The 1,153,433-nt window shown below is 45.7% G+C and overlaps 1 protein-coding gene across 1 annotated transcript; it reads left to right on the top strand.

The window, feature by feature from the left end:
* Positions 1 to 472,880: 472,880 nt before the first annotated feature.
* On the top strand, positions 472,881 to 1,039,115 carry PEAK1 (pseudopodium enriched atypical kinase 1). The gene is made up of 8 exons (XM_086959284.1): positions 472,881 to 473,091; positions 601,543 to 601,621; positions 721,151 to 721,204; positions 896,494 to 896,667; positions 988,545 to 991,818; positions 1,021,512 to 1,021,714; positions 1,027,705 to 1,028,453; positions 1,035,990 to 1,039,115. The coding sequence occupies exons 5-8, from the start codon at positions 988,658 to 988,660 to the stop codon at positions 1,037,163 to 1,037,165; spliced, it is 5,289 nt and encodes a 1,762-aa protein (XP_086815410.1). The 5' UTR covers positions 472,881 to 473,091; positions 601,543 to 601,621; positions 721,151 to 721,204; positions 896,494 to 896,667; positions 988,545 to 988,657; the 3' UTR covers positions 1,037,166 to 1,039,115.
* The last annotated feature ends 114,318 nt before the right edge of the window (positions 1,039,116 to 1,153,433 follow it).

Genomic DNA, 1,153,433 nt, shown 5'->3' with positions numbered 1-1,153,433 from the left:
AAAAGAATGCAAAAACTGCTCCAGCATCGGGGGCAACAGGGCCAGGACCATCAGGCGGAGTTCCTCGAGGCCAGAACCCGGAACATACTCAGATTGTGAGTGACAACTCTTCAATGTCCAGCAGCAACACAAGCATTTACTCGGATGAGGACGCAGCATCGAGGGGTGAGGAGTCAGGACCCCCCTTGTACTTGATTTAGGGGAAGACGTTGATTTTTTAGTCAACGCCCGACTACAAACTCTACGCCCATCAACGCGAAATCAACAAAAACAGCAGAAAAAAGGGCAAGAATTAACCGCCGCAGGAAAGAGCGCCGCAATAAACACAAGCTCAAACAGCAGCAACAAAAAGAAAAAATGTTGGCGCAACAACAAGAAATAAACGCGAAAACGATTATCAATTTGTCATCAACAACACTTACCGCGGCTGAGCAACAACTACTCAGTCTGGGCCTCACATATTGTCCCCTAACTGATTTTAACTATGCTGCGACGAGGATTGATGTATTTCGTTATATCCGTAAACTTAAGGTATGTAAATTTTTCAAGATCAAGTAAGGACCTAATAATGAAGATATTACAACAGTGGACAATAGTGTAACAACTCTCCAGGCTGGTGATACTAGAGGCTGACTAACCCTTGTCCAATTGGGTGAGGACAATGAAAATTCAAATTCTCAAATTTGCACACAGGATGAATTAAGGGAGGCTGCAATTCTTCAAACAGGAGCAGGGAGCAGTCCTTTCAAACCGTCATCTAACTTTATTCCTATTATGCCTAGAGATGCTATAGATTCATTCCATGATGTGGTGACTGCAGATCTTAAAAAATTATACCACCAGGTCAAACATCGTAAAAGGATTAAACAACAGCAAGAAATTCAATATTGGGATCTGGTTAATAAACTCAAAAACGATCATCACAATGTAGTATGCAGCTCAGATAAAGGAGGCAACATTGTAATCTGGCCCCAAACGCAATATGTTGCTGAAGGAACAAGGCAACTTTCTGATGCTGCGTGCTACACTAAAACGTGTTTACAACAATATGATCTATCAAAAGACAAGTTGAGAAAACTTTTATTCCGGTACAAACGGGAAGGTTTAATTTCAAATCAGGAATTTAAGTTTCTCCACGTGGAATTGTCAGTTATGCCCAAATTCTACCTCATACCCAAAGTCCATAAACTTACATCACCTGTTCCAGGACGGCCAATAATCTCGGCGATTAATAGTGTGGGGAACACCTGGCCCAATATACGGACTATTTCCTTCAACCGTTGGTATAAGGTCTGCCCACATACGTCAAGAACACGGGGCACTTTCTGGACATAATCCGCAATGCAACATGGACTGAAGACTCTTTGTTAATTACATTAGACATCGAGGCCCTTTACACAAGTATTGAACACCACATGGGTCTTAGAGCTCTTGAATACTTTTTGAGCACTAGATCGATAGACTGCTACAATCACAATAAGATGTTGGTGGAACTTGTATCATGGAGTTTAAACAATAATTACTTCATGTTTGGCAAAGATGTCTATTTACAGAAGAGAGGTGTCGCCATGGGGGCCTGTTTCTCCCCTAGCTATGCATGCTTGCACGTAGGCTATTGGGAGAGGCAGGTCCTCATGGGTGAACATCAAGATATTTTTTCGGAAAATGTTGGCATGTGGGTCCGTTTTATAGATGATGTGTTTTTAATTTGGAGAGGTGATGAGTCTAGTGCTTTGAACTTTATTGAAAAACTTAACATCAATGATTATAATCTTAAGTTTACCCACTATATAAGTAAGAGCTCAGTAGACTTTCTTGATGTTAAAGTATACATTAAATCCAATAGATTAGCTACTACTCTCCACAGAAAGGCAACAGCGGGCAATTTGACCCTGCACGCAAGTAGTGCCCATCCCAGGCACACAATTGACAATATCCCCTTTGGGGAATTGCTCCGACTAAAAAGAATCTGCAGCTCTCAAGATGAGTTGGACAAATGTATAGCAGAAGCCCTTAGAAGATTTCGTGCTAGAGGTTATAACAATCAAATCCTCAGCATGGCTGTTAATGAGATGAAACTACGAAGCAGGGAATCATTTCTAATTCAAACTAGTGATACAGTAATTATCGATGAAAATAATGGAAATTCTGCTCTTAGAGTATTACATCTTTCAGTTGCCAGGATAGAAAAATCAGGTCTATCTTAACAAAAAGTTGGCCTATTCTCCAAACTGATGGAGTCCTGGCTTTGAGTCTACCTCAGAATCCGAAGAGTGCTCAAGTTGCCGGGCGTGCAAATTTGGTGTCAACACCAGCACTTACATGACCCCCTTCAATCCTACACCTTTAAAGATCAAGGGAAATTACAACTGTAGGACAGAATATGCTGTATATGTCCTGACGTGTACATGAGGCCTGAGGTATGTTGGCAGTACTCGGCTGGCAGTACACGCCAGGATATTGCAGCATCTTCGTGCAATCGTTAACAACGATAATGCGTACCCAGTGGCGAGACACTTCAAAAGTGTGCATAATAACAACTTGGAGTGTCTTAATTATTTCGTCTTGGCTTCTGTACCCCAACCCCGCAGGGGGGGAGACAGAGACAAAATGTTACGCCAACTAGAATCAAGAATGATTCTAGAGCTGGACACCAAAGTGCCTAATGGGTTGAACACCACTGAGGATCTATATCATTTCTTATAGGGCTACATTTATTTGAATGTGATCTGGATTTTATATATTCCAATTTCTGTATAGTGAGTTCACTGCCTCTCTGAGATTAATTCTAGTTGTAAATTTAAACTAAATCCAGAGGATTCTTTATTCACCCCCTTATCTTTTACTGTCTTCCACAACACACATTAATATAAATTTATTTTATAAACTAAAAAAATCCTTTTTTGTGGAAAAATATTATTGTGTTGTTTTGTCACTTCACCCTTATCTTTTTTTGACCTGTTTAAATGCTGTTCATTGTGAAAAATAGGTTGTTTTATTTTCACATATTGGTTGCACATTTACTAATAAGGTGATTAGGTGCACTATAAGATGGAAATTGGTACTGGTTCATTATAGGCAATACTATGCAGAGGGGTTGCCATCAGTCAATGATGTCCCCAATTTATCATAACTATTAAATCTAGGGGTTGCCATCATTTTAGAGATGTCCCCAATATAATATATAATAGATCTGAGATTCGCACAGTTCAGGATCATTTAAATAATTTGTTTATATAAAGTATGTATTTATATCGCGAAAGTTTGCACATTATGATTTAAACAGTTTTTAAGAATAACAATTTATTTTTGTATTCAAATTGTTTTTAAGTATTTAATATATGCTTTTTAAACTGAAACTGTATTATTCATATGATGTTTACATAATGGCGGTATTTTGCACAGAACACCTTTTAATGATTTATGAACTGTCTTAATCAAACTTATGCATTTATGCAGAAATTTTGTTGGTTAAATATTGAATTAACTCAGTTATATTTATTGGTATATTTCAACGTTGACATATTAATGGGAATATTATACTTTCCCTCGTTATACATTTGTTCTATACATATGAAAACAGTACCTCTTCCTTTTTTTATTTATGTCACGTGATGTGTCACATGATTTGCACAAGCATTTGAAAAGCACAGGCATTGTGGGTAAACATTTGACTGGGAGCAAGGACAACTGCCCGAAACGCGTCAGTTTTGCTGCTCAGTTTGCCTTAAATAAAAACTACATCTTGCCTTACTGAGGATTCGTTTGGTCGTCTGTTCTGGTTCTTCGAGCCAGGTTGCAGTTCTGGCTGTTTGTGTGTGTATATATATATATATATATATATATATATATATATATATATATATATATATATATATTCACTGAAAAAACCATAGGTTTTACACACGTTATAGTTAGGAAGTAGCATTTGAAAAACCTATGAAATTCACTGAAAAAACCATAGGTTTGACACCAGTTATAGTTAGCTGGAAATTTTACTGACATAAAACCAATGAAATTCCACGTTATAGTTAGTTGGACTCACTATAACTTGCGCGTGTAATGCACTGCTGATGACATTACATATTACATCACTCATGACATGGTCAGTGACATCACTTATGACATCACTGATGACAGACCTCCTTTAAGTGTAATGTAACCCTTAAAACACATATTGGAAAATAGAAATTAACATTTTCAAAAAAAAGGAGATACCCATACCAGTTACAACAACCAATTCAGTAATTCCACCATCTATATACACATTCTCTCATTTACCAACAGTTCTATATAGTCACTCGTACATATACTCACTCATCATATGTAGTGCTACACCTATACATCCTGTAACACACCGACAATCATCCAAAAGTTACTCACACACATACTCACACATGCAAATAAACTATTGAACATCCATTTATTTGCATATAAAACTATACACACTCAACCACCCATACAGTCCTGCACATATGGTGTCTTCTAAACACATACAAAAAGAGAGTTAGTCATTCATGCATCTATGTGATTAGTAATACCCCCATAAAACCATAGAAACACTCATACTGATACTAAAAAAACATCTAAGAACCCAAATACCTACACATGTAGGTACTCATCAATCCATGCAGCCAGTTATTCACAAAGTGAAACACTGATACATATATTCAAATATTTAAACATTACTCGCTAATATATGTATTCACTAAGGTACACTTAATAAGCCAGTTATCCAATCATTTCTTTTTGAAAAAAACATTCATTAAGACAATAATTTAAACATTTATTCTTCCCTCGACCTTTACATATACATATATAAAACATATTTATTTTTTAGAAAGACACACATTCACTGGATGGTGTCATAAGTGATGTCACTGACCATGTCATGAGTGATGTAATATGTAATGTCATCAGCAGTGCATTACACGCGCAAGTTATAGTGAGTCCAACTAACTATAACGTGGAATTTAATTGGTTTTATATCAGTAAAATTTCCAGCTAACTATAACTGGTGTCAAACCTATGGTTTTTTCAGTGAATTTCATAGGTTTTTCAAATGCTACTTCCTAACATCCCATCTTCTTGAAGACAAAGAAAAATATTGGAGTGCATTATCCTCCTATCATAAAGCAATACGTTGCGCGCGTAAAGCACACATTGCTACCCAAATACAAGAAGCTGGAAACTCCCCTCGAGTTCTTTTTCAAATAGTACAGACATTTGCTAAACCAACAGCATGTGAAGCTCCTGATACTTCGTCCCAACAGTTGTGTGATGAGATTTCATGTTTCTTCACCAACAAAATAGATAAAATCTACGATAAAATTTTATGTACCAATCAGGCTTCAATTACTACTCCGGTGAACCCCTTACCTACTCTCCCTGACTCTATACCAGACTCACAATCTCTGGATATCTTTCCCCCTGTTTCATCTCAAGAAATATCGCAACTTATAAAACAAATCAAAAGTGGCAGCCCAGAGGATGCTATACCAGCCAGACTAATACCCACTTTGGATGAACACCTTAGCCCATTGATCACAGAACTAGTGAACCTTTCACTCATCTCAGGCACTGTCCCCAAAGAATGGAAGCGAGCTCTTGTCAGACCTTTGAGGAAGAACACCGCCCTACCATGGTCTGACCTGACAAATTTAAGACCCATCTCTCTGCTTCCTTTCTTGGGGAAAGTCACAGAAAAATATGTCAATCAGCATCTATCTAGACATATTGAACAAGTTCATGCCTTGGATGAGTCCCAATCTGGATTCCGCCCCAAATACAGTACTGAATCCACCTTGCTGTCTGTTACTGATGATCTCCATGCCTACCAGGACAAGGGCCTATCAGTCATCCTGGTTCTATTAGATCTATCGGCAGCGTTCGACACCGTATCTCATTCCATCTTAATTCAACGGTTGTCGAGCGCTGGCCTTAAGAACAAAGCCCTGGAATGGCTAAAGAGTTTCTTAGCTGATCGTACCCAGAGAGTCACCATGGGCACATATCGCTCAGCGGAAATCGAGATTTCTAAGGGGGTGCCACAGGGCTCATGTTTGAGCCCTACACTCTTTAACGTCTACGTGGCCCCCCTGGCAGGAGTGTTGCGCAGATACGGATTTGTCCCCGTATCCTACGCAGATGACACTCAACTCCTGTTTCCCTTCAAATCTCTTTCCGCCGAAGTTAAGAACTCTTTCTCAGCTGGCATGAAAGCAGTGGCACATTGGATGTCCTCCAATTACCTCCAATGCAATGTCAGCAAGACGGAGATCATGCTGTTTGGAGAAGCTAAGATACTCTGGACTCCGGATTGGTGGCCTGCTGAGCTGGGGGCTGTCCCTGAACCCAAGAAGATTGTGAAGAACTTGGGCATTCGACTGGACCATGATCTGTCTCTCAAACAGCATACCAGTTACATAGCAGGGATATGCTTCCACACTATCGGCCTGCTTCGCAAAGTCTTCCCTCTTCTACCTAACTCAGTGAGGAAAACCTTAGTGCAAGCACTTGTACTGAGTCGGATAGACTACTGCAACGGTCTGTTAATCTCAGCCAATGAAGGAGTGCTAGACAAACTGCAGGTCATTCAGAACACGGCAGCCCGCCTTGTTCTGAATGCCCCTCCGAGAACTCCCTCCAAACCCCTCCTTGAGCAACTGCACTGGCTCCCAGTCAGACAAAGGGCCAAATTTAAAATCTGTTGCTTAATCCACAAGTGTCTGAACGGACAGGGACCTACTTATCTCGAACGGAGATTTGTTTCTTATGTCCCAGCGCGGTCCCTCAGATCAAGTACCAACTTTTTACTTGTGGTCCCCCATGTCAAAAAGGCCAGGCATGGAGGTAGAGCTCTATCCACTTTAGGCCCAAAGATGTGGAATAAACTGCCTCTGACCTTACGACAATGTAATGAACATTTAACATTTCGTAAGCAACTAAAAACCATTCTATTCAAAAACCAAATCTAAACATCTCTCAGTACATCAATATGTTCGTGAAGTTACCGGTCAAAAGCGCAGAGATACGCCTGATGGAGTGATTCTAGCGCTATACAAAACCACAAATAACTATAACGTGTGTAAAACCTATGGTTTTTTCAGTGAATTTCATAGTTTTTTTGAATGCTAGTTCCTAAGTATGTAATCACGTTCGTAACTACATAGTGTCACCACCTCCTCGTCCTGAGAAGCGCATGTAAAGTCATATGACTTGAGAACAAAACTTCCAATTGGTTATTAGTAGTTTCTGTTCTGCAATATACACGAAGCACTCCACCCACTTTCCTCACAATCTTTTCTACTCTCAAGAGACAACAACGTCGAGCATCTTGCGGAAGACTTTGCTGAAATGGCTGCCCTACCAGATTCATCTTCCGAATCTGAAGGAAATGAGCGACCACCGTTAAGAAGAAAAAAGGAATCTTTCATTTGGCAATTTTTCACTTATCCTGAAGATCAAAAGAAAGTGAATGCGCCAAAAGTAACCTGCACGATATGCAATTCGGAGCTCTCAAGGGGAAATCCAAATAAAAAATATTCCTTTTCTGCACACACCATGCAGCGGCATGTTAAACAAAGGCATCCTGAGCATTATGCAAAAGCATCGACAGAGCCCTGGCCACGCTATTACCATCAGAAGTAATCAGCACATCTTCCGGTGGACGACCTGTATCTCCATCGAGTGCTAAAATGGACTTGAAACCATGTCTGGCGAAGGTGCACATAAAATGCAACAACTGTGGAGAACTTCTTGTATATGGAGAGCAAAGCTTTACTCTAATTAAACACAAAATTGAGAGTCATAAATGCTCCAAGAAAAGTTAAATTTCTTCACTTTATTTGGATAGTATGACATACTGAAAAATATCGTAGCAACTTTAAGAAATCAAATGCATCAAAACACTTGTTTCCAAAAAAAAAAAAGTTCTTTTCAGAACTAACTCTTTGTACCAAAACAAGCTTGAAGAGCATATTAGCTGATATTTTCTCGCCGCTTTCTTATAGTGCGCGACCGGGTGCGCGCACCCACCTATCGCGTCGAGACACGCATGTGCAGTCATGTGACTTTAAAACAACACTTCCAATTGGTTCTTACTAGTTTCTATTCTGCAATTTACATGGAACACTCCACCCACTTCCCTAGAAAACCAGTTTATCGTAAAACTTTTAAAGCCTCCTCTTATGAAATATTCGACATCAATCACATAGCAGAGTACTAAATAGCACTATATACACTCCGTCCCTTAATTATAAGAGACTTATTGCTATGTAAAAGCAACTTTTGTTTTCCAAGATAATGTAAAATGCTGAGCCTATTGCATAATTTTATTTCACATATATGTTACTATTCTCCTTCGAGTACTAACACCGTAGAAAATACCACCAATAGCGGTGATATTTTTTACACCGAGAACGGGCGATTTCTATCGCTTACAGCCCTTACAATTATAAAGTTTTATTTCCTAAGTCTCTGATCTCCAACTGTGCAACATAGGTCCCCTGTGTGTCGTAATAAGGTCCATAAACAAAAACTACAGAGCCAGCATTATAAACATACACAGAACCACAAAACGACAAGAGCCACCATCCTAATATATATCCTTAATATAATAAACCTCTGAGAATAAATACATATTTCCGTGGCAGCCCATAACACAAATGTGGCGTCCTCTGACTCTGCTCCATTACCAAACACCGTAACTCCCCGCCCCCCTCACTTTTCACTAAACTCCGCACTCCACCCCAGCCGAACCCCCTATTACAAACCCCCAACCTACCCTCCCTGCCCAAACCCACCATGAACCTCAAACCGCCCCTAGAAAACTTATAAGACACAGGATTACTAAAACTCAAAGAATACGCAACAGGCACATAATGTAAATAGTACATAAAGGCACATATTTTTTCCAAAATACTATTTAAAAACATGTTCTATTTTTAATAAATCTATCATGCATCTGACCCTCTAGAACTGCTTCCAAAACGTGAACTATAAACCTCTACTTTTCATTTTCAAACCATACACTTTCATCTGACCCTCTAGAACTGCTTTCAAAACATGAACTATAAACCTCTACTTTTCATTTTCAAACCATACACTTTCAATTACATTATTTTTTTTCCACAATTCATGTAATGTTACAAACCTTTTCTAAAATACACCAGTCCGTATCATTTATAAGGATTTATTTTCAGTCTTCATCAGTGACACTTTCTTCACATATAATAGAAATCACTATAACTTTTTAAACGACAATGCTAACGCGGTAAAAATAACCCTTCATTTGCTTTCCTTTAAGAATGCACACTATGTACCCCACGCATGCGTTTCTTAATCTTTGTATTTGGCAGCGAATACCGACCTTGAATCGGAAGACATGAACAAGACCGCCATTGTCACATTTAAAACTGAACGTTGCATCTGCTCACACACATATCTTTCACTAAGCTAACATTCACAGAAAACAGCATTGATGTAAAAAAAAATTGACCTTGCTTTACAACTCCCTCAAATCACTCCCTTATTTTTTAACGCATCCTCCAGTTCAAAAAAAGCTACTTTTTTAATAACCACTAAGCAATATATAAGTGACTAGACTCCTAGAAAATGTATCAAGTCATTCTGCTCCTCTCCACTGCATAGCCGGCGACCTAATTCTGTGGAGTTGCTATACAACCAGCGGTGCTGCGCCGTTTCCTGTACATCTTGGCAAATTCAAAATGGATGTCCCTCCTGCCTTCGCAAACGAGCCGGGCCACTTAGAACTATTTCGACAGAGAATGCTTCTATACTACGGCACCTTACCACTCTCAACTTTGAATACTTCATATCGATTATCATTTCGATATTCGTATTTCACCTGTGTGCAGCCTGTATTTCATTGCCTGAGCTGTGATTTCACGTGGGCCCTGGATTTATGTCTCTGCAATTTGGTACCTCCTGAACCGAATTACAATCACCTCATGAATCCGTTACTTGATCATGAACAGCTTTGTTACAACGGAGGGTTTCTGGCCTTTGCAGCGATACAAGGAGTTCTGGGTCATTGGAATATATTCGCAGCGGCGCAAGATTTCCTAACAGAGAGCTACATCGAAAACCCACCGAGCTGCCCTATGATGGTAAAAGACGCCCCAATAATGACAGATCATGAATGCTCCTTTCATCTTCTCAATTGGATGGCTGACATGTTTTCAGATGATAACAATGATTTCATGTTAGAGGCACTTGCTGCATACTTTGCCTACACAATGGACGGTTAACTCTTTCCTAACAGCGAGCTACATCGAAAACCCACCGAGCTGCCCTCTGATGGTAAAAGAGGCTCCGATTATAACAGATCATCAGTACTGCTTTACTCTTTTCCATTGGATAGCTGACATACTTTCAAATGATAAAACTGATTTCCTGTTACAAGCAGAAGCTACCTATTTTGCCTAAACAATGCTTCAGTAACTCTCAAACAAGCCATTGACGTCCTCATTTCCTTTTGGTTTTCTATATTCTTCACGTTCTTTTCCATATTTTCTTTTGAAGAACAGACCTATTTGCTTTACTAACAGTGGACATTATGATTTCGTGTTGTTTGACAGCTGATTCATAAAGTAATGATGTATAACCACTTGCATTTTCATATATCGTTCCTAAACTGAAAGGCCAGAAACCTTCTTCCATTTATTAAAATATAATATATTTCCTTATAAGACTGTACAATGTTTTTTTCCAACTATATTCATTTTTCTTCAACTATAGCGTTTGTATTCCATGTACTACTGACAATACCAATTACTGTGTTTTTTGCAATTTCTGTACTCAGATTACATAATGATTTGCCTTTAAAATAGTACATTTCTAAATAAACATTTCAAATATTCACGGTTTCTCTTTTAATCCATAATCTCAACTGAAATGATTTCATATTGAAAAACTATTCATGGGTTCCACATAACCTTAACTGTAGTCACTGAGAACCTTATTTATGAAGACCTTCCGCCGCCAGTGCCTCATTTTTTAAAATGGGAAAAAGTAACGCACCGGTGGCGCAAGGCCTTTATAAATAAAGTCCTGAATATTTTCTTTTCTCAACCTCACTTACTGATACTAGAACCTGCAAGCCAATTACGGCCCGTGAACTCTTTCTTAGTAGGTCGCGCACCGTAAAGACAGTTATACCACTGTTAACATTTTTTTTTTACTGTTACTAAGCACCGACACAGTTCCGCTTCACTCAGAGTTAATCACTGCTCCCACGCTTCTACAGGCCAGACGCTATGTCGTATTTCTCTCCTTATCACCCTTTCATCTCCACAATAACAAACAGTTGTCCGCCAGCCACCAGAGAACAGACTCAGATGCAGAGGCACCAAAGAGTGAACCCATCACCAACTGCCATCTCCGGCTGTTTCCATGGTTACACCTCATTCTGCACCTTGCTGAAGGCAGAGGTCAAAAGTTCATGTCTCAACGTTCTACAGCAAACTAAGAACACTGTTTTCCCTCCAGAAACACCTGCCAATCCACAACTCTGTTACATGTCTTGTTTTTTCACACCCACTAGTACTTTTCGTTTAACATAAACATTGACCTGTTCACTCTCCACTTGTTACAATCAACCAATCATTTTTATTTTTTTAACCACACCCAGCCTCTTCCTTTTTCTTTATTTAAAATTTCAACTTCTAACTACCATTCCACTTCCAGAACCGATCGGAGGACGACTACAAATCCCTTGAAAATGAAGGTCTGGCTAATAGGACACAGTTATATTCACTGGAGTGAAAAATATGCAGTAAGCAGACGAATTTGCAACCTCAGCTTACCAAATGTACACATAATATGGATTTCCAAAAGAGGATTGAAATGCCACCAATTAATTCCATTGGTGAAAACTTTTATGCATCTCCCAGAACCAGACCTTATAATTGTGCACTGTGGTGGGAACGATCTAGGCACAATCACTGGGGTAGGTCTGGAAATGCTTCTAAAAGACACCTTTCGACAATTGATGACACTTTTTCCTCGATCTGCCTTGGTATATTCCAATATATGCCAAAGACAGAAATGGAATTGGTCCAATCACCATTGTGCACAATTTGAGAAAGCAAGGAGACATGTAAATAAATCTGTTTCTGCGTTCCTCAGAGATTATAGCATGGGTTCTATTTACCACAACAACTTGCGATACCACATGCAAGACGTCTATAGGAGAGACGGTGTTCATTTCACGAATGAGGGAAACAGAATCTTCCTCTGCAACATCAGGCTCTGCATCGGTACTTACTTATAAATGCAGAAAACACTCAATTAACACAAGGGCTCTTTTCAGAGCCACCTTATATCTAAGCACTCAAACTTCTGATTTTCCTCCATTTTCACACTCTTGTAAATAGGTGTGCGCGACCGGGTGCGCGCACCCCGTATTTTTTTTCGGAGAAAAATTATATCTTTTCGCGTTTAAGGGCCTTACTGCACTTACTTTAAGGGCCTTACTGCACACCCCGAGAAAAGCTACGCAGCAAGACAATCTCTACCTTCTCCCCTTTCCATGTTTCAACGCTTTGAAATGAACAATATATTTACTCGCAGTCACAAAATGGCGGACAAAACTTCCTGATTTCCTTCGAATCGAACGTTGACAGACGTCACGCAGCAAAAACAAATACCGCTAACGCGCAGCCGTTTGGGTGCGCGCACGTGTGCGCGCCTATAGATATATAATTGACTTTAACTTTAATTTTCTCAACAACTACTGAACGGATTTACACCATTCCAAAAAAAGCGTAATCTGCGAACAAGACTCTACAGTTTTGGCAAATTTCTTATAAATTCATTCACCCATTCGAGCTGTAGCCGAGTCTAAAGGTCCTATGGAAAATAACATGGAGAAAACACGTTTTGGGACCCCCCTTATATCTCAGCCCCCACTTGACCAATCCCCCCCAACCTTTCAGGGAAGGAGTGCAGCGAACCTAGCCATCTTCTTTGAGAAATTCGCAAAGACTCATCCACCAGGGCCAAAGTTATTCCAAATAGAATGTTGAGGATTTCCTATGGAAAACAATCCTAACTATAACTACCTACTGGCGACCGCCAGTAGGTAATGTATATATATATATATATATATATATATATATATATATATATATATGTATATATATATATATATTACCTACTGGCTATAGCCAGTAGGTATATATAGTTAGGATTGTTTCCCTATGGGATTTCTGAAAATTCTATGTCTAATAACTTTGGCGTTTGTGGACGGAATTGGCTGAAATTTTCAGGAAAATGGCACATTTTGTTTCTGAGTAGCTCCTGGAAATTTGGGGGGGTTCGTCAAGGGGGGGCCGAGAAAAAAGGGGGTCCCAAAACGCGTTTTTCCCATGTTAATTTCCATAGGGCGGTTGGACTCACTTTTAGCCCGAACGGCTGAATGGATTTCCACGAAACTTGGCAAAATTGTAGGGACTGTTAGCCCGATGTGCCTTTGCTAGGTCTCAATATATGTGCTTCAGTGAATTTTGAGAAATTAACGTTTAAAACAAGATATATATCTGTAACAGCGCTCCGGGCTGCGCTCCGGTCCGCTTACTTTTCGCGTATCGGAACTTTGCGAAGCGAAGCTGATTGGCTCTCCGGTGTCTGTCAACATTCTAAACAGTCCGGCGCGGCCGCCATCTTGTTTCTCGGTAGGATCGAGAGACAAGAGGAGGCCAAAACAAAGGGGGAAATGAAGGAAAGGGGGCAAGGTAGACCCCTTCTGATCCCCTAGGATTGATGAGGGGATATTATAGAGTCACGCTGGGCCCAAAAAAAAAAAAAAAAATTCCGATTTTTACACCGTAGAGACGCGTCTTGGTACGCGAACCGGGCAGCTAACCGGGAAGCTAACTGGCAGTGTAACGGGAGTCTGACGAGTAGCTGATTGGCTGTCAACATTGTAAACAGTCCGGAGCGGCCGCCATCTTGTCTCTCGGTAGGATCGAGAGACAAGAGGAGGCCAAAACAAAGGGGGAAATGAAGGAAAGGGGCAAGGTAGACCCCTTCTGACCCCCTAGGATTGATGAGGGGATATTATAGAGCCACGCTGGGCCCAAAAAAAAAAAAAAAAAATTCAGTTTTTTTCGCCGTAGAGACGCGTCTTGGTACGCGAACCGGGCAGCTAACCGGGCAGCTAACCGGCAGTGTAACGGGAGTCTGAGGAGAAGCTGATTGGCTGTTATCATTGTAAGCAGTCTGGAGTGGCCGCCATCTTGTCTCTCTGTGGGATCGAGAGACAAGAGGTGGAAAAAAAAAAGTGTAAATGAATGAAAGGGGTAAGGCAAACCCCTCCTGAACCCCTAGAATTGATGAGGGGGCTATTAAAGTTCCCTGGGGGGTGAAAAAAAAAATTGCGATTTTTCGCGGTAAAGGTGCTTCCTGGTACGTTAACCGGGCAGCTAACCGGCAGCGTAACGGGAGTCCGACATATTGTGTTTTTTGAACGTTTATGATATGTGCACGTGTGGATTTTGTCTAATTAAGGTTAAAAAAATATATATATATCTTTAAGCGTGTTCTGGCGCGCTTACGTTTTGGGTTTGGTTTGCGCTGCAGAGACGATACGTCACGGTTATGCGATGCATCATGAGGCGTCTCACGGGCTACGTGATACGTCACTTAATAAAGAATATATTTTACAGCTATAGATATTAGCTTTTAAAAAACCAATGAAATTCACAGAAAAAACCATAGGTTATAGACCATATATAGTTAGGAATTTGCATTTACAAAACCTTGAAAATTCACTGAAAAAACCATAGGTTATAGACCATATATAGTTAGGGATTAGCATTTAAAAAACCTTATTTTACTCGCACAAAACCATTGAAATTCCATATATAGTTAGATGCACTAACTATATATCGCGGACCCGCAATCCACTGCTAATGATGTCACATATTACATCATTCATGACATGGTCAGTGACATCACTGATGACATCACTGATGACATCTCAAATGACATCACTGATGACATCTCAAATGACATCACTGATGACATCACCGACATCTCATTTGACATTACTGATTACATCACTGATGATATCATTTATGTGATAATACATCTTCAGACTCTAATATAACCTTAGATACACTCAGTGTAAACAGGCACTCACAGACTGTCACACATCCATGGAGTTACCCACACACCTAGTCAGTCATGCAAAGAATCAATCCCACCTCCATTTCCTCAACTATACAGTTATACACACCTTACTTATTCAAACATATACTAACACATATTTACTCTCTTATACAATCCTTGATACAAGTTCACAATGATTCATACAGCCACTCTCACATTCACTGGCTCTTATGTTCAGTTATTTATATATGTCAACTCTCACATGGAGTGTGTTTTACATATGTACTTACTTTAACATGTAGAACTGAGATATCCATTCACTCACCAATATACTCATGCACACAGTCAACTGTCCATACAGTTGTTTCTACATGCACTTTTGAACCCATACACCTAGGGAATCAACTGCTCACACATCTATGCACAGAGTTATACACCTCCCAGCCACCCACACACATACTCAGTCTCCCATACAAATACTTGGGCAACCATTCAATAACCCATATAGTTAATGATATAGCTACTGATTTAAACATGCAGCAGTTTACAGAAGAACATAAATAATGATTGCCAAATTAAGACACTTTAATCACTAACCCATGCACTCAGTGAGACACATTTAATCATTCTCTCATACAGTCAGTCATGCACCTACTAAATCCTTCATCCAGACACTTATACATCCACTCATTCTTCAATATGTAAGACATATTTTAACTTTACAGAAACATACAGTCACTGGGTGTTGTCATCAGTGATGTCATCAGTGATGTCATTTGAGATGTCATCAGTGATGTCATCAGTGATGTCACTGACCATGTCATGAATGATGTAATATGTGACATCATTAGCAGTGGATTGCGGGTCCGCGATATATAGTTAGTGCATCTAACTATATATGGAATTTCAATGGTTTTGTGCGAGTAAAATAAGGTTTTTTAAATGCTAATCCCTAACTATATATGGTCTATAACCTATGGTTTTTTCAGTGAATATATATATGTATATGTATATATATATATATATATATATATATATATATATGTGTATATATATATATATATATATATATATATATATATATATATATATATATATATATATATATATATATATTACCTACTGGCGATAGCCAGTAGGTATATATAGTTAGGATTGGCTACCATAGGAAATTCCGAACATTCTATTGGGAATAACTTTGGAGCCGATTGAGGGATCTGCCTGTAATTTTCCTTAAAATTGTCTCGCTGCGCTCCGCTCCTTCCCTGAAAGTTTCGGGGGGATTCGCGAAGTGGGGGCTGAGAAAAAAAGGGGGTCCCAAAACATGTTTTCCCCATGTTAATTTCCATAGGACGGTCTGACAAGTCTACAGCCCGAACCGCTATACGGAATTACGCCAAACTTTGCAAAATTGTAGGGACTGGTACGCAGATGTGCCTTTGCTATGTTTGGTGAAAATTGCTCCAGTGGTTTTTATGAAAATTAGGATCAAAAACACATATATATTTATATGAGCTTACAGGTACGCGCACCGTACGTGCGCGTACCCTTGCGTGCGCGAGCGCGATCCTGATTGGCGAGCTGTTAACTGTCAACATTCCAAACTGTCCAAACCAGGAAGAGTTGGCCACCATCTTGTTTCTCAGGAGAACTGAGGCACAAGAGAGCCCAAAACAAGAGTGGAAAACACGAAAAGGGGGCAGGGTAGAGACCCCTCAACCCCCTAACCCTTCTCAGGGGGTCCAAGAAGGACCCCCAAGGGCAAAAGAAAAGGGAAAAAACGAAAAAATCACGGGGTGCGCGCACGGTACGCGTACAGGTCCATGTACCGTGAGCGTACCCCGTGATTTCATTAAAAAAAAAAATTGCCCTTGGGGGTCATTCTGGGACAACCTGAGAAGGGCTAGGGCTAGCGGGTCAGGGGGTCTTTACCCTGCCCCCTTTTTGCGTTTTCCACTCTTGTTTTGTGCTCTCTTGTGCCTCAGTTCTACTGAGAAATGAGATGGCTGCTCAGGTGGTACCAGAAAGATATTAACATATAAAAACGTTATTCGCTAATAGAATTTGCATTTACAAAACCTTTGAAGTTTTTTGAAAAAAAATAGGTTTCACGCCAGATATAGTTAGGAATTAGCACTTAAAAAACCTTGCAAATTTACTGAAAAAATCATAGGTTTCAGGCCATATATAGTTAGGAATTAGCATTTAAAAAACCTTGCAAATTCACTTAAAAAACCATAGGTTTCAGGCCTTACGCGATTTTATAAAAACAAAATAATAATTTTGCCCTTGGGGGTCCTTCTGGGAGAACCTGAGAAGGGCTAGGGGGTCAGGGGTCTCTACCCTGCCCCCCTTTCCGCGTTTTCCACTCTTGTTTTGTGCTCTATTGTGCCTCACTTCTCCTGAGAAACAAGATGGCTGCTCAGGTGGTCCCAGAAGGATAATAACATATATAAACGTTATCCGCTAATAAAATTAGCATTTACAAAACCTTTAAAATTTATTGAAAAAAAATATAGGTTTCAAGCCTGATATAGTTAGGAATTAGCATTTAAAAAACCTTGCAAATTCACTGAAAAAACCATAGGTTTCAGGCCTTATTTAGTTAGGAATTAGCATTTAAAAAACCTTGCAAATTCACTTAAAAAACCATAGGTTTCAGGCCTTATATAGTTAGGAATTAGCATTTAAAAAACCTTTGAAATCCACTGAAAAAACCATAGGTTTCAGGCCTTATATAGTTGGGAATTAGCTGTAAAAAAATCTTTTGAAATTCACTCAAAAAATGTTTTAGGGGTGTTATAGTTTGCTGGACATTTCACTCATACAAAACCATTGAAATTGCTCCTATATAGTTAGTTGGACTAACTATATTTCGCGCACCTGCAATGCACTGCTGATGATGTCACATATTAGATCATTCATGACATGGTCAGTGACATCACTGATGACATCTCAAATGACATCACTGATGACATCATCCACGTGACAATCACACACACCTTTTCATACACTAGTAAAATCTTTCATCACTCAATGTAAAATACAGAGTATCATATTTGAATCCATTGACACAGCAATACAAGTATCTAAAAACCCACTCATTGATTCCTAGATGTATACGCACATCTAATCACTTACCTGTAGATTCACTCATACATGCTGTCAATGAACAATAGAACACTATCAAAAATACTTATACACCTATATCGACATTAACACACCAGCACACAACCTATTCACATATGAAGTTATCCTACTCACTTATGCAAACAATGGATCACACTTACATACTTACTTAGCTACACACTTATACAAACACCACTTCATCTATTTATTTAGATAGTAAGTCATACTTAGTGTACTATAAAATCATAAAGATATTCACTCACCCAAACAACTGTTAGAACATGTAGTTTTACCTTCATATATCTAGTGAATCAACTATTCACACATCTTTGGGCAGTCTCACACCCCCCACTGAACCAAACACACATTCACTCTCCCATGCAAATACTAAGTTAACTAATCAATAACTATTATAGACTTTCACATAGCAAGTAACCAACTGGAGAACCAGTTTACACAACAACTGACAAAGTGATACAGATATTCGCACAGTTTAGTCCCTATCCACTATATTTAGTGAGACACTATAAAATGGTCAAGTAAACAGTCAATTACACTGCTACTAAATCCTCCATCCAAATATTTATTTATATATATCCACTCATTCTTCAATGCAAATTGCTATATATATAATGCATATTTAAATAAAGAAGCAAACCAAATTCACTGGATGATGTCATCAGTGATGTCATTTGAGATGTTATCATCTCAAATGCACCAACCTCCTTGAAGATTAAAAGAGAGGAACACCACGGGACTCCAGGAAAAGCTGTTAAAAATCTTTTCATTTCGGCATTGTTGCATGACGCGTTTCGTTTTAGCAAAAAACTTTTTCAAATGCTGCCGGGATTCAGCACCAATAGTTCTGCCCGCCCTCCTTTTAATGTTCGTTACCTTGCTACGATTGGACAAGGAACCACAGGTGACTGAAGCACTAGGGAAAGCGAAAACCCTTCGTGGATTCTCGCGGAGCAGACCCACACTCGTCATTACTATCCCAAGTGGGCGGTGTCTGCCCCTGTCACCACAATGCACACCAAGTTCTTACTGCAGGGCGGTGTAACAGCTTAGCGTGTCCCTCAATCCGCCGCTTTTTCTCCCAACTTCCGCCTGAGTGTGTTATCACAGGTAACAGCACATCTCCCACGTAGTCGTAGTGCATCAGATATGGCCAGGCATAGTTGCGGGGAAGCGGCGTGTCCAAACGTTACCACCGAGTTCTGTAGTTAATCCAAAAGGTTGCCACAAAAACACGCAGGACTCCTTGTGGAGTGGGCGTTCCAGAGGGTCGTTCGTGGCAGCACCCCTAATATCAGCACCAACCACCTCGAAGATTCAAAGAGAGGAACACCATGGGACTCCAGGAAAAGCTGTTAAAAATCCTTTTATTTCGGCATTGTTGCAGGACGCGTTTCGTTTTATCAAAAAACTTTTTCAAATGCTGCCGGGATTCAACACCAATAGTTCTGCCCGCCCTCCTTTTAATGTTCGTTACCTTGCTACGATTGGACAAGGAACCACAGGTGACTGAAGCACTGGGGAAAGCGAAAACCCTTCGTGGATTCTCGCGGAGCAGACCCACACTCGTCAGTACTATCCCAAGTGGGCGGTGTCTGCCCCCGTCACCACAATGCACACCAGGTTCTTACTGCAGGGCGGTGTAACAGCTTAGCGTGTCCCTCACTCCGCCGCTTTTTCTCCCAACTTGCGCCTGAGTGTGTTGTCACAGGTAACGGCACATCTCCCACGTAGTCGTAGTGCATCAGATATGGCCAGGCATAGTTGCGGGGAAGCGGCGTGTCCAAACGTTACCACAGAGTTCTGTAGTTAATCCAAAAGGTTGCCACAAAAACACGCAGGACTCCTTGTGGAGTGGGCGTTCCAGAGGGGCGTTCGTGGCAGCACCCCTAATATCAGCACCAACCTCCTCGAAGATTCAAAGAGAGGAACACCACGGGACTCCAGGAAAAGCTGTTAAAAATCCTTTTATTTCAGCATTGTCGCATGACGCGTTTCGTTTTATCAAAAAACTTTTTCAAATGCTGCCGGGATTCAACACCAATAGTTCTGCCCGCCCTCCTTTTAATGTTCGTTACCGTGCTACGATTGGACAAGGAACCACAGGTGACTGAAGCACTGGGGAAAGCGAAAACCCTTCGTGGATTCTCGCGGAGCAGACCCACACTCGCCAGTATATATATATATATATATGTATGTGTGTGAGTGTGTGCTCTAAATATATACAGGGCAGTGATGTAACTTTGGAATTCTAAAGGTTTTATAGAGATCGGAGACCTTCTTTTAAGACACAGTCGCATTAAATGGGAAGAGCTTATTTTGCGTTATGGGACACAGTGTAATCGGTTATTTTTTAGATATGTACAGTTAGCTCATATTTTAGCCTCTACATTTCAGGAAACGAGTATAGAAGCCCATTTAGTTGTTTGTACGCTAGTTAAGAACAATCTTACAGGTATTGGGAATTGGTGAGTGGTGTTGCCTAAACACTCAGCTCAGGATTTAATTACTGATATCCTGGAAAAAGTCCATGTGAAAACTCATTGCAAGTTATCAGAAGGAGATTTGCAGCTTATCACCGAGATGGGCCATAAATCCCCCAGAACAGCGAATTGCACAAGAATGTCTTTCCTGTCCCAATGGTTGTCATATTACACTCCTTAAGCTCTCCATACAATATCTCCATTAGTTCTGGATCATTGTTTTCGTTGTCAACGGGACGGAACAGGTGACTGGCTTCACATATTTTATGCATGTCCAAAACTCACTCAATTGAGGGAGGAGTCACTTTCAGCTACCAGCAAAGGTCTAGTCCAGAATTATAGCAGAGGCGATCTTAATGTTATTTGATGTCTCCAATGAGAGCCATCAAATAAATAAGTATGGGCAGTACCTAATTTCGATTGCATTAATGGTAGCATGCTCATTTATACTGCAATACTGGAGAACACAGCGGGTTCCAACATTCCTGGCTGGCACGAAAAAATGTCAAGGACAAAAACTTTTGAAGAACCATATGCGAGATGAGCTGGGAATATTACAACGTTTATAACTATATGAAACCCATTTAAGCTTCCTGAAAGCAACCCAGTCTAAGGCCTCTTTTTAATGTTTCATTAGGTGTGATACTTGTAATCTTTATATAAGGTTTGATCTTAATGTTTAATATTTGCACATTTTGATTAATAGGATCTATCCTGCTATTTAAAGGATGAAGTAGCATCTAGTTATTGCATTACCATAGAGGAATGCGCGTGGGCTCTTTTTTGCTCCAATGTCTTTTTTCATTTCAAGGTCTAGTACTGCTAACTATTTGATGATATAATTATTTCTGTATCAAAATCGAGGGTTATTACTTTTTTTAACTATTGTTCCATTGCACTTTCATAATTTTAAGGTGTATTGCAGCTAATAATATGGTCTATTGCACTTTCATTACTTTAAGGTCTATTGCTGCTAATAATATGATGAGTTTCTATTAATCTCCAGGAGTGGATTACTTGCTATGTTTATTATATGCACCTTTGCACTTTTTGAAGTCAGGCTGGTATTTGAATGATAAAGTATTACTAATTTCGGAACTGGAGCTAGGGTGACTTTTTAGTACATATCTGTGTATATTTTTTATCTATTCAGATTATGATTTGCACTGTCCACTTTGTCACTTTATGATTGGTTCCTCCTGATGTATAGCAGAGAATTATATTGCTCTTATGTGGTGCTAGCCTGGTGTGCATAATTTGTACCATGCACTTTGTCACTTACCATATCTTGGTTTTCTTCAATTGTATGTCTGCGCATTACGGGTTAAATGTTTGATATATCTACTCAATAAAAAAGTTATTTTTTTTAAAGATCTAAATTACTAGCAAATAATGGAAAACATTATTAGCACAAAAGATGCCGTTTATGCACAATCAAATAAAACCAGCGCAAACATACATTGAAAACGTTGTAGAAACTGGTGTCTGGAGCACAGAGTTTCCAATGTAGTTGCAAGAATATATTTTTGAGAAAGCACAGGATTGGAGATTTGAGAATTATTTAAAAATACAGACTAAACATTGTTTACAGGATCAGCACAGTGCATGAAATGACCAGATAAAAAGAAAGATGTTAGCTGATGTAAAATTGTTTGAAAACGAGGGCGGGGCGTCGTGGTACTGTTTAGCTCATACACTGAGGTGAAAGCACTAAGCATGGGCGGAAAATCCGTTTCGCTCGTGGATTTTGCGGATTTTCGGTAAATTCGCAATCCGCGAGATTCGCGAATCTCCTGCAAAATCCGCAAATCCGCGAGCAGCGGATTTTGCTCGCACTGTTCGCGTGAGTTCGCGGCTTCCCAGTACAACTTCGCGCCCCGCGTATAAGCGCTAAATTGCAGAAATACGATCTTAGCAAAACTGAAACTACTTACCAGGTTCAAAAGTTCAGGCTCATCATTAGTAGCCATTTCCTGTAGTGCTTCCTGAGGGGCCCCTCCAGAGTTCAGTTGCCAGTTGCAACTATTATGTGACCCTGCTCTGAACCTCAGAATAGTTACACATATGCCACAAAGGTCCTGAATTTCAGCTAAGGGAGACAAGCAGGAGCCAGGCTGGAAGTTCAAATCCATTAATCAGCCCCTAATTCATTATTGTCAGTTGGGGCAGGGCAGGTGTTGTAACTAATTTTGCAACAATGAAAGCACTTAGCAAGTGCAAAAGATCACTAATCAGGAAGCACTAAGGAAGCAGGTGCCATCTAAAAAATATTCTGTGACACATTAATCAGCCCCAAATTAATTCAGGTCACTTGAGGCAGGAAAGGTGTGCTTTGCTTTGCCACAATAATGTACACTGACTGGACAACCAGAGGGTGCTGTGATGAAACAGAGGGTGGCATGGGTGGGCCAGAGGGTGGCATGAGTAGTCAGAGAGTGGCAGTGGTGACAGAGAGTGGCAGTGATGAAGAAGAGTGTCCCAAACAGGCTGGACACGTAGAAACAACAAGTTCGCAAAACTTGCGACCCGACAGGTAAGTTCGCGTTTGCGAAATTGTACAAAACCCTCGCGAACTGGCAGAAACCCGCGCGAACACACAAAAAAAAATCCGCAAATTCGCGAGAATTCGCGGATTTTGCGGATTGCGAGTTCGCAAATCCGCAAAATTCGCGAACACGAGATTCGCAAAATTCGCCCATGCTTAGAAAGCACCTCATTGTATGGTATTGTAAGGAAACATGGTATCCGCAGTATCAATTATGGGCTCATATGTGTCATCTGAGAAGAGTGACTAGGACATTGATTACACGACGTATAAGATCTACAATTGGTTTTTGTAATGATGTTCGTTATTTCCCCCACACAGTGCACGGAGCCAAGGTAGAGTTCAACCAGCTTTATTCGAGAACAAGTAATACTGGAAATCATAAAGAGCGCTGAGCGTCTCGCCAGTTGCTGCATCGGTCGCTAATCACGCTCACACCTTCGCGCCTTTCTACTTATACTCTACGCCATGCGCGCCTCGCTCTCGTCTATAGCGTGACGCGTCATTGCGTTCACGCTCGTAGACTAGAGCGCAACACCACATATCTCCCCCTTTTTGCACAACAAATTTTATTAGATAACTGGGGAGGAATCTCATATTCTGCTCATATCATAGTCTTTATATTTGGCAGGTAAGACAACAGTTCTGCCCGTGCGGGTCTGCCTTACCCGGTTACTCTCCTTGCCTCCGCCTGCTCCAGGGGGATTCTCAATGTCTTTTCCATTGTCTCTCTCTCCTGCACTTGCAGGGTTGGAGTGGTCATTAGCACGTTCCGTAGTCTGTGTTTCGCTTCTCCCTCCTTCTTCACGGTCCTCAATGGTTTCTCTATTGCTTCCTCCGATTTCAGGTGTCTCCTCTTCTCCTCCTATGCGTGTCTCCTCTTCCACTGGCGTAGGCCATCTTACGATCTTGTTGACCTTCGCCATTCGATCTTGGGACCACACTTTCCCGTCGCTGAGTAGCGCAGCTCTACCCCGAACTTCTTTGACTTGCAAGGGTGGACTGTACTTGCTCTCTCCCTTCCTCTGTAGGGTGGGTAGTTTGACTCTAACCTATTCTCCTTCCTCCAACACAGTCTCTTTTACGTTACGCCGCTTGTCATAGTGGGCAGCGTATACCCTTTGGGCCTTTTCTAAGTTGTGCTGCACGACTGCCGGGGACCATTTGCTGGATACAGTCTTTTCTTTCTAGACCACGTTGTCTCGGGTGAACGGAAGTCGGCCTCTCAGGATTTGGAAGGGGCTATACCCTACCACTGTGGGGGTGATCCTGTACGCCCACAGCATGTTGTGTATTTCTGCTTCCCAGTCCTTCCCTTGCATGATGGCTGCTTGAATTGAGCCCATCAATACACGGTTAAACCTCTCCACCTGTCCGTTGCACGCTGGGTGGTATATTGCAGTGTGTTTTGAAACAATTCCGTTCCTCTTCATGAATCTTGACCATTTTTCTGAGACGAACTGAGGTCCATTGTCACTCAGTATGCTCTTGGGGATGCCTTCCCTTAAGAACAAGGAGGTTAAGAATTTCAAAATAGTTTCAGTATCCATGGCCTCCTGTACGTCTACTTCCGGCCACTTAGAGTATTTATCGATAACCACACACAGGAACTTGTTTATTCCCCTGTTGTCCAGCACCGGTCCCAGGATGTCAATGGCTATGTCTTCCCATGGGCTTTGGGGGTTATCGAATTTCCCTAGCGCTGGTCTGAGGGGTCGGAGTATTTTGTCAGCTCCTTGGCATTGCTCACACTCTCTCACCTGTCTTTCGATATGGTTGTCCATTCCCGGCCACCAGTACATCTGCTTCACCCGGGCCTTGGTCTTCACAATGCCTAGGTGACCTTCGTGTAATTGTCTCAGCAACGCTGGTATGAGGGCCTCGGGTGGAACGACTCTCTCAACTCTGTACAGGAAAGTTCCCGCGTCACCCAGGGACAGTTCTTCTCGAATTTCATAGAATTTCCTCAGTTCCGCCTTGAGCCTCCGTTTGTCTGGCCAGCCGGATGTGAGGTAATGTTTGACCTCTTCCATCTCCGTGTCCCGCTCATAGGCTGCAGCCCATTCCTGCTTGCTTATCGACATCTCATTGTCCATCATGTTCGCTACCATCTCATCCATTTCCGGTGCCGCCACCGGCGTGTCCTCCATGGCGGACGCTCTACTGAGGTAATCAGCTACCTTGTTTTGGGTGCCTGGGAGATATTCAACGTCATAGGTATAGTCCAGCAATTTGAGCGTCATCTTTGCAATGCGCGGGGTGGCTGTGTCATGGCCAGAAGATGTCAAGACCTTAACCAGGGGTTTGTGATCAGTTTGGAGTTTGAACCTGGTGCCCCAGATGAACTGCCTAAATTTGTTCATAGCCCATGTCACAGCCAGCATCTCCTTCTCTATGACGCTGTATCTTTGTTCCGTGGGGGATAGGGCCCGTGACGCGAAACTGACTGTCTCTACTGAGCCGTTCTCCCTCACTTGAGCCAGCACCGCTCCCAAACCCTTGTCACTTGCGTCTGTGGTCAGGACGGTGTTCCCTGAGGGATCATAGCCTTGCAACGGGACAGCTTCACTAATGTCTTTCTTCACCATTTCAAATTCATTCTGGGCTGCTGCGTCCCATTCAAATTTCGATTTGTCGCGGATGAGTAGGCGCATTCTGTACGTCTTTGTCGCGAAGTGTCTCACAAACCGACTATAGTACTCTGCCATTCCAAGAAACGAGCGTACCTCTTCTTTGGATTTCGGGGCCTCAGCTTCTTTGATGGCTCTCACGTTCGTTCCTTTTGGCGATATGCCCTGGTTTCCAATTTCGTGTCCCAGATAGGTCACTGAGGGTAGCCCAATTTTACATTTACTCCACTCCGCCGTGAGGCCTTTGCTTTGCACCACCGTGAGTACCTTGGTCAGTTTTCCGTCGTGATCTTCCCAGTTGGTTCCCATTACTAGGATATCATCCTGAAAGTACTGGACTCCGGGAATGTCTTTGAACAAACGATGCATTCGTTTTTGGAAGACCGCGGCGGCCGATGCCAGCCCAAAAGGCATGCGGCGGAATTGGTAGCATCTGAAGGGCGTGATGAAGGAGGTGTATTTTCTACTTGCAGGGTGTAGGTCGATTTGGTGGTATGCCGACGTGAGGTCTATGGTGGAGAAGTGAGTGACGCCTTTGGTCTTCGCCAGCATCTCATCGATTCTGGGCAGAGGGAACTTTTCCACGATGAGACATTTCTTGTTTCTCTAGTCTCTGGAGTTCGGCTTGCACTGCCTCCATCGTGATATGGGGATGTTCCTGACTTTGTGTGTCACCGGTGTCGCCCCTTCTTTGAGTATTATTTTGTGGACGAACTTGTCTAATTTCCCTACTGTGCCATCGAACACTTTGGGGTAGGTTTCCTTCCACTCTTCACCGTTCGTGACAGGCTGTTCTTCTGTCAGGAGGATTTGTTCCTTGCCACCTGGATCCAGTCTTATTCCTAAGTATCCTGCATCTCTCCACCCCAGGACAGAGGGACCTCTTTCTGCCACATATAACTTGCAGGTGGCTGATCTGCCTCCAAATTCAAATTTGAGCGGTCGGAACCCTATCATGGGAATGGTGTTTTCTGTGTAGGAAATGGCACGGATGTCTGGTGGGTGCAGCTCTGGCCCTACTGCGGGCACGAAGTCTCCTTCCCATATGGACCGTTGTACTATCATCCAGGGGGATCCAGAGTCTACTGCCACGTGCACTTTCACCCCGCCGATGAACATGTCCGTGCGTGGTTTGTCAGTGCGTCTTCCAGTCACCTCCAGTACTTGACCTTCGATGCATAGAACCATGTCGCTATCTCCTTCGTCGTTTTCCATTCCAACTTCTGATGGTGCTGACTCGACGCACTTAACGGTGGACCTTTTTCCCTTTTTGCGGCAAACTTTTTCAAAATGGCCGACCAGGCCGCAGAACGCGCATCTGGCGCGAAACGCTGGGCAACGTTTGTCTTGCGCCGAGTGGGCCGTGCTGCCACACCTGTAGCATGAGAACTTACTTTCCACGGGTGGTCGCCCCGTTTGTTTTCCTGTCCACCTGGGTTCTTGTTTCTGGTCTCCGAACGAACTTTTCTGTTTGTGTGTGTTCGGGGCTTCATCGATTTTGTTGACCATCTGTTTCGGTGTGTTTTCCCTTTTGGCCGCTTCCGCGCAGCGCTTCGACATCTCTGCTTTTTTGACCATGGCTATGACGTCTTTAAGCGACGTTTCGCTCTGCGCCCATAGTTTGTCTTGGACCGATTTGTTGGTGGTGTGCATTACTATCTGATCCTTTATGTACTCATCTTGTAGAGTTCCGTACTTGCACGTGATGGCTAGGTGCCTTAGAGCAGCCACGTAGTCATCAATGGACTCCCCTACTTCTTGTTTCCTTTGTTGGAAATTGTAGCGTTCTATGGAGACACACACAGCAGGGCTAAAGTGGTTGTCTAGATCTTCCAGTGCGTTTTTGAACACGTCGTCTTCTGTCGCTTCGCGCTCTTTGGGAACTATGTTGGCGAACACCCTCACGCCCTCTGGGCCTAAGTTGTGGAGTAACAGCCTCTTCTTTCGAGCTGGGGCGTATGGACCCCCATTTTCGTCTTCGAGTGCTTCTATGTAGTTCCTGAAATATTCCCTCCAGTCTTCCCACTTCATTTGAGGTTCACCTGGCCTGGGTAAGAAGGGGATGGGTGCCATCAGTGTGGAGGCTTGGTTCGCCATCTTGGGTGCGTCCCTCGGTGTTTCTATTTGGGCCCCGGGGTCAGTCGGTGCACCGGAGCTTCCTGCTCCTCCTGCGGCGTCTCCCTGGCTTCTGGGGCTGCCTGGGGTGTTGTCCTCTGCGCCTCGCGGGGGGCTGGGAATTTGCTCACCCTCCTCTTGATTCTGGATAGTGCCTTTAGTTGCCAGCGTGCAGGCTGAGGGACCCCTCTCCTCCGGGACTGCACTGACCTAAGGTGTGGTCTGTGACTGGTCCGCTGCCGAGCGGTGGAGGTGCGCTTCTGCCGCGCTCTACGATTTCGCGTTGCTGTAGCTTCTCGTCTGCTGCTATCTTGGCCTGGGAGGTTCCTTCACACTCCTGGAACCCGACTCCCAGTTTGGCTGTGTGTGTGGACGGTGGGGGAATCCCAATCCTCGTCGCCACTGTAATGATGTTCGTTATTTCCCCCACACAGTGCACGGAGCCAAGGTAGAGTTCAACCAGCTTTATTCGAGAACAAGTAATACTGGAAATCATAAAGAGCGCCAAGCGTCTCGCCAGTTGCTGCATCGGTCGCTAATCACGCTCACACTTTCGCGCCTTTCTACTTATACTCTACGCCATGCACGCCTCGCTCTCGTCTATAGCGTGACGCGTCATCGCGTTCACGCTCGTAGACTAGAGCGCAACATCACAGTTTTTTCATTTAAAATACGGCCAACATGATTTTTGAAAAGTTTGTGTGTTGTGTATTAAAAGTAAAAAGGTGAGATGTTGCATGTAAGGTAATTTTCAATTAGACTATAAAATAGTAAGTGAACTTTTCTTTCTTTCGTTCTGTCGCTTTCTCTCTATTTCTGTCGCTCCTCCTCTCTGCACATGGCAGGGTTGTACTGTTTAGATGATGTACCTTCTTCCTTTAGCACTGCTTGTCATTGTAAAATGAACACAGTAATTCCATAGTGCTTAGCACGTAGCTCTTGGAAGGCTAAACATGCAGACAGATTTACGAACTTGGGAATTCATTCCAACATGGCCTTTGAGAGTGTTTGCATTCCGACGTAATGGAAGTGCTCCGGCCTACAGCTCAAACACGAGTATAGGCAGTGACCTGCGAACACGAATGCAAAGATACCACGGGCCTCATCCAGCTTCCCCGAATCGGGGTTTTAACTGAGACACACATACATTTTTATTTTTTTTATTTTTATTTATGCGTTTTTATATAGCGCGGACTTTACCAGAAGGCGTCAGAGCGAACAAAATTACAAAAGCAGAGGATAAGTTACATGAGGTAAAAGTGAAAATTGTGAGCAAACAAAATACATGAGGTAGCAAACCGTGCAATACAGGAGGAAAAAGTGACAAGTGTGCAGGTTACAAGAGAAAACAAAGTACAATTAGAGGTATACTACTGCAATATATGCTAGACACAGAGGCACCAGAACAAACGTTACATAGGCAATGGTGGCACTAGTGCAAGTATCAACAGCAAACAAAATGTGAGAGGTAGCAAAGCAGTGTGTTACAAGAGAAAAGTGACGTGTGCAAGTTACAAAAGGGTACCATACACAGGTTCAAGAATAATACTGCAATAAATGGTAAACACTCAAACTACCAGAACACACTGGGAAGGCTCTTCCATAGTTATGGAGAATAGTTTTCAGTGATGGGAGGTCTTCCTTCAGATAATAGAGAGGGTGTGAGTTACTGTAGGAGGTGTCTTTGGAGGAGGAGAACTTTGAGGTCCGTTTTGAAGACCTGGGAGGAGGTGGTGGTCCGGAGCTGAGGCGGAAGTGAGTTCCATATTCTCACTGCGTTGCCTGAAAAGGATTGGGCCATCGATCTTTCCTTCTTGAAAGTGGGAGGTTCAAGCAGTAGATTTTCTGCATTGCGTGAAGGTCTAGAGCCTCCAGAGAGTTTCAGCTTGTTCGCCAGGTAGCGAGGAGTGCAAGGCTTTGTGGGTAATACAGGCAGTCTTGTAGATAGCTCTAGCCTCGATGGGAAGACAGCGGAGGGTGGATAATATCGGTGTGATGTGGTCGCTTCTTTTGGCCCCATAAATGAAACGAGCTGCTGAATGAAGAACAGATCTAAGGGGGGACAAGTGTGATTTGGGGAGGCCAGTAAGAAGAGAATTGCAGTAGTCCAGTCTGGAGAGGACCAGCGATTGCACCAGGGTTTTAAGGTCCTGCTCCGGGAAAAAGCGACGAATTCCCCAAAATAAGGCACAATTGGTATCGAGCAGACTTTGCAATTGAATTAATGTGGGAGATTAGATTGAGTTTTTTGTCGAGTATGACACCAAGAGATTTTGCACTGTCGACAATGATGGGTTTTTTGAGCGAACCAAGAGCCTGATTCGATTTTGGCAGTAATGGTCCTGCCTTTGCATTTCCACTGGATTCCCTATTCGGCTACTAGGCGGTCCGCCCACTCTAATTAGATGCTGGCGGGTCCAAGGACAAAAGACCATCTGAGTGCCTCCGTCTCTGTCAGAATTTCTCACCCAAGTTGACTGGGCCATAGAGAAAAGCGGCTGTTGGAGGGAGTGCAGCAACTTTGTCCGTCGGGCCAATCACAACCACCTTGCAAATGCGGTGGTGAAATCTCCACATCTGAATTGGCGGATTGGAAGGGATATGTCAATGGCTTTGGTGCACGCCCCTCCTGACGTAAACCAGGTATTGGTACAAGAGAGTGGGAGCGATGCGGTCGAGCTTCTACTATGGAGAAGATTCCAGAGAGTGTGGACGGGCAGCGCTTGTGTGCTGGCCGATGAAAAAGCGCAGGTTGCTCATGGTTTCATGATTTCCTTGGAGCCTAGGATTGTTAAACTGTGGCCGGAGGAAAAGCGCAAACGTTTGTGGACTTTCTTGTGTTCGGTGTTTGGAGGCCTCGTTTCGCTGTTCTCTCTTCACTTTTGGCTTTACGCACATTCTATGTGACTGCTCGGAGCAAGGTCTGTGGAGGCAAACGCTCATTGAATTATTATTTGAACGAGATTACTTGTGTTCTGTCAAATTCATTTGGGACTTATGGTGACATTATTCTAGAGCTGTTGGACACTATCGATTATAATACTACCGGGACAGAGCAGCTGCCCGGGTTAGGAGGGCGATTTTATTTTAGTTCTGAGGCTGCCTTTGGAAGTTACAAAGGTGTTTATATTCATTATTATCCTATGTGTTCTGTGAATCTACTATTACCTTATTTTGCGGACACTGTACCAAATCTTCAGTATATTTATGTATATTCTATGCTGGTTAATAGAATATGGTTAGTTATATACAGTGCTTTAAATGGGGAAAAATAAGTGCAGGTACTCATTAAAATAGAGGTGTGGCAAGTGGGCGGGGCTAGGGGCGGGGATAAGGGCAACATTTAATCATACATAATTACAGTTGCAGCACATATTAAAGCACATGAGAAGTGTGTTTCTGTAAAAAAAAAAAAAAAGATTAACTCCTTACACAAGATAAAAGTCATGAAGGCACTTTCACCCGAATGGTCGCTCGCCCCTGATTCACAGTGCAGGGTCTGTCTAGAAACCTTGTCCTGTTAATCACAGCGTGACCCAAGCCCTCTCAACCCCCTGCAGTTTGGCCCATTCAAATGGGCGCTGCTGGAATCTTCGCCAGCAAATCTGCAAAAGGCTGCTTAAGCTGAGTTAATTACTAGCTCCTCGGAAGCAGAGCGGCCTCTGCCCTGCTGGAAGAGAAACCTAGCCTGAGCTTGCCGTGCTGTCGATCACGGTACCGGTACTCTCCCTGGCTCCAGAGAAGTGCCGGTACTGATGGCAAAAATATTCGGAAGTGCCGGTACTCAGTACCGGCTAGTACTGGTCCATTTAAAGCACTGGTTATATACTCATCACCAGATCTTCAGCTCATAGGTCCTAACACAGAGCGCTGTTATAGGTATTTCATCTTCTTACTGTACCAGCTCTATTGACTGTTCTTTCTAGGTCTCGGCTAGCGTAGGCTGAGCATGCGCAGTCTCGCTGGCAATATTTAATATCTCTGAGTAGCGAGGGTAAACCACTCCCCTCTTCTCCATTGGCTGGCCTCCTAAACGGCGGCCAGCCATTGGAGAAGAGGTCTCAGTGATATCATTCTTTCCATTTAAGCCCTGTCTTTTTCGGATTGAGGGGTGTGTTTTTTCGTTTCTTTCTCTCCTCATTCCATTGGCTGGAATGTAAAAACAACAGTCAAAAACACGCCTGTTGTTTACATTCCAGCCAATAGAGAAGAGGGGAGAAAGAAAAACACGCCCCCAATCGCAAAAGGATGGGGCTTAAATCCACGCATGCTCGCCTCTTGGAGTCGTTTTGTGGAAAGATTTGGGCGACGCAGAGTGAACGTTTGCTCACTTGTATCCGTTCCTCGCCGCCATTTTAGTCACAATTGTAGCTGTTTATCGGATCATGGGCATCCCCTACGTGCCTGGAGCTTGGAATAGCAGCGATCATTTCCGGGGATCCTGGAAACCGAAGATCGGGTGTTAGAATAGGAGGAGCGGGTGAGGGTGGTGCCATTTACTCTACGGACAAGCAAGGCTCTAGATGCCTTTGTAGTTTGCGCGATGCGTCCTCTGAAACCGAGCTTGGCCCAACAGGAACCTAACATCCCATTTTGAACCCCCCCTGCCACTTGCCTCTCTGCTCCGATTGGGTGGCTAGCTGCTTGTTTGGGGCACCCAATCCGGAGCACCCCAACTTCACTTTTTACGGGCTTGTGGGGTCCCCCCCCCTTGGGAGGCGTTTGACACAGGACCCTATTGGGTCCGGCTACACCTCCCCGGCCAGTGTTTCCATGATAGTGTCCAAAATTAATGTAAAAAGTCTGAACAAGTCAGCAGACTCTGCTGGACTACGAAAGACGTTTTCTAGGGGTTCTGAGGCAGTCATTGGTTACCATGCTTGCAGTAACCTCTGTCCGTGGTACTGTCTCTCCATGGTGTCCCACAGTACTGGCGCTTTCAGGTGCGTAGCTGAGTGAATCACCTTTAGCATTTCATTTACTCATGCATTCAGAGCAGTAGTAAGAGTGTCATTTATTAGTACCATTAGGCTGGCTCTTTCTGTGTATGTGTGGCTCTGTGTGTGTGCAGCTCTGTGTGTGTGTGGCCCAGTGTGTGTGGCTCTGTGTGTGTGGCTCTGTGTGTGTGTGTGGCTCTGTCTGTGTGTGTGTGGCTCTGTGTGTGTGTGTGGTTCTGTCTGTGTATGTGTGGCTCTGTCTGTGTGTGTGTGTGGCTCTGTGTGTGTGGCTCTGTCTGTGTGTGTGTGGCTCTGTCTGTCTGTGTGTGTGGCTCTGTCTGTGTGTATGTGTGGCTCTGTCTGTGTGTGTGGCTCTGTCTGTGTATGTGTGTGGCTCTGTCTGTGTGTGTGTGTGGCTCTGTCTCTGTGTGTGTGGCTCTGTCTGTGTGTGTGTGGCTGTGTGTGTGTGTGTGTGTGTGGCTCTGTGTGTGTGGCTCTGTGTGTGTGCGGCTCTGTCTGTGTGTGTGGCTCTGTCTGTGTGTGTGGCTCAGTCTGTGGGTGTGGCTCTGTCTGTGTGTGTGGCTCTGTCTGTGTGTGTGGCTGTGGCTGTGTGTGTGTGGCTCTGTGTGTGTGAGTGGCTCTGTGTGTGGCTGTGTGTGTGTGTGTGTGTGTGTGGCTCTGTCTGTGTGTGTGTGTGGCTCTGTCTCTGTGTGTGTGGCTCTGTCTGTGTGTGTGTCGCTGTGTGTGTGTGTGTGTGTGTGTGTGTGTGTGTGTGGCTCTGTGTGTGTGGCTCTGTGTGTGTGTGGCTCTGTCTGTGTGTGTGGCTCAGTCTGTGGGTGTGGCTCTGTCTGTGTGTGTGGCTCTGTCTGTGTGTGTGGCTGTGGCTGTGTGTGTGTGGCTCTGTGTGTGTGAGTGGCTCTGTGTGTGTGTGTGGCTGTGTGTGTGTGTGTGTGTGTTTGTCTCTGTGTGGGTGTGCAAATGCAATAGGTCTCGCATTTGCGAGAGATTGAGCTATTGGCATTGTAAATGACAATGCCATTTATTTATATGTTTTAAAAACAAAAATAATGTCATGAGCAATGCCAATAGCTCTAACTTTAACAAAGACGATCCATTGCATTGTAAATGCTTGTTTTTGGTTTACAGGTCTCCCTCCCAGGTGTGCATTCCCCAATTTCCCTTCACCCTAACCAGCCACTCTGATCCTCTGTTATTTCTTTGTCAGAGTCTGAGCTGCTGGAAGGTGGGCTACTGGATGGTACTGTTCCTGAGGATCTCTGAGAAGGTGAAAACACACCTTTTCTCATTTTCACACTTCCTTTTCCTCCATGGAGCCGATCTTCCAAGTCCTGCCTCTGCTACTTGACCACATGGCAAATCAACCCCTTTGTGGCTGGAATTGAAGGTAAGCTCCTGTTTTATGTGTTACGTTTTGACTTGTCTGTTAACGTACACTGGGCTCATGCATTTTTAAATCCCTTTTGCAAGCAATAGCATACCAATGCGCAATGCATATGTATGTGTAATGTTGACGTTTAAGACATTTAAAGAAACGCACCTGTATGATTACATAGTATTTCTAAAGTTGGTGCAAGCTACCTTTCAAAAAATGAACACTTACACAAAAAAACGCATCAATCCAAAAATCTAAAAGAGATCATAAAGGTATGTTTAAATAAATTGCGTAAATTGTCAAATTAAAAACATATGCATTACACATCATTGGGATAAGTGAAATGTAACATAGTGTATAAATTGCACTACACAAGGTGTAATGTTTACTTTTTAAATAGCAGAAAAATCAATGTCAGGCCTAAACTTGATTCAGTTGAGATATTACTCCATCTAACATTACCCCTTGTCTAGTGTAATTCCTCTATTTTATCAGATTTTCAGATTTCCACTGTGAGGGTGAATTAGCGAGTGGGCGGGATTCAGACAGGCCCTGGCCGTCCTCCGCACACAGTCACCATCACGCGGGACGGACGAGGGCCGTCCGCATCACCGAAGGGGTTAAAAAACCTGTTGCATTTTCTGCCATAATGGTAAATAAAAATTGAATTTCACATATTAGTCATAAACATTTCTAGGAATTAAACAATTGCAAATGAAAATTAATGTCAGGACAACCTTGTTGAAAATAAAACTGTGGTTTTACATTTGGCAGGGGTGAAGGTAAGAGCAGAGATAAAAGCAGAAGTAGGATAAAGGGTAGGAGGGGTGGGAGGGAAATGGGTGTTGAAGTTAGAGGAAGCTGGATCGTGTGATGCTCGTGTGTCTATCTAATGTGCAGTTGCATGTGGGTCTGGTGTATTGTTTGTACATTTGGGTCTGTGTTTCTTGACAGGTGTTTGTTGGTCAGGTGAGTGTGTGCGTTTGGGTTTGGTAGGTATTGTTTTGCATTTAGATGTATTTTTGGATGAGTGTGGAGTTGAGGTGGTTGGTGTGATAGTGGTGCTTGTGGGTGTAGTGGTTCTTGTAGGTGTGGTGCTTGTAGGTGTGCTTGTGGATGTTGTGGTGGCTGTGGTTGTGTGTGGTGCTGGTTGTGGGTGTGGTGCTTGTGGGTGTGCTGTGGTGGTGGTTGTCAGTGTAGTGGTGGATGTTGTGCTTGTGGTGGTTGTGGGTGTGGTGTTGGTTGTAGGTGGGGTTTCTGTATGTTGTTTGTGTTTGTGTTTCTTGGTTTGTTTGTGTTTATGTGTGTGTGCTGCTTGTGCCTGTTGTAGTGGGTGCGTGCAAAGGAGTAAATGTAGTTGGGAATTGGGTTGGAGAATGGCCTGAGTTGGAGCACAAGGTTGGGCTAATTTCGAGGCTGTGGTCATTGAGGAGGCTAGTCCTGTAAATGCTCTCTACAGGTCAGATATAGCAGTATGAATGCCTTCCAGGTGAGCTACTATTTGTTTCATGTGGCAACCAAGTCTCTGAATGGCATCAGGAGTCTAGCCAAATGTAAAAAATATTTTATGGATTCAGTACTGAAGTAGCTTATCAATGTATCACGCACTATGTATATGCTTATGCTGTTGAAGAAATCAAGAAAAATATCTTTTGGTGGATTGACAAATGACTTCTACAGCATAAGTAATAAGATAGGCCTTGATACATTTCTAATTCACTTCAGTACAGAGCAAAAACATTTTCACATTTGACTCCTATATATCTCAATTTGAAGTTTGTTTTACCGTTGTGAAATTGTTTTACAAAATGTGCTGGCTTTCACTTTAACCCCTTCCATGCTGATGACGAACCCCAGCCGTCATGCACTACGGTGCTCGTGTGCTGATGAGGGCTGGGGTTCGTCACGGCCCGCCCCTGTTCGTGTTGTTTACAGCACACCAGGGGAATCGCGGCCGCATTGAAAGGGTTAAGCAAACATTAGTACAAGATCACAGTAAATATTACATAAACTGATCCAGATCCATTGCTGTCCTACGTTGCTTTCACACATGCTAGCCTATGGCTGGGTCCATTGTGGAGCTTTACACCCACTATGCAGTCAACTTCTGCCTTAGTCTGCTAATTCCAAATGTCCTGATGGCGAGGTCAGGTGGCCACTATTTTAGATTGTTGAATAATGTGTTAGTGACTGTTAAGTGTGTCACCACCACTCAAAATGGTGTCTACTTTGTATACATGTTGAAAATGGTAATGTTGTTCATTTGTTTTCACATAAAAGTGTAATGTAGTGCCTACATGTGCTTCGATGCAAAATGTGAACGTGGTGTCTATACTGCAGTTGACTGTATTTTTGGAGACAATTTTTTTTGTTTTAAATGTGTAAATAGTACACTAACAATGTATTATTTACACATTTTTTTTTTTTATAATTTACATGTACATGTAGACATGCTACTTTTTTAAAAAAATGCATACTAATCATAATACAGTTCTGTTATTCTATTAAAGATGTATATGTATTGCAAACTATATGAAAAGTGTGGTTTAATTTTAAAATATGTATGCAAACATTATTGACTTTTTTATTTTTCAAAGCAGACATATGACCCCAGGGAAAGTGAGGAGACGAGAGCCCCAAATGTTCCAACCATTTACGGACCTTGCCACCATAAAAGCACGGGATATTATAAAAAAATGAAGATTGAATAGGCAAATAATTCTTAATTTATGTCATCAGCTACAGACATATGTTCTGCCTCACAATTGTAATCCCACATCAATAACACCAATAGTCAAAATAATGGCAGTACTCCATTTTGTGGCCACATGATCATTCCAATGCCCTGTGACAGTATCTGGTAGAATGTCACAACCAACTTTTATAGTGTGCTACAAGAATAATAATCAGTAGCAAACTGGACATGACTGCACAAGTCAACTCTGTCACTGCACCCTGCTTCCACACCCTGAAGATGCGAGGAAGATCTTCAAATGGCTCCCATGCAACACAAGAATAACTGTCACTCACATCCTAGTAATCAGAAAGTTGGACTATAGGAACACCCTCTACGCCAAGATTACAAAGTAACTCACTAGAAGACTACAGACTATCCAGAACGCGGCTGCCAGACTCATCTCAGACATTATACCACACCTTAGGGAACTATGCTTGATTCCAATACACACACACACAGTTCAAACTCCTCACACACACATTCAAGGCACTCCACAACTCAGGCCTCACCTACTTGAACAGTTGCATCTCCTTCCACCAACCATCCAGATGCCTCCACTATGCAGGACTTCTACTCGCTAATATTGCATGCATACACAGAACCAGACCAGGATGATGAGCATTCTCTTACATCGCAAGGAACCACCCGCCTCACCGCATCAGTACCTGTTCTTGAATTCTGCATCAAGCTGAAGACCTGGGTTTTTAATTAACCAACCTACCATAGGTAGGGCTAGGCACACAATTTGCTCAGCACCTGGAGACCCCAGTAGGTGACAGTGAGCTTTAACAAATGCAATTAACATAACATGTAAAAACATTTTACCCCCGGCATCCCGAGCGACCATTTTGTTTTATCGCCTCCCTCCCCCCGTTCCGTAAACCCTTTATTATGCTCATCCTCCTAGTGCAGCCTTAGTCTGGTCTCTATCCCCCTCTCCCTGTTCTAAGACTCCTATTTTCCTCTCACATCACTACCTTACCCCTCCCTCCATTTAATAGCTCAGTCAGTGGATGAAAGTTACTTCCTTGTAGCTAGGTATGTGCTATATAGGTTTCAATCAATCAATCAATCAAGCATTTATATAGCGCACTACTCACCCGGAGGGTTTCAAGGCGCTTGGGGAGGGGGGTCCGCTACTGCTCGAACAGCCAGGTCTTGAGTTGCTTCCTGAAGGCGAGGTGGTCTTGGGTCAGGCGGAGGTGGGTCGGGAGGGAGTTCCAAGTCTTGGTGGCCAGGTAGGAGAAGGACCTTCCTCCTGTGTTGACTCTTCGGATGCGGGGGACGGCGGCGAGGGCATGGCTGGTCGATCAAAGCTGACGTATGGGAGTGTAGAAGTTGAGGCGGCTGTTGAGGTATATTGGGCCTTGGTTGTGTAGGGCTTTGTGTGCGTGGGTGAGGAGGCGGAAGGTGATTCTCTTGTTGACCGGGAGCCAGTGCAGGTCTCTCAGGTGTACGGAGATGTGGCTGTGTCGGGGGATGTCGAGGATGAGTCTTGCTGAGGTGTTCTGGATCCGCTGGAGTTTCTTCTGGAGTTTGGCAGTGGTTCCGGCGTAGAGGGAGTTGCCGTAGTCCAGTCGGCTGGTGACGAGGGCCTGGGTAACCGTCTTTCTGGTCTCGGTGGGGATCCACCGGAAGATCTTACGTAGCATGCGCAGGATGTTGAAGCACGATGAGGAGACGGCGTTAACTTGTCTGGTCATGGAGAGGGAGGAGTCCAGGATGAAGCCCAGGTTGCGTGCGTGGTCTGTCGGTTTGGGTGCGCTGCCCAGGGCAGGGGGCCACCAGGAGTCATCCCAGGCGGAGGGCGAGGAGCCCAGGATGAGGATCTCCGTCTTGTCCGAGTTCGCCTTCAGGCGGCTGTTCATCATCCACTCGGCTACGGCTGTCATCCCTTCGTGTAGCTTGGCTCTGGCGGTGGCGGGGTTGTTGGTGAGGGAGAGGATCAGCTGGATGTCGTCGGCGTAAGAGATGATGTTGAGGTTGTGTTGGCGTGCGATGGCCGCAAGGGGGCTCATGTAGACATTGAAGAGGGTGGGGCTGAGCGAGGAGCCTTGAGGAACGCCGCAGATGACTTCGGTGGCTTCTGATCTGAACGGGGGGAGGCGGACTCTCTGAGTTCTTCCGGCGAGGAAGGAGATGATCCACTCTAGTGCCTTCTCCTGGATTCCGACATTGCGGAGGCGCTGCACTAGGGTGCGGTAGCAGACAGTGTTGAATGCTGCGGAGAGGTCCAAGAGGATGAGGGCCGCTGTTTCCACGTTGTCGAGCAGGGTTCGGATGTCATCAGTGGCGGCGATGAGGGCGGTCTCGGTGCTGTGGTTGGCACGGAAGCCATACTGCGAGGGGTCGAGGGATCCTTTAGTCTCGAGGAAGGCGGCCAGCTGCTTGTTGACGGTCTTCTCGATGACTTTCGCCGGAAACGGGAGGAGCGAGATGGGGCGGTAGTTTTTGAGTTCTGTGGGGTCCGCTGATGGTTTCTTCAGTAGAGCGCTGAGTTCGGCGTGCTTCCAGCTCTCCGGGAAGGTGGCGGTGTCGAAGGAGGTGTTGATGATGTCCCGCAGGTGGGGTGCGATGACAGCGTCGGCCTTGTTGAAGACGTGGTGCGGGCACGGGTCGGTTGTAGATCCGGAGTCGATAGAGTTCATCGTGCGGTGGATTTCTTCGGTGTTGATCGGGGTCCAGGCGCGGAGGGTGGTGGCGGGGGGTGCAGGTGAGGTCGTGGGGTGCGTTGGCTGTGTGATGAAGCTGTTGTGTATGTCTGCGATCTTGTGGTGGAAGTAGGAGGCGAGGGAGTTGCAGAGGTCTTGTGATGGGGTGATGTCGTTGTTTCTGGCGTTGGGGTTGGAGAGCTCTTTGACGATGTTGAAGAGTTCCTTGCTGTTGTGTGCGTTGTTGTCCAGTCGTTCCTTGAATGTGGTTTTCTTGGTGGTGCGGATCAGTTGGTGGTGTATTCGAGTGGCGAGCTTGAGGGTGGTCATGTTGTCTGGTGTTGGGTCTCTGCGCCAGGCTCTCTCGAGGGCTCGGCAGTTCTTCTTGGAGCTTTTGAGTTCGTCGGTGAACCATGGTGCTTTCTTACTGCCTGGTCTGCTAGGCGGTGTCCTCAGGGGGGGGAGGTCGTCTGCGCAGTTGCTGATCCACTTCGTGAGGTTGTTGGCGGCCTGGCTGGGGTTCGCTGAGCTGGCGGGGGGTTCCTGGCTCAGGGATGCGGTGAGCTGGTCGGCTGTGATCCTGTTCCAGCTTCTGCGTGCAACCTGTTGGTGGTGGTGGATCATGTTCTTTTTGAAGCTGAAGTGGACGCAGCTGTGGTCCATCCAGTGGGGTCCGGTGGCGTGGCTGAAGGCGATGTCCTTGCTGGATGAGAAGACGGGGTCGAGTGTGTGTCCGGCGTAGTGGGTGGGAGTGGTCACCAGCTGCTTGAGACCGAGGTTGGCGAGGTTGTACAGCAGGGTGGTGGTGTTGCGGTCGTTGTTGTTCTCCAGGTGGAAGTTGAGGTCCCCGAGGAGGATGTAGTCAGCGGAGGGGACGGCGTGCGGGCTGATGAAGTCGGTGATGTCTTCGCTGAATTGTGTGCGTGGTCCAGGGGGTCTGTAGATGAGGGTGCCTCTGAGGGTGTTCTTGGGGTCGGTGTGGATCTGGAAGTGCAGGTGTTCGGCGGGTGCAAGGGTGGGGGTGTCGTCAGTGTTGGTCGTGATGCGGATGGTGTTCCTGTGGATGATGGCGATGCCTCCTCCTGTCTGATTGCCGCGGTCCCTCCGGGTGATCTTGTATCCGTCCGGGATGGCGATGGCGATGTTGGGTGCTGAGGAGGTGTTCATCCATGTTTCCGTGAGGAAGGCACCGTCTGGTGATGTTGTGTCGAGTAGGTTCCAGAGCTCTACGGCGTGTCTGTGGACGGAGCGGGTGTTGAGCAGGATGCACTTCAGGTGGTTGCTGCTGGTGCTCGGCTTGGTGGGTGCGAGTGCAGTGCAGGACCGGATGCAGGAGATCTTGCAGGAGTGGCAGCTGAAGGGTCCGTGGGTGCGTTTCGGGGTGGCTCGGTAGCATCCAGGGATTCGACCGACGTTGAGTGCGTAGAGGTCAGAGGCGTCGTAGGTCCGGCGGGTGGGCTGGTGTCTGCGGGGGCCAGGGGTCCGGGCGCTGGGCGCGGGCCAGGCGCGGACAGGCGCAGACGGGCTTACCTTTGGCGTGCCTTCGGCGCACAATCGGCGCGCCCGCTGCGCGTCAACGCTGCACGTGCGCACGGTCGCCATTTATGGCGAAGTGCGACGGAGGGAGGAGCAGCTGGGAGGCGGGAGCGGGGAGGGCACCGAAGGCAAAGGGGGCTTGTCCTTACTCACGGCGGCGGGAAGCAGGGAGCGAGACGGGAGGGCACAGGGGGCAGCTACAGGGACAAACGGCACAAGGGGGCACACAAATTCTGAGAAAAGGGGGCAAAAAGCCTAAAATAGGCTACAAGGCAACAGAAATAACTTAACAAAACACAGTAGCGCAGGAGACCACCCCGAGGGACGGCGGGGGGCGTGGTCAGCAGGCAGGCTCAGCAAGCTGAGGGCAGCGGCAGGCGGGGGGAGCACACGCTACAGCTGGTGGCCGTGTGGCACGGGGGTGTCCTACGAGTAGATCACACTCACCTGTGCCGCACGGTCGCCATTTATGGCCAAGTGCGAGGGAGGGAGGAGCAGCTGAGAGGGCACAGAAGGCAAAGGGGGCGTGTCCTTACTAACGGCGGCGGGAAGCGGGGAGCGGGGCGGGAGGGCACAGGGGGCAGCTACGGGGAAAAACGGCACAAGGGGCCACACAAATTCCGAGAAAAGGGGGCAAAAAGCTAAATTAGGCTACAAGGCAACAGAAATAACTTAACAAAACACAGTAGCGCAGGAGACCACCCCGAGCGGGGGCGTGGTCAGCAGGCAGGCTCAGCGAGGCTGAGGGCAGCGGCAGGCGGGGGGAGCACACGCTACAGCTGGTAGCCGTGCGGCGCGGGGGTGTCCTACGAGTAGGTCACACTCACCTGTGCCGCACGGTCGCCATTTATGGCCAAGAGCGAGGGAGGAGCAGCTGGGAGGCGGGAGCGGGGAGGGCACAGAAGGCAAAGGGAGCGTGTCCTTACTCACGGCGGCGGGAAGCGGGGAGCGAGGCGAGTGGGCACAGGGGGCAGCTACGGGGAAAAACGGCACAAGGGGGCACACAAATTCCGAGAAAAAGGGGCAAAAAGCCTAAAATAGGCTACAAGGTAACAGAAATAACTTAACAAAACACAGTAGTGCAGGAGACCACCCCGAGTGACGGCGGGGGGCGTGGTCAGCAGGCAGGCTCAGCGAGGCTGAGGGCAGCGGCAGGCGGCGGGAGCACACGCTACAACTGGTGGCCGTGCGGCGCGGGGGTGTCCTACGAGTAGGTCATGTTTCATACATGATATTAGAAATCTACAATAGTCCTCCACCCGCAGGCTCCTGCCTGTGCCTCATCCCTTGTGGTCCAATGGGAGAGCCCTGCTCTTCTGCTGGCTGCTGTTGTCTGTGTCTGTCTTTGTGCTGTTTTTCTGTGCCCGCTTTCTGTCTTCCTTCTAGCCTCCTCACTGTATCTCTATTGTGCCTGTCTTTATTGTGCCAGTAATTATAAATGTGTCCTCTGTGTTGTTTAGCCATTTTCTGTCTCCGTGCCCATTTGCCCTCTGTGACCTTCCCTCAGATGCAGTCCTGTGGCCCCCCCCTTGCCGGTTCCCACTTCCTGCCTCCCAGCTGCGCTTCCCTCCCCCTCCCCTACTTAATGGGGGCCGCTGCGAGGGAGTGTGAGCAAGACCTATGACCTCCTGGTCACGGACCTGCTCTCTCCCCGCAGCTCCGCGGTTGAGTGCCACCTCTCCAGCACTGTGCTCTGCTTGCTCAGGTAGGTTTTCGAGGCCCACCGCCACCCGCAGGCTCCTGCCTGCGTCTCATCCCTGATGGTCCAGTGGGAGAGCCTTGCTCTTCTGCTGGTCGCTGTTGTCTGTGTCTGTCTTTGTGCTGTTTTTATGTCTTTCTGTGCCCGTTTTCTGTCTTCCTTCTAGCCTCCTCACTGTATCTCTATTGTGCCTGTCTTTATTGTGCCTGCAATTTTACCTGTGTCCTCTGTGTTGTTTAGCTGTTTTCTGTCTCCGTGTCCGTTTGCCCTCCATGCCCTTCCCGCCACTGCTTCCCCCGCGGCCTTTTCTCCTGCCGACACTGCAGACAAACCTTCACCATCCACAGCCCCCCCACGACCGGCAAACCCACGCTGTACCGAACCACAGAAGCCCTGAGGTGCATCCTTCTCAACGTGCGCTCCCTACACAGACAGCCAACCTCTCCCTGGCAGAGACCCCACGCATCCGCAGAACCAGAGCAGGTAGAAGAGCCTTCTCCTACGTTGCAGCAAAGGACTGGAGCACGCTCCTAGTCAACATCAGACGCTCCCCCACCCTGCACACCTTCAGGAAGAGCCTCAAGACCTGGCTCTTTGACTGATCTGTGCTACACCCCTCCCCCCCCCCACCTCCTCAGCACCTTGAGACCCTCATGGGTGAGTAGCACAGTTTAAACCCCTGATTGATTGATTGATTGAATAGTCAGCATACATTAAGAGTATTTGTCTACCACTCTTCTCAAGGTGACTTTAATACTGACTGTGAGAAATTGAGTTGTCGGTTGAAGGTGGTCTAAGCACTTCTCAAGCAACAGCCACAATCATTGTCAGGGGGATCCACAAACGTCACTAAATTAGCCTGTGCTTAACCCTCTGACAGCTTGGCACAAAAGCAGTCAGGCTTAACTTAGAGGCATTGTGTAAAGTATTTATGACACAGCTCTAGAAAAGTCCGACACCAGTTTTGAGAAATAGGGCAATAGTGTAACATTTAATAAACTACACCAAAACAACAAAATTCCACTCAGTAGAACTGAAGTTATGACATTTTAAAGTTGTTAGTTCAATCTACTGCCTAAAAGATCAAAGTGCCAATCAAGGACATCTCGTCATGCAAGACCGGAGCATAGTAGAAAATTATGATCGACCATGATGGAGCACTGTTCAGATACAAGAAGTCAATCAGGCCCGGTTTTGGCTTACCTTCATACTTAGAACAATTTCAAAGAAAAATGTTTCAGAAGGTAAAGTTCAGCCGGGCAAGGCAGCCAGCTGTGTCTGAGGAAAAGGCGTCATCATCCAACACCCACTGATGAAGTTGCGGTGAAGATTTCTTCATTCGGATTTAGTCTTTTTTTAAAACATATTTTATTGAATTTTATGTTGATTCCATAAAAGCAAAATATTACGATACAAAGTAGCTTGATAACCATACAACAAGGTGATATTCCTCCCACACCTTGACCACATACCGGCCAACAAGCCAGAGGTCTCCTACGCATACATATGGGGTGGTCCCCAGAATCAGTGCCTGATTCAGAACATAATAGTTTTGAATTTCTGTATCTAAAGCAGTTGTACGATTATCAAAGCGCATAGATTATGATTTCCCTGCAGCCCGCCCAATTCTGCCAAATCTTCACATAATTTGGAGGCCACCCCAAGCTTGGAACACTGGTCTCCTCTCATTTTAAAGAACACTTTTTGACAGAACATTTTTGGTCCCACATTTTGGCTGGTTGGGCCCCTTTAGCACCACTTACAAGAGTCCAGGACTGAGGGGCACCACTTAGAGGGTCAGGCTGGATCAAGGTGCACTTTGAAAGTTGTAGGAGCTTTTTGTGTATATGTAGCCCTGAACAGAAGGACAACTAACTGGTGGTCCTGGGTTCAGACAGAAAAGCAGATCTCATGCAACAGGACAGCCCTCTGAGGGCACAGGGCAGGCTCCAGGCAGCATGGCAGCCCTCACGGAGCAGCAGTGCACTCCTCCAAAGTACACAACAGGCCTCAGGCAGTAAGGCAGTCCTCTGAGATTCCTCCGCAAGCACATTATTTTTATACTTGTGCCTGCTTTGAAGTGGAGCAAGCTTTTGGATTTGCCGCCACAAATGGTTCTTCAATTTCCTGCCTCCCTGCCCCTGCTCCAAAGGGCCTGGGGTCACAAAAGGCTAGTGTAAAGTTCTTTGTGTGTGGGTTAAGGCAGCTCCTTTTAAATGTATGTGGGGCTGTGCACACCCCCTTCCCTCTTCCATCCTTCTAACTCCCAGCTCCCCTTTGTGTCACTGTCTGGGACCAAATGGTTAGCACAAATAAATTCCAGCTTCCTAAAAGTGGTGTTTTCAGAATTGTGCCTTAAAATCTGACCATTAAAGAGGATTTTAAATTACAGTTCTTTAGACACCAAACATTACATGTCTACCTATTCCTAAACAAAATGTATCATGTCTTCAATGTAATAAAGTAACCCAATGTTATCCTATGGGAGGGGTAGGCCATGCAGTAGTAAAACACATATTTGTGAGTTTTTCACTACAAGTACAAGGCTACCTTTTAAAATGCATTGCACCCTGCCCTGTGGGCTGTTCAGGGGTGACATATGTATTAAAAGGAGTCTTAGGCCTGGTAAACGGTTTATATTTCCAGGCAAATTGACATGTTAAAACTATGTACAGGCTGCAATGGCAGGCCTGAGACATGCTTTAAATGGCTACTAAAGTGCGTGGAACAATACGTGCTGCACTAGTAGCAATTGATTTACAGGCTCTGGATACGTGTTATACAACTTTACCTGTACCTTTATAAGTAAATTAAATGTGCCAACCAAGTCTAGGTCAATTTTACCATGTTTAAAGGAGGGAGCACAAGACCTTTAGCATTGATTAGCAGTGGCAAAGTGCATAGAATCCTAAAAGCCATAAAAATGGGTTAATAATACAGGAGGGGTGAAGACAAAAAGTTTGGGGGTGATAATGCATAGAGGGCCAAGCCCAACACTGATAATATGTATAATCCATTTGGCGGATTGATAGCTCAATGAGCTGAAAGATCGCCACTTCATCAAAGAGGTGATCAGCATGAGTTCAAATCCTAGCAAGGCCTTCCATCCTCCCGAAGGTGGGTAAATTGAGTACCAAGATTAAGTAATTAAAATAAGTCATTTACAGTGCTTAAAAATGGCAGACGTATTGTATGAATCATTATATAAGAAACAAGTTAACATTGTTATTATTATCACTACCTTGCCTCAAAAGTCAAGTCTCATGCAAAGCCACACAAACGCGCACACTGATGAATTCTTTAAAGAAACCACGCAATCCGTATCATTAGTGTTAAATAACTAAATAATGTGGTTGTCTTGCCTGTATAAGTCACATCATGCTCCAACGTATCCCACAAACATTAAAAAAATGTACTAATAAATTGTAAATTGTTGTGTCTTGTAAAGCGCACTGCTACCCGGAGGCCTCGTAGCGCTATAGACCGCTGGGGAACCCGTCCTGGCTTTCCCTGTGAGATAGTCCCTCCTGGGGGTCTCCAAGGTGAAACCAGGCATCCCCGGCGTTTGTGTGGGGCCGTTGTGGAGATGAGGCAAGCTAATGCCCAGAGTTGCCGAGTGTGCTCCCTGGTCGGTGTAGGCACCGATGCGAGAATTATCAGTCCGCTGATCCTGGTCCAAGACCCTGCCGCGTCGGGAATCGAACCCTGGTCCCGGGCCGTTCTCTGCACTCGGGTCTGCCGCCTCTAACCAGTGAGCCACACTTTTAAGGTCCTGAGAAAAGCCTGTGTGGCAGATTTCCCAAAACCTATACAGACCCTCTGCTTGGTAGCCTTAGAATCATTATCAGCCCACTTTGCAAAAATATAATGAGCCTCATTGTGAGTGCCCTGGATTTTGGGCCAGCATTCCCGATCACCATAGTTAGTAATACTATGGGTATACTACCTTTGTAGAAAGGAAGATTTGGAGGTTATGAGATGTGTTCTGAGGGAACCATCAGAAAAGAAGAATTACTAGAGTAGCTGCTAATTATGCACCAGATTCCTGTGGTATTTTCCCAAATTTTTTCACCTAGAAATGTAACCTGTTTTCTGCATGCAGAGTCCCTGTGTGAAAGACTAGATCTAGGTAATCAGCGTATCTTGTGATTTTATTAGGCCAGTAACTCTTGTTACTGGCCACATATGAAATACAGGAACATTCAAAACAAGTCTCCATATGTGTTGTCAACTGTTTTTAGGCACTGCCCAGGCAGCTCTCCTTCACCTACATAGTCCTCTCCTGTTATTTAGTGGTGTCTGTGTTATTTGCTAAATTAATTTTCTCTTATTCATTTTTATAATGTATTAGTATAATTCTTATTTTCATAATAAATAATAAATAGATTTTAATTGTGTCAAATCAGAGCCTGAGTAATATTTATATTTATGGTAATAATTCTACGAAAAACAAATCTTGTTTCACCTCCTTAAAATGATAGTTAGAGCAACACCTTGAAATGTTACATTAGCCTATTAGGCTTTTTGTACATCCCTTCTGTATCAAAGTCCCAGGATTCTGTCAAAACCATCAAAGTGCAGTATGAATAGTAAATAGTGCTGATACCCACATAATTCTTTAGTAGTTCAGGTTGCCAGAGAAGCTATTCAAATAAATCCGGGTGCTCTTCTGATAGGCCAGTCTTCCTTTAAATATGCTTGTCATTTTCCCTACTGTTATTCCAATTTATACACCGCTATTGCCAATTGTAAATTGTCCCATGTCAGTGTTCTAGTGCAATTACTTCAAGTAAAAAATACATGCATTCCTATTACTGCATATTGTATTGTATTGCAGAATGTATACAGCACTTCATATCCTAGACAAGACCGTAGAACACTCAAGTTTTATTGATTCATGGGTGCCATTTTGGAAGTCTGTGGTTGGAAGGGGGCTGAATGAAGAATGTCCTATGAGGGATCAGCCTTATGTTTCCAGCCATAGACTATTCTTTGTGAAGTCCACCCAAGAGCAATGGCCGTTATATATCTAGCCATGGTATGTGGTCTGAGAAGATAAGACAGGATGGGCTGAGTAAACCTCAGGAAGGCACCATTGGCTTGAGGATCCACCCAGTCTTAGTCTATGGCTTCTTGCATCTGCCTCCAATCGGGCAGTACACCATAAGAGGGTGCAGATTTGACGTCACAAAGTCTAATTTATGAGACGTTATCTGAGCGTTACACAGATACAACTTCTAATGAGCAGCTTGTGAGCCTAGGAGTATAGGTGCCAAATATATTTAAAATACTGTGGAAAGAAATGGGAATAGGGAAATAGCCTCAATGAAAAAGGAGAGGGGTTAAGAGAGATGAGTGGTTGAATTTAGATTGGGTCTGCAGGTCCATGAAGGAGTGGGTTGGTGCCACCCACACAAATAGGAAATGCAAAGATGAAGTGTGGGACACATAGAAATTGAATCTGGAGAAGAACAAGGCCAGGAAAGGAAAGGGGATGATGTGCCAAGTGTGTTGAGGAAAGGGATAATGGAAACAGAGAAGGTATTCTGGCCCTAGGTACTAAAAACGCTTAAAGTCGCCTCTGGTATTTCGGAAAGTGTGTATGGGTCTCCCCCAGTAGTGGTTTGCAGGAGTGTCTATGGTTATTTCTTCTTAGGTGTTCAATGACAACAATGATGTATCATGTTTCCTGGGTGCTCTATTAGGATGCGGTCTGGGTGTGATAGCAGTATGCATTGCATTCCTTTGAAATGCAATAATTACATGGCTCTTTACATGAACGTACAATTTTTTAAAACAGTTGTTGTATGCTGCCGACCCCTTTCCAGGGGCAGATGTTGCCTTTATAGTGTATGTCTTCAAAATGGTGCTTCTTGGGTTTCTTTCGGGAAGAGTTGGTGCTTGTCACTGGATAGGCATGATCCCTTCTAGCCTCCAAGTTTTCCAGGCTCTAACAGGACCAAACAGGGGGTCACTTCACGGTGCTGCCCTTTGCCTCTAAAGATTAACAATAGGATGCTTTGGAGAAGAGACATCCTGGGACATGTGAAGAAAATGCTTACACCCTTGTCACTCCAGATACTCAGATGGGGGAGGCTAGCCAACTAAAGCACAGCCAGGTGGGGCCATTCTGGAAGAGAATAAAGCTTAGCCCAGGAAGAGTTAACCACAAAGCCTTTTTACCAAACAACAGTGTTGATCTTTGTGCATAGACGCATCTCATGCAAGGGCATGTAAAAGCAGAAATAAACACTTTAAAAATCACAATCCTCAATATGTACACACGGAAATGCATTTAAACTCAAATATAATACCCTTAAACACAACCCAACAATTTTATACATAGATTCAGGAGAAAAAAAGAAATATTTGCTGTGACAGTTTTTAGGTCTCACTTGGCGTCAGGACACGTGCCATTGCTGCAAGGGGTATTATATACTTTGGAGCCCGCCCATTGCTACCATTTGTTGGCATCGATGTCACTCGTCTTTGCTGTCTCTTAATTGTCCAGCGCATGCCGGGCTTCACTTCCTTTTCTGTCTGTGGAGCATGGACCAAGCACAGATTGATTAATCTTAATTGGTGTCCATTCTCTGCTCATGCTGTGACTAAGGCACTATTTCTTCTTGACCTCACCCTCTTCTTCTCTGTGTTTCTTTTTCCCTCCTGCTCCGCACTCTAACAATTGAGAGTCCTTATAGAGCTTCCCGATTTTTAACTCTGGAATAATATGGGTTAACACTTCTTACAGTTTGTTGTGCTCACCTCATCTCACAACGAGGTAATTGCTACTCACTATCACTCTCTTTCATAATTGAGTACTGAGTACTTCTCCTATTCCTGTTTGGAAAATACTTATAGTATTTGTAGCGTCACAACACTGCAGCCACCTGTCTCCATCTCATCTATACCCACTGGTACGATATATGTTGCTTTCTAACTAACCCACTAGCCTCTCTCATTCTAAAAATAAATATTTGTAATCAGACCAGTTTTTGCAGAAACGTTGTAAATACTAACAAGCTCCTGCATCAAACCAAAAGCATCAAATGTTTACATAGATCGTAGGTCCAGATAATTTTATTATTATTGCATTTAATTAGCATAAGGCTTTGAAGTGCTATAAGACAATTGACTGGCAATTCGGGGAGCTTTCCATACCACACAATGCTACTCCACTACGCACCATGCCACACAATGCCACTTCACTCCACACAATGCCACTCTACACCACACAATGCCACTCCACTCCACACACAAAAAGAACAATTGATGGACAGAATGCAGAACAATGTCATACATTCTCCCCAGTACAAAGATCTGGGCCTAAATCCATCGTTTTTTTGCTCACCATGCCATTACAGTTTGGACACAGCCATATGCAAATCAGTCTTGACCCTCCTCCCAATGGGAACAGTCCAGCCCGAACGGCCAGGTCCTCCCTGGACTGGAAACAAGCATCCTAGCACCGGGTTTGGGCTTTCAGCCCTCATCAGCCTTGATAGCTTGACTCCAGTGGCATTGGGAGCATGAGACACACATCTGGGCATACGCGTCCTACTCGTTGTGACAAATGCAAAAAGAACAATTGATGGACAGAATGCAGAACAATGTCATACATTCATCCCAGTACAGAGATCTGGGCCTATATCCATCTTTTTTTGCTCACCATGACGTTCCAGTTTGGACCCAGCCATATGCAAATCAGTTTTGACCCTGAGCCCAATGGCAACAGTCCAGTCCGAACTGCCAGACCAGCTCCTCCCTGGAATGGAAACAAGCATCCTAGGACCGGTTTAGTGCATTCAGCTTTCATCAGCCAGTATAGCTTGACTCCAGTGGCATGGGGAGCACGGGACCCACGTCTGAGCATATCCGTCCCACAGGGGGACAAATGCAAAAAGAACAATTGATGGACAGAATGCAGAACAATGTCATACATTCACCCCAGTACAGAGATCTGGGCCTAAATCCATATTTTTTTCACTCACCATGCCATTCCAGTTTGGACCCAGCCATATGCAAATCAGTCTTGAACCTGCGCTCAATGGGAACAGTCCAGCCCGAACTGCCAGGCCAGGTCCTAACTGGACTGGAAACAAGCATCCTAGGATGGGTTTCGGGCTTTGAGCCCTCATCAGCCAGGATAGCTTGACTCCAGTGGCATGGGGATCACAGAGCCCACTTCTGGGCATACCCGTTCCACTCTGGATGAAAATAAAAAAGAACAGTTGATGAACAGAATACAGAACAATGCCATACATTCATCCCAGTACAGAGATCTGGGCCTAAATCCATCGTTTTTTTGCTCACCATGCCATTCCAGTTTGGACTCAGCCATATGCAAATCAGCCTTGACCCTGCGCCCAATGGGAACAGTCCAGCCCGAACTGCCAGGCCAACTGCCAACTCCACTCCACACAACACAAAGCAACACCACGCCACACCATGCACTCCACAGAATGCCACTCCATGCCACATATTGCCACTCCACTCCAAGTCACAAAAAGCCACTCAACTGCACTTTTCTCCACTCTATGCCAAACAGTGGCACTCCACTCTATGCCACTCCATGCAATTCCATGGTACTCCACACAATTCTATTCCAATTCACGCAGCACAATGTCACTCCACACTGCACCACAATGCCACTCTACTACACTCCACGCAATGCCACTCCACTCCAAACAGTGCCACTCCACACCACACAATTCAAGCCCACTCCACACTTCACAATACCACCCAACTCCACTCCACACCACACAATGCCATTCTGCACCGCACAATGCCACTCCACGCTAACCAGTGCCAATCCACTCCAATGTGCACATACCACTCAATTCTACACAATACCACTCCACACCATAGAATGCCACTAAATGCTGCACAATGCCAATCCACTCTATGCCACACAATGCCACTCCACGCCTCACAATGCCACTTCATTTCACACAATTCTACTCCACACCACACAGTGCCACTCCACTACACTCAATATCACTCCACTCCATTTAGTGCCACTCAAATCCACACAATGCCACTCAATGCCACACAATGCCACTCCACTCTATGCCTTACAATACCACTCCACTCCACTCCATGCAACACAGTGCCACTGTACATCACACAATGCAACTCCATGTGACAAAATGCCACTTCATCCCACTCAATGCCCCTTCATCCCACACAATACTACTATAGCACCACACATTGCCACTCCACTCCACTCAATGTCACTCCACTCCATTTAGTGCCACTATAATCCACACAATGACACTCCACTCCACACATCACAATACCACTCCATTCCATGCCACACAGTGCCACTCCACACCACACAATGCCACTCCACACCACACAGTGCCACTCCGCTCTACTCAATGTCATCCTACTGCATTTAGTGCCACTCCAATCCACAGAATGCCACTCCAAGCCACTCTGCTCGACACCTTCTAATGACACTTCACATCGTACGACACAATTTAACTCCACACCACACAATGCCACTCCACACCACACAATGCCACTCCATTCAATGCCACTCCACTCCACTCAGTTCCACTCCACACAATGCCACTCCGCACACTTCCACTCCTCTCCATGCCACACAATGCCACTCCCCTCCACTCTGCACAATGCCTCTCCACTCTACTCAGTGCTACTCCGGTCCACTCCATGCCGCACAATGCTGCCATATGCCACAAAAAAAGCCACTACATGCCACACAATGCCACCTCTTTCCACATCACTTTACTCAATGCCACTCCACACCACACAACGCCAATCCACTCCACACAGTGCCAGTCTACTACGCACAATGACCCTCCAATCCACTCCTTTCAGTGCTTCTCCACTCCACACCACTTCCCTCAATGCTACTCTACTCCACATATTACCACTTCTTTCCAATCTACTCCATGCCACACAATGCCAGTCTAACATACACCACATAATGCCACTGTACTCTACACCACACAATGCCACTCCACAAAATGCCATTCCACTCCACTCCACGCCACACAATGCTACTGCTCATGTCCCAAAATATACTGAAGCAGACTCCCACACAACCTGTCTTCCGTCTGATAGGCTAGCTAGAGCTCTAAGAGCTGTCCATCATGAAATTATTAAATCATGAACATAAACACAATAGTATTTGTACTTTTATCATATTTTTAAAATGTTGTTAGACTTGTTCATGTTAATGCAAAAATGGTAATCTAATTATACAAAGTTAAAAACATGTTTGTGAGACCATAGATTATTCATAGATGCAAATGTACAATTCTTCCGCATTGTAAAACATCAAATATTTTTTCCTGTCATGCTTAAACAAATTTAGAACCTACATATACAAGACAATTAACAATAGTGGCATGTAATATGCCCCCTATATATCCAACCACAAACAACCATTCTAGCCTAATGCAAAGCAGCACGCTGTCACACTTATATCTCACACTTAAACTACCCAACCACGCAAACATATGAAAGTAACAGAGAGAACACTTCAACAAATATTTGCGGTAGTGTTGTGGGTTGGGAGTTCAAAACAACCAGGTCAACTCACGTTTCAGTGGGAATGACAATTTACATCTACCTTCATTAGGACTACCCATGTATGTATTTTTAGGTGAGTGGTAGGGGGTATCGGCGATATGCTCATGATATTCTATCCACAGTATCATACGCTTAGGCTGCACCCTTATGTGCTAAGTTGGGCTGATATATATGCCATATACTCCGTGTTGCATCATGTCTTCGGCGGTGTCTTGTGTCTGGCGTGTCTACCTTCTACTTCATGCCACAGAATGCCACTCCTCTCCACTCCAAACTATTCCATGCCACACAATGCCACTCTATTCCACACCACTTCACACAATGCAGCTTCATTATACTCCACTCCAGTCAGTGCCACTCCTGTCAATTCCTCTCCACCCCACACCGGAAGCACTCTGAGGCGATTGTGTTTCTTTTCCCTCAAGTTGGTCCTCTAAATGTGCCATCTCTTGCATAGACAAACAAAGATTTTCTTTTTTTAATTTGCCACTCCACTCCATGCCATCCATTGCCACTCCACTCCTCTCCATGCCATACAATGGCACTCCACACCATGGAATGCTACTCCAGTCCACATACACTGCTCACTGGCAGTCCACACCACACAATGCCACTCACTCCACTCAATGCCACTTTCCTCCACAACACTCATTGCCACTCCACTCAATTGTAATGCAGTTATATAGTGCTTACTATTCCTGACGAGGCATTGAAGTGTTTTGCAGCATGCACTCCACCCTATTCAATACCACTCTACTCAGAGTCACTCCACTCAGGGCCACTTCACTTAACACAATGCCACTCCACTCCACACAATGCCACTCCACTCCACACAATGCCACTGCACCCCATTCCACTCCACTACTCTCCAGTCCACTCTACACAATGCCACGCAACTCCATACAATGCTACTCCACTTTACACCACACAGTGCCCTCTACCAACACTGTGCCACACCACCTGATTGCATTCAATTTCACACAATGGCACTCTACTCCACTCCACAGAGTCTACTCCACTAGACACAATGCCACTCCACACCACAAAATGTCCTTCCACTTCTCATCTAACAATGCCACTCCACGCCACCCAATGCCTTTTTACTCGATGCCACCAAATGCTATTCCAGGGCACTCCACACAATGTCGATCCACTCCAATCTGCACAAAGCCACTCATTCCACACAATGCCACTCCACCCCATGCCATTCAATGTCACTCCACTCCCGCCAACAAAACCAGTAGATCTCACATAGGCAAGACCCTTTGGCTTTGCCAAAACTTGTTGTTTTTTGTAGAAAATTGCCAGACCACTTTCCATATTACCCCAAATAGGTGCAAACTATCAAGCCAGTTTCCGCATTGTCATCGGCCCTCAGAATATTATTGTGCTAATGTTCACAATATTATCTCGGATTCTACTAAGTCCTGAAAAATTGGCATGCCCATTTCATAATGCTTTAGTTAAGTATACTACTGTGCCATACCTATTTCTACATTTTGCCCAGGAAATTTGCCATATCACTTTCCACATTGTCCGTTTAAACACACATATCTACGAAAATTTGTGCATTGTCATTGCCCCAAGAAAATCGCCATGCCAGTTTCCATATTGACATGCCAGTTTCTTTATTGCCCCAGCTCAGTATTTCTTTAGATGCAAGTTTGAACAATGCCAAGACAGTTATCGAAGTGCCCCTTTTATGACCATATCATACAAATTTGTACTTTATCCAAGAAAATTGCCCTAGTATTTTCCCATTTAAGCAGGTTTTTACAAGTATGATTTTCAAGAAATGTACTCACACAGCAGTATGCCTTTTGGGCACTTATTTACAAAGCAGTGTTTTTATTGTGTCTCGAGTAATGAATGAACACGTTTATTGATTCACTTAAAAATTCACTTACAAATTGTTGCAATAAATCCAACATCAATAAAATGCATTAAGTAATACATCATTACAGAAGCCACAGGTGATGGACAGAATGCAGAACAATGTCATACATTCACCCCAGTACAGAGATCTGGGCCTAAATCCATCGTTTTTTTGCACTCCACACCACCCCAGCCCGGCTTGCTTGTATCCAGTGGTGTGGAGTGCATGGGACTCACGTCTGAGCATACCCATCCCACTCCACACCACTGGATTCAAGTAAGCCGGGCTGAAGACGGCTGGAATGCCAGAAACCGGTCCTCGGAAGCTTGTTTCCGGTCCAGGGAAGGCATGGCTTGGCAGGTCGGGCTGGACTGTTCCCATGAGGCACAGGGTCAGACTGATTTGCATATGGCCATGTCTGAACTGGGGTGGTGTGGAGTGCAAAAAAACGATGGATTTAGGCCCAGATCTCTGTACTGGGGTGAATGTATGACATTGTTCTGCATTCTGTCCATCAACTGTGGTTTATACATCATTACAGACTAGTTAAAATAGAAGAATTGCTATATAAAATACTTGTGGTGAACGACCGACATGATTTATACAGCTTAGTCCTCAAGTCCGGCTTATTTCATAAGTTAAAGCCTTACATCATGTAAGAGATGTTATTTTGTTAAAAAATGATGTTCAGGTATTTACCAACCGGGCTAGTTCTGTAATATCACTGACATTAAAACAATGCTTCATTGGAGACACCATTTCTTAGGACAAATAGTTCGAGTAAACTGCGGCTCGTGAAAATTGAATTCCCTCCTATAATTGCAAAACCTACAGTGAGTTTTAAATGTAAGCTTGTTTTTCCACGTTGTTCTATACTCTTCTTTGGGTAAACCCATAAATCTTGCACGCAGCATATAGGTTCTGCATGGCCAACTTAGTTGCTTCCTCAGGTATGCTTGTATTCACTTTTTTTCATAAGAGTTGCAAAATAGATCGAAAGGGCCAGCCGCTTATAGTTTAGTTAGATTGGCCTACCTCAATAGCGCTGTTACTTGCCTTTTCGATATGGCCTTTAGAGCGAGATAGGCCATAATTATTAATAGGCCATCCTTAATGAGATTTAGGGGCAGATGATTTAAGGGAATTTTTAGTCGCAAACGCTGCGATTCGCAAAAAAGCAGCGTTTGCGACAAAAAATTCACTAAATGGAATGTATGAAGAAAAATGTATAGCAAAATTAGGGAAACACAAATTTTGCGATTCCTTAATTTTGCGTAAGCATTTAAGGAATCGCAAATTGTGATTCCTTAAATGCTATGCATCAAGCATTTCAATTTAGAGATTTTTCCTTGGGAAATCGCAAATTACCACCAACTTCAAGTTGGTGGTAATTTGCGAAGTCTTACACAAATGCACTTTTTTGCATTTGTGAAGGTGCCATGTGGCGCACATACATGCCCTTAGGGCATGTATGTGCGCCATATGCGCACACATGTGAATTTCAGGGGTGCAGCAGGGTGTCCTTAGGACACCCTTGCACCCTTGAAATTATTCTCAATTTGCGATTCTCAAATTGCGAATCGCATATTGAGAATAACTTCCCATTCATTCCTATGATGCATCCTTGTTTTAGACCCTGAATAGTTACGATTTGTCACCATTGCTCAGTTTTATGCAAACCCAGGCATTTGAGTAAAGAACTACTATTGCCTTCAGTAGGGCCTGAGGTATGTCCCATTTAACCAATTTGGCCTGTAAAAGATGCTGACTCACACTATTGAAAGCTGCAGTATCAAAACAGCATGCAGGTGCAATGGTAATGATATCCAGTGTGCTAAGAATGACAATGCTACAATATTATCAGTTGTGGAGGAGTACTGTCTGAACCAGATCTGGTTGAAAGGAATACATTTTCTAACCTCGACCCACTTCTAACAGAAATTTAGCATCTGATTTAGCTTCCACATCCATGCAATTAGGCGATAATTTGCTGGGTCCGAGTGATCACCTTTCTTATGACTAGGACACGGGATAGAAACATGCCATGAAGGGAGGACTTGCACATTCAGAATTTAAGCTTGAAATAGAGGAGTCAGCCATTGTGACCAAAACTCTGTATCTGCTTTAAAAATCGACCCAGGTAAACTGTTATAGTCGGTCGCACTAGCAACTCTAAACAATTGGATTGCCTCATTTACTGAGGCTATTGTGATCACAGTGTTCCACTCGATAAAGGAGACCATCCTTTTGGAACACACTCATTTCCGTGGAGGTGACATCTACGTAAAAAGCCTGCAAGTGGGCAACCCACTGAGATTCAGTGACACTGTTTCTTTTGTTATGGGATTTATTTATGTAGTTAATATAGGCTCAAATCTTTGCCTTCTGCTTACGGCCCAATAATGTACGTATTTGGAGCCATTGGTCCTCCATGTATTTGGACTTCTCCTCCCATATAGTTCTATGGTATAACCCCCTAGCTTGCTGTAGGTGTAGGGTAGCTTCCCTATTTGATCAGTCAATTTCAAAATGATGTACAGCTGATCTAGGAGAAGCTTTAGATTTCCACACAACATGGTTATAACCATCAATTTGACTTTAAAGCAATGGAGTTACTCACTTTCTTTTGATTTTTGCTTGTTGTTTTAGAATATTATACAATGAGTCTATAACTTTTGGCCCTTTTCAGGTTTCTCTTGCACTGTGCTTGTGAAATCTATTGTTTTTAATATAAAGTTAAAAGGGGCTTACATCCCCCTCTTCTCTTTCTTTGCTTTTCATTTGTTCCTGTGCTTCCCACTTACTTTTCCTCCATTTCTATTGGCTGTAGCATATTTTCCTGCATTTACCAATGCTTGTTCTTCGTCGGCTTCTTTTATCAGATTCCCGTACCCGAAATACTGTTAATATCCACTTTGGTGATACTACTTTTCATCAGGTTTTGCCTTTTTCTGCCTTTTTAGGTTTTGCCTGGCGAAAAGATGCGCTCTGCGCATCTTTTTCGCGCAGGCGAAAACCTCTTGAGATGTATACGGGAGACAGGAACGGCCTCCGTCTTTCATTGGCTAGCTCCATAAATGGAGGCTAGCCATTGGAAGACGGGCCTGTCCGTCAATGCCGGACCAGATTCGGGGGCGTTCCCGAGAATTTTTGGCTTTTGGCGACGTCACGCGACGTCAGCCAAAAGCCGGGAACGCCCCCAAATCTGGTCCGGCATTGCCGGTGTTCCTGCCTTCCTGCTTCTTCTCCGTGGTTACGTGTCGGGTCTCCTTCTCCGTGGGTCTCCTTCTCCGTGGCTAAAGACTTTCAGGTAAGCGGTTCTGTGTGTGTCTGTTCGCGCCCCCCCCCCCCTCCCTCCCCCTCCGCTGTAAGTGTGTTGCGTTCTCGCCCCCCTCCCGCTCTCCGTGCCTTTCCGCCCCCCCTCCGTTGCATTGTAAATGCTTGTTTCAGAGAACGTTCCTGTAGACCAAAGAAACCGCTGCGGCACTGGAGAGGCCGCCGAGAGGCCCCGCCGCGGCCGTCCTCCCGGGGCAGATGGAAAATATTGCATTTTCTGCCAAATCTGTAGCCCCCCCACCCTCCTGAAAAAGGCCAAATGAAGGCATCCTGCGCTGTCTGCGGCCCCGCCATGACAGTGACGGATGTTTTGTGTAGCGCCAACATATCAGCCGATTTCCAGGCGCTTTGAGACTGCTGGGTATAGAAACGCAAAAGCAACAACATTTAGAAAATAGAGAAGTATTGGGGTGAATAAACGAAGCAAAGCAGGCACCAGTGGACACTGCTGATACTGGGAGCTAGGAAGCGTGGTCCAATCATGGCTTAAACGCAAACAAAAAACACGTGCCATACAGGACAACATCTCTTTACTTTCCTGTGCTTCCAGCTGTTATGTGCTAGACAACTGCACAGTGTGCTGGTCTGTTCACGTACCCTTACATCACCTGACGTCACTCACAACCCAGACTCCTCTATTTAGGTCTCGCTCACCCCTCTCTTTCTCTCTCCTCTCACGCTCTCCTTCACCAGGGCTCATTAGACACCGCCTTGATTCTGCCCAAAAGTCGATGTTTCGACAGTAACGAGAGTTCAAGGAAAACTTGGATTGCGTCCAGACCTATAAAGAGAGGCGTATCTCTGTTTTTATATAGCGAGGTCTCCCCTCCGAACTTAGTGGGGTGCATGCTAAGAACATGCATGGATGGGGGCATTGTATATTTTTTAGGTTTTGTATAGCGCGGGCCATGTCGGGGTGGCAGAGCGCGGAACAGTTGACCTACATTGTTGTGCATCGCTGATGACACGACCTGACTGTGAATATGCAGAAAGGGTTAACATATTCAGGAATGTAAATAGCATTTGCGTTTCTTGGACGGAGATGCAGAGTTAGCTTGGAGTCCTTTCTCCATTCAACAGGAGGTCTTTCATCCTTCTGTTAAGGACGAAGGAGAAGGGGGTCCCCCAAAATGGGCGAATGGCATTCAAGAGAGGTGCGAGCCTGTTGTGAGCTTGAATAAGACTTGTCACTGAATGATTCAGACCACGTTTATCCTATCCCCTACACTTTCCCTCACGCCACCCCCTCCCCGTTGTGAATGTGGGCACGTACACTGTATATAAACTGTTGGTATTAAATAAATGTATAATGAGTACTATATCCATTCAATAGGATGCATGCAATCTTGAATTAAAATCTTTTTTGCATCTAAAAGCTTTGTTCTTTGAATTAATGAATACAAATGGTATGAATTTGTAATTTCTTTTCTCAAGTCTCGGGACCCCTTCCTTTCATTCTTCTTTATGTTGTGAGAATGGGGCTCAGTGAGTTGAGAGCGGGGTGTCGGCCATATTAGGTTGGGGCGTCTCGCCACCTTCTCTTTTCCTCGTGGGCCACTGGGGTTGTATACAAGGATTTCCTTCCGGCCCGGCGTCCGAGTGCCACAGGTCTCAGAATACAGATTCCTGCTGGTTATGTTGCGGGGGTCTCCTATCTTGCGGGGATATGGTGGTGTTTTGGTGATTCACTGTGTGTTGTCTCGCCTCTGTCAAGTACTGTGCTGACTACTTGATTGCGGGCACTCTTGCTTTTACCGCAAACGCTCGTATGTGATTTATTCTCTGCAGGCTTTGGGAGTCTGGTCACCCCCGCTATGCGGGTGCAGCTTCATGTTCTAGACATTAAGTCACACAGTCCCTATTCGCTGCATGCCAACACGAGAGATTTCGGTGGACTTTTGCCTCCTTCTTGCGTTTTGGTGCTGGGAAACAACTCCACGAGAGTCTGCTAGGTTGAGCTTAAAGGGCATTGCCAGAACACCCTGTACCTAAATGTTAGACTGTGCGTTACCGTGTTGCTTAACCACCAGTGCTCTCGTTGTGTCTGATTTGATATTTTTGTTTGTGGTTTGGGTTGTCCCTACGACTCATTTCGGTGGAATCTTGACAAGCCATTCATGATGCTTTCTGCAACCATCAATAATGCAACCTCCCACCAAACACTCTTAACATAAGCAGAACACGGGTGATGGCCTAGGTAATTCCAGATGTGGATCAGCGTTGATGTTGCGTCTGTATTAAGTTTCAAGAGCTGTGGCATAATTAGCTTTGTGCCTGATGCGGAACTGCATCCACGGTAAATCCTGGCTACAGCAGATGTCTTGGGATGGGGTACTGTTGTTGGTGAAGTCTGAAAGATGTTGAGCCCTGATGGGATTTACCAAGTAAGTGTGAACTCTACAGTCAGTGTTATACTCTGTTCTTCGACTACTGGTGGTTCTGCCGATTCACGAAAACCCTGCATAGTGACCTTACTTTAGAGTAAGGGGACATCACAATGCCATCATCTTGCTGATGAGCATCTGTGTTGCTGGTGATATAAATCGGTACTTGATACCTAGTTGCATCTAGGCTGAACAAGACTGCAGGCTGTCACTGAAATTAAGTTTGTCCAATTATTTTAAGCTCGAAGTACACTTCATTGCAACAATGAGTTAATTTCTAACGTCCCTGGCCTGCCAACATGTATCTTGTTGCCAAGCTGCACGTTGGCATTCCTTATGAATATCAGTCATGTAGGTGTACAAAGACAATTGTTTAAACCAGCTATTTTGAGGTTGTATACTTCTTGTTGGGAATGGCAACCTTCCTACTTCATGACTGAAGGCTGGTTGCAGGGTGCTGGTGTTTACATTGTCAATGAGAAAAAAAAGCTTCTTGCCTATTCTAGTTTTCCAAGATTTGATCTTTCATAGATTCACATGCTTAAATCATCCCAGTCATTAAGCTGAAAGTTCCACTGTACATATAGCGAGCTGTGCAATGTTAAACAAAGTTTGGAGAGCTTCTATTAGTAGCCTATTCATATCATTACAAAAGTAACAATTTTCAACCTAACAGCAATACGCTCATAGAACACCACTGCACCACCCTGCCCCCTCTCCCCCAGGTCACCATACCTCTTATTTGTACTGCATGTCATGCATAAAGGGAATCCACTCAGTCTTCAGACAACCTTTTAGGCCCTGTGTTAAAAAGAGGCTCTGCACAAGGAATGCATTTATTGCATCTATGCTGGCTACAAGTCTAAGGACTTTTTCAGACTGGCCACACTTTTTTTCCCACTACAACCCTCAGACTATGGCGCCACAAATCTAAATCTATGGATATGCCATCTTCAGATGAGTTTTTGTGATGCATTTTCACTAACCTACAATAATAAGCCCATTACAGGGTTAAGTCTCTGGAAGGACGTTCTTCCCAAAGTCACGTCTGAAAAGATAACTTTTATGTCAAAGAAACCTCCTAAAAGGCTCATTAGGGAATCCAGAGAGAAAAGTCAGTCTCTTGACACAGTCCTCTTAACGAACAGATTTTTCTCAAAAAAGACTTCTGAGCCACCAACGCCCTAGGAAAAAATATCTATGGAATGAAAAAAAAACAAATTGACAGTGGCCATGCCAACGGGAATGATAATGACTGGACATTTAACGAAGTCGCTGACGGCAAAGACACTGCAGGCAAAGGTCTCTCCAAAAGCGACGTCCTCTAGTCTGCCACCACTGACAACAGGCTCATCAACATCTTTGACTAACTAAACTACACTTTGGTTAGACGCCACTCAGACTAAAGAAGCGCCAAAAATGACTAATTTCGGGAAATGACTAATTTCAGAAAAGGGCATTCCAACACCTTCAATGCCTAAACTTGTATCACTACGCAAAGTTTCCCCCTATCCTTTTCAATGCCTATTTGACCTTTTGGGGCAGCGTACAGTCCTCCACATCTCAATGTCAAACAGCTATACCTTGACAATATGTTAAAGCAGATGTCTTCCACTGTCGACAAAGACTGGATTAAGCTACAGCCAAGGCTTCTTAACCAGCAGTGTGCTAAACATAAAGTTGATAATTGATATAGTAAAGTCCACAACAAGGGCGCTTGAGTTTCAGATCATACGATGATGCAAGTGCCATTTAACATGGTAAAGGATGTCAGACTTGTTGTTGCATGTTACTATGTCCCTGTTTTCTGGAACCTGAAGGTGATCCGCTGCAACAGCCTTGTAAACGGTCTTCACTGCCCCACTCAAGACTTAACACTCGTCCTTCCATCATTCCATACATACCTTTACTGCTCTGACAGCCCATCAGTGTCTCTCTCACTATGATGAGTCCTTTGCAGATGATGCTCAAGAGGAAGGTCACATTCAAAGTACGATGCCACAATCTACTGGCCCTGAATAGGAACAATATGTGGTGCCAGAAGTGGGCAATTCAACTCTCCTTCCAGCAGACTCTCCTGATCTATTATGCTTTTAAAATTTAGTAGAGGGAGTGTCAAAAAGATTCAGCCATCAAGTTTCTTCAAAGGAAACATTTTTTTTTTTAATGACTCCGAGTTAATGTAGAAGGTAGTTGGAGCAATTCCAATCGTCAATCATATCTAGTCTGAGGGACTTGGGGTGATGAAAAATCCAACTACTTTAGCTGCTGTTGTTCCCAGGCTCTGTAAGACATGCAGAGAGCCTGAAGATAAGCTGGCTTGTTTAAGTGGTCCTTCGCAGACAGACTCTGGTAATGCAAGATGCTTAGACAGTCCAGAAATCAAGTAACATTAGGCTCTGCACCACCGGCTAGAAGGGGTAGGAGACTTGAGACCTCCGTGTGCCCCTGTTGCCTGCTTGTACCTCCGTGTGCCCCTGTTGCCTGCTTGTGCCTCCGTGTGCCCCTGTTGCCTGCTTGTGCCTCTGTGCGCCCCTGTTGCCTGCTTGTGCCTCTGTGTGCCCCTGTTGCCTGCTTGTGCCTCCGTGTGCCCCCGTTGCCTGCTTGTGCCTCCGTGTGCCCCCGTTGCCTGCTTGTGCCTCCGTGTGCCCCCGTTGCCTGCTTGTGCCTCTGTGTGCCCCCGTTGCCTGCTTGTGCCTCCGTGTGCCCCTGTTGCCTGCTTGTGCCTCCGTGTGCCCCTGTTGCCTGCTTGTGCTGTGTGGGTGTGTGTGGAGGGCTCTGTGTGGCTGTGTGTGTGGGAAGCTTTGTGTGGCTGTGTGTGTAGGAAGCTTTGTGTGGTGTGTGTGGGGGGGCTTTGTGTGGCTGTGTGTGTGGGGGGCTCTGTGTGGCTGTGTGTGTGGGGGGCTCTGTGTGTGTGTGGGGGGGCTCTGTGTGTTTGTGTGTGTCATTTGCGAGAGATAAAGCTAGTGGCATTGTAAATGACAATGCCATTTATTTATGTTAAAAAAACATAAATAAAAATAATGTCAAGAGCAATGCCAATAGCTCTAACTTTAACAAAGGCAAAACCATTGCATTGTAAATGCTTGTTTGTCTTGCAGCAGATTTATATCGCGCAATTTATCACCAGGAGAGATTAAGTGATTTGCCCAGGATCACAGGATGTTGCGCTGCTGAGACTCGAACCAGTATCCCCATACCTCGAGTCAGCAGCTCTGTCTACTAGTGGCACACTCTCCACTCCAGTAATACTTGTAAGGGTCCTCTTGCCTTCATCCCAGGCGGTGATTTGCCGAAACACCTTATTATTCATCACTTAGGACGAAACCGATGCATTACTAATGCTTGTTTGCTGTAGTTGGCTTCCTCCCAACGTATCACCTAATAGGTTACCCTTTATTAAATGGTTTTGCCAGATTACAAAGCGACTTGAAGCAACCTTATTCCAATATAATCTTTTTGTGAGTGAGGAGGATTTTGTACCCGCAGATCTCCCTACCACCTGTAAATCTTCTGCAGTTTAAAATATTAAATGATCTGTCAGTATGATCTCATGAGAAGCATAATTGCAGCTTAGGTTGTCAAGAGTGTTACAAAAATCTTGAGTTATTTGTTTCCTGTTTCCCTTGGGCTGGTTTAGGTATGTGTCAATGATTAACACGGATTTGGACTGACCCCCTATCTCTAATGTATCTAGTGAGGGGTTTTGAGTGTGTTGTCATGTTATTTTTGTGGTTATTGCAATTTAGACATAGATTGATAGTCTGCAGATGGCTGACCTTAATTACTGAGTATAGTGGCTGTTAGGTAAAATCTGTAATGTCCATCAATCTAAAAAGGGCTGGTGGCCCATGTCTCTTGCGAGCAAATGTTGTCACTGGTCTTTAAAAATGCACCAGCTGCAGGGTGGTCGAATTCCTGCAGGAGCCCCACCACGTTCCAGGATATTATAGTGAGCAGGAATTTTCATGGCAGTATCTATATTGTGATTGCCTCGGAAACTGACCATGTCCTATTTCATATATTGCAATGCCAATTCATCATTGCTCTGGTTCATCACACATTACCCTAGGTATTTTTGATTGTACTACTGAATATCGACCCTAAGAATATTAAGATACAAGACTATCGTGGACAGAATATCGAGGGACAAAATATCTATAGATAAGTACATGTAGAGCAAGTACAGATTTGCTAATCCTAACTTCATAACTACGTACCTTGAAAAAAATAATATATATATGTATATTTATACATATATATGTGTATATATTTATATGAGTGAACAAGGCGGAAGCTTACCGCCGAAACGCGTCTGAGCAGCAACTGAGAAAAATAAATCTTCTTTGGATAATAATTCACGGAGTCAGCGCCTTTCTTGATAAGGAGTTTGGACTGGTTTTTAATATTAATATATATATATATTTATATATATATATATTCACTGAATAGGTTTCACACCAGTTATAGTAAGGAATTAGCATTTAAAAAACCTAGTAAATTCACTGAAAAAAACATAGGTTTCACACCAGTTATAGTTAGCTGGAAATTTTACTGACATAAAACCATTGAAATTCCACGACGTTATAGTTAGTTGGACTCACTATAACTTGCGCGCCTGCAATGCACTGCTGATGACGTCACGTATTACATCACTCATGACATCGTCAGTGACATGACTCATGACATCACTGATGACACCATCCTTGTGACAGAGTGACAGACCTCCTTTCAGTGTAATGCAACCCTTGAAACACATATTCAAAAATAGAAACTAACATTTTCCAAAAAATGGAGATACCCATACCAGTTACAACAACCAATTCAGTAATTCCACCATCTATATACACATCCACTCATTCACCAACAGTTCTATATAGTCACTCATACATATACTCACTCATCATATGTAGTGATACACCTATACATCCTGTTACACGCTGACAGTCATCCAAAAGTTCCTCACACACATACTCACAAATGCAAATAAATTATTGAACATCCATTTATTTGCATATAGAACTATAGACAAACTATAACTGGTGTGAAACCTATGTTTTTTTCAGGGAATTTATATAAACACATACTTATTTAAACAGGAACTCTTACAATGTCTTACTCTCACATATACTCACTTATATACATCAAAACTCACATACACTACATTAAAATATATGTAGTTACTAAAAAAGACAATAGTGAGACAGTCATTCACTCACTAACACACACATATACACACTCATTCACCCATACAGTCCTGTACATATGCTGTCTTCAAAACACATACAAACAGTGAGTCAGTCACCAACCCATGCAGCTACTTATACACAAAGTGAAACACTGATACATATATTTCAATATTTAAAAGTTATTAGCTAATATATGTATTCAATAAAATACACTTAATAAGGCAGTTAACCAATCATTTTTTTAAAAAAAACATCCATTTACACAATTATTTAACCATTTATTCTTCCATCAACCTTTACAAATACAAATATTAAACATATTAATTTTTTAGAAAGACACACATTCACTGGATGGTGTCATCAATGATGTCATGAGTGATGTCACTGATGATGTCATGAGTGATGTAATATGTGACTTCATCAGCAGTGCATTGCAGGCGCGCAAGTTATAGTGAGTCCAACTAACTATAACGTGGAATTTCAATGGTTTTATGTAAGTAAAATTTCCAGCTAACTATAACTGGTGTGAAACCTGAGTTGAGTTGAGTTGAGTTGGGATTCATAAAGCGCATAGCTACCCTAGGGCATCCCAGCGCTAATGACCATAGATCCAGAGAGGGAAAAGAAAGGGGAGAAAGAGGGTTCAAGGGAAGAGCCAGGTTTTCAATTGTTTCCGAAAGCCAGGTTTTCAATTGTTTCCGAAAACTGAGGAGGTTATGTTCTCTCCTCAAAGCAAGTGGGAGGGAGTTCCACAGTTTTGGGGCGTTGTAGGAGAACAGGCGACCACCAGTTCTGGCCTTCCTTATCCTTGGAACGCTGTCAAGAGCGAGAGAGACGGATCTTAATTGTTTGTTGGACTGATGCGGTTTCATCATAGGTCTCAGAATAGGGGGGCCTTCGTCGTGCATTATTCTGTGGGAGATACACAGGGTCTTGAAAGTAACCCGCTCTTTCACTGGAAGCCAGTGAAGGCTTCTGAGAGCTGGTTTGGCCGAGCATCTCGCTTTAGTTCCAGTTAGGATTCTAGCAGCCGCGTTCTGCGCGCACTGCAGTCTGTGAACCACTGAAGCTGGGGCCCCCAGATACAGGACGTTGCCGTAGTCTAATCTGGAGTTCACCAGCCCCTGCATCAGAAGTTTTCTAGATTGGGATGGAATCAAAAGGAGGATCTTTCGGGACATCTTGATGAGGCCGAAACAGGTGCCTGCGGTTTTTCTGGCCTGAGTTTTAAAGCCAAGATCCTGGTCCAGCCAGATGCCAAGACTCTTAACTTCGGACTTGGGGGTTGGAGGCGTTCCCATGCAGGATGGCCAAGAGAGGGTTGTGGGAATCTTGTTTGGATTTCCCAGGAGAAGTATCTCCGATTTATCTCCATTTAGTTTTAAACGGGATTCACACATCCACTGATACACCTTGTCTAGGCAGCAAGCCAGGTTATATTGACTATTGCTTGATTGATTGAGAGAGACCACCAGCTGGGTGTCGTCGGCATACATTATAGTTTTGATGCCAAAGGGCGCAACAATGTCCTCTAGAGGGGACATGTAAACATTAAAAAGCGTGGGGCTCAGAGAGGAGCCCTGTGGAACCCCACACTGGAGTGGCTGGGCCTTGGATGTGGCGGAACCATCCGACACCTGGAAGGGTCTTTCTTCCAGGAAGGATTTGATCCAAGCTAGGGCGGAGTCAGTGACTCCTATCAGGCTTAGACGGTGGACAAGGATTGCATGGTCCTCCGTGTCGAAGGCGGCACTCAGGTCGAGGAGGATCACTGCCACTGATCCTCCTATGTCCATAATGCTCCTAGCTTCTTCGACCACGGCTAACAGTGCGGTGTCTGTGCCTTGTCCAGGTCTGAACCCTGTCTGGGATTGGCGAAGCAGATGGTTGACTTCCAGGAATTTAGAGAGTTGCTGGTTGGCTACACGTTCGGCGACTTTGCTGATGGCAGGAAGAAGCGATATGGGTCTAAAATTGGTTGGATCCTTGGGGTCTAGGTGAGGTTTTTTTAGGAGAGCCCTGACTGTAGCTTTCTTCCAGTTGGCCGGGACAGAGCCTGATTTAAAGGAGGCATTAATGAGATTAGTAAGAGAGGGAGCTACCGTAGAGGCGACCAATTTGAGTTTGCTGATGGGAGCTGGATCTGACGGGGAACCACTTTTTACAGTTTGTAAGATAGACAGAAACATCTCTGTAGTGATCTGGGGGAAGGAACGTAGGCAGGGAGCCTCAGGGAGAAAGGAGGGATTAATGGGAGCTTGAGTGAAAGTGGGGGCCGGGAGCGAGGTCAGAATTTTATCGATTTTTGAGTAGAAGAACTCGGCCATCTGGTTACATCTGATGCCCTCCGGGTCGGGAGTGGGTAGGGGGTCTTGGATTTTAGTGAGGAGACATACAATACCGTAAGTCTCTTTTGCCGAATTGGCCGCTGCTGCTATCTTTTTCTCCAAAAATATGGCCTGTGTTGTTTTTATAGAGTTTTTATAGAGCTTGATGGAGGCTCTGTACTCTATTTTGCTTTCCAAAGTCCAGTTTTTTCTCCATAGGCGCTCTAGTCTTTTGCATTTTTTTTTTAGATCCCATAGTTCCTGGGTGAACCAGGGGAGTTTAGCGGATTTCCTAATAGTTGGGAGAGATTTGAGTGGGAGGATTGTGTCTAGAGAGTTATTGATCCATTCGTGCAGTTGGACATCAGCTCTGGAGGGATCTGGGTCCAGTACTGGCGTGGTGGAGGAAAGTACTTGTGCCCAGGAGTTTGAGTCCAAGTTGTTCCATTGGCGGGAGGGCGGTTGGAGGAGGGGTGTGTCCGGGGTATTGACTAGGAGTTTAAGTTTAAAAGGAACTAAAAAATGGTCTGACCAGGGGAGAGGGATAGGGGACTGTACTGACAGTCTAGTGAGGTTGGAGAATATGGGGTCCAACAGATGTCCTTTGATATGGGTAGGTACGTTGCTTTGAAGTTGTAGATTTATGGAGCCTCGGTCTGCTTTAAGATCCGCAGCCGGTTTGCTAGAGTGGTCGTCGAAGTGGAGATTTAAGTCTCCGAGGATCGTAAAGTTCGGGGATACGCAAGCGAGAGTGGAGATGGCGTCAATTAGGGAGTTACTAAAGCAACGTACCGGTCCCGGTGGACGATATACTAGTATCCCGGATAGAGTAGACGAAGGAGGCCGGTGGATGGAAAAATTGACATTTTCGCAGTCTAAGATGGGGCTTTCTTTAAACTGGCAGGACAGGTAGTCACGATATATGATCGCTAAACCCCCTCCAATACCCGTGGGTCTGTTGTGGGATTTTATGAGGTAGCCAGGTGGTATTGTTTGAATAATATCTGGCTCCGAACCTGATGAGCCAGGTTTCCGTAAGGAAGAGGACCTCAATATCCGAGTCGTTCAAGAGTAAATTGATTTCTGTCTGATGCTTCGGAAGGGATCTGCAGTTAAGCAGGGCCATACCGAGACAGATGGGCTTTAGGGGTGGGTGAGGATTGAACCTATAGGGGCAATTAGGACATCGTGAGTGTTCAACCTCCAGGGAAATAGTACCGTTAAATGCTAATTCCTTACTATAACTGGTGTGAAACCTATGGTTTTTTCAGTGAATTTCATAGGTTTTTTAAATGTTAATGCCTAACTATAACTGGTGTCAAACCTATGGTTTTTCAGTGAATTTCATAGGTTTTTTAAATGCTAATTCCTTTCTATATCGAGTTTGTAACCTACGATTTTTTTTTATTTGCTGTTTTGTGTGAGTATTAATTATTATTATTTTTTTATGATCATATTTTTAAATTTTTATTTTTTTTATCATTTTTTCCTGGGGCGCTCTCGGTTCGCGCACCGGTAAGCTCTCCGGAAAGCGCACCCAGAGCGCTACTTGCGTTCGTGTAAAAAAATATGAATGAAAAGTAAATAATAACGCAAGACATTTAGTACTATACATATAAAAGCAGTTTTTTTCAATAAGGAAATGAAAATAATTTAGCATTTCCGTGAAACTATCAAAACGTCACTTAGGCGCTCCGCGTAAGCGCCCCCGGAAGCACCTACGTTCGCGCAGCGTATGCGCCCCCGGAAGCGCCTACCTTCGCGTCGCGTAAGCGCCCCCGGAAGCGCTTCGGTGCGCGCAGCGTAAGCGCGTCAAGTCATGTGACCTTAAAATAACACTTTTCATTGGTTGCTAACAGTTTTTTTTTACAAAGAATGAAATCCCCACCCATTTCCTTCACTTCTTCTTTCACTTTTGTGACTGAAAGACCTGCCTTTTTGCTCTCGGTTCTTTGTTGGATATCTTGGATTATCATGGCTGCCAGACCATCCAGCAGTGAAGATGACTCCAATGAATTCATTGATGAAGAGCCTCCTCAGCCGAAGGTCAAAGAACATTTCATCTGGAATTTTTTTTCCATACCTGATGACCAGAAGAAGGTAAATGCTCCAAAAGTGGAGTGCAGGATCTGTCACACAGTCCTGTCACGGGGTGACCCCACTAAGAAATATTCTTTTGGGAACTCCACAATGCTTCGCCATGTGGAGAGGAAGCACCCCCAGAATTTTGCCCGGGAAAGTGTCAGGGCTCTGGCACAAGAGGTTCCCAGTGATGGGGCCTCTACATCAACCGGAGGACCAACAACATCGGTGAGGGGGAGATCACAAGAGCTGGTTCCTAACATTCAGCCTGCATTTAACAAAGTCGTCCTTAAATGCAGATACTGTGATCAGCTACTTTCCTTTGGGGAGCAAAGTGTTCTGCTCATGGTTCGAGCATTGGAGAACCATTGCTGCAGTTCCCAGCCCTAATTTTTTTTGTTTTTTTTGCTCCTGTTGAGCAGTTTCCATTCCCTGTTTTTGTTTTTGTTCTAAAAAAAGAAAAAAGAAGAAAAAAAAAGTTATTTTCAGAACTACCTCCAATTCTCATCAAAGAGCTATATTCTTAAAAAAAATGAAAAAGAGTTAGTGAAGTGGAGTGCATTGATAATGGAAAGGAAAATGAGTAAGAAAGAACAGAAAGGTATGAGAGGAGAAAGGAAGTGAAGTAGGAGGACTGAAAGAAGGTGAGTGTTGGGAAGGAAAGTAAGGAGAAGGAGAGTGAACATGGGGAATGTGGATATTCAAAGAAAATGTTGAAAAGGAACGGGGGTGTGGAAGGGTAAGAAAAGATGTATTGCTGGAGTTGCATCATTTTTGTGACTCACTCCAGCAATGCATCACTTTTGCGCTTACAGATACGTCTGAAATACTGACGTATCTGTAAGTACTTGCGACATAATACGTCATATATTTAATATGACGCATAACTAGAAGACTGAAGGCCTCCTTTATGAGGCCATGCGTCACTTTTACGCCACCGGTACGTCACTTTTTGTGACGCACCAGTGCTGTAAAAAATGCACCTTATTCAGTCATATTTACAAAGTGACGCATCTAGGTAGATGCGACACTTTGTAAGCCCCTGCGCCAGATTATACCTACGTCAGGTGTAATGTATGCAAAAGGGACGTATTGATGCAAGAAAGGGTCGTAGAGGTGACGCAGTGAAATCTATGTGATATCACTGCGTCACTTTTATGACGCTGTTGCGTCCAAATCTTACGCCTGTTTCACAGCAGACGTAAGACTGATGCAGGCCCTTTCACATGGGGCCTGGCCCCATGTGAAAGGATGCATTGCTGCAGTTGCATCATTTTTGTGACACACTCCAGCAATGCATCACTTTTGCGCTAACAGATACATCTGAAATACTGACGTATCTGTAAGTACTTGCGACATAATACGTCATATATTTAATATGACGCATGACTAGAAGACTATAGGCCTCATTTATGAGGCCATGCATCACTTTTACGCCACCGGTACGTTACTTTTTGTGACGTATCGGCAGAGTAAAACATGCACCTTATGGAGTCATATTTACAAAGTGATGCATCTAGGTAGATGCGTCACTTTGTAAGCCCCTGCGCCACATTATACCTATGTCAGTTGTAATGTATGCAAAAGGGACATATTGACGCAAGAAAGGGTCGTAGAGGTGACGCAGTGAAATCTATGAGATATCACTGCGTCACTTTTATGACGCTGTTGCGTCCAAATCTTACGCCTGTTTCACAGCAGGCGTAAGACTGATGCAGGCCCTTTCACATGGGGCATGGCCCCATGTGAAAGGATGCATTGCTGGAGTTGCATCATTTTTGTGACACACTCCAGCAATGCATCACTTTTGCGCTTACAGATACGTCTGAAATACTGACGTATCTGTAAGTACTTGCGACATAATACGTCATATATTTAATATGACGCATGACTAGAAGACTGAAGGCCTCATTTATGAGGCCATGCGTCACTTTTACGCCACCGGTACGTCACTTTTTGTGACACCTCGGCAGCGTATAACATGCACCTTATTGAGTCATATTTGCAAAGTGACGCATCTAGGTAGGTGCGTCACTTTGTAAACCCCTGCGCCACATTATACCTACGTCAGGTGTAATGTATGCAAAAGGGGTGTATTGACGCAAGGAAGGGTCGTAAAGGTGAAGCAGTGAATTAACTGGGTTTTCCCCATGCTACGCTCCCCAGTACGCTCTCCGGTGCGCGTACCGGGAGCTCCCCCGCGAAAATCGTCCAAAAAATATATCTTTTTTTAGCCCCACGGGGCCCTTTTATGGCCCCCATATCAAACCTAGGGGATCAGGGGGGGTCTACCCTGCCCCTTTTGCTCATTTCCCCCTTTGTTTTTGCCACCTCTTGTGTCTCAATCCTACCGAGACACAAGATGGCGGCCGCTCCGGACTGTTTGGAATGTTGACAGACACCGAGAGCCAATCAGCTTTCCGCGCGCGAGTCGCTCCCCGGTGCGCGCCTATAGATATATATATTTGTTTGAACCTAAATTACTCAAAAGCCACTGGAGCACATATCTTGAGACATAGCAAAGGCACATCGGGCTACCAGTCCCTACAATTTTGCCAAGTTTGGTGGAAATCCCTTCAGCCGTTCGGGCTAAAAGTGAGGTCGACTGCCCTATGGAAATTAACATGGGGAAAACACATTTTGGGACCCCCCTTTTATCTCGGCCCCCGCTTGACGAATCCCCCCCAAACTTACAGGAAAGGACCGGAGCGCCGCGAGGCAAATTTGAGGAAATATTCTGGCAGATTCCTCAACCGGCGCCAAAGTTATTCCCAATAGAATGTTGAGATTTTGCATTGAAAATAATCCTAACTATAACTACCTACTGGCGACCGCCAGTAGGTAATATATATATATATATATATATATATATATATATATATATATATATATATATATATATATATATATATATATATATATATATATATATATATATATATATATATATATATATATATGTGTGTGTGTGTGAAGTTAGGAATAGAAAAGCTAAGCTTACTTACCTTTCAATATTTTGTCCTCGATGTTTTGTATGCCTCAATGTTCTGATGCTCTGGCTTTGGTATTCAGGAGGCAGACCTGTAATTTGCTGTGACCGTTTATCATTGACCACATTAACCACACATTATTCCCAGGAAATTGCTCTTCTAATTTCACAGCCCTTGTGAATAGCAGGGACTGACATCTGGGGAGGGTGCTAGCATTTACCTTGGCACTAGTTCCTGACAGGCAGTACTGCTGGAATTGTTCAGATCTCAGCCTATGTTTTACCACACATTGCCTTCAGCGGTACCCCATTCTAGACAGTGTTCAGTGTAAACATATAATACTATGCTCCACATCTCATTATTATTCACATGTGCATATTGGTGCGATAACTGAGCCCTCCCTATAGGAGAGCTATTAAACCTTGCATTCCATCAAACACCCTTTTTCTGTATTACACAGGAAGATGAAAAATAATGTAAGACTTGTATGCACACTAGACCAAGGTTTGAGTTCAATACCCCAAAGTTACCCGTCTTTGTCCATCTGCACTCCATTTGCCTCCGTTGCAAAGGTCCATAGAGTCCCAACAAGCAACACATACACCTCCACGGCTCTGCAATGCATTGACTCTATGAGCGATCATAGATTATCGAGTGAAAGGCACTGGGGAATGTGTGCAAACATGCTGAAGAGTGAATGCAGTGCAATTCATTTCATCTACCTTTTAGGGGTTGAAAGCGTATCCGTGTATATGGGTGTATACTAAACAATTGTGCCACACAGTGTTAATCGCTTCCAGGGGAGCATGGCAAGGATACATTTCCCAATATGAACTGCAGCTTAATTTATTAATTCATCTTATTCAGTTTCATGTCATATGCGCCTCTTACTCGAGTTACTGAGTCATATGTTTTTAGGTCTCAACTGTTCTGTACCGCAGGAATAAATAGACGAGAGTAATGTAGTTGATACAAACTCTCTGACCAAGGGGATTCCAAGCGGATTCCTCCCAATGCATGTTGTCTACTGAAGCGTGCTGCTTCGCTAGGCGCGCACTTGGCCTCACTCACACCAACCTGACTTCATTGGAATGCGCTCCCAAGCTGCTCCGCGCCGCTCGCCATATGCTCGTTCCCCGCCCCTCTGCGCAATGCCAGAGCTTGCCACTTCACGCGCTCCGCAGAATCAGCTCTCCTCCGAAGACTTTTTTTTTTTACTCGACGTGCCGGCCCGCACCACCTCCTGCTGCGTTTCCTGCTAGTCGGCACCCATTGCAGCTCGTAATTAATTTACTAAATCAGCAGTCAGTGTGTGTGCAATGTTTGTACTGCAAAAACTATTTTAGTATGATTTGGGAGGTCACGCGGCTTTCATTTTTGTTGACTTCTTTCATTCTCTCATTTACATGTATCTCCACATTCCCACTTTCTACCCGTGTCTCCTTCCACTCTTTCCCCTCGTAACTGTCCCTTTTCCCTGTTCTCGTTTCCCTTCCCCTCTTTTCTCTCTATCCCCTCACCGCCACTTCATCCTTCTTTACCGCACTCTGAATATTTTCTGTCACCCCTTCCTCTACAGATCATTTCACTGTACCCTCGCCCTTCATTAGTGCACCTCTCCCTCCCTTTATATCCTCTTTCCGCCGTTTCGTGTCTCCTCACCTACCCCAGCGCCTTGCTGATGCACATTGACTACTGACGCCTCTAGGACGGGGAGTGATTTACGTTTTTGGTTGGGTGGGGGGGTGCTTGCATGGGTGGTGATCCTCACATGTAGGGTTGCCTCTTATTTTCTTCTGTTTCTCATTCTCACTGCACCTCACGTTCCGCCCTTTCCCTGTTTCTATAAACACCTCTTCATTTTCTCTCACCCCGACACCCACTGACCTGCCTCTCCCGCAACCCTCATTCGAAGTGTCTGCCGCGTCTTTCTCTCTCATTCAACCACTCTCCACTTCTTTCATTCTCTCATTTACGTGTATCTCCATATTACCTCTTTCTACCTGTGTCTCCTTCCACTCTCTCCCCTCGTAACTATCACTTTTCCCTGTTCTCGTTTCCCATAGACATGATAGCTATGTGCTACACTGATGACCTTACTGCATAGCTCCTAGTGCGTCCTGACATGGGGATAGCGCTGCAAGGTCTCAGCAGCGGCATCGGAGCACTATGCAAGTGATACATTATTATGTATACAACACTGTCGTTTTTATTATCCTTTTAGGCTGTTTTTTGCATTTGCTAAAAAAAAAAGCATTCTCTGTGGAACTTTTGCTTGTGTTATAGTGATTTAAACGTGATTGTAGATTTTTGCTTTCACTTTTGCGTACACCTTTTCTTTTTGTAAAAAACTATTGAAAGAAAGACCTTTCGCGTCATTTGTTTACTTATTTGCATCTCATTGATGGTGGGAACAAAGTGATTACTATCTTTAGTGGCGATCGTCAAACACTTAATTATCTTGCCTGTTTCGTTTCTCAGCTGGCATGTCAAGCTGACATTTCACACTCTACCAGACTTTCTGTCGTCCTGTTTTTTTTTTTTCTTCATTCCTTTTAACATCCTATGCCCAATTGAAGCGTAATGCAAAGTGGCTGCGTGCGCGTTGTATGCACCCGGTCAAAAAACCACTTATCTTATGGTGTACATCAGTGCAGCGCATTATGCAGTCTTACAGTTCTTCCCTGTCCTTCTATGAAATCATCTAAAATGGCACGTCATGTACTGACTTTGTTAGGCTACTAGGGTGAATTAAGGGTGGTAAATATTTAAACAAATTAGAATAATTAGCGAGCGTGAAATGAGTTCACATGTCGCATGGCAGTGCATTTTCACAAAACTAAACGTTTGTATTTACAAGCCTGTTTCTTCTTTTTAGGCAATACATATTTATGCTTTGATGCACTTTCATTCCCAATAAATAACACGCCGTGAATGCCATGTACCAAATGCCATTTGCGTGTGTGAACTTTGCTTATGTTTTCCAATTCACGTTCACTTACTCTCAATGGTATGCTATGTACCCAGTGTCTAAGGATAGTATGGTAAGTTCTTGTTGGAAATGAGTTCAATACATATTTTATCTTAGTTGGTGTTACCAGCGAGCGCGAATATTTGTTAGCTTTTGAATTACATCTTTACGTACTCTTAATGGTATGCTATGTACTAAGTGCGCAAGAATAGCATAGTGACTTTTTGTTCTTATTTCTTTTTGTAAATATACTATCTTACTTGATGTCAGCAGTGAGCCACTATATACTGACTTTGTTAGGCTAGTAGAGTAAATTACGTCACATAAATATCTAAAGCAATCAGAATAATTTGCCAGCGTCAAATGTATTCACATGTAGCATGGCTATACATTTGCACAACGGTTTTTGTGCAAAACAATGTTTCTTTTTAGTGCCTTATTTAAAGTGATGGGAAAAACAGCTCTAGTCAAAATGGACATATTGTCCACTTCCTGTACCTTATGCAAAGTTCGTTATATGAAATCCTTTGTCATGTTTTTGCATGCTGTACAGTTTTATGATTCAGAAAAGGGGATGGTGATGGACAGAGCATCTGAATTAAGCAGACTACTCGTACCCAGTCATCAGATCAGGGCTTGATCCATCACCGTTTTTTAGCTCACTGCACCATCCCAGCTCAGAACCTGGCTACATGCAAATTAGTCTGTCCCTGGCCCAGTGCATCATGGGAACAGGGCAGACCAAATTACTAAGCCAATTCTTTAACTGGAAAGGAAACAAGCTTCCACCACAAGCGTGGAAGGGTATGCTCAGACATGAGTCCCTTGCTCACTGCACCATCAGGATTCAAGCAAGCCGGGCCGAAGACGGCTGTAATGCCAGAAACCGGTCCCCGGAAGCTTGTTTCCTTTCCAGTAAAAGAATTGGCTTGGTAGTTTGGTCTGCCCTGTTCTCATGATGCATTGGGCCAGGGACAGACTAATGTGCATGTAGCCAGGTTCTGAGCTGGGATGGTTCAGTGAGCTAAAAAACGGTGATGGATCAAGCCCTGATCTTTTGACTAGGTACGAGTGTTCTGCTTAATTCAGATACTCTGTCCATCACCACCCCCTTTTCTGAATCGTTTTGTCCACCACAAGCGTGGAAGGGTATGCTCAGACATGAGTCCCTTGCTCACTGCACCATCAGGATTCAAGCAAGCCGGGCCGAAGACGGCTGTAATGCCGGAAACCGGTCCCCGGAAGCTTGTTTCCTTTCCAGTAAAAGAATTGGCTTGGTAGTTTGGTCTGCCCTGTTCCCATGATGCATTGGGCCAGGGACAGACTAATTTGCATGTAGCCAGGTTCTGAGCTGGGATGGTGCAGTGAGCTAAAAAACGGTGATGGATCAAGCCCTGATCTTTTGACTGGGTACGAATGTTCTGCTTAATTCAGATACTCTGTCCATCACCACCCCCTTTTCTGAATCGTACAGTTTTATGTGGCATGATTATGGTCTGAAAAACGGAAGACAATTAGCCTAGAAACGCTATAAACAATAGTACAGCACAAGCAACAGCAGTGCATGCTTCCATCATATGAAAATAGTACAGCACAGGCAGCAGCACTGCAAACTTCAATTATATAAAAAATAGTACCACAGGCACAGCATCACTCAACGCCTCAGCACCCCTCAACGCCACAGCACCCCTCAACACCACAGCACCCCTCAATGCCACAGCACTACTCAATGCCACAGCACCACTCAACGCCACAGCACCACTCAGCGTACAGCATCCCTCAGCGTCACAGCATCACTCAACATCACAGCATCACTCAACGTCACAGCATTACTCAATGCCACAGCACCACTCAATGCCACAGCACCACTCAACGCCATAGCACCACTCAGCGCACAGCATCCCTCAACGTCACAGCATCACTCAACATCACAGCATCACTCAACGTCACAGCATTACTCAACGCCACAGCATCACTCAATGCCATAGCATCACTCAATGCCACAGCATCACTCAACGTTACAGCATCACTCAGCACCATTGAATGCCACAGCACCACTGAATGCCACAGCATCACTCAGCACTACTGAATGCCACCGCATCACTCAGCACCACTGAACGCCACAGCATCACTCAGCACCACTGAAGGCCACAGCATCACTCAGCACCACTGAAGGCCACAGCATCACTCAGCACCACTGATCGCCACAGCATCACTCTGTGCAACCATTCAATAACAACTGGTTCTCTCAATGTTTCAAGCTTTATTCCAAATGTCACAAAAAGATGTTAATATTTCACTTCTGTTCTTGGATTTTCATCACAATAAATACACTGAACATAATCTTCCCAAAAGTTATTTACAAAAGTTTAAGCTATTGCCATTATAAATTACAAAAAGTTTTAATTAAGTATTAATTATTAAAAAAAGAAAAAGCCATTGTTATTTGTAATATTATTACATCAAGGTCATGTAAATACAACACATATTGCATTACAAATGCTATAGGTGTCACGTTTGCGAAAAGTTAAAACTATTGGCATTGTAAATTACAAAGCTATTAATTTCGCTATTTTCAAAACCAACACATAAATAAAATATTTGTCATTTACAATACCAATAGCTCAAACTTTCCTAATGCGAGACCTATTGCATTGCAAATGCTTGTTTATTTGGTCAGTGTTCCAGGTCATAGCTCAATATGGCTTTGCCTTGCATCCTCAATTACAGAGGTCTCCCAACCACCCTATTTACCTTCTTGGCTACGCTTTGAATACTCTGGCCTCATCAGCCTTATTGAAACCTGTGGAAGAACTTGAGGTTTTGGGTTCTGCTCCGTTACCAGAAGATGGCAGTGATGGAAAATTCAACCCTCAGTTCTGTAGAACCGCAGCAGTGATTTATGAGCAGCCACCAGTAGTGCTGCGTGAGAGGTTAGTGATAAAACACCAAGACCTATGACCTCCTCCATCTACCCTTTCCTCTTATGAGAGGGGTGGTCACATTTATCTGGTTTGCTTCTGTTTCCTGCTGTGACTAAATTATTTGCTCTCTCATTGAATCAATGCAACTTTGTATTTGTTTCATTGATTTGATCAGGACACTCTAGACAGAACACCGCACAGTCATCCATTGTGGCTCAGATGCCATATAGATGGGAATCCTAGTACACATTTACAATTACAAATGGTGTTACATGTATAACTTCCAATAGTACACATTAAATATTGTGCCTACATATGTCACAGCATAGATACCACATACATGACATAATTTTACCATTAAAAATTCGGGAGCCCAGTGTCATCTTTCGGATTTTTGGGGCTTGGGGCAAGGCATATTATGAGGCCCCCTTTACGGAACAGTTTTGAATTTTATTTCCCATTTTCGCTAATTTAAGCCTGAAAGATACCAAATACTATTGAATAATACATTAAATCATCAAAACCGGTTTCTCACAAAAAAAGTCAAAATATGTCTTGGAAGGGGCCCCAAAATCCTTACCATGAAACTGGGAAAGATAGACAGTCTGAGGTAGAGGTAGGCAGGCAGAGGGAAGAATTTGAGATAAACAAAGGTGAAAGGGACAAGTCACTTTCCCAATGGGGCCTTGGAATGTGTGGCCATGGGCAATCGACCTTTTTGCCCGCACCTTAAAATGCCTCTGCGAGTATCAGTCTAAATGAAAGTAATCAGGATTGTATGTGCTGCTCATGTGTGACATGAGGATGGAATACCTAGGAAATGCCTTTGGCGCTTCGGCAGAATCATTACCCTCTCATCATCATCCTCCTTGTTCCAATACTTACAGATTGGGGCAGGTCCGCCTCAAACTGTAAGGACCTGGGCAAGGAGGAACACACATTGAGGTCATAAATACTTCTGGTAAGTAATTAAATAATTTTCTTCCATGACTGTGGGGGACACCTTTAGTGCTCTGGCAGTCATTCTGTGTCCCGACATGTGAGGCTGAGGCGGTGTCTCTGAATCAATCAATCAGGGACTTTTAAAGTGCGACTAGTCACCTGTGAGGGTCTCACGGAGCTGGGGGGGGGAGGGTCTGGGTCTGCGGTTCAGTCAAAGAGCCTGGTCTTGAGGTCCTTCCTGAGTAGCGGCAGCAATGCTGATTGCTTGAGGTGCAGAGTCAGGGAGTTCCAGGTTTTCGCAGCGAGGTAGGAGAAGGATCTTGCTCCAGCCGTGGTCTTGCAGATCCGTGCGACGGTGGCCAGGGCCAGTTGGGCGGAATGGAGATGTCTTGTAGGGGTGTAGAAGGACAGGTGGTGGTTGAGGTATGCAGGTCCAGCGTTGTGGAGGGCTTTGTAGGTGTGCATGAGAAGCTTAAAGGTGATTCTCTTTTTGACAGGTAGCCAGTGAAGGTCTCTCAGGTGGCCGGTGATGTAGTTGCAGTATGGGATGTTCAGGACGAGCCTGGTGGAGGCGTTCTGGATGGTCTGCAGTTTCTTTTGGAGTTTCTGGATGGTGCCAGCTTAGAGTGTGTTGCCGTAGTTGAGTCTGCTGATGACAGGTGCATGGGTGACTGTGGGAATCCACTCAGTGAAGATCCACTTGAAGGTCTTACAAAGGAGGCGGAGCGTGTGGAAGCAGCCAGATGTGACAGCGTTGCTTTGGTGGTTCATTGAGAGCAAGGTGTCCAGTGTGATGCTGATGTTTCGTGTGTGGTCCATGAGTGTGGGGGGATGCTGCAGAGATGATTCGTGTCAGGCTGAGACAGGGACCAGTGCTTCTCAAAGACCTTTGTTGATGCTCTACAGGCAGCCTTGTGTCATTCTGACTCCAGTAATTATGAAAGGACCTGTGCGGCAGTGCTTAATTTGAGCGGGTGGTTGCTGGTGCTCGGCACCAATGATAGTACACCACATAGTGGCGCTGTCTTTCTAAGTTTGAGATAAGCACAACAACAGTGTTTAATAAGTAAATATACATTATAATATGGAAATTAATAATACCTGCCACCCATGCTGTTCTTATAGGTTTGGGTGGCCTGGAATAGTCTGAATTGTCACACGAGTGTGATGGGTAGTAGTTATGTTGGTACTGTCATTGGCAGCGCTGGTTGGGGAAATCGATTGTACAGGTTGCAGTGTTTCTCCAAATGACGCACTGCCAGCTGCACTGAGAGTAAACACGTGTCAGGCAGACGCTGCGAAAGATAGAGCTAATGTTGCCTTCTCATTACATTCTTAACAACCAAACTAGGAGGTTGAGAGTCAGAGGAGGGCAGAAGGAGGGCTCTGAATAGGTAAGCCAATTAAAAGATAAGAACTGTTGGTGCTGATTTCCTGATTGAAAGCTGTTGTTGACGCCGGTAGGAGCCGGCGGCCGAGCAGGGATCTGACCCGCATTGATGGAGCTGGGGAACAGTTAAGAGGTAAACAGGGCAGGCAAAGCGGAAGGCGGCCCATTCTGGCTGCCAAATCCCAGTAAATCCTCTTTAAGTGGTCTCCGGACACAGTAAGGAGGAAGTTCTCCTCGAGCAAATAGGCTTTAAGCGACGCTTTAAGAGCCACCCCTGAGCTGGTCTGGTTTCAGGGAGTTGCAGTAGGTGCCCTAGCTGTGATAAATGCAGGGGGCAAAGGTTAACAGATCACCGGTGATAGATGCACTCTAAATAAAAGGACTGGCGCCCTTCCTCTTCCTCACTGGTGATGGATTAATTGGATAAAGAGTATGCGGTCCTTTGTCTCTTTCTTTTCTTTCTGGTATATATAGCGCACGCATTTGGCTAAATGCATCAGAGCGCTATTATGGACCCTAGATTACATTTTTCGGTGCAGGAGTCTGAGACTACGTGATCTGCCCAGAATCACAGAATGTACCTGCGATGGGACTTAACTCCTGGCAGCCAGAGACTGAAGTGTGCAGTATTAGCCTCCATTGTCTGACCGAGCGCGGCGATACATCAGTGTGCACTTCCGGATGTCCCCATGCACGCGGCAGCATCTCCAGGCGACCTGGTTCTTCCGTTGTTTGCCAGTGTGCAGAAGACTCTTGACCTGCAGTCTCTTTCTATTGTCCATAGACGTCCACCTCAATGGGGCAGAGACTTCCACTGTCTGGCCTTGAGTGCCAGTAGCTCAATGCGCGGTAACCGCAGTGACTGGTGGGGTGTGGGCGTTATCTTTAGGTTTTGTAGTCTTCCGTTGCTTGCTGATGTGCTGCAGCATATTAGGGCCCAGTAATTGTTTTCTGTTGTTTGTCGGCCTGCATCAGTACCCCACCATCACCATGGCTGCCCCCACCCCCCATCCCCACGGAGTTTTATACAGGGCCGGACTGGGAACTGAAAGCAGCCCTGGCAAATTTTGCCAGACCAGCCCCCGTCCGGCGCGTAGCCAACCAGCCCCTGTCCAGCGTGTAGCGAGCGAGCGCAGCGAGCGAGCCCGACGGCCACTAGGGGGGTTTGGGAAGAAATTTTTGAAAAACGACAGACCAAAATGGTGAATTTTACAGCACATTTTTCATTACATATTCAAATTGTATCAACTTTCAAAGCACAGTAAAAAGTAGATGATGACCTTAAAGAGCACCAGGTTACCCACCCAGTCATCTGTATTCATAGACATTCTTTCAGAGAGCACCAAAAATAGTCTTGGGCCGAGAGGTTATAACTTATCAGGTACATATTCACGTCGCGCGCTGCTTGCTTCTTTCAAGCTCGGGGCAGAAAAACGGACTCGCCTCACTCAGGCCTGCTGACTGCTGTTGGTGGTGGGGTGGCACTGTGCCACCCCACCACCAACAGCAGCCAGCAGGTCTGAGTGAGGCGAGTTTGTTTTTCGCACTGTGGCAGACACTGGACACAGGGCAGTCAGGCTAGGCGCTAGCCACTGCCAGTAGAAAATTATGGTTGTGGTCGCTTACACAGGCAGCTTCAAGCAGCTTGTGTGGGATTATTTTTTCTGCTGCTAGTGCGACTATGATCCGCGACGACCAGAGGCGATTTTTAATTGAAAGAACAAAGAAGCAAGCAACAAGCAAGCATAGGATCGGGAGAAATTAAGTCCTATAGACCAATAAATGTTTACGCAACAGAGCAGACACAGAAGCAATAGGCAAACTTCTTGACTGAGTATAAGAAGGCTAGTAAAATGCTTGTAAAACACCTTAAATAAAGCAAGATGCTCTAAAATATCCTTACATCAATCTATGTGGGCATTCTCAAAATAGTCCCTTTAAAGTTAAGACAAGAGTTATACAGTACTGCTAGATTCTTTTTTGAGCTACCTAAATTCTCAGTAAAAAAAAAAAAGATGTATCTTTTAAAAGCTAAACATTTTTAACATGCCTATTGCTCATAAAATCATAATTATCGGGCACATACATCATCCGAAGGAATTGCGATTCCTTAATAGTGATTATTAAGGAATCGCTATTAAGGACTCACAATTCCTTTTGCATGTAGGAATTGCAAAATAATTTGCGATTCCTACACATTCCCAAATAGCGAATTGCAAATTGCGATTCGCTATTAGGGAATGCCTAGAGGCCCCTAGGAATGATTGGGAGAGCATTCGCAAATTGCGATTACCATTTAGGTCATCGCAAATTGCAAATGCAATTTCAAGGGTGCTAGGGTGCCAAAAGGCCACCCTGATGCACCCCCAAAAATGGTATGTGTGCACATGTGGCGTACACACATGCCCTTCTAAGGATTTGTAAATTAACATCAACTTGAAGTTGATGTTAATTTGCGATTCCTTAATGCAAAGTCACATTCTGAGAATGCTTCTTGCATTGCATTTTGGGAATCGCAAATTGCGATTCGCTAACTGCATTCGCAGAATAGGTGATCGCAAAAATTGAGATTACCTGTTTTGCGAATGCATTTTGGGTTGATGCATCGGAAATGCCTGTTTACCGGTCGCAAGCGGGACGATTCTGCGAATCAGCCCATTTGCGACCGGTAAATAGCATGATGCATGTGCCCCCTGAATTCCCACTACAGAGTATTGATTTCTACACAAAATTCAAATTTCCAACTGTGGAGAGCAACTGACCTCATATGTTTCCTTTTCTAAACCTATAAAAAAAACATTGGTCATGTATTTGCACCATTATTGTGAAATCGTTGTAATGAATTTGTGCACAAGGCTCTGACAGATGCCATTTTTTCCATCTAAATACATATTATTGATCACAAGACAAAATAAAGAACATTAAATATAAACCGTTATTTTACAAATAAATCAGGACTGTAAATCATATGCAAACATTCTCTTAAAGGGACTATTCGAAGTTGATACTTTAATTACAAAGCCCCAATGAAGTCGGATTTCTACTGAGCTAACTACCTCAGTATCCCGAGTAGAAAGACCCCAGATCTGCTGTTGGGTCCTTTACCATAGAAGTCGGAAACGTGTAGGGCAGTATCTTCTTGCGTTTTTTGCTCCAAACATTATATGCATTTGGAAGAGGCTCAAAACAACCATATATTCAAGACATCCCTGGTCCTTCGCCCCAGTTCTCAAAAAACATCATACTAATCTCAGGGCCAAACCTCATATTAACAAGCATTTGCAATGCAACAGATCTCGCATTTGCGAAGGTGTAAGCTTTTGACGTTGTAAATGTGAATGCTTTTTATTTATGTTTTAAAAACCAAAACATAAATAAAAGGCATTATCATTTACAATGCCAGTAGCTTAAAGTCACGTAAATGCGAGACCTATTGCATTGCAAATGCTTGTTAATAACACTGAGTGGTAGTTATTGTGAATGTCAACGGCAATTAAACCAATTTGCAACATGTTTGAAATGTACAAACGTGAGGGAGGGGGCATTGGGGGGAGAGGAACCAGGATGTGAGGGGGCCTGCTCCTGCGTCACTCCTACTCTCTGCGCTGTAGGCTACACACATCCCATGATAAATGAGACACGTCCGGACCGTAGTAGAAACCTCTGCTGTGAGACAGGCAGGCCAGGCCAGGCCAGACCACTTGCAGTAGAAGGTGAAAGTGAAACTGGGCATACATTGGCACGCACTGGCACAACGAATGAGGAATGATGAGCAGGCAGCACAACGTGACTGTACCACCACGCTACCTGATAAGTTAGAACCTCACTGAGTCTCTCGGGCCAAGAGTTTAGAACTTAGTTATCAGGTGGTACTGGTACATAGTCGGCAGCGAGATGCCGGGGGACAGCGCTGCCTACAGACACGAACGCTAATGAGAGTAGCAGCGCTGCGTGAAGAGTGGGCCGCACCACCGTCCATCTCCAACCACCCAATGCCCATCCGCATCCATCCAACACCCATCCGCATCCACTATCGTCCATCTCCCACCACCCAATGCCCATCCGCATCTACCCAACACCCATCCGCATCCACCCACCGTCCATCTCCAACAACTAAATGCCATCCGCATCCATCCAACACCCATCCGCATCCACCCACCGTCTGTCTCCAACCACCCAATGCCCATCACATCCATCCAACACCCATCTGCATCCACCCACCGTTCATCTCCAACCACCCAATGCCATCCGCATCCATCCAACACCCATTCGCATCCACCATCGTCCATCTCCAACCACCCAATACCCATCCACATCCATCCAGCATTCACTTCCATCTGTCTAAAGTCCCTTCCATACAACAAAAGCCATCTGAAAGCACCCAGCACCGCCCTGCATTCATCCAACACCAATTTTCATCTGTCCAAAGATCACTTCTATCCAACCAGAGCTATCTCCAACCACCCATCTGCATCCATCCAACAACCACTTCCATCACACCAAACTCCATCTCTCCAGAGGTTCCTTTCATCTAACCACAGCACTCTCCAACCAGCCAACGCCCATCTGCATGCATCCAACACCCATCATGATCGAACACACACCCGCCTCCCTCTATCAAATGCGCACTTCATCCAACCAAATCATCGCCATCAAACTAACTCCACCTACATCCTCCAACATTCACCTAAGTCCATCCAACACCTATCTCTAGCTGGCAAATGCCCATTTCAAGCCACCAAGCGCCCATATTCAGGTGCCCTCTCCAGCCGGTCAAGGCCAAACTTGATCTATCAAACCCCCTCCCCCATCCTTTCCTGCAACAGAAAAATCTCGACGTGGCAACAACGGAGATGTGACCAGATTACAACGTTCATCTTTCAGATGTGAAATACAGCGCCTCCTCCAATGCCGGTCCATTCGTAGCACTGCTTCCCAGTGCCTTAGGCCAGGGCGTCTGAGTCGTGCTGTAAGGGCACACCCAGAGTTTGCACAGCACGGTGCTGTGGTCAGCAGATCTCAATGACAGCACCAGAAGACATGCGATGCATAGATAAGGGGCTAATATGCCAACTCTACATCTTGTACTCTGCCCCCTGCTGCTGATCTGCACCATCTGCTCCGAATTGATGTGGTAAAAAAAATAATGCGGATAAAGCCCAAGGGAGGTGCACCTGCGCCCGAGTAGTAACCCCGATTAGGGCGCGGACTGGAGTTTGCATCTGAATCTAGATTGGCGCTACACTTGGGAGGAGCTGCGCCGGAAGACAGGGAAAGCACTAGTCGGAAAACTGAAAATATCCCTGACGCCGCGGCCAGTTGAACCAGAGACTTCCCAACAACCATCATCACCGTAATTGCAATGGCAGTGCGATAGCTCTGTGGGCTAATGCGCGTGTCTGCATATGTGTGACTTCACAGTTGCATTCATTCACCAAGAGGTATTTAAAAGTGTGAACCCAACACGGCAAAGCTGTAGTCCGAGCACTGCAGAAAGGAATATTTGTATGTTAAGCACAGCACTCGTCCAGACCAGGCCCAGGGCCAGCCAGGCCTCAGGCCTGGTCACGCTTGCCATCTCGCCGGACTCACCTCACTCACAGGCCTGTGACTGCTGTTGGTGGCGGGGCGGCACTCACGTGGCAGACAGTGGCAGTCTGGCAGACACTACACAGGGGAGTCGGGCTTAGCTAGGGGCGCTACTAGCCACTGCCTTCTGCCTCAGCCTATGAAAATGTATTTATGGCCGCTGCTGCCGCTTAAAGTGCGCACCTCTCTGCTTCACTCGTCGTCGTCAGTTAGATCATGTGTAATGCGCATGCGGAAAAAAATTACACCAGCAGCCGCACCCTGCGCAGACTCGGCAGAGGAGGAGACAGGGGGGGCATTCTGCGCGCTGCGCACAGGCACCTCCTCCGTTTGGTGGAACCGTGGAGTTACTTGCATTGCTGCAGTGCTGGCTGGGTCAATCAAGCTTGCGGCGCTACTCCAGTATTCGGGGGCCGCCCGGGGCAGCAAATTATTTTGGAAGTCTGAGAGAGTGACTCAGACTCAGACTCTCGATGCAGGGGCCGATTTTCCAGTCCGACCGTCACAGGCTGTGAGTGTGACTGACGAGCGGACTGAAAATCGGCCCCCAGCCACAAAACCGGCCCCCGTTTAGAAAACCGGCCGCCACCACCCTCCAGCCGACCGGGGGATTGCCCGGTGGGCAGAATCACCAGTCCGGGCCTGGTTTTATATAGCGCGACCTAGACCCGAAGGTATCATAGCGCTTTACATGAGCATCAGTTGCGTTGATTCATTTTGTTAGGTAAAGGAAGACTAAGGGGCAGATTTACAAGAAAGGGACGCAACTTTAGAGATATGTCACTTTCCCTGCGCTACTCTGAGAAACCCTTCCACCACCATGGATGCGCCTTATTTATAATACGGTGCACCATGGCACAAGGATTGACAGGTGCATCAGAAATTATGACGCATTTGTTGAGACAAAAGTCACGCATTGCTGGAGTCGTATCGCAAGCACGATGCAACTCCAGCGGTGCATTTTGAGGCCTATTTCCACTACACTGTGTCAATCCTTATACCTGCTTCAAGCAGGCATAAGGTTTTAACACAGTGGCGTCCTAAAAGTGATGCAGTGAAATCTTGTAGATTTCGCTGCATCAGTTTTATGAGGCTTGTGTGGGAGCGTCCCCCCTCCATACATTATACTTGTCGCAGGTATAATGTGACGCAGGGCTTTGCAACGTGATGCATCTCCCTATATTCGTCACAGTGTAAATTGGCTGCATTGTTTACGCCGCCGCTGTGTCACAAAACTGACGCAGCGGCGGCGCAAAAGTATTGCAAGAAACTTGTAAATCTGCCCCCAAGTGATTTACCCGGAATCACAGGATGTTGAGCGTCCCTGCAGAGACTCGATCCCAGTCCAGCTTTGATGTTGACTGCTCTAGCCGTTAGGCCACATCCTTCACTGTCTGCAGACGTACAAAAGTATGTCATACTTCACGAGCTTTCACTGCGTGCTGTATTGCAACAGTATCTCAAAGTACAATTGAATTCCTGTCTGCTAGTGCACCCAATCATCACGCAACTCACCAGCATCCTCAACACCTCCATCTCCACAGCAACCTTCCCAGACAGATAGAAACATGCAGATGTCAGATACCTCTCAAAGAAAGCCTCCACCGATCCCAACAATCTCAAAAATTATCGTCTGATCTCCCTGCTCCCCTACCCGGCCAAAGTACTCGAGAAAGCCATCAACCCACAGCTTCCCAAATTCCTGGAACAAAACCACCTACTGAATGCCTCACAATCAGGATTCTGAGCAAACTACAGTACTGAGATTGCGCTGTTTGCCGCCTCAGACGACATCAGAACACTCCTCGGCCATAGAGAAACTGTGACCCAGACACTCTTCGACCTCTCCGTGCCGTTCAACACTGTCTCCCACAACACCCTTATCAACAGACTCTACAACATAGGAGTTCATCAAGACGCCCTCAAGTGGATCGCCTCCTTCCTTACAGAACCCACACAGAGCAACCGACTGCCTTCCTTCACCTCCACCCCCAAAATCATCATAAGCGATGTACTACAAGGATCATCACTTAGCCCCACCCTGTTCAACATCTACATAACCCCCCTCGCAGATGTCAGATTCCATGGACATAACATAATGTCCCATGCAGGCAACACTCGACTGATCCGTTTGCTCACCTAGGACCCCTCCAATTCCAAAGCAAACTTCTGCAATGCCATGACCAACATAGCCAAATGGATGAGTGATAACGACCTCCAACTCAACTGGATCGAAACTGAAGTACACTTCCACATGGGACTATAGCTGGTAGCGTGCAGAACTCGGACCTACACCCACACCGACTGACCATGCATGCAACCTCAGTATCATCCTCAACAGCTAACTGACCATGAAATGACAAGTTAACACAACCACCTCCTCCTGCTTCCACACATTTCACATGCTCTGCAGAATCTTCAGATGGATGCAAGCAACACCAGAAAGACACATAGGCCCTCGTCACCAGCCGCCTCGACTATTGCAACACCCTCTGTGCAGGCATCTCCAACCAGCTCCTCAGAAGACTCCGACCATACAGAACTCCTCAGCCAGACTCATCCTGAACCTCCCCAAATGATCCTATATCACTACCAACCTGAGAGACCTCCACTGGCTCACCATCCAAAACAGATGCCAGTTTAAATACTCACACATGCCTACAAAGCTCTCTATGACCTAGGACCTGCCTACGTCATCCATTGACTGAACTTCCTCCAGCCCTCTACCTGCGCTTCTCTCCACTCATCCTTGCACACACCCCCCACATCCAGCACTGCCACAGCGGTGGCCACACCTTCTTCGACATCGCTGCCAAGACCTGGAACGACCTTCCCCTACAGCTCCATACAGCTCCCTCACTAGCAGACTCCAGAAAGACTCAAGACCTGGCTCTTTGACAGAGACACAGCCCCCAAATATCACTAGGGGTGACAGTGTTCTGCTTTACAAATACTGATTGATTGGTTGATTGATAAGCAGTGCATGGCAAGGGCACTAGTTATAGTTACTTGAATTAACTATAACTGATTTCAGAGTTTTTATATTTTAAAGAGTTTAAAATTTTAAAGTTTAAAATGTTACATTTAAACTGACATGTTCACCTAACTATAACGTCACTTTAACCTTTGTTTGTTCAGTTTATTTTCTAAGGTTTTTATTTAACATAAAGTTATATTTTGAATCACTGACAGAATTTCGACTACAAAAATATCGACCTACTAGAATATTGAGTCAACAATATCGAGGGCAAAAATATCGACATCCTATCTACAACATGGTAAGTACAAAAATATCGAAAAAAAAATATCGATGTAAAAAATATCGATGTTAAAAATATCGTTTTTTTTAATATATAAATGTAAAATTAAGTCTATAAGACTAATAAATAAAAGAAACATATTTAAAAGTATCTAATAATATTTAAAAGTAAGAAATAATACATATATTAAGAATACATTAATTAAATATATACAGTAAATATGTAATATATATACACTGAACAATAAGTATTAATAATTATTTTACGAATTTATAAATTAATGAAATATATTCTAATTTACTAACACATTTACAAACATAAAAGAGTAACATAAATAAAATGTAAGTAATATAAAAAATAAAATAAATATTTGATATTTTAACAATTAATTAAATAAAACGTTGGATAGCGTAAGGCTAAAAATTTCTATTCCTACTCCATAGAGTACAACAGTAGGGAAAACTGACCCTGAACTCAAAAAACACCCCTTTACCCAAGAACTGAAACTGACCCTGAACCCTAAAAATACCCCTTTACCCAAAAACTGAAAACTGACCCTGAACCCAAAAAATACCCTTTTACCCAAGAACAGAAAACTGACCCTGAACCTAAAAAATACCCCCTTACCCAAAAACTGAAAACTGACCCTGAACCCTAAAAATACCCCTTTACCCAAGAACTGAAAACTGACCCTGAACCCAAAAAATACCCCTTTACCCAAGAACTGAAAACTGACCCAGAACTCAAAAAATACCCCCTTACCCAAAAACTGAAAACTGACCCTGAACCCTAAAAATACCCCTTTACCCAAGAACTGAAAACTGACCCTGAACCCTAAAAATACCCCTTTACCCAAGAACTGAAAACTGACCCTGAACCCAAAAAATACCCCTTTACCCAAAAACTGAAAACTGACCCTGAACCCAAAAAATACCCCTTTACCCAAGAACTGAAAACTGACACTGAACCCAAAAAATACCCCTTTACCCAAAAACTGAAAACTGACCCTGAACCCTAAAAATACCCCTTTACCCAAAAACTGAAAACTGACCCTGAACACAAAAAATACCCCTTTACCCAAGAACTGAAAACTGACCCTGAACCCAAAAATACCCCCTTACCCAAAAACTGAAAACTGACCCTGAACCCTAAAAATACCCCTTTACCCATAAACTGAAAACTGACCCTGAAACCAAAAAATACCCCCTTACCAAAAACTGAAAACTGACCCTGAACCCTAAAAATACCCCTTTACTCATAAACTGAAAACTGACCCTGAAACCAAAAAATACTCCTTTACCCAAGAACTGAAAACTGACCCTAAACCCTAAAAAAAACCCTTTACCCAAAAACTCAAAACTGACCCTAAACACTAAAAATACTCCTTTACCCAAAATTAATTAATATTATTTAATTAGCAATTAATTATTAATGAACAATAACAAATAAAGTAAATATATTAGCAAATTAGCTGTAATTATTATAATTTAATAATTAATATTATTTTTTCCTAATTAAATAATTAACAGTAATTAAAAATTATATATCAATAAATTACTCTAATTAATGTAACTAATTAATATTATTTAATTACCAATTAATTAATAATGTTAAATATGAACAAAATAATAATAATTAAATAACTAATTAATATTAATTATTTCCCAATAAATTAAATATAAATTTATAAAAACATATATTAATTAATTAATTATTATTAACTTACTCCCCACCCCATTCCCCTATAAACCCACATCCCGCTACAGAAAATATATATCAATTAATCAATTAATTTTTTTCCCAATTAATCAATATTAATTAGCAATTAGTTATAATTAATTAATTAATCCTACTAATTATTAATCAACTTACCATAATTAAATTACTTCCCAACCTATTCCCCTATAAACCCACAACCCGCTCCGGTACAAAAACATAAAATTTACTTATAAAATTATTTATTATTATATAAAATGTATACACATATAATAGTAATTATTTTAAATACTTAAATTAAACATATAACACATACATAATAAAAAACTATACAATAATACAAATATCGATATTAGTGTCATCGAAATTAGTAACATCGATATATATGCTATCGATATTACTTACTTCGATATTACTTACATCGATATTAAGTATTTCGATATTACTTACCTTGGGTCGATATTCTGTCCTCGATATTCTTGCCTTCGATATTATGCACCTTCGATATTTCAGACTCGATATTATGGTAGGTCGATATTTACAACTCGATATTTTGACTGTGTACCTTATATTTTATTACCCCACTCAAGGCCAACACCCCTTTACCCAACCCCCTTCCCTCAACCCCCTTCCACTGTGCACAGCGTTTGGCCAGGCACAGGCAGCCATTCCCCACCATCAACGGCCTTTGGCTGTGCGCAGCATAAAGGTGGGATGCAGGGCCTGCTGTGCCCGGCCTTTGCCTGCTCAGAGGAATCCACTGCAGACACTCAGGCCCACCCTTTTTTTACCCGATCCTACAAGACTCTGCCGAAAGCAGCGCAGTCCCTGTGCTCCTGTGGGATTCCCATGAGAATCGAGGGGCCATGCTGGCTCCTGCGAGATACCTGCGGGATTGTGGAAAGTCAAAGAAAACAGGAGTTCAGGATGTCCCTACTCTTCGGCCTTATTCTTTATTTTTAGTTTCAGGACACAGGAACAAGCAGAAAAGGTAAAACAGAGCAGAAGAGGTCAAAACAAAGGGCAGAAAAAGAAGCAGAAAACCCAAGAGTGCAGAAAAATGGGCAGAAAAGGCAACCGAGAGGGCAGAAAAACAAGAGAAAAGGCAAAACAGAGGGTAGAAGAACAAGCAGGAAAGGCAAAACAGAACAGAAAAGGGCAGAACATAGGGCAGACAATTTTGCAAAAAAGGCAAAACACAGGGCAGAAAAACTAGCAGGAAATGCAAAATCAGAGGGCAGAATAACTAGCAGGAAAGGCAAAACAGAGGGCAGGAAGACAAACAGAAAAGGGCAAAATAGAGTGCAGAAAATCAGGCGGAAAATACAAAACTGAGTAGAAGAGGGCAAACCAGAGGGCATAAAAACAACCAGCGTAGGCAAAACAGAAGGCAGAAAAACAAGCAGAAAGGGCAAAATGTACCCAAAGAGGCAAAACAATGTGAGCACACACTCACTCTCAAAGGTTACATGGTACAATTAGGAAATAAAAAAAATTAGAAACCTGAGCAATTCACTTAAAAAACCAAAGGTTACAGGGACGTTATAGTTCAGAAATAACATTAAAAACTGTGGAACTTCAAAAGAAATATCAAAGGTTAAAGGGACTTTATAATTAGAAATAACAATTGAAAATTTGGACGCCTTCGCAATGCACTGCTTATGGCCTTGCATATTACATCACAACATGGTCATATACATTTTATTAAAATATTGGTGATTTTTGAAGAAAGATGAGATCTGCAGTATATATATTGATATGCTCCCCCCCCCCCCTCCCAGGTTCGCCACTCCCTTTCTACATTTTTGGGGGTTCTGTGTATCCGCTGATCCACCATGATGCCCAACGCAGATCTGAAGGGAATCCTCAGCTGTGTCAAATTGGCCATCAAAGCGGATCTGCTGATCAACAGACCCCCCAAAAATCCCATATTTATTCAAATCTGACCCCTGTGAGGGGTCCCTGTGGCACCTCCCAAGTAGACCCTGGGGGTCAGGGAGCCCCTAATCTGCCCTCTCATGTCTCATTTAGTTTTTTTTCTTAGAACTCAAGGACGAAGTCTCCAAGTCCTAAGATAGCACCCGCAACTTTTCTTTCAGGTCTCTGCCAGCCATCAAAATGCGTGGTTGAGCTTGAAGATCTGAAATACAAGGTTTTTGCGTCTTTATATCTCAAAAACTACTGAATAGATTTACACCAAATCACAAAAGCCAATAGGTGCACTTTTTATAATTTTTATAATTTGGTGTTGCAAAAGCTGGGCATGGCATAGGGTTGGCTGGTTGCAGGCCAGGCTGTGTGACGCACTCTACTGTGCGTACAGGGAGTCAGCTGTCTGTGAGGGATGGTCATGCGTGGATGGAGGGGTTGGCTTTATGTATGGTAATAAAATATGACTTTACATTAAAAGAAAGTTTGAGATTCACTAAAAAAATAATGGCTGAAGTGACGTTTAAGTGAGGTGAATATTTCAGTGACAAAGTGAAGTTTGAAACTAAAGAAAACGCTGAAAATCACAATTTATGATTATTTATAGTAACTATACCTCATGCTCTAAAGTAACCACAATTGGCCCAACCCCTCGAAAGTGCACCACTCTCTTTTAAAAATAATGTGGGCTTTGGTCGATCAGCTGATCCACAATGATGCCTAATGCAGATCTGGAGTGAGTCCTCAGAGGTGTCACATTGACACTCACAGTGGATCTGCTGATCAACAGAACCCCCAAAAATCCCATATTTATTAAATTCAGACCCCTGGGATGGTTCCCTATAGTGCCCCCCCCTACCCTCCACAAGGCCCTGGGGGTTAGGAAGCCACTAATATGCCCTCTTATGCCTCATTTAGTTTTATTTTTTAGAACGCAAGGACAAAGTCTCCAAGTCCTAAGATGGCTGCCACAACTTTTCTTTCAGGTTACTGCCAGCCAACCACAACGCGTGGTTGACCTTGCAGATCTGAAATACAAGGTTTTGTAGTCTTAATATCTAAAAAAACTACTAAATAGATTTACACCAAATCACATAAGCACGCTTCCTGGACCGGGATCTAGCTTTCTGGCAAATTAGGTGTAATTCTGTGAAGCCATTTGGGCTGTAGCTGCATCAGATTTTCCTATGGAAACATTTATGGGGAAAACACAATTGGGGACCTCCCTTTTTCTCCACCCCCGCTTGAAGGAGAACCCCAGAACTGAGTTGGAAAAACATTTTGTTTGGAAAGTTTTGTGAGAATTCATAAAATGGCCCCAAAGTTATTAGAAAAACAAAAAATTATGTTACTATCGACACGTGGTCCTAACTATAAGCACACAGTGGCGAGCATTACTGGGTAAGATATATAACTATATTTAAAATCTCCCAAAAAAATCCAAAATAAATGTAATCTAAAAATAAGGGTAACCCAAATGTATGGATCTGAAAAAATGGTAACATGAAATTAGTGATCAGAAATTTGGAGAGTATAAACCTTTTTAGTATATAAGGAATGTTGACTGCAGTTCGCTGTGGTAGAAGGAGAACCAGGATGCACACAAGAACTGGCAAGCTTTACCTCATTTTCATGCAGGTGTCACCATGAGAGAAGAAAGTCTGGTGGAGCTTGTTGAACACGGGTTGAAAGCAGGACCAGGGGCACATGAGACCTTCATTTTGACTCCCCTAATAGATATCAAACTGAAAAATATCATGGGGCCAAAGCCCTAGCAGAGGCTATATCTAGTTTTAAAGAACTTCATGATATAGCAATTTTCCAAAAAGCAAAAAATACATCACTTTTGTAAAAATAGTTTTCCATAGTGATGTCAGTGGCTAGATTTAGGTACCACACTCATCCACCCAGACTCAAGGATCCTAGATCAGTAAGATTTAATAGTACTATGAATCCTTCATGGAAGAGGGAAAAACCCAGGACAAAGGTGCAAAGCAGGGGTCAATACAATGTGGGAATTTGTTGTTAATAGTGTGACAACTTAATTCGAGGTCACTAAGGACACTGTCTCAAGTCCTGAACGTCTCAGCTACAAATCATTGCTTTGAGGTATGTTAGTCAAATAGAAGCCAGACATCAACCGAAGAATAGCACATCCAGAATGCTTTTGGTTATTGTTAGAAATGGTGAGGCTCTAGTTGGTAGTGGTATGCTTCCTTCTAGTCAGGGAAGGGAATTACACATGTCAGTTCTGCTACATGCAGGATAAGTATTGGGTCGATTCCTTACTGTGAGGAGAAGCAGTCAGTCGAAACTCCAAATGTGGTTCTGGCCTGTGGGGCGATGCGTTGGTGCACAATTGTGATGCGTGGATGCTAGGACGTGTTGGGGTATATATGGTGGCAGTGGCGATTCAGGCATGAGCGGATTCTAACAGCCGCAGACTGGTGATGCATCGATTCATTCAGGTGCACAGCAGGGCCTGACTCAGAGTCAAAGCTGGAGTCTTGGATGTCAGAGACACGGTGTTCTGGACTTGGGCTGTTGTGGTTCTTTTGGCTGTGAGCAGGCACTCATTTCTCAGCCTCGGCAATGCATTATTTTTTCAACCGCAAAGCAAGCTTGTGGTGGAAAAAACCGCTCTGGAAGGGCATTGCATGGATTTCCAGCTCTTCTTGCTGCAGAAGCCACCTCCAGGGTCCCAGAACTGAAATTGCACCACTTGGCAGGTCAGAACATCCAGCTGTTCTGGGGCTGCAGGTGAAGTCTTTAATGGCCCTGAGACTTCTTAACAGGAGGCAAGCCCACACAAGCCCTTGAAGAATCTTCTCAAGCAGGACACTAGAACAAAAGTCTGATCCTTTAGTCTCTCCAAAACAGAAGCAGCAAATGCAAAGGAGCAGTACTCCTCCTGACAGCTCTCCAGCTCTTCCTCTTGGCAGAGTTTCTTCTTGATCCAGAAGTGTTAAAAAATGTGGGGTTAAAGGTTCAATAATTATACCCCATTTCGCCTTTCAAGTAGACATACTTCAAGGGATAGTCTTTGTAGTGCACAGATCCTGCCTTCTCCTGACTAAGCTCCAGACGCATTACAGGGGGAGAGGCCAGGCACAGCCCTATTCAGATGTCAGTAGCAACTCCTCCCACCACTCTAGCTCAGGAAGGCCCATCAGCCAGGTGATGGGCAATCATGATATGCAGAGCACACCTCAGCTCCCGTTGTGTGACTGTCTAGAGTGAGTGCACAAACATCCCAACTGTCAGTCTAAACTAAACCTGGATTCCACAGGCCGGGAGAGATACAGGACGGTAACACAATAAATTGCCCACTTTCTAAAAGTGGCATTTTCAAACATACAATTTAAAAACAACCTTCACTGAAAGATGTCTTTTTAGATTTTGAGCTCAGGGAGCCCAAACTCCACATCTCGACCTCTTCCCAAATGAAAATTACACTTGTAAGATGTTACACTTCAACTCCATTGATAACCTATGGGAGAGATAGTTATTGCAATGGTGAAAAATAAAATTGGCTGTGTTTCACTATCAAGACATGTAAAACACACCAGTACATGTCCTACCTTTCACATGCACTGCATCCTGCCCATGGGGCTACCTTGGGCCTGCCTTAGGATTGCCTTACATGTAGTAAAAGGGAAGGTTTGGGGCCTAGCAAGTGCACTTGCCATGTCGACACAGCAGTTTAAAACTGCACTCTTAGTCACTTCAATGGCAGGTCTACAGGGCTACTCATTTGGGTGGCACAAACAGTGCTGCAGGCCCACTAGTAGCATTTGATTTACAGGCCCTGGGCACACGCAGTGCACTTTACTAGGGACTTACCATTAAATCAAATATGCCAATAATGGCTAACCAATCATAATCACAATTTACACAAGGAGCACTTGCACTTTAGCACTGATCAGCAGTGGTAAAGTCCCAGAGTACACAAACCAGCAAAAGCGAAGTCCAGCATACAGTCAAAAAACAGGTGGTAGAGGCAAAAAGAAAGGGGAAACCACCCCAAGGATGCCAGGTTTAACAGTCAGTACCAACCTGAGAGACTTCCACTGGCTCACCATCCAAAACAGATGCCAGTTTAAATACTCCCACATGCCTACAAAGCTCTCTATGACCTAGGACCTGCCTACGTCATCCATTGACTGAACTTCCTCCAGCCTTCTACCTGCGCTTCTCTCCACTCATCCTTGCACACATCCCCCACATCCAGCACTGCCACAGCGGTGGCCACTCCTTCTTCGACAGCGCTGCCAAGACCTGGAACGACCTTCCCCTACAGCTCCATACAGCTCCCTCACTAGCAGACTCCAGAAAGACTCAAGGCCTGGCTCTTTGACAGAGACACAGCCCCCAAATATCACTAGGGGTGACAGTGTTCTTCTTTACAAATACTGATTGATTGGTTGATTGATAAGCAGTACATGGCAAGGGCACTAGTTATAGTTACTTGAATTAACTATAACTGATTTCAGAGTTTTTATATTTTTAAAGTTTAAAATGTTACATTTCAACTGACATGTTCACCTAACTATAACGTCACTTTAACCTTTGTTTGTTCAGTTTATTTTCTCAGGTTTTTATTTAACATAAAGTTATATTTTATTACCCCACTCAAGGCCAACACCCCTTTACCCAACCCCCTTCCCTCAACCCCCTTCCACTGTGCACAGCGTTTGGCCAGGCACAGGCAGCCATTCCCCACCATCAACGGCCTTTGGCTGTGCGCAGCATAAAGGTGGGATGCAGGGCCTGCTGTGCCCGGCCTTTGCCTGCTCAGAGGAATCCACTGCAGACACTCAGGCCCACCCTTTTTTTACCCGATCCTACAAGACTCTGCCGAAAGCAGCGCAGTCCCTGTGCTCCTGTGGGATTCCCATGAGAATCGAGGGGCCATGCTGGCTCCTGCGAGATACCTGCGGGATTGTGGAAAGTCAAAGAAAACAGGAGTTCAGGATGTCCCTACTCTTCGGCCTTATTCTTTATTTTTTGTTTCAGGACACAGGAACAAGCAGAAAAGGTAAAACAGAGCAGAAGAGGTCAAAACAGAGGGCAGAAAAAGAAGCAGAAAACCCAAGAGTGCAGAAAAATGGGCAGAAAAGGCAACCGAGAGGGCAGAAAAACAAGAGAAAAGGCAAAACAGAGGGTAGAAGAACAAGCAGGAAAGGCAAAACAGAACAGAAAAGGGCAGAACATAGGGCAGACAAATTTTGCAAAAAAGGCAAAACAGAGGGCAGAAAAACTAGCAGGAAATGCAAAATCAGAGGGCAGAATAACTAGCAGGAAAGGCAAAACAGAGGGCAGGAAGACGAACAGAAAAGGGCAAAACAGAGTGCAGAAAATCAGGCGGAAAATACAAAACTGAGTAGAAGAGGGCAAACCAGAGGGCATAAAAACAACCAGTGTAGACAAAGCAGAAGGCAGAAAAACAAGCAGAAAGGGCAAAATGTACCCAAAGAGGCAAAACAATGTGAGCACACACTCACTCTCAAAGGTTACATGGTACAATTAGGAAATAAAAAAAATTAGAAACCTGAGCTATTCACTTAAAAAACCAAAGGTTACAGGGACGTTATAGTTCAGAAATAACATTAGAAACTGTGGAACTTCAAAAGAAATATCAAAGGTTAAAGGGACTTTATAATTAGAAATAACAATTGAAAATATGGACGCCTTCGCAATGCACTGCTTATGGCCTTGCATATTACATCACAACATGGTCATATACATTTTATTAAAATATTGGTGATTTTTGAAGAAAGATGAGATCTGCTGTATATGTATTGATATGCTCACCCCCTCCCCCCCCCTCCCCCCTCCCCAGGTGCACCACTCCCTTTCTACATTTTTGGGGGTTCTGTGGATCCGCTGATCCACCATGATGCCCATTGCAGATCTGAAGGGAATCCTCAGCTGTGTCAAATTGGCCATCAGAGCGGATCTGCTGATCAACAGACCCCCCAAAAATCCCATATTTATTCAAATCTGACCCCTGTGAGGGGTCCCTGTGGCACCTCCCCAGTAGACCCTGGGGGTCAGGGAGCCCCTAATCTGCCCTCTCATGTCTCATTTAGTTCTTTTTCTTAGAACTCAAGGACGAAGTCTCCAAGTCCTAAGATAGCACCCGCAACTTTTCTTTCAGGTCTCTGCCAGCCATCAAAATGCGTGGTTGAGCTTGAAGATCTGAAATACAAGGTTTTTGCGTCTTTATATCTCAAAAACCACTGAATAGATTTACACCAAATCACAAAAGCCAATAGGTGCACTTTTTATAATTTTTATAATTTGGTGTTGCAAAAGCTGGGCATGGCATAGGGTTGGCTGGTTGCAGGCCAGGCTGTGTGACGCACTCTACGCTGCGTACAGGGAGTCAGCTGTCTGTGAGGGATGGTCATGCGTGGATGGAGGGGTTGGCTTTATGTATGGTAATAAAATATGACTTTACATTAAAAGAAAGTTTGAGATTCACTAAAAAAATAATGGCTGAAGTGACGTTTAAGTGAGGTGAATATTTCAGTGACAAAGTGAAGTTTGAAACCAAAGAAAACGCTGAAAATCACAATTTATGATTATTTATAGTAACTATACCTCATGCTCTAAAGTAACCACAATTGGCCCAACCCCTCGAAGGTGCACCACTCTCTTTTAAAAAGAATGTGGGCTTTGGTCGATCCGCTGATCCACAATGATGCCTAATGCAGATCTGGAGTGAGTCCTCAGAGGTGTCACATTGACACTCACAGTGGATCTGCTGATCAACGGAACCCCCATAAATCCCATATTTATTAAATTCAGACCCCTGGGATGGGTCCCTATAGTGCCCCCCCCCCCCACAAGGCCCTGGGGGTTAGGAAGCCACTAATATGCCCTCATATGCCTCATTTAGTTTTATTTTTTAGAACGCAAGGACAAAGTCTCCAAGTCCTAAGATGGCTGCCACAACTTTTCTTTCAGGTTACTGCCAGCCAATCACAATGCGTGGTTGACCTTGCAGATCTAAAATACAAGGTTTGGGGGTCTTAATATCTAAAAAAACTACTAAATAGATTTACACCAAATCACATAAGCACGCTTCCTGGACCGGGATCTAGCTTTCTGTCAAATTAGGTGTAATTCTGTAAAGCCATTTGGGCTGTAGCTGCATCAGATTTTCCTATAGAAACATTTATGGGGAAAACGCAATTGGGGACCTCCCTTTTTCTCCACCCCCGCTTGAAGAAGAACCCCAAAACTGAGTTGGAAGAACATTTTGTTTGGAAAGTTTTGTGAGAATTCATCAAATGGCCCCAAAGTTATTAGAAAAACAAAAAATTATGTTACTATCGACACGTGGTCCTAACTATAAGCACGCAGTGGCGAGCATTACTGGGTAAGATATATAACTATATTTAAAATCTCCTAAATAAATCAAAAGTAAATGTAATCTGAAAATAAGGTAAACCCAAATGTATGGATCTGAAAAAATGGTAACATGAAATTAGTGATCAGAAATTTGGAGAGTATAAACCTTTTTAGTATATAAGGAATGTTGACTGCAGTTCGCTGTGGTAAAAGGAGAACCAGGATGCACACAAAACGGCAAGCTTTACCTCATTTTCATGCAGGTGTCACCATGAGAGAAGAAAGTCTGGTGGAGCTTGTGGAACACGGGTTGAAAGCAGGACCAGGGGCACATGAGACCTTCAGTTTGACTCCCCTAATAGATATCAAACTGTCATGGGGCCCAAAGCCCTAGCAGAGGCTATATCTAGTTTTAAAGAACTTCATGATATAGCAATTTTCCAAAAAGCAAAAAATACATCACTTTTGTAAAAATAGATTTCCATAGTGATGTCAGTGGCTAGATTTAGGTACCACACTCATCCACCCAGACTCAAGAATCCTAGATCAGTAAGATTTAATAGTACTATGAATTCTTCATGGAAGTGGGAAAAACCCAGGACAAAGGTGCAAAGCAGGGGTCAATACAATGTGGGAAGTTGTTGTTAATAGTGTGACAACTTAATTCGAGGTCACTAAGGACACTGTCTCAAGTCCTGAACGTCTCAGCTACAAATCATTGCTTTGAGGTATGTTAGTCAAATAGAAGCCAGACATCAACCGAAGAATAGCACATCCAGAATGCTTTTGGTTATTGTTAGAAATGGTGAGGCTCTAGTTGGTAGTGGTATGCTTCCTTCTAGTCAGGGAAGGGAATTACACATGTCAGTTCTGCTGCATGCAGGATAAGTATTGGGTCGATTCCTTACTGTGAGGAGAAGCAGTCAGTCGAAACTCCAAATGTGGTTCTGGCCTGTGGAGCGATGCGTTGGTGCACAATTGTGATGCGTGGATGCTAGGACGTGTTGGGGTAGATATGGTGGCGGTGGCGATTCAGGCATGAGCTGATTCTAACAGCCGCAGACTGGTGATGCATCGATTCATTCAGGTGCACAGCAGGGCCTGACTCAGAGTCAAAGCTGGAGTCTTGGATGTCAGAGACACGGTGTTCTGGACTTGGGCTGTGGTGGTTCTTTTGGCTGTGAGCAGGCACTCATTTCTCAGCTTCGGCAATGCATTATTTTTTCAACCGCAAAGCAAGCTTGTGGTGGAAAAAACCGCTCTGGAAGGGCATTGCATGGATTTTCAGCTCTTCTTGCTGCAGAAGCCACCTCCAGGGTCCCAGAACTGAAATTGCACCACTTGGCAGGTCAGAACATCCAGCTGTTCTGGGGCTGCAGGTGAAGTCTTTAATGGCCCTGAGACTTCTTAACAGGAGGCAAGCACACACAAGCCCTTGAAGAATCTTCTCAAGCAGGACACTAGAACAAAAGTCTAATCCTTTAGTCTCTCCAAAACAGAAGCAGCAAATGCAAAGGAGCAGTACTCCTCCTGACAGCTCTCCAGCTCTTCCTCTTGGCAGAGTTTCTTCTTGATCCAGAAGTGTTAAAAAATGTGGGGTTAAAGGTTCAATAATTATACCCCATTTCGCCTTTGAAGTAGACATACTTCAAGGGATAGTCTTTGTAGTGCACAGATCCTGCCTTCTCCTGACTAAGCTCCAGACGCATTACAGGGGGAGAGGCCAGGCACAGCCCTATTCAGATGTCAGTAGCAACTCCTCCCACCACTCTAGCTCAGGAAGGCCCATCAGCCAGGTGATGGGCAATCATGATATGCAGAGCACACCTCAGCTCCCGTCGTGTGACTGTCTAGAGTGAGTGCACAAACATCCCAACTGTCAGTCTAAACTAAACCTGGATTCCACAGGCCGGGAGAGACACAGGACGGTAACACAATAAATTGCCCACTTTCTAAAAGTGGCATTTTCAAACATACAATTTAAAAACAACCTTCACTGAAAGATGTCTTTTTAGATTTTGAGCTCAGGGAGCCCAAACTCCACATCTCGACCTCTTCCCAAATGAAAATTACACTTGTAAGATGTTACACTTCAACTCCATTGATAACCTATGGGAGAGATAGTTATTGCAATGGTGAAAGATAAAATTGGCTGTGTTTCACTATCAAGACATGTAAAACACACCAGTATATGTCCTACCTTTCACATGCACTGCATCCTGCCCATGGGGCTACCTTGGGCCTGCCTTAGGATTGCCTTACATGTAGTAAAATGGAAGGTTTGGGGCCTAGCAAGTGCACTTGCCATGTCGACACAGCAGTTTAAAACTGCACTCTTAGTCACTACAATGGCAGGTCTACAGGGCTACTCATGTGGGTGGCACAAACAGTGCTGCAGGCCCACTAGTAACATTTGATTTACAGGCCCTGGGCACACGCAGTGCACTTTACTAGGGACTTACCATTAAATCAAATATGCCAATAATGGCTAACCAATCATAATCACAATTTACACAAGGAGCACTTGCACTTTAGCATTGATCAGCAGTGGTAAAGTCCCAGAGTACACAAACCAGCAAACGCGAAGTCCAGCATACAGTCAAAAAACAGGTGGTAGAGGCAAAAAGAAAGGGGAAACCACCCCAAGGATGCCAGGTTTAACAGTCATCGACAAGAAAGTCTAGATTTGGAAACAGTATCCGTGGAATGAGGATAGAACCCAATTTGGTAACTATTGTGGTAGTGGGCAATCTTTATTACCTATTTGTTAATGGTAGAACAAGGGTGATCATACATTCTCTGATGTATTAGAATACTGAGCTTCAGTTTAGGTGCAGCTCTGGAGCAAGGAGGATATACTTGGAGGTCTTTCCCCTTCATGGTGTATGGGGCTATTAATAACGGAATTTATATTTATATGATATATATTTATATCCAGAGTGGGAATCATTCTTACAACTATGAGGTTTTTGAAGGATTTAGCACCTTCAATACAGATGGTATTATGATGCTCAAAACCTTTCCCACAATATTTGTCTGACTGGATTTTTGTATGTAGTGTTTGTTGCCACAAGCTTCTAAAAGTAATGTGAGGTGATAGGCCAGCTCAGTGGTATTTGTTTCATTGAACTATAAAAAGTTTAAAGTCTTAGGGCCTGATTTAGATCTCTTCAGACTGATTTCTCTGTCACAACGATGATAAATATCCTGTCTGCTGAAATATAAATCCGATAGCATATAAGGGGATTTATACTTCGACGAATGGGATATCGATCACTATTGTGACAGAGTAATATGTCCGCCAAGATCTAAATCAGGCCCTTAGTTAGTCCTACTAGGATTCCGGTATGCAGAACGCTGGCCACACAGAGATCTATGCACCGTAGGTGTTTACCCATCAAACGGTCTTAGAGTCTAAAAAATTGAGTGTGTCCAGACCACCTTTTCCATTGCAGCTTTGCATCCTGATACCAGAAATAAGCATTTTTGTGAGGTGCAGTTGGATTAGCCTCAATTTGGTACATGTGCACGATCGAGGGAGGCAGTGAATTTCAGTACATAGTTATCTTTGGGCTTTAAGGGCCCATCCAGGGAATGATGTCAAAGTATGTCTGAAAATTGCGAATCTCCAATCACTATGACTAGAGAATCTGGATATCATTAAAGACACAGAGTCTGACATTATGCAGATCTTTTAATGCAGTCTCCAAGCAGCCGTACACATCACAATATAAAGGTTCCAGAAAAGAATATTGAAGGAAAATAAAAGGCATGAGCTGACAACAATCTGCCTCTTTTAAATGACGAGGAGAAAATAAGTAAATTCAGAGAAATAATAAACATCTGCGATTCCGGGTTGAGGACTTTAAAGCTTTTAAAGGATCGTAGTGGAGGCTTGAAGAAGGAAGTAACCAAACGAGTAGTAAACCAAGGTGAAGGGCGGTTATGATGAAGGGTTATCTGAAAAGAGAGAGAGCAGTAAATGTCTACAGAACAAGCAAAAAAATATAACATCGAAATAACTAATGAAAAAAAGAGTTATTACAAAAGCATCACAAAGGTATCAATATAAACAAATAAATATTGTTGACAAAATCACTAAACACTAGGGAATGAGTTGGGTGGGATAATGTCAGCCTCCATGTCTTTAATGAAATCCAGATTCTCTAGTCATGGTAATAGGAGAATCGCAAATTCATTACAAGAACGGAAGCTACATTATGCATGTTGGTAGCTTTGTAACACTACATTAGACATATGTTTGATAGGCTTGCAGTAGTGCCCAGCAAAGGTGCTAGCGTTCGACCAGTCGGCCGCTTTAAGAATGTCATCCAACTTACCTCAGGACCATAGAGATTTACTGGCCATAGCACCTCTAAGAGAATGAGCTTGAAATGTTATTAAATCAATACCTGCTTAGTTCATGACAGTTTTAACCCATCTAGCAATGGAAGTTGAGGTTATAACTTTATGAGGTTTAACAAAGGAAATGAGAAGTTGTTTCTCATCAGCAGAGCGTAGAGAAGACATTCTCTGATTGTATACTCTCATGCACTCAACCACACAGAGTTTTGGGCAATGGCCAAAACGTGGATAGAAGATTAAATCAGACATGGTTTTGGTTCTTCTTTAAATTTCGAATTTGACCCCAAAAATGTTATAAGATCTGTTAGAGATCTCCGGGCCTTTGACGTCAGAGACCCTACGACAGGAGATAAGACAAGGAAGAGTTGCCAGCTTGATGGAGAGGATATTTCTATTCAGAAGGGAATTATCTCTAAATCAGGATTTAAAAAGGTCCAGGATTAAGTTTACATCCCAGAGGGTTTTGTATTTTGGTTTTGGAGGTCTTCTTAGCCGAATGCTTTTCATTACTCTGCACACAGTGGCATTTTTACCTACCGTTTTCCTATTGACGAGTATATGGCCAGCAGAGATGGCCGATCTATAACAATTGATAGACCTATAGCTTAAACCCTTATCAAATTGTTCGACCAGAAAGTTCACTACGTCAACGATAAGTGCCTCTAGGGAATCCAAGTTCCTTTCCAGGCACCAACAAACCCAGCATCTCCAAATGTTGTTATACCTGTAGTGAGTGCCTGGGGTCCAAGACGCTCTGAGGAGAGTTGCAGCTGATGACGAAAGTCCTGAGACTTCATTGGATCTCCTGACACTCTCCAAGCAAGAATGTTCAAACTCCCTGTTTGGGTTAGGGGGTGAAGACCTACGTTTACGTCTGTAAGGAGATTCTCTTGTGAAGGGATTAGGAAGGGGGGGTTGCATTCAAGTTCCAGAGTGGTGGGGTACCATGCCTGAAGGGGCCAGAACAGAGTTATCAGGACAAGTGAGCATTGGTCTTGTCTCACTTTCTGTAAAACCCTTTGGATCATGGCAAAGGGAGGAAATGTGTATGCATTGATTCCTGACCAGGGTTGGATAAAAGCGTTCACTGGTAGGCAACCGGGATTGGGCATCCAGCTAAAAAAAGATTTGAGTTGGGATGTTAGTCTGCTCGCAAAAAGGTTTATCTCTAGAGGGTCCCAGATCTTGTCCAGGGTTCTAAAAATTAAAACATTGAGTTTCCAATAGCTGTGTAATTAAAAGGAATCTGGAATTCCAATCGGCAGAGATGTTCGACTTCCCAGGAAGGTATCCTGCTTTGAGCGCAATTTTGTGCTCCAGACAGAACATCCAAAGTCCCTTGGCTAAATTGGAGAGGTCGGCAGATTTGGTACCTCCCAGGCAATTGATGTAAGCAACCGTGGACATATTGTCCATCTTTAAGATGACTGACCTCCCTTGGAGAGAATGTTTGAAGCTCATTAGGAAATAACTGTTAACTCTAAATAATTTATATGGTGAGAAGATTACTCCTGGGACCAGATCCCGCCTGTGTTCTGATTGAGGAGGCATGCACCCCAACCATGGAGGGAAGCACCTGATTCTAAGATAAAATCTGGCTCTGAACCAAAGATTGCTTTGCCATTCCATGCCTCTAGGTTGTCTAGCCACCAGGTTAGTACCATTTGGGCTTTCTGGTCCAGGGTAATGGGATCTACATACCAAAGACCAGAACTTAGGGCTCTTCCTTTTATCCTTTGTAGGGCCCAATAATTTAGAGGGCCCAGAAAAATTACTTGAATAATGGAGGAGAGAAGGCCGTGAAGTCTGGCTAGTTCCCTCAGGAGAAGGTCTTGTTGTCTCAAGACATGTCTTATCTCTTTCTTGATCTTTGTTATTTTGGCGGAAGGGAGAAGAAGGAGGTACTTGGAGGTATCCACGGTGAAGCCGAGGAACTCTAGAGATTTGGAGGGAGTGAGGATAGATTTCTCTTTGTTTATAATGAATCCTAGACTCTCTAGGAGTTCAGGTCTTGGAGAATTTGTGGAAGGTCCTGTGACATTATCAAAATGTCGTCGAGATATATGATAAGGCGGATACCTCTTTCTCTTAGGAAGGAGGCAATCATTCTGATGACCTTGGTAAAGCACCAAGGGGCAGAAGAAAGGCCGAAGGGGAGGGCCTGGAATTGATAAAGATGATTTTTACACATAAATTGGAGGAAATGCTGGTGGATTTGGGCCATAGGAATGGTGAAATAGGCGTCCTTTAATTCCAGTTTGACCTACCAGTCTCCTTCCAAGAGGAGATCTCTCAGGAGGTGTATACCCACCATCTTGAAATGTTTGTGGACTAGGTATTTGTAGAGTTGTTTTAAATTTATTACAGGTCTCCAACCTTTCCCTTTTTTCTCTATGAGAAATAACGTACTTATAAATGTTAAAGTATCCAATGGGACCTCTATTATTGCGCCTTTTTGGAGCATGGAAGATATCTCCTCTTCTACTATCTTTTGTTTGTCTTGAGAGAGAGGCATGTCTCTTGGGAATGAGGTTTGTGTAGGTATATGTAGGAAATCTATTATAAACCCCTTGACAGTGTTTAGGACCCATGCCTCCTGAGTTATTAACTTCCATTTTTGGAAAAAATGTTTGAGTCTGCCTCCCACCTTTAAGGGAAAAGAAGGGGAAGGAGAGAGGGGAGGGACACTTACTTGGTGGGTTTGAGCTGAATGAGCCACAAGATCTAAATCCTCTTGAACCTGTTCCTCTCCCACGTTGGGGGTAGAAGGTAGGGGTGTTGAATAGTTGGTATCCACTTCCGAAGCCACGGGATCTTTGATAGGGCCTCTGGTTGAAGTGGCCAGAAGAAAGGCCCCTTCTTCCGGCCCGCTCAAAAAGGTTATTGTTAAAAACCTTTTTCATATTTGCTGGGCCTTGTCTAGGGCTGTAAAAGTTAAGACATATTTGGCAAGCGACTTGATAAGGTCTTCATCAAAAAGGAGGCCTTTTGGATTATTAGATTGTTCTTTGTCGGTCATATCACTCAGCTTGGGATTGATTTTAGTAAGAATTAATCTGCGTCTCTCTACATTAAGGCTAGCTTTGGCATTACCTAAGAGAATTAGGGCTCTCTGGCTCCATCCTCTTATCAATTCAGTGTTGAGAGGTGTACCACGGATGTGGCTCTCCTCGGCTGAGTCTAAAATTCTGGCAAGGGGACCCAGGACGTCAAGAAGACGGTCCTGGCACCCTTTTAGGAATTTCTCCATTCCTTTCCTAGGGTCCCGACCGAGCTTAAAGAGAAATGTTATAAGCTTGGGGTCCAAGTTAGGGGTTTGACAGGTTTTTTCTACGATGGAAGGTCTGGAGCATTCAACTCTCAGGATATTTCTTGTTTCCCTCTCAAGGAGGTTACAAAGCCATTTTGTATAAACCTTGCGAGGTGGTCTTGGGGCCACCATTGTGAGGATCTAGGATGTTTAACGTTTCGTGGGGAGAACATTTCTTCCCCTAGGGATCAATGATATTATCTTTCAAGGATGCTGGAAGTTCTTCCTCATTTTTATAAAAATCATCATCCTCTTCATCCAAATCTAGGACGTACTCTTCAGGCACGTCTGATAAATCATTCTCGTTAAAAAAGTAATCTCCCATGTTATTTTTAGCACTACGAGATTTTGTACCGCTAGGGACACCCATAAAATTTGTGCCGCTAAGGGCACCCACATTAGTTGTGCCGCTGAGGACACCCATTGAGTTCGAGGTGCGAAGACCTCCAGTAAGTGTTGAGGTGCTAATACTTCCCGGGTTAGAAGAGGTGCTAGGACCTCCTACTGTGCTCATAGCATCATTATTATTAAGATTTTGGCTTTTTTTTGTTCTCTTACCCCTTAGTTCAGATGTATCATCAATAATAATTTCGCTACTCTCATCCTCTTGAGTAGGGAGCGGTCTCTTAGACACGATGACCTGGTTTAAGGTTTCCATAATACATGTCCTCATCTCCCTTTGCAACATTTTCCTAAAGGTTTCTTTGTCAATGTTGGGGGTAGTGGCGCTAGCGTCGTCTGAATCATAGTCAGACATTATCTATCTATCTAGATATATAAAAATGAAAGTATGTCTGTCTGTTTGTCCTTCATGCATTACTACACCATTCATCCGATCGGCATGAAACTTTGGGAAGTTGTTGAGTACACTCCCGCGAAGGTTTCTGGCAAAAAAAAAAAAGATACATTTGTTAAATATCGGCCCCCCAGTCCCCCGGGACCCTCATAACCTTTCCAATACTGAACGTTTACAGTTTACGGTGCGACTCGCTTTTGCAATGATCATCAACAAAGCACAAGGACAATCGCTGCAAGTGTGTGGACTAGATTCGGAGAATCCGTGCTTCTCACATGGACAACTGTATGTGGCCAGCTCACGCGTCGGAAAACCATCTGATTTATCCGTGTACGCACCAGACGGAAAAACAAAAAATACAGTGTATCCACAAGCACGCGAATAAATAAACAGAATTAAAACAACACTTTAAAATGTTTTCCATATTAAAATGAATAAGTTTCAATAAAAATGACACAATGTAAATTGAATGTTATCATAACAAGTTTCCTTAAATTTCCTTCCTTCTGAGATCACAGCAACGCGCGACGGGTAAGCTAGTGCCACAATAAAAAGTAGCTGAGGCTGAGTTTTGAATGAGGACAGTAGCAAGGGTTAACTAGTGGGAGAGTAAGGAGAGGCAGTTGAAATGCCCTTAAATGTATTGGTGAGAGAAGGGCCTGTTTAAATGCCCTGTAGGTGTCTCTCATTGAATTCCCCTCTTTTTTTGTTTTATTTAAGTTGGGAAGCAGTATGATTGTTAAAATTAGGCCTGGAGAGGTTATCCGTGCTTCGAGGAAAAGTAGCTGCTCAAACGGAGCTTAGATAATCAGCAGACCGGCAACTGCTGATCGCGAGGACTGCTTGCTCTGGGAACATCCATGGAAGCCCCGAGTTAGAGAAGAAAGGATCTCAGCAACGCTAGGATGGGACGTCTGCATTGCTAAGGTACTTTCCTCTGAAATTTCTCGTGATGCAGGAGCACGATGTCTGAGGGACGAGGCCTGCATCGCGAAGTAGGCAAGATTAGGACCTGCTTCCTGAAGTAGAACGGGAGCGCTTGGGTCAGAGAAGGCTCGCAGGCCAGCTCCCTGAAATAAACCGCTAGAGCTTGGGTCAGAAAAGGATCGAGAACCAAGAGTAAAGCAGTGGACAAAACAAGGTAATTAAAGGCAACTAATATGAAGTAGCCTGTAAATAAAAGGTTAAAATTCGAGAACAAACGCAAAGGAAAGAGTAAATAAGGGAAGGGGTCTTACCTGACTGAAAGGGGAAAGAAGAAAGGAAGTGAGATCTCCGTATATTGGAGATCAGTAACGTGAGGGATGGGGAAAGGGGGTGGGGGTTAGGCGAGCACTGTCCACCTGAAATGTAAAAAGGCAAGCTTATTGGAATATAACAGGAACTAAGAGAAGAGTTGCTTATCTGCTCAGAGCCGCATTTAAAAGTGGCAGATTGTTGTCAGCTCATGCCTTTTATTTTATTTCAATGTTCTTTTCTGGAACCTTTATATTGTGATGTATGCGGCTACTTGGAGACTGCATTAAAAGATCTGCATAATGTAGCCTCCGTTCTTGTAATGAAATCCAAGCAAAGGGCATCAAACAAAGCAACGTTATCTAGCGGAATCGTACTTTATACATTTTTGGGTTTACTGAATCTGTTCTTTCTATCCTGATTTAATCCTCCAACCGTATTGGGCCGTTTTATCATTAGATGATCAATCACATTACCACTGAGGCAAAGATTCTTTGATTAATCTTTGTCTACCGGTAGGAAGGGTGGAAATTAAGGTGACTAAGCCCACTTTTAGCTATCCAATGAGGACCATTAATTGACAGCTAACTCACAAATTTGAAATCAAATTGAGATAAACCACTCTCAAGATCATGCTGTAACTGTAAAGAATAGCAACTGGCAATCCCAACCCCCTGAAGAAATAAAGACGGGTAAAGATTATACAAACTAGCCACAGTGATAATACCTGTTGCTCAGTCAGGGCTTGCTGATTCTTTCGACAATGCACTTAAATCATCAATATCAACAAAAGAATAAATCAACAAAATTAAATAATAGACTCAGGCAAGTTTAAATTATGAATGTTTGCATTATTGATGCACAGCTTATTATAATCAGCAATTGCTCCAGCAGCTCAGTTAGAAATATAACAGGTTTAATGAGAATGCCTAGCATTTAAGCAGGCGTTAATTAAAAATTAGCCACAGGTTTACAGAACCCATCTACCAAATAGGCAGAAGGAAAGTTCATAGACTAACAGCTTAATTCTAAAGGGTGGAAGAATTTATTTAGAGTCCTTTAGGGGGCAAGCCCATTAGCAAAAAGCTTAAGAAAAGTTCAGGAGAAGTATAGTCTAAATGCCACCGACTGTAGCAAAGACTAAGCAGCCTAAAGTTAGTAAAGTTCAAAAATCAAATAGCATCCAAATCTGCCTCATCCTATAATGCAATATTAACATGCTCCTGAAAGCAAGCAGTCTGGGTTGCATCGCCCAAAAATATCTGGGTTGCCCCTCCTTTAGGGTTTCTTCTTTTATAAGTTCTTTAGTAAAGTCCCAGTGGTATAGCATCAGATCACCATCGAATGACACTATCACATGGCTATGGTCACATCATGCCACCTAAAAGGATTGAAACATTGAGCTGTTTTTCCATGCCTGTCATGAGAAATGAAACATATAAAGTCCACATAGGCCTCACCTTGCTAAAAAAGAAATAGAATATTACAGTTCATGGTCAGAGTAGAATTTTTTTCCGACAGGAATATTTCACGGGTAACATTCAAAAGGACATCAAGGAACAGTTGTGCACAAAGCAAACAATCAATCAATCAATCAGAGTACTTGTAGAGCGTGCTAATTATCCGTGAGGGTCTCAAGGCGCTGAGGGGAGGGGGTGCCGCTACTGCTCGAAGAGCCAGGTCTTGAGCCTTGAACTTAAACAAGTTACATTACTCATGTAAATCAAAATCCATTGTATTAAATTCAGGGGAAAGGGAAATTATCAGTGGAAAATAAGCATCTCAAAAGAAAAGACCTGAAGTTAGCATTGCATGATAGAATAAAATAAGCTTTAACTCTATCCTACTTGAAATTAATTTTATACCAATTCACATAAAAATATATGAACTTTCACAAGAATTATTACATGAAATGTGTACTTATTATTATAACCTACCTACACAATTTTTCCCATTAATGTCATAAATGCATGTTTTTCTAAGTTCATAATTAAAATTTAGTTTGAATTTTTTGTATTCTGTAGCATTTCTAATAACTATCTGTAAAATATCAAGTTGATGTTTCATTTCTAACACGTTAGCATTAATTTCTAAATGATGCACATTAGCAATAGGTACCATATTACTAAACCACTGAATTTAATAACAAATGTCCATTATTAAGCATGTTACATTAGTTCAACTTCTTTTTATATGTATTAACATTATTCTACAAATGTTTTCTTCATCTTATTTTTCTAAAGGCACAGTTTTACGATGCTTCTACTACACAAATCTCTAATTCATGTCTTCCTATCTGTGTGTAAGTAAAATGTCAATCTTTTCGTATTCTCCATTTAAGACCTGGCATTGTTGGCATGGTTTTCCCAGACTTTTTGCCTCTACCTCCTGTGTTTTTGATGCTGTGCTGGATTTCATTTTTGCTGGCTTACATGCTTTGGACACTTTGCCACTGCTGATCAGATCAAATTGCAAGTGCTCCCTGTATAAATTGTTATTGTGATTGTTTCTCCCTGATTGGCATATTTGATTTACCAGTAGGTCCCTGGTAAAGTTCACTAAGTGTGCCAGGGCTGATAAATCAAATGCCACCAGTGGGCTTGCAGCACTAATTCTGCCACCCAGATTAGTAGACCTGAAAAGATGTTGCAGGTCTGCTACTGTGGTGCCTGTGCGCAGTTCTTTTACTGCCATGTCGATTTGGCAAGTGTGCCCACTTGCTAGGCGCTAACCTTCACTTTTCTTACATATAGGACACCCCTATGGAAGGCCCAAGGTACCCCCCTGAGCAGGGTGCAGGGTATGTGAAATGTGCTGATGTGTGTAACATGTCCTGATAATGAATTACTGCCAATTTTGTTTTTCACTATTGCAAGGCTACCAGTTCCCATATGACAGAATGGGTAGTTTGTTTATAACATCGTATAAACATAACTGCCCTGGGAACAAGGTAGGAAAATAAAGTTTAGTATGCCTGAACTCAGAACGACGCATCGCTCCCCATGCAGACCTGATTCGACGCAACTCGTCTTCTGCGTGCTGATCAACTGTTGCATCGCCGCCCCAAGGTCTCAGTGTGTTGCATCTCTTTGTTTTCCCACTCTGTCGCTGTTTGGCTTTTGAAACTTTTATGCATCTACAGGTAATTTAGTGAAAAGTCATGCATCCATCGTTTTCTATGATACAAGTTCTTGAAACCCTTTGAAAGTCACATGTTTAACTGTGTATGTTGGATGTTTGTCGTTTTGGTCTTGTTTAGTTTAAATTAAGTTTTTCTTTTTCTAAACTGGTGTGGTGTTGTTGTGTGTTATTTCACTGTGTTACTGTGTGTGTTGGTACAAATACTTTACACATTGCCTTTGAGATAAGCATGTCTGCTCATGCCCAGCTACCAAGGGGTTGAGCAGGGGTTATCTAGAGTGTGTATCCCCCTTACACTGACTAGAAGCAAGGGTCCCTATTTGGACAAAGGTACCTACCTCGGCCAGCTAGAGAAGCTCATTTCTACCATCTCCACGTATAAATGTTTTGTGTATTTATAATTCTCAACATCTCACTGCATCTCTATATTGGTGCCTAATGGTTTCCAGGCAGTTGGTTCTCACACTAACCTGGACCCTATATGGCGCCTCTGTGCTTTCTCTACTGTCTCTGGGGATATCACTCTGCTTCCAATTCTTCTTGAAGATGCTCTTGCAACATATTTGTGGCCGGTGTTTCTAGAAGGCGCTTTGAAAGCATCCTGGCACCAGCAGTGCATCTTGAAAGGTTCTCGTGTTTTTCTTTTCTTCTGTCCCAAAAGGATAAGAAGTCTTGGTTGCACTTGCTGACATGCTAGAAGGGGGCCATGATTTGTACGGATCCAGTGAGCTTGTACATTCAGGAAGACGGTTACAGGCAGTGTGAAGATGGAGGCTTGTCTTTAAATGTCCCAAATGCAATTGCTACATCGTGTAACCCTCTACTTCAGCTCTTCCTGGTATGAACTGTAATTCCACCTTTAAATTAAAGACTGGTGTACTGCACGTGGAATATATTGTGATTCTGTAATGGGGGTAATGTGGTTATGCTAGCTAGTATCACTATAAGTGCTTGCAATAAATACATTTAAAAGTGCAGATACTCACTATATCATAGTACCTGTTTCCTAATGAGTCATGCCGCACTCTCCGAGTTTAAGAGCTATATGCCTGCTGTGAAGCACTGGTACTCTCCCTTTCGAATTAAAAAAAATGCAGGTACTCAGTAGTTGACAGTACATGCCCATATAAAGCACGTATCACAATCCTTTATACAAAGCAGCTAGGTGGTAACTACTGCATTGATTCATCATTTAGCTTCACTATGATCTTTATCATTGAATTAAGGCAAGAATTGGGATGTATATTACAACTGATACCTCCCACAATTGCTGTTGGTATTAGCTTGGTATTTTGGTATCTTAGTTGAACGCACATTATTAGTTTATTAGTCTGTAAAGAACAGTCAAAAGAAGGTTGTTAGCCAATTTCCACAAGCACAGTTTGTAAAGGAGCGTACTGAGGCGCGTGGGGGAGTCAGTAAGGTAATGTTTCCAAGGCTTACCTCCAGCCCTGTTAAGTATGTGGCAGTTAACCCTTTCGATGCTGATGACGAGCTCAGCTCGTCATCACCCACGGGTGTCGTGTGCTGATGACGAGCTGAGCTCGTCATAGTGCCACTAAAATGGCATTTTCCAGCACAGGGGGGGGAAAACGCCCAGCAGCCATGTGGTTAAAGGAGAGTGCCTTGAAAAGAACACAAAAATGTAGAATGTTGTTTGCTACTGGAGTGTGCAAGAACACGTTTGGTAGAAGACTAGGAAGTCTTTTTCTGGATGGTTCAGATATTCCATACATTAAATGCTATATTTCTTTTTATTTATTTAATGTGTTTTATTGAGCGTGAACTTGACCTTACGGTATTAGAGCGCTTTACAAAGAAACATAGGCATGTACAGAATAGGCATAGCATCATCCAGTTACAGATTGAATGAAAGAGGGCAGAGTGCAAGATACATAAGGGAGATAGGGCACGTATTTACAGATTAAATATCCAAGTACTCATGATGAGATAACATATTTATAGATTGCGATAATCAATGTTCGTGACAAGGCCCTAAGTTTCTGAAGGGGTGAGATAGATTATCCAAAAGGAGGCAATAGAAGGCCGTAGATCATGGCTGTAGTGGTGGTAGAGGCGAAGTTTAAGCGAGAAATTTGCCCATAAGGAATGTTTTGGCAACCTTTTTGAAGCAAGACAGAGAGGGCATTCTTCTGATGTCAGGAGGGAGAGAGTACCATATTCTTGGAGCAGCCCCAGAGAAAGCTCGGTTGTAATTTCTTTTTTTTCCCGAAAGCCTGCAGGTTTGAGCAGGAGGTCTCTGGCAGATCGGGAGTTTCTGATTCCTCCGGAGATCACAAGTTTCTCCCTCAGATATGCAGGGGAGTTAGAATATAAGGCTTTATGTGTGATGCGTGCTACTTTGAGCTGTATTCTTGCCTCCAGGGGAAGCCAGTTGAGAGCTTTCAAGTGCGGGGAAATATGGTCGTATTTCCTCATGCCGGTGAGTAGTCTGGCAGCCGCATTGAGGCAGGCTTTTAAAGGTGCCAGGGAGATCTTAGGTAGACCCGAGAGGGTAAAACAGCCATACTCCAGTCTAGATATGACAAGTGCTTGGACTGCCATTTTTAGGTCGGGAGCGTCGAGGAAGTGTTTCAATTTCCTAAGGTAGCTCAGGTGGAATCTGGCTGATTTGGCCATTGAGTTGATGTGGTCACACATGTTCAGGTTGCTGTCGAGAGTGATTCCGAGGGATTTGGATGAATCAACGATGGTCGGTGGTCAATTCAAGGCTGTGATAGCCTTAACCCATGATTTAATCTCAAGGTTGGTATTGGCCGGGGCGATGAGGAGAATTTCAGTTTTCTTTGCGTTAAGTTTGAGTTGATTGGATGTGAGCCATTGGACGGTATGTTCCAAGGCATCATTCAGTGAGAGGATCTCTTCGAGAAATGAGGTTTTGATGTAGATATGAGTGTCATTAGCGTACATATGATAGGAGATATTAGCAATGCGTAGTGCTTCGGTAAGCGGTTCCAGGTAAAGGTTCAAGAGGGTGGGGGACAGTGTTGAATCTTGGGGGACTCAAACCGTGACCGGGGATGGTGCCAATAGGTTGCCGTTGACGAGGAATCTCTGGGACCGGTTTTGGAGGAAGGATCTGAACCATTCTAGCACAGTGCCATCTAAGCCCATCCTGTGTTTGAGGCGTTCGAGTACTTTTACATGGTTGACCGTGTCAAAGGCCGAGGATAGGTCCAAGAGGAAGAGGAGACAGGTTTTGCCTTTGTCAAGAGCTTGGAGAGCATCATCAATGATGTGGAGCATAGTGGTTTCAGTGCTGTACCCTGGTCTGAATCCAATATAGCATTGAATCTTGGTGCATCATGAGATTGACTATATGAGTAGTGAGCCAGGTATCTATAACAAAAACTACATTGAAGCAGCATTGAGATTCTTTTTTTTTGGGAGGGGGGCTTTTTATTTTGTGCACAAGGCAAAAATAATGCATAAAACAATGGATACAGGTATTAATGCTATGCTTTTTATTCACGGGTTAAATACAGATAGCGACTACAGTGGTGGTATGATATACATATAAAGAATACAAAAGCCTCAGACTTCTGAACACAAAAATTTAGCAGTATCTCTCAAAACATTCCTCCTCATCCACACTTCCTACACCTGCCCTCCCACAGTCATTCACCCCGATATATACACACTCTGTCCCATTTGTTAGTGCAGCCTCTACTTTGGTAGACTAGCCGTTCCGCCCTTTGGCACCAGTCAAGATCCATTTTCCACACGGCCAGTCAAGTAGAGACCCTAAACCCCAGACGCGCACTATATTACGCTTAGCCACTATCTCCGCGGTCGCCAACCAGATCCTGTGGTACCTGGGCCTCACCTCTTCCCCAGAGACATTCAAAAGGATGAATTTAGCGTCTGCGGGGATTTCCTGTCCCAGGACATCAGTCATAACTTGCAGGACCTCTTCTTGGCAGCAAAAAGGCCAGCTGTCTCAGCGTGTTAGGACCAGCTCCACATCGAACAGAATAGTTTATTGTGTTTGTGGTAACCTATGCCATAGAAGGGGGGACTTATTTAAAGCAGCAAAGGAGCAAGGAAGTGAGTATGGGTACAAACGAGAGATGAACACTTTAATTTGGTTGTCAAGTTTAGCATCTCAGCAGTCTCCAAAGTCTAAATGAGGTGAGGTAATGGTGGCTACCAAGTGGGTAAGTTGAGTCATTGATATGGTGTGTTCAAAATAGATTTGAGGTTTTTGGCAATTATGGATTTGAATAACTGAAGTTGGTCTTCTAAGTGCTTTTCAGAGTGTGAGGATAAGACAGTTTTTGGACAATGCTCAAGATTTGCTTCACTTGTTTGGATGCCTAATTGATCCTAAATTAGATGGTGTTGGCTCTCTTGTTGGCTCTGTAAGTTTCATATGATCTTGCAGCCAGTTTTATCCCCTTAAGTGTTTAACGTGTTCTATTGCTATTCTAGGTTATAATTAGTATGGTTCAGTTCAGGTAGATCTCCATTGACCCACCATGTCTTGGTTGCTTTGATGATTTATTTAGATTTTGAGGATCTGGTTGAATGTGGGATATCTAGGGTGGATGATTCATCCAGGTGTCTAGCACGGTTACTGGCCCTGATGGGTTCAGAAAACTTCCTTTTACAGCACTATATGTTGACTCAAAATGCTAACTGAAAATGTTTGTGATGTGCCTGTAACAGTTTGGAAGGGTGTTGTTTTTTGTGGAATTAATAGGTTTGTATATTAGAATGGCCGTATTGATAGAGAACACGCAGAACTCTAGATCTAGTCACCAAAGTAGGATTATTCAAGGTATTGGAGGGACTAGACCTGTCAATAACAGGTGGAGTTTTGCTCCCAACGTTTAATAATGGGGTGGGATGCGCCATAATATGGGTCTTGTAAGGGACAATAAAGGGTGGATGGATGATAAAGGCATTACCAATTTGTGTGGTTCTTCAGTCAGAGGAAACCCCAACTCCCTTTATAAGTCCTCGTACAGTCTCAAAAAGCTTAGAAGGAGCCAGTAAAAACCTTACAGAGAACCAACTTGCCACCGCTCTCTGGAGTCTGGAAACTCCTGGTTTGTGTTCTGGACATTTATGGACATTTATGGACTCTCTCTAGGGTTGATTGCACTAGCTCCCTGATCCCTTTTCATACTCAATAAAGGGTGGACTTGATGGGGATCCAGGAGTCGCTTGGACCTCTGTGGTATAGCCCTTCGGTTAATGGGCACTAAAAACTATTGCTTGACACACAGTCACCCTGCAAGTGGTGGACAGTCTGAGTGACTAGGGAGTGCAGGGTAAGACGGTGGTGTGATGTGGAGAACATTGGAGGACTTCTGCCGAGAAGCCATCAGGTGAAGAGACCACCAGGGTTGGACTAAGGGCAAATCCAGTATTCTACAACTAACTAATGAGAAGGTAGCAGCACCAGAGATTTTGGAAGGCAGTAATTGATTCTCACAGGAATTTCTGGAAGATTAGGAGACCCTTGAAGACTGCCTGCTGGCTGGTACCTGCTGCCAGGAGGCAAAAATACAACAAACTACATCAAAATTCATGCAACGATAGACTGAGCTATGCTGATATTACTCCAACAATGACCCGCCTCTTACACTAGAAACTCATGAGCATCTCCTTAGGGAGGCTAGGCTGAAGATTCTATTCTTTAAAGTACTGCATTATTGGTATGAACTCACAACAGACTAGAGTGGGACTGCTCCCCCATTTGGACTGCTCACACTATACCCAGGCGGAATGTGACCTAATGCTTCTTTTGTGGCATTGGACGAAGCTGGATCATTACTATCAAAGTGTTTGGGCCACAATATCATCAGAAAATTAGGCACCCAACCCTCATTCAGCATAACTTGGCAACCTAAATGACATGTCGATGTATTGAATCAGATATCTAAATGGCTGGCAACTTCATTAACTTTGCACCCTTCACAACTCTAGGAAACATACTGCCCTGACAAAACAATATTATTATTATTAAGGTTTTTACAGCTCATGGCTACCCAACCAATGGTTTCCTAGCGATACACCACAGAATAGTTATCCAGTGACACCAGTGACACCACAGGGGCGGCTCCCAATATCAAAGTTTAAAGCAACCAGGTTTTTAGCTTCCTGCGGATGACTGAAAGCAAGCGGCCGGCTCTTAAGTCAAGGGGAAGAGTGTACCACAACTTTGGACCTAAAAAGAAAAAGGCTCGGCCTTCTTGTCTGGATCTCCTAACTCTAGGAACTACAGCGAGATCTAAATTACTTGAGTGCAGAGACCGGCTAGGTGTATATGACAACACCAAGGATATAAGTTAGGAGACGCCGAAGTTTGAAAGCCATTTGTGCATATACCACAGTGAGTGCCCTCGAATTGAATGCGACGTTCATCTGGGAGCGGGATGGTACTTGAGGGGATGCAGAATGAGTCTTGGAGCTGCATTCTGCACTATCTGGAGCTGCCTGGAAAGGTGCTTCATGATCCCTAGATAAAGAAGGTTTCCGTAGTCAAGCTTTGAGATCGCCCAGGCCTGGATGACTGTTCACTGGGCCGAGGAAAGAAGACATCCTAGCATCCTAGACAAATAGGATTGTCAGAACTGCTGCACTTGGGGTCCTGTGAGCAAGTGATATATAAAATCAATGACCACCTATTCATTTTGATCAAATCTAGTGTTCTTTCGTGAGGGTCATGAATGTGCCTGCCGACTCTCCCCGTAAGCCCACGCACACAATATCATTTTAATTTATCCCACTCTAATGATATTGGGGTATTTTTAATCTTACATGGAGCTAAAACACCACCCGCCATTCTGTACCCTGCCCTACTGCCCAGCTGGTCTCATTTTCTGCTCTTTGCCAGGAGCCCACTGCATGTGAGGTTACCCCCCACTGTCACATCGCAGGTCTGATACCTGTGGGTTTGATTTCTCGTCGTCCACTGGCAAAGCAACAACAGATTATTTGCCATGGACCAGCTCTCATATTCCTGCCCACGCTGCATGCCCCTTCCATTCTTATTTCCTTCCTTCATGCCACTCCCACTTCCTCTGCGTTTCCACTGATACTACCCTTTCCTTTTTCCCTTCTCCCCATTCTGGTGATACGGCGGGATTTTTGATCTCTTATCTGATCACTATAGATCTAGATCCCAACTCAGGTCGACTGAACCTTTGTTACCTGTCATAGAGTAAAAAGCAATCCACTACTAGGTTAATCAGTTCAAGACTTTACGCAACTCTGAAGAACCACTTACCACAAATAAGTTTTAAAGTTTTATTATAAAGCCAAAGATAACTGAAGATACAAACATCTCAATATAAGGTTCAAAAGATATACCGGCATCAATACAAACATGAATTCTCTAAATGCTCTTAGGCGACAGAAGAATATCACCAAGACTAATTCAAAGATCAGCAAGTTTGCAAGAATAGACACAAGTTGTAACTTGAGCGTCATTTACAAAAGAAGAAAATCCAGATTAGACTGTCCCTGCACTAGATTAAGTGACATCCCTATTTAGCAGAATCTTAACCTAAAAAGGTGTCAGCCGTGGTGACTTCCAAAGAACTTCACTCACTTTCCCTTAGTCTCTGTTGTCAATCTGTGCATTGCAGTTGTGCCCTCTCTGCCTACCCATCCGCTCTCTAAGGTTCCTCAGGCCATCTGCTCTAACTCCACCCAAGGGTGCTGTCCCTAATACAAAATCACAATTACAGTTGAAACGCCCCTCAGAGACGCCCCTCACGTACACCCCTCACGTGGTGTCGGTTCTGGCTTTTTCCAAGCTGATACTCCTCTGGGCTCCTTGTTAGCGTTGACCTTGCTTCTCAGGCTCTTCTCGGCAAGACGGTACCCCCCAGGAAATTCCTGAAGCCTCCTCCAGGCCTGTGCCTGTCTCCCAGAACAGAGCTCTATTCATCACTCTCTTGATTGGAACCCCCTCGCACCTGCAAACAGACACCCATAAAGTGGGCCCCAAATTCCGGCCTCCAACTTATCTCCTAAGTCGTAAAACTTTAAGCTTGGTTCACAATTTATGCTTAACACGACCTGATTCTAACAAGCACATGCAGATCAAAAGAAACGACTTATCTCTCCAGGCCTACTAGAATTACATGAAACAGGCCTGTACACTCTATGAACCTTTATTTCTCAGCCTAAAACAGTAATCTAACTTATTACACACTCTGGTTATAGGAAACACTTCTATAAAACATATATTTGCAGACTATGATCAATAATGCTTTGAATTATAAAAACAGTAATCCATCTTATGTGAAACTGTAAAGGCACGTTTTCTTTTTCAATGAACAGCCATGAGGCCTACACGTTTCTACGTTTAACAGCATTACATTCTCCTCTGCAACAGTCACATAACATGGAATTAATAACATTCTAACATCTTCTAAACATTACTTCATTAGCTTTTCACACTGATATATGCATTCTGTATTAGTTAAACACTCGTATGTATATGCACTCTATAAATTCAACACTCTGATGTGTTCCTTCAACTAAACTCGTGCAACATGCTTGTAAATATGGTGCACTTCTACATTTTACTCAAATTGCGCTCTCTCAGTTCCCCCTTTGATGACCTTTAGAGGTCATCACCATCACAACACCATCCCTGAAGGAATGAATTGAATCAAACAGAACTCGTTGCAACGCTCCCTCGCTTCATCATTTCTAGAGCCCTCAGACTCCTGTACTGGTTATCCTGCATCACAGCTAACCTCTGCTCCTGCTCTCTCATGGATCTTTGCAACCTATTTGACCTATACCATTGATACAGCCTCACTAATCCCCACAATGTGATTACGCAAATCACTATTATGATGATAGGTTTCAATATGTACCAAATGAAACTCTTCCCTAGGTTGGCAAACCAACCTCCAACTTTACCCATTCCATGACCCACTTTTTCCCACACATTCACCTTTGTCAGATCCTCAATTTCCTGGTGAATTTCAGTGATGTTCCGTATATACTTCTCAAGAGGTTTTGAATTGTCTGGAATGTATGTGCAACATTCCTGGACCTTCAAAGCCTTACAGACTCCACCCTCTTTGGCTAACAGAACGTCTAAAGCAAGTCGGTTCTGGAGAACCATTGCCCTTATCGATTGCATCTCCCCCTCCACCAGCATTAATGATCTAGCAGTACTGGCAGATAATCTATCTGCAACTGTTGCCAATCTCCTAATCTTGACATCATTCAGTATTAGCCCTAATAGAGGGAACATGGCACCAAATACGTCTCCAACAACCTCATCATTGCTTATATCCCTTCTCCCTCTGGCTTGAGTTCTTCCCTCTATGATTTCTAGATCTTTAGCATGATATATTTTGGGGAAGACAATTGCTAAATAACATGATCCGATTTATCCGGCAGTTTCACGTATGCATTTCTTCCACAGACAAAATATACATTCGGAATCACCTGCATTCCTTTCAAGAAATCCTTTGTATAGTATTCTATTTGGAAAGCATGTTCACAACTTACTTCTCCCACAAGCACATTCTCATAGTAGGTTTTACCCCTGTATATACATAGTTTCCCTCTTTGCTCTCGATCTAAAGCTATTGGACCGTTACTACCCTTCCTCTTGTGTGACTTTTCCTCCTCGGTCCAATCTGTTTTCCATTGGCCCGAAGCCTTTAGAATCTTCTGCCTTCTGTATCGATCATCTACTTGCCCTATAAACTTTTTCTCAATTTCTGACACTTTACAAGTCAAATTATTTCTTCGGGCATATGAAGTATCTAACGTTTTCCAAGGAATGAAAAATTTCCTTAATCGATCCTCACTCTTGTAATAGTCCCATTTATTCATATGCTTGTAGGCTGGGACCTCTGGTAAAAGAGCATCAAAATCTGAAAAATAATAATCAAAGCTATCGCGTCCATAAAATATACTGAGCAACAAACTACATGTAATTCCATAAGTCAATGGAAGATGATGATACCTGATACCTTCGTCTACAGAGGCTGGCAATTGCATGCAGACGTAACAGTCTTTTGCATCCATGGCATCAATGTATTCATACAGTAATTTAGCATATGTATTTGATTTGAAATTTCCCTGCGAATCATCTACGTGCAACCTACTAGCTTCTGCTGCTAGTAAAGCTTTATCTTTCTCTGTATTGTCCCCCTTTTTACCAGCAGTAGTAGGTTTCAGGGTTACTACAACCTTTGCTTCATTTGTTGCCTTCGCTTCATTTTCATGTCCCACTATATATGATACGGTAACTACTAGAACTATAAGAAAAATTACTCCCGCTAAAAGTGTGCCTACTATGCATTTTGCTTTGCGGTTCGGGTTGCCGGCCTCCATGATCTCAAGACAGTGTAGTTCTAATTTCCTGTTACAACACAAAGTCTCTTTCTTTGCTCCTTCAACAATGCTTTCTTTGGGGGAGGAGCCAAGATGGCGATCGGAGTAGAAGTGTAGGCTCCCGGCTCCGCAAGCCCTCGAGCCCCGCACTGAAATCCTGGTCATTATCCTGGGGTTGCGCTGCAGTGGGGTGCCGGTGTATGCGCGCTGTCATCATTCGCGTTCTCCCGAATTCTCTGCCTGCCTGGTAACCGGAGATATTCACGAAGTTGTTTGGCGGCCTCCGCGGCCCTGGAGCCGGGACCTCCGCTGCTACACACTGCCGGGTGCTAATCGATCAACAGCAGCCAGCTGGGCCTGGGCGGAGCTGGTCCTTCGGGACGCATTGACTGCCAAAGGGGAAAGGGAAACGAATTTCTCTGCCGGAGCGCTGCTTATCACAACACGCGACCGGAGTGCATCCTCGAGGTGGGGGCTCACTGGGAATACTAATTAATTGCGAAACGCTGGAGGTGAGCTGTATCTACCCCATTTTCGAACTTGCCCGGTTATTGCGGGCCACCCCCGAATTTGCCCCAGGCTTGAGTCGAAGTGGGGATGGCTATTACCGAAGATCGCTCCTTAGAAGCGTGCCTTGTTGACATTGGTAACTTGGACTGCAGCTTGCCCGTGCCGACCTCGCCCCCATTTTATCATCATTCTCCCGACAAGGTGGAAACGCCTGATGGCTCCCTGAACGGGATGGAGTGCATTAACCTGCCTATCGATGAGCTGTGTGATGGGGAGCGCGAGTCACCTCGTAATGCTGAGATGCGGGGACTACAGCCTGCGCTGTCCTGTGGCGCCGTTCTTGCTGCTCTTGGTGGCCTACAATCTGCATGGAAGGATGGTTCCCGAGAGTTGGGAAGGAAGCTCGACGACATTGCGCTCACACTGGGGCGATTACGGTTGGACTGCCCCCAGGTGTGTAACGATTTGCCTTTGCCTGTTCTTGAGGGGGCTACTATGGTTCAACGTGAGGGCAGGGGGGAGCGGATTATCCCTGACTGTGTTAGTGCCTGCGGACATCCGTCCGCCAGCTCCTGCTGCGCTGAAGAGTTCCTCTCTCAGCTGAGGATTGAGACTTCGTCCGTCGTATCGCCACTATTGACTCGGACAATGTTTTTGCAGCTGTTAGCTCCTGTGACTGCCTCCTCCTTTCATGCCCTACTTTCCTTGTTGTGGAATGCGTATCATCGGGCGGAACTGGGGGTGATGTTTGCCAGTGAAGATGTATCTACTGGTGACTGGCGACGTCCATTTTGTATTTGCATGCCACTCCTCTGCCGTGAGTGGACATCTTGTTCCTTTGTGTTGGATGGGACGGGCTTTTCTCAGTGGTCATCCTTAGGGGGACTCACACGAACAGGCCAGGGCTAAGTGGTTGCCTTTCACGATTGATGATTGCTTGGCTGGCGGAGGATCGGGTTGGAATGTTCCTATGACACATTTAGCTGCGCATTATGTGATAACTCTCCCCATTCATTACCGTATCTGTTGCTTGCTGTTGTTGACTTTTGCTCTTGGGGTGGAGAATTAATTTGTGGCGGGGGAGACCGGGAGCACATATGGATGGCCCTCCTCTGGTTTTATATGATTCCTTTTTCTTCCTTTCTTTTTCTTTTCTGTGTCTATATTTCGGGTACTCTTTTTTGGGCGACAGGCACACTGCTAGGGGGGGGTAGGCCGTGGCCTCTGCATGCGTGTAGGGTGGGGGGTAGGTGGGGGGTTTATTTTGTCCGTTTTAAGTTCCTATGGGCCTTTATTTCTTCTCTCTCCTTTTCCTAATTCTTTTTATCTTTTTATTTCTTTCTTTGGGTCAGCTGGGTGGCTCGGTATGGGGTGGGTAATGCCCGGCACGAAACATAATTTGTGGGGGGTTTTTATCCTCCGTATGTATCCTTGTGCCGCTAATCTGATTATGTTTCTCTGCTCATTTGATATCCTCTGGTAGGCATTGCCCACTCCTGCCCTCCGTGGACTGTATGGACTCTGATCCTTCTTAGTTTCTAAACTTTAAAATGTATCTTTAAAATTTAAAAATGAACCTTAATTCCTCCTGTTTCTCAGCAGTCTGATAATCTCCAGTGTAACTCGGAATGCTTGCTATTTTATATTGAGGTACTGCTGAGTCACCGTATAATTTGCATAAGTGCTTCAACTGACGTCGAGGCCGGCCGGATGGTTGTAGGCTCGTAATTGTTTGCTGATACTGCACAATAAAGGTTTTTAAAAATTTTTTTAAAAAAACAATGCTTTCTTTGTTTATTCGGTCTTTTCGAACCACACCTGGAAGCTGACAATCCTTCTTGCGAAATCAGTTCTTTGAATTATAGCAACAGACAACCCTAGCCCTTCTCCATCCACTAAATGGAAGAGTCCCTAAATTCCTTCTTCTTCCACTTGGCGCTAGGTTATCTTCTCAATCTTGTTTATTTACAAGGTCTTTTAGGTGTCTACAATCATGCGTGATCCAGCAGCTCTAATCACGTATTCTAAAAGTTCTAAGCGAAGAATGATCTCCTCGAGCGCTGGTACCGTTGAACCAAAAGTTGGAAATTCTACTCTGTTTAGAACCAGTTCTCTTATTCTACTCAGATATGGAGGATTGGGGACAGTGAGTGTTAGCAACCCTTCGGCCTCAACTCCAGGTACCAATAACGCCACTTCCAACGTTATGATTGGGTCAGTACTGGTCACTGTCACTTCCCTCACCCTTCCGGATCTCCGTGCACAAGACATCTGCTGCCAAGTAGGTCCACTCAGGAGTGGCGTATCTTCTGCAGGGCACGCGCACCCTCCTTGATCTTCTTGGACCCTCCTGTTCTTGATTCTGTGCACCTTCGTCCAGATCTGAGTCTTCGGATATAGGAGCAAGGGTTCTTCCTGGAGTTGGCTTCAAGCTCGGCCTCTTTTTCCTTTCAGGCCAACTACCTTCTCCACGCCTTGTTCTCCTATTTCTTGTCCTCACACTCGATTCTTGGTCACTTGAGGCTTGATCAGTGTCTGAGCCGTATTCACAGCAACTTTCTCCTTCTGTGGCAACGTCAGTTTCACTGTCGTCCTGTCTTTCTTCCACTTGGTCTGAATCGCTCCCAGCTTCCTCCGACACCCCCACAGCTTGACTGATCCCCTCTAGTGGTTCGCCGTTCACAGCTGGATTGTCATCTGTGAGAGGAGCTGTTTCTTCTAGGGGTGCTGGAACTCTTCGAGTATGGGAGGCGTGTATCCAGTTTGGCAGCCCTCCGCATTTGCAAGAAACAAATGAAGGAGTATTACCCGATGTGTGGGATGAAGGCTTTCCAAACGTGGAATCAGTGTTCCTTGTTAAAAAAACCCTCACTCACCACCTAGTGGTGACTTGCTTCATCATCGGGGTCCACCCAAGCGGCCTAGCGTCACCTGGGTGTGTTTCGACACCTGAGTTGCAGTGGAGCAGGTTGTGAAGTGTGGGTGCAAACAAAAAAGTTGGAGTGTTAAAAATTGTCCTGGTTTATTACTTTATACTAGGATTTTAATAAAAAAGCAACTGGACAATGTTAAAATGAAGGTGAGATACTGGAAGGAGAGTTACGACCTACGTATCTCAATTATGTGTTGGTCAACATGTTTCTACCATTAGGGGTAATCCCCGGTATTCATCAGGACCAGTGCAAGGAAGTGGGAGGTGTGGGTCCCCTAAAAGACTCACCCTGTCCTAAATCCTTTGTCATCCAGAGGAAAAGTATTCCAATGGGAAGACACTCCTAAAAATGTAGGGTGTCAGTAAAACCTGTGGAAAGAAAAAAGAGAGGAAAGGAAGTGATTACTATCCTGTAAAGTAGTGCAGAATCTTAGTGCATTTAATTTGTGCTTTCGTACTTACATACCACGGTGGTGATTGGAAAAGTGCCTTCTGCGGTAGAAGAAGCGTGCTCATAATGTGGGAGTGAACGCTTCATTGAAGGTTTCTTAAAAGGCTGTCAACCGTTGATGGCTAATATCATGAGTGCGTGCTAGATAGCATGCAAGGGGACTATATTAAGTCTATGGGCGTTGTGCACATTGTCAAAAAAGATTTATTTGTGATCTACGCCAAATGACTGCTATAGTTGGCGTGTGCGCAAGAAGAAGAAAATATCCGATAGGGACTTGTAGTGCTTAACAATAGAGACAAACCAGACTCACAAACATATAACATGAAGGTTGTCACAAACGTGGCATGGCAAAGGGCAGGCTTACTAGAGGAGTTCTCCTGTTAGGCTTCAACGGGCAGGGGGTAGGTGCTTCACGATGTACAACGTATTCTAAATGAAGAAATGTTTGTACTCATGGATAGGTGTACAGGAGCAAACATGGGTAAAATGCTCGGGGAAGGTAGACAGTTAAATAACTGTTTGTGGTAGTATCCTGTGTGGGAGGAAAAATTACTTACAGTTGGCTATCGTGGAGAGAGGCTGCTCACCTACGTCTACCGTCCACTGCTCGGCTAGCAGATTTAGTTGAGCGTGGCTGTTATTTAACCTGTAGCTAGCTTCCGGGTATGGTCATGTGACCGCTACGGAGGCCCGTCAGGGAATGGGTTGTTATAGGGACAGGGTGATGCCGCGCATGCGTGGTATTGGGTCTGTCAGAGAGCTACTGACACCTGGAGAGTCTAGATTAAGCTACTGCGCATATATGCTGCTGGGAACTGTGGGAAGGAAAAAAGGATGTCTTATAGGTGCAGTTCTACTATTTCAATACAGAGCCCCACGGGATGTTATCATTCAGACCCCTTTTGTGAGTGGAAAGTCTGTATATCCATCGTTGTTCTTTTTCAAAAAGACGGGATTGGATGTTAGGACCTGGTTGCAATTGTTCGATGACTGTCCACCTCATGTCATTGGTGGTATGGTGGACAGTGAGAAAGTGGTCCGTGAGTTTTGTTACGTTCTTCTTGCACCGTATGGTACTTTTGTGTTCGCAAATGCGTTGTTTGATTTTGCGATCGGTCATTCCCACGTAAGGTTTTCCACAGGTGCAGGTGATGAGATAGATGACATTGCTGCTATTGCAGTTGGTGTGGGACTTCTGCTCCCACACTTTTCCGGGTTCTAGGTTTAGTGTCTTGGTGTTTTCTGTCAAATGACAGACACTGCAGTCCCCGCAACGGGAATGTCCCGTTACAGGGGGAAGGCCCCATATCTGTGTCAGGGTGGGGTCGTTGGTTGTTGTAGTATTTGACCAAACTGTTTTTCAGGCTCTGTGCCTTTTTATAAGAGAATAGAGGTTTTTCCCAGTTGAGGGTTCCTGAGTTGACTATGGACCAGTGTTTTCTGATACTCTTGCTGACTTGATTTGAAATGGCATTGTATGTGGTGACACATGTAAGGGGTATGCTGTCCTTGTTTTTAGTGGTTTCTTCCAACAGGGCTTGGCGGGGTTGGTTTCTGGCTCGTTTTTGACACTTATTAGTGATCTTGTTTGGGTAACCACGTTGTGCTAATTTCATGGTAAGGTCTTCAGCCTGTTCTTTATAATCGGAAAGGTTGCTGCAATTTCTCCGTAGGCGTAAGTATTGGCCATAGGGAAGATTTTCCCTTAATGGTCGGGGGTGAAAACTCTCGAATCTCAAAAGATTGTTTTTTGCTGTTGGCTTGAAGTGTGTTTTGGTGGTTAGGATTTCATTTTCTCTTTTGATCTGTATGTCTAAGAAGACCATTTCATTTCTGTCCATATTGTGGGTGAAATGGAGGTGTTGGTCACAGGTGTTGAGCCAAGTTATGAATGATGTTAGGGTTTCTTGTGGGCCTATCCAGATGGTTAGCACGTCATCAATATATCTGCGCCAAAATTTTATATTTTCTAGGTATGGATTGTTGGGTGAAAGGATGTGCTTTTGTTCAAAGTCGAACACATAAAGTCCTGCTACACTGGGCGCGAAAACGCTGCCCATCGACGTGCCCCCTATTTGTAGATATAGGGACCCTTCAAACTCAAAGAAACTTCTTTTGAGGGCTAGCGTGGCGCATCTGATGATGAACTCTTTCGGTGTTCGGTGTTCCCATGTGGTTTGTTCCAATGTATCTTTTAGAACAGTTATGGTGGCATCCTGAGGAATGTTGGTGTAGAGGCTTTCAATATCAAAGCTTACTAAGATCATGTCTTCCTCCATTTTGATGGTCTCCAGGAGTGTTAGTAAGTTTTTAGTGTCTTTGAGATAGGTGGTAGTTCCTTGCACTATTGGTTTCAGGAAAAAGTCACAGAATCTGGAAAGAGGTTCAAGTAGTGAACCTATCCCTGATACTATCGGTCTTCCAGGTGGTGGTAGTTTGTTTTTGTGCATTTTTGGGACCACATAGAAGAATTATGCTTTGGCCTCAGTTTTTGTTAGATAGTCAGCTTCTTGTTTAGAAATGTGACCTGCTTGTTCTGCTGTTTCTACTAGGTCGATGATCTCTCTTCGTAGGTCATCTGTGGGGTCGCTTACGAGTGGTAAGTAGTTATTTCTGTCATCAAGTAACCGTTTGCATTCTTTTTGGTAATCCGTTTTGTTCATGACTACCAGGCCTCCACCTTTATCAGCAGGTTTTATGATAATGGTAGTATCATTCTTGAGGTCGGATATCGCCTTTTTCTCGGACCTGCTGGTGTTCTGATAAAGGGAGTGAGTGGCAGTGGATTCTATGTCATTGAATACTGCCTGTTCGAACGTGTTTATTTCCACTGGGACAGTATGTGGCGGTGGTACAAAAGTGGATTTTGTTCTTAATCCTGTTTCGTTGGTGATTTCTTCAATGTTTTCGGTGTTTGTTTTTTCAAAGAATGCTTTGAGTTTTAATTTCCTGAAAAAAGCTGCTAACTCACAGTGTAGCTTAAATTTGTCAAAGGTGGCTGTTGGGACAAACCCAAGTCCTTTGTTTAGGACTTTCTTCTCTGTTTCTGTTAAGGTGCGTGACGATAAATTAGTTACTAGTTCCTCATGTTGCTGGGGCCTGCTTGTTGGTTCCGGTCTTGTTCCTGGTGTTGCTGCTCACCATTTCTTCTTCCTCCCAGTGAACGTTGTTCCCTCGTTTGTTGCGGCCTCTCCCGCGCCTGCCTCTGTTCTGAAAAGGAGGACAGAACTGGTTTTGCTGTTGCTGGGGCCTGCTTGGTTGGTTCCGGTCTTGTTCCTGGTGTTGCTGCTCACCATTTCTTCTTCCTCCCAGTGAACGTTGTTCCCACGTTTGTTGCGGCCTCTCCCGCGCCTGCCTCTGTTCTGAAAAGGAGGACGGAACTGGTTTTCAGAACAGAGGCAGGCGCGGGAGAGGCCACAACAAACGAGGGAACAACGTTCACTGGGAGGAAGAAGAAATGGTGCAGAGCAAAGCATCTTCACAACTTCACTGTTGAAATGTGTCCCTCTATCTGATTCCAAAGAGGTCGGCACCCCGAAGCGTGGTATTAACTCTCTAAGCAACAACTTTGCTACTGTGAGTGTGTCGCACCTGCGTGTAGGGTATCCCTCGACCCACCTGGAAAATATACACACAACCACCAAAACATACTTAAGACGGTTGCATTTTGGCATCTCAATAAAGTCTAATTGCATTCTGTTGAAAGGTCCACCAGACCTCCCAATGTGACTCAATGTAACTGGTGTCTTTTTCCCTACGTTCAATTGCTGACATGTTACACACCTCTGACACACTGCTTCTGCGGCTACTCTAAACTTGGGGTTATACCAAGTCTGCCTAAATACCCGCAGCATGGCATCTCTTCCTAAATGTACTGGACCGTGTATCTGACGTGCCATTGGACTCACTAATTCATTTGGTAATACTGCCCTTCCATCTGCTGAAATCCACAAATCCATTTCACTTTTTACACAACCTGCAGTTTCCCATGTCTTTTTCTCAAAATCTGATGCGTTCTCTTGCATGCCTTTTAAATCAAAAAGTATCAACTGTTTCTAGCATCATGTTTAACTCTGTCTTTTCCTGTGTCCCACCCACTTCCACTTCCGTGAAAGAGTATCCTTGCTCTGCGCAGTAGCGAGCAACCTCATCGGCATACCTGTTTCCTTGGGACACAAAATCCGTATTTTTGGTATGTGCTACACATTTAACAACGGCAATTGCTGCCGGACCTTGTAATGCTTCTAACAACAGTCGCACAAACTCCCCATTTCGAATAGGTGAACCTGAGGAGGTCATGTAACCTCTCTGAGACCACAATTGCCCCAAATCATGAACTACACCGAAACCATATTGGCTATCTGTGTAAATGGTGACTCGAATTTTGCTACCTGCTAAACAGGCACGTGTCAATGCAATGATTTCAGCTACCTGTGCGGAGTGTACTCCTTCCAGGCAAGCGGCTTCCACAACTCCAGTAATGGTGCAAACAGCATAAGCTGCTCTCAACTGACCAGTATTGTCTCTTACACATGAGCCATCAACAAAGAAAATTTCATCAGGGTCGGTCAACGGCTCATCCACAATATCTGGTCTTGGCTTGGTACATAGTTCAGTCACATCAAGGCAATCGTGATCTTCACATTCCTCGTCTTCTATATCATTAGGGAGTGGCATCAAAGTGGCAGGATTCAAAACAGAGCACCTCTTAAGGGTCACGTTCTCCGCAGCAAGAATAACTACCTCGTAGCGCGTGAGCCTATTATTGGTCAAGTGCTGTGTCTGGTCCTGGTCATCAACAGTTCTACAGAATGAGGTACATACACCACTAATTGATGTCCCATTACGATACTTTCACACCTCTCAATGCTGACACCCGTTGCAGCAACGGATTTGAGACATCCGGGCAACGCTGCGGCTACAGGGTCTAAAGTAGCCGAGAAATATGCAACTGGTCTACGGGCATTTCCATGAATTTGTGCTAGGACTGACAAAGCACAACCTTCTCTTTCGCAACAGTAAAGTAGAAATGGTTTTTCGTAGTCTGGCATTCCCAAAGCTGGAGCACGACACAAGTCCTCTCTCAGCTGTAGGAATGACATCAAACAATCTTTGTCCCATGGTACCGGATCACTCACCTCCTTGTGCGTCAGTTTTTGTAAGGGTTTTGCTTTCAGGGAAAAGTTAGCTATCCACTGTCGGCAATAACCAACCATTCCTAGGAACATCCTGACCTCTCTTTGTGTCGTGGGCGAATTCATTTTCATGATCGCATCTATCCTGTCTGGTGACACCTTCCGTTTTCCTTTCTCAATTCTGTGACCCAAGTACTGTACTTCTGTCAGACAGTACTGTAATTTGCTTGGAGACACCTTGTGTCCATTTTCAGCTAAATGGTTCAGCAAGGTGATGGTGTCTATCTTACAAGCTTCCTCTGTTTCTGACGCAACAAGTAGGTCGTCTATGTACAGAACTAGAACCGAGTTCTGTGGCAGTACTAGACTTTCAAGATTTTTCTTCAGCAGCTGGTTAAAAATCGATGGGCTTTCCGTATACCCCTGTGGGATACGACACCATGTTAAGACGCGATTTTCCAGCTTAAATGCGAAAAGAAACTGGCTCTCCTCATCTAATGGGATTGAAAAGAAAGCCTGGCAAAGGTCTATCACTGTGAACCACTCAGCTTGGAATGGTATCTGAAACAGTATCACTGATGGATTTGGTACCACTGGACAACATGAAACAACTATGTTATTAATCTTTCGGAGATCCTGTACTATTCTGAATTTCCCACTAGGTTTCTGCAAACCCATAATCGGGGAGTTACATGGACTACCCACGATTTCCCTCAGTATTCCCTGCTTAATCATGGAGTCGATCACTGGCTTTATACCTGCAATCGTCTCCGGGGTCAATTTGTATTGAGGCGTTCTTGGATATTCAACATTTGGTTTTATCATGATTTTCACTGGTTCCACTCCTTTAATTAATCCTATCTCTTCTCCAGTGAAGTCCCAAACTTCAGATGACACAGTATCCCTTAAATCCCACGGGAGCTCTTCTACCGTCAGGGTAGGATACAGTTCTACGCATACTTTTGAATTTGCAACTTTAAAGGTGGCATCATCGTCGTTAGTCTGTACCTCTACTCCCTGAGGCGTGCAATATATTGTGCAATTTAGTTTGCACAATAAGTCTCTTCCTAACAGACACACAGGGCTAGAATCGCACACTACAAACTGATGTTCATCGCTGTATTTTCCTATTCTCACTAGCACTGGTTCTGTCAAAGGGTTAGTCATTCTCCTATTTGCGACTCCTACCACTTGAATGGTCTCCCCCGACATTGGCAGGTCCGGAACCACTGCTGATCTCAAAGTTGATCGGGTAGCCCCAGTATCTACCAAGAATGTCGTAGGACACCCTGCCACCTCAGCCTCAACAAACGGTCCCCTTTGATCCACCTCTAGAACTGCCCCGAGGGTACAGTCCTCTTCTCTACTCACTCGCCATCCAGTTAGTGGATCAACGTAGTAACACTCTTCTCCTCCTACTAAAAGAGGCATTTGTCTATAGATCTTTCCCCCTGTCACAATCTTTGGTGGTTGAGGGAACTGGGCTCGAGGAGCCATTGTCCCCCCTTTGACCACCTTACCCTTAGGTGCTGTCGCCCCTTTTACTGGAATGGTCTGAACTTCTTCCTCCTCTACTTCCAGTTCTCCATTTTCAGGATTATATGGACACTCGCGTTTCCAATGTCCCACCTGGTGACACTGGTGACACTTTGTCGTCCTTTTCAAGGTAGCAAGGTCTACTCTAGGTCTCGGATTTTCCTCGTCCCTATTCTGATTATTTGATCTCCTTCCCATTGTCCCTGTTCCCTGTTGCTGCTGTCCACCCTTTCCAGCCGACTGCATCTGGACCATCATCAACTTCTCCTTAAGTTTCTTTGCTTTGGACTCTATTTCATCACTGCAGTACCTTGCGTATCTCAAAATTTCATCCAATGGTTTGTTTTGCCAGCAAATTAAATGTTGCTGAATCATCAAACAAATATCAGGTCTCAACCCCAAAACGAACTTCGATACAAACTGTCCTATGTCTTTGGGATCCATTACATCTAATCCACTGTATTGTTTGAACGTTTTCAGCAATCGCTCATAAAATTCATGGACTGTCTCCTTGGGTTCCTGTCTAGTTCGGTCTATTTTCACCCAATCAATATCCTGCGGTGGCACCTTCTCCTTCAGCCATGTCATCACCCTTTCATATTTTTCCATTACTCTTTCTGACGGTCCATTAGTATGAGCATTTCTTTCTGGCTCTGCTGTAGGCCATTCGACACTAACCTTGCATGCTGTCCACAAGTCACCTGGTACCACAATATCAAATAAGGTGTTCAAATCAATCCACAGTACTTTAGAGATTTTCACAAACCTCTCTACCTGCTTGTACCACTCTACCGGATTCTCTCTTAACTTTGGAAATGAATTGGTAAACGCAGCCAAATCTCCCCTACTCCAGGGCACATGTACATAACTCCCATTCGCTATTTCTAGCAAAGGGTATGCCTCCATCCGCAGTGGCCCTCCCTCCGGGGACATCACAAACGTGCTCCGCCTGACAGTCCCTTTCTTGGACCACCTTTCTTCCCATTTATCCAGATCTCTCCATGTCCTTATTCCTGTGATCAGTTCCCTAATGTGCGTTTTTAATCCAATTGTCCTCCTTTCATCGAGGTTCTGATCTGTATATTGCAACCTATGGTTACCCTGTAATGCCTTTGTTCTTGACAAGTCTACCATATACTTGTCTGCCAGTTCAGATAATTTCTCGTGAATTGCCCTCGCCTTCCGAGTAATATCCTTTGCTATAAACAGCACCTCATCTTGCTCGTACATGTCAATCCTTTCTAAAGGCAACGTACCATCTATTATCTCGTCCAGGTCAGATTTTAAACTGGTTACATCGAGCCTCTTTGCCTTTATCACAGCTTTCAGTGTGTCGTCTCTAGAGAGCCCATCTACCTCTCTCCCATCACAGCTCTGAGTCCTACGTCTGGTCTCGGGCGTGTTATGGGGAGTCCTCCCATGCTCCCATCTCTCCAGGTCCCATGCGGTTCCATCCCCTCTTGTGCGTGGTGAAACACTGCTCTATTCCCCATAGTCCCACATTGCCCATTCTGCTTGGTTTCTCTAGGTGCATGATAAGACACTCCATTATTCCCCATGCTTTCGCAATTCCCCTGCTGTCTATTATCGCTCAACACATGATAAGACCCTTCGCAGCTCCCCATGTTCCCGCGATCCCGCTCCTGTCCATGATCGCTTGACGCATGGCGAGGCACCTCGTGTCTCCCCATGTTCCCGCGATTCCAATGCTGTACGTTATCACCAGGTGTATGGTGGGTGCACTTAAAGCTATCCCTGTACTCTTGCGTCCTTCGGTCTCCCTCACTGTGAATGAGACGAGACGCCCTTCCACACTCTGTACTTCCACCTTCTCGCTCCTTCCTACTTCCACCGGGGATATGACGGATCTCTCCTCTACCCTCCTGACTCTTTCCGTCCCACTCCTGACCGCTTTCGCTAGCCCCGCAGTGAGACAATGTCCCATTGCCTTGACTTCCCCATTCAGCTTCCACTCTTGACCTGTTACTCGGTGTTCCTGTGGCAGCATCCCATTCTCTCAAGTCCGCTCTCAACTCCTTAAAGGATTTCGGCCGTGGTCCTCTCAGATCCATCGGTCCTCTCTGACCCCCCTGATCTGTTATGGGATCCACTGCTGAATCCAATGGGGTGCTCCATTATCTCGGTCCTGGCAATTGCCTCCGGACATTTATCGTGTTGTTCCTCCTTTCCATTTCTGCTCTTTCTCTGTCTAGCCGTACCTGTTCCTCCTCTCGCACTTTCTCTGGGTTATAAATCGATACTATAGGACCTATGGTAACGGGTACTTGGAGAGCATCTGGCAATTGCTAAGACTCAGCACGCTCCGTTTCTGGCACCTTCTGTACTACAAACCTTCCGACTACCCTCTGTACTGGACTAGGTTGAGGTGTTTCCTCACCTTTGGTGGGTTCCTAATCCGGTATAGGGAGTGGTCTATACTCCCCTATGCCAACCCAATATTCCCTTGGGAGTTCGGTACCTTCCATCTCTCTATTGTACGGAGGCGGTCTATCTATCAATAACCTATTTATTAGGCTATCCTCTGTCTCGCTCTCATCATCCTCCTCTGGGGTTCTCTTGTCTCCTGTAACCTCTATCACTGGGTACAACTTATCCACTTCAATAGTCTGCACTCATCCCATTTGGCGTCTTGCACTGCTCTTACCGATCGTCTCACCCTTTCTTGACGCCTGTTCTGGTTCCTGTCGTGCGCCGCCCTAATCCACGAATTAAGGGCTTCAAACTGTGTTGGTCTAGGCAAAGGTCTCAATGAAGACATAACTGCTTTTAGCTGGTGCAACACTTCTAATCTAAACGTTCCGTACTTTGGAAAAGTCAGTTCTTCGTTCCCTTCCGTAATCTTACTCCAATTAGCAATCCACAGTATAGTATGCAACCCAACATACGTAGCCATATAATGAGCTGGTGTACCCTCTGGCGAGGCCTCTTCCCCGTAATAAGAGTCTCTTCTGTTTCTCTTAAAGATCCCTCTCAAGCATTTAAAACACTTCATGTTCGAAATCTACAAGATTTTCCTATTTCCCCGCGTTCGTTTACTTCCTGATGCCAATCCACCAATCCCAGCGCGGTTCTTGCTAACCGGCCTATCCCAGCGCGGTTTCACACCAACCGGCCTATCACAGCGCGGTTCGCGTCAACCGGCCTATCACAGCGCGGCTTCACACCAACCGGCCTATCACAGCGCGGCTCTCTCTGACGTCACTCGTCTCCCCTTCGCAGCAGTTCCCCTCCTCTCTCAGCTCGTCTCCCGGTCATGCATGTGTCCCATTCATACCCTGAAAAATGATTACTTCCGACCAAGCGATCACTTTTCTTGATTGTACGCCCACAGTCTAACTGTAATTGTCACCTTAACTGACGAAATGTCTTTCCGTGAACGTCCAGACAGTTGCCTTAACTGATAGGTTACTTACACACGGTAACTTCCGACCAGCGTCCGTTACCCATACACTCACTCTTGCGTTCCCCCTATCACGGTCCTGCGGGCGATCAATGGTACCTCATGACCCCCTTTACAATGGTCGAAAATTACTCTGGATGTCCGATACACCCGAACCACTTAAGCTCTTCTCTGAACTTAAGATTTTCACCAGGTTGCGCGCGCTCACAACCCTGCCTCAATCACACTACAGGCATTCAACTCTGCATGATATTACGACACAAGTACAACACAAAACACCGCAATCTGACAACGCATGACCCTTATTATACTCACTCTCACCCGACTCTGCTGCTTTTTTCTCGCACCGTCAGCACCTTCTTCGGCAGGCGATTCTTCTGTTGCTCATCTCTCGATCTCTAGGGGCCTCGGGGTAATCTTAACCTAGTCTAGATCACCTTCCTCTAGAAGGAAACCATCCTGATCTGCTACCAACTGATACGGCGGGATTTTTGATCTCTTATCTGATCACTATAGATCTAGATCCCAACTCAGGTCGACTGAACCTTTGTTACCTGTCATAGAGTAAAAAGCAATCCACTACTAGGGCAATCAGTTCAAGACTTTACGCAACTCTGAAGAACCACTTACCACAAATAAGTTTTAAAGTTTTATTATAAAGCCAAAGATAACTGAAGATACAAACATCTCAATATAAGGTTCAAAAGATATACTGGCATCAATACAAACATGAATTCTCTAAATGCTCTTAGGCGACAGAAGAATATCACCAAGACTAATTTAAAGATCAGCAAGTTTGCAAGAATAGACACAAGTTGTAACTTGAGCGTCATTTACAAAAGAAGAAAATCCAGATTAGACTGTCCCTGCACTAGACTAAGTGACATCCCTACTTAGCAGAATCTTAACCTAAAAAGGTGTCAGCCGTGGTGACTTCTAAAGAAGTTCACTCACTTTCCCTTAGTCTCTGTTGTCAATCTGTGCATTGCAGTTGTGCCCTCTCTGCCTACCCATCCGCTCTCTAAGGTTCCTCAGGCCATCTGCTCTAACTCCACCCAAGGGTCCTAATACAAAATCACAATTACAGTTGAAACGCCCCTCAGAGACGCCCCTCACGTACACCCCTCACGTGGTGTCGGTTCTGGCTTTTTCCATGCTGATACTCCTCTGGGCTCCTTGTTAGCGTTGACCTTGCTTCTCAGGCTCTTCTCGGCAAGACGGTAACCCCCAGGAAATTCCTGAAGCCTCCTCCAGGCCTGTGCCTGTCTCCCAGAACAGAGCTCTATTCATCACTCTCTTGATTGGAACCCCCTCGCACCTGCAAACAGACACCCATGAAGTGGGCCCCAAATTCCGGCCTCCAACTTATCTCCTAAGTCGTAAAACTTCGAGCTTGGTTCACAATTTATGCTTAACACGACCTGATTCTAACGAGCACATGCAGATCAAATGAAACGACTTATCTCTCCAGGCCTACTAGAATTACATGAAACAGGCCTGTACACTCTATGAACCTTTATTTCTCAGCCTAAAACAGTAATCTAACTTATTACACACTCTGGTTATAGGAAACACTTCTATAAAACATATATTTGCAGACTATGATCAATAATGCTTTGAATTATAAAAACAGTAATCCATCTTATGTGAAACTGTAAAGGCACGTTTTCTTTTTCAATGACCAGCCATGAGGCCTACACGTTTCTACGTTTAACAGCATTACATTCTCCTCTGCAACAGTCACATAACATGGAATTAATAACATTCTAACATCTTCTAAACAATACTACATTAGCTTTTAACACTGATATATGCATTCTGTATTAGTTAAACACTCGTATGTATATGCACTCTATAAATTTGACACTCTTATGTGTTCCTTCAACTAAACTCGTGCAACGTGCTTGTAAATATGGTGCACTTCTACATTTTACTCAAATTGCGCTCTCTCACTGGTACAATGCGTAAGGCCACGCACTAAGTCCGGCTTTATCATGGGCTAATGTTAGACATGGTGGATGCGTACTGTATCTACTCTCTAGAGGTGATGATGGATTTTCCCTCTTCTTTCCTCCCTTTATATTTTTAGTGGAACGTTTGTATGTATTGTTGATACTTGTTCATCTAATAACCCCAACCCCCTATTGTTACTATTTTATCTGTCATATAGTCAATGTGCTATTAATAGAAAAACCCCAGCAAAGAATTATTGCAAAAAAGAAAACCGCCCAATGAAGCTTGAGATAGCTTAAAAGAGCATGGAAAGTTGCATTCTACCACACGTATTACAAGGACCTCCCAAGCACAACTGCTCTAGAGTGTCTGGGGCGGCCATTTTGAGTCGGGACCACATACCAGCTCTCTGCTGCCTCACTGTGATAATCGCAGACAGGCCATTCAAATTTATCCGAATTCAAAGTATAGTCCTTTATCGCTAGCTAAGTAAAAGCATAGATCAATGTATAGTTCTCTTGGAAACATAAGGATTAGAGGTCAGTGTGAGACATATTAGCCCGGCAATTGCCATGTGGAGATGACCGTGGAAAATCCTGCTAGAACTCTATTAGTTGTTGTCAATCTTTGCTGGCCGGGAAAGTGACAACCCCAAAGAGTTAGTCGTGCAGGAAGCTGAAGAAGGGAGAAGGGACAGGGGATCGACACTGATCACAACAGAGCTGTCACCTGCTAGGTCTCCTGGGAGGCTGTTATCCTCACACTGTTAGACATCCTCACCTCAAGCGTGTGGCCTTTATCAGCATCTCCGGGCAGTAATCCCTCAGTGAAGCCGGCAGAGATGAATTGATTAAAGTTGCAGTTTTACTAAACTGCAGCGGTGGTGGGGTCGACAGCACAGACCTCCACATGCCCCTGAGCGACAGGAAAGATTGTCTCCTGTTGCTCTGTAGTCAACGAGCTTAACATTAGCTTGAAACAAGGCTGGTGTGGCTGTTTATCTGCAGGTATGCTGCGTTGCATAGTGCTCAGTGTTCGGGTGGAAAGGGTGGCCGAACCGAAATGTTGTTTGTGGAGAAAAACGTGCACATAATTGGTCATTACAGCTGCACACTGACTGCATTATCTATGCGAGGCGCTCAGAGCTATAATTTAGAGAATTACGCGTTTCTTCGTCAGAGCTAATCACTATCAAGTGAGCTTGTCAGAAACACTCTAAAAGTGTTTTTGCCTGCACAGTAGAAAAACAAGCATTGGCAAAGCGAGGTATCACCAAATAATAAGTTTGCTAATCTATTGGCTATTGTCTTTGCTAGCGCTTGGTTGTAAACCATTAGCAAAAGTAAAATATGGAGTAAACAATGTCAAAATACTGGAGAAAAGCAAACACATATATCTTTAGGTATCTAAGCACTGTACAGTAAACGTAATGTTTTTTTTAAACAAATTTTTATTGGAGTTTTTCTTTTATACATACAACATAACAAAACAGAAAAACATATAACAAATAATCATCAGCGTTATGTCGGTACATGGTAGTAGCCCAGCCTGGCTATGTTGCTGGTGGTACTGATTCTCAACATCTGTGCTTGGCTGCCCCCCTATCCACTATCCCCAGTGAGTTGGGGGGCAGGGTGTGAAAGTGGGAGGAAGTAGGAAATTGAGGTGAAGACAGAAAAGAGAAAGATGGTAGCACACTCTAAGCTTTGTAAGTTCTTGGTGGAGTTTTGATCTGGTGGGGGAGTGTGGCTTTGTTGCTGCTCATGGTGATTCGTATGGGTCTAGGAGCTTGTCCAAGGATGCCCACATGCCCCTTCGCTGCTATCTCCATGGTGTGTTACGTAATGCAGTGTTGTCAGCCTCTCTGAGGTATATCACCCAGTTAAGCCAACACTTGAAGGTCGCTTTGGAAGTGTCTTTTCAGTTGGTGAGTACTATTTTGACAGCTGCTGTTAGAAGGAGGTCTAGTAGGTCCCTATCCTGTTGCGAGTCTAGTTCTGTTGTAATGAAAGTGGTGGTGAGTGTAGCAAATTCGTCTTTTAATGTGCATCCTGGTGTATTATTTATGAGGGTGAATATTCTGCTCCAAAATTCTATAACCTTGGGGCAGTGGTAGATAGGGTGTGCCAGGGCCCCCTTTTCTTTGTCGCAGTTCCAGCACTGGTCGTTTTCCCTCAGACCCAGGGACGCCAGGCGCGCTGGGGTCCAGTAAAAATGCTGAAAAATGGCATTGTTCATTGTATTAATTGATCGCTGCCTAAATGTTTCAAACTGCAACTTGTTGATTTTCTATACTTAAGTAGCTGTAGCAAGATTGAGTCTTTGAATGTGTGTGCAAAAAGATGTGTGCACCCATTAATGTTTGATAGTTAATAGTACGTATGAAGTATGTGTGTTGTACAAGTTACTTCTTGAAAAGATTAGATATAGAGTAGGCGCGCAACACCCATTGGACTCAAAGGGCTTCAGCACCCCCTGTCGTGTGTGGCAGCCCGGGACAAGACAGCTGCCCGGGCACACAAACAGCCGCACCGGAGCACTTCACAGGTCTTTAAAAGACCATTTGCATGTTAATGAGGCATTGTTGTCGTCTAAGAGCCCCTGCAGCTCCACCATGCCTATTGCTTAGAGAATCAGCCCCCCTGAAATTTTTTCTTAGCCTCCCCCCCGAAATTTGGCTCTAATTGCACCTCTGATATAGCGTTATGATTGCTTTATGTATTTTGTATGGTAATATGTGTGAATGGTAAGTTTGCGAGCAGTGGAAAGAAAGGGAAATATGAAAAGATAATGACTTTTAATTATTATCATTTTATGTTTCCTTTGCGGGTGGGTGGGTGGCCGGGACTGCTCTGCTCACGGAAAAATTGCAAAAAACACAGTTGATGGGCAGAATGCAGAACAATGTCTTACATTCACCCCAGTACAAAGATCTGGGCCTAAATCCATCGTTTTTTTGCACTCCACACCACCCTAGGTCAGACACTGGCTATATGCAAATCAGCCTTGACCCTGTGCCTCATGGGAACAGTCCAGCCCGAACTACCAAGCCATGTCTTTCCTAGATCGGAATTAAGCATCCAAGGACCGGTTTCTGGCTATCAGCCTTCTTCAGCCTGGATAGCTTGACTCCAGTGATGCGGAGAGCCTGGGACTCACGTCTGAGCATACCCAGCCCACTCGGGGTGAAAATTGCAAAAAACACAGTTGATGGACAGAATGCAGAACAATGTCTTACATTCACCCCAGTACAAAGATCTGGGCCTAAATCCATCGTTTTCTTGCACTCCACACCACCCTAGGTCAGACACTGGCTATATGCAAATCAGCCTTGACCCTGTGCCTCATGGGAACAGTCCAGCCCGAACTACCAAGCCATGTCTTTCCTAGACCGGAATCAAGCATCCAAGGACCGGTATCTGGCTATCAGCCTTCTTCAGCCTGGATGGCTTGACTCCAGTGATGTGGAGAGCCTGGGACTCACGTCTGAGCATACCCAGCCCACTCGGGTTGAAAATGGCAAAAAACACAGTTGATGGACAGAATGCAGAACAATGTCTTACATTCACCCCAGTACAAAGATCTGGGCCTAAATCCATCGTTTTTTTGCACTCCACACCACCCTAGGTCAGACACTGGCTATATGTAAATCAGCCTTGACCCTGTGCCTCATGGGAACAGTCCAGCCCGAACTACCAAGCCATGTCTTTCCTTGACCGGAATCGAGCATCCAAGGACCGGTTTCTGGCTATCAGCCTTCTTCAGCCTGAATAGCTTGACTCCAGTGATATGGAGAGCCTGGGACTCACGTCTGAGCATACCCAGCCCACTCGGGGTGAAAATTGCAAAAAACACAGTTGATGGACAGAATGCAGAACAATGTCTTACATTCACCCCAGTACAAAGATCTGGGCATAAATCCATCGTTTTTTTTGCACTCCACACCACCCTAGGTCAGACACTGGCTATATGCAAATCAGCCTTGACCCTGTGCCTCATGGGAACAGTCCAGCCCGAACTACCAAGCCATGTCTTTCCTAGACCGGAATCAAGCATCCGAGGACCGGTTTATATACGATGGATTTAGGCCCAGATCTCTGTACTGGGGTGAATGTATGACATTGTTCTGCATTCTGTCCATCACCTGTGGTTTTTGCATTTGTCACCCCGAGTGGGATGGGTATGGTCAGACGTGAGTCCCATGCACTCCACACCACTGTATTCAAGCAAGCCGGGCTGAAGACGGCTTAAATGCCAGAAACCAGTCCTCGGAAGCTTGTTTCCGGACCAGGGAAGGCATGGCTTGGCATTTCGGGCTGGACTGTTCCCATGAGGCACAGGGTCAGACTGATTTGCATATTGCCATGTCTGAACTGGGGTGGTGTGGAGTGCAAAAAAACGATGGATTTAGGCCCAGATCTCTGTACTGGGGTGAATGTATGACATTGTTCTGCATTCTGTCCATCACCTGTGGTTTTTGCATTTGTCACCCTGAGTGGGATGGGTATGCTCAGACGTGAGTCCCATGCACTCCACACCACTGGATTCAAGCAAGCCGGGCTGAAAACGGCTGAAATGCCAGAAACTGGTCCTCCGAAGCTTGTTTCCGGTCCAGGGAAGGCATGGCTTGGCAGTTCGGGCTGGACTGTTCCCATGAGGCACAGGGTCAGACTGATTCGCATATTGCCATGTCTGAACTGGGGTGGTGTGGAGTGCAAAAAAACGATGGATTTAGGCCCAGATCTCTGTACTGGGGTGAATGTATGACATTATTCTGCATTCTGTCCATCACCTGTGGTTTTTGCACTGCTCACGGAACAAGGCAGGGGGGAGGGGTTTGCCCGTTTCTAAGTGCACTCTCTCAGGCTGCCCAAACCAGTTATGCACACTTTCCCCGGCCTCCATGCAGGCTGCATTACAGCCTGCTGGAGAACAAGCCCAGGACCCCATTCCCTGGTTGAATGTCGAACCAGGACGCTCAATATCATTCACAATGCTGCATTGCAATGTTTTGATTGGCCAGGGGAGCCTGGGTGCCTACCAATCAAAACGCTGCATGGCAGCAATTGTGTTTGGTCAGTTTAAAAAAAAATAAGGCAATCCCCTCGAGACCCCCCCCCCTGCGCAACAAGCAACCCGCTCGTACACCACCTGCGAGCCATACTGGCCGCCACTGTTTGCATAACAGCGAGATGGAAATGCTTCAAATTATGTGAAGATGGGATGAAAGGCCCAAACAATGATGGTGGACTGCTGCTGCGTCTGCAGCTTTTCGACAGCCTGGTTGCCTGAGAACTGCAGTATTTTGTGGTAGCCAGCAGGTCCTGGGGCTCAGCAGACGACTTGAAGAGTCTTTCACCTGGGTTTGTTTCCTCTCGTGTTTCTGGATGCTGCTCCTTCTCTCTTCAACACCAAACTGACAGTCACCTGCCTGAGGGTTTGCAGCTACCTTTTTAGGCACCTCTTAAACTAATCCACTACAGGTTTTGTTGTCTTTTCTTATGCCTTTCCCTCTTCGTTCCTTTATTGTGTTTTTTCATGACTTTTCCAATACATTATGTCTTCCGTCACCTGGTGTTTGATGTCATTTCCTTTTCCTGTTCTTTCATTATCTAAAGGTCTCAGTCTGGTTGGGGGTGCATGGCAACAAAACTGTGCTCATTCGAGTGTTTCTTTACAAACTCCTCTTGCTGATCCTAACTTTTTTGCTCCTGGGACTTCCTCGCCTGGGTTTCTGACTCATGGCTTTCTCCAATAAGGTTTTTCTTTTACACCTGTGGCTTTTTCCTCATGAAAAGGTGGCAGCTTTTCGTAGGAACTTGACTGCCATATATGCCAAGGTGCTGTGACATATGGCTTCTGATAGAGCGAATGTCCTAATTTTGCAAATTAAACACATCTAACTGAAAAGTGCAAATTTCAATTCTGAATAACACACAAATAGTAGGTAATGATATTTCGGCAATAAAAGCACACAAATGAAATAACATAATGTATTGACTTAAGTAAGCTTATCTACTATGCCATATTAAATGTTGACTTTACAGATTTCATGATAGGAGGCCTGTTTTTGCGGTTAAACTATTGTTTTGCGCAAGATCTGTTTTCTAGTGAATAGGCATTTGTTTTGTTTTGGTCAACTTATAGTGAGGTTCTCACCAGGAAGACAGGGCATGGCAGGAAATGTGACATAAGGGAAGAAGTGACAGAACCAACGTAACAAACTAAGAACCTGATTCCATAGTACATTGTGAAGACGTGAGAAACGAGGGAGTACACCTGTTCCCAGAGTTTGCTAGAGATTGCTTGGTCACAGGAGTGGGAAATGTGAAATTTGTTGCCATTACTATTTTTAATAGAATTATATTAGTGTGTGTTCCTTAGATTAGAGAGCCTCATTTTTTCGAGAGTTCCCCTTTCACACACAGAGGCTAGAGATAGCTGCAGAACGTAGGAGTCAAGTCAAGTCAAGTCAAGTCAAAAATTTATATAGCGCGCTACATACCCAGAGGGTCTCAAGGCGCTTGAAGAGGGGTGGGGGATTACTGGTCAAATATCCACGTTTTAAGTTGCTGTCTGAATGCTAGGTGGTTCTGAGTGAGGCGGAGGTGAGTGGGAAGTGAGTTCCAGGTTTTAGCTGCTAGGTAGGAAAAGGATCTACCTCCCATGGTGGTTTTGTTAATGCGAGGTACCTTGGCAAGGGCCTGATTGGATGATCGTAGCTGGTGTGGGGGGGTGTAGAAGGACAGTCGTGTGTTGAGGCATTCTGGTCCGATTTCGTAGAGTGCTTTGTGTGCGTGTGTTAGGAGCCGGAAAGTGATCCTCTTATTGACGGGGAGCCAGTGGAGGTTTTTCAGGTGATCAGAGATATGTTCTTTGCGCGGGATGTCTAATATGAGCCTGGCTGAAGCGTTCTGGATTCGTTGGAGTTTTTTCTGGAGTTTAGCGGTAGTACCGGCGTAGAGGGTGTTTCCGTAGTCCAGTCGGCTCGTGACCAGAGCGTGGGTGACCGTTTTCCTAGTTTCGGTGGGGATCCAACGAAATGTTTTTTTGAGCATGCGAAGAATGTTGAAACAGGATGAGGAGACGGCGTTGACTTGTCTGTTCATAGAAAGTGAGGAGTCCAGGATGACGCCCAGGTTCCGTGCGTGATCCGTCGGGATGGGTGCTTTTCCAAGGGCTTCTGGCCACCAAGAGTCGTCCCAAGCAGAGGGGGAGGTACCTAAGATAAGGACTTCTGTTTTATCCGAATTCAGTTTCAGACGGCTGTGTTTCATCCATTCTGCTACTTCTTTCATTCCTTCGTGTAGGTTAGTTTTGGCGGTGCTAGGGTCATTGGTGAGTGAGAGGATCAGTTGAGTGTCATCCGCGTAGGAGATGATGTTGAGGTTGTGTTGGCGTGCGATGGCCGCGAGGGGGCTCATGTATACGTTGAAGAGGGTGGGACTGAGTGAGGATCCTTGGGGTACGCCGCAGATGACTTCAGTGGCCTCTGAGATGAATGGTGGGAGGCGGACTCTCTGGGTTCTTCCGGTGAGGAACGAGGTGATCCATTCCAGTGCTTTTCCTTGTATTCCGATGTTTCTGAGGCGTTGTAGAAGGGTGCTATGGCAGACTGTGTCGAAGGCTGCGGAGAGGTCTAGGAGGATGAGGGCAACTGTGTCTCCATTGTCCAGTAGAGTACGAATGTCGTCTGTTGCTGCGATGAGGGCGGTTTCAGTGCTGTGTTTGGCTCGGAATCCGGACTGTGAGGAGTCGAGGGATTTGTTGCTTTCGAGGAAGGCGGCGAGCTGGTTGTTGACAGCTTTCTTGATGACTTTGGCTGGGAATGGAAGGAGCGAGATGGGGCGGTAGTTTTTGAGTTCGGTGGGGTCAGCTGTGGGTTTCTTCAGGAGGGCGCTGAGTTCGGCATGTTTCCAGCTTTCCGGGAAAGCTGCAGAGTCGAGGGAGCAGTTGATGACGTCTCGGAGGTGCGGTGCTATGATGGAGGCTGCTTTGTTAAAGATGTGGTGAGGGCATGGGTCTGTGGGGGATCCTGAGTGGATAGAGTTCATCAGACGGATGGTGTCTTCGGTGGAGATTGGTTTCCAATCACTGATGGTGTTCAAGGGAGGTGGGGGTCCTGCAGGGGGATGGGTGAGTTGGTCTTCGGGTTGGTTGTCGAAGCTGTTGTGGATGTCTGCGATTTTGTTGTGGAAGAATGAGGCTAGGGAGTCGCAGAGGCCTTGAGAGGGGGTGATGTTGTTGGAGTTGGCTGAGGGGTTGGTAAATTCTTTGACGATGTTGAATAATTCTTTGCTGTTTGGGCGTTGTTATCTAGTCGGTCCTTGAAAGCGGCTTTCTTGGCATTTCAGATCAGTTGGTGGTGTATGCGGGTGGCGTTTTTGAAGGTTTCCTTGGTGTTGGTGGTTGGATCTTTTTTCCAGGCCTTCTCAAGGGAGCGGCAGAGTTTCTTGGATTTCTTAAGATCATCGTTGAACCAGGAGGCCTTCTTGCTGCCGGGTTTGTTTTGAAGTTTTTTCAGCGGTGCTAGGATGTCGGCGCTGTTGGATAACCATAGGGTGAGGTTGGAGGCGGCTTGATCGGGGTTTGAGGAGTGGGCTGGGGGGATAAGAAGAAGCAATGAGGAGATCTGGTCGATGGTGATTTTGTTCCAGTTTCTTTGCAGAGATGGTTGGGGGTGGTTGATGGGTTTGGGCTTGTTGTAGGTAAAGTGAACGCAGCTGTGGTCAGTCCAAAGGAGATTCGTGGTATGGCTGAAGGAGACATGATTGCTGGAGGTGAAGATAGGGTCGAGTGTGTGACCTGCGATGTGGGTGGGGGAAGTGACAAGTTGTTTAAGTCCGAGGTTGGCGAGGTTGTCCAGAAGGGTGGTGGAGTTGCGGTCGTTGTGCTTTTCAAGGTGAAAGTTGAGGTCACCCAGAAGGATGTAGTCTTTGGAGGGGAGCGCGTGTGGAGTGATGAAGTCTGTGATGTCCTCACTAAATTCAGCGCGGGGTCCTGGTGGCCTGTAAAGGAGGGTGCCTCTGAGTGTGGTCTTGGGGTCGATGTGGATCTGGAAGTGGAGGTGTTCAGAGTTGGCGAGATTGACGTCTGAGCTGGTAGAGATGTGGATGGATTTCTTATGGACGATAGCGATTCCTCCTCCTGTGTGGCCGGTTCGGTCCTTGCGTATGATCTTATAATCTTCTGGGATGGCGATGGTGATGTCTGGGGCAGAAGAGGCGTTCATCCATGTTTCTGTTAGGAAGGCGACGTCCGGGGAGATGCTATCTAGTAGATTCCATAGGTCAATGGCGTGCCTATGGACCGACCGGGTGTTGAGCAAGATGCATTGTAAGTTGTTGGGGTCGGATATCTGTGGTGTGAACGTAGCGGAGTTGTGGACGGTGCCGTAGAATTTGAAGGAGTTGCATGAGAAAGGTCTGTGGGTTTGTCCAGGAGCAGCTTGGACGCAGTTGGGGGAGCGGCCGGGGTTGAGGGCTAGGAGGGTGGTGGCATCGTAGGTAATGCGGGAGGGGTGGACCTTGTAGGTAATGCGGGAGGCAGACCTTAGAGATGCCTACTAACTTAGAGCTAAGAATATTTTCCAGCTTCTGCCAATTTCCACTGTTTGAGTGTTAAGACTTCATGCCTAAGCCTTTTTTCTTTTATTATTCTCTCATCAAAGCCTTTCATTTTGTTTCTGAAACTGACAACCTACCTTGCTTGCTGAAATTAAATGTCCTTTATATCCAATCTTTATTAATTTAGATTAGGGATTCTCCTTTATGAAACACACTTGCTGCATTTTCACTATTTTATTTGTAATTCTTCCTAATGTTCTAATTGATCTCATCTTGAAATATCGACTTATGGAATATTTAAACATTTTACAATGATGACTACATTCAATACTTACTAAATGAATAATTCAATTTAAATTAATTTAGTAAAGATACTCTTTAAATTCATACCAAATGTCTTTGTCAATTCCTGTGCAGCCCCAAATAGACTTCACTGTTCATAGTAATTGATGTAAATAATAGTTCCTTATCATTTCTCCTTGTCAACTAAAAAAGGCCCATACGACCAACGGCAGGGGTTAGTTGATGATTTTACTTGACGATTAAGATACACAAGACTTCCCGCTCTGCCACCTCAGACAGTGGAAGAATGGATCGCGGCGAAGCACTCAGCCCTGAACAATTGCATGGCTAAGAACACAAACGTGCCAAGGGAAGCAATGTAATCAATATTAGCAGAGAGGCACAGGCCCTGGGCAAATTAGATAAAGAGAGCAACAGAGACCGACAATATAATTTTAAAGAAGAACCCTGAAAAAGATGTGCAATTGGTGTATTCAAACAAAGCTGCTTTCATGGAATGTTGCATTGCTTGTAATGAAAGGCCTGATTTGTAATAAACGCAAACATTTTGGCACTGCCGTGAACTTTAGCAGTAAATGCATGACTTCTGTGGGATGTGAGGAGGTTACGGGGGGGTTGTAGGAAAAAAAGAACCAAAACATAACTTTGCAGACTCAATGGTGCCCACAGCATGGAGAATAAAGGTGAACTGAAGTAGCACTTCACCTCTTTGTGAAAGCATGAAGGTAAACCTTTCACATCAAAAGATCAATAGATAATAGAGACAAAAATCTGGATGGGACTGTCTTTATTGTGAATCAACCACACAAGGGATTCATTAACTTCAAAATTATAGTGCAGGTCAACGAATACTAAAGTTATTTAAGAAATGTGATCTTAAAAAGCTTACTCTAATAGACAAGGGAGGTTTGATTTTTGGTTCAATAATTAGCATTATATATTTAAAGATTTATTTATTTATTTATTTATTTTATTTATGACATTTATTGAGCGCGACGAATACCCTAAGGCGTCTCGGCGCTAGACCGTTCAATTTGTTTCCATAATATGCAAATAATTTCACTGATTGAATAGCCATGTCTTTACTTGTTTTCTGAACTGAAGGAGAGAGGAACTCGTCTTAATGTGGAGGGGATAGTGCATTCCATAGCTTGGATGCTGCTACAAGAAAACGGCGGTCTCCCCATGACACCGTCTTTGAACGTGGAACAACCAATTGGTGCTGCTCCGATGATCGCAGGTGTCTCCTGGGATTATAAGGTTTTAAATGTTCCTTAAGGGTATTGGGACCTTGGTTGTTAAGGGTTTTATAGACAATGCATACGGCCTTGAACTTTATTCGATTTTTAATGGTAAGCCAATGATATTGCTTTATTGTTTCAGCAATAGGGTGAAACTTGGCAATCCCCGACAGCAAACGTGCTGCCGCGTTCTGTATAGACTGAAGCTTGTTTATGACTCTGACCTGGGCATCAAGAAAGAGTCCGTTGCAATAGTCCAGGGAGGACAGGACCAAAGAGCAAATCAATGTTTTAATTAATGCTTCTGGTAGGAAAGGTCTGATCTTCCTTATCATTTTTAATTTGAAATGAGCCATTGTTGCCACTTTATTTGCATGTTCCATAAAGCTGAGCCCATTGTCAAAAATGACTCCTAGGTTCCTGACTTTTGTGACTGGGATGGGGGGTGATCCATGATCCATAGGCCGTACCAGCCGGATGGCCATTCTGGGAGAAGAGAACCGAAGATGACTACCTCGGTCTTCTCCGAATTGAGCTTTAGGCAATTTGTGGCCATCCATGCACTTATTGCTGTCATTCCATTTTTAAAATTATGGGCTACCTGCTTTCCATCCCCCTTAATGGCCAGGACCAAAGATACAAAAGAATGTTGTTAATGAGAGTGGGATATAAAGGATCCAAACAAAGCCAATGGTAATAGGAAGGAGCAGACACTCATTGAACAGGAGGAAGGGGCAGTGACACCTTAAGGATTTGCTTGCAAGATATATTTCAGGTCCCCCTGTTTGGAACAACTTTGAATTAATTACCTATTTTCATCTCATGTAAGCTCTTGTAATACTAAACAATAATACATGATGTGCTGAACCTTTAGGCAAGTGGGTCCAATACCAGCTGATGTCTGACAGCCAGTGGTGCAATGCAAAATGATGGGCCCACTTGCAGAATGGGATGAGAGTCCCTGAGTCTCCCATATCTCAGAAATAGTCATTGATCTTGGGCTGCATAGGGCCCCATTGAAGGATTAGGCCCCCTGTGCCTCAGGGGCTGCAGAATCAAGCGTTACACCCCTGCTACTAGCCACATACTACCAAAACAAAGCTTGAACAAGCATTAGTAAAGTTATTTTCTATTTGAGCATGGAACTCAATTTCTTTTTTCGCAACAACATTTCAGGTGGAATCCAGGACCTAACCAGCTTGTTACTCTTACTGTAGGAAAAACATGCTAATGGTGACTCTGTTGACGTTTAGTGGACCAGTGCATATTATTAAGACATAAACACATAGCATTTGAAATTGTAGCTCTAGTTGCCTGATATTTGAAATCACAAATAGATTCGCCTTCACTACTTGAGTTCTCGCTGCAACAATAACATCCAAAGTGCCGCCATAGTATTTTCCCCTTTCCATTGGTTAAAATATGATTCTATTCTCCTAATTTCTCTTCCCCTGCATGGTCCCTCTTCTCCTCTTGCATTGTGCACTACTCTGACTAGACAGTGAGCCTGCTGAGTAGAGGACTGAGAAGGATACTTGAGTTGAACAAAGGCATAAAGTGACATTATAGTGTGAAACATGAAGTAAAGGGATAAGGTGGTAGAGATAGAGACGAAGTAGACCGAAATGTGAGGTAGGGAGAGAAATAAAGTAGATTGAGAAAGGTAAGGTAGCCAGAAGAAAACCTAAAGAGAGGAAGGTGTAGATAAATAGGTAACGTTTTCGAATGAGTTGGAGAGTGACAAAGAAAACGAGATGGAAATGTAGCGAGGCAGATTAGTACAGCACTCCAAAGAGTGATGGTAAGGCAGAGGCAATGTAGAAAAAGAAGGGAATTAGAAAAGTTAAAGGCAGTGAGAGGTAGAGGTAGTCAGGGAAAGCTCAGGAAAAACAAATAGATGCAACATAAAGAAGAGCAACATGAGAAGAGCTGGAGAAAACAGGGCAGATATAAAAAGTAGTGAGAAAGAGATAAAGGTAGAGGGTGTGAGGGGTCGAAAGAATGTGGTGTAGAACAAAAACAGGATTAAGGGAGATGTACGTGTAATATAAAATCAGATGTGAGGTTGAACAAAGGTAGAGAGAGTTGTTGGTAGGAGAAGGTGGAAAAGATGGAGATTTATGAAAAAGAGATAAAAAGAGAGTTTAGGTGGAGATGGTGAATTAAAATGTAGGCAGTCCAGAGACTACCTCCTCTAGCAGTAGAGAAACAGAGAGGTTAAGAGGGAGGGGGTAATATAAACCAAAACAAGATGCGAGGTGAAGTAAGGAGAGAGAAATACAGAATAGTTATTTTTCAATTTTCTTGTCACCTACTGCTTGATAGAGTGTGGATTAAGGCTTGACAGGTGAGGCATGCACACTACAGGGGAAATGCACTAACACTTTGCACTGGGTTTGCAGTCATGCAAACTTGGGCATTGTGTTCATTTACTTTCCAGTGTCGTATACAAAGACTACTATTTGAATGCCAAAGCTTTTGAGAAGGTATATCATCAGCATCTTATAATTGTTAAACAGGGTCAAGCTAAGAGTCAAACTCATGAAGCAGATCCAAGTAAGTTGACTGAAAAGGTGGCAGAAACGTGTTTCTGGCACCGACCCCTAAGAAAAGCAAGGAGCCAGTCACACACATCCCTGCCAGTCCCAGAGGTTCGATAGTCAGGCCCATAGTATGGCATGAGAGACCGTGCCAAATACCACAGACAGGTTTAAAAGAATGACAGTGGCAGAAGAATTTGTATTTAAAACGGAGTGAATGGCTGTGTGGTCCAGAGAAGAGCTTTTTCCATACTATAGTTCTGGCAGACTGAGTGTAATTTACCAAAACATCAATTTACAGATAGTTAAAAAGTTGTCTGTTACTACAGAACTAAAACCAGGACTCAGAAAACAACTAGGAAGTGAAGAACTCTTAACAGGACTGACAAAGCATTGCAATCCAAGGGCAAGGAATGTCTGGCCTCTTTATATATAGAAAAAGAGGAAGTCATGATAGATTGGGAAAATACAATTGAGTGACTATGGATAGCTGCCATATTTGATTGGGTAAGTATATATCCCTCACAAGGAATTCTGGGAGGAAGATACACTGTGAAAATGAAGGTACACAATGTATCTTCTAGCAGCAAGCCCCCCAGGGTCAGGGTGAAGGCACCGAGGACAACACCGTTATACTGGCTGCTGTGAGTTAGGGGCCGGAGCCTCCTGGACCACTTCTACTGGAGACGCACTACTCTCCCTTCCCATCTGTGCCCGTATCAGGAACCTGTGTTGGGCGTGGTGCCACAAGTACCCAGTTCTACTTCCCATCCTTTTGACTCAGGCTTTTTGGCATGTGTTTGCTGATGGTTATTATTTTGTACAGTACAAAGATCAAGTATATTTCATGTTGCCTTTGCAAGATATTATACTGCATTATACACAGCCAAACCTCAGGCAGAAGAGGCGCAGATACACCAGTATTTAAATGCAATTGAGCTACCCTCACTTTCACAGGAGGAAAGAAACAGTCTAGAGGGGGAAATCATGTTGGACTAAGTGACCAAGGCCATTGGCATCCAGAAAGCGGGCATAACCCCGGGTCCTAATGGTCTTCCGGGTGAATTTTTAAAACTAAATAGCACACTGCTGGCACCACACTTGCTTAAGCTGCTCAAGGCGTCAAAGGATCAAGGGACTCTGCCGCCACACCTCCGTATGGCTACTGTGGTGGTCATCCCTAAGGCTGGGAAACCCCCAGATGACTGTGGGTCTTATTGTCCCATATCCTTGCTTAATATCAAGACGAAGATTCAGGCTACGGTACTCGCCATGCGTCTCCTGACAGTTATTACCCACCTGATACATAGAGACCAGTCAGGCTTTATGCCGAAGTGTGCCACCCGTTTTAACTTATGCCGTCTAGCTAACTGGATGGACACAGTACCGAGTCGAGATAGCCCCCATTTGCTTCTTTCGCTTGACACCGAGAAGGCGTTCGACACGATTCACAGGCCCTTTATGTGGTGCACCCTGGAAAAGTTGGGCTTTGGCCCAGTGTTCCGAGAGTGGTTGGCACTGTTATATAGCACCCCTGAGGCTAGAGTCCGGGACTATTGGGTTGTTTCTGCGAGTTGGCAGATCCAGTGAGGTACTAGACAGGGGTGCCCTTTATCTACCCTATTGTTTGCCTTTATTTTGGAATCAGTGGCCTGTGCGGTTAGAACCCACCAGGGACGAGGTGGCTTTGTGGACGAGTCCCAGATCTTGGAGGAGGAACACATATCATTATATGCAGATGACATTATACTCTATGTCACACACCCGTTAGAGACACTCCCCCAAATACTACAGATATTTGAAGAGGATGGCAGCCACTCTGGCTATAAGTTTAACTGGAATAAATCCACCTTATATCCACTGAGCGGGAGGTGGAGTCCCAGACCTTCCCGAGCTGATTACGGCTTTCTACAGAAGGGTTTACCTACTTGGGACTCCACATCACCACCGACCCAATAACTAGAATGGAACATAATATTAGATGAGTTATTTTGAACTTTCAGGAGGATGTGAAGAGGTGGAGGAAACTCCCTCTGACCATCATGGGGAGGGCTGCTATGTACAAGATAATAACGCTCCCTCACTCCTTTATATTTTACAAAATACCTGCTACAAACTAACGGAAGCTATTTTCACCACCATTAGCAATGAGCTGCGTCTACTTCTGTGGGATGGTACCCATCCACGAATAGCTCTGCTAACGTTACAACGCAACCCATACAATGAGGGGTTAGCTTTGCCGGATATTAGAGCCTACTATAGAGCAGCCCATCTTATAGTTGTCAACTAATTGAACTATGCGCGGGGGACCATCCTACCTATAGACTGGGAGGATTGCAATTTCGAAACCGCACTCACCTTCACTACATATATGGAGGAGCAGGTGGTGCGCGTCTTCTACTGGCTACCCAGCGAGTGCTGGCAGCCTGGAAGAGTGCTGAAAAGCAAATGAAATGGGATGGGAAACCCCATTGTGGGAGGGGGCCAGTTTGCCCAAGATTTGAAAACTGAGGGGCTTTAAACAGTGGGACCTAATAGGCATTACCAAGATAGGAGACTTACTGGAGAAGGGCTCCCTAGCTCCGTTCGCCTTGCTTCAGGCTATATATCAGCTTCATGATTCCCAAGCGTATGCCTACCTCAGACTTTAAACCCGCCTAACACGCTGAGGGGTTGGACACAGAGAAGCTGCCAGAATATGCCCCGTTAGAAGGTAGGCTTCCGCAAGAGGAGATTCCGACCCAAGCCATATCCTTGACATATAAGACGCAAATCAATAATATGCCTGACAACCTAGGTTCTCTTCGAGCCAAATGAGAACTTACCACCGGCCCACTAGATGATATTGACTAAGAAGCAGCCCTTATGAACCTGCGTGAAGTAGCGATTATATTGAGGCTGCGGCTCATACAATACAAGATCCTACACAGAACCTACTTTGACAGGGCATGCTTGCACTCTATGGGGAGGGCGGGTAACCCAGACTGTCTTAGATGCCACACGGAACGGGGTAAAAACATACACACCCTTTGGGCGTGCAGATTAATTCAAACCAATTGGCGCAGGTTAGTGAATGAACTGAACGATATACTTGGAGCTCAGCTTGGGCTAGACGAAAAGTTTCTCATATTAGGCATCCCCACGGATGTTGATCTGCCGCAACACAAGCTCATGTTGGCTAACCTAGGGTTGGTGGTAGCCAAGAGAGACATTGCTAAATGTTGGGGGGCTCCACGGCTACCTACGTTCACAGAGTGGAGGTCAGGTATGGATCTCTACATGGTCGCAGAGAAGGTGACCTACAAGGCAAGAGGGTGCGCACGGAAATTCCGAACAATTTAGACGCCATGGATAGAGTATTAGTTTGGACCTAGATGTGGAAGAGGAAGGAATGGGCCTATCAACATGGTCGCAGAGAAGGTGACCTACAAGGCAAGAGGGTGCGCATGGAAATTCCGAACAATTTGGACGCTATGGATAGAGTATTAGTTTAGACCTAGATGTGGAAGAGGAAGGAATGGGCCTATCACAAGGCAGGTCAGGGTCCGGACCTTGATGACTGTGATACATAACCCACTGTTGACAAAGGTACCTGTGCTAGAAAGGAACCCAATTAGATGCATGCATATAATGTTGACCTGTGATCATGTGTTCTCTGTCGGTGAAACTGCTGCAACATCCTCTGCTCACCATAGCAATTTGCTGCCCACTATTCAGCCCACATTGTATATTAATGATCTTTTTAATAGTATGTTTCATTTGTTGAAAATCAATAAAAACATTTTACAAAAAAATAAGTATTTTTCATGTTCACATCCCCTTTCCCATGTCTGAAACCCTGGAGGTTGTCATATTGCCCCTAATTTTGAGAGAGCTTCCACTCCTTTTATTTGTGTTCTATTCAGTTCAAGTAGTATTCTGATGTTGATTCAACAAGTTTGGAATCTATTAGATAATACAAACTAAGTGAAACTATCATCCAAAGTACAAAATGTGCTAGAAGTAGTAAATCACAATGTTGTCTAAGAAAGATCTCCTTAGCAAGATGGCCCTAGCCAACAGGTCAGACCATTGTGCCAATATGTACCCTGTATGTGCAGGAAATTGTGTTTCTAATTTCTCAGCATGCTTACTGCACACGGAACGTGCCACCAGGCCATGCCCTGTTTCCACAGCCTCCACTACCCCAACCCTCAGCAAATTCTTCTCTCAGTAAGAGTTCTCTGTTAGTGTGGCCACACATAACCTAACACAGTGCTGTGATTGAAGCTGAATCCCAACTCTCTACAGTATATCCGGTGTCTGCCTTGTCGTCACAAGCATGGTGTTTGTGTTAAAGCCGTCCTGCCACTTTGGCTCATTCAATCTCGCTGGCTGATGGGGTGATGTGTCTCCTTTTCCACTTTACCTGTGTTCAGCACTGCATCTGTTATCCAGACTGACCTCGGCTCTCGACTTTTGGTTGTTCGACTCTAAGATGAGATGAAAGGGGAGCCCCTCATTTATAGGTCCGGTTGAGATGTGGTAGCCGGTCAATAATGAGCTGGGAATTCCTCTTGCGTTTAAGATTTGAGGCCTCCTGGTCTTGAAATAGTTGCAAGTTATGTCTTTTAAAAGTGACGAATAGCAATATAGGTAAATGCCATGATTTCTTATTTTCTCAAAATAATATCCACAAGTGCGTTGAGGTCCCCATCACCATAATCCTGTGAATTCTGTCTTGGCTTATCGATGGGGCATCTAATTTTCTACCACTTTGGTGAAGGAGGCATGGACATAGGCCTGAATGTTCTGTCCTATGGCGCTCTCTAGAACCTGATGTTGATGCATCTTAACCTATTTTCTAAGTCCTCTTTTGAAGCACTAGATTTTGATATTATTCCTCTAGGGTCAAAACCTTTTTTGGACAGGAAGTGTTGTGCTTCAAAGGGATTATCCAATGCCCTTTACAGGCCATCTATTCTCATCCCAGTTCAATTATATATGTCAATAGCTCATGGACACAGGACTTCAGGTTACTTCTAATCGTGCCTATTTCTTTTATTTTTGATCAGAAAAGTTGGAGTTGTTCTTGTGTGATAACAGCAGGGGCAGTTTTCTCTGGCGAAATCATGGACCAATATGTTTGGAAGTCCAGATGTTCATTGTTTTTCTCAGCTCTTGCCCTTCTTATAGTCAACATATATTTAATGGAGGTGCTCTTGTGCCCTCTGTTCACCGCCATGGTGTAGGGTGCTGTTTATGCCTTTATTAGAGAGGTCACTGTTGAAGTGGAGTCTTAGGGCCTGATTGCGAGGCGCCTTAATCACGGTGGAGTTTTTGTGGCGGTCGAGGACTGCCTCACATATGGTCCGAACTAGCAAATTATGAGTTCGGAAGTCAGACCACCGCTGGACCGCTGCAGGTATCCCTGGTCATTGCAGGCGGTCAGGGGGAGCAATATGCTTGGATGTGCCCCTGCGGCTAAGCCTGGTATATTACGAATTTCCCCATCACCAGCCTTTTCATGGTGGGGAGCCCGCCATGAAAAGTGTGGCAGTGGGGAAAGAAAGAGGGCCCTATAGAGCCCCCCTGTTGCCCCTGAGCATTGGAATACATGCGGGGGAAACATGTGTGCCCCCCTGATTGCATACTTCCCTCACTACCTGCACAACTTTAACTGCACAGGCCATACCATGTAGGTACGGGCTGTGGTACACCCATTGCGAGGCCTTTTGAAAGGTACCGCCCTGCTGACCAACGGTAAGACTACAAAACAACTCCTAGTCTGGTGGGCAGAGGCCGATAAACTTTGGCGACCTGGGAGAGGGGCACTGGCGTGGCAGCCCACTCTCAGACTGCCAAAGTTGTAATCAGGCCCTAAGTAGTTTTGCTCATTGCTTGGAGAGTTGGTTTGAGTAGTTGTCGATCGTCATGCCCCAAACATGTCAGTCATATGTGGCTTCTTAGCTTGCTTGCAGTTTCAGTGGGGAAGTACCATCCAAATTTGCCAGGTGGGAGCTGGTGCTCCAGGTGGGTGGCCTTTGTCCTATAATTGTTAACCATTTCCCTGGTTTACTCCTGCCTCCCAACTCAATCCGATAGTTGGTGAGGTGCCCATCCTCATTTTTGGGCCCTGTCACACCTCGTATGTGCCCAAGATTGATTTTGGGCAGTTACGTATGATACTTGAAAGGATTTGACTCTAGTCTTCACTGGGTAGACTGCCTTTCATGTCGCAGTTCTCTAGGGCAGCACTTGTAGCAGCCTCGCCTGTTCTACCACCAGGCAATGCTGTCTTGATACTGGGTTGCAATCCCCAAGCGGCCCACCCCACAAATTGCAGGTCAGCACCATTCAATCCAAGCCCATCAAGTTAGTACTGTCCAGGCATATCCTCTTCTGTGTTGTGCACATGGGTTCTATTTTGAAAATGGAAGTCTTCAATCTAGAGTGATCAACGCTCCTGGGTAAGCCCCTGATTCCCTACTGCATTCCAGTTGTGTAGACTCACATCTGGACTTTCCTGATCTTCATCCCCAATGATCTTGTGAGTGGTGGTGGACTCGAGGGTGCTAGCGAAGGCTATTGTCAAAAAGACAGTAGTAGAGCTCTGAATTCTCACATCTTCATGTTTCTGGCAGGCCAAGCCCTTCCATTTGCTATTTTTACAATGTTCGATTCTATATAGCTTAAGAAACCTTATATTATTTTGTGAAGAAGTTGTATGACAGAATATCAAGAACAGCAATATTGTGAAACAAGAATACTGTCACCTATTTAAATTTTTCTTCCGCTGGCCCCGCCCCCCTGCTCGCCCATTCGCTACCCCGTTCCCGCCTCCCAGCTGCTCCTCCTCCCACCTCCCCTTATATGGAGGCTGGGCGCGCCTAAGACAAGCCCATCTGCGCCCGTCTGCACCCTGGACCGCACACCTGGCCTCCGCGAAAGCCACAACGCCCGTCTCCGCTACGACTCCAGCACCCTCCACGCACTCAATGCCGGACGATCACGCACCTGCTGCCTGGTCGCCCCGAAACGCACCCAAGGACCCTTCTCCTGCCGGAGCTGCAGCTTCACCAGCCACTGGGCAAAGTGACTTACAAGTAGAGGTTGGCAGAAAGGAGAGAGGCTGACATATAGAAATAGACTGAGACAAACTAGATAAAAAGAAAGTTTACTTTCCCAAGGGGAGCCTTGGAAGGTGATGGCCATAAGCAATTGCCCACTTTGCTCATGCCTAAATCTAACCCTTCTGAAGTTCAATATCATCATTGATTTTGCTTACATTAAAGGGGGAATAGCAAATCTAACCGTTCCAAAGTCCAACACTTTTTCACTTAAATTTGAGCTATAATAGTCAATCTGACTCCTGTGAAGTCCAACACTTTTACTACTGTTGTTTGTTTTTGATTTTTCTTTAATGTTTATTATTATTTATAAAACAAAACTATATTTAAAAACATATGAAATGTATTTGTTTCATTAGTCAGAGTTGTAATTAAGTGTGGCATAAGTTTTTGCATATATATATCAAAACAAACAGCCTCCGAAGTAGGAGCACCCGACCCACTCAGGGTGACTACAGCGGTGCGGGCACAAAGCGTCCCGGAATCCAATATAACAAAAAAGAGATAGCAGATGCCCAATCTCCAATAGGCTCCAATGTATGTGCAGCAATCTGAATTCTAAGATTGTGGCAGTAAAACTGAGGACACATTTTAAAAAGAGAATGAAACTATGCTACATAACTGTACTAATGAGGGCGCTTGAATTATAGGTGTTTTATTAGATGGTGGTCTCCCCAAGTTTTGAACATTGTCCATTTGGAAACCACATGTTATTGCATTTTGGGAGTTGTAAGACCATCTAGTTTACCCAATCACATGAGATCTGCCCTTTTAAAAAACCAAATGTCACGATGCCTCACGAACAACCACTTGTCTGTTATGAAGGCCCTTGATGAGCCAAAATGCGTCAGAAGGGCAGAATGTGACTATTTTGTGATGCCCTGTAATATTAAAGTAATCTGGCACACGGAGAGTGGACATCGGCATTCTATTTGTAGATATCCGTGAGGCCACATCAGTTGGTCCGCCACTACTTAGAAAATTAAATAATATTAACAGCTAGAGAGTATATAAATAGAGAACCTAATTGTACAATTGAAAAATTTTAAACTTTCTGTAAATGTGAAGGAATTTGAAACTGGAGGCCAAAAATTAAATTAGAAACCTCAGATTGATTCGTGAGAGCAGTGCAGGTGCATCAAACAGATTATAAGTGGCCTCAATTTAATTAAAAAAATCTCCAACCTTTCTATTAGAATTTAGATTTTTTTTCAAGTTATATGGGTTTGCAAATTAACCCCATTGATGCTGTTGTCGGCCGCTGAACGTTCGGAGCAGTACCTGGCTGGTGCTGCGAGCGTTCAACGGCCGACACAGCCCCACCCTCTCTTCAGAACGCCCGCACTGCGCCGAAATAACGGCCGCAGTTAAGGCGTTAAATAAAACGTGTCGTCATTTGCGTATTTTTTTGATGAATACTTTTTCCTGCATATTGGTGTATTCTTTTGCCGTTCAAATCATCGACAATTCTTATGCCGGGGTCCCTGGCTTCCAGTAATGACTCAGTGGGGGTCCCATAATTCCAATCATGATTCAGTGGGGGTTCCCAAGTTCCAGTAATAATTAAATGGGGGTCCCCAGAAGTCAACATTTTGAGAACCACTGGTCTACAGCATTAAAACTGTATGAATTGTAATATTTGTATTAGGTTACATATATGATTTGCTTATATCTATGTTTGCTAATTTTTGCTTTTGAGTATTTACAAATATATAATATCAAATGCTTATTGAAAATATTTCTATTTAGTTATATTATTATTTTGTAATTCAATATGTCGATGACATTTTTGACACAATATTCCTGTATGTTTTATTGATATTCTGTGATACAACCCACTACGAATGTTCTATCCCAAGATACTGTGTCAATGGCATACTTCATATCTTATCTCCACTAGATGGCACAATGCAATGGCCATTGCACAGTAACAACCACCCTTCTCTGGAACTGTTCATTCTTCCTGGTGGTTCTCTGATTGATTTTGCAGTGCTTTAATATGTTGTAGGAATTGATTTTATAAATGTAGCATCTCAGACATACCTTTCCTAATAGGTTATCGTTATTTTCCCAAAGAGTGACATGAGTACGCTTCTTGTTGGTCGAAGCATCAGTTTCCTCACTAACGCCTCCCTAAAGCCTTTATGGATAGATAGATTAATTGTAATTGATTTCCTCTCTTTCTTTCGTTTTATAAGCATGGTTTTGTGTCTTTTTAGTGTGCTCCCTTGCCTCTGTCTGGTGCTCTCTCTTTGTCTGTGCTCTGTGTTGTTCTCGTGTTGTTAATCCCATTATCCTTGTGGCAGACATTCTCTTTTTGTGCTTCCCTTTCCTGGAGGTTCTGTGTTTGGGGGACCAATGTAAATGGAGCTGGCCTGGCACCAATTGTATTGCTCTGGGGCTCGTAAAGAAACTACTTGTTGTACCTACTATCTCTTCAGCTTCTTTCTCCATTTTGGCGATGATTCTGAACTTTGTGAGCACCCAGCACCTTTGTTCTCCTCTGGGTATGGTGCTTGTTTTGTTGTGCTGTCAATTGATTCCTTCTTCCTCTGGATGCAGGTTTCCAATGCTGGCCTACTTATCAAAAAATTCTCCATGGCAATCCCACCTGTGGGAGATGAGGGTGAGCTGCCTGACCCAGCCTCAGTAGGCCACACCAACAGAACACTGGTGTTGTGGATGATGCTTTAGGACACTGCTTATGCTGCACCAGCAAGCTTTCCTTCACATTCCTGTGATAGCATTTTGGACTTCAAAATATCCCACAGGCAATCATGACTAAGGTGTATTAAGTGTGGCAATGTAGGGGGGCAGGGGGGGGTTTGGGGGATTACCAAACAAAATGAGCCTCCAATTTCCCCGGCCAGCCTGCCCATACATCCTGCTAAATCCTGTCAAAAAGATCCTCTGACTTACTTGGAATATTCCCAGAGTGACCCAGAGCCAACTGGATCCCACAATCCTGTTTTGTTTGCTCAGCGTGGGCAATGGAGGTAGAGACCCGGCTGTAGCTTCAGGGGCCAGGCCGTGGCCCAGACAGAAGGCCACAGCTGCGGGGCTCATCTCGCCAGACCTGGACTGGGTGCGACCTAGAGGCCCGGTGGAAGGAACTGTGGGCCATATTAGCAAGAACCTCGTTAAAATTATGCTGTTTTAGCAGCATGAAACCGCCGCTAAAACGGCGATAATGGGCTTGCTAATATGCGTTATAGAATTCCAATAGAAGCCCAGGTTAGATGTGCAGGACATCTAACCTGGGCTTCTATTGGAATTCCATAACGCATATTAGCAAGCCAATTAACGCTGTTTTAGCTGCAGTTTTCTGCCGCGAAAACAGCGATAATTTTAACAAGGTTCTTGCTAATATACCCCTGTGTGCCCGGGAATGCTGGACTGATAAAACAGAAATGACGGTAGTCAGCGGCGAGGGACTGGTGCCACGGCGGTGGTCTCAAAGCCAGAGGATACCTGGGCAGGACTGGTCCGCGGCCTGTGTTCTCTCGCCGCAGACCCTGCTGGAGCGACCGGCGCCCTTGCTCTGGGAGCAGATCGACAGTGGGCCTGAAGGTTCCATGCACGCCCCGGCCGAACCAGAGAGAGCTGCCAGCTGTAAGCGGCCGTTGGGAGCCCCCCGCCAGGACGGAGATAAAGGTAGTTACATGAATGGGCCTGCCTCAGTGGGATTATGCCCACGATCGAGGATCTTGATGTCGGCCTGACCGGAGATGTGCACTGTGCGGCGGGCAACCTTGCCGCAACGGGACCGGGCTCGCATTCAGCGACCTTGGTTGGTGGACAGTGTGTGTTACCCAGGGCTTTAAGTGGGGGGGCTATGGGGGGCTGAGCCCCCCCATTTTTTTTTGGAGGCCTCGAAAGGGGGCTCTAGGGGGCTCTATTTTCAGGCCTCAAAGGTCAAAGGTAGGGTGAGCAGACGTCCCGTTTTTTGTTTGGTGTTACTAGTGTGGGTAACATGTCTTGATAGTGAAATACTGCCCATTTTGTTTTACACTATTGAAAGGCTATCTTGCCCTTAGGATAACAAGGGAAATACTGTGTGACATGTTACCCTGCATATCTTCCCATAACGGAAGATAGACATATGGAATCTAGTATCCCTGATCTCAGAATTTAATAACACATCCTTTAGTGAAGATGGTTTTTAAGTTCTAAGTTTGGAAATAGCACTTTTAGATAGTGGCTATTTTCCTGTTCAACCTTTCTGTGTGCCTCTGCCCGGTTGTGTATTGCCTGTCTGGTTTGTGAGTGACAGGGGCTGGGGCGGCTCCAGGAGGCTGGCTGAGTCAGCACAAAGCTGAATAGACCCATATGCATGTAGAGTGGTGGGAGGAGTAGAACCTGGGCCTCAATAGGGCTGTGCCTGCCTGCCACAATGCTGGCTCCCCCTCCTGCGGTGCGTCTGATGGCCCTGGCCCACACTCACAAAGGAAGAAGAGGTGCACTGGCAGAGTGCACCCAGAACTGGTTTAGATTGGGTCTAGGACCCCTCACACAAGAAGAACAAAGACTTTTGGTGGTATAAAAGTTGGACTGGAGCCCCAGTAAAAATAGATTAGGAAACTTTATGATCAAGAAGGAATCCGTGCTGAGTGTCTGGGAGCTGACCTACAGTTGCCGTGATTGCTGAGAAAGGGACTGTTTGCTGTGTGCTGTGTCCCCCTAACTTGAAGAGGAGCTGTGCTGTGTGCTTTGCCCCTCTGAAGCCTGCCTGTCTCCAAGGGCCTAAGAAGAGCTAGGAACTCAGGGATACAAAAGTTCTCCAGCACCCACCCTTCCAGCTGCTGTGTGGGTCTCTGCACTGTGCCTTTGTGATGCTGCCCCCCTGTGAAATCTGTCTCTGTGTGCTCATAGGCACACAGCTGGGGCGTAACGTTGTGAGACCTGCTCTGCCTCAAACGTGATCTGCCCCAGGATCGAGTGCCTTATGCTCTGTGTGTGCAGATTAAAGCACCGCTGAGGAACTTTGGAGTGCCTGCTTTGCCCCCGAACGCTGTGTGCACATTGACTTGACCCCCGCCCCTCTAGCTGTGCTGTGTGCCTGAGGCCGGGTTAGCCGCTCTGAGAAGGAGCCTTGACACCCTGCCAGTATTCACAACCACCGGCCCGGGATCGTCATTTCCGATCCGCACTCAGATTGGTCAAAGAAATGAGGATTTCCCCCAGCAACACAGAAGTTCGTCAGGCGGAGCTACATTGCGTCTGGAGAAGAGCGAGGTGTCCCCAAGCAACTGGGGTTCCCTCGCGCTCGTCATCGAGAAAAGGAGCTGCCTGAACCTGAGGCCGAGGCGCATCCAACCGGCAAAAGCGGCTTCACAGGAGATCAGCGCGGACCTTCACATCCTAAGGTAACTGGTAACCAGAGTTTGCAAAGGGGGGGAGATTATGATCACACGCGCTACCGGCGGGCCTGCCTTCTCTTTACAGGTCGCCCTGTTGCTACTTACGAGTCAGTGGCATAACGAAACTTAAGGGGGCCCCCCTGCAAAGTACCTCGAGGGGGCCCCTCTGACCACACGCAGGAGCTTGGGGAGCCCCACATCGTGAGGGCTGTGGGGGGCCTTTGTTACACCACTGGGGGGAGATCCATATTCAAGACTTCTTCTGGACTTTAGCCCAATAGCTGCCCTCGCTTTCCAGTTTATAATTCAGTTCACATCTGGTTGGCAGCCCTCGCTGTTGCTCATTGTCGCCCTCTCTATTTCTTGGGTCACCGTTCGCACCTCTCCTGCCATGCCTCTTTGTAGTGCTGCTTCTTGCCTACTTTGTTTGGTGGGTTTTACAAGTGTGTTTGCAGCAGTGCACCGGGTCCTTCAGTCAGATTCCTGGCATGCCCCCGGGTCACTGTTGTACCACTCACTGCTGAAGCCAGTACGACTTGTTTCATAAGGAATCTATTCCCTGTTATATTCCCAGTATTATCTGTACAGCACATGCCCTCAATCCTACAGCCAGTCAGCTTTCCTCCCCTTGTAACACCAAGACAGGGGATGTTGTCTCTTGAAACAGAGCTGCGCAAAGGAGGTGGGATCCAGTTCGCCATTACTCTTCTGCTCCCATTCCCTGGTTTTCAATTGACGAGGGCAAATTCAAGAATGTTCCTCTTTTCCATGGTAGAAGTAACTCTGTTGCCCTTAATCCAAATCAGTTTTACCAAAGTCTGTCTGTAAATATCAATAAACTATGTGTCCCGGATTCTGAGAAATAACTTATAGCCAGCTTCAGTGTGCAAGATGTAGGCAACTTGCCTTCTGGTGATGAATGCATTCTTTATGGTGAAAAAGATATCCAGAAACTGTGTTCAGAGTTTCAGGTGCCAGCAAGAGATACTATCCAAGCTTTTAGACTTTTCAAAGATTTTGGTGGAAAGAAAACCCCTGAAGCATTAAAAAAGTTAGTAGTTTGCATGGAAACCCTGCCAGCAAGTAATGCGGATTGCGAGAGAGGTTTCAGCGCAATGAACTTAATTGCTAGTCCAACAAGAGCCTCTCTTCTTATAGAGACCAATTCTTCATGCTTATGGGTAAAACTCAATAGTCCTCCATTTGAAATATTTGACGCAAAGCTGTATGTAAAGAGTTGGCTGGCAAAAGGTAGAAGGTCTGCTGAAGAAAATTGTTGTGAGAAACCCCAGCAAAATAGACACAGTGAATATCTTCAAGGGTTTTTTGAAATCCTGCAATAGATTTCTAAGTAATGTAAATAATTTGTACATGTTATTTTAAAGCGTTTGGTATTTTATGGCTTATACTTAATAAATATACTTTTTTGCCTATTTTATTATACTTTGCTGGATGCGCCTTCATGATTTTCTAAAGCACACATTGCTAGTTATCTTGATTTAAACCACTCCCCTACTTGGATAGGCCACACCCCTTTAAGAAATTTGCCACGCCCCTTTTAGAGCACCCCCAGTTTTTTTTTCCTACTTAAAGCCCTGGTGTTACCAGAGAACGCCGGGGTCACAGAAGACAAGGTTTTGTGGCCCCCCCGCCCGGGTGGACTGATCTGACTGGGCGCCTGGCTGGAGACCCGGACCAGGGGGGGCTACCTGAAGGTATCGTGGTTGGATCTTTGGCGACCTGTGGAAAGATCTTGCTGGCGGGTGCTCGAGCGGGCGGCGATTGCCCCCCTTGAGCGGGCTCGGCGCCAGTCACAGCATTTTATGTGTGACTCAGCCATGTCCCACACTGGCCAAGGTACCTTGGACTAAGAGCAATACCTAAGATAGTTGTGGTGCCCGCTCTGGAGACAGTGAAGATCATCTGGGGGCATGGGAAGAGTGAATCCTAACCAGGAACAGGGATCAGCTCCCACAGCAGTCTGCCCTTGGGCAGTTAGAACCTGAGGCACAATGGGGGTCTGAGCGGTGGTGGGCCTCATGGGAGAGATAGTTGAAGAAGAGCCTGCTGATACAGCATGAGCTGAGATCCCTGCAACTGGACTGGTGAGGAAACTTTGGCTTGCACAGAGCGAGGGCCTCTGGGGACAAGTGAAATGGGCAAGGATAAGGCAGCACAGTCGGCAGGTGCCAACGCCATAACGCAGTGCACTATGTCACGGAACACCCCCCAAGAATAACAAGGCAGACTGGTTTAGGAGAAGGGGGAACAGAGGACAACGAAGGTGATCATTCCCGCGCTGAATTATTGCAGCTAACCTGGGGTCCAAGATGGCCCTTGAAGATCAAATTGAAACAGTCTCCATAGATGTTAATCTCTTGAGAGCAGACCTACGGTAGGTGACAGAGAAAGTGATAGAGGGGATCTAGTGGACCTTTAGGGGGGTGGTAGCGACCCTCAAGAAGCACGTAGCCCAGATGTCTACGATTTCAAAAGCTCTGGAGCGTCAAGCTGAGGACACACAAGGGTGTGCCCATCGAGGCAACATTCGAGTTTTGGGGTTCTCTAAGCACAGGGAGACTGGGTCCACAGAACACTTTCTGGAACAGTGGATACACACACAACTGTCTGAACGTTTTACAATAGAGAGGGCACCCAAAACCATGGTCCCGCCCTCTATCCTGGGAACACAGCCCAGGTCTATCATCGCCAAAGTACTAAACTACCACGACTGGGACTGTATCCTGAGGGCCGCTAGAGAACAGCAGAACGTCACTTTTGAGGTCAATGAAATTTCCATTTTACACGTTTACACGAAACAGGTGCAAGACCATAGAAAATCCTTCCTGGGGGTTAAATGCAAGCTACGGGACTTAAAAATTCAGTATATGCTCTTATACCTGATGATGTTAAAAGTTCTGATGCAAGGCAAAGCTAACTTTTTTGACTCCCCGGACAAGGCGTGGGACAACCACAAGCGAACATGGGGTACCTGCCCTGGAAAGGCGTCACAGTGAATAGAAAGAGAGACAGAGTTCATGGGGACGAATACACAAACGGAACATAAAATCACTGTGGGTGAAGAAGGCAACATGCAGATGGGGGTACTGAACGGACAGACCCTGTTGCCACCAGATGTATCACCGAACCCGACAGCGAACAAACAATCACAAACTTTGAGCCCGACAGAGGAGGTTGTTCCAGAAACACTCATGGAAGCTTCAGCATCAGTGGAAGGAAGTAAATTGAGAAACGTTCCGGATAGACTCAATCAGAGATATCTGGAGCCATTTTGGCCCCAGTTGGGAGATTCGGATGCAGTGCACGTCCTGGAAAGAACTTGGGCTGGACTTTGCACTGTGCGTGGTCGCACGGTCATTGCCAGAGGGTGGGTGTTGAGGAGTTGAAATGAAATGTTGTGTTGCTGTTTCTGTTGAAAGTGTGCAGTGTATAGTGGCATTGAGGGATAAACAGTGTAGAGCGAGATGTATAATAGTTCATCTCTGTTATGGCATCAGATGTAGGATTCTTGAGAATCCAATCCTTTCCGAAGAGGCACCACAATCTATTGCCTTCCTCCAAGAGACAAACCTGGATGACACGGGGGACCGACAGGGTAGCAAAGAAGTGGCAAGGCTGTTTACCCTTACGTACTTGAAAGCCGATGTACATGGTCGCTTTGTGTTCCTGCAGGGAACCGTAGATGGTTGGGGTATCTTCCTATTGAATACATATGCCCCAAACATGGATGGCCATCTGTTCTTTCAAGTTATACAAGATTTAATAACTACTGAATTAGACATACCCCTGCTGTGGATGGGGGGCTTTAATTGTGTTTTGGACCCAGACCTAGGTAGGTACCCCCCAAACAGGGAACTAAACCATGGATAACTCGAACGCTCAGAGTGATAATGAGGGTACTGGACATACGAGATGTCTGGCGAGAAAGGTACCCGGCCAGATACTATTTAGTTGCTTCTCCCCTACTAACAACACACATAGCTGGTTGGATAGGGTATTAGTGTCTGCAGCACCCGCCTTCCCGGAAGCGGAAGTGACACACTTGGCCACGTTTTTGTCAGAACATTTCCTGGTGAGGAGGAATCCTCCCGCACAGGGTCCCCAACGGTGGAGAATACCCCCTGACTTACCCCTTGACCTGTTGGGCGCGGAGACCATGTCTGAGGCACTGACAGACTACATGACAATCAACTTGGATGGGACAAATAGCAGAGCTACAGAGTGGGAAGCTTTAAAGGTGGTGGTCTGAGGAGTAGGAATCAGCTTGACATATGGAGCCCGCAGCCAGCTGCTGAGGGAGTTGAGGGAGGAGGAGAGCGCCCTGGCGGAGGTACAAGCGGGGAACCCAGCATGCCCTGACATCGGACAGCGAATATTCAGTACATGAATAAAAGACATATGGGACCGGTTAGACAAATATATACGCTGCGCCAATACCGCCAACGACTAAATGCTGAGGGAGATAAATCTGGGCGGATACTGGCTTGGATAATAAGGAAGGAGCCGACAATACCCACAATGACGTGCCTGATAGACACGGTGGGGGGCATGGCGTGCACCAGAGAGGAAATAGTGGGAGTCTTAAAACAGCACCTGCAGACAGTGTACATGGCAGATTTGACAGTCCATTTGGACCAATATGTGCAGTTTATACAGAGATTAGAATTGAAGCAACTCTCACCTATGGGACCGAAAGAACTATACGCCCCGGCGACAGTCGAAGAAATCTGTGAGGCATTGGGGGGGCTGGCCGGAACCAAGGCGCTGGGAGCTGATGGCTTTCCGACAGAATTTTACCAGCCATATTCGGGAAAACTGGTGCAGCCTCTCGTCCAGGTATTTGAAGAGGCGTACGAGCGGGGTCTATGGCCCTCAACCATGCGGGAGGGTGAAATATGTATGATTTTGAAGCTGGGGGTGAGACAGATGAGACCCGGCAGCCAATTAACTATAATCAACTCTGATATCAAGATACTCTGTAAAGTTTTGGCGTTACGTTAGCCCCGCATATGCCAACCTTGATTAAAGAGGATCAATGTGGGTTTATACCAGGTCGTAACACTGGTATAAACATATGACGCTTAACTCATGTTCTGCGTGAGTTAAGCATACATAGATACGAGGAGCTGGCCCCTGGTATCCGTTGATCTCAAGAAAACTTTTGATAAGATTGATTGGGGGTATCTTCTGGAGGTATTGAGAGCAACAGGGTTTGGCCTGCGATTTAGCCAGTCGGTAAAACTCCTATATACGGCGGTAAGAGCTCGGGTCCAAGTGGGCCAGAATTTCTCTGAGGAGTGGACGCTGGAACGTGGCACACAACAGGGCTGCCCGCTCTCTCTACTTTATTCGTGCTGGCCATTCACCCACTGGCAATATGGGCGTGCACGGATCTAGAACAGTGGGGTATTCAGATTGGAGAATTGCTCCAAGTGATCTCTCTTCATTCAGATGATGCTCTTTTTTTATGTCTCCTCACCTCGTGAAGCGATTACAAGGTTATTACAGATTATGGAAGACTTTGGAGTGTACTCAGGCTGCACACTAAGAAATAGAAATCTTTGATTTTTCTGTTGGCCCAGGGTTGCCATGGGAGGTAGAGCATTTACGTTATCTGGGTCTTCAGGTGGCACATGTGGATTCCCAGATATTGAGCCTTAATGTGTAAAGGATGGTCAATGGACTAAAAAAGTCTGTAGTCTTTTGGAATAAACTGCCACTCACTTTAATGGGTAGACTGGCAGAGGCTAAGATGTTTGTACTACTGCGCTGTCTGTATATCCTCCAAAACATGCTGTGTCCCGTCCCCATGTCGGTATTTAGGCAGTTGTCCTTTATATTGGTGTCTCTTTACTGGGCAGGCCATCCCGTAGGGTGACGCTGTCCACTCAGAACCTGCAGTTTTAAGGACGGGGGACTTTAGGCCCTTAGAATGGAACTTTATTACTATGCGACCCACCTATAATATGAGGCCCAGTGGCTGGATGAAGGAGATAACTGGGAGAAGAGACTACTGAAAGGACGTGTAACGCCAGACAATCTACTACTAGCGCTGACAAAAGGGGCGGGGATTATAGATGACATGCCATATACAGTCAAACAAACCGCAAATATTTGGCAGAAATTTGTGGAGCGGGTCATACGACACGCTCCATTGCATCAAGAGCTCCCGATATGGATACTTGCCCCAGTGCGCAGTATGATGGAGAATATGTCCTTTCAAGCGTGGAGGGAGAGAGGCTGTGAACAGATGTCAGACCTATACCCGGCCGAGACATTTATCTCCTACGAACAGGCATGTGAGGTCTTTGGGTTGGGCCGAGGTCATTACCTCCACTACCCTGAACTGTCTGATTTATTCAAAGTAACTTGGCCTGTATATCCCACCATCCCCCAAACGACCCTGACACTGAATTTAATGCTCACATACGGAACAGGAAGTAGACTTGTCTTACTCCTTTATATGGTGATGAGGGAGGATTCGACGGGCCCCCCTCCTCGAGCAGGCACGGCCTGGAACGCGGATTTGACTGAACTATTAGGGAATTAGAACTGGATGCTAATAAGTGCACTCACCCACTCAAGTCATCTAATGCACTTCCAATTAACACACTACAACGACCTTCCTTGTCAAGTTTGCCATTACCAACATACAAAGATTACTTATTCGGTATCGAGTATTGAGTCTCATATTCTAAATTTTCAAGAGCTACATTCAGCTTACCACCCACTTGTTATTCTTGATATTGTCCTTCTTCACACTCTTGTTCAAGATACCTACCTATTTCGCTAACTTTATTACATCATGCCATGAAATTCAGCTCTACTTTTTCTGGAAATGCCGGTAGAATCCACCTTGAAATGGAGTTCTTGGATCAAACTATGCAACAATTATTTGATTGCCATTGATAGGAAAAAAATCATGGTAGACAGGAAGAAAGCATTGTTATTAAATCTACTAGGAAGGAATGCTGAAAGAATTTTTGAGCATTTATCACCAAATCGACCCCCTTTGGCACAGCTATGTGGGAGTGTAATTAATATTTTGAAGCTGTACACAAATTCACCAAGCACTCAGAATCAAGTCCACTTTAAATTCACAAGGTAGGTAAGCTTCTTCAAATCCTTTCTTTTATTCGGTCATCAAAATTCAATCGAAATTCTTGAACAGCAATACAGCCAACACGTGTTTCGTCTAGTCTTTGTTTGACAATTAGACTTCTTCAGGGCTGCAAGTAATTACAATAACCTAAGTTTAGGTTTGTAATACCAACACTTATGGCAAAACCACAAAATTATAACATTAACATAGGTTGCAAGTTACTTCTCAAAGTTACCGAACAGTGTAACACAGAGAAAGCTTAAAAACTGAAAGAAGTCCCAAATACCCAGCGTGAAAAATTGAATCACCACAGCGTAACAGAATAATTCACCAGGTCGGCAGTCCAAAGTATGAAACCCAGTGAGAGGTAAATAAATGAGTCAACAACGTAGTAAAACATACCAGTAATATGAATAACTTAAATACTCATCAGACCTCTGTATAAACGCATCCTCATCTGTCTGAAAAATCAAAGTACCCTAATCACAAGCCATCCACAACGGTTCAATGGTAAGTAAAGGCGCAAACAACTAACATAGTAACTCACCCACGAGGGTAAACAAATATCTTGTAGCACGTCTTAATACTAACACCATCCCATGTAGAAGAACGGGTAGTAACCTCAATTCTCATGTAGTAGTGCAGCAACTGCAAGTCAAATATGACAAAAAGTAACTTCACCATTCTCTGGTGATCAACAAAACATATAAAAAAAACCACAATTTATGTCTTCCCCTTACCTATCTGTATGCCGCTTTTATGCATCCAATAGTTTAAGTCCCATGAAGTAAATCGTTATTCACTGTAGTTATACCTGCCAAATATAATAAAGTGTAAGTACTCTACATCTAACTAATATTGCCAAAAGAAATGATTGGGTGTTTGAGCCAATAAGCTCGTAAGTATAGCTTGCTATTCACCTGTATTGAGCAGTCTCCTAGCGTATCGTATATCCGTAATACCGCGTGCTACGCGGGCGCCATCTTGTAGTGGCTTTAAATAGTAAACAAACGCATGCGCCATCTTGGAATGGTACATATGTCTCGAAACACGCTAACGCGTTAGCATGAACTAATCTTACCTTCGCTTACACAATAACATTCGGATATTTCCTTATATCTTCACTATTATCTAACTTAAGAAATAATGCGAATTGAAATTGCGACTAACTACTCTTTACCAAGAATTATCAACAGCCATTTCCGCCAAAAATAAAAATAAACGGGCGCCATCTTGTAATGGCTAGATATACTGGTATGAACCTTAATCCTCGAATCAAAACACCCAAAACATCATAGTAAATAAACACTCACTGCATTATATTTAGAGCAGCAATACCAGTTAATGGTAATAAACAATATATCCTCCATGTGTACATAAATGTTACTAAGGTATGTACGTAGCCTTAAGTGCACAAAATATTATGCACTTTGTAAAAAGTATTCGCATCTTTTTTATGTAGTATATGCGCCGCAATTAACACAACTCTCAAGCCAAATAGTATACACCATATTCCCTTATAGGAATGGCTCATTACTGGGTGCAAGTAGCGCACTTAAGACCAATGTCAGGATAGATTAGTATGAGGAGATAGTAGTTAGGGAGTAAGTAAGATTAAGCGCATCAGTAAGTAAGCACACTTAAATCTTAAAGATTCACTCACAGATCAATAGATTACATTTCAAAGGTAACAGAAATAAGAACAAGATAAACAATCTTCATCGTTCATTTCCTAAGTAATATTCAAATTCATGATCAACGTTCATCCCTAGTTCCACAGCTTTCAGTTTCATTAGCCACATCACTTCTCTCCGTCGCAGAACTAGTTGCCTATTTCCACCCCTTGGATCACGTTTCACATGATCAATTCCATGATATGTAAACAAATGCTTTTCTTTTTCTTGATAATTTCTGACCAAATGGGAAGCAATAGGGTAACGTGTATCCCCTGTCTTGAGAGCTCTAAAATGTTCAACTATCCTTTCTCTCAGTTTCCTGATAGTGCTTCCCACATAAATCTGCCCACAAGAGCAGGCTATAACATAGACTACAAAAGTAGTATCACAGTTGATGAAACAATTTGTGCAATACTCCCCAGTATCATTGTAATTGAAAGTCTTAACTTTAGGTATAGCCCATCTGCAAGGACTACATCTGCCACATTTGTAAAAACCTTTTGAGGTAGCAGTTAGCCAATCTGGTTCAATTTTGTTGACAGGGTAACTTGGACTAATACAATTAGATAGTGTACGTCCTTTTCTAAAAGTCAATTCAGGTCTATCCCCAATAAAGGGAGAGATATCTTCATCCATACTCAATAGATGCCAATGTCTATTCATAATGCTGTACAATTTCGCACTATCAGTACTGTAACTGGTGATAAATCTAATTTTCATCTCTTTAGTACTGGTCTCAGCTGTTTTCTTACTCAGTGTATTTGCTCTCTTTAGTTTTCTTGCTCTTGATGCTGCATCCTCAACAGTTTTTATCTGATAACCACGTTTGATAAACCTCTTAGATAGATCTGCGAGATTGGACTCAAATTCAATGTCTCTAGAGCAATTACGTCTTGCCCTCACCATTTCACCATAGGGAATGGCTTTAATTTGACTATGAGGATGGCAACTATTAGCATGTAACACCGAATTACAGCTGTAGGTTTTCGATACATACGTGTACACAGTTTCCCATCCTCAATGAAAAGTTCAATGTCTAGGAACATGATGCTGCGAGTATCATAATGCGTGGTAAATTCCAGGTTAAGCCTGTTATCATTCAAGTAATCAAAAAAAACCTTCAGTTCATCAATTGTACCAGTCCAGATAAGCAGGCAATCATCAATGTAACGCCCCCAATAATGGATATGTTGCATCCATTTAGTACCTGATGGGCCCCAGATCCTCTCCGCCTCGAACCACCCCATAAAGAGGTTCGCAAAGGATGGAGCGAATCTGGAACCCATCGCAGTCCCAAGGCGTTGTCTAAACCATGTGCCATCAAATAGAAATACATTATTTTCCAGAACCATTTTCGTCATTGTGAGAATCATCTGATTGTGATCATAAAACTCAGCTGCTCTATTGCTAAGAAAGAAATCCAGTGCATGGATTCCTAGCTCATGATCTATATTCGTATATAATGATACGACGTCTAACGTCACTAGTATCATCCTCTCATCCCATGTCAAATCACACATTAAGTTCAAGACATGCTTAGTATCTTCGATAAACGAAGGAAGATTTCAAACATATGTCTGCAAAAAAGTATCGACATATTGTGAGAGGCGCTCTGTTGGTCCTCCGATCCCTGAAATAATAGGTCTCCCTGGTGGTTGTGTTCTAGACGTATGAATTTTTGGTAGGGTGTACAAACATGGTGCTTTGGGTGCCACAACCTGTAAATAAAGATACTCCTCATAGTCCAACAATGTCAGATCATACCAACTCTTCAGTTGATCATTAATAACCTTGGTAAGAGTCTGCAAAGGATTAACATGTAACTTCTCATAGTACTTGACATTTTTAAGCTGAGAGTAAACCTCCTCTTTATAGTCTACAGTGTTAAGAACCACCACATTGCCGCCTTTATCGGCTTTACGTATTGTAAGTTCCGAATTATTCATAAGCTCCTTCAGTGCCACCCTTTCACCAGGAGTAAGATTATCCTTATATCTCATCGGCCTAGCAGAGCATCCCATATCAATAATTTTGTCAATTTCAATGTTAACTGCTTTAGAAAAAGCATCAATCGTGCTACTTGACGATGTTTTGGGTGTCCATTTAGATTTTACTTTCAAACCACTACCTTCACTAAGAAATCTGTCAACCTCTAAGTCATCAAGTAGTTTGTATACAGTAACTGGGTCATCCTCCTTTTCTGTTAGTGAAAGTAACAGCTGAGTCTCTTTCAATTCTTTTTCAATTATTTGAACCAGTCTCGAAGTTTATAGATTTTTTTCTGAAGCCATTCACATTCACGGTTAAATCTTTCCTCCAAGACACTACGGACTTCTTAACGAAATTAGATCAATTACCCTTTCAAGAGAACCATGATCTCCTGGTCAGCATGTACATAGTATCACTTTACACCCAAATCCCTCAAGACCCAGCATTGGAGGTATTAGAAATCTTTTTGAACAAACGAGAGAGTCCATCGAAAATCCCAACAGGATTTATTCTGAAGCTGGCCAAACTAGCTCTGACAAAAAACTACTTTAAGTTTGGAGACGATTTCTACTTCCAAATAAAGGTGGTCACCATGGGCTGCCCTTTTGCCCCGGAAATGGCGATCCTCTTTATGAGTCAATATGATGATACTTTCATCCACAACAATAACCCATTCCACCAATGGATTGGTGGATGGGTACGATATATTGATGATGTCTTTTTCACATGGTCTGGCACCTCGGATCAATTAAATCAGTTCCATGAATGGATCAACAATAGGACAGAGGATATTAAATTCACCCTTCAGACTTCCGAGACAAGAATGTCCTTTTTGGATGTTGAAGTTTACTGTGCCAACGGACAACTGGTTACCACTTTATACAAAAAGAAAACGGATCGTAACAAGGCACTGGATTTTTCAAGCAGCCACCCAAGGAGTCTAAAACAAAATCTACCTGTAGGGCAGTTTCTGCGCATACGCAGAAACTGTACCTTTAAAGATGAATTCATGGGCCATGCTAATGTCCTGAAAGAGAAACTCCTAGCTCGCGGCTATCCAGCTAAACTATTAAAACAAGCGATCAAAAGAGCCTGGTGGACGCCATGGGAAGAATTGCTAGTAAAAAAGCAAAAAAGTCAACAACAAAGCATTGTCTGTGTCTCTACATACTGCCCTTCATCTAACATTTTTTTTTAAATGATTCATCAAAATTGGCATCTGCTCAAAGAACTTGACACCCAGCTGACAAACTTCCCTCTTTTCGCATACAGAAAAGATAAAGGCATAGCGAACCATATCGTTCGAGCAGCCATTCCTAAGCAAAAAGCACCCACATTACGTGATTATGTGAATCTCCCGCCCATAACTGGCCACCACAAATGTGGCACATGCCTCTGTTGTTCTTCTACTATAGAAGGAAACCTTTTTCAACATGCAGGGATATCATGGAAGCATGATCAATTCACCAATTGTAAAACAAGGAATGTGGTCTATGGTATACTATGTTCATGCGACAAACTATACATAGGAAAAACAACTCAGGAAGTAAGACAAAGGATGTCCCAACATAAGTCCAGAATAAAGAAAAAAGTTCTCACAGCTCCACTGGTTCAAGATTGGATCGATCACTCACATGGAGAACAAGATTTCAAATGGACGATAATATCCAAAATAGACCATGATCCAAGAGGGGGAGACGTAGAGGCCAGGTTGCGACAACGAGAAGCAATGTTGATTCTGAAATTTAACACCACTATACAAGGTCTGAATGAAATGTCCGAGCTTTATAACCTGTGAAACCTTTTTCAACTGCATAATATAAATTTGAGAGGACTCTTTTACATCTGATCATGCTCTATACTTCTAAATCTAATACAGGAATTTGACAGTAAGCAATACTCCTTGTGATTAGTATTTTTTGCCCCATAGAAATTTAAGACGACAAGACCCGGAACCACTTCTATCGCGTACACACTTGGTTGTGACTCGGTCTGGAGGAGATGGACGCTAAGCCACAGTTAAATTAATCGCATAAGAACTTCCAACCTAGGTCTACCGTATGAGTAGCATACGAGTTATTCAACAGTTCGAGGGAGCATTCAGGTCATGCGCATTGAGAGCATAGCGGCATAAGATAGATATCGGCCCCCTGAAATTCCAAGGCGGGACTTTTTTAAGATTAGCATACCCCCATCGGCTGAAGGAGATAACGCAAGTCGTCTAGTGGGTCCCGTGTCTGTTTAACCAACGCCACACCCGATATGCACCATATTTAGCAAACGTAACGGTCACCTTAGTTTAAGATCGGCCTTGTGGTTGGTGACGAATTACACGCAAACTCCGTTGTTGAAATTTTTCCCTATTACTTTTCCTCCCAGATTTAATCACGAGGCTTCAAACACCTGACGGACTCGGATCCGGAACTTTTGGATTTTCAATTCGTATTAGGGCATGACAAAACCAACTTGTTAGTGAGTATTTTAGACTACTCTCTCTATCACATTTTGGTCAGGTTGTAGCAAACGTTTCCCTGACCAAAAATTTCTCTCGCTATTTTCTTGCAGTTAATCACAGCTTCAAGCCCTCATAAATTCTTCGACAGGTAATTTACTGAGAATGTGTGCTGTTTCGAATGAAAGTTGAGAGCCTCTTTTGGAGATGACTGACAGACTGTCTTTTATTCATTATGTCTTACAGATTAAATGTGTATGGTCCTGAAGAGAATCCTTTGATTATACAAGGATTCGAAACGCGTTGACCAAGGTGTTAGTTGACTGTGGTGCCACTTTTGAGTGTTTAGACCAATCATTGCTTAACAACTGCAAATCAAGAATTATTGAAGCTTTTTGGGTCTTTGCTATTTCTCCGATGTATTTGGTTCATTAAATGCATTAGACCATTCATATGATTGTAAATAGGACGAGGGTTTAACCTTCAGTTGGAATCTAACAATTCAGTTCTTACAAACCTCTTTTGAAAAAAACTACACCACCAACTACCACCATTTCCCCTGTGATTGATTTGTGTTCACTCATTGTCTCGTGTACATGTTTTTTGTCTAGTATTGTGTCAAACATTTGTATAATCTACCCCCACAACCACTTTTCCTGTCCATGAATATGTTTCACTCCTCCGTATTGTTCAAAAATGTTTGATGCTTATTGTTGAAAATAAGAAAATCAAAAAAAACAAAAATAATTCTAATTTTCAAAATAAAATAAAAAATACAAGATTAACTAATTTTCTACTAAAATTTTGACTGAAAGAGTGGTCATTTGGGAATGAGCAATTGCTCGCTCATTCATCTATTGTTTAGAAAATTGCTGCACAGTACTGGCAACTCGTTTTGTTCATTATGTGTCTATCAGAGCACAACTTAAAAGCTACTGTGGCTGCCCGGTGTCTACCATAGCAGAAAAACACACAAACAACTGCGTCTGCCTAGTGCCTGTCACAGTGCAGTGAAATACTAGGAACAGTTTTTCAAAGGGAGTAAACCACTCTCCAGCATCTGAAAACGTTTCAGTCCAAAATCCCAAGAGCACCCTCTTCTTTCCTTGTTTTTCCCACATACTCTAAGTAGCACACTTCCCCTGAACTGTTACATGTAATTCAATGTCTCCTTTTTAGGTCTCGCTGATCCAGCGCGCATGCGCTGTCAGCGAGACATTTAGTAGCTGCCTTTTGGAAGTGCTTCCAAAGCGGCGACCAGCTTACTCTCACGTGCACAAGCACACGCGTGACATGCACAATACTTTATTTCGGCGCACGCGCCCAATTCGCACTTATTTATTTATTTTAATTATTTCATTTTGCAGCCCGGCCGCGCGGCCAATGCTTGTTGTATATTCCAATCCCTTTAACTTCAAACGTTTCTTCCATTGCATCCTGCGGCCACAAGGTGGCAACCGTTTTCTCATCATAACTTATCATCATGACCTGTTTATCATAAGAGGTTTATGACCAGCAAAGCAATCGCAAACGTGTGCATTACAAGCCCATATGGACTTCTGTTTATGAGATACTTGGGAGCAATAGTTGCCTGATTCCTGTTAAAAATATGAATTAAAAAAATACATACAAGGATGTAATGCGTGCTTTTTAAATGCCCGCTCTGTTTATCATATGTGGACCCTCAATTTCCAATTTCCACATGGTTTTTAACCAGCCAACAGTTGTACAGAGATGTAATACTTTGTTTGTAATGTGGTGTGTGCAGCTACGGGCTTGTAGTAGTTGATTGCTGTAAATAACAGGCGTTACTATGATAGAACTTAATATTAATCATTTTATTGGCCTAAGTAGGATGGAAGGCCTAGTCGTCCCTCTCGGGTTTCCCAGCTATAACTAGCAGGTGTCACACAAACCTCGACTACAAGCGCCGCAATCACCAGGCTACCTTTCTAGCATCACACAGACTTCAACTACAAGCACTGAATTTACTGAGCTACCTTTATGTAAAATAAATACATGCGGGTTCAAGGACTTGTGTTTTTCCAGATCCACGGAACAGCGCGCAAGCACAGACATGCAAATAATTCTATATTTGGCAGTTCTGCATAAAGGCAAATCTAATAAACTCGACAGATGCACTTCCTGGACGGTCGCCACGAGTGCATACGGGGAGGTTTTCACTAGATGCTGATGGCTTTTAGTTGATGGGTTTTCTGCCTTTTCTTTGTACCCTACTCCACTCCGGCCTGTGAACCCACGCTCTGTGGCCTAGCTTCAGCGCCGACACCCCTTGTTTTTGCATGCAGGCAGCAAGGGGGCGCTCTTCATTTCAGCCCCTTCTTGAAAAGGATGCGGCAGCAAGTTATTGCAATGACATACATCTCCGAGGCTGAAGGGAAATGTACCCCCAGACATTTGTAGACTGGAAATGAACTTGGATTCGGAATGACAAACTGCGTTAGTGCATTAATTTGAGCAGAATAAATCACAGGCGTAGCATAATTTACATGGCAAATCACAGAAAAATAGAAATAATGAAAAATCTACGTCCAACTAAATCATAAAGGGGTGATTTCCACTACAGCGCTGTAGAATAAAGCTACATCTTGAGTCTATTTTTTTCTATAGAAACACAACTCAATAAGCTTTTTTTTTTTTAAATCGGGAAATATGGTTTATTAACAAGGCAGTTTTATGGTTTTGATTTGTTGTTTGCACCTGTTTTAGAACAGTTCTTAAAAGAGGAAACATATGAGCCTGCCAGTTTTCCACTTAAATGCTTTTTTCAAAGCTTTAATCATGGCAACGACTTTTCAGGGAACAAAATGAGTCTGCGCTCTACATATCACTACAACCTATTTAATTTGCTTTGCCTCTTTCTCTTTCTCCTCACACACATTTGAGTAGTGGTTTACAAAGTATCAAAGGCTTCTGGGGCGGAGTAGGCAGCATGACAGGTTGAACAATCTTCCCACCTCTCAGACTTTGCTGGGGCAGAGATCAGAAGAGCCATGATGGTGGCTCCATTTTCCTCTAGATGATGCAGAACCTTCTTCAATGTTTGAGCTGTCACCAGGACCGGATTGGGAATGCAAACCGACGTTGGCAATTGAGTCGGACAGGCCACACAGAGGGTGCGGGGGTATCGTGTGGAAAACACTGCAGCTGCTTTTGCTACAAAGGGCCCACAGTAACAACAAGAATTGGCATAGCCAATAGGTCTCGCCTTTGGTACCTTATAAGTGTTTACCCATGCAACAGTTGATGTTGTTGCACCAAGGATATTGTGCTGCATTAGTAAATACTTATAAGGTCCCAAAGACGAGACCTATTGGCTATGCCAATGCTTGTTGGATTGGCAACACGTCTGAAACACATTGTATAACCTCTTTTGCAGATTTAAAAAGCACATTGCTGCTTCTCTCCCCACTCAGAGTCCTGTTGAAAAATAGCATTTTTCATCATTTCTTTTTTTTAGAAAGCAAGGGTTGTCACTCACTGACCAGTCTGACTTCTAACTGCAACCATCAATCAGAAGTTTTAACAAGCTGATTTGTTTGTCTTCTCTATAATTTCTAAAATATTCTTGCACATTTCAGTCAAGGCTGAGTGCATGAAACTGAGCTACATTTTCTCGATTCAACATTACTTCAGAAGCTTTTATTCAAACAAACGTGCAAGGCATATTATCAAATCTTCCTCTGGTGTTTGCTGGAATCTGTCGAAAATGCCATTAATTTCTGGCTGAGGAAAATCCTTTAAAGAATTAATTAAAACCTCTTGTTAGAATTGTAAATTAACCTGCAGCTCTCCTCCAACCAAATTCTTAATGAGCGAGTCAGTCTAGCTATCTTAACAGTCTGGTAAAATAAATTGCATTACGTCCCATATTTCTTGCGCTGCTTGGTACATCTTCAACTCTTTTTTCAATGATTTATTTTCAAACAGTAACAGGTCTGAATTCTGTTTAACTTCAGTTAACCGCTTCTGTATTTCATGATGTTCTTTTTCTAACTACCCAATTTGTTCATACAAGCTGCACAATGCATTGAAAAGGACACCACTTTGTTTCTCTGAAACACCAAGTTGTTTTCCCTTTTCAAAAGAAACAGTTTCTAAGCATTTAAATATCTGTGCTTCCCCTTCATCTATTAAACATGCAATAGAGGCAACTTCCTACCCCAATAACTCAGTTGGCATCTGGGAATCTGCAACTGAGAACACTGACATTTTCAAAAACATATTCTCCTATTTTTATATTTAATTTTCATATCCTGTAGAGTGACGCCAAAATGTATTGCTTTGCAAATAATTGAAAATACCTCCTTCCCAAACAGAGGATCAGACACGACAAAGCAATAAAAATAACACATCACCAGGAAAGGCATTTCACTTTAGAAAAGGAGACACATTAAAACACAGTTTTAAGAGTAAGGCATGGGGTTTTATTTATGCAACACTCTCTAACAGAAAGGCTTTTTAGATGTCACATGAGCAACATTCAAATGTATATAGCTATATATGTGTGTGTGTATATATATATATATATATATATATATATATATATATATATATATATATAAATATATAAATATATATACATGTATATGCAAGCAAGAATAACACACTTATAAGTAGGCAAATGCAACTGTTGAATGAATGGAATAACATTATGAAATGCAAGCAGATAATAATATGATATGAAACTCAAGCAGATAATACTGAACATCCACTGCAAGAAATCAGAAAGATGTATACACTAAATATGTCAGATGATTACAACCACAGGCTTGGGTGTGCAAACAGACACTCACACATCGCAATGAAAACACCTCAGATGATTATAACCAGTGGAGACCTGGATGTGCACATAAACTCACTCACACATCACAAAGTCAATACTCAAAAACAAAACACTTCACAGGCTGCAAACACTGCATCTTAGCCTACTCCAGACTCGGGGATTCACAGCCGGGGTTAATAGCCTCAGCAAATCGGGCTCTGTGGCACTGAGGTGGACTTGTCCGTCCCCATTCAGTTACCAACACAAATCCCAGTTTTATAATCTCAGAACACACTAGAATGTGCAGAGAGGTCCGTCTCTGCTACAAGGACACTTACTGGAATTTGCAACTTTTCATGCAAGTATTCCAAAGGCAAAAGAGTTCTCACGTTCCTTCTGCACTCTCACGTGTTCCAGCCTTTATCTTAACAAAGCTTATGAAAGTTTCCACCATAACAGAAAACAAACCAACCTTGAAGGTGCATAGCCTAAACAACTTGAGTAATCTGGGGACCTGCCTGTGTGCACAAAAGCTCAAGCTAGCTGATAGAGTCAGAATTCAAGATGGCATGAGGGCATGTCAAAGCCAATAGTAAGAACGTCATAATACTTTCTAATGTACAAAACAGTGCATATTTGTGCACCACTGCCTATAGCACGGCACACTTCATCTCCCAATGTACAACATAATGCACATTTGAGCACCAATGCTTACAACACTGCACTTCGAGATCAAGAACTCTCTCTCTCTCTCATGCTTTCAAATGCATATCCAACACGTTCTGTTTCTGGCAATACTTTAAAACTACAAAGAGCAAACGAAATCGTCAAAGAAATGTGCACATGCAGGACATTCAAGCTAGGATAAAAAAACACCAAAAGTTAATTAAAACAATGATAGTCAAAGGTCGTCATGTGGTTTCAAGACATGGGAGTGCCTCTAGCACTACATTGTTATAATACAAAATACAGAACTAGTTACTACAACATTAGAAACCTTCTCTAAATCAGACAACGGTCATTGTAAAGAGTGTTATAAATATATTTGCGTTTTGTCTTACGAACATCAAAATGTAGGCAAGCTTCAGAAGAGGTTTTGTCAGACAAAAACCTTTTCCTGAAAAAAATGATGAAAAGAGCAAATACATCAATAAAAATTGTTTGTCTACAAACTTACTGTAGAAATGGTACAGAAGTGGTTTACGCTGACATGCAGAGACTTCAAAAACTGTCCAGCTCAAGGTAAAGAATGCTTGAAATGCAAGAAAATTGGGCCTTTTGCACCAGCTTGTAGCAGTTCCTTAAACTAAATTCATGTAATTCGGGACATAGAAGAAGTATTCACTAGATTCAAGGTTTACATGATCCTCAGGATTATTGAAAAGAATGGGTATGTAGGTATGTTCAAGTTGTAGAAAAACAAGACATTCAAGAGCTATATAAGGGAATTTTTCACAAATAAATGTGATCACAATGTTTAAAAATATGTTGAGACAGAATCTCTTGTATCTCTTCTCTGTGATACTAGAGACCTTGCTCAATCCGGATCAATTTGCACTATCATTTCTGAATCATTTTTTGAATAAAATATGGAAGAATAGACCTTGTTTGAATCTGATGTAAAGACCTTTTTTACAGTGGCAACTTTATTGACATAATGGGATAGTTGCAGCACAAATCCAGATTTGATTGGGGAAAGGGTCATCATTAGTGGACACTGGGGCAGATTGGAAATGGCCCTTAAAACTGGAATGAAAATTCAGATGTTTTGTTTATCTGATTTTTGCTTTAAGAAATCTTTAAAACAATGCAAGCAAGTAATTCATGATGTCCTAGAATGTAAATGTGGGATATGTGTAAAGCGCACTGTTACTCTAACCGAGTGACCTGGCGCTGTAGACCGCTGGGGAACCCGTCCTGGTTTTCCCTGTGAGATGGTCCCTTACTGGGTATCTCCAGGGTGAAACCAGGTATCCCTGGCGTCTGTGGGGGGCCGTTGTAGAGATGAGGCAAGCTTAATGCCCAGAGTTACCGAGTGTGTTCCCAGGTTAGAGTAGGCACTGAGGCGAGAATTATCGCGTCCGTTGACCCCTGGTCCACGACCCTGCCGCGTCGGGAATTGAACCCTGGTCCCGGGCCGTTCTTTGCTTATAGGTCTGCCGCCTCTAACCAGTGAGCCACACCTCTCTCGACTAAAAGGTATTATCTTCTGATTAAGCATGTTAACAAATCAATGAAACATAAATTGCGGAACATAACATTAAGTATTTGCAAAGATCTTTACATGCTCTTAGAGAAGATGGGCAGGGAAAGTGTAAGAAAAATAGTTAGGACTTGGTGATAGTTTGCGATCCTTCTATAAGCACTTTTTAGTGGATTATCACCCTCTCTCTAATATACGTGAGATTTTTGCCAAAATTGGTAAATAAAGATAATTCACCACTTTGAATTTCCTGTCATCAGATAAGACTCACAGATAATTGTACCACTTTTGTTACTCCTGATGGGGAATTTTGCGTCTGCAGAATGCCATTTAGATTCGCATCAGAAGACTCCGTGACACTTATGGAAAATCTGTTCAGAAACGGTATACACCCGTTACAACGCATCTTTTACTCCGCACTACCATTACAACGCGACTTTTACAACGCATACCATTACAACGCATTGCGCTGGGGGCGCTCTAGGATAGGGAATAAGTATAATTTACTATCCAACACCTTCCCTAGGGTCCACGGGGACTGGAGTTAGAATAGTAAATTATACTTACCACTATCCAGCACCTCAAAGCGCTATGCGTTGTAATGGTATGCGTTGTAATGGTCGCGTTGTAACGGTAGGTAGTTGTAATAGTATGCGTTGTAACGTCATACATCCTTCAGAAACATGGGGATTGTTGCAGTCTTCTAGTGAGGATATGTGTCGTCACAGTTGATGCCAATGGTGTGGATATAGGTGCTACCTTGACTCATTAGACAGTAATAAGGATAGTAAGAGCATACCACTTCAAGATCATTATGCGATGCAGAAAAAACACAGTCTACTATAGAAAGAAAAGCACTTGCATGCATGTGGGTATTTGAGCATTTTAAAACATAGTTTTGGGCAAGACAGATCAGACTTAAGCCGATCTCAAACAACTTATTTCTTTATTCACCAGAAAAGCGACTTTTACCACATAGGTATTTGTTCCAAACACTATGAGATAAATTTTGACATAGAATTAATTTTCAAATGGAAACTACCAGGGTTGATCTACGATACTAAAAAAACATTCTTGAGAAGGATGTCATTCTTAGTATGTTTGGGCTAAAGGAATGGAGGAAGATCCTGGATCTGATTTACATCTTGGCAGAAGGGATTCTCTGTCACAACGGTGACAGATATCTCGTCTGCTGAAATATAAATCCAATAGGGTATAACAGGATTGATATTTCATCAGACGGAATATACATCACTGTTGTGACAGTAACCCCCCCACCATCAGACCCTCTGTGTTAACAAGTAAAATGGTCATAGGAGTGTGTGTTGTTCAAAGTTATTTACGGTTTTTGGAAAGTAAGTGAGGAACTGCACATTGAAGGGGAATTTGTCCTTAGGGAGACTTTGTTTATACCCTCTGATTCTATGAAATCAACCAACATCTGCATGGCACACAAAGGACCCTAGGGGGAAACTTTCCCCCAAAAACTGTTAGATCCAGATTTTGGTGGGTGGCATCATAATTAGTATTGAGAAAATGTGCCAAATCAGATATGTAGTATAGGACTTGTCACATTCATTAGAACTGCTTGATTTTCCTGTCACACGATAAGAATTTGTAGGAATAAATTTTCTAAGCCCTTTTTCATTCCTGAAGCAGCAGTGAAAATATGCCTCAGTTCTTATAGATCACTACTTTAAGTGATTGTAATATATATTTGTCAGAGATTCTAACATGGAACAGTTTTTTCCAAGGCTAGTTTTTTCAGAGGTTTTCCTAAAACATTAATTTACTGATAATGGAGTTCAATTTGTATCTGTCAGTATGGAACCATTTCTCGCTAAGCATGGTATTCAACGGGCATGCATGCTCTTGTATTCTTCTAAATCCAGTTGACAAGTGGAAAGGATGACCAGAATTATCATAGCAGATATAAATCTTCCTTATCATTTGGTATAAGTATCAAAATGCTTCTTTCGGAAAATATTTGGCATGACCATCTTACATCTTACTTGGCCACTGGATTCCCACCTTGCACTCCTTTGAAGAACAGAATGCACTGCCCGAATGTTAAGCCTGGTTATCAAAATATCAGAGTTAGAGTATATACATTGACATGCACGATATTTCAAGAACAAAATGTAATTGGTAAGCAGATCAAAAGCAAATTGGGGTAAGATAGATTTTTTGGGGGAAAATATCCAGCTTAAAAGAGTGATGCAAATTAAAAGAAGTGTATAGTCCCCACACTTTGTTAAGAAAGGATAAAAAAGTTTATGGTCCTAGGCAAATTGTAAAAAAGTTGGCAAAAATAATCAAGCTATACTGCCACATTGGATGATGTAAATGGTGGGGTTTACGTGGACTGGTAAACCAGGTCTGCTCAATCAGCAGCAAGAAGAGTATATCTTGACATGTCACATTTTTTCGGATTTGTGCTTGGATTCAGCTCATGCTTTTGAGTTTTATCCAAATGACATTGGTACCTGAGATGAACATTTTTTGAAAAATATATGCATTCATCACGAGACTGGGGTTATCTGAAAGATTATGTGTAATTCCCTTACTTCTTGTTTAGCTTTTTATGATAGCAAGTGCTATCCAGTTGGTTGTGATTTTGTTAATCTAATGATAGTAAGTGCTATAGTGTTCACAGAGCTATGCTTTGGGGGAGGGGCGTTGGGGTGTTACACTCCCCTACAAATGTTTTCAGTAGTAAATAGTTGGGTATATGTGATTTCAGTGGGGTATGGTTTCGGATTTCAGCTGGGATTTTTACATACACACAGACAAAAACACACATGCACAAACTCATTGTCTCGTCTCAATGTAATTTTAAAGGTCTTAAAAAATCTTGGTTGGTTTGAAAAATGTTGTGTTTTAGGTTCTACTAACAATGCGCACTGCCCCTTATGCCCCCCTCAGGCCCTGCTTCTTAAGTACTGTATTTTAACAAGATATATTATAACGTGTTTGATGGGAAATCTAAAAATTCACCACTCCACACTTACTGACCAAGCTACGCCCCTGAGTGCTCATTGCATTTTTAGGTCGGGCTGGTGTAAGCAACGCAAAGCGCTGCATCCAGCGAAGCCTCTATAGTGATCCACTTGCTGGAAATGTGGGACAAGGGATGGGCACGCGCAGGGCTGTCGGCGATTTCAGCATATATGCGCACACATACAGCCCTGCGCCGTGCACATCTCCTGTCCCGCTTCTCAGACAAGTCAGTCTCCTGCAATCGCACACACACGCGCACACACACACGCACACACCCCCGCTCCCCCAGCCATGGTACAACTAAGTCAGCCTCCTGCAATCGCACACACACACAGACACCCCCGCCCCTACAACTAAGCCCCACTCACCTGTCTACAGGTTACGTCATGCTGAGGACTCCGCCGCTCCTCCTTACGTGTGCAGCCACCGCGGGGCTCTCCCTCAGGCATGGGAGCCCCACGTCACCACTGCTGCTCTCTGCCAGGCACTCCATGGGTACGGGCTTCATGCAGAAGGTGGAAGCCCCGCCCCACGACCGGCTTCACGCTCCCGAACTTCCAGTTTTTGGGCTCGTGGCGGTAGTACATTCTTGTTACTCGCTGCTGCGTTTGATATTGTTTATTTTTATAGAGAGATTGTATGGTATTGTAATTGGATCTATATAACTCTAACTACCCCTGGCGAGTCGTTGAAGCGACTATATCCATGTTCCGAAAAAGTGGATTCATGCGCTAAATCCTGACCATTTACGGCCCCTTGATGTTAGCTGTATCTGTGGTCATTAAAGTGTGCCTCAAACAGGCGTCAGGGCGATAGTCGCAGCCAGTGGTGCTCCCGTGCCGTGACGAGGCGTCACTCCGGCTGATGGAAGAGAGAAGTTGAGGTTCACATTGGAAATGCAAGAAGCAGTCTGGGGACCGCCGAGTGCCCGGTCACAGGGCAGTGCCAGGCTCAAGCAAAGCATGCATATGCATTCTCATTACATTTCATGTAACCAACTTTAAATAATTCATGGGCGTCACAGCCAGGACTTGAGATTCAGGCGAGGCGGTGGGCATTTGATATTCGTGGACATCATTGTCAATGTTTACGGGCTCCTTATCATCTTGTTTGCATTTTGTTGGGGCGGAAAGAATCTGACAGGAGGTGCAAGACAAATCTTCTTTATTTGATGTCCATAGCAGTGAAACGTGTTGCCAGCTCCATTTGCAACTGTACCCCCAACATAGAACCTCAGGGAAAGGAAACTACAAAGATAACAGTAATTACAGCACAGGGGCTATGTGGCACTAGCAAACTCAGAGCACAGAGAAAGAAAGTGCATGAGACAGACACAAGACCAGATATACAAAATGTAAAGGAAAGATAAGGAACACATTACAAAACAATTGTAAATTAAAGGACTCTAACTCCACCTCCAAGTGCATTTAACCATTCTTGTCCAGATTGTTGCTCTGTTAGTGAAGGACCATCCTTTTTAGGTCAAGCCTACACAGCGCTTGCGCTGTAGGGGATCCGTTGTGTATACTTTGTTCGGTCTGACCACTCCCACATTTAAGATTGGCTTTCGTGTTTGTCCTTTAAAAATCGTGGCCTCCAAATAGCTAATGGTGGGTGCATGTCTCACCTTTTCTGGCAAGTTCACTCCAGGGGCGGCTCTAGGCTCATGATGGCCCTGGGCAGGGAGCATAGGTAGGGGGCCCCAGAAGAGGGGGTCCGGGCGGGGTGAAGTGCGGTGACCAGTGAAGAGGGCGGGTCATAGTGTTTGGAAGTGGAACAGAGCCGAAGGCCGCCAAATCCTTGCCAGGGGCCGCCACGCAAATATGTATCCATCCTCAGAGGATTATTATATTAAGGATATATATTGGTGTGGTGGCTCCTGAGGTTTGGTGGCCCTGTGCAGGTGCACAGCTTGCACATGCTTAAGGCCGCCACTGTTCACTCCCATGGAGAATAGCTGCGGGAGCGAGCCGGGGCGCCCACGCTCCTTGCGTGGGCCCCCCTTCCTTCTTTTTGTTTGGCTGCGCATTAACTTTCTCCTCATTGCTGTACTGTCCCCAAGTGCAGCGCTAAACTTTAAGCATTAACAACACTGCCACCACGCTTAATATTTTAGCAGGCACCTGTTTCACTTGATGACTTTTTTAGTGCTTGTTCTTTCAGTGTGCGCTTCCCGGTGTCGATCGTGCGTGTAGGGCATGTTTACATAGAGAGCAGCCGAGGATTACATGAATGAGCTGCAATCAAAAGTCTGAAGTTTGAGACTAGGTGTGGGCGGAAAATCCGTTCCGCTCGCGGATTTTGCGGATTTTCGGGAAATCCGCAATCCGCGAGATTTGCGAATTTCCCGCAAAATCCGCAAATCCGCGAGCAGCGGATTTTGCTCGCACTGCTCGCACTGTTCGCGTGAGTTCGCGCCCCGCGAATAAGTGCAAAATTGCAGAAATACGATTTTAGCAAAACTGAAAGTAACTACTTACCAGGTTCAAAAGTTCAGGCACATCATTAGTAGCCATTTCCTGTAGTGCTTCCTGAGGGGCCCCTCCAGAGTTCAGTTGCCAGTTGAAACTATTATGTGACCCTGCTCTGAACCTCAGAATAGTTACACATATGCCACAAAGGTCCTGAATTACAGCTAAGGGAGACAAGCAGGAGCCAGGCTGGAAGTTAAAATCCATTAATCAGCCCCTAATTCATTATTGTCAGTTGGGGCAGGGCAGGTGTTGTAACTAATTTTGCAACAATGAAAGCACTTAGCAAGTGCAAAAGATCACTAATCAGGGCGCACTAAGGAAGCAGGTGCCAGCTAAAAAAATATTCTGTGACACATTAATCAGCCCCAAATTAATTCAGGTCACTTGAGGCAGGGAAGGTGTGCTTTGCTTTGCCGAAAATAATGTACACTGGACAACCAGAGGGTGTGATGATGAAACAGAGGGTGGCATGGGTGGGCCAGAGGGTGGCATGAGTAGTCAGAGAGTGGCAGTGGTGACAGAGAGTGGCAGTGATGAAGAAGAGTGTCCCAAACAGGCTGGACACGTAGAAACAACAAGTTCGCAAAACTTGCGACCCGACAGGTAAGTTCGCAAATTGCGAAATTGTAAAAACCCTCGCGAACTGGCAGAAACACGGGCGAACACAAAAAAAAAAAATCCGCAAATTCGCGGGAATTCGCGGATTTTGCGGATTGCGAATCCGCAAATCCGCAAAATTCGCGAACGCGAGATCCGCAAATCCGCAAAATTCGCGAACGCGAGATCCGCAAAATTCGCTCATGCTTATTTGAGACTCTCCGACCTCTGCCCTTGCAGCAGCAGTCTTGAGTGCGTGTGCCGTCCCTTTCGTCAGAGTGTGAGGACGTACAGAGCACAGCAATTATTCGCCTCTAGGCGCTCGCTGGATAAAGTAACACCGGGTGTGAAAGAGGCGCATCTTCATGTTTAGTGTCACAGATTTGAAACTGGTCCCCGGTAGCTTGTTTCCTTCCCAGTGAAAGAATTGGCTTGGTAGCTTGGTTTGCCCTGTTCCCATGATACACTGGGCCAGGGACAGACTAATTTGCATATAGCCAGGTTCTGAGCTGGGATGGTGCAGTGAGCTAAAAAACGGTGTTGGATTAAGTCCTGATCTCTTGACTGGCTGAGAGTATTCTGCTTAATTCAGAAACTCTGTCCATCACCACCCCCTGTTGTTTAATTACAGATTTGAAACTGGCCGCCTCCTCACAGCATTCAAGACTGTCAACTGCGTAAAAGGAGAGAACTGCTTGAAAAAAACCTTCAAGTCATTGGATGTTTGGGACCGAGTCTATCGAACTGTGTTAAGTTTCCCTCACAGTACCCAGTCTGCGGAAAAGACCTTTAACAAACCGATTCTCACAGCGTATGCTGCATTTCTGATGATTGACGACGATTTTTAGGAGGACGACCTCAACATGAAGCATGTAGCACGTGGTAAGTCCACATGTGTGGAATGCGGTGCACTCTATCAGACTTAACTAAAGGTTTTTGGGGGTTCATTGCAAGAAGATGAGTTCTTCGAGCTGTGGAGTATTGAGTTACGTCACTATATGATCATGCAGTTGGCTCGTGCAGAATCATGTGATTGTACTTTCTAGTGGCCTTAGGGTGACCAACTGGCATGGGTGCAAATTCAGGACGGCGAGTGTAAAAATTAAGGACAAAGGGTCAAAATTCAGGACAAAAATTTAGGACAAAAGGTCAAACTTCAGGATAAAAGGTAAGTTTGACAGACACGTCAGAGGAGGTCGCGCAATGGTATATAAGTAAGTAAATAGATAAGCACTTAAGTGCATGTCAAAATAAGACAATCGTGCAATTTACGATTTTTCAGTATGGCTGCAGCTTGCTACCTTAGACGATTCAAAACTCGCATCTTGCTCCAGCAGGTACGTTAGTCACAAGACGATGGTGAACCACACCTGAATATAAGTGAGGCCTCTTTTATTGTTGATTGAAAACTACTGGATATGCAAGGAACTTTGCAGTGGCAGCCCCCCAGTAACAACACCGCTCACCCCCCTTTCCAGCTTCCCAGGGAAACACCTGATACCCGGTTGGCCAGTCCGGCCTTGCTACCACCCTCCAGTGGTAACCTCATCTTCACAAAGACCATCTCTAATGTGTATTTAATTTCTTTTATAGTGTTACTCATCCCAAGTATGTAGGGCAGGTGTCGGAGTGTGTTACATCACACACACATTATGTAGAGACATTGACTCATACAAATGTGAAAGTCAATGTATAGGAAATGTTACTTAAGATAATGGGTGCTACAAGGTGTAATCATTCTTTTATCTATCATTCAGTCTTTCACCATTCATTATGTCCTTCAATCTATGTGCCCATCTATATCCAAACATATTCAACCATTTGCCAACCTATCCACTATGTATCCTTCCATCCACCCTTTCACTCATCCATCAATTATTAATCCACCCACCCTTTAACCCCATCCATCTGTACAGTCATCCATACACTCTTCTACCCATCCATCTATTCACTCATCTACCCAGCCATTTACCCTTTCACCAATCCAGCCATCCTTTCACTTACTCATCCATCCACCCAGTCACTTATCCTTCCACCCATTAACCCTTTTAGTCATTCATCCTCCCTTTCTCTTTCCATCCCCTTTCACTTATACATCCATCCTTCCACCCACCCACCATCTACTCATCCATTCATGAATCCATCCATTGACCCTATTACTCATCCATCCGTTCTCTTATCCATCCACCCTTTCACTTCTTCACTCATCTATCCATCTTTTTGTCCACCTACCCCCTTTCACTCAGTCATCAATCCTTACATCCACCCTTTCACTTATACATCCATCCATTCACCCTTTCACTTATCAATTCATCAATCCATCCATCCTTTCATTCATTCATCCACCCATTCACTCGCCCATCATCTACCCTTTCACGCATCCATCCATCCATCCTTTCACACAACCATCCACCCTTTTACCCATCCATCAATCCTTCCACCCATACATCCATCTATTTACCTTTTCTTTCTCATGCATACTTCCACTCATTCACTCATCCATCCTTTCTTTCATTATCTACCCATTCAGCCTTTCATTCATCCATTCATCCTTTCACTAATCCAGCCATTCACACATTCCTTCACTCATTTACTCACCCACCTTTTCACATTATGAGCTGAGCCTTTGACTGCAGAGTTGCAGACAGAAGAGGCCCATCAATAACTTCACCTTGAGGGGGGCGTGGCTTGGCGCCCGAGGAGCATGGCGGCTTCGAGTTAAGCGCTCCACCGACGCTGCTGGGACCCGCGGTGTAAGGTGCCCCTCGGCACAACAGACACAGATTTTCGCCGTCGGAAGGTACCGAGCATGTGCTGAGCTCTTCCTCGATGTTGCTGAGGCTTCCTTGACCCTGCTTTTTGCGGAGTAAGTCCGGCCGCGGCTCTTCAACGGCCGCGGCCGCCATTTTGTTTTCCTGCCGAACTGCGCACTTCCTCACATCCTGATGCCTCATTTCAGCGTTTACTGGCGCAAAATGCCCCTATTACAACTTTTCTCTTTCTGGGCAGCATTTTAACGGCATTATCTTCCTTTCACATACTTGGCTCCATATATGTGCCGTCTGATGCCAGAGTTTTGTTCTTTTTTTTTATTTTTAAGGATGAGCGGCCATTTTGTGATACCTCATGGTTTTCTTCACTTCACCCCATCGGTTCACCTTTAAGCAGCACTCTTGGAGTTCTGAAAGTGGCGTTTCTGCATTTTATTTTCCTTCAATATTGATGTTTCAACTGCCTCTTGTGCAAGGTGTTACCATTTTACAGCAGCTCTGAAGTCTTAAAGCACAACACCTTGCTTATTTTCTTCAATTGTCAGTCTCTTGTTTCAGCTCTCCCCTACAGCCCTGTGTTTTTGCCACTTCCTGACTGATCTTTTTTATGGGCAGAAACAGTTTGCATTTGGTTTCCAGTGCTCTGAAACGCAGCTTGATTAAAAACTCTAAGTTGTTCTCTGAGTTTGCTAAGTTTGAGGCATCTCATTCATCTTCTGCTCAGGACGTGCATTTCGCAATGGAATCAACTGTACCAGTTTCAGGGAAAGCGGCTTCTAAGAGGCTAAAAAAAGACCCTCCTTCTCCAGCTAAGCCCTTATCCTCTGTGTCTGTGGAACTTTTATTGCAGGAAATCAGGGCTCTGCGCCCATTCATGAAGGAAGCCAACGCTAAATTACAAGTGCTAACCGATAACTGGTCGCAGATGGAGGCTAGGGTTACTTCTGTGGAGCAAAGTGTTTCCTCTCTCCAAGAATCTTCCACCAAAGTATCTCACTTGTCTTCGCAGGTTTCCTCCCTTCAGCGGCAAGTGGAGGAGCTTGAAAACCGTATTAGACGCAACAATTTGCATATTAACGGCCTGGTGGAGGGTTGGGAGGGGAATGACCCAATTGCCTTCATCAAGTCCTTCCTTCCAAAGCTGCTTCACCTGCCAGGAGGTACTTGGCTCAATATTCAACGTGCCCACAGACTTGGTAGACCTCCTTCTTCGTCATCAACTACTTCAAGACCCAGAGGAGTCATCATGTATTTCTTAGAGTACACGGACCTTTTGAAAGTCCTTTCTGCTGCCAAGGGCTTCTCCCAGGCTTACTTGGTCTGGCTCTTCTCTCTTCTTTGCGCAGGACTATGCCAAGGCTACAGCAACCCGACGCAAGGCTTTTCTGGATATGCGAGCTGATCTTCGATCCATTGGGGCTAGATATGGCCTCTTTCACCCGTGTCTTTTTAAAGTCACGTACAACAACAAAACGACAACTTATGATGACCCAGTGCGTCTCCGCAGCTTCCTTAACTCGTGCAGATCTACGGCTATGGATCTTTCTGAATCTTCTTCCTCCAATCCTCCCTGAACTGCTTTCTCCTACTTCAGTATTCTCCTGACTTTTTTCTTCCCTGCTTTCTTCTTGCTTGTCCTACAACCTTCTAATGTTACATTTACTACTGTTTCATTGTAGTTTTTCTTGTTTTTTCTTCACTTCCTTATTTACTAAGTTGTTGTTATCTCTCTTTATCCATTTTGGATTTCTAACTCATGTTGTTTCCTCATGTTCTCCGCAGATTCATCACCTTGTCCCGTGGGTTTCCCCGGTTGTGAGTTTGGCTGTCCTTGGAGGTATTGCCTGCTCGATGTGTCTCCACCCTTCCTTCCCTCAATTCCTGGTTTTGTTCCTGGTTGCCCCTTCTCACCCTCCTTTGTGTGTAGGTATGTTTTTTCTCTCCATGATCTATTTTCTTCTTCCGTTACTTGCTACCCCTTCCTCTTCTTTTTCACTTCACTTCTTCTTTTTACTAGGTGTCACTTTGTATTTCATCCTTTTATCTTCTTCACTACTATCTTTTGCGTGTCTTTTGCTGTTTTTATTGATGTCATGGTCTTTGTTTGGGTTTTCTTTTCAATTTCATAATTTTGACATTTTTCATATCTTATTTGTTCTCCTTCACATTTCTTCTCAATCTGTGGCACGTTCTTTCATCTTCTCGTCTCTCTTTGTATTACTTTTACAGTCTTCATTTTTCTTAGTTTTGGTTTCTGTGCTCTCTCTTGTCCTCACATTTGATCTTTTGCTTTGTGCTTATCATTTTTCTTATTATGTCTGATGTCTGTTCGAATTGTTACATGGAACGTTAAAGGTTTTCATTCTCCCATTAAAAGACAAAGGATTTTGTCCCACCTTGCCAAATTGAATGTCGATTTTGCTTTTTTACAGGAAACTCATTTATCTGAGATAGAGTCAGCGAAACTCAAAAGGGGCTGGGTGGGTGAGGTTTTTTATGCTCCCGGTGATGGTAAACGTAATGGTGTAGTAATTTTGTGTCGCAAATCTCTTTCTTATTCCTTGGCTACTGAATCAGATGCTGAAGGAAGATGGTTATATGTCAAACCTTCTTTAAGGCGTGTTCCACTCTCCCTCTTTAATGTTTATGCCCCTACAGGGGGTGACCCTCTTTTTTGGCACAGGTTAGCCTCCCGCATTACTGGATTTATGGATGACAATTTCATCTTGGCAGGCGACTGTAACCAGCCTCTCGATCCCTTTCTGGATAGGTATTCCAAAGTCTCTTTTGTCCCTAATAAGCCTCACAAGCTTTTTGCTCAGGCAATCTCACAGCATAAGCTTATTGATGCCTGGCGCTTGTGTAATCCGGTGACTAAAAAGTACACTTTTTATTCCCCTTCTCACTACTCGCAGTCCCGGATTGATTACATTTTTGTTTCCCATCATATCTCCCAAACCCTTACTAGCGCAGACATTGGTCCTATTTTGTTATCTGATCACGCTCCCGTCTCCAATAATGTTGACATTCTACCAAAAATTGTGGGACCTCGAAGATGGCGCTTTAATAACGCCCTTCTGTTAGACCCCAAATTTAATACATCATTCTCTAATTTTTTGAACGAATTTTTTGAGATTAACGATACTACTACTATCCCTAAACACAAAATTTGGGATGCTTTCAAAGCTACTGCAAGGGATTTTATAATTGGTTTTGTTGCCAAAAAGCGGAAAAACACTTGGAAATTTACTGGGGATCTCCTTCAAAACATTAAGAGACTGGAACACTCCTATCATACTTCTCATTCACAAGACAGTTTGACAGCTCTCATCAACGCTAAGTTACAATTTAACAAACAATCCACTGAAGATGCTTCTTTATATTTGTTAAAATCCAGTGCGAAGTTTTATGGGGGTAAAAATAAAGCGGGGAAAATTCTGGCTAACTACCTGAAGGTTAAACATAACAAGTTAAACATTGAAGCTGTTTTTGATGATAATTCTGTTCTCAGGCATAAGAATGATGACATTCTAACTGAATTTTCGCATTTCTACACCACTCTCTATTCTTCTGATACTCATCCCACTGCTCAGTCCCTATCCACCTTTTTTGCTGATATTCAAACACCTCACAATTTTCCTCCTGACCTCACCTCTTTGGAATCTGACATTTCCCAACAAGAACTATTCACGGCACTGCAACATCTTAAAAAAGACAAGGCCCCTGGACCGGATGGTTTCACGGTTGAATTTTATCTCCAATTCTCTAACCTCCTCCTGCCTAAGCTACATTCCCTTATTGATTCATTTGTCACCATGGGTAGATCGTCAGGTACTTTTTCTGATGCCTACATTTGTCTCATACCCAAAGAGGGGAAGGATGCCAGATATTGTAAAAATTACAGGCCCATCTCATTGGTTAACATAGACTATAAGCTATTTGCTAAGGCAATTGCAGCGAGACTGGATCCCTTTTTACCAGACTTATTGGGTCCGGAACAATCTGGATTTGTTAAAGGGCGTTTTATCACTGACAACACTAGGCTTTTATTTAATGTTCTATCTAAATCTCCTCGTTTCCAACATTCCCTAGCGGCAATTGCATTAGAGGCTGAAAAAGCTTTTGACAGGGTTGAATGGACTTACCTCGTCTATACCCTTAAATGTTTTGGTTTTGGCCCTAAATTTATCTCTTTAATTTCCTCCCTTTATTCTTATCCGAGGGTGGCTGTTTCTGTTTTTGTGGGATAAAATATGGACCAAACTTCGTAAATCATCCTTCTCTAAAATCCCTGTCCTTAATGGTTTAATCTCCTCCTTTTTTAATTTGGGCAGAGGAGTTCGTCAGGGTTGCCCTCTTTTCCCGTTTCTTTTTAACTTAGCTTTAGAACCCTTCCTTTCTAAACTCCGCCAAAACACTATTATATCCGGGTTTCAGACACCGCATTGCCATATTAAACTTGCTGGGTATGCAGATGACATCTTACTTTTTTTGTCCAATCCCACGGATTCCATACCTGCTTTCCTTGCAGAGGTACGTGACTATTCTCAGATTCCCGGATATAAATTGAACAATGATAAATGCAAAATCCTTCCCTTAACAAAATTTAAATTTAAATCTGATTTCACTGCTTCAAATTTTACTTGGAGTCCTTCTCATATTAAGTACTTAGTGATGCTTATCACTCCCACAGTAACGGATACGGTCTCGCTCTGTCTTAATAAGTGCATCCAGAAACTTTCTGATTTGACCACTAGATGGCATCCTTTATACCTTTCCTGGTGGGGTCGTCTTGACACGGTTAAGATGATGTTGTCTCCTATAGTTCTCTAGACGTTCTCTAAAATCCCTGTCCTTATTCCCACAAAATTTTTCAGGAAAATCAACTCACTCCTTTCTACCTTTCTCTGGGGAGGTAAGAAATCTTGCATGTCCCTTCTCAGACTAATCCGTCCTAAATCAGAAGGAGGTGTCAACTTTCCAGATTTCCAACATATCACAAGGCATTCCTCCTGCAACAGGCTTCCTTATGGTTACAAGACCCTGACGACACCTGTCCTGTTTGGGTGATGCTTGAACGTTTCTCCCTTTCCCCCTTCTCCTTCACTGAATATCTTTCTTTTTCCCGTAAACCACACACACTATCTACTCCTATACACAAGTTTACTACTAGGTTGCTTCTATCCTCTTCTCCAAATCCCCCTAATACAGTCGCTGATTTTCTTAACTCTACCATTTTGCATAATAAATCTTTACTAATTGATAATAAACCCTTTTACTGGAAATCTTGGAGGCAGAAGGGCCTAATTTGGATTTCTCAGCTTTTTTCTAACTCCACTATTCTATCCTTCTCAACTCTGAGGCATTCTTTTAACTTACCTCTCTCTTTTGCTCGCAAATACCTTCTCCTTCAGGAGGCAGTATTGTTGCAGCATACCACCCTTACACACTCCATAGCCCACCCTCCTTCTCCAAACCCCACTTCACAGCTACACTCTTTTTTACGCACCATACCCAAAGCCTCTTCTATCTATAAGTATCTCCACACTACAGACTCCATTCGTCCCAAATCTAAGGTGGTAGTACAATGGAAATCTGATTTTGTCACTTCTTGGCCCACATCTTTGTGGGATAAAATATGGACCAAACTTCGTAACTCATCCAGAGCAGCTAATATAACTCAAACCCTTTTCTTTATTTACAACAGACTTCTCTTTACTCCACACACTTTAAGCAAACAGTTTTCTACTGTTCCAGATCTCTGTTGGTCTTGCTCTTCACCACATGCCACTTTATTTCATATGTTATTTTCCTGTATGGTAGTTCATGATTTTTGGAAACAAGTTTGGTCCCAAATCAATGCAATTTTTCATACTCACATCCCCTTTTCTTTTACTCATTTTTTTGGGGAATTCTCTCTTGGTGTTGGGATGATGTTGACCTCAATGTTAAGATTGTTGATTTATTGATAGCTGTTGCATTCCAACAGATCACAGCTAACTGGAAAAACTTTTCAAATATTTCTTTTAGAGCATGGTGGTACAATATTTGCCATAATCACAGACTAGACACTGCTTTTGTATTTCCTATTAATTTGGCAACAAAACGTTTGGATTTATGGCTTCCAATTACATTATATCTTGACGTGTGTGCTAATCGTTCATTTGGATTAGACCCAACTCAACAAGAAGTTCCAAAACCCCCATAATTGACCTTAACATTCCTTTTTTCTTTGCCTCTCTTTATGTTCTATTATTGTTTATAATTGCTTTATACAGATTGCCAAAACTTTCTTGTTTTTCTGAAGTTTCTTTCATTTAATATTACTAATGCACCGCTTTATCTGATTATTAATATTACTCTTCTGTGTTCATTTTTTCTATTGTATTGACACGTTTTACCTGATCAATAAAATTATTTTTGAACTTAATAACTTCACCTTGCTGTAGTTCCTAAAGCAAGGGGTAGGGTGGGGTGGGGTGGGGGAGGGTTCACTATGCCCCTGCACATAGGCCATCTGAAAACTTAGAAGGCATGAGTCATGTATGATGCACAGTGCCAGGATGTGAGGTGACTGTGATATGGTGTTGTTTCCAGGGCTTTAAGTGATGTTAAAAACAGGGGGGGTCTCTTCGAAAGGGGTGTTTGATGTAATTAAGGGCGTGGCTTAAAACACCTAAGCTAAAAATCTGTGCTTTGCATGGTGCTCAGCGCGACTGGCATTATGTTGTTTCTGTCATTGCATCCAGATATATAATACCGCAAGTATCATTACACCAACAAGAAGCCAGGACTATTAGCTTTGTCAATAGTTGTTATTTGCTTAAAATAAAAAAGCAGCAACCATGGCGTTGTTGAATATAATATTGAAAATACTTCAAGACTAAAATGATGAGACAGTGAAAGAACGATAACCCGTGCTTTTTAGCTTTTTTCACAGGTTTCTTTATATAAACTGTTTTCTCACGTTGCAGCATGGGCGTTTACCTTTTATCCATCTAACACAATGCCCTGCTGTACACTGAGGCAGGAGCAGGCCACCACATGCTTTGCAGCCCAGACTGCCCCATTGACATTCTGTATGTGGCAATCACAATGACAATGGGCGGGAGGGGCTGCTCTTTTTGCTCGAGGAGTGGTGCGAGGCAGCCCCATCAAGGGGCTGAGGTTCCAGGGAGCAGTGCTGCTCCCTGTGATGGCCAAAATTACTTGGACAAAAGGCGTCCGTAAAAAGGATCCTCACGGACAACGGACGTGAGGTTGACCTTCCGTAGTGGTCCTATCTTTTCTGTGTGCAGACAAATTACGTAGCAAGCACAATGGAACCCGTGCCCCAGTCCTGCTCTCGCTTCAGTCCTGCTCTCACTTCTGCAAGATCCTACAATTTGATTTTTAACAGGATGAATGTATGACTGGAGACCTGTCAACTGGTGCAACAAGATGCACTTTTTTTTGTGATACTCCTATCACATCCACCTTGAGCGTGACACAGGGGAGCAGCCTAGAATACAAGGAATACGATGGGTATGTGCTTTATTTCACTAGATTATAGAACCTTTTGTTGTGTATTATTCTTGTCACCCAAGTGAGCAATGGTTGACGAACAACAGGCTTTTTTCGTCCAATCCCATACCTAGTATCGGCCAGGGATGTGCTGTCTTATTTTGTATGTAGCATGTTCTCTACAAGCATTAGCAGGACTCCTCAGTCGTAGTTGCCTCACACGCAAACTATGGGATTGTGTTTTTATCTCTCAGTAGATCTATCGCTCTCTGTACTTGGAAGATGACACTACTTGGGCTCAACTGTACCCTTCTCTAATAAGCCTTCTGTTATTCTTTTGTACATCTTGGGCCTTCCAAATTAAGTAGCATGTTTGGCACTGTTTCTGCTGAAAGATTGTTTCATATTAGGGCAATCCTAGCTGGGAGAAAAGTTCTTGGTTTGTCAATGCGCCAAAAACAAAAGGAGCAGAAGTAGGATAGAAAAGATGTATAGTAGTGACACCAGCGAAATATGGCTCCAGCCTGTTCACTAGCTGTAGGTGGAGAGCCTTGAGGTATATTAGGGAGATGGAAGAACATATTGCCTCATGTAGCCCCCCCCCCCCCCCTCCAATGAAGAATTCCGCATAAAACTCACTATTTTTGGATATGAGAATCAAATTCTGAGGTAAGATTTATTTGCAAACAGGATTAAAACAGTCATTGAACATTTTCTACATCAGTTATTGAAAGAAAAGCTAGACATTTAATCTTATAAATAACATATTCTCCAAAGTTGACCACCTAGGTTGCCCTTCGAATATCAGCTAATTGGCTTAAGGCCCCTGTCGCTACTCCTCAGATCCCTGTTGGATTTCTCACAGGACCATATCACCTGGCCAACTTATAAGCAGTGTCCCGAAATAGAATAATTCCAGACTCCCTCCTAAGGAGGGAATCTCCCTTTCATTGTTCGGAAGAAGGTGCTTGTGGTAAACAAATGATGGCCCAGTTGCCCATGCCCAATTCCCCCACTTACAGAGGGAAGCACCAACGAGTACAATGTCAAAGGCTGGGGAAAATCACTGTAACGCCCACCCCTAACCACCACTGAGCACTGCAGTACCTTGCTTGCGGTAAAATGTGAGCCGGTTTTCTCCTAATTTTTGAATATCTGATGCCAAGGTGTCTGCCTGCTTTGTAGCCAACTATAAGCCTACCCCATCACAGGAACATGGTTTACTGGCCATCTTCTTCCTTCCTCTCCCTCCCAAGGTTTCCTTTTCAAGATGGAGAAACTTGTGGACAAGGGTATGGGTTCAACTGCAGGGCACTGGGCAGAGAAAAGAGGGCAATGTCCAGCCCTTACAGTATAAATGCCGACCGCCTGATTCCCAACAATCACCTCCACCAACCACTGAAAATACCCACCATTCAGTCATGTTGGGAGACAGGCTCCGACAATTGCCATTGAGTGTCCTCCACCCAGTTGGTCCTTTCCTATTTGTCAGGGGCAACCATTGTAGGTGCCCTATTTTCCCGTATTTGTAATAGAGATTTATTGGCATGTAAGCTGGTTTCTTATTGGCAGGCTCCCCGTTCAGGTATATTGGTCTGCAGTAGCACCACTAGCGGGATCCGCTACAAAACCCATGTTCTGTGTGCGTCTTTATTCGTTCTGGCATTGCATCGCTTCTAAAGTATTATATAATTCTGCAGCAGTCCTCTTCCTTGTTTAATGGCAGTTACAAAGTCATTGTTGTCTGACTTCTAACATGTTTTCGGGCTGTGGTTCATCCTCTGCCTCCAGCTCCTAATATCGTATATGTAAGTAGGTAGTCAGAAGTGGGCCACCTCCTGTGAAAATGATCTTCAGGCAGCATGGCATAGCCCATTTATAGTTTGCACTTTTGGATCTGACAGCTAAGAGCATGGCTGTGTGTTGTTTTATTATAACTTTTCAACATGATACACATTAGCCACAATGCTCTACAACATAACCTAAAGACATTGGAAACCCCAATAGCTCTGGCTAAACAGTTAAAAGGTCCCAAAGGCGAGACCTATTGGTTATGCCAAGGCTTGTTTTTCATGTTTACTGTGATAGCCAGTTACTGCAAACTAGTCAGCCTGTAGTAGCTTTAACCTGTTGTGGGATCAGACTCTTCACACCCCGTAGTACACTACCAATGAGAAGAAAACATAATTGCTTTATTAGGATGATAGAACCCTTCATTTTACTCAGAAAGTAAATCTGGAGGATGTATTTTATTAGCAGTGCCCTCCAGAAACAACTTCATGAGTTACAGCTAATCAGAGCTTGAACTCAGAGCATTCTTCATTGCCCGAGTAGCAGCACTGGTACAAGAGGTCAAAATTACCTATTCTAAACTGAAGTTTGCAGGGCTATGAAGCTTCTATTCAGTCACTTAGGGCCATATCTATGAAGCTTAAATGTGTTCGCAAACGCCGAAATTCGCAGAATTTTGGCGTTTGCGAACTAATTTTCGCTAAATGGTATGTATGAAATTAAATCTGGGTGCAAAATAAGGAATTGCAAAATTTGCGATTCCTTATTTTGCGATTGCATTTAAGGAATTGCAAATTTTGCGATTCCTTAAATGCAATGTATGAAGCAAAAAAAATTGCAAATTGACCTTAAGGAATCGCAAATTACCACCAACTTCTAGTTGGTGGTAAGTTGCAAATTCCTTGAAAAATGCAAATTTTTGCATTTTTCAAATTGCCATGTGACGCAAATACATGCCCTTAGGGCATGTATGTGCGCCACATGTGCACCCATGTATATTTCAGGGATGCAACAGGGTGTCCTTCGGACACCCCTGCACCCTTGAAATTATTCTCAATTTGCGATTCTCAAATTGCGAATCGCAAATTGAGAATACCTTCCCATTCATTCCTATGGGCCTCCTGGCCCATAGTAATGAATAGGAAATTATTCCTTAATTGCGATTCGCAATTTGCTAATCGCAATTAAGGAATTTTAAGAAATCGATTTTGTACATACATACCTATTTGCGATTCTCAAATAGCGATTTCTTAAAAATCGCAATTTGAGAATCGCAAATCAGGTAGATGATACATATGGCCCCTAGTGCTTATAGTTCAAGATGCAATGTTAATTGGGCAGCATGATTTATTATTGAGAATTCATTTTCTTTTAATTTAATCATTTGGACATTTGTTTGCGTTCAATTTTTACATATTGTATGTTTAAATCCTCATCTCTCCTCTCAGATACTTGCTTAGAGATACCCTACTTCCTGCAATGCTCCGGTCCTACTCTCCAAAGAGATCCTGCACCATGCCTGTTGCTCCCAAAGAAACTTAGGGGCAGGTTTCAAAGGCTCCAGCGCCAAGCATTCACAATGCATCTGAGCCTGCAGTCATGCAGCCACATAAAACCAGCCTTGAAAGCATTTTGCTGGTGCCATGAGATGTAAGAATAAGATACTCTGTGATTCCTTACAGGAGAATGGGGTTTTGTGGGGTGGACAGAATGGCTTTACCCCCCGTGGAATTTTTGGGTGGATGGTAGGGTCAAGGAGCAGAGGACGAGCTCAGGGCTCGAGTCGGAGTACTACGGGGATGGACAGCGTCCCCCCACTTATTTTACCGGGAGCTCGATAACTGGAGCAAATGGAGCTACACATTCACACTTTGGCCTCTCTGGGGCGAGATCGGAGCTCATTCAGAACGCTCCTCACGCGCTGGCTTCTCTGATGCAATCACATCTAAGGGGTGAGTGAGGGGAGGCAATGAGTCTGATGGTGCCAGCCACCGCTTTCATGACGTCACTTCCTGACGTGACGTCAGTGTAACCCCACTTCTGTTTTTTAGGACTTGTGCCCTGGACGAGCAGATTGGGGGCGAGGGCAGGGTTTTCTCAAGGGTCAAAGGACATGTGAGTTAGGTCCTGGGTGCCATTTTAGTTGTGGAGGTATGCCCCAGCTGACAGGGACCGCATAGGTACATTTTTGCAAAGAGATGGTCGGTGGGCAGAGTTGCAGCGGCTGTGATGGCGTGCGCCTCCCCTGCTCACAAGCACACCAAGAAAGGGGTGAGTGGTCTACGGGCCACAGACAGCATGGCGGGCTGGATATTGCGGGTCGAGCTGCCACTAGGGTGACCAACTGGCATTGGTGCAAATTCAGGACGGTGAGTGTGAAAATTCAGGACAAAGGGTCAAAATTCAGGACACAAATTCAGGACAGGAGGTCAAAATTCAGGACTAAACTTCAGGACAATAGGTACGTTTTACAGACACATCAGAGGTCGCGCAATAGTATATAAGTAAGCCGAGCCATTTCCAAACATATTCAACCACTTGAAAACCTATCCATCATGTATCCTTCCATCTATCATTTCACTCATCCATCCCTTCATCCATCCCCTCATCCATCCTTTCACTCATCCTCCATTATCCATCCATCCATCCACCCTTTCACCCTATCCACCTGTACACTTATCCATCCACTCTTCATCCCATCCATCCATTCACTCATCCATTCAGCCATTTACCCTTTCACCAATCCAGCAATCCTTTCACTTACTAATCCTTCCACCCATTCACTCTTTTAGTCATCCATCCATCCTCCCTTTCTCTCTCCATCGACCCTTTCACTTAGCCTTCCTTCCATCCATCCATCCACCCACCCATCCATCCATCTACTCATCCACTCATGAATCCATCCATTGCCCCTATCACTCATCCATCTATCATTTCACTCCTTCACACATCTATTCATCCTTGTGTCCATCTACCCTCCCTTTCACTCACTCATCCATCCTTACACCCACCCTTTCACTCATATCTCCATTCATTCACCCTTGCACTTATCAATCCATCAATCCATCCATCATTTCACTCATCCACCTACCCCCCATCATCCACCCACCCACCATCCACCCACCCACTCATCCTTCCTTTCACCCACCCACCATCCAATCCACTGATCCATCCTTTCACCCACCCACCATCCACCCACCCACTCATCCATCCATCCTTTCACCCACCCACTCATCATCCATCCTTTCACCCACCCACTTATCCATCCATCCATCCATCCTTTCACCCACTCTCCATCCATCCATCCTTTCACCCACCCATCATCCATCCATCCATCCATCTGTCCTTCCCCTCATCATCCATTCATCCATCCCCTCATCATCCATCCATCCTTCCCCTCATCATCCATCCATCCTTTTCCCTCATCATCCCTCCATCCATCCATCTGTCCTTCCCCTCATCATCCATCCATCCTTCCCATCATCTATCCATCCATCCTTCCCCTCATTCATCCATTCATCCTTCCCCTCATCAACCATCCATCCTTTTCCCTCATCATCCATCCATCCATCCATCCTTCCCCTCATCATCCATCCATCCTTCCCCTCATCATCCATCCATCCTTTCACCCCCCTCATCATCCATCCATTCCCTCATCATCCATCCATCCTTTCACCCACCCCTCATCATCCATCCATCCACCCTTCCCCTCATCATCCATCCTTTCACCCACCCCCTCATCATCCATCCATCCATCCTTCCCCTCATCATCCATCCATCCATCCTTCCCCTCATCATCCATCCATCCATCCTTCCCCTCATCATCCATCCTTTCCCGTCATCCATCCATCCTTCACCTCATCCATCCTTCCTTTCATCCATCCTTCCCCTCACCCATCCGTCCATCCCATCCATTTATTCTGCCCCTCATCCATCCATCCTTCCCCTCCATCCATCCATCCATCCATCCTTCTCCTCATCCATCATCCTTCCCCTCATCCATCCATCCATCCTTCCCCTCATCATCCATCCATCCTTTTCCCTCATCATCCATCCATCCATCCTTCCCCTCATCATCCATCCATCCTTCCCCTCATCATCCATCCATCCTTCCCCTCATCATCCATCCATCCTTTCACTCCCCCTCATCATCCATCCATTCCCTCATCATCCATCCATCCATCCATCCATCCTTTCACCCACACCTCATCATCCATCAATCCACCCTTCCCCTCATCATCCTTCCTTTCACCCACCCCCTCATCATCCATCCATCCATCCATCCATCCTTCCCCTCATCATCCATCCTTTCCCGTCATCCATCCATCCTTCCCCTCATCCATCCTTCCTTTCATCCATCCTTCCCCTCACCCATCCGTCCATCCCATCCATTTATCCTGCCCCTCATCCATCCATCCTTCCCCTCCATCCATTCATCCATCCTTCCCCTCCATCCATCATCCTTCCCTTCATCCATCCTTCCTTTCATCCATCCTTCCCCTCACCCATCCATCCATCCCATCCATTTATCCTGCCCCTCATCCATCCATCCTTCCCCTCCATCCATCATCCTTCCCCTCATCCATCCTTCCTTTCATCTATCCTTCCCCTCACCCATCCATCCATCCCATCCATTTAGCCTGCCCCTCATCCATCCATCCTTCCCCTCCATCCATCCATCCATCCCCTCATCCATGTATCCTTCCCCTCATCCATCTATCCTTCCCCTCCATCCATCATCCTTCCCCTCATCCATCTTTCCCCTCATCCATCTTTCCCCTCATCAATCATCCAGCTACCCTTCCACCCATACATCCAGCTATTTACATGTTCTCTCCACCCTTCCCCTCATTCATCAATCCATCTATCCTCTCTCATTATCCATTTATTCAATCGTTCATTCATCCATTCACCCTTTCACTAATTCATCCAGCCATTCACACATCTCTTCACTTACTTACTCGCCCACCTTTCCATATTAATTTTGAGCTGAGCCCTTTTGAGAAGAGGCCCATCAAGAATTTCACCCTCGCTGCAGGGGCTGTTCCAGGACTGGGACAGAAGCCACCCAGGGCAGAGACATGATCCACCACAGGGGGGAGAGGAGCCATCACAGGCGGGGTGGGTGGGGGGAGGGGGGGGAGACAGGTGTCACCACAGGGGGGAACAGGAGCCATCACAGGGGGGAAAACAGGAGCCATCACAGGCGGGGAGAGGGGGGACAGGAGCCATCACAAGAGGGGGAACAGGATCCACCAGGGTGGGCACAGGGGTGGGCATGCAGTATTCTAGTATCATCTTGGGCTCCTCACCCCCTCCTGCACAAGACAAGGAGAAGACAGGCTCTCTGTCCAAAATGCCACCCCCCACTGTGATATACAGTACTTATAGGAGATACTCTAAGAGAATTGATTGAACTGATTGTCCTCCATACTTTGTTAATCAGTGTGGGTGCGATTGTGCCATTTCTTTATTGTATTACATTATGCATGTTAGAAGAACCGAGGTTTGCTTACAAATTAGTGACAGTAATAAAGCTCGGTGAAGAGAAGCAGGTGCTCCCTCGGTGTAATCAGGGGTGTAATCTGGCCGAGTCTAGGATGTTTGGGGCCCTGGGTAGAAATGGAATGTGTGAGCCCCCCTCTAAATAGCAGCTACAGGACGCATTCAGGGCTGTTTGCATGTGAATGGATGCCCCCTGCTCCTGAACCTGCAGCCCCTCCCTCTGTCACCTTCAAGCACCTCTTAACATCTCATCAAGGGCTGGATGTGTGAGGGTTGCCATCCCGCTGTGCCTCTACAGTGCTGCTGGGGGTCTGAGCTTTCATACAGCATCGGAGTCAAGAAGGGAGGTGGGGGCAAGCTGTGCCCGGGTAAAATTACGGACAAATGGCGTCCGTTAAAGAATCCTTCACGGACAACGGACAGACAGCCAAAATTACGGACTGTCCGTGAAATTTACGGACGGTTGGTCACCCTAGCTGCCACGTTGAGATGTGTGGCAGGCTAGTGCAGAGTGAGCGCCCCACGATGTGCGCGTGGTGCCTCGAGGAGTGGAAGGAGGGGGGAGCTGTATGGGGCCAGGAGAGGCGGGTTGAGCCAGGGAGCGGTGACCAATACTGCTGAAACCACTATCCCTACACCAGGGCAGAGAGGGCACATGCCGCAAAGAGGCACGCACCCAACACTGCGGCCATTTCTGTTTGTTATGGGCCTGAGTGCTGGGGAAAGACAGAGGTTTCCCCGATGCAGGCACCGACAAGCTCCTTAGAGTCTCAGCAACAGGTGTGGCCCGAGAGTGCGGTGACACCTCTCAGGCGCAGGGGTGTGCTCCATGACGAGACAGTGGGCGGGGCCAGTGAAGTGCATGGCCTGCCACTTGATCTGTCTAGCTCACGCAGGCAGGCCCTGTCTGCAGTTCAGGAAGGGGTGGTGGTGCTGGAGTATGAGCCTATAGAGGATGCTATTGAAGTGGGGCACAATGCCACGGTGCACCCACTTTTGAGGCCTGGGATCCCTGACAATCAATGGGGCAGAGTATGGGGGACCTGGGATAGCCAGTTTGTGGTGCGTGAAAGAGGGTTTACTCAGGTGACAACTTCCCAAGTGTCAGTTGGGCCTTAATGCACTGTTCCCATGGGGAACAGGGTCAAAACTGATTTCCAAATGGCTGGGTCTAAACTGGAATGGCATGGCATGCAAAAAAACTAATGGATTAAACCCAGATCTGTGACTGGGGTGAATTTTTTATTCATTCAGCATTCCTTCCATCATCCATTGTCCGCCCCTGCTCCTCCCTCACTCACCTGCCCCAGCCCGGGGCAGGAGAGTGAGGGAGGGCCAGGGGCAGACACAATCCTATGGGAAAAGGGGCATACACCAGTTAAGGTGCACAGGAGGAAGTAGTGGCCGTGTTTGTTGGACTCTTAGCAGGAGATGGATTTGTTGTTGCCTGGTTTTCTGTTGGGGTTTCATCTGTGCTATGGTGGTCCCAGTGTGTAGCAATGGGCGGACGATTTACATTCAGTGAAAGGGCATGAGGACCTAGTATGGAGCAAATTGATGAAGGATGTGCAGGAAGGAAGGATGAATAGCCCCTTTTCTCATTGGTCTCTGGAGCGTGTGCAGGTGTCTGCGGTTGGTGTTGTCTCCAAGAAGAACCCCAGTGAGGTTTGCCTGATTCACATTCTGTCTCGGCCGAAAGAATTGTTGGTCAATGATTTCATTCCGGAACATTGTAGCAGAGTACATTACATCTCAGTGGATACAGCAGTTCAGCTGGTGATCGCGATGGGTTAGGGGGCTTGTTGACAAAATGCAACATGAAGTCGGCTTTTTGTTTGTTGCCCGTTCACCCAGAGGACCACAACTTGTTGGGCATTCAGTTTGAGGGACAGTTTTTTGTGGATAAGGCTTCGCCGATAGGTTGTTCAGTGTCCTGTTTGAAGCTTTCAGCACTTTTCTACAGAAATTGTTTGTGTACAGGGAAGGAAAAGAGGTCATGACCCACTTCCTTGATGATTTCTTCATGGGTGGACTGACAGAACAGTTTGAATTTGTTTCAGGTATTGATGATTGACCTGGGTGTTCCTTTGGCACCAGAGAAGACAGTGGGTTTAGTGCATGTCCTTACATTCTTGGGCATTGAATGGGATTCGGTCACAATGGAAATCAGACTGCCGGAGGATAAGAAGCGTAGTTGTCTTGAGTTGTTGGACAGGATGTTGGGAAAATCAAAGGTCCAGGTGAAGGACATTGAAGTCTAGCTCGGCAACTTGAATTTTGCATGTAGGTCAGTGAGAGCAGGGAGGACCTTTTGCAGGTGACTCGGCTGGGCTTTAGCTGGCACATCCCTTCCCCACCACAGGGTGTGCCTCAAAGTGGGGGTGTAGGAAGATTTGCTTTTGTGGAGGGCATTTCTATGTGAATGCAACAGTATTCCCGTGGCTGAAGTGGTGAAACACATGAAGTATTCAGTCGAGCTGTTTTCTGATGCAGCAGGTGGCCATGGTGTTAGCATCTTTTGGAAAGGCCGGTGGTGTGCGGAGGAATGGCCAGAAGCAAGGAAGCGAGGGGGTCAGATTATGGCCTTTTTGGTATTCTTCCCTTTGGTGGTTGCTGTGTTCCTGTGGGGGCGGGCATTTTCTAATAAGACATGTGGACAACATGCCAGCGATCAGCATTGTTAATCGCTAATTAGCTCAGGATCCCAAGGACTGGCAGTTGCTGATAGTTTTTGTTTTGCAGTGTTTGTGCATGCAAGTCATATGCAAGGTGCACATTTCCCGGGGCTCAACAATGAGATTACTGACACTCTTTCTCTTTTCCAGTGGACGAAGTTCCATGAACTTGCACCATGGGCCTATGAAAAGAAAACGGTGATGCTGAATCTTTTGTGGGCTGTGGGAGAGAGCATGTGATACAGCTGATACTTGGTTCTTTGTCACAGTCTACTCGTCAGGCGTACGGGCTGGTGTGGGGAACGTTTGAGCAGTATGGGCTCTTCGGCAGAGCAGCATGGATGGAGGCCTTGCTTCGATAAACAATTTTGAGCATTTCATTTTGTCTCTCATTGGTAAAGGTTTGTCAGCAGTGACAATAGCTGGTAAGTTGGCTGAGGTGGCGTTTTTCGGTTCTGGGGTCCAAAGGGAAATGCGGAGGGAAATGGGTAAGTGGAATTTGCAAGGTTGGGCCAGGGAGAGGGACAAAGGGTGACAACAGGTGAGACTTCCAATTTAAATGGATATTTTTAAGCAGGTGCTCAGGAATAATTGGGGGACCTTACGCTTTTCGGTGATTATGGTTTGGCAGTTTTTTGGTGCTTTCAGGGTTACGGAGGCGGTTAGCACTAAGGTACAAGAGTGGATCCGATGGCAGGATGTTTGAACACTGACGGAAATGGGGCAAGTCTGGGTTCTGAAGTCAAAAACCAATTAATCATGCTGGGGCACATGCGTCACCAAGAGAGCGTATCCAGACACCCAGGTTTGTCCTCGGGATTGGTGGAGCTTTTGACAAGACAAGGGGAAGTTCATGGAGATGTTTTTTGTCATGCGGATGGGGTGTGTTTCTCAGCACTGCAGGTACTGGGGGCCTCATTTATGAGACATGACGCATCGCTGCGTGAAAGCAGCGATGTGTCACTTCTCAGTGCGCACTGCTTGCGACATTCCTAATGCGTTATATTTAATGTATGACGCATCATGTCGCAAGGAGTTACAGATACGTCAGTATTTCTGACGTATCTGTAAGCGCAAAAGTGACGCATTGCTGGAGTGTGTCACAAAAGTGACGCAACTCCAGCAATGCGTCCTCCATGTGAAAGGGCCTGCGTCATTCTTACGCCTGCTGTGAGGCAGGCGCAAGATTTTGACACAACGGTGTCCTAAAAGTGACGCAGTGAAATCTCATAGATTTCACTGCGTCACTTCTACGACCCTTCCTTGCGTCAATACGCCCCCCTTGCATACATTATACCTGGCGCAGGTATAATGTGGTGCAGGGGTTTACAAAGTGACGCATCTACCTAGATGCGTCACTTTGTAAATATGGCGCAACGAGGCGCATTTTTTACGCCACTGGTGCGACACAAAAAGTGACGCACCGGTGGCGTAAAAGTGACGCACGGCCTGATAAATGAGGCCCCAGGAGTTTTGAGGAATGCCCTAGGGATGCTGGGTTATGGGGCATGGGATTTTGACACCCATTCCTTGTGAAAGGGCCTGCGTCATTCTTACGCCTGCTGTGAGGCAGGCGCAAGATTTTGACACAACGGTGTCCTAAAAGTGGCGATGTAGGCGGAACACAGGGGTTGAACTGCGACAGGTGTCAAGCAGGTGTGCCGGTGACGGTCTACCTACGTGCGATTGGTTTGGGTTTTACACGATGTGCTTTCATCATGCTTCTTTTCACCCAGGTTGCAATAAAGGCCCTAGCAGAGGGCACAAAGAGGTGTCGATATGTGGCCACTCCTTAGTAAAGTGGGCAGTGAGGCATGCTGATACCAGAAAAGGAGGTTGCCAGTTGGGACTACCTGATAAGGTGGATCAAAACAAATGGTTTGGCAAAGGAGGCATGAGGTGGCATGAACTGTTACCTAAATTAAATTCACTGGTGGATGAATGCCCTTGGACTGATGTCCTAATTGTACACCTAGGTGAAAACAATCTTGTGAGACTGAAGGGGAGGGCGCAGGTAAAGAGCATAAAATGGGATTTGTTGCAGTTAAAGGGGTTGTGGGCCGGCACAGCGGTAGTTTTGAATGAATTGATGCCAAGTCTAGTTTGGAGGGGTGCCAAGACACCCGGGGTGATTGACATGGCTCGGTAAAAAGGTCAAAGGGAATTGAGAAAAATTTGCAAAATTGAATGCATGTTTTTTTTAGCATTCTAATGTCTGGCACAATGCAGTGGAATTTTTCCATCCTGCTGGGGTGCACCTGTCCATCTACAAACTTGATCTTTATCTGGTGCAGGTCAGGAATACTTAAGGCAAATGTTACAGCTACTGATGGGGATGTAGGTGCAGTGGGGGTACAGAAAAAAACGCATGTTTTTTCTGGTGGTGGTTTTGATACACAACCTTAGGTTAAGGTATAGCAACATTGGTCATGTTGAGACCCAGTTGAAGCTTGGGGGATGGGGAACTGCTGTATGCACGAGGTTTGGATGCAGGGGTTTTGACTGAGGAGAGTGGTGATTGGACGTTGCTTAGGGTTTTCATGGGGAGGTTGGGTTTAGGGGCTTTGTGGATAGTTATGAACATTTATAGTGAGGTCAGAGTGTTTTAGTATGCACAGCAGAGAGCCAAAATAGTTTTATTGTGCACCTGTTTCATTAAAGCGGCCTTTTCCACACTATTTCAAGTAGTCAGTTGTTCTTGGATACAGCATCCCTCCTGATGAAACCCAGCATGTATGTGGCGACTGCCCCTTCTTTACCCCCAACAGAACCCTGTTATCGCCAATGGCAGACCGTATCTCTCAACAAGACTTCAGATCGAATACACATGGAGGAGGATCCTGTTAATTTAGGAAACCAGACTTTATACCTCAAAGAAAAAAAAGCTACTTTGCTAACCTCTGAGGGTTATTAACTGAAAAATATTGATGATGCCTTCATTGATGAGGCCTTCCTGTATGTCACCTAGCACACTGAAGCAACTAGAGTAATAATAAACAAAGTGCCACATCAAAACTCTAAATAAACAAATAAGTGGTCTCAACCTTTACTGCTCCTCCTTTGCGCTAACTATGTCTGGACTGTTCGACCAATCAGTACCTAGTGTCCTCTTCAGTATTGCTTATGACTACATGGATCGGAGGAAAAACACCATAAGCAGCAAAAGGGTCAGGATTATAAGCAACATCAGAAAATACATATTCATCAAGTTGGTAGAGCATGTATTGAACAGTGGTAGAGACCAAAACAATAAATTAGTTGAAAGAGGTTAGGATTAGTGGTGTGCAAAATAAATACTTTGAGCAGGTGGTTGGGTGAAATCAAAAAGCATTACCCTTCACAAAGAAATCCATTATTTCTGGCCCATTTTTGAGGTTTTGCTTCACAGTCAACCTAGTCCCTGCAGCTGGATATTCTGTGAAGCATGGACAGAACTTCAGCCTGCAGGAAATGTAGTTTCTCACTGTCACTCAAGGCTGCCCTAGCTCTGACAAGCAACAATGAAAAACAAGGATTGGCAAAGCCAATAAGTCGCACCTTTGGGACCTATTGGCTTTGCCAGTCACTTTAGCCATGCTGCACGACATCCGCAATGCTGTGCAGCATGGCTTAATAAAAAGAGTAAAAAAAAGGTAAGCAGCCAGCCTGTTCATTTTGTAGGCGCCTGCACCAAGCATGCACATGCCTACAAAATTATGCTTGTGCTTTATTTTTTATATTTGTTTGCAAATCTGACTTTGATCTGCCAGTAAACATATACTTTCCTGAGAATTTTCGGCAAATGAGTGACCATATTATTAACCTGGAATAGGCCATGAAGAAGACACAATTAAAACAAAAAAAAAAGAATTCCGTCGCGAAACACGTGTTGATTTATGTTTCACTGGAGACATTTTTCTGTTCTCCTTAATAAATTACATAAGCAGTAAACCTTAAGAACAATATGACTTTCGTGGGGTATGACCTTTTGACTTTAACAACCTCTAGAAAGTAAAATATATAGTGGCAGAGGGTGAGACACTATTTCCTTGAGGTCTCTTTTGGATCAAAGGGAACCTTTACGGAACAAAACTAGCATATGATATTTAAGTACATACCCTTCTGCCATCCATCCACTACAGATGGAGTACCTATGAACTCGATCAGCTGGAAAGTACTTTGGGGCTTTGGCTAAAGTAGGAAAGTGCTATAGAAATGCTACAATGAATACAATAAGAAGTGCCACAGAAAAGCTATCATGCAATGCAATAGGGCAGACATTTGGTATCAACAGTATAGGTTAAGAGTCTGTATATCTTTTCAGTGTATATAGGTTTCAGTCTGTCATGAGTAGACAGAAAATGGAGCTGACTTAGACCCTAGCTGTCCTGGTCTGAACTCATTCCAGCTACCTTGGTTCTGAGGGGTTCTCTGTTGTTAATTCGATCTTTCCGCTCAGGATTGCATCAGTTTGTTTTTATTACTATTAAACATATCACTTTGAGATGTTGGTGTATCCTCTTGAAATTACTTTAGTGCAGGCTCACTAGAAAAGGCAGCACCTCTATCTTTTATTTTGAAAAGATGGACTAAAAACAACTAACAGACATCAGCACACCTTAAAGTAAACATAATTCTAATGTGACACTAAACATATATAATCATAGGTGTTAACCATCTGCCCCACACTCATAACCATGTAACCTTAACCATAACCTTATAACACACCCTCCAGACCTTTAACCATATATCTTTAACCCCACACTTTTAACTCCTATGCAACAAACAGCAAAACTTTGAACATATCGCCTTAAATCTATACCTATAATCTAAACCCCAGTCCCTAACTCCATACTCTAAACGTGTATGGGGCATATTATCAAGAACGGCGTTAAAAATTATCGCCTGTTTAGCGGCAGAAAAGTGCTGCTAAAGCGGCAATAATGGGCTTGATAATACGCCCTTGAGAATTCCAATAGAAGTCCATGCTCTGGTGTGAACATGGGCTTCTATTTGCGTTCTCCAGGGCATATTATCAAGCCCATTATCGCTGATTTAGTGGCACTTTTCTGCCACTAAACCAGCGATAATTTTAACGCCGTCCTTGATAATATACCCCTATACCTTTTGCCCTATACCATTGACCACATACCGCTGAACTTTAGTCATATACAGGCTAACGTTTAAACCATAACACCTATACCCTGTACCTCAAACACCAACCCCATAGACACATACCCTAACCCATGTTCCTTTACCCTAGTCCTTTCACTCTATATCCCTATCCTCATACCCTTATCTCTTATATCCTTGATTCCAACTTTTAACCTTGTGCCCCAAACCCTATACTCCAAAGAGTTAACAGTTAAGTCCTAACAATGTACACAAAACTCCTAACACTATACCCTCTATTGCCATACCTGTAACCCTAAACGTCTATACCCTATGCACTTCACCCCTAATCCTGATCTTTAACCATATTGTGCAAACCCTTAGCCCTATACCTCTATCCCAATATCCCTAGCTGCATACATTTAACACCTATACCCTTATTCCATAACCCTTAACCTCTTCCCCACTTTACACTGTTCTTAATTATATTCTGTGCACAACACTTGTGCCATTTTCGAAGTATTTATTTTTAGAACTGATAATTGGGAAGTGTTTTTTTTGGAAGGTGTCTTTTCAAAGTTTTGAGGCAATAAAAGGAACGAAAAGTTTCTGTCTCATGACCCTGCCTCTCTGCAGTCGGCCAATACATTCTTTAGCATCAGCGGTGCAGTGTTGGCTACAGCTTAGTTTTATTTGATGCCTTTGGAGACTGTTAGAAATGTGTTGCTGATCGCCTCTGTTTTTCCCTGATAGATTTCTCTGGCACCGCCGTCCATATTTCACTCTCCGAGTGCTGCAGGCAGTTACAGAGGCAGTTGCAGTTATTTGTGTTTATAGGTCAGAGCCTGACAAATTTACCCTGGACCAATGGTCCGGAAAGTTAATCGTTAATTCACTGATGTTGCCTGCGAAGTGCATTATCGATGACACCGGGCATATTTATATCTCTTTAAATCGCACGCAACCGAAGGTCAGCAACGAGGCGCTCTAGCAAAGTCAGCCATATAATGCATTGTTAAGAGACAAAAGTCACACTGAAGACTCCAGTTCTTAATTTATTGAAAAAGAAGTTGAGGAGTGTTAGAATTTTTCTTAGGAGTCCACCCTTAGGATTGCCAAATGCAAAAACTGCTTTGTCTTGAATCCAACTCCTGTCTCTTTTTTTCACCACTCTACACTTCCAGTCTCTTTTTCTCATTCTGACAGGTTCTTTTTCATCTCTGTCGTTTTCCTTCCTCACTGTTTTTCAACATTTCTCTTCCTCCTTCTTTCTCCTTTTTCTGCCGTTCTCGCTCTTGTTCTTGGTCAAATGTCAAAAAATTAAAAATGAATCCCATTCCCCAAAAATGAGTGACGGTGCACACCACCTGCAGCCACCGGCACAAATTAAGTACTGGAAGAAAATACTGCTAGGCGAAGGTCCCACTGGCTTGCTCTTGGTACTTTCGACATTGCTAATATCCTGGAGGTCTTGAAGAGGAACAGACAGTAAGCAGGGATCGAAACCCTTTCAGTATTTTACGCCACTTCCTCTTCACAGGCAATATGATGCTGATGATTGGCACTGAGTGGTGAATCTGGTGATGCCATCCAGGTCAAATAGTGCAGGGTGTCACTGCCCCTACTCATCGTATTTTGGTGAATCAACGCCCATGGCTAGAGTTGAAAATACACTCTCTCTTGTGCTGATAATGTCTAGCGGGTGTCCCGTTTGTGAGACTACGGGTCCTTGTACATAAAACTATGGCGCATACCTCTGTCACTGATAACACGGCAGTCATGTGCAGCATGTCGGGAGAAGTTGACCAGTATTAAAAGATCTGCTTTGAAGATGAAATAAATCCCATGGTAACCTATCCAGAGATGTTTACAGGTATGGGCAAAGTGGACAATTGCCTTGGGCCCCCATCTTCCATGGGGCTCCCTGAGAAAGTGATTCCCCGTTTTGGATAGTTGAACATTTAATTCAATGTTGTTTTGTATATTGCAGACTTAAATTAGCAGAAAATTGATAGTAAAATTCGAAGTTGCCCAGAACAGGGGCCTTAAGATTGGAATGAACCTATCACTGCCATAGGTGAGTCTATAGTTCCCACTCTAATAGCAACTTACTTTCCGCTAAGGGGTTGATTATGATGTCAGTCAGAAAGACTTCGAACGGGATTCGGATTCTCCGAATCTGATTTAGAACCTACGTTTCCGTACAAATTGGATACATTTCCAAACGACCGATTACAATGCAAGGAAAGCGTTCGGGCTGTCCGATTGGGTGCCGATCGGCATTCGGACAGCCTGAGTAGCTCAGAGCCGAATCGACCATCTCTATGGACACGGTTTACGACCAACCGATTACGATGTCTGATTCTGACAGCCGTTCCGAATCAGTGTGCCTGACACGAAACGTTTGTCGGAATCTGACTTTGGGGGCATGTAGCAGGCCCCCTGTGGAAAAGTAGGATCTGCTTCTTATGGATACCCCACTTTTTGTTGATGTGATTCTGTTTTTGACTAGTTTGACTGGGATCCTGCTAATCAGGACCCCAACCTATCTGCTTTCTCCCTAAACTGTTGTGTTAAATAACTAGGTACATCCCAGATTGGATACTGGGGTACCCTTGTCAGTTCCTAGCATATGGGACCCATGTACCCAGGGCATAGGTACCCCATGGGTCTCCCATGGGATGAAGCATGCATTATGCCACCAATGAGAGACCATTCAAAATGGAGCTACAGGCCTGCCATTGCAGCCTGTGTAAGTTGGTGCAGGAACCACTTACTAAAGATATAGGTTTACTATATCTAAGGGTCACTTAACTTAAAACCTATAGCAGGCCTATGTAGTCCTGAGGGGAGGGTGCTTGGTTCTAAGTGAGAGGGTGCCCCTTCATGAGCAGGACACCCCTTTAGCTTATGGAGTCCATTCTCCCGGGTTGTCAGTGAAGCAGCCATATACTATATAGAGGGGCATCGCGTGACCACACGATGACCATATCGAAAATGGCTGCAATGAATCCTATCATGTTTGGCCTCTGTTAGGCTCTCGGTGTTACCGGTACTAGCTTTCTAGTCCCAGACAGCACAAAATTGCTGCTGCCGACCAGAGACACATTTCTGTTCTCCTGCTGCTGAGCCATGCTCGAGCAGAGAAGGTAGAACAATAGGCATCCTGTCACAAGGAGGTGTGACCACCTCCCGACAGGATTTGGTGTGTTAGGGCTGGGTGGGTGTGCTTGCCAGTGCCTGAAAGTCTGCATGAGTGGCACATGGCACATTTGGTGTCCCTGTGCATAGTTCAGCTCAAACCAGTCCTGGGAGACGTTGGCTCCCGCTCTGGCGCGTAACTGGACAAAGGACATGGGAGTAACCTCACCCCTATCCAGATCATCCCCTGGGAGAGTCTCCTGAATATTCCCAACCCTTTTCCTAGGGTACTTAAGGGCTTGCCTGGGAGTAGGTCCCCAGATTCGTAGTGGACAAGATTCAGAACTGAAGCCACTGCACTTTTACCGTCTGGGCACTCTGGAATTCGCTGGACTTCGTTTGGGTGTGACTTTGTCTCCCTTTCAGTCTGCTGCATCATCTGTGCCTGTGCACCATACAGGATCTGTGCAGGACCTGTGGAGCATCCAAGACACTTGAAGATAATCTCCCTTGAAGTGAAGGAGTCACTTCCCTGCATTTGCAGTCACCTCAACACTGCTGACCGGTCTGCTGACCCCAAGCTCCTGTGGACTGTGGTTATCTACATCTCTTGAGGCCCGAGCTGTCCTCTCACCAAGTTTGAGGTCAGAATCCCTTGTGGGGGCTGCATTAACCAAACCCATGCACTGTGTACTTTTGCAAGTGCATACGCGTGTTGGCAACTTTGCGACAAGAGCAGTGAGCTCCAAGTAGCCCCAACCTCCAGCAACTTCTTCCACCAAGATCTTCAGCCACACCACCTCGTGGGCACCGTGACCTGCTCCTGTTGGTGAGCTGCTCGAAGTCCTCTTGCGACTCCTGTGCCTCTGGCCTGTGGGTCCATTTGAGGATCACCTTTCTTTTCCTTGGGCTCCGCTGATTGCTTGTGGCCTGCCCTGACTCCCCTGCTTGTGGGAGTCTCATGGACCTTGCTGGTCCCTACTGTGTACCTTATTGACTTTCTGTGCGGGTTGCATTTGCCAAGGCTTGTTGGTGTTCCCGCCAGACATCGACCCCTCAGCACTCAACAACCTACGTAAGACAGCTCGCATCCAGGTCCTGGTTGTCCTCAGCATCACCCGGTCCTCGCAGCTGCAGAGTTAAGGTCACCGTCATCTTTCCTGAAGCACCCGACACGGAGGGCATCCGTCCTCCAAGTCTGCTGGTCACTCCCGAGTGACACAGGCACCGTCATCCTGCTTTCAGGTACTCCTCTTCAAGAATCCATGTTTGGATTCCTCTGGACACTTTCTCCTCTTCCAGCAGTGGCACCTTTCTGAAGTCCTCCATTGGGCCGACAAGGTTTCTGACGCCACTTCACACCTATGCACCCGGTTTCCCTGGGATAGGTAACTTGGGTGCCAAAGTATCCAGAGGTGGGGTAGTTCTCCAACCTTCTGTCTTCCACTGGAATTCTTCAGCGTCCACGGGGAAGGGTCCCTAATCTTTAAAATTCCAACTGCAACTTCCACAAAGACTTGTACAGAGCACGCAGTCGTGTTCTCACACTGCACACGCTCTCCGTGGGATCCCTTTCTACTTACCTTGAGTTTGAGTTTGAGTTTGAGTTTAAGTATTTTGTAAAGCGCGCATACACCTAGCGGCGGTGTGTGACTACTGCTACTCAGGGGGCAGAAAATTTGAGGGATACGGCCATTTAAGAGGGGAAGGCTTGGGTAAAGAGAAAGGTTTTGAGGCCTTTACGGAACAGGGGGTATTGGGAGCAGGATCTCAAATGGAGTGGGAGAGAATTCCAAAATGCGGGAGCCGTGGTAGAAAATATGGAACCTCCCCACTTTTTCCGTTTGAAGCAGGGGACCACAAGGAGATGATGGGTAGCAGAGCGAAGTTCTCTCGGTGGAGTGTAGTCTTGAATAGCTGTATTAATGAAAGATGGGGCAGAGCCAGTCCGGGCTTTAAAGATGGTACAGCCAAGCTTGAATAGGGCACGCTGCCGGACAGGGAGCCAGTGAAGGGATACGAGAAGGGGTGTGACGTGTTGTGATTTAGGTAGATTGAAGACCAGCCGAGCGGCTTGGTTTTGAACCAATTGGAGACGCCTCACGAGGTACGCAGGCATGCCGTGATAAAGGGCATTGCAATAGTCCAGGCGAGACGTTACCATGGCCAGAAGTATTAGTTTGAGGGCAGCTGAAGAGAAGAATCGTGAAACTTTACGTATTGTCCTGAGGGAGAGGAAGGCTGAGGATACGACAGCACTGACTTGAGAGTGGAGGGAAAGTTGATTATTAATTTTGAACCCAAGAGTCTTGACAGAGGAGACTGGAGTGGGTGGGGAACCTAAGGAAGGGGGCCAAAAAGAAGAGGACCAGGGACTGGAGCAACCACCTGTCAACACCAATTCCGTTTTATCGGGATTGAGTTTCAGGTGGTTGAAGTTCATCCAGTCCTGGATAAAAGTCATGATGGACTGAAAATTAGATATTGACTCGGAGGAGGAAGAGTGAGAAAAGATAAGCTGGAGGTCTTCTGCGTAATTGTACACAGAGACCTCCAGCTGCTGTAAAGCAAAAATAAGGGGGGCAATGTAAAGGTTGAATAAGAGAGGGGACAGAGAGGATCCTTGGGGGACCCCGCACTGGGTAGGCCAAAAGTCAGCTGAATACTCACCCAGGCGAACCGCCTGAGTGCGACCACTCAAGAAGGAGGATAGCCATAACAGGGCTGGCCCTCCGATTCCCGCCGCCTCGACACGTGAAAGTAAGATGGTATGGTCCACCGTGTCGAATGCGGCGGAAAGATCAAGGAGGACCAGGGCCTGGGGCTGACTGGTATCCATCCCCTCTCGGAGGTTATCCAGAACAGATATAATTACTGACTCAGTTGAATGTGCAGGGCGGAATCCAGCCTGCCTGGGAGCCAAGACACTATTTCTTTCCACAAACGCACTCAAGGTTCTGACAACATGACGTTCCAGTACCTTTGCCAGGAAAGGCAGAAGAGAGATGGGGCGGTAGTTGGCTGGATCTGAAGAATCCGCCCCAGGTTTTTTTAAAATAGGAACGATCACTGCCGATTTGAGTGATGGAGTAACAATACCCTGGGATAACGAGCTGTTAAGAAACGTAAAGGGCGGTGAGGGGCAATGGGAGTAGATCTGCTTCAAGATATAGGCAGGGCAGGGATCCAGCGGGGAGCCGGATTTAACCAGCGGAAGAATGGAGGAGAGTGAATCAGTCGTGAGGGGGGGTGGAATCAAGACGTGCTGCAGCTGGGGGACAGCAAGGGTCAGTGAAGGCCGGGGATGGGGGAGGGATCTTAGCTTTGATCGAGCTAATTTTATCGAGGAAAAAGGAGTTGAGGGAATCGCAAAGTGGTTGTGATGGAGAAGGTTTAAGTGCGGCTCTATCAGAATATGCGAGGTCTTGAACGATGGAAAATATTTCTCTAGGCCGGTTCTCCGCGAGCTGAATTTTAGATGAAAAATAAGTCTTTTTGGTTTCCAGAATTGATTTCTTGTATTGTGCTAGGAGAGCGGTGTAGCGGGTTCTAGAGGTAGGGCAGTAATTCCGCCTCCAATGGCGTTCCGCTTGGCGGAGATTAAGTTTTTGGGTCTTCAGGTCGTTAGAAAACCATCGGTTAGCATCTTTGGGGCGTTTGGACGAGATGCGCTTCAGAGGGGCGATGGAATCGCAGCCAGCCCGCAGCCAGCTGTTGATAGATTCAGCTTGTCTAGAAGAAGGCAGCCCAGAAAGGTCGGGGCTGGATAAGGAGAGTGTGGCAGATAGGGCCTCAACGTCAACGCGGTTCCATGATCGCGCCCAGACGTTTTTCGCGGGGGTGGACTTGGGGAATGAGAGGAGGGATAGAGAAAAGGTGATCAGAGAATGATCTGACCAAAGACAGGGAGAAATAGAAAGTGAGGTGACCGGACAATCTCGGTGCCAGATTTGGTCAAGGATATGTCCCAACCTGTGCGTAGGGGCATGGACAGCTGAAGTGAAACTGAGCGACTGAAGGGAATCTGAAAACTCTTTGGAAGTTGCGCATTCCGCAGGGTCAGAGGGCCAAAAGTTGAAGTCTCCCATGACTACGATGGAAGAGTGGTTGACTACCAAGGTAGCCATCAGGTCTTGGAAATTAGGGAGAAACATTTGAGGGGAGGACGGGGGTCGGTAGATAAGGACACACGTGAGTGGGGGAGTCAGGGAGAGTGAGCGAGCAACTAAACAGTCTGATGAGCCCAGGGAAGGGAAGGCTAGAGGTTGAAACGTGATTTCTTTACGGGCAATCAAGGCAACCCCTCCACCTGGCTTTCCGGAGGAACGATCGGCTCGGATAGCGTAGTAAGATGGGGGGAGGATTGCCAATAGGGAGGGGAGAGAGCTATCCGAGAACCAGGTCTCGGTAAGGAATAGCAGGTCGGGTTTATGAGATTCCAATAGCGTGAAGAGATCAAGCTGATGTTTGACTGCCGATCTAGTATTGAGATACATAGCAGTTACAACTGTGGGGGAAGGGCCAGTGAGAGGCAGGATGGAAGGACGGCTAGTCGAAGGCGAGGGCGAGGAATTGGTGTGGAGTGGGTTTTGAGAAGTCAGTAGGCCAAGACTGGTGATTCGGGCTGTGGTGGCAGCAGCTAATGGCCGCTTGCCTTGAAGATCGGTCATATTGGATGCCTTGGGCAGTTCTGCAAGTCCCCAGCAATTCTACGTCCTTTCAACATTGTCCTGACTTGAGTTGTGGTTCTTATACCACTTTCTTAGTATATATTTTGGTCCCCACCTGGGACCTACTGTGTATTAGTGCTATTTACAGGGATTTCTTTTCTAAAGTATTGTAGGCTTTGTGTCTATCTCCGTGTAGGAGATACTGTATCGTACTAGAGAGTGTTATATAATAAATATATATTTTTATACATACTTTGTGTGGTTCCTTTTCATTTAATCTATACTATAAGACTGAATTCTGGTAAAAAAAGCTGCTTTAGACTCCTTCAAGACTAAGCCTGAAGTATAGATTTCTAAGGTTGTCTGAGACCTCTTAAATCACCATAATGGTTGTCTGGACTGGTGCAAGGTGCCCACTTACATTAGTGAACATCATATACCAGGCCAGCTTCTCACATTGGTATGCAGCGGTTGGGATTCAAGCCTGCGTTGTTTTACCAGATAAATCTTTGAATTGATTAACTGAATATTCACTAGTACTATTCAGAAGCTTAGAATAGTAAGTTCTACTAAGAGTTTAGCTCCACTAGGTTAGGTAGGTGCAACACCACACCTCATTGTCTACTAAAGGAGATGCCAGTGGCTCTCTGCATAATAAATACAGTGAACTTTTGTTCCAAGAATTAAAAGCAATGTGTGAATCTAGAAAACTGAAGACAGGGAGAAGTGCCAACACTCAACTCCTTGTAGAGGTGTTATTGTTGGATGACCTTAGGAAAGTCTCTGGGTCCAATGAACAGGACAGAGTGGGTGGGCCAGGGAATGAAGATCGGGTAGGAGGGAACCCCTCTTTGACCTGGAATCAAACCCTGACGAGGTGGAGCCTGATGACTCCCACCTGGACAATTCAGACCTCCCAGAGGAGAACACAGAGGGACAAGAGGATGCCTTCTTCGATCCTCCTTGGAAGGTGCAGAGTAGACCAAGGAGGTCTAGATCATTTTCTGTAGAGTCCAATTCTTCTAGACAGTCAGTAGGGACCTCCATTTTCTAGTAAAGGAGGGATCTCTTTGGATAGGTAGTACCAAATACTTGAACTTGAGAAGGCTAGACTTGGGCTCAGGAAAGAGCATTTGGCCCTTGATAGAGAGTCCCTAGAAGTCCAGAAGGCAAGGAAGAAATTCGGACAGGAGTCTCATGGTGGCAGCAACAGTGTCCCTAGAAGTAAGGAACATTCCTAATCAGTACTCCAGCTCAGGCTGAAGGACTGGGTTATTCTAAGACCCAGCGGTGCCAGGGATAACACCTGAAACCTTCGTGGGTAACCTGTTCTGGCGTACAAATGACAGAGACACGGGACACTTCCTTCGGCGTCAAAGATTCGAGGTTTATTTACTGCAGGGAACACAGAAGTCACGAGAAGTACATAGCATGTAAGTTCACGGAGACTGCTTCAAATTGTATCTGTGGATCGCTCTTCTTATACAGTTTTTGAGCATAGGATAACATGGTGCACAAAGGATTACAACCTGGTTCCCATCGTAATGATCATAAGGGGTCGCTTTCATGTATTCAGGGCCCGGAACATAATTACAGTAGCATTTGGCAGTTCCCAACTGTAAAAGTACATCTTCCCACCATTAGTACATTCCATTCAGCAGTAAACGAATCGAGGAGGAGACAAAAACAGGTGCAGAGGAAGATGAGGACAGTGAACAGATCGAAGAGGGTGTAAAAGGGGTGGTATCAGGAAACACGAGTTGCAGGCATCAAAGAGGACGTGCCTAATGAATGCACAACTGAGACAATAGACCGGCACGGCAAGATGAGCCTCGAGCGGGGCCATCTGCCTTACAGTGTCATCCCCCTCATCATAAAAACACCTTCAAAAGAACACGTGTCTTCCGCAGGAGTTTGGGAATCCCAGGGTCGCGAAGCGGACAGCGTCCGTTTGCTGGCTACTTGAGGGCAAGAAACAAAATGGATGCCGTATCTAAGATGGAACCCATGGGTTCAGATGAAGAAACCCATGAAACAAATGAACGGTTTAGGCTAGCACAGCGAAAACGCGTACACACACTAGACTCGTCATTTGCGGTTCATAGATACCAGACTCGACCATATTCGTGCAAGTTGAAAACACCACTTACAATTGTCACGGAACCTCAGACGCTCCTTTTGCCCTCATGTAGGCAAGCACTAGTCGGAATCATAATCGATCTCGATATTCATCAGACCATCCAGATGCTGCTGCAACATAATTCTATCCATCAGTGCTTCCTTGGTAACAGGTGGCCGCCTTATACACGCCGTAGCACAGAGGCCACATAAGGCAGGACCACACTGCACACAAAGACAACACGTGAACAGGAATGCTACAACAACCCCAATGATCATCAGAATCTTCCAACCCCAAGTCGACATTAGGCCCCAAAACCACCCGAGTAGCGTCCAATCCCCTACGTCCACGTGTATGGACTCGGAGATCTTATGCAACTTCGAGATGGCTTGATAGACAGTCGGAGCGTTGTCTGGAATGAATATACAACAACTCGAATGGATCACCTTACATACTCCACCTCGATCTGCTAAAACAACGTCTAAAACCATACGATTTTGTAACGTCATAAGCCTGTCCGCCTGAAGCTCTGCTGTGATATTGCCAAGGGCACTGGCAGTGATATTAGCAGTCGATTCCACCACTCGAGTCAACTGTCTCAGGTTCCTACTATTGACCATAGGTCCCCAAAATGGAAAGAAACCCTTGAAAAAGTCTCCTGCCTCTTGACCGGCAGTGTCCTCTTTGCTAATCACGCCCCTCACAACTCTGGTCTTGTGATAATCTGCGGCAACCATAAAGGTTGGTGGCAACAAGTTTGCAATATAACAGGTGCCCGCGAAGTCAAGGGGCAACCACGTATATGCACGGTCGTAGCAGACAAAGTACGTACCCTTGGCGGTCAGAAGAACAGGGGAAGAGAGCATTGGTAAAACATATGTTTCAAAGCAAGCACTCTCCCCGAGGTGAGCTCTCGGGCTTCGACCACGGCCTTTCAGACAGAAATTACCAAGGTGGGGTACGATCCATATAGGAGATGAACTTTTAAGCTGTCTATCACCCACTAGCACGCTATACTCAGCCTCACTCAGATCCCTGTAGGCTCGCACCTCTTCATCTGGGATAAGCGATGGATCATAGATATCCCTATCTAAATCAGCAATCGCTATTGCCAACGACTTATGGTACGGACCGGGACCAAAGTGTGGAGAACGCGGCTCTCGATTGGGGTAAGAATCTAGTGCGCTTTGAAACATCGTTTGGAATGCTCGAGCTGAACCCTGGGAACTGTAAGGAAGGACTAAGTACGGAATTCCCTTATCGGTGGTATGTGGCATTAACCCACACACCCAACAGTTGGTAGTGTTCACCACCAACTGATGCTGATGAAGGAGCTGAACAAAGGAATTGTTCATGAACTCCGCACGTCTAACCTGCTCGTGTTGGGGTAAGATGTGAAAGGAATGAGGAGAAACAGTGGAGGTAGGTTTAGGTTCAGAAGAAGGGGTAGGTGAGGCAGTAGGCAACAATGACTGTATCGTGTAATACACCCCACCCACCAATAACGAAGAAACAGTTAGGAATAAGAGGAATACCTGAAACATGAAGCATTTTGTATATGCAATTCTACGCAATTCGAATCTTTGAGCCTGAGCCTTTTCCAATTCTGACAGCTTCGAGAAAGCCATCCTCTATAACCGTCCGCAACGTTCTTGATGCACTTCGTTCTGTGTAGCAGTAGTCAATCCCCAGGAGTTCCTAGGAACCGAAAGTCTTCGACCTAGTGTCAAGACCTACTAACCAGAAGGAAGTACCCGTGCGGCCCTACGGTCCACCCGGATGTAAGGTATTTTAAATCAACAATATATACAAAATCTCCTAGCTTTGGAAGCAAAATCACATATATGGAAGAAAAGACTCAAAATTTTCAAAATCACAATAATGCAAGTGTGTTCAAACTGGATAGCGATAATGGGGTAATGTGGATGTCAGGGGAGAAAGCAAAGATATTTGTTTATTAGTCTCTGATATTGGAGCGAAGAAAATATCGGCTTCTCCCAGGACGAGTCTGATCATCAAACAGTTGGTCCGATGGTGAAACAGAGTTCCGTTGACCAGTCAATTGTTCAGATCTTGAGTTCTGTGATGACAAATGTTCAACAATATCGTTCTGCTGCACTGAGGTATCTCCGACAAGCTGAGCGTCGCTGAATGGGACAAAGTTCGGCAAAACCTCACCCTCAGACGAGGCGATGCCCTTCCTCACCCACGAGTCCGCTGGCAAAGGGATGGGTACCTTCTTGGTGTGGGTGGCATGCACCCAATGCTTACGACCCTCCAAACGAACAGCAGTCCTCGTGGCAAGGAGCACCTGGTAGGGTCCGGTGGAACGAGGCTCGAGGTTGCGCTTTCGGCCAAAATTCCTCGTCACCACCCAGTCTCCGGGCTGGAGCTGGTGGCCTGGACCCTCCGTCTGCGTCGGCAGTGCTTCAAAGACCTGTTGGTGAATTAACCTCAGTTTTGCAGTCAGATCATGAAGATAATCGATCAACATTGGGTACTCAAGATCAGAGAACACACTGGGTCTAGGGACCCCCCAAACATTGGCAGGGCGGCCGAACACAATCTCATAGGGACTGAGCCCTACTCGGGAGTGTACGGTCACCCTGGTTGACAGAAGAGCTAAGGGTAAAGCGTCAGGCCACGAGAGACCAGTCGTAGCCTGAATCTTTGCTAGTTTCAATTTAAGGGTGCCATTATAACCTTCAACCAAACCTGCTGACTGGTAAGTAATTCCAAGGCCCTTACACACATTTTTCATCACACTTCCCACAAACTCACTTCCGTTATCAAACCATACAATTCGTGGCATTCCATACCGAGGAAAGTATTCCTTCAGTAGGACTTTTGCAGTGGATAGGGCAGTATTGTCCTTAAGAGGGTAGGCTTCAATCCATCGGGAGAATGCGCAAACCACAACCAAAACGTACTTTAGGTTATTGCATCGCTCCATATGGATGAAGTCTAGCTGAATCACTTCAAAGGGACATGAAGGGGGAGCAAAATGGCCAGGGGGTGTAGGAGTTCCCTTACCAGGATTGTACATCATACATATCATGCAATTCTTAACCAATCTCTCAGCACACTTAGCGATACCATCATTCTTCCATACAGGGGACAACAACTTACAGATACCTTTCGCGCTAATATGTGACAAGCCGTGTGCCATAGTCACAACAGCCAGCACATATGCCTCCGGCAACATCCACCTCTTATTCTCAGACAAATCAATCCAACAGCCATTCGCATCCAGCTTTCCCGTACTCTCTTTCCACTTCGTCTTTTCAGACTCGGTGGCCTCGTTCTGAATCGCTTTCACACTCTCGATAGTGTCCTCACACATACCCGTTTCTGCAGGCCACCTTACCGAACTCGTCACATACATTCTAGTGCTAAAATTCCTGGCAGTCTCCTTAGCAACTTCATCAGCGAACGCATTGCCACGACCAACATCATCCGTTACCTTACGATGTGCACTACATTTAATAATCGCCACCTGCTCGGGCAATGTAAGTGCATCCAAAAGATCATTCACAAGTTGTCCATGCTGAATCTTTGTACCATGTGACATCATAAAACCTCTCTCTCTCCACAATCGTCCAAAGCTGTGAGCAACACCAAACGCATACTGGCTATCCGTAAACACATTCACCCGTTTCCCTTTTGACAACACACACGCTCTAGTCAAGGCAATCAGCTCTGCCGCCTGAGCAGAATTCTGTTTCAATCTCGCAGTCTCCACAACCGTACTCAACGTTACCACAGCATACGCAGTCGTCACATCACCATTCGGCAATTCAAAACACGAACCATCCACATACAAGATACCATCGGGATTTTCCAATGGAGTATTTTTCAAGTCAACACGACCTTTTGTTTCCTCCTCAGTTCGTAAGTAGCAGTCATGAGGTGCTATCTCATCTGATTCCATACTGATTGGCAACAAAGTCGCCGGATTCAGGACATTACAGCGTTTTATTTGAATGTGACTTGCCAGAAGCGTCAACTCATAACCAGACAACCTTGCACTCGTCAGATGTTGAGTTTTTGTACGATTCAAGAGAGTGTCAACTGCATGCGGAACCATCACCGTAAGCATATTATCCATGACCAATCCTGCAGATTGTCGGATGGACACCGCAGCCGCCGCTGTTGCTCTCAAACAACTCGGCAATGCTCTAGCTACTGGGTCCAAGGTCGAGGAAAAATATGCACATGGACGCTGTTTACCACCGAATTGTTGCGTTAAAACACTCAACGCACAACCTTCCCTCTCGTGAACGTATAGTGTAAACGGCTTACTGTAGTCAGGAGTACCTAACACAGGGGCCGAACACAACGCATCACGTAGTTCAGAAAAACTTTTCTGACAGTCTTCCGTCCATGGTAAAGGAGTTGGAACATCCTTACACGTAAGAGCCACCAATGGTTTCGCTAGCAACAAAAAATTTGGAATCCATTGTCTGCAGTATGACGTGATACCTAAAAAGGCACGCACATCTCTCTGAGTTGTTGGCACAGTCATTCAAGCAATCGCTGCAATTCTCTCTGGGGTCAACCTTCTTCCCTCCTTTGACAATAAGTGACCTAGATAGGTTACTTCTTGGCAACAATATTGCAGTTTAGAAGGTGACACCTTGTGATGTAAGTCACAGAGATGCTGCAACAACGACACCGTAGCAATTTTGCAAATGTCCTGAGTGTCCGCAGCCACCAATAAGTCGTCGACATATTGGATCAAGGCCGCACCAGCCGGCAACACAAACGCGTCAAGTTGGCTTTTCAAGGCTTGACTGTATATCGATGGACTCTCACAGTAGCCCTGAGGAGCGCGTTTAAACCTAAAGCTGCGGCCACCGAGAGAGAAACCGAAAAGGTCCCTACTCTCCTCAGCAATTGGAATGCTAAAGAAAGCATTCTTCAGATCGATCACTGAGAACCAGGACGCAGATGCTGGAATCAGAGTCAGTAGAACCGTGATGTCAGGCACCACAGGGAACTGAGGAATCACAATTTTATTCACTTCCCGTAAATCGATAACAAAACGATAAACAGGAGGCTTAGATGGATCAGTGCGTTTCAGAATGGGCAGCACAGGGCTATTACACACGTTTCCCCATGTCTCCTCGATAACATCTTTCTCAATCAAGTCGTAGATGATTGCTAACAGCGCTCGCTCACCATCAAGGGAGATACGAAACTGGGGAATACGTGGTAAACGCACATTAGATTTCAAGTGAACAACATAAGGAGAGATATCAAGCAGGCCCACGTCATTGGGACCTGTTGCCCACAAAGATGCAGGAAGAGAACTCAATTCCGGTGGAAGCTTATCGAGAGACAGGTACATAGGAGAGATGACTCTCTCACCCAAAGTAAGCTTCACTCCCGCAGGAGAACAATACAAAGTCGCATATAGTCGTTTCAGCAAATCCAGGCCCAAAAGATTTTCACCACAACCAGTAGTCAAAATCAAAGGAGCTTTCAGCTCACGTGGCCCAATAGTAAGGGGCAAAGGACGAGAAACCGGATTGCTAACATGGGCGCCAGAGAATCCAACGGAAACATTTGTTAAGCCAGACAAAGGTGCGCCAGGGAGTTTCGAATACATGATGGAACTTTTCGCTGCACCAGTGTCCAACAGAAAAGGCTCAACTACGCCCGAGGTTGCAACTGCGACGTAAGGCCCTCTCTGATCAACCGGAACTGATACTACTCCCTCTCCTTGTCTATGGCTGTCCTAGTAATTACCGTCGTCAGTGCCCTGATCGACGTAATAATCATCCACATTGTACTGTGCGGATCTGCCTTGAGACGATCCACGCTGATCAAAACAATTATTAGAATCAGAAGAATTATTAGAATGATCATTTGAACACCGCGACCTCTACCACGTGAGGCCTGTTGAGGACCACTATGGCCTCCTCTAGATGAATTGCCACTATTTCGATCACGCAAAACTGGACAATCGAATTTCAAATGACCCTCCCCCCTACAATAGGCACACTGATTGTACCCCAACGTAGATCTCTGCGAAGAGGAGTCATTTCGTGATTGCGACCTATTCGACTGAGACTGCGATCGATTCCGCTGTTGCGAATCATTCTGATTCGAACGTGGAGGATACGCTTGTTGTAACAACACCTTCGTTTTAAGCTCTATTGTCTTTTGTCAGCACGATCATTTTCCTCTTTCTCTCTATTCTCATAATATTGGGCCGTAGCCAATATCTGAGCAGAAGTGGAAACAGCCCACGCACTCTCTGAATTCCTTAACTTGTTGCTTAAGTCCGGCAACAAATTAGACACAAATTTGTCCACGAACAACCTCTGACCTCCCTCAGTGCCCATATCTTGACCACTATGATCAATAAATGCCTCCTCAAATCTCGTAAAGAAATCGGAGACACTTTCGTCCTTCTTTTGCTTGCAAGCAGACAATTTGTCCCAGTTAACCTTCATAGCTGGCATAAGCGTTTTCATAAGAGTAATTATTCTCTGAGGAAGATCGGTAATGAGCTGGTCAGGCTTAGCCCCACCGACTTGTAAATCATCTGCAGCTCTAAGTGCAGCCCAGTCACCACCTAATACTGCTGCATGGTCTTGCTGACGAATCTTTGCCCATACCGGTTGCGGTACAACATTGCCGAACAGCATATCGATGTCGGCAAGATTCATTATCGTAGCATCCACTAGTTGCGACAATTCTTTATAGTACCCTGCAGGATTTTTGCGAGGGTCGGGCAAAGTCTGCTTAACCTGCAAAACTTCTGACCGTTTCCACGGAAGATGTATCCACACTCTCTGGAAATGTGGCAAAACCGCAGGATTACCACCAGGGTTACCTGGCATCCATACTGGTGGAACTTCACGCATAGGATACTGACCAGGCGCTGTTAGCGGTTCCTCAATGTCTTCTAAAAACAATGCCCGAGGCATTATAGAAGGACGGAAAGATAGCAACTGCTCGACAGCACGTCGAACATTGCTACCCACCATTATTCCGCTTCCAAACTGAAGCTGAAGATTAGTGAGAGCAGCCAATACATCGTCAGTCGCATCGGCTGATATTTGATCACGTACAAGCTTGCACATTTCCTCAAACACGAACCTCTGTGTAGGTTCGTTAAATTGAGAAAACATATCAAGCACCACACGCGGAGGATTCCTAAGGGGGTATCTAATCCAACTCATTGCCATATTATATAGCGAGTCACGCTCCCTACCACCAGGAAGCTGACTTCGTCTTTGGGGAGCATCAGAACCAGCGGACTCAAGAATAGGTCCAAGAGAAGTAAAGAAGTTAGCAGCAACAGAAGGGGCACGACGTCGAGCAGATGGGGTAGAAGAGTAAGACAACGGGGTAACAAGAGAAGTGTCAGGAACGGAAAGGACAGCAGGAGTAACCAGAACAGTAGAAGCAGCAGGAGCAGGAGTATTATTATCATTATTATTCTGAGTTTTATATAGCGCCTGGTTACCATTAGGCATCCCAGCGCTCACCAGAGAATGAAACTACCAGAATAATGCGGGGTTAAGCAGAGAACAAAAAGGTTTTTAAAACTTTGCGGAACTGAAGAAGTATGAGGAGTATGAGGAAGTACAAGCGGGGGAGCAGTAGGGACAGGAGCAGGTAAGGGAGCAGGAACAGATTGAGGAACGGGAACAGGTTGGGGAACAGGTACAGGAGGAACCACAGGAACTGCGGTACCCTGTGCATACGGAGGTGGTGATTTCAAGAGATAGGACAACAAGGGGTCCTCTACTACTTCCTCCTTCTTATCCGTACCCGTCGGTAAAACGGGGTAACACTTATCGACAGTCATGCGCTGCAATCTATCAAAGACTTCCTTTTCCTTTTCCTCCTTATCTCGCTGAAACTGCTCCGCGTTTCTTACCATTGTAACAATACCTTCTCTCTTATTACGTTTAATCTGCTTGATTTCTTTCTGCCTGGCTTCTTTACGCCACAACCGAAAGGAATCAAACATGGCCGGCCGTGCTTTTCTTTGGAACAATTTAGCTTCAAGATTATCTAAAATCGGGGCCTCAAAACTACCATGAGGTGGCCAACTAAGGACACCGTCCTTTTTGGTGTAACAAACCCAACACTCATTGAACGTGACCGGACCCAAACCATGTCGACTGTATAACTCATAAGTTGGAGCTCCAACCGGAGGTATCGGACACGAGTCCTCCAGCCGGGAATCCGTACCACAACCTTTAAAGCAACTGAACAAAGTACTACGGCCCGGCATCGTGCACACTAACCGAGTTTCACAAACGTCAAGGGTTACGGGATTACACTATATCCCAGCGAAAAGAGCAAAAACCCTCGGTTTTTGGCAACTGCAGACGTCAAATAGTACAACTAAGAACAAAATACCAAGAACCACAAATGCAATGGAACCATGCAACAACTAAACCTCCACAACAACAAAGGACTCTGGGAGCGACCCACAAATACTTAACTCAAAGATTAATGGCGTCACCAGGAAGGCCCGTCCATCGTCTCGCTGTACTAAAGGTCTACGCCAGGCGCCAAAACAGGTCTACAGTCAGGGCAGCAGTCCGTCGCAGCCATCAGGAGGCGGGAATCTTCGCGGGAAAAAGTTGTCGGGCCACTTGTTTCGACAACAGGATCGATGAAGCGGGGTGCACCTTCCCTCGGAGATTTCACACGAAGTTCCTCACGATCGTCGGGCTTTGGACCGGTACCGCTGATGCAGCCCCACGTTGGGCGCCAACTGAAGGACTGGGTTATTCTAAGACCCAGCGGTGCCAGGGATAACACCTGAAACCTTCGTGGGTAACCTGTTCCGGCGTACAAATGACAGAGACACGGGACACTTCCTTCGGCGTCAAAGATTCGAGGTTTATTTACTGCAGGGAACACAGAAGTCACGAGAAGTACATAGCATGTAAGTTCACGGAGACTGCTTCAAATTGTATCTGGCGATCGCTCTTCTTATACAGTTTTTGAGCATAGGATAACATGGTGCACAAAGGATTACAACCTGGTTGCCATCGTAAAGATCATAAGGGGTCGCTTTCATGTATTCAGGGCCCGGAACATAATTACAGTAGCATTTGGCAGTTCCCAACTGTAAAAGTACATCTTCCCACCATTAGTACATTCCATTCAGCAGTAAACGAATCGAGGAGGAGACAAAAACATGTGCAGAGGAAGATGAGGACAGTGAACAGATCGAAGAGGGTGTAAAAGGGGTGGTATCAGGAAACACGAGTTGCAGGCATCAAAGAGGACGTGCCTAATGAATGCACAACTGAGACAATAGACCGGCACGGCAAGATGAGCCTCGAGCGGGGCCATCTGCCTTACAGTGTCATCCCCCTCATCATAAAGACACCTTCAAAGGAACACGTGTCTTCCGCAGGAGTTTGGGAATCCCAGGGTCGCGAAGCGAACAGCGTCCGTTCGCTGGCTACTTGAGGGCAAGAAACAAAATGGATGCCGTATCTAAGATGGAACCCATGGGTTCAGATGAAGAAACCCATGAAACAAACGAACGGTTTAGGCTAGCACAGCGAAAACGCGTACACACACTAGACTCGTCATTTGCGGTTCATAGATACCAGACTCGACCATATTCGTGCAAGTTGAAAACACCACTTACAATTGTCACGGAACCTCAAGGCTGTTCTAGTCTGTGATGGTGGCATGGATATTGGCACCTGACTTGTCAGTCCCAGTAACCTGGGCAAGTATGGACAACAGCCTTTGATCAATGGAACAGAGGCAATGGCATACAGGGGCACAGGAGTCAGTGTCACCATGGTGACAGAAATACTTGTGTCTCCTGGACAAATTATACTTGGTGAAATGTACCAAGGGACCAGTGCAAACAATCTAAGGGCTGACCATTCCTTGGTAGTTGTTAATGTCAGCTTGGGAGGGCTAACTGGCCCTAAGAAGGCTGTGGTAAGTTCAGATGTACCAGTGGATTGTTTGTTGGGCAATGATTTGGAAACTTCAGCCTGGGCTGAAGTTGAATTTAGAACTCATGCAGCAATATGTTTGCTGTGACTAGTGCACAAGCCAAACTGACATCCACTGAACAGGCGCTGGATCCTGTAACAATGGACCAGGTGCCTTCCATTTAAGGAGAAGGAGGGGTAAGGATGTGTCCTCTCCCCAAACTCAGAATGAGGATCATTCTCTTGAAGGAGATGATCTCAGTCCCTGTGAAGGAACTGCCCCAGATGAGCTTGAGCCTGATCAAGTTGAGTTCTTGGGGACAGGGGGCTCTTCCAGGGCAGACTTGAGTTTGGAGCAGCAATCCTGCCCCTCTCTTGTACCCATTAGACAGCAAGCTGCTGCTGAGGCTGCTGGGAATGTCAGTGGGTCCCACAGGATCTACTGGGATGAGGTACTCCTTTATTCAGAGGGTTGAGACCCCAAGCCTGGTGCTACCAGGAGGTTGGTTATACCCCTGAAGTTTAGGGGCTTCCTACTCACACTTGCACATTACATTCCCCTGGCAGGGGATGTATGTCGTTACAACGCATACTTTTACTCCGCGTACCATTACAACGCGGTATTTACAACGCATACCGCTACAACGCATAGCGCTTTGGGGTGCTGGATAGTGGTAAGTATAATTTACTATTCTAACTCCAGTCCCCGTGGACCCTAGGGAAGGTGTTGGATAGTAAATTAAACTTACCTCTTGTCCTAGAGCGCCCCCCAGCGCAATGCGTTGTAACGGTATGCGTTGTAATGCCTGCGTTGTAGTGGTAGTGCGGAGTAAAAAATGCGTTGTAACAGGTGAATACCCCTGGCAGGACACCTAGTCCAAAGTAAGACTTGGGACAGGCTTGTCCCTCACTTTCATTGGCATCACATGTCTAAAGACACCAAGGAGTTTTGTCATTCCTGTGTCACTTGCCAAGCCAGTGGTAAGGCAGTTGGCACCACAGAGGTTCCCCTGGTGCCACTTCCAGTGGCGGGGGTTCCCTTTGAGAGGGTTGGGATTGACATAATTGGTCCCATGAACCCTCCTACAGCCTCGGGTCACAGTTGCATTCTAGTGGTGGTGGACCATGCCACTTGGTATCCTGAAGCCATTCCCACTAGAACCACTATAGCTCCTTGGTGGCAAGGGCCCTCCTGGGACTTTGTTGTACCAGGGTGGGCTTCCCCAAGGAGGTTTTAACTGACAGCGCTACAAACTTCATGTAAAGTTATATAACTGCCATGTGGAAAGAGTGCGATGTGAATTACAAATTCACCACACCCTATTATCCTCAATACAATGGGTTGGTTGAAAGGTTCAACAAAACCCTAAAGGCCTCCCGGAAAAGCTTAGGCGAAAATGGGATGTTCTTCTGCCCTGCCTTCTCTTTGCCTACAGAGAGGTCCCTCAGAAGGGAGTTGGCTACAGCCCTTTTGTACTTCTGTTCAGGCATCCAGTTAGGGGTCCCTTGTGTTTGGTGAAGGAGGGATGGGAGACACCTCTCAAACCTCCTGACCAAGACATAGTGAACTATGTTCTTGGTCGCCCCTCCAGGATGGCTGAGTACATGAAGAAGGCTAGCAAAAACCTGGGGACCAGTCAAGAATTGCAAAAAGGTTGGCATGACCAATAGGCTGTCCTGACTGTGTACCAGCCAGACCAGAACATGTGGGTGTTGGAGCCTGTGTCCCCAGCAGCTCTCCAAGATAAATGAAGTGGGCACCACACTATCATTGAGCAACAAGGTGAGGTCACCTATTTGGTGGATCTTGGCACCCCAGGAGACCCCACAGGGTGCTCCATGTGAACAGGCTCAATCCTTCTGTAGACAGGGCGGACATGGGCTTGCTCACGGCAACTGATGAGGCACAGGAGGAAGAGAGTGACCATCTGCCTGATCTCCTCTCACAAAACCCTGGTGATGGGTCAGTTGATGATGTAGCCTTGGCAGGCAGTCTCACTGACCAACAGCAGCTTGATTGCAGGAGGGTCCTCAATCAGTATAGGCATATGTTTTCTTTGACACCCAGTCAAAACACCTGGTATACCCATTAAAATTGGGCACAGGTTAGAGTCTACCTATAAACAATAAAATCTACAGGCAGCCTGACAATGTCAGAGATTGCATTAGGACAGAGGTCCAAAAGATGCTGGAATTGGGAGCAATTGAGCCCTAAGATAGCCCTTGTTCTAGTTCAGTAGTCTTGGTACCAAAACCTCACTCCCAAGGTAGTAATAGAGAGATGGTTTTGTGTTGACTACAGGGGACTCAATGCAGTCACAGTCGTTTGAAACACAGCCTCCCACTGAAGTCAATGCGAGTACGAACGAACGATGTTCAGAAGCATCGTAATCGGTCGGTTGGACTCGCAAAACCCTATTCGGTCGGAAACGATTACGAAGCCGAGTCATATTTGTCCACAAGTTGGCTCTCAAAAGCGATGTTCCTTTCTCTGTTTTTCTCTTGAGTTAACATTAAAACTCTTTAGGGTTTGGAGATGGATAAATTATGGCAACCTGTTTTCTTCTCGAACCAAGTTAGAGGTGCTAGACTTCAAATTTTAACATAAAAAATGCATGCAGAAAACTTTGTAGTCTAGGGGTAGCAATCAAAGTATTCAGGAGAAATACAGGAAAGTTGCAAGAGAAACAAGCATTGACAAAAGAAATGCTTTTTGACAATGCCGCACAGTACAAAAAAAAAAATTTAAAAAACCCAATACAAATACATGTCCGTGAGAATCCACACATGTATGTCATGATGGTGCTCCAGATGATGACATATGGAGGGGCACCACACATGCACATACATAATACATGAGAGGCTGGCATTTTATTTTCCTTTTCCAAGGTGGTGGTGTTTTCTCTAAAGGACTGTGATAGGGGAACAACGAGAAGTGGGTGGGGAGCAATGAAGGAGATGGAAATGAAAAGTATAAAAAGTCATGTTGGGTTAATCAAAGGATGAGCTGGGGTGGGGAGGAGGAAGCAACATGGACTGGATAGGCGAACAGAGAGGGTATTTGCCATGCCAGCTGTAGTGCTGGTGGTGCCCAGTGCAACAATATTTTTGGGTGGCACTCCAATTACCTCCTTCTCCACAAATTCCATCACTACAAACCTTCAGCAGTGCCCCTCATTTCCCCATAGGCCCTCTCTCACACAAATTTGATTTGTTTTGTAGCGCTACTCATAAAATTGTAGGGTGCCAGAGCACTGTACATCACATTCACATTGTTAGAAATGAGGGTCTCCAGTTGGGACAGGTAGGTACCTTTGTCCAAATAGAGACCCTTGCTTCTAGTCAGGGTAAGGGCGAAACACACTTTAGATAACCCTTGCTCACCCCCTGGGTAGCTTGGCACGAGCAGACAGGCCTATCCCAACGGCAATGTGTAAAGTATTTGTACTCAAAATACACAGTAATACAGTGATAACACCACAAATGGACAACACACCAGATTAGAAAAATACAGTATCTTTATCTAAACTCAACAAGGCCAAAATGACAAAAATCCAACAGTCAAGTATTACTAAAATGACTGTAAAAAGGTTTTAAGCAACTGGGTCCATAGAAAACAATGGATGCATGATTTCCCTCAAAGTACCTGTTGTTGCAACAAAATTCACGAGGCCAAACAGACGCAGTGATGGAAGGGCGACGAAAAATGAGATGCCTAGTTTCCTGAGACTTTGGGGATACGATGCGATGGGTCTGCTGCACGCAGAAGAGCGGTGCGTCAGGTCTGGTCTGTAGAGGGAAAGCGATGCGTTGATTCTGAGATGACTCTGATCCGCAGGTGATCCGTCAGGAAAACGTGCCGCACATGTATGATGCGTGGAAATCCATGATGCGTTGGCGATCGATTCGGTGCGTCGAACGGCGCTGCGTCTGTTTCTTCAGCCGCAACTCCTCAATGCGTCGGTTCTTGCAGCGGCAACAGGCGCTGTCTCGATTTCTGCAGCGTTGCGGCGAGGTGTGGAGATTCTTCTCGCACCGCCGTGCTGCATTAGGAAAACTGCAGCAAGAACAGCGATACATCAATTTTCTTGTAGTTGTGTTGCTTTTCCAGCTCCCAACAGTAGAAATAACCTCCAGGGGCCCAAGACAGTCACAGGCACCTCCTGGCAGGTCTGATCTCCCACCAAGTAAGTTCAGGGGAGCTTGGGTGAAGTCTTTGTGTCAATAATAATTGAGAGAGGGACCCCAGGACCAAAGAGATAGGGTTCCACAATTGACGCAAGTCAAAAATTAATTCCCTTTGGACAAATTAACGTTAATACATAAGTACTTACAGACACACAATAAACTTACCAATACCAAACAAATAACAAGGAAGCAATGAAAATAGTGATAAATTCAATACACGTGAAAACACTATAGTAAAATTAAGTATTCGGACAATTTATTAACATACATTACATTTGTTAAAAATTGGGAAACACATACAGGACGGAACAATAATCAATAAAATCAACATTCCAATAAAAAGGAGCTACAGGGAAAAAGGACTAAACTCAAACAAAAACAGTTATTTTGAATTTTCCTTAATTTCTATTCCCAAATTCACTCCTTGAGCATCGACGCGTTTCGGGGATATAGTCAATATGAAACCGCCTTCATCAGGGCAATTTATACAAATGTTTCCCAATACTTCTGAAAATTAAATAAGATCGGTCTTAGTTGCAGATAGTAAACACAACAGATCATATTTAACATAAACATATTAGAAAGACATCCTTAAAAAACATAATGTATATATTCTACTCAATTTTTAAACACACATAGACATTGCTTCCAGTTTACAAAACATACAACATATATCAGTTACATATAATGCCGACCTCATATGGGTCTCAATAGTGACCAGAACATTTCAATTCATTTCATCACATAGGTTATATTCCTCATGTTGGTTATATTTTAAGAGACCTGCACTATATCAACCTAATAAAGGCCAGGAACATATAACCAAACATCACATCATGATTCGAATGTCAGATTATCAGATAGACCAGTTCTGAAAACAAGGTGGCAATACGGAGAACCATGATACATCAGTTTAATCCATTTGCTGCTGTTTCTGTGTCTAGTAGACTATCTGATAGATTCTGCTACGGATAAATTCATAATTCTAATGACATGGCTTTGTTTGTTCTATCTAGGGAGTTTAGGGTATAGGCGCTTAATATTTACTTTCCGCATAGATATGCGTGGAACCAAGTTTAAAGTATTCCTGGTTATGAGTTATCTATCTGTTTATCCAGAAGGTGCATCTAACGTAGGTGGCATTAAGAATTCCCCCTTGCCATGGTTGTTATGTATTGCTCTGTTTGGAAGCAATGTCTATGTGTGTTTAAAAATTGAGTAGAATATATACATTATGTTTTTTAAGGATGTCTTTCTAATATGTTTATGTTAAATATGATCCGTTGTGCTCAAGGAGTGAATTTGGGAATAGAAATTAAGGAAAATTCAAAATAACTGTTTTTGTTTGAGTTTAGTCCTTTTTCCCTGTAGCTCCTTTTTATTGGAATGTTGATTTTATTGATTATTGTTCCGTCCTGTATGTGTTTCCCAATTTTTAACAAATGTAATGTATGTTAATAAATTGTCCGAATACTTAATTTTACTATAGTGTTTTCACGTGTATTGAATTTATCACTATTTTCATTGCTTCCTTGTTATTTGTTTGGTATTGGTAAGTTTATTGTGTGTCTGTAAGTACTTATGTATTAACGTTAATTCGCCCAAAGGGAATTAATTTTTGACTGAAGTCTTTGTGTCCCTGAGACTTCATAACAGGAGGCTCTACTCAAGCCCATGGAAATCTTCTTCAAGCAGGGGACACAGCATATAGCACACAGCAAAGTCCTTCTCCTTTCCTTGGCAGAAACAGTGACTGCACGCCAACCTCAGACACACAGCAAAGGGGCAGTACTTCTCCTCAGGTACTCTAGCTCTTTTCCTTGGTACAGGTTCCTCTTGATTCCAGAAGTAGTCTATAGTGCAGGGGTTTCAGGTCTAATACTTATACCCCAAAGTGTCTTTGTTCTCTTTGTGCAAGGGTCTCTGAACCCATTCCAAACCAGTCCTGTCCTCACTGGTGCAGTATGACCCAAGGGAGGTGGAGACACCATTGTGCAAGGAAGAAGGGGCCTATTCAGGTGCAAGGAACTCTCCTCCCACTACTCTAAATTCAGTCAGGGTCTATTCAACCCAGCACTGAGTCATCCAGGAAGGGCCAGGTACAGCTCACCCCCCCCCCCCTGTGGCTGTCTACAGTGAATGCACATCCCCAGTCCCTCTCACTCCAAAACAAGACAGTCAATAAACAAACAGGCAGAGGCACACAAGATGGTTTAACAAGAAAATTCCTACTTTCTAAAAGTGGCAATTTCAAACACACAATTTAAAAACCATCTTTACTACAAAATGTGTTATTAAATTCTAAGTTCAGGGAGCCTAAACGTTTTTCTCTATTTTGTTCCAATGGGAAGTTATATAAGATGTTATGAATGAACTCCCATTCTATCCTATGGGGCAAGATAGCCTTTGAATAGTGAAAAACAAAATTGGTAGTATTTCACTACCAGGATATGTCACACACATCAGTACATGTCCTACCTTTCACATACACTGCACCCTGCCCAAGGGGTACCTTGGGTCTACCATAGGGATGCCGTAAATGTAAGAAAAGTGAAGGTTAGGGCCTGGCAAGAGGGTGCACTTGCCAAGTCAACTTGGCAGTTAACAACAGCGCACAGGCACTGCAGTGGCAGGGTAGAGTTACCTTTTCAGAGCAACTCATGTGGGTGGCACAATCAGTGCTGCAGGTCCAATAGTTTCATTTGATTTAAAGGCCCTGGCACACTTCAGTGCACTTTACTAGGGACTTACCAGTAAATCAAATATGCCAATTATGGACAACCAATTGTAACAACAATTTACACAGGAAGAACCTGCACTTTGATACTGATCAGCAGTGGCAAAGTGCCCAAAGCATCTAAGCCAGCATAAACATAATCCAGCACAGCATCAAATATACAGGAGGTAGAGGCAAAAGGTCAGGAGAAACCACGCCAAAGATGCCAAGTCTAACACACAATATACAGAGACAATGAATCATACATCTATAAATCAGTCTATAGGAAATGTTACATAAGACAATGAGCCCAAGGTGTAGGAATCACATGTCATTCACACTAGTAGGTAGTATATTTTAAGAATGTTTGGTCTGGAGATGCACAAACTCTGGTTTAAGGTTGACTTTACTAAAAAGAAAGTATTCATACCCAAGATAACCTTTTTCTAGCAACATTCAGATAATGAAAAACTGAGGGGAAAACATAACATTTTAACCCATGCCTTGCAGTTTGTAAGCGGCTCTTTGATGACGATTCATTGTTCACTCTGCAACATTTGGATTGTAACTTATGATCTGCAAGTATCAAAGGGATCTCTGTGACAAAAGCAGTAACCCACTGAGCTATCCACATAAAATACAGTTATGTGATCTGCTTGGTACTCTTTCTTTGTAGCAGGCATACTAAACCTCAGTTCGACTTTATCTTGTGTGAAAATGGCCACTAGACAAAAGTCTAATATCTCTCCAGCAGTAGCATTATTCATCTGATTTATTTAGACATTTTTATTCTTGTCTGAAAACTGCTGGACTCACAAGGAACTCTGCAGCAGGTGCTATTAAACTGATGTGTTATTTCTAAACACAATCCCCCCCCCCGCACTCAGCGCCATGTTTGGCTGCACTGGTCACAATGCATTAAAGTCGGCCATGGGCATTTGTAGGGTGAAGCAGCATATGCGGGAGAGAGCAAGAAAACATATGTTCACTTGGAGTGCTGAATGGATGAAGGAACAAGAGGTTCCTCCATGTGCGCAGTGGAAGGATACAAGTAATTCAATAAAAAGAATGGTTTAGAAGCTATGATCCATGGGCGATACTAACAGAAAAGGACGCTAAGCAATCATGTAAGAAGGAAACAAACGAGAGTAATGAGAAAGCCTGCTAACAGTAAGAATTGGGCTGACCTGAAGCTCATTGCAAGGGTTGGTATGGTCAACAAGAGGTCTTACAGTAATAGCAGACAGCTAAAAGCTGTATACAGACCAGACCTAAAAATGCATAATTTTACACCATTCCCCCCCCCCTGCTTCCAGTACAGCAGGAAATCTTGATTGCCCATATGAAAGAACTGTTACCATATCAACAGAAAAAAACCTCTAATGCACTCAAATACAATTGACGCATAACCTGAATATAGAATATTGTTCTTTATTGTAATGTAACAAATGCAATTCAGTGAATCAACCTGATTAATCTGTTGTGCTTCAGCAGTTTGGATAATAAATAATGCCCATAACAACTATAGAGCAGGCTTGCAAAACAGTTCCACAACTCCTACACACAATGTAGCACTAAAGCCTTATAGGCGGCAAAGAAAATGCAACTACTCTTCTTACAATCTGAATTTGCAGAAAAAAAATACACAAAAGGGACATTGACTCAATAGACTATATACCGCACTGACATCATGTTAATGATAAAATGGCACTGCCAACAGGACAACACTTTGATCGTGTGTACCAATTCTCAAAGGTACAGGAGCACACAGCAGACATCCCACTCAGTACCAGCATGAGCACATTACAACTCCAAGCCAGATAGTCAACAACAGGATACCGTTCAAAATAACACCAAAGTCATCACACATAAATGCTCAGATACAAAAGAAAGCTTTAGAAACTTCTTTAGAAACTTGTTCTTCTAAGTGGCTCACCTTCCGTAATGATGTATCTCGCTTGGCCTGTGATTGTAGCCAGCTGTTCATTTGATAGTACTTGAACTTAGAGAGATCGGGCCCGACTTTGTCTCGGAGAACTTCCCATGAGGGCAAAGTGGCCCCCTCCAACAGGTCCCCGCATGTTAGGATCCCAGCATCCTTCAGAGGGGTACTCAAACTATCTTGGAGACATGCAGGAGTGCCTGGAGAATCCCATAAAGGTGCACCCTTTGAGAAGTATCCCAACCCTACTCTTCTTTTTATTGCTGACCAACTTCGGGCTATCGACTGGAGGACCTTCAGTTTAACTTTTCTAAAGAATTTCTGGTCCCCAAACTTAAACATATAGCCCGCTTCCGACAATCCCACTCCTCTTAGCATGGCTAAACATTTTTCCCACAGATGTAGTGTTGTGCATTTTGAGCAACATTCTGGAGTGGGACAATTGGAATGCCAACGCATAATATTGCAGGTCAGGCAATGCCAATCCTCCTTTCTTTTCTCCCTCTTCTGCCTAAGCTTTTTCCAAGCTAACCTGGAAGTTCTATATTTCCATACAAATAAATTTAATTCCCCTTGACATTTCGCTAGTTGTTTCATATCAAACATAAGTGGAATGGAATTAAAAAGAAATGTTATCTTGGGCAACATTGACATTTTAATTAGGTTTATCCTGCCCAAGATGGATAAAGGCAGGTGAGCCCAGGATTTCATTTGTTTTTGGCAGATTCTGAAAATACGATACAGATTAAGTTTGGGGATCTTCCCAACATCCTCAGTTATTGTGATTCCTATATATCTCATAGTGGAAGTGATATGACTGAGGTAATGGCATATTCCATGCCATTACCTCAGTCTTATTGGCATTTATTTTGTATCCCGAAATGTTGCCAAATTCTTCCGCACTTGAAATGACCGCAGAGAAAGCTGAATCTAAGTCAGCTATAAATAATAGGATATCGTCCGCATACATGTATAGGTTAAACAGGAGAGGGGAGAGGGGGCAGCCCTGCCGGGTACCCTTGGTAATGATAAAAGAATCTGTCAGTGACCCGTTAACAAGTAGTCTAGCCGTCGAAGATTTATACAGCAGTTCAACCACCCGACAAAATCCTCTTCCTAGATTAAACTTCTTCATTACATCAGACAGATAGGTCCAGTTAACCCTATCAAAGGCTTTGGTTGCGTCTAATGTTAAAACCGCCAGTGGGAGGGTAAATGTGGATGCGATGTCAATTGCTAGTATGAGATCATAAGTAAGGTCCGCTAGTTGTCGCCCCTTAATAAAACCTTTTTGATCTGTACGAATGATGTTATCCATGACTCCCCCCAACCTTTTGGAAAGAATGGTGGCGAAGAGTTTATAATTATTATTTAGGAGAGAAATGGGGCGATAAGAGCCGCAATCAGTGGGAGATTTGCCAGGTTTTAAAATTAGCACGATTGTGGCATCACTCCTCAATCCTGGAGGATTTTCTCCCTTCAAGAATATAGAGTTGAAGAGTTTCACCAAGACAGGAATAACTATATCTTTAAGTGAACGATATAACTCTCCTGGGAGGCCATCTGGCCCAGCTGCCTTACCTCTTTTAGAGAGGTCAATTATCTGCCTGACTTCTTCTTCACTGATTTCTCTATCCAGACCAGATTGTTGATCGATCGTAAGGTAGGGGAGTCAAACCTTATCAAGCCATTCTTCCCTCGTGTCGTTGCAATAAATAGACTGGAAAAAGTTACAAAAAGCCTTCCCTATTTCTGGATTAGATAGCCGGGGTGATGATTCGCCTTCCACCATGATCTGTTATATGTGGTTACGTGCTTGATCTGATTTCGCTTTCCAAGCAAGCAGCCTACCGGCACCTTCCCCGAATTCAAAATGGGAGATTTTACTAACTTCCCATCTACAGGCAATTCTCTTCTGGAGAATATCCTCCAATTTTTGAGGGAATCCAACTTTTCCAAGTCAGCCGTCGGGTCTATACCTGTTTGGAAGCTTAAGTTAAGTTGTATTTTATTCTTTTCATCTTCTAGCCTCTTAATCTCATTATTAAATTTCTTTTTTCTGTAAGAGGCCCTGTTTGTGATACAGCCTCTCCAAAAAGCCTTCAGTGTATGCCAGACCACTGAGATATTTGCTGTATTTAAGTTCAGCTCAAGAAACTGTTTAGTCTCAGTTATAAGGAACTCAATTTCATCCTCCACTAATAAAATAGTATGGTCAAATGACCATGATCTGGACTGTTGTTGCTGAATAGGTAATAAAGTGAAAGCTATAGCAGAGTGATCCGATAGATGTGATGGCAGATATTCAATATGTTTAACCAAATCCTTAAGGCTATAGCTGAAGAGTGCATAGTCGATTCTTGATTTATGGTTATATTTTAGATTGATAAACAAGACCCCTGGTTGGTCCCCTGCACGTTCCCTCCATAAATCTGAGAGCCCAATCTGCTTCATTATATTTATGAGGGTTTGTCGTGATTTTGAAGACACAGTAGCTCTTGATTTTGGAGATTTGTCTACCATAGGATCTAGAAGGCTGTTAAAATCCCCTACCCAAATGATAGGATCAGGGAAATCTATCAAGTGGCTGTGAATGATTTCTAGGCACGATGGGTCATCCTGATTAGGGCCATAATAGGCCACTAAAGTAATTCGCATCTCCCCTAATTCAGTATGATGTATGATCAAATTTGCACCCTACTCTGCTACTACTCCCCTACCCCCCACCCATCCTTTTAATTGAGATTATGTTTTTATATGCCTTTTATTTTTTTCCCCTGTTTGTTTTAAAGTTTTAGATTTAGGCTCATACTTGTGAGGGAACTATGAGAGGCAGAATAGGATGAGCTAATGTACTCCTATTATCAGTCGATAGAATCAATCTTTATCACCGGAAACATCCCTTAGAGATTCCAGCAGCCTCATACGGGGATCTGATGTTATACATCTTGTTGTTGTGCATGATTTAAAGATAAGACGGGAATCCCATCTGCACTGTGTCCCCCAAAGATCTAAACGTATCCATCCTCTGGCCCAATTCCTACTGGCGTTCTAGGGTTACTTTAGACAAATCTGACCGCACCTCAAATAGGAAATCTGAACCCTTTAATGTTTTAGCTTTGAGAGCCAAGTTCAAGATCTTTTCTTTGACAGTGTAGGTGAGAAAGTTGATAAGAATCTTTCTCGGTTTAGCCCTACCGGGGTTCATTCGAAATGGATCTCTATGGATCCTCTGGATATCCTGTTCCAAGAAGCCCACTGACTCCTCAAGGTTCAGAGAGTCCTTAAGCAAAGTCACTATGAACGACTTTATATCACTTCCTTCTCTCCCCTCCGGAATCTTCAAGAGGCGAAGATTATTTCTGCGTGAGTTGTTCTCTAGTGACTCCACTCTCTCCCGCAAGACGTCCCCGTCTCTGTGTAGTGCTTGTATTTTTGCCTCTGCTGACCAAAGATTAGCTTTAAGGTGCTCAAAGGAGCCCTCTAGAGTCTCAGTCCTTACATTCAGTAGGTCCACTTTCTTCTCCAGTGCGTCACACACTGCCCTAATCTCGGACTGATTCTCCTCGGAGACTGCGAACCTCTGTTTTATATAATTTTTTAATGACAGAAAGAGGGCCCTTTATCGAGTTTCCAATCGTGCTTTGGCCGTCCCCCCTTCCAACTGCTGTTAATATACCCTCCTCCGAAGAACAAGCAGTAATTGGGTCAGATATTGCTGAAATTTCTGAGGTATTTGCCTCACTTAAAGGGACTAAGGAGGGGGGCACAGATAGTACCATAGCGGTTACAGGAGGGTTTGATGTAATAGGCTCAGGCGTATTAGAGTTTACAAAATTCGGCATCCGACAGGAAGAGGATGAAGAGGATACAGGACTTGTCACAAGAGATGGAAGACGGTGCTGTTCCAAAGGTGGCTTTTGACTTGTAACGGTCAAAATCTGGGGTTGCACTCTAAAAAAGGTGCGTAAGGAAGGGGTAACCTTAACCTTCGAGGGGTCCTTCAAGGGGGCTTTAACAGCACCCTTATTTCTGACCCCCTTAACTAACCTTCCCTTTACTTGATAGCTTTGAAATGCAGTATCATGTGCAGTATCATGTACCACCCGAAGCTTTCCCTGATGCTGTACTCCTTTTACTGCAGTGAGTTCTGTAACAGCCAGATAACCTTGTGCTCCGTTACCCTGCTACAGAGCACCTACCAGGCCGACAAGTACTTTTCTTTCCGATTTCTTATCAGATTTCTTATCAGATTTCCCTTTGCTTCTACCTCCTCAACCACCTCTCTTGCGTGTGGCCGGCTTAATCTCAAAGTCGCTCTCAGACTCAGAAACAAAAATAGAAACGCGAGGACTCCTTGTTAATGGAGAGAGCTCGCTCTTACCACCTTCGCTTTCTACTTCAGCCTCTGCTTCTCCATTTCTGACTCCCCTCCTGTCTTTTGCCACTCCCTCCCCTTGTTTACTGGGGAGCATTCAGAAGTTGTGTCCAAGCTCCTGTTTCCAGCTGCTTTCTGCGAGAAGAATTCACCGATGTCGCTTGTTCTGCCCCTGCTTGAAATGCCCCGGAGGAGACCGCACGCCGCCGCTCTGCGACCGCGTCTTAACTCCTGGGCAGCGGTGGCCCAACGCGGCAGAAGTGAGGAGCTTGGAAGGCTTGGAGGGGGCGGAGAAGACGCTCGACCTCCAGGCACATCTGACAACCTTCGGCAATCCCCAGAAGTCTACACCGGTCCACAGAGGTATGAACTCACTCAGTGCTCCATTTAGCACACTCGTAGCACCCTCGAAAGAATGTTAGCAGGGAAAGGGTAAGCACAGAGCTAGAACGCGTGCCTCCGCTCAGCTAGAGGGCGCCATGTTTCCGTTCACTGCCCCAGCAGCGATGGTCAGTGTTTCGTATTTCAGCACTCAGGTTCATCAGAATGAACTAACAGTCCTCGCAAACTCTTGAGCACACATCACAGCACCAACGGCTGACAATAGTCCCCCTAATGAGACACAAGAGCATATTTACAAGGAGTTAACGCCACCATAACATCACTTTTTGCATCGTTCTGGTGGCGTTAGTTCCTTCGCCATATTTACAAGGCGGTGTTAAGTCACTTTGTGAGGCTTAACGTCGCCTTGTAAATAATGCCCCTTTTCATACAGCACTTTTCATACAGCACTTAGAATGAAAAGGGTAGACAATGGGTGTTGAAGTGGGTGTTCCACTGCACCCCCATTATTTTTTGATGCTGTCCCACATTTACAAGGTATGGGGTAGGGCCAAAAATAAGACCAGAAAATGCTGGTCTTAAAAAGACAATACAAGGAGTAATGTTTTATTTCTCCTCGTATTTTGCTCCTTCCACGTGTGCAACATTCTGCAGCACACATGGATAGAGTAACTTGCCTGTTAAGATTGTTTATGTGCAGGAAGGCATCCCTTCCTGCACATAAACATTCCCCCTTGCAGCGTAGGCACCCTAGCAAATTGGCACTAAGATGCCTGCTCTAGCACTAGGCAGCTTCTTTAGCGCAGTGCTAGGGGAAACGCAGGGGTGCACCATATTTTTGTAAATACGGCGCATCCTCACATTTTGAAACGAACAGAGTGTGGCGTTACTAATTTTGGCGTAACACTGTGCTCCACCAGTTTCTAGTACATATGCCCCACAGTTTCCACAGGACAATGAAAACCAGCCACTCTCGTTGAACGGCAGTGTTGTGTTACGCATATACCATATTAAAAAGAACAAATTGGAAGTCTAGATGCAAAATAGGACCAGGCCATAACCCTCCATTAAATCAGAACCATACCTAAGTACTACCTGAAAACATTTATTGTTACACAGACAAGCAGGGGTGTAACTTAGTCAATAATGTTAGAGGTGTGAGTTTGAGATTTGCCAACAAGCAGCCTTGTTTTCTCTATTGAAAAGGATAGGGTGGGCTGGGACCGCTGGACAGGGTAAAAAACAAGGTTAGGAACATTGGTTTTCAGTTATTTGGAAAAGTAAGACCAGTTACCCCAGGGCCTCCTCAGTGAGCTACCCTGGACTATATTGTCCACTCCAGTCCAATTCCTCTACAAAGCAGTGTGTGGCAGGAATGCCAAGTAGAGCAGGCCTAGCACCATCCCAGACCATGTGATACAAAGCTTAAAGAAGGCGGTAAGCGAGAGGAAAAAGGGAGGGGAGGCTGGGTGGAGGCTGTGAATTATAAGGAAATGCTGTGAAATATGCTGCTGCAGCATGTAATGACATAAGGCAGCCAAACCCCAGGAAAGGAAAGTGTGAAACGACCTAGATCATATACTCATTGAAGACGTGCCTAAGGCAAGCCCGCCTGTGCCCGGCCGCGCCAGGACCGTGCCCAGCCCCAGACCCCCTTGCCCCTGCGAGCACCACAACACCCGACACGGCCATGACGCCAACACCCTCCACGCACTCAACGCAGACCCATCCTCCACCTGCTGCCAGGCCACCCCAAAACTCACCAACGGACCCTTCACCTGCCCAAACTGCAGCTACAACAGGCATCGCACACCTGCACGTCCTGACCACCCCACCAAAGAAGACCATAACCAACTCAGATGCATACTGCTCAACACCCGCTCAGTCCACAAGCATGCCATCTAACTCTGGGACCTGCTCGATGCATCTTCCCTGGACGTCGCCTTCCTGATGGAGACCTGGATGAACACCTCCTCAGCGCCCGACATAGCCTTAGGCATCCCGGACGGCTACAAGATCACCCGCAGGGACCGAATCAACAAACTTGGAGGAGGTATCGCCATCGTCTACAGGAACACCATCAGAATTTCAACCAACACCAAAGACTTCCTCAGCAGGTAGATCAGCTACACATCCAGATCCACGTCAATCACAACACCACCCTCAGAGGTACCCTTGCCTACAGACCCCCGGGACCCCAACTGCAGTTCAGCGACTTCATCACCGACCTCATCAGCACGCAGGCCCTCATCTCCACAGACTACATTATCCTTGGAGACCTGAACTTCCACCTCGAGAACGCAAACAAGAGCAACTCCACAACCTTGATCGACAACCTCGATAACCTCAGACTCAAACAGCACATCACGACACCCACCCACTACGCCGGACACACCCTCGACCCCATCTTCTCCACCAGCAACCACGTCACCTTCAGCCACACCCCTAACTCTACTGGACCGACCACCACTGCATTCTCTTCTTCTTCAAGAAACACACCGCACACTACCAACTGCAATGAAACCCACGCTGCATCTGGAACAAAATCACCCAAGACCAGCTTATCACCACCCTCGTCCAAGGCCCTCCATCCGAGCCCTCAGACACCAACGCAGCGGCCCACAACTTCAGACAATGGATCGATGACTGCGCCAACAACCTTGCCCCAATCAGGAAACCCTCAAACAGGCACACCGTTACGAGAGCCATCTGGTCCAACGCCAACCTCCAGACTTCCAAGCAAACCTGCCGAAGACTCGAGAAGCAGTGGCGACACAACCAGACACCAGACAACCACGCAGCCCTCAAGAACACCAGACGCAAGCACCACCGACTCATCCGATCCGTCAAAAGGACCTCGTTCAAGGAGCGCATCGACAACAACGCACACAACAGCAAAAAGCTATTCAACAACTTGAAAGAACTCGCCAACCCCAGCTCCAGCTCCAATGACATCCCACCGTCGCAAGAACTTCCACAGCAAGATCGTAGACATCCACAACAGCTTTGCCACCCAGACACCGATGACAGATGCCGACACCCCCAACTCAACGCCCACCAAACACATCGACTTCCCGCTCTCCTGGAACAACGTCAACAATGAAGACACCATCAAAATCATGAACACCATCCACTCCGGCTCACCTTCTGACCCCTGCCCCTACCACATCTTCAACAAAGCAAGCTCCATCATCGCATCCCATCTCCGAATGATCATCAACAGCTCCTTCGAGACCGCTACTTTCCCGGAGAGCTGAAAACACGCCGAGATCAATGCCCTACTCAAGAAACCCAAGGTGGACTCAAAGGACCTCAAGAACTTTCGACCCATCTCCCTACTCCCATTCCCTGCGAAAGGCATTGGGAAGACCGCCAACAGACAACTGACCCACTTCCTTGAGGAGCACAACATCCTGGACTCCTCCCAATCCGGTTTCCGAAGCAATCACAGCACAGAAACCGCCCTTATCGCCGCCACTGATGACATAAGGGCCCTGCTGGACAACGGCGACACCGCGGCCCTCATGCTCCTGGACCTCTTGTTCGCCTTCAACACTGTCTGCCACCACACCCTGCGCACACGCCTCCACAACGCAGGGATCCAGGACAAAATCCTGAACTGGATCACCTTCTTCCTCACTGGCAGAACCCAGAGAGTTTGCCTCCACATTCCGATCCGAAGCCACCACGATCACCTGCGGCGTACCCCAAGGATCATCCCTCAGCCCGATCTTTTCAACATCTACATAGCACCTCTTGCCAACATCATCCGAGTGCACCACCTCAACATTACCTCGTACACCAATGGCACCCAGCTGATCCTCTCCCTCACCAAGGACCCGGCCACCGCCAAATCCAACCTCCACGAGGGAATGAAGACCGTCGCAGAGTGGTTGAAGACCAGCCGCCTGAAACTGAACTCTGACAAGACGGAAGTCCTCATCCTCGGCTTCACCCCCTCCGCATGGGACGACTCCTGGTGGCCAGTCACGCTGCGAACTGCCCCGACACCCACCAACCACACTCGTGATGGAGCGAGGGTGGAAACAAAAATGTTTGTATACCCCTCGTGAAGTTGGCTTCCCATAACTGTAATATGTATTAATCGTGTGGTTTTAAAATTAACCACCGTAAAATAGAAAGCACACACACAAATACACATGGAATACTAATGGAATACTAATATGCTTGTGTTGCAAACTATGGGCCAGATGTAGGTAAATCCCATTTACCGATTTTGAAATACCGAATTTTACCGATTCGGTATTTCAAAATCGGTAAATGGGATGTAGGTCCCAACATCTGGATATGTTACCGAATCCTTAAAAATTCGGTATTTACTGATTCGGTAAATACCGAATCGGTATTTGCTATAGAATCCTATGGGCCTTGAAGCCCATAGGATTCGATTCAAATACAGATTCGGTATTTACCGAATCGGTAAATACCGAATTTGTCAAGGGTGCAGGGGGTGTCACTTTGACACCCTCTAGCACCCCCAAAACGGGCATGTGTGCAATGTGGCACACAGACATGCCCTAAGGGCACGTCTGTCTGTCACATGGCACATGTGTACATGCACAGATGTGCATGTACACAGGAATCGGTATTTTACCATGGATTTGTATTCCATGGTAAAATACCGATTTTGTAAGCCATGTGCCAATGGAAAATTGGCTACCCACATAGCATTTTCGGTAATTTTACCGAATCGGTAAATATTACCGAATCGGTAATTATTACTGATTCAGTAATAATAACGATTCGGTAAAATTACCGAATATGTGCCCCTACATCTCCATAGCCCTTTACCGATCGGAAACGGACGAAAATCGGTATTTTCGGCCGATTCCGATCGGTACAGGGCTACCTACATCTGGCCCTTAATCCATTAATTATGTGAAGTCGTTTTACTAATATAGTGCGGAAATGCTATAATCTAATGAAAAACTATGCATGTCAGCTTCCTAAATGTATAATTGTGGCAGAAATTATGGAGAATGGTAAGAAAACAATGCAAATGTGTAAACTATAATGCTAGGTAATAACTAACAGGGTTATCTTAGAATGGGGGGAGGTTGACAGAAGGGCTATACTTCGAAATCTAACGTTTAATTGTGTTTGTTTCTATAATAGTTCCCGTTATGCCCTTGCGGCCTAAATAAAAATGGAGGGTTTGCGAGACTCCGGAACAGTGGGTTTCTATGCATGCGCGACTATGCTCAAGAGATGTGCAAGCAGTCTGTGCCTGTGCAGCGTGGTTCAAGGTCAGCGTGGCCTGAGGAGCAGAATGGTACCAAGATTGAGATGTCTGAGTCATGAGCCTGAGAAAATTTGGTGAAGTGTCAAGTTAAAGGACACGAGTGAAAAAAATGTAATAACAAACAATCGGAAATTTCTTATGATCATAACGAAGACTTGGCGGAAATATGGACAATGAGGAGATGAGGTGATCCTCTACCACCCCTTGAATGGACTAATGAGAGATGAGCATGGACCCTAAAAGTTTCAAATTTTAGATAGATAGGGGAAAAGGATATAAAAGAGGTCGTTTGGAGGAAAGAAAGGGGCGTGCTTTTGAATGTATTTTTCCCATCACGAAATGCTGTCAGACTGATTGATTTTCCATGGATCTAAGACTTTGAAATTTTCTTGACTTTAACTTTTGATGGGAACGGAGTCCGGATGGGAGGTGAGCATCAAGAAAGAATAGAGAGGCTGTTTTCTGGAACTAATCTACACTATCTCTGATTTCCATATCCGATATCCTTGGTAATATGCCTTTGACTCATTTTCTGAACTATTCTGCTAATAAATGTAAACTGTTTGAATTTAATCTTCTTTTTCTTTAGGTGAATTTAAAATGTTTAATGATTTTGAATTAAAGTTAAAGAAAATAAGGTCATGCTAGGAGATCTAGGGCCCGATGTAGGTGCCCTAATACCGGTCGGAAACGGCCAAATTCGGCCGTTTCCGACCGGTATTACGGTTTCCAGATGTAGGGCATGCATTTACAGAATCGGTATTTTACCGATTCTGTATTTACCGATTCGGTAAAATTACCGAATCGGTAAATACAGACTCGGTAAAATACCGATTCTGTAAATGCAGATGTAGCTGGCACATGTCAGAGTGCCACACGGCTTTAAGAATCGGTATTTTACCACCCAATCCTATTGGGTGGTAAAATACCGAATACAGGTGTGCATGCACATCCGTGCATGCACACCTGTGCAATGTGACACACAGACATGCCCTTAGGGCATGTCTGTGTGCCACATGGCACACAAGTCCGGAATTGGGGTGCCAGAGGGTGTCAAAGTGACACCCCCTGCACCCTTGCAACAATCGGAATTTACAGAATCGGTAAATACCAATTCGGTATTCCTCATTGATTCCTATGGGCTTCCCCAGTGGCTGAAGTTAGGAACCTTGGGGTGTGGTTGGATGATAAACTTTCATTCACCGCCCACACTAAACGGGTTGCCGGAACTTGTTTTGGTGCCCTGAGGTGTTTGCGACCCATTTTTAAGTTTTTTGATGCTGACACGAGACAGATCATTGTCCAGGCCACAGTCTTGGCTAGATTAGATTACGCCAGCTTTTTATTCTTAGGCGTTAATCAAGCAGAACTAGTTCGCCTCCAGCGAGTGCAAAATGCGGCCGCCAGGATGTTGGTTGGTCTTCCGAAGTTTGTTTCTGTGCGTCGTACTATTCAGGATCTTCATTGGCTGCCTGTGGGGCAAAGAATTAAATTTAAAACCCTTTGCCTAACTTTTAAAATCTTGAAGTTGGCTTCTCCCCCTATTTTGTTCCAATTAATCTGTCATTATGAGCCATCCAGAGCTCTCCGATCTTCAGGGACTAACCTTGCTGTAGTGCCACGTTTTAAAAAAGCAAGGATGGGCGGACGCTCTTTTGCTGTGATGGCAGCAGCTCTCTGGAATTCCCTGCCTGCCTCTCTTCGCTCCATTCCTGATCTGCTCCCGTTCAGAAAAGCCTTGAAGACCTTTTTATTTTCTACTGCTTAGTCTTTTCTGGTCACTAGCTTCCGTGTTGTGTTTTTTACCTTCTCCTAAGCGCCGGGACGCCTCTTGGCTGCGGCATCCGTTGCGCTTTATAAAATAAAATAACATAGCATAACAATAACAAGGCCCATAGGAATCAATGGGGGATACCGATTCGGTATTTACAGAATCGGTAAATACCGAATCTTACCAATTCGATATTTACCGATTCTGAATTACCTACATTTCCCCCCTCTAATTTACCACTTCTTAAATACCGAATCGGTATGATTCGGTATTTTAGAAGTGGTAAATTAGAATTACCTACATCGGGCCCCTAAATCTTTAAATAAAAATTAAATGAATGGAGGATTAAGCTGGTCTTGTTGTCCATTAGTTAACAAGCTGATCCAAATGGCCAAATAGTGGGGTGTTTTAATGTTTCTTAAAATTAAAACCATGGTAAGATCTAATAAACTGCAGATGTATATAGTGTATAAAATTTAGATTAAAATAGATGAAGTAAGACACTCCGCTAAATCCAGCGTCTCTTCCTCTGGTTGTCACTGATCTTGGGAGCAGGGCGATTTGTGTGAATGAATGACTTGCGGTGTTATGGGCCCCACCGACGAGTAAAGTATGATAGCTCCTACGATATATAGTGATGGTTCAGAGGTTTGGTTTGGAGCAGCGCTGGATCACTCGCAACCTAGGGTTCATCCTTGACTCAACGCTCTCTATGACCCAGCAAGTCAACGCGGTCTCCTCCTCCTGCTTCAACACCCTCCGCATGCTCCGCTCCACCGAAACCAGAAGTAGAGTCACCCAAGCGCTTGTCAGCAGCAGGTTGGACTACGGCAATGCCCTCTACGCAGGAACCACGGCCAAACTCCAGAAAAAGATTTCAAAGCATACAAAACGCCTCCGTACATTTCATCCTCGGAATCCCTCAACACAGTCACATCACCGCCCACCTGAGAGACCTGCACTGGCTCCCGGTCAAAAAGAGGATCACCTTCAAGCTCCTCACCAACGCTCACAAAACACTCCACAACGTCAGACCAGCATACCTCAATGAATGACTCACCTTCTACACTCGGAACCACAAGCTTCGCTCGGCTGACCTTGCCCTCGCCCTCGTCCCAAGCATCCGCCGAACGACCACCGGTGGCAGATCATTTTCCCACTTTGCCGCCAAGACATGGAACACCCTCTCCACCCACCTGCGACAAGCCCAAGACCTGCTGACCTTCAGGAGACTACTCAAGACCTGGCTGTTCGATCAGTAGCTGCTTCTTGCACCTTGAGACCCTCACGGGTGAGTAGGAAGCTTTACAAATGTCTGACTGATTGATTGTACACTGCATAGAGGTAAACAGCGAGACACCAGTGGTCCCTCTTACTTTCTCCCTTTTAATCAGGGCCGGACTAGGCACCAAAGGCAGCCGGCGCAAACATTGTGTGACCATCCCATATCATGGTATGCCCCCACTCTTTGCTGAATTGCTGATGTGCTTTGACTGAGGTACCCAGGGCCTGTGTTCCTTCCCTAAAACTGTGTTAAAACTAAAACCCGATCGGCATCTCTGATCACCTGTCTGTCCCTGGTAAATGGTACCCTAGGTACCCAGGGCATGGTGACCAGAGAAGATCCCTGAGGGCTTCAGCACTTGTTGTGCCACCCTTAGGGGCCCTGTACCCTGACACACACACACTGCCTTTGCAGGCTGAGTGTCTTGGTGCAGAACTAAACAAAGAGTCGACATGGCACACATTCCTGTGTGCCATGTCCACAAACTCACTGCCCTGGCCTACTTCAGTCACCCCTCTAGCAGGGTGCACTATGCGAGTGGTGTGGGCACAGGTGCATGAGCCCTGTGCCCCTGCAGTACACAGGGCCATTCCTGGGCACTGTAAGAGCAGTGCTGCCATTGAGAGTATATGGTGCTGGGAGGTTGTCATCACAAACTCCATAGCACCATGATGGCTTCACTGAAGACTGAGAAGTTTGATATCAAACTTCTCAGCACATTAAACCCACACTGATGCCAGTGTGGGATTTAATGTAAAATGCACAACAGAGGGGGAGGAGCCACGAGCCGGTCCAAGATGGACGCGTGAGAGCTCGGCTCCGTAGACCCTTTCCCCCAGCCCCGCTATCCTGATATTCATCCTGCATTCAGACCCTGAATCCGGTTAGCACACAGCAAGCGGGGCACCTGGCTTAAAACCCGGCCCGCTGAGACATCGGGGGCCGGTGATATGCCACCTGAAGACTGAGGCCTACCTTGATTTTTGAGCCGGGGACTTGCGTGGCAGTGGCGGCCGGCCACCAATTGAAAAACATCGGGCTGTGACCTGGAAGTCGCCGGTCCGATCCCAGCATCTGTGGATCCTTGTAACCGGAGGTGAGGAGCGGGATTGTGGGTCAACCTGAGAGGTCCCCCCGCCTCGTCTGGCATGCCTGGATCTCCTGTGGTTGGCGAGAATGGGAGGAAACTGCCTAAACCTGTGCTGCAGGGGGCCCCGTAGCTGGACTCGGCAGCTACCATGGAGGCGGGCTCCAGTGGAGGCGAAGAGCCACTCTTCCCAGGGGCGCCGGACTGTGTGACGCTGCGGACTGCCCTCGCCCCTGCTGCCGGATTACTCCTGCTGCGGATGCGGTCCCGCTGTGCGGCGGCTGGCAGGTGTTGGAGCGGACGCTGTGGGGGCACTGTAGATATGCCAGCACTACATCGCTGAGGGGATAACTATGCCGTGCCCACTCCCGCTTGTTGTTGGCTTGCCGCGGGGGGACTCTGTCGACACCACCATCGTGCTGAGGCTTTCTGGGCTTGGGAGAGCGTACTGCTTTTATTCACTGCTGGTGGGCCACCTCGAGTGTACCTGCAGCGCCACTACGGCACGCAGCACGCACACAGGTAGTCTGAAGGTACCTGCTGCACTGTCCACTGAGCCCCGAGCGCTGCACTAAGGGCCTGACAGGTGGGGAGCCATGGGTGCAGTACTGGAACGGGGCGGTGGCTGTGTGACCTGGCTGTCTGACTGCATAGATTTACCCCTCACACAGCTGGATGTTGGAGGTGCCGCGTGGATGTTCTCCCAAGCCAAATGTCAAGTACCTGAGTTCCAACGATGGTTTCCGCAGGAGCCGATGCTAATCCTCTAACTCCCACACCTCGATACCAAAATCATGTAGATTCTGACAGCAAGGAGGGGGAAAAGGGGAAGTGGAATGAGAGAGAGAAACACGCCACGTCTTCTTGCCTGAAGGGGAATTCTGCTTCTGCAGTTTTCTTCTTCCTGTCAAAAGAGTTATTATGCAACCATGTACATACATATAATAATATGCATTCTCTGTTTCTTCCTATGGTTACTCTAAACCTTTTCTATCTATGTTACCTTAACCTTCAGGGTGGCTAGCGATTCTCTATTGCGTTCTTGTACTGGTTTGTACTAGTTTGGTCTCACTTATTGCTGTGTAGAACCTAAAACATAAGACACCTGATTATTCTCCACTCAAATTTTACTGTAGACCTAAACCTATGGGCCTTTTGAATCTGGTTACCTCACAGTCTTTTCTCTGGAACCTATAAACACAATACAAGAGGTTTAGTAGAAGTCTTCTCTAAAGGTGGTAAGTATCTTTATATATATATATATATATATATATATAATGCACACCTACTTGTAGATAACTCTATAGTTGCCTGGAACCTTCTCCAAAATGTAGACTCACACTTGAGTAGAAGTCATTACTTTAGTCTTTAAAGATAATACGAAGTTCAGGAGTTTCTGGAGATAGCCTAATAGAACTGGCCTTCGGATATCTTCAAGTTATATAGTCACTAGAAAATGAGTTCTTAGACCAGAGGCTGGTGACGGACTGTCACTTCCCTTGACGAAGAAAAATTATACAAATACCCACTATAGGAGTATACTGGATAACTCACCACTGATGGGGTAAGCTGGAACTTGAATGCGAGAGTTCTACTCACGAACTGACACAAAATCCGAAAACTGAAGCGCCACAGGAACGAGAGCAGCCGCTTCGTGAAAACGAACAGTTGAAGTGCGCAGTTTACCATCAGTAAGCACGCGACAACAGCTGCGGTGATTTACTGGCAAACAACTAGACCGGCAACCGATTTGGTAATATCGGCGGCCATCTTAGGATCCCTGCGAATGCATCGTAAAAGATTCCTATGCACCAGTTGGGACCAGCGCTTGGCAAGGGTTGAAATGGTTTGCCCAAAACCATGTCGCTGCAGGCTGGAAAGGACCATAACCATTCCCGACCCATCATGTGGATTAGTAAATCTAAAGGTATCAGAGGGACCAGTGGGAGCGATCCTGACACCAAAGGCTGGGTTCTATGAGATGGCAAGGCAGTCCTATCAATAGATCTACTCTGCCACTGGAATCCCCAGAGGGATCGGAGGTACTCCTGCCGCCCCCCCTGGGGAGAGCGCCTCCACAGATATTGGGTATTAGTTTTGTGGCGTAATCGTTGACAGTTACGGACAGCAGGGAACATGTGGTGGGCACCGTAACGCTAGACCCTGGTGGGCCTATTGTGCACTGAGTGCTTGGACGGTGCTGGTCTGACAACCTGATGGCGGCTAAGCCAGACGCAGATAAGGCCCTGCCCCGCTCCTCTAGAGGGCCGAAGCATATCCAATCCAATAAACTCGATCGTTATACGATGCCCAAAGGTTCTCCCACAGAGTTGAGTTGGACCCAATCGGAGGGGGGAAACTACTCGGGATCCCCCACGGAGCCCACACCTACAGACGTCATGGCAGCCATAAATGGTGTCCAATCCTCCTTGGGTTCAGAAATGGAAGCGCTGAATAATAAACTTGACGCCGTTACGATCGAGGTTAATTTGATACAAGCGGATCTTACAAAAGCCAGTGAAAAAGTAAAATCGCTCGACATTAAGACTGCTAGCCTACTCGACCATGTGGCTTTGCTGCACCAAGAAGTGTGTGACTCACTGGTTAGAGGCGGCAGACCCGAGAGCAGAGGACAGCCCGGGACCAGGGTTCGATTCCCAGCGCGGCAGGTTTCTGGACCAGGGTCAGCGGACTCGATAATTCTCTCGCCTCGGTGCCCACTCTGATCAGCGATCACACTCGGCAACTCTGGGCATTAGCTTGCCTCATCTTCACTAACGGCCCCACCAGACCGCCGGGGATGCCTGGTCTCACCCTGGAGATACCCATTAAGGGACCATCTCTCAGGGAAGCCAGGAAGGGTTTCGCAGCGGTCGAAGCGCCTTGGGACCCTACGGGTAAGTAGTGCGCTATATAAATGCCAATACATTTACATTTACATTTACATACCTTAAGGCTTCCCGAGACCTGACGAACCGGAAGCTTAACGAATATGAAGGTAGGGCCAGGCGTAACAATTTACGCATTCTTGGGGTGCCCGAGAAATCGGAGGTCCCGGCGCCTGACCTATTCGTGGAAGACATTATCCTCAACCATCTTAAGCCCAAGGGGCTGAGCAACCTCTTCACGATTGAGAGGGCTCATAGAGTACCGGGGGAGAGACCCAGGCCTTTGGCTCCCCCTCGTCCGATGGATGTGAGAGTCTTTAATTTTCGCGACAGGGATGTGATCCTGCAGGCGGCTCGCGGAGGGGCCCCCCTGCGCTACGAGAATGCCACGCTTTCCTTCTTTCCAGATTTCACTCAGATGGTGCAGAAACAAAGGCAGAGTGTTCTTCAGGTGAAGAAGAAACTTAGAGATAAGGGACACAAGTACCCCATGATGTACCCGGCTCGCTTACGTGTAGAAGTCAACGTAAAGGCCTGGTTTTTCGATAACCCAGAGGTGGCATCAGACTGGGTTGAAACTAGACACTCGAATGAGCAAGAGGGACATGATCGAGGTGGAAGAGAGGAGCGGCAGGAGCCGCTGCCAGTTCTCCGGATATTCTATGCTGACAATGGGTTGATTGGGGACTGCCCCGAGTTTGGGGATTGTGTTCTTGGGACTCTGGGCGAGGGGTGGCGGGCATAGGTTCTCCTCCCCGTTACTACCTTTTGTTAGTTTGTAGAATAGGTATTGGGCGACAGGCACACTGCTAGTTGGGGATGGGCGTTAGCTGTACGTAGGGGTGCAGGGAGGGTGGTGGGAGAGGGACCAACAGGGTTTCTTAGTTTTGTTGTATCATTATACGAAGACTTGTTGGCACAATGTTTTTTTCTTTTTTGTTTCCTTTTTCGCATCAGGAGACAATGTCATGACAAAGTGGATTCAATACCAACATAATGTCGAATGATAGACGGGATTGGGGATTAAGATGTTAAGCTGGAATGTGAATGGCCTTGGCGATAAAATTAAGAGGGGAATGGTTAGCCAATTGATTAGACTGAACTCTCCAGATGTAGTGCTGCTACAAGAGACTCATCTCGTTGGTAATCGTTGCATGGCCCTACCCAAAGGGGGCTATAAGTTGGCCGCACACGCTGGGTTCACTCTGGGGTCCCTGGGGGTTCGGTGTATTGGTGAAAAATTCCTTTCCCCTGCATGTTCAAGCTACTTGTTCTGACCAACGGGGTCGATACATTAGGGTGTCGGGACAGTGGGAGGGGAGGACGGTCACCTTAGTATCGGCATATGTCCCGTCTGGCCTTCAATCTGACACGTTTCAGGACCTGGGAGCAATCTTCCTTACTTTGCCATTGGGCCTCCTGGTAATAGGGGGAGACTTCAATGCGGTGGTGGATGGAGAGGTGGATGGGTACCCGGCCCGAGCTTTGCGGCTGGAGCAGAAGTGGCTTCCCGACTTTTTAGAAACGACACACATGTATAGGCCGCTCACCACAGCCTCTCTAGAATAGATTACGTATTGGTACCAGCGGCGCAGGCCACCATGGTTCAGGAGGCACACCTCTGATCACTCTCCAATTTGGTTTCGATTGGAGGTTGGGCAGATGGATGCAAGCAGAGTAGCCCCTATTAACGCATGGCATTTGAAAGATCCCGCCACAGAAAGAGATTGTCAAGATTACGGAGAGATACTTCCAAGAAAATGAGGGAACTGTGACATCGGCCCAGACTCTGTGGGAGGCATATAAAACTGTCATCCGACGGGAGGTTCTATCCCTGGTTGCTTGGAAAAAAAGGGAAAAGCAGGCAGACATAGAAGGAGCAGAGGCTGAGGTGACGAGGTTGGAGGAAGAGGTATCCAGAGCAACAACCCCTGAGGGCATACAACGGTTAAAACTGAGGCAGGATGAGTATAAATGTCTAGCGAGGGACAAGGCTAGAGCGCAGCATGAGGAGACCCAAAGTAGAGTGTATGAGCATGGTGATAAAGCTGGTAAACTGATAGCGTGGCTTGAGAAGGGAGAATGGGCCTCTAGACTGGTGCCAGAATTGCAGGGGGAAAATTCCAGTGCCATCACAGACCCACAAGCAGTAGCGGACGAATTCTCAAAATATTATGATGAGGTGTATACCTCGGCTGGGGTGTAGACAGAGGCGGAGAATAGTGCTATTATAAAAGACATTCAGATGCCCGTGCTGTCGGATGATAACCGGGAATACTTAGACTCTCCACTTACAAATGACGAGGTGGCGATGTCTATCGGAGGAGTGCATTCCAGGAAGGCCGTGGGCCCGAATAGACTTCCCTTTGAGTTGTATAAACTAAGTGCCAAAAAACTAGCTCCATAGGTACGTTCTATGTTTAAGGAAAGTATGGAGGAGGGCCAGCTCCCCTACGATCAGAGAGTGGCCAATATAGTGGTCATCCACAAAGTGGGGAAGCCCAAAAATCTCTATTCATCATATAGGCCCATCTCGCTGCTGGATGCAGAGCCTAAAGTGGAGAAGTGGAGAAGTGTGGCTCAAATGGTTAGAGCGGCAGACCCTGATGCAGAGGTCTGGCCCGGGACCAGGGTTCAATACCCGCCTCGGTGGGACTTGGGCTCAATTTCCTCGGACCTGATAATTCTCGCCTCGTGCCTATTCTAATCATGGGTCCCACTCTGCAACTCTGGGCAATAGCTTGCTTAATCTCCACAACGGCCCCAACAGCGCTGGGATGCCTGGCTTCACCTTGGGGGTGCCCAGGAGTGGACATTCCACAGGGAAAAACCAGGAAGGGTTCCTAAGCGAAATACGGACAGCGCCGGGACACCTCCGTTGGAGGTAGCTGTGCGCTTTATAAATGGCATTTACATTACATTTACTTTTACAAAGTGTTGGTGAAGCTGCTAGCAACAAGGCTAGTCAAAGTCATCACATACATCCGGACCAGTTCGGGCTCATGCCGCGTCAGAGTACGGCCCTTAACCTACGTAGATTGCATGGGATATTGGGCAAGGCTCCGACGATACAGGAGCCAGCAGTATTGGTGTCACTGGACGCCACCATTGCTTTCGATACCTGTTCGCAGTTTTGGGGAAGATGGGTTTTGGACCGGAGTTTATTAATTGGGTATACCTCTTGTACGCGGCCCCCCTGGCCAGAGTTGTGATAAATAATCGAAAGTTGACCGATTTTCTCCTTGGCAGAGGCACAAGACAGGGATGTCCCCTGTCCCCGCTTCTCTTTGCCTTGGCTTTAGAGCCTTTGGCGGCATGGGTTAGGTGGGATCGTTCGACTAGAGGCCTGCGGTGGACGTTGGAATAGGAGGACAAAATTTCATTGTACGCCGATGATATCCTGTTATACCTTACCAATCCCAGGGGGTCCCTGATTAGTTTCCTGGATGTGCTTGCCATATTCGGGAGGTACTCCGGGTTTGCCATAAACTGGTCGAAATCAGTGCTTTTGGACCTCAGGGGAGACCCACCGGTCATCCCGAAGACCTGCCCTATACAAATCGAACCAACAGGGTTTAGGTACCTTGGTATTTATGTCGTGCTTGACCCGAAGTTACGATACGCTAGTTACGATACGCTGACCCGGTTAAAGGAGATGTGGTGTGGTCGAGGGCGCTTCCACTTTCACCCTTGGGTAGAGCTGTACTGTTTAAAATTATGGCTCTTCCTCGAATCCTCTACGCATTACAGAACACAATGGATCCAGTGCCGGTTTCTTACTTCAGGGAAATAGAAGCCCTCCAGAGACAGCTTCTCTGGGACGGTGCTCCCTGAATAGCGTTTTCCAAACTCACCCTCCCCTGGTATGACGGGGGATAGGACTACCAGACCTACAGAAGAATTACTGGGCTTCCCAGCTAGCGGCAGTGAACCATGTGGTGTACGGGCCCCCCGGGGACCCTGGATATGCAATGGATCGCTGGCAGGTGCCAGGGGTTGACTTCACCAGGGCGATCTACGCCAGGCCCCTCCGGTTCCCCCTTGCGGGACCAAAGGCGCACATAGTGCAAGTGTTGCATATGGCCAATAGACATCTCAAGTGGGAAGGGAAGCTTACCCTCGCCACCCTGTTGTGGAACTCGGAGAGACTGGGGAGTTTATGGAAGACCAAGGTCTTTGATAAATGGGATCTTATTGGGATCACGCACATCAAGGATATTTGGGGAAAGGGCACAATACACGATTTCGACTATCTGCAGGAACAGTATTGCCTTCACAGCAACGAGCGCTATCATTACCTCCAAGTTAGGCATGCGTTATTCACGCATTTTCCCAGAGATGCGACGCTTCCAGAGGCTTCCCTGTTGAAGGACAGAGTGCTGGGCGGCCACCCCCCGTAGAAGACTCCGGAAGGTGGCCGTCCTTAGTATATAAAAAGCTTATAAATAGCATGGAGGATCCGCTTGTACTGGTCAGGGCTCAGTGGAATGCTGATGGGGTTGAGATGGATGATGAGGATTGGCAGGAGGCGGTCATCTCTCCAAGGGGGGTGGCGGTACAGATGAGGCTTAGATTGGTGCAATTAAAGGTTCTGCACAGGACATATGTCACGGGCCTTGTCTAGTACGTATGGGTCGAGCGGAAAGCGGAGAGTGTCGGAGGGGGTGTGGAGAGGTTGGCACTTTCATGCATATATTGTGGTATTGCGTGCTGGTGCAGGAATACTGGGTTGGGACCCATGACACTATGTGAGAGGTTCTGGGGTGGAACTACGGCCGGAAGCCCGCAGGTGTCTTTTGAATGTCTGGGAGCCCATGGATCTGAACATGTATAGGAGACAAAGGGTAACGCTGGCATGTATGTTAGAGAAGCGTCACATTGCTCAATTGTGGGGAGCTTATCAGCCGCCCCGGGTCGAGAAGTGGGTGGAAGACCTGGACTGGTGTATGTTCAGGGAGAGGTCTGTATACGTGGCGAGGGGTTGTCCCGAGAAGTGGGGGAAGGTTTGGGCAGACTGGAATCAATACTGTGGTAACATCTGTACTCCCCCGATACGTGTGGAAGAAGAGACACATGAGTCCCCTTGATTCACTATCTATATATTTTTCTTATTATTTTGAAGATTTGGAATTGTAATTACGACAATCATGAAGCGTTAACTGTCACCTGATGTTTTTCTTTTTGGGTTGTTAATAAAAAGATATATTTTTTTAAAGATGCATAATAGAGAGCATCTTAGAGGTGCCCCCTAAAACCTGACCAACTCCCAGTGTCCTGACTGCATGGCTACCAAAGCTGCTACCACCAGACATGTTTCTGGACCACTGCCGCTCTCGGGGGCCTGAAACAATGCACATCCTGGGACGAGGTGCCAAGCCTGCACCCCAGGATGGGCAGGGTAAGCTTCAAAGGCATGGCACCTTTGTGAGCTTCTCCAGGCCACTTGCTGTACTCAGCAACAGGCCCCCACCTGTTCTGACCCCCACTCTGGCAAGAAGAACGGCGAGAAACCCTTAGCGAGGAAAGGGGGTGTGCCAGCCAATGCTAACTCCACCCCTCAGGCGGGAGAGGTGAGGTGAAGCACAACCCAGGGCTCCGGCCATCTCGAGGATGGGGAGCCCTGTCCAATCAGAGATAGGCTTCTGCCCCCCTCCCACAGGAGAGGAGCAGGCTAGTGGGTGTACTCACCCTAGGACAGGGAGCCATTGGTCCCTGCCCTTGCCTAACCTGTAACGCCCCTAAATCTAGTATTTAGGGGCACCCTGAACCTTCCTTCCTCAGATCCCGATTGGAACAAGAAGAAGAACAAGAAACAAGAAACAAGAAGACCTGCTGTGCAGCTGCTAACAAGAGGACAACACCAACTGACTTGGCCCCAGAACCCTACAGGCCTGTTGGTCCTTGAACCTGCTCCTGCTAAACCTGGGCGTCTCCTGCGGACAGCAACCTCGAAAACTCCGGAGGACCTGCCTGCCTTGAACCTCTAAAACATACTGGGACTCCCACGAGCAGTGGTTCTGCTTAAACAGCAACACCCCTGGGGCCAGCTAGGAACCGCGAATCCAGCGCACTCTGCACCCGCCGAGCCCTGCCTGTGCCTGAGTGAACAAAGACCACGAGGACATCCCCCCGGTGACTGTGACCCGGAGTCCAGTGCCCAAAGACCTTTCTCGACGAACCAGACGACGCCTGCAGCCTCAGATCCAGGGACCCCTTCAAACGCGACCAGCTGAGGGTAAGATTTCCCGAAACCAAAAGACCCCCCTGCACCCGGCGCCCTGTGGCCCCCTGTGCCTTATTTGGGGTACCTACCTCTTCTACAAGATCCCAACTTACGTCTCGAAGTGGTGGTCGCACCTGAAGAATCTCCGTCCCCGAGTATGCAGCCATTGTTCATTTTTTAACTCTTCCATTGATTAACATTGAGCTCCCAACGGCTCAAAAGCACCCTGCACTTACAGCCACCCGAATGCCGCTGGAAGTGCAGCAACTACCCTACACTACTTCCCCACTTGCCCTGTGTAAGTGACCAGGAGCTCAGCTCCCACAGCCGTCTGGCCTGCTTGCTTGCAGCCACCAACCGAAGTCCCCCTATCCTCCATATGAGTACATTGGGCCTTCTCACTCTGCACCCGGCTGCCCCTGTGCCTTTGAGGGTGCAACAACTGTACCTTTCCATCCTTGGGAGACCCCTGAGTCTATGCCCAGAACCTTAACTCTGCCAGTCAAGTACTTACCTACAAGCTGATGACTCATTTTCCTTCCATAGGATAACATTGACTGATTTCACTTGGAAATTCTTCTAAGTGTGGAGTTTTGCAACTTTTAGATATTCATCTAAATCAGCCGAATAACGATTTCCGATTTAATCACCTGTTATCAGGAGAGAACCCAGTGCTGCATCTTTTAGCTCAGCACTGAACCGAAAAAGTAATTATAACTGTACTTGCCAGTAACTTGAATTTCCTCCCATAGGATAACTTTGCTTGGTTTTCACTGAAAAGTTTTTAAGTGTCAACTTTGAAAATACAATAATATTCCTTAAAAATCAATACTGTAACCAAAACGCTTTTACTCAACTGTTTACAGGAGATGTCCCAGGACTGAATCTAGGATCCAGTCCTGTGGTTAAAAAAGTAATCTATAAAGTAATCAATAAGCATGGGCGAATTTTGCGAATTCGCGATCCGCAAATTTGCAGATTTGCGAATTCACGATCCGCAAAATTCGCGAATTTGCGGATTTTTGGTTTTTTGCATGTACGCAGGGTTTGCGTGTTCGAGGGGTTTTTTGCGTGTTCGCTGGGCTTTTTGCGTCTTTGCGAGCCGCTTGCATAGCGAAGTTACCCATGCAGTCGTTTATGGGAGAGGGAGAGATAGATAGATAGATAGATAGATAGATAGATAGATAGATAGATAGATAGATAGATAGATAGATAGATAGATAGATAGATAGATAGATAGATAGATAGAAAGAGAGAGAAAGAGAGGGAAAGAGAGAGGGAGAGAGAGAACGAGAGAAAGAAAGAGAGGCCGGATCTCTGAAGGGCCAAATTCCTGAGTTGCCCCTACAGAGCATACAGCTTTTTATTTTTAGCAAAATGCATATGAAAATTGTGCTGTAAAGGTCTCTTTTAGTTTAACCCATCCTGACAACTCAAAATGGGTGTATTTGCCATCCTCTCCCTTCTTCCTGTTTTTTATATATGTAAGTGCTTCCTGATGAGGTTTAATTCCTTGGACAGGTGCCTCGTTGCCTACTTGTAACTATTCTCTGACCCTGCTTCAAGGGTCAGAGCAGGGTCAGAGAATAGTTGCAAGTAGGCAACGAGGCGCCAGGAAGCAATTAGCAGCAGGTGTCCAAGTTGAGGTTAATTTGTTTGTAACCCTTTTGTAAAAGGTTACAAATAAATTAGGTTCAACTTTTGCACCTGCTGCTGTAACCCTTGCTTGGCTGAAAATTCGTCCCCGCTGATTCACGGATTTTACCGCGATTTCGCGAGATTCACGGATCGCGAAATCGCGGAAAATCCGTAAATTTGCCGGCGAAACGGATTTTACGCCCACCCTTAGTAATCAATTGCATTTAACTAGAAATACCCATTGAGCTCAATGTTATATTGTGTTTAAAATTGTATTTACTTAAGAATGGTAACCAGTTTGTCAGGCCGCTCTGCTCAAGTAAAAGAGAATGTTACGAAAACAATGAAGTCTCACACGGTGCTTCTAAGGGTGGAGAGTATGGTTACCAATCACACTCACTAATATGACAAATAATAATTCCCCCTGAGCACACAATTATTAATTCATGTCTTATATATCCATAAGTTCATATAGTTGTCAAAAAGCAGGAAGAGAATCAATCGAAGTCCTTGTTGAAATGTAAATAAATTGTCTTTGTCTTTCAGTCAGATTTTATTCATCCACTTGAAATCTTCAAAACGCAGCCAAACACAGCCCAGTGTCCCACGTCGGTATTAAATCTCACCGACCGCTAATTATCTAAGGAGTAAATTAACAATGTTCCATTCATTTACTCCACGATTCAAATCCCGATAAAGAGTACATTCTCGTTTCACACGAACATTGCAAGTTATATAAATGTCGTCCCCAATACCCGTATAATATCATTTAGAGTCAAACACTCGGTCTATACACTGAAAATATACCTACTACAATCCAGAAATCAAATCAAAATTCCCATAGTAACCCCATACGAAACGATGGGGACTCACCAGTCGTCAAGTACTTCGTCAGTAACGTCCATTATCGTCAACTGGCGTTCTGCACCAGCGCCATCTTAGTGTAACCTTAAATACCCAGAAGAACGCGGGCGTCATCTTAGAATAGGTCAAAACAAAGTATTTACTATATCTTTCTGTCAAACCTGCGAGCACCCTGCCAGCTTCCAGTTTGTGACCTTACCTTGCTGAAAAACAACATTGAAATTGAAATTGAGTGTGTCTTATAAAGCGCACTTCTACCCGCACCGCAGGCCTCGTAGTGCTATAGACCGCTGGGGAACCCGTCCTGGCTTTCCCTGTGAGATAGTCCCTCCTGGGAGTCTCCAAGGTGAAACCAGGCATCCCCGGCGTTTGTGAGGGGCCGTTGTGGAGATGAGGCAAGCTAATGCCCAGAATTGCCGAGTGTGATCTCTGGTTGGAGTAGGCACCGATGCGAGGATTATCGAGTCCGCTGATCCTGGTCCGAGACCCTGCCGCGTCGGGAATCGAACCCTGGTCCCGGGCCGTTCTCTGCTCTCGGGTCTGCCGCCTCTAACCAGTGAGCCACACCACTCCGTTTTTTGCTTGAGCGAAGCCCGCCCCGTTTTGGAAGACTCTTTCCCCCCCCCCTTAGCAGTTCTTGGGGCTGGTACCGGTGCTGGGGGCTCCTCTTCTAGCACTACTATGTTTTCATCAGGTATACTCTCAGCGTCTGAGTCAGCTATTGCTACTAATAGTTGGGTTAATGGGTTATTCTCAGGTTGCTGAAAAACCTCATTACTAATATCAAGGTTAGGTGTAACAAGAGGCATGTTATCCGGTGATGGCAGTACAGGAGAAAGGCTCAACCCCAATGAGGATCTACTCGCCCAGATGTATCCCCACCGAAAAGTACAGGATAAGATGTAAGGGGAATCTCTGGGGGGAAGCTACTTCTGGACGAAGATCAATTTAAGAAACTGTTAAACGCCCTAGATAGTAAAATCAAGACCATAACTAAACCTCTTCTATGCAAAATAGACCACCTCACTGAAGAGGTGAACAGGTTGGGGGGACTTTTGCAAAAATCATTAGAGGAAGCAGCAAAAATTCCTAAGCCTGAGACACTTAGAGTCGAGACAAAAAAAACACAGACAGCCCCCAGCGCAGAACCCTTGGAAAATATTCCCCTTATCCCTATGCTGTCCAACGATATGGAGGGGGGGGGGGGCCCAGGGGACTGGGTACTAACATCGGTGATTCCGAAGGGCCATGGCAAAGGGACAGGCTGTTAGACTCCAACATAGAGAAGGGACCGGTAGAATTAATTGTAGAGGCATCCCCCCTAGTACTGGTCCTGGCGAATGTCCCACTCCTAGAATCTGGGCAAGTAGAGAACTCATCTTCCCTAATAAATAAATCATTGCATTGGCTAGCAAGGAACATGGCCTTTTCTCCGGGGGGCATGAACCAGCTGGCACAAGAACTTGTGAAGGCTAGAAGAGTAGAATGGATTGGGGGTGGTAATAAAAAACTTAGAGGGGATTGTGTGGTGCTACACTTCTCTGATCCCGAAGTGCTGCCAAACATTCTAGCAAATATATATCCTCCCCAGCGCAGATCCACAGAGATAGTTCCCCTAAAGCTTGATTTTTTTATAAGCAAAGAAAGGGAATACTTTAAACCCCACAGTACTTAGAACAAAATGGAATTTTGTGGCAAGGAAAGGCAATCTCCCTGGTATAAGAAGTAATTTGGGCATACCAATGGAAAATAGATTCTCTGCCCTTTCGGGTCTCAACGAGTGTGACTGACTGAATGGGCGGATGAGTGCAGTCAAGGGTAACATAGTCGGGATTCAAGAAGGGGAAACTGGCATTGCTAAGAAGCTTACTATTACTAATTCTAGTAATGGGAGGATACTCTGTCGTACTGGGGATCATTCTTGTACTATGGGGCACCTGACTCCCACTCCCCGCATTATTGAAAACAGCAGGGCAACTAACCCCCCATCTATTCTGGCCCAACCCCTGCATGCCCAACATGCATCACCATCGAATGTGAGGGCCAGTCCGCTGAAGGAAGGTCTTAAATTCCTATCCTGGAATCTGGCGGGAATCCTTAACAAACTAGACTCCCCAGAATGGTGCGAATTCGTTGACCTACATGATGTAATTATGTTCCAGGAAACCTGGGCAGTGATCCCTGTCCATCGTCAGGGTTTTTTTAAATTTTTTTGTCCCCGCGAAAAAGAATCTAAAAGGGCGGCCCTCAGGGGGACTAATCACATGGGTACGCCAATCGCTACAATGCACTATTAGAGCGAGACCCGTTAATAATTGTGACTTATTGCCAATTGTGATAACCTGGGCTGACGGCCATGAGATGGCGCTCTACAACATATATGCAAGGGGAACAATAGGGGGTAAAGCTTCAGAGGTGGTAGTAGCGCTAGATAACGATCTGGAGTATCTACCAACGCATATCACCATCCTAGTGGGGGGAGACATGAACACTACATTCGAACCACTAGGCCAGGAGGATAATGAAATGTCCCTAGAGGAAGATACTAAACGGGGAGTCCCTCAATTGGACTTACCCGCGGTAAAGAAATGATCTGAAGTGGCAGTACAAGTAAAGAGTTTGTGTTTGGCCAGGGGCTTGAGGGCAGTAAATGGCCGCACCCCGTCAGACCTTCAGGGTGCTCATACCTTTGACAACACAAGGGCAAGCAGTCGGATAGATTACTTTCTTGTAGATGTCAGAGATTGGCAAAAACTGATTGATATGAAAGTGACACCTAGATTGGAGAGTGACCACAACCCGTTGTGCTTGAACTTCAAACTGGATCAAGGAGTAATATTGCCAAATCCTAAAAGGGGTGTTATGCCACTAGATATTATTTCAACTAACAACCAATGCCATGTTAAATGGGCAACTCTGTTGGATAACCCAGGGAAAATGCAGGATTTATTGGAGGCTGTTGTAAATGAGATTAGTAGCTTGCAGGATCATTGTAATGTGCCTAATTTTAATAAAGTAATCGAAGAGTTGCACCCCAAGTTCTTTTTCAAAATACAGGGGTTCTTTAAAAAAAAAGTTCATCAGGGAAAGGGTGCTTGTCCTCCTAGAAATAAAGGATGGTATGACCATTCTTGTAGAAAGGCACGGCGGAACCTCAGCCTAGCGTTGAGGAGTAAAGAAGGAGTGTTGAAGGCCAGGGACGACTATAGAAAAGCTCAAGCTAGGGCAAAAAGGCTGTGGGATGAAAATCAATGGCTAGATCTAAAAAAAGCCTGCGCAGCTAAACAGCAAAAAGAGTTTTGGGCTATCTTAAAAGGGGGAAGGGGGGAAATGCAGATTGTCCAAAAAATCATGTGGCTAAGGAAGCATGGGTGGATTTCTTTAAACCGCAATATGCTGATAACTCGCCTCCGGGCTCCCACCCGCCCCCCAAAATGGTATTTTATAGACATGAAGTATTCACATTGGGGGATGTAAACGTAGCATTGCACGGGGTGACCAGAGGCAGGGCTCCAGGAATTGATGGAATACCGGCAGATGTATTTTTATCCGACCGGGCTAACTGGTGTCAATACTTTGTTTGGCTTGCAACCTCCATTGCTCAAGGAGCCGTGATACCAGTTTCATGGAAGGGCGCGGAGTTCATTCCAGTTTTTAAAAAAGGGGATACGGCTTTACCAAGTAATTATAGACCCATCAGCCTTATCGACTCAGCACAAAAACTGATGGGTAGAATGATACAAAATAAAATACAAGCCTGGATAGATGATAAGGATATCCTTTCCCCGAACCAAGCTGGCTTCCGCCCCCTAACTAGCTCTGTCGACCAGGTATTCCATTTTTTAACCCGTTACTGGAAAAACGTGACCTTGATAAATGGCCCATTATATTCCCTTTTTGTCGACTTAAAGTCAGCATTTGACTTAGTACCTCGCCAAAAACTATGGATTGTTCTTAGCGAGCTTGGAATCAGCCCCGAATTATTGACATTGATAGTGCGCATGCACGAAAACAACTACGCCAGGATTAGGTGGGGTGCACAGGGGGACATCACTGATTCTTTCCCTGTGGAGCGTGGGGTGAGACAGGGATGCGTCCTGGCCCCCGCCTTATTCTCCCTTTATATCAATGGCATAGTAGACCATCTAAAGAAATCACCAACTGATGCCCCTATGCTAAATGGGGAGCGGGTTCCAGTATTAATGTTTGCTGATGACACTCTACTGGTCTTGCGGACCCCTAGCGGATTACAAAAGACAATTGATGCATTTCGAGATTTCTGTCGGATTCGGGGCCTGGAACTAAACACTACAAAGACCAAGTTCATGAACTTGAATCCTGCTAAGCAATTCAAGGGCAAAATAAATTTTAATGGGTCTGTTTTGGAAGAGGTGAATGCTTTCACTTACCTTGGTATTTCTTTGCAGGGCAGTATGATTTGGAAATATCACATTGATTCTGTGGTCTTAAAGTTCCATCAGTTGGCTGGGGCCATAGCACAAAAATATAAATCTTCGCTAACAAAACCTATCCAGCCTATTATGGAGATTTATAGTATGAAAGTGCTGGGCGCCTGTCTTTACGGATCAGAGCTATGGGACTTCGCCAATCTCAGTGTCTTGTCTATTGCAGAGAACAAATTCCTCCGCCAGTTGGTTGGTGTCCCGCAGAGCACTCCATCGATCCCACTCCTATATGATCTAGGGAGGAAAAAGATCGAGGATATGGCTCGATTGCGCCCACTTTTATATTGGAGGCGCATAAGGACAACACCTGAACTGGGCCATTATGCATCTGCTCTTATGGACATTATTAGCTCTGATCGGTTCCATAAAATAACTTGGCTTAAAGAAGTCAGGAACTTGCTACAAAAACTGCATTTAGACCACATATGGACTACTATTGACCCTTCCGCCTTTCCATCTAAGGTGTTGTTGAAAAAAATGTATTGGGACATGGTACATCAATCTGTTATAATTTCCAATCAACCATCTATGTTGACATCCCAGTACTTGGAGTCCAAACTAGCCCCAAACTGTGAACAGTATTGGGATTTGATCACAAAACCCTTGGACAGAAAGCTGTATTTCCAGTTCAGAGTTGGTTGCCTACCTCTAAATGCTTTTACTTTAAAATGGTCACCAAGTCATGTTAATACATGTTGCTACTGCAAGGTCCACGTTGAAGATATTCCACACTTTTTGTTTGTATGCCCCTTGTATGCTGCTCCAAGAAGTAGATGGCTAAAACCAGTGTGCAAGAATTTGGGGATAAGAAAATACCTAGAAGCACTAAGAATATTAAGATCAAATTGTGCCCCCAATCTTGCAATTGCCCTAGCCAAATATTTGGGTTGGGCCTGGATTATCCGCACCCGCACTTTAACTGCGATTAATCATGAATGATGAAAAGTATTGTGTTTTAAGCTAGAATTATTTTTTATGTATTAGGCATAGCGACCCTGTATTTTTAAACTGTATAAATTCTTTTTAGAGGAAAGAATTCGCCAGCATTCTGTATTTAATGTGAATCTTAAATTGATCTTAACTTAGTATAGTATTTATTAATGTTTAGAATAGGGATAAAATGCTTTTATGACAATGCTGTCGAATAAAGTATTGAAACTTGGTATTTACTATATCAAATGCTTAATACGCATCCGTTTTCTCCCTCATAAGACTAAATTCACATCTATAGAAAATTGAATTAAGACGGTACTTTTATAACTTGCATCGAATATCTCTTCAGAATCCATTATTGGCAACCGGCATTCTAATCCAGCGCCATCTAAGTATAACATTGAATATCCAGCAAAACTCGGACGCCCTCTTAGAATAGGTCAAAGCAGTCCATGTACTGCAACAGATGCTTAATACGCATTGGTTATTATACTATATAAGCCTATTGTCAAATATGCAAAAAGTGAAGGTCAAGCAGAATAAAACATGAGCACGTTGGCATAATAAGACTCATGTCCACCGGGAATCGCAATATCTTCAAATATGTACAGAGCGAGTCCCGCTTATATATAAACACATTACAGGCGCTAAATATTGCAAAACTATAAACTCAATATAAAGATGAAGCCGCTCACCTAAGTATCTAATACCAGGATTTAAATCACGTAATAAACTTCTTATTCCAACACCTTAAAAACTCAGGGGGTGTAAGCATTTCATATGTAAAGACCCCTCAAGTTCATCTCAAGTTGTCTGGTTAAAGAGATAGAAGACAGGGTGAAAAAGACATATTAATGGAAAGAAAGAAAGGTACAGTCACACAGTATATGGAGAATTCCAAACAATAGCTTGTCAATATCATAACAAACATTGGCAGGGGTTATCCAGCGCAATGAATTAATCACTGCTATACAATTACAATTGTAAACATTTCTCCTTGGCAATCATAAATCCATTGTACTGTACATTTGCCACTACTTGTTACCTTAATACACATAGGATGGCAACAGTACAACAAATAACCTCACCGCTAATGAACATCGATAATGAATTTCAACATTTTCTGGGACAATAATGTGAGGTTATTTGTTGTTTAGAGTGCGTAAATTCTAGTTCATAATGCCTTATGTATGAAATCTGATCTTGTTTTAACATGTACTGTTGCCATCCTATGTGTATTAAGGTAACAAGTAGTGGCAAATTTACAGTACAATGGATTTATGATTGCCAAGGAGATATGTTTACAATTGTAATTGTATAGCAGTGATTAATTCATTGCGCTGGATAACCCCTGCCAATGTTTGTTATGATATTGACAAGCAATTGTTTGGAATTTTGGAATTCTCCATATACTGTGTGAATTTACCTATCTTTCTTTCCATTAATATGTATTTTTCACCCTGTCTTCTATCTCTTTAACCTGACAACTTGAGATGAACTTGAGGGGTCTTTACATATGAAATACTTACACCCCCTGAGTGAGTTTTTAAGGTGTTGGAATAAGAAGTTTATTACCTGATTTAAATCCTGGTATTGGATACTTATGTGAGCGGCTTCCTCTTTATATTGAGTTTATAGTTTTGCAATATTTAGCGCCTGTATTGTGTTTATATTGAAGCGGGACTCGCTCTGTACATATTTGAAGATATTGCGCTTCCCGGTGGACATGAGTCTTATTGTGCCAACGTGCTCATGTTTTATTCTGCTTGACCTTTACTTTTTGCATATTTGACAATAGGCTTATATAGTATAATAACCGATGCGTATTAAGTATCTGTTGCAGTACATGGACTGCTTTGACCTATTCTAAGATGGTGCCCGGGTTTTTCTGGATATTCAATGTTATACTTAGATGGCGCTGGATTAGAATGCCGGTTGCCGATAATGGATTTCTGAAGAGATATTCGATGCAAGTTATAAAAGTACCGTCTTAATTCAATTTTCTATAGATGTGAATTTAGTCTTATGAGGGAGAAAATGGATGCGTATTAAGCATTTGATATAGTAAATACTTAGTTTTGACCTATTCTAAGATGGCGCCTGCGTTCTTCTGGGTATTTAAGGTTACACTAAGATGGCGCTGGTGCTGAACGCCGGTTGCCGATAATGGACGTTACTGACGAAGTACTTGACGACTGGTGAGTCCCCATCGTTTTGTATGGGGTTACTATGGGAATTTTGATTTGATTTCTTGATTGTAGTAGGTATATTTTCGGTGTATAGACCAAGTGTTTGACTCTAAATGATATTATACGGGTATTGGGGATGACTTTTATGTAACTTGCAATGTTCGTGTGAAACGAGAATGTACTCTTTATCGGTATTTGAATCGTGGAGTAAATGAATGGAATATTGTTCATTTACTCCTTAGATTATTAGCGGTCGGTGAGATTTAATACCGACCTGGGACACTGGGCTGTGTTTGGCTGCGTTTTGAAGATTTCAAGTGGATGAATACAATCTGACTGAAAGACAAAGACAATTTATTTACATTTTAACAAGGACTTCGATTGATTCTCTTCCTGCTTATTGACAACTATATGAACTTATGGATATATAAGACATGAATTAATAGTTGTGTTTTCAGGGGGAATTATTATGTGTTTGAAATTGTGTTGCCTATTGCAACCACTGTAGCTATTGTACTTAAAAAGTCTATTGCCTATTTGAAAAGTCACTCATCTTGAGAAGAGTATATTTTGATACCTTGTTGGTTCTGAAATGAAACAACTATATCATTTGATACAAAACAATTGGCCTAGAGTTCAGTTCTTGAATGTGTGAGGCCATTTGCTGACTGAGTGTGTACAACAAATGCTTTACACTGTCCTCCGATACTACCTTACTGCTCGACCAAGCTACCACTTTAGAAAGTAAGGTTACATCTAACTTTAACCTCTGCCATACTTCTGGGGACTATGGACTCTGTGCACACTGTACCTTACTTTGTTCCAGTATATACAGAGCCACTTTCTTACAAGGACACAGTGGTAGCACATGGGGCCAGTCATTCAATTTTAGAAGTAACACTAATCTATGGACATTTCCCTGTCTGAGTCTAGTTAAGGCGTATCTATAAAAGGCCCTGGGTACAAAGGTTAGGTAAGGCTCCATCCCTAGGGTAGTATGTAACAGCTGATGTTGCCTCACACTTATTTTGGAAACTTCCCCTGCTAATTTGATAGAATCCAGTAATTGGAGGCCCTCTTTCTTTAAGATCTTTCTGGGAATCGCCAACATTGAGCTTGAGTTTAAAAAGTATTCTGGATGACCCAGATTGCTCATAAAATCACAAACAAATCTGATCCAGGAAATATTGAAAGCCCCTTCCAACCTTAAGCTGCCTTGCAGGATCTCCCTATTTAACTTAGTCTGATCTTTGCACCAAATCCTGTGCCACAGAAGTATTGGCTCTAGTTTAATAAGATGTGCAATATAGGGAAGGCCCAGCTCCTCATGGCAGACATATGAGGAGGTACTGGGAGGTACTGAAAGAATATACCTCAAGAAGGCATTTTCTACAGTATGTAAAGGAAGAGTGTTTACAAAACCCCACACCCTTGCCCATAAGTCGCCATGGTGATACACTTGTATATTTGCAAGAGTTCTGAGGGTGGTCTCCTGCCTAGCTTTTTAGCAAAAGTTACAAGGGCTGTTGTTGATCTAATAAATGCCATTTTTTGGGCGGAGATAGTTTGAGTCCACGAGTCCTTCTGATTAAATAAGATACCTAAGTAGAAAAAATTCTGGTTGAGGCTAACTTCTTCCCATCAACAAACATTTTGTGTGTCCTCTGTGTCCCCTGATCACATCTCATGATGAAGGTCTTGGAGATATTTATATTAAGACCTAGGGCCCGATGTAGGTAAATGGGTATTTCCGATTTCAAAATACCGAGGCGGGCCGAATCGGTATTCTGAAATCGGAAAACGAGAAAAAATACCGAATCGGTCGGCATCGGTATTGTGATTCGATACGTACCGAATCGGCACGGACCGAATCGGAAAGTACCGAATCGGCTACCACCGATTCGGAAATTACCGAATCGGCAAAATCCGTTTCGGCAATTACCGAATCGGAGGTCGGAATACACCCCCATGGCCAAAATGCCCATAGGAATGCATTGAACAATCCGAATCGGTTAAATCCGAATCGGTAAAATCCGATTCGGTAAAATCCGATTCGGTAAAATCCGAAACAGCCAATGAGGTGGATCCACCCTCCCCCACCCAAGCAGGGAGTGGCTACCCAGGCAGGTGCAGCTCATTAAGAACTTTCTGGTGAGCCAGCCTGAGCTGAACACTCACAGTGAGCAGCAGTGGGAGCAGGAGGCAGGGAACTGTGGATAGCAAGATGGCAAGCACCAGTGAGAGCCAGAAGGGTGGCCAGAAGAGAAAGCCCAAGTTTAGTAGCACAGAGCTGCAGGTGTTGGTGGAGGAGGTGGTGAGGGTGCACAGGCAGCTCTTCGGGAGGCTGTCCCTCACTGTGCCGGACAGCACGAAGAGGAGGCTCTGGAGTGAGATAGGTGAGAAGGTCAACGCAGTAGGTGTCACCCCCAGGACCCTTGATGACCTTAAAAAACGATTTTACGACATCCGCAGCCTGACGAAACGCAAGATGGCTGAGTTGCAGAGGCAAGCTGGATTGACTGGTGGGGGCTGGAACCCGGCGCCACCCCTCACGGACCTGGAGGAACTGGTGTCCAGCACCATCGAGAGGGAGTGTGTGACAGGAATCGGGACCCTGGACAGCTCAGCCAGAGCTACAGCTACAGGTAAGAAGAATGCGCATCATGACACACCCTACCAGACACCTCCCCTTTAGACACAATGCACAGCCAAACCCCAGCCCAGTACTGTAACCAACATACAAGAGAAATGCATCATGGTAAATGTAGTCAGCAGAAGTTTCCAAAATATGGCAGTGCAGAACCACAAAATAGAAAACAGTGAAACACATTCAAAGGATATGCAAGGACATGTGCAATGCTTTAATTGTAGTGACTGTAATACATCGGCACTCAATTTACAAATGCTTCTTTATACCTAGGGGCACCATCAGGCGGAGGACCACAAGCTACTGATGCACCAGCACCAGCACCAACTACCAGTGCGGTGGCAGGGCCTAGCACAAGTCAGGCTGCCCTGGAGGAGGAGGAGGAGGAGAACAACACCATTGGCCAGGGAGAAGAGGGAGACCTGGTAATAGACTACGCATTCCTTCACTCCCCACAAATGTCAGGCACACCCCCATTGCTGTTCTCCCCTGAGAACTCTCCGACAATGGCCCACCCTGCACCTACCACAACTCATGCCAGGAGTCTGGTTGTGGCTACACTCAACCCTATCCAGGGAGCAGCGGGTCAGGCCCCGGCCACCACCACACCAACACCAGTGGCACCCCAGCCCACACAGCAGGGCGGCAGCAGCAGTACCCGGAGGCGTGCCATTTCCAGCACTGCAATGCCGGCACGGGAGGGCAGTGTCTTCCAGGGGCTTGAAAGCAGCATGGTCAAAATCCAACGCTTGCAGGCAAAGTCCATCATGGCCTGCCAGCGCCAGCTCCGCCAGCACAACCTGCAGATGGGCGAGATGGTGCAAGGGTTCAAGGCATTTGTAGACACAAACAAGGAGGTTGCTGCAGGTCTTGGCAGGCTGACCACAGCCATAATTAATTTAATTTAATTTAAAATATTTATAAAGCGCGACTGTCACCTGGCAGGTATCCTGGCGCTGGTAGCTACTCTTGTGGTTTATTGACGGGGGTGGACTGGGACTGGCCGGTTTTTAAAGGGACAAGGGAAAGAGCCATGTTTTGATACATTTCCTGAATGGGAGGAGATGAGGGATATGGCGAATGTCGACAGGTAGACTGTTCCATAGCTTGGCTGCAGCTACTCTGAACGATCTTCCTCCCATCCTGGCCTTCTTACATCTGGGCACTCTCGCGAGGCAGGCAGTTGTGGACCTGAGTGTTCTGGTGGGGGTATACCAAGAGAACAGACGTTGAAGAGGTCTGGGTCCTATTCCATGTAGTGCCTTGAAGACCAGGCAAAGGGCCTTGAAGGCAATGCGTTGCCTCAAAGGCAGCCAATGCAACTCGGCCAGTGCGGCAGTGGCCGAGGATCTCCTAGTCCATCCCAGAGCCAGTTTGGCTGCTGCCGACTGGACTCGTTGGAGTCTGTCCAGTAGAGTCGCAGGAGATTGAAGCAGCAGGGCGTTGCAGTAGTCAAGGCGACTAAGAATAGTACACCTGTACTGGGGTGTGCCTCACCCCCTTCCGCATGTCCTGTGGCTTCTGCGGAGCGCCTGGTTATGCGGAAGACTTGAGGAGCACGAGTACTCGCGCAGGCGGGATGCCCGCGTGCAAAACCGATCCATTAGCCGCCTTGCTGCTGCAACCGCGCAACTGTGTCAACGTGGTGCCAATATGGAGGCAAGTTTGACACAAAACACCGCTGAGGTCACCAGGGGAATGGCCCGCATAACAACAGCCATGGAGGCAATGATAATTTCCAATACTGCGGCCAATCCAGCCCTGGACCTCGGGGATGCTGGGGACAGCAGCAGCCGCAGCAGCCCGGCCAGCGCTGCGTCGGAGCCGCGCCGGAGCACCAGGCGCTCCGCAGAAGCCGCAGGACATGCGGAAGGGGGTGAGGCACACCCCAGTGGGGCTGCCAAGCGCTCAAAGAAGTAGGCTTGCCAGGGCGGGTGAGGCAACCCGGACCTTTGACATTTGTTTTCTTTACTTTAACATTTTATTTTGTTGCACATCAGTGCAGTAACGGTGTTGCAACATTATTAAAATTTGCTTTTCCCCACAACCATTTACCTGTCTGTGCATCTGTACTCACTCAGAAATAGTTTTCTGTAATCTCCTCACGTCTGTATCTGCCATCACTTGGCGTAGACACCCCAGCAGGCTGTGTTAGTGGCACAGCATCGTCGTCGTCATGGTCCTCGTAGTCAGACAACTCGACCTCAGTGCCCTTCTTCACCGCAAGGTTGTGCAACATTGCACAGACAGCTATGATCTTGCAGCAGGTGATGGGGGTATACTGCCTTGCGCCTCCACTCTTGTGCAGGCATCTGAATCTACTTTTCCAGATGCCAAAGGTCCGTTCAACTACATTGCTTGTGCTTTTGTGGGCCCGGTTATACCTCCTTTGGCTGGGTGTGGAGGGGTTGAGGTAGGGGGTGAGTATGAAAGAGCGGAGGGCATATGCACTGTCGCCTGGAAGGAAAAGGGGTAACATTACTCACATGCATACATGAATTACACTTTGCTACTTTGTGTTATGGGGGTCTGAGGATGTGTCTCACCTAGGAGGTATCCTTCACCAAATTCGCCAGCCATCAGCCGTGCATAGATGCCGCTCTGTTGCAAAATGTAGGAGTCATGGGTACTCCCTGGAAATTTTGCTACCAGGTCTGTGATGGTGCACTTCGCATTGCAGATCACCTGAACGTTGATGGTGTGCGTAGACTTCCGATTGCGGTATATGTATTCTGTGTCAGCTGGGGGGCAAATCGGAATGTGCGTGCCATCTATGCAGCCAATGATTTGGGGAAATTGTGCCATCTGGTAGAAGTCAGCTTTAGTTTGTAGCAGTTCTGCGTGGGTTGCAGGGAAAGAGATGTATTGGTCCATCCTGTGTATCATGGCGTCAAGGAATGTGTGGAAGAACCTTGACAGGCTGCTCTGGGTCACCCCTCCTACCGCTGCAACTCCACTTTGATAGCTGCCAGACGCAAGCAGGTGTAAGCTGCATAGCACCTGGACGTGCGCTGGGATGGCGTGCGCCCTTGGGGTGCGGTGGTCCAACAGTGGTTTGAGGTCCCTGATGAGCTCCAGAATGGTGTCTGAGTCCAGCCTGTACCTCTGTAGGATCTCTGCCTCTGTGAGCATGAACAGGGTGATCCTCTGTCTGTAGACCTGTTCCTCTCTTTGCCATTCCCTCTGTCCTTCCTGCTGTAGCCGTAGCCGCCTTGCAATGACATAAAAAGCTGCCATCCTGCAAGTTGCAATGCATTTTGGGTCTATTTTTATGGGTTGGAGTTGGTTACCACCTGATTGTAATCCATGGTAAATACCGAGTGAGAAATACCGATTTAGAGCCAAAATCGGTATTTCTGTGCTTCCCTACTTCTCCCTATCTGTCCGAATCGGGAACTTTCCCAATCGGTGATTCTACCGAATCGGTAGGTTATCCGATTCGGCTTATGTCCGATTCGGTGTCACAGCCGAATCGGTACATGGACCGAATCGGATATTTTTCCGATTCGGTGTCAGTACCGATTCGGTAAATGGACCGAATCGGATAATTTCCGATTCGGTCTCAGTACCGATTCGGTACAAGGACCGATTCGGATAATTTCCGATTTGGTGTCACTACCGATTCGGTACATGGACCGAATCGGTATTTTTATCCGATTCGGTGTGTTACCGATTCGTTACATTTCCGATTTTCGGTATGTACGTATCGGATTATTTTCGATTCGGTAGCCATTCCGAATCGGTATTTGTACCGATTAGGACGTTTTTCTTTGCCCTACATCTCAATGCCAGTATACCGATCGGTAAGGGCCGTAAATCGGTATTTTCGGCAGTTACCGATCGGTAACGGCCTACCTACATCGGGCTCCTAGATCCTTCATAAAGTCACTGTAGCTCTCCAAAGGCCATTTTGAGTGCGTGCCATTAGCACAGCATCATCCACGTAAAGAAGTGCGAGTTTAGGTCAACCTCCAACTTGGGGAACATCTTTGCCCTTTAGGAGTTGCGCTTCTCCTAGACCACTAATATAAAGATTAAAATGGAAGGGGGCTAGCACGCAGCCTTGTCTGACCCCTCTCCTGATGGAAAAAGCTTTGGTGCATTCCCCCCCAGGCCATACCGCACGCTTGCAGTGGCACCACTATACAAGCGTCGTAAAAAAGCAATAATATGGGGATCAACCCCAAGTGCCTCGAAGATCTCCCACAGCCATTGTGTCTTATAGAATCAAAGGCTGTGGTGAGGTCCACAAATGCCATGAACAGACTACCTATCTTTGCTCTTATATATTTGCCTACCAAGATGGCTAAATTTATGCTTTGTTCTGTTGTACCAAGCCCAGCAGGAAAGCCATATTGTAAGTTGGATAAGATCTGGGTATCCTCTGCCCAATCTTGTAGGCGCTCCAAAATAACCCGCCCGGCCACTTTGACCAAGGAATCCAACAAGGAGATCGGTCTGTGGCATCACGTGTCATGATGGTCACCCTTTTTAAAAATTGGAGTATTAATAATTGATTCCACCCAAGTCTTAGGAAATGTTGACTTGACACTTGTATTAATGACGTGGGTTAGAATGGGTCCCATTAAGGAAATGTTGGATTTAAACAAGTCGACTGGAACACCATCGAGTCCCGGGGCCTTGCCTCCCAAGCTGAGAGTTACAATATAATAAAATGCATTAACTTTTAAAGTGTAATAAATGGTGTGCTATACACAACCAAGACCAATGGACTTTCCCAAGTAATCCAAGGCCAATGATCTTCACCAGCTAGTACAAGGCAGGCATGGCCCTGAAGCTTAAGCATTCAGTCATTCACAGAGAAAGGGAGACTTTCAAGACAGGGTGCCCTAATGTGGATCTCTTTTATAAGTGCATGGTGTATTGAAACACCCTGGAGAGTAGAGCAAGTAGGGAGCAGAGGAACATTTCCCTGTGCACTATTTTTCGACAAATGTATGACGTTTTTATGCATGCTTTTACAACAAATGCCATTACAATGCGGTCAGTACAACGATCACATTGTTACCACGCATTTCATTACAACGCAAGTCATTACAACAACTTGATTTAGGGAAGCGCTGGAGTTTTTATTTTGCTATTCCAACTCCAGTCTGTGCAACAGTAGGGAAGGTGTTGGATTTAAAATGTAGCACCTGAAGTTCCCTAATGAAAGTCATTGTATTGACTTGCGTTGTAATGGAACGCGTGGTAACAACGCAGTCATTGTACTGACTGCGTTGCAATGGCGCTGCGTTGTTCTGACAGTATTGTAAACGCTGTTTCACTTTATCAACTGCACCGTCGAAGGGATTATGAATAACTGAATGACTGATGAATGTACAAATGGAACAATGGGAGAATGCAGCCATAAAGGCTTGAAAAAATCAATAAATAAATGGATTGACAAACAGATAACTAGATGGCTGAAAGTGATGGTTTAATGGTCACATGTATGGAGACATTAAAGCAGGAATTGACAGAAGAATGGGTGGATAGACGGTCAGCTGGATGGATGTGACCATGAACGCATGCATCAATCAATGAATGGAAGGATGGTGATTGGAAGACATGCTTACATTGCTGAAATAATGAATGTTGAATGAGCGAAGAGTGAGTGAACCAATTTATTCATGAATGTATGACAATAAATATATACATTTAGCTGCTTGAAGCAAACAGTTGCAATGGTCTGGTGACCAGTGATGGTTTGATGGTTGCTCTGGTTTTAATTTTTCTTCTGCATTAAAACACCACTTTTCCCAAAGACTTCCACCTCCAATCCTTGGGAAATATGCATAGCCCGGATGCAACCTTCTGAGGTGCATGTTTACTTCCTCACACACTGCAGAAGTTAGTGCAAGAGCACCTAGACTGCCCACAAGTGCTAGAGGCTACACCAGTGGCAGATACGCATTATGCGCATTCCAGGTAGTTACATTTAGATTGCTAGTTTGTTCATTTACCGTGCTGAGCATAGCTTCTCCTTTTCTCACCTCCTGCATCTTTTTTCCCTCCTACACCTGTCTAGTGCTGCAGGTTTCTGAAGGAACATTGACGAGACTAGAGCCTGGGGCCATATTATCAAGCAAGGGCGATACATTATCGCCGCTTTTATCGGCAGGAAACTGCTGCTAAAGCGGCGATCATGGGCTTGATAATATGCTCCTGTGAATTCCCATAGAAGCCCAGGTTAACACCAGAACCTGGGCTTCTATGGGAATTCACAAGGGCATATTATCAAGCCCATTATCGCCGCTTTAGCGGCTGTTTCCTGCTGATAAAAGTGGCGATAACGTATCGCCCTTGCTTGATAATATGGTCCTTGGTTCCCCAGATCCTAGGTTGACAGCTCTGTCCTTTACCCCACATCCTTTCCCATAGTTTGACAGGACTCACTTTGAAATCCTTTGTTTTAAAATTCTTTTAGTTTAAAGCTCCAAAGAGCCACTGGACAGGAGGCACTGGTCACTGTCTATTGCACCACACCCACAGGTTTTCCAGTAGAACTTCCAGGCACTCCTGTAGTTGGTGACAAAAAGTAAAGGCCTGCAGGCGTGAGTCAGAACAGTGCCCAGCCCCTTCAGCAAAATGGGCACCTACCTAACCAGCCTCCTGGAAAAATGGCCAATGCCCAAGAGGGACAATCCAGACTTGTTTTGTTCTGCTGGGGGTGTACAGTTGTCCTTCCTCAGCTTCTAGGGAATGATTTGTTTTAAGCCGCCATTGCTATTTCTGAGGCTATGGTGCCATTCTATGTGTTTGTGGTTGTGAAAGGTTTAATTTAACTTTTTCATGATGATATGTAGATTAATGATATAATATCATTTGTCAGTATAACTTGAAAAGATTTACTACTGAGGGAGCAGCAAACGATTAGCCGAAAGTATAGCTTTGATCAGTACTTTGCATATGTTGATGACAGGGTTTGCGTCTAATGTGCACTGTTGTACGGTGATATGTATGTGTGACTTGATATGAATGTGTGGTTATGATAGCAAACGTCTAACCAACTGCATGGTCCAGAGCTGTTTGTATACATGATGGTGTTAAAAGTTGCATCTGATGTGTACTACTGATGTTGTTGGGTGCTCTGTAAGCATGGCATGATCTGCTTGTGTTATTGAGCAAGCGAGCACCGAGCCGACTGAATGACTTGTATCTTTATGTCCCTGGTGGCACTGGGAGTTGTGTCTCCTCATACTCTGGCAAAGGAGTGCACGTGTGACAAAACACCCCAAGAATATACTCATAAGAGCATGAGTTGAAGGGAGCTAACGATAGAAAGTGTAGATGGAACCGGGCTGAGGCAGGAAGAAGATAGGAGACATTGAGTCAACTCCCACTACCACCACCCCAGTGCAGCAAAGGGAAACATCCTTCACTCCACATGCGTACAATGCATGTCATTACCCCACATTTTTTACTCCGCAAAAACTTTTACAACTCAGGGCTTTACACCGCAAACCATGACAACGCATTCCCCATTACAACGCCCAGTGGAGTTAGAATAGTAAAGTACAGGTGAGTATCTGCAGTACAGGCTCAATTCCTCGTGGAACGGGCACAGTATTGGTGGCAGTGCAAGCTTCCCTCCTTTCTAGAACAGATACAGCGTGATGAAGAAGATTTATCTTATTACAGCAGAAGTGCAAATACATTAGCCTATTTGATGTATACATTTCACTATGGTTGTGTTGTTTGGTAAGTGTATAGTTAAGTATGAACGTTTGAGTGGAGGGGTGAATGGCTGTACTAATAGGTGGATGGAGAGTGGATGGTAGGATGGTGGTGTGAGTTGGAGGGCATTTAGGTGAGTGTGAGGCTGGATGGCTCTTGAATTTATATTTTGAAGAAAGTTTAATTGTTATGAAGGCATAGATGCCTGAGTAGATGAATTAAGAATGTTTGTGGAGAGAGAATAATGCCTGGCATTGATGGGTATTTGTGCAAGGATGAAAGATGGTCAGTTTGAGAGTGTATGGGTGACTTAGTGGGACTTTGTGCATGTGCTATACGTGTATGTCTATGGTATGTTGATGTATGTATCTGTGTGTGGATGGATCATGTTTGTGTGTGTGTGTGTTCACAGGCGGATGTATGTATGAATTGACACATTTTTGCTTGGAGTTGCTGTCTTTGTGCACATGCTGAGTTGTGAAAAAGAGCTGATAACTTGCAAGACAAGTACCTTTACCTGCTGGGCAAGAGGTGCTGTAAATCACTGTGATGGGGAAGCAATGTCACTGAATCACATTGAGAATCCTGATAATGCACATTGACTGGGGTTTGGCTTATGAGCATGTAAGTGTCGTACCCCACTAATAGAAAACTGTAAACCGATTAACTTAATCTCAGTGATAAGACACAGACTTAAACAAATAGCAGTGATTCGTCTCAGAATGAAATATAACATGTTGTAACACTGCACATAAAAGTAGTTCTCATGAACATTTCAGTTTAATCACCAGTAGTTTAGTATTCCAGTTCCTATTCTATAATTACAGGTATAATAGTGAATCTTTTTGGCTTTGTATATGTGTTTTTTCTGTAAGTTAGCTTCTCAGGCTGTTTGTGCTTTTTTAATGCTTCTTCTCTTTTTTTGTTTATCCTCATTATAAGTCTAGCTCTATCTATATCTATGTCTCTGTGTTTCTGTTCCATATTTTTTAGTTAGGTGCAGCAATGTCATCAGTGACGTCAGTAGTGATATCATAAGTGATGTCATAAATGATATAATGTGTGATGTCATATCTAGCGGAAGGGGCTGGTGTGAGCTATGGCTCCCGGCTGAGGCAGGAAGAAGATAGGAGACATTGAGTCAACTCCCACTACCACCACCCCATGTGCAGCAAAGGGAAACATCCTTCACTCCACATGCGGTACAATGCATGTCATTACCCCAAATTTTTTACTCCGCAAAAACTTTTACAACTCAGGGCTTTACACCGCAAACCACGACAACGCATTCCCCATTACAACGCCCCGGTGAAGTTAGAATAGTAAAGTACAGATGGGTATCTGCAGTACAGGCTCCATTCCTCGTGGAACTGGCTCAGTATTGGTGGCAGTGCAAGCTTCCCTCCTTTCTAGAACAGATACAGATGATGATAAAGATTTATATTATTACAGCAGAAGTACAAATACATTTGCCTATTTGATGTATACATTTCACTATGGTTGTGTTGTTTGGTAAGTTTATAGTTAAGTTTGAACGTTTGAGTGGAGGGGTGAATGGCTGTACTAATAGGTACATGGGTGGATGCAGAGTGGATGGTAGGATGGTGGTGTGAGTTGGAGGGCATTTAGGTGAGTGTGAGGCTGGATGGCTCTTGAATTTATGTTTTGAAGAAAGTTTAATTATTATGAAGGCATAGATGCATGAGTAGATGAATTAAGAATATTTGTGGAGAGAGAATAGTGCCTGGCATTGATGGGTATTTGTGCAAGGATGAAAGATGGTCAGTTTGAGAGTGTATGGTTTGTGCCACAAACCATAACTGGCGAGCGTTAGTGGTTTGACGCATTTGACCCAGAACCATAACTTTTTCCAACAGTTTTTTTCTTTGAATTTCATGGATTTTTTTATAATGCAATAATTTGCAAACTCCATTTCAGGCATACATCCCTAGTGGGAGGTTGCCCACAGAGTCAACAAGCACCAGCTGTAAATGGCCGACACCGCTGTGAACTGCCTTTGCAGTGTACTATAGGGTTTGACTGCTGGCAGACCATTAGGTGGCTCACTGAGGTTGGCCAGCTCGCACTGAACATGGCCTTTGGCCCTATATCGCAAGAGTTGGCCAAGTTCTGTCTCCGGCCAGGCTCTGCACACAGCCCTAGCTACAGATTGCCTTTGGTCATGCACAGTGTAAGTTGACTGCACAACAGGGTTTCTGGCATGGCCCTTCACCAACCCTGGTGTTGATGGCCAATTACTTTTGTTTTCTTACATGTAGCCTTTTTGTTTAATGTAATCTTTGTCATAAAGTTTGTTCCTAAAGGAAAGGCTTATTATTGAACCTTTACTTTTAAACTGCTAGTTTCTTTTTTTTCCCTTTGTTTTAAACAAAGCATAAAAGCCTTTGGGGAGTTGTGATTCCTTAATAGTGATTATTAAGGAATCGATATTTAGGAATTGCAATTTCTTATGCATGTAGGAATCGCTAAATAAAATGTGATTCCTACACATTCCCCATTAGCGATTCACAAACCTTTAGGCCCATAGGAATGAATGGGAAAGCATTCAAAATGTGTGATCACCAAAAAGGTAACGGCAAATCGTGCATGCAATCGTGCGTGCAATTTCAAGGGTTCTAGGGGGCCAAAAGGTAACCCTGATGCACCCCCAGGCCTGTGTGTGTGCCACATGGCACTTAGAAAAATGCAATTTTGTGAATTTTTCTAAGCAATTGCAAATTGCCATCAACTTGAAGATGATGGTAATTTGCAATTCCTTAATGCAATGTCGCATTCTAAGAATGCTTCTTGCATTGCATTTAGGGAGTCGCAAATTGCAATTCCCTAACTGTATTTGCAAAATAGGTAATCACAAATTTTGCGATTACCTATTTTGCAAATGGCTTTTGGCTTTTATTCATCCCAGAAGGCCAATTACCTGTCGCAAAGGGGACGATTCTGTGAATCGGCCCGTTTACGACCAGTAATTAGCTTGATGCATGTGCCCCTTTGTGATTTCTTTAAAGTGCGTGTTCATAGCACTTGAGATCTTGGGTCAATTTTCTTCACCAGCGCAAATTATGTTTTTACATATTTTACAATACATGGCAAACATTGATAGTCAGGAATTAGACTCTTCTTCTGCTTCTTGAAGAAGGTCTGCAGGAATGCTTTCCACTTGTTGCTACAATTCTGCCGGAGAGTGGCCATTCATGTGAATGGCACAAAGATGCTTAAATATCATGCCAGTAGTATCTGCTATGTCTTTGCAAGCGACATTCCTTGAATTCACCATCTTTTTTCCTTTCGCTGTGTGAAATATTTTCCAGGCAAGATATTTCTTGGCCGAGTGTTTTGCTCTTCTTGACCAATATATTTATGCAACCTATTTTTCGTGTTCTTCCTGTGCACAATGTGGTTGTTGACTGCTGCAGTTGGCACTCTGTTCATTTTGGCTTCAAAATATGTATGTGACTGTTCCCATGATGTTTGTTTGTTTGTTTTTACTCTTTTGTAAATCAAGCTTGAACAATAGAAAGAAACTGGGGTAAAAAAGTCCCCCAAAATATTTTTTACAGGTGATCTAATGGAGCAGCACTTGATTATTGCAGGCTCTTCCTCTTTGCTCTCTGCAAAGGTGATTGCGCCAAACAAGAAGTGATGCGCTCCTACTATTGCAAAACATGGATCAATTTTGTCTTGCAACTCCTGTAGGATATCTTCAGGCAAAGTCTCTCCAGGAGTGAAGTCATGTTGCAGCAATAAAGAAGATGTACTGACCTCCTGTGTGTCTCGCTTCCTCCTCTCAACATTTAACTTCTGTTCAAGCCAAATGTGAAAATGCTTGTGCATCACTGAGATTTCATAGCTGTTATTTCCCCAAGTTTCTAAAAGAGTGAGTGATAGAGAGGGCGTGAAAGCGAGGAAATAAATGAAAGGGAATAAGTCGGTGAGTGTGAAAGTGAGAGAGAGAGAGAGCGAGACTAATGAGGAGGGACTGAAGGTGAAGAAAGGTGTGAGGGCGACGGAGTGAGTGAGACCCTGGGTGAGTGAGAGAGTGAGATACTGAGTTAGAGGGAGTTACCGCAGACATTAGCCAATGCAGGCCACCTGCACGTTGCAGCCCAACTCTAGCAGCCAATACCTACTTTGCTTATATTTTTTATTTTTTTAATTGCAGGTATTCTTGTATCATTTCCCAAAATCCCCTGTGAATAAAATGGCCAAGATGTACAAAAGTGGTAACCCTTTAAAGCCCGTTCCGAACTTTAAAAAATATTTATATCTCAAAAACTCAGAGCAGATTTACACTGAATCATGAAAGAATGCTTTCTGAGTAAAGTTACACTTTCATACCAAGAAATCTGTTCAGGTTTTTCTTTCCCGGCCGGAAACATAAAACTTTGAGACTACTGATTTCCTTTGAGCCTAGTAGCAGACATTGTCGTTGGTGTTGATTCAGAACTATCTCGTCATAATCCTGTGATGCTACAGGGGGATCAGTGACATAATATCGAATACAAAAATATAGACTTACCAAAATATCGATGAGAAAATATAGAATGAAAAAATATCGAATTCCTAATCTACAAACAGGTAAGTACAAAAATATTGAATCAAAAATATCGTTGTAAAAAATATAGTTAGTCAAAATATCGAATTTTTTAAATGTCTCAAAAGTAATTTAAAATTAATGAAATAATAAATATAATTAACTAAAACATACTTAAAAATACTTAAATAACCTTAAAATTATTAAATAATTAATTTAAGTTATAAAAAAACATACAATTTTATTTTTTAATACATATATATATATATATATATATATATATATATATATATATATATATATATATATTAACGTAATATTAATAAAAAATATACAATATTTTTACCGTAGGATAGCGGGAGGGCAACATTTACTATTACCACTCCAGTGAGCGCAACAGTAGGGAAACCGTTGGATAGCGTAGGGGTAAAAATTACTATTCCCACTCCAGAGAGTGCAACAGTAGGGAAAGCGTTGGATAGCGGGAGGGTAAAAATTACTATTCCCACTCCAGAGAGTGCAACAGTAGGGCAAGCGTTGGATAGCGTAGGGGTAAAAATTACTATTCCCACTCCAGAGAGTGCATCAGTAGGGAAAGCGTTGGATAGCGGTAGAGTACAAATTACTATTCCCACTCCAGAGAGTGCAACAGTAGAGAAAGCATTGGATAGCGTAGAGGTAAAAATTACTATTCCCACTCCAGAGAGTGCAACAGTAGGGAAAGCGTTGGATAGCATTGGATAGCGTAGGGGTAAAAATTACTATTCCCACTCCAGAGAGTGCAACAGTGGGGAAAGCGTTGGATAGCGTAGCGACAAAAATTACTATTCACACTCCAGAGAGTGCAACAGTACGGAAGCGTTGGATAGCGTAGGGGTAAAAATTACTATTTCCACTCCAGAGAGTGCAACAGTAGGGAAAGCGTTGGATAGCCTAGGGGTAAAAATGACTATTCCCACTCCAGAGAGTGCAACAGTAGGGAAAGGGTTGGAAAGCGTAGGGGCAAAAAATATTATTCCCACTCCAGGGAGTGCAACAGTAGGGAAAGCATTGGATAGCCTAGGGGTAAAAATTACTATTCCAACTCTAGTGAGTTAAACAGTAGGGTAAGTAATGATATATTATATAAATAAAAATAAATTAAATATCAATACCAATAAAAAAATAATTAAAATTAATTACCAATTTAATAATATGTAGTAATTAATTAGAAATACAAATATATATATTAGTTATTAAAATTAATTACCTATTCATAATTAATTAACAACTAATTAATGTTCAATAACAAAAACTAAATAATAATAAACATTAATACCTTTTAATAATATATTAACAGTACATTAATTATCAATACACAAAAAGTATTTTTAATATGTAATTAGTTACAATTAAATGACTTCCCATTCTATTTCCCTATAAACCCACAATCCGATACAGAAAATAAATTAATATAATTATCGTGATTATCAATTAATCAATTAATACAAATTAATTACCAATTAATAAAAAGTAATTACCAATTAGAAATTAATAAACAATAAATTAAAAATCAATACCAATAATGTAATAAAAATTATTTACTTAATTACAATTAAATTATTTCCCATCTTATTTCCCTCTAAACCCACAACCCGCTACGGAAAATAAATTAATAAAATTAATATAATTATCAATTAATCAATTAAGGAAAATTAATTACCAATTAAAAATTAATTAACAATAAATTCTAAATGAATAGCAATAAATAAATAAAAATATTTAATTAATTACAATTAAATTACTTCCCACCCTATTCCCCTATAGAGCCACAACCCGCTACAGAACTAAAATGCAAAATTATATTAAAAATGATTAGTAATTGCTAAAAATTAATATTTGATTTAATATCATTAAATTAATTCCCACCTTATTCCCCTAAAATCCCACAACCCGCTACAGATTTAAATTACGCAAAAATTAAATAACATAAAATTATTTACTTAAAATAAATTACAAAAATAGTATACACTTTTCACACATATACTAACATACAAACACTAAAAAATTTGATATTATTATAAATTCGATATATTTTAATACCTATATTATATACTTCGATATTTTGACTTTCTATATTTTGAAAATCGATATTATATTACTTACCTTCAATTCGATTTTTTTCACCACTATATTATGTCCATTCGATATTTTGTCCATCCTATATTTTTACTTCGATATTATGGCTATTCTATATTTTATATTAGATATTATGTATAGTTACCGTTACAGAGTGGACAGTTCTTGAGAATAGATAGCTAGGGGGTTGTTTCTCTGGAGATTGTCCTGAAGCCATGATGCATTTAGATTCTCTGGTCAACAATCTCCCTTTGTAAAATAGCAATCTGTAAATGGTGTTCGTGAAATTGTTTGTGTTTTTTTTTTCCTGAAACCTCTAGGCTTGTTTTTTGAGTAGTTTGCCAAGAGTGGCCAATCGGATGGTTGTTTTCATCTTTTTTTTATGGCTTATTGGTAGCACATCTGCACTTGAATGTGTATGCATCATATACACTGTCTGCCTTTTTTTCTTAGAATTTTCTCACTTTTTGAGGAGTTAATCAAATAAGGTTAGAACTTTCTGGAACGTGGCTTCTGCTGGAAACCAGGGACAACCTGAGCAACCTCAGGATAGGGTACAGAAGCAGAGGAGCACTATCAAGACAATTGTTTTGGAGTTTTTCTCCATAATCTCCATATCATCTGGATAAAAATAGGTGTCTGCAAAATAGGTCACCTGTATCCTGTGCCACAGGGAGTTTAGCTGTGGCATAGGTAAAAATTACCCATTCAGTGTTTCCAGAATACATAAGCTTTCAATGAGTTGCATGAACTCCAATTTAAGGCTGTGAAATACAGTAGGCAAGAAGAGCGAAAATGGAGCATCAACCTCTTCTGAAGTCATCCAGCAGAAGCAACCCAGAGATACACATTCCCTAGATATCCTTGCCACCCACCAACACGACTTAGACCCTTGGCAATTAAGTTGCATTGCCTTGACTTTAGTAAGGTAATATCTGTAGAAATAATGAGTGTCACAGTTTACAAAAACAAGATACGCGCCCACCAGGCAACCTGCAAGACATATTTTTTGCACCCAAGTTCTAACGCCCTATTTTGTTGTTCTTTTTAGTTAAGTATAAAAAAGAAAAATTCCAGACAAATTATACATAAATTGTTAAATAATATAGAAAAAAGGTTCTTCTTAGAATCACCTCTAATGATTTCAAAATAAGAAAAATGTGTACTGTTTGCCATGTTTGTATGTAACTATTAAACTATTAAAGTACGTCCCCAGAGTACTAATATTAGACTTGCAAAATAGGATCGCAAAATGAGCACATTTTTTGGCAAATCCAATGAAACTTTGCTAGTACATTTATGTACTAGAGATTTGTTCACAAAATACTGGATTATAATGGGTCTCAATTTTACCTGCCTCTTCAATATTCAAATATTCATTAGATAGGTGGAAAATCGAAATCTGTTACAAGCAGCTGCTGTCACACATATAGTGACCTGCAGGGGTCAGCAGACCACCATTTATTTGATCACTTGTGCCAAGGACAGGCCCTCCACCCAACCCCTGAGGGTGATATTGCACAGCAGGTGTTAGCTGTAAAGCTTTGCCTGCCCACAGGGCCAACCCCCAGACCATGCCCCAACCACTTGGAGGGCGGAATTTAGCCATGCATAGTAGGGGGTTGGCCAAAAGGCATGGCTTGAGTCTGGCACTATGTTTAATCCACTGCATAGCTGGTTACCCCAACCGCATGGCAGAAACGCCCCCTTTGTCCAGTACCTACGGCCGAGCGCAGCTGGGGTTAGCTGTCAAACCTGACCATTGCCTAACCCTCTGCCAATGACCAACCCTGCTGTGCCCTGCCTTTAGTCACGAGCAACAAGGGGTGGCCTTAAGGCCCGCCCTATAGCCAGGATCTGCTTCCAAACCATACACCCCCTTGCGCACTGCCAACCCCCTCTTACACATGGACTTTGGCCCTGTGCACAACAGTTCACGGGGTGCGTAAATCATTTTTGAAAATTATTTTTGGGTACTGTACAGAGGCAGTACGCTTACTTATAACAAAACGATATATATTTTTTTTAAGATAAAACACTGGGGAGGAGTCACATTGTGCTGTGTGCCCCCCTCCCCAAGAAAATGATGCTGGGCCTCAAGGGCTAGGATCCCTGAGGTCGAAATCGGCCAGGCGAGGAGGGCTGCTTGCCCCCTCCCCGTCAAAAGAACATTGGGTTCCCTTGATTGGGGTGCCCAGGCAAAAATCCAGCCTGGGGAATGGGGTGGCAAACTATGCCAGGAATGGGGTCTCTGAAGACACAATGGCGCAAGGAGGAGGGGCCACGTGCACCATCCATCCCCTTTCGTTAAAAGAGTGATTCTGGGACATGGAGTCCCCAGGGCCGAAATGGTAAATACAATGTGCTTTGGGATGGGGCCCACAGAGCCTGAAGAGGTAGCAGGAGGGGGGGGGCACGTGGCCCCTCCCGTTTGTTCTTAGATAAGATCATAGGGGATGGGGTCCCCGGGATCAGGCCCTATGCCCAACCCCCAAAATGTCGGGTTGGCTGTATGGAGGCGAATTGCCTGCATGGCCTGCAGCCAACCATCAGCTGTGTGGGATGGGGGTTGCATTTACGTATTTCAGTATTACTTTACTTTAAAAAATAAAACTATAAATATAATGAAAAAAACAAAGGGTAAAGTAATGTTATAGTTAGGTGTGATAAAAACATCTGTTTTCATTTTTCTTAAACAGCGAGTAATTCACTGAAAAAACAAAGGTTAAAGTAATGTTATAGTTAGGTGAATTTGTTAGTGACATCATTAATGTTTTGAACTAAAATATCCACAGATATTCACCAGTTATAACTTGCACCCCCACCATGCACTGATGATGACCTCACATACGACATCAATCATGCCATGTGCTTTGGCATCATTTATGGATTAAACCCAGATCTTTTGACTGGGTGTGAGTGTTTGATTGGTTCAGATGCTCCGTCCATTACAACCCCCTTTGGCATCATTTATGACATCACTGATGACATCACAAGGCTGACATTCACCCGTTGGAGTTTGCTACTTGTACTATTAAACTGGATAGAAGTGCTCACATCTGTTTTTACAGCACTGTGTAACAACAAAGCAGGTGTAATAAGTACCATCCAAAAAGACCTTGTTTTATTTTAAATCGCATACAATGTTGAAGAATGGAGGAACATCTTCGAGCACCTAACATTTATCGTGAGAGGCTGAAATGTTAGGACTGTGCTTAACTGCAAATTCAGACTACGTTTGGAGAGTTTTGCCAAGGTTATGACCTCAGAATTAGGGTAATCTTAAACATTCTGGAGATATTTTTACACTCATCATTTTCCATTTTCCAGGGAGTCTGGGATGAGACCTTGTTGAAGGGAGCTGTTAATTATTTTAGTCCAGAGTGGGAGGAGTACGCAGGTGAGGTCTTTTACAGCATTAGCAGGTAGGGGGTCTGTGATGTGATTAGAGGGCTTCAAGGTGCCAAGCAGTTCGTGTATTGCTTCTTCGGAGTAGGTGTTGAAGAACGTCCAAGATGCGTTATTTTTAGGTTGGGTGTTAGACAATTTGATGTGGCTAGGGTATCGGCTTACATCAATGAGGAGGTCACATCTTATGTTGTCGGTCTTTTGCTTAAAGAAAGCAGAAAAGTCTTCACAGTGTGGGATGTCGTTTGTTGAATATATTTATACGGTATGAACCACCAGTTCCTCTACACTAAAACGCTAGCTTTTTGTATCACATTATCACAAGTAATCTGGACATTTTCAATGCCACCTGAAAATTGGATGTACAACTAACTCTGCAGTAGCTGGTTTTAAATCATAAGTTATTGCTAAACAACTCCCCCTTCCCCCGGTCAGCTCCCAGTAGGGCCTCACCAGTCGCACTGCCCTAAAGCAGGACCTGACTGCGCTCCCTGAACAATAGAACCTGGCCCTTAATGTAGATATTCTTAGCTGTACCTCCCTAGGGCTAGAAAGTCTGCTGCTGCCAGAAACACAGCTGTCACTGAAATTAAATGAGGATGTGAATTAAACTCAGGCGATTTTTATTATGGCGTAGGAGGTGTGAGCAAGCTAGTAGATGCACTGTTATAGCAAGATGTGAAGAATTTCAGGAGCATTGCAACAATTTTGCATTGAGGAGCCATAATTTTGTGGACGCCACTGACTAGCTTAGCGGGAAATGGTATTCACAACAATGCCAGTGTCTTTGATAGGTCAGTTTGAATGGGTCAGAGCCAATATTCCTGGTGGAAATGCCAATCGACCTTTTACAAATGGCTTATGCTCAATACATTTGGTAGCAGAGTGGTTTTGGATACAGAAATTAATTTAATTAAGGAAAATTGCAATTGACTCTTCTGCTGGGGGACGCCTGTGCGCAGGGTGAATGCAAATACAGAATTAGACTGTTATAACGTTTCCATTTTCATGTTTAAAGGCCTTTTTAAAAACATGTAGAATATTTGTACCGAAATTAGTAAACATTAGTCTGTCCAGGCCGAGCTATGTCCCAGGGAGTATTGCATCGGTTTGTGTTACTTTCGTAATGCAAAACAGAAGCAAAATGTTACGGAACAATGTAGATTTTCCTAGTAATTATGAAAGAAAGTCTTAATTTTATTAAAGACAGTGAGGTGAGTATTATGCCTTCTAATCTTGCTTTAATTTAAATAGCAGCAGGGACACTCGGGTTCTACAAGTCCCATCAGAGCCAACAGGAGCAAAACAGTAGAATCTAACATTAGGCAAACAGGTCCACAGATCCACTACAAAACCACTCTTGACCACAAACAGTCCTCTTTCCTTAAGCAAAAAGACTTGAAGGAATAAGTAAAACAGGCAAAATTACAAAAATAATAGCAATAGCTAAAATAAAAGATTTTTGGGAAAAAGTTAAAATTTCTGGATCTTGAGTCAGACAGAGGAATATTTGAATTGAGAGCTGCGGAAAATGTACATTTTATGGCAAGACCAGAGGCTTATGTTATGCTTGTTCAAAGCACACTTATTAATACAGAAGAAGCATTATGAACAGGTTTGCAATAGAAAGTATGCAAAGTGGTATCATTTGACCAGTCAGCCGATCTTAGAAAGTCCTCTAGAAGTGAACCCGCCCAAAAGACTTTAGAAGCCATGGCTCCCATAGAAGAATGAGCCCCACAGATGGAGATTTATATACCTGCATGGGCCATACCCCATCTAACCCAGGCGCGCAACACCCATTGGGCTCACGGGGCTTCAGCTCCCCCGTCGTGTGTGTCAGCCCGGGCTGACACAGCTTTGTGGGCTGGCGACCATGTAATTGCAGCCACACCTGAGTACTTAACAGGTCTTTAAAAGACCATTTACTTGTAAATTAGGCGTTTGTTGTGCTTTCACCTCTTCTTTCAGTCACTCTGTCTATGGTTGGAAGAACTAGCCCCCCCAAAATATTTTTCAGGCCCCCCCTCCCGAAATTTGGCTCTAGTTGCCCGCCTGATCTAACCCAATGGGCAATGGTACGGACAGAAACTGGCTTGTGAGGGTTTTATGATGAAAATAAGAAGTTGAGTATCCGAGGACATTCTGAGATGGTTGTTTTTTTTGTTTGAATGTATTCAAACAAGTATGTACACACAATTTAGGTTGATTTGGTAAATAAGGCTAAGAAACTGTGGTAAGATGTGTTTTTGTATGTTTCCTAATAGGAAAGAAAACACGTGTAGGACTTTAAAAAAGTGAGGAAATATCTAGAGCTTTTACATCAGGCAACCACTTAATAGAAATTAAATATAATAACATTGTCAACTTAGCTGGACGCATTTTGAGAGAGAGAGAGAAAATCAGGCCAAGAAATAAACATTTGTAATACTAAATTAACATCCCACAACTAATTGCATACAAGGCAGTACACGACATAGGACCCAGGTTCCTGACGGAAGCCTTTCAACCATACACTCCTAGAAGGCAACTAAGATCGGCCAATACCAACCTCCTCACTGTGCCACGTACAAGAACCGCCACTTGGGGAGATAGACGTTTCTTGGTGGCCACCCCAAAACTCTTTTGCCACAGTCTATCAAATCTGCCCCCAACCTGATGAGCTTTCGCAGGTTACTAAAGACTTGGTTATTTAACCAGTAAAAGGATTACTGACCCCAGTAGCTCCACAGCGCCGAGACACCCCAGGGTATTTGTTGCGCTATAAAAATTACGTAAATAAATAAATAAATAAATAAATGTACTTGGGAAGAGGTGGATTGTAAAATCGTACTCCCTATAAAGGACGACAAACCAAAGGGTGCTCTCTGACTGGTTTTCTGTTAACATGAGGATGACTGGCTGAGATATCAGAATGGTACAGGCTAACTGTGCAATAAGGCTCACCTTCACTAGTTTGAGAAGCTAAACAAATTACTTTGAGAATGACAGCTGATGAAAAGGGCTCAATAGATTTTCTCCCACACCAGCCTGACCAAAGAGACCAGGCTAACTTGTAGTCCTTGGTGGCACCAGGAGCCCAGGATTTGTTGAATTATTCTGCAGCTTCCAATAAAATGCTTGTATTAGTTTGGTCTGATGTGCTACCTACCAAGCGAAAGAGTGAGAGAATTTTCTTGTACGAAATTGTGTCTGCAACCCTGCGTACCCTAAAGAAGATTGGGAAACGAAGGAAATAGAATTTTATAATCCACAATGAGTTCCAGAAGAGGAGAATACCATAACTGTGATCCCCAAAATGGGACCACTATGACCACAATTGCATTCCATCCTGACTTGGGCTAACACTCTGTTAATTATAAGGAAAGGAGGGAAAGAGTAATTGATTTCTGGAGTCCAATCTTGAAGGAAATCATCTGTTGCAAGAGCTAACAGATCTGGCCTCCAGCTGAAATACAGGGGACGATGAGAACTGAGCCTGGAGGTGAAAGAGTCTATTTAGAAAGGGGTCCATATGTGCCACAAATTGTAGAAGGATGGAGTCTCCAGTTGCTTGAATTGTGAAGATAACAAGAATGCCAATATGCGACTTAATTGAGAACCCCTGGAAGATATTCTGCACAAACTGAGATCTTGTGACGGAATTCCCAAAAGCCTTTTGCAAGTTCTGCACCAGGCTTGGATTTTGTGCCCCTGAGGTGATTGATGTACCTTACTGATGTGAGGGTGTCCCGAAGAGGAACAAAATACTTGACCTTGTATTTTGTGAAACTCTGGATTGCAAAAGGAGCAGGCAAGTATCTCTAAACAGTTTATGTGCAATTTTAACTCCGGAAAAGACCATTTGGCTCCAGCAGAGATCTGACCACACCGAGCGCCCCAGCCAGTCAGGCTTGCACATCTGATTCTAATATAAGATCTGGGGCTGAAGCTAAAACTGTTCTGCTGGGCCAGGCATCTAAATGGTTTATCTACCATTGAAGCTCTAGGCGAGACTTGTAATCTAAGTTTATGAGTTTGGAGTAAGCTAAGCCTTGCGAAGATGGCGAATTTTGAGTCATTGCAGAGCCCGATAGTGAAGAGGTCTTGGAAAGATGGCTTGTATGAAAGAGGATAAGGAGCCCACAATCCTTGCCAGAGACCTGAGAGAGGTGGAATACTCCTGAAGAGTTTGGGCAATTTCTGATTTGATTGATTTTACTTTGGAAAAGGGAAGATGTAGAGTGACACTCTTCGAATTGATTAAGAACCCCAAGAATTCCATTTATTATGGTGGAGGAAGTATCGATTTCTCCTTATTAATGAGAAAATCTAGACATTAAAGAAGAGAACTAGTAATCTGAATTTGAGTCTGAAGAGACTGGAAATTTCAAAGGATGTTGTCTAGAGTTATGATTAATCTGATACCTTGAGATTTGAGATGTGCAACTACTGGTTTCATAATTTTTTGCATGCATCAAGATGCTGAGGATAGGCCAAATAGTAGGGAAGAAGACTGATACATTTTTCCCTCCCACTTGAATTGGAGACATTTTCTGAAGTGGTGGTTGATGGGGATTATTAAATATGTATCCTGCACATCTAATTGCACCATCCAATAATTTTATAATAGCGAGTCTCTGAGATGGATAATAGTTTCCATCTTGAAATGCTGATAAACAACAAACTCCCATAGGTTTATGGCAGGACTCATCTTTTTTATTTTCTATTGAACTAAGAACAACAAGCTAAGGAAGGCTAAGGGGTGAAGAAGAGTCTCTTGATTTGCTTGTTTGTGTAGGAGCAATACATTTTGTTTGAAAATCTTAATGGAGCTGGAAGAGAATGTGCTTAAAGTTCTAGAGAATAACCTTGAACTGCATTTAACACACAAAGGTCTGTTGTTATGGTAAGCCATTTGTTGAGGAAAAATCTTAAGCTTCACCCTACAAAATAATAGCCAAAAGTGGAATTTACCTGCTGGGTTTTCACCTCTGAACTTCTCGGTCCGCAACCATGGAAACCTTTGTCTCTTTGGAGGTTGAATTTTGGCCTGAGGTATTGGTAACTGTAGTAGTTGGAGCCTCTGAAATATTGATTTTTGAAGGGATGGCCAGCAAAGCGACTTTTGACTCTGCCGGACCTTGCAAAAAACCTGTTGAGAAAAGACCTTCTTTAAAGACTGTTGGGACTTGTCCAGAGAAGCGAAAGTAGTGACATATTCACTTAACTCTTTAATAAATGAGTCTCCAAACAGTAAACGTTCTGCCTTGACCCCATGATCCATAGTTGCCAAATTTGCCAATTTGGGATCAAGGTTCAAGAGAAGTCCCCTACTTCTCTCACGAGTAATGGATGAGTTGGCATTATCCAATATACAGAAGGCTCTTTGTGTCCACATGGACATTTCATCTGCATCAATTGATGAATTATCCAATCTGCTTGACTCCACCAGGCCTAGTATACAGTGTAGATCAACAACGGTATCCAGCATTTTGTCCTGGTAGGTGGATCAACCTTTGCCTCCACCATTTCTTGGATTGTTGCCAAATTTGAGAAGAAAGTAAACATATTAGGATTGATAGAGTGGGTCAAAGTTATATTGAAAGTTAACGATGTTCTGGGGCATTCTGATTTTAATTTAGCTCTTGTCTGTTTATCCAATCTAAGCAAAACCTACTGGAAATATTTTAGTCAACATGGTTAGAAGGAAGCCATTCCATATAATTAGGGTGATGAATTAACTTAGAATCAAACCTGGACTGATGTTCTGAGTAAAAAATTGTTTTTGAATTAAAAGGATCACTTTGAGAAGAATCAATCAATCAATCAGGAGGTTTATAAAGTGCGCTACTCACCCGAGAGGGTCTCAAGGTGCTGGAGAGGAGGGTGGCGGGGTGTCGATCCGGTTCAATCGAAGAGCCAGGTCTTGAGGTTCTTCCTGAAGGTGTGGAGGGTGTGAGAGCGTCTGATGTTCACAGGGAGCTTTTTCCAGGCTTTCGCTGCGACATAGAGGAAAGCTCTTCCTCCTTCTCTGGTTCTGCAGATGCAGGGGGTCCCTGCAAGGGCGAGGTCTGCGGAGCAAAGTTCCTCTTGGGTACGTGAAAGGAGACTCTCTCGTTGAAGTATTTGGGTCCGATGTTGTGGAGGAATGTGAATGCGTTGGTGAGCAGTTTGAAGGTAACTATCTTCTCAACAGGTGGCCAGTGGAGGTCACGTAGGTGTTGAGTCATGTGTTCGTGACGTGGAGTTCCGAGGACGTGTCTGGCTGCGGCGTTCTGGATGGTCTGTAGCCTGTGTAGGAGAGTTCTGTTGATTACGGCATAGAGGGCATTGCCATAGTCCAATCTGCTGGTTAAGAGTGTGTAGGTGATGGTTTTTCTGCATTCTGATGGTATCCATTTAAAGGTCTTGCGGAGGATCTGAAGGCAGTTGAAGCTGGTGAAGGTGATGGAGTTGTTCTGGTAGGTCATGTTGAGGGAGGAGTCGAAGATGAAGCCACGGTTCCGTGCATGGTCTGTCGGGGTAGGCGGACTCCAGAGGGCAGAAGGCCACCAGGTGTTGTCCCAAGCGGAGGTGGAGGGTCCGAGGATGATGACCTTGGTCTTCTCTGAGTTGAGCTTCATGCAACTGTTTTTCATACAGGCGGCTACGTCTCTCATTCCTTCCTGGATACAGAGTCTGGTTTCTTCAGGTTTCTTCATGAGGGAGAGGATGAGCTGGGTGTCATCTGCGTAGGATACTAGCTGAGCCTGTGTTGTCTGACGATGGCGGCGAAGGAGGCCATGTAGATGTTGAAGAGCGTGGGGTTGAGTGATGATTCTTGGGGAACTCCGCAGTTGATCTGTGTAGGTTCAGAGAGGAAAGGAGGGATCGGAATCCAGACTGGGAGGCGTCTAGGATGGAGTTTTAGTTGATGAAGGCGGTCAGCTGGGTGTTCCCGAAGAAGAGAAAGGAGAGGCAGCCTTCCTTCTTTTTCTTTATATGCAACCAATAACACTTTATATAAAACTGCACAACCCTATCAAAAAAAGATTTAACATAAAAAATGTCTTCTAATTTTCTTGTTCTTGCAATGATTATTGAGAAAAAGTGGAATTAAAAGTATTATTATTTCTAATATTACAAGTACTTCTTTTTACCTGTTTGTAACTTCCGGACATCAGTAAGACATGTAATGGTGGAAAAACGTATTTGTAGTCTTCCATGGTACCCCCGGGGGTAGAGGGGTGTTCATTGTTAAATCTCCTTGCATGTATGTATAAGTGAAACTCATAAGCGCAAATAGGTATATTCACAATTGCAAAACCTTTTCAAAATTGGGGGAAAAATGGTTTTGTGCTTGCAAATTGCCTCTCTTTTTTTGCATTTTTATATAGCACACACTCTGACCCAAAGGTATTGGAGTGCTTTACATAAGCACCAGTTACATTGCACAAATGCACATTTATTTTTGGTAGTCAAGGGGAGATTAAGTGAAAATTCCCAGAATAGATAGATAGACACTACAACAGACACATTGAAGTATACTTCCATATTCACACAATAAAGGCTAAGACCAGGGCCACTGGTATCATACAGCATGGCTAAGTAAATTATGTGGCAGGAGAAAGCAAAATTACATCAACTCACCACAACTCAAACAGACTAGGTATGGAGATCGGTTGATAAACACAAGACCTCAAACACACTTACAGTCACATATCACAGACTAAACAAAACATGAACACACATGCTGCTTTACAGCATAGCTTAAATACATTTCAAAGTCAATAGCTCTGGCTAAACACTTATAAGGTTCCAAAGGTGAGACCTATTGTCTATGCCAATGCTTGTTTTACTAAAGTTGCAGTAGTCTGGACATTCTTTAAGAGGTGGGAAGGGAGTCTGAATTCCACTAGTCTAAAACGGAATTACCAGTCCTCCGGATCTTGTTTTCCTTTTACTTATGCCCACTCTTGATCAGCTGCAGTTTTTTGCTTTTCTTTTTTTTTGCTAGAAAAGTATGTTTAGAAACTGGTTTTAAAGTGCTGGATCTGAGTAGTGAACAAGTGTTTTCCTTGTTAGTGTTTCAGTCGGTTGGTTACTACTGATTGTTCATTGACAATATTTATACAAATTGAAGCTCTACTTTGTTGCTTGGATAGCACCCATTTTACATTTTTGGCATGCCACATTAAATCTGTAGCACTAACTTCATTCTGACTTGTATTTAAAATGTATGTCTACTTTTGAAATGAGTGTACTCAACACGATGCAGTTTTAGTCATTTAGGGCCAGATATAGGTAATTCATATTTACCGACTCTTAAATACCGAATTTTACCGATTCGGTATTTAAGAGTCAGTAAATATGAAGGGGGGAGATGTAGGTATTGCAGATTCTGTAAATACCGAATCGTTAAGATTCGGTATTTACCGAATCTGTAAATACCGAATCGGTATTGCCCATTGATTCCTATGGGCCTTAAACCCATAGGAATCAATGGGAAATACCGATTCTGTAATTACAGAATCGGTAAATACCGAATTTTGCAAGGGTGCAGGGGGTGTCACTTTGACACCCTCTGGCACCCCAAAAGAAGGCATGTGCGCCATGTGGCACACAGACATGCCCTTAGGGCATGTCTGTGTGTCACATTGCACAGGTGTGCATGCACACATGTGCATGCACACCTGAATTCGGTATTTTAACACCCAATTGGATTGGGTGGTAAAATACCGAATTTTTAGGGCCTTTGGGACTCAGAAGAGTCCCACCTACATCTGGGAATTACCGAATCGGTAAAAATACTGGTTCGGTATTTTACAGATTCTGTCATTTTACCGATTTGGTAAATTTACAGAATCTGTAAAATCTGGCCCCCTACATCTCAAGATGCCAAATACCGGTCGGAAACGGCCGAATTCGGCCGTTTCCGAGCGGTATTTGCCACGTACATCGGGCCCTAAGTGTGGACGTAGTTATTAATAGTAATTTGTTCTGCATGTTAGAAGTACTGCAGATGCTCAGGAAGAAATAGAAACCTTCTAAGGGGTTCACTGATAAACCTGGTCCTTAAACCATTAAAGAAGAGATTGGCACGTAATCTGTAATATGAAAAGAAATGTTTTAATAACCTCACATGAGAGAGACTGTGTCATACAGTACCCTCAGGCCACTGTAGGAGACAGTCTAAGGAGTACAGAGAACAGGGGCCTTATATATGCATTTGTTACATAGTCAGCATAAAACCATGGGGAGGTCCTAGCACATACAAACATGGATATTGACTCATATGGTGATACAAAATTTGCTTGCTCAACAAAGTGGGAGGAGAGACAAAACTGAACATATCAGTAAGAATAGCATGACAGTTCTACACTAGGAGCAGGTGCATTCTACCAGCTAGGCCTTTCTGAGTATGTGCAAGGCTCTGGAAGAGGGAGAAAGCGCATGGCGAGCACATGGCTAACTAAAATGGCTGCCAAGAACAAAATGGCTTTTAGCTCATGCTAACAGAGATTCCTGCAATCTTTAACAGATAATCCTTTTAACATGAGCTAAAGACATTCCTATGATCTAGTAGGAACATTGAAAATATTTTGCACATTTATTCTCATAAATTCATCAATATGCTAATCCTAGGTGGGCATTTTTCATTCTAAACATTTCATTAAGCGAGTATATATAAGGTATAAGCAAGAGTACAAAGGAAACAGAGCATTGGGGCAGGAGAGAGTAATGGCTATTATTACAAACAGAACCAACAATATTTTTCAACCCCAAGCAGAAAGCAAATCCTAGAACCACCTAGTCCAATTCTATGTAAAAAACATTTTCAATAGACTTTTACAGTGTTCCTTTTATGAGGGCTATAGTATCAATTAATATACTCAAGGAAAGGGCAAAGTATCTTTTGTCAACTGCTCAGAAGAAGTTTCTCTTACAGAATAAACATTATTCCTAATGCAAATAATAAAGCAGTCAGACATATTATTACAAAAACAATCCTGGCTGCAGGGGACCAGGAGGACCAAACGGGACCATAGGAATTAGGACGAGTAGCCGCAAAATACTTTGTACTTATTCTAGAGTGAAAACAATTACACAATTGATTAGAGAGAGATGTTATTTAATCACATCCTCATCAAAGCATATGTATGACAAAACTCTTCACTGGGTAAATACAATGTACCCGAAAGAAGGGAGGAAGGAGGGTGGGTAAGTGGTTTTTGTGAGGATTGGGGTTCAGTAGAAAGTTTTAGAGATTCAATGTGCTCACAAAATGTACAGTTGACATCACAGAAGCATATTTACTAAGCCACATAAGAAAAACAATTGTACACCTACCCCATATAATGAAACACAGTAACAATAATCTGTTGTTCATGGATAGGTGAAGATGTAAAAGTCGAAGTTTCGACCCCTATAGACGTAGGTTGAGTTCCACCTTACTATGGGGTCTTCCTCAGGACTGGGATTTGTGATGGGAGTGAGAGAGGGCACCTAAGGTCAATGGAAAATAAAATTAAGCTAACGAAAGTGCACCTATTCAAGCAAAAGCGTGGAAATTGCAAATAATTACCAAAAAAATGCCACATTTGTGGCGCTGATTCAACGGGAAATGGTGGGCCTATAGGCTCCTAGTAAACATAGAGCGAGATATCACCTGAAAAATAAGGTGTATAAATGAGTGGCCTGTCATAGGAACGCCACATTCATAGGTGTCAGAGCTGATAACCAAGTAAATTTAGTATCATCATGTTAAACGTACATCATGTTATTTCAATGAGGAGGAACAGAGAATTCCCTCCTCTTACGCCGACTCTCGATAGAAACAATTGTCAGTAGTGAGTGCAATGGGATATTCAAAATGCACAGCGTCAGGCAAATGCATGCATGGCCCGTTACTCATTAAATTATCACCAACGTAAAGACTTGGGACCCATGTCGAATACTGGTTATTTAATACACCCAATTCAGTTGCTTAAACAATTGTGTAATTGTTTTCTCTCTAGAATAAGTACAAAGTATTATTTGTGTTCTCTAAATGTACATACTGGGACCATTTTCCCTGTAACATTGAATACCCAGGTCCCAGTACTTTTGGGTTTACCCTTCTGTGTAATGGCTGAAGTACCTGAAGCAACCCTTATTTCAAAGGGGGTCACCTCAAGCAAAGGCCTCCTTGTCGTTCTGGTTGGTCTGTGACCTTCTCAGCTGGGCATCAAAAACTAGATCCACGACTTCTTCTTTCTGATTTGTTACCCCGTCTTCTGCCCATGACAGTGGCAGGGGTACACACTTCACATCCCAGTGTTTCTGGCCTTCTACCTTGACTGAGGTCCTAGTTGCTGTAATGAATTCCAAGCAGGTTCCGCAGGAGCGTCAGGAATCTGAAGAATATTCCACAGCCTTCCCCTACGGCCTTCCGACTCTATCAAACACTAGAGTATCGAAAGGCTCGCCAGGGGAAAACAGGGAGACAAAACAAGGAAAGGTTGGGGGAGAAATAAAGAGATTGACAGTTGTCTTCAGAGTGGATGCGTGGCAACTCAGAATGGACACTTGGCAACAGGTGGGCTGTAAAGAAAGGTAAATATACAATCTATCTAGGTAAAACACAATACACAGATACACCCTGTCTATATTATGTATATGACCACTACATACCACATTTGTTTTGTCTATGTCGCATACCTGATATGTGGGATAATTGTAGGATTTCGTCTTGAGCTGTTACAAAGATGACAGAAAAATAATAGTAAGCACTTTCTTCTGACCCTGTACACATAAGTGTCAATGAATCTGATGTGTTAAACTCTCACTCTGTATGTTGTAATAGACTACTGGAAAACATCCACTATTCTGATGGATATGACAATCAGCTGATGCCAACACCACTGATCGTTGCATGGAAGTCTATAAAACAAGACATACATTCAGGTTTCTATTATAATCATAACCTTAGCCAACATATATGTATGAAGCGCATAGCGCTGTTAACGTGATTCTAAGTCGTGAAGGTTGAATTCTGCACCCCACTCAGGTTCACGCAAGAATCCAAGAACACATGTGAGGCTGGACAAGGAATGGGTAAAAATGAAGATGTGCCCAATAGGGATGCAGCATAGAGTGAAGGAAAAAGAAGGGAATGAGTGCCCAGCCGGATGGCGGAGAACAAGCCCGGCCGCAGGGCGGAGCACCAATGTGTAAGGAAAATCAAAGGAGAAGGAAACTAACTAGCTAGGGGGCCTAAGTGCTACCAGCCGGACGGCCGAGATCAAGCCCGGCCGCCGGGCGGAGCGACCCAGGTAATGGGGAGGATTGAGGAGGAGCCCAGCCGGACGGCGGAGACCAAGCCCGGCCGCCGGGCAGGGCAACAAAGATAACCGAAGGACTGAAGCTGAGCCCAGCCGGATGACGGGGAAGAACCCGGCCGCCGGGCGGGACTCAAGGAAGGGGGTTGCGTCCACGATACAGAGCAAACTGTATCGAAACGAAAGCGGACGTCAGGGATAGAGACGCCCGCTAAACTCAAGAACACTGAGGGGAGAAGGAAAGCCGGAGCCCGCACTCGAGCGCGAGGGCCGGAAACACTCCCACAGCGTAATCGGAGCCGGAATCACAAAACAGGAAGTCAGGCAAACAGGAACAGGACGGAACACCAGAACCAACGGAGCTAGATGCAAGAACGAAAGCGTCGCTGCGAGAGTCTTGGTGACTTATATAGCGGTATCATTTAAAGGTGCAGTGTTGTAGGGAAGTCGGGGCATGACAGCTGCCAGCAACGCCTGTGCTGGTTACCTTCACCTTGGCTTCAAGCTGGACTGGTGCTGACTCCCCAGGCTGGATATGATATCCGGGCCCCTCTGGCAATGGTTGTAAGGCAGGAAATATCTATTGGTGGACAGAACAAAAGGTCTTTAGACAAGGCATACAAATAATCTATCAACAAAGAGGATAATCTCAGAATACTTCCTAGTCTTGGGGCGCCCCATATATTAGCAAGGCACATAAGAACCACTTCATCTATCTCAGAGTAAAAAAAACTGAACCTATTACACTATTTGAAGCAGCTAAGGAAGTCTGTGTTCATTTACTAAATTCTGAGGAAAAAAGAAAAACAATACAGACATACTCTACATTTGTGTATTCCTATATAGTTCATCTGAAAAACCTCAAGGGAATTCTTAGAACAAGCCTTCTTTTGTGCTTCTTGTCTTAACAAGCTTGTGTTCCATAAGTCATAACCGTTCACTACTTGTACAGGACTGCAGACACTCCTAAAATTATTTTTCTTTCATAAAGACACCTACATTGTACGCTTAGGACCATGCTCTCATGTTATAGAACAACAAAAGGATGGCCAGATAGATTATTCCAATGTGTTCACACCACACCTAGCCAATAATCCTAAGCGGGCAAACTTTCTATTTAGTAATTTTTACTAATTGCGATGCGCTGAGGCTTGTATGAAAACACTGTCCTCCTGATCTCTTGATAGAATGGATCTGTGTGCAGTCGTGGTTGTTATGTTGAATGACAACCATTCTTCCTTTACTGGTTGAGTCTGGATTTGTATTCCGTTTGTTTGTTCTCCTACGGTTAGCCTACCGGCTACCAGCTTCCGCGTAGGACATCCTCGTGTGTCACGTGCCTCAGCGCATCGCGGTCAAGTCACGAATCACCACCGTGAGAGTACCACTGCTTCCCCACGAACTACATACAGTTGTCTTGTGAAGGCTGAAAGAATTACAGCACAGGCCAATTTCCAGTCCATGTCCTGAGGAGAACCCTCAAATAAAGTCCGGGTTCGAAACGGGTTGACCCTGTCCTGGAACAGGATTTAAAAAGGATGTTACAGGACTGTAATTCAGGACAAAGTTCCCCTGTTATTAGACCCTCGAAATTTAGAGGTTCCAGCATAGTCAAACAAGCAGGCCCGCAAAAGGAAGTGAACGGCCGCTTGTCTGTTTTCATGTTATTAGGACTGGTGCCTCCATGAACTGACTGACTAGAGGCATCTTTTCCTTTCCTTCATTTGTATATGGTGTTTATATGAATGTTTTTGATTTATATTGTTTTTTGAAATGTCTTTTTGTACTATGGTGTTATATGTGAATGTCGCTATTTGAGTATGCTTTATGTCTGGATGTATTTAAATGTTTTTTGTAAAATCATGCAATTAGTAAAAATTACTAAATAGAAAGTTTGCCCACCTAGGATTATTGGTTAGGTGTGGTGTGAACACATTGGAATAATCTATCTGGCCATCCTTTTGTTGTTCAACAAATTAGAGTGGTCTAGGCCAGATAGTAAATAGACCCAAGCCTTCTTTGGTCCTACTCATATTATAGACGCAGCAGGAAAAATGTAATACCGCTAATTTAACAGGGATTCTTATTACATAAAGAACTAAAAACAAATCAACATAGTGGGTACATATATTTTTCCAGCAGAATATGTTGTGACAAACAAACTCCTATAAAACAATATTTTCTTTAAAAAAATGTTTGCTGAGGATCACATGGGCGTCTTTGCTGCATTCTACTTTTCACAATCCAAACTATGCAACATCAGCTCTAGTAAGGGCTGTCAGCTTATTTACACAGACTAGCTAATAAAAGACTAACAATGCCCTTGCAAAAATTTATTTATTTATTTATTTATTTATTTATTTATTTATTTATTTAAGCTTGTATCGCGCACAGCTACCCACAATGGGTTTCCCGGCGCCAGGGATAGACTGTAGAAGAAGAGGGAATGTCACCTTGACTTGAGACCTCAGCCGACTATTGGTCACGCTTAGTAAAGAGCAGGGTCTTCAAAGCCTTACGGAAGCGGAATAAGTTGGTCTCAGATTTTAATGCCAAAGGGAGGGAGTTCCAGTATTTAGGACCCAGAGTGGAAAAGGAGCGGCCTCCCATTTTTGCCAGCTTCCATCTTGGTACTGTGAAATTGCCAATGTCCGATGACCTTAATGAGCGCAGGGGTCTGTAGGGTTTTACCATCCCCTGAACATATACTGGGGCGCTACCCTGCTTAGCCTTGAACATATAGCAGAGTGCCTTGAATTTAACGCGTTCTGGGATGCTCAACCAATGGAGGTCAAGCAAAGCGGCAGTGGCTGAGGTGCGTCTGGGGACGTTCTTTAGCAGGCGCACGGCCACATTTTGCACCACCTGCAGCACATGTATAGTGGCTTTATCTGCACCCAAATAGAGAATGTTGCCATAGTCCAGGCGTGATGTTACAAGTGCCTGGACTACAGTTCTGCGAGAGGAGAGGGGGAGCATCCACAAAATCTTGTGAAGCCATCGCAAGGTTGAAAAGCAGATGGCTGAGACCTTAGTAGCCTGTTGTCTCATAGTTAGCCTGTCGTCAATAATGACGCCCAGGTTACGAACTGCAGTAGATGGTGTAGGCGCATTTCCCAGTTCGATGGACCAATGGCGAGGACCCCAAAGATGTTTGTTCTGTCCCAGAATGACCACCTCGGTCTTCTCCCCATTCAGCTTGAGACAATTTCTCCGCATCCAATCGGCCACAAGAGTGAGGCCCGACTTGAGTGCGGAGATGTTGTTTACGTCTCTCCCTGATAAGGAGAAGACAATCTGGGTGTCATCTGCGTAGGAAAACAGGGTTAACTCAGCTTGTTCAACTATGGTTGCCAAGGGTTTAACGTAAATGTTAAATAATAAAGGGCTAAGAATTGAGCCCTGGGGGACGCCGCGGGTGGATGGACAGATAGCGGAGGCAGCTTTAGAAGAAAACACTTGGAAGCTTCAGTCGTTAAGGAAAGACGCCAGCCAGGCCAAGGCCTGACCTGCCACACCTAGAGATTTCAGAGAGTCAATGAGGATGGAATGTGACACGGTGTCGAAAGCTGCGCTCAAGTCTAGCAGGATGAGCGCCATGGTGTTTCCCTGATCGACACCGTGCCTAAGACTCTCTGTCACCCCCAGGAGGGCTGTCTCGGTTGAGTGCCTAGGCCGAAAGCCCGACTGAGAAGGATGGAGAAAACCAGTGTTTTCAACCAATTTGGAGAGCTGAGAATTTATATGTCTCTCCAGTATCTTTGAGAAGATTGGCAACAAAGATATAGGGCGAAAGTTAGCAGGATTTGAAGGATCTGCACCCAGTTTTTTTAATAACGGTACAACCATGGCGTGTTTCCAAGGTTGTGGGACATGGGCCTCGCTCAGAGAAGCGTTGAGTAATTTAATGATGGGGGGATGAGTGAGGGGATCTAATTGTTTTAGTATTTTGGCCGGGAGAGCGTCCTGTGGGGAGCCCGATCTCACACTATTTAAACAAGAGAGGAAAGAAATGGCGTTTAAGGGCTGCCAGGTAGTGACTACTGCATCAGTGTCAGTGTTTTCCAATTCCTGGACTATGTCAGGGGCAGTGTACATAGTACCTGGAAGTGTAGTGAAATTTTCATAAATAAGATCAACTTTATTTATAAAGTAATCCGCTAAGGACTGACACTGAGTGCCATCAAGTTATGTTATGTTATGTTATAACAATTTATTATGCGCACAGCGACTCCAGCGAAGGAGCATCCCGGCGCAGAGACACTAAGCAGTCATAACACAGCATGGAGACAATGTTGCAGAAAAGTACTAAATCAGGGAAGCTAAAATAGGAAGGTTTTTATGGCTCTACGAAACGACAGCAAGTCCTCTATCAGCCGGATTTCAACTGGGAGGGTGTTCCAGATTGATGCGGCCTTCACCCTGAAGGAACGGCCCCCATCCTGCTGAGCCTAAATCTGGGGACAACAGCACGGGCCTGCCCTTGAGATCGAAGATTGCGGGTAGGGACATAGAAGGAAATGGAGTTGGCCAGGATCTCGGGGCCTATGCCTCTAAGGATTTTGAAGGTCAGACACAAGACCTTGAAGATAATACGCTTCCTAACCGGGAGCCAGTGCAGGGAGCGGATGACATGAGACACCGGGCAGAACTTAGGAAGTCCAACAATGGCTCTCGCCGCGGCGTTCTGCACCCGCAGCAGACGGGTTAACTCAGCCTGGTTAGCCCCCGCCAGCAAAGAGCTGGCGTAGTCCAGACGAGAGATGATGGTTGCCTGGACCACAATCTGTCTGGTAGGGGCGTCGAAGAACTTAAGCACCGGCCTTAGCCCTCTCAAGAGACCGAAGCAACAGGCTGCGATTTTTTTGGTGTGCCCTGTAAATGTAAGACCAGCGTCTAACCAGACCCCGAGGTTCTTCACCTCTGACACTGGGGTCGGAGTGGGGCCCAACTCCGAAGGCCACCACTGATCGCCCCAGAGCTCCACTCCCTTCCCGACAACCATAACCTCTGTTTTTGTGGCATTAAGCTGGAGACAGTTACCTGTCAACCAGCTGGCCACCGCCTTCAGTCCGGACTGAAACCTGGGGGCATCTCCGCATCCCCGCTGAGAGTAACCGCCAGCTGTGTGTCGTCGGCATATGAGACCATGGTTAGGCCCCACTGCCTTGCGACATCGGCCAGCGGTCTCACGTAGAGATTGAACAGCGTGGGACTCAGCGAGGATCCCTGCGGAACCCCCATGGCCAGAGGCTGGAACCTGGGCTTGAAGGGAGGGATGGCAACACAGAAGGAGCGGTTGTCTAGGAAGGAGCGGAACCATTGCAGCACCTGGCCGCCGATACCAATCTCCTCGAGCCGCCTAAGGAGGATGCTGTGCGATACAGTATCGAATGCGGCGCTGAGATCTAACAAAATCAGCGCCGCCGTCTGCCCAGCATCCAACCTCGCACGGAGATGTTCCACCATCACCAGAAGGGCAGTCTCTGTGCTGTGGCCAGCACGGAAGCCATTGTGTGTGGGATCGAGGGCATTGGACCGGGCTAAGTGTTCGGACAGGGCCAGATTGACATGGGCCTCTGTCAACTTAGCTGGCCAGGGCAGCAGCGAGATGGGACGGTAGCTTTCCGGCTTGGACGGGTCAAGAGATGGTTTTTTAATGATCGGAGACACCAAGTGCCGGGGGAGGAGGGATCGAGTTAGCACCAGTCAATTTTTTGACAACAGAGAATAGCACCTTTGGGCAGTTTTGTGCATCAGTCACAGTTTTTCTTGTGTAGTCTGCTTTAGCAGTTTTACAACTGTTGTGGTATTTTTTCAAGGCTTCTTTATATATAGCTTTACGTGAAGGAGAATAGCCTTGTCTCCATTTACGCTCCAAGGTCTTACAATGTGAGCGGAGGCTTTTAAGTTGTTCCGAGTACCATGGAGCAGGGGGATGGTGTGAAAATGCGGGCTTTGATGTCATTGGAAGCGCTGTATTGACTGCAGTGGTTAGCCAGAGTTCAGTGGCGTAATTGAGAGCGGCAGTTGGTAGTTCAACACACGGAAGTGTTTTGATCAGTAGTTTATTGAGTTCTGGCATGTTAATCTTCCCCCAATTCCGAACTGGCCGCGTAGTTTCCACCTCAGGTCTTATTGCTATATCAGCCATATCATAGGAGAAGGGGACAGCTAAGTGGTCGGACCAAGTGATTTGTAGGGCTTCACGAGAACAATCTAGGGACAGGTTAGATAGGATCGAGTCCAGTAAGTGACCGGCACAATGAGTGGGACCTGTGTTTAGAAGTTGAAGGTTAAAAGTTTCCAGAATAGGGAGAAGCTGATTCCTATTAGGGCACTCATGGTCGTCTAAATGTATGTTTAGGTCCCCTAAGATCGTGAAATTTGGCGCTTTAAGCATTACTGGAGCTAGGAAATCCGGTAACGATGTTATCCAAGGGCTCGCTGTCCCAGGGGGACGATATACCAGTAGTCCTGACAGCGTAAATTGGGGGGTAGTGGACAATTTAAAAAGGGCTGATTCACAATCTTATTGAGTGGTGTCTACCAATTTACAAGTGTATACATTCTTGTAAATAATTGCAATTCCTCCACCCCTACCGGAAACTCTATCCTGACGAAGAATGGCGTAATTAGAGGGAATGGCGTCTGCAACATCCGGGCCTGAGCAGTCTCTGAGCCACGTCTCGGTCAGGAATATAGCATCAGGTTGATTTTGAACTAGAAAATCGTGGATATTGTATCTGTGTTGTGGTAAGGACCGGCAATTTATGCTCCAAAATCTTAAGAGGGGGCGAGTGGAAGTTGTCCTAGAGCATACCTGTCTCTTTCGTCTGCCTTGATGTTGGAGGGATCTGCATGTGGTAGGGGTTTTTAGTGAAAAGTTACAGAGAGGACAGCTGAACTTATGAGGCGGGAAAGGGTAGGTGGAGCAGTTATTATTGGGAACACCACGTAGCGCAAATAACTCTTCGGAGGAGTATGTAAGAGTCATGATGGATATAGTGGCTTTACTCACCAATAGAGGGTATGCCAGAGCCCAGAGCCCGACCTAGCGCGGACGAGCGCAGACGGGCAGGACTCTGGCTGGACTCCGGCGCGACTATGGCGCGCCCGCTGTGCGCGTTTGCTGCGCGAAGCAACGGCCGTCTGTTTTTATACTGTCCCTATCCAAAATGGCCGCCGCCGTCTGCTCGAGCGTGGCCCTGCTGAGTCAGCCCTGATTCGGCTGTGCACCCAGGGAAGGAGGCAGGTGAGCGAAAGTGCAGCGCTCCCTCCAGTGAGTAAGCTCAGTATTTTAAATCGCCTGAGCGGTAAATATGTCGAGCAGCGCGATAATTCCGCGAGTGCTTGCAGGGGGGGGGTAGGACACAAAGGGTAATCACAGTGACAAGTAAAATCTGATTCAGAGCGTTTTTAAAAGCTAGCAGCCCGGCTCAAGCCTCGGGCAATAATGAAGGTAATCTCCTCGCAAATAAGTCCTTTTTCTGTTTTTTATACTGTCCCTATCCAAAAATGGCCGCCGCCGTCTGCTCGAGCGTGGCCCTGCTGAGTCAGCCCTGATTCGGCTGTGCACCCAGTGTGTATAACGTGAGAATAACATATAGTTCCCCTTAAAGGACAAATAAGGGAACACCAACCTGGACTACTCATCCTTTCATAATTTCACAGGATGGGCAGTAAGATAGCACATTTTTTAATTCATTTTATTAATGCTAACAATTTTAAAACAGTATTACTGAATAGCCAATTAAATATCTCATGGCCATTTCCTAGACAGCTTAGACAGGCTCAAAAGAGAGTGAGAAAAAGAGAGAGAAAACATACATTTGCCTACCCTTAATTTGCAGAGGATCTAACCTCCTTCCCCCATTTCGACAGTAGGAAACCTGAAACAGGTTTCCTTCTGTCGACACTACCTACCCCTATTTGTGGCAACTGGGCACAAACAAATTTGTAGGAGGTAAATAGCACATTGAGCTAGCTAGAAAACGTTAATAACCAACCACCAATTCCTTTAGCAATTGTACTAGTGTAACATGAGGACAAATGAATGCAAACTGAATTGCATTGCCTTCTTACTGTATCCCTTACTGTATCCCTTACACAGTATTCTTTAAGCTAAAACCATTATTTTTATATACATGACAGAGCTATGCTCTAATCAGGGCCCACATACACCACTATCTTTCCTTCTGTTCATATGACTGCACAAAAACTTGCTTTTGCCAAAAATAGTAAGCAAAGCTTCCCTTTCTCTCCCTGGCTGTCATCTCGTCTTTGAGAATTTTTCAGAGGTCGAAGTGTCAAAGCAAACTTTGCTCTTAGCCCTGCAGGCTGCTAAATACAGAACTCGACCTCTAACCCTTACCTGCTGTCCTATTTTGTGCAAGGCTTGTCCATGTGGCTTTTCCAATTCAGAGTAACTCTGGAGACTGACAGCTGAAAAGCAGTCCTGTTCTGTTCCTGTTTGCCAGTAATTTAAAGGTAGGATAATAACTTCTGCTGGTTTCTTATACTTATTTTCATTTGTGAGCAGTGTGTGGTGTGCTTTTCTAGCAGTTTAGGGGTCAGCTGTTTGTTCTAAACTTACATGTGTGCATTACTGAAGCCTGAGATCACTTTTAAAGCTGCCCTAAGTGGCAGAACTGCTTTTAAAAATTACATTTTACCCATATTCGACTTTGTTGGTAGAGGCACTAAAAAGGGATAACCTACAATTTTTTGGCATACTAGGGACCCCCAGGATGTCCTCTAGATATCCCAGAGATGGGGGATCAGAAACGTATAAGGTACACCCTTATGAAAATGAGTTTTGTATGCCCGGGTAAAGTGACATTTCACATTTTATTCCCCACCTTGTGGTTAAAATACTGCTAAAATTCATACTTTGATGCTACGAGTCATATATGATTCACAGTTTAGATATAATAAGGATCAAAAACGATTTTTAGTGCAAATATTTTTAACAAAAAAAGTCCTCATATAGTCATTTATTTTCTTAATAATGATCACCAACCCTTTTGATGGTTCCACATATGAAAAGCAAGCCTCATTGCTTTCCTATCACCTTTAAATGCATTCATTTTTAACACTAAGCACAAAAGCCTGACTTAAAAAGGCAATAAGAAAGAAAATCCCTACTTTTAATCCTTTTCTCTGTTATCCAAAATAATGAAGCAGTTTTTTCTAACTTTTAAAATCAGCAGTCTTTAATGCACACCTTTATACCCTGTTTGCACTAACTTAACATCTAGTTGACTCAGCAGTTTACTTGTGGCTTGAGACAAAGAATAGCCATGTGTTATTGACTCAGTTGTGCTCTTGACCAGTAGGCGCCAACATCTCATGCCTTTCAAGCCAGCACAAATCTATTGTTCTGTAATGTGTTTATTTCAGCAACAACCAATTCACTCAGATGATGTGAATGCCTTTATAACATTAATATATAAGGATAAATGCTGTAACATTTTGTATTTTAGTCCTAGTTATTGTAAAGCACACAATTTCATGTTTTTCTTCCTTACTATGAGGCCTATTTTATTCCTATTGAATAAGAATTCTAACTTTATCTTTAGCATTGTGGCAATTTGCACACATGTATAGTTTCTTACTTTTTCAATTTTAATAGTAGCGTGCAGCTTTTTAGCATATGTTACATAATTTCATTTTTAAATTTGTTTTAATGTAATTCATTCAATGACATTTTGCATAACAGAATGATGAGAATTTATTTTTTAGCTCATTCCAGACATTTTCAGAAGGGGGTCATACACTCAGAACACACAATACAGCTCACTTAAGGCTAGTCATTCTTACACAAAGAGCGCAATCGCTACTCACTCACACAAGTACCACCGATGTCAAACCACAAACCACATAGACATTCAAACAGCAACAACCAATTCACGCAGATGATGTGAATGCCTTTATAACATTAATATATAAGGATAAATGCTGTAACATTTTGTATTTTAGTCCTAGTTATTGTAAAGCACACATTTTCATGTTTTTCTTCCTTACTATGAGGCCTATTTTATTCCTATTGAATAAGAATTCTAACTTTATCTTTAGCATTGTGGCAATTTGCACACATGTATAGTTTCTTACTTTTTCAATTTTAATAGTAGCGTGCAGCTTTTTAGCATATGTTACATAATTTTATTTTTAAATTTGTTTTAATGTAATTCATTCAATGACATTTTGCATAACAGAATGATGAGAATTTATTTTTTAGCTCATTCCAGACATTTTCAGAAGGGGGTCATACACTCAGAACACACAATACAGCTCACTTAAGGCTAGTCATTCTTACACAAAGAGCGCAATCGCTACTCACTCACACAAGTACCACCGATGTCAAACCACAAACCACATAGACATTCAAACACACAATCAACCCACAAATTAACACTTTGAACAAAAGAAAGAGACAGACCACAGACTACAGAAACCAAACCTTTTGTAAATACTAATTGTAAGTCATATTTACAAGAAAAGCTCTCAAAAGTAGTCCAAAAGACTGCACAAAAACAGCCTAAAGACTGTTCCATGTTCAAGAAGCTAAAATACACCAAATTTGCCAGTTTTGGCTGGCAGAACACTCAAAAAGCGTTCTGCATATCACCACTCATGAATGTTACTAAGTGCACAGACCAGGATCCTTTTAATGTACATATTTAGTTCCATGGGGTAATTAGTCACCATGGAAGAAATACCTTTTTTAATATACCTAAACCTATTCAGGTATCCCCCCCTAGGAGAACCTGCTGAGTTCGTTCAAAATTCACATTGGTACCTCCAAGAAAGCAGCACATTCTTCGATGTGCCCTTGAAACAGGCATGCCAAGTATATTGCAGCATATACAATATTATTCGCCAAGTGTCACTTAACTCAATGTGTGCCGCTCAAGTTTTCAAAGGTTAGAGAAAAATCTCCTCATTACCTGCCTACATAAATTGCAATTTACATATATCCAGACAAGCCACGTAAATCACGTTTTTGGCCAAACAAGCAAACAAATGTTGATGACCTTACCAAGCACAAATCTTCAGCCTCTCACTGCCAAGTTCTAAGTAACCTAACGTTCGTTTTAGAATACTCACGCCAAAGAAGTTCTCAGTCGGAGCGGCAAACACTTGGGAGATCCAATCAGAAAGACCAGAAATATACTGGGCTGCAGAGACAAAGAATCTCTGTGCGCGGGTGGCACCTCAAAAATAGTGGAACCAGCTGCCTTAGTGTCCTTGGATGCCACCATGGCATTTGATCGGGTTGAATGGTCCTATTTATTTGCGGTTCTAACTAAGTTGGGCTTTGGAGTGGAATTCATTGGGTGGATTCGATTGTTGTATGCAGCCCCTTTGGCCAGAGTGATAGTGAACAATTGCAAATCAGCTGATTTCGCCCTTGGGAGAGACACGAGACAGGGGTGCCCCTTGTCCCCACTTCTCTTTGCACTGGCGTTGGAGCCGCTCGCTGCATGGGTTTGATGGGACCGTTCAATACGCGGCTTGTGGTGGACACCGGAATGGGAGGATAAAATTTCGCTTTATGCGGATGATATCTTGTTATATCTTATGGACCCCAGTGTATCCTTGAGCAATTTCTTGGATGTCCTGAAGATATTTGGTAGATACTCCGGGTTTGCAATAAATTGGACGAAGTCAGTTTTGTTTGTCATATCGGGTGACACGCCTAAGATACCGAGGTCGTGCCCTATATGGGTAGAACTAGTGGGATTTAAATATCTTGGCATATTTGTGACACTGGATCCAAAGGTGAGGTACGTTCAAAACTTTCAACCCCCTTATGTCGGCTTAGAAGAGATGTGGAGCGCTGGAAGGCCCTCCCCTGCCATTGCTTGGCAATGGTAGGGCGGTGTTGTTCAAGATGATGGCCTTGCCCCGGTTTCTGTATATTCTACAAAATACTATGGACCCGGTGCCTATCGCTTATTTTAGGGAGATTGAGACGCTTCAGGATCTATCTTCCTCGGGACGGTAGGGCACGTATTTCTTTTGTCAAGCTTACTCTTCCGTGGTATGGCAGAGGCATTGGTCTCCCAGACCTGAAGAAATATTATTGGGCCGCCCATCTTGCGGCTGTCAATCATGTAATCTACAGTCTTCCAGGAGATCCAGGATATGCCGTGGACAGTGGACAAGCTCCGAGTGGGGATATATCGAGAGCTTTGTATGAAAAACCGGGAAGGTTTCCGTTGTCGGGCCCGACGGCACACGCAGTGCACGTCTGGCATGCGGCTACAAAAGGTCTGGGATGTGGCGGGAAACTGACAATGGCTACCCCCCTGTTTTGCTCGGAAAGGCTAGGTAGCCTATGGCAGACTAAAGGGTTTGACAAGTGGGATCTCATCGGCATTAGTCGGATCAAGGATGTGTGGAGTGGGGGTGGAGTGCAGACTTTTACATCAATTCAGAAGCAGTATCATCTGCATGACAATGAACACTTTCGGTACATCCAGATTCGACACGCCCTTCTTGCCCACATACCTCCTGCCATCGTGCCACAGGAGGCCTCCCCCCTTGAAGACCGGGTCCTGGATGGTCATCTCCCAGAAAAAAACAGTCTCCCTGATCTATAAGAAGCTGATTAATAATATAGCGGATCCACTGGGGAGCATCCGAGCAGCATGGGGGGAGGATGGCTTGGAGTTGGATGACGAAGACTGGGTAGAGGCAGTCTCATCTCCCAAGGTAGTTGCGGTGCAGATGAGGCTTAGGCTGGTGCAACTTAAGATTTTGCATATGACTTATATTACAGGGCCCATACTGATGAGGATGGGGAGAGCGGCGAATGGAGACTGTAGGAGGGGCTGTGGGGAGCTGGGTACTTTCATGCACATCCTTTGGCATTACACTGAGGTACAGGATTATTGGAAACTCTTACATGATGTGATTAAGGATGTGCTGGGGGTGGAGGTACGACCAGAGGTCCGCAGATGTATATTGAATATATGGGAACCCACGGACCTGAATGGATATCAGAAACAGTGGGTGACATTGGCGTGTATGGTGGCGAAGCGTAACATTGCTCAGCTGTGGGGAGCTGGCCAATCGCCCCACCCTACCAAATGGGCCCAGGACCTAGACTGGTGTATGTTTAGGGAGAGGGCTGTGTATGTGGCCAGGGGTTGTCCAGAGAAGTGGGGGAAGATCTGGGGAGGCTGGAATAGCCACTGTGGCGATTTATGCACTCCACCAACGAGACCTATCACGGCTGAAGTTCTGGAATCCCCTTGATCCACAAATTCTTTATAATGTATTAGTGATTTTGTACGATTGATGATTTTACCCTTGTAAAAGTGTCATATACCATTCACCTGATGCTTGTTTGATATTGTTTTATGTGTTTTTTATTCAATAAAAAGATTTATTAAAAAAAAAGAATCTCTGTGTGCAGGGTACCTCCTCAGTAAATTCCTATCCTGTCCTCCTCATTAGATTCTTGTCTCTTGTCAAGACCACTCCCTTGGATAGCTGCTTCTCCGATGAGGTCCACGTTTCGGTGCCATTTGAAGAAATAGAAACCAACAAAGAAGAGATTGGCACGGAAGCTGTAATATGTAAAGAACATGTTTAATAACCTCACACGAGGGAGACTGCGTCATACAGTACCCTCTGGCCACTGTAGGAGAAAATCTAAGGAGTACAGAGAACAGAGGTCTTATATATGCATTTGTTACATAGTCAGCATAAAACCAAGGGGAGGTCCTGGCATATACAAGCATGGTTATTGACTAATATGGGTATACAAAATGTGCTTGCTCCACAAAGGTGGAGGAGAGACTAAACTGAACACATCAGTAAGAATAGCCTGACAGTTCTACACTAGGAGCAGGTGCATTCTACCAGCTAGGCCTTTCTGAGCATGTGCAAGGCTCTGGAAGAGGGAGAAAGTACATGGCGAGCACATGGCTAACTAAAATGGCTGCCAAGAACAAAATGGCTTTTAGCTCATGCTAACAGCGATTTCTGCAATCTTTAACACTCAGTCCCTCTCACATGTGAATGACTCCCCCCAGCCCTTCTGCCTTTAGAGACGCTGCCACTGCCACAGTTCCACTGTGCTTTTTGCAGCACTGGCGTAGCGTGAGTTTCTCAGGCGTCATAATAGCAGCTCTACTTGCACTAAGCTTGCGAAGGCCAGTCGTGCCCCCTGCCTGCACCAGACTCAAGCAGACAGTCTGCACTCACATCAGGCTTGTATGGTTCAGTGTCAATCACGTGACATCACATACTTCTGTTTGTAGAAATAATAGCAGGGGAATCGCCTGAAACCTGAAAAGACTTTTCGGGTCAAAAGCCAGGGAAAAGACCAATTTTTCGTGAAAAGAATTGCGGATTAATGCACAGTCCTTTCTCATTTGAGAAGGGAGGTATTGTGTTGCACTGAGCCAGGGAAAGGCGATGCCCGCCCCTTGGAAAGGGCAAGGCTTCTGTTGAACAGCAGAACACACACTGCCATGTTTACAAACAGCATGTGCCGATCACACAAGCGTACACGGTGCCCAGAGTTCAGAGAATACACATGTATAAATACAGTGTGAACTCAACACACATGTGCGAGCTGCAGAGTGCAGAGACCCTATTTGTATACAAACTGGATTTAAAGTGGTAACTTGAAATAATGGCACAGCTGAGTTCCGAGCAGAGCACTGGAAAGGCAGACCATCTGTGCTGAAAAGAGCTTGTGACTTGGCTCTGCCATTACGTGAGGAGCAGAAACACAAAATCCCTTCAGAAACTGCATTGATTCCAAAAGACCCTTGCATGGCGAGAGCAGCGCATGCACGCTGCTGAAGCCAGACAAGACCTAAAAATGCTGCTGGGGAGACGACAAAGCTGAAAAGTGCTCCAGCAAGGAGCTCTTCACCACCTGAATAACTGTGGAACGTCTCAGCAATCCGCTCAACGTTGTCGCCTTCGATGTTGAGGACCACAAGTAAGTGAGCAGTCAGCGGTCAAATGCAGCAGGGAAACTCCTCACACACATTCTGCACTGTTAGCAGAAATGTAAGCAATAAGGGGTGAAGACAGAATAATGACAAAGGGCCAATAAAAAAAGTGTTACCAAAAGTTGAATAACTAATGAATATACGTAATTATGAAGAGAAATTATACTTAATTTTAACAGCGAACAGCAAACAATTGAGGACTGTTTGTAGTCAAGATTGGTATTATAGAGGTTCTATGACCTGATTGGCTAATGTTAGATACTACTGTTTTTCTCCCATTTGCTTTCTGCTGCTTAGCCTGATGGGACTTGTAGTTTATTTATTATTCTTGACTGCTGCTGTTTAAATTAAGGCAACATTAGAAAGCATAATATGAGCCTCGTGCCTTGCCTTAAAACGTACTATTCAGCGCAAATCTGTATTGGATAGTATCCCAAAGTAGGCCAAATTTGCACAGTGCGCTGCCTCACTTTGTGTCAAGGGGGCATTCCATGGATGGTGCATGGGCGTTCCCATTCAAGCAACCATGGGTTTTGACAGGGATGGCTGGCACGTATATGCTCCGGTGTCAGCTAAGTGGTGCGTGTGTGGGTGGGTGCGTGCATGCAGGCAAGACTAGCGACAAATAGGAAAAAATAAAGGCACTTACCTTACCTGCTGCACGTCCAACGTCCTCCGCAGTCCCTCTTCTATCGGCTCTGTGGGCTCCAGCCTCCTGGCGCTACTCTCACCAGCAAGAGAGCAGAACCAGTATTAGATGTGGTGGCCTGCGCTTGATCTCCACCCAGCTGTGTAAAACAGCTGAGTGGAAGTGCGCATGTCACTTTGGCCTTCTCAAAAGAGCCGGCTAAACTGACAGGCATACTTTGGAGGGTCCATCTTGACCCTCTAGTCTTCTATGCTGTCAATCGGCGGCAGAGGAGGGAATGCCTCTATTTATCTAGGCTGTAGCCTGATGCTTGCTAAACGTGAAAAATAAACTGGCAACTAAATCATTTCATTGCCATTTTATTTATAATGTTTAGCGCAGCTGCAGTGGGCTGTGGGTGATGCCCCTGCGCCCTCACGAATAGAAAGCGCCCCTGGGTTTTGATGCAAAGCTCTATCTGCAAAGAACCGTAGTCGGGGATCCTACCCATCCTTGAGGCAGACACATAGTGAGAACACTCTTGCACTAAGGCGCAAGGGTGTCTAGCTGCCAAAAGCATGCCAGTGCAGGGAGAGAGAACATTTTAGTAGATATAGCGCTGTTCTGCTCTACCTCTTTCACCCAATGCAGCGCTGCAACCCCTTGGTGTTGGCGGTATGCTTTACTGTCCTTGCAATCTAATGCTTCATTGATACGTTTAATCTCACTGTAATGTTACTCCAAGTGTATGGTGTTAACTATGTAGCATTCCTGAGCCCGTGTGGCTCCGTCTGCCCTGTTTACATGCCTATAATAATAAATAAAAGCAACATTGTTCCAGTTACATCTGGGATGTTTGTATTTGTCAGGTTCATTGGGTGATACTTTAAACTAGTTCTTTCCTATTTATCTGCAAGAAGGCATGGCCTAATGCATAAAACTCATATGCTGCAATTAGTACCGGTAGAACCCATTTGGAACTGGTCAACTGGAATTTATGGCAAAGGTGTATCCAACTTTATAGGCCTCTTAATGGTGCCGGCGCCCAGATTGTCCTGTCTCCCACTTCTCTGCAGGCCATCAGTGGTGACCGAGGTGGCGGCTGCTGGCCTGGCTGTGACTGAGGAATCCTCCCAGGCTGGTGTTTATCTGAGCGCGAGCTCAGCTGTCTGCAACCGCACAAAGAACACTGTTATTAGCAAACCATAGCTGTTTGCCGTCCGCGCGTCGCATGTGTGTGAAAACACATGTACATCAGCCTGCCGCGTGCACAACCCTCCATTGTCTGCTGCTTGATGATACAGTATTAAAGGTTAGCCTTTTATCTAACCAAGTAAGGAATACAAACATACAAGCCCTAAGTAAACTGCCTGCTCAGGAGGGTGAATTACTGCTCTCGAATGTCTCCACGTTTTACTTCTCAGTCCTACAATATTCGCGGCCCCAGTAGAAGTCGACTTCAAAATATATCTCCTCAGGATATAACATCTCTGTCATTTTTTTTCTTAAATATTTTAAGGTATCGCGGATTCGAATATTTTCTCATGCTGTGGTTATCTAATACCAAACATGCACTGTGTTGACACCCGCCCGCTCTTCCTGTCTTTTTTACCAGCAGCCGAAGTGCATATACAAGCATGGGTATTGTTATCCTAGGTACAAGTGGGACGAAATCAATGAAGATGAGACCCAGGTCACAACGTGGCTATAAAGAACAAAATATTATTTGGTGCTGTCAGGTGGATGCTACTGAGCCTCAGCTGTGCGGGTTGAGGTGTTTGCTACTGGTGTCCTGGAGTCTGTCCTACGATGGCTATGCTAAAGGGCCGAAGTGCAAACCTTTTTTCAGGACTCCATTCTCAGGGTAGTGAGGCGGGTGAGCGGTCATAGGCGTCTGGGATGTGTGGGGGTGCTCGAGCTCAGCACTCAGTGCCTATACAAGAAGGAAGGTGCTTTCATCGCACAGTTGCACTAAATGCTACACAATACTCAGTGATCATGCAAGTCAGTGTGCCTGAGTGCAATTTCCTGAAAATGCTTTACCTGGCCTGCTACCATTCTCTCCTTCTGGTCAAATCGGAAAGAGCATGAATTAAGCTGCATCCCACACCCCCAGCGCCTTTTTATGTCTACAGTTAAATGTGGTCAGTTTGTTTTGGTCTTACACTCTCTACTGGATGGGTGACATGTTCTCAGACCTCATTTTGCTGCCTTGTATCTATGGCATCCCTCCCGCATACACAACAGGGAGCCCAGTTATCCTATAAATCCACTGGAGTGTGTCAAATGTCAAGCTTGGGTCATATCTTGATGCATACCGCCCAGCTTTAGTCACGGTACTGGGCCTGTGGAGATTCAGGCTCTGCCGCGGCAGTCTTCTTCTAGAGAGGTGAAAAGGCCTTGGCTGGCCCAAAGTAGATGCACCCAGGAGACAGGCTGAGGTCCTGATGGAGGTTACCATCATGACTGAATCAAATGTAAATGTCTGGAATGATGGTGTCGCAAATCTAATACATGATTGATAAAATTAACTTTAAGACCAGACTTAACAGCTATCTTAAAATGATATGTCAAGCTTGTAGATCTTACTTTGCTATAAAGATTGAAGAAAGTAAGAATCCTTCCTGTAAAATGTTCAAACTAGTGAAGGGTCTTGGCCCATCCTTTTGCACATGAGCAACCTAGTCCTGATACTTCTATCCTATGCTCTAATGTAGCAGCCTACTTTATAGACAAAATTGAAAATACCTGACGCCTGCAGTTACTTCGGTTCTGATACTTTTTGTCTTTCGGGGATCCACAGGTCCCAAAGTACTTTATAATTGCTGTTTGCTATTTCGTAACATATTTTAATATTTTTACTCATTCCACGTATTTTAAAATGCATGGTGTCTAATGTTTACCTGATTGCTGCCGGGACTCTAGATTTGGACGCACAACCCTGTGCACCGTGGTATCTACCATTTGCTGTGGAGGGTGATTAGGCGGCGCCATTTTGCTCCTCGGCCGGCTGGTCGAGGGGCGGAGACTTAGGGGGTAACCTCCTGCTTACTTAAACAGCATGCCTCCGGTCCCGCGCAGCGGACGTGCCGACGGCGCGCCAAAGGCTAGCCCGTCTGCGCCTGTCCGCGCCAAGTCCGCGCCGGGGATGCTGTTTGTGTAAAACAATTTGCTGGCTCTATCAGGCGTTACTCAAGGGGGCACTTGTTGGATATCGGTAAGAGAAATCCTCAACGTTGCGCGCATCTTTGGAATTCTGAGAGGCTGTCTAAAAAAGGGCCCTTTACTTGCAGAGGATGTGGTCTCTTTTTTAAGGGTGTGGTGGTAACCAACGTTTCCCACTCACCTATTAGCCATACTCACACCAACAAACAGAGGTCCCTGCAGGATTTTCTTATAAAATCTAAGTCCCTTTTAAAGAACAATATTGCTTTTAAAGATTTTGTTCTTCAACATGCCCCTGATTGGGTTTTCTTAACCGAAACATGGGCTAATGACTCATCCATTCCTGAGCTCGTGAAGTCTATTCCCCCGGGCTACTGCTTTTTGAGACTCGACAGGAAGGGACGACATGGAGGCGGTCTGGGCATCCTGGTCAGGGATACCATTACCTGCCGGACAGAGCCTCTCACCTCTACTCTTGATGCATATCAGGCTCTTTATGTCTCCATAAACTTCACTCCTACAGAACGATTCTCTGGGATTGTTTGTTATAGGCAACCAGGGCCAAGGGAATCGTTTGGCCAGCACTTATGCAACCTTTTAGAACCCTATCTGGAACGTACAAATCTCACGCTTCTTGGAGATGTTAACTTTCATTTAGAAAACAACACAAATTATGATACCCTTATGCTATTAGAGGTTTTAAATGGCTGTGGTCTACATCAATTAGTGAAGTCCTCCACCCACATTGCTGGTCACACCCTTGATGGGATCTTTTCAAATAAGGACCACATTTTTGTGAATGTGCCCGTTCCACTTTCTTAGTCAGATCACTATGCCGTTCCTTTTGAGTTAAAGGCCACTACGTTAGGCACTTTTCAAAAGGCAGAACCCAAAGTGGCAGAAACACCTAATTTCACTTTGATCTCCAACAAAAAGGTCGCTAATTTTCTCTCTAACTCTCAGACACTGGACTTTTCTAACGCGGATATTGCCGCGGTTGACCTTGTCGAAAGAATCTCATCCATGATGGATACCCTTGCCCCTAAAAAATCTCACTATTTTGGTAGGTCTAGGTCAACCGCACCCTGGTTTTCTGATCGGTTACGTGAAATGAGGCAGGAGTGTAGAAGGAAGGAAAGATTCTGGCAGAAGGACCTGGCTCTGTCAGGCATGGAGACCCACAAACAATCCTTGAAGCTATATAAAGCAGCTATACTCGAGGAAAGGGAAAGATACTTTTCAAACATCTTCGGGGGTCTTACCTCCCCCAAGGAGCTTTTTAACATCTTCAACGCTCTTGTTGCTCCTTCTATTTCAGACAAGGTGGAACCTTCACAGCTACTCTGTGATAGCTTATCCTCCTTTTTCCACTCTAAGATAGCGGATATCTATGTCCAGTTGGAGATTCAAAATGCCACCCAGATACCTGGTATCACGTCAGATACTCTCCCTAATAGCGGTGCCAGCCAAATCACTTCAGGGAGTTTTTGCACTTTCCCTAAGCTTACGACTGAGGCTGTAGATCTGCTGATTGAAGGAATCAAATCCAGGTCCCTCCTGGATCCCTGTCCCCTCAAAGTCGTGAAAAGAGCAAAAACAGCATTCATCCCCCACTTCATGACAGTTTTGAAGTTAGCCATATCCTCAGGACTTTATCCGCTGATCTGGAAGGCTGCAGTGGTCAGACCCATACTTAAGAAGCCCTCACTAGATCCTTCCAGTCTTAAAAATTTTCGCCCTATTTCCCTTCTCCCTCGTCCCGCAAGAATTCTTGAATCTCACCTCAATTCACTTTTGAGCGCTTACATGTGGGACCATCAGATCTTAGACGACTCCCAACATGGTTTTAGAAGCTCTCACAGTACGGAGACTGCACTCACAATGGTGCTGGATAATATTCGAGTTCAGGTAGATGCAGGTCATATCACTCTCCTGATTTTACTAGACCGCTTTTGATACACTGTCCCCCCAGAGATTGGGGGAACGCCTTAAGGAGATAGGGGTCGGGGGCCGGGCACTGCATCTCCTTGCTTCTTTTCTTAGTGAGCGGTCCCAATTAGTCAGAATGGGGAGTTTCTCCTCAGAGCCCTCCCCCCTTGCCTGCAGAGTGCCCCAGGGCTCCTCTTTGAGCCTTACCTTGTTCAACATTTATGTGGCCCCGCTGGCAAAGGTGGTGAAAGCCTTTGGGCTTGAGGTGTTATCCTATGTGGATGACACCCAGATCATGGAATCCATTATGCAAAAGGTCAGGAACTCCGCACAAAATTTTAAAGACTGTATGATAGCAGTCTCATCCTGGATGGTTCATAACTACCTTAAATTAAATGGTGAAAAGACGGAAGTCCTGATCTTTTGGGAAGGCCCGGCATCTGGTCGGGTGAGTGGTGGCGTGATTCCCTGGGTACCTGCCCCACGCCTGTCCCCAATGGGAAAAACCTCAGAGTCATTATTGATGATTCCCTTTCTATGACTCTGCAGGTTTCAAGGACTGTGTCCACCTGTTTTGGGCTTTTTCGTATTATAAGAAAAAGATCCCAGTTTTTGTCTTTTGAAGCCCGTAAAAAGGTGGTTGTGGCCTTAATTCTGTCCAGACTAGGTTATTGTAGTGCCCTCTATTTGGGCATTAACAGGGGTCAGATTCACCACCTGCAGCTGGTTCAAAACGCTGCTGCAAGGCTGGTTTTGAATCTCCCTAAGTATCATTCAGTCTTATCTTCTCACAGACTGTTGCATTGACTCCCAGTGGACCATAGAGTTCTTTTTAAGACACTTTGCCTCACCCACAACGCATACTATGGCCAGGGCCCATCTGGCCTAAAAGCCTCTATTCAAAGGTATACGCCCTCAAGGAACCTTAGGTCAGCAAACCGTAATCTCCTCCTGGTTCCGAGGTTTAAAAGACTGAGATGTGGGGGAGAGCTTTCTCACTGACAGCTGCCAAGGCGTGGAACTCTCTCCCTGTTTCACTCTTGGGGCAACAAGAACATTCTGTTTTTCGCAAGTCCCTTAAGACCTGGTTGTTTCCCAAGAGGCAGGTCTAAGTATGATTTCCGATGTTGTTTGTGGGCGGTCCGTACACAGTGCCTAGACGCCCTTAGGCTTAGTTTGCGCTGTACAAAATGCTCATTCATTCATTCATTCACCTTTGTCTTTAAATACAGTATTGAACATTTTTTGGCAGAGTGGGCAGTGCCTCAGCCCTTCACGAATTCCATTTTGATTTTGATTTGTAGAGAGCAAAAGTTACCCAAAGTCACCAAGGCGATATAGCCGGCCATCCAGAGCTTAAACCTAACTGTAAACCCACCTGAAAAAAAGCTGTCTATAAAGCGTAAAGCCAGGTGTTAAGTGCTTTCCTGAAAGGCAACAACAGTGGAATAGCCCTCAGTCTTTGCAGAAGCCTTTACTGCACATGACTTTCATGATAGAAGAATCTATAGCCAAGGTCAAGTCATGATCTCCAGAAGATCTTTGCCCAAACTATGTCATTGTATCAAATGCCAGTCTGTTCCGACCTTGGATTACGGATATATTCAATAGCTCCCTTGACACTAGCCAGTTCCCTGATGACTGGAAACATGCTGTGGTTCTTCCACTATTAAAGAAGCCTGGGAAAAATCCACTGGATTTGATTAATTATCGCCAATTCCCATACTCCCCTACTTGGCCAAAGTTTTTGAGAAGCTTATTAACACCCAGCCCCCACAATATCTAGACGGAAACATTTTACAAGCTGGGATTAGAGCAAATCACACATGGAAACCACTGCAGGAGCGGATAGCACCAGGTTTTGACTGGATGAGGGAACAATCAGCTGTCCTCATCCTTCTTGACCTCTCTGCAGCGTTTGGCAGTGTATTACATACAATTCTGATGAAATTGCTGCATGATATTGGTTTCTATTCCTCTTTAGCGGTGTAAATCTTTCCTTTCTGGCCAAAAACAATCTAGCCACCCAGAATGGATCTCGCTCCTGTTAACGGTAACGTCCCGCAGGCCTCATCTTTGAGCCTGGGGCTTTTCAGTATCTATATGACACCACTGGCAGCTATTGTGAGAGCCGAAGGCTTCGATATTGTCTCTTAGGCTGATGATACTCAGCTAATTGTGTCGCTAGCAGAAAATGTCAATCCCAAAATATGTGCTCTAGTTGAGTGTCTGTCTGAGGTGGTCTCCTGGATGTTTCATCCCTGTCTGAAACTGAACTGTGAGAAGACTGAGGTGATTCTGTTTGAAAAAGCTGATTCTATCTCCTTGGACATGTGTTTGCCTACCTCACTCAGTCTGGCTTCCATTCCCAAGAACTCAGCTATAAACTTAGGAATCATTGCAGTTAACAAAAACTCTCCACAAAAAAGGCCAGGTCTGTTGAATGTGTTATTCCATCCTAAGTCTTACGTGCAGGATCTTTAGCTAGTTGCCAATGCACTATCGCTGCACCATTGTCTTGGCATTTATCAGGAGTCACCTGGACTATAGGAATGCTTTGTAGGTAGGAATGGCTGACTACTGTGTTTTTCATCTACAAACCATTCAAAACACAGTGTCTCATTTGATCTCCAATCCTCCCAACAGATCACCTTCAAACAATGCATTAAAATGTTTGCATTGGCTGCCAGTGCTTAGGAGGGCCATCTTCAAGCTGCTATGGCATGTTCATCGAGCCCTATACACCATCGGCCCTGTGTTTTCGCAAAATACAATCCAACCATATATACCCTTGCGGTCTTTACGATCAGCAAATTAGGCTATTATCCACTCACCATGGATCTGCCAACACGGGTAACACTTCTTTACTCATCTTACGGCCTTTCCTTGGAATTCTCTACTATTGCACCTGAATTTAATTCCTAATCTTCTGCCATTCAGGAAGTCCATCGAAACTTGGCTTTTCCAGCGCTAAATAATTTTTTTGCCACATTTTGTGCCTGCTATGACTTCTTCTCCGCACTGTATTGGACTGCAAAAGGATATCCTTTTTGGGATGAGTAGGCACACTTACAAAATCAACTTAACATAACATAACACATTGTAGGAATAGCTCAAGTTGGGCTGGTTTGCAACCACGCGGTTGCAGCCCTCACCTAGGTCCACAGCAATCATGGAGTTACACCCATCTTCTGGGCACAGAGCAATTGCATTGTTGTAGCTGCATCTACAGCAATAGTAATCACAGTTGCAGCCCTCATCTGGGTCGATGGCGGTCCAAAGAAACCAAACTGGGAAACCAGGGTAGCCCACGTGCACAGTCCTCCATATTTCACTCTTGAGTAGTCCACTCTCAGTGGACTCTAGGCCTTTGTTAAGATAGTGCCCCGGGTGAAATCAGATTTGTTGCCCTTCCAGCTCCACTTTCTCTTCTGCTCGCCTCTTCCCAATGTTTTTCCTTTAACCTTTTCTAAGTGATATATATGTAATAGGGGTTAGTATTACGTTTAATGCTGACTTTGTATTAAAAAAACGTGCAATTTCCAAAATCTTGCACCACTGATGTGGTTCACTTGCACCTCTGGCTCACCATCAAAGTAAAAACACAAAAGAAGTGAAGGTAGGGTCCTACGGAAAAGTTTAAAGACCTGCGCAGAAGTGATTCCCCATGTACAATAATCAAATCACAGAACTTCTCGTGTCTACCCCAGAGTCCCGGGGCTGTTTCCAGCACATCTCGGAAGCGGAAGGTGTAGCGCACAGCTGGAGAGCGCTTAGATGCTTCTTGAGATGCAGGATCGTCCCTAACGCGACCTCGGGGGGATCTTGTGCTTTTGAGGTAAAATGGCGACTGCTGGGCAGCTTAGTTCACCGGACCCTGTGGTTCCAGCGAGGTTGCCACCTGAAGACCTTGGTCTCCCATTTTACACCAGCACTAGGGGTGAGTCGGGCCCCACCGCAACGAACGGGGCACCCTCGCTGCTCTCCTCAGAGATGCGCTCCAGTCTGCTCTGCCCTGGGACTTGCCTGACCACAAAATGGCGGCGCCTTAGGGACATCCGTGCCAATGGCTCCCCGAACAGACTTTCAAGCTTGTGAACGGCTGCTACCAAAGCATAGCCTGAAGAGCTTGCCCTCCTCCTGTGCACTCCTCCTGTGCCCATCCAGCTTCGGCATTGCTGAGGCTCCTCCATTTGGCCCCAGATGATGTGGGACGGCTTTGTGGCGTGTTCTCCCCTCCTCCCGGGACAGCGAGACGTCTTTGCTGATGTGCCCCCACTGGCTCCCGCCGCCCCCTGCCTCCGCATGCAGTCTATCTTCCTGGATTTTGCCTTGCCCCGTCATCGACATTGGGACCCCAGTGAACTTGCCCCAGGTATGGGGGCGCGGGAATTGGTGTCCATCCCGCCACGGACTCTCATGGACTTCTTTCCTTTTTCTTTTGTCCTGGCCGCCATTTTGCTGCTGTTATTGGCCATTTTTCTCTAGACACTGACCGGCCATCTTGTCCTTTCCCTTGTCTTTTACCCTTCTCCCTCGTTTCCCCCTTGACAATCCTCAAATGTTTCTTCCCTTTTCTGTTTTGCCTTTTCTCCATTCCCTTGTATTCCTCCCACACTACACTGACCGGCCATCTTGTCCTTTCCCTTGTCTTTTACCCTTCTCCCTCGTTTCCCCCTTGACAATCCTCAAATGTTTCTTCCCTTTTCTGTTTTGCCTTTTCTCCATTCCCTTGTATTCCTCCCACACTCCCTTGGTGCTGTGACTGAGTCCCCCTTCTGACCCCACTTAATGGAACTCTGTTCTCCTGTTTTTTTTGGGGGGGGGGTCTTGACCTGAGAAAACCTACTATCTGTATATATATATATATATATATATATATATATATATATATATATATATATCGACAGTAACTCCTTGAAACCACCTCCGATCCAGCAGGACCGGCGAAGCAGGAGACAGACCACAGCGTTCAGGTAAGTTTTCTTATTTTTCCAGTATTTTCCACAACCAACCAACCCTGACGTGTTTCGGGCTTTGCAGCCCTTGTTCACATGCAAGGCATTAGTGATTTTTACAGTGCTTTTAAAGTGCTAAAGTGCCCCGCCCGCAGCCCTCCTCCCTTAAGGGTCATGTGACCACCATAAAAGGGGAGAACAGACTATCTCAATAACAGTTCAAAACAAGGCAGGTGTTTCTGTAAACATAACATGTTCGGCATAAATGCGCAATGTATACATGGTATAAAAAGATTTTTTATACACAGCAGTCAAATCTCTGAATAAATTCCAAAACTTGATATCATAACTGGTTAAATCCAGTAAATCATGTAAACATAGAATGTTTTGACCATATCAAACATATCATCAAGAGATAGCGTAAATCATTGTACTAACATGTATAGTCATCATGTCAAAATAAAGTTGAGTTCTTTCAACAAATGTAGGGCCTAACGGAACGGTACTAAATAACAACCCAAAAAAAAGCTAGGACAACCATGCCTAGTGTGCAAAGAGGCTAGAGATAAAGTGCAAACTGTATATTCAAGAAGACAATGAAATACATGTTATAAAATATCAAAGAATGCACTAAGAAAAAACAATTTACACTAGTGATTAGAGTTGTATATATATATATATATATATATATATATATATATATATATATATATATATATATATATATATTTTCGAAAGGGCTGACAGCTTGCATCCACGCTGCAGCCACACAAAGAGACTCGCACTCCAGGGTCTGTGTTTAAAGATGTTTAATGGCAACGCGTTTCGACCAAACGGTCTTCTTCCAAAGCCAACCAAAATAAAATGTGTTCACCATTTTATGCATAAAGTGTTTCACATACTTTTCAAAAAATAAAGGTAGGACTGCTCCATTATCAAGAACTACAATTGGTAAGAACTACCATGGAGGTAGACGACAGACTTTACCACAAACGTTTTTCAATGCATAGGTTAAGTTATGCTTTGACATATTTGCTGTATAAACATGCAAAATCATGAAATTTAAATTAAATTGAATTCAGTTATTGTATTGTAAATTGTACTTATGCATTATGCAGTGTAAAGTAGAATTCCTATTTACAAATTTAGCAAACAAAGTCTCATCGTTATTGAAGAATACCTTATTACGTTTTCACGGCCAAGTGGCCACATTTTCAACATCATAAAAGAATTAAAAGAATTGCATGAATTAAACGTCACGGCCAAGTGGCCAAATCAAAATGCCAACATTCCTCCGATTTGATTGTCTGGGTAGTTCATAACAGATCAGGCAGCAAGACCTACTCTCCAACTAAGGTAAGAACAGGCAATGTCTCAATGATATGACGGGAGTACCCGACATTATATAAGAAGCATGCCAACTCAACTTAACAGTAAACCAAAATAAAGGGTGAGGGACTGAAATACTTCTTTCAGCCCTGTGATGATAGTGAAAGTGAACCCTGTGTTGTCTAAGATCTACCTAGCCAGGTACGACATGAACAAGCACAATGGTGTGAGTGTGAGAATAATTAAAATCATTGGTATTTGCACCAGTACCCACATTTGGACAGGGGACAGATCAGTATATATAATAGGTTCGTAACACAATACAGAACCAGACATTTCAGACAGATTGGGATTGGTAAAGAGGCTCTGCGCCCATGAATTCTGGGGGTACAGATGTTGTTTACCAACCTGTATCAGAGAGAGCCCTCTCTGAGCAGGTTTAGTGAGGGAGGGGAAGACAAACACATGTACCAGAAAAGGGGAAAACAGGGTAACAGGGGGGACAGGATCATTTAAGAACTAGTGCATAGTAGGAATGGGTATACCGGCTCAACATATGGTCTTAGCCAATATGCACATGCAGTTCTTCGTCTTCGTTCAGACCAAAGGGGTTCATAGAGTCCAGGTGAATGATATAGCGGGATTCCAGGATACGTAGCTGTTTGAGACGGTTTCCCCCTCTGGGGTTTGCTGGGATCCTGTCAATGCCAAAAAAGGAAAACTGGTTAACATCACTGTTATGAACTCGAAGCCAGTGTCTAGCAGTTGCATAGGACAGATCAACATTTCTGATAGCACGCATGTGCTCAAGGATCCTCTTCTTTATAGGAAAGATGGTACTGCCTACATAGAATTTTGAGCATGGACACATAATTACATACACACAGTGATCGGTGTTACAATTCATAAATTTACTGATACTCTCAGTTCTTCCCGTGGGTAGTACATAGGATTTCACATTGCGACTGGTTGCACAGGCTTTGCATTTTCCACATTTATAAAAGCCTTTTTGCTCTTTAAGCCACTGTTTGCTCTTCCCTGGGCTCTCAAAGTTACTTCTGACCAGCATATTTTGCAGGGAACGTGCCTTTCTGTAGCTAACCTGCGGTGAACTGTTAGTCAATTTCCCAATTACTGGATCACTTTGCACTATGTGCCAATGTTTCTTCAGGATACCTCGTACGCTGGCTGCCTCAACATTAAAAGATGTTATCATCCTGACATTGCTGGAACCAGAAGTCTCAAGGGGTTTGCTAACCTTTTTAGTTAAAAGTGATGCCCTGTTTCTCGTTTTCACCTTGTCTTTAGCTTTCATAAGTGTCTGTTCTGAATAGCCGCTGGCTCTGAACCTCTGGATCATGCACCCTTGTGCTTTTTCAAAGTTTTCATTGTTGCTGCAATTTCTCCTGGCCCTTAGGATCTCGCCATATGGGATGCTATCCTTTAAGCTGTTTGGGTGGTGGCTTTTAGCATGCAAGATGCTATTTCCTGAGGTGGGTTTCCTGTATAGGTCTGTAACCATTTCCCCTTCTACCACCCTGACTGTGACATCTAAGAAGTCCATCTCCACAGGATCTATCTTGCTCGTAAATCTAAGATTCACGTCATTCCTGTTGTTATCTAGGAGAAATCTGTTCAGGTCTGTTCTTGACCCATCCCAGATCATAAAGATATCATCTATATATCTGGTGTAGAACACAATGTGACGGGTTGTATCAACATTGTGTTCAGACCACAGGATCTGTTCCTCCCACCATCCCATTAGCATACAGGCAAAACTAGGAGCAAAACAACTCCCCATAGCAGTCCCAACTTGTTGTTTGTACCAGATGTTGTCGAATAAAAAGAAATTGTTAGTTAGGCAAAATTCCAACATTTCTAAAAGCATTTCAGTTTGGTTCAAATAGAAAATCGACCGGTCCCTCATGTAGTGTCTGCAAGCATTGAGACCATCACTGTGTTTAATACACGTGTACAGAGAGACCACGTCAATGGTAACCATGCAGTAACTGTCCTCCCATCTGATACCCTCAATCTTGGAAATGAAATCAGTACTATCTCTGCAGTAGGAGGGAAGATTTAAGACATAAGGAGAAAGAAACGTGTCAAGAAAAATAGAAGTGTTTTCAAGAAGGCTCCCATTTGCAGATACTATTGGCCTTCCCGGGGGTTCATTTCTGTCCTTGTGTATATATATATATACACATAGTATATATATATATATATATATATATACAACTCTAATCACTAGTGTATGCAGTGGACCTTTGTACTCTCTACCATTCCTATGTGACTTTTAGAGTACATCCATTTGTATCCCTTCCTTATGTATATAGAGATAACTCTAATCACTAATATATGCAGTAGACCTTTGTACTCTCTACCATTCCTATGTGACTCTTAGAGTATATCCATGTGTATCTCTTCCTTAAGTGACTTTACTACTTGTACATTTGAAATTTTTCTTTCTGTTTGTATCTCTTCCCTGTGTGACTTTACATCTTGTACATTTGCAATTTCTTTCTGTTTGTATCTTTTATGTAACGCATGTAATTCTACGTAATTATGTTCTCCAACTGGTTCTTATGTAAAGCGCTCTGACACCATCGGGTAAAGTTTGCGCTATATAAAATCGCATTAAATAAATAAATAAATGCCCTCACCCACCATAGGTGGCATGCTTCATCATATGGGCTTCTCTTCCCAGTGGGAAAAACCTAGTCCCACTAAGGGCTGCAATTCCCTCACTGTGAGGTAGGAGCTCTGGGATGTTTTTATTGTGTATCCTGAGAAGGTAAGGATGCTAAAATCCCATATGTGAGTATTAGATGTGGTGAGGGTGCAGCGCTGGATGTAATTGAAAAGATAAATGCGATTCAAAAACTACCTAGTGAGGACAAAAAATTATTTATTGGCTTGTCCACACTGGCAGGGTTGAAAAGCAGTGCAAAGCAGTGTGAATTATACTGCTCAGATGATAAGGTCGGTCGACAGGTTTCAGCCTATCTGGTCTTTACAAGCGTCCAGGCTTTCTTCAGGACCATAGAAAATAAACAATGCTGCTGCATATGTGAAAAAAGTTTAGAAAATTATGAAAAAGTATAAAGAAACCAAACCAGTAATCCAATGTTAAATTCGGTACTACTGGAACTTATCTGTATGATGTGAGACGCAAAAAAACAAAATGCAACAAGTCAATCAACATGGCAATATGGTTCTCTTATTGTCAACGTTTAGTAGACATGGAAAAAACATGTACATTGAGAACTATTGTAGTACCCGCTACAACTCTACTTACCCAATTTGGTGGATAAGTAGACCCACCTCTACCTGGCAACAACTCAGGGTAAGGGACCCCGCTCTACAAAACATCAACGACATGTGTCACTCATTCCTCTTGTGTGTATGAACACATGGCTATAGAAGAGAACTGTAAGTGTCGGTGTGGAACCTCTAAAAAAAACAACAATGTAGCAGGATGGCTCTGCTGTCTAACTCATAAATTGCGCAATATGTTAATATAACGCTGTAATGTATGCCTTCTAATTTTTGATAGTGCATATCTTTTATAATGCTAGCACTCCGAAGCTGTTGCGTTTTCTGTAATTGTCAAGTCAAACTCAGCATAGTATCATAAACAGTAGTGTGGCTCACTGGTTAGAGGCGGCAGACCCGAGAGCAGAGGACGGCCCGGGACCAGGGTTCGATTCCCGGCGCGGCAGGTTTCTGGACTAGGGTCAGCGGACGCGATAATTCTCTCGCCTCGGTGCCCACTCTGATCAGCGATCACACTCGGCAACTCTGGGCATTAGCTTGCCTCATCTTCACTAACGGCCCCACCAGACCGCCGGGGATGCCTGGTCTCACCCTGGAGATACCCATTAAGGGACCATCTCTCAGGGAAGCCAGGAAGGGTTTCGCAGCGGTCGAAGCGCCTTGGGACCCTACGGGTAAGTAGTGCGCTATATAAATGCCAATACGTTTACGTTTACGTTTTCTATGTACCTGATGAAAGCCTGGACAATTGTAAAGACCAGATAGGCTGAAACATATCGACCGACCTTATCATCTGAGCAGTATAATTCACACTGCTTTGCACTGCTTTTTAACCCTGCCAGTTTGTACGAGCCAATAAATAATTTTTTATCCTCACTAGGTAGTTTTAGAATTACATTTATCTTTTCAATTAAATCCAGGGCTGCGCCCTCACCACATCTAATACTCACATATGGGATTTTAGCATCCTTACCTTCTCAGGATACACAATAAAAACTTCCCAGAGCTCCTACCTCACAGTGAGGGAGTTATAGCCCTCAGTGGGATTAGGTTTTCCCACTGGGAGGAGAAGCACATATGATGAAGCATGCCACCTATGGTGGGTGAGGGCACTCGTCCTGAAAGGGATTGCTCCCAAGAAGGGCGTTATTGAGAGACACATTTCTTCTTCACTCCTTTTTAGACCCGAAAAGTACTGTAATTTGATCACCATCAAAGTGCCCACTGCTTCACTGCTAGAAACTGGCCCACATGGAAGCAATACTAGCTGGTGAACCTTATAAATAGGTACAGTGGGGATTCACCCAGAGGAAAAAAACAGCCCATATGGTGAATTTTACAGCACAATTGTCTGACAAATGTTAAAACAAAATCATTTAATTGGTGCTTACCTTCCCAATTTCACATGGCCTAGAACTTATTAACATTTACAGATCATCTGTATTCAATGAATTACTTTCAACCTTTCCCTTCAAGTAGATCCTTAAAATGTACTTTAAAGTGATAATGCGGACATCTCCTAATCTCTTACTGTACACCGGAGCTCTCCCCATTTATAACAAGCAATTGCAATGCAATCGGTCTCACCTTTGGGACCTTATATATGTTTAGCTATGCAGCACATTAGCCTGGATGCTGAAGCACCAAACTGCGTGACTAGTCAGGTATGGGAACACATGGAGAGAAATACTGCCTTTCAGCGGCAAATGGTATAGTCCAAAACTCTGTTTTTAAAATAAAATCAGGGCCTTCAGTGGTCATTTCACTGAAAATACATGATTTGAAAAAAATATTATTGGCTACGGGTGCTCGTGAAAGACAATTTCTATGGACTGGAATCTAGAGAATGCTAAAGTGATTCTGGTATTTTACTGACCTCTGCTGGTCGTTTTCTACCAAGGCAGGTTAATAGAGGCAGTTGAAGAGAATAATAAAAAAAAAAAGTCCCTCAGCAGAAAGCAATTCTGGTATTTTACTTACCTCTGGTGGTCGTTTTGTATCAAGATAGTTAAATAGAGGCAGATGAACAGAAAATAAAGTCTCTAAGCAGAAGCAGACTAGTTCTAGGACTGATCTCCAGATCCCAAAGATGTTTTGAACACTCGACCTAAAAAATATGGGTACTCTTTTCTAAATTTGTATTTATTAAATTTGATCAGTTTCAAATGATCTGTCAGCGAGCCGTGCACGCTTCACAAATCGTTCAGACATCCAAACATTGGATTTGAAAACTCCTACAAAATACATTAATTTCTGTCTTTGGTCCATGTAAAAGGGGGCATATGAACTTGTACAAGCCTGTGTCAAAACTAGGACTACTGGAATTATGTGGTAGGGTTGTACCAGATTATGTGGCAAGGTTGACTAAATTATGCTGCAAGAAAAGGCAATTGTGGTGCGTATTGTAGCACATTTTGTGATAGTATTACTTCACTACTTTGCCATTTTAAAACATTAACACTTCCTGGGCAAAGGTTTCACCACATTAGTACTACTTCAACACCCAAATATAGCAATACGCACCTTAGAGGTGATCAGACAACCTTTGCAAAGGGCCTACTATTGCATGGAAACAGGTGTTGGTGTTTTTTGTAACTTTTGATCTGGTTTGAGCTAGAGTAAATTTTAAGAATCTGCAAATAATGCAGAAGATGATGGATTATGTGGCAAATGCAGCAAATTTATCTTTATGTGGAAAATGCAGCTACTGCAGAATTACATAACTCCAGAAGCCGTAAGATTTAAGAATAGTACGTAAAATAGCTCACTAGATTGAGGACTACAGCTTCAACCCACAACATGGCCAACTCATACCTTGATATTTCTGGGCACAACAATATGCCTAGAGGTGGCTTTGAACGAGTGAATGTTTGCAGATGAATTGGCATACAGCGTGGACCACAGGTTGGAAGTTAATGAGGTGGTTGGTGGTCCCTTCCCTCTCGACCTGCTCAACCAGAGGGGAGGCTCTCTCCTTCCCCCACCATACTGCTCATTTTCCTGGTTAGCCGCGCCCACAATAAGTGCAGGGGAGGTGGAAGGGGAGTACTCCTATCAATGGATACTTGCTTCCATATCTTCTCATTGCTGATGCTAGTTTTTTCTTGATGTACTATTGTCGTTTGATGACATTAACGTACAGTATTCATTTCCTGGGCTTGGATACTGTCCACACTTTACTCTTAGTTTTGTATTAGAACGGAATAGTGGGTTTGTGCTACAAAATGCAACTGTGCTGTTTTTCTTGTGCCATGTCTAATGCACTGATCACAATAAACATATGTTAAAAACAAATAATATGCATAATAAAAAGTTGGTGGGGATCTCTTTCTCTTTCTCAGACAAAAATAAATTTTTTAAATACAGACTTCTTGCTACAATTTGGTTTATTTATAGGCATAAAGAACAACATGCTTCAACATATGAGCCCTTTGTCAAAAGAATTACATTTTCTACTTCAATAGGGCTGGTGAAGTGTTAGAATGCCTGCAACACTGAAGAATTTAAAAAAATCTTGCCCAGGTGGGCATGTAAGTGATGACTTGTAGTAAGAAGTGTAATATTTTGGACATGAATCAAAAATGGGAGAGGATGAGAAGCTAGGGCCAGAACTGCTGACTGGGGAACCAGGTTCAAGTCTTGCCGTTGGCTCAATATTCTGTGTTTCTACGCAAATTACTTAATCTCCTGGTGCCTGAAAAAACAAATGAAGTGAATTTTTGCAATGTAACTGGTGCTCATGTAAAACGCTCCAATACCTTTCAAGGGGGTTTATGGTCATAGGTCAGGTTCCCTCCCCACTCTCTCCCTACCTAAATCTGCCTGTTCAGATGGTAAATTAGAACTGAGAGGCCCTGGGAGGAAGTGTGAGGGAGCAATGGAGGGTAAGGGACACAATTTAAGGTAGGGGAATAAGTTAGTTTATTCAGCCCCTCAAGAGAATCAACAGGCACCGGAAATATCGAGATAAAATAAATGATGAAAAGCAGGATTATAAGCAATTACTGCAGGCCCCTTTGAAATCAAGCACCCTGGGTCCAGCTTGCCCATGCCTAAAGCCGGACCTGCCTTGATGTCCGACAGGGAAGTGCTCGGGCAGTGCTTTCCACCTGGACAGTGTCCCCTCCTGCAGGGTCAGTCAGACTCCTTCCTTTCTCAGCAAGCAGGCAGGCTCCTAGACGCAGGAGACTTCTGGGAGACTGGATTTCTGGCAGACACCAACCCTAGTTGCAAGGAATCCCTTTAAATACTCTGCCAAGCACTTCCTTCTTTGGTCATAATTGACTTGGAACTGGAACAGAGTGGGGTGGTTTGGGTCCACCTTTTACATATAGCTTGGGGATGTGGATGTAGTGTTTCAAGCTGTTCTACCAGTTTGGGGTGGTTCTTCTTTCAAGTGGCCTCCTCTGGCTGTTCTCCAGACACAGTCTTATTGTGTAGAGTGATGCCTCTCATAGCAACCAGCAATATGGGTTTTCTCCATCCGGGAGCACCCACAAGGAAGGCAAGAAGAGGTGTGAAGTTTCTGCATTTGCCTGTCATCAGCCCGACTGAAGGAGTGATCAGGGACAGACAGAAGGGCAGGCATGCCTCGAAACTTCCTCACTTCTCACAATAGAGCCTGTAGACCCCCCTCACCCCTACCATCCATCAAATAACAGTGGTCAGAAAGACTACTAAACAGCTCCTTACAAACCAAAAGGCCTCATTGAATTTATAAAAATAGCCCTGTCTCCATTTTCCTCGCTATAGGAATGTAGGCAATACACTTCCACTGTCGTCTGGGAGCACAATCCTCACCTTCTATCTTGTGAAAGGCCGGGCCAGCGGTGTCCAAAATGGATCCCACTGACTTCCATTAGTCTGGTTTACTCATACACCATACAAGTGTTACGCTCACTACACACACATTCACATGCATACCTACACACAGACATGCACACGTGATCTCAGTGCAAGGGTCTGGACATACATGAGGCAGTGAGCAGCCACGCGCTGCCATTACTGCGCTGCTTTTACAAAGCAAGCCGTTAGAACGACTTGCGCTGGAGGGCGCTGTTGGATAGGGAATAGTTTAATTTTCTATTCCAACACCTTCCCTACAGTAACGTGGGCTGGAGTTGGAATAGAAAATTAAACTATTCCACTAACCAGCGCTTACAGTGCAAGTCGTTGTAACGACTTGCGTTGTAAAAACAGCGTTGTAATGGCATGCGTGGTAATAGACCGCATTGTAGTGTCATACAACCCATGAGGCACAAAATCTGAATCAGGCTGTCTAGAAGCCCAGTATTGGTAAAACTCTTACAGCATCTCTCAGCAAATTACTCTTTGTCACCGTGAAGAATCAAACGCCAACTTCAATTAAAGCATACACTCACTGCCAACCCGCCTTCAAATTTGCTGATTAACCAATTTCACAAATTTGTATTTCTTTCAAATAGCAGGAACACAAGAGAGAAGGTGTTAATTTAAGAGATTTTGTGAGTGACTCTTAATATTCTTTATGTTACCAGCGTTTGTGTAGCTCACAGTCTGCCAGCCGTATGGTTTTCCAGCACTTGGATAGTCTAGCTATAAAATTCCACATGATTCTGGGGTTTCCACCACAGCCTGGAGTCTGACTCATGATGTGTTTTGGCCTCTTGGTCTAGTGGTCATGTCTTAGTCATTGAGTGATGAGTGTATGTTGTTCTAACTTAACACAAATGCTCATTTTCCAATAGATGGCGGTAATCTGAACTTGTTTTTACAGGGTATGTAACGTGTCTGCGGTAAGCTACATATTTGATTCTATGTATAATATATATTTTGTAATACGTGTCTGTGAAGTTGTCTGTCTTGCTGTATTTTTAATTGTGCCTTTTTTTTGTGGCAAGAACTGTCAGTCCCCATACCAGCAGACAACATTTATTTATGCATTTTTATATAATACTTTACCCGAAGGTGTCCAAGCACTTTACAAGAGAACCAGGTACATTACATCAGGACATCAGAGTACATGGATTACATACAAGATGCAAAACAGATAAATGCGTCTAAAGACAAAAAATGTAGATATAATCTGCCAATATTGGACCGAAGTGAGCACAAGAAGTATTAGCAGGGAGTGAGAAAAAAAATATAGAAATGGCATCATTATATTATATAGCATAGCATTATGATATACAGCGGTAACAGTACATACAGAGAGAAGACGAAGGGCAGTATATGAAACGATATACGATGGAAGTATACGATGATCCATTTTGAAAAAAGATGGCAGAACTACATACATTGCTGTTCTTTTGTCTTCAGCCATCAGGGACTGTGTTTCGCATACCTAAGATTATTCAAGTTGCGTCCAACACACATTAGAATAGATCCGCGAGTAGATCTTATGTAGTTTTTGTGCCCTTATTGGAAGAGAGAGCTTCCAAAATGGCTGTCTGTTGCTGGATAGATGGTCTTACCCCAGTTTCTCCTAGTTGGGGTATGTCCAGGCTGGAGTAGGCAGGGAGGGGGAAAGACTGTGTGAACAAACATTGCCAACACCATCCATTGTTGCAGTCCGCTTTTGCTGTCAGCGATGGCACGATCTCCAGTAAACAGTGTAGGGGGCGGAAACCCCCATTCCCTGTGGCGCAGAAGTGGCAAAGGAGCCTATGTGCAGGGGCACCCCTGACTGACCCCTAGATCCATCAACAAAAAGAAAATAGAAGAAAAAGAAGAAAGTAGTTCAATAGAAAAACCATCTGGACCAGGAGCTATGGCTTTCTTAAGGGAATGAATGGCGTCAATAATTTCCTGAAGAGTTATATCAGCCTCTATCATTCAAAGTCGTCAGATAGGGAGGGTGGCTTAGGGAGACCATTAAAAAAAGTATGTGTGAGAAGCCTGGTCAGTACATGGTTCTCACTTATGTAAGTGTAGCACCCAGCACTAACCCGGGCGGCTCTTACATTGTTTCTAGGGGTTTCGATAACCGTAGAAAGTTCTCTAAGTTGTAGCTGTTGAAAGCAGCTTTCAAGCTTAATTTAGGAGGAGTGCAAAGCAGCTCGGTTTACCAGTATCTAATCTATTAGTGTAGGCTAAAGGAAAAAGAAGCACACAGTGTACCTATAAAAATAGATATTTATTGCATTCTCTCATTAACACATTACAATATCTCCTACCTGGAGATATAATCACAATGCACACAATACTTTGGACCTAGAATAGCAAGTAGCAACAATAAACAGTGGTCCCCGGGTGAGAGACCAGACCATATATCAATGGCAAGTGCCCCTACCCAGGCCTAATACACTAAGCAAGTATATTTTTATCAATTTACATTTACAAGCACTATCTGGGAGGTGGTCACATCTTCTTGTGACCGGAAACCTATTGTCCTACCTTTCCGTGCTCAGGCTTGGCCCAGCAGCAAGAGGGCCGAATCATGTCTGTGTTCGGCAGCAGCCCTAGATTACTGTCAGGCTCTGTAAGATCATTCTCGGAGCATGGAGGGCTTCTCGGAGGGGTCCTATCATGGATGGAATCATACCTCCAACACCAGATATGGTGTTGGTGTATGATTCCAACATGTTTGATACCAAACATGCCCAGGTTCGGTCCAGCCAGTTTAGAGATGATCATTGTGTAATGATGCATGGCCCTTCTGTATCGTAATGTCTGATTCACTCACAAAGCCTTGAGAATGAAATCCGGGATTTGTAGGGGTGGTCTGCTTATGCAGGACAGCCTCACACTCGGAATGGAGCACCCTTCCTTCGGGACTGAAGGCTTGCTAGAGGGGTGACTTAAAGGTTTCAAGTGTAGTGGTATTAGATATATGGAGACATATCTTTTGTGAGAAGTGCGTGCACCAACTCACACAGGCTGCAATGGCAGCCTGTAGTCATATTTTGGAGGGTCCCTTATGGGTGGCATAACACATGCTGCCGCCATGGGGGACCCCTGGTGTGCATAGACCCTAATTACATTAGTGCCATATAGTAGGGCCTTACTGGGGTACCCCAGCAGCCAATTAGGAATGTACCTACCATATCCAATTTAGGGAGCAAGCACAGTGACTGGGTACTAATAGGGACGATCGCACTCAGACTAGTCAGAAAAACAGTATGACACCAGCAAAAAGTGGGAGTAACCATGCAGAAGGATCCCACCTTCCTACAGTATGCATATCATGTTCTTAAGAATTACTGTCACCTGAATATAATGATTTGTTATACTCTTGGAACAGGTTAAAAATATCAGCATCTGAGGATATAAGTTTGTTATGGAGTTCATTATGAATGGGTCTAATATTTTTAAGATCAGATTTAATGTTTCAATAATTAGCAAACATATTGCCTGCTTTATTTTGACCTCCATGATATGTTTGATTTGAATTTAAGAAGAATATTGCAAGCATCAATAGTGGCTATTTTATTAAGGGCAAACTAAGCTTTGATCAACATGTGTAAAACAGAAGAAAATTTGGAGGAAAAATAGGTACGTTTTAATGTTTTAATTTGCTGCAATAATATATTATATTTGGCATTAGTAACTTTTTTCTTTTTAGCTGAATAACGATGAAAGCACGGAAAGTGGCTTTAAAAGCATCCCAATTGTTAGGAATAGATGTTTTGAGGGTTTGGTAAATTTAAAGTACTCATTAATGAAAGCAGTAGCTTCAAGTAAAGAAAATTGTTAAATTTCCAAAAAACAGTTTTGGAATTATGTAAAGACAAATCAAAAGAAGATACAACTGGGGCATGGTCCAAAATAAAAATGGAGCCAAATTCAGAGGATTGGATGGTGGGAAATAAAGGTTTAGTAACCAAAATATAATCTATTCTAGACCTGGTTTGATGAACATTTGAAAAAAAATTAAATTCACAGGTATCAGGATTACAAGCTTACCAGACATCAAATAATGAACGTGTGGCAATGGCAGATTTAAATGCTTTAAGGGCTTCATCAGGATTGAATTTTCATTTGGATTTCCTGTCAGTAAACTGATCTAACCACTAATTGATCCTGCTACAACAATGTTAGGATTATTGATGGGCGCCAATTTTATTTTAATGCTGTTACAAAAATCAGGATAAGGTTTAATGAAATGAAATGAATGAAATGAAAAAAGATTTATAAAGCGCATGGCTGCCCGGAAGCGTCCCAGCGGTGAGGGTGCAGTGGAAGTCTGAGGGGAGAAGTGCAGGGGGGTGAAGAGTGAATTTATAGGTTTTGTGGGAAAAGATATGTCTTCAGAAGTTTACGGAACTTCATGTAGTTCGGTTCAATTCGCAAACAAGTTGGCAGCGAATTCCACAGGGTTGCTGAAGTGACCGAAAAACGTCGCCCTCCAGTGCGGGCCTTCCTGACTCTATGAACAGTGGCCAGATTGCCTTGGGATGAGCGTAGGGACCTGGTAGTTTTGTAGGGATAGAGTATTGTCCTAAGCATAGGGGGCCCTTTACCCTGAAGGGATCTGTGGGTGATACACATAGCCTTAAATTTGATCCTTTCCCGGATAGGTAACCAGTGGAGAGCTCTGAGTGCTGGTTTTGCCGATGTTCTCCGGGCGGAGCCTGTCAACAGCCTCGCTGCTGCGTTTTGGATGCACTGAAGGATATCAATGGTGGGTTCTGGCGCAGCCATAAAAAGCGCATTGCTGTAGTCTAATCTAGATAAGATGAGACCTTGAATGAGCAGCTTTTGGGATTGTGTCGGAAGTAGGGGGACAATCTTCCGGGCTGAGCGAAGTAGGCCCACACAGGTACCAGCCGTCTTTTTGGCCTGTGTTTTCAGGGAGAGGTCTTGCTCCAGCCAGAACCCCAGGCTTTTGAGTTCTTTCTTTGGTTTCGGGAGATCCCCTAGACACAGTGGCCATATGGAGGTGGGAAGGGATGTTATTCGCTGACCCAGAAGCATAAGCTCTGTTTTTGTGCCATTTAATTTAAGTCGCGAGTCACACATCCAGTTATAGATTCCTGCAAGGCAATCATGCAGCTTTTTGAGTTTGTCCTTTTCCAGGGAGAGTGAGACGACCATTTGGGTGTCGTCAGCGTATGTGACGGCTTTAATCCCAAAGGGAGTGACAACATCCTCCAGGGGGGCCATATAATTGTTAAATAAAGTAGGGCTCAATGAAGAGCCCTGAGGAACCCCACACTGGAGGGGGAAAGACTTGGAGCGTGCGTTCCCTTCACATACCTGGAAGGTTCTGTCCTTCAGGAAGGATGTGAGCCATCGCAGTGCGGTGCCTCTCACCCCTTGGTTAAGAAGGCGCAGGATCAGGATCCCATGGTCTACGGTGTCGAATGCAGCGCTTAGATCCAGGAGGATCAGTAAAGCTGATCCTCCTGAATTTAAGATGCACCTTGCTTCCTCGACCACTGTAAGAAGGGCGGTCTCGGTCCCCTGACCCGGGCGAAACCCTGTTTGAGAGGGGCGAAGCTGATTGTTAGTTTCTAAGAAGGCCGAAAGTTGTTGGTTTACGGCCTTCTCTGCGATCTTACTCAGTCCTGGTAAAAGAGAGATTGGTCGGGGGGTTGCGAAATCATGGGGATCAAGTCCTGGTTTCTTCTGCAGTGCTTTAACAACTGCCTGTTTCCAACTAGGGGGAACCATTCCTTGGTCAAATGAGGCATTGATAAGGCCTGTGGCCAAAGGCGAAACGGTAGGTCCCACCTGCTGAAGGATGTGAATGGGGGCCGGGTCATTCGGGGATCCACTTTTCATGCCTGTTAGAGCATTTAAAAAGCCTTCTTTGGATATCTGGTTAAAGGAGTCCAGAATGGGGCCTGTGTTTGCGGCAGTAGGATCCGCGGGGGCATAACTGTCAGATTTTGGCGGAAGGGATTGTAGGATGTTTTATATTTTGCTCTCGAAGAAAGCTGCTACTTGGTTGCATCTGGTGTCCGAGGATTCTTGCACCAATGGGGGGTTGGGTATTTTGAGTAACTCTTTTACTATTTTGTATGTTTCCCGAGACGAGTTGGAGGCAGTTCTAATTTCCTCTTCAAAGAAAGAGGCTTGGGCTATTTTCCGAGCTGATTTATAGGTCCTCATAGCTGTTTTGTATTTCTCTTTATTGAGGGGGGCCCAGGCTTTTCTCTATCTACGCTCCAGAGTTTTTCAGATTTTTCTTAAGTTTCTAAGTTCTTGGGAGTACCATGGGGATTTAAAGATTTTACTTTTTTTCTTCAAATTTTTCTTGGGTGCTACTGAATCAAGGGTGATGGTCAGCCACTTGGTGAAATTTGCGTCAGCTTTCAGAGGGTCGGGGTCAGCGAGAGGGGCAGAATGTTCTAATTCCCGGGTCCAGTTCTCAAAAGGGAGTTTGGACCATATTCTCTCCTGAGTGCGAAGTGTCTGAACTTGGGGGATGTCTAAATTGGTTTGCCATGTGAACGGGATGAGGAAGTGGTCCGACCATGGTAATGGGAGTGGGGGCGATATTTCTATTTCAGGGATGTTAGAAAAGATCGGGTCTAGAAGATGTCCTTTAGCGTGCGTAGCCTCAGAGTTTTTAAGGGGGAGGTCAAACGCATTCAATTCTGATGTGAGATCACCTGCAATTTTATCCGCGAGATCATCAAAATGAAGATTCAGATCCCCTAATAGAATAAAATTGGGTGTCACGGTGCAGGAGGTGATTGAGATTTCTAACAGTGAGCCTACGAATTGTCCTAGGCTACCGGGCGGACGGTATATAAGAATACCCGAAAGGGATTTGTTTGGCGTAATTTGAAGGTTAAAATAGACGCTTTCACAATCCAAAATTCCTCCCTCTTGTATCCTGCAGGTGAAATTATCTCTATAAACTATGGCCATGCCACCTCCCTTTCCCTGGGTTCTGTTATGGAACTGTATTAGGAATCCATGGGGTAATATGCTAACAATATCTGCCTCAGAGTTAGAGGTCAGCCATGTTTCCGTGAGGAATAATATATCCAGGTTGGTATTTTGAATCAGCAGATTGATTTCTATACAATGTTTGGGTATGGATCTGCAGTTCAGCAATGCCAGGCTTACATGCTTCGGTATCTGGCGATTAACTTTCAAAAGAGGGTCACCCTGGGGAGATGGTAGTGTTTCGGGGGGAATGGTTTTAGTTCTGAGATGTAGGAGTTCATCTCGCGAGTATTTGATCCGAAGATCGGGAGAAATAGGCATAGTGTCTGGCCCTGTGCCCGGCCTGGCCCGGATGGGCCCAGACGGGTTTGCCTCTGGCGCGCCTCCGGCGCGCCATCGGCGGGCCCGCTGCGCGTACGGGTTGGGGCGTTCATTTTATAGGGACTGGGCCAAAATCGCCCAGCCACTAGAGCGCTGTCCACTGCCTATTCCAAGATGGCGCCCGAAGTCTGCGCCTCGAGGGGGGTGGGTGTGGGATTGACCGGGAGCCCGAAAATCAGCTTCCAAATTGCACTAGATTCCGCTGGAAAATGCGGCGCAATGCGGTCACAAGGCTCGTTTTTAAAATTACAACACAGGTAATTTTTAACTTTAAGCAGGAGTACAGATAGCGCAATAACAATTTTAAAAATAACAATTTTAAAATAGGTCAGAATGATTAAAAAACACTCTATACTCCCGGCTTCCGCCTCAGGAGTCCACGCAAACAGTAATGGTTGGAATAGTGCTGGCTCTTTTATAGGGACTGGGCCCAAATCGCCCAGCCACTAGAGCGCTGTCCACTGCCTATTCCAAGATGGCGCCAGAAGTCTGCGCCTCGAGGGGGGTGGATGTGGGATTGACCGGGAGCCCTTAAATCGGCTTCCAAATTGCACTAGATTCCACGGGAAAATGTGGCGCAATGCGGTCACGCGGCTCGTTTTTAAAATTACAACACAGGTAATTTTTTACTTTTAGCAGGAGTACAGATAGCGCAATAACAATTTTAAAAATATGTCAAGTCAAGTCAAGTCAATAAATTTATATAGCGCGCTACATACCCAGAGGGTCTCAAGGCGCTTGAAGAAGGGTGGGGAATTACTTGTCAAATATCCATGTTTTAAGTTGCTTTCTGAATGCTAGGTGGTTCTGAGTAAGGCGAAGGTGAGTGGGAAGTGAGTTCCAGGTTTTAGCTGCCAGATAGGAGAAGGATCTACCTCCCATGGTGGCCTTGTTGATTCGAGGTACAGTGGCAAGGGCTTGGTTGGAGGATGGTAGCTGGCGAGGCGGGGTGTAGAAGGACAGTCGTGTGTTGAGGCATTCAGGTCCGGTTTCGTAGAGTGCTTTGTGTGTGTGGGTAAGGAGCCGGAAAGTAATCCTCTTATTGACGGGGAGCCAGTGGAGGTTTTTCAGGTGACCGGAGATGTGTACTTTACGCGGATGTCTAAAATGAGCCTGGCTGAAGCGTTCTGGATGCGTTGGAGTTTTTTCTGGAGTTTAGCGGTGGTACCGGCGTAGAGGGTGTTTCTGTAGTCCAGTCGGCTCGTGACCAGAGCGTGGGTGACTGTTTTTCTAGTTTCGGTGGGGTTCCAGCGAAATGTTTTTTTGAGCATGCGAAGAATGTTGAAGCAAGATGAAGAGACGGCGTTGACTTGTCTGTTCATCGAAAGTGAGGAATCCAGGATGACGCCCAGGTTCCGTGCGTGGTCCGTCGGGATGGGTGCTTTTCCGAGGGCCTCTGGCCACCAAGAGTCGTCCCAGGCGGAGGGGGAGGTGCCTAGGATGAGGACTTCTGTTTTGTCTGAGTTCAGTTTCAGACGGCTGTGCTTCATCCATTCTGCTACTTCTTTCATTCCTTCATGCAGGTTGGTTTTGGCAGTGTTAGGGTCTCTGGTGAGTGATAGGATCAGTTGAGTGTCGTCTGCGTAGGAGATGATGTTGAGGTTGTGTTGGCGTGCGATGACCGCAAGGGGGCTCATGTATACGTTGAAGAGGGTGGGGTTGAGTGAAGATCCTTGTGGTACGCCGCAGATGACTTCAGTGGCCTTTGACTTGAATGGTGGAAGGCGGACTCTCTGGGTTCTTCCGGTGAGGAATGAGGTGATCCATTCTAGTGCTTTTCCTTGGATTCCGACGTTTCTGAGGCGTTGTAAAAGGGTGCTGTGACAGACCGTGTCGAAGGCAGCGGAGAGGTCGAGGAGAATGAGGGCGACTGTGTCTCCATTGTCCAGTAGAGTTCGAATGTCGTGTGTTGCTGCGATAAGGGCGGTTTCAGTGCTGTGCTTGGCTCGGAAGCCGGATTGTGAGGAGTCGAGGGATTTGTTGGTTTCAGGAGGGTGCTGAGTTCAGCATGTTTCCAGCTTTCCGGGAAGGTTGTGGAGTTGAGGGAGCAGTTGATGACGTCTCGGAGGTGTGGTGCTATGATGGAGTCTGCTTTGTTGAAGATGTGGTGAGGACATGGGTCTGTGGGGGATCCTGAGTGGATGGAGTTCATCAGACGGATGGTGTCCTCAGTGGAGATTGGCTTCCAGTCAATGAGGGTATTCAAGGGAGGTGGGGGTCCTGCAGGGGGATGGGTGGGTTGGTCTTCGGGTTGGTTGTCGAAGCTGTTGTGGATGTCTGCAATTTTGTTGTGGAAGAATGTGGCTAGGGAGTCGCAAAGGGCTTGAGAGGGGGTGATGTCGTTAGAGTTTGCTGAGGGGTTGGTGAATTCCTTGACGATGTTGAATAGTTCTTTGCTGTTGTGAGCGTTGATATCTAGTCGGTCCTTGAGAGCGGCTTTCTTGGCGTTCCGGATCAGTTGGTGGGGTGTGCGGGTGGCGTTTTTGAAGGCGTCCTTGGTGCTGGTGGTTGGGTCTTTTTTCCAGGCCTTCTCAAGGGAGCGGCAGAGTTTCTTGGATTTCTTAAGGTCATCGTTGAACCAGGAGGCCTTCTTGCTGCCTAGTTTGATTTGTCGTTTTTTCAGTGGTGCTAGGATGTCGGCGCTGTTGGATAACCATTGGGTGATGTTGGTGGCTGCTTGGTCGGGGTTTGAGGAGTGGGCTGGAGGGTTTTGAAGAAGAGACGAGGAGATCTGGTCGATTGTGATTTTGTTCCAGTTTCTTTGCAGAGTGGGTTGAGGGTGGTTGTTGGATGTGGGCTTGTTGTAGGTAAAGTGAACGCAGCTGTGGTCAGTCCAAAGGAGAGCTGTGGTGTGGCTGAAGGAGACATGTTTGCTGGAGGTGAAGATAGGGTCGAGTGTGTGACCTGCGATGTGGGTGGGGGTAGTGACAAGTTGTTTAAGTCCGAGGTTGGCGAGGTTGTCCAAAAGGGTGGTGGTGTTGCGGTCGTTGTTCTTTTCAAGGTGAAAGTTGAGGTCTCCCAAAAGGATGTAATCCTCGGAGGGGAGCGCGTGTGGAGTGATGAAATCCGTGAAGTCTTCACTAAATTGCGCGCGGAGTCCTGGTGGTCTGTAAAGGAGGGTGCCTCTGAGTGTGGTCTTGGGGTCGATATGGATTTGGAAGTGAAGGTGTTCAGTGTTGGCGAGATTGGCGTCTGAGCTGGATGAGATGCGGATGGAGTTCTTATGGACAATAGCGATGCCTCCTCCTGTGTGGCCGGTACGGTCCTTACGGATGATTTTATATCCTTCCGGGATGGCAATGGTGATGTCTGGGGCTGAGGAGGCGTTCATCCATGTTTCTGTTAGGAAGGCGACGTCCGGGGAGATGTTGTCTAGTAGATTCCAGAGGTCGATGGCGTGCCTGTGGACTGAGCGGGTGTTGAGAAGGATGCATTTTAGGTGGTTGGGGTCGGATATCTGTTGTGTTTTCGTAGATGAGGAGTTGTTCTTGGTGCTGTCGAACTTGCAGGAGTAGCAAGAGAAGGGTCCATGGGTGTGTCCAGGAGCGGCTTGGACGCAGTAGGGGGAGCGGCCGGGATTAAGGGCTAGGAGGGCGGTGGAGTTATAAGTGATGCGGGGGGGGAGGGTGGTACGGGGGCCAGGGGGTCTGGCGCTGGGCGCGGTCCAGGCGCGGACGGGCGTAGACGGGCTTACCTTTGGCGCACCTTCGGCGCGACTGGGGCGCGATCGCTGCGCGTGAACGCTGCGCGTTGGGACATAGGTCATAAATGGGAAGTGGAAAGGGGAGGGGCGAGGGCGTCTCAGCTGGGAGGCGGGGCGGGCTTACGAGGACAACAACAATCAACAAAATGGCAGCGGAGGGGAGGGCAGAGCACAGCGCCGGGGGTAAACTCGCTCTGATTATAAATTAAAAATCAATGCAGTGGAAGCGATGCAAAGCGCTAGCAAACAACAACAGAAGCAGGCAACACGCGGAAGCGAGGCGAAGCGCTACAATGCAACAACAAGTGCAGGCAACACACGAAAATGCAATTTTAAATGAAGGCAGCACATGATACCAGGTCTCTCAAGGGAGACTAGGGGAGCGACCTCTCAGCGAGCAGCAGTGAGGGGATCACAGCGCTTCCTGGTACGGGAGCGCTGTATACGCTTAGTGGGAGGGCGTCTCAGCTGGGAGGCGGGGCGGGCTTACGAGGACAACAACAATCAACAAAATGGCAGCGGAGGGGAGGGCAGAGCACAGCGCCGGGGGTAAACTCGCTCTGATTATAAATTAAAAATCAATGCAGTGGAAGCGATGCAAAGCGCTAGCAAACAACAACAGAAGCAGGCAACACGCGGAGGCGAGGCGAAGCGCTACAATGCAACAACAAGTGCAGGCAACACACGAAAATGCAATTTTAAATGAAGGCAGCACACGATACCAGGTCTCTCAAGGGAGACTAGGGGAGCGACCTCTCAGCTAGCAGCAGTGAGGGGATCACAGCGCTTCCTGGTACGGGAGCGCTGTATATGCTTAGTGGGAGGGCGTCTCAGCTCGGAGGCGGGGCAGGCTTACGAGGACAACAACAATCAACAAAATGGCAGCGGAGGGGAGGGCAGAGCACAGCGCCGGGGGTAAACTCGCTCTGATTATAAATTAAAAATCAATGCAGTGGAAGCGATGCAAAGCGCTAGCAAACAACAACAGAAGCAGGCAACACGCGGAAGCGAGGCGAAGTGCTACAATGCAACAACAAGTGCAGGCAACACACGAAAATGCAATTTTAAATGAAGGCAGCACACGATACCAGGTCTCTCAAGGGAGACTAGGGGAGCGACCTCTCAGCGAGCAGCAGTGAGGGGATCACAGCGCTTCCTGGTACGGGAGCGCTGTATATGCTTAGTGGGAGGGCGTCTCAGCTGGGAGGCGGGGCGGGCTTACGAGGACAACAACAATCAACAAAATGGCAGCGGAGGGGAGGGCAGAGCACAGCGCAGGGGGTAAACTCGCTCTGATTATAAATTAAAAATCAATGCAGTGGAAGCGATGCAAAGCGCTAGCAAACAACAACAGAAGCAGGCAACACGCGGAAGCGAGGCGAAGCGCTACAATGCAACAACAAGTGCAGGCAACACACGAAAATGCAATTTTAAATGAAGGCAGCACACGATACCAGGTCTCTCAAGGGAGACTAGGGGAGCGACCTCTCAGCGAGCAGCAGATTTAAAATATCAATTTTAAAATAGGTCAGAATGATTAAAAAACACTCTATACTCCCGGCTTCCGCCTCAGGAGTCCACGCAAACAGTAATGGTTAGAATAGTGCTGGCTCTTTTATAGGGACTGGGCCCATTAATATTAAATAAAGGTATCTATCTTTTATGAATTTCAACCGTAACCAATAACCACCATCCATTAGTATCACATTGAGCCGATATAATCTATGCATATAATGATTTATAGAAAAGGTTGGCAATGCCACGTTTACAATTAATGGCAGGAGAATAAATAACCTGGTCTACCCACTGGCATTTTAACTTAAGAGATTCAACATCAGTACAATGAGTTTCCTGGAAAAAAGCAACTTTGGACAAGTGAGAGAGTACCTTTGGTATTTTGACAGGGTGTCCCAGACCACGGACGTTCCACAAGACAATGTTAAACATATTGGGGATTAGGAGGAGGAAGATAGGAAAATGAATTACAAGCTCCAGAAATGTAAAAGGAGATAAAACATACCATATTAACAATTACATAACTGGTAGGCAATACAAATGTAATAAGTGTCAAAGAGAAATAAGCACTCTTCGAAAAACAAGGAAGAGACTGAAATAATAGAGAGAGGAAATGGGTAAAGAATATTGAGATTAAGAAACAGATCATGGAAATAAATCCAGATCTGAAACAAAGAACATGAGATGTGAGCATGGGACGTGACAGCACCAAGAACAAGAAATAATAGCAGCAGGGAGATATACAATAGAATATAGAAGAAACAGCCATACAGTTTAAGGAAAACAATAAAGAAGAAGAAAAGAAACATGTAAGTAGACAGAATTTTCAAGAGTGCTAAAGAGTAGCATCCATAGAGAGAGATGAAATACGCTGAATAAATAATTTCAGTTTGACAGGATCTTCAAAAGATCGTGTGATGCCTGTGTAAGTAATTTTACATGTGCTCGGATGTAGAATGCCAAGATGAATGTTCAACTGTTGTATTTGAGGCCATTGAGCAAGAACTAAGCATGGGCGGAAAATCCGTTACGCTCGCGGATTTTGCGGATTTTCGGGAAATCCGCAATCCGCGAGATTTGCGGATTTCCCGCAAAATCCGCAAATTCGCACGCAGCGGATTTTTTTGGCGGTGCGCGGCGTTGGTGATACAATTTTTGCGGCGCGCGGCGTTTATCATCGTTTGCCGAGTTGTTTTTTTCGATAGTTTGCGAGTGCTGCGCCATTTTGGATCTTGCTGTGTGATCCCGCGGGAATTGGCGAGCGCGATTACGTCATCGCGGCTTGCCAGCGATAGTTTGTCAACGCGAGTACGGCGAGATCACGTCTCGCGGTACTTCGCAATTGCGAGATTTGAGATGCGGCGAGCGAAAATATAAATTTGCAATTCTGCACAAGAAATCCACCAGCAAGCAGCATAAACCTTCTAGAAATGATGATTTTTATGTGAATAACTCCTTAGTTTGACATTTGCCTGCACTTTTTTAGCGAGGAGTCCATTTTGGGGAGGGGTGCAGGGGGGTGGGAGGAAGGAAGTGCCCCATAGTCTTCAACTTCCTGTTCCTGTTCAGCAGGCTCCTCCCAGTGCTTTGTCCATCTCCTGGTCACTTTTCATTTGGATGTGCAGCTGGAAGGATTATTTTTTGTGGATGCTGCTGGATCTTTGGATTTGAGGCCTTTTTGACTTTCTTTGGATCACTGTTGGATTAGAAATTTTACAAGTAAGTTTGTTTGGGGCAATACAGTTGCTGCAATTAAAATTTTGGAATTTTCGATTTTTGGGCTGTTTTGGGGCCTTTTTCCCAGGGGTACTCAGTGGTGGGTGGACTGTGTCTTTCTGTGGGGTGTCTTGAATTTAAACATCATGGAGGGGCTGGATGGCTTGGGATTGTGCTTATTTTTCAGTGATTTACGTTTTTTTGGCCTGTACTTGTGGCCTTTTCACCAGGGGTAGTGAGTGTTGCATGGGCCTAGTCTTTCTGTGGGGTGTCTTGAATTTAAACATCATGGAGGGCATGGATGGAATGGGATTGTGCTGATTTTTCTGTGTTTTTCGATTTTTGACCTGTTGTTGGGGCCTTGACCAGGGGTAGTGAGTGGTGCATGGGCCTAGTCTTTCTGTGGGCTGTCTTGAATTTAAACATCATGTAGGCCATGGATGGAATGGGATTGTGCTGATTTTGCAGTGTTTTTCGATTTTTGGGGGTGTTCATGGGGAGGGACATGCCATGTGGCTGGTGGCCATTTTGAGTGCAGCTACAGGCACTGGCCATGTGCTGGCAGGCAAGTGGCCATTTTGAATGCAGGCTTTGTTGTTAGGCCTCCAACCATTTTGCCTACTTTTCAACCTTTATTTATGCCCAGGGGTAGTGAGTCTTGCATGGGCCTAGTCTTTCTGTGGGTTGTCTTGAATTTAAACATCATGGAGGCCATGGATGGAATGGGATTGTGCAGATTTTTCAGTGATTTTCGTTTTTTGGGCCTGTACTTGTGGCCTTTTCACCACGGGTATTTGAGTCTAGCATGGGCCTAGTCTTTCTGTGGGCTGTCTTCAACTTAAACATCATGGAGGGCATGGATTGAATGGGATTGTGCTGATTTTTCTGTGTTTTTCGATTTTTGACCTGTTGTTGGGGCCTTGACCAGGGGGAGTGAGTGGTGCATGGGCCTAGTCTTTCTGTGGGGTGTCTTGAATTTAAACATCATGGAGGGCATGGATGGAATGGGATTGTGCTGATTTTGCAGTGTTTTTCGATTTTTGGGGGTGTTCATGGGGAGGGACATGCCATGTGGCTGGTGGCCATTTTGAGTGCAGCTACAGGCACTGGCCATGTGCTGGCAGGCAAGTGGCCATTTTGAATGCAGGCTTTGTTGTTAGGCCTCCAACCATTTTGCCTACTTTTCAACCTTCATTTATGCCCAGGGGTAGTGAGTCTTGCATGGGCCTAGTCTTTCTGTGGGTTGTCTTGAATTTAAACATCATGGAGGCCATGGATGGAATGGGATTGTGCTGATTTTGCAGTGTTTTTCGATTTTTGGGGGTGTTCATGGGGAGGGACATGCCATGTGGCTGGTGGCCATTTTGAGTGCAGCTACAGGCACAGGCCATGTGCTGGCAGGCAAGTGGCCATTTTGAATGCAGGCTTTGTTGTTAGGCCTCCAACCATTTTGCCTACTTTTCAACCTTTATTTATGCCCAGGGGTAGTGAGTCTTGCATGGGCCTAGTCTTTCTGTGGGTTGTCTTGAATTTAAACATCATGGAGGCCATGGATGGAATGGGATTGTGCAGATTTTTCAGTGATTTTCGTTTTTTGGGCCTGTACTTGTGGCCTTTTCACCAGGGGTATTTGAGTCTAGCATGGGCCTAGTCTTTCTGTGGGCTGTCTTCAACTTAAACATCATGGAGGGCATGGATTGAATGGGATTGTGCAGATTTTTCAGTGATTTTCGTTTTTTGGGCCTGTACTTGTGGCCTTTTCACCAGGGGTATTTGAGTCTAGCATGGGCCTAGTCTTTCTGTGGGCTGTCTTCAACTTAAACATCATGGAGGGCATGGATTGAATGGGATTGTGCTGATTTTTTCTGTGTTTTTCGATTTTTGACCTGTTGTTGGGGCCTTGACCAGGGGTAGTGAGTGGTGCATGGGCCTAGTCTTTCTGTGGGGTGTCTTGAATTTAAACATCATGGAGGGCATGGATGGAATGGGATTGTGCTGATTTTGCAGTGTTTTTCGATTTTTGGGGGTGTTCATGGGGAGGGACATGCCATGTGGCTGGTGGCCATTTTGAGTGCAGCTACAGGCACTGGCCATGTGCTGGCAGGCAAGTGGCCATTTTGAATGCAGGCTTTGTTGTTAGGCCTCCAACCATTTTGCCTACTTTTCAACCTTTATTTATGCCCAGGGGTAGTGAGTCTTGCATGGGCCTAGTCTTTCTGTGGGTTGTCTTGAATTTAAATATCATGGAGTCCATGGATGGAATGGGATTGTGCTGATTTTGCAGTGTTTTTCGATTTTTGGGGGTGTTCATGGGGAGGGACATGCCATGTGGCTGGTGGCCATTTTGAGTGCAGCTACAGGCACTGGCCATGTGCTGGCAGGCAAGTGGCCATTTTGAATGCAGGCTTTGTTGTTAGGCCTCCAACCATTTTGCCTACTTTTCAACCTTTATTTATGCCCAGGGGTACTAGTGAGTCTTGCATGGGCCTAGTCTTTCTGTGGGTTGTCTTGAATTTAAACATTATGGAGGGCATGGATGGATTGGGATTGTGCTGATTTTGCAGTGTTTTTCGATTTTTTTTGTGCTCTATAACTGAACTGATGTTCCTCTGTCTTCCATTTTTTTTAGGTGCACAAGACTCAAGAGAACCACCAGTGCCAGGAAGAAGTCCTGCAGCGGTGTGTGTGTGCAGCATAACGTCACGCGACGTCACGTCTGGCCTCAGACAACTCTACAATTCGTGCAACTGCGGCCTGCTGTCTGACCTGCTCTGAAGAAGATGGCCCTGCCCCCAAAGAAAGTTCTCCGTATCTCCTCTAGCAAGAAAGTTGCTAGTAAGGAGCAGAAGAAGCAAGGTACCAAGGAGGCTGGTGTGCCACCCGCCACGTTTTTTGGGAGCAAAAAAAAAAGTACGCCTGCTGCAGCAGGTTCTGCTGGGGACCAAGCTGGGAGCAGCACCCCTGCTCCATTGGTTTCAGTGCCTCCACCACCACGCCAACTTAAGTCAAAGCCCTTGAGTGCTTCAGAGGCAGTCAGTGTACTTCTCCAATCACCATCGACCAGTGATGTTGGCTCATCGCAAGAAAGTAGCAGCAATGTCCCTGAATCAACACAGCCGCAACAACAACACCATGTGCAAGTACACGCCCAAGTACATGTGGAAGGAGAGGCAGCAAAAGGAGATGCGCAAGCAAAGGTGCATGGAGGTTCACAAGTGCCCACAATAGTTGTTCCTCCCGAAGTAGGGGCACATCAGGAAATCGACAATGAAGCCGAGGGATCATTGGAAGCCACTCTTCCTGATGATCATTCATTGTCTTCCACATTCCTAGCAAGGAAAAGATCAAGGGGGGTGTCTACATCTTCTTCAAGCCCACCGCCTTCTGATGATCTGGATGACGAATGGGTACCACCACGGCAGCCTGAGAGTGAGGCACACCATGATCTGACACCGGTACCTAAGCGTAAAAGGAAGGTCGTCCAAAAACTCAAACCTATGGAGTGTGATGAGGCTCAACAAGAAGTGACAGATACTGCTGGTGATGAAGCCTCTCACGATGACGACGAGCCAGTCATCACAAAGGTCACTGCAGCCCCACCGGGCATGCAGCAAAGAGACATTTTGACCCTATCCCGAGAAGCTGCTGAGCGTGATGATGATGTCGGCGAGGAGGCAATGGAAATGGAATCATTAGATTTGGAGTTAAGTAGTACACCAAAACCTACCGCTTCCATATTTCTTCGCAAGAAGGTACCCACCTCGTCCTCGACCTCAATTCGTGGTGGTGAAAGTGCAAAACGTACTGAAGTTCGGCAATCCACATCCTCCACTTCATCTGGCATTAGCAGCAGGACCACCACCACCAGTATCGCCGCCTCCTCCGGCCCCCGAAGACATTTCAAGTCTCCAGTTTGGGACTTCTTTAGTGTTTGCCCAAAAAATGAAAACATAGCCATTTGTAGCATTTGTAAGCTTCGAGTTAGTCGTGGTAAGTTGGGTTCCAACTATGGTACCGGAGGCCAGAGAGGTCATCTTAGGAGAACGCACGATGTCCAATGGTTTGCGCACCTACACACGATCAAGGAAGCCGCAATTGCACGCAATGAAAACGTTGTTTTTTCATCTGGTGATGACGAGGAGGTAGAAGACGATTCAAACACTTCACTTACACCCAGTTCCCCTGTCAGCAGCACACCCCATGGGAGCCACACTAAGAGTGTGGGAGAGAGTGAGACATTAATGCGGAAAAGTTCATCAGCGAGCGTAACTGGGTCGAAGAGATCATCATCATCCCGTAAATCCTTGGTCCAGGGCAACATTAAAAAGATGTTGTTTACAGAAGCGCAATATGAACGCAACCACCCAATGACCCGTCTGTATAACACTAAGCTGGCTAAAATGCTAGCTCTGGACCTTCTCCCTTTTTCTTTTGTAGAAGGGGTTGGTTTTCTAGAATTAGTGACAGCGCTCTGCCCTAAATGGAAGGTTCCTAGCCGGTTCTATTTTGCACGAGTTGCGGTTCCAGCACTACATGAAGATGTTCTGAAGGTGATTGGGGCAGCTTTGCAGAAGAGTGCTGTTCACACTATACATCTGACAACAGACATGTGGACCAGTGGCGCAGGCGCTGATTACATGTGCATCACTGCACACTGGGTCTCTTTTTCAGGGGCTAAAGCAAAGCTAAACTCAGGTGTTGACACTAACATTGTTTTTAAAGGTGCTCGGAAACATGCAACACTAGCCATGTTTGGTTTGGAGAAACGTCACACAGCAGAAAACATTTTGGATGTCTTTAACACAAAGGTCCTTAACTGTCTGTCCCCACTAAAACGCAAGGTTGGTTATGTTTCCACGGACAATGGCTCCAATATAGTTAAGGCCATGAGGGACGGTTACTATTTCAGAGTGCCGTGTTTGGCGCACTGTATAAACCTGGTTGTCCAAAAATTCTTGGGTAATAAAGGCAGTGCAGCGTACGGTGTATTGGACACCTGCCGAAAAATGTGCAAGCATTTCAGCCATTCTTTTAAGGCCCGGAAGCAGCTGAGGAGCCTGCTATATCAACATCAAATGCCAGTGAAAGCACTCATCCAGGAGGTGGTAACACGTTGGAACTCAACCTTCTACATGCTTGAGCGTCTGTATGAGCAGTATACGGAACTCGATCAATATTTCCTTAAAGAGGGTGCAGAGGAGCTGAGGATGGGTGGGCCGCAATGGAACATAGTTGAAAGCCTGACACGCATGCTTCGTCCTTTTGAGTTCTTCACGCGTGCAGTCAGCAAGGAGGACTCTAATTTGGGAAAAGCTATCCCATTGTTGTACATGCTGGAGGACCAACTGAAGGAGGTGTGTTCTGTGTTTAGAAAAGATAAAAACCAAGACTCTTTGCTTCTGGCCGAGCAATTATTAGAGCTCCTACAAGGTGATGAACGTCTTAAAAAGATCCACTCAGAACAGCATTACATTTGTGCTACTATTCTGGATCCACGCTACAAAAAGGCGCTGGCAGGCCAAGCATTCTTTCCTTTTGATGATGAACATGTTCTAAAGTACAAACGTTGGCTAGCCTTGTCAGCCAAGAAGTTTGAAAGAGAACGGCTGGAAATTGAAGGAAATGGCAGTACATCAGCAGGCCATCCCCAGTCAAAACAATCCACTTCTGCACCTGTGGCTGTGGCACAAGTGACCTCTCAGCCGTTAAAGACACCGGCAACCGGATCATCTGCACGAAAGACAACAGAAACATTGGAGGCTGAAGAGGATTGGCTAGCTCTGCGTGGGTTTGGTTCTCAAAAGGTCAGAGGCACAGCAAGAGCTAAGCAAAGTGGAGGAACCTTGGATGAGGACCTTGAGTCGATGGTGAAGGACTATCTGAATGACTCAACAGAGGTCTATGTTAATTCTGACCCATTGGCGTATTGGCATGGGAAAAAAGAATTGTGGCCACAGCTCACCAACCTGGCTTTAAACTACTTGTCTTACCCACTCGCAAGCGTGTCTTCTGAACGGGTTTTCAGTGCGGCTGGTGGGATTGTAACTCCCAAACGGAGCCGCCTCTCGCCCAAAAATGTGGAGAGGTTAACAATGATCAAGATGAATCAGCACCTCATACCACCAGATTTCAGAGTACGAGAGAGCGTGCCGGATGAAGAGGAGGTGGACAGCAACATAGATGAGGGAATTTCTACTCTGTCAGGTGACACTGAGCTCACCCTGCCTGAATTTGCAGAGTATGATGACGAAGCCTTATTCTTATTCCTGGACCGTGATACCGACTTCGAGCCCTGAAAATGAGACAACGAATCAATAACTTTCTTTTTCATCCTTATTCACTTTTATTCCTGTGTGTCTGTCTTTCTTTGTTGTGCACAGTTAATATAATTCAAACTTTAATCAGATAACCACAAAAACAAGCCCATCAGCAGAACTGTCTTCACTTGTTTGCTAATTTATTTGAAGGTGCCGCAGTCTGCATTCCTCAGGTTCACAAGTTCAGAAGAACATGCTCCTCTATCCTCCTCCTCCAGACTCCTATTTCCATCAAAGCAGAGGGCTGGTTTACGCCCAATGAAGAAAGACTCAGCACTTGTGGGGGTGTTGTTCTACCTCTTTGCAGGTGAGTTGACGGGTCTGGGGCCATTGCTGGGAAGCACTAAAAGTGGTTTGGACCAAATCCGAGGCGGAAAATTTTTTGCGTTTTTGATGACTTGCTTGCCTTTGAGGTGCTCTTAGGGGGGGTTCCGTCTGTTTGTGGGTGAGTTTCGTGGTCTGGGAGCATTGCTGGGACACTCTAATCTTGATTGCATTTGCTTTTCAGGAAATCCGTTGTGCCAACCCCGACTTATGGCCTAGCTACGCAGCGCGTTTGGACCGAAGGCCCAGAAATATTGCAAGTATGAGATTTTGCTTTTGGCCTGTTTGGGGGTGTTATGCTTCTTGGCGGGTGGGTTGACGGGTCTTGGGGCATTCCTGGGAAGGTCTAATACCGGGTAGAAGTGGTTGGGACAAAATCCAGGCCGATTTTTTTTTGGCTATTTCTGACATTTTGCTCTATGTAGCGTTTTCGGGGGCCTGTTTGGGGGGCTTCCTGGTGTTTGTGGGTGAGTTTCGTGGTCTGGGAGCACTGCTGGGACACTCTAATCTTGATTGCATTTGCTTTTCAGGAAATCCGTCGTGCCAACCCCGACTTATGGCCTAGCTACGCAGGGCGTTTGGACCGAAGGCCCAGAAATATTGCAAGTATGAGATTTTGCTTTTGGCCTGTTTGGGGGTGTTATGCTTCTTGGCGGGTGGGTTGACGGGTCTTGGGGCATTCCTGGGAAGGTCTAATACCGGGTAGAAGTGGTTGGGACAAAATCCCAGGCCGATTTTTTTGGGCTATTTCTGACATTTTGCTCTATGTAGCGTTTTCGGGGGCCTGTTTGGGGGGCTTCCTGGTGTTTGTGGGTGAGTTTCGTGGTCTGGGAGCACTGCTGGGACACTCTAATCTTGATTGCATTTGCTTTTCAGGAAATCCGTCGTGCCAACCCCGACTTATGGCCTAGCTACGCAGCGCGTTTGGACCAAAGCCCCAGAAATATTGCAAGTATGAGATTTTGCTTTTGGCCTGTTTGGGGGTGTTATGCTTCTTGGCGGGTGGGTTGACGGGTCTTGGGGCATTCCTGGGAAGGTCTAATACCGGGTAGAAGTGGTTGGGACAAAATCCAGGCCGATTTTTTTTTGGCTATTTCTGACATTTTGCTCTATGTAGCGTTTTCGGGGGCCTGTTTGGGGGGCTTCCTGGTGTTTGTGGGTGAGTTTCGTGGTCTGGGAGCACTGCTGGGACACTCTAATCTTGATTGCATTTGCTTTTCAGGAAATCCGTCGTGCCAACCCCGACTTATGGCCTAGCTACGCAGCGCGTTTGGACCGAAGGCCCAGAAATATTGCAAGTATGAGATTTTGCTTTTGGCCTGTTTGGGGGTGTTATGCTTCTTGGCGGGTGGGTTGACGGGTCTTGGGGCATTCCTGGGAAGGTCTAATACCGGGTAGAAGTGGTTGGGACAAAATCCAGGCCGATTTTTTTTTGGCTATTTCTGACATTTTGCTCTATGTAGCGTTTTCGGGGGCCTGTTTGGGGGGCTTCCTGGTGTTTGTGGGTGAGTTTCGTGGTCTGGGAGCACTGCTGGGACACTCTAATCTTGATTGCATTTGCTTTTCAGGAAATCCGTCGTGCCAACCCCGACTTATGGCCTAGCTACGCAGCGCGTTTGGACCGAAGGCCCAGAAATATTGCAAGTATGAGATTTTGCTTTTGGCCTGTTTGGGGGTGTTATGCTTCTTGGCGGGTGGGTTGACGGGTCTTGGGGCATTCCTGGGAAGGTCTAATACCGGGTAGAAGTGGTTGGGACAAAATCCAGGCCGATTTTTTTTGGCTATTTCTGACATTTTGCTCTATGTAGCGTTTTCGGGGGCCTGTTTGGGGGGCTTCCTGGTGTTTGTGGGTGAGTTTCGTGGTCTGGGAGCACTGCTGGGACACTCTAATCTTGATTGCATTTGCTTTTCAGGAAATCCGTCGTGCCAACCCCGACTTATGGCCTAGCTACGCAGCGCGTTTGGACCGAAGGCCCAGAAATATTGCAAGTATGAGATTTTGCTTTTGGCCTGTTTGGGGGTGTTATGCTTCTTGGCGGGTGGATTGACGGGTCTTGGGGCATTCCTGGGAAGGCCTAATACCGGGTAGAAGTGGTTGGGACAAAATCCAGGCCGATTTTTTTTTGGCTATTTCTGACATTTTGCTCTATGTAGCGTTTTCGGGGGCCTGTTTGGGGGGCTTCCTGGTGTTTGTGGGTGAGTTTCGTGGTCTGGGAGCACTGCTGGGACACTCTAATCTTGATTGCATTTGCTTTTCAGGAAATCCGTCGTGCCAACCCCGACTTATGGCCTAGCTACGCAGCGCGTTTGGACCGAAGGCCCAGAAATATTGCAAGTATGAGATTTTGCTTTTGGCCTGTTTGGGGGTGTTATGCTTCTTGGCGGGTGGGTTGATGGGTCTTGGGGCATTCCTGGGAAGGTCTAATACCGGGTAGAAGTGGTTGGGACAAAATCCAGGCCGATTTTTTTTGGCTATTTCTGACATTTTGCTCTATGTAGCGTTTTCGGGGGCCTGTTTGGGGGGCTTCCTGGTGTTTGTGGGTGAGTTTCGTGGTCTGGGAGCACTGCTGGCTATATATACTTTACTTTGCAAGAGGTTTGAAGCAAATCCATGGTGGCAGAGGGGACTTAGGGCCTAGCTGCAGAGCGCGCGCGGAGTGATTTGGGAAATTTGTGAAAAATTGACTAAGTCCCCATTTTTGTACTTTTGCTCTTTGGCTGTTTGGGGGTCTTCTACTCGTTTTCTCCTGGGTTGACGGCTCTGGGGCCATTGCTGGGAAGCTCTAATACCGGATAAAAGTGTTTTGGACCAAATCCCAGGCGGAATTTTTTTTGTGTTTTTGATGACTTGCTTGCCTTTGAGGTGCTCTTAGGGGGGGTTCCGTCTGTTTGCGGGTGAGTTTCGTGGTCTGGGAGCACTGCTGGGACACTCTAATCTTGATTGCATTTGCTTTTCAGGAAATCCGTCGTGCCAACCCCGACTTATGGCCTAGCTACGCAGCGCGTTTGGACCGAAGGCCCAGAAATATTGCAAGTATGAGATTTTGCTTTTGGCCTGTTTGGGGGTGTTACGCTTCTTGGCGGGTGGGTTGCCGGGTCTTGGGGCATTCCTGGGAAGGTCTAATACCGGGTAGAAGTGGTTGGGACAAAATCCGCGCGGAAAAGCCTTTAGTTTTGGCACTTTTTGTAACTTAGGGTTCGTTAGGGTTAGCCCTAGCAGCAGGATTGCATGTGTTTCGGGGTGTTCTAGATTTTTCAAACTGAGTTCTGGGGTCTTAGAGCACTCGTGAGAATGTGTAATTTTGGTTGCAAGTCATTTGAAGAAAATCCATGGTGGGAAAGGGGGGATTTGGCATAGTTAAAGAAAGCCTTTGCCACTATTCTTAACTTAGGGTTCGTTAGGGTTAGCAGTATTTCTATTGCATGTGTTTGAGTGGGGGGGATTTCGAGTCTTGGAGCGATGCTGGCTATGGCTACTTTTGCTTGGTTGCTTGCAAGTGGTTTGAATGCAATCCACGGTGGGTAATGGGTAATTAGGGTACTTCGGCCTACTTTTACTTTCAAAGTAAGTTTTGTCACCAGTTTTCTGCTAGGCCTCGTTTTTTGAGATTTGATTGGGGGTCTTCTACATTTTTGCGACTGGCTTTAGTAAGGGTCTGGGTGGGAGCACTGCTAGGAAGATCTAATTTTGTTCTAAAACACAGTTTACAGTACACCTAGCTTGAGGGGCAAGATCCGCTACATTAATTTGCCCATACTTATTTATCCTTCAAAAGGTGACTCAGAGTACGCACTTTCAAAAACATTGTACTGTCTACTAGGAAAAACAAATTGTGACTTTTTGCACTCCACAGCCTACATACCTTATATTTATTTATCAGTGGTGTTGTAATATTATATCACTTCCTGTTTTTCGTTGAATAATTACAGGCCGGGTTTCAGTCTCTGCAATGGGGAAAAAAGGATGGAGTCAGGCTTCACAGTAGCGAGCCACAATTCAGCATCAGGCAGGCAGTGGACAGGGTGTCTTCTGGTGACCAACATCGATGGACGAAGCGTCGGCTGCAATGGAGGAGTGCCGCTAATAGGAGGATTTTTTTTCTGCAGGCAACTTACTTACCACTTCCAACAGGACCACTACAACCACATAGATACAGTATCCCTTGCCTTTTTCTCTGACTGTGACTGCATTTCTTGGCTCTCTCTCGGCTTCTACATTGATCCCTTAACACATCACTTAGTCCACTCCACTATCACATCTGCACCACACATAGTCATTTGTAAGTGCTCCTACGTAATTCGCAAGTCGCAGCACGCCCCAGGCCGTAGAGGACTGGGATGGCCCCAATGATGAAGCATGTCACCAAGGGGCAACCCTGGTGAGTGAGGAGACACCTAGAAAAAAAGCAATTTCTCCTTTTCTATCTACTATACCTTCCAGACCAACCCCACTGAGTGTTGTTGTGAATGGATTTATAGTGACCAGCAAGGCTCTCGGGTATCTGGCTACAGAGACCTTATGTTGAATATCGTTATCAATAATTTACACATAGGCCCTTTACTGTTGCATTCTTTCTTCCACAGTTGTCGAATGTACTACTTACTTTTCACTGACATGCATACAGTAGTGCATGCACTTTCAAAGATTGATGGATAGGTTTGTACCCAAAGAATTGTTTATGTTCAATTGTTTGTCTATGCTGTGCTTTTTTTTACAGGGTGTCTTCTGGTGACCAACATCGATGGACGAAGCGTCGGCTGCAATGGAGGAGTGCCGCTAATAGGAGGATTTTTTTTCTGCAGGCAACTTACTTACCACTTCCAACAGGACCACTACAACCACATAGATACAGTATCCCTTGCCTTTTTCTCTGACTGTGACTGCATTTCTTGGCTCTCTCTAGGCTTCTAAATTGATCCCTTAACACATCACTTAGTCCACTCCACTATCACATCTGCACCACACATAGTCATTTGTAAGTGCTCCTACGTAATTCGCAAGTCGCAGCACGCCCCAGGCCGTAGAGGACTGGGATGGCCCCAATGATGAAGCATGTCACCAAGGGGCAACCCTGGTGAGTGAGGGGACACCTAGAAAAAAAGCAATTTCTCCTTTTCTATCTACTATACCTTCTGTCAGGTTACGCAGCCCCTAAGCGCCTACCGTACTATGAAACTACATTTCCCATGAGTAGGCGGGAGACTTGCAGCAAGTTTATCTGGGGAACAGACGCGCTTCCTGTTGCGCGTTATTCTGGTTTCTGTTCTGCACCGGCATGAGAGCGGACGCTCTGCATGCTTTTCTATCGTGTCTCCTGTGGACTATCACCTCCCCCCCCCCCCCCCCCCCCTGAGGCTCAGTGGGGAGCGCTTCCGTGTTCTGTCCTTGGCGGTAGACGGACTTCACGCGTCTTCAGGTAAAGCCGCTCTAAACTCTTCGGCCGCCCGTGCGGTCAGCTGATTACTGCCTGAACGGATTGTTAAGGGAGGTTCTGTGACTGTTTTCTAACAGAATTCTACCTTTGATGAATTCCTGTTTGGTTGAATTGTGTGTGGCGGAGCACAGTGGCGGTCTATACCACGTGTTAGCGTTCACATCGGGGATCGTTTTTGTACTATTAAAACGGAGCGCGGTAGTAAGGACAACTACGCGTCTCCGTTGTATAACTGTGTATTTCAAAGGACCTCCATAACTGGGCATGTAGTGAGGTAACTACAGGCTACCCCAGTTCTCTTTGTGTAGTGCACCGTGGGGTGTGTTGTTGGCAGAATTCAGTGGTGGTCGCAACTACGTTTTTCTGTTTGACCTTCACCAAAGATTCTCTACTGGGTCATTACTTAGAGAGCGCAGTGTTGTAGTTCTTGCTTCCTACACACTACCGTTTCCCTCTTCCTTTTTGTTGGACCATACATCTTTGCTTTGACTATTTGGAACCCCCTTTGTACATTGAGTCCTCTACCAAGTTTGTGGTATGTTGTGAGTAGTGGGTTTGATGTCTTAGTATAACGCGAGTGTGTTTGTTGCGACAGGAGTGTGTTCGTTAACTATATGTTTATGTGTTTCTTAGGCCTTCCTCACAGATTGTGGCAGAAGGGCTATAGTATTTCCTATCCAAGGTCATGTTTTCTTGGTGCTCAGGTACTTGTCTACTTCCTTGGTTATTTAGTGAGACTATATGAGAGTACCCTTGTATGTTAGGACAGCACTTCACTGATGCCTGTCTTGTCTTCTGTTACAGGTATCCTTTCCCTGCTGACCCTACCTTTACCCATCCCACATTTTTTATTTTAGTTTGTTATTTTTCTCCCCCGCCTAATGCCTCGAACACCCTGTGTTTACACTTCTGGGTGTTGGTGACATTTGGAGGTGGAACCATATTTGCATCGACTGGATCACGGGGAGTAAACCTGACACCTTCCAGACCAACCCCATTGAGTGTTGTTGTGAATGGATTTATAGTGACCAGCAAGGCTCTCGGGTATCTGGCTACAGAGACCTTATGTTGAATATCGTTATCAATAATTCCACACAGGCCCTGTACTGTCGCATTCTTTCTTTCCACAGTTGTCGATGATATATTCTTACTCTGCTTGACAAAGAACCATTGCTAATGTGAAAGAACTTCAACCGAATTAGTAGTTATACTTTACCATTTGTTAGGCTACAATGTGGCACTGCTCTACTGTACTTCTGTCACCTGCTATATTCTCAGTTGTACCGTTGAATTGCTCAGGAGGACAAACCAGATTTCATTTTCTTTTTTTTCATAGGCATGCAACTGCCACTGTGTCACACCACTAGTACCACCGCTATGAGGAAATTTTATCCGACCAAGATTGCCAACGTTATTCGGTGTTTCCCGTGGAGCCAGCCCTGGGTCTAGCCCTACTTTCAAACACAAATTACAGGTAAGATAAGCGTTTGGTGGTTTGGGGGTATAATGGAGTATTAGTACGAGAGACGAGAGACTGAAGGTAGTACTACTAAAGTCCTAGGACTCTTGGATTCACTTCACTTAGTCTGTGAGAGGCACTTAGTGTTGAAAACATTTGGGCATTTACACTTAAAGGAAGAAAATGGAACTAAACTTTCAGGAAAACAGTCAACGTTAAACCCCCACCCACCAGGCAAGCAGTAAAAAACAGGTATGCTCAGATAAAGTTTGAAAAAGTATATTTATATCCCTAACAAAATAATCTCCCGCAAGACCCTCCCTAACCCCAACGATTGTCCTTCAAAAGTCCCCAAAAACCCAACTCCCAATTCCCACCCCCCAAAAGTCTCTAAAAAAGGGGCAAGGGACACTATGGGTGGATGCTGTTAACTTTTTGGGCCAGGGCATCATGCTCCTCGCGGAGCAAGGCGAGCTCCTGCTGAAGGCGGGACACCATCAGGGTAGTGCGGCGCAGGCGTGCCTTCACTGCCTTGCAGGTGCAATGCCTGTGAGAGGCAGCTGTTGGCCTTGCTGCTCGGCGGTGGCGTTTGCCTTTGGCAGCCCGGCTCAGTCTGGGTGGACCACTGTGCTGGGTGGCAGCCCGTGGGGCCACGGAGGCCGATGCAGACGACGTTGTTGTAGTTGTCGACTGCACACTTTCCACGTCCTCCAGGGCCACCAGCCGCCGATATTCCGCAACAGTGGCCTCGATCCTCCGTTGCCGGGCCGCTCTAGCCAGCTCCTTCCTCCTTGTTCGTTTGGAAGGAGAACCTATATGAAGAAAGAAAGACATAGTCTGTAACCAATGCTCTTTAAGATTAACTCAATCATTCAGCAGAAATTTGTGTTGCAGTACAACTAGCAACTTGCAAGCGCATTACATAACTATTGAGGCCAGTATCTATCTAACCTCACACTTCTTCATCCTTGCTCTAACATTAGTGGGAGTTTAAGGAACAAATTCTACGAGCACTGTGGACTTCCATTGGAGTCGACTATGAAAGTACACCAGTCTTATTCTTCTTCTTATCTCTTGTTTTGGAAAATTGGTACGTTATTTTCTGCAAGCCGGCATAATGCCAGCGCAGTAAACTTGCACCCGAGAAAAAGAGACGCACGCCATGAGGAGTGACCTAGACTTGCGTTGCCGTTGCGTTACTGTACCCGTCCAGTACATGCAGGTGGTGAAGCTCTTACTTTTCTATTACGGGTGGCACTGAGAATACTCTGTTACAACTCAAGGGCTACTGCTTAATTAATTTAACTTTCACCCTACAGTGGAAATGAGTACTAGAAATGGAAAATTGAAGAAGATAAATAATCTGATTATCTATCACTTCACATGGGATGTTTTTGCTTATATATGGGATGACTTTAGGTGCTTTGCTTTTTATTGAGTGACCAGTGATACATCCACACATGAATGACTGAGTACTACTAAACTTATTAAGAGAGGTAGGGAGTGGCCACCATAATAACCGGATCTATGCAGTGCTTGCAATACAAACTACTGCTACTATTTATGGTAGTATTTGGACAAAATTAAAAGTTCTTTTCCTTGCCTTTCCTACACTGGAACAGACGTGCGGGTGCAGTGTTACATGCTCTTCAAAGTTACACTTAGTTCATCCACTGACCGTCTACTCTCTCTAGATCATGGGTACTCACAAACTTTCTCTCAGGGGCTACATTTACAGTGTAGTTTGGGGCCGAGGGCCGCACTGGTGGGGGCGGAGTCAGAGGGGGCGGGGCTAAAGCAAAACGATAACTTGTGACCATGAGGTTGCACACAGGTCCCTGCAGCAGATGCCCTCATCCACTGAGCCACAAGACCCAGCATTTACATACATCTCTCTCCCTCCTGCTCTCCCTCCTGCCCTCCCTCCATCTCTCTCTCCCTCCTGCCCTCCCTCTCCCTCCCCCTCTGTCATCTCACTGTGTGTGTGTCTATCTGTGTCAGCCTTCAGCCCGGGTTGAGACCGCTTCCTCAACGCGCACACACAGACAACAACACCAAAGTACTTAACAGGTCTTTAAAAGACCATTAACATATTATTGAGGCTTTGTTTGTTTTAGCGCCCCTGCTTCTCCACCCTGACAATCACTGCTTGCCCGGCCCCACAGAGCAGAGGCTTTGTTCTATTTCACCTCTTTGTGGCCTTGCATCTCCACTCTGCTCTGTGGGGGCCGGGGGAGCAGTGATTGTCAGAGTGGAGATGCAGGGGCGCTAACAGGTGAAATACAAAAAAGCCTCTGCTCTGTGGGGGCCGGGGGAGCAGTGATTGTCTGCAAGGTCTGCGCACCGCCAAGGAAGGCTTGCCGGGCCACCACCGGCCCGCGGGCCGTACTAGGAGTACCCCTGCTCTAGATACACATATGCTATCTAAGAGTCAGATAGTAGCATGATCCAGGTATATGGACACATACAGTTTCTGTGTCACCCACCCAGGCTGTTGTCCTTCCACCCATCATTGCTTCATCATTCACCCAGCCATGCATCTCATATTCTTGCCTTCCCAGCTAGTCTTCAATCTCAATAAGTAAGGAATATATAAGAGCTTACCTCTGGCCGCCACCACCACCGTCTCAACTCTCACAGCCGCCGCCGCCGCCTCCTCCCCTGAACAATCGGCCTCCGCCTCCGTGTCGAGCACCACCACCTCCACACTGGCCCCGCCACCAGATGTTCCACCTACAAAGTACATTTAACAATGTTAGAATAAAGCCCTCACTAGTCACTAGTATTTGGTCTAGGAATGAAGACATGTGAAAACAATGTAATTTGTGACTGTCTACGTTAAAGTTAAAAAAAATGTCCCTTTTTCCAGGGAAGGTTGTCTTGCTGCACTTTTTGGCACAACTGATGAAGGCTGTTTTTTTAACACGCACCATTTTTCTCCACATAGACAGAAGATGGACTTCTAACAACAAGATCAAGTTGAAACCAGGTGAGAGCTCGGCTCGACCACAAGAAATGTCTTCAATTAATCGTCAGCACTAACCACTTTTCCATTATCAGTTAAACGTTTAGTTTTATTATGACTTCATTTTAATAAATGTGTTTACTTTTAATAAAGCTTTTAAACTTAAATACAATCTGTGTTTTTTGGTCCAGACTAGAGTGACTGAGCGAAAGGTTTTGCAATTTTTGCAAGCATGAGTCCAGATAGAACACTTCAAAAGACATTATGGACAATCCCAGAGGACTGCACTAAGTTGATAGAGCTATTGCTGACTAGAATCATGGGAGTTTCGCCAACCGTGCAATCTTAGTTAGCTACACAGACAGACTAATAAGAATAATCTAGTAATACCACAGGGAGTCATAGTAGAGGCAGGATAAGAATTTAGATACAGTCTACAAGAAGAGCAAAGACAATTTTGAAAAAAGTCAAATGAGGAACGCTAGGAAAAATAGGTACTAGTCTAAAATGAAAACTTACTGGGGCCAGCAGAGGAGCCCTCGCCTGCCCGATCCTGGCCCTGTTGAACAGCATCCGCCGCCTGCTGCTCCTGTGTCCTCCTCTCGCCCCTGGGGGGAGCTGACGTACAACATGAAAGAAAGAACAGAAAACATGGATGATTGTTGCTTGTCAATGTCAACCAAATCAAACATTTCAAAAGAACAATAACAAAATATTTCCGCGAAATTATATTGATTATGGTTACTTTTCATTTATTTGCGGACCTGTGACTTCGAAAGTCACGTAACTCACTAAACAAAGTACTGAAACGTTCACCTAGGACTGGCAGTCCGCAGTCCGCAGGCAAGACGCAAAGTGACAGACAAACTCCATTGTGATTTCAGTCAGATCAGTGACAACACTAACAGTTGCCTGCTACATTACCAGTCATTTAAATAGTCAAACTATCAATCCACCGCCACTATTTTTCTTATTGTCAGGGTTACAAAGGAAGGGGCAGATTTAAGCCCTTGCGGCTCTTTTGCGCCGTTCTTGCGTGACTTTTGTGACGCAGCAGCTAAACAAAAAAGGGCGCCATGGTGCGGCGTATAATATTATAACAACGTGACGCATTTGGGAGATGCATCCCGTTATAAAGCCCTGCGCCATCAGGGGGCGTTCCGGCGCAAGGGAGGGCATTCCTGCGCTGGAACACATCCTAATAGTGGCTGAGGGAAATCTACAAAATATCAATCAGTCACCTTTAGGACAATGATGCGTCACACAAACCCTGCACCTGCTTGAAGCAGACGTACGGCTTGACCCAGCATTGGGGAGATAGGGTACCCCAGAGCATTGATGGAGCTGCGCCATCGTTGCGACGCAACTCCAGCAGTAAAGCTTCGGTGACGTTTTGGGCCCATGGTGCGCCGCATTGCAAATACGGCGCACCATGTTTGGTGGTGGTAGCGGGCCGCACAATTAATGGCGCATCCCTGCTACTTTGCAGGGATGCGACGGTAATTGCAATTCTGCCCCTTAGGGGCATACTTACTTACGCGTTCTGGCGCATCTCCAGAGATGCGCCAGATCAAATGCGTCACGCAAAACTACCCTTGCGACACGGCAGATGTGCCTCATTTACAATGCGGCGCGCCCTGGCGCAAGGGTAGGCACTTGCGTGACGCATCTCGTCACGTAAGAGCGGCGCATCGCTGGAGTCACGTCGCCAACGCAATGCAACTCCAGTAATGCTCAGGGCCACCCAATACTTAACATGCTGTGTCAGTCCTTTCGCCTGCTTCGAGCAGACATAAGGAATTGAATTGACGTAGCAGCGTCGCAGAAGTGCCTGCGTTAAATCTTGTACATTTCACGCAGGCAATTTTGCGAGGCGCACAGCCGCTGGACCGCCCACCCTGCGTACTAGGAACGCACCCATTGTGGTGCAGGCCCATGGCTTTATAACGTGACGCATCTCCCTAGATGCGTCATGCTGTAAATGACTCGCAGGGATGCGGCACGTTTACGCCGCTGTTGCGTCACGCAAGGCAACGTAAACGTGGCGCAAGGGGCTTGTAAATGTAATCTGCCCCCTAGTGTCTAGCATTACGCAGTTCTGTAAAGTACACTCATACATAATAGTTACTCAGGCCAATGAGACCACGAAATAGAAAACAAATAAGCATAGTAGCAACGCCACTGAGAAGGAGAGCAGTACACCTGAAATGCACAGAAGATTTTGAAATATAATTTAACTACAATGTAATCGTCATCAGCGGCATTATTGGCTTGCTCCATGTAAAAAACAAATATTTGCAATACAACAACACAGAGCAGGAGAAAACAATCATAGTAGTGAGTGATTAAATGGCTACTACTACTCACCAAGCCCGGGGATCTCCAAGCCGAGCTGGTCCAGCAGGTCGCGCTCGCGGTCCAGGAGGTCCGTCCAGCGATGGGTGACCTGGCTGTAGGTGCGCTGGACCCCGTAGAGGTGGGATATGGCCCAGCACACCTTCTCCCACCGCTTCCGGCGCTCCCGCATGTTGTAGCCGCCGGCCGCGATCCTGCCGCCTCCCGCGATGGTCCTGGGCAGGCGGCGCTGGACGAAGTAGACCAGCGCGCCCACTTCCTCCGGGCTGAATATCTCCCGTCGCGTCACCTGCTCCCCCCTCAATCTCCCGCATGCTGTCCTGCCACTGGGTCCAGCACTACTCCCCGCCGCCGCTGCGGCCCTCAAGTGCCTGGGCAGCTTCACGGCGCCTGGCTTGACCATGGTCTGGGCAGGTAAGGTAGGAAGAAGTAGAAAATTAAGAAAGAATAGGATAGGGAAGAAGAAAAGAAAAGAGTTTAAAAAAGTAGTTTAAAAGTAAAGAAAAATAGCAGAAAAGACAAAAATATACAGCTAGGAAAAGAGAGGGATAGATAAGAAGCAAAATCGTAAAAAAAAAACTGAAAACAAGCAAAGGATGGCAAAGATACCAAGAGGATTAAACACCATGCCCAGACACAGGAAATGAATGAAAAACAAGATGGCCGGCGCCCGTTCACGAGCGCGAAAGTAAGTTTGCGCGAGATTTTCCTCGCGATCTCGTGCGAACCTCTAGATTTCCCGCGCGATCTCGTGCGAACCTCTACTCGCAATGCGCTTACTGCGCGAGATTATACATAGCGGGCGGAAACGGAAATACGTCACGCAAACAAAATGGCCGCGCCCGTACTCGACCTTGGGGTAAATTCGCGTGTTGCGCTGCAAGCGGCTCGCGAATACTGCAAAAAAACTCGCGAAACAACAAGCCGCAAAAAAATAAAATGCTCATTTGCACGAATTGGCGGCTTCCGCGGTCGGTTTCGCACGACGCCGCGCCCCGCGAATAGCGCGAAAAAAAACGAAAAACAATTTCAGCAAAAGCAAAAGCAATGAGCAGGTGCAAAAGGTCAACCTCATGATTTGTAACGATTCTTTGTAGTGCTTTCTGAGGGGGCCCTCCAGAATTCGGTTGCCTGCTTGCAACTATTGTGTGACCCTGCTCTGACCTTAACTGTATGCCACAAAGGTCCTGATTTACAGCTAAAGGAGCAGACAAGCAGGTGCCAGGCTGGAACTTTAAATTCTTTCAGTGACACATTAATTAGCCCCTAATTCATTATTGTCAGTTGGGGCAGGGCAGGTGTTGTAACTAATTTTGCAACAATGAAAGCACTTAGCAAGTGCAAAAGATCACTAATCAGGGCGCACTAAGGAAGCAGGTGCCAGCTAAAAAAATATTCTGTGACACATTAATCAGCCCCAAATTAATTCAGGTCACTTGAGGCAGGGAAGGATTGCTTTGCTTTGCCGAAAATAATGTACACTGGACAACCAGAGGGTGTGGTGATGAAACAGAGGGTGGCATGGGTGGGCCAGAGGGTGGCATGAGTAGTCAGAGAGTGGCAGTGGTGACAGAGAGTGGCAGTGATGAAGAAGAGTGTCCCAAACAGGCTGGACATGTAGAAACAACAAGTTCGCAAAACTTGCGACCCGACAGGTAAGTTCGCAAATTGCGAAATTGTAAAAACCCTCGCGAACTGGCAGAAACACGGGCGAACACAAAAAAAAAAAAAATCCGCAAATTCGCGGGAATTCGCGGATTTTGCGGATTGCGAATCCGCAAATCCGCAAAATTCGCGAACGCGAGATCCGCAAAATTCGCCCATGCTTAGCAAGAACATCTTTCCTCTTAGCGATAGTAGAATTGTTGAGTTCTTGATATATATATATATATGTATATATATATATATATATATATATATATATATATATATATATATATATATATATATATATATTGTGGCCTGTTGAGGCAACATTTTTCTTTTATTGTCTTCAAAACACGCATCGTGTCTGTGAATTCTAAAAATAACATTATAATGCCTCTAAGACTTGTAGAGTGAGGTTAAAGTTGACCAGGGTGGAATCGCCGTTGGAGGTTCCAAGGCGGTACTTGTGGCAGGTCTAAGAGAGAATTTCTTCAATAAGACAAGTAGGTCAAAACCTTCCAAATTCTCTGGCAGACCATATAAACAAAGGTTATTGCGACTGTGTCTGTTTTCAAGGTCCTCGTTATGTAATTTCAGTTTGTGGATTTTCTGCTCCAACAGAGGAACCTTGGTACCAGCATCCTGGAGAAGACGTATGCGTTGTTCCATATCAACCAGCTTATTTTCCTTAGCAATCCATTGTTCTTCAATTTGTTAAAGTTTTTTGTAAGAGTTTCAGCCCCCCTCCACTCGTCAAGTAAAGTGCCCAATTCAGGGTTATGAGATGACATAATGGGTGATGTAGGATCATTTTTTGCCCTTTTTGGTTTTGTGCCAGAAGAAAGGGCTTAGATGTTGTAAGAGTATCAATAGCCGTATTAATGTATAGGGCAATGTGTGATCTTTTGGAGTGAATGAAGTTTGCCAATACAATACACCAAAGGATACAGGTGAGTAAAGTGAAAAACAATAGTCTACAGAGTGACGACAGCCAATGAAGCTATCATGTAGAAATAAAATCCTTCTAAGGGGTTCACTGATACACCTGGTCCTTTAAACCAACAAAGAAGAAATTGGCACGGAACCTGTAATATAAAAACAATGCATTTATTAACCTCAGATGAGGGAGACTGCGTCTTACGGTACCCTCAGGCCACTGCAGGAGCCACTCTAAGGAGTACAGAGAACAGGGGCTTTATATATGCATAGCTTACATAGTCAGCACAAAACCAAGGGGAGGTCCTGGCACATAAAAGCATGGTTTTTCACTAATATGGGTATACAAAATGTCCGTGCTCAACAAAGTGGTAAGGGAGACTGAACTGAACACATTAGTAAGAATAGCCTGACAGTTCTATACTAGTAGCAGGTGCATTCTACTAGCTAGGCCTTTATGAGCATGTGCAAGGCTCTGGAAGAGGGAGAAAGCACATGGCTAACTAAGATGGCTGCCAAGTACAAAATGGCTTTCAGCTCATGCTAACAGCGATTCCTGCAATCTTTAACAGATAGTCCTTTTAGCATGAGCTAAAAACATCCCTATGATCTAGAAGGAACATAGAAAATATTTTGCACATTTATTCTAATGAATTCATCAACATCCTAATCCATTGCTATGTGGGCATTTTTCATTCTAAACATTTCATTAAGTGGGTATATATAAGGTATAAGCAGGAGTACAAAGGGAACAGAGCATTGGACCATACAAATAGCAGGAGAGAGTAATGACTATTATCACAAACAGAATTATCAATATTGTTCCAACCCTAAACAAAAAGCAAATCCTAAAACCATCTAGTCCAATTCTATGTGAAAAACAACATTTTCAATAGACTTTTCCAGTTTTCCTTTTATAAGGGTTAGAGTATCAATTAATGTACTTTTAGGAGGTGGGCAAAGTAACATTGCTAACAAAAAGAAGTCCTTGGGAAATTGAAGCCGCTGTACAACCAGCCAGCGGGGAGTCTTCTCCCTGAGTCAGTTTGAGCCTCACAGGCAGGCTCTTATTGTTCCCACAGTGGAGCTGCACAACTCGCAACTCAGGAATTACAGACCAGTTTAAGAAGAAAAAAGTCTTTCAACAATCCTGTCCAGTGTCTCAGGCAGTGCACCAGTTTTCTTCACTTTGATCTAGCAGGCACCAAGAGCACAGCACCTGTACCCTAAACTCCAGTCCTTCCCTAACTCCTATATTGCTCTGCTGGCGCACTGCTACTTTTTTGGGGCCACAAATTGTATCCAGTGTGCCCAGGTATCTCTTGATCAACAAACAGAGGTGCAAACTTTCATTCACTTTGGGACCAGGATTCAGTGGCCTGACGCTAGGATCTATGAAGCAACCCTTGTTTTAAAAGGGGTCACCTCAAGCAAAAGCCTCCTTGCCGTTCTGGTCGGTCTGTGACTCTCAGCTGGGCATAAAAAACTTGATCCACAACTTCTCCTTTCCGATTTGTGACCCCGTCTTTTTCGCCCAAGACAGTGGCAGGGGTACACACTTCACATTCCAGTGCTTCCGCCTTCACTGAGCTCATAGTTGCCAGCAACGCCTGTGCTGGTTACCTTCCCCTTGGCTTCCAGCTGGACTGGTGCTGACTCCCCAGGCTGGATCTGATGTCTGGGCCCCTCCGGCAATGGTTGTAAGGCAGCAAATATCTATTGGTGAACAGAACAAAAGGTATTTAGACAAGGCATACAAATAATCTATCAACAGAGAGGATAGTCTCAGAATACTTCCTAGTCTTGGGACGCCCCATATATTAGCAAGGCACCCAAAAACCCCTTCATCTATTTGAAAATAAAAAACCCTGGACTTGTTACACTATTTGGACCAGCTGAGGAAGTCTGTTTTCATTTACTAAATTCTGAGGAAAAGAGAAAAACAATACAGACATACTCTAAATCCTTACATTTGTGTATTCCTATATTATTCATCTGAAGAACCCTCAAGAAAAAAAGGAAATGTACTACACTTTTACTCATTAACTTTACATTACTGGTACAGGACTGCAGACACTTCTAAAATCATTTCTCTTAATAAAAGCACCTACACTGTACGCTTAGGACCATGCTCTCATGTTATAGGTGCAGCAGGAAAATCTAAAACTGCTAATTTAACAGGGATTCTTATTACATAAAGAACTAAAAACTTCAACATAGTGGGTACATACATTTCTCCAGCAGAACATGGTGGGACAAACAAACCCCTATAGAACACTATTTTCTTCAAAAATGTTTGCCAAGGATCACATGGGTGTCTTTCCTGCATTCTACTTTTCACGATCCACACTATGTAACATCAGCTCTAATGAGAACTGTCAGCTTATTTACATAGACTACCTAACAATAATGGTGTTATCACCTGAGAATTTTAGAACAAAAACTACCCACTTCTAGTTCCCCTTAAAGGTCAAATAAGGTAACAGCAATCTAGACTACCCATCCTTTCATAATTTCATCAAACAGGATGGGCAGTAACATAGCATATTTATTTATTCATTTTATTAATGCTAGCAATTTTAAAAACAGTATTACTGAATAGCCAATTAAATGTCTCATGGCTGTTTTCCAGACAGCTTAGACAGGCTCAAAAGAGAGTGAGAAAAAGAGAGAGAAAACATAAATTTGCCTACCCTTAATTTGTAGAGGAGCTAGCCTCCTTCCCCCATTTCGACAGTAGAAAACCTGAAACAGGTTTCACTTCTGTCGACACTATCAACCCCTATTTGTAGCAACTGGGCATAAACAAAGTTGTAGGAGGTAAATAGCACATTTAGCTAGCTAGAAAACATTAATAACCAACTACCAATTCCTTTAGCAATTGTAATAGTTGTAACATGTGGGCGAATGAATACAAACTAAATCCCATGGCCTCTTTTTCTCAGCCCTTGCACAGTAATCTTTAAGTTAAAACCATTATTTGTATATACATGGCAGAGCTATGCTCTTAATCAGAGCCCACACATACCACTATATTTCCTTCTGGTCATATGAGTGCAAAAAAGCTTGCTTTTGCCAAAAATAGTAAGCAAAACTGCTCTTTCTCTCCCTGCGCTGTCATCTCATCTTTCAAAAAGTTTCAGAGGTCGAAGTGTCAAAGCAATCTAGCCAGCGCTTTATAAAACCTTTCAAATAAACAAATAAACCTTGCTCTGAGCCCTGCTAGGCTGCCAAATGCAGAACTCGACCTTTAACCCTTACCAGCTGTCCTATTTTGTGCAAGGCTTTTCCATGCAGTTTTCCAAATCAAAAGAACTTATGGAGACTCACAGCTGAAAAGTAGTCCTATTCCGTTTCTGTTTGCCAGTAATTTAGAGGTAGGATAATAACTTCTGCTAGTTTTTTATACTTCGTTTCATTTGTGTGCAGTGTGAGGCGTGGTTTTTCTAGCAGTATAGAGGTCAGCTGTTCATTCTATATTTACATGTGTGCATTTACTGAAGCCTAAGATCAGTTTGAAAACTGCTCTGAGTGGCAGAACTGCCTTTAAAAGGTAAATGTTGCCCAAATTCGAATTTGGTGTTAGGGGCACTTAAAAATGAATAACCTACAATGTTTTGGCATAGTATTCATCCCCAGGGTGTCCCCTAGATATCCCAGGAATAGGGGATCAGAAATGTATAAGGTACACCCTTATAAAAATGAGTTTTGTACGCCTGGGTAAAGTGACATTTTACATTTTAGTTCCCCCATTGCAGTACAGCACTGCTTAAATTCAACTTTGATGCTAGGAGTTCACAGTATGATAATTAGGCAGTATAGAGCTCAAAACATCGTTTCAGTGCACTTATTTTTAATGAACATTTTTTTTCATATCGTCAAAATTCTCCTTTTTTATTTTTTTTAATAACACCAACCCTTTTGATGGTTCCACATATGAAAAGCAAGCCTCATTCCTTTTTGCCTTTAAAATGTATTCATTTATAACCCTAAGCACAGAAGCCTTACTTGAAATATGAAAAGTCTGTGCCAATTTTTAAAGGACAGTTATTACTTAACATCAGAACCACAAATGTACTTATGTAAAAAGGCATTAAGAAAGGAAATCCCCACTTTCAATCTTTTCTCTGTTATCCAAAATAATGAAACTGTCTTTTGTAACTTTTAAAATCAACAGTCTGTAATGCAGACATTTATACCAGGTTTACACTAACTTAAAATCTAGTTGACTCAGCAGTTTCCTTCTGGCTTGGGACCAAGAATAGTTATTGACACAGCTGTTGCTCTGACCAGCCGGCATCAAAGTCTCACACCTTTCAAGCCAGCACAAATCTATCGTTCTGTAATGTTGTGTTTATTTCAGCAACAACAAATTGACTCAGAAGATGAGAATGCCTTTTAATATCTAATACAATGCATCTAAGGAAAATGCTGTAACATTTTGTATTTAGTCATAGTTATTGCAAAGTACACAATTTCATATTTCTTCCTCTGTATGAGGCATATTTTAATCCTATTGAATGTGAATTCTAAATTTATCTGTAGCCTTGTGGCAATTTGCACATATCTATAGTTTCTTACTTTGTCAATTTTAATGGCAGCGTGCAGCTATGTAGCATATGTTATATCATTAATTTCTGGATTTTTTATTTAATATGTAATTAATTAAATTACATTTTGCGTAACAGAATGATGACAAAAAAACACATTGAGCTCATTCCAGACATTTTCAGAAGGGGGTCATACACTCATAACACACAATACAGCGGGCTTAAGAATAGCCATTCTTACAATCGCTACTCACTCACACAAGTAGCACCGGTGCCAAATCACAAACCACATAGACATTCAAACACATAATTAACCCACAAATCAACACTTAAGACAGAAACAAAAGACAGCCCACAGACTGTACTTAAATCAAACTGTCTGTAAATAGTAATTGTAAGTGCACAGATCAGGATCCTTTTTTTATGTACATATTTAATTTCATGGGGTACTTAGTCACCAAGGAAGAAATACTTTTTTTATACCTAAACCTATTCAGGTATCCTCTCTAGGGGAGCCGGCTGATTCCATTCTAGTTCCATAATGGTACCTCCAAGAAAGCAACACATTCTACGACGTGTGCTAAGAACAGGCATGCCAAGACTATTGCAGCATATACAATATTATTCACAAAGTAGCACTTAATTCAATGTGTGCCGTTCAAGTTTTAAAAAAGTTATCACGATAATCACATTATTGGACAATACAAGTCAAGAACATGTTGATGACCTTACCAAGCACAAATCTCCAGCGTCTCACTGCCAAGTTCTCAGTGACCTAACAGTCATTTTTAGAATACTCATGCCATAAAGGTTCTCAGTCAGGAGCGGCTACCTCTTAGAGCGTCAGATCAGGGAAGACCAGAAATATACTGGGCTGCAGAGACAGAGAATCTCAGTGCGCAGGGTACCTCCTTAGTAGAGTCCTGTCCTGTCCTCCTCAGTAGATTCCTGTCTCCTGTCAAGACCACTGCCTTGGATAGCCGCTTCTCTGATGAGGTCCACGTTTCAGGTGCCATTTGTAGAAATTAAAACCTTCTAAGGGGTTCACTGATACACCTGGTCCTTTAAACCAACCAATAAGAAATTGGCACTGAAGCTATAATAAAAAAACAATGCATTTATTAACCCGTTGGTTGTTGCCGTCGGCCAACGGTCGTCGCGAGCACTACCTCGGTAGTGCTGCGCACGTCCGTTGGCCGACCCGGCCCCACCCGTTTCTTCGAACGTTCGGCACTGGCACAGAACGTTCGAAGCAGCCAACGGGTTAACCTCAGATGAGGGAGACTGTGTCATACAGTACCCTCAGGCCACTGTAGGAGCCAGTCTAAGGAGTACAGAGAACAAGGGCCTTATATATGCATAGGTTACATAGTCAGCATAAAACCAAGGGGAGGTCCTGGCACATACAAGCAGGGTTTATCACTAATATGGATATACAAAATTTGCTCAGCAAAGTGGGAGGGGAGACTAAACTGAACACATCAGTAAGAATAGCGTGACAGTTCTATACTAGGAGCAGGTGCATTCTACTAGCTAGGCCTTTCTGAGCATGTGCAAGGCTCTGGAAGAGGGAGAAAGCACATGGTAAGCACATGGCTAACTAAGATGGCTGCCAAGTACAAAATGGCTTTCAGGTGATGCTAACAGTGATTCCTGCAATCTTTAACAATCAGATCCACAATATATTTTGAACAAGCGACATTTATAAGAAAATGTGAGGAGCTATGTAGACACTATTACTAGCATAGATGAAGATGCAAAAAAAGAAAAGAAAAGAAAAGTGAAAAGCAGTCCACATAGTGTATTAATAAAAGGGCTGCTATACCGTTATTTCAGCATTCTTCCAATGATGTAAGCAGATGTATTAATGTAAACACATCCATGGGCACCAGCAGTGAGCCTAACAATGCGAGTGGCGCCCTAACAAAATGGTGGCCGCTCGCATCTGAGGAAAACACCCCACCGCAGCCGGAGATGGCGAAATGCACAAACAGAGCGGTAAAAAACAACCTAAAATGCTCCAAGAATGTTGCAAGGCATTTAGAAAATCCTTGGGAGAGTTGAATACCCCCATCCACCCCCATTGGATGTTCTTTGCATAGACGTCATTTAAGGGTTGCCATGTGTTGCAACTGCGATCCCTGGCTTGCACTTTGTGAACTCTAGCACTGTCTTTGCAACCCCTGTCATCAAAGGTGGCAAAATCAGTGCCAGGAACAAAATGGTAGCTTGTCCTTATGGACGTCTGTTGGGACTCCACTCTCTTTGTTTTCTCTCAGTTGTTTCATTACACTAATAATGAGTAATCTTTCATTATTCACTGTTAGTGTAATAACAAATGAAGTAAAATTAGCTGGAAGATGACCTTCCCTGGCAGCTGAGGTAAGTAAAAAATGCGTTTAAATGTATGCTGTATGCGTTCAGGCAAGTGAATGTGTGTTTATGTGAGAGAAGGAGTGTGTGCAATCGTGAAAGTGTGTGTATGTGTAAGCATGTGTGTGCGACTAAAATATAGGGTCAAAGGGCTTGTGATGTGAATTCGGCTACTTCTGGCATTTCAATGAATTTACCTTCACTTTCTTTTGAGATAAATAATGGTCAGAAGAACTGCTGTGAGCACAGTAATAGCAAAGTATATGTCATATCACTGTTGCATTGAGTTTATGAGACATTTTCTATCAAATGTGCTCTGGTGTTATTTTTGTGTGCACAATATATTTAGTGAAAAGTCGTTTTGAGAGTTACATAATAGCTGCCGATGTGGTGTATTTAGGCTGTGCTGGTTGCATGGAAGTTGTTCGGTCAAATGTGTTAAGTAAGATATTTGTGTGTTGTGCTTCTTAGAGGGAAGTGTTGCTGGAAGCTCTATGATCACTGACTGAGATATTTCTGTGATGTATTGGATGTGGGTGATATGTTCTGATGGATATTGCAGAGGCCCATGAGTACAATGCCAGCAGTTCTGAAGTTATGTGGATTTGAACCCTAATCCATTACCCAGATGGTCCATTCATTGTTTCCATCTCTGTCCATGGTGTTGGTGGTGGCCAGTGGTGGTACTGCTGGCCAGTGGGCCTGCTGGCACCAGAATATCATGCCCACCCCTGCTGGTTCTCGAGAGAAAGTCTCTTTGACCTTTGTGCCTCGTGAAAACAATCATTCTGGTGCACCGGAACCAGCTGTTGCCCCTTTGGACTAGGCTGTGACTAATTAGAATCTAGTTGACTGTACTGCACAATATATTTAGTGAAAAGTCGTTTTGAGAGTTACATAATAGCTGCCGATGTGGTGTATTTAGGCTGTGCTGGTTGCATGGAAGTTGTTCGGTCAAATGTGTTAAGTAAGATATTTGTGTGTTGTGCTTCTTAGAGGGAAGTGTTGCTGGAAGCTCTATGATCACTGACTGAGATATTTCTGTGATGTATTGGATGTGGGTGATATGTTCTGATGGATATTGCAGAGGCCCATGAGGACAATGCCAGCAGTTCTGAAGTTCTGTGGATTTGAACCCTAATCCATTACCCAGATGGTCCATTCATTGTTTCCATCTCTGTCCATGGTGTTGGTGGTGGCCAGTGGTGGTACTGCTGGCCAGTGGGCCTGCTGGCACCAGAATATCATGCCCACCCATGCTGGTTCTCGAGAGAAAGTCTCTTTGACCTTTGTGCCTCGTGAAAACAATCATTCTGGTGCACCGGAACCAGCTGTTGCCCCTTTGGACTAGGCTGTGACTAATTAGAATCTAGTTGACTGTACTAACTCATTGAGCACTGGCCACTAAATATAGTACCTGTAACCAGGGCCATTGGAATTATGACTGAGGCAGGGCAGTATCTAATTAGGAGACAGGGTAGCACCACATTGTACACATGGTTGAATAAATTACCTGGCAAGAAAAGGAAAATTATACGGCATGATGTGCCACTTTTTTTTCTAGTATGGATTCATTATTTTATCTTTTTACACACGGTAATACGGTTTGGGCAAATATTTCACCTCATGAGTATCCGCCCGGCATCCAGGTCCAACCTCCACCCATTTCACCCCGCCATATTAGCATGGCGGGGGGGCCGCAGCGGACGGAAAGACCGCCCGCCGCTTTTCCGCCACGGTCGCCTTGCGACCGGGGCAGAAAAGGTTTAATATGCTGGCGGTGTCTATCAGACACCGCCAGCCATATTACAATGGGCTTAAACAGATGCCTTTCCGTGGCGGCAATGCTGCCACGGAAAGGCATGCGGTCCTCACTTCGGGGGCCCCCTGCGGGCCCCCATGGTGAAGGGGGGTGGGAGGTGCACATGGGGAGTACCTGTGGTACCCCCCTGCATTTGCATACACAATGCGTCAGGCACCGCGCAAATGCATACATGCATACATTGTTAGCATTGTGGCGGGCGGTGCTGAGACAATGTTAAAAAAGCATGATGCGCCCGCCACTGTTGCGGGCGCATCCTAATATGCAGTGCGGGACCGCCGCTCAGCTCGCGGCCCGTCCCGTTTTCCGCGAGGGTGGCGGGCGGGCAAAGTCCGCCCCCCATCCTTAATTTAGAAATAAGCAACTGAAAGATGACCAGTTAAACTTTGTGATGTAATTTTAACTAGTGCAAACACTTCACAAGGTTTTTTGTAAGTTTTGATCCTTTCGAGCTGGAAACAATATGTTTCTTAAAATCTGCAGAATGGGGGTGGACGACAAGATGCATCATTGAGCGGCTCCTGACCAGCCCTCAGCTATCCTGCAGCATCCTGAGCCACTTCGGACCCAAATGCGCAGGCATTATCACCTTCCTAAGTGGGCAACATTAACTGCCTGAGGGGGCCATCCTGTGATGGCGGAGGCTTCTGGGAGACATGGTAGCTGGTGCATGCTGAAGCTCGCCGGCCGTGAGGTCACGCGGCCTAGGCGGAGGTGGCTGGGCTACCCACTGTGGAATAACTGGCGCAGTACGTTTGGAGAGCGGGGTCTCCTCGACGGTGTCACCTGACCCCCAGGAGTCATTGCTGACATTCCACTGGGCTCTCCTGGCCCCCTGTTGGGCTTAATACTGCTAGGCATGGCACTAGAGGAGGGACGCATAGGGTGCGGCCTGCTGCAGGCTGTTCTGGCTAGTGCTGGGGCTGCAAGTTGGCCTGCCCTAGAGTCATTTCAAGATCCCTGTGTGCAGATATGTCCCTGTGCACAAGAGACAGTGGATACGGACTACCCCATGGACTGGCAAGCCATCTCCTCTCGAGGAGCTGAGGTTCCGTGACAATTGTAAGTGGTGTTTTCGACTCGCTCGAATATGGTCGAGTCTGGTATCTACGAACCGCAAATGACGAGTTTAGTAAGTGTGCGCAGTTTCGCTGTGCTAACTTAAACCGTTCGTTTGTTACGTGGGTTTTTCATCTGTACCCACGGGTTCCATCTTAGATACGGCATCCATTTTGTCTCTTGCCCTCAAGTAGCCAGCGAACGGACGTTGTCCGCTTCGCGACCCTGGGGCTCCCAAGATCTTTGCGGAAGACACATGTCCTTTTGTAAGTGTCTTTATGGTGAGGGGGATGATACTGTAAGGCAGATGGCCCCGCTCGAGGCTCATCTCGCCGTGCCGGTTTATTGTCTCAGCCGTGCATCTCATTAGGCACGTCCCTTTGATGCCTGTAGTTCGTGTTTCCCGATACCTCCCCTTTTACACCCTTTTCCAATCTCCCCACTGTTTCCATCTTTCTCTGCACCTGTCCTTGTTCCTTCTTCGATCTGTTTTACTGCTGATTGGAATGTACTAATGGTGGGAAGATGGGTTTTTACAGTTGGGAACCGCCAAATGTTTCCACACTTATGTTCCGGACCTTATGAGTATCAAAGTGACCAAAGCGACCCCTCTCGGGGATAATTGTGGGAACCGAGTTGTAAACCTTTGTGTGCTATGTAAACCTATGGGAGAATTCTGTATAAAAGGAGCGATCCACAGACCCAATTTGAAGCAGTCTCCCCGAACTACACTCGTTGTACTTCCTGTGACTTCTGTGTTTCCCTGCAGTAAATAAACCTTGAATCTTTGACGCCGAAGGAAGTGTCCCGTGTCTCTGTCATTCGTACGCCGGAGCAGGTTACCCACGAAGGTTTCAGGTGTTGTCCCCTGGCACCGCTGGGTCTTAAAGAACCCAGTCCTGCAGTTGGCGCCCAACGTGGGGCTGCATCAGTGGTACCGGTCCAAGCCTGACGATCGTGAGGAACTTCGTGTGAAATCTCCGAGGGAAGGTGCACTCCGCTTCATCGATCCTGTTGTCGAAACAAGTGGCCCGAAGACTTTTCCCGCGAAGATTCCCGGCTCCTGACGGCTGCGACGGACTGCTGCCCTGACTGTAGACCTGTTTTGGCGCCAGGCGTAGACCTTGGTAGAGCGAGACGACTGACGGGCCTTCCTGGTGACGCCATCGATCTTTGAGTTAAGTATTTGTGGGTCGCTCCCAGAGTTCTTGGTTGTGGTTGCTTAGTTGTTGCATGGTTCCATTGCATTTGTGGTTCTTGGTACTTTGTTGTGTTGTTTGACGACTGCAGCCGCCAAAAACCGAGGGTTTTCGCTTTTTGCTGGGACTTGGTAAATCCCGTAACCCTTGACGTTTGTGAAACTCGGCTAGTGTGCAAGATGCCTGGTCGTAGTACTTTGTTTAGTTGTTTCAGACGTTGTGGTGCGGATTCCCGACTGGAGGACTCGAGTCCGATACCTCCGGTTGGAACTCCGACTTATGAACTGTACAGTAAACATGGGCTAGGCCCGATTACTTTTAATGATTATTGGATTCGCTATACTAAGAAGGACGGTGTCCTTAGTTGGCCACCTCATGGTAGCTTTGAGACCCCGATCTTAGATAACCTAGAGGCTAAATTGTTCGAGAAAAAGTCAAGGCCGGCCATGTTTGATGCCTTTCGGTTGTGGCGTAAAGAAGCCCGACAGAAAGAAATCAGACAGACTAAACGAAATCAGAGCGATGGTGTTGCTACCATTGTAAAGAAAGCAGAGCAATTTCAGCGTGATAAGGAGGTTAAGGAAAAGGAAGTGTTTGATAGGCTACAGCGTATGACTATAGATAAATGTTATCCTGCTTTGCCTACGGAGTCGGAAAAGAAGGAAGAAGCAGTTGAGGATCCTTTAATGTCCTATCTTATGAAGTCGCCACCTCCGTATGTACAGGGTACCGCAGCTCCTGTGGTTCCCCCTGTACCTATTCTTCCACCTATTCTTCCTCCACCTGTTCCTCAACCTGCACCCGTTCTTCCGACTGTTCCTGCTCCTCTGCCTGTTGCTATCCCTACTGCCCCTCCGCTTCCACATACTCCTGCTCCCGCTACTGCTCCTGCTCTGTTAACTCCTGCTGTTGCTTCTGTCTCTACTCCTTCGCTTGTTAGTCCTGTGTCCTATACTTCTCCCTCTACTCGTAGTCGTACTTCTCCTCTTGCGGCTAGCTTCTTTCATTCTCTCGGACCTGTTCTTGGGTCTGCTGGTTCAGATGGTCCTCAGAGACGTAGTCAGCTTCCTGGCAACAGGGAACGCGCTTCGCTATATAATATGGCGATGGGTTGGATGACACATCCTCTTAGAAATCCACCACGTGTCGTACTCGATACGTTTTGTCAATTCAATATACCAACTCAAAGATTCGTGTTCGAAGAAATGTGTAAGGTTCTTCGTGATCAGCTATCGGCCGATGCACCTGACGAGGTGCTGACCGCTTTTTCTGACCTACAGCTTCAGTTCTCGACTGGACTGATAGTGGATACCAATGTTCGACGTGATTTTTGAACCTCAAGCCCTCTTTGTTGAAGATGTTGAAAGACAGCCAGATGAGTCTGGTCAGTTTCCTATGTGAGAAGTTCCACCAGTGTGGATGCCAGGTAATCCTGGGGCAAACCCCCCGATCTTGCCGTTCTTTCAGAGGGTATGGATACATCTCCCATGGAAACGCTCAGAAGTGCTACAGGTGAAGCAATCTCTGCCTGACCCTCGCAAAAATCCTGCTGGGTATTATAAAGAATTATCGCAGCTCGTAGATGCTACGGTAATGAATCTTGCTGATATTGACATGCTGTTTGGCAATGTTGTACCGCAACCGGTATGGGCTAAGATTCGTCAGGAAAATCACGCAAACAAATTAGGTGGTGATTGGGCTGCCATTATAGCGGCGCATGGTCGACAAACTGGTGGTGCTAAACCCGAGCAGTTGATTGCTGCTCTTCCTCAAAGAATAATTACGTTAATGAAAACTCTTATGCCAGCTATGAGAGTGAATTGGGACAAATTGTCAGCTTGTAGACAGAAGAAGGACGAGAGTGTCTCCGACTTCTTTACGAGGTTCGAGGAGGCATTCATCGACCATAGTGGTCAGGATATGAGCACTGAGGGTGGTCAACGGTTGTTTGTGGATAAATTTGTTTCAAACTTATTGCCCGATTTGAGCAATAAATTGAAAAATTCTGAGAGTGCGTGGGCCGTTTCTACCTCAGCTCAGATATTGGCCACAGCACAATATTATGAGAATAGAGAGAAAGAGGAGAACGACCGTGCTGATAAAAAGACGAAAGAACTCAAAACTAAAGTGTTGTTACAGCAGGCCTATCCTCCGCGTTCGAATCAGAATGCTTTGCAGCAAAATAGATCGCAGCCACAATCGAATCGATCACAATCTCGAAATGACTCCTCTTCCCAAAGATCTTCGTTAGGGTACAATCAATGTGCCTATTGTAGACAGGAGGGTCATATCAAATTCAATTGTCCTGTTCTAAACGATCGTAATAGCGGTAATTCATCCAGAGGAGGTCGTGGTGGTTCACAGCAGACATCACGCGGTAGGGGTCGTGGTGCTCAGAATGACCGTTCAGATAACTCATCAAATTCCGATAATTGTTTTGATCAACGTGGATCATCGCAAGGACGATCTGCGCAGTACAATGTAGACCAGGGGTACTCATAGTACGGCCCGCGGGCCGGTGGCGGCCCGGCAAGCCTTCCTTGGCGGCCCGCGGACCTTACAGACATGTGCCAGTTTAAAAAAAATATTAATTCTCGAGTGTCAGTAAACACCACCGGTTGCAGTAGCCTGGACTAGGAGAGGCTCTGCTCTCTGGGGGCTGAGAGATTACAGCCATAGAGTGGAGCTGCAGGGGCTTCAGAAGAGGTGAAACAGAACAAAGACTCATTAAAAAGTTAATGGTCTTTAAAGACGTGTGAAATGCCCCGGCGCGGGTGTGCGCGCGCCAGGCAAGCTGTCTCATCCCGGGCTGACAAGGGGGTGGCAGGGTGCTAAGAACTTCAGTGTATGTCGTCTTTAACCAGCAAATGTTAAACGTTGTGCCAAGTACATCTGCACTTGAAAGAATTACTTAAATAACTTGCTTCACAACAGGAGCCAAACTGCCAACTACAACTCTGAACACTCTTTTTCTTATCACGGTGCCGGACACAGGCACAGGGAAAGTGGGTGGCCGGAGTGTGCGTGTGCTGCTGACCAGCCTTTACATTGCTGTCAGAGCGCGACTTGCAGAGTTGCTAAAATGCATATTTTTAATTTTACCAGCCTTGCTGCCCTTTGCCCCCAAGAAGGCATTGCTGGGGCTTGGCGGGCTCCCGGGAGGGAAAGTCAGGGGAGGGAGAGAGAAGGAGGGGGAGAGAGAGGGATAGTCAGGGGAGGGCGATGGAGGGAGAGAGGGAGAGTCAGGGGAGGGCGATGGAGGGAGAGAGAGGGATAGTCAGGGGAGGGCGATGGAGGGAGAGAGAGGGAGAGTCAGGGGAGGGCGATGGAGGGAGAGAGAGGGAGAGTCAGGGGAGGGCGATGGAGGGAGAGAGGGAGAGTCAGGGGAGGGCGATGGAGGGAGAGAGAGGGAGAGTCAGGGGAGGGCGATGGAGGGAGAGAGAGGGAGAGTCAGGGGAGGGTGAGAGAGGGAGGGGGAGAGAGAGGGATAGTCAGGGGAGGGCGATGGAGGGAGAGAGGGAGAGTCAGGGGAGGGCGATGGAGGGAGAGAGGGAGAGTCAGGGGAGGGCGATGGAGGGAGAGAGAGGGAGAGTCAGGGGAGGGCGATGGAGGGAGAGAGGGAGAGTCAGGGGAGGGCGATGGAGGGAGAGAGAGGGAGAGTCAGGGGAGGGCGATGGAGGCAGAGAGAGGGAGAGTCAGGGGAGGGTGAGAGAGGGAGGGGGAGAGAGAGGGATAGTCAGGGGAGGGCGATGGAGGGAGAGAGGGAGAGTCAGGGGAGGGCGATGGAGGGAGATAGAGGGATAGTCAGGGGAGGGCGATGGAGGGAGAGAGGGAGAGTCAGGGGAGGGCGATGGAGGGGGAGAGAGGGAGAGTCAGGGGAGGGCGATGGAGGGGGAGAGAGGGAGAATCAGGGGAGGGCGAGGTAGGAAGAGAGTCAGGGGAGGGTGAGGGAGGGGGAGAGAGGGAGAATCAGGGGAGGGCGAGGTAGGAAGAGAGTCAGGGGAGGGTGAGGGAGGGGGAGAGAGGGAGAATCAGGGGAGGGCGAGGTAGGAAGAGAGTCAGGGGAGGGCGAGGGAGAGAGAGACAGAGGGAGGGAGGGCGAGGCTGGAGGGAGAGTGAGGGAGAGCCAAGGCGAGGGAGGGAGAGCCAGGGCGAGGGAGGGATGGAGAGTGAGGGAAGGGTGAGAGAGGGAGAGAGACAGGGGAGGGCAAAGGAGGGAGAGGGAGGGAGAGAGTCAGGGAAGGGAGAGAGTCAGGGGAGTGAGAGAGGGAGAGTCAGGGGAGAGTGAGGGAGGGAGGGGGAGGGCGAGTCAGGGGAGGAAGAGAGGGAGAGAAGGGGGAGGGAGGAAGGCAGAAGTAGGGATGGAGAGAGAGGTAGGGAGCAAGCGGGAGGGAGAGAGGGAGGGAGACCGAAAGAGATGGAGGGAGACAGAAAGAGAGAGGGAGGGAGACAGCGGGAGCGAGGGAGGGAGACAGCGAGAGAGAGGGAGACAGAGAGAGAGGGAGACAGAGAGGGAGGGAGGGAGGGAAGGAAAAGGAGGAAGGGAGGGAGACAGAGAGGGAGGAAGACAGAGCAGGAGGGAGGGAGACAGAGGGAGGGAGGGAGACAGAGAGAGAGAGACGGAGGGATGCAGAGGGATGGAGACAGAGAGAGAAAGACAGAGAGAGAGGGGGAGGGAGACAGAGGGAGGAAGAGGGAGGGATGGAGACAGGGATGAAGACAGAGGGAGGGATGGAGACAGAGGGTGAGAAGGAGGGAGACAGAGGGTGAGAAGGAGCAAGACCGAGGGTGTGAAGGAGGGAGACAGAGGGTGTGAGGGAGGGAGACAAAGGAAGAGGGAGGGCGACAGAGGGAGGGACGGAGACCAAGGGCGGGAGGGAGACCAAGGGAGGGAGGAAGAGAAAGAGAGAGAGGGAGGGAGAAAGAGAGAGGGAGGGAGACACAGAAAGGGAGGGAGACAAAAAGGGAGGGAGACGGGGAGGGAGACAGGGAGGGAGGGAGGTATAGAGGGAGGGAGACAGAGAGGGAAGGAGGAGACAGAAAGGGAAGGAGGAGACAGAGAGGGAAGGAGACAGAGAGGGAGGTATGGAGGGAGGGAGACGGGGAGGGAGGGAGACAGGGAGGGAGGGAGACAGAGAGGGAGGTATAGAGGGAGGGAAACGGGGAGGGAGGGAGACAGGGAGGGGACAGAGAGGGAAGGAGACAGAGAGAGGGAGGGAGACAGAGAGAGGGAGGGAGACAGAGAGAGGGAGGGAGACAGAGAGAGGGAGGGAGACAGAGAGGGGGAGGGAGACAGAGAGGGGGAGGGAGTTAGAGAGGGAGGGAGACAGAGAAGGAGGGAGACAGAGAAGGAGGGAGACAGAGAGGGAGGGAGACAGAGAGGGAGGGAGACAGAGAGGGAGGGAGACAGAGAGGGAGGGAGACAGAGAGGGAGGGAGACAGAGAGTGGGAGGGAGACAGAGAGAGGGAGGGAGAGAGGGAGGGAGACAGAGAGGGATGGAGACAGAGAGGGAGGGAGACAGAGAGTGGGAGGGAGACAGAGAGTGGGAGGGAGACAGAGGGAGGGAGAGAGGGAGGGAGACAGAGAGGGAGGGAGACAGAGAGGGAGGGAGACAGAGAGAGGGAGGGAGACAGAGAGAGGGAGGGAGACAGAGAGAGGGAGGGAGACAGAGAGGGAGGGAGACAGAGAGGGAGGGAGACAGGGAGGGAGACAGGCAGGGAGGGAGACAGGCAGGGAGGGAGACAGGGAGGGAGACAGGGAGGGAGACAGTGAGGGAGGGAGACAGGGAAGAAGGGAGAGAGAGGGAGGGAGGGAGACAGAGAGAGGGAGGGAGACAGCGGGAGGGAGGGAGACAGAGAGGGAGGGAGAAGGAGGGAGAGGGAGAGAGGGAAGAGGGAGAGAAAGATAGGGAGAGATATGTGTGTATGCTGGATCTGGTGAGTCAGTGGACGAAGACGTCTGCTACAGGGGCCTGTGTTCAACCTCATGGTCACAGTTTTTTTTTACTCTTGCCCGCCCCCTCTCTCACTGATCCCGCCCCCACCGGTGCGGCCCTCGGCCGCAAACCACACTGTAAATTTGGCCCCTGTGAGAAAGTTTGTGAGTACCCATGATGTAGACGATTATTACGTCGATCAGGGAACTGACGACAGTAATTACTAGGACAGCCATAGACAAGGAGAGGGAGTGGTATCAGTTCCGGTTGATCAGAGAGGGCCTTACGTCGCAGTTGCTACATCGGGCGTCGTTGAGCCTTTTCTGTTGGACACTGGTGCAGCGAAAAGTTCCATAAAGCATTCGAAACTCCCTGGCGCACCTTTGTCTGGCTGAACAAATGTTTCCGTTGGATTCTCTGGCGCCCCCGTTAGCAATCCAGTTTCGCGCCCTTTGCCCCTTACAATTGGGCTTCGTGAGCTAGAAGCTCCGTTGATTTTGACCACGGGTTGTGGTGAAAATCTTTTGGGTCTGGATTTGCTTAAGCGTTTGTATGCAACTCTGTATTGTTCTCCTGCGGGTGTAAAGCTTACTTTAGGAGAGAGGGTTGTCTCTCCTATGTACTTGTCTCTCGATAAGCTTCCACCGGAATTGAGTTCTCTTCCTGCATCTTTGTGGGCAACAGGTCCCAATGACGTGGGCCTGCTTGACATCTCCCCTTATGTTGTTCAGTTGAAATCTAATGTGCGATTGCCACGTATTCCCCAGTATCGTATCTCTCGTGATGGTGAACGAGCATTGTTAGCGATCATCTATGATTTGATCGAGAAAGACGTTATTGAGGAAACGCGGGGAAACGTATGCAACAGCCCTGTACTGCCCATTCTTAAACATACTGATCCTTCGAAACCACCTGTTTATCGTTTTGTTATCGATTTACGGGAGGTGAATAAAATTGTGATTCCATAGTTCCCCGTTGTGCCTGACATCACGGCACTACTGACTCTGATTCCAGCTTCTGCATCTTGGTTTTCGGTGATTGATTTGAAGAATGCGTTCTTCAGCATTCCCATTGCAGAAGAGAGCAGAGACCTTTTCGGTTTCTCTCTTGGTGGACGCAGCTTCCGGTTTAAACGCGCTCCTCAGGGCTACTGTGAGAGTCCATCGATTTACAGTCAAGCCTTGAAGGGTCAACTGGATGCGTTTTCATTGCCGGCTGGTGCGGCCTTAATCCAATATGTCGACGACTTATTGGTAGCTGCAGATACTCAGGACATTTGCAAAATTGCTACGGTGTCGCTGCTGCAACATCTCTGCGAGTTAAATCACAAGGTGTCACCTTCTAAACTCCAATATTGTTGTCAAGAAGTAACCTATCTAGGTCACTTATTGTCAAAGGAGGGAAGGCGGTTGACCCCAGAGAGAATTGCAGCAATTGCGCGAATGGCTGTGCCAACAACCCAAAGAGATGTGCGTGCCTTTCTAGGTATCACGTCGTATTGCAGGCAATGGATTCCAAATTTTTCATTGCTAGCGAAACCATTGGTGGCTCTTACGTGCAAGGATGTTTCAACTCCTTTACCATGGACGGAAGAATGTCAGAAAAGTTTTTCTGAACTACGTGATTCATTGTGTTCGGCTCCTGTGTTAGGTACTCCTGACTACAGTAAGCCGTTTACATTATATGTTCACAAGAGGGAAGGTTGTGCTTTGAGTGTTTTGACGCAACCTTTTGGTGGTAAGCAACGTCCATGTGCATATTTTTCCTCGACCTTGGACCCGGTAGCTAGAGCATTGCCGAGTTGTTTGAGAGCAACAGCGGCAGCTGCGGTGTCCATCCGACAATCAGCAGGATTGGTCATGGATAATATGCTTACGGTGATGGTTCCGCATGCAGTCGACACTCTTTTAAATCGTACGAAAACCCAGCACTTGACGAGTGCGAGATTGTCTGGGTACGAGCTGACGCTGCTGGCAAGTCATATTCAGATAAAACGTTGCAATGTTTTGAACCCGGCGACTTTGTTACCAGTTAGCTCAGAGTCAGATGAAATAACAGAACACGACTGTTATTTGAGGACAGAGGAAGAAACAAAAGGTCGAGTGGACCTTAAAAACACTTCTTTGGAAGACCCAGATGAAACGCTGTATGTGGATGGTTCATGTTTTAAATTACCGAATGGCGATGTGACTACTGCGTATGCTGTTGTAACGTTGAATACTGTTGTTGAGACTGCACGATTAAACCAGAATTCTGCCCAAGCTGGAGAACTGATCGCTCTCACCAGAGCGTGTGTGTTAGCGAAAGGGAAACGTGAGAATGTGTTTACCGACAGCCAATACGCTTTTGGCGTCGCCCATAGCTTTGGACGGTTGTGGAGAGAGAGAGGTTTTCTGACATTGCATGGTACGAAGATTCAGCATGGCCAGCTTGTGAATGATCTTTTGGATGCACTTACGTTGCCTAAGCAGGTGGCGATTGTTAAATGTAGTGCGCATCGTAAGGTGACGGATGATGTTGGTCGTGGTAATGCGTTTGCGGATGAGACTGCTAAGGAGACTGCCCGGAACCTTAGCACTCGAATGTATGTGACGAGTTCGGTTAGGTGGCCTACAGAATCGAGTATGTGTGAGGACACTATCGAGAGTGTGAAAGCAATTCAGAATGAGGCCACTGAGACTGAAAAGACGAAGTGGAAAGAAAGTACGGGAAAGTTGGATGTAAATGGTTGTTGGATTGATTTATCGGACCAGAAAAGATGGATGTTGCCTGATGCGTATGTGCTGGCTGTTGTGACAATGGCACATGGGTTAGCACATATTAGCGCGAAAGGTATTTGCAAGTTGCTGTCTCCTGTGTGGAAGAACGATGGTATCACGAAGTGTGCTGAACGCTTGGTTAAGAATTGTATGGTATGTATGTTGTACAATCCTGGTAAGGGAACTCCAACTCCTCCTGGTAGTTTTGCTCCCCCTTCATGTCCCTTTGAGGTGATCCAATTAGACTTCATTCATATGGAGCGATGCAATAACCTGAAATACGTTTTAGTTGTGGTTTGCGCGTTCTCCCGATGGATTGAAGCCTACCCTCTTAAGGACAACACTGCTTTGTCAACTGCGAAAATCCTACTGAAGGAATACTTTCCTCGGTATGGAATGCCTCGGATTGTATGGTCGGATAACGGAAGTGAGTTTGTGGGGAGTGTGATGAAGAGTGTGTGTAAGGGCCTTGGAATTAATCAAAAATTCCATAGCGCCAATCATCCCCAGTCAGCTGGTTTGGTTGAAGGGTATAACGGCACCCTTAAACTAAAGCTAGCGAAGATTCAGGCTACGACTGGTCTCTCGTGGCCTGACGCTTTACCCTTAGAATTACTGTCAACAAGGGCAACCGTACACTCCCGAGTAGGGCTCAGTCCCTATGAAATAGTGTTCAGTCGTCCTGCAAATGTTTGGGGGGTCCCTAGACCGGGTGTGTTCTGTGATCTTGAGTATCCAATGTTGATCGATTATCTCCATGACTTGACTGCTAAACTGAGGTTAATTCACCAACAGGTTTACGAAGCATTGCCGACGCAGACGGAGGGTCCAGGCCACCAGCTCCAGCCCGGAGACTGGGTGGTGACGCGAAATTTCTCGCGCAAGAAGAATTTGGAGCCCAGATTCACTGGACCCTTCCAGGTCCTCCTTGCCACGAGAACTGCTGTTCGTCTAGAGGGTCGGAAAAACTGGGTGCATGCCACCCATACCAAAAAAGTCCCTATTCCGTTGCCGGCAGACTCGTGGGTGAGGAGAGGCATTGCATCAACTGAAACCGAAGGATTGCCGGCGTTTGTACCTTTCAGCGACGCACAACCTGTCGGAGAATCCTCAGTGCAGCAGAAAGACACTGTTGAACATTTGTCATCAAGAGACTCAAGACCAGAACTTTCAACTGATCAACAGGACGCTGTCTCTTCAACGGATCCTTTGTTTGACGAGCAGACACGTCCTGGGAAAACCCGATACTTTTTGCGATCCAGCACTAAAGACTAATAAAAGATCCTGTTTTGTCCCTTGACAATTGCATTATCCCGTTTTCCACGATCAGTTTGAACACTCGTATCATTGTAATTATTCTTGTATATATACATTGAGTTTTGTTCCTCATATTTTTGCTTCCACAGCTGAGAGACACTTTGCATACACATAATTGTGAATAAAGGCCGTAGGGCCGCGCGTGTACTTCCTTCTGGTTAGTAGGTCTTGACGCTAGGTTAAAGACCGTCGGTTCCTGGGAACTCCTAGGGATTGGCTACTGCTACACAGAACGAAGTGCGTCAAGAAACGTTGCGGACGGTCGTAGGGGATGGCATTTTCGAAGCTGATAGACTTGGAAGAAGCTCAGGCGCAAAGGTTCAAGTTGCAACAACTTAGTCGTACCAAATGTTTTATGTTCCAAATATTCGTATTGCTTTTGACTGTTTCTGCATTATTGGCGGGTGGGGTGTATTACATGATGTCTTGTTTCTTATCTCCTGCCATACCTACTCCTACCCCTAATCCTCAACCTACCACTGTTGCATCTCCCCATTCTTTTCACTTCTTACCCGAACACGAGCAGGCTAGACGTGCAGAATTCCGCAACAATTCCTTTATTCAGCTCCTTCACCAGCATCAGTTAGTGGTTAACACTACTAATTTTTGGGTGTGTGGGTTGATGCCACATACCACGGATAAGGGAATTCCATATCTGGTGTTACCGTATAGTTCCCAAGGGTCTGCTGGAGCATTTCAAACAATGTTTCGAAGCGCATTAGATTCTCACCCCAATCGAGAGCCACGTTCTCCCTACCTTGGCCCTGGCTCGTACTATAAGCCTTTGTCCATAGCGATAGAAGACTTAGATAGAGATATCTATGAGCCGTCGCTCATTCCAGTGGAAGAGGTACAAGCCTATAGGGTCCTGAGTAAGGTCGAGTACAGTGCGCTCACGAGTGATAAACAGCTTAAAAGCTCGCCTCCGATATGGGTCGTACCCCACATTGGTAATTTTTGTCTAATGGGTCGTGGCCGAAGATCGAAAGCCCGACTTGGAGAGAGTGCTTGCACTGAAAATTACATGCTGCCGATGATCTCGTCCCCTGTGTTTCTGGCTGCCAAGGGTACCTACTTTGTCTGTCATGATCGTGCGTATGCATGGTTGCCCTCTGACTTCATGGGCTCATGTTTTATCGCAAACTTGTTGCCTCCGACGTTCACTGTAGATGCAGATTATCACAAGACTAGAGTTGTGAGAGGCGTAATTAGCGAAGAGGATACTGCCGGTCAAGAGGCAGGAGACTTTTTCAAGGGTTTCCTCCCGTTTTGGGGACCTATGGTTAATAGTAGGAACCTGAGACAATTGACTCGAGTGGTAGAATCGACAGCTAATATTACTGCCAGTGCCCTTGGTAATATCACCACAGAACTTCAGGCGGATAGACTTATGACGTTACAAAACCGTATGATTTTAGACGTGATCTTAGCAGATCGAGGTGGGGTATGTAAGGTGATCCATTCGAGCTGCTGTATTTTCATTCCTGATAACGCTCCGACTGTTTATCAAGCCATCTCAAAGTTGCATAAAATCTCTGAATCCATACACGTGGATGTAGGGGATTGGACGCTACTTGGGTGGTTTTGGGGCCTGATGTCGACTTGGGGTTGGAAGATTCTGATGATCATCGGAGTCGTTGTGGCGTTCCTGTTCACGTGTTGCCTTTGGTGCAGTGCGGTCCTGCCTTATGTGGCCTCTGCGCTACAACGTGTATGAGATAGCCGCCTGTTGCCAATGGAACTCGGTTGGACAGAGCTATGCTACAGCAACATCTAGATGATCTGATGAATATCGAGTATGATTCCGACTAGTGCTTGCCTACATGAGGGCAAACGGAGCGTCTGAGGTTCCGTGACAATTGTAAGTGGTGTTTTCGACTCGCACGAATATGGTCGAGTCTGGTATCTACGAACCGCAAATGACGAGTTTAGTAAGTGTGCGCAGTTTCGCTGTGCTAACTTAAACCGTTCGTTTGTTACGTGGGTTTTTCATCTGTACCCACGGGTTCCATCTTAGATACGGCATCCATTTTGTCTCTTGCCCTCAAGTAGCCAGCGAACGGACGTTGTCCGCTTCGCGACCCTGGGGCTCCCAAGATATTTGCGGAAGACACATGTCCTTTTGTAAGTGTCTTTATGGTGAGGGGGATGATACTGTAAGGCAGATGGCCCCGCTCGAGGCTCATCTCGCCGTGCCGGTTTATTGTCTCAGCCGTGCATCTCATTAGGCACTTCCCTTTGATGCCTGTAGTTTGTGTTTCCCGATACCTCCCCTTTTACACCCTTTTCCAATCTCCCCACTGTTTCCATCTTCCTCTGCACCTGTCCTTGTTCCTTCTTCGATCTGTTTTACTGCTGATTGGAATGTACTAATGGTGGGAAGATGGGTTTTTACAGTTGGGAACCGCCAAATGTTTCCACACTTATGTTCCGGACCTTATGAGTATCAAAGTGACCAAAGCGACCCCTCTCGGGGATAATTGTGGGAACCGAGTTGTAAACCTTTGTGTGCTATGTAAACCTATGGGAGAATTCTGTATAAAAGGAGCGATCCACAGACCCAATTTGAAGCAGTCTCCCCGAACTACACTCGTTGTACTTCCTGTGACTTCTGTGTTTCCCTGCAGTAAATAAACCTTGAATCTTTGACGCCGAAGGAAGTGTCCCGTGTCTCTGTCATTCGTACGCCGGAGCAGGTTACCCACGAAGGTTTCAGGTGTTGTCCCCTGGCACCGCTGGGTCTTAAAGAACCCAGTCCTTCAGAGCCCTGGGTAGTACTTACTTGGACCTTTAGGAGTGTTTATGGACTGGTGGACATTGAGGCGCCTGGCCCCTTGATTCCTGTGCCTATTATTCCTGGAGCTAAGAGGAGGGAGGGCCCATGGACTGGGGTCTGCCCTGCTTTTATTAAATCCTCTACTGCAGTTATCCACTATACCAGCCTGTTGTGACAGGGGGACTGGACACACCGTATTGAGATCTTGTTGGCCTCCCTTAGTGTGCTCCTTTGCCGAGAGCTGTGCGCCTCCCCGGCCGCGGGTCCGGAACATTGAGTGGCTCCCCCCGCCCCGATTGTCAGATGAGGGACGTGGGCTGACCAATGGACTGGGGTAGACTGGGCCCAATTTTTAGCTTTTGCTCCTTGTGACGGGGCCCCCAAGAGGTGCGGAGTGGTTCTTCTTGAGAGCCAGAGGTGCAGCATGGGGGCACTGAGGTGGACAGGGGTCGGCAGTGCTACACGGACTGGCCTGGGCCCTGTGATTGAGGTCTGGTGAACTGTTTGCTGGCATTCTGTGCCCACTCGCCCTATAATTAGGTCAAAACCTGGAGACACCCGCAATCACTTGGCTGGAGGGCAGTGGAAGGAGTCTAACCAGGAGACTCTAGTAAGCAACTATCCCCCACTGATATAGGACCTACTGGTAGGATGCTACTGGTTCATCTGAGCTGGTAGGACTGTACATGAGTGCCCACACATATCATCCACGGGGTGCTGGTGAGGATGATGGCCCCTGCACGAGGCATCCCTGCCTGGGGTGGCTTTTGTTCGCTTTTCTCATGGGGAAGGGGAGACCACCTGTGCCCTCTCAGGGGAACAATATAGAACAATATGCCACCCTCATGTCTGCTACCCAGCGACACAGGTGTCATGGAAGCTCATGCAGTGACACAGGGGCCACCTCAGAGAAGCCCGCCGGGCTGATGTCATGGCAGGTATCCTGGGCTCCCGGGTGGCCTTAGAGGGGAAAATCAAGTCAGTTTCCATTGGGGTAAACCTCCTGCGCACTGACCTGTGAAAGGTGTCTGAAAAGGTTAATGCTGCAGAGGGCTCCATTGTTGATCAGCCCGCTGAGGTAGCGGCTCACAAGAAAAAGGTTCCACTCTTACTTCGAAAACAGAAACTCTGTGGGTAAGGGCTGACCCATAGAAACAACATCTGCCCCCTGGGTTTCCCAAGCGTGCAGAGGGGATAAAACTTGGAGGTTCATAGAAACATGGATCCGGGATGTTCTGAAGCGTACATAATTGTCCATGAAATTTGCAATTGAAAGATCTCACCATGCTCAAAGGCTGGTGGCCCAACCACCCACTATCATAGTGCGCATCCTCGCTCCGTTCTCGATGCGGGGCAAACGGCGGCGCTGGTGCTATTAGATCTGAGCGCCGCCTTTGATACCGTATCGCACCCGATCCTTCTGCGTCGCTTAGAGGAGGTTGGCGTCACCGGCATCGCTCTCCAATGGTTCCGGTCCTTTTTAGCCAATCGGGCCTTTAGCGTGACCGTCCCGCCGTACCAGTCCAAATACCATCCGCTGGGCCTGGGGGTCCCCCAAGGCTCCTCGCTGAGTCCTACGTTGTTCAATCTATACGTAAGGCCGCTAGCTGAGGTTGTCAGGCAATGGGGTATGACAATGGTGTCATACGCCGATGACACCCAGCTAGCGGTAACGATCAGCGGGGACGCCAATGTCGATGCCCCCAGGTTCCAACAAGGACTGCGGGCGGTCGCCGGCTGGATGACGTCCAACTGTCTCCAGCTGAACGCTAGTAAGACCGAGGTCATGGTTTTTGGCAAACAACCGGAACTTTGGGGAGAGAGGGGGTGGCCAGGGGATCTGGGTCCTACTCCCATCCCACTGGCCGAGCTTAAAAACCTCGGGGTCTGGTTGGACCCTTCCCTTACGTTTGCCTGTCATACCAAACGTACGGCGGCCTGTTGCTTTGGTATCCTGCGCGGGCTCCGTCCAGTGCTCAAGTTCTTTGATGCCTCCACTAGGCAACTCATGATCCAAGCCACTGTCATCTCTAGGCTGGATTATGCGAGCTCCCTATTGGTAGGCCTGAACAAGGCAGAGATTGGACGTCTGCAACGGATCCAGAATGCCGCAGCTAGATCAGTGGTAGGATTACCTAGATCGTGCCCCACCTCTAGTACCCTGCGTTCATTGCACTGGCTCCCGGTGGCCCAGCGGATCCAGTTTAAGGTCCTCTGTGTCGCCTATAAGATTCTGAAGGGGTCCCCAGCTATGATTCTTGCTACACTTTTGGCCCATTACATTCCAGCCCGAGCTTTAAGATCTGCTGATTTAGAACTGGCGGTTGTACCGCGCTTCAAGCGGAGCAGGGCCGGCGGGCGCTCCTTTCAAGTTCGCGCGGCGTTGCTTTGGAACTCCCTTCCCCCGGCGATTCGTGCCCTTAGGGATCTGCTCTCCTTTCGCCGTGCGGTGAAAACTTTTTTATTTCCTTAGTTTAAATTTGTCTGATTTATTGTTTCGTTGTGTTGTGCAGCTGCCTTGTCGGGCGCCAGGACGCTCCTTGGCTGGAGCATCTGTGCGCCTAATAAAAACGCATAATAACAACATAACATCCTGAATTATGGGGACAGGGACTGCCTCCTTCAAGTAGCCCGGGAGGCCAACGATCTCCTGTTTGAGAACCTTGAGATCGCCATCTTCCCTGATTATACACAAAAAAGTGCAATCTCAATGCATATCTTTTCTGGAGGCGAGGAGACAATTGATGGTCATGGGTCTTCGATATATGCTTTCATATCCCACCCGCTTGAGAGTCGTTTCGAGGGGCAAGTCACACTTCTTTAACATGGAAGAAGATTTTTCGCGATGTCTGGAGAAATGGGACAAAGTGACAGAGGAACAGCGTGGATCCAGAAGGGCGAAGACACGAAGTGACCCTCCAACGTTCGGATTGGATGACAAGGGACGATTCTGGGGTCATTGTTGCTGACTGAGGCTTCTTTATAGCCCCAAGTTCCTATGGGGGATTGTTAGTTGATTCCAGTGCAGGTGCAGTTTCAACTTTGGTTTTATCCTGCAAGGGGTATCCAATCTTCTATTTAGGAGACTGATGGGCGGGACTGGGGGGAGACATCTACATTCATTCATTTCTTTAGTGCCACTGGGTCCAGATACCCTAGTTACAGGAGGGAGATAAATTTAATGGGAAATTAGGTCCACAAATGAAAAAAGAAAAATGGAGGGATCAACACTTCACGGCAACGTACTCATCTTATGCAAGGAGGGTTTCGATCTGGGTGGCTCCTGGGGTCCCTTTCAGACATGTGTACAGTGAGGCGGATGTGGGGGGACACTATCTACTCCTTCAAGGTACACTACATGGCAAGGAAATCACCATTCAAAACACTTATGGCCCAAACATTGATGATTGTCAATTTTATTGAGCCATGCAGACACTGCTGAAGGGAAGCATTGGGGCCCCCATATTCTGGCAAGAGATTTTAATTGCATACTAGGCAGAGGCAGAGACTGGCATCTGCCTGAATTCACATGCCATTCACTGACACACCACACATACAACCCCTTAGATTGACTCAGAGATGATGCAGGCGGTGGAGCACTTGGAAAGATTCCTATCAGATAATGCGCCAGTGCTCTTACGTGTACTTTGGGGTGGGATGACAAGGGCGACCAGGAGAGGGCGCATGCCCTTGGAACTCCTGTCTGATAAAGCTAGTCGGGAGACATTAGCAACTGCCATCCAGGAGTATCTAGAGCGCAACTTGGGCATGACTACTTCCAGAGCTAATGAAAGAGATTCTCTTAAAGCAGTGGTCTGGGTTGTATAGGAACCATATCTGGAGTGCCCTGGCAACTGGTGGCAGACATTGGCACCTATGAGCGACAATAGACTGAGCTTCAGAATGGAGGCAGACTCGGCGAAGGCACAAGGGGTAATTTTCAATGCTCCTTCAACGAGAAATGGGAAACGTCTGACCACCACACACTTACTACACCTACTGCAGGCATCTGCACCGGGAGGGTGACAAGTCTGCTCAGAGTTTGGCTTGGATATTGAAGCGCGAGGGTGAGATCCCACCTATATTTTACTTACAGGTGCAAGCAGACACTGTGTGACAAAACGCCACGATGTTCTTGAAGTCTTAGTCGACCATTTCGAGGGTGTAAATCAGGCCAGAGTTGAGGATCACCCAGAGCTGGTGGAGGAAGCATTCCTTGCAAGATTAGATCTACCTCGTCTCTTAAAGGATAAGTCGAATGACTTAGAGGAGGCTATTACCCTAGAGACGCTCAGGCTCGCCTTACAGGACTTGAATGCAGCAACGGCCTTTGGGGGAGATGGCTTCCCAGCTGAGTTTTTACAGGCTTACTCCACTTACCTGACAGAGTAACTACTAGAAGTATTCTTGGAGGCTCAGAGGGTTTGGACCCTGACTCCTACTATGCGTGAGGGTTTCATTTGCTTAATCTGCAGCCTGGAGGGGAGGATCTCCGAAGGATCGCTCTCATACTACCCGCTGACTATGATCAAATCTAATGTTTGGGTTTTTTGTAAATTGTTTCCCAAGCTCTTACAAGGGGTAGCACGTGGGCTGGTCATGCGCATAATCTCCGGCGGTTAACACGTACTGCGAGGGACCAAGGTATGGCACTAGTGTTGATCAACCTTGAGAAGGCTTTCAACACTGTCAACTGGAGCCATCTCATGACAGTGCTTTGGGGGATGGGTTTTGGCCTGGAGTTCCTGGGTTGGATTCAAATATTATACAAGGACCCCATGGTGGACATTGAGGCGCCTGGCCCCTTGATTCCTGTGCCTATTATTCCTGGAGCTAAGAGGAGGGAGGGCCGATGGACTGGGGTCTGCCCTGCTTTTATTAAATCCTCTACTGCAGTTATCCACTATACCAGCCTGTTGTGACAGGGGGACTGGACACACCGTATTGAGATCTTGTTGGCCTCCCTTAGTGTGCTCCTTTGCCGAGAGCTGTGCGCCTCCCCGGCCGCGGGTCCGGAACATTGAGTGGCTCCCCCCGCCCTGATTGTCAGATGAGGGACGTGGGCTGACCAATGGACTGGGGTAGACTGGGCCCAATTTTTGGCTTTTGCTCCTTGTGACGGGGCCCCCAAGAGGTGCGGAGTGGTTCTTCTTGAGAGCCAGAGGTGCAGCATGGGGGCACTGAGGTGGACAGGGGTCGGCAGTGCTACACGGACTGGCCTGGGCCCTGTGATTGAGGTCTGGTGAACTGTTTGCTGGCATTCTGTGCCCACTCGCCCTATAATTAGGTCAAAACCTGGAGACACCCGCAATCACTTGGCTGGAGGGCAGTGGAAGGAGTCTAACCAGGAGCCTCTGGTAAGCAACTATCCCCCACTGATATAGGACCTACTGGTAGGATGCTACTGGTTCATCTGAGCTGGTAGGACTGTACATGAGTGCCCACAAATATCATCCACGGGGTGCTGGTGAGGATGAGCAGTGAGGTGTCGGGGCATGGGCAGTTGAGAGGTAACTGGCTAGCTGCCCGCATTGTTTTGGCGAGATTGTGTCTCAATTTTTAATTCTTAGGTGTTTTCTTGTTATTTTCATTCTTGGAATGTAGTGCTTTTAAAATTAAACATAATACTCACGTTTGGCACCGGACTGGAATCGCTAACGCCGGGATCGGGCATCTTTTCCGACCCGCCTGAAGAGTAGCGTCCAGTTCCGGTCTTGCCGCTAGCTCCGCCCCCAGATCACAGACCTCGCATATATTCAACCAAGCAGCGACCGCGCCGGCGGCGCCCCAAAGGCAAGCCCGTCTGTGCCCGTCAGCGCCCGGATTGAGCCATGCGCCAGACCCCCTGGTCTTTTCAACAGGATCCCATACTCAAAAAAGATCTTTTAGACCTTAATACAGGCAGCTGCACCCTTCACAATATCTCCAATCTTGCTGGATCTTGCTGCTGCAAGTGCTGTGACTGGGCAGCCATGGATGGGCATAACTCATTGTTAAAGGGTTCTCCCTCACAGAATATTGCTACAACATACAACAATAAGGTCAATGGAACTGGCAGGGTTATTAATTGCCTTCTCCTCAACGTCAGATCATTGGTAAAACATAAATATCAACTGGAATGCTTAATACACACGGAGGACCCTGATTTAATATTTTTAACAGAGGCTTGGGCTAATGATAGCAGTGACCCAGACTGGAACATTGCCACTCCTCAAGTCTACACGATTGCAAATGTCAACCGTGCTGAAGGAAGGGGTGGAGGTCTAGCTATAATCCATAGATCCTCCTTCATTCTCCTCACTACTGCTGAGACTGTCGAGGGATCTGAAGCAATGAGTTTTATACTTAAATCTAACAATACTTCCTCTTTCTCTGGCCTACTAATATACAGACCCCCTAATGCAAGAGCCCCTTTCTCAGCTGCTATCCAAACCCATCTAGAGACATTCCTAGAGCATGAGTACTACACTGTGCTAGGATACTTTAATTTCCATCTCGAGGATAATTACAACTCGGAGACGACCAATCTCCCGGAAATATTTAGAAGCCACAACATGGAACAAATTGTTAGAGAACCTACACATACGGCAGGTCACACTCTGGATGGCATCTGCACCAACCATATATCGAGAAATGCCGTGCACACCATTTTTGTGCTTTTCACTCCATCTTGTCCATATTGCCAAATGCGTGCTCTGCACCAACCACCCTAATCTGGCATTCAATAAAATCGCACCAATTCCATGGTCTGGCCATTGCGCAGTGTATTTCGCTATTACACTTAGTACTACCATTCTTAGGAGGAGACTTAGGTCTCCTCCCAGGAAATACCGCGCATGGAAGGCAGTCACTAGGCCTGACCTGACTCTTGAGGACAGACCCACAGCCTGGACAGATGCAAACCAGGCGGCCATGGTCCTGCAAGATAGCCTCAGCAGAGCTGCCAATAAGGTAGCCCTAGTAAGACTATTGAAAGCTCGGCAGAAAAGGGTGTTGTCACCCTGGTATTCATCAGAACTAAAAACTGCTAAAATTTACTGTAGACAGAAAGAGCGGGCCTGGAGATCCCACTATGATGCAGCCCAAAAGAAGATCTATTGTATGGCACTTGAGGGATATAAGAATCTTATTATTCAAACTAAATCCACCTATTACTCCCGGAAGATACAGTACGCAGTGCATTCCGGTAGAGAACTTTTTTCAACAGTAAGCGCTCTGATGAAATGTCCTCGAGATGTAAATTTTAGACCAGACCAAAAATCTGTGGATAAACTGGCATCTTATTTTCAAAAAAAGGTAAAATCTGTCTACAATGACTTATCTAATGCAGTAAACAGTACCGAGAACAACCAAGATACGCTAGCCACTATTAGCCATACTCAGGGGGGTCTGTTACAATTCTCCCCTTTTGATGAGAACATGGTGGGAGATCTGCTGTTAAAAACTAATCAGGATCCCCCACAGATCCTTTTCCACCGTATGTACTTCATCCTGCTCCCTTTAGAGATCAGTGCATTATTAATGCCGGTTTTGAACCAGGCTCTGATTTCAGAAGTCTTCCCGTCAGTATGGAAAAAGGCTTGCGTTCGCCCGCTGCTAAAAAAGACAACACTAGACCCCCTTGATGAAAAAAATTATCGCCCTATCTCCTGTTTGCCTCTTCCTGCCAAACTGCTGGAGAAAGCCATGAACTCTGAGCTATCCTCATATCTGGAGCTGAATAACTTGCTCAACAATACCCAACATGGCTTCTGTGCAAATCACTCCATGGAAACAGCATTAATAATGGGGGCAGAGAAAATACGAAAGGGCATGGATGAGGGGAGTAGAGTTACTTTGGTCCTGTTGGATCTAACAACAGCCTTTGACACCGTAAACAACAAGGTACTTACTCAAAGGCTTAGGGATTCTGGTGTCATGGGCATAGCGCTGGATCTACTCACCTCCTTCTTGTCAGACAGAGAACAGGTTATCCTCTGGAATGGCTACCAATCAGAAAAATTCACCCTTCCTGGAGGAGTTCTGCAGGGATCTGCTCTGTCACCTACTTTGTTTAACTTTTATGTCGCCCCGTTGGCGAAATTAATTCAAGAACAAGGCCTTAAGCTACTGTCTTATGCAGATGACACTCAGCTGATAGTGTCAGTTTCTCATTCAATTGACTCCAAGGCAGCAGACTTCTTCTTGTGTACGTCCAAGGTTATGTCCTGGATTAATTTGAACTTTTTGAAGCTGAACACTGCAAAAACAGAAGTCCTTGAGTTCGGCCAAAATGCTTCTATCTGGAATCAGCTTTGGTGACCTATCTCAGCGAGGGGGCCTGCCCACTTCCAGTGGCCAAAGTTAGGAATCTTGACATAGTGTTTGACAAAGACATGTCCTGGTGGCCACAGATTAATCAAGTGGTCTCAGCATGCTTTTTCATGCTAAAAGGTCTGAGAAAGATACTGCCGTTTATCCCCTTCTCTCTCAGGTAAACAGTCATAATTGCTACCATCTTCTCCAGAATCGACTACGGGAATGCCCTTTATCTGGGAGCTGGTACTGCTCAAATGGCCAAGCTGCAATCAGTCCAAAACGCAGCAGCGAGATTACTTCTCAACCTGCCCAAGCATCATCCTTCTTCCCGCTCTATTAGTCAATTACACTGGCTGCCAGTACAACAACGGGTGGAGTTCAAGGCATTATGCTTGGTCCATAAGGCCTTGGCCGGAGACGGGGCTTTAGATCTTCAGTCTCTATTTTCTCTATATCAGCCAAGTCGTTCCCTGAGGTCTGCTGCACAATGTCTGGTTAATGTTCCTAAGATCAAAAGATCACAATGGGGAGGCAAGGGCTTCTCCCATCTGGCCTCAAGGCTATGGAACTCAGCCCCACTTCATCTCAGACAGATCACTAACCGTAGACTGTTCAGAAAGGAAATTAAGACATGGCTTTTTACTCAATGATGCATCGGTCAGTACCCGGTTGGTTACTTTACTCAGCGCCAAGACGCCTCGGCATTAGTGCGCTTTAGAAATACCATCAGTCAGTCTGTTAGTCAGTCAGAAGGGCACTCAACCAGGTAGCCCCCTCTCGCCGCTCCTGTTCATACTAGCTGTTGAGCCAATGGCTATATATTTACGTATGAAATTAGAGGGTTGGGGCCAGCGTGTGGGTGAACAGAAACACTGAGTCTCCTTATATGCAGATGATGCATTGATCCACCTCCACTAACCCGAGTCGGTCCCACGCCAGATGAGACATGGCAGCTTATCACCATGTTTCTGGCCTGCGAGACAATATCTGAAAGACTTTACTGTTCCCTCTGGGAGGTTGGCTCCAATGCCACAGGATTCGCTGGGAGGGGATAAGTGTTCGCTACTTGGGGCGGATGGTTGTACATAGAGAGGACACCTACAGGTGCCTCAATGTGGACAGAGTATTGGGGGCGCCTGACCGGGTTAATTGATTTTTGGAAGCCTCTCAGGTGGCCATTGCCAAAATGGTCTTTCTTCCATGTTGCTTATACCTTATACAGGACTCGTTGTACCCACTCAAACTGATTTCTTTTGTTGTCTCAATAGCCTGTTGTTAGACATGGCACCATTGGCGTGGGTCTCCCTTCCATTTTTGCTGTTGCCTCATGTATTTTTGCTGGTGTTAGATGCTTTGGGCACTGTGCCACTGCTATCCAGTGCCACAGTGCAAGTGCTCCCTACTGTAAATTGATGTACTAATCAGTGGTTCCATGTTTGGCTATTTGGTTTACTTGTCAGACCCTAGTTTAGTGCACTGAGTGTACCCAGGGCATGTAAATCCAAATGCTGCTGGAGGGCTTGCAGCACTGGTTGTGTCACCTACAGAAGCAGCCTTGTAAAATGTGTCTAGGTCTGCCATTGCAGAGCCTGCGTGCAGTCTGGTACTGTCATGCTGACTGGGCAAGTGCAACCACTTTCCAATCCCTAAACCTTCCCTTTTCTACATATCAGTCACCCCTATGGTAGGCCCAAGGGCAGGGTGCGTTGTAAGTATAAGGTAGGACAAGCCCTGATGTGTGTGGCATGTCCTAATAGTTAATTACAGACATTTTCGTATTTCACTATTGCAAGGCTACCTGTTCTCCAGAGGCCAGAATGGGCTGTTAGAGTTATTGCTTTTTATAATCCTAACTGTCTCAGAGAACATGGTACAAATTTGAGTTTAGTATGCCTGAACTTAAAATAATAAAATTCATATTTTAGTAAAGTTTATTTTAATATTCTGTGTTTGCAAATACCACTTTTAGAAAGTAGGTATTTGCTTGTCTAACCATTCAAACCTGCCTCTGCTAGGTTGTGTGTTTCTATGTCTGGTTTTGTGAGTGACAAGGCTGGGAAATTCCAGGAGACAGGCTTAGTCACCCAGTGGTGAATAGAGAGATCTGCATCTAGATGGGAGGGAGGAGTTGCACCTGAACCTTGAATAGGGCTGTGCCTGCCTTCCACAATGCTGGCTCCACCCCCTGGGGAGTGGCTGATGTCTCTGCCTGGCACACTGAAAGAAGAAAAGGAGTCCTGTAAACAAAGTGCTCCAGGAATGTACTTGCCCTCCACAATGCTGGCTCCACCTCCTGTGTTGATGTGCCTGCCCTGCACTGGGAAAGGAAAGGAGAAGTCTGGTAAACAGAATGCTTCAGAACTGGTTTGGACTTGGCAAAGGCCCCACTCCCCTCAGAGAACAAAGGATGTTGGGGTATAAATATTGGGACCCTGATCCCATGAAATTAGATCACGTTTGGACTACAAGAAGAAACCTTTACTAAGGAGAGGAACCTGAAGAAACGGAGGAGAGACTATTCACAAGCTGAAGTGCTGCTTGGGGGATTGGCCTGCAGTGGTTGCCTTACTGCCAAAGGAAGAAGAAAGGAGCTTTGTGTACTTTTCTTTCAACTTGTGAAGGATCTCCAAGGGCTTGGAAAAGAGCTTGCCTCCTGCTGAAGTCTAGGGACAACACCCCCCCAGCACCCCAGAGTTCTTTGGAAGAGCCTGCTGCTGTTTTGGGCCTTCTGAGGAACTGCGTGTCACAGGGAGCTGGAAGCGCGACTCAACGAAAAGAAGCGTGTCGCCGTCGCTGTGCCTGCCATCGCAACTCCGAAGGAGGTTGTCGCCGCTGGAACCGTCGCACTGCACCGCTTCAGAGAGAAGCGTGCCACAACGGAGAGGAAGCGTATCGCCGTCGCTGCTGCTGCTATTGCAACTCCGAAGGAGGGTGTCGCCGCTGTAGTTGTCGCACTGCACCGCATCAGGAGAAGAATCTCGCACAAGGTCGGAGCGTGTCGCTGTGCCTGCCGTCACAACTCCAAAGGAGGGTGTCGCTGCTGGAACCATTGCACTGCACCGCATCGACCAAGAGCACCTCGCATCCCTGAGAAGTGCACCGCCGTCGGAGCTGCTGATGTCGCATCTTGAATATCGCCGCTGTAGTTGTTGCATCGAGCGGAAGCTTCACGCATAGTGGTAGAAGAGTGTCGCCGCTGGAGCTGTTGCCGTCGCATCGTCAGGGTGTCACCGCTGCAGTCCACGCATCGAACCGAGAACTTCTCGCATCCCCGAGAAGCGTGCCGCATCTGGAAGATCTTCACGTCTTTATTTCTTTGTATCTGAACTTTGCCGCATTTCCCATCGCTATGACATTGCTTCTTGTGGAAGCGCAACACAATTTAAGGTACATTGACCCAGAGTGTTGCATCTAAGAACTGAACTGAACTAAGCTTAAATCTACCATCTTAAAGTAATCATAGTGTGGATTTTTGTTGTTTATGGTCTTGTGGTAACTCTATATAAAGTCTACTTATTTTTGATATAAAACCTGTGTGGTGTCCATTTGTAGTGTTGTCACTGGGTTACTGTATGTGGTCACAACTGCATAACTTACAACCCCTCTGAAGTAAAGCCCTTCTGCTCGTGCCAAGCTACCAAGGGTGTAAGCAGGGGTTATTTTGGGAGTGTAATTCCCTTAACCTGACTAGAGGAGAGGGTCCCTATTTGTCACACTTACCTACATGTGCCAACTAGAGACCCCCAAATCTAACATTGGTAGTCAGCGGTGAGGATTCTGAATTTGCATTTGTGACTCATGTACAGTGACTGGTGAACACTACTTAGTGAGTGCAGACCATAACGATACCACAAACTTTTTGATAGATTCCTTTTTGATTTTTGTTCTATTTTTGAAAGATGCCTGATTCAGTTGTAATAGAGAGAGCAGAATTCATAGCCTCTACTGATCTTTAATGGGAAGAAGAGAAATTGGAAGGCTACAAAGTTGCACAGTTGAAGTTTTTTTGTATAAAGTTCAATGTTTCCACCTCTTGGTTCAGAGTGAAGGAAGAATTCTACAAGGCGCTGAGGGCCTGGGTAGAAGCAAGGAAATCTCCTGTGATTGAGGAGGATGACCCAGCAATTGTGCCAAAGGAAGGGCCAGTGGGCCTGGGAGGAAGGAGAGTACCTTCCCCTGAAGGTAGCAATGCTTCTAACAAGAGTCTGTCTCCAGATGAGTTGGAGGACAGAGAGAGATCAAGAAGGCATGAAATGGAGATGACCAAGTTCAAGTTGAATAGGCAGCTGGAATTAGAAAATAGAAGGTTAGATCTTGAAGAAAAGAAAATGCAGTATGAGCATGAAAAAGTTTTGAGGGAGTTGGAGTTTAAAACTAAAAGTTTAGAAGTTACTCCCTCTGGTGGCAGCTTACAGTCACTACATACAGAAAGTAGAGTGCATATTCCCATGGTTGTGGTGAAAGAGTTTTACAAAAATGATGATATTGATCAGTGGCTCAGAGCCTATGAGGTAGCCATGTCTTCCCACCGGGTCCCTGAGAGAGATTGGGGAGCGGGGTTGTGGGGAAGGTTCCATAGTGAGGGGCGGGATACATTGTTAGACCTGCCTTCTGAAGTCCACAATTCCTACAGCCACATGAAAGAAGCATTAATGTCTAGATATGGTTTGACACCTGAGCTCTATAGGCAGAGTTTCAGGAAGTGCAAAAAGTTAGAAAACAGTACTTGGGTTGAATATGTCACTTTCTTTGGCAGAGCAGTGTGGCGACCTGGGTCATAAGGCGATTTATACCAGGTGCCGCCTGTTTGGTAAACCATTTACAAAAAGGGGGTGGTGATGAACAGAGTGTCTGAGTTAAACAGACCACTCTTACCCAGTCCAAAGATCAGGGCTTGATCCATCACTGTTATTTATCTCACTGCCCCATCCCAGCTCAGAACCTGGCTATATGCAAATCAGTCTGTCCCTGGCCCAGTGCATCATGGGAACAGGGCAGACTAAACTACCAAGCCAATTCTTCACCAGAAAGGAGACAAGCTACCGGGGACCGGTTTCTGGCATTTCAGCCTTCTTCGGCCCGGCTTGCTTGAATCCTGATGGAGCAGTGAGAAAGGGACTCATGTCTGAGTATACCCTGCCACACCTATAGTGGCCAAAAACGATTTACAAAAAGGGGGTGGTGATGAACAGAGTGTCTGAGTTAAACAGACCACTCTTACCCAGTCCAAAGATCAGGGCTTGATCCATCACCGTTATTTATCTCACTGCCCCATCCCAGCTCAGAACCTGGCTATATGCAAATCAGTCTGTCCCTGGCCCAGTGCATCATGGGAACAGGGCAGACTAAACTACCAAGCCAATTCTTCACCAGAAAGGAGACAAGCTACCGGGGACCGGTTTCTGGCATTTCAGCCTTCTTCGGCCCGGCTTGCTTGAATCCTGATGGAGCAGTGAGAAAGGGACTCATGTCTGAGTATACCCTGCCACACCTATAGTGGCCAAAAACGATTTACAAAAAGGGGGGTGGTGATGAACAGAGTGTCTGAGCTAAACAGACCACTCTTACCCAGTCCAAAGATCAGGGCTTGATCCATCACCGTTATTTATCTCACTGCCCCATCCCAGCTCAGAACCTGGCTAAATGCAAATCAGTCTGTCCCTGGCCCAGTGCATCATGGGAACAGGGCAGACGAAACTACCAAGCCAATTCTTCACCAGAAAGGAGACAAGCTACCGGGGACCGGTTTCTGGCATTTCAGCCTTCTTCGGCCCGGCTTGCTTGAATCCTGATGGAGCAGTGAGAAAGGGACTCAAGTCTGAGTATACCCTGCCACACCTATAGTGGCCAAAAACGATTTACAAAAAGGGGGTGGTGATGAACAGAGTGTCTGAGTTAAACAGACCACTCTTACCCAGTCCAAAGATCAGGGCTTGATCCATCACCGTTATTTATCTCACTGCCCCATCCCAGCTCAGAACCTGGCTATATGCAAATCAGTCTGTCCCTGGCCCAGTGCATCATGGGAACAGGGCAGACTAAACTACCAAGCCAATTCTTCACCAGAAAGGAGACAAGCTACCGGGGACCGGTTTCTGGCATTTCAGCCTTCTTCGGCCCGGCTTGCTTGAATCCTGATGGAGCAGTGAGAAAGGGACTCATGTCTGAGTATACCCTGCCACACCTATAGTGGCCAAAAACGATTTACAAAAATGGGGTGGTGATGAACAGAGTGTCTGAGTTAAACAGACCACTCTTACCCAGTCCAAAGATCAGGGCTAATTTGCATACAGCCAGGTTCTGAAACTGGGACGGTGCAGTGAGCTAAAAAACGGTGTTGGATCTAGCCCTGATCTCTTGACTGGGTGAGAGCTTTCTGCTTAATTCAGAGACTCTGTCCCTCACCACCCCTTGTTGTAAATATTTTTGTCCACCCTAAGCGTGGAAGGGTATTCTCAGATGTGAGACCCTTGCTCATTGCACCATCAGGATTCAAGCAAACCGGGCCGAAGACGGCTGTAATGCCAGAAACCGGTCCCCGGGAGCTTGTTTCCTTCCCAGTGTAAGAATTGGCTTTTGTAGTTTGGTTTGCCCTGTTCCCATCATGCACTGGGACAGGAACAGACTAATTTGCATACAGCCAGGTTCTGAAACTGGGATGGTGCAGTGAGCTAAAAAACGGTGTTGGATCTAGCCCTGATCTCTTGACTGGGTGAGAGCTTTCTGCTTAATTCAGAGACTCTGTCCCTCACCACCCCTTGTTGTAAATATTTTTGTCCACCCTAAGCGTGGAAGGGTATTCTCAGATGTGAGACCCTTGCTCATTGCACCATCAGGATTCAAGCAAACCGGGCCGAAGACGGCTGTAATGCCAGAAACCGGTCCCCGGGAGCTTGTTTCCTTCCCAGTGTAAGAATTGGCTTTTGTAGTTTGGTTTGCCCTGTTCCCATCATGCACTGGGACAGGAACAGACTAATTTGCATACAGCCAGGTTCTGAAACTGGGATGGTGCAGTGAGCTAAAAAACGGTGTTGGATCTAGCCCTGATCTCTTGACTGGGTGAGAGCTTTCTGCTTAATTCAGAGACTCTGTCCCTCACCACCCCTTGTTGTAAATATTTTTGTCCACCCTAAGCGTGGAAGGGTATTCTCAGATGTGAGACCCTTGCTCATTGCACCATCAGGATTCAAGCAAACCGGGCCGAAGACGGCTGTAATGCCAGAAACCGGTCCCCGGGAGCTTGTTTCCTTCCCAGTGTAAGAATTGGCTTTTGTAGTTTGGTTTGCCCTGTTCCCATCATGCACTGGGACAGGAACAGACTAATTTGCATACAGCCAGGTTCTGAAACTGGGATGGTGCAGTGAGCTAAAAAACGGTGTTGGATCTAGCCCTGATCTCTTGACTGGGTGAGAGCTTTCTGCTTAATTCAGAGACTCTGTCCCTCACCACCCCTTGTTGTAAATATTTTTGTCCACCCTAAGCGTGGAAGGGTATTCTCAGATGTGAGACCCTTGCTCATTGCACCATCAGGATTCAAGCAAACCCGGCCGAAGACGGCTGTAATGCCAGAAACCGGTCCCCGGGAGCTTGTTTCCTTCCCAGTGTAAGAATTGGCTTTTGTAGTTTGGTTTGCCCTGTTCCCATCATGCACTGGGACAGGAACAGACTAATTTGCATACAGCCAGGTTCTGAAACTGGGATGGTGCAGTGAGCTAAAAAACGGTGTTGGATCTAGCCCTGATCTCTTGACTGGGTGAGAGCTTTCTGCTTAATTCAGAGACTCTGTCCCTCACCACCCCTTGTTGTAAATATGTTTGGTAAACCAGCACCCACTGGTGCTCCGCCCCGGCAGATGGCTAGTGTAGCCTTGGGGGGAGGAGATTGATGTCCAAGTTGGGTGGGGTCCTGCACAGATGACCTTAGTCTCTTTAGGAGACTGTGACATGGTCTCAGAAGCTCAGCTACCCAGGAACACTAAGAAATATGGGAAGCGAGTGACCATCAATTACTAAAAGGTGGAGGCTCTTAGAGATACAGGAGCCAGTGTGACAGCTGTCAGGTGTCACCTAGTGTCTCAAGAGCAGATTATTCCCCATGCATTTTGCTGAGTTGTTGCCGCCGACAACACAGAGAGTCATTGTCCAATGGCCCAGGTTCCCTTTGAGTGGGGGGGGTGAGGGGGGGGTCTGTGGTACTCTTCAGGTAGCTGTGAGGCCCACCATGCCTGTTGACTGTTTGTTGGGGAACGATTTGGAGAGCTCCCCTTGGGAAAAGGGGGAGAAAACAACTCACTTGAACATGGTTGAACTTCCTGACTGGGCATGTGTGACCACCCGGTCAATGTCAGCCAGTAGGGGTTCTCAAGAGGACCTGGAGCCTGATAGGGAGGCCCAGGAACCTGCCGAAGAGAGAATAACGGGGGGCACGGGCAACCGGCCCCCGGAGTTCTGACAGCCCAGGAGGAGGTAGACCCTGAGGGGGATGCCCTGGAGCCTACCGGGGAGCAAGTAGCTGAACTGGGGTACCTACCTGAGCTGACCCATTGGCAGCAAGAATGAGGCCCCTCCAGGGAAGAATTTTGCAAGGAGCAGAGAGAGTGCCCTTCTCTTGTGGGCTTGTGGCAACAGGCTGCAAGCCAGTAAGCAGGTGATCAATGAGGGTCACACTTGATTTACTGGGAGAATGGCCTCCTGTATAGTGAGCCTAAGGTTGCTGAACCTGGGTCAGCCCATGTGCTGGTGGTACCCCAGAAGTTCAGAGCCTTCCTACTGGGGATAGCTCATGATGTGCCGTTAGCAGGACATTTGGGGCAGGACAAGAGCTTTGAAAGGCTTGTTACCCACTTTCATTGGCCCCAAATGCGCAAGAGTTCAGATACTCATTGCAGAACTGGTAGACATGCCAGGCAAGTGGAAAGAGTGGGAGGAAGCACAAGGCTCCTCTCCAGCCATTCCCTGTGGTCAGTACCCCCTTTGAGCGGGTGGGGATTGACATTGTGGGGCCACTGGACCCCAAGACAGCCATGGGCAACAGGTTCATCCTGGTCTTGGTGGACTATGCCACCCGGTACCCAGAAGCCATACCTCTGAGGACAGTGACGGCCCCCGTGGTGGGACGAGCACTGATGGGACTTTTCTCCCGAGTGGGATTCCCTCGCGAGGTAGTGTCTGACCGGGGAACCAACTTAATTTCCAAGTATATGAAGTCCCTGTGGCAGGAGTGTGGTGTGACTTACAGGGTCACCACTCCTTACTACCCCTAAGGAAATGGGATTGTTGAAAGGTTCAACCGGACCCTGAAGGGCATGGTTATGGGTCATGAGGAGTAAGTGGGACGTCCTCTTGCCATGCCTGTCGTTTGCATACAGGGAAGTGCCACAGAATTCTCTAGGGTTCATTCCCTTTGAGCTTCTCTACAGACACCCAGTCAGAGGACCTCTGAGTTTGGTTAAAGAAGGCTGGGAGCAATCTCCCAGGAAACCTCCCTAGGATGTATATAGTTACATGCTGGCCTTCAGAAACCATACTAGGCATTTGAGGCATCTCGCTGAGGCGAATCTGGAAGCCAGCCAGGAGGAGATGAAGCGCTGGTATGACCAGAATGCCACTCTGGTAGAGCTTCAACCTGGCCACAAAGTGTGGGTCATGGCCCCAGTGGAGCCCTGCGCACTCCAAGATAAGTGGACCGGGCCTTTTGAGGTTGAGGAGCGCAAGAGTCCAGTTACCTACTTGGCGGACTTGTGGTCTCCTAAAAACCCTTTGAGGGTCCTACATTCAACCGCCTTAAGCCCCACTTAGAGAGATCTGAAGTGGGCATGCTCTTGGCAACAGATGCTGGGATGGAGGAGGAGACCAAGACTCTTCCTGACCTCCTGTCAACCTCAGAGCAAGATGGGTCAGTGGATGGTGTTAACCTCTCTTCCACCCTAAACCATGAGCAACAGAATCCCTCCTTTATGCTGATGATGCTGTGCTCGTGGCCCGCAGCAAATTGGCCTACAGAGGGCGCTTTCATTTTACTCTATCTTTATGGATAGGCTTGGCTTGAGATTGAACGCCAAGTAAAGTTTTGTAATGGCCTGCGGAACATCCAAAAATAAATTAAGAAAATTTCAGGCGGGGGAGGGGGGTAGCGAAGTTGAAACTACCCATTCATTTAATTATCTGGGTGTGCTGTTTGACAGGACAGGTTCCTGGGCACCAGCGGTTAAGGCAAGGAATCTTTTATACATGAAGTCTAATAGCGGCCCTTTTTAACTTTTCAAAAAAATTGGGGGAAAGGCCTTTGAAAATCATGCTGAGAATTTACCACGGAAAATGTGTGAGTATAGCCCTTCACGGGGCAGGAATCTGGGGATTCCAAGACTGTACCCTAATCCAGCGCACCAAAAATGCTTTTTTAAGGTCTTTATTGAGGTCTTTATTGAGCGTTACAATTAGCCCAGCTCTTAACTGCCATTCAGAGCTGGGAGTCACATACATTTCTGACCTGATTAGGGTCCAGCCAGCCCTCTTAGGGCATAGAATTAGGACTACGGAGAGCGCTACCCTAAACAGGAATATAATAAGGGATTCCATGAAACTTGATAATGCTCGTAAAATTCTATGGTTAAAATATGTGGAACATTTTATGCATGATATCGGTCACCCCGAATATTTTTCCCTACCTGAAAGTTTGAATGTTATTAAGTGTAAGGAGTTTAAAGGAATCATTATGGCTCATCTAGAAGAAAATAGGTTAGCTTTTGCCCTGAATAAACCAACTGTGATCAAACATCAGCTAATTATAACCACTTGTAGTATCCAACCATACTTGCAATACGTACCGAGCAGATACGAAAGATATCTCTTGACCAGATTTAGATTTGGGACCTTCCAAAATCCGATCTCTTACCCAAATATTAATGACTGGTCAAGGAACTTGTGTCACTGCCCATGTGATAACGTATCACAACAAAGCACGATCCACGTGGTTTTATTTTGTAAGTTTTACCTTACTGAAAGGCAAAGATAGTAAAAACCACTACTAAAAAAGGGAGGGTGGAGGCAATGTTGTCCTGCTTTCATTTACTTACAAATGCTGGACAGTTTTTATTGTATTGGCTCGATGGCGGGATTCTTAAAGAATGCAATAAGGATCAGGAGAGTTAACAATTCGTGAACTCCAGGGAGAGTTGACTTGACAATCCTTCTAAATGATGAATTATCGATCCTGAAAGTATAGTATGAAATTACTATTGCAACTTAGTGTATTGTCATACATAGATGTATTTTTATTGTGGTATTAGATGATGAATTTGTTTTATATGCTTTTATGATTTTATTACTTGAAATCGAATAAAAATCGTTTGACTGATTGTCTGACTGCCGCCAGTTGCTGGGACAGTTTTCTGATCTGTTCTCCCTGGTATCTGGTGTCACAGATTGGAGCGTCCATGATGTGGACATAGGGGACAGCTTACCTGTGAAGCACAAGTCTTACAGTGTAGTGTAGTTCCTATTTTCCCAATAGGCCCTGCGCATTGGAATAACATAAACAATAGTATGGACATAGAAGTGCGGATCTTCCAGGTCTCTATTGACTATGCTAAACTTAATTGGGTTTGTTACCAACTAGCTCAGAGGTCACTGGAAACTTTCTTGACTGAATAGGAAGTGATCAGCTTCCTTGGCACAGACAACCGTGCAACATGACAACTTTGCTCCTCAGATAAGAGTCAATCTCTAGAGTCATGTGAAACAATAGACAGTTATTTTACTCAGTCAGTTTGTTGTGCAGATTACTTTCACAATATGTAGAGAATAGAGAGACGGGCGTTTTCAATAAAAGGTATTATTTATTGAACAGTCTTTCTTCTCATACAAGAGAAATGAATTGCAACGATAGCAAGACTAGTCATTAGATAAAGTACGTACAGTAAGATAAGTATTGCGAAATAATACTGTAAAAGCATTGATATGGTTTCTTAGCCATACAATGGTTTAAAATGAATAAAACATATATACATTCATATATACATTAGGCTAAAATACTCAACTGGTGTTTCTAACTAAGCCTACCCCAGTGTGCCTGACCTAAGCCTAACACGTGGAAGGGGAGTAAGTAAGTAGCTTTAAGTTAAGTTGGTTTTGCCAAGGTTTGCTTCAAGAATTCTCTCCAAGGGTTTAGTCAACACCATACCTCTGGAATAGAATGACGGAGGTCTGGTATCTCCTTCAGGGGGTCGATATCCCAGTCACCCGCAAGGGTAGGCCGGAAACGCAGGAGCTGGATTTCTCTGCAGGAGAAATGACAGCGTCTTTCTCAGCGCATCGAGGAGGAGGAGGGGCAGCGTCCGCGGGCAGCTTACATCTGCTGGGGTCTTGCAGGGGACGGCTGTTCAGCTCCTAAGTTCACCACACCATCGTTCGCTAGTTAGCAGCGATAGCAGTAGCGATAGCAGTTATGGTATCATCAGCATAACAGCAGCTTCGTCAGCAGCGATGGCATTGAGGCAGCTAGCGTTTGCTTAAGGCAACGTTGGTAATATTTATACCTGAAAGGTGCCTTGTTTGACGTACGTTTTTGGACATAAGACGTCAATAAAGATGTCACTAGGAAGTGATCGTTTATCAGTGCTCATTAGAGTTCTATTACTTAATCAAAACATAGCAAGCGGGGCTTTCCCAGGTTGCTGAGTTTTTATCTTGTTGAAGAACTCGGAGTGTTAATCTAGGAATCTCAGATAGTAACTTCTGCTATGTCATTGCACTAATTGGTTGCAAAGTGGCAGAGAAAGCGATTCTGAAATGTGGCTCTGTTCGTGTGAGGCCAGATACGAGTTTCTGAATATTGTATTTGATCGGTTATGCCAGGTAGAAAGCCCACACACTTTGCACTGCTAACCAGCGCCAAAGTCTCCAACATCCTGAACCCACCAATTCCATCACAGCAAAAGGGCTAGGGGAAAGTCAAAAAGTTTCGGATGACCCTGCAAGCAGGGCCAAGTCCAACAGGAAGGCAGGCCTCACGATCAAGGCGAGTAAGTGCCAGATTGGGCAGGGTTCCGTGGTGTACTTGGGACACCAAGTTGGGAGTGGTCAGGTGGCGCCCCTACAACCCAAGATTGAAACCATTCTGGCTTGGGAGCCACCCAAAACCCAGACAGAGGTGAGAGCCTTCTTAGGTCTCACAGGGTATTACAGGAGGTTGTCAAGGGGTTTGTCAACATTGTTGCACCCTTGACAGAGCTGACTTCCAGGAAAAAGCCCAAGAAGGTGATCTGGACTAACACCTGTCAGAAAGCTTTTGAGTCCCTGAAAGCTGCCATGTGCACCCGTGCTCTGGGCACCCAACTTTTCAAGTGAGTTTATCGCTCACGCAGACGCTTCAGAGCATAGTGTGGGGGATGTTCTGTCACAGATGAATGAGGAGGGCCTAGATCAACCCGTAGCCTTTATCAGTAGTAGGTTACTTACACGGGAACAGAGGTGGAGTGCTATTGAGAGTGAGGCATTTGCTGTGGTCTGGGCACTGAAGAAGCTGAGACCATACCTGTTTGGGACTCACTTCCGGGTTCAGACAGACCACAGGCCCCTTGGAGTGTCTCAGAGAGCATGGTAGAAATTCGAGTTTAGTATGCCTGAACTCAGAATATCGAAATACATCTTTTAGTAAAGTTTATTTTAATATTCTGTGTTTGCAAATACCACTTTTAGTAAGTAGGTATTTGCTTGTCTAACCATTCAAACCTGCCTCTGCTAGGTTGTGTATTCCTATGTCTGGTTTTGTGAGTGACATGGCTGGGGAATTCCAGGAGACAGGCTGAGTCACCCAGTGGTGAATAGAGAGATCTGCATCTAGATGGGATGGGGGAGTTGCACCTGAACCTTGAATAGGGCTGTGCCTGCCTTCCACAATGCTGGCTCCACCCCCTGGGGAGCGGCTGATGTCTCTTCCCCGCACACTGAAAGAAGAGTCCTGTAAACAAAGTGCTCCAGGACTGTACTTGCCTTCTACAATGCTGGGTCCACCTCTTGTGGGGCGTCTGATGTGCCTGCCCTGCACTGTGAAAGGAAGGGATAAGTCTGGTAAATAGAGTGCTTCAGAACTGGTTTGGACTAGGCAAAGGCCCCTTTCCCCTCAGAGAACAAAGGATTTGGGGGTATAAATATTGGAATCCTGATCCCATGAAATTAGATCACTTTTGGACTACAAGAAGAAACATTTATTGAGGAGAGGAACCTGAAGAAAACTGAGGAGAGACTATTCCCAAGCTGCAGTGCTGCTTAGGGGATTGGCCTGCAGCGGTTGCCTTACTGCCAAATGAAGGAGAAAGGAACTTTGTGTACTTTGCTTTCAACTTGTGAAGGATCTCCAAGGGCTTGGAAAAGAGCTTTCATCCTGCTGAAGTCTCAGGGACAACAGGCTTCACCCTCCAGCTCCCCAGAATTCTTTGGAAGAGCCTGCTGCTATTTTAGGCCTTCTGAATAACTGCGTGTCACAAGGAGCTGGAAGCCCGACTCAGCGAGAAGAAGCGTGTCGCCGTCGCTGTGCCTGCCGTCGCAACTCCGAAGGAGGGTGTCGCCGCTGGAACTGTCGCACTGCACTGCATCGGAAGGAAGCGTGCCGCAACAAAGAGGAAGCGTGTCTCCGTCGCTGCTGTTGCCGTTGCAACTGCGAAGGAGGGTATCGCCGCTGTAGTTGTCGCAGGGCACTGCATCAGGAGAAGAATCTCGCAATGAGGTTGGAGCATGTCGCCGTCGCTGTGCCTGCCATCGCACCTCCGAAGGAGGGTGTCGCCGGTGGAACCGTCACACTGCACTGCATCGACCAAGAGCACCTCGCATCCCCGAGAAGCGCGCTGCTGTCGGAGCTGCTGCCGTCGCATCTTGGATGTCGCCGCTGTAGTTGTTGCATCGAGCGGAAGCTTCACGCATCGTGGTAGAAGAGTGTCGCCGCTGAAGCTGTTGCCGTTGCATCGTCAGGGTGTCGCCGCTGCAGGCCACGCATCGAACCGAGAACTTCTTGCATCCCAGAGAAGTGTGTCGCATCGGGTAGATCTTCATGTCTTTATTTCTTAGTATCTGAACTTTGCCGCATTTCCCATCGCTACGACATTGCTTGTCGTGGAAGCGCAACGCAACTTAAGGTACATTAACGCAGAGTGTTGTATCTAAGAACTGAACTGAACTAAGCTTAAATCTACCATCTTAAAGTAATCATAGTGTGTATTTTTGTCGTTTTTGGTCTTGTGGTAACTCTATATAAAGTCTACTTATTTTTATATAAAAGCTGTGTGGTGTCCATTTGTAGTGTTGTCACTGGGTTACTGTATGTGGTCACAACTGCTTAACTTACAACGCCTCTCAAGTAAAGCCCTTCTGCTCGTGCCAAGCTACCAAGGGGGTGAGCAGGAGCTATTTTGGGAGTGTAATCCCCTTATTATTATTATTATTATTGGAGATTTATTAAGCGCCTGGTTACGCCACTGGCGTGTCCCCGCGCTATGGCAAGTGGAGTAGCTGTCCCCCCTCCTCCCAACCAAGCTACCTACTGAAACAAATAAGTTTTAAGTTTTTTCCTAAACTGGGTTTCGGAAGATTCAAGCCGAAGTTCCAGCGGCAGATTATTCCAACATTTGGGGGCAAGGTATCTGAAGGATCTACCTCCCATGCGGGCTTTAGCAATTCTAGGAACTTTTAGCAGCCCGGTCTGTGAGGACCGAAGGCTGCGTGTAGGCTCGTAGTAAGCTATAAGGCTTTGAAGCGGGAGAGGTGCCTTGCCATTCAAAATACGATGGCAGGTGGCCAGGGCCTTAAACTGCACTCTCCTCTCAATAGGGAGCCAATGGAGCGCTCGCAGGGCTGGCTTGGCAGATGCCCTCCTAGGGAGTCTGAGGACCAGCCGTGCTGCCGCGTTTTGGAGAACCTGCAGACGACCAATGACCCTGCCGATGGCCCCCAGATAGAGTAGATTCCCATAATCAAGTCGGGAGGTGACCAGGGCATGCACCAGCGTCTTACGCGCTGAGATAGGAAGCAGATCTAAAACTTTCCTAAGGGTTCTCAGAACACTGAAGCATACCCCAACCACCCGACCGACATGAAGGCCAAAGGTGAGGTCCCTATCGAGCCACACGCCCAAATTCCTAGCCTCATGGCAAGGTGCAGGAGCTTCCCCCAAACACGGTGGCCACCACGCCGACGACCACGCCGACGGTACACCCCCCACCACGAGCACCTCGGTCTTGCTCCCGTTCAACTTCAAACAGTTGGCAGACATCCAGGCAGCGAGATCATTCATGCAGTTCCTGAAAATGTCTGCCGCAAGACCGGGCGCGCGCGAAAGGGAGATGACCAATTGCGTGTCATCGGCGTAGGACACCAGACGGAGGCCATAGCCCTCCACAATGGCCGCTAGGGGGGAGACATAAATGTTGAATAGGGTTGGGCTCAGGGACGAACCCTGTGGGACGCCCTGGCCCAGCTCAATCTCCCTAGAGTAACACTCACCTAGTCTGACCTGAAAGCACCTCTCAGAGAGGAAGGACTTGATCCACCCAAGCGCAGCTCCTGTCACCCCACCTCCATTCAGACACTGTAGCAAGGTGGAATGTGCTACAGTGTCGAATGCTGCGCTTAAGTCTAAGAGGATCAGTGCCATCGTCTGGCCCTCGTCAACTCCCTGTCTGAGTGCCTCCACCGCCACGAGGAGAGCAGACTCCGTCGAGTGACGGGGACGGAAGCCGAATTGCGAGTCGTGGAGAAGCGAAGCCCTCTCCACGAACTGCATAAGTTGTATATTGGCTATTTTTTCCGCCACCTTCGCCATGTAGGGGAGAAGGGAAATGGGACGGAGATTCTCCAATTTTTCAAAGCTAACATTTGCCTTTTTTTGCAGGGGGAGTACCACTGCCTGTTTCCAGGCCTTCGGGACCACTTGCGACTCAAAGGAAGTGTCCAAGAGCTGACGCACATAAGGCTCTAGCACTGGCAGGCTGTCCTTGAGCCGATTGGGGGTGGTCGGGTCTCTGGGGGAACCGGATTTAATAGATCCACAAATACGAAGAAGCTCCGTAGTGGAGGGGGTCACAAACCCGGTAAGCCGATGTTCCCCTTCCCTTCTTGGAAAATCCAAGAGGGCAGTGCCACTATCTGTCCTCTGGGGGAAAGAGTTATATATATTGGAGACCTTGGTAGCAAAGTACTCCGCAATACGGTTACAGCCCTCCGTAGTGCAAAATTTTTCTGGTGCTGAGACGGATTTTCCTACTGCAATAGTTTTGTAAATAGAGAAAAGCTCCTTGGTGGATTGCTTAGCTTCCTCAATTTTATTGCAATAATATGACGATTTAGCTTTCCTAATCAACATGTGATAGGCACGTCTGCAGTCAGTGTAACAGTTTTTAGCCTGCCTAGAGTATGCGATCCTCCATTTCCTTTCGGCGCGTTTACATGCCGCCTTGGCCGTACGCAGGTCCTCATTGAACCAGGGCGCCGACCGTTGTATTCGGCCGCCTGGTTTCGACGTACCCAGAGGTGCCACCTGATTCAAGGCTTCCAAAATGCGTTGGTCCAGGTTAGAATTCACTTCATCAACCCCGTCACCCCCAGGATGACCATTCTCGGTAAGTGCCCGATTGAATTTGGCCAGGGAGAATGCTGCCCATCTACGCCTGGGATGTTTATCAGCGGGAGGGTCATCGGGGCGGGGTCCCTGAATTCCGATGGTAAAAGGGACGAGGAAATGATCGGACCAAGCAATGGGAATCGGTGCTTGGGCATTCACTTGGCTCCAGTTAGCAAAAACTGGGTCCAGAAGGTGACCCAGCTTGTGGGTAGAAGATAATACCTTCTGCTCGAATTGTAGGCTAGCCATCGTGTGGCATAACTCGCTAGCCACTCTGTCCGAGGGAGTATCTAGGTGAAGGTTAAGATCTCCTAGGACCAGATATTTATCCGAGCGAAGGGCGGCTTCAGTGACACCTTCCACTAGCTTACCAACAAAAGCTGTGGAAGAGCCTGGTGGACGGTAGATTAACAAGCCTTTCAGGGTGAAGCGGCCATTAATAGAAATGGAAAAGACGCCAGCTTCACTATCATCGAGCGCCGTGCGATCGAGCTGACATTGATAGTCTTGCCGCACCACAATGGCTATGCCGCCCCCTCTCCCACGTGGCCTGTCTAGCCTGTGAAGGCAGTAGCCTTCCGGTATGGCCTCAATGATCTCCGGCATGGAGTCCTGATCCAGCCACGTTTCCGTAAGGAATAAGAGATCCCAAGGTTTCCCCGTAAGGAGGTCACGGATATCCAGGGAGTGTTTCCGTAAGGAACGGACATTTAATAGGCCACATATCAAAGTATGTTGGCCAGCGGTTAGCGCCTTACCGGTGTTAAAGGTGTACTCGCAGTGGCTGCAGCCCCCATTTGTCCCTGCGTCAATACTATGGGGGCAAAGCCCACATAGCTCCCCTCGGAGGAGTAGTAACTCATCTCGACTCCAGGAGACTTGACATAAGGGAGAGGCAGAGGTTATGGCCCTGGGCCGCAGTCGGCCGCGGACGGGCGCAGACGGGCTTAACTCTGGCGCAACTCCGGCGCGCCTTCGTCGCGCCCGCTGCGCTCGCCCGCTGCGCTGTCGACAACACATCCGTCTTATATCCCCCCCAGCGTTCCAGCCACTAGAGCGCTGCAGTTCACTAACCGGAAGTGCCTGGCTCGGACCCTCCACGCCCTCTGCACAAACGGCGCTAATCACCGGCGTCAGACCGAGGCGGGAGGGAGGGGCGAGTCCAGTCCTCCGTGAGCAGTCAGGCAAGCTCAGCCGAGCTAAAATCTAAAGGCATACACAACACGCTGCCAATGCGCTGTGCTTCCCAGCCAGGTAAGGGGAAGAAAGTGACGATTTAAAAAGTTAGCATACAATAAAATGCTCACGCGCCGCTAAGCAAGCGAGCAGAAGCGCTTAAGTTTAAAAAGCGGTAGGGACGCTGCCACAGTCCACTTACCACGCAAGGCTCCTGAATCCGGTGCCTTATATCCCCCCCAGCGTTCCAGCCACTAGAGCGCTGCAGTTCACTAACCGGAAGTGCCTGGCTCGGACCCTCCACGCCCTCTGCACAAACGGCGCTAATCACCGGCGTCAGACCGAGGCGGGAGGGAGGGGCGAGTCCAGTCCTCCGTGAGCAGTCAGGCAAGCTCAGCCGAGCTAAAATCTAAGCTGACTAGAGCTCTGGACTGGGTGCGCTCTTTCCTGACCCATCGCCATCAAGCTGTCAGGCTGTCCCAGTTCTCTGCCTCTCAAGTCGAATTGACTTGTGGTGTCCCGCAGGGCTCCTCTTTATCCCCCCTCCTTTTTAATTTATACCTGGCCCCGTTAATCCGCTCCCTCCGTCGATTCAATGTCTCTGCGTTCAACTACGCAGATGACATTCAACTGGTTTTCACCATTGACTCCGGTGATCAATCCATTTCCACTTTTCAAAATACCCTCTGTTTTATCAGTGATTGGATGGGCACAAACCATCTGAAACTCAACCCCGACAAGACAGAGCTGGTTCTTGTCGGGGGGCCCTCCAATCCCTGGCACTCATCTTTTTGGCCTGTCAGTCTTGGCAACCCTCCTTGCCCTGTCAACTCAGCAAAAAGTCTGGGAGTTGTCATAAGTAACGACCTATCTATGACACCCCAGATCAGCGCGGTAGTTTCCTCTAGCCATTTCCAGCTCAGGAAAATACGTAAGATCTCCCGCCTACTCACCCCTGATGCCCTTACCGTGGCCTTGCTTGCGTTAGTCATGTCTCGGCTTGACTACGCAAATGCACTATACGTAGTCATTCCTGCATACCAACTTAGGAGACTCCAGCTGATCCAAAATCAAGCTGCACGCTTGATCTACCACCAACCTAGAGATCAGCACGTCCAACCTCTCCTAAAAAGTCTTCACTGGCTTCCGGTATCTGCCCGATGTAACTTTAAGCTTGGTTGCATTATTTTCAAATCCCTCACTGGTCAGGGCCCCTCTTTCATTTCTTCTTTGCTTCATCCTTATGTTCCCTCTCGCACCCTTCGGTCATCCCAATTGGCTTTACTTTCCACCCCCAGATTCAAGCGTAAGAAACACAGTGGCCTTAGGTTTTCCTTTTTAGCCCCGTCTTTCTGGATCTCTTTACCCTACTCTCTTAGGTTGTCCTCCCTTTATCCTATGTTCAGATCTTCTCTTAAAACGTATCTGTTTACCAGAGCCTATCACTAGCTTTCATCTTCAGCTGGGTTATTGTTTGTCTCTCCTCCCTGCTCCCTCTGTATAGCGCCAAGAAACCTAATGGTGTTAGCGCGCTCAATAAATTAATTTAACATAACATAACATAACATAACATAACAGAGGAGAGGGTCCCTATTTGTCACACGTACCTACCTGTGCCAACTAGAAAGCCCCAAATCTAACACCTGTTAATTTCATTGGTGTGGGCCAGAAGGTGTAGCCAAGTTGATCTGCCAGTACTCAAGAGGGACATGGAGGAGGGTGAATTGGCATTGCCGAATATGCAACTCTACTATTTTGCAGCACACCTCTAACATGCGGCTCGATGGCTGACAGACACAGAAAATTGGGAAAAGTGGCTGTTGCGGGGTATGCTTGGCGAGGACAACTTGCTATGAATATTAATGAGAGGTGCCTGCATAGGCGATCAATTACCCTGTTTGGTGCAGCACACAGCTCGGGTTTTGGAGATGGATGGATGTGAAAAAGGTATTATGCAGGGCCTCCTTTGACATGGAGCTACAGATCTAGGACCTCGAACCCTTTCAGTCCATAGATCATAATATGTCACTGGAACGATGGAGGGATGGGAGATACCTTGTAGCGGGGTATCTCTTACTAGGGGAGACTTTCCTTACATTTCAAGATGCACAAGGCACCTTTGACGTGGGACAGGGTCACTTTCTCCACTACGCCAAGCCAGAGAACACAGGTAGGGAGATATGGTGCACCCACCTGGCGGCTCCACCAACTTTTCATAACCTGGGAGTTTTGATCAGATGGGGTTAGGGCAGACACCTTAAAGGTTTTCTTTAAATTTTTCAAGGAGGATTCTGTAATAATCCCTTACTGAAGTAGGACGGCTTGGAAGGCAGCCCTTGGCACCCAGATTGAAGGACCTGATTGGGATCTTGCATGTGGCCTGGTGCGACAGGTCATGTAATCACAGATTCAAACTGCTGCACTTCAATTTTTTACACCCTACATATTTGACACCTGCGGGGCTTCACAGAATAGACCCTACCAGAGCAGCAAAACACGCTCGCTGCGGAGAGGAAAGTGAGACCTTTTTTGCATTTGGCTCGGCAATGTACAGAGGTCCTAATTATTGGAAGGAGGTGATCCGCAGAGTGAGGGGAAGTCATAAACCTTTAGATTTCTAGCACACCAACGTTGTGTTTACTGGGGATAGTAAAGCAACTCCGCAAATGTAAAATGCCCTACAAATGTTTGCAACTCGCATTGCTCTTAGCCAAACGAAGAGTTGACATAGACTGGATGGGGTCTGGCGTGCCGATTACAGATCTCTGGATCAAGGATGTGCAGGAATGGGAACCCACAGAAGAACACATATTCGTATTTCCCGCCCTGATGAGAGGGGTCCAGAAACAATAGAGGCCTGGAGGCAGCAGTTAGATGAGCTCAATACATATGGAGCTCCGACGCAGACTCTGACCAGGGTCAACAGATTGGTTATTTTGTAAATCGGTACATTGATACCCTCTTATGAGATCACCTAGTGCGAACGTATACAATGCATATATTAATTTGGCTTGTACACAGGCGGCCTCATTTATGAGAAATGACGCATCGCTGCGTGAAAGCAGCAATGCTTCACTTCTTAGTGCGCACTCCTTGCGACATTCCTGATGCGTCATATTTACATTATGACGCATCATGTCGCAAGGAGTTACAGATACGTCAGTATTTCTGACGTATCTGTAAGCGCAAAAGTGATGCATTGCTGGAGTGTGTCACAAAAGTGACGCAACTCCAGCAATGCGTCCTTTCACATGGGGCAAGCCCCATGTGAAAGGGCCTGCGTCAGTCTTACGCCTGCTGTGAGGCAGGCGCAAGATTTTGACGCAACAGCGTCCTAAAAGTGACGCAGTGAAATCTCATAGATTTCACTACGTCACTTCTACGACCCTTCCTTGCGTCAATACGCCCCCCTTGCATACATTATACCTGGCGCAGATATAATATGGCGCAGGGGTTTACAAAGTGACGTATCTACCTAGATGCGTCACTCTGTAAATATGGCGCAACGAGGCACATTTTTTACGCCACTGGTGCGTCGCAAAAAGTGACGCACCGGCGGCGTAAAAGTGACGCACAGCCTCATAAATGAGGCCCTTGGTGTACACAAGGATGTTGTATGTGCTGCTTCAAGGTTACAGGGAGGCTGGAGGGGGGAAGCAGTGACTGCGCCGTTGATATGCACTGAATGTCATGTTTACTGTTTACAGAACAACGAAAATGAAAATAAAGTTTTTTTATTTAAAAAAGGCAGATTATGCAGCAGATGATGGATGATGTGCCAAGGTCAACAAATCAATAACTGTGCACAAAAAATCTGCGGCAGTGGAATTGCATAATTCCGGTGGCCATGCCGTTTACTCTGAGTGAGACCATTTTGCTTTCCAATCTTGGGTGTGAACGTTGTTGATGGAGTGGCCAGGCTATTGCTTTAGGGGTGTTTCAGCGGCATTCCTTGTAGACATGGAGGGCTTGTGGGAGGTGAAATGAACAATCACCACCCAAATTCCAGCACTAACACCTGCAACCAAGACCAGTGCTGCACAAGCAAAGAGGTCATCTGCAGCATTAAGTGCAGCTTTTACTTTTGAAGTGTCACCTTCCGAAACAGATGCTACTATTCCCGGGCGTGTTGTCAGGAACGCACAGTGGGGTATTCCTACACCACAGACTTTACTGGCACCTTCAATTGGAATACGGCGCTGACCCACACATCAGAACACTTTGATACAAATTAAAATATGTGAATATAACGAATACATTGGGCCTGATTTTGATTTGTGCGGAGAGGAATTTACTTATGGAATCTGCTCCGCACATGTATACGTTTCCCTTTGTTACATCAACAAAATGTCATGGTTGTGGAAAAATTCTGACCTGATTTTACTCGCCAGAAATCCGACCGGTAGAGTCACAATGGGAAAGGGCTGCATAGTAGTCCACAGACATTCACTCCCCTATCCTCAACCCCCTGCCAGGCAGCGTACTCTCATGCCTTTTTCTTACCACCCCAGGCCCCGTGCAGGAGTCCGTGCAGACATTTACGATTAACCATCTTCTGAGATCACGTGCTCTCGCCTGCCTGCCGAGAGCACGTGGTAAATGTCTGTGTTTACCACCCACCCCGAAATCGTTAATACCGTACACAGAATTCCACCTGGAAAATCCAGGCCCGAGCAGAGGGTCATTCCTGGGGCGTAACTGCACCAAATTGGAGGCGGAGATTCTTGGCGGTATCAATAATTTCAGCCGCCAGGCATCTCCTCCTGGAATTACTCCCAACTCAAAACCGCACAAATTGAGACTCACATACCCAAATATGAACTGTTATTAAGAAGGCATGTTATTACGTATCTGAGTGCAAGTGATCGAATCAGTTGCTACTAGTGTTCAAACTCATACCTAGGTTGCAAATCGATATATGCATTAGGCACATGAACCCACCGAACTAGCGAGAAAGGGAGAGTTAAATAAGGGAAACGCTGGGTTGGAAAGATAATAGCATGTGATTGAAGTAAAACTACTTACGAGGAAAAGGAAATAAAGCCAACATGAAACAAAGAACAATTGAACGGAAAAAACCCGCGGAGCAGCTGTTGCATACATTTGCATATGCTTTGTTCCCAGAGACAATAATGTACTTGCTGTGAGACAAAATTATAGGAAAATGGATTGTGAGCAATCTCATCTGGTTGTCAGTCACACTGAAGACCAGAACAGTAAACATTGGCATAAATGACATTGAAACCATCATGTTGGTTCAATCTAAGGGTAACCACCAACCACAGGTCAGGGTTTTACGCATGCATCACAATTCTTGATTTTATGAATGCATCCTATTTAGGTTTCCTCGTATCAGATTTGCAGTACTATTGCTGTCCATTAGCGATAAATATTGTCTGTCCTTTCATTTATTATGTTGTCACTGTTATTATTATTTTTTTTAAATGATGACTATTTAGGAAAGTCCTTGCTTATGTTTACGCACTCTGTGGCCTATAAGGGATGTGTAGGGTTAAACACCAAGTTAGAGAGCTGTAGACACTGCATTGTGTTCCTAAATAATATATGGTCTTCAGTACACCCTGCTGTACATTACAAGGATATTGCCAGTCAGAGAGGAGTTCTGTGAACATTTAGAGGAAAGAGGACAAAGGCGATTTCGTTTATAAGGTCATAGAACACCGAGGTGACTTGCAATATCCTTTTATAGAGCAGAAAGTACATTATTGCTTATAATACATGGTCATACCAACACCTTTCCCACAAACCGCGTAAATCTGTAGTGCCATATGAAAGAGATTGTATGTTCACAGATATGAAGAATAAAAGTGGAATCTGTAGTATGACATTATACACACCAAAAAGCAAGTACTAATTTATTGCAAAAAGATATTAGAATTATCAATACTACTATTCTAAAGAGAGAACTCAACCCTTTTGGCAAGGTAAACTGGGGAACCAAAGCGCCAATCCACACACCCGATACATCCTTGAAATTGTCAGGGTGTGTAGATGGACATAGGCTACATAAAATTAAAATAAAACGTAAATTAAAAAAATTCATTTTAAAAACAAAGTAGTCCCCTGAAAGAAGCGCCGGCCGTGACGTCTGCGTCATGACATCGAGAGTGCGGGGAGGAGCGGCGTTCAGGAGCAACAGGAAGAGCTGCGGAGGACATGAGCGTGGGGAGGAGCTGCGGACAGGCGGGGAGGAGCGGCAGACAAGCGGTAATGACCAGCGAGAAGCAGCGCGAGGAGGAGCGGTGAGTAAGGTATGTGAACCTGCAGGGACAGGCCGAGGGACGGGAGGAGGGATGGGCCGAGGGACGGGCCGAGGAATGGGCCGAGGGACGGGCGGAGAAACGGGCCAAGGGACTGGCGGAGGGACGGGCGGAAGGACGGGCAAGCCTGAAATGCTGCCCTCAGCCCCCTTCTGCCCCAGGCAATGCTGGGGCGGGCTGCTAGTTTTAATGTAAATCGGAATAGAAAGTGCTGAACTTCACAATGTGTAGAAACATGGACATTGATTCCGTACTTCCTGTAATGACTTATTGCGTGCAAAAAAAAAGGTGCCATAAATATCTCCTTTCTGCTATTCACAATTGATTTTAGAAGAAACAGACAAGAAGGAGAAAATACTCGTTCTTGCTTTTATTGTTTAAAGTGTAGCTGCACAGATGCACAATGATTTGCCTTTCACCTTGGCTGCTGACTCTGGCAGCAGGCATTATACATTATAACTCAACTGAAATAACGTATTACAGTTCAGCAGCTTAGCCATTTCCTTATTACAGATGACTATTTATTATTACAGTTGGGCAGCCACGTCACAGAGATGTCACAAATCCAATTAGAGACAGGCTTTATATAGAGAATGCACTCAAACAGAGCCACACACACACACAGAGCCACACACACACACAGAGCCACACACACACACAGAGCCACACACACAGAGCCACAGACACACACACACACAGAGCCACACACACACACAGAGCCACACACACAGAGCCACACAGACACAGCCACACACACACACACACAGAGACACACACACACAGTGCCACACACACACACAGACACAGAGTCACACACACACACAGAGCCACACACAGAGCCACACACACACACACACACAGCCACACATGCACACACAGAGCCACACACACACACACAGAGCCACACACACACAGACAGAGCCACACACACAGACAGAGCCACACACACACACAGAGCCACACACACACACAAAGAGCTACACACAGATCCCCACAGAGCCACACACAGAGCCACACACAGAGCACACACAGAGCCACACACAGAGCCACACAGAGCCACACACAGAGCCACACACAGAGCCACACACAGAGCCACACAGAGCACACACAGAGCCACACAGAGCCACACACACACACAGAGCTCTCCTGTCATTCAATCAAAATTACCAGTGGCTATCTACCCATCCACCACACCGTTCTGGGTATAGAATCATATCCTCAAGCTGTCTCTACAGCAAATCAAATGTTTCTAGTAATTCACTTTGTAGCTCCTCAAAGTTACGTCTGTGCTACATCAAAATGAGAAGATCACCCAATTCGCAAAACATGTATTTGGTAGCGATGGCTATCTGTCTATTTGGTGCTAAGTTTTGAAAGACGCATTCACCCGTGTTTCATGTTGGGATGTGTAGATCTGCTTTGCCCGGCGTAACTGAGTGTCTGCAGTATATCACTGCTGTGGTGGCTAAAATGCCAAGACCAGGTGCAGGTGTTGTATATGGCGGAGGGGGCATGGCAGGGGGCCTATGTAGTTATGCCCAATCATCGAAGCCAGAAGTGGACCCTGGTGCAATTTAGTTCGCTTATCTCCATTGATCAAATGGTCATGGTAACGTGGAAATGCGCAGGCATACCGCTGTCACCCCTCAGGCTCGGTGTACAGAGAGCTAAAATAAGATACGGAAATAATGTTTTATACGACCTCACCTCTGCTGCAAACGTCACTTTCCCACCAACATATGCTGCTTGTGCCGGGGCGCGGCTTGGACACCCCGTTTCCGTGATGGGGCAGTGTCTGTCCTTCCTAGCGGGATACGCCGAAGTGATTGCCAACTCGCCACACAGGGAGTCGTGCCCTCTGTCAGGGAAGCCCTGCTGATTCCGAATGACTGCAGTCTGTAAGCGCTGCTGGCTTCAAGTCTCCCTGGCCCGAGTGACACAGCTTCAGTGTCTCCTGGAGCGGGTCTCCGCGCTTCGAGACGCTCAGCGGCAGTTTCGGCCTGCGGCAGCAGAGCAAGCATCAGACTCTCGTCACCTGTGCACACTGCTCGTCTCGTACCCCAAGCTGCATTCCCTGGGCACCAGGAGTACCCGCCACTCCTCTTCCCATTGGCTGGAAGGTAAAATTCCAGCCAATGGGAAGAGGAGAGAAAGAAAACAGAAAGAAAGTAAACCCCCCCCCCCCGAATCCTGTCTTCAACAGAGTGATGCTCCTCTCCTCCAATGGCTGGCCTCCGTTTAGGAAGCCAGCCAATGGAGAAGAGGGGTGGGTTCAAGCCTCTATACTGTACAGATAAAGTCTCGGAGCGAGACTGCGCAAGCGCAGCCTTCGTAGTCCGAGACCTAAAAATGGCCCCCTTTGGTCCAAAACTGGGTTAAATTGTTGATGTGAGCTGAACTTTGTTATTTAAGGGAACACCCCTTCATGTTTTTTCCTCCAAAACTGGCCCCTCCCTTCAGGCCCACCAGGAAAACGCCTTGATCACGCTACAGCCAGTCCGGGCCTGCTTCGACCCATTGGATAGTTGAAGTTTTGGTTCATTTCAATAGATTTTGCCTAACGCTAACCTATCACCATGCGGTCACTTCCGAGCACTAGAAAACCAAGGCGGGGAGGTTGTCAGAAGAGTCCTCCAAGGGGTTACTGGTCGATGTCCAGAGGGCAACAGGAGGTATGGGGATGTCTGGGTGGCAAGCCTGTCTCTCGTTTGCCCAACCTCTAAAAGCCACGACAGTTTAGAAGCAGGAGTAAAAGCCACATTAGGTGATAAGAAAAAGAGCCTGTTTACTTTGAACAATCTCAGGTCTCTTACTCCTTTGTGGAGTACTGGTAAATTTTACAACCCCAGAAGAAATTAGTTATGTTGTAATGAAACTAGGATCCAGTTCCAGGTTAACTTAAGGTAGTATTTATTCAAGTAGATGGTTCCAGATGAAAGATACAGAGAGCCCCACCAGGAGCAGCCTTCCTGCTGCTTAGCCCAAACTGACAGTCTCACTCATCCAACATTCCAAAGCATCAACCACCCAACATTCCACACCACACTCACACTGGCGGAGCAGCAGGTACAACAAGTTACTTGGCCCAAGCCTTTCCACAAGCTGAAAATATGCTCTCATCGTAGATCTGGAATGCCTAGAAACAGACAATTGGTGCTTGGACTTAATGACACGCAAAGCTCAACTAGACTTAGAACACCCACTGGCAGATTTACTACGTTTTTTTCACAACACAATGCAGTAACAAAAGTTGTGCGCTTTGTTGTGTGAAAGGAGGAAAACAGAACAGCACCTTATCCCTAAGATATGGTGCTGTTCCTCTCTCCCCCTACACTGGTACAGCTTAGGTGGACTTGTGCCAAAGCACATACCCGTTCCCATAGTTAAAGGGTTTTGCAGCACACATGCAAAGTCGAAAAACGATTTGAGAAAACAAAACTTTCTCAAACTTTACACCTTGATACGTAATCTTGGAGTCCCCAGACCACGGGGTTAGATTTCTAACCCTGTGATGCAAGAACTCAGTTATATTCACGGACATTGAATTTGAAACCAGATGGATCCCGCCCTCTAGCCCTTGAAGTGGTCCTGGGTCGGCAGTGTCTTCTATTTACTCTCAGTCCCATTAGATAGGTTCAGGGACACAGTGGCAATCCAAACAGCCCTTTTGTTCATGAATAACACTCTCAAAGATAGCACTAAGAAAGCACGACATGTACATTGAAATGTTTATATAAATTAGAGTCTATGCTTGAAATAGTTAAAGTAAAAGAGTGGAATCTAGCTTTGCAGCTGGAATTAATATTTTTAATAAAAAACAACAGATGGCTGGAGTGTGAAGCTGATTTTGGCAAATGTTTCTTTCCTACTTGGCTTCAAAATTAATCTTTCTCTCGCTTTACCCAGTGGTCACAATGTTGTCAGTGCGCCTAGATGGCACAGGCCCACATGCCGCGTGGTTCACATTCGGCCAGTGCATGTGTTGTAGCCCGCAGCATTCATTTCAGTCAGTGCACACACTGAAGGCCACACCATCACTTTCAGTCAGCACATTCGTAGTGGGCTATGTAAGTTTGCACAATGGGATAGACTTCAAGACCCAACTTCAAGGTAGAGAGTAGGTGAGTCTGAGGATTTTCTGAACTTGACATGTAATTCTGTAGTCTCAGATGAAGCATGGAGAGGAGCCCTGAGCTCAAAACGTTTTGCTTTTCATGCCTTGTAAGGCAGGTAGTCAAAATATATCTGTTCACAGACTTAAGTCTTCAAATCGATAGGTATGGTACAGTTTCGTGTAACTATTCAGAAATTGAACTTGAAGTGCTTCTTAAGCACTAGACGACCCGGTGGAGGGATTTCAGGGCGATGTTAAGCATACCACGAGCCGGTGGAGTGACTTCAGGGCGATGTTAAACAGCATGAGCTTGTGAAGGATTTCAGGGTGATGTTAAGCATACCACGAGCCTGTGGAAGGATTTACGGGCGATATTAAGCATACCACGAGCCTGTGGAAGATTTACGGGCGATGTTAAGCATGCCACAGGCCTGTGGAAGGATTTCAAAGCGATGTTAAGCATACCAAGAGCCGGTGGAGGGGTTTCAGGGCGAAGTTAAGCATCCCACGAGCGGGTGGAGGGAATTCAGGGCGCTGCTAAGCATGCCACGAACCTGTGGAGGATTTCAGGTCGATATTAAGCATGCCACAAGCCTGTGGAAGGATTTCAAGGCGATGTTAAGCATACCAAGAGCCGGTGGAGGGGTTTCAGGGCGAAGTTAAGCATCCCACGAGCGGGTGGAGGGAATTCAGGGCGATGCTAAGCATACCACGAACCTGTGGAGGATTTCAGGTCGATGTTAAGCATACCACGAGCCGGTGGAGGATTTTCAGGGTGTTGTTAGGCATACTACGAGCCTGTGGAAGGATTTCAGGGCTATGTTAAGCATACCGCGAGCCGGTGGAAGGATTTCCGGACGATGTTAATCATACCACAAGCCAGTGGAGAAATTTCAGGGTGATATTAAGCATACCAAGAGCCGGTGGAGGGATTTCAGGGCGATGCATACTAAGCATACTTAGAGCGGTGAGGGATTTTAGGGCGATGTTAAGCATACCAGGAGCCAGCGGAAGGATTTCGGGGTGATGTTATATAGTAATGGCATTTCAATCCAAACAACAAGGGGGACCACGAAGCATTAGAGAGGCATTAACAAAGCCAGTGTATAAACGGTTGCAATAATCCAAGTGGGACATGACCACAGCGAGAATTTGAGAACAGTTGAGCAAAGGCAGAATCTCTGTTTAACAGGTGTAAATGTAATGAAGTTTTAGGGAGCACGATTTATTGGGGGCAAGGGTGTAATGATGAATCACTATCAAAGAGTACATCCATGTTCGGATCTTTGTTCACAGCTTTGTACTTCAAATCTATCAGTCCTATTACTTCAAAAATATTTTCGTTTTCTGTTTTTTGTTAATCTGTACATTATCAACATATAATGCAGTTTCTAAATTTTTTTTACACATACTTGTCCAAGCGATTTACTTACAACGTTACTGCTGTGTTTCATATATGGCAGCGCAGTGGGCTCTGGCATAATTAGGGCAAGATTTATCAATATTTCACACATCACAGCTCAACAACTTGCTCTGCATGTGAGAAGACTTAATGTGCCATATTTACCAATATATGGTGCATTCCTGCTCTCTGCCTACACTGGTGCTCAATCAGCTGCCTAGTGTCAATGCAGTCACCCTTGAACCAAGGTCTAAGGGTGCTTGCGTTAGAGGGCGGATTGTTTTTGTACAGAAAGGGACACCTTTCCATACAGAAACAATAATTAGAGGCTTGTTCCTTCGTCTTTGTGTGCTGCATAATGCAACACACTTAGAAAGAGGAAACAACAAAAAGAAATAAAGATATGTCTCTTCGCTGAGCCTCCACTGCGAAGTTGTAGCATTTTGACTCATTCCCAGCCCGACTGCCCTAGTTGGAGTAGGGCAGTAAGGAGACAGCCATCGTGAGTCTGGTGTTCTGTGGATCGCCGGACTCATAATAAGGCCCTTATCCATTCACTTCCAGTGTTGGATGCTCACAAGAACATCCTCGCTGTAAATCTTGTGGCTCTACAGAGGAGAGAGAGAACAGAGACCGGCCTGGATGGACTGTATTACAATCATCCTTTTAGTAGACTGTTTTCATTCTCAAAACGTTTGCAATAATTTAGGATATCCAGTTGTGAATGCAGGAAGGGTTGTGAGTGGAACCTGTAGTGATGGACTATGTTGAAGTCTTCCAAGAATGCAGCCATATGTGGCAGACATCTTCTTGCATTGGTTGTATGTCCTCTTAGTAGAGCGTGACATTGCTTTAGGTGCATGACAAATGAGAATGGAAGGTCCAAGGATTCCAGAGCTATATCTGTTTTCACAACATTTTTTTATGAATGCGGAGGAAACATACTCAAAACTCTGGACCTTTTAGAGTTTTGAAATTGAACAGTTTTTAGGAAGAAAAGAGTATGTTTTCCATTTTTGTATACGTATTGTTTTAAGGTTGAATCCTGTAATCATTGATTCAGATTGCCACTCAAATGATAAGGTCGCTCCAGTTTTAGAAAAAACAGAATTTTATTGGTGCAGTTTCAACATTGACAGCCGACACGTGTTTCGCCCTCTGTGGCGATTTGCGCCAGGGCTTTCTCAAGGCTAATTTCAATTTTGTTTGTGCATTTTGTTGGCTGTCAATGTTCAAAACTGCACCAATAAAATTCTGTTTTTTCTAAAACATTGCTTTAGGTGCGTTGATGGTGGTTGCCTTTCAGTAACAGTGGGTCATAGGTGCATTCAACACTACCCCTTTTGTACCACCTAGTTTGACCACAAGCACCTGTTTATTGGCATTCCCAGCCCTGGAAACACAAATAAACTGGTACATGTAGACAAACTGAGGAGTGTTGATTGCACACATTGTTCTTTCTTGAAACAATGCCTGTATGAGACGTACAAACAACATAAACGCATTCTTGGGTTGACAGTATGAAGAAAATGTACTTTTTCTGTGACTATGTTCATATGTAACCTTACAATAAACCTAAAGAAGATCCTCCAGAATAAAGAACAAAACGTGTTGCTTGCAGTTGTTGAAATAAAGATCACGAAGCTTGGAAATTATTAAATATTGACGTTCCTGTTTTTTGGGACTCCATTATCAAGTGCATTCTGGGATCTAAGATCTCTTCCTGTGACGCTGCAGCCATTTTTGCAGCTGGGAACTAATTGAGTTGCTCCAAATTACAGATAATTGGACTGATAGGGACTGTGATGTCGTGCTTAAAACCGTTGTTTTTGTAAATTGTTTAGTTAAAAAAATATGCTTCTTGTACTGAAAATGCTGTTCATCCAATTAACTTTTAATAATAGTAATATTCTAGTCTATATAGTAGCATTCTCTGCTGAGAGAATCATTGACATTTTGCTTATAAGACTGTGGGTCTTTCCTTGGAGTAGCTCCTTAGAGTAGCTCTATGGATGATGCAAAGTATCTTAGAGTTGCCTGACCAGTGGCAGCATGAAAAGTGTATGACGCACCAGTGTCAGCCCTTCAGAGGAGGTGTAGTAGCAGTCTCTCTCTAGCATTTTGGATCCTTTGTTGTTTTAATAGTAAGATGCAGGGAATGCCTAGTTTCAACCGGTTTGCGTAATCTACTTGTGATATTACGGGGTGAGAATGGTATGTAGTTCCTGACAGTAACCTAGCTGAAAAAAGATGCATCTTAGTGTCTGGAATAAAAGATAGGTTGGAGTCCATGATCCATGGTCACTCAATGTTTCATTTTCCTCCCTTCATGTGTTTGTTGGTGGCACCAGTTCTGTGTGGCATATTGTTGTAGGTTGGTAGTTGTTCCATCATTGAAAGGTCATGATCTCAGGTTTGGTGCAAGTGAGTTTAAGATGGGTTGTTCGTGCTCTACTAATATACTAATTGCTGAGAAGTACTTATCAAGTCTACATGGTTGCTTCTTGGGTTTTCCAGTTTTCCAAATGTCTTTACCAGTTGTAACATTTGAAGTTAAAAGATCTGATCAGTTCTAGTAATAGGGTGAGGTGGAGGTTGAACAGGAGCCGAGGTCAACAGTGGTATTGTTACTAGGCTTTCTCTGTCTCTGAGATACGAGGAAAAACATTTTAGGATCTTGCCTAACATATCAAGCTTTTTTATGTCTGAGTAGTAGCATCTGCATATGGAAAAGTCAAAGCATGATGATAGGTCCAAAAGTAGCAATGTTTCAACTTTGTTTTTGTCCGCTGGTAATTTCAGGTTATCAAAGATGGATATCAATAATTTCTTTGTGCCTTCGCCTGAGTGGAACCCTGATTGCTGGACTACGAGTAAATTATTCTCCTAAGCAAAGTTGAAGATTTGTCAGTAAATCACTATTTCAATCAGCTTTCTCATGAAGGCACCATTGGATAGTGGTCTGTAGTTGACAGAATTGAATGGGTTGAGGTTTGGCTACTGAGGACCTTGTGTCCAGTTGAGTTCCATTGCAAGGCTGAGACCAAAACGCAGTCCGCAGTCCCTGAAAGTGAAAACAAGAGTGAGAGAGGAGAACCTAAGTACTAACTGCACACACATGACTCTCTACTATAATTTACTGCACCAACAAATCTTCCGGCAGCACACATTGCATGCCAACTGCTAATGGAGATGGAACATCATGAAGTACCACAACCAAGTCAGAGACTACCTGAATAATGACCTCTGCACGGTTTGTAGATTACCCACCTCACTCCATGTCATCACCCACTTTGTGTAGAGTCATGAGCTAATCTCCTACAAATCCTTGTTTTCAGGTGTCTCATTCTAAGTATATCATTAGAAGTAAACAAAGATTATTACTTCCCGGAATGTATTAGGATTTCACATGAAAACACGTGACTGAAAACAGTGTCTGTGATAGTGCAACACACCACAAATATACACAAACCAGCCCCCTGTTCAGACCAAAAACAACCCACACAACATGTAACACTCATGTGCATGCTCCACAACACCGTCTTGCCCACGTAACACATCACAGTGGTATGGTCCCAAGTACACGTCCATGATTCGGACCTGATCTTCCTCACAGAAACATGCTAAATCAAACCTCTGTACAGGACTTCAGCCATTTGTGCTAGCTACAAGATCACCAAGCAAGACCATCAGCACAAGCCTGGAGGTGGAGTTGCCCTCCTATTCAAGGATACCATCCGCTGTACCACCTACATGGACACCCCCACTAGCTACATGGGACACCTCACATTCAAGATATGCATCACAGCTAACTTCTCATGGGCAGAACACTCATTTATAGACCACAGGACCCTGCAACAATTTTGCCAGCAACATCACAAACCCCTCATCATCAACACCAGCACCTTCATCCTCCTTGGAGAACTTAACTTTCAGCTAGAAGACCTAAACTCTATGACCTTGCTAGTAAACCTCAGAAACCTTGGTCTCACCCAGGACATTACCAAACCCTCCCACACTGCTGGACACCTATTGGAATCAGTTTTCTCCTCAATCAGCAACATCACAGTTGACAAGCCAGCAACTATGATCTGGACAGACTACACCCTCATCAGTTTCAGCATACCCATCCTACACCACCAAAGACCTACCACAGAACTGCCGCCACAACTGGAAAAGCATTACAGAAGCAGAGTGGGATTCTACTCTCTCTGCGTACCGGCCTGAGCACACCAGCAAGGTGCTGAAAGTCATCAAGAACCTGAACAGTTGGATCACCACATGCGCTCACACCCTGTCTCCCTTTAAGCGCAACCCAACAGCAAGAGCCCAGCCACAGACCAGCTGGTACACAGAGGAACTCAGCATACGATGTGGGATGTACGTTTCACCTCACCACGGTGTGTTGATAGTTTTATTTTCACTCTGGTCCCGAAGAATTGCTGCAGATCCTCCTGACTTCGAAGTCAAGAAACATTTTGACCTATTGAGAGTAGTGGGCGTACATCTAGACACATAGGGCCATATGTATCAAGCAAATTTGCATTCGCAAAGGCCGAAATTTGCAGAATTTCAGCCTTTGCGAACGCAAATTTGCTAAATGGTATGTATGAAGAAAAATCTGGTGCAAAATAAGGAATCGCAAAATGTGCGATTCCTTATTTTGCAATCGCATTTAAGGAATCGCAAATTTTGCGATTCCTTAAATGCAATGTAATAAGCAAAAAAAAGCAAATTGTCCTTAAGGAATCGCAAATTACCACCAACTTCAAGTTGGTGGTAAGTTGCGAATTCCTTGAAAAATGCAAATTTTTGCATTTTTCAAAGTGCCATGTAACGCACATACACGCCCTTAGGGCATGTATGTGTGCCACATGTGCACCCATGCTCATTTCAGGGGTGCAACAGGGTGTCCTTTGGACACCCCTGCACCCTTGAAATTATTCTCAATTTGCGATTCTCAAATTGCGAATTGCCTCCTGGCCCATAGAAATGAATGAGAAAATATTCCTTAATTGCGATTCGCAATTTGCTAATCGCAAATAAGGAATACTAAGAATTCGCAAAAAAAATGTGAATTTGTACATACATACCAATTTGTGATTTCTAAAAAATCGCTATTTCAGAATCGCAAATGAGCTTGATGATACATATGGCCCATAGTCCCTAGACATCCCCTACTCAATAGTTTTTAATCAGGCAGTTTACCTAACAGAATAAAATTGCTATAGGATTAACTGACCTGTTTTAATCACTTCTCTCACCCCTGCACTACATCTACACAAGCTAGGCCCCTCACCGACACTGTACCCAACGGCAGGAACAAAAGATCTCCGCTAAAGAGCCCTTCATTGGGTGCCTGTTGGGTATTGGAACACCGAGCCGACGAGGAGCAGGCCCAATGATGAAGCATGACACCTAGATGGCTGAGTGTGTGACGACCCCAGCTCCGATTTCCCTCCCCTCCCCACCTCGGAGGGTTACCGCGACAAGGTAGTCAGACGTATCTCCTACTCCTTGTCTCCTACTCAACTTTAGGAACAGCTTACCCTATTTTTGTACGTTAAACTCTAGTCTGTAGAAACAATCCCTAAAAAAATCAAATGTTTCTCATATTTTGAAAATGACTTTAAGGCTGTCACCGCCTCACACTCAACTTTGTTTCTTAGAATCAAATGCATTATGTTTGGCAGATCGAAGCTGAAGTTTGTACTACTGTCTAATGATGTTAAGACTGTGCTGTAAACTCACTCACTGGCAATGACTGATCCTTTTTATTTTTCTCTGTACATGTTGTATTTTAACGTGTATAACTGTGAGGCGCTGTGGCGCGTTCCGGGTTTATATTACTGTTTATATAAACATTTCCAAATAAATAAAATACAATGTATTGACACTGAATAGTTGCTTAGGCCGTGCCACAGAAAGACACATTACTTTGAGCACACTGGAGAAATGCCCAGTTTCCAGCTTCGCGATCCCACCTCATTCAGACCCAGAGGCATAATCCTTCCCAACCTCTCCCACCCACTGAGGTGCGTGGGACCCCCAATTATCCTAGTCCACATTTAAACTTTTTACATGTCTGTGCCCAGGGCACATGTCACCTGTCTCAGTGCAAGATCTGAACAAGAAGGCCCTGATTTAAAGATCAGTACTGTCAACAATTGTGCTAGGTGTACAATGGCCGCATCAGCCCACATACAACTTGATTTTGCACTGGAAACAATAATGGTATAATAGCATTAATAAGTGGTAATACCATATTATTACACTGCCTGTTAGCAGCAAAATACTGGCAGTACCATCACGGCTTGAAATGCAGACAAATATAAGCAGTTTCTGTTTCTGCATGTTATTCCCTATTTAGAATTAATTTTGTGGTAATATCACAGTTATTGCATGTGGTATTCCAATTACCAATCTTTGGTTATTGCTGAGAAAAATCTGATTAATTCTAGATTAATAGAAAGCAGTATTACATCCCCCAACCAGTCAATATACACTTTAGTATCAGCTCTTGTTATTGACGGTTTCATTGTACATGCACCTCCCCGACATCCCTCGGCCTGCAAGGAAGGACATGAGTGCAGCGATCCAACATGTAACATTCAAGTATGAACCACTTTAACAACGCATATAACATCCAGATGCGCAGCTCATGAAGAGATAACCTGTACCAGATTATTGTGAAAAGAAGGCTACAAACTCAAATGACCCATGCATACTGGGTCTTGCTGATGGCCTAAAAATCCCTTTGGCTGCACTTCTTACTGTGGGTAGGACCACTGTAACAGCTCAGCAGTTCCAGCTTTGGTTCACATCCCTCTTAGCAAGTTTTCTGTACTCCAGCCTGACTTCTTTGCTCCCAGTGTAGGAAAGTTGAATGAATGACACTTGCATTAAAATCTCTAAAACAAGTAAAGAACTTTGGAAAGACTCTGGCAGAAATGTTAGAATCATAATAACAAGCTGTCACTCCAACGACATTCCTGTATCTCTAAGGCCAAAGCCAAAAAGGCTGAAAGGCATAATCGATCTTGGCGCGTCTGCACCCTGTCGATCAAAGGAAGGTCACAATATAAATACTGTGACCTGGAATGCTCTTTTTCCACTGGGATATTACCTTATTGTATTGCTATTTATTTGTAAAGTGCAAAACTCACAACATGTTTATTGCTCTCAAATCACTCCCTTCTTCTTTTGAGGATCTGGCTCTGCCATGTCCCCTGATTATTATTTATTAACAATGGCATGTTTCTTACTGCGATTCTCCAATGTACTAAACTTCCAGTCCGCCCCCACATATCTTAGTGACATTATAGATCCGTATAATTATAGCTCTCTTGAGTCTCTCAGCTAAGGATAATCCTATCAATTTCAGTCAATAGTGATCAGTTTCTTGATATGACCCCAAAATGATCGAATCCAAAGCTGGGCATACATTTAAGCAGAAGATAATCCCAAGTCCAGCATTGACAGAGTTGGTACAGCAGGGACTTGCACAGTCTAGTGTTTTATAACCTACTATCGTTTTTGGAGCAGGCATACATCTCAAGCGAGGAGTGAGAAGACTTTACATATTCTTTACAATCACATTAGCCTCCCAGCGATAGGCTGAAAAACACCCACGTAATAAATGGCCACAAAATCCTTTATTGGGGGTTTAGATAAGCAAACGCCTCTCCTGGTTCTGATACCTCCCAGGTGGACTTACCTTACCGTATGACTAAGACTGATGCGGATAGTGCACTGTTTCTGTTATTCCCTAAACGTTACATGGGGCTTAAGAACCTTATCTCAGTGTAAGAAATTCTATTGAGACTTAATCTAACTTATTGAAGGAAACCTGTATCTTCAACAGTTTATTTATATCATGGCAATAAAGGGCAAAACAAGTGGGCCCGTCCCTTAATATTATAGTAAAGTTGCATGTTGTTTTTGATACTTTATTCTCATATGCTTTCCTAAATTTTGTTTATAAATGAAGAAATATTATCCTGAACATAGCCAATATTTCTGAAAAACAAGATAAATCACTGGTTTGTCCACTCAATATGAATGCAGCCCTGTCTGATAAACCGGTCTGAATGATAAAGGAAATACCAGATTCCATATTTCTATAGCATTCAGTACTGGCAGTGTTATTCTGTAATGTAGAGGGGACATATGATTACATTGTGGTCGTCCCGAACCGATTGACAGAGCTATGGCATGAAGACCCGCTTAGGATGGATTTAGATGTTGTGCTGCACTGTATGAAATACGTACACACATGCATACATGTGTTGCTATTTAAGGGATATTGGACGTATTTATGAATAATACAGTCATATCTAGGCATTTTCAAACACCATCATAGATAAAAGATTTTCAAACGGATGTAGGAGACCTTACTTATAATTAGGGCTCCAGATTTTATGGTATTTATTTTTTGAGATTTCCGATGTATTTATCCATATTTATTTTTTGTTATATTTATCTGTATTTATCCGTATTTATTTTGGGTTTTGTGGAAAGATGAAGCGGAAATTAGTATATTTCCACATTTATTTAACCAATAAATATGCACTCATGCTTGAATGCCTGCCAAGTTTCAATTCTGTGAACACCCGTAGAAGATAAATCAATGCACTTATATGAAAATATGCACATTTCAGTATCAACCTTGTGTATATCTCCTGCTGGTAAAGCCTCTTTACCAGCATTCCTTTATTTTTTAACCCTCTTACCTATCAATCCATACAGATATTGGCCTGGCAGGCATGGCAGACAGTATTTAGAATTACTGAAAAAAACAACCTATTTTCCGTTTTTATCCACATTTAAAAATAAATACAGACAAGAAAATAAATGTTTTCTGTCTGTATTTATCTGTAAAAATCAGTAAAAACGGAAAACAGGGAGCCCTACTTATATTGCAACGCGTGTCAATGTCGGGTTAATCATATAATACATTTTCTGTAAAAGGGTTTGTTCTTAGCTTCAAAGCAAAATGATGTAGTTTTACTACTTTCAGATTCAAAATATCTGCGTGCTGGTGCTCCGATGTAGTACAAGCCTGTGCATATGCTACAGTGGAACACTAAGAGCCTAAATAGGAAGGCCCAGTAAATTAAGATGCCTGGACAAAGGACCTTTTGCCCAGGTATCACGATTATAAGTGGTAACTACTGAGTGGGACGCAGTCCACACCCCTGCTTAGATTTTGGCAGGTCAATCCCACTAAAGTGAAAGAATGAAAAAGACCTGGAAATACCAGGATGTGCAAATTTACGGTGAGGTAAATCTGCCTGTTATGGCCCATTTTCATGCCAAAACTGTGGAAGGGAGCTTATCATCCAATACCAAAAAATTCAGAATAGCTGTGTGTTGGATTTTGCCGGATGCAATATTTATCCCATTCGACCCCAGGGCACTAATAAACAGCCCCTTGGAAATACCTTTGCTTTTTGAATCACTTCATTCATACAAAATAAGCATTACAACTGGTATTTATGTTGGTATTTATTTCAATCAATAATGTGAAAGAGAAAAAGTAGGCCCAAGCCTACTTGAAGCCTAAAAAAGTTTATTACGCAAATAATATGCAAAAATAAACACAAATAGTAACTTTGCTGCCTAGCGAGACAGAAAGTCACCTCACCAAGCAATTGAGCATCTGGTGCCAACCTCTTAGTGCATCTGATCCTCACCTTTGCCCACATTTCCCAACTTGAATACTTTTTCTTCGCATAGGCAACAGTGAGAAGGTTCATAGGACAGAACCCAAAACCTTTAGATACTGATAGTAAAAGGTGCAGGGTATTCTCATGAGAAGATTGTAAAAAGACTGTGAAAGTAAGATGCATGGAGGGAGCTTTCTTCCTGAGCTAACTCGATTCTAAATTCACGCTTTGAGTGCCAAGTATGCAGGCGAGGCTGGTGCACATCAAAAGCGAGAAGGCGTGAACAGTTAGACAGGTAAAACACAGACTTAAAATGCCCTGGGGGTAACAAACATGGCAGCTGCGATTGCACTGTTAAACCATTATAAAACAGGAAAAAAACGTAACAGCAAAATGATTTCACAACAAGTAGTGTGATCTCTGCTTGTCTTAATTATACTAGACTTGCTCGTTAATGACACCAACAACAATCTAAGAACGAACCCTGCCTTTTTTACCTTGCTAATCACAACGACATAAGTCTCCATAAAAATATCATGGAAATTCGATAATCATTTTTGGCCTGGTGGTATTAACTAAAATAAAGCCAAATTGTTTTTTATGATTCTTTAAAATCTTGTAAAAATGGTCACTTAGTAAAAACACATAAAATGAATGGCTGCATGTGTCCAAATGCTGTATAAATGCTCATTAAAAATAATGCTTAAATATTGTGCTCTATCTAACACTTTAATTGAAATTTGGGAACTGAAGTTTGTTTAAGTGACCAGTTATCAGTGAGCTAATCTGAGATTGAATAATGCTTATTGTTTTGTTAATGTCGGCCAGTGAGATTTATGCTTTGTGACAAACTTTTTATGAAAGTAAAGGTAATATAAGTAAAAATAGTTTAAGTGCAGATGATGACATGTCGTGGAGTTCAGTGTAGGAGAAGCGATGATAGATTATGGAGGGCCCCACATACGTTCTATTCTATTTTGGTGACGGTCTCAGTGACTTGCTTGAGGCGCTCTTCTTTATCTTCATCTTCAGGTGGCTGTACAGGGACAAGAGGGGTTCCAATAATCCAATTACTAATTGGTAACTTAACCTGGCTGCTATTGCGTTACAAATCACTGAGTGGCTCTGTTTCTTGTCTGGTCTCTCCCTGAGCCCCGACAGAAAATCATTAGATGTTTCTCTGTCGTCAACCATGTGTTTCTTTTTTTAGAATGTGCATTAGGTTTTTACAGGTTGCCTTCACCTCAAAAATGGTGTCTAAATGCGTGTTGGACCTGGCCCTTTTTACAGGGTTATCCCAAACTTTTTGCATTCTTCCTCCAATCTGACCCTTTTTTTGTTGTTTTTAGGATGCTGAACAGCGCATGTGCTCTCTCCTTTAAACATGGTATGATTGGTGTACACCTGTTTGGCATATTTTAGAACTTGTAAAGTCTGTATAGAGTGGGATATCATATACACAGGGCCTGTAAATTAAATGCTACTTGTGGGCCTGCTTTTTCAAAAAGAAGGGGATGGGCCCATTAACACACACAAACAGTGCCTCGACATTAGTTTTAAACAGCAAAATTTTGGGGTGTATGAGTTAAGCAAAATTTTAGAAAAACACTTTGACAACTAACGTGATTATGGTGTCTTTATTCCACCATTGCTAGTTAAATAATTTTTTGAAAAAATTGATCAACATTTACGCCATGTCAAACAAAGAAAAACATTCAATTAGGAAAATTAACGAAGACATAAGGCACAAAAGTACTTTAACAATTACATAACCAAAAAATAACAGTGCATGAGTGTAAACAGTTACTGGTCCTAGTTTGAAAACAGGTGGCAGCAGATTTATTTACATTTACTATACAGCCTTCCACCATGAGCTAGCCTAAAGTAACAAGCACTGGCGTTGCCAATAGGTCTCGCAGTAGAAAAGTTGGAGCTATTGGTTTTGTAAATAACATTTTATATTTATATATTGTTATTGACAATGCCAATAACGATATATAAATATAAAATGTCATTTAGAAAACCAATAGCTCCAACTTTCCTACTGCGAGACCTATTGGCAACGCGGCGTGCCGACCGTCGCCACGCCGCCGCCAGCATTTTGCACGCTCTCAACTCCGGACGGAGCCACACCTGCTTCAAGGCCGCCCGAAACACACGCATGGCCCCTTCACCTGCCGGAATTGAAGCTACACCAGCCTCAGAGCCGAGGAACCACCCGCCAAGAAAGACCCCAACCACCTCTGATGCATACTACTGAACACCTGATCCGCACGCAAGCATGTCGTCGAGCTCTGGGACCTGCTCGACACAACATCCCCGGACGTCGCCTTCCTGACAGAGACCTGGTTTCACGACTCCTCCACACCCGACATTGCCATAACCATCCCAGAAGGCTACAAGATCACCTGCAGTGACGCACCAACAGAGTCGGAGGAGGAATCGCCATCGTCCACAAGAACATCCTCAGGGTCTCGACTAGCACAGACGACACGCTCAGCACCTGCCTAACACACGCATTTCCAGATCAACACAGACCCTAATTCCACCCTCAAAGGCACCCTCGTCTACCGACCCCCCGGACCCTGCCTCCAGTTCAGCAACTCCATCGCTGACTTGATCAGCACGCACGCCCTGACCTCCACCGACTACATCCTCCTCGGAGACCTGAATTTTCACCTTGAGAACAACAACAACAACAACAACTCCACAACCCTGATCGATAACCTCGTCAACCTCGGACTGAAGCAACTCGTCACAACGCCCACCCAATCCACTCGACCCAGTCTTCTCCTCAAGCCCGAATGTCTCCATCAGCCACACCACCGAACTCCTCTGGACCGACCACCGCTGAATCCACTTCGCCTTCCAGAAAACCACCACACACCACTGCACCTGACAGATCCCCCACCGCTGCTGGAGCAAAATCACAGAAGACCAACTACACGCAAACCTCGCTCTCAGCCCACCCACCGAACCCTCCAACACCGACAACGCTGCCCACAGCCTCAGACGCTGGCTCGAAGACTGCGCCAACACCCTCGCCCCTCTGAAGAAACCCCCCCACACAGACACCAGCCAGCTGATTCACCCCAGAACTCCTAGCCTCCAAGCAAGCTGCCGGAAACTAAAGAAGAAATGGCACAGTGAACAAACACCAAACAGCCACGCAGCACACAAGGATGCCATCCGCAACCACCACCACCTCATCAGGGCGGCCAAGAGGACGTCCTTCAAAGACCACCTTGCCAACAATGCACACAATAGCAAGGAGCTCTTCAACATCGTGAAGGATATCTCCAACCCCAGCTCCAACACCAACGACATCCCGCCGTCGCAAGCCCTGTACGACTCCTTCGCCACCTTCTTTCAATGCAAGATAGTAGACATCCACGACAGCTTCAACACCCAGACAGCCCCAGCAGATAGCAACATAACAGACCCTCCGTACACCATCGACAACGAACCCCTGCTAGCCTGGGCCAGCGTGAGCATCGATGAAACCATCAAGACCAAGCGCTCAATCCACTCCAGCTCTCCGTCGGACCCATTCCCGCACTACGTCTTCAACAGAGCAAGCAGCACCATCGCACCCCACCTGTGCAACATCATCAATCTCTCCCTCGAAACCGCAACCTTCCCGGAGAACTGGAAACACGCAGAGATCAACGCCCTACTCAAAAAAACCTAAGGCAGACCCAAGAGACCTCAAGAACTTCCGGCCCATCTCTCTGCTCCCCTTGCCGGTCAAAGTCATCGGAAAAAACTTCAACAGACAGCTAACCCGATACATCGAAGAAAATAGAATCCTGGACCCTTCCCAGTCAGGGTTCTGCAGCAAACCACACCACCGAGACTGCCCTCATCGCCGCCACCGACGACATCAGGACCCTGCTGGACAAGGGCGAGACCGCACTCATCCTCCTAGACCTTTCTGCCACCTTCGACACTGTCTGCCACCGCACACTCCGCGCACGCCTCCACGCCGCAGGGATCCGAGACAAGGCTCTGGATTGGACCACCTCCTTTCTCTACCGCAGAGCCCAGAGCGTCCACCTTCCCCCATTCCGTTCCAAAGCTTCCGAGATGATCTGCGGGGTACCCCAGGAATCCTCCCTCAGCCCGACACTGTTCAACATTTACATGGCCCGCTCGCACATGTAGCCCGACAGCACGACCTCAACATAATCTCCTACGACAACGACACTCAGATGATCCTCTCCCTCACCAAGGACCCCATCACAGCTAAAGCCAACCTCCATGAAGGAATGAAGGCCGTCGCCGACTGGATGAAGACCAGCAGTCTTAAGCTGATCTCGGACAAGACGGAGGTCCTCATCCTCGTCTCCAATCCTTCAGCCTGGGACGACTCCTGGTGGCCGATGGCACTGGGGGCAGCCCCGACACCCACCGACCATGCATGCAACCTGGGAATCATCCTCGACTCAACGCTCTCAAAAACCAAGCAAGGTGTTGAGGACATGCTGCTTATGGATGCCATGCTAGATAAGAAGGTCTTACTTGAGTACAGGAAAATTATTAACAACTCCCCTGACCCCCTAATGGCACTTAGGGAAGCCGGGACAAATGACTTAGGGGTGATGTTGGAGGAGGACTGGGTGGAAGCGATACAGAGCCCGAGTGAGGTGGCTATTAGGGCTTGATTCAGATTAATACAACGTTGCATCCTCCATAGGTCATACCTGTCCAGAGTACTCTTGCATCGGATTGGGCGCAGTGATTTGAACCAGTGTGCAAGGGGCTGTGGAGCGGCAGGCTACTTTTTCCATATATTATGGACTTGCCCAATGATACAACAATTTTAGATAAAAGTGACACAGGTCATGTCAGAGGTACTAGATCTAGAGATCCCTTGTGAGGTGAAATGGCACATCATATGCATAACGAGAGAGGAAAAATGGCCGAAATACACTAGGCTATAACTTATGACGGCAGGCATATTTGCTAACCGAAATATAGCAAAAGAATGGGGGCGCTCCCGGAGTTGAGTGTTGGGAAATGAAAAGATGATCTGGACTGGTGCTGCAGTGCCGAGAAGATGGTGTTTCAGGGTAGGGGTAGCTCTAAGAAAGGGGGAAAAATATGGTAGAAATGGACCCAATACAAAGAACTGTGAATCAAGAGTGAGGCACACGAGCACAGTAGTAAATGGGGGGTATGACCGTCTGGCTCTCACACTCAGCGGTTGCTCCCACTCGCTCTCCTCGCCGAGCCCTGCCTTCCTGAGAAAGCGCTATTCCATAACGCCTGATATCGCTTGTGTTAGCGCTCCTTGCATAGCGCCTGGTATCGTTATCTTTGAACTATTTATTTAATGTGCCGGAATCATTTTTGAGCTGTTTATTATAGTGCTTAGCGCTCCTTGCATAGCGCCTGGTATCGTTGGCTGGCAATTACTTATTCAATTTGCCTGGTTCGTTTTGAACTGCTTAATTAACTGCATTAATTGGCTTAGTGCTCCTACATAGTGGCAACTCTACCTACTTTGTAAGTGACTGCGCGTGTACTGCCTTCTGCCATTTTAAAGTTCCACGGTGCCCCTGCTTGCAATCGCGCTAGCCTACCGCCATATTGCTGTTGTTGTTGTTGCTGTTTACATGCCCCCCGTGTCTCCTCCCTTGCTCCCGCCTCCCAGCTGACCCTCCCACACACTAGCACTATCTCCAAGCCCCGTCCTCCTCTACCTCTGTGACCGTCTGGCTCTCACACTCAGCGGTTGCTCCCACTCGCTCTCCTCGCCGAGCCCTGCCTTCCTGAGAAAGCGCTATTCCATAACGCCTGATATCGCTTGTGTTAGCGCTCCTTGCATAGCGCCTGGTATTGTTATCTTTGAACTATTTATTTAATGTGCCGGAATCATTTTTGAGCTGTTTATTATAGTGCTTAGCGCTCCTTGCATAGCGCCTGGTATCGTTGGCTGGCAATTACTTATTCAATTTGCCTGGTTCGTTTTGAACTGCTTAATTAACTGCATTAATTGGCTTAGTGCTCCTACATAGTGGCAACTCTACCTACTTTGTAAGTGACTGCGCGTGTACTGCCTTCTGCCATTTTAAAGTTCCACGGTGCCCCTGCTTGCAATCGCGCTAGCCTACCGCCATATTGCTGTTGTTGTTGTTGCTGTTTACCTGCCCCCCGTGTCTCCTCCCTTGCTCCCGCCTCCCAGCTGACCCTCCCACACACTAGCACTATCTCCAAGCCCCGTCCTCCTCTACCTCTGTGACCGACTGGCTCTCACACTCAGCGGTTGCTCCCACTCGCTCTCCTCGCCGAGCCCTGCCTTCCTGAGAAAGCGCTATTCCATAACGCCTGATATCGCTTGTGTTAGCGCTCCTTGCATAGCGCCTGGTATCGTTATCTTTGAACTATTTATTTAATGTGCCGGAATCATTTTTGAGCTGTTTATTATAGTGCTTAGCGCTCCTTGCATAGCGCCTGGTATCGTTGGCTGGCAATTACTTATTCAATTTGCCTGGTTCGTTTTGAACTGCTTAATTAACTGCATTAATTGGCTTAGTGCTCCTACATAGTGGCAACTCTACCTACTTTGTAAGTGACTGCGCGTGTACTGCCTTCTGCCATTTTAAAGTTCCACGGTGCCCCTGCTTGCAATCGCGCTAGCCTACCGCCATATTGCTGTTGTTGTTGTTGCTGTTTACCTGCCCCCCGTGTCTCCTCCCTTGCTCCCGCCTCCCAGCTGACCCTCCCACACTCCATCCCCCCCAATATCCATATATGGACAGATGGTCCCACGCGCAGCGTCCACGCGCTACGGCCTCGCCGAAGGTGCGCCAAAGGTAAGCCCGTCTACGCCCGTCCGCGCCTGGACCGCACCCAGCGCCAGACCCCCTGCCCCTCGCGCTGCCCAGCCCCCCCGCGTTACCTACGATACCGCCACCCTCCTAGCCCTTAACCCCGGTCGCGCCCCCAACTGCGTCCAAGCCGCCCCTGGACACACCCATGGACCTTTCTCCTGCTACTCCTGCAAATTCAGCGGCACCGACAACATCTCCGCTACGACTACACCACAGATTCCCGACCCCAACCACCTACAATGCATCCTTCTCAACACCCGATCGGTGCACAGGCACGCCATTGATCTATGGAACCTACTAGACACCTTCTCTCCAGACGTCGCCTTCCTTACGGAAACATGGATGAATGCTTCCTCCGCACCAGACATCACCATTGCCATCCCTGAAGACTATAAGATCACTCGCAAAGACCGTACCAGCCACACAGGAGGAGGAATCGCTATCGTCCATAAGAAATCTATCCGCATCTCAACCAGCTCTGACACCAACCTCGCCAACTCCGAACACCTTCACTTCCAGATCCACATCGACCCCAAAACCACACTCAGAGGCACTCTCCTCTACAGACCACCAGGACCCCGCGCAAAATTCAGTGAAGACATCACGGACTTCATCTCTCCACACGCGCTCCCCTCCAAAGACTATATTCTTCTGGGAGACCTCAACTTTCACCTTGAAAAGATAAACGACCACAACACCGCCACCCTCGTGGACAACCTCGCCAACCTCGGACTTAAACAACTAGTCACTTCCCCCACCCACATCGCAGGTCACACACTCGACCCCATCTTCACATCCAGCAATCATGTCTCCTTCAGCCACACTACGGATCTCCTTTGGACCGACCACAGCTGCGTTCACTTCACCTACAACAAGCCGAAACCCATCAACCACTCCCAACCTACCCTGCAAAGAAACTGGAACAAAATCACCACGGACCAAATCTCCGCATCGCTCCTTCGAAACTCCCCAGCCCTCTCTTCTAACGCCAACGAAGCCGCCGCCAACCTCACCCTATGGTTATCCAACACCGCCGACACCGTAGCACCACTGAAAAAACGTCAAAGCAAACCTGGCAGCAAGAAGGCCTCATGGTTCAACGATGATCTTAAGAAATCCAAGAAACTCTGCCGCTCCCTTGAAAAGGCCTGGAAAAAAGACCCAACCACCAACACCAAAGACGCCTTCAAAAGCGCCACCCGCACTCACCACCAACTGATCCGAAAAGCCAAGAAAACAGCATTCAAGGATCGACTTGACAACAACACCCACAACAGCAAGGAACTTTTCAACATGGTCAAGGAATTTTCCAACCCCTCGGCCAACTCCAACGACATCACCCCCTCTCAAACCCTCTGCGACTCCCTAGCCTCTTTTTTCCACAACAAGATTGCAGACATCCACAACAGCTTTGACAACCAACCCGGAAACCAACCCACCCTACCATCTGCTGACCATCTTCCCCCCGTAAACACCCTTAACGCCTGGAACCCAATCTCCACTGAGGACACCATCCGCCTGATGAATTCCATCCACTCTGGATCCCCCACAGACCCATGCCCTCACCACATCTTCAACAAAGCAGACTCCATCATAGCACCGCACCTCCGAGACGTCATCAACTGCTCCTTCAACTCCGCTACCTTCCCAGAAGACTGGAAACACGCTGAACTCACCGCCCTTCTGAAAAAACCAACAGCGGACCCCACCGAACTCAAAAATTACCGCCCCATCTCACTTCTTCCATTCCCGGCCAAAGTCATCGAGAAAGCCGTCAACAACCAGCTCGCCGCCTTCCTCGAAGCCAACAAATCCCTCGACCCCTCACAATCTGGCTTCCGAGCAAAACACAGCACCGAGACCGCCCTCATCGCAGCAACAGACGACATTCGAACTCTACTGGACAATGGAGACACAGTCGCCCTCATCCTCCTCGACCTCTCTGCAGCATTCGATACAGTCTGCCACAGCACCCTTCTACAACGCCTCAATAACATCGGAATCCAAGGAAAAGCACTTGAATGGATCACCTCGTTCCTCACCGGAAGAACCCAGAGAGTCCGCCTCCCTCCATTCAAGTCCGAGGCCTCTGAAGTCATCTGCGGCGTACCTCAAGGATCCTCACTCAGTCCCACCCTCTTCAACGTATACATGAGCCCCCTCGCGGCCATCGCACGCCAACACAACCTCAACATCATCTCTTACGCGGACGACACTCAACTGATCCTTTCTCTCACCAATGACCCCAGCACCGCCAAAACTAACCTACACGAAGGAATGAAAGAAGTCGCCGAATGGATGAAACAAAGCCGTCTGAAACTGAACTCAGACAAAACAGAAGTCCTCATCTTAGGTACATCCCCCTCTGCTTGGGACGACTCCTGGTGGCCGGAAGCCCTCGGAAAAGCACCCATCCCGACAGACCACGCACGGAACCTTGGCGTCATCCTGGATTCCTCACTATCAATGAACCGACAAGTCAGCGCCGTATCCTCTTCCTGCTTCAACATTCTTCGCATGCTCAGAAAAACATTTCGCTGGATCCCCTCCGAAACAAGGAAAACAGTCACCCACGCTCTGGTCACGAGCCGACTGGACTACGGAAACACCCTCTACGCAGGTACCACCGCTAAACTCCAGAAGAAACTCCAACGAATCCAAAACGCCTCAGCCAGGCTCATATTAGACATCCCACGCAACGAACACATCTCTGGTCACCTTAAAGACCTCCACTGGCTACCCGTCAATAAGAGGATCACTTTCCGACTGCTTACCCACGCACACAAATCACTCTACGACATCGGACCAGATTGCCTCAACTCTCGACTGTCCTTCTACACCCCCTCCCGCCAACTACGTTCTTCTAGCCAAGCCTTCGCCACTGTACCTCGCATCAACAAGACCACCATGGGAGGCAGATCCTTTTCATACCTGGCTGCTAAAACATGGAACTCGCTCCCCGCTTACCTTCGCCTCACCCAGAACCACCTAGCGTTCAGAAAGCAGCTTAAAACGTGGATATTTGACAAATAATTCCTCCTCCCCCTCCTAAGCGCCTTGAAACCCTCTGGGTATGTAGTGCGCTATACAAATTTTATGACTTGACTGACTTGTATGCACACAGTATGGGGTTTAGCTGCCCTCAAGATCTGATTTACTGCTTTATGTTGATGGACATGTAGTCACCTGATTGTTGATTAAGGCAACAACAATGAAAATGTATTGTGAATGTTGACCAATTGCCTCACTGCCAGGATATTTTTTGTTACTTAATAAAAAGAGTTAAAAAAAGACTGATTTGCATATTGTCTGGGGAATCACCATGTCGTGGCAGTCTAAAATCAGCCGGCATGTTCACATACGGCAGGCACGCGGATGAAGATCGCTATATTTAAAACACCCCTCTATTGGTGTGTAACTAGTAGATATCTCAACAAATTCCGTAAAACACGTCATAGAAATGCCAAGTTATTCCCTTTGAAAAAAGGCAAGCTAATAAACAGTGATTCCCTTACGTTTAGAGTGCTGCTGTAACTAACTCTACTACTAAGGAATACATTTGAAATAAACCCCAAACAACATCTTTATACTCTTCAATAAAAGTCCTCAGCCGTGTAAAGTCATTAACTTTCGTATGGCGACCATCAGTATCGCCACCCACTTCATAAGTTATAGGGCTAAAAAGTCTTGTCCTATCTTGTGAACATGTGGGGTGATTTTAGACGGCCACGACATAGTAAATACTCATACAATATGAATCATTAAACTGTAGGCTATACCGTCACAATACCCATTTCCATTACGTTTTAAGTTTCACCCAAAAAACTGGGAAGAATATGGATTTTTAGGTATACATAAATATTCATTTTAGTTTACAGAGGCCTTCGATAATATTATCTTGGTTTTCTAGTATTACAGAGCTTTGGCTCATATGAATTGTTCAGTGGATTGAAACAACTGGATACATTTGGTTGTGCATGGTTTGTAGCGAAATATATAGCCTTCAGATTCCACCACCACAGAAGGTGGGATTAATATTAGAGTCCATATAAATGATATATAGATCAACCAGAATCCTTATAGTCTGCTTTTTAAACAATAGGTATACTTAGACCTATGAATTCCGAACGTATAAGAAATCTTTGGGTTGGACATTCGATTTTATCTATGAACAATTCCAAGTAAATTGTTTGTCAACGCATATTAAGGAATTTTCTCAGGAGAATTCTATTATGAATTCACATGGAGCAGACATTAAATGAATGTTATTGTGTATATTCCATGCAGATTGTAGCCCACCTATCAATGCATGGGTAAGTAATTACTCTTCGTCCTGACTGGGAAAGTTGATCCTTTCAAGGAGAAGGAAGTAATACACCTTTTTCGTTCTGATTTGATCAGTATAAGGTATGCTGTTAGACACGTACAGGATATATTTACATCACTGTTGTAGCCATGTTGATCTGATACTGCCGATTAACTTGTTTGAGTGTTATACGATATGTTGGTATGTACGTACATGATTTGTGCGTATTATTACTTTAGAGCCATGTTGATCTTATATCATTATCAGCACGTTTTTATATCTTCCAGGTATATGTATAAATCTCTTACAAGATGGTAGTATTGGCCTTTTTGATTGTAGCCTTGTTTTTATCTAGTAACATGTGGAATTTCAAGGATCAGTTTTAATGTGTAGACATATATATGGTTAATTGCTGAAAAAATTGAAAATGTGGATGCTGTAATGTGTAATTTCTTACAAAGTTATAACCTTCAATGTACTAAACCTGATGTATTCCTTTTTTTGTGATATTTTTTAATGCTCTGTGATTGTCCCGAAAAAGATGATGAATAATTGCTTTTTCACCGAAACGCTGCATCGACAGTTCTTCTACAGTTTTGTATATAGACAGCATTGTTGTTGTCTTTTTAACAGTTATAAACATAAATGTAATATTGGATTTCAAATCATTCTTTTTTTATTGTGCACTGAATTTTATGATTGTGCGTACGATACTCTGTAGGAGTTTTTAAATCATTTGCACCAGCACTTTAGAAAATCTATTTTTAGTGTTTTGAACAATAGAGATGCCTTATTGCTGATGAAAAATAAAACATTTAAATTTACATTTTGATGTTACTACATCCTTTTTCATTGAAAGGATTGCAGATTAATGAAGCTGAATGTTCATTGTTTTCATGTTTTGTATTTTTATGATGATTGTTAATCTTTTTCAGGATCCCACATTTGAACCACACTTGAATAATAATTGGATTGCCTTTACACTTCCGTCTAGTAAAACAAGTTATCTTGATTAGCTGATGGTGAAAAGGGATCTTTTTTGCTGTTGACTACAATAAATATATATATATATATATATATATATATATGTATATATATATATATATATATATATATATATATATATATATATATATATATATATATATATATATATATACCCTGTCCCTTTGCTCTACACTAGGGTAACTACCTTGTTAGTGTGTGAGATTAATTCAAGCATTCTATCCACCACTGTTTTATATACATATATATATATATATATACCCTGTCCCTTTGCTCTACACTAGGGAAACTACCTTATTAGTGTGTGAGATTAATTCAAGCACTCCATCCACCACTGTTTTCTATACTTTAGGGTTTGAAATGTAGCAGGACCATGGATGTAGTGGACTCCACGTGGCGTGGCAAGAGTTGAGTATTGAACAGTTTGAAACAACTCAACAGTACTTCTCAAAGGGCCTGTCTGGGTATGTCTTTTAGGTTTCTGTATGTCTGTAATTACATGAAAGTCTAAAGTGGGTGTAAAGTTAAAAACACACATTCACAACTGTTCATTCAGAAGTATGTCTCGCATTAACAGAACCCACTACAATAAAGGTGTTCAAAGTGTGGGGAAGGAGGCCTGAATTCAAATCATGGAAAAAGTGACAAGCTCTAGCCACGAGGTGCATTTACTATGCTCCTGGGGTACCCAACAATATGTTGGTAACAGTGACGTGTTAGGAGTGGTAGTGACCTGCTCTTTGATGAGCCACCAGTAATGTTATTATCACTCATGTCCTGCATGTTGCATAGTGTGGCTTGGGCGGAGAATCAAATAACCCTGAAAGTCCTTCACACTGCTAACACTTTCAGAGAGACCAGGGAATATTAGATGTCTTGTTCAGGGGGGACTTAGCATATCGTGTTCAGCACTTCTCTTGGCTCTCTGCCCCATCGCTCCCAAAACACTGTGTTCCCACTGATGTGGAAGAGGTGTATAAAAGTGCACTTTCTCTTAATCTTATTGATATATTTTTGAGACCTCGTTAGTTGCAACTGTGAAACGGATGTAGCAAATCAGGTTTGTAAGAAAGACAACGGAAATGGCATTGGTTACCACACAGACATAAATATGTAATAAGAATTAAAAGATAAATGGTATTTCATTGGAAGCAAGAGATACATATGCGTATCCAATCAGGATTATAATTGGCCCTCTGAAATAGTATTGGCTTGTAGGTATGTAAGGACGTACTCCAATGAGACTGATATTGAAGCAACTAAAATAATATTGGTTACACTGCACCTGAATAAATCCAATTAGAACTGAATGAAACTGAATTATGATTAGGTCTCCCAGTGTTATGGTATTTATTTGTTGAACATTTCCGTCTGTATTTATCCATATTTATTTTTTGACCATCTTATTGGTATGTATCCATATTTATTTCGTGTTTTGTGAACAGATGAGTCGATAACTAGTATATTTCTGCATTTATATAACTGATAAAAGTGGAATCATACATTGAAATATGTCAGATTTTAGCACGTTACACAGCCAAGAATGATAAAATAATAAACCCACATTAATAAAACAGTACAATAGCACATATACATGTTGAGATATGCAGTAATTTAAGCACATCACATTGAGCTTTGTAGCTTCACGTACTGCCATTGTGTACAGCTATTGGCCTGAAAGTCATTAATCTCAGCATGGTGAGTCACTCAAAAGAAGCCAAATTATCAGTACTTTTACGCTTTTAAAAATAAGTACAGACAGGAAAGACAGTGTTTTCTGTCTGTATTTGTCTGTAAAAACCAGTAAAAACGAAAAACAGTGAGCCCTAATTATGATTGGCTGTATTACATACATGGATGTACCCAATCAGAATTATAGAGGAAACCTGAAAGATAATTTGATGTAATGCATAGATTGATGTATCTAGTCAGAATTGCAGATGAACCTAAAATTGTATTATGTGTAATATGTATGCAGATTCATCCAAAAAGAATTGTATCACATTGTACTGTATGGTAGCATTTACAGAGCTCTTCCTTAATTGAAGCCCCAAAGTACTTTTTGGAACGCAGAACAAAAAGTAATTATTTTCATTAATAGACATGATCTTTGTATGTGAGTATGTGAGCATTCGTCTATAGAAGCGTTAGTGTGTTTGTGTCATATATGTGTACATTTGTACATCTGTGCAATTGTTCAGCACATAGATATGTTTCCATGTGCATTTATGCATATATGTATGTATGTTTTGTGTGTACATGTGAGTTGTTCGAATTTGTGAATGTCTGTGTACTTGTGTAGCTATGTGTTTGCATGCATGCCTGTGTGTGAGCGTAGACCTCATATGTGTGTATCAGTATGTGTGAGTCTTTGTATGTGTATTTGCATGCTTGTGTGTACCTGTCAGTGTATTTGTTTGTCTGCACGTGTGTATGTTAGTGGGAGCTATGTGCTTGAATGTATGTTTGTTTATGTATGTATGTATATGTGTATCTGTGTAGACATGGTTTTCAGTGCAGGTGTATATGCGTGTATATTTTCTCACTTGTCCAAATAAGTTAACCTACGTAACAAAATATGTACGTTTGTGTAAAATTGTTGGCATTCTGTCTGGCTCTTTTAATGAAGCACATTCATTACAGGTTAGAAAGAAATAAGTTAAGGCAGAACTACGAACATTTTCAGGTATAGTGGCACATAATGTGGGTGTACCTGAAAATATTACTGGTATGACTACAATCGTCCTCAAAAAATACCCATAGGAAGAGGGGCATTTAAAGTGAAAGAAAAACTTTACGGAAAATTTAAAATATATAGGGGATCAGGGATGTTATGCAGCATAGATAATGTGATCAAGAGTAACATGACATTCCAGCACCTAATAAAACATGCAGAGTTTATTATTAGGGCTCTCTGTTTTATGATATTTATTTTTTTGACATTTCCGTCTGTATTTATCCATATTTATTTTTTGTCAACTTTATCTGCATTTATTCATATTTATTATGGTTTTTGTGAGAAAGATAAATCTGAAACTGGTATATTTCCATATTTATTTAACCAATGTAAATGCAGTCATGCTTGAATGTCTGACAGGTTTCAGTGATATGGACACCTGCAGAAGATAAATCAATGCGCTTATATGAGAGTATGCACATTTAGGTATCTGCTTTGTGGATATCTACTGTTGTTTAATCCTTTTTACTAAAATTCCTTTCTTTTTTAACCCCTTTACCTATCTGTCCAGACAGTTATTGGCCTGGCATTTGGGGCAAAGTGTATTTAGAATCACTCAAAAAACACCCAATTTCCAATTCTATCCATATTTAAAAATAAATACAGACAAGAAAATAAATGCTTTTCTGTCTGTATTTATATGTAAAAATCAGTAAAAACGGAAAACAGGGTGCCTTATTTATTATGAAAAGGGTAAATGTTTAATATTGTTCGTAAGAATGTTAAAATAATGTTTATTGAGATAATAGGCAGAGCAAAAGCACTACTTTTTAGGTCTGGCTAGACAGTCCAGTCCTCTTCTGACCAATTGTAACTAGCAGTTTCAAATAAGCATACAAACGGCTTTATCTCCACTTGGAGAAATGTTATAGTTTCACCAAATGCTATTTGTGTCTCATTCTGCTTCCGAAGGAGTACATCCATTCTAATGCATTAGGGACTATTTTACCACTCAGTAGTAGAATTATTCATCACATTAAATTCTTCATTTTACAGATGAATTTTATACGTAATGCAAACATTTCTGTTTTGTGTTTTACAATAGATTAGCCATCCAGGACTCAAAATGCAAGCAACTTTGCCAAGGCTAATGTGTTCTACTTGTAAATGTGAACGTTTTGGTAGCAAACTGTCTACGTTCTTTTCATTTCTGAGATTTTATGTAATAATGAGGATGCCAGAGACTAAGGGGGAAACAATTGAGAGTTCGCAGACGCAATTGTTTGTGTTCAGAAGATAGCATCATCGGGCTCGTCCCACTTGCAATTGCTACTTTTTTGACATTGTTTACCCATTCAGCATCGTTTCTGGGCAGGGATTGTGTCGGGTTTATTTTCACGGGCGCTCGCTCTTACTCTGCAACAGGCGCTGCAGTCTCTGGCAGCTCCCCTGCTTGGATTTTAGCTCACGGAGCGGCGCCGCGCTGGTGGCTGGTGGCTGTGCATGGCTGGCTCAGGGGGGAGTGGTGTCTGTCTGGTGTATGCAACGCTCGGAGGGCGCGGAGGCCACTATTCCACGGCGCTGGAGCACCATCGGGATCCGAGGAGGGGGCAGCACGGAGACCTCGAACCCCAACTCTGAGTGAGTGACCTCTGACCCCGCCTGGGAAGCTACCAATGCCTGTTGCAAGGGTACGGCTTCGTGCTGCAGATGTGAGGGGTCTGTGCAAAGGATAGGGTACCGGGCTAAGGATATGACATTGTGGCAAAAGGTGGTGTGTTCCAGGGACAGAGTTCCCTGCCTAGGGTGGGTGTGTGTCAGGGAAAGGGTATGGACCAGAGGTAGGGTTCAAAGGTGCCCAGTATACCGCCCTATGGCAAAGATAAGGGATAGTGACAGGACCTAGGTTTGGGGTGCACCCCGAGTGCGAGCTTATGGTGTAGCCAAAGAACGCCGCCATGGAGCCCCATGACACCTGATGATGGGTCTCTGTCGCTGGAAGTGCTGTGTGCCACATCTGGGAATATTTGCATACGAATATGGGCCTTTGCCAGGACTCTGTACCAAGAACAGGGCTCTGTGCATAGGTCTTGGCTGTGTCAGGAGGATGGTGTGGAGTGAGCCCTGTACCAAGGTTATGCATGGTACGTGCATTTATTTTATGTCGCTTGCATTCCGAAATAATACTTAGCGATAGATGTAATAGCGCTTAACTGTATTTGGGATAGCATCCTCCGTTATCTGTAGCACAGAGACAGTGATTTTTAAGGGTTCGTGCATTGGACAGTCCTGTGTGTCGCTGTTCTGGCTTTGTGCCATGATGGGGGTTGAAGCAAAGGATATGTTTCGGTTGCTAACTGTAATTAATATGTGCCCAAGATATTGTGCTGTGCCAGGGATAGAGTTATCTGCCTGAAATGGAGATTGATATAACATTTTAAGTTTTTGTCTTATAAATACCACTTACACATCTCAGAAATATTTTGAGAGCTAGTAGAAGATAGACCTATAAGGGACTTGGGTCTGTTTGTTGTTGTGTCGTGTGATCTATGCTCAAGGGGCATCTAACCCTGACTAGGCCTAGCACGTGGCCCTAGAATAAACTCAGCCAGACACTGGGAAATAAAGTTGCTTGGTCGGTCGGCGCGTGTCTCTGAACGCCCTCTCACGTGCTCGACCTCTTTTTATTATAGGGCGGTCACATGACCAACTTGTCCGTCCCTCCGGACCTCAGGGGCGGACCCTCGGGGACACAACATTCCTCCTAAAACAAGAAAAACAACAAAACCAAAAACACACTGCAACGTTGCAAACATGGTCCGATCGAGCCCATTGTCTCACTAGCATCGGGTCCGAAACCTTCAGCGTCTTTCGCAAAGGCTAGCGCATTAAGTTCAAACATTGTGGGCACATGTAAAAATGAGAACAGTCTTACGTAAAGTAGTCCCTCAGCCAACTGGAGGGGGTGGGGTTGGCACGTAGCTGGCGTTGGGACCCTCGCTGAGTCATCGGCTCTGTTCCCGCCTCCGCCTCTTGGCTTGGCGCCTCGTTGTCGGCCCCCTCCGGATCTGGGGCCTCATCCAGGGCCTCCGGATCTCCGCCCACATCCTCACTAGAAGCCGGCTGCTCAGCACGTGGCCTGACCTCGGGCTGAGATGTTGACTCCCCAGTCGGCAACGTAGTTGCACTTTCGGTTTCTCCCTCGCCTTGCTGGCGCCTTGGCTCGCTGCTCGACGGGTGATAGAGTTTGAAGTGAGACACATTGCGAGTCACTTTGTCTCGTCCTCGAGTAACTGTGATGCGGGTGCCCTTCACACCACTGACTCGCCATGGTCGTCTTTCATAATTGAGTCTGAATTTGCCCCCAGTGGCCCGATTTTTTATGAGCACGAGGTCACCTCTTTTGAAGTGGGGGGCCACAGCCCTGCGTTTCTTGCTGATCTGGCCATAGGCAGCCTGTCTCTTCATTTCTACAGTCTGTTCCTTTATCAGTTCAGGGGCCCACTGGGGGTGATGAGGAATGGAGTCCGTGATTACCCGCCCTAGGAGAAGGTGGGCAGGAGCTACCCCCGTTGTAGAGTGAGGGGTCTGGCGATAACTGCGGAGGAAAGTGAAAATGGCCATCTCCACGGACTGTCCTTTGTCATGTGCAATGCGGATTACCTTGTTTAGAGTTCTCATGAACCGCTCGGCCTCTCCATTGGCCTGGGGCCACCTTGGGGTGATGCGCCGGTGACGGGTTCCTAGAGACGAGAGATAGTCTGCAAAGTCTTGACCCTGGAAGGGCGGTCCATTGTCCGTTCTAAGTTCTTTCATGGCTCCATGCGTGGCAATTATTTTCTCTATCTTGGGAATCACACAGTCGGCGCTGGTGCTGGTGATGATTTCGACTTCCGGGTACTTGGAGTGATCGTCGATCATCACTAGCGTGTGCCGTCCATCCGGAAGGCTGCCAAAGTCCATGCTGACCCTTTCCCACGGGCCTCGGGGCCTGGGTTCCACGATGATGGGGGCTTCGCGGGGGCTGTCACCTGTAGTTTGGCAGGCCGTGCATGTGCGCACCGCGGTTTCCACCATGTCGTCCATGAGCGGGAACCACACCTTTGTCCGCAGCCGTGCCTTGGTCTTAACCATTCCTTGGTGCCCTACATGCGCGAGCTGCACCACTCGGCTCGTCAGGGCCGTCGGGATCACCAGACGATGCCCTCGCAGGAGGCACCCCGCCTCGTCTTCGTTCAGTTCAGCCCTCACGTGGTACAGACCATCCATGATTTTCTGAGCCTCGGGTGTGAGTGCCTTCCAGCTCTCCCTGGCCTTCTGCCAGTTGGCGGTCCGGATCAGATCTTTGGCCCGCTGTATGCAGGCGTCCTGAGCCGTGGCGCTCACCACCTCTTCCAGGGATATGGGGCGCGGACATGATCTGGCCACGACCCATCGCACGTAGGCCTCTGTCTCTTCAGCTTCTTCCATTTCCTCTGGGGTGGCCGCCTGGGGGTGCCGTGACAGATAATCCGCCGGATTCTTTGCCCCTGGCTGGTACTCTATGGCACAGTTGTACTCCTGTAATTGCAGAATCCACTTTTCAATTCTGGGGGGTGGTTTGGATGAGGTACCTGAGAACAGGGACAGCAGCGGCTTGTGGTCCGTTACTACTGTGAAGGGTTTGCCGTATACATACAGGTGGAAGTGCCGGCATCCCCAATGAATCGCAATGGCCTCTTTTTCAATTTGGGAGTACCTTTGTTCTGTGTCCGTGAGGGACCGGCTGGCAAAGGCGACGGGGGCCCAGTCTATCTCATCGCGGGCTCTCTGCATCAGGACAGCCCCCAATCCCGCCGGTCCAGCGTCCACTGCAATCAGAGTGAAATGTCTGGGGTCAAAAAACGCCAGCGTGGTGCTGCTGGACAGCGCACTCTTGATGTCCTGGAATGCCCTTTCCTGCTCCCGTCCCCAGTTCCATGGCGTGGAGTCTTTGGTTAGCTCACGTAGAGGGAGGGTCAGGTTGGCCAGGTCTCTTATGAAGCGGCCACAGTAGTTCACCATCCCGAGGAAGCTTCGGACTTCCGTGACAGTCGTGGGCGGAGGTGCATCTTTGATATCCTTGACCTTGTCCGGATCAGGGTTAACACCATCGGCCGAGAACACGTAGCCGAAGAACCCCAGCTTGGTTTGAAGAAACTCACATTTGTCTCGGTGCAGAGTGAGCCCAGCGCTGCGGAGCCTGCGGAACACCTGTGCCAAGCGTTGGTTGTGCTCGGGAATTGTCCTGGCGTGCACCATGATGTCATCGCTGACGTTGATCACCCCCGGTATGCCAGTGATGAGCTCCTGGATGACGTTTTGGAACACCTCGGCCGCACTGGATATTCCGAAACTCAGTCTGGTGTACCTGCGCAGTCCGATGTGAGTGGAGAACGTCGTGATGTTCCGGGACTCTTTGTCTAACACGAGCTGATGGTACCCCGCCCTGAGGTCCAACTTGGAGAACCACCGGGCCCCGGCCATCTCTCCGATCAGGTCATCGATCGTGGGGGTGATGTGTCGTTCCCTCTTGATGGCCGCATTGGGGAGGCGCATGTCCACGCATATCCGGACCGCTCCCGGCTGCTTGGGTTTCCGAGTAACTACGATGGGCGATACCCAGGGAGTGGGTCCGGACACCTTTTCAATGATGCCCGCTGCTTCCAACTTCTGTAGCTCTTCTTCGACCAGTGGCCTCAAATGAAACGCGACTCTCCTGTGTCGCAGGGCTACCGGTTGTACAGTGGGGTCCACGTGCAGGTGTATTTCCCGACCCTTGAATCGGCCGATTCCTTCGAACAGGTCCGAAAAGTCTGTGATCAGCTGTTGCACTGACTCCTCGTGTACCCCAAACGCAAAAGAGACCACTCCCAGGTCTTCGGCTGTCCGGCAGCTCAAGAGCATACCTTGGCCTTCCTCCGACACAAAGATGTTGGCACGCGTGATCTTGTCTCCGTGCCGGACTGCTGCTTTAAACTTTCCTCGAATGCGGAGGGGCACGTCCTGGCCATAGGCAAAAACGGTGATCGGAGTGGAGCGGAGGCTGGGTGGAGTGGTCATGTCTCCATAGAGGGACGCGCTCATCAGGTTTATCGAGGCGCCCGTGTCCACCGTGGCCATGATGTCCTGATCAGCTACTTGTATTGCGCACTGTGGTAGTGTCCTTGTGCGCTGGGTGGCTGTGCCGATCATGTGCACCTTGTGTGTGGACCGTTCCTCCTCGTCGTCGTCCATGTCACTGTTACTGGTTCCTCCTTCCGCGCCTTCAGGCTCCGCCACCGCGTGTACTGTCTGGCGGGGCTTGCTGAACTTTCTGGATCGACACACCTTTTCAAAATGGTTCATTTTTCCGCACCCGGAGCATATCTTGCCCCGTGCTGGACACTCTGGCGCCGGGTGTCTCGGGCCTCCACAGTAACCGCATGACTGCGCCGAGGCTCCGCCCTGCGGAGTTGTTGTTCGCTTCACCCATTTGGGCTGTGGGCGGACCTGCAGTTTGTTCACCGGTTCCACTTTCATATTGGCCTGCAGAGCTGCTTCCATGTGGGCTGCCCTGGCCTTGGACAGCTCCTTCGTGCGGCCCAGCGTGAGAATGTCTGGGAGGGGTTTCCCCGACTCCTCTAGAATTCTCTCGCGCAGTTTAGCAGAAACGCAGCCCTGAATGATCTGGCCTCTGATTTCCTCCGTGACATCCTGAAATCCACACGTTAGTGCCAGTTTCTTCAATCGAGAGTGATAGGCGTCCAGCGATTCCTCTGGCAGTTGCCGTGCTTGTCTGAAAATGAACCGCTCATAGTCTTGGTTGGCCATGGGTTCAAAATGCGCATTGAGTGCGTTTATGAGCGTGTGGTGGGTTTTGGGAGTTGCTTCCGTAAGGGTGCGGGCGATGGAATGAATGTCCTTGCCACCAAGATGGAGGATCATGGCACGCTTCTGCTCCTTGTGGACCTTGGTGGCCTCAAAGAATATGAATAGTCTGTCCACCCATTCTTTCCACTTCGGTGCGAGAGTGGACGGCGCCCCTTCCACCACAAACGGCTCAATGGGCGGAATATTGGCCATCGCTATGGACGCCCGGGTTAATGTCTGTGGGCAGCCGGGATGTGATCCAGCGGCCGCCGGAGCGACGGACGCACCTCGCGCGACCAGTCACGCTCCTGCGCGCTGCAGATGGGTGCAGGCCAGCGCTGCTCACCTGAATAGAGCCAGGGATCAGAGTATTTCCTCCAGGCAGGCAGAGCGGGGGTGTGTGGTGGCACGGCACGAGCACCGCGGACACGTGGAAATGCCCGCAGCCGCCTCACCCCAGCAGGGACACACACACACACACACACCCCGAGCGGGGAATCGATCACCAGCCTCGTCGCCAATTGTTGTGTCGTGTGATCTATGCTCAAGGGGCATCTAACCCTGACTAGGCCTAGCACGTGGCCCTAGAATAAACTCAGCCAGACACTGGGAAATAAAGTTGCTTGGTCGGTCGGCGCGTGTCTCTGAACGCCCTCTCACGTGCTCGACCTCTTTTTATTATAGGGCGGTCACATGACCAACTTGTCCGTCCCTCCGGACCTCAGGGGCGGACCCTCGGGGACACAACATTTGTGAAGTTGTAAGCTTGATGGCAACAGCAAGAGCGGTATTCAGATATGCACGATGAGCGGGGTTTAGTGTTTGCATCCTACAGATGTGCCACCTACGGTTTTCATTGGAGTCCTTGTTATAAAATAAATGTCAATTTCCCAGAGTCCATTTTGGATACTGGCGTTTGCTGTGTTCATGCCAGTTTACTTGTGTACCAGATTACTCGAAGTAACCAGCATATCAGGGCCCCGGGCTTTCACTATACAAAGTTGTGCATGCTAGGAGTTGTGGTCTTGGTTTACCTCCGTTGGAATATTATAGCACATCTATTATTGAAAATGGTTTCTAATAGAAAGCTCAGGTCTCGGTATGAACAAAGTTGAGTACCTGTGATATGGAAACTTCTAGTCACTGTGTGTGTGTGTGTGTGTGTATGTTTCATTGTACTGACTCGCAGATACAAAAATGTGTTTTCTTTATTAAGCAGGACAACAAAAATAAGTGAAATTGTCAATATGTTAAGTCCTAAATATTGATTTTTGAATAGAAAATTAAACATTGTACTTCTAGTACATGAAGATCACTGTGTTAATGTATGTGCTTGTCTGGATATGAGTGTGTACAAGTGTCAGATGAAAGTTCATGGTTGCCTGCTGCAGGCGCACGAGTACTTGTATCATCACTCTGTCTTTAAGGGTGTCTATGAGTCTCTTGGCACCTAGAAGTGACTTCCTTGAGGAAAGGCCAATGATATAATAAATATTGACAGCCAACTTCTTCCTTTACCCCGTTTCCTTTGCAGGTAGTCTAAATATTAGGTCGACCTCAACCCCAGTGCCAGTTATGCATTACTTCGTAATGAATCTGCCCCTTCTTACTATTTCTCATTGTCAGTCGCTCTCTTCCTGTGTGCCTCTGTGTACTTGCATGTATGCCTCTCTGTGTACTCTCTGCTGTCTTTGTTGTCTGTGGTATATCTGTTGGAACTGTGTCAATTGTATATCTGATGGTCTGTTTATATCGGCATCTGTATCTTGTGGCTGAGTGAATAAATATTTGTATATTGGAGTACATGGGTGCCTAGTTCGTCATTTGGCTTGTATTCTTGGTTGTCTGTAAATCTTTTGGTCCAGGGCATCGCTGCTTGCATGTATGTTTTCCAGTATGTGTAGGTGTCTATGTTTGGTATTTGTATATAGGTAGCAGTAGGCTTTTTATTCTATCGTAATGGATGCCTGAATGTATGCTTGTGTGCCTGCTTACATGCACTATACAAAATGCAACCTTATTAGTTTTTCCAGTGCTCGTTATAGTAGTGGACGCATTACAAACATGAGGTGTTGGGCATTATTTTGTTTTTGGTTGCAAGCGATTGACCAAGATGGGATGTTTGAAAAACATGCAGCCTACATTCTATGGTTGGGTTTCGCATATTTGCATTACGCATATTTACTACACGAGGAATATAGAGATGAAACAATGTGCTTACTTTTGTACAATCTATGCACAGAGGCATAACCTGGGATTGAAACATGTATGTTCAGATTCCAAGTCCAGTAACATTTCCACATCCGCTATTTCGCCATCCCTTCCTGCTCGCTGTGAGGATATACTGCTGTGCTTGTTGGAAAAGGACAGAGCCATCCATGAGCCTTTGATGTTCCATGAAGTTCCTTGCTGTGCTTTTTTGCCAGATTTGATGCCGTTCTGTTATGTTGGTGACTGTGAGTTTTCTAAGTGTTAACAATGGAAAGTCTTAATTTTATTAAGACATGAAGGCTAGTGTTTAGTGTTACTCATAGCTACTATTAGAGTAAAGTAAGAAAGTAATGCATAAAAGGAGCCTTCGGCCTTGACATAACATTGTCTCCGGTCACCTTAAAGTCCTTGGGGTGGAGGAATTGATGAGATAGACTAGCACGCAATTGGTCTGACTTTAAAAGAGTTGTGTATGGTAATGTGAAGTATTACAAGCAAATAGCATGGAAATGGATATATGTGTGGAAGTGAAGAACTGTTAAATATTGGTGTTAAGTTCAGGTAGGGCCAAGCAGACCTAAATTCCCATGTAGGTTACTTCATCCATCCTGCCATATGTGCTGCTTCCAGAAAGTCACCATATATGAACTGGTTATCTAAGACACTTTAATAGCATTACAATGTCATGTGTGTGCCCCTGGAAGTACAGGCACAGGCAGCTGGATAAATAAACAAAAAGATCACAGCTGTGTGGAATGCAAGCACGTTTTTTATGGAAGCACACAACTTTTGCCCAATTTGATCATACTCCTTATTCCCAACATGTGGGTGGAGCCACAGTTTCTCTCTACTGATGCGCATTATTGTCAGGCGACCTCTACGCTGTCAAGTTACATGATAGAAAGGGGAGCCAGGAAAGAAGGGGCCAGAATAGAGGGAACAAAGAAGGAGCATTGTGAATGTAGCGGTCTTTCCGAAAAGTCGTCCAGCCTCTGGATGGATCAATTGTGAAATGTGTGTAGGTGGCCTTGTAAAAGTGACTGGCAGGTTGGTAGGGTGAACCAGGAGGTGGAAGACCAGTTACCTCACAAATGTGGTGCAGTGATGAGAGAAAGTGTTATCGGAGCGCTTTACATGAGCACCAGTTGTGTTGAAGACAGACACATTCATTATGTCTCGCCTACGCAGTGCGCATGCGCTGCTTAGGAGGACCTTTAGCCATCACTCTGCTCATTTTCAAGCATACACTCGTGCTTGTGGCGGCATCGACCTTGCGGGAGCGAGTTTGGGCGCGTCACAAGCACGAGTGCAGTGCTTGAAAATGTGCAGACTGTGCACGCACGCACCACTCACGGGCTCACCTCCTGCTCCCTCCTCGTCTCCCTCTCTCTCCTTGCGCACACGTCCCGGCCACTCACTTGCTCCGCCCTCTTCCTCTCCTTTTTGAAGACCGCTTGTTTTAACTACTCAGTATTGTTAAAGAGACAGTTGTATCATTTCGCTGTTATCATAAAAAGCTTTCTTTCATGTAACAGAAGCCTAGGAAATCTACGGTTTATTCTCTTCTCGTGTTAACCGTTTGCTTCAGTGATTTCTAAGGACTTAAAGGTAAATCTCAAGAATCTGAGTTTTAAAAACATTGAAAATGACCTATTTTGTCTGCAGTAGTGTTTCGCCATATTTCTGCATACGTAACACGCATTAGACAGAATATGTTTTTAGAAGCTTCGTGTTTTTCTGAAATTACACGCTTTGTGTATAAATAAGAAGTCTCTACATGCACAACACAAACACACAGTACCTGGACTGCAGCAGCTCTCTGTCGATTGGCTTCTATTTCTCTTCCTGTCACTTGACCATTCGCCCTTCATCAATAGGCTTCCGCTCCCGGCTGCGAGGCTCCACCCTTGATTCTCCACCTCGCTTTGCCCGTGACAGTCACCATCCACAGCAGATGAGCATCGCCGGGTGTTGGCTGCGGCTGCTCCGCTATGGTGAGTGCTTCCTCGTTCATTCTTCTCCCGCTACAGCCTGTGATTGCTCCGATCTTAACTCCAACTCTATCCCCGGGGCACACAGCGGTCCATCTCTCTGGGTGACTCTCTTGCAGTCTACACCCATCATCATTCTGTGTCTCTGGGAGGGCGGACCCCCCACACCCACTTCAGGACACAAGTCCGTTACTTGCCACAGAATAGTACATCAAACTATTTCAAGAGTGGAGCTGCTGGCTTCAGTGTTACATCAGTGACGTAGCGAGAAATACAAGCTTACATGGAACAAATGTAGTAACCGTACTTGGCACCTTAGCAAGAGAGTGGTATTGGAGCAGTATGCGACCAGTGGTGCATTTTGGAGCTCACTCTCCTGAATATGTTTCTGGAGCATTTTCTGATGGGTAATGCCATTTACACAAAGAGTACCTTCTCCATCAAAACGGCCTCTTGAAATGGCCACTAAATTGCATCAGACACCTGTTTTACTATTAAACAAATATGCCAGACAATAATTTGCCCAGTTTGTTTTGATCGTATAAGAATATTCGTTTCCGCTTCAGAATGACGATAAACCAACACAACCTCATTTATAATTTCCTTACAGCTGATGTAATTTCAAATCCTTATAAAGCTAATTTACAATTATTATAATTTTATTATGTACTGGAAAATATTTGACATCCTGCAGCCGTTTCTTTGTTCTCTTTGTCCCCCAGCAAGATTGCTACTTGGTTCACTTTAGTAATTTCCTTTACCCTGCAGTTACAGAAAGGAGCAGTAAACAGCAAACTCCATTTCAAAGAACCTGCAATTTATCAGCAGACTTTGCCAGACATTTGACCTTGGCTTGGCTTCCGGACTCAATATCCCATATTGTCATATTGTGCTCTTTGCTTTTTTTTTTTTTGAGTTATAAGAGCCAGGCAGCTGCCAAGTGCTTACAAACACCTTTTTCACACACATGGCCAATCAGCATTCTATACCAGCATTTTAAAAAATACTGCACCCATCATAACACATGTGCACACCGGAGTCATGGCAAATGTGCACCCGTCATAATACATGTGCACACACATCATGACGAGTGGCGATTATCTTGGAATACGTTGCTTTGATGAAAAGCGCATTGAAACATTTCAGGCCATACGTGTGCATGAGTTCATGCATGTTGGTACAAACAAGCATTGGCAAAGCTACTACTTCAAATACTTAAAGCAGAGACCTACTGACTTTTCCAATGCCTAATTTTCGAGAATGCAACTAATCTGGGGAGCAGTGAGCAAGTGAGGAGTTTTCTGGTGGGTAGTAAATGGTGACTGGTCAGTTTCTTGTGTGGGTAGTTTTGTTTATCACTGCTGCTCCAAGGCAATAAATAGTATTACACTGCAATTGAATAACAAAGTTCGCCTCGATGGACACTTGACTCTCCAGGAGTAACAAAGCTGAGCAGCCAAGGCTTACTTCGAGGAGATGCGGGGAGTTGGAAACTCAGACAATGGACCATGCAGTAAAGAACACTCAAACTCCAAGTCCAGTCAGTGCTAAAGCTTCAAAGAACAAGCAATGGCATAGTTAATAGGTCTCTCCTTTGAGACTTTATAAGTGTTAAGTCATGCAACAGTTGATGTTGTTGCACCAAGGATATTGTGCTGCATAACTAAATACTTATAAGTTCCCAAAAGTGAGACCTATTGGCTATGCCAAGGCTTGTTTTTGTTAGGCGGGGAGATTAAGTAATTTGCCCAGAATCACAGGATGTTGAGCGCCCCTGCCGAGACTCGAACCCGGTTCCGCAGCTTAGAGGTCGGTCTCCCTAGCCGGCCTTTCTCTCAGTAGTAGTGCCTCTGGGTACTCTAGTATTTAAAGTCCAGCGTGACCTAGAGTGGGCTCAGCTGTCACGCTGTGTTAACTTTGCTGTTCTGCTCCAGTGAGGCCTCCGTGCTTTTAGCCTGCCATGTTTTGGACTTGTTTTATTTTCTGAAATGCCGTTACTTGCGTATACTGTTTATATCTGCGTTTCTTGCGGGAATGTGTAATTTTTTCTCTATATATGGGGCGTGTTTTCGTCTCCCAGTTCTCATTCTCTGGGAATTTGGTAATGTTTTCTGTGGGGTTGTTCTTTCCCTTTCGTATTTTTTCACCCTCTCCACAGGGCGCTCTCGCACTCGGTTTGGTCTTTCTTTCTCTGTAGGAACGTTCTATCTATTGCCGAGAGGTAATGTGCACTCTGTGATCTCATGTTTCCGGTATGCCTTTCTCATCTTTCCCTTGGCCACTTCTTCTGAGAAGCCATGTCCTTCTCCATCCTTGGATGCATACATACAGTTTTTTTCAGTGGTGAATGGGAGTAAGTGATGTGTAGCATAAAAGTAGTATTCTTTTGACAAGAATCTGCTCAAGATTTCTCTAAGGGTCTAATCAGCACTGCACCTTAGTTTAGAATGGAGAAGGTCAGTTTCGGGACTTGATTTCCCAACAACCCGCAAGGGTAGCTTGAAAACACTGGAGCTGGATTTCTCGGCAGGAGAAAAGACAGCGTCTCTCTCAGTGCGTCTGCTGAGGGGTCGGCTTCCTTCGGCACTTGCTGTAGCAGGGCGCGTCGGGCAAGTAGATAGTCTAATTGCTCCAAATGACTGCGTGTTTCCTTGGGCGAGTGTGGGCATATTTATACCTTTTTATAGGTGCCGAATTTGACGTACAGTTGGACATAATAACGTCATCAAAGAGTCTCAGTTCTTTGAAAACTCCATGAGTTCTTGGACAAATCAATATTCAAGCAAGGGGAAGTCCTCGGCTGCTGAAGCAGAGTTTTCCAAGAAATCGTTGTGGATTTTCAGAACTAGTGGAAGTAGCCCTGCTGTATTTGGACTGCATGAGCTATGCCTAAATATGGTTATGATTTCTATGCCTATATAAGGATATGGTGATTTATACCTATATAAGGGCATGAATCGGGAAACTTACAATAGGGTCCTAAAATGATACACAACAACCCCACGCTGTGTGAGCTGTCTCTGTTCTGGGACAGTGTGACCTGTTTTTCAACAAAGATGTATTCATATAGATGAATATTGCAGCCAGTGAGCTACGTGCAGTCGCCAGGCAGAATAATGTGTGTGGAATTTCTAGCTTGAGTGGACTGTGGGGTAGCTCTTACCCAGTGTGGCAGTAATGTGCACGCAGACACTGGCTAGACCAGTTTACATGGGATCCCAAGTTGAAGTGGTGTACGTGCAGTCGCAGGTAGAGTGATTTGGGTGAAGTGCTTAGGTAGTGTGGTTTCCACGCAGTCCCTAGTGAGAGTGAGCTGGGTGAAGTGCTTAGCTAGTGTGGTGTCCATGCAGGCCCCAGTTGGAGTGAGCTGGGTGTAGTGCTTAGCTAGTGTGGGTTCTATACAGTCCCCAGCTAGAGTGATCTGGGTGCAGTGTTTAGCTAGAGTGATCTGAGTGTAGTGCTTAGCTAAAGTGATCTGGGTGCTGTCCTAAGCTATAGTGGTTTACATGCAGTCCCTAGCTGAAGTGATATGTGTACTAGTTCCTGGTCACTGTGCCAGCAATGGGCATGCAGACCCTTGTTAGACCTGTTTACATGCAATCCAGAGTTGAAGTGATTTACGTGCAGTGCTTAGCTAGAGTGATCTGGTGCAGTGCTTTGCTAGAGTGGTCTGGGTGTAGTGCTTAGCTAGAGTGATCTGGGTGAAATGCTTAGCTAGTGTCGTTTCCATGCAGTCTCCAGCGAGAGTGAGCTGGGTGTAGTGCTTAGCTAGTGTGGTTTTTATGCAGACCCCTGCTAGATTGAGCTGGGTGTAGTGCTTAGCTAGTGTGGGTTCCATACAGTCCACAGTTCGAGTGATCTGGGTGCAGTGTTTAGCTAGTGTGATTCCCATGTAGTGCACAGCTAGAGTGAACTAGGTTCAGTGCTTAGCTAGTGTGGTTTTCATGCAGTCATCAGCTTAAGTGATCTGGATGCAGTGCTTAGCTAGAGTGATCTGGGTGCAGTGCTTAGCTAGAGTGATCTGGGGGCTGCCCTAAGCTGGAGTGGTTTCCATGTACTCCCTAGCTAGAGTGATCTGTGTACTAGCTCCAGGCCACTGTGCCAGCGATGGGCATGCAGACCCTTTGTTTGACCTGTTTACATGCAATCTAGAGGTGTAGTGGTTTACGTGCAATCCCCAGCTAGAGTCATCTGGGTTCAGTGCGTAGCTAGAGTGATCTGGGTTCAGTGCTTAGATAGAATTATCTGGGTGCTTTCCTTAGCTAGTGTGGTTTCCATGCAGCCCCAGGAAGAGTGAACTGTGTACTAGCTCCTGGTAACTGCAGCAGCGATGTGCATGCAGACCCTGGTTAGAACAGTTTACGTACGACCCCTAGATTAAGTGATTTACGTGCAATTCCCAGCTAGAGTGATCTGGGTGTCGTCCTTTGCTAGCTTGGTTTATATGTGTTCCAGCTAGAGTGATCTGGGTGCTGTTCTGAGCTAGCGTGGTTTCCATTCAGCACCTAGCTAGAGTGATCTGTATACTAGCGCCTGCCCACTGCCGTAGTGGTGTGCTTGCAGACCCTGGCTAGATTGGTTTACATGTGATCCCGAGTTGAAGTGATGTATCTGCAGTCCCAGCTAGAGTGATCTGGGTGACGTCCTTAGCTAGAGTGGTTTCAATGCAGTACAATGCTAGAGTGATCTGGGCGCTGTCTTTAGCTAGTGTGGTTTCAATGTAGTCCACAGCTAGAGTGATCTGGGTGCCATCCTTAGCTAGCGTGGTTTCTATGCAGTCCACAGCTAGAGTGATCTTGGGGCCATCTTTTGCTAGAGTGGTTTCAGTAAAGTCCACAGCTAGAGTGATCTGGGTGCCGTCCTTAGCTAGCGTGGTTTCTATGCAGTCCCTAGGTAGAGTGATATGTGTACTTGCTCCAGGTCACTGCGGCAGTGGTGTGCATGCAGAAACTGGCTAGACTGGTTGACATGCGATCCTGAGTTAGAGTGATGTACGTGCAGTCCCAGTTAGAGTGATCTGGGTGCCGTCCTTAGCTACAGTGGTTACAATGCAGTCCCTAGATAGAGTAATCTGTGTACTAGCTCCTGGTTGCTGTGGCAGTGGTGTGCATGCAGACCCTGGCTAGACGTGTTTACATGTGATCGCGCGTTCAAGTAATGTACGTGCAGTCCCTAGCCAGAGTGATCTGGGTGCCGCCCTTAGCTAGAGTGGTTGCAATGCAGTCCCTAGCTAGAGCCATCTCTAACTAGTGATTTACATTCACCAATATCTAGATTGATTATCATACAACCCTTATCTAGTGCACTTTATAAGCAATTTCAAACTAGACTGATTTACATGCTGTCCCTGCTAGAGTGACTCAGCTTCATTTGCAATATGTTGTGATTTACATGTAGTACCTCGCTAGAGTGATTCCTTGCAGTCTCTAGTTTACAATCTACATGCAACTCCTGCTACAGGGATATGTATGACAAACCTACCTAGTGTGATATTTGAGGAAAAGTCAGACTCCCTAGTGAGACCTGCATGCTCGACCCAGTTAACATGATTTGCATGCAGTCTCAAACTAGAGTGCTTTACCTGTAGCCCCCTGAAATCCTAAACTGATTCACATGCAGTCCAGAGCTAGATTGTGTCGATTTTTTATAAACCAATAGTGGCTTGCAATCGCTTCGTAGCTCTATAAACCAGGATGCCCCCACTCACCCTTGTAAAATGACCAACGTGCATTACCCGGCTAGAGTGATCTGCATACATTCCCTGCTAGAGAAATTTCCAGGGAATCCCCAGCTAGAGTGAGTTCCACAGAGTGGAATGATATGCATGCATTTCCTAAGCTAGAGCTATCTACATGCACACCCTGTGTGGAATGCTCTGATGCAAGTCATAGCTAGAGGGATCTTCATACAAGCCTAAGGGTGATGGGCATGCCAACCCTTATTCAACTGATAATTGTGAAACAGTTTGTTGGTATACAAGGCATGCCACCACTAGCTAGAGAAATGGGCATGCTGTCCCTTGTAGAAGTGATCCGCATTCTAACCGTGTCTAGAGTGCTGGCTGTGCTGTCACTAGACAGAGCGATGTAGGTGCCAATGCTAGATTTAGGGATCTACATGCCAATCCTAGGTAGTGATATATATGTACTTGCAACTCCCTCTGGCTTATCAATACACCTTTGTTATTGGCTGTTCCTGAAAGATGAACTCTGACATCAGTGCCCTGTAATTGCTAAACCTGGATCTTTATATTGACACAGGCCACAGGAGATGGAGCATAAAGGGCCACCAAGGGGATCCAGTTCAGGTCCTAGGCTTCTAAGGCCCGATGTAGGACAGCAAATACCGGTTGGTAATGGCAGATTTCGGCCGTTACCGACCGGTATTTGTTTTTTGATATGTAGGGGCCTTAAATTTTACTGATTCGGCAAATTTACCGAATCGGTAAATCTAGATGTAGGTGGCACTGAAAACCGTGCCACAGGCCCTTAAGAATTCGTTATTTACTACAAAATAATATTTCGGGGTAAATAACGAATTCCAGTGTTCATGCACATCTATGCATGTACTCCTGTACCATGGGACACACATACATGCCCTTAGGGCATGTATGTGTGCCACATGGCACACAAGCCAGAATCAGGGGTGCACAGGGTGTCAAAGTGACACCCTGTCCCCCTTGACAATTCGGTAATTTTACCGAATCGGTATTTACCGATTCGGTAATTGACATTGATTCCTATGGGCCTCAAGGCCCATAGGAATCAATGGCAATTATCGAATCGGTAAATACTGATTCGGTAATTACCGAATCATACCGATTCGGTAAAAATTACTAAATTATTTCCTACATCTCATTTAGCGAATCTAGAATACCGAATCAGTAAAATTCGGTATTCTAGAGTCGGTAAATGAGATTTACCTACATCGGGCCCCTAGTGTATACAATTCAGTGGAAGGATTAGCTGAGTCACAAGCTCTCATCGCATGCGCATATAGGGATCTGCCTCACCTATTGATCTAAATGTTCCATTTTCCAAGTCTCCCCTTCAGGGTATCAGGCCAGAGTGCTGGGTCATACGTGCTACAAAAACAAACAAGCTTTGGTAAAGCTAATAGCTCTGATGTTCGCCGCCCGCATTTTGGCTTTGTCAGTGGTTATTTTATTTTGTCAAGAATTTACAAAACTTTTATTATTGGGGTAGCTACCAGTCCTTAATCTATGTAAAAAAAAAAGCCAAAAGCAGTCACTCACAGTGAAGTTAGTCAACAGCTGTAGTGGGCTGAACCATGGCCTTCTGCTTTGTGCCGTAGTGGGCGGAAGGAAAATGTGAATGACATAACCGCAGACCAATAGTCTAAGAGGGATGGCTAAAAGTCCCTGTAAGTAAGTATGATATACATATAATTGTTGTGAAATCAAAAGGCCTTTGCTAAAGCCACTCATAAAAATGTCATACTGCTCTGGAATGGGTTTGAACAAAATCGTGTCTTATTCAAGAATTGTCTTAAAGTCCAAACACCGCCCTGAAATTAGAGTAGGAAGGTGTTCTCTTCTGCTTCTCACAAAGTTCGTGTCTTTTTCATGGATAAAACTCAAGCTGCATCATTTGAAAAAATGTACATATAATGTTACCTTGGCTGGTCTGTATGTTTCGCGTGAAATCTGATGCCATTTGTTGTCTGGAGGTGCATGTTGCAGCATCTCTATGTGATTGTCACCATATTTGTACCCCATATTGTCAATTCAAAACTCTTTAGTGTACAAAACTTGCTTTCACTAATGATATACCCTGTTAAGTTGTTTTCTTATCCTTCCCTCACTCTGTACAGAGCTTCGTTATCTCCCAGGTTGAGCACAATCTTTATAATCTATATAGATAAATAAAACTATTGTCCAGTTATTTACATAGTTATGATGGAAAAAAGAAAGCTAAAAAGTGAGTTCCTTTGTGAAAATGCCATAGTCAGTGCCTACTGATTGCCATTTTATTTGGGACTGAAACTAGTGATCAATTGCTACAGGCGGAAGAGAAGTGCCTTAAGGAGGTCAAGCTGTGCTGATGGTTGTGTAAAATTTAAATACCGCTGTTGAAGTTGTGCTAAGTTTGAAAATTAGTGGTGACATAGTGATTTTAGACTTTACACAGTTTGGCGGCAATATGGATTCCTGCAAAACAATCTTTTTTATCATAAGTTTTTCCTGCATTTTTTATTGAATTATTTGAATTCTTTTAGAGTTTTTGCTAAAAAAATAATATTGGCAAAGATTTTTTTTTTTTTAACTTTACAAAGTAGACGATTTGAGACTTGCCTATCTTTGCACAGCTCGTGTTTGTGATCCTGGCGTTTACGCTCACCCCGAGAAAAGCAGGATACTTCTCGTCCCGAGGCAGGATATTGTTGTAAAACTAGAAAGAGTGAATGATAGACAACCCTTTCCTTTTCAATTTAGAGGTGACGTTCTACTGCAAGAGAAACCGATCTTATCATAATCCGTGCAGTCTAGAGGGTTTCTGACAGAGCTTCTCCAGTTTCGTGTGGGCGTGCACCTTGACAACCTTGTAATTTGCAGACAGGTGGCAGACCTATGTATTATCCGTCTTTCTGTGACAGCATCTGGCAGACTGCTCCTGCATTGGCTTATTTTTTGTGCAAAAATGTGTGTTTTTCTATGAATAAATATTTCAGTAAGAGTTATGTTTACTATTATATAATAATTTTTGTTTGAATAAGCGGGTTAGTGACAGCTAGGGAATGGAATCGGTACGATTTTAGTTTTGTAGTATTTGCAGATAGATAGACCTGTTTTAGAAGTTGAGAATTGTTCAGCACCCCATCAAAATCTTGAGTGGATTAGAGTAATTGGGGTGCCTGTAGTTTGGCCCTTATCAGTATCAGTATAAAGACTTCTTTTTGGTCCTGAAAGTAGGTGATTGTTTTCTCTTTGAACGAAGATGGATGATGGAATTTTTTTTTTAAACAAGATGAGAAGTCCCAGTTTTCATTCGAAAATCCACTTGCAGACAAAATTTAGACCTACAGGTAGTAATCATACTGTGTACGGGAGTTACGGAGAGTTCTCAAGAAAAAATCTTTCTCAAGCATAGCGAGGTATGATATTTGACTTAATTGTATCCCTGTGTTTATTTTCGTTTTCTTTTCTTTTTGCTGCCTATAATTTTGTCCATTGTTGGTATTCTGCTGTAATCCAGATTCGAGGAAGCCATATCCAGATTAAATGTTGAAAAACATTAACATGGTCCGATGGTGTTTCTGCTTTCTAAAACGCACAATGGAGTACAAACCTCTGGCCCACAACAAATAGCCCCCAACATAGCGAGCATTGCTTTGAGGTCTTGCCTACAGGCAGCTTTTGTTGAGACCTAATACATACAGGGGTCTTTGGGTCACCCTGTTGCTTATCATTGGTTGACTTTCTTGTCAATCACAATTGTTTGCTTCTGATTCATTAGCCTCTTACAGCTCCGCTGTTGCTTTCCCTATCCCGCCGGCTCCCGCCTGTCTTTGTTATTACTTTTTTTTTATTACTTCTTTGAAGGGTCTTGCAGCTACTGAACTGCTCCTTTTTTTATTATGCATTTTCACCCAATTTTTCTTTAGATTTTAATGTACAGCTCCAAGATGGTGAAGTGCCAGAAGTGCTTCTACATCGTCATGACATATGCATGTTTGGGCCGGCATTGTAACACATACACATATCTACATCATCACTCTTTTGGAGGCATTGTGGTTACTTAGGTTTCTTCTGCACAGCGCTTGCACTGTGCTTGCAAACTCTAGTAAAAAAAATCGTAACCCTATAACTGCGGCGGCAATTCCGCGGGGGTTTAGCGGAGTGGGCAGGGCCGCGGCGGCCAACGGACATGTGCAGCACTATGGAGGTAGTGCTTGCGACGGCCATTGGCCAACAAATGCACGGAAGGGGTTAAAACAGGCTTAGAGCCCACCCATTACTTACCTTCACTTGCCACTGGTTGGCTCTACCGTCATCACTCTCATTTCCTTGCTTTCTATTGGTCTGCACCTCCTCCTCTTCGCCTCCGGCTTCCGCCTGGACTTCAAGTCTTTGTCCTTCCTTTGCAGCATGGACCAAGTACAGCTTTCTTTGGCCAGTGTCCTTCAACCAGGTGCTTTTTAGAAATCTTTAGAGATGTACTGTTATATAGCACATGCATCTGCAGTCCCTCTCCTTTACCCCTGCTCACCGTGGCATCACCCTCTCTCCCACCCTCCTCTCTCTCCTTGTGGTGTCACCCTCGCCCCGCTCCCCTCCTTCTCTCTCTGGTATCAATCCCCCCCTCCACCCTAGATCTAAGGTAATCATTAAAGGTGTGAAATATCTTTAAAAAATATTAGCAGAGCCAAATTGCTCACCCTGAGCTGTCTGGCTTTGTTTGTGTTTTTTTAAGATGTAAAGTAAACAAAAATGCACTTTGATGTGGTCAGCGCTTGCTGCACTATACCGCTTTTGTTTTTATTTCCTTGAAGGCATATTGCACAGCAGCCCACGCTGCTGTGCAACGTCATTAAAAAACATTCAGAAGGGGAATGGGAGCAAACTGCCTCACCTCCCAGCTCAGTTTGCCCCTTAGCATTGTGGTAAATGCAGTTCACAGTGATTGCTTACTTGAATTTTAGCTGTCGTGGTTCACCAAAGTTGGTGCAGGTTAGTGTTTCCGGATATTATCCTTCATCAGTAGAGATAAAAAACGAAATTCCTTCTAGGGTGGGTGAGAAGGCTGCCACAGTCTCTCAGGTCTCAGTACCTCTCTCTGGCGCACAGGTGCTTCTCCAAAAGCTTGTCAGCTCAGTGGCTCAAGGGAGCCTTTTCAAACAGAAGGCAGATGGGAGCACACTGTCTCACCTCCCAGCAGAGTTCGCCCCTTCGCATTGTGGTAAATGCAGTTCACAGAGATTGCTTACTTGAATTTTAGCTGTAGTGGTTCACCAAGTTTAGTGCAGGTTAGTGCTGTAAATCTCTAGACATGTGTTTCTGGGTATTAACCTTCATCAGTAGAGATAACAAGCATTTGCAATGCTACAGGTCTCGCATTTACACGAGTTTGAGCTATTAACATTGTAAATGACATAGCCATTTATTTTTATTTTCGTTTTTAAAACCTAAATAAAATGCATCGTCATTTACAATGCCAATACCTAAAACTCGCGGAAATGCGAGACCTATTGCATTGCAAATGCTTGTCTAATATGGTCCCACAAGTCAGCAACGGGTGCCCAACTCACTCAGCTGCCCTGCTGTGAATCGCCAAAAATGTCATAGCCTCCTGAAAATGTTCACCTGTGAGAAATCAAGGGGCTTGTATAAAAATATTGGTACATTAAAAAAACGAATTAAGGATTACTCAGATTTAAAATATTCCTCAAATTAGTTATGCATCTTAATTTATTGCATGATTAAATATTTCTCAATTTGGAGCATTATTATTATTACTAGTAGTAGTAGCATTATTACTATTATTATGATTTATTGATAATATATTGACGTTCGTTTCTTGGTTCCATAACACTTTAAGTGAAATATTTAGGAATGCATGCTTGTATATACACGATTCAGAAAAGGGGGTGGTGATGAACAGAGTGTCTGAATTAAGCAGACCACTCTTACCCAGTCCAAAGATCAGGGCTTGATCCATCACCGTTATTTAGCTCACTGCACCATCCCAGCTCAGAACCTGGCTATATGCAAATCAGTCTGTCCCTGGCCCAGTGCATCATGGGAACAGGGCAGACTAAACTACCAAGCCAATTCTTCACCAGAAAGGAGACAAGCTTCCGGGGACCGGTTTCTGGCATTTCAGCCGTCGTCGGCCCGGCTTGCTTGAATCCTGATGGTGCAGTGAGCAAGGGACTCATGTCTGAGTATACCCTGCCACACCTATAGTGGCTAAAAACGATTCAGAAAAGGGGGTGGTGATGAACAGAGTGTCTGAATTAAGCAGACCACTCTTACCCAGTCCAAAGATCAGGGCTTGATCCATCACCGTTATTTAGCTCACTGCACCATCCCAGCTCAGAACCTGGCTATATGCAAATCAGTCTGTCCCTGGCCCAGTGCATCATGGGAACAGGGCAGACTAAACTACCAAGCCAATTCTTCACCAGAAAGGAGACAAGCTTCCGGGGACCGGTTTCTGGCATTTCAGCCGTCGTCGGCCCGGCTTGCTTGAATCCTGATGGTGCAGTGAGCAAGGGACTCATGTCTGAGTATACCCAGATAAAAAACGGTGATGGCTCAAGCCCTGATCTTTCGACTGGGTAAGAGTGGTCTGCTTAATTCAGACACTCTGTTCATCACCACCCCCCTTTTCTGAATCATTTTGTCCACCATAAGCGTGGAAGGGTATACTCAGATGTGAGTCCCTTGCTCATTGCACCATCAGGATTCAAGCAAGCCGGGCCGACGATGGCTGAAATGCCAGAAACCGGTCCCCGGAAGCTTGTTTCCTTCCCAGTATAAGAATTGGCTTGGTAGTTTGGTTTGCCCTGTTCCCATCATGCACTGGGACAGGAACAGACTAATTTGCATGTAGCCAGGTTCTGAGCTGGGATGGTGCAGTGAGCTAAAAAATGGTGATGGATCAAGCCCTGATCTTTGGACTGGGTAAGAGTGGTCTGCTTAATTCAGACACTCTGTTCATCACCACCACCCTTTTCTGAATCGTTTTTGGCCACTATAGGTGTGGCAGGGTATACTCAGACATGAGTCCCTTGCTCCCTGCACCATCAGGATTCAAGCAAGCCGGGCCGACGACGGCTGAAATGCCAGAAACCGGTCCCCGGAAGCTTGTTTCCTTCCCAGTATAAGAATTGGCTTGGTAGTTTGGTTTGCTCTGTTCCCATCATGCACTGGGACAGGAACAGACTAATTTGCATGTAGACAGGTTCTGAGCTGGGATGGTGCAGTGAGCTAAAAAACCGTGATGGATCAAGCCCTGATCTTTGGACTGGGTAAGAGTGGTCTGCTTAATTCAGACACTCTGTTCATCACCACCCCCTTTTCTGTATATACACATCGCCACCTTAAGAGTGTCTAGGTGCCTGATTCACAAGTAGCTCACGTCTGTCTTTTAGTCGCCTGAGGGAGAAACTCAGATGAAAAACTCAACGTGGATTAGACTGTTGGTCAGGGACACGAAACTATGCTTTGCAACTTTATAAACCGGAGTAGTTAGCCGAGCTTCTCCCTTCGCAGCGCTTTTTCAAGGGCATTCCTATGAAGGGCGTCTCAGTGACATTATTTATTAGTGACGTTATATGAACTGTAGTGATCCTTCTTTTCCAGATAGCAGAGTGAAAGATATTGCGTTTATAGCGCCTATGTGGCTCAATTAGTTGAACGCTGCCTGCGAACAAATGCGGTTTCCTGCGAGTTACTGATTCAAATTCTGGCTCTGTTTTCTCAACTGTGCATTCTTCCGAGGCCAATGAATAGAGCTGCATACATTGTTTGAGAGTGTCGTCTGTTCTTTACAGAGCTTAGAAACGGCAGATGTGAGGAATGAAGCGCTATGTAAAATAAAAGATTCTTTTTCAAATAAAGGTTCTAGTGGATGTAAATATTAACATACTGCATATGCCTGCTCTTGACAATGATGGATAACCAATTGGAAATGAATCAAAATGGATGCGCTAATGTCCGGAAAATCCTGTGCAGAAAGAGAATGTCATTAACGGTTTAAAAATACAGCTTGTGACACAAAACACAAATCCCGTGTAAACGTGGCCCCACTTTTGGCGCATAGTTCTACTGGAGGTACGCTATATTCGCCTACTTGAAAAGTATACATAGACTTTGAGTACTCACCTGTGACCAATAACCTGGTGCCGGTCCCAAAGTACTTCACGCCGGACCCACAGCGCTACACCCTCTTACAACAAGCGCTGTCCCGAAAGCGAAAGAGGCAGCCAGACCATGGGGATCTCTTGTCTTTATGGGGCCATGTGTTTCTAATGAGAGAAACACATAGCCCCATAAATATCAGAAAGTGCTTTGCGACAGTCGCAAATCAGGCCACCGAGTCTGGCTCGGAGGCGAAAGGGGGTCTACAGAAACCCCTAATTTCCCATGGCATGCCACCGTTTAGCATAAACAGGGACGCCAGCCAATGGAAATGAGGGGCGGGGCTTAAAGCCCTTTTATGAAAGTCCTTGTTATCAATAAATCTCGCATGGCGAGCAGCGCATGCGCTGCACGCCACGCGAGACGTAAAAAACGAAATTCCTCCTGGGGTGGCTGCCACAGTCTCTCAGGTCTCAGTACCTCTCTCTGGTGCACAGGTGCTGCTCCAAAAGCTCCTCAGCTCAGTGGCAAACCATTGACAACATCAATATATTTCACATAGGCAACAATTTTTTTCTTGTGGTGTCCCATTCCTACACATAGTTAAGCATTCTATGGATGCCAAAACCAGGATGCAGATATGGAGTGAAAGGATCAGCTATGGAGAGGTTTTTGTTCAGGATTATACCTAGATTTTCTAGTGGAGTCGGATTTTGGGGTGAGGTTCCCATCTCTTTAGGCCACCAGCTCTTAGACCAGTATGAGGTAGTTTAGCCAAAGAGGATCACCTCTGCTTTTTCTCCATTTAGCTTGAGGCAATTAGCCTTGATCCAGATGGCAACTTGAGACATTCAGGTATGAAAGATTGCCTGAGTTTTGAGAAAATTATCAGCAACGGAAATGGTCAACTGAGTATCATCCGCATTGGAAACTGTTAAGAAGCTGTAAGATCTGATTATCCCTGCAGGGGGGTCATGCATGTAATAACAATTGTTGATCTCTCTGAGGAGCACACTGGGCGGCTCTTCAAGTTCTCCTGATGCTGTTAAAGTGATAAAAGAAAAAAAAAACAGTTTGGTAACTGTTTCTGGAAGGATCTATACCACGTTTAAACATCAAGGCAGATGTTGAGTTCATGCATGTGGTAGACTAGAAGGGCATGAGGGACTGTCTCAAACGCGGGGGAGAGTTCCAACAAGAACAGGGCAGCTGAGATGTTCTGGTGCAGGATACTGCAGATGTTGTCAGTTTCTGCCAGCAGAGCTGTCTTGGTGCTGTGGGCCGCTATGAAACCAGATGACGAATGGTCAAGAAGGTTGTTGGTCTCCAAACAATTTGTGGGCTTTGAATTAACCCTCTTTTCCAGCACCTTGGCAGGGAAGGACATCGAGGATATAGTCTATAAATTACAAGCATCTGAGAACCTGCGCATGTCTTTTTTCAGCAGAGGAAGGACTTTGCATGCTTCTGTTCACATGGTAGTTTGCATGTGACGAGAGAGATTGGATTAGTTCGGACAATTCTGAATGTTATTGTGAAAAACCTCTAAGAGTTCGGTGCACAGGGCGTGCGAGGAAGGGATCGATTGAGAGTGGTCTTTCGGTAGTGGATTCCTTAATGATGCTGAACATTTCTTGTGAGGTGTTGGCGCTAGAATGGACAGGGTTGACAAGGAATTTCTGACGAATGAGACGCATATGAGGACTTCTGTATTTTCCTGGCTATGGAAGTTCATCTTGTTTGTTCCACCCTCACCAGACAGTTGTTAGTGGTTACTAAAAACAAAACAACACTCTTGTGATCCGCATCATAGCACGTCTGAGTGTTTGGCAGCGGTGAGTAACACTGCCTAAGTCCAGTGCGGATCAGCATTTGTATGGCCCGGGCCTTTTCATCCAAAATGTATGTGACTTATTCTCACTCCAGCCATTGACAGCTCATGGTTTTCCTCTGACTCCCTGATCTCCAGGCCAGGGTGGGGATGTGCCCTTTTATCCCATCGTCCATTAGTAATTCACAATACTGAGTACCTGTACTTTGTAAATTCGGTTGCAATCCAACCTGTAACAAAATGCTATAGGATCAGTACCATTAAATCCGTTGAAAATAGAAAAACAAATGCTTTTTCATTCATTGCTTCTTTCTTCCCATGAAATGACCCATCGAGTTATCCACATGTGTCCACCGACCTGTTCATCCATGTAACTGTTGATCCAGTTGTGGGCATGTTTGTCTCAGTTCGTTTTATGTGCCACTTTGTAGCACTCTATTCTTTGCTCATGGCTGTCTCCATGTGGGTGGATGTAAAGATGTCCCTGTGTCTCTGGAGTCTGTCTGCATGTACGACCCTCTTGTGACACCTGCCACCGAGCACACGCACTCTCTTGCAGCCAAACCTGCTGATTTTCTGAATCTGTGTTTTTATAGCTTTCATCGGAAATGTGCTTCTCTGCGCTAGACGCTCGTGGTGTGCTAAGCTGTGGGGCGGAAGTAGCTACAATGGCTCCTCCAAGCCCCAATCTCCGTCGGTTTATTTGTCTTCGTGTTTCCCTGTTCGGTCGACCCTGAGTTTGTTTGAAAACAGCAATAAGAATAATTTTGTATCCTGATTATGTGATCTAGAAAGATCTAGCAGTCGTGTGTGGGTGGTTTGAAGCTCCTCAGGTCTCCCGGTCTCCTCCGGGGTGTCTCTGCCAGGTGGTCATCAGCTGTTCATTCAGAGCGGGCGCTCTGCTCGGAGGCCCGTGCCCATGCTGTGCCAGTGTGTCACTTGCTTTATTGTTGTTTACTGACCTAGTTTCTGTGTCCGGTCAACGGATGCCGCCCAGAGAGGCGAATATTTTTTCTACGCGTCGATAGTGTTGACAATTTTATGTTTCCGGCCTCTCTTGTCCCTCTCGCGGAGGAGTGAACAAACAAGCCACATCTGTGCTGAGCAGGCCTTTCCAGCCCCGGGTTCTTCCAGGCCGGGGCTCCGGTGATGAATGTGCGGGCACAGGGCGGCCGTCTGCACCTGCGCAGCTCCGGAAACAACTATTGTTCTGCCCAGGGTACACTGCTTGGCAGGCTCCGGGCATGCCTTCGCGGTCACGCCTGCACCGTGTCCTGTCCCACGCATACACTCGCCGCCAAATCAGCACATCAGAAGTAACTTGTCAGCTAATATACCAACGCTCGTTTTTGTTTGAATATATGGAACGCTTAATATTCAAATCCGTGATATGCGGTACTCCAGGAACTTTATAATTGCACAGCACAATAGCACCCATTGTATCAACCTCTGAAGGATGAATGCCTCTGTGGACCCTGCCTCAAAATACAACTGTCACACGCGAGGTACGCTGAGATTTTTGTAGCAGGTCGCGTAGCAAAGTGTGTGATCTTCCCCATACTGGGCCAGCTCTTCAAAGTAGAAAACTATGTTTTAATCGACTCTACTGACTGATTAAACACCGAATGGTGCTATTCAGACTCGTTGTGAGTCGCATATAGACAGTGTATCCTGATTGTTTCTCAATTAGAACCTAAAGTTTGGAAGCAGAGTGTAGTAGTTTACCCCTTCTTTGCAAATTCAAAATTGATGAATCCAGAAGGTTTTTGGTTCTTTAGCAAAAGATGACTTCAAACAGCCGGGTGAGGGGGGGGGGGCATGAAAGGATGTAGGAATAGCAGGATGTACCAGATGCTCTGTTCTACCTTTTTTGATTGTACGAAATAGTAATCCTGTAGTTGTTTGCTTGTAAGTGAGGCCCACTAATCTGAAGAACCTTCAATGCTCTAACACTAGAATTCACTTTCAGAATCTGAGGCGTGAAAAGGGCCACAGAGCAGTGTATCTGAATTCACATGGTGAATGTTTGGATGCCAGTACAAATAAAGGACCTTTCCTGTCTTCCTTGTGCTGGGGAATCTACAACCCTTCCCATCCAGACAGTCCCCCCAAGAAAGTGTGGGGTAAAAGGTCTGAAGTTGACCAGCAGTAACGTTTCTCCTGCCTGGCTCGGACCTAGAATACACACAGGAGATGTGATTCAAGCCACCCTCTGTCCCTCTTTGGGGAGTGTGGGTGAAAGCATGTGAAGATGCTGTTTACTCTGGTTGACTGTATGGATGCTAAATTGGGTGTAGGGTGGCAACTATGGGAGCTGATCCACCGAGCTTGATTTTTTTATACCCCCGGCACTGCCTTCACTCTGGTCTTGGAGGTCATGAATGCAGTATTAGACACAGAAGGCAAACCTGACTCTAAAACCATGTTTACTTTCTGTGGTCTTTGCAGCAGCAAAGAATGGCTATTGAGTTATGGGTGGTGAAGGGGGTCGACCCTCTAATGTCATGAAGTTCTAAAGTGCATATAATATCACTTGTGCTACCACTTGTATTGTGTCCCCTGATAAACTGTTGCTTAATACTTGAGTTATACCAGCCCCTGCACTGCAGTTGACTTTTGGCCCCACATCCCTAGAATAGGAATATAAAGTTGAACCTTATATTTCTCCACAAAAAAGTAATTGCTTTTTAGGGCGAGCCTGGGCAGCGCATGCGCTGCTCTGCGAGGCATGCTGTACTGAGGTAGGGACTTAAAGCTCCTGCCACACTCTGCCCACATTTTTCATTGGTTTGTGTCATTGTACACTGTAAATTGTGGCTGTTCATTGGTCAAAAGGCTTAGTAGTCCCTCCTTAGTACCACCTTGTCTCATTTTGTAACCTCCCATGGCGAGACCCCTGTTACGTACGTTGTTGCTCGGTAGGATTGAATTACAGCCTCCAAGCACTATTTTCTCAAATAGCATTGTCCTGCCAGCCGTTGCAGGCAGGACACACTCTCGCCTAATGCTTTAAAAAAAAAAAAATTGGAGCATACATTTGCAATGCAATAAGTCTCGCATTTGGGATTGTTTAAGCTATTGCACTGTAAATGACAATGCCTTTTATTTATGTGTTTTAAAAACAACACATAAATAAAAGGCATTGTCATTTACTCTGCCAATATTTCAAACTCTCATAAAAGCGAGACCTACTGCATTGCAAGTGCTTGTTATACTTTGCATTTAATCCTACTATTTCCTATTGTTGTAAATGATATGTTATTATCCTGTGAAATGGTACTCGATTACTGTCCTTGGAAGGGTGCAATGTTAGTTGACCTTCCCAGGATTTCAACTTGTGCCATACAGAACACATCAGATGTCAGCTAAGAGCACTAATGTCTTCACTGAAATGTACCTCCATGGACCCTAGGTATGTGCTTCCCGTATTTTGTTAAGAGTCTGACAAACACAGGCTGGAGGTGGTTCTGAACGTAGAATTTGGGAAACTGGGAATGTAAAATGAATTCTCCTTGCTCCTCTGTTTACGACTTAACCACTAGGGAACATCTCCTCAGTAAAAGTATTCTACTCGCCTCTAAGGGGCAACTTAGTTCGGAGAGTGTACTATACAAATAGGATGTTATTGGTTTACTCAAGCCTTATATAACATGAGCGCTGCTTGACCACCAGTGACAACTGTTCTGCCACCTTTGCCATATATGGTACAAGCGACACTCTAGGAAAAGGCAAACAAACCCTGATTGTAAGAGCACATGTATTTATGCAACTAAACATTGATTGAGTAAGAAACTCACAGCAAATTAACAAACATGAAACTCTACATTCTAAGAAATCCAGGCAGTGGCAATATATTGACTCCTTGTCATTTCAGAGGTAGTGCCTTTTGTGACAGATGGTGGTGGGAATTTGCTTTTCTTTATTTGTTGCAGAGAGTGGATCTAACCTCTAACATACGGGGACTTTACAAAGTTCTTCCAATTTCTTTTTAATAATAGCATTATAGAGCGCTGTGCAGGTAAAGAGTGGCCAAAGTGGTTTTGTCTCTGAAAGCATATAGGTGCATTAATGATAAGGTACTTGATATTGGTGGTTATGGGGAGCTGATCAACTTTGATTTGGAGAAAGTCAGGCATAATGTGGTGGCTGTTTGTGAATTGGTTGTAGGGCACGGATTCTAGTTTAGCCATGGGGCAGCAGGTAGGAGGTTCGTAATTTGTGGTGTTTTGCTGTGAGATGGGCTGTGTGTGTAGTTGATGAGTTTTTGTAGACGTGGCGCAGCTGAGTCACTGGGGAGCATTTGTTGCCTACCTTTGCCGTCCCTAGGCATCAGTTGTGTTCTTTGTGTGAGCTTGCTGGGGGACCCAGGTCAGTGGGGAGCCGAATATTCTGATTAATTTGGCCCACATAAAAGATAGCGAATAAAATAATACTTATTCAACTACAAAAAACACATACTTGTTCAACACACAGTTACTGATATGTAGATTATTTTTGATCCAAATACAGGGTACACCAGATAAGGATGTTCCTAATCATCTATCCCTCCCCATGCATATTTACATGTTTGTGAGCTCATGGACGGAAAACTCCTCCGGTTCCACCAGTATTTTTCAAGCCAATCAAGGCCTTCAACCAGTACTGCGAGAAGGTCCACCTAAATTTGGATTCCGGACACCATCCGATATTGGGATCAAAGGCCCACTAAGATGCGAACCTGGTTGTCCATGACAGAGGCAACCCCATCAGAGACCCTCTGGGAAGACCCCATACCACCCAATGGCGGGATAGGCTGTGCAACCAAGCCATTACTTGGTCCCCTTGCGTGGACTGCCACACCCACCATCCCATAGAGCCACCAAAGTAGAGCAACCAGCGGAATGGATGGCCAATAACAGCCGCTGCAGCGTCTTTCCACAACCCTTGTAAACAAGCATTTGCAATGCAATCGGTCTCGCATTAGGAAAGTTTGAGCTATTGGTATTGTAAATGACAAATTTTGTATTTATGTGTTGGTTTTGAAAATAGCTAAATTAATAGCTTTGTCATTTACAATGCCAATAGTTTTAAATTTCGTAAATGTGACACCTATAGCATTTGTAATGCAATATGTGTTGTATTTGCGTGACTTAGATGTATTGATATTACAAATAACAGTACCTTTTTTTATAAATAATTAATACTATAATAAAAGTTATTTTAACTTATAATGGCAATAGCTTAAACTTTTGTAAATAACTTTTGTAAAGATTATGTTCACTGTATTTTATTGTGACGAAAATACAAGAACAGAAGTGAAATATTAACATCTTTTTGTGACATTTGTAATAAAGCTTGAAACATTGAGAGAAGATATTTGAACCAGTTGTTGTTGAACGGTTGCACAGATTGATGCTATGGTGGCGCTGAGTGATGTTGTCGTGGGGACAAGTGATGCTGTAGCATTCAGTGATGCTGTGGTAGCGCATAGTGATGTCGTCGTGCCCCTGAGTGATGCTGTGGTGGTGCTGAGTGATGCTCTGGTGATGCGATAGATAGATAGAGTGAGTGTGATAGATAAATAGAGTGAGGGCGATAGATAGATAAATAGAGTGAGGGCGATAGATAGAGTGAGGGTGATAGATAAATAGAGTGAGGGCGATAGAGTGAGGGCGATAGATAGAGTGAGGGTGATAGATAAATAGAGTGAGGGCGATAGATAGAGTGAGGGTGATAGGTAGAGTGAGGGCGATAGATAAATAGATAGAGTGAAGGCGATAGATAAATAGAGTGAGGGCGATAAATAGAGTGAGGGCGATAGATAGCTGAGTGAGGGCGATAGATGGATAGATAGATAGAGCGAGTGAGTGAGTGAGGGCGATAGATAGAGTGAGGGCGATAGATAGATATAGTGAGGGCGATAGATAGATAGATATAGTGAGGGCGATAGATGGATAAATAGATAGTGAGGGCGATAAATAGATAGTCAGGGCAATAGATAGCTAGAGGGAGGGCTATAGATAGCTAGAGGGAGGGCTATAGTTAGCTAGAGGGAGGGCTATAGATAGCTAGAGTGAGGGCTATAGATAGCTAGAGTGAGGGCTATAGATAGCTAGAGTGAGGGCTATAGATAGCTAGAGTGAGGGCTAGATAGCTAGAGTGAGGGCTATAGATAGCTAGAGTGAGGGCTATAGATAGCTAGAGTGAGGGCTATAGATAGCTAGAGTGAGGGCTATAGATAGCTAGAGTGAGGGCTATAGATAGCTAGAGTGAGGGCTATAGATAGCTAGAGTGAGGGCTATAGATAGCTAGAGTGAGGGCTATAGATAGCTAGAGTGAGGGCTATAGATAGCTAGAGTGAGGGCTATAGATAGCTAGAGTTTGGGCTATAGATAGCTAGAGTGAGGGCTATAGATAGCTAGAGTGAGGGCTATAGATAGCTAGAGTGAGGGCTATAGATAGCTAGAGTGAGGGCTATAGATAGCTAGAGTGAGGGCTATAGATAGCTAGAGTGAGGGCTATAGATAGCTAGAGTGAGGGCTATAGATAGCTAGAGTGAGGGCTATAGATAGCTAGAGTGAGGGTTATAGATAGCTAGAGTGAGGGCTATAGATAGCTAGAGTGAGGGCTATAGATAGCTAGAGTGAGGGCTATAGATAGCTAGAATGAGGGCGATAGATAGATAGAGTGAGGGCGATAGATAGATAGAGTGAGGGCGATAGATAGATAGAGTGAGGGCGATAGATAGATAGAGTGAGGGCGATAGATAGATAGAGTGAGGGCGATAGATAGATAGAGTGAGGGCGATAGATAGATAGAGTGAGGGCGATAGATAGCTAAGGTGAGGGCGATAGATAGATAGTGAGGGCAATAGATAGATAGTGAGGGTGAAAAATAGATAGAGTGAGGGCGATAGATAGAGTGAGGGCGATAGATAGAGTGAGGGCGATAGATAGAGTGAGGGCGATAGATAGAGTGAGGGCGATAGATAGAGTGAGGGCGATAGATAGCTAGAGTGAGGGCTATAGATAGCTAGAGGGAGGGCTATAGTTAGCTAGAGGGAGGGCTATAGATAGCTAGAGGGAGGGCTATAGATAGCTAGAGGGAGGGCTATAGATAGCTAGAGTGAGGGCTATAGATAGCTAGAGTGAGGGCTATAGATAGCTAGAGTGAGGGCTATAGATAGCTAGAGTGAGGGCTATAGATAGCTACAGTGAGGGCTATAGATAGCTAGAGTGAGGGCTAGATAGCTAGAGTGAGGGCTATAGATAGCTAGAGTGAGGGCTATAGATAGCTAGAGTGAGGGCTATAGATAGCTAGAGTGAGGGCTATAGATAGCTAGAGTGAGGGCTATAGATAGCTAGAGTGAGGGCTATAGATAGCTAGAGTGAGGGCTATAGATAGCTAGAGTGAGGGCTATAGATAGCTAGAGTGAGGGCTATAGATAGCTAGAGTGAGGGCTATAGATAGCTAGAGTGAGGGCTATAGATAGCTAGAGTGAGGGCTATAGATAGATAGGGCTATAGATAGAGTGAGGGCTATAGATAGCTAGAGGGAGGGCTATAGTTAGCTAGAGTGAGGGCGATAGATAGCTAAGGTGAGGGCGATAGATAGATAGAGTGAGGGCGATAGATAGATAGAGTGAGGGCGATAGATAGATAGAGTGAGGGCGATAGATAGATAGAGTGAGGGCGATAGATAGATAGAGTGAGGGCGATAGATAGATAGAGTGAGGGCGATAGATAGATAGAGTGAGGGCGATAGATAGATAGATAGATAGATAGATAGATAGAGTGAGGGCGATAGATAGCTAAGGTGAGGGCGATAGATAGATAGTGAGGGCAATAGATAGATAGTGGGGGTGAAAAATAGATAGTGAGGGCGATAGATAGAGTGAGGGCGATAGATAGAGTGAGGGCGATAGATAGAGTGAGGGCGATAGATAGAGTGAGGGCGATAGATAGAGTGAGGGCGATAGATAGAGTGAGGGCGATAGATAGAGTGAGGGCGATAGATAGAGTGAGGGCGATAGATAGCTAGAGTGAGGGCTATAGATAGCTAGAGTGAGGGCTATAGATAGATAGAGTGAGGGCTATAGATAGATAGAGTGAGGGCTATAGATAGATAGAGTGAGGGCTATAGATAGATAGAGTGAGGGCGATAGATAGATAGAGTGAGGGCGATAGATAGATAGAGTGAGGGCGATAGATAGATAGAGTGAGGGCGATAGATAGATAGAGTGAGGGCGATAGATAGCTAAGGTGAGGGCGATAGATAGATCGAGTGAGGGCGAAGATAGATAGAGTGAGGGCGATAGATAGATCGAGTGAGGGCGATAGATAGATAGAGTGAGGGCGATAGATAGAGTGAGGGCGATAAATAGATAGAGTGAGGGCGATAGATAGCTAAGGTGAGGGCGATAAATAGATCGAGTGAGGGCGATAGATAGATAGAGTGAGGGCGATAGATAGCTAAGGTGAGGGCGATAGATAGATAGAGTGAGGGCGATAGATAGCTAAGGTGAGGGCGATAGATAGATCGAGTGAGGGCGATAGATAGAGTGAGGGCGATAGATGGATATATAGATAGAGTGAGTGAGTGAGTGAGGGCGATAGATAGAGTGAGGGCGATAGATAGATAGAGTGAAGGCGATAGATAGATGGAGTGAGGGCGATAGATAGAGGGAGGGCGATAGATAGCTAGAGTGAGGGCTATAGATAGCTAGAGTAAGGGCTATAGGTAGCTAGAGTGAGGGCGATAGATAGAGGGAGGGCGATAGATAGCTAGAGTGAGGGCTATAGATAGCTAGAGTGAGGGCTATAGGTAGCTAGAGTGAGGGCGATAGATAGAGGGAGGGCGATAGATAGCTAGAGTGAGGGCGATAGATAGAGTGAGGGTGATAGATAAATAGAGTGATGGCGATAGATAGATAGAGTGAGGGTGATAGGTAGAGTGAGGGCGATAGATAAATAGATAGAGTGAAGGCGATAGATAAATAGATAGAGTGAGGGCGATAGATAATTAGAGTGAGGGCGATAGAGTGAGGGCGATAGATAGCTAGAGTGAGGGCGATAGATAGAGTGAGGGCGATAGATGGATAGATAGATAGAGTGAGTGAGGGCGATAGATAGAGTGAGGGCGATAGATAGATAGAGTGAGGGCGATAGATAGATAGAGTGAGGGCGATAGATAGATATAGTGAGGGCGATAGATAGATAGATATAGTGAGGGCGATAGATGGATAAATAGATAGTGAGGGCGATAAATAGATAGTCAGGGCAATAGATAGCTAGAGGGAGGGCTATAGATAGCTAGAGGGAGGGCTATAGTTAGCTAGAGGGAGGGCTATAGATAGCTAGAGTGAGGGCTATAGATAGCTAGAGTGAGGGCTATAGATAGCTAGAGTGAGGGCTATAGATAGCTAGAGTGAGGGCTATAGATAGCTAGAGTGAGGGCTAGATAGCTAGAGTGAGGGCTATAGATAGCTAGAGTGAGGGCTATAGATAGCTAGAGTGAGGGCTATAGATAGCTAGAGTGAGGTCTATAGATAGCTAGAGTGAGGGCTATAGATAGCTAGAGTGAGGGCTATAGATAGCTAGAGTGAGGGCTATAGATAGCTAGAGTGAGGGCTATAGATAGCTAGAGTGAGGGCTATAGATAGCTAGAGTGAGGGCTATAGATAGCTAGAGTGAGGGCTATAGATAGCTAGAGTGAGGGCTATAGATAGCTAGAGTGAGGGCTATAGATAGCTAGAGTGAGGGCTATAGATAGCTAGAGTGAGGGCTATAGATAGCTAGAGTGAGGGCTATAGATAGCTAGAGTGAGGGCTATAGATAGCTAGAGTGAGGGCTATAGATAGCTAGAGTGAGGGCTATAGATAGCTAGAGTGAGGGCTATAGATAGCTAGAGTGAGGGCGATAGAGAGATAGAGTGAAGGCGATAGATAGAGTGAGGGCGATAGATAGAGTGAGGGCGATAGATAGAGTGAGGGCGATAGATAGAGTGAGGGCGATAGATAGAGTGAGGGCGATAGATAGAGTGAGGGCGATAGATAGAGTGAGGGCGATAGATAGAGTGAGGGCGATAGATAGATAGAGTGAGGGCGATAGATAGATAGAGTGAGGGCGATAGATAGATAGAGTGAGGGTGATAGATAGAGTGAGGGCGATAGATAGAGTGAGGGCGATAGATAGAGTGAGGGCGATAGATAGAGTGAGGGCGATAGAGTGAGGGCGATAGATAGAGTGAGGGCGATAGATAGAGTGAGGGCGATAGATAGAGTGAGGGCGATAGATAGAGTGAGGGCGATAGATAGAGTGAGGGCGATAGATAGAGTGAGGGCGATAGATAGAGTGAGGGCGATAGATAGATAGAGTGAGGGCGATAGATAGATAGAGTGAGGGTGATAGATAGATAGAGTGAGGGTGATAGATAGATAGAGTGAGGGTGATAGAGTGAGGGCGATAGATGATAGAGCGAGGGCGATAGATAGATAGATTGATCGAGCGAGGGCGATAGATAGATAGATTGATCGAGCGAGGGCGATAGATAGATAGATTGATCGAGCGAGGGCGATAGATAGATAGATTGATCGAGCGAGGGCGATAGATAGATAGATTGAGTGAGGGCGATAGATAGATAGAGTGAGGGCGATAGATGGATAGAGTGAGGGCGATAGATGGATAGAGTGAGGGCGATAGATAGCTAAGGTGAGGGCGATAGATAGATAGATAGATAGATAGTGAGGGCAATAGGTAGATAGATAGAGTGAGAGCGATAGATAGACTGAGGGCAATAGATAGTTGGATAGATAGATAGATAGATAGATAGATAGATAGATAGATAGATAGATAGATAGAGTGAGGGCGGTAGAGATCGAGGGGTGTAGAGAGAGACAGGGGGTGTAGAGGGAGAGAGAGGGGTGTAGAGAGAGAGGGGGGTGTAAAGAGACAGGGGTGTAGATAGAGAGGAGATATCGTGTATTTGGCCAAATTGTGTGAACTTGGGAAAACACTTTTTGAAATTATTCCTTTGCTCCCTTTTCAACAAGATTGTAAGTATTTAGAATTATTGTAAAAGGTGCGAGCAAGAGCATAGATAAAAATGGACTGAATAGTACCTGGGGGAGGGAGGGAGTGCCCAGTCTGATATAGTTACCAAAATGCAATATGACGGTAAATGTGAAGCCCTGGGAGCAAGTAGGAGTTAGATTCTAGGCACATCAGACTCTCGTGGTACCTCTGTCCACTGATTTAAAAATACTTGAGCACTCAGAAACAGCTTAATAGAGCAAAGAACCACCAAGGTGATACTCCCAGGATTGGCTCCTAGTATTGTTTTCGTTCATGTATTTGGAGCAGTGGCTGTATTTGCGTCTCTGTAGCTGAATAGGGGTACTGCAGCTGATGTACAGGGCCCCTTTGTGCTGAAGCTCCTCCCTACCTAATTGACACCTCTTACACATAACATTAGGGGGTATAGGAATGAGAGTGAAAGGGTTAAAAATGGCTGGGAACCGAAATGACGGCGTAAGGCCCAGAGCGGCCGACTTTGGGAAACCAGGCTCGAGCATCGGCGTGGATTCAACATAGTGTGATTCTGGGCAATTCAGTTAATCTCCCTGCGCTGCCTACCAAAAATGATTGTGTCCTTGTGCAACGTAACGGGTGCTCATGTAAAGCGCTATAATTCGTGCTATATAAAACTACACAAAATAAACAAGCACTGGCGTTGCCAATAGGTCTCGCAGTAGGAAAGTTGGAGCTATTACAATTGCAAATAACAATGCCTTTTATTTTTGTTTTCATTTTAAAAACATAAAGGGCTTTGACATTTACAAAACCAATAGCTCCAACTTTCCTACTGCGAACAGGTCTTGCCTTTAAGTTAAAGCCATTTGATTTGCTAATGGTATTGTATTATAGCTATGTATTACTGAGTGTATGTATGTGATATGTTGTTATTTTATGTTGTCAGAATTGTATGTGTTACCTATGTGTTTTGATTTGCAGTGGCCTTTGGGACCTTATACGTGTTTAGCAATGCACTTTCCAGCATAAGTAACTAAATAAATACATACAAAAGATACGCAGGATCTGACCTTGTGTAATGTAATAGGTGCTTATGCAAAACACTCCAATGCGTTTAGCCACATTTGCTGTTGAGGACACTGCATAAATAAGAAACATGGCAAAAGAAAGATGCTGCAATAGAGGAACACATCCAAAGGGCAGCTTAGCATAAAGTCCCACTACTTCCAGACCACAAAATTAACAACAGACTGCGAAAGGGCGTAGACAGTGATAGACATATCGGGGGAAAAAATAGTCAAGGCTGTATGCTTGTTTAATGGGCATTGATAAGTGAAATCCTGCAGCCACAGGTGTTTTTATTTTACTGCCCTTTTAGCCATTGTAAGATTACCTAAACACGGGATGCAGAAACATCCTATCTTTAAAAGTTGAACTGTTGCATACAGCCATGCATTATAGATGTACAATCGAGAGTGCTGCTTGTTGCAACCTACACTTGGCTCTGGAGTCACTACAATTTAGATTACTATAAATTCAGAGGCTCAACATAAAGGCAGTTACTTATAAAGTGGCAGTCAACGATCTCCCTTAAACCGGTTCAACAATCTTAATAACACTGAAGAGCCGATGAAGGTAGGGCTTAGTTCTTATGTAGGTTTTAAAATAACTTGGTCTCTGTGGCTACAAAATACCAAACAAGATCAACCAAGAGGGTGAGAGAGTCGAAATCAAGTGGGGCATAGGGCTTTAGAAAACATACAACCCACAGTGTTTACGAATGACCACATTTTGCAGAGAGGCCCCTCATTTTGTGTAACTCACTGCACTTCCACATTATTAGAGCATTACAACAAAGCCATTAAGTGAGCTAGTAATAATTTGGTGCACAAACCTGTACAAAAATTACACTTTTAATTTATCAGAAGGCACCCTGCTCATCTACTTAACTCTGGAAAATGTAACAATTAAGGGACCTCAACCCAAGATGATCCTGAATGAGATTGATAGCCCAAGCGATTGGCAACTGTTTTAGTTGCCCCTGTGCCAGACGTACACCCTTCGGTTATAAGCAGAACAGCGGCCTGCGTGCTGGGCTCGCTCTGGAACACAGGAGGAATTGTGACTGAATGAGCAGCCTCTGACAATCTGCCTCAGTGTAAAAGGGGCTAAAATTGAAAACAAATGCAATTCAATGTTTCACTCATTGTGCTTAATTTCAGCTTTTGTAAAATAAAAGCCAGCATGAACCAGTCATCACATCGGCCGTGGACGATATACGCTACTAAAGAGGCAGTGCCGCTCAGTGGAGGCACTGGTGGTAACAGCCCGCTGGGGCATCTCTCCCCCGCCTCACTCGCCTGTTAAAGGCATGGGCTGAAGACAGAGCTCTGTGTGTTTAAGAGATCAAGTGAGTGCCGGTAGAGGGAGGCTGAAAGAGAGAGAGAGAGGGAGAGAAAAGAGCAGGAGAGAGAGAGGGAAGAGCTAAAATGAAAGAGAAGAGCGAGAATGAAAGAGAAGAAAAGCGAGAATGAAAGAGAAGAGCGAGAATGAAAGAGAAGAGCGAGAATGAAAGAGAAGAGCAAGAATAAAAAAGAGCGAGAATAAAAGTGAGAAGAGTGAGAATGAAAGAGAGGAGAGCAAGAGAGAGAACAGCAAGAGAGAGAGAACAGCAAGCGAGAGAGAGACAAAACGGCAAGACTGGAAGAGAGACTGAAAGAAGCGAGAAAGAGAGGAGGGAGCAAGACTTAAGGAGACGGATATTAAACAGAACCACGAGAGAGAGAGAGCAGGAAAGAGACAGGAGAGCGAAGCGGACTAAGTCATTAAATAAATAAACAAGCACTGTCGAAGCGGACCACGCTTGTGCAACTAAGTAAATAAATAAACAAGGTGGCCCAAGCGGACCGCCCTCGTGCGAGCTGGCTCAATATCCTGTGACTCAAATGTGTGCTTACACGAGATGAATGCGTCCTTCTGTAAACCGATGAAATATCTTCCACCTGCAACCATACTCAAGCAGACCGCCAGTACATGTACACACATGGGGCATGCAAAAGAAGACGAAAACAACAAGCATTGAATAAAAAAAAATAATAAAAACAAGTGTTGGCAAAGCAGGCAAGTCTTCCGTGCTGAAAGTGAAACCCGCCCTCGGCATTGCTGTGGTGGGGGAAGGGGGGGGGGCGGGGGAGAGGCAAGCAGGGAACAAGTTAAACGAGGTCTGGCAGGGAACGGATGGCCTGGCCGTGAAGCAGGGGGCGGGGCAGCGCTGGGGAAGCCTGTGGGAGGGTGATTGATGACTTTGATGTGGGGAGGGAGGAGAGCCTTTTGCGAGCCTGCAGGAGAAATGCTGCCGATGCGCGTGCATGTTTAATCACGTGGTTCACGTGGACTGCATGAAAACCGCGGGGCTGAAAGCCCATGGTTTGAAGATTTTCGCCACTTGAATTGTCGCTCCGCTCGATGCGCTTGCGCACATCGATAGGTCGCGAGACCTAAAAAGCACGTGAGTCGTGTACCTCGAAGCCCCAGCCAAAGGAATTTAGAGAGAAGAGAAAGAGCGGCTTGTGTGACACGGGGACAGAAGGTCAGCGCTGCCGGCTCTCTCCTTCCCCGTGACGTTTTCAGAAGCGGTGTACTTGCAATGGTGGCAGCATGGAGGCTCCGGCGCCTAGGTCATTCTGATCATGCATGGCGTAGTGCCATCTTCGGATTGCAAGGTACGTGAGACAGTGGGCGGCAGTGCGGTAAGATGGCCAGCGCTGTGGTGACGCGGCTTTGTTTGGAGGTTTCAGAACTGTGTCCTCGAACAATCTATGAACGGATACTCATGTAAAGCGCTATATTTCGTGCTATATCAAACTGAAAAACTTACAAATAAACAAGCAACACAAAGGAGCCGGGGGTATAAAGTTACACAACACAGATTGGGCGGTTGAAGAGAAGGTAAACAAGCGATGCGCGCTCTGTGCTGGGGGAGAGCAGGGCCATTTTTAATGACAGCTTAATTGCCAGAGCTGCCGACTTTGGGAAATCAGGCTCGAGCATCGGCGTTGGATCAACATAGTGTGATTCTGGGCAATTCACTTAATCTCCCCGTGCTGCCTACCACAAATGAATGCGTCCTTGTGCAACGTAACGGGTGCTCATGTAAAGCTCTATAATTCGTGCTATATAAAACTGCACGAAATAAAAATAAAAAAGTCGCAGGCAAAGACAATCAATGATTTAAAACATGGGAATAACAGGGAGAGGAAGAGATCGACATGGGGGAAGAAGGGGATATGAAGAAAGAGAGCGCTGTGCTAAATCATGTAGTGCGGCACCCAGGCATAACCTGCAGCAGCTGGTGTAGTGAGAATTCAAGGACTATGGAGGCTGCAGCAAGGGAAAGGCAATGGAGCCCATAAACATGAAACAGTGTGCCATGGTAGGAGCTGTTGTGGACGGCATGAACACAAACGGAACAAGCTCTCGGCATTGCGTGGCGGAAGGGGGGCGGGGAGCGTATTCCTTTGAAGTTTGTTGCCGAGGCTCAGACAAATGGTGTGTGATGTGGCTGGTGATGTGCACGCGCCTGGCTCACATGAACTGTACCTAATCTTCAGTTTGGGTAGACTTTTGAAAGCCTTACTATAATCTCGCCAAACAAGCATTGCTAAAGCAATGCTGTAGGCTCGACCTAAAAAGGATTCTTTCTCGGGCGCCTTAGGTCAGTGGTTCTTAACCTGTGGCCTGGGGACCCATGGGAGTTCACAGATCCTTCACAATGGGTTTGTGACTGCTTAGAATATTAAATAATAAAGGTTATTGAAGTGTATATAAATAATACACGTATTAATAAATAAGAAAAATGTAACATTAAAAATGTTAAAACGTTACTTAAATGTGAAGTAATTTGAAATTGGAGGCTAGTGAGTATCATCAGATTGATTAGCAAAATTAACAGGACATAGTACGGACAATGAGTCGCCTCAATTAAATTTAAATAGCTCCAATTTTCCATTAATATATATATATATATTTAAAAAATATTTGTGAATTAAATAAAATATTTCATCATTTGTGTATTTTTGTGATGAATACTTGTTTCTGTAATTTTGTGTATTGTTTTGTGGTCCAAATCACCGAATATACTGCGCAGGGGTCCCCACGATCTCATAATGACTCGGTGTGGGTCCCTACAGTACATTTGCATAAAATCAGTCTAAATAGAATGGCTCTACCGACTTTATTATGCATTACCAATGTCCTAAACAGTAGTAGTACGGTGGTAGAACTTTTCATACAAAAAGAAATCCATTTCGGTCCACCTATTAAAACTACACTCCCTGACTTGCTTCAATTGCACATAGTAAAGATGATTTGAGTCATGCTGCACCCATTATAAGCCACATAACCCCCAAAAGGTATGCATAACATACACACTAACGCTATATGTCGATACTGAAGGGTATACATATCCTGTATAATGCATATCCATTCGTATATGCCCCCCGTAGAGTACATGTACAGTTAATGTCCAGGCCTTGTTCATGTATCAGCCGACCTGTGTAGAGTATCATTTTGAACATGAAGGTACATGCAGATGTTTGGGTACTTACCATGAGTATAAATTGTTGTAAAGAATTGGCTTGGTAGTTTAGTCTGCCCTGTTCCCATGATGCACTGGGCCAGGGACAGACTGATTTGCATATAGCCAGGTTCTGAGCTGGGATGGGGCAGTGAGATAAATAACGGTGATGGATCAAGCCCTGATCTTTGGACTGGGTAAGAGTGGTCTGCTCAATTCAGACACTCTGTTCATCACCACCCCCTTTTCTGAATTATAAATTGTTGTGAGCATTTTTGGACTCAAATTACCCAGCATATGGATTCGAGAAGCGACTGCTCTGCCACGCCAAGTAGATGTTGTGTATTCTCATCGGGCTCATGTCCATCCGTCTGTCCATTTATCCAGCCTCAATCTCTGTTACAACCGTCGAAGAGAAGTCTTTTCACCCTGTCTGCTTGGTTACTGGAGGTAGATAGTGCACATATGTGCGGAAGAGGGACTCGCCAAGCCCATATCAGGTCATGCGGGGTAAGAACAGTGAGGGGGTGGAAGGGAAGAGTGTGTGTCTCAGAGGAGGTGTTGATCATTTTGGATGGAATGCGTCCTTTATTCATTGAAAACAGAAACGCATATGGATCCGTAATCAATGGCACATGGCGATGCAGTCTAGGCGTTTAGTAAGCCAACATTTTGGATGGGATTTGCTAAAGATCTACAGTGTGGATTTCATTTCTGCTTTTCCATTATTCCAGCATCAGCATGCTGTCTCTCTACTGCACTTCAATATTTGTATACATCAATGTTCTTTTTTTAAATTGTTAAATGTCGTATTACAGTAGATTCATAGAATCTCAAGATTCAAATTCTCAAACCATCCCAATTAAATGCATTTTGGAGGACAAATGGTGAACTCGCTCTGTGGAGGGCTGCTACTCGAATCCACAGATGCTTGCAGGCCATAAAGATCAAAGTCGCCAGGTTGTAATTCAACAGAAAAGCTTCCCCTCGATAGCCTGCCACGGTGCTGTTTACTTGCTCGCGCTGTCATAGGGTGACATTTAAGATCTTGTTTTTTATCCGCACTAGGGGGAGTGGCAAGAGAGATGGGCATACATTAACACATGCCGGCACTGCTGCCTGCCTTCATCAGTGGGATCAGTGGGATTACCAAGTTTGATATAGAATGTGCTCGTCATTCATAATAGGCAATATTCCTAGTCGTCCCAAAAAAGTCCATGCATTACAGACAGTCTCTTTGCAATATGGCATACTGTAGTGCAAACAGAGATGCCATTTACAATAGGGAATTGGTTTCCAATGGAGAGAAACAATAATAGATGTATCTGTGGGCTAAATATACACACAACGGACATTTTAAATGGAACAGAGCCAGGCAATTAGCGTCTGAGGACAATTTACATCATTTTGTGTGTGTTGCCAAAGCACTCTCTAAGTCACTATTGCTTGGCACGAGCATGTCCCCTTACACAATATTATTATTTATACTTGATACAGTGCACAGTATTTCTAAAGTCACAGAGAAGGGCTTTGTGAAGTTAGCTAGAAGAGATGTGCAAAGAAGTGGGTTCTGACCTGTCAACACCTCCCCCAAGCCCCCACAGTTTTTTTTTGGTGTAGACATTCGAGGTTTTGAGTCTCCGCCCATCGATGGCAGCGGCTTGAAAATGCAATTTCTTTGAATCTTGGAGACCCCATAATGGCGTCCCGCCTACTGTACGCATCTATTAATATAGTTTGAGCTGTAACCTGCAGTGCTGGTCTATTAAAAGAAGGCTCGCTGCTGTGCATCTGGGTTGTGAGGGCCTGCAGTGATTGCTCATGAACGTGTGCGCACACGAGTTAGTTTATATACTTTTACATTTGTAATATTTCCCTGAGCTCACTCAATGTGAGAGATAGGTTTTGAACTACCCTACTGGGCCAAGTTAAGTGCCCTGCAGGCTAGCTGGCAATTTACAACCTCGCCCTGAACAGTCGGGCTATTTCGGAGGGATTAGGCTTTTACTAGAAGATGAAGGAAATATTTGCAAAGTATAATTAGCAATACACACTCTGAGGCGTCCTCATAGGCGTTTCCTCTTGCCAGACTGTATATATATATATATATATATATATATATATATATATATATATATATATATATATATATATATATATATATATATTTGATAATGTGTGTATAGTATTCATGCATGTATGGAATAAAGTATATTTTCTTTCTAAAAGTAACAAAAAATGACAATTGATGTTGTGTGTTGTGTCACTGAGGTCTGAGATTCTAGCCTAGTGATAGTCATGATACTCTTGCAGCTCTCCTGACTTTCCCACATGGACCCCAGCAGAAGAACTAGACTGGGCTGCTGTTTTCTCGAACGAGCAGCAACATGCATAAAGATGTTAAATAAACTGCAAGTGTTTATTTACACTAACTGTAGTAAAAGAAAAGTAGCAATTAAGGTGTCCTGCACCACTTAACTTTAGGAAAGCATTATGTTCTTTAAGTCCTTAAGCAATAAACTTGTAAAATAAGAGAATGCCTCTTCAAAATTTACAGAAGTGTATTTCTGCAACATGCAGATGCATTTCACCTTATTAAATCAGATTATATCAATGCATTCAGAAGTATTTTTAAAACTGATAGTTTTAAATTTTAAACTCAGAAACATTAATGCCTCTGCCCACCCTGACAACAATGCCAATAGTGAACTAAGAAGCAAGTCAGTTGTCACATAAAACCTTCTGGGTGGTCTGGGTTGGCCTCATACATGGAGAACATTATAGTTTATTAAATCAAACGCAAGAGAGAGGGTCTGAACTCAAGAGGCAAAGTGAAATTAGACGGTTGTCTAGGATCACAAGATTTTGTTAAGTAGGGAAGCCAGGATTTAGCCCAGATTTTCTGGTTTCACATTAGGCAATTCTATTTCATTCCACTTCAATAATCAAGTTACTTCCTTTTTACAGTTGAATCGCCCAATCTAGCGATAGCGCCCACCTTAACCCCTCTTCCCAAAAAGCCCCACTGCCACCATGCTGGCATCAGTGCAACACTCGGGCACACCACAGATCTCACTTTGCGGCCCCAGGGGAAATGTTTGCGCGTACCCATGCTCTAGCCCAGAGCTTTCCAAACACTGTGTCCCGACACAGTACTGTGTCGCCTGCAAGTGGTGGGTGTGTCGCATGATGGCAGGGCACTTAGCACTTAACTGCTAACTAGGAGTCATTCCTTTTAAAGAGTGTCTCGGAGTCTGCTGCAGCAGCGTGGACTCCGAGACACTCTGATCTATGGGGGCCGACCATTCACAACAAAGCCCCATTAACATGGGGCATCATACCAGGAAATTCGATTCGGACAGAGATTTGCGTGCCAAGAAAAATCATACAGTTTCAAAGCGTGGGCCTCTCGAAGCAACCTTGCCTGTCCGCTGGTAAATACATTGGTGAGAAAATGGAATTTAGACTGGATAGAGCCGTATTGAAAACGACTAAAAGATAGATAAAGAGAGTTATGTGACTGATATCATTCGTCTCTCGCCTTTATTACTATGGGGTAAAATATGGCTATCTGAGAACCTCCAGCTTTCCAGAGATATTCTCCAAGACTGTAAGAGTCTTGATAATGCAAAGCAGAACCCTTGGTTGTCATATGTCAGTGATATGTTACATAAAATAGGTTTGGGTCATGTTTATGACAATCCTGAAAATATCCAGGGAGACATTAAAGCCCAAATTAAAACAAGTTACCGGAAATCCTTAAACACACTATGTTCGGTTAGGCCAACAGGTTGTGTGGATAAACTACAGCACCAGTTTTATTTAACTTTTACAACCCATGTGCAATGGCGGTTTTATCTTACAAGGTTTAGGCTAAACATTCTTCACTTTCTTTTCGCCTTTCCTAAACAAGGGGGTTGGTGTGAGAGGCTGCCCCCTTGCCCCTGCAATAACAGAGTTAGTCAGAGTACCATACATGTTGTCCTCTTTTTTGTTCTTTATATCAGGAACCAAGGACCAGATTTATCAAGCCCATCCTGAAGGGGCGGCAACCATGTAATTATAAAGAAGGTTATGACCTCTTGTTATCGCTATCATCTTCTGGAGTGTGTTGCGCCATGTTAAACTTTATACGAGTGTCACTCCAGATTAGGAGTGTATGGCTAATTTGGCCTTAGACCTGTACATTGTTGTGGGAACCTGTATTTACTTGTTGCTGTATGATGGCCACTCAATTATAATTATTGTGTGTAATAATACTCGCTGACTTAGGGTGATTAGTATGGGTTCCTATTGTCTGTATGTCTTTATCCTGACAAATGATCTGTGGAATGTATCAACTTATGTTTTAATCTTCTTAATGTGTAAATTATAGATGGTTCATTTTAAAATTGTAATCATGTTTTGTAATTTAAAATGTATACTTTTATGATTCTTTGTTTGAATCGAATAATGTTTTTGAACCGGATAAAGAGGCCATTGGTTGTGGAAAATCCTTATCTTTCAGAAATAAGTGCTAAATATAATGAACATTACGCCAGTAGAGTTCACTCCACTTCTCATTAAAGTGCTTCAAGTACACTATCTCTGGAACAACCTGCTTGAGGGCCTGAGGCCCAACAAGGACTTTTTCCACTTCAGGAGGAACCGAAAACTCAGTAGTTCAGAACTGAACTATGAATGCTTTCCCCTGGACAGTCTCTGCTTTTTTTCTAATCCAATTCTCCCCATGGTTCTCTCCGTTAACCTACCTCCTTTGTTCATTTTACTATTATTTGTCTTTCAGAAAAGTTTCCCGCTGCCCATGTGGCTAGGTCCGCATTGTATGAATGCTAGAAGTAAATAACTAACTAATACATATGGAACGCAAGTGCATGTGCAACTTAAGAATATGTCCTCGTGTAATGTAACTGGTGCTCATGTAAAGCGCTCCAATACTTTTGGGTCGAGGGGATGCTGTATAAAACTGCAAAAAAAAGTGCAGCAATCTGGATTTAGCAATTCCACACAAGCCTGTGTAATTCCATTGCATCCACATTTTTAATTGGGCCTTATCGTTTGACATTCTAGTGGTAAATACAAACCGAAGCCACTGTAGCAGTTGTCCAGTATTATCTGGAAAAGGGCATTGTGTGGGAAGTAGGGTTTTCATGTCTCCTTTCAACCGCCTTGGTGTCGGCAGATTGCACACATTTCTATATTAGTCCTGTTCATCATCACCAGTCTTTCTTAACCAACTTTCTACATGTTTGAAGTAATGAACAAACACCCATTCAACTAAAGATCGATTTACCATGAATCTCCATACTATCAAATTGCATTTGTAAGAGCGTAACACGAGAATGTGCTGTACGTCAGAGAAAACATTTGAAAGGTAATTTACATTTTAGGACCTTGTCAAATAAGCTCTCTCTCCATAACCTTGCATGCAGATCACGGCCCACTGTCAAATGGATAGAATTTGGGAGCCGTGCTGACACCATGCGCACTCCCCTCTATTGACCACCCTCCTCCATGTATAGCCATCTGCACTTCTATGTTTCCCTCCATGACTTATCCTTCTGTGTGTGTAGCAGTTCCAAGTTGTGTCCTCCTGTGCGCATCTCTTGCACTTACTACCTATTCCCGACTATATTCTTACCCAAGGTTTCCTTGGCATCTCTGATGCTGTTCTTTCTCTCTCACTCATTCAGCCAGTGCAGCTGTGGTATCTGCTTTTCAATTCCAGTGCGATAAAAATTGCCATTCCTTGATCCACCATGCACCATCTTTTTACTCCTTCCTGCCTGCTAGATCATGTTTCTTGTTGCGCTTTTCACCATCGTGAACCTGTTCCTATGCAGCTTGGCCGATGCACCATGTTTCTGACCTGAAAGTCTGATGATGGCACTTTCTAGGGCTGTGTAATCAAATGACCACTCTTGTGGCGCTGTTTAGGATGTCTGGGCATAATCAGCATTGCCTGCTACATGTTAACTGGCTGCTGTGGGCAAAGGTTTGGGTGCCATTTCCTGTGGCTTGATCAGTGTCTGCTGTGTCAAGTACTCCTCTCCCCTATACACTGAATCTCCTTCATTCTACCAGCTGCTCATTGTTGCCACAGGCAGATGGAACACGAAACACACTGCCTTGTGGTGATATTTTAACTTTGACTAACACTTCCTACCTCCTAGTGGTGCCTTTAGTTGCAACCTGCTCCGTGCACTTTAAACCTCCCATGGCAGGTTGAGGAGAATGTGGAAGTCCTAAATAAGGAGAACTGCAATGGAGGCTGTGCCGAACAAGCAAGAGGGTCTCTGGTGTGCACGACTAAAGTATTATTTCACATGGCAATGGTCCAGGATTAGTAGTCAACTCAACCAAGAAATATTAGATACTCCATTGAGCTAGCTGAAACATTTTGCTGGATTCCTTGTGGATTATGGGACTGCTGTTTTTTATGGAGAAACCTCTTCCCTAAGGCACTTTACTTAAGCACCACGTCCTTTACACGAGGTCACTTTAAATTTTTATGGCACAGGGAAAAATAGTGATTTGCCCAGAATCACAGGATGTTAAGCTTATGCCTAGTCTGGAACCTAGTTCCCCTGTTGCAAAGTTGGCAGCTCTGTCCATAACCCCACATCCTCTCCACCTGTCTGTCATATGGGTTCCCTTCCTCATAGTCTGCAAGGTCATCTGTGTGTGTGTGGGGTTGTGGGGTTGTGTGGGTATGTGTGCGGTTGTGTGTGTGTGTGTGTGTGTGGGTGTGTGTGTATGTGGATGTGTCTGTGTGGGGGGTTGTGTGGGGGTGTGTGTGTGTTTGGGAGGCTGTGTGGGGTTGTGTGTGTGGGGTTGTGTGTGTGTGGGGGGTGGGGTTGTGTGTGTTGGGTTGTGTGTGTAGGTGTGGGGTTGCGTGGGGTTGTGTGAGGTTGTGTGTGTGTGGGGGGTTGTGTGACGTTGTGGGGGTATGTGTGGGGTGTGTGTGTGTGTGGGTGCGGGGTGTGTGTGAGGGGGGGATTTGTGGGGGGTCTGGTGTGTGTGGCGTTGTGGGTGTGTGTGGGGGTGGTTGTGTTTGGGTGTGTGGGGTGTGTGTGTGTGCGGCTGTGGGGCCTGACCCCCCTTAGGTGGTTTGGGCTTGCTCGCGTTACCGTGTCCCTAAACATTTTTTCACAAAAAGGTGTGTCACCAACATGAAAAGTTTGGAAAGCTGTGCAGCCTATCCCATAGCATTTTTCATGAGGAAGCCTTGAACTGCTCTGCTTTGATGCTCTGAGTCTGAAGTGTGAAAGGCGATACTTGGTTCTCAGTCTGGAGGGCCCTCCGGTAAGGGCGCTTGGGACACCAGATATGGAAGTCCATAGTAGTAACAGTTGGGGCCCAGTACCTTTCGACTGCCATGGTACTTTCTGAACCGTATTTCTCACTCCAAGTGGCTACTAAGGCTTTGACACAAAGCTTGGGGTGAAAATCCAGATTAGCATTTCAAGTTGGCTGATAGCTGTCACACCCTTGAAAATTTCTCCTGACAGATTCAGTCAGGTAAGCCCTGCTGAAATCAATAGTGGGGGGAAAGCCAAACAAAATTTAAAACGTGCAGAATTCAGTGTGTTCAATATCAATTTTACATGTGCTGCCTCCTTTCCAAGTTTTTGACTTGGAAACAAGGTAAATACCTCACCCTGTGTTAACGTGTTTTTTGTTGTTGTGGTAAATAACACCTTCTATTTCACACAACCTAGAATCAGGGCATACGTGAGTTCTACAAATCCTTTTACTTTAATATTGCTCAGTGAGCCCTAAGCTCACCACTGCTTAGCATTTCAAATGATAGGTGATAAAAAAATGATAATCTTACCATGGGCTAAATTGCATATTAATGCATCTCAGACCCAGGACCCTATAAATATTTTATAAAGTACTTATAAAGTGAGTTTTAGTCCCATCAAAATGCAAGTTTTCCTTGTGGGAGCGGGTGTTTGTTAATAAACATGGCATTTCCATTTCCTTCACTTCAGGGGTTTAAGGCAACTACAGAAGAAACCATGAAAATTTTAAGTAGTGCATGCTGTACATATTTTTGTAACCTCTCACCCTCTCGTTGATGGAATTTGTGGTTAGCTGTTCCAATGTGTGATGCTCAAATTCTCTGCTGTCACCAAGCAGTGATCTGTGTTTTCTCTTTAACATGTTATGTGCTGTTAGTCACTGATTTTGTGCTCTTTCGATGAAGCACTGGAATGCACTTACAGATGTGTACATAAAGAGGGCCTACTGCAGAAAATATGTCCTTCCCTATGAAGAATTCTGTAAACCACTATTTTCTTTTTAGCTTGATTCCAAGTTTCCAGTGTGACAGTCAGTGTGACAGTCACAACCTCCTCTCCCAGTTCGGTGCTGCTCCGCGACCATTCCACATTATCCGTTTTTGACAATACATGACCCGCACATGACCACAATCTGACCCTCGCTATTCTTACACTTTTTGATTATTTGGCCGCATTAGACAATCTGAATTGGACTGCACTACTAGGCAGGCAACTATCATAGCTGTGAGAAATCTGGGTCAAATGGTCTTAAGGCAATCAGAAGCTACTGAGACCCTATTGTGACAGCTGACATCTTTCACTGTCCCAAGGACCCTTACTGCAGACCCATCTTATGGCCAGAATGATTCTCATATAAACCTGCCATAAACTGCATCCTCAATGGTGCAAATAGCTCCCTCTAGAAATAGTCCAATGTTGTCATACTCTCTGCTTCATTCTCGTCTGCCCTTCTCCTCTGTAGACGTAGATTTCCCACCTTCGCTACATCATTAAGAGCTCCATCATCCAATTCCAAAATACTGGCTAAAAAAACGATCTAAAATGTGAACAAACTCTCAAACTATTGTTCTTAATCTGAAATCCTGGTCCCAAATTTACAAAAAATTCAGCCTTGGCAGAACATCAAAGCATCAAAACAGGATACTCACCATGGGCGCTGACTAGCACATTAGCATGTGGCATGTTTAGTTGTACCTTTTTCTTTTTACCACAAATATTTATTTACCCATACAAATACCACACTCCCTCTCATCGTAGAGCAAATTAGCTCGGGTTATTAAGTGTGTATCTATGCCGTTTTTAGGCCTCACTGTGCTTTCCAAGATTGGATTAATGTTGAAAATGGTATTGACAGTTGCACATATGCTTCTGCAACCTATTTCTATCATGTGTATGTATTTTGATGTAAAATATCTATTTCTGTTGCACTTTTATGATCTTCGTGATCAAAATAAAGGTTATTGTGATGATTGAGAAGTAGTAACGGCCACCTACCTTGGCAATCGTGAGACAACAGGCTAGCTAGCTCATCGTTTCTCGTTGACGGTATGTCACTTTTATATTGTTTGTTCAATGCAGTTCTTTCCAAGGAGTGAGGGGTTGTGTACAACATTCTCCTCTAACTCGTGAGATTGGGCATCCATTTTCCCTTCCATTCCCTTAGACCCTCCTACTATAGTCGTAGTGAAAATGCACACACTGATAGTTGAGGTAGGAGCGAAGGGCATCAAAGCAGTGCTAATGCTGCTGGTGGCATTAAACCAGGGCGTTCCTGCAGCCAGACAGGTTCCAATGTTCCTGTTGGCGGCTACGGTGTTTGTAGAAAGGCTGCGGTTAAGAGCACTTTTCCCTCTCCTGCAGGTCAGTAGCAGTAGAGAAAGTGCCAACTAGAAGCCTCTGTTGCTCCTGTCCCACAGGTATCCCTGCTGGGTTGGAGATGGCAGTACATAGGTCTGGGTACATAAGTCTGTACATTGGCATATGATGGCTGCACATGGCGAACAATACTAATACTTGGGTATGTAAATCAAGAGGGAGAGGAGAGGATGTAGCCTTACGGCTAGAGAGGTCGGCCTCGAAGCTGGGGAACCGGGTTCATGTCTCCGCAACGTCGCTAAACATCCTGTGATTAATCACGTAATCTTCCTGTGCCTAAAAAAATGAATGTGTCCTTCTGTAACGAAACTGGTGCTATGTAAAGTGCTCTTATACCCGATGGCTATATAAAATTCTATAAAAATGTTTTAAAGGCGTGGCTTAAGATAGCGGGCAAGTATCTGGAGTAATAGCACCTGTGAATATGCAAAACCGTACCCGTGGCAGATTGTTTGCTATACAAGTGCTAATTAAGAATAACCATAACCTTGAATTAAAGGTGTGTATTGGTACATGATAGCAATACCAAGGTATATAAGGGTATATAAGGAGGATATACCAGGCAAAACTGGACAGTACGTGGCATCAGCGTCTTTACCTAGAATACTGCAGCTGCGCATCTTAAAAATGAAGCTTAACAATTGAGTGTATATATATATATATATATATTTATATATATATATATATATATATATATCCACAAATTCCGGATCCCGCTAGTTAGAAGGACACAGAGACGACACACCAGGAGGTCTTTGCACAAATCCTTTATTATGCACTCGTAGAACAAGGACTATTTTATTTTTTTTCTTTGCACAAATCCTTTATTGTGCACTCGTAGAACAAGGACGACGCGTTTCGGCGTAAGCCTTTTTCAAGTAGCCACCATTTTGCATTTACCGCATATAAATGTCCTTCTTTCATGTCATAATCCATAAAAACAATGAAAATACTTCGATGTTGTAACGACACATACTAATACAAAATAATACTGTATGCATATATACATTGCCTCAATTGAGTTACATTGTGTTCTTGATTGCTTGTAAATCATTGTCTAACTTTCAGGCTGGACATAAGAGGTAACATTGTGGCTCTTAACTAGCAGTATTCCCCAGCTACGCGATAATGGACTACATAAATCGCATTGTCTGTCGGAAAGCGAAGTCTTATGGCTGTCAATGAAGCCGCGTGACTTCGAACTACAAAAACGCTATGTCCATCGGGAAATGAGGTTCGAATGGTATGCTAAGAACGGGGTTCGAGACCATTGTCAGAATAATAATAATAATTATTATTATTATTATTAAATTTTATAAAGCGCGTAGTCACCCGTGAGTATCCCAGCACTAAGATCCATACAACTGCGGGTCAGTGGGGACAAGGGGGAAGAGTCACAAATTTAGGGAAAGAGATGAGTTTTCAACCGCTTCCTGAATCAGAGATAGTCTGGTTCTGTTCTAAGGTCGCGGGGTAACGCGTTCCAAAGGCGTGCAGTGTGGACAGAGAAGCGCCTTCCACCCGTGCGTGCTTTCTTGACTCTAGGGATGATGATAAAATATTCCTGATCGGATCGTAAGGATCTTGGGGCTTTGTATGGCCTGATAAATTTTCTTAAAATAGGAGGGCCTTTGTTTTGTAGAAGTCTGTGAGCCAGACATAGGGCCTTGAACTTCGCTCGCTCTCTCACTGGGAGCCAGTGGAGAAGCTTCAAGGCTGGTTTGGCCGAAGCTCTGGCAGGGGTATTGGTGAGGATCCGGGCTGCGGAATTCTGGATCCTTTGTAGTTTGTTCAATGTTGCCTCATGGGCACCTAGGTAGATGGTGTTACTGTAATCCAGCCTTGATAAGATAAGGCCTTGGATTAACAGTTTTTGGGAGGTGGAGGGAAGTAGAGGCAGAATCTTCCTGATCGACTTGAGGAGCCCTAAGCACGTGCCGGCAACTTTTTTGGCTTGTGTCGTCAAAGACAAATCTCTTTCGAGCCAAATATAATAATCATATCCCCTTCTAAATTTTTTAGCATATTATACACCTCAGATCGAGAGTGAAAACTGGACAGTACGTGGCATCAGCGCCTTTACCTAGAATACTGCAGCTGCGCCTCTTAAAAATGAAGCTTAACAATTGAGTGTGTATATCTAACTAAACCGGTAAATTGTGTGCTTGAGATCTACCAAATGAAAGTTATTAGTGCCAGTTTATACGGTTCTGAACTATGGGGATTTAGTAACCTAGCAAATCTGTCCACAGCGGAAAATAAGTTCCTTAGGGGACTGGTAGGGGTGCCGCAAAGTACGCCGACCGTTCCTTTAAAATTAGACCTTGGTAGGAAAAATATTGCGGAGCTAGCAAGGTTGCGCCCATTGTTATATTGGAGACGGCTAATGGTGACCCCGGAGTTAGCTCATTATGCCTCAGCATTGGCAGATGTTGATTTGTTTGATCATTTTCATAAAATTGCCTGGTTGAAAGAACTACGAGGGGTATGGTGGCAGCTAAAACTAGACCACCTATGGGGTAATCCTGATGTGTCTTGTTTCCCCTCAAAGACCAAGCCAAAACAGATGTATTGGGAGATGGTGAATCTTAGAACTTTTGCCAACGGAACTAACTGTTCGCTGTCGAGACGCTTCCTGGACTTAAAAATGTCTCCTTTGTGTGAAGCATATTGGGACCTGATTGAGAAACCCCACGACAGGGAACTGTATTTTCAATTTAGAGTTGGATCTCTCCCAGTAAATGTGTTTAAAAAGAAATGGTCTATATCCTGGGATGAGCATTGTTACCATTGTAAAGACAAAGTTGAGCATGTCTCCCATATATTGTTTTGTTGCCCTTTATATGCAAAGCCACGGCATAAATGGATAAGACCTGTCTGCCTCAATATGGGGACGCGTAACCATGCAGCGGCACTTAGAATCCTGGAGACTGATTGTTCTCCATTATTCGCAATTGCTGTTGCAAAGTTCTTGTCCTGGGCTTGGGCGATTCGAACACGCATTTTATTAGGAAAAATGCCGTGATGCATTGATGAACATATTTTATTTTAAAAAAAGTTTTTATTTGTAAGTAGAGGTCAAAGTTTGTCTTAATAATGTTTAATAGCTTACCATATTCGACATGTAATTGTTTAATTCTTGTCTTAAATCTTGTGTATGTAGATTAGTATTTATTGTATAGTGTTAGGGTGGAAATGCTTTTATGACTGATGTCGAATAAAGCTTTGAAAAAAAATAAAAGTGTGTATATTTGATGACGCAATCAACAAACGTGGTACCTATGATATGGGGCTGTCTCTATGCGCATCATGGCAGTACGTGGATTCATGAAGATGGAGCTACGTGCCTGAGTACTAAAGTCTTGCTACAAGGCAGGCATCGAAATAACATGCCATTGCACGATGGTGCACATTGCTCTGTGCTCCCCCCCACCCGATGTTCTTCACCTCCCTCCCCACTGCTGTACATCATTGCCTGTTGATGCACATAGTGCAGTACTTGCTGCACATCCCACCGTTCTTGCTGCACATCCCACTGTTCTTGCTGCACATCCCACCGTACTTGCTGCACATCACGCAGTACATGCTGCACATCACGCAGTACATGCTGCACATCACACAGTACTTGCTGCATCACACAGTACTTGCTGCACATCCCACCGTTCTTGCTGCACATCCCACCGTTCTTGCTGCACATCCCACTGTTCTTGCTGCACATCCCACCGTACTTGCTGCACATCACGCAGTACATGCTGCACATCACGCAGTACATGCTGCACATCACACAGTACTTGCTGCATCACGCAGTACTTGCTGCACATCACGCAGTACTTGCTGCACATCACGCAGTACTTGCTGCACATCACGCAGTACTTGCTGCACATCACACAGTACTTGCTGCTTGACAAGATTATGTATAATTGTGACCCCCAGCTGGCCCTCTTCTGAAGCACCACTCCATGGCTACAGTGTTTGTTGGTCCTTTTCTCTGAAGCCCTCAGTCTAGCCCACAGCATAGCTGGGTAACCCATTGCACCAATGCATTATAGACCGGGAGAACTCCTTTAAAGGATGGATAATGCTATTGATGACTTCTATTCACAATGAGCTGTTTGCATGTTACACCTTTAGGGCTTAGGGCACCCGGGTCATTTCATATTTTATACTCCTTGATGTATAAAGGGCTACTCCTGTGCTGCGGTGTTCTCTCTGTAAGATTTACTAGCGAGTTCCTGCAGACCAAGCTGATCATTGTACCCCTTCAAGTATGAATACTTAGTATTGTAGTCTGAGGCCGTCTCTTTAAAGGGCTTGTCTCTTTCTAATCACGTCTCTTATTGCACTCTCTCTTCATGCGCCGCTGCCATTCTAGTGAGTCATTCAGACAGCTCATGTTATTGATCCAGTTCTTGCCCCTTAACCTTCTTTGGTTACCTTTTGTAACTCCATCACCCCATCCTGACTATGGTTTTCTTAATAATATTCTACAATTTTTTTCCCATGCTCCTGGCATTCCTGCCTTTTGGAAACTCACCTGTAACCAGGTTATTACAGCGGTATCTTCCTTTTAGTCTTTCAGAATGATTTGCCTCTACTACCAAACTCTCCAAGAATATGCAAAGAATTTAAAAAACGTATTGATCACCCTGATACTCTTAATGCAAACAATTACCAGACTCAAACTATTTTAACCAGTAAATCAGCAAACTAGCTTGAAAACCCATATCTATGCTTTCTGGTCGCATTTAATTATGCAAGACTTCAAAACCTCTACGATCGAAAGATCATTACCAGCCCTTCCTTAGATTTCGGTGCTAATTTTCCTGTTTCCATAGAGGACAAAGCATGATTCGAGAAATTGGCAACAACTTGAAAATGTTTCATTCACAGTTCTTTGCTAAGACCAAGTCTGCCTGTCTCCACCGACCCCCTTTTCAGTGTCCCCGACTTCTCATACACCACAGTCTTCAGATTCTACATCTGTATCACCCCCAGGGTTCCCTGCTCTGCCTAACTCTCTCCTAGAAATGTGACCACTGCGTTCACGTGCACAAGCCCAACCCTCTATTTAATACCTCCTATACCAAGCTGTTCTCCTGTAGCCAGTCCCATAGACGAACAACTATTGCTCAGTGCACAAATGCTAGCCCCACTCTCCAGGCATCACACCTCGAAGCCACACCTACAATTCCCTCCCGTGCATAAATGCTTCCAATCCGACTTCTGCCCGTGCCACCATGATCATGCCAGAGCGCAGTGTCTAATGTCTTACAAGTCCTACAAGATCAAACCTGTACCATCAGACAGGAGATAAATATGCAGTGCAGCGGAGGGGGAGAGAGCAATAAAAAGAAAAAGGTGAGAATTACATAGTCCGTCATCCACTATCCTTGAATGTCCGGGGATAGAGGAGACAACTCGTATATAGTAGTCTAGGGAGGTTGACGTTGGTCCTGAAAGTATTTGTTTAGGAGATGGAGTTTCAGGTCCCTTTTGAAACAGAAGAAGGAGGGGTTGCATCTGAGGACTCCAGGTAGAGCGTTCCATATCCTGGTAGCGTTGCCAGAAAACGATCGGTATTGGGTGGTTTTCTTTTTCATTTTCGGGGGAATAAGGAGTGTGTTGGAGCTTCTCAGCGATCTGGATTGACCTGCTCTTTTCAGTTTGTTATTTAGGTAGTTGGGGGCAGAAGAGTGAAGGGTTTTGTGTGTGATGCAGGCCAGTTTATAGATACAAATCCCTTCCATGGGAAGCCAATTGAGGCAGTTGACAGCTGGAGTGATGTGTTCAAATCTTTTAACTCCAGATACGAGTCGAACGTACATGTTCAGCACTGCCCTTAGAGGGGCTAGGGGAGCTTTTGGAGTTCATGTAAGGATGGCGTTCCCGTAGTCGATTTTAGAGAGAACTAGGGATTGGACTACTGTCTTGAGGTCATCGTGGGGTAGAAAAGGTTTCAATTTCTTGAGGTGTTTTAAAGTAGGCTGTCCATGGTGAGGGATGGATTTGAAGATGGGGATGAATCTGGACTTCCAAGTTCCGATAAAGGTATTTCTTTGATGTTTCTGGTCAAGAGTTTCGGGTTGACAGCACAAATAGGTTGGAGGCTGGCAAGTGTGTCAATCCTGAACAGAATGAGGTGGTGGTCGGACCAGTCAATGGGAGAAATCTCTCTCAGGGAGATCAGATCGCTGTTAGTTATGATCGCATCTAGTGTAGCACCTTTTATGTGAGTTGGATTATTGCAGAGTTGCTTGAGGTTATATATTTCCAGAAGGTTGGAAAGGCTCAGGACAATGGAGTCTTTTGGGCCGTTCCAGTGGATATTGAGGTCACCCAATAACACGTCTTTAGTGTCTGTCAAGGAGAATCGTGTTATTAGGTCTGTTAGTTCTTCGGGGAAAAGGGTACGCTCTCCAGGAGAATGGTAGATGGTGTGGAATTTGATGGGTGGGGTGGCCTAGGTATTCAAACGATAGGTATTCTGCAGGTTTGAGTTTGGTAATCTGTATTCCATATCTATGAATGATGTCTAGTAACCCCCCACCCCCAGTTGTGATTGGCCTTTCTTGTCTGATGATGTTGTACCCTGGAGGGGTGGGAATCTCAAGAATGGGGGTGGAGTGGGCATTGAGTCAGGATTCTGTGAGGAAGGCGATGTCAATTTCTTCATCTAGAAGAGCTTCAGCAATGTCAGTAGCGTGTTGCACTGCTGATCTGCAGTTTAGGAGCATGCAAGAGAGAGGACGGGGAGCCTCGATGATGGGGGGAGTTAGGTGGATAGAGGTGTATTGAGCAGGGGGTCTAGGCGAGTGGACAGTGTTCGCGATTCTGTTAGTGCCGATTATAACAGGGATGTGGAAAGGAGCTGACTTCTGGTACAAAGCGAGGTGAGAGTCGTAGAGCTCATCCGGATTTGGTACCGAAACGGGTTGGCTATCATTGTTGGGACTGAGAGCCTGGCACGATGATGGGCTGGAGGGTCGAGGGGTGTTCTGTGGGGCCATGTGAAATGTGTTGAGTGTAGTAGGTAAGAGTGGTCTGCTTAATTCAGACACTCTGTTCATCACCACCCCGTTTTCTGAATCGTTTTTGGCCACTATAGGTGTGGCAGGGTATACTCAGACGTGAGTCCCTTTCTCACTGCACCATCAGGATTCAAGCAAGCCGGGCCGACGACGGCTGAAATGCCAGAAACCGGTCCCCGGTAACTTGTCTCCTTTCTGGTGAAGAATTTGCTTGGTAGTTTAGTCTGCCCTGTTCCCATGATGCACTGGGCCAGGGACAGACTGATTTGCATATAGCCAGGTTCTGAGCTGGGATGGTGCAGTGAGCTAAAAAACGGTGATGGATCAAGCCCTGATCTTTGGACTGGGTAAGAGTGGTCTGCTTAATTCAGACACTCTGTTCATCACCACCCCCTTTTCTGAATCGTTGAGTGTAGTAGGAGCACAACACCTCTGGGGGAGGGAGCACGGTGACTTGGCCCTGTTAAGAAGGTCTTGTTGTAAGTAAAGGAAATCAGCAGCAAGGGAGTTAATTTTCTGCTCCATTCTGTTCAGTTGCTGTGCTATTGAGCTGCAAAATTTTAAGGTATTAGGCAGGGTTTGAGGATGGCTTGGGTCTATGGTGGGATATTGAGCAGGGGTCAGGGGTTGGATGGGGTCCCTGAGATTAGGAGAGGGGGGGTTGTTAGCGGGGAGTCGGTAATGTAATGTTCCTATTTGAGGAGATCGGTGGAAGAGAAATGGGACTGGTGTCCAAGTGAGGAGGGGGAGAGATTCTGGGACGGAAGTCAGAGTTCCGGGCATTGTCAGAGAAATAGGCGATGGGAGGCATGAATGAATGTGGGAGTGCGACAGTGGAAGGTGATTATGTAGTGGTAGAAGGGGGGAGAGAGTCAACTGGATTGGAAATTACGTTGGACGGGGGAAGTAAGGGTCGGGGGAACAGGTACAGTGTAAGTGATAGGGGAAGGTTGTGAGGGAGGGTTCCGATTATCAGGGTTTGAGAGGGGAGCGTATGTGAGATCCTTGGGATTAGGAGAGGGGAGAGGTTCTCCTGAGCACCCCAATGCTGGAGCCTCTTGCCCTGTTGAGAGGCAGGGCTCAGTGGTACAGGTCACTTGTGTTTGGAACAACCAGCAAGTGATTAGCCTATGACTTGCTGGCTAAGGAGAAACCAGGAGAGCTTGACACTCCAGCTATAGGGATTCCTGGGTCTTTGAAACTCCACAACCAAATGTTCTGGAAGTCATCAGGAACCTTCTAGAAAACCAGCCCGGACATCTGCCATTCACTGATCTCCCCCTATCAGCCTACCAGACAGCTCCGATCAGCTACAGCCCATCTCGCCCTCGTCCCGAAAGTCAAGAGAGCGAGATTTGGAGGTCGCTCCTTTTCCTATAACTCAGCCAAGCTGTGGAACTCTCTTACCCTTCCGCTGCGAGCAGAGTCCAACATGCTGTCCTTCCGCAAACTTTAAAAAACGTTCATTTTTAATTAAATCCTCACACTCGGCCTTTTCCATACACATGTCTTGTTTATAGCGCTGGGACGCCTCAGGGTAGCCATCGCGCTTTACAAATACTATTTTAATTTCATTTCAGGATGGATGCAACTTTAGCGCAGGTCTGTGATGAGCTCACAAAAATTTGATCATCAGCAAGAGTACCAGGTGCCCAAGTACAGAATGTATTTGGGATACTAATGTTCTTTACAATAAGTCCAAAGAGCGGTCTCTGATAGGCTGATAGTACCTCACCTCAGATTGGAACATGACATACTTGTAGCAGCCCACTTGGTACAGGCTTAAATCAAGGGCTAAGGTCCATAACAGTTTTATTGGGCCCCACAAGGTGGGAAGGAAAGTCATTGACATCAGTTATGGAGCGGCATATGAAGACCAACTGAAAGTCCATTGCAGCTGATATGTGAACATGACAGGGCCATACAGTACGCAAGCTGAGGAGGCCGTCTTTGAATGTGGCCAAGAAAACTTGGAGGACAAAGGTAGCCAACCTCCCAGATAGCCGCTGGCAAGACTCTGCCGTTGACTCTGCAGAGTTCCCAGAATAATCCCAAAGCCCAAGAAGAAAGGAGTTTCAGCAGGTTGTCTGTGGTGCCGCAGGGTTACAAGTTTATATCACCTGGGCAGCATGAACTTCAACACTGATGGTCTGTTTCGAATGACAATTGGTGGAGACTGGTTACAGTCCAGGCCCATGAGACGTGGCCTCTGCCCAGCTACCTCCAGTCTGGGGGGTTGCCATGTCAGACCTTTGTGTGGTTGAATAAGAGCATCATTTTTCTGCTGCTATTGGAGGCCGTTCTCTTTGCAGTGTTTTTCCACCTGTACTTTGCTCATTATGCTGTGTCCAGTACTCTCCCTCAGTATGTGTTCAATGTTTAAATTGTTGGAAAATAAATATATCCTGGAACGTTGTGTATACAAGAGCTCTAGCTATAAATTACGGGTTGACAACGAGAGACTCAACGGTGAGATGCGTGTGTTACATATGAGTGACTGAGTGTGTGGAATTAGCAGAGGTTTTTCTGTGTTTGTTTAATAAACCCTCCTTTTTGGGCAACAAATGCCCTCTGCTGTGAGGGAACAACATGGCGGTCAAACGGGAGGGTGTGTGCTGATCTTATCTTACATGCTCGCTTGTAGAGAGGTGACTCTCTAGCCAGAAGGAGTTAACTCTATTGTGATAATGCTTAGTGGTACCTAACCAAGATGCATGCCATCCTCCCACACCCGCTATACACCATAACCGCCCTTCTTACCCCTACCCCCATCCTCCTGGGACACCATGGCGTTATGCTGCGGGAACTCACTTCGATTGATTACCGGAAGAGTGGGTGGGCTTTCCAGTGGAATAACTTAATCTGCAAGGAAGGGGAGGCCCTTTTGGTCATGGGTTCTAATCTGTCATGGGTAAGGATGTTGTCTGCGTTCCCTCTGTAAGACCAGACCATGGCTGCATTGGATTCCACAAGAGATTGGGCTTCCTTCATTGAGAGTGTAAACATGCTTTGTTTTGTACTCCCATGTGTGCCTACTTGATTTAGTATTCTCTGTCCTGTATCTTATACTATTGCTGGGTCTATAAATCTACAATATTTTCCTCCTGAGAGCCCGTTTTCTTTTTTGACATTGTTGGGATTTAGTCTTCCTTACCCAGTTCAAGAGAAGCTCTCTTAGAGGTCTGGTGCCCACAAGGGATTGTGCGGTGCAGACATCCATTTCTCCTGGAGCCTGCATCCGCATGCTGGTAGAACAGTGGGGCTGCCGCACTCTTTTCTTGGTTTCTACTGCTGCTGTTCCACTATCAGTAATGTTTACTCACCGTATAAAAGTTTTCTGTCTTAAATGAAGGGTTCTCTACATCTTTATCCTTAAAATTGACATACCCATTCACAAACACTCACACACAAACAGTTCCTTTAAACCCCCCTATTACTTACGTATAGTATTTAGTTTTGATTTGCATTGTATTGATTTCTATAACATGCTCTGGTGTCCTCACGAACCCTGACTAACACTGGGAAAAAAAGATCAAACTTAGCATTAATACCTCTATTGGTCTGTGTGAGAACTGGTTCAGGGGAAATGGCATTAAAGGGTTAATGGGTTGCATTGGTGTCAATAGAGATTAGCACTTTTTTCGAGGGATCCCCTACTATTGGTCCCCAAAATTGAAAAACAAACACCTTCTGCAGGTGACTCTCAAGGCAATCTACAGCTCTCTTTGTAGGGGTCTTGTTCAGGTTGTCCCGTTGGGGAAGGAGGCTAGTAATTGGGGCTCCTGGTTCTTGCTCTCAAATATTTATCACCCTAACTGGTATGTAGGTCCAAGCACTGGGCACAAGAGTCTTCATATACTGGTCTGTTTCTACCCAGCATTCCTCCTAGTTTTGCAAGCACAGGTGTATTCCAAGACAACCAAAACAAAAGTTCAAACCTTTAGCACTGCTGCTAATAACACTCCACAGAAAAGTGGAAATGTACTTAATTCAGTAAATGGGATACCGATAAAAGGTTCCTTGCAAAACAAAATAATCCTCAGAAATGTTCCTACAGTTTACATCCTTATCTGCCAGACTCTTGAGCCTCTATTCACACACAGGAGATCCAAAATGAATTACTGCCGCCATGCACGAAAGCACAACAGGCACATTCCATGCTCACCCTAATCCACTCGTGCAGCATACATGATGCACATGCATTCTCCATATAGGTCCCGCACAACCTACTCAGAGCCATTTATCCTAGCAGTCCATGCTGGTCTTACATTAAAAGGGGGGCACCACAAGTCCATAGCCCAATTATAACAGAGCCTACAGGGGGTGAGTAAACGTTAGAAAGGATCACTCAACAATACCAGAGGTCAAAAAGTGAAAAACTGGAGGTTTTCACGGGTTGGAACTTGGAACCTATTTTCCTAACAGTATCGGCATGAGCGCCTGTCTATATGTCTGATTGGGTGTGTAGATCTGTTGGTTTGTTAGTGAGTTCTTTGTCCATGTACTACAAAAATCAAAACCTATTGGATGCAGGAGAACATTGCCAGTTACTGAAATGCTGTTACTCCTTTAACTCTAATCGTATAAAAGCAGCAGTTTCCAAGCAAAAGAAAGTGAATAGGTGCTCAGGTTTTTTTTGTGTGCAGGTGACAGTTCTCTAGAAGTCCTTTCCCCAGAGTAGCTTCAGAGCAAGCAGTAGTGTGCAGCTACTTGTGAGCAAATGGCAGTGTCGAGCCAGTATTAAAATGATTGATTTTTTGTACACAAATGATGTGAAAGGAGGTGACCACACAAAAGAGGCAGGTGACCCAACAGAGAAAGGTGAATACGTTGACTTTAATATCCTGTGGAAACTTTGATCTTCCAGTGAGGTAATTGATTGGTGAAGGCGAAATAAGGGGTTATTTTCAGAGACGATTTGTTGTTGAAGTCTAATGTTCAGAAAATGGCTTTTGAGTTTCCTGCCCCATCCAGCTGTTCTGCCGCTCAGCAGTGGTGAGTCATTTCCCCCTGCTCATGAGACTATGCACACGCTATTCAAAGTTGTTTATGACCAGACTGAAATGATATCCCTTCAGAATAGGACTGACACGAACGATCAAAGGTGAAGAAAGGCGCTGGGGGCCTTGTGGCTTCACTCTTCACTCCAGAGCCCTCGCGACTCACTCATTCCCACGGACTCACACATATTGGCCTTACTTTTTGAGGAGTAACTTTTAAGCCTCCGTGGAGGCCACTAATTTACATCTAGGTTGGTAAGGATAAACCTCCTTCTATTTCAGAGCTGTGGCAAACAGTCAAGCACGATCGACCACCTGCAGCAAGTTTCAATGCAGCTAATGGCTAACATCCCATAAGGTCTTACTTTTGAAATCAGTAATAGGTATACATTTCACTTGTTAAGCACGTACAATACTGGCATCGCAACGACCAAAAAAGACCTCTGCAGTGTCTGTACGAAATTCAAACTACTAGTGCATCACAAATGCAAAAGAACCCATCCGCCAAGCTTTATTATCTCCCCTACAACAAAAAAACAGCATCTGCCCCATTGAAGAGCAGGCAGCATCTGGAGAACAAATAGGTTAGGGTTGGTGGCACAGAAGGTATCACAGGCCAGGCCACCAAACTTGGCATGGTTAGGACCAACATAATCGCCAGTACCCCCGTCTCAGATGGCCTGTCGAGCGATCCCGGTCTGATGAACAATTGCGCAATTCGGGAAGAATCCGAGGTTGAAGAAAATGGAATTTCAACTTCTCATGGGATAAAAAGACCAAAAGCTAAGCTTCTGTGCATTTCAGTGACCCTAAACTGCATCTATTTTGTATTACTGGACTGAGTCGCTGGGGATTTTTCAACATCCCACAGCCCACCTGGATAGATGCATCACTGAAAGACCAAGCATCAAAGGAGGTCTGATAGCTACAAAAAAACTTGCCAGGACATTATCATTTGTTATTGTACATTCCCTGATCTCCAGGGTACCTGTAACTGCCCCTCTGTAGCCTAGTATAGAGATAGGCAAGCCAGAAATTTAACAGGAAGAGCTGAGCCAAGGGTCTAGCTGGCCTCTTATGAGTCTATGCAGGAGCCAAGCCCGAAAAGCATTTAGCATGTAGCTCATACAATAAACATCTTGTAAAAATATGATTAAGTTTCTTCAAAATTCAAAAAAGTATATTTCTTTTGCATGCGGAAGCATTTTACCACAGCACCCTGTTTATATTACTGTATTGAGAGGGATTTCTTAAAAATTGATCGTTTTAAAATTTAAACATTCCTGTCCCATCCCTTCTGAAAACAATGCTATTGGTGAACTAAGGGGCCAGTTACTTGTCATGTGTATGCCATAATATGTGCTAGTGATTATTAAATCAAGAGTAAGAGTTATTCACACAATGCACTTCCTAAACTTGCATAGCTGAAGGTGTTCTCATATATGATAATTAAAAAAGAGGTTTGGAAAAATATAAATATTTGTTGAGAATCACATAGTTTTATGAAGCAAGGAAGCCCGGATTGAGCCCATGTTTTTCCAGTTCGATGATGTGCAGGTCAGGCACTACAAACTTATCTCTTTACCCGTTTCACATCAAAAGCTACTGCTTTGCCTATAATTCTTGGCGCTTGAGGGTAGAGCATAGGTGACAGACAGGCACATTTAAACTGGGCTCTCTTTTGGCTCGGGGGTCCAAGAGAACCTTGAGCTGAGTCAGAGCCTGGCATTTGGCTCGAACCTGGCTCAACTTGTCAGTGGCTCGCCAACTACTAGCCTGAGGGGAACACAGATTTTGCTCATCACCACAGACCTTGCATTGGTGCCGTGAAGCTGTCCACCCTGAATCCGAAACCTTTTAGGCCAACTCTCCAGCTGTTACAGTACAAGAGAGGATTACGTTTGGGCGTGCACTTGGATCCAGATCCCAGTGAGTTCTGATCAAGCCTGTCGTCCAGTGGGCACCCCTGGTCATATGAGTGCCATTAGGATTGATAATCTTGACCGTAACTCGCTTATTTTGAGACACAGGGCGCTAAAGTTGGTACCCATGGGGATGCCTTTTGTGTGCTCTTGCACTTCAGCTTAACTTCAGTCCATAACTGGTCTCAGAACTAAAAGTGTGTTTCTGAACACTGACTGTGGGACCCTCAGTAGCCCTGTTAAATTGTAACTGGTACTTTCAAGAACTGGCCTTGATGTCTTCATTATATCTTTAGGACCTGGGTAGCCCCAGTCTCTGTTGTAATAGGGGGTGCAAAAACTAAAGGGATTTTCAGACTTTGTTTGCTGGAAACTCACCTGCTGAGTCTTTTTAACTTGCTCAGTTTGTAGCTCTGCACACAGCGCCAATGGCACTACTAGTCCAGAGGGAAGATAGATAATAACTAGGGCCACTGGAATGATGCGGTACTGCAGCGTTTTCCTCATAATTATGGAATTATCTAATGTATCATAAAACGTATCATCTGTTGCACAATTTGCAGATTTCCACAAAAAGATTTGTATGTATCTGAAACGGATCAAAAGTTATTAAAATAAAAGCACTACACTGTGTTGTACAGTTGCAGATAATTTATAGATCCCCTCGCACGAGTTGGGTGGCCACGTGGACCTCAAGAACTTCCGGCCCATCTCCCTGCTCCCGTTCCCGACGAGGATCATCGAGAAGACCGTCAACGGACAACTGACCTGCTACCTCGAGGAGAACAGCATCCTGGACCAGTCGCAGTCTGGGTTCCGCAGCAACCACAGGACCGAAACAGCCCTTATCACTGCCTCTGATTACATCAGGGCCCTGCTAGACAACGGCGAAACCGCGGCCCTTATCCTCCTGGATCTTTCAGCCGCCTTCTACACTGTCTGCCACTGCACCCTATGCACACGCCTCCACAATGCAGGGATCCGAGACAAGGCCCTGGAATGGACCACCCGCTACCTCTCCGGCAGAACCCAGAGCGTCCGCATCCCCCCTTTCCGTTCCGAAGTCACCGAGATCATCTGCGGCGTACCCCAAGGATCATCCCTCAGCCCGACACTGTTCAATGTCTACATGGCACCGCTCGCCTACGCCACCCGACTACATGACCTCAACATCATCTCTTACGCCGACGACTCCCAGCTTATCCTATCCCGCACCAAGGACCCCCTCACCACCAAAACCAACCTCCACGAAGGAATGAAAGCCGTCGCCGAGTGGATGAACAGCCACCTGAAACTGTACTCGGTCAAGACGGAATTCCTGATTTGTCAGCTCCACCCCCTCGGCCTGGGACGACTCCTGATGGCGAACTGCACTGGGAGCAGCACCGACACCCACCGACCACGCACGCAACCTGGGGTTCATCCTCGACTCAACACTCTCCATGACCAAACAAGTCAACACCGTCTCGTCGTCCTGCTTCAACACGCTCTTCATGCTCTGCAAGATCTACAGGTGAATCCCCACTGAAACAAGAACGGTCACCCAGGCCCTCGTCAGCAGCAGGCTGGACTATGGAAACGCCTTCTACGCAGGAGCCTCAGCCAAACTCCTGAAACGACTACAACGCATCCATAACGCCTCTGCATGCTTGATCCTCGACATCCCTCGCCACAGCCACATCACACCCCACCTGAGAAACCTGCAGTGGCTCCTCATCAACAAGAGGATCCCCTTCAAGCACCTCACCCACGCACACAAGGCACTCCACAACACTGGACCGGCATACCTCAACAGACGACTCACCTTCTACACCCCGAACCGCCAACTCTGCTCCGCCGACCTCGCCACTGTCACCCGCAATCTAAGAGCGACCACCGTCGGCAGATCGTTCTACCACCGCCAAAACCTGGAACACCATCCCCATCCTCCTACGACAGACCCAGGACCTACTAACCTTCAGGGAGCTACTCAATACCTGACTATTCGAGCAGTAGCAGCACCCCTCCCCCTAGCGCCTTGAGACCCTCACGGGTGAGAAGTGCGCTTTACAAATGTTCTGATTGATTGATTGATTGATTGATTGATTGGAAGTTGCTGCTTGCTGTATCCAGGTTTTAAAAGTGCTGCTAGAGGTGTGCCTCTTGCCAACATGGTGTTAATGTCTTTATTAATCCTCCACGACGCCTGCCTTGTGTAGCTCAGTTGGCTAGCTACAATAAGGATCATGTAATCAGTGCTCGTCAAAATAGCCAAAGAGTACCGCCACAGAATGCACCGCAGATGCCCTTATGCCCTTTCTTGCCGCATAACTTAGTCAACTCTGCAGCTTAATTTAATGTTTTTTTGCTGTATAAGATCAGTGGCACTGAGATCCTACTAGCCTCATTACCGCTTCCTGCCCAGCTGTTTCTAGAACCCAGCGCAGTTGAGTTATGTTTACAAACTATGTAGTAATTACTACCCATTGAATATGCACAGGGCTATAGATTCCATTAGAGCGTTTAACTTCTTTTTTTTGGATGTTTTATGCAGCGCGTACTCGACCCGAAGCGTTTACATCAGCACCAGTTATATACATCCCAAATTCAGGTCCCAAAGACCCATTTGGACACCGTAAGAAGGGCTACCTCTTCATGTACAATCTGGTCCCGTTCCTAGGCTTTTGTGAACATGACCGTTGGACTTTTCATTCTGGGGCAAGGCAATTAATGGCAAAATTGTTTTGTCTTTTCCTTCTTCACCTGTGTAATTTGCAGCATGTGAGTATGATTCATATTTCACTCTACTAACTCACCACTAATCCTTTATAGTTTCCAGAGTAGCATGCTACTCGCCAAAAAACGATTCAAAACCCCATCCGGGGTACCAAGCACTATATAAATGCAAACCTTTTTTTCCCCTCTTCTATCCCTCTGCTATCCTTCTCCATCCAAATAATTGACTAATATTTACCTTTCAAATTACTTTCATATTTCACAATACTAATTCAACACTAATCCTTTAAGGGATCTGGAGTAGCGTGCTACTCGCCGAAAAAGCACTACGACGCCTCGTCAGGGGTAGTAAGTGCTCTATACAGGGCACAAGTCCTAAAAAAAAAAAAGAAGTGGGGGGACGCTGTCACCGGAAGTGACGTCACAACAGGCAGTGACGTCACGAAAGGCGGCTTGCACCATCGCGCTCATTGCCTCCCCTCCGCAAAAATAATGGTGTCCTCTCGAAATTAACAAACCCAGTGGTGCCCCGGCGCCGAGATCCGCGGGAGACGGCGCGCAAATTAGCATTCGCCGAGAGGCCAAAGAGTGAAGTCCAGCTGTTTGGCAGGGGGGACGGCGTCCACCCGCTAAAATAAGTAGGGGGACGCCGTCAACCGGCGTGGTACCCTGACTATATAAACGCAATTACAATACAATACAATAAGGTTCCATTCGTTTTTTATGCGCTGGGAGGTTAAGTGATTTGCTCAGAATCACTCGATGTTGAGACGACGCCGGGACTCGACCCTGGTTCCCCTGTTCCAAAGCCGGCAGCTCTGGTCCTGGCCCACATCCTTTCATCCGTCCTCGCACCTTGAGGTCTGTCTCGAGCAGTGACGCGCGCCCAGCAGCGTGAGGTACAGCGTGCCCGTTCTCGGTCCTGAAGGTATGCCAGGAATGCCTGTTCAGGGGAAGGCCCACTTGTAGTTTCACAAGTTAACGTCTCGCACCTTTGGAAAACAGTGCCAAAGGCGTCCCGGAAACAGCAGGGCGCGCATTCCTTTATCCTTGCTGCTGTGACTCCCAGCTGTTTGTTATGATGTGAGCAACACCTCTTGGCGTGTTTGTGTGGGACGTAATTACCCCCAGCAGAATGTCACGTCTCCCCGCCCCTGTCATGCCTCCCGCAGGCTTCCAACGGAGACGGTTCGCGTGTGCGCGGTGTTTGCACTGAGGGAGGGAGGGCGGGCGGGCGGAGTGAGGGGGGTCGGAGGGGGGGGGGGGCTCTCCCGAGGGCCACAGCTGTAATCTTAGTTCACTGCAGCTCAGTTCATTCCAGCTGTTGCTGCGTAGGAGGCCAAGACGGGGGAGGAGGGGCTACATTCCTCTAAACATCCAGAGACCTACATCCGACCTATGTGCGCCAAGGTTACTGGAGGACGCCCTGCAGTCACGGTGGCCGAGCCAAAACAGCCAATATTGGGGGTGGAGAAGAACTGAACAATCATTTTTTTTTGCAAAGGATGTTTTAGGTTCTGTTTTATTGTTCAGGACTTGGATTGTTGCCCAGGGAACTGGTGAACAGAGAAATAGCGATTTGTCGAAGATGGCACCGTGTTTTTAGAAGGAAAATGGGATTATAACTGGTCTTTTTGTTTCGTAGTCTGCAGTTTACCGAATCGGTCACTGGGCCACATTTGTTCTCTTATGAAGCTAATCTTGATATTTTTAATCGACCACAACCCGATTTTTTGCGCCTATTTCAAAAGGTTTTTATTGCTCGATTCAGTGGTGCTCCTTAATATTCCTGAAAGGTCGTTCGAGCCAGGATTTGCATTAATCTGCAGTTGTTAATCAGATCTCTGAAGTGTGCGCACAGCCCACCGAGCTGTCCTCACAGAATGTTCTTACTATTGAATTCTAAAGGTGAAGGGGTCCATTTTAATTGTTTACATTGTTGTGGAACAATGAAGATCCCATGCTCACTACGAGGCAACTTCTTCAAAAGAATCCATTAAATGTAGCGCCTGTATGTGTCTGGTGTGAGTAACACTAGAGCTGCTCTTTCCTCCGAATGTGTGTTAACACCTTGCAGGCTTGGAGTTCCCCTTCCTGTTTCCTCATGGTCCTCCTGGGTGCGTCCGCTGAGGCCACTGGGTAAATAAAGCGCTCGCCGCCAGTCATTCGGAGCAGTGTGTGTACAGGGGAGGGAGTGATAAACGGCTTTGTGAAGTGCAAACTCCTTTGATACCATCCTCGTTGCCACTGGGAGCAAGCTGTGCCTTTTGTCAAAATGTCTGTTTATCCAGGGTCACTGCGCTGCCCTTTCCAGGTGTTATCACGCCGATAAGATGCCTTTCTTCTGACTGCACAGCCGTTTGTTTCCATTTGACAGCCAAGACGCATTCACCTTTAAGCATCTCCTCGCCACCGAGGCGCCTTTTAGCCCCTCCATCAAGGCGCCTTATCCTAGAGTCAAGGGGTTGAAAGTGGTTCGTTGATAGATGACAGTTGTCGGTGGTGATGTATTGTTTGATCGCTAATAATTCCGAGTCAAATTCATACTGATGTGTCATTCTAAAAAGGACGTGTTGGTTTCATCATGCCCCTGTAAACCAAGGGGAAATATGCCTCAAAGATGTATAGCGATCAGAGACATATTTTGCATTGCCATTTTGTCTTTAAATAAAGGACCTCGCTATGGATCGGGTCTGGTTACTCGCTTATAAATTTCATTACATTTAGTTATTCACGTCCTCATCCCATTCATTACTGCATGAGGCGATTCCCATTGCCAAGGACCGGAAACAAAGCAGGGGTGCTTGAGAACAAACCCCTCCCACCCTCAGCTGGGCGCAATAATAGGGGTTGGCATTCCAAGTCTCTTCCTGTGTTTCCAAGCCAAGTTAAATGCCTGGAAATTAGGGAGTCTGTGTGGGGCATAATGATGGGTGAAGGAAGAACAGGACTAGGAGTGAGGAACATATCCAGAAATTAAATGGGCTATCCGGATAAAGCACCCCCTACTGTACATTATAAGGATATTGCAAGTCACTGACGAGTTCCATAATCATATAGAAGAACGAGGCCGAAGGTGGATTTCCTTCATAAGGTTATGGAATTCCGAGGTGGTTTGCAATATCCCTATTATGTACAGCCGGTGGTACCACACCACACCATCACCTTTCACACAAACCACTTTAAAATTTGGTGCATGGTTATTTTATACGAAAGAGAAAGCATGTTTGCACATATGGAGAAGTGTGGCTCAGGGGTTAGAAGCGGCAGACCCGGAAGCTGAGATCGGTCCTGGACCAGGGTTCAATTCCCCGCCTCGGCGGGTCTTGGGCTCAAATATTCCACGGACTCGATAATTCTCGTTCCGGTGCCTACTCGACTCACGGGTTCACACTCTGCGACTCTGGGCAATAGCTTGCTTAATCTCCACTACGGCCCCTCGCGGCGGGATGCCTGGCCTTCACCTTGTGGATACCCTGCTGGGGTTATCTCACAGGGGAATATCAGGACGGGTTCCCAAGGCGAGCGCCTTGATGCCTTCGGGTGATACGTGCGATATAAATCGCAATACATTTACATTTACATTTACATATGAAGAATAAAAACAGAACCTCTAGTGCAAATTTAAATACATCAAAAACCTGTTCGATATTTATTGCAAAAAGACATTAGAAACAGTTTAGTACAAGTCAATTAAACAACAAAAAACTGCAGTAGCTCAGAATGTGTAGAAACATGCAGAACGATTCTAACTTTTCTATGATTGGCTAAGGAATGCAAAAAATAATCATGTTCTTTCTACTTGTCATGGTAAGCTAGAAAAAATAGAGCTGAAGAAAGAAAAACAACATTTTGTTTTCTTAACTTTAAACAGCTGCTCTGTGACCTGAGCTGCCTTTCACCTCGGCTGTTGGCCCCAGCAGAAGGGTTTATGACTTACAGTTGAGTTCTGATGACTTTTCTTTATAGTTGGTGACTAGGTGTGTCTTAAGTCACTGCTTATCTAGAAATTAGGGATAGGGATTGCAGAATCCCATGTATTACATGAGGTATGCCAAAGCAGGCTCCAGTGTTGGCGAAAAAAGGGGGCGTTAGTGCATTAGAAGGGGGACGGGGTTGCACACGATATAAGAAATGGGATAATATATGGAGAAATGTGAAGCAAAAACGAATAAGCGACCGCCATGAGTGACTCCTAAGGCTATTTTTACTTCGAATACCTGGCAAAGGTGGCATTCCGTCTTCGGGTTGAACGGCAGCACTCACTATCCATTGCTTAGCTTGTTGCAGGAGTGGAGACTGCTGATACATAGGAGGGATAAAAACGGACAAGATACTAAGTGATACCTGAAGGCTGTGGCTCACCTGCAAAGGTTCTATCAACAGGCGTCAGACTGACCCTGATGTTTATGGCTATTAACGTTGATCATTTATTGATTGCATGCAATATTCCCATGTGATCAGCAAAGCTGAGGCCGGTGGTATTTGCCAGGCACTACATATGCAGCAGGTGTACTTGTTTGTTATACAAAGGCTTGCCTGATAATATTGAGCTGTCACCCTAATACATAAAATGTTAAAAACCTAACAAAGAAGTAATGGGAAACAATGAAGGTATACCAGAGCAATACAGGCCTTTAACTTGAGAGAATCATTTTCATTATTATAGTGCAACACCCCTAAATATGATGCATCAATTAAAAAAATATTCAATCATATTTCACATAATACTAAACAAACAAGCAAACTAGACTAAACTGTGTTGGGATGCAAAACCCTTGAACCAAGGTCTTTTACACTATAAATAGTGGTTATGGTCGGTAATGTTTTGTGAATGTGTGCGCTGAAGATCATGTTCCAGCTCTGCAGATCTCATGAAGAGGAATTTTCTGAACATTAGCCCAAGAGGCAGAGACTCTTGTTCATCTCCCTTGAGCGCTCTCTGGTGCTGACTTTTCTTGCTCCGCATAAGCAAGAAAATTAGTCTCTTTAACCCTTCTTGCTACAGTTAACCCTTTCGATGCTGATGACGAGCTCTGCTTGTCATCACCCACGGGTGTCGTGTGCTGATGACGAGCTGAGCTCGTCATAGTGCCACTAAAATGGCATTTTCCAGCACACAGCGGGAAAACGCCTAGCAGCCAAGAGGTTTATTTAGTTGTCTCCTTGCCTCTTCTGGCAGTACTAAATGTCACAAAAAGCGGGCTGATTTTCTGAATGAGCTGCATCTGTCAAGATTAATTAGCAAAGGTCTTTTAATATCCAAACCATGCAACAACCTTTGTTCATTTGTAGAAGGAAAGAAGACTGGAGGAATAATCTCTTGTGAGACATGAAGCGAACAGTTGACTTTGGGAAGTCTAAGACCTGTCTTTACCAGGTCTAAGAATACCCTATCCTCCAAACACCTTAGAAAAAGTGTCCTTCTAGAGTTGCATTAGCTAAGTTCAGGGCTTTAAGTGGGTCTCAGATCCAGCTGTAAAAAAATCCTGACTTAGAAACTGGTCATTATTGTGCCCTATATTCAGGTCCTTAGCTTTACAGAAAAAAACACTGATTTCTGAACAATGAATGTAAAAATTGTTAAGATAACATTGTCAGCGATGAAGTTTCGTTGAACATTTCACATGTTTTGCATGGTCTTTCATTCCCCAAGTGTGTTTTCTTTTTCCATGATGTTGTTTTCTGTAAGTTTATTTCATGCAGCATATAGTCACCTCTACTTGTATAAGTGAGTGCAGGTTGTGGATGGTTGTTTATAATGGGCCACAATTTACAGCTCTGGAGCTGAAGCTGAAGGCAACAGGAGTTCATCACATGCCTGTAAGTGGGTTTTAAAGGGGTTCTGAACACATCCAAACAATAACCATGACTCTCTGTGGGTGCATTTTGCAATAGTCATGTATGCCAATTGTCATTGTGATCTATGCGAAAGTGTGCGTGGACCTACACAACTATGAAATTATTAACTAACACAATGCTTACAAGTGAGTGGGTGTGTTGGGGGTCTATGAAGTGAAGCAGATACATGCAGGATAGAGAAAAAAGAGGGTGCAGAAGATGAAAGACATGACTTGTGAGGTATGCAGATGGAGAATTTTGGAAAGATGCGGGGGAGAAAAAGGGGACAAGCATTTAACAGAGTGAGAGACTATGGAGGAAAGTGGTGTGAAGGGAAGAACAGGAGTAATTGAGACATTTCAAAAGCCACTTACCCATCACAGACTGTAGTAATGTGTTAATTCACAGTCTCATATTTTCAAAATGTAAACATTTTTCAACATTCAAATAATTATTCAATTACACATTTCTCTGATACTGCTAATGATCATTGACAAAATCAACGTGTCTAGCTTGTTTTAAGAAAATATCCATTACTGTGTGATATGTCTGGATGCAGTAACATAAAAGTAGACAGGGAAGCCCCAAGAATACTATTTGGGTGGCACTCTATGCAAAGTATAGGATTTTAATTTCAGTGTTTTCGTCCTCACCTTTCTTTGCATAACCCACGTCTCTTGAAAACATGGCTTGTGCAAAGAAGGGAGTGGTCTTTGGTCATGCCAATTTAACCCCCCCACACTTTTTTGCATCCCACTTAAGCCATTACTAAGTTTGGAGGAAGTATTTCTTTTGTAACATTAACTGACCTCTCGGCGTTCGTACCGACACACATAACTTGAGAGGAAGCGGCAGGTCAGACAGGATCAGCAGAGAAGGAACTAGAGGAAGGATCCATGGAGGAAATGCTGCAAGATATTTATGAAATGGGCACTAAGACCTACATGGCAGGTAGGGAACCACCACTATCACCGTTGCTCTGTCCTCCTGGATCTTTAGAAGCATCTTTGGTTTCAGAGGAGATGGAGGGAAAGCAAAATAATAGTTTCCTCTGCCATTTATTCCCCCATGCTCCATCTTCTGGACTGTGTGAGCAGAATCTGAGAGCTAGGCATTTATTCTTGAAGGCAAACAAATCCAGGTAATGGCTGTCAAAAATCCTGCGCACCTTCTGAAAAACAGTCCTGGACAACAACTGTTCCTGAGACACTGCATCGACTCTGTCCAAGTGATCCACTCTTGCAGTGTCGAGACCCTTGATATGAATTGCTGAGGTTGACAGAATGTGACTCTTCCACCCTAACCCCAGAGCCTTGCCACTTCATTCAGGGATCTCGAGTGGGTACTGCCTTGTAAATGTATATGTGCTACAGTTAGTGTTGCCCATCTTACTAACACATTGCACTTCTGAACCTGGTGTTGAAAGTGAGGGAAACTTCGATACACTGAAGTGTATGTACTTCTTCCAATTCAAAGATCTGAGTGTCTCTGTCAGGGATTATCTAGCTTGAATCAAGAGAGCCCAGAGTTGTCTCCAACCTACCGAACTAGCATCCACTGTGAAACACTCTGAGCATCTAGATGTATTCTCCTTCATGCAATTCTCTGGATTCAGCCACCACTGGAGTTGAGACTTGATCTTTCTTGTAACCAGGACACAATAGAGTCATCTGATACCTGTGTTTTTGAAGATGTAAGACTAGAGGTCAAGGGTATAGTCACACCCATTACATTCTAAAGACACATGCCATGTGCCTCTTCACCTCCAACCATTTGTTAGTTGGGGCTTCCTGACAGTTTTTCAGAGTAGCAAGTAGGTTCTGAAGGCGAACAGCTCTTTCTTTTGGAAGAGACACCTTCTCCAGATCTGTTATGAAACTTGCTCCAATAAATATAACTTGCTTTGAAGGACTGCCAGGTTCAACAGAACATGTGATGGTCCAAGGTCAACTTTATGATCCCTGTTAACTGAAGGAGTTCCTCTGGCATTGACATATGGGTGCGCCTGCTGATATGGAACTGTTGTTACTCCCTGTAGATGGAGATAAGCAACAAGAGGGGCGACTACGCTTGTAAAGACTCTCAGTACCGACCCGAGACCGATTGGGAGAACTCTGAACTGTCAATGGCAACTTTGTATGCATAATCTTTGGGCCTTCTGGTGATCTGCTGTTATAGGTAAGCATCCCTTAGTTCGATTGTGCTCATGAAACGATTTATTGGAAGTACGGTAATTATCCTCAGGAGTGTCTCAATATTGATAGGAATGTTTCTGACTTGGTTGTTCAACTTCTTTCGATCCATCACAATTCAATTGACTCCTTACACTTTGGCGACAAGAAACACAACTGAATAAACGTCTTGTCCTTTCTCTCTCTTAGAGAGAGAAATTAATGCTGCCTTGGATACCAGTACTTTTACTTTCTCTTCCAGGGCTTCTTTCCTGATAGGGTATTTTCTTGATATGGCATATGCATGGTCCCGAATTCTTGGGGCCATGACATGAAGTCTATTTTGTAACCTTCGCGAATGGAGTCCAACATCTAGATGTCTGAAGTAGACTTTTCCCTTTCGTACAGGACGTGATAGATTCTCCCTCCCACGTTCAACTCTTGGCCACCGACTTCCTGGAGCCCGGCATAGTTGGAACGAGGGTCTTTAGTTCATAAATTTTGCTTCGCTTTCCTCTGGAATTTACCTGAAAAATATCTCTTTTTTGATGTTTCCTGAAAGTAAACAAATACTTACTTTTCAAAAACATTCATGTGCATTTTTTCCTCAAACTCAGCCCTAAAGGGCATTGTGAGAACAGTAGACCTTTGCGTTAAATGTATATTCAACTTTTTAAGGAACACATTTCTTTGTACTACCACAGAGGCACCACTTGCCAAAGCAGGGGCTCTAACAGCATCAAATGAAATATCCTATAAAAACTTTGCCTGACTTTCCATGCCTTCTAACAGATCTGAACACTCTTGAACTGCTTTAAACAGTGCATTGAAGTTGGTTATCTAAGACTTGACTGCGTACGCTCCATAAATTCCAGCCCAAAGTTCCAAATGAAATATTGAATACACTTTTTTTCAAGGTTGAATTCATCTTTTTTTCCTCCGAGTGATTAGAATACTTTCTTCTTCCCACTAGGCTGGCTACCACAGATTCTACATGCACATTGTCATGGTAAATTCTTTTCTATATCAAAGGATGCAGCTTAGCCATTAGCCTTGGAAGCTGTATCCTGTGTCTATCGTTCCATTCATTGGGAAGGGCACATGTGACGTAGTGATAATTTGGAACCTAGACCTTTCTTTTACTGGCTTAAAAAAGCCTCTTTTGAAGTTCCATGAGAGTCAACTGAGGCAAAACCCATATTTTCCCTAATATGAACCAGCAGTTCAGGCAATGATTCTTTAGAAATATATTTCTCCTGTTAGTCCCCTAAGGTAAACAAATCATTACTATATTCTGAGCCTGACATATCAGAATAAAAAATAACTTCCTCCATCTTCTTATTGTCATACCATCAGCCTTCTTCTGCTAATGTTTCAAAAACTGTCCTCTTGATTCTATCCTTTTCCTCACTTCTACAATCTTTTCAGGTCAGGTCTTTTGAGTGAGGGAGACCTTGAAGAGGAACACGAGCGGGAGCGGTGCCTTCACGTTGCAGCAAATTTTCCCATTTCTCTAGTACTCCCAATAAATAGCAAAGTATCAGGCTTCAAAATAAACACAAGTAAAACCAAGAATTGCCTCACCTGAAATAACAAAAACAGCCGTTGATCAGAAAGCACACCCCTGATAGCTAAAGAGGGCATGTGTGCATGAAATAACATAAAACAAATGCAAACCAAAATACCCACTACTGAAACATGGCCTTTCTCACACGCCTGCTTCCGTACATGCAAAAATAGTTTTACCCTGCCTGGTGGCAGTCTTCCCATTTATGCTCAGAGGTTGTACATACCACGTCTAAACGGAGCCTTGATTTCACATGGGGACCTATTGATTTGATTTGATATGATTAGGGCATTTTTAAAGCGCACAAATTCCCAGGGGCGTCTTGGCGCTACAGCCAGGTGGGTGAAGTAAGGTTGCCTGAATGGTGTAGAAGTCAAGTTAATTGGAGAAGAACCAGGTATTCCGCACCTTTCTAAAAGATAGAAGCGTAGTGCTGCTCTTTATGGCGACCCGGAGTAGGTTCCAAGTTTTGACTGTCCCTAACAGGAAGCTTCTTCCGCCCTAACATGCTTTCTTGAACCTGGGCGTTTGCAGAAGTTTGTTGTGTGCAGATCTTAGACTTCTAGAAGACTATTACCATTTCAAATTAGTCCTCCGGAATTGAGGCCCGGCGCCATGTAGTGATTTGAGGGCTAGGCATTGGGATTTAAACTTAATCCTCTTGTCCACTGGGATCCAGTGAAGGGCTCTTAAACCGTGGTAGACTGGCTGGAACGTGGCTGCCGCATTTAGAAGACGTTGCAACCTTTGTAGATATTGAGATTGGATCCCCATGTATAGGGCATTGCCTTAGTCCAACCTGGACAGGCTAATGCTGTAACCAGTGTTTTTAGGAATCGGGGAGTGTGAATGGATGGATTTTCCTGATCATTTTTAGGATGAACCAAATGGTTGAGGAGACTATGGAATGTCAGTTTATCATCAAAGATGAATCCTAGAATTTTGTCCTTAACCCCTTTACTGCTAAGGCTATTTTCTATCTTTTCATTGAATTTCCATTGAAATCAATGGAAAGTCCATGACGAGTTACCCTTGTCATTAGCGGCGAAGAGGTTAAGCACTGGGGCTGGACAGTCGCCCAGACTGGCGGGCTACCATCTAGGTGACCAAAAAGATGAATCGGAGCCCAACAGCAAGACCTCCGTCTTTCCGCCGTTCAATTTTAGGCAGTTGGACTTCATCCACAGGTTAACCTGTGTCATGCAGCTGTTGAAACGGTCAGCTGTCTCATCCAATGTTACGTGGGACTGACACCACCTATTGGGTGTCATCAGCATAAGAGACCACTGAGAACCCAAACTGCCTGATGATTGAAACCAGTGGGGCAACATAATCATATTGGAAATGAAAATACCACCTACCCGAGAAGGTGTGTCCTGGTAACATAAATAAATACTGGTATGTGAAACCAATATAGACACTCACCTCAATAAGGTCTCCGAATCCTTTTCATTGTGTTCCCCTTGCTCAAAGCTCCCTGGATGGTTCCAGGTTTCCCCCAAACACAGCGAAAGAGGAAACCAGTGCAGCAAAGATGAAGTTTGAGGCAAGCAGTAACTTCAGCACTCCCTCATCAGAGTCCAATGCATTTGTTTTTTCCCTGTACTTGGAGGTGGGATACACCTCATGAGGATAAGGGACGTAGAGGGAATGTTTTGTTATGTGCTATCCCTCCCTGTGAAACAGACCCTCAATTTTTCCAAGCTTCATTAACTCTGTGTTTGGGTTGATCAGTGCATTGATTTCCTGATCAAAAGTAGCCCCTGCCTTACTGAACAGCAGTTTATCAAAAGTTCCTTCCTGTGTGATGTTATAGTAAATGCTTTGCATACCAAGACTGAAGGCCAGTTGACCGAAACTAGGGGGGGGGGGGGGGGGGGGAGAGGGAAGGTTCTATTGGACAAACACTTGCCGGAGGCCTAGGGAGTCTAAAAGTCCTCTGCGCAGAAACTTTCAGTGCCTTGTGAACCGAGGATTTTCAGTGAGCTAGTCAACAGGACCTGTACCTTTTGCACTATACAAAATCTCTGCAAAGTTCTTTACGAATATTTAGACGCCTGTTGCAGGTAATCTAATAAGAGCACCCTATTTACTAGGCCATGTACCCGTTGGGTTGAAGCTTGCTAGGGTCTGGTGGACAAGTGAGTAGAGGTTTGGTGGTAACCGTGTGACCTGAAACTTACCAGGGTCCAATGGCAAGAAGATTACAGGTTTTTGCTGGCTTGAAAGCTTTCTGTTAGCATCATCTGGAAGTTTCCGGCAGAGTAGGTGGAAGCTTTCTAATGTCTGGTGGGAATAAGATTGTTCCATTTGTCTGCTATCAATGTAAAAAGGCGAAGATCATCCTGAAATATAGAGAAATTGTATAAGAAAGATTTATGCAGTACCCTGAGCTCTGCACGAATTTGGGCTCTTTTCATGTACTGTACCGAGTAACTGATTACAATAATATTCCCAAGCCTTTCTAGGCTCAGTGCCCATAAGAGGACATTCTTGTAACTTTGCCCCTCGTTTTTACATAATGCCATTGAAGTGTTTGCATGTAGGGCTGAGGAGGCCACTGTAAGTACATTTTCTTTCAGTCTCTAATTTTCTTTGCTTCCCTGGTCATGACATTCCTTGAATTCTTATGCATCAGTGGTTCTCAGTTCCTCTTAATCTATCTTGTACACTTGAATTTTTTTAACGGGAGCCTGTAGAAATCTTATTTTTTTACCTTGATTGACTTACATTTTCTATAGCGAGTCATAAAATCATGCGATTGCATTCACTAAACCATAACCTCTTTTTATTGCCTAGTCCTGACCCCCTATTTTTAATGTTACCTCTTATGAGCTAAGCTCATCTCTATCTGCCGCAGCACATATCAGTGGTTTTTCCTTGTGTCACTTTTGTATTCGTTATTTGCAATCTTTTCAAGAATGCCACAATCTTGGTTACTTCTCCATCTTGTCTAGTTTTGGCCAACTTTGCATTAGACAGAATGAGAGTGATGGTAAGCAAACCAAATGTCAAATATTCTATTTATTTATTCTCTTTATTTCTGGGCCCGTATCCTGATTCCTCACTCTCCCCTGCCTCTTTTGACAACTGATGTGTTTGGTCATTGAGAATACTGTATCACTAATTATCTCCTTACTCCCACTTCTCCAGCCCGACCCTGGTGGCCTCATTATTTGCTTGAGGCTTCCCATCTTAGTTAACTCTAGAATTGAGACCAACCATGCTTCTGTTACAGAACTCTCTCTCTCCCTCTGGCTCTTCTCCTTTATGTCGATGCTAGATAATGCCAGTTTTTCCATTTCTCCCCCGCCAGAGTCTGGACTTTTAGAATTGATTACATGTTCTATGCCTAGTGTTGCCTCTTGGAATGCTATGTCTGTGCTGCTCATCAGTACTATTCACTACTTACTATCCTCTTTTATCACTCTTTTGTTTAACCCTTCTCTGTATTCTGGTACCTTCACTCTTTCAGTCTGCAATTCTTCAACTCAGAGCCCTCTCTTTCATTCTATATCTTTACCTGTCTTTCTAAGTTCCCAGCGCAAAGTTCCTAGCTTTCTTTTAAATTCCACTAATATTCTTTCTGGCCTCAAGACTGTACTGATCGTGCTACACCAAAACTGCACTCCTTTCTGTCTCTGATCATGGACATCACGCTTTACATGTTCTCTATTTTTCTACATCTTTGACCTGTCTGTGGCTCTTGAAATTGTTGGCCTCTCTGTTCATCTCCATTGTTACTCCTCCCTTGGAGCCTTGAACACTGTTTTTTACCCAGTTGTTTTTTAATCTCAAGCCTTCTCTTATTCTCTATGTTTTGGAAGGACTCCTTATGCAGGTCAGCCCAAGGATTTTACTGGTTTTCCAAGTATCGGTCAACAGTTCACTTCTTTGCTATGTAAACACTAATGCACTTAAATTGGTTATCACCTCCTGGTTTTGTGTTGCAATTCTCTGATGATGACACTCAATCTCTCTATACGCCTTCCCTTTAACTTTGAGATGCTCAACAACTCTGTGTCTTTCAGTGGCAGGGTCTTCATGAGTAGCCACTATTTTCAGCCTCACCCACTAACAGGAATTTATCTTTATTCCTGCTTCTGTGCTACGTTCTGCTGAACCTTCACTGATCTTCTTCACAGTTTCTAACTACAGCATTACTTAAGCTACTCCTAGTTTAGGGTTTTAGTTTGATAATTTCTGCGCTTTTCTAGATCTCATATAATTGGTCACATAACACTTAAAAATATATGCTGTACGAAACTTTCTCGTACTTCTCGCTTTTGCCACATGCTATTTTGCTCCATGTCAGTTATTCTGCTTCTTTTTCAATCAGCTCTTCATCCATCTGTTCTCACTTTCCTTACTTATTCGTGTAATGCTGTATCTTCATAGAGCTGCTTTGGAGAGTTGTTATTATGTCCTTGGGTGGAAGGCAGGCTCCTACAGGATTTTTTATTATATCCTTCCATCAAGCTCTTTCTTTCAATCTCTCTCTTTATGTTTTTAATAAAGCCTTCTAGCCCGCCATAGCAGGCTATACCGCTATTAAAGGCCAGCTGAATCGTTAAAGGCCCGAGCCGAAGGCGAGGGACTTTAACGAGACCGTGGGACTTTAATAGCCGGTATAGCCCTGCTACGAAGGGCTATAAGGCTATTCGAACATTCTGCCACTAGAGGGCAGAAAGTTCTAACAAATTAAACAAAGGGTTCTCGAAGCTCGAGGGGATATAAACCCCCTCGAGCTTCGAGAAGCCTTTGTAGAATATTGGAATGTTGCTCTGCGGGCCTTTACCGGCCTGTAGAAGCAAGGAACACACCATTGTCTGCAATGGAGCTCCCAACATTCTAATGTTCTAATACAATAAACATAATTAGTTCACATATATTAGCAGTGATATCCTTTGTCTTGCAAAACATAGCCCTGCTGTTAAGTCGAATGTGCTATAGAACGGTGTTAGGCAGTATATCACAGCTGTGTGGACCGGTGATTGCATACTCTAACGACATCACGCCCTCTCAAATCCTTTGCGACTCCCTAGCTTCATTCTTCCACGACAAAATCGCCGACATCCATAACAGCTTCGACAACCAACCCGGAGACCAACCCACCCAACCTACCTCCGAACATAAACCCCCTTGAACATCCTTTATGACTGGAACCCAATCTCCACTGAGGACACCATTCGCCTGATGAACTCCCTCCACTCAGGATCCCCCACAGACCCATGTCCCCACCACATCTTCAACAAAGCAGACTCCATCATCGCACCCCACCTCCGAGACGTCATCAACTGCTCCCTCAACTCCGCCACCTTCCCGGAAAGCTGGAAACACGCCGAACTCAGCGCCCTTCTGAAAAAACCCACAGCAGACCCCACCGAACTCAAAAAACTACCGCCCCATCTCGCTCCTACCATTCCCGGCCAAAGTCATTGAGAAAGCCGTCAACAACCAGCTCGCCGCCTTCCTCGAAACCAACAAATCCCTCGACTCCTCACAGTCCGGCTTCCGAGCCAAACACAGCACCGAAACCGCCCTCATCGCAGCAACAGACGTCATTCGAACACTACTGGACAACGGAGACACAGTCGCCCTCATCCTCCTTGACCTCTCCGCAGCCTTCGACACAGTCTGTCATAGCACCCTTATACAACGCCTTAACAACATCGGAATCCAAGGAAAAGCACTGGACTGGATCACCTCGTTCCTTGCCGGAAGAACTCAGAGAGTCCGCCTCCCACCGTTTAAGTCAGAGGCCACCGAAGTCATCTGCGGCGTGCCACAAGCATCATTACTCAGTCCTACCCTCTTCAACGTATACATGAGCCCCCTCGCGGCCATCGCACGCCAACACAACCTCAACATCATCTCCTACGCTGATGACACTCAACTGATCCTCTCACTCACCAAAGACCCTACCACCGCCAAAACTAACCTACATGAAGGGATGCAAGAAGTAGCCGAATGGATGAAGCACAGCCGTCTAAAACTGAACTCCGACAAGACAGAAGTCCTCATCTTAGGTACTTTCCCTTCCGCCTGGGACGACTCTTGGTGGCCAGCGGACCTAGGAAAAGCACCCATCCCAACGAACCACGCACGGAACCTGGGCGCCATCCTGGACTCCTCACTCTCGATGACCAGACAAGTCAACGCCGTTTCATCATCATGCTTCAACATTCTTCGCATGCTCAAAAAAACATTTAGCTGGATCCCCGCCGAAACTAAAAAAACGGTCACCCATGCACTGGTTACAAGCCGCCTGGACTACGGAAACACCCTGTACGCCGGTACCACCGCAAAACTTCAGAAAAAACTCCAACGCATCCAAAACGCTTCAGCCAGACTCATACTAGACATTCCGCGCAAAGACCACATTTCCGGTCACCTGAAAGACCTCCACTGGCTCCCCGTCAATAAGAGGATAACGTTCCGCCTCCTCACCCACGCACACAAAGCCCTATACGAACTTGGACCCGAATGCCTCAACACGCGACTTTCCTTCTACACCCCCTCCCGCCAGGTACGTTCTTCCAACCAAGCCCTCGCTGCTGTTCCACGCATCAACAAAACCACCATGGGGGGAAGATCCTTCTCCTACTTAGCGGCTAAAACCTGGAACTCCATTCCCATTCACCTCCGCCTTACTCAAAACCACCTAGCCTTCAGAAAACAGCTTAAAACCTGGATATTCAACAAGTAATTCTCCACCCTTCCTCTAGGGCCTTGAGACCCTCTGGTTATGTAGTGCGCTATATAAATCACTTGACTTGACTTGACTTGACTTGACTTGACTTGGCCATGTAGCATCGATCAGCAGTGTGTGGGGCTCAACCAATCGAGAGGAAGATAACAGAAGCAGCGCAGAGCGGATTGGTGGAAGTGAAGGTTTAACACAATAACACATTTTTAAGTGATATGGCTGTCTTCTACGCCCAAATATTTGGAACCAAACTTCAACTTTACACATTTCTTTGTATGTTAGTCCGAACTTCAAAAGGCCACTGAAAGTTCATGAAAGCATTCTCTTTGAGCCCCAAAACATACAGCTACATTTCTCACCCTAGCTTGCTGAACCTTCTTATGTGGTTTTGTTTTAACATCTTAAGGGTGTAGAAAATATGGTCTGAAAGAAGCTTTCACAAATGATATATCTAATATTTCTACTTTTGGTTGTAATTTCTGTGAACTGCTTTGTAGAAACCTGTTAAAAGTATAAAGTAAATTCAAACGTTGCTGTTGCAGAGCCCTCCTCATTCTGATGGTAGCCGCTCCCAATCTAAAGGATACTCCTGGCGGTAGCCAGTGTGTGAGTGTAAGTGCATGTTTACACGCCCAACAGCCCACCTCCTCATTACACTCCTGTTACCTGTAATCACAGGGGATCTACCTGACGCCAGTCTGTCATCATCAGGCCCCGAGGGGACAGCTGCGTCAGAGTGTCCGCCTCCCAGCTCGGCGTCTCAAGTGAGGCTGGAAGGGGTGCACTGATTGGAGCTCACCTTGAAATGGTATCTCCCACCCTTCTTAGCTTCCAGGACTGTGGGCCCCTGTGATGGTTGTGATTCTTCTGCCAAACACTATAACCTTTTCTCTCAGAATTGCTCTACTGGTTCAAAAATAGTCTGAAACCAAAAAAGCAATTTACTTTTTAATTGATAAGTGCATACCCTTATCGGGGCATCTTCTTACCTCTTTTATAAAGTAAAAAGTATCCACCCCTTGAAGGATGGCTCCAATGGTAGTCCTTTCTTTCACTGGTATCAATGAACTTTTTTTGGGAGGAGGCACTTATTTTAAAGTTCCCCTCTCATCCTCACCATGTTAAAGGATTTGTGGTGGTTTAGGTGAAATGGGGAGTGGGGGTAGCATGGGCACCAAAGTGAGTTGTTGCAACTCCAGGTCATAATGTTTGTCCGCTGTGGACTGACTTAAACGTTGATGGCAGGACGTTCAACCCCCAGCAAGCTTAAAGTTCAGAGGACCTCAGAATTAAGGTTCTCCTCCTTCCTGGATGTCTCGTGTTCCCAACTGTTTGATGTTTTGCCACCGGATACCGTAGCTCAGAACCTATCCTCTTTCTCTGATTAAAGGTTAATTGAAGCTCCATATAGTGGGCACTGCACATCCATCCCTCTCGGACAAACTGTGGCTTACTACCTCCTTGTATAGCTTTGCACTACTCCATCTTGTTTTCTTCCATAAGATGTAGCTTGGAAACAGCATCACTCGCAATCCTACTCCTCCCCCCACCACCTTCGATGAATCATATTTTCTCAGGGATGTCAGCATAAGTCCTTGCAGCCAAGTGTTAAAGGCAATCTTTACTTTTTACCAGTACCATCATCACCATGCGGCTTGCTTAGTCTGCGACCTTCCTTATTCTGACACTGACTCAACTACTTAAAACAAATACCCCTGCGCCCATCCAGCTTGAAAATGCATGCCAGCCAAGCTATACCACTCCACCGACTCGCCCTCCCACACCTACACATAATCTGATGTATTTAAATGCTCACTCTACACTCAAAAATACTTTTGCCAATGGTGAATTCATATCTCACTGTGATCTAGGTTCTCTCTTCCTCACGGAGACGTGGATTATCCCCTCTCCCCCCCCCCATCCAACCCCCTCATCCACCACCTCACCACCAAAATGTGGTGCTGGCCTAGCTGTTGTATATTAAAAAAAACCTGCATTAATCGTATTCCCCACTGTCTGCATCAACCTATTTAAATGCTTAATTAATCTACCTATGAAAAAAAAAAAAAAACGTCCTTTTGTCAAGCTTGTCCAAAGAAGCAAAAAAGCAAGGGCCCAACTTGACCCAGTGTTATCTTATTAACTTACATCATATCAATAATGCCCAGTAGATGATATTTAAGTGCCGTGTAGTCACACATTCCCTGCAAACCAGATGCGTGGGCACCTGTTTGAAAGCAAGGAGTATTTTAGTTGATGCCTATGTTCTTGACTTCCTGTTGGTTGCAATGAAAAACGATTATCTTTTCAAATATGACTCATACCTTATCAATGCGGCGCCTGCGCTCAAACTTGCTTCTTGGTTATACGTTCCTCGCTGTCCTTGTTTATTCTCGTACGCTGCAAGCATAAGACTTGAATTACTATCTGTTTGCGTATACAACCCGATGTAATGTAATGTACGTGTCTTGTAAAGCGCACTGCTGCCCTGAGGCATCGTGGCGCTGTAGACCGCTGGGGAACCCGTCCTGGCTATCCCTGTGAGATGGTCCCTACTGGGTATCTCCAAGGTGAAACCAGGCATACCCGACGAATGTGGGGGGCGTTGTAGAGATGAGGCAAGCTAATGCCCAGAGTTGCCGAGTGTGATCCCTGGTTAGAGTAGGCACCGAGGCGAGAATTATCGAGTCCGCTGACCCTGGTCCACGACCCTGCCGTGTCGGGAATGGAGCCCTGGTCCCAGGCCGTCCTCTGCTCCCGGGTCTGCCGCCTCTAACCAGTGAGCCACACCACTCCACAATCTGTGTCTAACGTCAATTGCCTGGATTTAAAGGCTTACCTTGATGCTTCTTAGCCTGCTGCTTCAGTCCGCCATTATTCCAAAAGGACGTTTTTATTTATTTTTTTCGTAGAAATTGTACAGCAAGCAAAAAACATAGGAAGTCCACGGCTGTGGCTTTTGTTTAAGCTTTGGTAAGTAGAGGCTGTTGGTGGCCATTGAGGAGCATTTGGCAAAATTGGTGTAAGCAAGGTTTTGATATTGTTTTTCGTTTTTTGTCCCCCACAGTGTGTCTTGGTCCTGATGAGAGCCCCAGTATTGGTCGGGGTTTGAAACGCGTAGACCTTTCTAGTTTACACCACCAAACAATTGTATTTAACATCTTGTGGAGCATGCTAAATTCTAGAAAATGTTTTGATGATTATTAAATGCCATAATATTATGCATGCCGCTAAATAGGTAGATATCAATGCTTTGTTTGGAGGGTGTAAGGGCCTTTCTCTCAAAGGAATAAATTATATTGGCCCAAAAGGACTTTATGGTGTGTGGTGTATGTTGATCGTTTGCCTGTAGATAGAATGGATGTGACAGTGTGTTTGTAATAGTTTGGAGAGTGATTGAAAATGACAAGTTGTTGAAGGTATTTATTCTATGGTGTTTGTATATACTTTTTGTGTAAATAATGTTTGTACAAATATGTTTCCTGTATATGTCTCTCTATTGAGAAAAGCTATGAATAATTGAAAATAATAGGCTATTAATGAGCTTAAGGTTGCCTGGTTTCGATATCTTTGCACCATTGAATTTAATTGTTTACAATTTCATCAGTATTGGCATCTCGATTGTTGGTTGGCCACAACGTACTCAGCAGCTGTCCATTGCTAGAGCCCTAGTATGCACCAGCACTCTGCCTCTATAACACACTCTTCCATGGATGCTTCATTGAAGCTCCCTGTTCCAATCCACCACACATACCTCCTCCACAAACCCTTCTTCCACACACACACCCCTACATACCGCTTAACTTAGCCTCTTCTTGTGTTGCATCACTTGGGCCTTGGGCTCATGCACATCATAACACGTATCCTCACATTATACAAGCACACCCTCCCCATGTATTTCAAATGCCACCAGCCCCCACTGGTTATAAGGTTCAGCAGGTGTGGACTATTAAATGGGGCAAAGGAGTAGTTAGGGGGTTCTATCATCGTTCTATCCAGCACCCCTTCGTTCAGTGCAAGGAAGCGCCATTTTACCTTGGCCATTGAGCCGTCTGTGTCCTCCTCGAACCATTTTTGGTTGAAATCTGGGCTTTGTGTGTGCCAGGTCCTGCTGGTGCTCAGCACCGGCAGTTCTTGAAAGCAGATGTGGGAACACCAAAGTAGCGTACCTGACTCCTTTGCCAACGGGCAGTGCCGTGAGGGGAACGGCGGCAGCACAACACGCCAAGAGGCTGCAGGAGGCGTCCAGAGGCAACGGACCGCACTCCCCAGCACCCTCTGGGGCGACAGCGCTCCCGTGACGCGCAAAGAGCGCCCGGAGGCGCCAGTAAAATCCTGACCCCCCCGGGAGCCCAGAGGGGGAACACCAAAGTAGCGTACCTGACTCCTTTGCCAATGGGCAGTGCCGTGAGGGGAACGGCGGCAGCACAACACGCCAAGAGGCTGCAGGAGGCGTCCAGAGGCAACGGACCACACTCCCCAGCACCCTCTGGGGCGACAGCGCGCCCGTGACGCGCAAAGAGCGCCCGGAGGCGCCAGTAAAAGCCTGACACCCCCTCTCGCCCTGTGTGGCCCTCAGTGGACTGCAGTGGTCGGTTGGGCCACCCCCCTTGTTTTTGCTTCACTTTATTTCGTGAGTACTGTTTAATTTAATTAGTTTTTAACTTGTTTCCTCGCTCATACAAACCCCACTACTATTGGTATAATGCCTCCAAAGGAAAGTAGAGGGAAGAGTGACACTGTTGCTTTTACGGGAGCTATGGACCAATTTATCAAAAGAATGAATTGTGTGGTGGATGAAAGTATAAATATTATGGAAAGGAGGGTTTCGCAGGAATTGGACATTGCCAGAAGATCTTCTCTTGGGCCAATGGCATATGTTCAAACACCTATTTCTAAAGACAGAACTGAAATAGTAGGAAAGTCTATTGGTTCCCAAAGTAATGAAATCAATGTGGATATAATTACTAATAACGATATCTTGAATGCCTCAGAGGGTAGTTCTCTAATTGTCTCAGAATCTATTTTACAATCACCTAATAACTTACCTAATGTTCGTGCTGCACCGGTACCTGTTGAGCAAGCTAAAGTATATAACACCAGACAGCAGAAAGGGGTGAACGCAGGGGCTATTCCAAAGAGCAAACAAGGGCCTACAACCAATATTAGTGGTAAGAGAAAGAAGGGTCCCAAGCATCCTGTGTCACCTAATATTAGTCTGGAAGGGGCTGCTGGTACAAACAAGGATATAGCAGGGATTGGCGCAGAAGGGGGGATTCTGCTTCCATTGTTATACTCGAAGCACTACGACATATGCTCCGCCCATTAGAGGAGAGACTGAGTAAAATAGAGGTATTTTTAAAACGTATAGAAAGGGACATAAAGGAGAGAATAGACAACCAACAGAGTAAGTCTAGTATTAATCCGCAATTAACATTGTCAACAGCTATTCCTGTAAAAACCCCAGATGTTATACTAGCGCCAAAGGAAAAAGTAGCACCTAAACCAAATGTGGGGGACCCTATGACACCTAGAGATGTACCTAACAACCAACCACAAAAGCAAAGTACACCTAGCACAATAACAGGCGGTAAGGGGGTGACAAAAGGAAATAGACCAAGTAAAGATCAGGTAAAGGATGTACTCAATCTTCCCCCGGAGGTCTGTCCATTTGTGGCAATCCTGACTGGAGTTCCAGAGTTAGGCGAACAGGAGTTGGAAAGCTCATCTTACCTCTGGAAAAGGGTGACTCAATGGCTAAACACCAATAGGCCGCTACCCCCTGGCCTGAGGGGCAATATCCTGAGTATCAGGAGAGTACCCTGGGTGGGCTACTTGACGAAAGACATAGAAGGGGATAGCATAGTTATCAATTTTGACAATCCAAGAATAGTTAACTATATCTGTAATTGGAAGTACCCTAATCCAGACCCAGCCACTACCATACATCCATTTAAATTAACACATTTTTACCCACCCGGCCATTTTCATTCTGGAACTGATGGGTGGACCATGGTAAGACATCGTGGTAGGAGACACCAAGGAGGAGGTTGGTCAGGACAAATCCATCACACCCACAATTTCTTCACCTATAACCAATTTGATTGCCTCGAGTCAGTTGATTGACTAAAGGTATTACCACTGACCACTAGACCTGAGGAACCTTTACTAAATTATGTAATCCCCAAACCTAATGTTATACCTTTTAAGGAGAGTGGGGAGGTGAATATACCATTTAATCACCAGGAGATTGGCTGTGAAAAAGTTTGCAATAGTAACAAGATGGCAGGGAATGACCATGAAGTAAACACGAGACCTCGTGACTCAAAGGAAGGAGATAGTGATAACAGTGAGTTATTTGTGGATAGGTACGTAAACATCTGTACTACTGTTGATGAAAATCTACTTTCCACTGTTAAATCTAGTACCCATTGTTCAAAAGAGAGTCCCTCATTGATAACTTTAGTTTCGTGGAATATTGCTGGAGTTGGTCTAAAAATGTGTGATCCTGACTGGAATAGTTATATTAACTTATTTGATATCTGTGTGCTACAGGAAAACTAGGCCACGGATCAGGTCCATAGAATAGGATATAGGACCTACCAAGTGGCGGCCGTCCCTTCAGTAAGAGGGCGAGCCTCGGGAGGGTTGGTAATATGGATCAGTACAACTATCGATGTGGGGATAAAAATGTTAAATACCGATTCCTTAGACATACTTAGACTGAAACTAATCACAAGTGATAAGAGGGTAATAAACCTTATAAATGTGTACAATAGACCATGTCCCGCTAATAGGGAATCTCCATGTATTGAGAAATTGGAAATGTTTATGGATACCTTAGATCAAGATGAAAGCATCATTTTATGTGGTGATCTGAATTGCAATTTTGAGCCGATTGTGGGGATGGTTAAATTGTATGAGGATGAGGACGTTGTTAATGGGATACCAGCACTGAATAATGGAACTGTTCCTGGGACCACATTAGCCCTCCAGATCACAGGGCTGCTCACAGGCCATGGTCTAAGAGCTTGTAATGGGCGCATGCCATCAGACTCCCCGAGAGCATTTACCTTTAGTAGGGGGAATTGTAGGAGCAAGATAGATTATGTTTCTGTTTCTTTTAATCTGTGGCCATATACAAATGATTTAAAGGGTAGAGAACGATTTGAGAGTGATCACTTCCCGTTGGAAATGAGTTTTTTGTCTAGTATGCTGGTGTTACTGAGGGTATTCATAGCCTAGAAGCCCCATTAACTCGCAACAATGTTGTACTAAGTAATAATCGAAGGGCCGTTAAATGGGCATACATTCTTGAAAGAAAAGATGTGTTGGCTAACATTTATTTCACATTTGTGAACACATTTGAATTCTATAATGTGGATGAATGCAAACCTGGTGAATTCATTGGACTACACAAATCCTTTTGCAAAAAACTGATTGATCTCATTACTAAAAAACCTAGGAAAGGGAACGGGTTGGCGAACGTAAAATCAGTAGGCAAACCTTGGTTTAACAAGGAATGCCGAGTAGCCAAGACCGACCTGATTAATGCGGTAAAAAGCAAAGGCACTGTAGAACTTAAAGTAAAAAGGAAAATCTACAATAAAACAATAGCTGCTGCCAAATCATCCTGGGATGAGGATCTATGGTCTAGTATGTTATTAGCTGCAAAAACTAAAGATCACAGGCAGTTCTGGGAGTTAGTAGCTAAAGGGAATAAGCCAGATAAAGGCTCAAGGGAGGTTTTCCTAAATGAAGCTACATGGGTTGATCATTTCACATCATTATATGCAGCCCAAATTACAGAGGAAAAGCTCCCGGAAAACCCAAACCAAATAGTAACCCAGATAGAGAATGATGAATACCCATTGGTAATCTTTGACATACAAGAGACTGAAACAGCAATTGCTTCTGTGAAGCAAGGGAAGGCCCCTGGTCTGGATAAGATCCCTGGTGATCTTTATAAGTACAATATGGAGATCTGGGCACCTTATCTAAATCATTTGTTTAATGTTATCGCAGCTGGTGACCAAATCCCTGATACATGGGATGGGGCTGAAATTATCACTATTTTTAACAAGCACTGGCGTTGCCAATAGGTCTCGCAGTAGGAAAGTTGGAGCTATTGGTTTTGTAAATAAAATTTTATATTTATATATTGTTATTGACAATGCCAATAACGATATATAAATATAAAATGTCATTTAGAAAACCAATAGCTCCAACTTTCCTACTGCGAGACCTATTGGCAACGCCAGTGCTTGTTGAACAGTTTTGCTCTTTTGTTGTTGGGTTCGCATCATGGAGGGTGGCACACGTTCACACACAGTACTTAGAACTCGTGTTTCAGTGTGTGGTAGGAGGTTTCTCGTTGTGAGTTGCTAGGGCCAGGCAGGTCATGCTCGCAGCCCTGGTCGTTCCTTGCACTTTCTCTGGTATGCGTAACTTGCATTTCGCAAAGGGCGATTCTGTGAAATCACTCGGTGGCCCCTCCACATTTTCCCTGCCTGCCAACATCATATGCACCAGCTCTGTTATGTGCAAACGTTCCTACATGTTTAAGTAAACAGCTTTGCTGATCGTGTAGGCGCTGTAGCCCGAGGTTTAGGAAAGAGCAGGCTGCTAACTGCTTTTGTGAAGACCCTTTGCTAATGTTCTTCGAGGCCGAATGTGCCCTCGTGGGGAGGGGGGTGCTTTGTTTTCAGGGTGTGAAGGGTGTGAAGCAGAAGGGGCCTGGGGGAAGCTGGCTGGGGAGGGGGAGGAGAAATGAACAGATGTCCGTGAGGTGTGGGAGGAGTGCCTGATGCCGGATGGGGGCGGGAGAGCCTGGGAATGCGAGCGAGGGGAGGAGTTGCCCGAGGCTTAGGAAAGAGCAGGCTGCTAACTGCTTTTGTGAAGACTCTTTGCTAATGTTCTTCGAGGCCGAATGTGCCCTCGGTGGGGAGGGGGTGCTTTGTTTTCAAACCTCCGCATACAGTGCAGAAAGATTGTTATGAAGTGTGCAAAGTATAGTGGTTTGTTTGCACAACATGGGAAGAAGGCATTTTATGTTGTCAAGTGGCTTGGATAACGCGGCCTTTGACACCGTGATAAACCTGGCCCATGTGGCGTGTCTCCCGGGTGAACCTGTCCCTGCCTTACTCAAGGCCCAGGTAAGTGGTGTGCTTTCCCTGTGGTTAGTGATTGACAGGTTTTTGGCACTTTTAAAGAGACAGTGCTGGGCTTTAGGAGTCAAGTACACACAATGATTGTTGGTACTTCAACTGGTTGGGCCACGCTTTTGAACATTCCCATTGGCGTTAAACTAAGACCCAGGGCGCTAATGGGTGGGCTCCAGCTAGCCAGTGTGTTCTCGTATGTCCTTGGACCTGTGGATTGACTCGGCACCGTTTCATTTCTGCCTCTGTGTCTTTAAACACTGTTCACGAGTTGGCCCATCCTGGCACGAGCCGTACCCCTGCTTTGGCGTCTGCCACGAATGTGTGTGAGCAGGGATCCCCTGTCAAGCGATTTATTTAAAAAAGAAAAATGCATGCAAAGTTCTATTTTGTACCCTTGTAAAAGTATATAGAGCTGGGCCATCAGACTTTTCTTATGTGATTGGTAATAAACTATACACTGTTGTAGACATTGGAGAGTAATGTGTGGGAGGGAAGTCCGTAGCGTTGCCATATTCCGATAACATAACCGAAACAATGATGTGAAGTTGCGTGGAGCCTACTGGAAGAAGTGTGGGAGGGAAGCCGGATGGGGGAGGAGTGCAGAGGGTGCAGAGGCTGTCTTGGGAGAAGTGTGGGAGGGAAGCCGGATGGGGGCGGGAGAGCCTGGGAATGCGAGCGAGGGGAGGAGTGCAGAGGGTGCAGAGGCTGGGCTTGCATGCGACACGTCGGGCCGAGCGGCGATGAGGGTGTGAAGCAGCAGGGGCCTGGGGGAAGCTGGCTGGGGAGGGGGAGGAGAAATGAACAGATGTCCGTGAGGTGTGGGAGGAGTGCCTGATGCCGGATGGGGGCGGGAGAGCCTGGGAATGCGAGCGAGGGGAGGAGTGCAGAGGGTGCAGAGGCTGGGCTTGCATGCGATGCGCGTGCTTGTTTGTTCACGTGATTCACGTGAACTTAAAGAAAACCGCGGCTGAAAGCCCGTGGTTTGAGGAGGATTTTGCAGACATGAATTCTCGCTTCGCTCAATGCGCTTGCGCGCATTGATAGGTCGCGAGACCAGTAAAAGTACCCATATTGCTAACACAGCAAAAGAAGCCCTACACATCCGTTTTGGATTTTCATATTACTAAATTAGATAAAGTGATAATTTATTCAGCAGTTAAGTTTAATATTTCAAAAAGCATACCCTTTTGGTGAAGTGCTGGTGCTAGTGTTTATATGACCCGGAGACACATGATCAGTTTTTATCTTCTTAGACGGTGGGCTGAAGTCATTCCATTTAGAAGTAGGAGCTGACATGTTCACCATGCTCAATGAGTTTGTTTGTTCACTGTTTGCAAAAAAGCTCTGGGTGTTCTGCACATTACTGTAGGGGCTTCTTCTTTGAGAGTCATTTGAAGTAGGAGACTGAGATGGCTTCTGAGGTGTCCCGCTGAAGTCTGTCAGCACCAAGGTAGTGCATCCAAATGCAGCCCTCCTGTTCAGTTTAACTTCCGGTGGAAGTTTCCCAAAACTATTACAAGGGTACTTGATTAAACTGCTACTGGAGTCCTCAGAGTTCACGATTTCTGTAACTAAAAATTGAAAGAGAGATCATTGACATCTACTTAAAGATCTGCAGAGGTGAACTATTAGATCACGCGGGTTATGAATGCATGTCATGGACAATAGATAGCAATAGAAAGAGGGATACATTTGACTGTGTCCATATTTCATAAATTACTTTCACACCTTTAACAAGTAGTTATTCTATTTGCCTAGAACTTTTGTTCTTTGCTAAAATATTCTTCTCCACCCTTCTTAGGAATTAAAAAAAAAAGTTCCAGTGAAATGATGACAAATTTCTAAACCTCCGTGCCTGTTTGGCATCATATCATGCACTAAAACATATTTTATAGAGTATCGATATAACAAAAACAAGCATTGGAAATGCAATAGGTCTCGCACCATTAGATTTAGTGCTTTTAGAATTGTTTATGGGTTTTTTTTGTAAATGTTTAGCATTTTTGTTTCCTGTAGCCAATGCTAAAGAATTACAAATAAAAAAAGCCATAAACATTTCTTAAAGCTCTAACTGAAATGGTCTGAGACCTATTGCACTGTGTGAGGGTGAGGGGTTGAGGGTGAGTGAGGGTGAGGGGTTGAGGGTGAGTGAGGGTGAGTGAGGGGTTGAGGGTGAGTGAGAGTGAGGGTGAGTGAGAGTGAGGGTGAGTGAGGGTGAGTGAGAGTGAGGGGTTGAGGTTGAGGGTGAGGTGTTGAGGGTGAGTGAGGGTGAGTGAGGGTGAGGGTGAGTTAGGGTGAGGGGTTGAGGGTGAGTGAGAGTAGTTGAGGCTGAGTGAGGGTGAGAGAGAGTGAGGGTGAGTGAGGGGTTGAGGGTGAAGGTTTGAGGGTGTGGGTGAGGGGTTGAGGGTGAGTGAGGGTGAGGAGTTGAGGGAGGGTGAGTGTGGGTGAGTGAGGGTGAGGAGTTGAGGGTGAGTGAGGGTGAGGGTGAGTGAGTGTGAGGGGTTGAGGGTGAGTGAGGGTGAGGCTGAGGTGTTGAGGGTGAGTGAGGGTGAGTGAGGGTGAGTGAGGGTGAGTGAGAGGTTGAGGGTGAAGGGTTGCCAATAGGTCTCGCAGTAGGAAAGTTGGAGCTATTACAATTGCAAATAGCAATGCCTTTTATTTTTGTTTTAATTTTAAAAACATAAAGGGCTTTGTCATTTACAAAACCAATAGCTCCAACTTTCCTACTGCGAGACCTATTGGCAACACCAGTGCAACACACGCTCTTGCGTACATGCAGGCACACCACCCAAGAGCATCTGACATCTCTGAGAAAATATGTAAGTACATTCATATTCTGTTCACAGTATGTTATGGTCAGGCATGTCTGAGGACATCTTAGGGCCAGGCATATGAAAGAACATGCATATGTTAAGGTCATGCATACATCTGAGAGGGTTCAGAATAAAAGACAACCTGTCTTCACGATCTTGGGACATCTACTGGGCACGTGACCTTCCTCATCGCCTCAACCCTCTGCATAGGGGCTAAATACAAACATCTAAGAATTAAGCAAGTGCAGGTCATGTTCATATGGTGCATAAAAGGGATGTCACATGGAGTGTGGCCTTAAGGCTGTGAAGTAACTGCTCTCATAGAACCAACATGTGTGCACATATAATAATGGGCGTTTTCAGGGTGTGGCAGAGGGGTCCCTCGAGGGCATTGTTCTAAAACCTCATACTTTCCACTATTTAATTAAAAAATGTAGGATCTCGAATTCACACGCACACAAATTAACACATTCCACTTGCAGGGTGTTGAATTTGTGATAACTTAGGGATTGTGAGCGCATCCTGAGATGTATGACTTTTGCTTGAAATAAGATTACACACTGTCCTATTTTCACACAATGGTAGGCACTGGCTTTGGTTTGCTTCACTTTGATGAATGCCGATCTGAACGCAGTGATACAGAGCGAGTTGCCCAGGATCACACAACTGAGGCAGTTCCTCAGAAGACTGCCTCTGCAGCAAACCCCCTGACCGACACAGCTAAAACCCTGGTATGAACCAACGTTGTCAGACACTCGCAAATACCGAGATATACCCAATAAGATTAAATTCAAGTAAAACAGAGGATGACCTAGTGGGTTGAGAAGGCCACCTTAAATGTACATTGTATTAGAGGAAAGAAAAATCCGTATATATGTGTTGTGGCCTCTAACCATTATCGAAAATGTGTCTAAGAACAGGTCCGTGTTAAGCGGAATTAATTAAATGGCAGCAGACCTTCGGTGGGCAGTGTCCTTGTTTGTGCAGGAATCCCGTAGGTAAAAAGTACAGACCAAAATCAAATGTCAAAATGCCTCAGGGGTGCGGGTTGCAAGAACCGGTCACAATAATCAACATAGCTGTTAGCTGCAGAGGCCTATGTTAATCTGATACAGCGAGCTCCCGCCGAGTCTAACGGCTTGAAAAAACAATTAAAAAAGCTCGAGGCTGCCTGAAAAAAGGAATCACGCTAAATGTGACAAGCGTTTGGGACAACATTAAATTCGAAACACACCAGTGCTCGATATAATTGCCAAAAAGAATGGTCGGAGTCTCTTACCGCATGTCTTGCCAGAGTTCAACCGAAGGAGGACAGCCGGCAGAGGTGGAGCAGTTGTTTACTTGAAGGGAATCCCTACGCCGGAAGCGTGAACACTGGTTTGTCTGCATGATGTCGCCGGAGAGTAGGGAGTTTGGAGAAATTACTGTGAGGGGCTGAATTTAGGAAACAAGGACGTGTCTGCAAACCACTGTGCTTTGGAAATAGTTAAGAATTGTAAATAGTGAGCACACATAATTGTGATTAGCCATTGCCAACGAGTGCACATCAAAATAGCAACTTGACATTTTTAGATAATTGCAAAAACCTACAGCTGTTAATAAAAAGATTATGATATTCCTGGCACAATTCAGTGGTTTGAAAAAGTCATTGAAAATTTAAAAAAAAATGCGACACGGCGGGCAGGGGAGGGGGCGGAGCGGGGAGAGGGAACAGACGGAGGGAAGGCCAGATAAGGGGAGGGGGGAGGAGAAATGCGACACGGCGGGCAGGGGAGGGGGCGGTGCGGGGAGAGGGAACAGACGAAGGGAAGACAGATAAGGGGAGGGGGGAGGAGAAATGCGACACGGCGGGCAGGGGAGGGGGCGAGGGGGGAGGAGAAATGCGACGTGCGGATGAGGGAACTGATGTGCACGCGCTTTTAAGCTCAATGCGCATGCGCATTGAGCTTAAAAGTCACGGGCACTGCAAGGATTCGCAACGATTCCTTGCAAGTTGGACAAAGAGTGGATAAGCCCCCATAGTCTCGCTTGCTCGATGCTCATGCGCATCGACAGGCGAGACCTAAAAAGGGGGATAGAGGCGACCCAGCGAACTATCGCCCCATTAGTCTTTTAGATATAACACAGAAAATTTATGCCAGACACATTCTAAACCGCGTAAACACGTGGTTGGAGGAAAACTTGGTTTTATCCAAGTATCAGGCAGGGTTTAGGGAAAAGACCGGGACCATCGACCAGGTATTAAGGCTATGCTGCTTGTACTGGAAATATGTCATCATCCGCAGAGGTAATCTATACGTTACCTTTGTAGATCTACGAGCAGCATTTGACCTTATCCCTCGTGATTTATTGTGGAAATCACTGAAAAAGCAGGGGTTCCCAGGTGAACTATTGAAATTAGTGACTGGGTTACACCAGAATAACTACGCTAGGGTAAGATGGGGCCCAAAAGGTGAACTCACAGATGCAATCCCTATCAAGAGAGGAGTACGCCAAGGGTGCGTGCTGGCACCTACACTTTTCCCCCTTTATGTCAACGATATTGCGGTTTATATGGAGAATTGTGACAACGACTCTCCTCGCCTGGGGGGGGAACGAGTTCCGTCCCTCCTCTTCGCGGATGACACGATTCTCATTTCTCAAACCCCTCGGGGCCTACAGATTTTATTAGATAGGTTCCAGCAGTATTGTATCACAAAAGGGTTAGAAATTAATGTAAAAAAGACTAAATATATGGCTCTTAATCCCCATAAAAGTTTCAGGAAAAACCTAACACTGAATGGAGAAAAACTTGATTACGAACTAAGTTTTACTTATTTGGGGGTATTATTAGACTCATCTTTAAATTGGAGACCCCAATTAGAAAAATCTAAAATTGTGTTCAAGCAAAATTGTCTTCCGATACTGAAAAGACATAACAAATGTGCAAACAAGGCAGTTACCCCAGCGTTAGAACTCTTTAAATGCAAGGTCCAGTCAGCAGTTTTTTATGGGGCAGAACTTTGGGGACCTGTGTGTAGAAAGAACTTTGAAATCTTGGAGAATAAGTTCATAAGGGGATTATTAAAGGTTCCTAATAAGACTCCACTATTACCCCTACTCCTCGATATCAACATACGACGCACCGATCTACATGCAATACTAAGACCGCTATTGCTATGGGTCAGGTTGTGGATTACCCCTGAGTTAACTGAATACAAAAATGGATTGGTTGAAGTTTTGAAATTAGACACTAGCAGCAAGATTTCTTGGTTTAAACATGTTAAAATCTGGTGAACAAAATCGGGTTTATCCCATTTTTGGAGCCAGCCAGAATCCTTGACTGTGTCCTCAAAGAAAATAGTTAAACTTTCTTTTTGGGCCCTTGTGAGCCATGATGCTGTATACGTTGGAGAACATGGCCCCATAACTGAAAAATTTTTAATGGTAAAAAATGTAGCCTAGTTTGAAATGTTTCTTGATGAGATTCAGCCACCATTGGCGAAAACCCTGTATTTAAAGTATAGGTACGGTACACTAAGAACCCGGGAAACCGAGTCAAAATGGGGGAAAATTTAGTAATGACAAATGTACCTTATGCACAAACAATGTAAGAGAAGACATTTTTCACATTCTGTTTTTCTGTTCAAGCTATGTAGAAACAAGAAGGAAATGGATAGTGCCATTGTGCCATAATATCGGAACAACTTTGCATAAGGAAGCTGGAAGAATATTAATTACGGACACTAGTCAAGCAATAGTGTTTGGCATCAGTAGATTTCTCTTGGCAGTAAAATTCATTAGACAAAAACTGTCTCTGCCATTTTAAGTGTCTGGCTGTTATAACTCAATTTAATGCTTTTCTAACCCTGTAAATATTTTAAATAATCTTTTAACTATATTTATTGATGTGTGTTTCAAGCCCGTCCTCATGATTTAGCTGAGAAGAGTTATGGTTAGTATTTGGTCACGCACTAGCACTTTTTCTGACTGTATATTCTTGTACACTTGTCGATAACAATGTGGTCATGTATATTATGTATTCTGTATGTATATTATGTATTTTGTGTATCTTTTATGGTGCAATTGCATGAAAAAAAAAATCTTAACTCTGCAGCGGTGCCACTCTCCCCTGCCTCTATGTAACTTCTAAGAGACTCGTTATAGTTCTTTCACAGTCCCACGATATGCTGTACTACGAAGGCATGGTTGTTGCTTATTTAGATTATCCAACTAACAACCATTGACAAAGCCAATAGTAGTGGCTTCTTTTAAGTGTAATGTTACTTGCTGTATTATACATCTGGATTTAACGACAGAAGTAGCAAAAAAATTACCAGTGGGACGGCACACTATGCTAAGCATATATTCTGTTTACATGCTTCTAAGCCACACCCTTAATTACATCGGCCACACCCCTTTTAGAGCCCCTTCATTTTTAAAATCCCATTTAAAGCCCTGGCTGAAAAGATATCACGAGGTGCACTGCCTCTCAGCAGCAGTCTACTTGTGAAGCTCGCGCACCTTGGCCAGTCGCCTCTGATAGGTGCCGCCCCCGTCGCCGTCCCCCTTTCATCGTTAATCAGCGCTCACTTCCCCGAGAGACGTGCAATCAGCGTCGAGGCCTCATTATGCGGCCCTCTCGGCAGTACTAATGGCGCGTCAAGGGGGTGACGCTCCGATTACCAGCCAAGTCTGCCCGCTTGTAATGCACTCATAAATGATTCGCGCTCATTTCATGTCCGCTCTCTGCATGTTAAGCGAGCCGGCTAATATTAGCTGAGAATCCCAATGCCTTGGTTTTCGGGATTAGTCGAGGTGCGGAGCACACCAAATGTCATCAACCGTGCCTGCTTTTTGAGCACCTTTTAGTGGCATTCCAGTCTCCAGGCTGGTCGCCGCAGTGAGAAACTTCAATTATTGGCATTCATGCACCCATCCTGACAGAACTTGAAAGTTTTCGCTGGTTTATTTACTTATGAGGTATGTTTCTGTCTGATTTCTGGTACCATTGGTTCCTAAGGACATTGTGGTCGGACATCTGGCTTGAACTGGCCACTCTGACAAAAGGACCACGTCAGGCAAGTGGGTGAGAAGGTCCAGTGTGTGCTGGTTTCATAAACCAGCATGTGCTGGGTAACTGGGTTTGTGACCAAGTCATGATGATTCTTTAGCATTATGCTGTATTGAAAGGGATCAGCGGAATAGCTGCTAGGCCTCTATTGTCAGGGCCAGAATTATGTGGCATTGCCCCAGACACAAACACACTCGATACTTATCTTCGCAAAAGTGCTCTGCTTAGGTCCTACTAAAAGAGTGAGTTTTACAAACTCTCGGATCATAATTTGGCAATGTATCCATTTTTCAAGTTGTAACCTGGTTCAATTTTTTTATCCCATTATGACCGTGCCTGACATGGGATTTGTTTGGGAAGGCAGTGTAGGCTTTGCCAGGCTTTCCGACAAGCACATAGTTGTGCCTGTGTCCCATATGAAAGTGCCCGCTGGCTCCTGGTTAAATTCAGGGTCAAGTTAAAAGCAGTCTCACTGTGCATGAAGCATAGTCACTTATTCTAACTGGCACGACACTAGGCCGCAAGAAGGAACCTATGATCCTCATTGGCTTCCTTGATCCAACAGAGTTCCTTTTAGAGACTAGAGGATGGTGAAAGATCATTGGGGTGCGGTGCCCACAAACTTTGGAACCACCCTTGTCCTCGTCTCCGAATAGAATCTTGCTACAGTCAAGCACCCAAACAGCCTTTTGCATACATTATATATTTTTGGGAGAGCAATCGAAGAATGACAGATCCTCGCACAGGATTGACTTGTTTCTAACTCTTGTGATATCAGAACTTTCATAATGAGTGATACTCTTTCTGCTTAGCGCTCTGAAGTGGGCAATGCAATGTATAGCGCTGTAAAACCCTTAAATAAGTCCACAAATAAATTCAGGAAAATCTGCCTAGGCCACGTCATGTTTGAAGAAGTTTCTGCAAGGCCTCTTTCATCTTACCGTCAGTTTTGAAATAGATTAAACAGATCAAGAGGAGTTTCTTGCACCTGGCAGTGGATAATTTGAGTTACACTTGGTAGGTGAACCTAAAACTATCTAAGACTGTATTAGGACGAGACATGATTCACATTATTTTCATAGAGTGTAAATATTCAATGAATATTTAGCTACATTCGGTCAGGTGGAGTTCTTGAGGGTGGCGCATGGCAGTTTATTAGCTCTTCATAATGTGCTGGAGATGGACATTGGGAGCCGTAGGCTTCCTTTACGATGATGCTGTGGAGTGACTGCTGGGAGCTTGTGCGTAAAGGAGGAGTGACACTATTCAACAAACTGGTTTTAAATTGTTTCCCGATACACCCTGGAAACTGCTTCATGTTTTTCTGCGTTTTCATATTCTAAGCTTGGCTTGCCAGTGTAGGCAGTGGTCTGAACGGTCCCCTACCGTTATTGAGTATGATAGATGTTAAGCAATGTGGCCTCATTTGTAAAACCAACACACAGAGGTGTTGCTGTTCCCCTTTTAGGTCGAGCCTGGCAGCGCATTCGCTGGTCTGATAGGCATGCTGTATTGACGTAGGAACTTGAAGCTCCTCCCACTCTCCGCTACTTTTTTCAATGGCTTGGGTCATTGTCCACTGTAAACTGTGGCTGTTCATTGGTCAAAAGTCTCTGTAGTCCCTCATTGTCGCATTTTGTAACCTCCCATGGCGACACCCCCTGTTACGTGTGTTGTTATTCAGAAGGCTTTAATTACAGCCTCTGAAACATGCTTTCTCCTAACGCTTTTTTATTTTTAAATCATGCATTTTCAATGCAATAGGTCTTGCATTAGCGAGAGTTTAAGCTATTGGCATTGTAAATGACAATGCCTTTTATTTATCTGTTTTAAAAACAACCCATAAATAAAAGGCATTGTCATTTACAATGCTAACAGCTCAAACTCTCGCAAACGCGAGACCTATTGCATTGCAAATGCTTGTTTACATTTTCACAATTAAACATGTGTCGCTGAGGTTATATAAGCTCAGCCACCAGTCATTGTAAGACAGTGCTAAGTTGACTGGCAGGCTCTGAGACCGTCACTGTGTGGAGAACTGTTCTACTACTAAATAAGGGAGTGCTGGTGAACCAACAGCTGCTGTGGTCAGGAACATGTCCTGTAGTGGGAAGTTGTGAAATTGACAGCTTTGAAAACATTTCCAGAGATTATCCTGCCCACTCCCGCAGGCAAAGTCATCTTTGTATACACCTGCATTGAACCTGTGTCTGTATTGAAGGTTTCGCCACTAGAAGTAGGCCCAGGACCACTGGAATTATGCAATTGTGCAGTGATTTCCGCATAATTATGGATTAGCCACATTTGATGCATAATCCATCATCTGCTGCATAATCTGCAGGTTGTTAGCAAAATAAATGTTTTTCTAGGTCAAATGGTTAACAGGTTACTTAAAACACAGCAACACGCGCAGTGGAAGGACGATTGAAAGACTCACTTGTTGCTTATTGCTATATGTGGGTGTTAAAATGAGGTGTTACCAATATCCAGACACTGCTAACAGGGGTAAAAATGACAAAATAAGGGAGTAATACTATCACAAAATGTTCCTGATGGCGCCATATAATTTGTCTTTACTTGCTGCATAATTTACTCAACCCTGCTGCATTTTTTGGCCCACCCCTGCCGCACAACTTCAGTGACTCTGGACATGCCCAATGCTTTAGCAGCCTGTGGCATAATCTGCTGTTCGTCAGGATCAAATGAGGAAACTAGATTACTCCTTTGTATTTTCAATTCTCTATCAACTTGGGCATGGGCAGGAAGGGAGGTATACCAAAAGTTGCACCTTTATCTTGGCCCATTATCTACTGCACATGCACTTTCCAGATGCTTTAAAGTTCTTCCACAAATGAAGTGAACAGCTGCTTTTTATTTAGCTATCATAATACCAGGTGTGATGTCAAGGTGCTTTACAGTTCTTTTATGATAATTCTAGTGGACATCATTTTAACAGATACAGAAGAGTAGGAACATGTTTTGCCACTGTTGAATTATTTAAGAACATTCCACTTAAACTACCAGTGGTCCTGGTCGGGAGTCTTTAAGCAGTGTGCTTAGCTGTTAATCGGGTGGCTAGGATTTGAAAGAAAATGTGGGATTTTAGTTGTTTCCTAAGTGTTGGTATGGTAGTTTTTTATGTGTGTGGGAATAGTGTGAGAGGCAAGGTAATTGGACAGGAATCTTTTGCCCAGAGGGTTGCTCTAGTCGGTGAAAGACGGGGGTAAATGCTGCCGATTGTAGTTTGTTGGTTTAAGTCCTCTTGCATGAACCTGGATTCTAAAGAGAAGGTGAAGAGACTTCAGTCCGATAGTCGACCTCTTTCTTGCTCTTCCACTCGTGAGCTTCTTTTTCATTTGTAGGATCAACAGCATCACAAACAAGCCAATACTTTGTGTCTATGCCTATTGTCTATGTCCATGTTTTTAGACGTTTGCACATTAGCGATCGGCCGATCGCCGTGCTGTGCAACATAGCTGAAAGTGTAGAAAAATAATACTGCTATGACACCTTCAACACTGGCCGTGTTATTGCGCTCTTAGGGCCAGATGTAGGTAGCCCTTTACCGATCGGAATCGGCCAAAAATACCGATTTTCGGCCGTTTCCGATCGGTAAAGGGCTAGGGAGATGTAGGTGCACATAATCGGTAATTTTACCGAATCATTATTATTACCGAATCGGTAATAAGTACCGATTCGGTAATATTTACCGATTCAGTAAAATTACCGAAAATGCTATGTGGGTAGCCAATTTTCTATTGGCACATGGCTTACAGAATCGGTATTTTACCATGGAATACAAATCCATGGTAAAATACCGATTCCTGTGTACATGCACATCTGTGCATGTACACATGTGCCATGTGACAGACAGACGTGCCCTTAGGGCATGTCTGTGTGCCACATTGCACACATGCCCGTTTTGGGGGTGCTAGAGGGTGTCAAAGTGACACCCCCTGCACCCTTGTGAATTCTTTAATTACCGATTCGGTAAATACCAAATCGGTAATGCCTAATCATTCCTATGGGCTTCAAAGCCCATAGGAATGAATGGGCATTACCGATTCGGTATTTACCGAATCGGTAATTAAAGAATTGTTAAGGATTCGGTAACGAATCCAGATGTTGGGACCTACATCCCATTTACCGATTTTGAAATACCGAATCGGTAAGATTCGGTATTTCTAAATCAGTAAATGGGATTTACCTACATCGGGCCCTTGGTGTCTAAGGGCTAGATGTAGGTAGAATAGATTTACCGATTTTTAATTACCGAATTTTACCGATTCGGTAATTAAAAATCGGTAAATCTAAGGGGTGGGTATGTAGGTATTACAGATGTGCTGGAATACCGAATCGAAAGAATTCGGTATTTACTGATTCGGTAAATACCGAATCGGTAATGCCCATTCATTCCTATGGGCTGAAGCCCATAGGAATGAATGGGCATTACCGATTCGGTATTTACCGAATCGGTAAATACTAAATACCGAATCGGTAATGCCCATTCATTCCTATGGGCTGAAGCCCATAGGAATGAATGGGCATTACCGATTCGGTATTTACCGAATCGGTAAATACCGAATTTCACAAGGGTGCAGGGGGTGTCACTTTGACACCCTCTGGCACCCCAAAAATAGGCATGTGCGCCATGTGGCAGACTGACATGCCCTAAGGGCATGTCTGTCTGTCACATGGCTAGGTGTGCATGCACACATGTGCATGCACACCTGAATTCGGTATTTTAACACCCAATTGGATTAGGTGGTAAAATACTGAATTTGTAGGGCCTTTGGGACTCAGAAGAGTCCCACCTACATCTGGGAATTACCGAATCGGTAAAAATACCGATTCGGTATTTTACAGATTCTGTAAATTTACCGATTCGGTAAATTTACAGAATCTGTCAAATCTGGCCCCCTACATCTCAAGATGCCAAATACCGGTCGGAAACGGCCGAATTCGGCCGTTTCCGACCGGTATTTGCCACCTACATCGGGCATTAAGTGATTTGCCCAGGATCACATCATGTTGAGCTGACACCGAGACTCGAACCGAGACGCAAGACAGTGTGTTCTTGTTTTGTATTTTGTCTCCTTTGATCCACAGAGGAAGTTTTTAAAATGGCAATATCCACTGTATACAACAGAATGAATGAAGGCGGATTTACTCTATAACACTGTTGTGCGTGCGAATGCTGTTGGACTGTCATCATTACATCCTGCTATTTTTTAGGTTTCGCCTATTACCATTCGCTTGCGAATGGAATGGCGAAAATTCATGGGCTCGATCGAATAGTCAAACCACTGCGGTTTCCACTGAAGGTTTCTTTACAGTGCATGTGAGGTCACGTGACCACAAAAGCGGGTCACGTGACCACACACGCACGAGCATCTCCCTAATCCGCCTGGCCCCACCAGGCTCTCCCGCCCCTATCCGGCTTCCCTCCGCGCATCTGCCTATCACACTTCTCCCCTCGCACGCATTCCCGCCCCCCCACCAGGCTCTCCCGTCCCCATCCGGCCCATCTGCCACCAGGCTCTCCCGCCCCCATCCACGTGCATCTCCTCTCCCTATTCTCCCTCCCCCATCCGACTTCTCCTCCCCTCAATCTCGCATTCCCGCCCCCCCACCAGGCTCTCCCGACCCCATCCGGCTTCCCTCCGCGCATCTCCCGTTTAAGAAGGCTCCAATTCGCTGCTTCTAGCAAGTTAGTGGTTATATTTTTCAGTTGCAGCAGTTAACAAAGGCTTCTCTCTCAGGAATGGCTTCACGTTAAGAACTGTGCCGTCCCCTTTCTGGAACGGGTTTTAAATTTTTTAATATGATCGTGTGGGTACCTTCCGGTCATTGTTTACAGTTCGTGTTGAAACATCACTGAGTCGCTTGCAACAACCCTAGAATCGCCATGCCGCATTCATTCTTAGATGTTTCTGTTCTCAGCACAACCTGGCTTCATCCATCCCCGCCTCCGATAGCCGCTTGTCCCTGGCATTACCTTCCTCTATTTGTAGTCACCATTTTCTGTTCAGTACGTCTTGATTAATCGTCCGGCTGCCTCTTTAAAGCTATTACACATACAAGCCAGAAATATTGGCTTTGCCAAGGGTTGTTATTTGCATAAGATAAAATCAGCAACAACGATGACCTTGTTGTTCATAATATTGAAAATGATTCAGTTCTGAATTGAGACTGAAAGAACTTTTACGAGTTTCTTTCAAGTGACCTCAGCGGCAGTGACGAGAGGTCTGCTGCAGGGTTCAGATGATGTTTCTTCACGTGAGAGTGAGGGCAACAATGGAGAGCCCGATGGGACCCGTCTCGGTGCCTTTTTTGTTTTTTTATTTTCCCTTAAAGCCCTGGACGTGTAGGCTGATAATAGGGCGAATTAATCCTGACGTTTTCGTTTTTTTTGCCCTCAGCGGCTCCCTCGGTGTAGCAGCCACAGGGACTGTGCACTGACGTCATATTAGAACATGTTCATCTTGTTTTACAATATTTTTAAAACTTTAAAAATGTTCTCTAAATATTCCAGAACTTGGTTGGTTAGAATTGTAAAAACTATTTCTTGCTGTACTTTGGGGGAAAGCGCACCTTTCTGAAATGTTCTGCGACTGAAATTAAAATCAGCCCTGCCAAGACAAACAGACCAACCCCGCTCAAATGGCACGTTTATCGACCCCGGAAGGAGGAAGCTCTGCATCAGCCCAACTGGGATTCGGGCGTGTGATCTACCCAATGCAACGAGGCCTCTGCAGCAGGGCCCCCATCCACGGACCTGCTTTGACAATGTTACAACAGCCCCCAGGCACTAGAGAATGCTGAGGGTTGGCCTGTTGAGGCTTGATCGCCCGTGGTTTTAACATCACACCCAATACGATCGAAGCTGCTCTCTCGTTGTCTCTCTTACTGGCTCCACGTTCAAGCAAACACAACAACCACGACCCCACTTCCCACCGTTGCTTTCCACACACACTAAGTTATGTTTGGTACACTCGGCTGTGAGTGAGTCTGTGTGTGACAAATATGCGTAACAAAGTCTGGGTTCATTTAAGACCATGCACTCCCGAACTGACAAGCCCACGCACCACCCCCATCCCCCATCCCCCGTCCCCACAGGCCCGCCCTTCCTTAGATTTCACTCAGCCCTCAACTAGAATTGAACACTCATTCATTCTCCCGGGAAAGTTTGCATAGCAACATACAAGGACTATGAGTTAGGGAGGGTAAAACATACACCTCACAAAAATCTAGATTAACTTTTTATGGATTATATTTAACCCTGAATAAATGCACAAATATTTGCAAAGAATCGACAAGCAAGTTTGAATACTGCAAAGTAGCGGTAGTGCCATCTTTAGCTCGACTTTGCAAAACTAAGCATTCATCAAAGATACTAAGCAAGTAGAGACACGTTTTGCCCAAATTGCCTGTCGTTCCACAACCTTAATCAAACTGTACTGACTAGGCTTAATACCTCTGGGCATCTCTGAGGACAGGGCCGGACTGGTAACCAATTACTCCCATGCTACTTTTGTTACTAGAGGCCGATATGGAAGCAACGCTGCAAAACCAGCCCCCACCTCAGCAAAACCAGCCCCCAATAACAAAACCGCCCCCCACTGCTGCAAAACCGGAAATTCAAGAGCTTGATCGAACTAGTGAAACCACTGCGGTTTCTTCAAAGTGCTTGTGAGGTCACGTGACCACAAAAGCGGGTCACGTGACCACACAAGCACGAGCATCTCCCTAATCCGCCTGCCCCCACCAGGCTCTCCCGCCCCCATCCGCCTTCCCTCGGCGCATCTGCCTGCCACACTTCTCCCCTCGCACGCATTCCCGCCCCCCCACCAGGCTCTCCCGCCCCCATCCACGTGCATCTCCTCTCCCTATTCTCCCGCCCCCATCCGACTTCTCCTCCCCTCAATCTCGCATTCCCGCCCCCCCACCAGGCTCTCCCGACCCCATCCGGCTTCCCTCCGCGCATCTCCCGTTTAAGAAGGCTCCAATTCGCTGCTTCTAGCAAGTTAGTGGTTATATTTTTCAGTTGCCGCAGTTAACAAAGGCTTCTCTCTCAGGAATGGCTTCACGTTAAGAACTGTGCCGTCCCCTTTCTGGAACGGGTTTTAAATTTTTTAATATGATCGTGTGGGTACCTTCCGGTCATTGTTTACAGTTCGTGTTGAAACATCACTGAGTCGCTTGCAACAACCCTAGAATCGCCATGCCGCATTCATTCTTAGATGTTTCTGTTCTCAGCACAACCTGGCTTCATCCATCTCCGCCTCCGATAGCCGCTTGTCCCTGGCATTACCTTCCTCTATTTGTAGTCACCATTTTCTGTTCAGTACGTCTTGATTAATCGTCCGGCTGCCTCTTTAAAGCTATTACACATACAAGCCAGAAATATTGGCTTTGCCAAGGGTTGTTATTTGGATAAGATAAAATCAGCAACAACGATGACCTCGTTGTTCATAATATTGAAAATGATTCAGTTCTGAATTGAGACTGAAAGAACTTTTACGAGTTTCTTTCAAGTGACCTCAGCGGCAGTGACGAGAGGTCTGCTGCAGGGTTCAGATGATGTTTCTTCACGTGAGAGTGAGGGCAACAATGGAGAGCCCGATGGGACCCGTCTCGGTGCCTTTTTTGTTTTTTTATTTTCCCTTAAAGCCCTGGACATGTAGGCTGATAATAGGGCGAATTAATCCTGACGTTTTCGTTTTTTTTGCCCTCAGCGGCTCCCTCGGGGTAGCAGCCACAGGGACTGTGCACTGACGTCACATTAGAACATGTTCATCTTGTTTTACAATATTTTTAAAACTTTAAAAATGTTCTCTAAATATTCCAGAACTTGGTTGGTTAGAATTGTAACAAGCACTGGCGTTGCCAATAGGTTTCGCATTTTGAAAGTTGGAGCTATTGGTTTTGTAAATGACATTTTATATTTATATATTGTTATTGACAATGCCAATAACGATATATAAATATAAAATGTTATTTACAAAACCAATAGCTCCAACTTTCAAAATGCGAAACCTATTGGCAACGCCAGTGCTTGTCTCTGTGGGGAAGCTATTGTAGCTCAGTGGGTGCTGTGGGAGTATAGCTTTACAAACCTCCCCAATATACTGAAATAAATACACAGAGTAATTAAATAAATATATAATGCAAGTCACATCCCCCAGTGCATCTCCCAACCACCGTGAGAAAGATTCCGAGTCAGGTGGATGATAAATTCCGGTTGTAGTAGTTGAAAAGTTCAGGGAGTGCAGTAAAGGCTACAAAGGGTATTCAAGGAGTTGCATGGACATGGGGTGGGTGGGAACTGTGCAATGCAAGCAAGACGATGGGAAGGGGTAGAGAGGGTATAAAGTACTTTAGAAATTAAATTTAAAAAATTGTGAGTGGGGGAGGGTGCTAGGCAGCGATGTGGGAAGAGCGCAGGAAGGAGAGAGATACCTGCAGATGCACTCGTAGCAAATAAAAATAAAGAGTACCTTCTGAAGTGGGCAGCCAGTGGAAGGACACCAGCCACTGGTCACTAGCCATTTGCCAGTGATAAGAAGCTGTACTTGGTCTATGCTCCACGACAGGAAGACGTTCATAGTGAAGGAAGGAAGCGTATTGACCAATCATAAGCATGGAAATTAGAGCGGCGTTGATTACAGCGAATGATGAGTAAAGCTCAATAATGGTCTGGTTCTAAGCCCATGTTAAGATTTTCTTTTTCTAAAACAAGAGAATTTGCAAATGCTGTGCAGGCAAAACCTAAATGCCATACTCCTAACGTTTGCCTCTTGTCAAACCTTTCAGTTCATTCAAACCTACTAGGCTAGACATGTTTTTGAATTTTAGTCTTCATCTAAGGAGACCATGTAGTTAGTGCCCCACTCAATTCTCTTTATGAGATTATTGGAAGTTATCCTCTTTCCTTGTAGGGGATAGTCTTAAGGTTTCTGTTGTCTGCCTTTCACAACCATGCATGAGTCTGGACTAATTGCGTTTCTCTTATTTTGCCCATGGGAGTTTGTTAAAATGTTTGTGAAACGCCAGACCCATAAGCCCATGGAGATTTTAGCACATGAAATAAAGGAGCAGGGTTTTCAGTTTAGATTTCTTTGCTATTAAAGGAAATAGGTGCAAGTCCTTTTCTTAACCCTTTTAGTGCGCCCGTCGGCCAACTGCCGTCGCAAGCACTACTTTGGTAGTGCTGCGCACGTCCGTTGGCCGACGCGTCCCCGCCCACTTAATGGAACGCCCTGCACTGCGGCGAAATTATCGCTGCGGTAAACGGGTTAAAGGTGGCATGTGTTTTTTATTAGTTCAAAACCTACCAGGCAACACTGCTGTCTGGTTTCAAAAAGACTTCTTGTGGGCATTCTGAGAGCTTCCCTGGGAATGCATTCCATCCATTGCTTACCATTGGATTTGTGGTTTGTAACTCACGTTTTCTGGCTTCCTATTTGGTGGCTTTAATTCTTTTAGGCTGTCCAACATATCTTTATCCCTCCCATGGAACAAAACTTGTTGACCAGTGTTCCTTGCATTCTTTCACCTGTTCTGCTTTCTGTAAACAGGCCTTTAAATGTTGTTCTTGTCATATTTTCTTTTTGTTGAAAGAGCGAGCTCAAATGGCAGGCTCTTATCTTCCAAGGGAACTTGGTGTTTACCATTTTTACTCTGACTTCAGAGTGAGAGGATTTTTGTGACAATCTTGCTGAATACTGGGAAAGGAAAGCTTTTATTCTAGCACACCACAAAATGTATATATCTGTAAATGAACTGTGCAAATATTTCATAATATATCAGAATTAGAAAAGTTCAAACAGAGCCCATTTGTTGTGTAATTTGGAAGTGTGGTTGAAACAAATATTTTAATACAATCAAAACAAATCCGTACACTAGGTAATGCCATTTCCACACATTATTGTTTGTTCACTGTATGGTTTTATCAGTAAAACTGTATGTGCAAATGTAATGATCATTTTAATTGAGAATGTGCTGTCTGTAATGGCAGTGTGCTAACACACCATTTATTCTCCACTCTACGCCACTCTACATTATGGCACTTTACTAGACTCTACGACACCCTACTCCACTCTGTGCCACAACACTCCACTTCACTCTATGCCACTTCACTCTAGGCCACTCTACTCCACTCCAGTCTACTCCACTGAACAACAATCTCTGACACACTATGCCAATCTGCAACACTCTCTGCCACTACACACTGACACTTTACACCACTCTACACTATACCACTCCACACTACTACATTATACACAACTTCCCTTCACAACACTTTACTCCTATGAACTCTACGCTCCTATACTCTGGCACTCTACTTTACTCCTCGCCATGACACTCTACTGTACAACACTCTACTACACTTTACAACAATCCACTGTGCAACACGCTACTCCACTCTATGCCACTCGACACCACTTCACTCTAAAGTAAACCAGTATTTATAAAGCACAAACTAATCACCCCTAAGAGTCTCAAGGCACTGGGGGTCGTCGGGGAGATTAAGCAAGCTATTGCCCAGAGTCACAAGGTGCTGGGCTGAGCTGCATCGAACCATGAGTCCAGTGCTCTGGAGTCAGCCGCCCTGGCCGGTGCTCCACACTTCTCCCCACTCAAGGCCACTCTGCTTCACTTCTCTCCACTCCACGACTCAACTCAACTCTATGACTCTACTCCACTCCATGACTTTACTCGACTCTATTGCACCGTACGACAGTCCAATCTATGACTCTTTATTCTATTCTACGCTCCTCCCCTCTACGATAGTCTAGTCTGTGACACTCTAGGGCACTCCACTTTGCGACACTCAACTTTTCACGACTCTGCGCCAATCTACTCCACTCATCCCCACTCCACTCCACGCCACTCTCCTCTACGCCGCTAACTATTGGCCATGCTGAACAGCAGCCACGCTGGTGTACAATACAGCTAAAACACATTTGCAAAGTCAATACCTCTTGCACAAGCAAGCCACTTTGGGGTTGACAATGCTTTCCTCCACCCTCTCTGATTCACCCTGCATGGTTGAAGAGTAGTTTTGGTTGAGCTTATGTTAGTTTTTGTGTATTTGTCCCCAGTGCGACTCGGCATAATCTGTTACCTGTAGTAGTATATCACATCAAGTCCATGTCATTATTCATGTTGGCCCCCATTTAAATCCCTCTGACTCCAGAGACATCAAAACTGTTATTTTTGTATTTATAGTTGTAATCACCATACGTTTAAACAAGTTTGTTCCGTTTCACAATGATTACTATACTTAAGAAGAGATCAGTTTATCAGCAGCTGCTTCAGCTTGACTGCTCAAACATCTCTATACAGAGTCACTCATGCACTCCCTTACTGCAATTTTTCAGACCCAGACCTTAAATTATGTGTGTGATTGCGCTTTGGCGCGCCAGCTTCATCATTTGTATTTTTGTGGTGTTCGTTAGTCCCCAATGCGATCTCATTGTATTGTTTGACACCACAAAGCATTTTTTTTCAGATTCTAAGACCATAAGTGTGCTTATATCAGAATGAGATCAACCAATTCCATTACTTGCTGGCAAAATCACACACTTTTCTCCTGTCCACCAGCATGGCTCTTTCCGTCTTCTCCCCAGGTTCATACACCAACCGGAGAAAGCATCTCACCAACTTTTATGTCCGAATATTAGGAGCTTTAATCATCTCCTTAGAATATGGTTTAGTCTCTTGGCTACGACCTAAGTAGATATTTGGTTTCCAAAGCATTGATCTGTAGATGTTTCATGCAAGGCATTGCTGTCAGCTGTGATATTGCTAAGCAGGCCGTCCCTGGAGCGGTTTAGTCTGCTCCATCCAAGCCGGCCTTTACAGCTTTGATCATGAATTCCATTAGTGGAATCGAGGAAGGCAGCGGCTGGGGCTTCTGTGTACATCTTCACAAAGCATTATTGATTGTACAGCTAGTGCACTTTTAAAGCCTGGCAGGGCATCCGTGCAGGGGTTCTCTGTAATGATTCTAATGAAACTCAGAATCTGCTATTATGCAAAGGTAATACTTTGGAGAATATTCTAAATGGTGAGGGCTTGGAGATAGGACATCCTTTGTGTTGATTGAACAGGTTAGTCTCACATCTTATCCCTTTTTGCTTTGGTTAATAATGTTTTTTTGTTAAACTTCAGCTAATGGGCACTAATATAGACTGGGAAGGTGCACAGGGCTCTGTGCATAGGTAAGTGTATCTGACTCTTTCCACAACTTTTGCAAGCCTGTAGTAGGAGGCAGATCTTCATGCCTTTATGCTATTTCCTGAAATCGACTTTGTGGCAAAGTGAGATCATTACAAAGGATGATGCAGGTAGTTAATCTGTGAGTGGGACTTTCGGAGGAATAGTGTGACGTGATAAGTTATGTTATGTTATGTTAAGATAGCTTGTAGAGCGCACAGCTGCCCCAGCAACGGGGCGTCTCGGCGCTGAGCAACAATAGCACCAACACCGCGAGTATCCCACATGAGGAAATACAGGGGGGCCAGGGAAGACAGGAGGATAAAAGAGGGGGAATTACTGCGGGAGCAAATGGGTCTTTTTCTTTAAGTTATAAGGAAATGGAGAATTACTCTTGCATGAGGAAGATGCAGAATAAGTGATAGCTCCAGAATAAAGGCCAAGATTGCCGACTGGACCAGTTAGCCCTGGAGATTGGAACAGAGGGACAACTATAGAGGGAGGCTTTCAAATGGAAGGGCAATCCTTAAGTGGACCAGTGTGACCTCCGTTATATATCTGTTTTGTCAGAGACGGTTAAGACCTACCTGCATTTCCAGTGTCAACCACTTCATCCCAGTCTTCTGATTGACCATATCTATAAATCGGAGTATGATAAGCAGACATATTGACGACTGTTATAGTGACAGATGCAGGTTGTTGCAAATGGAGCTGTGTAGGCATTAAATAAGCTTGACCCTTGTTGAATTCCTCAGGCGAGGCTAGTAATCGGAAAGTAGCATCTGGGTTGCACCAGATGTGAGCAATATGCACAGAAAGATCTGACCCACTGGAGTGTGTTGCTCCTGTTCCACAGTATGATGCTAGTTGAAGGTGTATGCACTGTATAGTGGAGCCATTCCTTTATATTCTTGTCATGTTTTTTTATTTATTTATTTTATTTAGAGAGTTTTGTATAGCGCGAACAAGACCCTTGGGTATCAGAGCGCTTCACAATGCAAGAAGTGGCATAGACATAGTCTTGTATAGTTTACATTGCATGAGGTAGAGTAGACAAATACTTGTATAGTATGATTATACTAGGTTCTGAATGCACATCTAGTGCTAGCACATTATTGGTTTGTATATAGACCCAATTCATTTATTTCAAGCTTATTAAATAAGCTAAGTATAAGCTAAATCCTCCTAATGAATTTACATTTGATTTTATTTTGGTAGCTTTGTGTGTTTGCAATAGTAACTTCCAGGGACAGCGTATTAATTGCCCTTTGCTTATGATATCAATACTGGATATTATGTACCATTGCTGTCCTGCTTATGAAAATGTTCCTTGTGGGGAGACCACTTTTCACACCTTTGAACTTGGGTCCCAATGAACTAACCTCAACGGCATCTTAGATGCAGTTTTTGTGCAACATCTGCTATACAATCCAAGATTATGTTTGTGATGCAAAGCACGTGCTAACCCGTTGCAGAAGAAAAATTACATTAGGTAGGACTTTCTGAATTCTTACATTTTAGCAGTCCAGAGACCGGTATTCGCTGTCTTTATCACTCTGAATATTTGTGAATATAGGGATGGAGACTTGGGAGGCAGGTTTACATCACTGCATTCTAATTTGCGAAATGCCATCATGGCAGACTCTAACCCATGAAGGGATAGGAGCTGCCATGTTCAAAGAAAAAGATCCTATTGACTGCTCTCTGCTACCGCCCAGTCCTATCTGATAGAGCGGAAGGTGTCATGTCTTGGACAGCTTCCATTTTCTGATTACCCTCTGCCTAGTTTGACAGGTTGGTAACCTGTGTATGGTTTGTGACAGCAATTCAGCCAGAAAGCCCATTGCAATTTGCAAGGAAGGAGCTGTGCCTCTTTCATGCTCTCCTTTTCTTGTGAAGTGGAAGGTGTTGCGGTGTACCATTGCAGGCCAGAAAGCCATTTCCATCTCACAATGTAGATTTGGTTTTGGCAGCAGGCGACTACAAAACGTTTTGTAGACCAGGCCTTGAGTTCCCAAAGGGTTACTGGAAATAGTATGCTGAAGGTACATACTCTGCTATTGGATAAGAGCAGTGCAGGCAATACAGTTAGTATTTTTTTCTTATGACATCTACTTCCTCATCTCAAATGTGCTGACAATACAAATATATCCTTCAAAGATTGAGCAACATCCTATACTCTAAATAACACCCCTGTTGTCTTTGTAGTGTTAGAAAACACTGCGGAGCACAAGAAACCACAAATGCAGAAGCACCCTGAAATAGCTGAGAGAGACCTCGAGTAACCTCGCAGTCCAGACCCATTCTAAGAAACCTTGGTAAAGCTGCATGCTGTAACAAAATGCCGAGTTGTTCTTTATTGTGTTGTTTAATTGTGAGCAAGTGTTTGATGTTGCAGTATGGTAGGGTGAGTTGACTACAGGGTGCAAAACCGCGTTAATGCGGTGACAAGCTATCCAGTCTTTTTAATGTATGAACAGCAGTAGCCTGGACACCTGATTTGCTTTCCGGGTTCGAAAAGATTGACTTTTAGTCCTCCCCCATCTCCAATGAATACAATCACCTTTGCACTGGAGCATTCAAATGGCCCATTCTATCTCGACCTCCCTATCTATCAACATGTCCTCCCAGGGCTTGGCTAGTTCAGTTTCAAGAGGGTAAACATAGACACTTAGCACCTTAGCTGCTTTGGAACGTCCAGCTCCAGTGCTGAATGTTCCATTGCGCAGGTGCAGTTGGAACGTCCAACGGCCGACGGCAGCACTCCCGAGGTAATGGTGCCGTCGGCCACTGGACGGGCGCAGCGCTTAAGGGGTTAATACACTGCATGGGCACCGAGGTCCATAACTCATGCCCTGCCCTACCGTTATACGGTTACCTCGCATAGATTACAAATATGTGTAACAACTGGACCATGCCTATATGTTGTGGTATTGTACGGATAGAGTGATCAGTCTCTCTGATGGTCAAGTGTTCAGAAAGTCAACAAAGCATATCCCTTGCTGGTAGGCAAAAGGGCTCAAAGTAGAGGAACGGAAACGTGTGCCCATTGTTGGAAGTAGAAGAGAGTTCTGGATAGATTAATCAACTACGCTAAGTTTCAGACCCAGGTGTACGCAACTGGCTATATAAAGCTAATGCGATACTTGAACTACTGGAAACCACCTGAAACACTGTATACATGGCCAAATCTTTAGACCGACTATGAAAAGGTCCCATATTGTTCAGAGAAGGCAACTGAGACATAGGGTAGGGAACTTAATCTGCTCACTAACTTAAAATGTGGCTAAGTCTGGAACTTTAGCCTTCTAGGGACATTCATCAACTTTAGCATTAAGACAGCACTCAGCATGCCCCATATCCTGAATCCAGGGACTCCTTCAATTTGAGGAACAAGTCATGTTCTCTTACCAACCCAGATACATCTAATAAACAAATTATTAGACTTTCGTCATTGTGCCTTGATTTTTACAGAACTAACATTTTTCTGTTTCATTAAATTTCTGCTAAGAACTATGAATACTATTGCTTTTGAAGAGTTCGTTTATAACTTGTCACTGAATAACAATAAATCTAACTCAGTGCCAAGTTATTTTCTTTATGATTATTGTGTTTTTCTTCTTTTCTCATCTTCTTTATTATTATATTCTGTACTATGTATATTTCCTTTGTTTTTGTGTTTCTTATAATCCAATAAAAACGATTTGAAATAAAAAAAAAAATAACTTGGCACTGATTTGTTTTGGCTGCCAGAGGTACGAGAAGAAAATGCCTGTCTCTTATTGCAAAACACGTGAAGGTCTGTTTAGGGAGGGTTTAGTGACCACTGCATTGCTTTAAGTTAGCAACTTTATAACATTTGCATTATGTACAGGATTTAGAAATGTGAAAGTGTCCAATTTTGCATGAAAATTGATACAAGCATCAACAACAAGGTGATAGATGGTCTGTTCCAAACTGCCAGGCAAAGCCCCCTCTGGCAGGGACGTTGCCTAGCAGGACGGGGGACAGGCTGTTCCCATGAGTAGCATGGCCAGTACTTAGCTTGAGGCGATCCTTTATCTACAGCGGATTGGTGGGTAAAAAACGATCTACTGGAGTGCGGCCCAGAGCCATTGCCAGTGGCTGAGCTTAATTCAAGAATTCCATCCATCAACTCGTTGTTATTGCTGCACATTTATATAACCATCAACGGAATTCATAGCAGATGAGATGTCTATCAAACACAAATTGTTCCTATTTTTCCCTAGATCGGATGCCTCGGACCCTAAATAGTGAAAAGCCTTTCTCTAAATATCCATCCATTCTATAGTCTTCAATGCGATTGATGCAGTGAAGAGATATGAGGTCGCACAAGTGGAAGTGGTGCTCTGTGGACATGTTCAGAAATTATAGCAATAACATTTGTGGATTTTCTGTGACCTCCTTTGTGCGGAGTGGAGCTTTCATGCGCTCCAGCTAGGTCTTTCCCGAACCCCACTTCAACATTAAGTATGCGGAAATAATTTCTTGGCATAGTGATGATTGGCCATTTAACGGCATAACAGATCAAGGCAATTTCATGGCTGGTATCTAATCTGATAAGCACGGCTCAGTGTCTCTAGGAGATTGTATGGATCAGTGTCTGACTGACTGTGTTCAGTATGTCATGGGAGTTCATGGCATGGTGTCGGTGGACATTACCTACCGCAGTATTGGATGAATATTTTATGGCACAATATCTATTTGGCAATTTTCATGCACAGCATCTCAATGACATTTTGATGTACAGCAGGGTTTTTGGCAAAGTGTTTGAAAGGCTTCTTGTGACCGAGTATCAGTAACATTTGGGAATTTCATTGATCTTCACACTCCTGTTTACTCCGGCTTTTATTAAGGCTCAATTTTAGTTATATAGTCCAAAATGAAACTTTCACTCTACAGAGAAACTTTTTTGAAGACAAAAAAAACACCAAAACTGTTCCTTAGGAGCTGGGCTTTTTCGATTACTGCGCTAAGGAATGGATCAACCTCTCCCTTGACCTTGAGGAAAGTCTTTCACTATGTTACAAAAGCAAAAAGACATTTGTATTTAATATGTATCCATTTATAGAGTATCATTTTTTCAATGTATTCTTCCTTTATTTGACCCTGTTGTGTTGTTGTGTGCAGGTATGATGTACATAGGCTGATAAACAGACCTCAATACAACACTCAGGATCATACTCTGGCCCTTGCTTTTTGCCAGGGTCAGTCTTTCTCACCTTGGCTGTCTCTACAGACTCTTCACACCTTCTTTTCTCCTCGGCAAGAACTGAACCTTTTCCTGAGACACTTCATAATTGCTCCCTACAGACCTGACGCTGGTCCCATATGAGGGACTACAAGACAGTTTACACCACTTTCAGGTCCTTGAACGAACCCCTGGCTACTATGGCCCTCTCCAACATAACTCTGGGACGGTCAGCTACACCTGTGAGATGCTGCATGCCCTCGTCACATATCACTGAGATGCCGCAGCTCCACCTTGCACGCCGCTGGTCATCCCACTCCACCTCTGCTCTGGTGTCCATTTAGGTCTCTTGTGTTTGTCTGGAAGTGTCTTGAAACTATTTCATAGAGCTCATGATGCAGATTACACAAACAAATGCATTTCGCTGCATGGTATTTTGCTACTCCATGGGATAATATTTAAAAAACATTTCTTGATATAAGATGTGGGCATTTTATGGCTTGGTATCTAATGCCATTTCGTGGCATGAATGTGATAGTTGTTTAATGGCTCTATATCTACTGGCTTGTCATGGCATAAACCAATGACAATCTGATGGATCAGTATCTGGTATTAATGTTACTGCTCAAAGGCTCGTGGGCAGGTCGGTGCACAATACCTACAGGCATTACTTAGTGCATGTTCATATGGGTTCTTCGTGGATGACTCAATAATATATGGCCTTTTTAAGATTCCTGATTTAGCATTTTAGTTACAGAACAGGCACTATTAAAAAAATAGTCTTTCTGAGGGACATCATTCTACAGAAACAATGTCTGTGGTCCTCATTATTTTTTGCGTGTGCCACTGTATTTCCATGATTGGAATTCTCTTTTCACCTCTTCCTAAGTCTGCGGTCTGGTTTTGGGCTCCTTTTGAAGGTTTCCTAGTTTCATTCTGCTCCTTCACGTTCTGTTATAGGGCTTGTAAGTTCTGTTCTTCTTCTTTATTTTTTTTTGAGTACCATTAGAACCTCTTACATTTACAACATTTGTACAAGTGTGGCCTCCATCTTAATACGGTATTCGTTCCAATCAATCCCTTTCTTTAATATGCTGGCGTAATTAGTGCTTTAATACAATTAGTGATATATGAACAGTATCAGATAGTTCTGTGTACACTAAGGAACATTATTGCCCATAGCAGTAATTCTGATTATGTCTCATCCCAGCATTCACTCATAACAACCGGAGCCAGAGCGAGGGATGCTTAGAGAGGGAGCACTTCATGATGGGCTCTCAGCTGGACAGTGATGCCAAGAAAAGAATCTGTGTAGCACAAAGAGGGCAGTAGGCTAGCACTTCTTTGTCCAGGTAGCAGAGCAATTGCTTCCTGAAGTAAGTGTAATTTACTATAGTACCTCTAAGACAGGCGGAGATGTTCCCACAGTCCTAGTAAATTAACAAATCTAGCATAAATAAGGTGATAAAGAAGAAAAGAACAAGATACAATGAATGATGCAAGCCTTGGCGAACACTCCATTTCTGTAAAAAAGCAAACATTTAATAATGAATGTAATTACTGTCAGCAATGAACTATGAGTATAATTGTAACATTTTTAACTCAGGGTTGACTCTTGATCATTTCCTGTAATAACTTGATTAAGAAACTGGTGAGCAATAGCTCAATAAAAGGGTCTAAGACATCAAGCATCATGTTCAGATTCAAAAATATCTCTTGATGCCTTCAGCGATGTCTGGGACATCAGCTTTGTTGTTTCTCAGTATCAGCCCCAGCATGTGATTCGCTCACAAACGAAGCATTCAGCGATGGTCAGCTGCTCCTGCGATTGGAATGGTACTCCTTGTTCCAATGTTTTCTTATTTATGGCACAGTCTGGAAGTGCTTTGATAATGTTTAAAAGCACTTGCATGGATAGCAGTCTTTGGGTATGCAACATTAACATAGTTGAGAATGTGTTTTGCTTTTAGCTTGCAACAACTGAATGCGCTTTAAAAGAATATGGCTAGCGCAACATAAGTAAACGGGAAGACAGTCTTCTTTGGATTCTGCAATAGAGAAGACTGCAATATGAATTTTCACATTCCCTGCAGTTTTTAGGTCGAGCCTGGGCAGCGCATGTACTGCTCAACGAGGCATCTTGTATTGGAGTATGGACTTGAAGCCCCGCCCACTATCCACCCATATTTGTCACTGGCTTGTGTGATTGTCCTTTGTAAATGCTGGCTGCTGATTCGTTAATAGGCTTGTTAGTCCCTCTTTAGTACCGCCTTGTCTTCATTTGTAACCTCCCATGAGGACTGGCCTTTTTACTTCAGTTGTTACACTGTAGTCTGTAAGCATTATTTTCTTTAATTAGTTTCTCTGACTGCAGGCACGACATACTTTCCTGCAACATTCAGCATGCCATGCATGCTTTTACGGGGCGCTTTTACTGAAAAAAAGCATTTGTTTGTCAACTTAACAGACAAATGCTTTTTTTGTAAAAGCATACCTTACCGCGATTTCACTTTAATAGCGGCTGCGGACCTTTCTTTACACAAGGCTCGCCTAAAGAAAGGGGCGTGATTTTCACCTCTGCTAATGTGAAAGTGCACCATGGGGCGCTTGTAAACAACAAGCATTTGAAATGCAATAGGTCTCGCATTTTTTAAACTTTGACCTTCTGCTATTGTTTTTGCAGGTTTTTAAAACACATAAATAATAGGCTTTGAGATTTACAATGCCAATAGCTCAAAATCACACAATTTTGAGACCTATTGCATCGCAAACGCTTGTTACAGGTTTGTCTCAATCCAGGCTGTTGGCTTGTTCATCACTACAGCCTCTTGCAGAAATACTTTCTACCGTCATCCAAGCATAGTTGCGTTATGAGGGCGTTATCTCTTTGAGGGTAACTAAGAGATGGTCTTGGAAGCCAAGGAGCATCTCTGCCCCTCTCTGCCACCTCCGTTTGCATTCTGCTACGTTTACAATGGGATAAATGTTTCAGCATCCCACCTCCACGTTGTTATCGTTTCTGTGGACTGCACGGCTGAAGGCTCACTAGGATCTGAAGTAAATGTTTCTGCAGGATTGATCGAGCACATCTGCCTGTGTCTGGAAAGAGCTGCTTTGCTGCTCTGATTCTCTACTTATACTGAGATGATAGGTTTACTTGATAGCGTTTTTCACTGAAAATCCATGACATCACATGGAAGACTGCTAAAAAGAAATGTGCCACCGAGGCCTGTTGGGGTCTTTCTACTCTTAAACTATTTCTAGGGCAATAGCAAACCATCCCTAATACACAGGCCTATGAAAACCATATGTAAATCTTGTGTTCGAAATACAAATATTTCAGCACAGACTGTCTTGATATATATATCATCTCACTCCTGCAAGGAAGAAAGCACGTACTCGAGGATGTGCGATATGGCTTTCTTTGTCATGGGTTTCACTCGGCCCCGAGATTGGAGAGACGCGTTTCGACTTCTTTGAAGCCTTTATCAATATATAGTACCGCACGCAAACCTATTGCTCCACTGGCTATCTCTATAAATATATATGCGTATAGTAGACAGGCAAATAGGTACATACAAATTCTACTTACTAAATGTTTTGGGCAGCAGATTGAGTGCTATCTGATCCTACTTGTTAAAAGTGTGCACAATGCAGGTTCCAGTAAGCAGATGGCTTCCTGGGTGAGCGTGACAACATAACATTATCCAGGATATTGACTTGTGAAACTGAGAGCAACTGAACTGCACAGTGAACTCAGTGGAGTTCAAGAAGGACATTGGTGCCGCTTTTTACACGTGATGGACCGGAAGGCCTTGGTGCATCTGTCCGCTCTTGGCAATGATATGTGAAAGAGTAGTAGCTGGTGCTATTTGATGGGTTCTGAGGGTTCTTGTGGGTTCTCCGGCTGGATATATGTGTGACATATCAAAGATTACTAGACAGAGACACAAAGGTACAGCTCAGGCCTAGCTGTACGTAGATCACAAGATTTGTGCTTTTCGTTCCACCCCACACGTTAGAGACAAGGATAGGGAATTTAGGAAGCCCAAAGATGGGCCTTCGTTTTTTACCTTTGCTCTGCTGTGTGTGAGGTAGAAATAAGTAACCCTGGGCGTAGTTCGCGTAGTAACGCTACGCTAAGCTACGCGAAGTGCACTTCGCACTACGCAAGCTACGCGTACTGTGTAGTGCACTGTGCAAAATGCTATTCGCACTGATTGCACAGTGCCAGATCCTTGTCCGCACTGTGCAATCAGTGCAAACCGCATCTTGCACAGTGCAAGCGGTCGTTTTCTGCCGCTCGAGTAGATTTCTACTCGAGCAGCAGCTTTCTCAACGCGAACTGGTAGTTTATGATCGCGAGCGGTCGCGAGCATACACGACCACTCGCAATGAGAAACCTGACCTCCCCGTGTTGAGCATCTTGTCGGGAGGTTTGTTTTCCATGCTCGCGATCGGCAACTTGATGTTGCTGATCGTGAACAAGGAAAAAGTCTCGCCAGGATGTCATTTTGCTCGCTCCCGGTCTCCAACTTGACGTTGAGGACCGCGAGCAAGCAAAAATGCCTGCTACGCTACGCGTGTTTGCACTGTGCTACGTGCAATTCGTATAGTGCGAAGTAGCGCAAACTACACAAGTGTAGCATAGTGCTTCGCCCAGGGTTAGAAATAAGTGAGAGTGTGAACATTTTGGGGGATGGTTTCTCTTCTGCTTCATCTATGTTTAGGTGAATATCTGGGTTTAGCTGGCTGAGAAGAGTGCGCACAATGTTGGCAAGAAAGAGAACGCTGTAGCAATAGCCGCATCAGCCATCATATCGATTTGCGCTCGTTACGCTAAGCTCATAGCACCTTTCAAACCTGTAGAAGCATACCTGTGGCTAAGGGCAGGGACAGATATCATGTACGCAACGGCGTAACGAAAGCCACCATAGCTCCGCGGTGAAGGAGGCCTCCAGCCTGGGAGCCCTCTCCGGCATTGGCAGGCCCCTGGGTCGGGAGCATGGGGGCACCTCCTGCATGTACTTTGCATGGTGGGGCTCAAGTTTCGTTACGCCACTGTGTGCATCGGGCAGGTATTGAGTTGAATCAGCCTGTCCTATTCCCAGGCCCCAGCCAGTGTTACGCATGAGTGATGTTCAAGTGCAAACAATGATTTGGTCCTGGGCAGGAACTAGCCCAAAAACCTGACCCTCCATATTCGGAAATATCCCCATATCTGTATGCCACACACGTTTCCAAAGCCACTGGGCAAAATGTAACCTAATTGTGAGCCCATTTAAGACTCAGCAGCTGTCAGCCATGACAAAGCATGAGTGCACCTAAATAAACAGAGCTCTTACAGACACCACTATGGCTGTGGAAGAAACCAGAGGCCCCCGTACGCTCCAGGTCCATTTTGTAACAATAGACTGATTGCCTCTCTCCTGAATCTTTACGACTCGACATGGATTAGCTGTGTTTCTCACACATACTATCTCAGAAGGTACACCCTTTCTGTCCAAGTAGTTCCTACGTTCAGCCACACCTCCTGCCAGGCACTAACCGCAGCAGTCTGCTTGCTTGGGACAGATTCATCAACGCCCCTTCACCTTGTAGTGTTAAAATGTACATGATGCTGAGCCCCACAGCTAGCTACATAATACATCCGTTTGTTTTATTGAAGTTGTATTTGTAGTTGGAAATGTGTCCTCTTGGCTACTGGCAGGTGTGCATTTGAAGACGCCCTGATGGACAATCCTTATGCCTTCATAAATTCTGCAGGCGTTTGCTGATTCTTTTCCATTCATGACAGTTTGCAGCAGGAGGCCACTGAAGAGGAAAGTGCATTAATAATGCAGACCTGCCCCTGAAATCAACAAGCTCAGCTACAATCTTTTTTCATCTGTGCTTCAACCTCGCCTCAGTCTCACTTCTCAGCACCTCAGTCTAAGCCCAACTTTAACCAGCCTCCCCTGACTCTCGTTAGACTCCTTTCCTCAACCTTGGCCTCCCCCTCAACTTCACCACATGCTCACCTCAGCCTCAAAATCGCTCTGCTGTCAAACTCAGTAGTCTCTCCAGACCACCTCCAGATTACATACCACCAAAACCTCAATTCAGTCTCGCCTAGACTAAATCTACCCCAATCTCACCTTAACCTTGCCTCAGAAGCACTCCTCCTCCCTCTCTCACTCCGCAATCGGCCTCATGTACTCATCCTCATCGCCTCAAAATCCCTATAGCCCTATTTTAAAATTAACATAATTTCAGTGTTGACCTTCCTCCTTATCGATTCTCAGTTCTTCCCTCACCGCCTCTTCCTTTCACCTATTTTCCTTCTCATTTTACGGAGTCCTCTACTCATCTTCGCTCTCCACCCCATACTTTAACCAATGTTAAAGTTTATAGATCTAGGCTGCTCCTTTTCTGGACTCCTAAGACTTGGCTACTCTGTCTCTACTCCAAGTTTTTTTTAATCTAAAAGGTTCTGGATAGGTTGTCTGGCATGATACCTTCCTATTTTGACTTTTTAAAATGTTGTTGGTATGCTTAGACAGGAGCATGGAGCAATATTCATATTTGTTTTAAACAAGGATTACAGATTTGAATGATTTTCCGTAGCTTGTGCGTCAAGATTCCCAAATAGCGCAAGTCCTTCTTCTCACCAGCATGAAGGCTGTGGCAGCTGGTAAGTTGGGGTTGGTGAGCTTCTGACCTCAGATGCCACAAGGAACCCAAAAACATAAGCATGTTTGTGATTTCGATGTATGTTCTTATCACATATGTAGGTGTCCTTTAAACTGTTTCCAGCCCAACATGGATGCGTTATTTACTTCTGCATTTCACTGCTGCTGCTGGTGCCTCCAAACTGTATGCAATGTGCCATATGAGCCCTTCAAAACTCGTCACAGCACTTCATGGTGTATTGCAGATCCCAATTGAATACTCCAGAAATCACCTTTGCATTGAGACACAATATATCAGAGACTTTATTTAAAAGTAATACATCGGGTGAGACATTGAAATCTTGAAATGATGAAGTACCTGGGACATCAAGCCCTTGACATGTTACTCAAGACTTGCCATTCACAAATGTACACACAGCGCAAATGTAGCCTCCATATCTCACTATGATACACAAGAGGTGTCCTTGCAACCTGGCCACAGTGCACCAAGATATCCCCCTTGCTCTGGTCATAATATGCTGTATTCAGCATCTGAAAGTTGTAGCAATACTCAAGGTGAGGCCTTGAGAACTTTACATATTAAGCTGCAACTGCAGTTTCGAGCTGTGCTTTCCGCCATGGAATGGGCCTTATACACTACCACTGTAATACGAGCTCCTTTCTCGGCTGGTTTCATTCTCTCCCATTCCAACACAGCTCTCCTTTGGCTCTCACTGAGGCCTTTTCATCTTTTGTACCCACTTTGAGGCCATCCACTATAAGAACTCAAAGATGATCATGTGCAGGTGAAATGTACTCGACAGCTGTCTCTGTTTTAACAGTTCTGTATGTGTGAGGGAAGCTTGCACATGCCTCTACATATGCTGTACCCTTCTGTATGTCAGAGTGTGCAACGTTGATTCTTTATGTTGCATCTGTGCTGTATGTGTCCGTGAAGGTCATTAAAATATCACAATTTCAAAATGCTTGGCTTGGCCTAGGCTTGTTCAACAGTTTGATCAGAATGCTGAATAGCTCCGTTGTACAGAGTTCTGCTGCACTGAATTTGAAGGCTGAATGTGAACTAATTTTTTAATAAAAGATTGTTTGTTACCATTCTATTCCATATTTTCATCATGGGTTCAATTTGAAAATTAGATTGCCCAATTATAGTGAATTTCTTTTTTTTCTCCTGAATTCCATTAGTCATGTGGGTAGCAGTGTTCTGTTGCATCCTTTGTATCAGTGTTCATTAGAGGGTTAGGCATCTCGGTTCCACTGTGTTTGCCAACCTTGGGTGCCACTAACAGCCTAAAAAACCCAGTTCCACCACGCTTTTATTGCATGGGTCCATTAGAAGTACTAGTAGCTATGTTCTACTCCATGTTCTTACCATTGGTTATATGAGGAGGGGCGCTGCACCTTTCTGCCCTCCTTGGGGTGTTGGGTAACCTGAGCATGCCCCATTTTGTCTTACTTGGGCTCAAGGAGGAAGCTGGAATTCGCACATCTCAAGACTTGTGGATGTAGCATAGTCAAACGTGCTATGACTTTAGTTAGACATTCCCTTAATCCTCAAAGTTTTTGCTTTCTGGAACAGTTCAGTCAGGTTTACCTTGTTATGTCTTAAAGTAAACACTTCTGTGTTTCCCGCTCCTCATGAAGAGCTCATAACAGATCAGCTCCGCGTGATGGAGTCGGATGCTTGTTGTTGACAAGGATGCTTCAATACTGCTAATTTAATTCACTATAACACGCCTAGAAATGTTTAACCGAGGCATCTCTCGAGCCCAACCTGATATAAATTAATCAAGAGAGGAAGATGAAGGCCATGTGAGCCTGCCGGGCTCTGTGAAATAAGCTAATGCTCGAAGGTGAGCATGCCTCGCTTTCTCAAGCGCGTCAAAGAGCGCCTTTAACCTCTCACAGATACTTACAGATGCAGTGATTGGATGTCTGACCTGCTTGCTCCTGCTCTGTTAAAGCGCTCTGCTTGAACGTTTCTCTTGTGTCTCTTTGATTTTACAGGCAGCTGCTCTTGATTGAGGCTCGTGTTAGATTGCGGAGCGCTTCCTTCTGTGGCTGTGCATCTCTCGGTGAACTCCAGGTAAGCCATAGTGATGTGTTGCTTGCATGACGATGGGCTAAAGAAAGCTGGGCAGTACAGCTGGGTAAAACAGTGCATTTGTTATGGATATAGTGTGATAGACTGATTTTATTGCACCCTGTTTACTTTCTGACCACTCGCGCCACGAACCACCTGTCTTGGTAGGGATATAAACCCTTTATACTTCTTTGTATGAAGAGTTTACGTTGGCACTCCTCTCTGTTTGAGGGCTCCATCCATCTTTGCTGCCCTGGCACAGCATGAGTGGAAAGGGATGAACCCTTTATTAGGGGGACCTGCTGCTGTTGCTCCAGACCTTGCCCGTCCACCCCGTCTAACAGCTCCACTTCCTAATGACTGGTTGCCCGACTCCTGCTGGGTGATACTATACATGGGTGTACTTTTGACTTGTGCCGTACTTTTTTACAGGGCTACATGGATGTTCTTCACAGAAACCAAAATACCCCATTTGTATTTGTTTGTAATTGTTTTGTCCTTAAACTTCACTGCTTCTTGGCTTGATTCTGTCCACGTGCCAATTTTTCGGTTTAGCCTACAAGACCGCTCAAGCTGTCTGGCTGCAAAAGACCTATTGCCAGATTACCAAGGATTTCCAGAGGGCTTAAACCCGCCCATTCATCAGTATTCGTTAACTCTATTGTCCATCTCATTTGCTTGCCTTTAATTAGATGGGTTGGTTGATCCATCTTGTTCGTCCCTCCCTGGAGCATAGACTACTTACTTGGGTCCGTCCACTGCTAATGTTTAGGGAACGATTGCTTTTCTTTTTGCTTAAGCACTCCATGAGAATACATGGACGTCCCAGCTTTTTTTTCTCATGTGGTTCTCTCCACCCCACCTGCTCTGTTTCGCTCCTCTGTGTGTTTTTTTCTCCCCACCTCACTGCTACGCTGCTCTCTTGCGCAAGCGTTCCACGAGCGCATGGGTTTCCAGCCATCTCCCTTGTGTATTTCTCTACCCCCCTCTGCTCAGTGTTGCTCTTTAACTTGTCCTAGTGTCCCCCTCTCCTCAACAGTCTGTGTTGCTCTTTCTTGCTCGTATGCTTCTGTATTAGGATCTTCCTCTTGTGCTTCAATGTGTGTGCTTCTCCACTTCTACTCTCCCACCCTCTCTTCAGTTTCACCCTACCCCTCCACCACCCGTTCTCCTATTTTTTAATTGTTTTTTTCAATTGGCTGTTTCGAGCTAAAAAAATCTTACTTTATTTATTTACCCATCTAAGTGACAACTGCCATCTTAAATCGGTCAGAAAAAAATGAAACTAACTTGCCTGCGCCATTCCGCTGAGTGCCGGTGACTTACATGCACACGTCAGTGGAATGATGCACCCTCATGCACATGCCAGAGGAATGATGCGACATCCAACATGCCTATTTTTGTTTTTTTATTTTTGATGACACTGTTTAGCACCGCCAAAAGAAATTGGCAAAGCCAGTAGATCCTACAGGTGGCACCTGTTGGCTTTGCCAATACTTGTTTAATGCTGGCATTTAGACAGTTCTCAGACTACCCTACGCTGGATGCTTATGGTGCAATGTTCTTTATTTGTATGTGCTTTTCACTTTGTAAATGCTGCTACATTTATGTTTGAAGCAAATCTGCTTAAAATGTTGATAGCATTGAGACCCCAAATCTCTTTTTTTCTCTACATTTGTACACAAGTAAAATGCTGCGTTTTGAGCATTTCCGTGATTGCAAAAGCTAGGACTCAAAAGTATACCAACCACAAAAATATCTCTCCAAAATGTCCACGTCATTTAAATATCTAAGCAGCCTAACTCACTTCCCCCCTATAGTAGGGCTGTGTTCATTTGGAATACTAGCTCCAGTCCTAGTCTAGAGCCTATTTCTTGCTAGTGGGTTTGGGAGCATGTCACAATGTACTTAGAGGACATGCTTGTATGTATTTGTTTTGGCAGTGTGTTTTGACTTATCACTGTTTTGAACTTGCTCATACCAACCATAAGATATGTGTAGCCTTACGGTTCTACTATCTGCAACGCTTCAATGCTTGGATGCCGGGGCTGTTATGTTCTTTTGTGAGAACGATAAAGTCTATGATTAATCATTTGGTCCCCTGTTATTTCTGCATTGCCTCCTCTGGAGTGTGATATCCCATGGAACCAATATGAAAGAAGAAAAAACATGTTGCTCCGCCATTTTGGAACTTCTAGCTACATACAAACAAAATTCTTTCCGCAGCAACAGGTCAACTAAAGCTCGATATATTATTTAGTGTAGACCAACTACACTTAGTACATTTTGAAGACTCTAAAATGAACGAATTATGTACTGAATCTGCTGTTTTGTTCTGAGAAGTGGGGTCTTGTAGTGGAGCTTAGCCTCGTTATGTCAGAGCCTCATACAGCCTCCAGATTTAGTAAAGTGTATGTGTTTTGCATTGTAGCTTATTTTTATCCAGGAATTAAAGACCAAGTATAAATATCTTTGGTGAGCAGGTCATAAGCTGCAAAATAATAATAATATTAATAATTGTGACTAGGAACATTAATTTTATTTTATATGTTGTTGGCTTGTATGTTTTTAGTTGTTACAAGGTCGTCTTTCGTTGCTGTTTTTTCCCTCCTTATAATCTACAAATCTTAGCTTTACTGCAATACTTTTGCTAACACTTGTTTGTCTTCTGCCTTCACTCTCCTTAGTTGATAGAAATAAAGTTGAATGTAACCATGATTTTGCGAATAGTAGTATTATATGGCTCTCTTTTGAGTATGAATAATGTTCTTTGGACGTAAACAATATTAATGTTAATAATGTCATTTTAGAAAACTGGCTACGTTTTAGCAGGTACAAAATGAAATAATAAATTGACCAGAGCTGTGTGTTGTGAGTGGTGGTTTGTAGCTCATGTCTAAAAGACCAGTATGGCCGACTAAGAGCGCAAGTTAGTTTTTTATGTAATATATCATAACCATAAAATGTTGGACCTTAAATGTTAAAGTTGAGTAAAGAATCAAAACTTTTCTTTAACCCACTTTTTGCAGTGATTTGTTCCGGCTTCTTTATTGCATGATTTCTCCCTTGTACCAAGTATCATTGTGCTCCGACCTTGTCCTGCTACCAGTGTCCCTATCCACAGAGCCTGCGGCATTACTTTGGGCGTACTCGTAGGCTGTGGGTTCACGGTGTACACTGCGGCCATATACTGTGCCAAGTGTCTTACCCTCCCCCCCCAAAGCCCGCTGCACCTGATCCTCTACGTTTGCACTGGGATCAGAACACAAGAATTGAAGCTGCCCGTGGAAAACATCTGACACTTTATTAGAAGTCCTTGTACCTGTTGGAACACCACCCTAGCTAGAGCTCTGCACTTGTAAATGGCCGTTTGCAGTTGTGGTATCTAAATGCAGTGGTAGTATATATGGCCACATTTATTGTTTCATTGCAGAGCAGTAATTCTCTGATGTCAAAGAAAAATTTCTCTGAACCATCTGGACTGAAAGAAGGCAATCCCATTACATTACACATCTGATCAGGTAGTGATGTATGTTACCCTTTGGGTTCCCTAATGTTGCGGCATACAACGTTTAGAGCACACTCTTAACTAAGGTTTTGTGGACCTTGTCATTAAATGCAATAGCTGTTCTTGACTTTACACTCTAGTTGCTCTCTAAGGAAACTGCAAACCTTTCCGTCTGGATACTGTTCACAGGAAGCCCTTTATTAACAATGGACTCGGAAGCCTACTGGCCCTCTTGGTAAAACTCCTGAAAGAACATCTTAAAGTTTATTTCTTCTTAGAGGCTCTAATTGCCTTCCCCAACTGGAAAGATTAAAGGTCCCGCAACAGAGGTTGGCATCAATCAAATTATCCCAGGTGCTTTCTTTCAGATAAAGTAGGCATTTGCCTTTGCTTTTCCAGAATACCCCAGACAGCGTGCCTAATATGCTGAATTATATAGCAAATAATGATATGATGCCTGTCCCAAGAGAAATTCTTGTGAGTGGAAAAAAAATATAAAGAGGAATCTTTTTTTAATTCCTATGCAGTTGACTGCAACTTCTCTACATAGTAGTGCACCTTGTGCTCAGAACTTTATTTTTGAAAGACAGTTGTTGTTATATCCCAAATCCCAGATTCCTAGAGATGTTTCATTGCTCAGTGTGTATATGTGTGTGTGCATTTATTTAGAGAGTTTCAATTTTTATGTAGTGCTCGCTAGACCCGAGGGTATATATATAGATATATCTCACCAAAAATCCTCCGAAGAAAGAGCAGAGGCCACATTAGGGGAAATCACGAAGGTAGCTTTATTCAGTCAATACACTTTTTGGCGAATGCATTTCAGCATATGTTAGTCTTCTTCAGCGCCTAGAGTGTTCAGGAGGTGAGGGTGAAGTCGTGGTTTTTGCATGTCCTGCCGCACACCGACTGGTTAAATTCTGCTCCGCCCTCAAAACCAATGCTTTGGCTCCCCTGCTGCTGTATACCTGAAGCGTGAAGACTACAGGTCCCAGAATGCTGTTAATTTCATGTGAGTAATGCGGATACAAACTTGTGCTTGTGTGGACTGATGGGCATCTCTAAATCACTCGCACCAATTTCCTGCGTGCTACCTGAACTGTGGTGCCTCCTTGAGTCCCCAAAACCGCATCAACCTCCTAGGCACGGGAATCATGTAGTGCTGGCTAGACCGAGGGTATATGTATAGATATACCTATACATATATAGATCTATCTATCTATGTATATATATAGATATATCTACATATATATAGATAGATCTTTATCTCTCTCTCTCTCTCTCTCTCTCTCTCTCTATATATATATATATATATATATATATATATATATATATATATATATATATATATAATATATATATAACAATTCTAACAAATATCTCTGCTTTTGGTTTAAAAAAATCCCTCGCTTTAACTGTGGCTCATTAATTATTGCTCGCCGTCTTCAGTAGGGTTTTCGTTGTTCATGAAAAATTGTACTTTTCAGTTGTATGGGGGCGCAAGATTGGTGACGTTTGAATGTGCTTCCGTAATGTGTGCAAAAACTCAATTATAATAAAAAATATGAAGACAATTCCCTTTGTTGCTGTTATTGTACCTTATTCAATACCACTGTACTTATTACTAGTCATACTTGTTGGTATGAGTTAATGTGAGTGCTGGCAATGCTACAGTATTGTGAAAGAGAGACCATACTTGTGTCCGAGTTTAAAAATGCCTTCTTCGGTAGGTGTTAGCCGCAGTCGGCCTGATCTGATTGTGTCAACTGGTGTTCATACTTGCAACGCTCTTGCACATTGTTAACCCCTTTCGGAGCTCCTATCTTTCTTTAATAAACACCCTGCCCAAGGTTAATGAAACCAATTCTTCTTAAGCTAATTGGGGGCTCTCATTTAAATTATTAACATGATCTGCAACTTTTTTTTGTCCATGCGGAGGAGCATCATTCAGCTGATGTCTTTGTCTCTGACTGCAAATCAGATGAAGGACAGGACCGCGATGAATGTTGGATGAAAACAGGCAGCAGTGCAGGTTAATTATTGAAATGACTTCTATGATGGGCCTCTTCTGCAAAAGCGCTGCTACGTGTGCATGTGTTTAATATGCCGCTCACACCAGCTTCCTATTCGTCTTCATCAACACACCACTCCTCCGGTACGGAGGTGGCCATTGCAAGTACATTTCATGCATTGAGTTGATGCTGCTCTTCCACCGGCTTGTCATTGGTTTTGACTTTGTTTTAAAGTAAGAGGGATGCATGCGCTCCAGTGATAAACCCTGGATCTCCAGTAAGCCTTTGAGGAATGTCTTCAGAAAGCTTGTGCATTTGCCTCAATTTTCGGAATACTTTTCTAAGCTGAAAACGTTGTTATGTACGGAAATGTAATGCAAGGTGGATTTGTTGAGCACTGCTTGTCACCCATGAAGGTTTCCAGGGTCCTGAACTTTCACTTTGTTGCTTCAATTATTCAGAAAAGTTTCTCTTACTTTTTGAGTAAGAGACCACTGTTTAAGAGGACATCACCAATCAGTTAATTTACAAATATCAAGCGTGGAGAACATATCATCGAAGAAGTATGAGCCAAATGTAAAAAAGTATTTCTGCAGTGGTACCTGACGTAGACTGTGAACCTCCTCAAATTTGGTAATAGTGAGTTCAATAGCACTGTTCTCGGTTTATGCCTACCCTCCAAGTGTCAAGTGTAATAACTTCGGGTAGATAAGCACTGCAATACAATATGAACCGTAAACTGTGTACCGTAGCAATACCAAGAACAAAATGTATAAGTTGACGTATGCCTTCTGCGGCTCTAGGTGCCAAAGTTTCTCCTCCGGCTGCAAACACAAAGGCACTTATTGGTACCTTTTAAAAGGTACCCTCTCTATATTAGGCACTAGTGGTGGCTGGTTCATTGCGGGTGGTTGGGCTCCACTCCACAGATGTCACTTTTACTGCAGTGGCTTGCAGTTAGTCCTGCTAACCTAACAGTACCCCTTTTGGAGCGACAACACCTCCATAGAGGACGGAGCGGGATCCGTGATGAGTCACACCTATTCACCACTCTAATTAGATTTGGAAAGGGAAAAAAACTTTTCTTTATGCAACCCTCATCTTCTCTAGTAGTGGCATGCTTCATCATCGAGTTCATACTGACTCCTAATGGTCAGGGTAGGCTCGACCATATTTCCGGGAACACTTAAAAAGACGTTTTTTAGAGGGGGGCGTAACATCAAAAATAAAATTCCTAATCTTAGGTTAGCAGTATGTGACAGGGAGGGTGTATTCCTTTATCCTCACTTTAGAGGACTTATCTACCCTATTAGTGCCAATAGGTTTTTTGGACCTTAAAATCCCATTTGTTTTTGCAGTTTGTCCACCAGCACTGCTAGTGGCTGCAAGAAATTGGTGACTACTCATTCTTTCTGAACCGCACTTGTCATGATGCAAACTCGGTGTGTTCTTTTGCAACCTGCTCCGTTGTTGCATGTGCTGCCTTTTTCCACCTTACAGAAAAATAGGACAAAGCTTTGGGTATGGTCTGAGCTATGTCCTCCACGTCCTATTGACGCTTGGAGCGTCCTGTCACTCCAGATGATCTGTCTGGTGGCGACTTTGAAGCGGCCACTTCTACAAGTGAAGGAGAATGACCCGCTAATACTCTACTGAGATACACAAGAATTCAAGAGAGTTTGGACAGAAGGAGCTAGGGTAGAATGGTGATAAAAAAAGCCAGCGTGACCACTGGAAATGCTGTAGTCTCTGAAAAGTTCACCTGATTCAAGCTAGCACCTTTGTCTGCTGTTAAATATCCGCATGTGAGACACAGACATAGTGGTGAATGCTAGAAAGCCTGTTGCCGATTTGCCAGAGTGAGGATCTCTGACATGTCAATACTAAGCCTGGGTGGTGAACGCCGCTCCGTTCGCGGAGTTTGCAGAGAGAAAATTCCACTTCGCGTAGTGCAGCGGAGCTTTTCCCCTGCTCGCAAGCGGTAAGTTCGCTCGCTGCAGCTTGGGTAGAATTTCTACTCCAGCAGCAGGAAGGCCAGCGCAAACAGCCGTTCACACTGCACTCCACCACTTGCGGAACTCTGTTGAGATTTTTGTAACTTTGTGGAGTTCCGCATAGCAAAACTCTGCGAACTACGTCCAGGCCTGGTCAATATACTGGCCGGAAGCAGTGAATATTGTGCATTGCTGGGGCAGCACAGAAAGGATCCTTACTCCCTGCACTTCTTTCTCTGACGTAGCCCTGGCTAGGTGACAGAGCAGAGCTCTGGGAATGTATTTATAACATTTTATATAGCGCAAACAAGTATCCGAGGGGATATCAGAGTCCTTTACAATAGGATGGAAGGAAGGACATAAATGCAATATCGACATCACATAAGAATAAGAATCAAGAATGATCGCATAATTACAGGACAATTAAGGAGAGTAATACAAAAACAAAATATATAGCGGGCAACGAAGGGGGCCATGCGGTAAAGAAGAGCAAAATTAAATGAAGGTACAATGGTTGTAGGATCAATGACTTCGAGCAGGTGAACCTAGCCCAATTAAGGTAAGAATTTATTCGTTATGAATCTTTTGGCTTCCAGTTTGAAAGCAGTTGTTGAGGAGATTCTGTGTACCTCCAGTGGAAGAGAGTTCCATATCTTTGGAGCAGCGCCGGCGACGGCTCGTGACAAGTTCTCTTTTTGCTAAGGATGAGTGGTTTCTAGATTAAAGTGTTAGCGCTTTTTTAGGCTTTACCACCACAGGATAATTCAAGCTTTTGGGCTAGGTACCTGGGAGTTTTGAAATGAAGGGCTTTGTGCGCCAGAACAGCAATTTTTAACTGAATTCGAGCTTCATAGAGCTACCAATTAAAAGATTTTAGGACTGGGGCTATGTGCTTATTTCGTTTGGTGCCTGTAACCAGTCTGGCCGCAGCGTTCAGTGATGCCCTTAGTGGAGCCAAGGTGTATTTGGGAAGGTAGTTTTGGCAACTTGAACTTGAACTGGAAGCGGAGGACAGTGCTGGTGAATAAAAGGAGGGAAATGTGTGGACACGCCATTCTGTCTGTGTGTACCAGTACACCTGTGTGTTATCCTTTGTGTGTGGGCATGCCTAAAGTTGTGATTACTTGCTTGACTCACTGCATATATATGAGAACCACTCCCTAGACCTACAATGGACACTATGTCGGGTGTAGGTAGTCCTCAGTAATGTGATGACATTACTGCACATATGTAGTACTAGTGCATATGATGGGGTATCTGGGCATATCAGGGTAATATGTGGGTTATGTGGTGTCGTTTCCTGGACACATGATGGCAGTAACTGGCGTGTAGAGGGAGGAACATATGCCTGGCCATAAAATGTACATGGCTGCATATGAAGAGGAACCTATTTTTCATACAATATCAATACATGTCAAAGGAGTACTGGGATATATGGCAAAGATTAGTGCATGGTGTACTGGTTGGCTGTCTGTTGGCACACTCTGGCATAAAATGGACTATGTAACAGAGCCCATGATAGCAATGATGGACTCTGATCTTAGGAAGTTGTAATACTGCCTATTGACATATAGGGTAGTACATGGACATATGATGAGGTGCAGAAAGAATGTACCAGGGTGCACATGGCTTTTTTTGGCATATAAATCTATTCATGTGATGTGTAATATCTGGGAATTAAGAGGGCAGGTGGAGTTGTACCAGCAAGTGTTAGGTTGTGTTTGAATATATTTTGATACATAATTAGTGTAACAACTTAAAAAAATGAAAAATAAAAAACAAGAAGCAGGCATCGAATAGAAAACGATGGTATTTAATGAGAATGAATGACAAGCTTATATATGGGGACAAACTACGAATAGCTGAAATAGATAGTTTGGAATGTGGTGACATGTGTAGATTTAATTTACATTTCAAGACATTAAGGACACATAGTGTATTGAAAATAGAAAACGTGTTTTAGGCCAATTAAATGCATCTATTAAACCTACCTGCTGTTACTATTTGGGTGATATTTAACGTTGGGCACATTTGCTTGGTACTTGCTGCTATGGTACTTATTTCATAACTCATGTGGGAGTTTCTTGTGACATTATTATGACAGTATTCATCTCTGTCATTGGGTTTTAAAATTGAGCTTGAAAAATTCTCCCTTTGACCCAATACATTTAAAAATCTTTCAGAATTCTCCCTTTGACCCAATACATTTTTTTTCTTTCAAATCGTTTTTATTGAAAAAGAAAGAAAGAAGAACAAAAAGAAAGGAACGAGTAGTAACAAAAAGTACATCATAGAATACTCATAATGACGCAATACATTTTAATATCTTTTAGGATGTGTATAATTCTTGGGGGGAATCTTTCTTGGTCTATGGTGGTTATTTACACAGTCGTTTTTTGAGAGTTCACTGGCAGTAAAAGTTCACTAGCAGTCACTACTGATGAACTCTTTTTACACAATTAATATTACAGGTGTGAAAGAGTGCCTGCCAGACTGCCAATATTCTGTCTTTTACTGTAATTTTAACATTCTGATGAATACTTCTACCCGCAAAATCCTCAGCTTGTAAATATGCCCAGGCACCAGACCGGATCAGGAAGCTGGTTCAAAAGCTCCTGTGCTCTGACAGGTGACATAATTGATGTCTATTGGGACTCTGTCATGCCTGTGAGCATGACGCCGAGGAGCCTCATAAAGGCACCATACCTGTGCACTGACATTAGTCTAATCGGTCAATATTTTTCCATGACCAAAGACGCAGATCCCAAAACCAATGTGTAGTTTTCCTTGAATTCTCAAATAATTAACTTTGACAGTGCTCAGCGGTTCCGCCTCTGAAACAGTTTTAAGCTTTGCCGCCTCTATTATGATATCTCAGGACCAAGTACGAAACCACCAGGGAAAGAAAGGATAAACTCTTTGCCTTAGACCTAATTGACGAGTATGACCTTGACTACAACAGACCTTGCTTGCAGTGTGTGGTGTACAGGTATTACTCTATGGCTGTAGCCTAGCAACCTGCTGAAAGCCTGAGCATGGACCTCTGCTATGTCATCATAAGTGGAGTGCTCGGGTGAGGGAAAAATAATTTTATGGTTCAGAGAAGAGGCAGTTATTCCTTGGAGTCTCTATGTGGTTGTTGGATGGGTTCTTCTCTCCTGAATAGAGAACTTAGATTGGCAATCACATCGTCTCCTGATGTATCATTGCAACCTTCTAACTTGCATTGCCACATAGTGTTCCAAGGCAAAGTGGAAAAACCAGGCAAAGTGGAAAAACCAATCCAAGGATAAGATGAGGCAGCGGCACAAGCAGTGCAACCACAGCTCCTCGGCGTGCAGACACTACTGCTCTAGGGGGAAGTCATGCAGTCAGTGGTTGCGGCCCGCAACACTGTGTTGTGTGTTCTACTTAAATCCTATGATGAACTTTGAACCTATGGGTACCTGTGTTCCCTGGACCATCGGCGACTCTGCAGCAGTCTACAGCCTTTAAGGATGCAAAGCTGCATATTTGTAAGTTCGGGACACAATTACCCTGAAGGACTTTGTGGATTCACAACAAGTACAGGACATTCAGTCTGTGACCCCGATGGTTTCGCCATGAACGTTTGTTCTGACCTTTGCTTTCGGCATCCTGCTGGTTCTTCGTGCCGGTCTGCATATGGAGGCCTTCAAAGGAGTCAGCAGCTGCAGCGGGTCCAGCATTAGAGATACCTTTAGGACACAATCTGCATCTCAGACAGGTGGGTCAGGACCTTTGTTGGTGGATGATGGATGCCAATTTTACATGCAGCAAACCGTTTAATATGCCCCATCCAGAGCGCACAGTTGTGACGGATATTCCATCGCTGGGCTGGAGAGGTGAAGATCTGAGGTCTTTGGTCTTAGATGGAGCAACACCACCACATAAATCATCTGGAGTCTTCCAACTCCTCCTTCCATGCTACAACAGTCAACAAACCACTTAAGTTTGCCCAAAGCGGTTTTAAGTGAGGGGCAGAACCCAGCACTTTCTAACAGGTTGGCTATCCGTCACATCCAAAGGATGCATCTTGCAAGTTAGTTTAAACTGTTTTTCTCTACCTTTCTTTCCTCCCACTCCAGAATGAATTTTGAAAGAGAATCCGCCAACCTACTACAGGAGGTATGCTCTTGCTCTCAAAAGGTGGGAGGGTACCAGACTGCGAGAAAGGCGGGGGTTGTTACCAGGCCCGGTTCTAGCGGGTGGGCCGGGTGGGCCAGGCCCACCCAAACATGAGCCTGGCCCACCCAAACAGGATCCTTGGCCCTCGCAGTGAGGGCTTGAAGGCAGGTGAGCAAAGGCATTGGACTCAACGGGTGTCTGTGTGTGTGCGCGCCCGGGCTGAGAGAGCTTCCCGGGCGAATACACAGACACACAGACAGTTTTAAGAGATTATCGCAGCCGCACCCGAGTAATTCGCAGGTCTTTGAAAGACCATTAACATGTTAACGAGGCTTTGTTTATTTTTTCACCCCTTCATCTCCACTGGCGAAAGGCGACAACGGTCACCTTTGCCTCCTATTCTGCTGTGTGGATATTTCTTCTTCAATGCAGTGGAGGAGAAACGTTTTTTATTCCTATTCACCTTTCTTGACCCCTGCAGCGGCTTATCACATCAGGCAGTGATACAAAGTTTCACTAATGGAGTAGGTAAGACAATGTGTTTCTAAACTTTTTGTTTTTTAAATCTGCACAGGCCCAGCACCACACATACTTCGTGTGAGCTTAATTTGAACAGTTTTTATCATTATCACGGCTGATGCAGTCCAACAATAAGACAATAAAAATGCCCAGATTACACTGGTGATTAATGATTCTGCTGGAGGGCAATCATTTGTCTGTTAGTAGTTTTTAAATGCAGATGAACTGTATTTTATGTGGAAGCTCAGTGGGTTACTGCCTTTGTCACAGAGATCCTTGTGTTACTTGCAGTTCAGAAGTTACAATTTTAACACAAGAACAGAGACCAATGAACTGTCACCAAAGAACTGCCTACAAACATGAATGGTATAGTTAGAGCTTCACTTTTTTTGTGATCTAATTAGAACTCCAGTCGTTCATTATTCTAATGTTGCCAAAATGAGTATGTTTGGCAGATATACATTTTTATCAGTAAAGCTGACCCCCATGGAATACTCTTTAAATCCTAGGGTTGTGTTTCCACAGACCAAACCCTCTGAAAATATACTGCCCACCAGTATGGATGACCTGTGACTCCTACACCTTGTAATCCTCATTGGCTTATGTGACATTCCCTATAGACTGATTTACATACTTGTATGATTCATTGTCCCTGTATAATGTGTGCGTGATGTAATGTACTGACACACACTACACTGATATGAGTAGTGCTATGAGACAAATGAAATGCATATGAGAGAGGGGCTACGTAAAGATGAGGGGCAATGTTGGAGGGTGGCAGTGAGGGAATCCAAGTAGGAGGTAGTGGGAGGGGCTATGGAGTGATGAGGGCCACTGTTGGAGGGTGACAGTGAGGGAATCCGAGGAAGAGGTCAATAGGGGAAGGGGGAGCTAGAGAGAGATGAGGGGCACTGGTGGAGGGTGGCAGTGAGGGAATCCAATGAGGAGGTCAAAAGGAGGGGCCATGGAGGGATGAGGGGCACTGGTGGAGGGTGGCAGTGAGGGACTCGGAGGAAGAGGTCATGGGGTGGATGGGGTGCTAGGGAGAGATAAGGGGCACTGGTAGAGGTGGTAGTGAGGGAGTCTGAGGAGGAGGTCATGGTGGGAGGGGCTACAGAGAGATGAGGGACACTGGTGGAGGGTGGCAGTGAGGTAGTCCGAGGAGGAGGTCAATAGGGGAGGGGCTATGGAGCGATGAGGGGCACGGTTGGAGGGTGGAAGTGAGAGAATCCAATGAGGTCAATAGGGGGCCATGGAGGGATGAGGGGCACTGGTCGAGGTTGGCAGTGAGGGAATCCAAGGAAGAGGTCATGGGGTGGTGGGGGGAGCTAGGGAGTGATAAGGGCCGCTGGGGAGGGTGGTAGTAAAGGTATTTACGGAGAAACGGGTTATTGGTGTAGTGCCAAAAAATACTTTTGCATCAGCGTCCGCCTCCCCCCCCCCCCCCCCCCCCACCCCCTGTCATGGTCTTTCTGTTTTTGTTTATTTAATTAGCATTCGGGTTACAAAGGCTACTGTGGAACATACTTTAAAAGTCCATGCTGATTATATTTACTGCTATATTCAATGTTTTAAGTTTGAAGGTGATTTTACTAATGTTTTTACCTAGGGAAAAATGAAAGTGGAGCCGATAGTGCCTGATATGGGGCTGGGGTCAGCTGTGAGATAAGGTGCACTGGAGAGGACTAGTGGATAATCAAGCCTGTAAGGGAGTGTGTTGCAGAGTCAGGGGTCAGGTGGAGGTAGTAATGAAGAGGGATTCTCCCTGAAGGCTCGTATAGATGGAGCCCGAGAAGTGTCACTTGCCTGATACTCCCACCTCAGAAACCTCCCCTTCCCATCAAAGGAACATTACATGGAAAAAACACTTTTTGAGAGTGATAACATTTAGAAAGAGATTTGGAAAAGTGCGTTTTACTGGGCCTTGTAAGACTAAGAAGAGATTCAGGAGGGCCCTGTTGCAGACATATATGCAACAATTCGAGACCACAGTGGCCCACCCAAATGCACCCATGGCCCACCCAAATTACAATTCCTGGAACCGGGCCTGGTTGTTACCCTTCTCTATTTCCTTGTCCTGAAAAAGGATGGGAGCGTCCCGCCGATGGTAGATCTTCCTCCACCACATGCCTTCCTACGGTTGAACATATTTAAAATTTTCACATTGGTCTAGATCTTATCTGCTATGGTTCTGGGTGACTAGATGGTGTAATTGGACTTGCAGGAAGCGTATTTTTAAATACCAGTACTTCAGTCCTACAGGTGTTACCTGCGCTTCAAAGTGGGCTCTGAGCATTATTTTCAGTTTGCTGTGCATCCCTTCTACCTCACCAGCACTCCTCTGTTGTTCACGAAAGTGATTGTGGTGGTCGCTGCCCATCTTCGGAGGTCGGGAGCTGCTGTATTCCTGTATATGTAGACAAGTGTCTCCTGAAGGCAGGTACGCCTCAGTAAGTACTAGACCACCTCCTCACGTTGATAAAACTTTTAACATCATTGCTTTTGACCATATATGAGCCGAAGTTGGACGTGTTCCCTCTAAGAGACTTCCCTTCATTGGGACAATCCTGGATACAGTGTAGTTCCAGGCTTTCCATCGACAGCAACAAATACAAGAAATTTGGGCTATAACCTCTAAATCCCAGTGATTGTGGCTCTAACGATTCTTGGCCCCTTAGCTGTATGCACCTTCCTGGTCAGGCACACAAGCTGGAACATGCGAGCCATACAATGGAAGTGCCAGTGGGTCCGCAGCAAGACCACGTTTTTGAAACCATCCAGGTTTCACAGTTTACAACACAAGTTCTGCGCAGGTGGTTGACCAGCTGCGGTTTGCCCTATGGCAGGCTACTCTTTCTTCCCCACCTGGAGCTGACAGTGGTGACAAACACATTACTGCTGGCTGGGGGTGGTCATCAAGGGGAAGTGGATATCGGAACACTCTAGTCTTCAGTGAGGGCCAGCTTTACATCAGTCATCTAAAGCTGCGGGCCAGTTGTCTGGCTCTGAAGATTCCTGCTTTCCATCAAAGGGAGGCTGGTGCAGGTTCTCAAGGACAACACCGCTACAATGCTGTACTTCAACAAACAGGACTCAGTGTGATCTCGGGTTCTGTGCCAAGAAGCCTTGCGCCTCAGGAGGTGGCTTGAGGTTCAGGGCATCTTTCTGGTCACCAAGCAACTGCCAGGGTTCCTGAATTCCAGAGCGGATGAACTGAACAGGCATCATCTGGTGGACCAGGAGTGACGCTTACATCCCCTGTTGGACTTCTTCTACCAGTTGGTGGGAGTGGGGGGTGGACCCTGACTAGATCTTTTTGCCACTTTTGAGAATGTGCAGTGTCAATAATATTTTGCATTGGAGTTTCCAGACAAAACACTCGTCATGGGATGATGACCAGATAGAATGGCACTGGTGCTCCTGTGAGTCTTGTCTCCACTTCCCACCTTACTTTTCATATGAATTGGACTAGGAGTAACAGGTGGATGATAAGCTGGTTGTTTGACATTGATTGGACTAGGAGATTCATGCGAATGATTAGCTGATTTTTTGCTTTGCTGGTGAGAACAAATGAAGCTAGGTCCAGAAATGGACCTTGTTGCAATGGATTATCCACTGCATCAAAGGGTTATGCCCTGGCCAAAAGCAATCTCCAGAGCGTCTGCTGGCTCATGCCATGAGAGCCAACTCTTTAGCTCAAGGCACCCTGGTTATGAATTTCTGCCAAGCAGCCAAGTGGGCATCTGTCCATACTTTCACCAGGCACTACTGAATTGACTCAGAAATCTGCCAGCAGGGTCATTTTGCATGCTCGAGCATGCCGGACCTCTGTCCATTCCCCAGACCCACCTCCTTAGAGGGATGATTTCTATGGTATCGATTCATAAGGTCAGGAATCTACAGTTAGAAATATCCTCTAAAGCAGGGGTCCGCAAACCGGTCCTGGAGGGCCGGATCCATGCCAGATTTTTAAAATTACTACATGTATCTCAATGGGGATATCCCAAAAATCTGGCATGGATCCGGCCCTCCAGGACCGGTTTGGAGACCTCTGCTCTAAAGAATAAGTTAATTGCATTCTGTAACTCTCTCTTTTTGGTGGCTCACCTAGCAAACCACAGATCATCTCACTGGCCTCTTGCCTCCCTATTTTGTGAAATAAAGTTTCAAGAATGAAAAAGATCCCAGCCAGTGAAAAATCAATTCTGTCAGCTGTGCTCTGCATTAGGCGCCGAATGCATGCTGATTAAACTGACATCTGACCGACCGTGGCACCGTTAAGCGGCTCTTTGTTGACATGCCTGTCGACAGGACGAAGGTGTAATAAAGATCTATGGCACCACCTGTCAGCCCTTGAGAAGGTATTGCAAGACTTTCCAGATCCAGTGTGGCACCTGAAGGGATTCGCAAGGTGAGGAATATGTGATTAAATAGACTATCCACTGGAAAGATTGTTGCGGAAGGTGAGTAACTTATTCTTTATATAGACAGAACGTAGCATACCATCAAAGCAATAGCAAACATTATATTTTTTTAATGTGTTTTGGTTTTTACTGTGGTACATGATGCAATGAATAATAAAATTCAGAATAGTTGAACATAAGTTAAAAGCGACTTGTTGCAACTGACAATAACTCAGCGTGCAGATCCAACCTTGATTGGCAAGCAAGCTTGCATATTCGTTTGCAAGTGTAACTTCACAGGAAGTGCTTGCACAGCACTGGCAGCCCTCGTGGAGCAGCACCTGCAGCATTTGCTGTGCCATTTCAAGGCGGAGTCCAAGGCATGTGCTCGTAAAGATGGATGTTAGAGCATTATTTTCTTTTGATATTGTCTGTTGCTTGCATTGCCCTGGAAAACAGTGCCTTTTAAGCATGCACTTTTGATAATGAGTGTTAATGTTAGCCCATTAGCAGTCAATTGTTCCAATTTGCATTTGAAAGGCCCTGTCTGCCCTCTCGCCCACTAGGCTGTTTAACCTCCAAGGAAAAAGATAGAAAGTCAGGAGCAAATTTACATTTTGCATTTCACTAGTCTATTAAGTGCACTGTGACAAATCAGCCATTCCTCGCTTTTCATAGCAAACACAAGATGATGGATGGAGTGCTGAAACTTTTTAACCACTCATCCCCAGTTAATGAGATCAGAATTTAATCCATTGTTCTTTCGCTCACTATGCCACCCCAGTTTCAATCAACCAATCAATTAATCAAATAGGAGTTTATAAAGCGCAGCTACTCACCCGAAAGGGTCTCAAGGCGCTGAGGGGAGTGGGGGGGGGGAGGGGGGGTGGGGGGAGGTTGCGCAGCACCTGGATGTTCACTGTGATTCGAAGAGCCAGGTCTTGTGGTCCTTCAAGAACTTGGAGAGTGTTGGTGTCTGTCTGAGGTTAGATGCCTTGGCTGCCAGGAAAGAGTAGACGTTTCCCCCTGTTCTGGTCTTTGAACCCAGCCATAGTCAAATCAGTCTTGACTCTGCTCCTCATGGGAACAGACCATCCTGAACTGCCAGCCCAGGTTATCACTGGACAGGAAGCAGGTGTAGAAAATGAGCCCGTAATCCTATCGATGCCCAGGCCGCTGGCGCAAACCGCCTCTGAGTACCCATGTTGAATAGTTACCAAAATAAAGAGACGGGCGCTGGAAGCAGGAATCAAGAGCAGAGTTTATTTCTCATGAGGAGAGCCAGTCATTTCGGACACGAAACACAGTGTCTTTCGGGAGGTGCTCTAACAAGTGAGCTGAGACTCTTGTTTTTATACCCTACAGAACACTTGATAACACAATCAGGACTGTATGACGCAAAAGAAAGACATCCCTTTAATCCTCGGGGTGATCCTATAATCCTCGTGGTGATCCTACCCACATACATTCACAATGGGGACCCTTGACCTGCTGATAAGAGGGGAGGGCAATCACGCAGCTGAGTGTTTCGTAGGATGTGTACGCCTGATCATAGCCCAGGGGGTGGGGTGGCTAAGACCAATAGAGGATCCTTTGAAGAGGAGTGACTTCATACAATAAGGGCAGTAAATGGTATCTCCTGGCCCAGGCGATGGCCTCGGACATGTGTGGTCAGCCGGACTCAGGGGAAAGGGTCATCAAAGGAGTGGTATTCATGCCGCGTGGACAATCGTGCGCGGAGGGAAGGCTTGTCAACAGAGGGGCATTCATGGGAGGGAAGGAGGTGTTGGTCAGGCGCGGCCGTGGCTCTCAAGGACAGGGTCTTGCAGAAGAAGAAGGTTTATGACTTGCCCACGTGAGGAGAAGGGAGGGGTAGCCAGGGTGGACACAGGGACAGAGTCACACAGAGAGAGAGGGATCTTATGACCCGTACATGAGAGAGCGGGGGCAGTCAGGTGCAGCTGGGGAGGGCTACGTCAGCTAAGGCGAAGGATGCCTCTCCAAGAAGGAATGGGGGGGTTTTGTGCGAGTCAAGTGGGAGAGTTGCCTTTCACAGCGGGGTCGCGCAGAGGGAGGGGGCTTCATGGTCTAGGCATGAGAGAGAGGGGGGGGGTTAAGATACGCGCAGGAGGGAAACCAGAGATCCCAATGGGTAAAAAGGCCATGGTGCCTAAACTGGCTGTACACATGCACAGGGGTAGGGGCTCTTACTGGCAGAGTGATACGGTCAATAGTTTACGGTATTCATGGTGCTCACAGGGAGAGGAGTGGGAGAAGAAGGGGAATGAATGCTGTCTATGTACATCAATTTCTTCAACTTTTACAGTCGCCCCTTTTTACATAGCAGCAGTCATATTTGCAATTGATGGGTTTACAGGTCGACAGGCATCGTTGATGAATTAGCATTTTGTCGATACTAACATTTGGCGTACAATCATAGACAGTTAAGGTGATGGGCAGAATGCAGTACATAGAAAATTGCTTTTCTTTGTGTTCCTAACAATTTAAACGCACTACATAGCAAAAATCTTTCCGACTTAAGAAAATGTGACCAATGAACAGTTTTGACCAGGTAGTTGAGAGCGGAATTCAGTTCAATACACAATATTTCTTCGTCCCAGTGTCTTTTTGTCAGTGAGCCATCACTGGTAGGCTCTAGTCCGAGTACTTTCGTTGGCGCTGTTGAGCACCGGCGGTGGAGCTATAGGTCCAGCTCGGTTCTTATCCTTACGCGTTGCAGGGTGCGGTCAGTCCTCGGCTGTTAGACCACAGTCCTGTTCCTTAAACAATCCGGTTGGCGGCGCCTTATGCTCGGCACCCACAGTTCTATGGCAGCACCCTATTCCCAGTGGGATGCTGTTCTTTCCCTTGGCAAGAAGTCACGTGGAAAAGAGGGTGAGTGTGGTCCAAATAGTCGATAGGGGAGAGGGCGGAGTTGGGTCAGAGTTCCTGGGACACACAAAAGGGACCAAGGGAGCAAAGGATAACAAGCAGGCAGGCCCATCCATCGGGCTCAAGGAAGGGGGACGGAGACTCCAGGCACACGTGGGTAGCAGGCGGGGGGGCTTCGAGGCGGCCCACCGTTTTTCATTTTCCACGTTGAAATTGCGGTCTCGTCCCGTATCCTGTTGCTCTGCGGCTCCACCTTTGGTCGAGGTCACACGAGTCTCAAGATCCGCAGCCAGGCTGTACGTCACTTCTGACCCATCTCCTTCGGTGCTCGTGAATCTTTGAATAGGTACAAGACAAGGTTTCAGTGAAATGGCAGAAGAAGATATCTACGCATGTGAATTCCTCCCTCAATTCTACGCGTTTGGGAGATACGCTCATTGGTCACAGCCAGAGGTCCATTACCAAGCAGTGCATGTGTCCAGTATTCCTACTGGGTTCATGGCAGGTCTATTCATCGTCTTATTTATAAATCAAGGGAGGTTCCCATCAACTGTGCATTACATCATATTTAGCATTTTACAGAGCATTTCCCATCAGGACTGGCTAACCTTTTCGAACAGGGCGGGGGTGCCATTATCGAGAGTCAGGCAAAACAGGGTCTTCTCGAGGGTCAACTGCTACTTATGTGCATCAAGTTTATATTCGGGACAGCAATTGGGGTTTATCAAAAATGGGGCGGGGATGCTTCGGGCGCTTGCGCTTGGGTGCAAAAAGGGGGGTGGGGCAATCCGGGCATTGGGGGTTCAATCTGGACGTTGACGTTCGTCTCTGAAGAACAGACATAAGGTGCCATTGACATACAGTTCCCCTATATGGCCAGATTTGGGGGACTTTAGTCGTCTTACCTGTCCTTTCCTTCTCAGCCAATTCAAGTTCATTCATTTTTGCAGAAAGGAGAGGCAGTAATATGGCGAGATATAATCATTTTAGTTTCGGTCAATTTCGCTGAACACCTTCGCGTTCAATATGTATCAAATCAGACTGGTGCCGGTGGGGCACAATTTTACCAATGAGGGAGAGAGAATAGGGAGACTCTCATAGAGAGTGAGGGTCGTCCGCAATCTAAACGAGCCATTCGGTACACGTATGACATGTAGGGAGAGAGAGAGAGAGAGAGAGAGAGAGAGAGAGACGTGTACAAAAATAGGTCATTTAGTGCGCTCACAACACGGGACAGCAAAGGTCAGGTAACACTCAGATACAGACAGAGGGAAGACATAAAGTCGTACATTATACATACACAAACTCAGACAGGGAAGACGGCACATGTATTACACATATACAAGACATTCATGACAAGACAGGAAACAATTGTTAGCTTACAAGATCTGTTTTTATATGTATATCCTACGTATCTATACTATCCTGTTTTATCTACGTGCTTAGCTCTTTCTACCCTTCCCTCCTTTCCCTTCTCGCTTGTCACGCCTGCGAGCGTTCCCAATTACCAATACTCACACCTCGGCTGGTCGATCAGTAATTAACCTGGTCGTGCTAGTTACCCATGGTTGGATCTTAAGCCATTTTCCTGTTCCCTCCTTTGGTGGGAAGTTCTCCAGGCTGAGGCAACGGCAAGTATTGATCGGGAGAACAGTCGGACAGCTTGGCTATATCTATAAGAGTGTGAGAAAAGGGGGGGTAGTGCATTTTGAACATCAGCAACAGTTCTAACTTCCTAGACGGGTGGTGCCGTGGCAACCCTTACCTGTATAATTTTTCTTTGTCCTTTCCCTACCTAGTCAAACGTCCAGTTACATTATTTAACACGTCATTTCTAGTCAATTTTTCGTCATTCAGTACCTGTCCAGTTTTTATGTCAGTCCATCCTCTCAGTCGCTATGTCCTAAGGAGGAACAGTCATGTTAAGCCTACGTCTTTTTTTTAAAAATTTATCGTTATAATGACTAAACACATATTCCCCCCTTCCCTTTTTCGTCGGCGGTCCAACCGTCGCTCTTCCACACCTCAGCCGACGTTCTGACGTGGCCTGCAGAAGGGAGGAAAAGAAGGGGTGGGGGGGGGCAGCATTCAAAGCACATCATCATGCAGTAGTTCGAAAATGTTTCTACCTACCATATACTCGCCCTATCTCCTCGTACTGCATTCCCTTGCCATCTCGGCATTTCAGCCCAGAGGGACCAGTGGTGTCAGATAGATAATCATTGACGATCTGAGTATCTACATGAGCTACTTGGTCGTAACCCTCTTTATCGGGTGCAAGGGTGACGGTCAGGTGGCATTTTCTGTGGTGTCATTTTAAGGGTATCTGAAACACTTTTCCGGCTGCTTGTGGCACATAAGGTAGCTGCTAAATATCCGATCCCTTTTGATCTACATCCTTCATCATACTTACTCTTCGCTCACAGCAGTAAGGCATCCAAAACTCATTAATGCAACTGCTACGACCATGCTTTCTTCTTCAAAATACTTTTAATAAACGAAATTGGTGGCAGTTCATTGCATAAAGTGCAGCAGTGCAAATAAAATCGTATTAAAATTTCCTTACAGAGCAAGCATGATGCAGGTCAAGAATTCATTTTTAATTAATTCAAAAATTCATTATCCAATACTCATTCGTTATCTAAGTTGCACCAATTCATTTTCCAAATCATAATCAGTACCCACCCTAAGTCAATTCATTATCCAAGCACATACTCAACGCCCTTCATATCTACTTTCATTATCCAAAAACTGCACATAGATCTCGGAGCAACAAGCTGCGCAATCTGGGTGCAACAAAGTTTATTCAAATACGTTTCATTTTGTGGCGGCGCCATTTTAGGTGGGGTCAGGCAAGTTCCAGCACAGTCAGAAAGTCTCTAGTCTCGTGTGGTTGGCCCAGAACTTTCCGTTGGTGGTTCAAAAAGTTTTGTGCTATGTGGTTAACAGTTTAGCAAATATGGACCATGAGTCAAAGAGTGGGAAGGGCGGCAACAATTTTCCTACCGGGTCATCCTGGCGTTCCTCCGGAACTGAACAAGTCCGTGCCGTGGCTTCATTTTAGCCATTTCCAATCCGAGGCTGGTGCCGGCAGGAGTTGCACCGGTGTCGTGGTTCCCAGTGAAGGGGGCGGGGGCACTCATACGAAGGGATCGGGGTGCCCCCCGGCTCTTATAGAATCTTCAAGGTTGAGGGGAGAAGGCATGGAGCGTGTGCCCGTCCTGGGCAGAAGACCGCTTTATGATGTTGACCCTCTTTAAGTAAGAGCAGTGGGGTGTCGCTGGAAGCCTCCACCTGGAGGGAGGTGGGGGAGGCTCGTTCGCGTCACCTCCCCCTTCCAGCGACCCCGCGCCGTTACCCGGCTCCGTCGCTTCGATATTGGCCGTGCTGGCTATTGAAGATGGGGGGGGGGGGTGGTCGGCGGCTGAGGCAAGACAGCCCCCCCTTTTCTCTCGACATGTGGCGGGACTATCTGGAACTGTCCAGGCGTCGACATGTGGCGGCACTACCTGTAACTATCCGGGAATTTGACATGTGGCGGGACTACTTGATTCGCCGCCATTCTCGCCTTCGGCTTCTGCCTTCTTCGTGGGCCGGACCAGGCGAGAGACAGAAGGGGGGGGTGGTCGGTGGCTGAGGCAAGACAGCCCCCCCCCCCGTGGCCTGCAGGGCAGCGGAAGAGGAGAGAAGGAGAGGACTCTGCCATTCTTTGGACCGCCTGCCCAACATCATCTCCTCCCGACCGTGGTCAGGCGGGCCCCTCGTGCCTCGAGGCCTCGCCTTCCGGATGGGTGTAACCGCGGACCTGTTGCACTTTGGGAGCTTCCGGAATGGGGGTAGGTACCTATTGGATTGTTTCTATTTCATGTGACCGCTATTTGGGCGTGGCGGGCAATGAGGCAGACATGTTGGGAGCAGGAACAGGCAGTGAAGCCTAGCTACCTCGTGGCTATTTTTGCTGCCAAACTTTTCGCCATTTTATATTTCTTGTTACGAACTATTTCTAATGTTTCTTATTTTTAGTGAAGTCAAAAGCTCGTCAGGGGGTTACTGACTTAGCCTGATTTCTTTTTCTATTTTTCTTTCTCTTCCTTAGCGTGTTTCGAGCTAAAGCTTTCTGTTAGTAGGGAACGGTGATCACTTCAAATTTTTTATGTGTCCTTTTCACTAGGGGGTACTTCTGGACGGACCAGACGAGTTCCCTCCAATAAATGGTCCGGGGTGGAACGAGATTATCGATCAAAAGGGGAACATATATTCCTTCATTAGGGTATCATCCTGGGCAGACCGAGCGATGTACTTCCATTTACTAGGGTAGCCTCCTGGACGGACCAGATGGTCTACCTCCACTAAATGGCCCATGAGCGGGGAGCATATGTCCTCCATAAGGGTAGTCTCCTGGGCGGACCATGCGAGCTACCCCCCAAACAGTGGGGAGTGGGTAGGACTGACGAATTCACAAAGGGGCATAACCTACCCTTTACTACTTGCAAAGACTAGATAGAATATTTCTATTCCACGTTGTTTGCAGGCAGAAAATACCTCAAACGAAACAATTCCTGGAACAACAATGTCCAGGCAACCAACCAATCAGTGGGGAGAAAAACAGGCATGACGGATTACAACGGGGACAAATGTCTGCATTACCTGCCCTTCGCTATCCAAAAAGGAAGACAGAATATTTCTACTCGTCTCAGTTTGTTAGACAGGGAAGATCTCAAAGAACAACAATCGATTATTAATCGACTTCAAACAATTCTCAAAGAACAACAATCGATTATTAATCGACTTCAAATAATTCTCAAAGAACAACAATCGATTATCAATCGACTTCAAACAATTCAGTGGGGAGAAAAGTAGGCATGACGGATTAATACCGGGGACCAAAGTCTGCATTACCTACCCTTCTCTATCTGCAAAGAGGGACGACGTTCCTATTCGCCGCTGTTTGAAAATAGAGAATGTCTCGTTCTCAGAAGAGAACCAATATGTCAAGTAGCCCTCAAAGCTAAATGAACCAATACCAACAATTTCGGTATACAAATACCGATTTTCAATACAAACAATCAATCAATCAGGTGGATAGAACCACCCTACCAATCAGGCGTAAAAACGCCCTACTTAATCTTACCCGGACCGGACCATACGGACAGTTCTTCGACTTCCTCCTCCAGCGCCCGTTCGTTCTCTTACTCCATGTAGCATTCCTGTGGGATTCCAGTCAGGACAATAGGTCACTTCAAGAGAGGTCCGTTCAGAATTGGTGAAGTTCTGTCGATCGGCCGCCGGGCGAGGGCCCTCTCAAGGCAGGCATGCCCCGATCATTTAGACGTTCACTTCTTCGTCTGGATCTCTCTTACCGAACCCCATGTCACTGATGGACCCCGCGCTGGGACGCCAATTGTAGAAAATGAGCCCGTAATCCTATCGATGCCCAGGCCGCTGGCGCAAACCGCCTCTTAGTACCCATGTTGAATAGTTACCAAAATAAAGAGACGGGCGCTGGAAGCAGGAATCAAGAGCAGAGTTTATTTCTCATGAGGAGAGCCAGTCATTTCGGACACGAAACACAGTGTCTTTCGGGAGGTGCTCTAACAAGTGAGCTGAGACTCTTGTTTTTATACCCTACAGAACACTTGATAACACAATCAGGACTGTATGACGCAAAAGAAAGACATCCCTTTAATCCTCGGGGTGATCCTATAATCCTCGTGGTGATCCTACCCACATACATTCACAATGGGGACCCTTGACCTGCTGATAAGAGGGGAGGGCAATCACGCAGCTGAGTGTTTCGTAGGATGTGTACGCCTGATCATAGCCCAGGGGGTGGGGTGGCTAAGACCAATAGAGGATCCTTTGAAGAGGAGTGACTTCATACAATAAGGGCAGTAAATGGTATCTCCTGGCCCAGGCGATGGCCTCTGACATGTGTGGTCAGCCGGACTCAGGGGAAAGGGTCATCAAAGGAGTGGTATTCATGCCGCGTGGACAATCGTGCGCGGAGGGAAGGCTTGTCAACAGAGGGGCATTCATGGGAGGGAAGGAGGTGTTGGTCAGGCGCGGCCGTGGCTCTCAAGGACAGGGTCTTGCAGAAGAAGAAGGTTTATGACTTGCCCACGTGAGGAGAAGGGAGGGGTAGCCAGGGTGGACACAGGGACAGAGTCACACAGAGAGAGAGGGATCTTATGACCCGTACATGAGAGAGCGGGGGCAGTCAGGTGCAGCTGGGGAGGGCTACGTCAGCTAAGGCGAAGGATGCCTCTCCAAGAAGGAATGGGGGGGTTTTGTGCGAGTCAAGTGGGAGAGTTGCCTTTCACAGCGGGGTCGCGCAGAGGGAGGGGGCTTCATGGTCTAGGCATGAGAGAGGGGGGGGGGGTTAAGATACGCGCAGGAGGGAAACCAGAGATCCCAATGGGTAAAAAGGCCATGGTGCCTAAACTGGCTGTACACATGCACAGGGGTAGGGGCTCTTACTGGCAGAGTGATACGGTCAATAGTTTACGGTATTCATGGTGCTCACAGGGAGAGGAGTGGGAGAAGAAGGGGAATGAATGCTGTCTATGTACATCAATTTCTTCAACTTTTACACAGGTGTCCTGGGACTGGTTTCTGGGTATCACCCCTCATCAGCCAAGCTAGCTTGAATCCAGTGGTACAGCGAGCAAGAGACCCACGTCTGGGCATACCATTGGCCACTAATAGCGAACATACCAAACACAACAAGATGATGACGGAATGCTGAAACTTTTTAATCACTCAACCCCAGTCAATCTGTGTTTAATTAATTGTTCTTTTGCTCACTATGCCACTCCAGTTTGGACCCAGCCATATAAAAATCAGTCTTGACCCTGCTCCTCATGGGAACAGTCCAGTACGTACTGCCAGGCCAGGTCCTCCATGGACCGGAAACAAGCATCCTGGCACTGGTCTCCGGGTAGCATCCCTAATCAGCCAGGCAAGCTTGAATGCAGTGGCACAGCGGGCAAGGGACCCATGTCCGGGGCTTGTATTTTTGTTTTGACATTTCCTTTTATTGGTTCAAAGTCCCCGAATACAAAGTAATGTTGGCTAAAATGCCTGAAATAGGGGGCGTAGCCTGGCGCACAAGATGGCGGACGCATGTTGAGTGAGTTCCCGGCAGTTTATTCAACATCCGAAGCTAATATTGCCTGTCGGGCCATTCGGGACGGCAGCATTACCACCTATGGCACCAGTATTACGTCAACAAAAGTTCCCCTCAAATTGGAGTGTGTGGTTCAGAGAAGTGGCGTAGCGTGGGGCGGCTTGATTTCGTTCCCCGGGCCAATTTGGAGGGCGGCGTTGTGGCTGTGGTCATGGCCCAGTTAGGTCTGCTGGTGACACCCTGAGGACTCCCCAGTCCGTGGATCATGAAAGACGGTGAGTGAAGGTCCAAAGCCGGACTGTGGCCGGGGGGACATGACGCAGATCGATGTGGGGGCTGTGTGACCTAGTCGGGCCCTGTGACTTGCCGGCCCAGACGGCCTGTGGTGCGGCCCACACACCAGGGAGAAGACATGTGATGCCCCTTAAACTACCTCAGACCTCTGCCCCATGCCGGCTGTGAGCGGGGGTGCCGCCTGTGTCCTGTTGGAAGTGGAGGACTACCGGCAGCCTATACTAGAAATGATGATGGAGCAGGTGCGACTAGTGGCCTTGGTGCGTCAGGCCCGCTCATTTGGGACTTGTCGACATGGTCGGGCTGTGAACACCCTCATCTCCCCACGCCTCAGAGAAAATCGGTACATTTGGCAACCACTGACTGAGGGCCCCCCAGCACTTAAAAGACAGCGTGGAGAGCGGGGTAGGCCCCAGTGGCCTCCCCGTAATCCCTCCTCTCCCCACTTTGCAGATTTGAATGGCAAGTAGGTGAGGGCTACATATCGAGCAGCAGGCTACCAACGACACTGTGGGAAGACGACTCTGACCCTGGGAGGCACTGCCCAGCCGTGGGTGTGCTGCAGTGGTGGGCCGACATTATTTTCCCATCCCCCTCCTCCTTGCTGGGCCTCGACTCTCTCATTGGGATACCAGTGGCAGGGCACTCATCCATGTGGTTGATACGGTGAGGTGCTTCCTTAGGGGGTACCGCACCGCGAGACGCCCCTTGCTGCGGAAGCACCCCGGCTCGGTCCTGTTGCGGGTTGTGGCTGTGGCAGCCGAGTAGAACATCAGATCAAGGACCTGCAGCCGCTGCAGACTGGCGACCCTGGGTGTGAAGGGGAGCCAGCCATCTATCAGTAGATGGAAGCAGCCTCTGGGCTCTCACAATGTCTACAGATAAATCACCAGTACACAAGTGCGAGCTCTGGCAGTACAGACCAGGCGAGGTCTCCATCAGACTGTCCTGACAATGCCATGCTGCTTACGGCCATTACACAATCACGGAAGGCCCTGGAGGCTAAAATTGGGGTGGTGGCCTCCGACGTAAATTTTGATTTGAGGACGGCGGTTGATCACATCACAGAGGCAGAAACAAGAGTGTCTGAGACAGAGGTTTCAGTGGCAACCTAACAGCAGACTGTCCCTACATTAATGGCTAAGACTATGGAGCGGGCCATATGGGTGGAAGCCGCAGAAAGCCGCGAGTGACGCAACAATCTATGCTTCATGGGCTTCCTGGAGGAATCCTAAGACTTCTCTGGGGAACAATTACTGACACTGTGGTTGAGATCCTGTCATCTTGCTGCGTGGTTGAAAGGACTCATTGTGGCCTTTTGAGGAAGCCCCCACCTGGTGCTTGAAACTGGCCTATTATTGCAAAACACCTGAACTAAAATACTCTGGAGGCTCTTACGGCAGGTAGCCCACCTAGAATAGACTCTGATTCAGCACAGAGCGATCGGCACAACTGTTCCTAGAAGTCCACCTCCAAGCGCCACAATAGATCCCGATCGTCCTGGAGGAGCTCACATACAGATGATGATCATTGACATTACTAAGGGGTTGTCGGACTATGTGACTGATAAATTGATTGTTATAATCCCTTTTCAACTGTTCTACTGTTTCTAATTTCCAGGTCTGTGGGTATCGCACGCACACTCCTCCTCTACATATATTGTCTATGCATGCAGCGTACATCGGGTGGGCCAGTTGCCAGACACCGGCTGGGGCGGGCAGGATGCCTTTTTATAAAGCTGCCACCTAAGAGAGACATTCCTCGGAATCCTTTCTAGAGGTCATGTTTCTTGGGTGTTGAGGTAGTGGGATCCTTTGGTGGTGTTTCTTCCTATTTCCCCAGTTGGGGTTCTGTAGGTGTGCAAACTGTGACATATGCTTCCATATTTGTGAAGTATGTGGGAAGGAGGTTGGGGGTTATTTGTTGCACTTATGTTTTGTTGGTTCTTGAGCAGCTGCAGTCCCGTTCCTCATACCACATTTGATACACACTTATTGCGTATCATTTTCTACCACTGATATACATGACTAGCAGCGGTGCAGGGGGTCAACTCCGCATCTTAACCTGGAATGTGAGAGGGGTACTGGATAAAATTAAATGAGGGGCAGTCCTTACGGCTGGCCAAATACTTGGAGGTGGGCGTTCTCCTGTTACAAGGCACCCACATTTTGGAGACAAAAAACCAATGCCTAGCCCTTCTAGGCACAGGTATTTCACTCAGGGCTCACACAGGGCTCCTGGCGCACATCCATCGTAAGGTTCCCTTTACCACTCGGAAGGTGTGTGTAGATACCTATGGCCGCTGTGTTGCAGTGACGGGTGACCGCCATGGGCAACACCTCATACTTGTGAGTGTCTATGCCCCCCTCCACTAGGGGCCAACTTCACTGCATGCTTCCTCCGCTTGTGGGGCGAGATGCCTTTGTCTAGTGGGGGGGTGTGGCTGGGATGACAGCATTCACCTTGGGGCGGACAAATGGCAACCACAGGTTAGAAGGGATGCCCAACAGGACTCTAGGCCTTCCACTCTGGTAACTACTCTTGGTCGGGCAGATACCCTACCGAGAACGGATATATACTACACATCAGTCCAATGGTTCTTTTCCCGCTTGGATTACATGTTTATCCCAACCACATATCTTCACAGGGTGTCATTGCTCCATATTCACCCACGGGGGCTCTCAGATATTCCTCTGTGACCTTGGAGCTTCATATTGCTGCCACTCGGCCTAGATTCTGGTGGCAGATGCCGCCATGGCACCGCCAGAACCCGACTTTTAGGATCACTGTACAAAAAGCAATAACTGAATATTGTACATTTAACTCATCCATGGCCTCCACGAAAGTGGTACTATGGGAAGCACTTAAGCCAACTATTAGAGGGATGGACATTAGCTTTTGCACAGGAGACCATAGGTGTAGAGCACCTGAGCGGATTGCTCTCGAAACACAAATTGAGAAGTTGGAGGGTGAATTGAGGGAGCCAGGCAATAAAACAGCGAGATTACGGTTTAGTCTGACCCAACAGTTATACGAACAGTACTTATAACTGAGGCGAATACAGCGTGGCAGGCCACACAGCAACAAATATATCAATGGGGGGACAATTCCAGCCGCATGTTGCAAAGACTGTGTCGGACCGCGGGGGACTGTGTCGCAGGTGTCGGTGGTGCCGGACCATCAAGTGGGTCTGGTATTGTGGCCGGCAGAGGTCACCCAAAGTTTTGCAGATTTTTATAGGGCACTATATGCCTAGAGCATAGAATTTTAGTTCAGGGATTTCTCAGAGACATCCTGTTGCATGCCCTGTCTGCAGAGGCGCATACACAATTATGGTGGAGGAGCTGGCGACAGTGCTGTCCGAGATGCACACGGGGCAGGCCCCGGGCCCCAATGGCTCCTGAGTGAGTTCTTGGAGCTCTTTATGCCACAGCTTCGCATTACCCTGCTAGAGGTTATACAGGAGGTATCAGATGGGGCCCTGCTCCCCTTAGACTGGTGACCTGCGAAGATCGTCCTATTTCTGAAGCAGGGGCCGACTGCCGGATTTACAATTGTCCTATCAACTGATCTACCTTCTCAATTTCAAAGTGAAGCTCTTAGCCAAGATCTAGCCAATAAACTACTGAAATGCAGGCCCGACCTCATACACCTAGACCAAACAGGCTTTATGCCCCAGAGGTCCCTGCGTCATAATATCAGGTGCGTCTATAATGCCCTGGCTATGGTTGATCGCCTGGCACGATGGGCAGCAGTACTTCTTGCAGATATGGACAAAGCGTTTGATTATGTCAGCTGGCAATACTTATTTGCTCTACTTCGCTGCTATTAACTTTGGCTCATGTTTCCTCAACTAGGTGAAACTCTTATACACTGGCTTGACCGCCACGGTCCGGTTTGCGGGCGCGATCTCAGCTCCCTTTGAGGTTGGCAGGGGCACCTGTCAGGGATGTCCACTGCCCCCATTACTGTTCGCTCTGACAATAGAACCCCTGGCATTGTGAATCCATTCAGACCTTTTGCTTAAGGGATTTGAGTGGTCGCAGGAACTATCAGATCGGGTTGCCTTACATGCTGATGATGTGCTATTCTTCCTCACTAATCCCGCTCTTCTGGCCCAAGCCTGCTGAAGATTTTGCTCTTTTTCAGAGAGTCGTCGGGACTCCAAGCGAACGCTGGGAAGTCTGTGGTGTTTTTCATGAGGGAGTAAGTGAGTGATAGGACATGGGCCTCCGGGTTGAACATAGCAGCCTACAGCTTTAAGTATGCGGGGTGTATATATTGCTTGTGACCCTGTGAAAGCTTGGATACACAACATAGCTCTCCTATTGCCCCGAATATGAGATGAGACCAAACTGTGGTCCCCGCTGCCTCTCTCTCTACTAGGACGTTCAATAATCTTTAAAATGGTTTACATGCAATACATTTTATAACATTTACAGAACTATACCTTCACCAGCCCCCCAACAAGGGTTATGCCGGTTGATGTGGGCTCCTCATACAGTTTCTCTGGGGTGGGGTGGCGGTGCGTATTGTTCTACAGACTTGCATCCAGTCCACCTTCAATGGAGTAATTGCTACCCTAGACATCTACTCCTATTATGCCACGTCCCATCTCCTCCTTATAAATGAATGGTGCTATGGACAGTGGGTCGATCCAGCAAACGTGAGAGCGTTGGGCGATTGGCGACGTCTCCCTCATACACTTCCTCTATGTTAGTAAGATAGGGAGACAGAATACCGTCTGGGTTGCATGTGGGATAGGAGTGTGGAAATGGACAGTTATACGGATGGGGTGCTGGGCCTGACGAACTCACCTGACGCTACTGTGGGTGGGAACTTTTTGGGTTAGGTAATGTCTCTGTCGGGTTTTCGGCAGTGGGATGCTATTGACATCTCAACATTAGGAGATATCATGCGGGTCTAGTCCTTACATCTTTTCAGGAACAACAGACAGATTTTCATTTGCATAGACATCAACTCTATACATATCTCCAGTTATGACATTCCTACGTGATCTTCACGACTTTCCGGAATTCAACTCACTGGAGGGAAACTACTGACTGGAGATCTGGGTACCCATAAAATCAGACCGGTTTACCAGACACTAGTGAGAAATCCACACTTTCAACTTTGAGACAGACCTGGCAGGAGATCATACCCACGCTCAACAATGACGACTGGACAGAGGCTCTGATGGCGCCACGTGAAGCGGTGATACCGTCCAGACAACACATTATCCAATTGAAATATCTTCATAGAGCTTACTTTACTAGATATCGCCTATGGCGCATGGGCGCCTGTGCCTCGACGGTCTGCCTAAGATGTAGGATGATCGAGGGCACCTTCTTTCACACAGTATGGGAATGCACACACTCTAGAGTTTCTGGCACAGGGTAGTCATCTACCTAGAGAAGGTCCTGTCCTGGGAGATTCCTTTTCACTGAAAGATGATATTACTTCATAATACAGAAGGAGTTGGAGGTAATAGATATAAAAGACACTTACTCTTCTTGGGCTTAACTCTAGCTAAACGTAGCATTGCACGGCAATGGAAGGATGTGTCGCCGCCCACAATGTGTACATGGAAGCAAGGAATGGATCACTGTATGGGCATGGAAATAGCGATACATCGGGCTAGGGGGTGCCCGCAGAAACACGCAAAGATATGGCAGCAGTTGGCACACCTCAGGGGCATAGTCTTGGCACCGGTTCCTTTGGTAGACTCCTTTCATGACACAGAGATATGGCATTTTGACGGCGGTCCATCAGGATTCTGGTCCTCTATCACATCCATGAATCCTCTATACAGAGAGTATAAGAATTTTGTTCATGATAGAAATGGTAGATGTGATTTCGGTAATAAATACAGGAACCATTGGGGGTGGGCGACAGGTTGTTATTGCACTGCAAGTTTGGATAGACCATGTTGGTAATCATGTTATGTCAAAACAAAAATTAATAAAATGTTTTGTGAAAAACAAAAAAATGCCAGAACTGGCCTAAAGTGTTAAAAAAGTGTGGCTCACTGGTTAGAGGAGGCAGACCTGGAAGCAGAGGTCAGCCGGGGACCAGGGTTTAATTCCCGGCTCGGCGGGGTCTTGAGTCCTAAAATGTCCATGGACTCGACAATTCTCGCTCCGGTGCCTACTCGATTCACGGGTTCTCACTCTGCGACTCTGGGCAATAGCTTGCTTAATCTCCACAACGGCCCCTCGCGGCGGGATGCCTGGCTTTCACCTTGCGGATACCCTGCCAGGGTTATCTCACAGGGGAATACCAGGACGGGTTCCCTAAGCAAGCGCTTAGAAACCGCTCGGTGATTTGCGCTATATAAATTCCTGTACATTTACATTTACATTTACATGACACACAGTTACTTGTCAGGTATGTTTAAATTGTTACAAGGTCAGTTAGTCCATTTCAAATTCTGATTGTTAAACATACATCTATAAACTCTGCTTACATATTTTGTGATGGTTCACTGTTCTTCGTGTCATGCATTCAAATGTGAATTGGCAATATAAATTGTTTTTTCTTGTGCGTAGTAGAAAGTTATATGCCAAGTTTCATATCACGACAAAGATACAACATGAACATTAGAAGTGCGGCTTTCACTGAAACATAGAATGAAAGGACTAGGGGCATAGCAGGAGGAATGTCACACTCTCCTCTCACTCATGCAGGACAGGTACAATACAAGTAGGTAACACACTAAAAAGGTAACGAGAGGAGTTAAAAGCTACTGCCCAGTATCTTAACCCCTTCGATGCGGGTGACAAAGCCAGCTCTTCATGGGCGTTACCTGCGCTGCGCGCATGACGTGCTGGCTTTGTCACGTAACGTGGGATTTTTGAAATTTCAGCGCGCAGCGGGAAAACCCGCTAGCGCGCATGCGGTTAAATACCAATAGACATATAAGAAACACAACACATCTGGAAGAAAGAGCCAAACCTCCCATAGATTTACAATACATTCATGCGTTTCTTTGGAATGATGAAGACCGCCTACCTAGAGTGGTATGGTCCATCGGTGGGTTCCTCAACTAGCTCTGGGAAGCATCCAAGGGTGCTACTGTTCACTAGTTGTACAGTTTCCTAGTTATGAGTTCCCTAGTTTTGGTAAGGTTGGATCCCTTACGTCAACGTTTATGTTCTTCTTTCTTAACTCTTGGACCTACATTAAAATTGTGTGTGGGTGAGCTCAACATGTTTTTACTGGTGTCTCTCTACTACAAGATTAAAAAGAAAGGGTATAGCAATGGGCCCTGCTTCTCTTTTCTGTCAACATGGTTTAGCTGTTCTGCCAAGAACAGGGCCACCTTGAGCAGAATTACTGCAAGCTTTCTTCCAGCAGAAGCAAATATAGGTAGGGCAGCCGCAGTGCAAGCTTTCACCATCACAGGCCACACCCAAATCAGGCAGCAGCAGGGCACGTTTTGCTTCCTTGCATACTTGGTAGAGGATGGCAAGCTTCCCACTCTAACAGAGTGGGAAGCTTGCCACTCTGCTTGCAATCTTCCATTCCCCAGCATAAACTGATGCAAACTTTCACACATGTACAGTTAAGCAATGAGCACCATTAATGTAAGAGGCGGATCTCTGGAGCGGGTGCCTCGTTCACTGAGGGGTATCTATAGGTGGATGGGGGAGTGAATTGCGAGGTCTGACGCAATTCTCACTTATGTGAAATTTCATGTCATCTTCCTCAAAGGCCCAGGTTTTCCATATATTGAGTAGGAGCTAATAAAGCAAAGGTCGTTGTTATTAGTAGCAACCGATGCATGCCTTGCATCTGAAGTAGCTAAGCCTTGCACAGGCACACAGGTGCAACCTCTTGTAAAAGGTTTTGAATGCACAGGCACTAGGTGCAGTGCAAACCCACCCATGGTGCTGCACCTGTTCAGAATGTTGAGAGCCGCCGGCGTTGCACACCTTAACATTTCTCTCTCGCATTCTTACTTAATAAATGTATTTTTAGGTTGCTCACTATGCTGCTTCCACAAACAAATATGCCAAGATTGAGACCCATTGTGCTTTTGAATAAGTACTAGATGAATCTTTGTTCTTCTGTGTAATTAAGTGATGCTAAGCTAAGTCCCTTCACAACACCACGTGCAGTGTGGAAGAATGGTGGGCTGAGCCTTTCTTACATCATCTATTCTCTCGCTGTGCGAAAACGCCCAAAAAAAGAAGTGTGTTTCAGGATACGATGCTTTTAGATTTAAAAAACAAAATTTCTATCAGTGAGTGAGGGTTCTCTTTCGCATTTATTTCCTGTAGCCAAAGCAAAAGCTAATGTTTAGGTTTATTGAAGTCTCAAAGGTACACCCAGGACACGCGCTGCGAAGCTTACTCTGATGTTACACCACGAACATGGGCAACTAAAGTCTGTGTGTATAACTGTTTGTTTTTTTGTTGGTATTTTTATCTTAAGCATTTCAGGCCTGGCATAAAGATGGCTTCCTGTATTTTCTGCCTTGTGTGTTCTAGAAAGCATTCATTATTTATACAAATAACATATATTGCACAGCGGCAGTTATCACTGCGTAGTTATAGATAGGTCAGAGTTTCCACAGTATTGTTTTGCTGATAACTTTGGCGTTGTTCGACGAATCACTAAACTTTTACAAAAAAAATTAAAAACCCTGCTCCTTCCTGAAAAGTTTCATGGGCCAAAAAAAGGGGGTCCCAAATCGTGTTTTTCACATGCAACTTCCAATAGGAAATTCTAGACAGCCTAAAGGACAAACAGCTGAATAGAAGTGTACCGCATTTTGTCTAAGAGATAGATATGTTCGAGGCATATGGGCTGCAGATGGTACATTATGAATAGATCGCCATCTGGTGTTGGGCTCGGATGATTGCACTTTGTTTTTCTCTTGGAGAGTCTTTTGTATGTTGGTGACTCCTCCCTTAGTTGGTAGTGCGCATGGGCATCGGCTCCATCCTTAGATTGTTTTTTTCCGCCATCGGGTTCGGATGAAGATCGAGACGCTCCAGATCAACTTCAGAAGAAAGTGATTTTTCGGCGCGTATTCCCTTTCCAATTCGACGGTATTGTTAGCGAACGCGTTCTTTTCCATTCCGACGCGTTACAAATTCAAAATAGAAGAGAAAAACTTAGATCTACGTCGAAGAACAGGAGACCTTTCTCGACGCAGTCAAGCCCGGAGTCCATGGAAAGGACTCCATTCAAAAAATGTCCATCGTGTGGTGCTAAGTTCCCACACAAGGACCTACACGAGGTGTGCAACCTCTGTCTATCGCCTGAACACGAATCCAGGGACTGCGAAGCCTGCGCAGCATTATCCTCCAAGCTAACGATTAGAAATCGTCGAGCCAGAAGACACGAGGCTTCCAGAATGCAGGCGGAGGCAATCCCGGAGCTGTTCGGAGACGAACAAATCGAGGAAGAAGAGGACCAGTCGGGGTCGGAAGGGGACCAGTCGGAGGTTGAAGAACTCTTCGAGCAACAAACCGTGAGTGACGACGTCCCCTTACCGAAAAACCGACCCCGTGCGGTAACGACCCCGCCCTCGGGCCCGGTCAAACCGCTGAAAAAAGTTTCCGACGCCCCGCCTTCGGGCCCGGCAACGAAACCGAAACTGAAACCGAAACACTCGGAATCCCACCACGTCGGATCCGAGAAAAGGGCGTCATCGACTTCGACACCGAGGCTGCATACAAAGGAGAGCTCGGTATCGAAACATTCCATGTCGAAAAAGAAATATGATGTATCGCCCAAAAGACACTCGATACCCAAAAAGTCGGAATCGAGCAGACATTCGGTGTCGAAAACAGAAAGATCTGAAGATCGAAAACAAAAACAGCTCTCGGAACCAGGACCCTCGGTACCGATTCAAGAGCAACAAACAGATCCCAAACAAAAGATCTTGTTTATTGACCCACAGACTGGGAAAGTGGTCACGAAGAAGAGAAAGAGTGAACAGTCAGAAGATAAACCTCTTCCTTCAAAAAAGAGAACAATGGGGACGAACATAACTCCTCCTGCTTCTCCTCGTCCTAGAGACACACCCTCTTCTCCTATTCCTCACAATAGGCCACATATTCCTACACCCTCCACACCAAGACCAGCTACACCTCAATCAGATGTAGACAGTGATATAGGGGAGGGAGAACCTCAAGGGGATGACGAATCTATCCAAGATGAGGAAGATCCATGGGAAAATTACAATGTAGGGTCAGATGAGGACAACGACCCAGAGCTATACCCCTCAAAGCCTTCACCACCTGATGATAACACAGGTTTTGTGCAGCTCATTAATAGGGCAGCAAAATATCACAAACTAGATATGCACACAGAACCTCAGATAGAGGATTTCTTGTTAGAGACTCTACCTAGTGCACAGAGAACATCAGGTACTCTTCCTATGCTAAAGGGTCTTCTCACTCACACAGAAGAAATATTCGAAAACCCAGTGAGAGCCAGGGTGTTAAACCCAAGAATCGATAAGAAATACAAAGCGGCTCCAAAGGACCCAATATTTATTAGAGGGCATGTACCTCTAGACTCGCTGGTGGTCTCAAACGCTCGTAAAAGAGCAAACTCATTATCTACAGGAGAGGCTCCGCCACCAGATAAAGAGTCGAAGTTAATAGATGCATCAGGCAAAAGAGTAGCATCACAGGCAGCGAATAGCTGGCGTATAGCTAATACACAAGCACTACTCGCACGTTACGACAGGGCACATTATGATGAGTTAGAAAAACTTCTCATACATCTTCCAAAAGAACATCAGAAGAAGGCAGACCAATTAATACAGGAAGGTAAAATAATAACCAATACTTCCATTAAGTGTGCATTAGACGCAGCAGACACTGCAGCAAGGTCTATTAACACTAGTGTCATGCTAAGAAGGCACGCGTGGCTTAGAATCTCAGGATTTAAACAAGAAGTTCAAACAGCCCTACTGAACAGACCATTTGATCAGAAGACATTGTTTGGTTCAAGTACAGACGAGACATTAGAAAAGATGAAGAAAGATACGGAAACGGCTAAGTCAATGGGAGCATTGCAACAGCCAACGCACAGAGGTTCCTTTCGTAGATCCACCTATAGAGGGGGCTCAAAAAACACAGGAACAAATCAGCAATCCACTTCTTTCACACCAACATCACCCAGAGGTAATTCAAGAGGTAATTACAGAGGTAACAACAATAAGGGTAGAGGCCGCGGAAATAATAACAACCGCAACGCCTCAACACCAAAACAGTGACTTCATAGATCTCCCCCCAGACCACATAACACCGGTCGGGGGACGTCTATCACAGTTCCTACCTGTCTGGGAAAACATCACGTCAGACAAGTGGGTGAGACAAATTATCCAACATGGTTATTGCCTAGAACTCACAGCTACCCCACCAAACATCCCCCCCAAACAGCGTCCAATGAGTCAGGATCATCTGACATTGTTAAGAGAAGAAGTGCTAGCACTTCTACAAAAGCATGCAATAGAGATGGTCCCAAAGGATCAACAAGGAGCAGGAGTATACTCTCTATACTTCCTGATCCCCAAAAAGGACGGGTCCCTACGACCAATATTAGACCTCAGACCTCTCAATGCTTACATAAATTCGGAACACTTCCACATGGTCACGCTCCAACAAGTACTCCCTTTACTGAAGAAAGGGGACTTTCTTTCTACACTGGATCTAAAAGACGCTTACTTTCATATCCCAATTCACAAAGCCCACAGAAAATACCTAAGGTTTGTGTTAGAAGGACAACACTACCAGTTCAAGGTCCTTCCGTTCGGTGTCACAACAGCACCGAGAGTTTTCACAAAATGCCTAGCTGTGGTGGCAGCACACCTAAGAAGACAACAAATACATGTCTTCCCATACTTGGACGATTGGCTAATAAAGGCCAAATCAAAGGAGGAATGTCTTCACAACACACAGAAGACAATTCAACTGCTGCACCACCTAGGGTTTACGGTGAACTACAAAAAATCACACCTGCAACCAAACCAGATCCAGCAATACCTGGGGGCTACAGTAGACACAGAAAAGGCAATAGCATACCACAACCCAATCAGAGTACAGACAATGGTCGGGTTAATACAAAGATTTCAACCACAACACTCACTACCAGCACGAGTGTTTATGCAACTATTAGGCATGATGTCCTCTTGCATACTGCTAATACCACATGCCAGACTACAAATGCGCCCACTACAAGAGTGTCTAGCGACACAGTGGAATCAGGCTCAAGGTCAGATTACAGATCTGGTGTTGATAAACGACCGGACGTATCGCTCTCTGAAGTGGTGGAACACAGAAAACATTTCCAAAGGACGGTCGTTCCTAGAGCCAATTCCACAAGTAATAATAACAGCGGACGCATCGCTCTCCGGATGGGGAGCGCATATGGACAAATACACAGTACAGGGGAAGTGGAGTGCGCAGCAAAAGAAACTGCACATCAACTACCTGGAACTATTAGCAATATTTCTAGCATTAAAAGCTTTCCAAATGCAAATAACAAACAAGGCAGTCCTGATCAGAACAGACAACATGACTGCAATGTATTATATTCAAAAACAGGGGGGGACACACTCTCTCCAACTGTCCAAACTAGCACAGGACATATGGAGATGGGCCATTCCTCAAAAAATCTACCTGTTAGCGGAACACCTACCAGGAATTCAAAATCAAATAGCAGACATCCTAAGCAGACAGTCAGAACAAGTTCACGAATGGGAACTGCACGACCAAATACTACAGCCATTCTTCCAAAAATGGGGGCAACCAGAGATAGATCTGTTTGCAAATCATCAGAACGCAAAATGCAAACAATTCGCATCCAGGTACCCACACCAAAGGTCCCAGGGCAATGCACTGTGGATAAATTGGTCCAACAAATTTGCTTACGCGTTCCCTCCTCTACCACTAATTCCATTACTGGTGAGGAAACTGCAGCAACACTCAATGACAATGATACTAGTGGCACCCACGTGGGCAAGACAGCCGTGGTTCACCACGCTGCTACAACTCTCACAAGTACCACATCAAAAGCTAAGGTTATTACCCATGCATCTTACACAGAACCATGGAGAAATAATGCACCCAGATCCCAAACAACTGAACCTAGCGATCTGGCTCCTGAGGTCATAGAGTTTGGGTATTTAGATTTACCACCAGAATGCATGGAAATCATTAAACAGGCAAGACGTCCTACCACCAGAGCATGCTATGCAGCAAAATGGAAGAGGTTTGCTATACACTGTAACAGTAAGCACATCAACCCTCTGGACGCATCCACTAAACAAATCATTTGCTACTTATTACACTTACAGCAATGTAATCTAGCATATACCTCTATTAGGGTTCATCTAGCAGCCATAGCGGCGTACCTACAAAACAGGCAACACCTGTCACTGTTTAAAGTACCAGCAATTAAAGCTTTCATGGAAGGACTCAAAAGAGTCATTCCACCAAGAAGACCACCTTCCCCAGTCTGGAATCTCAACATAGTGCTTACCAGACTAATGGGGCCACCCTTTGAACCTATGCATAGGTGTGAAATACAATTCCTCACATGGAAGGTGGCCTTCCTCATAGCTATCACGTCACTTAGAAGAGTAAGTGAACTGCAGGCTTTTACGATTCAAGAACCATTTATGCAGCTACACCAAAATAAAGTGGTTCTTAGAACAAACCCAAAATTCTTACCAAAGGTTATCTCAGCATTCCACATCAATCAGTCAGTGGAATTACCGGTTTTCTTTCCAAAACCACAAACAGTAGCGGAAAGAGCCCTACATACACTGGATGTTAGGAGGGCCATATTGTACTATATAGAGAGAACACAAACTTTCAGAAAGACAAAACAGCTATTTGTTGCGTTTTCTCCCACACATAAAGGCAATCCCATCTCCAAAGCGGGCATTGCCAGATGGATTGTAAAATGCATTCAAATATGCTACTTAAAGGCAAAGAGAACATTAACTGTTCCTCCTAGAGCTCACTCTACACGTAAACTAGGAGCATCTATGGCATTTCTGGGAAACATTCCACTAGATGACATATGCAAAGCGGCTACCTGGGTTACACCGCACACTTTCACAAAACACTATTGTGTTGATGTGCACGCAACACAACAAGCTAGAGTGGGACAAGCAGTATTAAAAACATTGTTTCAGACAGTTGCAACAGACACGGGCGACCACCGCTAGGGAGAGAACTGCTGTATAGTCTATTCATAATGTACCATCTGCAGCCCATATGCCTCGAACGGAATATGCTACTTACCAGTATGCATCTGTTCTTGGCATAGAGGGCTGCAGAGTGGTACATGCCCTCCCAGCCTCCCCGGAAACCTGTGTCTGTTCCAACATTATCTTATTTAGATACACTTACATGGGCACTCTTATCTGTATTCTACTATACTACTCCATCTAACCCTACTATGGCAAAACAATCTAAGGATGGAGCCGATGCCCATGCGCACTACCAACTAAGGGAGGAGTCACCAACATACAAAAGACTCTCCAAGAGAAAAACAAAGTGCAATCATCCGAGCCCAACACCAGATGGCGATCTATTCATAATGTACCACTCTGCAGCCCTCTATGCCAAGAACAGATGCATACTGGTAAGTAGCATATTCCTTTTTCTGAAAGCATGCTTTTTGTGATTTGGTATAAATCTGTTCAGACGTTTTTAAGAAATTAAAGCTAAAAAATAGAGATATCGGAGCAGTTGGTCCTGCGGGAGACCAGCAGAAGCGCAAAATAAAAAAAATGGTATTTTGATTACCTGAGAGTGCTTTTTCCCCAATCGGTTGTCTCGTCTTGTGGTACAGAGTGATCTGATTGGCTGGTTGCAAATTAAGAGATCTTGGTCCTGTGTCCTTAAAACAAAGTTAAAGGTAAGATATAACGGTTGAGGAAAATGGTATCCCCTGGTCTCTGTGGGGTGGTCCCAAACGCTCTGTCCATCATCTCCTTTGCCCCGTTATCCTCTGGGGTCCCAAGAAAAAGAAAATAAATTTGACCTGTTAGTCCTTCTGTACTTTCGTGGGACCCTTCGGCTAGGTCCTGCAGGACTCCGTGAGACTCCTGTGTACTCCTGTGAGCACATGAGAGAGAAATTCACAATTCCTCTGACTATTTCCCATGGTTCTTTATTTTCTTCGATATACTTTCACTTGACATCACAAATTCATCAAGTCACATTTTTTTGACATCACAAGCCAACATGTGTTTCCTTGAGGCCCAACTTTTTCATATTACTTCTTCGGGGTTAAAGTAACATATAAGAGCAAAGTGCTAGACAATCCAGCCTCAAGATTCTAACCTTCACCAACAAACCCAAGGTGAAAAATCGAAAGTAATAATAATCCAAATTCAAAATATTCCAAGAAAACTCTTCATAGTAATAAACCTATGTTAATAAAAACACCTCAGTGATTTGTGAAACACAACATGTATAAACTAGAGGTTCCTAGTTATCAACACTCAAGACAACCAGATCATATTTAAACTGATAGGATTTCCCGAACCAGAAACATCAACTTATTGCACCCTCTCTCATTTTCTGGATATAGACACCTGAGCATACAATATGACATACCTGAAAGGAGTAAAAAAAAAAGTCAAACAAATCAGTCATAACCAATCCGTCTGAAAAATGCTAAATTATCCAAAGCTATAAGACAAAAGTTAATATGAATAAATAATATTTCCAGATCCCGCCAAGCCATTTCACAAGGCACACAGTCTCCTCGCCGGGCATGACATTACATGATATGTTGGGTACTAAAATGTTACTTGCATAGTAAATCAATCAGACTGTTCATTTCCATAACACCTACTAGCAAATGATTTGCATTGGACAGAAAAATTAGAAATGCAATTTAATACAATGGAGTGTTCTGCACATTCATAACAACACACATAGCAATAAAAGTTTAGCGCATTAACCTTCAAACTGTAATACATCCCCTCATCTAAGGAAACTAGACAATTGATACTTTTGCTCTTACAGAGACAGAACGTTGTGTAGCTGAATTTCGATGTTTTTCTGAAAAGGAATTAAACCCAGATGCATGTGCCCAACATTAAACAAGCAGTCTCCGTAATGCAGCCTGGTTATGTTTTCTGAGCCAAACCTATATTAAACCTACCACACACTGACCTTCATCCCAACAACCATTTAACAAAGGGAGTCAAACTATCTGTAGTGCCAAGGAGAACAATTCTGGGGTTTATTCAAAGTAACTATCCTCCAGATGTGGTACTATTTCACTAATGTTTAATTGCCCGTTAGTATAGGCAGTATTCACAGCAGCATTTATTTGATTGCTGATTAGGGATTATATTCTGCTGGATTTTCTTTCTTTATCTGTCACTGTGACAGATGTATGTGTATGATTCTGTGCAGGTTTCCAGTGCCAACTGGAGCATAAAAGCCTGTGTTGTCATCAGTGAAATGTTGGAGAGGATGCTAGGGTGGAAGGGAGATTCTGTTGGACTTATTTTACCCGAGAAGGGCTGGAGGAAAGGAGACCTAGTTTGTTACAGGAAGATCTAACTGAATCCTTTAGAAAGGTATCTCATATTTTCGGAGTCATACCAGGCCTCTTTAATGCTTCTACTGAGTGATGCCTCTAGTTCCTGGACCACAAATGGATTTCGGTGAGCCAACCTCCCCTCACCACAAAGAATCGCCCCAGTTCCTGGCCTTAAGTTTTTTGAACAGCAAGCATTGTTTTTCCATTGCCAAATCATGATGGACAGCTAATTCCATTTTAATTACATTTTTTAAGACTATGCTCCAAACGAGGTCAAAGAGCTGTAAATAGGTATATACATTTATATCGTGAGGTTTCCATGAAGAGTATGCTTTCTTTGGGTAGTTTCACAACCGCAGGCACATATGTATGCAAGAAAAAACGGTATTGGGCCAACTAATTGGTAGATGTGTTCTGTGTAAGCCATATAACATTTATCATGTCTTTAAGATAATGGCTGAGTATGTCTTCTAGATGATAGACATTTTTGAGATTTCTCGACATGTTCTCTGAATGAAATGAATGACCCTCTCAACCAATTATTTAGAAATAGTCCTTGAATCTCTTTACTTGCATGTGATATGCCTGCGTGGGGTGAACAATGTGAATGCTAGTAGAAGTTTAATATCCTCTCAGACTCCTACACTAACTGCTTTTGGTTGTATGATAGATACACGTTCCACTGTATTACCTTACTTAGACGCTTCTCCTTCAAATTCACAAATACTCACTAAGGTTCACCTGTTGTGGAGGAAATCATGGTCTTCTTCGCTTTCTGAGCTGCAATTGACCAGCCTAGTTTTTTTTAGCTCTGGTCTACAAACAACTTTTAGATATCTATAGTTGAAGACCAGTTTCGTCATGAATGGAGCGCACACCAATAGCCCCTCCTCCGGATCGCCCCTCGGGACTCTGGTACTTGCAGTTCTTCAGTGGATCACCCAGGTGGGTGCAAGTTGGTACTTGTAGGACTGATGAATCTCTAGACCCGATACATGTCCCGGGTTTTAGGATATCGCCCGAGACATGTCTCGGGTTTCGGGATGACTTCCCTCATCAGTAGAGAAAGATTGTTTAGGGGTGGAAGAGAAGGCCGCCACACAACAGTCAAAGGCTTCAATGCCAGAACCGGCACGCAGGTGCGTCTTCCAAGAGCCCGTCGGCCCAAAGCTCAAGGGAGCCGTATTGTGTTTCGTCATGAATGGAGCGCACGCCGCTAGCCCCTCCTCCGGATCGCCCCTCGGGACTCTGGTACTTGCAGTTCTTCAGTGGATCACCCAGGTGGGTGCAAGTCGGTACTTGTAGGACTGATGAATCTCTAGACCCGATACATGTCCCGGGTTTTAGGATATCGCCCGAGACATGTCTCGGGTTTCGGGATGACGTCCCTCATCAGTAGAGAAAGATTGTTTAGGGGTGGAAGAGAAGGCCGCCACACAACAGTTAAAGGCTTCGATGCCAGAACCGGCACGCAGGTGCGTCTTCCAAGAGCCCGTCGGCCCAAAGCTCAAGGGAGCCGTATTGTGTTTCATCATGAATGGAGCGCACACCGCTAGCCCCTCCTCCGGAAGTTATCCCGAAACCCGAGCCATGTCTCTGGCGATATCCAAAAACCCGGGACATGTATCGGGTCTAGAGATCATCAGTTCAACAAGTACCTACTTGCACCCACTGGGGTGAACCACTCAAGAACTCCATGTACCAGAGTCCCTGGGGGCGATCCGGAGGAGGGGCTAGCGGTGTGCGGTCCATTGCGATTGTTTCTATAGTTGAAGACCTGTTGTGGACAATACTAGTACTTACAGTGGTCACGTCACTGCTTACAATTGGTTGTCAGTCTCAGTTGCTTGCTTATTATTCTTTTGCTTTCCTTCTTCTGCTCATGTTTGTCCCCTTCCTGAAACATAGCTATTTCCCATTCTTTTGAAAGCGTGGCTTGTATAATCCCTGTTAACATTTAGGGAACTACTTTTTTTTCTTTCAGCACTCTATGCGACTGCATGAGTTGTGCCATGTCCCTCAAATCCTGCTTCCCCTCTGAATTTCCCCCTCACCCTCTGTGTACCTCCCCAGCTCCTCTGTTACTTCTCTCTGCTCTCATCTTCCTCTGCCCTCCCAGCTCATCTGCTGCTCCATGCCCTTCCCATCGGAATTCTTGCCTTTTCTAAAATGTACCTTTTAATTCCCTTTCCACCCAGGTTTACCATTGCCTCCCTCACTGATGCAGCTGCCCTTGCTAGCCTCCCACCTACTCGCCCGCCTAATGTAAAAACCTAAATAAATAACTCCATAAATACCAATTATAACCATTATCTGGAGACCCCAGGAGCCCTAATTTAACGCGGGGCCTTTCCATGGAAAATATCTACTTTTATGAGTTTTTAATTTACTGCTCTTATAATGGGCGCCAAACATCTTGGAATTGTAAATAAAAAACCAAATGCTGCAGTATCATTATGCATGCACAGATGCCGAGTGACGCATATGTGCGTCCGCATGTGTGGGCACTTGGGCCTGCAATAGTATCATGACACATACCTCTGCATGCTTCATCACTGTTTTTATAAAAATGTATTTATTTGTTGCTGATGCTCTTCAGCATTAGGGAGAAACATATTTTTGTTTTTGCTTATGCTGAATGGTATCCCCAAGAAGAGCACGGGCAAACAAAATAGGTTTGTATTTGCAAAACCAATAAATGCAGTATGAGTGCTTGTTGAAACTACGTCATTGCGGCTACATTATGTATGATTGAAAGGGCCCATTAGTAATGTATGTTAGAGAAAACTTTCCTGTTGTCTGTAGCTGGTTTCTTTCAGTGTTGTCTTGAGACAGAAGGCTTACAAGAAAACTGTGTAGAAAATATGAGATTATGATTTCCTGCCCCCACACGTGCTAATGTTTCAGTTGTACTGTGTATTAAAAGCTTATTAGAATGATTCAGAGGAATTGGTCCAAAGGACTTAAAGGGCTCGGCATGTGCATGGATGACTTTCTAGCTCCATGCTGGCTCTCCGGGTCCATGCTGGCTTTCTAGCTCCATGCTGGCTTTCTGGCTCCATGCTGGCACTCCGGCTCCATGCTGGCACTCCGGCTCCATGCTGGCACTCCGGCTCCATGCTGGCACTCCGGCTCCATGCTGGCACTCCGGCTCCATGCTGGCACTCCGGCTCCATGCTGGCACTCCGGCTCCATGATGGCTCTCCGGCTCCATGCTGGCTTTCCGGCTCCATGCTGGCTTTCCGGCTCCATGCCGGCTTTCCGGCTCCATGCCGGCTTTCCGGCTCCATGCCGGCTCTCCGGCTCCATGCCGGCTCGGGCTCCAGCTCCGGCTCCATGCTGGCTCTCCGGCTCCGGCTCCATGCTGGCTCCATGCTGGCTCTCCGGCTCCATGCTGGCTCTCCGGCTCCATGCCGACTCTCCAGTTCCATGCTGGCTCTCGGGCTCCATGCCGACTCTCCAGTTCCATGCTGGCTCTCGGGCTCCATGCTGGCTAAGCAGCTCCATGCTGACTCTCCGGCTCCATGTTGACTCTCCGGCTCCATGTTGACTCTCCGGCTCCATGTTGACTCTCCTGCTCCATGCTGGCTCTCCAGAACCCTGCTGACTCTCCGGCTCCATGCTGGCTCTCCGTCTCCATGCTGGCTCTCCGGCTCCATGCTGGATGTACAGACCATGCTGGCTGTCTGGCTCCATGCTGGCTCTCTGGCTCCATGCTTTGCCTAACTGGCATCATGTGGAGAAGAAGCATAATAGCAATGTTGCAGATAATGCCAAACTAGGTTTATGCCTCATCATTCATACACATGAAAAAAGCCAATAGGCCTGGGTTGTGTTCCTAGCTTTTGGTTTGGTTTGTTGAGCCTAAAAGTACCCTAAGGGATAGCTCTGCTCTCTAGTACCTTATTGACATCTGTGTGACCTGAGCTATATCTTGCCTGTCTGCGCTTATATAGAGCTCAGTGAGACACTAAGATATGTATTTATTGGCATGTTAGGAATAGACACATTTTGCCTGCACTGACATACATGCGGCATCCACTATCTGGTGGGCTTGTAGAACTCAGTGCGACCTTGGTTGTAGCTCAACGTTTTCAGGCGTTATTTAGGACTGTGTAACCCGGCAAACCAGCATCTGTGATATCCACAGCCTTACTCTCAACAGTATTCCTTAAACTCCATTTTTCCTTTGTGCTATGCTCGCTGAGTTGTATGGTGAAGAAGAGTGCCCGCCATATCTCAAGACACTGATGATCTCCAGATGGTCAGTATTTCTTTTTTATTGATTATGACATATGCTTGTACCCGGAATTTTTCATTTTTGCGGTTACGATAACATGGGAGAAGGTGTCACCTGTTTGATAATTGAGATAGCCAGAAGGCAGATGCTTCTTAGGGGTGCACCATTTCACACCCCTTGGAGAGTACCATGCAGAGAGCCCTTCCGGGGAAAGCCTTTCTCTGTATACAGGGGTAGTGAAAGAGTGGGCCAGGCAGAAAATACTTCTTTTCACAGCCATTGGCAGCCAATCACTGTGCTTGATTGGCCCACACCTTCCTGGGATTCTGGACATAGTTTGCTGAAGCAGACTAAAGGGGCCACTGACCCTATGGGTGAGTAGGAGCATTGGTCATTTATTTACCTGCATCCTTAGAGAGTGATGCAGATGTTAGGCATAGGCCTGATCCTGCACTACGGTTCTTGGACAGCTCTCGTTTGTAGCTGGATCCTGAGGGGGTGAACTCTACAAAACTGAATTAGAGTGGGCTTCTGTTTTGGAAGTTTTTGGAAACTCATGCCCCAGACTACCTAATGGGCCTGAGATGCAAGAGTAATGGGGTATTGTGTGATTTACATTCCCCCACACCCTCTTGAGTCATGTGCCACCTTGCACTTTTATTCCATCTTGGCTTGTGCATAAATGGAATCATTATCTTTCTGTCTCTCCTCCAAAGTTTCAATATTTGGGCCTACCTCTCGATTCTGATACGCTTATGTGTGCTTGGAGCTTTTCTCTGCACCCCTTCAGTTTCTATTTTCGATTAGGCCTGGGCAGAGTTTGCCGTGCTACATTGAGTTCCGCAAGCAGTGGAGTGCTTTAGGTCAATGCAGCCGCGCTGATTTTTAGCACCGGGTGTTTGTCCCGCACATGAAATTGTACCATGCGTAAGAGGGCGCTGTTCTTTCCAGCCCTCCAGTAGATGTTCTACTCGAGCGACAGCTTCCTCAACGCGAACGGAAGGTTTCTCAATGCTAGTGGTGGTAGTGGCCATCTGTTACCGCCCGCGTTGAGAAGTCTCGCTGTGAGGTGGTCTGGAGTAAGATTTTCCTCACTCTCCCACTTAACATTGGTGAGCGAGGAAAAAACTCTGCTCTGCAAAGTGTTTTTTTCGGAGCTCCACATACTATGCAGAGTGCGGAGTGGGAAAAAAACTCTGCAAACTCTGCCGGTTGAGTGGAATTTCAAGCCCAGGCCTTCTTTTGATGCTGCTAGAGTGCCCAAATGTGTCCCCACAACACTGAGGTAAAGCAAAGAGTTGTATTATAAAGTTAAGTTTTAAACTGGTAAATCTATAAAAGCTCTTCCCTTTGTATCTTGAAAATGCAAATAATTTAATAGGTGGTTTCAGATTTTCTGAGCAATTGTCACTTTGAGGTAATTTGCCTGCCATTCGCATTGTTCATTTCATGCTTTCCTGGTGCAATTAGACCAGAATAGTCTCTTCGTCCTCGCCTGGCACAGCTGCAGGGGCAGTCCGACTGATGGACTTTTCAGAGATGTAGAGCCCATTAAAATCAATGCTTTCGCTTTGCGTGATCTAATTGCATGTAAAGACTTCGTGAAGAGCTCCTTGCTGCCTCAGTCGAGGTGAGCCATAGGCAGGCTCTGTCCTGGTGGCAGAAATAGGCTGACACAAATGAGTTTGGCAGAGAAAAGGAGTGTGTGGCTGTTTTTGTTTGTGTGAGCTCTTACTCAGGGCTAAGTAGGTTATCTGTACAGTGTAGGCTACACTCTTAGTCTCTAATTCACAACTGTGTCACTGCTTCAGTAGGAATACTGCCTTAACCCTGCAGGACATTACCACGCATGTCTTTACCAAGCAGGGAAATACCATGCAGACCTTTTATTGGAACTTTATTTATTTTTATTTTATTTTATAAAGTTTTACCACACTACTTGACCACAAAGGTAAGTCTTAAAAAAAAAAGACATAATTATGATTCCGTGCAGGCTGAGCGACGCTATGCCTCGATTCAGCTGAGCCCAGAGGATCCGTCGTTGTCGGCCCGCACTAGTGCAGTCTACCTTTGCATGGGTGTGAGTGCCTGGTCCGACCCGCTGACCTGCCAGGCTGGCGCCCTCTTCTGAGCAAGTTCAGTTCTCGCCTGGAGCCTTATTTCTTGGAGGCTGAGCGATGCTAAGCCTTGATTCAGCTTGCTTTCCGAGCGCATCTCCCACCGGATGCGTCCCACCTGCGCGCACAGTCCGACCTCCAGGTTATGTGGACTACACGAGCCGGCGTATATTGGCTGTCTTGAGTGAACTACTCAAGAGCTTTGATTCCTGCGCCAGTGGTGTCGTGCTGAGCGGTCTGTCTGCAGGGACTTTTCCCCCCAGTCCTGCTGGTTTTTTTTTTTTAATCACTGAGACATTGTCTATTAAGATTTCAGGGTCAAATGGCGGCCCAGGAACAAAATGGCTGTCTTCAAGTAACCTGGAGCGCCTTCTCTAAGGGGGCACGTTTTTTATATGCACTACAAGACTGTATGCTTCTTTCTTTGAGGTAGTTCTCTCTCCCTATTGTCCCAACTTTAATCAATGGGTGATTTAAGTCTATTTACTATTTTGCCTGACCCTAAAATGGCGGCACAATGAGGACAATTTGACTCGCCTGCAGTGCCTGACTTTAAAATGGCGGCTTATATATTTTACCTTCCACAATACATGTTTTTTTTTTAAGGTTTCCTTTCTGGCCCGTAAATATTGTGGTTTTTGCTGTGGCATCGTCTCTTCATTTTAACTGATCCCTCTCATTCCCATTTCACTTGCTGAAACCCTGGAACTGACTCAGACCCTTGGACGTTAAATACTTATATATATATATATATATATATTTTTTTTTGGGCCCCAACTGTGGACTTTCAGCAAACTTTCTCAACTAACGTGTGATCTTTTACGCTCCCTCACCTATTCCCCCTGAGAGCTTGTAGATTGTCGCCACATTCTCCCTCCTTTTTGCTCTCTTATGTGTGCTCCCTCCTCACACGGTGCCATGCTTAAAATGGAGATAAGTCCTGATCCTAACGGTAACAACTCCTTCATCATCAACTACCCAGCTAACCTCTCCAAGAATGCAGCAAAAAAGTTCAAACATCGAATCCTCAAGGCTAGCCCAGAAACTTTAGTCTCCGACCCGTATTTCTGTACTAACAAGGGAATCCAGGTGAACAACCTTGTATTCTATACTAGGAAACAGGCTTGCTGGCGCACAGTGCTCTACTCTAAGCTGCGAATATCAGGGTCTAAAAAAACTCCCCATCGTCTCAAGATTACAATGTGTTCCATCGCCCTTCCTCAAAGCCACCACCACTAACTCCCTCTGCAATAATGGGATAATTCTAATACAAGCCTCCAATGACAACCTTGCTAAGTTGGCCATGATCTACCCCACCCTTAAGAAATTGGTTTATAGCAACTCCACTGACCCCTACACTGCCACCACCTCTCCGTGGGTTTAGCCAGTTCCCCCTCACTATCAGTTGCAAGTAGTGAAGTAGTGTGGCTCACTGGTTAGAGGCGGCAGACCCGAGAGCAGAGGACGGCCCGGGACCAGGGTTCGATTCCCGGCGCGGCAGGTTTCTGGACCAGGTTCAGCGGACTCGATAATTCTCTCGCCTCGGTGCCCACTCTGATCAGCGATCACACTCGGCAACTCTGGGCATTAGCTTGCCTCATCTTCACTAACGGCCCCACCAGACCGCCGGGGATGCCTGGTCTCACCCTGGAGATACCCATTAAGGGACCATCTCTCAGGGAAGCCAGGAAGGGTTTCGCAGCGGTCGAAGCGCCTTGGGACCCTACGGGTAAGTAGTGCGCTATATAAATGCCAATACATTTACATACAAGTCCCTCTCCCTCCCTGAATCCCTCCCCCTCTGGCAACTTCAGAACCTCCTTGCCCTCGGTTGCACCCCCCAGATCACCACCTCAGCTATCTGACGGTCATGTGGTCTCTTTTGCCCCACCGATTGTCAGCCCAACTCTGAGTGACCCTTGTGCTGGGTTGATTCCTCCAACCATAATGTTTCAGTGATTAACCGTTGATACCCTTTCCTCCTCCCCTTTTCCTTTGCCCCCAGCCAGGCCTGTTTCTGGGCAACGTTCCCCTTTGGTTTCCTCTCAAGCCAACCCTCTGATCATTGACCCCCCCCCCCTTCTGCGATAGGTCATACCTCACCTTCGAATGGTCCTTGTGTACTCTCCGACCTGCCACATACCCATAAACCTCCCTCCACCATATTGGACCCCTCAGTTCTTCTCTATGCCCGCTGACACACTCAGTCTCTCCTGCACTCCCTAACTCCCCCGACCTTTACCCAGTTTTACCATTAAAGTAATGGGGTAACCCTAAAGGTACTGGACCTGGGTAATAACAAGTATAAACAAACAATGGTCCGAGACCAATCTCTTTTTGAAAGCAATAAGTCAAAACTTAAACAATTTGAGGCATGTATTATATTCACCAACCTGAACACAATTAATGAAAAGCGGAAAAATAGGCAACAGCAACAAACTCAAATCATATGCAATATTTTAATCTATTGTCGTAATGAAGGATCAATCCACAGTATTATGTACATTTTATATACAATGCCCCGTATCAAGAGCGTGCAGTGAAGAAAAAGAAGTGTCAAAAAGGGCGTGATCGTGATGAAGATGAAAGGAAAAGAAATCACACAGAGTATATAAAAATTATTCTGTATTATTCAGAAAAAAACAGCCTACGAAGACTGGAACAATATATCCTGGCCACTCCAATAATTCAATACACAGTCTTTAATGCTGTTCATAAGACATAAGATGTATAAATGTCTGCACTAGTGGAGGATAACAATAGTGGTCCAGGTTTTTAAGTAAGGTGTCGACGTTTCGACTCGTCTAGCGGCCTTGCGGTTGGTTATGCCTGGGCCATGCGAGTCTTCTTCAGGACAGATATCACGGGGCAAGGGATCTCATAGATGACCCCTTCACAGGATGTAATGGACGTAATTTCCTTCCAAAGTAACTTAGTCCTTATATATCCAATGGAAATATTGTCCAGATGCTCTGTTCTGTGTGTTAGGGGTTCCTATCTTACTCATAAGACCATGTACCAATACATGTCTTTTTTCGAATTCCAATGTAAAATTGCCAGTTTTTCAATCTTCACCAATATATTATCCTGAGTCAGGCTTTTTGTAGTGGCTTCATGGGAAGGGTTAATGAATCACTCGCCGATTCTGAAGTAAACCGGCAGCGGTAAGACAGGCAGCGTGGCATCACTGGATGCCTGACTACGCCGCGCTCCATTCAGTGAGCGCTTGCTCTGGGGTTCTACCGGAACGCGTATCTAACTTCAGCCACGCTGCCTGTCTTACCGCTGCCGGTTTACTTCAGAATCGGCGAGTGATTCATTAACCCTTCCCATGAAGCCACTACAAAAAGCCTGACTCAGGATAATATATTGGTGAAGATTGAAAAACTGGCAATTTTACATTGGAATTCGAAAAAAGACATGTATTGGTACATGGTCTTATGAGTAAGATAGGAACCCCTAACACACAGAACAGAGCATCTGGACAATATTTCCATTGGATATATAAGGACTAAGTTACTTTGGAAGGAAATTACGTCCATTACATCCTGTGAAGGGGTCATCTATGAGATCCCTTGCCCCGTGATATCTGTCCTGAAGAAGACTCGCATGGCCCAGGCATAACCAACCGCAAGGCCGCTCGACGAGTCGAAACGTCGACACCTTACTTAAAAACCTGGACCACTATTGTTATCCTCCACTAGTGCAGACATTTATACATCTTATGTCTTATGAACAGCATTAAAGACTGTGTATTGAATTATTGGAGTGGCCAGGATATATTGTTCCAGTCTAAGTAGGCTGGTTTTTTCTGAATAATACAGAATAATTTTTATATACTCTGTGTGATTTCTTTTCCTTTCATCTTCATCACGATCACGCCCTTTTTGACACTTCTTTTTCTTCACTGCACGCTCTTGATAAGGGGCATTGTATATAAAATGTACATAATACTGTGGATTGATCCTTCATTACGACAATAGATTAAAATATTGCATATGATTTGAGTTTGTTGCTGTTGCCTATTTTTCCGCTTTTCATTAATTGTGTTCAGGTTGGTGAATATAATACACGCCTCAAATTGTTTAAGTTTTGACTTATTGCTTTCAAAAAGAGATTGGTCTCGGACCATTGTTTGTTTATACTTACTCTTTACCCAGTTTTGGCAGCACGCCTTGATGATATATCTACAACTGTTAAATCTCATGACAGAGTTATATGACGTAAAGGCCCTCTCGAATGAGCTTCTCACCATGTTCATTAGTAATAATTGGCCTAGAGGCCCTACAGGACTTAGTGATCACAAAGGGCAGTTTTAGCCCCTACCTTCTTAAAATCTATTCCCTCTCCAAACTCGCCACCCTGCCCCAAATGCTTGAAGTCCAGCCTAGTGGCTACTGATCCTCAAGATCATCTCTCTTCCTGCTCCTCCCGTGTGGTGGTGAGCCTCAGCAAGGCCTACCAGTTCTAGGGGTTCTCCCTTCTCTGCACAGAGTCCTTAGATCAATAGGAAGAAGTTGGCACTGAAACTGGAATAGAAAAGACAGAGTTTATTAAACCTCATGAGGTGGAACTACATTCACACAGCACCCTTCGGTAATGCATGAAGTAGCACACTGACTTGAAGGAGCTTGGTCCTTTTATCCCCACACAGGAGCTCAAATGAAGTAAAGAATGCTGGTTGTAAGTACATATAAGGTCATACAGAGAGTGTGCTGCCAACAAGTGGGAGGGGCTGACAGTTAGCTAATTCTGGTGGACACATCCTGACAGTTACAAGTTGGGGACAGCTGTAAGCTCAACTGAGCATGTGCAAAGCAGAAGAGGGTAAATATATCTCGTCTGTAGGCAGATTTCAAGAGCAGTTGACAGGAAGGTAGGACAGAGCACATGGCGAGCACATGGCAAACAAAATGGCTACCAGAAATACAAACTGGATTCCACACAATGGACAAGATAGTCTCCAAATACAAGATGTCTTTTGCTAATGCTTAACCTAATCGCTGCTAAATTACAACAGACAATCCTTTCAGCATTAGCTGAAGACATTCGTTTATCTGGGGTAATCTAGATATGCATCCTGTACATTGATGTTCATCATCTCAGTAATTTCATTATTTAACATTTGCTGTGCTTTTATATTTGCAGTATTTCTTTTGGCAGGTGTACAAGCAGTGATGCACATGGAGCAAAGCATAGGACCACATTGTATACAAGTACAGCATGTAAATAGTATCACCAGTAGTATACATATAATAGTCAGTAGCTTCCATCCCCAAGTTGCAAAGAGTATCCATATCCAGTTTGAAAATGTTCATGTACAAGTCTCTGTGTGAATTTCTGCAGCAATCTTATGCAGTTTTGAGATTGCATCATATACTGAAGGTGAGTGATCTGGTATAAATACACAAAAACTGCTACCGATGATGCGACATGCACCACCTCGATCAGCCAAAATCACGTCTAGCACCATCCTATTTTGGAGTGCTACAATCCTTGCAATTTGTGGTTCCTCTGTAATGTGCCCAAGTGCCATAGCTGATTCAGGATGTTTGTGCAGCTGCGTCTGCTGCCTTTTTCTCCTCTCGCAAACGGGCTGCTTTAACACGCAGTTTAACCAAGTGTCTGATCGTGTCAGCCACCTGGGAGAAGACAAAAAGACCATCACGTAGTTTTTTACAATCAGCTGCTACATCATCGGCCTCTATTTCTACCAAATCTTTTCTAAACCGTTCGATAACCTCAGCCGCAAATGTATCGGTAAATATATTTGCTCCCTTTCATGCCAATCTTTTATACTATCTAAAAGTTCAGAAGCAGTAGCAGTACTATGAACGGCTTTACGCGCAGCAGATCTAATGTGAGACGCACGTTCAGCAGATAACATCGAGCGAGTTTCTCTAGCTTTGTCCTGGTCTGTAGGAGAGTCCTCATCTGACTCATAAGGAGCAGAAGGAAGAGTATACGGAGGTGGACAACGATCTAATAAGAGAGAATCATCTTGGGGTTTATTAAGAATAGGATAAAGTGATCTACGAACAGCGTATTGGCCATTTACCTGTAAATGACGTTCCTATCTTCCCTCTCTTTAATTTCTTTAATTTCCCTATTTCGCATGAATACTCTTACGTTGTTCTTTTTCAATCAAGGCTTGCTCACGCTTCATTCGCTCACACACTTCTTTCTCCCACATTCGCACACAGTCAAACATATCTTGCCTAGCCTTACGCTTAAACATCCATTTCTCCATTGTCTCAAGTGTGTATTATTAAATTGCAGATCAGCGAGTAAACACGCCTCTGATATCTTTGACCTCATCCAACACAATGATTTAGATATTATCATCCTCACCATATCTTTCGCAAATCAAATGACCCATGCATAGGCCAATGCAACTCAGGATCTTTACAAGTGTATTTATTCCATAACGTGCTGTACATTATGGAAGAAATACCATACTTAACATACATGTCCCTATTAGGCGTCCCCTCCGGGGGGGTGGCGGTTGTGCTTCGTCGAGTTTCAAACTGGTACCACTACAAAAGCAACACATCCTACGAAGTGTGCTGGAAACAGGCATGCCAAAAATAGTGCAAAATATGCAGTTTTATAATCAAAGTAGCGTTTAAGGTACTCTTCGTACGTTGCGCTGTTCAAACAAAGTTAAATAGAGAAAAATCTCCTCATTACCTGCCTATATGAATTGCAATGCATATATAATTGTCAAACAGATTTCAATATTGGCCCATCGTCAATCGTACAAACAAAGCTGCAGTAAGTGTTAGTAAACTACCTTACCAATCAAAGGCGTCAAACCAGATAGTCTCTAAGTACAAGATGTCTTCTGCTAATGCTTATCGCTGCTAAATTACAACACCCGGACCAATGCTAACATGTCCCCTCCGAGGCAAATACACTCCATCCTTCCCAACCCGAACAGAGACCCTTCCCGCAATCTGAGATGCAGCATTTCTTAACACCTCACTAGGGTGAATATCACCCAGACTTCTTCCCCCTCGAATCCGCTTTGTCTCAAGTGTGTATTATTAAATTGCAGATCAGCGAGTAAACACGCCTCTGATATCTTTGACCTCATCCAACACAATGATTTAGATATTATCATCCTCACCAAAACTTGGCTAAATCCTGCTTCTAGTCCTATCTTAGACCTCCTTGTACCTCCCACTCAAGATATAGTTAGGCTTGACAGAAATCTGAAATTGGGTGGTGGTCTTGCCTGCATTTATAGGAATACTCTCTCGATCTCTCAGGTGGAGTCCTCTCCCCCCTCCTCCTGAGAATATCTTTGTCTCAGCATCTCAAGAAAGAACCTACCGATCTGTAAACTTCACACCTTCTACCACCTACCGGCAGAAAATCTCCCTTTCATTGAGCACTTAAAGGATATCATCTCTAGCAATGTCGACTCTGCAGTATCACAAATCTTCCTAGGGGACTTCAATCTGCATTGGTCCAAACACAATGACCCAGCGGTATCCTGCCTCAAATCATTTCTAGATTACTACGATTTGTCACAGCACTGTCACAAACCAACCCACATGAAAGGGGAAATCCTTGACCTCATCATCTCCAAGGAACAGACCATCTCCTTAGAATCCATAACCCTTTGTGATTGGTTGGACCATCACAGCATCCTTTTCTATATTAACAGCGAGGTAATTTTGATGAAGGCTCAACCGCTTAAATCAAAGGGTCTGAAACGAGACCTCAGATCAATAAACCACGTCAAACTAGCTACTCATTGTAAATCCGTCCTCTCCTCCCAAGCTGACTTGGTTGAGGTTCAAACTCTCACGGACCACTACAATTCGAGCATCGTCAAGATCATGGATGACATTCCTCCACTCCAGCTTAAAAATACCTCATCAAAAATTTCCAAACCGTGGTACAACGAAAACTTAAATTACGAACGGAGCAACCTTAGAGCAGCTGAAAGGTCCTGGCGTTCCAATCCTTCCTCGGATTAATGAAAACTTCTGAGAGATGTCAGAGGCCTCTACAACAAACTGATCAAGAAAGCTAAGGTTGACTACTTCAGATTACAACTAGATCAAGCAGCAAATCGCCCCAAGAACATATTCGAACTGGTCAAACAGCAATCTGTTACCGCTCCAAGCCCCTCTGATTCGAATTGCAACCCTCCCTCTTGCGAGGAATTTGACGCTTTCTTCATGGAGAAATCATGACTCATTTCCATTGACCTCGCTTCTAAGAAGGCCCTATTGCCTCCTTCTTTAGCTGCCTCGCCCTCCTACTTCCCTGAAAAGCGTATCTCGACCGTCGTTGACACTAAGAACAATGCTTCATGGGGCTTCTTTTCCCCTTTTAGTGAAACAGACATTGAAAAGATTCTTCAGACTATCAACCCGTCTAACCACTTCGGTGACCCGCTGCCTCCGGCCGTCTTCAAAGAGATCAAGAGCGCTCTCATCCCCACCTGGACCAGGATTGTAAACGCCTCCTTATCTCAAGGCTTGATCCCCGACTGCCTAAAAGCAGCCCAGGTATCACCTATTCTAAAAAAAACTCAACGCTGACAAATCGGATCTTAATAACTTCCATCCTATCTCCAACATCTCCACCCTAGCGAAAGTTCTTCTTGAAAAATGTGTCCAATCCCAGCTCTGCTCTCACATTGAGAATTACCAACTCTTAGACCATCATCAATCCGGTATCCGGAGGGGTCACAGCACAGAATCAGCCCTCCTACACATTTTTGATGACATCCTGAAAATGCTTGACAAAAACGAACCCTGCATCTTGATTCCCCTTGACCTTTCCTCTGCATTCGATACGGTCAATGATGACATTCTCCTATCCATCCTGCAAAACAGAATGGGTTTCTCGGATCGGCTGCTCCACTGGTTCTCATCCTTCCTTCTTTACAGATCTCAAAGATTCAAGATGAACCACTCTCTCTCTCAGCACTCCCCAGTACTCATGGGGGTCCCCCAAGGATCCACCCTTTCTCCTATCCTCTTCAACCTTTTCCTGGAACCTCTTACTAACTTACTTAACTACCTGAACATTCTTTTCTACAAATATGCCGATGACACACGATTCTTTTTGAAAATTTCATCCCCGAATAACATCATCTCACAATGTTCTATCCTCATGTCGACTCACAATTGGCTAACGGAGACCCATCTCCTGCTCAACGTTTCCAAAATGGAATTCTTGGTCATCTCCCTGCCGAACCACACCCCCAAGATCGATCTCCAGATGCCTCACCTCACGGCTTTCACCTGCACTCCGATCATCATAGACTCAGCCAAACCGCTCAGAGTCACAGTGGACAAGCAGCTGAGTATTAAGACTCATATCAGCAATGTTTGTAAGGGAGCGAACCACTTGATGAGGAGACTCAGAATGATCAAACCCTTCCTGCCTCAAATGGACTTCAAGCAGGTGGTCCAAGCTCTTGTTTTACCACGGTTAGACTATGGCAGGTCAACTGTCTGTGGCCTTCCTAAATACGACTTGGCCCCACTTAGGGCTTCGCTGAACTCTGCAGCAAGACTGCTTACAGGCTCCAAACGAAATGTGCACATATCCCCAGTCCTTAAATCTCTCAACTGGCTACCCTTTGAAGCGTGAATCCAGCTTAAGATTACAATCCTGACGCACAGAGCCCTTCTCTACAATACTCCCACGTATCTGGCGCAAAAACTTGAATTATCCTGTGGGGTGAGGGCATCTAGAATCTCCTCTACTCTCCTCCTGAAACTGATCATTCTTAGCAAAAAGAGAACTTGTTGCCGAGCCTTCTCTGGTACTGCCCCTAAAATATGGAACTCTCTTCTTCCGGACGTATGCAGTCTCGCCTCGACGATGGCTTTGAAACTGGAAGCGAAAAGATTCTTAATGAGTAAATTCTTACCAGAAGGGGTGGAGGCACTCATAAGGCAGCTGTCTGTTTGTCTCTAGCTCCATGGCACAACTAACAGTTGCTGATCGGATCAGCTGCATTTTATTATACCTTATATGATACCATTGTTTACTGTTTAGCATTGTTTTATTTATTTATTTATTATCACAATAGCGGTGTATACTTCATTTTGTTCCCCATCTCCAACTTATTGTAAAGCGCTCTGATATCCTTCGGGGTCTTGTTCGCGCTATATAAAACTTTATTAAATAAAAAAATTAAAAGAAGAATTAGAAAAGGGATGTTTAAGGGTAATGAGATGGGCAATGGTTCAGGGTGGTAAGGGCTTAAGAGGACGTTTTGTGGGTTCAGGGGTGGTTAAGGGTACGGGGTAGTAAATGTTTCAAAGAGGTTTTTAAGATTCAGGGATGGGTAAAAGAGTATTGGGTATTAAGGAGGTTTAGGGTTCAGGAAATGGTATGGGGTAGTAGGGTTTAAACTTATTTTATGGTTCATGGGTGTATATACATAAGAGGTAGAAAGGGGTAAATATAAAAGGGTAGAAGAGGGAAAACACACACACACCTGTGACTGATATCATAATGCTTTATTGTACTGAGGAAGGCATTACGCCAAAACAAGTTTGCATTAATACATCATTTGAATAACCCCAAGACTGCTCCGGATTTCCTTTCAGTTGTTATGTAAAATAGGCGAACGCACCCTCTGTCTACAGAAGCACCCGCCGAGTGTTCAGCCTGGAGAGAACTGAAAGAAGTAGCTGCTTGTTTGAAGGGGTAAGGTGAGATTGGCAATGAGATACAGCCGTAATTCCAATATATGAACTTTGATAAAGCATTGAATATTCCATCAAGGGAAGATGCATTACGGGATATTGAGGCCCTCTCTTTAACTACTTACATCTTCAATGCCGATGCTGTGATTTCACGTATGGGGCCATGGAAACCAATCAGTAACTTTTGCTGTCCACCCATTGTTTGCAGCCAATAGGCCGAAACGCGCTTGCATTAAATTATTTTAATAACCCGAGAGTGCTCAGGATTTTCTTTGAGTTGGTGTGTAACAGAGGCGAACTCACCCTACGTCTATGGAAGCACCTACCTAGTATCCGACTGCCCAGGTGAAATTGTGGAAACGAATATATAAATATATAAGTACATACATATGTACATACAGATCCATTTTACTGGTGGTCACCAGTAGGTAGTTATAGTTAGGACCTAGTTTCCAGAGGAAAGCATTTATTGACTTGGCTAGAACTTTGGCATCGTTTGACCAATCTGTATGAAATTTTCCCCAAAAAGGGTCACGGTGGGTACTATTGTTATGGAAAGTTTGGGGTTGATCCGTGCAGTGGGGACCGAGAATTTGGGGTGTGAAATAAGGTTGCTTTTGTAATGTTAATTCCCATAGGAACCTTTAGCCACACATACAGTCTGAACCGCTGAATGGACTTACACCAAATTTGACAGGGTGGTAGATTTTGGTTCAAGGAAGTGCCTTTTGCCTATTTGGTGCAAATCCATTCAGTAGTTGTTGAGAAATTGAAATTATAGTGGTATCTCTGGCCGAGGGTATTTCGCAGTGGTTTTGCGATGAACCGCGAATGCACGTGCCAACGGGAATGCTATGATTGGCTGGACGCAACCTTACCAGAAAGTTGCGGCTGCCAATTCATCTATGGGGACCGGTTTCCAGATCTGAAAATGTCTAAGAAAGCTAGCTTAAGGGGTTAGAGTAGAGGTACTCTGACCGCATGTTTGAGAAATAGGGGGTTAGTTACACAAATTGTGTGTCCAAAATAGATTTTTTTTACATCTTGGGCGATATTCGCGACGATGCCATGACCTCCAATGTGGCCCCCTGTGTATCATCACGGAAACAGTGCAACTATAGACGTCGTCGCGAATATTGGTGAAAATATAAAAAAAATCTGTGAATACGCATGGTTGTGGGCTATTGAGACTTGATAACTCACTATATAAATAACTCTATAAAAACAGTTATCTACTGTGATGGTTAGAATGAATTATATGGTATAATTCTTTTATGCGGTGTTGGCTCTTGAATTCCTGGTTTTGCTTTCTCCTTTCGTGACGTAACCGCGGCGATCATTATTACCAACGTCATTGCGATCTCCGCGCTCACCGCGAAAACTGAAAATATGTTTTAGAGATGGTTGTTCTAGAAATACACTAGAAAAACATGCGTTTGAAGTGTACAGTAATCAACTAGTGTCATGTCTTCTGGGTGGGCCCCTGTTCTCTTGAGTTCAGTGTCATCATACCCTATCCCCATGGTATCCATGCTGTACAATTTACCTTTTCTAAACCCTTTGCTTTTTAAAAAATTTAGCTGCGTATTAATGTGAGTAATGAAAACATCTCTTTTACTGATGTGATGGCTGAATCAGGTGGGAGTGCAGTAGAACATCATTGATTCTTTGCACAGTTGGAAGGCGTCGGGCCTTGGAGCGCTGGTCCTTCCTCCCTCCATCACACCCCGCGTCATAGAATAATTGGAACCACCGAGCCGCCTGAAGCGATCTATTCTGTTTGCATTGCCGGTAATCGAGCGCGCGTTGCAGAAGGGAGGCGGCAACCGTTTAGTTGCAGTTGGATAAATTGTTGGTAGATGCACTGAGTGTAAGATGGAGAATGGTCGTTAAATGCATGCTGAATTACAGCTTCCGGTCTCTGCCCCTTCATGGAGTCCAGCGGTGCATAAAGTCATTAGCGCAATCCTTGATTATCCTCCTGTGCACTGCACCATGCAGAATACTTTCTCACACGCCAAAAATAATTTGCTGGTCCGCGCGCATGGTCGCTAAAGTCAGAAAAGAGTTGTTTGTGCATGTACAATGGTAACATTAATAACAGTAATTTGTTGTAGATATAGTGCTACTATAACTAGAATTAAAATTATAATAGTCTTCGTCATTACTATATATTTGTGTAACTATAATTATACACATACTCATTCTAAATATAATTTTTATATTAATTTGGGATTGGTAATTTTACTCACAATTATGATAGAATTAGTACAGTTAACATATCCTTAGCAATGTTAATAATCCACCTGTATGTGAAAGCTCACTTCATCAGGCTCAGTGTTTTTCTGCTTCCTCTGAATGAAAGAGTGGGGCCTCACAGCCTTTTTTGTGGAAACACCCCTTTTTTGCATTGTCTGTCGCATCTCGTTGATGTCAAGTGCTTGTTGCCGAGGCTGAGAGGATCTTCTTTCTAATGTCAGTTTACCATAAGATGTGGATAAGATATTGGTAAAAAATGTGAAACCGATCATACAACAGCACAGTCTAAAATAAAACACTTATTGTAGTTGTTCAGAGTCTGTTGGAGTACCCAGGAGCAGAAGCAAATAATGCATGTGCATGTATGTCTGTGGTGTGGCTCACTGGTTAGAGGCGGCAGACCCGGAAGCAGAGAACGACCCCGGACCAGGGTTCAATTCCCGACGCGGCAGGGTCGTGGACCATGGTCAGCGGACTCGGTGCCTACTCTAACCAGGGATCACACTCGGCAACTCTGGGCGCTGGGCATTAGCTTGCCTCATCTCTACAACGGCCCCCCACATTCGCCGGGGATGCCTGGTTTCACCTTGGAGATACCGAGTAGGGACCATCTCACAGGGATAGCCAGGACGGGTTCCCCAGTGGTCTACAGCGCCACGACGCCTCAGGGCAGCAGTGCGCTGTACAAGACCACATACATTACATTACATTACATACATAGTGAATGCTCACCAGGCAAATATGTGTGGCTCAGGAGATGATGTGGCGGGTTCATAGTGTTTCCCACTGCAAAGGTTCTCCTCGAGAATCGTTTTCCAAGAGAACTAATACCAGTTTCAAATACAGCGGCAGGACATAATAGCCTTCACCGGTTCTGTTTTTGTTAACTACCCATCATAAGTTTTGGTGCAGTGCCCTAATATCTGAAGGTGTGACCGGTTACCAAGAAGTGCAGGCCAAGTATTTCTCAGCGCTACTCGTGTAATAGGCTCACTGTGCCTTTGTGCAAGGGGTGCTCACCCTCAATATGGAAGAATGATGCTCTTACAACCAGCCTATGAATGGAGATAAGGGATTCCCTGATAGAGCAGTGATGGTGAAAGGGTGGTCTTCACCATGTTGGGAAGGCGGTGCTCAGGATTGTTGCTGAAAGTGGTAAGACCTATTCAGGCTATTTTTGGCATTCCAGCTGCCACCTCACCTGCTTCGATATTGGTTATCCCTTCTGATCACATTCAGCCTGTAATCAGAATCAAATGCACAGTCCATTCACCGCGAGGACTGCTGAAAAAGCACGTTCACGAGGACCTTGTTAGCCGGCACCCTAGTGTGAAGATGGTAGCAGCTTCTGTACATTTATAGTGAGACAGAGCTGGTGCTGCAAACTCCAGGGCTGAAGAAGCGAAGCCAGTGCAAGAGTCCGTCTGCCGCCTTCCTCTCCCGCGCCCGGGCTGTCGAAGTTGGCTCCTCTGGGTTACTTTTGGTAGCCGGGACATTAGTTCCTTCCCCAGGGCCGCTATTATCCCCGGACTCTTCAGAAGTGCCCGAAAAAGTGCCAGTCATATTTTATTTGTTAAATCCGCCCTCAGGGCGAGTTTAGTTGGTGTTTGAATAATTTCTATTAGCATAAAAAAATCTTCGTTCAGATACTGACATACTTTGTGCTTTAAAATGGCTTTATTCATTTTTCGTCCTTTCTTTTCTTGCTCAATTCTATTATTGTTTTTTCAAGAATGCTTTTTTAGAAATCTCTGAAATGAGTTTCTTTGAATGCTAAAGAGCAGTGTCTATGCTGAGGACGCAACGGTTTTAATGAATTGGAACACCGCCAACAACGACATGCGGATCCAATTCCTATTAATTTATTGTACAGTTTATAGGCCGTATTCTTGCTAATGTTATTTTGATACAAATATTGTCCCTTCAGGTCTCCTGTATCACATTTGTTGCCTAAGCACTTTTCGCTCCTCACGTTTGTTCACAACCCACTGAGGCCTTTTAAAAGAAAACTCTATTCATTGAGTTTTTATACATTCCAAATCTTGTTTTGGGTTAAAATATTTGTTTTTCAATACCTCCATTCTTTTTTTAAAGGTATTCTAATTGAATTTTATACATGCATTAGAACAAACTCATCCCGACTCCATACCTCATTCTTGTTGTCTTAGGGACCGTGGTGTTCTATTATGTTAAAGATTTCAAAAAAACTTATTTTATAAGGCGTGTGTAATTCCCAATATAGTCTCGAATAATGCAAGGTAGAAAAATATTTTTTCATTGGAATATTTGATTACCTTTAGTCAATGTTACAGGTAGGTAGGTGTCTTTGTGATGCTTCGAAGAAATATCCAGGATATCCGTTTATTGTCTAATATACCTATTACAGTTCCAACTGCACCTATAGATATGTACCTCAGCTGAATCATTTCAATTCCGTTTGGAAATTCTAGGATGTAGTGTTTTTGTAAAGGTGGTGTTGATTATTTAATCCTGATACAGCAAACACGTGTTTCACCCCCTACTTTGGCACACAAGCCTGGTGCTTTCACAAGGCTTTAATTGTTTCCTTGTTTTTCCAAATTATGATTTCCAATTAATTTCACACTTAATTATAGCTCTTAGTAAGATCTTTATCCGTGAAACTCCTGGTTCCTGAATTTATTATTTCTCCCTCTGGCATGCACTGACATGAAGATATTTAGCAGTTCTAAAATTACCTTTAATTGTTCGCTTATTTTTTCAAATTATGATTTCTGTTTAACTTCATGCTGAATTGTAGTTCTTAGTAAGATCTTTAGCCTTAATTCTAAAGGTGAAAAGAGTCATTTATCGACCATTAGCTCATAATCCTAGTGAAACAACAAGTAACATACATATATGTTTTTGCTGCGTTACCTTCTGGTTCCAAATGTTATTATTGTTCCTTCTGAAAACAGAAAATGGAGTGGGTGGAATCGGTAAAGACTTTTTATTTCAATATGGTATGCAATGGATATATATTTTTTTGCCATTTTAAAAGATGTAAGCGTTTTATTTGGATACATTTGGTAAAGTCCCGCTACTCCAGGGCAGGCCAATATAGCATGAAAAATAAAGTTATTACGAGCCTACCTACCACGGTCATAATGCCTACGCTCCAGCTCAGTTCTCAAATTGTTTTGCCATTCGGTTCCCCTCCTTTGGGGTGTGCCCCAAATATTAAATGTAAATCTAGTACCCGCCTAACAGGCTGTGACACTATAATGTCAAATGAGGCCCACTGTGATAGGGGCCTGACTAGTTTGAAAGACAATAGTCGAGTCTGATGAAATGTGAGCTATCATTTTCCTCTGACAGGGAAGGTCTCTTTAAAGTGCTCCCATTTTATACAAAAACCACGGCGGACTAGTCAAGCATGATGTGCCATTCAAGCAGGACTTGACACTTTAATATTAAAAGGGATCCTCCTAGTCCCCCTTGCATATTCAGTCAAGTTCAGAGGAGTTATCTCAGCTCATTCAGTTCATCCTGTTGTTTTGCTCAACAAAATGCGGATTCAGCTTCCAGGGGTTTCAGACGATGCTAGGGTACCTTTTTAAAATGTACCTTTCTGTGATATTTAGAAGAAATCCGACTTCGCTATTGAATTGCATTTTTCACAACTTAAAAATATATTTGTTTAATTATTTTTCTAGCTAGTCCCATGTTTAATAATAAAGTTTTTCATGTCCTTCTTCTAAATGCCATGCACCCTGCCCTTATGGGCAATAAGACCTACGTAGCAGTGACTTATAAATATTTAAACAGAAGGTATAGGGCTCTCATAACCGATATTCTGGCAGTTTGAATTTGCAGTTAAAAACTGCACAGCCAGAATACTGGTGGCATTCCTGCCGTCATGTTTACATCATCACTGTAGTGAATGGCACAACAGCTGCTACGGTCCACTCGTGACATTTAACTTACAGGCCATTACTGTAACTTGGTGCTAGGTACTAGGGACATATAGGTAAGTTACGTATGCCGAACAGGCATATACCAATTTTACCATGTTGAAAGGAGGAGTGCAAACACTTTACCACTGTTTAGCGAGAGTAAAGTTCCCAGAGTTCTATATCCAGCAGACATTAGAGTTCAGCAAAAAGGCAAAATATTCTAGGCGACCATGCAGAAAGGGCAAATTTCCAACATTGACCATTCCATTGGAAATATGTACAGTGAAAACAGACATTGAGTCCAGTTTAAACTCATTACAAAGTCCGAAAGCTCTCTAAATCTGATTCCGAGGTATCCCCAGCTTTTCAGCTTTCAAAGTTGTGTATATTGGCTACCATTCACTTGGGTAACGGGGACAACAGTTCTTCATATCATTACTGTACAGAAAGATTGTATTAGCTAGTGTTAGTTATAAACAGGACATTTTATTAATGTAATATATCCAGGGTATAGGATATTTTTAAGGCGGCCCCTAGGCCCTGTGGTCACCTAGTGTACTATTGTAGGTACCCACATGCTCATTTTCCTATACTAACTTACAAGTCAGTTTCCATATGATGTTTAGAATAACTTTTCAATACTATATACATATCGCATTGACAGTTCCATATTGATATACAGATCTACTACCCCATGGGCAAATCAGTGGCTATTTTATTGTTTCTACATCAATGAATGTATAAGGGCAGACAGTTAATATTAGCTTGGCCACCAGAAATATAGTTTTTGAAATGATGATATTTTTTCACTGTACCCACAAACAAGTGTCGCCGACTTAGCTTTTATCTTTTCTTCTTTTTAAAAAAAATTATACCAACTAATGTGATCTTCTTGAACCTTGGAGAGTGCTCATGTGTTACTTAAAAAATATGTAATGTCATGATTATCCAGATATGTGCTAGTCACAGGTTTCAGTGACAAACTGTCCTCCCGCAATCCCTTCTCTTTGGGGACCAATAATAGTCCAGCTTCGTAAGATTGCTGCAGTCTCCTTTAGCCAGAGCTTATAGTTGTGGAGCAGGGTTTCCCTTACTTTTTGATTTACTTTTCCCTTAGCTAGTGAGAGTAGTTGTCATATAGAGGGTTGTCGATTTTGGAGTCTCTTGGGTTGGGTAAACCCTTTTGTCGAGCCCCAAACGATCAAATTGTGTGATTCCTAACAGCGTGAAAGTGACTTACTTCTGTGTATCTTAATATAACTTGAACACACAGACTTGGGTTTAACTCCTCCCCTGCTGGTGACGGAACCACTCCGTCATCAGCCGCGGTCGCGCTGTGCTGATGACGGAGCGGTTACGTCACGGCCCGCTCGGAACGCCTGCGCGGCGCGGATTCCGCGCCTGTACTGAACGTTCTATTGAGCAGGCGGGGCCAGGACGGAACCGCTCCGTCATGAGCACAGCGCAACCGCGGCTGGTGACGGAGCGGTTCCGTCACAAGCATGCGCCCGCCGTGCAGCCGCCCCACCCCCTTAGCACTGCGGCGGAATAGCCGCCGCAGTGAAGGGGTTAATGTTAATATCTAGCTTTGCAATATTTATATCATTTCTCCATCGCCCTTCCAGTGACCTTGGCGAGTATCCCGGACAGGGCTGAAATAGCTAGATCCAATTCCAATAGACAAGACCTGTGTGTCAGCAGGACATTGGCCCTGCAGGAATGCACGTCCAAGTCAGGATAAAAGAGCAGCTAGAAAAGCAAGTAGTGTGGAATCTTGTAGAATATAATTTAGGACTGGTCCAACAGGCAACGCAAGGAGGCTCAGCGTCGCCTGCTATTTGCCAAACTGCGGTGTAGGCAGACTGCCGCGAGCACACAGACCTATTGCTTGTTATTTGATTAATTGCATGCAATAATTCACCCTCTAATATATGTAATGCAGATGCATCCGGCATGAACCAAAGGAGCGTCTGCACAAATTAATGTCTAACTTAATGCGCTGATTCAGCTTCCGAGCCGGTCACAGGTCCACGCATCAATAGCTCTACAGGCCTGTCACAGGGATCTGGGAACTGCAGCAAAGCAAAGAAGGGAAACAAACCGCACACCTTTCTTGGAGGGCTTAAGGAAACAATAGGAAGGCTCATTATGCAGCTTGTGAGGTGTTCCACTCCTTATACTTTGTGAATCCTGAAAACATGCCAAGTTTCATTAGCCAACATTAACTTCAGAAATAAGGGCAGAGAAGCAGTTACCGCAAACAAACGTCACGTGACTCCTAGAGGCAGCCTGCAGAGCAGGATTTAGGATCTAACCCTGCACGTTCATGTTGGCAGAGCTATAGCTAGTTTATATTTAGTCATCAATTATAAAAGGTGTTGATTTCTTTGATGCTTCTCTGTCGCTTGCTTGCAGGAACTGGCAGGCGGAGGACAGTGTGGGACTTGAGTGGCAATTGCTTTCGGCAGCTTGAGAAGCCTTCCTGGTAACCTCCCGACTAGAGTAATTACAAGCAATTAGTCTGCCAGTCTAATTTGTTTACTAAGGTGACAGACCAGATTACTTTAAGATGGCCTTGTGCTGTCTAGTCTAGGATGCATTCGTTGTTGTGAGGCAGGCAGGCAGCAGCTGCAGATTGGAAGTCGGTGCTCTTTATGAATGCAGGATGGACCAGTATCTCGTTTGTGCAGCATCTCCCACCAGTCAGGAGCACAGACCAGACCCAACCTCAAGATGACTCGAGTACTCGTCCTGGTGTTTTAGAGATTAGTCTTCTCGCAGGGTGTCTTGTACTCATCACTTCCCAGCACAGGATCCATGGAAGGTCTCTGCCAGACAGTAGTGGATGTGGTCCATCTGCTGTGCTCTCTGGTTCTCTTTCTGATCAGAAGCGGGTCTGGGTGTGCCGGCCACTTGGGCCCAGGATGTATATGTAAATGTAGAGGTACTTGTAAGCGCACGACTACCCGGAGGCATCTCGGCGCTTGTATGAATACCGCTGAGGAACCCTTCCTGGCTTTTCCCTGTGAAGTGTCCACTCCTGGGCACCCCCAAGGTGAGGCCAGGCATCCTAGCGTTGATGGGGCCGTTGTGGAGATTAAGCAAGATATTGCCCAGAGTCGCAGAGTGGGACCCATATTAGAATAGGCACTGAGGCGAGAATTATCAGACAGAGGAAATTGAGCCCAAGACCCGCCGTGGCGGGAATTGAACCCTGGTCCCGGGCTAGACTTCTGCATCAGGGTCTGCCGCTCTAACCATTGAGCCACACTTCTCCACATTGAGCCACACTTCTCCACTTCTGTACAATTACGTTAAACAACAGCGATAACAGAGATGTGCCTTGAGAGGCACCAGACGTTCTGGATTCCTACCCTCACTTTCAGCTTTTTAGGTAAGACAGGGTGAGCTGTGCCGTTGTAGGCGTTGGCTGGATCCAAATGTAGCAGCACTACACTTTATCCTTCTGAGATCGCCGTCTCTAATGTTTACGGATGCCTTTCGATCCCTAATTGAACACAACAGCGTTTCCATTTTAAAAGCACCATTCATGAATGCTACAGCCTTGGAGTGAAGTCACTCCATTAACGTGTTAATGGTATTGATTTTAACAGATTGATTTGTATAGAGTGGACTCCAAGGCTGGCACTGATGTTCAGTACAAAGGGTCACTGTCTGGCCAGCCTTGTAAATCACCGCAAGAGAACATTTCTGTTTCTGCTGTTCTAAACTCAGCCAAATGTTGTAAATATTACTCTTCACGCATAAACATATCCAGATTTCAAAATGTCACGATTTTATCTAAATGTAAATGTCGTGTATTTGTAAAGCGCGAACAATTACCCGAAGGTGTCAAGGCGCTGGGGGCCCTCAGGAAGATTAAGCGAGCTATTGCCCAGAGCCACATGATGCTGGGCTGATCTGCCGCCGGCACCGGGGATCGAACTGTAAGTCCCCGGTTCGGCGTCAGTTACCCTGGCCACTGTGCCACACCTCTTCCACATCTTAAGTACATACGTTACCCAAATTAGTCAACTTTCGGTCTATTGATTGACCCACATTACAAATAAATCATGAATGCGCTGGAAGAGGATTCTCTTGATAAGATGGCTACCAGCATCTTTTAAAGAAAAAAGCTAGAATCTTAATAAAGCTCAGGGCCTATCCACTTTATGTGATTAAATTCTAGTTTTTAATAATGCGCTTGAGATGAAAAGGCATGTATTAAAAGAATCTGATCTACCGCTACTGACTGCAAATTAATTAATTCAAACAATGAATACTAATAATGGTTTTGATTATTGGTAATAACTCATTGTTGGGTTATTCTGCACTAGCTTTCATGGACTGTACCAGGGGTACATTATATTTCATGGGAACTAAAATTAAGAATCAAAACAAACTAGTTGTAATGTTTTTTTTAATTTATCACATCGTGACATAATTGTTTCATTGATGTGAAAGGCAGATATCTGTCTGTGAGTATTTTCATAGATAATCACTCTTTCGTTGTTGATGGGGAATATCCCATTTCATTAATTTGCTTTTATCCTTCAGTAAAAAAGTCAGAGTGTGTCACACATTAGACAGATTAATGTTCTGTGTAAGACACTGTTAATAACAAGACATAGTGAGCAAATTCACCTAGTTTACAAAATGAAATTCAGAAAGATGGTGAAACAGGGGTGTAACGCAGGCCCCGGTAACGCAGAGGTTCCTTAACCCTTCAGTGGCCCGAAGCCTTCACAGGGCCCTAATTCAACCAGAGGCTAATGCATATCTGTGCAATATTGGAGACTCTGGGGCCACTCGTCAGTCTGCTGGGGCCCAATCATGTAGCCTGACGTTACTGTGATAAAGACTCTTCTTCTTTATCCCACTCGTTTCAACTCTGAAAAATCCACAACAAGTATCTTCTAGGAAGGATAGTAAGAAAGAACAATGTCCGGAATCTAATCCGCTGCTCCTCTCAAAGGCTGCATGAAAAAGCCTTCAAAACATTCTGTTCATGTTACGTCCAGCCAATCAGATCATCTGTTTCGAGCTTGCAATACCACGGTACTCCACAGTAGTACCTTGGTAGTCTTGCATCACTAGATGTCTTTAAATGTTATACCTTAAATTCTGAAAAACTACTGAATGGATGTACACTTGATCAAAAAACGAATGCTGTCTGGGTAAAGATCTAGCTTTCGGCCAAATGTTGTGTAAATACGTTCAGTAGTTTTTGCTGTAGTGCTAATCAAAATTCCTATGGGATATTGCACGGGAAAACATCTTCTGGGAGGCCACCCTTTTTCTCGGCCCCAGCTTGACAAATCAACCCAGAGTAGAGGAGGTGGATAAACCTTTTGTTTGGTAAAATATTGTGAAGATTCACCAAAGGGAGCCAAAGTTATTAGCAAACTATAAAATCCATTTGCTATAGAAATACGGTTCTAACTGTAAGTAGACAGTGGCAGCTCCACTGTGTCACAAATGTTTTCTGCATGGTAGTTGCTGTGAGTTATGGCATGTTTTGTGTGCGTTCCTAACCATAACTAGAAAGTTACTATGATTTTTATGCGTTAATGACAGGACTATAAATCCATTTTAACCACATTGGTTTTTTTTTAACAATATACTTAATTTCCAACCCCTGATGTGGGCTTTGGGGTCAGTGCCTGCCCGCTGCTCCCAACCCGCCATGGCTGCATATTCCCCTCAGGTGAAGCTTTTAGCCCTGTGAAGCAGGGGTTCTGTGCAGGAACACCTAATCTGTCGTAGCCACCTAACTGATGCTGTGCAGACCCTCGGACAGGCCCTTTGCCCAAACAAATAGGATGAAATATCCCCCAAACGTGCAACAGGTGCACAACTCCTGCTGTGTACGGCTTTAGGAAGTGTGTAGCAGAAGTTGGGCACAGGGTCTAGACCACTTGAGGATAAGTTGGGCCAATTTAATATCCCACATATATCCTCCTCTACATATATTATTTAACATTGACCAAGACTTCCTTCATTAAAATGTATGTCTAGCTGACTTGCATTCTTGAGACAAATTTAAAACTGCATTTATCGCTAATTAACTCACCATCACTGTTCTCCCCTCAGAAAACCAGCTCTGCTGTAATCCGGCATTGCAGCACATCCGGGAAGCACTTGTGACCAGGGTGGTAACCCAATGACGAAGTGTGTCACCTCCTAGGTAGGCGAGTGAGGGTTCTTTCAAACACCCAATGGGTTCCAAGGCAGTGCACCTAAAAAAACCACAAATCAGTAGTTATAGGTACAGAGCGAATGAAATAGGAGATTTGTTCTCATTTTGTTATATTATTATTTGGTGTCATCTGCGTACATGTGGAAAAAGTACATTGGATGCTTGTAGCAAGGTAGTGAGAGGTTCCATAACTAGGTTGAACAAAGTTGGTGATAGGGAGGAACCTTGGGGGACGCCTAACGAAACAGGTATTGGCGAGGACATCAGGTTGTTACTCTTGAATTTCTGCGACCTGTTGTGTAAAAAGGAGGTGAACCACTTGAGAACAGTCCCAGATATACCCATTCTTGTGTTCAAAAGTTCGAGTAAATTCTCATGTTTAACAGTGTCGAATGCTGAAGAGAGATCAAGAAGGATGAGGAGGCAGGTATTTAACTGTTGATGAACTTGTTCATTGGGTCGGCCTTACGCGCCACTTTAGGTGCCTTTTTCTCAGGATTAGTTTTTGTTTTCCATGCATCTGGATACTCCTTTTGGGTCCCACAGGAATATAATGACCGATGGGGGGTGGGATATCTTTCTTTGCTAATCAGATCACTCTAATCTTTGAAATTAAGGTACCGTGAAACTCCCTCCCCACCCACCGTCCAGATACCACTATAATTTTCACCCCTTTATGACCACCATGAGCTGCGCTATACAAGCAAATTTCTCAAACAGCTTAACAAATGTACTCCAAATTATTAAAAGCATGTGTTCTGTGTGAAGTTCTAACTTTCTGCCAACTTTGGCGTAATTCTGTTCAGTCGTTTTGTCTGTATTGTTTTCCAAAATTTCATTTAGGAATATGCATGCGATAAAGACTTTTTGCCGTCCGTTTTTGTCTGCCCTCATTTGATGGATCAGCCAAAATGTTTCCAGGAAGGAGCTGAGGTGGATGATCTTTCTTTTTGGGAAAGTTAGGTGAAGGAAGATTCGTCAAACGGCGCCAACGCTGTTACCAAAGCAAAAGACACTCTTCCAATGGAGCTCTTACCTAACTATAATTACAAAGTGGCGACCGCAAATATGTAAAAATACTATTCCTGTTTTTATTTATATTTCTTTTCCGTTTTTTAATTATTTAAGTAATTATACTTCTTCATTTGTTTCATAACCCCATACTTTTTAATCTCCTTAATATGTTCCCTGTTTATCTGTCTTTTTGTCTACATATAAATAAGAACATAAAAATATATTCAACATTAATGCTTATCTGTGAAGTAATGTCTCCTGCAATGTAGTGGCTCACAACATCATTGTAATAAAAAATGTACTTGCGATGTAGTGACCCCCGATATTGTGCTGTTGGCTGATTCTCAGGGAAAGTAACAAAAGTGCACCCCCAGGTAAGGATTGCCATCTGACCAGTATTTTACCAGACTGGCTGGTTGGTATTTGCATTCCAAGACAATTAAAAGAAACATCAGGAAGATCACTAAAAAGTGTAATTTTTTCTTTTTGTTCCAAGAAAAGAATGCAAGATGAAAACATGTCAAAAATAGCCTAGAACTGTCTAAAATATTACTAAATGAATTTAAAGGAAATTGTGACAGGATTGCTGTTTCAAAAATGAATACAGCAGATTTGACCCATACTAGTATTAGAGTTTCTGCTTTTGGCAGTTTCAGATCCTCAAAACAAGTACATATGGCTGAAATTTTGTTTTGGGAAAGGTCGCAATCCTACCGTTTGTATTTGCCCTTGCATTAGTGGATATTTTCCACTTCCGGGATTTCACAAGAGTTTACAGAAGTAAGACTGGAAACCGTACTCCGATCAAACGTTTGTGAATCCATTTTCACTTGAGTAAATATAGAAGGTATATTTGTGCCTGCCAGCATCTGCTCAGTGATTACTATTTGACGTTCCCTACGCCCCGTTTTTCCCCATCATGTAAGAAGTTTTACTCCTGTACTTGACTGGAGTGAATTTGCAACCTTTTCTAATATGGGAGGAGATTGGAGAGGAGCTCGTCAAACATACTCCATTGTGAGTGTGCGTAGATTTACGATGCATCCCAGCCCGTTACTACCGCTACTTCCAGCCCCATACTAGACTTGTGAAAAGGTGTCTAAATCGGAGCCTTGCTGGAATACAAATGCTGATATTATGTGAGCCCAATATAATCACAGAGGCTGTATCCAAGCTCTGATATAATGAGAATGCTGCTATAATTTCTTACCTTATTGTAGGCATCAAAAGGTACAAATTGATTTTTTTTTCAGGACAAGTAATTTATTGAAGCTTCCTGGTTTTTGGACAATGCAGATATTTTAGAGAAGGAAAGGGTCATGTTATGGTACCTGCATCTGACCTTGGTTTTATATTTGATGAGGCTTTTTGCCAGAGAGAACTTACTCTATACTATTATGACTGGTAAGGAGTGAAAATCTCGTTCTGTTCTGATGAGAGTGGGAGCGTCCATCTACGTCCTGATTGGTTGATAAATCACAAAGTGGGTGGGCATTACTTCCTATGTCCTGATTGGCTGAAGAGTGGCGAGACCTTTGATCGAGTTTCATGCTTAGAAGTATCAGGTAATATGGTTGGCCTTTAACCAGTGCAGCTCTGCATACGTTTTGAAAATGTCTGAACGGGGCCTGGGGAATCTGATTCTTTCTGCAGTAAATGCAACGAGAGAGTAATCCCAAGCAGTGAATCATTACGTTAAATGTAAAAGGCAATTAACCAAACTGACACCTGCACAAATTATTATACTGCTTGACATGTTGATTCAGCAGTGAGAGCTTGAGTCATCAAACGCATTATAGGTGTGACACAGGGATTTGAAATGTATAGTAATATGCAGAAGGCACATGAACAATGTCCCATTTTAGAAAGCTTCAGCATACCGTAATAGCACTCATTAGGCAGAAAATGTTTTGACTGTCAGTTAAGAAGGTGTCACATTTGTAAGCGTAGTGTGAATCTTGCCGCAGTGTTTTCGAATATGACGCGGCTAAGGGAATCACACACACAATACATGAACTTGTACATGCGTTTCCTTGGTATAGCAAGGGACACAGATCTCATTTCACAGGAAGGCTTCACTCAGCCTTGCACACAGCTGCAGGCACAGCAACAAAGAATTGATGTGGCCTCGATAGAAATAATCAGTAATTGCTGCCGGTTTGTCCAGGTCTGCAGCCCTTGTTCACAGAGTCCAAGCTGCCAGGTTTGGGGTCCTCCTTCAAGGACTCAACTGTATTCAACTTCAGACAGATTTTGGACATCCATTTCCCAACTTCCCGCATACAGCTATGAAATCTAGAAGGAGTGTCTTTTGGGTCACCGGGCTAAGTAGGCCACGATTTGTGTGTCATCGGCGTATGACCCCATCATAAATCCAAATGACTTTATAAGTGAGCAGAGGGGGGCAATCTGTACATGTAGGGTGCAGATCAGAAGGTGGTCCTCAAGTGCAGTACAGGCTGACATGGCAAACTAGGATGGTTTGCATACGAGGCCAAGATCTTGAACGTCTTATGCAGGGCCACTGCAATTCTGCAGCTGCAACGATTTTTTGCACAATTCTAGATTTGCAGCGTTTGCCACATAATCCATCAACTGTTGCTTAATGTACAGATTTTATTTCTAGCTCAAATGGTTCAAATGTTACTAAAAATGAAGCAACATGTAGTGCCGCACACTGAAAGGCCCTTTGCAAAGTTGGACTGGGCACCTTTTTTTAAATTCCTATATTTGGATTTTTGCCTCTGCATTAATAATGAAATAGGGCGGTAAGAGGTGCACTGATCAGCTGGTTTCCCCGGTTTTGGTATAGCCACTATGGTGGCCGTGCGCTGATCCAGTGGGAGTTCGCCCATTTTCAAGCTATCAGTATACATGTTTAGCAGGTGAAATGCGATGGCCCCCGCCGTCTTTTTATAAAGTTCGAGAGGTATTCCGTTTGACCCTACTGCTTTACCCGACTGTAGTGCTCCAATTGCCACCTGAAGCTCTTCTATTGTAAGATCTGCCTCTAGCTCACGCGCTACCTCAGGGGTGAGTCTAGGCATGCCCCCTTTAGGGTCATTGCAGAGGCTGACGTATAAACTGTCTGGAAGTGCTGCGCTAGCGTGTGTACTATCGTCCGCGGGTCAGTTATTGCATGCCCCTCCTCCGAACGGAGTTGCGCTATCCATCTGGTACCCCTGTCCCTTCTGTCTAACCATGCCAATAATTTCCCCGCTTTATCACCTGTGTCATACACCTTGTGTCGTGTGGCCACTATCTGTTGTTTGGTCAAATCCGTAAGATGTTCCCTATATTGTCGCTGTTTGAGATGTAGGCTGTGGGATGTGTCAGGAGTTGGGCCCTCAGCATGTTGGATCTCTGCGTTGTGTAGTTCTTGCTCCAAAGTGTGTAGCTATAGCTGCTTCTCCCTCTTATGCGCTGTGATGGAGGCGATAGCTTGGCCCCTGAGAACCGTTTTATATGCCTCCCATAGGATGGTTGGGGAATCAACTGATGTGGCATTTTCTTGGAAATAATGGTCTGTCGCCTTAGTGATTGCCTTCCTAATCTTGAGTACTTGCAAATAGCCGGGATATATCGGGTAAATACGCCGCCTTGCCTGATGGTGATGAGTATATGTCAAAAGTATTGGGGAATGATCAGAGACGCCTGATTTCTATACTATCTATCTTATTAAGGCTGCCCGCCGACCCCAGGAAATAATCTATTCTCGTCAAGCTATTGTGTACCCCAGAGTGGTATGTAAATTGCCGCGCTGTTGGGTGGTGCCGACTCCATATATCCGTGAGACCCAGTGCGTCCATAAAACTCCCAAGACGGGAAATTCCCACGTTACCCGCTCGCACTGGATATCTATTAATGGCCCGTTCATAGTAACGTTAAAGTCTCCGCCGATGAGTAACTCCCCCTCCGGCAATTCAAGCAAGAACTCACTGAGATCTGGGAGTGCCACTGCATGCAGTGCAGGGGGATATAGACTGATACAATATTAAGGGGCCGCCCCTCCCATTGAGTGACTATGGCTGCAAACCGCCCGATCCATCAGTTTTGGCTTTGTGTATTATTAATGGGAACTGTTTTTTGACCAGTATACCCACACCTCTAGACCGACTCTGAAGAGAACTCGGAGTGTGCCACCATCTTATAACCCCATCTATCCAACGCTTTGCTAGTAGTGCCAGTAAGGTGTGTCTCTTGCAGCCAGACTACCACTGGTGTGCCCCTCTTGATACAAGCCATTGCAGACTGGATGTCATCAAACTGTCTGCAGTGCAATGTCGGGAAAACCGAAGTTATGTTGTTCGGTCAAGCGATGACACACTGGTCATCAGACTGGTGGCCTCTGGAGCTAGGTCCTGTTCCCACTCCTAAAAGTAAGGTCAAGAACTTGGGAGTATTATTTGACCAACAACTTACTTTCAAGGACCACGTCAATCAAGTAGCCGGCACCTGCTTTCGGGCGATAGGGATGCTAAGACGTGTTTTCCCCTATCTCCCGGATCACCACAGAAAAACCCTGGTGCAGGCTCTTGTCATCAGTAGGGTTGACTATTGCAATGGATTGCTCCACGGAGCCAATGAGGAGCAACTCAAGAAATTGCAGGTCATCCAAAATACTGCCGCAAGGATCGTCATGAATGCTCCACCCAGGACACCATCCTGCCCCCTACTGTCTCAGCTTCACTGGCTTCCTGTGAAGAAGCGAGTTCAGTTCAAGACTCTGTGTATTATACACAAGAGCCGAATGGGGATGGGCCCTAAGTATTTCATAGACATCTTTCAGCCCTACATCCCAGGACGCTCTTTGCGCTCCAGCAACCAGCAATTACTCAAAATACCCAGAATTAGGAAAACCAGACAAGGTGGCCGTGCACTAGCCCACACCGGACCTACCCTATGGAACTCACTGCCGCCCGAACTGAGGTCAATCACCAACCACATGATGTTTAGAAAAAACTTATCTGTTCCCCAGCTATTAATTATCATCCTATCTCTGGACACATTTTTCACTCTCAATCCCATCTGCAGTTATAGCGCGGAGATACCCCTTCGGGGGTCTAGTCTAGCGCTCTATAAGCATATAAAATAAAATAAAATAAATGCAGGACTAGACCCCGTTTTATTTTGTCACCCAGACCTCTCACATTCCACGTAAGCAGGTAAAGAGGTGGTAACAGCTTTGAGGGGCATGTGTCCACTTTACTAGTTGTGGTATTGGTTAGTGCCCTATCCAGTGGGGCTTGTAAAGTGTATGACGGATTCCCAGGTGTAAGTTGTGCATTCCATAGTGTGTGCCTGTAGTGCCTAACCATGCACCATATCCAAAATCAAAACAAATGATTTGAGAAGAACATTTGAACAATCCCATCCCCTCCACCCCCCTCCCTGCCTCCCTGCCTTGCGGACTCAGAACTGCCCGCCACCCCAACTCAGCGGAGTGCTTAAAACCCAATCCCTGAAACATTACTTGCTTGTATGGGAGCGGGAAATCCGAGGAAGACCGTACTCATCCCCTGCCCAGCGTCCATAGTTGCTGACATGTCCATTTCCAGTTCTTAGCCGAGGCGAGCCCAGTTGGGTGTTTGTACACATTGTTTACACGTGGTTCATGAGTGTCACAGTAAATCTCACTCTCCTGACTCCTTTGCAGCTGTTAAGCCACTTCCTCCTCGGGCCCTTGTTCTTAAAGATCTTCTTCTCTCCCACGACGCTGTCGCTGCCTATTCGTTCGTCCGGAACTCTCCACCTTTCGCCATCCCTCAAGCCAATCGTGGGCCTCCTCCAGTGTCTCGAAAAACCAGGTCTTTCCATCTGCTACCACTCGGAGCATCGCTGGAAATAGCATGGAGTAGGGCAGCTTGCGGGCTCTCAGCGCCTTCTTGACCTCTAAAAAACTCCTGCAGCGTGCTGAGACGCCGCAGTGTAGTCTGGAAAAAAGGAGACCACAGAGTTTTGCACACGTATGGGCGGGCCCAGCCGGGCCGTTTGTAAAATGGTATCCCTATCCCGGAAGTGGAAGCTGCGGGCCAGCACTGGTCGTGGGGGGGGGCCCAGGTTTGGGCCTACCTCCTGGCACCATGTGTGCTCGTTCTACTGAGAAAAAAGTTGAAAGATCCCTGGGCTGCAGTCTTGTCTTTATTAGTTCCTCGATGTGGAGGTCAATGGCGGGGCCACCTTCACTTTCAGGAAGTGCCGTAATTCTGACATTATTGCGCCGGGAGTGCCCTTCCCGGTCGTCCAGCTTCGCCGCCATACATTTGTTGTCGGCACCTTCTTGATTAATAAAGTAGTGTCCTTAGTGAGGGATGTAGTCGCTTGCTCCACCTCTGTGACTCTGGCGGACATTTTCTGAAAGTCTGCCCTTAGGAACGTTACATCCGCAGAGATGGAGCCTACCGTAGACTGCACGTTGTGGAGGGCTGCCACGATATCTTCTAACTTTACTTTGGGGGATCCCCCCTCCTCCGCGGCCTTGTCTGTGTGCCCTTTACGCTCTGGCAGTGGTGGAAAATCCTTAGTGTATGCAAATTTGTCCAGCTTTCCCTGCTGCGTCGCGCGTGTACCCCTGCCACTCATTTTCAGCTGGGTGGCCACTCTCTTCCACTACTATTTGCCGGCGTAGATCGTGTGACCTTTGAGGTGACACCTGTGGCCCCCAACTGAAATCTCTCGCCCAGCACGATGCAGCTTGGTCCGCTAGTTCCTCCTCATGTGGCACACAATTACTATCTGGGGGCCAATCGGGGCTTATTAGGAACAGTTCTCACCCCCAGCCACCTTTCCTCGAGCGGGACCAATGCCGGTATTCCAACACGTGGGCCACCTACACCCGACAGGCATACACCTCAAGCCTTCAGATAATGTCCATGTTTGTGGCAGTAGGCGTCAATCTTCCCCCAGGCTCGCCGCTGGCTTCAGTTTTTGGTACCTGTATGTCTTTTATTGCCTCCTGACATGGGTAATCAAGTCCCAAGCAGGCTCCTTCCTCGCCAGAGCCGCAGCCTCAGTCGGGCCCGCCGTCACAGTGTTCCAGCACGGCCCCGCAGCGGGAGCGCCACGCGCATTCCAAGGCACGGTCCGCGCCACCCCCGCTCGGGCCTAAGCAGCAGTGGTGGGCCGAGGTCCCAGTCCCAACCTCTTACTTCATCGCCCAGCAGACTTCAGCTGCAGACCTCGGCTGCGGCCTGCTTCCTCCCGGGGCCGCAGCGTCATGCAGGCCTCGAGTTTGAGAAGAGCCGCCAACGCCGGTAGAGTCCGCCAGCGCCCACGTTCACCGCCACTCACTTTTCGGCACCTCTTTCGGCAGCAGTCACAGGCCGCGAGTCCGACGCCCAGGCTGTAGCCCAAAATTTAGCCCCCGGCTCAGATAATCCGCTTAGGTCTCAATCCCGTCAATGTTTTAGATGGCGGAATTACACCGGAGTCGGGTCAGTCCATTCCGGTCCCTCTCGGCAACTTGCGAGTATCCTCTGGGTACACTTTTCACTGCGGATAATTTATCGCATTTTAGGGGGAGACAGCCTCACCCTCGGAGCTCCGTCAGACTGCGGCCATCTTACTCGGCAGCTAGCCATGCCCCGACAGTGTAATATTTTTTAAAATACTTCAGTTTTTTTATTTAACATATTAGTGCTTGGGCAAATACATGCAGCTGACTTTACCGTTCTGCAAATTGACCAATTTGCTGCTTAAAATCCTGAAGAGCATTGTTCGTTTATTAGGTCAAGCCTGGGCTGCGCATGCGCTGCTCTGCGAGGCATGCTGTATTGAGTACGGTATAGAAGTTCTGCCCATTTTCCACCCATCTTTTCAATTAGCCCCTGTTACTGTCCTTGCGAAATTGTGCTTTTCATTCGTGAATAGGCTTAGTAGTCCCTCCTTGGTAAAACCATGCATGCATTTCTAACCTCCCATAACGACTGGAATTTGTGTGTCGATACCAAAGGGGATGATGGACGGAGCGTTTGAGCAAATCAAACACTCACCCCTCAGTCAACTGATCTGGGTTGAATCCATCACCATTCTTTAGCTCACTAACTTGTGTTGTTAGACGGTCTGCTCTATAAGTCGGTGAGCACAATTTCCTTTAATGATCTTCCCCTATTCCACCCAAGACATCGCAGCAGGCCGCCCGGTTTTATATTATTTATTTTTAAATTATAGCGCAGTCATCTTTAACTATAGCGGTCGCGCTTTAATTATTTGATTTACAGATCGGACCACTTTCAATTTAGCAGCTGTGCTTATTTAATTATTTGATTAACAACATGGGCCGCATTCACTTTAGCGGCTGCGCTACGGAAACTTTTAAATTACAATTTTTTTGTCTTTGGGTGAAAGCGCACCATACGTGCTTTCACTTTAATGTTGGCTACGCCCCTTTCTTTAGACGCTGCTCGCTGTAACCTGCATATGGCGAGCAGCGTGTAAAGAAAGGGTCGCTGCCTACATTACAGTGGTCCTGCATTTCTGATTGTTTGAGCTATTGGTATTAAAAATAACAATGCCTTTTATATATGTGTTGGTGTAAAAAACACATCAATAAAAGGCATTGTCATTTACAATGCCAATAGCTTAAACACTCGAAATTGCAAGACCTATTGCATTGAAAATGCTTGTTCTTTGCATTGTCAGTCCTTGCACGGATTAATTTCTTTCCAATCAAAACTGTACACCTACTGCCATTCCACAACTGGCTAGTGGTCACTGATTTTGACAAGTATGCCGCTGCAGCCTAGCATTCGCTATGGGTTATGAAGGTCGCTTGCATATCATGTGGCACTTCAACACGTGTGTGTAGTGATGCTTAGCTACAAGAGATACTATCCGTGGCTGAGCACTTCGCTGAATGCACTAGTGCACTTAACTGGAGAGGGTCTGGAAAAGGACCTTTCTTCTCTTTGGCTGCATCCAGTTGCTTTGGTATCTCCCCTGCTAGCGGTGAGCCACTATGGCTGTATTCTTCAGACCTAATGATTTTCAACCAGGGTCAGTAAAGAAGCACGTTCACTCATTCAGTGATAATCATTTCATTGTTTTATTCCTCAAGTAGCTTCTTGTGTCTTTCTTGTTTTTGTAGTCACACAATTAGTGTCCCACACTGCAGTGCTGAGTCATTCGCCCCTATTCAGTGTATCACTCGGTACTGTCCAATGTTTCTGACACTTCCCTATTTCTCACCCTATACGTATCTCAATATATCCTCGACCCCCACTCTGACTCATCCCTAACCCCCATTCTATTACTAAGGCCCCCAAAATAACCCTTTCTTTTTTTATTTTTTTTTATTTACGTTTAGAATAACAAAAGAACAAAAAACAGCCAAACAAAAAGCAACAGATGTGCCCCCCATACTTTCTTTGCATATAGAGTCAATCAAGTTACAATTGGCGGGATCGTGGAGTTAATAACAATACACTTCACTGTGTCCAGGTCGCTTCCCCGGTTCAAAATAACCTTTTCTAGACTCTTCCCTCCTTGCATCATCTCAAACCTTTTTACTGTTCAGATTTCCCAAGTAATCCTTTCTAAACCCTTCACCCGTATATCCCTTCTAGGATCATCAGATACCTCATATTTCTCCCTAATCCACTTCTAGCGAGACTTTCCCTCCATCCTCCCTTTATTCATTCCAACCCGCTTCCTACTGCTATGATCTCCAAATAAACACTTTCCTATCCCTCTTCTATCCCTCCACTATCCTTTTCATTCCAACTAACAGATTCACACAGCCACTACTCCAATTAATTTCATATTTCCCTATACTAATTTATCACTAATCCTTGTGCTACTCACCGAAAAGGGATTCAACGCCTCTTCAGGGGTAGTAAGCAATATATAAATGCAATTACAAATACAATAACTTCTTTACACTGCGTGTGGAGGCGCGCATAATCTGGAAATGCTTCCACCAGCATTCAGTAGAGGAAGACAGCAAACAACACTGCATGCAGTCGGCATGTGTGACAGTGATGGTGGCTTTGTAGGGTTCATAGAGCCGGTCTTGTGTTCTTGGATCCGAGAAGAAAGCGCATGTGCCTGATTGAGTATTCTGCAGCATGCGGCAGTGCTCGCAGCCCACAGCGGGGATGCCCTTGACTTCAGTTAATTCTGAACAGACTGATCCAATTGAGGGAAGGCTTCATTCCAAAAAATGTTTCATCCTCCCACTCGCTCCTCGTGCCACTGACAGATCGGTTTTTCAGAAGCGTCAACCTTTTACGTGGTCGTTGGAGGGAACAGCTACACTTGTTTTTAACATTTTGTGGCAAATGTGTGCTGTTGGTGTCATGAAATAGGTTGACCATGTGGGGCAGTCACTCATATTAATCAACTGCTTGGGCAGGAAGAGGGAAGGAAAATTGAACAAAAAAAGGGTAGAAGGATTCAGTGGCTTGTGATTTGCAAAGACATTAGACTACCTACACCAACTTTTGTGGCAGAAGATTGTAGGAGATCTTCAACCGCACTCATTTCATGTTATTCATTACTATGTCAGCCTCAAAGGTGTATAGATCATGGTGCTACAATGAATTGCAAAGGTGGGGTTTCGGTATTCTGATAGGACATAGGTCACAGTATTCTAAGTAGTGTTTTTCGGTCTGCTTTTTGGGGAGTGGAAGTGTTGTATTTGCAGTTTTGCATTCACACACTAAACATTGTATTTGCAGAATTTGTTGGGTTTTTAAGCCGTTCAAGCTGGATGAGCTCTCCCTCTTTCCGTCGCAATGTTAAATCTAGTAGAAGAATTTTATTTCTTATGGTGGAAATTTGTAGTGTTTTTCTCTGTTTTCAAATTAATTAGGTATATTGGAAGGCTTACCGTTCGATATTGAGAACCAACCTCATGCCTTCCTATTTCTCCTGATAATTCTTATTTGGGATTGAGAATTTTTTCTTACCTGCTCTGTTTCTCTCCATTTGCACTGATAACTGTCATTTGATATTTAGCATTATTTCTTTGCAGCCTCGTGCCTGTCTCTCCATTCCCCTCCATCATTTTTATTTATTACTGAGATTCCTTCTCACCAACCACCTGCTTCCCTATTGTCCCCCATTTCTCCCCATCTCTCAATCAATTGTGCCTAGACTATGCCAACGTGTGTTATCTGGCACCTACCAAAAAGATCATTAAAAGACTCTTTCAAAATGCTGCAACAAGAAAAATTGTTTTCCTTACTTAGAGACCACATTAGTATTAGTATTAGTGTGTTTTGTAAAGCGCGCAGCGGCCCCAACGGGGCATCCCGGCGCTGGGAGACTCTGAGAACTAGAGGGACAGGTCAGAGGTACCAAACTAGGAAGAAAAAAGAAGGGTTTTAAGGGATTTACGAAATGCTGGTTCTGTCTGGCAAGTGCGAAGAGCTAACGGAAGCTTATTCCAGTGCTTGGAGGCACAAACCTCAAAGGTTTTTCCACCAGCACGGGAACGCTTAAATCGGGGAGTTTCTAGGAAAAATAAGGAGTTGGAGCGTAGTACCCTAGATTTAACATAAGGGCGAAGAGTATTTTTAAGATGGGCCGAGCCATTGCCTTTAGATGCACGGAAAGCCAACGTCATTGCTTTAAAGACGCATCTTTTCGCAATGGGTAGCCAGTGGAGTTTACGGAGGTGAGGGGAGATATGATGTCTAGCAGGAATTCTCTCCACCAGCCGGGCGGCGGCGTTTTGAACCGTCTGCAATTTGTAACATAGGCCTGCTGTGATACCGAGATAAAGGGCATTGGCATAATCGAGATGGGATATGATTAATGCCTGGATCACAGTCTTGCGGCACTCCTCCGGCAGATAGTTAATGAGCCGTTTGATTGTTCTGATTTTGGCAAAGCATGAGGCTGCAACTGTTTGTACCTGGCTGTCAAAGCTGAGATGGGTGTCCCAGCGTACTCCTAGGTTTTTCACCGAGTTTTTAGGCGTGGGGGCCTGGCACAGGTCTTCAGGCCACCACAGGCTGGCATCCAGGGGAGAGGGAGAGTTGAAAAACAAAATCTCAGTACTCTCGCCTCACTCTGCTGGCTGTCAGTCGAGTTTCGTATTATCCTCAAGGCCATGGTTAACTTGCATAAAATCATTCATGGCCAATTACTACTTTCTTGGCCAACAAATTCTGTCTTTATACCCCCTCTTGTTCCCTGCATTCCAGAGGCTGGTTGTGGTCCCCAAGGTGAGAATTTCTATCTGGGATCAGAAGATTGTTTTGGCCAAGGCTAAAAAGTGGTACTGTTTACCCACTACTTAGGTCTTTAGAGTCAATCATTTGTGAGATTCAGGGAACAACTAAAGCATTACTGTCCAGAAAAGCTTTTCCTGACCCTTAGTCCCTGAGTTGCCTTCAGCCTGCCGCATCCTTTGGAGCATTTTGCACTTAGCAGCATACAACTTCGGTACAAGTGCACTCTACAAATACGCCAAACAAAAATGTAAACCTTTCTTTTGATATTTGCCATTGGAAATGAGAATCCCTTCTCACTGCCTCGTGCCTTGCCTACTGCCATTTGGTATTGAGAATCCTTTCAGCATTCCAGTCTAAGGAAGTACCTGCACCAAAGAGCTATTTCAATTCAATACAGTTTTATCTTTATAGAGACTACTGTTGACCTTTTAATGTAATGTTATTCCAAGCGTTGCTTTGCAATTCTCCAATAAAAGGTCTGCATTTTACAAAAACACCAGGTTCTCTCTGCTTCTTGAGATTGTAAGACTATTTACATTCTTTTCTTCTGATAAGACGGAACACATTAGGTCTAGTACTAAACCATTTCAAAATCAGAAAGTTAACGAGATGCCTCTTAAATTGTTATGATAATTTGAAGTAAAAGAAGCTTTACGTTTGACCGGTCGACCACAAGATTGATTATCGACAAAAATTATGAGTCGTATTCTAATTTCCAGTTTAAAATAGATCTACTGTTCAGTTAAAACACATCAAAGAAAACATTACTTCTCATAACCTAGCAAAACTTTCTACAATTCTTAATTCTTTAAAACATCAAGTTATACAATCTGACACATTTTACACCCTTTCTATAAATATGCCTGTACAAGTGCCGAAAATACTGTAGCCCCAAAGCTTAATTTATGCGAGTTATCCCATATTGGTTGAGTGAGTTGCCATTCCTAAGCTTTATTTTGGCCAAGCATGTTGTGCTGTCACTAATAGTGAGAAAATAACAAAGCATGTGGAAAAGTACCTTCTTTTTATCTTCTGCAGGGACAAAAGTAAATTTATTCAGATAAACTGGTAGTTTGGGACACTCTAATAGGCAGAAAATAAATCCATCCGTATTTCTGAGCATACACAGTTGATTAAATATCACTTAATGTCTTTGGAGCAGTCTGTGTTTCACTTAAATGGACATCTTTCTACTGAACAATGTCCTTAACCCCTCTTGTTCAGTTTCTTGAAATATCTCCCATAAAAGAAGTATTATTATTTGGCTCTGTGACTGAAAGCATAATTCTACATTCATAACACACGAGCAAGGAGACCATGTGGGTCGAATTTTATGTAATGTCTTCTTCTTGTCTACGGTCTACTTGCAGGCACTTAATAAGAAAGTCCAATATGCCTACGTAGAGAACATTAGCGTAGTTCAGCCTCAATGTAATTAATGCATCGACTACCAATCTTGGGGACTCGAATGGAAACAAATAATGGAATTTCTTAAACGCCACATGATAGAACTACATGATCCGACCACCGCTGATATTTTAGGTTGAAAGACGGTCAGTGGCCAAATTCATCTCCCAGATTCCTGGTAACTGCAGAAGGAGGAGGGGATGGAGGCAACAGGCCTGGCCAAAAGCTATCTCACTAACCGGTGGGAGCTGGACCAGACCAGAGGACTTTGTTTTTGTCCGAGTTCTACTGCAAGTTATTGACCCGCATTCAATTCATTACTGCAATTACACATGTTTTATAGGAGTCTTATACAGCCAAGGAGCAGTTCTCACTTGAAAAATCTGGGTATCATCTTCATAAGTAATTATCCTAATACCAGATGACTCAATTCATTTGGTTATTGGGGACATATAGATGTTAAACAAAGATGGGCTCCAGCGAGAGCCCTGAGGTTCTCCCAAGTGGAGAGACTTGGCACAGATGAATAAGGGCCCAGAATGCTTGTTGTTTGTGGCAAACCTCTCACTCCAGCGTTTGTGAGTATGTCATTAGAGTCTATATTAAATGCAGCTGAAATATCTAACGGAACAAGGTGGCATTATTGCCTTTATCCAGTGTCAATTTGATAGAATCCGAGTTTTTAATTTGGAAATTGATTTAAATTCGACAGCTTGTCAGTCAAAGACTTTTTTTTTAAAGTGGGTTCACTTTTGCCTGCTGCCTTATGCAAGGCATCTGCACTGCCTAGAAGGAAAAATAAAAAAGCCGGTTGTCAACTGGATTGATGATATGTAAGGCCTGGGCTAGTATGGATAGAGGACATGGCTCGAATGGAGAGCCTGACCTAAAGCTCAGGACAGCTCGAGATTGACTAACTTGAACTAGAAGAGAGCACATACAGCGGGCGTAACACAGCTTTTAGTGGCATCTTTTGCCATAGCCACTGCTGGCAAAGATTGAAGAGTGAGCTGCTTTTTTTTACTTTTCTCCTCATTTTATTTAATCCTGTGACGTGTATTCTGCCAGGATTCATTCCATTTGTAAGCCTTGAGGCTTATATGATTTAGCTGATCAGTATAGAAAACATAATGTTATTGTCCACATTATGCATTATAAAATTCACTCAGGCAGATTATGTCTTGCTTCATACTTGCGATCTTGAGATGAACTTTGTCTGGAGCCAGCAAGCTTATTAAACTGTATTGTCAGCGTTTTGTTTTGACTGGGAGAGCTGTGCAGGAGATTTCCGCTGGCCTTTGCATAGTGAAGCTCTCGTCTTCCCTCTGGAGTGACACGTAAAAGCATCCTGCGTGTTTTAATGAAAACCAGAGTGGGCTTACTGAACAGAGCCCGCTTGGAACAGGGAAGTATGAGAGCACTGCCTCGCTATTCGTTGTTCATGTCCACCCTACCCCTGGTAGAAGAGGTGGAGGGGGCCCTCTGTGCATGTCCAGCCTACCTGTGGTTGCAGAGGTGCATGTCCAACCCTGCCTCTTGTAGTGCAGGTGGAGGGAGAGAGCCCTCTGTGTATGTCCACCCTGCTTCTTGTAGAATCAAAAAAAGGAAGCCAGCCCTCTCTCTGTCCACCCTGCTTCTGGTAAAACGAACAAAGGGAGCGGGTCCCCTCTATTTCCCCCTGCTTCTGGTAGACTGAACAAAGGGAGCGAGTCCTATCTATGTCCACCCTACTTCTGGAAGAATGAACAAAGGGAGCGAGTCCTATCTATGTCCACCCTGCTTCTTGTAGAATCAACAAAGGAAGCCAGCCCTCTCTCTGTCCACCCTGCTTCTGGAAGAATGAACAAAGGGAGCGTGTCCTCTCTCTGTCCACCCTGCTTCTGGTAAAACGAACAAAGGGTGCGAGTCCCCTCTATTTCCCCCTGCTTCTGGTAGACTGAACAAAGGGAGCGAGTCCTATCTATGTCCACCCTACTTCTGGAAGAATGAACAAAGGGAGCGATCCCCCTCTATGTCCACCCTGCTTCTGGAAAAATGAACAAAGGGAGCGAGTCCTCTCTCTGTCCACCCTGCTTCTGGAAGAATGAACGAAGGGAGCGAGCCCTCTCTATGTCCACCCTGCTTCTGGAAGAATGAACAAAGGGAGCGAGCCCCCTCTATGTCCACCCTGCTTCTGGTAAAACGAACAAAGGGAGCGAGTCCCCTCTATGTCCACCCTGCTTCTGGAAGAATGAACAAAGGGTGCAAGTCCTCTCTATGTCCACCCTGCTTCTGGAAGAATGAACAAAGGGAGCGAGTCCTCTCTCTGTCCACCCTGCTTCTGGAAAAATGAACAAAGGGAGCGAGCCCTCTCTATGTCCACCCTGCTTCTGGAAGAATGAACAAAGGGAGCGAGCCCCCTCTATGTCCACCCTGCTTCTGGTAAAACGAACAAAGGGAGCGAGTCCCCTCTATGTCCACCCTGCTTCTGGAAGAATGAACAAAGGGTGCGAGTCCTCTCTATGTCCACCCTGCTTCTGGAAGAATGAACAAAGGGAGCGAGTCCTCTCTCTGTCCACCCTGCTTCTGGAAGAATGAACAAAGGGAGCGAGTCCCCTCTATGTCCACCCTGCTTCTGGAAGAATGAACAAAGGGTGCAAGTCCTCTCTATGTCCACCCTGCTTCTGGAAGAATGAACAAAGGGTGTGAGTCCTCTCTATGTCCACCCTGCTTCTGGAAGAATGAACAAAGGGAGCGAGTCCTCTCTCTGTCCACCCTGCTTCTGGAAGAATGAACAAAGGGAGCGAGCCCTCTCTATGTCCACCCTGCTTCTGGAAGAATGAACAAAGGGAGCGAGCCCCCTCTATGTCCACCCTGCTTCTGGTAAAACGAACAAAGGGAGCGAGTCCCCTCTATGTCCACCCTGCTTCTGGACGAATGAACAAAGGGTGCGAGTCCTCTCTCTGTCCACCCTGCTTCTGGTAAAACAAAGGGAGCGAGTCCCCTCTATGTCCACCCTGCTTCTGGAAGAATGAACAAAGGGAGCGAGTCCCCTCTATGTCTACCCTGCTTCTTGAAGAATAAACAGAGGGAGCGAGCCCCCTCTATGTCTACCATGCTTCTGGAATAATGAACAAAGGGAGCGAGCCCTCTCTATGTCTACCCTGCTTCTGGAAGAATGAACAAAGGGAGCGTGTCCTCTCTCTGTCCACCCTGCTTCTGGAAGAATGAACAAAGGGTGCGAGTCCTCTCTCTGTCCACCCTGCTTCTGGAAGAATGAACAAAGGGAGCAAGTCCCCTCTATGTCCACCCTGCTTCTGGAAGAATGAACAAAGGGAGCAAGCCCCCTCTATGTCCACCCTGCTTCTGGAAGAATGAACAAAGGGAGCGAGCCCCCTCTATGTCCACCCTGCTTCTGGTAAAACGAACAAAGGGAGCGAGTCCCCTCTATGTCCACCCTGCTTCTGGTAAAACGAACAAAGGGAGCGAGTCCCCTCTATGTCCACCCTGCTTCTGGAAGAATGAACAAAGGGTGCAAGTCCTCTCTATGTCCACCCTGCTTCTGGAAGAATGAACAAAGGGAGCGAGTCCTCTCTCTGTCCACCCTGCTTCTGGAAAAATGAACAAAGGGAGCGAGCCCTCTCTATGTCCACCCTGCTTCTGGAAGAATGAACAAAGGGAGCGAGCCCCCTCTATGTCCACCCTGCTTCTGGTAAAACGAACAAAGGGAGCGAGTCCCCTCTATGTCCACCCTGCTTCTGGAAGAATGAACAAAGGGTGCGAGTCCTCTCTATGTCCACCCTGCTTCTGGAAGAATGAACAAAGGGAGCGAGTCCTGTCTCTGTCCACCCTGCTTCTGGAAGAATGAACAAAGGGAGCGAGTCCCCTCTATGTCCACCCTGCTTCTGGAAGAATGAACAAAGGGTGCGAGTCCTCTCTATGTCCACCCTGCTTCTGGAAGAATGAACAAAGGGTGTGAGTCCTCTCTCTGTCCACCCTGCTTCTGGAAGAATGAACAAAGGGAGCGAGTCCTCTCTCTGTCCACCCTGCTTCTGGAAGAATGAACAAAGGGAGCGAGCCCTCTCTATGTCCACCCTGCTTCTGGAAGAATGAACAAAGGGAGCGAGCCCCCTCTATGTCCACCCTGCTTCTGGTAAAACGAACAAAGGGAGCGAGTCCCCTCTATGTCCACCCTGCTTCTGGAAGAATGAACAAAGGGTGCGAGTCCTCTCTCTGTCCACCCTGCTTCTGGTAAAACAAAGGGAGCGAGTCCCCTCTATGTCCACCCTGCTTCTGGAAGAATAAACAAAGGGAGCGAGTCCTCTCTCTGTCCACCCTGCTTCTGGAAGAATGAACAAAGGGAGCGAGTCCCCTCTATGTCCACCCTGCTTCTGGAAGAATAAACAGAGGGAGCGAGCCCCCTCTATGTCTACCATGCTTCTGGAAGAATGAACAAAGGGAGCGAGCCCTCTCTATGTCTACCCTGCTTCTGGAAGAATGAACAAAGGGAGCGAGTCCTCTCTCTGTCCACCCTGCTTCTGGAAGAATGAACAAAGGGTGCGAGTCCTCTCTCTGTCCACCCTGCTTCTGGAAGAATGAACAAAGGGAGCAAGTCCCCTCTATGTCCACCCTGCTTCTGGAAGAATGAACAAAGGGAGCAAGCCCCCTCTATGTCCACCCTGCTTCTGGAAGAATGAACAAAGGGAGCGAGTCCTCTCTCTGTCCACCCTGCTTCTGGAAGAATGAACAAAGGGAGCGAGCCCTCTCTCTGTCCACCCTGCTTCTGGTAAAACGAACAAAGGGAGCGAGTCCCCTCTATGTCCACCCTGCTTCTGGAAGAATGAACAAAGGGTGCGAGTCCTCTCTATGTCCACCCTGCTTCTGGAAGAATGAACAAAGGGAGCCAGTCCCCTCTCTGTCCACCCTGCTTCTGGAAGAATGAACAAAGGGAGCGAGCCCTCTCTATGTCCACCCTGCTTCTGGAAGAATGAACAAAGGGAGCGAGTCCTCTCTCTGTCCACCCTGCTTCTGGAAGAATGAACAAAGGGAGCGAGCCCTCTCTATGTCCACCCTGCTTCTGGAAGAATGAACAAAGGGTGCGAGTCCTCTCTATGTCCACCCTGCTTCTGGAAGAATGAACAAAGGAAGCGAGTCCTCTCTCTGTCCACCCTGCTTCTAGAAGAATGAACAAAGGGAGCGAGCCCTCTCTCTGTCCACCCTGCTTCTGGTAAAACGAACAAAGGGAGCGAGTCCCCTCTATGTCCACCCTGCTTCTGGAAGAATGAACAAAGGGTGCAAGTCCTCTCTATGTCCACCCTGCTTCTGGAAGAATGAACAAAGGGAGCGAGTCCTCTCTCTGTCCACCCTGCTTCTGGAAGAATGAACAAAGGGAGCGAGCCCTCTCTCTGTCCACCCTGCTTCTGGTAAAACAAACAAAGGGAGCGAGTCCCTTCTCTGTCCACCCTGCTTCTGGAAGAATGAACAAAGGGAGCGAGTCCTCTCTCTGTCCACCCTGCTTCTGGAAGAATGAACAAAGGGAGCGAGCCCTCTCTATGTCCACCCTGCTTCTTGAAGAATGAACAAAGGGAGCGAGTCCCCTCTATGTCCATCCTGCTTCTGGAAGAATGAACAAAGGGAGCGAGCCCTCTCTATGTCCTCCCTGCTTCTGGAAGAATGAACAAATGGAGCGAGTCCCCTCTCTGTCCACCCTGCTTCTGGAAGAATGAACAAAGGGAGCAAGTCCCCTCTCTGTCCACCCTGCTTCTGGAAGAATGAACAAAGGGAGTGAATCCCCTCTATGTCCACCCTTCTTCTGGAAGAATGAACAAAGGGAGCGAGCCCTCTGTGTCCACCCTGCTTCTGGAAGAATGAACAAAGGGAGCGAGTCCCCTCTATGTCCACCCTGCTTCTGGAAGAATAAACAGAGGGAGCGAGCCCCCTCTATGTCTACCATGCTTCTGGAAGAATGAACAAAGGGAGCGAGCCCTCTCTATGTCTACCCTGCTTCTGGAAGAATGAACAAAGGGAGCGAGTCCTCTCTCTGTCCACCCAGCTTCTGGAAGAATGAACAAAGGGTGCGAGTCCTCTCTCTGTCCACCCTGCTTCTGGAAGAATGAACAAAGGGAGCAAGTCCCCTCTATGTCCACCCTGCTTCTGGAAGAATGAACAAAGGGAGCAAGCACCCTCTATGTCCACCCTGCTTCTGGAAGAATGAACAAAGGGAGCGAGTCCTCTCTCTGTCCACCCTGCTTCTGGAAGAATTAACAAAGGAAGCGAGTCCCCTCTATGTCCACCCTGCTTCTGGAAGAATGAACAAAGGGAGCGAGTCCCCTCTATGTCCACCCTGCTTCTGGAAGAATGAACAAAGGGAGCGAGTCCCCTCTATGTCCACCCTGCTTCTGGAAGAATTAACAAAGGGAGCGAGTCCTCTCTATGTCTACCCTTCTTCTGGTAGAATGAACAAAGGGAGCAAGCCCCCTCTCTGTCCACCCTGCTTCTGGAAGAATGAACAAAGGGAGCGAGTCCTCTCTCTGTCCACCCTGCTTCTGGAAGAATTAACAAAGGAAGCGAGTCCCCTCTATGTCCACCCTGCTTCTGGAAGAATTAACAAAGGGAGCGAGTCCCCTCTATGTCCACCCTGCTTCTGGAAGAATTAACAAAGGGAGTGAGTCCTCTCTCTGACCACCCTGCTTCTGGAAGAATGAACAACGGGTGCGAGTCCTCTCTCTGTCCACCCTGCTTCTGGAAGGATGAACAAAGGGAGCGAGTCCTCTCTATGTCCACCCTGCTTCTGGTAAAACGAACAAAGGGAGCGAGCCCTCTCTACTGCCAAGCGCGAGCTGAGCATCGGCAAGCGCGCCCTTAGGGCCCGGCCCCCCGGCCCCCGCCCTCCTACCTGTTCCAGATAGGGGCGACCGGTCTGCCCCAATGGGCGACCGGCCGCTTATCACTTCCGGGGTCAGGAGGACACACTTCCGGTGCGACAGAGGGCGGAGCCTGGTGACCTATTTAGGCACTGGGGGCAGTGACCCTGGCCTCTCCTTCCTCTGTGGCACCGTATCGTGGCGGCCTCCCTGAAGCGTCCTCCCTGTGACGGACCTGGGGGCCCTGGTCACCTTTGTGGCGGTAGAAAGACCTTGGAACAGTACAATTGACCGACGGAATGGACGGGAGTCCGCCTTGCGTACTCCCTAGGCTAGCACTGAGGGGGGAGACGGTAAGGTCCCCGCTGTGAAATAGGGCCCCGGCTGGGGAGGCTAGGGCGACAGGTTACGAGCCTCCTGGGTCCCTGGTCAGCCTGGTGGTCGGAGGGTGGGCCCTTGGAGAAGGCGGACAAGGATCAGAGGTTGGGGGCCCTCTCCTCATGTGTCGCAGGTGGGTTGCACCTCGCGTGGATGCACGGCATGGAAGAGGGGAGCCGGAAGTCCCACCCCCTTGGTGTTGGAAGATTAAAAGCTGTATCTGGCGAAAGAAGATCAGGAAGACAAGAATCAAATTGTGTAGATAACTGCATTTAATGAATTTTGAAATGCCTTGTCATGTTTATGAAAATGTCAAAAATATTAAACATGGCCGTTTTTCACACCCACACAAATCTCTGTGGTTGATTCTCATGTGGGTTGTCAAGTCAGAAGGAGGGAGCGGGGAGCATGCTGGGGGATCCGGGCCCTATGCCAAGCGCGAGCTGAGCATCGGCAAGCGCGCCCTTAGGGCCCGGCCCCCCGGCCCCCGCCCTCCTACCTGTTCCAGATAGGGGCGACCGGTCTGCCCCAATGGGCGACCGGCCGCTTATCACTTCCGGGGTCAGGAGGACGCACTTCCGGTGCGACAGAGGGCGGAGCCTGGTGACCTATTTAGGCACTGGGGGCAGTGACCCCGGCCTCTCCTTCCTCTGTGGCACCGGATCGTGGCGGCCTCCCTGAAGCGTCCTCCCTCCTACAGCCCTTAGAATAATTTGAACTCCCACCCGCCCGTCCCTTTAGCTCAGTGGATTAGAGGGGCGTGTTGCAGTAGAAAGACCTTGGAACAGTACAATTGACCGACGGAATGGACGGGAGTCCGCCTTGCGTACTCCCTAGGCTAGCACTGAGGGGGAGACGGTAAGGTCCCCGCTGTGAAATAGGGCCCCGACAGGTTACGAGCCTCCTGGGTCCCTGGTCAGCCTGGTGGTCGGAGGGTGGGCCCCTGGAGAAGGCGGACAAGGATCAGAGGTTGGGGGCCCTCTCCTCATGTGTCGCAGGTGGGTTGCACCTCGCGTGGATGCACGGCATGGAAGAGGGGAGCCGGAAGTCCCACCCCCTTGGTGTTGGAAGATTAAAAGCTGTATCTGGCGAAAGAAGATCAGGAAGACAAGAATAAAATTGTGTAGATAACTGCATTTAATGAATTTTGAAATGCCTTGTCATGTTTATGAAAATGTCAAAAATATTAAACATGGCCGTTTTTCACACCCACACAAATCTCTGTGGTTGATTCTCATGTGGGTTGTCAAGTCAGAAGGAGGGAGCGGGGAGCATGCTGGGGGATCCGGGTCCTATTGTCCATCCTGGCTGTTATAGAAGAGGTGGAGGGAGCCCTGTGTGCATGTCCACCCTGCCTGTGGTAGAATCATTGGAGAGAGGGGGAGCCCTGTGTGCATGCCCACCCTGCCTGTGGTAGAATCATTGGAGAGTACGGGAGCCCTGTGTGCATGTCCACCCTGCCTGTGGTAGAATCATTGGAGAGTACGGGAGCCCTGTGTGCATGTCCACCCTGCCTGTGGTAGAATCATTGGAGAGTACGGGAGCCCTGTGTGCATGCCCACCCGGCCTCTGGTAGAATCATTGGAGAGAGGGGGAGCCCTGTGTGCATGTCCACCCTGCCTGTGGTAGAATCATTGGAGAGTACGGGAGCCCTGTGCGCATGTCCACCCGGCCTCTGGTAGAATCATTGGAGAGTACGGGAGCCCTGTGTGCATGCCCACCCGGCCTCTGGTAGAATCATTGGAGAGAGGAGGAGCCCTGTGTGCATGTCCACCCTGCCTGTGGTAGAATCATTGGAGAGTACGGGAGCCCTGTGTGCATGTCCACCCGGCCTCTGGTAGAATCATTGGAGAGAGGGGGAGCCCTGTGTGCATGTCCACCCTGCCTCGGGTAGAAGCAGGGGTGGAAGGGAGGTCTCTAGCCGCGTCGGCCGGATGCTCAGACTCCTTCACCGTCCATGCCACAGTCCATGATGGGAGGAGGCCGCTCCGATGCTGCGGCATCGGACACTCGTGAGGGAAGAGCCCCGCCTGCCTTTGAATCCCGCTGCCTGGCCTGTGCCCCGCTTCCATTCTGTATCGTAGCACCTCCCTGTCTGTCATGGAAAGCGTGAAACAAACTGGTACTCCTCCGTCGAAGATCTTTGTTTGCCTCTCGGAGCTCAGCCGGGTGATGCCTGCTCCCATGTGTGGGATGCAGAGGCGTCTGCACGCACTGCCGTCTGCAGCGCCGCCCGCAGCGCCGCCCGGGAGGTGAGGATGTGGGAATCCTCTTCCTGGCTCAGGATGTGCGCGTGGGCCCCGAACAGCTTTCTGTAGTATGACATCTGTGCGTCCATATGCTGGCCCGGGCTGCCTACGCAAGCGCGCGCTGTCAAGATGCGCCTCCTTACTTCTTGAACGAGGATTCCTGCGCACGTGCTCTCCAGCACGGCTCTCGGGTGATGCTGGCACAGTGTTTCAGGCACATATTGTCCCAAGCAGGGCATAAGCATTCACTGTCAGAATTGGACCCCACTGTGTACCTGGTTGCACAGCTGGTCTGCAGGTGAGCTGTTTGTGTCAGGATCTGTAGGTCAGGCATGGTCTCAGGGGACCTGCAAACTCTTGTCCCCTGCACTGCATTTGAGGCCTGAGTAGATCTGCACTGCTTGCTCGGTTATCTTACAACCTGCTTCAAACCTTTCCTAACACTCAATGACCTAAAAAATGCTGACGGACTCCTTGTTTGCGCCCGCTTTGACTATGCCAGTGCGATTCTCACTGGATTGCAGTACAAGCGTTTGCAAAGGTAGTAGGTTTGATACTGACTGCTGGATTTTGAGCTTTTTAAGGGCTTGTTTTGTTTGTTACTGCTTTTGTAAAAAGACACCTGCTACATGAGCTGCATGCATGGTAAAATTGGTAGCAATTTTGGTGGGGGCTGCAGATTCATCGTCCAAGTAAAACGAGCATTGTCTGAAATCCCATTCTAATATATATTTAATGTAAGAGTACACGTTGCACCTGTACTCCCTAGACCACTTATTGTACGGGTGGGCACATTGTATATGTGCAGAATGTCATGATTGACTGTCTGGTAAGCCAATGGCTGAAGTGGGCTGCTCCATGCTATACTGTTGTGGGTAGAAACAAAATGTGAATGACACTACAGCAGACCAATGGATGACATGGGCTGACTGAAAGTCCCTGTAAGTATTTATAGTATATATTTTTTATTAAAAACACATGTTGTTGTCTACAGTCAGCCCTAGTAACACTCCTGCTCCATTAAAGGCAATCCTATCTGCTGCGGCCAGGCTTGTCTCAAGCTCACACAAGTATTACCATATCACTGGTCCTCGCCTCCTTAAAATGACTCCACATTGAATCAAGATACACTTACAAAACTGTTCACCACACAGGGCGCTGTACTTAAATACCCTGAAATATGTCATCCAGAATCTGGTGTCTTACAGAGCAAACTCCTTAAGAAAAAGCCCGGTTCTCCACTGCACTTTCCTTACCTGGCCATGACCTCAAAATATGGAACTAACTTCCAGTGTTGCCTAGACTGCTTCACTTTACACCTTTGAAAGTACTCCCCGAAATTATATATTCTTGAGAATTAATGGCATACTTAAGATCTTGTGTTTAGTTACTTTTGAAATATCTGTCGTCCCTCTTAATGTATCCTTTTCTAAATAAGTTCCTTTCAAAACCAGAGAGCTGTTTCTCTTCTGGACGATGCAAATCAACCTGACCGTATTGCTGACTTTTATGGCTATAACATATAATCAAATGTATTGTACTTAAGGACAAAACTGGCCTTACGCTGTATACCACATACCGATTTCTGTACAGTTAGTGTTTTTACTGTGTATAGATCATGTGGTATGTAAATTGTAATTCTAAATTTATAATGCGAGGCACTGATGTCCTTCAGGACATTGATTGATCGTGATCATAAAAGCTCCAATAAATAATAACAAAAGATGTGCTCTCACCTTTCTCTCTCTCTCCAAGGCTGAGTATACCAGGATGGTCTCTGTGCTGTTTGCTCTCACAAACGCTAATTTGTCCTACCATTTTTGCTGGAAATTTAGTTATAGTTTGCTGTAAAGTCAAATCACGCATTTTTCGTGCAGTGTGAACTCACAAATCAAATTACTGAATACAGGTGTATCTCACCTCCAGGTCACGAGTTAGTCCAGTCAAGGCCAGCTCAGCCTTTCATCTTTTCCACTCGATACATTGATATGAACTTGGACGAGGCACTTATGGATGGACCGCAGCACACACATGCACACGCCTCTGCCCTCTCCTGGCCTCTTTCGCCATTCCGCCAGTGGCCGCAGAGTGGCGCCATCTCACACATAAACAATCGCATCTCAAGGACTCGGGCAGGCAGTGAGCGCCCAAGTGAATAACTTTTACTTGCTATGTTAGGCCCCGCCCTCACGTTATGGTGTGTACTAAATAGCTTCGGAGTAGCCCCCACGGAGAGGCCAGACATTTGAAAGTGCCCGAGGACGGCGGATTGGACGCGCCTGTCGGTTGAACATTCCCCGTTTTAAGTCTCGGTACATTGGTGTACAGAGCGGCGTCCTTGCACCCCGGAGGCCGCCCGGTTTCTACTGCGCCTTAAACAAGTTTAATTCCCGCCCTTTCCACCTGATCCTCCTTGAATTGTAATTCAAGGCAGCGTGGGGACCTGGCACCTGCGCACTGCGCCCCTCCGGGCACATTGTAACACGCATTTTCATGTTTACGTTGGATGCTAGTCCGCGGACTTGAAAGGGCGGCCTGCTTATTGTGTTACCATTGGCATGGTGGCAGCACTTTGAGGAACAGGTTGTATTGTTTTCCGGCGTGAATCTCTAAAGGCTGATTAACAGTCTGCGCTCCGCGTGTTCTTGTGGTGTAAAGGTGCAAACAACCTTTGATGCTTGTGTGCGCTTAGCTGCAAAGGATTGTTTCTAGTGGGAGAGGTGCGGGGAGGAATAGGGAAGAGTTCCTGTGCCCGGTACCATGCCCCTGCAGATGCCTTACGCCAGTTACTAAACACACACACCGTACACAATGAGCCGGTGCCTCTGTACTCTGGCAGAATCCTCACCCTGCTCAGCCCCAGCCGCACCGGCCTTTTGATGGAAATTATCCTATTACTCATTGGCTCCTTGAGCTTTAACTTTGGAACTCATTCCACTAATCTAAACTTCTCGACCGACCTGTACCTGTTGACGTAGGCCATAAATTGTACCTCGTGCAAAAACCACAGTTGATGGACAGAATGCAGAACAATGTCATACATTCACCCCAGTACAAAGATCTGGGCCTAAATCCATCGTTTTTTTGCTCATGACACCAACCCAGTTCAGACACGAATATATGCAAATCAGCCTTGACCCTGTGCCTCATGGGAACAGTCCAGCCCGAACTGCCAAGCCATGTCTTTCCTGGACCGGAATCAAGCATCCCAGGACCGGTTTGAGGCTATCAGCCGTCTTCAGCCAGGATAGCTTGAATCCAGTGGTGTGGAGAGCATGGGACTCACATCTGAGCATACCCATCCCTCTCGGGGTGACAAATGCAAGAACAACAGTTGATGGACAGAATGCAGAACAATGTCATACATTCACCCCAGTACAGAGATCTGGGCCTAAATCCATCGTTTTTTTGCACTCCACACCACCCCCGTTCAGACATGGCCATATGCAAATCAGTCTGACCCTGTTGCTCATGGGAACAGTCCAGCCCGAACTGCCAAGCCATGCCTTCCCTGGACCGGAAACAAGCTTCCGAGGACCGGTTTCTTTTGCATAAATTGTACCTCCCCATAAACACGTAAAGCCACAGAGATTCATCCAAGCTATCGCCTATAACCAAGATCCCAAGACCATAAACTACGGCCACTAATCCGGATCTACTCTAGACTACACTCGCCAATAAGATCTTTGCCCTATTTTAGACATGGTTCACTGGAGACTGTTTACTTGACATACTTGTTTACAGTAACACTACCTCAGGGCTCACTTATTTACTGCAACCTCATCCGGAAGGAGCCAGCTCAAAGTAAGCATGCATGATCTTTCATTTCATACATAGCAAAGTCTAAATTACCCCAGTCTCCCAGACCCAAGAGCACCATAACAACAATGCTACCCTATGTTATTGTGTTATAATACAGAACAATGGAAAATGTGCAGTACAGCTACAGAAGGTGGGTGTGAGAAGGGCTAAAAACAGGACCACCCACACCCGGCAGTGTAACAACTTGGTCACATTTAACACAGTGCTCTCGAATTTCCAGAGCTACAAACAGCAACTTGACTTCCTTTCGAGGAACACATCTCAAAAACATTCAGTAATTGGAGCTGGTAAATAAAGCACATCATTTCATTATTGTGGTGTGACAGATTTAGAGATTTATGCACAAAACTGAAATATTTGGGTTATGGAGAAGCAAGCAGGATAATGCAAGGCAGTGCTTATTTGAAAGTGAAAAATGCAGTTGCGGCATCTGCCCGCCACCCACGCTGCAACCTCATGTGCCAAGAAATAAACACAAAGCATTAACCTTTGATGTACAACAGGAGAAATAGAAGAGATAAAGAGATGTTAATCTAATGCCTGAAATGAACAATGTGGAAGCAGAAAACCTGAGATCAGTCCGAGCTTGACCAAATTGTGTGATCCTAGGCAAATTTCTCTTATGTGTTTGATAAGCTGTAATGTTGCTCCATGTATAATAGGAATCTAGGCCGGATATAGGATGAACTTGACACTTGACTTTCATGTGGCTCCTGTCTGCCAGCCACACTCTAACCTCATGCACCAAGAATTAAAGACAAAACATTAACCTTTGATGTGAAATAGGAGAAATAAAGAGATGTCCATTTAGTGGTTGAATTGCACACAGTGAACGCAGAAAACCTGTGTGCTGCCCATAACCTCCATGTGCCAGGTAGGGGCCGCAGAGATGACTTAGAGTTGTCACCCTGGTGCATTGCTCTATTGATTGTGCAATGCTGTGATCTGAACGGACTGTTTCCCTGAATGCGCTGTTACGAACCCCGTATGTCAGGTGGGGGCCGATGTGAAGTGAGAGGGCCATCGCCATGGAGCGTAAAGCTATGAAGGAGATGCAACCTGTGGAGGAAGAATAACGATCCAACCATCAAACAATCCAGGAGGGCCCAAGAATTGTTGCCAGATTTGGGTAGGTTTACCACAGAGGCGGAGGAGATTGTCGGAAGCCTGCCGCCACCTTTAACTCTCACTAACTGAAGCAGCTATCGAAGATTCAAAGCACCGTGGGCGACAGATGAACTGTATTCTAGTTCACATAAGTAGGGTTCTACCCATGAAAGCAAGTGCTTCAGCACCCCTCATAGGCGTAGTAAGCCCTATATAAACGTTGCAATACCATATCTTTACATTTTGATGATTCCTAGCCCAGGGGCTTCATTTTTTGGCAATTTTGCTATATCCAAGTTAAATAATTAATGACTGTAGGCTAAACAAATCTGTGAAAACAAGGCTTCAAGGCACATTTTATTAAGTATGTAGGTAAACTATTAGAGACTTTAAGTGCTTAGAGCCACTTGGTGCAGATCCAAGACTTCAATTTACGTTTAAGCGCCTTCCTGTGGGATGGAGGGTTTCTAAAATGGGCTGAGATGAGGCAAAGTGAGAAGGCTGTCATTCCTTCCTTTACACATTCACTTACATAGGACAGTGATGCAAGAATAAATGCAGTTTCCTGGCTGGAGCAATGGAGTCTCCTGATGAATGGATGAAGCACAGATGCTAGTTTCTGATGCCGCGTTGAGCATGCCAAATCTGCCATCCCACTGACGAAGAAAGTCATGCGACGTATAATGGGTTGGCGTAATCTTTCCTCTTAGAAGTGGATGTAAAACAACATGGAATTTTCTGTAAGCTGAAGATGAGCCACTGTAAATTATTGAGGAGCCCCCGTACTCTTGTTGGTTGTAGCCGTTCGCCGCGCGAGCCATGTACGCTAAGAGCTGCTCATTAGAAGGTAAGCTGATAGCCTGGTGGATCCATTATTGATGGCATATGGAGAGCTTCCTTTTCATAGGAGATTTTGGCGACTTAATAGAAATGAATTACCGGAGAAGGGAAGCTTCTGCTAAAGGCTGTGCTCCGTGGTCCTCCGAGACCCTCAATTAGTGGCTCTTTGGAGCTCAGCATATTCAAATCCGGGAGTAGTGTGCGGTGCAAGAGAATACGCATCCATTTGTGGGAACCTACAAGGTACAGGACAAAGAGCCTTTCAGACTGAGATTTCTCTTGGTTTTTGAGACCTCTGCCTAATGTATCTTTATCCGGCTCATTCTGAAGATGGAGTCACCATTGATGGTTCGCGTCTTATACCCCGTGATCCAGATCTCAGGGGGAGGTTGTTGCCTTGGTGGCGGCATGTGATGTCATAGATAGGATGATCGCGCATTCACATACATGCATGGTGAATGATCACGCATCTCTACAGTGAACGAAGTTATGTACAAACCCTTTAAAACTATTTGCTTGTGGGTTTTTTGCAACACTATAAACAATAGGTGGAACTGTCATTTTTTTAGGGGATTACTGTGGTTTTAGCCTCACCCAGCGTTGGTTATTGGGACTCGAGCCCAGCCCACGTGTAATTATCAAGGAGGTGGAAGACTGCCCAGAGCGATTTTGGAAGAAGAGCGTTGTGCAAGATTCTTGTGTTATGTCCTGTCCTGTTAAACATTATAACTGATCATTAGTACCAGATGACTTCACAGGAGGTCCGTGGGTGACAGCATAAAAGAAAATTTTAATCAATCAATGCTCGCTTAGAGAAAAGGCTACTACAAAGGGAATGTTATTTTGATGGGTGACTGTATAACGGAGCATTCCAATGGTATGTGTGACATCGTAAAAGACAATGCCTTTAACATATGTCAGACCTTTTTTATGAACATGCCCTTAGTTGTATGACACCATAGCAAATGCATGGGTGCCTTTATTTCACTGAATAATGTGCATCTGTTTTGTCCTGGTGTCGTGTATTTGATATTGTACTTCGATTAATCTGCAGCTTCCTGTCACTTACTTGCGAAAAACTGGCGAAATTGCATTTAGGTTTCTGAAATGTTGCCCAAATTCACAATTGTGCTTATATAAAACATCGCTGCACACACATTCCAGCTTACATGTAGCATTATCAAAATACAAGCACATATGTATATTTTGTCTTCAGCATACAATTTTTCCTTAACATTTTTGTTGAAAAAAGACTTTTATTGAAATTTCTAAACAACAAAAATGAGTGAGGTTTATTAAACTACTGAAAAATGTAATCATACAGATACATTTCTAACATTTCTTTTCATCTGAAGCAAATGGGCCAACCTGCCACGGATTTGATAGGATATCTCAAGTCGGTAGCATGTCCATCACACAAGCGTGTTTCTCAGTGGCGGCTGGTAGGAAACGGTGGCGGGGTGGGGGGGCGGATAATGTGGGGGGGGAGTTTGGAAAGAAACAAAAAAAGAACAGAAAACTTTCCTGGAGTCACTGTCACCAGCAACCGCCTCTCCTTCAACGCAAGAACCAGGAAGAACGCAGCCTCTCAGAATCCCTTGACCCATCACAACGCTGCCTTACAGCAGCACTGTGATTGGTCTGAGAGCTGTGGTACGGCTTGGAGGATGTGCATGTTCTCCACCCAGACTCTATAATACAGCCCGTGGAAAACATGCACTGTGCGCATGACGGTTTGGCCGGCCACAGACGGCCGGCCAGCCAAACTGTCATGCGCAGTTAGGGTGCAGCTACTGCTCCTCCTCCCTTGACGGACATCAGGGGAGCCCGGCCCGGCTAAACTCTAACAATGTGGCTGGCTGCAGGTCAGCTGCAAAATTGAAATAAAATGATAATGTTTTGTTGTCAATTTATTTCTTGCTTGCACTGCTTTAAAGCAGTGGGGGCGACGCTCCTTCACCTGCGCCTTGTGCTCTCTCTTAACTGCACTGCTCTCTCATTCAAAATACATACAAGGCTTTAAGTGGGCCGGGTCCCACCGGTACTGAGCACCAGCAGTTTTTTAAAGGAGGCCTTGAAACTGGTCCCTATCAGGCTCTGTTTTGTGCTGTGGTCAGTTTTTTCCGTGACAGCAGGCACATGGATGTGCGTGTGCTCACACTGCGTACATTTACACTAGTGAGAAGTTATGGTATGACGTCATGCTAGGTGAGTGTTGTAGGGCAAGGGAAATCCTTTATAGGGTCAATTGCTCTCTGGATTTCCCGACACTTTTTGAAACTCAGGAGCAGCAGCATGGTCGTGGTGTTACCAAGGCTTTTAGTGGAAGCTTTTTCAATATTATATTATAAGCCATATTTGCTGCTTATTTTATCTTATGCAACTACAACCATTGACAAACCCAATAGTCCAGACTTGTAGGTATGATGTCACTTGTATCATATAGCTGGATGCTATGAGAAAAACAGCAAAATACAAATATGCGCCACACTATGCTAAGCAAACATTTTTAGCTTATGTCTTTTACGCCACGCCCTTAATTGCATTGACCACGCCCCTTGAGACCTCCCCCCCCCCCACCCCAGTTTTTTTATTCCCACTTGAAGCCCTGAATACATTGTCATTTGATCATTGGACTTTCCCCAGTCTTCCGGTTCCGTTGTGACAGGAGTTGGGGACGCCATCTTGTTTAGGAATGGGGATTTGCTTCTGTAACATGTATAACATTTTCCTCTTGTAACAGTAACTGGTCCTATTGTGAAGCGCTCTGACACCTTTGGGTAAAGTCGCGCTATATAAAAATGCATAAATAAATAAACCGAGGGACCAGATTCGAGTATCGGCGTCCGTTCAACATCCTGTGATACTGGGCAAATCACCTAATCTCACCATGCCTCAAAAACGAATATGACTTGTGTAATGTAACAGGTGGATATTTTTAGCTCTCCCACAACCCCAGGTCGAGTTCTCACAATTTAAAAACTTCAACAGAAAAAAGGCACGTCCTTATTGACACACACGTTCGACAGAGCACTACTCTCCCGACCTAAACCATGCCGACTCTGAACAGCTGGCTACAAAAACATCCCTGCTTCTACGAGCTGTGGTAAAGGCAACACGCATCCCACAGTCCACCGGTCCGTTCAAGAACTGATAAAATAACAAGCGGCTCAAAGTAGGAGTTTAAGCGCTACACAGCAAACAATGCAAACTGTTGAGTTGTGTTAGACGGTCTTGAAACGTGTTCTTTCGCAGATGGCTGAGCGATTCTACCCGCGGTCTCTTGCATCCCCCCTACCCCCGCCTGCAGAAGCACACGCTGCCCACCTCATCTGCCCGCCGTCCTCTCGGGGGCCTGCACGTCTGCTGGCGCTGCTTCTAATTGCCGAGCCACGTGTTTAATTCATTTGGACAAGTGGCTTCAGTGCGCTGCCCGCTCGGGCAGAAACAATCTGCGGCGTGTATGGAACCGCGTGTGCAGGAATTACACAGGTGCCTGTGTAAGGAACGGGCCAAGGAACCTGGCCAGTCAGGGGCTTTGATTGGGGGCGGGGGCAGGCAGTGTTATACCCCCCCATAAATACATTTTCTGACAAATAGTTGGGCGCAGACGCTTTCAATCGGGTGCTGTGCGATGTCTGTCGGATTTCACAAAGGGTGTTACATACACACAGACAATGAAAACCCACTCTGTTTTGAAAGTCCTCAAAATATTGGTTATTTTTCTAACTATTGTGTTTTCTCTTTTAGAACTCCTACCAATCCGCATTCCTCTCCCTTTCTATTGCCCCTCAGGCCCCTGTCATGCACCCTGCTTGTGGTATCATGTATTGAAACATTATATGCAAGTCTGTTGGATAATGTGACCTCTCCTGGCCCCCCCATACATACACACATCTTACCGAGTACCCTATGCCCTGGGCCCCGACTGGCCTATGTAGAAGTGCAGACGGGCACTCGGTGCCCAGATGTGTGCAGTGGTTCCAGAGATGCAGCTTGGCACCAGGGAAAGGATGTTTATGCAGTTTATAACTTTCAGTTGTAACCCAAGTTGAACCACTTCACCCTATTTTTAGCCCTGATGTGGCCCACCATGGGACTGATGGCTCCTGGGGACTTCATCAGAATACACACACATCCTTCTCCATTTCAGCCTGGATATCCCGTGTCAGTCCAGGCAGGTGCCAGCTTGTGATGCAGAGAAGCCGTGTGGTCGCTTTAAGTGTACTGGCTCGGAGCATCAGAGCAGGTGGAGCAAAAGATAAATCAGAACACAACACGGCGCCCCCCTTGCTGATGGAAGTCCTCTGCAGACACTGTGTTGAGTGCTCACTTACCTCCGCTTCAGCCAGTGCCTTGACTCCGGGGTGAAACCAGGTAATGAAATGAATGAAAACTTATATAGCGCTACTTTACCCGGAGGCTTCAAGGCGCCTATCAATAAAAAAAATAATAAAAAAAAATTGAATGAACATTCCCAGAAGGGCGGGCTGAGGTTTTTGAAGAGAGAAACCTTTTAGATCAGGGGTTTCCAACCTTTTCTGTGCTCCGCACCCCTGGGAAATGTTTGATTGATGTTCGCACCCCCTACAAAAGTCTCGCCGGATTCCTATTGTGCATACCGTACAAACTATCCCTCTTTGTTATACCCCCTAAAATTCCATCCCGCACCCCATGGGGATGCGGGCACCATGGGTTTGCAACCCATGTTATGATCCTTGGATTGCTGGGTTTCTTTTGCCATCTCATTGAGTCTTTTAGTAGCCTTCAAAGTTTAGACAGTTATTCAAAATTCAGATCTTTAGGTGCGATGAAAAAGTTGTAAGTCTCTAAAAGGACGAAAGAAGCGTAAGTATGAATTCTTTCCAAGATCTATGCCCTTTGTAATTAAGGGCGTGGGATAAAACTTATAAACTAAAATCCTGTGCTTCACATAGGGTGCCAACTGACTAATATGTAAGTACCTCTCTGTGAGCTTTCTTTAATTTCTTCCAGACACACCCCACAACAATTTACAGGCGCCTAAAAAAAGACAGGCATATTGGCCTTGCCAGTGCTTGTTTGAAGTATCATCTAAACGAATAACATTTATATTGTGATGTATCTCATACACACTCTGTCCCATCCCCTCAACCTGCCCCCAACCGACCATTGAACCCCACCCAGCTTGTGGGGTCATCACAGCCATCTTGCTCACATGCTGCAAAACCGCACACTACCCCAAAATGTTGCCCCCTCTGTACTCCCCTCCACTTTATTCTCAGTTCTGGTCAGGTACCCCTGGTATTGTCCCCAAATGTCACGCGATGTGCTTCTAACCAGCCTTAACTCGCGATAAGCTGCATATAGCGATGCATATATTATGCACCCGACATAGTGTTGCAGAATGTCATGTCTGTGTGCCACTCCTTTACTGTGGAGAGCTGCCCCTTCGACCACTGCATGGCTATTCTATGCTTCGCTAGTAGGATACCCATCCCCACCAAGCACCTGTGGGCCTTCGGAATCTCTTTGTCGTAGCCTAGCTGTGGCAGTAGAGGAGTCGGCTCAGGCTGCTCTCCTGCCATCTCGCTCACCTCTCTCAATATAGTGTCCCAGTAGCGCCTAACTCTGAGACAGAGCCATGCCGCATGAGCGAACTCCACCTCCCCAGCAGTACATCTAGGGCATCGTGGGCTGTCTTTCAAGCTTTTATGGGACAGGCGGGCAGGGGTGTAGGATACCCTATTAACGTATTTAAAGTGTATCAACTGATGCCTACTGTTCAGGAATACCATCCTAATGACCGAATAGCAGTAAGTCAATTCTTTGTCATTGATGACCACACCTAGTTCACCCTGCCAGTCTAGACTCACCATGGTAGCTCCTATCTGCCCCACGTTCTACGAGTGCGTGTAGAGCTTCGTGATGAGGTGCTGCGAGGTTTCATTTTGTATCAAGTAGGTCAGGGCTCTCAACATGAATTCTTGAGCACAGCCACCTTGATTGTGCTCCAGATGAGGGTTGGTTTAAGGGTAGACCGTGATTAGGGTAATGTAATGCAATCTTCAACCTGTCCAGATTCTTGTACTTGAAATGCTGATGCACTATTTAAGGATATTGTCTAAACGTCTTATTGGTGCATGCAACAACCTGTGTTGTTTCCATGGAGATCAGTCAAAATTGTTTGAAAAAAAGGTGCTGAATGGTGTCAGAACCCATGCCAGTTTAGCCAGTGCCACAACCCTCATTGGGCTCCCTGTCTTTGCAGATGGTGACGTGCTCTCTGTATTTAAGCATGCCCCCTTAGGATGATCTGTGAGCTTCCAAACGCCACCCCCTGTCTTTGTTTCACCCCTCCACGAGCTCACCTGTCGTATGACGCCCTTTATACAACTGCTCCGCCCTGAACGTGCTCTGTGCCTCGCAAGAGATAGTAAAGCGCTATACAACACCAGTATAGCACTAACAGAGGCACCACTGTGCGGAAAGTACAGAAGCCTTCCTTGGACCAGCAGGCGACAGCTTGTGAGTAAACAAGATATTGGTATGTTGTGCACGTCTGCCTTCAGAACAGGGACTGCTTTAATCAGCGCAAGGACACACGTCTTTGCACCTGTTAGCCTCCCAAGTAAGCCCGGAAACGAGGGCACGATTCATTGTGAAACAGCCATGAACCCTGTTATAGACATGCACTGTGCTGGAATAGCAGGGATTTTGAGCGCACCTGCATCCTGAAGCTAGGTTGCAATCCATTGAAACATGGATGCTGGGTACTTGCCATCTACAGCTGCACATTTTGCTAGGACTTTAAGGTAAACCAGTGCCACCTGGTCCTTTTTTCTCCTACACGCACACTCCATTTTTCAGGCAAAATGAAAAGTCCTTGGAAAAACCTTTATTTGGCCATTTTTAAAATGCTTTTCCGAACTCAGATGTGCTTTTTCCCTCTGAGCAGTGACCTACCATTTGTAGGAGTCAGTGGTTGCAAGCTGCAGGGATGCAGCCTGGCACGCGCTAGAATACCCCCTTCGGCTGACTTTTTGTGTTCCCCAATCTCAGAACGCTGCATCCTTTGGCACCGTGTTCTCATTCTTTTTCTCTTCAAAAAATCAGTTGTAAACATTTGTTTTCTTCCTTCATAGTCTATCAGCATTATATCCTATGGAGCTTCCTGCGTATTCATCAATGGCTGGTCCAGAAGTGCCTGACCCTTCCCTTTCCTAATCCAGAGGTCCTCTATTCTCCCTCTTCATCTTCACCCGCGCCATTCCAATGACTCTGATTTTTCCCCCTTGGCACTATACTCTCCTGTCATTCGCCACAGTCTACTCTTACACAGTCTACCTTTAGCCGTCTTCTTCAGTTAAGCACTAAACTCCACCACCTTCTGAACATCAGCCAAATCCATCCTCATGTTGCATTCTACTAAAGTATAAATTACGCTATAGAACTCTAATTCTGCTTCTCTGTCACCTTTGACAAAATTGCAACTCAAGTATGACACCATTCCGTCCAGATCATAGTAAGTAACAGTGCCTGGTACAACATCCCCTGTCCTTGTTAGGTTTTGCCTAGGCAGCGCTTCGAGACATGCTGCATTCAGGATAGGACATAAAGCTCCGCCCACTTTGTTTTAATTGGCTCCTGTCCTGGTTCTTTGTAAATGGTGTCTTTTCATTTGTCAATAGTCTTAGTAGTACCTCCTTAGTATTGCCTTTTCTCTTCCTTTAACCTCCCATGAGGACTTTCCCTGTTACATGTGTTGTTACTCCGTAGGTTGCAATTTTAGCCTCGGAGCACTATTTTCTTAAAGGGCTCTGTCCTGCCGGCCTTTGCAGGCAGGACATGCTCTCTCGCAACACTTTCATTTATTTATTTAACAGCGCAGCATTCCTCAGCGCTAATAATGGCGCCCACGCCTTTCTTTTGTTACTTGTGATCGGCTGTATGCCTTTTTTCTTCTATTTGTTTACTTTTTTTTTATACAATGGTGGCACCCGCACTTTAGCTTTAAGCATTTTAAGCTAAAACGCGAGTCCATGATTGCTTCAAAAGTAAAGAAAAAGAAATGTGCATTTTTTTCTATTTCTTTACTTAAGAAGCAATCGCGGCACCAGCGCTTGTGTTACAGATGTTTACAGCTAAAGCGTGGGTGCCGCCATTGTAATAAAAGTAAATAAATAGAAAAAAAGTTTTTCTGTTTATTTACTTTTGTTGCAATGGCGGCACCCGCGCTTTAACTTTAAACATCTTAAACAAACAAGTGGGTGTGATAACTTCAAAAATAAAGAAATTGATTTTTTATTTTTATTTCTTTACTTTTGAAGCAATTGCGGCACCCATGCTTTAGCTTAAGATGTTTACAGCAAAAGCTTGAGTGCCGCCATTATTGTTTGTCTTCCTGTAGGCTAGCTTTCCTGTTGCCACTGTAGTAACAAGCATTTGCAATGTATCGGGGCTCACATTTGAGAGAGTTTGTGCTACTGCCATTGCAATTGGCAATCAATAAAATACATTGTCATTTACAATGCAAATATTTCAAACTCTCTGTTTGAGAGAAAATGCTTCTTTTTTTAAATCTGTGTCTGACATGCTCCTGGCTTCCCTTACCTGCCCTAATGCATCCAGCCAGTCAGTCCCCTTCTTTCATCTTCACAATACCCCCTCGTCACTCTTAATATTTTTTCTTGCATCCTTCCCCTGAAAGTTCTACAGCTGCAACTCAGGACTCTTCTGTGCCTGTCTTCGCTCAAAGTCATGTCAGAGGGACCTATTCCTTAATGCATCCCCTAGCTCTGAATCCAAGTCTGTAACAGTACGAGGAAGCCTCCGATTACCCTTGGGTTACAAAATACTTGTAACCTGTTAGGCCACTTCCATCATGGCTCCCTACCGCGATCTGTGCTTCCATTATCTACAAGTTGCCGTTGACTTTATTTCAAGGCCATTGACCATATATCAGATGTTGTTCTGGATGGTCCTTCGCGAACGCAATGCAGACGAAAGATAGTGGTTAATGTAGTGGTTTATGCAGTACCCGTAGCCAGCAGAGGACCCAAAAGGAGGCCTCCTCCTGTAAGATTAACAGATGACTCCATATCATCAGTGGCACCATGTTCCAGTCCTGGAATTACCTTTTCCAGGTCATTATTTTCAGATTGGTCCAGAATGCAGTGGTTTTCAAATTGAAGCCCCTAATCGAAAATAGTGCCCCTGGTAACTTGGGGTCATCTGGTGACCTTACCCTCAGGGTACTCATTTTCTTTGGATTCTGAGCTGGCGTGTTGTGCAATCACAATGCCCACAGCTCGTCCCCCTCTAGTTTGCTGTTTCCAAGTCCCCCTTCTGCAGCCAGCAGTGACTCTAATCCATTTCTTTATTTCCAAGCACCGTTTCTCACGGTAAGAGGCATCACTCGCATGCCCTTAATAAGAGAGTAGTGTTTCATTCATTGTTTGGCAGTCTACCAAACATCTACATGTAACACTCAACTTGTACATTAGGCCTAGCATCAACAGTAATACAGCCTCAAGTGAGGTGCCCCTACCAAGATCTGGGGGTTTCCTCATGACACTTGGGGCAAGGGAGCTTGCTCTGAGGTTGTTGAACTCACTCCCACCGAATCTGGAACTTCAATGTCTGATTTGTTCCTTTCAGCTTTGCGTTTCTCAATTATTTACTGCCTTTCTCCCTCAACATCAAGTTGTCAATCACTTTGATCATACCTTGCCTAGGCGTTTTGTTCGTATTTAAATTATAAAATGTATGGGTAAATGTTTCAGCCGGATAGATTTGTACTTCCAAAGCAGACGTGTTTTTGCTTATTGAGGGCTCGTTGGCCGAGCATTGGATTTTGGTCGTGATTAATGGTAGCTTCATGGCCTTAGCAGTAACAGATTTCAGTGTGTGCCAACAAGACATTGATTTTTCCTTATCGCCTCTCCTCAGAGGTGCACTGTCTGTCACCCTAAACATGGAGGGAGGCGTGTGCTAATGGAGCTGTCGTGGTGGTGGTCTCCACTCGGAGCGTGCGGTGACTAAAGTGGGTCTAGATGATGGACAGTCTTAACCGTGCAAACTGATTCAAGCGAGGGCGTGCCGTGTAAAACTGGGATGCAGCGACGCACATCACCTTAAAATAGCTGACGCTTAATATTCAGGTGACATTTAGGCAGTAGGGCTGGCTACAGTCATTGACTGGCACTGTGATGGACTGTTGCAGGTGATGGCTACGAGAATCCCTACTAGACTGCCTGCTTAATTAATTCTATCAGTGTTATCTTTTAATTGTCAAAGACCCACATGGTTGCATAGGGAATGGCACTGCGAGGGATGTCTTGATTGTACGTGATCCATTGATCTTGCTCAGTTGTGTGTTTGTGTCTGTTCTGTTGTCAAGTGATTGTTCTTGCTGCTTGATGGGTATCACCAGAGCTCTGTTCCAGATGACTTCCCTATCTCCTAGGTTGCAGTGCACGCCTGTTGCCTAGCCGCTGGATATCTGTGTGAAGTCATGGGCTGTAGTAAGCTTGGTTAGATGTAGTAATATCCAGTTACTGTAATTGATGAACTATGTTGAATGTATGTTAGAGTTCTAACTTAATATGTTCTGTTGTAGGGTTGTGTATGGTGTCGCTTGAGTTGTGAGCATGGTGATATCCAACTTAAAGCATGCATGTGCTTTTTATGTGTATATGTTCACTTGTATGTTTCCCAGTTGTTACTGCTTGTGCAGCTGTGAGAGGTCACCAATAGGCAGTGTTGGATATTATGTAGAATGTTCCGTATAATACCTTGTGTTGAATGCTGGCGAATTCAGCGGTAGCAGTGATGGAACTAGGAAATTACATTGCTTACTTGGTCCAAACGTACTTTGACTATTAACCCGTCGGCCAATGGTCATTGAGTGCACTACCTTGGTAGTGCTGCGCACGTCCATTGGGCGACTCTGCCCCACCCGCTTTTCGAACGTTCAGCGCTGGAGCTGAACGTTCGACGCAGCCAACGGGTTAAATTTCAAATGGTGAAGTACTTCAGGAGCAGTATCACTAAGGAGGGCGTTTTGGTGATGCATTACAGAATGCATTTGTTTAATTTTTTTTACTGGTGTAGCAATTCATTGCATGCAGTTAATTTTACTTGCTGTTTCATTGTTCTTATAAAAAAAAGACCTGCTGATTTGTTATCGGCTAAATCCCAACTTTCGACTATGCGCCTCATTGAGCTAAAAGGTATTACTGGTGCAGTGTTTGTTGAGTATGTATATGCGCTTCCTTCTTTAAAATACAAGCCATGGTCCTCCTAGTGCATTCAATTTACCCCTATAAACTGGTGGAATATAAGTTTAGTGTAAGGTTGCCTCAGGGTGTCAGTGCCGGAGAGAGCGGTGGATGGAGATCGCGAACTTATGATTTTGAACAGTATCACAGGTTCTTGCCCGGCCGATAGCTTGAAATAGATTCTGTACCCCACTAGACTCCATATAAATGAAGAGAATTGCGTGTGTAATTGCAGTTTCGCTGGGAAGCAGAATCCCTGTCCTAGACTGGAATCTGTGCATAATGATAAATGTCCGATAGGGTTTTGTGGGTCTTGTTTGCGCTGTGTGAGGGTATGTGGTGGAGGGTGGTGGGCAGTTTTCGCATGAGGCATGGATTGAATGATCGCGTATCTCTTACATTGGTAATTTGCCCATTGCCCGGTGGATGGAGTAGATTTCCGCTTTATGTTACTAGCTATGTGGCATGTTTCACCTGTGCTGAATTTGTGTGTAGTAATCTCGCCAGTGTGGTCCTTGCGTTTAATGTTTATGACTACATAGTGGTTAGTGCTTTTTGTGTTTCCATGATGAGTGGTAATTGGGGGAGGGAAGAGTGAGGGGGTGGTGTGTGTGTGTAAAATGTTCTGTTTGATGTGTTTTCATGACTTTAGTTGGTGTCTCACATTAGCTGGTGCAGTAAAAGAAGTAATGTGATATCACGCTACATGGTTGAGGCTTTGCTCATGGTACTTATTCAACACTTGTCATCTGTCATTATTTCCCAGGCATTTTAGTACACAACAAGAATTATGTTTGTTGTGGTAGGAGATATTTCTTTGATTTTGTTGACTTAATATCCATCCAGGAACAGTGCCCTTATGTTGGTGGATACTATATATATATATATATATATATATATATATATATATATATATATATAATGTCATCATATCCTTAATATCTCACTAGATGTCTCTATAAAAGTAAATTTGTTTGATTTGGGTTGATTTACTGACTAGTTCATTGGCACTTGTGCTCACGTTGCTTCCAGTGTGCAAGCACTCATCTTGCTTTTGCCGTAAGTTGATGGACTCTTGACTTGGCGTCCTTGTTACAAGACATGATGCCACCCTGATTGTTTATTGGGTACCACTATAGGAGCTACCAAGTCTGCCTGTAAATTCTTTCTTGCAAGCAGTTCTCTCGCATTTACTTTGAATTGATGAACCCTACACTCTTTTTTTTTTTTTTTACTGTGTAAGTTTGAGTTCCAAGCTGACTCTAAATATGCTTCTCAAGGGATAGAATACCTCATCTAGATTTAGGTTCCCAGGCTTTGCCATCTCTATTATTTAAGAGCAGCTGTCTTGGCTTTGCTTTCAGTTGATGGGTTCTGCACTTGATGTATTTATTGTACATGAAATGTCATTCCATGATGAATTTATTATAGCTTGCTGCAAGAGATATGTCTGCTGATGTGCAGTGTCATTTCACATTGGCACTGACTTAAAGGGCACTGCGGGAGAAGTCTCTTAGGGGAGCATATGCCACCCCGCACAAGAGAGTGTGGGAGAAGCTATGAAGGTGGCATTTATAGCTGTTGGCTTGCATTTTGTATGGTACTGTGGTAGGGATGCTGAGCGAAGGTTGACATTTATGACTGCTGATGTGCCCATGTTAAGTTAGTATCCTGCACACTCTTTCTCATTTATAAGTATGGTCTTATGGCGCCTCTAGCAAGAGGTCTACTGCAGTGAGTGGGTTCCCTACAAATATCATCACACTGGTTAAAGAGAGGAATCCAGCTGGTGGATGTGAGATCCACATGTGCTGACATTTTTTGGGATAGTAAACAGTTTCTTAAACAAAGGGGAGCAGAGAAACAATTGCAACCAGTGCTTCCGAGGCATGATTCATCGCGCGGATCCCCCCCTCTCCGCTCTTCTGGCGGGAGCCGCAGTTGAGTCCCTGATTATTCGCGTCAATCCTCTGGATTAGAGCGGAGAATTGATGCCATTTCCAGCAGGAGCCTGAACTCGCCGTGTGTCGCCTTTTTAATCAGACCCTCAGTCCTGAAACCGCGGAATCATCAAAACACCGCCTCCTGCATCACGGAAAAATATTCTGAGTTTTCATAGGCATTGTCTGCAGCCAAGCAGTTTCCAGGCAGCATGGAATTGGATGTGCCCGCTACCCCTCCCTCCACTGGCAAGTAAAAATGCATTCCTCTACCCGCCACGCTTGTGGTTGCCATGAACGTATTAACATAGGGAGCGTGGGCAAGCTCTGATCGCTTCAAAAGGCTTTCGTTTGAGGGATTGAGGTTCAGGTTCTGGTGTACACCATTGACCAGGATACACCCAAAAAAATCTTTTTTTCAGTGGCATTTTTAAATTATGGGTCTCATACCACATGGATGGTTCCATTATTGACGGATATTGTTTTATGAAGGATACCGCCTCGTGTAATATAATTCCTGTTCCATTTCAGCAAACTCGGGATTGCTTTCTTGAATGACGGCATTCGTTTATCTTACCCTCTTTTGGATCAATCATTCTCCACCACTCTTTTTTAAGGAATCTTAGAGGAGTGAAGATTTGAGAATGTGGATTCCCTCATACATCTGCAGACGTCTGATGAGGCAGCGGTTGGTTGCTCGCGAAGTGTCCTTTGATTTACGAGTTCCTGCATTGTAGCTCTGCCTCCAGGAAGGATAATCATTCCGAACAAGTGGAGGATTACTGATGTGCCTTCCTCACAAGCCTCCCTCACAGATGAGGGAGTATGTCTTGACAAGTGGAAAGTGTCTAGAGCCCAAACTACCTTCTAAAAATGTTTTGGTTTCATTTAATTAGAGGATAGCTGAACTCCGACCTAACCCTCAGTGGGGAGAGTTATATTCTAGACAATTTGATGAATGCTGGGGTCAACCTAAAATCTCAGTGAGGAGAGACCTTGTAAGAGGAAGACTTGAACCTACTGAGCTTATCGCCAACAGAGAAAAGTTGTAATCTGGAAAAGTGTAGAAATGTTGGTTGCATCACACTTACATCTAGACGATTGGAAGGCTACTGGTGGCAAGATTACCTCACAGTGAAGACTATTTCAGTCTGGCAACTAGAGGTCCTGCTGATCTTGAGCCTACCTAACAATCTTGAGGAGTGTGGACCTGCTGGTCTTGAGTTTATCTATGAATCTTGACAAGTATGGGCTTGCTGGTGTTGAGCCTATCTACAAATCTTGACAAATACGGACGGAATGAGTCTATCCTATTTGTGAATCTTAACAAGTACAGACCTGCTGTAGAGGAGGTTACCCACGAATCATGACTGATAAAAGGGTGCTGATGTTGAGTTTATCTTAATATACTTAAATTGAAACGTACTGGTGAGGGGGCTTATAAAATTAGAAGTGTTCGACTACTGATTACAGGAATGTGTTGTTTTCTGAGCTCTAAGGCCTAAATGGTCTTGCTGAGGTGTTCTGAGCGTACATGGCTTTTAACCAGAGGGGCATCCAGTAAGGAAAGACTCCCTGTCATGCGGACCCATCTTGTGGCATTCTGGAAATGCAGGTAGGAGCGGTATTAACTTTACATTGTGCTACTACTTGGACCTAGCTTATGATATGCCCTGCTAGAGTTTTCTGGAGAAATCTGACCGTGCTGGACGGCACTGTCTCTTTACTGTATCAGATGGGTATAGCGCTCATACTTATAAGAGAGTTGACTGAGTGGAGAATGTACTATGAGAAATCGATTTGGTGTGCTGCTGCTGACGTGATCTGAATATCTCAATGCAGGTTTGTCACTGCATGAAAGCATCCTGTTTTGGCAAATAACATGGTGAGGTGGATAGATGTTTAGGAGCATATGGTTGGTGAGTGATGTATGAGGGGGGTTGACCTATGTGGGAACATTGGTGTTGCACAGTTGTCCCATGTGGGACGGGAAATATGAGCCACGTGGAGCAAATGAATAAAAGTAGCGTGGGTACTCGAGATGAGTAGAGGTGCTGTACAGAAAGGACGCGGGAGTCAAAATGGAAGTAGATTTAGCACCTGATCCATAGCAGGGGAGAACCTGAGACCAGGTGACCCGTGAATGGATAATGGCAGTGACTTAGGGGCAGTGGGGAAGAGGTTAATAATCTAATAGCCTACAGGATTATTTATAAAGTGGCCTCTCTAGCACATTACAGAGGAGCACCAAGAGGTGGGTACAGCTCTGTGGGGGTCGAGACTATGGTTTGTGTATAGTCAGAAAAGTGAGAAGCAACAGTGACTGCTCTTCATTGGTCCAGAAGCAAAGGTAGTCTGAATCAGCATACACTGTGAGAGGAAATGCGTGCCACTGTTATAAATCAAGTTGTGCAAGGACTCGATGCTGAAAATCATTCTTCGCGTAATGCTGCAATATTGTTTAACCACGCATTGACTTGAGGCTGGTCCTCAACTCAACAATAAGGTTACCCACCATGTGTCGGGGAAGGCTCGGGAATGGTACATCCACTGACTTACCATTGTGGTTGGCTCTGTCCTGTGAACCACAACATGTGCAGACTTTGTGATTGAAACCTGGAGTACAGTTGTAAACGTTGGATATATTTCTGCTTTTATAGCACGTGCGGTAAAATACTGAGACACTCCTGGATTTCATTCAGTTGACTCTTATTTGAGTTTGTAAGGTTCTCCACTCTCTGAGGGGGATGCCATAATTGCCATTAAGAAAGGTTTCAGTGACTCGTATTGTTTGGGTGCTAAGGGAGAATCCATGTACCAACCTGCACTTTGTAAATATTCAGTATTATTCATATTTCCAGAGGGCTTTGTTTATTTTGGTGGGTAGCTTACACTCATAGACGCTTCCTTGATGTGAGTTGCCTCTCTCTGATCCGGAGTCCTTCTGTGTATGTTCATTTACGCTTGTGTCATGGATCCTAGTGACCCATGCCACCCCCTCTGTATCTGTTTAATGCACCAACAGACTGTAAAGATTGTGCAGATAGCCCTCGGTTTTATAAATGATGGGCATAACATTAAAGGTAAGTACTACCCAATGAATTAAATTACAATTACCTGAGATTTACCTTATGCTCTCATCCTTCAACCTTTGGTCTTGTATCTAATCGTAGAAGAGAAATTTGATTAATTGAAGAAAATGCATGTTGTTTCGAACCTGGTCAAGAATAGATACAAAAACACATTTGTTTAAGGTCAAGGTATTTAAAAAGTGTGTAGGCCTGTCTCGCTGTGCAAAAAAATAATAATGTTAATACATGGAAAAGAAGACTGTAAGACCCTGTTTGTAGTAATGGTGGTATATCCCGTCTCCGCATTGCTCATCATATTGGCGAAGTCCGCTTGGGGTATGCGTTGCCTGAGTCAGGTTGCCTCAACAAATAAAGGACTTGTATTTTCAAATTTCAGCCAGCCCTTCTGTTGGAAGATTTTGGATGTTGCCTGCACATGTGGTGTGAGTGAGTGGTTGCCTTGTTTTTCAAGATCAAGGCCCAATTAGAGAATGGAAGACAAGTTGTTGATGCCAGCTTGAGTCTGAATAAAGCCAGGGTTATCATTTGTAACGCATGTCTCTCTGCACCCACAGATTTCACTGTCAGCTGTGGGACAGGCACAGAAAATTAAGAGCTCCAGTTGAAAGGTGAGTACTGTCCTGTGTTTAATTGTACGCTTTGAGCTGTGTTTCCAGCATCCCCCCTACCTGGTCGGCACATTTGTGGGGTGTGTGCTTTTGGGGTGGCCGCGGTTGACTTGACATCGAAAGTCCAGGCGTCTATTTTACTTGGGGAGTGGACAGTTTGTTGCTTTGCTGTGTAACTGTTGGTTTCTGGGATCTGTTCTGTTTAAAAGCAAGTCATTATCTTTCACTACACAAAGGACTTTTCAAGGGCTCTATCTATTTTTCACCTCTGCTGACTTTTAAAACCGCCTTAAAAAAATATCTGTTACCAGTGTTGTCCGCCATCTTATAAGTGGGATAAACCTTCTGACTCACCGCACATGTTTACCGGCCACTGTGATACCGCCAAGGTTGATCAGGAGGGTTTCCCAAACTCCACCGGTGGAGCCCGCAGAGAGCTGAGCACTCTCTACTGACTCCACCGGTTGAGTATGTCAGAGCCATATTGGCTGAAACGAATTCAGTCTTGAATATTGACAAAGAATGTTGCTTCAGTCTTCTTGTTTGATGGTGGTGGTGGTCTAGTACATTTAAAAAGTCAGGACCCTTAAAACCTCCCAAAGCAGCCATCCTCAAAGCTCTGGTCTCATTGCTTGGTCCCTGGTCGTAGCAAAGGCGAGAGGGGCAGTGGAGGTATCTTGGCGCTGTCCTCTCTGTACTCCTGTCTCTCATTTTTTTCAAATCATGCAATTGCTCCCGTGTCACCCCCCCATAGTAAACCCTTAGCTGTGTTTCCACAATTGCAGCTAAAATCAAAGTAACAAAAGGGTGAGGGTTTGAAATCAGTGACCCCGGAGAGTATTGTCAAGTAAGATGGAGGAGAAAAGGCTCAAAGTAGGACGTGTTAAAATTCACTCCACGTCATCCTCGGATGCCTCTCAGAAGGGTATGCAATCCTCCCACAACTTTACTCGCCCATCATGGGATGTTGACGCGTGGATGGCATGATCCCCCTCACCAGTCCACACCTTGCATGATGTGAGCTGTGAAGCGCCCTCATCTGGTACTTGTGAGACATGCTGAGGTCATGTAGGAAGTATCAGCTGAGGAGGGCGCCGCACAGGGAGTGGTACGGAGCGTTTTGAAAGGTGCCCTTAAAGCCAAAAAGCAATACTTGTAGGCTTCTTGCAGGATGGAGCGTATGTCCAGGGCAGAGGCTGCCTACCAAAGGGAGACTTCTACCAGAGGCAGAGTAAGAACATGGTGGAGGCCTCCGACTGCATCCAGAGTGCAGCATGTGATAGGAACTGGCGGATTAAGAAAGAAAGACAATTAGCACATAGCTTTATTTAGCAAGGACCTGGGGGGTATCCTAAGTCATTGTCTCCATGGACAGCCACCGAGGGGTTCTTCGGCTTTACTTGTGCATAGTCTACAGCTGGCAGCCTGTGTAGGTACCCATGGCTGTGAGCTTTTGTCCGCGGTTGGCTTGTGCTGGTTTTCACTGATGTGCCGACAATACCAATTTTAACCCTTGGGTAGCCAGAGCCAGTGACCCTCAGAGCAACCCTTGCAGGTGTTCATAGGGCTGGCGGTAGAGCATCACTAAAGCAGACCTCTGCCAAAGTCTCCAAAGCAGACCTTTTCTGCTGTCCCTTGAGAAGATGGCTATGACTCACCTTCTAGTGCCCCCAAGTTAGGGTGAGAGAGGGGTGCTGCCTCTGTTTTGCTACTTTCACTGTCCTTTATTAATTATAGTTTCTTTTCGCCTCAGTCCAACTGCCTGGACAGACATCATCTCTCCTGAGACAGCAACCTAATCATTTGCATGTCTTTATCTTTACACCTCTGGCTGACCATGCCTGACCAGGATTTACGTTCAGATTTAGCACCCCATTATCATATAGAGAACAATGTGTCTTCCTCATTAACTATTCAACTCGCTCAGCATAGGACTACTTATCTGGAAGCTCCCACCCTAACTCGCCAGCACGCAGCCTCTATCGGAGCCTACTGACCTCATACACCGGAGAACTACCTCTTCAGAGCTATACCTACCTAACTTTCTCACTAGAGAACTACCACTCTAGAGCCACACCTACCACACTTACTCACCAGATAACTATCTGTGGAAAGAAATAACCACTACGCTTACCAGGTACTACCCCTCGAGAGGTCATCTACTTGACTTACTCACTGGATAACAATCTCTCTAGAGGTCTACCTTCAACACTCACTGGAAAACTATCTGTGGGACAAATTCCCACTGTTTTCACAAGATAACTATCTCTCTTGAGGCCTACCTCTGACGCTCACTAGTGAACTGTCTGTGGTGAGAAATACCTGCTACTCTCATCAGAGAACTACATCTTGACTTACTCAATGGAGAATAACCTCCCTGATGAGGGAGTGCTCACAATAGAGCTTTCTGTGGGGAGAATTACCCGCTGCATTAAATATGTGCCCTCTTGATTTGCTTGCTGAAGAACTACCTCTCTAGAGGACTGCGTACTTCATTTAATCCTAGAGACTGCACTCAGTTATTAATTAGTGAATTACCCTGTCATTCATTATAAACCACCTGACTCGTTCACTAGACCATCACCTGACTTATTCTGCAGGCATCCACCTGGGTTGAGGAAGACTAAAGATTAGTTAAGCGTCAGACAGCAGCTAAAGACGTTGTTGTTTATTTAACTCTGTGTGGATATGGTTTTTGGTATGGTTTTATTAGCGCCGAAAGGCCCTTTGGATAGCCTTGCGTTTTAGAAATGCCAAGAATCGAACAGAGTTTGCTCACTAAACCTACTTCTCTCATTCAATAACCTCACTTTTTCACTAGACAGCCATCTCACCTGAATACTAAACCCACTTCCCTCATTTGGTAACCGCTCACATTAACTAGGCAACCACTTGAATAATTCGCTAGACAACTACTTGGATCGTTCACAAGATACTCACCTGACTCGTCCACTAGAAAACTATCTCCCTCATTCAATAATCACACTTGTTCACTAGACTGCTACCTCACTCTTTCACTAGACAACCACCAGACTCGTTCACTAAACAACTACTTCCCAGGTTCAGTAACTTCACTGTGTAGCTACCTCACTCCTTTACACGACAACCACCACACACCTTTGCCAGTAAATAATGCCACACATTCATTATTTTTATTTTTTATTTTATAAAGTTTTGTATAGAATACACTAGTCTCACTTGTTCACTAACAACCACCTCACTCGCCTTATTTGTTCACCGCACAACCCCTTCACTCCTACCTAATCATTTCCCACCTTTCTAGACCCTACTTGAAGAACCGCCATTTGCTCAGTAAATGCCCAACAACCTCAAACAACCACTCTACCCTCATTCATTACCTAAATTTGCACCAGAAAGTCATTTCTCTAATTCAAGAATCTGATTTGCTTATTGTCCAATTCACTATAGCAGCCCCACTGCCTGCAGAGTTACTCGCCTCCTTGTGCATGCATGATGTGCACCAGCCGGGTGCTACTCTTGTTGCAGCGCGTGGGAGAGGATGCCTTTCCTTTTTAAGATAGAAGATGCTTTATCACTGGGAATAAATATGTGCACGTAGACTCACCTTGTGCAATGCTTTTTAGGACCCTTCCACTACCTCCCTCCTCGGTGCTCGCTAGAGGTGGTCAAGCCACTGAAAGCGCAAGTCAGGTCCGAGCCTGAAAACTGGCTCTGGCTCAGCTCGAGGTCCTCTTGCAATTTGATAACTTGTTACCAAATCGCAATTTGGTTTAGCGATTCGGTATTTGGGCGGGGCATGTCAAAAGCGTCCCTTCCAAATACCAAATCGCAGTGGTATGTATGAATGTTTTGCAATTGATTTTAAGTCTCAAAACATTCATTTTTAACCGACACCTCGAAGGAGGTGGTTCTCCATTTGCAAATGGGAATCGGTCTCCAAGGGGCCTCTTCCTCTTTTGGAACGTAAAAAAAAAAAACATTTGAGCAGGCAGGAGTCCCAGGAGCACTGCCTTCTCTTTAAAAATTAATATTCGAAAATCATTTTTTCTCCTAAACGCACCCTGTTTTCCTTTAAGGAAAAAGGGCTGCATTTACAAAAAGATGTAAATGTTTGCTTCATTGAAAAGCTATCACAGACATGGGTGGCCTGCAGGCCTCCATCCCTCTGATGGCTGTGATTCCTAATGGGTCGCAAATTGTGACCTACCCTATTCATTTTCATGAGATAGGTCGATTTGCTGCCCACTATATATTTTTTTTTTAATACGTTTTCTTACATCAGAAATTGCAATTTCCTAATTGCAATTCAGTTAGAATGGCAATCACAATTCTTCATTTTTGTACATTTAGCCTTATGAAATGCAAGTGATATTTGTTGTATGATTTACATAGCGAACGTTTCCAGGCTCGCCTCTCACACCGGCTCTAGGAGCCGAGCCAGGCCCTTGGCTCGGTTCTCCCTGTTGGTTCCTTGGCTCGCACACGTCCAGTGCTGCCTGCTCTGGGCGCCTCTTGGGACCTGTCACCAGCGCAGCCATGCCCGGCGGAGCGTTGCCTCGCCTCCCAAGGCCATGTTTGGAGCTGCGCTGTCAGCCGCGGCCGGGCCTGGCTTTGTTTAAATCTTGATAATGCCTGCGCCTCGGTCTGCCCGGAGACTGCTGCGCCGACAGGGCGCACTGAGAGAATTTACATCGGGGGCGGGATGGGGACTTGGACGGATGAAGCGTTTCTTGTGTGCGCTGCTGGGCGGGGGCCAGGCGCTATCTCTCTCTCCTGCGGTCGAACTCACTGGAGCCGGAGGGAATGCACAAAGCACTTGGCAGAGCTACGGCGACGGGGCCCTGTTTCTGGGTGCCCGGCTCAGCCTGCACGAGGGTCTTCGGCGCAGCATTGTGCTCTGTCAGTGGGGAGGGAGATGCAAAGACCAGTGCAGTGTTAGTGAAGGGCCGGACCCGGGGGCCTGTGGATGAATCCGTCCACTCCAGTAATCTGTGCTCGCCCTCCTGATCGCAGGCCCAAGTCATGGTGGGGCCACTCAGCCTTTCATCATTCCGAGGTCGATCAAATGAGTGCATTGACAACAATAAACATCTGTAATTCAGCTCAAGGTATATGCGCTTTATAAATGCACGATGTGCAAATAGCAACACGTGTTTAGTGGAGCTTTGCGTAATGTTCCTCAGGATTAAAGTACATGGGAGACCTTTATGTGAGGGTGGCCCTGGGTGTCTGCTGCGCCCTCTGACTCTTGCATGGCAGCGTGGGTGGTGTACAGCATCGGACCCGTGTTTGTTCTGTGTGTCTTGAAGGAGGTTCCTCGTCAGAGCCGTGTGTCGATCCGGAGTGAGGTGCCCTGGCAGAGTTCCTGAAGAGTGACCGCTCTGGATCCAGCGCTTTGCCAGAACTCTGCCTTGTCCCAGTTTTTGACTATAAAAAGGTCTGCTGCGGTTAGGGACCGGGGGTATTGGCTGCGCTGTGTGGGCCGCGGATGTGAAACAACAGTGGTTGTTGTAAGTGAGGAGAGGTGTAGTGACCCAGCTACGGGTGGGCTCTGATACTCATTTTGTGGATTGTTGCCTGAAGGCCATCCTGGACAACCCTGGGCAGAACTGTAAGTGGTCCACAGTGCTGGAATAATAGGCGATGCAGACATTGAGGGCTGAAGGGCATTGGTAGAGCTTTATGGGTATTGTAGTACTGGAAAATAGCATGTGTATTCATAAAGCACACGTTCACCCAGAAGGGTGTCTTGACGCGGAATTACAGATGTTTATTGTTACCCAACTCAGTGGTACTTATTTTATCAACCTCAGAAGGATGAAAGGCTGAGTGGACCCGCCCGGCAGTGAACCTGTGACCATGAGGTCGATCACAGGCCGCTACAGTGGATGCGTTAGTCCACTGAACCACCAGACTCGGCATTGCAGGGTCGATAACCAGGTTATAGGGTACACAGATGGAGTGCACTGGAGTAGCAGGGCAAAGCATGTGGGCTTTAAGTTACATTGACTGAGCCCTGTATGTCTCCCACGGTTACTATAGTAGGAAGGTGCTGCAGACCTCACCCGGGGTACCTTGCTGAGCTGTGTGTTGGCGCCAGTATTAGAAGCGAAGAGCAAGGCCGCACTCCTGGATTGGAGTTGCATCGACAGAGCTGTGTGAGATCTCCATTATTAGTATAGTAGGGAGGGGATGCAGGCCTGGATTGAAGTACGTTGACAGAGCCTTGTGTCGCCTCCTGTAGTAGAAAAGTTGACAGGTTTGCAGCCCTGGAGTGGAGTACAGTGGCAAAGCTGTGTCTTGGTTCCTGTGTTATGATTGGTTGGTTTGGGGTACACACTTCGGCACAGCTCTCTCTGGAGTCCAAGTATGTGCTAAGGAGGGCAGGCTGCAGGCCTTGGTTGGGGTGCATTGACAGAGCTGTGTGTTGACTCCAGTAGTAGATTTGTAGACAGCGGCTACAAGAGTGGGTTATTTGCAGAGCTGTGTGTTGCCTCCTGTGTTAAAACAGTAACGATGGGCTACAGGCCTGGATTGGGGTACATTGACAGAGCTGTGTGTACTCTAGTATTTGATTAGTAGCGGTGGCTACAGGCCTGGATTGGGGTACATTGACAGAGCTGTGTGTACTCTAGTATTTGATTAGTAGTGGTGGCTACAGGCCTGGATTGGGGTGCATTGACAGAGCGGTGTGTTCGATAGTATTTGATTAGTAGCGGTGGCTGCAGGCCTGGATTGGGGTGCATTGACAGAGCGGTGTGTTCTATAGTATTTGATTAGTAGCGGTGGCTGCAGGCCTGGATTGGGGTGCATTGACAGAACGTGTGTACTCTAGTATTTGATTAGTAGCGGTGGCTGTTGGCCTGGATTGGGGTGCATTGACAGAGCCGTGTGTTCGATAGTATTTGATTAGTAGCGGTGGCTGCAGGCCTGGATTGGGGTGCATTGACAGAGCCATGTTTTCGATAGTATTTGATTAGTAGCGGTGGCTGCAAGCCTGGATTGGGGTGCATTGACAGAGCCATGTGTTTGATAGTATTTGATTAGTAGCGGTGGCTGCAGGCCTGGATTGGGGTGCATTGACAGAGCCGTGTGTTCGATAGTATTTGATTAGAAACGGTGGCTGCAGGCCTGGATTGGGGTGCATTGACAGAGCGGTGTGTACTCTAGTATTTGATTAGTAGCGGTGGCTGCAGGCCTGGATTGGGATGCATTGACAGAGCGGTGTGTACTCTAGTATTTGATTAGTAGCGGTGGCTGTTGGCCTGGATTGGGGTGCATTGACAGAGCGGTGTGCTCGATAGTATTTGATTAGTAGCGGTGGCTGCAGGCCTGGATTGGGGTGCATTGACAGAGCGGTGTGCTCGATAGTATTTGATTAGTAGCGGTGGCTACAGGCCTGGATTGGGGTGCATTGACAGAGCGGTGTGTTCGATAGTATTTGATTAGTAGTGGTGGCTGCAGGCCTGGATTGGGGTGCATTGACAGAGCGGTGTGTTCGATAGTATTTGATTAGTAGCGGTGGCTGCAGGCCTGGATTGGGGTGCATTGACAGAGCGGTGTGCTCGATAGTATTTGATTAGTAGCGGTGGCTACAGGCCTGGATTGGGGTGCATTGACAGAGCGGTGTGTTCGATAGTATTTGATTAGTAGCGGTGGCTGCAGGCCTGGATTGGGGTGCATTGACAGAGCGGTGTGTTCGATAGTATTTGATTAGTAGCGGTGGCTGCAGGCCTGGATTGGGATGCATTGACAGAGCGGTGTGTACTCTAGTATTTGATTAGTAGCGGTGGCTGTTGGCCTGGATTGGGGTGCATTGACAGAGCTGTGTGTTCTCCAGTATTTGATTAGTAGCAGTGGCTGCAGGCCTGGATTCGGGTGCATTGACAGAGCAGTGTGTACTCTAGTATTTGATTAGTAGCGGTGGCTGCAGGCCTGGATTGGGGTGCATTGACAGAGCGGTGTGTTCGATAGTATTTGATTAGTAGCGGTGGCTGCAGGCCTGGATTGGGGTGCATTGACATAGCTGTGTGTTCTCTAGTATTTGATTAGTAGCGGTGGCTGCATGCCTGGGTTGGGGTGCATTGACAGAGCGGTGTGTTCTCTAGTATTTGATTAGTAGCGGTGGCTGCAGGCCTGGATTGGGGTGCATTGACAGAGCGGTGTGTTCGATAGTATTTGATTAGTAGCGGTGGCTGCAGGCCTGGATTGGGGTGCATTGACAGAGCGGTGTGTTCTCTAGTATTTGATTAGTAGCGGTGGCTGCAGGCCTGGATTGGGGTGCATTGATTGAGCTGGCTTTAGGTCAAGTTTGGGGTACATCCTTCTCACAGCCCTCTCTGGGGTCCAGTATTTGATTAGTGGAGGGGGGAGGGGCTGCTGTTCGCGAGCGGACCACGCCCCTTGGCAATGCTCCACGGGGGGTCCGTAGTTAGTCAGCAGGGCCCGTTTCTCACAGTCCCGGCCCCTCCCTGTATTTGGCAGAGGGTGAGAGCGGGGCCCGCGCGTCACTTGTAATTAATTGTGAGTCTCTTCCCGTCGGACAGCGCGGGCTGTGGGAAGCAGCCGCCCGGCTCCCCGAGAGGCATTAGTCACTGCAGTAAGTCGCTCAATGTGTCTTTTTGGCATTGCGGGAATTCCTGGAGCCCTTTCACTATTTTTTTCAGCTCAGCAAGAATCTGGTGTCAATTAAAGCCTGTGAACGCGCTGCCGGGGCGCTCTTACGCATTCGGATCAGCAGGAGAAGGGCAGGCGTCCCTGGCCCGTGGCAGGCGGGGGCTGAACTCACAGCGACCTCCACCGTGGATGGGAAACGGGGGTTTTCTGTCGGATATCCCTGGCCTGCATAAGCCGGATCAGTGGGGTCGCGCTGTTGCTCTCGCGGAACCCGGTAGCTGCAGCCTTGCCAAGGAGCGCGCCCTTGCCTGGTTTCCGGGGATGCTCGACGTTTGTGCCCAGGGCGGGGACATTTGAAGCCCGTGTTATTACGAAGCACGCTGCAAGGATCTGGCCACATTGTCATGGTGTAGTCCGCCTCATCATACTGCGCTGCTGACCCCCTCCTAGCCCCAACTCCCCCACCCCACTTCTCACTCGCAAGATTCATGTCCTCGCCCCCTACAGCTCCAAGGAAGAGCCTTAAGTGTTCGGCAGCAGCGAACCTAATCAGCCCATTGGCCTTAAAAGTTGGCTATTTCTGTAAGGGAGGACCAAATTATGCAGCAAAGTTTAATAAATTATGCAGTAAGAAAACGCAGAGTATGTGGCTAATTGATGTAGCACATACTGTAAATTCACAAAATAAAATAGTGGACGGAGTGTTGAAACTTTTCAAACACTCGCCTCCAGTCACAGATCTGGGCTTAATCGATCGTTATTTTGCACACCACGTCACCCCAGTTTGGACCCAGCCACATGCAAATTAGTCTTGACCCTGTTGCTGATGGGAACAGTTAAGCCCGAATTGCCAGGTCCTCCCTTGATCGCAAACAAGCATCCTGGGAACAGTTTTAGGGTGACACCCCTTATCAGCAGGCTAGTTTGAATCCAGTAGCGCAGTGAGCACAGGAACCACGCTTGGGCATACCCTTCCCACTTAGGGCGCACATAGCAATATCACAAAACAGTAGCAGCGCTATGTCCCTGGATTGCCATTCATTTTAGCATCCTAAACATTGTTTCACCTTATTCGTACCTGTTTACAGTAATCTGCAATTGAATGGTGACCAGTTCATATCTGCACATGGCCTTTCAGTGTTCGGCACTGAATATGGCGTCTTTTAAAAAAAAAATTATCAGTTTGAGCTGGACACTAATATTTTTTGTTAAAATATACAATACAAGAAAAAAGTACTTCCAAAGTACAAGCAGTGGAAGGAATACTGGGCAAGGAAACAGTACTTGGGTCACGCTCCACGGGAGGGACAAAAACAAACACAAAAAGAGGAAGTGATGCTGGCATACATTGATCAAGGAAGTGATCGTGATGATGAAGCCAACCAATGGAAAGCAGTGGGTGGGCTGTAAGCCTCTTGTAAGTAAACAGAAAGCGCAGTCTTGGACGAGATCTAAAGGTGTCGTCTTTTTCTGAAAGGTGAATATTGAGTGTTAGATATGAAACTCCCTTGCCCCCATTGTTGGGTACATGCCACCCAGAAGTCATTATCAAGATTATTTGATTTTCAACCTACCCCTAGTCATCATTAGTATTTTCACCCACACACATTCCTATTTGTGTTTTTGCCCTCCAAAACGATTACTTACTGTTGATCCCTATCTGTAATCAGTTATGTGGATTTTTGCCTCATGTATAATAATATAATGGCATTTTAGCCATCACATAATCGATTTTGTAACTTTAGTCCTGCTCATGGTTACTATTGGTATTTTAGTCTTGCCCCGCAGTCGAATATAGTGAGTTTCATTCTATTTCCAGGTGGTTATTGACCCTCGCAGTAGCATTTAGCAAAATTAACCAGGTCAATAACTGGTGATTGGTATTTTTTGACTCCTGACGTTGCTGATCTTCAGGGCCAATAAAGCAATGTGTTTGCATGGCCACAGTTACCACATAATCCTCCATCTGCTGCCCAGCTTGTAGATTTTAATTAAAAAAGTTAATTCTAGCTCACAATGACCAAATATTGCTAAAACTGTTGTATACGAGGAGCAACACCACACTAACCACTTGTGTTTTTTAGATGGTCACTTTGCAAGTGCCCCATGCTCTAACCAGGCATTTATAGAGGTGGCTATCTTGCCCTAAAACACAAAAGGTGATGAGAAGTTGCTTGCAATACGTCTAACAACTGGCAGTAGCTCGTAGTAGGATTCCAGTTTGGAACCAGCCATATGCATATCAGTTTTCACCCTGTTCCTCATGGGACCAGTCCAGTCCAAACTGCCAAGCCAGGTCCTCCCCGAACCGGAACACAAACCACCCAGGACTGGCTTCGCCCTAGCTATGGGGTCATCAGCCGCATACAGCTTGGTTCCAGTGACGCAGTGAGCATGGAACTCCTGTCTGGGTATACCCGTAGCACTTAGGTGGCACATGAAACACACAAAGGGTGATGGGAGTCTACTTGTAATAAGTTTAATCACTGGAAATAGCATGGAGTAGAATTCCAACCCATCGTTCTTTTTCTCACCATGTCACCTCCGTTTGGAACCAGCCATGTGCAAATCAGTCTTCATCCAGCTTCTCATAGGAACAGTCCATCCCAAACTGCCAAGCCAGGTTCTCCCCGAACCGGAACACAAGCAATCCAAGACTGACTACGTTATAGTTATGCGTTAATCCCCAGAGTACAGCTTGGTTCCAGTGATGCAGTGAGCATGGAACCTACATCTGGGGCATACCTGTGCCACTTAGGGCGGTGCATGAAATACACAAAAGGTGATGGGAGGCTGCTTGCAATAAATGTCACTACTTGCAATAGCTCTTGCCCTGATACATTTAAATGTTCAGGTAGTGGACTGGGGGAAAGCCTTTTGTCTGTAGTAGAAGAAAAGCTGTAAATATGTAAGTATAATTCAAGCAGTTTGCTGCTGTGTTTTGAGCAGGGACCACACAGCAAGCTTCAGAGAGTTACATAACACAGGAGACTGGCGATTTTCCTCTGTTTCTGCTTCATCAGCTACGTTTCAGAATCCCTCTCTAGAATTGTTTTTCTAGAACCGGTGAGCTATTATTCACCTATTCAACCGTATCCCTTATCTACCCCTAATTCACCTCTTCCGTTTTAGGTCTCGCCTGGCGTTAGCAGCGCGCATGCGTTGCTCCGCCATGCGAGGGCTTCTTGGAATAGATCCGATTCCAGAATAAATGTCTGAGCTCCACCGATACTTTTTATTGGTGTGCGTCTTTTGGCATCATTGAAAATGCTGAACAGAGTGTAATGATTGTACCGGAGGCTTTGTAGTCTGTCCTGGTTGCCACTCTGTCCACTTTTGGCCCCGCCCCCGGGACTGGATCTTTTACTGGCAGCAGAACACGGTGGGTTTTATAATGACGGTTGGCACTTTTTTTTACCTTTGTTTGCGTGTGGGCTGTGTGTTTACTCTTGGGTGACATTTAATAATGTGCTTTACATGAGCACCAGTTATCTTAAGTTTGAGCGCTTTACATGAGACCCAGTTACATTACACAAGGCCACATTCGATTTTGATAGGCACGGGGTACAAAGGTATTCGTGCCGCGCTGTTGGTGTAGTTTGGCACATTACCCATACCTTTACTACGAACGTCACATGGTTCTTGACCAATTAGAGCAATCTGCCTGAGAGCGGCAAATAAACACCAGTAAACACAGTTCGTATATACAGCGTGACATACATCCAGGAAACGAAAGCACTCACAGCGGTCATACGGGCTCGCGGGCAGCCATACAGTTGGCGCTCAGTGATACCAGTAACATAACAATCCATAATGAATCACGCGCGGCCTCTGATGGTTAGGCTGGGCGCCAATACCGCACTTAGAAACAGAACCATTTTTAACAAATCTATAACCCTATTCTTTTGCCCCAACCATCACCACCACCACTATGTCCACCACCACCACGTCCACCACCTGTAAAAGCACTCGCAGCATCTCTACCACACAGTGGCATACCTGCACGAGCCATTCACTCAAAACAAGCATTGGCATAGCCAGTAGGTCTCGCCTTTGGGACCTTATAAGTGTTTAGCCATGCATCACTTGATGTTGTTGCACCAAGGATATTGTGCTGGTTAACTAAACCCTTATAAGATCCCAAAGGTGAGACCTATTGGCTATGCCAATGCTTGTTTAGATTAGTTCCTGTCTGTTTTCTTCAAAGGAAGTGGCCCCTGTCCAGTGTGATGGAATGACACCAGTATCCGAGCCCTTTGCAGGGTGTAGCTCCTGCTCTATGGTTGACAAGAATACATGCTCTGAAATTGCATGACATATAGTTACCTTATGTGGGCTTAGAGTCTGCCCATTGCTTACCATAGGTTAGCTTCTTTGTCACTTTCATTTGTTTGCATTTTATTAGTTAGCTTGTGTGGACTTTTGTTCCTCTACTTGTTTCTGTCCATCCGCTGGTCTTTTACCAGGATCTACATAAGCGCATGCGCTGTTGCTTGCTAGACAGTTTGTTTACTTACAGGAGGCTTAGAGCTTTCCCTTTGCTTACCATTGGTTGGCTTCATCGTCCCTCTCATCTCCTTGCTTCTCTGTGGTCAGCGTGAGCTGGCTCTCTTTCATTATCTAGTGTTTTCCCTCTCCTGGAGCATGTCCCAAATAGTGCTTCCTTGCCCAGTGCCCTTCCACCGCTCGCACATTCAGACCTACTTTATTTAGTTGCAGCGCTCTATAGATGTTGCGGTCCATGTTGTTGCTTGCCCCCTCTCCCTCCCTTATTGTTGTGTAACCATTTACTTTCCTCCCTGCTCCACCTTGGTCCCTCCTTGTAAGTTTACTCCCCAATCCGCACCTCTGTGTTGATTTCCCCCACCCTCCATTTGCTTCTGCCAACCAGATCCTCCATGATTCCTATCCATATTACTTCAAACACCTCCCTCTCCATGTCGCTGACTCACACCCTTGTTTCTCTCTTTACACCTAACTGCCAGAGAAGCTGAGTATCTTGTCATCTACTTCACCAATGACAACATTACTTGCACAACTTTTTGATGAACTTTGCTGGGGAACAAATACTGCAGTTCCACTTTTAAAGGAGTGTCGTGGCACCAAGAGCCCCGGGACCTACAATCACTGCCTCAGAGTGTCAATGTGGAGGAGGGTAGGCCTTGGCATTCTTTCAGTGAGGTGCACGACTCTCTCCTCTGACACAATCACTCCAGCTGTGCTCCTGCCCTCCCAGAGACGCTGCAGAGTGAGTGATGCAGAGGAACAAAATATGCTCTCATTGTTTCTGCTTCACAAATTTTAGATTTGACTCTAAGGACTCCACAGTTTTACAACATCACAATTTCTAGGTATCGCCTACGAGAAAGCTTTGTGCTGTCTACTGGCAAAAGGCTGTTGTGGACCACATTTAAGTTAAGTGGGATGAAAATGGTGTGATGGTGTCTCTGAAAGGGCATGATCTAACTAATTAAGGGTTTAAAACATGAAGTACAGTTCTGTGCTTTACACAACATGCTGCCTGACGAGCATTTGGCTGCCTCGTTGTCAGTTTTCTGCTGTTGCGTCCTGACATATCACACAGCAACTAACGTGAATTAACCAAGCCAGCCCTATTGGCTTTGTGAGTGCGTGTTAGCAGTTTGATATAAATGAGTAACAGTGATTTTGATGAAATAATTAGAATTGGTAATTTCAAATGCTACATATGTGGCAATCACTACCTGCACACTGGAGAGAGGCCAAGAATTGGATGAGCATGTAATCTGAACACTGTTATGGCCCACTGACTCTTTCTACCATCGGCCTCGGCTCCCAAGCTCTTAATCGTGCCCCATAGCAACACACTTCTGCAGTCAGAACTTTCCCGGATAACTAAATGCAACTCAGCTCACATGTACCATAAAAGCATTGGAAAACGCAGTAGCCCAGCCTTTTCTTTCGAGGCAAGGCATCTCAGCTTTGCTAATACATTGTAAAGTAGATTCCAATTATAATATAAAATTGCACTAAAGGAAAACGAGTTTACAAATGTTAACAGATTCAAACGTCATCACTTACATAAACTATGCAGTGTATATAGAGCAACATATTGTGAACACCATTAGCAAAACCAATAATCACCCAGGGTGAAAACTATTGGCGTTTTCAATGCTTGTTCCTTTTTGTCATGTACATGTTTTGTTTCCTTATTATGTTCACGTCACCGACCCTTTTGTCAGAGTCAGACGTTGTATCCCAAACATGCTGCATCTGTTTTTTAGGTTTCAGTGCCTGTAATCCAAGGGAAGCTTCTAGTGCAGGGTGTACTCAGTAAGCGTGAAATGTGCTATACTGTTCCGCAGAGCTCTTAATGGGAAGAGACGCGTCCAGTGGTCCCATAGTGGTGAACATAAAAATTAACCCGAAGACAAGGTTTAGAATACTACTGGGATGAGCAAAATGAATTACAGCTTGCGTGTATATGTAGGACTTTTCAAACAGCATACATTGTATGTGCATATTTTTTTCTTATGCAACCTAAGGATTTTTATTGCACTGGAATCCCTTTGGATAAATGTGTTAAAGCATAACTAGAACTAGACATTAATGCCACTGAATGTGCTGCATAATTTGCCCTTATTCTCATAAGATGCCACATAAATGTAACCCACCAGTGCCACATATTATAGGTTGTTGTGGCTCTAGTGAAATCTGCCTGGTCAGCAGTCTATTCTCACATTTGGCACTAGTGAGTTTAGATAACACCAAGAGGGGTAGAGAGAAGAAAAGAAACTACAGTAGAGTGACAGACATCTGGTGGCACAAATTGTGTATTAGAAAACTGCTCTCACTCACACACAAATATGTGTGACTTGCTTAATCATTGCGTCTGCTTACCATACATCCTGCCGTAGCCACGTACAGGATGGAGCATAGGGAGGGGGAAGACCAACAACATGAAAGAAAAAAACAATAGTGTCAGGGTATGTGTTCCCCAGTGACTGGGTACCGTGATAGAAAAGGTGCAGCAAAGGAGGTGCCTAAAACTGGTTCATGGGTGCCCTTTCAGAACCCTTTATTCATTGGCCCCACGGCCAGGATTAAAATAGTGAAGGATGGGTGCATTTATAGAGAATATCAGGTTCCCAAAAACACCCCTCCTTAAACTGCCAGTGTCAACATGTTTCAACCGTCTTACTGTGCCCCCAGAGCGGGTCACACCGGTCTTCCTCAGGACTTCTATCGTCCAGGGTGCAAACACTCAAAGTCAGAGGATTGCTCTATTCGGGATGGCATTTCCTCTCCGACCTCCAGGTTACATTTGCCCTTGTCGGAGTAGTGTATGCTCCCTCGCTGTGCTGCTCATGACGGGTTGATACGAAGACATTTTCTCTCCCCATTTCTTCTTTTCTTTCTTCCCCCGATCGAGACTTTCTAGACTGGCTGTGCAGGGAAGTTGTTTGAGAGGGTGGTAGCCACGCACCAACATTCATCCGCATGGATTGCTGGGCCTCTGACACACCTGCGCCTCTCGTGACACGTGGTAGGGGCGTACGCGGAAGAGGTTCATTTAAATGCCATGGCGGTGGCGTTTCTTCGCACTACATGGCGGAGTTATGGCAGGCATAACTGGTGTGAATCCCCTTCGGAACAGAAAGGAGATTTTTAACAGAGCATGTGGGGGGCTTTTCTGGTTATTAACATCATGCAAGCCTCTGGGGCCCTCTGTGACTGTTAACGGTTGTATTATTGTTTCCTCTTGAACACAGGTTGTGTTCTTAGGCATTCTCCCTGCCTCCGCCATTTCGGGCTCGCCATCTTGATAAACCCGGTGAGTGCTGGCTGGGGGAGACTTATAGGGATTCCCGTGGATGAGGAGAACGCCTGTTTTAAATTACGTGTACGGCTGAGAGTGGATGTACAAGTTTTAATTTTTGGCAGCAATTATTAAAATTATCTGGGATTTCCAGGGTCGCACTTTGAGTAGAACCCGTAGGAGGGTTGAAGATAATTTTTCATCTAATTTGGGCATGATTAATTATACTGCCTATTTAGCATGATGGACGGAATATTTTACTCTGCATGACATGCATTTGATTGTTTTGTTGTTCTAGTATTTGTATCCCGTGTAGGTGGGAATTACCTCCTCACCTGTCTGATCAATTTTGGTCCTTCTATCCCTTCAAATAAACCAGAGTACGGTAAGGTGGGGAATTAGACTGGGACTGATAGAAGTCCTGAGGAAGACCGGTGTCACCCACTCTGGGGGCACAGTAAGACGGTCGAAACATGTTGACACTGGCAGTTTAAGGAGGGGTGTTTTTGGGAACCTGATATTCTCTATAAATACACCCATCCTTCACTATTTTAATCCTGGCCGTGGGGCCCATGAATAAAGGGTTCGGAAAGGGCACCCATGAACCAGTTTTAAGCACCTCCTTCGCTGCACCTTTTCTATCAGAGTACCCAGTCACTGGGCAACACATACCCTGACACTATTGTTTTTTCTTTTATGTTGTTTGTCTTCCGCCTCCCTATGCTCCATCCTGTGCGTGGCTACGCCAGGAAGTTTTGAAAACAGACCCGATGATGAAGCACGTCACACACATTTGTGTGTGAGTGAGGGCAGTTTTCTAATACACAATTTTTTCCTACCACGTCTGTCACTCTACTGTAGTTTCTTTTCTTCTCTCTACCCCTCTTGGTGTTATCATTGTATACTCGGGGGTTCGGGGTAGTTGAGGTCTTTTGACCCTCTCCCCTTCTCTGTGAGTAATAATCTAAAGAGATTAGCCCTGCCCACAAGCAGCTATTGATATGTAACTAACAGCTGTAGACTAACAGTGGTTACCACAGACTGCAATCAGTCAGGGAGGTCTGTAGATATCTCATATGTATTCCAAGCTGTTCCTGCAGGGATATCAGGCCATCTCCAAGTGACAGGCCCTAAGAAGCGATTGATTTTTCATTTCCGAGCAGGTGCTCGGAAAAATCTGTGGATCAATTCACACATCACCTGGGTCCTTCAAGCCCACAAGAGAGCACCAAAACCACTTAATAATATACAGTATTTACAAAATTACGCAGAAAAATATGGCATTACATTGATTACAATTGATAAGTACAGATATCAGATGGCTAACCTTAACATAACTCTAGTACAAAGGTGTTCCCATTCGAATCTAAAACATATTATTAATCATCACAGCATTTAGTTTTCTGCATATCCTATTTGGGCCTACAGCAAGGTCACTAACTGGTGTCAAATCCTTATCAATTAACCACGCCCTCCAACAGGAGTGCGCATACGCAGAAGGCCTGTTTACCGTGAAGGTCCTCCCCCCGGTTATCCCAGTACGCTCTGTATATTATCTCCATAAAGGGGCCCTTGAAGTTCTGTGCCGTTTACTGGCGTCATTGTGGACGTGTGGGGTGGCTAACCAGCCTAGAGAAAGCGTGACTCCTCATTCTCCCGCACCCATTCAGCCAACCGGCTGTAACTGCCCCAGGAGTTTTAGGAGGGACCACTTGTCCCTCATCCTTGGGCGACCCCATTCAAGAATGGCGCCGCCCTCTAACGACCTTAAATTTACTGCTCACCAATCATGTCCTTACTGCCTAACCAAGGAATAGCACTAAATACGACGATTGCTCACCTATAAATGGAAAAGTTGGTAAAGAAAACACAATTTTATGATATACACCGTACAACCAATACATATACAAACCTGCGAAATAAGCATAATTAATTCACAACCCAAATATTTGCTTTAGGGGATGGTTAGTGGGGGAAATTCTAATTACAGCCTCCTAGCGAAGCTGGTGTGGCAGGCTTGGAAGCGAGGAGCAAAGAGACAGACTCCTACGCTCCCCAGCCTTTTAATCTATTCCAATCACTTCCGGGTCACGGCCAGGACTCCGGACCCATTAGGTGCGAAGCGCGCCTGTCGCGTCGCCAACGCGGGCGACAGGCTCGCCTCTGTGGTCGTATGGGGGCCGGCACGACCGCCATCCTTTTGGCGTGGCCAATGCCGGCCCCGCCTTTCTCAAAGTCACAACAACATTGCGACTTCATCAGGGGATCCATATACTCTCATTGGTCTACATATTAACCATTCAAATAAGTTAATTAAAAAAACACACACCCACTTGTGTACACGCCTTGGCACATTAACAGCAGTGGTGCCTCTGAAGTGAACGGCCAGCCAAAGCCAAACAATTCACAGAACATTGGTACATAAATAAATAACAAAGGCCTATGCCTATGGCCACTTGAAATATGTGATTTTGTGGCTATGGCGTTTTCTGCAAAATTATGGGCAGGGCTAATGGCATTTCGTTGCAGGTGAGGGCTAAATTATGTAGCAGGGTTGAGTAAGTAGTGCTGCAGGAAAAGGCAATTTATGCAGCGTAATGTGGTGCATTTTGTGACAGTATTACTTCTTTAATTTTCTGTTTCGTGGCAACACAATGTTGCTGCGTTTTTTGTAACTTTTGAACCGTTTGAACTAGATACAATTTTTTTGTTAAACATGTTAGATTGTGCAGCAGATGATTTATGTGGCAACTACCACAAAAAATGGAGCACCCACTCAATCGCATAATTCCTGTGGTCTTGACTGTGGGTGTTACCGCAGTTGCTACATAATCCATCATCTGATACATAATCTGCAGATTTTAACAAAATAATGTTCATCTCAAACTGATACAAAATTAGTAAAAACGTGTTTGTGTTGCTGCACAGTTGAAGGCCCTTCGCAAAGGATGAATGGTCATCTATCTGTTTCTTGTTGCTGCATTTGGATGTCAGACTGGTACTAATGAGTTGAAACCTTTGTTAAGACAGTGTTAACATTTACAAAAATGATAAAATAATGAGGTAATTCTATCACAAAATATACCACATCACACTGCACAATTCGCCTTTTTTTCTGTAAAATTTAGTAAACCCTGCCACATAACTTGGTCCTACTCTGCTGCACAGGTTCAGTAGCCTTGCCTACGGCTCAGGCAGACCTACACACGACGATCAACACAGATCAACACCAGAGTCTTGCTAGGAATTACCCTTTGCTTTCCTTACTATACAATACACTGGTCTAATCTAATCATGGATTCCATGAACCAATATCATTCATTTCTAAGCAATACGAATTACATCGACTCGAATGCAGTGTAAACATGCCACTTTTATACTGGTTAATGGGATTAATAAACGATGCAATGGTTTTAGGATTAATAAACGATGCAATGGTTTTAGGATTAATAAACGATGCAATGGTTTTAGGATTAATAAACGATGCAATGGTTTTAGGATTAATAAACGATGCAATGGTTTTATGATTAATAAACGATGCCATGGTGCAAAAGCTCCACCGGACCCTGCAGAGGGCAGAAATATGCTATGCGCTTATGCATAACATGTCATAGTCGCCATAGGACATTAAGCCGCTTTCATTGTTTTAGAATGGGGATTACGAAGTGCTACCGCGGGAGCCTGCTTTCAGGGACTTTGCCCTAATCCGGATTGCACTTCTAAACCCTCAGCAGTGAAAGTTTATCGCGGATGCTCCGATCTGCGCTGGCACGCGCATCGGGGTGCCTTGAAGGACCTTGGCTTGTGCGGCCCATGCCGGCCTGTGGCTGTCAGTCGCATGTTTCTGGGCCTGCTGATGATGGAGGCTTACCAAGCCCCTCCACGGGTGTGCCTCAGGGCGTCAGGACGACCCCAGCCCCCTGTGCGCGACAAACACTGGTGTGAGTCTGCGGAAATCAATGTAGTGCCTACGGCCCAGAAAGGAAGGCTTGATTTTGAAGGACAAAACACAGTTTTGCTGTCACGGTTTCAAGTTGTGGTGGCCAGCTTTGAACTGGGTGAGAGGACCTTTATTGTCTCCATCGGATCCATGGGTCTGTTCCTTTTGAGGTGAGCTACACTCACAGCTGATAAAGTCCTTTGGAAAGCTTAAAACCTCTTAGACTGTAGACCTAATGCCCCCTTTCTTGAGCTTGGGTATTCTACACACACCACTCTAGGCTTGTTCATGTTTTTAAACCCGGCTACTCACAATTTTTATTGTGATAATACATTATTATCAATTCTTCAAAGACATACTATAAGTAGTACAGAGAAGGAAAGTGGGCTTTGGTTAAGCCACAGGCTTCCATGTATTTTTCTTGGTTTGCAGTTGCATGACAAGAGCGTGTCAGTTTGAGCATGGTTTCATTTTCCGCTCTGTATGTCCATTAGGTTTTGGTGATGAAGTCTCCTCAAGTAGTCATTTTGTTAGACTGCAGCTGCAACATGTAGCTTGAGACCCACTGTATGTTCTTTGAACGACTCAATTACATTTTAATTGCGGATAGGTTACTTTTTTGTTTGAGAAGTGCTTGGGTGCCTTAGCCTCTCACTGAAGCACAGTGCTATTCACTAATCACCTTTGTGTGTTTTTTTGTTTCACTATGCTATCATGATAACAAGTTGGAGTTAGTACTTTTTTTTAAGATGATACTGATGTTCAATAGGTTTCTAAATGTAGTGCTCGTAAGATAAACAAACATACCTCTTCTTAGCAATAGTCATTCACCTACACTCAGCATGGATTGAAAATGAAACATTCGATTTCCTATTATTATTGTAATTGATATTAATATTATACTTGCACTGCTGTTTAGTTACATTCCTACTTTAACCCACTGATCTAAAAGGAATTCATGTGCAATAAAAATGCATATGTTTCCTAGAAAAGAAAGCTTTGCACTTTCACCGGATCTCTTTCAAATTATTATTCATTGTCAATGAATAATTATGTCTATATTTTACTGTTTCCACTAGACCATATTGTGTGATGCTGAACAGTTATTGATTTTGTGCTTTTTCTCTGCCTAATTTGGAAGAGAGATCTCCGACATAGTCGAGGAATTTGGGCAACGATTGAGACGAGTTACAATTACTCCTTCTGTTATCACATGATTTGGGTGTAGGTTTTGGGTAGCCTTGCACCTCAAACCTGCACTTAACGCCTAAGTGATCTGTAACACAAACTTTCCTACTGGGAGGTAAATTCCAAGTAATAATCCCGCATGTTATTATTATAATTCCATTCAAAGATGCTGCACTCCAATTTTACTCTTCAGTTCTCATTTTATTACATTTCAATTCATCAAGAAATGTTCGATGTGTTATTGTAAAATGTGTATTTTGAACAAAAAAGTTAAAGGTGGACCACAATAGTAAGCTGTATCAAAGCTAGACCACTGCATTTTCTCCTTTACGCACCAGACATCCATAGCCTGAATCCCTTCTCAGTTCTAGGGTCTGGGAGGAGGGCTGGGGCTCTTCTATGCACTGGCTGCCATCTTGCATCTACTCCCTGCCCCATCTCTGTCAGTTTGCCTTTGCTGCAGGGGAGGTCTTCGGGTGTATCATCTCGGGTGTCTCTAACCCTTCCATTTTCATATGGTCTTGAGGTTGTGTATTCTGTCACATTCAGTGAGCAGATTAGAGCATGGCACCAGAGAAACATAGTCCTTTGTTCAGTTCAGATAGCTCTTGTTGACTGGGCCTTTTTAGGTCTGACATAGAAACATTGTTAGTGCTCTCTCCAGCCTCATGATTTCCAAAAGACACAAAACTCTGTTTCTTTCCCTCTTTCTCAGTCACTACCTTTTCCACAGTGTTTATCTGTTGGCGCCAGGATTAACTATGAATTATGCCATTTTGCCCCTGCATATTCACCTTAGAATTGTTTACTAATTCACTTCAGTGTCAGACCTAGTAGGCTAATGGCTGTTCAAATTTTTTTTTTATTCTTTCTTTTTACATTTTTCCAAAATGTCCTTATCTAACTTTTTTCCACCAAACATTTACACATCCGCTTTAGACGCAGCACGTTTACTTTTTTTAATTACATTTGCTCATTTATTGGCTATTTACAAATATTTGCAAAAAAAATCACTATCTTGCGAAGCCCAAACTTACTGCCTTTGTCCTTGTTTCTTAATTTTGGTATTGCATTTTTTGTGTGATCTTTACATGCTTTTTTGGTAGTAATTGGTTTTTCATGCAGCATATTTGTGAGTTTTAAAATATTGTGTGGTTTTTAATGTTTTCCCCATATTTAAATTACAATTTATTTTTATGAAGTAGCACAATACCAAAAAAAGATATCCTTGTGTGTTCATCTTTATAAAAGCTTGGCTAAAAGTAACAGAATACCAAAAATCATGAGGGATTACTGGATGAGATTGCTTGGACTTGGTTCAGGTTTGCACTAGCATTTTTTTAGAGCCACAGTGGTGGGGAAATGTTGTTACATTGGTCAGTCGGTCAAATGCCGCTTCGCGCTGCAAATGCGATGGGGTCTGGTGCAACAAGGGTTGCACCAGAGCTCGCTCAATAATCCGGCCGCAGGCGCGAGCGGTCCACTCACGTGACCTTTCTCACTCTTTCACTGGTCTGTTTGGTTTTCATGGTTGGAGACCGATGCGCGTCCGCCGGCTGCTTCCTTTAGCTTCACATTGTTTCGGGTAATGACCAGCTCGGACCCTTCCGGCGGGGGCGGGGGCCGCGCGAGCGCTGCAATCGGAATGAGTCATTAGCAGTTTCCAACGGCCCTGCTGCGGTCTGGTTGGTGCACATACCTTCAATGCGTGTTCACGACCGGAAATACGTCGCTTTACAGCCTGCAGTGAAATATCAGGTGAAGTAAAAGCTCGATTTGTTTCCAAGTGCCTCATTTCTAATTAAAGAGTTAACAGTAAACCAGCGTTTACCCAGAGTGCCTCTGCTTATGGCCTGACACGGGGTCTTCTGTGAGATAAATGGACTGCCTGGGTCCATATAATAGGCCTTTCACCTCTTTACGTCATCTCTTACAGAGGGGCCTCACATTGAATGGTTCACCTTTTAAAAGTGTATCCCTTCAGGGAGAGGCCAATCATAGAATGGTTGCGGTTGTAAACGCTGATCTCATCTAACCCTTAAATATTGCTTGAATTTGCTACACAGACAGTGGTTGATAGCAAGGAACTAAATCCCACTCTATCCATCAAGGTGACCGACCTAGAGAGAAGCCATAGATTGAATGGGCATAGAGGCTGTACTGAAGCTATACCCTTACACTACCTACCTCCTGAAAGATATTCCTGAACAAAAATAAGAAGAATTTAATTGGCATTGAGATTTAGGAAGCCCATCCTAGAGGCTATGCCTCTCCTTACAAGACGTTGATTGAACTGGTATAGACAATAACCTGCAGCCGGATACATCTGTATACGTTAGTCTGCCACCTCTTAAGCCACTGGAATCCCTTCTCCCAAGAGTTGTGGTCCAACTAGAAGCCAAGGATTGAATGGGCATTTGGCAGAGCCACCTATTTTGGCAGAACATCCTGGGCAGAGACCAAGAAGTGAATAGGCATGGAGACGGACTTCTCCTAATAACTATTAGCCGGGTCTGGTGGCTTAGGGGACTAACGTGCCCACTGTTGGGGCCTGTGTCGACCTCATGGCCACAGGTTCGAATCCTGACGGGTCCACTCAGCCTTTCATCCTTCTGAGGCCAGCAAAATGAGTACCATTGAGTTGGGTAACTATAAACATCTGTTATTCAGCACCAAGAAACCCTTGTGGGTGAACGTGCGCTTTACAAATACATATGTTATGTTATACATATGTTACTCCAGACGAAGCCTTGCCTAAGAGCAACTAAAAATTAAATCCTCTGGTAGATCTGTGGTATTTTAAAAACAATCTAATCCAAAAATGGGTAGAGGCTGTATTTGCACTTATGTTTTATTGTAGATTTTGCACTTTGCGCAAGGAATACTCACTGACACCAGTTGAAAGGGATTTTGGAAACCTCTTTACCCCTATCATTTTTTTTTTTTAAAGACCTCTGTGTTGGCCCTGGTAGGGATTCCATTGAGTGAGAGGAGAGTCCATGTAGAGCCGACACTTTGAGGCTAAACCCTATCTCGGTTCTCCTAGTTAGCTGCCGGAAGCTGAGTAGGCGGGAGATACTAGTTGGTAATAGAATGGCCTTGAGTTGCTGCCTGTAAGCGGGTGATCTCTTTTAGGAGGAGTTTCACTTCCAGGGACCCACCTTTCTGCAGTAGCTTATTCATCTGCAGCTGTAGTAATAATGGAGGATTTCCTGCTGTCATGGGGTGGTTCACTTCAGAGCCTTCTAGGGGGCTGTGATTGTAGGGGGCTGCCCTTCTGCTCATGGATGGAGAAGACCTATCTTTTCAAACATAATGTGAGCTGGAACATGTGCCAGGGGAAGAGAATGCAAAGCCCTTCATCAGTGGTCCCTTCTCTTCATACTGTGGATGAATCTTTATCACAAATTCGTTGATGTGGCAGGTAGACCTGCGTGTCGGAAACTGCCTTAGCTATCATACAAATCATTGTTGCACCCACCACTGGAGCTGGGTTGCGTCCGGAAGCGAAACACAGGGTCAGATGAAACTCTCTTAGATGCAATGACATATTCCTTACTTGTAGCGCTTAGTGGGTGGGGCCCTTGCAGTTTTGGTTGGTGAATCGAAGAGTAGGTGGCTCCATCCAACTAGACAAATGGTAACGCACCTAACTCTCTGTACTACTACTACTGTAAAACTTGCTTCCACCCGACTTGAGATGCAAGCCGTTCACTCTGCTCTTTAGACCTGGGTGTTCTTCCTGGTTTTCTCTTGTGAATGTTTTTTATGTTCCCTTTCTTGCAACCAGTATGTTGTTTAAAGTGCAAATAGGCCCCCTTTCTTAGGGGTTTGATATATATTTTTTTAAATTAATGAGGACTGAGCTTGAAGCTGCCCAGCTTTGTCTAGGATTTAAGCACTCAGTGAGATTGGTCTATTGATCATGGAGAACAGCAGGATGAAAATAAATTGAGATGAAAATTGAATATCACTGAACAGCGCTTCAGCCCCTTGCGAGTTAATGCCGGCGGACATGGAAATAGTCGTTTGCCTGCTGAGAAGATTGCTCTCCACAAGCACTGGAGTGTTTCAGACCTGGCTCCTGTATCTGGGTCAGAGCAGACTGCATTTCCTGAGTCGAGGACATTGAGTGGAAATGTGTTTTTCACATCATCTGTGCTAGATTAAATTGATAGTATGAGCACCTTCAGAGGCGTTCAAGTGTGCAGGCTACCCTGGATCTCACTGATGAGAGAGATATCCTGGAGACCTTTCTTTTGATGATTCCATGTTATACACTGAGCATGTGTTAGTGTCGTGGCAGGGGTCGGCTCGGCCATCTTGAAATGAGCAAGCTTTTATTTTGAATCAGGAGACGGCCTCAGGCCTACTTGAGCTGCTACAACAAGGCTGTGTCTGGAAGAGGAACCGTGGAGGAGCCACCTGCTGATCTGTAGCTGATGCATTACCTCTTCGCCCAGCTTCCCCGATCCAGTCTTCACCTGTGAGATAACGTCATCTCGTAGAAATTGTTCCCTAGCCAACTCAACGCTTCCCCAACATGGCCGCCATTACCCAGATGCCACCTCAAAGTCATACAACACTTCCTCAGTTTTGTCTGCAGACGTTGCTCTAGCTGATTCAATTAAGTGTGGATGACTTCTTTTCGTGTTTAATTTATTTGTCAAAAGTACTACCATGGAGTCCTTCATTTATTGCAAGTTAGTGTCCCAAACACCTCGCTCCAACAGGTGGGGATCGGGTGTATGAACCCGCTCCCAGACTTGCTTTCGCAGTCTTAGTGGAGGCCCTGAGACTGTAAGAGTTTACTTGTTGGGGGGGTTTATTTAAATCCCACAATACGCCCGCGTGGTATCGCATGATATAACTACATGGCGCTGAGCGCTATGTAGTTATATCATGCGATACCATGCGCTGAGCTAGGCCATCAGGGGTGAGGGGTTGTTGGCAGTGGCTTTTTTAATTTCTCAGCTATGTTGTCCTTTTTCTAGTTCCACCTTGCGACTTGCCGATGGTCCATCAGGTTTCAACAAAGGTCCCCATTGTACTTCTTGACACTTTGTTTCTTAAGTATCTAACACGGAAAGTGATCGTTTTGGTGACAATTTGTTCTGAACGGAGGGTAGCGGAATCTGGTGCTTTGCTGTACCTAACCCCTTTTATTAGTTTTTCCCCAGACTAAATGGTCTCGCGCCCGAGTTCGGCTTTTTATGCCCAAGATTCTATCAGCCTTTCACTGCTCACAAGATATTGTCCTTCCCATTGTTCACCCTGATCAGTCCTCAGCTGAGGAGGCTCTTTTACATGTCAGATGGGCTCAGGGCTCTGGCCATCTGTTTGCAGAGAACTTCATTATTTCATAAAGCAGATTCCCTGTTTGTTACTATTGGAATTTAAAAATAAAGGGTCACATCCTTCGATGTCTATTCTTTCCTGATTGATGAAGTCTACCATCTTGTTGGCTTATGACATGTGATAGATCTATGCCCCCTCACCCCCGCCCACAGGTTCTGTGTAGGTCTACCAGGGGAATGACAGCCTCTTGGAAGCATCACTGAGAACTATTTGCTTTGCATCCACATGGACTTACTTCCCCTCACACTTTTCTTTCACATGATAGAATTCAGTTAGGGGAGGGCTTTTCTACTTCATTTGGGGACCATGTGTTATCAGCAGTACCTTGAATGTAATGTTTGTTTACTTCATTCTTGGAATTATCACACTATTTTTCGTATTAAATTAATATGCATTGATATTGCAATGTGATGTTTGTGTTGGCACGCATAATCAATCTGTATTGCTTGTATATTTCTCACAGGTAAGGCCTGGATCGAGGAAGATGGACAAGGAATTAATGCCCCGGTAATTTACCGATAATCTTAATTTCTCCAAGTCTTCCCTGATACAGCCCTGTGCTACCCACCCTCCCACCAGTTAAGGGATTGATTGTAGAGCTTCATATTTTTTGGCTTAGAAATAACGAAGTGTCGTGTGACTGCTTCCCCTTTGTAGTTGTACCTGGTAATGGCGGCCATTTTGGGGAAGTGTTTTGAGTTGGCTAGGGAATAATGTCTGCGAGGGGAGCCGCTATCTCACAGGTAAGGTCTGTATTGCAGAAGACTTGGAGTAATGAAGATTACCGGTAAGTGCACGTGTATTTACTGCACAAGGGCGCAACAAAGAGGGAGCAGACTAAATCACTAAATGCTTGCTGTCTCTGTTCGAAGGTGGATATGCATGCACCGTTCCATGGACCATCGTTTTTCTGAGGGTCAAGCATCACAATAAAATGCCTGTTTACAGCTTTCTCCACAGCATGTTTGCTCTCGATGTCTGCTATTGTGATTCTAGTACCTTTTTCGTGCTTAAGTTGACAGGTGAGAACCTTTTATGTCCATCACCGTGGTCATGCCAGGTGCACTCGACGCTGCAGGCTCGCCCTTGGGTTTTAGCCACGTCTGAGAGGCATGCATTATCTCCAGGCCCCCTGGGTGGTAGCTTGGGCAGCGATGCAGCTAAAAAGCAACGACTTGTAAGCATGTCCCTTTATTGCAGTATTCTCTTCCATTGGGTACTTGGAAATCCAAGTATGTAACTGGTGGCTTAGAAACATTTGCGGTACAAAAGGGGGTAGTGATGGACGGAGCATCTGGATCAATCAAACACTCACACCCAGTCAAAAGATCTGGGTTTAATCCATCACCGTTCTTTAGTCCAATCTGCCACCCCAGTTCAGACATGGCCATATGCAAATCAGTCTGACCCTGTGCCTCATGGGAACAGTCCAGCCCGAACTGCCAAGCCATGTCTTCCCTGGACCGGAAACAAGCTTCCGAGGACCGGTTTCTGGCATTCCAGCCGGCTTGCTTGAATCCAGTGGCATAGTGAGCGAGGGACTCTCGCATACCCTGCCACACTTATGGCGGACAAAAGCGGTACAAAAGGGGGTGGTGATGGACGGAGCATCTGAATCAATCTTCACTGTCAAAGTGAATAATAACTACACGCTAAAGGGCATGCTAATTTACAGACCCCCAGGCCCCATAGCCAGGTTCGAGGAGAGTCTGGTTGAAGGAATCATGGAAACCGCACTGTGCAATGACAAGTTTCTGGTTCTCGGGGATCTCAATCTACATCTTGATAACCCCTCAGACAACGTCAGTAAGAATTTTGGTCAGGCACTGAGAGCCCTCCAACTGAACCAAATTGTTAGAGGCCCTACCCATCAACTGGGCCATCTGCTGGACCCCATATTTGTCAACTGGGGGGAAGTGGAAGCTATGACCCCTATTCCCATTCCTTGGTCGGACCACTATCTGGTCCCTTTTTCCATACGTATCCCCGGAAGCAGACCCCCACAGCCATCAGTCATGCACCACCTCAAACGGAAATGGGCAACTTTCTCTCAGTCCAAATTCTGTGAAGAATTGACGAAAGGAGGAAGCCCAGGGGGGGAGGATGCGGACACGGCCAATGCTAACCTCTGCATACGCATTAATGAGGCACTAGACTGCACAGCCCCTTTGCTAAAAACCAAATCTGGGGGCCGCGTAAACAAAACCGCCCCATGGTTCAACGCTGAACTAAGAGTCCAGAAAACCGCACTGAAAAGAACCGAAAGAGAATGGCGCAAGAGTTTCTCTGAAGAAACCAGAACTAAGTACCTAACCGAGAGACGAACCTACCATGGACTAATCAGAAAGACGAAAACAGCATATTTTACGTCTAGGATCAGTGAGGCTGGTAACTCGACGAAAGAGCTGTTCTCACTCTATAAAACTCTTTCAAGCGGAAATTCAGCTTTTGTCCCTGATGACTGCTCGCCAGAATTGTGTGACAAAATCGCAGACTTTTTTTCAGAAAAAATAACAAAAATATACTCAGCATTCCCTACGCAGCCCAAAACAGGGGCAGAGTTTGTTGAAAGCCCAAGGGAGTGGGGAGATAAACCAAGACTTACCAACTTCGTTACCCCTCCCACGGACGATCTTTTAAAAATCTGTAGGTCGGTGAAGTCGGGCTCTCCTCGAGACCCAACCACACCCACACGCCTGACAGATAGTCTAAGGGTACTAGAACCATACATCAGACATCTGCTCGATGTATCTTTTAGCACCAAGACAGTACCTAGGGATTGGAAAAAGGCGGTTGTTCTACCCCTCAGGAAGAAACCTACCATCAGTTTTGAGAAACTTGACAACCTCCGCCCAATTTCACTCCTTCCCTACCTGGCCAAGGTGGCTGAAAAAACGGTCAATATACAGCTAATGGACTTCGTGGAAAAGGCTGCCCTATTGCACAACACCCAATTCGGATTCCGCCCCCGCCACTCTACAGAGTCCGCACTCATAACAGCAGTAGAGACCCTACGTCAGGGGGTGGATGAGGGACATACCATGGCCCTCATCCTATTGGACCTGAGTGCAGCATTCGACACTGTAGCGCACGACAACTTGCTACAGTGTCTGAATAACGGAGGAATATCCGAAGCTGCACTCCAATGGCTACAATCCTTCCTGACAGGGAGAAGCTTCCAGGTTCGCCAAGGCGACCACTACTCGAGAGACATAGGTTTGGGACAGGGCGTTCCTCAGGGTTCGTCCCTGAGCCCAACCTTGTTTAATCTCTATGTCTCTCCAGTGGCTTCAATTGCCGTGAGTCACGGATTAAGCATCGTGTCATACGCTGATGACACGCAGCTGGCTATCTCCCTATCGCGTGCACCCGGTCTTGCGATGGACAATTTCAGGGATTGCATGCAAGAACTTGCAAGCTGGATGTCCACCAACTGCCTTAAATTAAACGGCAACAAGACCGAGGTGCTCGTGGTGGGGAGGAACCCATCTGCTTGGTCATCGGCGTGGTGGCCTCCATGCCTGGGTGAGGCTCCCATACCCAGCCAGGGAGTTAAAAACCTTGGTGTATGGCTCGACGCTGACCTATCTTTTGGACCCCAAATAGACCGAGTTGCAGGTGTCTGTTTTAGCATCTTAAAAACCATAAGGAAGGTCCTTGACCTCCTTCCCATGTCAGCACGGAGAACACTGGTACATGCCCTTGTGACATCACGCCTAGACTATGGCAACCTACTTTACCTCGGTACCACCTGCAAAGCTATGAATCGCCTTCAGGTAATACAGAACGCGGCAGCCCGTCTCATCCTAAAAATCCCTAAACGATCAGACACCAAAGCCGCTCTCAAAACCCTCCACTGGCTGCCAGTAAAAAGCAGAGTGGAATTCAAAGCCCTCTGTACCTGTCACCGCATCCTGGCTAAAAAATCACCTATCCCACTCCAGAACTTAGTGACAAGGTATACACCAGCACGCGATCTGCGCTCCTCATATGGGGGCCTACTCCAGGTTCCTAGAGTCAGAAGGGCCCGTATGGGCGGACGCTCCTTCCGCTATCTGGCAGCAAAAAGCTGGAATTCCCTCCCTCTCCATCTCCGCCTTGATTCAACTGAATCCAGCTTCCGCAAGAATCTAAAAACATACCTGTTCTCCAGATAACTGATCACTGGTCTGCAAACCTCGCACAGTGTTCTTCAGATGTAGCGCGGGGACACGCTTCTGCGTAACCAAGCGCTTTATAAGCCACCCTTATTATTATTATTATTATAATCAAACACTCACACCCAGTCAAAAGATCTGGGAAACATAGTCCTCGGTTATTTTTGATTTTTCTCGGTTGTGAGATTGACCGCATCCTGGGGCGCATCTTAGATGGGTCCTGCTGGAATCATAGCCGCCATGATTGTACTTTGCTTTGCTTGTGCCAGGTAGCAATGCTGCCTGTTAGATTGTCCCACATTGTGCCGCAGTGTAGTAGGGACAAACCCGCTCGATTCTGAATTAGTTTGGTCTGCTTAAAGAGGGCCCAGCTGGCTCTTCTGTACAGTAAACAGTTGCCTAGGGGGAGCACTGGTCCCATGGAATGAAACTTCCTAAGTAGCTGCCACACGGATGCACCAGTTTTGTGGAGTGAACCTCAAATTGCCTCTGTTGGATGGAAGCCGCAACCCCTGGGTCATTCCTTAGTTTGTTTCTGTCCAGTGGTTGCTTTGGCTTCTTCGGTTGTTACTTGGTGTGTTGCAGCTCTTTACGGTCCTGGTTTAGGCATATGCATCAGTTTTATTCTTCTGGGTTGAAGCCCCAGACCACCATGATCGTTCTTGGTCTGCTCCTGCCAGATGGAGGCCCTGACCCCTGGTTTGTGTTTTGCTCTGCTCCCACAGAATGGGCAGTAAGTTCCAGGAATGCTCCTCCACCCACAGCTACCAGATGTACATGCTTCCGGTCTGTTACCGCCATGGTGTCGGCCCTGCTTCCCTTAGTACTGTTCTTGGCTGTTTCTGTTATGAAGGATGCTTATTATTTCTAGCCCAGCTTGCTGCTGATGCTTATAACTCGCAGTACACGTGATCCACAGCTACCGGGATGGATCGTCCTCATCCTCAGATGTCCTAGAATGATGCCCCATCCCACATTTTCATAGTAGGTTTTAAAATATGCAGAGTGCTCTTTGGGCAAATTAAGTAGCGCTTTTGGTTGTCAGTTTTGACCACTTTGTGTATTTTTACATGTATTTCTCGTTCACATGTTTTATTCGTATTTTTGAGTATTTATTTGGTTATCATCACTCGGCACCTTTATTTTAAAGCAACTTTGTTGCCTTAACGTCTTGTTTTCCTTAGCATTATTCCTTCGATAGTGAAATCGTCTGGTATACTTTTCTGATGGGAGGGCTGAATAAAGAAGAGGGTTTTCAAGGTATCAGTTGTTCTCATTATTACCCTCCTAAATGTTGCATTTTTGTTACCAGTTACTCATAAATTGTTATTGATCTGCCAATTGCCTTTCTTCTATCTCCTATATTGGCCCTGCCAATAGCCTGGATCATAAACACTCGTTTACAGCTGTTAGGAGGTAATAACTTTAGTATTTTATACCAAGAGACACAGAGAATAAACAAATTGGCCAAACTTAAAAGCATAAGTCATAATCTTAAAGTATCTGATTGTTTTTTTCTGGCATGTTATGTCCTTGGTCATCTACTGCCCAATTCCCTGCCCAGACCTAGGAGCTTTATCTTGTCTGCCAGATTCAATGGCCAGGCCAAATGAGTTCTACCTTATCTGGCTAATGTCCGGTTCAGTCACCAGGCCTAATTGGTTCCACGTTTCCTGGGTACTGCCTATTCCAATGGTCAGGCCTATTGCGTTATCTCTTACATGGCTACCATTGGATTTCGTGTCTAGGCCTAATGATCTCTGCAGAACCTAGATATTGCCAGATTCAATGTCCAGACCTAATGGGTTCTACCGTACCTGGCTGTTGCCAGATTCAGTGACCAGGCCTAATGGCTACTTTCAGAGTTGGTGCCTGGGCCATGTGAGTCCTAAATTGGCCGCAGCCAGGCTCGGTGTCCTGACTCAGAGGTTCTATATTACTTTGCTGCTGCCAGATGCTGTCTAAACTACATGGATTCTATCACCTTGTCCTGAACTCAACAGCACCAGAAAATTGCTGCTATTTGGAGAGTATTGTATGACTACAAAGGCAGTCAGGGCCCCAACTTGTCAAAAGAGTAATTTTGTATTAAACAAGATCTCTAACATGGCAAAGGCGAAAGTGGTACTACCAAAGAGGTTCAGTATGACAATAACAAAATATGGTGTCACCAAATGCCTCTGACTAGGCAAAAAGAGGAAGGGATATTACAAAAGATCTTCAACACAAGATCTTCTGACAAAAAAAGGACGCTGTTCTCACAACATGGCGGGAGAGAGAAATGGTGAACCCAGAGGACTTACATTTGCAAGAGGAGGCTTTAGTGTATTATTAAATTCTGTAGTTTGTTATTGCCATGGGAAACCGCCTTGCTAGTACTAGTTTATGTTGTCACCAAAGTTGATCTGCTTGGCAATATTGCTGTATGCTTTTTCTATTTTAGAGGCTAGGGGTAAGAGTATCTTATAGTTGGACCAGCTCCCTTTTTTTTTTTAAAGTTTTATTGTTTTATTGCAAGGAAATACAGCAAGACATTATATTAAACAACACACAAAAAACACCAAAAAAAAAGCAGAATGTCAAGAAAAAAGAAGAACAAGTTATATGACAAATTTTTAGCAGAAAACAGATTGGAATAGCAACTATAGAGTACATAAAATTAAATCAAATCCACTCGGCAATTGGTGCCCATATTTTTTCCCCCCATGATTCTTTTTTTTTACCCCCTTGAGCTTATAGATAGCAGATTCCATATTAAACATAAATAGTAATTTTTCCTTCCACATAAAGAACGTGGGGGGATCCTGACTAATCCATTCTTTGGTGATACAAGATCTAATTGCGGCCATACATAGAAAAAGAAAATAAGATATTGGTCTAGGCCGAATAGTAGTGTGATCTATACCAAGCAATACTAATTCATTAGTTACCTTTATATTACATTTCAAAATAATAGACAGAAAAGTTTCAATTTGTTGAAACAGCAATGATAATTTAGGACAGATAAAAAACATATGCAATTCATCAGCTGCGTACAATCCACATCGGCTACAATTCGTACCTGCCGACGTACTCCATTTAACTACTTTTTTAGGAGTATAATAAAGGTTGTGAATACACATGAAGTGTTGGGATTTCATCATCCCAGTCATAAGACATTCTGCAGCCATTCTTATTGACAATAAAATATCAACATCTACTATGCCTAGACTGTTGGCCCATTTAGTCTGACATTGACCTAAATCATCACCAAATTCCTGCATTAGGCTTGAATATATAGCACCTATCCGAGGTTTTCTTTGTAAAAGCTCTAATAAAGAATTTTTAATCGGTGGAATAGCGGTATGGCCCTGTAAGAAGCTACGAAGTTGTAGGTATTTAAAAAAATCATTTCTTCCCACAGAAAAATTGATCATTAAATCCTGAAACGAAATCATTTGCCCATTACAAAATAAATCACCCAGGTGCTTTATTCCTTTCTGCTGCCACCTATACATAGTTAGATCATAAAAAACTTCTGGAAATAGCTCCGTTGATATAAGAGGAGTGTAGAAATTTAATTTCGCTAATTTAATGTTTTCGAATTTTCTGCCAGACTCCAAAAGCAGATTTCAATGTCTTATATTTAGTTTTTTTGTGATAACTGGGTTCTACTATTCTCAAAAAGCTACCCTTAACTTTCTCGCCCAAAATCATTTGGTAGATTGATGGGGTCTGGCATTCTGCAAGTTCAATTCTTTCACCCAAAATGAGAGGACCAATGTATTGTAGGACAGCAGAAAAGTAATAAAAAAGAAAATACAGTACATTCCAACCGCCACATTCCTTGCTAAGAATCATTTTTTTAGCAGCTTTTCTATGGCGTTTATAGCCCCAAAGGAAGCAAAATGTGGTTCTTTCTAAAATTTTGAAGGAATGTAGTTGGAAATCCAGAGGAATTGTGCGAAATAAGTATAAAACCTTCGGTAAGACCAGCATTTTTAAGATGTTGGTTCGGCCAAAGAGGGACAACCGTAGATGATCAAGACGCTGTAATAAAGTGTTAATTTGGGTGATAATAGGGTTTAAGTTACGCTCTGGAATCTTTTCTATAGGTAGCGAAATTTTAATTCCTAAATAAGTAACTTCTAAAGTAGTGGGGATATTAGCTGGTGGGTTTTCTCCGGAGCACAAAACTTGAGTCTTTTCCAAATTAAGTTTGTAGCCCGAGAAGAACCCGAACTGTTTAGCAATCTGATCAATAATGGGTAAGGCTTTTTGGACATCTGCAGTAGTAATCACGATATCGTCGGCATAAGCAAGGACTCGGTAGTTAGTATTGGCTAGATGTATGGGTTTAATATAGGTTTCCGAAAAAAAACGATTAATTAAGGGATCAATATAAAAAGCAAAAAGTAAAGGAGAACAGGGGCATCCTTGACTGGTACCTCTAGAAATTAGTAAAGGTGAAGATAATTGTCCGTTGATTCGAATATATGCTTTTGGGGTAATATACAAAGTTTTCAAGGCTTTGATGATCCCCTGACCTAATCCCTTCCTGAGCAGAATTTCCCAAAGATAATCCCAAGCAACCCGGTCGAAAGCTTTTTCAGCGTCTAAGAATACGAGTCCAATATTAGACCGAGTTGCTTGGGACCAATCCAAGAAAGAAATCACACGTCGAATGTGATCAGCGGTGTCTCTAGCTGGGATAAACCCATGTTGGTATTTAGAGACTAAAGGGGAAATAATATTAGAAAGTCTACCCGCTAAAATTTTAGAAAAAATTTTGCTATCAGAATTTATAAGTGAAATAGGGCGAAAAGATGAGGGCAATAAAGAAGGTTAACCTTTTTTAAGAAACACCGTAATAATAGAATCGTGCCATGATTGAGGGGAGTTACCTTGCTGTGCATTTAAACATAAATCCAATAAGTCTGTTTTTAATACATTCCTAAACAGTTTATAAAATTCTAACGGAATGGCGTCAGGCCCTGCAGCTTTTCCTGAAGCTAGGGACATTAAGGAGAGTTCGATCTCCTCCCAGGTAAATGGCAGATCTAGTTTCTCCTTCTCTTCAATAAATAGAATGGTATTCAATACTGGATCGACAAACTGATTGATCTGGTCTAAACACTCAGGACGATCATCATCCGTATACAATTGGGAATAGAAATCTCTAAAAACTCTCAGAATATCTTCCACTTTGCTAACTGTTATCCCTAGATGGTTATCTATTTTATTGATACTAGCAAAAGCTGCTTTCTGCCTTGCCCTCTTTGCCAATATTTTGCCTGAATTTTCTCCCACTTCATATAACTCTGTCCTAAATGCAGAGATTTGTTGTGCAAATTTCATAGCATATCGTTGGTAAATCATATTTTTTAGAGCTACTAATTTCTTTGTAATAGTTTCCGTAGATAACCCTTGCTTACATGACTGCATAAGTTGAACCTCTAAAGCTCTAAGATTTTTAAATTCAGAAGTTGCCTGGCTTCGGGTCTCTTTTTGTTTATTCAATGAATAACTAAGTGTTTCACCCCGAACCCCACATTTGAAAGCATCCCAAACTATTTCTAGTGATGCAGTACCTTTATTGTTAAGAAAAAATTCTGGAATCCAAACATTCATACGATCAACATAAACTGGGTCATACAGTAATTTGCGGTCAAAAGACCATGCGCGGGTAGTATTAGCCATATTCAGTGCAAACTTGAGTATTAAAGGGTTATGGTCTGAGATAACTTTTGGAAGGACCTCAAATTCTATTTGTGCTAAATCATCATATAATCCCTTATATACAAAAAAATAATCTAATCTAAAAAATCTTTGGTGCGGTGCAGAAAAAAAAGTGTGCCCAAACATGCTTCCTCGCTTCTCATGACCTACATCAGTTAGTCTATACTCTTCGATGATCCCTTTAAGTGCTGTAAATACCTTCTTCTTCTTCCCCTTGTATGGAATCCTACTATGAATATCAAATGTTTCTTCCAAATGTAGATTAAAGTCTCCACAAAAAATAATATTGGGTGACCATTGTGCCAGCTCTACACTTAAAAAATCAAGTGCACCAGAATCATCCAATATAGATCCATACAAGGAACATATGGTAACTATCAAGCCTCCAACTTTAAGTTCTGCAATCACCCACCGTCCAGATAAATCCTCTTTAACTCTTTTAACTTCCCCCATTCCACACCTCATAAGTATTGCAACCCCACGTGTTGTGGAACCCTGACAAGTGCATCCTACCACTTCCAACCCAAGATCTCTTAGGGTCCCTCTATTGGACCAAGCAATATGGGTCTCTTGAATGCAAACTACATCCACCGCATAGTTGATAGCATCTGGGCCATTATACCTCTTTTTCTTTTATCATTCAAACCACATACATTAATGGAATATATTGACAATTTAGCCATTGTAAAGCATTTTTGAGTAAACTAGACTAAACACAAACATATGAGCAACAACTGCCGAAATTCGATATCTGCCAAGAATGAATCTTAAACAAAAGACAAATACATATTCCAGCTGTATGACCTTGCACCCCAAAAGAAAACATTCTTCCCACCCACCCACCCCTTTGTTCCCCCCACCCCTCCCTTCCCCCACCACCCCCCACCAGAAGCGTAAGGGCTAGTGCCCTCATTGATGGAATGTGAGTATCAGCTGTGAGTTCCATCCGGATCTGACCCTCCTGGTAAAAGTAGCCAAAGAAAATACAATACAGAAAAAAGAAAAGAGATCCGTTAAGTATCTAAGCATAATACTAAGGGGGTCAGCCTATTCGAACTAACTGCATTATTGAACATAACCTTGTTCCTATAGCATTTTACTACATAGTCTCTAAGTATTGTTGCGCTTTTATCTCCGATACAAAAAATATGGTTCTTCCTTTATGCACAACTTTGAGTTTAGCAGGGTTAAGTAAGAAGGTTTGACCCCCCTAGCTTGCATTGGTGCCATAAGCTGTTTTAGTCTCCAACGATAGGAAGCAAGATGGCGGCCGCTACTGCAGCCGTGTGAGGAGCTGCGCGAGTTCTCTCCAGGGATCTGTCCCAGCCTGGCGTGAGAGAGGCGTTTGCTGCTGTTGATTATCTGCGGAGCGGAGCTGTGTGCCGGGGTCTTTTCCGTGGCGCCAAGGAGAGAAGATCGACTGCTCTCCTGTGTTTTATACGTGATATTGGAGCCGTTGGTCCGAGTTGCCGGACCGTGCTGACTTTTTTTCCCTGCTGGCTGACGGGGGACCTAGGTGCTTTCGAGCGCTTGCGGCGTTCTCAACTGCGGCGCTCGCAAATTGGAGTCAGCTGCAAGACCAGGCGAGCTGAACCGCAGCGGAGTGTGTGGAGGACGCAGCTTGGGCGTCTGAGCGGGCGGAGTACAACATTGCTACATTGTGGCTACTTTGCTGCCAATATTATTTCGAAGGAGGATTCGAAGGATTCGGTCGGTGCTTTTGGTTGCTGTATGGTTTAAGGACGCGATTAAAGGCGTTTATTAGCAGTACTCGCACAAACCGCTTTCCAGCTAGCAACTGTAGCAGCTTTCTTCCTCCTGCTGCTCGTTCAAATTGAGACACTTTTGGTGAGTGGGAAACACTTTTTTCCTTTGAATTTGCTACATTGTGGAACTTGTAGTGCTTGAAAAGAAAAAAAAAAACTTTTTCTTAGCAGCCAGCAAACCCCAGAAAGTTTCGTACTCCCAGGGGTGATTTAAGTGTACTGGAAAAAGATTCCTCCTATATTAAATACTTAACATGGCTCCCAAAGGCAGAGTAACAAAAAAAATGCCTCTAATTTAGCTAACTCCACAAATGCTGTGAATTCTGCAAATGCTGCAAACAGTACCACAACAGTAGATCCGGAACACCGTAATTCACAAACAAATGGAGTTTTTAAAGAGCCCACAATACCTGAGCTATTCAAGAAAAAGCCTACGACTATCCCTAATAAAAGCTCTACGATTGAATTGACTCCTTCAAGGGCTACTGAACGCTCTAACCCTGATAAAACCAATTTGAACCAATCAGCTAAAACTGATGCTGTTTTAGCTGCAGCTAATGCTAATGCTAATGCCAATGAAGATGTTGGTGTAAGGGGGGAAGTTAACAATGACGATGCAGTATCTGAGCTTTGCCTTGCGGTAGAGGGAGTTAGAGTCTCACCCAGACCGAATGACCTACAACAACAACATGATGCAGAATCGGTAGAGTCTGGGGGCCAATTCTTTTCAATGTCTGATTTATCTGTTGCTTCAGAAGGTGATATGGAGGAGGAGCTCCTTAGTGAGGAACACTCTCAGGTTAAAGATTGGGCGGAGGAGTGCAATCAAATTTCAGAGGAAGACATGCTAGGCCCTGACTTTCTAACTAATGAAGGAGTTTCAAATACAGTCCGCAAGGTCATAGAGGAAAAATCTAAGGAGAACATAACAGCAATGAATCAACCTCAGTGGGATGGGGCCGGTGCTAATAATAATGAATCCGATCATGAAAATTCTGAAACTCCTGAGTTACTAGGGGAATCTGAGGAGATCACCTTAAAGTCCATATATAAGCTACAGGCCTCAATGTATCGTATGATTCTAACTCACAGAGAAGAAACCAAGGCGGAAGGTCTTCGGACTCAGGGAGCAGTTCGAAAACTTCAAAATGTAGTTCGACGTTTGGCCAAGTCTAGTACGGATACTAACTTGAGAGTGCAAGAGACTGAAACGCGTATTTCAGCAGTAGAAGATGAGTTAACGCTACAAAAGAATTCAATCAAAGATTTGGATAGTACTAGGCAAGACGTGGACTGGAAGCTAACCGATTTAGAGAACCGCGCTCGGCGCAATAATTTGCGCGTCTTGGGAGTTGGTGAAAAATCAGAAGGGAAAGATACTCGACGCTTTGTAATAGACTTGTTTGCGGATGCTTTTCAGGATCTCACTGGATGGGACTGGGATAAGGAAATTATAAGAGCCCATCGGTTCCCATTTAACCAAAAGACAGGCCAGGAAGGCAGGAACAAACATCCAAGAGCTATTCTCATCTGTGTGCAGAACTATCTTCTCTGCGAGATTCTGTATGATTTGGCAAGACCTACGAAACCCAGAAAAGGCTTGGGGCACAAATTTTTTGTGAGACCAGATTTTTGTGCAGCAACTGTTCAACAACGCTGGACCAGCTCCCTGATACAATATTGTTCTTTCTGTGTGTTGAAATTCCTAGCTGTAGATGGTACCATCACTTGGAATTTACAGGCTGAAAGTTAAGTCCTGCTAGTTTGTCTAATATTTTTTTCCCCTCCAAGGGGTATCAAAGTGTAGGCCCCCCTTGATAAGTCTGATGCCATGCGCTGCAGTTGGGACTACTTGCTGCTGCAACTGTACATTGTTCCCTATTATTATATTTTTGTTATTTATGTGGATGATGCAAGTACGTTTCTCCAGTTTGCAAGCTAAACAAGTTTATTGTCTAGCAAGCTCCTTCAGGCCGTGGCAGAGGTTTATTGTCTAGCAAGCCCCTTCAGGCCGTGGCAGAGGTTTTAATAGATTGTGTAATATCAAACTTGAAATGTTGACTGCTGAAATAAGCAATACACATTTCATTCCGATTGTTGAAGAAAGTGGGAACTTTGCAATCAAAAGGTTACTTCTATGTTTGAAGCAAATTTGTGACAGAACTACTTCTATGCTTAAACATGTATGTCATTGGAAAAGTAGTGGGCGTATACTTAGGGCCTAATTTGGCTCCCCGTTGGATTGTATGGTGGTCACTTCTTCATCTAGCACTTTAATGAACTGATTTCTCAGCGATTAGGGTAACATATTCTTGCGTAACTTGATGACCTATCTATTTAACATTGTATATCCATAGCACGTTGCATTGAGAACACCTCTCGGTATGTGAAGGAGTTAAAAGATAGTAAGGATAAAAATAAATCAGATGAAGAAAATGTGAATACAGTACAGAAAGGTGAGTTCAAATGGAGCAGGAAAAAGGCTGATAACAAAGCTAACAAAGAACGACAAGGGGAAGGGCCTAGGAAACAATGTTTTAGATGCAGTAGTACACGTCTCTTGACCAAGTCTAATGTATATCAAGCTGTTCATGCTTGTTGTTATAAATGTAAGAAAGTAGGTAATTTTTGCAGGGTGTGCTGAATGGGATACAAGAGCTCGAGCAAGGACCAGGTTAATTTGATAAGAGAGTGCCTTAGTGAAAATTCACAAAAAGAGGAGAATGATGATGACAGTCATGACATGGAGGTATTGGTGGTATATGGTGTCGAGGTATGTGATTATATTAAGGAGGAGGTGAACCGCCCTCCCAAGTGTGTTGTAGAAGTGAATGAATTCGAAATATCCATGTGGATATGTGCTCTCCATAAACTCTAGTAGATAAATCCATTTGGGCGAATGTGTAGGAATCTTCTGAATAAACAACCTAATGATATTGATCCACAAGGATATTGTGGTGTCAAGTTACCAGTTCTGGGTTACTTTGAAGCGAAATTAGTGAATAAGGGAAGGAGTGCACGGGGAAAGATATATGTGGTTGAAGAGGAAAAAACCTTGCTAGGGTGGAGAGAGCAGCGAAAACTGGGAATAGTGCTGGAACTGAACCATCCTGAACAGGTACTTATGACTACCCAAACAGTAGTAGAAAGGTGGGAAAATGAGGACCCTGGGTTGTATTCCAAAGGTTGCGTTGTTTAAAAACATGTGAACGTCGCATTGTTCTGAAAGTGCATACGTTGAGAAATGTTTCCCTAGCTCACCGTGAGCCATTATCTGAGGAATTAAATCGATCAATTACAGCCGGACTCTAAACATTGTGCTTCATTTATCATTCCAAAAGGAGCATATCAACTCAAATGAATACCTTTCAGGTTTGCGTCGGCTTCTGCCTTATTTCATCGGGCAAGGCAGAATGTACAAGTGGATTATCCATGGTTTTGGTGTTCCAAGATGATAACTGTGGCGAAGAAGACACCATTTTGTTTTGTTATTGGGGAGAGAGGCATGTACTATGAGTGTTCCGGCATGGATGAATAGGATGGACATGGCCAGTCTGTACAGGCGTGCTTTAAGGATTAGGGTGGAGCAATACAAAAACAATGACACCAGTAGACATAATGAAGGTTTTAAGTGTGAATGTGTCCTCGTGTAATGCAACTGGTGCTATGTGAAGCACTCTGACACCCGATTCGGGTCAAGTTCACACTATATAAAACTCTGAAAAAAAAAGTGCAATTAATTTAAAAAGAGAGAATGGGTCAGGGTGCGTGTTGAAGAGGTCAGGGAGGGCGATTCAAAATCTCTGAAACTCAAGAAGGTGTTGGATGCCTGAGGCACGGTGGTTTGCGTGGATGGGGTAAATGGTGGAACATGCGGAAAGTAACCAGTTGCCATGAAGTTGAAACTGAAATGTGGCATAAGAGAGCAAATGTGTCATGAGGGGGAAAAACATTCAGGACAAGAGTGAAGGTAATCTAAAGGATAGTGTACGTTCTAAGCGGGCACAAGGAAATATGATAATTACATATGTGAGTGACTGCAATAAGATGGTGTTCGCTTTAATTTTATTGGACAGGTTCTATCCCAATGTATTCTATGTTCATGTTATGTTTTATATTTTTTAAGAAATTATATTAGTTTATTGTAGTTTAATTGCTTTATAATAACTTCTGGAGTCTGCATTTCCTTCAATTCCAAATGTTAGGATTTGTTTTATCTTTTCAATTTTTTGGGGGAGCGAAATGTGTTTATAAAATGTGAAATAGGCTTTCTTAATGTTCCAAACTATGTAATGGCATTCCTAATTTTACTGTGGAAACGTAAAATTCCAGGACTGGTCAGTTTGTCTCTGCCTGCCTGGGGTCGTTTGAATGGACTTTGTCTCATCAATAAACACGTTAACTACATGCCTGTGTGGTCTTGAAAGAACACTCTAAATCCCGTGAGTTTCTCGATTTTGAACTAATTCGGCTAATGTCTCCAGGTTGAAGCACACACAACCCACCCAAAAGAGGAAGTTTGCTCACACATATTGGTGTAATTTTATGTGAGTAAAATCATTTCAGTGCAGTGTGCGAATAGCAAAGTTTCATTTTCTCTCATAAATGCTGTTGATTGCAATAAATCAATTAGCATTTGAAGAGTGCTGCACAGTCACCCCTGAGGGGTATCAGGGCCCTGGAGTGTGAAAACCCATGTCTTGAGGAAATGGCATGAAGAAGGAAAAAGTGAGCAGAAAAAAGGCAAAACAGAGGGCAGAAAAGCAAGTGAGCAGGAAAGAAAAATCAGAGTGCAGAAAAACAAGCAGAAAAGGCAAAACAGAGGACAGAAAATGAGCAGAAAAAGGCCAGAGGGCAGAATAACCAGCAGAAAAAGGCAAAACAGAGGGCAGAAAATCAAGCAGGAAAGGCAAAACAGAGCAGAAGCAGGCACAAAAACTAGCAGAATAGGCAAAATAGAGGGCAGAAAAACGCGCAGAAAATCAAGCAGAAAAGGCAAAACAGAGCAACAAATGAGAAGCGCCGGCTCTAACAGAGGGCAGCTGGGAGGCAGGCAGCAGAGGGTAGCGTACTGTGAGCTAGCTAGACAGTAGAACTGCCAGAGAGGGAGCTGGCAAGAGGATTGCACATCGAGGTGTGGCCGCACGTAGTGTTGTGATTGGGGCCCTACATTACAGTTGATGAGCTGGCTGTGTGGTGGGGACATCAGTATAGAAGGTCAGTGTTTTTTAACCTCTTGAGGTTGATTTTCCATTTTGCTCCCATCTGGCGATGGAAAGCTGTCCCAGGTGTCCAAAATGTGCGCCCACGCCCTTCCTGGTCCTGCACCACCCCTGCTAGCGATGATTCTGGCTGGCAGCCGAGGACAATTCTGCTGCCATGGAGGTCAGTGCTGCTCTTTGGCCGACACAACTTTTGGCTTATGGAGATGTGCATGAGCCACACGCATGTCTGGTGGCCAACAAAGTTTCTCTACATGCTCCTGCAATCAATCCAAGTGCTCTGCTAAATCACCTACTCTCATACTGAAGTGAATGCACCATAGCCCTGCTTTGAGTATTACCCATAGATGGACACACATAGGCCGATTCAGGTGGGTCCTACATGCATTTCAGGCAGTATCCGTGACTTAGAAATGGCAGTACAGAATGCTACTTTCCAAGCCACCCTCACTGAAGCATAGAAAGAGGGTCATGTGTGCCACAAGGACTCTCTTCTGTGCTCACTGGCGTGGTAAGGTCATCATGGCTCTGTGTCCCTGCTTCTATGACCGCAAGCCACATCGGCTTCTTTCCATCACTATTGATCATGCTGCAGTCAGACGCGTGCCCCAGATCCTATGAACAAGCTGGCTTTATAAGCGCTGCCATCTATGGAAGCGACCTGGGGGCGTGAAGAGCAGAGCGCGTGAGTAGGCCTGTATTTTGAGTGGAGCGTCAAGGGTGTGCTGTCACAACCCCCTCCACATGTGGAAAGGAACCGCTTTGAACCTGATGTTGCACTGCCGAGTCTGAGACCTATAAATATGGAGGAGTCGCAGGGCGAAGGGAAGGATGGAGAAGCCAATCACCTAAGTCAATGAAGTAAGGCCAGCAAAGCGTCAAGGGGCATTAACAATTCATGTTGCAGATACTATGAAATTCTTTGTAATCTTCCTCTGGATGCTGGCATTTTATCAAAAACCATTTTAATGCTTCAGTGACCCCATTACTGTCGCTACTTTGTCGACTTATCTTGAGGTTGGTAGAGGTTGACAGGGGTGGTTTGTTGATATTTGCAGCACTGCATCCATTCTCCATCTACTCACATGATGCCACCTTTTGAAAGTGTTATTCAACCAACACATTTGACTGTTTTGTTTTAAATTTCCAAGGCCTGCCTGCCACCCCTCTGCAGCACCTACACACCTATGTTCCCTAAAAAAACAGCAGTCCTCACTTGCCCTTCTCTCTTCAGTTACCGCTTGGGGAGCACTGTAATTTCCATCTATTCTGTTGTATTGAGCAGTTTCATAAAGTAATTACATATAAGAAAAGACATAATATAGAAATTGAATAGAAATAGCTGTTCATATTATCCACAGAAAATATAAAAATTGATGATCGATCATAATTTCAAGTACTGCACATTCATTGCAGAAACAAAGCATATATAGTGCATTATATTCAACAGTAAAGTGCCTTCTTGCCAGATTAGTTTCTCACCCTCTCCAGTCGCTTATCCATACTCTAGTTAAAAAAGAAGAGTTCCTACAGTACACATGTAGTAGCTGACATCCAGAAAAGTGCAAAAGTATTGTACAGTACACGGTAAACAGCAGCCAACAGACAGAGGGCCATCGTACCTTATTAAACCCCCTACACTACTGCTGGAGTTGGGGCCGCCCTTTCTAATGCCTCCATGAAGTGCCAAGAGACATTAAATCTTTTTACACCCCCAACCCGTTTCGCATACGCCTCTTCAAACTTCTTCGTCCGGAGCATTTGATAGAAGCATGAACAGCTTATTTTTAATACCTCTGCTACCTAGAGATCTATGTAATGAATAGCTATTCCCAGCGATATCAAATAAACTATGTGGTCATGGTGAAAATTAAGGAATTGTTGGATAGATGAACACTCCTGCCCCTACACAAGAAGGTAGGGTAGCCCTTATTAAAAGTTCCTTTGTATTTTTTTTCCAAAAGCACCTATAAAAGTTAACAAGAGCTATTTAAAGAAACTTGAGGAAATTTTTCGGCGCTTCAAGTGGAATAAGAAGGCTCTCAGGGTTAAACTCTCTGTACTCCAATTAGACATCAGCTAGGGTGGGATGGCTTCACCACAGGTGCAGACCTATTATAAAGCATCTCTTCTAGGTGGAGTAGTGTGGCTCACTGGTTAGAGGCAGCAGACCCGAGAGCAGAGGACGGCCCGGGACCAGGGTTCGATTCCCGGCGCAGCAGGTTTCTGGACCAGGGTCAGCGGACTCGATAATTCTCTCGCCCCGGTGCCCACTCTGATCAGCGATCACACTCGGCAACTCTGGGCATTAGCTTGCCTCATCTTCACTAACGGCCCCACCAGACCGCCGGGGATGCCTGGTCTCACCCTGGAGATACCCATTAAGGGACCATCTCTCAGGGAAGCCAGGAAGGGTTTCGCGGCGGTCGAAGCGCCTTGGGACCCTCCGGGTAAGTAGTGCGCTATATAAGTGCCTATACATTTAGGTGATTTCTATCTGTTGATGTGAGCCGTGGTCTGCTCTCAGTGGCATTGGACGTGAGAAGACTGTTCACGTGTAGACCGCCAGGGTGTCCTTTTAACACCTAAGACTTCAGGTAACATTTTTAAAGCGCAAATTACACAGAAAATGTATTAGTTGTGTGAGATTCAATTTGGATTCTACCTAGTTCCATGTTTCAGACCCAAAAGGGATGCAGAACAACCAGTTGGATTTGTAAGAGTTCAGTTTGAGGCCATGGCGTGGTAGCTGGGCATTTAAGGATAAAAACTGGTCATGAGCGGTGTAGGATACCGAGATTCCACAGTTCTGGGTCATATTCAAAGCGTAATGCAATAGATGGCTGTGTCTTTTAGGGTTTTTTCTGGACTTGAAAATGTCAAAAAAGTCTTAAATGAAGCCCTGGCCTGTGTCTTGCATCCTCTCTTGCATACCCATCACACCTTTACTAATGATTTTTTTTTTAGTTTTTGTGTCATTAAATTAGGTGCATTTGCTGAGCCAGGTAATGAAATAAATACAAGATTAGTGCCTGGGGTGAGATTGATAATTGGAGGTTGCTGTGACTACTGTAACTCCTGTTACTTGAATATACTGAAGTATGGAAAGCAGTTAATTGCTATTGACGCAAAACACAGCTGCATACTTCCTTCTAAGCATTTAGAAACACCATCCTTTAACGTTGCCCCCGGGGCTACACAGGGGTCCCCATTACTGTACCACATTTTGTTAGATTTCTGCAAAGTGGTTACCTGTGCCACATATCTTTAAGAAAGAATTCCAACTGTGAGTACCTAAACCTCAAAAACAAACTTTTCTTACCGGCGGGGGGCGCCTCATAGAAAAGTGGTGAGGTGGGAGTTTAATAATAATAAACGTTTTAAAAAAGTTAAACTTGCCTTCTGCCGGCCACCTCCCGCATCGCGCTTCTGTGTTGGTTCTTCTTTGTCCTAGAAGCACTGGGACTACGTCACAGACTCCCTGTACAATCCCTGCGCTGCTCTCATGCTATGAGAGCAGCGCAGGGATTGGCCTGAGCGGACTGAAAAGACGCTCCGCTCATGTCAGGGAGTCTGTAGGGTTTCTCCAACCCAGCTGTTCAATTCAGCAGGGTTAGAGAATCCGAAGTGTGCATGTATGTTTGGCCGGCCTGAGAAGGCCAAACACACATGTGCACTTAGAGAGTGCACCTAGCACTCCTCCTTCCCCCTCCTATACCTTAGCCTGCCCCTCCCTGCATACGCTGGCTGAGCCAACTGCTTAAAAATAAAACCATAATGAAATATCGTTTTGTGTTACATTTGCTGGCTCTGAGCCAGTGGGGCGACGCTCCCGGGCACGGCAGAGGAACCACCCATGTGTGTGTTTCTTTACTGTCACGAAGTGCTTCCCACTTTTACTTAATCTAGACCTCTCACTTGGAGTCTTCATTAAAAAAGAAAGTGTTGTTTAGGTAAGTCCTCTGTAAGTTAGATCACACCTTTGTTTGTTGTATTTAATAAGGTAGTCCAGTGTGGCTGTCAGAAGCCCAAGAACATTGTGCACTATCCAGCACATATTACACCAGAACAGGCAAAGGAGAGAACAGGCATTGAGAGATGCAGAGAGTAACTTTTCCTTATAGTTTCATATTTCCATGTAGAGGTGGCACCAGTTGCTTCCAGAAATTTACCTTTTAGTGCACCCGGAACACTCCAGGAGGCAAATGCACATTCTGCCCGGATCTCTGAAAACCCCGGGACTGTTTCAGAGGATGCTACATTTTCCTACCGCCTCCATCTTTTAATGAGAGGGCGATCCTGGTTCTGGAAATGTACCGCCACTTTCCATGTGTTTGCTTCGCCCTCTCCATCATTTCACAGCAGAGATCGAGATAACAGGGCTATTGCGTCACTTTTCCGTGAACATTATCAGGTCACCTCCCATTTGTACTTGCCCATGATGGGCTTCCACCTAGCTCACTACTCAAAGTATCACTTGTGATCCACAAACATCTAGCCACCAGCAGCGAGTTTATAACTCTAATTTACTGTTGTACATATTTTGTATTTAGAAGCCCAGCTCTGCCCTCATTTCCACTTCTGGGTTGCTAAGTCTGCAATAGGGATCATTGGAGACTGTCATTGGAGTGCCGCCTGCAGTGTGCTGGTACAGTAGAGCAGCTAGGCGTATGAAAACTGTATGAAAACTGCCCTCCTTAGATTGGGCCATTCACAGGTCAAGCATCTATACCTACAGCTGCTGATCTGCAACATCTGAACTCTAAAAGAACAAGACATTAGGTTTGACAAGGGCTGCCAAACTTTCTGATTTGTCAATGCTTTTTTGAGTTTTCATGGCTTTAATAAAGCTCTGTCATTTAGGGAACTGCCACACTTTCACCACGTCATAGCGCTTTTATTTTGTTGTGGCAGAAGGGGGGGAATGCAGCATCTTTTTTTTAAAAATAGGTGGGCACGTGGTCTCCCTCCCCATGCTAATTATGGCCCTGACACCAAACATACACTAGTTGGTGGCTTCGGGGGATGCCCCAGTGCCCCTGCAGTCCCGACTGACTCCTCGCATGCTGTGGGAGTCAGCATTGCACCCGCCTGCAGGGAACAGCTATTTATGCTGCTCCCTGTGGGCGGGAGCAATGTTTTAATCTATTTCCCTGCCCGCATCAGTGCAGGCAAGAAAACAGATCTACAGGCAGACTTTGTGTTTGCTCTGGTTTGGCGGGAGCTAGAAAAATGCTTCTGACAAGTGGGATGCAGGGAGGGAAACTGCTTTGTCCATGGGGTGGACGCCCTGGGACGCAGCTAGTGTACTGTCCGTGGAGCCATAGAAGACTCCGGGAGGGGGCCACATGGCTGACTTCGGGCCATGGGGGAGTGAGTCCCCGGGGCCGAATACAGCCTGGGCGAGGGGAGTTGTGTTCCTCTCTCCCCTAATTAATTCAATTGGGCCCTGGAGTATGGGGTCCTTGGGCCGAAAGAGGCTCAGGGAGGCGTGCTGCGTGCCCTTCTCCATAACACATCATTTTGTGCCGGGGCATAGGGTCCCTAGGGCTGAAAACGGCCTGGAGAGGGGGACCACAAGCCCCATCCCCCTAAAAATTCTTTGTGCTCCGGCGGCTGGTGTCCCCGGGGCCCAAAACGGCCTGGGGAAGGGCTATCCACTGATGCAATTATATATGAATGCCAATCACTGATCTAGAGAAGTGATGCAGTGCAACAGAGTTGAGTATATAGATGGACACTCAGTTGTCGTTTATACCTAAAACAACCTGTGGCCCTCAACTGCATACACCTTAACCCCAATAAGAGACTGAGGACACTCCCTTGACTCTCCCATCAATGCATGCATGGGGAATCCACAAACCAAATAAGCAGCCAGATAGAATAGTTTCTTCCAGAATGCCCTTTGGTCTTACCCAGCCATAGGCATCTAAATATCCTTGAATGTGCTACATCTCATAAGGAGGCCGGTGCATCGCAGTCTGAAGGCCACACAACTAGGGCCATCTGAAGAAGGTTAAACTTCTCTTAATCAGCAAAAATCGAACACAACCTCTTTGTAAACTCTCATGTGTGCGCACGGCTCCACACCGGATATCCATGTCACTGGTTCTTCTTTCATCAAACTAAAACTTCAGCAATACACCCAAAGGACCCTCTGACCTCCTCCCACCAGTCATCTCGCCCTTCAGGAAAGTGTATCTGCGTGTTACTTCCTTCTCTGTGTGGACAGCCAAACTCTGCAGCACGTTACTGATGAGGACCAGGCTCACCATGACCATTTTGAATTCAATCAATCAATCAATCATTGACACTTATAAAGCGCGCTACATACCCGTAGGGTCTCAAGGCGCTGGGGGGGGGGGTGCCGCTACTGCTCGAACAGCCAGGTCTTCAGCTTCTTCCTGAAGGAGAGGTGGTCTTGGGTCAGGCGCAGGTCGGACGGGAGGGAGTTCCAGGTCTTGGCGGCCAGGTAGGAGAAGGACCTTCCTCCTGTAGTCGCTCTTCGGATGCGGGGGACGGCGGCGAGGGCGTGGTTGGCTGATCGGAGGTGGCGTTTGGGAGCGTAGAAGTTGACTCGGCTGTTGAGGTAGCTCGGGCCTTGGTCGTGTAGGGCTTTGTGTGCGTGGGTGAGGAGGCGGAAGGTGATTCTCTTGTTGATGGGGAGCCAGTGAAGGTCTCTGAGATGTCCGGAGATGTGGCTGGATCGTGGGATGTCGAGGATGAGTCTGGCTGAGGCGTTTTGGATCCGCTGGAGTCTCTTCTGGAGCTTGGCGGTGGTCCCGGCGTAGAGGGCGTTGCCGTAGTCCAGTCGGCTGGTGACGAGGGCCTGGGTGACGGTCTTCCTGGTCTCTGTGGGGATCCACCAGAAGATCTTCCGTAGCATGCGTAGGACGTTGAAGCACGCCGAGGAGACGCTGCTGACTTGCTTGGTCATGGAGAGGGAGGAGTCCAGGATGAAGCCCAGGTTTCGTGCATGGTCAGTCGGTTTGGGAGCGGTGCCCAGGGCGGGAGGCCACCAGGAGTCGTCCCAGGCGGAGGGAGAGGAGCCCAGGATGAGGACCTCCGTCTTGTCCGAGTTCAGTTTCAGGCGGCTGGTCGTCATCCACTCGGCTACCTCTTTCATCCCTTCGTGTAGGTTGGCTCTGGCGGCGGCGGGGTTGTTGGTCAGGGAGAGGATCAGCTGGGTGTCGTCGGCGTAGGAGATGATGCTGAGGTGGTGTTTGCGTACGATGGCCGCGAGGGGGCTCATGTAGACGTTGAAGAGGGTGGGGCTCAGGGATGATCCTTGGGGGACGCCGCAGATGACTTCGGAGGCCTCTGACTTGTACGGTGGTAGGCGGACTCGCTGTGTTCTTCCGTCGAGGAAGGAGATGATCCATTCCAGCGCCTTGTCCTGGATTCCGATGTTGCTGAGGCGCCGTATTAGGGTGCGGTGGCAGACCGTGTCGAATGCCGCGGAGAGGTCTAGGAGGATGAGGGCCGCTGTTTCTCCATTGTCCATCAGGGCTCGGATGTCATCGGTGGCGGCGATGAGGGCGGTCTCGGTGCTGTGTTTGGCTCGGAAGCCGGACTGTGAGGGGTCGAGGGATCCATTCGTCTCGAGGAAGGCGGCCATCTGCTTGTTGACGGTTTTCTCGATGACTTTGGCTGGGAACGGGAGAAGCGAGATGGGGCGGTAATTCTTGAGGTCGGTGGGGTCCGCTGTTGGTTTCTTGAGTAGAGCGCTGAGTTCGGCGTGTTTCCAGCTCTCGGGGAAGATGGCGGTGTCGAAGGATGTGTTGATGATGTCTCGCAGGTGGGGTGCGATGACAGCGTCGGCCTTGTTGAAGATGTGGTGAGGGCAGGGGTCGGTTGGTGATCCGGAGTGGATGGAGTTCATCGTGCGGATGGTGTCTTCTGTGCTGATCGGGGTCCAGGCGTGGAGGGTGGTGGTGGGGGGGGGTGGCTGATCGGTCGTGGTGTGCGTTGGTTGGTTGTTGAAACTGCTGTGTATGTCTGTGATCTTGTTGTGGAAGTATGAGGCGAGGGAGTTGCAGAGGTCTTGCGATGGGGTGATGTCGTTGTTTCCTGCGTTGGGGTTGGAAAGCTCTTTCACGATGTTGAAGAGTTCCTTGCTGTTGTGTGCGTTGTTGTCCAACCGGTCCTTGAATGCTGTTCTCTTGGCGGCGCGGATCAGCTGGTGGTGTTTCCGGGTGGCCAGTTTGTAGGAGGTCCTGTTGTGCGGTGTCGGGTCCCTTTTCCAGACTTTCTCGAGGGCTCGGCAGTTCTTCTTGGAGCTCTTGAGTTCGTCGGTGAACCATGGGGCCTTCTTCCTGCCGGGTCTGCTGGGCGGGGTCCTCAGCGGGGCGAGTTCGTCCGCGCAGTTGCTGATCCACTTCGTGATGTTATCGGCGGCCTGGCTGGGGTTCGCTGAGCTGGCAGGAGGGTGTTGGCTCAGGGAGGTGGCGAGCTGGTCTGCTGTGATCTTGTTCCAGCTCCTGCGGGCGGTGTGTTGCTGGTGTTGGTGGGTCGTCGTTCTCTTGAAGGTGAAGTGGACGCAGCTGTGGTCCGTCCATTGAAGCTCTGTGGCGTGGCTGAAGTCGATGTCTGTGCTGGATGAGAAGACGGCGTCGAGTGTGTGTCCGGCGAGGTGGGTGGGGGTGGACACCAGTTGCTTGAGTCCCAGGTTGGCGAGGTTGTCGAGCAGGGTGCTGGTGTTGTGGTCGTTGTTGTTCTCCAGATGGAAGTTGAGGTCTCCCAGGAGGATGTAGTCAGCGGAGGGGAGGGCATGCGGGCTGACGAAGTCGGCGATGTCCTCGCTGAATTGCGTGCGTGGTCCAGGGGGTCGGTAGATCAGGGTGCCTCTGAGGGTGGTGTTCGGGTTGGTGTGGATCTGGAAATGCAGGTGTTCGGCGCTGGTCAGGGTGTTGTCGGTGCTGGTCGTGAGACGGATGGTGTTCCTGTGGATGATGGCGATGCCTCCTCCCATCTGGTTGGCGTTTCGGTCCCTCCGGACGATCTTGTAGCCCTCTGGGATAGCGATGGCGATGTCGGGAGCTGAAGAGGCGTTCATCCAGGTCTCCGTGAGGAAGGCAACGTCAGGGGCTGTGGCGTCTAGAAGGTTCCAGAGTTCGATGGCGTGTCTGTGGACGGAGCGGGTGTTGAGCAGGATGCACTTGAGGTGGGTGCTGCTGGAGTTCGACTTGGCGGGTGCTGGTGTGAGGCAGGTCCGGATGCAGGAGAACTTGCAGGCGTGGCAGCTGAACGGTCCGTTGGTGCGTTTTGGAGTGGCTTGGTGGCATTCTGGGAGTCGGCCGGTGTTGAGAGCGATGAGGCTGGCGGCTGAGTACGTCAGGCGGGTAGGTCGGGGTCTTCGTGGGCCAGGGGTCCTGGCGCTGGTCGCGATCCGGTCGCGGACGGGCGCAGACGGGCTTACCTTTGGCGCGCCTTCGGCGCACAATCGGCGCGCCCGCTGCGCGTGACCGCTGCGCGTTCGCACGGTCGCCATTTAAGGCGAAGTGCGCGGGTGGGCGGGGCGGGGCAGCTGGGAGGCGGGAGCGGGGAGGGTTACAGAAGACAAAAGGGGCGGGGACAAGCGGCGGTGGCGGGAAGGGAGGGCGGGGGGCGGCGCGGTAGGCGGACAACAAGGAAGGAGAGCAGACACGCTCAAATACAAAAAAACAGGCACAAATCACCGGTAAAAGCGGCAATTCCAGATGGCCTTGAAGTTTCTGTCTCTTCCGTCATGCATGACTCCTGACTGCTCAGGTCACAGAAGATGGAGATGGTTCTTCACTTTTGCCCTACAGTATCCATTCCCAGAGTCGGACTGGGAGCCCAAAGCAGCCCTGGCAATGTTGTCGGACCAGCCCCCCTGGGTGGGGGGGCAAGTGTGAAGCAGTGCTGCTTCTGTTACTGCACCGCTACAAAACCGGCCCTAGTAACAGCCAGTAGACTAAATGTAACTCTCTCTCTCTTCATTCGACTATCAGAGATAGCCATAAAAGAGCAATCATTATAAAATCTTGTATCTAATACAATTAGATTAAAAATAATAAAATAATATCATTACATCTTATATAACATTGTCATAACATTCGCGTATTAATTACATGGAGAAGCGTGGCTCAGGGGTTAGAGGCGGCAGACCCGGATGCTGAGATCGGCCCTGGACCAGGGTTCAATTCCCCGCCTCGGCGGGTCTTGGGCTAAAAATTCCACGGTCTCGATAATTCTCGCTCCGGTGCCTTCTCGACTCACGGGTTCACGCTCTGCAACTCTGGGCAATAGCTTGCTTAATCTCCACAACGGCCCCTCGCGGTGGGATGCCTGGCTTTCACCTTGTGGATACCCTGCCGGGGCCTCTCACAGGGGAATACCAGGACGGGTTCCCTAGGCAAGCGCCAGGATGCCCTTTGTGGTGACAGGTCGCGCTATATAAGAATACCTACATTTACATTTACATAATGAATGAGGCAGAATTAATTTTTTGCACATGAAGTAATCGATTACAAATGAGAAAATCCTATAAAAACTCATGTCAGCTCTATACTGCTAAAGACTGTGGGCTTTTCTCAGATGTATTGCCTTCAGAATGATCAGGGCAACACTACAGCAATAATCAAAAAAGAGGTGTGTAGTCACAAAAGAGTGTGCTGTTCTGTGAACATGTAACAGCGAGAGCGTGGTTAGAAGAATTACACTAGGCTGAAGAAACTCCCATCAGCCCACCATTGTGGCGGAATCTCATCATGTGGGATGCGGATGGTAAATCCAAATCTCGCCCAATCCCATCTAATGATGGTGCAGAGATGGATGATCGGGGTAACCTTCTAGCCACAGTGTATTTCGAATGGTGCTGATAGTTGTGCAGTGCTCGGTGAAAAAAAGGGTGTGTGAAATTAAAATTAACTACTAGTGCAGAAAATATGTTTATTAGGAACTGCGCTAGTGTTAAGATTTAAAAAACGCCTAATAGTTTTAAAATATAACTATATATTGGCGCTGTGCAGTGTGGTCGACATGTTTCAGCTTACGGAGCAAAGATCTCCAGCTTTCTTCAGGACCGTGATGGAAAGAAGCTACTGCAGAGTGAACAATTTTACAGTGTAATTGTAAACAAAATACATTCTTCTACCAGAAACTTGGAGCCCCAATATTAGCTGGTGGAAAGTGGGATAACTCGTCCTATTCCCAGCGTTTTGTGGGAAGTAACCTCACCTCACCTGGCACCCGCTCGGGAAAATGAGGACCCGCTCTGTCCGTCGGTACCTTGATCAGCTTCCGAGCTCGGAAATACACTGTGGCTAGAAGGGGCAATCCCGGCAGTTCTCCCTATACAGGTGGCATATGAAGGCCAGGTGAGCCAAGAGCCAAGGAGGGTGGCCCTGCCCTGCCTATTCCAGACGCTGACGGGTGCACAACGGGCCCGCCCTTGGCCCAGGCTTCGCCCATGCGCGGCCCTCGCTTGTCCACACCACGGGGTTTGTGGTATCGCTTTATAGCGCGGTGGACACGCGTCCCTCCACGGCAGCTGAGCAGAATCTGGGACGCATTGCACCCACGTTGCACCCTGGGACACCGAGTCTCACCAGGGTGTTGTTGCGCTGGCGGCCATTCAGCGATGGATAATGGGGCAGAAGGTCAACAAGATGCCCCTCAGCACGATCAGGTAAGGCCCACAAATAAAACGAGCTGGAAGTGTGAAGTGAGAAGCACTGCTGCTTTTGTTACTGCAACGCTGCAAAACTGTCCCTAGTAACAAAACCGCCCCCATCACTGGAAAACCTGCCTCCACCCCTTCCAGCCTCCCAGGGAAGCTCCAGATACCCACTTCGGCCAGTCCGGCCCTGTCCATTGCACATTCCTTTACCTCGCTCAAGGCATAGACTAAATGTAACTCATATCTCTATGCTTCCCTGCAAGTTTAAGAACTGTAGCAGGTTTGGAACACCCCTCCAGATCTCATGCATGACCATAAAACTCTTTGCATCTTGGCCTCTCTATAAACCCACAGCTGTGCACAATGAACAAAGTACCCTTCGATTCTAAAGATTGAAAGTGTGGGATTACACCTCTTCACCACACTCCTTTGTTAGGCATGGTGTCAAGTTTGCTGGATCGCATTTAGGGCACCCCGCTGAACTGCACGCTTGGCACCAAGACTCTTCCCACATAAGTAGTGGATCATTTGTGCCTATGGTCTCCACTAGTACTTATTTTTTGGTACTAAGGGCCAGGTGCCCAACCATTGGCTTTTGCGAGTCGCAAAAGCCAATGTACAACAGTGTCAGAGAAACTGTTAGTGATTCTTTTAATATAGACATGAGAAAATTGTACTTTAACATATTCAAAATAAATCAGATTTAAATTAAGTTGCTATTGTAGCATTTTTATTTTGTTCTATATTTAAAATATAAAACATAATTCATGTATATAAATATTCAACATACGTTTTGTGTGTTTTTTTAACAGTTCTTTTAATTTTCATTTGTTATCTCAATATATTTATCTTAGTGCAAAACAGAGCCAACAAGTGTTCCCCTCCCCAACACATAAGCTCCAGCACTCGGAGGCAATCCTTGTGGTTATTCCCTACGTGTTTCTTTACTTGTTTCCAAGTCTATTAACAATTTGTCCTGCAATTATTCGCCCAAAAATAAGAATAGTTTTATTCATTTTTTTCAAGATTAATCATCTGTATAATTTATCATATGTCGATCTCAGTCACCGAGGTCGAAATCTCACAAAGGTAAAGCATAGTGAAAAGTAAAAGGTATATTAAACTGCCAAACAAAATTGTAAAAATATATTTGTAAAATATTGTTGTAAATTAGTTATATAAATTAATTTTTAATGGAGAACAAGATAGGAAAATGGTACAGCACTGTTAACATAATTTTGAATTAAATAATTAATTTATGGAACTTTTAAAATGTTTATTAAACTTGCAAACAAATTAATAAAAACAAGTTTTTAAATATTATGGTAAATTCATTTAAATACTTACTTTAAATGTAGAAAAAATAGAAAAACGCTGTAGCTCTAGTAACCTATTAATAATTGTTATGTATTAAGAATCACAAAATGTTCTGTAGAGTTAATTTTAATTATTTTTTCTAATTACATTTATTTTTAAGTTTAAAAAAGTTATTAAAATACTTTATATTAAAATAATATTGTTTAACTTAATTTACTTTTTAACATTTGATAAAAATGAGTATATATTGCAAAATAGACATATATATGTGTGTGCGTGTGTATACATGTTTGTTATTTTTTTTTAACATTTGAAATAATTAAATTTAACTTTATTTCCTATGGAGTTCTATTTTAAGCTCTTGCCTCCATTATTTTGTATGGGAGGGTGTAGCAGTATTGGTGATTGGCCGTGTGTGGTGCTGGACTTAATGCAGCTCATTTTTGTCAGTAGTCACTTTACGTTAGTAAATTTGGCTCCGCACCCTGTTTCACCCGATGTGTCATGGGTAGGGACATGTTTGTCTACACTTTTGACTACCTTTACTCTTGGATTTTGTGAATAGTCCAAAGTATTACGCTTATAGAGTTACCTTTGTGAATAAGCCCATCTCTCTCCCCCCTGTGCTCTTCCTCTTTCTTTCTCTCGCTCTCCTCAGTTTCGTTCTCTGGCTCCACCTCACTTGTCTGTACCTCATCCTCTCTCTACGTATCCCTAACTTGCCCCTCTGCTTTCTATCTACATCTGTTTCTGTACCTTACTCCTCTCTTGTGGCGTCATCTCCCTCCCTGCATTGTTCACCCTCGTTGCACCTTTCTGCATCTCTTTCTACTGCCCGGCCCTTATTCTCCCGCCTCGCTCTCTTCCCCTGCATACTCTACCTTCTTCTCTCTCTACCTATGTCTTGTTGTAGCTCATCTCTCCCTACCTCACGAATCCGGAAGCCCATCCTTTCTCTCTACCTGGCCCCTCTGTCTTTACTGCAGCTCCCTTAAATTTACCACTGATGAGGGATGAGTGAGCTGAAAATGAGTAATAAATGTGATGTTTTCCAAACAAGGTGGCCTTAAATATAGCCTTCTCCGTGGCTCCAAACTCCTTAAGATGACACTGGATGAAGGCCATCCATCCCTTCCTGCTCCTGTGCTGGACTGTAGAAAGGGGGAAAGATAGTGGAGATCTGATGAGTATTAGGTATGGAGTCCTGGTGGATGTGGGTGGTGCTCTTGGGGAAGCAGCGGCCCTGCTCTCTGCCCACGTCCTGCAGCAGGACCTGCTCTCTGCCCACCTCCTGCAGCGGGACCTGCTCTCTGCCCACCACCTGCAGCGGGACCTGCTCTCTGCCCATCACCTGCAGCAGCCCAGCTGTCTGCCCACCACCTGCAGTAGGACCTGCTCTCTGCCCACCCCCTGCAGCAGGACCTGCTCTCTGCCCACCTCCTGCAGCAGGACCTGCTCTCTGCCCACCACCTGCAGTAGGACCTGCTCTCTGTCCACCCCTTGCAGCATGACCTGCTCTCTGTCCACCCCCTGCAGCAGGACCTGCTCTCTGTCCACCCCTTCAGCGGACTACCTCTCTGCCCACCACCTGCAGCAGGACCTGCTCTCTGCCCATCACCTGCAGCAGCCCAGCTGTCTGCCCACCACCTGCAGCAGGACCTGCTCTCTGTCCACCCCCTGCAGCGGGACCTGCTCTCTGACCACCCCCTGCAGCAGGTCCTGCTCTCGGCCCACCCCCTGCAGCAGGACCTGCTCTCTGCCCACCCCCTGCAGCAGGACCTGCTCTCTGTCCACCCCTTGCAGCAGGTCCTGCTCTCTGCCCACCCCCTGCAGCAGGACCTGCTCTCTGCCCACCCCCTGCAGCAGGGCCTGCTCTCTGCCCACCCCCTGCAGCAGGACCTGCTCTCTGCCCACCCCCTGCAGCAGGACCTGCTCTCTGCCCACCCCCTGCAGCAGGTCCTGCTCTCTGCCCACCCCCTGTAGCAGGACCTGCTCACTGCCCACCCTCTGCAGCAGGTCCTGCTCCCTGCCACCACCTGCAGCATGACCTATTCTCTGCCCACCCCCTGCAGCAGGACCTGCTCTCTGTCCACCCCCTGCAGCAGGACCTGCTCTCTGTCCACCCCCTGCAGCAGGACCTGCTCTCTGCCCAGCCCCTGCAGCAGGTCCTGCTCTCTGCCCACCCCCTGCAGCAGGACCTGCTCTCTGCCCACCCCCTGCAGCAGGGCCTGCTCGCTGCTCACCCCCTGCAGCAGGACCTGCTCTCTGTCCACCCCCTGCAGCGGGACCTGCTCTCTGCCCACCCCCTGCAGCGGGTCCTGCTCTCTGTCCACCCCTTGCAGCAGGACCTGCTCTCTGTCCACCCCCTGCAGCAGGTCCTGCTCTCTGCCCACCCCCTGCAGCAGGACCTGCTCTCTGCCCACCCCCTGCAGCAGGACCTGCTCTCTGCCCGCCCCCTGCAGCAGGACCTGCTCTCTGCCCGCCCCCTGCAGCAGGTCCTGCTCTCTGCCCACCCCCTGCAGCAGGTCCTGCTCTCTGCCCACCCCCTGCAGCAGGGCCTGCTCTCTGCCCAGCCCCTGCAGCAGGTCCTGCTCTCTGCCCACCCCCTGCAGCAGGTCCTGCTCTCTGCCCACCCCCTGCAGCAGGACCTGCTCTCTGCCCACCCCCTGCAGCGGGACCTGCTCTCTGCCCACCCCCTGCAGCAGGCCTTGCTCTCTGCCCACCACCTGCAGCAGGACCTGCTCTCTGCCCATCAGCTGCAGCAGCCCAGCTGTCTGCCCACCACCTGCCGCAGCCCTGCCCACCACCAACAGTATGACCTGCCAACCACGGGCAGCGGCTCTGCTCTCTGCCCCCCACCAGCAGCAGGACCTTCTCTATTCCCACCATCTGCAGCGGCCCATGTGTCTCCCACCTCCTGCTGCAGCCCTGCTCTCTACCCACCACCTGCAGGGGTACCGAGAGCGGCTCTGCCCACCCCTTGCGGCGGCTCTTCTCTCTGTCCACCACCTGCAGCGGCCCTGCTCTGTCTCTGCCCATCACCTGCAGCAGCCATGCTTAACGAGTTAATCAAATAAACGTGAAGCGAAAAATAAAATCAGACGCAGCATAAATACTTACTGGAATGTTGTGCTTCTTTCGCCTGTTTTTACAGTGAATCAACGGTCTATAAACGTGGCCCTTTTGGTTTAATGAATGTATTATCCTGAACTGGGAATGGAAAAAAGGGTTACTTCAAGCACCCAACACCTGGGGCGCAGCTGTAAAAAACAAGCGTATAGAAAGACTATTGGCTTTGTCAAAGTGTTAAGTGTTTTATATATTTGTGAGGGTTGTGTGGCGCGGTAACTACCGGCATTGGCATGTTTGCCAGTAAAGATGCTTTAAGATTAGGCGGATTAAAGTGAGCCACACTGCTCAGATGCCCCGGGTTGCATGGATGTCTCCAGAGGTGCGATGCAGATTCCGCACTAAACACAGAATAGAAGGAGTGGACGTCAGAGTGGTCGGGTCACCTAGTCTCACCACACAGCTTTGGTTATACATAAGAGAGTTCATCACTAGCATGGCATTTTGGGAAACTGAGGTCTGTGTAAATAGTGAGTGTTGTGGGACAGCTTCATCAGCCAAGAGTTTGCTGTCTGCAGCTTCCATTACACAGCGGTGCCGGCCCGGTCTAGAATGTACACACTGTCTCTTTAAATGAACCTTCGCTGCTAAGTGCGGTGCGACCTTCTGATGTGGGCGGTGGGGCGACAGACGGATTGGTTCCTCAGCAGACTTGGGGTCTGGAGTGAGGTAAGCACGAGGTGATCCAGTTACAAGGGAATTCTCAGACCTTTTCATCATTTGAAACTTTAACAAGCATTAGAAATGCAATAGGTCTCGCAGCATTAGAGTTAGTGCATTTAGAATTGTTTATGGGTTTTTTTTGTAAATCTTTAGCATTTTTGTTCCCTGTAGCCAATGCTAAAGAAAAAAGCCATAAACAATTCTAAAAGCTCTAACTCAAATGCTCTGAGACCTATTGCACTGTGTGAGGGTGAGGAGTTGAGGGTGAGTGAGGGTGAGGGTGTGTGAGGGTGAATGAGGGTGAGTGAGGGGTTGAGGGTGAGTGAGGGGTTGAGGCTGAGTGAGAGTGAGGGTGAGTGAGTGTGAGTGAGGGTGAAGGTGAGTGAGGCTGAGTGAGGCTGAGTGTGAGTTAGGGTGAGGGTTTGCAGGTGGGTGAGGGTGAGGCTTTGAGGGTGAGTGAGGATGAGTGAGGGTGAGTGAGGTGTTGAGGGTGAGTGAGGGTGAGTGAGGGTGAGTGAGGGTGAGTGAGGGTGAGTGAGGGTGAGTGAGGGTGAGTGAGGGTGAGTGAGGGTGAGTGAGGTGTTGAGGGTGAGTGAGGGTGAGTGAGGGTGAGTGAGGGTGAGTAAGAGTGACGGTGAGTGAGGGGTTGAGGGTGAGTGAGTGAGGGTGAGGGGTTGAGGGTGACGGATTGCGGGTGAGGGGTTGAGGGTGAGGTGTTGAGGGTGAGGGGTTGAGGATGAGGGGTTGAGGATGAGGTGTTGAGGGTGAGTGAGGTTGAGGGTGGTTGAGTGAGGATGAGTGAGGATGAGTGAGGGTGAGTGAGGTGTTGAAGGTGAGGTGTTGAGGGTGAGGTGTTGAGGGTGAGGTGTTGAGGGTGAGTGAGTGAGGGTGAGGTGTTGAGGGTGAGTGAGTGAGGGTGAGGTGTTGAGGGTGAGTGAGTGAGGGTGAGTGTGACGTGTTGAGGGTGAGTGAGGATGAGTGAGAGTGAGGATGAGTGAGAGTGAGGGTGAGTGAGGTGTTGAGGGTGAGGCGTTGAGGGTGAGGCGTTGAGGGTGAGGCGTTGAGTGAGGGGTTGAGGGTGAGTGAGGGGTTGAGGGTGAGTGAGGGGTTGAGGGTGAGTGAGGGGTTGAGGGTGAGTGAGGGGTTGAGGGTGAGTGAGGGTGAGTGAGGGTGAGTGAGGGTGAGTGAGGGTGAGTGAGGGTGAGTGAGGGTGAGTGAGAGTGAGTGAGGGTGAGTGAGGGTGAGTGAGGGTTTGAGGGTGAGGGGTTGAGGGTGAGGGGTTGAGGGTGAGTGAGTGAGGTTGAGGGTGAGGGATTGAGGGTGAGGTGTTGAGGGTGAGGTGTTGAGGGTGAGGTGTTGAGGGTGAGGTGTTGAGGGTGAGGTGTTGAGGGTGAGGTGTTGAGGGTGAGGTGTTGAGGGTGAGGGGTTGAAGGTGGGTGAGGGGTTGAGGGTGGGTGAGGGGTTGAGGGTGGGTGAGGGTGAGGGGTTGAGGGTGGGCAGGATGAGTGAGGGGTTGAGGGTGAGGGTGAGTGAGGGTGAGTGAGGGTGAGGGATTGAGGGTGAGGGGTTGAGGGTGAGGGGTTGAGGGAGAGCAGGGGGCATGAACACTACCAGGGTGGTGAAGTAAGAGCCTGGACATAAGGTTGTGTGTCAATTCTGGGGCATCTGGGTGAGTAGGCAATTGGTAGGGGAGCAAGGGCGGCCAGGTGGGGGGAAGGGGTGAAACACAGAGTGGCGAAGAAGCTCACGGTGGCTGTGCAGTAAGCGGGAAGAACAGAATGAAGAGAGTAGCCTCAACGAAGGTCTCTTATATAGTTGAACTCATAATATAGAGCGCGTGTGGAACAGACATGAAGTCCATACTAGTCGCTAAAAAATCGGAATAGGTGCTCAGTGAACTGTTGCGCAATCCAGGTTTAAAAAAATCTCGGAAAAGTGTAGTGAAAGACTCGACCTGAAACAGTTGGCTTATCTATTGGTAATACGTGTGGGTGTGGCCCACGTGCTCAAAGATTGTTAGTCCTATACATCATTGCTTGAGTCATGCTGGTACGTGCTCCCCATATAAATAAACGCGAGTTGTTATGCAATAATCATGATCTTACCGCGTACCGGTCAGTGTAGTGATAAATGTTGTTAGTGCTATGCCTCATTGCTTGAGTCATATTGGTTCGTACTCCCCATATAAATAAACGCGAGTATCGGTCGGTGTAGCGATAATGACTTCGGCGTTTGGTCTTGGTGTCGGCATGCGCGTTTGATCGTGAAGATCTGGTGACTGCACCATATGCACTTACGAAGTGACTAGACCCGAAAAGGGACTAACAGCGGTGGCGGCCATCTTGGGGCAGTGTCGAACAAAGGAATAAAGGATGTTTTATGCGACGGCCATTTTGTAGTGGTTAAGAATGTTGAAGATGTCAGCGTATTACGCGGAATGGGTTGAAAAATAAAGTACGAAAAAACTGAGGAAGGATAAGAAGCGTAGTGAAAAAGGTGTTTGCAGTTTAGTGGCTGGGATTCGAGGCAGATTTACTCCGAGCAGAGTCCTCAGTCACATTGCACCTGTCGGTTACTGCGTTAAGAAGACCCTGGCCAGGTTAGCATTCCTCCCAGGTGGGGCTATTAGCGGCGGTGTTTGAATTGGAAAGGAGGGGGGCACGTTAAAGTAAGGAAAACAAGCAGGGGGCAGCACCGCTGCAGGAGACGCGCAGCAGAGCGGCCGGGCACCGGGAGCAGCAGAGCCGGGGGAAGGAGCGGACTGTAATCCGGAAGAGCCGAGGGGCGGAGGAGGGAGCGAGGCTGCGAGCCGGGGGGAGCGAGTGGGGCCGAGGGCAGGCAGCGGACGATGCGGCTGAAGGTGGGCTTCCTCCTGCGCAGTGTGCTGGTGATCGGCACGTTCCTGGGGCTGGTGCTGCTCTGGGCTTCCATGTCCCCCAAGGTGACGGACGAGGCCGGGGCCCCTGTGGCCGGAGTGCGGGTGAGTGCAGCATGGCGACGCCGCGAAGGGGGCTCTGGGAAACCGGATCTCGGACCGCCGGGCGCGGGGATGCCGGCCTTGTTTCCGGGGATAAAGGGGGTTGTGATGGGGTAGGGCTTGGTTGAGGGTGTCCGTGTCTACGCTGTGCTCAAAGGGTGCTGTGTGTGTGTGTACCCGGCTGTGCGGGGCCTGAGCTTTGTGACAAACGGCGGTGCTTCCGCCGTCCGGGGTTACTATGGAGACCAAACAAGAGTCAGCGGGGACGGGTGTGAGGGCACGAAGGAGTGCGGGCCGGGGAGTGATTGTGATGCCGGGGGACGGTGGTTAACTGTGGGATGCAGGGCAAAGATTTTCGGCAGTTGTATAATGGTTGGGAGAAAAGGTTGACGTTATCAAGGCAAAGGTGATGAATGTGAAACAAGCAAGACAGAGGGAAGAGAGGGGAGGGGGGAGGAGAAATGCGACACGGCGCGAGGGGAGGGGGGAGGAGAAATGCGACACGGCGGGAGGGGGAGGGGGCGGAACGGGCGGAGAGGGGAGAGAGAGAGTAGGCAAGGGTAAACAAACACGGACGTGCACGCGCCCGTGACTTTTAAGGTCAATGCGCATGCGCATAAGCTTAATGCGCATGCGCATTGACCTTAAAAGTCACGGGCACTGCAAGGAATCGCCACGATTCCTTGCAGTTAGATAAAGAGTGGATGAGCCCCTATAGTCTCGCTTGCTCGATGCGCATGCGCATCGACAGGCGAGACCTAAAAATTCCTAAGAAGGGGGGTCATGGAAACAGTCCACCGACGACGTCATGCAGTCCGAAGTGCTGAACGGCAAAGGGCTGATTCACCCCATCTGCAGAAGGGTTTATCATTTCCAGTGCCCGCCGCACCCACCCCCTTCATTCAGGAGTGAGTTACGACCGTGGAAGTGCCACAGAGCCTTTCAGGCTTAGCGCTTTCAGAAGCACGTGGGCACTGAGCTCTGGAAGCAACACACCTGCCAGGGGTAAGAGGAAGTGCTATGCAGCTTGAATTTCAACCCATAATACCATGTAAGGGTTCGTGTGACATCATAACCTCCATAACCAAGGTCACGGCTTGTGTCTTCACACTACCCCAATGTGGCACCATAGATTTCAGTATACAAGAACCTGTCATCTATTTATTTATATTACTTGGTTTTGTTTCTACTGAAAAAGACGTGCTTTTTTAATGAGATGTTTATTGCACATTTGTACATAGAAATCTAGAATGAAATTAAATTCACATATCTTTAAGGAGCGCTTGCACTCGTCACAAAAGCAACTTACCCATGGCGGCCATATTGCAAGGACCTTGTATCGCGGCCATATTGCAAGGACCTTGTATCGTGTCCATTGGCGCTCGCCTGTTGCTCATCTGCCCATTGCTCCCTCGTTAGATTTGCGTTGTGTAAGTGCACCTAGGTACATACATTGTGTATGTGTGTTGTGTGTAGTATTTGTATAGTCGAAAGGTAGCCGGGTGCTGTACTGGGTCAAAGGGAAGGATGCTGTTGCTAAGTGACTGGAGTGGTACCCGGGTTCTGAGAGTGGATGTGGGCGATCTCTGGATCATGATTGGTGTCCTTTAAAGAGCTGCAACTTCACCTCTTTCATAAATTGCCGCACGGCTGGGCACTGCTGATGGTTAGAGATTGGTCCCAGATCCAGGGCCCGTAGGTGGAGAGTGGCTGTTGCCTTGTTTTGCTCTCTGTTTTTGTACCTCTTCGTGTCTATTATTACGATAGTGTCCTGGTTGCGGGTGTGTCAAGAGTTCCCTGAAGTTGGGAGCTTCTCATTCAGCCAGGCAAAGGTGCCGGCCAAACTAGTTTTGTAAATATTACAACTGGTTTTGAAGACCAGTGGAGACCCATCAGGGTGGACGTGATATGGTGATGTTTCTTCAGGCCCTTGACGAGGCCTGGTGTAAGTCTGTACGAAAAAGAACACAAATGTGTTATTTTCCGGGTCATCGCTCTTGTGTCTAAACACTTTGTTCCAGTCAATACTGAGTGGAATCAATTGGACTGAGGGTCTGTGCCCCGTGCAACTCCGAGCATCCGGTGGTGCTCACTCTGTAGGGGGGCTGCCCGGGGCGCTTAAAAGCCCTCTGCATCTCTCATCGATTCTGTACATTGGGGATACTCGGAATCCTCTCTGTAGAGCTCATTAGGCTTTCATTGCCTGCTACGAGCGCAGGCAAACGAGTGCAGGCATCCCCGCCTGTCAGAGCAGGTCTTTAGGCTTAATGCAGCAGAGATGAATGTTCTTTTGCTAATGTGACTTGTATCTGATGCTGTGGCACAGTGAATTTGCTCCAAATATCCGCTGAGCTTCTAATACATTAGATTAGATTAGAATAATATTTATAAAGCGCTCTAATATTATTATTATTATTATTATTAATTGTGTTTTGTTAAGCGCAAACAACCCGGAGGCCTCGTAGCGCTGAGTATAGTCTGACTAATGTGAGCTGAAAAGACCAGGATTAGATCAAAAGAAGAGTTTTCAATTCCTTCCGGAATTTCAGAAGGTTAGGTTCGCTGCGAAGGGTAGCAGGCAAGGAGTTCCAAGCCTTGGCGGCGTTCCAAGAGAAAGAGCGCCCGCCCCACCTGGTACGTTTGATTTTGTTCATAGTAGCCAGGAACGCTGTGCTAGATCGCAGTGATCTATGGGGAGGTAGGGGGTCGCTAAATGACAGATCATTGCTGGTGCGGTCTTCCACATGGCCTTGTGCATAATGCACATAGATTTGAACAATACTCTGGCCTTGATGGGAAGCCAGTGAAGTTTCTTCAGAGCCGCTGTGCCTGATTCCCGCCGGTTAAGGCCCAGCAAAAGGCGGGCTGTCGCATTTTGGGTAACCTGGAGCTTCCTTGTTGTAGAGGCAGGAGCCCCGAGGTATAAGGAGTTCCCGTAGTCCAGGCGGGACAAGATAATGGCTTGCACCATTATTCTACGGGCTTGAGAAGGGAGGAGTGGCAGCACTTTCCTAAGCATGCGCATAAGGCCAAAGCAAGTGGCGGACACAATGGTTGCTTGCTGTATGAAGTTTAAATTTGCGTCCAGCCAAATGCCCAAGCTCTTTATTTGGGTTTTAGGTTGGGGCGGGATGCCCATGCATGGGGGCCAGTCCGGCAGAGGGCTGGGAATAATTGAATTGAGATGAGCTGTAGTTTTCAGAGGAGAGCCCACAGCTGCTGGAAGAGGTAGATGAGGGGCAAGAGGTGCTATAAGAGGAGCAGTTGCTGCTGGGGGGAGCAGGTGAGGTGCAATTTCTCATGGATGATGCAGGTAAGGGGCAATTACTGTTGGTGGCGGCAGGTGAGCGGCAGCGACCACCGGAAAGTGCAGAAGGGTCGGGCAGGAGGGTGGCTCCTATGGTTGGGGCAGATCCCCCTTAGCCCTCAGGGGGGATATGCGAGGGTGTCGAGGCGCTGAAAGGACGTGGGAGGAGGGAGAAGTGTCAAAATCCAGCTAAGAAGCAAATAGCCAGGTTCTCCAAAGTTTCCTGAAGACCGGAATAGAGTCCGCCTTAGAGATGGACGAGGGCAAGGAGTTGAAGAGTTTGGTGGCTGCCACCGGAAAGGAGCTCATGGTCCTCCCCGGAGTGTACCACTGAAACATGGTTTTTAAATGTGATGAGCCTTTGCTATGCATCGCCTTATATACCATATTCAGGACCTTGAAGGACATGCGCTTCCTGACGGGGAGCCAATGCAAGGCTCGAATCCCTTCCCTGGCTGAGTGATACTTCAGGATGTAAAAAGCCAGCCTTGCCGCTGCATTCTGTACCACCCAAAACTTGTTCAGGGATACCGCACTGATGTTAAGGTACAGAGCATTGCAGTAGTCCTGCCGGGAGGTGAGTAGTGCGATGCTAGTGGACCGATGCAGTTCAGAAGGAATATATGGCAGCATATTTCTCAGGATTTTTAAAGATGCAGAAACAGGTGCTGACTGAACAGCTGACCTGGGTATCAAAGGTCAGACCCTTGTCAAAAGTGACCCCCAGATTTTTTGCTGTTCAGACCGGACCAGGAAGGGGACCGCAGACTGCAGACCACCAGGCATTAGACCAGATAGAATTCTGTTGGCCAAGAACTAGCACCAAATACATTCACTATTAAAAGCTTAATTCTTAGCTCTGCGGTGAAGCTTGATACCGGTTTACCCAGCGAAACAACATTTTTGCATGGAATTTGGTTAATTTTTGCGCCAGATTTGGAGTTTTCACATTGCAATCAGAAAATGGCACACACTATTTTTGCAGCCTAATGTATGCCGGGTTTGTTACTACAGCTGCCTACAAGACCTGATGTCACCAGTTCTGTAGACTATGCACAGAGTAGGGTTTGACCTCTACTATGGCATTATTTCTCTCTCACATCTTGCTATTGGTTGGCAGATCACTCGACCTCGCATTGTAGTGCAGGAGAGAATATTTTACATCTTCAAAGAACGCTGAATCATTAAGCTTTACATTCTTTTTTTATCTCCTATATACTGAATTCAGGGAGAAATCGTTTTTTGTTTTCTTTTTTCACTGCAGCAGGATTCTTTAAACGGGTCTCACAATTCAAGGCAGACCTGGCTTTGCCAGTGCTCGTTTGCATAGTATTCTTCTTTATCTCACTGGTTTGCTTACATAATTTTCTCTGGGTAGCACTTGATTTGGAGTTTGTTGTAAAACTGGGTCAAACACCATTTGAGCACTGATTGGCCATTAGGTTGTGAGCCTTGTTCGGGTGCCCTGCTTGTTAGATCTGAAAGTTGTGAATTGTGGTGGCCAGTAGAAATGCAGAGCAAAGTGCATGTCCCCGAATACTCCAGATAAGTTTCCACCTTGTCTGTATGAGTGAGAGCATGTTTGTGTGTCTCTGCGAGAGTGAGAGAGAGTGAGAGAGAGTGAGAGCGAGAGAGAGAGACTGACGAACTAGTGGAACCTAATGGTCACAGGTGCAAATCCCAGCGGGTCCACGCAGACTTCCAATAAAATAAGTACCATGGAGGTGGGTAACAATAAACATCTGTTATTCGGTGCCAAATGCCAACAAATAAACATTGGGATACCATGCGAGCCTTAATATTATTTGCCATGTAAATCAAGAGACATTCTTGTTAGAGAAAAAAATAAAGGGAATTTCTTTAACACGCAGAAGCATTTACCGGTAGCATATCAGATTATGTCACAGACTGAAAAGCATTTATTATAAGTGTGAGGTTTTTAAAGATGAGCTGAGAACCATTCAGGAGCCTGCCCTAATGGTAATGCCACTTAGTGAACTAAGAGACAAGGCAGGGGGTCTTGTATACCCTATATTTTGGCAAGATGCTTATTATGTATGGAGAACGTTTATAGTCTAATCAATAAAACAGAAGACTTGTTGCTGTACAGCACACACCCAGAACTCATGTATTCGAAGGTGCTCTGATGTATGATTATGAAGAAAAAAGAAGGCTCGCGGAATAAAGTATTTGCCTAAGATCACACAATTTGATCAAGCCGATAAACCGAGATGATCCAAGATTTTCCAGTTTCACACTAGGCAACGTAGTTATTGGATGCATATCTCTTGCTGACATTAAATGTTAATGCTTTTGTTTAAATTCTGGGAGAATGATATTACATCATTAGTGACCAGCAAAATTCACATTTTACTTTTGCCAGATTTACATAGAGTAAACCTTGCCAAAGGACACTTCCCAAAAGTCATAGATTATGTTGCATTTTTCTTTATCAGGGAGATTTGCTGGGATTCAAAACTGCTTCCCAGTGTGTCATGGTTGGCAGCTGCAGCCACTAGGCCACCTCGCCTTTTGTGTTTTTAAACACAAACTTACAAATATACTCCATCACCCCCTGACGACAGTGCCAATAATGAACTAAAAGGGTAGTCTGAGCAACCTATATGTGGCCTAGATTCTTATTTTACATGAAGCAACATTATAGTCTGAAAAACATACCAGAGAGATCATTGTACAGCACACCCAGAACTCGTATATTTGAAGGTGCTCTCTTATGCAGCAATGGAAGAAAAGGAGGCACTCTAAAATAAAATACTTTCCCAGGGTCACATAATTTGGTTAAGCGGTGAAGCTAAGATTGATCCTAGGTGTTCTAGTTTCACTTTGTGCAATTCAACAACTAGATGGGTACCTCTTACTCCTGTTTTACATCATAAGTTACTGCTTTGTCTTACATTCTTGGCGCATAAGATTAGAGTGTGGGTGACAGGGAGAAGCCACATGAAAGCTAAGTTTGTTTTGGGATCGAGGTTAAAAGAAGACCTCCAGCTGAGCCAGGCATCTGCTTCAAGCCTGCAGTGGTTCGCCCATCATCTAGATTTTAGGTCAATGTATAAGATAACCGTGGTGTTAAATGCCCCATTTGGCTCAGTTTTTGACTTCAAACTTTTTTGGGGCAGAGAACCCTTGATCCTCCGAACCCATTCCCCCCCCCCCCACCCCCCCCCCCCCCCCCCCCCGAAGTTTAGCTCATTCTTTTCTCTGACTTTCTCAGCCAGAAACAAATACTTTTTTTACGCCCTACCGCTTTCTAAACTCACCAGCAGCTACTGCCCAGGGGTGTCTGCCTCAGAATAAAAAGACCCAGTCTTTGACATTTCCACGTGCTTTCGCGACTGAGCTTTAGTCAGCAAATATCAATTGTGCATGTTTTGGAGCGAGGGAAGGCTGCAAGGGGCTCATGTCCAAGGTCTGGGTTAACAAATACCTTATTGTGTGTGCAAGGCTGGGATTCTGAGCCCTCTGCATTCTTATAGTCCTGGATTGCAGATCTGCACAGGCTGAAATGACCACGCGCACACATGATTCTTTGTTCATCTGCCAGCTGGACCAAAATAACCACGTGCACCCAGACATTTATAGCCCTATCAGTGGGTGATTCATAACGATGAAAGACACATTAAGCAACAGGGTCACATGCCTGAGTTCACGTCACAGGTTTATGCGATGATACAGTGGCTTGTCAGTGGTGTGCGGGTTTGGATGCTGGTGACACATTGAACCAGATGTTGGTCTGTCCAGCCGAACTATCCGGGGATATTATGGCATCCCTTTTAGTCTATAAATGTCAGTATTAGCATCGAATGATGCACTTCGCAGCCTTGAAGTGTGGTTGCATTGAGCATGTTACGGAAGAGAACGAATGGGGTACACGTGAAATGACACGTTATGAAATGACCACTAGGGCGTCTTTCTCTATAGATCTTTCGGACCAGCTTCTTTCTTGTCCTACTGCCTGGTCCAAAAATAACAGATGGGCATGGTAAGCAATGGGATAGTGGGTAGGGGAGGATAAATGAGGCAGAGAAGCACATGAGCTACAAAACAACACAGAGCACCGGTGAGGCAGGGAGTTTAGCATACGGGAAGCACATGAGCGAAAGCTTGCCGCATGAGGGAGACAGAAACACAAAGGGAATGTATTTGGTAGGGAAGAGGTGCACGAGGGAGAGAGCTCACTCACACACATGCCCCGCATCGCAAAGCTGAGGGTCACTCGTTCTCCTACATCGCAGCCAAAACATGGAACGACCTCCCTCAAAACATCATATCCTCCTCCTCACTTCTCGTGTTCCGCAAGAAACTGAAGATCTTTCTCTTCTTAAAAGCACCTTGGGTACCACAGACCTACACACCTGCCCAAGTCCTTGGATAACCTCTCAGGTGATTAGTGTGCTATACAAATCAATATAACATAACATAGAGCTGAAACATACACGCACTCTCATGAAGTGCTTGAGTGAAAAGAAAAAAGTAAGCGAGCAGTGGAAAGACAGAAGTAAGCGAGCAGTGGAAAGACAGAAGTAAGCGAGCAGTGGAAAGACAGAAGCGAGCCAGCCAGAGATGGTTAAGAGGGTATGCGCTCCAGGGGGGTGGACAAATACCAGAGGGACTAATATGAGGTGGGCAAGCTTGGGACAAGGAAAGCCATTGAATAACAAGTAAGCAAGCAATTGAGTGACAAAGCAAACCAGTGGTAAGCAATGGGTAGTCCTAAGTAAGCTAACAATAAGTCTTTTACAACCATACAGCTTGTGCTGTCTGGTAGGATCAACATAATTATTAGGAAGTTGAAAAGAATAACATCAGAAATTGAGGGACGGTGGACCCTACACATCCCTGGGCAGAGGTAGCCCCAAAGATGTTGCACTTATGATAGTTATGCTTCTGCCCCCTGTCCCTGAATCACTTCCTGAATATCTCTAGATCCTCCTTTTCTTCCCTTTTCTCCCTATCCCACTAACTTTCATCACACACTCGTCTCCCACTCCGTGGCTCCTTCTCCAGCCTCCACTGGTGGTTTCTTTCCCCGTGGTCCTCGCGCTCCGTTTTTCCTGCATCCTCCTTGCCCTTTTCGCACTGTCCTATATCTGTTCACTTTTGACTGCACTTTTATATGTCTAAAGTAGAAAGAAATCGAGGAAACCAGGGTGAGGACAGAGTAAAGATATACAAATATCTTTTCTCTGTCCCGGGTCTGGCTTCCTCTGCATCTTACTACTTTCCTCCTTTCACTCTCCTTCATTCACACCTTTATTCCCGCACGTTCCATTCCCCTCACTCCATTTCTCCACTTATTGTCCGTTTTTCTCTTCATGTAACCCTTCACCTCTCTTCTCCTACATCACTATTGTCAATTTTAATTCTCTTCCCTTCTCTTGCTTTCCCTCGTTCTCCTCGGTTCCAACTGAGTTTAGCAACTTTACTCTTTTCACTCTCCCATCTATCTCTAGATTCTTGTTTCCCTCCTCTAATTCTCCACTTGTCCCTAAATCTTTTCCTGCCTAGCTCTACTCTCCCCTGTATCTCACTACTTTCTATCTTTCACCCTCATTCCACCCTCCCTGTTTCGCACTGCTCTTCTTCCCCGTTTAGCATTCTCTCCTCTAGCTTTCTATTCTGTGGTTTTACTCAAGTCTCTTCCGCTTCTGTTTCTTCTATATCTCCTCATCCCACCTTCATAATCTGTTCCCTCTTATTCTCTCCCCTGTAGCTTTCCTTTCTCCTTTGCGTCTCTAAACCCCCCTCTTTTCCTTACTACATGGATCTCTACTCTCTCTCATAACGCATTCAACACGTCTTTTTAATCTCCTTTCCTTCCCTCTTACAGTAAACACGGAGTTAGGCCCAAATTAGGTAATCTGTGGCTGCAGAGTGTTAAGTAAACTGCAGCTGATGCAGGGCAGTCTGTCCCTTCCCCTCCCCTCCCCTCCTCCGGGCTCCCTGCCCTCAAGGCGCTGTGCTGCTGCCCAGGGATGCCTCTGTGCAGGCTCTGCTGGGAGGGTTGCTTTATTCCATGCCAGGGCACTTTCAAAGACGGAACTGGATGTGGGAAGGGGAGATGAAAGTCACACAAAATAGAAAGGGGAAGAAGGAAAACAGGAGAGGGAGGAAGGCGACTGTTATGTAATGTTGACTGTAACACTCCTATTGCGTAGTCTCTGGGCCGCCCTTGGAGACACCCTTAGACGAGAGGTTGCGTTTGGAAGAGACGTGGGAGATGGCAGAGAGTCAGAAATCTGAGACTCTAGGGCATGGCGGTGATCCCCAGAGAAGCAGGGAACTGTCTGCCTTTGCCCCAGGATTTTCTGGTTTCCTTCCTGCCAATCGACTCCTTTTTCTGCGGAGGTTCATATAGTGTAGCGTGTAGATGCGCTGGGCTTCCAGTACAGAAGCAACAGGGTGCGACAGAGAGCCCTCTCAAGAGTGCAGGAAACCGGGACATGGCACTCTTCAGGCCCACAGAAGGCTGGCATAGGTTTGTGTGCCAGGATGTCATTACAAAAACATGACAGAAATATTGGGGTTGATTCACAAAGGGTCTCTGCACTCATGGTAGGGGGGGAGACCTGCATTCGTGGCAGAGTCCCTGCAATCGTGGTGAGGGGGGGCCTGCACTCATGGTGGGGGGGCCCTGCACTCATGGTAGGGGGAGACCTGCATTCGTGGCAGAGTCCCTGCACTCGTGGCGGAGGGCCTGCACTCATGGTGGGGGGGCCCTGCACTCATGGTAGGGGGAGACCTGCATTCGTGGCAGAGTCCCTGCACTCGTGGCGGAGGGCCTGCACTCATGGTGGGGGGGCCCTGCACTCATGGTAGGGGGAGACCTGCATTCGTGGCAGAGTCCCTGCACTCGTGGCGGAGGGCCTGCACTCATGGTGGGGGGGCCCTGCACTCGTGGCAGGGGGCCCTACACGTGTGGTGGCGGCCCTGCACTCCCGGCAGGGGGCCCTGCACTCGTGGCAGGGGAGTCGCTGCACTCATGGTGGGGTCCCTGCACACGTGGTGGGGGGGGGGCTGCACTCGTGGTGGAGGCTCTGCACTCGTGGCGGCAGCCCTGTACTCGTGACGGAGGCCCTGAAGTCGTGGTAACTGCATTACGTATGGCCTGCCACGAGTGTGGACACGCCACAAGTGTGGGCCTCCCCGCCCACCATGACTGCGAGGCCTCCGCCATGAGTGTGGAGGCCCCTTGAGCTTGGGACCCATTGTGTCCTAAATATCATTTGCAAAAATATTTCTTCACTGACTGTAGATTTTGTAATGTTAACTCCAATTGGGCAATATTTTTGATAAACTATATTCAGAACACAATATTTCTGTGGGGTGATATTTTCATTGCCATATTGTGAACCATACCCAGATTAGGCATTATCACCTTTGACTTGAAACAAGACTCTGTGTGGAAGCTTCCATTAAACCCTGCGTTTTTCCTTAACCTCTTCGACGCTCATGACGAGCTGAGCTCGTCATGAGCCACGGTGCTCCGGTGCTCATGCCGAGCTCAGCTCGTCATGGCCCGTGGAACGCTAGGGTGCGGGGAGAATTCCCCCGCTGTGCTGAACGTTCCACTGAGCCAATGCACCTGTGACGAGTTGAGCTCGTCATGAGCACAGGAGCACTGTAGCTCATGACGAGCTGAGCTCGTCATGAGCATGTGAGCGCTGTGCCCGCCCCCTCCCACCTCCCCCCTCTCCCCAGCACAGCAGGGGAATAACCCCCGCAGCGAAGGGGTTAAAGGGCTTTAGTTTTCTTGTATGATAGCTCAGTGCATTCATACATTAATTGCAGAGATTTACGAGTAACCTGTAGGTTGCAGGTTCAAATCCTGGCGGGTCCACTCATCCTTCTGAAGTCAATAAAATGAGTGTCCTTGGAGTTGGTAGTAATTAACACCTTCAGACCAGGCACATTGTGCAGTGCACCAACTTTGGGTAGATATATGCTCACAATCGTTGGCTTGATATGCCCCCCTAGGAGAGAAGATACACATGTATCGCCAAGGGTTGGGGCAGTGCTTACTTGCCATCAATGAATTGGCTATGTGTCAGCTCTTTATAGGAGTGGTATGTGGTGGCTCGTGTTGGGGTAGTAAGTGCATGCTCCCCAAAGGAATAGTATTTGCCACCTCTGTTTGGGAATGGCTACTGGCCGTTGTTGGAGATATTTCCCTTCCTCGTCCGATATTGTATATACTAACCTTAATTGGTGGTGACATGTTTCGGTCTTCACTTGGGATGATATCCCTTGACTGGTTGCAGGTAGCTAGATGGGTGACTTGGAAGGAATGAACATCCCTGAATAAGCAGTTCATTGAATTGGACCATTCTCCCTTCATCAGAATCTCTGAACCTACAGATATACAAGACCATTGCATTCAAGGCTGGTCACTATATGGGCCTTCTCACCATGCAGAACTCTATCCTTACACAAATAACGATGACTAACATTCACTTAAAATTCAGAGAGCACTGAAAACCCTGGCTATTCTATCTCTATCTGCACAAGATGCAGAAGATGAACTGTATGTGCAAAGGTGCTTCTGCTCACACTCTCCACAACACCTCATGCGTATGCACAGTGACGAGCACTCTACCATGTTTGAAGCACGCCTTTGACCCTCGCCCAAGCCACTCATTCTCTCCCACCTATGTAGTATACCCAAGATACTACATCCAACACTCTTCCAACCAATGCATTTTTGGGGGAAATATGGCTCATTCAACATTGGGAAATGTACAGATGGTCTTCCAAATGGGAAATGTAATGCTGAACACACCATTAAAAATTACAAATATGTACTGTGTACAAATCAGGAAAAAACAACACTCCAAGGCTACAGCTGAGAATGACAATCAGTAGTGCTAGAAAACCAGACACGTCGCTCAAAATAGATGAATTGACCAGTATAACTTAGCATTGAAAGATGATGTATGAACTCTTTTGTTAAATCTTTTTTTAAATCGCACAATTTTAAAAAGTCTGACGTCCTGTGGAGTTTTTTTTTGCTGGCTTCTGACCTCGTTCTTTCGCTACTGTTTTTCTCCTCTCTTGCGGAGACTGTCAATATGCATTTATATTCTGAACGTGGCCATCTAGTGATGTCTCTCTCCTAGCTGTGTATCTGCCAGACACAGAGAGAGGTTTGTTCAGATTTAGAGCTTTGTGTATCAGGCAAGACATTTTAACTGGCAATGATATTGCCTTGGCAGCCAGTGAAATTCTTTTATTAGTGCAGTAACTTAATCAAATTTCTTCACTTTAAATAACCTCCAAGCTGCCTTATTGTGAATTTCTTGGAGTAAGTTTAATTGATTTTCCCGAGGAAAGACAGATTGTGCGTTACAATAATTGGATACAAAAAAAATTAAAACATGGCAATTTAATACAAAACAATTAAAACATGCCTCATCTTTAATCTGTTATTTAGAAGTGCATTTTCTAATTTTATGAATCATTCATCTTTAACTTCCGTGTTAATTGGGGATACTTATGTATACATGTTTTTTTAGTTTATTTTTTTACCTTTTGCATAATAGCGCATTTGAAAGGGAGAAAATAATGAATTATAATTAAAGAAGAGGTCCCAGTCGCTGGAGGTTAAAAGAAGCTTCATGTTTGCTTCCTTCTCACAAGAAGGGCTTTCTTCCACTGTCCTCCATAGTGTTGGCATGCATGTATGGCATACAGAGAAGTGTGGCTCAGGGGTTGTGGAGAAGTGTGGCTCAGGGGTTAGAGGCGGCAGACCTGGAGCTTGAGTTCGGCTCTGGACCAGGGTTCAATTCCCCACCTCGGCGGGTCTTGGGCTCAAAAATTCCATGGACTCGTTAATTCTCGCTCCGGTGCCTTCTCGACTCACGGGTTCACACTCTGTGACTCTGGGCAATAGCTTGCTTAATCTCCATAACGGCCCCTCGCGGTGGGATGCCTGGCTTTCACCTTGTGGATACCCTGCCAGGGTTATCTCACAGGGGAATACCAGGACGGGTTCCCTAAGCAAGCGCGGAGATGCCCCAGGGTAAGTCATGCGCTATATAAGCTTCATTCATTTCATTTCATACTGATCCGCCATCCCACTCGTACTTTTTTCTTGTACTGGGGGACCTTGACCAAAGAGGCAGTAACTTATCTCAGGTGGTGAACTAGGTAGTAGTGTTAACATTTCGATGTCAAATATGAAGGGCCGGCCATGTGGATAGCCTGGTAAAAGTAGCATAAGCCTTTGAACTGGCACCTTTTGTTGCAACAGGAAACTAATGCAGATCTTTCAGATGGACAGACACAGAGAGGCATGTGTATGGAGATTAAGAATGAGTCTAGCAGAGACATTTTGTACCCTTCTCGACAGTGCAACAAATAACATGAAGGCCGAGATATAAATTGCTGCCAGCGTCCAGGCGAGAGGTGATAAGGGTATGGCTATGGTCTCCCAATTGCTCAGAGGAAGTAGAAAGATTTTTTATAAGCATGCAAAGCAGGTTGAAACAGGTGGCAGCAACCTGAGTAAGCTGTTTAGAGGAGGAAAGATTATGTTAAAAAATAACTCCCAGATTTATGGCATGAGAGGGATGAGAAGGAGGGGTGCCCAACTCATTTGGCCGAACAAGAAGAGCTCTGCTTTGTTGCTGTTATGCGTGAGGCAGCTGTTGCTCCTAATCCATTGAGCAACAGCACTCCGGCAAGCACAGACCTTCAGCCCTGTTACACCCTTGTTGTCAGAGATGGACAATATCATCTGGGGCTGAGGGAAGAACCATGCAGTAAGTACCCCACGCTGAAGAAGGTTAGCATTTGATTGAAGGGGGGAAGGTGGATTACTTAAGGAAGCCTTGGTTTACCCAAGGACCTTGTTAACCCCTTCCGTGCGGGGCATATTCCCCCGCTGTGCTGGGGGGAAGGGGGCGTGCCAGCGCCCTCATGCGCATGACGAAGTCAGCTCGTCATGAGGCACAGTGTTCGTGTGCTCATGAAGAGCTGCACTCGTCATGACCACACCCGTTTGTGTGGAACGCTCGCACAGCAGGGGAATTAGCCCAGCATGCGAGCTCGTCATGAGCATGCAAGGTGTTAAAGAGGCCAGTCATACGCCATCTTTTTATCAACATGGAGTGAGAAACCTTTTTGAATGCTATTGACATGTTCTGCAGAGTGATGAGTAGCTACCAGCATTCGAAGTTGCTCCAGGATAGTGATTAGAGCAGTTTCCGTACTACGGAGAACGCTGAAACCAGATTGAGATCTGTCCAGTAGATTGCTTGTGTCTATAAAAGAGGAAAAATACTTTAAAATAAAATGAATAAAAGGTACGATGGCACCATATGGGAGGGAACATCCCACATAGCAAACTGGTCAACTTCCCTGACAAATACCAGTGCTTTATCATGATATGGACAAGGCATGATACTGGAAAAATCTTCTTTGGAAGAAAGATAATTAGTATATGACAAGGCATCCAAAATTATTTGATACTGAAGTTTGACAAGCAATATAGGAATAAAATGCAAGTGAATGAACATTTCTGGATATCTGAACATGGCTTATTTTCCCCACTAGCAGCTCATTTCCAAACCTCTGCCAGTTAGCTCACCATCAGTCTTGCCACCTGCAAGCCTTACCCACTCAACAGATAAAAATTGCCTCTCTGGCTATGTTTTCTTTAACAACAGTAGCGCCTTCCCTTTCCTGCTAGACATGGAGAGAATTATGCATACAATACTGCAGGTCTTCATTATACCGCACGTTCAGCCATGATGGATACTTGCGTTCTAGTAGATAAACGTTCATCGAAAGGGTGGTTATTAGCTTTCGTTTGGACAAGCTATCTGTGTTCCTGGTAGTCAATTGAAGCTAGCAGATCAGACCCAGGTACAAGCAACAGCTCAGAATATAACCCTAACAGTACATTTGTTGTTCCTCCAGCTCCAATAGACCTTCCATCTACGCTTTTTTCATTTTGGTTCAAATGTATGGCAGCCAATTTCCTTCTCATTAATCTTTCAGTGTCCGGGCAGAGGACAGAACATTGGCAGCCCAGCTTGCACAGTAATATTCTTGAATTTGACCAGCCAGAATGAGTGGACAATATTCCCTCTGTACCCTGTCCACTGAATGTTTGTGCAGCTTGCATTTAGATGTGTAGCTCTTCAGGTTCTACCATAATCCACTTTGGTCTCATGAGTTGATATTTGCTTATCTATACATTGCATGTACATTCATATGTGCATCTAAGCTGTTAAGTGTAGGATTATTTCTCTTTGTCTTGGGGTAGTCATTGGTAACTAGGTAGTGTCCTTTGTGGTTACTGTTCAAGCTGTCTGTTTCTCTTGCTAGAAATTCTTCTCAAAGTCATCAGTGATGGTCCTCTATAGTTCTGTATCCTTGTCCTCAGGTAACCCCAGTCAGTCTGTGGGACAGCTCAGTTTCATGGCCCTCGGTGTATTGCTGCAATGTGCATCTCTTTCTTTGTTACAACTGGAGCTATGCTTCACTTTCCTGCAGCTCTGGTTTCAACTCGGGTGGCTCCTTCAGCACTTGCATGGCTTCATCATTCAGGCCCAATGGCCCACCATCCAAATGTAAACTTGATCGAAATGATTATAGCTCAGAGAGGTTGATGGTTGGCACAAAAATAAATAGGACAACATATCACGTTCTTGTTGTTTAGTTAACAAAGGCCTAAGAGCTCTGGTGGTCAGTGAAGGAAAAGGAACTGGCATAGAGACCAGTGTACAGCCTAACTGGTCCAGTCTCAACTTTTAGAGAGTCCCAGGTGTGAGAAGATAGAGTGGCGGGCTCCCAAATGTTATTAAACGTTAGGGGTCTGTATCTCAATGACTCGTAGCAGTAAAAAAGAAAATCTGGTGATAGAAGCACCTTTGAGACATGGGCGGATGCTGGATACACTGGTTTCCATCAGACACTGGGAGAATTACTGCTTCTAGGCTAATTTACTTTATCTCCTGAACTATAGGTCGTAGGAGGAACGTCTAGAACTATGGCGACCAACCTCTGCAAACGAGCACTACCACCGAGATCTCACTGACATGTCCAGTAGTTATGTTGGTTCCGCACACCTCTGACCGTACATTGATGCAATTGTCATTGGGTTTGGGCCTATGCAGCTGGGCTGAGTCATCCCTCAGAAGACTCAGTACTTCCAGGCTGATCTAAGCCGGCAGGGCCTTGTGCTCGTTCACCTGGTCAGGGAAATTCCCTGCAGGTCAGTCAATGATCAGACCTGCCCAGGTGTCTTAGACTTGACCCCAGAATTAGGTGTAACAGCAGCTTCCAAATCAAGTCCTGCTCCTTGTCTGACATCTCTCACAGCTAGTATTGTACAGTTGTTTTTTAACAAGTCCAGACTAACACAGTATTTTACTTCTGAAGGGCTGTGTTTATGGCAGACTGGGGACACATATAAGAAGTCACACCCAAATTTGAGAGTGTGCCATGATTCATATCTACATTTTGCATCAGTCTGTACACCAAGCATATTCTGGACATTTCAGACATGGGTGGGACATGGAATCAGCGCCTTGAAACCCTCTTGGGTGAGGAGTGCGCCCTATAAATCCCTGATTGATTGAGTGATTGATTGAGTGGACAGCACCCTATCAGGAGCAGGATATGTATTTGAAAGGTGCATTGCAAAGGGAACGTTGTTATCAGGGCCACTGGAATTATTTTACTCTCCGGCTGTGACGTTTGCTGCACAATTAGAGAGCTGATATCTTTGTCACATAATCTACAATTGGCTGCATGATGTTCAGATTTCAACAAAACAGCTAGTAGTTTATAGCTCAAACAGATGAAAAGTTACTAAAGTTTAAAAATCATCCCACATGGTGCCCCCCAGTGGAGAACCACTTGCAAAAGGTTAACGGGTCACCTTTCAGTCAAGGACTGCTGTGTTCTAGCGATACTTTGATACATACGAGGATAAACTTTTGCTGAACTCTATGTTAATTTGTGTTAAAATGAAAACATAGTGGAATAAAACAGGCATAGAATGTGCAGATATTGCTGCCTGATTTACCTTTTTTGCCACGTAGGGTAGTGGACCCAGCCCCGTCATTTTTTCCCTCATTGTACGATATTTCCAGGGGCTGTGTGTATAGATGGAATAGGGATGTTTTTGCCAACAGGCATACTGGCCGCATTTGTGGGCTGGGTCACCTAGGCTGCCGTCCCTGGGCTGCCCCGTCTTTTGTTTCAGGGTAACGTACCACACCCAGAAAAGACATGGGTGAGTATACTCCAAACTCACAGTCAGGTTCCCATGTCTGCAGAGAGACCTTCAGTTAGAACCTCCAACTTGTGCAACTACGAGTGTCCTTGGATCACAAGCATGTAACACAGACACACAGCATGCATAATTGTTGTGTGACATAACCCGACACACATAAGGTGAGTGAAGATCCCACACAGGGTCAGTAGACCCTTTGTTTAGAGGGTCAGGTTAAAAGAATGGCACCTGCTGCAAACCACAGCCCGATGAGGACCCAGTAGTCAGTCTCAACTGGAAGGTGGCATGTACACACTTGGATGAAACTGCTCCTCGAGGCCAAACAAGCGAAAACGAGCAAACAAGCCCTCTAGCAATGAATAGATGTTCACCCGTACACTAAGGAAACCGAGCCTTGAAGCATAAATGAGCCGCTCTGCAAGGAGGACAAGTGATTTGGACAGAATTACAATATATTTGTATGTGGAAGGCAGAATTAGAACCTAGCCCATCTGAAACAGTCACCAGTTTAGCTACTTGTCCACATCTCCTCTCGAGTTGAGGCTTCGTGGTATATAGGAAAACAGGAGATGACACCCCTGGTGGATACATCTCTAGGGCTACCAAGGGCTGGGTCACAGCCAGTCATATATGCTTGGTTTACATGGGATTCAGTATGCTGCCCTCTTCTCCCCTCTGTTGGCCCCTAGACATAATCTTGTCAGCCTCTGCCTAAAAAGTACCACAGTGGAACACTTCTGAGCTCATTACTTTGGGTACTCAGGGAAAGTCCACTCGACTGTATAGGATGTCTGGTTGCAAAAGACCTATTGTGGGTTTACCAAACACTTACAAGGGCTTACAGCCTGCCCATTGCTTCCCATTGGTTGACTTGATTGTCACTCTCATTTGCTTACTTCTTACTTGAGGGCCTTTCTTGCCCATCTTGTGTTTGTTCCTACCCTGGAGCGTAGTCTATTTGCCATCTCTCAGACGGGCTAGCTTCTTTCCCTCCAGTGCTCACTTGTAGGGAACTTCTTTTTGTGGTCTGGCTTGATTGTGCAGCTGTCACCAGACAATTATGTGAGCATCACTAGAGAGGGGCATTGGCTTCGCACATGTGTTCGGAGCCAGTGGTACATGTTTTGATTGGACAGAAGGTGTGTGCTTTCACAAAAGGTGCTTGCCCTCCACGCAGCCATCATTTTGTTTGTTTATCCAGCTGCCTAAGCTTGAACTTTCAAGGGCACAGACATAACATTGTAATGCTATTAAAGAATCTTAGATAACTAGATAATTTATGTTGTTTATCTCTGGCAGCAGCACAGATGGAAGAAGGCCAATTGTTAACCTAAAAGTATTTTTAGGTCTGGCTTGACAATACAACTGTCTTCTGGCCTTCTAAACTACACCATTATTATGCTACAGATGTTTTGTTCCATACAAGTACATATCTATTCCCATGCTGTTTACTTGTAATGCTTTACAATTACCACACAACATTCATTTTAAGCCTGGCCTATTGTCACTGCCAGTGCTTATTTTTCTTTTTGCTTAACACTTCAGGAAAGTGCAGTTGTTTACCAGCTCTCTCTCTCTCTTGTGCTACTCCTGACAGCTCTAAGTATTGCTCTTGCCCTTGTATTTCAAGCTCTCTCTTGTGTGTTTCTCCCCCAGCCAAACTCTTGGCCTTACCGGTATTCCATGTTGCTGTCTCGCTTGTTTGCTTCTCCCCCTGTGTTGCTGTTCCTCGTGTGCTGCTTTGCGCTTCCCACTCCCCATCTCCCCGATCCATTCCTCCATTGCCCTAAATGCCCAACGTTTTTGTTCCCAATTTTTTTGAGGGGTGGCACAAGGCAGCAAATTGCTGCTGAGCCCACAACTTAAAAGAAAGCTATGTTGCGCTCCTATTTTATTTTCTTTTTATTTAACGATCCATCTCTGATTGGTACATAATATAAAATGGCGTGCGCAAACTTTTGTTTGCCCATATGCAAAAGGTATTGACAAAGGCAGTGGGTCCGAATGGTGAGACACACTGGCTTCTTCTGAGAGCTGTGTGTAATCCACACGTCACTGGGTTGAAGCTCCTCTTGGCCAACTCAGGCCTCCGTCCCCTGAGATTCATCAAATGAACACTACGGAGTTGGCAGGGGAGGCCGCAGTACCAGTAACCTGTGAACCTTCAGTAGCCAGCGCTATAAAAACACAGGATGTTATTATAAATATGAAAGCACCCAATGCACACTGCAGTGGCGCACGAGGGGGGGGGGGGGGGGGGGGGGGGGTCAGGGGTCTGTGCCAGCGCAGCTGTGGATCTCCTAAGTAGTAAGAATAAGGCGTCTACTCGTTGCTCATGTAGGAAATCTCATCGAAGCGACTGCTGCTAGTGCTAATACACTGTAATCCCTACGGAGAACACAGGCTGCCTGCGCCACCCTCCTCCTCCGGGATGCAGGCTGAGGCTACAGGACATCACGTCCCCTCGCCTGTCTCTGCTGCCACCAGAGGCTGAGAGCCCTTGAGTGCCTCCCGCCCGGTGTGACCTGTCCAGAGACAGGACATTGACCCAGATGCAGGCCGCGCTTTCCATTGCTCCCCATGGGCAAGTTGTCCTTCTCATCCCTGCCTCTCTTCGGCGGTGTCTGGTGGGAGTTGCGTGGTGAGTGGACCCCTTTGTTCTACCTGTCCAACCTACCCCATCTTACCTGCATTAATCCCTCCCCCCCCCCCCCCCCCCCCCCCGACCCATCTCATATTCGCACAAAATCAACGCCGCTAGCATCCAGTTTGTGAATATTCTGCAGCTGTTGTTCTTAGGGGGCAACATTTGCATTTGAATAATTTTCCACATCTCTTTTGACCTGGTGTCTGATGACTCTACCGTGCGTTGCAAGATCCTCATTTTGCTATTCCTGTAAGGGAAGTGCAAGTTGTGCGTTGACTAAATTGGTAGCTGCAGGACAATAGAGGGGAACTGAGTTCTCACATTCACTTTCCCCACTGACCACATTGTGTGATTGTGGACAAGCGGTCAATCTCCCTATGCCCCAGCTCCTTTTCATGCAAGCCGTGGCAGCTCTTGGAGACAGGTTAAGCTTTAGTACTAAGAGGTGTATGAAAACTGAGTACATTTGCATCACGGCGCAGATGTTTAGAAGTTCTATGTAACCATGGATATCTTTATTTGATGTTTCCTGCTTCTGTCCACACACAGTGTTTCATGTTTAATAGAACCTAGGCCTGCTGTATACACTACAGTATTTAAATCTGAACACTGCTTCCTTTTTTGGCTGGGCAGCAGAGTCCTTGATAATATCAGTTGGAGTGAGAAATACTTGCCTTTTTCACTTGGAATTTGATACATTCAACTCCAATGCCAAGTGTGAGAGAGGTTATTTTCACAGCTGTGAGATGCGTGCAGGTTGTGTGTTGTGGGTAGCTTTTACTTTTGATACTTACTGTATTGCAAAATGAGCCATTCGTTGAACTTATCAAGTTTGTGAGATGTCAGACTTCCTACTTTGGGGAATGCTGGCAGGGGCTCAGTTTATCCCAGTAATCTAATCATTGGCTTCAGTATTCAGATTATGTTGAAAACTACTTATAAATTCTAAGATCGGTACAACTTGAGAACTTGAAAAGGAAAAGAGGAAGGACAAGAAACAACTGGTGCCGAGGCCTTGAGGCTGACTGCAAGAAGATGGGCTTCACCTGCAGGGCCGGACTGGGAACGAAAACCGGCCCTGGTAAAGTGTGTGTGTGTGTGTGTGGGCGGGGGTGCACTTTGCCGGGGCCGGCTTTCGGCTGATTTTGTTACAGGGCCGATTTTGCAGCTATACCCCCACCCCTGCGGCACACCAGGGGGATTGCCCGGTGCCCGCAACGGCCAGTTCGGGCCTGTTCACCTGGAACAGAAAACAGTGGTCCTAGACCTATCTATAGACCGTTAAGAGTTAATTAAAGTACTGAGGTATGCAACAACCATTGGTCTTCAAAAAGGCATGTATTTATTAATCATACATTTTTAGAGATGGTAAACATATTTCTTAATCATATAGGAAAAAGGAGGTTGCTCCAAGGGAACGTGCAAGAAGAGTGCTCTAGTGTGAAGTGAATAAACAATAGAGGGGGAGGTGGGAGATGGGAGAGTTCCCAAAACAGAATCAGACAGTAAAATTCATATAATTATGAAAGCGACTGATGACAAAAAATCAGTCTCTAGGGCCTGGCCATTGATGGTTACTTATACAATCCACTAATACCACATTGGTTCATGAGCAATAGAGAAATATACCATCTGTTGGCAAGAAAGGGGTATATGATCCAGGCCTGCTGTGGGTAGGCGTCAACGTTTCGACCCAACTTGTGGGCAAGGTGGGTAATTAGAACCTCAGCCTGCGGGTCTTCCTCAGGACAGGGGCAATAGGAGACAACCTATTCACAGTGTTGGTAGATGGGGCTCCCAACGTTGCCACCTGCTGCAGTGTCGCAATGTGGTACAGATTGGGCTCCTCAGAAGTCCATACATTGTGTAGGAAACCGGATCCTTATCCGCGTCTGTGTGGCTAGGGCTTCACCTGGAGTCATATTGAAAGAAAAACCCAAGACAGAGATGTCTAGAGAGTCCTGGTTTACGGCTTACACCACAGTAGAGGTATGAGGTGTAATTAAGTAAGCCCAGCTTGAGAGGAGGTGAGATACTTTATGCAAATAGCATGAAATATCTTTGAAAGTGAACGTTTTGTGGGGTGAATTGGCCTGCCAAAATCCTTTATACTGGGGTGAAGGTCTTTTATAATTGACTGGATTGCCATATGGACTCTATCTCTGCTAGAGACGCATGTTGTGTTTGAAGGAGTAGCCACAGAAGTGTCAATACCCATGGACATAATGCCTGGAGAAAACAGTTACCCGTTATTTGCTGGGTACTCATTGTATGGTGCACATCTTCCAGCGCTGCCAAAATACATCATGCCGTGAGTCTGATCTGCAGCCAGGCCAGACTTTTTTAACCTAGGCCAGTATAATAGGGAGAAGTGAAATTGCAGATCTCAGAATGCCAAAGGGTGTCATCCATTTTTAGCACTTCTCATGGCACTGTTCAGAAAATAAACGTTCTATTAGGAGAAATACACATTAACCACTGAAGGTCTACATGAGATGGCTTCCCTATTGCAACTGAGTTACAACACAGTCGGAGCTTTGAAGGGAAGGATAGAAAAAAATGAGAATGTGTGCAGCATGCATGATATTCTGTAGCCTGTTGACAATCGGGCGGCTGTTTCTGCAGAGATTTTATTTCATAAATAGATCCCTGCAGCTGAAATAGCCTATTAAATGACAATTATAAAACAGGCAAAGAGCAAACTTGGTGCATTTGGGCACAAACCGAGAGTGTAGCTATCCATGATGCAGCAGGTGCAGTAGCACCATTGTCTAATGGACTTAGGGGGGCACTGCACCCTGTTTACTACCATACTAGTGGTGAAGGGGCAGTACACTTGCTTGTACTAGAGCCTATGGCACCGTTGCTACCCCACCGGTGCAATCTATTTCTATGACATGTACACCTGTTTTACACCTATATAAAGATACCTGAATCCATGATAGAGGCCATCGGGGCTACAGCAACAGTATTGCAATGAGCAAGTGATGGCCGTAAATAACAATCAATGACAAATATTACTTTTTATTTTTTTAAGAGATGACGTGTGAACTGTCGATGAAGAGCAATTGGTGTTACATTATATTCTGTAGTATCAGTAATCTACAGCTTGTCACATCAAGTTATGTTATGTTAAACAGCACTTGTATCGGGCACAGCTACTCCGAGGAATGTCTAGGCGCATGCCCTGCAGGTGATTAGATGAGACACAGAGAACTATTTAAGAAATAGGGTCTGCAGTCTCTTTCTGAAAGCCTTAGGGGTCACGCAGAGCACGCAACTCCGCTGGAAGTTGGTTATAGTCTACGACCGCCATCTTTGAGAGGGAGCTGCCACCGGTACTCTGCTTGCGAAACCTGGGGACGCAGACCTTAAACTTGGTAGCTGCCAAGCTGGAGCATAGAAGCTGAATCTGGCTCTCCGATAGGGCGGGCCATGACCATAGAGGGCGGAGTTAACAATTACCAGATTTTAAACTTCGGCCTCTCATTCACCGGCAACCGCTAGAGGCCACGAGGTGCTGCCTAATGCTTACCCTCTTAGGGTGGTTCAATAGTAGTCTGGTTGCTGCTTTCTGAATAACCTGGTTTATTTAAAAGGTAACCTGGCAGACCAACATACAATGTGTTGCCAGAATCCATGCAGGATGTGATCAAGGCTCGGCTGATAGTTTTCCTTGCAGTAATGGGGAGTAGCAGTAAGATTTTTTCAGTGCCTTCAGGATACCAAAACATATTCCCGATATTTTTTTTATCTGGGAGGCAAAGCTCAATTTTTTATCATACCAGATCCCCAAGTTTTTAGTAGGACCCCTTGGGATGAAGGCAGGGGAGACTTGTCAGGTCAAAATGTGCGCCAAAACTGCTGGGGGAGTTACCAAAAAGAAGGATCTATGTCTTGCCCTCATTACACTTCAATTGGGCTAGCACTAGCCACTGAAAGATTGCGGTCAGGCAAGTTTATGCATAGATACAGCTGGTCTCACTTTTATTCCAGGAGAAAAGGAGCTGAGAATCAGAAGAGATGACTTTGGCTTGAAGTTTATCCACTAGCTGAATGAGGGGTGACACATAGATGTTAAACAGCAGGGGACTCAATACAGAGCCCTGAGGAACCCCCGTAATCCGGTTCTGGGGGCAGCCGCAAAGGGCGAGATCCAGATTTTCTGTGTTCTATCCTCTAGATAGGATTTAAGCCAGTTCCCCGATTTCCCAAAGGCGGGCCAAGAGCAGGGCATGCGGGACAGTATTGAACGCAGCCGATAGGTCCAAAAGGATCAAGGCTGCCCTAACCCATGATTGTAAGGTTTCTCGGATAGACACTAATATTTCAATCAGTGCTGATTCTTTGCTGTGTGAGGATCTGAAACCTGATTGGGCGGCATGAAGAAGGTCATACAGTTCCACAAAGCCAGATAGCTGATTATTAACCTGTATTTCCATGACCTTTGCCACTGCTGGAAGAAAGGAAATGGGGCGATAGAAGGAAGAGTAGGATCCTAGTGACTCCTGGTGCACGTAGGGATCCCGGATTCAAGGCATGCGGTACCCGTAGCCGACTGATGTCAGTTACAGATCCGCACCGCGTGTGCCTCTTTTGCCTGGTGGGCGAGCACGACCCCAAGTCGTGCTCGGACTGCCGGTCCATGGCTCTGAAGGCTTTGCGGGAACGGTCCCGAAAGCTTCTTGAGCGCTGGCAGACGGTTCCACGCCGTTCAAGATTCCGGTCGCGAGGGAGGTCGAGCGACCGGTCGCGGAGCCATCATCACTCTTCCAAGTCTTCGAAGTTTTTGCACTCGGGGTCGGGTAAGTCGAAGCACAAGAAGAAGGCGAAGAAGCATTGTCGCTCTTCGACTACTCCCCGTCGGTCGGCTGATGCGATGAAGGATGCGGGCGGTGCCCCTTCCTCGGCTCCGCGTGCAGAGCCGGAAGAGTCAACTCTGGGCTTTCCTCCCTTCCCGGGACTTGGGGCGACTCCTGCCCAGCTTCGTAAATTTTACGAGGCGATGTACGCCATCTTTGGGCAACCCAAACCCGTTGATGTGCCTTCGGTAGGTAGGGAACGAGGCCATCTCCGCCGACTGCCCCAGTCCCTTCTCCGCAGGCCCCCCTTGGATCCAGGCCTGGATCCGGATCGGCGCCCGTTGACCTTATAACACCACCACCGGCGCCGCTTCCTCTAGGACCGATACCACAACCGAAGCCGGTCGTGCCCCTGGCCGGCGTCGACCCCGGCCTCCATCCTGATGTGGAGCTGGACCTGCGTCGCCCGACTTCAAATTCGGCACAGAGTGGGGTTTTTGTACCCCTGTTCACTCCTGGGGTCCCTTTTCGGCCAGATTGGTACCCAGAGGATGAGGAGGAGGACTAGGAGGGGTCAGGTGACCCTCTAACTGATCAGCTAGGCAGGACTGGAGAGAGGAACTGGGGGATGTCAGTGGTCTAGACACCTCCCTTGACCGTGGCATGCTGTCTCCTCCTACCATGGCTACGTAGGAGGGAGTGTCATAAACAGTGTTGTTGCGTAGGGCGGCCGGGGCTCTCAACCTCGAGCTTCCTTCGGAGGCTTTCAGGACTAATCTCCTGACACGTGCTTCAGCTGGCTGCGAGCTCTTCGGAGCCCCTGCTGCCATTTGATGAGGCCCTTACTGACGTCCTTTAGTACACCTGGTTCAGGCCCAACACAGGGGGCTCCCGTGTATAGGATGATTGACCGATGCCACCATCCGGCTCCGGGCGACCCCACTTTCCTCTCCCAACACCCCACCCAGGAGAGCTTGGTGGTCCAAGCCTCCACTTCCAAGAGCGCCTTCCCTACCGCTCCACCGGAAAGAGCATCCAAGAAGCTGGATCATCTTGGAAAAAAGTACTAGCTAGGTATTGCGGTCGGTAAACACTGCATGTCTGTTGGGCCGTTATTCCCACTCTGTGTGGGATACGGTGGCGCAGGTGCAGCCTCAGTCTCTGGAGGAGGCCCGGACAGTGCTCTCCCAGGCTGTTGCCGCCAGGAGAGATGCGCCGAAGTTTACCATCTGTAGTGGGCTGGATACCACCGACTCTCTGGGCAGGACGATTTCCACGTCAGTAGCCCTTCGTCGCTACGCCTGGATGAGATTGACTGGCTTTTCAGGGGATGTCCAAAATATACTCATGGACGTGCCTTTTGATGGCCGTCGCCTTTTTGGAGACAAATTGGACAACACTCTAGAGCGTTTCAAAGACTCAAGGGCTAAGGCCAAGTCCTTGGGACTCTCCAACCACCCTACGCAGTCTGCTTTTTGCCCCTTTTGTGGCTACGGAGGGATGCCCCACTACGTCCCGCTCAGAGCCACAGGCCGCAGCAAGTTTCCCAACCTTCACGCGAACCATCGTCGTGGTTCAGGGGGCCAGCGAGCAGGCCAGTCCACCAACCCCCTCTCTGATGCTTTTTCCAAACCTTCCTAGTCCGACCTTTCAGACTTGTCAAACGCCAGTGGGCATCAGGATCGCCATCACCTCCCCCACTGGCGTATCATCACGTCGGACAGGTGGGTTTTGCAGTTAGTCCGAAGGGGCTACTCCCTCCCCTTCGAGGCTACCCCTCCCGCCATGCCACCTCAATACCAATGCATGTCGGAGGATCACCTGGGCCTTCTCTAACAGGATGTTACGAATCTCTTGGCCAAGGGAGCCATTGAGCGCATTCCTGTCCCAGATGTAGGTTGTGGTTGCTACTCCCACTACTTTCTGGTTCCCAAGAAGGACAAGGGCCTGCTTCCTATCCTGGATCTCAGGAACGTCAACGCTTCCTCCGGAAGAAGAAGTTCAGGATGTTGACGCTCGCTCAGGTCTTGTCTGCCCTCGACCCAGAAGACTGGATGGTAGCTTTGGACTTGCAGGACGCTTATATTCACATCCCCGTCCTGCTGGCCCACTGGCTTTACCTGCGGTTCATGGTAGGCCACGAGCACTTTACTATGCTCCCCTTTAGCCTTACCAGCACCTGAGGGTGTTCACGAAAATGTTGGTGGTGGTCGCAGCTCATCTGCGCAGATCGGGGGTTTCAGTCTTTCCCTAACTCGATGACTGGCTGTTAAAGGCGGGCTCGCCCCAGACAGTCGTCTTCCACCTCCAGACTAGGGCCGACCTCCTGCATTCGCTGGTGTTCTCCATCAATGTGCCGAAGTCACACCTGATTCCCTCTCAGAAGCTCCTCTTCATTGGAGCAGTTCTGGACACGACTCAGTTTCAGGTCTATCCTCCCAAACAGCGCATCCGGGATATTCGGGCTAAGATTCCGATCTTTCAGCTTCTATCCCAGGTTTCGGTCAGGATGATCCTGAGGCTGCTGGGCCTCATGGCCTCCTGCATCCTGCTGGTTGATCATGACAGGTGGCATATGTGGGCTCTGCAGTGGGACTTGAAGTTCTAGTGGGTGCAGCATCAGGCGAATCTTTCAGATTGCGTCCAAATCTCGGAGGGCACTGCACGACAATTGCAGTGGTGGCTCACGAACCAGGATTGGGTCAATGGCAGATCCCTCTGCCTTCCTCAAACAGAGCATACAGTGGTGACGGACGCATCCCTTCTGGGTTGGGGCAGCCACATGGGAGAGGCGGAGATCAGAGGCCCCTGGTCTCCTGCAGAGTCCAGGTTCCATATCAACCTTCTGAAGCTCCGGGTGATTCGTCTTGCACTCAAGGCATTCCTTCCCTCTGTCTGGGGAAGAGTAGTGAAGGTGTGCACGTACAACACCACTGCCATGTATTAATGCAACAAACAGGGCGGGGTGGGATCGTGGACCCTATGTCAGGAGGCCCTCTGCCTCTGGACATGGTTGGAACATCAGGGCATATCCCTGGTGGTTCAACTCCTGGCGTTTCACTGAATTCCAAGGCCGACGAACTCAGCTGCAGGTGCATGATAGATCAAGAAAGGCGTCTTCACTCGAAGGTGGTGCAAGGTCTCTTTCGACAGTGGTGAGAGCCTTGGTTAGATCTATTCGCCACTGAAGAGAACGCGCAATGTCAACAATTCTGTACGTTGGAATTTGCAAGACTGCACTCGCTAGGCGACGCTTTTCGCGAGTGGAGTTGCGGTCTGTTGTATGCCATTCCGCCTATACTACTTCTGCCTAGGGTGCAGAAGAAGATCAGGCGTAACCGGGCCCAAATTATCCTTGTGGCCCTGGATTGGGCACAAAGAGTCTAGAATCCCGAACTGCTCAACATGACCATCGATCCTCGGACCAGTCTCCCTCTTCAGAAGGATCCTCTGTCGCATCAACAGGGGACGGTCCTCCACCCGAACCTGTCCATTCTCCACCTACTTGCATGGAGATTGAGTGGCGGCAATTGACGTCTTTTGACCTGCCTCCTGAAGTTTGTGATGTAATCTTGGCAGCCAGGCGTCCCTCCACCAAGACGGTATACGCCTGCCAATGGAACAATTTTGTGGCATGGTGCACAGCAAAGGCTGTGGATCCACTCTCTGCCCCTCTTTCTGAGGTTTTCTTGTTCCTCCTTTATTTGGCCCTGCAGGGCTCTGCTCTGGGCACTATCAAGGGGTATCTCTTGGCCATCTCTGCCTTCCTTCAGCTTCCAGATCAGCCTTCTCTTTTCAAGTCCCCGGTTGTTAATCTTTTTTTGAAAGGCATAACTCACTGCATTCCTGGTAGCCATCATATCTGTCAGAAGAGTGGGTGAGCTCCAGGCTCTTTCATTCAAGCCCCCTGTCCTGTCAGTTCATCCGGACAAGTTAGTTCTCAGGAATCGTCCATCCTTCCTGCCCAAGGTTGTCACTGCCTTTCACATCGGGCAGACCATCACTTTGCCCACCTTCTTTCTGCCTTCGCATCCTTCAAAAGAGGAAGAGAGGCTCCACCGACTGGACCCAAAACGTGAGCTTTCCTTTTATCTGGATCGCACCAAGCAGTTCCGGGTGGATGACCAGCTCTTTGTTGGCTACGTGGGAGCCAAGAAAGGTCAGGCCGTACACAAGCGGACTATCTCCCAATGGGTTGTTTTGTGTATCAACGCCTGCTATTCTCTGGTGAAGAAGGAGCCTCCAGTAGGGCTGCACGCCTATTCCACCAGGGCGACGGCAGCAACTACTGCTTTGTAACGAGGCGTTCCTCTGACATCTGTCAGGCAGCTATGTGGGGTTTGTTGCACACATTTACGAAACACTACTGCCTTGACAGTCAAATCCGGAGAGACAGCTTCTTTGGCCATTCTGTTCTCCAGGACTTTCTGGTGTGATCTTGGTTCGCAGACCCACCTCCAGTGTTGGTATTGCTGGGGTCTCTATTCTAAGGTAAGAAATCTATAACCATGTTTCTTTCAGATGAACAAGTTACTTACCTCCGGTAATGATATATCTGTAAGAAACATAGGTTAGTTATAGATTCCTTACCGCCCCACCCATCCTCCCCGTTCTGCGAACTCATTTCTAGGGTTAAGGATATCCTTTCAAGGCCCTAGTTTTGTGCACCACCGGTCAGTGTCATGCATGGCTCTGTGTTTCTGGTGCGGAAAGTCGTGTACAGAACTGACGTCAGCGTGTGAGGGCGGCGTCTAAGTAGCTCCTGCAACGTCATCCCGGTGACCACGATGCCAACGACAGACGCAGAGCCGACCGATGCCACCTTTCGACGCGCAGAGGTACTGCTGACGAAAAACTTTCCGGATCCAGTCTGACGCCTGGGGATAATTCTAAGGTAAGGAATCTAGAACTAACATATGTTTCTTACAAATATATCGTTAACGAAGGTAAGTAACTTGTTTGTTACTCCTCAAGCTCTCAGTCAAACATCCTATTAGGAGGCAAGTATTGCATATCCAGAGTGCTGTTTCTGTGAGTAAACTGTGGATGTCTCCCTTCTCCAAGAAGAGTAAGCCTGGCGTGTTGGGCAGATTGGGCACTCAAGGGGTTTTTATTTTACAGACTTTTTTTGTAGCATGTTTTGATATGGCTCGAATTGTGCTTGAAATGCTGCACTTTGCAGAGGAGGGTGGTGCTGTTACCAGGCGGTAGGTGTGCTTGAAATGCTGCACTGTGCAGAGGAGGGCGGTGCTGTCACCAGGCGGTAGGTGTGCTTGAAATCCTGCACTCTGCAGAGGAGAGCAGTGCTATTACCGGGCAGTAGGTGTGCTTGAAATGCCGCACTGTGCAGGGGAGGGCGGTACGATTACCAGGCAGTAGGTGTGCTTGAAATGCTTCACTGTGCAGAGGAGCGTGGTGCTGTTACCAGGAGGTAGGTGTGCTTGAAATGCTGCACTGTGCAAAGGAGGGTGGTGCTGTTACCAGGTGGTAGGTGTGCTTGAAATGCTGCACTGTACAAAGGAGGGTGGTGCTGTTACCATGGGGTAGGTGTGCTTGAAATGCTGTACTGTGCAGAGGAGGGTGGTGCTGTTACCATGGGGTAGGTGTGCTTGAAATGCTGCACTGTACAAAGGAGGGTGGTGCTGTTACCATGGGGTAGGTGTGCTTGAAATGCCGCACTGTGCAGGGGAGGGCGGTACGATTACCAGGCAGTAGGTGTGCTTGAAATGCTTCACTGTGCAGAGGAGGGCGGTGCTGTTACCAGGAGGTAGGTGTGCTTGAAGTCCTGCACTGTGCCGAGGAGGGTGGTGCTGTTACCATGGGGTAGGTGTGCTTGAAATGCTGCACTGTGCAGAGGAGGTCGGTGCTGTTACCAGGCGGTAGGTGTGCTTGAAATGCTGCACTGTGCAGAGGAGGGTTGTGCTGTTACCGGGCAGTAGGTGTGCTTGAAATGCTGCACTGTGCAGAGGAGGGCAGTACGATTACCAGGCAGTAGGTTTGCTTGAAATGCTGCACTGTGCAGAGGAGGGTGGTGCTGTTACCAGGCGGTAGGTGTGCTTGAAATGCTGCACTGTGCAGAGGAGGGTTGTGCTGTTACCGGGCAGTAGGTGTGCTTGAAATGCTGCACTGTGCAGAGAAGGGCGATACGATTACCAGGCAGTAGGTTTGCTTGAAATGCCGCACTGTGCAGAGGAGGGCGGTACGATTACCAGGCAGTAGGTTTGCTTGAAATGCCGCACTGTGCAGAGGAGGGCAGTACGATTACCAGGCAGTAGGTTTGCTTGAAATGCTGCACTGTGCAGAGGAGGGTGGTGCTGTTACCAGGCGGTAGGTGTGCTTGAAATGCTGCACTGTGCAGAGGAGGGTTGTGCTGTTACCGGGCAGTAGGTGTGCTTGAAATGCTGCACTGTGCAGAGGAGGGCGGTACGATTACCAGGCAGTAGGTTTGCTTGAAATGCCGCACTGTGCAGAGGAGGGCGGTACGATTACCAGGCAGTAGGTGTGCTTGAAATGCTGCACTGTGCAGAGGAGGGTTGTGCTGTTACCGGGCAGTAGGTGTGCTTGAAATGCTGCACTGTGCAGAGGAGGGCAGTACGATTACCAGGTGGTAGGTGTGCTTGAAATGCTGCACTGTGCAGAGGAGGGTTGTGCTGTTACCGGGCAGTAGGTGTGCTTGAAATGCTGCACTGTGCAGAGGAGGGCGGTACGATTACCAGGCAGTAGGTTTGCTTGAAATGCCGCACTGTGCAGAGGAGGGCGGTACGATTACCAGGCAGTAGGTTTGCTTGAAATGCCGCACTGTGCAGAGGAGGGCAGTACGATTACCAGGCAGTAGGTTTGCTTGAAATGCTGCACTGTGCAGAGGAGGGTGGTGCTGTTACCAGGCGGTAGGTGTGCTTGAAATGCTGCACTGTGCAGAGGAGGGTTGTGCTGTTACCGGGCAGTAGGTGTGCTTGAAATGCTGCACTGTGCAGAGGAGGGCGGTACGATTACCAGGCAGTAGGTTTGCTTGAAATGCCGCACTGTGCAGAGGAGGGCGGTACGATTACCAGGCAGTAGGTGTGCTTGAAATGCTGCACTGTGCAGAGGAGGGTTGTGCTGTTACCGGGCAGTAGGTGTGCTTGAAATGCTGCACTGTGCAGAGGAGGGCAGTACGATTACCAGGCAGTAGGTGTGCTTGAAATGCTGCACTGTGCAGAGGAGGGTTGTGCTGTTACCGGGCAGTAGGTGTGCTTGAAATGCTGCACTGTGCAGAGGAGGGCAGTACGATTACCAGGCAGTAGGTTTGCTTGAAATGCTGCACTGTGCAGAGGAGGGTTGTGCTGTTACCGGGCAGTAGGTGTGCTTGAAATGCTGCACTGTGCAGAGGAGGGCGGTACGATTACCAGGCAGTAGGTTTGCTTGAAATGCTGCACTGTGCAGAGGAGGGCGGTGATGTTACCAGGCGGTAGGTGTGCTTGAAATGCTGCACTGTGCAGAGGAGGGTTGTGCTGTTACCGGGCAGTAGGTGTGCTTGAAATGCTGCACTGTGCAGAGGAGGGCGGTCCGATTACCAGGCAGTAGGTTTGCTTGAAATGCTGCACTGTGCAGAGGAGGGCGGTGCTGTTACCAGGCGGTAGGTGTGCTTGAAATGCTGCACTGTGCAGAGGAGGGCGGTGCTGTTACCAGGCGGTAGGTGTGCTTGAAATGCTGCACTGTGCAGAGGAGGGTGGTGCTTTCTCGAGGCAGTAGGTGTACTGTAGAGCAGATGCCCACAACGCCTGGCATCGAGCCTGACCTCCCACCGTCACTGTCCCCTGGTCTCCCCCCAGAAGCTCTGATGTCCGCACTGCATACATCGATTAGTCCGATACCTCCTGCAGCGCGAGGCGGAGCCCTGGCTGCAGTGCAGTGACGTTCCCGTTGTCCTGGGCTCGTATGATTGATGGAAACTGCATGCTCTGGTGAAACACCGGGGATTCGCCAAGAGTGCACTCCTTATTGCAGAGAAGCCGGGCTGCCATTAAAGGTGCTAATTATCTAAAAGCGTGTGGCGGAAGCAGCAGTGCGCGTGCTCTAAATGAGACGTCGGCTCCTGTCTCGGGCCCCTGGGCGAGCACTGCTGAGAGGCATCAAGACACCAGCCCCCCCTCGGGAACAGGGCTTCCTGCGAGGGAGAGAAGCCTTGCTAAAGGACGTAGGCCTTACCTTTTGTACGTGCTCTCCATTTGTGTCAGTGCGGACATCTGTGTGTTCTCACTGCTGTCCAGGGCACAAGTCCTAAAAGAAGAAGTGGGAGGACGCTAACGTCACGGCAGGAAGTGACATCACGAAAGGTGGCTTCACCATCAGACTCATTGCCTCCCCTCGCTCACCCCTTAGATGTGATTGCATCAGAGAAGCCAGCACATGAGCAACGTTCTGAATGTAAATGTAAATGTATGTAAATGTATAGGCATTTATATAGCGCACTACTTACCCGGAGGGTCCCAAGCCGCTTCGACCGCTGCGAAACCCTTCCTGGCTTCCCTGAGAGATGGTCCCTCAATGGGTATCTCCAGGGTGAGACCAGGCATCCCCGGCGGTCTGGTGGGGCCGTTAGTGAAGATGAGGCAAGCTAGTGCCCAGAGTTGCCGAGTGTGATCGCTGATCAGAGTGGGCACCAAGGCGAGAGAATTATCGAGTCCGCTGACCCTGGTCCAGAAACCTGCCGTGCCGGGAATCGAACCCTGGTCCCGGGCCGTCCTCTGTCCTCACCCCAGAGAGGCCAAAGAGTGAATGTGAGGCCCCATTTGCTCCAGTTATCGAGTTCCTGGTAAAATAAGTGGGGGGACGCCGTCCACCCGTGTGGTATCCCGACTCTAGCCCTGCTGCTGTCTACATAAATTTAACCTGCTCGGGGTGGGCACCCTCGCAGGCCTATCAGGGCCGGCTTTAACATATGTGGCGCCCTGGGCAACAATGTTTGTTGGCGCCCCCCATTGTAAACTCTCCACAGATTCCCTCACTTGCACCCTTTAACAGTGCCCCTCAAGTCTCCGTAACCACTGTCTCTCAGATTCATTTAGTTGTATGCACCACTCATCCCAGTGTAAGGTGTCAGAGCACTTTACATCACACACAATGCACAGAGGCAATCATATGTGTGTAAGGCTGTGTATATGAAATGTTACATCAGACAGGACTACAAGGTGTAGTGTAGGAGTGACATGTCAGCGATACTGGTAGGCAATATAGTTTGAGTCCATATTCTGGAAAAGAAAAAATCCTAAATTTAAAACGTAACATCATTGTTAGGCGTTCTCTTTCATAATAAGAATTGTTTTCTACCTAAATGAACCCTTTTCACACGATTAGGATCATCAAAGACTGGGCAAAAAACACAGAGCTCTAACATATACCTTGCATTTTTTATGCTGCTCTTTGATGGCAGTTAATAGCTCAATGTTCTTTATTAGGATTTTGACTTGTAGAGGACAAGTAACAAAAGGAGCTCTTACAGAAGCAGTAATCCACTGACCTATTTACATGATATGCATTTCGTTATCTGCATGGTACACGTTCTTAGCAGCAGGCATTTTAACCCTCTGTGCTACCTTAGGATGAGTCAAAACTTCCACTAGACCAACCTCCAGTCTCTTTTTAGGAAGAAGATTAATCACTGGAGTTATCTTGACATTTAAATTCATGCCCCCACCCCAAGTCAGCACCTGGTGCGGTGGCACCGACCGCACCGTCCTAGAGCCGGCCGTGAGGCCTATGGACCGGCAGTGTAAATAATGCTGCCTCGTTGGATATATTTGGGCCTCCGTTTATTTGCTTAGAGCGGTGATTTGACAGTCCCTCTGCAGAGCACATTACCACAGAGAAGGATGAGCATCTGTCCTGCTGCCTGATCCAGGGCTCCCTCCGACCCACAATGCATTCCTTGCTCTGGAATCCCACACGAGGTGCCCAGGTGTCCCAGGATTGAGGTTTGTTTATTTTAGGCCGTTTTGTGAGTGATTTGCAGCACACGTGCTACTGTCTGGATTGTTCCTCTGATCTCATGTCTGTTCCTTCACGGCTTGATCTTAGTTTATTGTAAGTTACTGTAGCTGCAGTATGGAGAGTAGCTGGATCCTAAAGACCTTCCTCAAGGTGCCGAAGAGAGCGTGGGCGTGGGATCAGCCGGAGAGTGGGACACTTTCCCAGACTTTGAGGGCTGAGCAGGAGAAGCATCCCTACCGGTGCAGAGAGACATTGTCCTGTAGTTCAAGAGCTGAGGAGGAGAAGCATCCCTACCGGTGCAGGGCGACATAGTCCCAGAGTTTGCGAGCTGAGGAGGAGATGCATCTCTACTGGTGAAGTGGGAGATTATCACTGAGTTCAAGAGCTGAGGAGGAGAAGCATCTCTACTGCTGCAGCGAGACATAGTCCCAGAGTTTGGGGGATGAGGAGGAGAAGCATCCCTACCGGTGCAGCGAGACACAGTCCCAGAGTTTGGGGGCTGAGGAGGAGAAGCATCCCTACCGGTGCAGGGAGACATAGTCACAGAGTTTGGGAGCTGAGGAGGAGAAGCATCCCTACCGGTGCAGGGAGACATAGTCACAGAGTTTGGGAGCTGAGGAGGAGAAGCATCCCTACCGGTGCAGGGAGACATTGCCCTGTAGTTCAAGAGCTGAGGAGGAGAAGCATCCCTACGGGTGCAGGGAGACATAGTCACAGAGTTTTGGGAGCTGAGGAGGAGAAGCATCCCTACCGGTGCAGGGAGACATAGTCACAGAGTTTGGGAGCTGAGGAGGAGAAGCATCCCTACCGGTGCAGGAAGACATAGTCCCAGAGTTTGGGAGCTGAGGAGGAGGTGCATCTATACTGGTGAAGTGGGAGATTATCACTGAGTTCAAGAGCTGAGGAGAAGCATCTGTAGTGGTGCAGCGAGCCATTGTCCCAGAGTTTGGGGGATGAGGAGGAGAAGCATCCCTACCGGTGCAGGGTGACATAGTCCCAGAGTTTGCGAGCTGAGGAGGAGATGCATCTCTACTGGTGAAGTGGGAGATTATCGCTGAGTTCAAGAGCTGAGGAGGAGAAGCATTCCTACCGGTGCAGGGAGACATAGTCCCAGAGTTTGGGAGCTGAGGAGGAGAAGCATCCCTACCGGTGCAGGGAGACATAGTCCCAGAGTTTGGGAGCTGAGGAGGAGAAGCATCCCTACCGGTGCAGGGAGACATTGTCCTGTAGTTCAAGAGCTGAGGAGGAGAAGCATCCCTACCGGTGCAGGGAGACATAGTCACAGAGTTTGGGAGCTGAGGAGGAGAAGCATCCCTACCGGTGCAGGGAGACATAGTCACAGAGTTTGGGAGCTGAGGAGGAGAAGCATCCCTACCGGTGCAGGGAGACATAGTCCCAGAGTTTGGGAGCTGAGGAGGAAACGCATCCCTACCGGTGCAGGGAGACATAGTCCCAGAGTTTGAGAGCTGAGGAGGAGAAGCATCCCTATCGGTGCAGGGAGACATAGTCCCAGAGTTTGAGAGCTGAGGAGGAGAAGTATCCCTACCGGTGCAATGAGACATAGTCCCAGAGTTTGTGAGCTGAGGAGTAGAAGTATCCCTACCGGTGCAGGGAGACATCGTCCCAGAGTTTGGGAGCTGAGGAGGAGAAGCATCCCTACCGGTGCAGGGAGACATAGTCCCAGAGTTTGAGAGCTGAGGAGGAGAAGCATCCCTACCGGTGCAGGGAGACATAGTCCCAGAGTTTGGGAGCTGAGGAGGAGAAGCATCCCTACCGGTGCAGGGAGACATAGTCCCAGAGTTTGAGAGCTGAGGAGGAGAAGCATCCCTACCGGTGCAGGGAGACATAGTCCCAGAGTTTGTGAGCTGAGGAGGAGAAGCATCCCTACCGGTGCAGCAAGACATTGTCCCAGAGTTTGTGAGCTGAGGAGGAGAAGCATCCCTACCGGTGCAGGGAGACATAGTCCCAGAGTTTGGGAGCTGAGGAGGAGGTGCATCTATACTGGTGAAGTGGGAGATTATCACTGAGTTCAAGAGCTGAGGAGAAGCATCTGTAGTGGTGCAGCGAGACATTGTCCCAGAGTTTGAGAACTGAGGAGGAGAAGCATCCCTACCGGTGCAGGGAGACATTGTCTCAGAGTTTGTGAGCTGAGGAGGAGAAGCATCCCTACCGGTGCAGGGAGACACAGCCCAAGAGTTTGCGAGCTGAGGAGGCGATGCATCTCTACTGGTGAAGTGGGAGATTATCACTGAGTTCAAGAGCTGAGGAGGAGAAGCATCTCTACCGGTGCAGGGAGACATAGTCCCAGAGTTTGAGAGCTGAGGAGGAGAAGTATCCCTACCGGTGCAATGAGACATAGTCCCAGAGTTTGTGAGCTGAGGAGTAGAAGTATCCCTACCGGTGCAGGGAGACATCGTCCCAGAGTTTGGGAGCTGAGGAGGAGAAGCATCCCTACCGGTGCAGGGAGACATAGTCCCAGAGTTTGAGAGCTGAGGAGGAGAAGCATCCCTACCGGTGCAGGGAGACATAGTCCCAGAGTTTGGGAGCTGAGGAGGAGAAGCATCCCTACCGGTGCAGGGAGACATAGTCCCAGAGTTTGAGAGCTGAGGAGGAGAAGCATCCCTACCGGTGCAGGGAGACATAGTCCCAGAGTTTGTGAGCTGAGGAGGAGAAGCATCCCTACCGGTGCAGGGAGACATAGTCCCAGAGTTTGGGAGCTGAGGAGGAGGTGCATCTATACTGGTGAAGTGGGAGATTATCACTGAGTTCAAGAGCTGAGGAGAAGCATCTGTAGTGGTGCAGCGAGACATTGTCCCAGAGTTTGAGAACTGAGGAGGAGAAGCATCCCTACCGGTGCAGGGAGACATTGTCTCAGAGTTTGTGAGCTGAGGAGGAGAAGCATCCCTACCGGTGCAGGGAGACACAGCCCAAGAGTTTGCGAGCTGAGGAGGCGATGCATCTCTACTGGTGAAGTGGGAGATTATCACTGAGTTCAAGAGCTGAGGAGGAGAAGCATCTCTACCGGTGCAGCGAGACATAGTCCCAGAGTTTGGGAGCTGAGGAGTAGAAGTATCCCTACCGGTGCAGGGAGACATCGTCCCAGAGTTTGGGAGCTGAGGAGGAGAAGCATCCCTACCGGTGCAGGGAGACATAGTCCCAGAGTTTGAGAGCTGAGGAGGAGAAGCATCCCTACCGGTGCAGGGAGACATAGTCCCAGAGTTTGGGAGCTGAGGAGGAGAAGCATCCCTACCGGTGCAGGGAGACATAGTCCCAGAGTTTGAGAGCTGAGGAGGAGAAGCATCCCTACCGGTGCAGGGAGACATAGTCCCAGAGTTTGTGAGCTGAGGAGGAGAAGCATCCCTACCGGTGCAGCAAGACATTGTCCCAGAGTTTGTGAGCTGAGGAGGAGAAGCATCCCTACCGGTGCAGGGAGACATAGTCCCAGAGTTTGGGAGCTGAGGAGGAGGTGCATCTATACTGGTGAAGTGGGAGATTATCACTGAGTTCAAGAGCTGAGGAGAAGCATCTGTAGTGGTGCAGCGAGACATTGTCCCAGAGTTTGAGAACTGAGGAGGAGAAGCATCCCTACCGGTGCAGGGAGACATTGTCTCAGAGTTTGTGAGCTGAGGAGGAGAAGCATCCCTACCGGTGCAGGGAGACACAGCCCAAGAGTTTGCGAGCTGAGGAGGCGATGCATCTCTACTGGTGAAGTGGGAGATTATCACTGAGTTCAAGAGCTGAGGAGGAGAAGCATCTCTACCGGTGCAGGGAGACATAGTCCCAGAGTTTGAGAGCTGAGGAGGAGAAGTATCCCTACCGGTGCAATGAGACATAGTCCCAGAGTTTGTGAGCTGAGGAGTAGAAGTATCCCTACCGGTGCAGGGAGACATCGTCCCAGAGTTTGGGAGCTGAGGAGGAGAAGCATCCCTACCGGTGCAGGGAGACATAGTCCCAGAGTTTGAGAGCTGAGGAGGAGAAGCATCCCTACCGGTGCAGGGAGACATAGTCCCAGAGTTTGGGAGCTGAGGAGGAGAAGCATCCCTACCGGTGCAGGGAGACATAGTCCCAGAGTTTGAGAGCTGAGGAGGAGAAGCATCCCTACCGGTGCAGGGAGACATAGTCCCAGAGTTTGTGAGCTGAGGAGGAGAAGCATCCCTACCGGTGCAGGGAGACATAGTCCCAGAGTTTGGGAGCTGAGGAGGAGGTGCATCTATACTGGTGAAGTGGGAGATTATCACTGAGTTCAAGAGCTGAGGAGAAGCATCTGTAGTGGTGCAGCGAGACATTGTCCCAGAGTTTGAGAACTGAGGAGGAGAAGCATCCCTACCGGTGCAGGGAGACATTGTCTCAGAGTTTGTGAGCTGAGGAGGAGAAGCATCCCTACCGGTGCAGGGAGACACAGCCCAAGAGTTTGCGAGCTGAGGAGGCGATGCATCTCTACTGGTGAAGTGGGAGATTATCACTGAGTTCAAGAGCTGAGGAGGAGAAGCATCTCTACCGGTGCAGCGAGACATAGTCCCAGAGTTTGGGAGCTGAAGAGGAGAAGCGTTGATACTGGTGCAATCGAAGAATGTCCCTGACTGGCCTGTTGTGGACACTACCAATATTTAGATTGGGCTTCGTAGCAGCCCACTGCTTACCAATGGTTTGTTCTTCTGGAATGCCATGTTTCCAGTTTTTAGGTTTTTATTACTAAGTGTTGTAACCTGCTACTTGAGGTAGTTTACATCAAATTGAAATTAACACAGACGACAACAGACAGAAGGCAATAGTTTTCTGAACTAAAACTTCCACGCCGGTATCACTATGTTGTGTCAAAGGTGAAGCCTGATTCCAGCTTGGCCATAGTTCGGAAGTACTCATTTGACACCGTTCAGGCATGCGCACTAGATTCCCAATGAATGCAGGCCTGCTAATGTTGGCACTGTCCTCGTGTCCTGTCGCCGTCCTGGGCATGAATGGGGCACACCTGACCGAAGTTGGACATTTACTTCCTTGAAATGGGAATGGCGCGTGGGAACAGGCCAGGATGGCGCACTTTCAGAGGGGCGGCCTGGAGGGGGCGGGGAGCGGAGAACTCTAGACAACTCGCGCCATTAGGAACTCGATATGCTGCCCTGGGACCCGGGCTTTCTCCTTCGCTTCACATTTTTTCTTCCCGTTAATGTTGTCAGAATATTGTAATTGGTGCTTTTAGTGTCTGGTGAATAATTGATCAATTGAAAAGATAGTAAGTGACCCAGATGGTCCCGGGGAAAAGAGATGGGTTGATGGTTGCATTTTTATATTTATTCTGTGTTTTTAATTTCAGATGATGAGTTATCGCTTTTTTAAGTAAAAACAAAACAAAACCCATAAAGCAGTACAGATATCTGCACTGAAAGCAATATGCTGGGATCGCTTGGACTTAGTTGGTGCAAAATATACATTCTCCATTGAATTCCACAGAGTGCCCCGCCCCCTCCGCAGTTATGATGCCCTGGAACACACACGTGGAAGCGGCAGCATTGCAGATCTTTTACATACTACTAGCAGGCTGGCCCGGCTAGTAATACTGTCTCACACACACCCTGGTGAACTTGAGAAATATAGATGTCGGGTTTCACTTTTCACGAGTAGAATTCAGCTCCCGAACACAAAGGTGAGGTCCGTGCGTACAGCTGCAGCGCATTAATCAGATTATGTTGCATGGAGGCCCCCGGAGGGGTGGGGGAGGCCAGGTCCACCCTCCCCTGGTCTCCAGTATCGGTTACCTAGCTCGCAGCCCCGGCCGGTGACCAGACAAAGGCGCTGCAATGATTTTCCATCACAGGCGGAAGTGAACCGCGATTGTCTGGGAGGATTTGGGTTTACGAAATCTTGGCTCGGATTTGGGCTTTTAAGACTAAGCAGACCACTGGCGGGGCTCTCCCAGTGAATATGGCGGCCCACCCATCACTAATCATTACCCCAATACTGCGGCTGCACAGCCTTGAGGGGTTCTGCAAGAAGATACCCCCTTGCTTACTATTAGGTGGGCTGCATTCGTGGGTTGGGTTTTCTATGGAACTTATTGCATACCTACTTGTCGATGGGTTTTAGACTATGAAACAGCTGTCATTGGGGATCAAGTTTTTCAGACAGGTACTATGCGTGGGGGTCCTATTAGCAAAATCATTTCTATGGGGAATATTGTCTGGTTCAAGCGCTTTAAGTTTTATAGTGGGTTTTATGGTATGCTGTGTATATAGCATCACCGGGGCTTTACAAGATAAATGAATCAAATTTCTATGCAATATTTTATGTTAAACACTAAAAAAAAATAAGGCAAAGTGGCAACCCTGTAATAATGAGGTGAATTTCACTTGGTAAAGGTCACAGGTGCAGAATTAAGTAAAATACAGTTTTACCTTTCCATCATTCCTCCCGCTGTCCCCCCCCCCCAATTGGCCTTCATTTGCCCTATTATTTTGATACCCCTGGGTGGATAAAGTGGCCTTCAAGGTTGGCATTGAGTGCCTGCGGGCACCGCCGTTTTCTTACGCTTCTCTATGATGACGTGTCTGGTCTACAGATCTTCGCTCTTTTCTGTTGTTGAGGGACTTCGCTGTAATCAGGAGAACGGCCACGTTCTCCATAAACATCTGTCGCCCCAGGAATTTCACCCCAAAATCAAGCCAGAGCGAGAACTGTATTTGGGGGATGCTCCAACGTACATAATGTAGGGATTGGAGTGGAACGGGGAATGGGAATATTGGAGCCATGATGGGCGAGAGAGTAAAGAGGGGCATGGAAAATGTACATTTGTTATACAAATTTGGGACCAGATCCTTCAAAGGCTTTTACTCTTTCTGTGTCTATGGTTAAATGTGTTTGTGCAGATGGCCCTTGGTGCTCAATTAATGAGAGGTGGAAATGAGATGCTCATGTACCAGAGATTGTGCATCCCCATAGTTCATGTAGGGGCCAATACAGTAGTTGAAGAAAAAGTGGTTGGATCCTACCTGAGAAGGAGGTACACCAGCGGTGGTGAACAGTCTGCAAGAGATGTTGAGTATCAGGAGGTCAATTGCATTAGTGGGTGTTGTGCATAGTGAATCATTTTTCCGGACGTGGGTAGCATGTTACTATTACTTAACAAGTATTTACGAATAAAGAAGTTCTTGATGAAGTTTTACACCTGAAGAAGGTTAACGACTTCTCCAAAACGCATTGAGGATGTATTTAACTCGAAAAATGAGTGCAAGGAAAAGCATTGACAAAATGAGTTGAAGAAAAGATTGTGGGACCCGAAATAAAACATGACCTATTAAAAGAGATAGTGAAAAGTCACTGTCACAATTTTATAAAGAAGAAATTTAAAAAAAGTAAGGTGCAAATGTGTACATTTGCTCTGCATGTGTTAGCACAATAGATATACATGCACTGTGTATTATGCTGGTCTTATTTTTCAAACGTTGGCCAATGAGTTTGTCCACGTAGGACGCTGAAAGAGAACAAAAGAATAAAACAGACCAAGAGACAATGAAGATGCCACACCAGGGTGTGCCTGTGCTGGACCGGCAAGAGGTTGGGCATGGTGGGGCACTGCCATACATGACTCTCAGGGCCGCCACACCTGGGTGTGCACATGCTGTATGTTCTCTCCGCTTCAAGTCTGAAATTGGTAGGTGAGGCTGCAGTTACCTTCGCCGTCCAATGATGGCTGTGGGTGAATAGTGCGAGCGTAAAGAGCTGTGGAAGGTGTTACCGAATTTACTACAACTCCTGCTCTCCAAATTCAGTTAAAGCCAGGGTTTACTTTACTTTACAAAAAACACATCTTCCTGACACACAGTTCAAAGTAACAGGTAAAATCATAACCTCTGTGGTAAGAATGTGAATTTCAATACATTTTCTTGTAATCATTTGTTTTTGTGGATGTCTTTATACCACACTTCTCTCATTTCCAGTACTGTAAAATGACAGGTGCTTTCTGATAGATACATCTGCCGTGTGGATTCCTCACCTTGTGAATATCCCCCTTGCGTCAGCAACGTTCGGAAATTTTCTTCGTAGCACGCCGTCGTGGGCGACGTCACAGGAGCACGGCATCGCGCGCGACTCCGTCTGACGTCACCGACCCCATATTAGGCCCACGCCGGCGTGATGACGTCAGTTCCCTTTTTTCCGCGTCTCCGACGCTAACGGTTTTCGGGATCTTCAGCGATACCTAGTATCTTTCTGTTTGACAACTGTCACTGTTTCTCTCTTACGACCTTGTTCTTCTCTGGAGATGTCGTCGAGGAAAACAGGCTTTAAGTCATGTAGGTCTTGTGCCCGCATGATGTCTATCACTGACCCACATAAGGATTGTTTGTGGTGTCTTGGTTCTAGTCACGACGTCAAGAACTGCGATTCCTGTTTTAAGATGAATCCAAAGGCGCTTCGGGAGCGTGAAGCGAAGTTGCTTTTGGCGAAGGTGAAAAAAGACTCTGGGCGACTTTCGAGATCTACGTCACGGAGATCGAAGTCGAAGCAAAGGTCTCGGTCGAGGTCGGGATAGGCGTCGAGGTCCAGAGCGGGTTCGAGGTCTGGAGAGGACTCGAGGTCTAAGGCGAAGTCGAAGTCCAGAGAAAGGTCTAGGTCTAGATCTAAGTCGGCTTCCGGACATGCTTCGAGCTCTTCGAGGAGAAAGCATAAGAGGAGGAAGCACAGTTCGAGACATCATTCGGGGAAGGATTCCTCTGACTCGAAGAGAAGGTCTCACAAACATCGTAAGGACTTTGTCTCTCCTTCACCTGCTTTGTCAAGAGTAGGTTCTCCGGCGCCGGAGCCGGAGCCGGACCCGGACCCGGAGCCGGTTTCCTCGGAGCATGAAGAAGTGGAGGTGACTCAAGAACCGGCTTCGGCGGAGACTCCTGTGAATCCAGAAGGTCAGGGTGAGGATGTGTCGGGTCGGCCTCCATTGCAACATCCGGTAGGTCCGTACCCTTCCTTTCCTGGTCCTGGGCAGGATCCCTCGCATTTTCTCAATGCGATGTTTGGAGTTTATTCTAGGGCAATGTACCCCGCTGGAGCGCCTGGTGGCCCCATGGGTCCGTTATCGTACAATCTGGGTATTCCTCAGTCGTATGCCCCTGCTCCATTTATGCCTTTCATGCCGGTGCCTCTTTCACCTTGGCTCGGTACGGCTCCACCGAGGTCTTCGACTCCGCATGCGGCTTCGCCGACTCCGGATCGACCTCGCAGTCGAGATCGAGGTACCACACCTGTTCATGACTCTCGTCCTCCTGCTCCGGTTCCTCGAACGACGTCGGAACCGGCTCCGTCGGAGTCGTTACCGGATCCATCGACTTCGATTCGAATGGAGTGGTCGAGGCGAAGAGCTCAGCGTCTTCTCGAGCAAAAGGATGATGAGAGTTCAGATGTGGAAGAAGGCAAGCTTCCTGTTCATGATGATGACTTCGATGAGCTTCGGGATGCTAGTGGTCTGGAACTCTCTCCCGAGTGGGGTCTGCCTTCGACTTCTGATGCACCATCAAGGGACGTGGCTCCTTATCACGTGGTTATTAGGAAGGCTGCTGACCTTCTTAACTTAAAGCTGCCCACAGTGGAGTACAAGCCCAACATTCTCACAGAAGTCCTGCATTCTCCGTCTTCGATTGTGGAGCCAACTCTGCCGTTTACTGATGCCTTGTCAGATCCAATTAAGGAAATTTGGAAGAGGCCGTTGTCTGCTCCTGCAGTTTCAAGGGTTATTGCAAGGCGCTATAGGGTGGCTCCTGATGACCCTGCTTTTCTTTCTACGCATCCATCTCCGGAAAGTCTTGTGGTTCAGGCGGCTTGCTCTAATAGGGCTGCAGGCTCCTTCCCTCAAGTGCCAGCTGACAAAGAGTCTAAGAAATTGGATCAGGCTGCGAAGAAGACTTTCTCTTCTGGAAGCATGGCTCTAAAGTCGTCAAATGCTACTTGCCTTTTAGGTAGATATGTGCACGCGCTGATGGACTCAGTGAAGCAATTGTCACCAAAACTTCCTGAGGAGGATAGGAAAAACTTTAATGAAGTCATCTCTGACACTCAGGCTGCGGCCCGCATGGTCATCCAAAGCGGCATGGACACTGTGGATTCTGTTGCCAGAATTATGGGCTCATCCATTGCAACTAGGAGAGCCGCATGGTTAAAGTCATCTGATTTCTCAGCGGATGTACAATCTACTTTGCTGGACTTACCCTTTGAAGGATCTGGACTTTTTGGTAAGAAGGCTGATGTGGCCTTGGAAAGGTTTAAAGACAGCCGTGCCACTGCGAGATCGTTGGGTCTGCAGATGAGAGGGTCTGCAGCTAGAAAATTCAAGGGATTTGGTAAATCTTCTTTTCGGCCCTTCAAGCAGGGCCAACAACAGCAGCAGCAGCAGAACCCTCTATATAAGTCCTATAGAGGTAGACACAGGGGTCGTGGACGTGGACGTCAAGTCTCCTCTTCCTCCTCTTCCTCCACTTCCTCCAATAATGCCCAACCCCCACCCGCATCAGCAAAGCAGCCCTAGATCCACCATTCTGGATCATGTAGGGCCAGTAGGGGGTCGGCTTACTCACTTTCTACGAGATTGGGAATCGGTTACATCAGATCTTTGGGTTCTCAATCTCGTAGAGAATGGGTATGCACTTCCTTTTCAGGAGTTCCCTCCCAATTACCCTCCTTGCCAATGTTATTGCTCGGAGGACCACCTGCTTCTCCTGCAGGAGGAAGTCCTGGCACTGTTTCGAAAGGGTGCGATAGAGGTGGTTCCAGAGCAGGAGAGGGGTCAAGGGTGCTACTCCCGGTATTTCTTGATTCCCAAGAAGGATGGCAGACTTCGGCCTATCCTGGATCTCAGGATTTTGAACCTCTATCTCAAACAGGAGAAGTTCAAAATGCTCACCCTTGCTCAGGTTCTTCTGGCGCTGATGGAAGAAGACTGGATGGTGTCGATCGACTTGCAGGATGCGTATTTTCACATCCCAATCCTGAAGTCGCACAGGAAGTATCTCCGTTTTACGGTGGGATCGCAGCACTATCAGTTTGCGGTCCTCCCGTTTGGACTTACTACTGCGCCTCGAGTTTTCACCAAGGTGATGGCGGTGGTGGCGGCGCATCTCAGAAGGTCAGGGATTCCTGTATTCCCTTATCTAGACGACTGGCTGATCAAAGCAGAGTCGCCGGAGATGGTGCTCCATCATCTGCAGGAGACAACTCAGTTGTTACACAGGTTGGGTTTTTCGATAAACGTACCCAAATCTCACCTGGTGCCCTCCCAGCGCAACCTGTTCATAGGTGCGGTACTGGACACTTCTGTATGTCGTGCATTCCCTCCACCTCAAAGGATTTGCGACATTCAGGAAATGATTCCTTTATTCTTCAATGGAGCGGTTGTTCCAGTCCTGAAGGTCCTTCCCTTCTCGGTCTGATGGCTTCTTGCATTCTGTTGGTCAGTCATGCACGCTGGCACATGAGGGCGCTCCAGTGGTGCCTCCGCAGGCAGTGGTATCAGCACAACGGAGATCTCAGGGAGTCGGTGAGGATCTCCAGAGAAACTGCAGCGGATCTGTCCTGGTGGGGCGTGGAAGGCAATCTGTCACAGGGAAAGCCTTTTCAGCTACCTCCACCAGTGGCCACAGTGATATCGGATGCATCCACTCTCGGGTGGGGTGCTCATCTGGGAGACCTGGAGGTCAAGGGTCTTTGGTCTCCGGAAGAAAGGTTGTTTCACATCAACCTTCTGGAATTGAGGGCGATACGTTTGGCGCTCAAGGCCTTCCTCCCTTCCCTTCGCGGTCGTTCGGTCCAGGCCCTAACGGACAACACGACTGCGATGTGGTACATCAACAAGCAGGGAGGAGTAGGGTCGCAGTGTCTCTGCAGAGAGGCTCTGCGTCTCTGGTCCTGGGTTCAGGACCATCAGATTTGTCTGGTGGCAAATCATCTGGCCGGGGTTCTGAACGTGCGTGCAGACAGTCTCAGTCGGCAGTTCTCCGCCGACCACGAGTGGAGGCTTCACCCGGAGGTTGTTCACGACATCTTTCGGATGTGGGGGACGCCTCGGGTGGCCTTCATTCTGCAGTCTCCAGTATCCGATGCAAGGAGCATTGGGGGACGCGTTTCAGTTGAGTTGGGGAGATCGACTCCTTTACGCGTTTCCCCCCATACCTTTGATTCCTCGGGTTCTGAGGAAGATTCGTCAAGACCGGGCCCAAGTCATATTGGTCGCCCCGGATTGGCCGAGAAGGGTGTGGTATTCAGACCTACTCCACCTATCCTCTCACCCGCCGCTCCGTCTCCCTCACAGGGCAGACCTCCTCTCTCAGTTGGAGGGGCAGGTTCTACACCCCCACCTCCAGACATTACACCTTCATGCCTGGAGATTGAACGGGGCAACTTGAGTTCTTTTTCTCTCCCTCACGAGGTGGTGGATGTCATTCTCTCTGCCAGGCGTGACACCACTAAGTCCATTTACTCCTATAGGTGGACAAAATTTGTCTCTTGGTGCAGGGAGAGGGATATTGACCCTTTGAAGGCTCATTTGTCTAATATTTTACAGTTTGCCCTTTATCTGGCACAGCAAGGTTTGGCTGTGGCCACGGTCAAGGGTTATCTTTCGGCCTTATCGGCGTTTCTATGTTTGCCGGATCAGCCTTCTCTCTTTAAGTCTCCGGTGGTTTTGAGATTTTTGAGGGGTCTTATGAATATGTTTCCTCCTACCCCTTTTATTGTTCCTCATTGGGATTTGAATCTTGTGCTGACCTTTTTAATGGGTTCTCCCTTCGAACCCTTGCACAGGTGTCCATTGAGGCTTCTCTCTTTTAAAACTATTTTCCTCGTTGCAATCACCTCGGCAAGGAGGGTAAGTGAGCTTCAAGCTCTAAGTTCCAAACCCCCGTTCCTGACCATTCATGCAGAAAGGATGGTTCTTAGGACCAGGGCTGCTTTTCTGCCTAAGGTGGTGACTCCTTTCCATCTTGGGCAGTCCATTACCCTTCCTACCTTCTATCCTCCCCCTCACCCGTCTAAGGAGGAAGAGAGGCTGCATCGCCTGGACCCTAAGAGGGCGGTGTCTTTCTATCTGGACAGGACTAAGGACTTCCGGGTGGACGACCAGCTGTTTGTTGGCTTTGCTGGCTGCAAGAAGGGCAGGGCGGTGCACAAGCGCACTCTTTCCAGGTGGATAATCCTGTGCATCAAGATCTGCTACTCCCTTGCGGGTAAGGACCCTCCTGAGGGTATTAGAGCTCATTCAACTAGAGCAAAGTCTGCAACATCTGCTTTGTCTAGGGGTGTGCCTGTTGAGGATATTTGCAGGGCCGCGACTTGGGCCTCCCTCCACACTTTCGCGAAGCATTACTGCTTGGATACCGAGGTGAGGAGGGATGGCCACTTCGCGCGTTCTGTCCTCCGAGACTTCCTGGTGTAGCAGAGTGGACACCCTCCTACGGGAGTGGGGACTGCTGTGGGAATCTATTCACAAGGTGAGGAATCCACACGGCAGATGTATCTATCAGAAGAACAAGTTACTTACCTTCGGTAACGCTTTTTCTGGTAGATACTATATCTGCCTGTGGATTCCTCACTGACCCACCCGCCTCCCCGTTGTCTACTCTGCTATACCTGGTCTTTCTGTATATATGATTATAATACTGTTGTTTTGATTTGGTTCTATTTGTACTGTGTACATTGTATATTTGCATATTTGCTATCGTTGGTCCGTCCGTGTGCCTCGAAGGCACGGAAAAAAGGGCGGAACTGACGTCATCACGCCGGCGTGGGCCTAATATGGGGTCGGTGATGTCAGACGGAGTCGCGCGCGATGCCGTGCTCCTGTGACGTCGCCCACGACGGCGTGCTACGAAGAAAATTTCCGAACGTTGCTGACGCACGGGGGATATTCACAAGGTGAGGAATCCACAGGCAGATATAGTATCTACCAGAAAAAGCGTTACCGAAGGTAAGTAACTTGTTCGGTTTCGCCCAATTTAGTGGTGCTTTACCTACTACAGTTACAAGGATGAAAGGCTGAGTCGGTCTTTCCAGGATTAAAACTCATTATCTTCCTATTTCAACTGGTGTCATCTCACTGAGATCAAAATAAAAATAAAAAAAATCTGTCTTGCAAACAATGTTTTGCAAACAATTTTTACAGAGCATAACACAGTATAGCACAACAATTTGACTGTGTCAATTAAATTATTGGTGACAGTGTTACTGTGTGGCAGGGCTCTGTTAAGCCTGTACGTTCTGCAGTACAGTTTGCCACTATTACTTAGTAGCCACTCGAAGGGCAAGTTCTACAAAGCAGAGATACTCAGCGGCCTGCAGTGGCAGGGTGTCTTTGGGGCAGTGGGCGAAGTGGGTGGGATCGGCAGGGCACGTCGTGCCCCTACTTCTTTAATTTAAAAGAATCAGTTATCCTACTTTTTTTTATCTTAGAAATGCGTCCCAGGACGGCAGAAATAGCCAAGGCGTATGACTCGGCATTCGTGGCCGTTCGGGACGGGCGGGGTGGACAGAGAAGGAAACGGACTCTGTCCTCGTCTTTTCTGGGCAACAAGGAAAAGACAGTGTCCAAGTCTCCTGCTCTGCCATTGTCAGCTGCCCCCCCCCTTTGTTCCTCTTATTCCCTCTCTTTCCATCCTCCTCACTTGCTGAAAACCGTGACTTCAAGAAAGGGTTCTTACCCTCTCTTTTCTCTCCATTCATATATTTGTTCCCCTATATAATGGATCCAAAAGCAAAAAAAAAACCTTTTGCTGGAAATGTCTTTTTCTGACATTTTTGCTATTCCAAAGTGCAGCCTCAGGATGAAGAGAAATAAAAGATTACAAAATATGAAAAATAAATAACGAAATAAAGCAAGAGAGAGTGGTCGCAAAGTGGCCAGATATGCACACCTAAACACATCAGCGCCACTTTACAAAATTTGCCAGTGAAGCACTACTTTTGTTTTCTCATCTTTCATTGAACATTATTTTCCCAGGGTGGGAAAGTGCGCCATTCCTCGAGGTACTGCAATACCTGATTGATGGCTGGATTGGAAAACAAAATGTGTATCGCTCCTCTGTGTTCACAGATGTGGTCTTTTTAAACCATTCTGCCTAGGTTTTCTAAGGATATAATCGATGGAGATTGAAACTGTCCCTTCTGGGCCCTGTAGCCATGCCCTTAACTATTCAGGCACAGGCACTCACTAATTTCTGAATAATGTGTGTAAAAGTGTTATTGCATTCCCTATAAGTGTTTTATTTTTCCAGGATGTTGTTACTTTTGTTTTCAGGAAGCATATTACTCTGTCTAGTGCATATTTTAAATTGAGTCACATCCAGGTGTTTATAGCAGGGTGCAATTGGGTTGTAGCTGAGCTGAAGGCAGTTCAAGTTTCTCTCAGTAGGGCTGTAATGGGAGAGTATGTGGCACTATAGCCAGAGCTGCTGCATTTGGAACTGGGGCCCCATGTTCAGCCTTCATGAGCAGTCCACCAGACCATTCTCCTGAGGGAGGTTGTTCCCAAGCTAGACCTTAGAAGGTCCTGTTAGACCGTAGCAGCCCTGGTGTCTTAGCACCCGCTGGTGGACCCTATCTGGGGCAAGTGTGGGTTAACCTTGAAGGCCTGTCAACCACACTCCATACTTAAGTTCATCTCCAGTTTTACGGGAAGGCTTATGAAGCAGCACACCATAGAACAACAGTGACTCAGTCACTGAGATCACAGGACCCGTGAGGCTATGTTATGTTATGTTAATGATTTGTTTGAGCGCACAGCTGCCCCAGCTAAGGGGCATCCCGGCGCTGACCGTATCATTGTACCGGAAAAGGAAACTGCAAGAGAGAAAAACCTAAGTCAGAGGGAAAAAGATAGGTCTTAATAGCTTTCCGAAAAGGGAGAAGCTCATCGATGCTACGAATAGATACAGGCAAGGAGTTCCACAGTTTGGCCACCAACAGTCGGAAGGAACGACCTCCAACACGGCAGAGTCTGAACTTGGGTATGTTTAACAGATGTTGACCTAAGGAGCGCAAGTTACGCTGAGGAGTGTACGAAGTTAACAGTGGGCGGAGTAGCTCAGGGCTGGTACCTTTCAAGATTTTAAATGCTAAACAGAGTGTCTTAAACTGGATTCTAGCTTGAATCGGTAGCCAGTGTAAGGCTCTGATAGTGGCTCTAGCAGAACATCTGCGAGCGAGTCCGACAAGAGCTCGGGCTGCCGAGTTCTGAACTCGCTGTAGACGCAGAATCTCAGCTTTATTTGCGCCCAAAAATAGCGCGCTAGCGTAATCCAAGCGCAATAGAATTGTATTCTAGATGATAAGCTGCCGAACAGGCGCACTAAAAAACTTCAGGATAGGGCGAAGGCCCCTCAACAAGCCCACACATGTCGCTGCCACCTTCTTCGTGTGGCACTGAAAATTGAGATCTGCGTCCAGCCACACTCCCAAGTTCTTGACCGCTGGCTTAGTTGCCGGCATAATGCCTAAGGAGGCTGGCCACCAATGTTCGTTCCAAAGGGAGGTGTTTTTCCCTACCAGCATCACCTCGGTTTTAGTGGCATTCAATTGAAGGCAATTTTTAGCCATCCATTGGGCAACAGCAGTCATCCCATCTCTGAACCGAGAGGCCGCTGCAGAGGGACCTTCAGCCAAGGTGACAATCAGCTGAGTATCGTCAGCGTACGAAACTAACGTTAGGCCCCACTCTCTAGCCACAGCCGCGAGAGGTTGAACATAAAGGTTGAACAACGTCGGGCTCAACGCAGAGCCCTGCGGAACTCCTTGGCAAATGGGATGGGCTTGAGACCGAAAAGGTGGTGCAGAGACCCGGAAGGATCTATCCGTCAAGAATGCACAGAACCATTCCAGGGCCTGATCCATGATCCCAATTGCCTCCAGACGGTACAACAAGATGTCATGAGACACCGTATCAAAGGCAGCGCTAAGATCTAATAATATAAGCGCTGCACTCTGACCGGCGTCAAGAGTAGATCTTAAGTACTCCGTGGAGGCCAACAAGGCTGACTCAGTGATATGTCCCGATCTGAAGCCGTTTTGAGACGGGTCCAGAATGTTGTTAAGGGTCATATGTTGAGCCAGCATCTCGTTCACATGAGCCTCAGCTATTTTAGCAACCCATGGAAGCAGAGAGATCGGCCTAAAATTCTCAGACAGAGAGGGATCAAGAGTGGACTTTTTAATGATAGGAGAGACTAAAGCCTGTTTCCAGGCCAAAGGTACTATCGATGTGGTAAAAGACAAGTTAAGTATCTGCTGTAGAGGTTTCAGAACAAGATCCATAGAATCCAAAAATTGTGCCGGCCTCATAGGATCAGATGGAGACCCTGATTTAACCTTTCTACAGAGTCTCACAAGTTCGTCACACGAGAGCTCAGGTATCATGGTCAAAGTGGATGTCCCCTCTCTGACCGTGACAGGACCTGGAGCAGAGGAATGCTGAGGAAAGGTGGCATAGATTTTCTGCACTTTGTTCAGAAAGAAATGAGCAAGGTCCTCGCATTGCTGCACTGAATTTACATGTGAAACTGAAGTTTTGGTGTTTTTTAGCTCCTGAACAATTTTGAAGATGTATTTCGTGGGATTCGAACTATCCCTGATTTTTTCTGCGTAAAAATTGGCGCGTGTGGAGCCTATCGTTTTATGGTAGTGTTTTAATTTAGCCAAGTACACAGATTTAAGGTCTTTGTCATAGTCCCTTCTCCACAGTCGTTCGGCTCTTTTACACTCCTTCCTGAGTATTCTAAGAGAATCAGAGAACCAAGGGTTGGAGATCGAGTTCCGCCCCCTGACCCATCTAGCTGGAATCAGAGCGTCAAGCCCTCCGCTAATCCAGTCGCAAAAGGCAGTATATGCGATCTCAGGGTCAGCCAAATCTTCTACAATGGTCTCTCTCAGGTAGGTGTGGAAATCGTCTAGATTTAATTTATGCCTAGGCCTTTTAAACGTCAAAGTTGTCCTATTAGATTTAAAGGGTTGTGTTATCTTCCAACTAACTTTGATCAAATAATGATCAGTCCAGGCCATAGGAAGAGTTTGATCAACCTGAACAGCTGGAATGTTGGAAAAAACCGGATCCAATATATGTCCTGCGGCATGAGTGGCATCCCGTACCAGTAGGTCCAATTGGAAAGCTGCTAGGTCAGCTATCAGATTACAGATAGCGTAGTCCTGTGTTTGGTCAAAGTGGAGGTTTAGGTCACCTAAAATAGAGAATCCGCTTAACCCATTGGTACCTCCATTGGCCTTGTTTCAGCAGTAGTAGCTGCAACTCGCCAGGGATCAGCAATGCAGCATTTGCATGCCCTTCAAACTTTTAACATGTGCTGACTGCTTTGGGGCCACTGGAATTATGCAGAAATGGAAGACAAATTGATGCCGCAAAATTATGCTGTTGACTTAATTATGCAGCAAAAAATATGGCTGCAGTGTAATGCAGTATATTTTCTGATACTGGTTAATTTTGACATTTTACACATACTAACAGTCTCTGCAAAGAATTGTCCTTATTAGTACCAGTGTAAAATACAAATGCAGCAGTGAGAAAGGTGACCAGTCACTCTTTGCAAAGGGCCCTCCACTTTGCAGCAACAAAAGTAACATTTATTAGTAACTTTTGATCCGTTTGAGCTACAAACAGTTTATTAGTTAAAATGGTCAGATTATACAGCAGATGTATTATGTGGCAAATATGGCAGAGCCATGATTATGTGGAAAACCTTTTCAAACTAGGATATTTTCCCATTCAAGTTTGAACTGCTCTTGTGGAAAATAGAGTAGTGCTGATGACAGAAAGATCATGGCTTGGAGACAAATGGCCTGTGATTCCACTTTTAATTATATGTGGGACATTCTGTGATTGGAAACGTATTCCACTTTGTGAATGTATTTTAATGTCAATAACTCATATTAAACCTTAAACATGTGTATCCATTGGTTGAATTAAATAATGTAATAAGCTGTAACTGGTCAGTGAAATGTCAAACAAATACAAAAAATTGGGATGTTTTGCTCTTTCAGATGACACCTCTGACTCCGCCCACTGACCCAATCCTTTGGTTATTCGCGCCCTCTAATTCTCCACCCACCGTTCCTCTACTCGCCCCTCCCCCCCACTTCAACCACTTCCTTGAGGAGTCTAGTGATGCCAGAGATAGCAGGAGAGGTTCTGCTGCTTCAGCTGCCATTTGTTGTAGATATTCTATTGGGTTGGAGTGGGGCCCCAAGACAATCAGCACAAATGTAATGCATATAAATGAATATAAAGCGCTCGGCCTCCCAGAAACAGGGCGTGAGGGCGCTGAGAAAAAGAAAGACCGATAGCAGTGTTGAATGTAAAGGAAGTTCAAATAGAGAATCAGTGAGTTTATATGAGTTTCTGCCAAGAATTCCAATTTTGCTGGCCCTTAGAAAGAAGGGAATCCTGTTCCAAGCCTTTGCAGTGCACAAGTATATTCATTCTTGGACATTGCCCATCAAATCTTGTAATTTTAAAGCACCGTGCTGGTGATATGGGAGAAATCTTCGACTATCGCAGAACATACGGGTCGATTGTTATGAAAAGGTTGATAATACCACCTTTTAATAAGACACTCAAAACAAAATACCCAAGGTCATAACAAGATGCAGTGATGGAGTTGAAACTTGGCATTGGGGCTTTGTGTTACTGGCACACCAGTAAGATAGTTCAGCAAGTTAATGTAAATCTGTATTTGTAAAGCGCGAACTTCTCACCCTTACAGGACTCAAGGCGCTGTGGGCCGTTGTGGAAATTAAGTGAGTTATTGCCCAGAGTCACATGGTGCTGTGCTTAGCTACCCCCGGAGCCGGGGATCAACCCGTAAACCCTGTGCTCCGAAGTCCGATGCCCTGGCCGCTGCACCACACCTCTCCACACCTGCTATGTCACAGGTACAGATCCAAGAGAGTTCCTCTCTGTATTTATCCTTTCATCGCTAGAACCATAACACTTGCTATAATGACTTCGATATGCTGTTGAGGCAGGCCCGGTACTAGAGGGTGGGCCAGGTGGGCCCAAGGATTACCCTGGCCCACCCTCGGCCATTGTGAATTGGAAAATGAGCTTTTTTCATGCTAATGTCTCACAGTGGCTTGAAGCCCCATTGTGCCCTGCTGCGTTGTTTTATTTAATTAATAACCATTGATATGCTCTAGTTTCAGGCCTGGGGACAGGTGTGAGATCAGCAGGGATAGTAGCTGCTATGATGTGCTAATGAACTGCACAAACATCCTGAACAATTTGCCTCACTCACACTAAAGAGGCTGCAGGCTTCCATCACAAGGTATCTAGGAGTTGCAAAAAGTGATATGACAGAAACGCTTTTCAAAGGATTTCCTTTTCCCCAAAAAGTTAGTGAAATGTGTTTATAATTAGCACATAGATTTACTCAGGGTTTTTTTTTTAATTCCTCCCTACTCTGAGGCCTTTGCTAACTTGCAGCATTACATAAAAAATAAATTAATATAAAAAGTAAAAGTAAAATATGTTTTATCTTTCCATTGGCTATATGAAAAAAACATTCTACTCATCATTAATTCACACCACAATAATTTGTATGTTGATTGTTACAAGTGATAGAATGATTCCTTGACCAGGGACCTATGGGCAGGGCCACTGGAATTATGTGATTGTGCAGGCGTGGCATTTTTCGCATCAATCAATCAATCAATGACACTTGTAAAGCGCGCTACATACCCGTAGGGTCTCAAGGCGCTGGGGGGGGGGGGGGGGGGGGGGCGCTACTGCTCGAACAGCCAGGTCTTCAGCTTCTTCCTGAAGGAGAGGTGGTCTTGGGTCAGGCGCAGGTCGGTCGGAAGGGAGTTCCAGGTCTTGGCGGCCAGGTAGGAGAAGGACCTTCCTCCTGTAGTCGCTCTTCGGATGCGGGGGACGGCGGCGAGGGCGTGGTTGGCTGATCGGAGGTGGCGTTTGGGAGCGTAGAAGTTGACTCGGCTGTTGAGGTAGCTCGGGCCTTGGTCTTGTAGGGCTTTGTGTGCGTGGGTGAGGAGGCGGAAGGTGATTCTTTTGTTGACGGGGAGCCAGTGAAGGTCTCTCAGATGTCCGGAGATGTGGCTGGTTCGTGGGATGTCGAGGATGAGTCTGGCTGAGGCGTTCTGGATCCGCTGGAGTCTCTTCTGGAGCTTGGCGGTGGTACCGGCGTAGAGGGCGTTGCCGTAGTCCAGTCGGCTGGTGACGAGGGCCTGGGTGACGGTCTTCCTGGTCTCGGTGGGGATCCACCAGAAGATCTTCCGTAGCATGCGTAGGGTGTTGAAGCACGCCGAGGAGACGTTGTTGACTTGCCTGGTCATGGAGAGGGAGGAGTCCAGGATGAAGCCCAGGTTGCGTGCATGGTCTGTCGGTTTGGGTGTGGTGCCCAGGGCGGGAGGCCACCAGGAGTCGTCCCAGGCGGAGGGTGAGGGGCCCAGGATGAGGACCTCCGTCTTGTCCGAGTTCAGTTTCAGGCGGCTGGTCGTCATCCACTCGGCTACCTCTTTCATCCCTTCGTGCAGGTTGGCTCTGGCGGCGGTGGGGTCGTTGGTCAGGGAGAGGATCAGCTGGGTGTCGTCGGCGTAGGAGATTATGCTGAGGTTGTGTTTGCGTACGATGGCCGCGAGGGGGCTCATGTAGACGTTGAAGAGGGTGGGGCTCAGAGATGATCCTTGAGGGACGCCGCAGATGACTTCGGAGGCCTCTGACTTGTACGGTGGTAGGCTGACTCTCTGAGTTCTTCCGTCGAGGAAGGAGATGATCCATTCCAGCGCCTTGTCCTGGATTCCGATGTTGCTGAGGCGCCGTACTAGGGTGCGGTGGCAGACCGTGTCAAATGCCGCGGAGAGGTCTAGGAGGATGAGGGTCGCTGTTTCTCCATTGTCCATCAGGGCTCGGATGTCATCGGTGGCGGCGATGAGGGCGGTCTCGGTGCTGTGATTGGCTCGGAAGCCGGACTGTGAGGGGTCGAGGGATCCGTTCGTCTCGAGGAAGGCGGCCATCTGCTTGTTGACGGTCTTCTCGATGACTTTGGCTGGAAACGGGAGGAGCGAGATGGGGCGGTAGTTCTTGAGGTCGGTGGGGTCCGCTGTTGGTTTCTTGAGTAGAGCGCTGAGTTCGGCGTGTTTCCAGCTCTCAGGGAAGATGGTGGTGTCGAAGGATGTGTTGATGATGTCTCGCAGGTGGGGTGCGATGACAGCGTCGGCCTTGTTGAAGACGTGGTGAGGGCAGGGGTCGGTCGGTGATCCGGAGTGGATGGAGTTCATCGTGCGGATGGTGTCTTCGGTGCTGATCGGGGTCCAGGCGTGGAGGGTGGTGGTGGGGTGTGGTTGTTCGGTCATGGTGTGCGTTGGTTGGTTGTAGAAGCTGTTGTGTATGTCCGCGATCTTGTTGTGGAAGTATGAAGCGAGGGAGTTGCAGAGGTCTTACGATGGGGTGATGTCGTTGTTTCCTGCGCTGGGGTTGGAAAGCTCTTTCACGATGTTGAAGAGTTCCTTGCAGTTGTGTGCGTTGTTGTCCAACCGGTCCTTGAATGCTGTTTTCTTGGCGGCGCGGATCAGCTGGTGGTGCTTCCGGGTGGCAAGTTTGAAGGAGGTCCTGTTGTCCGGTGTCGGTTCCTTTCTCCAGACTTTCTCGAGGGCTCGGCAGTTCTTCTTGGAGCTCTTGAGTTCGTCGGTGAACTATGGAGCCTTCTTGCTGCCGGGTCTGCTAGGCGGGGTCCTCAGTGGGGCGAGTTCGTCCGCGCAGTTGCTGATCCACTTCGTGAGGTTGTCGGCGGCCTGGCTGGGGTTCGCTGAGCTGGCAGGAGGGTGCTGGCTCAGGGAGGTGGCGAGCTGGTCTGCTGTGATCTTGTTCCAGCTTCTGTGGGCAACCTGTTGCTAGTGTTGGTGGGTCGTTGTTCTCTTGAAGGTGAAGTGGACGCAGCTGTGGTCCGTCCAATGAAGCTCTGTGGCGTGGCTGAAGTCGATGTCTGTGCTGGAAGAGAAGACTGCGTCGAGTGTGTGTCCGGCGAGGTGGGTGGGGGTGGACACCAGTTGCTTGAGTCCCAGGTTGGCGAGGTTGTCGAGCAGGGTGCTGGTGTTGCGGTCGTTGTTGTTCTCTAGATGGAAGTTGAGGTCTCCCAGGAGGATGTAGTCAGCGGAGGGGAGGGCATGCGGGCTGACGAAGTCGGTGATGTCCTCGCTGAATTGTGTGCGTGGTCCAGGGGGTCGGTAGATCAGGGTGCCTCTGAGGGTGGTGTTCGGGTTGGTGTGGATCTGGAAATGCAGGTGTTCGGCGCTGGTCAGGGTGTTGTCGGTGCTGGTCGTGAGACGGATGGTGTTCCTGTGGATGATGGCGGTGCCTCCTCCCATCTGGTTGGCGTTTCGGTCCCTCCGGACGATCTTGTAGCCCTCTGGGATAGCGATGGCGATGTCGGGAGCTGAGGAGGCGTTCATCCAGGTCTCCGTGAGGAAGGCAACGTCAGGGGCTGTGGCGTCTAGAAGGTTCCAGAGTTCGATGGCGTGTCTGTGGACGGAGCGGGTGTTGAGCAGGATGCACTTGAGGTGGGTGCTGCTGGTGTTCGACTTGGCGGGTGCTGGTGCGAGGCTGGTCCGGATGCAGGAGAACTTGGGTACGTCGTGGAGTGGCTTGATGGCATTCTGGGAGTCGGCCGGTGTTGAGTGCGGTGAGGGTGGCGGCGGAGTACGTCAGGCGGGTCGGTCGGGGTCTTCGGGGTCCAGGGGTCCTGGCGCTGGACGCGATCCGGTCGCGGACGGGCGCAGACGGGCTTACCTTTGGCGCGCCTTCGGCGCACAATCGGCGCGCCCGCTGCGCGTTCGCACGGTCGCCATTTAAAGGCGAAGTGCGCGGGTGGGCGGAGTAGCTGGGAGGCGGGAGCGGGGAGGGAACAGAAGAGAAAGGGGCGGGGCTAGTGGCGGTGGCGGGGAGGGAGAGCGGAGGGCGGCGAGGTAGGCGGGCAAACAGGAAGGAGACAAGCACAAATGCCCAAATGGAGGGCTACACGAAGAAGAAACGGTACAAAAATAAACAGGCAACAATGCAGGTCAAAAACGGAGGCAAAACAGTTAGCAAACTATCATACGGCATACAAAGAAAAACAAGCACAAATTACGGTCAAAACGGAGGCAAAACAGTTAGCAAACTATCATATGGCATACAAAGAAAAACAAGCACAAATTACGGTCAAAAACCGGCGAAAACCAAGGGGAGCGCTCCAGGCGGCAGCGAGGCCGGCGCTGAGGCAGAAGGCAGGCACTGGGGCACACGCAGCAGCTGGTGGCCGTGCGGCGCGGGGGTGTCCCACAAGTAGCTATGGATTTGCTGCATTTGCCACCTAATCCATTATCATCTGCATAATCTGCAGGTTTTTTAAAGAGGTTGTTTTTAGGTAAAATGGTTCAAAAGTTATAAAATGGCATTGAATTGACATGTGGTGGCGCTGAGTGAAAGTTCTTTCCTAAGATTGACTGCCACCTTCTGATTGCTCATTGCTATATTCAGGTGTTAAACTGGTCTCAATGAAGTGAAATGTATGTCTAGTGTTAGCAAGCGCAAAGATATCAAAATAATGAACTAATACTTTCACAAAATGTGTCACAATTTGCTGTACAGTTTGCTTTTTCTTGTTGCACAATTTAGTCAAAGCTGCTGCATAATTTGACCCATGCTTCAGCCTGAATTTTCCGCATCTACATTTTAAAGTTCTGACAAGCAAATTCCTTCCTCTTTCCCAAAGCTAGAAGGGCAACAGAGAAAGCGAAGTCAGTAGCTCTTTGGGTGGTAGTTATTGTCTTAAAAATGTCAAAAGAGGACAGATGCCAACACCTAAAATATCGAATCTCTGAAATACTTACTGTAACCCAGTCGTCTTCATGGCGCACCCATGCTTCTTATTGGCCTACTAAAGAAAACATCCTAGAGCCAGGCTTGTGTTGAGGTAACGTAATAACAAATATATTTATAAAAGATCTGATCTGCCCTGACTATTACTTTATCTTATGGCCTTGCCTGTGAGATTCCATCCTGCCAGCGGTCGTCAGGATGAGGAGTGGGCAGTGAGTGAACCTTTTCGGGACGTCTTCCGATCTCCTAGCACGGAACCGGATGTGACGTGTCACTGTTTCCGTCACGCCCGCTTGTTTCACGTGCCGTGCCAGGATGCCAGCCAGCATTAGTCACCTCGGTGTCATGCTCTGCGTCAGGGCCCAGGTTGCCAGTAAGTCCCTGGCTGGTCATGGACCTGTGCGCAGCGCTTTTATTTGGGTTTGTCCGCGCTCAGGGTGACCCTGGCACCGCGACAGGGCCTGTGTTTTGTCAGATAAGTGAGTGCGCGAAGAGCAGAGCCAGTCCTTTCTCAGCAGTTTTTCTTATCCACGCGACTTTGATATTAGTCACAATTCGAGCGGGGTGCCTCACTGAAGTTTGACTCATCCCAGTGGTGAATCCTACGGACGAGAAATATCTAGTTTTTTTTTGTTAAAATGACAATTAAAGTCTTCAGAATGAACTCATTCTAAGATTTTCATAGAAATCACGGGGGCTTTAACGCAAGTTTGCTCCAACTTGGGGTAAGCAGTCAAGCAGGTTTACATTTTATTTTTAAGAAGTCGGGGGTGGGGTGGGGGGGCGTGGGGGTCGGTAGCAGAGTTACTCCCACCATCCTTGTTTGTGCCTTTGGAAAGCTGGTTGGACTGGGAGAGAGAGTCACGTGTCGAACAATGCCTTGGAAAATGTAGTGGACAGTCAGGCTTAGACCCCCCAAAACCCGGAGGGCTGGGGCTGCTGGGGCAGAGATGTTAGTTGCCAGCCTTTGGAAAGCCAGTAGGGCTAGGGAAGGCCAGAGTTATTCCACTTCCCACCACTTAAAGGCTATGAGGGTTGTAGTAAATTAAGCCACCTGTCAGGCTTTCATCTTAGAAGGGCATTACCAATCACGTGTCAGTCTAATGCCAGATTACGGGACTGACACAGTTCCATCCAGTGCTTTAATTGAGATAAGAACAGTGCAGGTACTCACCCAATTGAGTGGGGGTGGTGATAGGGACGGAGTTTTCTTCAGTGGGATTAAAGGCGGGGCTTGGGTGGCGCTAAGAGCAGGGCAAGGATGGTGGCATTGAATGGGCATCCTTGAAGGTGGTAGGTCACTAACGTGTGGGTTTCCTCAGTCACACGTCAGGGACTCAGGAGCTGGACAACCAGGGTAGAAAGTGGACACTGCTCACATTACCCCCAGAGTGAAAGGCTCAGCCAGGCTCATAAATGTGGTTAGTGGGCTTCTCCGGTTACACAGAGTCAGTGGCAGACTTGCAGGGTTCTGGGTGAGCTCCTGGTCTCGTATCTTGCTGGTGTGGTTCTGCTGTTGATAAGTCAAGTGTCAGAAACGGCCTTGGGCCGCAATCTTCGAGGATTTGTAGTGACTTGTCTGCTTCTCCTCCCAATTCTTTGTCCACTCCCAGGCTCTCCTCTTCTACCTTCTGGGCCTTTTAAGAACCAGGGCACCTGGTCGTTTCACATTGGTCCTGAAGACAGTGGCTCTCAGTAGCAAGATTATGCAGATGGCGGTCACACGCTACCAGCAGTTCTCCTGTGTGTGCTCCCTGGAATAATGTGCTTCTGTCATTAAAGGCAGGGCTAAACATCTGGGCCTTTGTCATCTTTTTTATCAGAGGTGGAAAGTAGACGAAAACCACAATCACACACTTTCTCGCCCACTGGCACTCACACACAGGCAAACCAACTCACACATGCACATATTCAGCACACGGAACACACAGTCTCTGTTTGCTACCATGACGTATGAAATAGGCTGCCTCTCAAATGACGTTGAAGACTGAACACCCCACATCATACATAGAGTATGATTATCAGCGTAGGGTTTGATTGATCCTTGTGCTGTTAATGTGATGCACAACAACCTGCAATGGCCTAGTCAGTGAGCCCCATGTCACTATGAAAACGAGCTTCTGATGCATATTTCGGCTATTGCTCTGTAGGTGCCTACCTAGCGCAGGACTTCAGCTGTCCGAGAGAAGCACACACAGGCTTTGCTCCGATAGCCCATGTATTGTATCCCCCCCTTCACAATCCCTGCACCTGTTCCAGTCCAACTTCATGGGTACCGGTACGCTCATTATGCAAGTAAAAGTGCAGGTACACTACTATTTGCCAAATCCTCCGAGCTCTAAACCCGGTGCTCCGTCATGTCTCTCTGTCTCACCCCAGCGCTTGGACGCCCCTGGGCAGCAACCGCGCTTAATACATTTATTTTCATTTCATTTCACTGAAAGGGAAGAAACTAAGAAGTGCTGTTACTTACCCTATAGCCGTCTGCTTCTAGTGTCTTGCTTGCTTTGCTGTGCTAATGACAATTTTTCAGCCCTCTTAGCATTTTCCTGTGTGCCCTGTTCCCTCACCTCACCTGCCCGCCCTCACAATATCACATGTCCCCCTTCTCGGACAGGAAAGCTGCTTTCCAGCATCAGTGCTCCCTCAGGATCCCTAGAGTGGGTGTTCGGTTTCTGCCCCAACCCAGAGGTCCAGAGCCTTTTATCCCTTCAAATTACCATGGACTGCAATTTAACCATTTCCTCAGCGTAGGCAGCAGCCTAGTACCTCTGCACAGCTACAAAACACAATCTAGCCCTTTTGTGGCCCAAAGGTCTTTTATTACCAAAGATTGTGTTTCCCCGCTGCTGTTCCAGAAGTCCAGGTTGTATTGTTCTGCTGCAAGCAGCTTAGCTGGAACCGAGCATTGGGGTGTTGCAGCACCACATACACAACAGCACTTGAATGTTGTCAATACAGGCCTATTTTGTAGTTTGAAGCCACCACTGCACTCAAATTTGATTGACAAGCCACTTACATAGCTGACTTTAAGCCATAAGGTTGGATGTCCCCCACGTTTCTCACCTCATGCCACCCGGCTCCATTAGCACGGGCCATGCCTATGAGAGGTTGCCCCCGCCACATCCTCTCAGCCATGTTGTATATTGGCCCTTGGTTATTCGATGTGATTAGATTAACATGCCTTCCTTGATGCCCAGACACAGAAGGCCATCGGAATACAGGATGGTGTTCATCTGCCAGCCGGAACTTACAATTGTGAAGATCTGTGAGAAGCTCCGAGCCCTTTCTATGGCTACTGGCTCCTGGCACCGACATTGGTTACTGGGTATTAGCCGTGTTGCTACTGCCTCTTATTTATTTCTGGTATTTATTTCTGGTATTTATAGAGCGCGACACTCATCCCATGGGATATCACGGCGCTATAAGAAAAGGAGACTACTGAGACTGTGCTAGGGAGTTAGTTTTTGGGGAAGAGGTGGGTTTTTAATTTTTGGCGGAATTGAAGGTAGTTTGTGGTGTGTCTGAGGTCCATAGGTAACTCGTTCCATCTTTTAGCCGCCAGGTATGAGAAGGCGCGTCCACCTGTCCTTGCCTTGTAAATGCGCTTGGATTTCGCCAGGGCTTGTGTTCCAGGGCCCCGCCTACTGTTGCACTTTAATTGAATACCTAAACTGATCCCTTTGTAAACCTGACTATTTACAGGTAGGCTGGTCAGTTGGGGACTTCTGCTGAAGATGCTAGTAGTCAGTTTTAGCATAAATCCACAATCACACAAAGCAATCTTATTGTCCAGTCAGACTACTGCTTTCAAAATGAAACGGTGTTTACATATGATTGGGTTGCATATAGCATAACTGGGGTCTTCAAAAATGATGATCATTGTAAGAAGACTGAAGGTTCTGGTTCCTTCTGGAGATGAAATACAACTTCATATGGTACTTATGTGATAAGAAACTGAAACACGAATAACATTGGGGCTTCTAGCCATTTTAATCTAGAGGTGTATTGGGAGTTCTTGGTTGTCTTCAGAAACCTTCAGCTCTCTCTTGGTTTGCTGTTGCACAATTTATCGGTGGACAAGTGTGTCAGTCAGAATACGACAAATAGGTTTTCTATGATATACATGCTGTTTGTATTAGTTTCTCAGGGGCCCTGGTTAGAAGGAGAATTGGCACTGTGAGTCTGAGCCCAGGTGATCTAACATTTGCACACATTTCCACAAAACTCCAAAGAAATGCTTTAAATAACCAAATTCTCACCAGTAAAAGGTAAAATGGGATCCTCAGCTCCCAAATAATGTTTTTAAGGTGTCGTCGAGCCAGTTCCAAAGCCAAAGTCCCAGCGGTCAGTGAAAAGGGCCACTGAGAATCCTTTGATCAGTAGCAGGAGTGCTGGACATACTTATGGGAAGAACAGTTATAGATCTAAGGCCTCTGGAGCAGTCCCACATCTACCCCAGGTCTTCCCAGCAGAGCAGAACAAAGAGGTTCTTCTAAGGGCCTAATCCCAGCTTCACGTGTGCGCCACTACCTACTTCCAACCTAAAGGCTCTCTCGCATGTCTGTTTGCTTTTCTCCACTGCCCCTCGGCTATGCATTACTCACACCTGTTTGGTCTCCCCACCACCCTCTTTGTTACTTTCAGACCCCGTGTTGCTTCAGCCGCCACTAGCTTCTGTGTATTTTTCCATGCCCCCATTGACAGTTCCGACGCTAATGCGGAGGAGCGTCGCCCCACTGCTTTGAGGCAGGGCAGTGGAAAAAGTAAATTGATAATAACGCAGGTTATTATCATTTAGTTTTTTGCATTCTCCTTGCCGCCAGGTCAGGGCGGGGCAGGCCTGGGCACCTTGACCCAGAGGGAGGAGGAGTGGCAATTGCTGTACCTAAAGTGCACATGACTATATGTTCGGCCGTCTCCTGTCGGCCAAACAGTCATGCGCTCTTTGCATGTTCTCCACTTAGGCTGCATTACATGTGCCCAGGTCCCCAGCCCCTGTCTGAGAGCCCAACCTTGGCGCTCAGACCAATCACGATGCTGCTATCAGCAATGTCGTAATTGGCTGGGGACGTCTGGAAGCCTGGGTGAAGCCTGTTCCTGGCTGAGAGGCGACGGTGGCGACTGTTGAAGCGAGTCTCAGGTAAGTTTTATTTATTCTTATATTTCCTAACCCCCTCTCTTTCTCCACCCCGCCACTGTCCCCTACCAGCCGCCACTGCATGCTCCCCAACCTGTATTATTTCCTCTCACTCGCTTTACCCCCTGTGTTGCTGCCGCATGTCTCCACCCTTGTTGCTTCCACCAAATCCACAATTTAGAGGAGCACTATATATATATTTTACATTCCACTGCCATCGATGTCCAAAGCATTGACCATCATTGTCAAGGGACTACCGCAGGAATCAGGGGGGCATTACACGCCCAGGTGCTCGAGAAGGGCTGTGGAAGAGCCGGTAGTAATTGATGCCGGGCATGAAGGTATTCACTAACTAAACTATTGACTGTCAAGTTCTTTCTGGACTCCTCAATATAGAAAACTAGGGGAGAACACACAAAGGGGGACTTGCTCTGTTTTTATTGATATGGTAGAGGAAATCACCGGCCTTTTTTTAACTAACAGGAGAATCCCTTGAGGTTGTAATATAACATTAAAAATTTATTATTGGAATCCTATAATTTGATTGCACACCCGATCACCAACAGGTTGGATTAGTGCCCTGAAGAAGTTCCAAGAGAACAGGGACGAAACACGTAGGCTGTTCCTACTCTGCACTTGTCTTTTTGTATACATTTTGTGAAAATAAATCAGATTGCTTGAGTATTATAAAATTTGAATATATTTTCCTGCTGCCATTTACTGATTTAAAAGCAACTTGTTGTCAGCGTGCTTGCATATAAGCAGTATACAATTTTGGATGTATCTTTGAGTAACTCTGGACTCTTGGTGGAATGTAAAATATATATATAGTGCTCCTCTAAATTGTGGATTTGTAGGAAGAAGTTTGGGTTTTTTCGGTTGACCCAAAAGAGTGAGCATTGCTTTTGAAGAATTAGTAGGGACAAACAGTCGATAGGCATTTTTTGTAACCAAAACTGTTGTTCTGTTGTATCGTGTTGCTTCCACCACCTACTTTCAAATAAAAAAAATAAAAAATTGCATCTTGGCCATTTGGTAGGCGCATACATGTGGGGCCTTCTTTTTTTATTTTATTTTTTGAGCCATGTTGCACAGCATCGGGGATGTAGTCCGCACAGTTAAACACCATTGACAAAGCCTGTTGGTCACAAAAATGAGTCCTCTTGACTTTCCCATTGCTTGTTATATGTTTGCGGCTGATCGTGAGCACTTTTTCTGATCTTTACCATCGCATAAATGACAATTCACTGAACTGGCATTGTTTTTTGCTTGTGCATCTTCTTCAGAAGCAGATGATAGCTCTGTTGCGTATTAATCCGCAGCAGGGGAATGCCTTCCGCCTCCACTGAGTTGAGCTCCATTTGCGATCTTGTGGTTTGTAGACAGAAATTAAAGCGCGTTTTCTCTGAGTCAGCTTTTGGCGCTCGCTAATTCAGCCGGGCCCTCTTTCCTTCCTCTTTTATTATTTATCCGTATGCCTGGTTTAATTGTCATATGTTTTTGTTACTATTATTATCCAAGCTTTCCGTGTGCTTTGTCTTTATCCTAGCTGCGGTGTCTACATTAATTTGCAGAGCGCTTCCTTGACACTGTGAGACCAGCAGAATCTATCCAAACCTAGGAGAATGCTGAGCCTGGTGTGTGTTTGCTTAATGGCAAGGGGGTAAAAGAAATAATACTTACAAGTGTTCTAACAGGCGCCCTAACCTGTGTGACCCTATACAAGCATAGAGGGATCCTGAGCCTGGTGTGTGCTGCTTGAAACCCTGAGACCAGCAGACCCTATCTAAACCTAGTTCATGGGCTGCTGAGCCTGGCGTGTGCTTGCTTGGTACTGTGAGACCCGCAGACCCTCTCTAAACCTAGTCCATTGGCTCTTGAGCCTTGCTTGATACCATGAGACCAGCAGAGCCTATCTACACCTAGGTCATGGGCTCCTGAGCCTGGCGTGTTAGACCCGCAGACCCTCTCTAAACCTAGTCCATTGGCTCTTGAGCCTTGCTTGATACCATGAGACCAGCAGAGCCTATCTACACCTAGTTTATGGGCTCCTGAGCCTGGTGTGTTGGTTCTTGATACCGTGAGACCAGCAGACCCTGTCAAAACCTAGTTAATGCGCTCCTGAGCACGGTGTGTTTGTTCTTAATACCATGAGACTTGCAGACCCTATCTAAACCTAGTTCATGGGCTCCTGAGCCTGGCGTGTGCTTGCTTGAAACTGTGAGACCAGCAGATCCCTCCGAAGCCACAATTATTGACTCCTGAGCCCAGTGTGTACTCGGTTCGATGTAGAGTTATCACCAGGCTCCAACCTAACCCTTGCATGGCTAATGAGCTGATGTTATCTTCTGGACCAGCCCCCGCTCCTATACCGGCCTCCGTCTATAACCAAAACATACACTCCCTCTTATCAGCCATCTCCACACTATGCCACCACCTACACACAGCACAACACCTGCACTGTACACTACCAGCTGCCCATGTCGCTTGGGGCGTCGACGTTTCAACCCGACTTTGGGCTCAGATGGCGATTTGGGGCCTCAGCCTGCGGGTCTTCCTCAGGACAGTGTGGGGCAACCTGAGTGGCGGTGAATTATCCGTGTTGCACACCCGCAAGGTCTTGCAGGGCGCGGGGTATCTCTCCTGTCTAATTATTGGTAAACGTCCTCATCCATGTTTGAAAAGTAACACACTCGCTCGGTTTTTGGGGCATTCAATGCTGGTTCTTTGGAGTCATACGATCGGCGTCCGCGGTCCGCACGAGTTGCAGGAAGTATAATGGGAACAGAGCCCAATCGAGCCTGCTGTAAACTCTGAACAGAGCCCGATCGAGCCTGCTGTGTACTGTGAACAGAGTCCGATCGAGCCTGCTGTATACTGAGAACAGAGCCCGATCGAGCCTGCTGTATACTCTGAACAGAGCCCGATCGAGCCTGCTGTGTACTGTGAACAGAGCCCGATCGAGCCTGCTGTATACTGTGAACAGAGCCCGATCGAGCCTGCTGTGTACTGTGAACAGAGTCCGATCGAGCCTGCTGTATACTCTGAACAGAGCCCGATCGAGCCTGCTGTGTACTGTGAACAGAGTCCGATCGAGCCTGCTGTATACTGTGAACAGAGCCCGATCGAGCCTGCTGTGTACTGTGAACAGAGCCCGATCGAGCCTGCTGTATACTCTGAACAGAGCCCGATCGAGCCTGCTGTATACTGTGAACAGAGCCCGATCGAGCCTGCTGTATACCGGGAACAGGGCCCGATCGAACCTGCTGTATACTGGGAACAGGGCCCGATCGAACCTGCTGTATACTGGGAACAGGGCCTGATCGAGCCTGCTGTATACTGGGAACAGGGCCCGATCGAGTCTGCTGTATACTGGGAACCGGGCCTGATCGAGTCTGCTGTATACTGGGAACAGGGCCTGATCGAGCCTGCTGTATACTGGGAACAGGGCCTGATCGAGTCTGCTGTATACTGGGAACAGGGCCCGATCGAACCTGCTGTATACTGGGAACATGGCCTGATCGAGCCTGCTGTATACTGGGAACAGGGCCTGATCGAGTCTGCTGTATACTGTGAACAGGGCCTGAACGAGTCTGCTGTATACTGAGAACAGGGCCCGATCGAACCTGCTGTATACTGGAAACAGGGCCCGATCGAACCTGCTGTATACTGGGAACAGGGCCTGATCGAGTCTGCTGTATACTGGAAACAGGGCCCGATCGAGCCTGCTGTATACTGGGAACAGGGCCCGATCGAACCTGCTGTATACTGGGAACAGGGCCTGATCGAGTCTGCTGTATACTGGGAACAGGGCCTGATCGAGCCTGCTGTATACTGGGAACAGGGCCTGATCGAGTCTGCTGTATACTGGGAACAGGGCCCGATCGAGCCTGCTGTATACTGGGAACAGGGCCTGATCGAGCCTGCTGTATACTGGGAACAGGGCCCGATTGAGCCTGCTGTATACTGGGAACAGGAACAGGGCCCGATCGAGTCTGCTGTACACTGGGAACAGAACCCGATCCAGCCAGTTCATACTGTGAACGGAGCCCTATAAAACCTGCTGAGGGGTGTGGGAAGGGTCCCATACAGCTTGTGTGTATTATGACAAGGTTCTAATACAGCATGTTGTATGCTTGGAACATACACCTTAAAGATATGTTTCATACTAAACGCAAGGTGCAGTCTTGCTTTCTGCAGACTCTGAACGTGCACAGCAGAGCTAGCTGTGCTCTGTGGAAGGGGTCCATAGAGCCTGCTTCACAATGAGCACGTGCCCTGTAAGAACCCACTGTGGTCTCTGAAATGGGCCTGGTAGACCCTGCTGCACATTGTGCACAGAGTCTACTAGAGCGTGCGGTATACAGAGTACAGCTTGCTATATACCATGCAGAAGGTGCTGTATACTGTGACCAGAGCTCAGTACAGCCAACTCTACATACCGTGTACAGAGCCGAGTCGAACCTGCTGTGTACAGAGAACAGAGCCTACAGCTTGCTGTGCATTGTGAACAGGGTCCAAAGTAGTAATTGCTGCTTTATGTACACTGCAGAGATTGAGCCTCAGCCTACTGTATACCGTGAACAGAACCCAGTGCAGCCTACTCTGTATGTACCGTGAACAGAGCCCAATACAGCTTGCTATACACCATGAACAGAGCCCAGTGCAGCCTGATCTACATATACCATTTGTGTACTGTGTTCACAGCCTCTCATATCCTGCTGTGTACGGTGCAGTGTGCACATAGCCTCTCAGAGCGTGCTGTGAACGGTGTGCACGGCTTCTCCGAGCCTGCTGCACGTTGTGCCCACGGCTTCGCAGAGCCTGCTTACAGTGCACATGGCCTTCGTTCAGCCTGCAGCACGTGGTGCATACCAGCACAGGGCTCTAGAGAGCCCACCGTGTACTCTAGTCAAGGCTCGCTCGCAGCACTAGGCGTTCAGTTTAGACTGCTGTGTTCTGTACACATGGCTACACAGAGTCTGTTGCATTTTGTGCATAGGGCACTACCGAGCCTGCTGTGTATGTTGCACCTGTCTGCACAGAACCTGCTGTGTACTCTGCATGTACTCTGCACAGGGTCACACTGAACGTGTTCTGTATTGTGCCCGACCGAGACATCATGGTGCGTGTGGTGCACCAGTCCTTGCGGTCTTTTGTCTTCTTGTGTGTACTGTGCTGTGACTGGCTTCCAGGGTGTGCAGTGCGCAGGACCTGACAGCGCCTGATGTGCTTTGAGTACACATGGCCTGATGCAGGGTGCCACAGACCCTCTGTGTGCCTCGTGCCGGGCTGTCGTCGCTTAAAGTGACAGCGGCAGGTCACCTGCTCACCCCCGCTTAGGAATCCATTAGAGGCGCCGCTGTTATTTAACTTCGGTGATGGACTATTGCATTTTACTTGCTGATTTGTAGGCCCGGCGGTGGGGAACGGTTTCTGCGCAGCCCATTAATCTTCCGGCTAGTTCCAAGTTCCTTTTATGACCGGGCGGAATGGCTAATAGTGAAGCATTAAAGTGCTGAGAGACACAACAACTCTTTCGGTAGCCCTTGTCGCTACTGTCCTCTCTCTTTAAACGCTCCCTAGGTATACAACCGCCTCTGGCCATCCGCACGTGGCTTGTACCCTACGTAACTGGTGTGAGGCTCTTCCTGGCACTACGCACGGCTGGCAGCAGTAGTGTCCGTTTCAGGAATAAGGCACCCAATGTGGGTGTTTTACTCTGTAACTAAGTTGCATAATGTCTCAAAATCATACCTTTTCAAGTGAGACCGTGACTGGTAGCAGAGTCCCTTCCCCCTAGAGCCCTTTATCCAGTAAACCTGGACATGGATGGATCCCACCTTATGGGCGGACCGCACCCACCGACTACCCCTACTGGGGGGGTGTTCCTGTGCAAGTCACCCATCTGCCCGCTAGGATACCTACCTCAGGCAACCCTTACACCCAACTCTCCCCCCCCACCCTCCCAGGGCCTGTGCTAGCTTGCTCATGTGAGTGCCAGGGTAGGATCGCGTGTCGGCGTCCGCCCCCAACCCGCTGTGCCCCTGGACCCTTTTGACTTGCTACCAGCACTCCCTGGAGGGTCCCGTGACGCTGCTGTCACTATGGTATAAAAGGATACCTTACATGGACCCGAACTCCCCAGCCAATCATGACCTCACCTGCTACACAAACCATAAATGCGACACATCAGCCATTCCCGCAAGAGAAAACTTCAGATAAGATCCTATTGAAACATTCACATAGTATTGTCATAAAACAATCCGTGCAAATCATTAAAAAGTCCCTCACACCCATGTGCTCCCCCACCCGGTGCCAATTGCCCTGGGGATGGTGGACGGGGGAAACAAAATCCTGGTGAGGTGGGTGGCAGAGAGTGATCCGGGGGTGGCGACCATCTTGCGAGGTAGCGAGCGGGAAAAGAGACCCGCTTGCCGCCTCACATCGCCTTCTATCGGTGGGGCCACTTTAAAGCTGCAATGACCCCGGAAGCACTCGAGTGCTGGATCGCGTCCCCACCACCCAATCCCACTGCGTCTTAACCAAGGAACACGGCGGCTCACGCCGCATCCCAGGCTTGGGTCACAGCTAGCCCCCATATATTCGACTCGCCCGAGGTGGGGGGCCCTCCGCAATATGGCCAGGCATCCTTGGATCTCCCTTTAGGAAACCACCCTCTAACCACCCTAATAGGGCACGAGTCGGGGTTACACGCGGGTGGACGGCGTCCACCCATTTATTTCACAGGGGGGACGCCGTCCACCCTGCTAAGAAGTTGGGCCCCACTGATAAAGATGCTGAATTTGTCCCTGTGTAATTGTCATTTCCAAACACATGGAGACTTTTAGCAGAGCCTGTGCTCGTTGTTATCTGCTTTTGATCAGCAACAAGGTGTAGGGAGGGACAGGGCTTTCTTATTTCTAACTCCTGCTGGCTCTTAACAAAGGACCAGTCTGAGGGGTCATCAGGCCTCCTTTAGTTTGAGACTCCTGGCTGGCAGCAGTCAGGAGTCTCACACCCAGAGGCAAATGCAGCAGAAGAGAAACACAGGCTCCCACCTTGTTACCACTTCATACATACTTAAGAGAGGCCACTTTTCACTATGTTCAAGACCTGTTCAGGAGATTTGCATGCACTGTAAGAATGGCAGATGTGTTGGTCTTTCCCAGTATTTGGACAAAATAAATGGCATTTACATAGTGCTTACTACCCCTGAGGAGGCGTTGTAATAATGTAAATATCAATATTTTTTCTTTTAACCCCTCCACCGCGGCCGGAATCCTGTGCCTGTGCGGCCGGCACATTGCGATCGCGGGCATGGTCATGACGGCTCCCGGCCGTCATTAGCACCCGCCCACCGTAACTGATGACGACCGGGAGCCATCATCAGCACCGAAGGTGTTAAAAGCACTAAGGCGAGAGGAAGCTTTACACTTACAAAAGGCAACATTGTTTTATGTGTAGCTACAAAAATATGAACCTTCTGCCTAATTCAGGAGAGTTTACAAATATACTCGAAATGTGCCCCAATGTACTCATGATACACCTGCTAAATATGTATGTGAGGGCTTAAGATCTGATGTCACTTTTTATGATGCCTCTTCCTGTGATGTCACGCACAGTGATGTCACGCGGCATGATGTCACGCGCTATGATGCCACTTGTTTACTGATTAACTAGGTTAGTTTCCCCCACTTCTTCTTTTTTGGACTTCTGCCCTGCACCCTACCACACACAACACTCTCCACGAAATTGGCAAAACCATTAAAACAAGTTAATTTGGGTTAGGGGGAGAAATACCCCTGGCCGTATTTATTTATACTTATAAACATACTAATTTTGGTGTTGCCTGATGATAAACGTTACTTTAGTTCAAGAACTTGTATCTGAAAAAATCTTTTTTGCCTGCTGGTTATTTACTGTCTATTTTTCTATAAATTGCTCAAGTTGTGCTGAAGAAAGTGAGAAGAATTTAAAGAACCACGCAATACATTGGATGTTTTTAAGGGTTTTGTAAAACTTGTTTCTTAACTATTTGGAATCATACTAATGTATGGTATTGTGTACAGCCTTTTGTATTTTTTAATAAAAAATAAAAAAAACGAATAGGTATTTTATTGCTTGATGTCGAATCTTTCTATTACGTTTTTAGCTTTTCAGTTTAAACATGCGATGCAATGCTTCGCAAAAGTCAATCTGTGAACTTTTGTGCTACAAAAACATCCCTCTGTCTTCACCCCGTCCGCTGACAGCAGGAAGGAGTTGAAAGCCAGCCCTGACTCGATAAACTTGCAAGGGAAGCTGAGCCTGACCTTGGAGAGCCAGGGAACAGGAAGATGAGTGGCTTAAAAGAAGGGATGGGGCAGGAATATGAGGTTACGAATAGGGAAGAGTTGGAATCCCCTGGCTCGTTTAACGTACAGGAAAACTGCATACCATTAGAGGGTCAAGGGTCATTGAACAGGCGGCTGAATGGCTTGGACACTGAGATGAAGCAGGAAGCTGGGCATCAAACGGACTGATGCAACCTTAAACTTGTTGGAACGGGCAGTAGACAAGGAGGGCAGTGTTGAGGTTCTGAGGTGTTCATGAACATAAGAATGCTATTGGCAATTTAGAAAATGGATCCCAGAAATGTAGACGTTTCCTGGCACTTAAATACCCAGTCCCACTGGTGCTCACTTTGCAGATCTTGTAAGGATAACAGGCTGAGTTGGTCCCCTGGTTACACCTAGAGGTAGTTGCAGGTCTTAACCGATCAAACTTACGCCTTACTGGTGTTAAGGTGTGGTGGATATAGCGTTACCCCCAGTGGTGGTGGTGGAAGAGCCACAGGAGGGCCCCCAAAGTACTCTTTCCTCTCACGTGCTCCTTCTGGCCATGGGATCACACTGAACCGTAGTGCGACCTCATCTTCTCTTGATCCTGTCTTCCCCACTTAGAAAAATTCATGTGATTCTAGGCAAATAATTTGATCTCATTGTGCTTCGAATTGTGAATGTACAACTGTAATGTCTAGTACTGGCCTGACATCATCACCTCACCCATCTCTCTCTTTCACCACACATATGTGCACATATTCACAAATGTTACCTTGTATGTATGATGACCTAAAAAAAATGTATTCCCTGTAACTGGCTCTGCGGAGCACAGTAAAATGTGCATCGCTATATCAGATATTGTTAGAAATGGGGTCTCTAGTTGGCAGTGATTTGCACCTGTCTAAGTAGGGGCATACACTCTAGTCACGTTAAGTAAGCTACACACCTAAGATATCCCCTGCTTCCCCCCTTGGTAGCTTGGCACAGAGCAGTCAGGCTTATCCCAAAGTCAATGTGTAACGATATATGTATGTTGTGTATATATATGTATGCTCGGATATATGTTAGGATATATGTATGTATGTATGTATGTATATATATATATATATATATATATATATATATATATATATATATATATATATATATATATATATATATATATATATATATATATATATATATATATATATATGTACACATTGACACTTCACACCAGTTTAGAAAAATAGCCAATATTTATCTCAAAAAAACAAACCAAATGACAAAAATCCAACATACACATGTCAAGATATGAATTTTCAAAGATTAAATAAAGTTCAGTCCTTAAAAAATCAATGGTTGTGGTTGATCAGGGCAAAGTACCTTAGATGCGTCAAAAAATCAAAGACGATGCGAGGCTTAGGGGAGGGGATTTTTTGAAAAAGTAGGCAATGCGTCAGTTCCTTATTGCTACAGGGGAGGTGAGGCGTAGGTGCTAGGCACGGGAGGTGATTCGTCAGTTTCTTACTGTCACAGGGGAGGTGATACCCAATTTTGGACGCACGGCTTCGGCTCCATACTGCAGTGCGGTATCGATGAAGAAAACGGCACCCAAGGACGATGTGTCGAAGGTAAAGTTGCACTTCATCGATTCCACAGCATTGAAGCGGGCGCTGTGTCACAGACTTAGGTGATGCAGTGCTCCAGACCCACGCAGTGGTAGTACTTCGGAGGTGCTGTGATGAAAGCTGGGGCCTGCGTTGTAAGCCGCTATAGTTGCGTTCAGCGGGAACCACACTCCGATGCAGGCAGCGGCGACAGGTCATATTTTGACGGTGCTTCGCCGATTTCGAACAACGCTTCGAGTCGATGTGTGAATTTTCTCCTCGAAATCACCAGAATTCACTTCCAAGGGTCCAGGAACTGGATTTGGTACCACTTGGCAAGTCAGGACCCTCCTCAGATGAGCTCAGGTGAAGTCTTTGATGGGCCTGATACTTTTTAACAGGAGGCAAGCACACTCAAGCCCTTGGAGACCTTGGAAACAGGATGTAGAAAGCAAAGTCCAGTCCTTTCACTCCCATTACAGAAGCAGCAGCAACAGGCCAGCACAGCAATGCAAACAAGAAAGTGGCAGTCTCTCCTGACAGCAATCCAGCTATTTTTCCTGGCAGAATGTCCTCAACCCTTGAGTATATGGGGTCACAGTTTAAGTACTTGTACTCATTTTAGCATTTGCAGTAGGTAAACTTCAAAGGAAAGTATTTGTAGTGCACAACACCCTGCACTTCCTGCCCTGGTTTCCGAGACACTACTGGAGGGTAGGCAACTCTTTCTGAGGGGACAGGCATAGCCTCATTCAGATGTCAGGGTCAATCCTCCCACCACTCTGGCTTAGAAAGACCCTTCAGCCTGGTGAAGGGCCATTAGGATGTGCAGGACACACCTCAGCTCCCTTTGTGTGACTGTCTAGATGTGAATGCACAAACAGCCCAACCTTCATCCTAACCCAGAAGCGTATTCAGAGGAAGGCAGAGGCACAGAATGGTTAAAGTAAGAAAATACCTACTTTCTAAAAGTGCCATTTCCAGAACTGCACTTAAAAACCAACTTCCCTAAAAGATGTATTTCTAAATTGTGGGCCCAGAAACCACCAAACTCCAATTTTCTATCAGCTCCCAATTGGAAGAGACACTTGTAAGATGTTACAAGGCAGCTAAAATACAAATCTATGGGAGAGATAGGCCTTGCTGTAGTGGAAAACGAAATTAAAAGTATTTCACTACCAGGACATGTATAACACAATAGTACATGTCCTACCTTTCACATACACTGCACCCTGCCCATGAGGCTACTCTGGGCCTACCTTAGGGCTGTCTTGTGTGTAATAAAAGAGTAGGCCCTGGCAAGTGGGTGCCCTTTACAGGTCTACTTGGCAGTTTAAACTGAGCTCACGGACACTGCAGTGGCAGGTCTGAAACAAATTTGCAGGGCTACACATGTTTGGCACAATCAGTGCTGCAGGCCCACAAGTAGCATTTGACTTGCACCCCTGGGCACACCTGGTGCACCGTACTAGGTACTGACCAGTAAATGAAATAGGCCAATCCTGGAGAAACCAAATGCCATTGCCCTGTTAGCAAGACGCCGGGACACGAAGAGAATGATATGAAAAACGTGCTTTACTATAGCGGAGGCAAAATTTGGTAACTAGAATATTTCGGCAACGTAACAACGTGAACCGCAAAGGAGGTTAAACCTCGATTGGAGGAACTTGTTATTGCGAATAACTACCTTTAAGATACTCAATCTAAAATATAGAGAGATTGCCCTGACGAAGTCTTTTGGCTGTAAAGCCAGACGAAACATGTGTTGGCAAGGATCAGTTGGTTATTTGTATATGAAGATTAATGGATGAATTGTACCCAGTGACTGGATCTATTTTGGAAGAAATAAAAAAAGAAATAGAAAACTACATAACTCTGGAATGATATTATTGAGTGGACTTTTTAATATTCTCTAGAGTTGCTCAGGTTGAGAGTTGTTGTGTAAAACTTGTTGGCATACTTAGTATGCCTATTGCTACAACCCATGGCAGGAGTTGTATCTTCACCTTGAGCATATGCTAGATTGATTTATAAGAATATAGATTGTTGAGAAGATTGCCACATCTGCTGTTTGGATTTACACGAAAGCTGCGTGTACAGTTTCGCAAACAATTGATTCTTTTTGCTTAAGAGTTTTATTATAGCGCAAACTTGACCCAAAGGTATTGGGCATCAGAGCGCTTTATATGAGCACCAGTTGCTTGCCCAGAATCACAGGATGTTGGGCGTTATTGCTGAGACTCGAACCCTATTTCCCAGATTTGAGATCGTCCGCCCTAGCCAATAGGCTACATCCTCTCCCCAAATGTTAGGATTTTAGCTCGTCCTTCCTGTGTCGGTAAAATGATCTCTTTAGCAATTCTGCTCTTGTAAAGCTCGCACACATTGGTACCACTGTTGTCGGCACTACTATGGCATGAAAAGAGAAAAAATGTACTTTCTGTGTTGGAGTGAAAACTATGAAATGATTGACCATAAATTCATTCGTAATACTACTGCGTTTTCTACACTCTGAAACACTACTTAATGTTTTCTGACATTTTGACATCTAATTCCACATTATAAATATCTCATCTTAAAACGTATTCTGTTCATGAAGAAACGGAAAAAAGTCACTTATGTCATTTATAGTTTTATGTTGTCTTTTATGTATTTATACACTTTTTGCTGTTATCTGGTGTTTATCTCTGTTCTGCGGTCAGCAGCGCACAGGACATGGTTTCAGTTGCAATGAAGGGTGTTAAATTAAAGTGCGATTGTGAGAATCGAATTCGTGAGGCTGAGGTTATTTTAAGGTGGTGTAAATAAACCTTCTACATAAGACTCTGTGTTTGCAGTTCGCACATGGCCGTCCCTGTAAATAGTGCAGCTGGTGCAGTGACACCGGGGCCCAGGGCTGTGAGGGACACTCTGCACCCTACCCATAAGCTGTATTTCACTACCTAAATGGTTCCCTCCGCCACGTCACTGGATTCTGCTGGTCTGAGGACAACGGTTAAATGATTAGCTTTTATCCCTCTTAACGTTTATATATGTTTAAAGTGATATCAACATCCCTCCCTGTGAAGACCGGTGGGTGGGTGGATTGCATTTGTTGTTCTTCATCCGCATTGTTGTACCTTAGCAGATAACACTGACAGTCCTGTGCGCGTGACGTAGGCGCGCACACCTCGGCAGGTGTGGGCCGCGTGTACGTCCCCCTATCCACCGCTCCTCGCACGTCGCTTCGGATAGTCGAGCCAGCGGTTCATTACTCTCTGGAGCGTCTAATCCATTCCCCTTGCGCGGCGTCCTTGCTCAGCACAAGATTAGCACCGGCTCGATGCAGTAATGCACGTTATTAGCTTCATACGGTGGCGTCGCTCTGCCGTTTTGGGGATGAGGAATGGCAAGAGCGCTTGTCAGTCTCGAGCAGCCCATTTGCGCGCCAGGCGTGACGGGCCTGTTTATTTTCGTCAGGCGGGTGCCAGGTAGAAGGTGTTTGCTTTGCTCCTCTTTCAGGGAGAGCCACCGCCACCAAGTGGTCGGCTGCTCTGGGATACGTACCCCCGAGTCGGATCACTGGTTTATGTTTCCGCCTCAATGTAGGTGTGTGCGAAATTCATGTAATTTGCTTTTGCACAACTCTGAGAAATTCTGGAAATATACGCGAGGTGCAAAATCTGCATGTGGGCTATATTTAAGTGCAAAATACACTTTACATCTGTTTTGGACACAATAATGCATTTTACACTGAAAGAAGTGCAAAACGTGCGTAAAATGTGCGCAAAACAGCAATTGCACGTGTTACAATCAATTGCGTTGCTTCCGTGAGCTTATGCTAATTTTTCAGTGAATGGCACATAATTACATCACATGGATGAATAGGGTATTTTAGAGAATTGTGTGTAACACACCAAATTTGAAATTACACAAATTTATGCAAGCGAACAGAAATGTTAGCAGTGGCGAAGCCAGACCTGGCACCGCCCGTGGCAGTTCCTGTGTTTGCAGCCCACGTCGGCCGCATCCGAGAGCGGGAGTGGGTGCTGGCGAGTCCTACGACGGACCCAGTTGAGGGGGTGAGGCGGAGGCCAGAGCCCCGAAAACTCAGGCCGCCCTCTGCCACGCCACTGGGTTGTAGTCCTAAAAATAACATCCTTGACTGGCACGAGCTTCTTTCAAGCCAGATGTTATTCTCACTAATTTATGTTTTATTGTTAAGGCTGTGTCAAGAAACTGCACAAAGAAATAACAGAGCAAGGCAAATATGATGTGATATCAAATCAACATAAATTAGTTGGTTAATAATAAACATCTTTTATTTAATACCAAGAGGATGATCATTCACTTTATAAATGCACATCTAGTTACACTGTTAGAGTAGGGGTGGCGTACTGGAGGAGTATGGGGAAGGTACTGCCAGCTAAAAGGCTGGCGGTGGTTATGGTGGGGTGGGACATAGTACCTATACGTTATCCTCAACGGCTCGCGCTCCCAAAGATGAATAGTGTGGCATAATGAATAAGGCACATTGTAGGACTAGTGATGGCTAACACGACCTAGAAGGAACTCTAAATTTTCTCCATTGGTAAATGTGGTTGATCATGTTTGCCAAGCGCTGAAGTCTGATAAAATGAAGAATTCTGTAGAGGCACAGCATTTATGCTTACCTCTTTAGCAAGAGAGAGACAGAGACTGTGAGGTATCATCACCAGAGGGATAGGACATCTCCATGGGGCTTCTACCCAAATGCCCTTTGAGCATCAGGGATGATAACTGGCATCCATAGGCGATGGACAAGGTGTGGTCCCCACCTCATTTGTCATGGGCTGATCAAATAGCAGTCCAAGAAGTAAGGAGGCAATTTGAACAGTCATCGCCACATTGAAACCAGAGATGCTGCATTTTGGCGGCCGCTTCCCCCCAGCAAAGACAAAATTGTTTGTGTGTAAGAAATTATTTGTAATTTGTTAAAGCGTCTGGCATGGAGGACATCTTTGGTCGGTTTGATACGTGTTTTAGGTGCTTTCAGCACAAGTGCCTTTCGCACAAAGAATCAGGCACACATCTTTGCAATCAAAGAAAAATAAATACTAAAGATTTACCATTTAAAATCTGAAGCACTAGTGAGTCTCTGGGAGGCTTGGAGTATACTCCACATACAAGACTTGATTTTACTGTTCTCTGTAGGTTCCTTCTGTTCATTCTCCACCTCAACTCCGGCAAGTGCTTTGTCTCTTACTGCCCAGCTCCTTGCCAGGAAATGACCTATCAATCTGCTGAGTAGGTAACAACTATTTCCTCTTTTATCTTTAGTTGTTCTTTATTGATTGTAAGCTCGTCTTCCCTCTGATTTCGTCATACAGAAGTCTTCTTTCTGGCTGCATGTGCAACAGCCCCTGCAGGACAGTTTTTTGGTACTTAGGAGTGATACTAGTGGGGGGATGCACTGGATGGGGCAAACAGCCTTACCAGGTATGACTGGGCCCAATGTGAGACCTCATATATTTTAGTTTGACCTGCTGAGTGAAAGTTGTCTACTCTAAGACATTCATTTTTCGCCATTTTCGACGTTTATCGAATTGCTCGGCTTAAAGTTTCTGTTGTAAGGCCCAGCAGTAACCCTTTCGTTTGTCCAAGCTAATGTACACTGGGGTGCTGTGCTCATTACAAAATGCTCCTTCCTTGTTTTGGCAACTATTTTGTCTCTGGTAAACTTCCAGTACTGCAGCCAATATTTTATTGGTGATAACCAGCATCTATCAAAGATGGATTTGTAGCCAACATCAAAATCCAGACTAATGCTGGGAAAGTCTGGTGAGAGCATGAGCAGTGTCTTCCATAACTTCTTTTCCTGACATCCAATTTTAGACCCACATTTTTCAAGGCCACTCACTTTGGCTCATATGCTATTTGACTTTCCACTTTTATCTGGATTACCTGTTGACAAGCTGAGAGATTTGCTTGCCATGTTTAAATAAATAAATAAGCTACATGCCCGAGAATGGCTTTCAATGATGCGTTTGATTTTTTCTTTGCTAGCCTGTTATGCGCTTCCACGTTCATCGTGGTAATCAGTGGTATTAGGAATTATCTCTATCGGCTGGATGTTTATTTTCAAGCCCTTTGTTTCGCAGTTTTTCAGCAACGCTGTTAGTTGCCCTTGTAGCCCTTTTGGAGTGGGTACAGTGGGGATTAATTTGTCTGCATACAGTATTGTTGGCATCTGGAAGACCACGGTGGTGGCTATATCTTTTGAAGCTTGCAACATTTCTTTATAGATGTTGTACACTTGGAGTGGAAACAGGAGTTTAGTGAGCAAGCTTCCTTGTTGTATTCTTCCAGAGGTTGGAAATTGTCTGATTAGTATTCCTTTTTTATTTACTCTTACATGTGTGGGTGTTCCAGAGTACAACATTCTTAAGAGAGTTAGAATGGGCTCTCGGCTTATGTTCGCCAGTTTGATCCATAGATGTCCCTTGAAACCAGGTTGAAAGTAGATCTAAAATCCAAGAATGCACAGCATTTTATCGCTGTTCTGTTTTTGTATATTTAATGGGAAAACACAAAAAGACCTTGTCTACTGTGATTAGTTCTTGTCGTAATTCACCTTGGATTGGATTTAGAATGTACTGATCTGGTAACCATCTATCCAATGAGGTTATGACTAACTACAATCAATAAGGATTATGAATCGGCTGGACTATGGATCCGTCTTGGGTCTCATTTGTAAAAGGGGATCATCATGCGGTTTAGAGACGAAGGAGGACTGCCTTGTAAGTGATTTTTTTTTTCAGCTAAATTTGAGGTTTGCAGGATATTCTGGGTAGGAAAATGTTGGGGGACCCACGCAAGCCATACCTCTCTGGACTGCCCCGGGTGTCTAGTTTTCAGAAATGTGTGGGTTTGGTAGGTTTCCTTAGATTGCCGCTGAGCCTAGGGCCAAAAACTCATGGGATTCCCCTTGCAAAACCAGGTAGTTTGGTGATAGGTAATTTTGATGTCGCCTCAATAGGTTTTGGGTCCTTGCCTGTCCCGGGCACTTGACCCACCCATGCGAGTGAGGTACTTTTTTTATCGGGAGACCTGGGGGAACGCTGGGTGGGAGGAAATTTGTGTCAGCCCGGTCATACAATTTTCCCACACAGACATTTGGAAAACAATTGATTTTTCAGCAAAATTTGAGGTTTGCAGTGGGTTCTGGGTAGGGAAATGTTGGGGGATCCATGCACGCCATACCAAATTGGACTCCGCAGGGTGTCTATTTTCAGAAATGTGTGGGTTTGGTAGGGTTACCGAGATGGCCTCCGGGGCCAACAACTCAGGTGACACACCTTCCCCCCTTTCAAAACCAGATCCTTTCAAAATAGGTAATTTTGATGTCTTCGCAATACGTTTTGGGCCCTTTCCCGCTGCAGGTGCTTGGCCCACCCACTCAAGTGAGGTACCATTTCTATTGGGATACTTGGAGAAATGCTAGGTGGTAGGGAATTTGTTGTTTCTTTCTGAAGCTTGAACACTTTAGCACAATAATGCAAGGAAAATGTGACAGTCACATTTTGAGGTTTGCAGGACATTGTGGATAATATAACATATTGGGATCCACAAGAGAGACATCACCATGGGTGTTTAGTTTATGATAATATCTACTGTTGGTAGGTTTTTCTGAGATGGAATGTACACCTTGGTAGAGAGACAAAAAAGACAAATACTACTGCACAGCCATCATTTCCTCAAGCACGCACACATACTGGTTGGATTTGGCACGAGGTCGAGTGATGGCTCAGTATATAACATTTTATTAACAAGAGATTTCACAAAAAGGAAATGCACTGTCAATAATTGAAAGGACAAAAAACTGAACCAGTGACTCACAGCTTGTGAGCTGTAAAGCCGTGTCAAGGCCCCATCCGATTTACAGGCCATTCACACACATTTCATACGTGATACACACAAGACTATTCACACCACCAGGCATGAAACCAACACATTACAACATTCACAACAAGCATTTACAATGCAATGGTCTCGTCTTTGTTAAAGTTAGAGCTATTGGCATTGCAAACGTCATTTTTTTCATTTATTGTTTTTTTTTTAAACCGACAAATATATGGTATTGTCATTTACAATGGCAATAGGTAAACATTAGAGAGTAGTAGAGAATAATAGCTTAATCTCTCGCAAATACGAGACCTATTGCATTTGCACCCACACACACACAGCCACACACACACACACACAAACACTGAACCCACACACACACAGAGCCCCTCCCCCCACCACACGCACACAGAGCCACACACACACTAGCTCTAAAGTAATTGAAGTGAAGTTTTGTCAGAACTGTCTCCAGCTAAGACCAATCAACTGTTTCACATGATTATATTCTTTCACTTGCGGATCCACTCGAATAGATTATACTACATATTTGTGATAGGCCATGCCCGTGTATGTTTTACCCAGCCAGTTTATTTTATGTATCCACCCCTGCTCCACTGTGGCCACACAAATGCTGCGCAAGGCCGAAGGTCGTGAGCATTGGGGGCGGACATCTGCAGTGGTTGACCTCGCATATCACTTCACTCATGATGTTCCATGACATCATTAATAACATCGCCGATTACATCTGAAATTACATTATTGATGACAACACTGTGCTTGGCAGGAGCGCAAGTTATACTTTCTTTAGTTATCTATAACTGGTTAACTTCAGGTTTTTTTGGGTTTAAAATGTAACATTAAAACTGACATTTTAACGTAACTATAACAACATGTGTATTTGTGTATATTACAGTCAGCAGTAGAGACATCACTACAGTGTCTGTCTGTGCAACATTGTTTAGATTTCCTGAGGTCCATTGATGTCCAGGATGTTATTCTCAGCTGTTCCTTGCAAAAGGACACCTGGTGAAGCAGCTCTTTAAATTCCTTTCTTGAATAGTCCAATCCAAATGCAAATTAACAAACTTCCGGTCAAAACGTGCAGTTCATTTAGATTATGCTCGCAAGAATATGATTATTATTTTGCAAGATCCATTTTAAACTGTATTTTTCATGGACTGCAACGCTGCAAAGACCACATTAATCGAGCATCATTTGGTTTCTGATGATCTAAATTTGGATGGATAGATATATAGTAGATAGATAGCTAGATAGATAGATTGATTGATAGATAGATTGATTGATAAATCGATCAGACGGAAGGAGTTTCGAAATCTTGAAACAATTTCAAGAATACGACCTGTGAAAGGAGGAAGAGACAGATTCCAAACCATTGACCCAACTGTGCATCTGGTTGTTGTGTATAAATACAGGTAACCACGGTTTTTCTCAATGTAACGTTCCCATCTGAATTTATATTAAGATGTATAAAGCTAAATGTTCGAATTTATGTACAGTGTATTCCGTAGATTTTATCTAAGAGGCCATGTAATGAACATGAAACCCAAGAAACATTATGAACTTTAAGGGTTGGTTAATTGTATTGCTGAATGAAACCGGTTTGTGACTGAGCCCGGCCCCAAAAGATCACATGCTTGCCTGTTGTTGGAAGTGCTGTATGTTTGTGCATGATTTTTGTAAAGATTTGCAGAGCAGAGTCGGTGAACTATCTTCACACGACCTTGACCCTAATTACCAAACCCGTAGACTGTTGTGCAACCTGTAAGCTCTTACTGGGAGCTTTGGCAGAAGGACTACTGTCTGTGAGTGGACTGTTGAGCCCTAACATATACATAACATGCTCTTGTTCACATTGGAGTAATGATGTAACAGCCACAATGTTAAATAGAATCCCACTTATAATGCGTGCATTGTTTCCCAGGCAGGCACATTTGTGCTAGCGGTATAAAAAGGTAATGGGTAACCCAATTGACCCTTGTAGGTATGGGCAATGAACAATTCAAAGTAAGGAAAAGCTACAAGGGATTTAGTTTGTTTACTTAGTTGAATTGATTTACTGGCATCAGTCAATGAAGTTAGTTCTCAGGAATCTAACTCAAATGTATCCATCGGATAACGGTACAATTTCTTTCAATAAGGGAAACATTCAATGACAAAAGCAAAAGAATAAAAGAAGCCCACGGAAAAGTAATTATATCTGAAAAGGTATTTATATTGAGTTAATCAAAAGATTTGTTTTGCGGGGAAATCAAAAACAGATAAATGTGAGCAAAACAAGTTATGGACAGATATATGCATAAATCAACAGATCAGTACATAAGAGTTCATCAACTCCTTTCTTAAGTACAGTGTAACCGAGTCCATTCATGAACAAAGGTATACTCTTGAAGCGATGATTAACTTTGGAGATGATGACTTGCTAGCGATGGCATTTATGACCCACCCTCTTGCCTCCTGAAAGGTTTCGCTTCCCTCTGCCCTGGCAGATGTGATCCTCTTGCCTCTACTGTGGGTAGCTTTAATGTCTCAGGTTTGTCAGAGGTCTCACCCACACCACACGCTGGTATTTGCTTTACTTTATACTTCCTGGCAGGTGTGGGCATATCGCCTTTTGATGGAAGGGAATTTTTCACTGCATGACCGGGATAGGTACAGTGCTTTCCCTCATACTCTCTACCAGGTATGGCCCTACGATCAAAACCATGTTTTCAGTGTTTATAATCTCCTGCCATGGGCTGCTGCCCTGCACTTGGCCACTCCTTATGGCCACCCATGGGTAGTGCAGCGCTTCCACTTACCGGTATTAGCTTGTCTGCACCCCCTTACTACTTGTGACCCACCAGAGTGGTGGTCCAGCAGACACTGCCAGGGATGGCGCTCCATATTGTGAAGATACATTCAGTGGTATCTTCCATGGAAACCTGTCTTCTGCGCCCCCTTCTTTAACTGAAGTGGTAGACCTCCACCCCCATGCAGAGAGGGCCCCTCTTCACAGCCACCTCTTCAAGCAGTACCTCCCAATCTCATGCCGCTGGGTGGCTCTTGTTTATACCCCAAGCCCCACCGTCTTTGGCACTGTACACTGCCTCGCCTGTCAGAAGTACGTTTTCTGTACCACCCCCACCTCCAGTTTTCTTTGGCTACTATGTGTTGAGTCCAGGGGTGCACTACCACACCCCTTTGCTGTTGTGAGTGTGTTTTTCATAAAGTTATAATGGGTGGACATGGTTCTCGGGAGCAAGAGTTTGACACATAAATGACCAGGCAAGTGACAGTATCACATACGGGCACACTCTGTGCACTCACAGCTTGAAGTCTTTCCTTCTTTTTCTTCATAGATGTTTAAGGCTGATAATGCTAATTTCGATATCAGATACCAGATGACAACAAGCCACCAATTGTAATGTGAAAATGCATCCTTGGTTTTAATGGGCGATACTGAAACAGATACACTCAATTGGTATTCGGGAAGCATGATATAGACCATCAATTTTTAGGCTTTTCCCCATTTTTTGTACTTTATCAAAATTAAGATGCGTTTTCTTGTTTATGCTAGTAGGCCGACTGGGAATTTACATAAGGCAACAGGGGAATGTACGCAGGGCACTGGATTTTTAAGTGTGCAGTGGTATTTAACTTGCTTAGCGAATGCAGTGTGTCAATGTATTGAGCACGCCAATTGCTCTCACAAACATGCACACATAACACACAGCCACAGACATCCCCTCAAAAGTAATAACACACACATGTGAACACAGGCACCCAGCCGTCACCTTACAAACACAGGGGTAAAAAACATTTGCGTTGACACTGCCAAAAACTCGGAGCTCGCCATTGCCGAGACCCGTTGGCTTTGCCAGTGCTTGTTTACAATGGAGTTCTGGGGTATACCTCTTAAGGGGAGTCTCTCATTGTTAGTACGTAACATGTGTTTTTTAAACAGACTCTTCCATCCCTTTTATAGGAAACATGATATCTACATTTCTTGAAATCCCATTATTGCTTGAGGCCATAGTATTGGTTTTGTGTTTAGCCGCCCTTGAGATAACTTTCTTTCCGCACAAGAACAACTGTATAATTATACCTTGGCCTTGACTCCAGCATTAGAAGATATTCTTTTGTCTGAAAAACGATGAAATATTTTTTAGTGCAAACTATTTATTTCCTCAAGTATGTCATATTCTTTTAATTAGAAATAGATTGTGGGTTGCCTTGTCCGCTGGCTTCCAACCTAAATGCTTGCCATGTGATATGAGAAGCCAGTCTAAAGTCTAATCCTTGCTCCACTTGAAAGGAATCCATTCTCAGTTCTATCTGCCCTGTTGCCCAGTCAGGGACATTTAAATGTGGATAAGAGGAGGAATATTGCAGATCCCTACCAGAGGGCATACACCCCTTGTTTACATTTTAGGTCTGAGTTTTGACAACTCAGCTGTCAAACAGGCCTATTGTTAACAATATACATAGTGTGGGTTTTGAGTCGGCCCCTTACAGAGATTGGATTACTTTAGCCAGCCTTTTTTGACCTTAAGTTTGAACCTTTGTCAATCTCGCTGAGCCCTGTGGGGTATTCAGCTCTCACCTAATGTGGTTGGCTGTTTGAATCTGTTTGAATGTATCCTTCCACCTCCACCTGAGTGCCTGCATTGAGATTGCAATAGCCATGTCTGCCCTCTCTGCTGGCTCCCTCCTGTGTGTCTTGTGCTAACGCTGCATGTGTTGCACATTAAGCCCAGACCTTTGATTTGAAATTGGATTTGCCACTGCTTGTTTAAAGGTTGCTTATATTACATAACATGGAGGGATATCAACATATTCCAGTGAGTCTTACAAGTGTGACAGTGATGTTCCTCTGGTCATAGCAGGTGCTCCCTCTCTCTTTCTCTCTCTCTCACCCTCTCCCTCTATGTGTAAAAGAATCCTCTGCTGATAATTATAGTTGAACAGTTACAAAGAATTCTTATAGGATCAAAACGTATTTTATAGGTTTTTGGACCGTGTACTATAAATGTGCAACAGAATTGTGAAGTTCTGTTGGTTAAAAAACACACCACTACTAGAGCCCAGTACCCAGTTCCTGTGTGCAGCTGAGGGACTAGTATATTCCGTTTGGTATAAACTTAAAAATGCTTACTGTCCTTTCAACATTCTGTGATAATCTTTTATAAATGGTTAAGTGGAATTGCCGCCTCCAGCTGTTAGTCCAGTCATTACCTGCATCTCATTTGCGGTATGCTACGTCACAGGCTCCCCGCTCTGCTTATGGGTTCTTCCGTCACAGGCCCTTGATCCCTCCCTCTCACCCTGTTCCTCCATTTACTGCAGTGGCTGTTCTTAATCTGAGGGTCTGCCTCCCCTTTAGTCCTTATTTACCCATAGAGAGTAGGCACTGTCTTCCTCTTATACATACAGTGACAATGTTAAATTGCGCCCTTGCCTCTGGCCTGTTACTGCTGCAAAACGCCCCTTGTCGTCCTTCCACGTCTGTGGGATAATAGGTGGAAATCGTTTTTAGGTCTCGCCTGTCGATGCGCATGCGCATCGAGCAAGCGAGAGTATTGGGACTTATCCACTCTTTATCCACTGCAAGGAATCGTGGCGATTCCTTGCAGTGCCCGTGACTTTTAAGCTCAATGCGCAAAAGCACGTGCACGTCCGTATTTGTTTACCCGCTCCGCCCCCTCCCCTTCCCGCCGTGTCGCATTTCTCCTCCCCCCTCCCCTCTCCTCCGTCCGTCTTGTTAGTTTAATTTAACCCGCTCCGCCCCCTCCCCTTCCCACCGTGTCGCATTTCTCCTCCCCCTCCCCTCTCCTCCGTCCGTCTTGTTAGTTTAATTTAACCCGCTCCGCTCCCTCCCCTTCCCGCCTGTCTCCTACACTAGTCCACCACACACTTGCTGTCATTTGCATTGCCCCCTCTGCTCGTACTCAGCTGTCTCCTGTACAATAACTCATCCTCGTGCCCCTCACCTGGTGAAGACGAAGTACATGAGGCTGATTGTGGTGCATGTCAGCAGGGTGATAGTGTGAGGCTTGTAGAAAAAGTCTATGGTGATGTCCTCCACCTGCTGTTCGTTGATCATCCTGAAGTGCAGCTTGTAGTTGGCATCGCCTTTACTCAGCGTCCGGGCTCTCATGCAGGACGCCATCTCCACCCGCTCCCGGCCTGCCCCTGGCACGGGGGGAGTAAGGGGTGGAGGCAGAACACACCACTAGTGTAACGCAAGGGGTGTACGGGTACCTCACACTATCCGCATGTGACTGGCGGCTGGCAGAGACCAGCTCGGAGAGAGCGAGAAGAGCAAATGACAGTCAATAAGGTGACTGCGTTCTGTGGTGGTCGCTAAGAGGCTGCTAGAATTGGACAAAGCAACGACTTTGTCGTTATCCCCTGCAGTACAATATGGCTTCTCCCAAAGAAGGTGATTCCCTGTTACTGTGGTATCCAACTTAACTGTACAGCACAATCAATGAGTACAGTGAAATAAAAAAAGGACTTTTAAAATTGTAATTTCTTTAGAAGCGTAAACATATCGGCCATCTTCGAAAAAAGGAACACCGTGTACTACTTAGTGGAATGAAATAAAAATATTACGAATACAGTGTCATTAAAATGAATATTGGTTGAACAAATACAGACTTGAATTACTTGCTACAATGCCATATTCAAGGCTACCATTAAAAATGCGTAATGGTAATTTTGCCTTTAAGTTTGGTTTAAACTATTTTCTGATCTTCTAAAAGACTCATAATTACGCAATGTACCGCGTTATTTGTACTTTCAATAGTGTCAAGATGTTGTGATTATTATTTATCATTATTTTGAGTGCCGCATATCTAAAATCCCATTTCTGTTTCCGAGCGGCGCATGCGAGGGTAGCAAGAAAGAATAACATCTCTAGCTCTTTACCTAGGTCTTTAGTGCTTCAGTCATGTTGCAACAGATATGTATCTCACAGTCCGAAAATATTTCGGGAAATGTGTACCAGAATAAAGCGTTACATACATTTAAAAATACGCTTAACGGATTCCAAAACACTTTTCTAAACAATTCTAAAGTACTTGAATACATAGAATTCCCCCTAATAAGTGTATACGTTTCATGCCTTTTTAGTAGTTTATAAAAATGTATTAAAAAAATATGTGGTCACATAAGTAAGACTTTTGCTATTTTGTATCCATCACCGACAGTTTCGCACACACAAATTAACAAGTATCTGTCAAAGATGGCTGCCCCCTAATCAGCACCTCTCATGTAGCCGTCACGTTTCCTTTCATTGCATGGCGACGTTGTTTGAAAAGTGTGTGACAGCTCGGTGTTGTAGCCGGTACCCCAAGCTGTACCGTTCACCTCTGGCCCAGGAATAGCGTAAATCCCTTCCCATCGGCTGCAGGATGGGACACGCCGTTCTGTGACATTGTAAAGGTTATTAATGGGGATGGTGGAGGCATAAAAGGTGAGTGCAGAGACTCCAGTGTCATCATGTCATTACACCCTCACTCACCCTCACTCACCCTCACTCACCCTCACTCACTCACCCTCAACCCCTCACCCTCACTCACCCTCACTCACTCACCCTCAACCCCTCACCCTCACTCACCCTCACTCACCCTCACTCACTCACCCTCAACCCCTCACCCTCACTCACCCTCACTCACTCACCCTCAACCCCTCACCCTCACTCACCCTCAACCCCTCACCCTCACTCACCCTCACTCACTCACCCTCAACCCCTCACCCTCAACCCCTCACCCTCACTCACCCTCAATCCCTCACCCTCACTCACCCTCAACCCCTCACCCTCACTCACCCTCAATCCCTCACCCTCACTCACCCTCACTCACCCTCAACCCCTCACCCTCACTCACCCTCACCCACCGTCACCCTCAACCCCTCACCCTCACTCACCCTCACTCACCCTCACTCTCACTCACCCTCAACCCCTCACCCTCACACAGTGCAATAGGTCTCAGACCATTTCAGTTACAGCTTTAAGAAATGTTTATGGCTTTTTTTATTTGTAATTCTTTAGCATTGGCTACAGGAAACAAAAATGCTAAACATTTACAAAAAAAACCCATAAACAATTCTAAAAGCACTAACTCTAATGGTGCGAGACCTATTGCATTTCCAATGCTTGTTTAATCAGGATCCCTGCCCCTCTTGAGCCAGATGTTGACCCTGAGTTTACTGCTAGTTTGAATCCCCACCTAACTAGGTCTTTACATGTTGTTCCCGCCAGGTGTGTCTCCTGGAGGAGGATCACTGCTTGTATCTGACGTTTGAGGTACTGTAGTACAAGCCCTCTCTTTTTTTAATGCTTTTTCATGTTCAGTTTTTTTAATTTACCGATCCATCTCAGGTAAATAGAAATAATGGGCCCATGTCATGCGCATGCAAAATGACGTGGCCTTCATTGCTGCATCCAGGGGTGCTCTACCACGCCCCTTTGCTGTTGTGAGCGTGTTTTCATAAAGTTATAATGGCTGGACATGGTTCTTGGGAGCAAGAGCTGACACATAAATGGCCAGGCAAGTGACAACATCACCGGCAGGCACACGCTGTGCACTCACAGCTTGAAGTCTTTATTTGTTTTTCTTCATTAGATCTTTAATGCTGTTAATGCTAATATCGATATCAGATACCAGATGGCAACAAGCCACCAATTGTAATGTGAAAATGCATCCTTGGTTTTAATGGGCGATACTGAAACAGATACACTAAATTGGTATTCGGGACGCATGATATAGACCATCAATTTTCAGGCTTCTCCCCATTTTGTGTACTTTATCAAAATTAAGACGTGTTTTCTTGTTTATGCTAGTAGGCTGACTGGGGATTTTAAGCAGGGCACTGGATTTTTAGGTGACCCACTTGTGGGACACCCCCGCGCCGCACGGCCACCAGCTGCTGCGTGTGCCCCTTGCCTGCCCCTGCCTCGCTGCTGCCTCGTTTGCCGGCTGCCGCCGCTGCGAGTGCTTTTGCCATTTGTTTTGACGGTTTTTTGTGCTTGTTAAGGTTTAACTGTCTTTTTTCCCCTGTTTTTTCGTTTCTTTGTGCCTGTTCCACTGTTTTTGCATTTTCCCCGTGTTTGGCTCTCCTTCCTTGTTGTCCGCCTACCTCGCCGCCCCCCGCCCTCCCTTCCCGCCACCGCCGCTTGTCCCCGCCCCTTTTTTGCCTTCTGTAACCCTCCCCGCTCCCGCCTCCCAGCTGCTCCGCCCACCCGCGCACTTGGCCTTAAATGGCGACCGTGCGACGCAGGTGAGTGTGACCCACTTGTGGGACACCCCCGCGCCGCACGGCCACCAGCTGCTGCGTGTGCCCCTTGCCTGCCCCTGCCTCGCTGCTGCCTCGTTTGCCGGCTGCCGCCGCTGCGAGTGCTTTTGCCATTTGTTTTGACGGTTTTTTGTGCTTGTTAAGGTTTAACTGTCTTTTTTCCCCTGTTTTTTCGTTTCTTTGTGCCTGTTCCACTGTTTTTGCATTTCCCCGTGTTTGGCTCTCCTTCCTTGTTGTCCGCCTACCTCGCCGCCCCCCGCCCTCCCTTCCCGCCACCGCCGCTTGTCCCCGCCCCTTTTTTGCCTTCTGTAACCCTCCCCGCTCCCGCCTCCCAGCTGCTCCGCCCACCCGCGCACTTGGCCTTAAATGGTGACCGTGCGACGCAGGTGAGTGTGACCCACTTGTGGGACACCCCCGCGCCGCACGGCCACCAGCTGCTGCGTGTGCCCCATGCCTGCCCCTGCCTCGCTGCTGCCTCGTTTGCCGGCTGCCGCCGCTGCGAGTGCTTTTGCCATTTGTTTTGACGGTTTTTTGTGCTTGTTAAGGTTTAACTGTCTTTTTTCCCCTGTTTTTTCGTTTCTTTGTGCCTGTTCCACTGTTTTTGCATTTCCCCGTGTTTGGCTCTCCTTCCTTGTTGTCCGCCTACCTCGCCGCCCCCCGCCCTCCCTTCCCGCCACCGCCGCTTGTCCCCGCCCCTTTTTTGCCTTCTGTAACCCTCCCCGCTCCCGCCTCCCAGCTGCTCCGCCCACCCGCGCACTTCGCCCTAAATGGCGACCGTGCGAACGCGCAGCGGTCACGCGCAGCGGGCACGCCGATTGTGCGCCGAAGGCGCGCCAAAGGTAAGCCCGTCTGCGCCCGTCCGCGACCGGATCGCGACCAGCGCCAGGACCCCTGGTCCTCGAGTACCTCGACGCACCCGCCTGACGTACTCAGCCGCCACCCTCATCGCTCTCAACACCGGCCGACCCCCAGAATGCCACCAAGCCACTCCAAGACGTACCCACGGACCTTTCAGCTGCCACGCCTGCAAATTCTCCTGCATCCGGACCAGCCCCGCACCAGCACCCGCCAAGTCGAACACCAACAGCTCCCACCTCAAGTGCATCCTGCTCAACACCCGCTCCGTCCACAGACACGCCATCGAACTCTGGAACCTCCTAGACGCCACAGCCCCTGACGTTGCCTTCCTCACGGAGACCTGGATGAACGCCTCTTCAGCTCCCGACATCGCCATCGCTATCCCAGAGGGCTACAAGATCGTCCGGAGGGACCGAAACGCCAACCAGATGGGAGGAGGCATCGCCATCATCCACAGGAACACCATCCGTCTCACGACCAGCACCGACAACACCCTGACCAGCGCCGAACACCTGCATTTCCAGATCCACACCAACCCAAACACCACCCTCAGAGGCACCCTGATCTACCGACCCCCGGGACCACGCACGCAATTCAGCGAGGACATCGCCGACTTCGTCAGCCCGCACGCCCTCCCCTCCGCTGACTACATCCTCCTGGGGGACCTCAACTTCCATCTGGAGAACAACAACGACCGCAACACCAGCACCCTGCTCGACAACCTCGCCAACCTGGGACTCAAGCAACTGGTGTCCACCCCCACCCACCTCGCCGGACACACACTCAACGCTGTCTTCTCATCCAGCACAGACATCGACTTCAGCCACGCCACAGAGCTTCAATGGACGGACCACAGCTGCGTCCACTTCACCTTCAAGAGAACGACGACCCACCAACACCAGCAACAGACCGCCCGCAGAAGCTGGAACAAGATCACAGCAGACCAGCTCGCCACCTCCCTGAGCCAACACCCTCCTGCCAGCTCAGCGAACCCCAGCCAGGCCGCCGACAACCTCACGAAGTGGATCAGCAACTGCGCGGACGAACTCGCCCCGCTGAGGACCCCGCCCAGCAGACCCGGCAGCAAGAAGGCCCCATGGTTCACCGACGAACTCAAAAGCTCCAAGAAGAACTGCCGAGCCCTCGAGAAAGTCTGGAAAAGGGAACCGACACCGGACAACAGAACCTCCTACAAACTTGCCACCCGGAAACACCACCAGCTGATCCGCGCCGCCAAGAAAACTGCATTCAAGGACCGGTTGGACAACAACGCACACAACTGCAAGGAACTCTTCAACATCGTGAAAGAGCTTTCCAACCCCAGCGCAGGAAACAACGACATCACCCCATCGCAAGACCTCTGCAACTCCCTCGCCTCATACTTCCACAACAAGATCACGGACATACACAGCAGTTTCAACAACCAACCAACGCACACCACGACCGACCAGCCACCCCCCCCCCACCACCACCCTCCACGCCTGGACCCCGATCAGCACCGAAGAGACCATCCCCACGTTGAACTCCATCCACTCCGGATCACCGACCGACCCCTGCCCTCACCACGTCTTCAACAAGGCCGACGCTGTCATCGCACCCCACCTGCGAGACATCATCAACACCTCCTTCGACACCGCCATCTTCCCTGAAAGCTGGAAACACGCCGAACTCAGCGCTCTACTCAAGAAACCAACAGCGGACCCCACCGACCTCAAGAATTACCGCCCCATCTCGCTTCTCCCGTTTCCAGCCAAAGTCATCGAGAAGACCGTCAACAAGCAGATGGCCGCCTTCCTCGAGACGAACGGATCCCTCGACCCCTCACAGTCCGGCTTCCGAGCCAAACACAGCACCGAGACCGCCCTCATCGCCGCCACCGATGACATCCGAGCCCTGATGGACAATGGAGAAACAGCGGCCCTCATCCTCCTAGACCTCTCCGCGGCATTCGACACGGTCTGCCACCGCACCCTAGTACGGCGCCTCAGCAACATCGGAATCCAGGACAAGGCGCTGGAATGGATCATCTCCTTCCTGGACGGAAGAACACAGAGAGTCCGCCTACCACCGTACAAGTCAGAGGCCTCCAAAGTCATCTGCGGCGTCCCCCAAGGATCATCCCTGAGCCCCACCCTCTTCAACGTCTACATGAGCCCCCTCGCGGCCATCGTACGCAAACACCACCTCAGCATAATCTCCTACGCCGACGACACCCAGCTGATCCTCTCCCTGACCAACAACCCCGCCGCCGCCAGAGCCAACCTGCACGAAGGGATGAAAGAGGTAGCCGAGTGGATGACGACCAGCCGCCTGAAACTGAACTCGGACAAGACGGAGGTCCTCATCCTGGGCTCCTCACCCTCCGCCTGGGACGACTCCTGGTGGCCTCCCGCCCTGGGCACCGCACCCAAACCGACAGACCATGCACGAAACCTGGGCTTCACCCTGGACTCCTCCCTCTCCATGACCAGGCAAGTCAACAGCGTCTCCTCGGCGTGCTTCAACATCCTACGCATGCTACGGAAGATCTTCTGGTGGATCCCCACAGAGACCAGGAAGACCGTCACCCAGGCCCTCGTCACCAGCCGACTGGACTACGGCAACGCCCTCTACGCCGGGACCACCGTCAAGCTCCAGAAGAGACTCCAGCGGATCCAAAACGCCTCAGCCAGACTCATCCTCGACATCCCACGTTCCAGCCACATCTCCGGACATCTGAGAGACCTTCACTGGCTCCCCGTCAACAAAAGAATCACCTTCCGCCTCCTCACCCACGCACACAAAGCCCTACACGACCAAGGCCCGAGCTACCTCAACAGCCGAGTCAACTTCTACGCTCCCAAACGCCACCTCCGATCAGCCAACCACGCCCTCGCCGCCGTCCCCCGCATCCGAAGAGCGACTACAGGAGGAAGGTCCTTCTCCTACCTGGCCGCCAAGACCTGGAACTCCCTCCCGTCCGACCTGCGCCTGACCCAAGACCACCTCTCCTTCAGGAAGAAGCTGAAAACCTGGCTGTTCGAGCAGTAGCGGCACCCCCCCCCCCCAGCGCCTTGAGACCCTACGGGTATGTAGCGCGCTTTAAAAGTGTATCTGATTGATTGATTGATTAGGTGTGCAGTGGTATTTTACTTGCTAAGCGAATGCAGTGTGTCAACGTATTGAGCACGCCAATTGCTCTCACAAACATGCACACATAACACACAGCCACAGACACCCCCCTCAAAAGTAATAACACACACATTTGAACACAAGTACACGTCCGCAACCTCACAAACATACAATAAAAAAACATTTGCTTTCACACTGCCAAAAACTTGTAGCTCGCCATTGCCGAGACTGATTGGCTTTGCCAGTGCTTGTTTACAATGGAGTTCTGGGGTATACCTCTCAAGGGGAGCCTTTCATTGTTAGCAAGTAACATGTGTTTTTCAAACAGGTTTTTCCATCCCTTTCATAGGAAACATGATATCTACATTTCTTGAAATCCCATTATTGCTTGAGGCCATAGGATTGGTTTTGTGTTTAGCCGCCCTTGAGATAACTCTTCCAGGCGCACAAGAACAACTGTATAATTATACCTTGGCCTTGACTCCAGCATTAGAAGATATTCTTTTGTCTGAAAAATGATGAAATCTTTGTTAGTGTAAACTACTTATTTCCTCAAGTATGTCATTTTCTTATAATTAGAAATTGATTATGGGTTGCCTACCATGCCTGCTGGCTTCCGATCTAAATGCTTGCCATGTGATATGAGAAGCCAGTATAAAGTTTAATCCTTGCTCAACTTGAAAGGAATCCATTCTCAGTGCTACCTGCCCTGGTGCCCAGTGAGAGACTTTTAAATGCGAAAAAAGAGCAATATTGTAGATACATCCCAGAGTATTTACAGCTATGGATGACATTTTAGGTCTGCGTTTTGACAACTCAGCTGTCAAACAGGCCTATTGTTAACAATACACATAGTGTGGGCTTAGAGTCTGCCCCTTACAGAGATTGGATTACTTTGGCCAGCCTTTTTCGACCTTAAGCTTGAACCTTTGTCAATCTCTGCTCAGCCCTTTGGAGTATTCATCGGTCCCCTAATGTTGTTGGCTGTTTGAATGTATCCTTCCACCTCCACCTTCTCTGCTGGCTCCCTCCTGTGTGTCTTGTGCTAACGCTGCATGTGTTGCACATTAAGCCCAGACCTTTGGTTTGAAATTGGATTTGCCACTGCTTGTTTAAAGGTTGCGCATATTGCATGACTTGGAGGGATAGACAACATATTTCAGTGAGTGCAACAGGTGTGGCAGTGATGTTCCTCTGGTCATAGCAGGCGCTCCCTCTCTCTTTCTCTCCCTCTACGCGTAAACGGCTACTCTGCTGATAATTATAGTTGATCAGTTACAAATAATTCTTACAGGTTCAAAACGTATTTTATAGGTTTTTGGACCTTGAACTATAAATGTGCAACAGAATTGTGAAGTTCTGTTGGTTAAAAAGACACTACTACTGTTGTCCAGTACCCAGTTCCTGTGTGCAGCTGAGGGACTAGTATATTGTATTCCAGTTCTGTTTGGTATAAACCTAAAAACGCATATTGTCATTTCTGGATTCTGTGATAATCTTTCATAAATGGTTAAGTGGAATTGCCACCTCCAGGTGTTAGTCCAGTCATTACCTGTATCTCTTTTGCGGTATGCTACGTCACAGGCTCCCCGCTCTGCTTGTGGGTTCTTGCGTCACAGGCCCTTGGTCCCTCCCTCTCACCCTGTTCCTCCATTTACTGCAGTGGCTGCTTCTTAATCTGAGGGTCTGCCTCCCCTTTAGTCCTTATCTGCCCATAGAGAGTAGGCACTGTCTTCCTCTTCTCCAGTTCTTGCATTCATCGAAGACTGGCGCTCTTCTGTTCACGGCTTCTCTCTCTTCCTTTCGACCTGTGCTCCCACCCATCAGAGTTTGACCCAAAGTTCTTCACAGCCTCTCTCTTCTCACCCCCTGCGGCCCTCTACTCTTTACAGCGTCTCTTTCTGTCGCCCTCTGCCTTTAAGCAACGGACTTTAGCTCTCTCTTTGCAAAGCTTTCATGCTCTCTGCCCTTTACAGCTTCTCTCTTCTCTCACCATGTGCTCCAGTTCAGCAAGACTCTTGCCCCCTGATCTTCAGTCTATCCCTCCATTCAGCAAATATATGCCTTCTGTTCTTCCTATAGACCCTCTTCCTCCACCCAGTACTTCCATTCATTTATGTAGGAACCCTTGTTCTTCACAGTTTTTCTCTTCCCATTCTCTGTCATTCCATTCATTAGATTTTGCCCCTCTTTTCTTCACCGCTTCTTCCTTACCCTGCCGTTCTTTTCATCACGCTCTGGCTTTCTGTACTTCACAGACTATCTTCTCTCCCTATCCTTCCATTCTTCAGTCTTTGGAATTCTGCTGTTCACTGCTTCTCTCTCCCTCTCTGCTTCTATTTGTCTGATCCTGGCAGTTTGTTGTTCACAGCTTCTGTCTTCCTCTTACCCTAGCCTTCCATCACCAAGCTTACACCCTCTGTTCTTCGCAGCTTCTTTCTTTTTCTCACCATGTCCTCCCATTCATCAGACTTTGTTTCTGCACTTTCTCCCAACCTTTCCTTTACTTCGTTAGATTTTGTCCCCGGCCGCCTGTTCCTCCCTTCTTCTCTCTTCCGGTCACTGTGTCCTTCCATTCATCAGATTCTGGGCCTTTCTTCTTCACAGCCGTCTTTTCTTTCGCCCGTTCCTTCCATTAATCAGACTCTGTGCTTTTCAGAGTTTCTCTATTTTATTCACTCTGTCCTTTCAGTCATCAAAGATACCATCTGACTATTCACCAGAGTTCACCCCCCTGCTTCTTCTTTGTATCCACCCAAAAGTCAAAGTTCCTGTCTCTTCCCACCTACAAGATCAGGCATCACAATCGCGGTCATCTCTCCTCGTCCATCCAAAGGACAGATTTGGGCTCCCCTCCATGACTCTTCATTCATCACTGCATCATTCATCTGCTCCTCCAACTAACATAAGCCATACCTTCCTCATAGCTCCATCTCTACCCTGCTATCCATCGCAAGATGTGGCCCTGCTTCAGACTTTAATACTTCTTCCTTCAAGAGGCCAAAGCTTATGGCTCTGCCAGTACTTGCTTCCCACCACAACCTTTCATTTTACTAGATTGTCTTCGTCTTCCTGTTCCGCCTCCTCATCCTATATTCTCTCAGACTCAAAGATTGTGCCTGTTCCTCCTTCTTGCCACTAATTTTTAGGTTGAGCCTACCATACAGCACAAACTGTCTGATTGTGAAAGTCCTATAGTGAATTTACTGTGTGCTTAGAGCCCGCCCTTTGTTTACTATTGGTTTGCTTTATTGCCACTCTCTGCTTGCTTTTTATTTGTTGTCTTGTGTTGGCTTGCCATGCTCTTCCATGTTTATCCCTCCCCTGGAGCATAGCCTCTTTACTTGTATCCTTTCACCGCTTATTTTCGGGAACAACATTTTTCTTTTTGGTTAAACACTCCATGAGAATGCATGTGTTTTCCAGCTGTTTTCCTTAAGTATTTCTCCTACTCTTCTCTGCTGTACTGTGTGTTGGTCTCTCTCCCCCATGTGCTTCTCTCCCGCCCCCTTTGCACTCTCCCTGTGTTTCTCCCCAGCATTGCTTTCTCACTTGTGTGCTTCTCCATAAAGTGCTGCTTTTCCATGCCTCCACTGCTCCCCGTTGCTGCACCAATCACTCTTTTTCTCCCCTTTACTATCCCTACCCGCCCTACACCCTTTGCTGGCCCTTCCCACCCTCCCTCTCCCAATAGCTGCTGTCTCCTGACCACTCGCCATTGCTGTCTCCTCCCAAGATTCTGATCCCCATTGCGTCCTGCTTCTGCTTCCAGCCTCCTCCTCCCCCACTGCTGCCCCTCCAGTGGTCTTTCTTTAATTATTTATTTGCGAAGGTCAGGCAGCCAATTACTGTCGACTTTAAAAACGTTTTTCTCCTACTTCGATGTATTTTTTGTAATTTTCTATTCCATATAAAAATGCCACCTACATGATTTTGTAGGCCTGTCCTCCTTCTCGCCTTTCATTCTTCATAAGCTCAATGGTTCTGTCTGTCTGTCCTATTCAACCTTCTTTCTTCATGGCCTTAGACACTGCCTGTACCCCATTCTTACTATTAATTCTTCACAGGCAGAAGAGTTCTAAGTGCCAACACCCTCCACTCCTCACCCCTGCATCCTGCTTCTCCTAAATGACTGCTGTCTGCCTCTCATGATTGTGTGCCTTTTTAGTAGTAGTAGTAAAAGCTTTTATTCGACAATTTGTCATAAAGCCAACACATATAAAATACATACATAATCAAATTTAAAAACTGAGTTACATTTAGCAAAACATTCACAGTACAAAAAATGCAGTATGTGCAGGTCCCAGACCATCATCGCAGGTTATTTGTGATTTTAGGATAGTGCATTACTTATTCACTATTAGTAATCATACAATCGAGCTTTCTTCCTATTTAATTACAAGACCAGAATAAAAACAGCTAATTACAGTTATAAATACTTTAAAAAGCCAGCAATAAAAACACTTAAACTCTACATTTTCATTCCAAATTTCTTTCTGATCAAGCAGACACTATGGAGATACCTGCTCACTCCAAATGTTATCAACCTGGTGGTTGAAGACCTAAGTAACCGTTCTGCCTCTTTATACGAACGTGTGCCCACATTTTTACAAAGGGGTCTGATCCATTTCGTACGTTGTAATTTGTATAACGGGCAAAAAAAAAAGGTATGGGCCTCGTCTTCTTTTGGTTTCAAATCACACAATTTACAAAAAGGATCACTTCTTTTGGAACTTCCCCACCGATAAGTGTTTACATTTATCTGTAAAATCCCATATCTCTATAATAGATATACGGTTTTAGCCAAAGGTGGCTCAACTTCATCCATAAATTGTTCAAATATGGGGGAGTCCTTAAATTGCAAAAACTTTTGTGTTAAAGAACCAGTAGCACGTTCATATACATTAATGTTCACATAATTCCAGTAGGCAGATTTTACTTGTTTTTTGCAGATAGTTAACGAGGTGATTGATGTTGCTGGAGTATTCCAGAAATGTGAAAGACCAAATTTTATAAACAAAATGGATATATGTCTCAGCCACTTAATTGAGTTAAAAGAGTCCAGTTCCCTAATTTCCAACAATCCTGCTCTGTAGTCAACGAGTTCCGGGGTAGACCATAATCTTACCCAATAGAGCAATGGTCTCAACCAGCACAAATGGTCTGTGCGTTTTAGACTAATATCTAAGTAAACAGGCACTAGAGGCGTTCTTACTGGTAGTCTTAATAGACGTCTAAAGACCGCATTCTCGTCAGTATCGAATGTTTTATTTGAGTAAGGCTCCCAAATCTCAGCCCCGTACAGGGCGGCAGATTGCGCTTTGGCTTTAAACACTTCAGTCGCGGGAGTTATAGCTTTTGAGGTACTCTCTCCGTGAATTTTTAAAATGGGGAGAGAGTTATGCTTGAGTGTTAGCCTACTTTTTTCTAATTGATTTGTCCAAGACATTTTACTGTCAAGCCTGATACCCAGATAGTCGAAAAAATCCACGTACTCTAATTTAATATTGTTTAGGGCCAAATTCTTCTTAAAAGTTTTGGGGGGATTAATGGCCATGTACTTAGTTTTAGATGAGTTAATTTCTAACCCCTTTAACTCGCAGTAGCTATGGAATTGATTTATTAAATTTTGCAAGCCTTTAGGTGTTTGTGATATTAAAATGGTGTCGTCCGCAAATAGCAATGCTGTAATTGCCTCATTACACAGTTTGGGGGAGTCATGGTTACATTGTGCCAGATAGGGGGGGGGTATCATTTACGAATAAAGAGAAAAGGGTTGGGGCCAGTACGCACCCTTGTCGTACCCCCCTTTTTACTGGTATAGCTTGGGTAAGTTCACCATTTCTTCCCCACCTTACTTTAGCAAAGTTGTCAGTATGAAGCTTTATGAGGTTATCCAGCAATTCATCTGGGACACCCATCTTCCTTAAAGTGTCCCATAATAGGGAACGGGGAACAAGATCAAACGCTGAGCGTAAATCCACAAATGCTACATATATACTACACTTCTTTATTTGGATATATTTCCAGCAAATACACATAAACCTATACACCTGGTCCACAGTGCTTGTCTTGATTCTGAATCCTGCTTGATATTTTGAAAGGATTTTGGATTCCTCTATCCAAATTAAGTCGATTTTAAAATATGTCTGGCAAAATTTTTTTGTAAAATGTCAATTAAACTAATTGGTCTGTAATTACCAGGATTATAGCGGTCCCCTTTTTTATAAATAGTAACTATTTCTGCCCCCTTCCATGTTTCGGGGATCGGAGTTCCCAACAGGATGGAGTTACACAGAAAATGTATGTAGGAACACCATACTTCGATGTTATGAGTAAATAAATCCCCTGGTAATCTGTCCGGGCCTGGTGCCTTGCCCGCCTTGATTGCCTTTATTGCACCCAAAGTCTCTTCAATGCTAAATTTAACTGGGTTGGTACACTGGGGGAAGGATCCAAGATGATTGCACTCTGGGGACACCCCATCCTGATCATATAGTTTTACAAAGTGATCAAACCAAATTTTTTCATCCAGGAAAAAATCCCTATTGGAGCTACCCGTTTTATTATTTTTGGCTATCAATCTCCGAAAAGTACATTGGTCGTGCTTCCTAGCAGCATTTAGAAGATCTTCCCAGATTGAATCATCCCATTCCTTTTTTGCATTACACAGGAGTCTTTTATATTCATGTCTACATTCTCTGACCCTCGTCTGATCTCTGGATTTCACGGCAATAATTAGGTTGCTTTTAGCTAGACGACACTGTTTATTGTACCATGGTGTCTCTAGTTCCAATTGCCGTCTTACATTATCTTTATTGTTATTACAAGTTTTACTCAGAAAGGGAGTTAATGCCTCTACTAAGTGGTAATGCATTTTAAGGACATCATGAGATCCTAACCTCGAGTTATCATATAGGGGGGTGATATCTGTGAAGGTATTGTAAATGCCCAAGAGCGTGTCTTCTTTTGCTAGGATATATGGCCATTTTAGTGCTTTCCTATTATTGGAGACAACAACCTCGGCCACCTCCCTGTTAGATTCAGTCTCAGCATCCGATGTAAAAAAGGGTTCCGGTGTCATCCCCAATTGTAAGGGAAAGTGGTCACTTTCTGGTCTGTTCACAACCTTAAATGCCAACAGCAGATACCATAGGTTGGTTGATATCAACATAAAATCGATCAATGACTTGGATGACCCCTTGCTATATGTATAGTTAGCTGGCTTATCTGGATCTAATCGCCCATTACATGCCCTTAAGTCATTAGATACAGTCAGTTCATAGATCTGCATAGCTGCCACAGTGCTTTTAACTAATTTTACACTATCTAGGATAGGGATGTCATGAGCCCTGTCTTCATTTTCTAACAAGTTTTCAAGCCCCAGTACGGGCTCGAATTGGCAGTTAAAATCCCCGCCTATGATTATTTTCGTGTCTGGCTCTAGGTTACACAAATACGCACTAAGTTGCTCTATGACCATTGATTCCTTATTCTGGGGGTGTGGTCTATTATAGATATTTATCATATAAACATCACCCAAATCTTTCGTGGTTATCTTAACCCCAAGCAAATCATTAGAAGTGAGGTACAAGGGCGATACTACAACATTCAAGGAAATTCTTATCCAAATAATTAAACCCCCTGAGGGTCTACCTCTTGCTGATGCAATCGCCCCACTGTGAAATGCTTTATAACCAAGTCTATGTACCATGTTGATTGCCCAAGTTTCCTGGAGGAGTATGATATCATGCTCCTCCAGGAAAGAACTCCAGTTCCTGTCGCAGAGGTTTCTTGACAACCCTGCGATGTTCCATGACAGGATTTTTATGTCTCGTTTTAGTTTACATTGTACTGGGTTAACTGGGTTCTTATTACATGTATTTGGTATTTCCCCCTCCTTGGGACCCTCCAAAAGCACGTTTCCGTGTGTCAAATTCCAGGGCTCAATATTTAACGTTGATTACACATCTTGGTCCTGAACAATGCAGGGAACAACTGTATCCCTCCCTTGGTGATCAATCAGGATACTGTCAAACAAAGTTCCAGCCTGTATGGTTTCGGCTGTTTCTGCTACAGAGGGCTTTACACAGGTATCTGAGTTTGATGTTACACTTGATTCCCATTGGTACACACTAGACATAGGGGAAAAAGTTCCATTTGGACCATAGTTTTTTGTTTGTCAATGACCCCACCATGACCAATTTTTGTCCATATCCATATTCAGTGGGAATGTTCTGCCAACAGGAGTCGGGGATCAAAGAATGAGAATCTATTATCCAACAAACCTGGCTGTAATGGAGCTCTACTGTCTTGTTTCCAGTGCATTGGATAAAAATAACTAAGGTCACAGGTTCCGATTCCTAGGTTACCTCTTCGTGGTTGTTGGCTATACACAAGCTGTGCGACTGAGGGATCTTTAAAATTGACCAAAATGCAATCCCCATCGATATCTTTAGGCCTGGTGCCCAGCCAGCTGACTCTTCGAACTTGGATGACCTGGCAATTGACAGTGTATGGTAGAGGTCTATTTTCTCTTAGCTAATATAAGGTCTTGTTTTTTAGTTCGTCATAGGACTCCCTTTTGTTAGGTTTCAAAGGAGGGACACCGGTGAGCACTACCACATATGGTTGGCACCCCGGTGGGAGGTGTGCATTTGGAACCTTTTTCGGCGCTGAAATGCCTGTGTTACAGTCAAATGTTTGAATATTGTTATTATTGCCACAGGTAGATGTGGGGACTGTGTTTCCTATCCCTTCCATGGGCTTTAAGGGCGTCGAAATTTGAGAGGTGGTGGTATTTAGTACCTGTTTGGTTTTGCGTGGTGCAGGCTTTGGGGGAGCAGCCACTTGAATTCCTCCATTGTTTGATTGCACTTTGGGAGGCTCCACTCGCGATCCACCCAGTACAACATTAGGCCTACTTTGGTCTGTCACCTTGTCATTCTTAGATGGGCGAGTTTGTTGCGCTGGTTTGGAAGTCGTTGAGCTATTTTCCATCCATGCGGTATCTGCTCCAATCTTGGAATGAAGTTTAACCAGTGATTTTAAAGCAAAGAAATTACCCAAGGAGGTTTGCTCGAATTTGTCCAGGCGCTCCGTTAGCCCTTTCAGTCTTTCAGTTACCGGTTGCAGTAAAGTTGTCATAAGAGATTGAATCTGTTCGATCAGCGAGTTGGATACTAGGGAGTCTTTAGGGCTATTAGCTAGTTCAACAACCGGGGCAGGACTAGGAGAGACATTTAATGAGTCTCCCTCACGTTGTTCGCTTGATTCTATCCCAGTGGTCGTAGAAACAGTGTCTAACGATTTACAATATGTTCCCCCATTCATGTAGTTTTTTCTGATTCTCTTTATAGCCTTTAATCTATAGGCTTTGCGTGGGATAACTAGTCTTTTCCGTTTTACAGCTACCCTGCTAGTTTTTGTAGGGGGGGATTGTAAAGCTTGTCCATTTGGGATATCATGTATCGTTATTACAGGCAAAGCCGGAGGGATAGGTACTATGGTAGCAGGACAATTTCTTGTTGTGTCAGTAGTACCTGTAGGTTTGTTTGTCGGTGCTGTGTCAGGTATAATTTCAAAAAAGTCACTATCTGATCTCAGATCAACGACACAGGGTTGCAAATCACTAGGGATTAAAGAAATTGTGGGGACCAACGGAATAATGTTTGTTGGTGATTTGGCCTGCACAAGTGTCCCCAGTGAAGAACGCTTGTGAGCCAAATATTCTCGTAATAGTCTGCGTTCTGCTAAGATGATTTCCTTCTCTACAACAGAGACGGCACGAGTAATAAAATTATCCATGGTCCCTAGTGTAGAATTTCCCCCTCTCCGTGAACATCTACCTGAACGAGTAGCCATTGGGGAATATGTAGACATGGAAATCGTGCAACAAAATGAACAGTAGTGTGTAGCCCAGCAAGCAATCCTCTGATTTACCTGTGATGTTGGAGGGGTGGCCCGTCCCGGCCCCTGCTGGCCCCGGACGGCCACAGACGGCCCGCCCTTTGCCCGGGCTTCGCCCGGCGCTCCCGCGCTGCGGTAGCTAGATGTAACTAAATAGGCTCGACAGCGTACTGGGGGCGGGGCACCGAGTCAGCGCGGACCAAGTGTGCAGGTGTGCTGTGCAGGCAGGGACTCCTGGGAGAGCGAGTCCCTGCTACAGCAACGGTCTCTGCCGCTGACTTTAGGCTAGAAGTGACCCCGCTGGTTTCCCTCGCCGAGGCTGTGAGCTGAGACCGCTCCCAACAGCCGGTAATGCCCCAGTGGACGACGCGGCACCCGCGAAGCGGGTGCGGCTAAGAGTGGTGTTCAAAATTCAAGAAGGGCGTCCAGAAGAACCACGGGTAAGCTCTATGTGCTTTTGCAGTATCCCGTTGACAAGATGGCAGAGCGAGGCTTTTCACTGCCTGCAGAGCGTCCTGGGGGCGGGGCACCGAGTCAGCGCGGACCAGGTGTGCAGGTGTGCTGTGCAGGCAGGGACTCCTGGGAGAGCGAGTCCCTGCTACAGCAACGGTCTCTGCTGCTGACTTTAGGCTAGAAGTGCCCCCGCTGGTTTCCCTCGCCGAGGCTGTGAGCTGAGACCGCTCCCAACAGACGGTAATGCCCCAGTGGACGACGCGGCACCCGCGAAGCTCTATGTGCTTTTGCAGTATCCCCTTTGCCTTTTTAGGTCGAGCCTGGGCAGCGCATGTGCTGCTCTGGAAGCCATGCTATATTGGTGCATGTACTTGAAGCTCCGCCTCACCCTCCGCCCATATTTGTCACCCGCTTGTGTCATTGTACTTCGTAAATGTTGCCATCTGATTTGTTATCAGGCGTGTTAGTCCCTCCTTAGTACCGTCTTGTCTTCATTTGTAACCTCCCATGAGTACTGGCCCTTTTACTTCGGTACACTGGACTTCTTCTTTAGTCTGTAAGCACTATTTTCTTTAATGAGTTTCTCTTACTGTAGTAGGGTCTCTTGTGCGCAGTTGTGACCCCTGGCTTAGTTTATTTAACTTCCAAATGGTGAGCTATTCATGAGCCATGGGAGAGAGAAGGGGGCAACCCAGCGATGCCTTCACACATTTGGAATGTAATCGGTCTCACATTTGCGAGAGTTTAAGCTATTGACATTGTAAATGACAAGGCCTTTAATTTATGTTTTAAAAATCAAAGCATAAATAAAAGGCATTGTCATTTACAATGCCAATAGATAAAACGTGTGTAAATATTGCATTGCAGATGCTTCTTTTCGATCTTACTTTACAGAGCAGTTGTCATGTAAAATTATGTTCTCAACAGAAAATAGTTTTCAGAGGTAGTACAGAGAGAGGGGCTTAAGCTCTTACCACATCTTGGTTAACTTAAGTACTGCATTTGATTGGGCAGAAGTTATATGCTTCCAATGAAAAAGAGTTCTTCTATTGCACTTTTTAACTTGTGGCGAAGCTTATACTCAATACAGATGGACTGAGTTGGTTACAAAAGCAAGCCAGTTATCACAGCTGTAGGCTTGATCTGTTTATTATAGAAATGGTCTATTATGAAGAGCATATGTGAAAGTCAAAAGGCATTTATGCGTGGATTGTTTTTATTCTGTATTAAAACTGGCAGAGAGGTTTTTTGTTACAAGGAATCTCACAGATTACTATAATAGGTAATGGTTTTTGTGTTGTTTACCCCTTCTTACAAACTGTGAGACTAGGAGATTTGTACGGTCATATTCCTTGTTAGGCTATTTTAGGAAAGATAATATTTTGCTTTGCCAGCTATCCTTTTGTATACACTAGCTGTATGACCATGTGTGCCTGATTGTTGCCTTGTGGGAAATCAATACAGTGGGCCTTGAATGGTTATGATGACACCATTAGTAAAGGCTACCTCTCTGATTGGATCACATGGAAAGGGTATGTCTGATGCTATATGTCTAACATAGTTATTGCGAAAAGTCAGAGCAATGATAATAGGCCTAGCTTATTTATTGTGAAAGTATTTGATAAAGCCAGGATGTAGACAGGTATTATATTACATGAAGGCTTAAACATTTCTGTCATAAGCAAGCATTTTGGTGTTCAGCCCTTCCAACAACACCTGGGAGGAGAAGATTTTAAATGTGACAATCGTTGATAGGCTCTTTAGAGAGATGTTGTATATTGTTTTGACACTGTAAGTCCGTACATAATTGTAATTGTATAACCGTATGCATGACGATTGCCACTTTATGCTGAGTTCAGTAGACCAGTGTTGGTTTGTGTTGTCACGCCAGCATTAAAGGCGGTATGCCTTATTTTTCCATTGGGAAAAGTTATGTCAGATTCTATAAGTTTGATCTGTCTATTAAGCAATAGAATGACAGCCAGTAGCCATGACTTACGTACTGTGAAAAGCATGTGTTAAAAGCAATAGGCTTTTAAGGGTGGATAGTTATTACACTTTGCTAAAGCTGGTGTTTTGGTACTTGGAACCTCACAGATTGCCATAGTAGCCAAGGGTTTTGGTGTTCGTGACCCCCTTGATTAAACTCTGGGGATAGATGATTTACACTATGGTAATCTTTATTGGGCCCTTTTAATTGGGACTTTATATTATATAACATAACTTTTTGTATGTATTTGTAATTGTATTACGGTATACCAGATAAATGCCTATTGACAAAGTAGATGCTCAAAAGCAGTATGTGTTGGGTATGGTGGCTAGCTGAAAGCCTGTAGATATATATTTGGTAAGATTAAATCTCATTACCTTTGAGGCAAGTATGTTGGTGTTGATCATCCCCTTTAACAAACCTAGCCTTACCATATATATACTTTGTCATTTTTACACATGCTAACACTGTCTAGTCAATGGTTTCACCTCACTAATACCAGTTTACCACCCAAATTCAGCAAAAAGTAACTGAAAGGTGACCAGTCAACCTTCACTGCAACTGCAAAGAAAAACATTTTGCTGAATTACTATTAACGTTTGACCCATTTGAGGTAAAATACATTTTTGCTAAAATCTTACAAATTATGAGACAGATGATGGATTATGTGGCAAATCCATAATCATGCAGAAAATTCTGCAGATGTGGAATCCTATAATTTGGTGGCCCCTTGAATATTCATATATTCATGTATTTTAAAAGGCATTTTTTGATTAGAAGATCCTTGCAGACAACTGAGCTTGTCAGGCCTTCATGAGAGATTCTAGCAACAATTGTTACAATTGTTAGTACTATAGCAAATCATGCTTCATGCCGTATAATTTGCCATCTCGTGGTGGACAATGTAGTCAAACGTGTTGCATAATTTGGTCCTCCGCTGCTGCATAGAAGGATTTTGTGTGGGCCCTCTTCTGCTATTGATCTGCATGAGTGTAATTTGCAATATACTTCCATTCATGACGGCATTTCCCTTGGGGTATTGGGTCAGCTCACTTTAGCTATGGGCTCTCTCTGCCCCTGAGATGACATAATTGTCTGATTGCATGTGGCTATCTGCCTGAAAAGTAGTATGTTTCTGTGCCAGGGCTGGTGAACCAATCTTTTAGTTTTCCACTGTTTTCTATCATAGGTTCCCTTTCATTTGTTTATTTCTACTCTTTTTATTTTCATTTTGTAGAGCGTACTGATCTTCAGGCAGTACTAAGTGTCGCTTGCTTGCCACTCATTTTGTTTACAGTACACAACATCCCTCATGGTCACTCCTTCGTCCATCCTGGAATGGTATTATCCAGGTCACAAGTCCTAAAAAAAGAAGTGGGGGGCCGCTGACGTCACGACAGGAAGTGACGTCGCAAAAGGTGGTTTGCACCATCAGAATCATTGCCTCCCCTCGCTCACCCCTTAGATGCGATTGCATCAGAGAAGCCAGCGCGGGAGCAGCGTTCTGAATGGCCTCCGATCTCGCCCCAGAGAGGCCAAAGAGTGAATGTGTGGCTCCATTTGCTCCAGTTATCGAGCTCCCAGTAAAATAAGGTTGGGGGGACCCCGTCCCCCGACTCGAGCCGTGGTATTATACATAATGTATCACTTATTTACCATTCCGAGATTACCAAAACATTGGCTCTAGGCGCAACAGCCGCGATGAAACTTTAAAACAGTGATACTCTAGGTGCAGTAACTTTGCGAGATACGCACCTTCTGCTCTATTGAATTGAATTTGTTATTGCAAGCATATGCTACCTAAATTTAGGCAGCAGCATTTTTTATTTTTATTTTTGTAATTATCTTGAGTATTGCTGTTGAATTTGCGTGGGTGCGTTGCTGTGGTAATATAAATAGGTGAATGCAAGTAAGAGAGAAGGAATGGATGCAAGCTTGAGTGACAGTGCATGTATCATAGATTATTGAGTGCCTGAGAGGTACTTTCATTTAGAAGCCGCACCTGCTGGCATTGCCAGGGCATGTTGCTGCACGTGCTGAATAGACGCCCGGGCGGTCGCCGTGTCCACGTGGCCCGGGAGGTGCCGGAGGTGTGTCACGGTAGTGACTGGGACAGCCGGTGCAGTCGCACCAGTGAGTGGGCGGGCCCCGTGGGATGAGGTGTTTGTACACATGGCCAGCCAGCGCGCGGACCCGCCTTCAGGGCGCGGGGTGGAAGTTAGAACAACTGCCCAGGCGCTATTTCTGTGCACAGTGGACACCGGATACCGCTCTATCTATAGACCTAGAGGTATGCGGCCCCTTGCATAGTCCACCCGCCCCCGCGCGGGGTCAGCGTGCCCTCCGCCCCTAGCATTCTTCTTCACTCATCTGTAGTTCATTCCCTTCTCCCTTCTGTTTACTCTCCCTCCTTTCTTCACCCCCAGCCTCCTCTGTCTACCACGCCTCACCCGTACCCCTCCTCCTCTTCAATTTGCTTTTGTTTCCATTGTTTCTCCCTCTCTTGGCCCTCTTCACCTGCCATCTCCTGTTTTGTCTCTGACGTAAATTATCATTAGCTTCCCTTTGTTTCCCTTCGTCATCTCATGTCTCTCCACTCCTCACACATCCCCTCTAGTTTTCCTTCCGGTCATCAATAGCCTCTTTTCACTCTCCAGCGCCTACTTCCTTTCTCTCCCTGCCTGTTGATTCTCTCTCTCCACTTCTTTCCTTTTCAATTTCCATCTTCCTTTCTCTTTTTATCTTCTCCTTGTGTCCTCTCTATTCCCTTCTTGATTCCCTTCTATTTACTCATCCGCTTTACTCTTGTATCCCCAGCTTTCTGGACGCTCTTTGGTAGTTTCGATTTCCTCCTCCGCGCTCTTCCTCTGTTTCTCCTCTCCTCTATCCCCTGTTTTCCTCTCCTCAGTCCCCTGTTTTCCCCTCCTCTATCCCCTGTTTTCCTCTCCTCTGTCCCCTGTTTTCCTCTCCTCTGTCCTCTGTTTCTCCTTTCCTCTGTCCCCTGTTTTCCCCTCCTCTATCCCCTGTTTTCCTCTCCTCAGTCCCCTGTTTTCCCCTCCTCTATCCCCTGTTTTCCTCTCCTCTGTCCCCTGTTTTCCTCTCCTCTGTCCTCTGTTTCTCCTTTCCTCTGTCCCCTGTTTTCCTCTCCTCTGTCCCCTGTTTTCCTCTCCTCTGTCCCCCGTTTTCCTCTCCTCTGTCCTTCTTTTCCCTGTCCTCGGCTCTCAGTTTATCCCACTCCTCTCTCCTGTCCCTTCCTCTCCCCAGCCGCGTCCCTCGAGTCGTGCCCTCTTTCCCACTCTCCTCTCTCCTCGGCTCTCCGCCTGTGGGCTGCCCTCCTCTGGGGGGCGGAGCTCCGGGGGCGACGGGGCGGCCCCTCTCGTGTTAAACTTGTGCTCTGCCTGCAGAGTTCACATTCCTCTGCTTTTTTTCACCCTTCTTGTCACAGACAACGCTGCCGCCCGGAGACGGACGCCTCTGCCTGGCCCATCAGGAGTTTGTGGAGCCTTCTTGGAGCGGGGTTTAAGGGACGCTTGGGACCCCCTCGTCTGCCGAACCGACGGTCCTGTCTGCGGCCGCCCCCGCCCGTGAGATGAAGGAACGGCTGCTGCGGACGTGAACGGTAAGTGGGTGACCGCCACCACCACCATGGCGCGAGCCCCGGTCGGACTCAGCCCTCCACCAGAGTAAACACATGTGATGTTGGGGGGACGTGCTGTGTTCATTGGGCAGGCTGCGGGGGAGGGGTGCTGGCGCTGCCACTTTCCAGACACTGCTCCCGGGATGTCCCGGACAATGCTGGCGCTCTCGGACATGGCTTGCCTGGGGTGATGACTTCCCTTGTAAACTCCTGGCTCGGAGGGGGGAGTTGGGCTCGCAGGGCAGTTTTACCGCTCTCTGAAAATGCTGCGTATTTCACTTGGAGAGCGCGGGGTGTGTTTGTTATTTCACTTGGAGAGCGCAGGCTGTGTTTTAGTTCCCACGGTCTCTGAAGTCGCTTCTAGGCGCTGCTGCGGCTGGTCCATTCTGCAGGGCTGTAGGGGGCGCTGTATAGCGTGCCTTCAGCCCTTCACTGTTAGCTGTCCCGCCTTCTCGAGGATTATCTCTCTCCATCCTTACATATGTCTCTCCCCTCCCCCTCCCCCCATCTCGGATAGCACCCCCTCCCGTTGTCAGACACTGATTGTTCCAAAGTCTACGGATCCCAATTTACACCTTTGCCTTCACATGTACTGACTAATTTGTGCCCCCCCTCTCACTGCTAAAGGGAGTACTGCCCCCTCTTCCCCTGCAGTGGACGCCTCTCGCCAGTGACCCGGTCACGCCCACTTCCTAATCTGCCACAAGGCTTTCTCCCACTGAAGCGTGTGGTCTTCCTTTGACACCCACCCCCACTCTCATATGTTACAAGTCTCCCCCCTCCCAAAAACAGCACCAGGACCGCTGTTCGCAGTCTCAAATATGCAGAAGTTGGTCGACACCTCGCCCCCTCCAAGGTGACCCGGTGGGGTCTCAGCCCCAGCCTTATAAAGGGCTCGGGGTCTCCTTCACTGTAGGTACCACGATACCCCAGGAGGGTAGCCGAGGATGCCGGGATGCCCAGGGAATGAAACCAGAGATGCTTCCCTACCAAGGGGGTGTAACCTTAGACGTCTTATCCTCACGGTTGACAGTGCCCAGAGGCCTGTCTGTGAAGGGAATGTAACTAGCGCCTGCCTACAAAGGGAATGTAAGCCCAAGTGGCTGCCTACCCAAGCATTGTTACTGGAGACGCCTGGATGCCCTGGAAGTACCGTCCCAGATGTCTTAATACAAGGGAATTGTCTGTGGAATGCAACCATACATGTGTACACACTGGAATTACTAGATGATGTAACCTCCACAGCCAGGAAATGTAGGTGTGTAAATGTCCCTGTAGTATGTAGCTGTATTTATCCGGATACGCTTGCAGTGGACCCATGAGGTGTTAGCGCAGCTGTTTGGGAATGTGCAATGCTGCTGTGTTATTCAGTAGATGTGCATGTGCTTGTGTTTAGTGGCCACTATGTTATTGACACGTCTGCCAGCCTATCATCGTCGTACTGCCCACCCCTTCTTTTTTTCCTCAGCCTACCTGCCACCATCAACCTGTTTTATGTGCTCCTTAAGGAGCTGTTGCTGAGAATTAAATGTGTTGAAAAAAAGCTCCAGGGGTGGGCCTGTAGAAAGTTGCACTATTCTCCTCGCTTCCATCAAGCCCAGCCAGCCCTACTTCAATATATACAATAGCTCTAGAGGCACTTTTTTAAAGGGTGCTACATCACAAGGCCGTAACAGTCCAGTTCTGCCCTCCACGCCTGCTACCTCTTCAACCACTCCTTTATTAGACCGTTGGCATTGTACAGCGCTCTGCCGCCTTTTGGCTAGACTCACACTATATACAAATGCCACATACATGGTGTTTACTCACATTCCAGAATTCAAGAATGAACTAGAGGAAATGGGTTGAAAGATGGGTAGTACTTCCCTAGTCTACACAGTACTTTTTTCTTTCAAGGGTTTTCCCTGAAAGTTAACGCACCTTTAGGAAGTCATCTTTGTCTCCGTGTATCTGTGGCCGTTGGAGTGAGCTGTAGGACTTTATAGTGAGTTTGAAACACATCCTCAAGTTATTTAGGACACAATGGGCATGTATAACACCCCAGACACCGCCAAACAAATTTGAGACACTGCATGCAGCAAGGGCCAGATTTTTAGAGTTATGCGCCTGCAGGGACACCCCAACGTCTATCATGACGGTTGCAGCACTATGGCGGAAAGTTTGGAGGATTAGAAATGGTAGTTCTCGTGCAAGAACCCAGCCCGTTATCAAATACACTACAGCATCATATAGGCAGGCAACAGGTTTAAAGATGGTGAGGCTCACACAGACATAAACCGATGCAGGAAGTTAAGGAGGTAAAAGATGGCAGCGTGGCTCTGACGCAAGCACACAGGCCCTTAACAGATCTGTTGAACCAGTAGGCAGTGAGACCTGCAGTTTTAAGTGGTGGCTCTCACACAAGGATACACACCTTTGCCAGGTTTCTAACAGCATCATACAGGAAGTTCTGCTGTTTAAAAGTGTCCCTACTCATGCAAGCTTATACACCAATTTCAGGTCGGTTGCAGAGTCATGCAGGAATGTTTGGGGCTTAACAATGGCTGTTGTCATACAAGATTATACACCTGTCAGGTGTATTTGTAGAAACGTCCTTGGTTTAAGGATGGCCGCTTACATGCAGGGTCACAAACTTTATCAGATCTAGGATAGCCTCATGGAGGATGCCCTGGGAATTAAAGATGGCTACACAAGCACATAAAGAGGTGTCTGATCCATTCTCTCTGGCAGGGGTTCACAGCTGGAAATGTAAAGGTTCATTTGTTGTCTTACTCTCAGTACTGGAAGTATGTACTCTTTAATCAAGTTTGAAAATCAACCTTAAATTCTCATGTCTTTGACAGAACTATTGTAAGAACAAAATACAACGTAAGATCAAGTCTTGTAGAGTAGTGAGAGCACTAAGTCATGCTTAGTTAAATGTTTAGTATTTGAAGTTGATGTGTCCACCGTGCTGTACTGCGGAAAAGCAGACATGTGTTCTGCCTTACAACTGCATTTTTGCGATTTGCACATGTGAGCAAGCGTAGTGGACTGGCTGGTAATTCGTACATACTGGCACTTCCTGGTAGACTCTAAATAGTGGTGCTTTTTGGGATTGGACTGCCAAGATCCATCCCTGAGACCGTCAGAGGCCTGTTTCTAGTCACTTACCCTTACCGAAGTCCATACCCTACAGGGTGCTTAATTTGCTCTACAGACTTAAACTTGCACCAATTACAGGAAGCCAATTTTCAGGACTGTAATGCCTGGAAAATGGTCCTAGTTAATCATCATCAGTGATACAAATGTTTGCCTACTTTTCATGGAGTTTTTTTGTATCTGTCACACAGTTTATTTTAAGAACATATGTATTTCTTACTTATTTATGCCTACTACCCCTCCTGGGGTATAGTCCTTCAGTCAGTATGCCCCAGCCATCTCTGTCCTGGCCTTTTCTTTCAATCTCATTCCAGGTGTAACCAATCTTCTTGCAGTCTGCCTTTTCTTGGCCTTCATCTTTTCCATTGAGGGTTCAAAATCAGGGTCAGACCATGCAGGTTGGAAAATGTCTCTCTTTAACAGTGACTTGGGGAGAAATCCTTTTCCCACAGACCTCAGGGTTTCTGGTTCTCAGGTTTGTGCTACCAAAGGCATTAGGCTCTCCGTCCGTGATGATATAGGGGTTGGCCAGGTATTGGTACAACATCTGTTAGTATTTTATTTTAGCTGTTGGTTAGATGGAGGGCTGGCCCCATTGAGCGGTAGAGTGCTTTGCATTGAACATTTTTGTTGTAGCAGGAGCACCTCTAAAGTTAGATCCTGTAGATCGAACAGTATGGGATGTCATAGCCATCTGAGATGTAAGCGGACTATCTCATTTAATTGGGATAGTCATATACAGTACTTTTGACAATTAATACATTGGTATAACACTTGCAGCTGAAACATGCCATGCAGAGGTATAATAACAAAAACAACCCCATCAACGGCTGACCACAGGTTCAGCACATCAAATCCCAAGTTTTCATAAGCATTAAGAGTCTTGTACAGCCACTTCAAGAGCTTGCCGGAGTTAAGCTCTACTGGAGACCAGAAACATAATCCTTATATGAAAGGGAAGGTGCACCAAAAACAAAGTAAATGTCCTCCAAACGTGTACGAAAAGTATCCTTTTATTGTTCTTGATAGTAAAACATGGGTATCAGCCAACGTGTTTCGTTTCGCTGAGGGACCTTCATCAGGGCTCATATGACAATACGAGGTTCAATATGTCCGTGCTCAAGGTCAAATTATATCCAAGATAGAAATAAATAAAAGCATCCAAATTCCTCATATATCAAAATGGGGTTTAGTGTGTCAGAGCTCTGTCAAAATGTTTCCAGTGTTGAAGTAAGTATTATTGATCCAAAATATGACACTTGGGTAGCAATGATATATATAAATTCAAATGATAATGTTCACAGCAAATAAGCTCCAAAACGTCCAGGGGCAAATTTTAAATCAGTATCCTTGATACGTTACGTCCTCCGCCAGTATTGGCAAGTCCTTGTCAGCTGGATGTATGTCTGGTGGAAACTGTAGCAGCAGTTCTTCACGTTTCTTTGTTGTTGGCCTTCGTTACCCCTGATTGTCCTCCCAGCATTGTCTTAAACAGGTCTTATTGGCTTCCTGTATCTGCCAGAGAGTTTCCTTGTAATATTGTGGAGTTCTTTCAAGTGTCCATGGGGTGCTGCTTCCAGGGCTTCTGTGGCAAGACCATCGATGAAGCTTTGCTTGTCTGCTCGTTAGCTTCTCTTTGATTCCTTGTTGGTTGTGGTGTATTCACCTTGAGCTTTTGCTTTTTCTGATCTTGTTCTGCTGATGTTTCTGGCAGCTTACTTTTCCTTTCTCTCTTGGGTTTTGCAGAGAGTCTTGGTGGCGATCCATTCTTTATGCTAGTGTTTCTTGGGACCTATTACTTTCTGGCAGGTTGATGTCAATGTTTCTGTGACCTTCTCCCACTGACGTCCTACTGGGTCTCTATTGTCATATAGTTCTTGCAGGACATGAAAACTTGTTACTGATGGTGACTGAGTATTCACTTTGTTTCTGTGCATCTTTGAGGATGGTGGTGTTATATCGCTGGCATTGGTTTGTTGGTTCCATCCATACTTCCTTCAGCTTTAGCCTCGCCATGACAAGGTGATTGTCTTGCTACTTACTGTTGCTCCTCTCAACACTCTCACATCCTGCAAGGACATCCAGAACTTCTTGGCAATGCAGGCATGGTCGATCTGATACTCATTTGAATGGTCTGGTGACACCCACGTTGCCGTGTGTACTCTTTTGTGTGGGAATACATTACTGCCTATCACCAGACTGTTCAGGGCACAGAGATCTGCAAGACTTTCACCATTCTCGTACATGTCGCCAAGGCCATGGTTGCTCATGACTTCTTTGTACCCCTTGTTATCGCGTCCAGTCTTTGCATTGAGAGACACCAGCAATATGGCAATGTGTACTTAGATATATATATATATATATAGATATATCTATATATATATATATATATATATATATATATATCTCTCTCTCTCTCTCTCTCTCTCTCTCTATATATATATATTAATATATATATATATATATATATATATATATATATATATATATATATATATATATATATATAATATCTCTCTCTCTCTCTCTTCTCTCTCTTCTCTCTCTTCTCTCTTCTCTTTCTCTTTCTCTTTGTGCTTAAAGTTGCTTTGATAATTATACGACCTAAGGCTTCCCATCCAGTCACTGCTCTGTTGACTACAGGGGTTAGCATCGGTGCTACTCCCGGAGTATGTAGGGCGTTCTATTCCTTGTGTCTTGGTTGAAAGCAGGTGGATCAGCTTTGTGGATGCCAGGGATCTCTAGATTTCATCACAAGGGTCATAGCTCTCCCTGACAGAGATACCTCTCTCCTCGATGGCCAGAATGTCTCTTGGTCTTTTGTTTCACATTTATTTGCTAGAATTTTGCAGCTGGGCTTGGGACCGGCCATGGCGGAGTTTGTTTTTCTGCTTTGGTGCAATTATGCTGCTGGGAACTGCTGCAGAGTCTGAACTATTACAATATTTCATTTGTTCTCCTGCAGAGCTGCTTGCAGTTTAGATGCTTTTTATCTAATATATTTAATAAACCACGCTTTAATTTGCATCAGTTAGACCCATTTTTCCCAAAACCTCCTTTGATGAAAGATCTTTGTCTTCAGATCCACTGGAGAGAGTCTGGCTTGCTTGCGACACTCACATGGTTCGAACGGGGGGAGGGAGGGGTTGAACATTTTTGCGTGGGATGGCTTTAGTTCTCAGTCTTGCTCTGTGTGGTACTTATGCACCTTCTTAGCTGATATTGGTACCAGACCTCGGGATAGCATCTTCTGACATGCGTCCCATCACAATAATTGAAGCACAACTTCTTGATTCCTGTGTTATTCCACAGACCATGGTGTTTGGATAATGTCTCATTTTAAGAGTAACTTGGTGGGGAGAAATCCTTTCCCCGCAGACCTCGGGGTGTTTCTGGCTCTCAGATGAGAGTATGTGCTACTAAAGGCGTGAGGCTCTTTGTGATGCCGTAGAGGTTGGCCAGGTATTGTATGCCCCAATCAGCGGTAGAGTGCTTTATATTTAATTTTGTTGTAACAGGAGCGCCTCTAAAAGTAAATGCTGTAGATCATGGGTACTCACAAACATTTACCTGGGGTCCGCAAAGTTTGGTGTGACTGCGGGCCGCACTGATGCCAGCAGGGGTGGGGGTGTAAAGTGGGTGCAGGTAAGTAATGCATTTATATATACTGGCTGAACTCAACTGTGCAATGTGAAAACAAAAAACCTGGAATGAATACCGGCTTCTCCACTTGACCAAATTGTGTGCCCCTGGGCAATTGTTTTTTTTCAATTTCCCTCCTTTTTCTTCATCATCACATATAAGAGAACCTTGCAAAACATGACTTAAGGATGCCCGCTGTACGAACCATCTCCTGTGTTTGGATGTAATCAGTAATGGCATTATTGTCAGGGTGGGGGGGTATGAATGTTTCTAAATTCATGTTTGAAAACCATCACTTTAAAAAAGTACTTCTGAATGCACTTCTATCATTTGATTTACTAAGGTGAACTGATTCTGTAGGTCAATGAAATACACTTTTTGAATTTTGAAAAGACTATAGAGTATTTTACATGTTTGCTGTCTTTAAAAATGAATGTGTCTACTTAAGTTAAGGGTCTACTTGCTAGCTTTTGTTTAACTACAATTAACCTTTAAATAAGTGCTTGCGGTATATTTCACATTCGTTTAATGTTCATGCTTAGTCGACTAACCAGCAGCCCAGTGCTGCTGCTACTCAGGGGCCGCACACAAAGGCCAGGAGGGCCCCAGGGCTGTAGTTTGAGTATCACTGCTGTAGATCGGACAGTATGGTATGTGGTAGCCATCTGAGATGTAATGGGACAGTCACATTTAATTGGGACAGTAAAAGGCAGCACGTTTTACAATTGCTACATCGGTGGCCGACACACCCATAATCCCTTAGGAGGTGTGTGAATGAAGTACTACTAAACTGCGTCACAGTAACGCCTGCCATTAACGCTTTTTTGCATTTCTACAATACACAGAGAAAGATTAAATGGTTGGCATGTAATCAACCGATTTTAGAGTGAAATGGAGAAACCTGGACCTGAACTGAGATCGCGAGATTGTATTGTCAGCTTCTTAACCACTGGTACATGCTGGAGTTGCGCAGCATGTGACTGACTCTACCCCGGCCCCTCCGGTCTATCAGAGGCACCATCCGCTTTCTCCAAAAGAAAACTCTGCTTCTTTCAAGGCTGTGCAAAATGGAGGACACCTCTGCACATGGGTGGGATAGAAGTCTGTGAAACGGGGTGCATTTGGGCCAGGAAGGAAGAGAGACGGAATGGACGGGAAGTCACACGGATGGCGTCTTCCTGTTGAAGGCGAAAAGCCACCTCAACAAACGACTGCGTCCCTCGGATTGGGCGCAAGACCCCTTGCCGGGCACTTCTGCATCCCCCCACACAATAGACACAGGACCCCTTCCCTTCAAAGTCTGCCGAGACTATCCCACAAAAGCCAATTGTTCCATTATGCAGGGTGATGCAGGACGGTGTGTGCCCGGGCATGTTGCGCCCCTCGTCGCCAACGTCTAGCTGGCACGCCAGTGAGCGGAAGCGCTCTCTGACCCCTCCGAGAGGGGCCGCGGTTTCGGACCTGGTTTCACCTGGCCTGCTGCCACGCTTTCTCTCCGCTTCCGCTCTGCGGCCTGGGCACAAGCAAGGAGGAAGGAAGGCAGAAAAGCCTGTCACTCGCCCAGGCCCGAGAGCCGAGACGTGTGTGTGTGTGGGGCACACCCAGGCCAGGTGGCAGCACCGGGCCCTCCCTACCTCCGTCCCGGACGCCTTCCACACATCATTTGAGTATGGATTTAACCGCAAGGCACAGCTCTGCATTTCTACACGTTCCTGCATCCGTCTATGCAACTGGTGCTCATGTAAAGCGCTCTGATACCTTCTGGTCGAGTTCGAGCTATATAAAACTACCAAAAAAAACAAAAACAGGGGGAACAAAGCAGGGACGCAGCCTCAACTTGGAGCACGGTCCTTACTTACACTGTCGCATGTTTGATGCGTTTGCAACTACTCTCATCTTCACTATAAATCGACCGACCTCAAAATAAATACCCGCCGTTGCGTTAAATGATAGCGCTCGATGACACGATGTAGAGGACTAAACCCGCTGACCTAGCTAGATTGTTCGTTAATGTACGTTTTGTGTAGCCAGCAGGGTCACGAATACCGGACAGCCGATGCTGTTCTATTTAGAACCGTTTGTATATTCAGGCCGAAGGCGGCTTGTAATATATATTTATTTGGCTTGGCTCTGCCAGGTTCCATCTGCCCTGCCTGGTTTATTGGGGGCTCGTGGCGTGACTAGCAAGGCGGACGTGCAGCAGTGACGTCTGAGAGTCTCGGAAGTGACGAGTCGAATCCCTGCCTCCCCCGCTTCTGGCCCTGCTGCAGAAGCGCACTGCTGTTGCTTTCACTGTAGTGACTCACACTATGGCATGGTGTAGTGATTGATTCAATCCCAAAGTAGTCCATCTAGGCTGGAAATAGAAGCTCTGTCGTTGGCACCGCAAGTATATGGGTGGCTGAGCGCCTCGGAGGCTAACGGAGTAGTTAAACCGAGGAGCCTTATCCGAGGGGCTTGAGGGTCCCACAATTCTCCCTCTCCCCTCGTTGCTCTTGGTGGGTGCGAATGCAGGTCCCCATGGTACTCGGTGGCATTTACCCTCAACGTTGACAGATATGTCGTGCCTTTTGCCAAAACAAGTTTATCATTCTTCGTTTATTTGCACTTTGCTTGTTCTGTTTACAAGGAAGGATAGCGTCAGTTCTTCCCAAGTGTTGCATTTGGTCATGTGGGAGGAGCCATGTACTGATGTTACCTGTGCGGTGCACGTGAGGCAGTTTGTGCTGTACCTGTTGTGTGTGTCTGTTGGTGACTTAGTCTGCTCAGGGTCTTGTTGCACATGTTCTCTGTAGTTAGTAGTACTACCTGTGAGGATATTTTCAATATACACACACTCCTTTTTGGCTTTGCTGGTGCTTGTTTTTTGTGCTTTGCTATCTTCTGTACTGTTTTGGGTATTTGTTTAGCACACATTCATCAAGCCTCATGTATTTCGTATCGTAAGTGCTACTCTTATATGAGTGAGAGTGATCGGGGGCCTACCTCATATGAAGGAACACATTTTCACCACTTGATACAACCGGAAGTGATCAGCAGTTTTAGGGATGGGTGTTGGTATTGTGTTTTGCGTCTTTTCAACTTCAGCAGAAGACGTTTACTCTCTGCACCCGGTACATTGGGGTGGTACATTTGTGTCCATGCATGGGGTTACAATTCTAGAGTTTGAGGCTGCACACATTTTCTAAGTTTTTGAATTTGTAAGTGGAAGTTTCTTTACTTTTTATCTGTCAATTACCTCAGCTCTCTTTGTATAAAGATTCCGGTATTTCTTTTTTCAATACAATTTCTCTAACAACAAATTAATCTATATTTTCATCATAATGTTTCTTAATACAACTCCTACACTAATAACCTAACCACTACTCCTATTAGGTATTTTTTTCCTTTGCTTTGGTACCAACATTCATACTTGTATTTCAACATGGTTGTTGCTTCTTCTGCATAGGCATGCTTCGTCTTTCTGGCTGTATTGCAGTAGCGCTCCACATGCTCTTGTTATCATTGGATTGGTGTTTCACCTTGTTAATCATGCTGATCTATTTACCATTTTTTCTGTAATTTTATTTTAACTGAGTGACCTCATTGTTTAGTTTGAATATATATATGGTTCTTGTTATGTTTTTCATTAGAGGTCTTAAAGTGCACCAGCTCCCCTGATAAAGAATCGATCGCAGTCCAAAACGTATTGGCACTTCTTAAATGCATCAATAGAAATACCTAATTTGTGATTTGACATATACATGTAGATTATCATAAGAATTCACCAATGCCTGGGCACTTGTTTTAACTGTTTGTTTATGCAATTGACAATAAAAAACACATTTTTGCCACATAGGAACATTTTAAGAAGGTTGATTTGAAAACAACCATTATTCATAAGGAAACAGTTTGATGATCTAGGCAATTCATAACACCGGTCTGCTGTGCACAGGGAAACTAACTCTTGTCGCTAAGAGCTAGTTTGTACGTGTCACAGAGTATCGGAGGATACTCCTTTGTGGCACACACCTAATATCATAATATGAGAGAACATTGGTCACAAAGTCTTAATTAACAGGTGTGCAACAATCTGCCCTCAGTCCTGATCTCCTAAATACTCTGAAACATTGTCTTCAACCTCCAGCAACCCAACAAACCCCACTCTCATTCCAAATATTCTCCGAGATATTTTTTCACCTGGAACACTTCCAGTGCATGGATGTTCTCAAATATCCCAAACTCATCTCATTTTCACAACACATTCCCTCCAGTGTTTTACTCCTGAGGAAGATTCAGCACCACTAGGATCGATCGGGTTGGCATATATCGTAGTTCGACTGTGCCACAAGGGCTAGTCTCGCACATTGGTGTGTGGGCTGTTGTTTGGCATTTTTTGCACAAATGCACGGTGTCTCCCATACTTTGCAAAACAGCTATACAGCATTTCTATACAAGTTGAAAACTGCCCCGATTTGGAAATCTAGTCCACTTTTTTAGCTATCTCGTTTGTAATCCGGGCCAATTTGATTTTGGTGCCTGCACCTATCTTGTTTTCCAGTCCGGCCCTGAGCACCACTTTTGCCCTAAATACCCTCCCATTCCATCTCTCTTGCAAAAGCTTACATCTCACTCAAAGACCTAGACAACTCTCCGCTTAATTGTAAATACTCCAACAAGGGCATCCTACTCCAGAATACCTTTGAGAACCTTTTCTTGCCTGGAAATGTGTAACCAATATTGCTGTCACAGTGAGATTCACTGAGCCGAATTATCCCTTTTAAAAACTCTTGCAGTCGGTCTTTTTTTCCACAAAATCTTTCCATTAGATCTCTCATCTCTAATTGATATTTCACTTGAACTTTGTCTGTCCTAATTCATTGTTCTCAAATAATATTCCGTTTGCTTCTCCCTGCAGAAAAGGAGTCCTAACACATTAGTACAATTGGAACTTTCCAGGCCAACTAATCACCAAGAGATCACCATCCCTTCTTTTGAAAATAATCTAAACAGATTGTCGTATGTCTTGCATCCTTCACAAACCATATGTGCAAAAATCTCAGTTTTACCTTTGCCCCTGGGCCCCCACTATATTTCAGCATTAATGATGCTCCTTCCAAAGAGGGTTCTGATTAAAAGGGTTGTCCATTTGATCTGACACTCTTAAGACCTGATAATCCCTTGCCTGCTCTGAAAATATCTTGGCCTATTTATTTTCTTTGGTGGCTCATCTCTTGAAAGATATTGAACTGTTCCATTTTCCCTATTCTTCCGTTGCTTTGTCTCTGCCCCCTCATCCCCTGTCTGCTCCTTTCTGGACTGTTACTTCTTCAGTGCTCTATTCCTTTGACTTCTAGCCCATGAGGACCTGAGTTCTATTCTGTAGTCCTTTTCCCTACCCCACTGACAACATTTGCTTTATGCTCTATACTTGGTGTGCACTTTCTGTGTGCTTTCTGTTTGAACTGTTTGCTCTCTCTGTGTTCTGTTCGTCTGATTCATTCTTCTCTCTTTGTTCTCGTGTTTTGGTCTGGTCCTTCCTCCAGTGTGCTCTTTCCAACCCCCCTCTGCTCTGGTTGCTTAGCTGCTCCTCCTCCTGTGTACCTACCTGTGGTCTTCCTTGTCTTTGCTGTGTAGCTCTCTGTTTGTGCTCCTCATTTGATCTGCTTTTTCTCCTTCTATCTTCTTCTCTTGATCGTTCCTTCCTCCCTCTGTGTGCTCTCCGTGCCCTGTCTTTCCCCTTGGCTCTCCTCCCTTGATCTGATTCTCCCATTCTGTGCTTTTTCATCTGACATTTCTTACTCACTCTTTCCTTGATCCACCCTTTCTGTTCCTGCTTTCTTTGGTCTATCCTTTCCCCTCTGCATTCAACCCTTGGTCTGCCCGTTCTTATCCATCTGCAGTCTTTGCTCGACATCAGCAGTATCTTCATTACCCCCACTACAGTCGTTTTTATAATGAAACTTGGTCTTCTCCTTCCCGCTGCACTTTTCCTCTTCTGCTCTCAACCCCTTCCTTCTCTCCCCCCCTCACTTCCCTCTGTTCTCTTCTCAAAGGGCCTTGATTTGAGTCGATGCTTGCAATCTTTTGCCACGAGCCATGAATGAGTTTACCTCCCACCATGGGCAGATGATGAGTGATGCTGGATGCTATATTTAGCCTTGGCACCCGGTGCGCCCTGACTCACATCACTTTATTAATTCATATCCCTGTGCAACTCCAAACCCTCGAATGTAAAAACTCTCACTTACAGATTTAATATGAATTTAAGGAAGAACGAAGCACGTGTACAAGACAGGAAGCAAGGAATCCCAGGCCTTCAGCCTAGCTGTCAATCTAAAGGCAGGTTGGTGTCTGTGTGGGCATCATTTAGAACTAGTAGTTTGAGATGTGAATGCCAACCGGACCTCTCCTCTGCAAACATTCAGCAAAAAGAATGGCACAGCAGGCAGTGCATAATGCATACGCAACAAGAGGCACCCTGCATACGTAAGCTATCACATAAAAGCATTTGGGTGTTTTATATGGCGCAAACTTGCCACTACAGAGCAGTCTCTGACCTGGCAACCCGAGGTACACAAGCAATATGCAGACCATCATAGTTGTCAAGGGGAGCACTGCGTATCAAAAGCATGGTTGTAGAAGCTTATAAAATGTCTACTTTTCCTAAAGGGCGGCATGCTTTAGACATATATTTGTCCTGTAACAAATCCACTTGTCCCTCTTGCTGCCGTGCAGTGAAGGGACACACTGTGGTGCTGCTCCTAATGGCTCTGTGCTGTGATCATAGCAGCTCTGGTAATGCTGGGTTTGGTTTGTAGCTAGGCTTCGATTTTGCCGCCTGACCTTGAATTTACATTGAGGGTTTGGAAGCAGGTGGGAAGAAGCGTTTCAGGTGTGAATACCCTGCGAGTGTATGCACACGCACACACTGACATGTTTAAGGATATTCACCAACTCCTCTCCAGTTACTTCCCACTCTGGAAAAGGTTAGAGGTGTACTATTGACAAGGACAGGAGGAAAACGTTTTCGAGGGTGGAGAGGAAAGCTGGAGGCGTAGGGAAATTGAAATTGCCACAGCTAAGCAGATATACGCAGGGATATTTGCTCATGCGAAAATGGAATTCACAAAAGTTTGTTAGGTGCTTGGTTTCCAGGTTTGCTTCAGTAAAATCTTGTGAATCTGTGAAAGTCGTAAATTTGTACAAATGCAAGGGCGCATGTATCTGTTGGTGAATATTTGTGATTCATTTTTTTGTCTAAAAAATATCATGTCTTTAATTTATTTTTATGTTGCGTAATATTTTTTTAAATTAATCTATTTTTTTTATATTGCCATGCACCAAAGAGGCTTTACTAAATGATGCCTCAGGAAATGTGTATTTAGTGTTGTATAATAGATCAGCAAAACGTTTTTTTCAAGTTGTATTTTTTTTGTACATTGTATTTTGAAAGCTAACAATCAGTAATCTTGCTTTCATACTAATGTATCTATTTCCATATGATCAAGGAGCATTGTAGCATCGTTATAATTAGCTGCAATGCGTTACACTTTGCTAACATATATGTTGCATACTGAAACCTCTGCCAGTAATGCAAGCTGAAATCACAGCTCTCTACATGTCCCTAGAGCGTTTGCAGTAATAGGTAAACTGCGCCCGAATTCAGGAGAGAGTCAACTTCAAATCCCTTTGTATTACACACAAAATCCTCCAGGGTAAGGGCCCCCCAATCCTAAGAACTCTGATTAAACCATATAAAGCCAATAGAAAGCTACGTTCCGACCACCTCTACTTAGCCGGCCCTCCCAGAATCAAGAAGGCGCGGGCGGGGGGGCCGCCTCTTCTCCTACAACGCCTCCAGGCTCTGGAACTCCCTTCCCCTTGCCATCCGTAGGGATAATAATAATAATAACCTACTAAAATTCCGCAAGCTCCTGAAAACCTGGCTTTTCCCTTAAATCTCATCTGTTCTCTAGCTAACTTCGCAGCGCTGGGACACCCCCGGGTAGCCATGCGCTTTACAAATCCCATTCCATTCCATTCCAGTAATTACTTTGTTTATTAATTATATTTATAGGTTTGGGCAACATTTACATATGGATTAAGATCTTGCCTTTAGTGTCAGACAATTGTCTGATGGGTTCTGTCCTACTGCTACGCTTGTAGATAAAGACTTAGGGTAGCATCGAGGTAGGACCTCCTTGTTCAAAGGACAAAAGAAACATGAAAGGTTGGACCCCAATCAGTATGCCCTGGCTATGGAGCAATAGGAGTTCCATGCCTGTCGAAGAGTATATGGGGCAAAGTTTTATGGGGAAAGCATCAGAGGATATGCTGCAGCCTCCGCTCAATACCTGGTCACGCCCCCTTATTTGCTTTCGCGATTGGGACTAGGCATGCGCAGATCAGATCTGATCCCCTGCCATAGACCTAGTTGTGTGGCACCGCTCGGGTCCTGTTAGCTACATTTTTTGGAACTGCTGTAATATTGTGCATAATATTTACCATGTAGGCAGGTAGGGAAGCCCTCTGTATGTGCCTTGCGGTGCATTCTGTCGCTGTCAGCGTGAAGAGGCTCAGTGAGAGTAGTGCAAGATGAACGGGTGCATTTATTATGGCCTTCCATGGTTTATGTGGATGCTTTGAGTAAGTAAAGTTTTCAACAGGCTTTACCATCTGACGAGGTGCTGCAGATGTGTGGAGCACTTTTATCATGAGGACGAAAGGACGATGCTCAGGAGGGTGTCTCTGAAGTGTTCGGCTGCGGACTCCCTCCACTGCTCTCTAACTGATAGAAGTGCTGTAGACTACCTCCGAGGCAGCTGAGATAGTTCTATCCTCTTAGCCCGTCACCTTGACAACTGTGTTGCCGCTGCACGCGGGTCCCTGTGAGTTACTGATCTCCTCAATATAATGCTGCAGGAGATACTGTGTTGTAAATACTGCTGAGCAGCAAAAATGCTGCAATAAAGTGAATCTGGACAGGCTGCACAGGATTAGAAATGGCTGCCGCCGATGGATGAATGACGGCAGAGGGACCATTGCATCGAAAGTGAGAGGCGAACGCTTTACGGCCACTGACAGCAAAGGAGCACAGTCATAAGTGAATGCTTACAAATGAGCGGATGTGTAACCTATGGGAATGTAGGCATCTGCATGATCAACCTGATGGTCCCAGAGTTGTATAGTAATGCATACGGTCATAAAAATGTCTGGCGCCTTTATTTAGAATGGGTGTTTGACGGAGATGACCAACTGTAGATAACTTCGTCCAAGCTCGCAGATTACTGGTACATCTCAGTCCAAGCCTGTAGTCTAGTTCTTATCTATCTCCATGTGTGTAGTTTCTGTACTGTGATCACCCATTGTAAGGTGTCTTAGTTAGTGTACTATCTACAGAGCGATGACTAAGGTCCCTTACTAAATTGTCAGGTGCCTTGTTTCTCTGCGACTCTGTGTACACTATATTGCCAGTGAGTAATGACAGGTCACCAACAGGACTGGTATTCTGTCCACAAAGAATCTCACAAAAGTTAGCAGTCGTCTATTTTAGGGAGAAAAACTAACATGGGTGTCGAAGACCTTCCTTCAGATCCATAAGCAGTCCTTCCTGCACCCGAAATAGGGAGATATTTTGCTGGATAACCGCCCCACTTCAGATCATTGCAGACATTGTCTCCAGTCCTGAACTTCGAACTCCATAGAAGCAAAAGAGGACTACAACACCCAGAATGCATTAGATGAACACAGAAAAGCTCAGGACTGGAACTAGTGTCAATAATGAAACTGGAAGGAGGTGGTTACCCTAACCTCACAGCACACAGCAGCTACTAGTGTGGCTTTACTATTTATACTACATAACCCGTGAGGACTCTCCCTTTTCCTAAGGACTATCGAAGGTGCAAATAATTCACAGAGAGAAAGAAGGGGTTCACCCTCGCATCCCTACATTTAGGAAATAAGGCTTTCAACCCGTAAACAAAGGTAACATCTTCCCTAATATTGATCTTCCTGAAGGCTTTCCACAATAACTCCTCAGATTTGGAGATTGAATGACCTTGGGACCTGAAAGTTATTCTCTAGTTGAACCTAAACACATTGCTGCGTTACTGATTTTGGCAGAGGTCTCTTAAGTCAAAATTACTTTACAAATACATATAACAAGTATCAATTTATTGCTATAAATTAAACAAGACTATGGAGGAAAAGATACCTGGTACCGATCTGGCGAGCTGATGCTGTTATATCAGAGCATATCTTGTGCCATAGAATCCAAACTACCCCACGGATGAGCCTAACAAGGCTGAAACTGGTCTGGAGTTGCTTGTGTTCCAGAGCCCTGAGAGAAGTGTTTGCCACAGCACTTATTTCTCATTATAATTTGCAGAGTTGGCTTTGCTGCCATCTCTCCAATGGAATCAGAACAATTCTAAGGCACTGCATATGGGTAAACTTTTCTAGCACTCCTTTCAGGTGCAATTTTTATTCAAATGTATAGCATGCTCGCTAAGTTATATTCGAAAAAAGCAACGTTTTTGATATTCTGTTACTATCTTTTTCCAGGTGAAAGTCTGGTGAGAGCTAAAATTGCTTTACAACGAAATTCACCTATTTGACATTTTCAGCTAATCAAACCATTCGCTTCAAACGCGGTATTGAAGGGAATTGGATGCTTCAGATCAAAACCCTGGAGCGGAAGACATGATGAGGCTGAGGCATATGTTAGTATTAAACATCCCATGGGGGAATATGGTGCATATGCAACAGAATAGGAGTACTGACCAGCTTGGACCGGAAACTCAATCCTTCAGAATAGCTAAAACTTCGACAGGCTTTTTTATGGAACTCAATTCCTTCTAGTATCAGGCAGATACTTCCTATGATATCTTCAAAAAAGCACATACATTTCTACTTTCTCAATGCCGCTTCCACTCGTGAACTCTGAACAAAAAAAAATATCCACAATCAATTAGACCTTTCGAAACGTAAAATTCAGTTTTAGGAATCTGGGTACCATTTGCAATTCAGGGTTCCTGTTTATTGCGGTCAAATGGTCACTGAATTTGAGTACCATTTAGCATAGCCTCATATTGTGTCAACCATCACTGAATTGTAACATCCATCGATCTCTGCTGCTTTCTGCCTCGTTCTGCTGCTTCCTCCTGCTTTTTGCCCCTGTTTTTCTGAGTGCTTTCTCCTTCTTTTGCCTTGCTTTTAGGTTTCACCTGTACATTGCTTGCGCTGTGCTTGTAAATCTATTGTATTTAATACCATTGCTTTACTTTTTCCCTCCATGTATATAGTCTGTAAATGTATTTTACTATTCTCCTTGTATATTGTCTGTAAAGGTTGCTATGCACATTCCGTAAAGTGCTCTGTGACCCCGGGTCAAGTTTGCGCTATATAAAACTATAAAAATAAATAAACTGATCAGTGGTCAGAGGCTGATCGTTGTATTCCTTTGCCCAAATTTTTTGTTATAAGTTTTAAATGAAATCCTAAGATACATTTTTCTAAATACTCTATAACCCTTGTTTAAAACAAGTGATACATTGTGGAATTACTACCTGAGTAAGTAGCTCTGTTCCCAAAGTTGGACCAATTTGTGTTATGTAAAAACTGACACAAAGTAAATATATAAGTAAATAAACAAGGCACCACGGCTTTTACTATGCCTGTCTATTGATTTTGTACAATATCACATTGTTGTTTCTTAAAATAGAAGGTTGCTCATTACTTTTGGTTTGATTTACACCTGAAGGGTAATGCCAGGTCCGAATTACTATGTTTCTGGGGCACTGATGCAGACAATGACTGGAGTTGCTATACTGTACTTTTGTGAAAAGAGATCATTGGTGAGGGGAAAACTAGAGTATTTGACAGCACTTCATTGAACAACTCGGTTACATTTATAAATAGGTCTCTCTAAGCTTGTAATCTGTAGATCATCAAAAGTATGATTAATGCAATGAGGATCTTTACTGTTAGTAGTAGTATTATGCAAGTAAAGTCTCAGTGGTTTCTTCAAGCTTTTCTATGCATGATTCTGGCCCTTGTGATGGTCATATATTGTCCCTGTCTACGTTTTGGTCTTGTTCCCTTCTTACACTTGCATGCAATCTCAAAATCATCCTCTGTATTCATAAAATCTGCCATGAAAAACTCATCTTTACATAAAATCTGATTGTCATCTCTCCTTTTTCCTTTCAAATGGCCCTCTTCTTTCTTTCCTGTACTCGGTGTGCCTTTTCTCTCTGGGCACAACTTTCTCTAAGTCACTTGCATGTTTTCCTTCACTTCTGTTTATTTCTGCTATTGGCACACAACTAACTAAAAGACCGCAATCTTTCATTTTTTTCTCTCAAAGAGATATCCCTGCAACCTTACAATACCTAACCTCATCTATTAATCCCATCAAATATGTGCCTATATTTGAGGGGGAAAAAACCTCCCCCCAAACCCCACTAATGAGAACATATTTTAATAATTTCATCTAACACAAAGAAACTGGAGTGAATGCTTGGAATGATTTGCTTGAGAAAGTAAGATTAATCCCAGCAGGTAATAACACTATGCTCTGGTTCTGAAGCAGCATGCTGCCGGACTTAAAGCGTCTCAATGCCTTCCCAGGAGTAGTAAGCACTATATAAATGCAACTAGTATTGTTTTCTTCCTGCATCTTCTTTTCCCCTCTTGCATCTCCATCTCTTCCACTTCTCTCCTGCTCCTTCCTCCAGGGACCAACTTTATCGGTGCACGGTGGAGCCTGACATGGGACAGGCACACCGAAGAAGAGAAAAACGAAATACATAAATACATAAATACAAGTATCCGCAGGAATTGTCACACAACACAGGGACGCCAAATGTGTGGTCTGCTCCGTTGCCATGGCAGGGGCGGAGGACCGGCGCCCAGCGCGGAGTTGGTGCCGTCTGCTGACACCGCATGTAAATCAATGGCAGCCTGGCTGCCCCCCCTCTACTTCTAAGCACACGTGGAATGTTCCGATCAGAGGCCCGGCCTTGTTGACGGAGCTGCGATCGGGGCCAAAGGTAATTGTTCTGTTTTTTAAACAAAAATCTGTTCTTATGGCTGGCCAAACAAACGGGGAAGATATGCGAAAGGCTCCCCAAAGCAACGCAAGGAATGGACCCTCGTTGCCAAAACCTCCGACAGACGCCGAATTCCACTCTCTGAAGGGATTAGGGTAACATGGAATCCTAAAAACACGTCGAATAAACAAGTTGTTCACCTCTGGGGTTCAGTCACCCAGTGCGATTTTTCAGACCGTCCTGCCTTCCTCTGAAGCCCTGTCAAGCACCGTGACTTATGTGTTGGCCTTGTATCCTGCCGCATTCCACCGCCGGGCAAGTTCATGGATCAGGCTCCAGTGGAGCACCGACGCTTGGGTGCAGACAGCGAGGCTCTCAGCATCCTGGGTCTTCGGTAGCGTGGGGCACAGCGGGCAGACAAGGGCGTCTCTGTGCATGCAACCCTGGCCTTCGAACTCTACCATTCATTTGTGATTTTTCCTACCCTCCGTCCTTCAGACCCTGCCCATGTGCATTTTATGGGGTCCTTTGACAACCAGCTTCCCTCTGATTTGGTCTTGTTTTTCTTCACCTGCCTCTGCAGGGAATCATCATATTACAGGTTTGTTTCCGGCTGTAGTGTGAAAGTAGATATTAGAGGCAGGTCGCGGCCTTTGCCACCATAACCCTTCCTGTCTGTGGTGTATGGGATGTTTACCTTGAATCTCCATCAATTGAAGCAACGTAAAGATGCGTAGATGTCACATCTGTTTATGGTAGAGCACAGGCTTGTAGCCCGATTCGCTGCTTGCTACAGTTCTGTAGTTGGTTGACACCCGTAAGCAGATTTCTTGGTTCAAGTGTTGTGTTAGTACTTCTGTTCTTTAATACGCTTTCTCTGAAGTAGCCTCCTGTCTTGGTCCCGTGATGCAGAGGGGTAGGCGAGTTTTTTTTTAGAGAAACGCTGTTTGACTGGCTGGGACTTACTGTTGCTCAGTGGTGGGTAAATTTGCCTCCCTGGGTAATTAGTCTTCCTACACAAGGCATGCAATACTCATGCGTAAAAATACGGTGGGTAATGCTGGAGGCAAATTCGCTAAGTCAACTATGAAGGAATTGCCTTCCTCAAATACGGTGTAATATGTGGACATTAGTGCAGTAACTCTACTTCCACTGTTATTCCCCATTCCAGAGGTGATGTATGAACCTACTTGTAATCTTATATCACCGTGGAACATGTCATTGGAGTGGGGTCATTGTAAAACTGATAGTTGGGCATGTCCCATGGATCTACAGTCATGTATTTTAGAAACCTAAGAAAATATGAAAGATATGTAAGGTCTAGTGTGTACATTAATCAAATCATGGTAACTCGGACCTACTTACACAGCTACACCCTGAACATTTTATTACATGAAAATAGATTGACCATGTTGGACTTGGCCCTTTTTCAATTTTTTTTCGCTTTTCACCCCCCCCTATTTTAGGATGTCTCCCCCATGGTAGGAAAACTGTTTAGGCCATGTGTGGTATGAGATGCCCTGTTTAATGTGGGAATGCAATGCCAAGGTGTGTGCACTTATTAACACCCCATTGTGGAAATGCACCCTGGGGAAATGCATTTAAAATGGATGCCATGGCTGTGCGTTGTGCCACCTGACTTCAGTGGGTTAGCGGTCTAGTTGTCTGGTACTCAGCCGTCCCAGCATTTGGAGGGAAAGCCTGGCACCCAGGGTGCTCTACTCCTTCCCCATAGCCAGTTAGAACTAGTTTGTCTGAGAATTCCAGGAAGTGCCAGAGCCTTCTAGAAGGTGGGGTGAGGGGGGATATAAAGAAGGGGGATGTGCCACCATGTGCTGAGGCAGAGCTGGGACGGGAACGTGAGGGGACCTGCCGCCAGGGGATACCGCCACTTGGGCCTGTGTGCTGGACCCTGCACCCATCTAGAACCCCTCTACTGTCCCTAGGGCTAGTGGAAGCCCCACTGCGGGAGTTCAGGCTGCTGTGTAGGAGGAGGGCCACGCTATAGTGGAGGATGGTGAAAACCTTCTGCCCTGTTTTGATGAGTTCCCACTAACTGCTGACCTGGCCCAGTAGTGCCTGCTACTCTGTCCCCTGGCCCCCTGAAGGTGCGTCCCCCCTTGGTCCCTTAGGCTGGTGGGACCTGGCGTCACGCAAGTGCTGCACCTGAAAGCACCTGAAGAGGGAAGCGCTATATTGGGGCTGGACTGGACACCCCCCCCTCCTAAGGAGGTGAGGAGCGTTACCCTGGGACGCCTGAGGCTGGCTGTTGGGACTGTCCACCCCCCCTTGCGCTGTGTGCCACTGGAAGCGCTGTGCCCAGAAGAGCTGAGCCTGTTGAGCGCTATACTGCCAGAGACTGCTCCCAAGCGCTCTCTTGCGGTGCCCTTGGGAAGCGCTGTAACCATAGAGACTGCTGTCTGCCTAAGCACTGTGATTCCCAAGCGCTGTCCTCCAGGAACTGTGTCCAACCTAAAGCTAAGGGACTGGGCCTGTGTGAGCGCTGTGAACTCCCAATCGCTGCATCCCTCAAGCGATGTGCTCCTCAAAGCGCTATTGCCCTTTCCGCTGCAGCCCGAGGTTACCTGCGCTGGCTGGCGTTGTTCGTGGGCTCGTAATTCATCGGCACGGCCAGGGCCCCACGTGGAGAGAGTCTGCTGTGTGGCTCTGCTGCCGGTTGCGCCTGGGGCCGAAAATCACCGCGGCGGGCAGGCGCTAAGTTGAGGAGATCACCGCTGCTGAAGGGATTGTTGCGGCGGGCCCCGGAGCCTGGGGAGGGCCGCCGTGAAATTGAGGAAGGCTGCGCCGGGCCTGGTGAAGCCGGGAAGGGAAGCATCACATGGCTGGGGCGCCGGTGACGTCACCGGCCACGCCCCCCCAACCCGCTGCTCACAGATTGGCGGCTGACGCCGCTCCCCTGCAGACCGCGCTGTCATTGGCGGCTGCGGGCGCGCCCCAAGGAAGCCGCGCACCTATTGGCTGCCAGCCGGGCAGCCGGAAGAGGTCAACAGAAGACCCGGAGGGACCCGGGTAAAGCTGCCTACCCCGCCTCCATGGGTGAGGAAGTGCCGGGAAGAGCCTGCGGGGCCCCCGCGAGGAGGGGGGAGCCCCGCAGAACCAGCGGCCATCCGGGAGGGAGACCAGAGCTCCTGAGGAGAGTCGAGGCCCCGCAGGACAGCCGGTGAGTGGGGCCCATCAAGGAGTTGGGGGGTGTGTCGGGCCATAGGGTCGGTGCCCGCCCCCGGGACCAGTGTGTTGCTGCCACGGAGGCCTGCCATTCCGGCGCAGGGGCTCTAGAGAGCTTGCAGGCCCCCGCCTGCCCGGCATCACCCTGCACCACGCCGCCCCTCCCCAGGGTAGGAACTGTAGTTGGACCCCGTTGGCTCCAGTTGAGTTAAGGAGGCCGAAAGTGGCGTAAGGAAGGGACTGAGGACCCCCCACCCCCTGAATTGGGCAGCAGCCCTTTGGTGACTAGGTGGTAATGAAAGGTTATCCATAGCTGGTGAATTGCTCTTTACAGGCTGCCGTTCAACAGGAAACCAGGTTACTGTTTATAGGGTGCCCTACAGATGGTGGCTCCTACGTTAAATAAGTCGGAAATACTGTTTTATTTACCATGCTTATGCCAGTGCTGATACTAGGCCCCTCTAATGAAACATGGAATGATCTCTAGGTTTGCATATCGTTGCCTAATTTAATGTTACCTGGTTCTGCTGCACTAGAGGTTTTACTTCTGCCCAAGGAAATGTTAGAGTTTCCCCTGAATGACTCACTTACCAATGCTTTTATGAGGAAATGTTGCCTGGGTTGTAAGGGAATGCTGTTGCCTATGCAAATGCCTTGCCCACAGCATGAAATGTCACTGGTTTGCTAAAGGAGTACCATTGCATATGTCTCTCTGGAGAAGTATTACCAAAGGGTTCTGCTAAGGAAGAGACCTTTTCGTCCTGTGTTCCCTGCCCCTATGATTTCGGTCCATGCCAGCAGAAGTTTTTATATCTAATGATCCAGAACCATTGCTTTATTGATCCTGTTGAGGCCCCCTGTTGAGGCCCCACGTTGAAATGGATGTGCCTACAGTGAATGTCACGCCTGATGTTTATGCTTTGTTTCTACTTCAGCATTGCAAATAATGGACTCACCTTGCTTTCCCCATTTTACCTGTAAATAATCCCCCTGGTAAACATTGACGTGGCCCCAGTTGGCGCCCCATTGTGATTACTGTGTCTTACTTTTGCAGGTTGGAGACAATACATGAGTTATTCTTTTTCATCCAAACCGGTGTTGTGTCTCTTTTTGTGCTGTGCCTGGTGTGTCGTCTGTGGGTACTGCGTGGATGCTTCACACATGTCCTCAGGAGTTTGGCCTGCCCGCACTGCACCATGCTTCCCCCCGTAGAATTGGCTACCCCATTTCTAACAGACCAGTAATAAAGACAGCTCAGTGGGTTGAACATTTTCTGCCATGACCTGCCTGTAATGTACAGTTGTCATGTCCAGACTAAGGTAGCAATGGAAGGACATCCGCTCAAGGTCAATTAAAATGAGTATCATCTACTTTGGTGACAGAGAACTGCATTATAATAACAAAAAGCCCATTCAGTTTGTTGTCAATCTATATTAAGATGAATACTTAACCCTACTGATGCCACTTCATTATCCTACACACTTCTCACCTCTCTAGTGGAGGGAAGAAGTTCAACCATTTTGAAGCAAGTCTGTGAAGCAGACCTGGTCTTGCCTTCAGAAGCTATTGAATAGTATTTGCAGACGGAGTAAGGAAGAATAGGCAATGAATACATCTCGATTATATATCCAATGTAAAGGTCTTTCTGGACACAGAAGTAGAAGCTGCACCGTCCATGATAATAAACGTTGATACTTCATAAGCAAAATACTAGCTAGGCTTTGTCCATTTCGTGATGGATTGCTTTGCAAATACCTTTGGGTTCGCCCTAAAAAGACCTCTAACAGCGCGTATTCAGACTTCTTACCCAGTGTGTAAAAATAGGTAAACTATATGGATCAGCAATACTCTATGCCTGGAAAAACACTTAAATTGTTACGTTGAAGTAAGACCATTTTACGAGAAAATGTGTTTATGAGTAATTTGTCTTGAACTTAAATTGTGTTGGTTCTGTTCACCAAAGTAGAACATAGGAGATGGGTCAGAGGCGACACAGACATGCATGAAAACAATACAATTCCTGCAAAATAAAGATAAATTCATATCTTAGAGTTTAGGGTTATCGTTGCCTAGGGGAGAAGATAATAAATATCAATTGAAAACAGAAAGCAATAGAAAAAATACTGCAGCGTGGGTCTACATTGCCACGGAGGGGTGCTTGAGTTTTTGTTTTTAATAATTTCATCCAGCTTACTGTACAGAAAAGGGTCCATTATTACTAGGTGTCAATAGTCTTAGGTGAGAGTTCAGGGACGAACTGACTCCCGAGACACAGCAGTTGAAGGATCCTAGACCGATTAAAACGGCAGCAGGTGTACCATGAAACATTAAAAGGACTGTTTTCCCAAAGCAACTTTAAGAGGGCATCTGTTAGTGTGTTAAAAGATACACGGAGGGACACAGGTTGGCTTTACTACAGGTGAGGATCAGCACAATAAGAACAGAGCCCAACTCGCTACTTTCCAAATAGCGATTGTTGGAGAGTGGGTTATTGCTAGGGGCAAATGTAGGTCTGCCACTGGCAATAAGGCCACTAACACATGATAGGACTCAGCATAGGTCTTAGAAAATTATTCCAATGCTCAACATTTGGTGACGTGGCTGCGAGCAGACCTGCTTAACTTCAAAGACAGGTATGTAAAGCATTTAAAAACACCATTTCAGTAAAAAAATTAAGACACAACACAAAATAAAAATCCCACACCAATTTATAAAAAACAGGTAATATTTTTATCTTTTATATGACACCCAAACGAAATAAATCCACTGTAGGGAACCAGAGATATGAATTTTTAAAGATGAGTCACTTTCTAGTGCTTAGAAATCATCAGTGCCCCTTTTAGTCATTTCGTTTTCTGTGTCAGGGACACCTTTATAAATTGTTCTGAAGAATTTTCTCACCACTGTGGTGGGCCGTCTTCTACAGCAAGCGGGGTCCAGTTAGAATTTCTTCCTGCGGGTCCCAAAGTATCCTACACACAATCCAATGTTCTGGAATCTCCAAGAGGGTCCTTGAAAGTGTGAAACTTCAATTCTGCAATCCACTTGAACAAAACCCTTACAAATCCACTGGTACTCCAGGCTTTGAATTCTTTGTGGGGGTGTGCATGTGAGCTCTGTTAACCTGTAGCTTGCAGGGAGTCCACTGAGTCCTTTTGCAGCAAGGTAATCCACAGGGCTGCAGTTTCACTTGGTGCAGTCTTCAGAGGTCAGGCCTTAGAGTTCCTTGCACAGAAAAATCTATTCAGCAGGGCACTTCTTGCTTCATTCAGTTTCAAGCAACAGATCTGGAGGGCTCTGCCCCTCTCAGATACTTATGCAGAATCTCTGGGTCAAGCACCAGGTCACTTCTGACCAATGAGAGCAGGGCAACTCCTCATAGTTATGACCACATCCTGTAGAGTGTGGCATTAGTTGGTCCCAGAGTGCATCATTCTTCCAAATCCATAATGTCTGATTTTCCTGCAAGGATGTAAGAGCTGGCTAAACACACCCCCAAGGATGGCTTATTTTCATGGACTCTCCCCCTACCATCTGCACATACCTTCCTTAAGCCTAGCCCTGACTCTGGGTCAAGAGTGTCAGAGTGAAACTGAAACCCAGGCTTCCCCTCTGCCTTTGAAGAGGATGGTTTACGACTCCACCCCCCTTGCCTGGCATTCCTATAGACCAGCAAACTGCCCTCCCAGCAGAGGGGTTCTTTATCGCCTCTCCAAAGCAGCCTGGCTAATCCACTTAACTCTGACCACTCAGGGCAGACCACTGAAAGGCTGGATTTGGATTTACAAACAAGAAAGACTTATAACTTCTTGTATGTACACTTTAGGAGAAATTCAACGATATCATATTGTTGGATTTACTACTACCATTCTGGGAAGTCTTTGAATGGTCCGGCTAGTCCTTTCCTATCAATATTTATTAATCAATAACTTCCTACCATGTTAACGTATGGGCCATGGGGTTTGCAATGGGGAAAAAGACTTGGGCCACTTTTCTAGCACCAGGGCTTATAAAACCATATTTTAGACGTATTTCTCTAATTTCTACAGGACCCCCACCCCCTGTCAACTAGGGGAGACTTCAGGGGGTCTGAATCTGCCAGAAATATTGCAGGTCCTCCATACCCACTTCTTCTAGCATCAAAGTCGAATTTGAGCAGCTCTTTAATACAATGTGGGGAGTGAAATGTAAAATTACACTTTACCCAGGCATATAAAAACTCATTTTATTAGGGCGTACCTTATAGATAACTGACCCACCCACCCCTGGGATACCTACGGGTGACCCTGGGGGTCCCTAATATGCAAAAACATAGTATGTTTTTTATTATTATTTTTAAGGGCCCCTGCCCCCAAAGTCGAGTTTGGGCACAATTTAAGGTTTAAAAGCTGTCCTGGCAACCAGTGCTGCTTTTAAACTGACCTCAGGCTTCAGCACTGCACACATGCTGGTGCAGAAAATTTGCTGGCCTCTAAACTGCCATGCCTCAGGATACTGGAGACTTCTAGGTAGTTACAATCCCCTGCTCTATTACATACTAGGGGCTTATGGGGTAGGTCATGCCAATTACAGGAGTACCCCACCATAACATAGTGTACCCTAGTGTGTGTTGGGTGTCTTACCTGTATTCTAATGTGTTCCTTTTAGCTTGGCACTGGCCCTGGGCGTGGTTAAACAGAGCCCAGGGTCAGTCAGTCAGTTACCACCAGTTCCAGTCAGCAAAAAGTTGGGGGTGCCAAGGGCACAGGATGACTTTGCACCAGCGTTTAGTAGCTTCCAGGTAGGATATCTGTTACTCAAGACTTAGGGCTGATCCTCAACTTCTGACAGAGTGCGATGATAGAAAAGGTCTCAATCAGTGTCTTTAGTCATTCCTCCTCGAGACCAATTGTAAAACTAGCAATATTGTGTTTAAGCACAACTCTAGCAATTCACCATACTCTGGTTTTAACAAAAAGTTTTGTGAATAATGACCAATGATAAAAATTGAACAACCGTGAACATTAGAAGGTTCTGATAAAAATACTTACACATATCATATTTTGAAACTACTTATTTCTTTCCACTTGTTAATTTACCAGTTGAGTGTTCTGTCATTGTTAATGATGCAATAACTGCTTAATGTTATTCAAAGGAAAATTAACTTGTGCTCTACCACTAAGAACTGAAAGATGCAGAGAGCGGAATACCTTTCCTGTAACCTTAAGTCATAACTTAACTTAATGGAACTTCTAGTATATTTTCCACAAAGAATGTCCTTACTTTAAAGAAACCCAGCCTTTTTTGATTCTCTCTTCACATATTTCTGTGAGCCAAAAAGTGCCTTGAAGCGATTCATGTCATAAAACAGGGTGGTTTCACCCCATTTATTAGTAACTGGTATTGATTACATTTGTTGTAAGGCTCTAAAGTGTACGTTTTGAAAAGAAAGTATGAACCTCTGTAGGCGCTACGTCTGCCATAGCAGTCCCATTATGACATATTGTGGCTATGTGTTTGAAAACCACATATGACCGTTGTAGACACAGTGAGCCTGATTTACAACGAGCCTCTGCACTCGTAGCATAGCGGAGGCCCCGCAGTCGTGGGGAGCCTCTGCACTCGGGGGGTATTTCCTCAATGAGAATTGTCATTGAGAAGATTCCCCAACGAGTGTGTAGGCTCTTTGTGAATCAGTCCCAGTAAATTTAAAGTAGTACCATTCTCTAAGATAATACCTGATGTTAGACCTCAGTTGGGCTTTAAAATATGATTAGTTAGCCCAGTGAATGTTTTATCCATAATAAAACTCCTTGAGGGCCTGTTTACAACTACCAAGAGCGAAACATATTTGTTTGTTAGACGCCGTAAGATAGTTTATTTCTCATAATCCACAGTGTAGCCCTAAATTGATCCATTTGCCATGGAACAGAGCCAGCTCATATCCAGCCTCCCCCTCAGCATGACATCCCATCAGGCTGTAACCAACACACTTCTCCCTGATGCAATTTTTTCATCTTCAGAAGAGAACTTAGAGTTTTGATTTTTTTTTTTTGCATTATTTTGCGCCATCTTTTGAGTTTGTGGTCTACCCCTTTTTTTTCTAATTCTCGTTTAAGGCTGTTGTTTGCTTATTATTCCTTTGACTTAACATCTGTGCTTTTTGGAGAAAACCTTAGTAAGTGCTGGCCATTTTCCAGGAGACTCCAATTAGCCCTTTGGATTCTGCTCTTGTTCATATTCTTTTGATGTCCGCATTTCCCGTCCCATATAGGAGACATAATGTTCCATGCTCTTCCCAGTATTTTTGGAACTCACTTTTGATGCTGACTTTTTCTGGTAACATCTTACTCTCTTTTACCCTGAGCCTTTGTAGTCTTGGTATGTATTTAGTATGTATGTAGTGTTTATATAGCACAAACTGTAGTGAGAGACAGTGGGGCTTTGTACAAGGTCCATCGCAGACACCCATTATTTGTGCGATTGAAGGGGTGGCTTGTTTCTAAGAGCGAAAGTGGACAGTAACGGCATAATTTCTTTAAAGTGGTGTTTCTTCAGCTCTTTTCTAAAGTGTTGCATGGTTTGGACAGTCTTGCTTGATACAGGGATGTTGTTCAAGTTCTTGAGCACGTAGATGGGAATGGCCTGCTGCTTTGTTTTTTCCTTTTTCTGCACTTTTGTCTCCAGTCTGATTTCATCCTTGAGGCAGGTATGCCAGGTGATGCAGATAGTTTTGCAGATGGTGTGGCTGGCAAGAGCAGCCAATGCTGGTCCGTCATGGTGAGGGGATGTGGTCTTATTTCTTCAGGCCATGAGGCATGTTGCAGCCTGTGGGTTGCACTGAAGGTTGACGAGTGTGAATGGAGTTTAGCAGGCCATGGAGCACGCCTTTACCACCATTCAGACGAGAGAGTATAAAAGCAGTTTTAAAGTCACTATCTGGGAAGAAAGGTTACATTTTCTTTAGCACAGAGAACTAGTAACAGGCAGTCTAATTTTTCTTGTGATGTGTTCTTTGAGGGGTGAGATCCGTGGCCAGTGTGAATCCAAGAGACTTGGCAGTGGGTGAAAGTTGGGGTTTGAATCTGTCCACATTTTTATATCATTCAGTTAGGTTTGAACTAGTCGTTGGCTGTTCTTGGCAAACATCAGGAATTCTACTTTTGTGGTGTCAAGCTTCTGATTGGTGCTGGGCATCAAGGTCTGGATGAGGTGCAAGCAGTGTGTGAGGCATTGGGTGTCTATTATCAGCACATCAGGTCCCTTAGACCAGAAGAGATGTTGCTTATTGTGCTCAGCATTCGATAGGACAGTGCACTTTATGGCACCAGGTTTAATATCTTGATATGCTGTTCTGAGCTCTGTTTCAGATATCCTGCAGTATAGTGTATTGTTTTTATCATCCTAAAACTTTCCTGTAGCTCCTTGTTGGCTTCTTCGTGCCAAGGAACTCTTGTAATGGACTGTGCTCTCAAACATATGGGCTGAAATCTGCTGCGTTTCCTGCGAGGAGGCTATTCCCACTCCTGCTCCCTTTTCTCAGAGTTGCTGTGTGAACACCAGAGCCCCCCCCTTCTGCTCCCCCCCTATCCGAATTGTTCTATTTTTTCTGTGTTTCTCCAGGAGTCGTGCGAAGGATCTGCTTTCCCTTACTCTTTGCTGACGTGCTTAGTGCTTGCGCCCATTTCCCATCAGTGCTGGTTGACAGGCAACCAAGAACAGATGTCTCGTCAGTGGATGCCCGGCCCTTCTCTGATACTTGCTGTTATAAGGCCCTTGCTGAATTCTCTGTTCTCCCACATGACCTTTTTCCTAGAGGGAATCAATTCCTTTCACTTGTCAAGTGCTGCCCAGGCTCCTTTGCTTCTTTTTATTCCTGCACCCATGCGGTTAGTTATTTAACATCTTGTAGTGATAATTTCTCCATCCGTAACTGTTGTTGGTGTATGTGTGTAATTCGACTTGTGCCATATGAAGCTAACAGTTCATGTGGTACCGAGGCGCAGTTCTGGGGTCTCATGCCAGATGAAGAATTACCATGTCATATGGAATAGGGAAGTCTACCGGGAGATCCTTTTGTCTCACTCATTTCTGCACGAGTTGGATAATGTATTCTCTCGATAGACCTCTTGTGGTAGAACAGGTGGATTTCTTGAATCCTAGAAACCTAACAAGCTTGTATTTACGAACAGAATATTTTGGGTCACTCTAGCTGTGTTCATTTTTCTCTGTACTACGTCAGCGTTTTGGTGGTTACTTGTTCCAAGGCCTATTTTCCACTGAGCTTTGCTCTATTGACTTTTTTAATATCTCCGAGACCAGCTGACAGAGTGACCATAGAATCATGGATTTGGGCGACTGGTTAGGTGTACCAGGCTTATCATTGGTATAATTTTTTAACTTTCTTTCTCTGAGCTGAAGAAATCTGTGTGTTGCCCAATGCCTTAGGTTAATAGTCGTTGTTTGTATCCATTGCATTTTCTGAGGATAGTTTGTGCTTTTCTGTGAGCATAGTATTCTGTGCTGTTCCAGAGTGCACACCTTTCCCTCAACTACCTTTTCTATTTATTTTGTGATTGTTTTACTGTCTACCAGTTTGCTTTTTAGTAGCATTGTGGAGAAGCGTGGCTCAGTGGTTAGAGGCGGCAGACCCGGAAGCTGAGATCGACCGTGGACCAGGGTTCGATTCCCCACCTCGGCGGGTCTCGGGCTCAAAATTCCACGGACTCGACAATTCTCGCTCTGGTGCCTACTCAACTCACGGGGTCACACTCTGCGACTCTGGGCAATAGCTTGCTTAATCTCCACTACGGCCCCTCGCGGCGGGATGCCTGGCTTTCACCTTGTGGACACCCTGCTGTGGTTTCTCACAGGGGAATACCAGGACGGGTTCCCTAAGCAAGCGCCGGGACGCTTACGGGCAGCTGTGCGCTTTACAAGTCCAGCACATTTACATTTACATTACATTTACATTGTAAGCAACATGTATACTATTACCAAACCTAAGACTACCCCTTTAACCGCATCGCTGCTGCGGTGATTTTTCCCCTACGCGGATTTTTTTCAAAAGCCGCGTTAGATGACGAGCTCAGCTCGTCATCCGCATCGAAGGGGTTAATGAACCTCGGGAGGGATAGCAGCACGGCCTAAATTTGAATTTGTTACATGCTTGTGAAACACAGATGCAAATAATGAGCATACATATCTTTTATCAGGATACATTTAAAGCTTTATGAAAGAAAGCATTGGAGAACTAAATTTGAGTGGAAATTGAGACATGATCAAGGAACACAATATTGCTCAGTTGAAGTTTAGAAGTATTCAAAAGAGGTGATAGATGGAATGCTTAAATTAATCTCAGTCATTGGTAATTACTTGGTGCTGCATCCCAGGCCATCGTTTTTTGCACACCATGCCACCTTAGTTTGTATCCAGCCATATGCAAATCAGTCTAGAACATGCTACAAAAAGAGCAGCCCAACCTGAACTGCTAAGCCAATTCCTCCCTAAACCGAAACTTAAGCAACCCAAGACACGTTTCACCCTAATTTGGGCTCGACTGTTGGGTCTAGAATGATTCCAGTGGTACATTGAGCACTGTTCAGAGACTTTGCAATTGATTCTGAACTGTTCTATTGGAGCACAGCCAAAGCGGTCGAAGCGCCAGGACGCCTACGGGTAGCAGTGCGCTATATAAATGCCTACACATTTACATTTACATATGACTGGGTCTAATCTGGCATGGTGGGCAAAAGTGCGATGGGTTCGAATGCTACCTCAAGTGATTGCCAGTGGTTACACTTATTGCAAGCAATCCTCCCATCACCTTCCGTATGTTACGTTAAACTTTAGTGCAATAGTTGGAGCTCTGGGTGTCTAACAAGCAAATATCCTCTTGGAAAAAATGGTTGAGTGTGGATTTTGTGACATCTGTAAACTGGAGATGTACAAAAGAGGACCTATTAAAAATATTGTATGCTTAGTTGAACTATAGATCTTGCAGGAAACCAGCAGCAGTAGTTGTTGTGCTTTTCATACATGGATTGAGGCTCAATGTTTCAGCAGAAGACAGCAGTATGACTTTGTTATCATGTATTTTACTATGTTAACAGAGATTAGTATAGCTGTGTTGACATTTGTACAGATTCGCAAAACTCTGTTTGTGGTACCTTCACAGCCTTGTCTCGAGCATTCTGTTGTTACCCACCCGATTATACATAGTAACCCAAGACCCACCGACCCCTCGCAGCTATCCTAATTTACAAGGGGTATCGTCCATATGCCTCAAGCTCGGAAGTGATTCAGGATGTATGCACTATTGTCTTTCTTGTTTATTATCATGTGTGTTGTTGTGAGATTGGTGATACCCAACTGCTAAAATGGTATCAATTTTAACACATATAATTTATGATGGGAATGTTAACACCTAGCTGTCATCGTTCCTTTGTTGTAGACTTAGTCATAATTAGGTCTGGTGTTAGACCACATCTTTAGTTATAAATATAATATACTTGCTTAAAGGACTTTGAGTTAGCCCTCCTCACCCGGTTGTCTATTATTGTGTCATTAGAATTTTTTTTCTATCCACTACAGCATGTAGCAGTGAGGCAGTGGGCAACACTCTTCAGCCCTTGGCTATCTTCACTGGGAGCGACACAATTTTTCCCCTTTACAAGGAGCACATCCACACACAAAGTAGTTTCCTTCAGTGCCAGGGACTACTATGGCTCTGTGTGCTTTTTTCAGACAAAAAATATGTTTTTGCCTTTAGACAGTTTTATTTCTAAGCTGATAAAGGACCAGCAGCTTCCCAAACAATAAAGTTCTACAAAAGTATGATAAAACAAACATTGACTAAGCCAAGAGCCTCGCCTATTGGCTTTGCCAATGCTTGTTTTTCGTAGGGATGGAAATGTTGATGCCTATGCCAACACCTAGCTCTCATCTATCTATCTTATGGTGTAAATGGCGACAACAGCTCTTATCTTTTGTATTGTGGAAGTGTTGATTCATATGTAATTTTTAGTACTCACCTACAGAAAGCTTTTAGTGGCTGCTGTCTGTTGTCGAAAACCTGTTGCATACAATATTAATTCTTAAAGTGGGCATTTGGTCATCCAATTACTTGGTATTGTTACAATTTCTTATCAATTTCATTTGCTTGCTTCTTTTTTGATGGTTGTCCTTTCTCTTCTTGTGTTTGTCTCTCTTCTTTAGCTTCCCTTTTATTGAATGACTTGTGTACTTCTATTTTCCAGATTATGTAACTACATTTTGCTCTGTTTTTCAGCACCCCATATGGTAAATGTGTTTTCTTTGTCTCTCCTGTGTGTGCTGCTCTTACTCTCCACATCCCCACACCCACTGAGCCCCTCTTGTGATTCCCCCAACCCATCCATTGCTTCCTCTGCCCGCCACCTACTTTTGTGTCTTTATTTACCCTATAGCTGCCCCATTGCACTTCACGAAGTCTTCCACCACACCAGCCTTAATTGTCTGTTGGTCCTGCCATCCTCTGTTTACTTTTTCGTCCTGCCCTCTCTGTTGCGTACTATTTGGCTTTTTAGTTGCATTTTTGGTGGGGTAGCTGCAATTTCTTGCTGGGCTGCTCCATTTCAAGTAATGGGATTTTGCGTACATTTATATATTTTTTATTTACCACCCCAAGATGTGCGTCAGCAATTTTGAATTGGTAGATTAAAAAAAGTAAAGTGCCACCACATGACCCTTGGTAACACATTGATAGGTCTTTATGCTGGGGCTGGGTGGTCCTAGTTATGGTGAGATACATGTGTTGCTAACCATAACAAGCGAACTTCAGTGGTCTGACGAATCTGAGCAAGAACCATAACTCTCTTTTTAACGATTTAATTTCACAGTATTTCAATGTTTTTTATGACATACTTTATTTTTATTCCCCACTATGCATATCCTTCACCCATACGTAGCTGGCACTTAATTTTTATTCCCCACTGTGCATATCCTTCACCCATACGTAGCTGGTGGTGACCACATGGATAACCATCCATGTCTGCCCAATCCACACTCCACATGGCCATCTATGTATGCTCTACCTACCCTGTGTATGGCCTTCAGCCCTGCACAGCACGGGTTGGCCGCAAGGCCTTGCTGTCCTGGCCTATTATCTCAGCCCTTAGGCACACAACAAACAACACTCAATAGTTTACTGACCAGCCACTGTTTTAACTTATACAAGGTTAAGTACTATATTACGCACATACTGCTTAATATTAAACACTAATTCACAAACAAATACAGGTGGGCATATAGGAATACCAATGGTGATTACCTGTAGCATTTGATACTCTAGAAAAGCCTGAAATGTAAACACACAATAATCCCTCACATGTTGAACACTGTAGAACAGTGGTTTCCAAACTTTTGACACCCAAGGACCCCCATTGAGTCACTACTGGAAGTTGGGGACCTCCAAGCAATTTGTACTATTTACGTTTCAAACATTAAAAAAGTCATTCACAAAAAAAGACAGTAACCAGTGCACACCAAAAAAAATACTCGAATTACTAAATATCTTATTATTTTATATTGAAAAAAATAGCAAAAAATGAAATATTTTAATGGGAAGGTTGGTGCTGCCTCTCAGCAACTAACTTCAATGTTTGGTTTTATTTCGCAGTACGAGGCTCCTGCTCCCAAAGCTGACCTGGCTAATGTTGTCAGAGCAGTCCCTGTACAGTGCACACCAAGTGCGGTGAGGGAGTCTGACAACTACCAAGGGGCTCTGGAGGACTCTCCCTCCAAGAAAAGTAGAGTACAAATGGTGCATTCTACAACACATTTGTCATTACATATTGAATTGTAGTCGCTTTTAAAGCCTAGTAAATGATGCCCTTACTTTGCACCAGGATAGGAAGTTCTTTGTTGGGGCTCTTCAATGATTCCCTCACTACCACCCTCCAACATTGCCTTTTATCTCTCCATAGCCTCTGTCACGTGTATTTCATTTATTTTATAGCACTCCTCATACCAATGTAAGGTGCCACAGTACTTTTCATCACACACAAACAAAGATAATGAATAATTAGTGTGTAATGAGTGTATAGAAAAATTACATAAGGCAAAGGGGATTACAAGGTGTAGGATTCACATGTCTTCTATACTGATGGACATTTTGTAAGAGTACGTAGTTTGGAGAAGCAGAAACTCCGGAATCGGAGCATAACACAGTGGCTAGCATTGACTTTTTCTACCCAAACAAACCTTTTGTTAGCAGCATCAAGATAATGCAAGACTGGGGAAAAAACATAACTTACTAACTTGTACCATTCAGTCTGCATGCAGCTCTTTGATGGCAGTTCATAACTCACTGTGCTAGATTATGCTTGCAACTTATGAACTGCTCAGCAACAACAGAATCTCTGTGACAAAAGCAGTTACCCACTGAGCTATGCAAATAAAATATTGTTTTTTTTAAATGCATGGTACATGTTCTTTGCAGCAGGCATATTAACCCTCTGCGCTACCTTATATGAGTCAAAGCAGCCACTGTAGAAAACACCCATCTCTCTCCAGCAGGTTAATCACCAGAGTTATCTTTACACTTTTATTGTTGCCTGAAAACTTCTGATTATACAAGGAACTTTGCAGTGCTTTTAAAACTGCTGCCTGTGGACCCCTAGGAATGTGTCAGAGAACCCTAGGGCTTCGTGTACTACAGTTTTGGGAACCACCGCTGTAGAATGTTATGCAATTATTTAAATTAGGCTTACTGGCTTGTTAGGATGGCATCACAATCCTAAAATAAGAAATATGTTATTACCAGTCAATGAATAATATTCAAAGCACTGAGGAAAGCATTATCTTCCAAACACATTTCCTAATAAAAGCAATGAATCACTGTTTTCTTCGTCAGTGTCGATAAAGCATGTCATAATCCAAACGCTAGCGCTCGGATTTTTTTTTTTTTTTAACAGATTTTATTCATCAAATGACACGTATAAAGCAGGGCTCTGAAACCCAGAGACATCTTCACAATAAGTATAAAGCTTCATGACTTTGACTTTCAATAATAAGATCAAGGAAAAATAGAAAGTAATACAGATGAAATAAACCACACGCAAACACCCACCCAACAACCCCCTCCTCCCAGTCACACTAACGGCCACCCAGTAACAGCCTAGCTATGCATTCGGCATTACAAACGCTCGCTACAATAAACATAAGTGCCAGAAAATACTACTTGCACCAGCAGGGTAATATTACACTGGATGAAGGGGCTCTACTGCATCTACCGGCTCCAGCAGCAAGCCCTGATTGTCTTCCCACCGCTTCTAAACCTTATAATGTTTCTGCGGGAGCCCACTTTCAGTGAAAATAGGAAGTTCCAGGCCCAGCGCACTGTTTCTTAACCCACCATGTGGACCCCCGGGGGTCGTCAACTGTTCAGCAATGTAATAAAATTAGCAGAATAAGGAAGTATATGTATACATAAAAAAGCTAAATTAAAATTTTTAGAATCCTATGTCAATGCGAAGGAATTTGAAGGGTACAAATTAAGTTGGAAACATTAACTTGATATGTGGGAACTGCACATGTACAGCAGAAATGAAGGTAGTGTGGGAGATTTGTGGGCCCAATTCGAGCACTGGCAAACACGAACTGTCCATCATATCACATCATCTGTTATAAATAAAAGTAAATCTTGAAACGCTCCATCCACCCTTCTGATCGAGAATGAAGTTTTGATTTTTTAAAACCTTTTTGTTTGTGAGTCAAGAAAATCTTTTATGATTTGTGTATGTGATGTATGGAAGTCAAAAGGTTAAAAACTCCTACACCAGTGCTTAAGTCTTTTCTTCTGCATTTGTGCATACTTACAAGCAACCTTTGGACCCCCACAACAAAAGCCCTCTAGTTTGAACAAATATATAAAACAAGCATTTACAATGCAATGGTCTCGGCATCATTAAAGGTAGAGCTATTGGCATTGCTCATGACATTTTTTTTTTATCATAAATAAATGGCATTGTCATTTACATTGCCAATAGCTTAATCGTTAAATAAATGGCATTGTCATTTACAATGCCAATAGCTTAATCGCTCGCAAATGCATGACCTATTGCATTTACACCCACACAGAGCCACACACACAAAGCGACCCACACACACATACAGAGCCACCCACACAGAGCCACTCACACAGTCATTCACATAGAGCCCCCTACACAGAGCTACCCTCACACAGACAGAGCCACCCACACATAGAGCCACCTACAAAAAAAAGCTATCCACACAGAGCCACACACACACACAGAGCCACACACACAGAGCCACAGACGCACACACACAGCCACACACACACAGAGCCACACACACACAGAGCCCCACACACAGAGCCCCACACACAGAGCCCCACACACAGAGCCCCACACACAGAGCCCCACACACAGAGCCACACACACACCCAGAGCCCCACACATACACCCAGAGCCCCACACACACACACCCAGAGCCCCACACACACACACCCAGAGCCCCCCACACACACCCAGAGCCCCCCACACACACCCAGAGCCCCACACACACACCCAGAGCCCCACACACACACACACACAGAGCCCCACACACACCCAGAGCCACATACACACACAGGAGAGGAAGCACAGCGAGGGGGCAGGGAAGCAAGCACAGCCAGGGGGCAGGGGAGCAAGCACAGCCAGGGGGCAGGGGAGCAAGCACAGCCAGGGGGCAGGGGAGCAAGCACAGCCAGGGGGCAGGGGAGCAAGCACAGCCAGGGGGCAGGGGAGCAAGCACAGCCAGGGGGCAGGGGAGCAAGCACAGCCAGGGGCAGGGGAGCAAGCACAGCCAGGGGTGGTAACGCAGCACAAGCACTAACTATCATTACACCACCTTATCAAAAGGAAAAGGCAACGAGGGGGGGGGTGAGGAGCTCACGCACACACAAGCAACGAGGGGGGGTGTAGGAGCTCACGCACGCAGAAGCCACGAGGGGGGAGGGCGGTGAGGAGCTTACGCACACAAGCAACGAGGGGGGAGGGGGTGAGGAGCTCATGCACACAAGCAACGAGGAGGGGAGGGGGGTGAGGAGCTCATGCACAAAAGGGGGAGGGGCTCACGCACACACAAGCAACGAGGGGGGAGGGGTTGAGGAGCTCACGCACACAAGCAACGAGTGAGTGCACTTCTGAAGCTCCCTTGCTGACTGTGTGTTGGTAACATAGTGTATGTGAGGGGTGAGTGAGTGCACTTTTGAAGCACACCCACCATTAGTGCATGGTATTAAGCCATGTCCTGACCTCACTTTGGCCGCTCACACTGTGTTTTAGTGGGGAGCCCCCTGGCTGACAGTGTGTGGAGAGAGTCCCTACTGAGGTCAGCGTGAGTAAAGACCCCACAGTCCTGTGGAAATTACCCTGTGAGAAACCTCAAGAAAGCACTAGCACGTGAGGAAACTTGCCATTTCAATATAGGCAAAATTATAAGAAAACTCGACAGATGTCTTCTAAAACCTGTTTTTTGGGGAACAAAGGACGGGGAATTTGTAAATTGACTTCTGCCTCCTGCTTTTCAAATGCAGGCTTTCAGTTTTCATAACGGGGGCGCACTTTTAACACTAGCACCCATGCTCGTTTTGCTTTTAAACAGAAGGTCGTGCCCCTGGTTAATCTGCGAGTGCTGTCTCCATCCTGGATTTAAGGGTGCCTAGCTATTAAGCCACAATACCCGCATGCACAACACTCTCCCCGTGCCATATGCTGTGCAATTACAGGGTGTGCGTGCCGTGCCTGGAAAGCAGCAGAACAGGGGACATGCACTTCTCCATCCCAGAGTCCAAGAGTCCAAGACCCATAACGGGGAGGGCGGAGCCGCCTACGTGGTGAGTGATTCGGTGCCCAATGTCTCTCACCCTCTACTTACTCCTTTCCCATCCTCATTGTACCCTCCATGCCCTTCTCACCTGACGCATCTCTTGAAGATACTATTATAGCGCTTTCGGACCCCTCCCAACTCAGCATGGCGAAGCGCCTTTATTTAATTAATATCACCAGCGCTTTCATACCCCTCCCACCTCCAAACTCAGCATGTCAAAGCACCTTTATTTATTTAACATCACTGGTGATTTCAGACCACTCCCAACACAGCACATTAAAGCCCCTTTAGTTAATGAATATCACCAGCGTTTTTAGACCCCTCCCGCCTCCCAACACAATACGTCAATGCGCCTTTATTTATTTAACATCACTGGTGATTTCAGACCACTCCCAACACAGCACATTAAAGCCCCTTTAGTTAATGAGTATCACCAGCGTTTTTAGACCCCTCCCGCCTCCCAACACAATACGGCAATGCGCCTTTATTTATTTAATGACACAGCGCTTTCAGACCCTTCCTGGCTCCCAAAAGCATGGCGAAGCGCCTTTATTGATGTACCATAACCAGCACTTTCAGATCTTTCCCGTCTCCCAACACAGTACGTCGAAGCACCTTTATTAATTTAACATCAACTGCACTGTCAGACCCCTCCCACCTCCCAAGACCGCACGGCGAAGCGACTTTATTTATTTAAAATCACCAGTTTTCCCTATAGTTTACAAAACTGCGAGAAAAGGAGAAAGTTCAGTTTAACTGAGTGAAACGAGTTGGCTGCAACCTGTGCTGTGATTGAAGAAAATCTAATACTTGCAATAAAGTAAATAACTAACATACAAAAGGAACTTTAGATCTTTTGTGGGTGCACCACCCAGTGGCTTATGTTTATGCATCTCTGCTCAGCAGTGGTGTCGAGCAACAACTGGGCCCCACAACACTTAGGAGGTAGTGCACCAGTACTGGAACTGTGTGGGAGGTGTGGTTCCCGAAGTCCGTTGGTGCAGCTGGCGACTGTATAATTATCCTGTTGCACTAATGAGCCTCTGTGCTGACTGACTCCCTGCTTGTTGGCCTACCTCGGGTGTGCTCTCAGGCAACCCCCCCCCCACGAAGAAAAGGCGAAAGAGGAGGGTTGTTGCACCATCAACTCGTAGAACAGGTACCTCTCCTCCAGACACATGCACTTAAGTGCTGGGATTTGGACCTTCACAGTTACTGAGCAGGTGCATTCACCCACCGCGCTGTCCAGGTGCTTTGCATCTATGACTGGAAGATATGTATGTATCTATGTGTATTTATTTGAGTTTCATACGACACACTTGCCATTTGGAAGGCTGTAATCAACAGGGGAAATTGTTGCTTGTTTTATGATAATGGAGTTGACTGACCTCTGAAGGATGAAAGGCTGATTCTATTTGATTCGCTTCTGAGGTAGTGCCCTGCAGATTACCGCATAGTTCAGCAATGAGCGTTCAACACACGGAGTTAAACACTGCAAATCTCTCAAGCCCAGTGGTAGCAGCACAAGCCAGTGGGCTGATGCACCTGCTGCATTAGAAATGCGCATTAACTCACTGAGCTACCTCACTAGCTGTAATAGTGTAGCATCGTAATAAACACGATATTGGCAGAAAAGGATGTTCGGGTCGTTAAAGACACGCTTTTCTAGTGCGAACCTTTTCCCACTGAAGACTGAACTATAGTTCCCGCGCTGTGTGGCCCTATCCAGTCTTATAAAGGGGAATCCCCCTGGGGCGGCGCATATGCAGATGAGATGCATGAGCTCCGACACTGCTCTGTTAAGGAAATCTGCAGGGTCCGCGTGACTGGACAGGCGGGTTTTGTAGGCCTCGGGCTGGAGGCCCGGGTGGCGGGTTCAGCCGTGAGCCCGTCGTGTGCAGGGACGGGCCCTGGGAGCCGTGATCGCTGCCGAGCAGCGTCAGAAGTGCAAAGGTGTGTGTAACAAAACACGACAACAACTGTGCACATTTCAATACACTAGAGCTGAGCTGTTCGAGGCTGGCGAGTGACCCATCGAAAGAGAAAAATGTAAAGCAACATTTTTATCGCTACGTTTACGAATTTTACATGGATTTGTATCCAGTTAATCAAATACCGTGTTGTGCCGCAGGTCACACGGGCAGTCAGTCACCTGACAAGTGCCCTGGTGATGGCACACACTCGTGGCTTTTTGCACTAAAGCAACTCGATTCCCATTTAAACATAAAAAAAACCTCCTTCCCCCGTGAGCGCACTCTTCCAAAGCAGTGATACAGGAATGTTATCTGCTCGTGAGTCCGGTCACAGTAGTGATGAGACAGCCCGTGCTGTGGGAGGGGCTCTAGCCCAGGGGGGCTTGTGGATGTGGCTTATCTCTAGTCCTGGGAGGAAGCGCTTAAGGCTGCATGGGGGCGCTAAGGAGGAGCGAGGAAAGGGGGCTGTGTGTCCGTCATTACCAGCCGGTTCCCCTCTTCTCGAGGGACGGGCTTAGATATGTACTTGAAGTTGGTTTTCTCCCAGACTGCCCTCTAAGCACCCCCTGTTTTACCACCAGTGTCTCTGTTGGATTTCTTTCGGTCTGCGCTCCATCACTGTGCCCCCACGAGCTACCTGTTGGGAAGAGGCTGCTGGCTGCGCCCCCACCCTTGATCTTCCAGGATGGTTCCTGTGCTCCCCCACACCTCGCGCGAAGTGGGCCAAGCATGTGTCAGGAGCTGGTCACGGGCAGGTGGCGCATTGCCACGAGATGCCAACGCCCTCTTCCTACTGCCTGGTTCACTTGGGCAGGGCACAGCGCCTCTTCCCGGTGCTGTGAGTGTAGGCGCTTCCTGCCTCACTTCCTGGCCCCGGGCGTCCAGTGTCCCCGCCATGGCCTCACCCACTCGCCCAGACTCTGACAGTCTCTCACGAGCACCGTCTCGGCTGGCGGCGCTGGGTGTCTCCGTGCAGCATGCGTGCACATTACACAGTAATATCCGGTGTCCTGGTAGCGCTGCGTGGCTGCCGCTGAAGGGGGCGCTACAGGGAAGATTGGGGTGCACTGCTTGTGTACACTGGGCCTCATACCTGTAGCAGCAGAGTGGCGCAGGAGAGCACAGCTATGAACGGCATGGCGCTGTGGAGCAGGCTGGAGCGGCCTTGACAGAGCAGGGTGCGGTGCAAGAGGGAAACAGGGCGTCAAGGGTTAATTCTGTGTGATTGGAGCGGTGGAGTGCTGCTTACCAAGTCTCACTGTAGTTTGGGGTAGAGGTGCGTTGACTAATGCAGGAGGGAGGGGTGGGGGCCGGGGAGCGGCAGAGCACGACGGAGGAGAGCTGCAGCAGAGGGAGGGAGGGGGGGGCGAGAGCGCGACGGAGGAGGGCAGAGGGAGGGGGGAGGCGAGCGGAGCCGAGCAGCTCCTAAAAGCAGCAGGGAAGGGAGGCGAGCAGCTCCGAAAACACGACCACGTTTCTCCGAGGCAAGGAGACAATGCCTCGGGGAAACGCACGCCATTTTCGGATTCGGGGGCGTGTTTTTTGCGCCCTGAGTGACAGACGACGTCACAGGGCTAAAGAATGCAAAAAATCACGCCCCCGAATCCGAAAAAGACGGGGCTTGTTTGAAGTGATGCATCTCTCCTCCAATGGCTGGCCTCCTTTTAGGAAGCCAGCCAATGGTGAGAGACGGGGCAGGGAGGCGGGTTCTGAGGCCCCACTAGAGGTCATTAATTCTCTGACCGGAAGCTGCTTCGCAGCTTCGTCCCGAGACCTAAAAAGTAACCTTTTAAATCCCACCGGCACCTTTTTGAAATGCGCATACTTCAATAACTACGGAATAGGTTTATACCAAATGAATAGGCATGCTTTCTGACTAAAGTTCTACTTTTATACCAAATTCGGCGTTGATCCATTCAGAGGCTTTTGCTCTAAATTTCATGAAAATTCCCTATTGGATTTCAAATGGGAAATGATGTATATTTTCACCCTCTGCTCTTTTTCCACATAGACAGATCTTCATGAAACTCGGCATCTTGAAACTCAACGGCCTGAACTAATAGATTACTTACCAAGTTTCATGCAAATCTGTCCACATGGTAAAAAGTTATAGGCAAATCAAAAAATACCTTTTAAATGGAAAGTGGGACTGTGTATAGCGTGTGTGTGTTTAATATCTTTATATACATATGATGTAATAGTGCTCCACCACACCAGCCCAGCAGTCTCAACCACACTTGGTAACCGCCTGCCCGCTGTAACAGACATTTCAAGTTGTTCCATTAGGAGAGAGTATTTCTTGCAGGCTAGTGCTTCGTTTCTTTACAATCTCCTAAATGTAGTTCTGCAACCATAATAGGAAAAGCAAAGAACTCAAACACCAGAAATTACTCATTGCTGAGATGCGGCTTCTTAAGGTCCCTGTGGTGTCTCTTGGTCTGCTAAAACCTTTATTGTATCCTTGGTTTCCGGAGTCTGAAAAGTTGCCTCTTCAATGTGGGAAAGTCCCCAGTACTTGCTTGCAAACTTGCCATAGCCTGCTGCCAATTAACTTTACAAGAAGAGAAGCTAGTGAACTCTGAATGATTTAAACATGCACAGCCAATAATGTGTGTTTTAACCAACTGAAGGAAGTGCATCAAAATGTCCCGTCCTCTTGGGAGTCTGCCACACTCCTAATGTTTCTGGCACTTCCGCTTGGCTTGGGGCTGTAAATCCATTTGTGGACTCTAAAGTGGTGTCATCCCTTTTAGTGTGGATATATCATCTTTCAGTCACTTCTGAGCAGTACTTTCAGTGCACTTAACACTGCGGATGCTGTGGTAATGTACCATCTGATAGAGACTTCTAGCTACAGATTCCGTACTAAACAATATTCCCCAGGTATCAGACTGGATCCAGAAAATCTTGAGCAATAGCTCTGCACCGGTAGGTGGCGTCATTTTGCTCTGCCTCTGCATCGTAAGCACCAGATGTGACCTGCACAGTGCACCTATAAGTACCACCCCACTTCGCTGACATAAATTCTTTTTGTTTTTTTTCCTTTCAGAGTTTTATATAGCGCGAACTTCACCCGAAAGTATCGGGTATCCGAGCTCTTTACATGAGTACCAGTTGCGTTACACAAGGAGACATTCATTTTTGATAGGCATTGGGAGATTAAGTGATTTGCCAAAATCACAGGATGTTTTGCGTCGTTGCAGAGACTCGAACCCGGTTCCCCAGCTTTGAGGTCGACCGCTCTAGCCGTAAGGCTACATCCTCTGTTTTGTTCCCAGTGTGCAGAGGGATGTCCCAATAAAAAAAAAACGGTTGCGTTTAAACTCTGGTTTCTTTCACAGACAGAAACAAAAATTTGCACTGGCATTAGATCAGCAAACTGCATAAATGGATGATAAGCAGGTAAAGTGTCCCAGACTTCTGTGCACAGCACGCTGTAAGTTTAATTATTCAGCAAAGCTCTTGAATTAAAGCAGGTTAAAAGCTGCCAACCAAGTCAAGCGCCCACGAGTCTGATGAATGCAGGCCATAAGGTGGACTGCTGGTTTGAAAAGAAGGTGAACGCCCCCAATTGCAGGCTGTCAGATGTTTAGAGAAACTGGTAAGGCCTTTAGGGCGTTCCTCTTCCTTTGGGTTGCAATCTTTATTATACTTAGTTTCACTTAGTCCCTTGTATTATTTCTGGAAATCATTTGTTTCAATATCTTCTCTATGCCTGTTGCAGTAGAAGTTTTTTATTCCTAAACCTGGTCCATTTTCCACTTGTCGCCATTGTGGTTAATGAAGATGTGTCAGACCCTCACTTGGTTTGCCTCTGGTGTCTTGAGCCGAGCCACGAGTTCAAGACCTGTGCCAACTTTCGAGCCATGAATCTAAAGGCCATTCAGGAAAATTCTCTGAAGGTCCTGCTTCCTAGGTGCAATGCTCCTGGTTCCATTCGCGTGCATTCCACCAGAGCCAAGGCTCCGACCATTGCGTTTGCTAACAGAGCCCCTGTTCTGGACATCTGTCAGTCTGCGATGTGGCATCTCCCCACAAGTTAACCAAGTACTACACCCTGGACAGTAAAGCCCATCATGACTGGCACTATGCCCGTCCGGTCCTGCAGGACTGCCTGGCCTGAATCGGTTTGCTGACCCACCTCAGGGGAGGCTTGGATATCTATTCTAAGGTTAGGAAAATGAAGCTAGAAGTCTCTTTCAAATACTAGTTAGTTGCCTTCGGTAACACCTTATCTAGTAGAGACTATATCTAGCCGTATCTTCCTTACTGACCCACCCTCCACGTTTCTTGGAACACATTTCTTTAACTAGTGTTGCATTTGTGGGTCCTTAGTGTCTACTCACTGGTTCACCAGTATTCTGTCATGTCTCTGTGATTCTGGCTCGGAATAGTCACAAAGAAAACTGATATCAGCTTTCTGGTGTGATGCCTGCTATTTGTATGTGTAATACAAGTGGCTACTATGCATGTGTTCCTTGCAGTCTAGTTGCTGTGTTGATGCACCATCCCAAGAGGATGTTCAGTGGATCTACCATTTTGTCAGGATGCTGTGGAGACGTACCATCCCTGGAGGAAGTTCTGCGGATTTCAAATGCCCTAAGGATGCTGTGATAAAGTACCATCCCAGAAGGATGTTGTGGATGTACCCTACTGCCAACATTCTATGGTGATACATCATCCATGGAGGATGTTCTATGGATGTGCAATACTGTCAAGATACATTGGTGTGATTTGCCATCCCAGAAGAATGTTCTGACAAAGTACTTTACTGTTAGGATACTGTGGTGATGTACCACCACACAGGAGGGTTATGTATATGTGCTGTAGTGTTAGGGTGCTTTGGTGTGATGTACCATCCTAGATGGATGATCTGTGGTGATGAACCATCCCAGGAGGATATTTGTGGATGGACCATACTGCCAGGATGCTGTGGTGATAAACCATCACAGTTGGATGTTCTGTTGGAGTACCATATGCTCAGGATGCTGTGGCGATGAATCATCCCACGAGGATGTTCTGTGGTTGAACCATACTACTGGCAGGGTACAGTGGTGATGGTCCATCCCAAGATGGCATTTACTGCACAATTTTGATGCTCAAGTGATATTCAATTCCAGGTGAGTGTTTTGATGGTTTACCTCAGGTTCTAGAAGCTGAAAGGAATACTATGCAGTGTGAATGCTCTGTCTTCCGCTTTGGAAGAAAGCTGCCTACAAAATACTTGAACTGTCAGAGTACACCAGCATTGGCTAGACAAAAGGTCTCCTGATGAATACGTTGCATGGAAGCTGCTACAACGGTCATACATGGAACTTGCAGACAGTGGTAAAAACCAAGACCCCAAACAAGGCTCACCAACTGATAAATACTGTGTTGTACACAAAGTTCCAAATACAACGTTGATCCTGGATGCTCTTTGGGCATGCAATGCATTTGGTAGGATGCTGTGTTTTTGTACCATACAATCACAATGTTTTGTTTATATGCAATACAGTGAGGATGTTGTGAAATTGTATCATTCACTGTGGTTGCCGTGTTTGTGAACTATACAATGAAGATATTGTGTGGCTATATTATACAGTGTGACTATCGTATTTGGACATCTCACAATCTAGCTGCTTTGTGTGTGCTCTACATAATCTGATGTGTGGCAGTCTGGATTATGTGTGCCTGTACCATTGTGGCTCCTGTATGTAAAATATACAGCCCTAATGCTATGTGGCTGCGCATTGCAGCATCGGTGCCATGGAGCAGGACCATACATTCTAGAGGTGGACCCTAGACTCTTTAGATGGACCCTAGACTCTCTATAGGTTTGTAGTGTACTGCTCCGCACGGCTGCATTGTAGCTGTACCATACAGAGTGGTGTGCTGTGCTAGTGTACCATACAATTCCGTTGCTGGGTTTGGATGTAGCACTCATTCCTTCTGCTGTATTTGCGCACCATACAGTCTGTTCCATATAGTCTCAGTTGTGTGGCTCAACTATGCAATCTGATTTTTTTTTTTGGTACAGCCTAGTCTAGACGTTGTGTGGATGTACTGTACAGTGTGGCTGGTGTGTTTCTGTTTCATACAGTTTTCATGCTTTATTTGTGTACCACGATGTCTAAATGCCATGTGGCTATACCATATAGCCTGGGTTCTGCATCTCTGTACCATACAATCTGGATGTTAAGTGGCAACACTGTACAGTATGGATACTGTTTTTGTGTTAACCAGAACAAGAAACCCCTGGGTCTATAACAAACAGAACAGCAAAGATCTAGTAATGGTGGAGTGTCCCTTTTAATGGATGGTTTCCCTCACCCAGCAAAGGTGGCATGCTTCATCATAGGGTAACCTCTCGCACCGTGATGCCTAATCGCAATGCGGACTACAACCCCCTCTCTGAGGGGGGAGGAGTTTAGAGATGTTTTGAGAATCGGTATAATAAATACCTAAATGAGCTAGGTGTTTTGAGGGTAGCAGAGCAAGATCAAATAGAAAAATGTGATAGTTAAAACTAGCTACAGGATGTGCAAATATATTTATTGGTGTGTCCCTGGGTCCCCTCAGGAGGGGATTCAATATGTTTCTGGGTCTAAAATGGTATATTAGGGGTGGGTTGACATGTTTTAGCCTATTACCCTCAACAGCCTACTGCGTGATAATGTGCTTAATATATATAATATGTATATCTATCTCTCTTCTATATATATATTTTCCCTCACTCCTGCTTTCCTGAGTACAAAACAGGTATCACTACTGCTGAAATCTTCATAAATATATTTATTGAGAAAGGCTGACGCGTTTCGGCAGATCCAACTTGTTTGCTCACTATATATACATGTATATAAATAATTGAATTTACATTGTACGTGAATCACCCTGGAAAGGGTATCTAGGTGCACATATACAAAAACAATTGAAAAAATTAGCCCCTTTGCTGCGGGCATCGGCTAACGGCCGTCGCAAGCACTACCTCGGTAGTGCTGCACATGTCCGTTGGTCGACGTGGCCCCGCCCACTCATTTAAACCGCTGCACCGCAGAGGAATTCGCGCCGCGGTTGAGGTTTATACAAGGTTTATACAAAACCAGTGGTCTTGTGGCAGTCCACGTGATCAGGGATCCATTGGCGGTTTACCTGAAAAAGAGCATGTGTATCTTCTTCATTAAAACCACCAATTTGTGAACAAAACAATACTAGGTCAAACATTTGTGTTGTCAATTGAAATCATATCAGTGAAAATGGATATCTAACAAGGCCTCACATTCCTGGCAATAGCCCCTTGGCACACCTAACACTACCACCACAATTAGAGTAAGACATTGTCATAGAGTTATCTATAACCATCAAAAACATCACATCATTGTACTTCGTTGAAAAGGGTTTGGCTTACCTGCTGAACTCGGGCATCATCCTTCAACTATACCCTGGCGTGGTGCTCAAGGTATTCGGTATCCTATGTTGTGGTGAGTGGACAGAGACAAAAGAAATGAGATTGATTGGCACAAGAACCAAAGTAACTTCATGGTAGTTCATAAAGTTTTTATAGCATCTGTGACCCATATATACACTTGTATATTTGTGCCCCAGGAAACTTAGTATATGTAGTTCACTGCTGTCGGAAGGGACAGGAAATGGGTAACTCTTAACTAAACGGGGTAACGTATTAATGGTAGTGACAACATAAGTATGCAGTGATAGTGACCCCTCTGTGTTTGTGTACCATAATGTTTGGACGCTTTATTTCTGGACAATATAGTTGAGGATTTTGTGTTTGAGAACCGTACAATCTGTGCGTTGTTTTTGGGTTCCGTTCAATCTGGGCGTTGTGCTTGGGTAGCATATAATCTAGTTATTGTGTTCCTGTAGCATATAGTTCAGAGGCTGTTTCTGGACCACGCTGTGAGGAGGTTGGCTTTGGGTACCATGGATTCAGGAGCACTCTGGAAGCGGTTTTCAGTTACAGCGAGTCCGGTAGTTTTGTATGAGGACCCCACACTCGCGATGCTGTGTTTGGGTACTATTGAGTCTTGCTACTGTGGGCTGTCCCATTCAGTCTGGGTTCACTGAGAACGGACCATACAGTTAGGATGTAGTGTTGGGTACCACTCAGTCAGGATGTAGTGTTGGGTACCACTCAGTCAGGATTGAGTGTTGGGTACCACTCAGTCAGAATGTAGAGTTAGGTACCACTCAGTCAGGATGTAGTGTTGGGTACCACTCAGTCAGGATGTAATGTTGGGTACCACTCAGTCAGGATGTAGTGTTAGGTAACACACAGTCAGGGTGTAGTGTTCGGTACCACACAGTCAGGAAATAGTGTTTGGTTCCACTCAGTCTGGATGCCGTCATGCATTGGCATCACCCATTCTTGTTCGCGGCGGACCATACAGTCCGGAAACCTTCGTGGCGACCATCAGGCCAGCGTTAGAGTAATGATGAGCGCCTCCCGAGAGAGCCCTCCCTCCGGCAGGTGCTCATTAGGGTGGTTCGGTTTCTTGCTTTTCAGGCTGTGTGTTGTGCCTCTGCGTTCCCAGAGCATGAAAGCGCCGGCGCAGCGCCACGCAGTCACGCAGCTCTCGCGTGAGAGCAGACAAGAGCGCGAGGCCAGCACGGGTCAGCGCTGCTCAGCAGGAAGCGGAGGGAACATGGTGTCAAACGGGCACAACACGCAGCCTGCTGGGCTCTCCTCCTCGGGGTAACCGTCTGTGCGATTACTGGAGCGGACGGAGGAAGACCACGTTCCCTTCTGTAAGAGACGCTTATTAGTGCGTCCCTTCTCCTGCCCTTGAGACCACGTGCATTCCTTATGCGTGATCCCCTCTTCTGCTCCTCTCATGCACTATGCACGCCCAGTTTTAGGAGAGCCCTTCGCTTCCACCACAGCCATTTCCTTCTGTTCCTTCCAAAAGACACTTTTCGGTGAACTTGCTGCCGCCTGTTTGCAGTAGGTCATTTAGTGCCATCGTAAGGGGTGTACTGGAATTGGTACCAGAAAGTTGCTCCCTGCCGTATGCAGGTCCACCCTCCCGCCTGTCTAGGGCTTTGCAGTAAGGCATTTAGAATCTGCTCAGTTCAGCAGCAGTAGATGAGGTCGGTCTCTGTCAACTCAGCCAAACACATCTATTATGGTAGAGCACGAGACCTGCTTTTGTCAGGTGTAAAAAAGCGCGAACAGGTTAAACTGAGTGTGGTTTTGATATTCCCTAACCCAGGTTATGGACTCCCTCTTTGGATCTGAAATGCCCTCCCGCTTATTCCTAAATGGGCCACTCAGGGCATCCACTTGATGATATCAGTCCCCGTATGAAGGGTGCATGGTAATCCTTAGAATTACCTGTTGTTCATTTGAAAATGGAGTGGAAGAGGATGATGAAAGTTTCTGTGATACATAGGACTGTTCATCTGAGACCTTCCTGGTCTGAAGAGAAGTACGTCTGCAGTAGTAGGCTGGATAGTGTTGCCTTACGTTGAGTCTGGGCTTGGTAGTTGCACATAAACACATCTCCCTACAGATGGCCTGCAGTAATCTGCACCTCCTGCAGAGAGTCATTCCCAACCAAGTAGAGAAAAACCCTCTTCATTGACTGCAACCAGCATCTTTTCTGAGATTTTTAAGGGAGGCACATAGGACGGAGTGGCCTTTTATTCCATTGGGCATTTCCCCGGTGGGCTGGAGACATTGGTGGCCAGTTTTAAAAGCCCAGGACCTGCATTGGCTCCTCTGTGCCCCCGAAAATAACAATATTACGGACAGGGGGCTTCAAAAAAGGGAGAGAGAGGGAGATGAAAAGAAATAGAAGAGAAAAAAAAGAAAATGGATGGATGGAAAGAGAGAGAATAGAGGGAGCATAGAAAGGGGCCGAAGTTAGATCTAGGAATTTTTGCCACGGCTGCTTTTGGCTCCCCATTAGGTCCCTGCAGCAAAAGCACAGATGCTGAGTTTGGCTAGGTACTGTTATTCTCTTCTGATGGAACATTTTGCTTCTTGCTTGGCCTCTGATGTTACTTGTGTCTTATTTTATCTCAGTGGTGTGTCTGTACGCTTTTAGCCTTTTCCCACATACTTGGCAAATTATTCTTTTAGAAAGGAAAACTATGATTGGATTCTTGGAAATATTAATTTGGTTGCTGCATGAATGTTAAATATAGCAATGAACATGGGTTTTTGTGGAGAAACTTCTTGGACTGCATTTTGTCCTTGCCTTATAACTCCATCACGTTTTGGTTTCTTTGCTTACAAAATATTGTCTAATATGCTAGGATGCACTGTTTATTAACAAAGCGTAACCCAGAAGATCGTTTTTGAGCTATCCTTTGTAGTTGTTCTCCTCTACTTAATGCTTCCATACTTGAAATTAATTATTTGTTTAATTTTAAAGTGTAGCAGACTCCCAAATGCACCGTAGGACTTACGGTTGTTAGAAAGGTGTTTGAAAATGTTCAACATTATGGGTAATTTTGGATAAACCTCTGGGCAAATGAAGGTCATTCCAAACTTAAGGTACAGTCTCACCGCCTATCCTTACCTTGCAGAGATTAAGGGAATCCACCTCTCAAGGACTTGCAGTAGTCTGGTCTCAGTGCCTTCTTTCGAGGTAGCCCTTGGCACGAGGCTCTGGATTCAAACCGTTCTCCCCATAAGCGGTGCCAGCAGTGACGGCTCCTCCACTATGGTGGACGAGCGTTGCCCCAATTCTTTTAAGCAGTGCAAAGTATAAAACATAAAATAATAACTTTCAGTTATTATCATTTTATGCTTCATGCTGCTTTGGTGGAGGGTGGGTGGGTGGGGCTGCTCTGCTCTCGGAGCAGGGAAGTGGAGGAGTGGTTTTCCCACTCCTAATTTCGCAATGACTGTTTGATCAGCCCTCAGGCCATCCAAACCAGTCATGCACACTTTCCCTGTTCTCCATGCAGGCTGCATTATAGCCTGCATAGAGAACACACCCACCCCTCCAGCCCCTGGCTGAGCACTGTGTCATTGCGCACAGACCAATCACAATGCTGCATTGCAGCATTGTGATTGGTCAGGGGAGTCTGGTTGCTTACCAATCACAACGCTGCATTGCACAAAGTACAAATTTACCAAGACCAGCAGTTCGCATCGCCGATCTTAAAGTGCCTCTTCAAGGCTAAAATCCATACTAGGATTTGTCACCAAATGCCTGGCCTTATGGCTGCTCAGGTTCATAGGATGTGTTGCCACCTCCAGTTGTATCAGCTTGAGTAGCCTATAAGGATAACAGGCTGGGATGCAACTACTGACTGCAGTTAATCTGTTAGCTTCCTTGTGGAGCACGTCCTATCTGGTAGCAGCTTCCAAAGAAATGATCAGAGAGCTTGCCTAAACACAAGGTGCCTACTTCAGAAGAGAGTGCTGGTGCAGATGCTAATTATTGCACAAATTGTAGTGGAATCACTGTGAATGTGATACTAAAATGCAAGCCCCTTGAGTGGTTATTTTTTTTGCCTGCGCTAGTATCTCTGCAGAATACGAATAAGACCAATAAAGGATATTTTGGACAGGCAGAGGAGTCAGGTAACAGACAACATAGGGGCAGATTATGAAGGTAAATTGCAAAAGCTGTTTCTCTTACACACAGGCTTGCTGTACAATGATGAAAAGCGTCATCAATGGTAGCTCAATCCAAAAGCGGGATTTTGGGGCGGGACGGTATGCATGAGAGCATTATTCCCCTGTTAAACTGTTTGATGGGATGTTGGTCACTTGTTGGTGGGATACCTTCTGGAAACTAAAGCTGGAAATGTACTGGAACTTTGAGAGCTCTTGTGCATTTTTGCTTGATCTGGGCTTTTCGGACTCCTGCTAACCAGTGGTAAAGTGCTTGCGCACTCTCTTAAACGTGGTAAAATTGGCATACAACTGATTTGTTCAATTAATTTACTTGTAAGTCCCTAGCATATGGCACTTCATGTACACAGGGCCTGTAAGGTAAATGCTACTTGTGGGCTACAGCACTCATTGTGCCATCAACTCAAGGAGCACTTTAAAACTGTAAAGTAGCCTATCACTGCAGCTTTAAACTGCCGTTTTCACCAGGAAAAATAAACATATTGAAACAAAAGGGAGGGACGAGGGGGAAAGTTTAATGAGGTCCAGCACACATGCCCCACAGACACAGTATACAAAGAGGGTATGAAGTTCCTCAAGGTCTGAGTAAGTAACGTGAAGGTGTAGGTGGGGGAAATAACACCACACAGTGGTCGTTCAACCTAGGAGAAAAAAGGGAGGGGGAATTTCCCTTGTCTGAACTAGGGCTTTCACACATCTATTAAACTAGGTGTCATGCTTCATCATATGTGCCTGCCCCTCGTCAGGTCTGCGCTGCAATACCTGACGGGTACCCAGTATAGGGCTCTTTGGCGGGGTTCTTTTGTTCCTGCCGGTGGGTGCAGTGGGGGTGAGGGGCCTAGTATGTGTAGATGTGGGTGGGTGAATTAAAACATGTCAGTTAGTCCTAGTAAAAATGTATTCTGGAAGGTAAACTGCCTGAGTAAAAACAGAAAGAGTGGCAATAAACTAGATCTAAGGTTTCTAGCTGTGTATGCTGTTCTCTCTAGAGGTCAACATGTTTCAGATGCTCCAAGCGTCAGGAAGATCAAAGCACCGAGATGGTTCTGGCTTCAGGGTAGGTCCGGGACAACACGTTCATTGAGCGTAGGACACACATTGGTGTCCACATAGACCGCCGGACTCCGTTGTGAGCCCCCATAGGCAGCAATTGTGGGTACCGACCGGACTACATGGTATATAGGTTCTTCACTTATCACGTTGTGTAGATGCTTTGATCTTCCTGATGGCAGTTACTTACAATTCATTCTCATGGCCCTTTTTCAGTGCATCTTACATTGCCTGTCTCACCACCGATCATAGAAGCTTTCCTCATTCAAACATCTCCAGACCACCTTTTGTTTCCGCACTCCATCCCTGTTCTCCAGCGTTGGCTAACAGGTTGTTGAATCTGAGGGTCCTTGTTCTTGGTATCAGTCTTTCTGGGCTTCTGGGTTTGGGGTAGAGGGGGTTCTCTGGTTCCAGGTTTCTTCACGAATTCGTCCTTCAGATGGTTGTTTAGCATGGCTATTATTTCCGACTACCATGAGCAGGGTGGCATGTACATGTCAGTAGCCTTTGGCTCCTGATGATTAGAGGGGATTGGTTTAGATTGTAGGCTTTCGTCCATAACACAGATTGTAGCTACTACAGGCTGTTAATTGCAGTGAGGTGCAGCCCCTGTGCTTTACACCTAATAAATCTACTTCTGGGTCTTCCTCTGTAATGCTCTCACAACCTCTGTCCCTCTCTTTATGTTGGAGCCATCTATATTGGGGCTCAATCTTTGGGTAGTGCAATACCTTTTCTGGGCCCAACCTTTTTCTCATACAATGTCTACAATCAAAGTGGAGCTCTTGTGGGTTCCTGCTTCTGGGTGGCAGTGTCCTAGGGAGTCAACCTTTTCTTAAAAGTGTTGAGGTTAAAAAGCCTACATGTTCAGTTCTGTTTATGACTTTTTAAGGATTAATGTATTACTCTTCCCCAAATGATCCTTTGGGTCTCTGTCATCCCCACCCCACACTTTATTAAGTGACCTTGTTTCCTATCCTAGACATACACTACGGGGGTATTCTTTGAGATGCACATGGCCTCCTCACTGGAACCACAGTTGAGGATATTCTGCGTGTGTGACTTTTGGCACTTTGTTTGCGCTCGCTATTACCATGAACATAGCAAATGAGGTTTCAGGTTCCAGGAGTTACCCCTTCACTCACAGACACTTACTTCTGAGCACAAGGGGGACTGAAGTTGACATCTTGCAGAAAGATTGTTTTGGCTGCATACTAATTATATACGGTTTCGGTGCACAGTTCATCATTTGTCTTTGAGCTGAGGTGTTCAATGCATGTCCAGCATGATGCTCCATCTAAAGTAATGAAACCAACCTGCTGGGATATTCTTCCACACCACAACAGATGTTGCACGTACCTTAAAATCCAGCAAGCCGGGGTAAAGGCACCGCACCGTTAACTGTAAATCTAGCACAGCAAACCATCAGATAACATGTTATGTTATCTAACTAACATCTCTGCTGCCACCAGGGGGGTTTATCAGTGAACAGCTCCAGTGTTTTGGTGATCCATCAGGCTGGCACTTAGCCACAACAAAATCATGTGATTGCAGCATGATGAGAAATGTAAAATAAAATTGAAAGTGTGAGTGTGGCTGGAGCAGAGTGTTGTGTTCTGGATAAATACTATGTAAACAAATCTGGGGTCTGTTGTATGATTTTTATCTCATCGTTATTCAGAAAATCTGGCATGGATCTTTGTCAAACATGTTGGATACTACATGGCTAGCATATGACTCTTCAGTGGAGTGGATTACAAGGCATGCGGGTGAACAATTTACCATGAATCTGCAGAAGACAACATTACTTTGACATTCTAAGCTGCATTCATTTGTTAGGCTGAAGTTAGTCATCTTTAGACGTGATGTCATTTCCCACACCAGTAAGAGGCGCAACTTTCTAATACCCTACACTGACCATGTACTCCACTTCAGACTGATGAAGCGTTTAGTTTAACTTTAAAGTGCAAACACCATGTGTGCATGCATGTTTGTATGTGTTAGCACATCGGGGGGGCCAGACCTTTGTGGTTTTTCCATCGCTTAATCTAGGAGAAGATAACCCCTTCTGTCCCCCTTACCGCCAGGTTTGATGGCACTTATTGTTAATATCATTTGCTTTCATTTATCAGATTGTTACCTGTGGACACATTATACTATCTCCCTCCAAGGCCAGGAAAGCGAGTTGATGGATTAAGAATCATACCCAGGGGATGAAACAGAGACCCTGGACCCACAATCCATACTAGCATGGGGGAGGGTAGGGGGGTTGGGGAGGATTCAGCCATCACAAAGCAACTTTTACTACGCGTTGCTATTACATCGCATGCGATGTCACAACACGTAGTAAAAACTACTCATACCATTACATCGCATGCGTTTTTACAACGCATGCGATGTAATGGCTATCTACGTTGTTGTGAGGAAACTGAGGCTGTTTCCTCACAATGACGTGCACCGCCCCTCGAAGCAGGAAACGGGAACCGGGAGCAGAGACAGCGATGCTGGAACCACTAGGAAAGAGGTAAGTATAGTGTTGTAGTGTTTGTTAGGGGTGGGAGTAGTGCGGGTAGTGTTGTAGAAGTTTAGGGTAGTATAGGGGTGGGAGTAGTGTGGGTAGTGGTTTAGGGTAGTGTTGTAGTGTTTTAGGGTTTAGGGTAGTGTAGGGGTGGAAGTAGTGTAGTATTGTAGTGTTTGTATAGTGTAATGCTTTATGATTTAGGGTAGTGTAGTAGTGTAGTGTATTGTTTTAGGGTTTAGGGTAGGGTTTAATGTAGTGTTTAGGGTTTAGGGTAGTGTTGTAGTGTTTGTGTAGTTTAGTGTTTTAGGGTTTAGGGTAGTGTAGGGGTGGGAGTAGTGTGGGTAGTGGTTTAGGGTAGTGTAGTAGTGTTTTAGGGTTTAGGGTAGTGTAGGGGTGGGAGTAGTGTGGGTAGTGGTTTATGGTAGTGTAGTAGTGTTTGAGAGGACTGGGGGTCGGGGTAGGGTTGTGTAGGGTTGTCACTTACCTTGCAAACTTTAACAACGAGTATAGCTTTACCACGCACGCCTTTGCGTGGTAAAGGCATACTCGTGGTAACATTTTGCAATGTAATGGCATGTTGTTGTCATTGACATCACGTAGTAATACCCGCGTTGTAATGGCACGCGTGGTATGTAATGTAATGACATACATCTGCGTGGGGGATATCCAATCCCAGGCACAACACCCCCACAGTTTATGGATAGTCCATGCGGCCTACAACGCTCAGCCAAATCTTATTGTAAAGTGAATGGTCATTCCAGGAACGGCTCCCGTTCGCCTGCTGCTCTGCCAGACACTCAGAAGTTCCACACCCGATTGTAATGAAGACAGGCTATATGGTAAATAACTATATGATAAATAACTATATACCTTTTTGGCCCTGATAAATTGACATAGACAAAATGGCCCATGATCTAAACCCCGAGTCAATATCCTATCCCAGACCACTCCAAATAATCACTGAATGGCAACTAGTCAGGCAACCTGTGACAATACAGCCATGCAATAAAGAGATCTGCTAAGCAGTGCTGGTCACCAGAGGTCACTAGCATAGTCTGACACTGCAGGTCCCAGTTAGCTGTCTAGTAGAAAGGTGTATCACAGTCCATCCAGACAAACCTCCGACATCCTCTTTCTTCCATGTTCTCCGCCGACCCTCATTAAAATGGCAGAGTGGTCAACTCTGATACAGCACCCAATTTTTAAAATTATCTGGAATTTTGAATAATAATTACAACCACTACAAAGGGGCCTGCTCAGCAAATGTTTTCTGCCCCCATACTTCAAACCGTATGCTGTGAGTCTGTCTCCCAGACTTACTCACTCACCGCACTGCGTCCAAAAACACAGACTCTGTACCTCGGTGGTCTTCGCTCACGACATGGAAACACTTTCTCACATAGTTTCATAACCACACTCTTCCAGGCACACACGCCACATGGTTTAACATGTTATCCTTGTGAGTAAGTGGTAAAGCACCAACCACATTGGGGGCCAAAGGGAGGTTGGTAAGCACTATATAACAGTAGTGCTACATATGACCTTATTACCAACATTCCATTATTGACTTTTTTTCAGTACTATTTTTTTTATGTTTACTGTTCTGTGTCTCATAACAAAATCTCAATAAAATGTTTTGAACAGTAAGCACTATATAAATGCTACAATGCAATAAAGACAAGGGCCTAGCATCAGCGGCATGCGCATCCCCTCAAGTCGTGAGCGTGCTGCTGAAACAGAGGCCTAATGAAAAGCGCTTTGCCACCATGCACACATTTATCTTTATGAAATGAGTTTTGTCATTTCATTTAGACTCCCAGTAATACCCAAGCGCTTCCGCGTGGAGCTCAGTGATTTATCCGGGGCCTATTTCCCTCACCCAGAGCCCAAAGATCCCTTCACCAGACACTTTTATTTCTTATTTTTTCGGCAGCGCTCGCCGCTCTTGCAACTGGTGTCAGACCATATTCATTAAGTGCAGTGGTTTCATCTCTGTTAGACCAGCTGCAAGGATCGCATGTAGTGCTGCGCCAATGGCTGCCACGGTTTACAGGTGTATTTCTTGGCTTGCATTGTGTCGTGAAAGTAGAGTAAAATAAATACAACACCCCCCTTTCCATCATGCTTTCTACTGGGGTTAGTCCCTCCACTCATCACTCTTCGCACAATTATGCAGCCGTAAAAGCGAGGTATCCTCCAGGTGAATTTTTGGAATATATGTTTGGTCATATATTTGATATTTGTGAATTGGGTACAGAGTGTCAGTTTATTATGGGACTGAGAAGCACAAAGTAAATATTATTTGGTCGCTTTTGTGTTTTTTTTAGGGCAAGGGTTGAAATGGGCCTGCACAGGTACAAGACCACAACAGCCTCCCTGATATTTTTTGTTTAATATTGCAGGGCTAGAACTTTAGCTAAAAGCAAGCCTTGGGAAGTGTTTTTAAAACAAATCCCTTATTGCGCAGACCAGGCACAACCCAGCAAGACATTCTGGCTCTCTCCAGGAAGTGAGCCCACCAACAAAATCCTAGGCATATTCCCTGACTAAGCTCAGGCCCTGCCAGCAGGCCCAGGTGCACTGGGACATTATGTGTTCCTGTTCATGTTGCACCTCCTGCAATTGACCCTGTCTTTCTACCTTCACTCCACATTGCATGATCTCCTTTTGGATGATCTCATGCAGCAAAGGGTAATCTCTGGCGCTCACTTACCACGTTTAAGGTTATTCTTCAGTTACTATGTCAGGTGCTTTTTTATCATTGACAATATTTTTTATTCTAAATGCTTTTCACTACTGATATTACTTCTTTGCAGCGCCTGTTTTTCGAGGAGGTGTTTCTCACTGGAGCCCTCAGCAGCATTCCCTTGGAGCTCTTGTGTGAGCAGCAGCTGTGTCCTGGCTGATATAGAGTTTCAGTAGTGTAATATGCATGGGGGATGGGTGTGGGACAGGTGGTGGATGCCTTTTAAAGGTCATTGTTTCTACAGTGATTTTCCCACCCTTTCATTTTATTCTTATGTTGCCTTGTGGGACTTTCTACGGACTTCTAAGGGCTTCCCGGGGGGACTGGGACACATTTAACAGTATATAAGTGCATGCATTTTACTTCCAAATTAGACATGGAGTTCATATAAGAATGCGTGTATCAAAATATTGTACAATGTCGCACTGTTTTCTGTCTGGTCTCCTGTGCTAAAACGCACAGTTGTTATCCTTCTCGTCTGTTTTTGGTGTTTTCCCAATGAAGGGTGAAACGTTAGGCCTAATTTCGTTTTTCTGATGTACTTTGGTTTTTCCATACACTTCACAGAGGTGTGTTTTTTATGCTGTGGTTATTGGTTTTGTTGTGAAGCTTCAGTAGTATGTTTTATTCTGTAGACATTGATTCGTTTTTATTGTGCCAGCGCCCGTGATGTGGGTTAATAGATTGCCTGCTAGGATGTTTCTTTTGGTCTTCATCATTAGTACACTGGGTTGACAGGGGCGGGGAGGTGGGAATAGCTTATTGGATTTATTTTATTGGCTGTAATGGGGAAATAAGGTGCTTTTAATTTTGAAGGGGTTGTTATCTGATGGGAGGTATTATATCAAATATAGCAGTGTTTAGATGTTTGTGCTGTTTACTGTGATGGGTAGTGTTGTCTGTGGTGGTGTGACTTAGGTGTTGTCTTACCTGCTACAATGACTTAGTTTGATTGTGCTGAGTGGAGAGTTGTGGCTACAAGGTGTATGTTGAGGAGGTGGATTTTCATTGCTCGCGCTCTCCAACTTGACAGGGTGTGCGAGCGAGGAAAAACCTCCGCGAACGGAGCGGAGTTTTCCGCGCAGGCTTACTTTAGACCGGAGTGTGACAATCTTTAAAATCCATATATAGGAACTTGACCCTAGAGTCTATATTTTGATTTATTTGGCCACTGAGTTTGTGTTTTTTATTCTAAAGTGTGTGTGCTTTGGTCTTCGGATCTATACCTTTTTTCTCTCTCTCTTCCTTGTTTTTATCTCTACCATGTTTCTCTCTCTTCCTTGTTTTTTTTCTCTCGCCCTTGTTTTTCTCTCTCTCTTGTTTTCATTTCTCTCCCTTTATCTCTCTCCCTTGTTTTTATCTGTCCCTTGTGTCCAGGCGATGTAAGTCTTCTGGTGGCAGATCAGCTGCTTGTCAAGAGGCCCTGCTGGCTTGCGGGCACTTGTGAATGCGCTTCTGGTGACTGCTGGGCGGGATGTACATCCCATCGGGGCTGTGTGAGATGCTCTGAGACGGCGGGTCTAATGTTCACCTTCAGAATATTCCATCCGAGGTGTGAGGGGCAGACCACGTGACCCGTTGATTCGCCAGCAGCCCTTCCCTTTAGGGCATAGCCGTGGCCAGAGGGAGTGTGTCACCTTGGGGGCCAGAGGGGTGCTTAACGTTCACACCTGGCCACCCCAGGGGGTGGAAGTTCGGTCTAAGGAGAGACTCTGGGCACCGTGGCTGCTTCCTGTGGGATCTGACAGCCACATCCTGATCAAAGAGGAGTGTTGCTGGGTACACTTGTGCTAAGTGAATATTCACGAGTACAGCGCACCCCCTGTGCTCCTCATTTCCCTACCAGGGCATAGGGAGATACAGCATCATTCATTTTTACTTTACTCTTGGAAGGACTCAGCTAACACCCTGGGGGGCGGAGCTTTTCTCCTGCACGAAGACAGGTTGATTTCTTGAAGCCTTGCTACAGGGTGTCCCATATTGCTACATGAGGGTGGTATCCGTGCTATATTGTCAAGATCAATGCACGAGATACATTTGCAAGCAATGAATCTAAACTGGATTACAGCCTTGGAATGTTGGGTGCACCATTGAAGATCGAGAAGTGCCCAGGGTTTATAATGGCGGGCATACACGTTTTGCTCCAGCGTTCCAATATTTGTCTTTCTTTTTCTCACTTAAACATTTTTTTTATAAAGCGCTTGGATACCAGACTAAGACTTCCCGGCTCTAAAATAAAAAGATGGATCATAGGAACGGAAAATTAGAATAGCCAGGTTTTCAAAGGCTTTCTAAACGTTTAACATGGATACACACTCGAAGCTTCGGAGCGAGAGAGTTCCACAATTTGAGACCCGGAAAGGAAAGGGAGCGCCCTTCTTGTCGGTTTCACTTGGTGGACTGCAGCAAGATTCCGATTGCTTGAGCATGAAGCACAGTTCGAGATATATGGATGGACTATCAACCTTAAAAAGGTAGCAACCAGGACAGGTCATGGCTCTGTGTATGTAGCACAAAGCTTTGAACTGGATGCATTTATCATTGGGAGGCCAATGAAGATTGCATGAATGAGAAGAACCCATTACTTATTTCGGAATATGACGTTGAAGACGAGCTGCAGCAGTCTAAATAAGCTGCAGTCGATTCAGGGTATTTGGTTGCCCTGAAGTGCATTTCCATTATCAAGTCTGGAAGTGTTTAAGGGCTGCACAGTCATCCTTTGGTTAGAGAGAGGTAAAAGCCAAAATATTTTCCTTAAAAATCAGAGTAGGCCAGATCAGCAGGCGGCCACCTTATTTATTTGCCGGTATATGGTGAGCTTATCGTCCAGTCTGAAGCCCAGAACTTTAACCACCTGGATGAGTTGTGAATAGACCTCTTTTCATCTGGCCACCAATGAGGGCCCCAGAATTGAGGCTGATTACCAACCAGTAAATCTTTCTTTTTTAATTCAGAACATTACTCTCTCAGTGGGTGAAATGTTCCAATAGCCTTATAGCCGTCCTGCCTCAGGCTATATCAGTTGATAAAGGCCCTTTCCCTCGTTATAGGCCCTTGCCTGCAACTCAGGCCTATAATTTGAGTTCAGTGCCTTGAACAACCAGTGCAGACCCCAGCAAGAGGCTTTTAGGCTAAAGCCATTGATGCACTGCATGGGTATTGATAAAACTCTAGCACTGGTCACAGCTCACGTGGGCTGATGTTGGAAACCTCAAGTCCTGTTTGCTGCATGATTAGAAGTGGTGAGTGCGGACACCAGGGACAGTTTTATGTGAGCCTTCAATTTCTCATGGGCAGATTTAAGAGCCTCTGTGAGATTACCATTGTACCAGCCACTTTCCGTGTCTCCAACAATCACAGTCCTGCCTTCACAAACAACACTTCCAAACTTGTAAAACTTTCTTGTGAAAGGCCACATCGCCAAGGAACCTTCTGGAGAAACTAATGTTTTAAATGGCAAGCCTAGTGCACTGCCTAATAATTCAGTGTGTGCCATTCAAACGGCATGTCCTGGCTCTCTGAATACAAGTGACTTGCAGTATTGGGGAGGTATCTTAATTTAACATGGCTGGCGTGCTTGCACCGCAATACACTTGTTAGATTGTTCATAGGTGGCAGCCAACCAATATGCTTGATTTTATAGCCCCTGCACAAATAAAGCACCCTTAGAATAAAGAGTTGATTGGTGGACATTGAGGAGCTGGTTGGTTGGAGGCTGTAACAGTGCAAGCACTTCCATGTGCCAAGGATGGTACAAACCTAGAGTCAGTAGATACAACTAGTAATATCCCTTTTGCTGCCTTCTGTGCGTCACTTGCAGCCTGTAGGCTTGAATAGTCTTATGGCCAGTCCCTACTACTAATGACCAACCCTGAAGTTAGTGATGCAACATTATTGTAATGTAATGTCAGTAATATTCTCCGACATCCCATTACAATAATGTTGCATCACTAACTTCAGGGTCGGTCATTAGTGGATGTCGGAGAATGATACTGGTGAAATGTGTTTATTCCCATAAGGGGTCTGTGATAGTGTGGTTCCAGAGAGGCTCCGCCCGTCTTAGTGCAGAACACATTGTATTTTTATTACTAATTCCTGTTGGCATTAACTCTTGAGTGTAAATCGTCCATGCCTGCACATGTAAATAAAAATACCCGGTCCCCTCATCTATGCCCGGAGGATGGCTGAGTGAGATGAACGTTCACCGCTGACAAATAAGGCCTTCTGGGGGTCATGAGTTCTGATCCCAATTCGGCAGGCTCCACTTCCTCCCTTCGGAGGTGGTAAATTGACTACCATAGATTGGGTGATAGACCACTTTTTATTTGCAGCGCTAGAAACCGCACCATTGCAGTTTAGCGCTATATAAAAGAATGATAAATAAGGCATTCGCCCTTACAAGCGTGAATATATCACATTGATGTAGTGGTTATTCCCGTGTGAGCTCTTGCGGGGTTCGCGTTTTTACAGCGGTATAGATGCATGTGGCTGAGGTGATGGAAAGAGAGGGTGGCATTTTGTGTGGGTACGATAGGGTACTAATGCAGGTGGAGGAAAACGCGTTTACCGACTCTAACCTCTTCAAGTTTCGATATTTTTGAGGTGAGGGTGTTGGCTTTGGTAAAGAGAGGCCTAGAGGAGTCATTCGGAGAGCTTCACACTGGCCATCTTTGCAGCCCTGCCAGGTTTCTCAGGTCCATGCCTAATATGTTGCGCCAGTACGGTTTTTTTTTTCTTTGAATTCTGGGACTTGTAGTCTTGTTTGTCATTGTTAACAGTCCCATAATTCAGAGGAAAACGTCTGAACTGGAGCAACTTGCACTCTTAAAGATCGACTGAGCAGCGATTGAAGCAATAGCCTATTTTCTGGGGTTGGGGTAAGGGGCGATTGGACGGGGGCAAATAACCTCGAGCTTTCGTGAATAAGATTTCATGGAGAATTGTCCTTTTCTCCTACAAGGGAGACAGGAGACGTCTCCCATGGAGGGTGTCTTGGCATTAGATGAGTGAAACCCAAGGAGGGCGCTCGAGGACATTAGTCCGGAAGAGAGGAGAGTGTGCCTACGTCATCTACGGCTGCCAGTATCATGCGCTGGCTCCCTAGACATACTTACGAGTAGGCCATCGACCCCCATTCTTCGGCCGGAAGTGAATCCTCTCAGCCAGCTCTCCGGCAGCGAAGATGGGTTTCCGGTGATTATCCGGGCTCCTCTCAGATTAGCGTGTTTATCCACTGCACAGGTCCCATTAACTAGGATTTGTCGCCGCCTTCTCCCTGGCGACCTCTCATGATACGCAGTCTGCTGTTTGCTGATTCAAGTGCTCGTAATTGGATATCCTTTGTGCGCGGGGCTGGGGCCATTGTTTTCGGGGACTCGAGCGCTAGTGTGTAAACTGCGCGTGCTTATCAGCTTCTATTAGATGCAATCTCTTTTCAGCGCAGGGGCGAGACTGAAGACTCAGATTGGATAATAAAGTTGATCTCGTGCTAGACGTCAACCTTCCCTGCCAGGAGCTGTGCCAGGAACCCAGCAAAGCATGTCTCCACGAGTTTCAATTATTCACTGCGACGAGCTTTCATTTTCCCTTGCAGGGTTTAGGTTTGTCAGGTGTCTTCTTGTTATCCGTAAAAAAAAATTGGTTCTGATAATTTATTATCCACATAGTGCGTTCTGGGAATTGTAGTCTTCCCTCACTTCTATTGAAACCATTAGTCTAAAGGACTAGATAGTAAGAAAACCGAGGACCGGAAACGTTGTGTACTGTTCAACCAGAAAGAAGCTAGCTCACATGATTTTTGTTATTGACATTTTTACACCGACATTAGAATGACCTTGTAACTTTTCTAAAGTCGGGTAACTTTTTACTTGTTTCAATCACAGACTGCAGTTTCTGCAGACGTTTGTCTAGTGTTACACTGTTGACCTTTAGAGCTAATCTACCTCTCTCCCACCCCACGTAACATCTCGCCCTCTTCGCCAGCCCCTTCATCTTCATCATGTTCCAACGTATCACAATGTTTAGCCTTCTTCTCTGTCTTCTGATAGCCAGACTTAATCACTCAACCAAACAGGATTTATAAAGTGTGGCGTGTCGCCCTTGAGGGTATCCCAGGCGCTAGCTGGAGATCTTGCTCAAAGAGTCAGGTTTTGAGCCTCTTCCTGAAGTTGGACAGCGAGGTGCGGAGGTGGAGGGTGTTCCAAGATTTGGCAGCGAGATGGGAGAAAGAGCGTCCTTTGGCATGGCAGCGGCGTATGCGCGGGTCTGTGTGAGGGCGGGGTGTGCAAAGCAGATGGTCCGGGGAAGGTCGGTGCAAGTGCAGACGGTGGTTAATGTAGGCGGGTCCTTGGTCGTTGAGGGCTTTGTAGGCGTGTGTCAGGCGCTTAAACTGGCATCTCTTCTGGAAAGGGTGTCAGTGGAGGTGTTTCAGGTGCTGGGTGATGTGGGTTCTCTAAGGCAGGTAGGGAATAAGTCTGGCGGCTGCGTTCTCGATCATCTGGAGTCTTTGCATGAGTTCAGTAGTGGTGCCTGCATAGAGTGCAGGCTCAAAGGACTTTACGACTGTTCTTGATATACAGCACCACAAACCATCTCACTTGGTGGCCAGAATCACTCTCAACCTCTTGCCGTACTCGCATCACACCACACCTGAAATAGCTCCAATGGCTCCTTATTCTCAAACAAGCACAATTCAGACTCATCACCCACACTTGTAAGGCACTAAATAAGACTGCCCCAGCATACTTTAACAATCGCATCTGTTTTCATAAACTTTCCAGACTCCTTCACTCATCCGGATTCCTACATGCACAAATCCCACGCACATAAGACTGCCTCAGCATACCTTAACAATCGCATCTGTTTTCATAAACCTTCCAGACGCCTTTGGTCATCCGGATTCCTACATGCACAAATCCCACGCACACGGAACACCAGATCTGGAGGTTGCGCCTTCTCCTGCATCTCTCTTAAAGCATGGACGTCCTGCCACTGCACATAAGAGCCTCCTTCTTGAGTTCCATAAGTAGCAGAAGACCTCGCTTTTCAAGTACTCCCTCTAGGCCCCAAGTGTTCTGACACTCTTCTCTGCTCTCTGCCAGAATACCCTCGGAGGTGATAGTGCACTCTACAAATCCGCATAACATAACCAATGGCCCCCTTTCACCCTGCATTCCCCAATCCTACCCTCCCATTTTATGGTCGCCAAGTTGATCCGTCCCTCCCACCTCATCTCACCTACTCGGCTGACCATGAAGAAATCCCAGCCTACAAACGTATTACTCCGGCATGTCTTCGTCTCTCTTGGCCTGTGGAACACTTGGCCAGATGTGAGAGCCAAGTTGCAGCAAAATGCAACATGGAAGAAGCAGAAAGAAAAGGCACAGGGCTCCCAGGCTCAGCAACAATCCTTCTCAAGACCCGCCACTTCCCTTGAAGAGCTTTATTAGGAACTTGAACTGCTGGTCTTCGGGACAATCCTGCGTCCACTGCTTGTTGCTGTGTACATGTCTGTATCACGTGAGCTAAGTCTGCTATGAAGACAACACAAACAAAATCTAACGTGTGTAGCTGCTTCTAAATTGTTGGCTTGTTGATCATCTGGTGGTTTGGGATTACCATCCTTAAAACATTATTCTTTAGCTTTACATCTTTCACAGCTAGTTTACTTACTTCGGGTACAACAGATCCTCCACAGTGGGTCACAACAGAACATTCTATACTTAATCGAGCTGATGGTCTAGATTTCCTTTATGGACTTCGTCTTCCACGTTCTCCAGTATTGGGGTGTCTTTCATAGATTCACATGCTTGAATATTCCCCGTCGTCGGAGTGGGAGTCCCACGGTAAATAAAATAGCAATAAATGCTAAATATATAATAATATATAATAAATATATATACATAATAAGGAAAAACCCAAAAAATGCATACAATAACCATCTGGTACCTAACCAAGAGTTTCCACATAGGAATGCATGGGGAAAAAGAAGTTCCAATGCAGCCTATCCTTGTCATTATGTTAGTCCAAACTGCAGCCAATCAGGCGCCAGCAGCCCTCTAGAACCTTCTCCTCAGAGCTCAAGCCCTCAGATTTTCTACCGCACGTCGTGTGTAAGGGAGTCTCCCTGAGCTCTGCTCAGTTTTCTTCTTCAAGTGTTCCAGTTTCTTCCAAAATGTCTTCAAGTAAGAAATCTCTCTTCAGAGCGTGTTCCTCTTGTGGAAAGCTGAGATTATATCATGATGACCCACACAGTAAGTGTATTTACTGCCTTTACCCGGACCATGATGTGGGTACCTGTAAACTCTGTAGAAAATTCTCAGAGAAAACTCAAAAGGACAGAGAAGGCCGTTTACTTGTCTGGCTTCAGAGGCTTAAAGACAAAGATAATGTGGTTTCTGACGCTGAAAGTCTGGGTTCAGGCCGTTCTCAAGCAGCTTCTAAACGTGGTAGTGTGCAGGAGGTGCCTTCGCCATTTCTTAAAAAGAGGAAAGTTTCCCTCACAATGGCCCCTGCGGTGTCTTCACCTTTGCCTACCACGTCTGGGCCCACGAGACAAAGCTCTCAGGCTCCTTCTGCTTCAAGATCCAGTATTTCTGTGAGGAAAACGGATTGGCCGTCGACGACGGGAGTTTCTACTCCGTCGACGAGAATGGTTGTCTCTGGTTCCAAATCGACGACGACAGTCACAACAACGATGGCCTCTGGATCGTCGTCAGCCTTAGCGTCGACGTCTTCATCGTCGATGAGAGTGGTTCTCAGCTCTAAGACTGTGCCTTCTGTGATTCCTATTTCATCGTCATCGACGAAAAGAGCTCACTCGTCGACGACCCGGTCGTCGTCGACTAGAAGTGTGAGGGCTTTGACTCCGTCTACGCTCTCGTCGACGAGCGCACCGTCGACGGCTATCCCGTCGACGAGGGGACCTATTCCATCTGCTCCGTCGACGACCGTTCCGTCGACGATGACTCCGTCGACGATGACTCCGTCGACGATGACTCCGTCGACGATGACTCCGTCGACGATGACTCCGTCGACGATGACTCCGTCGACGATGACTCCGTCGACGATGATGCCGTCGACGATGTCTCCGTCGACGATGACTCCGTCGACGATGATTCCGTCGACGATGACTCCGTTGACGAAGACACTGAAAGTAAAGGTTCCGTCAACGAGGACTCCATCTATACCATTGAAGACTGCTCCGTCGACGGTCTCCTCGTCGACAATGGCATCAAAATCGATCCCATCGCAGAAGTCAATTGATGTCATGCCGTCATCGTGTACGCAGGACACTATTTCGACGCCGGCCTCTTCTTTTGTTACTATGCCTCTTTTGCCCTTGCAGTCCAGCAGACCACAGTTCGAGACTCTTGCAGAGCAAGAGATGATTAATCCTCCATCTCCGCTGTTTGCGACTGATTCTGAACAAGAATCTGATGGCCAAGCTCACAGTCTTTCGGACCTAAATATTAAGTGCCAAGAATTCAGTAATGACGAGGAAGAGGTTTATGATCAACATCAAACAACTCACACTCAGATTCCAACTGCGATGTTGCCTATCTCCATGATATCAAACCTCCAAAGTATGTTAGAAGACTACAATCGGCGTTTCCCACCAACGCCACAGCTTACAACGGCCCCACCAGTAGTGAATCCGGTTTCTAACCCGGTTCTGGCTCCTCCTCAACCAGCGTCTCCTGTAACTGTTCACCGTACTACATCGGTTCGTGTTCACACTACCATCTATCCAGAGGATGATGATGACGAGAATCCTCCAGAGCGTGAAGATGGTGAAGTTTCTGAAGTAGAAGAGGATGGTGAGGAACATTTGGCGGAGTGGGATGACTATCGTGCTCAAACACCATCTCCTTCTCAGGTGCCTGCAGCGGATTCTCCTCCAGTGGACATCGCAGGCTTCCACCAGTTAATGGATAGGGCAGCACAGCGTTTCAAATTGCCACGAGCACACCGAGAGGAAGATTGCTTCCTATACGATTTCAAAAACCAGCCCTTGAAACAAATCCACACAGTCCCGATTATAGATTTCATATGGTCTGAAGGGGAGAAGATAATGAAGACGCCAAACTCTCTACCAGCGCAGCTGCCAAGGTTGGAGAAGAAATACAAAGCTCCTTTAGGATCTCCAGCATGCCTTACAGGCCAACCTAAGCCCGACTCTGTCGTCACGCAGGCAGCTCAACGGGGTTCAAAGAATCCGGCATCTACGATCACTGCTCCTCCGGACCGTGAGGGCCGTCGCCTGGATGCTATTGGACGGAAATTTTCCTCCATGTCCTCTACTACAGTTCGAGTGGCCAACGCCATGGCCATTTTAGGCCGTTATGATCGCCAGGCTTGGGCTGATCTAGCCGCCTACATAGCGTTACTTCCAGATGTTTCCAAGGCAGAAGCACAGAAAATTCTGCAAGAAGGAGAGAGGACGGCAGAAGAACTTATCGATTGTGCAGTGGATGTCGCCTGCACCGGTTTTCGCCAGCTCGCTGGAGCAGCTGTTCTGCGTCGCCAGGGCTGGTTACGCTCGACTTCGTTTCGGCAGGAAGTTCAGGCACGAATCCTAGATATGCCATATGACGGCGAGTCATTATTTGGAGCGCATATTGATGAGGCGCTACAATCCATTAAAAAGGACACGGACACTGCACGTGCTTTGGGTACCCTTCAGTTTAGAAAACAGCCCTTTCGGGGTGCTCGAGGACGTGGCACTACGTCCACTTTTCGTGGAGGAAGCAGTCAATACCGGTCCTTCAACCAAGGTAACCAGCGTTACACCGGTAACCGCCAGCAGTCGTCCCGTCAGCAGCCTGCCAGGACTTACAGAGGGAAGTCTAATTTCAGAGGTCAATCCAACAAACGCCAGTGACTCCTCGGTCGAACGGAGGATTGGAGGTCAAATCTCTCTGTTTGGTTCTCAATGGTCCTCCATTACTACGGACCGTTGGGCACTCGACATTGTGAAGAGAGGCCATGCATTGGAATTTGTCGAGGTACCTCCTCCAACGCCACCTTCCGGACCGCCACCTCCGCACCTCAAAGAACTATTTCATCAGGTTCGCCTTCTCCTTCTAAAGGGTGCGGTGGAGGTTGTGCCAAAGTCGCAGAGAGGGAAGGGGTTTTATTCCCGTTTTTTCCTCGTCATCAAAAAGAACGGAGAATGGAGACCGATACTGGACTTGAGAGCACTCAATCATTATCTCAAGGACCAGACCTTCCGTATGCTCACGCTTACAGAGATCTTGCGTTTGCTCTCAGTCGGAGATTTCATGACTACCATCGATCTCCGGGACGCCTACTTCCATGTCCCAATTCTAGCGGCGCATCGCAAGTTCCTGCGTTTCAAGGTGGGGCACCTTCATTTCCAATTCCGGGTCCTTCCATTTGGCCTCCGTTCAGCCCCCCGAGTCTTTACAAAAATGTTGGCTCCAGTCATGGCTTTTCTTCGTCTTCAAGGCATCCAGATATTCCCATATCTCGACGACTGCCTTCTGAAATCACAATCCCGTGCACAACTTCTACATCATACTGCAATCTGCCAGACAGTATTCCGTTCCTTGGGTCTGTCCATCAATCTGGAGAAATCTCAATTGCAACCAACAACTTGCAAAGATTTTCTAGGGGCAACGTTGGACACCACCCTGACCAAAGCATTTGTTTCCCGGGAACGTCAACAGAGGATCCTCCGGCTAGTATCGCTACTTCTCGCAAAGAAGTGCGTTTCAGTCCGCTTGTTGAAGTCTTTTTTGGGGATGGCTTCGTCATGCATCGCTCTTGTCCCTCATTGCCGACTACGAGCGCGACCTATCCAACAGGCTCTGGACAAGCAGTGGCGTCAGGTCACCGGTTCCTTCAACGATCAGGTCTCCATCACCATTCCCATGAGAAAAGCGCTCAAATGGTGGTCACAACCTCACCAACTAGCAGCAGGCACGTCTTTTCTGTCCAACACCCCAGATCTAACGCTGACGACGGATGCCTCCCTGGAGGGCTGGGGAGCTCACCTCCAAGACCTGTCCGTGAAAGGGAAATGGACCTTCCATCAAAGGACCTGGCACATCAACAAGTTGGAGCTGATGGCTATCTTTCTAGCCCTGAAATCATTTCAACCAGTGCTGCAGGGAGAGTCAGTTCTAATACAAACGGACAACACGACCTGCATGCATTATATTAACAAGCAGGGCGGAACAAAGTCTCCGGTGTTGTCCCGCCTGGCAGAAGCGATTTGGGACTGGTCCATCAATCATCAAATCCAAATCACGGCAGTACATCTTCCAGGTTTGTCCAACCTCCTGGCGGACTCCCTCAGCAGATCTCGATCATCCAACCACGAATGGGAACTCCACCAGCCAACACTCGAGATGGTCTTTCACCGTTGGGGAAACCCTGCAATCGACCTCTTTGCGACTCCAGAGAACCGCAAATGCCCCGCTTACGCAAGCTGGCATCCCCACAAAGGGTCCCAAGGCAATGCCCTTCTGATGGATTGGTCGAATCTCTTCGCCTACGCTTTTCCTCCGATCCCTCTAGTACCTCGCGTACTTTGGAAGATGCGGAGAGAGCCTTGTCACATCCTGCTGATTGCCCCCAGGTGGCCACGACAGGCATGGTTCTCAGAGCTGCTACTCCTGTCTCAATGCAAACCCATTCTTCTTCACCCTCGAATGGATCTTCTCTCCATGAACAGGGGTCAAATCTACCATCCGGACCCCTCTTCCCTGAGCTTGTCAGCCTGGAACCTGAGCACTGTGAATTTGCACATCTAAGCATCCCTCAAGAGTGTCGTAACATCCTCGCTCAGGCCAGGGCTCCATCAACTATAAAAACCTATAAGTTGAAGTGGAAACGCTTTTGCCACTGGTGTGCAGACGCCGGAGTACATCCTTTGCGTGCCACGCCCGCTGAGCTTCTCCCTTTCTTTCTCCATCTGGCTCAGTCGGGTTTGTCACACGCAACTTTAAAAGTTTTTCTGGCGGCAATCTCACGCTTCCGCCATGATGGCTCCGCCTCCTTATGCTCATCCAGATTGATACGTCAGTTCTTCAAAGGACTTCTTCGGACTTTTCCACCAGTTCGACGTCCTCCTCCAGAGTGGCGCCTCAACATTGTACTTTCACAATTAATGTCTGCTCCGTTTGAGCCAATTCATAGCGCAGATCTTAAGTATGTCACCTGGAAGGTTGCGCTGTTACTCGCACTGACGTCCTCACGTCGAGTGAGTGATATGCATGCTTTCACAATTAAACAGCCTTTTCTACAGTTCAAACCGGATTCTGTGCTTTTACGCACTAACCCTACTTTCCTTCCAAAAGTGCCGTCAGACTTCCATATTAATGAGCCTGTTATACTGAAGTCTTTCTTTGCCAATCCGCAATCACCTGCGGAACAACGCCTGCACTCTTTGGACATTAAGAGATGTTTAAAGTTCTACATCAGCAGAACGGCCCAGTTCCGAAAATCAGATCAGCTCTTCGTGGCCTATGGCCGTTTTCAAAAAGGGCGACCAGTCACCAAACCTACAGTAGCCCGCTGGGTGGCCTCGGCGATTGCTTTCTGCCATCAGAAAGCGGGAAAGCCTTTACAGTCTGCAGTGAGAGCCCACTCTACCAGGTCTGTGGCCTCTTCGACTGCACTCTTTGCCGGAGTTCCATTGCATCAGATTTGCAGAGCTGCCACGTGGTCCAGCAGGCACACGTTCACGAAGCACTACAATCTGGGTGCCATGGCCGAAGGGGATACCGCAGTGGGACAAGCTGTGCTCCGGAATCTTTTTCAATAAGGTGAGCCTCTGTTCTACCCTCCTCCTATGGTTTCCAGTCTTGTGCATGTCTTCTTTATGTATACATACAGTTTTATGACTTCCGTGACATGGATTTAATCCTGTTGATTTTAACCTGTTGTGTATACATTGCATCCTGGAAACTTTGTGTACGGATACGGACTGCTTACTATTCTATATTCAAGCATGTGAATCTATGAAAGACACCCCAATACTGGAGAAGAACAATTGTTACTTACCTGTAAACAGGTGGTTCTCCAGTATTGGTGTCTTTCATAGATTCACATGCGACCCTCCCATCCTCCCCTCAGAGGCTCGCTTCTCCTCATAGACTCTGTGGTCACTCTTGTGCTACGAAAATCTGAGGGCTTGAGCTCTGAGGAGAAGGTTCTAGAGGGCTGCTGGCGCCTGATTGGCTGCAGTTTGGACTAACATAATGACAAGGATAGGCTGCATTGGAACTTCTTTTTCCCCATGCATTCCTATGTGGAAACTCTTGGTTAGGTACCAGATGGTTATTGTATGCATTTTTTGGGTTTTTCCTTATTATGTATATATATTTATTATATATTATTATATATTTAGCATTTATTGCTATTTTATTTACCGTGGGACTCCCACTCCGACGACGGGGAATATTCAAGCATGTGAATCTATGAAAGACACCAATACTGGAGAACCACCTGTTTACAGGTAAGTAACAATTGTTCTTCCTCTCCGCCGCATCCAATAATGCAAGCTACCTATCTAACATGGCAACGTGCACATCCCATCCTCCGAGTTGGCCATTGATTACACCTTAAAGCCCCACTCTGGGGTAATGAAAGCATTCGTATAAGTGGTTGTGCACTCCAATGGGCTAGTTGGAAATCAAGAGGAATACACACGATTTATCAACTTATCCTAAATGGAGAACTAAAATTCTTTGATTCACTTAGAGAAGAGTTCGATCTTCCGCTGCATCAGCTCACATGTTACTTACAACTGCAGTGCTGTCTCAAGCGATGTCTTGGTTCTTCTCCCTGGTCTCTGAATTATTCACCCATCTTAGACTACCTTCTTACTTTGGGTCGACATAAAGGGGTATTATCAGGTCTGTAAGGTATCTTGATTCACCACCTATATTCACAACCACTTCTTAAAGCTCTTCAAGAGAAATGGCAAGACCGTCTTCACATCATTATTGAAGACGGTGACTAGTCTGGTATGATAGAATCCCTAGACGAGGGTACCCGAGAGACTCGTTTGAAGTTCTCCCTTTTTAAGACCCTACACGATTGGCATTGGATACCTCTAAAATTACAAAGAGCAGGACTTCTACCTCACTCTAAATTTTGGATGTGTACTGGTGTTAATTGTGATCTTACCACATACTCTGTGGCTGCCCTTCCAGGCAGAATTTCTGGGCATATGTTGGGAACACACTAAAGGATTTGATCCCTTCTCTCCACACTCCTCCTACCCCTTCTATTATTTTATTTCCTTGTAATGTAATGTAATGTAAAGGACATGTCTATCGCGCGACTTTCACTCCAAGGAGTGTCTTGGCGCTCACACAACTCAGATGGAGGAGTTGGAAGGGAAAGGGGTGTCCTAAGTTCTACACAAACATTACACTAAGGTCCTACAAGTGGTGTCAGGCAAAGAGAAAATCCAAGTTTTTAATGCCTTCCTTTGCTCTATAATTTAATATAACCTTATCAATTACTTATTGTTTATTATTTTATGATTTATTGTTACTTTGTATGAACACAAGTTATTTTAAGAATGTTGCATACATATGCTTGTTTCTACGTATTGTTAATTCCTTTTTCTCAATAAATAAATATGAAACAAAATCTAACGTGTGGTCCAGGTGAGCGGGGGAGCTGCGCTGTTGAGGCGACCACGTGCCTGGTTAGTTAGTACAACTCCACCATCACCCTAACTCCTACCGCCCTCTACCCTCAGCCCCACCTGGCATGAATAATCCCATCAAAGCGTGGACTTGCATGGAGAGCCTTGCCAATAGGCGGCTTCCCGCCTCGTGTGTAGTGCGGAGGGTTTGTCACCAGATGCAGCGTGTTCTTTCCGTCTTCTTCTTGTTAAATGATGTTGTATTACCAAGAGGGAAGCGGGACAGTTTTAATGCAAGGGTGTGTGTACACATCCCACCAGCAGGTGCCACCCCCTTTCCCCTGCAGCACCCCGAAGATAACACTTCTTTTCCTACTGTGTTATCACCTAAGTTACACTATACTTATGTTCTACACAGGTTCTGGATGAACTCCGTTGATTTTGTGCTCGCTGACACATTTCTGACATATTTCAGAAGTTTATCAACTGCTTTTAAGTCGACAAAAGAAGGCCATAGAACAAGAATATGTTCTACATTTATCTATCCGTTATATTCCATTTGTTTCTACCTAGCGAATGCGGGTTGAATTGGCATCGGGGCGCTTTAGGAACCATTCTGCAATGCACAGGAGTAGACCGATACATTACAGGCATGCACCGAGCAGTCAGTGGTTGCAGTCAGAGCCTGCAGCGGTGGGAGGGGTTGGGGTAGGTGAACCCAGGCCCTTGGCTAGTGTTAGCTCCCCATGGACATCAGAAAGGCTGTGGAGTATTTTGTTGGTATAACCTACAGAGGAAAGGGTTAGACACAGAAGGAGAAGGGGGTGCTCAGAAATGAGTGTAGGAGGAAAGCGGAAGTGGGAGGGTGGGGCCTCCATCATTCCAGGGGCAGTGGCGGACGGTGGCATGAGCATGGTGAGGCAGAAACCAATCTGCTGCCTGTGGTACCAAGGCCCTAAGAGCAGTTTATCTTTAAGAAATGCTGTAATGCTGCAATTCACAAGTACCACCAGGCAGCGCTCCAAAAACAGCAGCTGTCTACTGATGACTGGCTAGTAGAAGAACATTGGAGGTAGTTTGCTAATGGCACGGTAATCAATGCTTAGGAGAGATGAAAAGTGTGTGTGTTTGTGTATATATGTGTGTGGGGGGGTCCCTGAAAGGGGGTGGCTTAAAGCTATAAAGGAATCGTTTCCAAGAGGCGTGGCCTATGTAATTAAGGGCGTGGCCTTAAAGCCTGTTAACTAAAATCCTGTTCATTCTATAGCGCGCCATCTGACCTGTATTTTGGTGCCACTGGTTTTTCGGTTATTACATCCAGATTACCACACAGTAACAGACACAAACGTGCACCTAAAAGTCGCAATCACGCCTGCTGTAACCCTCCCATATAGCGTCTCTGTGAGACGCGCCCTTTTCTCCCCACAACTTTCTGAAATCCTCCCTCCACATACTACACACCTCATCTGGTTCCTTTTGTGCGCCCTCTTTTCACAGCTCCTTCACTGACTCCTCCTGCCCCTACATACACACTACACACACACACACACACACACACACTCACATGTAAAGACTGTATTTTCATTTAATTTCCCTCTGTAAATAATCTGACAGCCCTGTACACACTTTTTTTTCTAGAACCACAATTGGCATCTGTGACCGTTACTCTATGCCATCTGCAGAGAGGCCAAGTACTGGCGGGGCATATATGCTGAACAACTTCATAGCTAGCAGACAGGCACTGTGAGAAACCCGAGATGCCTTTAGTCTCAACTCCAGAGCTGCCAAATGTGCTTTGTTATAAACACTCGCCCACAACCTGACTCTTATAGACGCATACAAGCGACTCAGTTCACAGTACGATCTATTAACGATTAATATGGTACGTGAAAAGAAAACCACAGATAAACAGCATCCTTGAAAAAGCAAATACTCTTGAGAAAGTAAATTAAGTAAAACGTGAACTCTGAACAGGAGCTACCTTGGGTTATGGGTTGTATTATCGCTTTCTACAGCCACTGTTCTCTGTTTTTCCTGTAACGCTAAGGGAGGGATATAGGGCCAGAAGGGACCCGTTTCAATGTCCGCTTTTATCTATAGCCAGGTCTCTGACCCGTAGAGACCCACACCACTTAAAGCCCTGACGGCGATCCCATTGGATTCTGGGGATGTGTTCAATATTTTGAATTGTTATAAAGGTTTGATGGGCGTGTGACCCCATGGAGGTCTGCGGAAATCACCCGGCCTGTTGGGAGGGTAAAGATTTTTCCAAGGTGGGGTGACACCCTCAAAAGAGGATGAGTTGGGAGGCACAGTAAAAGGATTGTCAAATGGGCGAGAGATGGCCGCAGAGATGCTGAGGCTTGTTTTTGGTGCAACGGAATATTGGATGATTTACAAAGTTACCAGACTTGCAGGCGCATAGCTACCACTAGTGCGGCAGGTGCAGTGGCACCAGCACCTGAGTCCCGAAGGGCCCATTGAACTCTAATGTTTGTATTTTACTACTCCTACAGCAGTTAAAGGGTGCATTTTTTCATGCTGGCACCAGGGCTTATGGCCTCCTTGCTTTATAAATACTTTTATTACCTGACCTATATTACACCTGGTTTTGTAAAATTAATTTCTGATAGGGTTCACATGATGTGTGTAATTCCACTATCTAAATGGTCTTGTCACCGGTGGTGGGCCCGATGCTAGAAAACGTGAGATTTGAAGTAAGGAGCACAACCAGATTGCCTTTACATGCCGAATAGAGAGGTGCGATAACAGTGTAGTTATGATCGTGGCATGGAGCTCAGAAGGATGAAGGTCTGAGTTTGTCTCACATGGATTCTAACCTGTGAACTGCATGCCTCTGGTTGGACGTTCAACCCTCTGTGTACTGAATGGCTGCCTCTGGTTGGGCGTTCAGCCCTCTGTACTGAATGGCTGCCTATGGTTGGGCTTTCAGCCCTCTGTACTGAACGCCTCTCATCGCCGTCCAATGAAACCTAGACCAGCCGCAGGACGGTGAGCGGAAGCATGTCTGACCTGCGAGGCCCAGGTCCTGGGGCAGCCGGAAACGATAGCCTGGCCCCAGTGCCTCTTTTTCACAAAGTCACTTTCAGTGGCGGTGGTGAGACATTGTAAAGTAATTACCAGCCACTTAATTCAATTGTGGCATTTGTCACACTCGGGCATAATGTCGTTCCGCCTCATTTGGATCATAGCAGCGTGGGCCCGAGGTGATCCATCTTGGGGGAAGGCAGTCCTTCTGCCCAGGTGGTGATTAGTCAATTTGGACGTGTGAGCAATGCGTGTAAGCACGTCCTGCGGGCAGCCTTAGTTGCAATGTTCTAGCGCCACCTGCTGCATTTTTAGGGCATTGTGCAAACGAGTGTGTGGTACAGTTTCATTAATTGAAAATTGATGGCAGGTTAAGGGTGGCTTTAACAGCGTCTAGGAGGGGATTACGCGCAGTTGTGTTATGTAGAAAGCCACTCTAGCCCAGCAGCGCGGACTATATGTAGTTTCATGCATGAATCTGCTAATTTCCTTGTATTAAGAGTTCACCAGTAAGGGGCCTTTTCAGATTGTTCCGTGTAGGTTGTTAGCGCTGTTTTACTTCAGAAAATCCCTTTGGCCTCTCACTTCACTCTTGCATTGCCCTGTTACGTCTTTGATCATGGCGCTTTGTTCTCAAAAACTTCAATCTGTTTGCACAGAAACGCGGATGAATCCTGGCTTCACCTCTTGATCAGGTGTGTGATCTTTGTAAACCCTACTATTTGCAGTTCTTTAAATCTCTAAACGTACGGTATGGCTGACTCCATATAAAACGCATTATGCCTATGTAAAATACTTAATCTCCACCTTTCCCTAATCTGCTAAATCCAGGAGCACTTCAAAACAGAACAGACCCCATGTATCTGGCCACTGTTTAAAAGATAATCTACACAAGACATTGAGGTAGATGTAAAGAAAGCTTTGACATTCAACCCGGAGTATTATTGTATACAGCTCTCAAAAATACCCCAAATTGGATTTGTAATATGGTTATGGCTCAGTAGAATCCTTTGCATCCCAGCTGACTGCTGTATTCTGTCACTCCCTGCCCTTAAATACCTGAACAGGGACAGGCCCTGCTCTACTGTGCTGTCTTACATAAGTAGGGACACAGTAATGGTAATGCTAATTCAATAAAATTAAAATTTTATTTATTTATTTATTTTGAGTTTTATAGTGCGCGAACCAGACCCGTAATGGTATCACAGCGCTTTACAGGATTGACAGGTGATACACAAGACTTAGGAAGGGTGGATATAAATAAAATATATACAATATACATAAATATGTGTGTGTGTGTGTGTGTGTGTGTGTGTGTGTGTATATATATATATATATCTATATGTGTGTGTGTGTATATATATATATATATATACACACACACACACATATATATATATAGACGGCACTCCTATATATGGTGGAACACCTCCGCTCAGTACTAGATGCAGGTCATACGGCGGCACTGGTCCTCTTGGACCTTAGGGCCGCCTTTGACACTGTATCCCACACCATTCTGCTTCGAAGGCTGGGCGAGGCAGGTATTTCAGGCAGGGCGTTGGATTGGTTCCAATCGTTCCTTTCGGAGTGATCCTTTCAGGTAGTAGTGCCACCGTTCAGATCTTAGCCTCACGCCATCACCCAAGGAGTCCCGCAGGGATCGGCGTTGAGCCCCACTCTCTTCAACCTTTACGTTCAACATCTGGCGGAGGTTGCGAAGAGTTGGGGTCTCACTATGGTATCATACGCCGATGATACCCAGTTGGCGGTGGCTCTTAACGGGGACTCCGACCAACTGGCATCAAACTTTGCAGATGGTCTGAGGGCTGTTGCTAGTTGGCTCACGGCCAACTGTTTACAACTCAACGCCCTCAAAACTGAGGTGATGGTAGTAGGGAAACATCCCGATCTGTGGGGCGCTAGGTGGTGGCCTAGGGAGCTGGGACCTCCTCCAAAACCTGTTTCTGAACTGAAAAATCTTGGCGTCTGGTTAGACTCCAAACTAACCTTCTCATTCCATACCAAGAAGGTGGCATCTATGTGCTACGGCATCTTGCGTAGTTTGAGGCCTATCCTCAAATTTTTTGATGCCCCCACTCGCCAGATGGTGATCCAGGCCAGCATACTATCGAGACTCGACTATGCGAGCTCATTGTTGGTGGGCGCCAACCAGGCAGAAATCCTGCGACTCCAACAAGTGCAGAACGCGGCAGCCAGGGCCCTGGTGGGTCTGCCTCGTTTCTGCTCAGCCCGCAGTACAATCTCTAAATTGCACTGGTTGCCAGTAATCAGACGCATAGAGTTTAAGATCCTTTGTTTTGCGTTCAAAATCTTAAAAACTGACACTCCCACCATCCTTCAGCACCTTCTGACCTCGTATACCCCTTCGCGCAGCCTTCGTTCTGCTGGCCAAAATCTGGCACTTGTTCCTCGCTTCCACAAATGTAGATCAGGTGGCCGATCGTTTACGGTGCTGGCCACCAAATTGTGGAATGCACTTCCTGTTGACATCCGTTCTTTAGATGACCTTTTTGCTTTCAGGAAAGCTGTTAAAACTTATCTTTTTCCCATGCCTTATTAATTATCCCCTCTTTATTCGTAAAGTTAGTTATGTTACCTCTTCCTGTTATAGCGCCGGGACGCCCCTTTGCTGGGGCAGCTGTGCGCTCAAAAATTCAATTAACATAACATAACATTATGTTAGCTTTTTTGTATTCTCAAGATTAGACTGAACTTGCTGGTAAAGCACTCAGATCTTAAAACAGGTAATCACAGATATGCAATTTTTTTTATCATTGATTACCAAAGATTAAGAAAACCACCAGAATGAAAGATTGTAGAAACCTCTATTCTACATAATTGAAAATTTTGCTTTGTGGGTAGAAACTAGGAGCATGCAGGAAATGTGTCAGCGATGCTCAGAAGCGGATATCTAGATTGCGGGAGGTTACCCTTCATGCTTTGATGTCACAACCCCTCTGAAACAAACCTGACATTACGCTTTTATCGAGGACTCTGTGCCTTGCTTGATTCTTTCTTGGAGGGATTAAAGATAGACGTTCATCTAAACACTCACTTTGAGCATGTCGAATTCTTCAATATTGCCCTAGTGGGTAGAATGCTCATAGCTTGACAGGATACATCTATTAAATCACATTATAAGTGAGGTAAGAAGAAATCAAACTTGTTCATGGGTTGAGAAGGCACAAGGGGAGGAGTATCTCCTTCGGTATCCCTCTTCCCTGTGCACAGTCAAACAAACAATTTCCTTAGCATCACCTCCAATTTAAGTTCGGCTGCTAGTCACTGTATCTGATGTCCCTGAACTTCATAGGGACTGCTTGCCTTGCTTTTTTCACCTTAACACATTGGTCTGCTGTCGTGTGGGCATTGTGGACGGATATGATGCTGTCTTGACCAAATATAAGCAGCAGCGGCAAAATCAAGAGGCAGTGTAATGGCTCTAGCATAGGTTAAGAGACAAACTGGGAGCTCGAAGGTTTAAAATGTTCCACTTTGAAACTTAACCATCCAGCTGTTTAAAACAGGACCCAATTACCACTTGATACTCTGTGTGATATATATTTTTTTAGGAAGTGTTTGCCATTGATGAGAGTTCTTCAGCCTTTGTTGCTGCTGCTAGTCCTAGTTATGGACTGTCATTAAAACAGGATTGTCCCAAAGGGTCGGGGTGAACTCGGCCTGGCTCTATCTGGATTTTTACTTTTATCGTGTTCCCAAAAGTGAAGTCCTTTCATTCCTCGCCACCTCTGCTCTTATAGTCCAGCTGGCACTCTTCCGGCAGCGTTTGCGATTGAATGTGGAGCGTACCTATCATTGCAGCTCACCGCTCTCTTAAATAGACTCTTCAATAAGGAGTGGTTCAAACTGTGCTATGAAGGGCCACCACTAATGGAATTTTCAAAAAGTCACTAATTAAGCTTGGCTTTGTTACAAATTGTGTTCCAACGCCCTGATGGCCTTGTTATCGAAGATCCTTGAAGGTCATGGCTGTCGCTCATCATCTGTAGAATTAGTATCAGGCTCTGTGATGTGATCCGCAGTGCACTCACCATTGGATAACAAGCGCATTACTGTTAAGTGGGATGGTATTCGATCCATGGCTGACCCGGTAATCTGGGCTTTGAAGGGCTCCTGGTCCCTTTGTAGGCCTACCAGGCACGGGAAGAATTCCTATAGCTTTAGAGATGCGAGTGAGTATGTTTCTTTAGAACCACTTTTATCAATGAGCTCTGTCTCTCCATTCCCAGTGGGGTAAAGTCATTCGTTTTGGAAGCTGCAACGCTGTATAATTGTGTTAATTTAGGAAACAGACTATGTGCATCAGAATTTGCGAAAGCTCATGGATTAAGCAAATTCAATTTGGCGGCCTTCCACCTAATCTGTTGCAAGAGTCCAGCACAGAGCTATTCTTGTCATCTATGAGCTGCTGATCAGGGTTCGAGTGCCACTGGTTCTCTACCTGTTGCACTGGCTCATATTTGAGGTTTCATATAGTTCATGATGTTGACAATGACTCCTGGAGCTGTCTGGTGGGAAAGTCCACACTCTATCAAAAGGACGCTGGCCAGACACCAAACATCCCACAGCCTTTGTTGAAGTGTTGCTCCATCTACCTCACCTCTGAAATTCATAAAGGTTAGGCCAGCAGGACAAATTCTGGCCTTTTGGATTACTAGATTTTGGGATGAACTTCTGATGGCAGCCCCGGAACCGAAGTATAGTGCAGAACCTGGGAGTGATGCAACATTTTTGCTGTTCTGTTCTTTGGGTTAATATCTGTGTGGTAGGTCTGTCATTGAAAGGATTCTGGTCACTGCTGTCTGCAGATTATTGGGTCACTGGATGTACACACTCTGAAGCGGCTTTCGAGACCCATGATAGAGTAGACAATTAATACATTTTTCACTCAGAATAATATTTTGTAGTAATGTCATTCTTTGTCTATCCTGATTTGTTATTTTGACATTTTCACCTCTTATTCTTTTCGCTGGTATCAAAGAAATGACTTACCCCTTTTTGGGCGTGTACTTTATTTTCCACCGTACAGTAATCTTTAATGGTGTTATTGGGTGCTAGATCTACTTGTTGGAATCGAAAGTGGTTGTTGTGGTTCCTGCCTTCATGGTGTGTGTGCGACTGTAAATCGGAATGTCATCATTTTTTTTTTTAAATGGTAAGTACAGTTTTTATTTTTAAGACATTTTGACCTCCTCCGGATCCTTAATCTTTCTACTGCCCCTCCGGTAGTTTCAAGTCTAGTAAGAGAGATGTAATATGGTGTGCCTCATCCCAGAGTCTCCTATTACTTTCTGGAGACAATACAGTGGGAGAACAAAACACCACAGGCTGCTACAAAAGAGATTTAACCTAAGGTAAAGGTAAGTTGATTCCACAGGGCGATGATTCAGTGGCAGTCCCAGGAAGGTGTGTATTCCCAAAGAAAAAAAACCCATGCACCCCTTAACTTTTTTCACCAACCATTTTTTTCCGACCACCCACCCACCTGTCCGTTTATACCACTCTCCTACCTGAATGCCCGTCTTTTTCTCCAACCATCTTTTCCACATTTTAACTACCCACCCAGTCATCCATGTGTACCATAACCAGCAATCTTTAAAATGGCTAATTTAATACTGTCTATCTTTGCCACTCACCAACCCAACTGTCCTTCTTTGTCAAGCAGTACACCATTCTTTCCACCCTCTTAAACGTCTATCTTTCAAACCCACCACCTGTCTGTCTTATAACCATCTAACCCAACCCGAACACTTCCATCCTGAAAGACTTCCCCCATCAAGTCAATTTATGCCAATTCTTTACAGCTGCTATCCAATGCAGAGAGCCCCATAGCCCTTTCTTGCCCGCAGTGGAGTTCAAAATTGTCATGGCCCTCTGGCTGGCAACTAAATCATTTACAGTTTTGGATGTAGCATGTTCACAGATGACATACAGTTCCACCTTAAACTTGAAGGTGAGTCTGGCAAACTTCAGAGCTTGTCTCACTGTCTTTCAAAGGTACAACTGTGGACGCAGAACACGAAGCTGGAATTCTGGTTAATGAGTTCTGTCAACTATCCTGCCTCTTTTCTGCTTCCTTGACTACAGAATGTCATAGGGATGAAGTTCTTAAATAAGATACACTTTGTGCTAGTGACCAATCGTTTATCCCCATATAAATGTGACTACTAAAATACGCTTTCGACAATCAACATCTGACTCTGCTGGCAGTTAAAAAAAAATCCTTATCCTGGTCATACTCGCATCACTTCTGGATTACTGCAGTAGCCTATATATGACATTCACAGCATATCCGTGTCAAGACTCCTGAGAATTCAGAACTATATAGTTAGTCTATCATTGAGCCCAAAGCAACATATAGATATCATTTCAGCCCTGAAAGCCTTGCACTGTCTCCTAGTAACATAAAAAACTGACCTTTGAAGCTCTTTACTTGTATACAAGGGGGCCATGGTCAGTCACTGGTCTATTTTGCAAAACTGTTTGTCCCTTACCAACTGACCTTCAAGCCTAAGGTTCACAAACCAGTGCACACTGTTTGTCCTTTTGTTCAGGCAAATAAGTTGAGGCATTTGTTTTCTTCATGTCCAAGGTTCCCCCTACCTCTTCTTTTGAGTTTGGAATGCAACTACCTTAAATTCAAATGAACCTTACAAAGTTACTTCTTCACCCTATGATTTGTAGAATTAAATCTTCACCAAGGTAGTTCTCTACAGTTTGATCCTAAGTCCTACCAAAGTAGCAGCCAAGGGCCATCATTGACTCTTCACACAGGTTCTCTTCATGCATGCTCTTTCAAGGCTTTTTTGAAACTTGTGGGATACATATTTGATGGTGGGGTATCTGCTGCTGTCCATCGCTGGTGGACTTTATATTCAACTTGCCTCCCATTTGTATTGTACTGTGCCAAAAATTGCTCTGAGACCACCTCAGGGTATATACCACGCTTGAAAAAGCAAAATAAAATAACCAGTATATCTTTCAGGACCATTCTCCCAACGATCCATCTCTCTAGCCGACCCATCCATACATCTATATCCTCAAACACAAGGTTGCCCAAACCATCGATCTTTTCTATTAACTAACCTATCCAACCATCCTTTGCCACCCTCCCGACCAAATTATCTAACCTCAAACCAACCTTTTGACACTCATCCATCCTTCTGTGCTATCCTCCCACACAGCATTCCATCTTTAAAATCTGAGCATTTTTCCCAATCATCCGTCCATCTTTTTCTCCCATTAGCTCAACCGTCCATCTGTGAAGTAATCCACCAGACTATCAGTCTTTTCAGCTGTCAACAGTCTACCTTGATCACATGACCAACTTTAATCAACCATCTTAAATACGGTTTGCCACCTAACCATCCATCTAAATAACCATCCATGTTCCCAATCCCTCCACCATCCATCTTTCTCACATCCATCCCACGAACCTACAATCTACAGCACCCACCTGGAGTTTGTAAACTGTCCACCTTTCTCAAGAATTGTTAATCTTCACCAGTCACCCCACCCAAACTACCCAACTGTTTCTTTCAAACTCTCCAACTATCTTTAACCCAACCATTCTTTTTTAGCCCAGAGGCCTATATTTAAAACTTTCCATCTTTCCCACATAAAAGACCATATTTAAAACAGGCTATCCTAAACCTACCCATACCAAACATCTTTCCTACCCAGCTGCACATTGTTAACCATCATCTAACGCAACCTCTATCTTTCCCACCATCCAAGCTGCCCATCCCTGATTTCTGCTTAATCCCTGATCTTTCCCAGAACTGCCCACCATAAAAAAAACTTCTTACCACCCATCTTTAATCACCAATTTTTAAAAATCTACCCACCCTTCCTTCAAATGGCTCACCGAACCGCCAATCCTTGCTAACCACCCAGCCACTGATATTCCCCAGAACCACCCACCTTAACCATCTGCCCAACCAACCCATTTTTGATTAACCATCTTTCGCATGCAACCATCCCTCTTTCTCACTCAGTCGACAATCCTTTCCAGTAGTAGGGTATATTTTCCCATTAACCACACATAAAAACTTTCTTCTTTTAAACCCCCCTCATCAATCAATCTTTTAACACCCACGTCACCCAGCCATCCATTTTTCTAAAAAACCTTCCACCTCTTCTATCCTCTTTCCATCTTGGTTGGCATCCATTGAACCTAGCAATCCATTGTAGCCATCTTGGCCAACCAACCTTCTGTTCACTCATTCTTTTTACTCATCCATGTTACCCATCCATTCATCTATTCAGGGTATTCGATCTCTTCTTTCAACTCTTCCGTCCATCCAGTCAAGGTATCTTTTCATCTCTTCGCCTTGCATATGAAGCTCCACATTCAGCGCCTCCACTCATCTCTCTGTTTTACCCCCCCGTCCACCTTGCCCACTTATCCCTTGAGTACCTGTGGGAGCCTGATGAGGAGCAGGCTTTTGAAGCATCGTTTCCGACCGGGGGCTCCGCGGAGAGTTCTCATCGCCGGCTACTAATTGCGCACTTCAGTACCGAGTGACTTTCAATATTATGAAAAAAGCTTTTTAACACATCAAACCCTTTTTCCATTTTCACTCTAGAATAAGCTTAATCACGAGAGATGTCCCTTAAGTGGATAACAAGCTTTACGTGCTCTGTTGCTGTTCAGTCATAAGTTGTGCTGTCAGAAGAGGGTAAGCTGCAGCGCACTGTGTGACCCACTTCACAGCATTGCATTTCAAAGGCCGGCCTGGCGAGGAACTGAAGAGAACATAGCTTGATTTCCAGTTTGGCAAGGAGCCCTGCCTGCCTTTAGAGTGCAATCGGAGCAAATGATAAAAATATACATTTATATATGTGTTTGTGGGTGTATGTATATATGTATGTGTGTGTATAGATGTTTGTATATGTGTATAAAATTGTGTGTTTGTATATATATATCCAGCATGCAGAATTTCTTCTGTCCAGCTTACCGAGAGATCCGAAGGTACTGGATTGTTCCCCTATGCAGGAATCTGGGATTCAAGAAGTGTTTGGCCGCTTTTAGAGTCTTAAAAACTGATTTGTCAGACCATATTGTGTTTGCTATGGCCAAGTACTTGGGCGCCCTCTGGTCTATCAGAAGGAAATGTGTCAAAACACAGACTTGAGTGCGGACTTGTGTTTAGTATATAAGGATTTCTTTTAGTAACGTTTTATGAATTTTACAATTCGCTGTATAAATCATTTAAATGAATTGTTTTTATATAATTGTCTTTTATGGTAAACTTTTACCGAAATAAAGATTTTTTGAATTGAATTGAATATATATATATGAGTGTGTGGATATGTATGTGTGTGGATATGTATGTGAGTGTGTGTTTATGTATGTGAGTGTGTGTTTATGTATGTGATTGTATATGTATGTGATTGTATATGTATGTATATGAGTGTATATTTATGTATGTGTGTATATGTATGTATGTGTGTATATTTATGTATGTGTGTATATGTATGTATGTGTATATATGTGTGTATATACATATGTGTGAGTGTGTGTGTACATATATCTGTATATGTGTGTGTGTATGTGTACATATATATGTGTATGTGTATATATGTATGTGTGTGTATATATATATATATATATATATATATATATATATATGTGTGTGTGTATCTATGTGTATATATATATATATGTGTGTGTGTGTATATATATATATGTATATGCTGTAGTGCCGTGACTTCCGTCAAAGAAAAGGGACGAGAGGAATCCAAGGTGTATATATATATATGTATGTGTGTGTATATATTATATATATATATATATATATATATATATATATATGTGTATATATATATATATATATGTATCTGAGTGAATATATATAGAGTAGCCCTGCCATACATTATAATGATGTTGCAAGTCACTGAGGAGTTCCATGACCATATTGAAGAACAAGGCCGAGCTTCTTTATAAGGTCATGGAATTTCAACATGACTTCAAATATCCTTTTATATGTATGGCAGATTGTATTTTATTCCTGTGTAATTTATGATCACACAATCACCGTTCCCACAAACCTCTCAAATGCTTGTTACCATTTTCCTCGGGAATTCGGTAAACCCCAGCAGTAATCCTGTTCCATGACCTCCCTTTCATGGATGATGTCCATATTTCATAAGCATAAGGAACTATTGTTCATATTTCACTGCCCTTGTAAAATATGGGTTTTTATCTTTATACCATTGCATGTATATATGCATACATGACGTTTGGACGGAAAGGCTAGAACGTTATGGGGACCCGAGGAAGCCAGAGGACCATGGACTCACCTTTAACATCTTAAAACCCCTCCCTTTTGCCCGATATTCCAGCGCTCAATGAGCACGGACTCCGCGTTTGGTACTCACGACCAAGATGCATTCTGGGGGCTGCAGTCTTCAGACATCGGACTGCAGCTGGGAGCAATCTGCAAGGAGGAGTCAGCTGACTTCCATCATAGCAGCACAAAAGGAGGGTGTCCGTGATTTCCAAGTGAGAAGGGCGTCTGATGCCCAAATGCATTATGCCCTATTGGTCCAATAAAGAGCTTCTAAAGGATTCCTCTGTGTGGTATCTGCTTCTTCTACTCAAAGGAGGTTTGTGTGGATATATATATATATATGTGTGTATGCATGTGTATATGTATATATATAGAGAGAGAGATATATATATTTTTAATAGAGTAATATTGTGTTAGTGCCTCTATATATAAATACATATACACACACACACACACATATATATATATATATATATATATATATATATATATATATATATATATATATATATATATATATAGGCACTATTGCAATCAAAAGTAAAATACTTCAATATTCTAGGTTTAGACCCCTTGTTTGAGTTTATTTTGATCGGTTGATAATTAATGAGATCATTCATACTTCACAAATATCTGAAGGATTGCACCAACCAATGAGGCTATAAGACTTTTTTAATGTATTCGTTTTTGACTTGTTTGTTCTTTCTATCAGAGGCACTACTAAATGATTATCTCCGAGCCTTGCTCATCAGCTTATAGGCCCGAGCGAAAAAAATCATGCACACAGATTCATTTTGCTCGGATACACTTGTAGTTGGTTGAATTTTCCATTACACTTTACCGTGCAAAAATAAACACATTCAAGTAAAAAAAACGAACCAATAAAAAATCTTATAGCCTCTTTCGATGGTTAATTCCTTCTGATAGCTTCAAAATAGGCGTCATCTAATTACCAATTGAAATGTAATATTTATATTTTGTTATAGTTGTGGTATAATCAGGCACCGCTTCACTTAAGAAGACCTCGAGGACACCTTGTAAACATTTAAATGTTAGCTTGGGAGAGACATGAAAGGTTTATAGTAAAAACACTATGAAACTGCACATAAACACCAAGCAGTGAAAGACGGTCTTGAAGAGAATGCATTCCAGGTTCCAGTTGAGAAAGCTTGCCACTTCAGAGTTCATATCTGGCGCTCAGGAGATATACCTTCATGGAGTTGGTAGTTACAGCTCATTTATTTATTTATTTATTTATGCGTTTTTATATAGCGTGGACTTTACCCAAAGGTGTCAGAGCGCTTCACTATAGGAAAAGAACTGATACATGAGAGCATTACAAGTGAACAAATTACAAAAGCAAAAGTTACATTACATGAGGCAAAAGTGACAATCGTGAGTGAACTAAGTACAAGAGGTAGCAAACGGTGCATTACATGAGGAAAAAAGTGACATGTGTGCAGGTTACAAGAGCGTACAAAGTACAAGTGGAGGTATAATACTGCAATAAATAGAGGACACTCAAACACAAGAACAAACGTTACATAGGCAATGGTGGCACTTGTGCAAGTATCGAAAGCAAACAAAAGCAAGAGGTAGCAAACAGTGTGTAACAAGAGAAAAGTGACGTATGCATGTTACAAAAGAGTACCAAACACAGGTAAAGGGCAGTACTGCAATAAATGGCAGTCTTATCAAACCACAAGAACACACTGGGAAGGCACTTCCATAGTCATGGAGAATAGACATTTTCTAAACTAAAAAGGTCTTCCTTCAGATAATAGAGGGCATGAATTAACAATGGAAGTGTCTTTGAAGGAGGAGAACTTTGAGGTCATTTTTGAAGGCCTGGGAGGAGGTGGTGGTCCGGAGCTGAGGCAGAAGTGAGTTCCAGATTCTCACTGCGTTGCCTGAAAAGGATTGGGCCATTGATCTTTCCTTCTTGAAAGTGGGAGGTTCAAGCAGTAGCTTTTCCGCATTTCGTGATGGTCTAGAGCCTCCAGAGAGTTTCAGTTTATTCGCCAGGTAGCGAGGAGAGTAGGAGTGCAGGGCTTTGTGGGTGATGCAGGCAGTCTTGTAGATGGATCTTGCCTCGATGGGAAGCCAGCGGAGGGTGGATAACATGGGTGTGATGTGGTCGGTACTTTTGGCCCCATAAATGAAGCGAGCTGCTGAATGGAGAACAGACTTAAGGGGGGACAGGTGGGATTTGGGGAGGCCAGTAAGTAGAGAATTGCAGTAGTCCAGTCTGGAGAGGACCAGCGATTGGACCAGGGTTTTAAGGTCATGCTCCGGGAAGAAGCGACGAATCCTCCAAAGAAGGCGCAGTTGGTATCGATCAGACTTTGCAATTGAATTAACGTGGGAGAGTAGATTGAGTTGAGTGTCGAATATGACACCAAGGGATTTTGCGCTGTCGACAATGATGAGTTTATTGTTCAGTAGATTCATCTGGTCCATCCATGATTGAACCGGGGGAGGAGAAAGTGAGGATGAGAGGAGGAGGACACTGAGTACCTGCCTGCTGCAAAGCCCCGAGGCCATCATAGCCAACTCTCTCCATAAGCAGAAGAACACTGTAGACTATCTAAAGCGAGAATCCCACTCAGCATCCTAGTCTCTAAATTCTGCACTCCTTGGGGCTCCCGAGTCAGGCATAAAGGAAGCTTTACATCTTAGAGTTTCCCAGAATCCACGTTCATACAAAGGTGCAAACTAATGTCTCCAGGTCTGGTTTAGAGTAAACACTCACATTCGCTCGTCCCTTTACAGTAGTGGTCACTTTAGCACCTGGGTTGAAAGGGGATCCATACTGGGTCGTGTTTTACGTTACGTTTTCCTAGTTTTAGTATTTTGTAAAATAAAATAATAAAAAAAGGCCTTTTTGGTGATTGCGTCAGAATATGTAACACTCTTTGCCTACATCATGCAGGTACATCGCTGGGTCTTTGTTTATGGTGCAAAGTTCAATACTCTACTAAAAGATAAACGTCCTTACATGGTTTTGAAATTCTACAAAATGTGCTGCTTTTTAAAAAAAAATATATATATATTCAGGCTTTTTACATTCTTTTTAAAACACATTCTAATGCCTATTTTTTTCTTGTTTAAGGTGTGCTTCGGGGTCAGCGAAGCAATGAGGACGTCATGGGGAACAGAAATGGATGAAACCAGCACTTTGTTGTAATTGATAACCACACTTTCTGATGCACAACACTGGGAAAGATGTCCGCTTGTAGCACCTTCACTGAACACGTCTGGAAACCCGGCGAATGTAAGAACTGCTTCAAGCCGAAGAGCCTCCACCAGCTTCCTCCGGCCTCCGAGAAGGCTCCCCTCTCTCGCAGCAACCTAAAAACCAATGTCAACCATAGCAACAACCATCGCACAAGGAGCACAGGCAATTTCCGACCGCCAGTGGCCAAGAAACCCACCATAGCTGTGAAGCCGACCATGATGGTGATGGATGGGCCGGGCGTCTGTGCTGAGACCGGCACGTCGGAGCACTGCGAGAACAAGCAAACAACAGGGTGGAACCGTAACAAGGCCATCATGAACAAGAAGCAGCTGAACAATAACAATGATGATGAGATTGAAGGGTATAGCCATGTTCATAGAGGGTATGAAACCAATGACCGTGTCAACAAGATACCCAGCAACAATAACAATGGACTCACCGAAGTGTTAAAGGAAATTGCAGGGTTGGATACAACGCCTCCGCTATCGGGTAAGGAAAAGAACTCTAGAGAGTGTTTCTTGGGAAGGATCAACCACTGCTACAAGCGGTCTTTGGAACGGAAGATCCCCCCAAGCTGTATGGTAGGTGAAATGAAGGAATCTCAAGGAAAGCATGTGATGTTAAGTGGCAGCGAGGAAGTGATCAGTAATGAGGGTGGACGCTTTTGCTATCCAGAGTTCTCCAGTGGCGACGAAAGTGAAGACGATGCTTTCTTTGGCAGTATCCAAGGGGAGCATGAGAGCTGGGATGAAAGTGACGAGGAATTGTTGGCAATGGAGATTCGCATGCGAGGGCAGCCTCGCTTTGCCAACTTCCGGGCCAACACATTGTCGCCAGTCAGGTTCTCTGTGGACAAAAAATGGAATACTGTGCCTCTGAGGAACAAGTCTCTTCAGAGGATATGTGCTGTGGACTATGATGATAGCTATGATGAAATCCTCAATGGTTATGGTGATGACGGGGTTATTCTGTACGGCCAAGAGAGCATGCAGAGCATTGTCTCCTCTGATTCCACGTCTCCAGATTCTTCTTTGACCGAGTCCTCTCGCTCAGGAACAATCAGCAACTCCTCCCAGAAACTCTGCAATGGAGGGTTGTCACCCAGCACCCCGAAAGACATCAAGTCGAGCGAGCCTGGATATGAGAATCTTCGTGGTGATTTGCTTGGCAAAGATCTTGGAAAAGTCGACAGAAACATCTCCAAGGTTCAGGAGACTCACAAGGCGGTGCTTGCTCTGAGACTGGAGGAAAAGGATGGGAAGATTGCTGTCCAAACAGAGAAACAAGATGGCACCAAAGGGCCCATTGAGGTCACAGGGCAGGCACTGACAATAAGTATAGTTCCCACCGAAGAGCAGGCTCAGCCTTACCGGGTGGTGAATTTAGAACAACCATTGTGCAAGCCATACACAATTGTAGATGTGTCTGCAGCCATGTCTAGCGAACAGCCAGATGCACAGTTAGACCACCCAAAACAAAAAAGCAATCCAACAACCCCAAGTACTCCAAGCACACCTTTGTCACCCCCCTTGCCAACGTCTGGACAGGTAAATGCTAATCTGAAAAAGTCCAGTGCCATCCGATACCAAGAAGTTTGGACCTCAAGTACCAGTCCACGACAGAAAATACCCAAGGTGGAGATAGTAACTGGCTGCTCCGGGCCAGTTGTTCCTCCAAGGAGGAGCAGCCATAAATCTGCCCCTACATCCCCAACTGCTACCCACATTTCTTCGAAAACTATCCCAGTTAAGTCACCAAACTTGTCAGAGATTAAGTTTAACAGCTATAACAACGCGGGCATGCCACCTTTCCCCATTATAATTCACGATGAACCAGCATATCCCCGGGGTACTAAAAATGCCATTAAAGTGCCCATCGTGATTAATCCAAATGCATATGATAACCTAGCCATTTACAAGAGCTTTCGAGGCACCAATGGAGAGATGACCTTCAAGGAGAAAACTGCAAGTATCATAAGCAGCACATATGAGGAAATCGAGACTGGTGGCAAGGGGCCAGACATTGCAGTTGCTAAACCCATGGACGTCACTCAAGCCAAAGGGGAGACCTTGAACACAGAACAAAAAATGGGGTCAGTGGCCAAGAAGGTGAAAGAACTAAATAACACTCTCAACAAAGGTCCAACCTCTCCTACAAGAGGTATGACTTCTGGCCCCAGCTCACCGGTGAAATGCCGGATAACCACTTCTGAAGAACCCATTAGGACAGAACCTGCCCAGACACTGGCGCCATCTGCCACTAGCAACAGGGAAAATGCACATACTGTACTCTCTCAGATTGTGGCCTCCATCCAGCCACCACAGTCTCCACCAGGTTCCCCACAGACTAGTGCCAAAGCCTGCAGCGTGGAGGAGCTTTACTCACTCCCGCCCGATGCAGGTACCACTGACACTACCCTTGTGCGTCCCAAGTCCCTTTTTACAACGCAGACGATTGGTGTCACTGAGTCCTCCAGACCTGTAGAGGGCACATGCGTGAAAACACAAAAAGAAGCTATATCCTCCAAGCCAACCACTATGAACTTTGCTAAACCTGTGATGGGTGGACCACACACTGCAACAACCCCAAAATCTGACCAAGGGCCTCCATTCCCTCCTCCCCGTTCCACTTCATCACCATACCATGCAAGCAATCTATTGCAACGGCACTTCAGCAACTGGTCCAAGCCTACAAGTCCCACAAAAGCCACGGAGGCGGAGTCTGTCTTGCGTTCAGAGACCCGCCGGGTGGTCGATGCTAAGCCCAAGCGTTGGATTTCCTTCAAAAGCTTCTTCCGTCGCAGGAAAACCGATGAGGAGGAAGAGAGGGAGCGAGAACGAGAGAAGGGAAAGCTGGTGGGCCTGGACGGGACGGTTATTCACATGTTACCTCCACCTCCAGTCCAACGTCACCATTGGTTCAGCGAGACTAAAACAGAGGCCAGCGAGAAGCCATCCATCGTGTTCATGTACAGGTGCGAATCTGGAACCGGAGAGGCCAGCGCTGACATGAGTATGCCCCAGGATGGTGTTCATGATTTGAGTACAACAAGCGAAGGGGGAACAGCGCATATGTCGTCTGAAGATGCTGAGTTGCTGCATGGCGGCCTACCACCACCACCTCCACCACCTCCAGAGGAGACCATAAGGTAACTCTTAGTTATAATGCATAGCGCCCGGGCTGCTGAAATGTGCACGCTTATGTAACATTCAAGAGAGTCTGCATTGCTTGTTATGCGTGTTCACACTGTGGCTCATGGAAGCAAGACAGGACAGTTGTCTTCTATTGTTGTGGTCAAGCCAGCAAAACAGTTGATGGGAAATTAACATGCACACTGAGACTGCCTATTTGTGCGTTGTGAATAATTTGATGATATGGCAATTGTTTGGTGTTACCGCCCATGAGGTTTCTTGCATTAAAAGCGAGCATGAGTTGAACAAGGCAGGAAAGCGCCTCAATGCTGTTGTGACGTCCGTATTGGCGGCCAACGGAGTTGGTGGTTCATGACAGCTGGAGAATTCTGTGTTTTATTTTCATTTTATTTTTATGGTATATGTGAAAATAATTTGAAATACAGTAAGTTTCAATCCATGGGTCTTGCATACCTCGTGTTATATTTTCTCTTACTTCCTTCTTTACATTTAGCTTTTGATAATAAGAAGCATTGGCAAGCACAATAGGTCTTGCCTATGTGAGATCTATTGACTTTGGTTGAGTGACGTGATGTGGAGCGGCATTGTGGGGAGTGGCAGTCTCTGCGGCATGGAGTAGCATTGTGTGGAGTAGAGTGGCATTGTATGGCATGGAGTGGTGTTGTGATGCGTGGAGTGTGATGGTGTGGCACTATGTGGTGTAGAGTGTAATGGAGTGGCGGTATGTGACGTGTAGTGGAGTGGCATGCCGCAAAGCACTACAGCACCTCCTCAGGGTGCGATATAAAAAAATTACAGTTGAGTGTAGTGGCATTTTGTGGTATTGTGTGGACTGGAGTATAATTGTGTGGCGTATAGGGACGTGGCATTGTGTGGGGTGGCATGTGACTTGGAGCGGAATTGTGCTGTATGGAGTGGAGTTGAATTATGTGGCAATGTGTGTAGTGGATTAGAGTGGAATTGTGTGGCATGCAGTGGAATTGTATGATATTGTGTGGAGTGGAAGTGTGTGTAACGTGAAGTGGAATTGTGTGGAGTGTAGTGCTGTGGAGTGGATTGGAATTGTGTGGCATGAGTGGAGTGGAGTGGAATTGAGTGCCGGAGAGTGGATTTTTTTGTAAATATTTTCAAAGAGTGCATTGCTATTTCTACTACAACAAGTATGTAGTTGTATCTAAATATGTAAATTACTATGACATCTTCTAGACTCTTCACAATATCAAACCTGGCACTATGACTTTTGCAGCGTGAATCTTTCTGGATTCACTATGCTGTGCATATTCCGCGGTCTTGTGGTTGGGTCCGGATTCGTAGTCTTTTCTTTGTTTTTTTTTCTTCGTTTTTTTCGTCGCCCAGGTGGGCGTCGGCGTCACCCCTTCTTGGGTGTATTTCCTGTGACGTCGGCATGCTTCCTGCGGAAGCTCCCACCCTTGGGCGCCATCTTCAGATTCTTTTTTCCGCGGTCGGGTCTGGATCGTTCCCGTTGGGCTCCAGACATTTTTGGAGAAAGTACTAGGAAAAGACTGAAATTGGAGAAGATATCGAAGGAAGAAGACTACGAAAGACTTCGCCGAACACTGCCCGGTGAAAGGAAGGAGAATACATTGAGGACTTCGACGATCGTCGACGTTCGCGCGGCCAGGGAGGCCTAAACACTCAATGATGGACAACACGCCGTTCAAGTTCTGCCCTAACTGCCACCACAAGTTCGCGCAGAAAGACCAACACCCGGTTTGCAACCTTTGCCTACCGGTAGACCACAGAAGTGAAGACTGCAACGCCTGCTCCGTCTTCGCCCTGAAGACCCTTCGTGTAAGGAAGAGCCAGAGGGTAGCGCACGCCACCCTCCAAGGAAAAGGCCCGACGCCATCGCTGTACGAGCTGGGGATGTCCTAGGAGGAAGAGGACAACGCTGCCGCCGAAGACGACAGCTACACGGTCGTAGAGACAGATTACACAAAGACATCTGATAAGGTAGGAGACTCGTCGTTCCCCAAGAGCACGAGAGACTCAGAGTCTCGAAAAAACGAGGGCAAGACCCTGAAAGCGCCGACGCAGAGACTCCTGGCGTCCGTGGCTACCCACAGGCCCAGCGGATCCTCTGAGAAGGAGTCCCTGGCGCCGAGAGCTGCTGAGCAGCAGAAGTCGTCGAAGATCGTCCCCGAAAAGGACCGATCGACGTCGAGGGAGAAAGACCCTAAAGCTTCGACGCCGTACAGGGACCCGAAACCCAGTTCGACGTCCAAGTCCTCGACGCCGAAACTCTCACAGCCGAGCCAGGCGCCGAAGAGAGTGGCCGAACAATCCGGCGCGGACAACGCGGCCGAGATGGAAAAGAAAAAACGGCGACTAGAAGCCGAAATGGAAAACATCTTGCAGCGGAAAAAGGATTTCGACGCCAAGATGAGAGCCTTCACGATTCCCCACAAGACCAAGCCACCCATGCAGGAACTGGTCGAGGAGGAAGAGGAACAGGTCGAGGAACATGAGCCTGGCACCGAAATGGTCGACGACCAGGAAGAGGACGAGAATCCCTACGAGGCTTACAGCTATGAGGAGGAAGAGGACAGCAGGTTGGACGCCGAGTCGGCCACCTCTGACCCGCAGGAGGAGGATTACCTGGATGTCGACACCGAGAGCCCGGAAGAGGCGGTCGACACATACCCCTCGAGGCCATCGCCGCCGGACGACATCGGAGCTTACAACTCGGTGATAAGGTCGGCGGCAACAGCTTTCAAGCTCAAGCTCGACGAGGAGAAGCAGAAAGCGGATTTTCTCCTCGAGACATTACTCCCCACGCAAACAAGAAGCCAGTATCTACCTATGCTCGACAGCGTCTTGGCGCAGGGGAGCCCGCAACATGCAAGGCAGTCACTCCCAGAACCGAAAAGAAGTACAAACATTCATCGAAGGACCCAGCCTACATTCGAGGCGTGGTCTCAGCTGACTCCATCATCACAGCCTCAGCAAGGAAGAGGGCTAACGTGGCCACTACTTCTGGACCTCCTCCTGATAAGGAGAGCAAAAGAATGGACTTAGTGGGCAGAAGGATCGAACGGAATGCCGCGACCCAATGGCGCATGGCTAATTCCAATGCCCTCATAAACAGGCACATGTACCAGATCATGGAGGAGCTAGGAAAACTGGTGAAAGACCTACCCCAGGAGGCCAGGCAGAAGGCCGAGAAACTGGTGGAAGACGGGAAGAATGCGGCAAATTGTTGCCTCAAGACGGCCCTGGATGGAGCAGACACTTCCAGCAGGCTCATGATGATGGGTGTCACGGAAAGAAGACACGCATGGCTCAGAATCTCTGGCTCAAGCCTGAAGTGCAACACAGCATCTTGAACACTCCGTTCAACGGCGAGATGCTGTTCGGGACAACAGTTGACGACAAACTCAGTCAACTAAAGAAAGACAATGAAACTGCACGATCCATGGGAGCTCTGCAGTTCAGAGGCAACAAAAGGGGCACCCAGTCACGGAGGCCCGGCGGAAGAGGTGGAAACCAGCCAGGTACTTCACACCAGGCTTTCCAACAGACGCACCAGGCTGACTCGCAGGAGCAACCGAGTCAACAGAAGCAGTCCTGGCAGTACCAGTCAAGGGGCCAGTCCTTTCGAGGGAGAGGAAATGGACGTGGACAGCATAAAAGAGGGGGCCAGCAGCCCGCCTCTAAATGACTTCAGAGACACCCGTGTGCCCGCCCACAGAAAGGATCCCGGGGGGCAGCACGTACATAGGGGTCAGGACACAATGGACAACTACCACCACGTAACACCAGTGGGTGGAAGATTAAGATTCTATCTCCAGGAATGGAGAGAGATCACATCAGACAAATGGATTCTAAACATCATCCAATTCGGGTACTGCTTAGAATTGGAAGGGAGGCCAACAAGCAGGAGACCAAAGCGAAAGCCACTAGCAAACGACCAGCTACAGCGGCTTCAGGAAGAAGCAAGAGAGCTCCTACAGAAGGAGGCCATAGAACTGGTTCCCTTCAAAGAAAGAAACAAGGGGATATACTCAACGTATTTCCTCGTACCAAAGGTCGACGAGACAATGAGACCCATTCTGGACCTCAGGTTCCTGAACACATTCATAAGAACACAAAATTTCAAAATGACCTCCCTGCAGGAGGTGCTACCGCAATTGCAGATTGGGGACTTCATGGTCACGATAGACCTCAAGGACGCCTACCTGCACACACCAATGAAACGCACAAACATATGCTCACGTTCACAGTCGGAGACAGCCACTACCAATTCACAACACTGGCCTTCGGTCTAAAATCAGCACCGAGGGTCTTCACAAAGTGCCTCGCGGCAGTCGCAGCGCACCTACGAAGGAAGGGAATACACGTATATCCTTACCTGGACGACTGGCTAGTGAAAGCAAACTGGTACCAGAAATGCAAGAAAGACGCACATACAGTGACGAGAACGCTGATAAACCTGGGGTTCTCCATCCATTGGAAAAAATCATCAATGGAGCCGGAACAAGTAAAGATCTTCCTGGGGGCACAGATCAACACTTTACAGGGCAGAGTGTTCCCCAGCGACAAGAGAGCAGGGGCCCTGGTGAGGGAAGCTCGCCTCTACCGGAAGGGACAAGCTCGGACAGTGGGGACTGCGAGCAAGATCTTGGGGATGATGGCATCATGCATCCACCTGGTACCAAACGTACGACTTCACATGAGACCCATCCAAGAATGGCTCCAGGAACAATGGTCACAAGCTTCAGGGAGTTGGGAGGATCTAGTGGTTGTGACGCACGCAGTGCAGAAGGAAATGACATGGTGGACCATGGAGAACATAGCAAAGGGAAAACCTCTTACACCCCCAACACCAACAGTGACCATCACCACAGACGCATCCCTGATGGGATGGGGCACTCACATGGAAGAGCTCAAAGTCAGGGGTCTGTGGACACCAGCAGATGCGACAAAGCACATAAATTATCTAGAATTGAAAACAATCTTCCTTGCATTGAAAGCCTTCCAAACAAGACTGTACAAGCAGAGAGTGTTGCTGCAGACAGACAACACCACAACAAGCAGGGTGGAACACAGTCAACAATGCTTTCGACACTGGCGCAGGAGATATGGAGATGGGCCATCCCCCTCAGGATAGACCTACTGGCCATACACCTACCAGGGAAGGAGAACATTCAGGCAGACTGGCTGAGCAGACAGACATCGGCATCCCACGAGTGGGAGCTCAATGCCCAGGAGACGAAGTGGTTGTTCAACAAGTGGGGAACGCCATCAGTGGACCTGTTTGCAACACGCCAGAATGCCAAATGCCTAAGCTTCGCATCCAGACAACCCGAAGAAGGGTCCCTTGGGAATGCCCTATGGATAGATTGGTGCGGGACATTTGCTTACGCTTTTCCCCCGATACCACTGATACACAGAGTACTGAGCAAGTGCAGAGCGAGCAACATGACCCTGATACTGGTCGCACCACAGTGGGCCAGACAGACATGGTACTCGCAGATCATGGAAATGGCACAGAGTGCACCCCACAGATTCGGCAGAAGAAAAGACCTGCTCTCCATGCACAACGGAGAGGTACTGCACCCAGAGCCAGAGAGCCTGAGCCTAGTGGCGTGGCTCCTGAGGACATAGAATTCGCACACTTGAGACTGCCTGAGAGCACCCTCAGGATCCTTCGGGAGGCAGGAAGGCCCAGCACACGGAAGTGCTACATGGCAAAGTGGAAGAGATTCACAATATGGTGCAGGAAGGAAACACTTCACAATAAAATGAAGAAGGACTCCACAGTGCTAAAATACCTCACGCACTTACTGGAGAAAAAACTTAACTCGTCCTCCTTAAGAGTCCACTTGGCAGCGATAGTCGCCTATACAAGGGGTGAGATGGGCAGGAGTTTCTTCACGCCACAGGTTGTGAAGAGATTCCTGGAAGGAGCGAAGAGGATCGCACCACCCAAGCGGGTGCCACCACCAGCATGGAACTTGAACATAGTCCTGACGGAACTCATGAAGGAGCCCTTTGAACAACTCCACAAGGCCTCACTAGAAATGCTGACCATGAAGACAGCTTTCTTGGTTGCAATAACGTCCCTACGCCGAGTGAGCGAGCTTCAAGCGCTAACACTGCAGGAACCATACATACAAATACACAATGACAGGGTTGTGATGAGGACTGACCCACACTTCTTGCCGAAGGTGGTGTCCAGATTCCATATGAACCAGTCCATACAGATACCGAGTTTTTTCCAAAAACCAACAAATAGCGCAGAGCGAGCCCTTCACACCCTAGACGCCAGAAGGGCGGTCATGCACTATATCGAGAGGACAAAAGGACACAGGAAGACAAAGCAGTTCTTCGTGTCATTCGCCAACAGTTTCATGGGTAAGGCTGTAACAAAGAACACTATTGCACGATGGATCGCGCAAACAATCCAACTCTGCCACAAACGGGCAGGGCAAGAACTAGCTGAGGGCCCACGTGCCCACTCCACTAGGAAAAAAGGTGTGACAGTAGCCTTCCTGGCTAATACACCCATACAAGACATATGCCTGGCGGCAACATGGGCTTCAGTGCACACTTTCACGAAGCACTACTGCGTTGATGTTCAAATGAACAAAGAAGCACAAGTTGGACAAAAGGTGCTCCAGTACATATTCAAGAACCAAAGCTCATCTTCCACCCAGCCGCCACAGAAATGAGAAACCGCTACAAAATCTATGCACAGCATAGTGAATCCAGAAAGATTCACGCTGCAAAACGAATAGTTTCTTACCTGTCGGTGTAGTTTTGCAGCTTGATGATCTTTCTGGATTCACTAGCGAACCCACCCACCTCCGCCAGAAAGATGAGGCTGGAGAGGAAAGAGGTGGTCAAAAAAAAAAAAAAAGAAAAACAAATGACTTTATATACAAAGCGGTTAAAAGAAGTTTCACCTACATAGAACATTGCCATCACTTCGGAGATGAAAGAAACACGGAAAAAAAGAATCCGAAGATGGCGCCCAAGGGTGGGAGCTTCCGCAGGAAGCATGCCGACGTCACCGGAAATACACCCAAGAAGGGGTGACGCCGACGCCCACCTGGGCGACGAAAAAAAAAAAACCAAAGAAAAGACTACGAATCCGGACCCAACCACAAGACCGCGGAATATGCACAGCATAGTGAATCCAGAAAGATCATCAAGCTGCAAAACTACACCGACAGGTAAGAAACTATTCGTTTCTGCAAAAACCCCAGCTCTTGTTAAGCCAATCTGCTGTTCTTAATACAAAGAAGTGACACTTAAAAAAACAGAAACGTCTCGTCATTAAATACTGGCCAGATCACTGGTCCCAGCATGTTTCCTTGCTATCACCAACCCTTGCTTTCCAACAAACCGAACAGAAGAAGGAAAATAAAACGATGGAAGGGAAATTTTCTGTACGCGAGTAAGCAATGTTTTGGGAACACTACCCACACTATCTCTCATTCCGCAAGATATCAACAGTGATGGTCACCTATTTCCAGCCACGGTCACCTTTTCATTAAATCCGAGCGATGCCTCAAAGACACTGGCAACAGCCTGACTTACGTATACAGAAGGCATAGATTGTTAGTGCAGTATGTTCTTTATCAGAGCACTCGTGCCCCTTCAGAAGCTACCATAGAATTGAGCCAGAAAGCCCACACAGTCCTCTGCAAGGTTTAGAGAGGAGGCGGGAGAAGGGTTCTAAAGTGTTGTCCTGTAATAGGAGGGAAGGGGGGAAGGAAGAACTAATAGAATAAGCAGAGTGATGGAGAAAAAAAAAGCAGTACCAAGAGTGGTGTGTGGAGGCAACAGGAGGCTTCCCAGGAGTCCCCTTGTGAAGGAATCTTTGCCCTAGATAAGTGACCTGATAAAAATACACAGTGGACTACTACAATACATCCACAGGCTTGAAATCGTCAGTGGGTGCTTTCTTGCTCACTGCGGACTGCTCTACACTGTAAACCTTCAGAACTTGGGTCCAAGTTAGAATCTCTGCGTCAGCATAATATCCTATGATTCTCGGCAAATCGTTTAATCTCCCCATGCCTAAAGAACACAAGAATGTGAAGTTGTGTAAAGCAACGTGTGCCCTTGTAAATCGCCTCCATTACCTAGAGTCGTGCCAAGATTGCATGATAATAAAAATGCAAAAAAGGATAAAGAAATAGTACCTCAATCACAGCACGAGCAGGGGATTCCATGAATCGCAGCTAGAAAAGGATGTCACTCATTGAATGCACTGGCCAGTTAGGAGCCAGGATAGAAGAGTAACAATGATTCTCACATGGTGAGCAATGGGAGGTCTGTAATTGAGCTCGGACAAGTTCGAAGTAGTAGGCTTTAGGAAGAATACCTCACTGTGAGACTCCACCAGTTGGCCCACATACATTGGACCCACACCCACCCCCTGTTCGCAATTTAGAAACCACAGAATTATCATATACAACAAAATGGACATGACCATCCTATTGAATGCAGTGGTCTCAGTCTCTTTCAACAAAGATGCTGAAGAAAAACTTCAAGTGGCTACCAGACAACACCAGGAAAACGATCACCTAAGTCCTGATCACCAGCAGAATAGACTATGGAAACACCCTGTAAGCAGGGATTACCAACTAGCTGAAAAGAAGACTTCAGACAGTCCAAAACGCAGCGGCCAGCCTAGTCCACATTGCACCACACCTTAGGGTACTCCACTGGCTTCTGATACATAAGTCCACAAACTTTTAACTTGCCACCCACACCTACAGAGCTCTCCAAAGCACTGGCCCTGCCTACCTGAACAGCTGCATTTACTTTCAGCAACCTTCCAGACACCTCTGCTCCTTAAGCCTTTCCCTAGCACGCATTTCACATATGCACAAAAGCAGAGCAAGGGACCGCACCTGCTCGTAACTGGCCCCTAAAGCCTGGAACGACCTCCCACAACTCATTAGAGCCCCATTCTCTCTTCCTGACTTTTGCTAGAAGCTGAAGACCTGGCTTTTCATGTAAGCCCTCAGTGTCGGCGTCACATACCTGGTACATAGTGCCTGCATACCCTCATGGGTGATTAGCATGCTATAAAAACACTGATTACATAGAACTACCTAGTGGCATGACCTCAAATTATTTGTTAAATGTAAATGTCAAAATGTGAACAAGCACATGCCTTGTCTAGCATGGACATGCTTCATCCTGCTGTGATTTGCTGCTAAACTGTGAACAGTATGCTCTGAATAACGTGCTCCTCCCCCGTGATTTAGTCTCTCCTGAATCTTCTCTGGTCTGGTCTCAGGGTATCCTCACTTAGCTACGGTACCAATATTAAGAAACAGAGTTTTTCCACTTGCCCTGTTTCTAATTGCTCAATACTTTGAAAATATTACTTTCCACAACAGCGTATCGTTTTTCGGGGGTTGCGGTTACCTGCGGATCCACTTTTCCTTTTGTGCTGACTTCTTTGCGCAATTCAGAGGATAGAGTTGGGGAACTAATGTTTGCTTTCTTCCTGTTATTGCTTGTGGATGTTGAGCTACTGTGGAATCGCTGCATCTCATTTTCCCCATTGACCCCACAGAGAAGGGATTTGTTCCCGCTGCCAGACTTTTTTTGATCACTGTTAGGTCAGTTGGTGTGGGGACAGCGCCTACTGTGCAATTTATGTCCTGCAGTACCTCCTTGAAGGGCTTGATTGCGGAAATTGGTCGGGATAGCTTTTGCCTGAGAGTGCAAGTTAATGAGGCGAGTTGGTCCACCCCCGATACTGGAGTCAGTGTGGTGAATCCTGCAAAATGTAAAGGCTGTGGGTTTACAGAAAAAGTACATTGATGTTAAGTCATCTGCATTTTTATTTTTACTGCATGGGAAAATGAAGGCTCCCTAGACAACAGCTCTGCTGGATCCCTCATTTGGCTATACTCATGGTAGCTTTTCACGGTGTGGTCGGGGGTACACTCGGTAAGACGGTGTCCAACCACTATTTTTACACTATTTTTAGGTCGAGCATTCGAGGCCTCTTGTATATACTTTAGTATATACTTTATATACATATATCTGTATGTACTTTGTGGGCTCTGGAGATCAGCCATAGAACTTGTCTGCTTCCACTCCTAGGGACTTTTTTTCAGTTCAACTGCCTCTTTTTAACTGTCTTAATAGAAAACAGCCAGCAGAGGTCAGTAAAATACAAGAATCACTTTCTGCTAAGTACTTTAGTTTTTTGTATTTTTCTGGCAACTGCCCCTTTTTAATTTTCTTGATAGAAAACGACCAGCAGATGTCATTAAAATACTAAAATCACTTTAGAATTCTCTAGATTCCAGTCCATAGAAATTGTCTCCCATGAGCTCCCGTAGACAATACTATTTTTTTCAAATCTTGTATTTTCAGTGATATGACCACCGAAGGCCCTGATTTTATATTGAAAACAGCGCTTTGGACTGTACCATTTCCAACGGAATGGCAATATTTCTCTCCATGTGTTCTCATACCTGGAGTTTGGTGCTTATTTTCCCTCCATGTTAAGGAACAGTAGATGTTTCAGCACACAGGCTAATGTGCTGCATAACTTAATACATATAAAGGCAAGACCGATTGCATTGCAAATGCTTGTTTAAGAAGTTATGCCACACTGAAATATGCTGAATTCATCCCGGTGTAATGTTTAGACACCGAAACACATTCAGCCTGTACGTTGTTTGCTTTCCTTCTGAAGAGCAACGTGCCTGCGGCGGTGAGGGGGCTTTCCTATTTTAATTTTGAGCTGTACCTAACACAAAGTTCAAAGTTATCGGGCCATTAGTCCTCCTTTTGTTCATCCTGGCTGGTAGTTATCGGGAGCCTCACACCTAGATGCAAATGCAATGGAGGGGAAACAGAGGCACACAGCTTGTTTTCACGTCACAGTTACTTAAGAGAGGCATGACTTTGACTTTAAGTCCCTGGGTATAAGAGATACACATGCACAGTAAGAATGTAAGATGTGCTGGTCTGTTCCAGTATGTACACAAATAACAATTTAAATATCACTATTTTGTTTTGTTTCTTTCTCAGCACTACTTACCCCAATTCAGGATGTCAGAGCGCTTTACTTCACACATACACATTATAAAGTGGCAATAAATCATCTGTGTGTAAGTTTATTTAAAGATGTGTTATATAGGATAGTGGGGGTTACAAGGTGCAGCCGTCATATGTCCTTTATAGCTCACTGTGCTATATTAGAAGGAAAACAATTAATGAACTGGATCTAACAAAAGGGTCTCCTGTTAAAAGCTGAATCCCATTTACCTATCTTCAAAAAGTAAAAATCTGTCATCTGAATGTTGCATGATTTGCTTTGCAGGAGTCACATAAACCATCCATACTACTTTGCTTTAGAACTGGGACTAGCCATAAGACAGAACTCTCCAGAAAATATGTTAACCACAAGAGTTCTCTTACTATTATGAATATTCCCTTAGATTTACAGGGCACACATAGCTGTCTGCAGTAGGTGCCTTAACCCCGTAATATATTTTAAAATACAACTTTGCAACCAATTAAGCAGAACAGATTTATTTCCACATTTCTCCTTGTGTCCTTTTCTATGAGGAAGAGATTTTAAAAAAATGTAGACATTGAGGCCCAGATTTCACTTTGGGGTTGTCACCTTTTGGGAACAACCCTGATGCAAAATCTAATTTGTTAAATCTAGTAATCCACTCAAATGAACTCCTTATAGACCTGCTAAACATGTGTATCAGGTCTTAAGTTCTGATGTCACTTGTGACGTCACTTCATGTGAGGTTATGGCGTGTAATGCCACTTCATGTGATGTCACTTCCTGTGATGTCACTTGCAGTGACACTCACCATGATGCCACATGCTGTGATGTAGCCCACCATTAAGTCACTTGCATACTGTCTAACTTGGTTAGTTCCCCCCTTCTGTTTTTGGGTCTCGGCTAGAAGCGCGCGAAGCACGTTCTTGCCAGAGAACCATAGTTGTCGGCTCAGCTGACAAGGAGTGGAGACAAGAGCTGGCCACGCGCGCAGCATTGTCTATGGCAGAGGCGGATTCCGACGCGCGCCTTGGGATTGGGTCGCGCGCGTGAGCTTGTAACGTAGACAGCTCACGCGCGCGTCGGAATGTTGGCCAGGCATGGAGCTCACAGGCGCAGGGGTTTACAGGGAGGACAGAACAGAGGGATCCCGGCAGACTCGTTATCATCCCCCAGCTCTTTTTTTTTTCACGGCGGGCTGCGACATTAATCACCCCTGCGAGTGACTTGAGAATACTGACGTGCTTGGTGAAGTATTTTGGAAAACTTTGTATGGTTTTAATAAAAGTGGTACGAAGTGTTTCTCATCTGGGCTTGTGTGCGTGCCTTGACCTGCGCGCGTTCCTCAGGCACGGGCTCACAGCTGTTATTATTCACACAGCTCTGATGATGCACCTCAGGCACGGGGCTGAAGCAGTTATTCACACTGCTCTGATGATGCACCTCAGACACGGGGCTCACAGCTGTTATTATTCACACAGCTCTGATGGTGCACCTCAGGCACAGGCTCACAGCTGCTATTATTCACACAGCTCTGATGATGCACTTCAGGCACGGGCTGACGCAGTTATTATTCACACAGCTCTGATTATGCACCTCAGGCACGGTGCTGACGCTGTTATTATTCACACAGCTCTGATGATGCACCTCAGGCACGGGGCTGACGCATTTATTCACACAGCTCTGATGATGCACCTCAGGCAGGGGCTCACATCTGTTATTATTCACACAGCTCTGATGATGCACCTCAGGCACGGGGCTGACGCAGTTATTATTCACACAGCTCTGATGATGCACCTCAGGCACCAGCTGACGCAGTTATTATTCCCATAGCTCTGATGATGCACCTCAGGCAGGGGCTCACAGCTGTTATTACTCACACAGCTCTGATGATGCACCTCAGGCACGGGGCTGACACAGTTATTATTCACACAGCTCTGATGATGCACCTCAGGCACGGGCTCTTAGCTGTTATTATTCATACAGCTCTGATGATGCACCTCAGGCAGGTGCTCACAGCTGTTATTATTCACACAGCTCTGATGATGCACCTCAGGCACGGGGCTGACGCAGTTAATATTCACACAGCTCTGATGATGCACCTCAGGCACGGGCTCACAGCTGTTATTATTCACACAGCTCTGATGATGCACCTCAGGCATGGGCTCACAGCTGTTATTATTCACACAGCTCTGATGCGCTCTCTAATACTCTTTACTAATAACTCTCTCCTACTCACTATCAACTTCTCACTCTACTACTTACTCTGTGTGTGGGTGCTAATGCAATAGGTCTTGCATATGCAAGCGATGAAGCTATTGGCAATGTAAAACTTTGTTTTAAAAAAAAAAAATCATGAGCAATGCCAATAGCTCTACCTTTAATGCTGCCGAGACCATTGCATTGTAAATGCTTGTTTAGGACTTGTGCACTGTGAGGACTTCCAGTCAGGGTTGCCTGAATTTCAGTGCCATGTTTTCTTAAATGGCCACAGAGGTGAGCCCTGATTGCAAGACCCGTTCTCCTGCATGGAAGTCTCACCCTTAACCCCTTCATGAGTAGGTGGACCAACATCTAGGCATGCCTGGTTGAAACACGCACCCCTCAGACCATAAGTCAAACCTGCTCTCAGGCACAGACCTGCAGAAGGATGTGCAACATGCAACAGCTGAAGCTACCAATGAGATTTCATTGTCCATCCTTGGATGCGGCAGTCCATGGCTAGCTACTGGTGGAACATTTTGTAAGAGGTGGCACACCTAACAGAACGGCCTTTGTGCTCTTTTGATTAAGCTGCAACCTGCGCTGATGCATTTGTTTGTGGTGGGGTTCCTGTGATGAAGTTTCAGCCTGCAGTGGTGCCTGTATGTGATTGTAGTCATGTGATAAACCTGCAGCCTGTCGCGGTGCCTGTGTGTGTATGTGCTCCTGTGATAGAGCTGCAGCCTGCACCGGCACCTGAATATCCTTGTGCCCCTGTGATTAACCTGTAATGGTGTCTGTCTGCGCTTGTACTCCTGTGACAAAGTTGAAGCACGTCCTGGTGCTTATGGGCTTCTCTGATGTGTTTGGGTTCCTGTAATAAAGCTGTGCACTTTGTGGTGCCTCTGTGTGTTTGTATTCCTCAGATAAAGCTGCAGTCTGTGCGTGTGTGTTCGTGTCCGTGTTCGTTCCTGCGACGAAGCTGTACACTTTGTGGTGCCTATGTGTGTTTGTATTCCTCAGATAAAGCTGCAGTCTGTACGTGTGTGTGTTCGTGTTCGTTCCTGCGACGAAGCTGTACACTTTGTGGTGCCTATGTGTGTTTGTATTCCTCAGATAAAGCTGCAGTCTGTACGTGTGTGTGTTCGTGTTCGTTCCTGTGACGAAGCTGTACACTTTGTGGTGCCTCTGTATGTTTGTATTCCTGTGATGAAGCTGTAGCTTGTAGTGGTGTTTGTTTGTGTCTGTAGTTCCTGAGATGAAGCTGTAGCCTGCCCTCTTGCCAGTGTGTCTTTGTGCTCCCACGAGAAAACTGCTTCCCTGATTCAGATGTGTGGTTTTCTTCCTGTGATGTGTGTGATGAAGCTGCAGCATGTCCTCACTTTTGTGTGTTAGTTCTTCTGCACTCACAGATGTTGTTTTTGTGTGTTCTTTCTGTGGGAGAGTTACAGCACAGAACCCTCATCCGGGGGCGCATTCCTCTCTGAAAACTATGCGGTGTTACCAGTAAATAACTGAGCGGAAATTCTTGTTTCTCTGGGTTTCTTTCCCAGGGACTGTCCGACAGGGAGGTTATCTTTAACGCGTTCAGCTGGGATGTGCTTGTCTCAACCACATGACCCCACCCAGCGTGTTGTCTCATCCGCTGAGTCTTACTGCCACAGAGGCCATCACAAATCTGTGTATAAAAGAAAACTCCTTCCTTCAGGACTGGTGCACTGCACCCTAGCGTGTTCTTTCTTAGCACTGTTCATCTTTCAAGTGACACGTTCTTTACAAGCCCGTGTGTGTGGGCACCCCTTGCCTTCAGTTTGGTGCTGAATGCAAACTTGCTGTTCTTAGGTTAAGTTATTTAGTTTCCTCTTCCACCTGCACCGTTCTGAGCAAAAGTTAAGTGTTGTTTATGAGGTTTATATTATAAACATTCAAAATCATATATTCTGACTAGCCCTAAAACCACTGCAATCTCCCTTATAAAAAGGCACGTCATGGAAGAAAATAATCCAAACCAACAAGCAATGGCAACGCCAACAGGTCTCGCCTATGCATGAAATATTGCCTTTGGCGATGTGCTTCAGCCATTATGTACAACAGTATGGCTGCTGTTCAGCATGGCTAAACTTTAGTGGCGTGGATTTTGGTGAGGTACAGTGGAATGGCGTACATGGGGTGTAGTTGGGTAAAATGCTGTAAAATGGGTACAGGTTAAAGTGGGGTAAAATGGACTGGGGTGAATTGGGGGTAGATTGGAGAGGGGTGGAGAGGGGTAAATGGGGTAGATTGGAGTGGGGGAGCTGGGCAAGTTAGCGTGGTAGATTGGAGTGGGGTAGATTGGGGTGGAATGGGGTGGAGTAGATTGGAGTGGAGTAGATTGGAGTGGAGTAGTAGGGTAGATTGGAGTAGGGTAGATTGTGGCAGAGTGCAGTGGGATCTATTGGAGAGGAGTGGGGTGGATTGGGGTATAGTAGAGTGGGGTAAACGAGCGGCGTCAGGTAGATTTGAGTGGAGCGCAGTAGATTGGGTGGATTATAGTCTGGTAGAATGAAATGGAGTGGGGGTAGATTCGGTGGAACTGTGTGGGGTAGATTGGAATGGGGTGGGATAGATTGGAGTGAGGTGGATTGGAGTAGATTGAGGAAGAGTGGAGTGGGAAAGACTGAATTGGGGCAGATTGGAGTGAGTAGATTAGAGTGAAGTGGGATTATGGTTGGGTAGATTGGAGTGAAGTGGAGTAGGAGGTGTGGGGTAGATTGGAATGGCTAGATTGGAGTGGAGCCGATTAGCTGGAGTAGATTAATGTGGGGCAGTTTTGGATGTTGTGGGATTGGGGTAGATTGGAGTGTATTGGGGTGGAGTGGAGTTAGATAGATTGGGAAAGAGTGGAGTGGAGCGGGGTAGACTGGAGTGGAATATAGTGGGGTAGATTAGGGTGGATTGGAATAGATTGGGTGGATGAGAGATGGGTGGAATGGAGTGGGATAAACTGAAGAGGAATGATTGGAGTGGGGCAGTTTGGAGTGGGGTGGGATAGATAGCCGTGGGGTGGGGGGAGTGGGGTAGATTGGGATAGACTGAAGTGGGGTAAGTTAGAGTAGATGAGATAGAGTGGGGTGGGGTATATTTGGATGGGGTAGATTGGAGTCAGGTAGATTGTAGTGGAATGGGGGGAGTAGAATGGAGTGGGGTAGATTGGAGTGAAGTGGGGTAGATTTGGGTAGAGTGGAGTGTGGTAGAGTGGAGTGGAATGGAGTTGGTTGTAGTACATTGGAATGGGGTAGATTGTGGTATATTGGAGTGGGGTAGGTTATGGTGGAGTGGGCTAGATTAGAGTGGAGAGGAGTTGGATAGATTACAGTGTAGTTTGGAGTGGGGAAAATTGGAATGGGGTAGATTGGAGTTGATTGGATTGGGGTACATTGGAGGGGGTAGATTGGAGTGGAGAGGGGTAGATTTGAGTGCTGTGCAGTAGATTGTGTGTAGTGGGATACATTGGAGTGGGGTCGGGTAGAATAGCTTAGATTGATTGGAGTGGGGTAGAGTGGAGTGGAGTGGAGTGGAGTGGAGTGGAGTGGGGCAGACTGGATCGTAGTGGAGTACATTGGGGTAGTGTGGGGTGGGATAGGGTGGAGTGTGGTATATTGGAGTGGAATAGATTGGGCTAGATTGTAGCCAAGTGGAGTGGGTTAGGGTTCATTGTAGGGGAATGGGATAGATTGGGGGAGTGGGATCGATTGGAGTGAGGTAGAGTGGGGTAAGTGGTGTGGAGTGGAAGGGCTTGTTGTGTCGTGGAATGAGTGGCATAACTTGGAGTGGCATGGAGTTACAATGCTTAGAGTGTCTTAGAGTGGAGGGCGTGGAGTAGCATGAAGTGTGGTGTGGCGTGGAGTGGCATGGCATAGATTGGCATGGATTGGCATAGTGTGGAGTATGCATGGTGTGGTAGCACACTGTCATTATAGACAACTCATTTTCAATTGAAATGTCCATTACATTTGCACCAAAATACAGTTTTACTGCACATAAATGAAAATGTATGAAATGTCATCACCTGGTGTAGTGATGTATTTTAAACATATATAAATATCGTTTTCCAATACACGTCATAAATGTGCTTCATTTGTACTAATTCTGAGATTCTGAAATATCAGCACAGATCTTTTGTTTTTTTGGGTTTGTATGCTAGATAAAAAAATCATACACCCTCTCCTCTTTCACCGATACTCATCAGGATTGTCGCATAAATTCTCTCACCTTTAAGTCAGGGAAAGTAAAGTAAACACCAAGCTCCTGTGAAGAGAGATCTTGACATTTGACCTCTGTCTTTGAATGCACAACAAATGTGACAAGATAAGAGCAAGATTTAAAGGCATGTTTACTGAAAGTGAGTTCATGGAAGAATACAGCAAACATTTTGGCAGCAGGAGGGACCAACTCAAGCTGAACAGCCTAAATCATAGAAAGCCAGAAAATTTGAGTTACAAACCACAAAGCCAATGGTAAGCAACGGGCGGAATGCATTCTTTGGACAGCTTTTTGAATGTCACCAAGATGTCTTTAGTCTAATTAATCAATCAATCATAGATTTGTTAAGCGCAACTACTCACCCAAAAGGGTCTCAAGGCGCTGAAGGGGGAGAGGGGAGAGGGAGTGCAGATCCTAGAAGTTTATGGTACTCCGTCGAAGAGCCAGGTCTTTAGGTCCTATGTGAACTTTGAGCGTGTTGGTGTCTGTCTGAGGTGGAGTGGGAGGGTGTTCCATGCCTTGGCTGCGAGAAAGGTGAAGGAGCGGCCTTCTGTTCTGGTCTTCTTGATGCGTGGTTCCGTAGCGAGGGAGAGTTGGGCTGATCGGAGGGATCTTTGGGGTGCTTGGAACGAGAGGTGGAGGTTCAAGTCGGCAGGCCCGGTGTTCTGGAGGGCTTTGTGGATGTGGATGAAAAGTTTGAAGGTGATTCTCTTCTTAATGGGGAGCCAATTAAGTGTCCGCAGGTGTTGGTTAATGTGGCAGTGACGTGGTAGGTTGAGGACCAGCCTGGCGGAGGCCTTCTGGATGTTATGGAGTTTACAGGTAAGGTTCTTGTTGATTCTGGCGTAGAGAGCTTTGCTGTAGTCGAGTCTGCTGCTGATGAGGGCGTGGGTGATGGCTTTCCTGTGTTGGAGGATGATCGGGTTGAAGGTCTTTCGTTGGAGTTGGAGGGTGTGGAAACAGGAGGATGAGACCGCATTGATTTGGCGATCTACTTTGAGTTCGGAGTCCAGGATGATTCTGAGGTTGCGTGCGTGGTCCAGGTGGACATCTAAGATGTAGGTTGTGACCTAAAAACATCCCTTGATGGCTCATTCATACAGTATTTTGCATATGCCTTCAGAGTCGTATTACCTGCACTTATGCAATGTATACATCCATTCCAAGAGCATAAGCGGCTGAGTCCGATTTGAGATCATCTCTCGCTATAGTCCAATTGAGACCATTTACAGTTTGTGTGGGTGCATTTTATGCCAGAAATGTAGCAATGTGTGATTTGTTAGCTGAATCCAGGAAAATTGCAATTCTTTTACAAGTTCCCTAAACTTCTGTTCCCCAGTTAATCGTCATAGCAGTTTAGCCTGTTTGGAGATCACAATTTACCAATTTTTAACTAAAAGCTTATATCCCACTATTTCCCTCAGCTTCTTCTGGCCATCAATATATTGAAGTGTGATATACGGAATAATCGAAAGTCTAATTTGAGACCCAATAAGGGTGATTGGTTGTTTATACCAAAGTTTGCATTGGCAGTTCAAAATGAACAATGACTACAAACAGTTTCTTCTCTTTCTAGTCGAATCTCCCTATCACAATTGTTTTCCCAAAGCCACAACAAAGCTGCATGTTTTACCTTCAGAAATGTAATTTTCACTCCTTGAGCTAGTTTTCAGATAGTGTGTCCCTCCCATAATCCAATTAAAGTTTCACCTTTGATACCATACCACTACCTGAGGTGATGACGTTTTCTATCAGTACATCAGAGATAGTTGTTATCTTTCCAGGATCAAATCAATCAAATGCGTATCACATGGATGGGGCAGTGATGTTTGTGCGGTAGCTGATTTGGCTAGGAGGACATTATCAGGGTGGTCGAGAAAATGCAAAAAAAAAAACAGGGGATCAAAGAGTGGACTGCAAAAATTGAGAAAACCAGAGGACTAACTTGCTTCATCCAGGCTCCCGTCTTGTGTACCAACATCCCCATCAACAGCAGAAGTGTTCCAATCCTGCTGCAGCGCAGAAAGGATCTGAAGATCTACCCCTTCTGAAATTATAGGGTTTGCTCCCCACAACATCCTGCTTGACTGTCAACAATCCTGAATCTTAACTCAGGACTCCCACCCTTACTCAGCACTTTGTTGCACTGTAGCTAGCTCTGCTCTTTATGTATACCAATGCATACATACATGTATGCACGTGTAAAACCAGAGAAAAGATAATCTATCAGGGGCTTTTAAAGCTCGCTACTCACCTGCGAGGGCCTCAATGCGCTGGGGGTAGGGAGGGAAGGTTGCTCATGAAGCAAGTGGCATGAGCAATGACAATTTTAGTTAACAGTGATGTAGACAATGTTGCCATCGCCCACAAGGAAGCGACTGGCTCTTTACTATCCCAAAACATAATTAGGACTTCTTATGGTTGGTTCCTAATTTGGGTGTGCCTCTGAACCCTTTGAAATTCGAACACCCTTCGGATTTGGCATATCAGGGAAGTGAGGCACAGGAGGGAAGCAAATTCTTCAAATTTGTACAGTTTTGCTCAATCAATCAGTCAGCAGTTTGTAAAGCGCAACGCTGTTTCCACTATGGGTATCTGGGCGCTGTGTCTCTGTCGGAGAGCCAGGTTTTGAGTCTCTTGGCTCTACAGCATCGACATAAAGCATAAGCAAAGCCAATAGCTTTATTGTATGCACATGGTATACTCGGAGAAAGTAGTACTCGGGCAACCCAAGATCGCCCTCGCCATGTTGCTTTCAAGAAATATTTTAGCTATGATTTAGTCCAGTATGGAAATGCATAGCAGCATTAGCAAAACAAGCATCTCTCTGTCTGGATATTGAAGGTCGCTCTGAAAATTCTTGTTTCACTATGCTGTCAGTTGCACCTTATCCATAAAAGCACTTTCTTTTGGTGACGAAAAGGACAGTGACCGCATTCGGCGTCTGGTAAATTCGAGGCAATCATGGGCATGTAAGTATTCTCATCTTTAGCTATTGCCCACCTCCGTGATAGGGCGCAGCTGAGAGTCTTTTATCTACAGGCTGGCAACGTCTCTCAGCATGAAAAGATATTTCCTATATCTAATTCGTTTTTCTTGGAGCGCCTTACTTTGATTTGGGCCACGTACTTACTGCCCTGGATCCTGCAGAGGTGTTTTTAATGGTGGCCCTGCAGGTTGGCACGTCACTTCGTATAACATCAACGGCTTCCCTTTTTCTGCGCTCTGTTGCCACCCCAGACAGTTAAAGGACTCTTCCCAAAAAGTACTTTTTAGAGCAAATATTCATCTGGCCCTGTAGCCATGAGAACTTTTATACCTTCAGTTAGTTTGGAACACAGCTTTTCATGAGATGTAAATAGACCATGGCCCAAGAATAACATTCAAGCTCATATTTGGTTTACTTGTTGGATCGGATCTTGGGAACTCATTACAAAGCCGAGTAGCATGAGTGACCTCCGGCCTCTCCTGGCCTCGTTCTGTTTGAGAATGTCTGGTTCGTGTTCTCTGCCATATTAAGCTCGGGTTTGGTTATTTTAAGGTTTGTTGGCTGCCTTTAAGCCTCTTCTTTTAGCTGTTGATAGACATTATTTTTAAAGTAGTGCTTGCTGGACTCCAGAGAGCCAAGGCGCTTTTAAGAACTGCATTCAGGCATTGCGCTGGGTAACTGAAGCTATAACCTGCATTTAACGCACGGAATTACTTATGCAGCAAGTAGGAAACCATGATATTTTTTTGACTTGTAGTTTCTTGAAATGAATGATGTGAGGCTGAAGAGAGGGTTTATAAAGCATTAAGTCACCAGCACAAACATAAAATGGCTGCTACTTCCTCCGTGTTGCTTTGGCTCACCAAATTGGTCCAAAAGGTGATACCTATTGGCTGTGCCAATGCTTGTTATGCCTTTCTGGTCTCTGCATCCCAAGATCCTCCTTAACCCCTCAACCTCCTCTGCAATCCTCTTCGACCCCACTCCCTCTTTTAGAAAAACAAAGTGCCTTTGTTACTCTTTTCTTTGGTCCTTTCTTTGTTTCCATGCACTGGGTCACAGATTTCATGAGAGTCATCTCCTCAACTCCCTTTAAGCCTTCTGTTACTGTACAGGATGGAATCCCTCGTCTCTGCAGCGGTCAGTGGCCTTGCATATCAAGGCGCAAGGCCGGGGGGCTGCCCCACTCATAATTGATCACTTACAGGTAGAGGCCAGCATCTCACCTGGCGCTAATGCTATCTCAGGTAACACTAACCACTCTCGGGTGTGGTGAGCCATGCGCTCTGGTCTGCATTGTGTGCCTGGTCTCGAGGGTCAGCCTTTCTGACTTTTAGTTGAAGACCCCGGCCCTCTGGCTGCCCCTCCACACAGGGGCAGCGAGTCCCACAGCCTTCTGGGTAGGAGACGCTTCGCTGCACAGGCCTGGACACCACTGATCATGCTGCAGATGAGGCAATACCCAATGTTGATGAGCATGTATAAGTTGCTTTCCACTTGTTTTGGGCACAGTGACGGCACAGTTATGGGCTAACCTGAACAGGCACCTTTTCAGGTCTGACTTGACAGCGTAATTCTTTAACCTATTGTTACCAATTCTTTAAAAAAAAAAACACATAGCGGGCTTTGGCTCCCATCAGAACAGTACCTCACCCCATTTACAGCCATTAATATTTTGATAGACAGAACAGAGGTTGTTAAGTTGTGTCTTGCAGCCTAATAGGTTCGCTAGAAATTAATTTCTTAGTAGAAAACAGAGAGTCTGTGAAATTCAGTTGGCCAGACTGTCCAGAGGTGCATGCAGTGAGTGAGACTGGGGGTGTCTGGCGCGTCCCCTCTCCACTTCAGCCCATCAGCCTGTGGCGGCTGCTTCAGGGAGACCGTGCCAAGATGACCGTGGTCAGGTGTCCATCCAAACATACAACCTTCGATTGTCCCACATTTATAATGTGGTGAGCAGCATAGAAATTTCATACGTGCACTTAATGGCACAGGCACATTGAACCTGCCGCCCAGATTCCCTATACCTCTTCCGATGGCATGGCGCGTGAAAGCCAGGCTTGGCGCCCTGCAGTCAGCGGCCAGCCTCCCCATCTACTGATGTCTCCACCATGCCGTCAGCTGTACACACGTCTCCTGCTGTTGTGGCACATGGTTGTAGGGCTGTTACGTGTGAAGGTGGGAGACAAAACTCTCAGACTTCATAATTCCTGATCTTTTCATATCACAAACACAAAATACATCCCCAGTAAGTGAAAGATTAGATATCAAGCCGATGAGAGATGTACCCGGTGGACCAGGGTAACAATGCAAGAATTAAGGAAAAGCTTTTGCCCGGATCCGACTGTAACACGCTTCTTGTGTGTTAGGACTGCAGGACCCTGGTTGGATCTCTAGCGCTTAGTAAACGTAATCGTCGTGCAGCAGAGTGAAACTCAGAATACCGGGGTGCTGCCTTGTCAGCTTAGAGCGCCTTATTCCACCTATATCATCCAGTCACTTCACAATTCTGAGTCCTAAAACACTAAGCCTGTTGTTAATATCATTGTACAATTTATCTGTTGGGCATTCAGCGCTCCCTAATGAGAAAGTCATTGTCAATAACCCCAAATATATTCTTGGGGGCCGCGAAAAACTAAAGGCATCATCTCTTTACTGCGAGCACTATTTTTCACTGTTGTGGCTAATAAGGCTGGGAGTTATTGTTGAAAAAAAGTGTAACTCCTCTATTTGTGTACATTTACAAAAAGACTTTCAATGCAGGAATTCTGAATGAGTAAAATCTTTCAAAACCGGGTAATGCGCCCTTAATATCTCTGTGGGACATTGTCTGTGTTGTTAAATGGCGCAATATTGTAAAAATGTGTTTGACACACAATAGGTCTACTGCCTAATACCCGGGCTTGTGAGAGACTTGAACTAAGATCCTCTTGTAGTGCCAAGTTCCTGGGCTGTACTTCTAGGTGCTGCTGTTGAGGGATTTGCTAAAGAGGCTGACTCCACTGCTTCAATAGGAGGAAACTTGAAACTGAGTCTGATCTCTGACAGATCTCTGTTCCTGGGATACAAAGATCTCCAAGTGACTTACGATATTCATCCTATTGACGAGGTCCTTTAGTGCATGGGACCTCGTCTCTAAATGCACTAAATTGACAAGGTCCTTTAGTGCATGGGACCTCGTATCTAAATGCACTAAATTGACTAGGTCCTTTAGTGCAAGGGACCTCTTCTCTAAATGCACTAAATTGACGAGATCCTTTAGTGCATGGGACCTAGTTTCTAAATGCACTAAATTGACGAGGTCCTTTAGTGCATGGGACCTCGTCTCTAAATGCACTAAATTGACAAGGTCCTTTAGTGCATGGGACCTCGTCTCTAAATGCACTAAATTGACTAAGTCCTTTAGTGCAAGGGACCTCTTCTCTAAATGCACTAAATTGACGAGGTCCTTTGGTGCATGGGACCTCGTCTCTAAATGCACTAAATTGACGAGGTTGTTTAGTGCATGGCCACTGAAGCCTTCCACTCCATATGTTTCTCAGGTTCTGGGATGGCCTCTTACCCAAAGAGTTTTGTATCGAGGCCATGAAATGCACATAAAACACCCAGCATTTGTGCGCGTTTCAAAGGGGTGTAGACTATGTAGTAAGCAGTAGACGGCGTAGACCTCTCCTGGCACCAAGCCAATTCTCAGAAGATGATTAAGATCATGAGATTTCCTCTCGCACTTTGACGTGTCCCACACACATGTAAACGTTTTTACTATCTGAAGTCTTGATTAAGGAAAGCGTGCTCTGTTTTGGAGATGTTCAGCATTGGAAAGATGAGAGCAAGAGCTTTTGTGAGACCAAAATGTGTGGATATAAAGCATACAGAGACCTGATGAGAACATCGAAGGACTATGGAAAACTCTGAGAGGGTGAGCACTTGGGAGAGAAAAGAGTTATTGAGTTACAAACTAGTAAATAAGGTAGAAACGTAAGAACAAGGGAGGCAAGAAGAGAGAGAGATCAAAGAGCAGGGTGTATGTGTATGGAACTAACAAGCCCTCAACATATGGAGATAGGACAGTAAGCAGGACCATTGGAATTATGCGGCAGGGGAGGACAAAATATTTGTCAGGGTTATCTAAATTATGCTGCAGGAAAAAGGCAAATTATGGAACATAATCGGGCACATTTTGAGCTATTACCTTTTCCTTTTGGAAATTTTACCCATGAACACTTTCTGGGCAAAGGTTTCACCTCATTAGTACCACTCTGACACCCAAATATAGAAAAAGCACCAGAAAGGTCACCAGTCAACCTTTGCGAAGGGCCTTCCACCGAGCGGCAACGCATCTTGTTTAGTAATGTTTCGTGCTTTTGATATTATGCAGCAGTTGATACACGTAAAGGGCAAATGCATAATTATGCAGAAAACGCTGCACCCGCCAAATCACATAATTCCAGTGGCCCGGAAGAGTGGTGAGGAAAAGGCATGGCCTGAGAACATAAACAAAGAGCTGAACAGAGGGACAAGAACAACTTGAGAACAAGGAAATGAGAAACCTGGGGAGACAAGAGAACTACCTGAGAACAGAAGAAGATGAGGGGTGAGCCAACAGGGTGGCCTGTGAACAGACAGAAGCAGGATGGGGTTCAAGGGGGTTCAGAACGGAGCAAGGGTGAAGAGAGCAGTGGTCAGATAAGGGCATGGCGGTAGAAAAGAGAAGAGAGTGCTGCAAAGAGGAGAAGAAGGACAACGGTGGAGAGACCATGGAGTGACCTTGGACCAGGAGCCACGAGGAGGAGAGCTCGCTCGCGCTTGGTGACTGTCTTCCAAACATACCTTCATATGTATCAAAATACTTTTTTGTTGTGTGTTTCTGAAACATTATAACGTCGCCCCGTGGAGAGAGAGAGAAGCAATGATACGATTACCTAAAGACTTGTGAAAGACAATTGAAAAGTCATCCAAAGCTATTTATATTGTTGACGAAACATGTAAAACAGGAAATACAAGTGGAAATCACTTAGGGTGCTTCAGAGCGACCTAAACCACGCCCACATCTGTGGCTGCCAATCGTATCCAGAATTTCTGTGGTCATTGTTGGCACTTGGGGGTTGGGCGATGTGAAACTGTCACTGGAGGATGCTGAGGGCACGGGGGGAGGGGGGGGGTGAGGGTAGCAGGGGGGGGGCAGTGACACGAGGAGAGAGGGGTGATTTGTTATCACAGCTCTGTTGTGCAGAAGGGCGAGACACAGAGAAAACGATGGCAAAGCGAAAGTGCTTTGAGACGAGGGGGCTATCCCCTGGATGATGATGTCATCACCAACGGGAGCGGCTTGAGATTTTACGTATTACGACAGAGAAAGATGCGCCTTGGCGAGACGAGCAGAAGTGTGTGGCTAATGCTGTTGAAAAGGACGGAGGGGTGGAGGGAGGGTGGGTTGCGGGGGGTCGTAGATCTGAATCGAGGTTACAGACCTAATAGCAGAGCTATTATACCTACATGTGGTGTTTTGTTTAGGATTATTTTAAATCATGTGACGGCATTAACCAAGTTGAAGTTGTGGAGAAGCAGTTGGGAGCTGAGACTTCGAGGCGCACCAAAGGTGAATGGATGTCCATTGACAAGGGCGGCTGGCGGCGCGCGCCTGCGGAGGGTACACCGGGGTGTGCCTTGCAGTGAGGAAAGTAAACAGGAACCCCGGCGCTGAAGGAGTTAAACGGGCTGGGCCGCCTGCCTGCTCCACTTCCCCGAGGCCACCTGGCACACCCCCAGCCCCATCCCCGAAGGTAAACACTTTGGCGCAGGTGAGCTCAGGGAGCACAGTTCAGGCCTGCTCCCCGCCGCCCTCCAAGAGGCTGCGCCGGATCCATGGCGCCGAGGACCCCCGAAGCATGATCGTCCGGCTCAAGAGGGCCCTGCGAGAAGTCGCGCTCATGGGGAGCTGCGTGAGCGACCATCAGCGGTGAGTTCGTGCATAGCGCCTCTAGCGCTAGATCGAGGCGCTTGAGTGTGAAGTTTGGAGGGCCGCGCCTCGGACTTGCAGCTGCACCCGATAGAGTCCTTTGACCTCTGCCCGGCCACCCAGTGCAGGGAGACCGACTGTTCAAGGCTGTGTGGAGGTTCATTTCTTAGTATATTGGCGGCCAAACCTTCAGTTTCCAGTGCAGTGCGGTGGACAAGCGTGCTTGGGCGGGTCGTGAGAGTCATCCCCTTTATCCGAGGGTCTGAGACCACCTCGTGAGAGCCAGCCTCTCTAGCCGAGGGTCTGAGACACCTGCCACTTCTTCATGTGTACGTATCACGGCTGCGGGCCCCTTAAGGGAAGGCTGGCCGGCATGTTTGGACATATTTCTGCACAAGCCCCTCCCCCTGAAACCTCTGAATGGCTGGATTAGAGTCTCTGCAAGTCAAGTGCGAGTGGCAATCGACTGATTTAACCTCAGCCCTTCTGGCCTTTCAGAAGCTCAGGCCTGTCTGGAAATCTCCGATTTCCCTTTTGGCCAATCCGGCTCAGCTCAGACATCTGTTTGAGCCCAGGAAGGCTGCGCCCCTGGCCTGTCACAGCTGAGAAGTGATCCATGCACGTGACTGTGTATGGAAGCCCCGCTTATGGATAGTAAACGCCTTGTAAATGCTGCGATAGCATGCGTGTGTGTTTTTGCGTATGTGCGGTCCTTCGAGAACCTGAGAAGTGCATCTAACTCCGGTCATCCAGCTCTGCGAAAGCAGCGTGTGCTGCTGCTGTGGTATTTCTTCTTCACTCTCCACGCTCACACTGTCTGGACTCGCGAAAGAAAGGCTCACACTGCAGCAGGTATTTTTATGGGCCCCGAGGGTGGCCTTTGCCTGTCTCTGCCTGGTGTTCTGCAGCACCGTCGCACTCTCGTTATATATTAACAGCTTTTATAAGGTTCAACAGTAGACTCAACTTAGTTTGGATCTTGACAAACAGTTGCGAGTACCAAGCTCATTCACACTCTTATCTGCCCTGGAAGGATGAAAGGTGCGGTCAGGGTGACGGGATTCGAATCGCACAGATTTCTTGGATGGAGGGAGTTGCTGCCAGAGAGACTATTCCAGTTTTAGACCAGCGCGGGCACAAGTCTCTCTTTTTTCCTTAACATGGGTTACAGAAGGGGCCCGTTCTTGCAACTGAACCCGCACCTCGCACAGGCTGCGCGCATTTCTCCTGGCGCCTTTCACACGCTGAAGCTTGCTCGCTGGTTCTTCGGGGTATGTGTGCGCGCACTAGAGTTAACTTTTGCACGGGTTCCTCGAACAGTTTCCGACCAGGGTGTGTCTGCTGCTGCAGGAGAAAGTACAAGCCGAGCCCTGAGCCTGCTCACCGCAGCTGTGGGGGGCCGAGCTGGCTTCGCACTTTCCTCTGAGTTTGCTTTAATCCTCGCGCGGGTGGGGCCTTTAAATCCACTTTAAAGTGTGCAGCGAGAGCATTGGAAACTCTACCGGTCCATTAAGACTGGGCTCAAATGTATCTATACAGTCTACTGCGGAAAACCAATCTGAAACCCTGATTCGGAGGGTTGCGGACAAATAATCCCTTCGTTGTTACTGTAAAGTCGTTTGTGACAAACACGATGTAATTTCAATGGCTAGAACAGCGAATAACACAGCAGTGTAGTGTGTATTTGTAAAGCGCACTTTTGCCCTCAATCCTAAGTGTCTTGGAATTGATATGACCAGTGTTTATTGCTAACCAACTAAGTGGTACTGATTTTATCTACCTTGAAAGGATGAAAGGCTGAGTGGATCCGGCTTCATTCGAACCTGTGACAATGAGATGAAACACTGTTTCCTTAAGTGCATTAGTACATTGAGCCCCCCAGAACATGCCGTAGTTGGAATGTTACATTTGCATGATTTCAGTATGTTTTATATAACTCTGAATATGTTCTCATCCTATTCACATTTGATGTGTGGCCACCACCATCGGTACTGGCATCGCAGCGCTGTCTGTCTGGGCTCCTGTCCTTGCAGGTCCTGGAGGGCCGTCAGGCCTAGTGGAGGCTAAAGAATATTTTTCGTTTTATTTCTTGCGTATGTGGATGCTTGAATCAGTTGTCCACAGCTCGGCCACAGTTCAGTGCTTTTTATACATGCAGGACAATGTGGGTCGTGTTTACGATGCAGTTGCAGTGTATGTGAGCGAGGGTGTTGCGTTGCATTGGGAGTTTTTTCATCCGTGTTCATAGTGGTCATGCATGTAAGTGCAGTGTGTCACAGTGCTCTTCATGTAGCAGCTCTTTGCCAACCACAGGCCGGTGCTGTGTTGCGCAGTTGATGATGGTTGGGCGATTCCGTCCAGTGTGTGTGTGTGTGTGTGTGTGCGTGTGTGTGCCCTCTGAGTATGGCCGTGTGTTAGTCAGATTGTAAGGAGAGTGTGGTGTTATTGTTAGGTTTAGAATGCTATTGGATTTGAGGTGAAACAATTATTTGTTCGAGGTATGTTGGCTGCATGTAGTAGCAGTGCCCGTAACACATTGATTGTGGGTTGTGAGTTGGTTCTGAATTGCTCAGGGAGGTTTGAAGTTGCCATTAGACAGTGTGACACTGGCTGATGCCGGTTAAGGGCGAGTAGCCATCCTCAGTTGTCTGTAGGACACAAGCACAAGGAGAGGCACTGTACTCGCCGGAGTCACAGATACACAAATCCTGCAGCAGTCACAGGGTGAGTTTCACAGCATGAGTACAGATTGACCAGGTGAACCTCATGGCCCTGTCAACTGGTAATATGGCGCTAAAGCGCTTCCTTAGTCTTCGCACTGTCTCCTATGTTTGGCATGTTGGTGCTAAAACAAAGAGTAGGCGAGATAAATGGAATCTGTGTGTGTGTGTGTGCACATGCAATTGAAGGTAAGAAGTTGTGTTTGTGCTGGGATTGCTGTTATGGTCAGTCTGGTAAGAGGATCCTGGGCCCAGGTGACTCCATGGAGCATACTCCAAGTTTAGCACGGCTCAGATGGCTTTCTAGAAGAAGAGGGTTGAATTAATGTTGATAACTTCAAGCTAAGTCATTCTACTGTACTTAAGACTTCGTTTGATTAAATAATTTACGTTTGGAATAAGGAAAATTTGACGCATGACTAAAAGACGAATATTTTTTAAAAAAAAGATTCCGATACAGCTTTCCCCACCGCTTGTGAAGGAGCAGTGGGAGGGAGCTCAGTGATGTTAAAAAGGTTTGTGTATGATGTTCATCTCTGATCCCTTTGCAGCCAGGTACCAGACGAGGCGAGGGCAGATGATGCCGCCCCCTGGGTGCCGCATGGGGGTCCGATCAAGCAGGATAGTGCCGGCAGTAGTAGTTCCACCTCGGTCACGCCAGCTTCACCTCCCAGCGGTGCCAGACATGATGGAAGAGATGCATCCTCTGACCTTTCCGATGGTAGCCCTGGCAGTGCCACCTACAGCAACCTGGGTAAGTGACCAGAACCCAACAGGGCCATTTGTATGTTTGTTTTTATGTATTGAGTGTTATGTAATGGTGTTACCCCAAACCAGTCCCAGGATGCTTGTTTCCGGGCCAGGGGAGACCTGGCTTTGCAGTTCGGGCTGGACTGTTCCCATGAGGCACAGGGTCAAGACGGATTTGCATATGGCTGGGTCTGAACTGAGGTGGCGAAGTGAGCTAAAGAATGATGATGGATTCCTCTCAGGTCTGTGATTGGGGGTGAGAGTCTAAAAAGTTTTAGCACTCCATCCATCATCTCCTTGCGTTCGTTTTTCGGAGTGCTGCATGCACCTCGCGACCACCAGTTCATAATTGCGAATGGAGGAACTCTGAAAGTCCAACATCTCAATCAAGTAACTGTGGCCAGTTTATGGCCATAGCACAAGCTCTCATTGAGAAATGGGAGTATGCGACTGCACCGTGTGCGGCTGCATTGATGGTGAGGTCACATTGTAATTGCGAAATTGGGATCGCCGACCGGAGGTCCGTCGGTCCCGAGATCGCCACGGTGTCGGTCAAAGGCAACTCCGACAGACATTGTAATAAGGTCCTAAGTGTGAATCCGCTATTTCACTGGACCAGCACTTCACCTTCTGAGGTGTTGACGAATATAATGTAAACTTCACTTTATTTTGACCTTGTTTTGTACATTCTCTATAATGTAGCAAGCAAAGGACAGAACACTTGAAATAATGGAAATTCAAGACAGCTGCTAACAAGCCGATGGCTAGTTCTTATTGTGGGAAGATTATGAGAAGACATTGGAACAGAGATTCATTGGGGTTCGGTACAAAGCTGACTTCACTAAAGCTGCAGTTTTTGGCTTGTTTATGTCACCCTCAAAACAAGGCTTCGCTTCCTCGAGCACTCTGGAGAACATTGAAATACATTTGCAATGTGTGTTACCACACACTAATGCAGACGCCTTGTTTGTACTTTAAGCATGTATACACGTGATTTTACATTGCCCAAGGCTTATATTGAAGAGTGTCTTTACAATGAGTGGCAAAGGGTTCTCTAATTGGTGATGGGGTGGTTACGATCTGTTTGACTTGTGAGTATGTGCTGTGCTTCATTTTCTCCATCCTAAAGAAATATTACTTTAAAAATGCAGACTTGTGTAGTTTTGACCAGCAGAAACAAGAAATGATTGACCTTTTCTTCCCTTGATGTTTCACTTCGTTGGAGATTTTAGCCTATGCTTCCTTACAAGTCACATCAGTTGTTTTTCCATACGTTGGCATGAGATTCACACCTGTTGCGACTGATATTAAGGTGGTGAAATAAGGCTTCATGCAAAGCTATACCAGGATAGTCTGGGCCGCATCTTATATTTTATTTAGTGAGAGGGATTTAAGATGCTTTAGTTCCATGTTTGTCGTTTTCCAGAGGACTTTCAACTCCCCTCTTCCTCCCTTTTGTCTCTCCCAGTCCTTTTAACTGGTGAATCCAGATAGATTGTTTAGCTTCAACTCCTGGTATTACAGTATAGGCAGGTGGAAGTTCACTAATTGCACGAGCAGATTCGAGAAGGGTGTTGCTTCTCTTACTGTCTTCAAAAAGAGGCAGATCGTGCATGGTAACTTGGTCTGCTCCAGGCTGTGCTTTCAACACAAACGGTTTCATTTTTCTAGTTCAGGGAGCTCCAAGAATATATTATGGGCTTCATTCTGAGAGCCCGTGGTTTTGCTCTTAAGGCCAGTCACAGTAGTTTTCTTGCTCCCCCAAGTTTTCCAGATGTCACCTGGGCCCTCCGGCTGGTGAAAGTGGCTGAAACCTGTAGATTAAAGTCCTGGTAAAAAACCTCTAGAATGTGACACAGAAACACATATTCCCCACAAACATGTTGGGTGTGTTTCTTGCCTCCCCCATACTCCCCCTCTCGTAAAGAGCTATTGATGCCCCATGTCATTAACTTAGTAGAGGGGTGAGTAATAGAGACAGCATTGAAATCCACCTGACTGGTAATCATACCTTAAGTCTTCTAAGGATATGTTTGTTATATCTTCCAGCTGACCAAACAACAGAGGGTGCAGAACTATCAACTTTCATGCAAGCTCTCAACTCAGAGAGTAACATCTGGCGAATAAAGCAGCCATTTTTCACAACTAAGTATCCCAGCTAATTTACCCCTATTCGCCTGAATCCTTTGCCTCCTGGTCCGTTTTGGGTCTCGCCTACAGTCTAAGACCTAGGGCGTCTAACACACACACAGAGGGCTTTGGGTCCGCACCTTGCCCCTGAATGGATAGCTTATAGTCTGTCTTCTGTTCAGTGCGCCTGGTTAGTTGACTTTCCTCCCTATTCTTAGTCTTCCCCAGCCCTGGGTCATAGCTTCTTTTCCATTGTTTTGATGAGATGAGTTGTACCCTTCCACTATCAACATCAAGGGAAAAAAAAATGTATTTGTCTTTTAGCATTCCATGGGAGACTACCCTCTTTCTCTGTCTCTTTCTCTTGCTGTTGTTCACTAACTAGTGTCCCCCTTGCTTGTCCAGTGCTGTCCAGCTCCTACTACATTCTTTCTTTTAAAACTTTTTTGAATATTATTTCAGTAATTGATGCCATGTTGGCCCACAGCTTAGCACTACTACTAGGCTGCTTTCTTTCTCCCCTGTTCATTGTTTCCCGTCCCTCCATTTCTAACTGTGCTTTATTTCTAAATTAAAAACCAATCTTCTGGGCCTTGAACCTGCACATTGCTTCCAGAATCCTTGCTTCTTTTTCTCTGTGCACCCTGGTACTCATGCTATTTTTTCAAATCTATTATTTTAAAATGGATATCTCCGGATGGTGAAATATACTTAAAAAAAATATTCAGAAATGGTTGTTGGTGCATCAAGAGGAATGCGCACGCATTGGCCATTTTGGATTCCTTTCTCTCATAAAGGATAAACATTTCAAAGTGGCTGTCTGCGCGTGCGCATACGTACACATGCATCATGCTGCAGGAGCAGCCATTTTGGATTTGTTTTATTGCTAATGGCAATGGTTGTGTTTCCTAAGGCACCTCAAACAGAGCCATTCTCTGACTTCATGGAAAGCAGTGTTGGCAAATTGGAAATCTGGCATCCAACTAACTGACTCCCATGCCCACCCCTCAAATGAATGTCATATATCCCAATAGTAATTCCTCACTAACCCTTTTATGGTTGCGGAGTAGCGTGCTACTCGCGAAAAGCGCTTCAACGCCTCGTTAGGAGTAGAAAGCGCTATATAAATAGAATTACAATTGCAATTCGTCTCCAAGGAAACCAATAAATAGCATGCCCCTCGCTCTGTCGCCATCCCAGTTGCGCTCTGGTTCACCACATAATTCTGTGTTTATGTACTAGCAGGAAAGGCCCTGCTCCCAATTACTACCGCTGACTCAAGAAAACAACTCTTTTGTGCTGAAATGATGTGGAGAGACCGCAAAAAAAAAACACCATTTTTCTTTTGCAGCGAAAAGCCCTAGAGGGGGGGAGGTTACTGATTTCTATTTTCTTGCTTCGTACATCACAAAACCCTGTGAATTATTCAAGTCTAAACTCTGCAATGCTGGTACTCGTTAACTAATGAAAGAAAAAGCAATAAAAGTACAATCCGAGGTAGTTTTAATGACCGGAACCGAAATTCCTGCCACAACATAGTTCCTCTGTCTGCATTGGATCCTCAAGGCCGAGCAGGATGGGTCTCTGACTCCCGCAGAGCCTCCTCGCAGCGGCGCCAGGAAGGGGGGATATACTTATGATTTATTTTGCATTCGATTTTAACATGAAGAGTGTCAGACGGGCATGTCACGTGGAGCATGGAAGGAGGGCGTCGGGTCTCAGCACACGCACGGCCGATGTCAACAGGTTGCTCGGGTGCGCTGTAATGGCTTTTCGAGAAAGGTCGACTCTCTGGCGTTCATCGCCCAGGTCAATCTGTAATTAATAAAATGTCACAGAATCATTTCTTTTCCTGGCCTGGCGAGATTCAAAGGCGTGCTCTTTGTTCCTGCTTTGACAGTGGCCTTAGCGGAGACGTGCAAATTGCCTGTCAGACGCGCAAGTGCGTTATCATTCGGAGATGCGCTCTGCCATTTGGGCTGTACGGGGCGGAGGGAGGGCTCGCCCGCAGCTGCAGAGCTGACCGCCGAGCACACACCTGTGGCTGGGGATAAAAGTGGTGTGTGCCTGCGTCACGGCCAGAGATGCCCTGCGTCTTCCTCGAGCCGCTTTAGAGTATTGAAAGCAGACACGTGTTCTGACGAGATGGCGCATAGCTGACACTACTTCATAGCGCACACTTCTTACACGAGTAAACTCAGAGACGTGCACATTAATTTGTAAAAGGTTGTATGCTGAGGTCATATATTGTGTGCTACAGGACATTGTGGAGATATATATACATATATACCCCCAGACAGATTAATGTTGAACTTGAAATCAAAGACAGAAAGATTTACGCCTGTAATGACTTGTTTTGCTTTTGTATTAACAAAATAGGGCAACCCGATTAACACCGGGGAATTCGGTTTAACTACATGTTTTCTTAAAAAATATCCCTTGGGGAATTATTTATGTCACAACTAAGTTTAACTATTTCTCATGGTCACAATTATGATCCAATTTGTTTACTTACAATACAAAAAAGTTATCTTCACGGATGTATTCAAATGTTTTACTTCATTTATCTCATTATATTTAGTTCGTTATACAAAATATTCAAATTGTTTTGACACAAGCATTATATACAAAATATATACAGATAGCAAAACGGACACCACCAAAACAATTCCAACAACTTTAGATTGATTTTCTCAAGCGGTTGATGGGAGTGTAATCACCCTATTTCCACTTAAGACAATGCTGATAAAATCTAACAGTCCATTAGAACAAGTATTCAAATATTTATACAGATGAATTGCCATTAAAGATCTTTCAAGGAAATAAGGGTGCGTTGTCGACGTTTCGGTCTTTATATGGCCAAAAAGGTAAGCAAGACCATCTTCAGGACTCAGCATTGCACAGTGAGTCACGGCTCCTGTAAACACTTGCTTCCTTCTTAACCCGTTTACTGCGGCCGTTATTTCGGCGCAGTGCGGGCGTTCTGAAGAATGGGCGGGGCCGCGTGATGAACGTTCGCAGCACCAGCCAGGTAGTGCTCTGAACGTTCAGCGACCGACGTCAGCATCAATGGGGTTAATAAACTTCAAAACCATTCCTGGCAGACTACATATCCAATACCGACTCGCAACAAATTCGATTCAACTCATTATTCATTCATTCGTTCAGTAAAGCGTCCAACACTCCTGTTTGATTCACATTTGAAACTCATAAATAAGTTCACTCAAATTTGTTGTGAGTCGTTATTGGATATATAGGTTGCCCGGAATGGTTTTGTATAATGAACTAAATATAATGTGATAAATGAAGTAAAAAAATTTGAATACATCAGTGAAGAACACTTTTTTGTATTGTAAGTAAACATATTGGATCATAATTGTGACCATGAGAAATTGTTTAGATTTTTAGCAGTACCTAACATAAATTATATGCATTGTTATATCGTCCGGATTTCCTGTTTTGTCCATGCAGCGCTTGCCACAGATGTCACTGGGTTGTTGAATAGCATCTTAGTGCAATAACAAACCCCCCTTTTAATAAACGCACGTCCCACCCACAGGGACTTTCAAACTATCACCCCCCATCTCCAGCGTCCTATACTTGAGCTTGGTATGAAATGTGAGTTCACGGGTCTATTGCACAGTTTGGAGACTTAATCAAAGTGAAAATGCAGAGTGCGGGAAGGTTTCCCATTGTATTCATCTGAGTAGTATTTGCAGATTTTTTTCAATTTTTTTTAGAATGTACCATCATCCCTTGCATCATGTGGGTGTGCGCTGCAGTTGACCTGTCTGCTGCAGTGTATGGCAAACAGAAATTTCCTAATCTGTCTATGTTTTTAACATTTTTTATTTGCTCATTTAGGACACTCCCGGGCTAACATGATACCCCACAAGCAGCCACGGCAAATGAAAGGAGGGATCTCCGATGATGGCATTGCCTTTGGAGAGATGACTGATCATGAAACGACAGGCGAGTCCCAGCCGACTCCTCCTCCGTTGCCAAAGAAAACCATTACAAGAGCCAACACCGAACCGGCAGCCAAAGACTCACAGAAGGGATCAAAAGAGAACAGCCTAGGTGTGGCCAATCCCACCTATGACCTAGACCCGAACTGGGACACTGGCAGCGCTTGCTCCTCTCTCAGCTCAGATATGAAAGTGCTGGACAATGAGTCTGGGGACTCCCTGGACAGACCCACAATGAAAGACCGGGCAAGTGCTTCCGTAGGCAACAGTGTCTCCAGCCTTTCGGCACTCACAGTTAAAGAAAGAGGCTCCAATAGCATGGATTCGCTCACTACGAAGCACCTCGCTCCTGGCAAGCATGGGCGCAGCATCCAGAAGCCCCAGCGGCAAGCGCTGTACCGTGGAATAGAGAATCGGGAGGAAGTGGTGGCTAAGATCCGGAGCCTTCATACAGACTCACTGAAGAAACTAGCCATCCGGTGTGAAGACCTCTTCATGGCCGGGCAGAAGGACCAGCTGCGGTTCGGAGTAGACAGCTGGTCAGACTTCCGGCTGGCCAGCGACCAGCCATGCTGCGAAGCGGGCGACGCCATCTACTATACAGCCACCTACGCAAAAGACCCACTCAACAATTATGCTGTGAAGGTAAGCAAGGACAATTGGAGGGGACATTTGTACTTTTTAATGTGGTGCGTTGAGCAAACTAGAGAAGCTTATTTGTAAATCGACTGCATCCTTAAGGATGCAGTTGTATTTGTGACTATCTAAGCAGTAGAATAATCAACCACATAGAAGATGCTTAGTTATTATATTCAACATCATGTACATGGTACAAAAAGGCATTTACTGGAGTGATCAGGAGGTATCAGGCACATTTTCAGAATCTAGTCTTCCCTCCTTGCAATTATGTAGAAGAAGGGATCAATATAAACCGATATTTATCCTGCAGCTTGGTCTTCCCACCCACCCTTACTCTATGTACTATGTCAACAAGTAGTAAGAGATCGCCGCTAATATTAAGCTCAGGTAAGCAACCCTGGACACAATCTCAACATCTTCTGGCAGACAGTAGGAGAGAGGTAATATGATCACAGCTTCATCACCCAGCAGACTAATGTAGCGGTGGTGTTTTTGGCATCCCCACTGGCACACCAACAAGGAACTGGCGGATGCTGGCCAAGATTAATTTCCTTTGTAAAAGTGAGGGGGCACAGTATCTTCCAGAATAATGAGGTATAGAAGTCTTGAACCGAGCTTCAAAGTGGGAGGACCCATAAGATACAGTCCATCCACAAACAGCAGCCGAAATGAAGATGAGAGATTTAATTCTACCTGCAATCTTTGTGTTTTTTCATAATTTTAAGGTATAACTGGCAGCCAGGTCTCCAGTTCCTTAAAAGCACTTTTGTTTTCTAACAATTCATGTTTATCACCCTCCCCACACCGAGCATGCCCAGTAGTAACTCGTGCACTATCGGTGTATTGTATGGCCTGACATTTAATGTGAAAATGATGTTAGGGAACCAACTATACTCTTAATTATAAGAACAGTGGTTCAGACCAATCATGAAACGGTTGTACAGCTAGGTCATTTGTTAAGTTATAATACTCTGTGTGGAACCCACCTGCCTGTGCTTGGATACTGAATTGGGATCTGGGAAAAGAATGCCGAACTTTTGGTGAAAAGAGGCCTGGAGTCACTCATCTAGTAAGAGATCGATTCTCTCTCCTCCCTCTCCCTCTCTCCCGCTCTCCCCCTCTACCTCTCTCCCTCTCCCTCCCCGTGAAAATTGCAGCCACAAAAACATCTCGGCACAAATAACATTTGCACCATATATTTCGTGTATTTTTGCACCCGCTTTATCTCTTGTGCTAAAAGCTAGAGGTAAATGGATGGGCAACATTGGAATAAATTTAATTTTCTGTCAGCTCATTTTCAGAGTTACTAAAACAGGGACCAATTTTGTTTGCACCTAATTAAGAACTATGATGTGGGTCTAAAGAGCTCCCTGGGGAGTAGGTTGTGTGATAGGTCTGGTCTGTGCTACAATGGGGCTGGTTTGCATGGTGTTTAGTATTGATTGATATCAATTTAATGGAAGGTCATGGTGTGATGTGTCTTTGCATGCATATAACTTTTGCTGCATGTTTCTAGGTGAGTTAGTCACACACGTTTAAAAAAAAATCTTGTTTCAAAAGTGTGACTGGTGGCCCATTGCGGAGCCGTAAATATGGCAGTGAAATTGTGTTTGTGTAAGTGTGCAAGGAGGAGTGATTAACATTATCTCTTGTCACGGTTAGCGCTGGGTTTTGGGAGGAGTGGGTTGGAATGATTCGAAGCATCACTTACCAAATATTAAGCTTCGGTGCCTTGTGTCCTTTAGGGTGTGCTTGGACTGCCTGATTCCTAGGTTGAGGTTGTTGGGATGTCTGAGTAGTGAATTGTGATTTTGAGGAGTGTGTCTCTGTCAGTTTAAACACTGTGGAGCTGCGCTGTGAGGAAAAGTGGGGTCTCCTGCATAATCTGCTCTTTCTGCTTTTTTGAGTTGTGGATTGTGTTATTTGGAGGTATCACTTTACCAGCTATATGGTTCTGTTGTGGATGCGTTCTTGCATTTTCTGTTGGGGCTGTGAGCCTTATTTAAGTATCTGCACCTCTGCAGACCATGAGTGTTTCTTTGTTAGAGGCATCAAATCTATTACATTACCTTGTCGCATCATAGTGTACCACACGAAGTTCAACGAATGCATGGCATTATATTACAGTGTGTGTGAGAACCAAAGTAATAGCTGTTCGATACTTTGCCATCCTTTTCACAAGAGGAGAAGGCAGATGAATGGATCTGGGGACCAAACAAACCTTCACAAGCAGGTCTGCTGTGATCTGAACTCCGTTTTTAGGGCTTTTGCATTGTTTTGCTGGCGGCAGCCTCTAAAACTGGACCAAAAACGGGAAGTGAGGTCACCAAGACCGGAAAAGGTATTCCCTATCTAAAATCACCAAATATAAAATAAAGTCTCCATAAATCTAGGTACCCAAACACTAGGCGAGGTTCCAGTACCAATTACAATTGGCCAGGTTGTGTGCAAAAGATTCTCTTAGGATAGTGTCTATACCACTGGTGGGGCAAGAAGCACTGGAACACAGTGAACCCCAATGAAGTTACCCAAATAATTCCTCCCTACCAAGGCACAATAATGTTGAGCAGCCTCAGGGTTGAGCTGGCCTAAGTAGCATCTGTCCTCTAGGTAGCATCTGTCCTCTAGGTAAGGCAATAAGGCCTAGACTAAGTATTCCAAGGGATTCTCCATCACATGGTCTCCATATGGGGAATCCATAGTGACGTGTACTTGGTTCTTGGACCCTTCTGTCTTGCTTGTTTTATTACCAATCGCATTGCACAAACATATTCCCCTCCCTCTACCTGTCACCCCGTCTCTGTCTACCTCTGCTGAGAACATTCATTCTGCACTGGTACCGCCTCGAAGCAACCGGATAAGAAGGCCGACTCCTGAGGTGGGGGTACTCCACTCTCTAAGCAGAAGCAATGGGCGCCAAGGTACTGGGAAAGGTATAAAAGGTGATAGGAAGAAGGCTGATCAGGTGGAAGTGTCTGCCACCTCCGCTGTTGAGTATCTTTCGTACAGCGACCGTGCAAGGAGGGGAAGTCCTACCAGGGAAGGGAGATGAGTGGTAATGGTAGAAGTCATGGGAAGAACCGGGAAACAACTGTGGGAAGAGCTTCAGGACTCACATGAATTCCCTTTTCTTTTTGCTTTGTCATTTTATAGTAGGAGCGAGGAGGGTAGCGGAGGGCTGGACACAGGCTTTTTGATGACCCTACAATTGTAGGTGAGTAAAGGGCATAGGTACATAAGGAGACCTGTCCGGGCAGCCCACCCCTCCACTTCTTGGATCCTTCGGTGTCGTCGTCATTTCGCCCGGCGCTGTGAGCTCGTTTGTAAAGTGCTTCTCATTACAGCTGAGACTGATCATCAGTAACTGTAATGGGTACCGCAAACCCCTTCCGCTACATGGTTTTATCAGGACAGATAGTTTCATATGCTGGAAGAGTAAGAAGCCTTTGGTGGCAATAATAGCCAATCTTGTCTTTTGTCTCCTACCTTCCAGATGCATTAATCTCTCTTCCTTCATTACTAGAGGATAAAGACACACATCTGTTCCTGCGCTGGATTTATTGCGGCTAATCAGCTTAGAATGGTTTCCGAAATGTATCGCATTGTGAATTAATCTCTTTGCTTTTCCTGGCTGCTTTGTAACGGAATAGCGCTGAACACTGTCAGATGTGTAAATGCTGGCGGTATTACACCCAATCTCTTGCACCAGACCTGTCACTTTCTCCTTATCTGCTGTCTGCATCCCCACTGCCGCTGTGAACGTGCGCCAAGCAAGACAGGCGCACGCGCCTTGAGGCAGCCCTTAAGCTGATCACTTTCTGTAATCATTTACAGTGTTAGGTGACTCGTAAGGCTTTCGATTTTGTAGCTCATCGCAATCCTTTGCTGAATTTTGGGCCTTCTCCTCGGGGCTCAGTGTAGTGTGTGAGGGCCAAGGTCACACAATCCAGTTTACAGGGATGGAACCGCCTCAGGCAGACTTTTGTATCCTGATTCCACAGTACACAGCACTACATTTTGGTATCAAGATCTAGTGCAAATATTGTTGAATGGTGAAGAGTATGATGGAGGAAATGTTACTGTGTTGAGAAGTAGTATTGCTGCATGAGAGTTATAATGATAGAAACGCAAGCGAGGTTTATAGATGGTACTGGGCGGATGAGCTATGTCTGGGGCTACGAATAGTGGGTGTAGAATTGCAGCATGGCATGAGAGATTCCAGTCTGATATGGGACCAGGGGATACCAATGGATAGGGAGTGGGGACTGCAGTAAGAGATGTTGGGCCGAAGTATGGTAAATGGGAGGAAAAATATGCATTACCAGGATAGGGGGTGAGGGCAGAAGTGGAGGTGGGTGGGAGATCTCTGGATTGTGGGGCTAAGGAGAGCTTGTGTGGAAATCTTTAGATGCAGTCGGGCAGCCAGGTGTTAGGACTGTAGTAAGATGTTGCTGGAAGAGACGAGTCTTCAGTTCTTTCTGGACTGATGCGGGGGTGGATGTTGTGGCTCCACACTCTTGTTAGCACATCTGGAAAAGGGTTGGCATCTTGTTTTCTCTTTTCAGCCTTTCGTAGATTAGGGTTGGTAATGCTACTGCTGCACATCTGGCTATGCCTCCAGAGGGCGTACACTTGTCACTTGGTGTGGTGGCGTGCAGCGCTGGACTGCTTTGTAGATCATGCTGGGTGCCTGGTGTGTGGTGCAGGTGAGCAGCTTGCAATCAGCAAAGGCGATGGATTCTGTGAGAGTTAATGTGATCGGGTCATACTCTTGAAGAACTTTGATGCGACTAACTGACTCTTTTGAGCTCAAACTTGCTCCTGAAACAGTGGGATACAAAAAGTATCAGGACGGTACTGCCAAGTGTGCTTTGGCTTGAAGGACTTGACACCAATTTAAAAGAGACAGGCATCACATTTTGTGGGCATTGAAATGGATGCAGAGTGGATCTCTTGATCTTTTTTTTTTTTAGCTAATCTGGACAGGATGGCCTCCATTCAGTTTCTCACGCTTAAGCTGCGTTGTAGTTTGGTTTATGTGGCGAACCACCAGATTTCTCTTGTGTTTAGGAATGGCTTGAGCCCTGAATGCTTTTTCAGTAAGCATGTTTTGAAATCTGATACATTTTTCTCAGTTGGACAGTGAAGCTTTTCCATCAGATTCTTTGACAGTATTTTAAGTAAGTTGCGTAGGGAGACCTCCTTAAATCCTTATTACTTCGTGTTCCTTACCTCTTATATTTGTCTAATCAAGTTAGTCAGACGTTTCTTTAAAATATACACATTAACTAATGCAATGGGGGCCACACTGTTGTCTTTCAAAAATGTTTTCCTTTACTTACTTTTCTTTACAAGATTTACTTTTAGCATCATATGCTATTTTAGTGACACATAGTATATTTCGGTGATTCTATCGCAAAAAAATCAGCCTGTATTAAAAATCAAATCAAACACAGTGTTAAAATTGCAGTTTGCGTGGAGATTGTTTCTTTGAGGCTTTGGAAAGAAAATGAATATTCCTTTTGCCTGAAAGGACACGTGTGACCTCATGCTTGCAGGAAGTGACCAGGGCTTTGCTTTGTTATGTGAAGTGACTAATCCGGTGCTGATACGAGTCTCTGGCAGGAAGTGTCTGCGAACGAATTGTCTGTGACATTGCTGTGTGTCACACAATGACTGTGCCTGCTTGCCTTATGCTAAACCTCGGTAAGTCCTGTGGGTATGGGGCAGGTTACCATGTTTCAGACACGGCTCAGAGTCCATTTAGCTGCTCTGAGATAGGCCAGCAGCCGCTTATCAACATTAAACAACCTTTGCTCCTGTGACCATAAAAGAACTGAATCTTAGTGACTTCGCCAGAGTACTGTCCCTTGACGCGCTGTGTGATCTAGGGATACTATGATGAACATTGACCCATCGACATTACACAATCCTTGGCATTGCTACACTCTTGTCTGCACTCGGGATCTTCAATCTCACAACTGTTATCTATGTTTAACTAGCCCAAGGACCCAGTAGGGCATTCCCGTCCAACCAGCAAGGCTCTATTGCAAAACAAAATGGTTTCCCCTTTCCCCACTTCTTGTGGTTTTTTGTCTTGTTCTCTCTTTCTCTCTGTGGCTCTTTCTGAACCTCTCTGTGGTTATGCCTCTTTCTCGGTCTCTACCCTCTCTCTCACTGCACCCATTCCCAGTCGAAATCTCCCCCCTCAGGTTGCTCTTACCTTTACTTTCTTTTCCCTTTACTACTGTCACCCATTTAGCTTTTCTCTCGTTTTGCCTCCTGTATTAGTGAAAATCTATCCGGTGTTTCCTCGCTGCTTTCTTTGTTTCTCACTTCTCGTTCCCCAACCCACCCTCCTCGCCCTCATTTAGAGACTCAACTCCGATATTTCCCTTTTCTAGAACATTTTCCAACTCCCGAGCCTCTCCTACCCTCCTCTTTCACTTTCACTTTCATTTTTCTTTTCCCTACTTTTCTTGTTATGAAAAGCTCCCCTAACCTGCCTCTGGTTCTGGGGGCGTGCATGTGCTGGAAGCTGCAGCCCAGAATCCGCATCCGTGGATGGGTTTTGTGTGGGAAGACTATTTCTGTTTTGAATACATTCCTGGAGTCAGTCATCAGGGCCGTAGGACCTTGCATTTATGCCTTCTTGGAAAATATTAAGTGCTTCCCCTTGGAGCTTTGGCCACACAGGTTGGGCAGAAAAACACAGGACGGAGTTAGTTTGTATATTTTACACACCAGTAGTAGACGTTTTACAATAATTTAAAATGTGTATTAAAAAAGAAAATTATTTTTGTTTGAGAACGTAATTTTCTACACATTGACTCCTCCAAACTAATACAAAAACAACTTTGGGGAGTAACCACTTTTCAGAAAAGATACATTTAAACGTTTAAAACAGCAGTAGAAAGACGAGATTGAGCAGTGATCAGTGCAAGCAAGAGTAGACATCCATGGTGCTCTTGAGCAGGCTAGTTTACTTGGCTCATAACTGAAGCGTGAGAGGCAATGGTTGACAATTGATCAGACATGATTTTTAGAGGGCACTGAAGAACCCTCCAGATAGGGAGCCTCGCAGACTGCAGCGTTAGGCCTTGAGTCACACGAGAGCCATGGCAAGACGTATTGAGCTGGCATGGAAGTTTGGAGCCGTTCTGAAGAGGCTCCCACCAAGGTAATCTCTAGAGTCTGGGAGAAGTGGTAAATTTGTAGCGCTAGCAGCCACCAGGGGTACACATTCAGTTCTCCACCTATCACAGCGTTCTACAGACTCAACCTGGTTTATGCCAGACTACCACCAAATGAGAAAAATGTAAATCCCTCAGAGCCATGTTCAAGGATAGATGCATATACAGAAATTATGCATAAAATGCAGGAAAGCCAGGTAATGCAACATATAGAAACGTAATTGTTGAATAGCATGACTAAGTGTAAGCTAATAACAAGAATGACACATAGTGAATTACCTTCTGATTTATCTTATGTTGCTCGATTCTTTGTTTATATTTACCTTTGTCTATTTCTTCATTTTTTCAGATTTGTAAAAGTAAGGCTAAAGAGTCCCAGAGGCAGTATTACCACAGCTTGGCCGTGCGTCAAAGTCTCTCTGTGAATTTTAACATACAGCAAGACTGCGGGCATTTCCTGGCTGACGTGCCTGTTCGTCTGCTCCCATGGGAAGATCCTAATTCCCCAGATGAGGAGGAAGAAGAAGATGAGGCGGGCAAGGAAGGACTGGGGAAAGAAAATGGAGGCAAGAAGAAGCAAGATTCCACTCCTAGCACTGCAAAGTCCCAAAAAGGCAACATTTGCAACCAAGGGACCATAAGCAAGCAACGCAGTCGAGTTGTAGTCATCACCCGAGAAGTCCCGTGCCAGACTGTGGCTGAGTTTGTAGAGGAGGCCAGGACCAGGCACACCAAAAACCCTGACTTATACGAGAGGCAGGTGTGCCTTCTGCTCTTGCAACTGTGCTCAGGACTCGAGCACTTGAAACCGTACCATGTAACGCACTGCGACCTTCGTTTGGAGAACCTATTGCTGGTGCACTTCCGGCCAGGGGGTGGGCTCCTTAACTTTGAACCTGTAGAGGTCAACCCCAACTCTACTTGCCCAGCCCGATTACTGGTTAGCAATTTTTCACAGGCCAAGCAGAAGAGCCGTATAATGGACTCGGAAGTGCTTCGGGACCAGTCCCGCCTGGCGCCCGAGATCATCACCGGAACTCAGTACAAAAAGTGCGATGAGTTCCAAACAGGTATACTGATCTATGAAATGCTTCACCTGCCCAACCCTTTCGAGGAGAACCCAGAACTGAAAGAGAAGGAGTACACCCGTGCTGATCTTCCGCCCATTCCCCACCGTTCCCTTTACTCTCGGGGACTCCAGCAGCTCGCCAGCTGTTTGCTGAACCCTAACCCATCAGAACGCATTCTCATTTCAGATGCCAAGGACATGCTTCGTTGCCTACTTTGGGGTCCACGCGAGGATGTTCTTCTGGTACTTAGTGCAGTCTCTGGCTCCGCACAACGGGATGCCGTGCTCCAGAACTGGCTGGACATCAAACGGACGCTACTGATGATCAAGTTTGCAGAGAAGTCCTTGGACAAGGAGAGCGGGGTGGGCCTGGAGGACTGGTTATGCTCGCAGTATTTGGCCTTTGCCACTATTGAGTCCCTCAGGCGCATAGTGAGGCTCATGCACCAACATTAGACCTTATTACCAGTGAAAAATGCTTAAAACCCTTGCCCCCAAAATGCACCCTCATGTTCCTTCATCAGCTTCCTATGGTTCCCACCAAACTCAGGGGCTTGAAAAATGAGTGAGTGAATGAATGTTTGCGTGTGAATGAGATTTGTCTGCTCCTGACGCCATCTTCCATGAGTGAAAAATGTCCAGGTTTAAATCCTGAAACTTCCTGAACTGCCATCTCAAATGGCATGCGCACATTGATATGAACTGCTTTCATTTATCACACCTTAATCCTCCTAGCCCTATCGAACAAATTCCCTTTGTTGCTAGCTTCTGTGTTTTCCCAGCCCGTTCTCTCTGCAGGTGTGATTTTTAAATCTCAGAGAGTACACCTCAAGTACAGGGGGTGGCATTTGGCGTCTGAGATTTTGGTTGAGGCCAGAAGGTATCTGTGTGTCAGCTGCAACGTTCAAAGATAGGACACAAGTTATATTGACAATCTTATCTTGGTGGCTCTTGGGACACCGAGGAGAATCCAGTGTTGTAAGATGCTAGCAGCTGGTTGACGTGGGTTTAGAGGTTTTACTGGCGGAATGTCCCACAAGCTGTAGGAGGGAAGGAAGATGCAAAGAAGACACGAGGACCCTACAAACTTGAGATGAGATTAGAAAATGGGTGCTGGATACGCAGGCTACCCCAAGACAAAGTACACACAGTGTGCACCAGTATACATTGGTAATGCTATGGCAGTGTATAAAATGCTTTTAGTTACATGAGCATACGAAAGATAATGGGAAATAGAACCAGCCATTGGGCAGAGGTAAAAAGATTGGTACTGCAAAATGCAGAAGGTGCTGGAAAAAGAGAAGAACATGCAGGTATTGGAAGACCTCAGTCATCCCCAGTAGGGTATTGAGAGACTAGGGGTTTGGTCCTCTGGGTCCCCAACAGCAGTGTGATGTAAGAAGCAGGATGGGTCCTGTGAGGAAGCCATTTTATGGTAAAGGGTAACAAAAGGCTGCTATGTGATTGGCTGGCCGTAGGGGGAAGTTGAGGGACGGATGCTGGGAGGCTGTGGTTTTAGGCATGAGTGGTGAGACACACATTGCAAGCTTACGCTTCACTCCTATGGATATATGTGCAATTGTTGTATTCCTTTATGATTTTTATTAAGAATCTGTATATTACAGTGTTTAAAGTTACCTTATTGAATTTTAAACAATGCTAACTTTGCAATACCGCCTCCCCAACCTCTTAATGGCACATAAATACCCACACATCTGTTGCCTCGCTCTGTGCAGAAGTATTTCCTCTGTGTTTAGAAGCGGAAGCTGGTATTTTCACTGGAACAGTTTCTCGTCTGCTGGCTCCTTGGGAGAACCAGGGTTGTCAGAACAGAAGCTGTGTTCTCAAAGGTAAAGATTCCACTTTAAGCCTATAACAGCAGAGCCCATCATGGCTGGTGTGTGGCCCTGGGCACTTCCTTTGTCTCTGTGCCACATGTCGGTGTTGATTCCACAGTGTTCTGCAGTCCAAACTGGCAATAGCAGTATTATGTAAGAATGACAAGGTGTGTGGCTGGTAGTGCTTAGTTGTGAATGATGTAATTCTCTTTCGAATGTATGGCGTTCAACGCCAATTCTGATTGTGAGACGGGCACGATTCGCTGGCAGTGAAGGCGCCGGGCAACTCCTGAAGAAGGTTCGCTTCACAATGCTCCACCTTCACTCTGATACGTGTTCTGTTAATGCCACTGCCGCCTATTTAATTTTTACAAATAAAGTTAAAAATGACTATTTCTGGGAAGCTTGACTTGATGAAATATCTCCAGACACTTTGAAAATTCAACTCGATCGAGGTGGTTATGGCTTGCTGCTACTGCCAGGCAAACGTCTTGTGTTAAAACATTTTTAATTGTGGTTTGTTAATGTTACCTGGCAAAATATGAATAAAGTGCACTTATAAATATTATATATGGTCACCAGATCCAGTCACCATTGGAGAAGTCTAGTGAAGTGCTTGTGTCAGACTGCCCATACAACACCACAAACACATTCCTAGCTGTCACGTTTAGTCCAATCACTTTACAAGCCCAAGTACTCAAAGTTGTAAAGGGGATACACAAATATAGACCACAAAATCCATTCCAGGTATGAGTTTTTGTTTTATTGTCACTATAATGATTTAAATCACCCCAGTGTCATTTCAAAGCCTGCAGTATAGCAGCTACAGCTCTGAAAAAGATTGCTGAATTACCGCGCTGATGGCAGGCCTCCTCACGACAAATCTCCAGCCCTTTAAGTACCAACCATGGTCTTGAGGATCAAGGCTGGTGAATGCACACAATGGACTTCACTGTCATAGTCTCTAAAATAAGACAAGCTCTGACAGGGGTGGACTAAATAAAGTGTAAGCCATTCTTGCTGATGAATTACAAAAAGAAACTAATCATGTCATTTTACTAGCTATGCTAATAGACATCTGTGCTGTTACCAAAACCTCCTTCTGTCCATCTTCTGGTCGTAGCTTTACCAAATTTGACAAGACTTGCCCATTAGGCAAACCAGAGCAGTCAGAATTCACAGGCAGTGGTTGTTACTAATGGATATTTCCCTTTCTTTATTGGAAAATTGGCAGATACTTTGGAAAGTGCATTACCGTAATGTTGTTACCACTGCCGGGCATTAGCACTTTATCTGCACACAAGATCTACATAAGGGTTCACATCAGGAATTCTTATGATACCAGTATCACTGGTCAGTTTAGACTTAGGAAGGGAGATTTTTGGGAATAAGAGTGGTGCAAATTTTTTTTTAAAAATATATTTGTAATTGTGAAAAGGGAGGTGAACGAATGTGTATGATTTGATGATTACATGAATCACCTTGTTTGCCTCTAACTGATCATAGTCATTTGTTATGCTACTTGTTGTACCTTCTTCAAAGTTAAATTTGTCCTTATTAAGGAGCCAAACGTGTTTACTGTACTTGACAGGATCCTGCCGTTGAGCTCAAAGAAAGGTGATCACATTATGTACCACTTGTCTATGGCTTTTCAAAAGGGCACAGAAATCTGAAAAGCACTATGAGTTTTCAGGCCTCAAGGAATCCTCTGAAGAGACAATCAAAAATTTGCTAGCATTCACGCCAATAATTTTCAATTCTATTAAGGACACGGAGGTGAGGATTATGCTTCTCAATCTTTACTGCAATAAACACAGCAGCCAATGAAAATGTATATTTTCATAAATAACAGTAAAACAAACTACATTTCCCATGAGTACACAGGAGTATAGGCACGCCCCCATAGTCCATAAGAACCCCTTGCGTGCTCTCATCATCCTCTTTCTTTGAGGCGAACCAAGTCCAACAATAACTTGAATAATGAATAACTCCTCCGACATGGAAGAAACAAGGTTTCAGGCCAAACATCCTGTCGTCCGTCGTCGATCAATCAGACTTCTTATCTGATCCTGAAAAAAAAGAAACAACACCACCGTAACCACTGTATAACTGGGTGGGCAAGCTTATTTACTGTAAATTAAGCCGAGTGGGATAATCCTCGCCTCCGTGTCCTTAATAGAATTGAAAATTCTTGGTGCGAACGCTAGCAAATTTTTGATTCTATTACAGGACCGGAGGCTTCTGATTATGCTAGTTTAACGCTCATTAAAAACCACAGAAGTAATATCTCCTACCGGCTTATAATAAAACGTCTTAAATGTTGATTATGAAGACCAATCTGCACATCGCATAATGTCTTGGATACTAGATCCTAAACCATAAGACTTTGACGCCATAGCACCTCTCACTGAATGAGCACCAAAGATCTGTGTATCAATACCTGCTTCCTTCATTATGAAGCAAAGCCATCTGGCAATTGTGGCAGCCGCCACAGGTTTAAACAGCTTTTGCAAAGCAATCAATAACTGTGAACCACCTTGAGGCCTCAAGGCCTTTGTACATTCCTCATATGCTTTTAAACATTTGACTACACATACTTTTTCATTGTCTGGAAATGCATTATAATCAATGTGTCTTGACATCGTTTTGGTACGACCTGTAACCCTTCTGGGGTAAACACTCTACCTGTAACATCGAGTGCTCTCACGTCCGAAGTTCGTCTGCATGCTGATAGGCAAAGTGACATGGCCAACTTTGCAGAAAATTGCTTCCTGGACAAGAGTGCATTATCAGGCCATCTGTTGAACAAAGAGATGACTAACGAAACATCCCACAAACCTGTATATTTGGGTTTAGGGGGATTAGCTACCCTAATCCCCTTCAGCAGTTTACAAACCATCAGGTGCATGCCTACCGGTTTCCCGTCTATCTGGGTATGCCCCGCAGAAATGGCTGAACGGAACTTGTTTACCGAGCGATAGGCTAGGCCACTAGCTGCCTGATTCGCCAAAAAGTATAACACGTGGGGTAGCTCTGCCCCCACCGGATCCACCTGTCTTCCCACGCACCAATCCACCCAGTTCTTCCAAGCCGCGGAGTAACGCTTCCTGGTAGATGGTGCCCATGCCGGCTTAATTAATTCTGAAGTTTAGCATGAAACTCCTGGTAGGTGCCACTGCTCCCTGAAAGCCTCCATGCCATCAGGGTTAGCCTGCCTTCCAATAGCAGAGGATGCTGCTCCTGACGAGGGCCCTGCAATAGCCACTCCGAGTCCGGCATCAACCGTGGGCGATTGCAGCTCCACTGCAACAACTTGGGAAACCAAGCTTGAGACGTCCACCACGTTGTCACCATGACCACTTCCGCCCGTTGTCTGATCACCTGTGTCAATACCCTGGGGATTAACAAGAACGGGGGAAAGGCATACTGAATCCCCTGCGACCAATCCTGGAGAAAGGCATCAGTTGCAGTCGCCATCGGATCTGGCCTCCAGCCGAAGAACCTGGGAATCTGATAGGTCAGCCTGGAGGCGAATAGGTCCGTCTGAAAAGGACCCCAAATTGTCTGTAACCACTGAAACACCTGGGGAAACAGCTTCCAGTCGCTGTAGTCCCTGAGGTGCCTGGAATTCCAGTCCGCTACTTGATTGGATTTTCCCGGAATATACTCCGCTATCACCGAGATCTGATTCTCGAGGCAATAATGCCAAAAGTCCTTGGCCATTTGAACAAGAAGCGACGACCTCGTGCCGCCCAACTTGTTGATATATCTCACTGCGAACACATTGTCCAAACGCAGTAGGATACAACAAGATGTCTGCCTCGGGGATAACGTACGGATCGCAGACGATCCTGCGAGCAGCTCTAAGCAGTTTATGTGTAGAGCGAGCTCTTGCGTTGACCATCTGCCTCCTGTGGAGATATCTCCGCAGCGTGCGCCCCAGCCCCATCTGCTGGCGTCCGACTCGATTACCACCTCTGGCTGTGATCCGAAGATCGCCCTGCCGTTCCAGGCCTCCACATGTCCGAGCCACCACTGTAACTCGGTTCGGACCTCCTCCGACAGTGGAATGGAGTCCGTGTACGACAGACCTCTCTAAAGATGTTTGATCTTCAGGCGCTGAAGTGCCCTGTAATGAAGAGGGCCCGGGAATATTGCTTGAATGGATGAGGCCAATATTCCCACCACTCTGGCAATCGCCCTGAGTGTAACCGTCTGGCTGTCCAGTAACTTCAGAATGTCCTTCTTCAAGTCTCTCAATTTCGCCTGAGGAAGACACAGTTGTACTGCCTGAGAATCTATTGTGAACCCTAGGAAGTCTATTACCTGTGTCGGCACCATCACCGACTTCTTTTGATTGATAACAAACCCCAAGCTCTGAAGCAGCGACGTCGTCATGTCTAAATGCTGCTTGAGCGTGGACTGGCTTTGCGCCAGAATCAGTATGTCGTCCAGGTAAATTATAAGCCTGACCCCCCTCTCTCTGAGGTGAGCTACCACTGGTTTCATCACCTTGGTGAAGCACCAGGGAGCTGAGGAGAGCCCGAAAGGAAGAGCCGAAAATTTGTAACACTGGCCGTTCCAGAGGAACTGCAGGAACCTGCGGTGTTGAGGAAAAATTGGTATGTACATACATTTGGGACCCCCTCTAAGTGTACTTTCAAGGTCAGGGAAAGAGGGGGAAACTATAATATACCAGAAGAATATTCCCTCATGACCTAATTAGTTTAACAAATTACAAAATTTATATTTTAAATCAAAACCTGCAACACAAGGTGACAACATATGCTTTTTTCACAGTTATGATTTTTATTTCTTTTTTCTTTTTTAAAAAATTCTTGTTTTTTTTATACAATATTTCTTTGAATTTATGACAATCCTTATACAAAAAGAGACATATAATCCATAAAAATACACATACCATACAGAGAAAATTGGTATGGACAGATACGCGTCTTTGAGGTCCAACCCGACCAACCAATCCCCTTCCTGTAACAAATCCGCCAACAGATAAATACCTTCCATTTTGAACTGGTATTAAGTAAGATACTGGTTGAAGTCTCTGAGGTTGAGCACTAACCTGTTGCCACCCCCTTTCTTCTGAACAATAAAGACGTTGCTGCAGAAACCGCGAGGTCCGCCTTGGCATTGCACAATCGCGTGCTTCTGCAGCAAGTCTGCAATTTCCTCTTCTATGAAACTGTGATCTTGTTGGGAAAAATGGAGAGCAGGGGGAGGGAACACTTGTATCGGATGAGAATAAAATTCCAACTGAAACCCTTGTACAGTCTGCAGAACCCAAGCATCCTGAGTCAGAGTCTGCCACTGTGGAAGACAATGTCGTGTGCGACCCACAGAGGAAACGGAGAGAGATCTGTCACACTCACCTGTTTTTTGCTGGGACTTGAAGTTTGCCCTGTTGTTTCCCGATTGGAAACAGCCCCTGTTGAAGCCTCTGCGGGACAGGTAAAAGGTACCAACGCAGGTGGAATCCCACTCTCCTCTTCCACGGCCATAGTCGCCTCTCTGAGAGCCTTGTTGATAGCCCCGGCCTGACGAGCGGCCCCCGCCTCGCTTTGCCCTGTTGAAAACACCCTCGGTAAGGGCTCTTTTGATGCCACTCTGAGCTTTGTCCAAAGCAGTGAATGTTCCAACGTATTTGGACACATCTTTGACAAACCGGTCTCCGAACAAGTGACCATCAGCCAGGGAGCCTGGTTCCGCCTCAGATAGTTCCGCCAGGTTGCTGTACATCCTAAGGAGTAAGGACTTGCGTCTCTCCGTTGATATCGCGCAATTTGCATTGCCTAGGAGGCAGATGGCGCGCTGAGTCCAGCCTGCCAAAATGTCCGGGTCGACTGGGGTTGCACCCTCCTTGGCCGCCAGAGCCAACTCTAGTATCTTTGCTAGGGGACCCACGACGTCGAGCATTTTATCTTGGCAACCGCGCCAAGCATGGTCGAGCCCACGTTTCGGGCCCTTCGAGAATTTTTTCAGAAAGGTCAACATGCTGGCATCAATTTCTGGAGTTTCTGCCACATTGTCCGGCAGTTCCGGACAGGGACATTTGGATTTCAAACGATTGCGGACTTCTCTAGAGAAGCTCTTCCGCAGATTGTCATGAAGATACTCAGACACCGCAGGGGGTGGCATCTAGTCTGAGGACCGGGGGTGCATAATGTCTGATGGGTCAAAAGTGAAAGGAGTGCTGACCTTGTCCGCCGCAGCCTTAGGGGCCACTTTGGCCTTTTTCATAGGAGGGGGTTCTTCCGAGGTATCAGTGTCTGTGTCCGTGTTGGTTGTAGTAGTGTCGGTATCCACCGGAGCCGGGCGCTTAGCTTTCGCCTTCCAGCTTGAGTAAGCGTGGTTCGCCGCACCTGACGCTGGCAAAGATGCTAGTGGTTGAGAGTGCGGCCACTGATCTTGGGACTGTGAAGTAGTGGCGGGGGAAGGGGCTTGCTCCTTCTTCTGTTTCTTCGGTTTGTCATACCCATGACGCTTGGCAAACCCTTCTAGTTGCTTCCTAATGGGGCGAAGGGCCACAGCTAGTCCCTGCTGCACAGTTTGAGGAACCTTAGTCTCCATGGCTTTGTTCACAGAAGCCTGGACTGAGGCATCCAAAGCCTCAACAATTTTGTCCTCTAGCACAGCCTCCTGCTGTCCCTCTCCGTCGTCTTCCTCTCCTCCATAATACTCCTCAGGGTCCTGGGCCCACTCCTCCATAGTGTTAAATGCGGAGTATAGATACACTGGGACAGTTCCCTACTGCCCAACTCAGGAGGGGTAATGGGGGGGGGGGGGGTCAGCCCACAGCACACTGACAGTTCTATCACGTTACCCAAACCCCTTCAGCTATGCTGTAATCAGTATGGTCAGAGACCATGGCCAATTATTTCAAGAGCGTGTGCCCACTCAATGGCCTCGTATTTTACGACCTCTACACGCTTGAGACAAGAGGCGATCACACAGGGAGCCTGTCGATGTGGAAACGCTGAGCAAATGCGTTTTGAGTCTATCTGGGGATCGTGCCGAGGCGTGCAGCTCAAACGCGACGAAAACCAACCAAAAACAAGCCCAATTTGGTCGCGGTTTGGGCGCGCATCGGCCGTGAGCCAGCCGGCCACAACGTGAAGGGCGTATGAGGGATGCCTAACTTGCGCCGGAGCGCCACCGGAAAAACGGGCTTCTCTGTTGAGTGCGACCGGCTCACTGCCGGTCAGAGATCGTGACTAGATTCGCTCGCAGCGCAATTGGGATAGTTTACAAAACTGGTGAAAAGCCAGCGCCCAAGCCTGAAGTCCCGATCGTCTCGGAGCGCGACATCGGGCTCCGTACGAATGCCCCAATTTAACAAATGCCATTGCACAAAGTAAATCTACAAACAGCGCCACTAGTGCAAGTAATCAGGTAAGCAAGCAATAAAACCTAGAATCATAGCACAACAATCCATCATAAATTGCCCCATGCTACAGCAGAGTGAGGGGACTAATAAACAAGTGCACCTAACTCTTGCTGTGAGCATCAAAGAAAGAGGATGATGGGAGCACGCAAGGGGTTCTTATGGACTATGGGGGCGGGCCTATACTCATGTGTACTCATGGGAAATGTAGTTTGCTTTACTGTTATTTATGAAAATATACATTTTCGTTGGCTGCTGTGTTTATTGCAGTAAAGATGGAGAAGCATAATCTGAAGCCTCCGGTCCTGTAGTAGAATCACGGTACTGCCCCGCTCCTAAACTGAGTCCTAGAAACCAAGGCCTCAGACCCCGAAACTGCAATAGACCAGTCCCAAAATGAAGATTATCATAACTTAAACATTATTGCTATGTTCTCCACTTAGAGAACATATATGGTCATTCCTCTAAGGTGTAAATTAATCTGAGCCACTGGACCGGTCCAAAGGATTGCAGCAAGGAAAACTAAAGGAGCTAGACAAAGCCCTTCATAGCTTTATAAGATAATAAATCCCTAATAAAATGTTAAACATCTAAGCCTTTTTCTAGTAAGGTGCTGAACTAGCTCTAATGTGCATCATGGACTCTAGCAGTAAATAATTTTTCTCAATATTGTCATTAAAAGAAAGGGTTTATGACACCAAGACATCAAGTTAATCTAAGATCTCCCTGGCCTGTTTTGTAGCTTCTTGCTTAACTGGGTACTGCCTTTGTGCAGTTGGTTAATGTTTTAACTGAATTTTATGGTGTGGAGAATCCTCATCCCATCCTACATGATTTTTGTATAAAGCAGGAGCCTGGGCAACTGCCCATTTCCTAGCATAGGTATAATTTAAATGAATTGGAATGTGGTTGGCAAAAGTTGGCATAATGATGTCTTCGCCATGTGGGCACTCCCTGACAAATTGTGGTGGCCAGTCTTGTTCAGCTAGAAGAATGGCCTTGGAGGTTTCTTTAAGACTACTGGGTATGTATTTGTGTATTTTCACTTGCCTAATATGCCATTGGTATCAAGTGTACTTCAATACTGAAATTTCCACCTGCCTGTGATTTAATATGGATAGGTTTGGGTGGATCATACAAATGTAACCACTAGTAAGAAGACTTTTTTGTTAAGTGAAGTTAATTTTCTCAATGCTGCGGGAGCCAGAATTGTAGCACTTGCATGCAATGAAAGTATTGGGCAGGTGTCCAGTGAGCGATACGGAAAGGTTTAACCTTGCATATTACGATTGCATTAAAATTTGTGGCGGACGTAAACTTGGTAAGATAGTTGTGTGCAATAGGGGTGGTAGTTTTAGTTTAATAGAATTTCTGCAGGATTGAATAGAATTTATGGTTGAAAAGTGGTTGCTTGTTGTTAAATCGCATGATAGCTCCTCAGAGGATGTTGAAGCCTGCTAATAAATGGCTGTTGTATTCAGCCATTCATGTGCCTCTAAAGTGAATCTGAGGAAATTTGAAGGAGACCAGAGGAGGCTGTGGGAAATGTGAGATGTTTATTAATATTGTGGAATACAAGACTGAAGGTACTGTAAGTTTTAAAGTAACGGATAAAACACCCGGTGAAAGCTGTGATCACCCTTATTAATTGAATTTATGAATCTTTTATGATTTTCAGCAGAGCCAGGGATCTGGCTGGTTCAGTGGCAATTATGAACCTGGCAGTGTTAAACACTCCATTGACTGCTGCTGCTCTGTCGATTTATTTTGCTGGATGGAGAGACATGAGGGGGATTCTTCACAGGGCTCCTGCAATGCCTAACCTGTGGGAGTTTTTGTATAATGCAGCAGCCTGGGCAACTGCCCATTTCCTAGCATAGGTATAATTTAAATGAATTGGAATGTGGTTGGCGAAAGCTGGCATAATGATGTCTTCGCCATGTGGGCACTCCCTGACAAATTGTGGTGGCCAGTCTTGTTCAGCTAGAAGAATGGTCTTGGAGGTTTCTTTAAGACTACTGGGTATGTAAACCTGCAAACTGAGAGAGGGTTTATTTGATATTGAGTGTTTTCTTCTGTATAATGTATTTCTTCGGGGGGGGGGGGGTGGGAGCAATGTCTCCACCTCTCTTACTGAATCATGGAACAGGAAGCTTTATTGTGATGTGCTGGTAATATATTTATTATATTTAAATGCCGTACGTTAATGTGGACCAGGCCAAAAGCGCCGATAATACTAAAACAAAATAAATACACAGATGATGAAAAAACTGAAGAAGCCAAAGATTCTACAGCAAAAATAGCAATAGCGAGAAGACAAACGTCAATCAAGAAAAGAGGAAAAACTTACTTTTGGCTCGTCCCGAAACTCAAGTAATGAGTAGTTGTGAGCAGGGCTAGCGACAGAATATATATATATTTTTTAAAGAGCTTGACACACCAGATGTTTGACCTGAATGTTTTGGAGCTGAAATGCCTGCACTCGCAGCCGAAGAATAAATAGACTGGCAGACGCTCGAAAGCCCACAGATTTTTAATGTAACTGTCAAACATTGAGGGTGATTTGTATGAATTGTTATGTGGGCCACAGCCGAATTTCTGTAGTATTATCCTGATCTCTGCTGGCAGAGTGAATTAAGGATAAAGATGGGAGGTGTGATCTAATGTTCTTGTTCCCAGACGGCCAAAAGAAACTTGACAAGTCCCAGATTGTCTTCTAAAACGTAGAGATAATTTGAATAGCTCTAATCTTTATCACTGTAAAGAAATATGGGTGATATTTTCTTAGCTAATCTTGGAAGGTTGGGACGTTTTCTATAGATTTTGTGGCAATTATAAGACTTGAATTCTGATTTATTGCACTGGTATTTATATAATGCTTTAAAGTACATCATTTGAATAAAATGCCGAATTCCTTAGCCCAGTGGGCACCAAATATCTTTATATCTTCACGAATAACTTTGACATAGGTCTCCTTTTCCATCATCAAGGTGCATATCCTGTCCTTATCTGTTATTGCCTGCTGTGTCTGATGCGTTTGGTTTATTGAGGTCCTTACAGAAGATGTCACTTCAAAGATCATGCTTTCTTTTACTTTAACACCGCGGTCTTCCAAACCTGAAAGTATTTTGGGTGTGCTGAGATTTATTGTCTCTTGCATAATCTCTGAAAGTGATGTAAACATATTTTGCAAGAATTCTCCATTCAGAATTCAGTCACAGACGTGATGTCCTCAGCAGTGACCCTTGTAATAGTTTGCTGAAGTTCCATTTCCAAATGTAGCCACGTTGTGTACAAATCTATGTGATGTCATAAGACCTGAATGTAATAAGCCGGTGCCTGCTAGTAAGTGAAGTGTATCATAGAGCTGTGCCTTGCTCTCCTTGGTCCATAACGTACTGCCATTTTTTGGTAATTCTAATTTTGCTAGCCCTGTCACAGCACGAAGCCTCTCTTCCTCCATGTTTCTAATGATCAAACTAGGTGTCATCATTTTATTTTCCTAATTTTTTTAAATCGACACTTATTTCGGCTCTTCTTTTATTATCATGTAATGCATGATATGAAGAGGATGTCTGCCATGCTTTTGCTGACGATAACTATGTGAAGGAGTTGGGACCACCCTTCTCCACTAGGTCTCCTAATGCGAGGAACCCTGTTAGCTGCCTTCTCCCTCAAAGCCTCAAATATTGTAAAACTTTTTTTCAAACGCCATTTGGCTAAACTTTGGTAACCTGCATTCTTGCAGATGTGAATATTCTTCCTTTTGCAGCATGTAATGTCTTATAGATTCTCATGCTAAGCACAATGCCGCCATCTAGTGGTTTGGTTCGAAAATGTTTTTGTTGCTCTTAAAACATAGCTTGCGGCCTATGTGAAATCGACCATAATCCAACAAGGCCATGTTCTCACCGTCTTACATTTTATTTTTGGAGAGCTCCTGACTTTTTTCCGGTGGAAGTTGTCGAGAACTTCTCGAAGATCAAAAAAGCAGTCAAGGGAACTGAGATCGGTGCTTGACACTGATAGAGGGTTTTCGGGGATATGTCGGTAGGGACTGACAGTTGGAGAATGCTTCTTGGTCGAAGATGGATGCTTGGGGTCCCTCTCTGCCATTTTAGAGTATGAGCAAACTCTTCAAGTTTTGCACGCGCTATCACCGAAAGTTCGCCCTCAATGGCGACTACCCCAATCCAGTGCTTGAAATGGAAAAATTAAAGTGCAGGTATTCTGTAGTAGAGTACCTGCTTGTTTCTGAGAAGTGCCGGTACTCTCCAATTAAAAGTATTGCATTTCTCTTGAGAAGTGCCGCTACTCCCCTCCTCAAAATAAAAAAGTGCTGGTACTCGGTACCCGACAGTACCGGCCCATTTAAAGCACTTCCCCAGTCTGTATGTTCTGTCTGCCTCAAGACCATACGTCGGAAGAATGTGTCCTGTGCTTGTATTTTAAACCAAAGATCCTGGTTCACAGAGACTAGTTTATTTGAGCACGTTAGGCAAGTACAGACATGGCGGGCGGGGGGAGAAACGGAAGATGGATTCTCCGTCGATGGAGTCGTTGGGTTACTCCAATGATGATGTAGGGGCACAGGAGGCTCAGGTGGAACACCAAGATGCCAAATACTAGGTGTACAAAGTCAAAAAGACGCACCGTAGAGACCCTAAGCCCACAGTGCCACATGCCTGTAAAACACTTGATTTGTCGAAGGCGCAGGCAGTCGGACAAACTCAAGACGCGGAAGCATGGCTCTTCAAGTAGCAATCCAGAGTCACTAAAAGCTAAAACTTCAACTCTGGAGAGACACACTATAGAAAAAAATCACTGGTAAGGATACCCAAAAAGGCGTCACATTGACTTTCATGGACGGTCACATGTGAAGAAGGAGGAATTGGCTCCATTGAAGGAAAAGGTTTACTGGGAACTTAAAACTTCCAACATTGGTGACGTCGCGAGAAAGAAGAGGACATTGGATTTCAAGATATAGAACTAAATGAAGAAGCTATGACTCCCTTGAAGGAAGTAAGGTCAATAGGGGAAACTCACACAGGACATTGTTGCAACAGAGCAGGAATGAACATCCATAGAAAGACAGTACACAGATATGGGGGTAGAGGTTCAATGTATTTTCAGCGTTGACCTCAAAGACTTGAGGATAGATGAACCATAGGAGGAGATGCTGTGGGAAGACGTCGAGGTGGACTCACCTCAAGAGGAGCTAAGATACTATCCCTCAAGTCCTTCCTCTGCAGATGACATTTTCACATACCACAGAACTGTGAAGAAGGCGGTGGAGGCCTTCATAGTGAAAATGGAGGTCGAAAAGGAGGAGACACGCTTCCACCTCGAAAAACAAACTCAAGCCTTCCAGAGGAACCAGGATCTTCAAATGGCCTCTAGCTTTGCTCAGTAAGGTAAAGAGATTTTCTTTAAGCCACTCAAGGCAAAGGTGGCCCCACTATAAAGAAATACAGAGCCCCAACACAAGACCCAAAGTATATTCAAGGCTATGTGGAGCCAGACTACCTAATTGTGCTATACTGTCCTCCTACCATTGTGGACTCTACTAAATCCCTTAGAATTACTCTAGACGGCACCTTGAATGTGCGTGGCCATATCAACTCGATGGCCAAAGCTGCCAGATTTCACCTGAGTTGCAGAAGAAACCTGAAACCCTTCCTCGACACTCCCGACCAAAAAAATGGCTACCCAGGCACAAGTCATCTCCAGACTAGAATATTGATGCTCTACTCTCGCAGGTCTACCGAAGAACTCTCTGGCCCCACTGAAAGCCTGCCTCAACACCGCCGCCAGACTCTTAACCGGTTCAAAGAAATTCAACCACATCTCTCCCCACCTTAAAGCTCTGAACTGGCTTCCTCTTGAGGCCAGAATCCAACTTAAGATGGCCTGCATTACTCATAAGCCCCTATACTCCAGTCCCCCTGCATTCCTCACGGTAGGAATTGCTTCTCCAATATAAAATAAATAAATCCAGTAAATGTTGGTTTCAAGTAATTGAGCTTTATTTCCCAACACTAAATAATCTGAATGTGAAATTTCAATAAATGGGTTGGTGGGTTCAAGTTCAAAACGTCACCAATAAATGTTAGAATTGCTTCTCCAATATAAAAGAGATAAATCCAGTAAATGTTGGTTTCAAGTAACAAAGCTTTATTTCCCAGCAAGGAACCCACGACATGTCCAGCAAAGTAACAGATATATTCTGAAACATGCACACTTCAACATTCTAAGAATACAGAACCTTTAAAACATAAGTTCTTTTAAAGGTATATACAATCATGTACAATCAACTCCCTACACTCGGCAGAAACTCCCGGTCTGCCAGAGACCTTTTACTCCAACCAGCTCGCTTCTGGAAATAAAACCCTACATCGGGCCTTCTCTGGGGCCCCTCCAAGAATATGGGACTCTCCCGCAACAAAATGGATTCCCAGGGCTACCGCCTGGTTACCCTGCCATAAATCATCTGCATCTCAGACTGTAGCATTCCTTTCTTCATCTCCCCCAGGAACAAAACGATACCTTTTGTTTAGACTTTTGTTTAGACTCTCTCCCGCCCACCATCAGAAAATTGTCATCTTTGGTATGCTTCAAAATGTAGACCAGCATTTTCCTTATGGGCAAATTCCTCGCCGAACAATCGCATTACAATCTCCTCTACGACCTTGTTCCACCCACCATTATGGCATTATCCTTGACTTTTCCAGATGATACCTTCTCGGCCCTTCTGGGCATCCCACTACTACTACTTATTTTCTTGTATAATGATTCTACCTGTTTTTATTCCAAATGTTTCCGGAATTTGAGACTGCTTCTTTTTTTCAGTACAGTGTACCTACCCCTTTGTTTCCCATTGGTATCCTCCCTTCCTAAGCCCTTTGTATACCACCCGTCAATCCTGTAAAACACTCTGATACCCTCACGGGTCTGGTTCGCTCTCTATAAAACTTTAAAATAAATAATTGCCTCCATGGCGAGGAAGAGAGCCTTGTCTCCAGCATCCTCTGCTGAATAAAGAAAGTAAAAGGATGGAGGCCGTCGGAAGAAAAATGGAGAGGGCTGTAGCCGCATAGTGGCGAATTGCTAATTCAACATCCTATTAAACTGACAAGCTTGCCATTACTGGGAGGATATGGAGGACCTCCTGTCATACCTCCTGGAGTAGTACCATAACAGGACAAAAAGTATTATTCAAAGAGGAAAAAACATTGCCAACTCATGCCTCCAGTTATCCTTCAATGCTGCTGACTCCAAGTAGGCAGCTGGCTACGGGACGGTAATGAGAAGGCATCTGTGGCTCTGCATCTCCGGTTTTCAGCCCAAGGTACAACCCAGTATCATCGATAGGCCTCCCAAAGGAAACCAGCTCTTTGGCCCTTTAGTGACCAAGCAATGGAAGAGAAGAAAAGGGCGAATGAATCAAAAAAAACCTTCAGGTTTGGAGGCCTTCATTTAATAGAGGATGCCTTCAAGAAAAGAGAGGACAGGGGAGGGAGATGTGCAGAAGCAGCCAGGGACCAGCCAGTTTCCAGGTCATGGCCAGTGGCAGCAGCAACAATCCAGGCCCCATTTTCGAGGCAGAGGTAAATCATAAGGCCGAAACTCTAGAAGATCTGCTTTGGGTACCTATGAGTGACTTTAACTTCCCTCCCTCACTCGCAACTCTCATGTAGGGCGGTTGGAGGAGGTGAATAAAGTACTTCCTCAAACCATGGAAAGCTATTTCCATAGACAAATGGGTTGTAAATATCGTTTGTCACGGTTACTATATAGACTTCATGCAAAAGCCATCAACAAAGCCACCAAAACATCAGTATTACAGGAAGGACAAACAAATGCTATAAAGGAGGAGCAGCGAGAGGAAAGAAACACAGGTGTGTACTCAGTTTACTTTCTTTGTATGAAAATAAGTACTAATATTGTGGCCTATCACATACCTGCACTGTGTAAATCAGTACTTTTAGGCACAAAAATCTCAGATTATGATAATACAGGTTGTAATAACCTTGATAGACGAAGAGGAGAGGACTGCCTGGCAACAGTAGAATCCAAAGACACTATCTTGCATAAACACATTCATGCATTTAAGAAGTACCGAAGATTTATAATAGAGGGAGACCATTCTCAATTCAAAGTCCTACCTTTCAGAATAAAGTCTGCGCCAAGGGTCTTCACCAAGATGCTGGCAGTAGAAGGCTCAAACCTCAGAAGGCATGGTGTACATGTCTACCCTTAGACGATGGGCTACTCGAGGCAAATACCCCGGAGCTTTGCCTAAAAACATGATGCTTGGTTTCTCTTCTACATATGCTTGAATTCATGGTAAAGTGGGGGAAATCTACACAGAGGATTCAGGCTATACTGGCACAAATTTGCCTCTACCAGATGTCAGTTTTTGACAGTGAGGATGGCAAGGAAACTCTTGGGGTTGATGGCTTCTTGTATGCATCTCATTCCCAGCACAAGACTGGTACAGGAATGTATTGTAAATAAGATAGTCCTCAGAGACCAGATGACGAGTAGATATATTCTTAGATTTATTGATAAGATAATAACATCAATATCCATAGGAAGATGGTAAGTCCATAAGTTGCCCCACCAGGAGCAGCCTCTGCCCTGCTCAGCCTGCACACACCAACTTACACTCCACAGCTCACCAAGCACCCAACATTCCATGACATCATCCAACAATCTAGACATCTTCAGGCACAACAACACTCACACTGGCTGAGCAGTAGAGAAGAGAACCATAGAGAAGGGAAATACAGCAGTAGATTATAACAGAATGGTTACACAGTCAATGGGCACAGGGTCAGGCACTTGGAAGGATCAAGTGGTTGTAACAGACACAGTCAGCAAGGGACTGAGGTGGTGGCTGTAGGAAGTATGCTCAAGGGAAGACCCTTCAAGACAACCGTACCACAATCCGTCATCACCACGGACGCTTCACTGATACGTTAGGTATCACATATACTGTACTACATAAAAGAGAAACAGCGCCAGGGAAACACAGTTTTTTGTGGGGCATTTAACTCAAAACTCAGGCTACAGCTGTATCCGAGAACATTATTTCTAGATGAATTGTACAGACTTTCAAGCTGTGTTATTGTCATGCACTCACCAGGTCCCAACCGCGGAGACCACACTGGAGCCGATGCCAGACCTCCTACCCAGCCCAAGGACAATACAGGCCAAGGAACTGAAACCTTTGAGCCCATACTCTTCCCTTGGGGAGGGGGGTTGGGATGAAATTAGAAAAGAGAGACTTGCGTTACTGGATATGCTCAGCGGCTGTGTGAAACTGTGCAACAGGATATGTCACTTTTGAGACCTACGTTTTCAAGGTAGACCAGGACCTCTGGCTTTGAGACGACACAATGCACTGGAAAAAAAAGAGGAGTCAGTTACCATCAGTACACTAACAGGTCTCTACATACAATGAACATGCATTAACTTCATTTACATAAACTTACAGGTTTCATCAGCAGCTCGGCATGAGAGCAGAATCACCAAAATCACAATTTGGAGTGTGGCACTCTGGGGAATAAACATGAAATACAGATTGGACTAATTAGCACTCCCAGGGTTAGACTCAAAATATAGGTTGGTTTTACTTGCACTTCCAGGGATACACTCAGAGCAAGGGTTGGAGTTGCTTTCACTCCCAAGGTTATACTCGGAATAAAGGTTGGAGATACTTGCACTCCCAAGGATACAGTCGGAACACAGGGTGGGGTACAAGGTTGATGCATATATCAAAGACTGAAGTGCTTTCCCTTAGCACTATTGTTCATCAGAGAAAACCAGCACAAAAACTCTTTAATCCTTGTGCGGTGACAGTACTCGCATCAAGGTTGCAGGAAGGGTCTGAAGGATAAACACACAAGAAGTGCTGGAGTAAATCACAGAAAGGACATGGAGGAAAGTCTATTGTCATTAAAAACGGGGGTACTTGGTCCTGTTTAATACTATATGAGGTTTACCTGGCACTAACCTGATATCAACTACTTGGACTAGTTCTTCCACTTGACTGAAGTTCTAATAAGATGTTGAGGTTTTGACTCAGGGAGTTGCAGGGTGTCTGGCTTAGCTGTGCAGGAGGGAGCGAGGAGGAAGATGGCAAGGGGGCTGGTGCTACAGAAACCAATGGCTCTGATAGACTTGAAAGAGAACGAGCGCTTCTTGGTTCCGGCAGGAGGCTTCAGGTGAGTGGGAAAGCTGATGCAACGTGCATAATGGAAAACACCAGGCCCCAGTAACAGTGAGAGCAAGGCTTTCAATTGGCTCATGGGATTCTGGGGAAAGCTTGCAGGGATTTAATGGAAAATCAAATCAAGGCCCTTATAACAGCGGGAGAAGTTAATCCATTGGGCCATGGGATTTGGGGGAACGCTTGCAGGCATTCAAGCACAATGGAATTACGGATGATGGGGAAGCATCGGTCATGAGGGTGCGGGGGGAGCATCAGTCATGAGGGTGCTGGGTGAACATCAGTCATAAGGATGCTGGGGGAACATCGGTCATGAGGATACTAGGGAAACATCAGTCATGATATTATTGCATGCTTTAAAGCACCATAGGAATACAGCAACATGAACCCTGCACGCTAGATTACTATGCAGTGGGCACAGGAAGAGGTCGTAACAAAGAGGAGTGGATCATGACAGCTACTCTCTAGTAAACAAACATTTGCTCACCAAACTGAGATCACACTCTGCTAGGAAGAAAGGGGCTACAATGGATCTTATGGCTAATGTCACCATTTAGGAAACATGCAAGGCAGCCACATATGCCTTTCAGCATACTTTCTCAAAACATTACTGTGTGGATTTACATTCACTTAAAAAGGTGGAAGTGGGTCAGGCTGTACTAAGGAATATTTTAGCATCCACTCCCTCTCCTGCTCAACATTATAAAGCAGATAACTGCATAATCTGTGCACAGCATGTGAATCTACAAAAGATTTTATGCTGCAAAAGAAACTAGTAACTTATCTGCAATTGTGAATTTGCAGCTAGAAAATCTTCTAGATTCACATGTGATCCTCCAGGCTCGCCATTGCAGGAGGTTCATGGAACTGGAAGATGGTACACACGCTGAATGGCATTGTGATATTAAGGTCGATATCCTATGGGGGGCTCCACCTATGTCAACACCACTCCCACCACTAACAAATTTTTTGAGTAAAACAAAACAGGCCCTTCTGGACCCAACCACTAGATGGCAGGATTGTGCAAAGCATGTGTATCTACAAGAGTTTCAAGCTGCAATGCTATTATTACAGGTAAGCAACTGGTTTCTTCCTATTTATAAGCGCACCTCTGAGTGCTCCTTATCTGCTGTCAGTGTAGATAATAGATTCTCATGTGCATGCACTACAATCGAAAAGTAAAAACTTGATGATCAAACCCTCTAAAGTCTCTAGTGCTTAACATAGGCATTACCACAGATCGGCTCTATTTTTAATGTAGACAGTAAAGGTGAGATAGGGCACCCTTGAATGGTGCCTGTAGTTATCTAAAATTATGTTATTAGAACATTGATAGCTACCAGTGGGCAAGGCCTATATTGATATCAGATTTATAAACTTATTTGAAATTTCGAATGTTAACAGGACCCTGCTGCTAGCCTTGTCAAAATGCATTCTTTGCGCCCATTCTAGAAACAAACAAGAGTAGTCTTCTTTGGGAATATCATAGTTATCTATACATGGGTTTGCTCGAATAGGGAGCTCCTTGCTACCAAACCTTGTGGTCTTAACCTGTTATGGGTGGCACCAACTCTTTTATGTTTGATGATGACTACATTCTAGTCCAGGAGGTCCTCTGCCGTCGGTGGGTGGATATTGCTCTGGCAAACTACTTGACACAGCACTTTAATCACTTTGATTTTTCAGCCTCAATCCAAATAACTGTGAAGTCTGCTTTCATTTCTGAAGTAAGTTCTTGGACTGGATAGGCCAAAACTTGTTCCTTGTCTTATAATACATATTGTATCTTGTTGACATGACATTTTCTCTCCATCTTGAAGTGTTCTGGCTAACTTTAAATGTTCTCACTCTCTTTTAGAATTGTTTTTATTAGCATTATTGGGTTTATTCCATTTTTATACAAACCATAAACTGACCCAAACCATTCATGGAATGTAAGAAATGCATACAACATATCGCATCATTTTTTTTAGCCTAGTTATGCCACATGTCATTATCACAACATTGTCATCTTCTCCATCTACACGCTTCTGCCAGATTTTGGATCCCAATTTCAAGCATTCTTGGGTGCAGTGGGAAGCCTTGTATCCTACCTCTACAAAGCAGTTAAGTGGCTGATAGCTGTCCAGCTTTACGTGTGTTTTGTAGTGTTTGGAGACAGATTCTAATCCTTGGGTACAGATTAATTAGTTTGATGAAGACTAAGGGCCCGATGTAGGTAATTCTAATTTACCATTTCTTAAATACCGAATCATACCGATTCGGTATTTAAGAAGTGGTAAATTAGAGGGGGGGAAATGTAGGTAAATCAGAATCGGTAAATACCGAATCGGTAAGATTCGGTATTTACCGATTCTGTAAATACCGAATCGGTATCCCCCATTTATTCCTATGGGCCTTGAAGCCCATAGGAATCAATGTGGAATACCGAATCGGTATTTACCGATTCGGTAAATTCCGATTGTTGCAAGGGTGCAGGGGGTGTCACTTTGACACCCTCTGGCACCCCAATTCTGGACTTGTGTGCCATGTGGCACACAGCCATGCCCTAGGGGCATGTCTGTGTGTCACATTGCACAGGTGTGCATGCACAGATGTGCATGCACACCTGTATTCGGTATTTCACCACCCAATAGGATTGGGTGGTAAAATACCGATTCGGTAAGGCCTGTGGGACTCAGAAGAGTCCCACCTACATCTCAAAGTTACCGAATCGGTAAAAATACCGATTCGGTATTTTACCGATTCGGTAAATTTACCGATTCAGTAAATTTACCGAATCAGTAAAATAGGGTCCCTACATCAGGAATGACCATTTACCGGTCGGTAACGGCCGAAATCGGCCGTTACCGGCCGGTAAATGGCCACCTACATCTGGCCCTTAGAGCCTTATTTAGAGTTTGGCAGATATAATTCTCCGTCAAAACATGTCTGATGTACCGTCCATCGTTTTACAAGTATCATAGGCTGCAATGCTCTTGTAATATGGCAGACAACACATCTGACGTGATTGTAATGAGTATCCCATCCACTGAACTCTAAATGAGACCCGTAGCGAACTGTTACTAACTTTAGGTGTTAATCGTTAGTTTGGCTGACCTTCCCAAAGTGTCCATGCTTTTTTCCTACTTTGTTGGGGGAGTGAGTCCTGTCCGCTACACTGAATGAGAAAACATACCATTGTTTTTTAAAACTACTTTTGTTAACTGCTTTAGTTGAATTCAGCATTTTTTTGTGTTTTTATACTACTTGCTTAACTGTAAGAAGTCTAGGGTGAGTGCTAAACCACTCAACCAATCTCAGTTAGTCTTTCTTTGTGGAACTGCCATTATTTGTATTGTTTCCAGCTGTGTACACTTTTCTGCGGCAACCTACATTGATGCTCGCTGCTTTCCATAAGTGTTGGCTGAATGGTTTGTCTTCGTCCTATCCGACAACTTTTTCCCTCCTCAACTGCGTCCTCTGAGGCAGCACCGACTTAGAGACGGCCACAGCTCGGCCACGCTCAGTGGTTGTGTCTCTTTGGTTGGAATTGCTGAAGTAGCCATTGGTGGTAAGGTGGCTAGCCTCACCTCCAAGGCCTCTTTAAGCTCTTTCTTTTCAATCTACTTGTGTAAAACACCTTAGTTAATGTCCATTCACTGCACTATATAATGTCCATTCCACTGTTGGGAATTTTATTAGATCACAGTGGGGCTGCGTTTTATTTCAGAATGTGGTTCCAAGCTGACTTAACTGTAAACAACTTTGCACTCAAAGTTTTTCTTTATCTTGAGATGTTCTAGTAGGTTGAGAAGAAAGATCATGTTGATGGGCACGTAAGGTTTTTTTAAAAAAAATGTTATCTTGCCCAGTGTATTGAAAGTCAGCAGTGTTACTCTGGTGGTATAAACAAATACTTTCTTAATTAAGTCTGACAATTTTCTATCTGGTAAGCCCCTTGGCCAAATCCTTCCCAGCCAGGTTTAACTAAGAAATACCCTTAGTATAGGATAGATACTGAAAGCACCACACCTTTCTATTGTCTACTGGTGCTGTGCCATATTATCCAAAAACTAGATTTCAGGGGTTTGCTGAATTCCTTAAATCTACCCATGATCATGTTCTCCCAATATCAGGGCACACAAAGAGCTTCTAGCAATGGTGATCCACTGGTTCACTCCAGGGTGAAAGCAAGCTCACTACCACAGAGAAAGGAAATGACATTTAGATTAATAACAATAAGAAGGAAAATCTCCACGTGGAGCTCAGAGACCAAAAACGGTGCCTTACTTCTGTAAATAACAAGTAACCCCTCAAACTAAGCTCCTATTAAAGGTCCAAAAATAGCACACATTGCCCATCTGTGCCTTTGATCCCATTCCCTCCTCTCAAGTACACATTGGTACCCCTAATATTGCTACTCGGTCACAAGTCGAAACTGTTAAATGTATCTTCCCTTCAAGATTTGCTGAAAATTGAGCTACAGAGTTTAATGTTTCCCTCCCCAACTCTGCTTTTACATCAGCTCCTTTTTTGTGAACATTCAACAATAACTGAAACACTATTGTACATCGACTTTTATATGGAAGACCAGGTAAGCATGCACGCTTCTACGGAAATAAAAACTGTTTGAATTCACTATCAGTTCACATCGTTTCAAGGTCAAAAGAATCCCAACGGTGTCTTTCTTTGCCAGGATACACTGCATCCCCAAAACAGTGCGAGAATATTGAGACCAATCATATTGTTATGATATGAGGATTTGTACTGCGCGCTTATCACCAGAGAAGTATCCAGGCGCTGGAGTGGATTAGTTGGCAGAACAGGATCCTAGTTGAATAACCAGGTCTTCGGTTTCTTGCAGAACTTAAGTAGGTATGGGGACGTGGAACGTTGTTCCAGGATTTGGCGGTGGTGTAGGAGAAGGAGCGTTCTGATTTGCTCTTATGGATGCGGAATATTTGTGCACGGTGGAGTGCGGCTGAGCGCAGTTGCCTGGTGGGTTTGGTGGAAGTTGAGGCAGGCAGATCCGATGTTGTGGAGGGCTTTATATCCGTGGGTGAGCAGTTTGAATTGCTTCTGGAAAGGTATCCTCCTAGATTGTCAGTGGGTGTGAAAACCTTGCTTGTGCACAGGAGCTTCCTTCTTGTCTGCTACCTCGGTTGAATACTCGCCCCTCTAATTTTTCACTTCTGCATCTTCTCAAGAAATTATTGCACGGCTTAATACTTCATGCTCCCTCGAGTTTACCAGCTGATCCTTGTCCAGCCCTACTGGTGAAAAAAGTGGGTGCAATCATTGCAGGCCATCTTTGCTTCCTGGTTAACAGTAGTGCTACCAGTGCCAGAGAAAATGCCATTGTCTTCCTCCTTTTGAAAAAGCATGCACTTAATCCTTCTGTTGTAACTAATGTTGGGCTCATCTCCTTTCTTCGTTATTACGGAAAATTGTTAGGAACAGACGCAACATGTCCTGATTTTTACCTTTCCCTATAACTGTAAAGCGCTCTGATATCCTTCGGGATCTAGTCCGCGCTATATAAACTTTATAAATAAAATAAACCTTCCAACTCCAGACTTCTGAAGAAACCAGTGATATTCTTGACCGTTCTTGAGGCGCCCAAGCTGCTTTCAGGCCAGGTTATACTATTGCGCTTACTATCCTTCCTACCATAGATGGTCTTGGGAGAGGTGTCGAGGGCCGCTGATGGTAATTGCCTTATCTGCCACTTTCGATACGATCCTCTTCCCAAGGATGCCCCTATCTGGATAAGGGTTTAGATCCATCTCACCTCCGTCTGTGGCGGTAAAATGGTGGATGTCTTTAAATAATCTAAAGCCAAACCCTTCAACGACCAGGCTTCTAGTAAGTGATGTTTCTTACTTATGCTGGAACGCCATTTAATGGCCTGCATCCAGGGAGAGGTGTGGCTCAGTGGCCAGAGCAGCTAACTCCAGATCAAGGGGCTCGCTACCCGATCGCCCGCTGTAGCTTAGCTCTGCATCACTTAACCTTCCCGGCTGCCCCAGTGCCTTGAAACCCTTAATGGGGGATATGTTCACGCTTTACAAATAGGAATTATTATTATTGTTTATCCAGGAATCCAAAATCCCACCAGGCAAAAACAGTTTGCAATTCCTGCATTATCCTGGACGAAAAGCTTACCCCAGTACCGCATATATCTGTTGTTCTACCAGTTGAAAATTCTCCATTCTACTTTTTCTTCACTCTGTTTCACATCCAAATGTTTAATGCCTTTGTTCAGTCCAAACCAGACTTCAGAAAAAACGTATTCCAGTTAAATCTTTATCGATTGTTAATATAGTGCCCGACACCACTTCTCCGTCATTCCTGTCTTCTAAATTCTGCTGACATGCTCCTTCTTGCTCTTGAGATCTACAAATCAATCACTTCTTCAAATTCCGCCTTTCCATAAAGCAAGCTCTGGTGACAAAACCTGTTCCCTAGCAGCTGTCAGGCCCGGGAATTCTCTCCCACTGCACCCTCTGTCCCAACTTTCTTTTGGAGCTTTCAGAAAGTTGCTGAAAGCTTAAAGTTATTGCATTCTGCTCTCTTTATTTCATGTTGTGTGGATCTTGGCACCAGCATCAGTGCAGTCTACAAATCCATCATGACAGATGCCACAGTTTGGCTAACTAATTTGTTGAAAATAGTTTATTTATGACAAGCATTCAGGCAGATGCTTATTCGAGGAAATCTGTGCCAGCTGTCCCATAGTACTTCAGTTCGCGCTTTGATGCCTCATCGGGGTAGCAAGCGCTATATAGATGCAAACCCTCCCTCTTCTATACCTCCACTATACAGTTTCAATCCAAATAACAGACTCGAATGTTCACTGCTCAAATTTTAATTTAATATTTTCCTATACTAATTCACCACGAATCCTTTTTGGGTCCGGAGTAGCGTGCTACTCACTTAAAAGTGCTTTAACGCCTCGTCAGGGGTAGTAAGTACCATATAAATGCATGTACGTAAATCAAACGCATATTATAGTCCGGACTGCATAGCTCTCTCCTTACCGTCAATGAATGTTGGTTCTCCAGATGATATTCACTCTTATTGATTTGTATATGGTTAATTAAAACCATTACGATTATTCGATTAACATGCAAACCGTATACAATCCTGAATCGGGGGACTAGGGGGGGGAGTTTTATCTCCAGGATACAAACGCAAATTTGAAGAAACGATTATATTATTGTACAAGTTACAGAAATTACTTTTAAATTAACTGCAGTAAAGTACCTGTGCAAAGGGGATAATAGCAGCAAAAAAATATATATATGTTTAAAAGAAGCTATCACAGATTAAAAGCACGCGCTATATTCAACAGTTCACAAATTATAACATCGCAATTAGTGCAGGAGATAAAGGTAAATACATTGCAGTGGGTGGGGCTGACATTACGATTTTGCAAGGTGTTGGTGCAGAGACCCAATTGATCTAAGATGAAAGGAAAAAGCTCATAGTTACTTAAGGTTAATTTATGGGGGTAGTCCACCCATGCTTGCCTACACTGAGGCTGCTGACACATTTTTAGAGACAGTCAAAGGTTCTAGAGACACACTGTGTGTTTAATCTCCAATTGAATGCAAAATTACAAAGACGGCTGAACTAAGATTGGGATATTATAAGGTACTCATGCAGTTGATTAAGAGTAGGCGACTGTACTATGTCTATGACCCTATTTATTGGGCATAAAGAAGGTGCATGTGCAGTTAGTTAAAAGCATCAGATAATTCACTAGAGGAACCATCCACTCTAGTTGCCTGACACAGGGGTCGCCAGGAAATGTTGATGGTCACGTTAAAAAAAAAATATTCAGGTCTCAGTGTGATAGGTATCCGAACAAATGCGGAGAGTATTCACAGATGAAAACGTTGCAATAGACAGCTGACATTTTAATGTAACAGGAGTGCTTGCGCAAAAGAAGCGGTTGTGACTGTAGGTGATAGTAGAGTGAGGAAATCGTCAGTGCTGACTTTTTGTTGTCTTGGAAGAGGATCAACAATCATATGTTCAATGTCCTAAGACCTGCTGGTGGGATCCCTGAACTCCCCGAGTCTATTATAGGCTGAAAAGACTCATTTTGACAGCAAGATGTTTAGACGCGTGTTGTAGGGGTTGGCCAAGGCAATGATGGCCTGCCTACGAGTGCGTACTCCTAAAGTGTTTCATTTGCATTTTTGCATGAGTTTTAATTCGGCCAGCAATGCTGGACAGAGGCACACAACATGATTAATTCCAAGAGCTTTCGGGGGATTACTCAGGTTTTTAATTTAGGCTAGAGTACTCTTCCCCGCCCCCCAGGGGTACGCGATGAATACACTGTTTTAAAATCAACAAACCATCAGTGCAGCAGAGAATTTGAGGAGATTACATTGTCTAGCATAATTTTAACCAGTAACAGGTTGATGACCCTTCCTGATTTTGAGGGGAACTCAGTTTGTTTTTTGGAATGAAGTTCGTCGACTCTACCCATACCCGTAGATCCTCCATGAGCAAACTAGCAAGGAAATTGGCTTTATTGTCAAAAAGGACTAATAATCTGTAGCTGCCAGGATCAAAAAGATCTTGAGGGAGGCCATTTGGCCAAGGTGCCCCATCTGACCCAGCCTTCATTATTACATTGTCCAACCGCTTTGTGAGAAGGGCCAGCTGACATTTTCCCCATGCTTGCCATGAAAGTGACTGCCTCGACATGTGTGCCTGCTTTGACCTTGGGGCTAAATGTATACTTCTCCTGGGGGTGGTACTGCAAGGATGGAAGGAAGTTGATGTCATAATTCTTCTAAAAATAGCATTCCTGTAGCTAAGCATTTTATTATCACCATCAGTGGCTAGGATTACAGAATAATATTGTCGGAGGGATGGTCGGAAGCAGACGCGAGGACGCTGTATGGGGTGAATACTGAGAGTTTTATTAAGGACAAAGTTATACTTTTGGAAAAAAGGAATAGTCCAGGAAATGAAATGGGGTTGGTTGGAAGGGCGGTCTTCTGGCACCAAGGCGCTGTAGTCAGCTTTCTCCGGTCTATGGTAACTTGACGGCTGCTCTCTTTCTGTGAGTTGGTCAAGAAACCTATTACGGGTTTCCACTGCTGTGTCGGGATCCTGGAGCAGGCTCAAAAATAAAAGAAAGCAGCTGTCAGAATCTGGTGTTGCTTTAATATAGAAAACCGTCACCAAACCATGTGAGGAGGGGGCTTTGAAGGGGGAAATTGGCGCTTTAGTCGTTATAGAGGTAAAAGGAGGGGAATATAGTGAGAGTTCTACGAAAGCGGTAATATAGTCAGGTTTTTAGGTTCAGGCTTGTTGGTATTGGGGTGGGCGTGCACAGGAATTAAGAAAGCGAGCACATAGAGAGGCTATCCTAGTGCTACCCGCGATACCCATTCTCCCCTGATTACCACCTGTATCCTTCCCACCCCCTCCCTAAGTCTGTTGCCCGCCACGTACCACTAGGAGCTACAACTCTCCTGAGTTGTGGCGGCTTGTACGTCCTCCGGGATCCACCACTCTTCAGACCACATTTCGGGGCTCTCCTCTTCGGTTTCTCTCGTTCTGGCGTCCGCGTTGCTGTTCTGCAGCTCCTGGGTTCCTCGGCGATCCTCTTCCGGGTTCTCTCCTTCTGACGTGCCTTCCGTGTTGACGTCTACCCTTTTCTGCCGCTCTTGACCTCCTACCACACCTCCTGATTGATCACCAAACTTTTCTGTCCCACCTCCTAGCCGGACTGTATTTGGGTTACTTCCGACGGTCTGCGAGAAGAGGGAAGAGTCAGCCATTAGCTGCACCAGTCCGGGTGTCTCGTGTTCTTCATGGGTTATGGAATCCACTCAGTGATTTGTGGGATGTTATTGTTACTAGGGGGGAAGTCGCCCAGTGTCTTCCTCACATTCCCCTTCCCTAACTTTCTTGTCCACATGAAAAGGCTTGGCTGGATACCTAGATAAAAAAATCTGCATTTGCATGTTCCTTTCCCTTTCGGTGATATACAGTGTATCTGAAAGGTTGAAGGGCAAGAAACCATCTCAGGATTCGGTTCTGTCCTTTGTTCCGAGAAAGCCCCACTCAAGGGGGGTATGGTCTGTGTATAATAGAAACTCTCTTCCATCTAGGTAATACCAGAGGCCTTCTACAGCCCACTTAATTGCTAAAGCATCTTTTTCAATGACTGCATACCGTGTTTCTCTTGGAAACAGCTTGCAGCTAATAAAGAGAATAGGATGTTCTTGCCCTGCCTCATCTTCTTGCGATAATACTGCGCCTAGGCCCTGGTTAGAGGCATCTGTTTGTAGTATAAATGGTTTCTCGTAGTTAGGATTGATAAGATCTGGTCTGGAAGTGATGATGTGTTTCAATTGTTGGAATGCGTTTAGCTCCAACGAAGAAGGGTTTCTCTGACATTTCTCGGTCTGACTGGTTTTCCTCAATAGATTAGTTAATGGAGAGGCTATCTCAGAAAAACTAGGGATGAATCGTCTATAGTAACCTAGTAGCCCTGAGATGGCCCTAAGGTCTCTCTTGGTTTTGGGGAAAGGAAATTGGGTTATTGCTGTGACTATCTCTTCATGGGGTCTCATGCATCCCCCTCCCAAGAGGAACCCTAGGTATTTTACTGATTTAGCAGCCAAATTGGCTGGGTTGATGGTTAGCCCTGTGTCCCTTAAGGATTGGATAACCTGGGTTAGGTGGAGGAGATGTTCTTCCCAGGAATCGCTGTAAATGATGATGTCATCCAAGTAAGCGGCTGCACAATTTTGGTGGGGTTGAAGGATTTTATTAATTAGCTGCTGGAACGTTGCGGGTGCGCCATGTAGTCCAAAAGGTAAAACCTTAAAATGTTACAACCCGCGGGGAGTGCAAAAAGCAGTTTTTTCCCTATCCTGAAAACTCAAGGGTACTTGCCAGTACCCTTTACATAGATCAAGGGTACAGACGTACTGGGCTTTTCCTAGTTTTCCCACCATCTCATTGACTCTAGGGAGGGGATAGGCATCCAACGGTGATATCTTATTTACCTCCCTAAAGTCGATGCAGAAACATATAGACCCATCTGGTTTGGTTACTAGTACGACAGGTGAACACCATTCACTTTTGGATGGTTCTATGATGCCATCTGTAACATTTGATGGATTTACTGGTCAATAGCTTCTCTCCGGGCTTCTAGTATACGGTATGGTTTCAACTGTACTGTTTTTCCGGGGGTGTGTGGATCTCATGTTCCACCAATGTGGTTTTTCCTGGTGTCAGGGAGAACCCTTCTTGTAGTGGGACTAGGGTTTCCCTTAAACTCTTGTTTTAGTGGTTCCGTCAGGTCTGGGTTTATACTCTGTTCTGTCAAAGGTTGGGTCGGTTGTGCCAATAAGACAGAAGTGGGTCCTTTCCACTTCTTTAATAGATTTATATGACAAATCTGAGTGGTGTTGCCCTGGGGATCCATTTCTAACTTATAGGTAACTGGTGTAACCTTCTCTATAACCTTAAAGGGTCCCTGCCATTGACAGAGTAGCTTATGCTCAGAGGAAGGACGTAGTAACAAGACCTGATCACCTATGTCTAAGGACCTCTCCTTAGTGGATTTGTCGTATTGTTTCTTCTGGGCTATTTGGGCCTGTTCTAGATTAGAGCGCACAATCTCGCGTACATGATTCAGATGGGATTTAAGACCAATCACATAGTCTAATAGGGGTTGAGAGGTATCACTTTCCTCTTCCGACTCCTCCCTGGCCATATCCAGAAGGGTACGTGGTGGCCTTCCGTATAACAACCCAAAAGGGGAATACCCCAGGCTTTTCTGCTGACTACATCTAATAGCAAAAAGGGCTAGAGGAAGCATATCCTCCCATTTGCGAGCCTCAAGGTTCAACAACTTCCTTAAGGTGGTCTTTAAGGTGGCGTTGTAACGTTCCACCAACCCATCCATTTGAGGATGGTAGGCTGCAGTTCGTATCTGTTTGATATGTAACTGTTGACATACCTGCTTCATGAGCCTCGAGGCAAAGGGAGTGCCTTGATCCGTCAAAATTTATCTTGGAAATCCGACTCGGGCAAAGATATTGATCATGGCTTTGGCACCCTGGGTAGTATTGGGTTGTCTCAAAGCCACTGCCTCTGGAAATCTTGTAGCATAATAAACTAGTACGAGTACATAGGGACACCCACTATGAGATGGTAGAAGGGGGCCTATGCTATCCATTCCCTCCCTTGAGAAAGGAATGTCAATAACGGGTAGTGGTCTTAGTGGTACCCGGGATGGAACAGAGGGACTAGTCTTTTGGCATACGGCACATTCTCTACAGTATTTCCGGACCTGATGATAGATCCCTGGCCAGTAAAATCTCTCTAGTATAGTCCTCTCAGTTTTCCCCTCACCGAAATGTTCCCCTAATAAGTGGCTATGGGCCAGGTATAGGACTTTCTCCCGGAAGGGTACTGGGAATGGATGAGAAGTTGGAAGGGGAGTGTTTTTCCTCCTTTTCGGTATAATAACCCTTTACGTATAAAGAATTGGGGACCTACTTGGAGGGGGTCCTCCTGTTTGTGGGCTTGCTTCCAGGCTTCTTGTAGGGTACTATCCTCCCTTGAGCAGATCAAAAGTTCGTGTCATGTTCCCAGATAGCGGGGTCTGTTTGTCAGAAGAACAGCCTTCCCTCTTTTTTTTTCTCTTCGTCTTTGTTGTTTACTTTTTCTATCTTTTCCCAGGTCCCAATCAGGATGGGGTTCTGAAAAGAATGGTGCCACTTCTCTCCACTCTTTTCTTTCCTTTTCTCGTTCTGCTAACAGATTGTTGAAGTGAGGGTAGTCGGTCCCAAGGATCATGGGCTCAGGTAGATGGGGTAGAAGGCCGACTCTCATTTTTATGGGACTTTGGGCTGGCTGGTGCTGTATAGCAACCTCAGTCATGGGGTATACTTTTCTGTCGCCATGAATACATTTATATATTCACCATACCTGTGGTACTGGGGATTCCCCCAGGAACGACTTGAGGTTTCATAAGGGTTTGTTTACTCCCTGTATCTACCAATGCTTCTCTAAGCTCCCCGTTGACAGCCAACTGTCGGTGAAACAGTTGTGATTTGTTGTCTGGACCCGCATATAGAACCCTTGTGCAACAGTCCTCCATAGGTTCATCTTTTTGTGGGCATACTATGGCTATATGTCCATATGTGCCGCAATGGTAACATTGGGGTCCTAGGGGCACGGCGGGTCTGGTTAGGGCTGGTAAGGGATTTGGTATCATAGTTCGTTCCTGGTTTCTTAGGACATGGCTGGTTGGGGCGGTCTAACAGACATATGGCTAGGCTACTTCCAAGAGCCTTCATCTTTTCCTTTTTGTACCTCTTGTGCCCTAAAATAGGCTGCTGCAACCTCCACTGCTTTATCTAAGGACAAATCCGTATGTTGACGCACCCATTTTTGTATCGGGGGATGCAAGGACGTAAGAAATTTGTTCAAGGTATATTTTTTCTAGGATGGCTTCTTTGGAGGTAATTAAGGGCTTTAGCCATCTATCTGCTGCATCTTTTATGCGGTAACAAAGGGCCCACGGGTTTTCATGAGGGCCTTCTTTAATATGACGGAGGTGAATTCTGTAGATTTCTTCATCTATGCCCATTCTTTCAAGGATGCATCATTTGATGTCGGGGTAAGGGGTGGTTCCTAGAGGGTTTGCGGTTTGATATGCTGCTTGTAAATCCCCACTCAGAAGGGGTCCAAGATACTGACCCCATCTATCTTCCGGCCATTGGGAAGCTCGGGCCATCCTCTCAAAATTGGCAAGGAAGAAATCTGGGTCTTCCCCTTGAACGTATTTTTGTACTGCCACTGAGGGTGGGGCAGTATAACCGCGAGGTTGCCCGACTGTCTCTGACAGTTTTCCCATAGTGGCGTCTTGGGTCTGTCCATGACTAGTAATAGTCTTATGCAGGGCTTCTCGTTCGGATTCCGCGGTTTCCAATAACCAGGCCATTATTTTCTCTAGGCCGTCTTGTCCCTCCGCCATCTTTTTAAATACGGCCTCCATTTCCTCCGATCCCACTTCTGGCACCAAATATCGGAGGGATGGTTGGAAGCAGAAGCAAGGAGGCCGTATGGGCTGAATACTGAGAGTTTTATTAAGGGCAAAGTTATTCTTTTTGAAAAAAGGAACAGTCCAGGAAATGAAATGGCGTTGGTTGGAAAGGCGGTCTTCTGGCACCAAGGCGCTGTAGTCAGCTTCCTCCGGTCTATGGGAACTTGACGGCTGCTCTCTTTCTGTGATTTGGTCAAGAAACGTATTACGGGTTTCCACTGCTGTGTCGGGATCCCGGAGCAGGCTCAAACATAAATGAAAGCAGCGGTCAGAATCTGGTGTCGCTTTAATATAGAATACCGTCACCAAACCATGTGAGGGGGGGCTTTGAAGGGGGAAATTGGCACTTTAGTTGTTATAGAGGTAAAAGGGGATGAATATAGTGAGAGTTCTACAAAAGCGGTAATATAGTGAGGTTTTTAGGCCCAGGCTTGTTGGTATTGGGGTGGGCATGCACAGGAATTAACAAAGCGAACACATAGAGAGGCTATGCTTTTGCTACTCGCGTTACCCGTTCTCCCCTGATTAACCCCCCCACCACCCGTATCTTTCCCACCCCCTCCCTAAGTCCGTTGCCTGCCACGTACCGCTAGGAGCCACAACTCTCCTGAGTTGTGGCGGCTTGTAACGTCCTCCGGGATCCACCACTCTTCGGACCATGTCTCGGGGCTCTCCTCTTCAGTTTCTCTCATTCCGGCGCCGCGTTGCTGTTCCGCAGCTCCTGAGTTCCTTGACGATCCTCTTCCGGGTTCTCTCCTGCTGATGCGCCTTCTGTGTCGTCGCCTTCCCTTTTCTGCCGCTCTTGACCTCCTTTTAGGTGTCTCCGCCGTACCAGCGCCTGTACTAAGGTAAGCTTTGTCTCCATGCCCTGACTCCCTGAGGCTCGTCTCCATGCTTGCAGCCCTATAGTACTGGCGGTGACGGGGACTGCTCCCAGCCCCCACCTGGACCCGCACCCACTCTTTATAGTGCCCTGACCACCTGAGGCTCGTTTCCATGCTTGCAGCCCTATAGTACTGGCGGTGACGGGACTGCTCCCAGCCCCACCATGGACCCACGCCACCTTGCTATAGTGCGGCCAGCGGTTTAGCGGAGGGGGGGAGTGCCCTCCTTCCCCCGATTATACTTACTCCATTGAACCCACACTTTGAGGGCTGTGATCAGCTCGGTGCCCCGCTGTATTTCGGCGCCGGCTTCACTCATGCTCTAGGCTTGTGAGCGTGGAGTGTCGTTTTGGTGCCGACCTTGCATGCTGGGCTCCGCGCTGGGGCCCCTCTGACCTGCATACACATTATGCAGACAGAGTGCTCAACCCTCCTCCTACTCCATGACTTTATATGGGGTATTGTATTAATCCTGGAGGTCACTTTTTAAACTAGCCTTCACCATCAGGCACTAACATACCATCCTGTGATTTGTAACACACAAATCAATCCTTCCCTTACATACCCTACAGGTACATCCAGCCGACAGCGCTGGCCTCACGGGAGCATGCTGCGAGGCCCGTGTTACTCTCCCTTAGGGTAAGAACCTTCCTACTATTCTCCTAGGAATGGGTGTGACTTTGATAGATTCGGCTATACACTTCAGATTAGTGTTTTACTTGCACTCTGGTTCCTCCAATGAGAGATAATAATCGTGCCATTTCTAGAGCGATTATGAAGGGAAATTCCACCCAGTGTCCGGTATGATCGGTTTCCCTACACGCCCCCCCCTCACCCCTCACAGTGTGGAGAGCATTCACTAAAGTCACTCTATATCATCTAAATGTATAGTCACATAATTGAGATATGACTTGACCCGCTCTCTTTTAATCACTTTTTCCTCCTACCTCTAGGTCGCTTAATTAGAGCAGGACCCCGCGGCCCTCTTTGTACTCGACCCAGAGAGGTTGTGTTTGCTTTTTACTACTTGAATGAGCATTTAATCACTTGTCTTCTTGTGTAGTACTTTGTTTAGGTCCTGACGAATCGCCGGTTGGCGAGAAACAGGTTGACCACTCCAGGGGGTTGAGTTAGTTTTCTGTATACTTCCACAGCTTCTAGCTCCCCTCCCACCCCTTTTAATCAGGGAATCAGCCACGTCAATAAAACCCATTGTGGACTGATTACCCTTTTTAACATTCTCTCACTTTGCACCGACTACACTTCCTTCCTTCCTCACTCACACTCACCATCGGCAAGGAACAAAAGAACTCCGCCAAAAGAGTGCCTTTGGGCACTCCGTCAGACATTGCAGTGCCGGTCTGACAAGTAGCAGTGAGCCGATGATGATACTGGACATCCTGCAGTCAGGGTGTGTTTCACACCTAACTCTCTGGGTGTGTGAGGCTCTCTAGTTCCGACAAGGGAACCTTTCTAGTTCCTTGACTCTGTATGTACACTCCCTTCTCCACACTGTAGTACTCTCCCCGGGGAACTTTGTATTCTTCTGTGTGCTCTTGACCTCCTACCACACCTCCTGATTGGTCACCAAAGTTTTCTGTTCCGCCTCCCAGCCGGACTACATCCGGGTTACTTCCGACGGTCTGCGAGAGGAAGGAAGAGTCAGCCATTAGCTGCACCAGTCCGAGTGTCTTGTGTTCTTCATGGGGGTAAGGAATCCACTCCGTGAATTGTGGGATGCTATTGTTACTAGGGGAAGTCGCCCAGTGTCTTCCTCACAAATATCTAACAAGATGGCTCTTGAATCACTTTCAGTCAATGTAGATCTTGTAGCATTCATCAGTGGAGTTTCAGCCAGGGATGGCGTAATCTTGAGGCTTGATGCCGGCTACCCCACCACTCTCACACTGCTGGATCTCTCCACAGCTTCTGATAACGTGGATCAGTTCATCCTGGTTCACCCCAAATAGGAGCTATTCTCTGACATTGCTGTAATTTCTTAATTGGTGTCCTGCAGGAACCATCTCTCTTTCCAATCGGTTTCTGCATGTACATGATTCTACTAACGACCATTATAAGATCTGCGTCTCTTATGCAGATGACACCCAGCTGATCCTGCACTTCGGTCACTCTCAGTCTGAGCTGGGGTTGATCCTTAAGTACTTTCTTTATGCAACCATGGTATGGAGGAACAGTTTGCTGCTAGGGCTCATACTGACGAGTGTTAGGGTTTCCACCTTCCCATGTAACTAAGGATGAGAAATACTGTCTTTCCATTTGTTAAGGGGCTATCAATGGGAGACCAGGATGCAGTGGTTTTTTCATCCTTTTACTTTCTTCTGCGGAAAAATAATCTTCAGTTTCTGTCCACTAGCACTTGCGACCTCTGTTGGTTAGTCTTGAAATTCTTTTAAGTTCAAAAGAATTTTATTTGATAGTCATAAAAAGAGAAAATCAGGTGTTAAAACAAAATACAATGGAATACAAAGTTAAAGACTCTTAAGCAAAAGAAAAAAAAAAAGAACAATTATACAAATGCATTTGCAATAAGAAAGAAATCTGGGTACAGAATAAAAAATAATGAAGAGATATGGGAAAAATACATGAGCGCAAAATATGGCAATCATAAAAACATTGGGAAAATTTGAGAGAATGATACAGTGAAGGATAAATGGAATGTATCAGGCGATTAAGGGGGTTTAGGAACTTCTTGTTGTGGAGGCAGAGGATGAAACAAACGTTTACTGCAAGAGTCCAAATAAAGTGTAACTGGAGTCCATAAGTCCATGCGTTTGACAGCCAAACATGCCGGGAATACATGAGTGGTATCGAGCCTGTGGTTATGGCAAACATTAAACCACCATGCTTTGAAAGAGATTTTGGAGAAATCCTTCCAGTTAACTGTTAATTGTTGGAAAGCAGCAGCAAGTAAAAGGTCAACAGTCTGGGGTTTCAAGTCAACATCATCCCAGCAGGGGGAAAGGCTACCCATAAAAATATGTGTGTGGGAGAAAGGGATAGAAGTGTGGAAAATCACATTAACCTGAGCCCAAACCTGTAACCAAAAACTACGCACATGAGTACATAAAAATAACATGTGAAATAAGTCAGCTTGCGGAGATGAGCAAGACCAGCACGTGTGAGGAGTGGTAGGAAAGCGTTTGTGCAGGTCAGAAGGTATGAAGAGGAGTCTATTATAAATAAAAAATAAAGTCTGAGTGAGTGTTGCTGCTCTTGAAGATTTGCGTAGTTTGGTCCAGATTCTGTCCCAGAAGGGAACTGACCAGGAGACCGATAAGTCGTGCTCCCAGGACTCCTCGACTTTGGATTTTGGTCTTGGAGTTTCACTAGCGTGAAGGTATTTATAAATAGCAGTAGCTTTTGGTGTAGTGCGTAAGAAGGAGTGTAGTGAGGAAGTAAGAGTGGATGGGGGGGAAGGAGGGTCGGGCTGAGTGAGGAGATCGTATTTCAATAAAACTGCGTTTTTAAGGGATTGATATTTACGTGCAAAGGAGGTGGGTAAGTCATAAAGGATGCGAAGTTCATGAAAAGATAGAAAAGAGGAGTTGGAAAAAAGTTGGGAAATTCATTGCAGACCTCGAGTATGCCAAGATTTCCAGAAAAAAGGTCTGTCCCGGATGAGTAGGGAGGTGTTATGCCATATGGGGGAGGAGAGGAAATCGGCAATAGTGGTAGGGGGTGGATGAGAGGAAGAGAGGAGTATTTTTGTGGTAAACTTATGAATCGGAGTAGAGACAGATGCGGGTTTGCGAGAGAAGGAGAGGTATTCGGAAAAAGAGAAGGGAGATAGAAGAAGGCGTTCAAGTTTGGCCCATAAGGGACATGGGGTGTCAGGATCTTGGAGCCAAAAGGAGGCTTGTCTCAATTGGAACGCCTTGTGATAGGCTGGAAAATAAGGGAAGTTAACCCCACCCTCTGATTTAGGACGGATCATGCGCGCCAAGGACATTCGTGGTTTCTTTTTGTTCCAAAGAAAGGAGATTAGAATGGAATTGATCTGTTTGAAAAATTTGGATGGGACAGGGACCGGAATATTAGAAAGCGTGTATAAAACAATGGGAGATAGCATCATTTTTATAGTGTCTAGGCGGCCCCACCAAGAGAGGTAAAGAGGATGCCATTTGGACGTGAGATCTGTCAATTTTTGAATACACTTGGACATACACAGGGAAACGGTATCTGGGATGGCGGGGGCAATATGCATTCCAAGGTACTTGATATGGGAAGTTTTCCATGTGAAGTTGGAGGCGGCAAAATCTGGCTTGAATGTAAATTTGGTTAGAGGAAGGATCTCGCATTTGTCATTATTAAGTTTATAACCAGAGATTTGGGAGTAAGCATGGACTTCGGTAAGAAAATCAGGAATGGAGATAGAGGGGTTGGAAACAAACAAATAACAGAATGTTGTCCGCATAAGCAGCTAGTTTGATGTGGGAATCTGATAATTGGTAACCATGGATGGAGGGGTTTTGACGAAGCTTGGAGAGGAAGGGTTCTAAAGCTAAGTTAAAAAGAAAGGGGGATAGAGGACATCCTTGACGAACACCCCTTTTTAAGTCAAAAAATGAAGAGATTTGACCATTGGCACAAACCGCTGCGCGTGGATTAGAATAAAGAAGTGAGATTAAGGACGTAAAAACAGGACCAAAACCGAACCATTGAAGGGTATGAAACAAATAAGTCCACTCAACCCTATCAAACGCTTTTTCAGCGTCTAAAGCAATGGCCGCAAGAGGGTGAGGTAAAGGGCGGGATTTAGAGAGAATGTTAAATAAGAGTCTGGTGTTGTCAGTGATAAATCGGCCTTTGACAAAGCCGGACTGTTCTTCACCCAATAAGTCTGGGAGGACAAGGTCGAGTCGAGCTGCTAGAGATTTTGCAAAAATTTTGTAATCAATATTGACCAGAGAAATCGGCCCGTAATTTTTGCAGTATTGAGGATCCTTCCCCTCCTTGGGTATGAGGCAGATATGAGCGTCTGAAAAGGAGCCGGAGGAGGAACCCAAGGAAAGGAAGGTGTCAATAAGGGAATGGAGTCTGGGTATAAGAAACTTTGAAAAATGGAGAAAGAATTCTACCGTGAAGCCGTCAGGCCCAGGGGCTTTGTCTTTTTGGAGGGTTTGAAGTGCTTGGAGTAATTCTTGTTGGGACATGTCGTGTTCTAATTGAGAAAGGTCAAGTGGAAAATGTGATGGTTTTTGTATGGTGGAGAAAAATGTGTCTAGTAAGTGGGAAGATGGTTGAGTTTCGGAAGAATATAAGGTCTTATAGAAAGTGGAGAATGCAGTGAGAATGTCTGCGTCTGTGTGTTTAAGGTTCAAGTCAGTGTCGAAGATAGAAGCAATGTTTAATTTGTTGTGTTTCGCCTTCAGATAGTTGGCCAAAATCTTACCAGCCTTATTTTTGCCCCCATAGAACTTGGCACTAGATTTTAATAAATATAATGATGCATCATCTGTAGATTCTTTGTTAAATTTCATCTTAGCACTGATAAGGGCAGTTAGAGTTTGCTGTGAGCGGGAGGTAAAATAAGAATGCTCCAATTTCTTAATATCTAGAAGGATGGTTTTAGTAGCTTCTCGAGCGGCTCTACGGTTTTTAGCAACAAAACCAATGATAAAGTCCCTCGCTGCCGCTTTAAAAGCATCCCAAATAGTATGTTTAGGGACAGGGGAGTTATCGTTTAGGGCAAATAATTCATGGGAGAAAGAGGTGAAGGCGGCAGTAAATTTGGGGTCTAGGAGAAGAGAGTTGTTGAAACGCCAACGTTTAGGGCCTGATGGTTTGGGTAAGAGATCCAATTGAACTAGTGTAGGGGCATGATCAGAAAGTAAAATTGGACCTATTTCTGCATAAGAGAGAGTCTGGGCAATATTGTGGGTAACAAAAATGTAATCGATTCGAGATTGGGAATGGTGACATGGGGAGTAGAAAGTAAATTCTTGGAGACTTGGATTACAAAGACGCCAAGCATCAGTGAGTTTATGTTGGGAGATGGTTTGGGAGAAGGATTTGTGAGGTTTGTTAGGAATGAAATGTGCTTTGGAGTTCTTGTCTAAAAAAGGATCTAAGGGCTGATTGCAGTCTCCCGCTAAGATGAAATTATCATCAATGAACCTGGTGACGTGCTGGGAGAATGAATGCCAGAAAGTGGGATCACCAGTGGTAGGGGCATAAACATTTAGAAGAGAAATTGGAACATTCTTAATAGAAAGTTGAACATAAGTCCAACGGCCCTCAGTATCTGACTCTTGAGCAATCATAGAAGGAGAAAGAGCTTTGTGACATAGAATAGCAACTCCATTGCGTTTACCATCCCCGGGGGAAAAATAAACATCACCCACACAGCTTCTTTTCAACTTAACAGATTCTTCAGCAGACAAATGAGTTTCTTGCAAAAAAGCAATGTCCACATTTAAACGCGAAAGATGAGACAAGATTCTTTGTCGTTTGATAGGTGAGTTAATGCCCTTAACATTCCAAGTGATTATTTTAAGAGACATAGCATATCAGAGAAGAGGAAAAAAAGAAAAGCAGAAGAAGATAAGAAAATTCGAGTGAGACCCAGAGGAGTAAGAAAGGCAAGAAGAGTGAGAAGGTCAATGAGCGTCAATACATGATAGTAATGAGCGAGAAGATGAAAAAGGGGGAAAAAACGCGAGGAAGATAAAGATAGAAGCAAGTTGTGTAGAGGAGAGGATAAGGTAGTCCAAGAAGTAGTCAGAGTAATAGATATAAGACAGCAATAGAAGAGTATTCGAAAACTAAAAAGAAGAGACAGCTGTGAAGCAAAGAGAATTGGGGGACGTAAAAGTAAAAAAGATACAAGGAGGAAAGTGAACAACTGGGGGGAAAGGGAAAACATACTTACGAAGGTTAGAGATGGGGAGGGTTGATCACCAGGGGGAAGGTACGCGAGGAGAAGAATGAGGGGGGGAGCGCCAGGCAAAGGAAGCAAGCGTCCGATGCAAACGAACCAACAGGTCAAGGGAAAGACGCCAAACATGTTGTAAAACCTGCAAGGAGAAGGGAGGAAAGACAATAATAAATGAGACGGATGAGAAAGGGTGAGAACAAGACAATAATGAGTAGCAAAAAGGTACGAAAAAAGGCGGCAGTAAACATTACCAAATCACAAACAAGGAGAGAAGAAAAACGAAGGGGAATAAGGGGGAGAACAGGAGGACATGAGAACAGGAGCCGCCTGAAAACATAACAAGAACAAGCAAAAATACATTCAACCATGCACAGCAAGCATGCGGAATTACTGAAATTTCAAAGCTTTAACACGCAGAAATCAAGGCGGAAAAGCTGATGAGGAGCTAGAGAAGTCCATATCAGAGGCTTGAGTTGCATTCAAAAAGCTTCGTAGGCGAACAGGATCTTCATACGTCGTGGTTTTGTTGTTGTAGGTCACTCGGAATAGGCATGGGTGGAAAAGACCGTATCTAGCTCCAATAGCACGGAGTTCTGGTCGCATGTCCAAGAAGGCCTTGCGTCGAGTAGCTGTAGCTCTTGCATAATCTTGTGCAAAGAAAAGGTTGGAGCCTGACCATTGCCGTCGAGGAGAGGCACGGGCCGCTGAAATAACTTTGAGGAGGTCAGTGTATTCTAAGAAGTACATGATGACACCTCTTGGCCGTGAAGAAGGAGAGGAAGTAGAAGGGGGGCGACCCAGCCGGTGTGCACGCTGGATGTTAAGCGTGGTGTCCTCAGGTAGATGAAGGAGCTTGGGCAGAAATGATTTAAAGAAGGCAATGGGATCAGATCCCTCGCAATTCTCCGCAAGGCCGTAGAGACGAAGATTGTTGCGCCTGTTACGATTTTCCAATTCTTCAACTTGCTTTTGAAGAGAAGAGATTTGAGATTGCATATGTGTGACTTTAGAGGATGACTCCTGAAGAGCTGTCAGGGAATGCTCTACTGTAGTCACTCTGGCATCCATTTGAGACCAATTGTCAGTAAGAATCTGCAACTTAGAGTTAGTTTCTTCCATGAAGGGTCTGAGGGTGCGTATTTCTTCCAATAGCAGCTCCATGGAGACAGCCGATGTGGACCCCGTTGGCGATGGAGGACGTTTCGACGTGACCTTCCCTGGAGACTGGATGGGCTTCTCTGAGTTAGACTGCGACATTTGAGTGATTGTTCCTTGAGAGGCCTCAAGGTGCGCCAGTGCGGAGAAGACTTTGGAATTTTTAATGAAGATGCGACGTGGAGGTTTGGAGGTGCGAGAGAATGCCTTCTTTTCCATAAAGATGAAGAGCAGTAATGTCCACTACTAGTCCAGAGGCAGTGAAGAGTATGCGTCAAAGCTTTCAACTGAAACACTGCGCAAGGTGCAGGTATGCCATGGAGGAAGGAAAATGGATGGAACAGCAATCAAGTCTCTAATTGAAGGAGGTAGGACACAAATGACGAGAACAGAGAGCCATCGTGGGGACGAAGTATAGAGAAATGGCACCTTGTGGAGCAAAGAAGGTCCGTCAATAAGAAGAACACATGAATATAAGGGAAGCAAATGAAGGAGAATGCACAAAAAACTGTGCTCAGCCCTGCTTCAAATTTTAAATAGCGCTGGATATGCGGCCAAGGGAGAAAACAGCGCAATTGATGAGTAATGGAATCAGTCTGAATACTTTTGCAGGGTGGCTGAGGGGATGAAAGAGCATTTGCTCAAAATGGCCGCCAGAGAAATAAAAAGCGCAAACCAAACTTGTCAGAATTCATGTAGAGGCAGCTCGTAGCATAGATAGGCAGTGGTGAGATAAGGAAGCAAAAATCACCTCACCATTAGTAATTGGCGTTGCGCAGGGCTCCTTAGTGAATGTGTATCGTCATGAGACAGAAGCGCCGTAGTCCGCGCTGAATACACACAAAATGGCGGGCGCGACTCTCAGTCAGCCGCGTCCGCGATGTGAACATGGAGAACGGCCATACCGCCGCCTGAAAAGGACCACAAACAGGAGCCCCGATGTCGCTGTGGTCTCCGGTTGCAGGAAAGGAGTGTTGCAGGGACAGGTGCGTCAATATAAGCGGCGAAATCCCTCGGCGACCGGGAGCGCCTACATCCGCGCTGCCGTCCTCGCCGGGCGCCAAGCCACGCCCCCAGTCTTGAAATTCTTGAGATGTTTGATCCTGCCAGAACTTTGTTCTTGGGGCATCGAGTTAGAACTATTCAGCTGCTCAGGAGGGCTCAGCATATAGCGTTCCTACTTGTTTTAGGACTTTTCAAATTTGAGCATATTTCTGAGGCCTCGTCGCTCTCGACACATGCTATCTGCCATGCAGCAAACTCTCTTCAGGGTTACATACATTCCTTATTGAGGCCTCCATGGAGCTAAATCTCAAAGCCTTCTTTCGTAGAACATGTACAGACTTGTTCTCTCACAGGTTCTTCGCTTTGGCACACTGTCCTGTATCTGCTTGCTTCAGACGTTCTTGTTTAGAGGGTTGGACCTCTTGGCCCTTGCGCCGAGCTCTGGAAAGAGTTTCCTTAGATTGTTGAAAACTAGGTATCCATCTCAGCTTTTGTATGGCTCTGAAGTGTGATCTTTTTTTGGTTAACCATTTTCTTCTGTGACATATGTCCGCTAAGCAAAATTCTCCTCTCAAGAGACTTGGTAATTTCAACTTCCATAGAGAGGCACATGTTCACTGTTCAGTTTGAAGGCTTCCAAAATTTGCAAGAAACCCCCAGTAGGCATAACGTTAGTTTTAAAGGATAGCCATGCGTATTCAGTTATGTGTGGAAAACCGCTGTCTTCTAGCTCAGTATGTAGTCTGTGCCAGGAATGTCTTTGAAGTGCCCAATCCTTCACTTATATGTTGAGCTAAGAGAGTGGTAGTCAGAACATTTCTAGAACAGTACTTTATGTCTGATATTCTGTAACTGGTGCTCCTGGGTTTTTGCACTATATCTATTTAATGAGTGGTTCTCATAACAGAGAAATACATTGAGTACACCAGGTACTGAGATCAGAACTCCTGCACGCATCTACCAGTCCAGTTTTACATTACAGCTTAAAATGCTATTGTTGGTTTGCTGGAGCGGGGCATGTGGATGTCGATCTATCCAAAACACAGATAGAGTCCTATTATTAAAGATGCAAACTACTCTAGTGGAGAAAGTGTTTTGTGCTTTGAAATCTTAATTAGAACCCTCCGCACACCCCACACCCTCAGCTTTCCCAAACTATGTTCCCCTCTAGTTAAGTATGCCAGATGCAAATACACCATTTGAACCTCCTCTCACCTCAGAAACTAGAATATGATTTGACTCTTGACTGGGATATCGATGACTTACATTCAGGGCCACAATTTGATTGCAACTTGCATCAAGTCTCTGCAGGCATTAGCAAACTAGGGATAGGTGACTGAAGACCTTCAAAAACAGGGCTAGCTCAAAATGTCTAATTATGGCCCAACTCCTTGTAAAATTGCCTCACCTTTGTCTCCAATGCTTATTCAGTGATTCTGCCCTAATTTCCATCAAATAACATGTTTTTCTATGTGGACAAAAACTCCATGCTGCACCCACTAAAGAGGCAGCCACTGGGGTGTGCACTATGAATGTGTCTGTATCAGCCAAGACCAGCAAGAAGAACAGGGTAAGAAAACACAAGTGAGGGGAATTTCTGCTATATCGACAGCTGCATCATGCACTTCATTGTCATCTGCAAGAGGGGTCCCCGATTCCAGAATACTTGCCACTCGAGAACCGCATGCTCTTGGACCCTATGATTGATAAGGCCATCCCTCTGACCTATCTGAAATTGATCAACAACACACCAGACTGTTTGGGCTCGCTGAGGGAGGAGTTGGATTCGGATGTAGGCCTCTTAGAGGACGTTGACTGGGCTGAAGCATTGCTGACACCCAAAAAAATTGCCATAAGAGCATGGTTTCAACTGATTTAGTTCTATATCCTCCATATATCCTATGCATCCCGAATAGCGTACGTTCGGATGGGCACCTGTGAGACTGACAAATGCGTACGTGGATGTGGTGAGGCAGGGTCCTTCTTCCACATACTCTGTTCATGCCCATGGATACAATCGTACTGAACTGGTATAACCCGTGTGATGGCACAGGTGGTGGGCGAGAGTGTCCCGCTTGGCCCAAGGTGGCTCATCCTGGGGGTGACTGGAGAAATGACGTGGCCGCAGTGGGCTAAGACCTGGCTGGCCCATGCGGGTAGGGTAGCCAAGAGAAACATTCCCCGAGCATGGGGAGCAGAGCCAACCCCATCTCTTACAGCCTGGAAAAGAGACCTGTACTGGTGTTGTGGGGCGGAGCGGGTTATCTACCAGAGCAGGGGCTGCCCTCATAAAGGGGAAAAGATCCAGAGTGCAAGGGACGAATAGAGAGCACTTTGATGCGAGCCCTGTGAACTGATATGTGTTGATGTGGGAGACAGGATGCTAGGGTTTGTGGTGGGGGAGTGTGGGTGTCTCATGGTGGGGATCGCCAATGGGATACATTTTAAGAGCTGTGTACTTGTCTTTGCTATCTCTCCTTAAATGCCACTTGTATATGAGTATTGAATTGAAGCCTGTTTATGTTTAGTAAAAAAGACAAAAAGAAAAAAAAGAAAACAAAAGTTGCCGGGTTAAATAATGTCCATGGCCAATCCTTTCACCCATAGTAGCATGCCAGTGGTGCAGTTCCGTAGAGCCAAGACCCGTGCACAACTAGATTAATAGCTTCAAGTTAGCCCACCTTTTCAGTGCACAGCAAGTGGTTTTGTGGATGATGTTTGAAAACTTTGTGGCTGATTTTAAAGTCCACACGCAAAACTATCAGGCCAATGGTGATGTATTTGACCTCAAAGGCTCATAGTTTCAGGTCGAAAATCTGGATAAAAAGACAACCTGTCACCCTCATGATTAAGTTATTTATCCTTCCTTGCTGCCGAAGATTTTGTCCTAGAAATGGAGAAACCACATCGTCATTGGTTGGGAACTGGACTCCAGTGAGGAATGTTGACCAAGTGATAGGTGGGCAATGTCAAAAAGTAGGTATTTAATTCCCACCACCTCTTGAATATCAGCACTTTGATTTCAGGTTCTTTGTTTGTGATTGTTCACTCCCAACAAACCTAGAAGTTTCTCATTGGCTCCAACTTGTTTTCCATAGTTTGTTCCATTGCCAGTCTAAAATGGCTGCTATTTAACCCAGCCGCTAATTGCTCTCTGTAGCATCACTTTCCAGACTTCTAACACTCGTACCCAACCAGAGGACTTTTTCTGTGGGCTTTAGATAGTATTTCACAGACAATATTAAAGTTAAGATTGTTAACCTATCCATCTTGTCCCCCACCTAATCTAGGAGCCCTCAACCATCAAGTGACATACTCCAAGGTCAGCCGCTCTAGCTCAAGAGAGGGTACCCCAGACCTCCACTTAGAGGAGGCCAAGATCAGTCTACTCGGCCACTTATGCTTAGGGAGGGCCCAGAGTGTGTATGACTTGTGTGGTGTACATAGCAGCTGTGTGGGGCCGGTTAAGGACAATCAGCAGAGTCTTCGAGGTGACAAACTCATGCCTATTAAAGGACCTAATCATTTAATCTTTCAAGTAATTGTTCAGTAAAAACAGCACTAAACTCCTGAGTTCATTGTAATGATGACTTAGGGCATGAAAACATGTAGAAAATAGTAGTGGTTATTCAAATGTTCCACAGTAAATGCCAGCTGCAGTTTGGGCCGTGCTGAATCGATCGAGTCTTACTCTTGGCTACTCTTCCCTTGTGCCATCAAAGCCCATCCCAAACCTGAACCATACCTCTGCTCACCCTAATAATCAGGATCACTTGGAGAATTTTGACTTGTGGTTTGCCAACCCCAAAAGGTTTGTCAATTCAAACCTCATGCCCTATTTTGAAGTCAGCAACTTTGATATGGTAAGTTCTATTGTAATTACCCACATTCTTCCTCTGAGCTGTCACACTTTTTTTGTGGACCACTTCCATGCCCACCCCAACTGCTTGCCAATCCAATCTTGTCAGCCTATAGACAAGCTCAACGTGCACCACTAAGCTATTCTACAATACCTAGAAGGCCATCCATAATTAATCACACAATATTTTTAGGGAGTATCCCTTGTTTCTGCTTGAGACAAAGTAATTAATCTCACATGCAATAAAACAGGAGGAATCATCTTACTCCTCAAACCTTGTAACCAAAGTTACTCAAATCACCCTGAATGTTTGCAAAACTCTCCTGATCTCCCTTAAAACAATGTTTTAAGGGACCCATTCATAACAAATTTCTTTACTTCAAACAACTCATTTTGTGAGCATTCTTACCTCTTTTTCGCTGGCATAGCACCATTAGCTACTGATACGCCATCAGTCGTACCGACCATGCACTCCACATCTTCCTGTCTTTATCTATAAAAGGAAATGCTGACAGAAAAATAACTCTAGCATTGTCCTTACAAGTTATGGTCATTGCCTCAAAATTAAATTCCTGTAATCTGGATAATGACGGCACAAGCTGTGCAGTCATTATCTCTCCCCATTCTTTCCTCACCCACCAGGGTTTGTAGTCCTATTTTTTTTAAAACAGATGCTGCTGAGGCGAGTTCAAATGCCATTCTGAAATACAGTGATACCCCAAATGGTGTGACAAAAGTGGTTACAAACTTGGAATCATCTGTCAACTAAATCTGATGGTATGGTGAATTTTTGTACGTATATATACACATAATGGCTGCCTTTAACTTCTCTGTCACTTCTTGTGTATTTTCACTGCTTTCTGGTCCGATCGCAGAATTTCCGCACATTTTGCTAGACCTCCGCCCTGCGTCCAGAGCGGAATCTATGCATACAGGGTATAGACTCTGAGATCGGCTCAGAAATCAAAGACAATAATAATGCAGAAAGTGACATACAGGAAATTACATACATGAAGTGTTAATTCACCATTAGAGAGAGAAGGTCAAAAAGTGCACAATCCTGGAGCACATATACAAAAAAGACTAATAGGTCTTGTAGTGTCCACAACATTTAAGCTGTATGTATCCTATGATTTCAATCTTTGGACAAGGAGCAGAGAAGGTTAAAATTTTCATTTTCTTTATTTGTAGATCCATAAAATCAGAGTTAATAAGAAACGTGTTTCGTCAGTACTAACAATCAGTACTATAACTTTTTCAAGGCTATAAGAAAGAAATTAGCTCGGCGCGTGTAGCCTGATGTCATTAAATACGACAGAAGCAGTAAGACTCAGGAATCATAAATAGCGATCAAACAATCCATGTGATCCTATAAACTGACTACGATTGTTGTAATGTGGGAATTGGCAAGTTAATATACCATCTCACGCTCAGAGGACGGTAAAAGATCCCCGTAAAAAGTGAGAGGTGTGTCCAAAACAATGTCTGTTTAAGGCTCCCTGTGTGTGGTTTATTGATAATAGTCCACGCTCTATCAAGTAGGAGAACCCTTAGTCAGGGTAATATGAGTTAGTAGAGCACAATGCACACGTAACTGCGGGCTGCGGCAGCCTTGCCTCGAAGAAGTGTAGAGGCGATAATATCACGGATGGCCCCACATGATAACGAAGCCGGCGAAACAATCTGCTACCGCGAAGACTGAATCTTGAGGTAACATCATGGATGGACATCCCAAGAAGGTTCATACTTTCGCTGAAGATCCTCTATGCTTTTCTTCTCAAATCATTCTGTCTCTTTACAAGGGGCAAACCAACAAACACATTCAGCAACATGCTGTAAGGAGGTCTGAAAGGGTTTGTTTGCAGTTGCTCATATTTTATGTATGCAGCTATGCTGTTGGGCTATCGACATTCTGCTGGAGCTGGCTGGGGTGGTAAACACATACCCAGATGTGTGTGTGTGTGTGTGTAGGGTTTGGGAGAAACTTGGAAATCTGAGGTTTGTTTAGAGGTTTTTACTTGTGTATAACAGTCACATATGAACAGATTATGAAAGACATTACATGACATAACTCATTGCTAAATGTGCAATTGTTAAAGAGATGTTGTAACAAATATACTTGTGATGTTCTTGTTGCCATTTTTAGGGTCATAAGAATAGGTTTATGATATTCGATCTTACTTCATATATCTACACTGTTATGCATTTTGCCAACACAATTACCCCTCCAATACACTCCCATTATAGCTAACTGGTCCTACTCCCATCACATTTGTTTAACAGCTTTCACCTCCATGTAACGAGTATCCCACATTCATTATGTAATCCATTATTTAGTAACATGTTGTCATAGTCTACTCTTGCCAACATGTGCATGTCCTACACATACACATATAGATCAGCCCAGTGCCTACATACAACTGTTTTCAATTTTAAGTGAGGCATTTTGTCCTTTGTTCGTTGTACAACGAGTACAGAGATTCAACCCCGGGTGCAGAACCTCTGCCGGGGACTTTTGGTTTAGCTTTATCTTTGTGATTTAGGCCCTTAGTGTAAATGTGATAGTGGATACTTGTGGTCCCAATGTTTGTTTACTGGAATAATAGCTACCGGTTAAGTGCTTGCTTTAATTATTTCTGCATTTTTATTAAATGCTACTCACCAAATAGGTTTTAGATCACTGTACATACGACAATTGAGTCGCAGGGCATCCTTTACAATGAACAGTGCAATAGTTTTCAACAAGTCCCAAAGAACTTTAACCCATTTTAAATACAGTTAAACTGTGCTATAACTCTAGAAAGAAGAGGATGACGTTTGTTAACTTAACTCCTTCGACGCTCATGACGAGCTCAGCTCGTCATGGTGTACACCTCCATACACTCATGACGAGCTGAGCTCGTCATGAACAATGGGAATCAACATAACTCAGCACAGGAGGAAAATAACACTAGCATCGAGGTTGCCTATGAGGGAGTGGAGAGCCTTAGTGGGAGAAAAGATGGCTGATGGGGAAGAAGGAGTGAGAGGAGTGTGGAAGTAGAAAATGAAATATAGCAGTGACAGTACCTAAGAAAGTAGGTTTAATCCATGTAGAATTTGAAACTGTGTTTTCAGATTTCTTATAAATAACATAACGGTCTCTGCATATCTTAGTTCTACCGAAAGAAAGTTCTTTAAGATAGATGCTACACCTAGGAAGACTTGATTTGCTGCTTTATGAAAAGTGAACATTTTAGTTACTCAACTCATGTTAGAAAGGGTTCCTGAGTTTTTGTAGGTAGCGGTGAACCATAGTGAAAAACAGAGTTTTTGAAATTTCTATAGTCATAGTACCTTAAAAATAACGCAGGTCAGTTTGAACTGTATACTGGCTTCAAAGAGGGTCCCAAAAAAATCTCTTCAAATAAGGATAATTTAGTTATATTTTCTCGTGTCAGGAATACGTTTTGCTGCTAAATAGAGAATATGGTGGTGTCTTAATTGGGTTTAAACAGGATATTGGAGTGCCAACTAACTTTAAGGCTTGTCCAAGGTGACTGCAGCGGTAATATGGCTGAAGAAAGTTGGGGTGTGAAGCATAGCTCTGGTTATGATTGCCACATGATCTGTCTGTGTAGACATGGGCAAGCAAGTGTTAAATCACATGCACAATAATTTGACTTTTTATTGCTAAGAGAAGCGTAAAGCCACCATAGCGAGCGCAACTCTTCAGAGCATGCTTTCAATTTAAGGTTTTTGGGGGCATATTTACTAGCATTTGTAAATGTAAATGTACAGGAATTTATATAGCGCAAATCACCGAGCTGTTTCTAAGCGCTTGCTTAAGGAACCCGTCCTGGTATTCCCCTGTGAGATAACCCCGGCAGGGTATCCGCAAGGTGAAAGCCAGGCATCCCGCCGCGAGGGGCCGTTGTGGAGATTAAGCAAGCTATTGCCCAGAGTCGCAGAGTGTGAACCCGTGAATTGAGTAGGCACCGGAGCGAGAATTGTCGAGTCCATGGACATTTTAGGACTCAAGACCACGCCGAGCCGGGAATTGAACCCTGGTCACGGGCTGACCTCTGCTTCCAGGTCTGCCTCCTCTAACCAGTGAGCCACACTTCTCACTCATTTGATGCAGCGCGACAAAGCAAGACAACTTCCTGTGCTGCATCAAACGGAGAGGGGCGGAATGTGTCATATCTACTACAAATAGTGCATTCCTGCTCTCTTTCTACCCTGGTGCACTAGTGGCTACCAAGCACCAACACTGATACCCTTGCACCAGGGGGCAAGAGTCCCTGCATTGCATGCAGGATTGTGTTTGTGCAGAAAAATACACCTTGCACAAAAATAGTCCTATGAAATGTTGTCTTTTGACGTGTACTTCAGGATGAGAGATGGGGCCACAGAATGCAACACACACAGAAAGAACAAAAGATGAGGAGAAATAAGCATATTTCTCCTAGTTACACCTCCCCAGTGAAGTTGTAGCATTTCGACACATTCCCAGGTTTACTAGTGTTAGTAAATTTGGGAATGTGTCTAAAACCATGGGTGGGTGTATGGAAAATCCCATGCTCTGCCCATGGAACATCTTCCCAGGGCAAAGTAACGCAAGGCAGCGACTTGCCCTGCCTTGCATTACTCCTGATTCACTGTGCCATACAGAGCCCTGCAATATGGCTTTGCGTGGCATAGTAAATCTCACTTTAGGCTTGTGTTGCCCATGCGTCATCTTACATGACGCAAGGGCAACACAAGTCCTTGCATCGCCTTCCGTGACGCAAGTGCAACACAAGCGCTTAACACATCTAAGCAGATCGTTCTTTTGATTGAGCTTGAGTAATTCCAAAGCCAACCAGTTCTGTAATTTCTAAAAGATTTTTTTAAATGAAACTATGTCCTAAATTTAGATGATCTCTAAGCAGGACTGCATGTCGTCTGCATATTGGAGGATGGCCATTCCGCCCACTTGCGACACTAAGTGGCTTTATATACAGATTGAACAACATAGCACAGGACCTAGCATAACACCATGTGGATTTAACCCTTTCAAAATCCATATTGAATGTAAGTATCAAGTAGGACGGCCACACTCTTCCCTAGCATTTTTTCATGCCAGGGCAGATTTGTCATTGGACAGTAGTTGGCCAATGTATGGGGTCGTCCTGAGGCATATTTTACCGGGGTATGATGTGATCGATTTTGAGAGACTGAGAAAATGACCTCTTTTAAGGAGTTATTCATACATTTACACCGTAAATAAAATAATTTGAGGTTCATCTTGATGAGAAACTTCTATGATATTCCCATGATAAACAGTAGGTTTTAACTCTTTAGTAACCGTGTCAATGTTAGCCTCAGAAAGTAGTGTGAGTTTGGGTCAGACACTAGTTTTAGCTTGCCAGTTGATAAACCATATATTAAAACAGCAGTCAACTGTTACAAAGGCACTAACATGTAAACCTCTGCCTTGGTGTCTTATGCTTGTATCAGACTTAGGAGCTTATTAAGAATTTGTCAAACGAGGTACTCTTCCACGTGGTGGAGTAAGGTGGTGGAGTGGAGTAACCTGTCTGCTAAAATAGTGGCTCCTTCATTATATTGAGGAATGAGTTGAAGAAACAGCCATACTTCTAGTGGTGGAACCTAATTTCTCTACCGTCAAAAACCTCTGACCAACAACCCGACCGACATTGGGCTGTCGGTCACCTGACGATAGACCGTCCCACTATTAATGGCGGGCATTCCCATGTTACTAAAATATATGACCCCCATGCACTGGGAGAAATGCCCAATGCATGTCAGTACAATTATTTTTTTGTTTTTTCCACTAACAACCTCCCGCACTAGGAGTTTGTTTATGGATAGCAAAATATTTGCTGTAGAATGGCAGTGAACATGGCTCCTGCACGGCAAAGTTGCATGGCCTTCAACGGAGTCACCATGGCAGCAACTCTGCTGATGGCACAGAGGTCCTCGTCTCCCTGGCACAGAGATTTCTAAATATGCTGTACTTCACCAGGGTAGCAAAGTAAATCCCTCTGCTAACCTGGCAGATCAGAGTTCAGCGACCAAACCATATGTAAGCCCCTTTATTGTAGTTAATTTCAAGATTTGATTAGTGTCCAAAGAGGATGATAACATTTGATGAAGAGCTGTAATTCTAGGTAATTCATTTGCCAAGTTCTGGTTTGGTGTGCATGATGTTAACCCATGTTTTTAAAGAATTTTCCAGTACAACAGTGTGAGAGGGCGCAGATACAAATTCATAAGAAACGCCTGTAAAGACTGGTTGGGCTGCTCCAATGCAGGTTGAGCCCCATGAGGGAAAAGTAGAAAAAGAAAGAGGACCGGATCAGAGAACGGTAGAAAGACAACAAAAGGAATGAAGGGGGAAGAGACACAAGGAGGGGCCAGCAGCAGTAAACCAGGCGTACCAGGCGTTAGACAAAAAGGATATCCATTTTCTGGAAGGGTGGATGAAAGAAGGAGAACGAGAGAAAGACTGAGGGGTGAAAAAGCGAGGAAATATAGCCCTGCCAAGGGCCACGTACCAGGCGTTAGACTAACGCACTCCAGTCTGGTGGTCTGCATCACCACTTTGAGGTGCAAAGTCACACATTTATAGTGCCTCCTGTGCTGTCAAGCTGGAGCGCCCTAATTAGCATCAGTGTGTGAATGACTACGCTAGTGGCTACACTGCTTGTGGTAGGCTTCACCGGACATCACGGCATCCAGCACTGACATTACCAGAGTCAGTCTGAATTTGCCCATTGGCTAATGCCGAGACAATGAGAACAGTTACTCGTGTCACACAGACACACCTATAGGTGGGGTGCGCGACTGGGGCACTGCAGTGCACAGTTTAAGTTTCAAATAGCACAGCCAGCCAGCTCCAACTGCTGCTTAGAATGCATTGTGCCACGCTGCGATATGGAGTAATTTCAACCCTACCCGTGACAGGCCTCCTCAGTTGTTCTGTACCTTCTATTGGGCAGTGCACAGCCGGGAATGCTGCACGAGTCTTAATCCTGGACCTTCTACGGTCCTGCCGCAGCCGGCCCAAGGGAAGTCGTTGCGGTTGGGTGGCGCATTCATGGCACAGGCTACTAGTAAGAGTCGTTGTCAAGTCACTGGTTATTTACTTTTATGTGTGCAGCTAGCCAGGCTCAGCCTTTCAGTCACTCTGTTTCTGAGGCACGGCTTTCCCGGTGCTGTAGTGGCTGACCAGCGGCACTGTGAGAAGTTGGCCTGATATGTGGTGTTTCCAATTCTGGAACCTCCTTGTATCAGTCCAAACAATCCCTTATTGGTGTCAGGTTGTAAGTCAACCTTATTAGACAAGCTATCCTAGGGGTAGCATGGACTAAGCAGCCTTAAAGGCTTAACTTAAGAGGTCATGTTAAGCGAGCTGTTTTACCACATACAATCCTGTAATACCAAATGAAAGGACACCACACAAGTATATATTATAAAAATATGTGTTTATTTCTAAATTAATCCCCAGTACTCTTTATGAACAAAGGGGCACAAACGTTAAATCAAAAGCACAGTATAACATATAAAGTTGCACAATTATGGATGAGGGTGGGTGGCCACTCAAACCATATACTAAAAAAATGGTATAAGAGATACCAATCGAACAGTGGTTAGGCCTAGGGCCCAGAGAATCACTGGGAGATGTCAGGACTAGCAATGCTGAAGTCGGGAGAAGCCCGCAGAATTCGGGCGCAGCACGTAAAGTGCGGCTTGCACCAATGCAAAGTCAATGGTGCGTAAAAGTTACACAAAGTTAGTTTAAAGATACTTCCGCTGAACCTAGAGGAACAAAACTTAAGACACAGACCCTAGAGGTGTGTGCAAGCGTGGGCACACCGGCGTTGCAATGTTACCTCACCCACAGGAAGTGGGTGCACAGGGTCAAAGTGGCATCGGGTTTTGACACGCAGGCTCTTGGTGCTTGGAGCTGAAGATGCTGCAGGCGATGGGAAGCAGAAGTGTCCGGTGTGATCCAAGGGTGGATCGAAGTCGAGATGAATCTGAAAGCAGAGGGGACAGAGTCTGGGTCACTCAGCAGTGACATGGGTGGAACCAAGACGGAACCAGGCAATGTCGGGCGCAATCAGATGGTTGTCGAGAGGCTTCTCTCCGCTGTCACGTGGGCTCTGGGGCATCTGCGATGTCCAGGAGCAGGTCACGATCTGTTCCACGCAGGCTCTCGCCGTCAGCACCATTGGCTTCAAGATTGGAGCAAACAGAACTTGGCAAAAGCAATCCACGTGGAACCGGGAGATTGCTTCTCACTCAGACCAGGAGGGTCAGAGCGGGGTTTTCCATTTTCACAGGAGCTGGTGCAAATCTGGAGCAACCAGAAAAGCAAGTCGGTTTAAGGTTTTCGTCGGCACAGGGGGCCACAAGCCAGCTGGCAAGTGACCGGGCCAACGCGTCGAGCCAACACAAGCAGAAGGGCCCCACGCAGCACTCGTCGAGTGTGGAGGGGGTAGCTTTGGTGCAAGTGTAGCTCAGGGTTGGGGCTTCTCAAACCCCGGTGTACAGCTTCGAGGGTCACTCGTGGGCTGCACGGTCAGCATCTCGTGGCCTTTTCAAGATGGCGTGCCCCATGCTTCCGGTCGCCTCCACGGGTCTCAGCTCTGCAGGGACTGTGGATCGGGCTGGAGGAAGGCAGGCAAGCTTGATCTCGTTGGCCTCTGTTGCTCGAGTTCCGGCGGGAACTGCAACAAAGCAAGGGTCGAGGTGCTGGATGGTACCTGTTTGCACAGGGGGGTCACTCCTTGACCACAAGGGAAATTCTTCAGTCTTCTACATTGAGTAGGATGTCGAAGGGTCCAGAGTTTCGTTTCTTATGTTTCTTCAGGATAATCTGCTGTGCTAGGGCACTGCTCCCACTCTTATTCCAATCTGAGGGGTGGATCTCCTGCTAGGTCCCTCCCTATGGGTGGGACCAGGAAGGGGGGCGGTTACACCCCCTCTCCTTTGTCCAGATCGCCCTGGAGCTGGGGCTGGTGTGCCCCAGAACCGGTTTGACCGGATTATGCAAGGGGAAGCCTTGTGCTCCCCAGGCACTGTCTGGTTTCTTTCAAACCTCCCTGCTACAATCCACTATCTCCTGTCTGGGGTGGTGTGACACCTCCCTGCGACAGGAAAGCCTTTGTCCAGGCCTCCTCTGCTGAGTTTCGGTCAGCAGCAGGAGGTCAGACATGTGTCTGTGGCAGAAGCATCCATTTTGTGGTTCTGAGGCTCTTTTAAAAATCAACCGCGTTTTAGCAAAAGTAACATGTCGTCCCATCTAGAGGGGTGGAATGCTATCCCCCTCGACAGGACTGTCGAGGGGATAGTATTCCAAATCGTATGACACCTTACATGACATGTTTTGATAAAGCCAAACCAAAGTTGCTATATAACCGCGAGGATTATAATGCACTTAATAGTATATGGTATGGCATTATCCCGGAACAGCTTAGGGAGTTGTTCCTGACAGCTGCATACAGGCTCAGCTCATGCTAGAGCTCCATCTTACATTAAACCACGCACTCTGCCTCCTGGATTGATAAGGCCTTCCATAGGAGTGGCTCACAGGTTTATATGTGTCCAGATATAGGTTTAGATATAGGTATACTATATCTAAGCAAGGGGTGATTACACCACCTTGCCCCAGCTGAGAGATCAGCCAGTTGTGTCAATTGTAGATAGCCAGCCAGGGGTGGCAAAAGATATGCTGCAGCCCCTGGTAGGCCTTGGATGCACCTATGCCCTGGGCACCTATTCTCTGTACAGGGGCTGATAAGGTGACCCAAGCCAATCTAGTTATGCACCTAGGGTACATGGAATCCATTTTACAGAGAGAGCAGATAGCCTGGGGCCCTGATTAGCAGGGAACCAGGCCAACTAAGTCGAAAACCAGCTAAACACAAGGCAAAAAATCTGGGGTAACCATAGTCAGGTAGCCACCTTCCTACACAACCCCCCCCCCCCCCCCCAAACGAAAGGAGATAAGGCTATCCTTGGCCAGGTAAGCCTATATTGCCTGAGTGGCCATATAAGGAAGTACCTGCACTAGCATGGGTACCCCCTGTCTCATGGTCCACTAAGCAGTCCCTCACCCTTGGGGTATCAGAGGGTCTCCACCATAGGGAATCACTACCTTGGGTGTGTCTTTGCAAGTTAGAAGGCTGGTTTGGATATGGAGTTTTGAAGTGAGGCTCCACTAATTTTGGACTCAGCTTCCTCCAATTATCTTCCACCATGTGTGCCCTTTTCTCTTCCACTGAGTTGCACTGTGCTCTCAGGGTCAACCTCTGGCTACCTAAAGCTGGAGGCTGGGTCCCTCTGTTTGGCTTGCTGGAGGGACAGTTCAGGTGTGGGCCCTTTGGGTCCCAGGTTTGGCTGTGCCCAACAGAATCCATCTGTGGGAGGTCCCTAACTACCTTTAAGGGGGCTCCCTCAAGAGTTTTTAAAGTTTTCACCTTACTAGGGCTACTAGTTTTGGTGCCCCTAATCTGTTGATGGGGGTGCTTTATTTGACAGGGGGCCCTCTGGGTCTCACTGTCCTTCTTGTCCTCTGCAGCCCTGGGCTGACTAAGGCAAGGTAGAGAGGGTCAGGTTACCTGCTCCAAACTGGGTCCCACCTGCGAAGGGTCCACTGCCATCAGAGGCTCTGTCAGGCCAGGCCAAACAACCTCTGGGGCAGTTCCTTCATCAGAGGTAAGATCAGTTCCCTGAGGAGGCTGATCCTGTCCTAATGTCTGGTGAGGGGAAGATTTCTCTTCCTACTCCATGCTCTCAGTTTGGGTGGAGTGGTCCATCATTTCAGGCTTCACAACAACCGTATCTGTTTGAGTTTGGGCTGTGGCCATCACAGCCCCGCCAACCTTTTCAGGAGGAGACTCAGTTTGGGTTTCTGCTGTTATCATAACAGCTTTGCTATTCTGTTTTAGAAGAGCTTCTGTTAAAGATGGGGCAGAGAGTTGCTCAGCCCTACCAACCTTTTCAGGAAGGACATCTTGGGTTGGGGCTGTAGCTATTACAGCCCCACTAACCTTTCCATTGGAGTTTACCATTCTAGAATGGATTTCCTGTTCAACCTCAGCCCAGGCTGAGATTTCTAAATCATTACCAAGTAGGCAGTCTACAGGCAAGTTTGATGACACTGTAAATGTAAATTGTGTCTTGTAAAGCGCACTGCTACCCGCACCGCAGGCCTCGTAGCGCTATAGACCGCTGGGAAACCCATCCTGGCTTTCCTTGTGAGATAGTCCCTCCTGGGGGTCTCCAAGGTGAAACCAGGCATCCCCGGCGTTTGTGTGGGGCCGTTGTGGAGATGAGGCAAGCTAATGCCCAGAGTTGCCGAGTGTGATCCCTAGTCGGAGTAGGCACCGATGCGAGAATTATCAGTCCGCTGATCCTGGTCCAAGACCCTGCCGCGTCGGGAATCGAACCCTGGTCCCGGGCCGTTCTCTGCTCTCGGGTCTGCCGCCTCTAACCAGTGAGCCACACCTCCCCGCCACACTGCCACTCACTTTGGGCCAGTGACACCTCCCCAGCTGAGACTTACTATTGCCATGGGATGATTTGTTTGGATGCCATCAATGTTTGTTACCTGGTATGTGGCACCAGGTAAAAGTTGCTTAGAGGGGACTATACAGTCAGCCACCATGGTGATGCTAGACCCTGTGTCTCTAAAGGCTTCAACTTTCAAACCATTGATGATGGGTTCTTGTCTATATTTGCTCAAGGTATTTGGGCAATCAGAGAAGTTGGCAAACCCCATGCCAGTCTCATAAACAAGATCATTTGGGGATGGGGACCTGGATAGGCCAGGGTCCACCTGGGCTCCAAAAGTAAACCCACCCAGATTCCTGGGTGTGCTCCCACTTCCTGGGGGATTACTGCTGACAGTAACAGGAGGTGTTGGAGCTGGCCTTGGAGGTATATTCTCTTTATTGCCATTCTTGGGACAACAGCTGTCTGTTTTGTAATGCCCAACCTGTTTACAGGTATGACAATAAGGCTTCTTCTCAGTTGATAAAATGTCTTGGGACCCACCCCCATTCTTGGAGTTTTGGGGCCCAGGGGAAGTCTTTTCTTTACTTTTATCCCCACCCTTATCTTGAGGCTTGGTAGACTCCTTCTTCTGGTTACTGTCCTGATTCTTAGGCCTAATCCTGGTTCTGACCCATTTATCTGCCCTCTTTCCCAATTCTTGGGGAGAGGTCAAATCTGAGTCCACCAGGTGCTGGTGTAAGAGCTGGTTCTGACAATTACTTAGGATCTGCTCCCTCATAATCAAATTATACAATCCTGTGAAGTCATGTACTTTGCTGCCATGTAGCCAACCCTACAGAGCCTTAGTTGAACAATCAACAAAATCAGTCCAGTCCTGAGTCTGTGTCTTCTGGGTGTCTCTGAACTTCAACATGTACTGTTCAGTGGTTAAGCCAAACCCATCTATTAGATCACTCTTCAGGACTTTGTAGTTTTTAGCATCCTCATGTCTGACAGTGAGGAGCTTGTCCCTCCCTTTCTCTGAAAAGGAGTACCATAAGATTACTGCCCACTGTTCTTCAGGAACCTGCTGTACCATGCAGGCTCTCTCAAGAGCAGTTATGCACTTGTGGATGTCATCCCCTTCCTTGTAGGGGGGCACAATCTTTGTCAGGTTTCTATTATCATAGGCCCTGTCTTTCTCTTCAGGAATTTTGCTGCCACCAGTGGCATCTAAGCCACACAACGTTTGTTCTCTTGCTAAAGCAAGTTTAGCTTGAGCAAAGGCTATCTCTCTATCTGGAGTTGGCCAGCCCTCATTCTGGCCCTATGCTCTTTCCTCTGGGGTGAAGTCATTCCCCTCTGAGATCCTCTTGAGACACTAGAAACATGAGAGTCCCCTGATGGAGATCTCGCCCTTCTGTTGCCTGGGAGGATTAAGTTATGGGATCTGGGGAGGTGCTGGCCCTCTCCATTCCCATGTAGGTCCAAGTTGGTCTGGTTAAGCCTGCCAACCTGTACCTGGGTCACCCTCTGATCCTGATTCTCAGGCTCCTCTATCTCTGAGCCTTCTTCCTCCTCTTCCTCCTCCTCTTCTTCTTCTTCTGGAGAAATCTCATTCTCAGGGGAGTTCACTCCCTCTCCTGTCTCTAAGGGAGCCTGACTCACCTTATCTAAGTCATCCTTTTCCAGGATGGCTATCAGGGAAGGAATAGTAGGGCCTCTGCCCTTCTTTAGCCCCCTTGCAGTGCACAAGGCACCCAAGTCTTTGTGGCTAAGGTTGTCATATCTGGAAGTTGCCTTGATGGGGTCAACTATCACAGGGGCAGAGCCTGAAGCTCCTCCTGTGTCAGACATGGCTGCTAGTGAGGTGTAAGTGGCGCACTTACCTACACTAAGTGTTTTCTTACTGTACCTTGCTAGTGAGTTGTAGTCAGGGTGTGCTAATCCCTTTAATCTACAACTACTAAGTTCAGTAGAACTTAATATGCTAAGCTTTTGATTTATATGTACCTAAGGTACTTGATGTGATCTTTCAATTTGATAAAAGATTGCAATGGTAAAACAACAGCAAGCTCAAATCCGCACCGCTGCGCACCAATGTGAGAAGTTGGCCTGATATGTGGTGTTTATGTGGTGTTTCCAATTCTGGAACCACCTTGTATCAGTCCAAACAATCCCTTATGGTGTCTGGTTGTAAGTCAACCTTATTAGACAAGCTATCCTAGGGGTAGCATGGACTAAGCAGCCTTAAAGGCTTAACTTAAGAGGTCGTGTTAAGCGAGCTGTTTTACCACATACAATCCTGTAATACCAAATGAAAGGACACCACACAAGTATATATTATAAAAATATATGTGTTTGTTTCTAAATTAATCCCCAGTACTCTTTATGAGCAAAGGGGCACAAGCGTTAAATCAAAAGCACAGTATAACATATAAAGTTGCACAATTATGGATGAGGGCGGGTGGCCACTCAAACCATATACTAAAAAAATGGTATAAGAGATACCAATCGAACAGTGGTTAGGCCTAGGGCCTAGAGAATCGCTGGGAGCAGTCAGGACTAGCAATGCTGAAGTCGGGAGAAGCCCGCAGAATTCGGGTGCAGCACGTAAAGTGCGGCTTGCACCAATGCAAAGTCAATGGTGCGTAAAAGTTACACAAAGTTAGTTTAAAGATACTTCCGCTGAACCTAGAGGAACAAAACTTAAGACACAGACCCTAGAGGTGTGTACCAGCGTGGGCACACCGGCGTTGCAATGTTACCTCACCCACAGGAAGTGGGTGCACAGGGTCAAAGTGGCGTCGGGTTTTGACACGCAGGCTCTTGGTGCTTGGAGCTGAAGATGCTGCAGGCGATGGGAAGCAGAAGTGTCCGGTGTGATCCAAGGGTGGATCGAAGTCGAGATGAATCTGAAAGCAGAGGGGACAGAGTCTGGGTCACTCAGCAGTGACCAGGGTGGAACCAGGACGGAACCAGGCAATGTCGGGCGCAATCAGATGGTTGTTGAGAGACTTCTCTCCGCTGTCACGTGGGCTCTGGGGCATCTGCGATGTCCAGGAGCAGGTCACGATCTGTCCCATGCAGGCTCTCGCCGTCAGCACCGTTGGCTTCAAGATTGGAGCAAACAGCACTTGGCAAAAGCAATCCACGCGGAACCGGGAGATTGCTTCTCACTCAGACCAGGAGGGTCAGAGCGGGGGCTCCTTTTCACAGGAGCTGGTGCAGATCTGGAGCAACCAGAAAAGCAAGTCGGTTTAAGGTTTTCGTTGGCACAGGGGCCACAAGCCAGCTGGCAAGTGACTGGGCCAACGCGTTGAGCCAACACAAGCAGAAGGGTCCCACGCAGCACTCGTCAAGTGTGGAGGGGGTAGCTTTGATGCAAGTGTAGCTCAGGGTTGGGGCTTCTCAAACCCCGGTGTACAGCTTTGAGGGTCACTCGTGGGCTGCACGGTCAGCGTCTCGTGGCCTTTTCAAGATGGCGTGCCCCACGCTTCCGGTCGCCTCCACGGGTCTCAGCTCTGCAGAGACTGTGGATCGGGCTGGAGGAAGGCAGGCAAGCTTGATCTTGTCGATCTCTGTCGCTCGAGTTCCAGCGGGAACTGCAACAAAGCAAGGGTCGAGGTGCTGGATGGTACCTGTTTGCACAGGGTGGTCACTCCTTGACCACAAGGGAGATTCTTCAGTCTTCTACATTGAGTAGGATGTCGAAGGGTCCAGAGTTTCATTTCTTATGTTTCTTCAGGATAATCTGCTGTGCTAGGGCACTGCTCCCACTCTTATTCCAATCTGAGGGGTGGATCTCCTTTTAGGTCCCTCCCTATGGGTGGGACCAGGAAGGGGGCAGTTACACCCCCTCTCCTTTGTCCAGGTCACCCTGGAGCTGGGGCTGGTGTGCCCCAGAACCGGTTTGACCGGATTATGCAAGGGGAAGCCTTGTGCTCCCCAGGCACTGTCTGGTTTCTTTCAAACCTCCCTGCTACAATCCACTATCTCCTGTCTGGGGTGGTGTGACACCTCCATGCGACAGGAAAGACTTTGTCCAGGCCTCCTCTGCTGAGTTTCGGTCAGCAGCAGGAGGTCAGACATGTGTCTGTGGCAGAAGCATCCATTTTGTGGATCTGAGGCTCTTTTAAAAATCAACCGCGTTTTATCAAAAGTAACATGTCGCCCCCTCTAGAGGGGTGGAATGCTATCACCGTCGACAGGACTGTTGAGGGGATAGTATTCCAAATCGTATGACACCTTACACGACATGTTTTGATAAAGCCAAACCAAAGTTGCTATATAACCGCGAGGATTATAATGCACTTAATAGTATATGGTATGGCATTATCCCGGAACAGCTTAGGGAGTTGTTCCTGACAGCTGCATACAGGCTCAGCTCATGCTAGAGCTCCATCTCACATTAAACCACGCACTCTGCCTCCTGGATTGATAAGGCCTTCCATAGGAGTGGCTCACAGGTTTATATGTGTCCAGATATAGGTTTAGATATAGGGATACTATATCTAAGCAAGGGGTGATTACACTACCTTGCCCCAGCTGAGTGATCAGCCAGTTGTGTCAATTTTAGATAGCCAGCCAGGGGTGGCAAAAGATATGCTGCAGCCCCTGGTAGGCCTTGGATGCACCTATGCCCTGGGCACCTATAGTTCTCTGTACAGGGGCTGATAAGGTGACCCAAGCCAATCTAGTTATGCACCTAGGGTACATGGAATCCATTTTACAGAGAGAGCAGATAGCCTGGAGCCCTGATTAGCAGGGAACCAGGCCAACTAAGTCGAAAACCAGCTAAACACAAGGCAAAAAATCTGGGGTAACCATAGTCAGGTAGCCACCTTCCTACAGGCACCCTGGAGTCAGTCCGTAATTGTAGGAGGCTGGTTTAGTCTAAGGTGCTCGTTTATGTAAGTGTAGCAGCCATCATTAATCCAGACAACCTTATGGTGATTTTAGTGGTTTTAGACAATCTTAGAAGGCTCTCTAAGTGGTAGCTGTGGAAAGCACCTTTCATTCTTAGTCCAGAGGGAGTGTAAAGCAGCTTGTTTTGCCAGCACTTAATCGTATAGTGTAGGTTAAGTGAAAAAGAAAAACACAGTGTAGTTATAAAAATATTTATTTATTATAAACACTCACGAGCACATTGCAATATCTCCTACCCAGAGATATAACCAAAATACACACAATACTTTGATGATGGGACACATAACTAGCACAAATACACAGTGGTCTCCAGGGGGAGAACAAATCATATACTAAAATAGTGGAATGTGAACCACGACCTAAGTCGAGAATGGACCCAGAAGACGTAGAAGAGTTGGGGACCCAAGGAACCACCGATGGTGAGTATCTAGGAACCCCGCGGAGATCGTGTGCAGAGTGAGAACACAACTGCACGCTCAATACAAGTCAATGGGTAAATTGTGGTTGCAGTTTTAAAGAAAAAGGACCTTTCCAAGCAGTCCCAGAAGACACCCCGTGGAAGGTGGAAGGTTGGAGAGTTACCCCACCTGTGGGTACCCCAGGAATCAGGATACCTACACCCGGGAAGCCGGGTGCATAGGTGCGAAGTGACGTCACAAAACGCCGTAGACCACAATGGAGGGCTTCAGAAAAGATACCGCTGGAGAAGAAGACAAAAGAATCCAGTGAAACCCACAGTAGGATTCAAGAACAGGGGTACCTGCAAATAGCGGGGACAAAGTCTATGCCACTCAAGTGTGACCAGGAGGCATAGAAGATAAATGCCCACCGATGACAGAACTGCAGGTGAGTTGACGGTGCCCTTGATTTTGTAGCTGTGCGGACCAGGCAACGCTGTGGAAGACCAAGAGCCTTTCACAAAGCTGTCCCACGTCGGATGTCAAGAGCCAGGGGGTCAGGGTCTGGCAGGGGCACCAACAAGCCTTGGCAATGGCAATCAACGTAGTTGTAGAAAAAGGTGCAGTGTCAGGACCAACAAGGTCCAAGTGACTCACCATAAGCAGGTAAGTCAGAGCAGGCCCGAGCAAGTAGATAGCTGAAGACCCTCAAGAGGACTGACGGGACAAAGGCACAGGAGTCACAAGAGGACCTCAAGCAGCTCACCAAACAATATGGTTCAGGTGAAGAACTTGGCTGCAGGAGATACTTGAGGCTAGAGCTTCTTGGAGCCCAAAGATCTCTGGTGAAGAGAGTCAACAAGCCTTGGCAAAGGCAAGTCAACAAGGTGCACAGGAGTACTGCTCCAGCTGTACTGACAAGGGATACGGACTTAAAACTTGCTATGAAGACAGTGCAGGCCTCGCGGGAGTTGCATCACCACCACCTGTGTTGCTGCACCTTTTAGAGTCTGTAGGAGCTCAGGGACAGCAGACCGGTCAGCTTTGTTGCGGTGCCTACAGATGCAGGGAAGTCACTCCTTCCCTTTAAGGGAGATTCTTTCAGGAGTCTTGGATGTCCACAGGCCTGTAGAATAACCTATATGGAGCACAGGCACAGACGACACAGAAGACTGGCAGGACGACGAGACCAGAAGCAGTAGGAGTCTTCCCAGTTGCAATCTCGGTTCCAAAAGCGTAGTCCAACTAAGTCCAAAGTGCCCAGATGGTTGAAGATGAAGTGGTTTCAGTTCTGAATCTTGTCCCACAACTAATCTAGGGGCCCACGTTAAATACCCTAAGGAAAGGGTTGGGACAATTCAGGGGTCCCTCCTAGAGGAGGTGCTGGACAGTGGGGAGGATACTCCCATGTCCTTTGTCTAGTTTTGCGCCAGAGCGGGAGCTAATGGTTCCCTGAACTGGTTTCAACTGGAGTATGCAAGGAGGGCTCCAAAATGTGCCCTTCAAAGCAGTCTAGTAGTCTAGTGATGCTGGCAAGTGCCCCCACCTGTCTCAATACACTAAGTTCTGTCTGGGAGGTGGTCACACCTCCCTGTGGCAGAAAATCGATTGTCCTGCCTTCCCCTGCTCGAGCTTGGCTCAGCAGCAGGCGGGCAGAATAGTTTCTCTGGTCGGCAGCAGCCATAATTTGCTGTCCAGGTCTAGAAGACTAGTACAGGGAGCACTGAGGGCCCCCCAAAGGAGCTTTACAGTACATGGAAGCATACCTTATGGTGTTGGGGTATGATTCCAACATGTTTGATACCAAACACACAGGGATACTTAGAGCCAGTTTATAGATAGTCATTGCGTAATGACAAAGGACCACTCAATATATCGGAATGGTTACAACTCACGAGAATGGACTCCGTTGGTTAAATGGGTTTCCTGTCAATGCAGGGGCACCCTCACACTTATAACCAAGCACCCTGCCTTCAGGATTGAAAGGCCTACGTTAGGGGTGCCTTATAGATTTTAGGTGGAATGACCTTAGATATAAGGAATGAAGCTTACACAGGCTTCAATGATAGGCCTGTTGTCCCAGTTTGAGTGGTCCCTCATGGGTGGCATAATACATGCTTCAGCCCATGAAGGACCCCTGGTGTACCTATGCACTGAGTACCATATACTATGGACGTACAAGGGTACACCAGTAGCCACTATGGTGGGTACCCACCATAGTGGCTACCATGTCCAATTTAGGGAAGAAGCATAGGGACTGGGGTCCTTATTAGCTAGATCACAGTCAGACTAGTCAGTGAAACATAATGACACTAGCAGAAAGTGGAGGTGACCATGAAATCAGAGCCTACTTTCCTACATAATGCGCCCAAACGTAAGGAGATGAGACTAAGCTTTCCCAGTTAATACTTCATTTTCTAATGATAAATATCTGGAGAGTCCATCTGCATTGGCATGGTTACTCCCAGGCCTATGTTCCACTGAAAAACCCATCTCCTGTAGGGAAATTGACCACCTCAAAAGTTTGGGATGTTCACCCTTCATTTTTTTAACCCATAAGAGGGGCTTATGTTCTGTCTGAACAAGGAAGTGAGTACTAAACAGGTATGACTCACCTTTTCCAAGGCCCAGACCACAGCTGACCGTTTCTCCCTGGGGAGCAACCTTCTGCTTTTGAAAGCTATTGATTGGTCCTGGCCCTCTGCATTTAGTTGTGTTAAAACAACTCCTACCCCGATCTCAGATGCATCTGTCTGGACAATGAAGGTTTTGGAATAGTCAGGACTTTGCAGAATGGGAGCAGTACATACGGCCTGCTTCCGGTCATCAAATGCGTTTTGAAAGCTAACTGTCCACAGAACTTTCTTAGGCATTCTCCTGGAGGTGAGATCATTAAGGAGAGTCACAATGGGTGTAGGAGAGTAGGGTCTGCAATCCTATGATCACCCAGATTTTTTGCTTTTGTTTCACTGGTTTACGACTTTCTCTGGCTGTGGGCCTGCCAATCAGACCCACAGCCTGGCTGTTCTCTCTCTAAATTACGATATGTGCCCTAGGTGCATTTACCAATTGGTACTGGGCCACCTTATCAGACCCTGTAACCCAGGGCATAGGTGTACCCAGGGCCGCCAGGGGCTGCAGCATGTATTATGCCACCCCTGGCTGGCCTCCTAAATCTGACACAACTGGCTGCATGACAGCTGGGACAAAGTCGTGTAATCACCCTTTGCTTTAGATATAGTAGCCCTATATCTAACCCTCCAATGGACACCCGAGTTCCTATCAGTCACTCCTATGGCAGGCCTTGACAATCCTGAAGGCAGAGTGCATGGGCTCGTGTGAACTAAGCTCTGGCCCGAGCCGAGCCCGGTTGCAGCTTGCGGAATCAAGACCCAATGGCTGTTCCATGATAACGCGTACCATATCGGTAACTTCGGTGTCGCGTTATCAAGACATGTCGAGTAAGGTGTCATACGAATCGGGATGCTGCCCTCTCACCAACTCTGGCGACGAGGTTAGCATTCCGCCCTTCTAGAGGGACACGACATGTACGTAACTGTGAACCCCGGTTAAAGTTAACGAAAGCCTCAGCTCCACAAAATGGATGCTGCCACCACAGACACGAGTCTGACCTCCTGCTGCTGGGAGTCCTTCCAGCGAGGAGCACTTGGACAAAGGGTTTCCTGTCAAGGGCGGTGTTCGCACCGTCCCAGACAGGGTTTGTGTATTCTGGGTAGGTAGGGCTTTTGCGAGAAGGTGACTGCGGAGTGGCACCCCGGTGCTCACTACGCATCTGCCGGTTAGAACCAGTTCCAGGGGCGACAGCCCTGGCCTGGGGAAAGCCCGGCAGGGGAGAGGGGTGTAACTACCTCCCTTCCTGGTCCCACCCTTAGGGCAGGACCTAGTCATGTACCCACCCCTTTCTTTAGGATAAAGGCCGGAGCGGGGACCCTTCCAAATTAGATCATCTTTGAATCAAGAACTACTTTCTACGAAAGGACCTTCAAGACTCTTCTCAAGATTTCTCCCTTGTGGCTAAGGAGTAGTCACCCTGCATCAGCGGGCACCATCTAAGAACTCTGCGGTTTGCTGTAAGTCCTTCCTCAAGGAATCCGACGGCCCAGCTCGACGAGAACCGGCTTCCCTGGCACCTCTGACCTCTACCCACGTCATCAGCTCAGCTGTGATCTGTGGGTGCGACGAGACCTCGAGGGACCGGCCATCATCAGAACCTGCACGCTCTTAAAAATCAGCACGACCATCGAGGTAACTCTCTGGTGAGTGCTCTGGGGTCCGAGAAGCCCCGACCCTGAGCCGCTCCAGCACCGAAGTGCAGTCTCCCAGCATCTCCACGATCTGCGTGGGGCCCTTCTGCTCGCTGCTCAGCACGTTGTCTGGTCACTAGCCGCCGGCTTGTGCCCTTCTGTGACGACATCCGACAATCAACTCTGCTGGTCTGGTTGCTCCAGACTGGCCCTTGCTTCCATCTTTGCGAGAAGCACCCCGGGCCCTCTGGGTCCACTCAAGACGCCATCTTAGGCCCACCACGTGGCCCTGAGATTTGCCAAGGCTTGTTGCCCCATTCTGGGCCCAGCGACGCCGACAGCATCATCCTTCGTGGGACAGCTCGCACCTCCGCCGTGGTCGCCGACAACGCCTCCTGGTCCGAGAGACTGCAGAGCCTAGCGTCGCCCACTCACCTGGTCGAGGTGACGGCCAACCGGTGCCTTCCTGGTACCCTCTGACTACTGGCTAGTAGTACGAACTTGGTCCCCTCTGCTTTCAGGTTTCATCAATCTCCGATCCAGGCTTGGATCTCTACGAACTATTCAGCACTGGTCGCCGGCCAGCAACTCCTTTTCTTCCGGCTCCTGGCTCGTCAGCGAAGACCCCGACGCCTGTAAGACTTGTGCAGCCGCAGCCCTCGTGGCTAGGTAACTCGGCATTTCGGTGCCTGCATAGCCTCCTTACTCTAGGGTCCCGAGTCCCTCGCTTCCGACTTGCCTTAACCTTTCCGTGTCCCCGGACACTTGTTTTAAACTGTGCACTTGAAGTATTTACTAAAGAGATTTGGTTTGTGCTTAGTACCCTGTCCTCATAAAGAGTACAGGGCTGTTGTGATTCTTAATAAATATACTGTTTATTTTCATAACACTTGTGTGGTGTCCTTTCACTGGGTGTTACAACTGGTTCTGACAATTGTTTAAAATTTGTTCTCTCATCATCAAATTGTACAATCCTTTGTAATCAGTAACCTTACTGCCCAGCAACCAGCCCTCAAAAGCCTTAGTGGCACAATCGACAAAATCAGACCAGTCTTGAGCCTGCGTTTTCTGGGTATCCCTGAACAGCACCCTGTACTGCTCAGTGGTTAGGCCGAACCCTTCAACGAGTGTATTCTTCAAGACTTGGTAATTGTTAGCGTCCTCTACCCTTGTGGTGAGGAGCTTGTCTCTTCCTTTACCTTCAAAGGAGAGCCACAAGATAGCTGCCCACTGACTCTGGGGAACACCTTGCACAGTGCAGGCCCTCTCCAAAGCAGTAATCCATTTGTGGATGTCGTCCCCTTGTTTAAAGGGGGGCACTATCTTCCCAAGGTGTTTCGTATCGAAACTCTTTTCCCTATTACTAGGTACATTGCTGCCACCAGTGGGGACTGCCCCACTTAACTGTTGCTCTCTAGCAAAAGCAAGCTTTTCTTTGGCCAGGGCAAGTTCTTCCCTTTCGATCCTCAGATTAGCTGCCCTTTCCTTAGCTTCGTACACTCTCCTCTGAGGGGACGTCATCCCTCTTTGAGAAGAGTTGCGAGAGCCATTGGTTCGAAGGGATCTGTTAGAGCCTCTTGATAGAGACCTAACTCGTCCGTTCCCAATGTTAAGCGCACCTGACAGTAGCGCCGGGGGTCCCCCAGTACCACTATCATGTCTGCTTAAGTTGGACCGTGTCAGTCTGACGACTTCTACCTGTCCCTTATCTGCCTCGTCCCCAGAGAGATCCTCTCAAAAAGCCTGCAACCAACATAGGGGACTATGTGCTCGGCCTCCGCTCGCGGATGGCTGAATACATGGAGAAGGCATCCGAAAACCTTAAGGCCAGCCAAGAACTCCAAAAAGCTTGGCATGACCAAAAGGCTGTCTTGACTGTTTACCAGCCCGGACAGAAGGTGTGGGTGTTGGAGCCAGTGGCCCCAGCAGCACTCAAGGACAAATGGTCCGGGCCCCACACCATCCTGGAGAAAAAGGGAGAGGTCACCTACCTGGTCGACCTGGGAACTCCCCGGAGCCCCCACAGGGTGCTTCATGTCAACAGGCTAAAAGCATATGTCGACAGGAAGGACATGAGTTTGCTCATGGCCCTAGATGAGGGACAGGAAGAAGAGAGTGACCCTCTCCCCGACCTGCTCTCTCAGAATCCTGACGATGGCTCGGTAGATGGTGTTGTCTTTTGTGGCAGCCTCTCCGAACATCAACAGAGCGACTGTAAACAGGTTCTTCAGTCGTTCCGACATCTGTTCTCTCTGACACCCAGTCAGACCGATTGGTGCACCCATGAGGTCGACACTGGTGACAGCTTGCCCGTAAAGAGTAAAATCTACAGGCAGCCTGATCACGTCAGAGACTGCATCAAAAGTGAAGTGCAGAAAATGTTGGAGCTGGGAGTCATTGAACCCTCGGATAGCCCTTGGGCTAGTCCCGTAGTTCTAGTGCCGAAACCTCACACCCAGGGTGGTAAGAGAGAGATGAGGTTCTGCGTAGACTACAGGGGTCTCAATGCAGTCACTAAGACTGACGCCCACCCAATACCAAGGGCAGACGAGCTTATTGATAGGCTGGCCTCGGCCAACTACTTAAGTACGTTTGACCTGACAGCTGGGTATTGGCAAATCAGGTTAGCTGAGGACGCCAAGCCTAAAACCGCATTTTCAACCCCTGGTGGGCATTATCAGTTCGTGGTGATGCCCTTTGGTCTGAAAAATGCACCTGCCACCTTCCAACGGTTGGTGAATCACGTCCTTACTGGGCTGGATGACTTCTGTGCGGCGTATCTTGACGATATTGCTGTCTTTAGCTCCACCTGGGAGGATCACCTGGTCCACCTGCGGAAGACATTGGAGGCGCTGCAAGCAGCAGGCCTCACTATCAAGGCCACCAAGTGCCAGATAGGGCAGACACAGGTTGTATACCTGGGCCACCTTGTAGGTGGAGGTCAGGTTCAGCCACTGGAGAGCAAGATACAGTCAATCAGGGACTGGGCTCCTCCAACCACCCAGACTCAGGTTCGAGCTTTCTTGGGCCTGACTGGTTACTACAGGAAGTTTGTCAGGAACTATGGTTCCATCGTGACACCATTAAATGAACTGACAAGTAAGAAAATGCCAAAAAAGGTTCAGTGGACAGCGAGCTGTCAAAAAGCATTCGATGACCTAAAGCAGGCCATGTGCACGGCGCCTATCCTCAAGAGTCCGGACTACTCCAAACCATTCATTGTCCAAACAGATACTTCTGAGTTGGGTGTGGGAGCTGTTCTTTCTCAACTGAATTTTGATGGTCAAGACCAGCCCATTGCTTTTATAAGCAGACGGCTGACCCCTAGAGAGAAAAATTGGTCAGCTATTGAGAGGGAGGCCTTTGCTGTGGTTTGGGCCCTGAAGAAGCTGAGGCCATACTTGTTTGGCACTCACTTCAAGATTCAGACCGACCATAAGCCCCTCTTGTGGCTAAATCAGATGAACGGTGAAAACCCCAAACTGCTTAGGTGGTCCATTTCCCTACAGGGGATGGACTTCACAGTGGAACACAGACCTGGTACTGATCATGGCAATGCCGATGGGCTCTCCAGATATTTCCACTTAGAACAAGAAGACTCACCTGGTCAAGGTTAGCTAGTTGTTCCGACGTTTGGGGGGGGGTCATGTAGGAGAGTAGGGTCTGCAATCCTATGATCACCCAGATTTTTTGCTTTTGTTTCACTGGTTTACGACTTTCTCTGGCTGTGGGCCTGCCAATCAGACCCACAGCCTGGCTGTTCTCTCTCTAAATTACGATATGTGCCCTAGGTGCATTTACCAATTGGTACTGGGCCACCTTATCAGACCCTGTAACCCAGGGCATAGGTGTACCCAGGGCCGCCAGGGGCTGCAGCATGTATTATGCCACCCCTGGCTGGCCTCCTAAATCTGACACAACTGGCTGCATGACAGCTGGGGCAAAGTCGTGTAATCACCCTTTGCTTTAGATATAGTAGCCCTATATCTAACCCTCCAATGGACACCCGAGTTCCTATCAGTCACTCCTATGGCAGGCCTTGACAATCCTGAAGGCAGAGTGCATGGGCTCGTGTGAACTAAGCTCTGGCCCGAGCCGAGCCCGGTTGCAGCTTGCGGAATCAAGACCCAATGGCTGTTCCATGATAACGCGTACCATATCGGTAACTTCGGTGTCGCGTTATCAAGACATGTCGAGTAAGGTGTCATACGAATCGGGATGCTGCCCTCTCACCAACTCTGGCGACGAGGTTAGCATTCCGCCCTTCTAGAGGGACACGACATGTACGTAACTGTGAACCCCGGTTAAAGTTAACGAAAGCCTCAGCTCCACAAAATGGATGCTGCCACCACAGACACGAGTCTGACCTCCTGCTGCTGGGAGTCCTTCCAGCGAGGAGCACTTGGACAAAGGGTTTCCTGTCAAGGGCGGTGTTCGCACCGTCCCAGACAGGGTTTGTGTATTCTGGGTAGGTAGGGCTTTTGCGAGAAGGTGACTGCGGAGTGGCACCCCGGTGCTCACTACGCATCTGCCGGTTAGAACCAGTTCCAGGGGCAACAGCCCTGGCCTGGGGAAAGCCCGGCAGGGGAGAGGGGTGTAACTACCTCCCTTCCTGGTCCCACCCTTAGGGCAGGACCTAGTCATGTACCCACCCCTTTCTTTAGGATAAAGGCCGGAGCGGGGACCCTTCCAAATTAGATCATCTTTGAATCAAGAACTACTTTCTACGAAAGGACCTTCAAGACTCTTCTCAAGATTTCTCCCTTGTGGCTAAGGAGTAGTCACCCTGCATCAGCGGGCACCATCTAAGAACTCTGCGGTTTGCTGTAAGTCCTTCCTCAAGGAATCCGACGGCCCAGCTCGACGAGAACCGGCTTCCCTGGCACCTCTGACCTCTACCCACGTCATCAGCTCAGCTGTGATCTGTGGGTGCGACGAGACCTCGAGGGACCGGCCATCATCAGAACCTGCACGCTCTTAAAAATCAGCACGACCATCGAGGTAACTCTCTGGTGAGTGCTCTGGGGTCCGAGAAGCCCCGACCCTGAGCCGCTCCAGCACCGAAGTGCAGTCTCCCAGCATCTCCACGATCTGCGTGGGGCCCTTCTGCTCGCTGCTCAGCACGTTGTCTGGTCACTAGCCGCCGGCTTGTGCCCTTCTGTGACGACATCCGACAATCAACTATGCTGGTCTGGTTGCTCCAGACTGGCCCTTGCTTCCATCTTTGCGAGAAGCACCCCGGGCCCTCTGGGTCCACTCAAGACGCCATCTTAGGCCCACCACGTGGCCCTGAGATTTGCCAAGGCTTGTTGCCCCATTCTGGGCCCAGCGACGCCGACAGCATCATCCTTCGTGGGACAGCTCGCACCTCCGCCGTGGTCGCCGACAACGCCTCCTGGTCCGAGAGACTGCAGAGCCTAGCGTCGCCCACTCACCTGGTCGAGGTGACGGCCAACCGGTGCCTTCCTGGTACCCTCTGACTACTGGCTAGTAGTACGAACTTGGTCCCCTCTGCTTTCAGGTTTCATCAATCTCCGATCCAGGCTTGGATCTCTACGAACTATTCAGCACTGGTCGCCGGCCAGCAACTCCTTTTCTTCCGGCTCCTGGCTCGTCAGCGAAGACCCCGACGCCTGTAAGACTTGTGCAGCCGCAGCCCTCGTGGCTAGGTAACTCGGCATTTCGGTGCCTGCATAGCCTCCTTACTCTAGGGTCCCGAGTCCCTCGCTTCCGACTTGCCTTAACCTTTCCGTGTCCCCGGACACTTGTTTTAAACTGTGCACTTGAAGTATTTACTAAAGAGATTTGGTTTGTGCTTAGTACCCTGTCCTCATAAAGAGTACAGGGCTGTTGTGATTCTTAATAAATATACTGTTTATTTTCATAACACTTGTGTGGTGTCCTTTCACTGGGTGTTCAAGGGGTACATGTGTGGTAAACAGCTGGCTTAACACGCCCTCTCGAGTCTTTAGCCTTAGACTGCTCGTATCCACGCTACTAGGATAGCTGGTCTATAGGTTGACTTACAACCAAACACCATAAGGGTCGTTGGAACGATACATAGCGGTCGCTAGAATAGCGAACGTTGCATATCGGGCCAACTTCTCACAATGGGCTCAAATCCCATAACAAACATCCTGTGTACCCAGTCAGGCCCAAGAAAGCTCTGACCTAAGTCTGGGTAGTAGGAGCAATCCATGATGGTCTGGATTTTGCTCTCTAATGGCTAAACTTGGCCTCCACCTACCAGGTGACCCATGTATACAACCTTGCTCTTCCCCATCTGGCCCTTGGTAGCCTTGAAGGTGAGGCCTGCCTTCTGCAGGGCCTCCAGAACATTTCTGAGGTTGACCAGGTGACCCTCCCCGGTGGGAGACAGCAATGTCATCTAGAAATGATGCACTATAGGCCTGTTTAGAAGTTGTTCACCTGCCTCTGAAATGTGGCAGGGGCTTTTTTTCAGACCAAAGGGCATCACAATAAATTGATAATGCCCACTAGGGGTTGAAATGCTGTTTTTGGCTTGGCCTCCTCAGCTAGTCTGATTCAACTAGCCAGCAGTCAGGTCAAATGTACTCAGATATTTTGCTGAGGCCAAAGTATCTATGAGCTCATCTGCCCTAGGAATAGGATGGGCATCAGTCCTAGTGACTGCATTGAAGCTGCTGTAGTCCACACAAAACCTCATCTCTCTTTTTCCACCCTTGGTGTGAGGTATTGACACGAGCACTACTGGGCTAGCCGAAGGGCTATCTGAATGCTTAATGACCCTCCAATTCCAGCATATTTTGGACCTCTGTTTTGATGCAGTCTTTACAGGCAGACTGTCACCTGTATCCACATCATGGGTACACCAGGTGGTTTGACTGGGTGTCAGAGAGAACATGTGATGGTACTGATTGAGGACCTTCTTGCAATCAGCTTGCTGCTGATCAGTGAAGCTGCCTACCAAGGCTACTCCTTCAACTGACCCATCAACAGGGTTCTGAGAGAGGAGTTCTAGGAGAGGGTCACTCTCTTCCTCCTGGCCCTCATCAGCGGCCATGAGCAAGCTCATGTCAATCCTGTCTACAAAAGGTTTCAGCCGATTCACATGAAGTCCCGTATGTGGACTTCTGGGAGTACCTTGGTCCATCAAGTAGGAGACCTCACAGTTCTTTTCAAGGAGGGTGTGGGGGGCACTCCATTTGTCTTGGATCCTGCTGGGGCCACAGGCACCAACACCCACACTTTTTAGCCTGGCTGGTAAACAGTCAGAACAGCCCTTTGGTCATGCCAAGCTTTCTGAAGCTCCTGGCTGGCCTCAAGGTCTTTTCTTGCCTTTTTCACATACTCAGCCATATGTGAATGCATTCCAAGTAAATGATACACAATATCATGTTTAGGAGGTTTGAGAGGTTGCTCCCAACCCTCCTTAACTAGACACAATGGACCCCTACCTGGATGTCAGAACAGAAGTTCAAATGGGCTGTACTCAACCCCCTTCTGTGGCACCTCTCTGTAGGCAAAGAGAAGGCAGGGTAGTAAGATATCCAATTGTTCAATGAGTTTTTCGGGGAGTCCCATAATCATACCCTTTAGAGTCTTGGTGAACCTTTCAACAAGCCCATTGCACTGTGGATGGTAGGGTGTGGTAAACTTATAGTTTACTCCACACTCTTTCCACATTGCATTGACATAACTAGACATGGAGTTGGTACCTCTATCTGTTAAGACCTCCTTTGGAAACTCCATTCTGGAAAAGATTCCCAGGATGGCCCTTGCCACTACAGGAGCTGTAGTGGTTCTAAGGGAAATAGCCTCTGGATACCTAGTGGCATGGTCCACCACTAGTATGTAACCGTGTCCAGATGCAGTTGGAGTGTTCAAGGGACCAGATATGTCACATCCAACCCTCTCAAAGTGTACCCCTACCACTGGGAGTATAATTAAGGGGGCCTTTATATCACTGGCTTGGCAAGTGCTACAGTAGCGACAAAACTCCTTGGTGTCTTCTGACATATGGGTCCAGTGAAAATGAGAGACAATCCTGTCCCAAGTCTTGCTTTCCCCAAGATGTCCTGCAAGGTGAATGTCACGTGCCAGAGAGAGCAGAAAACCTTTGAACTACTGGGATACTACCAATCGCATAGTAGCACCAGGCGTGGGTTCTCTACCTTCAGAAAACATGAGACCATCTTCCCAAAAGATCAAATGGGACCCACTGACATTCCCTGCTTCCTCAGCAGCAGCTTGCTGTCTGAGCTGTTTAATAGAGGGGCAGGATTGCTGCTCCAAACTCAAGTCTGCCCAGGAAGGGCCCCCTGCCCCCAAGAACTCCACCTGTTCAGACCCAATTTAATTCGGACAGTTCCTTCACAGGGACTGAGATCATCTCCCTAAGGAGACTGATCCTCACTGGGAGATTGGGAGGAGGATAATTCCTTACCCCTACTCTTAGTAGTAATCTGATCTATTCTTTCAGGATCCAGTGCTCCCTCAGTGCTGAGCTGTTTGGCCTGAGCCCTGGTAACTCAAAGACAGTGACAGAGATGCCCATCATCTCAGCATGAGTCCTCAACTCTACTTCAGACCAGGCTGAAGTTTCTAGATCATTGCCCAACAGGCAATCTACAGGTAGATCTGGAGATACCTTAACTCTTTTAGGGCCAGTTACCCCTCCCCATATGAGATTGACAATACCCAAGGAGTGATCAGTCCTGGCATTGCTAGCGTTGGTTACTTGGTACATCTATCCAATATGATCCGTTCAGGGGACACAGGTTTCTCTGTCACCATTGTGACACTGGCCCCTGTGTCCCTGAAAGCCATAGCTTCCTTTCCATTGATCAAAGGCTGTTGTACGTACTTGCCCAAGTTAGTGGAACTTACCAGTAAGGTGGCAAGATCTATCCCACCATCACAGACTAGAACAGCCCAAGGTGGAGTTCTGACTAGGCCAGAACCCATGTCTGAACTCAAGGTTAACCCTGACTAATCGCTTGGTTGCTGTACTACCACTTGTACTGGTGCTAGGAGAAGCAGGTGCCTTAGGGGCCTTTGTAGTAGGTTCCTTGGCCTTTGGACAATCAGCATCTCTTGTCCAATGGGTCTTTACTTTGCCAAAATAACACAGAGGTTTCTTTTTACCCTTTTTGGGGTATTGGAACTGACCCCCAGATGCAAGTACTTGTGGACCTTGAGAAGACTCCTTTTTGTCTTTGTCCTCCTTCCCTCCCTTCTGGGGTTTAGAAGAATCTTGCTTCTTCTGGTCACCTACACCACCATGGTTTTTCATCTTCACCCTGGTGCGGACAGATTAGTCTGCCTTCTTTGCCAATTCTTGGGGAGAGGTCAGATCAGAGTCGACCAGGTCCAAAAATGTTTCGCTTTTCCCCCTAGCCTTTTTACGGACATGGTGTGTCTGAACTGAAAATATTAAATGTAGTGCAATGGTGTAGGCACCTTTATTTCCACCATTGTAGAAATGCACCTTTGTAAAATGTCACTTTTAAAATGGGCGCCGTTTCTGTCTGCTTGTGCCGCCTGCCTGAGGTGGGTTGGTGGTTTAGTGTTTGAAGTGACAGAGTGCTCTACACCTCCCCCAAAGTGACAGTTGGGAATGGAACTGACAGGAGCCTTCTAGAAGGTTCTAGCCCTTTCTGGTAGGTGGAGTGAGGGGTGTATAAATAGCGGAGCTGGGATGCCATGTGCTCAGACGGTGCATGGACTTGATCGAGAGGGGACTCTCTGCCAAGAGGTACCACCGCTTTGGCCTTTGTGCTGGCCCCTGTGCTCAACTGTACCCCTCTGTTGTCCACCGGGCTAGTTAGAGCCCTTTGCTGTAGTGAAGACGGCTGTACCAGGAGGAGTGCCACTGGATTGGGGATGACCGTTCCCAGGAACTGCTGTCCTGTCTTGATGAGTGCCCCCTGCCTGTTGAACATGCCCAGTATTGCCTGCCTGCTCTCCTGCCCTAGCGCCTCGTGAGAGCTACTTCTTAATTTGTGGGACCTAATGCCTTGGGAGCACTATATTGGGCTGGACTGTACTCCCAGGAGGTGAGGAAAGTGGGCGCTACTTTGCTGTGTGGGACCGTGTACCTCTGGGCCCTAGCGCCTCGTAGGCGCTGTATTTGGAGTGCCAGGGGAGAGGAATGCTTCCACATCCAATCTGCAACGCTGTGCTTTTTATGTCGAGCCTAGAGCAGCACATGCGCTGCTTGCTCGGCTCGACTTTTAGTAAGGGGCTTTTCTAAGTGCTACCTTTGCCGGCCACCAGCTTGCTGTTATGCGCACAAGCGCGTGCAACGTACACAGCTGCCGAGCCATCTGGCTTTCTACAGCCATGAATCCCCTCCCCTACCCCCTCCCACTCCCTTCTCGTCAGCTTCAGCGCTCGCTTGTTCTCCTTTGATCCCTATATTTCCTTTTCTTAATCTCACAGTCTCCCTGCCTTTTACAACTGCGGCTGCACCACTGTGCCCGCCCCCAATCCACCCTCCCACTCCCTCCTCGGCAGCTTCAGTGCGTGATTGTTGTAATATCGCCTCAGTTTTCAGCCTGCAGTCAAAGTGAACAGCGATGGCCTCTCTCACTCAACATTTGCTGTCCCTGTGTAATTTGTAGTGTTACTCTGTCAGCACGATTTTGATTTGTTGTATGCCTAGCATGGAAGGTGTTCTGTCGTTTTAATCTCCCCATCGGGATAATCTCCCCCTTTGCATAAGCCCCGTATAGGGAGACCAAACCGACGGGGGAGAGCATCTAGTTAGCTTGAAGCTGTATTTGTAAGCTCTCCTCTGAGTAGGGGGATACCAAACCAACGGGGGAGAGCCTCTACTTAGAACAACAGCAAGAGGGCTTCTTTCCTGAGGCATGTTTGTCAAGACAGGCTGCTGTGGGGTTGAGCATGCAGCCAAGAATTGGCCAGGCCGGGGAGCCGCAGTGGGATCTGGGCTCAGGCAGTTGCTACTTTGGCTCTTGGTTTCAATTTCTTCATTTTTTGCTTCCCTTGGCCTTCTCCCCCAAACACCCGTCATTGCATGGTATTCCTCTCCTAACACTAGAGGGTATCCGCTTTCCAGTTATGTTCCTTATTGTCTGCACTACAAGTGATTCGTAATTATGCAGCCAGACTGTAAATAAAAGCCACGTAAAATTGTCCTGCTACACCAATGCTTAGGTAGCCATATTTATTCCAAAAGAAGCGCACTGCATTTTCACGGCTTAACATATTATGCAAGGATTTCAGAACTACTGGAAAAATGACATTTGTCTTTCGGGCTCTCCTTTTCCCCTTGTAATAAAGTCTTTCTGGTGTTCTCATTTGGCCATTTATCGCTTTTCCAGAAACCATGCACCTTCAGTGGTTTTACACTATCCAATCAAAGATTTCATAGACAGTGAAAATTGTGGCTGGGTAGTGTCTTGCACAAAAACCAATAAATGAGTAGAAAGAAATATATTACAAATAATGATTGTTCAAGGGAACACTAAGACAACGGCCACCAGCGTGCCCAAAACAGTCTCCTGTAAAAACAGAAGACGGTAAAGTGTAAACAATAATTGGTCCCGAGCAACAGATTACAGCAGTAAGAGAAAAATATTTTCAAAATTTCAGTCCAAATGAGTCCCATTTGGACTGAAATTTTGAAATTAATTTTCTCTTACTGCTGTAATCTGTTGCTCGGGACCAATTATTGTTTAATCAAAGATTTCACCTCATGAGTACCAGATTAACAGCCAAATACAGTAATAAGCAACTGGCAGATGACCAGTCCAGCTTTGCGAAGGGTGACACTAGAGCACAAGACCCCATGTTTACAGTTACATTTGAGAAAGAAACAGTCTTATGATGCGTTATTCATTTTGCCAATTATTTGAACTTGCGTGTTGAGCAATGTCCATTGTAATGGGAGTCTATTTTTCGTTGTGACCAGGAACATTAAAACGAAAAAACGCATACCTTTTGATTCACACAAAAAAAAGGCCTTCCTCTTTCAATTTGTCTTTGTTTACGTCTTCGTTTCTTAAGATTGCTTGTTTACATTAAACAACAAATTGTGTTGTTGGCCCTAACCTTAATCGACCTCTTCACCACCACACCGCCTTCACAGTCTAAGCCACGGAATATATTGAACTGACCCATAATACATGTGTAAATACGCATTTAAGTGAAAATACAGTATTGTGCACAGTACCAGATGCTAACATTCGACAGCTATTGCAAGCACAAAAATCTTGCTTACATCAATTTTCCAATCATCTTGTTCGCCCAGTACATATTTTTCACCTTCTTTGCAATAGTTCAAGCCAGCCTAGTTTGAGCACGCAAAGTGCTCCTACCCCAAGGGGGGGGGGGGGGGGAGGGAGGGGGTACAAGACTGAAGATGCGATTATGGGCTATATTTATACTTTGTACTGATGTAGTAGGAAAATGTCAGTTTGTATCATGCTCGGCCCTGCATTTGGCCACACAGTCGCGTTTTTGTTTGAGCGGTAAGTGTCCGTTTAATCACTTTTAAAAGTCCTACTTTTCAGAGCTCTTAAGTTGCAGCACTCCATAAAAGTGCTTGGTGTACAGAAGCATGGCTAAAAGTTAAAAACAAGCATTGGGATAGCCAATAGGTCTTGCCTTTGGGAACTTATAAGCGTTTAGCCATGCAACAGTTAATGTTGTTGCACCAAGGATTTTGTGCCGCATAACGAAATTCTTATAAGGTCCCAAAAGCGAGACCTATTGGCTATGCCAATGCTTGTTAGTGCTTGGTGAGTGCTGCAACTGGTTGCCAGCTCCCAGGACTTTTATTCCTGCCTTCATGGGATCTAGCGCCTAGTGAGAGCTACAACTGTGTCCCAGGGGGAAGAGAAAGAAACACCTGACCTCTGCAGGGCTGTACTGCCGAAACGCTACATGCAAATGGCCAATGAAGAGAGAGGAGCGTGGTTCCTGCAGCACTGAGGCTGTGACTTGCTGTGGAAGATCCCCGGCATGTGAGGGAGTCCCCCTGCGGCGTGAGTCCGTTGGAGCCTACCACGCATTGTTGCCGCCACAGCGTGTTATGCTTATTTGAACCAGCGGGAGCCCACCCCGTGGTCCTGATGCTCATTTCATGGGAGCCCACCCCGTGTTGATGCTGGAGATAGTTACTGATTGAAAAAGGCCACGCCACTGTCTGCTGAAGAAACGGGTGCCAACCCCCCGAGTGTCTTCATTTGAAGGCGGGAGTCCACCCCGCATTTCAAAACTGCTGAAAATCACCGCCTTGGACCCAGGCAGCCGGCCAGGACATGGGTGGAGCTTCACCTGTGGTCTGGCCGGGACAGGAAGCCTGTGTCTGAGGAGGCGCCAGGTAGGCGCCCACCCCGCTCTAGCGAATACCCGAGAAGGAGAACGGGAGCCTACCCTGCCTCCCCAAGCCGAGAACCTGAAGTCCCGGGTCCCAGGAGGGGGCCTGGGTGAAGCCAGTAGAACTGCCTCGTGGTGGGCGGGGCCAATGGAAAAGTACTGCGGCTAGTGAGCGGGGCCTCCCATGTGTGGAGAAGGGAAGCCTCGCGTGTGCCAGAGAGGCCACAGAGCCCCGGAGCAGCATGAGAGGAGGCCTATGACTGCCGGTGAGTGGGCTGACCGGGGAAGCGAGCGTGAGACACCCTGTCGGTGCCTGCACGCCTGAGCTGCCACGCAGGACACTCCGTACCAGAGGATGGGTACATTTTACCCCCGGGGTCAGTTGTCAGAGTGACCTGCATTGGTTTGACTGAAGCCCCTATTCTTCTACCGGCCAGTGTAAATAGACGTAGCTGGGCTCCCGTCATAACGGCCTGCAGAGCAGGTTCATAACCATTGGACAGTAATTACATAGATTGTGTTTTTTACAGTGACAAGGAACAGAAAGGGCAGTAACTCAGATAAGAAAAAAAAGACAAAATAAAGAAAAAACTACAATTTGTACCCAACTAATGAGATTGTGAAAGGGAGTTGTGCACATTATATTATTAGAGAAAACTAGAGACAAATGTTGTGAACCAGGTATCCCACAGATTCCAGAATTTTGTTTTTTTGACCCGTTTATTTGCTCGGTCAAGCTGTGAAATTCGCTGCACTGAACCAATCCATTCAGTTTTTGAGGGGGGAGAGGGGAGAATCCATTTTACACATATCTCCCTTCATGCTTAAAGCATCAGAATGAAAAAAGCACTTCAAATTTGTAGAAAATATTATGTTATCTATCCCAGTTGGATTGACCCCAAGATAACTGAGGTTCCAGTCAGCCCAACCTTTCTACCCTAATGTCAGAGATGATTTTACTCACATGATTCCAGAAGAACTCAATTGAGGGACACTGCCAGAACATGTGGCCCTCATTCACGTTATTTTCTTCAGATTTCGGGCACTTCTTTGTTACTCCGTTTCCCATCTTTGATGCGTCCAGCTGCGTCCAGTATGCCTTATGGACAGTGAAAAGATGGTTTCTCTTTAAAGGTGCAGCTTTCACATATGACCACAGAATAGACATAGATACTTGCCCTAAGGTTTCGAGGTCTTCACCCAGCAGGTCCTTCTTCCAGCTCTCTGAAAATGGATTCAACCTTTCCTCCCCAGTCTCGATCATCAGCCAGTACTATGCTGTCACCTCTTTCTGCTTAGTAGATCTTCTACAGATCTCATTCACCAGATCGTGATTCCCTACTGTCTCTTTCCCTATCGATTTCATCCAGCTCGAGATCTGATAGTATTTGAATTTTGAAGCCAAGTTGTTTGATAGTTCGGAGAGGCACAGCCATGGGATCATCAGGTCATTGTCTATGATTAACTGCCACCACTTAAGTATCCCCGCTTTACGTAGGGGAAGTGCAAGTGCATCCTGTAGGCATGCCGGGGTGCCTGGAGAGTCCCATATAGGTGCTTCATCATTATAGTAAGGTATGCGTAGCAATGCCCTCCCCTGGGACCAAACTCTAACTGCAGCAAGGAGCATCTTCAGCCTGACCTTCTTGAAATATTTGGGGTGACCAAACTTTAAGAGGAAAGAGTCAGCTTGAATCCTGTGGGTAGCGGTTAAAGCCGTGAAAAGAGGGGAGAAGGTCAAGCTGTTTTTTAATAGTTGGTGAGAATGTTTCAGGTGGAAAGCACAGTAGTATATATATAGGTCCGGGGTGGCAATGCCACGGTGGGCTTTTTTTCTCCTAAGCTTCCTCTCAGAGATTCTTGGGTTTTTCCTACCCCACATAAAAGATGAGAATAGCTCCTGTACTTTTTTAAACCAAACCGTAGAGAATTCTAATGGAATAGAATCAAATAGAAAGATGACTTTAGGTAAAATTTACATTTTTAGCAGGTTAAACCGACCCAGGATGGAAAGTGGGAGGATCTTCCATGCCTGTAGCTGTTGTTTCACGCTAATAGTTGTTTTATCAAAATTCACCTGAGCAATCTTGTCTATATTTTCAACTATTTGGACCCCAAAGTATCTTATTTGATGTTTTAGGAAATCGCTCTTCTAAGTGGAGTTCCAAGTCATTAGCTGAACCTTTTGGAGTCCGTAGGAGCGCAGGAACAGCAGACCGGTCAGCTTTGTTGCAGTGCGTGCAGATGCAAGTAAGTGACTCCTACCCTTCAAGGGAGATTCTTTCAGGTGTCTTGGATGTCCACGGGCCTGAGGAAGAACCTATATGGAGCACAGGCACAGATGATGCCGAAGACTGACAGAAAGACAAGACCAGGAGCAGCAGGAGTGTTCCCAGCTGCAGTCTCCATTCCAAAAGCGAAGTCCAATGAAATCCAAAGTGCCCTAGATGAAGTGGTTTCGGATCCGAATCTTGTGCCACGACGAATCAAGGGACCCACCCACAGGTAAGCCCTTAGATACCCCAAGGATAGGAATGGGATGATTCAGGGGTCCCTCCTAGAGGAGGGGCTGGACAGAGAAGAGGTTTCTCCCATGTCCTTTGTCCAGTTTCAAGACGGAGTGAGGGCCAATGGCTCACTGAACTGGTTTTAACTGGAGTATGCAAGGAGGACACAAAATGTGCCCTTCAAAGCAGTCTAGTGAAGCTGGCAAGCGCCCCCACCTGTCCCAATACATTAAGTCCTGTCTGGGAGGGAGTCACAACTCCTTAAGACAGAACACCTATTGTCCTGCCTTCCCCTGCTCGAGCTTGGCTCAGCAGCATGAGGGCAGAATCGTGCCTCTGGTCTGCAGCAGCCATAGTTTGCTGTCTGGGTCTAAAAGACAGGTACTGGGAGCACTGAGGGCCTTCTGGAGGAGCTTTATAGAGCGTGGAATCATACTCCAACACCATTTTCGGTGGATGGAATCATGCACCAGCAAAGTTTACGGTGTTGGGGCATGATTCCAACAAGTTTAATATCATACACGACCTGGTTTGTTACAGCCAGTTTAGAGATACCCATCGCATAATGACACATGGCCACTCTATGTATCGTAATGGTTGATGCCGAGTTGTAAGAATGGACTTTGTGGGTTGTATGGGTCTCATGCTCATGCAGGGGCGTCCTCACACTTATAACCGAGCACACTGCCTTTACGTTGAAAGGCCTGCTTTAGGGGTGCCTTATAGGTTTTAAGTGCAGTGACCTCAGATATAAGGAAACATATCTGATGTTGTAAGTGGTGCTAACACCGGCTTACACAGGCTTCAATGACAGGACTGTAGTCTCAGGTTGAGTGGTCCCTCATGTGTGTCATAATACATGCTTCAGCCCATGGGGGAGCCCTAGTGTACCTATGCCCTAGGTACCTTAGTACCATATACTTAAGACTTAAAAGGGTACACAAGTAGCCGATCTGGGGGTACCTAAGTACTCATAATTTCCAATTTAGGAAAGAAGCACAGAGACTGGGTTCCTGATTCACAGGATCCCAGTCAGACTAGTCAGTGAAAAAGGACACCAGCAAAAAGTGGGGGTGACCACGAACGCAGATCCTACTTTCCTTTTTTTTTTTTTTTTTTTTATTGAGATGTTACGATGAGTGAGGTATACAGCGAGATTCAACACACATATAATACAGTTACATAATCAGAATGAATACAATAACAACTATAAATAGCGTATATTAAAAAGCAGATAGTTGTTTAAAATTCATAGCGAGACAAATCAATAAATAGATACACGGGAGTAGCTTATCCGTATACACATTTCCTCTTTCGTTTTCTTCATCAACGTCTGGATTTCCTCCATTTCCTGAGGGGGGCCCAGATCTTTCTGCCCATTTCCCGTGTTTTTTTCCCCTAAAAATCATACAAGCACTCCTCTATATTATGCATTCCTAGTAGTCTAGTTAGCCACATCTGAAAAGTAGGTGCTGTAGTGTCTTTCCAACCAGCAGAGATTAATATACGCAGTACAGCTACTGAGATAAAAACATGGGCTTCCGAGCCCCCGTCTGCCCTCAGCCTGCCGTCAGTATCTAATAAAACCACGGTAGGGGATAGAATGATGTTTTGTTCTAGCAGCTCCTCCAAAAACAACTGCATCTCCCTGAGGACTGGAGCCAACTTCTGGCAGTGGTAAAACATATGAAGTAGATCTGCTGGACTCGTATTACACCTAGGGCAGCTGTCATTGTCTCTTACTCCCCCAATTAAACAATTTGGCGGGGGTATAGTATAAATTAAAAAGGGTTTTATAGTGTTGGGCCTTCAGATTTGAGGAACAAAAGAGTTTTTTGTTCAGAACTAAGGCAAGATCTAAGTCCACATCTGGATCGCTGATTTTCTGAGCCAAGGTACTTTCGTTTTTTTCCATATCGTCCTCAAGCTCTTGTAGTAGGCAGTTATACCCTATTCTGATTTTCCTTCCCCCCTTTCTCAAGTAGTCAACTATTGGAATTATCACAGAGTGAGAAATTCTAGGCCTAATTGAGCGAAAAGTTTGAAAAATTTGACCATATAATAGCCACTGGCTTGCTGGAATACCAAATTTCTGTTGTAGTAAATCAAAACTCAGAATATCATTGCCTTCCCTAACATCCCCCAGACACTTTACACCCCGCTCCTTCCAAAATAGACTATTTCTATTTTGCCCTATGTGAAAGAAGAGGTTGGAGTTCCAAAGGTCAATATCACAATTAATTTTAGGGATGTTCAAAAATTTCCAAGTCCCCCATGCCCCCAACAGGGTCTTAAATCTAACTCTCTTATAGTACCTGCGATCAACTTTGCACATCCTACTTTCCTACAGTAATACATTTTTTATTTAATTAACTTGTTGTTAATGTGCAGCCTCTCAGTCTCCTGAGGCTTTTCTGGATCTGCAGCAGCTACTTTATTCCGTGAGACAGAGTCAGCCACAGTGACTAGTAATTATCATACTTTATTAGCAGCTCGGGCCTCTCTCATATCCTGTTTCAGTTTGGTTAGAGCCCTTCCATTTTTGGTGTTTTGCATCAGTTTTAATATCTTCTTAGAGTTTCTCATTGCTGAATGGGTGTCATTTCTGCTATTTATGTTTCCACCATCTTCATTGCTTGATTTTTGCTCACGAGAAAGTATCGCTCATAGCCGCTGAATGTTATTCATAATTACACTGAAATTATGGAAATGCCACGTATAGGCAATCTATGGAGGTACAGCTGAAAGGGTATGGGACTTCCCAACTTGGGCACCTTCCAGAGACCGAAGGACATCAGATGAATGGGGAGGAGAAGGAGGAGTCAGTTATCTGACAACAGGGGCCCACGCCGCGGAGAATTCTGACATTACCGGGGCAGAAGAGGCTTCTGACGTGGGCACCAGGACCGAACAGTAGTGGGGTCTGTCAGTGGTCACATTTATGCTTACCACAGTACAGGAGGACTGTGGCTAACCACCAGGTTAGTCTCAAACAGAAGAGGAGGGAAGGGAAAGAAGGAGGAGTCTATAAGTAGAATTTGTATTTTTCTGTTTATTTGTGTTTTTGGGTTCATTGCACCCGACGATATCTGAAAGAGTAACAGCCCCAAAGAAGTGTTTATAATTTGTGAGCTTTCATTTCTCATTTACTGTGATACTGGGCAGAGAGAATGGTTTTTGGAGACATCTTCTCTGCATAGTGCGGGGCAAGGAGCAAACACATAATAATCCTGGGACTGAGAAATGAATTCAGAAAACTGGGACAGGTCCCAATGACAATCCTGGACCTAGGGCCCTCCTTTTTGGGCAAAGTTTCCCCAATTATCTCTGATAGCTCACACCAGTGCCATAAAGAAGGAACAAAGAGGGCTAAATAAATAAATAGGAAACAGCAGAAAGTTGGGTTATAGTTTTTAATGTGGTTTTATTATTTAATCTGAAACTTACCTCGTGTGGCCTCTGTGTTTCCCAGAGGAAACTATCAGCCGGACCACCAACCTACCCACCTGGAAAAAAAGACAAGCATTGGCAATGCCAATAGGTCTCCCTTTTAAGGAATTTCTGTATATTAATGTGAAGTATTACAAGTAAATAGCTTGAGAATATATATGTATTTGAGTGGAAACAAAGAACTGTAGAATAATGTTGATGTAGGTTAAAATGTTAGGCAACAGTTGCACTGTCAAGCCAAACCAAAAAAAACATGTAGGTTCATTACTGCCCTCCTTCTATCTGTGCTAGTGCCAGAGAAAAAGAACATAAATGATCTAGTTATCTCGGACTCTTTAATACCATTTCAATGCCATGTGTGTTCCCTCCAAATGTTTAAGGTCATGCAGATGGATAAACAAAATGACCACATCCGCATGGAGGGCAAGCACTTTTTTGATGAAGCACACATCTACTGCCCAGTCAAAACATGTACTCCTGGCTCCCACCGTGTGGGCGGAGCCAATCCCCCTCCTAGTGATGCTCTCATAATTATCTGTGCTGTCAAGCCAGACCATAAAAAACATTTATTTAACATTTGCGGGAGGAGGAGGGGGAGTATTCGAACCTACAGCTAGGACTCGGAGCTAAAACATGGGTTGTTTTCTTTTGGTTGTGCACTAAAACAAATCACATTTATGTAAGGAGTCAACCCGAGCTTCATAAACCTTATTCTCGCCCACCCATCCGCAAAGAGCATTTGAGTGGGCACAGAGTCCTGTGTAATCATGCACATTACTTCCATGAAGCCAGCCTTCCAGAGCTTTAATAGCACTTTCTACAAAATCTACCCAATCTTGGATGTGTGCCTTCTGTGTGTCCCTAAACGTAACTTAACCGTGAGGATGCTCTTCAAGACTGGGTAATTGTCTGCATCCTGCTCCCTAACAGTAAGACGCTTGTTTCTACCTTTGTTAGCGAAGGAGGGCCACAGGATAGCTACCCACTGCCCTTGGGGGAACTTCTGTACTTTACAGGCCCTCTCCAAAGCAGTGATCCATTTATGGATATCACCTCCCTCTTGGTAAGGAGGACTATCCTGCTCAGGTCCCTAGTATCAGAGGAAGGTTCCCTGACTATAGGTATACTAGTGCTGCCACCACGGGACTCTAGTCTTAAATTTTTCTTAGCCCTCTGGACTTCCAGGGTCTCTTTATCAGGTGCCAACTGTTGTTGCTTGAGCTTGAACTTCGCTCTCTCAAGTTTGAGCAGGTGGTATTCCCTCTCTAAGTAGTCATCCCTCTTACTTCCTGTAGCCCGAAGATCTCTGGAGGGCAGAGTCAACAAGCCTTGGTAATAGCAAGTCGCCACGGTGCATTGGCCTCAAACTTACTGGGAGAACAGAGCTGGCCTCAAGGGTTGAACGACCACCTGTATTGCTGAGCCTTTCGGAGTCTGTAGGATGTCGGGAGCCATATACTGGTTAGCTTGGCTGTGGTGCCTGCAGATACAGGGAAGTATCTCCTTCACTCCAAAGAAGATTCCTTCGGGTGCTTGGAGAGAAACCTGGATGAAGCACAGGCACAGACGATGAAGAAGACTTTGCAGTACAGTGAGACACACAGCAGCAGGAGTCTTCCTTGATGCAGTATCAGTTCCAGGCGAAGTCCAATGAAGTCCAAGGTACCTAGACGGTCGAAGTTGAAGTGGTTTCAGGTTTGAATCTTGTCCTACGACGAATCTGAAGAGCCACCCACAGGTAAGGCCTTAGGTACCCTAAAGAAAGGGTTGGAATGATTCAAGGGACCCTCCCAGAGGAGGGGTGTGAAGAGGGGAGGATACTCCCATGTCTTTTGTCCAGTTTTGTGCCAGAGCTGGAACCAATGGCTCCCTGAATTGGCTCAAACTGGAGTGTGCAAGGAATTCTACCTCCAAAACCGTTAACGGTGTTGGGATATGATTCCAACATGTTTGATACCAAACATGCCCAGGTTTGGTACAGCCAATATATAGTTAGCCATTGCGTAATGACGCATGCCCGCTATATGTATAAAAATGGCTGACCGCACTTACAAAGCCTGGAGAATTGACTCCGGGGTTTGCAGTGGGTGTCCTGCTTGTGTAGAGCACCCTCACACATGTAACTTAGCACCCTACCTTCAAGATTGAAATGCCTGCCTTAGGGGTGACCTATAGGTTTTTAGTGCAGTGACCCCTGATATAAGTAAACTTATATCTACTGTAACTGGTGCTAGCACTTGCTTACACAAGCTGCCAGGCAGGCCTGTAGTCACAAGTTGAGTGGTCTCTCCTGGGTGGCATAATACATGCAGCAGCCCATGGGAGACCCCTGGTGTATCTATGCCCTGAGTACCTTAGTACCATATACTAGGGACTTACTATGATACACCAGTAGCCAATTGTGGAGGTACCAAAGTACTTGCCATAAAAATGTAGGGAGGAAGCACAGTGGCTGGGGTTCTGATTAGCAGGATCCCAGTAAAAAAAAACACACTGCCACTAGGCAGAAAGTGTGTGTAACCATGCTAGAAGGATCCTACCGCCCTACACTCAATAAAACGGAACTGATAATTGACACTCTTTATAGTGGAGTGTATGTTTTGGAGGACCTCCACACACTGGAATTCAGAACAAAATGAAGATACTTTGGAGCCATTGCAAGGGAGACTGTGATGCCATCTATGGAAAACCCCTCATAACAGTAAACCAATGGGAGACTATAGGCTGCTCCATAAGGAACAGGAACTTGGTCATGGATGAACTCATCCCCAGGAATTGACTGTGCGCCCAATCACTGGTGCAACTCAGGTTGTAATTTTGAAGAGGACTCAATCATATGTGAAGGGCACCCAGTCAGGATGCCATTCTGATTAGTTCAAATGGTACATGAAGCTCAATTTGGATTTAAGAGGTATGTGAATAGCACCCAGTACAATACACCATTCCAATAAATCCAATTTGAGGTCTATGTACAAGTTGAACTAAAGAAGTATGTGGACGGCATCCAGTACAAGGTATATATCAACAAGGAGAGAGGTAGGGAGAGTCAGGGACACTCTCTTAATCCCCGGTTAAATGTCAAACAACAAAAGAAGAGAGGTCTAGTCTGGTTAAGCACAAGGGTACCAGAAAATAGGAGCGAAAAGATAGGTGGATAGTATGGATCACAGTCACTCTAATTCAGTGGGATCACAGTCACTCTATTTGAGTAGGAAAGCCCTCACACACCGACCTGGTCAGTGTCATGCTTCATCATCGGGCCCCACCGAAGAGACCGAGTGTCTCTTCGGTGTGCTGCGACGCCAGAAAGACTGCGGAGCTGGTCGTGTGGGGAGGACGTGTTGTGAAAATTATAAATTTAAAAGTGACTTACAGGGTATCAAAAAACTTTAATGAGTGATCCCTAAAGCACGTGTATGTGGTATATGTGTCTGAATTTAAGAGCCAAGGTTGTTAGGATTTTGTTTAAATTCAGCTAAATACCACGAGTTTAAAATAATCAGTCAACATGTTTCTGCCTTTAATGTGGTATATATTCACCATGGCATTCTTCAGGACTAAAACCCCGGCGGTATGGACACTCTAATAGTCCACCCTAACCTGGGGACGTGAAAGTGAAAAAGGAAAAGGTGAAAAAGTGCTTAAAAAGTTAGGAGAGCAAATTGCTCAATCCAAAAAAAAAACCAAATTCAGGGGTGTATCAGCACCTGCAAGAGAAGATATACAAACAAACAGATATAGACATACATACAGTTAGTATATACCAGCGTAGACTTATCATAGTGCTCCTAAAATGGTGGCAAACCTATGTGTGCACACAGTAACTGATAGCTTATGCACCATCCAAGTAGCCCTTGGGAGTATCTATACTTGCTAGGAGGTGGAGTGCTAGAAGTGGTTAAAAACTACTATTGTAGTGAGGGAAAATAAAAACGCGATGTGAATTCTCCATGAAGAGGGATCAATTGACCAAATGGTCGGTGACCCCCATAAGGTGGTGAATATGGAGAACATCTCACTTTAAAATTGGGCGCTACTTGCACCATGGGTCTCGGGAGGGGGGTTGGAGCGCGCTTGGCACATCCTAAGAAAGGAAGGAGTTAAATGTCAGCATAACCCATACAGCACACAGGCACTTAACTTATATTGATCGTAATGGTCGTTCCGTTGTGGATGCAGACTCACGCCCTCAGCGCTCAGAACCCGCTTGTCAACCTGCAAGAACCCTCTGAACCGGACCCCGACGATGGGGAGCGGGGCCGGTGAATGGGTATAAGAGCGCTTTGTTTTCGTTTGCGCGCTCGATTCCGGGTTGGGCGTGCCTTGCTCAAAGCGAGGCTTGGGGCGCACACGCCCACTTGGGCGGAGCGCGCTTAGGTTCAAACCGAGGCTTGGAATGGGAAGCCTGTCGTTGCGCTGCGTTTGAAGGTGGTTTTTGACGCTAGTGGTTGTTAAGGTAACCGAGGGCCAATTGATGTTTATGGCAAATGGATTGAGAGATAGTCTCTTGATTGGCGAGTTATCTTCTATATTACAGGAAATTGGTACTGAAAAAAATTGGTACTGAAAAAATCCTGCGAGTACACAGATGATATCAGAGCAGCCTAATTATGGGGGTTATACCACTGCTGCAATGCATAGAAAGGGACAGAGTGCACATATTGTCAGAAAGAGCTTTTGCTGGCAAAAAATAGTGTTTTGGCATGATGTTGAAGGGCGCAGAGAATTTTGTGAAAACATGTCGGATAAGGCATGTTTGGATCAGATCAATTCTGTGTCAAGTTTAACAGCTACAAGAAGTTTATGGAGTTCATGAAAGGACTGTGTTCCAGGGGATATTGTCGTTGAGACCATTGGTATTTGTCCCCAGACGGTACACCCAGCGCTGTTCTTTTTCGAACAGTCTTTTTTGTATATTCTTTGTGCCATCAATTGCTTCAATGACAGTCCACCTCATGTCATTGGTGGTATGATTGTTGTCTAGGAAATGGCGGCTCAACTTTGTTGTTATTTTCTTGCACCTTATGTTACTCCGGTGCTCGCAGATCCGTTGCTTCACCTTTCTGGTGGTCATGCCCACGTACCGAAGGTTGCAGGAACAAGTGATCAAATAGATCACATTGCATCCACACTTTCCCTTCTTCCAATACCAGAGTTTTTGTTGGTTGTGTTAAGTGGCAGACACTACAGTCCGAGCAGGGGTAGTGCCCGGTGATTTTAGGTAGTCCCCATGACGATGTCACTGATGGTGTTAGATCCTGTGGTTTCTCTTTAAACTTGACACAGAATTGATCTGATCCAAACATGCCTTATCCGACATGTTTTCACAAAATTCTACATGACACTGACCAGGTCGGTGTGTGAGGGCTTTCCTACTCAAATAGAGTGACTGTGATCCCACTGAATTAGAGTGACTGTGATCCATACTATCCACCTATCTTTTCGCTCCTATTATCTGATCCAGTACAAGGTGCCATTCCGATAAATCCAATTGAGCTTGTTAGAAATTGGGTACCTGGTTGGCAGAGGTATGCATCCTGTCTAAGCAGGAACTACAATCCTAGTCAGGGTAAGTCAGATATACACTATAAATTAACCTGTGATCACCCTCTGGTAGCTTGGCACAAAACAGGCAGGAATTAACTTAAGAGGCAAGGTGTAACACAGTGAAAACACCACAAAAAGCCTCCACACCCATTTAGAAAAATACATTCTTATTTTATAAACAAAATAAGACCAAAACAATAAAAATCCTATGAGTAGAAGTTGAGATGTGAGTTTTTAAAGAATAAAAGGGTAAATAGTGCTTAGAAGCAATAACTGCTATTGGGGGTTATCTAGTCGCACTTGACCAGGGCAAAGTCATGAGTTCAGGTCGACTATGAAGGATCATGGGCCGGGTACAGGAACCCCACAAGGCCCACTGAACAAAGTACCTTCATCCAGGTCGCAACTGTGAGATGCACGGTGCAGTCAATCAATGCATCAGTCCTGATCCTGCAGTTGAAGAAATGCATCAATTTTCTCCACACAACAATGGCAATGCACTGGTTCCAGAGACAAAGGGCTTGAGCCGAGAGTCATTGGTTCCGAAGTCGATCCACGGATTTTCCCCACGCAGTCTAAGGGATGTGTGGATTGTCTCTCACTGCAGCGGAGGCAAGGCTGTGGTTCTGTTGTATTGGTTCTGGAGGCAGTGCACCCGTTCTGAGAGCAATGCTCCGGTTCTGTTCCCTCAACAGTGTTGATTCATTGATTCGGCTTTACACAGCAGAGTATGCGTTGGGTCTACTGGAAGCCACTAGATCCACTTCCATTGGCCCAGACGGAGGTGCAGAAGGTGAGACTTTGATATCCCTGAGTCTCAAAATAGGAGGCAAGCAATAATGCTTTTGAAGATCACTCTGTATTCAAGCAAGAGTCCAGTCCTTCCTCAGAAGGGCAGAGGGCTGCAGGCAGCATGGCAATACAGCAGAAAAGCAGTTCTTTGAAAGCAGAAGTCCAGCTGAGTGGCAGGCCTTCTTCCTGGCAGAGTTTCTTTACAGGTCCAGAAGTGTCTGATTTGGTGGGGTCAGAGACCCAGTACTGATACCCTTTCAGCCTTCGAAGTGGTGGTGATTCCAGAGAGGGACTTTTAAGTTCACAGAGGTCCTCCCTTGCCAGCCCTGGCTCTAGACTCACTACAGGGGGGACAAGACACTGCCCAATCAGGAGTAAGTTTCAGCTCCTTCCTCTCATCCTGCCCAAGATGACCCATCAGGATGCAGATGGCCACTCACCCAACCTTCCTTTGTGTGTGTGTGACTGTCCGTAGGGAACGCATACATTCCAGGTGTTACCCACCCTAGACATGTATTGGAGAAAGGCTGAAGCCACACAAAGGTTAAGAAAAGAGCAATTCCATCATTCTAAAAGAGGCATTTCTAAAATAGTAATATTAAATCTAACTTTGCCAGCAAAGAGAATTTACCATTCAAATGATATTAAACATGGCAGAGCTACTCCTTCTCAATCAGAAATTACACCTTGTAAGTAGGCCTCCCAGTAGTGAAAAACGAATTTGGGTTTTTTTCACTACCAGGACATGCAGAGCTTAAAAGTACATATCCTATCTTTTGCTTACACAACACCCTCCTCAAGGGCTACCTAGCTAGGGGTGACGTGTATGTAATAAAAGGGGAGTCTAAGGCTTGGCATGCAGTTTTAAATGCCAAGTTGACATGGCAGTGTAAACTACATCCACAGGCTCTGCAGTGGCAGGCCTGAGATATGTTTAAAGAGCTACTTGTGTGGGTGGCACAAACGGTGCTGCTGGCCCACTAGTAGAATTTATTTTACAGGCCCTGGGCACAGGTAGTGCACTCTACTAGCGACTGATAGGTAAATTAAATATACCAATTGTGGATATGTTATTCAAACTATTTTTAGGGGAGAAGCACACACTTTGCACTGGTCAGCAGTGGTAAAGTGTTCAGAGTTCTAAGGCCAACAAAAAGAATACAGTAAAAATTGGAGTTAGAAAGGCATAACGTTTGGGGAACACCACCATAAGACTGCCAGGTCTAACAGAGTTTTATGAGCAATTCGAACTAAATCAGTAACAGAATTCAGTCCAGGGGATTCCCAAATGAAATGGAGACTTGTTTGGATTTGATCTTCTTAATCGAACCTGCTGTAATTGGTTGGCAAGGTCGAAGGAGTCAAGGAAGAACCAGTCACAGAGCTCATCATGTCACTCAAGATGGAACAGAGAATCCTGTGGTCAACAGAATCAAAGATTTTTCAAAGCACGTAAAAGCAAACGAGCACCGCCATTCAGCTCAGAGCCTGACATCATTACTGGCTGGCTTCCAGCACCACTGCAGTCTGACTGGAACCTTGATTTATAGTTTCCAGAAGAATCTGTTTGGCCATGACCTGGAGTTAGTAGTCCATGCTCCATCATCTTTTATTCAGAAAGGAACACACTCACAAGACAGTACATGCACAGCAAGTCAGAATCTAGAGTCCAAGGGGCTTTTGAAGGCTCAACGGTTTCAGGTTGTACCGCCATGGTTCACTGTTCAACAAAGCTGAGGAACAGCCTTGCGGCAAAGCGGCGTGCACGACACAGTAAGCCACCATGAACCCCATTGTACTTATTCACATTTATGCGTTCTTTCATTAGCAATGTACCACAGGCAGATTAATATTTCATTTAAAATTATTTAGTGACATTCCTATTAATGGTATCAAGGATTTAAAATGAGCTATCACGGCGCCAAGGCGACTTCAGGGCATGTACATTCCCTTTATCAAAGAATTCAATCAGGCTTCGAACACTACTTAATTTATCTTGTAATTACTTCTTTGAGCATTGCAGCAAAGAAATGCCATACTGCTCTAATCTTTTAGGTCTCAGTGTCTGACCTTCATTAAAAAAAAACTCCATTTGAATTTCGAACTATCACAGTAAATATGACCTTGGTTTTTAATGTAACAGCATAAAGGATTCCACAGCTTTAAAGATATGTCAATTAAAAAAAATGACAAAAAGACTAGCTGTACCTTGCAGAAATAATATATAAACAACTGTAACAAGTTTTGCCTGTTATCAATTGTATCATTTCTTTTTTACCCACACTGTTGGTCTAGTGAGTTAGGTCATGAAGGAGGTGGGTGCGGGTTGACAGGTGCAGAGATGACAAGGGTGTGCAAGGTGAGAGATTACATATATCTTTATGCTATGTTAGACTACTGTTGTTAGTGTGTGACTTATTTCTTTTTAATAAACAATTTTATTAAGGAGAGAAAAAGAAAAACATAATGCAATGTCAAAACAATAATTGGGTCTACAGTATGCTTTTACACAGTGCAGTTCAAACAGTTTCTGAAAAGTCCAATACAATCCCTCTCCCCCCTCCCTGGTTAAGCATAGCATGAATTGTCCAGTACAGCCACCATGCAGCCATTACATAAATGATAAAATGTGTAAACCTGGTACGCACACCAGTTTACACTTCGTAATCGAGCAGTCACTTTAATTAGTCCCGGGTGTGGGCACATGGTCGAGCCCAGGGAGGTCCAGTAATGTATGTCGTTCACCCTGTAATTCAACTGTAGGAGATAAAAAGATTGTGCCTCTATATCTATTCCACTTCCCCCATTTGTGGTCCCATTTCTTAGGACACCCCCTGTGTTTGAATACATCCTTCTCAGCAATCATTGCTCTATCCATTTCAACCGCCCAATCCGGCCTGGTTGGGGCTGCCCCCAACCCCCACTTTTGTGCAATATTAGGTTTGGTGATGGCCCACCCTAGTGAGGCCCTTGTTTTCTCCGTTTGTGTTAAATCTGTGGCATTCCATACATTTAGAAGACACAACTGGAGGGAGGCCTTCAGAGTCTTACCACCCTCTCTCTGCGTCTGCTCAGTAACTCTATCCCAGTATTGTCACACTATTGGGCAATCCCATAGGATATGAAAGTAGGTTCCCAGTTGACGGCACTGCCAGAGACACAGTGAGTCCGCTCTCCTACCCATTTTGGCCAAGATCTTTGCATCTAAGTATACACAGTGGAGGATCTTCATTTGGACCAGGCGCAGTCTCATGGGAATAGCCACCTCTCGAGGAGAAGCCAAGGCGTCGCGCCAGTCCTCCCCGTCGAAATCCCCTAGGTGTGCCTCCCAGTGTTGCCGCAGGTGCAGCATGGGGTCCGGGCGATTGTTTAACAGCTTTTTATATGTGAGTCATATGGCTTTTTTAAGCATGAAGTCTAGTATCAATCTGTCCTTCAGCGGAGAGGACTCAGGCAGAGGGATATCTTTGGGTAAAGCAGCTGTGATTGCATGGCTAATCTGCAAACACCTAAATGTCTCGGTGTGCGCTAATTTATATTTGGTCTGTAGGTCTGCAAAAGTGGCCAGTTTTCCCTTCACACACATGTCCCGCACTGTTGAGATGCCTGTCGGGACCCATCTGTCAAACCCGGGGCATTTAATAAGCTGACCCAGTATGTCTGGTTCCCAGAGCGGAGTGGCTTTCGTAAGTTTGTTATGCCAGCCCCAAGTCTTATTTACTCCATGCCAAATCTTCACTGTGCGAGCAGTGGGTGCCATGAGATGAAGCTTACAGGGCTTTGTGTAGTGTGCTCTATTATAACCCTCCCTCCCCAATAGCCAATAAACTGTGCGAAAATTGGGGTCATCGTATTTCCTGTGTACCCATTTGTTAACGGCAACCAACTGGGACGCCTGATAATATAGTTGCATGTCAGGAGGTGCGATACCCCGTCATACCATCCCATAGTCAGTTTTCCCATGGCTATGCGTGGGGCCCGGCCATCCCACAGCAGCCCCCGCACCACACTGTCAATACTGGCAAAATAAGTGTCAGGAATCTCATTGGGGGTGTTCTGCAATGCATAGAGGAAACGCTGCAGCGCCAACATCTTAAACAGTGCCACCCATCCCAGTAGAGTAATGGGGAGGGATCGCCAATGCTTCACATCGGATCGGAGTCGAGTCAGGGGTCCCAGCAAGTTTGCTTCAAAGAATAAGGTTGGTTTTGGTATAACATATATACCAAGATATTTAAAGCCCTGGGATGCCACTGGTATATCATAACCCCTAGGGTTGTATAGAGGTGCTCCCCATAACACATAAAGTTGGAACTTAGTCCATTAAATCGCATACCCCGAGTGGGCACCAAAAATATGAAATATAAGGAAGACCCTTCAGAGGGACCGTGAGGGCGATGCCAGATATAGGAGAATGTTGTCACATATAACGAGATACGGTCTTCGTGATCCTCCGTTCATCTCAGCGCCCTAATCTCAGGGTCCCCCCTGACCCAAACAGCCAAGAGCTCCAGCACCAGGGCAAAGAGCAGGGGCGACAGGGGACACATCTGTCTAGTGCCCCTGTGCAACGGGAATTGCCTAGAGAAATGGTTATTTACTGTCACATGAGCAGTCCGCTGGGCATAGAGCAGTAGGATCCACTTGATAAAGTTGGGCCCAAATCCTATCCTTGCCAGTACAGCAAAAAAAAAAGTCCCACTCAATGGTATCAAACGCCATAGCTGCATCCAATGACAGCAGCGCCGCATCGTCCCTGATCGCGTCACATCTGCCCAGGATCCCATTCAGTTGCCTTAAATTCAAGGCTGTGTTCCTCCCTGGCATAAACCCGGATTCACCTTGTCATAAGGTTAGAAAGAATCATTCTAATTTCTAACGGTAAACTCTATTCAAGAGACATGGTTCAGTGTATCTAACCAACCACTTTTAAGACAGGGATTTCAACTCCTTTTCTAATATAAACCCGGATTGATCCAGGTGGGCAAGTTCGGTGATGTAGGGAATGAGCCTATTGGCCAATAGTTTAGCTAAGATTGTTGCCTCAGCAGTGATAAGTGAAGTGGGACGATAGGCCCCACAATCATCTGATCACTTGCCCGGTTTGTGAATGATCACAATGGAGGCCTTGCTAACATCAGCCGGCAGTACCCTGACTTCAAAACTTTTGGTAAACATTTGCAAAAGGTGGGGTGAAAGTTTGCAAGCCATTGTCTTCAAGAACTCTATTGGGAGCATATTGGGTCCCATGGCTTTCCCGGACCGCACATCTTGAATTGCTTTCTGGATTTCGGCCTCTGTGATATCGCACTCTAGGGAGTCTCTGTCTTTTGTAGACCGGCTACTTTAATGGTTGCGAGAAGGTCTGCCGCCATGGAGGACTGGGACATCTTGGAGTATGTATACACCAATGAGAAGTGAGAAGGGAACGTTTCAGCGATTTGCTGGGGATCAGTGATCATGTCTCCATTGGTCCCACGTATGGAGGGAGCCCACCTAGATACCTGTTCTTTTTTCTCCTGCCAGGCCAAAAGCGTACCCGTCCATTCACCATGTTCATATATCTTATGGTGAGTGGCATTATATCTCGCTTTGGCCGCTTCCGTCAGAAGTTGGTGATAGTCAAGGCGCACCATCGCTAGCGAGTGTTGCGCATCAGGATCCGGAGTGCAGGCCAGGGCCTTATCCTTGGCCAGGATCTCCTCCTCAAGCTATGTTATGTGCTTGGTAAGTTCCCTTTTATGCCTGACCCTCAGCACCACAGCTCTGCCTTTTTATTACGGTTCAAAACGCCCCCCACAACATACAGGCTGAGGTAAGCGACCCAACATTTTCCTTAAAATAATAGTTAGCTTCTGTAAGCAATGTTTCCCTAAAATGTGGTATTTTAAGTGCCCAGGGATGTATTGTGAGGGTAGTGCGGCGTTTGGGCAGTCCGAGTGTGAGCGTCGCTAAGACTTTGGGAATGGTTAGAGACTCCACGCGCAAGGCATCTAGAGTCAGTGAAAACCTGTATATCCTGGGCATGCGTGAACACATGATCAATGCACAATTGACTATTGTGAGCCCCAGAATGAAATGTAAACTGTGTGGTGGTGGAGTTAAGCCATCTCCAGATATCCACCAAGCCCACAGCAGTCAGGAATTCAGTCAATTGAGACCCCAAGGGGGGGCCTTGCGAGGCAGGAGGCGATCCCTGGAGCAGTCTACAGTCAGGTTAAAGTCCCCCCCCAGCACCAATAGCCCTAGGGGTAAATCAAGCAAAAACACTCCAAGATCTCGCAGTGTGGGATGCTGCCGCCCAGGGGGGACATAGACAGATATGACGTTGAGTCTGCCCCTCCCAGGTGCCAGAGAGTGCCACAATATCTGCCCTACTCATCCAACCCCTATACAGGAACCCACCAGCTCCACGTGAACCCGAAGTAAACCGTAAGTGAACGACTAGCCAATAACCCCATCTATTCAATGCCCCACATGAGCTACCTACCAAGTGCGTCTCATGGAGGAGAACAATATCTGTCGCCTGGCGCTTCATGTACTGGAGAACTATGCCCCGTTTAATTTTGTCTCCCAAGCCATTAACGTTCCACGTGAGGAATTTAAGTGCTACGTGAGGCCCTATGTGGGTATAGGCAGTTGCAGGCTATCCTCCCACATCGGAGAGCCTTGACTGCGAAGCACCAGGGGACCCTGGTTGGGGCGTGAGCCGGAGTCCAACTCTCACCCCTTTGCAGAGAGATTATTGGGCCACAATGTTCTGACCCCTCAGGCTATCCTCGCATATCGGGGCCGTCAAACGGGCGTGGGTTTAGGGCCACACTACGCTCTTGCAGCGTGTCTCTCCAGCGCTCCAACCATCCGCAATCGGTCGCAAAGGCCACTCCCTAGGCCCTGCTCACCTCCATGGTGTGGTAGTATGTGCGTGGCGGTGCCACCGAGTGACACACTCCAGCGGCGCACTGTCCCGCGTTATCAAGGCCCATGGCAGGAAATGGGCCAGGTGCGATGCACCAATTCAAGGCAAATCGTTTTCCCTTGGCCCCCGGTGGGGCGCTGCTCGGAGTGGCTTTTCTCTTTTTTTTTTTAAATGGGCCCCGCTCAAGCCCGCCACCTGCAGAAACTGAGCACACGGACCGCTGACGTCCCATGGGGCAATCCAGCTCCCGGGGCACCCAGGAAGGCAGCTGGCTCGGAACAAAGTCAGTTGCAGGAGCGGCGCACTCAACATCGTTATAACCGATGCCAAAATTGATGCTCTGGGTAGATTAACATGTACAGCGGGGGAGTGACGTGATACGCCCAGATCCACTGGAGCCGCTGTAACTCACCTCCGATTTAGGGGATATTTTGCACAGTTGATGGGCACGATGCCAGAGCCAGGTAGGCACAGTCCCATGTAAGTTTGGCCGGGGCAGAATGCTGCAATTCGGATTGATCTGGAGTTGCGAAGCGGAGCTAGGCTACCGTGCAGCCATTTCCCTCTGCAGTTGGCCATGCCCTCAAGACTAATTTTTTGCTGTCCACAAAAAGGCAGGGAGTTCTTGAGTTGCTATGAAACCCCCTTTGTTGTGAAATTGGACCTGCTTGTGGCGCCAGATATTGAAATTTAGTGTACGGGAATGGATACTCATACAGTGTTGAAAGAAGTGCTTAGAAGCTACAGTGGTGCCTAAGTCCAGTGGCTGAGTGGTTAGATCCCATAAGCTTGCATGTTGGTCCAGCTGAGAGGTTGCTCCATAGAAAGGTTTTTGCCAAAATTGCTTGATTTTAGGATGTGCGAGTTGAAGCTGAATGGGAGATTTCTAAATGTGCATGGGTTTCTTCGATTCATATGACACACGTTACACGTATACCTAAGAAGATGGATGTGTGAGAGGAGGACTAAAGGCTTCTATTGAGACTTTAAACGCATGCAATTAAAAGCATGCGTTAGGTGTGTTCTTTGTGTCTACGTCTGTGAATACAATGTATATAATCCGTTCAAGTCTTCAATTGGTAGGGGATAGAGGGGTGGGCGATTATGTGAAGCGAATGTAATGTATGGAGAAAGTGCCGTGCTGGCACTCAAGAAGGCAAGAGAAAGTATTGAGGTGAGCTGTGTACTTCGCCAACTGTAGATATGGAAATGAGTCGAAGGGGAAGGTTTGAGATCGGAGCGTGGACCCAAGTCATTGTTGATTTCCTTGACGATGTGAATGTTATAAATGTGGTGCACTGTGTAAAATGTATTTGACATGTGACGTATGTTTTATGTTTCAAATCAATAAAAATATCTTTTTTTTAAAAAAGAAGGCAAGAGAAAGAGTAGCCTTAGGATGCACAAGTACGCTGCGCCAAATATTAATAATAAAAGGCTCTAAAAGATGATTGTTTGTGTGCAGGGAACACTCCACAGGCAAAATATAGTTCTGCTGTAACAACAAAATACAGTGGCAACTGCTCCTGGGCAGTAGTCTTTAGGTGGGAGAGGGTTTAAAAATTTTAAAAATAAAAAATAAAAAAAAGATTACTTATCTGCCGACTGGCGGACCGCCGTCTCTCCTCCGTCCTCTGCTTCTGTGTGACCCAGAAGCAGGAAGCAGCCAGCCTCCCCTAAGCCAATCACGGCTCTGGTGTCACCATGATAGCAGAGTCGTGATTGGTCTGAGCGCCATAATTCGGTGCTCAGGCATTGACTGGGAGCCTGGGCATGTTCTCCACCCAGGCTGTGCATTGCAGCCCGGTGGAGAACATTCTAAGTGCGCATGACTGTTTGGCCTGCCTAAGACGGCCGGCCAGTCATGCACACTTAGAAACTGCCAACCACTCATCCCCCTGCTCTGTAAGCAGCCCAGCCCCACCCACCCAACTGCATCAGTAGGGAAAATTACACTGATAATACCATTGTGTTATTGTATTGTTTTTTTCCCTATTTTGCAGTGCTGAAGAGCAGTGGGGTGATGGTCCTTTGTGCTGTTGTTCTTACGAGAATGCTTGTAGCAAGTTCACTGTTCCACAGATGCTCACTTAAAGGTTCCCTTAACTACCTCTCCATCTTCTTTACTACCGCCTCAGAGTAGTTGTGGGGTACTTCTCGGCTACAGCTCGCCAGGAAAAGAGGAGATGCCCAGCTCGTGGTTATGGGAGAAGAGTTTAGAAAGTTGTATAGAACTCTTAGATTTTGTACCGAAACCCAGTTTGTGCAAATAGTCAGTTAGGATGTGCACAATGTTGTATATATTCATGTACAGTCAGCTAGGTTGTGCACAATGTTGTATATATTTATGTACAGTCAGTTAGGACGTGCACAATGTTGTATATATTTATGTAAATAGTAGGACAGGTTTGAGCACTTTCAGGGCATTTCTGCTCGTGTTTTTAACCACAAACTTGTAAAATTGCACTGTATATTTTTGAGAACGCATATGATTAGGACAATACACTGACACTGATATGTATTATTATTTTCTGTTTGCATAGGTTCATTTGGAAATTTCATGGCTTCCTGATGAAGGCCCTCAGCCGAAACGCGCGTAGTTACCTTTAGCCATGTTTTTAGATTGAAACGACTAGTTTGATTAGTATCCTAAGCATAGTCTCCATACAATGAAGTGTTATGCAATGTACTGAAAACTGAAATGAACAAAACTGTACAGCATTTCGTATATGTAGATTGATTATCATATGTACAGAGGAGATAAAAAACGTTTGCTTTTTTAACCATAAAGAAATCTTTCAAAATAAATAAAATATATATTTTTGTACGATGCACATTGTTTAGATATAGTCATTACTGTCTGATGTCAGTTCATGTCCACTAATTAAATCTGCTCCTAATTATTTGTTCTTTCAGCCGATTTGTTTATCCCGAATTAGGAACTTTAGTCGGGGGTACCCCCTCTTTTTTTGCATACACTCATTGCTCATTGTTCCAAACCCTCTTTGTGCCTTTCCTCCAGAGCAGGCCCCTCCCACCTCACCATGGGTGCACGCCTTTATTTTTTTAATAACATCATCGGTTTCACTTTGAGCACATCTGCTTGGAGTGATTTCTGTGGGATTTCCTACAAAGCAGATCCCTCCCACCTACCGACACCCTTATTTATTTAATAACTGAAACAGCCCTACTGCAAGTGGTTGATGATGCGCTGAGGATACTCGACTCAGGGGGGTCCTGTCTGCTAATTCTCCTTGACCTCTCCGCAGCCTTCGACACTGTTAATCACAACACCCTCCTCAATATTCTTCAACAGAGAATGGGCATGGAGGGCACTGTGCTTAAATGGTTTGCATCCTTCCTCTCTGACAGATCTCAAATGATCAAAATAGCGAACAGTCTTTCTTCTCCTGTGGCGGTGGGTCAAGGTGTTCCCCAAGGCTCTATACTTGCACCCACACTGTTCAATCTCTACTTAGAACCACTGGGAAACCTCCTAAGCAAATCCGGGATTCACTATCATCTCTATGCAGATGACACTCAACTCTACCTCAAGGTTGCCTCCACTCATGATCTCTCCATCCTAAGATCTACTCTTGACTCCATTCAAAACTGGATGTCATCTCATCAATTGATTCTGAATCCCTCCAAAACTGAATTCCTCCTCTTCTCCTCCTCACTCTCTCCTCCCCCGGTTCAATCATGGATGGATCAGATGAATCTACTAAACAACAAACCCATCATTGTCGACAGCGCAAAATCTCTTGGTGTCATTCTAGACAAAAAACTCAATCTAACTCCCCACATCAATTCTATTGCAAAATCTGCTCGCTACCAACTGCGCCTTCTTTGGGGAATCCGTCGCTTCTTCCCGGAGCAGGACCTTATAACCCTGGTGCAAGCGCTGGTCCTCTCCAGACTAGACTACTGCAATTCTCTTCTTACTGGCCTCCCCAAATCTCACCTGTCCCCACTTAAGTCTGTCTTCCATTCAGCAGCTCGTTTCATCTATGGGGCCAAAAGAAGCGATCACATCACACCGATGTTATCCACCCTCCGCTGGCTTCCCTTCGAGGCTAGAGCTATCTACAAGATCGCTTGTATCACTCACAAAGCCTTGCACTCCTCCTCTCCCCGCTACCTGGCGAATAAACTGAAACTCTCTGGAGGCTCTAGACCTTCACGCAATGCCGAGAATCTACTGCTTGAACCTCCCACTTTCAAGAAGGAAAGAACAATGGCCCAATCCTTTTCAGGCAATGCAGTGAGAATCTGGAACTCGTTTCCGCCTGAGCTCCGGACCACCACCTCCTCCCAGGCCTTCAAAAGGGACCTCAAAGTTCTCCTCCTCCAGAGACACCTCCAATAGTAATTCACGTCCTCTTGCTATTTGGAGGAAGGCTTCCCACTACTGATATTTACTACTTTCCATGACCCAGTGTTCTCCTGTGATGGGAGTGTCTGCCTTTTTGCAGTATTCTCCATGTACTTGTGTTCGGTGCCCTTTTGTAACATGCACACAACACTTTGCCCTTGTAACACACGGTTGCTACCTCTCACATGTTTTTACCTCTGATACTTGCACAAGTGCCACCTTGCCTACGTAACGCCTGTTCTTGTGCCGAGCACTTATTGCAGTATTACACCTCAAATTATACTCTGTTTTCTCTTTTAACTGCACACTTGTCACTTTTCCTCTTGTGCACTTTTGACTACCTCATGTATTTTTGGTTGTTCATCATTTTTTACTACCTCAAGTATTTTGTTTGCTCACAATTGTCACTATTACCTTTACTACCTCATGTATTTTTGGTTGCTCACAATGTTTACTACCTCAAGTATTTTGTTTGCTCACAATTGTCATTATTACCCTTACTACCTCATGTATTTTTGGTTGCTCACAATTTTTACTACCTCATGTTTTTTTGTTTGCTCACAATTGTCACTATTACCTTATGTAAGTAACGTATGTTTTAGCAATCTGCTCTTTTGTAATGTTTCTCATTATGTTTCATTTCTGTTCCGAATGTGAAGCGCTCTGACGCCTTCGGGTAAAGTCCGCGCTATATAAAAATGCATAAATAAATAAATAAATAAATAAATAACAGCACCGCTTTAGGACCCCTCCCACCTCCCACCTCCCAACACAACATGGCCGTGCGCCATTATTTTTTTTATTAACGGTGCCTGTGTGCTTCAAAAATTGTTTGTGGCTTGCATCCAAAAGAGATTCATTGGATCTCCGACACAGCATGCCCGGGCACCTTTATTTATTTAATAACAGTGCTGCTTTCCCTTTGGGCTCGTCTGCTTGGAGTGTTATTTGTGGGATTTCCTCCAAAGCAGACCCCTCCCACCTCCCAACCCAGCATGGCTGCACACCTTTATATATTTAATAACAGCGCCCGCATGCTTCGAAATTGTTTCTTGTCTTTCCTCCAAAGCAGACTCTTCCTACCTCAGACACAGCATGCCTGTACTCCTTGATTTATTTAGTAACAGTGCCGCTTCCAGACCCCTCCCACCTCTGACACATCATGGGTGTGCGCCTTTATTTATTAAATAAGAGCGCCGCTTTTTATTTGTGCTCATCTGCTTGGTGTGTTGATTGTGGGACTTCCTCTAAAGCACACCTCTTCCACCTCCCGGCACAGCATGGCTGATCACCTTTATTTATTTATCAACAGCACTGCTTTTACTTTACATTTAAGGGCTAGAGCTGAGAGCTGCGCTTCAAAACTCTCAGCTCTATTTCTCCGCAGCGCCATGCAACTCCTCCCCTGTTGTTGGTTGCTTCCCCTGCAGCGCTCACTTCAGAGGGGCTGTGGTTGCGGACTTCAATCCACTCCTTAATTGTTGTCGTTAATACATTGTTAAGATTCAGATGGTAATGCCACCACCACCAGCATCCCGTGCAAAGAAGCTGCAGCCTGGGGCTCTACCTGCTTCTCGTGTGTGCCCAGTACATAGGGACTGAAGCTGCAGGATACATTAACTTCCATGCATTCCGCAGTCCCAGTCTGCCGTGCCATAAAGTGCGCATCCCGGCAGTGCTGTGTGCTGCCTCACACCGCTCACCCCGTCAGCCCGTGTGTGGTGCCCCCATTATGAACATAGTCAGTCGCAGGGCTGGACTGGCTACTGGGCGTTATGGTGTGCTGCAAAGTTGGGGGCTGATTTCACTGCGGTGGGGGCTGATTTCATTGATTGGGACCTGCGTGTGCTTGCTTCTAAATAAACAAAGCAAAACAAATGGTTTTAGGCACACGCAGGTCCCCATCAATGAAATCAGCCCCCAGCTTGGCAGCACACCAAAATGCCCGGTAGCCAGTCCGGCCCTGGTCAGCCTCGCACATCCAACACTATAAAATATTGCCATTCAGGGCAGCGCCAATAGCTCTAACTCTCCTTGTATTTCAGCTAGACCCCCAGCCGTGACACTTTACACAGAGCACATACAATCATGGCAGCAATCTGTCTATTCCACCTGCTGCCTGGTTTTAAACCATGTTTCTTCTACGTTTTCTTTAAATTTACAAACTATTATTACTTTGTGTGTATGCACCATAGCTGTCGTCCCCGGGGCTCAGTCATTATCACACCAGTCTCGTTTTACACAGCGTTTAAGCCTCCGGAGGCTGCTTATCTCACTGCCATGTAAATACTTAAGCTTTGCCAGAGGAAATGTTTATAAGCTCAAAAACAGGGTCTAAAAAAGATCTCAACTGCAGAGCCAAGGCATGCTCTCAGTTAGGGTTTCAATTCAATTGCAAAGTCAGCTGCTTTACCTGTTATGTTACTGCACTGCAAATAAAAAAACAAAAGTTAAAAACATTATCATTTACAATGCCAATAGCTCGAACTTTCACAAATGCAAGACCTATTGCATTGCAAAGGCTTGTTTGCTTTCCCAACGTGTGATGGAAAGGATCAAAACAAACTAAAGACACTTTACTTGGTGATGGACAAATGATTAATATTCACTGAAACCTGATTTCCACATGTTATCATTTGTGTGCAATATAGTTCTATTTGTAAACTGTATTTCTGTGCATATCTAGTGGCCTTTTCAGTGGAAAATGTGCTCTCTGTAAATGACAGTGCACAACCACATGATTGAGTTACCTTAAAAATGACCCACCTCTTGTCCATTAAAGCTAGGTGGGGCAGGAAAGTTTGTTGTTCTAAATAGTGGGTCGTGGGTCCAAAAATGTGGGCAGCACTGATCTAGGGGCTACAAGAGACATACAAATAACAGTATCGAGTATCTTTGGATCAACGTGGATTTAAATGATTGGAGAGCATATGGAAAAGTGTATTAGCTGACATAAGGGATTCAATCTAGGGATGGCCCCACAAAAAGAAATTGTAATAAGACTGTATCCCAGAGCATATGCACCAGTGCACGTAAGGCGCGTAAATCACCCGTAGGTTTAATTGCGTCCGCATATACTCAGAGGAGATAGACAGGTGGCCAGGCAGAGCTAGAAAAGCCAGGTCAGGACAAAGGTAGTGAAAGATTTAATGACAATGCTATCTCAGAGAATGGGACAACTGATAGCTGAAACGTGTAAAAAAAATAAACAAGGGTAATAAGTATGAAGGCTGACTGAAGGCTCCCTAGTTCATTGGTGAATTTGGGAGCATTGGTGGTTGCAACTGAGTTTTCAATGCTCGACCTAGCAAGTGCCTATCAGCAAGCTTTACTGAAAGAAGGTTCAATACATATGACAACTTTTGTGCTGCCAGATTGAAAGTTCAAATGTAAATGCTCACAGTTTTATCTTCTCAGTGCTGCGTTGGTATTTCATCAGATGATACAGACTCTGGATTTCAGAGATCAGTCTGTATCAGCTCCATCAGAATCTGAAGGAAGTACTGCAAGCCTTGTCGAATAAAGAGCTAAGCGTGAGACCTGACCGATGCAAGTTCAGTTGTGTGAAAGTAGACTATTTGGTCAGTGCACCTAAGATAGAATCAAACAAACAAAATTACATCAAGGTGATGCTAAACCCTCATGTAACTTCCATGGAACAACTAAATTTCATTTTAGGGCTCACAGAATTGTATGTCAACTCTACTACTGCACCAAAACAGTTCCACTGAGATCACTGTAAAAAAATGCTGCAAAATATCTATGGGTTCCAATAGAGAAACCATTCTGAGTTACTTAAAAACAAAACTGGACACCCGTGCTTGAAATATTTTGTAGTGAGCTGGCAGTGTATCATAAGACTTGATGGAAGCAATAGTGGTTGGGGAGTATTCTTGGCGCAGATGAATGGTCGGGATAAGTAGATGGTCAAGTCGTGTGTGGGTCAAGGATATTACATGACTGAGAAAACTACTAAGTCATAGAAAGAGAGTTTTATGCTTGTGCATCGGAACAATTCCACATATTTCTTTGGAGGACCAAATTCATTCTTAAGATCTCAGCCCCTCTGTGAATATGTTTTCCCTAGAGCAGGTTCCACGGCGCGATCGTGCACCGGGACGTCTCCTGTTGTTCCATCGAGGACGTAGGCACCTACTCAGCTCAACCAAAATAGCTGCACAATCGGGTCTCCTATTCTCTGGGACCCCCACCGGCTCCACAGATCCGTGCCTCATTTTCGAGACGCGCCGCACCCCTGACCATAAATCCACGCGGCAACCTTCATTAGTTTTCGCCCCCAGCCGTAGCGCTACCAGGATCCCCGCACCACTATCCTGATAAATTAACGTCAGACCCCCTTACTGCGGTGCCGAACCTACTGTTTCATCCCCTCCAGGGCACTCGGCACAAGCACGCTAGCATTCTACGGCTAGATAGCTGTGGCCATTTCCACCCCAGCAACTCGGAACCCTGGGGCAGCTTCTAATGCTTTTAATCAGGCAGACAATGGTAGTCCTGATGATGATCCACCATTCTTGAATGGATCGAAACGCCATCGACATGATATGTGGGCTTAACACTAGTTCACTATTATGTGCATAATCTATTTTGTTACCCACATATGTGAAGCAAGCACATTGTAAAGTTTTCTTTTCTTGCTCCATTTTTTGTTACTTGCCTGATATATCCCATGTGTTTGTATTGTCTCCAAGTTTGTGTAAGCATTGTGGATACAGGACTGTGTCCCACTGGTTTATTGTTCGTCCAACTGATTATTGAATTATTGATTAAATTGCAAGTCCGGCTGGACTTTCTTGTTGTTATAGCGCACATCGTGGCCTATAATTATTACAATCTTCAATTCTTTGTGTCAAGGGCCGTTGTGTTTTTTGTAAAAGTTCCCTAGAGCAGGAGCAGAGTTCTCACCACAAGATTAGTAAAGAATCATACGATTCTGAGATTGTGTGGTCTAGAACGGTATTTAAGGACGTCTTACACAAAGAGGAATTCAGGGGTACTTTTGGTGGGCAGGGATAAACATTGAAGTGGATAGGTATGTTAGGTAGTGCACACTGTGTAGTAGATGTGACATGTTGGCCAGAGCTTGCAGAGCAGTCCTTCTTCCAGTTTATCTTCCTAGCGGGCCTTGATAGAAATAAGGTGTTGATATTGTGCCCATATTTAACACCTTCGGCACTCATGACGAGCTGAGCTCGTCATGAGGCACAGTGGAGCTGTGCTCATGACGAGCTGAGATTGTCATTACGGCTGCGGAACGCCCACGCAGGGATAATTCCCCTCCTGTGCGGGGCGTTCCATAGAGTGGGTGGAGTTGTGACGAGCTCAGCCCGTCACAAGCACCGCTGCGACACGCGCGGCCCCCTCCTGCCCGCACTGTAGGGGAATTAGCCCCGCGGGGATGGGGTTAAAAGAAAGAGGGGCAAGCAAATGTTGCTAACAGGATACATAAAACCACTGGGGCAAAACATATACAAAGACAGTAGTCAGTACACTGGGTCGGCGAAATACTAACACTGGAAATGAAGACACTTTAACTACCACAATAAGTAATCCTAATAAGAACAGGATGACTTCAAACCCCAACTCTCACTGAATGCCCAGTCACTTGTAATCTTCCTGGTAACCAACCTCTCCCTCAAGGAACACTTCTAAAAAATACAAAGGTAGTAGCTCTCTCTTCTAAAGAAATTTAATTCTTTTCTTTCAGAAAGTGACTTCAGAACTGCTGTTCAAGCCTTCGTACTTTCCTATCTGGATGGTGGTAAAGGCTTACTGCATAGCCTCCCATATCCACACTGACACCCTTTAGGGGCATCCTACACATTGTAGCACGTATCATCCAAGACCTGAAGGAATATGATGACAATGTTACCAACCTGATGGAACTTTACTAGCTCCCCTTTCCGGACCACAACATCTTCAACTGGCTGCCATCCCAACCACCACTCCTGCATATCGTGCAGACAAGGTAGTTCTTTGCACCAAAGTGCACACTATGACTAAGGAGTGTTAAAAAATACCAAGACAGCAAGCTTTTTCCCTCTATGTGAGGAAATATAAATTTTATGGTCAATTAATGTTCCCTACCGTGTACCCCACGTCTCCATGTACCAGCTTAAAGTGCATGTAACTTCCCTCCTGTGCCAGCTATGAAGACGCAAATACATTTGCGTCCAACGTTAACATGTCCTCTTTCAGACCCACCCTGAATGGGTTGAATGCTCCGTTCCTAAGTATGCTATGCCAACGTCTTTTTGTGGTGTACTTTACACGTTTTTCAGCTCTGGCAAAGTAGGCCCTGAATTCTGCCATCGAGCCTTTTTCTGTTTTCTGACTCCGAAAACTTCAGCCCAGGCTGTCTCTGTACCCGTGACCTCTGCCTTACTCCCTGTGCGGCTCACAGCGCTAAGCTCAGCCTGCTGCCTGCCAAGACTGTATTCAACCTTCGAATTATCTGTTCCGCTCCTCGAAAATGCATTCCTACCTACTAGTTTAAGTAAACATCCCCCCAGCTGCAGAGCAAAGGGCCCGGCCTCACTGTCTCCGTGCAAGTAATTCATAGCCTCTGTTACCATGGTAGGCCCATGCCCCTCGCATTCTCATGTAGACACTTAGGCGCTTATACACGCACTCCCAGTTAGTATAGAATAGCTTCTACCCCAGAGACCTTTTCCGTTTAGATAATATGGTTCCCAAACATCAGATATCAGATATGATAGAGGTACGAGTTGATCTGACATGCCAGACTTCTGTCTCTTTCCGCCAGTGTAAATGTCAAGTCCCCTGCACCCTCCAGTTTCACGTCAATCACACGTCATACAGCTGCGTGCGCATCCAGGCCTCAGATTTCTGCTGACATTACAAGATTCTACTTTGTTGCCACCCACTTGTGACACCTATCTGTGACGTTTCTAGCACACACCTCTATGTTCACGCCTAGTTCACACCTTCTAATTACGTATCACTACCACGTGGATGCTGTTATCTTGTTTCTCTCAGCTGTTACGCCTACTGTATTGGTTTCTATAATGTAACTTAAGTATATAAGCTATGTATTGTCAATAAAATATTGCTCTATCCCTTCCTGCACCCCAGTGGTGGCAGGAACAAGATATCCGGTCTTGACCATTCCTTTTTAAGGAATAAAACCCCTAAAAACTCTAACACCACGGACTCTGCCTCTTTCTTTCCGATTGAGTTATTATTAATTAAGTACTTACCTGCATAGAAATTAGGACGGTAAATCAAATATTTACCACATTATTCTGGCGCCCGAACAGGGACCCCTCCCCCACCCCACGCGCCGGTTGGTGCGTTGCAAGCTCTGTCCCCTGCCATCAGTTAGACGGAACTACGCGTACTGGCAGGATTTCCTGTATCTCCCTCTGGCCCACGGAGGTGACGAAGACTGCGATCAGCACCCAGACGAGGCGGTGAGGAGTGCGGAGGATCCCGACCAGAGCCTAGCCGAAAGAAGCAAGGTCCGAGGTGTCAAGAGGCCCACCAGTTTCCGAAGTATCCACGTGTCGAGTCGAAGTCGAGTCCGGTCCAGTCCAGTCGAGTTTTCCGAGGCCTTCTGTTTCCGTGCTTCCCGGTGAGTACCATTGCTGGGACGTATCTAGACGGGTTTGGGTACACAAATTCGGTCTGCACTGTTTTAGACAGTGTATCTGTACTGTTTAGCAGTATATCAGTTATTTCAAGTTCTTGCACTGTTCTTAGCAGTGTATCTGTGCTGTTTAGCAGTACATCCAGTATAGGAGGGTAGTCATATATGTCTCAAATGTCTTTCATGTGATTAATGTCGTGGTATGAGTGGCTGTTTTTATGTGCATTATTGTGTTCTTGTGTAACTAGTTTGTGTTCAGAATTAAGTAGCAAGGATTGAGCATTCAGTACTAAGTAAACAAGATGCCGTTTTTCAATAAGCTAAAGCAGATAGGAACTAGGAAAGGGATACTAGAGGAAGAAATTCCTATTCCCCCTAGGGACACTCCTGGAAATTTCATGTACCACAAGCACGGCTTAGATGCCATATTGTATCTAGATTTATGGGCCGATTATACTAAGCATCTAGACGAGAGACACAGATGGCCTGTTACCGGAACATGGGATGCCGAGTGCATCATGAAAGTAGAAGAAGCGCTGTGGAAAAAGAAAGCCAGAAAATCTCAGAAAGACGCCATAGAATTTTGGCGTAAAGAATCACATAAACGTGCTGAAAAAGCACTCCGTAGAGAAGACAGACTTAGAGAAGCACCGGATAAAGTTCGAGAAGACAAATTAGTTACTGAAGGGATCCGAGTAAAATCGGAACAAGTAGACCGCGCACGAAACAATCTTGTAAATGGTATGTATCTTGTGGCCGAGGGTTCACCTGAAGCCACTTCAGAAATACCGAAAAATCTGCCACCACCATTGGTTCCAACTAAAGTAACTCACAAGACTACTAAAGACATATTTCTGAATTCCTATCTAAACTATGTAGCACCCGCTTACACCAATCCACAGGCCCACGTCCCGCCTACTGACGGTGACGGAGGTGGCAACCCGCCCCAAGACCGCATTCTGCCACTACCGCAACAAGGTTCCCCCGTCCGACAGCCAGCTCCTCCACCTCCACCACTTCCCTCACCTAAGGTTAAGATACCAAATCCGTTCACGCCTGATCCTACAAAAAGACAAGTTCAAGTACAGATCCAAACTCCACAGAGAGATAGTGCTCAAGCCTCCGCCTCAGGAGGTGCGACCGGGGGTCACCAGACCCCGCCAGCAACACATAGATTACACCTTAGGGATATGCAGAAGCATTTTTTCGCTCCAATCACCCCGTCTCGACATACTCAAAGAACCGCTTCAAGTTTGCAGATACGATCCAGTACCCGGCAAAGATGATAGAATGTTTTTAGCATCACTACGCTTACGACAAGCTACAGATTACCTACTGTTTTTCTCAGGAATGAAAGAGCACCTAGATAGAATATATCACTTTGTCCAGACCGGGGAAGACCCTGACAGTATTAAGGAGGCCATGGCATATCAGAAAGTTGACACCCAAGCATATATACTACGTTTTTTCATAAATTGCTTAATAAGAGAACGAGACAGGCCTGAGACAGAACAGGATGAACTAGAGGGACTCAACAGGTGGGGTCAAAATATATCCGAAGGAAAACATGACAAAGGGGGTTGCATAGCCAGTATGTACAAGAAAATACGAAAAGCAGTAATAGAAATACACGAAAAAGAGAAAGAAAAAGCTTCCTCCTCCGAGGAGGAAGAACCTGAAGAACCAGAAAAGACTACAGATACGATAGCGTATGTAGGGAAGGGAACTTACCTTAGGAAAGGCATTCGTCCAGAAAGCAAGAGAGTTTTTCTCTCTGGCATATCAAAACCGAATTCTCCTGAACACCAGTTCCAAGAGACTGATAAAATGCTTCGAGAACGAATGGAGTACCATGTACTCAATTCTATGGATGAACAAGAACTAGCCCGGTCAGCAGTACTATGGGCTGACAATCCGAACATATACAATGATGACACTGTAGCGCAGACATTTCTGAACCTCTCCCCAGACGAACAGAAATTAGCAGGTGTATACATGATTCAGCACCTCCTCACGTTATACAGAAACCAACGTTCTGATCCAAGTCCCTTACACGATACATTAGAAGCACTACTCATGGATAGATGGAGAGGTCTAAGTACCAAGTTAATACAAATAATTCTAGAACAACGGCACAGATACAACACGTTCTTAAGCTCCGAATATGTTCCCGCTCCGCCCCCAGAAAGAAAGATGTATCATATGGAGCGTCTGCATGGTATTGAAAGTCAGAACCCATTACGAGAAGTGCATCCAGTTATGGGAACCGATAATAACTTGAAACGGGTGTATGTACACACACCCCTGACCAAGTTAGAACTATTGGAAATGAAGAAACTAGTACCCTGTCATGATAAAGATCCTGCAGGTTTTCACAGAGAACTTAAAGACATGTTACTGATGGGAGATTACACATATGAAGATATCATGAAAATGTTAAAGGTACTACTGCCCACCGGCATCTACGAGAAACTTAAGGAACGAGAATGGGAGGTGGGAGACAAAAAGATTGTATGGGCAGAAATAGAAGACGAGGAGAAACTTCGTACCCCTGGGCTAGGCCTCGGGGAGAAAACGAAAGCATTACCAGGTTTGATAGTACAGGTTCTGCCAAGATTACTGACAACTAGAAAGGAAGATTGGGACGCTATCTCAGCCTGTAAACAGAAACACGATGAAGATACTAGTGACTTCTATTCCAGATTCGAGAAATGTTTCCTTATTAATAGTGGCCTTAAACCAAGTAGCGAATCGTACCCACACCTTTTTGTATCAAAATTAGTAGAGAATTCCCTGCCAGCAGTTAAAAGTCGTGTATACAAAGTTGAGAGTACATGGCAAGCAAATACGCCATCCCAGATGTTACAAATGTTACAATACCATCAGAACAGAATTAGAGAAGAACAGGATCATGAACAGAAACGTATGAAAGACACGAAAATGAAAATGTTAGTGGCCCAGTCGGTTCCAGCCGACGGCCAGAGAAAGGGTACGACCCAGACCCAGAATTCAGCAGCTCCCGTTAAAGGGACATGCAACTATTGCAAGCAGCCAGGTCACTACGTACATGAATGCCCAGTCTTGAAACATAATATATCAACAGGTAAAACTAAAGAAAGGCCGCGTCCACCTAGACAAGACCAGGCCCAGCAACCGACTTCACAGAATATACAGCCTATGCAGAATTCACAGCCTACGCATGCTTCATCACATACAGCAAAGACAGTAGCGGTACCACAGCCACAGCCCATTGCCGCGACTCAGCAAGTTTCACAACAGATGTACCAGTATGCCCAATCTGCTTACCCCGATTATCCACGATACACATGAAACAGCCTAGAGAGGGAGTTTGGCTTGCCTCTTATTGAGATTCCTGTAGATCAAGAGGGTCCTTATGTACACAGTCAAGTATTGGGAAAAGACAGAAAGTTTTTAATCGACACAGGGGCAAGCCGCACAACAATCAGCCATGACGAAGTCCCAGGGGCACCCCTCTCAAGCTCACAGAATGTTTCCCTTGGTTTTTCAGGACAGCCTATTGTAAATGAGGTATCAGAACCAGTCCCCCTGGCTGTGGGTCCATTATCTCGTGTTACAGACTTATTACTTACAAAATCATGTCCAGAAAATCTGTTAGGTATCAAAACATTGAAGGCTCTAGGAGCAGTGATATGTTGTTCTCCGGAAGGAGTTAGACTGTTTTTGCGAGATTTCAAGGGTCACTATGTATTACGAGAGTTT

The sequence above is a fragment of the Lissotriton vulgaris genome, chromosome 2_2 (genome assembly GCF_964263255.1).
Source record: "Lissotriton vulgaris chromosome 2_2, aLisVul1.2, whole genome shotgun sequence".
NCBI classification, from domain to species: Eukaryota; Metazoa; Chordata; class Amphibia; order Caudata; family Salamandridae; genus Lissotriton; species Lissotriton vulgaris.
Note: the sequence above shows the minus strand (reverse complement) of the source record. Positions and strands in the feature narration are given on the sequence as shown.

Bases quoted from the DNA above. Each gene is read 5' to 3' on its own strand.
- PEAK1 (XM_086959284.1), top strand. From the start codon at position 988,658: ATGTCCGCTTGTAGCACCTTCACTGAACACGTCTGGAAACCCGGCGAA. The intron at 991,819-1,021,511 runs GTAACTCTTAGT...ATCCCTTTGCAG, and splicing joins CCTCCAGAGGAGACCATAAG to CCAGGTACCAGACGAGGCGA. The intron at 1,021,715-1,027,704 runs GTAAGTGACCAG...TTGCTCATTTAG, and splicing joins TGCCACCTACAGCAACCTGG to GACACTCCCGGGCTAACATG.